General features: G+C 45.8%; 149 protein-coding genes, 8 long non-coding RNA genes, 27 other non-coding genes and 1 pseudogene across 369 annotated transcripts, besides 9 other annotated features; 92 read left to right on the forward strand and 93 right to left on the reverse strand.

Annotated features, from left to right (window-relative positions):
* Positions 1-39,081: 39,081 nt before the first annotated feature.
* On the reverse strand, positions 39,082-75,929 carry bab2 (bric a brac 2). 2 transcript variants are annotated; one of them, NM_001274313.1, is made up of 5 exons: positions 75,634-75,929; positions 71,411-73,260; positions 42,504-42,582; positions 42,003-42,430; positions 39,082-41,574 (listed from the first exon to the last, which is right to left on the reverse strand). In NM_001274313.1, the coding sequence occupies exons 2-5, from the start codon at positions 73,148-73,150 to the stop codon at positions 40,621-40,623; spliced, it is 3,201 nt and encodes a 1,066-aa protein (NP_001261242.1). In that variant the 5' UTR covers positions 73,151-73,260; positions 75,634-75,929; the 3' UTR covers positions 39,082-40,620. The 2 variants fall into 2 exon arrangements, with proteins under 2 accessions (NP_001261242.1, NP_523879.2); NM_079155.3 differs by having other exon boundaries at positions 42,003-42,433.
* Positions 52,838-61,930: a mobile genetic element.
* A 2,029-nt stretch (positions 75,930-77,958) lies between the features above and the next one.
* Positions 77,959-78,026: a mobile genetic element.
* Positions 78,027-88,240: 10,214 nt separating this feature from the next.
* On the forward strand, positions 88,241-89,125 carry CG13912 (uncharacterized protein). The gene is made up of 2 exons (NM_138235.3): positions 88,241-88,477; positions 88,545-89,125. Exons 1-2 carry the CDS (start codon positions 88,458-88,460, stop codon positions 89,011-89,013), a joined length of 489 nt encoding a protein of 162 aa, NP_612079.1. The 5' UTR covers positions 88,241-88,457; the 3' UTR covers positions 89,014-89,125.
* On the reverse strand, positions 89,037-91,826 carry Trhn (Tryptophan hydroxylase neuronal). The gene is made up of 7 exons (NM_138236.2): positions 91,233-91,826; positions 90,961-91,126; positions 90,837-90,887; positions 90,478-90,759; positions 90,118-90,244; positions 89,826-90,058; positions 89,037-89,766 (listed from the first exon to the last, which is right to left on the reverse strand). Exons 1-7 carry the CDS (start codon positions 91,741-91,743, stop codon positions 89,469-89,471), a joined length of 1,668 nt encoding a protein of 555 aa, NP_612080.1. The 5' UTR covers positions 91,744-91,826; the 3' UTR covers positions 89,037-89,468.
* A 1,565-nt stretch (positions 91,827-93,391) lies between these two features.
* On the reverse strand, positions 93,392-93,955 carry LysX (Lysozyme X). Its single transcript, NM_079157.2, has one exon. It carries the CDS (start codon positions 93,946-93,948, stop codon positions 93,520-93,522), a length of 429 nt encoding a protein of 142 aa, NP_523881.1. The 5' UTR covers positions 93,949-93,955; the 3' UTR covers positions 93,392-93,519.
* Positions 93,956-94,969: 1,014 nt separating this feature from the next.
* On the forward strand, positions 94,970-97,992 carry Aplip1 (APPL-interacting protein 1). 2 transcript variants are annotated; one of them, NM_167856.3, is made up of 5 exons: positions 94,970-95,308; positions 95,590-95,966; positions 96,162-96,883; positions 96,952-97,139; positions 97,208-97,992. In NM_167856.3, the coding sequence occupies exons 1-5, from the start codon at positions 95,196-95,198 to the stop codon at positions 97,278-97,280; spliced, it is 1,473 nt and encodes a 490-aa protein (NP_728573.1). In that variant the 5' UTR covers positions 94,970-95,195; the 3' UTR covers positions 97,281-97,992. The 2 variants fall into 2 exon arrangements, with proteins under 2 accessions (NP_728573.1, NP_728574.1); NM_167857.4 differs by having other exon boundaries at positions 96,183-96,883.
* A 1,446-nt stretch (positions 97,993-99,438) lies between these two features.
* mwh (multiple wing hairs) lies at positions 99,439-131,353 on the forward strand. 3 transcript variants are annotated; one of them, NM_001274315.1, is made up of 9 exons: positions 99,439-99,968; positions 104,681-105,085; positions 105,181-105,438; positions 128,183-128,444; positions 128,513-128,688; positions 128,746-128,859; positions 128,913-129,101; positions 129,162-129,494; positions 129,555-131,353. In NM_001274315.1, exons 2-9 carry the CDS (start codon positions 104,718-104,720, stop codon positions 131,062-131,064), a joined length of 3,210 nt encoding a protein of 1,069 aa, NP_001261244.1. In that variant the 5' UTR covers positions 99,439-99,968; positions 104,681-104,717; the 3' UTR covers positions 131,065-131,353. The 3 variants fall into 3 exon arrangements, with proteins under 3 accessions (NP_001261244.1, NP_001261243.1, NP_612082.1); NM_001274314.1 differs by having other exon boundaries at positions 105,184-105,438; NM_138238.3 differs by lacking the exons at positions 99,439-99,968; positions 104,681-105,085; positions 105,181-105,438 and adding an exon at positions 107,073-107,753.
* Positions 100,524-101,689, reverse strand: meep. Its single transcript, NM_167858.4, has 2 exons — positions 101,535-101,689; positions 100,524-101,450 (listed from the first exon to the last, which is right to left on the reverse strand). Exons 1-2 carry the CDS (start codon positions 101,617-101,619, stop codon positions 100,567-100,569), a joined length of 969 nt encoding a protein of 322 aa, NP_728575.2. The 5' UTR covers positions 101,620-101,689; the 3' UTR covers positions 100,524-100,566.
* CG9119 (uncharacterized protein) lies at positions 101,969-103,448 on the reverse strand. Its single transcript, NM_138237.4, has 2 exons — positions 103,208-103,448; positions 101,969-102,939 (listed from the first exon to the last, which is right to left on the reverse strand). Exons 1-2 carry the CDS (start codon positions 103,290-103,292, stop codon positions 102,056-102,058), a joined length of 969 nt encoding a protein of 322 aa, NP_612081.1. The 5' UTR covers positions 103,293-103,448; the 3' UTR covers positions 101,969-102,055.
* LysB (Lysozyme B) lies at positions 106,024-106,634 on the forward strand. Of its 2 annotated transcripts, none has more exons than NM_001274316.1 (1): positions 106,024-106,634. In NM_001274316.1, exon 1 carries the CDS (start codon positions 106,047-106,049, stop codon positions 106,467-106,469), a length of 423 nt encoding a protein of 140 aa, NP_001261245.1. In that variant the 5' UTR covers positions 106,024-106,046; the 3' UTR covers positions 106,470-106,634. The 2 variants fall into 2 exon arrangements, with proteins under 2 accessions (NP_001261245.1, NP_523882.1); NM_079158.3 differs by having other exon boundaries at positions 106,024-106,509.
* On the forward strand, positions 109,138-109,379 carry LysC (Lysozyme C; annotated as a pseudogene).
* On the reverse strand, positions 109,370-109,849 carry LysD (Lysozyme D). Its single transcript, NM_057475.3, has one exon. The coding sequence runs from the start codon at positions 109,828-109,830 to the stop codon at positions 109,408-109,410; it is 423 nt and encodes a 140-aa protein (NP_476823.1). The 5' UTR covers positions 109,831-109,849; the 3' UTR covers positions 109,370-109,407.
* Positions 111,480-112,059, forward strand: LysE (Lysozyme E). The gene has a single exon (NM_057479.3). It carries the CDS (start codon positions 111,605-111,607, stop codon positions 112,025-112,027), a length of 423 nt encoding a protein of 140 aa, NP_476827.2. The 5' UTR covers positions 111,480-111,604; the 3' UTR covers positions 112,028-112,059.
* On the reverse strand, positions 116,735-117,349 carry LysP (Lysozyme P). Its single transcript, NM_057480.5, has one exon. It carries the CDS (start codon positions 117,333-117,335, stop codon positions 116,910-116,912), a length of 426 nt encoding a protein of 141 aa, NP_476828.1. The 5' UTR covers positions 117,336-117,349; the 3' UTR covers positions 116,735-116,909.
* Positions 118,300-125,890: a mobile genetic element.
* Positions 126,400-126,891, forward strand: LysS (Lysozyme S). Its single transcript, NM_057481.4, has one exon. The coding sequence runs from the start codon at positions 126,425-126,427 to the stop codon at positions 126,845-126,847; it is 423 nt and encodes a 140-aa protein (NP_476829.1). The 5' UTR covers positions 126,400-126,424; the 3' UTR covers positions 126,848-126,891.
* A 181-nt stretch (positions 131,354-131,534) lies between the features above and the next one.
* Positions 131,535-132,668, forward strand: CG33965 (uncharacterized protein). The gene is made up of 3 exons (NM_001038894.2): positions 131,535-131,876; positions 131,930-132,302; positions 132,358-132,668. Exons 1-3 carry the CDS (start codon positions 131,557-131,559, stop codon positions 132,616-132,618), a joined length of 954 nt encoding a protein of 317 aa, NP_001033983.1. The 5' UTR covers positions 131,535-131,556; the 3' UTR covers positions 132,619-132,668.
* Positions 132,669-132,782: 114 nt separating this feature from the next.
* Positions 132,783-134,073, forward strand: CG33966 (uncharacterized protein). The gene is made up of 3 exons (NM_001038895.3): positions 132,783-133,127; positions 133,193-133,565; positions 133,629-134,073. The coding sequence occupies exons 1-3, from the start codon at positions 132,826-132,828 to the stop codon at positions 133,884-133,886; spliced, it is 933 nt and encodes a 310-aa protein (NP_001033984.1). The 5' UTR covers positions 132,783-132,825; the 3' UTR covers positions 133,887-134,073.
* Positions 134,074-134,124: 51 nt separating this feature from the next.
* lncRNA:CR45747 (long non-coding RNA:CR45747) lies at positions 134,125-134,355 on the forward strand. The gene has a single exon (NR_124751.1). It is a non-coding gene; the product is annotated as a long non-coding RNA:CR45747 (long non-coding RNA).
* Positions 134,356-134,378: 23 nt separating this feature from the next.
* galene lies at positions 134,379-140,678 on the forward strand. Its single transcript, NM_138240.2, has 6 exons — positions 134,379-134,566; positions 135,171-135,430; positions 135,490-135,736; positions 138,281-138,407; positions 138,472-139,874; positions 139,930-140,678. Exons 2-6 carry the CDS (start codon positions 135,224-135,226, stop codon positions 140,133-140,135), a joined length of 2,190 nt encoding a protein of 729 aa, NP_612084.1. The 5' UTR covers positions 134,379-134,566; positions 135,171-135,223; the 3' UTR covers positions 140,136-140,678.
* CG9192 (uncharacterized protein) lies at positions 135,786-136,972 on the reverse strand. The gene has a single exon (NM_138241.4). The coding sequence runs from the start codon at positions 136,886-136,888 to the stop codon at positions 135,953-135,955; it is 936 nt and encodes a 311-aa protein (NP_612085.1). The 5' UTR covers positions 136,889-136,972; the 3' UTR covers positions 135,786-135,952.
* Positions 140,221-144,563, reverse strand: Klp61F (Kinesin-like protein at 61F). Its single transcript, NM_057470.5, has 6 exons — positions 144,214-144,563; positions 143,847-144,147; positions 142,321-143,653; positions 141,045-142,255; positions 140,729-140,980; positions 140,221-140,644 (listed from the first exon to the last, which is right to left on the reverse strand). Exons 1-6 carry the CDS (start codon positions 144,291-144,293, stop codon positions 140,621-140,623), a joined length of 3,201 nt encoding a protein of 1,066 aa, NP_476818.1. The 5' UTR covers positions 144,294-144,563; the 3' UTR covers positions 140,221-140,620.
* Positions 144,564-144,725: 162 nt separating this feature from the next.
* CG32318 (uncharacterized protein) lies at positions 144,726-145,576 on the reverse strand (the record flags this gene model as incomplete). The annotated part of the gene is made up of 2 exons (NM_206230.3): positions 145,207-145,576; positions 144,726-145,140 (listed from the first exon to the last, which is right to left on the reverse strand). The coding sequence occupies exons 1-2, from the start codon at positions 145,284-145,286 to the stop codon at positions 144,726-144,728; spliced, it is 495 nt and encodes a 164-aa protein (NP_995952.1). The 5' UTR covers positions 145,287-145,576.
* A 62-nt stretch (positions 145,577-145,638) lies between these two features.
* Psf1 (Partner of Sld Five 1) lies at positions 145,639-146,330 on the reverse strand. Its single transcript, NM_138242.3, has one exon. The coding sequence runs from the start codon at positions 146,325-146,327 to the stop codon at positions 145,719-145,721; it is 609 nt and encodes a 202-aa protein (NP_612086.1). The 5' UTR covers positions 146,328-146,330; the 3' UTR covers positions 145,639-145,718.
* Positions 146,331-146,469: 139 nt separating this feature from the next.
* Positions 146,470-149,104, forward strand: Sac1 (Sac1 phosphatase). Of its 2 annotated transcripts, none has more exons than NM_001202087.1 (2): positions 146,470-146,600; positions 146,909-149,104. In NM_001202087.1, the coding sequence occupies exon 2, from the start codon at positions 146,944-146,946 to the stop codon at positions 148,720-148,722; it is 1,779 nt and encodes a 592-aa protein (NP_001189016.1). In that variant the 5' UTR covers positions 146,470-146,600; positions 146,909-146,943; the 3' UTR covers positions 148,723-149,104. The 2 variants fall into 2 exon arrangements, with proteins under 2 accessions (NP_001189016.1, NP_612087.1); NM_138243.4 differs by lacking the exon at positions 146,470-146,600 and adding an exon at positions 146,673-146,841.
* Positions 149,105-149,348: 244 nt separating this feature from the next.
* On the forward strand, positions 149,349-150,431 carry Bfc (Booster for Crq). The gene has a single exon (NM_138244.3). It carries the CDS (start codon positions 149,530-149,532, stop codon positions 150,283-150,285), a length of 756 nt encoding a protein of 251 aa, NP_612088.2. The 5' UTR covers positions 149,349-149,529; the 3' UTR covers positions 150,286-150,431.
* Positions 150,432-150,664: 233 nt separating this feature from the next.
* On the forward strand, positions 150,665-154,639 carry CG9130 (uncharacterized protein). 2 transcript variants are annotated; one of them, NM_001031925.2, is made up of 5 exons: positions 150,665-151,885; positions 151,957-152,376; positions 152,729-152,977; positions 153,051-153,697; positions 154,141-154,639. In NM_001031925.2, exons 1-3 carry the CDS (start codon positions 150,820-150,822, stop codon positions 152,794-152,796), a joined length of 1,554 nt encoding a protein of 517 aa, NP_001027096.1. In that variant the 5' UTR covers positions 150,665-150,819; the 3' UTR covers positions 152,797-152,977; positions 153,051-153,697; positions 154,141-154,639. The 2 variants fall into 2 exon arrangements, with proteins under 2 accessions (NP_001027096.1, NP_001027095.1); NM_001031924.2 differs by having other exon boundaries at positions 152,729-153,697.
* CG9133 (uncharacterized protein) lies at positions 150,665-154,639 on the forward strand. Of its 3 annotated transcripts, NM_001031923.2 has the most exons (5): positions 150,665-151,885; positions 151,957-152,376; positions 152,729-152,977; positions 153,051-153,697; positions 154,141-154,639. In NM_001031923.2, exons 3-5 carry the CDS (start codon positions 152,878-152,880, stop codon positions 154,390-154,392), a joined length of 999 nt encoding a protein of 332 aa, NP_001027094.1. In that variant the 5' UTR covers positions 150,665-151,885; positions 151,957-152,376; positions 152,729-152,877; the 3' UTR covers positions 154,393-154,639. The 3 variants fall into 3 exon arrangements, with proteins under 3 accessions (NP_001027094.1, NP_001027092.1, NP_001027093.1); NM_001031921.2 differs by having other exon boundaries at positions 152,729-153,697; NM_001031922.2 differs by lacking the exons at positions 150,665-151,885; positions 151,957-152,376 and adding an exon at positions 152,506-152,646.
* A 462-nt stretch (positions 154,640-155,101) lies between these two features.
* On the forward strand, positions 155,102-173,151 carry tfc (triforce). 3 transcript variants are annotated; one of them, NM_138247.2, is made up of 5 exons: positions 155,102-156,013; positions 160,219-160,686; positions 167,724-167,827; positions 171,618-171,726; positions 172,607-173,151. In NM_138247.2, exons 1-5 carry the CDS (start codon positions 155,815-155,817, stop codon positions 172,855-172,857), a joined length of 1,131 nt encoding a protein of 376 aa, NP_612091.1. In that variant the 5' UTR covers positions 155,102-155,814; the 3' UTR covers positions 172,858-173,151. The 3 variants fall into 3 exon arrangements, with proteins under 3 accessions (NP_612091.1, NP_728587.1, NP_728586.1); NM_167864.2 differs by lacking the exons at positions 155,102-156,013; positions 160,219-160,686 and adding exons at positions 164,369-164,427; positions 164,725-164,864; NM_167863.2 differs by lacking the exons at positions 155,102-156,013; positions 160,219-160,686 and adding an exon at positions 164,369-164,864.
* A 1,457-nt stretch (positions 173,152-174,608) lies between these two features.
* On the forward strand, positions 174,609-194,352 carry CG32333 (uncharacterized protein). 3 transcript variants are annotated; one of them, NM_001274317.1, is made up of 10 exons: positions 174,609-174,947; positions 182,303-182,465; positions 183,441-183,763; positions 186,585-186,891; positions 188,652-188,681; positions 188,939-189,126; positions 189,183-192,111; positions 192,171-192,382; positions 192,451-192,691; positions 192,746-194,352. In NM_001274317.1, the coding sequence occupies exons 2-10, from the start codon at positions 182,389-182,391 to the stop codon at positions 192,936-192,938; spliced, it is 4,500 nt and encodes a 1,499-aa protein (NP_001261246.1). In that variant the 5' UTR covers positions 174,609-174,947; positions 182,303-182,388; the 3' UTR covers positions 192,939-194,352. The 3 variants fall into 3 exon arrangements, with proteins under 3 accessions (NP_001261246.1, NP_728588.1, NP_001014555.1); NM_167865.3 differs by lacking the exon at positions 188,652-188,681 and having other exon boundaries at positions 174,609-174,831; positions 192,746-193,035; NM_001014555.2 differs by lacking the exons at positions 188,652-188,681; positions 188,939-189,126; positions 189,183-192,111; ... (1 more) ...; positions 192,451-192,691; positions 192,746-194,352 and having other exon boundaries at positions 174,609-174,831; positions 186,585-186,984.
* Positions 194,353-194,565: 213 nt separating this feature from the next.
* Rabex-5 (Rabaptin-5-associated exchange factor for Rab5) lies at positions 194,566-197,150 on the forward strand. Its single transcript, NM_138249.3, has 4 exons — positions 194,566-194,832; positions 194,918-195,121; positions 195,176-195,488; positions 195,562-197,150. The coding sequence occupies exons 1-4, from the start codon at positions 194,679-194,681 to the stop codon at positions 196,979-196,981; spliced, it is 2,091 nt and encodes a 696-aa protein (NP_612093.1). The 5' UTR covers positions 194,566-194,678; the 3' UTR covers positions 196,982-197,150.
* Positions 197,151-197,324: 174 nt separating this feature from the next.
* scf (supercoiling factor) lies at positions 197,325-199,042 on the forward strand. 2 transcript variants are annotated; one of them, NM_058044.5, is made up of 2 exons: positions 197,325-197,853; positions 197,972-199,042. In NM_058044.5, exons 1-2 carry the CDS (start codon positions 197,379-197,381, stop codon positions 198,484-198,486), a joined length of 990 nt encoding a protein of 329 aa, NP_477392.1. In that variant the 5' UTR covers positions 197,325-197,378; the 3' UTR covers positions 198,487-199,042. The 2 variants fall into 2 exon arrangements, with proteins under 2 accessions (NP_477392.1, NP_477393.1); NM_058045.4 differs by having other exon boundaries at positions 197,539-197,853.
* Positions 199,043-199,531: 489 nt separating this feature from the next.
* On the reverse strand, positions 199,532-201,336 carry Rac1. 2 transcript variants are annotated; one of them, NM_001274318.1, is made up of 1 exon: positions 199,532-201,336. In NM_001274318.1, the coding sequence occupies exon 1, from the start codon at positions 200,997-200,999 to the stop codon at positions 200,421-200,423; it is 579 nt and encodes a 192-aa protein (NP_001261247.1). In that variant the 5' UTR covers positions 201,000-201,336; the 3' UTR covers positions 199,532-200,420. The 2 variants fall into 2 exon arrangements, with proteins under 2 accessions (NP_001261247.1, NP_476950.1); NM_057602.4 differs by having other exon boundaries at positions 199,619-201,336.
* Positions 201,337-201,596: 260 nt separating this feature from the next.
* Positions 201,597-203,370, forward strand: Acat2 (Acetyl-CoA acetyltransferase 2). Its single transcript, NM_138250.3, has 6 exons — positions 201,597-201,746; positions 201,841-201,962; positions 202,034-202,146; positions 202,201-202,630; positions 202,691-202,876; positions 202,933-203,370. Exons 1-6 carry the CDS (start codon positions 201,704-201,706, stop codon positions 203,215-203,217), a joined length of 1,179 nt encoding a protein of 392 aa, NP_612094.2. The 5' UTR covers positions 201,597-201,703; the 3' UTR covers positions 203,218-203,370.
* A 132-nt stretch (positions 203,371-203,502) lies between these two features.
* Positions 203,503-206,071, reverse strand: Nt5a (5' nucleotidase A). Of its 3 annotated transcripts, none has more exons than NM_001274319.1 (1): positions 203,503-206,071. In NM_001274319.1, exon 1 carries the CDS (start codon positions 205,939-205,941, stop codon positions 204,337-204,339), a length of 1,605 nt encoding a protein of 534 aa, NP_001261248.1. In that variant the 5' UTR covers positions 205,942-206,071; the 3' UTR covers positions 203,503-204,336. The 3 variants fall into 3 exon arrangements, with proteins under 3 accessions (NP_001261248.1, NP_612095.3, NP_001286897.1); NM_138251.3 differs by having other exon boundaries at positions 203,941-206,071; NM_001299968.1 differs by having other exon boundaries at positions 203,941-205,765.
* Positions 205,877-210,458, forward strand: Ctr9. 2 transcript variants are annotated; one of them, NM_176271.2, is made up of 7 exons: positions 205,877-206,022; positions 206,279-206,394; positions 206,457-206,555; positions 206,617-207,552; positions 207,610-208,446; positions 208,510-208,967; positions 209,281-210,458. In NM_176271.2, exons 2-7 carry the CDS (start codon positions 206,353-206,355, stop codon positions 210,359-210,361), a joined length of 3,453 nt encoding a protein of 1,150 aa, NP_788449.1. In that variant the 5' UTR covers positions 205,877-206,022; positions 206,279-206,352; the 3' UTR covers positions 210,362-210,458. The 2 variants fall into 2 exon arrangements, with proteins under 2 accessions (NP_788449.1, NP_788448.1); NM_176270.2 differs by lacking the exon at positions 205,877-206,022 and having other exon boundaries at positions 206,201-206,394.
* On the reverse strand, positions 210,372-212,030 carry sturkopf. 2 transcript variants are annotated; one of them, NM_138253.2, is made up of 3 exons: positions 211,909-212,030; positions 211,373-211,774; positions 210,372-211,313 (listed from the first exon to the last, which is right to left on the reverse strand). In NM_138253.2, the coding sequence occupies exons 2-3, from the start codon at positions 211,563-211,565 to the stop codon at positions 210,583-210,585; spliced, it is 924 nt and encodes a 307-aa protein (NP_612097.1). In that variant the 5' UTR covers positions 211,566-211,774; positions 211,909-212,030; the 3' UTR covers positions 210,372-210,582. The 2 variants fall into 2 exon arrangements, with proteins under 2 accessions (NP_612097.1, NP_728590.1); NM_167867.2 differs by lacking the exon at positions 211,909-212,030 and having other exon boundaries at positions 211,373-211,858.
* Positions 212,031-212,348: 318 nt separating this feature from the next.
* On the forward strand, positions 212,349-216,983 carry Herc4 (HECT and RLD domain containing E3 ubiquitin ligase 4). 3 transcript variants are annotated; one of them, NM_001274320.1, is made up of 12 exons: positions 212,349-212,561; positions 212,628-212,743; positions 212,811-212,988; positions 213,126-213,362; positions 213,539-214,265; positions 214,332-214,593; positions 214,654-214,977; positions 215,038-215,328; positions 215,391-215,986; positions 216,044-216,269; positions 216,325-216,438; positions 216,502-216,983. In NM_001274320.1, exons 2-12 carry the CDS (start codon positions 212,663-212,665, stop codon positions 216,652-216,654), a joined length of 3,189 nt encoding a protein of 1,062 aa, NP_001261249.1. In that variant the 5' UTR covers positions 212,349-212,561; positions 212,628-212,662; the 3' UTR covers positions 216,655-216,983. The 3 variants fall into 3 exon arrangements, with proteins under 3 accessions (NP_001261249.1, NP_612098.2, NP_728591.1); NM_138254.3 differs by having other exon boundaries at positions 212,811-212,973; positions 215,388-215,986; NM_167868.2 differs by having other exon boundaries at positions 212,349-212,743; positions 212,811-212,973; positions 215,388-215,986.
* A 149-nt stretch (positions 216,984-217,132) lies between these two features.
* Positions 217,133-228,270, forward strand: Myo61F (Myosin 61F). 4 transcript variants are annotated; one of them, NM_167872.2, is made up of 7 exons: positions 217,133-217,422; positions 224,648-224,792; positions 224,854-224,969; positions 225,026-225,488; positions 225,551-227,814; positions 227,877-227,973; positions 228,054-228,270. In NM_167872.2, exons 2-7 carry the CDS (start codon positions 224,667-224,669, stop codon positions 228,066-228,068), a joined length of 3,081 nt encoding a protein of 1,026 aa, NP_728596.1. In that variant the 5' UTR covers positions 217,133-217,422; positions 224,648-224,666; the 3' UTR covers positions 228,069-228,270. The 4 variants fall into 4 exon arrangements, with proteins under 4 accessions (NP_728596.1, NP_728595.1, NP_476934.2 ...); NM_167871.2 differs by lacking the exon at positions 217,133-217,422 and adding an exon at positions 219,682-219,833; NM_057586.4 differs by lacking the exon at positions 217,133-217,422 and adding an exon at positions 223,216-223,282.
* Positions 220,445-221,459, reverse strand: CG9184 (uncharacterized protein). Of its 2 annotated transcripts, NM_138255.2 has the most exons (3): positions 221,405-221,459; positions 221,194-221,355; positions 220,445-221,103 (listed from the first exon to the last, which is right to left on the reverse strand). In NM_138255.2, the coding sequence occupies exons 1-3, from the start codon at positions 221,433-221,435 to the stop codon at positions 220,658-220,660; spliced, it is 639 nt and encodes a 212-aa protein (NP_612099.1). In that variant the 5' UTR covers positions 221,436-221,459; the 3' UTR covers positions 220,445-220,657. The 2 variants fall into 2 exon arrangements, with proteins under 2 accessions (NP_612099.1, NP_728593.1); NM_167869.2 differs by having other exon boundaries at positions 220,445-221,355.
* Positions 221,530-222,874, reverse strand: lncRNA:CR45166 (long non-coding RNA:CR45166). Its single transcript, NR_124752.1, has 2 exons — positions 222,568-222,874; positions 221,530-222,254 (listed from the first exon to the last, which is right to left on the reverse strand). It is a non-coding gene; the product is annotated as a long non-coding RNA:CR45166 (long non-coding RNA).
* A 331-nt stretch (positions 228,271-228,601) lies between the features above and the next one.
* ND-ACP (NADH dehydrogenase (ubiquinone) acyl carrier protein) lies at positions 228,602-230,284 on the forward strand. 3 transcript variants are annotated; one of them, NM_001274321.1, is made up of 5 exons: positions 228,602-228,700; positions 228,784-228,943; positions 229,516-229,602; positions 229,695-229,823; positions 229,933-230,196. In NM_001274321.1, the coding sequence occupies exons 2-5, from the start codon at positions 228,794-228,796 to the stop codon at positions 230,110-230,112; spliced, it is 546 nt and encodes a 181-aa protein (NP_001261250.1). In that variant the 5' UTR covers positions 228,602-228,700; positions 228,784-228,793; the 3' UTR covers positions 230,113-230,196. The 3 variants fall into 3 exon arrangements, with proteins under 3 accessions (NP_001261250.1, NP_477003.1, NP_477002.1); NM_057655.4 differs by lacking the exon at positions 229,516-229,602 and having other exon boundaries at positions 229,933-230,284; NM_057654.4 differs by lacking the exon at positions 229,695-229,823 and having other exon boundaries at positions 229,516-229,617.
* Positions 230,285-230,396: 112 nt separating this feature from the next.
* On the forward strand, positions 230,397-230,979 carry msd1 (mitotic spindle density 1). Its single transcript, NM_138256.4, has 2 exons — positions 230,397-230,471; positions 230,527-230,979. The coding sequence occupies exons 1-2, from the start codon at positions 230,435-230,437 to the stop codon at positions 230,904-230,906; spliced, it is 417 nt and encodes a 138-aa protein (NP_612100.2). The 5' UTR covers positions 230,397-230,434; the 3' UTR covers positions 230,907-230,979.
* msd5 (mitotic spindle density 5) lies at positions 230,960-231,799 on the reverse strand. The gene has a single exon (NM_138257.3). The coding sequence runs from the start codon at positions 231,764-231,766 to the stop codon at positions 231,005-231,007; it is 762 nt and encodes a 253-aa protein (NP_612101.1). The 5' UTR covers positions 231,767-231,799; the 3' UTR covers positions 230,960-231,004.
* A 92-nt stretch (positions 231,800-231,891) lies between these two features.
* Positions 231,892-234,012, reverse strand: CG2211 (uncharacterized protein). 2 transcript variants are annotated; one of them, NM_138258.3, is made up of 4 exons: positions 233,694-234,012; positions 233,166-233,625; positions 232,342-233,109; positions 231,892-232,285 (listed from the first exon to the last, which is right to left on the reverse strand). In NM_138258.3, the coding sequence occupies exons 2-4, from the start codon at positions 233,172-233,174 to the stop codon at positions 232,070-232,072; spliced, it is 993 nt and encodes a 330-aa protein (NP_612102.2). In that variant the 5' UTR covers positions 233,175-233,625; positions 233,694-234,012; the 3' UTR covers positions 231,892-232,069. The 2 variants fall into 2 exon arrangements, with proteins under 2 accessions (NP_612102.2, NP_001261251.1); NM_001274322.1 differs by lacking the exon at positions 233,694-234,012 and having other exon boundaries at positions 233,166-233,229.
* Positions 233,542-238,068, forward strand: Hmbs (Hydroxymethylbilane synthase). Its single transcript, NM_138259.3, has 4 exons — positions 233,542-233,941; positions 234,597-234,669; positions 235,924-236,193; positions 236,256-238,068. Exons 1-4 carry the CDS (start codon positions 233,894-233,896, stop codon positions 237,821-237,823), a joined length of 1,959 nt encoding a protein of 652 aa, NP_612103.1. The 5' UTR covers positions 233,542-233,893; the 3' UTR covers positions 237,824-238,068.
* A 44-nt stretch (positions 238,069-238,112) lies between these two features.
* Positions 238,113-241,056, reverse strand: indra. 3 transcript variants are annotated; one of them, NM_167873.2, is made up of 3 exons: positions 241,025-241,056; positions 240,581-240,722; positions 238,113-240,514 (listed from the first exon to the last, which is right to left on the reverse strand). In NM_167873.2, exons 1-3 carry the CDS (start codon positions 241,042-241,044, stop codon positions 238,475-238,477), a joined length of 2,202 nt encoding a protein of 733 aa, NP_728599.1. In that variant the 5' UTR covers positions 241,045-241,056; the 3' UTR covers positions 238,113-238,474. The 3 variants fall into 3 exon arrangements, with proteins under 3 accessions (NP_728599.1, NP_612104.1, NP_001261252.1); NM_138260.5 differs by lacking the exon at positions 241,025-241,056 and having other exon boundaries at positions 240,581-241,024; NM_001274323.1 differs by lacking the exon at positions 241,025-241,056 and having other exon boundaries at positions 240,581-240,818.
* An 89-nt stretch (positions 241,057-241,145) lies between these two features.
* Ptp61F (Protein tyrosine phosphatase 61F) lies at positions 241,146-373,910 on the reverse strand. Of its 5 annotated transcripts, NM_001274324.2 has the most exons (8): positions 373,264-373,910; positions 372,889-372,992; positions 371,571-372,835; positions 244,930-245,103; positions 244,596-244,858; positions 244,151-244,517; positions 243,279-243,814; positions 241,372-243,182 (listed from the first exon to the last, which is right to left on the reverse strand). In NM_001274324.2, exons 5-8 carry the CDS (start codon positions 244,784-244,786, stop codon positions 242,981-242,983), a joined length of 1,296 nt encoding a protein of 431 aa, NP_001261253.1. In that variant the 5' UTR covers positions 244,787-244,858; positions 244,930-245,103; positions 371,571-372,835; positions 372,889-372,992; positions 373,264-373,910; the 3' UTR covers positions 241,372-242,980. The 5 variants fall into 5 exon arrangements, with proteins under 5 accessions (NP_728600.1, NP_476688.1, NP_001261253.1 ...); NM_167874.2 differs by lacking the exons at positions 371,571-372,835; positions 372,889-372,992; positions 373,264-373,910 and adding exons at positions 241,146-241,286; positions 323,444-323,632 and having other exon boundaries at positions 243,057-243,182; NM_057340.4 differs by lacking the exons at positions 371,571-372,835; positions 372,889-372,992; positions 373,264-373,910 and adding exons at positions 241,146-241,286; positions 249,025-249,252 and having other exon boundaries at positions 243,057-243,182.
* On the forward strand, positions 249,769-251,506 carry CG9166 (uncharacterized protein). Of its 2 annotated transcripts, none has more exons than NM_138261.3 (3): positions 249,769-250,124; positions 250,182-250,442; positions 250,506-251,506. In NM_138261.3, the coding sequence occupies exons 1-3, from the start codon at positions 249,839-249,841 to the stop codon at positions 250,682-250,684; spliced, it is 726 nt and encodes a 241-aa protein (NP_612105.1). In that variant the 5' UTR covers positions 249,769-249,838; the 3' UTR covers positions 250,685-251,506. The 2 variants fall into 2 exon arrangements, with proteins under 2 accessions (NP_612105.1, NP_001261254.1); NM_001274325.1 differs by having other exon boundaries at positions 250,506-250,761.
* ru (roughoid) lies at positions 269,281-286,090 on the forward strand. Its single transcript, NM_080051.3, has 4 exons — positions 269,281-269,533; positions 283,103-283,493; positions 284,865-285,249; positions 285,322-286,090. The coding sequence occupies exons 2-4, from the start codon at positions 283,170-283,172 to the stop codon at positions 285,636-285,638; spliced, it is 1,026 nt and encodes a 341-aa protein (NP_524790.1). The 5' UTR covers positions 269,281-269,533; positions 283,103-283,169; the 3' UTR covers positions 285,639-286,090.
* On the forward strand, positions 278,587-278,658 carry tRNA:Glu-CTC-3-1 (transfer RNA:Glutamic acid-CTC 3-1). Its single transcript has one exon. It is a non-coding gene; the product is annotated as a tRNA-Glu (tRNA).
* Positions 278,891-278,962, forward strand: tRNA:Glu-CTC-3-2 (transfer RNA:Glutamic acid-CTC 3-2). The gene has a single exon. It is a non-coding gene; the product is annotated as a tRNA-Glu (tRNA).
* Positions 279,182-279,253, forward strand: tRNA:Glu-CTC-3-3 (transfer RNA:Glutamic acid-CTC 3-3). The gene has a single exon. It is a non-coding gene; the product is annotated as a tRNA-Glu (tRNA).
* tRNA:Glu-CTC-3-4 (transfer RNA:Glutamic acid-CTC 3-4) lies at positions 296,348-296,419 on the forward strand. The gene has a single exon. It is a non-coding gene; the product is annotated as a tRNA-Glu (tRNA).
* Positions 296,585-296,656, forward strand: tRNA:Glu-CTC-3-5 (transfer RNA:Glutamic acid-CTC 3-5). The gene has a single exon. It is a non-coding gene; the product is annotated as a tRNA-Glu (tRNA).
* On the forward strand, positions 296,822-296,893 carry tRNA:Glu-CTC-3-6 (transfer RNA:Glutamic acid-CTC 3-6). The gene has a single exon. It is a non-coding gene; the product is annotated as a tRNA-Glu (tRNA).
* tRNA:Glu-CTC-3-7 (transfer RNA:Glutamic acid-CTC 3-7) lies at positions 297,059-297,130 on the forward strand. The gene has a single exon. It is a non-coding gene; the product is annotated as a tRNA-Glu (tRNA).
* CG32320 (uncharacterized protein) lies at positions 297,239-300,265 on the forward strand. The gene is made up of 9 exons (NM_001104002.3): positions 297,239-297,708; positions 297,759-298,069; positions 298,122-298,382; positions 298,439-298,815; positions 298,868-299,036; positions 299,086-299,388; positions 299,452-299,677; positions 299,732-299,857; positions 299,918-300,265. The coding sequence occupies exons 1-9, from the start codon at positions 297,257-297,259 to the stop codon at positions 299,994-299,996; spliced, it is 2,304 nt and encodes a 767-aa protein (NP_001097472.3). The 5' UTR covers positions 297,239-297,256; the 3' UTR covers positions 299,997-300,265.
* tRNA:Glu-CTC-3-8 (transfer RNA:Glutamic acid-CTC 3-8) lies at positions 300,093-300,164 on the forward strand. Its single transcript has one exon. It is a non-coding gene; the product is annotated as a tRNA-Glu (tRNA).
* tRNA:Glu-CTC-3-9 (transfer RNA:Glutamic acid-CTC 3-9) lies at positions 300,434-300,505 on the forward strand. Its single transcript has one exon. It is a non-coding gene; the product is annotated as a tRNA-Glu (tRNA).
* On the forward strand, positions 309,710-311,742 carry CG9168 (uncharacterized protein). Its single transcript, NM_138262.3, has 2 exons — positions 309,710-310,126; positions 310,177-311,742. Exons 1-2 carry the CDS (start codon positions 309,735-309,737, stop codon positions 311,729-311,731), a joined length of 1,947 nt encoding a protein of 648 aa, NP_612106.2. The 5' UTR covers positions 309,710-309,734; the 3' UTR covers positions 311,732-311,742.
* On the forward strand, positions 314,884-316,586 carry FucTD (alpha1,3-fucosyltransferase D). The gene is made up of 2 exons (NM_138263.2): positions 314,884-316,043; positions 316,100-316,586. Exons 1-2 carry the CDS (start codon positions 315,115-315,117, stop codon positions 316,512-316,514), a joined length of 1,344 nt encoding a protein of 447 aa, NP_612107.1. The 5' UTR covers positions 314,884-315,114; the 3' UTR covers positions 316,515-316,586.
* CG9173 (uncharacterized protein) lies at positions 319,852-322,124 on the reverse strand. Its single transcript, NM_138264.2, has one exon. The coding sequence runs from the start codon at positions 322,013-322,015 to the stop codon at positions 320,714-320,716; it is 1,302 nt and encodes a 433-aa protein (NP_612108.1). The 5' UTR covers positions 322,016-322,124; the 3' UTR covers positions 319,852-320,713.
* Positions 323,475-328,667: a mobile genetic element.
* SA2 (Stromalin 2) lies at positions 332,989-336,525 on the reverse strand. The gene is made up of 6 exons (NM_138265.3): positions 336,211-336,525; positions 335,857-336,160; positions 335,594-335,792; positions 334,003-335,528; positions 333,640-333,927; positions 332,989-333,575 (listed from the first exon to the last, which is right to left on the reverse strand). The coding sequence occupies exons 1-6, from the start codon at positions 336,294-336,296 to the stop codon at positions 333,057-333,059; spliced, it is 2,922 nt and encodes a 973-aa protein (NP_612109.3). The 5' UTR covers positions 336,297-336,525; the 3' UTR covers positions 332,989-333,056.
* lncRNA:CR44842 (long non-coding RNA:CR44842) lies at positions 359,356-361,454 on the reverse strand. The gene is made up of 2 exons (NR_124753.1): positions 361,041-361,454; positions 359,356-360,924 (listed from the first exon to the last, which is right to left on the reverse strand). It is a non-coding gene; the product is annotated as a long non-coding RNA:CR44842 (long non-coding RNA).
* rho (rhomboid) lies at positions 362,464-367,597 on the forward strand. Of its 2 annotated transcripts, none has more exons than NM_001274326.1 (4): positions 362,464-362,783; positions 364,119-364,475; positions 365,143-365,560; positions 365,693-367,597. In NM_001274326.1, exons 2-4 carry the CDS (start codon positions 364,140-364,142, stop codon positions 366,004-366,006), a joined length of 1,068 nt encoding a protein of 355 aa, NP_001261255.1. In that variant the 5' UTR covers positions 362,464-362,783; positions 364,119-364,139; the 3' UTR covers positions 366,007-367,597. The 2 variants fall into 2 exon arrangements, with proteins under 2 accessions (NP_001261255.1, NP_523883.2); NM_079159.3 differs by having other exon boundaries at positions 365,693-367,128.
* Naa30B (N(alpha)-acetyltransferase 30 B) lies at positions 369,503-370,713 on the reverse strand. The gene has a single exon (NM_167877.2). The coding sequence runs from the start codon at positions 370,656-370,658 to the stop codon at positions 370,023-370,025; it is 636 nt and encodes a 211-aa protein (NP_728606.1). The 5' UTR covers positions 370,659-370,713; the 3' UTR covers positions 369,503-370,022.
* A 180-nt stretch (positions 373,911-374,090) lies between the features above and the next one.
* stet (stem cell tumor) lies at positions 374,091-388,200 on the reverse strand. Of its 2 annotated transcripts, NM_176272.2 has the most exons (8): positions 388,105-388,200; positions 386,899-387,160; positions 386,751-386,843; positions 386,659-386,682; positions 386,412-386,588; positions 375,710-375,940; positions 375,235-375,646; positions 374,091-375,175 (listed from the first exon to the last, which is right to left on the reverse strand). In NM_176272.2, the coding sequence occupies exons 2-8, from the start codon at positions 387,067-387,069 to the stop codon at positions 374,826-374,828; spliced, it is 1,458 nt and encodes a 485-aa protein (NP_788450.1). In that variant the 5' UTR covers positions 387,070-387,160; positions 388,105-388,200; the 3' UTR covers positions 374,091-374,825. The 2 variants fall into 2 exon arrangements, with proteins under 2 accessions (NP_788450.1, NP_788451.1); NM_176273.2 differs by lacking the exons at positions 386,412-386,588; positions 386,659-386,682; positions 386,751-386,843; positions 386,899-387,160; positions 388,105-388,200 and adding an exon at positions 377,425-377,594.
* robl62A lies at positions 376,272-377,022 on the forward strand. Of its 2 annotated transcripts, none has more exons than NM_138266.2 (1): positions 376,272-377,022. In NM_138266.2, exon 1 carries the CDS (start codon positions 376,374-376,376, stop codon positions 376,686-376,688), a length of 315 nt encoding a protein of 104 aa, NP_612110.1. In that variant the 5' UTR covers positions 376,272-376,373; the 3' UTR covers positions 376,689-377,022. The 2 variants fall into 2 exon arrangements, with proteins under 2 accessions (NP_612110.1, NP_001261256.1); NM_001274327.1 differs by having other exon boundaries at positions 376,272-376,862.
* Positions 384,418-385,524: a mobile genetic element.
* Positions 387,392-387,484, forward strand: sncRNA:CR43701 (small non-coding RNA:CR43701). The gene has a single exon (NR_073909.1). It is a non-coding gene; the product is annotated as a small non-coding RNA:CR43701 (non-coding RNA).
* Positions 387,559-387,698, forward strand: snoRNA:Psi28S-2622. Its single transcript, NR_002472.2, has one exon. It is a non-coding gene; the product is annotated as a snoRNA:Psi28S-2622 (small nucleolar RNA).
* Positions 388,201-388,991: 791 nt separating the features above from the next.
* Positions 388,992-389,665: a mobile genetic element.
* Positions 389,604-395,296, reverse strand: CG12084 (uncharacterized protein). 2 transcript variants are annotated; one of them, NM_001274328.1, is made up of 9 exons: positions 394,971-395,296; positions 393,243-393,599; positions 391,982-392,921; positions 391,747-391,918; positions 391,529-391,690; positions 391,299-391,460; positions 390,967-391,116; positions 390,637-390,882; positions 389,604-390,571 (listed from the first exon to the last, which is right to left on the reverse strand). In NM_001274328.1, exons 2-9 carry the CDS (start codon positions 393,541-393,543, stop codon positions 390,407-390,409), a joined length of 2,298 nt encoding a protein of 765 aa, NP_001261257.1. In that variant the 5' UTR covers positions 393,544-393,599; positions 394,971-395,296; the 3' UTR covers positions 389,604-390,406. The 2 variants fall into 2 exon arrangements, with proteins under 2 accessions (NP_001261257.1, NP_612112.1); NM_138268.2 differs by having other exon boundaries at positions 390,023-390,571; positions 390,637-391,116.
* On the forward strand, positions 393,152-393,772 carry asRNA:CR45812 (antisense RNA:CR45812). Its single transcript, NR_133150.1, has one exon.
* Positions 395,297-395,505: 209 nt separating the features above from the next.
* Positions 395,506-401,243, reverse strand: hfp (half pint). Of its 10 annotated transcripts, NM_167882.3 has the most exons (8): positions 401,120-401,243; positions 400,452-400,545; positions 400,004-400,059; positions 398,898-399,041; positions 398,425-398,532; positions 397,696-397,990; positions 396,946-397,449; positions 395,506-396,883 (listed from the first exon to the last, which is right to left on the reverse strand). In NM_167882.3, exons 6-8 carry the CDS (start codon positions 397,809-397,811, stop codon positions 395,866-395,868), a joined length of 1,638 nt encoding a protein of 545 aa, NP_728612.1. In that variant the 5' UTR covers positions 397,812-397,990; positions 398,425-398,532; positions 398,898-399,041; positions 400,004-400,059; positions 400,452-400,545; positions 401,120-401,243; the 3' UTR covers positions 395,506-395,865. The 10 variants fall into 10 exon arrangements, with proteins under 10 accessions (NP_728612.1, NP_001163317.1, NP_728610.1 ...); NM_001169846.2 differs by lacking the exon at positions 398,425-398,532 and having other exon boundaries at positions 399,823-400,059; NM_167880.3 differs by lacking the exons at positions 398,898-399,041; positions 400,004-400,059.
* Positions 397,525-397,649, reverse strand: scaRNA:MeU2-48 (small Cajal body-specific RNA : MeU2-48). Its single transcript, NR_048216.2, has one exon. It is a non-coding gene; the product is annotated as a small cajal body-specific RNA : MeU2-48 (small nucleolar RNA).
* Positions 401,244-401,495: 252 nt separating the features above from the next.
* Positions 401,496-422,033, forward strand: Psa (Puromycin sensitive aminopeptidase). 8 transcript variants are annotated; one of them, NM_167883.2, is made up of 7 exons: positions 416,253-416,408; positions 416,640-416,705; positions 416,830-417,449; positions 418,600-419,416; positions 419,787-421,111; positions 421,175-421,297; positions 421,360-422,033. In NM_167883.2, the coding sequence occupies exons 1-7, from the start codon at positions 416,345-416,347 to the stop codon at positions 421,570-421,572; spliced, it is 3,228 nt and encodes a 1,075-aa protein (NP_728614.1). In that variant the 5' UTR covers positions 416,253-416,344; the 3' UTR covers positions 421,573-422,033. The 8 variants fall into 8 exon arrangements, with proteins under 8 accessions (NP_728617.1, NP_647617.2, NP_728614.1 ...); NM_167886.1 differs by lacking the exons at positions 416,253-416,408; positions 416,640-416,705 and adding an exon at positions 401,496-401,634; NM_139360.3 differs by lacking the exons at positions 416,253-416,408; positions 416,640-416,705 and adding an exon at positions 416,153-416,252.
* cue (cueball) lies at positions 401,879-415,924 on the reverse strand. The gene is made up of 4 exons (NM_138269.3): positions 415,566-415,924; positions 403,041-404,445; positions 402,640-402,973; positions 401,879-402,581 (listed from the first exon to the last, which is right to left on the reverse strand). The coding sequence occupies exons 1-4, from the start codon at positions 415,657-415,659 to the stop codon at positions 402,480-402,482; spliced, it is 1,935 nt and encodes a 644-aa protein (NP_612113.2). The 5' UTR covers positions 415,660-415,924; the 3' UTR covers positions 401,879-402,479.
* Positions 404,707-412,246: a mobile genetic element.
* Positions 422,034-422,066: 33 nt separating the features above from the next.
* Positions 422,067-432,687, reverse strand: Iml1 (Increased minichromosome loss 1). 5 transcript variants are annotated; one of them, NM_167889.2, is made up of 22 exons: positions 432,510-432,687; positions 432,147-432,454; positions 431,598-432,086; positions 430,936-431,540; positions 430,704-430,875; positions 430,233-430,641; positions 430,044-430,175; positions 427,759-427,881; positions 426,327-426,729; positions 426,092-426,266; positions 425,843-426,034; positions 425,313-425,405; positions 424,987-425,051; positions 423,938-424,045; positions 423,675-423,881; positions 423,521-423,618; positions 423,294-423,461; positions 423,078-423,238; positions 422,848-423,010; positions 422,680-422,792; positions 422,567-422,622; positions 422,067-422,509 (listed from the first exon to the last, which is right to left on the reverse strand). In NM_167889.2, exons 1-22 carry the CDS (start codon positions 432,559-432,561, stop codon positions 422,167-422,169), a joined length of 4,635 nt encoding a protein of 1,544 aa, NP_728621.1. In that variant the 5' UTR covers positions 432,562-432,687; the 3' UTR covers positions 422,067-422,166. The 5 variants fall into 5 exon arrangements, with proteins under 5 accessions (NP_728621.1, NP_001261260.1, NP_001261259.1 ...); NM_001274331.1 differs by lacking the exon at positions 427,759-427,881; NM_001274330.1 differs by lacking the exons at positions 424,987-425,051; positions 425,313-425,405 and adding an exon at positions 424,295-424,353.
* Ir62a (Ionotropic receptor 62a) lies at positions 428,092-429,912 on the reverse strand (the record flags this gene model as incomplete). Its single annotated transcript, NM_001038897.1, has 1 exon — positions 428,092-429,912. The coding sequence occupies one exon, from the start codon at positions 429,910-429,912 to the stop codon at positions 428,092-428,094; it is 1,821 nt and encodes a 606-aa protein (NP_001033986.1).
* Positions 432,688-433,581: 894 nt separating the features above from the next.
* On the reverse strand, positions 433,582-435,488 carry CG12091 (uncharacterized protein). Of its 2 annotated transcripts, none has more exons than NM_001274332.1 (1): positions 433,582-435,488. In NM_001274332.1, exon 1 carries the CDS (start codon positions 435,212-435,214, stop codon positions 434,249-434,251), a length of 966 nt encoding a protein of 321 aa, NP_001261261.1. In that variant the 5' UTR covers positions 435,215-435,488; the 3' UTR covers positions 433,582-434,248. The 2 variants fall into 2 exon arrangements, with proteins under 2 accessions (NP_001261261.1, NP_647619.1); NM_139362.3 differs by having other exon boundaries at positions 433,665-435,488.
* A 301-nt stretch (positions 435,489-435,789) lies between these two features.
* On the forward strand, positions 435,790-443,476 carry pns (pinstripe). 3 transcript variants are annotated; one of them, NM_206232.2, is made up of 15 exons: positions 435,790-435,895; positions 436,177-436,642; positions 436,698-436,807; positions 437,373-437,785; positions 437,849-438,138; positions 438,201-439,281; positions 439,404-439,610; positions 440,089-440,486; positions 440,549-440,888; positions 440,952-441,081; positions 441,139-441,389; positions 441,466-441,611; positions 441,678-441,796; positions 441,863-442,245; positions 442,307-443,476. In NM_206232.2, the coding sequence occupies exons 2-8, from the start codon at positions 436,363-436,365 to the stop codon at positions 440,159-440,161; spliced, it is 2,454 nt and encodes an 817-aa protein (NP_995954.1). In that variant the 5' UTR covers positions 435,790-435,895; positions 436,177-436,362; the 3' UTR covers positions 440,162-440,486; positions 440,549-440,888; positions 440,952-441,081; positions 441,139-441,389; positions 441,466-441,611; positions 441,678-441,796; positions 441,863-442,245; positions 442,307-443,476. The 3 variants fall into 3 exon arrangements, with proteins under 3 accessions (NP_995954.1, NP_647620.1, NP_728624.1); NM_139363.2 differs by having other exon boundaries at positions 440,309-440,486; NM_167890.2 differs by lacking the exon at positions 435,790-435,895 and having other exon boundaries at positions 436,079-436,642; positions 440,309-440,486.
* A 4-nt stretch (positions 443,477-443,480) lies between these two features.
* On the reverse strand, positions 443,481-444,396 carry CG32313 (uncharacterized protein). Of its 3 annotated transcripts, none has more exons than NM_167891.3 (4): positions 444,309-444,396; positions 444,127-444,258; positions 443,823-444,058; positions 443,481-443,756 (listed from the first exon to the last, which is right to left on the reverse strand). In NM_167891.3, exons 1-4 carry the CDS (start codon positions 444,345-444,347, stop codon positions 443,618-443,620), a joined length of 546 nt encoding a protein of 181 aa, NP_728625.2. In that variant the 5' UTR covers positions 444,348-444,396; the 3' UTR covers positions 443,481-443,617. The 3 variants fall into 3 exon arrangements, with proteins under 3 accessions (NP_728625.2, NP_001261262.1, NP_001261263.1); NM_001274333.1 differs by having other exon boundaries at positions 444,306-444,396; NM_001274334.1 differs by having other exon boundaries at positions 443,823-444,075; positions 444,306-444,396.
* Positions 444,397-444,744: 348 nt separating this feature from the next.
* Positions 444,745-452,157, forward strand: Pcyt1 (Phosphocholine cytidylyltransferase 1). 6 transcript variants are annotated; one of them, NM_001274335.1, is made up of 5 exons: positions 444,745-444,959; positions 445,252-445,329; positions 449,367-449,941; positions 450,131-450,454; positions 450,518-451,889. In NM_001274335.1, exons 3-5 carry the CDS (start codon positions 449,447-449,449, stop codon positions 451,277-451,279), a joined length of 1,581 nt encoding a protein of 526 aa, NP_001261264.1. In that variant the 5' UTR covers positions 444,745-444,959; positions 445,252-445,329; positions 449,367-449,446; the 3' UTR covers positions 451,280-451,889. The 6 variants fall into 6 exon arrangements, with proteins under 6 accessions (NP_001261264.1, NP_001286898.1, NP_647621.1 ...); NM_001299969.1 differs by lacking the exon at positions 445,252-445,329 and having other exon boundaries at positions 450,518-452,157; NM_139364.3 differs by lacking the exon at positions 445,252-445,329.
* asRNA:CR45813 (antisense RNA:CR45813) lies at positions 448,101-448,553 on the reverse strand. The gene has a single exon (NR_133151.1).
* Positions 452,146-453,968, forward strand: Pcyt2 (Phosphocholine cytidylyltransferase 2). The gene is made up of 3 exons (NM_139365.3): positions 452,146-452,663; positions 452,731-453,054; positions 453,114-453,968. The coding sequence occupies exons 1-3, from the start codon at positions 452,550-452,552 to the stop codon at positions 453,819-453,821; spliced, it is 1,146 nt and encodes a 381-aa protein (NP_647622.1). The 5' UTR covers positions 452,146-452,549; the 3' UTR covers positions 453,822-453,968.
* Positions 453,969-454,015: 47 nt separating this feature from the next.
* CG12099 (uncharacterized protein) lies at positions 454,016-457,137 on the reverse strand. Of its 2 annotated transcripts, NM_167895.2 has the most exons (5): positions 456,976-457,137; positions 456,442-456,867; positions 454,925-456,367; positions 454,716-454,870; positions 454,016-454,656 (listed from the first exon to the last, which is right to left on the reverse strand). In NM_167895.2, exons 2-5 carry the CDS (start codon positions 456,533-456,535, stop codon positions 454,222-454,224), a joined length of 2,127 nt encoding a protein of 708 aa, NP_728629.1. In that variant the 5' UTR covers positions 456,536-456,867; positions 456,976-457,137; the 3' UTR covers positions 454,016-454,221. The 2 variants fall into 2 exon arrangements, with proteins under 2 accessions (NP_728629.1, NP_647623.1); NM_139366.3 differs by having other exon boundaries at positions 456,442-457,137.
* On the forward strand, positions 456,881-458,516 carry Pex10 (Peroxin 10). 2 transcript variants are annotated; one of them, NM_139367.4, is made up of 3 exons: positions 456,881-457,214; positions 457,310-457,757; positions 457,812-458,516. In NM_139367.4, exons 2-3 carry the CDS (start codon positions 457,485-457,487, stop codon positions 458,436-458,438), a joined length of 900 nt encoding a protein of 299 aa, NP_647624.1. In that variant the 5' UTR covers positions 456,881-457,214; positions 457,310-457,484; the 3' UTR covers positions 458,439-458,516. The 2 variants fall into 2 exon arrangements, with proteins under 2 accessions (NP_647624.1, NP_001261265.1); NM_001274336.1 differs by lacking the exon at positions 456,881-457,214 and having other exon boundaries at positions 457,435-457,757.
* Positions 458,466-467,261, reverse strand: CG7879 (uncharacterized protein). 2 transcript variants are annotated; one of them, NM_139369.2, is made up of 4 exons: positions 467,071-467,261; positions 466,850-466,962; positions 462,619-462,933; positions 458,466-461,650 (listed from the first exon to the last, which is right to left on the reverse strand). In NM_139369.2, the coding sequence occupies exons 3-4, from the start codon at positions 462,759-462,761 to the stop codon at positions 458,836-458,838; spliced, it is 2,958 nt and encodes a 985-aa protein (NP_647626.1). In that variant the 5' UTR covers positions 462,762-462,933; positions 466,850-466,962; positions 467,071-467,261; the 3' UTR covers positions 458,466-458,835. The 2 variants fall into 2 exon arrangements, with proteins under 2 accessions (NP_647626.1, NP_728631.1); NM_167896.2 differs by lacking the exon at positions 466,850-466,962.
* On the forward strand, positions 464,045-466,455 carry CG12003 (uncharacterized protein). The gene is made up of 2 exons (NM_139368.1): positions 464,045-464,220; positions 464,825-466,455. The coding sequence occupies exons 1-2, from the start codon at positions 464,206-464,208 to the stop codon at positions 466,178-466,180; spliced, it is 1,371 nt and encodes a 456-aa protein (NP_647625.2). The 5' UTR covers positions 464,045-464,205; the 3' UTR covers positions 466,181-466,455.
* Positions 467,262-467,833: 572 nt separating the features above from the next.
* Positions 467,834-474,983, forward strand: Tmep (Transmembrane endosomal protein). Of its 4 annotated transcripts, none has more exons than NM_001299970.1 (8): positions 467,834-468,194; positions 470,639-470,891; positions 470,945-471,110; positions 471,177-471,435; positions 471,622-471,961; positions 472,199-472,273; positions 472,333-472,417; positions 473,641-474,983. In NM_001299970.1, the coding sequence occupies exons 2-8, from the start codon at positions 470,640-470,642 to the stop codon at positions 473,922-473,924; spliced, it is 1,461 nt and encodes a 486-aa protein (NP_001286899.1). In that variant the 5' UTR covers positions 467,834-468,194; position 470,639; the 3' UTR covers positions 473,925-474,983. The 4 variants fall into 4 exon arrangements, with proteins under 4 accessions (NP_001286899.1, NP_001097474.1, NP_647627.1 ...); NM_001104004.2 differs by having other exon boundaries at positions 473,641-474,273; NM_139370.4 differs by lacking the exon at positions 473,641-474,983 and adding an exon at positions 472,647-473,385.
* A 368-nt stretch (positions 474,984-475,351) lies between these two features.
* On the forward strand, positions 475,352-499,498 carry CG13917 (uncharacterized protein). Of its 4 annotated transcripts, NM_001274337.2 has the most exons (6): positions 475,352-475,784; positions 487,406-487,605; positions 491,397-496,198; positions 496,271-497,057; positions 497,118-498,567; positions 498,632-499,498. In NM_001274337.2, the coding sequence occupies exons 3-5, from the start codon at positions 492,323-492,325 to the stop codon at positions 498,512-498,514; spliced, it is 6,060 nt and encodes a 2,019-aa protein (NP_001261266.1). In that variant the 5' UTR covers positions 475,352-475,784; positions 487,406-487,605; positions 491,397-492,322; the 3' UTR covers positions 498,515-498,567; positions 498,632-499,498. The 4 variants fall into 4 exon arrangements, with proteins under 4 accessions (NP_001261266.1, NP_647628.1, NP_001189017.1 ...); NM_139371.4 differs by lacking the exon at positions 487,406-487,605; NM_001202088.1 differs by having other exon boundaries at positions 487,408-487,605; positions 497,118-498,973.
* CG12104 (uncharacterized protein) lies at positions 499,379-501,327 on the reverse strand. Of its 3 annotated transcripts, none has more exons than NM_001274338.1 (2): positions 501,138-501,327; positions 499,379-500,586 (listed from the first exon to the last, which is right to left on the reverse strand). In NM_001274338.1, exons 1-2 carry the CDS (start codon positions 501,222-501,224, stop codon positions 499,921-499,923), a joined length of 753 nt encoding a protein of 250 aa, NP_001261267.1. In that variant the 5' UTR covers positions 501,225-501,327; the 3' UTR covers positions 499,379-499,920. The 3 variants fall into 3 exon arrangements, with proteins under 3 accessions (NP_001261267.1, NP_647629.1, NP_001286900.1); NM_139372.3 differs by having other exon boundaries at positions 499,595-500,586; NM_001299971.1 differs by lacking the exon at positions 501,138-501,327 and adding an exon at positions 500,651-500,687 and having other exon boundaries at positions 499,595-500,586.
* A 279-nt stretch (positions 501,328-501,606) lies between these two features.
* On the forward strand, positions 501,607-516,008 carry CG18170 (uncharacterized protein). 2 transcript variants are annotated; one of them, NM_001031926.2, is made up of 12 exons: positions 501,607-501,902; positions 501,960-502,052; positions 502,111-503,709; positions 503,812-504,175; positions 504,242-504,314; positions 504,374-504,684; positions 504,739-505,553; positions 505,613-505,767; positions 505,823-506,720; positions 506,787-506,941; positions 515,171-515,415; positions 515,482-516,008. In NM_001031926.2, exons 1-3 carry the CDS (start codon positions 501,684-501,686, stop codon positions 503,284-503,286), a joined length of 1,488 nt encoding a protein of 495 aa, NP_001027097.1. In that variant the 5' UTR covers positions 501,607-501,683; the 3' UTR covers positions 503,287-503,709; positions 503,812-504,175; positions 504,242-504,314; positions 504,374-504,684; positions 504,739-505,553; positions 505,613-505,767; positions 505,823-506,720; positions 506,787-506,941; positions 515,171-515,415; positions 515,482-516,008. The 2 variants fall into 2 exon arrangements, with proteins under 2 accessions (NP_001027097.1, NP_001027098.1); NM_001031927.2 differs by having other exon boundaries at positions 505,823-506,941; positions 515,171-516,008.
* CG33791 (uncharacterized protein) lies at positions 501,607-516,008 on the forward strand. Of its 6 annotated transcripts, none has more exons than NM_001169851.1 (12): positions 501,607-501,902; positions 501,960-502,052; positions 502,111-503,709; positions 503,812-504,175; positions 504,242-504,314; positions 504,374-504,684; positions 504,739-505,553; positions 505,613-505,767; positions 505,823-506,720; positions 506,787-506,941; positions 515,171-515,415; positions 515,473-516,008. In NM_001169851.1, exons 3-12 carry the CDS (start codon positions 503,482-503,484, stop codon positions 515,952-515,954), a joined length of 3,726 nt encoding a protein of 1,241 aa, NP_001163322.1. In that variant the 5' UTR covers positions 501,607-501,902; positions 501,960-502,052; positions 502,111-503,481; the 3' UTR covers positions 515,955-516,008. The 6 variants fall into 6 exon arrangements, with proteins under 6 accessions (NP_001163322.1, NP_001027099.1, NP_001027100.1 ...); NM_001031928.2 differs by having other exon boundaries at positions 515,482-516,008; NM_001031929.2 differs by having other exon boundaries at positions 505,823-506,941; positions 515,171-516,008.
* CG12105 (uncharacterized protein) lies at positions 509,349-514,454 on the reverse strand (the record flags this gene model as incomplete). 2 transcript variants are annotated; one of them, NM_139375.2, is made up of 1 exon in its annotated part: positions 509,349-514,454. In NM_139375.2, one exon carries the CDS (start codon positions 514,226-514,228, stop codon positions 509,699-509,701), a length of 4,530 nt encoding a protein of 1,509 aa, NP_647632.2. In that variant the 3' UTR covers positions 509,349-509,698. The 2 variants fall into 2 exon arrangements, with proteins under 2 accessions (NP_647632.2, NP_001261268.1); NM_001274339.1 differs by having other exon boundaries at positions 509,349-513,163.
* On the reverse strand, positions 516,001-516,811 carry CG13926 (uncharacterized protein). The gene is made up of 2 exons (NM_139376.4): positions 516,360-516,811; positions 516,001-516,274 (listed from the first exon to the last, which is right to left on the reverse strand). Exons 1-2 carry the CDS (start codon positions 516,753-516,755, stop codon positions 516,077-516,079), a joined length of 594 nt encoding a protein of 197 aa, NP_647633.1. The 5' UTR covers positions 516,756-516,811; the 3' UTR covers positions 516,001-516,076.
* Positions 516,138-516,843, forward strand: asRNA:CR45814 (antisense RNA:CR45814). Its single transcript, NR_133152.1, has one exon.
* A 223-nt stretch (positions 516,844-517,066) lies between these two features.
* On the forward strand, positions 517,067-519,050 carry CG33230 (uncharacterized protein). The gene is made up of 2 exons (NM_206233.2): positions 517,067-517,270; positions 517,501-519,050. Exon 2 carries the CDS (start codon positions 517,571-517,573, stop codon positions 518,909-518,911), a length of 1,341 nt encoding a protein of 446 aa, NP_995955.1. The 5' UTR covers positions 517,067-517,270; positions 517,501-517,570; the 3' UTR covers positions 518,912-519,050.
* On the forward strand, positions 517,067-522,066 carry ABCB7 (ATP binding cassette subfamily B member 7). Of its 2 annotated transcripts, none has more exons than NM_167902.2 (6): positions 517,067-517,270; positions 519,081-519,207; positions 519,470-519,695; positions 519,756-519,910; positions 519,970-521,318; positions 521,385-522,066. In NM_167902.2, the coding sequence occupies exons 1-6, from the start codon at positions 517,154-517,156 to the stop codon at positions 521,640-521,642; spliced, it is 2,232 nt and encodes a 743-aa protein (NP_728642.2). In that variant the 5' UTR covers positions 517,067-517,153; the 3' UTR covers positions 521,643-522,066. The 2 variants fall into 2 exon arrangements, with proteins under 2 accessions (NP_728642.2, NP_728643.2); NM_167903.2 differs by having other exon boundaries at positions 519,572-519,695; positions 521,385-521,812.
* On the reverse strand, positions 521,832-527,954 carry GC (gamma-glutamyl carboxylase). 2 transcript variants are annotated; one of them, NM_079161.4, is made up of 4 exons: positions 527,652-527,954; positions 523,728-524,331; positions 523,323-523,669; positions 521,832-523,250 (listed from the first exon to the last, which is right to left on the reverse strand). In NM_079161.4, the coding sequence occupies exons 2-4, from the start codon at positions 524,312-524,314 to the stop codon at positions 522,166-522,168; spliced, it is 2,019 nt and encodes a 672-aa protein (NP_523885.2). In that variant the 5' UTR covers positions 524,315-524,331; positions 527,652-527,954; the 3' UTR covers positions 521,832-522,165. The 2 variants fall into 2 exon arrangements, with proteins under 2 accessions (NP_523885.2, NP_001163323.1); NM_001169852.1 differs by lacking the exon at positions 527,652-527,954 and having other exon boundaries at positions 523,728-524,343.
* Positions 524,444-527,030, reverse strand: CG13928 (uncharacterized protein). The gene has a single exon (NM_139378.2). The coding sequence runs from the start codon at positions 526,600-526,602 to the stop codon at positions 525,865-525,867; it is 738 nt and encodes a 245-aa protein (NP_647635.1). The 5' UTR covers positions 526,603-527,030; the 3' UTR covers positions 524,444-525,864.
* A 1,046-nt stretch (positions 527,955-529,000) lies between the features above and the next one.
* On the reverse strand, positions 529,001-536,405 carry nSyb (neuronal Synaptobrevin). 8 transcript variants are annotated; one of them, NM_001259618.2, is made up of 9 exons: positions 536,376-536,405; positions 535,471-535,922; positions 534,590-534,662; positions 534,187-534,337; positions 533,954-534,112; positions 533,839-533,890; positions 532,362-532,459; positions 531,711-532,158; positions 529,001-531,107 (listed from the first exon to the last, which is right to left on the reverse strand). In NM_001259618.2, exons 3-7 carry the CDS (start codon positions 534,616-534,618, stop codon positions 532,443-532,445), a joined length of 408 nt encoding a protein of 135 aa, NP_001246547.1. In that variant the 5' UTR covers positions 534,619-534,662; positions 535,471-535,922; positions 536,376-536,405; the 3' UTR covers positions 529,001-531,107; positions 531,711-532,158; positions 532,362-532,442. The 8 variants fall into 8 exon arrangements, with proteins under 8 accessions (NP_001246547.1, NP_728645.1, NP_001261269.1 ...); NM_167906.3 differs by lacking the exon at positions 531,711-532,158 and having other exon boundaries at positions 530,846-531,107; NM_167905.4 differs by lacking the exons at positions 531,711-532,158; positions 532,362-532,459 and having other exon boundaries at positions 535,471-535,925.
* Positions 536,406-536,594: 189 nt separating this feature from the next.
* Positions 536,595-537,888, reverse strand: Mettl2 (Methyltransferase like 2). Of its 2 annotated transcripts, none has more exons than NM_167907.3 (2): positions 537,695-537,888; positions 536,595-537,507 (listed from the first exon to the last, which is right to left on the reverse strand). In NM_167907.3, the coding sequence occupies exons 1-2, from the start codon at positions 537,787-537,789 to the stop codon at positions 536,694-536,696; spliced, it is 909 nt and encodes a 302-aa protein (NP_728647.2). In that variant the 5' UTR covers positions 537,790-537,888; the 3' UTR covers positions 536,595-536,693. The 2 variants fall into 2 exon arrangements, with proteins under 2 accessions (NP_728647.2, NP_647636.3); NM_139379.4 differs by having other exon boundaries at positions 537,562-537,888.
* A 475-nt stretch (positions 537,889-538,363) lies between these two features.
* Bgb (Big brother) lies at positions 538,364-539,605 on the forward strand. 2 transcript variants are annotated; one of them, NM_057717.5, is made up of 1 exon: positions 538,364-539,605. In NM_057717.5, the coding sequence occupies exon 1, from the start codon at positions 538,648-538,650 to the stop codon at positions 539,287-539,289; it is 642 nt and encodes a 213-aa protein (NP_477065.3). In that variant the 5' UTR covers positions 538,364-538,647; the 3' UTR covers positions 539,290-539,605. Both variants share the same exon structure in this region, with proteins under 2 accessions (NP_477065.3, NP_001261271.1).
* A 113-nt stretch (positions 539,606-539,718) lies between these two features.
* alphaCOP (Coat Protein (coatomer) alpha) lies at positions 539,719-543,852 on the reverse strand. Of its 2 annotated transcripts, NM_167908.3 has the most exons (3): positions 543,823-543,852; positions 542,665-543,714; positions 539,719-542,608 (listed from the first exon to the last, which is right to left on the reverse strand). In NM_167908.3, exons 2-3 carry the CDS (start codon positions 543,608-543,610, stop codon positions 539,850-539,852), a joined length of 3,705 nt encoding a protein of 1,234 aa, NP_728648.1. In that variant the 5' UTR covers positions 543,611-543,714; positions 543,823-543,852; the 3' UTR covers positions 539,719-539,849. The 2 variants fall into 2 exon arrangements, with proteins under 2 accessions (NP_728648.1, NP_477395.1); NM_058047.5 differs by having other exon boundaries at positions 542,665-543,852.
* Positions 543,853-544,119: 267 nt separating this feature from the next.
* Positions 544,120-544,636, forward strand: CG13919 (uncharacterized protein). The gene has a single exon (NM_139380.2). It carries the CDS (start codon positions 544,195-544,197, stop codon positions 544,588-544,590), a length of 396 nt encoding a protein of 131 aa, NP_647637.1. The 5' UTR covers positions 544,120-544,194; the 3' UTR covers positions 544,591-544,636.
* On the reverse strand, positions 544,584-546,117 carry CG17249 (uncharacterized protein). The gene has a single exon (NM_139381.2). The coding sequence runs from the start codon at positions 546,051-546,053 to the stop codon at positions 544,635-544,637; it is 1,419 nt and encodes a 472-aa protein (NP_647638.1). The 5' UTR covers positions 546,054-546,117; the 3' UTR covers positions 544,584-544,634.
* Positions 546,118-546,521: 404 nt separating this feature from the next.
* On the forward strand, positions 546,522-547,265 carry Bro (Brother). The gene has a single exon (NM_057718.3). The coding sequence runs from the start codon at positions 546,558-546,560 to the stop codon at positions 547,197-547,199; it is 642 nt and encodes a 213-aa protein (NP_477066.2). The 5' UTR covers positions 546,522-546,557; the 3' UTR covers positions 547,200-547,265.
* Positions 547,266-547,280: 15 nt separating this feature from the next.
* On the reverse strand, positions 547,281-548,352 carry asRNA:CR45815 (antisense RNA:CR45815). 2 transcript variants are annotated; one of them, NR_133153.1, is made up of 2 exons: positions 547,831-548,352; positions 547,281-547,746 (listed from the first exon to the last, which is right to left on the reverse strand). The 2 variants fall into 2 exon arrangements; NR_133154.1 differs by lacking the exon at positions 547,831-548,352.
* Positions 547,597-550,154, forward strand: CG13920 (uncharacterized protein). Of its 2 annotated transcripts, none has more exons than NM_001299973.1 (3): positions 547,597-548,160; positions 549,367-549,505; positions 549,566-550,154. In NM_001299973.1, the coding sequence occupies exons 1-3, from the start codon at positions 548,038-548,040 to the stop codon at positions 549,784-549,786; spliced, it is 483 nt and encodes a 160-aa protein (NP_001286902.1). In that variant the 5' UTR covers positions 547,597-548,037; the 3' UTR covers positions 549,787-550,154. The 2 variants fall into 2 exon arrangements, with proteins under 2 accessions (NP_001286902.1, NP_647639.1); NM_139382.4 differs by having other exon boundaries at positions 547,733-548,160.
* On the reverse strand, positions 550,085-551,553 carry Vta1 (Vesicle trafficking 1). The gene is made up of 4 exons (NM_139383.2): positions 551,343-551,553; positions 551,220-551,281; positions 550,985-551,135; positions 550,085-550,917 (listed from the first exon to the last, which is right to left on the reverse strand). The coding sequence occupies exons 1-4, from the start codon at positions 551,450-551,452 to the stop codon at positions 550,290-550,292; spliced, it is 951 nt and encodes a 316-aa protein (NP_647640.1). The 5' UTR covers positions 551,453-551,553; the 3' UTR covers positions 550,085-550,289.
* Positions 551,403-552,891, forward strand: CG7970 (uncharacterized protein). Of its 3 annotated transcripts, none has more exons than NM_001316449.1 (4): positions 551,403-551,696; positions 551,795-551,907; positions 551,970-552,228; positions 552,288-552,891. In NM_001316449.1, the coding sequence occupies exons 1-4, from the start codon at positions 551,529-551,531 to the stop codon at positions 552,513-552,515; spliced, it is 768 nt and encodes a 255-aa protein (NP_001303378.1). In that variant the 5' UTR covers positions 551,403-551,528; the 3' UTR covers positions 552,516-552,891. The 3 variants fall into 3 exon arrangements, with proteins under 3 accessions (NP_001303378.1, NP_001261272.1, NP_647641.1); NM_001274343.1 differs by having other exon boundaries at positions 551,658-551,696; positions 551,784-551,907; positions 552,288-552,765; NM_139384.3 differs by having other exon boundaries at positions 551,658-551,696; positions 552,288-552,765.
* An 8-nt stretch (positions 552,892-552,899) lies between these two features.
* Positions 552,900-563,717, reverse strand: Srrm234 (Serine-arginine repetitive matrix 2/3/4). Of its 10 annotated transcripts, NM_001414145.1 has the most exons (14): positions 563,571-563,717; positions 563,185-563,497; positions 562,573-562,674; positions 559,880-560,245; positions 559,762-559,818; positions 558,850-558,879; positions 558,499-558,643; positions 557,907-558,015; positions 557,569-557,598; positions 557,173-557,243; positions 555,332-557,117; positions 554,178-554,362; positions 553,907-554,113; positions 553,532-553,804 (listed from the first exon to the last, which is right to left on the reverse strand). In NM_001414145.1, exons 2-6 carry the CDS (start codon positions 563,421-563,423, stop codon positions 558,852-558,854), a joined length of 792 nt encoding a protein of 263 aa, NP_001401025.1. In that variant the 5' UTR covers positions 563,424-563,497; positions 563,571-563,717; the 3' UTR covers positions 553,532-553,804; positions 553,907-554,113; positions 554,178-554,362; positions 555,332-557,117; positions 557,173-557,243; positions 557,569-557,598; positions 557,907-558,015; positions 558,499-558,643; positions 558,850-558,851. The 10 variants fall into 10 exon arrangements, with proteins under 10 accessions (NP_001401026.1, NP_001246548.1, NP_001401027.1 ...); NM_001414146.1 differs by lacking the exons at positions 553,532-553,804; positions 557,569-557,598; positions 557,907-558,015; positions 558,850-558,879 and adding exons at positions 552,900-553,379; positions 553,460-553,494; NM_001259619.2 differs by lacking the exons at positions 557,569-557,598; positions 557,907-558,015; positions 558,850-558,879 and adding an exon at positions 552,900-553,379 and having other exon boundaries at positions 553,460-553,804.
* Positions 563,718-563,790: 73 nt separating this feature from the next.
* Positions 563,791-565,247, forward strand: CG7974 (uncharacterized protein). 2 transcript variants are annotated; one of them, NM_001274344.1, is made up of 3 exons: positions 563,791-564,019; positions 564,074-564,687; positions 564,743-565,247. In NM_001274344.1, exons 1-3 carry the CDS (start codon positions 563,904-563,906, stop codon positions 564,895-564,897), a joined length of 885 nt encoding a protein of 294 aa, NP_001261273.1. In that variant the 5' UTR covers positions 563,791-563,903; the 3' UTR covers positions 564,898-565,247. The 2 variants fall into 2 exon arrangements, with proteins under 2 accessions (NP_001261273.1, NP_647643.1); NM_139386.4 differs by having other exon boundaries at positions 564,743-565,036.
* Uhg7 (U snoRNA host gene 7) lies at positions 564,941-565,960 on the reverse strand. The gene is made up of 5 exons (NR_033162.1): positions 565,751-565,960; positions 565,655-565,694; positions 565,435-565,482; positions 565,207-565,249; positions 564,941-565,020 (listed from the first exon to the last, which is right to left on the reverse strand). It is a non-coding gene; the product is annotated as a U snoRNA host gene 7 (long non-coding RNA).
* Positions 564,941-567,307, reverse strand: RpL23A (Ribosomal protein L23A). Of its 2 annotated transcripts, NM_001370049.1 has the most exons (7): positions 567,249-567,307; positions 566,462-566,874; positions 565,751-566,388; positions 565,655-565,694; positions 565,435-565,482; positions 565,207-565,249; positions 564,941-565,020 (listed from the first exon to the last, which is right to left on the reverse strand). In NM_001370049.1, exons 1-3 carry the CDS (start codon positions 567,277-567,279, stop codon positions 565,999-566,001), a joined length of 834 nt encoding a protein of 277 aa, NP_001356972.1. In that variant the 5' UTR covers positions 567,280-567,307; the 3' UTR covers positions 564,941-565,020; positions 565,207-565,249; positions 565,435-565,482; positions 565,655-565,694; positions 565,751-565,998. The 2 variants fall into 2 exon arrangements, with proteins under 2 accessions (NP_001356972.1, NP_523886.1); NM_079162.4 differs by lacking the exons at positions 564,941-565,020; positions 565,207-565,249; positions 565,435-565,482; positions 565,655-565,694 and having other exon boundaries at positions 565,845-566,388.
* Positions 565,090-565,175, reverse strand: snoRNA:Me28S-A2634c. The gene has a single exon (NR_003849.1). It is a non-coding gene; the product is annotated as a snoRNA:Me28S-A2634c (small nucleolar RNA).
* Positions 565,318-565,398, reverse strand: snoRNA:Me28S-A2634b. The gene has a single exon (NR_003850.1). It is a non-coding gene; the product is annotated as a snoRNA:Me28S-A2634b (small nucleolar RNA).
* Positions 565,545-565,617, reverse strand: snoRNA:Me28S-A2634a. The gene has a single exon (NR_003851.1). It is a non-coding gene; the product is annotated as a snoRNA:Me28S-A2634a (small nucleolar RNA).
* Positions 565,804-565,900, reverse strand: snoRNA:Or-CD15 (snoRNA:Orphan C/D box 15). The gene has a single exon (NR_163222.1). It is a non-coding gene; the product is annotated as a snoRNA:Orphan C/D box 15 (small nucleolar RNA).
* Positions 567,308-567,553: 246 nt separating the features above from the next.
* Positions 567,554-568,761, reverse strand: RabX5. The gene is made up of 6 exons (NM_139387.3): positions 568,490-568,761; positions 568,328-568,429; positions 568,204-568,268; positions 568,008-568,141; positions 567,732-567,957; positions 567,554-567,676 (listed from the first exon to the last, which is right to left on the reverse strand). Exons 1-6 carry the CDS (start codon positions 568,735-568,737, stop codon positions 567,618-567,620), a joined length of 834 nt encoding a protein of 277 aa, NP_647644.2. The 5' UTR covers positions 568,738-568,761; the 3' UTR covers positions 567,554-567,617.
* A 298-nt stretch (positions 568,762-569,059) lies between these two features.
* On the reverse strand, positions 569,060-571,380 carry CG13930 (uncharacterized protein). The gene is made up of 4 exons (NM_139388.2): positions 571,176-571,380; positions 569,672-571,113; positions 569,396-569,611; positions 569,060-569,341 (listed from the first exon to the last, which is right to left on the reverse strand). The coding sequence occupies exons 1-4, from the start codon at positions 571,356-571,358 to the stop codon at positions 569,125-569,127; spliced, it is 2,058 nt and encodes a 685-aa protein (NP_647645.1). The 5' UTR covers positions 571,359-571,380; the 3' UTR covers positions 569,060-569,124.
* A 1,981-nt stretch (positions 571,381-573,361) lies between these two features.
* Positions 573,362-614,194, forward strand: CG7991 (uncharacterized protein). Of its 2 annotated transcripts, none has more exons than NM_139392.2 (4): positions 573,362-573,820; positions 597,300-597,356; positions 610,927-611,436; positions 611,494-614,194. In NM_139392.2, the coding sequence occupies exons 1-4, from the start codon at positions 573,775-573,777 to the stop codon at positions 613,545-613,547; spliced, it is 2,667 nt and encodes an 888-aa protein (NP_647649.2). In that variant the 5' UTR covers positions 573,362-573,774; the 3' UTR covers positions 613,548-614,194. The 2 variants fall into 2 exon arrangements, with proteins under 2 accessions (NP_647649.2, NP_001189018.1); NM_001202089.1 differs by lacking the exon at positions 573,362-573,820 and adding an exon at positions 587,462-588,266.
* CG12011 (uncharacterized protein) lies at positions 593,270-595,065 on the forward strand. Its single transcript, NM_139389.3, has 2 exons — positions 593,270-593,297; positions 593,370-595,065. The coding sequence occupies exons 1-2, from the start codon at positions 593,295-593,297 to the stop codon at positions 594,951-594,953; spliced, it is 1,587 nt and encodes a 528-aa protein (NP_647646.1). The 5' UTR covers positions 593,270-593,294; the 3' UTR covers positions 594,954-595,065.
* Positions 599,609-601,060, reverse strand: CG13931 (uncharacterized protein). Of its 2 annotated transcripts, none has more exons than NM_001274345.1 (2): positions 600,947-601,060; positions 599,609-600,557 (listed from the first exon to the last, which is right to left on the reverse strand). In NM_001274345.1, exons 1-2 carry the CDS (start codon positions 600,953-600,955, stop codon positions 600,048-600,050), a joined length of 519 nt encoding a protein of 172 aa, NP_001261274.1. In that variant the 5' UTR covers positions 600,956-601,060; the 3' UTR covers positions 599,609-600,047. The 2 variants fall into 2 exon arrangements, with proteins under 2 accessions (NP_001261274.1, NP_647647.2); NM_139390.3 differs by having other exon boundaries at positions 600,009-600,557.
* Positions 614,195-614,247: 53 nt separating the features above from the next.
* Positions 614,248-629,760, reverse strand: drpr (draper). 6 transcript variants are annotated; one of them, NM_001274347.1, is made up of 12 exons: positions 629,178-629,760; positions 622,645-622,878; positions 622,423-622,586; positions 622,233-622,358; positions 618,576-618,822; positions 617,359-618,398; positions 616,600-616,806; positions 616,032-616,532; positions 615,656-615,961; positions 615,450-615,596; positions 615,328-615,360; positions 614,363-615,209 (listed from the first exon to the last, which is right to left on the reverse strand). In NM_001274347.1, exons 2-12 carry the CDS (start codon positions 622,743-622,745, stop codon positions 614,953-614,955), a joined length of 3,129 nt encoding a protein of 1,042 aa, NP_001261276.1. In that variant the 5' UTR covers positions 622,746-622,878; positions 629,178-629,760; the 3' UTR covers positions 614,363-614,952. The 6 variants fall into 6 exon arrangements, with proteins under 6 accessions (NP_728660.2, NP_477450.1, NP_001261277.1 ...); NM_167911.3 differs by lacking the exon at positions 615,328-615,360 and having other exon boundaries at positions 614,248-615,209; NM_058102.3 differs by lacking the exons at positions 617,359-618,398; positions 618,576-618,822 and having other exon boundaries at positions 614,248-615,209; positions 616,600-616,749.
* CG18171 (uncharacterized protein) lies at positions 619,269-621,806 on the reverse strand. The gene has a single exon (NM_139394.2). The coding sequence runs from the start codon at positions 621,676-621,678 to the stop codon at positions 619,396-619,398; it is 2,283 nt and encodes a 760-aa protein (NP_647651.1). The 5' UTR covers positions 621,679-621,806; the 3' UTR covers positions 619,269-619,395.
* CG12035 (uncharacterized protein) lies at positions 623,043-624,300 on the forward strand. Its single transcript, NM_139395.2, has one exon. It carries the CDS (start codon positions 623,214-623,216, stop codon positions 624,114-624,116), a length of 903 nt encoding a protein of 300 aa, NP_647652.1. The 5' UTR covers positions 623,043-623,213; the 3' UTR covers positions 624,117-624,300.
* Oseg4 (Outer segment 4) lies at positions 629,646-634,420 on the reverse strand. Of its 2 annotated transcripts, none has more exons than NM_139396.4 (9): positions 634,219-634,420; positions 634,056-634,167; positions 633,374-633,810; positions 633,140-633,314; positions 632,514-633,086; positions 632,359-632,462; positions 631,998-632,296; positions 630,242-631,942; positions 629,646-630,173 (listed from the first exon to the last, which is right to left on the reverse strand). In NM_139396.4, exons 1-9 carry the CDS (start codon positions 634,240-634,242, stop codon positions 629,981-629,983), a joined length of 3,618 nt encoding a protein of 1,205 aa, NP_647653.1. In that variant the 5' UTR covers positions 634,243-634,420; the 3' UTR covers positions 629,646-629,980. The 2 variants fall into 2 exon arrangements, with proteins under 2 accessions (NP_647653.1, NP_001261278.1); NM_001274349.1 differs by having other exon boundaries at positions 629,899-630,173.
* Positions 634,421-634,505: 85 nt separating this feature from the next.
* PIG-Wb (Phosphatidylinositol glycan anchor biosynthesis class W b) lies at positions 634,506-636,759 on the reverse strand. Of its 2 annotated transcripts, none has more exons than NM_001274350.1 (2): positions 635,618-636,759; positions 634,506-635,563 (listed from the first exon to the last, which is right to left on the reverse strand). In NM_001274350.1, exons 1-2 carry the CDS (start codon positions 636,450-636,452, stop codon positions 634,884-634,886), a joined length of 1,515 nt encoding a protein of 504 aa, NP_001261279.1. In that variant the 5' UTR covers positions 636,453-636,759; the 3' UTR covers positions 634,506-634,883. The 2 variants fall into 2 exon arrangements, with proteins under 2 accessions (NP_001261279.1, NP_647654.1); NM_139397.3 differs by having other exon boundaries at positions 635,618-636,475.
* Positions 636,760-637,059: 300 nt separating this feature from the next.
* Gk2 (Glycerol kinase 2) lies at positions 637,060-644,074 on the forward strand. 6 transcript variants are annotated; one of them, NM_001299975.1, is made up of 3 exons: positions 637,060-637,397; positions 641,861-642,487; positions 642,557-644,074. In NM_001299975.1, exons 2-3 carry the CDS (start codon positions 641,866-641,868, stop codon positions 643,663-643,665), a joined length of 1,731 nt encoding a protein of 576 aa, NP_001286904.1. In that variant the 5' UTR covers positions 637,060-637,397; positions 641,861-641,865; the 3' UTR covers positions 643,666-644,074. The 6 variants fall into 6 exon arrangements, with proteins under 6 accessions (NP_001286904.1, NP_728665.1, NP_728667.1 ...); NM_167913.3 differs by having other exon boundaries at positions 637,207-637,397; NM_167915.3 differs by having other exon boundaries at positions 637,207-637,397; positions 641,865-642,487.
* Positions 639,562-639,747: a mobile genetic element.
* A 1,485-nt stretch (positions 644,075-645,559) lies between the features above and the next one.
* On the forward strand, positions 645,560-651,043 carry CG13921 (uncharacterized protein). Of its 6 annotated transcripts, NM_001274352.1 has the most exons (5): positions 645,560-646,742; positions 646,947-647,766; positions 647,831-648,063; positions 648,124-648,307; positions 648,374-651,043. In NM_001274352.1, the coding sequence occupies exons 2-5, from the start codon at positions 647,652-647,654 to the stop codon at positions 650,458-650,460; spliced, it is 2,619 nt and encodes an 872-aa protein (NP_001261281.1). In that variant the 5' UTR covers positions 645,560-646,742; positions 646,947-647,651; the 3' UTR covers positions 650,461-651,043. The 6 variants fall into 5 exon arrangements, with proteins under 6 accessions (NP_001261281.1, NP_995957.1, NP_001356973.1 ...); NM_001369971.1 differs by lacking the exon at positions 646,947-647,766; NM_206235.3 differs by lacking the exon at positions 646,947-647,766 and having other exon boundaries at positions 648,371-651,043.
* Cht2 (Chitinase 2) lies at positions 650,981-654,587 on the reverse strand. 3 transcript variants are annotated; one of them, NM_001274353.1, is made up of 5 exons: positions 654,240-654,587; positions 652,890-653,013; positions 652,654-652,818; positions 652,091-652,596; positions 651,196-651,963 (listed from the first exon to the last, which is right to left on the reverse strand). In NM_001274353.1, exons 2-5 carry the CDS (start codon positions 652,993-652,995, stop codon positions 651,286-651,288), a joined length of 1,455 nt encoding a protein of 484 aa, NP_001261282.1. In that variant the 5' UTR covers positions 652,996-653,013; positions 654,240-654,587; the 3' UTR covers positions 651,196-651,285. The 3 variants fall into 3 exon arrangements, with proteins under 3 accessions (NP_001246550.1, NP_001261282.1, NP_477298.2); NM_057950.4 differs by having other exon boundaries at positions 654,240-654,321; NM_001259621.2 differs by lacking the exon at positions 654,240-654,587 and having other exon boundaries at positions 650,981-651,963; positions 652,890-653,925.
* Positions 654,588-654,811: 224 nt separating this feature from the next.
* Positions 654,812-657,861, forward strand: CG8001 (uncharacterized protein). 4 transcript variants are annotated; one of them, NM_139400.2, is made up of 6 exons: positions 654,812-655,189; positions 655,265-655,856; positions 655,960-656,799; positions 656,860-657,002; positions 657,067-657,307; positions 657,369-657,861. In NM_139400.2, the coding sequence occupies exons 1-6, from the start codon at positions 655,080-655,082 to the stop codon at positions 657,687-657,689; spliced, it is 2,247 nt and encodes a 748-aa protein (NP_647657.1). In that variant the 5' UTR covers positions 654,812-655,079; the 3' UTR covers positions 657,690-657,861. The 4 variants fall into 4 exon arrangements, with proteins under 4 accessions (NP_647657.1, NP_001163324.1, NP_001261283.1 ...); NM_001169853.1 differs by having other exon boundaries at positions 655,975-656,799; NM_001274354.1 differs by having other exon boundaries at positions 654,959-655,189.
* On the reverse strand, positions 657,825-670,411 carry Dhc62B (Dynein heavy chain at 62B). Its single transcript, NM_206236.3, has 9 exons — positions 668,235-670,411; positions 667,985-668,165; positions 665,254-667,923; positions 664,881-665,195; positions 664,579-664,821; positions 663,434-664,522; positions 659,594-663,371; positions 659,211-659,530; positions 657,825-659,141 (listed from the first exon to the last, which is right to left on the reverse strand). The coding sequence occupies exons 1-9, from the start codon at positions 670,301-670,303 to the stop codon at positions 657,912-657,914; spliced, it is 11,895 nt and encodes a 3,964-aa protein (NP_995958.2). The 5' UTR covers positions 670,304-670,411; the 3' UTR covers positions 657,825-657,911.
* A 50-nt stretch (positions 670,412-670,461) lies between these two features.
* CG13933 (uncharacterized protein) lies at positions 670,462-673,800 on the reverse strand. 2 transcript variants are annotated; one of them, NM_001274356.1, is made up of 4 exons: positions 672,634-673,800; positions 672,231-672,563; positions 672,076-672,176; positions 670,462-672,022 (listed from the first exon to the last, which is right to left on the reverse strand). In NM_001274356.1, the coding sequence occupies exons 1-4, from the start codon at positions 673,442-673,444 to the stop codon at positions 671,255-671,257; spliced, it is 2,013 nt and encodes a 670-aa protein (NP_001261285.1). In that variant the 5' UTR covers positions 673,445-673,800; the 3' UTR covers positions 670,462-671,254. The 2 variants fall into 2 exon arrangements, with proteins under 2 accessions (NP_001261285.1, NP_647658.1); NM_139401.2 differs by having other exon boundaries at positions 672,076-672,179.
* Positions 672,258-673,761, forward strand: asRNA:CR44351 (antisense RNA:CR44351). The gene has a single exon (NR_124754.1).
* A 485-nt stretch (positions 673,801-674,285) lies between the features above and the next one.
* On the forward strand, positions 674,286-675,672 carry PolD2 (DNA polymerase delta subunit 2). Its single transcript, NM_139402.3, has one exon. It carries the CDS (start codon positions 674,334-674,336, stop codon positions 675,627-675,629), a length of 1,296 nt encoding a protein of 431 aa, NP_647659.1. The 5' UTR covers positions 674,286-674,333; the 3' UTR covers positions 675,630-675,672.
* CG2021 (uncharacterized protein) lies at positions 675,663-676,064 on the reverse strand. Its single transcript, NM_139403.2, has one exon. It carries the CDS (start codon positions 675,981-675,983, stop codon positions 675,696-675,698), a length of 288 nt encoding a protein of 95 aa, NP_647660.1. The 5' UTR covers positions 675,984-676,064; the 3' UTR covers positions 675,663-675,695.
* Positions 676,065-676,091: 27 nt separating this feature from the next.
* On the forward strand, positions 676,092-677,000 carry mRpL46 (mitochondrial ribosomal protein L46). The gene has a single exon (NM_139404.3). It carries the CDS (start codon positions 676,169-676,171, stop codon positions 676,943-676,945), a length of 777 nt encoding a protein of 258 aa, NP_647661.1. The 5' UTR covers positions 676,092-676,168; the 3' UTR covers positions 676,946-677,000.
* A 137-nt stretch (positions 677,001-677,137) lies between these two features.
* On the reverse strand, positions 677,138-693,981 carry alpha-Spec (alpha Spectrin). Of its 4 annotated transcripts, NM_001274357.1 has the most exons (9): positions 693,852-693,981; positions 687,670-687,754; positions 683,560-687,610; positions 683,156-683,251; positions 680,412-682,335; positions 679,748-680,351; positions 679,540-679,569; positions 678,038-678,638; positions 677,764-677,963 (listed from the first exon to the last, which is right to left on the reverse strand). In NM_001274357.1, exons 3-9 carry the CDS (start codon positions 687,547-687,549, stop codon positions 677,835-677,837), a joined length of 7,374 nt encoding a protein of 2,457 aa, NP_001261286.1. In that variant the 5' UTR covers positions 687,550-687,610; positions 687,670-687,754; positions 693,852-693,981; the 3' UTR covers positions 677,764-677,834. The 4 variants fall into 4 exon arrangements, with proteins under 4 accessions (NP_001261288.1, NP_001261287.1, NP_476739.1 ...); NM_001274359.1 differs by lacking the exon at positions 683,156-683,251 and having other exon boundaries at positions 677,138-677,963; NM_001274358.1 differs by lacking the exon at positions 679,540-679,569 and having other exon boundaries at positions 677,138-677,963.
* On the forward strand, positions 683,048-683,453 carry asRNA:CR45834 (antisense RNA:CR45834). Its single transcript, NR_133155.1, has one exon.
* Positions 688,284-693,981, reverse strand: dlt (discs lost). The gene is made up of 2 exons (NM_167916.3): positions 693,852-693,981; positions 688,284-692,153 (listed from the first exon to the last, which is right to left on the reverse strand). The coding sequence occupies exon 2, from the start codon at positions 692,066-692,068 to the stop codon at positions 688,346-688,348; it is 3,723 nt and encodes a 1,240-aa protein (NP_728672.1). The 5' UTR covers positions 692,069-692,153; positions 693,852-693,981; the 3' UTR covers positions 688,284-688,345.
* Positions 693,982-694,044: 63 nt separating this feature from the next.
* On the forward strand, positions 694,045-695,960 carry Cdc37 (Cell division cycle 37). Its single transcript, NM_057658.5, has 4 exons — positions 694,045-694,385; positions 694,446-694,649; positions 694,831-695,490; positions 695,555-695,960. Exons 1-4 carry the CDS (start codon positions 694,353-694,355, stop codon positions 695,825-695,827), a joined length of 1,170 nt encoding a protein of 389 aa, NP_477006.1. The 5' UTR covers positions 694,045-694,352; the 3' UTR covers positions 695,828-695,960.
* Positions 695,507-695,925, reverse strand: asRNA:CR45818 (antisense RNA:CR45818). Its single transcript, NR_133156.1, has one exon.
* CG12020 (uncharacterized protein) lies at positions 695,958-697,263 on the forward strand. The gene is made up of 2 exons (NM_139405.1): positions 695,958-697,002; positions 697,067-697,263. The coding sequence occupies exons 1-2, from the start codon at positions 696,018-696,020 to the stop codon at positions 697,180-697,182; spliced, it is 1,101 nt and encodes a 366-aa protein (NP_647662.1). The 5' UTR covers positions 695,958-696,017; the 3' UTR covers positions 697,183-697,263.
* Positions 697,264-697,455: 192 nt separating this feature from the next.
* On the forward strand, positions 697,456-700,837 carry Patj. 3 transcript variants are annotated; one of them, NM_057994.5, is made up of 3 exons: positions 697,456-697,606; positions 697,663-699,352; positions 699,413-700,837. In NM_057994.5, the coding sequence occupies exons 2-3, from the start codon at positions 697,802-697,804 to the stop codon at positions 700,475-700,477; spliced, it is 2,616 nt and encodes an 871-aa protein (NP_477342.1). In that variant the 5' UTR covers positions 697,456-697,606; positions 697,663-697,801; the 3' UTR covers positions 700,478-700,837. The 3 variants fall into 3 exon arrangements, with proteins under 3 accessions (NP_477342.1, NP_599144.1, NP_728674.1); NM_134317.4 differs by having other exon boundaries at positions 697,456-697,576; positions 697,635-699,352; NM_167917.4 differs by having other exon boundaries at positions 697,456-697,576.
* JTBR lies at positions 700,661-701,509 on the reverse strand. Of its 3 annotated transcripts, none has more exons than NM_001274360.1 (2): positions 701,457-701,509; positions 700,661-701,396 (listed from the first exon to the last, which is right to left on the reverse strand). In NM_001274360.1, the coding sequence occupies exon 2, from the start codon at positions 701,344-701,346 to the stop codon at positions 700,888-700,890; it is 459 nt and encodes a 152-aa protein (NP_001261289.1). In that variant the 5' UTR covers positions 701,347-701,396; positions 701,457-701,509; the 3' UTR covers positions 700,661-700,887. The 3 variants fall into 3 exon arrangements, with proteins under 3 accessions (NP_001261289.1, NP_001261290.1, NP_477403.1); NM_001274361.1 differs by having other exon boundaries at positions 700,661-701,406; NM_058055.5 differs by having other exon boundaries at positions 700,661-701,509.
* Positions 701,510-701,759: 250 nt separating this feature from the next.
* On the forward strand, positions 701,760-705,573 carry CG42676 (uncharacterized protein). 4 transcript variants are annotated; one of them, NM_001299976.1, is made up of 5 exons: positions 701,760-701,980; positions 702,086-702,220; positions 703,663-704,111; positions 704,184-704,361; positions 704,889-705,573. In NM_001299976.1, exons 1-5 carry the CDS (start codon positions 701,863-701,865, stop codon positions 705,290-705,292), a joined length of 1,284 nt encoding a protein of 427 aa, NP_001286905.1. In that variant the 5' UTR covers positions 701,760-701,862; the 3' UTR covers positions 705,293-705,573. The 4 variants fall into 4 exon arrangements, with proteins under 4 accessions (NP_001286905.1, NP_995960.2, NP_001261291.1 ...); NM_206238.4 differs by having other exon boundaries at positions 704,889-705,472; NM_001274362.1 differs by lacking the exons at positions 703,663-704,111; positions 704,184-704,361; positions 704,889-705,573 and adding exons at positions 702,448-703,008; positions 703,070-703,563 and having other exon boundaries at positions 702,086-702,386.
* On the reverse strand, positions 704,696-705,585 carry asRNA:CR45686 (antisense RNA:CR45686). Its single transcript, NR_124755.1, has one exon.
* Positions 705,586-706,198: 613 nt separating this feature from the next.
* Positions 706,199-706,508, forward strand: lncRNA:CR45687 (long non-coding RNA:CR45687). Its single transcript, NR_124756.1, has one exon. It is a non-coding gene; the product is annotated as a long non-coding RNA:CR45687 (long non-coding RNA).
* A 2,732-nt stretch (positions 706,509-709,240) lies between these two features.
* GV1 lies at positions 709,241-721,556 on the forward strand. Of its 2 annotated transcripts, NM_139408.3 has the most exons (5): positions 709,241-709,372; positions 711,282-711,337; positions 719,867-720,072; positions 720,460-720,751; positions 721,047-721,556. In NM_139408.3, the coding sequence occupies exons 2-5, from the start codon at positions 711,335-711,337 to the stop codon at positions 721,425-721,427; spliced, it is 882 nt and encodes a 293-aa protein (NP_647665.2). In that variant the 5' UTR covers positions 709,241-709,372; positions 711,282-711,334; the 3' UTR covers positions 721,428-721,556. The 2 variants fall into 2 exon arrangements, with proteins under 2 accessions (NP_647665.2, NP_728678.1); NM_167920.2 differs by lacking the exon at positions 721,047-721,556 and having other exon boundaries at positions 720,460-720,866.
* A 1,225-nt stretch (positions 721,557-722,781) lies between these two features.
* Positions 722,782-730,436, reverse strand: Cpr62Ba (Cuticular protein 62Ba). 2 transcript variants are annotated; one of them, NM_139409.3, is made up of 3 exons: positions 730,321-730,436; positions 723,708-723,860; positions 722,782-723,357 (listed from the first exon to the last, which is right to left on the reverse strand). In NM_139409.3, the coding sequence occupies exons 2-3, from the start codon at positions 723,831-723,833 to the stop codon at positions 723,073-723,075; spliced, it is 411 nt and encodes a 136-aa protein (NP_647666.2). In that variant the 5' UTR covers positions 723,834-723,860; positions 730,321-730,436; the 3' UTR covers positions 722,782-723,072. The 2 variants fall into 2 exon arrangements, with proteins under 2 accessions (NP_647666.2, NP_001137868.1); NM_001144396.2 differs by lacking the exon at positions 730,321-730,436 and adding an exon at positions 727,469-727,595.
* An 852-nt stretch (positions 730,437-731,288) lies between these two features.
* Cpr62Bb (Cuticular protein 62Bb) lies at positions 731,289-733,817 on the reverse strand. Of its 3 annotated transcripts, none has more exons than NM_139410.2 (5): positions 733,759-733,817; positions 733,522-733,670; positions 733,240-733,336; positions 732,942-733,181; positions 731,289-731,647 (listed from the first exon to the last, which is right to left on the reverse strand). In NM_139410.2, the coding sequence occupies exons 2-5, from the start codon at positions 733,609-733,611 to the stop codon at positions 731,490-731,492; spliced, it is 585 nt and encodes a 194-aa protein (NP_647667.1). In that variant the 5' UTR covers positions 733,612-733,670; positions 733,759-733,817; the 3' UTR covers positions 731,289-731,489. The 3 variants fall into 3 exon arrangements, with proteins under 3 accessions (NP_647667.1, NP_001261292.1, NP_001137869.1); NM_001274363.1 differs by having other exon boundaries at positions 733,737-733,817; NM_001144397.2 differs by having other exon boundaries at positions 733,522-733,817.
* Positions 733,818-738,933: 5,116 nt separating this feature from the next.
* Positions 738,934-740,737, reverse strand: Cpr62Bc (Cuticular protein 62Bc). 2 transcript variants are annotated; one of them, NM_139411.2, is made up of 3 exons: positions 740,643-740,737; positions 740,414-740,545; positions 738,934-739,840 (listed from the first exon to the last, which is right to left on the reverse strand). In NM_139411.2, the coding sequence occupies exons 1-3, from the start codon at positions 740,655-740,657 to the stop codon at positions 739,445-739,447; spliced, it is 543 nt and encodes a 180-aa protein (NP_647668.1). In that variant the 5' UTR covers positions 740,658-740,737; the 3' UTR covers positions 738,934-739,444. The 2 variants fall into 2 exon arrangements, with proteins under 2 accessions (NP_647668.1, NP_001261293.1); NM_001274364.1 differs by having other exon boundaries at positions 739,051-739,840.
* Positions 740,738-749,567: 8,830 nt separating this feature from the next.
* On the reverse strand, positions 749,568-754,244 carry CNMa (CNMamide). Of its 3 annotated transcripts, none has more exons than NM_001202092.1 (5): positions 753,366-754,244; positions 750,705-750,899; positions 750,315-750,624; positions 750,138-750,149; positions 749,568-750,071 (listed from the first exon to the last, which is right to left on the reverse strand). In NM_001202092.1, exons 2-5 carry the CDS (start codon positions 750,891-750,893, stop codon positions 750,001-750,003), a joined length of 582 nt encoding a protein of 193 aa, NP_001189021.1. In that variant the 5' UTR covers positions 750,894-750,899; positions 753,366-754,244; the 3' UTR covers positions 749,568-750,000. The 3 variants fall into 3 exon arrangements, with proteins under 3 accessions (NP_001189021.1, NP_001261294.1, NP_647669.2); NM_139412.2 differs by having other exon boundaries at positions 749,925-750,071; positions 753,366-753,962; NM_001274365.1 differs by lacking the exon at positions 750,138-750,149 and having other exon boundaries at positions 753,366-753,962.
* Positions 754,245-755,817: 1,573 nt separating this feature from the next.
* CG12024 (uncharacterized protein) lies at positions 755,818-757,700 on the forward strand. Of its 3 annotated transcripts, none has more exons than NM_139413.4 (2): positions 755,818-756,056; positions 756,118-757,700. In NM_139413.4, the coding sequence occupies exons 1-2, from the start codon at positions 755,898-755,900 to the stop codon at positions 756,835-756,837; spliced, it is 879 nt and encodes a 292-aa protein (NP_647670.3). In that variant the 5' UTR covers positions 755,818-755,897; the 3' UTR covers positions 756,838-757,700. The 3 variants fall into 3 exon arrangements, with proteins under 3 accessions (NP_647670.3, NP_001189022.1, NP_728683.1); NM_001202093.2 differs by having other exon boundaries at positions 756,163-757,700; NM_167921.3 differs by having other exon boundaries at positions 756,166-757,700.
* Positions 757,701-757,767: 67 nt separating this feature from the next.
* Rap1 (Rap1 GTPase) lies at positions 757,768-760,892 on the reverse strand. 3 transcript variants are annotated; one of them, NM_057509.5, is made up of 2 exons: positions 760,714-760,892; positions 757,768-760,329 (listed from the first exon to the last, which is right to left on the reverse strand). In NM_057509.5, exon 2 carries the CDS (start codon positions 759,862-759,864, stop codon positions 759,310-759,312), a length of 555 nt encoding a protein of 184 aa, NP_476857.1. In that variant the 5' UTR covers positions 759,865-760,329; positions 760,714-760,892; the 3' UTR covers positions 757,768-759,309. The 3 variants fall into 3 exon arrangements, with proteins under 3 accessions (NP_476857.1, NP_001189023.1, NP_001261295.1); NM_001202094.2 differs by having other exon boundaries at positions 760,583-760,892; NM_001274366.1 differs by lacking the exon at positions 760,714-760,892 and having other exon boundaries at positions 757,768-760,469.
* Positions 760,893-761,533: 641 nt separating this feature from the next.
* HBS1 lies at positions 761,534-763,893 on the reverse strand. Of its 2 annotated transcripts, none has more exons than NM_001299977.1 (1): positions 761,534-763,893. In NM_001299977.1, exon 1 carries the CDS (start codon positions 763,696-763,698, stop codon positions 761,686-761,688), a length of 2,013 nt encoding a protein of 670 aa, NP_001286906.1. In that variant the 5' UTR covers positions 763,699-763,893; the 3' UTR covers positions 761,534-761,685. The 2 variants fall into 2 exon arrangements, with proteins under 2 accessions (NP_001286906.1, NP_652729.2); NM_144472.4 differs by having other exon boundaries at positions 761,534-763,792.
* Positions 763,894-764,082: 189 nt separating this feature from the next.
* On the forward strand, positions 764,083-768,144 carry CG12025 (uncharacterized protein). 3 transcript variants are annotated; one of them, NM_001299978.1, is made up of 2 exons: positions 764,083-764,570; positions 765,794-768,144. In NM_001299978.1, the coding sequence occupies exons 1-2, from the start codon at positions 764,410-764,412 to the stop codon at positions 766,143-766,145; spliced, it is 513 nt and encodes a 170-aa protein (NP_001286907.1). In that variant the 5' UTR covers positions 764,083-764,409; the 3' UTR covers positions 766,146-768,144. The 3 variants fall into 3 exon arrangements, with proteins under 3 accessions (NP_001286907.1, NP_001261296.1, NP_647671.1); NM_001274367.2 differs by having other exon boundaries at positions 765,794-767,297; NM_139414.3 differs by having other exon boundaries at positions 765,794-766,516.
* Positions 768,145-768,671: 527 nt separating this feature from the next.
* On the forward strand, positions 768,672-770,217 carry CG13924 (uncharacterized protein; the record flags this gene model as incomplete). Of its 2 annotated transcripts, NM_001202095.1 has the most annotated exons (2): positions 768,672-768,738; positions 768,800-770,217. In NM_001202095.1, the coding sequence occupies 2 exons, from the start codon at positions 768,672-768,674 to the stop codon at positions 770,215-770,217; spliced, it is 1,485 nt and encodes a 494-aa protein (NP_001189024.1). The 2 variants fall into 2 exon arrangements, with proteins under 2 accessions (NP_001189024.1, NP_647672.2); NM_139415.2 differs by lacking the exon at positions 768,672-768,738 and having other exon boundaries at positions 768,772-770,217.
* A 9-nt stretch (positions 770,218-770,226) lies between these two features.
* dre4 lies at positions 770,227-774,965 on the reverse strand. Of its 2 annotated transcripts, NM_057262.4 has the most exons (9): positions 774,763-774,965; positions 774,305-774,568; positions 773,940-774,239; positions 772,694-773,871; positions 771,770-772,636; positions 771,453-771,715; positions 771,235-771,388; positions 771,007-771,123; positions 770,227-770,570 (listed from the first exon to the last, which is right to left on the reverse strand). In NM_057262.4, exons 1-9 carry the CDS (start codon positions 774,829-774,831, stop codon positions 770,414-770,416), a joined length of 3,369 nt encoding a protein of 1,122 aa, NP_476610.2. In that variant the 5' UTR covers positions 774,832-774,965; the 3' UTR covers positions 770,227-770,413. The 2 variants fall into 2 exon arrangements, with proteins under 2 accessions (NP_476610.2, NP_728686.2); NM_167922.3 differs by lacking the exon at positions 771,007-771,123.
* Positions 774,966-775,203: 238 nt separating this feature from the next.
* On the reverse strand, positions 775,204-781,694 carry CG13937 (uncharacterized protein). 6 transcript variants are annotated; one of them, NM_167924.3, is made up of 9 exons: positions 781,653-781,694; positions 779,782-780,201; positions 777,009-777,212; positions 776,545-776,692; positions 776,414-776,480; positions 776,171-776,315; positions 775,944-776,099; positions 775,501-775,838; positions 775,204-775,434 (listed from the first exon to the last, which is right to left on the reverse strand). In NM_167924.3, the coding sequence occupies exons 2-9, from the start codon at positions 779,923-779,925 to the stop codon at positions 775,341-775,343; spliced, it is 1,296 nt and encodes a 431-aa protein (NP_728689.2). In that variant the 5' UTR covers positions 779,926-780,201; positions 781,653-781,694; the 3' UTR covers positions 775,204-775,340. The 6 variants fall into 6 exon arrangements, with proteins under 6 accessions (NP_728689.2, NP_001261297.1, NP_728688.2 ...); NM_001274368.1 differs by having other exon boundaries at positions 777,009-777,197; positions 779,782-780,210; NM_167923.2 differs by lacking the exon at positions 781,653-781,694 and adding an exon at positions 780,973-781,212.
* A 753-nt stretch (positions 781,695-782,447) lies between these two features.
* Aprt (Adenine phosphoribosyltransferase) lies at positions 782,448-783,672 on the reverse strand. 3 transcript variants are annotated; one of them, NM_001299979.1, is made up of 3 exons: positions 783,344-783,545; positions 782,976-783,213; positions 782,448-782,901 (listed from the first exon to the last, which is right to left on the reverse strand). In NM_001299979.1, the coding sequence occupies exons 1-3, from the start codon at positions 783,436-783,438 to the stop codon at positions 782,686-782,688; spliced, it is 549 nt and encodes a 182-aa protein (NP_001286908.1). In that variant the 5' UTR covers positions 783,439-783,545; the 3' UTR covers positions 782,448-782,685. The 3 variants fall into 3 exon arrangements, with proteins under 3 accessions (NP_001286908.1, NP_001286909.1, NP_476637.1); NM_001299980.1 differs by having other exon boundaries at positions 782,545-782,901; positions 783,344-783,672; NM_057289.3 differs by having other exon boundaries at positions 782,545-782,901.
* A 637-nt stretch (positions 783,673-784,309) lies between these two features.
* Tmhs (Tetraspan membrane protein in hair cell stereocilia) lies at positions 784,310-790,115 on the forward strand. Of its 2 annotated transcripts, none has more exons than NM_167926.3 (6): positions 784,310-784,499; positions 788,427-788,601; positions 788,672-788,805; positions 788,975-789,101; positions 789,268-789,510; positions 789,572-790,115. In NM_167926.3, the coding sequence occupies exons 2-6, from the start codon at positions 788,460-788,462 to the stop codon at positions 789,721-789,723; spliced, it is 798 nt and encodes a 265-aa protein (NP_728691.1). In that variant the 5' UTR covers positions 784,310-784,499; positions 788,427-788,459; the 3' UTR covers positions 789,724-790,115. The 2 variants fall into 2 exon arrangements, with proteins under 2 accessions (NP_728691.1, NP_647674.1); NM_139417.3 differs by lacking the exon at positions 784,310-784,499 and adding an exon at positions 788,143-788,376 and having other exon boundaries at positions 788,431-788,601.
* Positions 785,042-785,080: a mobile genetic element.
* Positions 790,116-792,060: 1,945 nt separating the features above from the next.
* On the reverse strand, positions 792,061-808,850 carry dsb (debris buster). Of its 3 annotated transcripts, NM_001104007.4 has the most exons (8): positions 808,553-808,850; positions 801,119-801,359; positions 795,591-795,682; positions 795,375-795,532; positions 794,072-794,213; positions 793,258-793,971; positions 792,975-793,100; positions 792,061-792,916 (listed from the first exon to the last, which is right to left on the reverse strand). In NM_001104007.4, the coding sequence occupies exons 2-8, from the start codon at positions 801,348-801,350 to the stop codon at positions 792,533-792,535; spliced, it is 1,848 nt and encodes a 615-aa protein (NP_001097477.1). In that variant the 5' UTR covers positions 801,351-801,359; positions 808,553-808,850; the 3' UTR covers positions 792,061-792,532. The 3 variants fall into 3 exon arrangements, with proteins under 3 accessions (NP_001097477.1, NP_647675.3, NP_001261299.1); NM_139418.3 differs by lacking the exons at positions 801,119-801,359; positions 808,553-808,850 and adding an exon at positions 796,234-796,308; NM_001274370.1 differs by lacking the exons at positions 792,061-792,916; positions 792,975-793,100; positions 793,258-793,971; ... (1 more) ...; positions 795,375-795,532; positions 795,591-795,682 and having other exon boundaries at positions 799,147-801,359.
* Positions 808,851-819,959: 11,109 nt separating this feature from the next.
* On the forward strand, positions 819,960-832,255 carry Dbx. Its single transcript, NM_139420.4, has 5 exons — positions 819,960-820,584; positions 822,926-823,630; positions 823,908-824,012; positions 824,072-824,175; positions 831,307-832,255. The coding sequence occupies exons 1-5, from the start codon at positions 820,068-820,070 to the stop codon at positions 832,099-832,101; spliced, it is 2,226 nt and encodes a 741-aa protein (NP_647677.2). The 5' UTR covers positions 819,960-820,067; the 3' UTR covers positions 832,102-832,255.
* tRNA:Cys-GCA-2-1 (transfer RNA:Cysteine-GCA 2-1) lies at positions 824,294-824,365 on the forward strand. Its single transcript has one exon. It is a non-coding gene; the product is annotated as a tRNA-Cys (tRNA).
* lncRNA:CR45826 (long non-coding RNA:CR45826) lies at positions 826,276-826,805 on the reverse strand. The gene has a single exon (NR_133157.1). It is a non-coding gene; the product is annotated as a long non-coding RNA:CR45826 (long non-coding RNA).
* Positions 832,256-832,285: 30 nt separating the features above from the next.
* On the reverse strand, positions 832,286-837,756 carry CG5687 (uncharacterized protein). Of its 2 annotated transcripts, none has more exons than NM_001299981.1 (7): positions 837,094-837,756; positions 834,265-835,034; positions 834,041-834,202; positions 833,867-833,982; positions 833,453-833,812; positions 832,925-833,386; positions 832,286-832,867 (listed from the first exon to the last, which is right to left on the reverse strand). In NM_001299981.1, exons 2-7 carry the CDS (start codon positions 834,931-834,933, stop codon positions 832,585-832,587), a joined length of 2,052 nt encoding a protein of 683 aa, NP_001286910.1. In that variant the 5' UTR covers positions 834,934-835,034; positions 837,094-837,756; the 3' UTR covers positions 832,286-832,584. The 2 variants fall into 2 exon arrangements, with proteins under 2 accessions (NP_001286910.1, NP_647678.3); NM_139421.4 differs by having other exon boundaries at positions 837,094-837,393.
* On the reverse strand, positions 832,286-837,756 carry CG46523 (uncharacterized protein). Of its 2 annotated transcripts, none has more exons than NM_001414135.1 (7): positions 837,094-837,756; positions 834,265-835,034; positions 834,041-834,202; positions 833,867-833,982; positions 833,453-833,812; positions 832,925-833,386; positions 832,286-832,867 (listed from the first exon to the last, which is right to left on the reverse strand). In NM_001414135.1, exon 1 carries the CDS (start codon positions 837,244-837,246, stop codon positions 837,151-837,153), a length of 96 nt encoding a protein of 31 aa, NP_001401029.1. In that variant the 5' UTR covers positions 837,247-837,756; the 3' UTR covers positions 832,286-832,867; positions 832,925-833,386; positions 833,453-833,812; positions 833,867-833,982; positions 834,041-834,202; positions 834,265-835,034; positions 837,094-837,150. The 2 variants fall into 2 exon arrangements, with proteins under 2 accessions (NP_001401029.1, NP_001401028.1); NM_001414134.1 differs by having other exon boundaries at positions 837,094-837,393.
* A 138-nt stretch (positions 837,757-837,894) lies between these two features.
* lncRNA:CR44536 (long non-coding RNA:CR44536) lies at positions 837,895-839,111 on the reverse strand. The gene has a single exon (NR_124757.1). It is a non-coding gene; the product is annotated as a long non-coding RNA:CR44536 (long non-coding RNA).
* A 609-nt stretch (positions 839,112-839,720) lies between these two features.
* On the forward strand, positions 839,721-841,525 carry Mfap1 (Microfibril-associated protein 1). The gene is made up of 3 exons (NM_139422.3): positions 839,721-839,907; positions 839,969-840,890; positions 840,953-841,525. Exons 1-3 carry the CDS (start codon positions 839,829-839,831, stop codon positions 841,386-841,388), a joined length of 1,437 nt encoding a protein of 478 aa, NP_647679.1. The 5' UTR covers positions 839,721-839,828; the 3' UTR covers positions 841,389-841,525.
* On the reverse strand, positions 841,387-846,128 carry mu2 (mutator 2). 3 transcript variants are annotated; one of them, NM_167927.3, is made up of 12 exons: positions 845,992-846,128; positions 845,733-845,933; positions 845,192-845,672; positions 844,301-845,137; positions 844,090-844,181; positions 843,917-844,034; positions 843,763-843,858; positions 842,530-843,705; positions 842,433-842,474; positions 842,268-842,375; positions 841,906-842,208; positions 841,387-841,849 (listed from the first exon to the last, which is right to left on the reverse strand). In NM_167927.3, exons 1-12 carry the CDS (start codon positions 846,100-846,102, stop codon positions 841,635-841,637), a joined length of 3,780 nt encoding a protein of 1,259 aa, NP_728695.1. In that variant the 5' UTR covers positions 846,103-846,128; the 3' UTR covers positions 841,387-841,634. The 3 variants fall into 3 exon arrangements, with proteins under 3 accessions (NP_728695.1, NP_001163326.1, NP_523887.2); NM_001169855.2 differs by having other exon boundaries at positions 844,090-844,226; NM_079163.4 differs by having other exon boundaries at positions 844,090-844,244.
* Positions 846,129-846,217: 89 nt separating this feature from the next.
* Cnb (Centrobin) lies at positions 846,218-848,915 on the forward strand. 2 transcript variants are annotated; one of them, NM_139423.3, is made up of 5 exons: positions 846,218-846,438; positions 846,500-847,676; positions 847,735-847,896; positions 847,959-848,296; positions 848,361-848,915. In NM_139423.3, the coding sequence occupies exons 2-5, from the start codon at positions 846,513-846,515 to the stop codon at positions 848,764-848,766; spliced, it is 2,070 nt and encodes a 689-aa protein (NP_647680.1). In that variant the 5' UTR covers positions 846,218-846,438; positions 846,500-846,512; the 3' UTR covers positions 848,767-848,915. The 2 variants fall into 2 exon arrangements, with proteins under 2 accessions (NP_647680.1, NP_001261300.1); NM_001274371.1 differs by having other exon boundaries at positions 846,408-846,438.
* Positions 848,916-848,958: 43 nt separating this feature from the next.
* mv (mauve) lies at positions 848,959-862,831 on the reverse strand. The gene is made up of 18 exons (NM_139424.2): positions 862,528-862,831; positions 861,456-861,715; positions 861,297-861,373; positions 861,066-861,228; positions 860,889-860,999; positions 858,225-860,808; positions 856,654-857,436; positions 856,155-856,597; positions 855,112-856,098; positions 853,482-855,056; positions 853,252-853,422; positions 852,465-853,190; positions 852,272-852,405; positions 851,461-852,214; positions 850,901-851,401; positions 849,937-850,835; positions 849,414-849,881; positions 848,959-849,352 (listed from the first exon to the last, which is right to left on the reverse strand). Exons 2-18 carry the CDS (start codon positions 861,564-861,566, stop codon positions 849,232-849,234), a joined length of 10,608 nt encoding a protein of 3,535 aa, NP_647681.2. The 5' UTR covers positions 861,567-861,715; positions 862,528-862,831; the 3' UTR covers positions 848,959-849,231.
* asRNA:CR45827 (antisense RNA:CR45827) lies at positions 861,796-862,938 on the forward strand. The gene has a single exon (NR_133158.1).
* On the forward strand, positions 861,796-865,458 carry SCOT (Succinyl-CoA:3-ketoacid CoA transferase). 3 transcript variants are annotated; one of them, NM_167928.2, is made up of 4 exons: positions 861,796-862,144; positions 863,728-863,926; positions 863,983-864,959; positions 865,018-865,458. In NM_167928.2, the coding sequence occupies exons 1-4, from the start codon at positions 862,127-862,129 to the stop codon at positions 865,330-865,332; spliced, it is 1,509 nt and encodes a 502-aa protein (NP_728699.1). In that variant the 5' UTR covers positions 861,796-862,126; the 3' UTR covers positions 865,333-865,458. The 3 variants fall into 3 exon arrangements, with proteins under 3 accessions (NP_728699.1, NP_001261301.1, NP_647683.1); NM_001274372.1 differs by lacking the exon at positions 861,796-862,144 and adding an exon at positions 863,112-863,262 and having other exon boundaries at positions 863,490-863,926; NM_139426.3 differs by lacking the exon at positions 861,796-862,144 and adding an exon at positions 863,112-863,262.
* asRNA:CR45828 (antisense RNA:CR45828) lies at positions 861,866-862,353 on the reverse strand. The gene has a single exon (NR_133159.1).
* CG1927 (uncharacterized protein) lies at positions 865,378-868,732 on the reverse strand. 2 transcript variants are annotated; one of them, NM_139427.4, is made up of 3 exons: positions 868,253-868,732; positions 865,853-866,155; positions 865,378-865,792 (listed from the first exon to the last, which is right to left on the reverse strand). In NM_139427.4, the coding sequence occupies exons 1-3, from the start codon at positions 868,268-868,270 to the stop codon at positions 865,472-865,474; spliced, it is 642 nt and encodes a 213-aa protein (NP_647684.1). In that variant the 5' UTR covers positions 868,271-868,732; the 3' UTR covers positions 865,378-865,471. The 2 variants fall into 2 exon arrangements, with proteins under 2 accessions (NP_647684.1, NP_001261302.1); NM_001274373.1 differs by lacking the exon at positions 868,253-868,732 and adding an exon at positions 866,731-866,756.
* A 111-nt stretch (positions 868,733-868,843) lies between these two features.
* CG11815 (uncharacterized protein) lies at positions 868,844-869,853 on the reverse strand. Its single transcript, NM_139428.3, has one exon. It carries the CDS (start codon positions 869,781-869,783, stop codon positions 868,932-868,934), a length of 852 nt encoding a protein of 283 aa, NP_647685.1. The 5' UTR covers positions 869,784-869,853; the 3' UTR covers positions 868,844-868,931.
* A 437-nt stretch (positions 869,854-870,290) lies between these two features.
* Positions 870,291-872,938, forward strand: acs (arcus). Its single transcript, NM_139429.2, has 9 exons — positions 870,291-870,474; positions 870,727-870,852; positions 870,916-871,066; positions 871,130-871,251; positions 871,691-871,917; positions 871,992-872,122; positions 872,189-872,367; positions 872,425-872,597; positions 872,654-872,938. Exons 1-9 carry the CDS (start codon positions 870,470-870,472, stop codon positions 872,893-872,895), a joined length of 1,356 nt encoding a protein of 451 aa, NP_647686.1. The 5' UTR covers positions 870,291-870,469; the 3' UTR covers positions 872,896-872,938.
* Positions 872,939-901,761: 28,823 nt separating this feature from the next.
* On the reverse strand, positions 901,762-904,304 carry CG42841 (uncharacterized protein). Of its 2 annotated transcripts, NM_001274374.2 has the most exons (2): positions 903,772-904,304; positions 901,762-902,315 (listed from the first exon to the last, which is right to left on the reverse strand). In NM_001274374.2, exon 1 carries the CDS (start codon positions 904,197-904,199, stop codon positions 903,960-903,962), a length of 240 nt encoding a protein of 79 aa, NP_001261303.1. In that variant the 5' UTR covers positions 904,200-904,304; the 3' UTR covers positions 901,762-902,315; positions 903,772-903,959. The 2 variants fall into 2 exon arrangements, with proteins under 2 accessions (NP_001261303.1, NP_001189025.1); NM_001202096.2 differs by lacking the exon at positions 901,762-902,315 and having other exon boundaries at positions 903,728-904,304.
* A 3,070-nt stretch (positions 904,305-907,374) lies between these two features.
* Positions 907,375-909,404, reverse strand: lncRNA:CR44535 (long non-coding RNA:CR44535). Of its 2 annotated transcripts, none has more exons than NR_124758.1 (1): positions 907,375-909,404. It is a non-coding gene; the product is annotated as a long non-coding RNA:CR44535 (long non-coding RNA). The 2 variants fall into 2 exon arrangements; NR_124759.1 differs by having other exon boundaries at positions 908,802-909,404.
* A 9,802-nt stretch (positions 909,405-919,206) lies between these two features.
* Positions 919,207-920,611, reverse strand: Grl62a (Gustatory receptor-like 62a; the record flags this gene model as incomplete). The annotated part of the gene is made up of 2 exons (NM_001144398.1): positions 919,207-919,419; positions 919,475-920,611. 2 exons carry the CDS (start codon positions 920,609-920,611, stop codon positions 919,207-919,209), a joined length of 1,350 nt encoding a protein of 449 aa, NP_001137870.1.
* Positions 920,612-920,722: 111 nt separating this feature from the next.
* Grl62b (Gustatory receptor-like 62b) lies at positions 920,723-922,044 on the reverse strand (the record flags this gene model as incomplete). The annotated part of the gene is made up of 2 exons (NM_001144399.1): positions 920,723-921,005; positions 921,058-922,044. The coding sequence occupies 2 exons, from the start codon at positions 922,042-922,044 to the stop codon at positions 920,724-920,726; spliced, it is 1,269 nt and encodes a 422-aa protein (NP_001137871.1). The 3' UTR covers position 920,723.
* Positions 922,045-925,643: 3,599 nt separating this feature from the next.
* On the forward strand, positions 925,644-926,979 carry Grl62c (Gustatory receptor-like 62c; the record flags this gene model as incomplete). The annotated part of the gene is made up of 2 exons (NM_001104009.2): positions 925,644-926,618; positions 926,674-926,979. 2 exons carry the CDS (start codon positions 925,644-925,646, stop codon positions 926,977-926,979), a joined length of 1,281 nt encoding a protein of 426 aa, NP_001097479.2.
* Positions 926,980-934,056: the final 7,077 nt, after the last annotated feature.

Consider the following 934,056-nt stretch of genomic DNA (forward strand, 5'->3'; position numbering starts at 1 on the left):
GTAGTTGTTGCTCTCAGGCTGCGACTGAGTTCGCGACGAAGTTGCGAATAGTTCGCGAACTGCTCTGCCGGCGCTGCGAAAGGAAAATGCGACGTAGGCAGCGCCGCTTGGCTGAGAACCGACGGCAGAGACAACGACCGAAGCAGCGGCGAGCCCGTTGAAAATGGCTGAAAACGGCGAGCTGTAGGCGCCAAAAAACGCCGGCTAACGGCACCGCATTCCTTTGCTCCTGCGCTGCGTTTTGGCTCTCCTCGAGCTCAACATCGGAATCGGCTTCGCTCGTCCTTCGTCCTTCGTCCTTCGTCGGCCTGCTCGACGCACTCGAACTCGTCCTCGTCCTCGTTCTCGGCCTCTCGCCGTTGCAACCCCCAAAATTTTGGCGCTTTGCCGCCGCACAACTACCGTTGCGTAAAAAGGATGCGTCGCTGCAAGTGGCAAGTGGCAAGTGTGCGTGCGTGAGGAAACGGAAGTTGCCCCGAAAATGCAGCGGAGAGCGACGGCGATTGCGATTGCGATTGCGATTGTGAGTGCGAGTGCGAGTGCGGATTCGAGCTTAGGCCTAATATTTTTCGGAGGTGCTTGGCAGGAGAGGGTGTGGACGAGCCCCATCGACCAGTACCCCTGGCACAAAATAGAGGAACACATCTAGGTGGTCTTCAGGAATTGGGAATGCGGCGAAAATAGTGCTGAGTTTGCCGATTATTTAGGTGATGGATATTATATATCTTATTAGGGTTCTTTTAAAAGCTTAAATTTAAGTGAAAAAATTGAAAAAATTGAAAATTATTAAATAAAATATTTTAATTATTTTTAGAATATTGGAAATCGATATTCATATGTATGAATTGCTTGTAACATTTGTAGTATGAGCATTTTGCGAGAAGTGCAGATTAGTGATCATTAGGTCTTTCGAAGCACATTCCTCTCTCTTTCTATTCTTCCCAAGCCATTACTCTTTCTCCCTCACGCATTCCACCTCATCCGACTGAGAAACAAAACTCGGCTGAAAGATGCTTCATTAATTAGTTCCGTTCGAGGTGTACCCCACACAGCCCCCCCTTCGAAAAACCATCACGAAAAACTCTCTTCGCAGTCGACGTCGCTGCCAGTCGTGCATTGTAAACAAATGCTTAGGCGAAATCAAGATGTGCGGCGAATTGGCTCTCTCTCTTTCGCGAGAGAGTTGGCTGGCGCTTTTCGCCTAAGAGACGTTTCTCTTTCTTTCAGCTGCACCTGCAGTTTTCCACTAGTTTTTCTCGCTCTCTTCATGAGTAGTGGTGATGGGCATTTGGGGGGGTGCCGAGTGGCCGAAGGGGCGGAGGGCGGGGCACTATCGTTTCAGACTGGTCAGCCTCGGTTTTTTGCCTCTGTGTGGGTGATTCCGTGTATGTGTTTATGATTATTTTTGTTATTGCCTTGCGCATTTATAATATGCGAAACATAAAATAAAAAAAAAACACAAATCTAGCAAAAATAATAAATTCTTGCAAGTGCGAGCGGGACGAAGCTACATATCAAGGTGAGTGAGCGAGAGGTGGCGAGAGGGGTCCACTACAGCCAGTCATAAATTATGCATAATTTTTTCGTGACTGGCAAATGGCGGCTGCTTTTCATTTTGGTTACATTATAATAAACATCGGCCATGAATCGAATCGCGAATCGCGATAAAGGGGCACAAATACGCGATCGGCAGGTATCCATCGATCGGATTATATTCAGTATTCATCTGGCATCTCTGAATGAGTCTTTTAATGCCTTCATTCACTCGTATCCGGTGATTTAATGACGCTAAGTGATACTTTTGCCTACTCTAATGGCCAGCCCTTGAAATAGTTTTGGACTTTGTATCTCTACTATTTAATGAGTGTGTGTGCTATTAATTCATAAGTTATTCGGGCTTTTTAGGCTTTTGAGTATTTTGAATGAATTCAGGTAACTGAATATGGTTTTTATGTATTGGATAAATTAATAATAAAACTGATTGTTTTTCTATTATACTATATATATTATATATACTATATGTGGTAATGCTTGCACCACTTAGGACCCTTTGCAGATAGTTCTGCTTATTTTCCCCCTAAAAACCATATGCAATTAGATAACACTGTGTTTATAGCAACCAATGAATTGCAGCCAACAGAATTTGGATCAAACGCAGCAACACGAAAATGCATCACGCATTCTCTAAGTTGTTTGCTGTTGTGTTGCCCGCTATAAAGTGGAAAAGAGGGAAGGGGGCGGGCGCTGGGAAATGGAAAATTGGGAAATGGCTGCTAGGCTCGCGACTGCAGAACGCGTTTATACGAAAATTTATGTATTTAACTGGTGACGACGACGCTGACGAGCAAAACGATGACGCGGACGTGAAAGGACATCGGAGCTGTGGAGATGTGGACGCCGGTTCGTGGGATGGAATCCACTGGATGCTGATGTCCAAAAAAGCGACGAAAGCCTCTGCGAAAGGCCAAAAATGGGTGGGCCGGTGGCTCTGTGGGGTGGAGTGTGTGTGCGGGGAAAGATGACAACATTTGAGCCAAACAGACAAAGTTGCGGAGGGGGTGAGAGGTCGCCGTCTGACCCACACACATGAGTGAACGAACAAGCAAACAAACAAATAAAACGGTTGCCATGAGTGTGAATGCACTGGCAGAAAACCTAGGCTTCTGGTTGTCAAAATGTATAAGCTTACAATGCAGTAACTGACTTAGTTGATCTCAGCTGCGCGGTAATGCAATTTAAAGTCTTAGTATTAATTGTTAAGAAAAGAGTGAGCATTTATGAAATTATTTCAAAAAAGGAAGGCCCTTTTAATAGTACAATAAATTCGACATTTTTAATGTAGCCAAAGAAGTGATGTGGTACGAGATCTCGCTGCTTTTTGTTCTCAGTGAGAAATGCTGCGACCATGGAGGTGACCAAACGTACACATAAGGGGTAAAATGGGTACTGGGGAGGGGAAAGAGTATGGGGATGGGGCATCGCCGGCGGGGAGATCAGCGGGAAAAAATGTTGCATATTAAAACGCCAAATAGAAGAGTGCAACAGCAACAGGAACAGCGACAACGGCGACGTTGCAGCTTAGAGAATGCAGAAAATGGGTGGCACAAGGGTTAGCCCTTTGCTGATTCTTCGTCCTCAGCTGCTGCTTCGCTGCTTTCCTGCTCCTGCCGCTGGTTTTACCTTCGACCATGTCTGAAAGTTGGCTTACACACAAAAGCGATGAGCGATGATGCCTCAAATATGCAAAAATGCCTAGCGCAATAAAACCCCCTTGAGGGCGTATGGGCAATGAAAAAGGGCTTAAAAAGGGAGTCACCATGCAAGGTTTGGGGTGTGAGGGTTTTAGAGTCGGTGGATTGGCGGCAGGAGTGGACGTGGAAGTCCGAGCTGCTGACCATCGGGGTTGCAACGAAACTTGGAACTTGGAAATGCAGGCGAGCTCCGAGAGTCGCGTTTCGTTGCGTTGCGTTGCGTTGCTAACGATGCCGCTGGCTGTCTGATTGGGAAACGAATCGAGGAGGGGGCTCTGGATGCCATGCCCCAGAATGGGGCAGATGGGGCACATGGGGCTGACGGCCACGATTGAGCAGTCGGGGATCAGGTAGAGGGGTGCATGCCACAGACACAAACAGATAGACAGCCGGCCGAGAACGAGAACGAGAACGAGAACGAGACGGAGGACGCGCACGAGGATTTGCCAAAGGATGAGCACGAGGACGAGGACTAGTCCTACGCCTGATCTAGGAATAGATGCAGAGCAAAAAATGCTAACATAGAAAATAATCACAACTAATTCAAAATCACAAGCTCCATAACTCCACACATACTTTAAATAAGCATACCATCTAGCCATCTATTTTATTGTAATAGTAAGGGGGTGCTGCAGTTATTTCGCGCAGTGCACTCCCCTATTGGGCCCGCATTGATGGACAGTTAACGCGGCAAAACGAACGCGAAAACATGGTCAGAAGGGGGTTGGTGGGTGGCTGGCCGAAGGGGGCTGTCCCTTTCAGCGGATGCTGTTGCTGCTGAAGCCAGCAGGCTTAGACGGCGCAACTGTACCGAGGATTGTTTGCAGGAGAATAGGAAGAAGAGGTCCTGGGGACCTGGGATCCCGGCTGCCGGTTCCTGGTGCCCGGTGCCCCACTGGCAAGATTTTCGCGTGCGTTGCAAGTTGCCAATGTCCAGTGTCCTGTGTCCTCTGTTGCCTGACCCCCGACACCCGACCACCGACCTCCGACCCCGCCTGCTCCGCCCATGTTGCATGTGTGTCCATCTGCTGCCTGTATTTGCCCGTGTTTGTGTGTAAGTGTGTGCGTTTGTGTTTTTGTAGATTTTGCGCGCTGCGCCATTTGATTGCATTGCGTCGCTTCCGCTTCCACTTGGCCATTGTCGCTCCTTTGGAAAATCCAGCCCACATCCCCGCGCCCCCTTCATTTATATACAAATGAACGCCTCCGCTGCCACGCCCATTCCGCCCGTTCAAGTGCAGACGCAGGCAAATAATTTCTTTTTTTTTATTGTATTTGTCGGACGGCATCGACGACGTCTGTTGTTGCAAGTTGTTAGGCCATGTGGTCGAGGGGTGACCATAGCTGCATCCTTCTGTCTTTCTGTCTTCTGGCGGGGATTAGCACATGTGCCCGCCCGGCAGTTGCACCTTAAATCGCCAGCCATTCGCTTTAAGTTCTCGCTGACATAATTTCCCCGAATCGGAATGATTACTGCTCCAAAGACAGGCCCGCTGATTGAAGTCTCGCTCGAAGAATTGTCACAGGAAACGCTCAAAAGAAGACTGGCAGACTAATTAAAAGCCACGGCAGAAATATTAAAAACAAAAATGAAACCATTCGAGGTGGAAATCTTTGAGGCTGTGCTCATCTTCTGCGCAAAGGGGAGATTTCTTATAATTGCCAGCGGTGTTTGACAATGCACGATTATTATAAGAGGCAGAAAATTATAGAAGGGAATCTCCAGGTAATTGCCAGGGGATTTGTTTGAAGTCGGGGGTGGCATGATTGCCAACTGAGTGATTTTTGTTTGTGGCACGGATTTGCACGAAATGTACGGAAACATGCAACATTGATAAGAATGAAAAGAAAGAATTCGTAAAAAGCTTAGAACTGAGCAATCATAGTTATCATCTTATTTATATACGACATTAAAACAATCGTAGGCCATCCAAAATGTCTATCATTCCAAAACGATGCAATTATTAATTGCAGTGTGGCTTCTACAAGTTTTTGATAGATGCTTAAGGGGTTTTTCAGGTAATCGCCGTGCCCCGAGCCGCTTTCTTTGATTTCACACCTGTGTGGGCCGTCAACACCTGGGCAAAGCCACAGCCACAGAGCGGCAAAAAAAAAGGAAGCCCCTGCCCCCGAAAAAAGCGCCTGCACTTCTGCATTCCCATGAATGAGGCATTGAAACTGAATGAGTTTGCTCGCGACGCACACAGAAAATGCATGAATGAAAATTTTGCCGGTGCAACGGGGGGAGTGGGAAAAAAAGGCGCTGGGGGGTGTGGCAAGCTGGGGAGTGGCACTGCGAATCTGACTACATGCAACGCGACTGTTCAATGGGCCACGCACGAAAACGCGACCCAAAAACGGGGGCCGTGCCCCCGAAAAATGTTGCTGTGTGTTGCAGGTTGCCAGTGACAGCGAAAAAAGCGATGCATCACGGCCAGAAAGTGCAGCCGGAAAAAATGGAGCGGGATGATGTTGCTGATGATGATGACGCCGCCAATTTGGCTGTCCATTCGATTGTTCAGCATGCGGCACACGCGCCAAGGTCACAGCCAGCTGCCCATTCCGGCCCCTTTTTTGCAGCCGCTGTTGCAGTGGGCTCAACAGTTGGCAGCCCATCGCGAAGTGGGTGCAAAAAATTGGCCAAAAAGGCAGCACCAGACAGCCGCCCCTTTTGCCCCTTTCACCCTTTTTCGCCCCCTTTTCTGCTGCATTGCACTTTGATTGCACTGGCCGCGATTATCCTGCGCTGCATATCAATGTCCTGGCCATGTTGGTAAAAAAAAGCGTAAAAATCTGTGAAGGTCATTTCCATTCAGGCCTCGCCTTTTGCCCCCTTTTTCCCCATACCAACACCCTCCCCCCCCCCGTGCACGCGGAATTTTTGCATTTTTTCCAAACCATTTTCCCCGGTTTCCGTGATGTTCTGCTCGTTTTTTACGACAGAAGTGCATTCAACGCGATTATTAGGGATTTCAATCGACGCTGCACTCGCCCGTGCTTTCAACCCTGCCACGCCCCCCTGGGCTGACCCCCCTTCGCTCGTCCCTTGCCACTTGTTTGCGGTGGCTGTTGCATTGGTTTTTTCTCCACTTTCCACTTTTGCACGCGCCGATCCGATTTTTGCATGAATTTTTGCAGTAGGCTTCTCATCTCGTCCCCCCACCGTTTTTGGGGCCATTTGAATTGTTGCACTTTTTATGCAGCGGCCTGTCGCCTTTTTTCGTTCTGTTGAAGTGTGAAAATGCAGCGGGGAAAAAATGATTTTTCAAGCAGGGTCAATAACGGAGGCTCCTGGCTTTTTGGCCCGTGCGTCGATGTCGATGGCGATGGCGATGTTGATGCATTCTTGTTGCACATGCATCCAGTGCGGCTGTCTGTCCATTGTTGCGGCATCAGGCCGAAAACCCAATTGACCGCAAATTTGTGGCTCACCTCATGGCTTTTTCAAACTGATTTTTATCGCAATGTTGTCAGTGGGGGCGGGGCAGCAGTGGGCGGGGAAAAGCAAATGGTTGCAGGACACATGGCCGATTGACACCGATTTTAGGTTTTCGCTCTGATTGCCAATGCTTATTTAAGCCCTATTATCTTAGAGATTTGTTCAAACGAGGAAGATGACCAGAAGGGTCTTGGAGTTCAAGAAAAGCCAGTTTAAGTTCCATGAACTTCTATAAACTAGTTTTATGATCAACAGAATATACAATTGCATATCAATTTCAATACATTATGTTTTTTTGGGACTCTGTATTGGTTAAAGATGAGCTCTGAGTTATTAACATGGGAATTTAAAACTAACTTTAAGAATAAGTCATATTAAGTTGCATTGAGAGTACTCGTATCCAAACGACTAATATCTTTTGTTTGTCAGTTAGATAATTCACATAGACCTTATTGATTCATACTGATTTTATATATGTATATGTTACGCATAGCTTCTAATGCTTTAGTTTGCCTGCCTAAAACATCCATGCTCCTAAAAAAAAGGACGATCTGCAACACGTTAGTCCTGGCCATTTAAGTGGTCGTTTTATGAATGAAAATCGGTGGCACGTGGAAACTATTAGCCATTGTATAGCTATTAAATGTCACAACAAAAGCCACCAACAGCAGCTGTAGCAGCAACAACAACAGGGGCATCACACCACTCACACACACGCACACACACAAACACTCGTGTGTGAACACAAATTGTGTGTGAAAAAGAGCACACTCATGGCAATCGACACGAATACGAGTGCAAAAAACACGCGTAAAAAGTGTTGCTGTCATGTTGCTGCTGCTGTTGCATGCAACAGTGCGTTTCGCTGCAGCAGCAACACATGCACACACACCGCACATGCACATGCACATGCACATGCAACTCACCCACAAACGCAGCTCTTTATTTTATTTTTTGCAATTCACGCGAAATGCGTTTGAAAGCGAAAGTGTTGCTGGCACTCACACATGCGGATTGTTGGTGTTAACAGCATGTTGCACGTGTCAACATAAAGCTGCTGCAGGTGGACACGACCCCTGCCACATTCCCCCCGCCCCCCCTTCCACCCTTTCACCCCATTCGCCCATCAATGGACAAAAATCCGCGTGTAATTGATAGCGCATTTTGGCCAACTTTATCACTCACTCACTGTTTGTTGCCACTGCTGCACATTTTATTTGCATTGCAGTTAGTCAGTTTGCATTTCTTTTTTTCGTGTACGAGTAGCTGTTGTTGCAACAACACAACCTCAAATTTCAGGGGCGTCGCTCGTGGGGGGCAGCCATTAATTAGTCCGCAGTTCAACTGTGCGCTGTTGGTGATTAAAGCAAACGTACTACATAAGACTGGCGTTGATCGGAGGTCGATTTGTGTGCATTTCGCAATCGAATCGAAATGGCTAAGTACTGGGTATAGGCAGTCAACTGAGGGTGATCACAGAAAACACTCAATTAGCCAGGGTATTTATCATATAAATAATGCATATGAACTTCGAAATATCTTCATATAACTGCGGGATCGTATTCCGAACATATTTTAAACATCAAGTGGCAAGCACATGAGTATGCAGTGTGGAGGGAACTCATGAGAGATGCACCTGCAACTTGCTTCTGGTATCTTAATACAAGTGAAACATTCTGCTTAACTTTTTTCATTACTCCTTTTGTCGGTAACCTAATCATAGCTCTCACTGAGGCGCTTTCCGCATCAAGATCTTTTCCCTTGGATTAGCAGAAATCGATGCCCTTGGGGCGCCTTAAAGTATCCTACGCAGTTAACCATGGATTCAGATTGAGAAACAGAAGCAGAAGGCTGGAGCTGCTGCTGCTGCTGCCTTTGCCGTAACAATTTGTAGTTCCTTTCGGAAAATGTGACCAATTTCGATGCGCTGGCAATGGCTTTGTGGACACACCCCAGATATCCCCGATGTTCCCCGATATATACATATAGAGTATGTTGGGTCCCCTCGAAGCCCGCTCCTTTGGAGGACAAGTGGCTGCAAGAGGAGATATCTGCAGGGAGACAAACACAGAACACAAACAGACGCCCACACACATGCACACACGCAGGGATGTCCTTATGTCCTTTCCACTCTGTCACATGTCAGGCCCTTATACTAAATGCGTTTTTTGCTTAGTTTTATTGCCGCTTTCCACCTTTTTTTTTTTTATTCGGCCTCCCCCTGCAGATGCGTCGGCGTAGGAAAATCGACAGGGAGCCGCTTTTTCGCTTTTCCCGGATCGCAAAAGGACAAACGGAAAATGCAGACAGCAACAGAGTCGCAGGCGGCGTTTCGAAGCCTGAGTGCAGTAAAAATCAAGCGAAAATCTATCTGCAAAAAAATGCGAATCAAAGGATGGGAAATCAAGAGGGCTGTGGACTTTCTTTTTCTATTGCTTGTCCCCGGCTTGTTTTTTGTCTATCGAGTTTCAAATTTCCCGACGTACAATGCGTCGTGGCTCCTGCTGAAGCTGAAGGCTTTGATAAAAAATTTTTTGGCAAATGTTTTCTGAAATCCTTCACTCCCACATCGCCATTGCAGCAGCAGCGGCAGCCTCGTCGCATATAAATGGTATGTTTGACACATGGAAGGGGTCGAGGGGGGTGCAGAAAAAAAGGGGGGGGGGGAAGCTGCCCACTGCGATTCAAACAAAATAATATGCAAAATGTTAAAAAATTAAAGCGGCAGGGTGGGGCGCCGCGTTTTAGAAGGGAGATTGGCACACAAGTTGTCCGGCGTAGGAAATTCGCGAATTTTTAGTTGATTTTCTAAATGTGCATGGGCAAAAAAGTTCCCCCTTTACATGGGTGTCTGTTATCTGGTTTAAGTAGGGGAGGGGGGGGGGGGGGTATGGTGTTTCTGAGGGGCTAAGGCTTGGGGGGTGTGCATGCGTTTTTGTGTTTTGATTTTGTGTCGCCTTGCAAAAGGACAACGAGTCCACGTCCATTTGCTTGAGTCGCTCGTCAAAGGGCTGGGGCTCAAAAAAAAAAAGGGGGAAGGGGTCGTCATGTACTCGGCTCGACATTAAAAATAAATCAAATAAAATTAACACAGCGGCGTTCGAATATACTATATACATACGACAGCCACATAAATTATTATTTTTTCGCTGGCCAAAATAAAATGTGGGAGTATTAACGGTCCACATAAGGGTGAATATTTCAATTGAAGCGTGAGCTAAACATTTTTTCTTTACACGTAGACTGCAGTTAATACGTATTTTAGATGGATGTGAAAATGTCCAGAGCAGAAAGTTAATACAACTCTTTGGATGATACAAGTTCTTTTGATCGCTTTCACTGATTAAAAACTAAGGAAACCATAAAAGTGAAATGTTAGCATCAATATTCATTTACAAGGTCTCTTCGCTCGATTCGAAAATCGAAGATCATGCTTCTACCCGTTAAGTGCCATAAAATAATTGAATATACATCTGGCGACGGACACGACAAGAACAAAAGGCTATGCAGATGTCGGAGCCGTATATGAAAAAATAATAAAGTATAATAAACATTGGCGATGAAGTGAACGGCTGCAGAAAAGTCCAAATGTCCAAATCGAGACTTGCAACATATGAGGACAAAAAAGCGCGGCCATAATATGCGAAATATTAACAATACTATAAATGCGGGCCGTTGGGGGTGGCGCAAGGGGGATGGAGCGGTGGGGTGTGGGGCAGCCACAACAAATCATGCCCAAAACAATGGGCCACATTTTTAGTCGTTTCTGCTGCTGCTGCTGTAGCTGCTGCAACAACTTATATCAAACAATTACACATATTTTGCATGCGGTAGCAGCTCGAAATTTGAACAATTGCCGTAGACGAAGACGAAGTCGAAGACTTGCCCCCCTTTCTGCTCTTCCTGCGACGAGCAACAAGTTGCTGCTGCTATATGCTAAATCCGAGGCAACAATGAAAGCTGGTTAGCCACACACAATGCCACATCCTCGTCTTCGGATGCTGAAGAAGTTGTAGCCATCATTTGCGGCAACATCAGCAACAGCAGCAACAACAGCGACTGTTTTGCATGCATCGTTGGGCACGCTGATGTTGCTGCTGCGGCTGCTGCTGCAGTTGCAACCTGGCACAGTAGCAGCCAAAATAGTTGTCTTTCGACTCTGCCGCATCGCCCACGAAGAAACACGACGCGTCTGCGGTAGCGTCGGAATCAGAATCGCCGACTGCGGTGCCTCTCCTCCGAGAAACGTGCACCGCCGCCGACCTGCAACCAGCAGGCATCCAGGCAGCAACCACAACGGCGGTGGCAGCATCTCGCATCTCGTCCAGCGGCAACATGGAATCTTTTCGATTGCCATATGTAATTGATCATACCCTTGAGAAGATCGGATAGCTTAGGCAGTACTAATTGGGCCATTAAGATGTATTCGTAACTAGAGATACATACTAGATAGATAAACTTATGGCACTAAACTCACAAACGTAAAAATGATTTAAAAATCATTTTAAAATCTTGATAAAAACCTTAAAAAACTAGATGATCTACTTTTGTTGACAACTGTAATTGAGATAGTTAACTTCCCACAGTAGCAGCGACTTCGTTGCAAGTTTCTAGCCAAAAAATTTATTACTGATATTTTTTGTTGTATCTCTGCCTTCGCCCATAATGTCTTTTTTACGCGAACCGCCAGGGGCGTGGCGGGGGGGCGGGGCAGTAAACGAAGTGAAACTAAACCTAAACTTCATATGTTTGGCTGTGCGCTGCTGCCTAGCATTTCTGCAGTAGCAATTGACTTTATTTGCAATTGTTAGAGTGCCGCCTGCGCCCCCGAGTTTCTCCCCTTGGACAGGTTTAATAAATATGTTCGAGGAAATGATGTTTGGTAATTGTTCGCTTCGTTTCGTTTCGTTTTGGCCGAGAGTTGTTGGGCAAAGCAGGAAACGCCGCACTGGACCCTTACTATCAATCGTGAGATCTCCGAGTTTGGTCCATGTTTGGTAAGTGTGTTTTAATATGCCGAAAAAGTCTTTCGGCCAGTTATGCAAACATTTGCATAACTCTGCAACTTCCTTCGATATTAACTAACCAGGGAAACAGGGCTCGGAATTAGGCAGTTGCGAAAAGGTGTACTACGAATCGGATCGAATCGAATCGAAACGAAATGAATTCACGCATTTTTGACAGCACAACGGGGCCTACGTGTCGTATGCGCAATGTGTGTGAGCCTTTTCCTTTGCCGTTGCTTTTGCCGTTGGCGCAGGTCAGTAAACCGCCAATAAAAACAACCGTTGCCAGTTGTCCAGGGTCCAGCGTCGAGCGTCCAGTATCCAGTCTCCTGGCCATCCTGCAGTCGCCTCTCTGCCAAAATGAAAATTGAACTCATATTTATTTAACTGGGACCTGCAACTCGCAGTCGGCATGGCAACTGGTCTACTCCTGCCTGTCCGTTGCCACCTCCGAAAACTGGGGTCCTACGTCCAATTCATCAACCGAAGTCCCAGCTAACCGGCTAGTAGTCCTGCATCCTACACTGAGGGAAATGAAGAGGACATCATTTCAAAAGTAACCTTCAAAATAGATATAATATAATTCCCTTGTACAGAAGACACACATCGAATAATACAAGAAACTAGTAAAGCCATCGAAGACAATAAAAGAAATTAAAATTAGTTTGGCATTGCTCTATTATATTTTCTCTCTGTGTGATTCCAGGATCCTGCCTAGTATCCTGATTCAGCCACTGGTCCTCCTGTGTGTACTCTTTTGTCTAGGAATTTTTGAGTTTTGAGTTTGCATACAAGATGAGTTTCTGTCCGAGAAGTGCGATGGGTGGGTGCTCCGGGGGGTGGGTGGCGCATAAGCCTAGGCTCCACGTCCACGCCCACTCTTCGACATGTGCGTGCCCCTCTGGGTGCCGTAATAAAATGTCATTCGTCATTTGGTTTTTGCGTTGTGCGTTGCCGGCTTCCCAATTTTCCTGCCACCCCACAGTTTTCCAGTTCCACTCCCACTCCCCAAACCCCCGCCCACACCCCCGCCCATCTGCAATGGGCTCTTTTGCTCCAGCAGCAACGACAACGACAACTAATCGCATTGTCTGCGCTTTTTGTATGCACCACGCAGGCAGAAACGAAAATCCATATATACTACTAACTACCCATGCCACCCTAAAGGACCACCCATGCCACCCACACCACCCACTTCACCCACTTCACCCACTCCACCCATCCTGGAATTTCTGCTCTCGTAGTCGCCACATTTGCCTGTCACATTTAACAATTCTATTAATTTGTTTTGTTCTACATAAAGCTCTCGGCTCCTGATTGCATTGCCCCCACTCCCCAACACTCGTCGTCTCTTTCTGTTCGACAACTGCCCTCTCTTTCACCTGCTGAATAAGGCATGGATTGCCATGGCTATGCAGTTTTATTATGACAATTTTGATTTGATTTTGATTTCTTATGCAATTCTCTCCGACTGCGGCTTAGACCTCTTTATTTTGTGCGTAGCTCATATTTTTGTTTAGTTTCGGATTCGCAATTCGGTATGCATAGACAAGGAGCCTTAACCCCCTATTCCCGCTTGGCTTGTTTTGCTATTAGGAGGGGTTAACACAGTCGTCGACTGTTTCGGCCACATTCAAATTGAAGGATTGCCCATCCTTTGAAGCGCGCAAATGGCCGAATGCGGCCAAAGGACCTTAGACCACGCCCATTCCGCTGGCCAACCCCTCCTTGATGCCCCTGGCCAGATATTGTCTTCGTTTGGCTAACAAATGTCGAACGGCGGTTGGCATTTGCGAAATTCTACAAAACTAAAATATATCACTGGTGGACTGACCTCGCTCTCTACTGCCCTTTCCTTTATTCTCGCATCGCTCTGTATGCGTAATTTTACTACACTGAGAGATAAAAACAGTAGTTTGACATAATTATTAAAAACCCAAATTAAATTCTTGTGATAAGCTTTGGTTTTTCTTTAATTCCAATTGAATGTGTCTTTGTAGCTAGTGCATTTTATCTATTTTAAAAAAGAGGAACACCAGATGGAACACATATTTTCTCTCCGTGTATTTGTGGCATTGGCAAAAGGACTCTGGTTTCTAAAACGTAGACCGCTTCTAACTGAAAATAATGATAGGCGCAGGCAACATTTCTCCACGAGAGTGGGTGGCATGGGGGTGGTGGCGGGGTCCCGTAGCCTGCATGTAATTGTCAATGCATATTTGGGGAGAGCTTCGTGGAGGAGCGGGGAGCCGCGGTGGTGGGGATTGTTTGCCTGCGTTTGGTTGCATTGCGTTTGGCCACCCGACGACCATTGTCGCTCGATTTATGATTTATTTTTTGCATGGTCGCCATGGATGCGCAGTGGTTGGCCGGTGGTTCAAGTGGATCCGCAGTGACACTGCTAAATTAAAAGATTGATCGCCGCCCTGATGGATCACTGATTGATGGCAGCGTTAATCAAATTAAACTGTTTAGACTGGCACACGCATTCGCTGGAAGTTTCGGCCGCGCTAAATCGATGACTTTCGCAGGTGAGGCATTACACGGTTTAAAATGGCTCTTAAAACTCTACTCTCTACTCTTAGAAATTTCTCAACAATTTATTAATACGTAAACGCTTAGAAGGCATATCAAACAAAAATAGTTTAAAACCAGAAGTTTTATAACGCATGATTTTCCAGTGCTTTCTGTTCGTAACGACAATTGTCATCAGCTGCATTATCGGAGCAAAGGTAACTAAGAGCCTACCACAGGTCACAGGCTTCTCGGCAGCAAGGATTTCCCTCTTTGGAGGCTTCTTCTCCACCTGGTTTCCCCCAGTTCGCCCTCACACTAAGCCCCGTTTTGTTGCCAGAATCCTTTGTTTTATTGTTATCGCCTGTTCCAGGCTTTCTGTGGCCAGGACTCCCTTGCTCGTTGGCCAAAAATCTGGCCAGCCAGCTAGCCAGCCAGTCTGATAATTCGAATGGTCATTATTTATATTCTTTGAAAGTGTTTTTGCGTATTCAAAAATTCTATTAAGGAAGTTCAAGTACAAAACTTTTGTTGCCCGCCTGCCGCCTGCCAGCCTGCCGTTGTTGTTCATGCATGTCGAATGCATCGCAGGGGGAAAAAAGGATCCACTGAGTGGGTGGATGTCCTGCAGGCAGAGCCATCGTCGCAACGTCATCGGCATCGTCATCGTCATCCTGAACGTCATCATCTGCCTCCCAACGTCGCTCCTGCCCGTAATTTTCCATCCAGCGTCGTCGTCGTCGTTTGCTGTTGTGTAGTTTTTGCGTTTATTGTTGCATTTCTGATGTGATTTTTAGTATTGTCCAGCGACGAGTGCAATGTGCTCAGCATTTTTGCATGTATCCTGTTGGGTGGGTGTGTGGATGTGTGGGTGGCTGTGCTGCGTGCTCCTGTGTTAAATTGTTTGCTTGATGCTCGATCAAAAATGACAAATGTAGCTACAGTGGCCAGCGGAAGTCCGTGAATTCAGGCCAAAAATGAGACAATGCGTTCGACTAGTTAATTAAGAGATTTTTTGTATTTTCCGCGAATTAAAAAGGTTTTATTAGTTAAATGAATACACCATCTAGGCTGAAATAAATAGAATTGAAGCATGTAGCTGGAAGTTCTGAATAAAATCACAAATTCACTTTGAATTTTCCAAAAAGTTAAGTTGAAAAATATTTAAATAAGTTTGAGCATTTAATAAATGCCAATCGAGAATTATTGAACACACATACTTTTCCACTTTTTGTGCACGCACTGTACCCATCATTTTTGGCAACACTCACAACTGCAGTTTTGCAGCTCCGATGTCGCTGGGATTGCTGGAAAATGTTAATTTGAATTTGTGAGCATGTCATTAACACACAGGCACAGATGCACACGCACACGCATGCATCGCACACAGATAGATGGACACACATGCCACGCCCACATGGAGGCGGCATGCATATGCGTTTGACAAATGCATCGTTAATGATGCAAAATGCAATTTTCGAAAATTCAAAAAGTTTTGTTTTCGATTTCGTGCACTGTCCGCAAAGCCTAAGAACTTCTCGTTGCATTCGGGTACTCGGGTGTATAAACTTCTAAATGTGATTTAAGGCACAAATTATAAATACAAACTGAGGAGATGCAGCAAATGTGGAAGGGGTATATTTCTATATAAACAAAACATAACTAAACAATCTGCCGCTTTAATCAGCGCCGCCGAATAAAAACAACCGCAGATACAGATACAAATACAGATACAAATACAGATTGAGATACAGCAGGGGCAACAACTCAATTACCAACAACAAAAGAACCGTCGGCCAACATTCATCACCACGAAATTAAATGGTCTTTGTTTATATGTACATACATATACATATACATTCTGCCCGAAACCCCGGAAAAAATACAAGAAAGATCGTTGGGAAATTTAGAGAAATGTTGTGGTAAAAGCCATGGTATAATATTTTTTCAACGCTCGGCATTTGTTTAATTATAAATTTCTGTCAAGAATCTCTGGCCGTGGATCTTTCTTCCATCTCAAAGAAGCGCCGCCGTCGTCAACACGTTGCCTTCGTCACCCTGGAAAACAAGGAAAATTCACGGGGTGGGGTGGAAAATGCACACAGAGAGAGAGAGAGACAAAGTACAAAATGCAAACAAACAAACTATTACAGAGGAGGGCTTCTTCGTCCCCAACTCTGGAGTTTCCATTCCCATTTTCCAGTTCGAGAGATGCATTTGCCAATGTTTAGTTGCTGTTGGGTTTTTGATGTTCGTTGGCGGGGTGGTGAAGTAGCGGAGTAGTGGGGTACACCGATGTCGATCAGTTCGGTTTTGTTTAGTTAAATTCAATTTTGATTTGTTTGTTCAAAATTTATTAAAGATCAAAGGGGCGAGGCTGAGTCAACTTGTCAATGCCTGGCAATGCGCACAAAATATCACAAAATATCCGCAGGCAGGCGATTTGTCAATAATAACCCAAAACAAATAAACCACCGATCCATGAGAACGATATGGGCATAAAACATGAGATCCATGAGTTCGTACAGCATATGTATTTGGGTATACACTTTTAAGGATATTCATAATTCATAATTAATGCCTCCTTTCGTGTAGCAGGGTCATACTGTAGGCTTAGCTTGAGCAGAGAACTGCCCTGGTCACACTAACTTGATTAAAATATTTGCGAGTTATTATTTTCATTTTAATCCAGTGCTTTTAGTAAGGGCATTAACTTTGCAACATGGATATCGTCATTTCTTTAATAATAATTCGCCGCCAATTCTAAACACAATTAAAATCGCCGGCCCAGCAATACAATGAAGTCGAAAGGAGAACCGACGCCTCGTTAAATTTCCCGGTCCCATGAAGACGACATCCTCGTCTTCCTGCTCCCCATAGACCCCCCCTCTTAAACCATTCTCGCCGGTCGTATACAAAACAAAGTCGCCAACTATAAAAATTATAGTTAATGTATAAATTTAATGGCAACTCGTTTATTAAAAATTTTATTTGAATTCTTTTATTTATACGTTTTATACGCTCTCTGGCACTCGCACTGGCGAACTTGGCGGACTGGCTGCAACAATGTTGCACAGCATAGGACGGCCAAGAATCAGACGATGGGCATGGCCCCTTTGCCCCAGGCCCCCACTTCCCACCAGCTCCTGCCCTCCCTGCGTCCCTGCCATAAATCGAAAGAACAAATCGCCGCAGCAAAGGCAGTAAAAGCAAATAAACCCAAGTGCAGACATAATAAACTCGCTGGTGTTATGCGCGGTACTTTGACGATGAGGGGATGTGGTGGGGAGTCGTGGAATTCGAGCGGGAGTGTGGTGAGGGGGTGGGGCGTGGGCATCGCGGAATCCAAGGAAAATGCACTTGCCCAATTGGGCAGCAGTGAGGTCATTATTGCAACTATTGAAATTATCCAGCTCGTGGGTGGCTCAACTCGAGCTGCATTTCTAAGCTGCACAATTTTATATGTACATGCAATTTCCGGCTGCGCTTTTTACGGCCCTGATTATGGCCAACTTTTTCTTCTCCTCTGGCTTCCTCCGTCTTTCTTGTACTACACGCAATTTAAAACTAAATGGACGAGTGGAAATGGCCACGATGTTTTTGCAAATATTAAATGTTCCAACCACAATGTTGCCGCTAGGAGCGCGGGGCTCAGAAACGATTTTAATTACATGGAACTTTGGGAATATGTATATGTACATAGATACATACATACATACATACGTAGATGCCTGAATGTCAAACGTAGCATTGCTCAATGTTCGCGGCACTATCTGATTAATTTCGTATAATTTCCGATACTTTGCGACGTTGCTCGCTCTCGTATCAGCAAGCAATTAAAAACAAGTTTATTTTACAACAATAAAATGACTAATTATTATTATTATCATCAGCGGCGGCGGCGGTGCGACGACGTCGACTGCCCTGCCTATCAATATCAATATCAGGGCGGCAAATAAAACTTAACATAAAATAGGTAAAAATCAAACGGCGGGTGGTGCCAGCTAGCTGCCTATCGAACTCAACAAGTTTCAATTATGTGCTTGAGACACAGCGCAAAAAACACAAATGGGGAAAAAACGACTTGAACACTTTCGTAAGAAGTGCTCACATCGCGTTGTTCTTGTAATAATTAATTGACTATTTGTTGCTGTTGTTCTGCACTCGAGTGTCGGCTCCTCAGGTGCAAACTGTGTATAGTGTAGGGTGGTGGAGGGGGAGTGCTGCCCCCACGGAGCACACGTTATATTATTAAATTGTAATTTTATTTATTTTAAGTGAAAGATATGATAACAGCACACACAGCGACAGCCGACAACTTTGTCCGTTGTTGATTGTTGATTGTAGCTTTGCTTTCAAAGAGTGCCGCCTGCACCGAGAAAAAAACTCTTAATTGAGTCAATCCCTCTCATTCCTTAGCAAGGTCACACTGCTTAGTCAATCCTTCTCATTCCTTAGCAAGGTCACACTACTGAGCCAATCCTTCTCATTCCTTAGCAAGGTCACACTGCTTATTTTAAAAGCTTCGTTTTACTATAACTTAAATATACATTAATCTTGATCACTCAGTTCTCCCAGTGCACCTATCTTTTAACGGGTGACGAGCCAAGGGGACATCCACTTAAACTACAGTTGCCAACTAAATTGCAACATTTCTATAAAGCACTCATGTTTATGACACTAAACTAATGCAAAGGCGCATGCTAACTGTGTCCCCGCGATTCGCTTCGATCCGTTTTGTGCGCCAAACAAGTTGCTGTTTCTGCAACAATGTTGCACGAATCTAGAACACCGTCTGCAGTCGTATCTTGAACTTGTTCCAAGATGTTTTCAGCATTTCGGTGGATTATCTACGGCAAGAAAGATTAGCTAGGCATGGCCTAAGTGATTGTAGACGCGGCCGAAGGGGCGACTGTGCATGTGGGAATCATATATGAGTAGTATCTCTAATGATTCAAGATTTTTTTTTTGCTTTTAAACATACATAGGTAGCTCCTACAGATTCTTAGCTTTTTCACTCAGTGCAGTTGGCTTGGCGAGGTATTCCTATACCAGCTGATATGTTTTAATGCACCTAGGTAGGTAAAGTTGTAATCGGTGCTAGTTTTAAGATGAATATTTATATAGTTTTATATATACATAGTAATCATAGTCTTAGTGATTATTATTAATAAATTATGTAGCGCTTATTTCATGTTCGATTTGAAAACATCTCGCATTCCTGTCAATAGCTGACATTTCCCGTGTTTTCCTGATTCCTGTCACCGGCTTGCGGCTAAAAGTGTTACATTAACCCAAATGCGACTCCAGTTTCCAGCCGACAGTGCCCCCGCGTGCCTCCAGGGAACCAGGAGCTCGAGTGCGGAGCTGCCCGGCCCACACCGTTCCTCAATTAGTGGCATAATTCATGTTTCGCAGCTGCCAAGGCACGGGGCGAGTTGTTTACAGTCGCCACATATTTTGTCATTTAATTAAAGGCCAATCAAAAATGCAGACGACTGCCAGTTGCAATATTCATGTAGCGCGTATAGTATGTATCTGGGTAAATGACGGGGCATAAACAAAACTTTGGACGCGTCTAAATTATTTCCGCTGCTCAGAGTCAACGATCTGCAATCGACCATCGACCATCGACCATCGACGATCAGCGATCAGCGATCGACGATCCACAGACGATGTCTAGCGGTAAACTTCCTTATATAAATTTCAATAAAAAGCATATTGACAGACAAACTCACGCGACAAATAATGCGTAAAAATTATTGAATTGCAAATTGAAATAAAAAACAAGAATGCACACGAGTGAGTTGGCGGACAAAAGAAATACCCTGTACATATATCTTTAGCTAACTGTATCTGATGTATCTTTAGGAACTGGACCACTAAAATGAAGGTCTAGTTCACTTCGAATCCATCTAAAACTATGTTCTTGACCTTTTAGATTCGCAGTGATTGTAAATTTTAATGAGATATATATTAAAAAGCATGATTTCATTTTGATTACTGGCTTATCTGGCAAATATTATATCTTTTACAACTTAAAGGGTACTGCCTAACGCAATCTGTTTGTCCGTAGATAACTGAAGAAGAAGTGTGGGGACAGAAGAGACCACTCCGGAGTTGTTTATGCATTTTGCCGGCAATTGGATTTGCTGTCTTCGACGGCCACGTCTCCGTCTTTCTTTCAGTGTCAGTCTCCGACTTCAAATCGTCTCTTTACCAGTCGTAGTCTTAGTCTGAGTCCCCCAGTCCGCATCCATATCCACATCCATATGCACATACTTGCGTCTCAGACATGCAACATTGTGTGGCAATGTGTGTGACAACGACTCTGGCGAACTGGTTCGCTGCAGCGTAATAAAATATTTTATTTAATGTTTAGTTTATTTTGTGCAGTCTTCAAATTTATGGGCTACAGTTTCGCCAGATCGGGGCAATGTCTTATGTGTATATAGTCAGTCTCGGTTGCGCCCTTCTCCTGCGATTTTTGTTTGCTTTAAATCCGAATCTGAACTCTTGTGTTTGCTTTGGCTAAACACTGTAAAAATATCGGCGGGCACATCTGGGACTCGGATCACTTGATCTGCCAGCCAGCTATCGTCCATCGATCGAATCGACTCAGCTCGACTGCACTCAACTCAACTCAACCCAACTCTCCTCTCCGGTCATTAAAATTGCAACGTGCTGTTTACTGTTGCTGCTGCGGAGTTGCAGTTGCTGCTGCCACATTTATTGCACTCCTTTGGATTTGTTGCTCGCTTTTATTAAATCAGCGCAGCAATTGCAATTTAATATTAAAAATAATAACAAACAGCAGCAGCCGCGGCTGCCGCCTGCATTTTGCACTGCTCGTGTTGCATTCTTGCAGTTAATTATTTGAATGGGGAACAGAGACCAGAAAACCAGAGGCTGGCCAGAAAAATCGAAAGGGGTGCAGGGGTGCCGGGGGCAAGTTGCTCTCTGCAGTTCCATTGAAAATGTTTTAATGCACGCTTCGTCGGTCAATGCATGTCAGTTGTTGCCGCATTGCCGTTGTTGCATCTGCGTCTGATCTTGCAGCAACTTCCTATTTCTTCGTGGCAGCTTTTGCAAATGTAAACAAATTAATTAATTGCCTTAGTTGCGGTCTTCGAGCTCTCGATGTGATGTGTTCTGCTCAAGTAAATGCAATCGGAACAATGCCGGCTATTTAATATATATAATCAGAGCATGTGCTTCTTTTATCAGCTGGGGCATGATTTCTGCAACGATCTCAGCATTTTTCTTTACTGGCTCAACAACATATTCATGATTTTAAACAACTATGCCATTCCATTATTTAAGTACGGAAGAGTGGGGAAATAGCTTAACTCTGTGGCACAAATATCGGATTAAGCGAATGAATTAAATAATCAGCACTGCGCCAGGCATCACACATACGCCCCGTGCGCCGGTCGAAGAGGACGAAAGCAATCAAGATTCGGGCTTGGAGCAGCACCCCTTTGCTTAGAATGGATACACATGCATATTCCAATCCCTGCCATCCTTTTGCCACATACTGCCACACTGCCACACCCCTTTCTGCTGGCCGCCCACGCGGTGCCTGCTCGTCGGAGATTGGCTGCGTCAGCCAACCAAAAATCTTTACTGTTTCCGAAAAAGTTTCGCATTTTCGCACAAAAAGGCGCGGCATGGACTCTCGGACTCGCAAGTAGCAAGGAGAAGGTCCTGTTTGGCAGGCGGCAGGCTGCAGGATGCAGGATGCGGAGCGAGAGAGCTGCAGCTGAATTTGAAATTCAAAAAGCCCACACTACAGACTCCGCACTCCACACTCTACACACTCTACACACTCCAATTCGGAGGCCGTCCGTCAATGTCCATGTCCTGCTGCTGGACATTGGCGAAAAATGCGTTAGCCAACGTTGCCGGTTGCCGGCTTCCTCGCCGAGGAAAAGTAGAAGGCAAAACTTTTCGGGCCTGGCAAATGAAATGAAAGCACCGCGCCTCCCCCAACCCCCAACGCTCCCCGCAGTCCAAAAAAAAAAAAGAAAGAGAGGGATGCCGAAAGCAGGGCTCGAAGAGTGAGAAGCAGCATCTAATGCGCAAGGATATTCGTAAAATGCAAATGTGCAGAAAACAAACACACGCACACTGCGCTCCTCTGTGCTGTGCTCTGCTGTTCTGTTCTGTTTTGGACGCCGAAAACAGGACGAAGGACGAAGGACTTGCGCTGGACACTCCATCTTGCTGCAGATGAAGGTGGCCGAAAGTTGACGGTGGCGGTAATGGCATTTTGGGCCACGTTCGACGATTTCGGACACCCACGTCTCCTGGGCCCCTTAGCATGTGTGTGCGTGTGCGTGTGTGTGGCTGTGCGTTCGCATGTGTGTTGGTGCATCCTGTTGGACCTGCCAGTCCTGCGTGCCTATGTGTGTGCACTTCCGCCAAAGTCGCAAAATGGCGGCTTGAAAAATCGCCATCGCCATTGCCATTGCCACCCATCGCTGTCGTCATCAGGAAAAGTGGGAAAAGCAACTTTGGCAGGAGCAGCAGCAACAGCAGAAGCGGCCAAACAAAAGGCGGCGAATGAAATTTCGGGGCAAGCCTTTTCAAATAACGCTCAAGCCACGCGTAGATGTAGATGGATTTTAGACGTGGCCATCTCTCATCCGTGTGTGTCCGCCATTCGAGAGAGTGTGCGTGAGTGGACAAGATGGTGGACAATGGGCAGACAAGGCGTACAGTGGGCCTGATTTATTGAAGGCTCATGTGCATTTGTGCAAATGCTAATAGATGCAACCAATTATATCATTCTGTTAATCCCTTCTAGTAAATCAATTGGATGAAATTGTTGATGTGGCTGCTTTAATTTTAAAAATTTTAAACTAATATGAATTAACAATGTGTTTTATTGACATTTCAAGAAATTTATAATAATTATAGGCTGTTGAAATTTTATGGTATTAAAGGGACATTTAAGATTGTAATAGTTTTGTCATCAAATGTTAGTACCTATTCAATCTATGTAAGCTTGGGTATTTAACCAGTATCTTCATTTTCACTTAAAACCAGCTTTATAATTGCAAGTTGTTCACCATTTCCACTGCTCTCGTCCCACTGTGCCTGTTTCTGGATCTTCCTGCTGGGTGGGCTCCTCTCCTGGGCTTCTCCGTTCGATGCCTGTGTCGCTGTTTGGTCATCAGCGATGTTTGCTGCGCCGTTATTTTTGCTCCTGCTCCTGCGGCCACCCCTTGGCCATCCCGACCCCCGGCCGATAGCGCCTCCTGTTTTCCTGCTCCTCATCCAAATTCTCATCCTGCATCTCCTCTGGCTCTTGGTTGTTGTTTTTCGCAGAATTTTCGTTTCCGTTTCCTGGGCCCAAACGAGCGTGCGTATGTGTGCTGTACGTGTGCGTGCGTGTTTGTGCAGCAGTCTAACCCCCGCACCCTAAACAGCCGCCATCCCTCGGAAAAACCCTCGCATGCAGCAACGACCGAGCATAGAGAAAACAAAAACAAAAATCTTTCAAAATGAGAAAACGGATGCCAGCTTGCACATTTGCACAACGGACCAACAGGCTTCTCAAACTGCCAGCTACTAGCCCCCCTCCCCACCCACTCGCAACCCCCCACCCCCCTTAACGATCCGAAACCTTTACGGATATGCGAGTGTTTTTGAGGCCTAAGCTCGATGCAGGGGCTCCGCTTGAGGGCGCCTCATCTGGCCAAAGTCGCCGGACTTTTCCAGGGGCCCCAACCGTTATCGATGACGATGGCGATGACGACGTTGCGCCAAAGCTCCTCCCCACCAGACACCACACCTGCACCACCGACAAAACTAGTTGCCATGCATAAAATTTCGTTACCTCAATGCCGGAAATGACGGAGCCGAGGCCGGCAAACAAAACGAAATTTCCAGGATTGGGCACCGGGCCTTTGGATTCTCGATGCAGGACTCTGGTTTTTGGATTCTGGATCCAAAAGTCGGAGTCGGAGTCCTCTGGTAAAGAATGATAATCAGTTGCGGAGCAGCTCAAAAAGGTTCATTCAACTCGGATCGTATGGCAATTGGTATTCGATGAGGCGAAAATTGGATGTACATGGACCAATTTAAAGTTACAAGGCTAAGAATTTTTCCAAAATCACCAAACTTTTCAATACTTACTGGAAGTAAGATAAAAGCAGTTGATCGGACAACCAACCATCGGAATGTATAGTGCTCGCATCGCACATTCTGCTGGTGCGCTTCGTCACTAAGTCAATTTCATTTATATGCCATAATTTTTGCAAGTGTACTAGAGAGCGGCTTGAACTTGCCGAAAATACTGCGAGCCGCATGTGATATTAAAAGTCTGACCCGTTGGCCAATTATCAATACCGCAATGCATTGGCTGCGTTTTCCCACCACAGCTCGGCTTTCCGCCTCACCCCGAATTTCCCACCACGAAAACTAAGCCCGCAGTTGCATCTGTGGAGCGGACGAGAACTAGTGCTGGTTTCTGTTTTCTGTGCCTGGACCGCCTTTATACGCCTTCCTGCACTTAATTATTATCAGCAAATATGCAGCAGGCAGATCGACCCAATGCACCACCCAATGCACCACCCAAACTCCATCCACCACCAGCCATCATCCACCCGCCCAACGGCCGCCCACTGGAAACCGATGCGAATGCCACGTTTGTCGCGCCTACAAGCGAAATTTTCTCTAAAACAAAATTAATTCCAATTTTTGTTTTTGTAGAAAATTTTGGCGTTGGCAAACATTACAACAAGGCAGGATCCGTTGACGACGACGACCGCAACGCACAGCAACGTCAGTGACGTTGACTTTGCCGGCACTTCCATGGGGAGAGCCCCTATGAGCCCCTAGAACCCTCTCGGAAAGCCACCCCAATCCCCCAGTTCGCCCCCCTGGAAGCTCTCCTAGTTCGTCTACGCTTACGCATATGCAATTTTCGCCTGCAGGCCTCCAAAGTGGGTGGTTGGCGGGATTGGATGGTTGGGTGGTTGGGTTGGGCTGGGCGGAAGGACCGGACCCTCCAATGCCAATACATATGCAACGGACCGAACCGAACTGAACCAAAAACCGGACCGGACCGGACCGGACCAAGCCGAAAAGTTTTCTAGGTGCAGCAGACACTTTGCATGCGTATTTTGCACGCATTCTAGAATTTCAATTAAAAATAAATCACAAAAACGTTGCCAGGGCCCCGGCCAGCATCCTGTCTACGCTGGGCTCTCCATGTGCGAGTGTGTGGAGCTGCACTTAAAAACAATAATAACAAAAATCAAATAACTATTATGCAAGTTTTGAGAAAATGGAACACATGTACATATATGGTTGTTGATCTTAAGGACTCGAAACTTAAATATGCAATAGAAAACGATTACATACTAATGTTTTATAAATAAGTTAGTGTAGTGTTCCATTATCGCATTTAAAGTGCAGTCCCATATTTGTTTCTTCGAGTGTAAGTGTGTATCTGGATTGTGTGCCGGTGCATTTGCATCTCGCGCTGCATCGTCGTCGCCATCGCCATCGTAGCTGTGTTAGAAAATGCATTTTGCACACGCATCCAATTTCTCTTCTGCAGGCCCTACGCAGCGGAGTCCTGCTGCACCGCCCAACTGCACCACCCAACTGCGCCACCCAGTCCTGCCCCACTCCACCATCAAAGTGCAGTTGCAGTCGCCGCTTTGCAGCCATATCGATGACGCGCTGACTTTGGCCTCGACTGTTGATGCTCCACGTTTTGTCGAGTAGGTTGCCATGTGCACCACCCAACTTTTCTTTGCCACCAGCCATGTGCGCAAAAACAACAATGACCCGGCCAAAGTTGGCAGAAAACTTAATGTCCTCTCTCTCCATTATGGCCTGCCATATCCTATTCCTCTATCTCTCTCTCTCTCGGTCCCGATGGGTATAAAGAATGGGTATTGTGCCACCCCCAATGGTCAATTATATGGGAGATTCTGCCCGAGAGCCGATTTCTGCGGATTTATAAACTCTGACTTAAAAACGTACATCTTAAGTCGGACTTAAGTGCACAGAATGTTTATAAGAAGTATATATCATAATATGGTTTAAAAGATATCTCCTTTTAACTAGGCGGCACGTTCTAAACCATTAAATAGTTAGGCATCCTAAGGATGAAATGGTTATTTCAATTACCACCATTGGCTTGACTTTACAGCCCCATTTTCTATTGCCAGTTCTGAATCGATACTCCAAACCCCTGTAAATAATGAATTCGAAATCGTTTTTGTTGAATTGAAAATCCTTTTCGTTGGCGCGCAGTGATCTCCTGCTCCTGCTCCTGCTCCTTCTCGTTTCTCCGGCTTCTAGGACATCGGGTGCTCCGGGAAGAGGAATTGCAGCCCATAACTGCGGCAAACATCTACAGATACAAATGGCCAGGAGAGGCCTACAAAGCGAGGAAATCATGTATAATGGCCAAAACATACAAATACGCACACGCATACCTATGTGGATTTGAGGCGCACACAGGCGCACGTATATACATACATACATGTATAATACTCCGAGTTGCGTGCCCCACCCGGTGCCACCACCCCCTTTCCCTGCACCACCGCTCCACTATTTTATGTGTCCATTGCGCCTCGGCACCGAAAATGCAGCAAATGCCACATAAGTGCCCCTCGCCAATGTGCACCATTGACAGCAGCGGGGGTTGGGGTGGTGCAAGTGGGAAGTGGGCGCTGGGTGGTGGGTGGCTGCATTAGAGTCGCGCTTGTGGGTGGTGCGGGTGCTGGTGCCTGGGCGGCTTGGTCGGTTTGAGTGGTTGTGTGTGCGTGGCGAAAATTCGTTGCCACGATTTGCCTATAATTATGTGTGTTATATAACAAACTGCATTCTGCCGAAATACTCGGCATTGCATTTTGGGTGGCACTGCAACAGGGGGTGGTGCTGGGCTTGGCTGTCGGTGTGGCTGGCTGGCCGTTCGGCCCGTTTGCCTGCATGAATATTCAATAGCTCGAATAACGCATACACCCGCCGCCGTTCGCTGCCAGCGAAATAGTTGATAATAATTATTTAATTTCATAATGCATTGCCGGACTAAATTGTACCCCTCGATGCTCGCAAACCGAACTCGATTCGATTCCCTGTAATTGCAAACGTCAGCTCGGCATCAACTGTCTTAATGGGCGGGCGATGATTTCTGCTCGATTCTCGATTCTCGATTCTTGTTTCTGGACTCGCGCGATTCTCAGTGAGAACTCGGGCAACTGGACTGCGAACGAATCGATCGATGGCCGGCTACTGTTTAATTTGTTTCGTTTTTTTTGCCCAAGCTGAGCTCGCATTACTGTAATTACGCACAGAGGCAACAAAAAATACAAAATAATTCCGAGGAAACTCATAAAAAGAACCAAAACGAAGTCATTACAGTCACACATTCACACACAAAGTAAGGAAATGAGTGATCTGCGCATGCAAAGTGAGGGGCAAATTATGGAGAGAAATGCGAAAAATGTGCGATTTGAATAATGGCATTGGCAATAAATGATTGAGAATGGTCTTAAGTTTTTCATCCCCCTTCCAAGTGCTCCAAATTGTATTTAATTGGATCTCTCTTGCATTGTATAATTGCTCCATAATCTGCCAAAGTGCTTGAACTTCAATCAAAATGCTCACATCACAAAGGACAAGAAAGGATATTCGCTGATCTTACAGTTACTTTAATTGCAAACATAAAATCTTCTACCCACTTAAATATTTTAACATTTTTTTTCTTGCCTTTTCCAGCTGCCGCCAGAAAACATTTTTTTTTTGCTTACTTACAGATAATAATTATTTTAATCTCTGCCAACATAATTATTTAATAATCCCCTCACACGCCGATTACACGAGGCCTTCAAAATCATAGCTTTTGAGTGCTCCTTTTTCGGAGTTTCTGCAATTTAAATCTACTGCTAGTCGAATAAGAAACTCCATGGCAATTGCGGCTAATGCGGCATGCAAAACAGTAGCAGTTTTCAAGATAACTCACGAGTCTTTCGGATGAGTTTGACTTTTGCAGGAAGCGGGAGAGAAGAGGTAACTCAGCAACTCACAGACTCGCATGCACAAATATATATTTTCATAAAAGTTATTTTTTCTGATACCCTGACACGGGGTATGCTGGGTTGGGCCACAACGAAGTGTCAATTATATAGAATTAGGCTATGCGAGCTCTGTGATCTTTAGATATCAATGTTATTAGACATCATTTGATGATGATTTGCTTGCACGAATCGCATTTAAATATTTTAACTTTGATTATTTACTAGGGTATTTGCGTGGAGCCTTCTTCGCCAGGCCGGCCTTTTGTTTTATTTTCCTTTGACTCCGCTTTCGTCTTCGTTTTTTGTTAAGCTGCAAATCGCGGCAATCGTTAAGATCACGAAAAACAATTCAAAATTAATGGTAATAAGCAGTTTGCCAGGCGAAGGCCTCGGCAACGGACTCTTCCAGCGAAATTACTGCGTACAACAGAAGCCGTCTGGCAAGGGGGCTACTCCTCGGGTTCCTCGCTTGTCCAGGTTCCTCGTGTTCCTTGGGTTCCCCGGTCCCTGTGCCTCGCAAAGAGCAAACCAAACAGTAGTCCCAGTCTGGGATGTGTTGGGGCGTTCCACTCGCCGGCCTGGGACTCAAAACCCTCGGATGCCCCATGTCCGATGCCAGATTCTCGGATCGTTGATCGATGGATGCTGCTGGCGTCTTTTCGTTTTTGTTAGAGCAGCAGAAAGCAGAAAGCTGGGGGAGCAGCCACAGGAGCAGCAATCATACGATATTTTCAGCATCGAAATTATTATAATATATTATTATTAACGGCTGCCGTGTTTTTGCCAGCCCGGTTGTTCTAATTGTTGGCTAGTTAGGCGCACATAAGGAGGCAGGTCTCTGAACCCACCGCATGGGATCTCAACAGTATAAGCTCGGCTTTTTAAATTACTTCTGGCTGGGATAAAAGTGGGTCTCTAAAGAGCCTGTTTCCATACTTTGTAAGGTTCGCTGCTGCAACTTACCAACCAGGTCTTGAAATTAAGTTAATAAAACTATTTTGAGGCAAGCTGAGTGAGGCAGCCCCAAGGGAGTGGGAGAGATGCCATTTGAAACTGGCATATTTGTTTTCCCTGATGGGCGTTTTGAATAAATGAATTTGCAGCGACAAAGCTCTTGCGCTAAAAGCCTGACGTGAAGGAGTCGCCAAGTAAAGAGCAGCTGCCACAAAAATATATGTGGAAAAGTGGGAAAAAAAAACAGTGGCACCAGAAAAGGACGCTGCTGGCAGTTATTTTTTCCAGCTCTCCTTTTCCCACTTGCCCAGTGTCCAGTGTCCAGTGTCCAATGTCCAGGGCACTCGAAGGGTGGACAGACACGCACTAGAATCGCCCCAAGGCCCGGTCACTACTCTACACCAATCGAAGCTCGCCGCCATGATGGCCCAAACCCAAACCCACTCCCATTCCGCTTCTTGGCCAGCAGCTCCTATGTTTGCCTTGTCCTTGCATTTTCTTTTTGTATACATTTTTTAGTTGGCACACGTTTTTGTTTTATTCGCTACCGTGGAGGAGGTCCGACGCATGCCTGGTCCTCTATTGGCGGCCCAACCCCGGCTTTATATCAATGTCTGAGCTGCCATGTTGTAAGTTATGCTGGAAAAGAAAAGAAAAAAAAAATATAGCGATGGCAAGGCAAAGAAATACATGGAGCAAGGCCTAGAAAATTGTTTTCGGCCCTCTGTGTGCGAACGCATCAAGGCAAATTCCCATTGAAAGCTGCAGCGTTCCGTGAAATGCTTTACGGCTTTCCCACATCCACTTCCGCATCCGCATCCGCATCCCCTGCCCGGGATTCGGATTGCTCCTCGAGCGCATTTGTGACACCTCTGCAAAGAGAGCAGCTACGGCAGCCGGGCAAATGGATTTTTATGGATTGACATGGGACCAGGCCAAGGTAATTGGGTGCACTCCGCCGGCTGACCCGCACCCAAGCTCCAAGTCTCAAGCTTTCTAGACAGAAAGTGGTCCACACTGAGGTGAACTTTCTAATTTGCAATTTGAAAATAATAAAAAAATGGGTTTCTATTCATGTCGCTATTGTAGTTTGATATCTGTTGATATCACTGAGTAGTGTAGCACCCATTCTCTTTTTTTGCTGAAGCTAAGATTTCTTTCAGTGCATGCTCTAAGCATGGATGAGTAAAAGCCTATTTAATTGCACCCCTGCCAAGGGGAGAAGGTTCAGCAGGGGATGGATGCCATGTAAAGTGCTGGCCAAAGGCGCTGCTAATATGATATTACCCGAGAAGATGGGGAACGCATTTAATTGCAGCTCACACGATGCATTTTTTTTTTTTGTTGCGTTTTTCTCCTAGCCCCTAGCCCCGAAAAATGCCACTCAAAAAGCCCAAAAGGTGCACTGTAATGGACAGGCTTAAAACTAAAAACTAGTTTGCGAGGTTATTAAGTTATTGCACAAAGCCAAGAGAAACGAGTAATAACGCTGAAAGTGCTGCCGAAAAATTAAAATTTATTGGAAGAATAATGAGTCTGTTTTTTTTTTGAGGAGATATACCTCTTTGAAGTACTTATCAAGTACCTTGTCAAGCTATTAAATATTTATGTTTTAACAAGGTTCACAAAATTGGCATTAATGTTTAACAACTTATATAGGTAATAAAATATGTATCTCATTAAACATCATAATCGCACGTTAAGAGAAGTTAATTAAGTTGATGTATTTATATTTTCAAGGTGGTTAGGGAAATGACCAAGTTAAGAGGTATCTAAAATAATGATTTGGTAAACTATCCAAATATTTAGAAACTATTCATTTTATGCGCTTTGTAGAAGTGGATAAATCAGAAGCCTCTTATTGCACATTCGATCATCCGGCGAGCATCTTTGCCACATATTTCAGCTTATCGGAATCATGAAATATGGAAAAAACCAAGACATATGGAAAACATGGATGCCAAATGAAAGCAAATCCCCACCAGTTGGTGGGTTGGTCGGGGATGGGGGGTTGGGTTTTGGAAAAAGACGGTCCAATGAACGTGACGAACAGGCAACTAAAACAATTGGGAAAGGAAGAGAAATGCTAACTAAAGCTGCAAATTTATATATGCGCTCGTATATAGCGAGACGTGTCCGCCTCAGTGCTTAAATTTACTTAGAGTTATTTATGCAAAAAAAAAAAGAAAAGAAAAGAGGAGAAACGGGAAAAAAACCGAGGGCATCCATTGGAGTCTGGTCAGGTGCAAGATATATTGTAATTACTTGCAGTGCTCAATGAAATTTATGCAAAGCCAAATCAATTTCAATAACAAAAAACCTCGTTCTGGCTATCCCTGGTCCAATCCCAGTTCTAATTAGACAACGCCCCATCAAGGATGTGCCTGATGTATTCCCCATCGGTCCAAGTGGGTGGGGCGCGTAATGCATCAATGCTTTTTGTGGGTGGCCAAGGAAAAGGAGGTGGCAGATCCTTTGCCTGGCTGCCTGCGCAGAAAAGTGCGCCGTCTTTTTCGCACGTCCTCGCAGTTGACTGGCCAGCTGCATGTTCCAACTCAACTCCCTTCTCCCGCTTTCCGGCACCGGGTTTTCCGGACTCTGGTCGGCAATTTAGTTTCGTGGTTTCCGTCAACTTCTTCTTTGCTGTACATAGGCCTCGGACTCCCACTTTCGCCATCCTCTCCGGGTGGCTCCATCTTGTCAAATGCGGGCCGCCTTTGCCGGCGCCGAAAGTTTCGAGAGCCACGCCTAACGCGTACATATATTACCACCCCCTAGGATGCCCCCCGAAAGCCCCTCGAATTTTCGCCCGGACAACAAGCAGATGCAACCACACTCCTCCTTGCATTTTCCTGCAATTTTCGTTTGGCCAAAAATGCATTTTCCTCCAGCCTGCAGACGCATAGACTAAGGGCGAATATTTCAAAGCCAGGACTCGTTTATCCTGGATGCCCGTCCAATGCCGGGTCCCTGTGTCTATGTGGCATCGACTGGACCCTGTTCCTGGTTACGTTTCTAATTAAATTTTATTTTATGCCACCATTTCGGCGCCTTCCACCCGTCTGAAAATTTATAGCACTGCACTTGGCTGCGCTTCCCTTCGACATTCGAGCTCCTACTTCCTGGCACCGAAATCCTAGTGCCGAGTGCCTGGTGCCGAGTTGTCCTCCTCGATTTTCGGGGCACAGGACATTCCCTTTTAGTTAAGAACGCGTTCGGTGTGCGAAATTTCGCCTGATTGCTCTTTGATGAAAACTCAATTATTGCCCGTAGTGCGTAGGACATGCGATTCTGGCTCCATTTCTCCTCCGGTCCGTTCCTCCAGTCCTCTCCAGTTTTGGCAATGTCCTGGCTTAAGTAACGCTAGTCTGCCGCATCCTGCTTTGAATCTGGTCCTCGTTTCGGCCCACGTCCTGCCTGCTCACGCTCCTGCTCCTCCTGCTAATTGAAACGCAGCCGAATCTGATGCATCTGACGCCACCCGTCATCGATCAGGGAACTAATTACAGCAGGAGCCAGAAGAGTAGGGACTTGGAATTAGCTCTTGCCTCTGCTATTAATAATTTTGAAATTATATTATTATTATAATGAATTATAATTTTTTTATTATTATAATATATTATTAATTTATTATTATATTGAGAAATTAAAATATTTAAGATGTATTATATTAGTCGTTTTGAATATCTTTTTGACATGACCTCGAGTGTAGGTGGTGAGGGGTCCTGGGTGTTTGTCTCCTAGTTAGCATTGTAATCTTATGCGTGCTGCAGAGCCAGCGGCTTTTGGCATTTCCTTAATGAGTCTAAGGTGATATGACGAATGAATGATTGATTTTTTCCTCTGCGAATCCGTTGCTTGTTTTCTAGGCTCAGTTTTCGCTTTCCCCAACCCCCCGCCGAATGCCACCACCCACTGGATTTTCCTTTCCCCGATTTCTTTTGCCATACATTTCGATTTGCCCCACACACACACAAAATCGCATGGGGAGATGATTGCAGTGGATACATGTGGAGAACTGGCCAGCATCATCAGCGCCGCCATGTTCGTTTTTAGTTTGCTTTCCCCCTTGGACTTTTCCCGATTTTTCCCCGCAGTTCCTCGCTAGTCCGCCCCCAAAGTTCGAGGCTCCAGGATCCCGGCTCCTTTGCTCCTCTCTTTCGCCCATACATAGTTTTCTCTATTGAACATTTTACATATTAGAAATTTCGCAAATGGGCGAGTATGCCTATGCCCCCTTGTTTTTCACCACTCTCCACCACCCGTCTGCCTTTTGCATGCAAAAAGTTATGTGCCCACCAGGACAAGGGCAGGGGTGGTGGTCCAGAGGGGGTTTGTAACGCACACGCATCCGAGTTTAAATTTCGGCGTCGTCATAGCCGACGAGCCGCAGCCGGAGTACGGAGTACGGAGTCCAGAGCACCGTAGTTTTGAGTCCGGAGTTTGGGCCCATAGAAATAGGAACACAGGGCCCAACGTCATTTCTATTTCTCTGTCGTGGCCAGCGTCGTCAGCAGTGGCCTGAACCACCCAGACACCCAGCCACTTGCCCACTGGACCACCCGCCACCCACTGGCCACCACCCACTTTTCCCTTTTGCCTGGCACTGCGTTATTGTTGTTTTTGTCGTGGGCATCGGTGCGGCTTTTGATGCTCCAGTGTGTGTGTGTGTGGTATGTGTTTGACTGCTGCATTTCGCAGCGACTGAGGAGCACAGGACCGGCTACCCCTCCTTGCCCAAGCCTGATCCCCCCCTGCCACTCACGCTTGAGGAACCGCAGCAGGAACAGCAGCACCCACGCCCAGTCATTCCATTTATGCGTGGTATATTGATAAAAGGCACTGAGAATAAAAGCGAAGCTTTAAATGTATATATATGATATAATTATAAGGTTTATATTACAAGATCTATTAAGTCTACATACTGAATATTCATATGACTGCTGTCTTAAGTAATTATAAAAATGTAGTACATTGTAATACATTTTATTTATAATTATCATGGTGTATAATAGCGAACAAATCTTATAAGTTGCGAGACACAACGTCTAATGTGTTGAACCTAACCGATTGTAATTATTTTAATAACCATTTATAAATTGTAGCAATTTCATTCGGCATTAGATAAACAATTGCATTCATTTTTTATATAAAGCAATAAACGGCATCGACTAATTTCATACCATTGCCGGTTCTCGTGGGCTTAATTATTATTTATGACTGTTTATTTAATGGCCATCAATTTCTGCCAGTGCAACGCAGCAAAAGGCAACAAAAAAGCAGTCGCCAGTGTCGCCAATCGTCGTCGTCGTCGTCGCTCCTCCTCCTTCGCCTTTCCTTTCTTCCGACGACGGTCCTCCGGATTCTGGGCCCTCGATTCTGGATTCTGCTGCTGCTCGCACTTTTGGCTAAGCCATCGCTGTCGTTTGATGCGGCACCCACACATGTGCGAATACATAGAATCACGGCCTAAACAACGACGAGGACGAAGCGAGGACCTCCTCGTCCAGTGAAGCCACCACATCCTGGCCACCCAGCCACCCAGCCACCCAGAGCCCCCTCCGCCGAATCTCGCCCGTGCTGGAGCTCCGGCCATTGTATGCATGCATATTAAATTCAATCGAATGTATTCTCTCCACTCGATGCGATGCGGTGCTCCTTCCTCGAGCTTTCTCCTTTTTTCCAGGACAGCGCTCCACTCGGCGTATACGTAACGTAGCGATACCGAGCCGAACGAAAGCAAACGTTACGTATCCGTCGCACATTCGTTAGGAATAGGAATAGGAATATAGGAATAGGCGGAGTTATCAACGTTTTCAAGTTATAATAAAAATGCAACACATTTTACAGACATGCCACTATGTATACGATGTGTGAGAGTGTGTGTGGAGGATGGAATATGGTGTGTGGTGTGTGGTGTATGATGTGCATACATACATATCTGGGTATCCTTCTATTCCCCGAGACCCCTCTCCCCCTCCGCTGGTCTATGCCTTTGCTCTGGCTACTTTCCATAGATTTTTTCCTTCGTTATTGGTTTCGAGTGGCGCAACATATTCCTTTTTTTTTTTGTCATTCTGCATGTTGTATATACAACAGACTTGGTTTTATTTTTTTTCCATTTTTATTCAGCGTTCTTGTTGTTGTTTTTGGAGCAATTTTTATTATTTTTCAATGCTCAAAACTCGACGTCGCATAAAACTTGTGTTTTTGCTGCTGCAGGATACCCTGGCCCCGTCCTCGAAAAACCCTTTGCCAAGGACCAACGTCCGCTGCTCGTTACAGAGTTTCCATTTCGCGCTGAGAGCGAGACATTTTGCTAATGCATTGATTAAAATTGAATTTTTAATTAAAATATTGCAGCTGGCTGGAGGGACTCCTCCTGAGTGCCGAGTCCTGTGTGCACATAAGTTTTTGTTTGATTTGTGTTTTTGTTTTTTTTGCCATGCTTTTTTTTTAAGCAGCTCAGAGGATTAGTTTAAAGCTTGGCAACACAAGAGCAAGACATCTGGAAATTTAAAGCGTGCCAGAAAGATTTATGCTGGGCATTTCACTTTCGATCTACCATCTCAGTCCAAATAAATCACAAGCAATTATGCAAGCCAAGCATCCTTGAGGAATTTTCACACTTTCACACGTCGCCACAAAGCCAAGTCGAGCAATCGAATCCCAGGCGTGCCATCTCCAGACTTTGGCTGTCCGTGTGTCCTCCGTCCAGAGTCGGGTGTCCAGTGTCCAGTGGCCAGTGTCCAGTGGCCAGTGTCCTATGTCCGATGACCAGAAAGCCAAAGCCACAAGTGCATTATACCAGCATAAATCTCTCAATTGCTTTCTTATGCAGTTCGAGGAAAATGCATGTTTACACAAAATATTTTCTTTGCATTTATTCGGCCTGAAAAATGTTGGTGTTTTCGTAGGCCGAGGGACGCACACGCAAGAAGGGCAAAAAGGTGGACAATGGCCAGCATAAGTGAGCTAATATATGTACAGAAAATTTCGACAGCAAACATTTACTTAAGCAAACGGCAATCGAGAATGGAAAAGGGGCGCGCAGAGGAATATCGAGACGCTCAACAGAAGTGAATGAGTAAGTGCCTAAGTACACTGGAAAATATAATCGAAGGAATGCCGAAAGATCGCACTACCTGCGCCTCAACTCCAAGGTAGTTAGAAATAAGTCATAGGCAAAAGCTGAGGGAAATGTAATGATTTCGAAGAGTATATATCTTAATTCTTATCACCACCAATTACAAGTTATCGGAAGTATTAATCCTTTATTTTTCCCTGTGCACTTGTACAAGTAGTATGTGTGTTTCTCGTGTGTGTGTGTGTGAGTGGTGTCAAGCCACAAACACCTTTTGCGTAAAATAAAGCAATCAAGCAAATAATGTTGCCACATTACACTATCAACAGCTTCCTGCTTCCTTGACACAAACCCCTCGCACACACACACACACACACACGCATACGCACTCAAGGAGTGTGGGAAGTCGGGGGGAAAGGAGAAAGTAGCCACTCACAAGCTGGGGAAATTCTTTAATAGCTCACACAGACACACGCACTCAGGCATTCAGGACAAAATGGCTCTGCAGACTAAAGTAAAATTGAAACAACCTTGAGGAATGCCGGAGCAAATACACACACACACACAGGCTCCGGCAAACACTCACAAGCACCAACACACACACACACAGATTGAGACACAGACACAGTTGCAGACTGAGAGGCAAAAGTGTCTGGCAAAATGTCTCGACTCCTGAATTCCCCCAAAGCCCCACTCCTTGCCTTTTCCTGCCACTGTGACCGACTCAGTGGAAGTCAAGGCTTTGAGCCAACGACGACAAGGTTGTCCTTGTTGAGTAGCAGGATAAGGAGGAGTCCTGCCCCTCAGCCATGTCCTCCACCTCCATCTTCCCATACTGCGCATCCCCTTGCACTTGCACTTTCGCTTTTGGCCTGGCCAAAACTGCACATGCTACTACTACTGCTGCTGTGCCATATTTAACAAATTATCTGTAATTTCTCGAGAGCAGGCAACACCAACTTGGGGCTGCAAGCCGACTCAACTCCACTCCACTCCCCACTTCAGTTAAGTTTGACTGCGCTTCACTACATCTTCCCGCAGAGCGTGAGCCAATTGCCAGGTCACAGGCATTTTTCAGCAATTAACCCATTGGGATTAGGTAAAACACTAGTAAGATTCATCGCAATCTAGTATCTAGTATCATCTTAGCTGATATAGTAGAATAGGTTCAAAAATGGTTTCCTATTCATTCATTTTCCATACTGACCAAGGAACAATATTATTTCCTCCAAAAAAAGTATGGCTTTTAGGCCACAAGCTCCTGCAAAATCCAGAACCTCAACGGGTTAAGGCGGCGCCAAACCACTTGTCAAGATGGCTAACGGCAGAGTGGCTGCTAACTGTTGCAGGGAGTCAAGTGGGCGAGGGGCTCCGAAAGGAAAGGCAAGGCAAGGAATGGAAAGGCAGCCAGCAACTGGCAAACCAACCAGCCAGGATTTTGGGCTACAAGCAGCCGCAAATGCTTAACTTCAGACACAACCAGTGTAGAGTGGTAGAGAGGGGGGGAGAGGCGGTGAGGAGCTGGGGATCAAGGACGAGGACGAGGAATAGAAGCAAGACAGACAGCAGGCGGCAACCACAGGCGAATTGCTGGCAAGGACGAAGCGAAGGCAGCTGCCGTGGCTGGAAGGAAGTTGTTTGTGGCTCGCATTCAAGGCTGTCCGAGAACGAGGACGAGAATGAGATGGAGACCCAGAACGAGGCGAGGCGAGTCGAGACGAGACTCGACCCTTTGGCTCTCCTGTTGCTCCTCTGTGGCCCCGCCCACTGGCCGACCACCAAGTGGGATTGTGTGGGTGTCTCACAAGATGAAAGCCACTTGCCATTCAGGACCAGTCGAGCGGCTGCCTTTCTCGTTGGCTCCGCCACACTGGCAGAAAAAGTGGTTCCTGAAGTGAATTGCACGGTATTACTTTTGATGGTATAGCTCCTACTCTAGCATTATGTATTCTAGAGTAGCTATTTGCTAGGACTGCTTGGATTAAATCAATTAAATCGCCTATTCAAACCTTCCTCGATTTTTTCGCAGTGTCGGCTTTGCTTGCTGCCCAAAAGGGTGGCCAGGAACAGAAACAGCAACGGCAACTGCTCCGGAATGACCTTGAGCATTACCACTGTAAAGTGTGGTAGCTTGTCCCCGCTGCGGACAGAGTTTGGGAGCCCTTCTCCGGCTTTGTCCTCTCCTGTTTATCTGCAGTCCGCTTTTAAGGATGCCCGGGATGCTCGGCATGTTTCCGTCGGAGTGAAGGAGCGGGAAGCGAGGACCAAGGACCAAAGTCATGAGTCCTGCGAGCAGACCGAGTTTTGCATCAAGTGCAAAGTGATGTGTTAAGCTGTTAAGTGCCAAAGTAATTGTTTTCTTTCACCGACAAAAGCAGCAACAACAATAGGCGGCCATGACGTCGCTTTCACTTGCCACTTGACCTTGAAAGCCGCCTGGGTGTGAGAGTGGTCACAGTGTGTGTGCATGTGTGTGTGTGTGTGTGTGTGAAGGGGATGAAGACAGCATTGTTGCGGAGTCGTTCGTTCGGCCCCAAGTTGCACTTGCTTCGAGGGGCATTAAGTGAATTATGTCTTCGGAATTGGGGCCATCAGTTGGCCGACGAGGAAGTGAGTTTCCCAGATGGATATGGGGTAAGGTCGATTTAAATGCCTCAATGTGCTGGCGAAGTCTTTCGAGCCATTGTTCCTTAACCGACCATATATGAAATAAATATGATGTGTAGGCATATTTCCCTATAACTCCAATCCATTCATTTCTCCCATAAATAAAACATCAAAAGTGATTGGTTGACATTTAGCTTTTCGATTCGTTTTTATTTTCTCTTTCTTTGTTTATTGTTGTATAATTTACGGTTTAACTAAACTCAAGAATGCCTCGCGCATCTCTAGGGTTAGGTAATAATAATAATCGTAATAATAGTTATAATAATAATAGTTTTCACCCACGCAGTTCGGACAATACATATGCACATATACACACATATGCGTATCTGACAGTCGAGTGTGTGTGCCATGTGGTGGTATGGTATTGTGTAATCTGTGTGACTTTGTGTCTGTGTGGTTGTTTACATAAAATTAGCACAAATTTAATGTGATGCTGCCTGCGTTGTTTGCCCATTCGTTCATTTACAATACGATTACCATAGAAGAAGTGCGGCGAAGGGCTTTTTGGGGGTAAGTCTAAGATTAAGTCGAAGCCTAAAGCTATGGAAATTTGTACATTATTTACAGTTACATTTGGAAATACCATTAATATAAGTTTATGTACGTGCGTGGTACGGTATGCACGTCTATCTGTATGGGTTTATGTATCTAAAGTATTGCGTATATATGTACATACATATGTATGTACTCGTATATATATATATGTATGTATAAAGTGGTGATTACCGGATTTGACAACATTCAGTGTTTTGTATTTGAGGGCTATTCTAGGGTTAAGCTACATTTAAGAAATGCACAAGTCTCTAATCGTAACTTTAATGTTTACGGTTACGTTGTTTATTGTTAATCGTAAGCCTATTTATTATTATTTTCGCGTGGCAAAAAAGGCAATCAACGCAACGAATTTTCTCGAAATAAATAAGACAAAGTACGAGATCCTATCCTTACAGGAAAGTTCCGAAGTATGTGTGTGGGTGTGTGTTTGTTGTGTTTTGGGGTGTGCTTTAATAATAGGTTAATACTTTATACCTTCCTCGATGATACACTCTAAAACTAGCCTAGGCATAAAAACCAGTTAGCAACTTCAACTAAGCACTAAACACTAAAAACGTTGGGGTTCAAGTAGCAGTCCAAATATGTTTGTTTGTTGGTAGGTCTTCTATTGTTTTCTTCCTTTGGGCTCAGGGTGGTTATCCAATTGGGGCCAAGAATCTTTGGGGCAAGTAATCATTGGACTTTTCGGGCTATTTCTTGGGGAAAATAAATCGCATATGCTTGGTATTGACGTGGTATATTGATGTCATTGGTGTGAATTTGTGTTTCATTTAATTCCACGTTTTTGCTATTTCTTGATAAGATATAACGTGTGTTTTACGTTATCAGTCACATTTTATATGAGCTGTGCGGCTTCCTACACACTTTTCCTATTTTAAAAGATTTATCATAAAAAAAAAAACCGTATGTGTAATGCTATGTATCTTGCTGCTCTAAGAAATATATGTCTTGCACATTATAAAATTGAAATTGCTAGACCTTCCAGTCCTAAAATCAAAACTACTTACTCTTATCCAAGATTACTTAGCACCCCTCGCATTTATTTGGTTACCTAATGATTGCCCCACCCCAGCGTGTGTCCCAATGCCACGCCCCTGCCCAGGATTCAATCCTCGTGCGGCAGTTCGGTGGCATGCTGCTGCTCCAGCTTGATCTTCATCAGAGGCGATTCGCGGATGGCGCCAGGAGGCGCGTAGGCGGCCGCCGCGGCAGCTGCACTCGCGTCCGGATTGGCAAACAGTTCACTCATGTCCTGGCCGGGTCCCGGGAAGAAGTCCTCGAAGCGCGGACTCTTGTTCACCGACTTCTGGAGCAGTCCGTTGGCGAAGGCCTCCAAGTCAATGCCGGCGGGCAGGCTCTCGAGAAACCTCTTGTTGTAGGCACTCGCCTGATGTTTGGCATAGTGGGCGGCGGAGTACGGCGAGGCGGCTCCTGGTCTTTGGCTGGCGGTCAGGGACTTGGCGCTTCCGGAACCGGAGCTCGATCCCCGCGACTGGCTGCCATACTGGCGGGACAGCTCCCGCTCCCTTTCGCGCTCCCGATCGCGTTCCCTTTCGCGGGATAACTCGCGGGCATAGGAGGCGGCACTATTCGGCGCTGCGCCACCACTTCCTCCACCCGATCCCCGTGAGGGCATCACATTCAGGCCGGGCAGACCCATCAGGCCCAGGGCACTGAGGTCGGGCAGGTTCTCCGAACCCCTTCGCTCACCCTGCTGCTGCTGGTGCTTGGCCGCCGCCGCTGCCACGGCCGCCGCTGCGGATACTTGATCTTCGATCTCGGATCGCTGCAGATAGGCCGGGGACTTGTACATGTTCATGGACTGGGCGTGGGGCGACTGTTGCTGGTGGTGCGAGGGCTGTTGCTGATGGTGTGCCTGCTGCTGGTGGTGCTGCTGATGTTGCTGCTGCTGCGAGAGGATCTGGCGGCGAAGGGTTTCCGTCATGGAGCTCAGCGGACTTCCTGCGTCCGGCGGAGCCAGTGCAGCGTTCTGAGCCGCCAGCTTGGCTGCGGCAGCACTGTGGTAGCCATTCGTGGTGGTTCCTCCTCCGATATAGGTCTGCAAGTATCAGAGAAAAGGGGAGAGGGCGAAATAGTGGGTTAGAATTGGATATAAGCTATTTGAATAGGAATTGGAAAACAATATACATAAATAAACAAAATAGTGGGTTACTATAGGATCAGCTATAAATTGTTGATAATAAGAAATCGATTGGCAGTTTATACACTGAAATCAGACCTTGGCGCCTCTAAAATAATATAATAACACATTTGTTTACACAAAGCAAATTCCACCTGGCTGAAATACAGCTATTAATTCTCGCCATTGAGAAATGTTTATTATTATGAAGTTAATTCCAATAGCATTTCATAGTCTTATAAAAAGTCTTCCAAGGAAATTTGCAACTATAATAAGTAGACTGCTGATCTCTTCAATGCGATCAGTCATATTTAAAAACCTAAAGTAGTGCAATAAAATGTACTTACACCATGACCCTGTCCATTGGCGTACTGATGGGCGCTCATGTCCTCCTTAATCTCGCGATAGTCCCGGAACACCACGGCCTTAATGACGCTACGGATGAGCTCCTCCGGCCACATGCCCAGCAGGATCCTCTGGGGACGACCGCGTGCCTTTGGCCGCGGATCAGCTCCGCCATCCAGCGAGGGTCCCAGCATGTTGTGCACCCGATTGGCGTACAGGACGAAGGTGGGATAGGGTATGTCGAACTTGCGGGCAGCCTGTGACAGGGAGAGCCCCTCCTTCAGGACACTGAAAATGGCCTCGGCCATGGCCTCGGGTCGCCAGGACTTCAATGGGCCGCGCTCGCGGAATCTGAGCTGCTGCACCAGGTTCTGCTGATTGGTGTTCCAGCACTTCTGCCACATGGACTGTAGCTGGTACTGGTAGCTATCTGCTGGAAGAAGCACGTCACGCGGACATAATGAAACGGCTGGAAATGGCATCGGCTTAGACCTGAAACTTACCCGCCACAGAAGCTGCTCCAGTTGCCGCAGCTGCCGCTCCCATCCATCCACCGTGGCCTCCACTCTCGATCATCTTGGCCTGGAAGAAATGAGAATTAGATAGTACAGAGTTAGTCAGGTGTTTTTCTTCTGGCCTATTTATACCTAACGTAAGGTTAATTATCTAAAGTTTTGAAACATTTTCAGTTCACTGTGCAGGAACTTGCATAATAAGCAAGCAATAGATATACATATATTCCACAGCCATAACCTTTTACATTTCCTTCTTTCTACTTTTAAATAATTAGCCAACTTTGCATAGCCAGTGCCGTGTATCTTTGGAGTCGACCGAATCGCTAGTTTTTTCCACTTCGGCTCACTTTGGGCCCTGTGACATTTGCACACGAATTGTGGCTGGCCGTAAAAGTTTATGATTGCCATAAATGTGGCGGAGGCATTTTCGTATGCAAAGGAGTTGGGGAGTTGGGCCATCGAAGGCAAATTAGTATACAAAGTGGGGCCATCCCGACCCCATTGTCTTGGCGGCTTTTTACGGCCAAAAGGCTTTGGCTCGGCTTCACCTAGCGGAATGCACAAAAAGCCATTTATTTATTGCTGTTATTAGGAATTCAGGCGAAGCCTCTGTGCCGCCTAATTGAGCCCGCCTTTAACCCTTTCGGCCGCACTAATCAGCGCTGGCCATTCAGGGGTTAACCGGGAGCTGGGACTCAGTTGAACTCCAAAAGCCAAAAACTAAAGCGCAAATGAAGAGAATCCCCATTTTATTTCGCTTTTTTTTCTGCTCTCACTCCGCGGAGGCATAGGAAAAGTTAAATTGATGCACGTTTCGTGCCTCCGAAACTGAGGCTCTGGCCATAAAGCCTTCCTTTTGGCCAGCTTGCCAGCTTGCCAGCTTGCTAGCTCGCCAGTTGGCCAGTGGCTGGCCACGCCCCCTCTGCGCACGTAGCCATGCATTTTATATGCAGGGGCGTAATACAAATTATGTGCAGCGAGCATGGGCAGCGCAGAAAAAAAATATATGTATGTACATATATACACATGCATAAGTACATAGGTGAAAAAAAGATGAAATACAAAACAAAGCGGTGGAAAAAAATGCAGCGCATAAAGAGAACATATAATGCAAGTCTTAAATATTTGAGGAGTAGGCGCCGAAGAAGCGAACCGAACGCCGAACTGGAAAAACACACTCCACAATCCGCCAGCCAAGGAAAAGGTCATAAAACGTATGAATAATTGAAATTGAAAAGTCGGAAGCGTTTTTACATTTTTACAGGCAGTTCGCCGTGGCCGTAAGTGTAACAAATGCGGCCGAGTTGCAAGCAAAATGGCGTTAAAAATGCTATTTTATGTAAAACACTTTGTTAATGACGCCACCATATAGTTTTTTCGCGGTGTGCGCTGACTTTTTGCGAGCAGTGTGAGCGGTTTATGGGTGTTACTACTCCGCAGCTTTACTCATGTATTTTTTGTTTTTTACTAACTAATAAGAATTTATTAGTCTATCAGACTTTATACATGACTCTCACATCACTTTGCAAAACCATCCCCCTAGCAAAGAAAACTTAATTATATTGTTGCGCAGTAATCTAATATTTTCTTTCAATGTATAGATCGTAAAGTTTCCCTTCTATGGAGATTAATCAACCCCCTGTCAGCCATTCATGCAACTCATATAATAAAATATTACGAGCTCTGCTCGAAAATGTTTAATTAATTAAATTTCCAATTCCCCTTGGCTGGCAACAACAAATGGCACTCCCCCCCTTTCCCCACCACCCTTTCAACGCCACTGGCTCAACAAAAACAAATTTGAAGTGTGCGCGCATTCAACTTTCTTTCAACTCATTTAATTTAATTTGCGGCGCTGCTGCTGCTGCTGCTGCTTCTTCTTATTCCACTGCTTGTTCTTCTTCTTCCTCTTCTTCTTCTTGCCAATTACTCATCGTGTGCACGCCCCATTCACATAATAATTTATTTAATTAACTTTTCCGCTGCTACAAATTTCTATAAAAATTTATTGATTTTTGTTTTGCCCCAAGAAAATATATTTTTCGTGCCCCAACGCTTTCAATACTTTTTTATTTGCACCCACTCTTGGATATCATTCTACAATATATATATGTATGTATAATACATATAGTACAAGTATGTATGTGTATATGGCTTGCGATAACTTTGTGTGTGTGTCTGTTGGCAATAAAATATAAATTTATAACACGCCCTCACACTCGCATTGCCATCAATCCGAATGCATAGACTATCCCCTTCCACGCCCCCCCGCCTTTCAGCAGCCTTCAAGTTTTCACTACATCGCGGGTTAACCCTCAGACCCCCAAACAAACCCCCCAACTAACCCCCCTCCCGCGGCTGTAATACCCCTTGGATTCTAATGCAATTTTAATTTTATTTTTCAAGCGCGCACATAAACTCAGCAACCGCCCCCGCCACCGCTCGCTGGAAAAGCACTAAAACTACACCACTTTCCCCATTTCCCGGTCATGTCCTTTATCCTTAACCCCCCCTCCCCCCCCACACACCATTGCCATCCTTACAACTCTTGCCGTAGTGCTCCTCCTGCCGTTTTCGCCGTGTATATTTCTTATATTATATAACACTTTATTTATTATTCATTTTCGATTCGTGTTCCACCGTGGTGGCGTCTCAAGTTTGTTATTTCTCTTGTCTGCAACTTGCTTACCACAAGACCCCCACTACCTTCCCCCAGTTCTTAGCCCTCGGAAGCCCCAACCCTGAGACAAACCCACCGCCCCCCGCCACCGAAACCACCACCCTTGTGCGTCACAACTAGCAGGAACTGTGCGATTTCCTCGCCCGTTTTGTGGGGCAGCTTTTACTTTTCCTGGGCGCCTGGTCGCTTTTAGCCTTCACTATTACTACTGCCAACTAGTTTTCTCTCTCTAGCTCTCGCTTTTTCGCACTTCCGCATTGCCGCTCTCTTTTTGGCCGCCAGCTCTGGGCATAGTGGCTCTCGTTCATTCACTTATTTGTGTTTCCCAGCCAGTCGCACGCATGCCACCCACATTTCTTTCCCCATTTCCCATTTCCCAGCAACCTTGGCCACGTTGTCTTTTGAAACATCAACTGTTACTTCCGCCTGATGGAATTTATCACCGAAATGGTGCGTTCTCTTAAGGATTCCCCACATGTAGTGCATTCTAATATCTCATTACCATTCTAGTGGCATTTCTTTTTCTCAGTGTAGCCGCACCTTGTTCCTGTTCCGCAGTTTGTCCGATGCCATTCATTAATTTTCTAAGACGCCTGGAATAATTCATTTGAGAGCGGTGCCCGCGGAGACTACAATTATCGGTCCTCCGGACTGACACTTTTCATCGGGGGGGGGGGGGGGGTGTATCCGCGAATCGATTTGCATTTTTATAAATCCCTTTACCCCATCCCCCCCGAATTTCTAATGACCGCGAAAAACAGGACACCCAGGCACAGGTTTCTTGGCTCCTTTTCGCCTGCCGCAAGACAAAGGCAAAAACGTCGACGGCGGCGGCAACTAAATATTTAATAGTATTTTATTGCACGAATTTCACATAAAATATGCATATTGGCCCAATGCATTATTCATGCGAATAATGTGAAAAACACATTTCGGTGTGTTTCAGGCGGGGAAAGCTACTGTGTGTGTGTGTGTGTGTGCCGGCACATAGATACTTCTTGGGTACGGTATCTGGTTTCTTTGCATGCATACATATATGTATGTTGTATATGCATATCGGAATAGGAATAGGAATATAATGAAATGCAAGAGGGCCAAACAACAATAAACAATTGCAAGTCCAAGGAATTGCAGGGCCACAATAATTGTAGCAATCATAAAAGGCAAGTGCGAGTGCATGAAGCTCGCAACTCCCGCTGCCCGCTGCCCGTGGAATTGGAAGTTTTGTTCGCCACTCGAGCACCCAGCAGCTACAGAGCGGTAACAACTACAACTCGCCGCACAACAATGGCAACAATAATTTAAATGTAATAAATAATTATACGCCAAGTGTTGAGTGCAACGTGCATTGAGGTGTGTCAAGTTGCCGACCAGCCAACTGGCAGCAAAACAGCAAAAGCAAAAGCAACAGCAACAGCAACAGCAAAACAGCAACATCAGCCACAGCCGACAGCAGAAATGGCTATAAAACATTCAAATGGGCCGCCGACTTCATTCGGACCCTCGAACTCGAAAATGCCGCGATCCGAGGCACCCTGCGACCTCCGCCGTTCCTGCTGACCCCGCCCAAAAAGTTGTCTTGCCCGGCTTGTTGGCTGTCCTGCGAACTCGGACTTTGCAAAGGGTCAGTTCTGGCAGAGATGACGGCGTGACACGATTGCTAACCATATTTTCGGAATATATTCCTAACTCTAGGTTATACATCTAAATTAGATAGTAAAAACATTTGTTAGCAAGTGCATTTGGTTTTGCCAATACTGTTACAAGACATCCTGTCATTTCTAAGGACCTGCTGGCTGTGTGTGTGTGTGTGTGTGTGTTTGGCTGGCATTTCTGGTCAGTTCGACCCTGGTTTTTGTAGTATTTACTTGAGCTTTGGCCAACATTGTTATGGTTGTTCAGTTGTCGAGCAATTGTGAGTTCTGCAGTCGTTGCTCATGTAATTTCTGCTACCTGGTAACTGCCAGCCAAGTAAAAATTAACCTCTTGCAAATAGTAATTTATTGTTTTTAGCATAGCGGCGGATAATGAGGCTACACCGCCGGAACATCTCTCCTCCTCCACCACGAAACCTGCGCATTGTTGGCTGGCTGGATGTAATGGAAGTAATGTATTGTAATGACCTGGGACTGGACGTGGAGCCTTGCGTGTCCTTTGAGCTGATTGAAAGCGCGCTTTCACTGGAGCAGAGTGGTGATAGTGTGAGGGGGTTTTCGAGGAGAAAGTCTACAAAGTGTTAAAACGGCTGCACACAGTCATTAAATATTAAACTTGTATAAGCTGCCAGACTAGAGCGGAAAAGCGGAAAACACGCCTCTGCCATCATCAGAAGCCGGAGAAGAAAGGCTACTGCTGGTTAATTATTAATGGGCGCGCAAATCTCGCAAGTTTAAATAAAAAGAAAAGCCAGGAAGTGAAAATCCGACTCCGGTCAAGCGCTCGAATGTATGCTACGCTTTCGTTTCTCAATCGAATGGCTCAGAGGCAAAAACTGCGGCGACTGCAACTGCAAATGCAGCTGAAATGCTGCCAAAGGGGTAAGGTGGTAAAGTGGGGGCAAAGTGGAGGAAGGGCACCTGAAACGCACTGCAAAGCCTTGAAATAATATTTAATATTTAGAGAGACATAAATATTAAATGAGTGCAAAGCTATGCAAAAAGGTAGCACAACTTTTGCAACCTCGCAACTCGCTGTTCGGCCATATAAAGCTAGAATTACAGCTAACATTCCGCCATTATTTTGCGAGGTATGCGGGGTATGATGGGCTGGTTTTATATGTAGTTTATATATATTTAGTTACTGAGGGAAAGGGTAGATAGATGTGTTGAGTTTATAACAAAGGCATTGAGTATCCTGCACCATTATTTTCCTACTTCTATAGGTGGTATTTCCTCGTCGATCATTTCCGTCTGCTTCTTTTGCTTTGAGGCGGAAAACTGCAACTATTTTGCAGCCGTGGCACGCTTTTCTTTGCTTTTGGGCCACAGTTTTTCCATTTGATACTTTGGGGAGTCGGGCAGAGGGCCTCCATCTCCATCTCTAACCCGCACCTCCCCCCTTGGCATTTCCTGCTTTCCGAACTCTGAGCCGCGTCGAACATCGCCGGCGCATACGAAGTCTTATGAAATATGCACGGCCTGTGTAATTTCTTATTTAAAATGCCATTAAATTTTTTGAATAGCATAGAGAGGAGCTGCTGCGCCGCCCACTGTCTAAAAACAGAGCGCAGCATGCACTCGGCCACCGGGGTCCTGGGCAAATAGAGGCCCGTTGACCCCCGAAACCCCTTCCATGCCAAACCTGCATGTGTGTGTTGTGTGTGTGTGTGTGTGTGTGTGTGTGTGTGGGTGTGTGGGGCCCAGGTTAGACAAATATGGTTTGGTCTGGGCTTTGGCTGCTGTTTGAGTTGCAGGCCATGGGGGAGTAGAGTCGAGTCGGATCGCTTCAAAACGAAACTGAACTCAGCTGAAAACGGGGCGAGTCCAAAGTCGGGCAACTTTTAAAATGCATATTTGATTGTTTTTTTCTACGATCCCCCAAAAGGGGCTCCCAAAGAGTCGGGCCTACGGACGGGCGGGCGGTGCTGCGGGGAGGTACGTGTAATTAATACAAATCAGAGATATAAAACCAATCGGAGTGGGGCCTCATTAAGGTCCAGTGGACAGAAGTCAGTCCAGGCAGGGTCTAAATCTTTCATGAGACTGAATGGACTGCAGGTTGGTGCACTTAAAACACAAGCTAATCCATAAAATAATTACTTGAATATATGAAAATAAAGTCTCAATCATTTAAGAGATGCATCATTTACGAATTTGATTGAGATTGAATGCTCAGATATTTATATCAAGCCCAGTTTATACCACTTATTTTTTTGGACAGTGCAGCTAACTCCTCTACATTTATATTATTCCAACTTATTTCTAATGCTCTTTCCCGTTGACCTGTCAAACGCTCGTCCACTGCAAATGCATTTGTAACCGCATCTGTGTTCGTATCTGTATCTGTATCTGCACCTGTATCTGTATCTGGAGCTGGAAACGTACCTGCAAATGTATCTGCAATTGGCGCAGCGGCGATTGTTTCCATATTCAATGCAGTATCTAAATCCGTGCTGCTGCGAGTGTGTGGGCAACACCTTTATTAGTCAGCCTTAATATTGATTTAATCGAGCGCTGTCTGCTCAAGATAATTATTATAGTCGAGGACTAAGTGTGTGTGTGTGTGTGTGTGCACACGAGACCATTACATATGTAAATACACACAGCCACACACACATACACACAGCCAAGCAAACAAGGAGCAGCTGAGATTGCAGTTGCAATTGATTTGCAATTGCAGTCTGCGAACGGTGAAAATAATTCGCAACACACACGGATTAAATTTGCATTAGGACCTCTGGCAATTAGCGGATCTGCTCTCCACTCCGGAGAATCCAATCGCTCGCCAGAAGCGGGGGCTTTGACTCCGGCTTAGCACACAGGCTTAAGTTGGTGCATCCTTTGTTGGATCAGCCGACAAATGCCAGAAGCATCTAGCCAGATATCCAGGATATATGGAGGTATATGCAGCGATACTTTTCCATCGCATGAAGCGAAGAAAACATATGCGGCGGCTGATGTATAATCATTTCTGAACTCTAATAATGCCCACTCGCATTTCTCGGATTTGCTTTTCAATTGCTTTTCGGTGGAAATTGTGGAAATGGGGGAGTGGAAAAGGGGGGGCCATGGAAAGCCATAGTAGTGCTCGGATCGCAAAAAGCTGCGTCACTTTTATTTGTTTCGCTTGAAGTGCAGGAAATTGTCTGTAGCCCATTTAAAAATAAACAACAATAAAATAAATAATTAAGAAATACGCTTTCTGCGTTTAATTATAAACAAAAAGGCAGCGGCCACATTGTTGTGAAATGAGAATTGAATTTGCTCGCTGCGGCAGCGCTGCGAAAATGAAATAATAAAACGGGCATTACATAAACGCTCGAAATAAATATTAAACGCCAGTGTATTTTAATAAGTGAATCATTTCCATTGGCAGCAGCAGCCGCAGTAGCAGCCAAAAGAAGCAGCATTTCATTTTCGGAGGCAACACGCGCAGCGCAAATTAATAAAATAAATAACTGCCAAACTAGATTTTTATTTATTTGCGGTATTTATTTTTGGCCTCGCTGGCAGAAATAAATCAAACTGGACGCCAATCCGAATCCGTAAAGACTTTCGATTGCACCGAGAGAAATTAGTGCATAGCGATTAGATAGAAAAACAGATTTTCATTCGTGCTAAGACAAATCAGCTATCACAGATATCAAATCCATTTAAATTCCTCTTGCCACGTAGTTAAAGCATTATAATAAATTTGAAAAAATATTTAAATAATTTTTTTTTGAGTGCACCAAGCGATTTGCCAAGTACGCCTGCCGTTTGGGGGCGTGGCAGGCCGCATAGTTGGCTTTAGAAATTTACACGACCCCCATTGTCGAAATGCGTGGTCGAGCATTTTAGCAGTCGCGCCTTCGATGTTTGCTCTTTGAATATCCGTTTTATTTGTGTTTTGATGTGTATTTATATATTTTTATTTATTTAACATCGTTTTTTCAACAAGCGCCCAAAAACGCTTCTCGATTGTTTTTAGTATCTGATTTTTTATTTACTTTTAATGAGTCGCCCCGCCGAGCGGAAATTTCGGCTGCTGCCGCGAACCACTAAAATTTTCTTTATTTACGTGCGGTTAGTTGCTGCTGAATAGAAATGGATTCAAATGGATCCGTGGTCCAGGAAGTTACCCGAATCCGATTTCCCTACATTTTCGGTTTTCCCTCTATTCCCCCAATGGCCACGATGTCTTGCGTTTATTTTCCTTATAAAGTTGTGTGTTTTTATGGCACGCAAATGACAGACAATGAAAGCGTGAAAGGCTGTAAAAGCGATAAAAAGAATAATGCATAAAAAGTTGCTTATAAACTCGGGCTTCAGATCCAGCAGCTTAACCCTTAGCTGGTGCTCGGGGGCGGAGGCAATTACCTTTCTACAGGGAATTCTGCGCGTTCAGCTCATCCGCATAAAACGAATGGGAACTCTGACTTATCTGCAGTTCACAGCTTCGCAGTAATATATTTAAATTTATCGTTGTATCTGTGTATCTCTGTGTATCTTTGTCTTCGTCTTCTTTTGACTGCCACATTCACATTCGAAGTTGACTTATTAATTAATTTATGCAGACACGTTTTAGTTTTATTATTTTTAAATTTGTGTAATTTGCTTCTACGACTACCCCTTGACCTCAGGTTGGGCATATTGGGCCACCTGTTGGCAGGTGGATTAGGCCACGATTCCGCCAGATTACTGGGTAAATTCTAGTCCAAGACTCCGATCCACTGCGTTTATCACTTTGTTTCACAAGAAACTTTTGTGCTGCCATTTTATTATGTCTTTTTTTGGCCATTGGGCATAAATTATTCGAATTTGTGTGTTTTTCTTTTTTAGCTATAGATATATTGATATTGAGATATTCGCTTCGTTTCGTTTCCCTACTTTTCGTAGGCTCAGCAGCTGACAATGTTTATGATTTGATTTTATGTGGGTCTATTTGAGCGTTCGGAATTTAAATAAATTAAATTTTATTAGTTAAAATTGACGAGAAATATGCCGCGCTCAATGGCAATAGCAAACAAGATAGTTTTGATTAATAAATGCGCCATCCACGAGTTCGGTGTATATGTACATCCATGAGTTTATGATGTAGCCAGCCAGCTGGCCAAGATGGATTTTATGGATGGATGGATGGATGGTTGGATGGTTGGCTGCGGGGAGGTTCTTTGATATTTTGTACAAAACACATTTTTTGTATACACTTTTATTATTTTATTATTACGATGAATGCATGGGCTGTGTGTGTGTGCGTTTATTATTCTTATTATTGTCGCGTCACGCGGCCCCCAAAAGCGAAAAGAGAGAAAGAGGCACACAAGGGTTAAGCCATTCGGGGGTTCAGGTCTGCAACTATTGTTCAACTACATTTTTATCCACCGAGCGACTTTCGTGCAGACAATTGAAATGCTTTCATTTAGCCTTTTAAATGATGATGTTTTCTTGGACGAGGAGCTCGTTTTGCTTTGGTTTGGTTTTCGGTTTTTGGGGCTCATTAGGTCGCTGGCCCCCGGAGAGTTGTATAATTAGCTGCCCAAAAGAGCCAAGTTTTTAGGGTCTTTAATCGCAAGTAAGCAGTTCCTAGAGCGAATCCATCAGTTGCGAGAGCTATTTTTGTATTTGATTTTTCACTCGACAGCCGCCACACGCCGCCCGATAGTCACTAATAAAAGTGATAAAAAATAAAATAAAATACAACAAAACGAAACAAAACAAAACTCCAAGATCGCTGGCCACGGGCGAAATGTATTAAAATGAAATTCAAACATTTCGACGCCGTTTCTGAGATTCTTTTTGTTATTTTTCCCCTCCGTTTTTATAACATTTGCGCATGCGCAAACTGCCAAACGAGCAAATTAATAATTAATGCAAATAAACACACAAAACGACAAAAAACGAGCTGCTAAAAAGCGCAAAACAACAGCAACGCCAACAACGGGGATTCGCACAAAAGAAGATACAAAATCAGATCGCACGTGTAACAGATCATTGATTAATAATGTTCACACATGAACACGAATATATTTAAAGACTTACAATTTTGGGCTCCGTTCATATCTTATGTAAATGAATCGAGAGCGATAAATTATATTTAGGATTTTGTTATCTAAGGCGACATGGGTGCATTGCTCAAAAACATGTAATTTAAGTGCACACTACATGAGTCAGTCACTTGAGATCGTTCCCCGCCTCCTAAAATAGTCCCTTAGTGGGAGACCACAGATAAGGTCCTCGCCGCTCAAGATAGGCAGATGTGCCCGAGCGTGGGACCTCGATAAGGCGGGGACTATTTACGTAGGCCTCTGCGTAGGCCATTTACTTTAAGATGCGATTCTCATGTCACCTATTTAAACCGAAGATATTTCCAAATAAAATCAGTTTTCTTACAAAAACTCAACGAGTAAAGTCTTCTTATTTGGGATTTTACATTTGGTCAATCGAGCCTTTAATCGACTCTGCAGTTTCCCCCTACCAAAGGTAAGGGACTCAGAGAAAGGCCAGCTCCTTTAAGCATTGCTAAGTTAATCTTGCAGCTAAAGGTAGCAAAAATAAGTGACTCTTGTTTCCCCCTACCAAAGGTAAGGAACAGAGTATAAATATAAAAAGCAAAAAGATACAAAAGAATCTTTTATGTTTTAAAACAAGCACCTTATAGTCTATAGCTAAAGGTTGCTTTGTGTACCATTATAAATTGTGGTAAGGCGTGCTTGAGGCCATACATCAGCAATTGTGAAATTAAAAAGTGCATAACAAAAGTGCCTTATAAATGCTCTAATAGCATTAAATCAGCTCATAAATAGAGTGCAGTGTATATGCCATAAGAGCATAAATTAAATAAAAAGTGCCTGAAAACAGTGCCTTATAAATGCTCTAATAGCATTAAATCAGCTCATAAATAGAGTGCAGTGTATATGCCAAAAGAGCATAAATGCCGAAATAAATGGCTAAAAAACAAAAAATCTGACTGGACTACAAAAATAATAAAACGTGCCAAAAAAAAAAAAAAAAAAAAAAATCATCTTTAAACATCGACGGAGCCTTAAAGAAGAGAAGGAAGTCAAATTCAAAGGAGCCTCTAACAGCAGCAGCAGAAGCAGCAACAGCAGTAGCAACAGCAGCAACAACAGCAGCAACAGCAGCAGCAACAACAACGACATCAGCTAAGTCAAAACAAGAATTTTCTGTTTATCCAAACACACATATATATATAAATACATATAAAATACATATACACGTACTATATATATTAAGAAATTACAAAAAATTTTCAAAATGATGTCAGAAAAGACTATTCAATTCCTTAAGAAGCAGTCCGAAATTATTTTGGAAATTAGAAAGTTGGAAGTAAAACCAACATTAACAGATGTAGAAATTCTAAAATTAAATGAGCTTCAAAAATGTTTCATTGCTAATCATAGCAATTTGTTAAAGATCGGCGTTGTCGATCATGAATATTTTAACGCGAAGCAGTATGATTTAATAATGATGGTGTTAGAAAAAATTAAAAATAAAAATGAAAAAATTAAGGGCGAGTCGGTAGAAAACACTTTCCCTAAATCAAACACTGTCCCTAAATCAAACCCTCCCCCTACATTAAACCTTGAAATGCATGGTCACCCTGAAAAAGAGGGTATAGCACAAAACAACGCTTTAAAAGTAGAGCAGGCATTTCGTAATAATGTTGGCCAATTTCGAGTATATCTAGAAGATACGTCTAAACTAATAGACAGTAGTCCAGATTTCCTTAAAATAAGGAAAAATAAAATTGAATTTTTATGGCATAAAATAGATAACCTGATTGAACAGGTGAATAGTCATTTTGAGAGTTCGCTATTCGAAGAAGAAATTAGCGAACTTGAATTTGACAAACAAAATATTCTTACAGCCATTAATAGTCGACTCAGTGGCACAATAAATAAAGCTGAAATGTCGACGGTTGTTAAGGCGGAGGAGTTACCAACCCTGCCTAAAATACAGATTCCCACCTTCTTTGGTGATTCCAAAGAATGGGATCTTTTTAATGAACTCTTTACAGAGCTCATACATGTGAGAGAGGATCTCAGTCCTTCTCTCAAATTTAATTATCTAAAGTCAGCATTAAAAGGAGAAGCCAGAAATGTGGTTACTCATTTACTGCTCGGCTCTGGAGAAAATTATGAAGCCACTTGGGAGTTTTTGACCAAGCGATATGAGAATAAAAGAAACATATTCTCAGATCATATGAATAGGCTTATGGATATGCCAAATTTAAATTTAGAATCCAATAAGCAAATAAAGACATTTATTGACACGATTAACGAGTCAATTTATATTATAAAATTAAAGGCACAATTACCAGAAGATGTGGATGCAATTTTCGCTCACATAATTCTTCGGAAATTCAATAAAGAATCACTCAATTTATATGAAAGCCATGTTAAAAAGACAAAAGAAATACAGGCACTTTCTGATGTCATGGACTTTTTAGAGCAAAGGCTCAATTCTATATCATCATTCTCACAGGAAGTAAAACCTGTAAAGAAAATGATTAATAATAACAAGAATAAAAATTATAGTGACAATTGTGCATATTGCAAACTACCAGGGCATTATTTAATTCAATGCCATAAATTTAAAATAATGAATCCAGCAGAACGGTCTGACTGGGTAAGAAAAAATGGGATTTGCCTAAGATGTCTGAGGCATCCGTTTGGTAAAAAATGTATAAGCGAGCAGCTTTGTTCGACTTGTCGTAAACCTCACCACACGTTACTTCACTTTGCAGGTCATAATCCAGAAAAAGTGAATACGTGTAGAACAACAGGTCAAGCCTTGTTGGCCACGGCCTTGATTCAAGTAAAGTCGAGGTATGGAGGCTTTGAACAATTAAGAGCATTGATTGATAGTGGCTCTCAAAGCACAATTATTTCAGAAGAGTCTGCACAGATTCTAAAATTGAAAAAATTTCGGTCTCATACTGAAATAAGTGGAGTATCTTCCACAGGAACGTGCATCTCCAAGCACAAAGCGGTTATTTCGATAAGAAATTCTCCGAAAAATTTAGAAATTGAAGCAATTATTCTCCCAAAACTTATGAAGGCACTTCCAGTCAACACGATTAATGTTGATCAGAAAAAATGGAAGAACTTTAAATTAGCCGACCCCGATTTTAATAAACCGGGTCGCATTGATTTAATCATTGGAGCAGACGTATATACTCACATTCTGCAAAATGGAGTTATAAAAATAGACGGTCTCCTTGGGCAAAAAACTGATTTCGGGTGGATAGTTTCTGGATGTAAAAAATCCAAAGGAAAAGAAACCATTGTAGCCACAACAATAGAAATAAAAGAGTTAGATCGCTACTGGGAAGTGGAAGAAGAAGAAAAAGATGATATCGAGTCTGAAATCTGTGAAAATAAATTTATCAAAACGACAAAAAAAAGATTCAGATGGGCGATACATTGTGTCAATTCCATTCAAGGAGGATGTCACCTTAGGAGATTCAAAGAAACAAGCGATAGCTCGTTACATGAATCTGGAGAAAAAACTAAAAAGAAATGAAAAACTTAAGGTTGACTACACTAAATTCATGAATGAATACATGGATTTAGGACACATGATTGAAGTGAGTGATGAAGGCAAATATTTTTTACCGCACCAGGCAGTGATTAGAGATTCAAGCCTTACGACCAAATTGAGAGTAGTTTTTGATGCTTCAGCAAAAACTACGAATAACAAAAGTTTGAACGACATAATGTGGGTTGGGCCACGAGTTCAAAAAGATATTTTTGACATTATTATTAAATGGAGAAAATGGGAATTTGTTGTTTCGGCAGACATTGAAAAGATGTACCGACAAATTAAAATAGATAATAATGATCAAAAATATCAATATATTTTATGGAGAAATTCTCCAAAAGAAAAAATTAAAACATATAAATTAACCACAGTCACTTACGGAACTGCATCTGCACCATATTTGGCTACCAGGGTTCTGGTAGATATTGCAGATAAATGTAAAAACCAAGTTATTAGTGCAATAATTAGGAATGATTTCTATATGGATGACCTAATGACTGGAGCTGATTCGGTAGAAGAAGCTAATAAATTAATAACATTAATTCCCCATGAATTGCAGAAAGTTGGATTCAACTTAAGGAAATGGATTTCCAACAATTCCAAAATATTAACCACTGTGGAGGACACAGGGGACAATAAGGTTCTCAATATTATCGAAAATGAATGTGTTAAAACTTTAGGACTAAAATGGGAACCTCAAAAGGATTTATTTAAGTTCAGCGTAAATTGTAATGATGAATCAAAAAATATAAATAAGCGCGTTGTGTTATCAACGCTAGCAAAAATATTTGATCCGTTAGGATGGTTGGCACCAGTCACGGTTTCAGGAAAACTTTTTATTCAAAAACTTTGGATAAATAAAAGTGAATGGGATCAGGAATTATCCATAGAAGATAAAAATTATTGGGAAAAATATAAAGAAAATTTATTATTGTTAGAGAATATTCGAATCCCAAGGTGGATTAATTCAAACAGTTCTTCAGTCATTCAGATTCACGGATTTGCGGACGCCTCCGAAAAAGCATATGCTGCAGTAGTCTATGCTAAAGTAGGACCTCATGTTAATATAATAGCTAGCAAAAGTAGAGTCAACCCTATAAAAAATAGGAAGACAATTCCCAAACTCGAGCTGTGTGCAGCTCACCTGCTTAGTGAATTAATCCAAAGACTAAAAGGATCAATTGACAATATAATGGAGATCTATGCTTGGAGTGATTCCACGATTACCTTAGCATGGATTAACAGTGGTCAAAGTAAGATCAAATTTATAAAAAGAAGAACGGATGACATTCGGAAATTAAAAAATACTGAATGGAATCATGTTAAGTCAGAGGATAATCCAGCAGATTTAGCATCCAGGGGAGTGGATTCTAACCAGTTGATCAACTGTGATTTTTGGTGGAAAGGTCCGAAATGGCTAGCAGACCCAAAAGAACTTTGGCCTCGGCAGCAGTCTGTAGAAGAACCTGTCTTAATAAATACGGTATTAAATGACAAAATAGATGATCCTATTTACGAATTAATAGAAAGGTATTCCAGTATAGAAAAACTTATACGTATAATAGCATACATAAATAGATTCGTGCAGATGAAAACAAGAAATAAAGCCTATTCATCAATTATTTCAGTAAAGGAGATAAGAATAGCGGAAACAGTTGTTATTAAGAAACAACAAGAATACCAGTTTAGGCAAGAGATAAAGTGCCTTAAAATCAAAAAGGAAATCAAGACAAATAATAAAATATTGTCATTGAATCCATTTTTGGACAAGGATGGGGTTCTAAGAGTTGGAGGAAGATTGCAAAATTCCAATGCAGAATTTAATGTTAAACATCCAATCATTTTAGAAAAATGCCACCTAACAAGCTTATTAATAAAAAATGCTCATAAGGAAACATTGCATGGAGGGATAAACCTAATGCGAAACTATATCCAAAGAAAGTATTGGATTTTCGGGTTGAAAAATTCGTTGAAAAAGTATTTAAGAGAATGTGTAACGTGTGCAAGGTATAAACAAAATACAGCTCAGCAAATAATGGGTAACTTGCCAAAATATAGAGTGACGATGACATTCCCGTTTCTTAATACTGGAATAGATTACGCAGGTCCTTATTATGTTAAATGTTCAAAAAATCGTGGCCAAAAAACATTTAAAGGATACGTTGCTGTATTCGTTTGCATGGCCACCAAAGCCATACACTTAGAAATGGTAAGCGATCTAACTTCAGACGCATTTTTAGCAGCACTCAGAAGATTTATTGCTAGACGGGGAAAATGTTCCAATATCTATTCAGACAACGGAACAAATTTTGTAGGAGCTGCAAGAAAATTAGATCAAGAGTTATTTAATGCAATACAAGAAAATATAACGATTGCAGCGCAGCTTGAAAAGGACAGGATTGATTGGCATTTTATTCCCCCGGCAGGACCTCACTTCGGAGGTATTTGGGAAGCTGGAGTTAAGTCAATGAAATACCATTTAAAGCGTATAATCGGCGACACTATTTTGACTTACGAAGAAATGTCAACTCTTTTATGTCAAATAGAAGCATGCTTAAATTCAAGGCCATTATACACTATAGTTAGTGAGAAGGACCAACAAGAAGTTTTAACACCAGGTCATTTTTTAATTGGAAGACCACCTTTAGAAATAGTCGAACCAATGGAAGATGAAAAAATCGGAAATTTGGATAGGTGGAGACTTATCCAAAAAATGAAGAAAGATTTCTGGGTTAAGTGGAAAAGTGAATATTTGCATACGCTCCAGCAAAGGAATAAATGGAAAAAGGAAATTCCTAATATAGAAGAAGGGCAAATAGTTTTATTAAAGGATGAGAATTGTCATCCTGCAAGATGGCCTTTAGGAAAGGTGGAAAAGGTGCATAAGGGGAATGATGATAAGGTCCGAGTGGCTAAAGTAAAGATGCAGGAAGGATATATCACTAGACCCATTACTAAAATTTGTCCCTTGGAAGGAATAAAGTCTGTTGACAAAAATGAGGCTGACCAAGAGCCAAAAAGACGAACTAGAGCGACATCGGGAATGTCCAAGATCGGAATCATTATGGCAATGTTGTTGTTTGTGTTAAGTTGTCAAGTTTCTAGCGCATTACCTAAAGATATAGCACCAAGATATTCTATAGACAAAATAAATAAAACCTCAGCAATATATCTAGACCCGCTAGGAGATGTTGAGATTGTGAGTACTTCTTGGAATTTGGTTATCTATTATAAAATGGATCCATATTTTAAAATGTTAACAAAGGGTAATGCGCTTATACAAAGTATGAGGAAAGTTTGCGAAAGACTTCATAGCTTTGAAGAGCAATGTAGTCTAGTCTTAGATAATATGCAAAGTCAGTTATCGGAACTTGAAGAAAACAATAAATTGTTTATGATACAGTCTAGATCTAGAAGCAAGCGTGCTCCTTTCGAATTTATGGGTTCCTTGTATCATATTTTATTTGGTATAATGGATGAAGATGATAGAGAGCAATTAGAAGAAAATATGAAGAATTTGTTAGATAACCAGAACAACCTTGATAAACTAATTCAAAAACAAACATCTGTGGTTGATTCAACTTCTAATCTATTAAAGAGAACAACAGAAGATGTTAACTCCAATTTTAGAAGTATGCAAATAAGAATTGAGAACATGACAGAAGTTCTTAAAGAAAATTATTATGTTTATAAGGAATCAATAAAATTCTTTATGATTACGAAACAGCTACACTCATTGATTGAAGAAGGCGAAAAAATTCAAGCAGGCATTATAAGCCTGTTGATTGATATTAATCACGGTAGGCTAAATACAAATATTCTCAGGCCAAATCAGCTTAAAAAAGAAATTGCCAAAATTCAGCAGAGTCTTTCGGAGAACCTAGTAATTCCAGGAAAACGGTCAGGTACGGAACTTAAGGAGGTGTATACACTGTTAACAGCCAGGGGTTTATTCATCGACGATAAATTGATCATTAGTGCAAAAGTGCCTCTGTTTAGCAGGCATCCATCCAAATTGTTCAGGCTTATTCCGGTGCCAATTCGAAATGAAGATCGGATAATAATGGTGCATACAACGTCCGAATATTTAATTTATAATTTTGAGATAGATTCCTATCACATAATGACGGAAGCCACATTAAATCAATGTCAGAAATGGCAACTAAATAAGAGAATATGCAAAGGAAGTTGGCCCTGGAATTCAGCGAATGATAATGCATGTGAGATTCAGCCTCTAAAGCCAGATAAAGCGGCGAACTGCATCTATAAAACAGTAGTCGACTCTAAAAGTTACTGGGTAGAGTTAGAAAAGAAAAGTAGTTGGTTGTTTAAGGTTCCTGCGAATTCAAAAGTCCGTCTGCAATGTACTGGCTCTCAAATTGAATTGTTTGATTTGCCTCAGCAAGGAGTTTTAAGCATTGCGCCATATTGTACGGCAAGAACCGACGATAAAATTCTAGTTGCCCACCATAACATTCAGTCCGAAAGTGAAGAATTATTATCAACACCTTATATAGGAGAAGTTAGTGAAGCGCCGAAGATTATTTGGGATCCGCTGAAACTATCAATATTAAATCATACTGAGGAATTTGAACGATTGAATAATGAAATTAAATTTATGAAAGAGAACCATCAAAAATTGAAAGATTTACATTTCCATCATATTTCCGGACATGCTGGATTAATTATTGCTTTAATACTAATGATAGTATTAATAATATATTTCATACGGAAATGTGCTGTGCAACAAAGAATGCAAGCAATAACCTTTGCAGGTCCGTTGCCAGTACTATAAATATCAATAGTAAATAAACAATAAAATAATATAACAAATAAAAATATACAGTCCACTAATAGAAAATGTACTTCTACATAGAAAAAGCAAAATGTTTAAAATAAGTTAATTAAGTACAAATTGTTGAATTAAAAATAATATAAACCATAATTGTAATCCAATAAAATTAAAAGCCAGAAAAACTAGGCCCATTGAAATCTTAGTTGCAAAATAAATGAACATATATCAAATAAATACAGTCCACTACTGTTATAAATGCAACTAATATACTAATGTACATCTCAGCTTTGCTGGCCCTTTGGCAGAATGTTCACACATGAACACGAATATATTTAAAGACTTACAATTTTGGGCTCCGTTCATATCTTATGTAAATGAATCGAGAGCGATAAATTATATTTAGGATTTTGTTATCTAAGGCGACATGGGTGCATTGCTCAAAAACATGTAATTTAAGTGCACACTACATGAGTCAGTCACTTGAGATCGTTCCCCGCCTCCTAAAATAGTCCCTTAGTGGGAGACCACAGATAAGGTCCTCGCCGCTCAAGATAGGCAGATGTGCCCGAGCGTGGGACCTCGATAAGGCGGGGACTATTTACGTAGGCCTCTGCGTAGGCCATTTACTTTAAGATGCGATTCTCATGTCACCTATTTAAACCGAAGATATTTCCAAATAAAATCAGTTTTCTTACAAAAACTCAACGAGTAAAGTCTTCTTATTTGGGATTTTACAATAAAGTAACCATTTAAATAAATATTATTAATAACGCCACTTTCGGTGGCTATAAATAAAGATCGAGCCAATGCTCGATAAATCTCAATGCAAACTGGAATATTGGGGATCGGTGGGGCTTCATGGTCTAAAAGGAGATTGTAAAGCATATAGAAACGACTTTTCATCCATTTCCGCTGCACCCAGCAAATGGTGGAAATGGAAATTGGTGGAAATGGAAGCGGGCTTGGGAAAGCGGGAAATGGCTGAGGGAAAATGCCAGCGAGCTGAAAACCCCATCGTCACGATGACAAAGGTGAAAAATACCTTGTGGCTTACAATAAAACTATATAATTACGAATGTGGCCCAACTGACCGACCGAAAATACAGAAACACATTCGAGGCGAAATGGAAATGGAAAATACATGCGATATGCGAAGGTGCGGGAGTGGAGGGGTGAGTCGGCAGAGCTCTCTAAGAAAAGCCATTAATTAAAACTATAAAAAATTACACGATCATATTTTATTGTATCCCCTCCACTCGCTTCGGATTTTTTTTACTTAACATTTTATATTTTAATTGCCGGCTTGCCAGCGCGGGAGTCATCAACGTAAAAGTTTTCCCACTTTTTATTATTATTTAAATTTCTGTGTAATTACAGCGAGGATTGTCGTTCCTTTGTCTTCGCTTTATGCATATGCGATTAAGTATATTGTATTCTTTTTTGTTATTTTTTTTTTTTGTTTTAATTTTTAAGAGGCGGAATTCCAAAGGGGGAGTGGCAGCTTTAATGACCATGGCAGGCGTTGGCTTTCGATTGACATGAGCGCCTGTTCCGCGGGACAGTCGTGTAATTTATATATGTATTTATTAGTTAGCCGTTGCCACACTTAATTGTTGGATTCAATTGAACTTTTTTTTACAATTCACCAGCGTATTAATTACAATTTATGGCTAATTACATGCAAGACGGCTGCCCAGGTGCCTAATTAGAAGCCTTTCGAGGAACAATAATCACAAGTTTGGTAGCTCAGCCATTCGAACTGATTATCTACCTAGAAACGGTTTCTTTTCTACAAACTACATATGTACATACAGACGTTTGATAAATATGTTTGGCATATGCACAACCCCGGATCGAAGTCGATTCGCACTTTATCTGACAAATTTATTATATCATAATTCACGGCCTGAGTCATCGGACAACTCCTGGGCCAAGAACGCCACTCCCCAAGGCGACAGCCCGAATTATCACTAATAAACCAATTTCATTATAATCTGATGACATGATTCAGCCGCAGCCGCAGCATCATTTGCAAACGAGAAAATGTTGAGTGTAGGGCGAAAAACACAAAAGTCGCACCCACACCCACGGCTCCGAGCCGTGTCTCTTAGTCATTCCCTTAATGCCTTAATGCAAACTATAAATTTAGAATTTAATTTCGAGTAATTATGCTCGCTGGCACAAGTTCCCCGAGCGCAAACAAAGCCAAGAAACACAACAAAAGGCGCGTATCTTGTATCTGGCGCACATGCGAAAACAGTTCAGTTCAAAGACCTGTTCGGCAGTCGCCCGTAAGCAAAGTATTTGAAATAAAATACGAACTGGCAAATGCCTCAAGTAAATGTCAGAAAAATAGTTGAGATTTTAGAGCCAGCCAGCCACATAGAAATGAATAATAATAAGCACGGCAATTAATCACCGGCAGAAATGCATTGAGATCTGTGGGAACTGCTAAATTACAATCCGCTGACTCGGCGTTTTCCCCGCTGCCATTGTGCAGCAATTCAATAAATTGATATACATACATACATAATAAATGGATTAAATGGAATATATGGAATATATGGAATATATGGATTAGAGATCCGACTTCGACTTGGGCACAGAGATAGATAGATAGACGCATAGAAGCATAGATACATAGACCATTGACCAAGTTGGTGTCCATTCATCGCACACGAAGGTGACTCAGCCACATAAATTTAATTATAGCTCGGCGCGAAATTTATTTAGTTTTGCTCGGCCCATTATAAAGTAGGCAAAGTAGACACACACCGGGCTATGAAAATATTTAATTAATTATGGCGAGCGTGGAAAATAAGTAAGTATTCCTGGAATAAGGCGAATAAATAAATATACTACACATGTAGAGGAGGATGGGTCGCCAAATCGAGTCAGCGTTTTCGGTTCCCCAAGCGCGGCAATTTAAAAAATTAGGCAGCATTTAGTTTCCAATTTTTGTCGTGTGTTTTCCGAAATGAGCGGCACACATTTGCGACTCATTTAAATTTATTGCTGCCGGTTGCCGCTGCTGCGGTTGTAATTAATAAAGTAAATTTGACCTCACACAGATGAAAAAGACAACTCGAGGCGACAATATAATGAATGAACGCCGAAACGGCGATGAGAACGGCTGCGAAACTAGTGGCAATTAGCAGATACAGATGCAGATACAGATACAGATACAAATGCACATGCAAATGCAACTGCAGCAGTCGCAACTGCGAGCTGCATTTGCAGACTCTTGATAAATGTCTTTGACAGCGCACAAAACAAACTGTGCAAATATTTGACAAAATACAACTATAAATATTGCTTAAGAATTAATGCGACGGCTGCCGTTGTCTCTAAAGTGGCAGTACACACAGTCAGAAAATGCTGTCTCAGATCAGTAGAATATGCTTAAGAAGAACTACAAATGAATAAGGGATACAAGTTCTAAGGAAACAAAAACAGCTTTTCTTCAACCATTATGAATGAATGCTCAGTTCGTTCGCTCAGTGTAGCTGCATCTGTTGCTTCTGGCAGACAAATAGACTCGTACAGTGACACCAAAAAGTGCGTGGCCCGCTGACAACTGGCTGAGACGCTGGGCGCAACTGCGGCTTGCGGCCTGTCAACGCCACGGCGGCAACATCTCAACAGCAGCAGCGGCAGCAGCAGCAACATCCCCGCAGCAACATGCAACATGGCAGAAGCAGCAGGCGACAGAAGCCACCGCAGAATCCGCGCTGAGGAGTAAATGGTGTCAATTGGACAACCGCAGCTACTCGCATCTCACTTCGCATCCATCAGATTCAAGATACAAGATACGAGCTGCAGCCACAAGGCACAGGGCGTGGTCGCCGACGAACTTAGCGTTTATCTTTTGTTTAAGCACATCTTCTGTTGACGTTTCTGTTTGCCGTTAAATAAATATTGAGTAGAAAATGTATTCGTTGAGCAAATATTGTAAATGCGATAGTTTCTGAGTCGCTATTTACCTGGAAAAGACGACGTTTGCATTTGCATTTTTGAGCTCAGGTGCCGCTGACTGGGCTGCGTGTATCTGGCGGATGCATCCGCTGTCGGAATATATATCTATCGGACCTACTTGGCCATTTTCCCAGATGCTAGGGCCGCACAGATAGATCGAAAGCCATCTGCCATCCGCCGAGATCCGCTCGGCTATTAGAAAATCAGCTTTCAATTGCATTCCAAACAGTTCCCTCTGACTTATGACTCTGAATAAATGAATAACACTCCGCTTCCATTTCAGAAAACCAAACTGTATACAACTAATAAAGTGCATAAATAACAGCAGCCAGCCAGAGCAGCTCAAAAGTAGCATAAAAAACTAAAATGGAAACATATGTTTCTCTTTACAAATTATATATCCAATCGTAATAATTACACGCCACAGAAAAGAGGGAACACAAGAGCAAATGTAAAGAAAAGTATGCACTGAGCAAAATTACTGCGGAAGATATACATAGATGTATTGAACACTAAAAACATGAAACACTCATGTACTTTTTTTTTTTTTTAACTTTAGGTAAGATCATTTTAGTTGTGATGATATGATATTTGAGATATACGAAATATAGTTATGAAAGTATCTTTTCATGTGCATATCATACGATTCGATTTGGGAAGATCCTCACCCCCTTTGCTGACCTTTTTTGTTTCTTTCTCTGCCGACGAAGCGGGGGTGCAACAAAAAAAAAAAAAAAATAACAATTGCAGTCGTTGGAAAGGGGGAGGAGGAAGGAGGAAGGGCCGAAAAGGAAGGGAGCAAGACACAAACGAAGCAGATGAAGAGGAATGGCTAAATTAAGAAATGCAGTGCAGAGGGAAAATAAATAAATGAAAAAGAATTTGTTCTACGGCAAATGTACACAAAGTAATAAATATTGATGTGCGCGCGAGAGGCGAAGATGGAGAAGCAGAGAACATTCCGTTTACATGTGTTCGTCGCTGGCAGCCGAAGAAGATACCAGATACAAGATACAAGATACATTTAATAATTCACAGATGCATTTCCAGCAGATGTGTTAAAATTCGTAGAGTAATAAAATAACAAATCAAATGCAGGAAAGGCAACTTCAAAGGCCCATTCCTCAAACGCTGTTTCTGTTTACAGATGCGACTCAACCCGTGGAGATAAACAAACACCACAGAAAGTCTCCGCTCGGAATGGATGGACTTACCCCACCCCCCCTCTTGGAGTCGGAGTCGGAAAATCCCCAGCTGAAAAGCCACTCGATTTCGCTCACTTTGCTGGCTAATTTCACGCCGAATCATCCGCCTGCCAAAGGATGCACAAAAGGGCTCAAGCGGCTGGAAAAAGGAAAACCACATGGAGTGCAGTTGCGGCAATCGAACCTTTCCAGCAAATTGCATTCGCATAAAGAAGAAACTGCCGTTGCACTCGCTACTCAAGTGGGTGGTGCGGTGTGGGTGGAAAATGGCTGGGTGGGTGGTGCCATTAGGCCCGAGTGCCAGAAAACGATGGGAAAGAGCATTTATTTTTTTTAGTTGGTTGCCAAATTAGAGGCGTTTACAGAGCGCTTTCCTTTTCCACGCACTTACTGCTGCAATTCGTGTTTGTCATTATCCTGGATAAAAACATGAGTACGGTTATCTTAAGAAAAGTGCAGAAAAGACGCTCCTCACATTTTCGCAGGAAAGCGGTTTGAATTCAGCAAGTATTGCACTTGTACTATGATATTATTCGAGTACCTTCGGCTTCACAATATCAATCATTGCACCATGACAATGACACATTTTCGTTTTTCTGTGTAAGCACTGTCGAATTATAACACATTATAATGCCATTTGTGGCGAGGCGTTAGTTTCTCCGCCAGATGCGATATAATTTTCTTTAATTTCGGTTTTCATTTACACCGTTATCTGCGCTCCCTTTGCGAGTCCACCTAATTGTTGCAGTATCTGCGAGATGCACACGTATCTGTATCTATGTATCTGCGACTCTATCTGTATCTGCGGCGCTGGTATCTGTCGGTTATAAATATTGTATCTCTGGGACGGTCGCGCTATGTTTGTCTGCTTGTAATTGCGTAAACAGACTCGTACATATTTTATTTTATATTTTATTGTTTCGCTCCGCTGCGCAGCGCCATAAGGGCAGATACCTATAATTTTCTTGTGTCTTTCCTACAATGAAAACACACCGAGGCAGCAGAAACTGAAACTGAAATGGCAACAGAAACAGGCTACGGCTAACAATCATCATCGCATTCATCATCATCATCATCATCGACATCGTCATCGTCGTCATCACAGTCGTCATAAAGACAACAGTCGCGACTGCACTAACGACAGAAAAGTGTGTGTCTGTAGCCCACAATAAATGCGGAATAAATAAATAAAGTGTAACAAAAGGCAGCCAAATAAATGGAAATATAACAAAACTTAACGCGAGGAAAACAAACGAAGGAGCGCAGCTGGAACATTAAGCAAATGGAAATGTAGTGGGTTGGGCAGGAGAACGAACTCATCCAGCTTTTTAGAGGGTACAAAATTCTAGCTCTAGGACGAAAATACTATCCATTTCAGAATCACAATGTTACAGATGGCAGACCACAAAGAATCAATCCATTTTTGAACACAAAGGTCGCTATTTTGAGTAGTAAACTACAATAATATGGAGCACTATTAAAGAAACCTAAAGCGATAAAAAATCAGATTCCAAAGGTGTTTCGCCATAAACTCCCCAATCTGATACCAAACATATATGCCACAGTCAATTAGCCAAATATTTCTCTATAATTACCCACCAGCAAGTGCACGGTCTGGGGCCATGATTCGACGGCCATTGGATAGAAAAACCCCATATATAAAGTGTTATAAACATTCTATTGTCCCCGTATACTATAATCGTTTTTTCTTTATTTAAACAATCACCGTCGGCCTGTAAATACAAAGATGATTTGGCCAAATTCAGCGAGTCACTGCGTCACCAGTCCCTCTCCACGAGTCATCCAATCCAGGCGGCTTTATCAGTCTTTAATATAAGAACTACAAGAGCACTGATCACGTAGCGCCAATACACCGAGAATTAAAAATAGTGTAGAAAACAAAAAAAAAAAAAGAAGAAAAAAATCGGGCTAAAAAAGCAGGCTGAAGGGGAGGAATCTTATCAAGGAAATTACCAAAGCCAAGAGCTCGCATCGACGCGACTTAAGATTACAAATTGTTATTATGATTATATTGTATTATTTGCGCGGCGATAAGATCTATGTGGGTTTATGGCCTGCTCGGGCCTGCCATAAAATAAATTACTTATTTATTTCGAGTGTGTTCCACGCCGAACACCGAAAATTCCCTTTATATAACCATTTGAGCAGGAACAATTGCTGCAACGTTTATGGCCCGCTCACAAACTAAAGAAATTATCGAAATTGCCTCGTAAATTATAGAATTCACATATAATTCTGGCGTCTGAATTCCAAAGTGCCGCCCGCCTTACGAAATCCTTTAATCTTCGCCAGAAAACCTCCGACTTTCAGCAGATAAGACCCCTGGAAACCCATTCCCATTCCCATTCGATTTTCCCATTGTTTCTTCGGGGTGGCCGGCCATCGGCGATCACCAGGCTTATGTAAAACCTGCGCACATAAATTTGATTTATTTCCCTACACCGGCGGTTCGGTTCGAATCAATCAAAGGTCTCTAATGAGCTGCGGACCGCACAGGAAACAGCCGATGACACTGGGCTTAGGCTGGAGATTTGGATTCGTTGTCCGAAGGGGAGATTCACACGGTCAAAAGTGGAAGAAACCGTCATTCCAGTTGCTCGGCTTCCGAAGCGCAGAGTTCAAGCAACCTGCTTTGCATAAAACTAAACCAGCTGGCTGAACCCAAAAGCCAGAGATACACATGGAGCAATTATGACTAACGCCGGAGACAAAGAGGTGCTGGGAAAGCTGGGAAAGCTGGAAAAGTCGGAAAAGCGGGAGTGGGCCGCCCTTGGCTGTCAAAGAACTTTCAGCACTTGGCAATTTCGTGTAATTTTCTTGCAAAAACAAATCGCAAACGCACAAAAGAAAAGCCAAAGTCAAGGAACTCGTACAAAATGATTGTGGAGGGGGGGGGGGTGTGAGAGCCCTCTAGACTTGGAGCTTCTTGCGACTTTTCCTGACTGCTGGGTTTTCCCAATGCTGCGTGTGTGTCTCCGCATCTCTCTCTCGTTCCCTGTGTGTGTTTGTGAGTTTTCCGAGTCCGAGGTCTATGAATGAAAGTGAGGAAACTCGGCGAGAGAAAACTCTGGCAATTGACTGAGGCAAAAGTTGGACTCTATTAAGTAACAGGCTCCCAGCCGCAGCATCCTTCTGGATTTTCTCAGTGACGTCGTCAAATTTTTGGTGGACTTTCCCGTGGTGGCGGGGGTTTCGACAATGGTGTGCCTGCCAACTTGTACGTCTCCCTTCTTTTACTGCCATCTATTTCTTCTTGATTTTATTTCACATTTCATTTTAATAAATTAACAAAGGAACAACAAATTGAACAAATTGTGCGAGCAAAAAGCAGGGAATAATATGGGAAATCGGGAGGGAACATCCAACGATTTTTACCCTCCATCTTAATTTATTTTGCTCGCATAAATATGCAGGCAGCTGACTCGATATCGGAATCGGAACTATATTTATTTATGCGCTACACTGAACATCAAAGTTTTCCAAAGCATTTTCGGATGATTTCTGCCATTTTAGTTTGGATTTTGTTCACATACGAGTATGTATATAGTACATGTGTTATGCGTTCTTGAATTTCCTTGTACACTCATGTCGCAAACTCATTATTGATTTATTTACATACGTTTAGCATAGCTTATGTAAGTGGTAACGTGGAAAAATATGGCAGCTCAAGACTAATGCTCAATGTCAAATATTAAGTGAGTAGCGCTGGAAAAACAACAAATCGGAAAACCGGAGACAAGAATGCAGAATCCAAAGTGCAAAAGTGAGCGAAAATCGGAGGCGCATTAGTTGCAATTATGGAGAATCAGATGCACGAGACGAACAAATCAAATATTTGTGCGACTTTTGTTTGCCTTGCCATCAATTTCTGCCAATTGTTTATAATTTTGTTGATTTTCTTTGCCTTTCCTCAGCTCATCTGTATGCGTGCATTGTGCAATTTTCGTCATTAGCATTAAATGTTGTTGAATTATTTTTCAAGTCGCTGACGCACTTAATGTCGCGACCTCGCCCCCCCTTAACCCCTGCGCCGTTTCTTATACAAATAGTAAATCAGCTTTAATTTGCAATCTAATAGAAATAACAACGCAGCCCGCAGCCAAATGCGACTGGGGGAATGCAAAAGATTTCGTTAATATGCATTTCCCAGCGAACTAAAAACCAACTAAGTGAGCGATTGTCTGAGTTCCAGTTGCACGGCGGCAAACGCGGCATACGCGGCGTATGCGCATTATGTAAAATCGCTGCATTTGCCCAGCCTTCGATGGCGAAAAGGGGTCGCCGTGGGTCAATCGGAGTCGATCGAGGAAACGGAACCCTGCCTTGTGGTTCCATGGACTGCGAGGTGACGAGGTGGCGAGGGGAAATGCCATATACAATATAATACCCATACTTGTAATGCGAGTGCACAATTATTCCCATTATTTATCAATATTTATGATCATAAGCCCGCCGTGCTTCTCTTACTTTGTATCTGCTCGGGCTACCAGTTATTTCTCAGATCAATGACAATGTATTTATTTGCATGCAAGTAGAACACCACTATTAGTCACAGCGATCACTGATCACCTGCCTCACCTCATGACTTCATGATTTTGTGAGTTCTGCTATCCAATATCCAGTGTTTACAATAGCTGTTCTTCTCGATCATAATTACTTATTTACTCTATTAGAAGGGCCTTGCTGCGGAATTCATAGAGAAATGTGCAAAATATCTAAATCTTTTGAAGCTCTCAGAGAATCTAATAAATACGTGTTTTTTGCTGGAAAAATCGCTATGCCTCAGGCAATTTCAAGGGAAATAACTTTTTAATTTACCTTACTCATTTCTTTAGCAAGCAATTATATTTGTTAAGTCATGACTAATATCACTTGATATATCTTGTGTTACGAAAGTGTTGATATGATCTCATAATTATTAAAAGTTTGTATATACAATTACTCGGTGTTCTAGATTAAAACTAATATTTTCTTGGGATAAAAACATATGGTTTGAAATTTAGTTATTGACTCACCCTCTCTTCTTCGCGTATCATCTCGGCGATTTCTGGCTTGATCTCCATGTCATCGTGATGGGATCCCACCGCCGCGCCGGCTCCACTTCCCGCCACTCCTGTTCCTCCAGTCGGAGCACTGGCGCCCGATCCACTGCCAGATCCTGCTCCGCCCGCTCCCGCTGCGCCAGCTCCGGCGGCTGCGGCTGCCAAGGCGCTGGCCATGGCGTGCGAGTGGGCCAGCTGGTGCTGGGCGGCCAGTTGCTGGGCATGATGGTGCATGGCGGAGGGGGGTGGCGGCACGATGGCGGCCATGTGGGGCGGAAGGGCGGACTGGACGGCCACGCCCCCGGGTGGGGAGTGCATGGCGGCGCCGCTGTTCCCATTGCTGTGACCTGTCGCTGTTGGTGCTGGTGATTTCCTCTGGTTTGCTACTGCATTCATGGCGCTGTTCCTGCCCTCCAAGGTCTGAGGATTGGGGGAGGCGAAGGGATTGCGCACAATGGTGGAGGTGGTCATGGCCAGGGGTTGGCTCTGGCTCTGTCCCGGAGTGCCGGATGAGCCCCTCTCCGAGATCTCGGACTCTCCGCCCTGAAGGGATGGACTTGGAGTGGCGTAGCTGCCATCCCTGGACCGCTTCCTTTGTCGCTGATTCAAGTCCAAGACTCCCTCGGGCAGCAGTCTGGGCCTCTTGGCCTTCATCTCCTCATCGGGATCGGCATCACCGTCCTGCTGCAGAATTGCAGTGGCCGAGGCCAGTTCCTCCTCCTCGTCCTCATCGTCGAAGGCGGACATGGGAAGTGCGGAGGCGCCTCCCTCGCCCCTGCCCGCACTGACCTCCGCCAGACCCCTGATCTTCAGGGTTTCGGCCACTTTGAGCAGGGGGTTTATCTGATCCTGGCAGACGTTGATCTCCCCCTTGTACATGAACTCCACCAGGGCCTTCAGGTCGGACCAGCTGACGTCCCGCATGATGATGATGGGGTGCTGGCAGGGATTGTCGTAGAACAGGGCCTGGAAGTAGGGTGAGCAGGCGGATAGCACCATCTTGTGTGCCTTGATCGAGTGGCCTTCGCAGGACAAGGTCACGTCCACGAAGGACTCGCTCTGAAGGAGTTCGTCAAAGACATTGGTCAGGTTAGACTGATAGTTGTTCCACCTCAGGCAGAACTGCTGCCCCTCGCCGCTGGGAGGAACTATTTTGCGCCTCGGCGGTTTTGTCTCTGGATTGGTTTTGATCTTGGTCTCCACGGGAGAGGATCTCTGACCGAATTCAAAGAGCGCCGATCCGGCTAGCTTAAGATTTGGTTGAGGCTGTGGGGAAACTGGTAGGGAGCGCGACTTCTTGGCCTCCAGGCACATGCGCAGCTCGGTATGTTCGGGATCCCGGAGACCCACCACTTCACTGGAGGTCAGAGGTCGTGGTGGGGGAGTCAAAGCTTGGTCGTTCATCGGACTCGCCTTGGACTTCACCAGCTCCGTTTCCACATCCTTCTCGGGTGACTTGACTTCTCCAACGCTCTCCGTATCTTTTTGCATTTGATCAACCACCTCACTTGGATCCTGCAGAGTGGGTTCAACCTCCCTTTCGGGTGAGTACTTTCTGTTCTGGTCCTCTAGATGACCCAACTGGGGGGACTCTTCCACCATCTTAGGCTCTTCCGGTGGAGCCATTGTGTAGTCACTCGCCTCGAACTGATCGATTTCGCCGATCAGTTCCGACTTTATTTCAAAGTCCACAATCTGTTTGGTCATGTCCATGGTGCTGTTATAGAGTTTTCCTTCTTATCGGTTGTCTTGCAGGTTTTCTGCGGGATTTCTAACACATTTTCGGGGGCGAAACGAGAACTTTTCCTGGGAGCAGTTCAAAGCTGAAAGAGAGGAAAACTCACATGATTGTGCGAACGGGATTGACATATGTAACATACAATATATGGACAGCTAGTATGAAAGTCTTGTATACATTTAATTTGTTTCAATTAACTCGGAATAAGATATTTAACTGCCAATCAAAGAGAATGCTGGCTATAATATGGCTTTATCTTGTCTGCCACATTATTCCCCCTGCCAATCGAATATATTTTGGGATCTATAACGATAACGAACGTGGCAAGTGTTTTATTCACATCAAGCTGAATCAGCGGGCACATTTGTGCTCTTAGTCATAACTCTATTAAATAAGCCTATTAATCTTGCCCCATCTCCCTGCCAGTCGAAATTTCCATGAATTTCTATTAATTTATGTTTAGTATTTGCCAGCCACCAGCCGAACAATCGCCACCCACCACCCACCACCCAACCCCACCCACTGTAACGCCCAGGCCAGAAATGTGCTTTATTAGCTAAAAGCTAAGCACACATTTATTTATGTTTAATTTGGCTTAATTTATATTACTGAGCTGCAATTATTCGTAGTCTCCGCCGCTCATTGTTGTATTTATACGCACATATCTATATACATACATATATATATTGTATATATGCATATACATATATATTTATATATGGATGCGTATATAGCGGCTTTGTAAGTGTGTGCGCGCGATTATTGCTTATTTTGTATTGTTGTCTCTGGATACACTTGCATGCGCACAGCGCCCGTCTATAGATTTATATTTAATTAAATATTATTATTTATGGCAGAGCTCGGAGAGAGTGGGCCCAAAGTAATTATATTTATTTAAATATTTTGTATAATTTTAATTTATGTGTGTTTGTGCAGCACACTTGGGCTCGGTTCGCTTGGGTCGTTTTTGTCGGGGTGGAAAGTTGCTGCCGCCATGAAATTTAATTATATTTATTATTATTGTTATTATAATACTTCTTCTTGCTACTTTTTATGTTTATTATTATTTCATTCCAATTAAATCTTGCGGCCGCAGCTCCTCGGCGCCGTCCACAGTTATTATTTTTGTTTATTTTATTGTTGTTCTGGATCCGGATACGAATCCATGGACTCATCGTCGAGGGAGCTGAAGAGCTGAACAGCTGGAGAATTGAGGAGCTGATGAGCTACCCCGAATCCTCAGAGTTTCCCGAACTGTGGGCTGCGGAGGAAAATCGGTCCTACTCCTCTTCCTACTCCTGCTGCTCTTGGCAACTTTTGGTTTATTGTTATGGCCGCGCTCCGCCTTTTGTTATTCCCCTTATTTATTCATGTTTGTTGCTTTTATCGTGGCTGCTCGCATTAAATTTGATGATTCTTGGGAAAAACTCGGCCTCAAATAAATAAATAAGTAAATTGCCAAATGCAGAAGATTCGCACATCTCCAAAGTCGACACATCAAAGCTGATTTTATGATTATTCAAGATTTTCATTTATTTATTACCAAAGCCTGGCCTTAAATAAATTCAAAATTATGTTTTAGAATGAGTTTCAGTTTTTCGTGAATGTGGAAGCAAAAAACTAATTTTTTCCTTCATATACAATTATAACTGCTGACAAGTATCTGACTCGAAATCCTAAATACTTCAAACTCCCTGATTTCTTGCCTTTCCACACTCTTCTTTCCTGCTTCCTCGTAATATATTATTTTCGTTTAATTATTTATAGCAAGCGCAGCTGTTGGCAGCCAAAAAAATAAAACAGCAGGCAAGCTGGGCACTTTATTTATTTATTATTTCTGTATTTATTTATTTAATTCAGTCTCGAGGTTTTGTATCCTTAAAGTGGGCCCGCCCGCACACAAAAACGAACACAAATACACGTTGAGAAACGGGGGGGCGGTGTGCGGGCGCTCGGACACATTTATATATTGCATATTGTATTTATTTATTAACGCTTATTTATTATTTATGCAGCAAGTAATAAATTACAGTCTGGATTTTCTCGTGTTTCGCTCGGCTTTCGCTGTGTGCAAAATGTTTACAAACTGTTTTTGGCGCGTGCCACCCACTCGGAAAAGCGGGAGCTGTGGAAAGGCAGGAGCTGTAGGAAAAGTTGCTCCTTCGAGTGGGTTTTCTTCTTAATTTTCCTGGGCGCCCAAAAACGACCAAGCAACATTGCTTTTTACGACCTTTTCGCTGGGTGGCTTGTGTTATAAATTAATAAATTACAATTTCTTTGGTAGCGCCAAGGAAAATGCGCGGAAAATGTGCGAGGGGGTCTGGCGGGGATGGCATTTCCACTGGATAACTTATGTAGAATAGTACATGGTCGAGGTATAAAATCGATTTTCATTGCAGCCCAGTCATTTGTCATAAATAAAGCACCATAATTAATATAATAATCAACGCACACATACATTTTTCGTCTGGTATTCACTCGATGGGTTCACTTTTAGTTCACTTTCTTGTTTTATTAAATATTAACAGAATACTTGTGTTTATGTTCTGTTTGTTTTGTTCACTGCATGCAACACATGCTGTTCTGCTTGTCGTTGTTGCACGTCACTTGTTGTTGCTTTTGCTTTGCTGTCTTTGCTGCCGCTTCTGTCGTTGTTGTTGTTGTTGTGGGTATTATTGTTGTTGTTGCTGGCTTTCAGTGGCCGTAAAAACAAACGCTGCACTCCACTCACGCCGAAAGTCAGATACGAACTGAATCTCACAGATAAACGAACTGAATTTCAAAAAATTGAATGAAACTCGACGCCGCGCTGCCGACGTCAGCTGCGCTGCCCGCTCTCTCGCGGCGAATGAGAGCGCCGGCGTGGTGTTTTCCGGTTTTTGCGGCGAATTGGGAAATCGACAGAGCGGCGGTTTAAGAGCGAAAGTAAGTGTGCTCTTTGCTTTCTTTGTTTTGAATTTTCAGAGATCTTGCTTGAAAAAAAATTGAAAATTTCGAAATTTTTAGAAATGTTAGAAATTATAATTAAAATGAAATCGTGATTGTATAAGAGGAGAACATATTTTATTAATCTGGAATGCAATTGTTTTGTTATTTTTTTATACATTTTAGTACAGATTAATAGTTTTTTATTCGAATCATATTTCTCATCATAAAAAACATACATTTCACTACGATTTTTATATAATTGTCTAAGACCCAACGTTTCTTTTTTTTTTCGTTGTCACATAAATTTGCGAAAGTAGTTTTTACTATATCAACATACTTCATTTACAATTAAAAACGAATCATATTTATTATAATTAGTTTGAATACTTATTGAAATAAGTTCTCTTATTTATATAAATGCCATGCTTACCAATAAATCGCAAAAATCTTAACAAATCGCCAAAGCAGCATGCTAAGGTCGCGAAAAAATTGCAGCCTACACCTGCAACTTGAAGAGAATAGCAACAGCAACTTGCAACCTAGCTGCAGCAGCAACAACAACAGCAACAGCAGGGGCAAGAAAGAGAAACTGGCCAATGTCCAGTAAGAAAGTGTTTCAAAATAGTTGCCAACCCTCTTTCTTCTTCTTCTGCATCATCCTTAACCTCCTTGTTGTTGCTTTTGCTGCTTAGGCACAGAAACTATGGCAAAAAAGAGCAGAGAAAAAGTGGCGACAGCAACACACTCACAACTTGGCCACGCCCCTAAAAGTGCCGTAAGAGGGCGCGAGTGCGAGTGGGACAGCAAGCTGCTTGCTCCTACACACGCACACACAAGCCAGCATGAAGAAGGGGAGCAGAGCAACAACAAAAAAACGGCTGAAAGACGAGCGAAAACAAACGAAAAGCTTCGGCTGCACTCTCTTCTCTGCTTCCTCTTCCCCATGCTGCCCCGCGAAAACGAAAACTTGGAGGTGGCAACCGAAAAGAGCAAAAAAGAAAAGAGTACGAGGAAAAGCTGAAAGAAAAGGAGGCAAAGACGCAGCAAGTGCAGCTAGTGACGTCACGCGGTAGGCGGCGCCTATGGAAACGCATTTTTAATAGGAGTTGTTGTTGCTGCTATTGCAGCATCTATAGGCCGTTGTTATTGTTTTTTGCGCAGCCAATAACAACAACTAAAATAAATCCCCCTTTGTTTTGCGTTTGCCTGTGTGTGCGTGTGCCCGTGTGCGCTGTATTTGTGTGTGCTATTTTGTATATTTTGCATATTTTATTCCATTTGCCCTCTCTCTTTTTGACCTTTTTGGCATTCGGGCGCCTCCACGAGCCTCTGCGAACTTCGTGCTCGACGCCGATTGGCCCGACCACTCGAAATATATCTATATATATATATATAAATATATACGTGTGTGCGTCTGTGGGGGCCAAATACTTTTATATATAGATATCTGCATATATAAATCGGGGGTGCACACATGGGCTAAAAAACGCGTGGCAATTCGCAAATTATTTTTTGCGGCCTTCGTTTGGCGAATCGGCGGCAAGGTGCTTGGATTCTCCCCACTCTTTGAGGGTTCCCCTTTTTTTCTCGGGGCCTTGACATCTTAGGGGGGAATCCTTTTCTCGAAAATCCTACGCCTTTTTCTCTGATTAATACTGTCACCTGTCACCAGAATGTTTCAATGCTTATGTAGAAAGGAGAAAAGGAAGAATGTATTACTAAGGAGTCTTATTTATAGGATTGCATATTATGTGTAGTAGTTTTCTACATGTGTAACATGAAAAGATTTTTCAAATATGTTTAAACTATTAATATCGATCTAATTTTTTGAGTCTCAAGGCCGCAATAAAAACTTAAATAATTTATGCAGATCAAATTTAGTACCTGCGTAGGTAGCAGTGTGTTGATCAATAAAAACTTCATTTTATTGTTGATAAAAATTAGATAGAATTTGTTTTAGAATACGATTCGATGATGGATAAAAATAAAAATTTAAAATTTTCGAAGTTTCTCAATAAAAAATCTCGACAAATTTCTGTGTTTGAGAAGTCGAACTAAAAGAAGCAAGCATAATTCGCGATCGTGTCTTAAATAATAAACAATTTCAGAGGAGTATTTTTAAAAACTTAGCTTAGCATACACCTTTGCCTACCTATTTCTCCTTTCTCGATTTTTTTACTATTTTTTTGGTCAGCTAGCGAATTGGAAAAAGGGAAACGCGGCGGCTCTTTCGAGGCGGAAATGAAGGCCCTTTCCGCTTTGACAAGTCCGAAGACTTAGCCAACAGTTGTTGGAAAAAGAACGCGGAAAACTAACCGGTCCGCTGGGAAAGGAAACTAGCGCGCTTCCGTTCTCCAGAAAGGCTGCGATGAGGAAATTCAAAGTGAAATTATCGGAGTAGCGTGAAGAAAGTGTGTGGGCAGTGGCCGGGGCAACGGTGTGGAAACCACGCTAAAGGACCTTTAAAGGACATCCGCTGGCAAAGCGAAAGAGTTCAAATCTGCAGCCAACCAGCAGCCAGTGCTTAAAAAAAATACCGTCACACACTTGCAGTCAAAAGAGAAAGCGATTGCCAAAGAAATGGCGACAGGAAATGGCCAAAGCCACTGAAGGCCGGAGTTCGAAATTAGATTGTCGATGCTGCACAAATACCCTTAACAAAATGGCTAATCGATATCCCTTACATGGCATACAACATTGAAGACGAGTCTATCAACTCCTTCAAATCTTCTGGGATAAAAGTGTTTCATAAATCATTTTAACAAAAGCATCCATGATTGATCGATAGACCCTCTGAAAGAGGGCATTGATTTCAAATGAAAATATAAGTAAAGAGGCTCCTACCGTAGTCCACTGTCAACAGGAGCGGCAGGATCCAGAACGTGTGAGAAGGAGCTGAAAAAGGATGTGGGAGACGCCGGAAAATGGCTGGAAAGCCTTGCGCCTTTCTGCGGCCATCCATTAAAGTGGACAAAACCCCCTTATTCTTTGCCAGTTTTTCCAAGCTGCTCTTGAACGCTCCTCCAAGGCTCTTCAAGCTTCAAGCTGTCACTTAAAACAAGACGAAAACAGGATGAAATTCATACTGGGGAATAGAAGCCTTGAAGAATCGGGACTGAAAGCAAAAATAAGAAAGAACATCAAGAATGTTTGAAATTGAATGAATATACTGTGTGCAAAAAATCACTCGAAGGAAAATTTATAAAACCACTTTACACTAGGAAAACTACACAAGTTATATACCGAAAATGAGGCTTAACAGCAAATTAAAGTAGAATATGGTAACAAATTGCTTAGTTAGTGCTGCAATTCTGCAAGCAGCCCGCACCGTGCATCCTTTGGCCGCGCCTCAAAAGGATTTCTGCTGGCGTCCACTGCGGCTAAGGCTGCTTAAAGTGTGGATCACGCAAAACCAACGAGCCACGCAAAAAAGCTGTGGAGCTGGGCACCACAAAATTGACAGAGGGTGGGTGGAGTGGAGTGATGGAGGGGTGTGGTCCTGGGCAGGAGCAACCGCCAGCGGAGGGGCAACAAAAGAAGTAGCCACATCAGCAGCACCCACCCTGCGAAAGCCACCCGGCAGAAGCCCTGGAGGTCCTTTCCTCGGCCTCGGTCAATTGGGTAGCCACCCCAAAGCGCCCTGGCTTCTTTTTCAGAAAATTGCGCATACGCGACGTTGCCGCCTTCTCATCCCCAGCGAAAAGGAAAATGCCTGCGTCGCAGGACTTTTCTCTGCCGTTTTATTTCCCGACTTTGGAGTGGAGCCTGCCTGCAAACGTGCACCGGCTAAACAAAAGAGTTTCTAATGATTTTTGCGCCATGTTTGTTGTTGCCCAGCAGTTGTTGTTACATTTGTTGGTGTTGTTGGTGGTGCCTGGAGAGGACACGGAAATGAAAATCGAAAGAATTGTTGACCAGGCCTCTTCTGGACCGCCTCGTTCTTCCCTTTTTGGCGCTTGCCATGCGAAATGCAAATAAATTCAATCGATAGCCGGTCCAAGTTGCCATTGCCATTGCCACAGCCGGAGTTGCCACCATCGCAACTCCACCTTTGAGCCATCATGCATGCGTCTGCTGCATTGTTTGGCCTACTACTACCCCTTTTTTTGGTGGTGGGTGGGGGAATGGAGAAGCAAGTTGCCGCTCGCGAATCCCATTATTTAGAAAAGCAGAAGAGCACCCAGCGAACCAGGTCCAGTTCTAAGCTGCGAAATGAAAATCCTCTTGGAGGTTCGGTTCGAAAAGAGTGGGCTCAAATGGGCGGCGGAAATGGAAAAAGGGGACAACAACCAGGGGGACACATGCTCAAGCCCAGAACCAACAGAACGGAGCAGAGCATAACAGCCGGTGCCGCTGCCGCTGCCCATGTCTATTCCTCCTTCTCGTCTCGAATTTTCCGTGCGATTTGCAAGCGCAAAATGTCCACCAAAAAGCAGAAAACAAACAGGGCAGATCACTGAGGAAAATGTGGGATGAACGCCTAAGAATGTTAAATGAATTATTTTTCAAATCAAATGATCACTGTTTGTGATCACCTACTTTGCTTATAAGATATCTATAATAATACTTCCCTATTTAATTACAATCCGCCTTTTTTTTTGATTGTGTGGAGCCCGAAAGGAAACACTCGCTCCTTGGCCAGGACTTTCAGCCAGCTTTTTCGCAGCATACTTCGGGAATCGAAAAGAGCGGCGAGCGGGGCGCTTCTCAAGCGGAAACGCAATTTCCAGGCCTCCAAAGACAACAAACAGAAATTTGTTTGAGCCAAAGTACATTCGAGGCAGAAAACAGGTAAATGAGAAACAGGGGGTTCAGTGGAGTGGTGAAGGCGGAGAAGGGGCATGACCCCTCCACCTGGATGCACCTGCCTTTTTGGTTTTTCGGTGTTTGATTTTGCGTTGGCTTTCCTCATTTGGCCAATGGCCAGTTTATCAACAGCATTCTGTTTACCCAAAGTCCTTGTTTCCAACTGTTTTGCATTTTTCCTTTAATACGCCAGCGCTGCTCTTGTTCTCTTGTTCCCAAATTTAAGTGACCCCAACACGGAGCTCGAAAGGTGTGAGGTCACCGCAAATCATCTTAAACGAGCTCTCATTAAAAGCGCATTTGGCACACCCCCGGCAAAAAGTGGGTGGCTGGCTGGAATGGGGTGTTTGAGGACCAGCGGATGCTTTTGGCAAGCCGCAAAATGCCAACAAGTGGCTGGCTTATTGTGGCCCGGTTTTACCCGCAACACTTCCATGGAAGTCATAATCCGTTTGTTCTAACACAAATAAATCTGCTCTCAGCTCATCTTCTACAAAAAAGGCGAGGGTAAAGTGCGAGAAAAGGTTAAAAAGGGCAACAACTCGACTCTCAAATTCCCATCAATAAAAGTAATTGTTTACCCAAATTAAATGGTTTGGAGTATTCTTACTTTCGCATGTCTCATGCATACAAACCTAACTTGCTTAGTTTTTCCAATGAGTAATTAACTGAATTAACATGCTAGTATACAGATTTGAGGAATTTATTCCAACTAGTCTTGTATGCAAGAACAACATAATTAAGTTTTTATTTTAATCGTTTGAAAAAATATGTAATCCTTTAGAGAATCCCGTAATCGAGGGTATTGCGTGTCACACCCACAAAGTCAGTTCATCTTTCCGCTCCGTTAGCTGTTTTTCCGCAAAAAAAAAAAAATCGCACTCATGCCAAAAACCCACAGGCACGAGACCCAAAAGGCATCCCAAGCTCGTCAGGCTGTCAACCAGACATTCCGGCTACAAAGCGGAAGAGTGGAGACCCGCAGACTCCGCTATTGTTAAATATATATATATATATATATATAGAAAAAGATTTCATGTTTTTACTCCACTTACTGCCTCCAGTCCCGCTCCTGCGAAATGTCCTTAGAATGAACTCCTTGCGAAATATATTCACACACACGCTGCCAGACAAAAATGTAGAAATTTGTGTGCGTGAAAATATAAAAACTCGTCGCTGTCGTTTGTCGAGGTTGCAGCTGAGTGGCTCCGCGTTTCCCGCTCTCAGGACACCCAGCACCACCAGGACCGCCAGGACCAAATTTGCGGCACGCGGCACGCCTCTTGGCTGTCAACGTGGCCTGGAGAACAGAGAGCGAAAATGGGGGGCGCTCTTCATGAAATGAGGAATGAGATAATGTATTGTCTCCAGAAATTGAAATTCCAACATTAATAATATTTACCAACGGAATTGGTACATGAATTTCACATGTTTACGATACGACCAAAACCACTTGGTATTTTTCCCAGTGGACAGGACCTCCTTTGGTGTTGGCTTTGGCACTGGCTTTTGGGTCTGGAGAGCCGCAGGAATCCAGTGCTGGCATCTCGCGCTTAAGTGTTATTTGTCTACGCTTACGTGGGGACCCAAAAGGACTCGAAGGGGACTGGGCGGGATGTCCTGGGCGTGCTTGGGTAATTGTGCCGCTCATATGTGTGAATTAAATGTGCCGTAAAGGATCCCAATTTTCCGGTCACTTAACCGAAAACCAGCAGTGTGCCGCAAACACAAAAGGACACTTTTTTGATGTTTGCGCTGGTTTGTTGTTTTAAGGTCCTTCCTTGGGCAAGGTCCTCGCTTCCCGGATCAGCATCTTTTGGTCATATAATTTACTTATCCGCCGAGCTCACATGACAATTTAATTGCTGACATAATGTCAAACACGGCCAACAGGACATCCGCTGGCCGGTCAGCCCTTGGGCAAATGTTATCCTTTGCGGTTAACACATTTGCACTTTGGTCCGCCGAAGGCAAACAATGTTTTTAATATAAACAAAGTAAAACAAATTAGCGAAAAAAGGTCCAAGCACCGGGCAACGGACCGGCTGCCATCGAGAATGTGTGAAGTGGCTTTTATTTTATTAAGTTATCCTTGCTTTACCGGACACATTATTATGCGGCCAGCGTAAAGTGCTTACATATATTTATGTGGGGTACGTAGAAAAGGACATCCCGCCCAGTGTCAATGTGTTGGTCTCCGTTTTCCCGTTTCCCCAGTGGAGTGTGTGTGTGTGTGCTCACAATTGTTTTGACTTAATTTGCATGCCCGTCCAAGGATCATCAGCGCTGGTGTTAAAGGACCTTCGCCCACGTGTGCGGCTAATTACCGGCACACGGAGAGCGAGCCAAAGAGCACGGAGTCCGGGTGCTGGCTTTCGGGCAAACGCACATTAATGCCAGGGCAGGAGGGCCCGCAAAGGAGGAGCACTGATGTTGCCAGTTAATTAGGAAATTAAATTGACTAAAGTGCTTGAGCGTTTTGCCTGTTTGCCCGATTATCCTGCGACCACCACTCCTTGGAAAATAATTTAGCGCAAATAAGTTTAGCGAGTGCCCATTGCTACGGCCGGCATTGCTCCTGATTGATTTACGCATCTCTAACTCCGGGTCTCTGTGTGCGTTTGCAGCGCACATTGCACATACGACGCGTGGGCATCCTGCTGCGTTGCACATACGCCGCGTGGACAGGCGGCACAGAGTTTTCTTGGAGCTGCCCCCTCTTTTTTCGATGCCTCTATGTATTTGGCAGGGGGCCGACTGTTGGCTGCCTACTTTTAGGCGGCCTGCCATTCATTTTCATTTACTCTTCTGCACTCTGTCTCCTGGCTTTTCCTCCTGCTTCGCCTTATCGTTGGGTTTCGGTATATAGAGCTCCAAGCGAACGCACAGAAACGCACCAACTGCCGGCTTTTGGAGGCGGAGCCAACTCGACTGGAGATGAAAACGGAGAAGGAAAGAGGTCCTGGCCGGGTGTCCTCGAGGGGAGACCGATGGCTGCCAGGCTGCTGCGAGTCCGACTTATAGCGTAAGGATTGCAGCCATTAATTATGATGGACATGCGTTTGCAGGGGGAACTGGGAAAGGGATAAAGCATCTTCTATGGCAAGGATCAATCAAACTGCAGCAGAGTGCAAATAATATTCAGACACTCTTTTTTTTTCAAGGAAATTGTCCGTCAAGCTTCGCTTGCAGGACCCTCTTTAACTGTCCACTATCCCCCCTTTCCTTTTTTTTTTTATCCATTTTCGCCAGTTGACAGACAAAGAGCCCGGCTGTATTTTCATTTGTGAGCCACAAATGCCAACGAAATGTCAAATAGAAAATGTTTTAGCGGAAATTTGATTTTAAAAAGCGTTTTGCCAGCAACTAAATGAGATTATGCGCTGCCCAAAAGTGCAGAGGGCAAAACCAGAGCACACAGGTCCTACAGGACATACAGGACATACACTCACGGTGCCCGGGGCAAGTGAGGCATTAAAAAATGCAAAATTATATATCAAAGCAGCAAAGGGACAAGACAGGAGGAAGGAGCACACGAAGACCGCTGCATGTCACATGAAATTATTATATCCCGCCATACATCCACATCCCGTTCGGGACATTGAAAATATTCCAACGTGATCCGGCTGCCAAGTGGCCTCCTTCCAGGACATCCAAGAAGGACATCACAGGACAGGCAGCCAGTCGGGCATCCAGGCAGCCTTGGCTGTCCAACGAGCCATGCAAAATAAAATAGCAACACGAAAAAATGCGAAATTTTGTTAGAAAATTGCAAAAAATTACATACATATTTGGTTTATATGCACCAGCAAAAGCGAAGGATAGTGGGGAATTTCCGCTGTCACAAAGGACACGTGAGCTGATGCTAATGCACTGGCCTGCCAATGCCGCACAACCTGGCTGATACTTGATTTTTCACCATAAAATATGGAGGAGCTTCGCTGGAGATGCCGGCTGCGCTTAAAGTGCTTCGTATTTGCCCCATTAGATGCGCTTCAATGGGTTAACCAACAATTAGTGTCCGTCCCAATAAAAACATCTTAATAAATCAGCTAGCAGCTAATGTTGCCAAAGCAATGAGTTTGGCCGTGTATGTGTGCCACCCGTCCATAATCTGGGCAGACAATACGCGTCCCTCAAGTTCATATTTCAAACGCAGCACCCATCCCACCCTCCCCACTGTCTGCAGTTTTCAAGTGTTTTTTTTTTTTTACCCTCCACTTGGAAAATAAAATGATGGGAATGACCAACCCTTGGAACACTTATCGCATTCAACATCATTTGCATGCGGAGTGTTCGCCGCTGTCGGTTGTGAAACAAATAAAATCAAGAAATAAATTAGAGAAATACAAAAAGAACGAAGAAAATCCGGAAATGTTTGCCCAAAAAACCAGAATCTATACATGGCCAACAAATATGCCCGTAGTTGATTTTTTGCAATCTGCACTTTTCTGGTCCTTTGTGCAGAATGTTGCCACAGACTCGAGGCTGTCCTTTAGCTCCATCACCAGCTTCAGTTGTGCCCCACCTCTAGCTCCAGCTCCAACTCAAGCTCCAGCTCCAACTCCAACTCCATCTCCTGCCACATCCGTCTGACTGGGATCTACAAACTGCAGCCTGTCTGCCCGTCTGGACACGTAGACACGGACGTAGACCCCCGAAAAGCCCCAGACCACTCCGAAAATCCATGTCCATGTCGTCGTCGTCGTCACCTCGCGACGCATTCGTGGCACTCGCGTTTAATCAGCGATGTTTGGAGCAGGACTCCTGAGCACTCCTCGGCGCCCAACTCCAGATTCGCCATCGTCATTTATTGTTAGTGGCTGGCCAAAAATGCTTCGCTGTTGTTGTTTAGATTTCTTTGTCCCGGGCATCGCTCCGTTTCAATATTTGCATGTCCCACTCCTTCGGAGAATCGGGAATTATTTCCTGCTGGACTGCTGGGCGGCTGCTGCTGCGGTTCCATCATATATCATGTCCAGGGTAAAACACTCCTCCTTCTGTTCGTCGTGGAGCTTCAGCGCCCTTTTTTATGCATTTTCATTATTTTCAATTTCCATTTCGCGCTGAGCAGTCTCCAATCTATTAAGCGATTTGCCTGCCCTCTGCCAATTTGCATTTAAGCTGCTGCTGCTGCGGTCGTCTTTAAGGCAGGCCTTCAATTATCCTTCTCGGGACCCCGAGAAGTCTCGTATTTCAATTCTCCGATCCGGCAACAAGTGGCCTCAAAGTGCCTGCCAAGCTGTGAAATCTCGGACTCAGAAGTGCAGTTGCAGTTGCCAAGTTGCCAGGAGACGCTGTTGGTTCGCTTATTGCCCAGAACAACAAGAAGGACGAAGTGTGTGTGTGTGGCATACGGAATGGCAGAGGGCCCACAATTAACCGGCAGACCAGAGAGATCCTGCTGCTGCTTCCTTGAATGCCCCTGGCATCCATTCCCACTGAGCAGCAGTACTAGCAGGAGTAGCAGGAGGTGGCCATTTTTCAGGACCGGACACTTGAATGAGCTTTCAGAAGCACAGTCGTTGTGTGTGTCAAGGTCGTCTGGCTGTGGTGCTGGCCATGTGGTGCTGGGGCTTCCTGCTCCAAGACGGTGCCAAGTGATGAGGATGATAACGTCTCCATTTGTGTGCACGAGACTGGCTGGCTGGCTGGCTGGCTGACTGGCTCCTTTGTGTCTGTGTGAACGGGGGGACAAATCCGGACAAACCCGGTCCCTCAGACATTCTTGGGGAATACCTTTTGGCAGCTCAGACTTGTCTGCCTCTCTGACAAACTTGGTGTGTATGTGTGTGTGTGTTCGTCTGTTTGTTTGCCTTCCGTTTGTGTGCTCTAGAAATTTGTGTTTTGTGAAAATTGTTTTTCTTCCGCCCCCCCAGAAGGACCTTTGCTGTGTTTAAGATTCTGTGGCTTGGGCATTTTGTAAATAATCTTGTTTCACAGGATTCCCGCTCCTCCTCCTGCTCCTGCATTGCGACTTTCCTGTCGACAGGCGCCAGTGGTCAGGTCCTGCATAATTTATGTGGGAAAGTCTCTCGGCCGGAGTGTTGCTCAAGAATTTCGGCAGGACACCTCTGCGAGGAATGTGTCTGTGCCTTGATGTTTTGGGGCGTAACAAAGTCAATTATTGTTATAGGTTTTCGACCAACAAATTAAATGGTTTTGAGGTCGGGCACAAGACCGAGTGCTGTTCTAGGCGTTTATTGTCGACGCAAGGTGAAGAAAGTGAATCGAATGCCTGAGCAAATTAATTCTGGGCAGTCAATTGTGGAGGCCCACTTAATTTGGCAAGTCAAGTGGGCGGCACTTGGACATTCCAGCAACATAAACTTGTCACTTCTGACATCATAGATAACACTTAGTAGGGAGCATGTTTTTGGGAGGATTTAATGTAGCAAATATGTTATTTCGAAGTAAAAGAAGGCAAGACCTTCTAATATTTTAAGCATCAAATGGTAATTTATAAAATAATCTTAACTGGCTCTGGCTCTTTTCTTAATCATCTAAATCTATTGTTGTATAATTTAAATCTATTAAGACAAGATTTAAGTGTTGAAGATTGTAAAGATGTTCGCGACACTCAAATCAAGATGGAATATATATTTATATATACCTTCTTGTCCATAATCAAGGAGTCAGAGGTAACAGAAGCGCTATAACGAATGAGCTTTCGTTACTAAGTTTTGCTTATATCGCGAAAGCTTTCCACACATGGTGGTGGAACAGGGAAACACAAGCGGAGTAAGCAGTGTTCCAGACTAGTGTCGAATGTATGGATGTGCGACCTGGCTACCTCAGTTTGTAGAGAAGCAATGGCATAGCCGAAATCTAAAATTAAATAGTTGAAACTGACGATAATGGAATGAACACAAAACCGCTGCGCAGAGTAAAGGTGAACTAGATGTATGAGCGCGATAAGGCTGCATTATCAGACCACGGACCATGTTCATGTGATAGACCCAGACCAGACCCCATTATAATGGGTAATCACCACGGACGGCGATCCGCCGCCTACTCATCCAATCCGGGGTCCAAGGTACACGGCGACGTACAGCAAACATTACGTAGTTTCCAAGCGATTCAGAGTTATTTTGACGCCGGCCGTAGAAAAATGATCCATAAAATTGATCGATAAGCCGAATGTCAGCGCCTTATCACCAATGTCCAACAGAGAGAAGCCAACTGGATTCGACTGGGAGAGGAGAGTACCTGATGCAGACACATTACGAGTAAACGATGATATCTCTGTTCTCGAGCATTAGCATCGGACATGGCTTATCCATACGGCTTATCAGTGCCAGGTCGCCCTGGGCTGAAAACAGAAATCGATTTCAGTTGGATTTCAGCAGCGGAGCAGACCAGTCGGTTCGCGATCAGTGCAAATAAACAGATCCACGTGCCGAGCATAGAAACTAGCCATTGAATACATCACCAGATCGGCAATAAAACACGCAGTGACTGATAAGAGTGCAGGCAAAAAAAATAAAATAACAAATCAGATAGACAAAAATACGGCACTACGGATACAGGCATTTCTGAACAGCCAAGATGATGTCACATACTGTGAGGTGCGTTTCGTGTTCCTTTGGATGACCCGAACTACAATACTAATTCCACGGGTATTCCTTTCAACAGGGTCTTCAAGATGATGTACATTGTGGCGGGCATCCTCATCAGCAATGCGGAGATCTGCGACACAGTGGACCGCATCCAGATAGCGCCACGCGTCGACCTCAAGCCGGAATACGATCACAGGTACTTGACCTCCGGAGGCAATAGTCCCGGCTCCCGATCCCGCACCCACTCTCGACAGAATTCCGGAAGTGGATCCGGATCGGAGGAAGGATCCCCCACCAAGAGGCGGAGAGTCAGCGTTTCCGGTATCGCGGGGGGCGTGGTCAGGGGCGTCACTAGCCAGGTCACCAAGAGAGTGGGCCACCGCTTCGTCTGGCTATCCGACATCCGGCTCATTCTCCGGCAATGGCGACTCCTGGCCCTCAGCTTCAACCTCTGGACCATTCCCAACTTCTTGGTGCAGTGCCTCACCAGCTACATGAGCAAGAAGCTGCTCATCAATAGCGACTGTGATATGATCTACAAGTAGGATTAGGTTATGGGATATTGAGTAGTAGGACAGCGCACCGAGAGGTTGCAATTTATTGTTACTTTAGTTTTTACATAGCTTTAAGATTTGAATAAACAACTGCTAGACATAGATAAAGATACGTGTGCATATTTAAAAGGTGTATGCGTAGTACAATTCACTTGGCTTCCTTTCGGAAATACGATAAGTTCTTAAGATATCGGAGACTTCGCGGGTAATATAATTTGTCTAGTTCCCTACAATTTGATTTTTAACTTGAATATTCTCTGTTGAGTATATTTGGTTGAGATTTCATAAAAAGATTTGCCTAATATCTTGAGCTTGTTAATATATTTTGTATATATCTGTATAACATCTGTTTACACGAAAATATTTTCATTTGCCAAGTGAATTATACTGCTCTGTGGTCCCGAGAATCTGTTCCCTTAAGGTTTCATTGCTGTCCATTTCCATTCCTAATCTCCCTCCGCCGTAGAGTTATCCGAGTTGTCCGGACTGCACGGACTTCCGCCTCCGCCAGAAGCTCCACCTCTCACATTCAGGCTGTTGTGGAGCATGTTAGCGATGCTATCCACATCCAGATTCTCGTCCGTGGCGGAGATCTTTCGCAGTGCCGAGCAGACAATGCTGAGATCGCCTCTGAGTTCGCTGACCACCGCTGTGATCTTCTTGGCATTCGACAGGACTTCAACACTCATCGTGTACGGGTTGTAGCGCACTCCAAATGGCCGTTGGATGCTCTCGGCAAAAGCTCTTTAAGCAAAGAATAATTTAATTTATTTGAAATGTGGTTTCCAGTGTAGCCAACGCACCTCATTTGCTCCTTGGCCTCCTCGAAGGAATCGGTGTAGTAGTAGGCATTCTGGTAGGAGGTGATGATGCACTCCTGCTGGCACGTCACCTCCGGGTCGAACTTCTTTATCTTATTCTCCGCCGTAATGGCATGCTGCAACTCGGCCACTGAGCTCAGAAGTCCGGCTCCATACACCTTAAATGTGCTGTCCGCCTGTTTGCACAGCCCAAATTCCACAGTAAAGAAGTAGAGCTGTTAGGAAAAACAACGTATAAAAAGGGGGAAGGATTGAATATTCTTGGAATATCCACCGTAGCCAACTTCTCGATATCCGCGTCGCTTGCACCCAAAGATGCAAGGCCAATCTCCTGTGAAAACTGGGCAAAACTGGAGTTGGCCAGCAGGGGCATGTGGCCCAGTAGCTCGTGGCAACAGTCCCTGGAAATGCGAATAAAACGCAGATGAGTCAGTCAAAAATATTCAATTGGTTCTTGAAAATCAATCTGCAAAATCGTATAAAACTGGAGTAACATTTCAAATCCAGCTAAAAGTATGCCTTCTATGCAGATCCATTGCGAAACAGAAGCAAATAAAAGTGTGCCACACAATTTTTTCATGATTCACAATCTTAAACTTACATTTTCGTATACTACATATTCCATTCAACTTACGGTTCTGGTGTGTAGAATGGATCCGAGGAGTGTCGAATGTACTGGGTGCAGTGGAACACGCGGAAGGCGAGTCCCGAAAGGAAGTCCCTTGGGGAGAGGTAACCCGCCACAGGCCTGAGCTGGAATCCCGTCTTGCGCTTGAGATAGACACTCACATCCTGCAACTGGGGAACGTTGTCCTCGCGGTAGCCACAGTACTTCTCCAGCTCCGGCCAGTTGTCCATGTACTCAGGCACAGCATGCAACACGTAGAGGCGGTGGAGCTCCAAGAAAACGGTGCCCCTTTGAACGAAAAGTTTCAAGTCGCCCACATGAATCGATGCTGCGGCAATCGAACGCAAATGCAATCAAAAACTTACCAGGTTTTCACCTCCTCAGGTGTGTATTGCACACGTGGAATGGGGTTGCCACTAAACGGGGTGGTATTCAAGGAGCGGAGTTAAGAGGATTCGGCTGTTGGGAAATCCATTATCACACACTTACTGCTTGAAGTTGTTGGCAATGGCCGAGAACTGCTCTCGCCGTTTACGGTACACGGGGTCCTTGAATCCTGGATGGTCGGCATCCAACTCCGAGCCGTACATGAGCACATTCTGCGCCTTGTCCAAATCGGAAATCTTTCGCGGAAACCACACCATATCGCCGAAGTCTAAATTATTAATATTATGACAACAAGTTATATAACCAACTTCCTCCTAGTGAGTGGGGGGTTATTAAAACCCAAATCGTTTGGCAATATGTTTCCAAAAACTCACCAAAACTGGAGCACGCCGATAGCGACGGAGCCCTGGCCAATCCCTGCGTGTTCACGGAAGTGTAGTTCACAGAGGCCACCTCTCGGTTGAGCATCTTGACCACCTGGTCGAGTCGACGCTGATCGCACTCCACATCCACGAGGACATCCGCCTGGTTGGTGGCCATCTCAAGCGGCGATAGCTCCAAATGCAGCACATTGATGCCCAGCTCCTGGAAAACCTGGAGGGCTCTGGCCAGGTTTCCCACCTGGTTACGCAGGGTGAAAATGATGGAGATGCGTTCGCCAGGGGAATGCTGTCTTCCATTATCCTGACCACCACCACCGATGGCCAGCCTTGGCGGCTCCGGCGGAGCGGAGGCGTTTCTGCCGAGACTTGGATGCGAGCTGGAGCCGGATGTGGTGGAATCCTTTTTAAGCTGGTGCAAGGGACTTCCCTGCTTGACGGCCCACTCCTGTTCGCCACTCCTGTAGAGCCACAGGCCCAGAAGACTCTTCCCGGAAGCACTCATCACTGCACTGCACTTGGTAGCTACTCGTTTTCGATTTCCGCGGGCACACGCGTCGTATGCGCAACTCAGCGCCAACTGCAAGATCCTTCGGATGCGAAAGTCCTTTTATAGGCAGCCCGCAGGACTCGCACACACGCGGGCACACAGGAGATACATATTCAATTGTATTTATTAAGTGTGCGTGGCGAGATAAATTCGTTCAAGGATATAAAAGCTACAAGTGAGTTTTTCTGTTCTATTCAGAGGACCCACCTCCTTTTAGGGTGGCACGTCCTGATTGGCCAAATCATGTTGGAGTCAGGACAAATCGCTAACGCATGACGTCACCGTGCCCTTACAAAGAAAGTCCTTCTTATATTTAAAGTAGTTTGTTTTAGTCAGCAAATGTAAATATATTTTTACATTCTGTATTAGTTATAATATATTATGTATTCTATATTAGTTATGTAATTACAAGAATGAATGAATTGTAATATATTGAAATGAGGAACATATATGAGAGTATACAGATCTCGGCTCATAATCGTAATTTCACTTTCTAATCAGCAGCAACAGCTTCCAACCGAATGAGGAAAAGTCACGGGACTAGGGTTGGTGGACAGACAGCCAGACATTGCGCTTGACTTTCAAATTCAGGCGTTTAATTTATGCTGGTACAGCAGTAACTAGTGTACCGTAAGGAAAACCTAGTGAAACCCTTGTTGGAATCGGGAAACTCCCGTTGGATAAAATCAATATGAAGTTAAAAGAAGTGCAGAGCGTGCGACATTGAGAGTGGTCAAATAAATGAGTTCCTAGGTAGTTGGCCAAGTCAAGTCGAGCTATAAAGGAAAAGCGCTTTCCAGCCAACCACTTGATGCTTCCACAGAGTCAATAGTAGATAAATGGCAATTTCTTTCCGCCCGCTTCTTTGGGCCTTTGTTTGAGCTTCGAGAAAAGCAAATAGCGCCAGGGGAGACGGAAAAGATGGGAAAAGCGTTGGGTGGGCCGGGTGGTCAGGCTGGGAGCCAGAGTCACTGCCACTTGACTATTAAAATATGCGAAAGGCCCACTAAACACATGCGTGGGCAGCGCTTCACCCCAACTCATCAGCTGAGGCGATTAACTTAATGGTGCTGGCTAACTGATTGACCGACAAACGACTGGCTCCCAGGAGCCATCCACTTTCTATTTGCCCACGAGCTAAAGGATTTATGGTTGCCCCAAGGGATGCAGGATGTCCCCCACTCCGCCGATGTGAAGGCAGCCAGACGGAGATGAAGCCCGGAACGGAGTCGAGGTCACGATGAATGGCAGCTCTTGATTTCGGAATAATTAACTTAGACATCTAATTTGAATGGGGGTCTAAACTGTGACTCGGTTTTAATTCGGGAATTGGAAAGGGTAATTTGATCAACACTTAAGAAACAACATTTACATGTGTCTGCTTTAAGAACGTACTTTTTAAGATTTTAGAGTGTTTCTGAACTATTTGTTTTTTTTTATATATTTATAGTATATAGTATAGTATATATAGTATACAGTACATAGTAATTACCTTTCTATATATTATGAATTCGTTGAAAAATTGCAATGACTAATTTTGTTCGCTGTCGCTTATCTTTGATTTATTTGTCCGCACATTTCTTTGTTTAATTACAAATGTCGTACCAGATATTTACTTTTATTTATGTATATATCGTGAATCAACGTATCAAAAAGTATAAACGTATAAAAAGTGTTTATTAGATTGCAAAACAATTACATTTTGAAATGTCCATGGTTAAGAGACTTGAATTAAACAAAGCAATCATCGATCGGGGGCAGGTATCCACTGCAGTAGTGCCAGGTGGACCAGGCTGACCAGCCCTGTTGACCCAGGACCTTTAGGGCACATCTTACGGAACTTTTGATGTCATCGGTCAAGAGAGCGTTGCAACTCACATCGCAGCCATTGTGGGAGAACTTTCCACTGGACGGCTGGCACCAGTACATGTCGTTGATCTGGAAAATGCCATAGTCGTTGGATCCATCGGTGTTGGGAGGCCCCACCACTCCGGTGCGGTAGGAGCTCTCGTGCTCTGCAATGCACGCCCACTTGGACAACTGGTCACGAGAAACACCCATATTGGCCATCTCGCGCGCCAGTGAGCAGCGATCCATGGTGCGACCCAGGACAGCTGGAGTGACTAGTGCCAGGACACAGATTCCTAGGAGGGCTCTCATGGCGAATTGGTTGGATGTCGATGAAGTACTGCGTGGCTAAAGACTGTTCATTCTTTTATACCCGGGGAAATAAAAAAAATCTGATTAAAGATAAGAACTATATTCTATACAAAGAAGAAACCAGCGGTTCTTATTATTGAGGGTATTCAACTAAATCTGGGCTTTCTGGGCACACCTCACAGACTGGATGATGTCGTCTTTGAGCATGTCGTTGCAGCTCGTGTGGCAACCGTTGTGTGAGAACTTTGAACATTGGACCGGATCACCTGAGTTAGTGGTAAGAAAATTTCTTAGGAAAATTATAGGTACCTTTAGATTGTCTGATTTGACTAGGCAACAGAAAAATGCATATCTTGTAGGTAAGTTATGGCAGACTGACGATTTCCATTTCCCCATTTACATTTATCAGTTGGGGTGGCGATTACATCTCCTATCGTATCTTATAATATAAAATAATATAATATAATATAATATATTATAATATAATATATTATAATATAATATATTATAATATAATATAATATAATTGCTGTTTTAGATAGATAATGACCAACCTTATTCATAATTTTATAATTTTCTAAATTAATTGATAGATAGTTTTTGTACTTTTAAAATTAATTAAATAATTTTCGAAATTGCATTTTGTGAAATGAAGACTGATTCGTTCGTACACATTTACTATAAAAATATATGCCCGATAAGAAATCCCCAGCCGGGGGAAATCCCCATTTTCTAGATCCGCCCCTGGCTGTTCGTGCCAAAGCGCAACAGCATTGCAATTCGCAAGTCACCACCATTGGAAACGGGGAGCGGAAGTGACTCACTGCGCAGGCGCGCTTCCTGTCAACCCCCAGGACAGAGTGAATGCCGCTGACCCCCCAACCTTTGCCCTGCCAGCGGTAAACAAAAACAAGTTTGGCTTACCAGCGAGAGAGAGAGAGAGAAATAAAGAGAGAGCTTGCGGATGACAGCTGAAAGTCCCGAATTTCCCTGGCTTGGGCCTCCACTATTTCTGATTTGGCACCACTCACATCTGGAATTCAGACGGGGGCACGCCAGCAACGTCAAGGAAATTATCGATTTTCGCATGTGAAGTGAAAAAAGTGACTCCGTTGGCAAAAAACTGTAGCGCGAGCAGGACTCCAGTGAAAATCTAACCAAAAGCAGTTCACACGGACTAACTAAAAGCCCCAGCTAGCCTGTAGTGGAGGGCGTGGCAGCTGGTCGGACCCTGGTCCCCAAACGACATGGCCGACAGCGAATTCGAGGAGTTCCACAGGCCCATATTTGAGCCACATACGATTGCTGGATTCGGATCAGGAGCAGGCAGCAAGAAGAATAATCCACATGCATTTTACTCGTAAGTTGAAAGGTGAAAGGCTGTGGTAAGAAGCAATCTGGCGAAGCTTGCTGTAGCCAAGACGTGTGCACGTGTCCTGAAGAGCACCCCTTGAAACTGGTTGGGTATCCTTGAAGGGAACTGTTCGCAACAGAAATCACAAAAGTCACTGATGGAACTGTTTAAAAGTATGCAACGAATTGTGTGCATGCCTTTGGACATTCTTATGAATTATTCCAAACTCGCTGTGATTTCTGTGCGATGGCATGAGTTCAGTTTCATCAGTAAAGCCCTTTTCACAGCTTAATTCCCAACGATGACCTGGAGGACTCGCACTCCTCGAAGAGCGATGGCGACGGTTCGGATCAGGAGGATGGCATTGGTCTTGTGGATCACGAGCCCAAGATGCGTCAAGTGGAGGACGATGAGCTGGGCGACGGGCTGAAAGTCACTCTGTCCTCGGACGGCTCGCTGGACACCAACGACTCGTTTAATTCGCACCGACATCATCCGTTGAACCACCAGGATGCGATTGGTGGCTTCCTGGGCATGGACACCAGTGGATTGGGTGGCAATAGTGCACCTGTGACCATTGGAGCCAGCACAGATCTGCTGGCACCCAATACAGCTGCCACGCGACGTCGTCGCAAGTTGCCGGAAATACCGAAAAACAAGAAATGTAAGTTTATTGAAAACTTAGTTCCTGGCTAGAGTATCCTGCATGCAAGTAGTTTCAGGGGCTATGCCGGTTTTCAAAACTAGTATTTGGTTTTCCACAACACATCTATTCGTCATATCCTATTTTGGGAGCCGGATAGTCCTTCTTAACATCCCTTCGTAGTTTCGGGCTAACCCACTCATGGCCTCGTTGCAGCTTCCATTCTGCATCTTCTAGGTGGCTCCAACTTTGGCTCCCTGGCGGATGAGTTCCGCAACGGTGGTGGTGGAGGAATCCCTCCAGCAGTTCGCAGTGGACAACAGCGCTCATTTCTGTCCCTCAAATGCGGCTACTTGATGGACGAGGACTCCAGTCCGGATTCGGAAAGGATGCAGAGTCTGGGCGACGTGGACAGTGGTCACAGCACGGCGCATTCGCCCAACGACTTTAAGAGCATGTCGCCGCAGATCACGTCTCCCGTTTCGCAGTCCCCCTTTCCGCCTCCCTTTGGGGGCGTGCCCTTTGGCCAGCTGGAGATGCTGGAGGCCACTCACCGTGGTCTGCACAAGTTTGTGCCGCGGCACCACGACGAGATCGAGCTGGAGATCGGCGACGCCATCTACGTGCAAAAGGAGGCCGAGGACCTGTGGTGCGAGGGTGTGAATCTCCGCACCGGAAGGCAGGGCATCTTCCCCTCGGCCTACGCCGTGGACCTGGACTACAACGAGTTCGATCCCACAGTGCAGCTGGTGAAGAAGGAGCGCTATCTGCTGGGCTACCTCGGATCCGTGGAGACGCTGGCGCACAAGGGCACCGGAGTCGTTTGCCAGGCGGTGCGCAAGATTGTCGGGGAGTACGGCAACTCACCGACCGGACAGACGTGCATCCTGGAGGTTTCCGACCAGGGACTTCGCATGGTGGATCGATCGGGCCCGAATGTGAGTAGGATACATACATATATACATCTTCATTAATAACCGATATAAAAACCGATTTCGTGAAACAGCAAAACAAAAAGGACAAGAAACCTTGCATCGACTACTTCTACTCCCTGAAGAACGTCTCCTTCTGCGCATTTCACCCTCGCGATCACCGCTTCATTGGCTTCATCACCAAACATCCCACGGTTCAGCGGTTCGCCTGCCACGTCTTCAAGGGCTCGGAGTCGACCAGACCGGTGGCCGAGGCAGTGGGGTGAGTCCTCAAGCAGTCATCCCCCCAAAACAAACGCTCGAATAACATGTTAACACTCCTTCTTTCAGCCGTGCTTTCCAGCGATTCTATCAGAAATTCATTGAAACCGCTTATCCCATCGAGGACATCTACATTGAGTAGGCTTGCAAGGCGGTTTGTGCATTAATCAATACGATATATTTTTTGTGCGGTTATTACGAATAAAAGCAAAGATAAGTCTCAAGAATATTTGCTCTTCTTCAAAGAGAATCTCAAAGCAAAATCAATAAGCTCGCAATAGAAACCCTAGCTATAGATTATTATCATTTATCCGTTTTGAACAAATGTGCAAGATCTTAGACATGTAAATAGTTAGTTAACTTTCGTTCAAAATCCCCACTTCACACTCACACTCACACTGAGCTTCAAGCAATCAGCAATAGTTGCCCCCTCTATAGGAACCGCCTTTAAACTCGAGTTCACTGGATATATGGACAGAAGCAAAAGAACACCTTGAACACCTTGAATTTTGTATCGGGAGTCAGTTGGGTCAGTTGGGTCTATTGTAAATCGGAGATAAGCAATTTGGATTGGTTATAGATATCCAGACCCTCCTGTAACCACATCCTTAACCTGGCAATGCACAAAATAGAGTGAGGCCAAAGTAATTTAGCGATCTTCGTGTAACCTTAGTTTAGTTATGCCAATCTTTCAGTTACCAGAGACTCAACAATATCGAACACCAGCTGCTACGTTTTGAAGTATTCTCAATTAAAGCCCAGTATAAGATGTGTAAACCTTTAAAGTTGTGTACACGCAGGCGAATATATACTGTATATGTATACAAAAGAAATATATAAAGAACCTATAAATCAAACTATATTGGATTATTGGGTGCTCAAGGAAGAAAGGTGAGTTTTATTAGTAAGAGAATGTAAGCCCTTTCATCTTATATTGTAGAACTTACCCAAAAGTATGCACTTAAGCTCAATTTATAGCAAGTTGATAGAATCCCGAAATGATGGTAGATAATATTTAGCAGCCTAAAAGATAACTTATAATTTGTAAAGTAAATTATTTTACACATAAAACATGTGAGTTTATCTCTCGCGGGAAATGAATTGGTGATTTGCATAAAATTACACGACAAGACAAGATAATACTAATCGGCTATATGAAGGCAATGGCCAATTGCAGTTTAGTTTTAAGATTAACTTGTGATGACTTGTTTTGAGCGGGCCATGGAATGGAATGATGGCCCAGAAGTTCCCATTCGGATTCCACATTAGTTTTATTTCACCGCACATTTACCAATGCGGATCTACGCCGGAAAAAGAAACAATCGCACATTAATGAAAACGCCCAGGGAGTGGAGAATAAATGGCCGAGCCATTAAAATGGCGATACATCAGTTAGCCTGGGGGCATCAATCATTATGCAATTTTCGCGAAGCCGGCCAGCAGCTTTGGGCCACTTTCTTCGGAGGTGGTTCAGTGAACGGGTTGTGGCGGTGGGCCTGGTCGGATCTGCCTTTGGGCAAAGTGCTCTAACAGGAGCAGCGACTAAGACTAACTAGTTCGTGTCGCTTTTAATGGAAATGGATACCCGAAGTAGCCTTGGCAGCGACTTTGGCTGGGTTTCGGTGTGGGAACTGGTTTCGGGGTTGGGAAAATCGCGCGGCACTCGCTTGATGCACTTGTCGACGTGCCCGGCCTCTTAACTCTATCGCAAATGTGGCCAATTAGAGATTAAACGACAATTTCAATTTAAAAACGCTTGTAAAACAGACCAGCCGAAAAGCCAACCTGATTTTCCTGAGCTGCCAGTGGCGGCAATGGACTTGTCAAACCGATTCGATATCTAGAGGGGATTGCCGATGCGTTTTAGCAGTCTCTAAATCAGTCAGTAATAAAAAAAATTGAGCTTCTGATTATTCTAGTACATTTTTAAATTCTCTATATCGTAAATTATAAAAGTACTATGCTATGTTCCTACTATCTATCGAATACGCATGCTATTATTCATATATATATTTTTTTTAATACTTATTTAATTAGGACACTCCCTTTATTAATTTACCTTGTGCAAACTGACAGAACTTCATTGCATAGATAGCTTCTGAAGCCGAAGCTCTCGGATAGTGACATCTTATCCAAGGGCTACCGATTCTCGAAGTGCATGAATGGATAGAACCGAAGCTCGTGGAAATCCCCCAAACAAGTTCGCTATCTACGCGCCTGAAGAGCAGCAGCTCCATGTGGAAAGCCACTCCGACCAGCAGCGGCAGTCGAGCCATCTGATCGCGGACTTCATTCAGTCTGCAACTCGCGTTTCAGCCAAGCAGACGCGGCTTAGAGCACAGTTAAAGCCAGGCCAAAACCGAAACTATAGCCAAAAGCCAAACGCGAAGCTAAAGTCGACGAGCTGGCGAAGTGAAGATCGGTAGAGTGGAGTAAATCAAACCGAGGCAGCTAATAAAAAGTGCTAATGGTGTGTTTAAAATATGAATAAACCGAGTATGCCTGAGCCACAAAAACGGTTACAACAACAACCAATGCCACAACCACAACGGTAACAATAACAAAAAGAGATTTTCTTTTTCGTGGGACGAAGAAATCGCATTTGCATTTCACCGCGCTGTTTGGTAGATTAAATTGGATCAAATCGAATCGATGGAAGTTCGGTGTTTGTTTGTGTGCTCGTCGCGGCCAAAAGTGTTGCTACTTTCATAAAAAGGTTATAAGAATCTGGAATAGTGAATAAATAAATGCAAATATTGGAGACCCGTTAAGCAGAGCCGCGGAAGAACGAACAATAGGATTTTGAGGGAGAGTCACCCGGCGTGAGTGGGTAAGTCAGTCAGTCTGTCTGTCTGTCCAAGTTCTGTGCGTCCATCTATCATGCCTTCACTACGATTTGTAACTGTCACAACAAACGGGTTGTTTTGGTTCAGCACTCCCGCCCGGCCAGTTGGGGAAATCCATAGGATCGTTTTACTGGCTGAATTCACCAATGCATTCGCTGTGTGCTCTGCATGGATCAAAGTTATTAAATAATTAATGACCAGCGGTGCAAAAAGAAAAACACAGATTGCTGCATGTTTGGGGCATTATTTACGGCCTGCTTAGCTAGACGTCCGTATCGCAGCTCTCATTAGGCCAAGCATGAAGCTCCAGAACACCCATCCCAGCCTCCCATCGCAGGTGCTATCCGGCCAGCTGGCTATACAGATCATTTAGCCATCGATTTGCATCTCGAAGAAAGCGGCTCGGTGGCTCTAATTTTTGGCAATTACATAAACCCCATGCCCTCGAGGGCCTGTTCCACAAATGATGCGGCTCCAACGAGCCATGAGCCACACTTTGGTAATCTGAGAAAACCAGACAGAAACCGAAACCATTTTCTCGAAGACGTTTATTTTTGGCAGGAACAAATGAGCAGATGAAGATCAATCTCTGCCCAACTGATCGGTCGCCACGGGTCTGTCCACACGGATCACTCTTTCGGCCACGTTCAGATAGGCCTCGTACTCCACAATGTCCGGCGTGGTGTCGTAGTGATAGTGGCCTCCCCAGTTTGCAAAGGAAAACGAGTGGAAGTGCTGCAGGCGGAGGTCCAGTCCCATGTCCTTGGTCACCAAGGTGCCCACTGCGTTTAGCTGGGCGGGCATTTCGTAGAACTTCAACCAGTTTTGGATCTGTTCCTGTGTGTGGATGGGCGTCTTGCTAAAATCTCGCATTACGTGCTGGTGGACACATCCCCTCCTGACCACGAACATTCCTCCCAAGCCCACCACCTGGTCTCCGTAGTGCCGTTCCAGACCCTTGCGAATGCATTCTACAAAGTTTTCCCCTCCAGTGCGCTGTTTTGCGGAAATTCGGAGCACTTGACCTGGTTTTCCCTCGCTGAGGAAGAGGTTCAGGATCAGAGCAGCACGAGATTCGGTTTCGGGAATCCTTTCGAGAACACAATCCTCATTCGCTCCCCTCACAGTGGCCGTGTAGCTTCCTTGAGTGAGTTCATCCTCTTCGTTTAGCGAGAAATTAAAGATCCCCTCGCAATTGGAGTGACGAATGGGCCACGGACCTGCTCCCGGTCCAACTGCAAAGATCTTTCCTGCTCCTTGGGTCCGCCGAGTGATCTCCTTCAGATTGTAGAGCTTATCTCGCTGCACCAAGGGCCGCAAATAGGGTGGCCCTCCTGCTTCTAGGAGAGTGGCCTTTCCGCCCAGTCCACGCTCCACAAGGCCAAACTGGGAGTCCCTTAAATCCGGGCAAGCTTCCACACTGACATCTACGGTCCGAAAGTTCTCATCCAGAGCACCCTGTATGACTGGAGAGCAGGTGGAAAGCTTTATTTGACGTATCCGCTAGATGAGAACTATTTTTATCAGCTATTCCACGCGGGAGTGCTCACCTCTTTTCAGTTCCGAGAGGGGCGGCACATGGAGTGGCCTCTCCTCAAAGAGCAACTGCTCCGTTTGAAGGTGACTCCCGTTCATGGTATCTCTGCAAATATTTCGGTACGGGTTCAGGGCCTTTCCTTGCTGGAGGTAAACTAGCGACTGACCGAAGCACCATCGTTTGGTAAAAATGTCTGTCATTCGAACGCCTGTCATGATAATGTTCTACTGATACAGGGCTTCCAATTTATAAAAGTATGTGGTTTTCTGGTTTGAGTTTCTATTAAATATACTATTTATAATGACCTGTTTTCAAAATAACAAAGTACTAACCTAGAGAAGTAATTTTAGATTTTGTAAATTTGGTTGGCCAGCTAGCTGATAAGCTATTTTAGTATTTGTTAAGCCTGACAGGGATTTGAGCAGATAAAAAGACTGTTTCTGTTTTCGAGCTTATGTTTTGTTTATTTACTATTATTTATTGGGGGTTGGGGCAATGGAAAAGTCGGCTACAACTAGATACGGCAGATAAGATCTAGTCGCGTCCCACTTTGTGAGTGGCCACGGGCTTATCCACCCGCACCACCCGTTCGGCTACGTTCAGGTAGGCCTCGTACTCAACGATATCCGGCGTGGTGTCGTAATGGTAGTGACCGCCCCAGTTGCTGAAGGAGAAGGAGTGGAAGTGCTGCAGGCGAAGGTCCAGGTCGTGCTCCTTGGTCACCAGCGTGCCCACGGCGTTCAGCTGGGCGGGCATCTCGTAGAACTTGAGCCACTCGTTCACCTCCTCGTCGCTGTTGATGGGCGTCTTGCTGAAGTCCCGCATCACGTGCTGGTGGGCAGCGCCCTTCTTGATCAGAAAAATGCCACCCAGACCCACCACCTTGTCCCCGTAGTGGTTCTCCAGGCCCTTGCGGATGCACTCGATGAAGTTCTGTTCGCCAGTGCGCTGCTTGGCGGTGATTTTCAACACCTGACCAGGCTTGCCCTGGCTGAGGAAGAGGTTGAGAAGCAGGGCGCACCTGGGCTCTGTGTGGGGTATCTTCTCCAGGACGCACTCCTCCTGCTCTCCCCTCACAGTGGCCGTGTAGCTGCCGTTCGTGAGCTCATCCTTCTCGTTCACGGACAAGTTGAAGATGCCCTCGCAGTTGGATCCCCGGATGGGCCAAGGTCCCGCTCCGGCGCCCACGGCGAACACCGTGCCGGGGCCCTGGATCTTTCGCGTGATCTCGGCGATGTTGTACAGCTTATCTCGCTGCACGAGGGGCAGCAGAAAGGGTGGGCCTCCCGCCTCCAGCAGCGTGGGCTTGCCGCCCAGTCCACTCTCCACCAGGCCGAACTGCTTGGCCTTCAGATCCGGACAAGGGCCCACACTGACATTCACATTGGCGAAGTTGGCCGCCAGGGCACCCTGTATAACTGTGAGAGAGGTAGGGTAACCATTAGAGCTTTATCTCGACCTCCATCTAGACGAGATATGGCAAAAGCTGAGCAAAAGCTCCACCGCCAATCATATGTTTCTGTTTCTGTTTGAGATTTGCTCAATGAAAACAGCAAACAAAAAACACAGAACGTAGAACCCACCGAAAACCGGCTGTGGAAAGTTCGGCACCGTTCTGCTGAAGGTCATTTGCACATGGCACGTATTGTTATCTGCGGGATCGCTGGGAAATCCAACTCGACTCACCGTTCTGCAACTCTGACAATGGGGGCACGTACAGCGGCTTCTCCTCGAAGAGCAGTTGCTCCGTACTCAGTTGGTTCTGGCTCATTTTGGTTGGAGATGTGTCCTAGTTACTTTGCTCCTTATTGCGATTCTGGCCTCGTTCCGATTCAGGTTTGGATTCCTTTCTCTAGCCCACCAAGTATTCTAGTCGCGCTGAGGCTACCTACCGCTCGCTAGATCGTTGCAAACACGACTGTCTGCTGAAACCAGATGGGGTCTCGTTTTTTAAAGTTGAGTGCTCGGCTCCCGGTTTGCCCTATAGTTAACATTGCTGGTACGGCCGGTCGGCACAGGGTGCATCCGCCGATAAGATAAACTCTTGTGCCGTATTTAGTTTAATTAGAGTCGAGATCGAGTTCTTAAGGTTCCTGCGGGGAGGTGGAGCGATCCATCAGCTCTCACGCTTAATGCGCATGTCAGGAAGGCGTATTTACGGTGCGGCTATTTCGTTACAGTAGCACCTCCGTTTAACGACCTATGTCAATGTGAGGCACACACTTTTCCATGAATGCCACAAAAACTTTCCACTTCGTTGTCACTTTCGCTGCCCGTAAAGGTTCTATAGGGCTCGGACCCTAAAATAACTGGTTGCTGCTCCATTTGATGGCTCACATTTACATATTCTCTGTCTACAAAAGCCGCCAAGAAAGTTGTTGTCCCCAACTGACCCATAAATTAAGCCAAACCAAATGTTTTCAAACGACTTGGTTGATGGCCAATTAAGAATATCTGTTTGTGGTAGGAATAGGTAGTGCGGTCCACGCAGAGCACCTTTCACTGTACCCCACTGATAAGTCCAGCCCTCTTTCGGTTGGTGTCCACTGATAGTGCCCGTGGTTGGATCCGCGATCGAGTTTTGTCATTTAGCGGTCACGTTTGCTACGTCAGTGGGCCGTATCAGATAAGAGTGTGTATATGTGGTTTCCATATAGCCAGAATATAGTTCAATTCGGGTGTTACTCGGGTCAAGCCGCAAGTGATGGGCGAACAAATCGAGCAAGGGCGCGAATTTGATGTATGGCCAGCTAATGAGGTGCAGATTGGCTGGCCTGGATTCTTTCGAAGAATAGATAGCGTGCCATTAGATGTGCCACGACGAAATGACAGCATCCACGCCTCGCAGACGAGCACTCTGGTTGTCCAGGATCATGTCCAAACTGGTCCATGCAATCCATCATTTCGCCAATGACTGGATGGGATGTATAGTTTATCATAATTGCAAAGCCAGCCGAAGAGCCATCTACAGGCATTTGTTCTGGGACGACCCCAAAAGAACTCGTTGCTGACCCAATTCCGATGGCCACTTCACTTTTTTCCTCGCCGGCCAGTGGCAAACTGGTTGCGAGAACTGTGTCAGCTTCGATACTCGAACTCGTATTCGCATCCATGCAGACTTCCAACTAACATATGTTATCCATGTCCATGTCACATTAGGCAATGTTTGACAGCCGCCAATCCGCAACATTGTAAGATGGGCAACCGCATTGCATCCAGTAGAGGCGCCGATGGAGCTGGCGAGGGAGCCGCCGGCGAGGGTAACTCCAGGTTCAATACCCGCCGCCGATATCAGCAGCACAAGAGGGAATACTGTCTGCAGAACGAGTACCGATCGAAGACCCTGCCCGCCCGCCATCCGCACCACAGTGATCCCCACCAGAGCCACCAGAAGTGCAGCGCCCAGGAGCGACTGGGCTCGAGCAGTTGCTTGGGAGCTGGCCAGAATGCATCCAACAACGCAACGCCGCACAATGGAGAGACGTCGAGGGTGCTCTTTCTGCTCTACTTGATTCACCGCACCTGGAACGTGGTCATGGACACGATGGACTCACGCACCAAGAGGTAAGACTTCATTTGTTCCAATTAGAAGATTTCAGAGTGCTATGACACTGGCTTGCAAGTATTGCTAACTGAATTTATTTTGTTAATTCTTCAAGCAGTCGTTCGGCTAGAGGGAATTCCCCTCAAAAAGAGGGGCCCGTGGATATTGAACTCCAGCCGCGGGTTCTGGATGAGGAATGCTCCATTGGCATCACCGACTTGGACGCCTCATCGTTCTGCTCCCAGTACTCGTGCTGCAGCTGCAGCTACTGTGATGTGGAAACCACTGGGACCCAGACCAATGTCTACAGCTCAATAGGCGACGACTTTTCCCTGGACTCCATGTTCGAGGCGGGAAAGTCGATGGTTGACAGGTGAGCAAAGCTACAGACTATTCAAACCCCTTAGCCACGTAGCAGGCAGCTTTTGTCAGAGGTTGATGGGAGACGCATTGCATACTTTCAGGCCGAACGAAGTTCTTAGCAACCATATTCAAAAAAAAACGTTGCTTGAATTTAGGCTGAAAGTTTATTTATCTTATATGTATGAGCCAACTAGTTGTCACTAAATTTTGAAATATGTCTATGAGAATTTAATTTCACGGTCATTCTTTCATACTTATGTGTACCTAAAAATAGCTCTGAAATTTGGATCTTTCTCACAGTGAAAGTGATGGCGTAAGTGGTGTGCCCACCACAAAAACTAGACTGATAGTGAATCCACTTGAGTATCGGTAAAAGTTTGTACGCCTCTGTCAACTTGTTTAGCAATTGTGTTTGCTTGCAAATACCCTGCATTCGAACCCTCTCGCAACTACTGCCAAATTTTTAATACCTCAGCTAAATTTAAATTATCAATCGGTGCGCCAAAATGAAGTTCGTATTAGTACGCGTGTGTGCGATAACTCCCTATCAGCGGAGGACTCGGCTATAAAATCGCGAAGCCTTCCCTCCATGGACATCAGTTTCTGAACACTGCAAACATGAAGGCTTTCATCGTTCTGGTTGCCCTGGCTCTGGCCGCTCCTGCTCTTGGTCGCACCATGGACCGTTGCTCCCTGGCCCGGGAGATGTCCAACCTGGGCGTTCCTCGTGACCAATTGGCTCGTTGGGCCTGCATTGCCGAGCACGAGTCCTCCTACCGCACCGGAGTGGTTGGTCCCGAGAACTACAACGGCTCCAACGACTACGGAATCTTCCAGATCAACGACTACTACTGGTGCGCTCCTCCCAGCGGTCGCTTCTCCTACAATGAGTGCGGGTTGAGCTGCAATGCCCTCTTGACCGACGACATCACCCACTCCGTCCGTTGTGCCCAGAAGGTCCTCAGCCAGCAGGGATGGTCCGCCTGGTCCACCTGGCACTACTGCAGCGGATGGTTGCCGTCCATCGATGACTGCTTCTAAACCGATTTCGACCCTGAATAAAATGATTGCATAACACCAGCATCTCCTCTTCGAATTATAGATCTGTTAATAGCTTACGTTAAACTGGCATACTAGTTTGTCCAAATTCGATTCCCTTAGTACTAGTACCAGTGCTATTAGTTTTTCCACACTTAACTAGAAAATATAAGCCGAAGACTTGAAATATCGATGACTTTACGTTATAGAAATATTTAACTTCTGTGCCCCGAGAACATTATCCTATAATGATGGACGCTTTCAAGCACTCTTCTTAACTGCGATTCCGATTCCTTGGTAGAGCCACTCTGAATTGGCGAAATGAGGCTCATTTCTAATGGGGCATGGGGCATTTCCACATTCTTGTAACTAATCACAGTTTGTGGTTGTGCTCTGAGAATCGAAGATTCCCTCGGGCGCCTGACAGTCTTCATTAATTCGGAGGTGTGCAGTTGCTACCGTTGCTCGCGAGCTCAAAAGTCTTATACAGGGGGTCTTATACAACAGACGCTCTTGTTCGCGCTCTCGCTCTCTGCACGATCTCTCCTTCGGCTAGCACTTCGGGTTCAAGCTCGTCTTGGGTTCAGGCCAAGTTTCAACTTCGGATTAGTTGGTGCGTGACATTTGTTCGAGGCGGACGTGTAGATCGCAAGTGCGTACTTGAATCTCGGCTTTGGTTGGCAATTAGGCGAGCGATGGCTTAGCTAGATGTTCCAGAGGTCTAGCCAAGTTCAATCGACAGATCGACGAGCAGCCACAGTGGGTCCTGCGATCCCAAGCGGTAGTGAACTTCCATTCCCATCTGCAATAGCTCCTGAGCGTTGAGTGTCACTGACGATTACGCGATATGAATTTTCCTATTGTGTATTCTCGGAAGAAACGAGTTTGATTTGATAGAAAAGTGCGCTTTTGGCCCCGGTCCCCAACCCAACCAACTGTCTTCCCCCACCCCACGCGGCTCTTCTTGGCTAACAGCATCGCGAGTGGAGTGCATTCTGCTGCTAACGGTAAAACGAGTACTGGACCCGGCTAGAACTGGCCCCAACTGGCCTATTGCAGCATCTACCATAATAATAAGAGTGGTTCTTGCTCCGCGCTAATCTCCTCAATTTATGCCTCTGCCCGATGACGACGCAAAGTGCAATGCGGCTGGAGTGGTAGTGGATGCTAGCCATCGAATTTGAGAACGTTCTGTTGTGGCCCAATTCGGAATCGTGTCAATTCGCTGTACTCGTACCTGGATTTCGGAGCAGGAGCGGAGGAGCCCAGAGGGGATAGGCGAAATAGGTAAGCCAGTTTTCACCCAACTAAGCCAGAGGGTCAGGCTTTCGTTAGCCACTCGCTCGGAAGACCCACTTGGTCAAGATCCAGATGGGATCTGCTCTTTCTGCTCTTTCTGCCTTATGCGCATGCTAATGGGCTCCGACTTTCTTTTAACTGCTGCCCAAATCTAGATGTGTAGGTAAATCCCCGTGTGGGCAGTTCTGACATTGAACTGTGACGCCCACACCATCAACAACTGGGATAGAAACTCTCGAGCGTTCCGAGCAAAGAACCCAACGAAGAGGTGGCATAAAAGTCGTTAAGACTGGTGCGTGTGCGTTATAAAAGTATGAAAACAAATTACGTTTAACTGTACTCATGGAAATTGAAGTGAAAATTGAATTGGCAGCGGCACGAGACTTCAAAGTCTCCGGAGCAGCCCCAATCCGAGTAACAATGCCACTTTGTCCAGACGCGAGAAGACAAAGAAGAGCCCACAAAAGAAACTAGATTGTAAATAAATAAATAAATAACAGTCATACTCGGGGCCCAAACTGAAAAATGAAAAGGCGACTGTGTGCCGAACTACAGAAAAATCTGTTCCGGTCTGATTTAACAATTGTTAAACAGCTTATGCATTGGCCACGGTCTGGAGTCCAAAGGGAGGAGTACGAGTAGGTGGCTAATGGCTGCACGCAACCCAGCGAGTGGCCAACTTACTTTCAGCCATACCCGAAAAAGAAATTTCTTTCTTCACGCGATTTTGCGGTGGCAAAGCCATTCTTTTTGCCACCTCCTTATGGACTTAGACTTCCTTCTTTCAAAACTGCATCACAGCCACATTAGTCAGTCCATCACCAGATGTTGGACACCTTGACGGGCACTGACAAATGAAGCAATTGCTTGCTGGCACTGGGATTGGTATTGGGTAACCGCACTGGGGCAATAATGGCATGGAGGGGCCCTGAGCCTCGGGCCTTTGTTAGACCCAGACTAATTGAAGCCAATGGGCCACCGAGCCGAGAGGCTGAAGGGCCATAATTGAGATCTGAGATCAAAAGGGCAATTGGCCAAACAAACAGTCCTCCGTATCACCAAAGCTGCTTCCACCAATTGGCATCCATTCATAGCAGGTGGACTTGAAACTTGTAATACGTCAAAACAACTGCGAGGGGGTTCACCGACGAATTTCCGTAAGACTTTATTCATATTATCGAATACTTCACTCGAATTATCAATGGAATTATCAATATGGTCTGATTACCAAGAGATTCTTTGCGACACGTCCAGATTACCCACACCCATCAATACTGTGAAAATACTCCACAGATAACACTACGGCTAGATAATTTTCCGGCTATAAAAGCGCCCTGTCCACAGGAATCCCACATCAGTTTCAATTCGAATCATGAAGGCTTTCATCGTTCTGGTTGCCCTGGCCTGTGCCGCCCCAGCTTTCGGTCGCACCATGGACCGTTGCTCCCTGGCCCGCGAGATGTCCAACCTGGGCGTTCCCCGCGACCAGCTGAACAAGTGAGCCTGCATTGCCGAGCACGAGTCCTCCTACCGCACCGGAGTGGTTGGTCCTGAGAACTACAACGGCTCCAACGACTACGGAATCTTCCAGATCAACGACTACTACTGGTGCGCAATCGTTTTAATCGGGGTCAAAATCAGTTTAGAAGCAGTCATCGATGGACGGCAACCATCCGCTGCAGTAGTGCCAGGTGGACCAGGCGGACCATCCCTGCTGGCTGAGGACCTTCTGGGCACAACGGACGGAGTGGGTGATGTCGTCGGTCAGGAGAGCGTTGCAGCTCAATCCGCATTCGTTGTAGGAGAAGCGACCGCTGGGAGGAGCGCACCAGTAGTAGTCGTTGATCTGGAAGATTCCGTAGTCGTTGGAGCCGTTGTAGTTCTCGGGACCAACCACTCCGGTGCGGTAGGAGGACTCGTGCTCGGCAATACAGGCCCAACGAGCCAATTGGTCACGAGGAACGCCCAGGTTGGACATCTCGCGGGCCAGGGAGCAACGGTCCATGGTGCGACCGAAAGCTGGGGCGGCACAGGCCAGGGCAACCAGAACGATGAAAGCCTTCATGATTCGAATTGAAACTAATGACGGGAGGGAGCGTAGGCCGTGCTTTTATAGGGCGGTATTATCTTAACTGGTAGATCTTCACAATGTTATTATCTCAAGTGCGCCGCGAAGTCTTTAGCTACTTATGTATATTATCGCAAGTGCACACGAGACAGTAAATAACTGGCTATTGCAAATGGCCAGACGCAAGCTCATCAATCTACATCGCTTATCAGCACCTAGCAAATGGTCTCAAGCCGCTCCCTGAAGATTCGCAAGCATAGACGTAGGTAAAAAGTAGATTAGCCCCATCCCAGCCAGCAAGACCCTTGGGTTTTTAGAGCAAGTGGTATTAATTTTCTGACTTAAACGTTGGCTATCCGAGCCATTAACCTTGTTAGCATCTCCGCTAGCTTTTGGAGTGGGCAATTACGAGTCGTTGGTGGGCAGAAGCTCCACTTTGGTGCACCTGAGTGAGCTGTAACTGGACAGAGAGTGCGAGCTAAAAAGAACTCTATTTGGTGCGGGCTGGTTCATCTCTTGTAACGGGCGTGCGTTCAATCGCCAAGCCACTGGCTCTTCAAAGACCCCAAGGCTACCACACATCATCAACAGTCACAACAACCTGGCTGCACATTGCTTTCTCGGTGGATGAAGCGGATGGAGTGGATGGAGTTGGAGTTGAGACTCAAGTACCGACTCTGACTAACGACCCGACCACAAGTATGCAAACTGCGGGCTGTTACATTAACCCCATTCGTCTCCGCGGGGAGGGGCTCTTAGCGGTACTCCTGGGGGTTACCAGTGGGCCTAAAACCAGGCGCGTCTGGTGGGGGCAGGTTGGGAGCCCAGATTTCCACTGATTTGTGCAATGCCAAGAAAGTTGTTAACCTTTCGCGTGTGGCTAACAGCAAAGACAAATGACAAAAGGCTTCTGTGGAGGCATTCGAAAGACGCCAGTTGCGAGATTTTTGTGGAGGAAAGGGAGGCCCCAAGACAAAGTCGTTTCAGGTGGTTGGAGCTCTCCAGCTTGCCAGCGTGACCTTCTTAGAGTCCCATGAATTATAGATGAATTCATAAATGAATGCTGGTTGGTGAGCGAGTGGGGCGCTCATCGGCGAGATGAGTTGTAGATTCTTTTGTCGGCGGAGAATGCTGCTTATCACTTTTACTTTTTGCTGATTTATTGAATCGCCGCTGTATAACTAATAGCTTTTCTATCCCCGAAGTGTGTCAGCTAACAGTTCTGACCAAGAAGAATTTTCTGACGACCAGACCAGACCTCATTGCATATGCATGAGTTCTCTTTGGAACTTTGTGCCTGTGGAACTGACAATCGACCCAGGCCAATTAAATCTCATTTCCATAAATTTTGTCGCTAATTGTCAGCCGAACTTTGAGAACTTTTGGGAACTGTTAGGATAATGGCCACGAATCTTTAAAGATGGTACAAGAAGCCGCCATAGCTGTTCTTGCCCTCTTAAAACGGCTTTCCATCCCATTTAGTAAGTAATCACAGTCAGTCGAACTAAAAATGGCCAACGTTAAAGAAATCTGTAAACAAACTTCGCTGATAAGGTCGCGTAACGTATCTGATTTGGAACCATTCGCTACACCTAAGTCCTTATCGCTGAATTTTCATGGCTAATGAAGGGGCGATTGACAGCCGCAATATGGTGATCACCTTATCACGGTTGAGTACTTATACGTTCTTCTTAATAAGGTGATGGTTCAGGGTATATAAGGGCCCATTGCGAGGACCTCTCCATCAGTTTACTGTGGTATTCAAATCAAAATGAAGGCCTTCATCGTTCTGGTTGCCCTGGCTATGGCCGCTCCTGCTCTTGGTCGCACCTTGGACCGTTGCTCCCTGGCCCGCGAGATGTCCAACCTGGGCGTTCCTCGTGACCAATTGGCTCGTTGGGCCTGTATTGCCGAGCACGAGTCCTCCTACCGCACCGGAGTGGTGGGTCCTGAGAACTACAACGGCTCCAACGACTACGGAATCTTCCAGATCAACAACTACTACTGGTGCGCTCCTCCCAGCGGTCGCTTCTCCTACAACGAGTGCGGATTGAGCTGCAACGCCCTCTTGACCGACGACATCACCCACTCCGTTCGTTGCGCCCAGAAGGTCCTTAGCCAGCAGGGATGGTCCGCCTGGTCCACCTGGCACTACTGCAGCGGATGGTTGCCGTCCATCGATGGCTGCTTCTAAACCGATTTCGACCCTGAATAAAAATTTAGCTCAAAAAAATATTCATCCTTAGACTTTCTATATCTTTGCTTTTTCAAAATTCAAAAATTATTTCAATTTCACCGTGTGTTCCTTTACATCAAAAGATACACAGAAATGAACTTAACTATTGATGAATGTGTGACATATTTTGCATGAGCCGATCACTTTCTAAGTTTGTGAATAGAATTTTATTGGAATTCGCTAATCAACTTGAAAGCGTCTCTTCGGCAAAAAAAAGTCATTAATATATGCGACAAAAATAAACATTTTTAAAACAAACAAAGATAAAAGCATCGGTTGTCCATAAAATTAGCTAGTTGCTGTTCGCAACTCTTTCCCAAAAGAAAGTAAACTCGAAGCGCCGACTGTCAGCGGGTCAAAGTCAAAAATAACCTCACCTAAGCATATTCATTATAATTCCATTGAGCTTGGACTTGTCTTCTCAACTATGTACGTCCAAAACCAGTAAAACTGGTGTTTCTTGAGTGCAGAACGCGGCTATGACACTTTGAAATTTAAATGTAAGGAGTCCCAAAGCCAAACTTCCGTCTTGTGTACTTCAAAAGTCAACTAAAAAGCTTCAAAACCAATAATGTTGTATCGCTTATACAAATTACTAATAGCCCGAGGTGTCCATGGAACAAACATTGTGGACACGTTTTGCAATTATTTATCGATTGGAATCTCACTGCCTTGGGGTGTAATTCGGATTTTCAGCTGAGAGAAAGTGAAAAGAGTAAGATTCATTCATCCTTAATTCATCTTCATTTCAAATCAGATACAACCAAACAGAAACTGAGACCTTTGGATTGAAATAGCATTAAAAACGAATGTCCAACTCAAAACTTAAAGTCTCTCGTTACAAGAAGAACCTTTTTAAACCTTCGATAGCACACCAATTATAACCATTAAATATATCAAAGAAAAAGATCTGTAAAAAAATACCCGAACATCTTATCAAATTATGAAGTGGATGCCAATTGTTTAGAAGTTTGAATATGGTATATATTAAAAGATATATCGCGTTGTGCAAACTGATTTTAGATTTTTTCTGGCTCTCTAGATTTGTTGAATCTCCATTCCCAAAGACAATGATATATTAAGACATGGGAATTTGGTTTCTCCTAACATCGATCTAATCTGGAGACTCGACATGTTCCTTAAGATTACCACAGACATTACTCTCTGGGTGCTGATCATTACATTTCACTCAATGTGTTCAGATATTTCTTCGTCTTTATAAGCTAACAGTTCTAAACTTTTCCTGCTGTTGTCTTTCTCCACACGCTTTCTAAATGAGAGAAAATCGAAGAAAGAGCAGCAGCTTCCCTTCGCTTCCATTCGCCTTTCCACAGGCCGATGACTTTGGGTTGAACCGGTCAATGAATTCTTAATGTTGCCCAGCACAGTGGGCAATAAATTATACAAGTAGCCATGTCTCTCACTCTGGTGATAAACGTACTTCAGCTGGGCACCACATCCCAGCTTCTTAGAACGGGAACGGGAACGGGCACCCAGAGATTGGCCAAAGGAAGTGGTAGAGTGGAAACGCACTGACAAAGACCCTCTGGCGGGCGGGGTTGTGGGATTGATCACCTGGGGAACAGGCTGAAACAAAGCAGGAAACCAAAGACCGGAAAATTATACTCATGCCATTCCTAGTTTCCTCTGGTGGATAGTAAAGGAATGGGAATGGGAATGGATAAGGGGAAGGGGAGCAGTACCCACCAGAAGGCACCTGGTAAAGAGTGTTTCCTATAATCTAAGCACATTAGCACAAGTCGGCCTGGAAGTGCATAAGTAATAGGTAATTGCCCCGAGGTTGAGGTTCGCCGCCCTCTGGAGCGACATTGCGTGGGTCAGGCTAAAACAATTGCTGAAAGTCACTCTAGCGTTAAGTTATGATGGTCCACAGATAACCACACGACGTTGGAAACGACTCACCGCAATGGCAGGAGGATGGGGTTTACACTTGGTTTGTGGCCCATCTAATTGGTCTGGGGAGCGTAGATGACAGACAGAAGGAATCTGGAGGAGGGCTGCTTGGGAAACGGGTTACTGGAGAACTAAAGCTGTCAGAATTTAACGAATATCTTAAGGTAGTGTGAGTTGCTGTTGTGGGACGTAATTAGTATGCATTCGAGATACAGGACCTACCGAATGCGATTACAAACATCTATATAACAAAGGATCGTAAAAATCCCCTTACATATCTGAGATGTATTCAACGATAGTAAAGAGCCAAAATCTTGAAATAGACTCTCGAAAGCCAGTCGAATTTACCAATTCATGTGATTTTCATTCCGATAAGGTGAGCGTAATTAAATTATCAATGCTGCCCCTCCAGCCGACATATCTCCAAACAATTCCACTTGGCATATGGTCATGGAACCGATGCCACAAATGGTGCAAATCGCGTGGTCCGATAGCGGATATCTCTGAAAACCGTCGGGGGTTCACCTTTATCAGCGCACGAGTTCCTCGATTCCTCTGAATCGAATATGGCCAAAAGCCTGAAACGCTGAAGTCAAAGTCCCATCGACGTAGTCGCAGTTGAATTTTCCACTTGGCGGAGTCAACAGTGTGTGGACGGGACTGCCGGAGATCGCTTGAGTGATCTTAGTATCTTGGTTCTGAGTATCGAGAAAGCCGGGATCTGATTACCAGGCATGTGACGAGAAAGATCGTCGTGGACGAGGTGAGCCTGCTGCAGATGCGCAGGCCCTGGCTGAACTTGCTCAATCCCGGAATGATCAAATTACGGTTTTCCGCCCGGTTAAGTTAACATGATCTTCGGGCTCCATTGTCAATGGCAGGCCAACTGCGACGCTAGACGCTAGTGACACTATCTGGCCCGGTACCAGGTTTGAGCCACTTTCGGCATCAATTACCAGCCACAAGCTCGGCTCACAAATTATAAACATTTCCCCCCAAAAGCCCCAAAACGCAACTGTGTCAAAAGGCGAGCTCGACGAACTGCGATATAGTTTCAACGAAACATAAACCCTAATTATATTATTTGACAGCTGGGGCCTGCTGATACATAACCCCGGGCGGCCAACGAATCGCAGTGAAAACTGTAATGAGCGTCGGAAAATCTTTTCCCAAAAACAAACCCACCGAAGAAAACCATTTTAATTTAGAGTCAAGCGCGAAGCCGTCAGGCGTGACAGTCCTCAGTACACTTGAAACAAAATCGGACTAGGATGAAATTGAAGCTAAGAGTAGAGTTGAGTAGCTTCAACTGAAAGCTACAGCGAAGATGGAACACTAGAACTTTAGCTCAGTCAGGATATAATGTAAGTTTATCAGAAAGCAATTTCAATTATTCCAATATTCTTCAATTTTTTTCTCGGAGTGTACCATCAAAAAGATGACAAAAGTTGGCGATGGGCGATGGGATCTCGAATCGTAGCTCAGCGGGCTGACGGGTCTGGGAAATCTGGTAGGAATCTCCATGGAGAGATCTCTGACAGCTGAAAAGTGGCCACATTTCTCTCGGGACTATCTGTCGGTTGCTAAATTCTCCTAATGGTTTTATCTCTCGGTGAGTGTGGGTAAATTTCAGCCAGCGCCAAATGGCACAGCCACCGAAATGCAAATGGCGAGAAGAAATGGAACTGCCATGAGAACTTCGCTTCTCGAGCTGTCAGCGGTGACTTAATCTCTGGCATCATCGTCAGCGACCGAGTGCCACACAACAAGACAACGCAAAAGCCCACATCCGATCCCAAAGACTGGGTTCCAGATCTTGGCCATATACATAGTATGTCTGCCGTGTATTTTGCCAAGGCTTGTGTAACAATTTGGCGAGGTGTCGGCTCAGCGCGAGAAGAGAAACTTTCCCATTTCCACGGAATCTTCTTAGCCTCATGAGCTGTCCGAAATGGTGTTTGGCAGAGAACCCGCCTTGATTGGGAAAGTCCGAGGCTGAGGCTGAGGCTGAGTGGCGGAGAAGGCCGAACGGCCGAAAGCTGGGTATCCAATGTGTTGTGTCCAATCCGAGGAATGTCGTTCAACCGACACCCTTGAGAATAGCGCTACAAATTAATACATTAGGCTCTGGGCTCTGGCTCCAACTTGTCATTGCCTTTTGCCATCTTTTGCCATTTTTTTTTGCCATCTGGCCAGGCCTAAACGAGCCCCAAATGGCAAAGTTGATCTCCGGCGATTAGACGCAAATGGCAATCCCATAGACCTACATCGTGTCCACGTCCCCGCTCTGCCATAGATGCAATTGAATCGAAATTGTTTCGATCCGAGCCAAAGTCCGTTGGCACTCGCCACCAGAGACACTATGCGTTTTCATCGCAACGGGCATGATAAATAAACGCCGCGATAACGGCGACTTTTCATACGTAATTTGTTTTATGCCTGGAAATTAAATTAACTTGTTTACCAGCCAGCCATTTGCCATCAACTGGCCAAGACTGACGCTCCGCTTTGCGGCCGTAATGTCTAATAGATCTCAGTCGCTTTGGCCAGGCCAACTGTCATAATGACTCTGTTATGTGTGGGCCATTATATAAAATTTCACTTTTCGCCGCTTGTTGAGCCAAAAAGGCTCTCCTATTTCCATTTCCATCGGAGACAGTTTTGCAATTGCTGAAAGATCACGAACCAATTACACTCGAGAAATATGAGTCTTAAAGTGCATGAATATCGAAAAAGTCAACGAGGAGTTATATGATTTATAACACTAACTGGCTATTGTTCGACTTTATCCGATTAAGATGTCTTCAGCTCACAGATACTTATCTCGAAGATACATTTTTGTACTTCAAACAACTCTTCTTCTCATCTTCCTTTGGCAACAACTTTCATTTAGTATGAGTGTGTGAAGGGGGGGGAGGGGGCGAGACTAGAAGCAACTGTTGATCGAGGGCAGGGATCCGCTGCAGTACTTCCATGTGGACCAAGCAGTCCATCCCTGCTGGCGCTGGATCTTCCGGGCGCACTTCACGGAATTGGTGATGTCGTCGGTTAGGAGGGCATTGCAGCTCAAGCCGCACTCGTTGTAGGAGAAGCGTCCGTCGGCCGGCTTGCACCAGTACTTGTTGTTGATCTGAAAGATGCCGTAGTCATTGGATCCGTTGGAGTTGGCCGGTCCAACGACGCCGGTGCGGAAGGAACTCTCGTGCTGGGCGATGCAGGTCCACTTGGCCAGCTGGTCCCGGGGAACGCCCAGTTTGGACATCTCCCTGGCTAGGGAACACCTATCCATCGTTCGGGCCTGGGTAGCGACTGCTGTGAGAGTCAGAGCACAAATCACAAGAAAAGCTTTCATCTTACTGAATTCATTTATAATTCGATGAGCGGTCGCGAAATATTTATAGCCGAAGAGCATGCAAGTGGTCGCAGTTGAGTCAACATGGTAGAATCAGCAATCAGTACTGTTTACCCATCATTAGGGTGCAAACAAGGTGGCTTTCCCATACAATGTAGGTAGTTCAATTCACTCCTTCGTTGAATTAAATGTTCCACCAAGTTAAGTTCTTATCTGTAGGTTATGTTTGTTGTTAGCCTATCATTTGTTTACCATCTTAGCCGCTAGAAAATCACTCCTACTATGCTTCAAAACAGGCACGTCACTTCGAGTACCTCCAAAAATACGGAAGTCTTTAGCCACCAGATATGGTGGTGGTTCCTTCACTCTCGAGCGGACGATCTACGCATTAAATACGTCGAAGTGAAGCGTATCTCAGCTTTGTGCGTAAGAGATCCATTCGGTTGAAGTCGGCTGAAGTCTGTCTTCCATCAACTATTCGGAATATTTATCTCTAATAAAGTAGGCATTGCATTGTCTTGGCCATTCCGCGGTGGGTCCCTGCTCACGCAACTCGGGTGGGGTTGCATGTGGGGGCTAATTATTCAACGTTATTCATTGTGCGGCATTCGAGCTATTCGAACAGTGCAAACTGCACTGCATGACTACGGTTGTGGCTGTGGCAGTAGCTCTTTCTCTGGCCCAGACGAATTCCCATCCCGTCTGTTGCACGGCCCAAGTTTAATGTCCGACTTCGCAGTGGTTTCATGGCGAAACAGCTCCACTTGACTGCAGCTATTAGCCCCCGGTCGTGCTCTGGTTTTATGGCCGGCCGAAAGTGTGATTAATCATCTGGATTACCACTTGGGCGGCCCCGGAGCTCTATCTTTTTCGGCTACTCGAACTCGATGGGCTCTTGGCAGCTCAATGGGCCAGCCCCTTCTAAGCCAATTCAGTCAGCCAATTCACCGTCATTGTTGATATAGTAGTATGTGCCTATGCAATATTAAGAACAATTAAATAAAATAGCATATTAACTTATGGCAGCACTTTGTTGCTATGTTTATGTTTATGTTTATGCACGCAGTTAGGCCAGGGCGGATGTAACATGATCACCCACTCGAAGGCCACAAAGTATAAGTGCATGGTCAGCATTCACACGCCGACCAAATACATATTACATACGTACATACATATCTCGCTCTCCCGATAAGCCTAGATATATAAGATATACATAAGAACGCCGCTCCGCTGCTGGCGTACCCGGCAGCGCAGCTACGCGGATTAGCCTAAGTCCAAATATATAAAAAACTGTAAAATCGGAGAGACTCTGTAGACGTTGAGCTGACAGAACCATTTCTGCCTACTCTAAAATCAAAAGAAGAAATTGAATAAATATATGTCAGCCCGACGGCTGCCTTAAACTTAAAACGGACTTGTGTTCTTAATTGGAGTTCATCATTACACAAGTGTAAATGTTAACGAATCGAGAGCATAGCATAGCTTAGCATAAACTATGACGACTAGTTATCGTGACAAGCAGTTCATCATTACATGGCGACCGTGACAGTCGTCCAACGCTGGACGAATTGACCAAAGCTGGTGAAAACAAAGGAACAAAGGAACACTGGACTGGAAGAAGACTGGACTAATTAAATGGAACTGCAAAAACCAAGGAAAAATCTGAGTGAGTAGAGTTCTATTGAGTATGGGCAAACACCGTGGCGGTTTGAAAACTAAGCTGAATAAACGTATAGCCCACGTAAGGTGGCTAATATACGGTCAGCAAACGCCACCGGTTTGGTCGAAAGCTCTAAAGCTACATGCAGAGCTAGACCACTTGTTGCAATATCAGCAAGAATTAAAGACCCATAAGCTCGAGAAAACTCACTCAGATAATATTAAAAATATACCCACAATTAATGAAGTTCCAAAATACCAGGCATGTCCAGCACCAGCACCAGCATTAACAAAACCAAAGAAGTCCTGCCCCCCTGGCTGCGAAGGAATCTGGAGTCCCCACTGCCTGGGGACTTGTGAGCGACCATCGACGTCTTCAGCGGCGAAGAAATAGACAGCAGCGAGGGAGTGTCAGCGTGCCACCCCCGGCGACGCCCAGCTGACACCCAACAAATAGACAGCAGCGAGGGAGTGTCAGCGTGCCACCCCCGGCGACGCCCAGCTGACACCTGATGAGCATCATCAACAGCAGAATATAATAATAAATATATATAAATATAAAGTAAATATAAAATATATATAGATAAGAAAAATTGTAAGAAATATTGTAAAACGGAGCATATACTATTATGCCCTGTTAACCCAATATGGCCCGTGAAGCCATAGCTAGAATCAGGCAGGCAACAATGTAAAATACAATTTTTTTTTACTCTTGCGAACATTGAAAGATTTTATAAATAGATAATTCCAAACATAAATGTCTATAGAGACAAATGAAATAAGTAAAACTGAAAATAAAAGTATATACAAAGGAAATTTTCTATTCTATTCTCCAAAATATAAAATTAGTATACCCAAAATGGGTCTAATAGACACTAAAACTGTGGACTCTACAGCCAATGTAATAAATAAAGTAGAAGTCCAAAATGCAGACTTGTTCTGGATAACCATAATACTAATTGTAATTGCATTAATTATGGTATCCAATGCATTAATAAAAATATACAAACTGCATAACAAGTGTCTTAAGAAACGATACCGTAGCACTGCTAACGGTATAGATAATATTTAAGGAAGATCTTTAATAAAGTCAATTATGAATGAAAATATGAGAAAAATTATATGAAAAAAAAATAATAAATAAAAAAAAAATATAAAACGTAATATTGAATTTATCTACATTAAAAAAAAAAATATATACAAATGAATAAATTTGAAGTTATGAGTATACCACAGCATGGACTGGGAAAAGCTTGTTGATCAGATAAAAGATCAAAATGAAAATTTCAGAAAATCCTATAAGTGCTTAACGCAAAACAGATCAACACAAGCTGTAACAATCAATAGGAATGCCCAAGTCTTGGTAAATAGTTATAATGAAATCAGAGAGTTGATCCAACAAAATAGAAAGAATTTGGAACGCAAACAGTGTGCTAAGGCTTTGAACCTACTGGTGACATTAAGAGAAAAATTAATATTTATAAAAAATAAATTCAGTCTCCAGATAGAAATTCCAACCATAGTAAACACCCCACTAAGAATAAATTTGGATGAAGACAGCACTAACTCTGACGAGGAAGATAGGACTATAGTCAAGGAAGACATTAAAGAGGAAGATCTTCACGATCTAACTATACCAGCAAAATTAATGCTGAAGAACGACGATAAAACAAATAACGCAGCCGACTCCGAAAATAACTTAACCATGGCAGAAGAAGCAGCTGCCATTAGGTCTTACATTAGGGAAGTCGCCTGCACAGTGCCAGAATTTGATGGGCAAAAGATCCATTTACAAAGATTCATTAAGGCAATCAAATTGGTAGACCTAGCTAAGGGACCATTTGAAGACATTGCAGTTGAGGTCATTAAGTCAAAAATAGTTGGCACAATTTTGAACTCAGTTGACAATGAAACGACAATTCCAGCAATTATAAACAAATTGCAGAAAGTAGTTGTCGGTGAGACATCCAGTAATGTCAAAGCAAAGCTAGCAACAGTTCAGCAGAGAGGTAAAACTGCAACGCAATTTACCGCTGAAGTTGATAGCCTGAGAAAACTTTTAGAAGCTTCCTATATCGATGAGGGTATACCTCTAGAACATGCCACTGGTCTAAGCACCAAAGAGGCAATTGAAACCATGATACATCGTGCTGAGCACGAAAGTATCAAAACAGTACTGGAAGCAGGGACTTGCACCACTATGGATGCAGCGATAAGCGCATACATAAGAACGAGTACAAGAGTTACCGGTGACATCAATAAAGTGATGTACTTTAGAGGTAACAGACCCAATAGAGGATACGGAAATGCCAATAGAGGTAGTAACCGCGGTAGAGGCTTTAATAACAATAGTATTAGAGGCAACTACCATAACGGTTACCAAAATAACGGTTACCAAAATAACGGTTACCAGAATAACGGTTATCAAAACCGCTATAATGGAAATAATAACCGTTATAATGGCTATAACAGAGGCCGTTATAATGGAAACAGAGGCCGTAACAACAGTCAGAACAACTACAACAGAAACAATGCCAATGTACGAGTAATCCAAGAACAGGGAAACTCGCAACAGCCTTTAGGTACTCAGTAGAAGAAGATCGTAGAGTATACACCATCAATTATAATCTCAACATATTTTCTACATTCATTCATGCCAAAACAGGCGTAAAACTAGTTTTTCTACTTGATACAGGTGCAGATATCTCTATTCTCAAAGAGAACTCTGACAAATTTTCTAATATTCAAATAACCAATAAAATAAACATTCAAGGCATAGGCCAACAGAAAATTCAGTCTCGAGGACAGACTTTTATTGAGATACAGACAGGTAAATACGTTATCCCACACGATTTTCATTTAGTAGATAAAAACTTTCCAATACCGTGTGATGGAATAATCGGAATAGATTTCATAAAAAAATATAATTGCCAAATCGATTTAAACCAAGAAGAAGATTGGTTTATAATTAGACCAAACAATTTGAAATTTCCAATATATATTCCCATAGCATACAGCTCTGGTATTAACACAACGTTATTACCAGCAAGATCCCAAGTTGTCCGAAGATTAATAGTATCATCAAAAGATGATAACATTTTAATTCCAAACCAGGAAATTCAAACTGGTATTTATGTTGCAAATACAATCGCAACATCAAGTAATACATTTGTCCGAATTTTAAATACAACCGATTCCGACCAATTAGTCAATATGGACACTCTAAAATATGAGCCACTTTCGAACTACAATGTAGTTCAGGCAAATAGTGAACACAGAAATAAAACTGTCTTATCTCAATTAAAGAAAAATTTCCCCGAATTGTTTAAATCACAATTAGAAAATATATGCAGCGAATATATAGATATATTTGCATTAGAATCAGAACCTATAACAGTTAATAATTTTTATAAACAACAGTTGAGATTAAAAGATGATGAGCCAGTATACACGAAAAATTATAGAAGTCCTCATAGTCAAGTGGAAGAAATACAAGCCCAAGTTCAGAAATTAATAAAAGATAAAATAGTTGAACCATCAGTTTCACAGTACAATAGCCCTTTGCTATTAGTACCCAAAAAGTCAAGCCCGAATTCTGATAAAAAGAAATGGAGATTAGTAATAGACTATCGCCAAATTAATAAGAAACTTTTAGCTGACAAATTTCCACTACCGAGAATAGATGATATTTTGGACCAACTTGGTCGAGCAAAATATTTCTCCTGCCTTGATTTAATGTCAGGTTTTCATCAAATCGAACTGGATGAAGGCTCGAGAGATATAACATCTTTCTCAACCAGCAATGGCTCATATCGTTTCACGCGATTGCCATTTGGCTTAAAAATAGCGCCTAATTCATTCCAAAGAATGATGACTATAGCATTCTCCGGAATAGAACCGTCTCAAGCATTCCTTTATATGGATGACTTAATAGTCATAGGTTGTTCCGAAAAACATATGCTTAAAAACCTCACTGAAGTTTTTGGTAAATGCAGGGAATACAACCTAAAGTTACATCCTGAAAAATGTTCATTTTTCATGCATGAAGTCACATTTTTGGGACACAAATGCACAGACAAAGGAATTTTGCCGGATGACAAAAAATATGATGTCATTCAGAACTACCCAGTTCCACATGATGCGGACAGCGCTAGACGTTTTGTAGCATTTTGCAATTACTACAGACGTTTTATCAAAAATTTCGCCGACTATTCGCGGCACATAACAAGATTATGTAAAAAGAATGTTCCATTCGAGTGGACAGATGAATGTCAAAAAGCATTCATACATTTAAAATCTCAGCTAATTAACCCAACACTCTTGCAGTACCCAGACTTCAGCAAAGAATTTTGCATAACAACAGATGCAAGCAAGCAAGCGTGTGGCGCAGTTTTAACTCAAAACCATAATGGCCACCAACTCCCAGTTGCTTATGCATCCAGAGCTTTTACGAAAGGTGAAAGCAATAAGAGTACAACAGAACAAGAGTTAGCAGCAATTCATTGGGCAATAATACATTTCAGACCATACATTTACGGAAAACATTTCACTGTGAAAACAGACCATAGACCATTGACATATTTATTCTCGATGGTGAACCCCAGCTCTAAATTAACTAGAATAAGGCTTGAACTAGAGGAATATAATTTTACAGTAGAGTATCTAAAGGGCAAGGACAATCATGTAGCAGATGCGTTATCAAGAATAACCATCAAAGAGCTAAAAGATATAACTGGAAATATATTAAAAGTCACTACAAGATTTCAAAGTAGACAAAAATCCTGCGCAGGAAAAGAACAATTGGATTTGCAAAAGCAAACCAAAGAAATAGCTTCAGAGCCCAACGTATACGAAGTCATAACAAATGACGAGGTACGAAAAGTAGTGACATTGCAATTGAATGACTCGATATGTTTATTTAAACATGGAAAGAAAATTATTGCAAGATATGATGTTGGTGATCTTTATACTAATGGAATTCTTGATTTAGATCAATTTCTCCAAAGGCTTGAATTGCAGGCCGGTATATATGATATCAGCCAAATCAAAATGGCACCGTGGAAAAAAATCTTTGAACACGTTTCAATAGATAAATTTAAAAATATGGGCAATAAAATATTAAAGAATTTAAAAGTAGCGCTACTTAACCCGGTGACCCAAATAAATAATGAAAAAGAAAAAGAAGCTATATTGTCTACATTACATGATGATCCAATACAAGGAGGGCATACAGGCATTACAAAAACCTTGGCCAAGGTCAAAAGACATTATTACTGGAAAAATATGAGTAAATACATAAAAGAGTACGTAAGAAAATGTCAAAAATGCCAAAAAGCAAAAACAACAAAGCACACAAAGACTCCAATGACGATAACTGAAACACCAGAACATGCTTTCGATAGAGTTGTTGTGGACACAATTGGTCCACTACCCAAGTCAGAAAATGGTAACGAGTACGCAGTCACTCTCATATGTGATTTAACCAAGTACTTAGTTGCCATACCAATAGCAAATAAAAGCGCAAAAACAGTCGCAAAAGCTATATTTGAATCTTTTATTCTAAAGTACGGTCCAATGAAGACGTTCATAACGGACATGGGAACAGAGTATAAGAATTCAATAATTACTGACCTGTGTAAATATTTGAAAATAAAAAATATAACATCAACAGCTCATCACCACCAGACAGTTGGAGTAGTAGAAAGAAGTCATAGAACTTTAAACGAGTATATACGATCCTACATATCGACGGACAAAACCGATTGGGACGTATGGCTTCAATATTTCGTATACTGCTTCAACACGACCCAATCTATGGTACATAATTATTGTCCATATGAATTAGTTTTCGGTAGAACAAGTAATTTACCAAAACATTTTAATAAACTACATAGCATAGAACCAATATATAACATAGATGATTACGCTAAGGAGAGTAAATATAGGTTAGAGGTAGCATATGCTCGAGCAAGAAAACTTCTTGAAGCACACAAAGAAAAAAATAAAGAAAATTATGACTTAAAAGTAAAAGACATAGAATTAGAAGTAGGAGATAAAGTTTTACTAAGAAATGAGGTAGGTCATAAATTAGACTTTAAATATACGGGGCCCTATAAGATAGAAAGCATAGGAGATAATAACAATATTACGCTACTTACTAATAAAAACAAAAAACAAATAGTTCATAAAGATAGATTAAAGAAATTTCATTCATGATTGAATTTAAACTTATATTTTCCTTAATCATTTATACAAATTTTCCATACACTACGTATATTTTTATCTTTGCATTATAAAATCAACTATTGTTGTTCAAACAAAAACACAAACAAAATAAAAATAAAAATAAAATAATTTGCATTTAATAATCAAAATAACTTCACTAGGTTACGTTATTTTTCAAAAGGAGGGAGATGTAGTATGTGCCTATGCAATATTAAGAACAATTAAATAAAATAGCATATTAACTTATGGCAGCACTTTGTTGCTATGTTTATGTTTATGTTTATGCACGCAGTTAGGCCAGGGCGGATGTAACATGATCACCCACTCGAAGGCCACAAAGTATAAGTGCATGGTCAGCATTCACACGCCGACCAAATACATATTACATACGTACATACATATCTCGCTCTCCCGATAAGCCTAGATATATAAGATATACATAAGAACGCCGCTCCGCTGCTGGCGTACCCGGCAGCGCAGCTACGCGGATTAGCCTAAGTCCAAATATATAAAAAACTGTAAAATCGGAGAGACTCTGTAGACGTTGAGCTGACAGAACCATTTCTGCCTACTCTAAAATCAAAAGAAGAAATTGAATAAATATATGTCAGCCCGACGGCTGCCTTAAACTTAAAACGGACTTGTGTTCTTAATTGGAGTTCATCATTACACAAGTGTAAATGTTAACGAATCGAGAGCATAGCATAGCTTAGCATAAACTATGACGACTAGTTATCGTGACAAGCAGTTCATCATTACAACAGCAATTATGCTAATCAGTTTGAAGGCGCGTCGAGGCCTCTACCTTTCTCCTGCATTCAATGAACTTCAGACACAATCCAAACGATGACGAAACGAGGTGAGCACCTGGCATTCAGTCTGCACTTGATAGTGCCTAATCAGTCCAAAGCTTTGTGAACCCCATTTGGCTTTGGGAGCCTAAAACTATGCAACAGCAGCACCTGCCAGCAGCAGGGTTCTTTTTTATTCTTTGAGATGGAGCCCAACGATGTGCCCGTTCTGCTGATAAAGTTGTTTTGCTCCTCTATGAAATATTTAAATCAGCCTACCTTAATTATATTGCTATCTTTAAGTGTTTCAAGCTAAACGGCTGATAAGCAGGCAAAAAGTGGGTGTTCGGCTTTCCATAAATAGCCAAGTCAGAGGGCCTAGCAAGCCAAACAGTTTTGTTTAAACAAATCAACATGAAGGCTTTCTTTGCTCTGGTGCTCCTGGCCATTGCCGCTCCTGCCCTGGCAGGTCGCACCCTCGACCGCTGCTCGCTGGCCCGCGAGATGGCCGACTTGGGAGTTCCCCGCGACCAGCTGGACAAGTGGACCTGCATTGCCCAGCACGAGAGTGACTACCGCACCTGGGTGGTGGGACCTGCCAACTCCGATGGCTCCAACGACTACGGAATCTTCCAGATCAACGATCTGTACTGGTGCCAGGCCGACGGACGCTTCTCCTACAACGAGTGCGGCTTGAGCTGCAATGCCCTCTTGACCGACGACATCACCAACTCTGTCCGTTGCGCCCAGAAGGTCCTCAGCCAGCAGGGATGGTCCGCCTGGGCCGTCTGGCATTACTGCAGCGGATGGTTGCCGTCCATCGATGAGTGCTTCTAAACTGACTTCGACCACAAATAAAATCACAAAGAGTACGGAAACCCACTTTCAAGTCGTCTAAACTGTTTTTAAACAATCTGATGATGCATTCGCAAAGCAAAGCTATCATATATTTAGAGTCTAATGGCATGAGATCCTTTCAATCCATGACCCTGTCCGAGTTCTTTAAACAAGGTTACTCGGTACAATCGCGGGACCAAACACAATCGGTTGGACATCTATTGCCGCTAATGGAGAGCACTCTCCGAAGCCATTAGCCCGGGCCGCCATTTCACGGCTTATCAATTCCAGTTTTGTGGAGCAGTTTTCAATTTCTGTCTCACAAATTGATTTATGCAGATTTCAGAGCTCGAACCCCGCCTCCTGGTTTCTGTTTTGAGTGATCTTTCAACACGGTTCGCAGCTGCCGTTCAGTTTTGAGTTTCTCCTGTCTGCGGCCAATGGCTGCTGACATTGATCGAAGTGTTTTTGTCTGAGCTGCTGTGGGAACCTCATCCACATGGCTAGATCCCCCAGTCAATCAGTCGTTTCTGTAGCCTCCGATTGGGAGCTGCATTGAGGGGCTGCGTGAGGGGCACATGCGTACCTGACGAAAGAATCATATTGGACCCACTCCCCGGCATAACTGGGCATCGGAGGTACGTGACTGATGGGCTGATTGATACCGGCTGAGGTAACCCACCTGAGTGGCACGTTATAACCACCCGAACACAATGGCATATGCGATTTGCATAGCCACATGTGAACCGTTAACCCCTTATTGTGGTTTAACGGTACCCATGCCTCGAGAGAGGGAACTGCAAGCCAAGATGGTCGCATCTGTTTTAGCTGGCTAGTGAAAGTGTCTTTATTTCTAGCATATTAAAATGCTAATTTTCATTTTATTTTGTCCACGCATCGAAGGCAGAAATCGAAAACAAATCAGCGATTGTCACAGATCAAAATTCGAGTCGATCGGATCGCTTAGTGGCTAGGAAACAGGCCTGCAGCCCACTTGCGAGACTGGGTGTCGATCTGGGTGTCGTTGACAGCGGATATCTGCAAAGGCACCTGTCCAGACAGCACGAAACCACAGTACCACCTCAGCCCCAAGTCCAACTGCATGCAGATAAGCCACGGCTCAAAATGTTCAATAAACTTAACGGCTTGTTTTTCCGGTGCGTTACGTGGTGGCGACCCAAGCTCCATTGCCGACTCCAACTGCGTCTGCGGCTACCAACTCCCAACTCCCAACCTCACAACCACTTTTTAAATATGCAAATTCAAGTTCTCCCATGTCAAGCACGTACATTAATTGACTCCACCCGATTGGTTTTCCCCTTCCAATTAACGCAGCGACAGCTCGACACTGCAGCGACACCATCCGCAACCCCGTCACCCGGGACAGCTGGGACAGCTCCACCTCGAGATGGCTCCCAGTGTGTGCGAGATGGCCGGCCAGGGTCAAAGTGGTCCGGTGCCCCCGCAGAAAGCAAGCGGATCCAACAGCTCAAAAGGCACAAACAAGTGCGGAGCCAGCAGCCTGAATGGATCCCTGGCCTCCTACAAGATCGGCGGCTCCGAACAGAGTTGGCCTCAGGCCCCAGTTTACAGCAAGGTGAGTGGGGGTAGCTTACCTACCCACAGCATATCCAATTTGTCACCACACATATTCTCTACACACAGGAAAACCAGCGTCCGCCTGTCTACAATCCCGAGGACTACGTTCACTCGCTGAGGAAGTTCATCAAGGCCAGTGGATCGGCCAAAAAGCTATCCATATATGATGTGTTCACGGGTCCGAGTCCAAAAGAAGAGGCCTCCAGATCGGCCACTTTGCCAGCCAAGCACTCGGAGTACAAGTAAGGATTGGAGCGTATGTTCCTGATATATTTCATTCATTTTGTTCCCTCCAACAGATCTCCCATTCCTGCTCCACCAGAGAACGATAGAGAGATGTCCCTGCGTCAGTTTGGCTCCATTACGGATTTGTTGACCAAGTTGCGAGCTGATCTGCGGGTGTCCTTTCCCAGGTAAGATCAATTTCACCCTTTCAGCGATCTCTTGCTTACGATTTTCCTTTCAGCTTCGTTCAGGAGTTTGTGGGCACTCCTGCGGATGGAATAAGCCACCTGCTGGAAGTCCTGCGCGCCATTCAAATGGCTCAGGCCAGCAATGCGCCTGCTCCAATGCCAGGAGCCTCCAGTTCCTTGGCCATGAACAGGAATCCCCAAAGCTATCAGCGCCGTGCTTTGCTGGACGAACTGTCTTGCCTGTGAGTTTTCAATTCTCAAAGTGCTCTTGCGAAAGTACCTCATCCTTTAATCCCATCCAGGCAATGTCTGAGCATCTGTTGTTCGCGATCTCTGGATGCCATAGCCCGTTTGGGAAACACACCCGTGGGTCTCATGCCACTGGCTTCCTCGGCCACGGGTCAGGGCATCCGAGCTCGAATCCTGGCGCTCCAGTTACTTGCCTCCGCCTGCGATCGCCAGCCCTTCGGAAGCGGCAGTGGTGGTCAGAAGATAGCCTCGGCAGGACACACAGCCGTATCGGATGCCATGTCCACTTTGCGATTAAGATGCAGTGAGCCAGTTCGCTTCCGTTTGCTGGTTGGCATCCTGAACAGCGGCGGTGGTTCGGGCGAACTGCAGTGCGCGGGTGTTAAGTAAGGGAATCATTTTGATATCAGTTTAGGAACTTACTGAACTTTCTTAATCTTCCCTAGATTTCTCAACACGTTCATTGAGAGCGCCGTAAGCATTCAGCAGCGTCTGTACATCCAGGCTGAGCTCTTCCAGGCGGGATTAGATGCCAGCACCTTGGCTCGTACCATCTCCTCCTCTTCGCCCTGGTTGGATGCTCTGAAGATCGAGGTGAAGCGCTTCAACGAACTCCATATTGACGTGGACCAGATGATAACCCGGGCAAGGGATGCGGAGCGGGTGCGCAGCCAAATGGTGATTCTCGAGCGAAGGGTTCAGATTCTGCACGAGGAGAAGGCCGTGCTGACGTCCATGGAGCGGCGACTCCAAGAGCGATGTGCCGAATTGCAACGTGAGATCTTCCGGCTGCAGGGCACGCAGCAGCAGTCTAAGTTCAAGCCCGTTGAGTCCTCCCATCAGCCAGTGGCCCTTCCTCGTCAGGTACCACCACCCAAGAAAAACAAGCAGAACAGTTCGGAGCACGAGGACGAGGGCATCAGCAGTTCGGAGACGGGTGCATCCCTGAGTCCAGTGCCCATTCTGATACTTCCCTCCAAGGCGAAGCCATCGCGAAAGGTTGTCGAGGAGGATGAGGACGATGCCGCTACCATTGAGGATGTCATCGAGGAGCTGGACAACATTGTAAGTGAGGCCGAAAAGCAGATCAGCAGCCAGACGAGCAGTGTAACACGGCCAAAGATGCGCCACCATCGTCCGGTCGAGAAGGAAATTGTGCCGGTTAACATCGTACCACAGCCTCCCAGAAAATCTCGGTCCTTGGCACATCTGGTGCCCCGCACCGATTGCTCCGATCAGGAGGGATCGGACTATGGAATGGTTCTACACCAACCAGCAGATCCCGACGCCGCTGAGCGACTAGCGGCCATGCAAAGCTTCTTCGACGAAGTGGACTACGATGCTCCAGAGACAGATCAGCCTGCTGCCTACCAAATGGAATCACCAACGCCGGACATGCCAGAGGCGAATGCCACGGCCACGGCGTACAATGCGAGCACAAATCGAGAGTTGCTGGACGTGATTATGAATGCGCGGCATGACGATCACGATCCCACAATGCAGGCCCTGCGGAAAAGTGTCCAGGATGCGGCGCCCGTGACAATTCCCCATCACCCGGTGAAGGTCAAAGCACCGGCACCACCGCCTCCGACTCCGCCAGCCCAGCAGTTTAACGGGGTCTTCTTCATGACCGGCATGAACACACCTCAGAAGTATCCCAAGCCAGACATCTCGGCTGCCCTGCAGGCCAGGAGAGTCACCAAGAACGTGGAGCGCCTGGAGGCGGCCTTCGCCTCAGCGCATCCGGAAGCCCTCAACGAAGCAGCCATCGGAAGGGAGAAGTCACGCAGCAATCAGCAGATATACTTCACCAGTAACCTGGCGATGAGGATGCACGATCACTCTGGCTTCGCCAATTCCAGCGGTGGGCAGATTCAGGGTCCAACCCTCCGCACTCGATCCCACACCCAGGGGTCCATGTCAAAGGTCACGGATCTGCCATCCGGCCTCTACTAAGCGATACTCCACAAGATACTCTTAGAGATTCCAGAGACTCTCCAGCTCCTGTGCAATAGCAACCCACTCCTAGGTTACAACAGCCCATCAGATCACCGTATTTATAGAACACTTAATGGTATTTCCATGCATTATAAACACGTTTCTTATGCAACATCTCGAGATAACTGCAGCCCAGACTAGGTTAGTTACGGTGGCAGCTTCAACCGGGTATCTAGCCAGTAAGATTTAGTATCGTAGTTCATGTCTAGCCTAATTGATTATTTTCCATTGAATAAAGTTCTTAAACTAAAATCAAACCCTTCTTTTGGCTAATGGCAGCCGAGTACATAAATCGGCAAATCAAATACTTAATAGTCAAGGTAATACGTTTTCTTGCCTGCTAATCACTTATGAGATTAGTCGGATCTTATCGCTTTACGCTTTAAGTATTTAAAGTGTTGACCAGTTGGAAGTGCATTTGGTTAGTCTGCAACTGATAGCGCTGCCAAAATGAGTGGAAGTTCTCCCAATTCCATAAGGCCTCTGCCGCCGGGTCTGCAAAAAGTGGCCATCGAAGAGCTGAACGAAGTGCCAAGTCGTGTGGAATCGGACATTGCTGCTCTGAAAGAATGGCTACAGAAGCAGCCCCATCTCTGCGCCTGTCTCGAGGATCAGTTCCTGCTTAGTTTTCTTAGGGGATCGAAGTTTAGTCTGGAGAAGGCCAAGCAGAAGATTGATCGATTCTATAGCCTGCAAGCGGTCATTCCGGAGGTTTTCAACGATCAGCGATTGGTTGACAATGCCCAGGTGTTGGAAATTATTCGACTGGGGTATGTAAATCCACTTTGCGTTCTCTAAACTCCAAATATTTCTATCCCTGCAGAGTGATCTTGCGCATTCCCCTCGATGAGGAGGATACTGGACCAGCCGTGACTATTATTCGAGCTGGCTCCTACGACATCAATAAATTCAAGTTCCAGGACATCATACGTGTGGGCTCCATGTTCGGTGAGATCATGATGCTGGAGGATGACAATGCCTCCGTCAGTGGCTACCTGGAGATCATGGACATGAGTGGAGTGACGGGTGCAAATCTGTTTGCCCTCCAACCCCAACTTCTCAGCAAATTCTCGGCCTATGCGGACGAGGCTATGCCAACGCGTCAGAAGGGAATCCATTTCATCAATGTGCCCAAGGCATTCGAGACGGGTTTTAAATCACTGCTTGGATGGTTTCCGGGAAAAATCAAGGAGAGGGTAGGACAGTGCAGTTCTAGGAATATGAATATCTTTACAACTCCCTTTCTTTTAGGTTTCCGTTAGCTCCGATCCGGAAGCTATTTTCGAGCGAGTTCCTAAGCACTATCTTCCTGAGGAGTACGGTGGCTCAAAGGGCACCATGAAGGATATCACCGACCAGATGGAGGCAAAGCTCTGTAGCTATCGCAGCTACTTTGAGGACTGTCAGCATTTCGGAGCCCATGACAAGTTGCGCGAGGAAGCCTCAGTGCTGAACCCAGACGAGAGTCACTTTGGCGTGGATGGCTCTTTTCGCCAGTTGGTCATCGACTGAATCGGCTAAAATACCTGTATACTTACTTACCTGGGCCATAAACCTAAAATAAATGTTTTCGATAAGCTCACTCTTCTTGGCGACTACTTCAATGTGTGGCTATCAGCTCTCAGTCGATTCAGCCTTATCGATTTCGGGTCGAATCGCAAAACTAACTGGGTGAAAAATCAACACTCGTTCATCGACCGCCAAGAAGAGAGGAACAAGATGCCGGCCATCCGACCACTGAGTCCCGAGCTCCAAAAGACTGCGATTGAGAACCTGAATGAGGTGCCTAATAAGTTGGATGACGACATCGCCGCCCTGAGGGATTGGATTAAGCAGCAACCCCATTTGAAAGCCCGCACAGATGACCAGTTCTTGGTGAACTTCCTGCGCGGCTGCAAGTTCAGTTTGGAAAGGACCAAGTCGAAGATCGACAGGTTCTACACACTACGCACCAAGTACCCAGAGTTTTATTTGGGTCATAATGTCGATGTGGACAAAGCACTGGAGATATTCCGATTGGGGTGAGCTGGAGAGATGCAAATCCCAGAAATGTTTTGTCTAACCCACTTCATTAATCTTTCTCCAGCACCATAGTTATTCTGCCACGTCCTCTAAACGATAATGGCCCGCGATTGGCTCTGCTGCGCATGGCCTGCTATGATCCCAGCAAATACACCCTCCAGGAGGTGAATCGAGCTGCTGGTCTCATGCAGCAGATTATGCTCGACGAGGACGATGTGGCCATTGTGAATGGTTTAATATCCATTCTGGATCTGTCCAATGTCACCACCGGGCACTTCCTGCAGATGTCACCGTCCTTCGCCAAGAAGATGACCGTTTTTCAGGAGGAGGCCCTGCCCCTGCGACCGCAGGGAATCCATTTCATTAATACGCCCAACGGATTTGACACCATCTTCAATATGATCAAGCCCATGATGTCTAAGAAGCAGCAAGGACGCGTAAGTAACCCCAACTGCACCAAGCAAAGTTGGAAGGTAATTGAAGTTCTCTTACACCGCCAGCTCTACGTTCATGGAAGCAAATGGGAGGCACTCTACAATCAGATTCCCAAACAGTATTTGCCAGTGGAATACGGAGGGGAGAACGGATCGATTCCGGAGCTGCTGCAGCAGTGGGAGCAGCGTATTCTAGCCTACCGGAATTACTGGGAGGAGGAGAAGAACTACGGAACCGATGAAAGCCTCCGAGTGGGTCAGCCTGTTGACTTCGAGAGTCTTTTTGGTCTGCAGGGCTCCTTCCGGCAATTGAATGTGGACTGAAGTGTCAAGCCCTCCTAACCCTGCTAAATTGCTTAAAATAGTCTTAGCTGCAGCTCTTATCTAAGGTAACAAAGGTAATGGTTGTACACCAGTCGATTTGTGATAAGCATAGCGCTAAGAGCATAAAAAACAAGCCGAAAACTTAGCACAGCATGTAATAAAGATAGTTAATTTTATATTCAATTACACGTTAACGAGTTTATGATTTTCATTTAAAAATTGTAGATTAAGTCCATGCATTGCTTATCAGTTAGACCACCTGTAGCAGCAGATTAATTGATTCCTTCAATCAGATAGACACCATAATCAAAACACAAAGTGCGACGACTGAGAGAGCCAAACAATACAAAACAAACGACGACCAGAGAAAAGCCGAAAATAAAAGTTTTTCCAAAACTATATATCTACGGAAGACAAGAGAACTTCGCGTTAGACCAAAAATAAACCCAATTTCCCGAGCGATCCGTGGAGAGTCCATCTGTAGCTGCGATCCGCAGTAAGAATTTGTGGCTCGTACGGATCGGTGCTTCTTTTCTCTGTACGGATCCCATCGGATATAGAATCGGAAACGGATTGTTAGACGGAAGACGGGAGAGTGCGGGCAAAATATACAGCATGGAACTTAATGTGGAAAACTGAAAAGTTTTCCTCAGTGCGAATCAGAAGGCGATCAGCGATCGGTAATCATCATTAACAGCAGTCCAATGCCCAATCCCGATGGGCCCATAATTCACCAGCGCTAATTGCCCACATGAAATCGAAGTTCATAATTGCTCGGACATGTTATGTAGTCCGCATCTATAAGCAAGAGGAACCAGCAGAGTTCTCGACAGGCGTGGCACGAGATTTGACGATGAGATGAATGCCCCGCCGGGCGGCGGCACCCAAAATAGTCTCATGGAGTCGAGTCTTCCGCACCTGATCCCCTTGGCTCTTCGGCCTTGCCCCAGCAACCCAAATAAATAAATATTTGGACAAATAAACATATGTGCCGTGGAGCTTTGTCTGGTTTACCTTTTGGCTTCTCGGTAATTGCTCCTTTGGAGATTACCAACGATTTCTGAAACGAACGCCATAGAAGGCGTGTTTATTCGCAGGCATAATTTTAAACATTATGTAGCATTCCCATTAAGGTTACTACAATATATTACTTCGGAGAGGCACTCTCAAACAACTCTTCATCTCAACAACAATTTACAATTTCTAAGGGTATTTGCCAGGCCGACCTCCAAACATTTTCGTCCCATCCTTTATTTAGTTTATTTTGCCTTTCATAATTCACAGCCAACCGAGCGGCAAATTAGCCAAAGGAAGGAGGAGGCCAGAGGAGGGTGACCATGTCGGGTAGGCGGGCCCAATCTCTGCCGGCGCACATGTTGGAGCCAGCGAAGCCGCAACGCGGACGCTGTGTAGCTGCCATCTGCTTCTCGTGGAAGGTGCTCACCTGCATTGTGTCCCATGTGCTGCTCGTGCTTCTCGTGGTTTCCTATTGCGTGGGCGGTGCCTACCTCTTCCAGCATCTCGAACGACCCCACGAACTAGAGGTGAGTGGGTGATTTTGCTGGAAGGTCTCAAATGCTAAAAATCCAAAATCCCCATGCAGGTGAAGCGAGACATACAGAATCTTCGCGTTAATCTCACGGAGAATATCTGGCTACTGTCCGACGACGCAGTGGTCCTAAGGGAAAGCGATTGGATGGCCAATGTCAGCAAGCACCTGGCCAATTTTGAAAAGCAAATCCTTACGGCCATCAAGGCCGACGGCTGGGATGGCGACGAGGATCTGCGCAAGTCCCAGTGGACCTTTGCCGGATCCCTGTTCTACTCGATTATTGTGATAACGACCATAGGTGAGTATGTTTTTTTTAAGCTTATGGATTGAGTTCTTCAAAGTCATGTGTGAGTAAACATGGGAATTTATTTGCTTAGTCTATACGTAAACTATGCCTACACTAAGGTGACTACTTCCAACTCAGCCTAAGGGAAAAAGGAGGGTTGAGTGGGAAAGTAATAGCTTCAGTTCCATATCTTTAACATAACACCTTCCACTTCTAAAACACGAAGCTCTAGACCTTCTTACTGAGCTTATCATTCACTTTTCTGGGTGACGCTGCCACACTCTTAGCACTCTTACCATCGGCCACAGCTGGCGATTTCTCGTCATAGCCGAAGCCTCCTCCTAGAGGTGGAAAACTTCCACCGTATCCGAGTCCACCGTTGCCTACTCCAAGTTGACCTAAGCCCAGTCCTCCTGCCAGACCATAGCCCTCGGTGTACTGAGGTCCACCGAACTGTTGGTTTGCTGGGTACTGTCCCAATCCTGGGAACTGGGCACCTGCGCCCGCGAATTGGCTTCCACCGAAGTCGCCACCTGGATAGGAGCCGTAAGGGTATTGCCCATTGCCAGGAAATTGGTTGAGGCCAAGTCCATTACTGGGGAAGTTGTTAAACCCACCACCCACGCTGGCTCCGGGGAATCCAGCTCCGGGAAGTCCCTGTCCTACTCCTCCGTATCCGCCTGGATATCCACTAATGCCATTTTGAGCTCCAGAGAATCCACCATAGCCTGGCTGATAGGGAGTGGGGTATAGCTGCGGTCTCCCTATGATTCCGGTGGGTCCGCCAGGTCCGACTAGCACTCCGGGGTTTCCGTTATAGCCTCCAAGTCCTCCGAACTGTCCGGCATTGGTCTGACCACCGTATGGATTAAACTGACGGGTGCCTACGTTGGGAGTGTCCGATGACCTGGTGGGCTCCACATCGGCATAGTCCTCTATCTCATCATTCTCCGGTTCGCCCGGAAAAGGTCTTCGAGTCGTGGGCTCCCGCCTCAGCTTTTCGTCGTACGAGTTCCTTATGGGGGAACTGCGATTGATGTCCCGAAAAGAGCGCTCCCTGCGATTGTAGGACCTCCAGACCCACTGATCTCGATCTCCATCCGAAGACTTAGCCGCCACTGATCCAAGAAGGCATAGGACGATGATGAGGCAATAGCTTGGCATGATTGGCACGCTTTGTTCGATTACACACTGACCCGATTTTTGCGCTTGATCGCGGCAAGCTCCCGCAACAGAATAGTTCGAAAATGCGACCGGCACACACTACTTATATAACCGCACCCGAGAACCAAAAAACAAATACAACCGCCAGAGACATCAGCGGCGATGACGACGCACAAACTCAGTCAAGCGACGAGGGCAGCCGCAGGTATTCGCATTCGGCGGCTGCCCGACCAATGAATCAACGATCGTGCCAGACAGAAATCTTCAGAGATCTGTGGCCCAAGTCTTGGCCCACGTTGATTCACCTGAAGCGCGACCAGACCGCAATCCGCCCAGGAACCAATGAGGCAAGCGGATGAGTCGGACAATTGGTTTTGTCCACACAGCGATCACGTTGAAATCGCATAAATCACGGTAATTGACCACCACCGATCGACCTAAAAGCTTATTCCTGGGAATTTCCATGAGTTGGAAAACATATGCTTGCTTCCTTTGCAGGGCGGGAGTCACAAGTCAAAGATTCAGCTCGGACACAGTCAGGTGAGCAGCCAGCACGTGGTTGACCTCTAAAAATGGGTTCATTCGGGTGGTGATGGCTTTCAAAGGGAGCGAGGGTGTGTGGAGCGTGTCAAATGAAACCAAAAGTGGATTGCTGCCATCCAATTGTTTGTGGTCAAAACAACAGCAAGGTCAAACGCCACTGACCGATCGTGATTATCTTTTCTGGCATTTCAGATTTTTAGATTTTAACGATGGGAATTTCTCATTATTAGTATACCCTAACACACAGGGGGTGTTGGTGATTAGTGATTACTCATAAAAGGGGAAGTGGTGCATGGAAGGTTTTCAATCGAAGGCCTTAAGCAAACCCCAAGAACTCTATAAACTCTCCTACTTTAAAAGTATACAGAAACCTTTTTCACTTTAACCCACTTAGAGCATTCAACTTTTCGGCTTTCGAGTGGAAGTATTTGGTATAAATCAGTTTATTAGCTCTGGCTGTTGATGATGGGAGCTTAGTTTTACGCTTTTCGTCTGCACTTTTCCCCGATATGGATTTACGGCTAGCACACAAATGGGTTTAGTGACCGACGCCCATCAGATAGAACCCCGCGAAGAGGGGCACAGAATGCTATCTACGAATTTGCACACTTCCGTAAAGGCCAAAAGCGGCAGACTTGAAATGCCATGTTTGCTATTTCGAAGCGATAATGGGCTTGGCATGAACAAAAAGAAGTACATATGGATTGGGGATTGGGCCTTAGCGGGTCTTAGATTCATTAGTATTTCAAGAACTTTGCGGTCACGAGGTTGAAGGTGAAAGGTGACTCAAAATCAATCTTACCTATCTGCGAAAGAGTAATTATGTGTTCCTTGTCATTCTCTGGACAGGCTATGGTCACATATCGCCGCGTACGGATTGGGGCAAGGTGACAACGATTTTCTACGCCATTGTGGGCATTCCGCTGATGCTCATCTGCTTGTCCAACATTGGCGATGTCATGGCCACATCATTTCGGTGAGTTGACATCGATGAGCTGAGAACTAAATGAGTATGTTTTCATACATATATTCCAATATAGGTTTCTGTACTGGAGAATATGCTGCTATGTGTGCACCCGCACGGCCAAACGTCCGAGGAATGCCCGATCCCGGCAGAGATCGATGCGCTCTCAGCGCCATGCCCGATCCCAGCCGCCGCCCTCGTTCCGGCGCTCCATGAAGATGACCCAACGGTCTGGGAATGACTCGGGTCTGGGTCCTTCCATGGGTCATGCCTATTCAGATCCCGACCTGCGCACCATGGGCCGGGGCTACGATGACCGCGAGTTCGGACATCGGAGCAGTGGAGGCGGACGCAATCGTCGTCAGCAGCAGCAGCAGCATTTGCATCACGATCCTCGCCAGCGTCACACCATTTACGGAGATGGGTACGAAACTCAGACCCTGAACAGATCCAACCGCTACAGTAGCCGGCAAAGACAACGGGATCGGATGAGGGACAGACACACGGTAGAAAGGGAGCGCTACTCTCGATCCCACTTGGATGCTGGATCCATTGAGGACTTCGGTGACATGCAACCTCCTGCGAAAAGAGCTGCCAGTGTGCGATCGGTTCGATCGCCACACAATCAGGAATCTTCCAAAGCGTCCAGAGAACTGCATCGTCTTCACTCGGCACCTGGGAGAAGTAGGGCCAAGTCCGTGGATCCCAGGCACGTTTCTTCACATTACGAAGACGTCGACGAGGACGTGGTGAGGAAAACACCAATTATACCAAATAGGTATGCTTTAGATGACTTCGGGGGCAACAGAAGACAAGCAGCTCCAAGGAGTCAATCCATGCCCAGATCTGCTCACCAAAGGCAACGCCAGAAGGACAGAGAACGGGAACGATCTCCACAGCCGCCACCGCAGAGCTCCTATCGCCAACAGCATGATAGACGAGCTGGAAGTCTGGGCAGGCAATCATCTCGCTATGGCAACCATCTCGAACTTCCCGACTATGATGCTCCACCGCCGGGACGGGACCATCGACGGGATAGGCGTGGTCACTCCCAGGGTCGCTACGAGGACTACGTGGAAGAGAGCTTCGATGAGGGATCCCTTTACGGAGACAATAACTACGAGGATTATCCGCCTGAGCGCCACCACTCAAGGAGTCGAGAACCAAAAAGAAATCGCCGAAGAGAGCGGGCTGAACGTTTGCCCCCTTCCCCGAGAATCATGTCACCAATGGGATTTCCGGTCCAGCGGCAAATCCGTCGGCGACCCAGCTACGATTACGACGACGATGACTCTATGTACGGGGATGAGTATGGGGACTATGGAGATCTGCTGCCCAAGGATCGACCTGTCCCCATTTGGTTATGCGTCTTTCTGGTAGTGAGCTACATCCTTGGCGGAGCTGTTCTTTTTGCGTACTGGGAGAACTGGTCCTTCTTGGATTCCGCCTACTTTTGCTTCATTACACTGACAACAATCGGTTTGTGTTTATCCCAATTCCTTGCGCACTCTTTTCATCTGCTTTTGCATTACAGGATTTGGTGACTTTGTCCCCGCGAAAGGAGTCAAGGACGAGTCGGAGCAGTCCATCGCCTATTGCTCGCTGTACCTTCTTTTCGGCATTGCCTTGTTGGCCATGAGTTTTAACCTGGTCCAGGAGGAGTTCATTGCCAATGTGAAGGAGGTAGCCCGCCGTCTGGGCATTCTTAAGGATGATGACGACGAGCAGGATGAGGATTAGTAATAGATAGATAGATAGTTATGACATCTGTTTTTTCCTAAATATGTTGGATGCTCTAATTATAAGGAACACACTTTGAAAGATGGATATTTAATATGTTTAAATGTTTTATGAAAAAAAACTTCAACAAATTTAAATTCACAAACGAGAATATGATAAGTAAAATAGTTAAGATTATATTAATTATAAAGCGCTTCCTTGGAAGGCATGACATCATTAAAAAACCAAATTCACTTCTTCCCTAAAAAATAGTATCGAAGTTTAAGAATACCTTCTGATATATCTTAAACCTGCACTTGAACTAAAGATTTCCTTAACTTTACATAGCATACTGAGTTTATTTAAATAATAAATGTACGAAATTCCAAAGATTGATATACAGATAAAATGAATATCCAGAAGAGCCAAACAAACACAGCGATCCGAAATCCACTAACATAAACGGGTTACTGGGAAGGGGAGACTACTACTGTCATCGAATGCAATCAGGCTACGTTTTCTTTGTTGTGCTAAAAATATTGAAAATAAAAGCAATGATAATATATCCCCACCCTTTATTTGTTAAGTCATTAGCGGACTTGCACTTGACTTACCCTGACGAAGGCGGGAGAACCTCGAGGTGACGTTTTACTGGGTGTCAGGGAACGTGACAACGAGCTGCTGCGTTTTCCACCAGTAGCTACGGGTGGCTTTAGGGCGTTCGAATTGGAATTGCGGGTGGTGCCGCACCCACGCTTCACGGTGACACCATCCACGGGCTCAATGGGCGTGGAGTTCATTATGGTTTCAGTTTCGGACAGCTCCTGGACGGAATGCATGGAGACGTCATGCTCACCCTCGCTGCACTACGGATTGGAAACATAAAAGTTGGTGCTTTTCAACATACAAGGTTGAAGGATTTTAGGTTACCTCATCTATAGTGGCCGTGGTGTCCAGATCTGACCAGTCCAGCTCTTGGCGATAGCGCCTCACAATTTCCTGATGTGGCGACGTGGCCACGAGGGTGCGCGGATAAACGAAATCCCTTTTGGAGGGCGTGGTCCCAGTTGGGGCGTACGTTTTCAACTCCGACTGTTGGAAGCGTACAAGCTCTTGCTCGCAAATTTGCAGCTGCTGCCGTTGGTGTTCAGCATGCTCCGAGAACTGCCGGTTCGACTCTTGGACAAGATCAGTGGCTACAGTGGCATGGCCTATGAATCGCTGTCTGTCCTCGGTGATAAGCTGCTGCCTTGCATCCACCATCTGTTCCAAGTTAACTTCGGTTTTCTCCTGCACCGCCTCAAGCTGCTGCTTGCTCTCTTGGCAAATAATTTCCACCTGATTGTGGTGCACTCGAACGGAACCAACATTCTCATTTGTTTCCTTTTCGTATTTCTGGTTGAGATTCTTCATGTGCACCTGAAGCATCGAACAGTTGGCAACGCCTTGGTCCAGACAAAGCATTCCCGCCTCCATTTGGCTGGTGAGCTCCGCTTGTGCGGATTGGGAAGCTTCTATGCCCAACTTTTGGTAGTCTTGGATACCAGACTTAATATCATCGATGCGATGATTTCTCGTCAGTCGACTCTCCTCCATCTTATTAAGATGTACGGACATGCTGATGCTATTTTTGGACCGCAAGTTCTTGATCTGTTCCATCTGCATCATCATGGACTCAAGGAGAGCATCCTCCTGCTGCGCCAGAGCTCGTTCATTCGCCAACTCCTCTTGAAGATTCTGCAGTTCCTCCGCATCTGGCAAACTCATTGCCCCGAGCTGCTCCAACTTCTTGTGCATTTGCTTCGCATGTTCTTCCACAGACTGTAAGCTGCTGTCAATTATGGTGGCGAACTTTTCCTGCATAGAGTCCAGCATGGCTTTGTGCCGCTGGTTGTTTTCCTCGATCACCTGCAGGTTAGTCTGAATTTCTTTGCTCATCAAAAGCTGTTGCTGCTGCATCTGCTCCATCAGCTTGGCGACAAATGCCTGAGAGTGCTGATCGCTGATCTTCATGACTTCTCCTATTAACTTATTATGGAGGTTGGTCTGATCCTGTAGCGATTGGGCACACATCTCCTTAAGCATTTCGATGCTTTTGCTGGAATTTAGTGCAAGGCGTTGGCTCACATAGCTCGAGTTTACTGGAGATTTATAAAATTTTACTTATGTACAATAATATACAAATTGATTTCTGTAGATAGCTTACCCATTTCCTGGCTTAGCTGCTCCTTGAGGGCTGCCTGCTGATCCTGATACAAGTTCAGGCTGCCACCGATCATTTCCAAATTATCCTGCATACGATCTTTGAACTGATCGCAAGATCGGCGAATCTTCTCATCCAACTCACGCCTTCTTTCGATGGTTCCGTGCAGCTGATGAGTATCATCAGTGGCCAGATCAGCAGCGGCTAGGATCTCCTGAGCCTGTGTGGTCAAAACCTGCTCCGTTTTCATATGCGAGGCCACCAACTCCTTTTTTTCCTTGTATCGTCGCTTGGTCTTGGTCAGCACTTTCTTGGTCAGGAGCAAAGTACCCTTCGTGTTCAGTAGGTTCTCCTCGGTCTTTTTCAGCTCCTGCGTTTTCTCCACAAGACTCATGCTCACCTCACTGAAGATCTTCTCCTTGTTCTGGAGTTCGTCCTTCAAAGCCTTGAGCAGCAGCATTTTCTCGTTAAGCTCGCGGTTCTGGGATTCTAACTTCAAAGTTATCTCCCCGTAGGTTTCCTCGGCCAAATAGATGCCATTCTTGTCCCTGGCCGCCATAAGATCTCTTTTAAGCTTGTCGATTTCTTCGGTGTATTCCTTGAGCACAGTCTTTTTGGTCAGCTTCTGATTGACTTCGGGCTTGTTTTGAATGTTCTTGGCGCGATGAGCGTACTCTAAAGTGCTCAGGGTCTCCTCGATGTCCTTGTGGCCCGGCGATATGGTGGCTATGATGGAGGTCTTGGTCCTGCCACCCAGAGATTCTTGCAGCAGTCTAGTCAGCTTTGATTCACGATATGGAACGTGAGGAGCGCGATCGACCAAAGCGGTAATTACTCTACCGAGAGTCAAGAGGCTCTGATTGATGTTTACTGTTTCCCGCACACGTATTCCCTTTTCATTCCCAGCCTTGGAAACATTTTCACTGCCCGCCAGATCCACCAGATTCAGTTTACCGATTTTCAGCATGTCCTCTCCTTCGATGCCATTCTCCCTGATGTGCACAACTATAGAAAATACAGTGTGGGAGCGTGAGGACTGTGCATTCATCAGCGTAGTGGCTGTTTTGCGACGCTCCTTTCCCTTCTCCAGCAGCTTGTACACATCATCCTTGCTGTGCACTGGTATCTCCTCCAGGCCCTGGATAATCACCGATCCCTTCTTGGTGCTGTCATCGAAAATGCGTATCTTGGTGGTGTCATCGGTGGACAGTAGATCGCACAGCTCCTCATTGTACAGTTCCAAGTAGGAAATGCGCATAGTGTACTCCACCTCCATCATGCGCAGCTCATCGAAAAGGTGACTCAGAGCGCGCGGTATGATGCCAATGTCAGAGTCCTAAGCGGGAAGACAAATTGGAAAAGGTTAGATTAGCGATTCTTAGAAAAGAAAAACTGGTTTCGATGGCCTTGAGCCAGATGGCTAAGAATGGCAAAGACCTTTTTTGTTTGGTTAAACTGCGAAAGTGAGAATGTAGGGCCCTACGCTGATATGGTTGATATGGTTTTGATTTGAATTTTTGTTCACTCACATCTTCCCAGGAGGATTTCAGTTCGGCAGTCTCGTTGCCCACCATGGTGTGGGTCTTCCCTGTGCCCGTCTGGCCATAAGCAAACACCGTGCAGTTATAGCCATTGAGGACCTCCTCGATCAGCGGAGACACCACGACGGAGTAGACATCGCACTGCTTGGACTCGGGGCCAAAACTGCGGTCAAAGGTGAACTTCTTGGTGAGCTTGGAGTCCAGCGTGTGGCGGGTGACCACTTCCCGTGGTCCGACCACATCCACGACTTCGGCCGAGCGGATGCAACGTTCCCGAGAATTAAGGGGTCTACAAAAGATATAGAAGATATATGTAGATCTTTTTAAGGGGTTTTGGTTACATATACAAACTCACCTGACGCGCACATACACCTGGATGTTTTGGTTGGACTTCTTTTGGGGCTGGCGCGACGTATTCCCACCAGATATGTCCATATTGATCAATTGAAACAATTAATTGTGGTTTTAGCGCGTACAGTCCAAAAAATGACGCCTGTCGCGTGTATCGGTATGCGTGTGTGTGTGTGTTTGATTCCTGGAAATCCTTGTGCTTCACCTTCCACCGAGCCGAATGCTGATAACTGTAACTACTATTTACAGAAGGCTGGCGTGGAAAACCAATTTTCGCACTATTTCCAATGAGAACAGAGAGAAGCAGCGTCTTCAGTTGTCCGTTCAATTTTAAAATAATGCGCAAATAGTGTGACCGCAACACGGCACCCTGAAAATACCAACATCGAAAAATACAAGTATTGGAAAACTACAGAATGTTCAAATTATTTGAATTAAATAATTTTTTATCTTTTATTTGTTCTACATTAAACCATTAAATATGTATAGTAAACTCTTATTATCAAATAATCCCGACTAGGCTATGTGGTGAAGAATGCCCTGCCTCACGAGAGACTCCACCTGAGCTCGGGGCAGATAGTGCTGGCTGTTCTTCTTCAGGTGGATCACCTCGCCGTCGTCCAGCTCGAACTTCCCATAGTCCTCCATGCAGCGCACCTCGATGTAAAGTGACTTGGGCGGACGCAGATTGTTGCCCGTCTGGCCATAAGCAAACACCGTGCAGTTATAGCCATTGAGGACCTCCTCGATCAGCGGAGACACCACGACGGAGTAGACATCGCACTGCTTGGACTCGGGGCCAAAACTGCGGTCAAAGGTGAACTTCTTGGTGAGCTTGGAGTCCAGCGTGTGGCGGGTGACCACTTCCCGTGGTCCGACCACATCCACGACTTCGGCCGAGCGGATGCAACGTTCCCGAGAATTAAGGGGTCTACAAAAGATATAGAAGATATATGTAGATCTTTTTAAGGGGTTTTGGTTACATATACAAACTCACCTGACGCGCACATACACCTGGATGTTTTGGTTGGACTTCTTTTGGGGCTGGCGCGACGTATTCCCACCAGATATGTCCATATTGATCAATTGAAACAATTAATTGTGGTTTTAGCGCGTACAGTCCAAAAAATGACGCCTGTCGCGTGTATCGGTATGCGTGTGTGTGTGTGTTTGATTCCTGGAAATCCTTGTGCTTCACCTTCCACCGAGCCGAATGCTGATAACTGTAACTACTATTTACAGAAGGCTGGCGTGGAAAACCAATTTTCGCACTATTTCCAATGAGAACAGAGAGAAGCAGCGTCTTCAGTTGTCCGTTCAATTTTAAAATAATGCGCAAATAGTGTGACCGCAACACGGCACCCTGAAAATACCAACATCGAAAAATACAAGTATTGGAAAACTACAGAATGTTCAAATTATTTGAATTAAATAATTTTTTATCTTTTATTTGTTCTACATTAAACCATTAAATATGTATAGTAAACTCTTATTATCAAATAATCCCGACTAGGCTATGTGGTGAAGAATGCCCTGCCTCACGAGAGACTCCACCTGAGCTCGGGGCAGATAGTGCTGGCTGTTCTTCTTCAGGTGGATCACCTCGCCGTCGTCCAGCTCGAACTTCCCATAGTCCTCCATGCAGCGCACCTCGATGTAAAGTGACTTGGGCGGACGCAGATTGTTGGTTAGATCAATGGGCAAGCCCTGGTTGTAGCCCGCACTGCACATGTAGGCAGCCAGGGACTTGGAGTAGTTGTTGAAGAAGGTGACCTCCGGTTCGCAGAGTGCCTGCTTGATGTCCCCGGGGATAATGGGTCCAAACTCCCACCTGAGGGCCTTGATCCTCCTGCACCGCTCGTATAGGTAGGCCAGCAGGCACCTCTTGTTCCTCTGGAGAGCTGCGTGCCTGAAGTTGAGCAGGGGCCACAGACTGCGATCCCCGGAAGCATTGTAGCTGGAGGCCTGGGCCACGTTCTCCTCGAATATCGCCTTGATCTCCTCCAGCACCTGGCGCACCCCATCGTCGTCGAAGGCGGGAATTGTCTGCGACGATCTCTCCAGTTCTTTTAGCAGGTCGAAGGCTTTCTCGCCGAACATTTTTGTTTGTCGGCTCATTGTTGATCCTCTCTGTTTTTCTTTGGTTTGGGGATCTAGTGATGGATTCGCGCCAAAATGTTCGTCGACTTGTGGTATCGATACTTGGTATTTCTTTTGGTATATTTCAAAAAATAACAAAAATTTCATCCTCAGTAGCCATGTTCCTTTAAAATAGATTTGAAACGGTGATTTATCAAAATTTAGCTTACGAGGCCCAAATTATGCCGTCCTAAGAGGAAATGCCATCCTGGTTAGATTGGTGCAACTGCGGGAGTGGAGTACCACATGCAAGTAAGTGGGTGTGAACATCTTAAAGTATCGAATATATTAGCTATTCGCTATTCGGCTATTTAGCCAACTGGTCCATCCCTATCACACACGTAGTGGCAAAGAGTTGGCCCAAAAATCAGATGAACTGCAATTTGTGTGTTAAATCAATAAAGAACGAGTAACCTCCTGATTGTGTGGCTGATTTTGGTGCTGTGCGTGTGTGACAGCGGTGATAGCGACAGTGAATCCCCGATTACAGGAAGTGAGCAGAGAAAGAGGAAGCAGCACTGGCTATAGCTATTAACCCTTATCCCATTTTTAACCCTTAGTCTTCGAAGTGGGCCAGCCACCGCCCCCGGAAATCATGGACAGCAGGGAGGAGAACGCCGTGTACGATGACATGAACCTGTACATCGCACCGCAGAGCTTCATCATCGAGCCGAATGGAGGAGATGAGTTGCTGGTCATCGGGCGCCACGACAAAGTCACCAGGGTTCAGCCAGCGAGCGGAGGTCTTGTGGCCAACCTTCGCCCCACCAGGAGGATTTGTGGTGTGCTGGGAACCATTCACCTACTGAGCTGCGACTACCTTCTGGTGGCGACCCACCGCCTCTTCGTGGGCGTGCTCAATGGCGCAGTTGTGTGGAGATTAGCGGGCTATGACATCATACCTTACATTCCGAATTCCTTCCAGCGCAAGGAGAACGAAAACTACTTGCGACTGCTACGCCAGACACTTGACACCAAGTTCTTTTACTTCTCCTACCGCTACGACCTTACCAATTCGCTGCAGCGACAGCGGGAGGTGGCACAATCGCGGCCTGAAGTATCCGGGTTGCTCCAGCGCGCTGAGCAGCGATTCGTTTGGAATGGCTATGTGCTGCGGCAGTTCAACTGCGATAAGATGGAGAAGTTCCAGCTGCCACTCGTCCTGGGCTTCGTGTCTATCAACCAGGTGCAGATCAACGGGCAGACATTCTTCTGGAGCATCATCACCAGGCGTTCCGTGCAGCGGGCGGGCACACGGCTCTTCTGCCGAGGCAGCGACGAGCAGGGCCATGTTGCGAACTTCGTAGAGACCGAGCAAATAGTGGAGTTCAACGGGCAGCTGACTGGATTCGTGCAGACACGAGGCAGCATGCCCTTCCACTGGCACCAGCTGCCCAATTTGCGCTATAAGCCACGACCCGTTCTGGTGCCGGGCAAGGATCATTTGGCCGCCTGCGGGCTCCACTTTAAGGAACAGATCCGGCTGTATGGCAACAATGTGGCTGTGAATCTAGTGGATCACAAAGGTGCCGAAGGCGAGCTCGAGGCGACCTATGCCCGCCTGGTTCGAGAAATGGGAAATCCACAAGTGCGATACGAGTCTTTCGACTTCCACAGCGAGTGCCGTAAGATGCGCTGGGACCGGCTGAACATACTCATCGATCGCCTCGCCCATGAGCAGGATCAGTTCGGTGTCTATCATGTCTTCGACGACGGCAAATTGGTGTCCACGCAGACTGGTGTCTTCCGAACGAATTGTATCGACTGTCTCGATAGGACGAACGTCGTGCAGAGCATGCTGGCCCGCAGGTCCCTCACTGCGGTGCTCCAGAAGCTGGGAGTGCTTCATGTGGGCCAGAAAGTGGAACATGCCTCCGACATTTTCGAGAGCATTTTCAAGGGCGTGTGGGCGGACAACGCGGATCTGGTGTCGCTACAATATTCCGGAACGTGTGCGCTCAAGACCGACTTCACCAGGACGGGCAAGAGGACCAAGTCTGGTGCCATGCAGGACGGCAAGAACTCGCTGATGCGCTACTATCTGAACAACTTCGCCGATGGCCAGCGGCAAGACAGCATCGATCTTTTCCTTGGAAAGTATCTGGTCAACGACAACGAGGGCGGTGCCGTGCCATCGCCGCTGGAGTCGAAGCATGGCTGGCGGTTCTTCACCTTCCCCTCGGTGCTGCTTGTGGCTGTGGCCATGTTCATGATCACGATGACCTATCCGGCCGAGTTTAACACGGAGAACCTGCTGTTCATGCTCTTCTGGGGCGCAATGATCGCTGTCAGTGCCACGGGCATCCTGCACTACGGCGTCGAGTTCGTGCAGTGGCCGCGGCTTTTTCCGCCCATCTCCTTTCGAGACCCATGACGTTAGTGTCGTCTAGCAGAGTCACTGGGAACTACCTCTGCAGCTAAACTGTCCCATTGCTCCGAGAAAGAACAATTGTAAACCAATTCTGTAATCGATTCGACTTCCTCTCAATTTCTGTTTTGTTTTATTCTGTTTTTGTTTAGTCTTAAAGCCCCCCCCAGTCCATTCCCTTCTGCAACTTGTTAGTCATTATATACACAGATCACTTACACTTAGGCGAGCTTCAGGCGGCTGGAAAAGGGGAATGATTGGGGTTTCGATCGGGAAGAAGTGGAGTTGTGAAGGCGCCGCTTATTAACTGCGATTAACTGCAATGTAGATCAATCACTTTTGTAGAACCATTTAATGACATTAAATAAAGTATTTTACGCATTGCTAGAAAACCTCAGACCGGCGTCTTTCTATCTACTTGTGGAGGTGAAATGTAATTAATGATATGGGTATATGGCGTTTATGACAACCATAAAAGATGGCCAGTAAAGGTTAAGAGTACAGGTTACCCAGAGGGTGTTAATCATATAAAGAATGTCATTGTTGATATTTTAGTAGGAATGCAGAGCTCTTAGCTTTTTATTTATATATTTTGAATCGTAGGCAGGCCTTTTACATTCAGTCGCATAGATCCATTTCGAAAATCAGTCTTTCCTTTTCGGCACGTCGTCAAAATCTGAATTCAAAATTCAACATATTTATTTTTCGTCAAAATTAGGTTTCAGTGACTGAAAATTTCTAAAAACGTTTTCAACACATAACAAATTCTTTGGTATAGTAATTTTGTCAAATTTCTAGTTTTTAAGCTTTTATATGAGAATGGACAAGTCGGAGAAACGCTCTAATCTTGCTGATAACTTCCTGTATATGTTGGAGTTCATGGTGGACGATCTGCTGATCACTCGTCCCAACCTCTGCGCTCCGGAGGAGTATCCCACTTGCACGGAGATCACGTTCCGTTCGGTTTTCCTGAACATCCGCGATCGGGAGAACGGAAGCTGTGTCAACCCCTGTTCGCCCAAGTGCGGCAAGTGCACCCTCTTCACGCTGGAATCGCCGATCACGGACGAGGACGTGATGCACATTCACGTTTACAAGAAGCGCACGGAGAGCTGCAAGTTCCTGCTCGGGCTGACCGAGCTGCCGATGAAGCCGATCTTCGATAGGGTGAAGAAGGAGTTCTATTCACAGAACATAAACTGGGAGAGTAACGTCGAGTCCCATTTGTCGCGAATGCCCAAGCTGAGGGGCCCCTGCAAGAAGGCCAATGACTGTGTGTGCTACGAGAGGAATAGGGAGCGGCGCGAACAGTGGTGTCCCACCTCAGAGCTGACCAAGCGGATGCTGCCGCTCTTCAACCTCTGCAAAATGCAGACGGGCAATATAGTGCTGATCCTGAGACTGGTGTGCAATGGGCCCTCTGTGGTATCCTCCTTCCCCGTCCAGAGACCAGTGTGCAAGGATCCCTGCAACTGTTGCTGTCCTTGCCCGCCCACTTGGCCTGCTCCCTGTTCGTCGCCATTCGATCCCTGCGATCCTTGCAAGACCGTGCCAGCCAAGAAGACATGAGTAGGAAATGCAGCTGCGAGCCTTTATATTCCGTACTCATTTAGTTGCCATAAGCATTTTTATTGTTTGACAAGGGATGCGCCTAGCAACTGATAATCATTCGCATATCTTAACTATAAATAAAGTATTTGAATAATTTTTATACCAATTCTGGTGTTTCAGTGACTTGAGGAGGCTATTGTCCATTATAATATAATTTAATATTAAAATTTATATATATGTTAGAAATAAGACCTTACTAGGCATTTTAGGCGTAATAAAATCTACATACAGACAGACTCATCTGCCTAAAAGACAATCTTAATATCGAAAATCAAGGAATCAAGTTTTCAAAATTCATCCGATTCCAGTAGCCCTCGCAAATCCAGTCGGTTTAGCAGTTCGAACACCACAGTCTCCCCGTCTGGACGGCCATTCAAAATCAGAATCTAAATTCAAATTTACTCACAAAATTTTTGGAAGTGCGAGTGTTCGGGCATATAAATTTCTAGTTTCGACAAAACAAAAGCCTAGCCAAAATTATTTCCTTTGAAAATGGACAAGTCTGATAAAACTGAGAAAACTGAGAAATCCGATAAGTCTGAGAAGCCAGAGAAACCTCCCAAGATTGCAGGAAACTTCCTCTACATGTTCGAGTTCGTAGTGGACGATCTGCTGATCACACGCCAGAATCTTTGCGCTCCGGAGGAGTATCCAACCTGCACAGAGATCACGTTCCGCTCGTCGGTTTACGTGAATCTCTGCGATCGGGAGGTGGGCACGTGTGTTAACCCCTGTTCGCCCAAGTGCGGCAAGTGCGCCCTCTTCACTCTGGACTCCCCCATTACGGACAAGGATGTGCTGCAGGTGCATGTCTATAAGAAGCGCACGGAGAGCTGCAAGTTCCTGATAGGACTGTCGGAGCTAAAGGTGAAGCCCATCTTCGACAGGGTGAAGGAGTCCTTTGACATCGAGAATCCTGACTGGGAAGACGCCATGCTGGGGCACATCGCCCAGCTGCCCAAGATGAAGGGTCCCACCAGCAAGGGCCTCCTGGACAACTGTGCCTGCTACGAGAAGCTGAACGAACGTCACGAGCAGTGGTGTCCCACATCGGAGTTGTCCAAGCGACTGCTGCCCCTCTTCAATCTCTGCAAGATGCAGACTGGCAACATAGTGCTGATCCTTAGATTGGTGTGCAATGGTCCGACCATTGTGTCCACGTTCCCCTTCAGCAAGGTCTGCTCCCGCAATCCCAAGTGCCCGGAGCCCTGCTGCGGTCCTTGTGGCCCCTGTGGTCCCTGCGGCCCCTGCCCACCACCTCCCAGCTGCGGCTCGTGCCCACCGCCTCCTAGCTGTGGCCCACCATGTCCTCCACCCTGCGACCCCTGCGATCCGTGCGATCCCTGCAGTCCCTGCTGTGGCGGCGGAACTGCCACCGGCGGGCCCATGGATAAGAAGGGCTGCAAGGGCTCGTGTGCCCAGCCTCCTTGTCGTCGCTGTACAATGGTGGATCCTTGTGCCAAGCGAGTTGAGCCTCCGGCAAAGTGCCTCAGGTACTACTCGTGCAATCTGGACAAGCTCTGTCCCTGTGACTACTGCGAGGACGAGTTCGATAGAGGTGACTATAATCTATCATCAGCATATATAAATGCTTCCTTTTAATGATGTAATGTATATACTTCTTCCCAGAATGCCCCACTGTTCCCACAAAGCGTTGCAATCTCTCGCCGATCGAACAAAAGCTGCAGAAATGCGGTCCCTGCGGCGGAATTCCACCGTACCCACGCTTCATCCAGGAGAAGATGCAGGCCGAGCTCTTGAACAAACCGGAAAAGGATCCCAAGAAGGACAAGGATGGCAAAAAGGGTGGCAAGGATGGAAAGGACGCAAAGGATGGAAAGGGTGGCAAGGACGACAAGGGCAAGAAGAAGCGTCAGGCTGGAGGTGCTGTTTGCCGCGTAGGAGACGAGAATAGTCCGTCCGCCGTCTACGAAGACTGCGATCCTGTCTGCGCAGGAGTCCTCCAGGCGACCAAGAAAATTCGGTACAAGGAGCCCACTGTCAGGTGCAACGGACGGGAGGAGGAGTACGAAATGGCCTGTGATGAAGGTGAGCTCATATATGTATGTATTTAGAAAACGATTTCAACTGGGATTTCGAGAATGCCAAGTAGGCTTCGAAATGAACAACAACACAAACGTCTCGTAACTCCAGCGAAACATTTAGTAACATCTAGTAGTCGGGGTGTAGAAGATCACTCGTTTAGCATTTGTTTTATACATTCGAACGGGAAATGTTGTCTGCCGCACAAAATACAGAAAAATAAAATCTTTCGTTGTTGTTACCCGAGTTTTGGATGGAAATTAAAACAGAGAATCAGTACGTCCGAACTATTTTTTTTCCTATCAAGTTAAAAAATTTTCGAAGCGATCCACTAACCCAAATTCAATTTTCATTTCAGCGCGAAAACGAGCTGTGCGGAAATTGCGCCACTTACTGGTGAAGTACAATATCCAAATTGAGAATTGAAGGCTTTCGGAATTGAGATTTCAGCTTGAGCCTAGTGAATAATTGTATTGACTTACACACTCAATCACTCAACCGCACAACATGGCCAAGAAGAGGGGAAGAAAGGGCAAGAAGGGCAAGAAGCCAAAGGTCGACTGCAAGTTCAAGATCACCAATGAGATGCTCAAGCCCATGAACGAGAGTAAGTACACGCGGATCCCTGCACCGAAGCTCGGGCTTAAGGATGATTCATCCCTTCCAATTGGTATCCTCAGATGTGGACGACTGTGATGGCTGCTGTCAGTGCGCCTGCGATTGCGACTGCAGTCCGGAGTTGGCTCCCTGCTTCATCCAGCCGACCAAGCCGGATCCGGGTCCGGAGGCGTACGACGAGTTCGAGGCCTGCCTCAATGGCAGCGGTCTGACCATACGCGTACTCAAGAACACCCACAAGGTGGAGAGCGTGATGGATGGCAGCGAGACTGCGCCCAATCTGGGCGCAGGCGATGATCCCTGCTATCGCGATGACCCCAATGACTGCGAGCCCGCAAAGGAGTCCTGCCTGCACGATATGCTCCAGCGCAGCTCCTTCGCTCGCAACCACATCAAGCGCCGGACCGGCGGCCGCATCATCAACCACCCGAACATCCCCAAGGTGCGAGCCAATATCAAGTACTCTGGGAACGATGCCTGCGAGACCGACAACTACTACGTGCCCTTCTCGAAGATCAAGGAGGCCTGCGACTTCCAGGAGGCCAAGGTCGACTGCTACCGCCAGCGACTCTGCGGCGGATCCGATCCCATCGTGCCCGCGCACTGTCCCGTCCAGAACCAGCGATCATGTTGCATGCAGGTCGAGCGGAAGGACATCATGGACACCATGAAGGGTGTCAATTTGGACACAAGGCGCAAGGGTATCGAGGTGAGTCCATCCTATATTCATTTGCGCAGCACTGAGTGGCCTAAGGAAATCCATATTTCAAGAATGTTCGATCTTAAATCATTAACCACAATCGCCGATCGCCTCCGCATTCCATTTTTTAAGTTCGCCAGTTACGTGTGCGGATGCGGAATGTGGATCGATTGGTAGTCCGTGACTTTGCCCCCCTAAACGTTGTTGCAGGTGGTGCAACTATGCCACTTCTGCCACTTCGGGAAGGCTTTCGATTGCCTCAATTGTGGGGCAGTTGCGTAACATCTGCCAGCTCCAAGTGTGGAGCACTCTTTTCAGTTTGCGGTGGCAATCCGCTACAGCTTTTTTATTTATGGTAATTTCTGCGAAAGATGCAACGCGTTGCATTGAGACTATTTTGGTTAGCTGTTGCATAGTATCTAAAAAGATTTGTCGCTTTTCTTATTTTTCAGGTTTGCTACAAGACCTGCGAGGAGACCGACAGCGACGTGTTCCTAGTAAAACTGGGAAGTAAGGCCAAGTCGCAGCACAAGAAGAATACCATCGAGATCGAGCTGCGGACGCCCAAGCAGCCCGTAACCCTTCCGATCAGCAAGGTGACCACGGAGACCTATGTTTCCGAGGAGATGCTAACCGGTGGCAAGAAGGGGAAGAAGGGCAAGAAGGGCAAGGGCAAGAAGGGCAAGGGCAAGAAGAAGAAGTAGACCAAGAGATCCGTAGGCGGATCCCATTCCCATCGACCGGACTTGACGCTTACCCTTTCGGAACACATCCTTTGGCATTTTGGAAGCGACTCTTTGAAAATTCACAGCAGCAATTATTGAAATTTGGCTCTGGTACTAACCCATTCATATTAACCCGTCCAGTAAGATGCACGAACACTCACTTTTTCGACTAGTTACGTAAATGTATGCTTTTGATTGAATTAAAATTAAGAAAAAAAAAAACAATAATTCTAGTCCCATTTATGATTAGTTGATCTGATCCCTCACTGATTGATCTGATGTAGATACCCTAACCCGCAGTAATCTGCTTGCAAGTGTATATGCCCATCTTCATTAAGGGCACTTAACTGCCCAGTCAAGGCCGCGGAGGTGTTTCATCTGCAATTGAGGCGGGTCTAAAAATAGCCGACAAAACCAATTCGCGATGCAGAACTCTGATGCCGATCCGATCCGATCCGACCATCTTCATCTATTGCACACCTGTAATTAAAAGCCAGAAATCTTCGCGGGAGGGAGCATCGAGGAGGAGGAAAAGCCGCCGTTGGATGCAGCGGCAGCTTAGCGGTTTGGTCACTTTGCAGTGACTATACTATACGGAGAGGGAGAGATCCGAGAGACCAGAGATCGCAGATCGGGCCAGCTGACCGATCCGATCGGTGGCTCGGAGAGGAGTCGAGCGAGGAACTCGTTTTAGTCGCGTTCAAACGCTTTAGTCTGTAAGTTAACACGGCGAGTGCGAACGCAGGAAAGAGTCGAGAAATCGTGAAGCAGTGCCCCAGCCTAGATGTTAACCATTCAGCGGATCGGCCCCGAATGTGAGCAACTTCTGAGATCGGTCCACGACAGACCACAAAACCAGTGAGGAGAGACCATCCGCTCCAGTTCGCTCGATCCAATTCAATTTCTGCCTCTCGCCGCGAAAGCGGAAAGAAAGTGAATTGAGTGGAGTAGATTTGGGCGATTACTTAATCCGCGTTCGCCTCCACGACCAGGCATCGGACGAACACCGGGCTCCCAGTCCGAATTCGAGGGCGCAAATTAATGGCCCTCGTTTAGAGACTCAACCCGCCCCATCCAGCGTTGACAGTTGGGCGGAGAAAAGCATAGTATTTGAATATTAAAAACTAAATCCGAGAGATACCACAACATTTCCCCAAAACTTTGATAATTTAGAAAGCGAAGCTGCATACCAAATAGGCCCCCGATCTAGAGACACCCGAAAGTCCAACCTCCGACGGTCAGTTGGCTTTCAGTTCCAGCTCGAGATCGCAGGTTATAGCATACCACAGCCGACTGGCTTTCCCCGGTTTTCGGTTACGTGCATCCGAGAGGTCTCCGCCAAGTGCAGTTGCAACTTTTACTGGTGTCTAAGATTCGCGTGAAGAGTGCAAATCGGTGATCATGATCCGCCCCACACTTATCGTAGTGCTCATCTCACTGGCCAGTGTCGATTCCGGCCACAACTCACCCGTGACCACCATCCCGGTGGCCGAGCCCATCAGCCAGGTGCCCCACGGCTTCCAACTCGGCCAAAACAATCACATCAGCAGCAGCAGCAACATTAGCCGGAGTGGAGGCGGAAATGGCCGTGATAAGAGAGGTAAGTACTTGGCCCCTTTGAGCCACTTTTCCAAGTGCCCCCATTGTGGCCATCCGTGTCAGGGTCGGAGCCTCTCGGTCTCTGTGATGGACATCTTCGAGGGGCCCTCTCGATTGGTTCGCAAATACTAACGATTGCTCTTGGCCGCACTGCTTTGAATCGAGCCTTTTCCTAATGTGGTCGATGTTGGTGGGCATTTCAAGGGTTCTGCGCTTAAGGAATGCCCCGTCAATCACGCGATTAAAAACATAAGTAACATATGAAGTTCTATGCAAAAATGCATTCGCCAAGGTTTATTTTGAAAATCTTTCAAATCGAGTTATTTGTTATTAATAGTACAGATCATAATAGAATTCATAATGAAAGAGAATCGGATTTGCATAAAATATCTCCACACATTTATCGCTACTTTTTCTGCATAATACTTAAAATTCGCTAGCTCATCGTGCGATTTTCACATATGTAGTACAACAAAAAAAAAGCAGATTTCGGCCAAAAACGTACTGGCTGTTATTAAAATGCTAATTGTGTTTCCCCTGCACCATTTGGCATTTAAATATTTTAGAATTCATAAGCATATGACTGCTGAGCAGCGAATCCCAATCAAATAGATTCACTCCGGAGTCCAACTTTTGCACCGGCTTAATCTATCTACTAATTTTAAATATATATGTATATATATAGTTTTTGTGGAGGTGCGTTCAATGCCCATCTTCTAGATGCATAAATGTTCACAAGAAATCCAGTTTAAATAATATTTTTCTCCACTTTTTTGCTGCGCTGCTTGACTTTGTTTTTTAATCGGAATGCCGGCGACCTCAGAATATTTAATAAAATGCTAAAAAGAAGAAAATACAGACGTAATCAAAAAAGACGTCAAACACTATAGTGTTATTATGCAAAAACATTATTATATTGATTTGTGACCAAAGTTCGGTGACATTTTGGCCAGAAAAGAAGCGTCAAGAAAACGAACACGTGCCCACAACCTTTCCCCCAAAAAAAGTGGCCAAAAGATTAATGGGTCCAAAGAAGTATGAAAACACGAGTTCAAAAACCTTTCGAATAATTACTGGGCATATTAAGCCAGTAAAGAATTTTAATTTGCATTGGAAATTCAATTCGCTCGTCGTGATGTTCAGAAATTAGCCGAAGTTGTCCAAAAATAAACAAATGATTACTAAATATGCAAATGCTTTTATAAAAATGTAAGAATGATCTCGTGATGGTATAGGCCTACCTACCACTTAAGAGGGCAATTTGTCACGATAAAAAATCTGATTGCTGTGTGAATTAAGTTTTTGAATACTCTTATTCATGCAGTAGTTTATGCAAATATTAAATACAATTTATATATTTTATCTATATATTTAAACTAAATTTTTGTTTCATTTTAATAACAACAACTTGTTGGCCAGCAATAAATGGTTACTTGGGCTCTGTTAGAGTATTCCCAAATGGCTGTGGATAAAATTACACATGTCAGCATTGAATAAATTAATCTTTCGGGCTTTGCAGCTTGACATTGAACCACGGCTGCCAACTTAACTAAATTATGATCTAATATATCAAAGTGTGTGTGCGTATGAAAGACCGATTCTTAGGCACCTTGAGTGCGTCAATCAAAGGGGTTTGACCACAACTTGAAACCTGAGCGCTGCGTAACGTATACGCCGCATTGGCTGCTCATGTAATTGCCCGAAATTAGAGATACAAGCCGATGGCGCAAGCCTTTGAAAAAGTATCTTTATGGAATGTGGAAGCTGGTCCGCAAACAGAGAAGCAGAAAAAACAATCGTTTAGCGAGCGGAATTGCGAAATCCTTTGTCTCAGGGCAACTCCTCGCAGTTAATTGACCTCTTTTCAGCCAAGCGGCAATTGCACGGCCCTCAAATAGTTGCAGTTGCAACTGCAGCCGCTCGTTGCAGCAGCGCGAGTCAGATACATTTTACGGTTCTTGGCCGCAGATTCAGATGCTGGTGGAAATGATTTACCGCTTTGATAGGTTTCGCCTCGTTTTTCACCCAAGGCAAGCCAACATCCTCAGCGAGTTGTCATGATTTATGTGGCCTGTGCGAACGACAATTAGCCGGTCCAAGTATCTGCTATATAGTTGTTGCCCGATATAGATACACATCGGCACGGAGACACAACTGGGTCACCAAGTCGTGAAGTTATTGAATGTCCGTCGATCGACAATTGCACAGGGAGAAAAGATTTGGGATCAAGCAGATACAATCCTACAGATACGTCCATTTTATAGAATTGTAAATGGTAGCTATTAGTTATCTAAGTGAATTTCTGATCGGCGATTGTGTATCAGAACTCCCCACTTCCCTTCACAACTTCAGAAGCATTCGGGCCATCACGTTTCAGCTCAGCTGCTGTCAAATTTTCAATCCAATGACCAATGACGCCAAGAAAATGGCGCCCAACAATGGAACGTAATTTATCTCGCATAATGCTCGTCTAACTAGCCAAGGATTGCGGGGCTCTGGGGGAACAATAATTGAACAATGAACTCGAGTCTTGTCTGGTTCATTCGAGTGCGTCGAGAGCCTTTTGTTCTCGTTTCGAAGGTGACCTCAAAGTCGAAGTCTAAGCCCAGATCGATTGGTAATTAATGCGCAAATTAAAGTCTTGTTCGATGACTTGCCAATCCGCTGGGACTTGGAGGCACCTGAAATTCTGGCAAGTCGTTGAAAAGTACCCACATCCGCTGAATATTACTCCAAATTTTTGTGTTGAGTGGACTGAAGTGGAAGTTATTTGAAAAATCGCGCCGCAGGTGTATTACAATCGAAATCAATACACTCTCAATTATAAATTTTTAGCAAGATGATAATGAATGTGAATGCAATGAGAGTTAAAAAGTACTGAAAGCCCATTAAATTATATTAAAGCTTTGCAATCGCTTTCCTTTCCCAAATCAACATTCCAATGAGTTTCCTCACAATTTTCACTTAATTACTAAAGACACGAACTTTCGATTAACAACCTCTGATCTGAATGAAGATCTTTGCAGCCAAGTGCTTCGCCCATTCAGGGAGTCCAATTTCATTAGCCGAAGGCAATCAGATAAAGGCCGAATTATCGGCGATACAAAGTCAAGTGAGCAGCGGCCTTGTTATTGGTAATCCGGCATTAATGTTTCACCTGACATCTCACACACTCACAGCCCCCCCCAGGCACCGGCAAATCCACCAGAAAAACCACAGAAAGCCGCTCATGTCCCCACTCAATCACGGGCAAATGTCAGGGCGGAATTTTCAACTCTTTTTGCGGCGTAATGTTGTACGCTTTGCGGCGATAAGCAGTAAACAAAAAGATATATTTAAAAAATATTAAAAACATTACGTTAACTGCGCCATAAATTTTGTTTTATTTTTCTGTACTGCTCTTTGCCCTCTGAAGATAAATTTAACCCGAAATGCCACTCAAACTAGGAGCCGACTGCTGGGCGGGGCTAATGCATCACAGGGCAGTTAGCATCGGGTATTTTGGTATTTCGCAATCCGGGCCCAGTTAATAAAACTGAAATTTATATCAATTATTTGGCCATTCCGAGCTCATCACAGGGAGCTCCGGAAACTGGAAATGGTCATAAAGCGGCTGCAATCCGCTTAAATGCTGGGCAGTAAAAGTCTTTGCCGACCTTGACACACTTTTTGCCCAGCCGAAATGGCAAGTGATTATGAATGGAGACCGTATTACCATATCTTCTCACTTTCATTCGGAAAACTCCACCTCAAGCGCTCCACGATCGAGCACCATAAAGGGCAACTTTGGGTCTTCAAGGGGTCTTCCCCCGATTCCCAGATTTTTGAATGATGTATGCGTGTCACTGCGAAACCAAAACGACGTAATCAAAAATCCATCAAGTGGCGTGCTCATCACGATGCCCTAAGATTGATATAAAAAGTCGCCACTTCATTGCCTAACTGATGGCATTAACTCGCTATTAGGGTATATAAGTGTGTGATACTTCGCACAAGGGTAACCAGACTTCGTGGGTTTTTTTTTTTTGTTTTGTTTTTAATGTTTTTGGTTTAATTACTTTATTTTCAACACCTCTACGTGGGTTGTCAGTCCCGCACTTTATGTAATTACCCTTAAAAATCAAGATACGCCTCGTATTGCATAATCTTTTGGTGACCCACATGTGGCACTACTTGTCCGATGATTAATTGTGCTCCCATTTTTAGGCGCCCAACTGGATCCCAGCGAGATTGCCCGCCAGAATCAGATAACCCAGCAGATATTCGCCAACTATTTGGAGCGTCGGTTGTTTCCCAATCGCACGGCCAACCAAAAGATTCCCACCATCGCGGACATCCTGCCCAAGCCGAAGCCATCGCCACGACCCCGTCCTCGAGGATTCGCGGCCAGCGATGGTGGAAACTTCAAGAGGAGTGGAGGTGGAGCTCAAAGGAACCGCCTGGCAGCTGCCGCCTCCAAGAGGCAGTCGGGCTACAATCGCAAGCGATTGCGGGAGGAACAGGAGGAGGAGGAGGAGGCCGACGACCAGGAGCGGGATCAGCAGCCGCTGGCCAACCAGGAGGACTTCGATTACGACGTGCAGGAGTCGCTGCAGAGCGTGGAGTCGGAGCAGCACGACCAGTACTATGGGAACATATTCCATCGCGATCCCAGCGAGAACGAAGTCGATAATGGTGAGTTAAGAGCGTTTTTTCTTCCCTTAAGATAACACAAAATCAATCACCTGTATTTAATGTATTACCACTAAATTTACAACCTGCATTTCTGCTCTAAACACCATCAATCAACTGCCCATTGACCACACCCATTGATGAAGAGATCAAGCGTGGAATTTATGTATAAACCCTACTCTTCACCTGGAGGCTGGGCCATTAGCCACGCTGACCATCCATCAATCCCACTTAAATTGCTTAGTTCCACTCCACAATGTGGTCCAGCTTCCAGCTGCATCGCCGCAATTACTAGCTCATACCTTGAAATTATTTCGGCTTTTAAGCTATGTGTTGGCGCAATTCATTCCTCTTGATAAGTTGCTTTATTTTCATTCCATTTTGAGTTCATGAAAATTCCATATCGGGTCGAAATTGCAATTAACGTTCCGATTCGTTTTCTGGCGTGTCTCGTTTAGGGATTGCCAACAATTACTTACAATTTCCTTAAATGCTTATTGAATTTTTCCCCATGCGTTTTTCAACTATTTTCTTTATTAATTTTGTAGCCCTTGGTTTTTTATTGATTTAGCTTCTCCCCTCTTGATTTCAATAGTACACATGTCCAACGATTATCAGTACTATTCCAACTCATTACCCGCACTTCTCAAGCGTTGGCCTGCTTCATTATTTATTTGCATTTCGCAGCTTTTTGTTAGCACTGATCGCTTTGTCGCCTCCGGGACCACAGTGCGTATGATGAATGGCCTCGGGCTGCATATGTGTTTACATAACTTATCAGACGAGCCTCGTTTTGCCAGGCTATTTACACAATTTAAAGGCGAAAAAATTGGCAAACTTATTAAGTTTTTATTTCACTTAGCCCAGGGTCGAAACTGGTTGCCATCCGTCCCTCCTTTTTCGCACCGATTTTAACCCTGAGCAAAATCTTTCAAAAAAAAATTTACGACCACGAATCGAATCGCATGGCATCGCATCGAATCGAATCGAATCGAATCAAGACGATTTTAGAAGTAGTTCGATGACGGGATTTTATTTCACCTAAACGTCAAACCACTAAAATTTATTACCCACACACGAGTCGAGAAAAATGTGAAACAAAAGAGCTGCTATAAAACTGAATTCGTGGAGACATTGCACCCACTTTTTGAAGTTGAGAACTAGTTGCAGATACTTTGTTAGCGAATCTTTTAAATTTAGTGCGACAGTCGCTTGGGATAAGAATTTGCATGAGTTTTGAGATAAGGGGAAATGAATAATCGCATCTTTTTTTATTGCTTCCTTTTTTTAACAAACACATAACACACATTCTTCCAATAAAAACACACATTTAGAAGTCGCAAACCCAAATTGATACGAGTTATCTAGTTCAACAAGCTACTTGTATCACATTAATGGCCCTAAAGTGTGTTCAAAATTAGCATACTAAAGCTGAATTCGAATTTCCATTCCATTAGCGTCATACGAATTGTAAGAGCATAGGTTTGAAGATCCATCAGAGGCCATTCATTGCGTAGACTGTGATCAAGGTTCCCCAAGCAGCAGATTTCTTTGAGGGGGTTTCACCCGACTTGAATCACATGAGAGGGTCAATTCGGTGAAGTTGCTCGATTCCAAGAATGGTTTAACCAACTCTATTTTTGGCATCCTATGCAAATGACCAACGGTTTTCAGCCACTATCTTATTATATCATTATGATTGTTAAAATTAATGGCAATTAATGGTTTTCTAATCATTTGTAATTTGCGTGACGAGTTCAATTCGGTGAATCCCCCGACGAAAACCTCAAAGAATTTCGAAGTCTCGCACATGTGGCCTTGACTTTAGGTGGATAGCAATGAACTCGTCGCCTATATACGTCCGTATTCATTCTGAAGTCGGCTCTAATCTGGTTTTGTATTGTAAAACTACAGAAATCTGTAAATCAGCTGCTCTGCGCTCTGAATCGTATCATGTTTTACCGAAGCCCTGTTTCCAATTAATTAATTAGTCCACTCATGAAGAATTGCGAGGCTGTTGCGATGTTGCTTACAAGATATCCGATGAAGTAAAAAATTAATTTAAAACACGTAAGCTGCCTTAAACAAAAACAACAAAAAAATACCCACCGGGCGACAACATAAAGTTGTTTTTGCTGCAAAATGCAACAAGTGTCTGCCACTTGGTTTTTGGACTCGGTTTTTGGATTTCTTCACAAATTGCGGCAATTGCAGATGAGTTTCCTCTGGCTCTTTGCGTTTCACATATGCAATCGGAATTTTCGAACCTTTTTTGCTACTGACATTTTCTGCAAAAAGTTGTCAATGGTTTTTGTCCCCTTTGGCGGCACAATCAATTTTATGGCCGACTCTTAATCGCCGGCTCTGTGTTTTATGAACTAAATGGATTTACAATTTGGTAAAGAACTTCTGGCCTTAAACGCCAAGTTATTGCTATTGTTTTTGCTATATATTCAAGCGAAGCAGTGAGAGAAACGCTTATATTTAAGTTTTGGAAGAAGTTTTCATATAAAATTAAATGACACCATCACGGATCCACATCTTAGTAATCCACCTGCTGCTGTTTAAAATCACATATCTGTAGTATCCCACCATTTATCTTCCCATCACTTCTACGTGATCTCCGACAAACATCGCGTATACGCCATGTGTGACCGTAAGGTAACAAACGAACCAGCATTCGCTGAATGAAAAGCAGTTGAAGAATCTAAGCCAAAAACTAGTTCATCATCTGCATCCCAAGGTCGCCGCAAAGAAATTTGGCCAGCAACAGCGAGAAGTGATGTTTGCCGGCTCGGCACAGTTTATTCACAGACCAAATTTGGAGCCCACATTTGAAATGCATCCGATTCCGGGCGAAAATTGCGTAATCCGAGAACCCAGATCAAATTCTCAGCTCATATGAGAACAGAATAGAACACATCGGTGCGGAGTATCGAAAACCGCAGTGATGAAACCAGAATTCTGAAATGATTCCACTTTGCAGTTTGTACCCGGTAGTTGCAGAGTGTATTAAATGAGCCCAGATTTATGCGAGTTCTTTCGCTTAATGTGTAGTCAATTTATATTTTATTTAATTAGCTGGTGAGTCAATGGTATTTCTTGGCGCAGATCTTCCGGGTACACGGAAAGAATGAACCAAGAAGAACTTCACTTGATAAATTTATCTACTATGAAGTAGAAAAGATACTGTGTTTTGTTTTATTTTTTTTTTTTATGAATAATCTGTGGCTATCGGGTATCTCATATTCGAGCCACTTAACTGGAGCGTTCTTATAAAGGCTTGGTGTTCACTTCACGTCATGGTTCACCTTGGGAGGCTTCGTATTCGGATTCCGATGCGACTGGAGCTCTCGATCTCCAGCTGGTATTGTGTCAAGTGTTTGACAAACAACCGCAAGTGTCCGCCGACCGCTGGCCATGTCCATATACACGTATGTATAACGCATTTGGCCGATCTCGGGTGATGTTAATCTTTCGGGCTCGATTCGCTTTTTTTCCAGCAAACAAGTTGGTCTGCAAGTCGGAGATCTTGGGCTCTCTCAAACCAGTTAGCCAGCTCAAAAGCTGAAAAGCCGAAGCGCAATGAGTGTGTTTCCCCAGCAGCATCTCCTAGCCATCTTCTGCTCCAAGAGAGACAGAGAGAGAGAGAGAGAGAGATATCCCCGAAACCTGCGGCGGACGGAATTCTGCCTTGGTTTGAGCCAAGTTGGGCCGAAAGAGTTAGTTCTTCGACAGCCGACGGTCAGTTTGGGCGCACGCCAGCGCAATCCGTTTAACACGATCCAAAATCAGTAGTTTCCGTCTCCGCATTTTGCCAACTTTCGATTTCATGCGATAAGCATCTATTTGTATTTAAAATAATTCATAATTCAAATCGAACCGAAGCGAACAATCAACGACCGAGCAAGATATGCGTTGAAATCCAAAAGCGAAATTTGTTCGATACGCATTTACAGATATTTTCGGAATTTTCAGGGTAAAAGTGTGCGGAAGTGTGTGAAGCAGAAAACAAACGCATAAAACCAAATTTACATATAGCTCATACATAAAACATATTCAAATCCAACCATTCAATATGCAAAAGTATTTGATTCTGTCTGTGATAATCTCCCTCCAACTGCTGTGCCTTTTGGACAGGACAATGGCAACGCCGCCGAAAGGACCTGGTCCTGTAGCTGGTATGTGTTAATCTGGAAAATCTGAAAAACAAACTATTGCATAACGCTAAACACTAAAGGAATCCTGCACGAAAAACGGTATCAAAAGCAAACTCACTTTCACTTTCTCAAATCGGTTGGTTGGTTAGTCGGTTGGCTGGGATATGTGTGTGAAGTTGGGCATCTAAATGGAGGAGTTTTGTGCCGAAACGGATGATGTTTGGACAGCTACCGAATTCCATTTGAATTTATCGCGCCAATCGATTTGTTTTGCCTTTTCTGAATTGGATCGAAATTAGTAAAATGCTTGTTTGCACCTGCCTGCATTTTATTGCCTTTACTGTTGGCTGTTGAAATGTTTGCAATAAAACAAACCATTCCGTGTTGACACAAACAATTCGTCAGGGGAGTTAGTATATGTATGCAAAATCCAATATAAATCAATAGAAAAGGAAATCAGGCCCCATTAATGAAATGAAGTATTTTAATGAAGGTCAGGGTAAAATGTGTGAAGCACTATCAATAAGGATTAAAACGGAAAAAAACGTTGGCTAGTAGCGTGGTCCGTCATAAATCTGATAGATACAACGTTTTATCTACTGCTTAAATAATTTGCCACTTATTAGAGAGAACATAATTAATAATAACTAATCACAAGTATTAGAACAATGCAAAAACCCATATAATTATACTCGAAATTCTATTGTCTGCTGGCATGTTTAAACTAATTAGCATAAAACACGAAAATGTTCTGTTGCAAAGGTGTTTATATAAATTTAGCAGGAAGCGGCATTCGCTTGAATATCAGTTTAATAACGCCGATAAAATTAAGAAAATAAAGGATACATAACTTCGAAACAGGTTTATAATCGTCATGATAAATCGCCTCTACATATAAAAAGCTATAATCGAATTTTGTTTGCTTTGAAAATTAATAAACAATCAAAATATGTGTATATCTCCTTTAACGGTTATCTTTCAAGTTGATTGGCGAACAAAAGCTGCATTTGAGTTTCATGTTTGCTCGGATCTTAATCAATTTGGCACCTTTAATTTGTTTCAAGTCAGAGAAAATGAAAAGTTCAGCTGGCAAACAATTTAACCGGTCTTTAAGGTGGGGAATTAATTAACAGAGATGGCTTAATTTCATTATGCAACATTTGCGAAAAATTTATGAAAACTGCAAAATGCAGGGAAAGTATAGGATTTTAATTAAAAGTAAGAGGTGCTAAAAATGGATTACAAAACTAAGTGAATCCCCTTCTAGTCAGACTGTAAATTACCAAAACAGGCATCACCATAAATCTATTAAACTAACACCTATCATTAACGCTCATCATAAATAGCAAGTTGTACGACGGCCTTAAATGTAGACACAATTTTCCACTTATAAGAACAGCTTTTTCCTGAGATTTTTTTTGGTAATTTGCCACACTCCCCACACCTAAAACTCTTGCCAAATCTCTGCATTGTTTCAGCCATTCTCTAAACGCCTCATTGCATTGTTTACGACGGAGTCAAAATGTTAACTGCTTTTTGTTCACGTTTTCACACGGACTTGGCCAAAGTAAATTTATTTCTTTTTCGAGTGAATCCCATGTCACTACGCCCCCTTTATAAATCAGCCGCATTCGACAATCGCCATCAACATAAAACGAAATTCAGCACGGCCTTCGCAGAGTGGCAGACATGGCGTATGATTAATTAATAAACATTGGCGCGAATACAGTTACGAAACAAAAGGGAAACCGTTTCGGTTTCTCGTGGGTAGAACGTAGCGTAAGTGACCTTCACATACTTCGGAGCAAACAAAAGTTTGACCAGACCCTGATTCACTAATCCGAAATGAGTTCTAGTTCCATCTGGACCGTCTTTATGCGTCACTGCGGATTATGCTTAAGCATCTTGGACAAGTCGAACTGGTTCTCGGATATTTCCTAAGAGGAACAAGTTCCCAGCGAATATGCTTCCCCTTGACATCTGGACAAACTTTCTTAACTCAATTCGGGGGTACAACAAACACATCAAACGCATCGTTCGCAATTAGTATTAACGTCTTTGTCCACCTGGTCTCTAATATGTCCGCTTAAGGTACATAAAATCACAAATCACAAAATCAGCGATCATTTAGAGATGAGTCAAGCGAAAAGTGAAAGAATACGGGAAAGAACTCTAGTCCCAATTAGACTCCAATTTATAGACTGCCATATAATTTATAGTGATTTTCTTTTTTTGGCATTTCGACATCCATAGACGACTTACGACCAAGTGAGAATCAAGCACAAGGCAACCTACATAATAAATGTTTATGGCCCAAAAGAATCGCGAAGCGTCGGCATGTCAACAGTTTTGGGCGTTTAAACGGCGTAGCTAACCAGTTTAAGTCCTTTAAATTTTACGAACTAACCGAGCTCATTTTTAGTGTCACAGAAACCAGATATTCGTATACCTAGTGCGATTATAGATATTTTATTACTGAGATTGAATAAAATTTCAATGGGATGACAATGACCTCGAGTGGGTAGCAGTAGGAACAAGGAAAAAACTATCTCTAGGAAAGCTCAAAAACCGAAAAAGTGTAGAGCAAAGATTTTAACCAAAAACTCGTAGGAAGTATAAAAGCACCATCAGTCTTGACTGATATACGTACTAAAAATCATATAAAGTTAAGATTTTCTGTATGAAAACAAAAAACATAAATTTGATAGTTTATATTATAATATTTTTTAAGATTTTATTTTCTGCCTGCGACATAAGGAAGCGGTTCTCCGTTATCCTTAAGTCGAAACCAATTGTGCCTCGTTTTTTCTCGTTAATTCCGTTAAGATCGCTTTTTCTCGCAAGACACTAATCCCCATCCTTCCCGATCCCTATTTTTAGATTGCCCCAACTGCGTGGACGAGTCGCAGTACACGCCGAACAAGTGGACGATGCCGCTGCTGAAGCTCGGGGAGAAGCGCTACTACCTCGGCATCTTCTTCAAGGTGAGCCGCATTCCACGCCCCACAAAACGGTCCATAGCCGCAATCCGAATGCAACTGACCCAACGGCCAACGGACTGCAAGTCCGGTTTGATGGGTCTCCGATTTCTCAGCTGCCGTTGATTGCAAGACGCTTGCATATGGAATATTGCAGCAGGGACGGCAGAAGAGGCTTAACTTTGAGTCTTACACTGCTCAGCAGGTTTCAGGTTGAGTTGCTTTGTTGGTCGAGCGGGCGAGACGAGGGAACATCGTCCTACGCACTTTTTAAACTTTTACTAGAACTTTCTCGGTCCTTAAAGGTGAAAGATATAGGATCTGGCCGAAATCATTGGTCTGTAGAAACTCGTGTTCAATGCAGCGTGTGAGTTGATATCATACCCTGGCCTCAGAACAGATATCAACGACATATTTCAATTCAAAGCTGATCAAAGAAATATAAAACCAATTTGGCCATGAATAGAAATATCTAGGGTATCAAAAAGAGGCTCGTGCTTGGCCACGGATGGTTGGATTGGAGTAATGTGGCTAACAAAGCGGCTATTCATATTAAAAACGAATTAGTCAAAGCATCAAAAAGGCGTTCACATCGAGGGACCGCTATCGTGTCGGTCCACACGTCGTATGAGTAATAGAAAGAGCCGGCAACGCAGTGGAGAAGCGAGACGGTAGGCGTGGGTATACTAAAGTTGAACGTAATACTGGTTCCACGTCAAACTGAATTATATTTTCATATTCATAAACTGCACAGCAGAGTCTCCTTGAACTTTAGAGGCAGGGCCATAAAATATAAACTGCTTCACCATTGTAAAAATAATCAGATGCATATCGTTTGTATTAATCAATCGACGACGCCTTTCAGGAAGAGGTTAAATTTTTGGATTTATAGAGGTTGCACTGGTGGATTGATGGATTTGCAAGATTGTCTTCGCATATTGCCAATTTTGGATTTCGAGCAGTATGGTTTTGTTTGCGATGAGTCAAATAAAAGGCAAATTTTGAGATAATTTGAATATTCCAATTGAATTCCAAAGATACCCATCAGGCAATAAATGAATCAGTCAGAAACCAGATAGGAATACCGTTGAATCCCAAACACAATCTTTAATCCCAATTGCTTGGCATAATAAAAATGTATCCATTAATTTGTACAGCAAAGCGATGACAAATAAATCACCGCATTTTAAATTCGACATTTGAACGCTTTAATTGCAGCGAAAAGCAGAAAGCAAATAAATAAATATAAATAAATATTTAATCAACTTTCGCCACATACTTTGGTTTATGAACGCTTCTGAGCGGGCGTGTAAATAAAACAATTCTATTTGGAATATGCCGGCGTATGAACAAAGAAATGAATTAATTATTGGCTCGTTAATTAACAAATAAACATCCATCTCCCTCTAACCAGTCTGTTGCCAAAATGCATAAATATTCCCAAATTTGTTTTGTCTAACGGTACCACGCCTTCTGGCCACATCTTCCGTCCCACTCACTCTTCAATTGTCAAAGAGATTAAATTGTATGCATCACGAAAACTCATACGGTTGGCATTTTAATTTGAAATTAATTTGTAATTCGATTTATTCGATCTTACCCTAACTGGGCAATAGGTATATACATACAACCTTTCAAAGCTCACATAAAAATTAATATCTATCAATTTTAAAATTTAAATATCTATTGTTACTATCTAAATTACCTGGCTTTTAATACAATGGTATTTAATTATTGAATATTTTAAATGCATCTTAATTGCCATTGATTATTATATACCAAGCTAGAAGGTAAAAACAAATGGTTCAACGTTCTTATTTATCTATGAATATTTGAATATTCATTATCTTTACGACTTCGAAATTATCATAATTGGGTAACAGTTTTCATTAACTAATAACAACTTTCAAGAGCATTTCCAAGTTCGTTGATCAGATCAGAAAGTTCAAATATTTAATTATTAGATATCTTTCTTTCATTTTCGAACGGCCGAGTTAATTAACCAGGCTTATCAATTCCAAAGTGTTTTCCGATTATTTATGGGAATATCTAATTAGGAATTCTACCGCAGCCGTTTATAAATATCCCAAAATTCGTTCATTTTGCGTTTTTTTTTCCCATTTTTCAGCAGTGCCACAATGTTATGCAATACATATGAGCAGTTAAATGCAAATTCATTTCGCGTGTAAATATGCAAATGAAGCAATTAACTTCTTTTTGGCCAAAAATAAGGCTTGACAACCAAACGGCGGCCGTCGAAGGCAATAATGTCATTTGCACTTCACGCAGGCGCAAATCAAATCAAACTAATTGAGAGACACCTGGGCACCTGGGAAAATGGAGGGGGGAAATGGGTGGCTAAGGTAGCCGTGCTAATGACATTAACAACCTGGCCAACACTTTGTTGCCACTCAATTGAGTTTTGTGTAAACTTCAGTCGCCAAATTGCACATGATTTAACAGAATTTTGTGGGCTGCAATTTGATTAGGCCAAAAGCGGTTGCCAAAATATTCGAGAACAGAGTGTGGCAGAGAAGTCGAATTTGACATTATTATACAAAATATAATTAACTTGTGAGGAATGTGTAGGAATGTGCATGCATGAAAGTACTTACTAAATCCTGCACAATAAACTTTCAAACTCTTAATGAGATTTTGTGTGTAATATCAAATGCTTTGACCCCCAAGGTAATCACAATATTTGTACCTAAGCACAGGATCTCTTTGTGCGTTAACCTTGTGAAAACCCTGACAACCTTTGAAATTGCTCTTAGCTTTCTTTATTCGCCTCGCCGAAATCAAAGTGCGAGTCAGACAAAACATTGACCCTCGGCAGTTTCCCTGGCAGCCATTCTGGGCCATTAAAAGGAGCCGGCGAACTGGCTTTGTTGCGAAGCAGAGCCCCAGTTTCACCTCGGCACACCAAGCTAATTGACTCCTCGGCGGTGAGAGATGAATCTTTTACAACCCAATAAACACTTCCAGGCGAAAGACAAGTGAAGGCATTCAACGCCCTCCGTCTCGCGCGATTCTGCCACATGTGGCATGTCAGGATGCCGTACCTCCGCATCTGCCGTTTTATTCGCGCACAATTACGGCTAATACAATTAAAGCCAAGTTAATGGCGCAAGCTGGGTGGTGCGAGCAGGGCAGGATGCAGGACGGATAGTTGCGTAATCGATTTATGTGCGGGAGATCCAAGGTGGGCCCCTAACCCAAACCAAGCCAAACCAAATGATTTTTTGCAAGCATCCATTTCTGCTAATGACCAATGGCCAAAGTCCATTAGAGTTCATTGAATATGTTGTTTTGCGACGGACAGGATATGGACATTCGCCACGTTGTCCGCAAAACAATTCCGATTCGGATGTCAGTCTCGATTCAGATAGCGTTCAGATAGGCCAACCGCATCACATACAGATACAGATACGCATCAGATACAGAACCAACACTAATTGGCTACATTCCCAACCAGATCCAGAGATAAACTCAATTTCCATGCGAATGCGTGACCAATGCCGCCCCCTTCACACATGTACTGCCGCAAAGAAAAAAAGATAATGGAGAAACAGGAGCAACAAATCCGAGCCGAGTTTTATTGACAAGTGTCGCTTGGAGGACCGAGATTGAATGGCACCTTTCAGTTGCGCGGAATTGAGATCTCTCGACTCGGAAACTGGGTCAACCGATTGCGCAATCACAATTATATAATCTCTAACTTGCCATACATCTTAAATTCAATGCACTGCAATTCAATTCGATCCCATTCAACTCTATGTGTGTTTTTCCATTGCAGGCAAACTGGTTCAAAGCCACACAATATTGCCGATACCACGGCATGCATCTGGCCAGCATTTCATCACAGGAAGAGAACGATAGACTGGAGAAGCACATACGTGACTTTGGTAAGTTGGCGAAACAATGATTTATGCAGGGGTCAAGTGATTCGACCATCGAGGATAGTTCCTCAAATATGAGTGCTGTTTGCAAAACTGTATTCAAACTTTATTGCCAAGCTATGGGGTTGGTAAACTAGAAGCATTTGGAAGCACTGTTCAACAGTATGCTACACGAAATATACAAATGTATCTTAAGATACTAAGTCACTTAAGGATGAGATAAATCAAATGCGCGTGCATAATTATTTCTAGTCTATTGGGTATCAACTAGTCTGGAGGTGGCAGGTAGAGCCCTTTAAAGCTTATTGCTAGTGTTTACCCACCACTTCGTGAGTGGGCGTGGCTGCCGCCCATGGCCCTGCGGCGGTCAGCTTTCAACAAAAATGTGCAACATTCACTTTTTCCGTTTGTCTGTTTCTATTGCCATGTGTGTTTTATGGAGATTTATTCAATGGAAAGTGCACCGGAGTTCGTTACTCCAGCTCCAGTTGCAACTCCAACTGCAGCTCCAGGTCGCAATCTCCAATTCGCCAACTCGACCCCCTTCTCAATGGGTTTTCGGTTACCAACTTCCGTGTATTATGGCACTAGAAAGTCCACTGAAAGTGCAGTCCAGTTCACAAGTCGCCCCGTTTCATTCCTGCGGCTTTTCCAAATGCTTTTGTTAGCTAGCCGACTCTGTTGTCATATTGATCGGATTTTCAACCGATTTCAGTTGTTGCATGTCGAGTAGTCTGTGGCAATATGAATGCAGCTGTTCAGCTGTCAAATACCAGAGTTTTGTCACGGCAAAGATGTTTTGATTGGCTGTGTCGAGCAGTCTCGGTAGACTTAACTTAATACCTTCCAAAGCACGGTAATTCAATCAATTCCATTCCATTTCCAGGCCTGGGCCACGAACATTTCTGGATTTCCGGCACGGACCTGGCCGACGAGGGCAACTTCTTCTGGATGGCCACCGGCAGACCCATCACATTCACCAACTGGAACGCCGGCGAACCCAACAATTTCCGGTACGAGAACGGCGAGGAGGAGAACTGCCTAGAGCTGTGGAACCGCGATGGCAAGGGCCTCAAGTGGAACGACTCGCCGTGCAGCTTCGAGACCTACTTCGTCTGCGAGGTGCAGCCCAACTAGAGGGCACCTCCGTCCTCCGGCCAGCCGGAATCCGTACCCATACCCGTACTACATTCACATCCACATGCGACTAAGTGATTAACTGGTTGGCTCCAACTGGTCTTAGCTGGCGATTACTCCGGTGAATTTGAATGTTCATTTCGGACACTCATTGCTGACAGATCTAAATTCGCGTATTCTTAGCTTAGATGCGTAAGTGTATAAAATTCTTGTTGATAATTAGCTAGTAAACTAATTAAATTATACTAGGATCGCTTGTATTTTCTCATGTAAAATATAAATAAAATGTATCTTAAAAACTAGACAGCTACTCGTTTTTTCTCAATATAAATACAAATTTATAACTTATTTAGTATTTGCTATTTTAATAAGCTTTTAGCTTTGAGTATATAAACCACAAGAATAGTTCTTTGTATAAGTACGGCATTTATTTTTTTAATTAGCCTAATAGTGGGCATCTATATGTGATTTAATCTGAAAAACGATATCCATCATAGCTCGCTCATTTTTGGGGGAAATAAGCTCATCATCTAATCGGCGTTTCCCATGGGGTGCAACGGTGCGTATGAGCAATTCATTTTGAACAGCACCGCATACCACACACCACTGCCCTTCTCCCTTCTCCATCTCAGTAATCTTGTTTCGCCATAATGCGCGCAAATAAAACCGAAAGTGCTGTCAGCAGTTTTCCCCGAAGTTCTGCTCTCTCATTTTGCCACCATTTTTCTCCAGGGGAATGCAGCCACCTGTCTGTGTGGCAACTGAACAAAACTACTGCCGATAGAATAATCAGCTGGAGAGGAAAGCCGAAAGGACTCATCCTCTTCGAGATTTTCATCCTTGATTGACTGCTCCAGTGACGAGAGAAGAGCTTTTCGCGAACATTGTTGCCAGCGATTCGCGATTCGCGGCGTTCGTCTTATTGTCCTTATCCCAGTAACAGTCTTCTATCGTCCTGTCCCACCTAAGTGTCCTTGTGTCCAGCTGTTTTGCCAGGACTCACCTCCGGATCCCTCTTGTATCCTGCGAAACGGTCGCCGCCGGCAAGGGCTAGTCGCAAAAAACAGGACTCAGGGGAACTCACAGGATGCTTTCGATTCGCCAAGAGAGAGGATAAGAGAGGACATGCGCAGTATGATCCGAAAGAGAGGATACGAAAGGAGAAATCAGCTGGTGCTGCCAGGACTTTTAAGTGTCAATCAAAAAAATGCACAAATAGGGTATTTTATAGCAATGCAATCATTTAGGGAGAAATAGATAAGTATTTGTGATCTGAAAGGATACATTTCAGGATAAAATAAATAAAAAATAAATAAGAATTAAAAGGTGATATGCATATGGTGATTATGATCCAATGTTTTTGGACAAGAACAAATTAGGCAATCGAACATAACTCGGTTTTAAAAACCGGCCCTTTCGCGGAATTAGCACTTTCAATTTCACTCGAAAACTTGATGCCACATCATTATGGCCAATTAATCAATCACTTATCACCCGTCATAGCCAGAACATTTAAAATGCCATCAATCGTCGTGCGATTTTTCCAAGAGAGGACCATGTGCTCTTCACCTTTTCTCTTGCGGATAAATGAAGAATGTTCGAATTCATCTGAACCAAATGCTGAAAACTCGGCCAAGAGCACGAGGAACAATTCATCCGACGACGCATTCCGTGTGCGTTCTCGGCAGTCGCCTCTGGGTTCTCGATTCCCAGTTCTCGGGCTCTCATTTTCCGGCGCAGTTTCTCCGCTTCAGTTCGCTGTAGACATTTTCCCGGTGCGGACGTGCGTTTGGCGGTGGAAATTGTCGAGCACGCCGGAAAAGAAAATCCCACAATAGTTGCGCTCGTTGTAACGTTCGGTTTTGTGCGGTTTTTCGGTTTATTTTTCGGCTTCTTCTGCACTCTAATTTCATTAGCCGGAAAAAGGAAAGCGGGGCAATGGCTGTGTGCAAGTAATCCGGATCCGCTGAAGAAGTGCGTAAATTATGACATCGTGATGGCTCGAAGATAAAAGAGAGAGAGCGATTGTCTCTTCGGCTGGCTTCCTGACTCCCTGGCTGCCTGGCTCCCCGTAACCCAGAAGCCCAAGTGTGCGTCCTGATGGCAGAAAGTAAAATTAGGGCAAAATGCCAGGCTTAAGGGGGTGCGGTGGGGTGGCTGCCACTCCCACCACTTGACCGCCCCCGCTTAAAGTGCTCCTCGTTGTCGCAGCCTAATTAATTCAATGGCCCCACTCTGCTGCACCTAAATTTTTGGGGCCATCGAAAGGGACGCCACTTTTTGAGTTCCCATTCCGCTTGGTGGATATTTTTACTCCGGGCGAAAGCTGAAACGAGAGCCCCAAAAAAGGACTTTGGAGCCCAGCAAAGTTTTGATCGAAACCCGAATAAGTTTAGTTCTCGAACTGCTAATTGCCCAAAAATTACTTGATATTTTTAAACCGGCCCACAACACATTATACGAGTATTCCTGCATTCACATACCGTTCTTTGGGCAAACAACTTTTCGCTGGGTTAATTATTTTTAAATTGCAAAAACATTTCATACGCAAAGCGCCGCAGAGCAAACGCAAAAATATATAAATAAATTTCCGCTTTTCATGGCCACACAAAAATGAGCGACAAAAAATCGGCAACGCCGATTGTAGGGCAAAACCCCCGCCAGCAAATCATAAAAAAAAAAGAAAACCAACGAGCGCCCAGAGAGAAAAGTGAATTCTCGGAATGGAATGGAAAAGTGTTCAAAACTGAGTGACAAGTGCGATTCGAGGGAATCTCGTTTCAGTGACAGCCTGAAATGTGCGAGAATTTATGATGCATTTAATTAAAACGAATTCGGATGGTTCGAAACAGGACATTTGCACCCAAATTTGATGGTCAACAAAGAGGACAAAATGGGGTCCCACAATGCGGGCGACACTGTGCTACAAAGTTTAAGTTATTGCTACGATTTGATGGTTAATATGGATCTGATATGATACCTAACCTAACCAGATGCTAAAAAAGTATAATAACTCATTAAGGTGTCTAAGAGTCTGCTATACTATTTATTCTATAGCCGCACACTTTTAGGTATCCTTATAGATAACTTTAACTTTCTAAAGCGAGCTCCAAGTTGTGTCACATAACTCCTATATATCAAGCTTCTTGCAATCGTTCTATTTAACCATTCTGAACCAAATAAAAATCGATTTATTTATTGTAACTTGGCATGACTAACTCAACTCGATTCGCGTTGCGACTTTATTAAAAACTCCTTACCGCCGACGATGTTTCCCGTGGCTCTCCGGTTTCCTTGCCGCGTGCCCAATGTTATTTGGCCATGTGTTGACACGACCACCTAGCTGAGCACCAACAGCTCCCCATCCAATAGAAGGAGCTCTGGCCAAATGCGTGAGTCACATGTCAGCGTAGTGCCAGTGCTTTCGAGTATTCCGCTCCATCTCGACCACTTCACGTCATGTTTTGGCCGCCAACAAACATGACATTTTACGGTTCTTTTATGCTTGCCACATGTCACGACACAGTTAACTGCCGCATAACACAAAAACACCCCGCACAACATAACGCAACTCAACCCAACTGAACTGAACTGAACTTAACTGAGCTGAACCGAAGCGAACCGAGAACCCAAACCGCAGTAGACAGATGAGGCTGTGGGAGACACAGGGGTTAAGGCCCTACTCCTAGCCAGATCTATGACATGGCTGCTCTGGAACACATACATATACATATATATATGCCAAATATATTTATGTGCACACTGAAATACTCCGATATTGCCCGGCCGACTATGCAATTATGCAAAAAGGGGGCGGACTTCGGGCTGTCAATCATGGGGAAATTGAAATTGCTGTCGACAATCGTGAGCTTTTGGGGTTAAAATTGGGAAAACACTAAAGGGACATCAATTGATGAAATGCCAGGTGATGTGATGGCTGATGGCTTGGGAATTGAACCAATATATAGATAAGACTAGATAACATCTCTTGCTTTAACAGTATTTTTTTACCATTTCTATATGCATTATGATTAATCATTCCTATATGCCCAATGTCCTGCGATTACCAGGTAGCATATAAAAAGGATAACCCTCAGGTACTCGAGGGCTGTTGGAAAGGACAAGCGACTTGCCGGGGTTGACTCTTTTATTGCCGTCACTTGAGCCAATATTTGCACATTTCAACAATGTTGCCATTTTTCCACGTGGGCGTTACCCTTTCCGAGTACCCTTGCCACCACCGAAAACTCACTCCGAATCCTTCTATTCAGCCATGCATGCTTAAATGTAATGAAATATCCTGTTCCGTCTCCAGGATCCCCATCCATCGCCAGCCGGGTCGCATAAAAAGGCTCAATTCAATTTTTCCACGCCCCAACCCGTGGAGGATCCGCATCCGGATGTCATGCTTCTTCTCCTGCTCCTGCTCCGATTCGGTCTGCTGCCAATTCAAGTTTGCATTTTCATTAGGGAGTCCAGAGCCCGCAGGTCCTTTAGGTGCTCCGCTCGCTCTACACAATGCTCAACTCGTTGAGCTTTGTTGGAGCTAACCAAGTGGGAAGGGTCCTTCATAAATGGGAGCCAGCGGATGTGGACGTGGATGTGGCTGCTCGGTGCATATAATTAAGTCATCCGGTGGGCGGGGCTGACGCCATGCATCATGTATGCTCGGAAATGCTGCAGAAAGTTGAGCAAATTATGTTGTAGCCCGCCGGTTGCAGAGGTGCCTTCGTGGCTTGATAAATAAATTAATTCATTTAATTATTCCAGGCTAGAGAAATTCTATGCTATTGCTTATAAATATTATGCGCTAAATTGGAAATTTCTAGCTTCCCTTTATTTCCCAGATCTATTAATTTTAATGAGTAATAAGTATTATTATTATTCCATATCTAACTGACTCTTTTCTTTAAGAATTAGATCTATTAAACCTAATATCGTGTTTTAAAACTTGAAGTGCATCGAACTTACCTTTAGTAGGTAGTAGTAGCCATCTTTAAGTTAGGCATCTTTCTTGGATCCTCTGCATTTTCTGGATCTTTTTCATTTGCTTTTCCATTTTCCACTTCCATTCCATTTCGCAAAGCTCTTCTGAGCCTCTGTGCAATCTTTCATTGGTTCGTGCTTTTTTCACTTCAATTCCATTTGATGCGCCACAAGATTTTCCCCGCCAGACGTTTCAATCGCTTTCCACCCATTTTCCGCTGCAACGTGGCCACGTGTAATGTGAGACTGTGCGACTGTGAGATGTTGACCACTCCTTGCCACCAGCACTTGCCTTGCTTTTTACTCGCCCCAGGCAATGTTTCCCAGGCTTTTCCTAACTTTCATCGGCTTGAGGTCTTGTTCCTTTGTTATTGTTGGCTGCGCACTTGAGTTGTTCGGCTCGCCCTTTATTGTGCCCCCGCCAACTTGGCCCAAACCCATTTGGGCCTCGACACGTGAACGTGTGCAAGTGGCCCGCCCGATCGCCCCTGGCTTTTTCCTCGGCACGCGATGCACTTGGCCAAGATACCACGCCACCCCTGCCCTTTTGTAGCCGCCGTCAGCTGCAACTGTTGGCAATTTCTTATGCCTTCCCTGTGCATACAAAGGTATATCAGTTCTAATGTTTTAAGTATACGCGAATTCCTCAGCAGTTGAGTATGATTATCAGCAGTGGTTAAGTATGTTTATATTCAGCATCATTAGATGCCAACATCATTCCATGATAGATGCGAAAAACCTTACAAATTGTTAGTTATACAGGGTAACTACTAGTCCGTACGCCATTTACCCTCACTCATTGTGCACAATAGACGGGAAAAGAGTTTGGAGGCCAGGGTAAATAATTTTCATGCTCATGGACGGCGACGAAGTCGGCACTCGGGGGCATTTTTTACGAGATTCCTGGGCAGATGGGGCGGACCGAGCTGGCGACCAGGCTGCTTAACTTTCCGAGTTGATGAATAATTTAATGGAAAAACACATGTTTCGGCGATGTGGAGGCAAACGAATCGGTCGTCGAAATTGTCTGATATGGAATTGCCTATTTCCGGCTCAGTCTGGCGGCAAAAGAAGTTGTCATGGGATCGGGATGAAGGTGGCCAAAAAGTTGCCGGACGACCAAATTAAGGGGCTGCTGTGTTTCGGGGCAAGCAGGATAACAATCACAAAAAATGTTCGTTTCGGAGTTTCAAATTACATGCGATAAACATGGTGCTGCTGCCCAGAAGTTAAATAAACACAATTTGCTTGGTTTCGAAGTTTTGAAGGTTGGCGCTGGCAAGTAGGCAACATAAATCGTTAATGAACGAAACTGAGCCGCTCGAAAGAAGCTATTCATTTTTTAAGGACCTCTGGTCGTGCTGGGCAACCCAATCGTTTTGATCCGAGCAGCTTAAAGCTGCACAAAATATTTTAATTAATTTTTCAAAATCATAATGTTGGGCCTGAAGAAGAGGAAATTAATTGAATTTTCGGCCTTGAACGCTGCCGAAAATAAAAAGGGAAAGAACCAAAACGAAACAAAACGGAAGAGGAAATGTTACCATCCTGTGGCATTAAATTGAAATATGAACATGAAAGCTTCTGTTTTCCATTCATCAACAGGCCACGACGACCTTAGACATTAACACATTCACACGCCACGATTTTTATGTGTGTGCGTTGCCTATATATGTACACTTTGGCATAGTATTTAACAAAACAAGTGGAGCGCCGCAGGGAACGGGGGACGTAAGACGTAAAAAAGCAGGACGTGTCGGGGTCACCAACTTATCTTCATCTGGAAGGGGAGGGAAGGAGACCACCAACCCTCGTTTGTCTGCCATTGACGGCCCTTAGTTCTCGGTTCTCCCCATTTTTCCTGCCATTTGGACTCTGGCCAGACGAAGATGATTCAGGACACACGTAACGCCAGCCGAAGTTGGCCCAAAGTGGGCTTGCTCTGTGAGATGCGACCATCGGCCATCGGCCATCTCCTTTCTCATTTCCGAAGTCGCGCGGAAGTCCTTTCTTCGTCCTGGTCGGGACATTAGGGATAATCATTACGATGATAAGCACGAACGATTTGATTTCTCCCGTTTATGTGGCCGTTGTCATCGACGGCTTAGCCTCGGCTGCACTGACAGAAATTAGGAAGTGATAATGAAGCGATTGTGATACAATTCCTACCCTCACCGCGTACTCATCCGGAGCATAATTTACTATGATTACCCTTAATCACTACCCATTTTTTTTATCAGTGTGCGACTTGAGGTTGGACTATCGGAAATGCTGCGCTTATGTTTGGGTATTTGAGCCTTTGTTTGCTCGCCCGCCTTTTGTTTCGATAAGTGACTCAAGTGGCTTTTGTAGCTTTATTTTTATGGCGTACTCTTGGTGGTTTTTATACCGAAATTAAATAGTTCACAGCTCATTTTGTTTATGTCTATAGTTGTGCAAATTTCCGCACCGTCTTTGATTCGGAAACTTTTCCATTCGGTTCTTCATGCAGTTCTATGACAGTTTTCAGTTTTCAATTATAAACTTGATAAATGCATTTCGTCCTTGTGGCCTTCGAAGTTGGCCTAAAAATGCACATTATAGTTTGGCTTTGCCATTGTTAATCCACTGAAATCCCATTTTCCGTTTGCCACTCCTTCTACTGCGCAAATGTGTTTTCGTTGAGCTTTTAAAAGTTTCCGCTTCGCGTTTTGTACCAAACCAAAAATTTCGCAGTCTTTGTGGACGCATTGTGGCACTTTATTCACAATTCGTTTTTTGCGTGAACTTTAGCGTTGACCCAGTTTCCTTTTGCATTTTTTGTTAAACTCGCTCAGACAGCGCGGCGTATACGTAATGTTCGAAACGCTTGCATGTTTGCGTGGGCAAAAAACTAGCAAACAAATTTGCTTTTAATTTCCAAGAGCCGAAGCCTCGTAGAGCATTTCAAATTCATGAACACAAATATTTGTCAAGCGAAAAGGGAATTGGGCGGGGCGCTCACTTAATGACAAAGTAAGTCAAAATGTAGCGACAACATTTGCCCATTCATCATGGGATAAAACGGGGATGATGGGGCTGGGCCCCAAGGATTCCAGCGACGGAGTTTTAAGGACTTTGCCAACAAATGGCATCATCACTTTCACTCGCCGATCTGCAGCAGGCGGACAGTGCGGTCGGAAACTATAAGTCTGCGTCTTATCTGATAACTTAAGCTCGGGAAACTGAAAGACGAACTGGAAGGATAATAACAAGGACTGCCTTTTAAAATATAAAACTGACTAGCTACGGCATTATATTTTTCCCATTTAGACCTGTAAGATGAAATACTTTCCAATGGATATGTAAATTACTACCAATTTATCAAGTTGGCAAGACTTACCAAAATGCCGTGTTTCGTAGTGTAATTCGCCACCCACACCGCCCACCTCTTGGCTCACTTAGGTTAACCCACATTGACAATGAGGCGAACAACAGACAGCCGGCGCAGGGATATGATTCCAAGGGGGGTGGGAGCAGACATGTTCTCCTTACCAGGCCAGCCTTAAAAGTCCACACGGAGCACAGAACTCTTTCATCAGCAAAAGCAGAGCAAAAGCAGAAGCAGCTCTCCTTGCTGTGCTTCCATTGTGTCAACAAGCGAGGTCACCCGAAAGTGGGCGGAAAAGCGGCGGGGTGGCATTAACTGCAGCACGTTAATGTTATTGTAGGCGCGGTTGTCGCTGGCGACTGACTGACTGACTGACTGACTGACTTTCCCACTTTCCCTCTCGTTTCCCGCCGCGAGGGAGTGGAAGGAAAGGAGCTTTTGTTGTTTGGGCGATTAAAAGTTGTCGTCGTTGTTGCTGTCTTCCTTTCGCTTTTGGCCCCATTCGACTGACATCGTGGCGGGGCTTCCCTCCTTCTGGCCCACTGCGTTGTTGTTGTTGTTTTTGTGGCTGACCCGCTAACCTCAGAGCACACAAGCACACGTAGGCACACACACACACACACCCAGCTACACAAAGGGAAAAACCATAAGAATGGCTGTCCTCCCACGTTCATCTCTTGGCTAACAAAACGCCTTTGTACCATCGAACTAATGCCGTTTAATACTGCAGACGACTTTAAATTGAAAGTTAATTCGAGCTTTTATGAAAAATGCCCTGAAAGTCTTTTATCTGGCTAAAAATTTAATTTACTTTAAAGAATGCCATGTAAAATGTAATACCATCCTATTTTTGTTCTCTGTACCCAACACCCGCGCTACAAAAGCAATAAAGCGCTGGGCAAGCGTCGCCCACTTGGCACAGTTTCCGCGCACAATTACGGGGCAATCAATTGGCCAAGCTGTCAATAGTTGCCAATAAATGTATCGAGAGCACGGCAATCGAACTTGGCAACTTGGATGCATTTTCCGCTTTTCCGTGGGCGCTGGCAGTTGGAGCCAAAAATCATATACCATAAATAAAAGTAAAAACTTATCTCTCTTTCCTTCCAGCGACGAGGAGCCAATGAACTTGCTGACAACTTGAGACGACCACAAGGAGGGGAATCCCCTTTGGGCGGTCAAGGAATCGGGGCACCATGGGTGACCTACAGGCCACCATTGAATTCGTCGTGGAGCTGCACAAGTTCTTCAATGTGGATTTGTTTCAGCGCGGGTGAGTCTGTCCTCAGTTCGAGTTTAAAAGCACTCAAACTCGGTGATGTATTAATCCAAAATGCCAGAAAAGTTTCCAAAGAACGCCGTGAAAATTGATGGATTAGCTGGAAAACGCGTTAGTCAAACTTAGAGAAGCTCCAACTTTTCCATTTAAAGTTTATCCCAATCTACATTTGTCACCGTCGAATAAAAGTTACATTTGCCATAAGATCATTAAACCCTTCCGAATTGGCTTCCTGCAATTAGTGCCTTGGTGTGTGTGTGCAGATTGCCAACGATGATTTGCACTTCGTGATTACTAGTTCGCAAACAGTTAAGAAATGCGGGCCAATAGTGGCATTTCACAAACGCCACCCACTGTTGGCACAAAATATTTCAAATAAAATTGTTAATTTTTCTCCAATTTGCCGAGCACGTAACACGGACCTTTGAAGTGTCGGACAAACAAAATGAAATGCAGTGCAATAAGCAAACAAAGAGTGCCCCACCAACCAACCAATCAAGAGGCAGTAAAAAAAAGGGGCATAGTGGGCTGCGCAGACATGTGTACATACACATAGTGACCGTAGCACTCACTAATTGTCAGCCAAGTGTTTATGGGATTTCAATTTGTTGCTGCTGCTCTTGAAGAAACAAACGAATGAAAAAAAAAGTATAGAACACGAAATGAAAAGAAAAACAAAGCATTTTGTTTGGGCCGATTTCTGTGTCTGTTTTCCTCGGATTTCCCTTTGTTCGCTTGTCACTGCAAATGAAGCTGCTGACGACCAGAGTGTCAGTGGCCCCCAAATCTGCTGGGAATCGAGGACTCCTGATCTTGAAATTTTTCGACAGCAAGTGCATTGAGGGAGAAATTCGATATCTTGGGGGGGAATATATACCTTTAAACAAGAGTAATATAAATTACAACTGTTCCCTATTGATAAAGCGAATTTAATTAATCCGCCCACCTTACCCCTTCCGTCATCCACAGACTCTACCAGGTGCGCTGTGGCCTGCGTGTTTCACCCCGCCTACTTGTGCAGGTGGAGACGAGCATTCCGGAAGCCAGTGGACCCGGAAAACAGAACGGACATGCCAACGGGGCCAACGCCACCGACCACGGCAGCAGCGATAGCGAGAGGGGGGAGCTGTCGCCGGGGGAAGTGCCACGCCTCCACGAATCACCGCCGGGGGGCAGCTGCTCATCCGCCTCCGTTATCAACGGCAGCGGCGCCTCGCGCATCTTCCAGATACTCTACCGCAACGAGGAGGTTCCGCTGCGCGACATCATCCACTTCAGGAGCCATCTGCTAGGTGAGTGCACTCGGAAAAATCATGTGTGATAAATCAATGTTTTGGTAAAAGGTTCTTAACCCCTGTTTTTTAAGAGTGTGGCCATGGGCCAAGTAGGCTGCCGCATAAATTGCACTTTCGAGTGCCTCTTGCCAAGAATGCGAAAAGGCATCGCGTTCTTCCGCAATGTTGGCATTGCTAAGTTTGTTGCAAGAGTGACTAATTCTACTCTATTAATTATATGCTCTCAAAAAAAGAGAAGAATATAATTTACAGAATCTATTGAATTGCTTTAAACATTCCAAATTAAATTAAGTTAGTGTCACGAACATTTGCCAAACGGACTGGGCTAGAAATGTGCACTTTGGCGAGTGGCAAGAATGCCGGGAATTCCCGGTTGCCGCATTGGTGGCCTTTTGATGGGAATCCGGGGAAAAGCCCCAGCGCGGGTAACCAGACACCAAATCACTCGACCAGCCAGCGGACAGCGAAACTTTCGGAGTCGAAATGAGTTTATTGTTCGATTGGAAATATAAATCAAATTGTCAGAGAGCGGTCCAAAGTTGCGAAAGTTTGGAGCCCTGGGGATCGGCAATGGAGCTGCTGACCACACGGGACAGATGCCAAAGACGTATTGGCAGGACACGGAAAAACTTCGGTTCGGAAACTTCCTTTCCACCTAATTGCATTTATTGCTGACTGCAGCTAAAAGGATTTTTGCTGCCCTGGCTGCAATGCAATTACGGCAAGTTGGGAAACTCCTTTTTGGCAAATTCTCGGCCAGCAAAGGAAAAACTTGGCCCACACCATGACCCAGTTTACATTATTAAAAGAAAAACAAGACGCCGAACGAAAGACAGACGGCCAAGTTTAAGAAATCTAAAGTAAACAATTTAGTTATGCATTACAAGAAGTGGATGATGGACTAGAGAGTGACCTATAAAAACGAATTAGGTTTCAGGCACAAAAGGCATGGTATACATATGTGTATATTATATACATTATGTTCACATTGTGTGTGCACTTAAGTGTGCGTTTATAAAATAATCCAATTTTAATAATATTTTGTGTACATGGTAACCGCACCATAAAACCCAATAAAAGCGGCATAAAAACTTAACGGCGCAAAAACATAAGAGAAAAATGGGCAAATTGAAAGTAAATTTCCACATGATGCGGAGAGTGCGATGCTGGGAAGGCGGAAAATGCGGAAAAGACCATGGAAATATGTACACACGCGTCGGCGGCAAATGGAAATGTTGGATAAATATATAAAGAGATATTTTTATTCGCATATTTATGGGTATTGTGTGAGGAAATAAAAGAGCGCCAAAGATTTCAAGGTGTTGAAGTGCCAGAATGGCGATGAGCACTTGACGGACGCCTAAGCCCAGGAACCTTATCCGCATCCTTGTAGCTGTTGCCTTTTATTTTTCCCGCCATCGCATCCTTCGACAACAATAGAAACATCATCCACTTGGCTGCCGAGCAAAGTGATTAATTCATTTGGACAAGTTTCCCAAAGCAAAGTGCGGGGAATCTAGAAAGAGCCACCAACAAAAGTAACTTTTCAGTTGACAGCTCGCAGTCTGTTGTGGATGCCTCCTCGCATGTGTGTGAGTGATTGTTGTTGGGCTTTCCCCCTTCCGGTTTTCCGCTTTCCCGCTTTCCCGCTTTTCCGTTCTTCCGCTCTTCCTAACTGTGCAATTTATCTTTCGTATAGTTCGTACAGTGGGTTACTGCACCGCAGACAATAAAATAAACTGTGTCGAGCGGCGGAGAGGAGACCCTTGTGAAGCCCTCAGCATTTAAATTATTCCAGCCAAAAGCAATTGTCACCACGGACCACATGGCGGATGAGTGATGCAGCGGAGAAGCCAGCAAAAATCTCAACACGCCAAAGAGATCTGGCTACTCTCCGCTCGTTTTATTGCCTTTCGCCATAAGTAAATCCTTATTTTATGAAAACAAATGAATTTTATGGTCCCACGGAGGAGCAGGCTGCTGGCATCCTAAGTGGGAGCCCCATAAACCACCATCGACATGTGGAGCAAATTGAATTTGATTAACATTTTCGGCTCGGAAACGACGTGGGTGGGGCTTACGGACCTAAAGGTAGCCATGGGTTAGATGGACCCTTCAAAGGGAGGAGCGCAACTCTGATGGTTATTATTATGGTGTGGCAGGTAGAATAATAGCCTGTATGGATGAATATACAAAGAAAGGTGAGAGTCTGTGATTCGATTCGACTCACTTGTTGAACATCCAAAAAGGGAAACCCCATCCAGATGATGTCCCAATGGGTCTAGAATTTAAAATCCACACCTTAAGTTAAGTTGCCCTAACTTTCTCACAATCAAACATTTAAATCCATCCATATTTAACACTGGAACATCTGCTTGAATCGGCAATGGAAACTAATTGATTGAGTTCCCAAACACAACTAGGACAACATTTTCCTGAGTCATCGATTCACTCGGTTTCCGGCCAACGATTTGCGGTCTTCGCAGAATTTTGATTTGTCTTTGTCGCAGCACAACTACATGTACTTTAACCCATTTTGCCTGTGGGTGATGGGTGGTGGCAGACCGACCTATCCCGAACCACCACCCACTTGCCACCCGCTTGCCACTATTTCGAACTAAACGAAAATCAATAGAAAAACAAATAAGTCAAGACGGAATTGAAATAGAAGGGATTTCGGAGGGGCATGGGGTATGCAGGATGTTTGCATGCTGGATTTTCTGCCGCATTTATCCCGGGGATTTGCAGTTCACTCAACCTCAAGACGGATACTCACTTTTTTCCCGCTCTTCTCATCATTCCTCTCCATTTTTTGCAGTTGACAGTCGTCACCTGAAGGAGTCCATCGAACGAGCCGAGTTTTCGCTGCAGTTGGAGCTCTGGTTCGGGGAGCAGAACGGGTCGAGCAGCCTGAACGGCAATGGAGGCGGCAGTGGGATGGGCAGCTTCTCCGGACCCGCCAGCTCTGCCCTGACACTGGCCTCCACCAGGAACCTGCAGCTGAACTTTCATCCGGGACGTGGCCTTCACTACCATCTGCCTGTGCTGTTCGACTACTTCCATCTGGCGGCCATCAGTGTGGGCATCCACGCCAGCCTCGTGGCCCTTCATCAGCCGTATATCAAGTGAGTAGTGGTGTGCTCGAGGTGCACCGGAAAAAAAGATGGGATATTAACATAAAACATGGAACTACTAAAAGTAATAAAAGTGATGGGTAGATTTACTGATGTTTTCTTTAAACAGTTCTTAATCACTTTCGGTTGCTCACAGATGCACATACTTAAGTTAAAACTTCAAAGGATTGAAAGGCAATGATTTTTCGCAGTGTAGTCATGGGTTCAAGTGTCATTCGTTGCAGGAGATGCAAAGTGAAGATGACAACATGATCTCTAATGTCACCGTTGATACAGTCATATTTTTCACAGTAAATTGAACCCGCCGCATGGGCGGCACGGGTCAGTGGGCGTGGCAGTTCCCCCTTTTTTTATCGTGTCCTGTTGCGTGGGGACTGCAGCATCAGCTTGAGCAGAAGGATAGAGGGGCGTGGGAGCTTCGTAGGCAACTGGCGGCCAGTTACCCGCACAAATCATTTCCAACTCATTAAAATTGCACACAGACTCCGCAGGACGCAGTGCCTCATTTTCCGCCCACTGTTCACACAAAAGGGAGAGGATACAAAAAATGTCGAGGCATAAATTTTAATGACTCTCGCAATGCAATTGTCCTTTGGCTCCTGTCCCAGTCCGGGAAAAGTTGCTGGGAAAAAGTACACAACACGAAACTTGCGCGGCTAACAAGATGCGGAGGCGTGGCACAATCCGAGGGGGCGTGGCCGCATCCCTGGCGGAGTGCAACGGCGGAGTCAATTTTTACGCCGTTTGATTCGGCAAAAGTTGTATCCGTGCGCCATGTGCCATCCGCCAGTATTTCCCTCTTATTATCCTTGACAAAGTTTGCCTTCTTTTCAGTGAGTAATTCCTTAATCTGTTTTATATTGCTAAAAGTTGTCGGCAATTTTCGAGTGCAAATCCTCTGCTATTTTTCCAACCAGGAGCACCATTTTGAGGTCCTCGCTCGAAACGAATCCTTTGGCAAACACAATATGAAACGGAATTTGAAATTTGCTCAGGCGGCGTAGTGCCTCCATCTATCTCTCGTATGAATAAAATATCATCTCATTCGACTCTGGAATTCCTTGTTGACCTTGGCCTTTGCCCCGATGCGGCATACTCATCCTGATTACCACCAGTCGCCGCCACTCCCCCAGCCTTCGTCCTCGTGAGCAGCGCCGTAAATTGCCTGATTATCTCGACAAGCTGAGGTCCAATCATGCCCACAGTCGGATTGGCTTACCAGCGGATTTTCGGCGGCGAAACTTTAAAGAGCTTGGGATTAAATTCTTCGAAGTAGTGGTGTTATTACAATTTTAAGCTCTTGAACTAAGGATTAAATCTTAGAATTATTTCCCATTCGTCCAATTCTATTTTTTTATTTCCTTGGCTTCCATTGATTACATACAATGGAATTTAGATAGATGTTTATTATTATTTCACAATTTGATTTCATTAAATGTATGTATGCCCTCTTTTTGCACTCTATAGCTAGTTGATTTATTCTTTCGTTACTATATTTGTATATATTGTACAAACTAATAAGATATCAACGCAGGTTGTGTGGCGAACATCCTTGTTTTCCTGACAATAAGTTGCAGTTGTAATTGAACCGTTTATCATTTTCTATAACCTGCGATCCATTTATCTCATTTATGTGCGTCAACGATATCGAAATAAACCCAAACACATAATCCATACCAATATCACCTAAAAAAAAAAAACGGATCAAAACCCGACCAATACGACAATGAAAACTGCGGTTGCGGTTGCAGGAAAAGCGTGTTCTCGTACATGAAATTCTGGTAAGAGCCCATCATAACTCCATCACAACTAGATCTCCGTAATTGTGTAAATTCCGTACTTCAATCCGCTCGGATCACGTAGTTGGTGTAGTTTCTGTGGCCAGAAGAGCCTGCTTTATGTATCCGTATCCGTCCGTCCGTCCCTGTCCACATCTCTTCTTTTATGTGTACTCTTATATGGTAGATATGAAGTTGATGTTGCGAAGGAAGTGAAGGATTTGATCGAGGTCTTTTATGGCCTTTTCATTATTTTTTAGTGCCCCTCGCAGTTCGAAGCCGTGGAGTGCGGGCAAACTGAGCTGCAGGGGAAACACTTCGCCAGGACCCTTGGAGGCGGTGTTCTTCGGACCCCAGATCGGTGGGACGACCAAGTGCAGCGGAGGTCCTGCGGGCAGGCTGCTCCAGTCCAGAGCCATTCATCGCGAGATCTGCAGCTTGCTGTTAGGTATGGATTCTACTTAAGTCCGCAAATTAAGTCAAGTCACATCTCTCATCTTCCAGGTGCCATTGAGCAACTGAAGGCCACCCTTAACGAGTTCAGCACAGTGCTACCTCCGAGCATAAACTCCCAGATTGGATCACCGCCTCTGAGGGAGAATGACACGGGAGAACGACTGCAACTGCTACTGGATCAGGCCAAGCAGCTCGAGGCGGAGGAGGACTTCGCCATTCGGGCCAACTCCGACATAGCCCAACTGTGCGCGGAGAGCATTTTCTGGTGGAGAAGGGTCCTCCTGGCCTCCAGATCCTCGACGGCAGTGCACACCCTGCTGGCGAGGAAACACCACATACTCCGGGTGCGTAGGTTCGCCGAGGGCTTCTTTGTGCTGGAGCAACCGCGGCATGCGGCAGCAGCTGGTTGTCCGGACCAAACCAATGGGTCACCCTCACCCGGCCATTGCCAGGGATACGTGGCCATAGCGGAGCTGGCCAGGAGGAGTCGCTATCTGCAATCCCTGCCGCCGCTTCCAGTTCATTGCACCCCCATCGATGGTGACGCCTCGTCCCTGCCGCTGATCTTCGAAGATCGCTACGTGACCACAAACAGCACCTATGCCAGGAGGAGATCAGGCAGTGATCCTCAGCTGGAGGACGCAGTCTCGGTGGTTGGCGTTCAGAAGAAAAAGGTGGACAAGACCCACTCAAGCAGCAGCTTAAATGGCATCAAAGACTGTTTGGCCTGCCACTTTGATTACGATTACCCGCAGACCAATGGCTCGGGCCCGGCTCATCCGCACGCCAAGTGTGTGATCACTCCGAGATTCGCTTTGGGCGGGGAAGTGCTCCAGGCGAGTCTCACCATTGCTCCCAGCAAGGAAGCAGCTCCGGAAGCCGTCGCCCCACCCACACTGCGGCACAATCTGTCCCGACACTCGGTGACCGGTTTGCTGGAGGATCTCGATCTGGATTCCAGTTTGCCAGCACGTCACAGCAAGTCCCTGGACCAACTCGATGGCTGCGAGGGACTAGCCACAAATCCAGTCAGCACGACCAACAACCACACTCTACCCCGACTCCAGGCGGACGATCTGATGAGGAACATATGTGAGTTTCGACAGCGGTATGGAAAATTCGACTACCTTCATGAGATCAAGCTGCTGAATCCTCCCAAGCAACAGCAGCAGGCGGTGCCTCAGCAGCAGCAACAGTGCAACAATGGTTACAACTCCCTGCCCAAGTCGATGGTTCCGCCGAGGAACTCCTATCCACCTCCTCCTCCGAGTCAGCATACCACCATGCCGAGGAGCAGTTCCTCGCAGATACCTCGAGCCGTGGAGATCGCCCGGGTGAGGGTTTCCGATATCAAGGAGATGTTGAGGCAGGGTCAACTGCGGAAGGAGTCCAGCAGCTCAGAGAGCGACATGATGCAGAAGCTCCAGATGCTGAGCTCGAACAGTGTTCCCTTCCGCTTGGAAGGAACCAGCAACAACAACACCACCAGCAGTGATCCCAACACCAGTGGTTTCAGTGAATCCCTGCCGAACTTGGCTCCGCCACCGGAATTCGATTCGGACTCGCAGTTGAGGCGGCAAAGGAGCAACTCCACTTCGTCGCTGAGCGAGGAGAGTGGCTGGGTAAGCAGCCGGAGGAGCTCTCTGGCGATTTCCAGTCCGGATACCATCACCAGTACGGGTATGACCAATCGGCAAAGGCACACCCAGCTCAACTTGGGGATGGGCATGGCTATGGAGACCCGCCTTAATGGCGAGCAGCTGAGGTTACGCCTACAAAAGGTCCTGGAACAGCAGCAGCTTCAGCAGCAGCACCCCCACAAGAACCGAAAAAGGCAGGCAGGGACCTCCAGTCAAAGCAGGACTCCTGCCCGCCAACAGACTGAGGTACACAAGAAGATCTCCTCGGTGACGGTGAATATCAAACGGGAGCGCTCCCGTTACCAGCTCGATAGACTACGACATCTGCCCAACGGGGAGTCCACGGAGGTGGAGGAAATGGAACCACCTCCGAGGAGGAATCGCCACAAGACTGCCTGCGAGAAGTCCAAGTCGGATTTCGATATAACAAGTCTGAAGGACATGCAACCGTTGGATGCAGTGTGCTTGCCACCTCCCCAGCAGTTCCAGGATCAAGAGCAGGAGTTGGCGCTAGTCCTGGCCCCGCCGCCACCCGATGAGTTCCGTGATCCGCCACCGGAGCCAGCTCCAGCAGCACCCATAGCTCCAGTTCCTCCTCCTGCTGCTGCACTTCCCCCAACGGGAAAGACCAAGATTGTCGCTTGCCATCTGCCACCACCCCTAAAGGAACGCCAGCCCATTGGAGCCATTGATAATCCAGTGTATCACATCTACGAGTCACTGCGTCCCATCTCCACGCCGGCCATTTTCAGCAACAAGCCTGTGCTCAAGTCCCACAGCTTGGCGGAGTTGAAGAGGCCCCAAAACCTTCCTAATCACTCGATTAACCACCATTGCAAGACCCACGCCATAAATGCTAATGGTAATGTTCTGGAGAATGGTCTGGATCACGAACAGGACGAGATCAAGGAGAACTCCAATGGCCAGGTGAGGACGAACAAGCAGGGCCACGGTTCCAATACCAACTCCAAGCACAAGCGCAAGGGCCAATTGGCCTCCGCCGTGCAGGAGGCTCCTCCCAGCATCTCCCTGCTGGAGTTCGAGAAGTACCGCGAGGAGTTCCGCAAGCAGATCAAGTACCAGGGCAGCATATATTCCGACTACGTGCAGCTGGCCTCCGAACTGCCATACTTCTACATCAGCGACGAGTACCGCGCATTCTCGCCTAACGGCATGCATCTGGTCATCTGCGTCCACGGGCTGGATGGCAACTCAGCGGATCTGCGACTGGTGCGCACCTATCTGGAGCTGGGGTTGCCCGGTGTCAATCTGGAGTTCCTCATGTCGGAGAGAAACCAGGGAGACACCTTTTCGGACTTTGACACCATGACTGATCGGTAAGCAAAATACACTTCGAAGTCAATATAAATTTGATGTCATTGTTTAAATCATTTAGGCTGGTTACCGAGATACTCTACCATATCGATAGCTGCGCCCTTAATCCCGCTCGCATTTCCTTCGTCGCCCATTCGCTGGGAACGATAATTGTGCGGAGTGCTCTGGCTAGGCCACAAATGAGGCCTTTGCTCCCGCGACTGCACACCTTCCTCTCGCTCTCCGGACCCCACCTGGGAACACTCTATAATACGAGTGGGCTGGTGAACATGGGTGAGTCTATACCCATTCTTATACATTTAAGCGTGGTGATTAACCCAGGGTTGGGCCTCCTTTCGCAGGAATGTGGTTTATGCAGAAGTGGAAGAAGTCCGGATCACTGCTGCAGCTCTGCATGCGAGATACCACCGATATGCGGAACAGTTTCCTGTACCGGCTGAGCCAGAGGAGCACCCTGCACCATTTCAAGAACATCCTGCTCTGTGGTTCTAGCCAGGATCGCTATGTTCCGGCGCACTCGGCACGCTTGGAGCTTTGCAAGGCTGCCATGAGGGATAGCTCCTCGTTGGGTACCATTTACAGGTTCGATTGGAATGGCTCCTTGTTAAAATCGTGACTATAAAGATTCCTTTTCAGGGAAATGGTGCACAACATAATAGCTCCGATTTTGGCCAGGCCCGAACTGACTTTGGCCCGATTCGATGTCCACCATGCCCTGCCCCACACGGCCAACACTTTGATCGGTCGAGCGGCGCACATTGCTGTCCTGGACTCGGAGTTGTTTATTGAGAAGTTTATGCTGATCGCAGGACTGAAGTACTTCAGTTAACCAGGGCACTGAAGAAATGTCTGAAATGTCTTTAGAAGAGTCCTAGCGAATTAATCAAGTACTAAACACAGTCGGAAGATTCAACTACCAATTTGATAAAATTAAAAAAAAAAAAGATTATTTTCTTATAAGTATTTAATTACAGCATGTTTGTATAGTTTAAAAGTCATATGTTTCATTTTGTTTCTTCGTTTTGTCAAGAGTTTTGTTTGTATAACTGTATATATGGAAAGTTAAGACATATTCTTTTTGAAACTTACAATTTCTAACTTGCTGTACTTTCTGTTTTATACGCCGAACTTTTGAATACACAGGGTACTCATACATAATTCGAAGACAAAATAAGAACCACAGTCATCAGATCAGCCAAATAATTCCAATTGATCAGCGATTGGAACAAGGAATTTATTGAAGCAAATCGTTAGACTTGAATTTTTTACAAATGCAACTCTTTTGTAGCGAATTGAATACACTCAGATACGAACAAATCAAAAACCAAAGAATGTTTAATCAAAAACCTATAACCAAAACCAAAGTCAGCATAATGTTGAAACACACGCGTTAAAGATAATTACATTGTTAGCTGTAAGAGTTGAACGCATACAAAGCAAAAACAAAAGCCAAAGACATCATAAGTAGTGTTAAATTCCAGTTCAAAACTATACACGAGACTTTTTCGAAACGGTTGAATTGCAAATGGGAAGTGAACGAAAACAAGAACGATCATGTTAAGTATACGTAAACTATCGATAGTAGTTGAGCACGGCAAGGCAAGGTTGCATTTTGATGACAGTAGCGAAATAGTATTAGCAATTTTTAAGACTAATCAAAACACAAACAGAGACAAAATGGTTTTTTCCAAATCTTTTTACTGCTAGACGAGAGAACAAATTTAGAAGAACTAGAGATAAAGTAGAGGTAGTGTTGAACTAGTCGAGTTGTTAGTAGTTGAGTGCATTATTGGATCGTCAATTACGAGGAGAGCTGGACGATGCAAAGGTTTGTTTGCAGATTTAAACTTTTCATTGGGGAACAAGATCGGTAACGTAGCGTAGAGCAGTTAGGACAAAAAACTTTGCAAATTTATAGTCTAGTCTAAGCCATAACTCTGTGTTTTCTGAGCTTTTTCCAATTGCTGTTGTGAACTACTACCATTAGCGACCCTTCCAGAAATGCATTCTTTTTACGTGTATAACCGTCCTAAATGTTACTACTTTATCAACTTGCTATGTCGATATACGTGTGTAACTGGTTTTAAAAATGTTTGTGTGCATCTAAGAATTGAATGTGTGTTGAAATGTTCCCTAGGACACCACGATTTTACTACATGTATTCGATCTAATTGTGCAAATTTCCCTAAGTTGCAGTTTAAATATTTTCTTTACGAATAAAATATGCTAAAATCCAATTTTAGTGGAACATAACTGAATAGTGTTTTAATTGTATGTGGGTTTACAGGTCATATGCGAACTACGTTCTTTTTTATCAAAATTATATTCAAAAGAGGGAAATCCCCCTTGTACGAAGCGAACTAGTTCCATTCGATGGGCGGCTACTTAAAGCCGGCGAACCAGCTCATCTCTAACTTTCTGAGCGATGTCCCACCACTGGATAAAAGACCATCTGGCAACGCTGGCAGCAGTAGAATTATTTATCTCCACAATTCAGTCACGAAAACAATAAGCAACAAAGGGACTCCCACAGATAAGGGAGCTGTATTTTTATAGCCACACCTCCGAGATGTCAACGGCGGCGCGACCTCCGTCTTTGCGGCTGGGCCAGCAGGACCTCAAGTGCCGTTCAGGATGCGGGTTTTACGGAACCCCCCAAAACGAAGGATTGTGCTCGATGTGCTTCCGAGAAAAGTTTAATGATAAGCAGCGGAAGTTGAAGCGTAAGTTGAAGCGTAGGTCCCCAGACAATGCTTGCATATAACTCCAAAGCCGATGAGCGTTGAGTCATGAAGTGGTTCTTTACAGAGACGGGTGGCGAGACGGGTCCTGGATCCTCTTCCTCGGTCGCCACCTTGGATCGCCGATCGCCACAGCATGCGCACCTCCAGGGAAAAGTGGAGCAGCAGGTCAGGAAGCCGTCGGACAAGGAGCAGGACAACTTGGGAACCCTGCAAAAGAAAAAGTTTACCGCTGTGCTGCAAAAAACTCTGCAGGCGGGAGCCCAAAAAAGTAATATTGCATAGCCACACTGCCTTTAAATGCTTATACTTGGATATTCCTTAGTTACCCAACAGCGTGGTCATGTGCCGGATCCCACGGAGGGCCAGTTCCTACTGCAATTGCGGCAACTTCGCATTCCCGACGATGGCAAGCGGAAACTCAAGCTTGAAATCCAGCGTTTGGACAGCGACATCCGCAAGTATATGAACGGAAATGGCGGCAAAAACATCAACGAACTATCAGATTTGGTTCAAAACGCCTACACCAAAGTCTCAGACATTGTGCACAACGATCCCAGCTTCGAGATAGCCACCAACGAGGATCGCGATAGTGCCATTGACTTCTTTGAGAAAGTGGTGATGACGCAGAACCACAAGTGAGTCAAGCGGAACGTTGATATCAGAGGAGTACATATTTTTATCTGGGAAACTCTTTTTTTTTTTTTGCAGATTTCTCTTCAGTCCCTATTTCACTACCGATGAGGACAGTGACGTGAAGGTGCAGAAGCGGATACGCCAGCTGAGCTGGATTACGGCCAAGCATCTGGACTGCAGCATCGACGAGGTCAACTCGGAGGCCAGGGATCTGGTTTACAATGCTATATCCGAGCTGGTGGGCATAGATTCGTACTATTCGCCGCAGGAGAAGCTGCAGTGCACTTGGCGCTGCTGTAGGCACATCTTTGAGCTTCTGAAGCGGGCAACTGGAGGACCCGCCAGTGCGGATGACTTCCTACCCGCCCTAATATTCGTCGTGCTTAAGGCAAATCCAGTGCGACTGCACAGCAACATCAACTTCGTTACGCGCTTCACAAACGCTTCGCGGCTGATGAGCGGCGAGAGTGGCTACTACTTTACCAATCTGTGCTCCGCCATCGCCTTCATAGAGAATCTGAATGGCGAGAGTCTGGGCGTCAGCAGCGAGGAGTTCGAGGCTCTGATGTCCGGACAGCAGCCCTACAGCACGCCCTGGGAAAGTGCCCTGTTGGCCTGCGAGAGCCTTCACCTGATATCCGAGAACATGAAGCGAATGGAGATGCTGCAGAAAAGGAACGCCCTGATAAGCTCTGGAATAACTTCATTTGAAAAAGAGCTTATCGATTTCCAAAGAGAGGTGACGGAACGAGTAGACACCGTGATTGCCAAGGCCCCACTCAACCTGCTGCCCATCAAAACACCCGCTTTTCTGATTGGTCAAGCCAGGGCGCACCTTCTCAACGAAAGCGAGGCTGGTCATTATCAAGCGAATATGCTGCACGGCGGCTCATTGACCTCCCAGTCGCTGACAGCAGCCGGTGGGTTGGTAAAGCCCGCAGCGGCGTCTAAAGAATCTGGATTGTCCCTTAAGGATACCAGCATGAGTTCGATGGGCCGTCTGTCGCCACTTCAGCAGAACGTTCAGCCAGCCGATCACCTCTTCGCCTCTCCAATCTTTAACTACACCGCGTTTGATGCCGTCTCGCTCTTGGAGGAGCCTGTGCCCGATGCGAACACAGACGTACTCATGCTGGGCTCCGAGTTTCAAGGAGGCCTGACCAATATCAACTACGACTTCGACTTGTCGGATCAAAGTGGGGAAAACAGCACTGCGGACGAGTCAAAGCTGAATCTCGACGAATTCGACCCCTTGGCGCAGAAGGGCCTAGTTGCCAAGCCACCGCCGCCTCTGCCGGAGACCAGTCTGCTGGATAGCACAACGGATAGCCTTATAGATAGCGAAGTGCCCGGCACAGCTGTCCTGCTTCCATCCCCTCTGAAGCCCGAGGTGTCCAACTACCGGGGCTTCTCAAACTTCGATATTCCCAGCATCTCGTGCAACACGGGAGACTTTAGTTCTCTGGGACAGGACGGCGCGGATGCTCCCAAATAAACGTTTGTTCACTGGGTCACTGAATCCTGCAGCTGTGTGAATGTAAATAAGTTTAAGTGAAATATTGTAGTTAGCCCAACGCTTCAATTCAAATTTCTGCACATATTTATTTGTACCATATTTAACTAGCTTTACAGAAAGGACGTTTAATAAATGCAATCTAACACATACACAAGTTGTATTGTTTTTTACAATAAACGGTTAACTAAGTTTAATTTCTTTCCCAGGGGTAATTGCATGATTTTCAAAAGTCCCGCCAACTGGGCATCACTTATCCAATAATCTGGCAGCACTAGAAAAGTAACAAGAGAGATTGTTGTTTTCGAAATATCTCAATCACACACGATTTATTCTCAGTTTGCCTGCCGAACCGAACGGACGTGAGCGCTCACGAGAAATGGCTAGAACCCGAATTCAGATGCTGCTACTTGTTGTTGCGCTGACGGCGGTGATAAGTGGAGCAAGTGCCTCCAGCATACCGGAAGAGCTGCCCCACAATCCGCTCGAGCACGACCCCCTGCACCCCAGGCACTTCGACGGGGGCGAGCACAATGCCCAGTTTGACCACGAAGCCTTCTTGGGCCCGGACGAGTCCAAGAAGTTCGACAGCCTGACACCCGAGGAGAGCAGGCGGAGATTGGGCGTCATTGTGGACCGAATCGACGAGAACAAGGACGGGTCAGTCACATTGGCGGAGCTAAAGAACTGGATCGCCTACACCCAGAGGCGCTACATCGAAGAAGACGTGGGTCGCGTGTGGAAGCAGCACAATCCGGACAACAATGAGACCATAAGCTGGGATTCCTACATGCAGACTGTCTACGGCTTCATGGATGATCTGAGCCCCGACGAGAAGGAACAGGAGGAAAATGGTATGTAGCCCAAATCGTCATTGTAAGCAGAGGCATCAATTTGATAGGGAAATCACTGTTTTGATGGGCGGGAAACATCACATTAATCTAATCAAATTGTATTTGTTTTTTCGAACAGGAGTCAGCTACAAGAGCCTGCTGAAACGCGATCGGTACCGCTGGTCGGTGGCCGACCAGGACTTGGATGACAATCTCACCAAGGATGAGTTTACCGCCTTCCTGCACCCCGAGGACCATCCCAGCATGAAGGGTGTGGTTCTGCGCGAGACCATTACCGATCTGGACAAGGACCACGATGGCAAGATCTCGGTGGACGAGTACATTGGCGACATGTACCGATCGACGGGCGCGGAAGACGAGGAGCCCGAGTGGGTGGCTAACGAAAGGGAGGCGTTCTCCACACATCGCGACCTGGACAAAGATGGTTATTTGAACGAGGAGGAAGTGAAGCAGTGGATTGCGCCCCATGACTTCGATCATTCGGAGGCGGAGGCCAAGCACCTGCTGTTCGAGGCCGATGCGGACCACGATGATAAGTTGACAAAGGAGGAAATACTAGACAAGTACGACGTTTTCGTCGGCTCCCAGGCCACCGATTTCGGCGAGGCCTTGGCCCGCCACGATGAGTTCTAGAGTGTCTAGATACCCAGAATCCCTGAGATTAAGATTGATCCTATGAATCTCCCACTTCGCATGCCAAATAACTTGTAATCTTGTCTAGCCCTTAAGACCTTAAGAAAGTGCATTATAAACCGACTCGAATGATGGGCCTTCCTTTTGTATGTGGCACCACGACCAATTGATTTGAGGTGATTTGTTTAATTGAAAGGCGTCCACGTCAGCTCTTGGAGCATCAATGGCCACGTCACTGGAACGAAACCCCATCCGCACACACATGCGGTCACTTGACCCCCTCCCCCTTGCCCCGAGCCACAGATACGCCGCCTTTGCCTGTGTAACATATGTATAAACATAAATGATTTTCGCTGTAGCCCGATTTATTTCCAGCTGCGAGAACATTCCAAAGAGAGTGTGAGTGCACCGGAAAAAACAATAGGAATCTTGAATGCCTACGATTGCCACTTATCTGGACTTGATACTACATTTTACATCTAACTATTATTAACAAGATCATTTTAGAGTTTAGTTGCAACATGTTCAATAAAATGCTTTTATTCTATTTACTTCTATATATTTATATTTTATTTTCATGCTAACCATAAATACTTCTTTCTCGGTGTAGAACCAGAAGTGAGGAGCTCCGGGAATCGGTTATTTTGTTTCAAGCTGATTTAGATTATTTTCGGTTCTCGACTTTCGCCGAGATAAGCAAAATAATTCGTTCTTCGGCGTTGATAAGTCTGTCTCCGTTGTGGGTACAGTGAGCACTCGAGCGAGGGCCAATGTCGGCCATTGACGAATGGAGTTTGATAAACAATCAAGAATATTTGAATGCGTGAGCTATGTAAGTAAGTATATGTGCTGGTGCTGCGAAGATCTTGGAGAAGAAAAGAGCACTCAGATATCTTTTCGATGAGTGATTCGACTTAGCTAAAACTAGTTTTACGCTCTTTCCCACTCATAGTTCCCTAATATGCGCAGATCGTTTTCTAGTATTCACTACATATGATATGTCAGAAGAATATAAGAAACATATCACAATAAATAAACCAAAACTCCTTTTATTATGCTTTATTGATTTCCATTGAAATAGACACATTTATATAATTATCTTGGCTTCGTTCATGTTTTTTGTTTTTCTTTTGTTTCTTGAATATCTGTCGTTTAAAATACAAAGTATTCAAAGTTGCTCAGTTTGATGCCTTTAATTCAGTACATAGTATACGAAGGACTTTTCATCTTATACATACATGTATATATATTGATAGTTCCTGGATCTAGCAAAAGTTTAAAAAGTTGTTACTCGCCCGCGCCGTCGCTTCGATATCCAACAACATCTAAATACAAGTATGTAATAATGTAAGTGTAATTGCAATGGAACGTTTACTTTACTGACTCAATATCCTGATCCCTTCCGCAGGACCTTCGATCAACATCTATGCGACATCTATGCTTTATGCTCATTATGCGGCTATTCTCGTACTTGTCTCACATTTTTTTTAGGTTTTTCGTTTGTTTTTTTTTTTTTGTTTTGTTTTGTTTTTGGTTTTACCTCAGTTTTACAACATTAATTTTAATTACAAAAGTTATTAAATAATACAAAATACAGTTAGAGTTTACAGTTCTCCATTTCGTCTAGAAACATCTCGCTTTTAACTTTTAGTTGAAATTAATGCACGAATAAACAGAATAATTGGATTATGAATTACAGAACACTCGAAACAAACTCAGAACTCGGAAACGAAACAAAAGCAAGAGTTGGGTTGGGTTGGGTTGGGGGAATCCCCCCCTAGCAGCGGAAATTAGTGGCAAAATTGTAACAAAGAAACTACGGATGAGCCATTTAGCCTGGCCACGCTTAGGTTACATAATGGTTTTATAGTTAATAATATTACGTTTAAGCAGAGTCCGTCGGTGGAACACCACCGACCAACTGTCTAACTCTTTTAGAGCAGGGCGCACTTGCGCTTGGACTTGGGCTGCAGCACGGGGCACAAAACCGACCGGATGGCCTCGTCGAAAACGGTTTTCAGACCCTTCTGCGTCAGGGCCGAGCACTCCAGATACTTGACCGCTCCGATTTCCTTGGCCATGGCCAGGCCCTGCGGATAGGTGATGGGCGCCAGTTTCTTGTCCCTCAGCTTTTCGATTGTGTTCTTGTCGTCGCGCAAATCCAGCTTGGTGCCCACCAGGATGATGGGCGTGCTGGGGCAGTGGTGGCGCACCTCCGGATACCACTTGGCCCGCACGTTCTCGAACGATGCCGGATTCACCAGCGAGAAGCAGATGAGGAAGACATCGGTCTGGGGATAAGACAGTGGCCTCAGTCGGTCGTAGTCCTCCTGCCCGGCCGTATCCCACAGGCCCAGGTTGATGGGCTTGGCGTCCACCATCACGTTGGCCGAGTAGTTGTCGAACACGGTGGGTATGTACTCGCCGGGAAAGGCATTGGTCGTGTAGCTGATCAGCAGGCAGGTCTTTCCCACGGCTCCGTCGCCCACGACGACGCACTTGATCGCCTGCATGGTTCGATTTCCTCGACTTTCTGGACTGGAGTGCTATGTGCCTAGAGATTGGAGATTGAAGATTGCAGATTTCTGATTGCGGGGGTGCTTCTTCTTCAGGCGTTTTTGGTTCTTTTTGGGGCGGCGGCGGAGGACTGTTGCTTGCGTGGGTCCTTTTGCGGGGTTATCTCTGGAAGCGCGACTCCTTTTCCAGTGCCTTGTGGTCCTCGGGGCGACTGATGATCGCGCCTTACGTTCTGGGCCTCTTTAACTCGCGTTTTGTGCGTTAATTTCCCTAATTTTCTCAACAAAAAAAGTAAATTTTCTGTGTACTGCAGTGTGACCGCGGCTGGACTGTTCAAATTTACCATGGGAAAGCTGTAAAATACTAAAACAAATTAAAACTGCATTGAAATGGTCACCCTAAGATTTGTAAATTATTTCAAGGCTTCGTCCTTAAAGCAAACATAAAACCCTTAAGTTTCGCATTTACTTATAATTAAATCCGAATTACAAAATATATAATTTCATTGTCTTCCTGTTTATGTCAGTGATTTGAAGTGAGAACAAGCTGTTTTTAGTAGGGCTGGGCCCCAGAAGTGCAGCTTCTGGGCTTTGGCTGCACCTGGTCACACTTCTGGCAGCAAATAATACAATTTCGAAAATTAGAATTTATTTGCTGCTCAATAGCCAAGTCAATAACACCTGTTCCTTGCCCATCCAGAATGTCTGACGTGTTCATCGTGTCCGCCGCCCGCACGCCCATTGGTAAAACCAAGATAAATCGGCTGCACCATACACGATAACCACATTCTAATTGGAAACTTTCTCTTCGTGTTTGTCCAATCTGAAAAATCAACAGGTAGCTTCAATGGAACGCTTTCTAAACTGAAGGCCTCCGACCTGGGCAGCGTGGTCATCCAGGAGGTACTCCGGCGGGCGAATGTGGAGGGCCAGGAGGTCAACGAAGTCATCTTGGGCCAGGTGGGACCCATATCATAACTGTTTCTCCTCCTATCTTACCGATCTATTTGTTATGTAAATATCTTTGTTAGGCTCTAAGCGCCGGTCAGGGTCAGAATCCAGCACGTCAGGCTTCACTCAAGGCGGGTCTGCCCATTCAGGTGCCAGCCTACGGCATAAACATGCTATGTGGTTCCGGCTTAAAGTGAGTTTGTCCCGTACAATTCCGTACATTTACAATGGTTTTTACCATTTCCAGAACTGTAGCGCTGGGTTACCAGGCCATCCGCTCGGGAGACGCACAGATTGTTGTGGCAGGAGGTCAGGAGAGCATGTCCCTGGCTCCACACGTCATGCATCTGCGGCAGGGCGTCAAAATGGGTCCGGGCACTATGGTGGACTCGATGATCCACGACGGCCTAACCGATGCCATGGAGAACATACACATGGGCATCACTGCCGAGAATCTGGCCGATAAGTATAACATCAGTCGTGAGGCCCAGGATGCCTATGCCGTGCTGTCGCAAAATCGAGCCGAGGAGGCCCAAAAAAAGGGTTACTTCGACAAGGAGATTGTGCCCGTGGAGATCAAGGATCGCAAGGGTACGACCACATTCAGCAAGGATGAGTACATCAAGGCGGGCAGCACCGTCGAGGGTATACAGAAGCTCAGGGCAGCCTTCAAAGAGGTGGGTCTAAGATAAATACAAGAAGAGCGAGAGTTAACCCACTTTCTCTTGCTTATGTAGGGCGGCTCTATAACCGCTGGCAATGCCTCAGGCGTCAACGACTCCGCTGCTGCCGTACTACTGATGTCCGGCGAGGAGGTGGCCAGGAAGGGTCTTAAGCCGCTGGCTAGGATTGTGGGCTGGACTCAGAGTGGCATTGAGCCAAAGGTGATGGGACTGGGACCAGTCACAGCTGTGGAAGCATTGGTAGTTACACGGAAATTCCACTTCTATACATGCTCCTAAGTTTTCACATTTTTCAGCTTCAAAAGATTAACTGGAAGCGTGAGGAAGTGGATCTTTACGAGCTGAACGAAGCATTCGCCGCCCAATCACTGGCTGTCCTGCAGGACCTGCAGCTGGATGCTCAGAAAGTAAATGTCAATGGCGGTGCCATTGCCCTGGGCCACCCGATTGGAGCTTCAGGTGCCCGTGTCTTGGTCACTTTGCTCTATGCGCTGGAGCGCACCGGTGGAAGAAAGGGAATCGCATCGCTCTGCATCGGTGGCGGCATGGGAATCGCCCTGGCCGTGGAGCGCCTCAGCTAGTCTTAATTCATTGTCATTCAAGCTATTTATTGCCTTTTCCTGTTTCCCACTTAAGTGTAAAGTTTATTTCTCTATTCGCGTAGTATTCGCACGTACTTAAAGGCACAACCTCCCAAGTCGCAAAATCTACTCAATTAAAATTCAATTGAAAATACTTGCATTGCAGCATATTTTTAGCTGTTGAAAAGAGGAATTGTATACATTTTTCCAGTTGCGTCAGCTGAAAACTATTTATAAAACAGCATTTGTTATGATGATGCACAACCGATTTATTTGCTTTTGTTTCTGTTTCTACACTAGAAATTATTTGTACATTGTAAATTCAATTAGCTATTAACTGCAAGTCGGAGAGAACAGTATTGGGTCGATTCCTTGCTATTTTAAAATAAGTAAGGGCATTGCATCATTATAAAATAGGTAGGCTGACAAAACTAGTAACTATCCAAATGTAAACTTATACATTTAATTGAGCTAACGCTTGAGTTAAATAGCATTGCTTGAGAACAAGACACCCTCTTTTCCGCTCATTGTCACATGTATCATTTCATATGTAGACTCCGAGCTCTCCGAGTACTTTTCCAGTACCAGTAACAGGTAACTTGTTTAGATCTTCAGCATAAGCATCGCGGTCATCGAAGGTCCCACTGCCCAAAGATCGAAAAAATAAATATAGTATTTACAGAGACACTACTGGCGATTTATAAACACTCTTCGTAATTTCTTATCGTGGAAGTTAGTTATTTATTGTGCCAATAACAATAATATCGGGCATAGTTGTGGCCTTTGGAATAAGACCACGAATCTCGCATTTCGCAAAGGGGAGAGCCCAAAATATAATACAGTAAACATATTACAAAAGTACTAGCTATTGCTGACATGAATTTGTTAAGGGGAACTAAACTAGTTGTAAGTCTAGTGTGGAAAATCTTATTGCTATGGCGTACACTGTAGAGGCTAAATTGAATAATTCAGAATCTCGCGTTTTTATTGCTATTATCAAATACAATTGTTTGTACGTAAGAATTTAAAGAGGCTTCCACTGATAGAAGCCTTATCGGATTTACCGCGCCTCGGAATCGCAGGTCGGTTATTGTCTCTAGGAAGATGATAGCAAGGCGCCTATCCACGCCAGCAGCTCTTCAGCTGCACAGTCTCCAGCTCCTTGGGCAGCCGCGGACTGAAGCCATACGGATTGTGGCAAACGATTCGCTTATCTGGCGCAGTCTGCGCCACTTGCTCCACCGTGGGCACGCACAACTGGGCATAGCTGCTGATGAAGCTGGACCACAGAGTTGGTGTGCAGTCCAGGGCAAAGTATGGTCCCCACAGCTGGGAGTCCAATTCGGCAGCATACGGATATTTACCATCCTCAAGGAGCAGCTCCTCGGCTATGGCCACGGCATCGAAGTCGCGGTGTTTCACCGGTGTGTAAACATCCTGGATTATGTTATCACCGAAGTATAGTGCCTTGGCTTCAGAGGGCTTCTTCTGGAGCATTCCAGCCATGGCAGTGTGCAGCTGGTGCCAGTTGCCTTGCGAGTAGACCTCGCCCGCCTTTATGTTGTCTGCCTCTTGCGGCAGTTCTGCCAGTTTTTCCACATCCACCTGCATGAACGGACGCTGCATGGTAAAGAACCCTGGTTTCTTGGCGTATGTTACCACGAAATCGAAGTATTTGCGCCAATCCTTGCCCAGCGCCTGCGTGGCCGTCAAATTGGCGAAGTCCACGTTGGAGCCGGTGAGCAAAAATAGCTTCTTGCCGGATTTTCGCAGTTCCCCGAGCCAGTTCATCACACTGGGATCTGTTCGGAGCACAAATCGTTCCGGTTCCGCTCGCATGCTCTTGAAATAGAGACTCTGGTCGTTGGCGAAGTTCTCCCGACTGTAGATGTTCATCAGGCCAGCCTGAACATCTTGCCAGACCTGATACTCCTCTCCTGCCGATGGCTTCTTTCCCCTATCGACCAGATCCACCGCCTGGGCAAAGACCAAGGCACTGGGCATATCAAAGTAATCCAATAGCGAGCGCATTTGCGTCGAGGCGTCGCCATTCCAGGTGGACAGGGGGTCCCTGTAGAAGGCAGTGGTGATTTCCCACCTTCGATCTCTTCCATAGATGGCTTGAATTTCTGTGTCGCTTAGTAGACGGGTGCCATGGGTGGCTCGCAGGATCTGGGCCTCACTGCTCAGCTTCAGCACATTGCCACGCGGTCCGTCCAGGAACAGGCCCTTCTGCAGAAAGTCCAAGTTGAGCGATTGAAGGAGTAGATCCCTGTCATAGCCCTTCTGCTCTACGAGGAACTGCTTGAGCACCTGATAGATCAGAGCGGACATCTCGTGGAGATTGTAGCGCAGAAGGGTGCCGTCCAGGTCGAAGCCCACTATTCCATAATCCTTTAGGAGCAGCTCCTTGTGATAGGATGTCATGATGGTGCTGGCCGAATACCTTGAGTTTCCCCCTGCAGATTTGTGGAAGCGCCTAACTGTCTGCTGCTGACCCGTCACTTCTCGTGTTGCTCTTCCCACTGCTGCCGGCGGTGTTCTGACTAACGTCATTGAATTTTGCGCCAATTTATCGAGATTGCGTAACAGGAGACGAACATCTGTTTGGGCCTGTTTGTGTACGTTTGTTTTTGTTTTCGTTTTCGTTTTCGTGGCCAGTCGAAGTGAAAGGGCAGGGGCGGAAAAGGCGCCCACGGTGGCTGCTCTGCCCAGCGCCAGCATCTTATCTTATCAACTAGCACATCTCATTTGTCCGAAGCGTGATCTAAATTTAAAATTAAGCCGAAATTCACTATCACTTAGGTAGTCCTCACAAAATCATTTTTCATCTATAAATGTATGTCTACAACTGCCAGAGCTGCCAACCTTTTGAAGTTGAGCAGTACTGACTTACTTCCTTGGCTTATTCCTAGCTAGATTTAGCTAGGTATAAGCAAGTGTAAGCTATCGGAACTCGATAGCAGCTTAGGTATCGTTGGCGCAATCGACTCTTGTGCCATCCCTAGCAAGCGTACCGGAATGGAAAAAATATAGTTTTTTGCACATTCTCCGATTTCAGCACATTTTTATAAGTTTTCGGGCCAGTAACCCGTTTTTCACCGCTTAGTTTGTGGGCTCAAGGCCTCCGAAACCATGTCCAACTGCATAGAGATCCCTTTGCAGGACACCGATGAGGTGAGAATCGATCCGAAAGATTCTAGTTTTAAGTGATTAATACTTCTATTTCCCCAACTTAGGTGATCGAGGTGGACCCGGATCAACTGCCCGACTGTCCAGAGGTGTTGAGCATTCTCAAGCAGGAGCGGGCGCCCCTGCACGTTTGGGTCAATGTGGCGGTAAGTTGAAAGACTGGGTACAATGAATTTAGCATGTTCCACATGGCTACTTTTTTTCCAGCTTGCCTACTACAAACAAAAGAAGACGGAGGACTTTGTCACGCTGCTGGAGGAGTCGCGCAGCGATGACGCCACCAAGGAGTACCGCGACTCGGACAAGGACCTCATGCGTGCCCTGGACATGCTCGCTGCCCACTATGTCCAGGAGGCGTATCGGGAGAAGTCCAAGGACAAGAAACGAGAGCTCTTCATGAAGGCCACCAACTTGTACACCAGTGCCGACAAGATTATCATGTACGACCAGAGCCATCTGTTGGGCAGGGCCTACTTCTGTCTGCTGGAGGGCGACAAGATGGACCAGGCGGATGCCCAGTTCAACTTTGTGCTTAACCAGTCCCCCTCGAATATTCCCTCCCTACTGGGAAAGGCCTGCATCGCGTTCAATCGCAAAGATTACCGTGGAGCGATGGCCTTCTACAAGAAGGCCTTGCGTACAAATCCAAACTGTCCTGCGAATGTGAGAATCGGCATGGCCCATTGCTTCCTGAAGATGGGCAATCCCGAGAAGGCCAAGCTAGCCTTTGAACGAGCGCTCCAGCTGGATCAGCAGTGTGTGGGCGCTTTGATTGGCCTGGCCGTTCTCAAGCTGAATCAACTTGAGCCCGAATCCAACAAACTGGGTGTCCAGATGCTCTCCAAGGCGTACACCATCGACAATGCCAATCCCATGGTGCTCAATCACCTGGCCAATCACTTCTTCTTTAAGAAGGACTATCAGAAAGTCCACCACCTGGCGCTGCACGCCTTCCACAACACCGAGAACGAGGCGATGCGAGCCGAGAGCTGTTACCAGCTGGCCAGGAGTTTCCATGCCCAGAGCGACTACGATCAGGCCTTTCAGTACTATTACCAATCCACTCAGATTGCGCCAGCTAACTTCGTGCTGCCCCATTACGGACTAGGCCAGATGTATATTTATCGAGGAGATACAGAAAATGTGAGTTGGGACACCTGTAATTGAACCTCCTTATTACCACTTTGTGAATACTTTCAGGCCGCTCAGTGTTTCGAGAAAGTGCTGAAAATCCAGCCAGGCAACTACGAGACCATGAAGATTCTGGGATCCCTGTACGCACACTCCAATTCGCAAACCAAACGTGACATGGCCAAGACTCACCTCAAGAAGGTCACCGAACAATTTCCTGAAGACATTGAAGCCTGGATAGAACTGGCTCAAATCCTGGAGCAGAACGACCTGCAGGCCTCGCTCAGTGCTTACGGCACAGCCTCTAGTATTCTTCGGGACAAGGCCAAGTACGAGATACCCGCTGAGATTCAAAACAACGTGGCTTCACTGCACTACCGCCTGGGCAACTTGAAGATGGCAAAGCTCACTTTGGAGTCGGCCCTGAAGCATGCAACCTCTGAGATGGACAAGGATGTAAAATACTACGAGTCCATTCAGGTCACCATGAAGTACAATCTGGCCCGTCTGAACGAGGCAATGAGTAGCTACGATGTGGCCGACAAGCTGTACAAGGAGATCCTCAAGGAGCATCCCAACTATATTGACTGCTACTTACGGCTGGGTTGCATGGCAAGGGACAAGGGTCTCATTTTCGTGGCTTCCGATTTCTTCAAGGACGCGCTGAACATCAACAACGACAATCCAGATGCGAGATCACTGCTGGGAAATCTCCATTTGGCCAAGATGCAATTCGCTTTGGGACAGAAGAATTTCGAAACGATCCTCAAGAATCCGTCTACTTCCACCGACGCCTACTCACTGATTGCTCTGGGAAACTTTTCGTTGCAAACACTGCATCAGCCGAGTAGAGATAAGGAGAAGGAGAGGAAGCACCAGGAGAAGGCTTTGGCCATATTCAAACAAGTGGGACAGATTAAAATAGACCAATTATAGCTCAATTTGTAACGAAATGCATCCGCTTTCCAGGTTCTTCGCAATGATCCCCGAAATATTTGGGCCACCAATGGAATCGGTGCCGTGCTGGCACATAAGGGATGCGTGATCGAGGCGCGCGATATCTTCGCCCAGGTGCGCGAAGCCACCGCCGACTTTTGCGACGTGTGGCTGAACATTGCGCACGTTTATGTCGAACAGAAGCAGTACATCAGCGCTATTCAGATGTATGAGAACTGCATGAAGAAGTTCTACAAGCACAACAACGTCGAGGTAATGCAATATCTGGCAAGAGCGTATCTACGAGCCAACAAGCTGGTCGATGCCAAGGCAGTGCTACTTAAGGCCCGTCGAGTTGCTCCCCAGGACACAGTTCTACTCTTCAACATAGCAGTGGTCCTCTCACGTTTGGCCATGGCCATACTCAAGGATGAGAAATCTACTCTGGAAATTGTGCTGCAAGCTGTCCATGAACTGGAGCTGGCTCAAAAGTAAGTGGTATCCTTGCTCTCTTAAACTGCGCCTATCAAATATTTTCAAGTGGTTATTAGAGTACCAACCAAGTGATAACGTGAATTTGATTATATTTAGAAGTACAGCAGAAATGAGTAACCATTAATGGCATTTTAGCTTATCAGATCAGATTAGATATTAATGCAAAGCAATCATCATGAACTGCTAAACCGAAGATTGGATTAGATTAGCTGATGATTTCCTTGATCATGGTCAATAACTATTTCTATGAATATGTTTTGTTTCGTGCTTAAAATCTCACTCACAATATCCCACCCCAATCTCTTATAGATACTTCCAATATCTGTCCGTGCACGGGGATAAGAATCGCTTCAACATTGAGGTGGCTGGCATTGAGGCAAGCACCTGCCAAGATCTTCTCTCTCAGGCCCAGTACCATGTGGGCCGTGCACGTCGCATTGACGAGGAGGAGCGCTCGTTGCGCCGGAAGCAGGAAGAGGAGCGCGAGGCCTTCAAAATTAAGGTGGCGGAGCAGCGCAAGCGGCGCGAGGAGGAGGCAAAGACCTCCAGGGACCAGTTGTTAGCCAAGCGGCAGGAGTACGTGGAGAAGACCAAGAACATGCTCATCATTGCGGACGCTCCACCTGAAAAGGAACGCAAGAAGGGTGGTGGGCGAGGTCGTAAAGATGACTACATCTCCGGTACCGAAAGCGATAACGATGGAGCTCGTCGTGAGGGAGAACGTCCCTCGAAGAAGAAGGGCAAGGGGGAACGCAAAAAGGGTGGCGGTCGCAAGCGCAAAACGGAGAAGTACGAGAGCGACAGCGAGGAAGAGCCAGGTGCCAGTGGCAAGTCGGGAAAGAAGAAGGGCAAGAAGCCGAAGCCGGTTAAAGAGTCCAAGGAGAAGCTTTCTGCCAAGCAGCGCCTCAAGGTGCTTTCCAAGGAGACGATCTCCACCAGCGAATCCGAGTCTGACGGCAAGCGCAGCAAGAGCAGAAGTAGAAGCAGGAGTCGAAATCGCAGTGGTAGCCGAAGTGGCAGTGCCTCTAGAAGCGGCAGTGATCGCGAGGCTAGCCGCAAGCGCAGCAGGAGCAGAAGTGGATCTGGATCTGGGAGTGACAGTGATGAAGCAACTAAGCGGAAGCGCGCCAGGAATCGCATCGAATCTGGCGGGGAATCGGATAGATCTGGGTCCCGTGCTCGCTCCAAGTCGAGTTCCCGTTCAAGATCTCGATCCAAGTCCGGATCTCGATCGAGGTCTCGCTCCAAGTCGGGATCCCGTTCGAGATCGCGCTCAAAGTCCGGTTCCCGCTCGAGATCCCGCTCGCCGTCGGGTTCAAGATCCCGCTCTCGCTCTGGCAGCCGATCCAAGTCCGAATCCCGTAGCAGATCAGGGTCCCCGGAAAAATAACGCACCTCTCAACCGTGTTAAATCACTTTTGACTATATTTAGAGTTGTCTTCGAGAGCTGCAAAAAGATACTAATAAAAACGAACTAATTGCCACACAAAGGCAGTGGAGTAATTGCTATTGGTTTGCTGTTCAACCGTAATCCGGATTCCCAAGTCTATTGGCATGGATGGATTAGGTAATGGACAGGGCTGATTGTCTGGGCCAGGTCAACAATCGACTTCAAACACGTCTGTGCTGCTGGATCATGTCTCTTACGATTACAGCCATAGGCTGCGAGTGGCGCAGGACGAAAGCGTGGTCGATCTTCTTGGTGTCCAGCTGGGCGTCCACCTTGGGGTAGTCTTTTTTGAGCTGGTCATAGTAGGAGATTGGTACCCATCCGTCGGTAGTGCCGTAGTAAAACTTGAGGAGGTCCAGGTTCTGCTCTACAATCTCCCTTTGAATCCCGCGAACCCTGGCCATCTCATCGTCGGCCAGGAAGACCACCTTCTCCGCTACCGATGGTTTGGAGTACTTTAGGGCGGTGCCCAGAAACTGTCGTGGAATGGAGAAAATCAAGAAGTAGATCTGTATCAGCATCAGGCGCAACCACACGGGCAGAAAGTTGAAGAAGCTGAAGAAAATGTAGCCAAACACGGAGTACAGGGGCATGGCCACCTTGGTGAACACCCATCCATTGGGCGACTCCATCATCCGCTCGACGGTGGGGAACAGCATATAGCACTTTTGGATGCGACTCCGTATCCGCTCGTTTTCCAGCAGCTGCAGGATCATCCACGCTCCGATGGAGTGCCCAATCAAGTGGATCTTGACATCACTTGGCACGTATTTCTCGATGAAGGCGATTTTATGCCGGATTTGTCCGTCCAAATTGAAGAGCTCCTCGTTGCCGCTGAGTTGAGGAACCTCCCGAATACTGGCCTCTGGCGGATCATCATGGCCAGCGTGCCCTGGAGGGAACATCAAGTGTGCTATTACCGACTCAATGTGGAAACGCCAGCACACTCACCTATCACCCAAACTGGAAGATCGCCCAACTCCTTTTGCAAAGTGCCTGCGAACTCTGTGTAGAAACCTGGCAAACCGGGATTGCCAGTTATGCAGATGACGATCTCCTTCTCGGTTATGGTCTCCTCAATCCACCTGCCCCATGTGAATATGTGGGTGGGAATGGAGTTGATGTTGACGTAGGCCTCCTGCATATTTTCCGCTGCTGTTGGCGTGGCAAACTGCGCTGAAAATCAATCGGCACCTGTGTTGATCCCACTCTTTTCACACGCGATGAGTTGTCTAATCCCCGTGGCAACCGGTTTTCCTTTGTCCAACCACCTCGGCTGCAGCCTTTCACGAGTTTCAAATCTTGAGGATTGGCGCGGTTTATCCCCAGGGTTGATAGCTCTGATAAACACTGCTATGTGTTTCGGCCAATTGTTTCCAGCAAGAATGGACAAAGGTCACAAGTTCAGCGGCTTAAAAACGGCTGATACAGAAACCAGGGCGGCAAGCTATGCCAAAATCAGATGTTCTATATTAGCGGATACTTACCATGATAACGATTGCTCAGACAGAGAAAAAGTGTAGATAATTTTGTTTAAAAAAGAAAAAAACCAAAATGCATTAACTTTAAAAAAAATACTATGGCGTAAATTATTATTTGTCAACCTATTGATATCTCTTTACAGTACTAGAAGCTTTTATAAATTTCATATTAACTTTTACCTATCATCATTAAATATTCGAAAGTACTCCCTAACATTAGTTACCTACGTATACATTTTTTATTAACCAAAACTTATATGTAAAATCGCAAATTGTTTCTTTTTTCGGAAAAAATTGAGAAAACATTTTGATATTCGTGTTCAGCATAAGTTCTAGAGAATTATCCGATCTTAAGGTTTTTCAAAGCGGATCTTAAAAGTCCGCAAGCGATGCAGCCCTAGCTTAAGCCCATTGTCAGGGCTGCCAACGTGGGCAATGTGGCCCTATCCCAACCAGTTGGCATCGCCACCATTATTTATTGGTTTTTTGTTGCTGGTTTTTGAGTTTTTATATTTTTTTTCTAGAAGGCCTAAAATTTATAGAGCGTTGTAGGTAACAGGATTCAGGATTAGACTTAGATTCTGAAGGCACACCCATCGAAAGCTTGACGAGGCATGAACCGAGCAATTGGAATCGGGAGCAAGTGGACACAAAAGAATGTAGCTAACAATTGGGGACATTCTCGAAAATTCTTGTAGCACCAACAAGTAAATTATTATACCCAGAACAACCGAAGGAGCTATTGGGCGGATCCAGAGCAATGGCATCTGGCAAAGAGCTCTATTGCTGGGGAAGCACGTCACATGGTCAATTGGGACTTGGCGGAATCGAGGACGAGCAGGTAGATAGATGACTTTCGGATATAAGCCCACTGATATTACTTTTGTATGCCATTGATTTCCTCACAGATCCTCACACCTAGTCAGATACCCTGGACACCGGACACTGCTGTACAGCAGGTCGCCTGTGGACACCGACACACTCTCTTTCTGACCGCCACTGGAAAAGTCTACGCTTGCGGGAGCAACGACTACTCCCAGCTGGGCCACGATCTGCCCACCAAAAGGCCACGTATGTCGCCATTTCGTATGTAATCTTCATTTATCGTCTTGTCTGTCCACTCTCCACTAACTCCACCTCATCTCCATACTCACCAACTACGCGAGCCACTGCTGTGAACCGAGTCTAAACCCCGCAATCATCTTCCGGCCGACTTTTTGCAGTGCTTATCCCCGAACTGCAGGATTACGTGATCATCCAGATCTGCTGCGGCAGCCGCCACTCATTGGCGCTCTCCGATTGGGGCCAGGTCTTAAGCTGGGGCGACAACGACTGCGGCCAGCTGGGCCATGCCACCGATAAGGAGATCGTGCAGCTGCCCAAGGTTGTGCGGCAACTGGTCACAAAGACGGTGGTGCAGATCGCCTGCGGCAACAATCACAGCTTGGCACTGACCAGTTGTAAGTATGGAGTGAAATTTAATGGATTCCATTCACTAGATACACAGATACACATCAGAACTACTTGAAACAAGATAAGATAATTGTATTTCCCAAGTTTAGGGCATTACTAAACAATTCTTATCTAAAGCTAAACAACGATACCTTCCGACTAACATCATCCTTGACGTTTCTAGGTGGCGAGCTGTATTCATGGGGTTCCAACATCTACGGTCAGCTGGGCGTGAACTCCCCCAATGATTTGACACATTGCAACTATCCCCTCCGACTAACCACTCTGCTGGGAATTCCGCTGGCCGCAATTGCCTGTGGAGGCAATCACTCGTTCCTCATCTCCAAGTCCGGTGCGGTGTTCGGATGGGGCAGAAACAACTGCGGGCAACTGGGACTGAATGACGAAACGAACCGCTCGTATCCCACCCAGCTGAAAACGCTGCGCACCCTGGGCGTGCGATTTGTGGCCTGCGGCGATGAGTTCTCCGTTTTTCTGACCAACGAGGGAGGGGTGTTCACCTGTGGAGCTGGCGCCTATGGGCAGTTGGGTCATGGCTTTAGCTCGAATGAGATGCTACCGCGAATGGTAATGGAGCTAATGGGCAGCACCATCACTCAGGTGGCCTGTGGCAATCGGCACACTCTGGCGCTTGTTCCATCGCGCGGCAGAGTTTATGCCTTTGGCTTGGGTAGCTCTGGGCAGCTGGGCACGAGGAGTACCAAGAGCCTGATGCTGCCGCAGGTGGTCATCGGTCCTTGGGTGTCGCCCAGCGGATCAGCCCTGTTGCAATCCAATGATTCACAGGTCTCGTTGGTCATCCGACAGATTTTCTCAGGTGGCGATCAGTCGATTGTGACCACAACTTTGTTTGTAGACAAGGTGCCGCCCGAGGATTTCAGAAACTACAAGTAACTATAGAAGCGTGTTACTTTAGTATAAACATATAAAACTATAAACATATATCTACTTTGCAGCCCCAAATCCCAGATCCTAACCCTAACAGCAGAAGTCACCAAGCAGTGTGCTCAATGCAAGCAGGGCCTTCAAAGCGACATGGATCTACTGAGCTCTATTGAACTAATATTTAGAAGCCAGGCGTGTTGGAATGGTTCCTTTCTGCTGGATCACGACCGACACTTTGGATGCTCGGTTCGCAACCATGGACTGGATCTGAAAGCAGCCCAACTAGCATTCGACAATCTGCGCGCTGTGGAAAATGAAAGCATTAGGCAGGTGGTAAGTTTTCGCCATTACAAGCATCATTGGTATCTGTTTTAATCATTTCATTGTTTTCAGATCTGGGACAATATAACCAAGGAGCTAGTTGGTTCGCTGGTTTGCTCACCGGCAGATGTGGAGAGCATGCGATTATATCTTCTGCTCCCACTTTACCACGAGTTCGTCAACTCCAAGCACTACAAGTCACTGCAGGTTCCGTTTGCCAATGCCATATTTAAGCTAGCAGAGAACCCACGGAAAGTGCTGAACAAGTGGTTGGCCCAAACACCGGCTGAATACTTCGAGCATCTTGTCCAGAACTTCTTGCATGTTGTCATCCATATTATAAGTTTCAAAATGGGCTTGGCTGCCGCTAGTCCCAGCGCCGAAAGACGTCAACAGGTATTTAGATTTCAATATAGGGCCATACCAGTGTCAATTAATTCTCTATTCATAATCTAGCTGCTGCCATATAACACTGAACTCGAGATCATTCTAAAGCTGATGAAAACGCTCTGCCAAATTAACAACGAGCGCCATGATCGCCTAAACTATCAAATCTTTTACTGGCCTGATCTTTCGGATTATGCAGACGTGCAGCAGGAGTACGTTAAATGGATCATGGCCGACACTGCCAGAGATTTCAATATTTGCAACTATTCATTCATTTTCGACCAGTCTGCTAAAACAGCGTTACTCCAAGCGGATCAGGCGCTCCAGATGCACTCCGCCATGGCCAATGCGGCTACCATGGTGGGTTAATGACGCCGAACAGAAATGATTTATGAGTTAATAACTACTTTTTTATCCAGCAGGCATTCTCCTTTTTCAACTACGGGATGCCCATCTCGCAGTTCATTGTGCTCAACGTGACGCGTGAGAATCTGGTGCAGGATTCCCTTCGAGAGTTGCAGCATTATTCGCAGAGTGATCTTAAGAAGCCGCTGAAAATCAAGTTCCATGGCGAGGAGGCGGAGGACGCGGGTGGCGTGCGCAAGGAGTTCTTCATGTTGCTGCTCAAGGATCTGCTCGATCCCAAGTACGGTATGTTTAAGGAGTACGAGCAGTCGCGTCTGCTCTGGTTTGCAGATCTCACCTTCGAGACGGAAAACATGTACTTCCTAATTGGCGTTCTCTGCGGTCTGGCCATCTATAACTTCACCATCATCAACTTGCCATTCCCACTGGCTCTGTTCAAAAAGCTGCTGGGCAAGCCAGTGGATCTCAGTGATCTCCGTCAGCTTTCCCCTCCGGAGGCCAACTCCATGCAATCGCTGCTCGACTACCAGGGCGACGATTTTAAGGAAGTCTTCGATCTGACCTTTGAGATATCGCGGGATGTATTCGGGGAGGCGGAGACGAAGTGCCTTAAGCCCAACGGCAATGAGATAGCCGTAACACTGGAAAACAGGTGAGTGTAGTGACCATTTCTGTTGCGGCACCTGTGCTAACTATTATCCAACTTCAGGCAGGAGTTTGTGGATCTCTATGTTGACTTCGTATTCAACAAGTCCGTCGAGCTGCACTACAATGCGTTTCACAAGGGCTTTATGAAGGTGTGCTCTGGCCGCGTGATTCACATATTCCAGCCGGAGGAGCTGATGGCCGTGGTGGTGGGAAATGAGGATTACGACTGGCAGGCGCTTCAAGACAACTGCGAGTACCGGGAGGGCTACACTTCGGTCGATGATACAGTGAGTTGTAAACTAAAGATGGTCTTCCTAGACATTAACCTTGTATCTGCCGCAGATCAAATGGTTCTGGGAGGTTATTCATGACATGTCCGAGGCGGAAAAGAAGAGTTTTCTCCTCTTTTTAACTGGCAGCGATCGCATTCCCATCCAGGGCATGAAAGCCCTTAAAGTGAGTTCTTAGATTATACCTATATTGCAAAGTGTGTCCTTTACCGTATCCGTACCGATTTAGCTCACCATTCAACCCACCCCGGACGAACGATTCCTGCCCGTGGCGCACACGTGCTTCAATCTGCTGGATCTGCCGCGCTACAAGACCAAGGAGCGCCTCAAGTACAAGCTGCTACAGGCCATCCAGCAGACGCAGGGCTTCAGCCTGGTCTGATCGATCTGATCTGGACCCATTTTTTTACATCGACCTCAAACTACAGGTATTTTCCGAAATCTTCGGATTTCGCGCATTTTGGATTGAAGAATGAAAATTGGCTACTTTCAAAGACAACCCCAACGTGGAACACTCATTTATCAGCGATCAAATCAGCAAGTACAATGTCGTGTTATAGCTTTAAACTCTAGACTAGTTATTAATATCGCATTGTTATGGAGAGAAAGGAATTCAAGGAGGTAAATAAGGTTGGTGCATCAGTCTGAGGACAACAACAAATGTCTAAATTTCCGTGTAACTTTTACCAATAAAGTTATATAATATGGCTTATATATTGTTATTTTCATTGATCGCAGTAACGGTTAAGCTTTAAACCCGATAACGATAGCTTCGCTTCTGTCCGGAAACGAGCCGCGTTGGCAGCACCGTTGGCGCACAGCTGAGCCCGAAATGTGGCGGCAAATCGAAGTCGTCGAAGTCAGTTCAACTTCAACTTTGGCAAGGTGCGCGGCCGCGTGCGGATTTCGTTCGTTAATTTCTTCATTCGCCGCCGAGAACTTTTTCGGACGCTCATTTGCATGCGCTGGGCGTGCGGTGCTTGACATTAACCAACCGACCGATTTCGAAAACTGCGCGCATATATGCCGTCCTAGCCCCGCTTCTTCAAATTATCCACCAACACCAATTCGCTTACAACAAACGTTGTCCAAACGTCACCTTTACCGGGTCAAGCTAACGGTACCCGCATCGGAAAAGAAATTCAAACAGGTAGAGCACTGCGACCACAAAAAAGTAACGACTTCGGGCGACAGTTTGTGAAATTATGGGTACTTAGGCCCCCAGTTTGCAATTACATGTGTGCCATCCTGGTCGCTTGTCCATCTCAAACTTCTTAATTCGCTTTATATGCCGCGAACGAGGCGAGCTGGCCTACAAAATCAATTACCATCGCAACTTTTGCATATCCTGACAGCTAACAAATGTCCGGGCCACAAAATCCAGCGATACCATGCCGCGCACATGAGTGTATAACTCAAAAAAAAAAGTTAGCAAAGAAAAAATACGAAAAAAGCGGTTCTGCCGGTTTGCCCGTGGTCGTGATCTGTGCAGCGTCTTCCGCTGCTTTCTTTCCTTTGCACGATTTGAACTTGGACACCAAACGCAACAAAAGCCACAGCGGCGGCACAAAAGAGCAACAAAAGCAGGAATGCACTGCGAGAAACGTTTCCTCAAGGATTAGTTTAACTCATAAATGCAAATGGTTTACGCAGTTTCTAACTTTCCTAACAACTTTCAATGATAATCAAGGGTGCTTTTTCATGATCGGTTCTTTGAAATAATAAATAATATGGGAAGATGATTCTCCCAGTGCAGCAGCCACCGCAATCGAAGAGATCTGGTTTATTGTGATGCTCCTCTAATAAAGCGAGCGTTTAGGCACCGGCACCTCAATTTCGCCGCTTCGCTCGCTCCTCCGTTCGCTTCCTGGGTCTTCACTCCACACATCGTCTGCGAGGATATTTGTAAACTGGCTGGGGGGGTTCACCTGTCCCTCGCTCCCCGGGGATGAGCTTGTTTGCCCAGGTTTTATAGCAGGAACAAACAGGCGGGGCACACAAAGAGGGTCAACAGGGCGTATGTGTTTGGCTATGGGGGAGACATGAGTAATCGGTGGATATAGCTGGCGGGGATGTATCCCCTTGCTCCGCTTGCCTACTCGCTGACCAATTGAAATTGTATCAAATTTCAATTTCGTTTCCACACTGCGACGGCCCTCCATTAATTTGACCCAGTTTTGAAAACAGCGGCAATAAGCCGCTTAAAAATAACCAACTGCAATGGATCGAAAACGAAACCGAATGATTCGCCAAATCTGGCAGCTGTTCAAATACAAGCTCGCAACAATATAATAATATTGTCAAATACCTACCTGTAGTCTTAAAATATCTGGGATCTGCTCACTTTTAAAGTACTTAATGGTATTGAAGCTAGACTAGAGGCGATTGTAGAACACCTTTTTTCGAGTGCACAAAGCATTGCCCCCAATGTCATTGCCTCACACTTGGCACCCAAAAGAAACGAATTGGAAAACCAAGCGTATCACGAAAACCCGAATTTTGGTAATGATGTAATGCCAACTTTCTGCGAACTAACCGTTTGGCAAACAAACCCAGAGGCCAAGAGAACAAACGAAGAACCGGAGAAGGAAATAAAATTGCACGCCTTTTGGTTCGGGTAATTGCGATATTTATTATCGCCCAGCCTTGTCATGTGCCCATTTGACTCTATGGAGTCCACGGAATATTCGAAATATAGCATAACCTGGTGTCTAGGGGAAACGGCGACCCGCACCCACCTGAAAAAATTTCGAAATCGCGGCCTGATGACAAACTTGAACTTTCTCTTATCGGAATCGGTGGCGTTATCTTCTCGCTGGGTTCAACCAGTTTTACTGATATGATATTGATCGTGTACGCTCTACATATGTACATACAGGGTGCTTTTACCTCTTCTTAGCCAGCTGCATTATGACATTAATTAATGTCTAATAAGATAAGATACGAAAATTAAGTTGAATCGACAAAAGACCACAAGCGATTGTCGTAAACGTCCATCGAAGCACATCGCTTTTCCACGAAAGATGTGGAGGTCTGGTCGACAATTGGTATGCCCTCTTTTATGAATGGGCAGATGTGTCACTTGGAAGAGTAGAGAATGACCTGGTCTTACCTAGTGAATGGATTCATTCAGACATTGTTCTTTAAAGATGTATAAGATACGATCTCTTAAAGAAGTTACGATTCATTTTCACCTTTTAAATTACAAATATTGACGGCATTCTACTATTATCTGTAGTATCCTGGCTGAGAAACTGCTGATCCACCTTAATAAAGCGGTAATTGGCCATGTGGCAATATGCCCCATTCAATCAATTGTATGGCACAAGTACAATTATAGCAAAAATCCCCACTAGTCATAAAGTTCGACTGGCGAGGAACCAAGAACACGGAGCCAGCACTTCCACTCCATTCCATTTCTTTCGACGGAGGAGTGAGCTTGAGTGAGCTCGTGTTGGGATCACCATTACATCGCACCTCGGATTTGCTCAGGTTCGGTAAAGTGCCAAGTAAGGGCTTTTCGTGGAAGCCCCAATCCCAAACTCCAAACTCTTATTCGACGTGAGTACGAGCAAAAAGTCTGTTTTGAAGCGGCCAAAACAGTAGGAAAGGCAAAAACGAAACAAAACGAAACGCTTTTGGGCAGCTCTTTCAGCAGATTTTTTCTTTTTTTTTTGCAATTGGCAGTAAATCGCGTTCAAGATCGGCCTCAGCTGTTGACGCTTTTTATGGCTCGCAGTGAGCTAAGAAAACAGCGGGCCCCAGTGATTGTTTAATACTTAATGGTTATCCGAGACCGAGACCCAGGCACTTGGCATGCGTCACAATGGCGGCGTGATCTCCTCGAGATCTCCTCGTGCCCAGAAGACTCGTCCCTAAAAGCGGGTGACTCAGCAACCGAGCGTCCAGATTCTCTTATATACATATGTATTTGCAACCGGCTCGATAAGTTTGCCCAGTTTGAATTTGAATTTCCAGTCTTTGCGGGTGCGAGAAATGACGATGATGACGATCGTTTGAACGAATTCGATCATCTTTACTCTCGGTCAGCGGCCTCAACTGGGTTCTTTATAATCTAACGATCCATTCAGTTGGATGATCTGGCAAAGCTATTATCAGGGTTTAAGTAATCGTCAATCTCGAGTGGATTAATAGAAACACCTTCTGCCTTTCTCCTTTCTGCAATTCTGTTTCTACTATTATGGGCTTTCAGTTGGACGATTTCTTTAAACATTTATCCAGTCAGAATCGATTAGATATTGAATAGGGCTATAAACTAGAACGCATGCGATGATAAGTAAGAACTACAATGCATCACGCGGTTACTCGGAATATACATGGTACACAATTTATTAAGTTTTAATCAATGATTGGATTAGAGTACTTCAAGCCCTGGCCATTTGGAGTAGGTGATAAAGTGGCACAACGTTAGCGTTGTTCCTGCCGTCGAGGAAGTTCTGGTGGGACAGCACGGCCCTGCCCTGGAAAACGCCAGGAATGGCGGCGGAAGTGAGTCCATCGGCACCGGGAAGTTGGTTATCGACCTCGCCAGCCGTCGAGGAGCGATAGAAGGGATAGTAGGGATAGCCAGAATAGCCGCCAAAGCCGGGATATCCAAAGCCCCCATATCCATAGCCGCCATATCCGCCGTAGTAGTTGTAGCCATTGTAGTAGGGATTGTAGTAGGGTCCCGGCGGAGGAGGAGGTCCTGGCGGCGGTGGTCCGGGCGGAGGGGGTGGCCCCCAAGGACGCTGCGGTGGCGGCGGATAAGCGGGCGGTCCTGGCGACCACTGCGGTGGATAGCCATACTGCCGTGGGTGCTGCTGATCCTCTGGTGGATAATAGTAATGGTGTTGTACTGACGGTTTCGGGGTGGTCGACGGGGCTCCCGAGGCCATCACCAGCTTGATGCCGCCCTTACCAATGGTCTTCAGCAGGTGCTCGTCAATCCCGCGTCCACTTCCCAGCGGATCGTCCAGCACCTGTTGCTGCTTTTCGGTCCTGGCCTGTCCGCTGACCAGGCTCGTCTGCAGTGGCGCCTTCTCCTGGAAACAGAGGCCGCTGACCAGCAGCTGCAGGATAACTGAAAAGGATGTGTCACTCTTTCTAGGCAGCCGATCGTCCGTACTCACCCAAACCAATCGCAGTCACTCTCCGATCCATGATCTCTCTCGGAATAACCTGACCACTCCAGTTGCATTGCCCTTTTATACGCGGTGCATCTGTGATGAGATGTGTGGGATCTCGTTCCCGGTTTCCTCATTAGAATAACCCATGCAGTGGCCCAAATTTGGGATGCCTTTCTTTCTTCTGTGTCCATCTCCATCTCCATCCCCAGCTCCAGCTCCAGCTCGAACTCGATCTCGATCTCGGATCGATCAAGCACCGTTCTAATAACTGCGCTCATTAATTTGCATATGATATAAATGCTTGTAGGGGCTTTGTGGGATCTTTCCACTTCTCATTCCACTTCCATGATCGTTCTGCCAGCCCTGCATTTTTCCAAATGAATTCGAAGAGTTCAATATCCCGCGATATTGCTGCTTGATATATGACGACATTTGAATGCAGATGAAGGTTGGTCATGCCACTGAACAAAAAAATATTCAGCAAAGCTCTTGAGTTGGCAACAAATTTTTTGGAAATATGTGCCCTTGAACTTATTGTATTATCGTTGAGTTTCCGTCTTTAGAACTTATCTTTACTTTTTACGAATGTATTTCTCCATCTCGCTACAAAGCAAATCAGCCTCTGCCTCTTGGTTTCCTATTCTTAATGCTCGACTATTTCTTTCGGTGTGCGATTAATGGGTTAGGAACTTTTTCGTTTGGGTGGGACTCATGGTTTTTGGGTTCCGTTATAGGTCGTGTGTCGTAGACATGTTTACGAGTCGTCTGATACAACAAAATGTGGAGTTCTCTGTTACATCACCCGTTGGAGTATTTCTGGATCGGGAAACCAGTTCCCCACTCTATTAGACCGCTGAATGGGGATTAAAGAAAGAGTGGATCAAGCCGACAAAAGCAACGCCCCCAGGGAACAGAAAGTCAATGACTTCATAGTAGGGAGAAACCGTGTTATTGCAGGGATATTGAGCAAAGTATAATTATAATGACTACACACTCATTAATATTTACAGTTTAATTCATTTTATATCCCCCAGCTAGTTTATCTAATCATGAAAGTATCTGTAGAGGCTTGCCCCGCCACCCAGTCAACTTTGGCAACTCTCTTATCATACAACATATACTCGTGTCAATTGGATCCCAAACAGTTCCATGAGATCTGCACTCACCTGCCCTCCAACTTGTGGATTCCTTAAATAGACGTAGCATAATCTTAGGCGATGGTTGGTTTGTCAAAAGTGCTAAAGTGATTGCAGAATGACTGCAAATGGCTGTGCCCATTGGGTGATGTATTCGTATATGGTTTTCGACATGATCGATATCCACTTCCATCTGCCCTACGTGCAATTAAACAATTATGTGACAAACATCGAATCACGGCGAGCTCGGCTCCAACGACTGGGACGTGTCTGCCGGTCTCTTCGAGAATTCCTGGGAAGTCTTCCCGGCAAACATTTCGCAATTAGTCAGGCATTCGTTCCAGTTCCACACAGCAAATCCCCTTCCAAGTGGCGCAGAGTGGATGGAAACACACAATAGTGGCGGTGGAGGCAATTGCAATCTAGTGTGTGTACTTACAATGTTTTCATTCGGCAATGACTTATTATTTAGCACACTGATAGCTGATAACACAGTGCTAATGTGAGCTGGAGCACTTTTCTGAGTCGGGGTTGTGAGTTTCGAGCTCTGACTCACTCAGAAATGTCCCGAAAGCGCGGCAGTCATCTAGAAATCTTGAAAGCATTAAGTTATAATTTACATTTTGGAGAAGCAAGTTTATGAAATTAGCTAATTGTGGAGCAAGAACTAAGTAAAGGAATTCCTTATGTACATTGAAATCAAATCCTTGATCTTCGCAATAATGGATACTAAGGACTACATAGAGTAAGCAGTGCTAAGATAAAGAAAGTGAATAGATTATAAATCATATAGAATAATTCTTGATTAGTTATCTAAAAACCAAGAAACTGGTTCGCGTAGCTAGGAGGAACCACATTATGAATCAACTGAAAACATTGGGTTGCTCGGAATGATGGGAGATGGGAACGCATATATCTTTAGGATTGACGCATGCGAAAAAGACGTATCGTGATCTCAGGTACTTGGAACTCCGGAATACAGCCGATCCGGAATTCTTTGGTGCGCTGCGTTTCTGTCATGGTCTCCTAAATCGGGTCCCGAGTTTATTCGCGAAAGGCACTATCTAATCGGGGACTGATTGGCGGCATTGCCCTCCTCATCGCAGTCATAGGTATATTATCGTTGATAAATGTGCCGACTAAAAAAAAAGAACAACACAAATTCCGACGAGGCCAATTGATATGTGGAGAGGAGAAGTATTGATGGTTAAAACGCCTCAACTGCCAGCGGATCGGTTTAGTTTGCCAACGGAGCCGTCAAAGGGCGGAATATGCGCGGAATCTGACACATCCTCCAGAGAATCATCAATTGGAGCTATCAGTGGTGTTTGTGCAGTAGTGTTGTGGAACAAGAAGAATCGAACAAACATGGCCAGGTAGAAGAAGCGTGATTTGAAGAGAATCCATCTAGAGATGTGCAATTGTTTACTCAGTGACCTAGTGAAGTGTCCTTGGATAATCCCACAGTTATATGACCAGCATTTCTTAGGAATCTTAGAAATCCTACCAGTCACAAATCCATTGCATAATCGTTTCTTTTATGGTTTTACCCGCCGCGTATCAGCAGAACTGGAGCAGTCGTCCAATAAAGCAAACTCTTACCACTTGCCCACTTCCCTTGGCCCCATGAAATATGGCATTGATAAGGTGAATTGCACCTGCCCACCATTACTTCTATGGATCTATAAATACCCCAGATTGGGTATTTGCATTGGGACTCATATAGAATATTATATTGGATATGTCTGATGAGATCATTTGGAATTGATCAACAATATCCACATTCACGAGTCACTATCATTTGCCTGATTCATTTCCGCAGGACTGTTATAAAATATTGTCGAATAGCGAAAATCTTATCTTTGGGGTTTCGGCTTTCTATGGGGCTTTTCTGAATTGGTTTTCAAGAGGTTTTTCCTAATCAAGGTGGTTAAACATGGCAACCCTTTCAGCTGGGCAGTCCGATTAGGTTCGTCAAAGATAAGACCTATGAAGAGGATTTTCTTAGGAAGTTGAAAAATTAACAATGAAGCAAGCACCAATCGTTTCTGTGGGATCTGTATTTAAGGAATCATTTTGATGCTTATGTGAACCCCTTTCTTTGCTTTAGTTTTAATTCCCAACTGAAAATGGAGACGGGCCTGCACGAGCGTGATCGTGCTGGAGTCCAGGACTTTGTGCTCCTCGAGAACTACCAGAGCGAAGAAGCCTTCATCGGGAATCTGAAGAAGCGGTTCCAGGAGGACCTGATCTATGTGAGTAAAAATAGTTAAAGAAGATAGGTCAAAATAATGATAACGATATCCCCTTTCGCAGACCTACATTGGCCAGGTGTTGATCTCCGTGAATCCCTACAAGCAGCTGCCCATCTACACCGATGACCATGTCAAGGCGTACAGAAACAAGCACTTCTACGAGATGCCCCCACACATGTGAGTCTCAAGACCAAGTTGCATTGAACCACCAAATAATGAGCATTCCTGTCCAGCTTTGCGGTGACTGACAACGCCTTCCGTTCGCTGATCGAGGAGAACCGCGGCCAGTGCGTGCTCATCTCCGGAGAGAGTGGTTCCGGCAAGACAGAGGCCTCCAAGAAGGTGCTGCAGTTCATAGCCGCCTGCTCCGGCAACCAGACGACCGTCGAGGGCGTCAAGGACAAGCTGCTAAAGAGCAATCCCGTGCTGGAGGCCTTCGGCAATGCCAAGACAAACCGCAATGACAACTCCTCGCGGTTCGGCAAGTACATGGACATCCAGTTCGATTTCAAAGGAGCTCCGATCGGAGGCAACATCCTAAACTATCTGCTGGAAAAGTCGCGAGTGGTGGCTCAAATGGGAGGCGAGCGCAACTTCCACATCTTCTACCAACTCTTGGCCGGCGCCGACGAGGCCCTTCTGCAGGAACTGCGCCTGGAGCGGGCTCTGGACACTTATAGCTACCTGACAGATGGGGTAAGTGGGCAGCCTGGAGGGTATTGACAATTGGTCTCTGATCTTCGAGTTCTAATCCACAGCTCAATGGCACCGTGACGAGAATTAACGATGCGGACAGCTTCAAGCAGGTCCAGCAGGCTCTCACTGTGATCGATTTCACCAAGGAGGAGCAGCGCGAGATCTTCGGAATCGTGGCCAGCATTCTGCATCTAGGAAACGTTGGCTTCACTGAGGTGGAGGGCAATGCCAAGGTGAACAGCAGGGATCTGGTAGTCACCGCTGCTCGTTTGCTGGGTGTAAACGCAAGCGAACTGGAAGCCGCCCTAACGCACCGCACAATTGACGCTCGGGGAGATGTGGTGACCTCACCACTGAACCAGGAGCTCGCCATCTATGCCAGGGACGCCTTGGCCAAGGCTGTCTATGATCGTCTGTTCTCCTGGCTGGTTCAGCGCCTCAACATCTCGCTGCAGGCGAAGGAAACGCGGGCATCCAGAAATAATGTGATGGGCATTCTGGACATCTATGGCTTCGAGATCTTCCAGAAGAACAGCTTTGAGCAGTTCTGCATCAATTTCTGCAACGAGAAGCTGCAGCAGCTGTTCATCGAGCTTACCCTTAAGTCGGAGCAGGATGAATACCGCCGGGAGGGCATCGAGTGGATACCTGTGGAGTACTTCGACAACAAGGTGATTTGCAATCTGATCGAGGAGAAGCACAAGGGCATCATCTCCATACTGGACGAGGAGTGCTTGCGACCAGGAGAGCCCACGGATAAGACCTTCCTTGAGAAGCTCACCCAGAAATTGGCCCAGCACCACCACTACGTTTGCCACGAAAAGGCGCCCGCCCACATCAAGAAAATCATGCTGCGCGATGAGTTCCGCTTGGTGCACTATGCCGGCGAGGTCACCTACAGTGTCAATGGATTCCTGGACAAGAACAACGACCTGTTGTTCAGGGATCTAAAGGAGACCCTCAGCAAGGCTGGCAACGGCATTGTGAGGAACTGCTTCCCGGAGAAGGAGCTGCGCAGCCTGAAGCGTCCGGAGACGGCTATCACCCAGTTCCGGGCATCTCTTAACAACCTCATGGACATTCTGATGTGCAAGGAGCCGAGCTACATTCGCTGCATCAAGCCAAACGACCTGCAGACTGCCAACGTCTTCAACGATGAGTTGGTACTGCACCAGGTCAAGTACCTTGGCCTGATGGAGAATCTGCGTGTGAGGCGAGCTGGTTTCGCCTACCGACGAACGTATGAGCTCTTCCTGGAGCGCTACAAGTCCCTGAGCAAGTCCACCTGGCCCAATTACAAGGGTCCCGGTGGCCCGAAAGCGGGTGTCCAGCAGCTGGTGAAAGATTTGGGCTGGGACGAGGAAAAGTACAGGGTGGGCGAGACGAAACTATTCATCCGCTGGCCGAGAACCTTGTTCGATACGGAGGATGCCTACCAGGAGAAGAAACATGAGATAGCGGCCATCATCCAGGCCCACTGGAAGGGATTGATGCAAAGGAGGAAGTATCTGAAACTGCGTGCTCAGGTGATCATAATGCAGAGCTATTGTCGCCGAAAGTTGGCACAGCAGGCGGCCAAGAAGCGCAGGGAGGCCGCCGATAAGATTCGTGCCTTTATCAAGGGCTTCATCACCCGGAACGATGCCCCGAATGGCTTCAATGAAGAGTTTATTGCCAACGCCAAGCGTATGTGGCTGCTTCGACTGGCGAAGGAGCTGCCCACCAAGGTACTGGATAAGAGCTGGCCCCATGCCCCTGGGCACTGCGAGGAGGCCTCCGGCATCCTTCACCGCCTGCACCGTCTCCACTTGGCCAGGATCTACCGCCTTAAACTGACGCCGCAGCAGAAGAGGCAATTCGAGCTGAAGGTCCTGGCGGAGAAGGTCTTTAAGGGCAAGAAGAACAACTACGCGAGCAGTGTGTCCACTTGGTTCCAGGAGGACCGCATCCCCAAGGAGCACATCCAGCGAGTCAACGACTTCGTGGCCAGCACCTTCGGCAGCGAGCAGCTTAAGTACCAGTCCTTCTGCACCAAGTTCGATCGGCACGGCTACAAGTCCCGCGACCGCTTTATCCTGCTGAGCAACAAGGCTATATATGTCCTCGACGGCAAGACCTACAAGCAGAAGCACCGCCTGCCGCTAGACAAGATCGACTTCACGCTGACGAACCACAACGACGACCTGATGGTCATCCGCATACCGCTCGACCTGAAAAAGGACAAGGGCGACTTGATTCTGATCATTCCGCGCATAATCGAGTTCAGCACGTATATCATTGACACCGTGGGAACTGCCTCCATCGTCTCCATTGTGGACAGAAATTCGTAAGTTGCACATCGGTTATCCCAGTGGTTTTCTCTTGACTAAGTGTTGCATTCGTTTCCAGGTTGGAGCACAACGTAGTCAAGGGCAAGGGCGGCGTCATCGACATCCAAACCGGCGCCGAGCCCGGAGTGGTTCGTGATAAGGGCCATCTAGTTATCGTAAGTAGTGCGAGCTCCAGCTCCTCATGAGGAAACGCCCATTATCGTGCTGACCTCACACACCAAATATTTCTTTTCAGATTGGAACGCAATAAGGAATTTACTATGACTTTCTTCAGAAAAGTGGCTTTAAATCAAACGACCTTGTTTTGTTATATTCGTGTAATTTATAGTGTAACTATGTATTTTTGTTACTGCAGCACCTGAGAGTTGTGTATTCGGATTTTATATGACTAATGTTCCAACTAAATGTATATTGTTTAAAAATACATATAAATATATTACAATTTGTATATGAATTGGGTTCTTATCACTAACTTGTGGTTTTTCAAAGAGGAAACGTGGCAATTTTTCTAGTCTCTTATATCGTTTCTTTCAAAAAGAACCGCCCACTCGATTGGCAAAAGCAGCAGTCGATAACTTTGCTTTGAAACGTCAGTTCGGTGCTCCAGACTTTAAAAATCTCGTTAAAGTCGTGCCCAACTCACAAAAGAAGATTTCAGCTAACGTTACTACTGAAATTCATGTGAATTAATATACCACTAACAATTATTTAACTGTAAATTATAGTTGGGAAAGTTACTTACTCATTATTCAAGTATTAAGTATTTTTAGTATTTATTTGCGTAAGTTGAGAAACAGCTTAGTACATTGCGCATACGGTCACACTGCTACCTTGCTGTCTTTTTCTTGCTCCAGCACTTTTACATAATCTTGAAAACTCAGCGTAAATATCGCCCAAAATACGAGACCTGCACTCGTGCACCGTCTGCAGAGATGCGATACTAACCCGCTGCGTTTCCGTTGCAGGAGAACCGAGATGTCGTTCACACAGATCGCGCGCAGCTGCAGTCGACTGGCGGCCACTTTGGCCCCAAGGAGGGTCGCCTCCGGCATTCTCATCCAATCACAGGCCTCCAGGATGATGCACAGGATCGCCGTGCCATCGATGACCAGCCAGTTGAGCCAAGTAAGCGAACGTCCAAAGCGGTCCCTTCCGTTGCAGGAGCCCCAATCGCAGTTGAGGACCTAACCTCATCGCAAACGGCGGGGTTTCGTGATCTACGAGTTTCAAAACATTCAATTAAGTGCTTGCAATCATGAACGCAACAGAAGATCCTCGCCATGTGGCCGTCGAACCACCCAATTCGATTGCATCACATTATTTTGCATAAAACATGATTGTTTCCCTATCGCACACACACACACATACACCTGCAACACCGGTGCTCGCACTTGTGTGCGGTTGATTGTACTACAGTGAAAATCCTCTAGAAGTGACCTTAAAATGTAGCGGTTTTAAAACATGTGATTTCAGTTTGTTAAATATCTAAATATGTTTCCACGCCAATCCAAGCAATAGTTTTCGCGGTATTTAATCAGTTGATCATACACCATCGAACCACCCTCGTTTAAATTGCGTATATATTTACACTGCTCATTGAAGAATTAGCTAAGTTGTATGCACCATAAGTCGTAGATGAACTACCAATGCAATTATTCATATAGAGACGAAAATTCACTAGACATTAACATTCGCAGAAGTTCGGTGTGCGCAGCTACTCGGCCAAGAGCACCATCGAGGACATCAAGTTCCGCGTGCTAAAGGTTGTCTCCGCCTACGACAAAGTGACCGCCGAAAAGGTAAAGTACCCATTGCATGGCGCCACTAATCCGGTCTTTGTTTCCTTCCTTTTTTTCTCGGGCCGGCCAAAAACCAGGAGTGCCGTGGTCGCTGGCAAACGCAATTGGTGCGCAGATACTCGGCGAAACCGCCGCTCTCGCTGAAGCTGATCAATGAGCGCGTCTTGCTTGTGCTCAAGCTCTACGACAAGATCGATCCCAGCAAGGTAAACGCCACATATTGCCTTTGCCAGTGCAATGGTCGCCTCAGAAATCAGAACTGAACAAAGCTGATGAAACCTTTGAATACCCAATGCTAATGGCTCGCATTTACAGCTCAACGTTGAGTCGCACTTCATCAACGACTTGGGACTGGATTCCTTGGACCACGTGGAGGTCATCATGGCCATGGAGGACGAGTTCGGTTTCGAGATCCCCGACTCTGATGCCGAGAAGCTGCTTAAACCTGCCGACATTATTAAGTACGTCGCCGACAAGGAGGATGTGTACGAGTAAATTGTAATTGTAATGCAAGCCATTGAACGGATTACACTTAAATTTAAATAGAAAACAAGTCAAATACAATTTGATCAACTGAATAAACCAAACGTTAAATTAACTTGTAGTCAGCAATTGTACACGAGGGCTATAATTAACTGCGGAATAGCAGCTAATAAATTAACTATCCAAATAAATAAACGAGTCATTTAGTACTGGCGGTTAAATTTAAATTTCGATAGAAACGTTGGTCTTTCGATTGTTTTAGAAAGCCTTGTGTATTTTAGATACGCAGCGACGGTCACGTTAATCTGCTAGCATTACAAACAGAATATTCGAAATGTCAGACGCTGTGGACAAAATGTTGGCGGGAATGGGTAAATATATCTTTAAACCACCGACACGCGTTCTATTCCGTGCTTCCAATTTCAGCGGCCAATCGGCAGACCATGAACCGCCAGCTGGCTAAGATAGACGAGATAATGGAGCGGTCGAACAACACATTGCTCCACATCGAGTCCAACAGCAAGGCATTCAGTCAGAATGTGGCTTTGTCGGAGACCCAGAAGATGTACAACCTCAGGCCGGAGGCTGAGATGACCCTGTCCAAGATCCTGGAGAACTTCAAGCTGCTCATGTCTAGCAGTGACCAGCGGGAGGAGACATACAGCGCTCTGGAGGGCTGCCTGGCCTACAGGCATCGCGTGGAGCACCTTGGCAGCTCCGTGCGTAAGCTGGTGGCGCTCTACGACACCGTGGGCCAGATGAAGAACTCACAGGAAGAGCAGTATGCCAGCGAGGATTCCCCCTAGCTCATCCATTTTTAGAATTTATTATTATGTTATAGTTGAAAAATAATTTAAATAAATTAAACATTTGATTTGTATTTAAAGCTCTTTAAGCGAGGTTTTCAAATCATGGCCATATTGTAGCTGCTGACTTGGAGAAGCGTATAGGTAAGCACCTCTACGAACATCTCCAGGCGAGCGGCAAGACTCCCGGTGGCGAGTATCTCATTGGGATTGGGCAGCTGGAGGCTGTTGGAGCGCAGGTAGTTGAGCTGTTCCATATTGGCGGCTATGGTCAGAAGCTTCTCCTGCTGCTCGGATGTAAAAGCATCTGGCGGAGACTCACCGCCGGTTGGCATGAGCTTTTCCAGCTGCTGCGCAAATCCATGGAGCTGCGTCAGCTTCTGCTTGTATATGGATTCTGTGGTGTCCAGAGCGGCTGCCTCGTCGTAGATCTTGGCCAGCTTTCGCTGGAAACCCTTAAAATCATTGTACACGTCCACGGCACTGCGCTGCTCCTCCAGACGCGTCAGACTCAGCGAAACGTTGGATGTGTTGATGCCCATGGCCACCGACTCGTCTGCTCCTCGCAGGAGCGTTGAGTTGGTACGTTGTAGCTCCCGCTTCTTGGGCATTTTCTGCAGGTTGGCCGGGTACTCTTCCAAGGTCTTGAAGAGCTCCGCATAGTCGGCTACCGAGCTAAGATCCCTCGGGGGCGTAGTGGCTGCTGCCTCCTCCTCCATCATCTGCTGCAGGCTGTCAAAGAAGGCCCCCGGTTTCATCACCGTCTTGGATACGCACACGTCCTTTAGGTTTCTCACATGTTGCGCGTACTTTCTGTACAACTTGGATGAAATGCTGCTGAAATCTACATTAGTTTCCATTTTTATTGTTTACGCTTCACTTCTCCTTTGATAACTTCGTTTGAATGGCCTGCGCCGCATCTATCGGAAATCGATAACGCAAGCTGTGGCGGTTTAAATTTGAAAACAAAAGTTCTATACAAATTATGATCGCTTACGGATTACTTGGGTTTTTATTTTTAAAAGCACAATTTTTAGAGTGCACTACACGTATTTCAAGTCTTCAGTGGTTTTAACGAGATCTTAATAGGGAGTTTATACCATATGAAAGTTTGGACTAACATGGCTGTTTGAATTCTGAGTCTCAGAACTACAAGGTGCATCTCATCCATACTCGGACTGAACGGTGAGCGAAAACTGACCCTTGGGAATTGAATTGGCATGGTACCAGATGCGTGTGTCCACCAACACAGCATCTCCGGGCTCCACATAGAAGGAGAAGGGCTGACACTGGTGGTCACATTCAGGAGCAGGTGCCAGAAACCAGGTCTTGTTGCCACTTAACTGAGCTTGCCACAACAGGCGGGGAATGTAATCAAGCTATAATAATTGAAAGATTAGTCATAATATTCGTTGATTTCTTGGTTTTTACTTACATGCATCACAGCCCCTTGCTCGTAGCCCATTAATATGAAGTCCGTGTGAGGCATTTCAGCATCGAAGGGCAGGAAATGCGGGCGGGGATACAGCTTTCTGAGCTCCGCCAGGACGGCCGGCTGGCAGACACTCCAGCCCACGAACCAGGGCACTCCTTGAGTAAGATTTGAACGCTCCGCGGACATGGAAAACACATGCTTCAGCGACTTGAGATCAGAGTTGAAGTGCAGAAACTGGCAATCTGAGTCCATTGCTCCCGGGACACTTTCGTACAATTCTTTTATGAAGGCAAAGCTGAGGTTCTTTTGTGCTGGCCAGTGAGCCACCGCCCTCTTCACAATGATGGGCATTGAGGAGTACGCGTGCGGTGCAAACTCCTCCATGGTGAGATTGGCCAAGATCAGGGGAGCCCTCACCCCTTTACAAAACTCGCAGTCACTAATGGGCCTGGTGGCCTCCCATACCAAGTAGTTGTTGGGCAGAAAGCAACGCACTCCGAGCAGGAACGAGATGGTCTCATAAAAGACCGGGGTGGCCACCATGATGAAGAACACGATGCCCAGCAGCCAGAGCAGATTCAACCGGTTCGGGTTGTGGTCCATGTCGCGCGTTTTGCGGAATGCCTCCTCCAGCTCCTGTGTGGACACCAGACCAGTCCGCATCACATTACGATGCAGAGCGTCCAGTTGATCAGCTAAGTCCGGACCCAAGCGCTCCCGAACCGCCTGCATTCGGTTGCCCAGCGTCCGCGTGGGACGGCTGATGAACTGGACCGTTCAGCCCTTTATTATTTTGCATTTCTTCAGTACTTATTATTCCTCACCAGAAACATTTCCAATTGATAGTCCTTCCCCTTTGTTTTGCTTCCAAACAGCTGAGAACGATAGGCTCATGGCGCGAGCTCTTTTGCCTATCGACTACAGAGTTGTCAGGGCTTCATAATTTACCAAATATTTCGTTTTGGTAGTTTAGATATTTACAACTTAAAATGTTAATAGGGCTGTAAATGATGTGCGGGTATAAGTATTGCTTTCACTTATATTGTCAAAAATATTTAAGTAATTTTTAACATTTATACACTGAACTAATTTTAGTCACGCTTAGTATTTTTTCTGGCTTCAGTCACAAACTGTGCCCATGCACTCGCCAGCCCTGTCAGCCGTTCTTCGTATATTTTAACGGTTCGCCCGCGGTCACACTTGTCATTCACTTTTCGCTCTTTGCTCGGTCGTAGTATCGGCCAGCAGCTAAAAATTTGGAAAGATCGTTCGGGCTGGGATTTTCTGCTGATTAGTACAAAGCCAACGTGACAATAACTCAAAAATGTGTCTTGAATAGTGCGTGCATTTACGTTTTCATTCATCTTTTATCGTTCATCCGGGCTCGGTTTTCTAATCAGCACTCCTCCTTCTTTGGCTGTCAACGTGACCCCGAAAGCTGTCCTTCTCGCACACACTTTCACTTTGCAACAACAACAGGAACAACGAACAAATAACCCAGCATAAACAATTGTTGTGCAACACTTATTAGCAAAACATTAGAGCGCCTATAATGTCGGCGCAGGAAAAGGTTATACGCGTTGGATCGCGAAAGAGCGAGGTAAGTGTGTTAAAGGCGACGAGAACTAAAATATGTGCATACTACATCCGCTTGGAATTCGAATTGGAAGTGCTGCATTTGAATTTCAATCACATTTTCGTGGCTCTCTCTTTCTCTCCCGTCTCCCCCTCCCTTATGCAAGACTTGTTGCTCTCCGCGTGGTGTTATTGCAGTTGTTGTACTTGCTCTGCTTTTTGGTTACTGTTACACAATTCGCTATAGCAACAGTACGCACTTTTGCAGAATGAGAGGAAGAGAGAGGCAGACAGAGAGGGTGAGAGAGAGAGGCCAAACTAATACAGTGCACTTTCGCAAAGTAAACCAACATAATTAACCGAAAGTAGAAAAAACGAATAATACACAAAACAAATGTGTTCCTCTGTCGAGCCCGCACTGTACTTGTTTTTGTATGGACCCCATTTGAAAACTTGATTTTAAGCTGGGCCTTTTAATAATTTTTGTGTTAATTGCACTGAGCCGCCACCTTTGATCGTGCTCGAAGTGAAGGCCACCTGTGTGCTGCTGGCATTCCAATTTGAAATTACTTGACTTATTTGCGAGCTAAGTGCCCTACTCTCTCCTTCTCTCTGTTAATTTGCATTTAGCATATAATAGGCACTCTATTAAACAATTTAACCCCCTTCCCCCTTTTCAGCTCGCTCTGATTCAGACCAAACATGTCATCGGCCGCCTGCAGAAGCTATATCCCAAGCAGAAATTCGAGATCCGTAAGTGAAAGTCGGGGTTGATAAATATTGGGGCACCGGCTGGAAGGGGAATTGGAAACTCATGATCAGCAAACTGAAAGGGAGTTGGAAGTGCTTACATACATACATGTAAACAGCGCAGTCATGCTGCACAGGGGCCTTTAGAAACTCTACACGAAGCATGACTTGTGGAAATTCCAGCAGGAGCCATGCTTATCTAGCGTTCTGATAGTGGTCATAGCAAATGTTGCGACTGTTTAAATGGGATTGCATACGATCGGCTTTATGCATATCGGCTTCTCTAAATTCATTGCTCTCGCTCTTTCGTCATCTCTTTTCCGCTCACGTGCCATTTGCCGAAGTTTGCTCAATGTCAATGGCTGTGCTGTTGTTGTTTCTCCCGAGATTAGGGAATGCCAACTCACACATACGCACAAACATACAGTAGCGGGCAAATAATCAGCACTAGAGATAATTATTATTCTTTGGAACTACCAAACTGTTTTGGCCATATAAATTCTGTTGGCTGAACCACATTACGTGAGAATTTTTGTTTGGATGAAGTGATACGACATTCGATCGGTCTATCTCTGATCGCAGTGAAATATTCGATAAGAGTCGCACTTTCTGGCGACATTATGGGAAATCTGTTGAAATTGTATTTGCACAGGCATGTTGAGTACCTTTGAACCCGATAAGATTGGCCAGTTTATGGAAATACATTTGGAAGCACCCACGATGAGTCAGTCGGTGTGGCTTTATCATGGCTAGCACCACCGTAATCTATTTGAAATTGTTGGATTTCACTTGCCCTATCCATATTTCATTGACATAAAATTTGCCAAGTGCTTTACTCAACGCCTCGCACGCAATTTCCCTCTTTGATATACGCTTTTATTCAAATTCTATTCCCGGTCCGATAAGCAAAACATTTGGAAAAGACATTATCGCTGCGGGTCCAAACTAGGAAAGGGGAAATTGGGGAGATATACCTATTCCGTTTGCATGTCTCGCTTGATTGCTGTCGTAAAGTGGAGAACCTGGCGTGCTACTGGGTTCCTTATCAGGTGATGATGACATAACAAACTGCAATTATGGAAACGCCATCCTTAGATTATTGATCTAAGATGTCGTTTCAAGTGGGTACAATTTCTGAGGTCAGAAGAAGTAAATTGTGTACGATAATGAATATGAAATCGCTTATCAAAGTTAAATATTTAGTAAGATAAATACAAAACGCTATGTTGTTTCAACCGGTCTAATTGTATTTTACAGACACCATGTCGACATTTGGCGATCGTGTGCTGAACGTTTCCCTTCCTAAGATTGGCGAGAAGAGCCTGTTCACCCGCGACCTCGAGGATGCGCTGCGCAACGGTGGCGTTGACTTTGTGGTGCACTCCCTCAAGGATCTGCCTACAGCCCTGCCAACAGGAATGGCCATCGGAGCCGTGCTGGAGCGAGAAGATGCGCGGGACGCCCTCGTTCTGCGGGAGAACTTCAAGGGCCACACGATAGCCTCGCTTCCAAAGGGCAGCGTGATTGGTGGGTGTGACAAATATGGCTAATTGTGATTAAAATGATTCAAATGTACCCTATATCCACAGGAACCTCATCTCTTCGTCGCACAGCCCAGATTCGCAGGATGTATCCCCATTTGACGGTGTGCGACATCCGTGGAAATCTAAATACTCGACTGGCCAAGCTGGATGCAGCCGATTCCAAGTTCTCCGGCATCATACTCGCTCAGGCCGGCTTGGTGAGAATGGGCTGGATGAGTCGTATTAGCCAGGTGCTGGAGCCGACCGACTTGCTCTATGCTGTTGGCCAAGGAGCCCTGGCCGTGGAGTGTCGGGCTAATGACGACCAAGTGCTGGCAATGCTGCAGAAACTTATGTGCCTGAATACAACGTGCCGCATCCTAGCAGAACGAAGCTTCCTGAAGACTTTGGGAGGGGGTTGCTCCGCCCCCGTGGCTGTTTGGAGCAACTTAAAGGGCGAGCCCTTGAATGGAAACAGCCAGGAGGTGGGACTATCCCTCACCGGTGCAGTTTGGAGCCTGGATGGTGCAATAGAGATACGGAACCATCTGGCATGTGCCTTAAATGAACAAAAATTGGAGGGGGACCAACGGAAACGAGGGGCCCAGGAGGCCACCAGCCAGTTGCAGGAGGAGACCAGCAGCAGCTGCGATTCTCCCCCGGCCACGAAGCGTGCCAGAAATGGCAACGACAGTTCGGGTTCGGACTCGAATTCCAGCAGTCCGCGCCAGCAAGGCAGCCCTCCAGTGATCTGTGAGGATGCGGCTGCTTGCGCAGCTCTCTCCGGTTACACTGTGGATCAGCTCTCGGATCTGGCCAGTCACTGCCCAGTGCTGAGTAACAACAATGCTGTGGGACCTACCGGAGTTAGTGGTGGTGGCGATGCGGATACCAACAATGTGAACACCACTCCCCGTCAGTGCCCTCTTCGCTTGGTGGGCGGTCAGGAAGTGATGGGCCAGTGCCCAGTGCCGCACAATCAGGCAATGGTTCCTGCCAAATGTCCAGTAGCGCATGCAGACTCTGGGGATTCCTTCAGCGCCAAGAGTGGAAGTGGAGGGGAATCGGCCACCACTGCTCACTGTCCACTACAGATGCCCGTGGGACAGGACTTCATGGGCGAATGTCCGTACGTTAACAACGATGTGAAGGTATCCTTTGCCCAAGCTGGAAAGTGTCCAGTGACTGGCGGTGTGGCAGGAGCATCAGCTTCTATTTTGCCCACGCCACCGAGCAGCAGAGCCAGTAATGCCAGCAGCGCTGGCGATGAAGTGGATAATGTTGCAACTTCCTCCAAGTGTCCCTTTGCGGCCATGCATCAGGGCAGCGGTCTTGAGGCGCCGGCTAAGGACAACGGAAACGCAGCCACAGCCAAGTGCCCGTTCCTGCAGAAAACGGTCCAAATGTTCGACTACGCCGACGAGGAGCAGCCGACGCCGCAGCACTCGGTGCTCATTGAGGATGTGGAAAACCTGTTCTGCGGTCTCTACCAGCACGCCTGTCACAGTCGGGGCATCTACGAGAAGGCCAACCAGCTGGGCAAGACGCTGGCGGAGGACCTGATCAAGCGCGGCGCCCTCGACGTGATGAAGGTGGCCCAGGCAGAGATTCACGGCAAAGTGGCGTCGTCTTGAGCCCGTCATCAATATCATCGTTTACATTAAGTAGAAAAGTGTAACTAGACAAAATGTTTTTCATTTCCGCCTCGTTGTTGAACTCCCGTGGAGAACTCATGCTTCCCCTGATTTAACATCGGTATTGTATTCAATCCTTCTGCTCTCCCCGGCGAATGCATCGTTAATGGTTGGTTTCCGCGTAAACGTTATTTTAGTTTTGTTTTTGTTTCGGGAATATGACAAATAAATGTATAAGTGAACTCATATTGTGTCATTTTTTCTCTCCACTGATTGAAACAAGCAATTTCGTAGCTTTTTGCCATTTTTTATTAACAGTTCATCGCTCAGTACAAATATGTTTATTACATTCAAGCTAATTTATATACTCTTGGTGAGTACAAGTGGTGTAACCAATGCGGTTATAATAAAGTCTTAATATACAAATTAAACTTATCTTTTGAATTGAACTTAATAATAGTTAAAAATGTATGAAGTAACCTTGTTATAAATTGCAGTTTTCATCGACTTTTATCAACTTTATATAGACCCTTTCAAAGTTAGCCATTGAAAATTCAAAGAATTATACTTAACATAGCAATAAGCTAACGTAAAACTACATTGGTCAAGAGAATGAAATGAAAAACAAAAATAAAAGGGAGTCTAGTGCAACTAGTGGCGCTTGCGCAGGTGCGAGGATAGGAAGTTGGCCTCCGTGAAGACCTTCTTGCAATTGGCTACGCCGCATGGAAGTCCACCTTCGGAACCACAGTTCGAGAAGTGAGCCACGTAATCCATTTGGTTCTGGTAGACTTCCTTGCATAGGGTGCACTGTAGTTTGGCGGCGTGCTTTTTCTCCATGTGCGAGTCCAAGCGTTGACGCGATTTGACGAACTTCCCGCACCGGTCGCAGCTGAGGGTCGACTCGTCGGCTGTTGAGTCACCAATGGACTCCAGGCGAGCCTTTTTGTGCGGCCGCACGTTGTAGTTGATTTCTTCCACTATGTCTACATCAGATGAGGGGAGCGTGTCCTCAGATTTGTCTTGTTTTTTTCGTTTTTCTGACTTTGCAGGCGAATTGCCATTGGTTGTGGACACAGACAGATCTACGTGACTGGTCTTCTTTGTCTTTTTAGCTGGCGACCGAGGTGCAATCATGCCTCCATCGACCTGGTGCTGAATGTTGTTCCTGGATCGTATAATCTTTTCTTCTGCGGGTCCTTCATCATCCTCCGCGGTGTTGTCAGTCTTAAAAGCGTCCACAATTTCCACAACCTCATCCTCTTCTTGCAGAATCTTTCGGTTGGTGAACTTTGCGGCTTTAGTAGGGCTTTGTTGTGATTTCTTAGGTCCTTCAACCTTCTCGGCCGTGTTTTCAATCTGAGTCGTACCCAGAATGTCTACGTCCTCATCCTCGTCCTGCAGAATCTTTCGCTTGCTGGAGTTCGGCGCTTCAGCACCGTCGGCATGTAGAGTCATGTGCGTTTTCAGCGACTGTTTGGTAGCCAAACTCTTCTCGCAGACGTGGCACTTGAAAACCTTTGGCTTGTCGATGCTGTGGACGGTCTTCATGTGCTCCTGCATCTGCTTGGCGGTCATCAGCTCACAGTCGCAGATCTCGCACTGAAAATTATTCGAATCCGCCCTGGGAGTGGAGGCGCTGGATCCATTGATGGCAAATGTATATTCCGAGTCGATCACGTTCTCTAACATCCTTTTCTTCATTAATGACTCATTTAGCGCTTTAAAGGAGGCGATTTTGGTAGCCTGGGTCTGGTCTGCGTCCTCACTATCTGTGCCCTTTTTGTTGTTCACTTGGTCGTCGATTTCGTCAACCACTTTGGTTTCAACATTACATTTGATCTCTGTCTTTTTCTCTTTGGACTTTTTTTCTTTTGGCTTCTTCCTTTGACTCACAGCATTGGTCTCCTTTGCCTTTGCGTCAATTTTATTCTTGGCCCCTGACTTAGCCTCTTTTTCCTTGCTTTCCTTCGCCTTAGTCTTAGCCTCGCTTTCAAAAGTGCGTGAGTGAGTGTCCCTTAAATGATTTTTCAAAGTCTTAAGCACTCCAAAAGTCTTAATACACAAGGTACAGGGGTATATGCGTGGTCTTTGAAGACCGTGCTCCTTCTGCAGATGCTCCTTGTACGGTTTGGGAAACTTTGCGTGAAATTCGCACTCTGGACACTGAAAGTTATTTGTGTTAATGGTGATAGGACCTTTATCCGAGTCCTCCTCTTCCTCGCTCTCGGTCAGTACTTCGATGGCATCGTTGCCGCCGTTGCCAAAGAGATTAAGGAAAGCCTTTTTAGTAGACGACACCTCTTTGGCGGGCGTCAGCTTAACCGAATCGTTAAGATTATCCTCGAAGAGTCGAGATATCTGCTTTTTAGGGGTCTTATCGAGTTTCTTGGGCGAAGCACTAATGATCTCGATTTCTGTATTAGTATTAGCTCCATTCACAAAGCTTGGCGGGAAAGCTGCTATGGACTTGCTGCGCTGACGGAGGGTGGTGTTCTTTTTTGGCACCTTAACCGCCTTCTTATCGCTTTCCTGTGTCGATGGCTCCTCTATTTCCGCTACCTTAGTCTTCTTGGCGGGCTGCTCCTGTACCCTGTCCACCGTCTCGCGGACCTTCTCGATTAGTGCCGCGCTGGACATGAATGTGGAGGTGCAGACGAAGCATATCTTGATGGGCAAGGATGATGGGATCTGAAATGGGATGGGATGATTTAGATGACGAGAAGGGAAATCAGAATGCCGCCATTTCCAACTCACGCTTCTGTGGGTGATGGTCTCCAGTACGTCTGTTATTTTCCTGCCCAGGAACACCTTCTGACCTGAAAAAACACTCTTGGACCCTTGGCTTGTGCCGCAATGGTCGCATCGCACCTCTTTTTGCACCTTGGTCATATTTTCACTAAGTTTTCCAGCAAAAACAAAAACAGAAATCAAACAACGTGCGCACGTTTTTTTTTTTGCGGGGCTACAGTTACCAAACACTGCTATCTATGTTAATCAACTGCAGTGCTGCCAGACCGAGTCACCAAAATATACCACATAGTGTGCTTATATATTATGGTTGCACGTTAAAAGAAGCAACTGCAGAACGTTCGCAGAACGAATCTTAATCTTAATAATTTTTGCATCAAATTTAGAAAGAGTGTAGAAAACAGTTTTTAAACTACCTATAATGGCAGTAGCAACTTTAAAAAATATTACCAAAGCAGTATATTGCGCATTCCGGTCACACTAAGTTACATTAACATTCTGTTAATGCTCACGTCGCGTTATGCAACAGCTTTGCGTGTCGATATATAATCGATAACTCTGAACTTGGTTTCCAATTTAAAAATAGTTTATTTAGGCATTAGAAGCTACAGTAATGCAAAATGATATGTTTAGTTTGTTTCTTTGTGTTGGTGCTGACCTGGATGGGCTGTGCCGTTACTTTGTCTTGGATTTTTTGAGTCGGTTCCCGCGCCTGCAAACAAAGAGATGAAAAATGTTATGAATGACAAGGACATGGCAAGGGAATGCGCCAGGATCAAGCGGTTCGCAGTTTTCATGTCTTAAACGTATAGCTTTATTTGAATACTTTCTCTGCTCCTCCTTTCTCTTTCTCTCATAGGCATAATATTGTATAGTACTGTGTTGTGTTGGATTTGTTTCAGTGTACGGTTGGTGTACTTAGCCGACGTTTAGTTAACTAGGCATTACTAGGTATTGTTCATGTTGTTTCTGTTAAATATACTTAATATAAATATGTATTTCCTTTATTTGTTATCCTCCTGGGCCCATCCGATTTCATATGGATTCATAGTGCCTCGCTTTCGGGGGTGGTTACTTGAATTTTGTTAAAGTGTGGGTTACACATATAAAAAATATTTGCGTCCTCTCACGCTACACGTTTATATAAATATGTTTCTTGGGATTGGGACTGCACACTTACTCTACTGGAAAAACCATTGAATAGTCTTTCGCCTTCTTCGTTCTCTCGTTCTAATACAAAATGGTTTCGCTATGGCAAAACCTGGATTATAATTAAATCATACACCTATACTTCGCTTAGCGACTTAGTAAACCGATTTTAGTTTAATTTGATTTGCAACTAGCCACGTGCAACTAGTCCACGGTCACAATTTGAAAAAAGAATCACTTTATTTTGATTTCAGATCGATCGGGGGCGAGTGTGCGAAATGAACAATTTTGATTATAACACTCCTTAAAAGCGTTAAACGAGATATAGGTGTACATCGAGCTGTTTTGTTTAACCGTAAGTTATTGCTTTAATGGCGCTGAATTTCGATTCATTAATAAAGTGCTCGTTTAAGGGGGGACAGGGTCTTTAATTTTAAACACAACAATTCAAAGTTAGTGGTAGTGGTAGGCGGGAGGCAAAGTAAAATTAAGAGTCGTTTAGGACACTTCGTACAATTCTCCGATTCGGTTCTTTTTGGCACATTGCTGCACTTTATATTTTGCCATGTACTACAACAAGTGGTGGTTTCTCATAATCTTCATAAATAAATATACATAGGTCGTATGCTATAAGAAATTGCTGTACAACAACAAGTGAAGCGTGTAGTGGGTGGTTGTCGGGTGCTTGAAACATTGGTAGTTATGATATTCTTAATATTTTAAGCATAGCGAGCAAGTAGGGTGAGCTTTGCATTTGGTATGGCTCGTTTGGGGCATCTGGTCGGTTATCAATCCATTTTTAGAGTGTAGAAAATAAATTTGATCTAAAATGTCAGTCTATTGCGCAAAATCTACATTTGACGTGATTTCTACCCGATTTTCGTTAGTTTAGTTTAGTTGCTTCTTTTCTTTCATTTGTTTCTTTTGTTTTCCTTCTTGTATTTCGTATATAAAAAATTCCCTAATATTTATGCATCTTGTATCGTTCGTTCAGCTCAATCAATCCGCCATCCGCAATTCGTGTGCGATTGCATGGCGTTGCGATGCGATTCCGTCCGATCTCTGATCCTTTCCGATCCGTTGCACGTCGTCCTTGATTCGTTGCCCGCATTAGATGCCGGGTCAGGCGGACGAGCAGGTGGGGATCGGAAGTCGGAAATCGGGTATCAGGGGAGGAATCGGTCTCCTACGGCAACTAAATACGTCATACAGCTATTGCTACTACTGATCTACGACTACTTAGTGGCTACGGGGCACTTAACCTAGCTTCGTGTATGCGTAGGCGCAGATCACGCCCACCACAACACCAGCGGCAATATATGTGAGTAATGACCTTCGTTTCTTTGCCGCCAGCTGTTTGTCCTCGTTCTCCCGCTGCTTCCGCTTCATGTCGTTGACCTTCTGCTCCAGGCTGGCCTGGTATTCGTTGCGTTTTCGCCGCTTCAGCTCGTTCTCGGGACTGAAAAGTACGAATTTGGAAGGGGATTAGAGGGATTTTTGTTTGACTAGGCGGTTGAAAAATAGATACTGAGCAGATCTAAGACTAGATTCTTACCTGGCTGGGAGCTGGCCTGGAATTGGATCGATGCCGTTCGCCTTGTGCTGCTCGTCGACTGGCACCGCTGGCTTCTCGTTGTTGGCATTAACATCGTCGGCATGTGGCTGTGTTGTCGCGGGCACGTGTCCATTAACTGGATCGGCATCGTGCTCGTTAATGGTCTCGTACTCCTCATCCTCATCGGTGTCGTCCTCGTCATCGTCATCCAGCAAGTAATCCTCATCGCTGTCCGAATCGTTGAAAGCCCTTACGGGTAATGGCGGCAAGGGACGACTGTCGGCCACCTCGGCATCGTGGATCATGTCGTGCTGATTAATGAAGTTGTTCAGGGCGTCCTTGCTCAGCTCTTTGCCGATACTTTCAGCTCCATTAGCCTGGGCCGCGCGCATATTGAGCGAAAGTATACCGCCGGAATTGGGGGCCAGTGGCAGATTAAGCGATTGGACGCGTGGGGGCAATGGCGGCGGCAGCTCATCCAGTGTGTGAGTCTCTGTGTCGTTGCTAATGAGGGGTTCTTCAGCGTCAAGAAAGGTCTGAAGAGAAATCAAATGTTCTAATTAGTCGCGGAAAATAATCAGGGCCTTCACAGAAATCTCTGCAAACCAAAAACAATGGTTTCTTTTTCGCATCAATTAAACAATAATCATTAAGCTGATACTAGATCACATAATAAAAAACAAAACTAAACATAATACAGTTTTCAAAAGTAATCATAATTCCATTAAACAATATGAATTCTAGTAACCATAACCAAGCCCAGAGATTTCTGTGACCCCCCAGAATAAATAGCGATGTGCAATATATACGGCGGTGCTTGGCAGCCCCCAAGTTTGACTCCCAAACGCCGACCGCTGGTCGCGCATACATACGGGATCGTGCAGCTTTTTAATGCCCTCGATGATCGCCTGGTAGGAGAAGTCCAGCTGGTCGGCGGTCTGTATGAGGCCCATGCGGTAGCTGCGCAGCTCGCAGAGCACCTTGGACACATTGCACTCTCCGTACTTGTCGATAAGTACCAGGCAACAGTCCACCAGGCAGAAGGTGCCCGACCGCCCGATTCCGGCACTGCAGTGCACTACGGCTGGACCCACGTCGCGGCTGAGGCAGCCGGAGTCGCGAACCTGCTGCAAGAACTTAAGGAATGCGTTCGGCGAGCTGGGAATGCCAAAGTCCGGCCATGTGGTGTAGTGGAACTGCATCACTTCACGACTCTGCTGCGTTTCGAGATCGGTTAATCTAGAGAAATAGTCAAAGGCAATTAGTCCACATGTACAAATGGTTTGAAGCAGAAGAAGAATAAAGAGTTCTACTCACTTGAACCATCGCCGCACAAAGTTCTGGTAGGTCTCGAGACGGACGAGCTCCACGGTGAGTTTGACGTGGGGCAGTTTCAGGGCCTTGTCGGCTCCCATCTCGTTGGGCCAGTAGAGGTGGCACTTGATCTGTTTCTTCTCCATCAGCTTGTTGAGCATGAGAACTGCTCTGGACTTCTGCTCCCATACCATCAGCCAGAAGTGGCCCACTGTGTCCACCAGCGGTCCTTGGGTCAGGATGTACTGGCGCTCGGCGCGCTCCAGCTAGAAAGGATTGATTGATCGCATTAGGCGTTTAATTAGGGGTGTGTGTATGCATTAAAAACGTGACCCACCTGAACCAGGTTCGCATTGATGTAGTCTACGCTGCCGCGCTTCAAAACAATGCGGGAATGATCGTACGGATTCACATCCCGATAGCGATTCAGGCCGCGGTTCGTGTGGCGTTCCGATTCCGAGGTGCTGAACTGCTTCTCCTTCGCCTCCCGGTCGCAGGTCTCACAAATTTCCTGGAATTCCGAAAAGAGCGATTAGTACAATCGAAACTACCCATAACAACAAAGGTTGAGGTGGTATTAAAATTCGGTCGCTTTACTGACAACTTATCAGTCAATTTGCAGGCGGTAATTCAGGGGATTTTGTGAGATTTGCGCTATTTACCTAAGCGTTCCAGACCCCAGAAGACAACTACTATAGTGTCTTACTGGAAGATCTCTTCTTTCTGGTACAAAATTCGTAAAAAATATAGTTTTCGTGTTACTCAATTATCTAAGACAGTAATAAGACCAAAAGTTCAAACTAATTAAACATTTATGCATGAAATGACCCAACGAATTCTTCGATACAAGAGCAAACAGCAAATAGCAGTGCACAATAGTATTGAATGGCATTGTTAAAACGAATATCAGAGCTTCCTTTTAGAACCATACAAACTGAGAAACTGTAAGGCGCAATTAAGCTTTTTACGATTTGTGTTCCGAGAAAATGAAAACGTTCAGACTCATAATGGTCTGATAATAACTAGTTTTAAAGTGATACATTTGTTTGACTGACTCGCAAACAAATTGTCAAGAAACGAATTGATAAGATCCTGTTAGAAGAATGCTAGAATGTTACAGAAATCGAATTTGTTTTTTTCCATGGGGGTTGCCCCCTTTGCAGTGATTCATCACTTGGCCCAGCGACAAGGGGCTCCTCCGGATTGGCAAACCCTGCGATTGAAGCGATAGTAGATACATGTAAGGGGCATCGGACTGGGAGGGAACCATGCGGCATATGAAAAGCCCACCCAGTCTACATAGCGGGCGTGACTAATTAGCCATGCGATGTTGGTGATGGCGATGGCAAAGCAAGCTGTCGGTAATGGCATTATCTTGGGCATGACCGGTGCGGCATTATCAGCAGTGTGAACGGGGAATTGCTGGCGCAGCTGAAAGTGGCCCCGCCAATTGAACCATCGAATCCGACTACCGAACCGTTAACAAGGTCAATGGCAACCACCTGGCGACGACAAGTGCTCCTTAAACTCGGCTCAAAGCTAATCACATGCATGCGGTGATGAGTAACCATTTAATATGGTTACCCATCAGCTCGCGTTGATTGCAGCTCGAAAATCAGTTGTTAATTGTCAGTTCGTCATGTTTCAACAATGAATCAGCTGCAAATTCTGCAGCTGACCTGTTATGAAATAACTTTAAAGAGTCATATTTTTACGTAATCTCCAAATCTGAGACGGGCTAATGACCGATAAGGAAGCTTTTCAAAGAGCAAAATCTCAATGGCTATCGCTACATTTGATAATTCGTAATTAGAAACGGAAAGAAATCCATGGTTGCACTTAATATTTCTCGAAACTCCTCAACTCAATAGCATTTCTACAATCACCTATTTAAGGTCTGATAATCGACGAGTCACGTGAGAATACGCGCAGATAATTGAGCTGCTTTATTTAAATGTTTGCCAATGATAAAGACTTTCAGTGTACTTATGATGTATAAAGTTGTATTCCTTGTACTATATCAAACTAGATATGATATATAAAATCAACAATCCATCCGGAACTTATGTAAATCCATAGCTTGGATTGGATTCATTCTGATGGAGAAAACAGTTCTTCGGCTCCGTTGAACATTAAGTCTTGGGCCGTTTACCAGCTACATACTGTTTTTTATGCTCGGTGGCTATCCAGGTGACCCTTCTAAACGGAGTGGCGAAATCCAAGCGAAGGCGCGGAAATCTCGGGGGCTTTGGTTTCCAAAGCGTGTCGTGCAAACCGTTTTATGGTTATTATGTTTCTGCTTTACCTTGCAACGCTCGAAGGAAATCGAGAAACAGTAACAAAAACATTGCATGCACGCAGAGCACAATTGCAACGATGGATAAAGACTTCTTGGCCAATACGAATTTGACATACCCTTTCACACACACTATGCGAGTTAACAAGTTTCATATTTCATAAAATCTGGCTTGACTGTTTCCAGAGAAACGAAAAAGAAGACGGTCACCTGTTGATACCAACGACTGGTAAGGACTATAACACCCTCTGGCAGGGTATAGCTGTGGAGGAGCTTCGTCACAGTCCACGGAGGTTGTCATAATGGGACGGAGTGGGTTGGGTGGGATGTTGATGGAACGGATGGATCGAGAAGGCGCTAGGTATGAGCTGATAGGCGGGGAGGGGCGGCGAGTTGAGAAGACCCAGTGTAACGCACTTCGTTCAATGGAAATGATTAAACATAAAGCAAAGCATAGCAAAACAATACGGTCCGAATGCGTCACTGCGTTTTTGGCTACAGTCCAAATCCCCTATGATGGGCTATCATATGGCAAATGTCAAATAAATTGGAAGTTTTAATGATAACCACAAAATTAGTTGTACCGTTTATGTTCACACATATTTGCGATTTATTAATTCTTAGAAGAATGTGTTTTGGAATTTCTATAATAAAGACAGATAAGTGCCTATAATGGATTATAATTTTCTTCAGAAATGTAGTAGCATGCACAGCTAAATGTTATTAAAGTAAAAATTGGGGTAGGTCGGTCTTATTCATAAAGTAATCATCGAAAAATGTGATGTTTTCACATTGATCATAGTTGTTTTTCATTGCAACAAAAATGAGTCAACGTTTACATGCTATGGAACATATAAAATTCAGCGAATTTAGATGAATTTCACGAAAGTAATATTATCAAGCTGAAAACTATTTATGATTTAATGAGAAAATATGATTAAAGAAAGTTTATTGAAATCTCACTTTGGCCTAACAAGATCGTCTTAGTCAAGTTGCACTGTATTTCAGTGGAAATGGCTGGTAGCTATTTTCCAGTCAGTTTCGACGCACAATTGCGGGCTGCCTTCCAGTTAGCTGGAAAATTAGATTATCCTCGACGCGAGCACAAAGGATGACGAACGAGGATGCCGAGGAGCGGGTCCAGAAACGAGATATTTCTACACACGACCATATACTGTGTCATCCTAACTGCGGAGTGGAATTCCGTGAAATCCCAATTCAAGTGAGTGGAAGCGCTGAAAGAGGCACAGAGGAACAGAGGAGGAGGAGTAGCAGCTGAAGACAGTTCGCCGGAACTGGCTATAAAGAACGAGTGGAGGTGGAGGAGGAGAGAAGAAGGGGCAAGGAGAGGATTCCGACTCCAATTCCGACAGGCAACCAGAAGCAGCCCAAAGCGAGACTCAAAAAACCAGACGCATGCCCTTTGTGCCCCTGTGTGCGTGAGCCTCTCTCTCCTGCTCAACGCGAGCGGGTGTGTGTGTGTGTGCGCGCGTTAGAGGAGTTCTTCAGTGGAGAGCACTGTCACCCCTCCACGAATTGTATTTTGTTTTTGGGGGACGGCAATCACAAACACAACGAGCTTCCCAGAAATCGCCTCCAATTTGATTTGGCCAAACGAGAATTCGCGGAATAGCTCAAGCGCTCTATTGATAGTCAAAGGAAAGCGTTTTTGGGGAAAGGTATGGCAGAATAACAAGCATAAATATGCCAAATACAGGCCAATACACACGCACGAACTCACACACACACGCGTTCGATGGAGAATGCAAAGTAAAGTGCAGCAGGTGTGCGTGTATGTGTGTTGGTGCTATTCTGTTTGTACATTCTTTTCCATGGGTTTTTGTTTTTGGCCAAAGCCTGGCTGTTAAAGCAACAACTGCAACAACAACAGCACTGACACACAATACACACGCACACACGTAAAGCTCGCCGCTGCACTGGTGTTGGTGGTGGAGGCATCTGCAGAAGCCTTTTGCGCACTCATCACATTTTCGTGGAAATCGGAGCGCCAAGGAGCTGTGGAAAGGTGTATACTCCGCATCCGTTGCGAATCCTTGGCGAATCGAACTGTGCCACAATCATTCGTCCAGTTTGTAACCAGTTTTCAGTGCAGTCGCAGTTGTTGTTGCCAATTACCTTGTAGAAGCGATGCCATTGCGGCCCCTTGTCCTTGTACTCCGCCTCGATTTGCAGACGGGCAGCGGCCGCCGACCCACTCCCACTCGTTTTCTGCTCGCTCATTGTGCACACTTTGCTGCGATTTGTTCCGATTTAATAACTTTTAATTTGGTTATCAGGCGGCTGGTTAATTTCAGAGGAGAACTAGAGCTGGACAACTCACGACAGTGTCGATGTATCGAATATTTGAGCTTGCGAAATACTATCGGTATTTGCAGTGCGATACCGAGTGATAGTTCGATTGTACATCACTATATTGATCGCATTACATATTATATTCTCTTATGGTGATTCCTATTTACAAATGCAAGCCAAACACAATATATTGTATCTGCGACATTATTATTCTGAAATATTAGTTACGTCTATCGATATTTTCACCATCAAATAATGTGACCAGGCGCTGTAGAGCAATAGAACACATACTGAAACTAAAGTGCTTGCGCAGAAATTAGAACTTTACTGAAACATAATATAACATTCGGGATAAGTTTTCTATAATTTATATAAAATTAAATACTTAACTAAAGACATAACAATATAAAAACAATTGAAATAAAATATTTTAAATAAAAATAAAATAAAAAAAATAAAATAAAATATTTTAAAAGTAAAATAGAAAAATTCTGATAAGAAAATTGGGTTCAAATACTTTAAAATACCGATATTACAATCGCTCATCGTTGACCAGTGTTATCGAGTAATACCAAAAGTATCGAATCAACAACTGTTACCCAATTTATTAATAACAACAGAAAGAAGCCAAAGCAAAATGCTGACCCGCGTGTTCCGCCTAGTGCACGACAGGCGCCTGAGTGTGCCTGTCCTGCGTTGCTTCCACCACGAGTTCTCCAAGCCGCCACAACAGGCAGCGAAGGGCCAGGAAATCGAAGGCAATCCCGAAAAGACTTTGGTTGCCGGCGTGCAAGACAAGTACAAAATATTCCGCGATGAGGAAGCCACGGAGATTTTTGATGTGGAAGAGGCACGCCACCAGGAGCAGCAACTTCCAGAGCCGGACCTGGAGCTGGATCACTATTACGGCCTCAATTTAAAGCGTAGGTTGGCAATCGTCCAGGGAGAGCAGAAATTTAAGCCTTTGTTTCCCTTTGCAGGAGGTGTTCGCGGAGTGTTCGACGTTGAGGACTTGGTGGAGCTGCTCCGCAAGGAGAATGTGGACGACATATTCGTCTGCTACGTGCCGGAGAACCTGAAGTACGTTGACCACCTGGTGGTTTGCAGTGGTCGCAGTTACCGACACATGCTGTCCACCGCGGAGTTCGTGCGCCGAATGTTCAAGATCAAGCGGGGCAAGGGTGACATATTGCCGCGCATCGAGGGCGATAAGAGCCGGGATTGGATGGCCATGGACTTGGGTGGGTATTGAAATAAATGCATATTCCGGTTTCTCCGCTCTAACACGTTCCGTTTCCTTTTAGGCAACATTGCCCTGCACATATTTTCACCGAGTGCTCGCGAGGAATACGATCTGGAGTCGCTGTGGGCCATTGGCTCCGAATTCGACCGCGAAAGCCAAAAACCCACCAATCCCTATGGCGATATTTTCATGGCTCAAACACCCCTTTCTTTCGTAGACAAATCGAAACTAAAGACGTAAAATAATACATTTCACTATTAATAAAAAAAAACTCTTTAGAGCTGCGTACGTGCGAGATCACTTGCAGTGTGATTTGGAAAAACAATAAGGTATGAATAAATATTTCGTGTCAGACTTGTTATTCTCGTGTCACGGCCAAAATAACTATGCGATCGCCCATCTCTAGTTTCTTACTGGGTGCATTCGCTCAGGCAGCCATCTTTAAAATAACTGTAATTTTTATTAACATCGAGCTCTAATAGGGCAATAATAGCCATAATCCGTCAGAATATGACAGCAGTATTTCCAAACAGGAGCTAAATTCTTTTGTAGATGGCCAAGCGACGCTAGCGCCACCTATTTCTGAAAATCTGATAATAACAAGTGCGCACTAAAGTATACTGCAAAAAATGAAAATAACTCTTCTTTTCAGAGAATAAAGGCAGATTCCCTTATATCTATGAAATGTCACAATCAAATTGTTATATATTTGATATGTGATGTATTTTAATTTGTCTTTATCGAATATTGTCGGTATATCTGGTTGTAGCAACGCGTCGGAACATTTTCTCCATTCAACTGGAAGATGCAACAATAGACAGTTAATCCTGTAATTTAGGGTTTTAATAACTTTAAGAAGCCGTACAGTTTGATAGATAACAAATTGTAATAAAAACGCAAAATAATATATTATGAACCAGAAAGCATTCCAATGATTTTATACTTCACAATCGAATTTCCCATTCATTCAGAGAAAGCCATTAAACTCAAATCTCAATGGCTCGAATATATCCTGCGGCGTTTTTTAACGACTGTTTGCTCAAAATATAAATACGCCCACTCAACGATGTTCATTGTGTTTTTATAGTCATCGGGCGAGGTGTGAACAAGGCTGTTTTCAGCACATTGATTTGTGGATTTGCACCGGCCAGCGGAATGCTGAATGAAATTGGAAAATCAGGGAACTAGGGTCCAAGAAGGAGATCCTCCTGGCATTTGGAAATCATTTCTTCGCAGGCCATCAGCGCCAGTTGCGTCACGAGGAGAATTCGAACTTAATATTTTTAAAATACGTTTTCGAAAATAAGTTATCGATGGTGTTTATGAAAACAAACAATGGCCAGTCCGGCGAACGGTGCGATAATCCAATGAGCCAAAGAGCCAGACGGACGCCAATTGGCCGACACATGATAGGCGTTAAATTTTATGAAATTGCTGAAAATCTTGAAATGCCAATTAACGGCTTTAATACAATTTGTCGACGTCAATCAGCAATGATGGAGCAGCGAGTGGAGTGAGGAGGATTGGGCTACGGCCGCTCGTTTCACTTTTCCACTTGGCCATGTGATGTGATATGGGAGGAACTTTCCGCTGGGGGATTTGGCGCGTCCATAATCAGCCCATAATCGCCGTATCGATGGGTTGAAAAACAAATTCCCTGGCCCGATGGGTCAGAGGTGAGCGAGAAGAAGTGCTGATGTTACATCTCATCACCTGGCAGATGCGGGGCATGGAAGGGGGCATATATGGAATCGATTAAATATGCTTTAATGGCCTGACAAGGGGTCAGCAGTTGTTGAGATCTGCCGTCATCAGTTTGGCTGCATAAAATGTAAATCTGATCACCAATCAAAGCTAGTAAGTGTGGATTAAATGCTTGATTGGCACGTATTAATGATACAATGTTAGTTACTAACTAATGCTGGCCATCTAGTAACTATAAGATAATGGAAATAATGAGCTAAGATAAGATTTGAGGCCTATTTCTCATCCTCAAGAACGACGCACAACATTAAACCTTTTTGATTATGTTCTCAGTTGTTTGATCTGAAAAACTCTTTCTTTGAAAAATCATAGTGTTTATCCGTCAGAATATTAGATTATTCTAACAATCAGACCAAGACGGGAACCACCGGAATATAACTCTGCGCCAAGTGGACTCATTATTTGCCGTATGTGGGGGCGTTGGGCGAAAAGAAGGCGCAATTTTCCCGATAAATACAAATAAATAAAGCCGCGTGGAGCAGACAAAAAAAAAACACAAACGCACAGAGCAGCTCCTGGTCCATCAACCAGGTCATCGCGAGATTCTGCACTCGCAGCTGAATTCTTCGTAGAAATGTGATTACCACCCACTGATCTGTAGACAGACGGGTTAGAAAGGGATGCAGGTCGGGCAAACGACCAGTTGAGCGATCCAAGTGACGTCACTGTGCTGGCGATGATGATGCAGCCACTTAGATCCCACGGCCACAAAACCAGATAAATAATTCCCACCCCAGAATAATAAATAAATATATTTAAGCGCGTGAGAGGATCGGTGACGTTAGCGCCACGTCATCGACAGCGTCGTGTGCCCCCGAGTTTATACATATTTGCATTCGGTTGGTTTCTCTGTGGGCCCTCCGATATCCGGGCTCCCCGATGCCGCTACCAGGTCGTGGGGAAAACTGATTCTATTTTCGGCGGATTGCACGAGAGTTTATTTCAATCGGCGGGCAGGTAAACAAACAACATCGCCAAAATCACCGCCATCCTCATTAGGCTAGGGGATCACTTAATAATGTTCTATACTTGATGCCGTGACGAAGTGGATCTTCCATGGACCCAAAATCGAGTGGGTGGGTGGATGGGTGTACTGGGCTGGTGGTTTCCTCCAAATGGCCACTGAGTGATTGGCAATTTATTACAAAACAACTCAGCTTTCTGTTGAAATAATATTTCAAATCAACTTTCTGCAGAACTGGGTCCATAATCACGGGGTTGTTTCCACTAATGTTAAGTTCCTTGAACTCGTTTTCCTCGAGTTAATTAATGAATCCATAAGGTGAATTATGATTAAGAAGATATTTGATCGAGTTCTGGAAACTTCTGTCGATTTGGATTCATTTGTATATCAAGATTTCGACAAAGATTTGCTATTCTCCTAATGATTCTATCATTAACTTGATTGCTTATTCTTATGTATATATTCAAGAATCTTTCCATCTGAACTAAGTTTCACTGTATGTTGTGTTGAACTTCTTTATGTTGATTTGGAGGCTCCCTTTTCATCATCCTTTCACTTTACTTTCCATTTTGAGTGTGACACTTTCTTGTTTTAGTTTCCCCCAATAACGCGTTCAACTCAATTTCTTCTTTCTGCAGAAACTAATCCCGATTCTTGTGCCGCAGCACGTGTCCTGGCATTCCGTTCCAGGATATATCCGCACGCATGGGTTCCCTGCACTCGGATTCAGATCTAGATTCAGAGAACAGCTCCCCACGGTTTTCCGCTTTTCCGCTTTTTCGGGCTGTGCGTGCAGCTGAGCCTAATCCGCGGGTTAGTTCCCAACCTGAAGGGCAACCCCGGCTGCTGTCCAGGGATTCCCCCGGCAAACTTCGTGGCCAGTCACCATGATGTGGCGAATTCTGAGCTTCCCCAGTTCGACAAACAAATTAACAGCGAAAGAACATGATGGCTGGGCCATCGAGACGCGCCCCTTTTCGGCATTGGATTTCCCGCCCTGCTCCTGATTCCCAAGTCCCTGTCCTGGACATCGCTGCTTGTGGTCATAATACGCGTAATTTTCCCTTTTGTGGCGATGCGGCGTGTCCTTGGCTGCTGCTTTCACATAATGACTTTTGATTACTGCGCCATTAAGCATTCTCTTGAATTCGCAGTGACTGTTTATCCTGCTGCTCTGTACATCTGTTTGATTTTTCCATTCGAAAGCGATGGGCTTGGCCATGACCCTTGGCAGGATGTCCACGTTGCCAGAGGAACTAGTTAAATGGATCTGTCGAGAGGGTAGGTAAATCATTTTGCTAATTCGTTTTGCATTCAATGCCAATTCAGAGAGCGGGCGCACATTTCCCCCAATTAAATTGTTTCGCCTCACTTTTAACTCAATTGCGTTTACGGAGTTCGTTTCCCTGAATTGTTTACGGCTTTTCACAGCGCATTCTTAGCATAATTTGCTGGCCTGTCAGTGGCTGCTTAGTAAAAGTCAAAGAACTAGTGAAGAAGACCTTCGTCCATTTGGTGCGCCTCACATCCTGCAACGCCATCCATAAATTAGGCAAGTTTTTCAATAAACTGCACAAGTTGCGCATACGACGCGTGTTCCTCCCTCGAGAGGAAACGAGGTGGCTAAAGACGAAGCCAACTAGGTGCAGCAAATATTGCCACATCAATTGCGGCTGCCACGCCCTTCTAACCGCACACACACATGCCGCCCCCCCTCCCCCCACTTGCACATCAATTTCGGAGTGCATACACAGAAGAAAAAAAGAAGATCTCTAGTTATGAGTATATACAACTTACTAGAGCTTCATTAGCTATTTGAACCAACCTATTGATTCCAAATTAACCACACAAGTTTTTTGTCGCAGTGTAAGACTATTTCCACAGCTTAAACAAGACTGTGAGCGAAGTTCCAGCCCTGGGCTCCCATAATTCCCCATCAGACTCGACTGCAATTTCCAACTGTCTCGCAGGTCGCAGTTCAGGCAGGCATTACAAGACTGCTTGTGTAATCTTCGGGACAAAAAGTTATTTGCCCAAATGGAAGTCGTCGGTGCGATTTCCTCTGTTAGCCAAAGTACATTTCCTTCTCGAATCACCTGCTCTTTATGTTTAATTCTGTTTTTGTTAGGCGCCTCATCCATTTCGCTGCACACAAAAAACTTTCCTCGCCCGAAAGTTCTTCGCCCGGAAGTTTGTTCAGTTTTCAGGTGTCAAAATCAATTTTGGAGCTGCGATAAAAGGCTGGGAAGCTGAGAAAGCTGGGAAGCTGAGAAAGCTGGGAAACTGGCAAGGAAACTTGCGCGTACCTCTGCGAAAAGGAATGCTAATTATTCAGATTAATGGAAAACAATCGCGAAAAGTCGTAAAAGGGAGTAGCTGTGCGGAAATGCTGCTCAGTTTTTGCGTAACTCTCGGGGATTTTCCGGGGTGGACAGGACTAATTAAAAGCGACACTCGCGCTGCATTTAATTTAATTCCCGCCAATGTCCGTCCATCAATCATGCAATCACAGCCCCTCCATCCATTCCTCAATCCATTCCTCCATCCTTCCCTCAATCCATTCCTCAATTCTTCATGCGGGCGGGCTACCGAACTCGATGTTTGAATAAATTCACTTTGCCCCTAATTGAATTGTAATTTTTCATAATCACTCCTAATCCGCATGTCATAATCTACATCGGCTGCATTGTCTGGTTAGCTAGTTAGCTGGTTTGCCTAGTTTGGCTGGTTAATTGAAATACATGGAGAGTGGATGCCAAACCGAAATCAAATCAAGATGACAGCGCCCAAAGTGCGGGACAAAATTGGAAAATGCTGGGAAAATTTCGAATTTCGTAATGGCCTGTGGCAAATGTGCGAGTTTCACAGCTTAGGAATATTTTATTTGCATTGTTATTTAAGGCCTCAAGTAGTTGCAGTTCATTACTTGAGCTTCTTGGGCTAATTTAAGCTTGGTATTGTCTAACATTTATGGCCAACAGACACAAAGGCTCAAATGTAATTGACATATTTGCAAGGGAATTTACATTTTACTAAGGAATCAAGACATAATGCATAAACATATTCAGCATGTAAATGCTTAGTAACAAATTCCACTACCCTAAGTTTTTGTTTCATAAAACAAATTATTGGTATTTACCTGGCACGACATTGTGGCATATGTCCGTGCCACATCCTTTTATTTAAACATTTCCCATTCGAGTTATCAATCCAATTATTAAACTGCCACTGAAGTGTCCTTTAAGGTCCTTTGATTCTCGACGACACAGCAGCCGAGCACTTAGATTGCAATTAGGCCCAAGTAGACTGGGGACTCCAATCGATTGCAACTCGCATCCTCGTGCCCCCCTGGCATATTGGCACCCTTCCCCTTGTCGCCGTTCGAAGCCGCTGAAAACCACCTGCCCGCATTGAAAACTGAGCGGCAAACACAGGCAGCAAATCCTGCAGACAATGGCGGCCGCCAAATCACACCTTGCTCCTGCTGCCCCTCCTCCGCCCTCTGTCATCTTGGCAAACAAAGTCTTCGGCAGGGTCGAGGTATAAGATGTAGGGATGCCAGGATGCAAGGATGCTAGGATAAGGAGCACACAAACACACACAAGCACACATGGGCTATCAACTCAATCGCAAACGGAATCGCAGTTGCATCGGCTCTGTTTGTGAACAACTCGAATTACCATTTCGATTCAGTTTTAATGAGATTTGTCGCCGACTGCTCTGCCCTGCCATCTCATCTCATCTTCATCTGCCAGGACGAGGAGCGTGCCAGAGGTCCTGCGTTCGAGGTTCTTCTGGGCCACAAGTTATCTGCATGGGCTGCTTGTAATATCGTGTTTTCCGCTCGTTAGCCTGCTTCTTTCTACGCTTTCTACCGCAGCTGAGACTGGTTCGGGCCAAGGGTAGCTGCACTGCCAGAAAAAAAAGAGGTTCCTTCTATAAATATACATTTCTAGCAGTATTAGAAACTTTCACTCAAGTGTTTACTCTTCAAATGGCAAAAGAGTGCAGATAGAATGAAAGTCCAACTTTTGTACCCACTTTTGTTCACAGTGCATCCATATTTTGTGGCGCATCCTTGGCGTTCCTCTTTATCAGCACGGCTGCATCTTTGTTACAAACATGTGACAGGCTGCAGTCCTGTCCTTTCTCCGCTGCTACCCTTTCCACGGCCATCGCCACACTTCGATTATCCTGTGCCTGCGGTCGACAGGTCCTGCCTTCGAGGTTCTATGTTCGAGTAATTCCTGTTCCCGTTTTCTTATTCCAACCTCTGAAACGCTGCCAGTTGGCCATAAAAAAATCACTGAACCAATTAATGCAGTGCGCCGATTTGCCGATGCCCTCCGTCGTCCATGCACAGGAAGTCGAGCTCATTGTCCATGTGGTTGCCCGATCCGTGTTCCTTGTTCCTTCTTCCTTTGCTCCTTGTTGTGCCAACTTGTGAAACAGGAGCAGGAGATTCTGTGGTTGCTTGCCCCTGCAAGGAAGCATTTGCGCGTGTCTCCTGGCTCCCCTCCTTTGGCTACTTTCTCTGGGCTCCTTTCTTCTGACCCCATCAAATTGACTGCTGCCAAATGTTTTCCTCGCTGCGCATTAAGCACACAGTGCTTCATTTGGCCAAGTACAGTGGAGCAGGGATATGGGGAACCAGAGTAGAACTTTCATTCAGGAAGATACTTATGAGGTTCGACTGTGTCTTCCGGCTTCTTCTCTGCCCCCGCTCATCCCCATCCTTGGCATAGCTGCCACTTGTTCCGGTGTCGAGTTGCACACGCGCTCCTCGTATCCTCGGCACTCTGATTTCCTCCAGGTGCACACATCTGCTCCTGATCCACATGCTCCTCCTCCTCCTCCTCCTCCTCCTGGCGAGCGCTAAATGAATTGTGTTGAAAATGTTGCTGGTTTATTGATTCGCAAGTCGAAATTTAATTGAACCTCCGGCTGCCAGGCCGGGATTTACGAGACCGGGCGGCTGGATAGCAGCAGCAGTATCTGATGGTGGTCAGGCTCATATTTTGCGGTGCACTAATTAGAAAGTGCACCCACCTGCCCACCTGACCACCCATCGAAAAACCTGTTTACCTGGCCACGAAACCAAAGCACACAGAGAAAGTGCATGGGTTGGCTCCAAAATCTAATTACTCGATATGGTTGCAGGTCGGCGAAGGTGCAGGAGCAGGAGCACGATCCTGGCCAGGAACTTATCAGCACCCTAACAGGTCAGTGAGCACGAAGGGTGGAAGGTGGAATCAGGTGAAGGAATCTGCTGGCTAGTCAAAATGAGAAACGTTTTTATGGGCACTCGCAAACTAATTTGGTGTAAACTCTCCTTAAATGCTAAAAAGGGCTTGAAATATACAAATATTTAAATACTACCTCGTTTTTCAAAACTTCCAAGAGGGGGAAATGTCTCTGTGCCCCCCACCCCGCATTCCGCACCAGCCATCCTGCGAGTCCACTTGTCGGGGGTCAAATCGTGTGTGCCCATAATTGGGATGCAAAACAATTGGATTCCAGGGAAGAAGAACAGCATGTAGAACAATAATAATAAATCTTGCGGTACCGAAAACCAAAACTATTTCATAGGTTAAATGCCTCCAGAGATCAAAGAGGAGCAGGATCGGGAATAAAGGCGAGCTGAGAGAGGCGGGGGATGCACTTCCGATTTGCTGGCGGCACACGCGATCCCTGTCCTCGTCGTCGACGAAAACATCTGTTCCCCGGGCCCAAGGATTTCGGAGGGTGAGCAGCCGAGATTTGCCCCTCAATCAGTGCGCTTCCTGTCGGGACAACATGTGTGTGTGTGCCGAGAGTCCTGAGTCCTTTTGTCCTGGTGTTTACAAAAAGGATGCGCGTGCTGCTGGGGACGGCAGATGCCAGGGGACATGGAAAGCAGATTGAAATGATCGAATTTGCACATGGATCTCGACCGGAGATCGAATCGCAGTGCCTGCAAAGGAGCCTCTGGCCCGCGTCGAAGGATTCCCCCTCCTCCTCCCCCTCCCGCAAACGAGCGAGGGATGATTGTCAAATCTATGGCTCATTAATGGAGAAATCGACGACAAGGAGCGGGGGCAGCTGCCTGGGTGTTCCAGCAATTAAACCGTTGCACGTCAAAGTTGCACTTAATCAGGAACGTCGCAGGATCAGCCAGGACATGCCTTGTCACATCCATTAGCGGGCCCATACAAAGGCAGGAGGTTAAAAGAGTTTTAGGATTTTCACTTGCAGAAAATTGCTAGCCATTTTGGTAGATTTTTAGAGAAAATATAGAAGGAGGACTCTTTAAATCAATGTTATCATTCAAAAAATGGGCCTTAGTAGATATATTTAAAATGTATAAGTAATATACGTTTGATTTTCCCTCAAGTGCCTCACGATATTTTCCGCAGTGTGTCCTGGCATCAGCTTAATCCCCATCGAGTAGCTTGTACCAGAAGTGGAGTTGCACGCGGGCGTCGTGGAGGAGAGCACTTTGTGTACTCCACAACTCGTTATCGTGTCGCTTAAATCGCTTATTAACCCCGCAGCTGGAAGCGTCAACACTCGCTTTCACTTATTTCCTACCCCGACATCATCATAGTCGTAATCTCCATCCCCATCCCCATACCTATACCCATTCCCTTCTCCATTCAGCAGCTCCACGCACTTGCACTTGCCGGATATGCTTGAGATGATGTTCCTATCAGATTCCAGCTGCATCTTCTCCTGCCTCCCCCTTCTCCTCCTTCGCTTTTCTTCCGGTGATTGTGCCCCTGCTCCCGTCGTTGTTTGGCTTTGTCTCCGCTTTCGGCTGTGGTTTCGGTTTCATCTGGTGCCCCTCCTCCGCTCTGGCCGGCGAAACTCTTGAGCAGTTGGCACGAGCGCTGCCAGGTCGTCCTCCATTGTTCTCCGGCTGAGCCGTGGATGCTGGAAGCTTACCCACTTGGTCGGCGTCTCGGGTTCCCGGCTTAAGTGCAGTTGAGGTTGTTAATGGCTCACTTTCGGTGCTTATTCGTTGCGATGGTGCAACTTTGAGTGGGCTGAGTGGTGTCCAGATGAATTTATGAATATATGTATGTAGTTTGACAGCGAATGAAGCTATTTCCAAGCAAATTACAAATGAAATGTATTTGTATAGCGCAATGGTATTTATTTTACTTTCCAAAGTTTAGTTACTTCAGATTGTTTGCACAGTGCAAGCTGCGTTTGCTTCACCTAAGTCAACTACTTAAATGTTTCAATAAAATGCTGTATTATATTTACATGAGTCACTCGCTTACAACTTATTCGAGTACGCTTATTCCATTCACAGTTCCATTCATTCATTCATTCACTTTGCTTCGTCGTTATTTATTTGTATTGAAATACTTGTGCCATTTGAGTGATTGGAAAAAGGCAGTGAAAATGGGGGCTGCATAAGTGGGTGGTGGGTGGTTTTGATTTTCCTACCATCGAGAGTGCATTAATCGCGAATTTGCAAAAACGATACAGAAGCCCCACGCGATGCGATGGCGATGGCAGCCACTCAGCGGTGGAAAGTGTCCCCCAAAAAAAGGGAAAGCCTTTTTCCCTTCGGCTTGCGAGCGAAAGGTAATCCAATTGAATTAAAATGGAACTGAAGGCGATTTGGCAGGTGTTTAGTCTTCTCGCATTGGTTACGATTCTGCATTTAAATTTCTGTTTTTCCACTTCTGCGCGGCGATGCCTTTGTTTTGCCTTGGATTTGGATTCGGATTCGATTCAATTTGGTTTGATTTGATTTCGATTTCGTTTCTCACTTTTTATTCCGCTCTGTTCCGCTTTTCTACTGCTGCTGCTGCTGCTGCTGCTGCTGCTTCTGGCAGAACATCCGCATTAAAAAGTTTCGTCTATTCGAGCGGAAATCAAAAAGTTTTATTGAGTAAGGGACAGCGGCCTTGATGGCTGGGAGGTATTTTGGGGGGTTGGAGTTGGCGGCTGTACTTATGCAGCTGAAACTTGGAAATCGAATAGAAATATATAGCGTAAAAGGGAACGAGGGAGCTGTCGATGCATTTTATTGCCACGTCCTGCGGACAAACATGCAGCCCGAAATTGGAAGGAAAATCAGGACGGACACGTCGAGGAGACACGATTTTCCGATTTCACACTGCGTCGCTTTCTGTTTCTTAAAGTCATACCCGATTTCCACGAGAATGTTTATTTACTCCGGCAATTTGCATTTTCAATTCATTCAAAATTTCATTGCTGCGGGGGGTAGAGGGGAATGGGTTGCGTATACGCCTCGTTGAACGCAAGTAAAACTGATTAATTGCCTTGCAATTAATAATGAGAAACGGTAAATGGCAGGTAATAAATTGCCCAGCTCCCTACGGAGCTCATCTGCAAAGTGGAGGGTCGAGAAAGTGGACAGGTTGATTTAGAAGAATTCGCCTGCACCATCATTCGCAGCTGGCCAAATTCGGATTTTGTTTATGCACCGGCACTTGCATATTTGCATATTTAAAGGAAATCACTAGAAGTGGGCGTGATAACATTCTCCTTGGCCACCCGAATTGGGTTGAGAGGTCATCTATCTGGCCAACGATCTAGATCTGGCCAGCGAAGACGGATGTCTTAATTATGGCAGCTCAAGTAGCTTGTTTACTACGCTACTTTTCCATTCAGAGCGTATTTCTCGTACAAAAAAGAAGTACTTAAATACCCCTAAAATACTCCCTACTCACTCCAAAACCACTCAGTACTTAATATGTCCACCTATGTCATCCCATCCCTTCCCTGGATTAGATCATATTTAGTGGAGTCTTTAAGTTCATTTCCCGGGAATACCACTAAGATATCCACTCAATTAGAAGATGATTTATGAAGTCCGCCCCTTGAAACCGCAGGACAAAAAAGATCTATTGCCACCTTTTTGGGTGCTGCACACCCAGTGACTGATGATGGTGCCTAAAAGGTTCCCCCACTCCCGCAGCCTCCTCCTCCTCCGCTTCCAGCCTTGATAAGCATATTTCCGAGACTCCTGTTCCGGCTGCGCCTGCGCACTCTAATTTTTATTGCACCCCGAGGTCGCGGCCTCTTTGCTTTCCTTCCCGCCTGCCTTTCACCCCGCATTTTCCCGCATTTCCCCACATTTTCCCGCTTTTCCCCAAGTACATACACATTTTTATGAATTGTCTGCCGCCTGTTGTTGTCGGTTGTTTGTTTTCTTTTGGCTCTTTGGAACGCGCTATTAGCATAAGTTCCTTGTTATTACTTTTCTATTTTCGGTGCCAGCTCCCTCGAGTGCAATTGAATTCCCTGTGATTTCTCTGTGTATTTCTCCGACTTCTCGAATCTCGAATCTTGAATCTCGAATCTCAGCCGACAAGTGTTTCTGTTCCTGAAGGAAAAAGAGGGAAATTATCTGCGCTGCCATTACGCTGAGTGGGCTCGAAAATTGAACTCTTCTTTGAAGTTTTCTTCTGCAGCTGGAGTTTTGAAATTTTTCCTGGGCAGGTGCAATTAAAAATATTTGTGATTATTTTGAAAAAAGTTGCCACAATCCGCTTGTTTCTTAAGTTCTGAATAACTGGTCTGGAGATTACTAGAAAACAGTAAAGTTCCTTGGAACGAAAAACTTGGAATCACAATTATAAAACTATTTTCATGACAAAACAAACAATTCCCTGAGAATCCACGAATTCCCACAAATTAATCACACTGACTTTTGGCCTTTTCCCCTACTACTTCCACTTCCACTATACCATCTAAATTCCATCGGTTGCGCCTCATTAGCCACGACGTGTTAACCATTAGGATGTCAGTTTACTTGGCTTAGATCTACCCCTTCTGTTGGTGGTAAAGGACCTACCCCTAACCCTGCAAACTCGGAGGCTTATTAATGATGCGGTTGCGACTTGATGACTCTGTGGGTCACATATCTATGTTTAACGGACAGCGGACAACGGACAACGGACAAGGCGAATGGCAGGTAGCGCGGCAACTCACTTTTCGACTCTTCCAATCACAGACGAGCGTGAGCGAGTGAGGGAGACCAGAATCGAGAATCCAGAATCCAGAATCCAGAGCAGAGAACAGAGAACCCAAAGAAACGGGTTTTGTAACCTGACCCAAAAAGCCCTGGTCATCCGCGCAGATATGCTGCCTCTTTCTGACCCAAGTGCTGGGTTCTCTGGATGGCAATCAGAGTCTGGCAAGTGGACCCAACTGGCAATCGCCATTGCTGTAGCTCCGATCGGAGTGACCACGCCCACTGCTATTGCTTATTTCGGTCATTTGGACATGCAGTTTGCTGTTGCAACATATTTTGATTTAATTAAAAACCATGCAAAATGAAAGGAAACTGGAAAATTAAAGGAAAAATGGGAGAGCTTCAGACGAAGGCACTTGCAACTTTGTGTTTTCAGAACTAGAAGCAAGTAAGAAATGGAAGGTATAGGCTATTAAACTAAAGGATATCCTGTAAATTAGAAAAAAAATATAAGACCACATATATGGAATAGCATAAAATCTTATTATATGGAATTTGCAGTGCAATAATCAATATTATCGCATGATGAACAACTCTCCATTGTCTGAAGTAATCCCAACCGAAGTGGAACCTCTACAGGGTAGCGGAAGCCCATGAAAAGGGATAAAGTTAATCTGCCCAAATTGCAGAGTGGGTGGAACACCAGACAGCCGGGTATCCAGAGATGTCCGACTCTTGCGGTTGCGGCTTGGAGTGGGCTATGGATATGGATACATGTATATATGTACGTACGTAGTAAGGGGTGCCAAATATTTAATTCGAATGTAAATTTTGCATATGCCAGGACTGTCAAATGCTTGGCTGCACTCGGAGCTGCTGCAGAAGCAAATCTCCTGACCGACCAACCACCCATTCTCCACTTCAGCCCAGCCAGCCAATTTCCCGACTCGCTTCTATCCAGTCAATACTCGGTTGACGTCACAATTCTACGATTTTAGCCACTGTGACATTCTCCTAATCCCTGGAATACACTGCACAGTCTCCATTTCTCATTTTCTTCGCGCCAAGATAAGATACTTTTAATACTTTTATTCAAGTAAAGATGCAGCAAGTTGAATTCTACTTATAATGAATTAATATTAAGAAGATTCAGAAAGGAATTTAATTTAATTTGGGATTATTTTCAAAGGTTACGCTTTCCACATATCCTCCATTTTCTCTCTGCGAGTGAAAAGTCAAGGAATCCAACGGCACCTTGACTTCCTTTCCTCCGTTTTCGTTTTCATTTAGTTTTGGGCCGCGTTGTGAGTCCTGTGCTCCTGCCGGGCTTAAATTCCCATTTGGCCAGGACGAGAAAGCAAAGGATCCAAGTATTTTCATACAATTAGGCAGCGGGGGGAATGGAATGAGGCTGGGGTAATTCCAACGCAAATATGAACTCCACATTTGACTGCCGAAAACTTGGACAAAACTTTTGGCCAAGCCACTCACGACGCGGGGGGAGGGGGTTGCGGATTGAATGGGTTGAATGGTGGGTGGGGTAGGGGGAGTCTAGTTATTTTGTTTCATTTCGGCTAAATTGCATTTTATTTTGGCCTGCAAGCGGCGAAGCGGAGGAGGGGTTGTTCTAAAACGTTTCTTGCCTGCAGTTTGAATCTTATGCAAATATTTTTGGGCTAAGCTTTTCAAAATGGCATTGGCCGGGCAAGGAGGCCATTGTGTGTGCGAGGCAAAAGGACGAGAGAGCGAGAGCGAGAGAGATGGCTTCAAAGTGGGCCATGTGTGCGAGAGCGAGAAGGAGCGCAGGACGCAGGAGCCAGGATGGCCCATGGGAGCTGGAGCTACCGACTGTCGAGTGGAGCCCAACGTTTTATGGCTGAAATATAAACTCTAATGGATTTCATTTGAATGGTTTACATTGAATTAATGGACAGGGCGCAGTTGCTATGCCAAAGTTATCCCAGCAGCACGAAGATGGGTCCTGCGATGCGAAAAAGAGTTCGGAATGCAAAGCCTGAATTTGAGCAGCTGATGGATGGGATGGACTTCCATCGGGAAAAGCCAAAACTTGTGGCGGCAAAAATTGGGCAGAATGCGTAATTGTTTGTTTCGAATGCGTCTTTTCTTTGGGGGGGGGGGAAATCGAAATGTTTACTTAGGCACACAAATTAATCGGGCCAATAAACCATTAGGAGCAGCCACCGGTAGTACTTTTCCACATTGACTCGCCAAATTTGTTTTCGCATTTTACTGAATGGAAATTTAGCTCATTGATGAACTTTTAAGAGTTGCGTGAGTGTTTACAATGATTAAACGGAGTTTGGGTTAAGTAAAGAGCTTCTTATCAAATTCCCTGTTTTTGTTGGAATTTCATGTAATTACAGAGGAATTAACAATTAACAATGAAATAAACAGTCGAGTGGCACAAAGATCTGACTCTATTTCACCACCGATCATGAATGATCGTGTTTCGCTGCCTCAGTCATTCATCTTTTGGTGCACCTCCCCCACCACTTCCACTTCCACTACTACTTCCACTACAACCAGTTTCCTCCTCTTATAACAGCGAATCCATCACTTGTCTCCGAACATGTTGTGGCTCTCTTATACTCACACTACTACGCAACGTGTTCGAACAGCTGTTGCAACAACTGAGAGACGGAGCAGCGCAACATGTTTGGCCGTATAAGAGCATGCAACTTGCTTGTTTTTCTATTCTTCTGCCGTTTGTTTTTTTTTTTGTTGTGGAAGCAACTTTGTTGTACCCACTGTGCAGATGCATCTGAAAGATACTTGGATACCCCATTCCCTAGATACTCGAATCGGATACTTGCATTGGCATTGTTGTTGTTATTATGCGGCAGGCGTTGCATTCCTTAAACATTCGTACTTCTTGGCTTGTGCCCTCTTCCATTCGGATTTCTCAATAAAATTACCGCCGGCTACTTTCCGTTTTCCGTTTGCCCCAGTCCATTCCCCCCCCCCCCTTCTCCTTCTTCACACTTTCGAATTTGTATGCGCAGAGTGTGTTTTAAAAAAGGGGTTTTTGGGGGGAAGGGGATGCCACTAGAGTCTAGAGTTGTTTTACAATGCCACTCGTCATATTCGCAGCTGCAGCAGATTGTGTCCTCTGTCTCCTTCGTGCACATTGTGTCTGTCTCACTTTCTCATTAAAATACATTGGTGATATGAATTTTTTAAGATATTAATATATAGAACACTTTTTGGTATCATCTACTGAAAGTTTTTCATATACTTGGTGCCTTTTGTTTGAGTTTATTTATATAAATATTGATCATGGTATTTATAGGAAGTGGTTGAATGCTATTTTCGTTTCGCTGATGACGATTATCAAAAACAATTGCTTAGTTTAAGATACTGAATCTAAATAGTATCTATGCTACTGTACTTCGATTCTCGTTCTTTTTTTTCTGCAGTTTTTAATGCCTATATCGCCCTCCCTGTCGCTCCGCCACCTGCCCTCTCTTTTCAGCCGTCTGCAACGGAAGCAGACGCTGGGTAAAGGGAGTTAGGGGGTTCGGAGGGACGGTGCATGTCATAATAATTATTTTATGTTAAAAGAAGCGGAGGCAGTGCGAAAAAAAAGACGAAATTTGAGCAGCGGCATGTGGCAGAGGCAGGTGAGGCCGAAAAACTAGTTGGCCGAAATCCTTGATTTCCTCGCTCTCTTCCTGTCAAAGGATATCTTGGCAGCTAGCCATCTCTTTCCTTGGCACGAGCAGCAAACAAAATAAACAACAACGCGCACGAGAAGAAGTTGAAGGCGAAGCGACAGTGGCATTCGCAGGATATTTTGAGGGGGGTTGCAATCAATATCCTTTAAACACATTAGGCATATTTTTAATAAATTAAGTATTCCCCTCTTCAACCCCCCTCCATTTCAATGATTTCAGGTGTTTGCTTTTGCCCCAAAACCCCCGAAATTTCATCGCCTACGTCACTGCATGTCACTGTTATTTTTGATGTTTTTGTTGTTCGAACATCTGTTCGATTCGCCCCGTCCCTTTCGCTCCCCCTCCATCCCTCCACCCAACCGTAATCACATTTTATTGGATTTTATTTTGCGTGCGTTAAATCGCCTAATCGTCTTTGTTTTTTTTTCCTGTACTTTTCGGCTTATCTGTGTTTTGCATAAATCGCTTTTTGCCTTTGCTTTTCGCTGGCTGTTTGAATTTGTTTGATTTTTGTTGTAGCCTCTTTTGTTATTTTTGTGATTTTTTATTTTTGCTTTGCGCAATATTTTCACCTTGTTTTTTGTGTGTATTATTTTTGGCTTTTATGATTTTTTCTTTGTTTTCGTTTCATTTTCTTCATTTTTTTTTGTGCAATTAAACACGTTGAAGAAAATATAAAAAAATAAATGGGCAAGAGTGAAAATGAGCGAGGAAAAAAATATACAAAACACGAAAAAAATGACAGCTTAAAAAATTGTCTTTTTAGCCCATGCAATTTTTATGGGCAAATGTTTATCCTGTGTTTTCTATTTTACGACTGCGCGTAATGGAATTGAATTGAAAGTGTTTTCTTTGGTCGCGCTGGAAAAACATTTGCGGCACAAGATATTAATTATAAGCTTTTTAGTCGTTGCTAGTATTTAGTGCTAACTTTTAAACCAAAGCATTTGGTGCCTTTTTAATTTATTATCGAGCTACCTTCTTCATATTAACTATCTAGTAATGTGGAAGAAACTTTAATCTTAGTTTTAGTTATTTTATAGTAACTAGCTTGCATTTAATTCAAATTGCAAACAGCACCCCTATATTATATTAACAGTTATCCTCTTGGCACCCTTAATTTCATAAAAAAAGGGGGTCCATAGACCCTATTCAACTGCCACCTTATTCATCTTGAAGTCAATTCAAATCCAATCTGCGCGATTCGAGGTGGTATTCGCAGGGCGAGCGAGCGAGATAGCTGCTGTGTGGGAGTGAGAGGGGGCTAGGGCGGTACAAAGGGTCGGGCAGCGCCCTCATCAGCTGTCAGCGGCAGCAGAATGAGGCCCATTTGATGAAGATGTTTCTGCAATTGTTAAGTGTATCTGGGCCCTTTCGATGTTTGCTGTTTGCTATTTGCTATTTGAGCTGGGAAATGGAAGGAGGCCACAACACATCAAAATTATACTCGATATGTTAACAAGTTCAGATACAAAAGAGATGACTGGTCCCAAGAGATGCCAGAGATAGCCCACATAAATAAGTATCTCGTGGCTGGTGGTAGCTCGTATCTCGTGTCTTGTATCTTGTATCTCGTGTCTTGTATCTGATGGATGCACCTATTGACACCCAATAAACAAGGCGAAAACAGCAGCTGCGACCGAAGTGCTTTGATTTATTTATCAGGGGCAAGAAATCAACGTTGGGTGTTTTTTTTATCAAATCTATCTAATTATACATAAACTTTTACTTTTTTACAGTACCAAGATCAGTTTGCAAACGAAAAAACATTGGCCAGATATAATTTGAGGCATAAGCCTCGCTTTTTTTGTTTCCCCCAATTGTTTCACATTTGGTAATGCAATAATTGAGTTAATTAGCCAAAAAGGGAAAACACTGTTTCACAAATGGATTAAGGGGACAAAGATGCTAACTTAATAAGTGACTTGTTAATTATCCGTCGGCGGCTGCATCTGCAACTGTCTCCCTCTCGCTCTCCGTCTCTCCACTTTCTCTGTCGCACCTGCAGCTGCCGGTAAAAGCCAGCTGGCTCCTGGCTATCCCTCTCCCTTTCACTCGTTCGCCCCATCTCACTTCCTCACGTGACTCCTTTGCGTGTACCGTTCACCGGATGGTGGCCAAAAAAAGCAAAAAGCCACGACAAAGGAAAACTTGGCAACGCGTTCGAACCTCGAACATGTTTGCTGCACCTGGCTTTATTGTTCAAAAGGGTGGCTTAAAAGGGGGAGGCGGTTTGCAGGGGGGGGGGGGGGTTTCTTACCTTGGCCAGCAAGAGCCGGCTTTTCGAAAGGGGTGCAAAATGGAAAAAAAGCACACACACACAAACACACGCACAACTAACACAGCGGACTGTGCACATGTAAACCCTCCGGTAAGGAGGCTCTACCCCTTTCGGTTTTTGGCCAGGCCGGCACTTTGCGAATCTATAAAAGTATCGGGCCGCATAAAAAACGAGCTCAGTTGTGAACGGTACTTTGTAACGGCAACCGGCGGCAGCACGCGCAACTAACGGTTCACTGGAAAAGTAGAGAAAAACCACCGAGGAAAAACTTAGTGGAAAAGCACCGAACATTCGTACCGTTCGTAGCATTTACTGCTCGGATCGACTGCCGCAGTAACTTGTCGCTCATCCTCGAAAGAAATAAAAAATAGAAGCTGCAACCAGTTCACATAATCCTGCCCCCCCCGGATGGCCTGCACAAGAGTCAACCATTTCATCACCCCCCTCGGTAAGTCATAACACCCCCCGCCTAGGATTCCCACTCTCAATCCCCCATCTATTCCATATCTCACCCACGGAGATCCCGGCAAAACCCCCCAAAAAAATAAATCCATCGGCTTAAAACTTGGCAAAACTCAGCTCCAAACTCAACCATGCTGAGCTGAACGTATTTGACTAGAGCGAGCACTGCAAAAAATAAAGGTGTACTTCATGGTGCGAAAAATTATCGCACTGAATATATAATATTCTCTTTTACTGCCGTTAATATCCATCCTCTATTTATAACAGAAACCAATCTTATTAGTTAGCCATCGCAGTTTTTGTTTTCAGTGCATGTAAATCTGCATCTGTCAGTGCGGCAGCAGCTTCAGCATCAGTATCTCTGTCTGCTTTGTATCTTTTGGGTTGTAAAAACATCTGTGCTTGTCGTTCGGCATCCGTATTTGCTGCCGTTTGCAACGGGCCAACTGCAATGCTACCAACCACTCCCACCCACCCAGCCAGCCACCAGTCGCACATTGCGTATACGCAACGTGGAGCGCGGATTTAACTAAAAACCGTTTGCGCCCGAGCTGTCAGCAAATGGCAAGCACTTTCCGTTGAAATCTCCCCCGGGTCACCCGGTTTTTATATATATATGTATGTGTGGGCTGCCCTGCTCCATTTTCGATATCTTTTGTGGGATCTCGGACAAGTGCTACTTCTGGCCAACTTCTGGCCAGAACTTCTTGGCCAGCTAGCTACTGGTTGGTTGGCTATTCGATTTCCATTGTCTCTTTTCGAATGGAAACCCATGTGCGTGTAGGCAGGAGTGGCCAACGATCGATGGAGAGGGTCTGTCTGTGCGTGTGGGCGGTCCTCGGAGCTCCCAGTTTGGCCATCCATCTTGCCACCAAACCCACCAAGTTCGTGTGTCTCCAGGGCGAGAAGACGCCACATTTGGCTCACTTTTGTTTACACTTTGATTTATTTACGCAGCCTCGAAAAGTATTTCATTCAATCGCAACGATGCGAATTTTATTCACTTTCCGAAATTTTTCTATTCTCGTGAAACTTTTGCTAAACATAAAAGTGCCAAAGTCTCGAAATCGAAATGGAAATCAAAACCAAGATCCGTTTCAGATGCACAAATCATGGACAAAATGACAGGGGAGTTGGGGCTGCCTTGGGCTTTTGTCACTGGTGAAGTTTTTGTCGAGTGCATGAAAATACGAAAAAATTAATGCGTTGGCTATTCTTGAAAAAATCATACGCAATGCATTTTAATTTTTCGTGTCTCTTGTTCGTTTTTTGTTTGTAAATATATAGTTTTTAAATGTGTCAAGTTTGCTTTTATACGCGTCAGAGTGAGAGAGGCAACGCCGAAAATAAAAACAATATAGCGAAACAAACAAAAAAAAAAAATGAAAAAAAGTCGAAAAAAGACCCAAAGACCTGATTTCAGGGTGGCTTAGTTTTGTTTACCCATTTTCGGGCCACTTTTCTTTTACTAACGTGTGCAGAAGTGAAAAAGTTTTAAAGATATATGGTAAAAAAAAGTTTCCCAAGTCATATTTGTATCAAAGGAAAGCTGTGAATTAAAATTACTATCCAAGTTGTAAGACTTTAATTACCATTTGCTTCCGTTTGCTGAACTAAATTTGGCCAAAACTTCTGACTGCTATTAAATTCAGCAACTGATTTGTGTCGTTCTCCCCCATTTTCCAGCGCAGAAGTCAACAGTTTATAGTGTTTAATCATTCTTAAGCTGTCTCCACCTCCGCACCACCCCTTCACCCCTTCACCCCTTCACCGCTCTTCCCTTTTGGATCACCTTTGACCTTCATTAGTGTCAGACCCTCTCGCATTCGCATTAATCTAGGCAGACATTTCAAGTTGAGCTGTTGCAAGACAATGGCTCAAGCAGTTTTGTAGTTTGTCTTGTCGGCCAAGGTGCACACGCACACACTCCAGATACAGATACAGATACATTGATGGTATCTTTGAGATACTCACTCGCACAAACGCATACAAAATAGAGCTCATAAATCAGTGCAGAAGCGAAATAGTGTGTAAAAAATTGTTGTGCAACTAGGCTTTTCTGAACCAAAAATGTTAACAAATATTTTCAACTTTTAAGCTAATCAATTTAACTTTCAAATAACAAGTATATATGCTGCTAGTTAGTGCTTCAGAAATTGAATAAATTCCGTAAGAAATTGCCGGATTATGCAACCATTCGAAGTTGCACCCCCGCCAGCCCCCACTGCCCACCGACCAGCCACGCCCCCGCCACGCTGAGGCGCCCCAAAGTCTCAAAGCGACACAAACAAAGAACTCGAGTGGCGTGTGTGTGTGTGTGTGTTGCACAAAACCGACGCGAAACGAAAAGTCCGAAAAAACAACACACAGTCGGCTGAAGGAAAAACCTTCGCGGCGGAAAAACAAAAAATAAGCAGAGCAGCGATGTGAAAAGTTGAATGCCTAACAACTTGAAACACGCTAAAAATGCGAAAAAAGAGATCCACACACAAAAAAAAAACAATAAATAAAGAAAAACAAAAGTCCAAAGATGGAGCACACAATAACTATAACAACAAGAACAATGAGTCGGAAAATGTGGAAATGTCTTGGGAATCTTGCAAAATGGATGAAGCTGCTGACGTTGTTGCTGCAGTTTGCTGAATTAGATAAAAGTTTAGGAAATGTTTATGCTCGAACTAAGGCGCAGATGAATAGCGCAGGAACTCCTTTTACCAAATACCCTCGATGGAGCAGCCAAGGGTGCAAAAGTCTATTGGGATTCACATGCATCTGGTGTGGGTTTCTACACAAACTTGACCAGTCGGATTGCTCGGAAAATGGTGCAAGTGAAGCTACGTAATTATTCAATGGGAAAACTCAAACTTTTGGTCATTAAAATGATATTTGGTTTGTTTATACTGCGACTAGATGTTGTTATTCATATCTTAGTACATATATTGCTTGCAGTATCAATTCCAGGGTACTTCACTTGCAGTGCCAACCATTTTCCCTCAGATTTATTTTTATATTTTTAAACTCAGGTAGGATAAGGCAACCTGGCAAATGGCAGGCGGAAATGCACCGAAAATAAATGTGGGTAAAAATGCCAAGGAGAAGTGGAAAACGGTGTTTGCTTCGCCCGGACGGGAACTTTAGTTGCCATTGCAACTGCAGTTAGTGGAATGTTGTCTACACGTAAATATTTCACACCAAACTCAGAAGGGGGGTTCTTCTTGGAGTTGGAAGAACAGGGACGTATCTGTGAAGGGTGGTGGGGGGAGGGTGGTATTTCGGCCGGAAAAGTGCCTAACCAGCGCAATGTGCAAATACAAATGCAATTGCAACAGCGGAATATGAATCACAAGCTAAAAAGTGCAGCCACCAAGGGAACTCCGCATACTCATCGCTTATCGGCGATTTGCGTTTTTCCCCCCTTTCACCTGTCTTCACCACCACTCTCACCAACGCTTTTCATTCATCAATGTGCTTCGAAAGAGGTGAAAATGAAACAAAAGAAAGAGAGAGCTGAAAAAAACAACGAAAGAAGAGCAACCGAAGAAGATAAGACAGCAAAGATTCGCGGATTGGCGATAAACAAAAACAAAGGCAAACGATTGCGAAAACTGCAGTGCAAACCACAAACAAACATGCTAAGAATGCATCCCATAGATACAGATACAAATACACATACAGTGCTACAAATTATTATAAATACAAATTAATCAAACAAAAATTCAGATTATTCAGTATATAAAGTATATGAACTCTAAATTACACACTATTCATTTGTAACAATCGATAGCACAGGTGTATGTATAATAGTGATCCCACTTAGCGAGTGAGCACTGTAGGCATGCATCTGACGTGTGAATCGACACTAAGCGGTCTCAACAAATGCTTTTAATAAGAGCAGCCAAATAAAAGAGATTGAAAATTTACAAAATCTGGCGAAAAGTGAAACGGAACCCAGCCAGGGTCACATTCTCTAGAGAACGGAACCCAAACCAATTCGAATTGCGTTGAGGTGAGGGGTTCTGTTGAGTGAGTCAGGCCCACGCAATGCGAACACCTGAAGTCCCCATCGATTGGTGGCCCATAGAGGGAAGGGGTGAGGTGTCCCAAACGAGTTTCACACGAAACGTGGGCCAAAGTCTTTGACGTCAGCAATTGAAGTTGGTCGACAACTATCAAAGCCGAGCCATTGACACAATTTGTATACGCGATTTGCACTTGCAAAAAGTGTGACTCTCATGTGATAAATATTTAAAAGCGGAAGATTGTGTTTAGCAATGTAATTAATCAGATCTCAGCTAATTGAAACTTTGCGACATATTTCAATTTCAATTTAGTTTCAAAGGAAGCGCACTAAATATACGTAGCTAAAAAATCACACCGATGTTTGATTTTTCGATTATATTCTTTATCAATATTTTTTTTTGTTAAATAGAGTATGTTTCAGCCGAAACCATTTGATCCAATGCATCGCACCGTTGTCATGTAGTATTTATGATAGAATTAAGCAAAAATCACGGACAAACCGAATGCAAATCGTTTACAAAGAGTTATCACAGCTATTTGGGTTATTATTTTGCATTGACGCAATGTGAAAAAAAAAAGGAAAATAAAATCACCAAAGCTGAAAAACCAAAATCGAGAAAAACACAAAAATGCCCGACAAATAGCACAATAAGAAAAAAAACATAGAAAACGCTTATATATGTATGTGAAATCAAATATTCTGGCAATTAAACAGCAGAAATTGTTGGTCGCCGCTTGTTTTGCATTTTTTTTCCTTCGGGTTTTATTTAATTTTAATGGCTGCAACCACAACACGAATTATGCAGATTTACAAACGCCGACAAAAAGGCGAGAAAGTATTTATAATTAAAACGGTTCTCGCCAAGGGCCTGTGGACTGACCACCCATAGATGATAGTTGCTCCCGATGATCAGCGCTGCATCCGATAGATAGATAGCTATATAGATAGATAGATGCAATCGTAGCGTATATCTGGCGGATACCCGACCAATCTGCATCTGCAAATGACCACAAAGTGAGAGCGTTGCACAGTTAACTCAATTAACTTATAAAATGTAAACTATGCGAGCCAACAGCTACACCATATAGCATATGTGGCTCCAGCTCCCAGACGAGATCCCCAACAACAAGCTCACTGAGCTAAACGGCAACGGTGATTAACTTTTGTCCATCTACCGCAGCGATGGTCGCGTGACTCACGAGCTTAGATAAGTTTTTCAAGTTTATATCAACAGGAAATGCCAAGCATTATTCAGCAAAGTATAGAAATATTTCATAGAATATTAGATTGATACTTTGTTAGTACTGTTCGGTGCACCGTTTACTTAAAGTTGAGTTTCTCAAGTTGGAATGCTTGTGCAATTGCCCATCTCTAGCGCATTTCACAGTTTCCAACCTCGGCCCATGCCCACAGTTTTCCATATGTAGATGCGTGCGAAGAGATACGTGAATGTATCTACAAGCTACAAGTTACGCTTTGCAGACTCGCGTACTCACCTGAGCGCGAATAATTACCACGCCAAGAAAAGGGGAGCAAAAGGGGAAGGGGCAGATGAGCAGGGGGCAGAGAGGGAGCGGTAAAGGTAGGCGCCGCGCTTTTGTCCACAGAAGAAGAGGCGGCAAAGGGGGCGGAACGGGCCCACCGACTGCGGCAACAATGTTGGTGAACGTTGAGGAAGCGAATGTAGATCGGCGATATATATATGTACATATATCTACCCAAAGGGGCGGAGAGCGAGGGGCGTGGCGGCAGGTGGGTCATCGACGGGTCGAGGGCAGCGCCAGCGGTGCTAATGTGGTTATGAACGCCAGTTGGCAGGTCAGCTCGTCTCCGTCTTGGAGCCGAAGTCGTTGCTAATCGAAATGTGATAATCGGGGCGGGGCAGGGTCCAGTTCATTGAGCTCCAAAGTGGCGGCCAGGGGGAAATTCGCACCAACTTTGCGCTGCTATTGAACCCATTAATGACGCCGCTTTTTCCTTTATGAGCGCGATTTTCTCGGCTCGTGGAAAGTCGCACGAAAAATGGATCGCACATTAGCTTGGGAAAACCGCTCGACCAGCGGTGAAATCATAATAATGAGAAAACGAATGCAAATATTTATTGGAAAAGCCCTGGGCACGTTCCTTGGGAAATGGATCTTAAGGCAGAGTTTGCATTTTTGTTTCCCCAGAGAAAAGTGGTAAAATAAACCCATTTACCCATGATATTCATTCTGTGATGAGATCTTTAGCTTGTTTGCTTAAGTAAGAACTATTTAAGCACCAATTTGAGCTGTCTCGTTTTAGAACATTCCTCTTGGTTCTTGGTGCGTTCCCCCCAACTGGTTACTTCCTTTCTTCCTTCCTTCCTGTCTTCCTTCCTTGGCAATCTGCTGTTTATTTGTCTTTGCGTCCCCCAGAGAAAAACGCGAGAACAAAAGGCTTGTCAAGCCATTTCCATTTTCATTTCCATTACCGTGCGAATTCTGCTCGCTTTTCATTCGCTTTTTTGCCATTAACATTTTTCACTGCTCACCCACTCAGCGGATTCAGGGCGCATAATTGCCTTTTGATGTTGCTGCTTGCCCTTGGCCATGGTCATGTTGCACCCCTGCTCCTTGCTGCTTTTGCTGACCACTTAAGGCCACATTAATTGTTATGATTTACAATGGGAAAAATCATAAATTAATTATTCATGGGACGGCAAACAAGCGGAGACGGATGAAATTCCTGCCCTGGGTCAATGTTCCATTGGCTGGGCAATTTCCGCGCAGTTTCCTTCCTGGCCAGTGGCCACCAAATCGAAGTGGCAATCGGAATCGGAGGCAGATCAGCTACCAATTAGCTAACGGAACTACGTGCAAATCGTTGCATCTCGCGGCGAGGCAACCGTTCGAGAGCGGCGAAAGATACTTTTGTATCTCGACGGTAAAAGCGGGTTAATTGATGGCTTTTGCATTAAATTGCTTCACTCGACACAATCAGTAAAAGAAGCTGGGAAAAGAGAAAGAGGGGCGGTGGCAATTGACCCGCTCGGCGCTACTTGTATCTTTGAGTCTTTAGCTTCGAAGTTAATTATCACAATGTCTCGCTGAGTTCGTGCTGCAATTTCCATAGATATTTATTAGATCGGACTCGGGCGAAATTCTCATGCCATAAATCAAGCAAAAGCAGTGATCTCAGAGTGCCATCTGCTGGCCATACGTAAAAGTATCTTTGAAATTAGAGGTTTTCAGTTGGTTATCTGCACTGCTCGCAATTTATAAGCATTATATCTAAGTGAAGAGTTCGAAAATATATGTTTTGGATTACAAACGAAAATTGTATCTGCTAAATTTGTTTCGCCTGTATGTGGGTGTTTAATTGGATTCTCCTCCGTCTAGACTTTGTCTCGTGGGGCCACGCACTTAAATCGCCTGCGTGCCTAATTTATTGATATGTCATCGTCTGCCCAGCAACCACATCCAACTGCCACATTAATCCCCCCCAACATTTGGATTCTCCTTGACAATCTTTGCAGTGGCCTCAAGCCAAAGTGTTTGTCATTTCCTGGCATTCCGCAAATACTTGGGTCTAAGTCTTTCGATTTTGGCTGTGTGTAGTTTTCATTTCATTTTCATTTTCGTTTTCGTTTAGTTGCCATATTACGAAACTGGCCGCCTCCCCTTTTCGACTGGTTACTACTTGTACATATATCTCTCTGAATGTTCAATTTCCAAACTGAATGAAACTTTAGCCACGCCGATTCGATCTGCTCTGCCGTTTGCGTGATTCATTTTTCACATTTTTGGTTGCTCCGTTTTGATATGTATGTATGGTATGTACGAGCATTATGCTCGTCTGGTGTCTTTTATACATTTCGTCTTTTTTTTTGTTTTATTTTATATTCTTGTATTTTTTCTATATTTCCGTGTGAACTTCCGTTTTGACCCCCTCCCCCCTGGCCGCCTTTCCCTATGTCCCCTTACTGGACTCTGCTCCCTTCTGAAAAAGGCAAAAGTTTGGAACGTGTTTGAAATATTGATAGCGAAATGAGCAGGGACCACAAGAACAACCTACACAGCTAAGAGCCAATGCAGAGAGAGAAATAATGGTTGATATTTAATATTAATTGACATTTGAATCGGAATTCATAGGTAATATCTTACATATGCGACATTAGGTATTGCATCATCAACTATATGATTTCTTTATTAGATATTAAACACCACTTTTTTCAGTGCACTCGCACCCACTTGGACCTTGCACCATCGGTGGTTGCAGGCAACACCTACTGCAGTCCCAAAGTTGTCCAGAGAACCGACCATCCCCCCGATTCTGTCTGTCGTCGGTCTGCCTGTGGTTGCTGTTCGCCGTCTGCCTCGGTGGTGCTGTGGTGGGATTGTTGTTGCTTTCCTCTCTGGTGGTGGTGTTGTTGTTGGCGGTGGTAGTGGGGCGTGTGACCTCTCCCGCCTGCCCCCTTCGTTGGCCCCTTTTACGGCTGCATTAGACAATAACTGGTAATAATCGTTGAACCGTAAAATAAACATGGATACCCGGTGCACTTGTTTGGGCAGCAACAACAGCAGCGCTCAGGTGGTTCAGGTGGTTCGGTCGGTGGTGTCTTTGTCGCTGCAGGTGATTAGGTCCCGTCCCCCGTCCGCTTGCCACCGTCCATCGTCCGTTGTCGTCTGCCGGACGTTAACTGATTTGTGCATTGACGCGAAGTCGTAGAAATATACGAAAAGACATAAATACTTAAGCAGTGGAGGAAAGCAAAGGGTAAAGTGGTAGAGGTAAGCTTGCGGTTTTCCGCAGATCACGAACCGGCAAAATTACTATAATCATATGCCAACGCTCTGCATTCCATTTCAAACCGATCCGATCTGATAGGTAATTTACATTCGTCATCGAGTTTCGATTTTCTGACCAACACTACATGATTCAGCGGCTATTTATAAACGACGATCAGAATAATCTCCAAAATCAAACGAACGAGCAAAAAGCGATCTTGCACGGCGCGCGACTGAAGTTGGCTTTTGGCGCGCCACGTATTCATATCCCATATTGTCTAGTGGTTAGGATATCCGGCTCTCACCCGGAAGGCCCGGGTTCAATTCCCGGTATGGGAAATATGGTTCAATTCATTTTTTGAATAAACAAATAATTTGATGGTGTTGTTTTTTTACATAAACCTTTTGCAGCATTTCGACTTATTTTGAGATATCGAATGAAGGAACTCAGATTATTCAAAATAAAGGTGAAAGTATTACAAAGATCGGTAAAAACTGTTATTGTAGATCTCTCATCTAAATATAGGGATTACCGTAACTCGTAACAAGCTTTACGATAAGCATACACAAGTCCCATATTGTCTAGTGGTTAGGATATCCGGCTCTCACCCGGAAGGCCCGGGTTCAATTCCCGGTATGGGAAATATGGTTTCAGATCTTTTTTCAACATTATTTTAAAATGAATACACATATTCTAATAAAACTCAATGATACAGGTTTTTGATGTTCAGGATACTACTTCTGTATTCGTTATAATAATGGATTCTGCAAATATCTGCATGTTAAATTATATTTTCAGATAATTCATCTATAAATAATATTACCGGAAATCTTAAAAATGTTTTTGATACTGCATCCCAAGTCCCATATTGTCTAGTGGTTAGGATATCCGGCTCTCACCCGGAAGGCCCGGGTTCAATTCCCGGTATGGGAAATATGGCTACAAGTATTTTTCCATACACAATTACATATTTTGAAAAAACTCACGACATAGGAAAATATCTAACTAGACCACCAAGAATTTGGCAGCTTCAAAAATTTGGACGTTGACTGTGTTCTAAATCTAAATCTCTGAAATCTCTTGACTCGACATCGAGAGCAGTTTGTGCTCCATTCTTTTGTTGAATTTGAGAAACAGCAACAGAAACAGAGGCAAGCTTTTGTGGCCTAAGTTTTATGTTGAGTGTTTTATGGGCCAGTGGCGGACCATGGGAAGGGGTAGGAAAGGGGGGGGGGGGTCCGAGTAAGGGCAAGTGTTTCACACAGTAAACACAAGTTAATGAAATTAAAACGTAAGCAGCAGACACACAAAAACGCAATAAACACAAAAGAAATTACAATTAAATTGAAAGCAAAGAGAAAGACCATTTATTGGAGTGCGAGGAAGCGAGATGGCTATAGGACGGACGGAGACAGAGCTAGCCTGCTTCCCACACGCGCCTCTCTTCACTCCTTTGCCAGTGCAACTTGACATGCAACCCGAATGGAAATGAACTTTGAAGCCTGCGTGGGTCGTTGTTTCTCGGTTTCTCGGCTTGAGAATTCCAAGACGCCGGCTATCGCGATGCTCCACTTGCCCCTCTCACTTTTCCCCAGCCCTCCGCATTTTTCTTCTGTGATGGCGTGCGCGACTTTTAATCGCATTCGCTTCAATTGTCGGAATTTTATTGTAAAAAAACCAACTAAGACTTTGGGCGTCAAAGCCTCCCTGGCACCCCCCCCCCCACACCACTTCACTAGCTAAACTATCCCCCACCCCTTTTGGCTTTCCATGCACATCTTTCATAACGCTTCATTATCGTCTCATAGAAATAATGCGAAAAGAAACCTTTGAAAAAATTAAAAAAGTGAAAACAATTCCCAGAGTTGGTGTACACTGTACAGTGAAAGCTCTCATGGGTGACCTTTAAATTATATTGTTTCACTCACTCTTATAATAAAATTATATGTCTTTGATCATGGGCTAATAATCCATAAGGTGACCCCGATCTTCTTTTCTAAACGCAATGCTCCGCCTTTCAAGAGCATACAACAAATGGTTTAATATTGTGGGATCTATAAATATTGGTAGTTGTTAGTTTTGGGCCGAATTTTTGTCTGATAAGCCTACGATCGGAAAACCGTAGATCGATTTCTTCTGTGTAAGCTACCATAACTTTAGATTGGATCCCACCATCAGCCGACATAAGAGCCACCCACCTGGTAAACATTTTTCAATTATAGTTTTATAATAATTTTCTCGTCATTGTTGGTAGTTCATGTTGAGCGTGTTGTTGTTGCTTGCAGTCCATTTGTTGTTGCGTTTTGTTAACGTAACTTTCTTCGTTATTCTTTCACTTTTCGACCCGCCCACTGGCTCTCCATAACTTTTGCTCTCGACCCAAAGGCATTTAAGCCGCGTTGTAATTATGTTTTTTTTTTCCGTACATTTCTCTCTCGCTATTTCATTTGGGTGGTGCACCCTGCGGCTTCAGTAATTAAATTTGTTTTTGTCTCCTCTCTGCCCTTTCGCTTGCCAATTGCAACTAACTAACCATATTTACTCAGAAGGAATATCTTTGTAACATCCCAACATCCCAACATCCAGGAATTGCGAAATAATTTCGAATATGTTTCGAGCCAATTTAGCCAGCTCGTTGAACTGCATAAATCAATAAAGGAAAATACGTAAAAAAAAAAATAGGTGGGGATGGATACCCCCACATATTTGATAACCTTAGAAAAGTACTCCGCTGGCAAATAATGCAAATACAAATAGTCAGCATTATGTAAATGAAATGTTTGCCCAATGCAAACACAAAATGCGGTCGACTCACAAATGTAGAACAGCAGCTCAAGGAGCGGGTCACTGGAAAAATTGATTGAAAATGCCATTTACCGCCCACTTTTGATCAAATAAAGGCGATATGTTCCAAATGGAATGTCATTTGATTGAAAACTAATGTCAAATTTAAGTTGTAACTGGCACACAATATTTAAATGAGTTTTATTTAATTTTCAAGGAACGAAATAAATAAGAAGGCAATCATAGTCACTGAATTTTGCCATAATATAATTACATATATACATTTCCCAAGTAATAAACATTTTAAATGTCCTAGTCATTAATATTTTATTTCTGTGTTCCGAGGAGCAAAACGAAAAAACATTAGTGGAGCAGCAAGAAGGAGGTTGGCTTGCATAATCAACTTCAACGGCGAGTTGAACTTCGATTTTTGCCTTTGCCAAATGAGCCGAGCAGGAAGGCAAACAACGGGGGCCACAAGGATAAAAAGAATGGAGGGAGAGGGGAGGGGAGTATGGAACCGAAGCACCGGCACAGAGGAAGTTGGATGTTTGTTTCAAGGATATTGTGCGTTTCAGTGTCCTGCACACGAACAAGTTGCGTGCCAAGGACAGCAGCAGAAAAAGCGGCAGACCAAGTTGAACAAAACAGGCAAAGCTACCAGGAATCGATGTCTGAGGACATTAAGGATACACCTGTCGATATTTTTACAGTTTTGGCATGCGCCTGCCTGCCCCTCGGTACCCATTTTCGGATCCATTAACCGGTTTGCCCAGTTGTGCGCCAGGATCATTAGGGGGACACGACCAAGAGCAACACTTCCGTCTGTGAAACAAGTTTTTGGGCACGAGAAGAGGGCAGGACAACACGACAGGACCTTCTACTATCCCAGTTGTTTTGGGCCAGAGGTAATCACCATTAAAACTCATTACCAAGAGCAACTGCACCGCACCACAACACAACAGGAAAACCAAACCGAACCCGAACACGCCGAAAAGGAACAGGACACGCCATGGGAAGTGTTCAGAACTGGAAGCCGTCGAAAATAACCAAAAACATAAACTAACCAAAACCAAAACATGCACATAAACTAGTTAAACCTCGGGCGAAAGCTCACTGTTTCTTTCGAATTAGGCGGAGTACAAGTTAGTTGCTATCTACTCGGAACAAGGTTGGAATTAATCCTTAAGCTTAAGATATATCTTAAGAGCTCGGAGTTGGAATTGAATATGATTATCGATTAAGTGTCTAACCCAGAGGAAAGTATGTTCTCTCAGTTATGTAACATTTTTTCTAAAAAGTGAAGCAGAATGTATGTATGATGGATAGCCAACTCCATTAGTTCCAACCATACATTACTTTTTTATGCAACATTTAATTTCAAGATTTACGATCATAGATTTCACTAGCATTATATCCCTACAGAGCTCCCCTGCCTTATTGCGAAATGCCCTTCTGGCCAGCTCTTTGACTACTTCCTCTCGGCTAGGAATTCCTCCCGAATTCCGTCTTAATCTCAAGTTTGAGCACTTTCGGGGTTGCATTTTGGCCTTCTTTTCTTTGGTGCTGCCGCAGCGGAAATAAATTTCTTGCGAGTGCAAAAAAGAAATAAATTCTTGACTCTTTTATGGCCGTCTAGTGCCATTAAAAGGGGGAACAGAAAGGGGGCCATTAAAAGGGGGGGGGGGCAGGAGCCCGGGGGATTTAGACCTGAATGATGGCGCCTCTGGCAATGTCGAACATCGTCGTCTGCCAAATCGAGACGCGTCGCGGAGAAATTGCGCTGCAGTTGTCGTCAAAGCCGGAGACAGTCGCAGAAATAGAGAGACAACCTTGAGCTAATTTGGCCCACCGCGTAATCCCCATCGGCACTGAGAGAAAAGAAAGAAAATTGTGGATTATCAGAACGCTAGCATATACTAATGGGTCTCCAATCTCCAAGATATAATATGAATACAACACAGTTTTTTCAAGTGATTGATTTTCTTTTTCGTCCAGACAGCCGCCGCCGGGAGTAGACAGCATTCCGCTCATCTCACCATGACAGAAGCCGCCTCAGCCTCAGATGCTCCTGCTAAGTGGGGCACCGTCACAAGGCAGACGCCCCAAAAATAGACCCCTCATCGGAACGGTGGAGGAGGGGGAGATGCCGCCCAGTACCGTTCTGCAAATGCCGCCGGCTCCGTTGTCATCGAAATCCGGACTGGTGCTGGGCGTCTGCTGTGACCAGCTGATGGCGGTGCAGCCAGTGCAACGGGCATCCGGAGCAGCAGCAACCAAGAGCAATTCCCCGGATTGGGGGAATCACAGGGCGAAACATCATGAAGGGTCTGCCGCGCCTTTCAAGTGGATTCCGCCCTTTTTCATTATCCTCGCCACGCTCCTTGAGGTGAGTAGCCCCACGTTGGGCGCCAAATGTGACCGCTTTTTAATGCGATTACCGTCGAGGGTTGATTGAGGGTCATAACAGTCACATTTAGGGTGGCCTCGAGTTGGGGATGGCGACGGCGATGGGTTGGAGTTGCCATGACATCGCATATAAAAGCACAACATTCCGGCCACATTCTGGTGGGGTTTAATTGTTGGCTTATAGATGTTGCAGCAGTGCAACCAACCCTTGGGATAGCAAACATATTGAATTGGGCGCACATTTAACCCCTGATCTTTTGTGTCTGATGGCTGTCTCGGCAATTACATATTATACCATAATCCTCAATCTTTGAGTTTTACATTTTCATTACTTTTCAAAGCTTAAGAGGTTAGCTATCTTGCAGCGAAAGAGCAAAGCAAAAAGACTTTAAAATAATAACTAAATTCTCCCACAGAAAGTTTTCAAAGTGATCAGTTAGTATCTGGCACAGAACATTTCAAAAGTATTTTATTTAGTCCACTTTTCATTACACTTAACCCCACACCAAAGAATGCCCCAGCGACTTGCAGTCACGTCTCAAACGCGTTTTGTATCTCAAATTAAACGAGATGGCCGTTGAAGAGGGTTGTTTGCTTGGCCATAACAAAGATGCTGTATCGTATTTCAGACCCCAACCTCCAGCTGAAGGGCCCCCAAGTATTCGTTCTATATCACTCACTTACAACAGAGATCTCGTCCAGCAATTGACTTTTGAGGCAAACAAATTGCCGACAGGGCCACACACACCGAACACGACAACTTAGCTACTCGCTCCCCACCCAATGCATTTGTAAATGGAAGTTGGCTTCCGGTTAAAGGATATTCGAGTACCATTGGGGTCGGGGAAAGGGGCAGAAAGGAAGAAGGGATACAGAGTGCGTGCGAAAAATCCAAACACGTCTACGATTTGTTTTCCGCGTCTGGCTTTTTGCACACCACACAGACTGGACGCCGCCAGGCCACAGAAAAACGGGAAATTGGGCAGGAATGAGGGGGGAATAATGGGGTTTCTGGAGTAAAAACGGGTGGAAAGGGCAAACCAGGAGCTGGGGGGGAATTGATGGCGACGTCTCGTCGCTGTCTGCTGGCAGTCTACGCCTTTGGGGGTTGTTCTGGCCACCCCTTCTCCTCCGGGCAAAGCTGTCTCGGCTGTGCGGGCTTGATGATTTTATTGCTTCCCTCTGTGCCTCGGGGGGAATTGGGGGTTCCCCCAAAAGCAGTGCTCATAAAGTGGTTCCGAACTAGTTCAGGTTACAAGAAATGGTTGTTTGGTATGCGTTCCTTTTGCTTTGCTTTTTCAACTTCTATATAACATATAATGAAGCATACATTTTATTCTTAACTATGCAGGTTCTCGTGTTTCTATGGGTGGGTGCTGATCCACCAGAGGATTCTCTTCTGGTATATCGACCCGACCAGCGCCTGCAGCTCTGGAGATTCCTTAGCTATGCCCTGCTCCACGCCAGTTGGCTCCATCTGGGTTACAATGTGCTCACTCAGCTCCTGTTCGGTGTGCCATTGGAGCTGGTACATGGATCGCTGAGAACGGGAGTCATTTATATGGCCGGAGTTTTGGCTGGCTCTTTGGGAACTTCGGTGGTGGACTCGGAAGTTTTTCTGGTGGGAGCCAGTGGAGGAGTTTACGCCTTGCTGGCCGCCCAACTGGCGAGTCTTTTGCTCAACTTTGGTCAAATGAGACACGGGGTAATTCAGCTAATGGCTGTGATTTTGTTCGGTAAGTGAACTGGTATAATTCTAATATGAATTTGCTGTTAGGAATCATAAAAACATTTTCTATCCTTTACAGTTTTCTGCGATTTGGGGTATGCCCTCTATTCAAGAGAACTGGCAATGCATCAGCTGCAGACACGACCCTCTGTCTCCTATATCGCTCACATGACCGGTGCTCTGGCCGGGATTAGTGTGGGTCTGCTGCTTCTCCGGCAACTGGATGGTGGGCTGCGACCACGCCCACTCCGCTGGTTGGCCCTGGGCGTATGGTGCATATTCAGCGCCTTTGGAATCGCCTTCAACTTGGTGAATACGGTCACAGCTCAACTTCTGGCCGAGGAGGAGGGCCAGGTGATCAGGCAGCATCTGATGAATGACCTCGGAATGGGATGATTCCCCAGACGGAAGCCATAGACTGCATCCCGTTCACATACACTCACTCCTCTTAAATGTCTCCTCTTATGCCCTAGTCTAGTCACTAGATTATAAGACTTTTCCCAGGACAGTGTGCTCAAATAACATATCTATCGTCTATCGGATATCCTGGCTCCCACTTCAAACGGGGATTCGCTCAAAATACTCTTAGCTCGTAAGTCCCAACATTTATCTTATGCCAATGCCAAAGGAGTGGAGAGGTTCCTGCCGGGAACTGAGCCTGGCTCACATCAAAGACTAAGGATCGGGTTTGGATTGCTATCGATGCTGATCGATTGTCCATTGAGTTGCCTACTTAGGCTTAATGCCAAACCAGAGCTTAAAGACATAATAACATACATATTATAACTCCAGATACAATTATTTGAAACAAGAAATCTAACTCAATAAATTACCAAACTATAGAGAGTAAACACCAATGTGCCTTGTTTTATTTGAAGCCACCAAAATATGTAATGAAATATCGGACTGGGAATGAAGCCACTCTATTTGAATTTCAATCTGAGGTAAACTGCGTCAAAATGCATGCTAATTCCGCAATCAGCTGAAACAGCTGCAATCTAAAAAGCCAACATTTTGAGAGGCCACACCAGAAATTAATAACAAACAAAAACCGAAATTAGCCATCAACTCTGGACGTTGTTCTATTTTGGCATTGCCTCATCATGGTGCTGGCCCCTCTAGCCAAGTTTCAAATGGGGGGGAGAGTTGATTATTTTTGGTTTTGGATTTCGCATTGGCCGATGATGAAATTGTAAACTTGCACTGAATGTGTTGGTAATTCAATAGCTGCAAGCTACGTCGCTGGCTCCTCTGCTAAAAAAAAAAAAAAAAAACACAGCACCACCCAAAAACCGAGTGCATTTTGATGAGACATTGATGGTTCAATCGAACATTCGACCCACCCAGCCAGTTGAGCCAATTTAGCAAAGCCATTTGCGATTCCTCTCAATCGAATCAGATCGATTCTTCGGAGGATCCCTGATCGCTGAGTAGCAGCAGCGGGGATTATGTGGAGTTCTCGTTAAGTCGTCACCAGTTGCATCGCTCCAAGTTGCCTGGTATCACGAAACGAGTATCTTCCTGCGCCCAACTCAATTGACAGTTGACAACAAATATTTGTGACATTAAATGCGGCTGCTCGCAGATGTGGAACCTCAATGAAACAAGCTCTTCTTAAGAGACATCATCGTGATCGTGCACTGAAAGAAATGCGCAGGAACTATACTCAAAAGTTTAAAAGTTGCAGGGGTCTCCCATTGTTGCTTCTATATGAACTTTTAAAGAGCTTTTCCATATAAATATCTTTCTTGCCATAAAGTACATTTCCTTCTTTATTAGGGCCATTATTTGTCCCAGTGTGCCACCTCCAGTTGAGGTGCAGGTGAGTCCTGGACGACTTGCTCATTTCACTAATTTAATGAAGACCTTTTGCGAGAAAAGCGGCGAGGGGTGAGCCCATTGTCTCCGTGGCTCTCACTCGAGGAGGGACATCCGAGACCAAGACTTCCCCAGATTGATGATGCGGTTTGGTCGGGTAGCTTTTAAACTCCAGGTTCGGCTTACCATCCTCTCAGTTGGCAGAGACGGGACGGGGTGGGCCTGCATCAATAATTTGTGTCCGCCGTTGAAAATAATTGACCAAGTTTGTCTGTTTGCGGTTGTGGCATTTAATCTACTTGCAGCTGAAGTTCCAAAAGCGACAACTGAACTGCAGCAGCTGCCATTCCACTGCCTGCCACTTGCAGCAGCAGAGAGGACAAGTCGACAAAAAAGCGTCCAAGTCTCGAGGATTGGACTCCTTCGTGGCACGGCTTCTTGGCCTGCACTTGGCGTAATTGAAATAATTTTAAGTGAAAAATCTGCATTCAAAAAATATTTCAACGCACACACAAATGTCAGCATGAGGAGTCCGAAGAGGAGACAAAATACCAGAAGCAGGACGGGATGGAATGGGATGGGAGTCCAAGTATGGCTGAACAGGAAATTCCCTACCAACTGGTATTGCAAATTCTATTCTCGTCCAAAGTCATAAGGTAAAATGAAGAGGTATTTTTGGCAGAAATCCTTAAATACCATACTAATGATGGAGTAAAATGCCATATCAATGGACTGACCAACTCCACTTGCCAATCCATATGCCTGACCCGATGGGTCAGCGACTTTTGCGAACGCAGAAATTTACATGCGCCAATTTGAGTGGACATGGACACAAAAAAAAAAAAAAAGTCAACAGTTTGCAGCTTTCGCAGTCGCTCGAACATAATCCTGGGCATTAAGGCAAATTGCAGCATCTGTCGAGGAGACAGGGGCGTCGGCTAAGGAAAGGGTGCTCAATTCGGATCGATCACCGGGGCCCACCATAATTTGCTTAATTCGACGCTCAGCCCAAATGCCGACGAGTCCACGGACTCGAAACTGCACTTTTTGTTGGCTTCATGGAGTTCAGCACGCGGCGGCCACTCGTCGTCGATCGACTGATGAGGATGATCCTCCCCACCGCCCAGGAGCGGCGGGTACCTCCTCCTCCTCGGCCAGGTGAGGCGGCTTCTTCAGCGGCAGCCTCAATTTGCCATTGCCTGCCCTCGGGGGCAATTTGGAGTTTGGTTTTTTTCTTCTTCTCTCATCTGTTTTTCGGTTATTTTATCTTTTTTTTTTTGGAACTGCTTTACTTTCGGTGGCTGTAATTTTTGGCCGGGCTTTCAGTGTCCGTCCATTCACCCGGGATACCATCTTCCTGGAACATAGACAAACATAGCACCGAATGCCACTGTTTCCCCCCCCCTGGGGAGCACTTAAATTCGATAAACAAATGGTTGGGAGAATAAAAACAAACATACAATATGCATGTCCTGCCCAATCGATAACAGCTCAAATTTGCAGCATAAATATTTCTAACATTTCTGAGCTACAACATTGTGTGTGCTGCAAACTTTCGGTGTTCATTCATGTATTTCCCATCCCAAGGTCCCATGAATATATCAAAAGTATCTGCATAAAGTCTTGTTTGGCATTTGCCATCAATTCTAATTCATATTCTCATCCGGTTCGGTATGCAAAGCCTTCAGTTACCATGGCAATGGCCAAAAACGGAGTGGAAGTGACAGCAACTCTAGCAGCGATTTCAAATTTGCAGCTCGAGAAATGAAATGAAAGCCATGGGTGGAATGGATGGCAAACTATATAATACAAATACAACATTTTGTAAACTTTTAAGGAAATGGTAAATGTGTTAAATTCAATCTACTGTCTCTAATAAACTTGTAATGCTTAGTTAAGGTTTTTCAGATTCACTATAGTTAGTTAGGAGTTTTGAATGCTTAAAGAGCTGGAAAGATTCTTCCCCCATTGAGGCCACTCTGCATTCCCAGGGGGACCATAAGCTCGAGTTCATTTTATTGGGATCAACCCGATCTCATTGGCATCTCGGGGTAGGAGGGACTCATTAAATCTCAACTCGCCGCTGGCTCATAATTCAGCTCAATATAAATCTGTTAACAAAACGCTTAATCCGCTTTGTGCGCTTTATTTATAGCCATTTGATGGCGCATTATCGCATCAGGCACATGGCACCCGTCAGGGGTCGCGTCTGCCCCTCCTCGGATCCTCCAGCTGGCGCGCCTCATAATTGGATTCGTCACAGCAGCACCCTCCTCCCCCATCGAACCCTGCAGCCGTCGGATCCCATGGACGGGGCCATAAATCGCGGGCTGCTTGAAATGCAAATTTTCGGGACTGCAGCTTGTTGAAGTCGCCGTTTGGTCGAGTATCATCGGCAGGGCATCAAAGTGGCAGCAAATGTTGCGCCGGCTGCTGTGCTCCGTCTGCTGCCCAATTAACGCCATCGGAAAGCTGGAAAGGAGTCGGGACTCGGTGAAGCGGAGGAGCGGAGGAGCAGCGGCAATCAGAGATCACTTGAACACCTCGCAATTAAGGACGGCTCGGCAAAAGTGCGTGGCTCAGCTGCGGGTGGAGTAAGAACAAGAAGTACAACACGATGCCATGTTCCGTGCTCCGCACTGGCCGACTTGTCGATGGCCAACAAAGGATAATCCAGACTGCACCCACTTTGGCCACCGAAAGTCACTGGCGGTGTCAGTGGACAAACATGATTAGCAGCCAGGAAAGAACATCCCACGCGGAAAAGTAGGCGATGGTAACCGAACTTTCAATTCCCTGACTCATCCACATAAAGTTGGTAATAGAAGAGGAAACAAAAGTGAAGTGAAACAGATCATTTTCTCTATTAAGTAATGATTGTTTTGATATTGAAAGTGCAACAACTGCAGCTCATCCTGTTAGTGAATTAACCCAACTATTTAGACCAAAACAATCGCGATGTGAATTAAGTGGTTTGTTGGCACGGTAATTATTCTGGGATTCTGGCCAGGAACAGGCGACGCGCTTGTTGTGCCCCCGATGCGCATCTAATGCGACCCGAAATCCTGCTGCCAATTGGGATTCGCTTTGCATTAATTAAGCGCACTTAAGTGGCCCAGTACCTGTGTTAGCGTTCCATGTTCCATGATTGTCTCCCGGACCGGGCCAATTAACTTTCGCCCAGCGGAATGAGCAGAGCAGGTCCTGGATTCCCGCCTCCTAAGGCAATCCGCAATCAATTAGTGCCGCCCTGCGCTGCTGTCTCCTCCTGGAAAAGTAGGGGGCAACACTTAGGGAAAAAAACATCAATGCGGGAAATGAATATCGTTGCGAAGAGTGGCAATAAATTATGTCTGCGGTGGCGTCCGCCAGTTGATTGAAATCCTCCCAACTTCGTCTGATCGGAATCGGTCGGAATTAAGTTCTGTTAACTCGGCTAAAGCAACAATCGCTGAAATGGACGCAGACGGCTTCAGGTATGCAAAAGAGCAATATTTCAGAAAATGATGAGTTGCAGATGACGCTGCCGGAGGACCGCAGCATCAACAGATGCGCAATATTCACAGTCCTCACTGGTCTGGATGAAACCACAGTCCAGAGCAAGGGAAACCAGTCTGCAAATAGACACAGCAAACTTCACAAAACTTCCGACGGGCAAAACAATCTTGGCAGGTGCACAGTGGTGGAGCTAGAACTGGATACTAAGTACCTACAAGATCCATAAAAATGATTCAAAATAATATATTTTGAATATAAGACAATATTGCGAGTGTTATTTTGTGAATATAAATATGAATAGTTTGTCTTAAGCAAGTAAACCAAAACATGCCTCGAAACCTAAACCAATGCCTTTCCGTTTTCGGTCCCACAGTTCGCTGTGACTCATCTGTCTTGGTCTGTGGGTTGGGGTTCCAACTCCTGGCCTCCAGTCTCGCCTCCTCCTTCATGTGCACCTCCATCTCGACTGCTGTTGGTGCATTGTTTACTCCGCACAGACCAAAACAAAAATGCAGCCATGGACTGGCCCAGACATCCGAGTTCGAGTCCGAGAAACTCGAGGCGAGGAGGAGCTGCGGTCTGTTGCGGTTTATCTGGTTGCGGGGAGCGAAGCTAAATTTTATGGATTTATTGAAAATTGAACGCACTTGAACTGCTGCAAAAGGGGGAAAGATGCTGGGCTGGGCTGCATCTGCCCGCCTGCCTGTCTGCGAAAGAGGCTTGTTTGGAAAACAAATAGACGAACTCCGCCAGGAGGAGCTGCCTCGCCCACAAGACAGGAGCGGAATTGGCCAAAACGGGTGCATAGATGAGTCTTGAATACAAAATGATATACTTTTGTTTATTGTTCAAGCCAAACCGCACCTGTGTTTGGAAAACTTGCGACTGCCACGCGATCGTTGCATATTGCATTTTGTTTGTTTGGTTTTTGGTTTGGCTTGCCTCAAGTTTTTGGTGTTTTGTTTATGGAAACGCGTGCGGTCAACAACAGCAGCAATATTGAGACGGAAAAATTAAAACATGAAAATATGATCAAGATTGGCTATTGCTGAATTGAGTGCAACACTATATAGATTTCGGAATGTTTTCAGTATGTTTCAAAAATTACCATACCATTGCTCCAACAAAAGGAGCTAAAGTCGTAGATCAGCAGGCGACAGGCTAGGAATAATGTGATGCATTCCCAGCTAAATTGGCGCCTGGATGAGAACAAGTTTGGCGTTCAAGTTGGGCCGGTTCCCAATGTGATTTAGTTGATCTTGGCTGCCCTCAGATCCTCCTCATGCGGAGATCCTACACACTCCTCCGTGGTCGCCCGCCCACACAGTTTCCCAGGATGTCGTGGCGTCGTGGAATGCGAGTGCAGCCACGTGGGCAGTCTTCACTGTACTGGCAAACACCACCTCTATTTCTGGGTTTTCCCACTCCGTTCCTATCTATCTATCATGCACTCGATGTGTGACAACAAACCAAACACTTTGCGAATCGTTTTCATCTGCTCGAAAATAAACCAAATTCCAAGAAACATTCGCTCTTTGTCTTGTGAATTGTGAAAAACGTACGACAGCTCTTTGGGTTTCTTTTGGCTCGGAAAACGAATTGAAAAGCGCCCACGCAAAAATGGGGTGACCAATTGGCGCCTGGCGACGGCACTCGAAACGATTTAAATCCAGAAACCTGGGGTAGCATTGTCGCCAACTACCAGGCAAGACCAAACCAAACCAAACCAGACAGGTGGCCATCATGCGGAGAGCGACTACCTAAAGTGTCCCATAAATTCATTAATTTGTCGCGCTTTTTTCACACTAACCAGCACTCGCCGTAAAATATTTGTCAGCTTTACGATGGCTTTAATTCTAGCGTCGACGCATTAAAAACTAATGCGGGGAAATTAATACGAATAAATTCGGAGAATTGTGAAAAACGACGGGGGCTGAGCGGATTGGGTGGGTAGGTGCAACCAGCACCTCATCCTCATGAATGTTGTTATGGATGTTTGGGCATTTAAATTTAGCAGGCAAAACGACGAGGCGACGATCAGCCCACTGAACGAGAATCGGAATCGGAATCAAAATCAGAATCAGACGAGAATGAATCAGCCCGAAATAGAAACTAAGTAGTAGAGTGAGGGGGGCACAAAGAATAGCATGATATTTATGGGAATACCCTGGTCATTGGGGGTATGATCTATATGAGCAATGAATGAATGAATATGTTCATAAAATCAATCCCACAATCTCACAACACTCATTGACTACAAACTACTGCCAATAATTTGCTAGCAAATGCATTTCATAAAATCAATTACCTCTTAATATACATTTTAACATTTCCATGCAGATAATACACTTTTCATACTATTACGTTTTAATGTGAATAATTAGTTCGTTTGAATATGAAACATCTCTTAAATGATAATCTGCTTAAATTGTGCAAAATCATACAATTGTATTGTATTTGATGTTTTTGCAGAGCACTCAAACTGCTCAGCTCATTAAGCCAAAAATAAATCTTGTTTTATATATACAAAATCGTACGATATCTCGGACAGATGCTATCTGCTATCTGTCCACCACCCCCACTTTTGGCCAATCTATTTTGGTGGCCCGTGCGACAAAAGCCAAAACCGAAACGATTTGCAAATGTTTGGACCAGTCTCTTTTTTTTTTTTGTCTGTTACGATTAGATGGGCACCCTATTTAGTCCATCGCGCAGTCCGTCAATCAGTCAGTCAGTCAGTCAATCAGCAGCCCACGCTCTCGAACATTTCTTGGCCAGTTTGTCACTTGGCTGTCCCATTAGCCGCCACACTTTGGGTCAGCGGCCCATAACGGAGTCTTAAGATTTGTGGGTGGGCGTGGGGCGTAATCCCACCTTTTAGGGCCTAAGCCTAAGCAGCTTCTTTTTGCGCGCCTGCAAATTTATGCAAATTGCTGATTGAATTCCAAAATTTCGAACTCGAAATTCTGGCGTCGACAAATATGGCAACACGCCTCTTGCCTACGAAATTAATTCGGTCCGCGAGTCGCCAAAGATAGCGAGCAAACGCGACAGCGGAGACGCCATGAATCAAATATTGTATAAATCGTATCAAGATCTTGGCGAGAGTCAAGGTCTTTGCGTCGTGGCCACGGCCCACATCTTGACTCCGATCCGCGGTGGAGCACGCCTAGGTAGTCCGCCGGCATAATTAACATGCGCCAGAGATGCCAACGACTTGTCAGTTGGGGAATACAAAAAAAAAAACAAAACAGCGAACAAAGGCAAATTCCTCGCTGGTGGGTGTCTTCTTCACATAATCTCCAGCCATGGATGCCCACTTTTCGATCGCTTCCAATGGGTATTTCGTATTTCAGTTTCTAGTTTCGCTGCACTTGCCCCATGCAGTGGTTACAAATCTAGAAAAGATTTTATAATTTCTGCAGTATTTATGGATGTTTCATTGATCTGCGGCAAACGTAAACATTGAAGCAAAGGAACACTGCTGGCATCATTGTATCGTACTTTCACTACTCTTCTAGGAACAAGCCTACGTGACATCATTTTTTTTGCATACTAATCCCCAACTTCTTAATGAGATTCTTTCACATGCTGCGAACTAAAAAAAACGATCCATTTATCGCCGGCTTTCCCCATCTGCGGTAGCTGAAAACCTCGTTTAGGAGCAAATAAAAAAATAACAAAAAAAACTCTCTAATTGCCGACCTTTTCGCAGACGAACTTTCCTCATAATCGCGTCTGGCTGTCGTGTCCAGTCTTTTGGCCATTTCATTTGGCCCGTTGCAGAAACCGCTCACTTTCGGTTAACAAATCTCCGGCTGACCTCGATGCAGGCCACACACGTAAAAGGGCTGGGAAAAATAGAATGAACTTCTGCGCTTTTCATTAATAAAGTGCCGCTGTCTGCCCATTCCGTCCGTTCGTTCGTCCGTCCGTCTGTGCCAGTAACACATATATTACATAGTAAAAGACCAGGCCAACGGGCAAGTAATCAAGCGAGTTGTGTACCAAGAGTTACGCGGAGTAACCAGTTACGTTTTATGACCTGGTCGCTCCGTAGATGGCCAGCAGTGCGGGCGGCTAATGAAAAGAAATGAACTTACAAGATGGACTGTGACTGTGAGGAAGTTCTTGAAACGTGAAAAGATTGGGCAACATTGCAGCTCTGGCTATGATTTTCCCGCACTTTATGGGCCGCATTTCCCCGAAAACGCAGCAAGTCCAAGAGCAATAACTATGGCATGGCTGTCACTTGTGTCGCTTCATTGCGGAAACCATTCAAACGAAATTTCCCTCATCGCGCGACAAATTTCGGGGACACCCAAGTGGAGAGGAAGTGGAATCCGACTCTAAACGGCGATTACCGGCGGGTTCAGGTGATGAGAGAACCGAAATAACGCTATTTTACGACTGCTACATGTGGAAGCCCTGAATTTATGTGGAAATAAAGCACGACATATCACACACACATCACGAACAGATAGCAACAAATACATATGACCAACGACAGTTTATTAATTATGATGAAATGCCCCGTGCTCCACTAATCCCTTCCAGCGAGCAGTGGCGCCACGGGGCTTAAGCTCCCAAAATCCCCGGGTGGAAATTCAGGAAATGTTTGCCCAGCACCATCGACAAGCTAAAGGCGGAAATTGATTTATAGTGCTAAGCCTAAAGGCTATCCCATTGGATCAGCACTCGGGAAAATCAACAGCAGAAGTTGCACTAAATGTTCTATACTCTAGGAAATTCGTGTCACTTCGTAGAGCTTTTCAACTAAGGCTCATAAGTTTTTTTTCACAGTGCATGCGGATGAGCCGCGACAGATCTTTCAAGAAGTGCACCCAATACATTTCCGCCCTGGGACAACTTCAATATTCTATTATTCTATTCTATTCTATTCTATTCTATTCTATCCTCATCCTATATCCTATATATCTATCCTACAGCTGATAAGCAGCGCCAATTGCTGCGATGCGGCTGATGCCTCAGAACATCCCACATCCCACGAGGCCAGACGAAAATAGCAAGGAAAGCCACGGCACGGCCAATAAACCTCAAATTATATGTGCTATATGTGCTTTATATTTATATATAGAACAAAACGAACAGAATAGAATAGAGGCGACACATTAAAACAAATTGAAATTACCAAATGCATCTATGAAATTTATCGCACGACAGCCAGACTGACTAAAAAGACACAATGGAGCTGAAGGGACGCAACGGCGAGGAATTAATTTATGGACATCAATCTCAATACCGCAGTTTCTAACAAAAGAGCCCATTGCCCCCGATAATCCCCCTTCACCAACGCTCAGTTCCACCCAAAATTTGTATGTTTGTTGTTTCGGGTTGGGAATTTATTTTTAATATTTTTTCGTAGCAATTTTTCGTCTGCATTCGCCGCCTGTTGCCATTGTGGGCGGCCAAACCCGATTCGAAAACATAATAAATTAAGAATATTTATTTGTTTGCGGTAATTGCGCGAATAATTGATGATTATGTGCCTCATTCGCAGCCACTGGAGTCCGTCGGGTCGTGGGCATCGGCGAATGCAACTGCCAGTGTGCCGAGTGTTGAATGGTTTTTAATTAATTCGGAAAAAGGGTTACATGAAGTTGACCTCTCATCACAGTAAATCTGAAAAGCTGCGTGGGTGCTTTAGTAATTTAGTATTCATTGCTGACATCGGTCAAGAATGATGAAGAAGAACAGCAACCAGGATGAACGAATTCCTTGGGTTCTCGAGAAACATTCGAAGGGAATTCTGTCGATCTGCTATCACATCCCATATTGTCTAGTGGTTAGGATATCCGGCTCTCACCCGGAAGGCCCGGGTTCAATTCCCGGTATGGGAATATGGTGAAGAAATATTCTTTTTAGAAATTTTCACTTTAATTATATTTATTTATTGGTCTATTTGTAGATCAAGAACAAAAAGGTAAAGCTTTATTCTTGATGAAAATTTGTAATTTTTTAATTATCAATTATCGTTAACCAACACTGAATGCAAGAATGTCATATCCCATATTGTCTAGTGGTTAGGATATCCGGCTCTCACCCGGAAGGCCCGGGTTCAATTCCCGGTATGGGAATATGGTAAAGAAATCTTCTTTTTAGAAATTTTCACTTTAATTATATTTATTTATTGGTCTATTTGTAGATCAAGAACAAAAAGGTAAAGCTTTATTCTTGATGAAAATTTGTAATTTTTTAATTATCAATTATCGTTAACCAACACTGAATGCAAGAATGTCATATCCCATATTGTCTAGTGGTTAGGATATCCGGCTCTCACCCGGAAGGCCCGGGTTCAATTCCCGGTATGGGAATATGGTAAAGAAATCTTCTTTTTAGAAATTTTCACTTTAATTATATTTATTTATTGGTCTATTTGTAGATCAAGAACAAAAAGGTAAAGCTTTATTCTTGATGAAAATTTGTAATTTTTTAATTATCAATTATCGTTAACCAACACTGAATGCAAGAATGTCATATCCCATATTGTCTAGTGGTTAGGATATCCGGCTCTCACCCGGAAGGCCCGGGTTCAATTCCCGGTATGGGAAATGTGGTTGAATTGTTTTTTCTTTTTCGAAATTATTTTAAAAATTCAATGTTGTACAAAATATAATCTCTATGACTTATCTGTCTCATACTTTTTCGTAAAATAAATAAAATTTGTTAAATTGATTATGGATGACAAAAATAAGGTATGGGATCATACGTACAGGCGAAAGAATGCAATAGTAAGCTCGGAGGAAGAGACGGATAATTTCACTGGAAAACGTATTAGCTACTTGTACAAAAATCATCGCAACTTTGATCTGGACCGGACCGAGCATGGGAAATACCGGGATTCCATCAGTGAAGGAGATGCGCCCATCTATCCGCTAAACTCGTCGAGAGATCCCGAGGATCCTGAGCCAGAAGACGACCCTGAAGATCGATGCCAAAAATCACCTACAGAATGTCGATGCAACGCATTGCTTTACGTTATCGGAGGATACATTGTCGGACTACTAATGGTACTAATATGGTACTATAGGAATCCCCAAGAGGCTTGCAAAGATCTGAATGGAAAATGGATTTTCATCGTTTTGCTTTCCTTTCTACTTATTATATTGGTTCGACGACGTCCAGCAAGGTGTGTTGGATTTGGAAAGAACTTTAAACTTTTTATTACTCCTTTAACAGGTGCATTGCAGTGTTATGCCTATCAAGCTTATCAAGCAATCAGTTTCGGATAGCGGTTATTGCATTATGTTTCTTGTTGGCATTTTCGGGGCCTGTAAAAAATATAATCCACAACACGTGTATTTTGGCCAACACTCTCACCTGTGAACAAAACGTACTCATCCAGGCTCTAATGCTTATGCAACGAATTATAAATGATCCTTCACATTCAGTGGAGGAGGCATTCAAGACAACTTTGGCCGAAGTTTCCCGGCTCATGAATAAATTGGACAAACTTTTGCTAAATCTGGAGAGACCCATTGCTCAAATACGTTTGTAATGAATAGTTTTGTTAGCTCGTTTAAGGTAACTTGTCATCCGCAGATGCAACTTTTAAGACCTGCACCGATTGGTTATTCTTACAGAAGGATCACTATGACTACAAGATGGGTTCTCCCTATAATCGCTGTTTGAAGGCTGGTAACTTGAGTATTGCGCATTGCAAGCGTGAATTCGGCGAAGGGCAAAAAGAGTGCTGTAAACTTGAACTATTTCTTTGGTTCTGTAATAGTCTCAAGACGTATACAACTTTTTTCGATGATAATATTCAATGGTCCCAGATGGTCATAAAGGATATATTTCAACGTGCGTTAAAGATACTTTAATGTTTTAGCTTAATTACAGCTTTAAATTTATCATAGGTTTGCAGTTATGCTTTGTAAAAATACGTTTTATTTTCATAACCACCATTAGTTTTGATCACAGCTTGAAGTTTAATTCAACAGGTGCATTTTCCTCTAACATAGACCAAATAGACGAACAGGATGTAAAAGAGGAATTTGAGGCACAGAGACACAAGTTACATTTCGTGTACCTATGGCTCAATTTGATTATCTTTATACTGCTGCTCACCATTATTTATAAATCTCTTTGCTTTTGGTTTCGCTACCTAACCGATAACGACTTTGAAAACTTCTATATAACAGAGGCCTTCGAGGACTACGATGACCAGTACTATCAGATCATGGGTTTAAGAGTCCTGCCCTTAAGCAATTGCGAAGATAACAAATTTGTGAAGGTAAGTTTTGAATTTAGCTTAACAAACATACATCTACTATTTAGATCTTTAGATAAGCTCAATGAGACTTCTGGCCAAAGAATTCGATACTATATATCGTTCAGCGATGTTTTTGGTGATCACAGGTATACAGCTTTTATGCATCTGCTTTGTGGATTACAGTCTTTATAGTTTGCTAACTTTAATGTCCTATCACGGACATATGATTGAAGATGTTAAACGTAAGATTTAATCTCAGATAAATATTTACTTTAAATTTGTACATTCCAGCTCCTTCTTATACGAAAATTGTTATTAACGGCGGAGGTAAAATTGGCGATATGCTACGAGATCTGGTTCAGGCATTTGAGCCAAGAACTTTCAAGATGAATACTCAAAGGTGTCTACCGATCCCAGGGTATCCAAAATACCTCCGATATGTGTGGATCTTATTGCTATATTTGCTGGCCTGGTTCCTGGTTTTTTGGGAGCCATACGGCCTCCGACAAAGACACCGTGTTATGATGTACTTTTATCCAGAGGAATCAAGGCGCAGATCTCACGATTTGCACGATACCATATTAATAAATAGAAGTGAGACATTTTCAGAAAAACATTCATGTCAAACATGTACATGTATTGAAAATTGTTTTCTAGAACATTTTTTTAAAGCCAGATGTATGGAAGCACGTCTATTAAACGCCTTTGAAAGCACCCAGGAATTTAAGTCATGCGCCACGTGGTTTAATTCTCGACTAAACTGGTATGCTCTAACCTTATATTTGAATAGATTTAAACATAACCCACATTGCAGGTGCCTCAGTTGTTTTACAGTATCTTTTATTGGTCGATGTTGTACCCTGTGCAATAAACCATTGAACAAGTGAGTAGATGAATCTTTTTAATAATGTACTCTAATTATTATCGGCCTGTTCAGATGTGACAATGTTCCCTGTGGCTGGCCAAACTGCAGAGGTATCTACTGTAAAATGTGCTTTCAGGAGAGCAACAATAAATGTGTTTTATGCTGCCTGGAAATTGACGATGAACTCTTAGAACCTGGGTAAATTAGCTAAATGTTTGTAACCTTAAAACAAGTTTTTAATATTGATTTCATATTTAGGAACTCTTCGGGAAATTCGGAAGCTGATTTCTGCATCACTGATAACAATTATCCCCAACCGCGAGATAAGATAACATAGGGATTCCAGTCTGCAGTCATTTGAAGAATAAATAAATATTTATTTGGGATTTCTTGTAAAACTATAACAATTATAGTTGGCTGACACGACACCAAGTCCCATATTGTCTAGTGGTTAGGATATCCGGCTCTCACCCGGAAGGCCCGGGTTCAATTCCCGGTATGGGAAACTACTGTGGAGACATTTTTTTCTCAACTCATCCATACTTGTATTTTTGGCAAACAGCATGCAAAATTTTTTCATAACAAATACAAGTTTTCACTAAACTTACGTAAAGCATTTTTCTATTGACTCACAAATATGTAGCCAAACTTGTTATGGAGGTAAAAAAAAATTAGTAACAAAAGCTATAAATAGAACGCCCATCTTACGTTCTCTTTTTAGCCGCAACGAGTTGCTTCGCTTGTATACACTTTTTCGCCGCGACGAATCGCAAGTCCCATATTGTCTAGTGGTTAGGATATCCGGCTCTCACCCGGAAGGCCCGGGTTCAATTCCCGGTATGGGAAACTTATGTGGATTTATTTTTTTTTTAAGAGCTATTGTGGGTTAGAAAAAAGTTTACTTCAAATAATCGCCTGTATCCTTTAAATTATTCGCCTCTCCTATTCGTCGAATTCCAATAGGTTCACAAACCTATTTTTTTATTGACTGCCCCAAAGTTTTCTTTTAATTTGCTAAGGAATAAATTGTTCTTTCTTATTATTATAATCTCTACTAAATTCACTCGAATTCCCCAGCTCAGCGTTTTTCCCCATTCTCTCTGAGTAATTTTCTATCCCATTACCTAATTTCCTCTTCCTCAATGGTCAAGGACCCTTCTCCTTTAATCCAAATAACTTTCAGCATAATTTTCTAATTCAATCGGTGGTCCTTCCTGGCAAAACAAACCCGAAGTTCCGTGTTTTTCTGGGCGAAGGCAGATGGGCTAACCTGCGGGTCTGAGTTACGAGACACTTTCGAAACGGACAGATTTTACGAGCAGCCTGCCAACTGGAAGTAAACTACAAATGTTTACACAACCGGAGGGAAGGACGCAGGACTAGGAGGCGGTGGAGGAGGCGGGAGCGGGCCTGGTAAAGTTGGAGCAAAAATTGAAAAACTTTTACCATAGCCTTGTTTTTTTTATGATGATGACGACGACGACTGCCGCTCGATGAAAACGCCTATTTTCGGCAGGGCGGTGCACACTTGCCACGCCTCCTCGACGCCCCTTGCGGAAGTAGGACAGATAAATATAAAATTCGGCGAAAAGTTTTCCACACGTCTGGCTGATTTTCCTGGTTCCCACTTTCTAGCAATTTAAAGAGCTTTCTGTACCAACTACTTAAGCTTAAGATACAAATGTATCTCTGTCTTTCAAACTCAACTGCATGCGTAAGACTGAAGGAAACGGAACTGAATGCTGCGGAACTCGCATTTCCATCCTTATAATTCTAATTGTGCGGAAAATTGTCGTAAAATAGGTCGCTAAATGCAAGTGTCAGACACTCTCGTCTTGCACAAATATTTAAGCGATTGAGAATTTCTGCTTTAATAGCGGGGAATAGAAGTTCGGATTTCTCTCAATCGTACCCCTTTGCGGTTAGATTCTCAGCTTAATCAGGACTCTCTCATCGGATGGGTTCTCGCATTACACGCGGTTGGCTTTTCCCCTCGACTATTTTCCAGCTTTTCCTGTGGTTTGGCAATTTTGTTAAAGATACAAAGCGCCGATACGAAACAATGAGATGTGTGCGAGCCGTGAGGTGAGAACAAAGCGTTCGCAACCACAAAAGCAGCGGAAAAGCGAGAAATGGGTACCAGGAATTTGCATAGAGGAGCAAAATGCACGTTGGTTCAGGCAGCATGGAAAAATGTAGCAGGTCGATCCAATTTGCTTTAAAGTATTGTGCATTAAATCTAAACGAATCAATTCAAGAGAGATGTTAAGTAAATTCTGCAATCCTATATTAAAGTATTGGTGCGGTGCTAACGAAGAACGAATTGTTCCACTGTACCATTTAGAAATGATATCTGGCTCGTAGCTTTTGCCAACAAAAGGGGTCCCGCAAAGAAAAGCCACAGCACAACAAGCCCCAAAAAGCCGGTGAATCTTTCCATTCTGTGTGGTAACGAGAAAGGAGGTCCTTCGCGTAATTGCAGCTAACCGAACGGACTGACTGGACTGACCACGCCCACTCAATGAGCAAACACTTTTCAAATGCAAGGTGTGTATGTGTGTGTGTGTGTTTGTGTGTGTCCATCGTCCAGTGATAGTATTCCTAATTACAAGTTTAAAGGCGGGCGGAACAGGCGAAACCAAATTAATGTGGAGTCCTGGCCGTGTTTTAAGGCGTGTCACAGCCATTTCCGCCCACCACCAGCGGCATTTCCACACCCCAACAGGTTCAAGTGCAATTTAATTGAGCGAAATGCATAAAGGAACACAAACACCAATTAAATGCGACATTTTTATTTGCGGTTTTCAGTCCGCACAAATTAATATGGCGTCGTCGTGTCACAGGAAAATGGCTTTAATTACCATTAGAAAGCGGATGTGGATGTGGGTGTGTTGGGGCTCAAAGGTCGGCGGAATTTTCAATAATGAAGTAATAGTAGTTTAGACCATAATAGCTGCATTTAAACTTGGATTGGATTTTAAGATTTTAATAGTCTAGTCTTAAAATCTTCCAATTAATTGTTGTAACAAAAAAAAAGGTGGCATTAGTGACCACAAACACCACAATGAAGGGCACCAAATCAGGTAGTAAGGCGAAGGATAGGTGAAAGTGGCAATACCATTTACTCATTCCATCGGCAGCTCGTAAACAAGGTGTGCTCCTATCCAAGATGCTGTGCAGGAGATAAGCAAGTGCAGTGGCGCTAACAGGATCATAAATCCAGCGATATAAATCTGAGAAGGAGGTGGAGTGAGATGTACGAGATATGTGTGTAGGTGGTGTCTCCCAGTCCTGCTTCTCTCCCAGGTGATAAACACCCTCGCACACGTCGAAGATTTTGAATTACTTTCGTTTTTATCGCCGGTTTTCATAATTCACACGCGACTTGCCTAGGAAACGAGGAAGATTCGATTCGGATTAATCGAAAAGGGCGAGGTGAGAGGAATAATGCTGACGACTCACTTCATCATAAATTCACCTGTCGTTGCCAGCTCATCGAGGGGCAACGAAAATATAACCGGACCTGCAGCGGAAGTTGTCCAACATTGTCCTGGGAAAATCGAAAGGAGGCAGGAGTCTCTTGGTCCGAGGAATTTATGAATTTCGTTGGCGTGGCGAGTGCGCGAAAATTTCGTGGAATTTTCCGGCTTCAGGCTGCCCGTCAGGTCGCTAGCTCCGGAGACGTTGTCGCGTCATCCGAATTGAAATTTCATTAGTTTTACGAGGGGCCCAGCCTTCGATGGGTTTACGACGCTTCCAGGGAAATCTACGACAGAGTCAGCCCGGCCCAATCCCCGTGTACATAGTATATAGTCGTATAGTCGAGTCAACGCGATGCGATGAATTATGGAAAGCGATTTACATTCGCTGGCTCATATTTTATTGCTGCTTGTTAATGTTTTCATTGCTCCGCCTTTTCCCGACGACGCTTTTCTTATTTGGCGAATGCATGAATTATGGATTTTCCCCTTATGGCGATGCCAAAGAATGCAAGCAGCGAAAGAGCGAAAATTTGTTTTCATTGTTGAAAAATTCTGTGCAAATTTATTGAATTATTTAAGGGGTTGGGGTTGCCAATCCCCTGTCTGTTTCACAAAATGGATGGGTTTCTGGAACTAAAAGGGACATCTTTAAACTTCCATATGAGTTAGAAAAGAAAGTTGGCCAAGGACTCGAGGACTGCGAAGACTGGTCCAATCGAAATAACAATTTAAAGTAGCTGAAGCAGGATGAGTTATCTTAAGGGAAATATATATTTTTTTCCGCTGGCAGTTCATCCAAATTTCCGACAGAGGGCGTGACCCCTTCGGACAGCCATAAAAAGGACAACTCAAACGCAATAAAAAAAATGTATCAAGAGGGAAATGTATCTAAAGGAAAAAAAGGCGAGCAGATAGAGAGAAATGGCAGATGACATTAGTGCTGCAAGCGGAGAATTGTTATATTCTTAACAATATTCCGGATATTTATGACCCGTACTGAACACTGGATCTGGGATCCCATCGCAGCGCCTGGTCAAATGGAGCGTGTCCCGTGCTCCAGTTGCCATTCCATTTGTGCTGAAAATACTGAGCACTGAATGTCCGATGCTGAATATGCGTGAAATATGTTGCGAAAAATTTTAATGCGCTCGCTGCGGGCGCCAAATGGAAATGGATGGGGATGGATGGGGGTGGCCTGGGAAAATGGGAAAGCGGGAAAATGGGAAAGTGGGAAAATGGTAAGATGACAAATGATTATGGAGCGTAATAAATTTCAGCGCTGATTGAGCGACTGCAGCTGCGAGGAATCGCATGCAAAAATAGTAGAATCTAGTCGTTCGTTCACCCCCACCGGCAGGGAATAAGTCATCCATTAATGAAGCTAATTTGCTGCACAAATCCTAGCAAAGCTCGCCGGCTCTCTCCATCAAATCCCATTTTCCAAGAGCCCGGAAAAGTTGATCCCGGCTGCTTATGGCTGACACGAGTGTCATCCACTCCTATCATATCTCGATGCCTTTTCTCTTCGCCCCAGCAAATAACTGAGAAATTGCAGTGGCAGCAAGTTTATTGTCTCCGGAGCTCTCCGAGTCCTTGGACAGCGTCATACACATGAGTCCTCCTTCCTGCCAGTGCTCAAGGAGTTTGAATTTATTTTCCTCGAGTGCTGCGCTGCAATTGCAAGCGAAATGCACGAGTGCAGGTCGCTTTTCCAGCATTTTCCCCTGATTGGGCGCACACAGTCGCCGACAAAAGTTTGCCCTCAGCATTCGATTCGCCCCATTTCCTGCCAGTGTGTGAACTATGGATGTGCATGGTGTATCCTTTGTCCATCTGCTGGTCAGGAGAGCAGCAATAAGCCCAGCTGGACATGTGGATTATCGAGGGCGACTCCTGGACGCGAGAGGTGAAAAACGACTTTTCTTTTCGTTTTGCGCATTTCGTGCATAAGTGGATCTTGAAAACTTTTTCGCTTGGCCTCTGGAGGCTACGTACCTAATCTAGATATTAGTTAGTTTATCTCTTGAAGAAAGTTGCAAACTTGGTGTATTGCTTTGACACTTACGATTTGATTGGATAAACCAGTAACCTTTAAGTCTCTCCTATACCTTTAACTTCATTTAGCAAATTACCGAACTTGAAGGAGGAGTCACCCGACAGCTCATCCACAATGGTTAGTGACTGTAAAATCGTAGCGGTGAATATTACCCAATAGCACGTAAAAATCGAGACAATGACGCACTACAAGTGAAACACCTACATTATCTAAAAAAAAAGAAACAGCCGCAGAGATGAGACACGAATTTCTGTGTTTCTTCGCTTTTTCGGAGGTGAGAAGTCGGGCGGTGGAAAGTCAACAATAATAAAATATTTAAAGAAGGAGGGAGGGAGGAGGGGGGGTGGAGTGAGTTTGGAAAAAGCGCCCGAGAAAATGAAGTCATCTTGTGCAAATATGAAAACAAAGTCAAGTGTTAATTTGCGTGGGAAAACAATTTTTCAGTTCGGTTCGAAGGCCCCGAAATGAGGCGGCTAAAAGTTCTTTTGATAACGAATGCTCTTGTTAATTTTGTTGTAATTCCTTGAAAGCAAAAGTGTGTTTGGTGCGGGTACGGGGCTATCACAAAATTCAGGCAATCTGGGAGCGTGTGAAAGGTCAAACTTCATCACTTGCGATTAGCCAAAGAGCCAAAAAATAAAGGCTAATTTTGTCGAGCCAAATTAGAGTAAATCCCCGGCCATTAAAAGCCGCTCTGCATTGCAAAACAGCAAAACAGCAAACCAAAAGACCAAGATTCAACCCAACCCAACCCAATCCACAAAAAAAAACCCCAACTATGGTGGAGCCCGGCAAAAGTTGACACCACAAAACATTAACTTTCAAGTACATCAAACATTTTGTTGGCTGTTATCTCAGCAGGTTCCACAAAGGTGCCACCAACTTTGCCGCAAACTGGGGCACATCAAGGGGTTAAGAGTGTAGGATCGAAACTTTGTGCGTTGTTTCGTTGCGTTGTTGCTTGTGGGCTGTTGTTGTTTTTGTTGCCATCATCATCATCATCATCATCACCATCATCACGGTTCGTTGTCTTTTGTTGTTATGCGAATGACATTTCCATGTTGTACAAAAGTTTCCCGACTGCTTCTCGTTTTTATTATTATTATTATTTGTTGTTGTTGATATTGTTGTTATTGCTGGGCCCACAACAGCAGTGTGGGAAATGTATTTATTTTTATGATTGTTTAATGTTCTATTTTCCACGTATTTCCCGCACACGAAAAAAGTTGCCCCAACTGCCCCAGTCAGAGTTTCGTTTCGTTTGTGCTTTACTTTAAAATGTTTTAATTAGTTCCGAATCGAACCGAACCCATATCATCAGTGCATCCATCGACTGCAGCCCAGTAGAGCCATCTTCCCATACGAATTAATCAAATCATCATCATCATCATCATCAGACGCCCGAACGCCACTCTCGATCCCTTTGATCTCCGGCCAAAACATCTTTCAATTAACGGGCCATGACCGTGGCAAAGGCCAAAACCGATACCACGGCCCAGTCCACCACTACCCAAACACAACCCATACTTCAAATCCCAATTCCAATCGCAATCCAAGTCCAAGGCGAAGGTGATCGAGAAGGCCGGCGTCTTGGCCGCTGGGTGTGGCCATGTGTGGGTCTCTCTCTCTTTTCTTCTCCAAGTGCCTTCCTTGTGTGGGGGCATCAATCAAAGCAGCAGTTAATACACTGGGCAAAAAATGGGTCATACATAGAAAGGCAGCTTAATAAATATTATTTAAGATTTTGTCTAGCCACAACTTTCAGATCTGTAAGTCTCTTCACTCCATTTCTAGTTAAGAAAGAAGTTTTGTACTTACAATTCAAGTTCGCTGTGTAACAACCTTTTGTAAGCAATTGAGTGATGCCCTGGCCGAAAGGGGTAGACAGATCGGCTCGACTGCAAGCTACCCAGTGAGTGATAAATCAAAGCACTGCCCCCAACCTTCTGGAGACCGAAGCAGGGTCTGCCTCTCCATATGGGGGCGCCATTCGTGTGGTCTCCACTTGGATTCGATTCGATTCTGGTGGTTTCTCCGCCGCTGTGTTGCTTGATTTTCAATTTCATACGCACCGTTGGATGCATTTCGATGAGGGGGGTGGGGGGAAAATCGCTGCACTGAGCGGCAATTTATTGATTAACGCGTTTTGTTTTTCCCCACCCTGCGCCGCGCTGCGTGCACTTTTCATCACTTTTCGAGCGCCGTAATTAAAATGTATTTTCTTGAATCATATTTTCCGAGGATTCTTCTGGCTGCTGGGTGGCCATTCAGCTCTGGCCACACCCCATGCTTTTTTCCACGGCAGCAAAAGCAGCAGCAACTCAGGGGTCCATCATCAATTTTACACAACCCAAACCCTCCGCAGCGCCCCATTCAAAAAAGTGTTAAAGCGCGAAAAGCGGCAGTAGAAACGACAACTAAAGTTGGGCAATTTGTTTCGCTTTGTCTGCAAAGGGAAAGGGAAAACAATGCCAGGTGAACTGGAGGGGGTTGCGCACTTTTCGACACTCATTTGCAATTTTTTGTTAATTTTTTGCCTTTGTCAGCCGACTGCCGATGGCCGCCGCTGATAAGAATTTGCCGCAACTCCGACGCAACAATGCAATAATTACAATTTATATTTGCAGATAGAAATCGCACATTAAGCAACGGCAGCGCGAAGGCAAAATTGCAACTGCAACAGCAATAGCAACTGCAGCCGCTGCCTCAGTTAACCCATGAGGCCCATAAAAAAGTCGACAAAAAAAAAAAATACCTGTCAACGTGTGCGTTTTAACGCTTCGTCAATTTTGGCCAGTGGGCGAAGTTAAGGTCGCTGTTAACGTTAATGTCCAAGCCGAAAGTTAAGGCAGCTGCTTCCAGTCTGCTGCTTCCAGCTGCTTTTGCTTTCTGCTCTTGCTTTCTGCTTGTGCTTTCTGCTTGTGCTCATGCTTTTGCAGCACAATTGTCGGCTGCTGCAGGGGTCATTGCCAAAAATTTCAGTCGACTCGGGTGGCCGACGTAAAGAAAAGAATCAGGCAAAAGACAAATTTCCAATGCTCCACAAAAGAGTGCAGGGTATAAGGGAGGCAAACGATGACAAGGATCAAGGAGCAAAGGAGCAGTGACTTTTGTATACATTCGCTGATCCGAAATATGCCATGTTACTTATCCCACAATAAAATTCATATAGTATCCTAATTAATTTGGGTGAATATATCCCTTCATAAAATCGCTATACCCCATCAACATAAGAAGGATATTGCCCAAAACTGACCCAAAAACAGCAGACGGTCGATGCAGTCAATTTGGTGGTCCACTTTGCATATGTCAAAATTAAAGTTGACCTGATCCTGATCCGCAGACGGTGGCCACTGTATCCAGTTACACGTTTGACACCTGGCCTCAGCTGGCTGCGTCTGCCTGGGGGCCATCCCTTTCATCTGGCGCAACTCAAACTGCTGGCGACTGCCGAAAAAGATCAGAGAGTGATCCACTTGGCCTCGTTTGATCCTGCTCCTGAGGTCTTGCGACTTCGGTTGGCCACGCGTGCGCCAGATCGGGTTACCAAACAAAGTAAGAAGGCCTGCGAAGGAGATGGCTTTCTGGGGGCCAAGGACCTCCTGCCAGGATGCGAAAAAAAAACAGCAGTTTGTTTGACTCTCTGGGTGGTCCACTCGGATGCTGTTGGCCATCGCTTTCGCTGGCAATGAAAGGCTAAAGGCGAAGAGAATGCCACTCGTCAAAGGAAACTCTTGCGTAAGAGATTACTCCTAAAATCCTATGTATAGAAGATATTCCACAACAGCAAAATGTTCGTTTCAAGTATAGTTGCACCTTTGACAATCGGCAGCTACCTCCTTCCCAATCGCTCGGCAGTAAATCATCGCAGCAAGGACACTTCAATTAGGCCATAGCGCCGCCTGAGCAGCTCCTTTGTGCCGTTTTCTCGTTTCCACCGCGTTCCAATCGCAATTAGCAATTAGCACAACATTAGTGCGGCTGACCTTTGACCTCGCTGCCACTCCCGCTGCGCCCGTCATTGTCCCTGTCCTTGTGCGCGAATGTCTCCTGTATCTCCTGTGAATACCCCCCCGGTTTCCATTCGAGGAGTGTTCCCTGTGCTCTGTGTTTTGTCACGCATTCATTCGCCAAATGGCCGGCAATAATTTGCGGTCGTCCCATTGTGTCCTTCGTCCTTAGTCCTTCGTCGCGAGCAGGCGCCGCCGCATATTTACATAATTGCCCATGTCTCAGTGTCTCACGCCATAACGCCGTAAACACGGCAACGAAGATATAGCCCGCAGTTCCAGATACTCGCAGTCAGCTAGATTTGTGTGCTTGGGCATAAATATGAATTTGAAAGGTGCGGAAAACACACTCGCAAATAGGAACCACTATGAATACACTGAACAGAACACAATTTAAACCAGAAGTTTAGTTTCTTAACTTACCTAAAGCATAGCAAACTCAAAACAAGCGCATCGAATCTAGCAACTTTTAAAATATCTTCTCATAAAACCTTGTCTAATTCATCTAATCTAATTCAGTTGCTACAATGAGTCTGGGAAGAAATGTCTTCTTACTGTGTAGCATTCAGTTTTTATTATGCAAAGCCAAATTGAGTCTACACTCTCACTATCCAAATGTTGCAAAAACTTTGGAAAACAAAAAGTTTTACGTTGACAGCCCATCGTGCAAAATGCCCGAAATGGATCCTTTTTCCGCTGACATTATGAGATTCTTTAAACGAAGGCAGTTCAGAGAGTGTAGCAGCGATAAAGATTTGCTAATAAGTGAGTTCGATTCGCATCTACGACAATACAGGATCAAAATTGATGAGAACTCTGCTCAGCAGCATTTAAAGAAGTTCGGCAATGCAACACTCAAGTGCGAATATCAGGTGATAGGTCGCAATAAAAAAGACTCGTTTCCGGATAATCATTTTAGGTAAGTTCAACTAGAATTCATAAGCAAATAAATTAACCTTTGTTTTGCAGTTTTTCCAAACTACAACCCTTGAGTCAATCCTTTCTGGTACCAAAGACAATAGACTTTATATCCACCCAATGCCATGCCGTTCATGGAAACATCGATTTGAAGCTTCTGCAGAAGGACGCCTTTCTATTTGTACAGGATCGCCTGAATCACGAGCATAAGAACACGGAGCATCATCGTCCAGATTTGCAATCCAAGCCGAATGTGATCATCCTGGGCATTGATTCCACATCCCGCATGAACCTGAGACGCTCCATGCCCAAGGTTCACAAATTCTTGCAAAGACCAGGATGGTTTGAGATGCAGGGTTACAATAAGGTCGGTGAAAATACGCTGCCCAATCTTTTGGCCATACTCACTGGAAATGCCGAGGAAAACGCTCTATTCAATGGTCGATTTGGGCACAGCGGATTCATTGACAAACTAAAGTTCATTTGGCAGCTGTTCAAGAAGAATGGCTACATGACAGCTTTTGGAGAAGACTGCGCTAAGATTAACACATTTAACTACCAGAAGCCAGGATTTAAGCAACAGCCAGTGGATTTTTATCTTAGAAACTTTATTGTGGCTTTGGAAACTATTTTAAAGACGAGGCGCGAGTTTGGAAATGTTTTCTGCCTGGGACGAAAGTTGGGTTTCCAATACGTATTCGACTTTGCCAGGCAGTTTATGCAACGCTTTGAGAATTCAGCACCCGTATTTGGAATCTTCTGGAGCAATAGTTTCACCCATGAGGATTTCCTAGGAGCCACTGCCTTGGATCACGTATTCTTGGAATACCTTACGTTGTACGATGAACTTGGCTTTTTCAATCGTTCAATAGTAATGGTGTTGAGTGACCATGGCTATAGATATGGTGTGACTCGACAGGCTTCCAAATCGGGTTATCTGGAAGAACGTCTTCCACTAATGTTCATACATGTTCCTCCATGGTTCAGAAAGATATATCCCCAGTATGTGGAAAACCTGAAGATCAACCAGAATCGCCTGTCCTCAGGCTTTGATCTCCACATGACCCTACACCATCTGCTCCACCTGAATGCCACTTCTATGGCGGATTTCAGTCCAAAGCTTCAGGCATCGCAGTGTAAAATGTGCCAATCCCTGTTCTTCCAACTTCCGGCTAACAGAAACTGTTCTCATGCGGGAATCCGTGAAAAGTGGTGTTCCTGCGAACCCACTGAAACGGTAACCAACCAAAGGCTCCTCAGAAAAGTGGCTCAAGAGGTGGTGCATCATATGAATCGGCATTTGCGGGATCGAAACCTCACTACGCTTTGCCAGAATTACGCTTTAAAGAAGGTCCTTTACTTGGATAGCAAAATCTCATTGAGCGAAGACTCAGTCGAGGACGAACAGCTGCACACCTACATAATCACATTCGAAACCAATCCGAGTTCAGCGCATTTCGAGGCCACTGTACAGTGGAACTCGGAAAAGGAAACCTTGAACATGAATGTGGACGAGCTGAGTCGATTGGAATCCTACGAGAAGCATAGCAAGTGCACAAGAGATCCAATAATCAAGAAATATTGTATATGCAAAGAATTTAAATAAATATTCTATCCAAAAAGGAACTATAACTATTCGAACAGGAAGTACGGCAATTGTCATTAAGCATTTAAGAATAGAGAAAATACGAATGAAACCATTACACAATCGCTTTCAGTGATTCGTGTTCCAGTTTTACCCAATTTATGATCAGCTTTTGCAGTTGCATTCATAGATGGACGGCGAGAGTGGGTCACAATTAGTGACCCCGCTTAAATCAGCGGAATCCGCTTTCCTCCGGTTCGCTGATTGCCAGCTTCCGGATGTGTCATCCCGCGATGAGACGGAATGGAGGAGTCTTCGCCAGCGCTGATCAGCGCGACAATTGCCCTTCCCTTGATTGCCATCAATTGCGCAAAACAGTCGCCGTGAATTGGGACTCGGATAGTACCGGGCAGTGATAAGCACAGCGAGTGGACAAGTGTGTCAGTGATGGATTACACTCATCCGCCGAGCAAGTGGCGCCAAAAATGCGTGGGAGAATGAGTCAGCCCATTGGATGGCGTCATGCGCGTGTGCAAGTCAGCAAGTTATATAGGCAGGTGCGGTTTGGGAAACTTTAAAGAACTTGAAAAAATTCTTACTTCTTAAAAGAAATTCGGCATTTCAATTTCCCGCTTTCGGCTGGCGCCTAGCTGCTTGTGAGCAGTGAAAGTCCTCGGAGGTCTTCGAGTTGTACCTCATTTAATCAATCCACGAAACCTTCTCACTTTGTCGGCGGCCACATTAAAGGAGCGGGGAAAACCCAAGTCGTAGATAACACCTAATTAGGGTGTAGAGAGGATCGTCGCCTGCGGACAAGGCGACTGACAACTTTAGCGCCACTTCCCCTGGCCATCGTCTTATTAGTGCGGGTGGTCGGCTGGAAGGGTCCGAGATCAATTTGGGAATCCGCCTAAGAAGGGCCACGCCCCCCAGGAGCGGGTATTAGGAATCGAAAGGGGGCGGAGGAAGAAGCGGCACGCACGCAACCTGCGGCAGCTGCTACCTCAGCCTCCTCAAGCGGAATCCCTATCCCTTCGCTCGATTTGGTTTGTATCTGTATATTTTCATCGTCGCGGTCTAGGCCATCAGTGATGCCCCTGATTAACGGCTAATTCCAATGCTCGAATTATATAAGATAACTTGTTGAATGTCGTAAGAACGCCAATCTTTTATTTGACTAATTTTACTTCGAAGTTAGTATGGCTCTGGCTTGTTAAGACCATAGCCAATTTGGCATCACTGTTAGCCAGGCTTGTTTGTGCTCCGGGTGTCGCCGGCGATTCGATGCGTTTCCTTTGGCCAGCGGCCCAAGCTGAGATAATTACATGTTAATTCGTTAGCTCCTTTCGGTTTAAGACCTAAGACGACCAAAGGTCCGATGGACAAGACGCAATCGACACGAAGGCGGCGGCTCTCTTTCGAATCGAATCGAATCGAATGGGATCGAATGGATAATTAAGCAGTTGCCAACAATGTGTGCGGCATTTAATTGCCGATCGAGTTCGAGGCTTAAGGACACCATTCAGTTCCAGTTCCGATAAGTAGTCAGAAGCAATGAGTCAGAAGTCAAAAGTCAGCGGTTTGGAGTACGAAATATTCGATCTGAAAATGGACAGACGGAGGTAAATCACCTAAATCGGTGGAGTCGTATTAATAACTTTAATTAAAAACGGCTGGTCTGGCGGCTGCCAGTTGAGAGAGATCTTCGAAAGTGTGGGAACCAAATTATTCAAATCGCCATAACCCACACGGCTCCACATCGGGACTCCTTTTTGAAGCACCTCCTCGGTGGCGAGGTGAGCTCTCTCATATGCATATTTATTGCATTTTTTCTCGACGCGCCGGCAACGCCCCCAAAAAATACTCACAATGGAATTTCAATTCCATTCCCCATTCGCCAGTCGCCAGTCGCCGACTTGCCACAGGATCGGATCGGATCGGATCCGAGGATCGGTGGTATTTCGTATTTGGTATTGGGCTCTCAGAATGCATTCGTTTTCGCGGGAATAATTAAAATTTATATATGTTTGGGTTCGCTCCACTTGGGTTTTCTTTGTTTTGGCCAGGCATCTTCTAATGCGTTCACCTTTGCGTCTGGCCGGCAATCACACAAATCCATTTCACTTTCATAACTCACTGGATGCAGGCAATTTACATGGGACTCCCCATCCCGGATTACCTTTAAAAATGTTTCGCCTCGGCGAGTCACGTTGTGGAAACGTTAACATGGATGCGTAACATTTAAATGGTTGTCAATTCGCAAATTGCTAACTCTTCCAGCAATTTTCTACACCGAGAGAACACAACTTGAGTTGTAAAAATGTACGAACTTTTCAGATTTCAGGCCATATTGGAGAAAAGAAATCAAACCAAAGTCTAAAGCTATATCTTAGTAAGTTTCTGCTTAAATTCTTTTTTAAAGTTCTATAGTAAAGTGAAAACTTTTTCAAGTGTCATATTCACTTTTCCCTTTCACACTGGCACTCTGTCATAATTGAGACAACGTGCGTAAAGTGGGCGGTGAATGGGTGAGGAAACAATGACACCGGCATCATCTGTACGACGATCCATTGGAGCGCCTGGCACGTCCGCAAAAGTGGCGTTTCCACTGTCCACTATTCGGCAGCCACTGCGACCCACTCCCAACTTGCAACTACTACCAACGCGCCCCATCAAGCAACCCACTCCACTCCACATCCTCGTCGCGGATGCGGTACGCATTTGAAATGAGCCCAGCACTGAGTTCGTTCGCCAGGATGATGAGGAGCGGGCGGTCGAGAAACAACGTGGGGTAAGTGAGGAAATGAATATTCGAAATTGCAGTGATATATCATCGATGGCTTCATCGCGCTGGCCGGTTGACTGCCTCCCCCACCAACGGTGAATCGAGAAACGTTACGCAAATTTTCTGGCAGATTGTCATGTTTCTGATGGTTTGGCAAAATGATTGATTACTTTGTTCCTGTTCCTCTGCCGAACAAACAAACGAACGGGCTGCAAATGGCAAAAAGGCGAAGGGGATGATGAAAGTGCCAAATCGGAAATGCAAAAGTGGGCAGGTGGATGGGGAAAAATGTTGGATTGATTGAAAAGGGTTTTTCCATAGTTGCCATAGTTCGAGGCCATCAATTCCCAGCGACGTTTTGATGCTGCTAGCAATTTGTATTGTATTCCACAAATACAATATTAATCTCAGCATATGAATGTGATAATTTAACAAGCAATCTGAAACATTATTCCTTGGAATGAAACTCAAAATGTGTAGACAGAAACATAAGCTTAACGATTATATTAGCATCCATAGAAATTGTTGAATCCAAGAAATTATTGTTTTGGAACCCAGTTTTCCTAGTCTCAAAGAACACATTTTGCCCAAATTACATGTTGATATTAGATAAAAGGCAATGCCGATAGACAGACTCCGTCCATTGCCGGTGGAGAAGCTACTGAGCTTCCGAAGGAATCCCGATCTGCTGCAGCAACATCGACAGCAGACCGATGAAATGGAGGCCATACCGAAGTTTTTGCCATCCCGACTCCTTCCGGACGACGAAGATGCCAAGGTTGGAAGTCGCAGGATGGCGGATAACGATGAGGATACCCTTCGGCTGCCTCCTCCACGAAGATCTCCGGTCTCGATGAGAAATCTCCAACGGGAGTTGTATTCGCCCATTCAGTGTATGAATGCTCTCAAAGTCATGGCCGTCGTGCTAACCATTTGCTTGGTGTTCACCACGATACCACTATTACGCCGTCAAACTATGCAGGAGAGTGATAATCTTCGGATGATCCTTCTGTGGAATGAGCCAAGCCTAGTAAATGCACCAGCGCACGTGGAGTGTGGCTGCCTGGTCACCACCAGCCGGAGTCACAATGACAAAGCTTTCGATGCAGTGGTCATCAGTGCCGATCATCCCTACTCCTTTGAGGGTCTTGGTGGAGTCAAGCTACATCCCGATTTCTATGCGGTTTATGCCGCCAAGAAGCCGCTGAGTTCGACGCAGAATCCATTGACTAATTTCACGCTGCCCCCCTTCAATTTGACAATGACCTATCGCCTGGACTCTCAGCTAATCTGGACGGACTACTACTTCTCCCATACGAATCTGGCCAGGCGGCTCAAGTGGTTCCGGGCGCCCAGCAAGAGTTTCGCAGATGACATGCCAGCTACAACGGTTCTTCGTCTGGAGAGTGAAATATTGAAAAAGTCGCGACTGGCTGTGTACTTGGTCTACGAGGTGAATGAGAAGACTCTGCCGGAGAGCCTCTATATGGAGGAGCTGCGCAAGTACGCCGACCTGGACGCCCATGATAACTGTCTGGGCACCGATGAGTGAGTTGGCCAAACTGTTAACGCAAACTGAGATTCTTATCATTCGAGCCTTTTAGCTGCAGTCACTACCACTTTATGCTGATCTTTGAAACGTCGGCGTGTCCGGACTATGTGCCGCCGCAAATGTCCATGGCTATGGACAAACTCCTGGTGCCCGTCCTGATCGGAGGAGGAAACCTAACCAATCTGGTGCCCAGCCACTCGTACATTAGCAGCCAGGACTTTGCTACGCCGCAGGACTTGATCATTCACCTCAAGGATCTAGCAAACAACCAGCTGGAGTACAGGCGCTATTTCTGGTGGCACTCCATCTACAGGCTGCGCAAGACCTCGCAGCCCTACTGCGCCCTCTGCTCCCTCATCCAACAGTCTCCTGGGGGGCACGAGGTGCGCCAGAGATCCTACAGCTTGGGTTTCATCAACTGGTGGACCAAATACCAGTGCCCCAATCGATCCACCACCTTCCTCTGATTCCTTGAGCCCCAATCCCCAATTATAATTACCAACGATCGCAAATTGCCCTCGTTCGGTGTGGTTCCGTTTAGTTCGTTCTTCCATCATCTTGGTGCTTTTTCGGCGGCTTCTTGCTGGTTTAATTCCGCGGAATTTCGGCGGCACTTCATTGACCTCGCCGACAGCTCGGGAATGAAGGGAGCTTAATAGGTTATACACTAACAGGGAGTTGAGGTTGCTTCAAATTGTTAATTGGTATACAACGTTTTGGAAATGTTACTTTTTGTTTCAAAGTTCAGAGCACCCAGCATTCGGATTCTTGCCCCCAAAATGCGGGCATAATTCCCTTCAAAATGTTTTGTTATTTTAGCAAGTCGCTCGAAGGATGTCAGGATGCCTCTGGATGCCTGGAGTGCCAACCCGTGCCGGGCGGCCTGTTGAAATATCCATCAGCTAATGCCGCCATATGGGCGACTTGGAGGGTACATTGGGGCTGCGATGGAGGAGGCGGTGATGGGAATTGCCTGGCAGCTATTGCCGTTCAAAAGGGAGGGAGCCTTCTGCCTGGGAAAAAGCAGAGACAGCCGTCACCGGCGATGGGCATAGATAAAGCAAATAGAGCAAACTTGTCCCACATTGTGGGCCATTCCAGATGAGAAGCTGCTGCAGATGGAGTGGGAACCTGCGACGGGCAGGTTGGGATGACGACGAAGGCAAGCGAGTGGGCGACGAGACAAGGCAGGGCGGTCCAGAAGTGTGGGATAAGTTGGGTGGAGTGGAGTGGGTTGGGTTGGGTCCAGGTGAGGTGCCAACCGAGCACACAATGCACGAAAAACAAACAGAATTGTCATGGGAAATATTTCACAGCGCTGCGAGTGAAGTGCCCGAGATGCTCCCCATTCGCCCCCCTCCAACTGACAACTCCCCTCTCCCCTCACCGCTGCACTGCACTGCACTCCACTCCATGCCGCAACTCAGCTTGGAATGTCTTTCAAAACGGTATCACACACACAAAACACTTTTCCTCTTGCCACACAACACAAGCATATTTAAGAGTTAAATGCTTCACTAAACAATAAGCCAGTGCAGCCAACTGGCCGAGTGAAGCCAATGGGGCAGTGCACTGCGAAAAACAAAGGTGTCATAACCAATTTAAAATCCTATCATCACTATCATAGCTATGCTACTTGTCGTTTCTCGCAGTGCATGATGATTCGAACTGGGCCTGGGACATGGTAAAATTCAAGTTGAAGGCGAGGCGATAATGAAACCAAAGTCAAGCACATCGAGCCAGTCCAGCCTTTGGGCCCTCCTTTTGGGTTGACAGGTTGTCCCTTGTTGCATACCCTGCCCCAATCCCAATCCCAATTCCACTCCCTCCCTGCCTCCCCGTTTGCCCCAACAATATACCATTCTGGGTTCTGGGAAGTTCTCATCCTCTCACACCCGCTCACTGCACTTCGTGTTTGCCCATTCTGTTATCAACTATTACAATATTTTTTGTTTAATTGACAAACAGGTTTATCATTAACATTTTTCTCACTGCTCTTGGCCACGGACTCCAACTGCTCGGATGCGTTGGCGGCGGCCTTCTCCACATTTATTTCGGCGTTTCAGGTGGAAGCGGCGCTTCAGTTGACGTCGCTCCAACTGTTTTCCCACACTGATTTCGGATCACGCTGGACACCGTGAAGCGGCGGAGCAAACTCAACCACAATGGGATGATGTGAGAAGTGTACTAACTGATCAATAAATAGGAAGTTCGGGCTAAGAGGCTTCTCCTATCCATGGGAACCCCAGATGTAATCAATTGTCAACCAGATTTTGGATTACATTTTAAAGACCATGAGTGGGTTTACCTCTTTACCCACTAAAAGTTGAATTAGCGTCATAGCTTCACTTTTAATCACACATCCAGTTTTAACAACTCAATCTCGACAAAGTGTCGCCAAAAGTGCAGCGGATGGAATGGATGGCTTTTTATCACCTTTACCACTTTGATATCTAAATACTTTGAGGGCCTGCTCGGCAGCCTCGTAAACCGCTAAGTGCTACCAAAGTTTTCGGGATTAAAGAGCTTCTGGCCGCTTCGGCTGCCGTCTGGATTGTTTGCTTTTGGCGCTGCCGTGAAAATGCATTTTCCACCCCCCTTCGACCATCGCTTTCCCAACTCCCGGCTCCGTGTGCCCGTTTTCTCACCTGAGGCCAAGTCTGCAGCTGCCGTGTCGATGCTCGTTTTAATTTGTTTGTTTACATTTTCGGCTGCCCCCCCCACCTGCAGCCGCGGCGAAGTTTGTTCCCATCCCGCGGCTGGGCGAAATGTTTGGAAATAGAGGTCGGTCCATGGGGATTGGGTATCGGTGGGAGTAGGCTGCACCACTGGGAGCTGGGCGTGTGTTTTGGTGTTAACAACTCGACACTTCATTAATTGAAGTTGAAAAAGAGCAGCTATAAAAAGACCATTAAGCTTCAGGCCCACAACAATGCAGCAGATAGATGCCGCATGTACACACAAAGAAATTTTGTAAAGTTCTAATGCTTGCCTTGGGCATCTGATAAACTTATGTTTTATCTTTTCATATATATAAACTTCAAATGCATTTTCCGAGTGCAAATGATTTTCGAACTATCAAAGTGAACTTCGAGTGGCTGCAGTGCGCATTGAATGCAGGGATATAACAAATTGAAAGACGATGGCGGGAAACTTTCCGAGTCTCAGTTCGCATTAGACGCAAATTTGATGGCTATTGAAAAGTTCAATGGTTTCGTGCGTCTCTTGAACTGCCTCCACCAAGTTGCCTCCAAGTTTCATCCGAAGCCGAAAAGTGGCACTCAATTGAGTGTGAGAGCTTTGTTTACCACACACATGCCGAAGCAAAAAAAAAAATTTTTTGGAATGGGAAGACAGACATAGACGCATCAAAACTGGGCTAATAGAGAAACTCAATGTGAGCATATCATAATTAGAAATTTGGCAAGACGTGGCATTATCTAGAGATATTCCAATATTTCCAAACATTTAATGGGCATCGCTTAATGGCACAACTCTTGGGCAAGAACCGATCGCGGATCCATCCAAAGATCGCTCCCCCAAGCGATTGGATCGTCGTCACACATAAATAGTTCACGAGCCATCCGAAGGCAGTGGACATAAAAATAAATCTATATGCAAATGTGACTCCAGTTTAACATGCCACAGCGACAGGCAGATGGAGATGCAGGCGGCAATTCGAGGGTGAAGTCTAGGCCTAGCCAAAAATATGTAGGGTAAACACGGGTGATTCGACTACAGGAATGATAATGATAAAAAGTCAAAGTTTTAAATCTAAACCAATAATAAACCATCTATAAAATTAAGATCAATATGTTGCCATTAATAATTATTATATTTATGTAGCTGTTAACATTCGAGTATGCCCCTTTATCTACGAATACCCTATAAAAATAGTTAAATCCCGACAGTCAAGGACTCCTTTCATTGCAGGCCCATCCCAGAATCCCTGGCGCAGAGGCGTCTGCAGTTTAGTGCCTGTCTCTGCGACTTTGAATCTTACAAAATGTGACAAGTTGCGGAATTATTTTTCGCAGAAGATGTTCTTCGACTTGGGTTCTTTTTGCCCATTTAGTTGCAGTTTGGTTTAGTTCGGTTCTGTTCTGTTCTGCGTGCAGATGAGCTGAGATTGATAAGCGGCGAGGAGCGTGAACAGGCCCGAATCCGCGGATCCGCACCATCCTGGTGGTGCAGCTTGGAGGAGCCTCTGTTCCAGCGCGAGATGCAAGTGCTTAGATAAAGGCAGCGATTTATGTGGAAGCTCCTGGGAGCTGCTGGGCGGAGCAGCCGGCGATGACAACAGTAGCTCCATCCCATCGAATGCCACGTCCCATTCCGTCCTCCAGCCGCGAATAAGCCGAGGTGCCAGCAATTTAGTGGCGATTACAACCGGCAATGGCATTTTAAGTGGCCATTGTCAAGACGCGATCTGTGGGCGTGTGATAAGCGCCGGCTCCCGTGTGGGCGATCGATTCCCCAGGTGTGGGAGTGGGTGGCCCGGATGGTGGCATGGTGGCATGGTGGCAGCTCGTTGAACCAAACTTGGTAGCAGAGGTGAGAAAACACGTTCTGTACTTAGACTACTTGTTTCTGGCTATTAAGGGTCAACAATAGCTCTCTTTTCATCACTCAATAATTTATATAGCCAAAATTTAAACGTACAAAATTAGTCGTTGCACTTCATACACTTCGGACCAGGAGGATGAATCGTTCGCGGCACATACGATGGATTCCTCTTCTGAGCCACCTCCTCGGCCCACAGTTTGTTGAGATAATCCTCCAGCTTGGCCACAACATCCTCCTCTTTGTCCACGCCGTCGGAACAGGTGGCAAAATCACTGCCCGAAGATGCAGATGAAGAAGTGCTGTGGCAAACATTCGAGGACTCGCTGCAGGAGTCGTGCTTGCAGTCGATGGGACAATGGTGATTGTCCCAGTCCTCTGGGGGTTCCACAGCTTCATCATAGCTGGTATCTTGCTCCTCTTCGCCAAGCGGTTGGGAAACAGGTTGGGAAATGGCCACTGGTTCCTCCAGACGATACCACTTCACCTTGTAGGAGTCTTGGCCGCATTCGCCAAACTGCTCGCCCGTCAACTGATCGATGTTGCATTCGCAGATGAGGAAGGGCGAATTGCACTGCTGGCATCTGGGTAGATTAACCTCATGGTTGATGATCGGACGCGGTGGCTTCTTCATCCTGACCTCCTTATCCATTTGCGGAACTTGCAAGCCACAGATGATGCAGGGTTCTGGTAGATCTGCACCCTCCGACAGCTTGATCTTCATCATTTGCCTTTGGCCGGCCTTGGGATGTCCGGGAACTTCCTGCTTGGAACAGCCCTTGCAAGGACAGCCCGGCACCAGGAGGGGATCCGATCTGGTAGTCATCCGTTGATACAGCGCTGCATAAACCAGATTGATCTGCCTCTCGTAGTGCTTGTGGGCCCAAAAGAAGGCCGCCTTGTAGTTGTCGAAGATCCTGGATGTCTTGTGCGCCGCATGCATCCAAGCAGCATATTGGGTGTGCACCGCCATCGCATCCACTATGGGATTGCTGATCGTCACCGGTGGCTTGCCGTGATAGAAGGCCTTAAAGGCCCGCTTGATGATGGCATAGGTGAGCATCGCCTCCACCGGTTCCATTTCGCACTTCAGTCGCAGAGCCTGGAGCAGGTCCTCCCGATTCAAGCGACTGTCAGTAGCCGGATTTGGTGGACAATTGGTGCGCAGTCGTTCATGGTAAACGAAAGCCCTCTTAATTATCGACCTGGCAGCGCTGGATTTGCTTGTGCTGATGCCACAGATCAGCATTATCTGCGCCAGGCTCTTGGCTATATCCTCCACATTATCGTCAAACAGTTGGTAGGGATCCAGCTTTCTCCTGCAGTTGCAGCAGCACCGCTTGATTCCCCCAGGAGGAACTCCCGCCTCCTCCTGCAGTTTTCTGGCCCTCTCATAATTGTCCATTGCAATTTGGTTGTTGATGAAGTAAGGAGACAGCAAACGTATCACTTTAAATTTCACTTTTGACAAAACACAAAAATTGTAGATGCTATACACAGATTTCTGATGGACCATATAGTCGCAGACTACTGTATCGAATTCTTTGGCTATTCCATGAAAAGAAAGCTCATAAACTAACCAATACAAAAGTATTGTCAACCTATCTGGCATCCATAAACCTACCAATTTGTGAGCAAACTTGACACACAATTTGATTTGAATGCACAATCTTCGATGAAGAATGCACTTCCCATTTCGATTGGAACTAATGCCATGGCTAAGTTTACCATAATAGAACAATAATCGGTTTGTCCCAATATTTTCCCTAGCCTGTTTTAATTTGGTTATCTGACCCACTGGTGGCCCTATCTAGGATTACACACAGACCCCACACAAGAATGCATTATTTTATCTCGGGACTCGGGTCTCGGTTCTGATCGTAGCTGCAATTATGCTAAATAGATTCGAGCCGACTGACCATCGAAATAAATAAGCGCAAAGAACACGACAGAGCCAAACGATGGCTGTTGTGTCAGACCTAAATTGTTCAAATAAATTAAGTTGTAGCTTTCGAATGGATTGGGGGGATTTGGGAATTGGAGATCGGTGTCTTTGGTGTGGGGATTGGGGCAAGCAAATACGGGAACGTAAACGTTCAGAGGCCGCCGCCTGTTGCATTGTCATTTGATAAATTATGATATTTGATCAATTGTTCCGCTGCGGTGGCTGGAAGTGCTGCTGCCTCGGATATGTGGAGAAGAAGTACGTGGATGAGATGAAGACGTCTCCGCATCCATGCCCGCATCAAGTCCACCGAATGAACTTTTGTTGGGTTTACATTGTAATGGCATCTGGCGGGGCAAACACACAAACACCCAGTCAGTTAGGCAGTCGGATGGTTAGTCCCATATCCATCCATTCATCTGCATAATAGAATTTCCAGGGGTATGAGCATTGGGGATTTCGAAAGGGGGTGAGGCTGCCTCTTTATTGTGGCTAATAGGCCTCTTGGCCGCTTTGTTGTTGTGCCGCCTCAGCCGCCTTCGTTTGCATTCGCTTTGGTCACCATCACCTCACCATCTCCATCTCCATCTGTACCAGCTCACCATCAACATCTCACTCTGCCATTGGCATTTCTATGTGGATTAATGAATGGCAGCAGCTCCAAGATGGGTAGGAATAAGCTGAAGATGAAGTCACACTGGGAAAAATCGTATTCTATTCTCTTACAATATCACATCCTTGAGATATAAACTTGATTTTAGTTGTAAGAAGCAATCTAGCTATAGATTTCGTATTTTGCTCGTACTACTTATAAATGTACTTAAATCATCGACACTTGCATATATATTTTTTTTTTTTTGCTGTGCCTCAAAGTAGACATGTGTTTACCTTCCACATAGACACACACACACACACACACACATCCATTGTCCCGCGTATTTCGCACGTCTTTTTGCTGCGCTGCGCGAATTTCGTCATATACGAGTCCGGTCAGCCGTAAACTGCAACATAAACCTGCAAATCCACTCTGGGGTTTGCGCCGCGTTTCTGAGCGTCACGGTGTCGTTCCGGAATTCACGAGTGATCCAGTAAACTGGTAATAAATCAGATCAGCTGCATCAGACAATACAGCTGATAGCATTGCCAACCTTTCGCAGTCGACGAGCTGGTTAGACTGGCGTTGCCAGATCAGCGGTGCGATCGTCATTCGGCCGCGCGCTCGTTGGGCGCGAAATTCGAATTCAAATTCAAATTTGAACTAATTAAGTTGAACAAAAATTTGAAATATAACCTAAGAACTGAAGCTAGTTCTATTTCCCACGGAGCGCTGGGGACCAACAAGCCAAAGTCCCCCTTTTATATCTGATGGACAGAACAGGGGGGGGCAGTGCCCCCGACCCCAACGACCCGTTTAGGAGGAGTGGTAGGCTATCGAGATCCCCTATAAGAGGAGTCGGAACCCAAATCCAGGGAGGGGGAGGTGAGCAAGCAGGCCCCCCGCCGCCGAAAGCTAGCGACTGCAGTGCAGCTGTGGAGGTGGAGACTCTGGCCACTACAGTCTCCACGACAGCCACAAGCCTGAAGACAATGGATTTCATCAGCGTGCCGGCCCAAAGGGCGGGAGCGAAGTCCCCATCAGGATCGCCGCATCGCTCGCCAGAACTGACCACGACGCTCCAGAATGAGGACCTGCAGGGCATCCTGGACATGATGAAAGCCAAGATCACCGCCATTCTATCCTCGTTCGAGACTAGGCGTCACGTAACCAGCGAGGATAGGGGCGTGCTAGTGGACCTATCGGCGCTCAATAAGAGAGCGATTGAGTTACAGGAGGGTATCAACAAGAAGCCCCCACCAAGGAGTACTGCCACACAGACTGAGGCAGAAAAGACAAAGCGTAGCCAGGTGGCGCCACCCAGACAGGCATTACCGAATGTGCAGGTCCGCAAAACGGACAACCATCGATCTGCCGCGAAATCCACCGGGAAGGCGTTACCCACGACGGCTGACTCCAAACCGGAAAGTTATGCGTCTGTCGCCAAGGACGCTAACAAGGACGAGGAATGGGCTAAGGTGAAGCCCAAGCGCCTGCGCAAAAAACCTGAGGCGCTAATCCTGAAAAAAACGGGTGAGGTTACGTACTCGGATATGCTCCGGAAGATGAAAGCAGAACCGAGTCTGACCGAATTCGGCAAGCACGTGCGTAAAATAAGGAGGACGCAACAGGGAGAACTACTTCTTGAATTAGAAGGTAAAGCCTCGGAGGTCATCCCCAGCTTTAAAAATGAGCTAGAAGCGACGCTCAAAGAGATTGCTTCGGTTCGCACGGGCGCGCATAGGACTGCGCTAATCTGCAGCGGACTAGACGAGACAACGACGGCTCAGGACCTTCACAATTCCCTGGTCTCCCAATTTCAGGGCATCCGCCTGGAACCAGAGGATGTAAGAGGCCTTCGCAGGAGGCGTGACGGGACCCAGATAGCCTCTGTGCTAATGTGCGCGAACGATGCCATTGCGGTCATCAACCGGGGCGTTGTAACTGTGGGATGGTCGCGTTGCCGCATAGCCCAAGACGTCCGCCCAATAAGATGCTTCAGATGCCTCGAATTCGGCCACCGAGCTCCCTACTGCAAGTCAGTCGATCGCTCTGACTGCTGCCTACGGTGCGGCGAGCATGGGCATAAGGCAAAGGGCTGCGTAGCCCCACCAAGATGCCTGATCTGCAGCAGTGACGTGGACAAGAACCACGCGACGGGTGGTTTTGCATGCCCCACCTACAAAGCCAACACCAAAGGAGCTAATAGCCGTCAAAATGATGCCAGAAGAAATTAACATCATCCAGCTCAACGTTAACCATTGCGCAGCAGCACAGAACCTCCTGACTCAAACAGCGAAGGAGCGCCATGCGGACGTAGTGCTTTTGAGTGAACCATACCTACCTGGTGTGGGTAACTCAGGAGTGCTACTCGATGAGACAGGCAAGGCGGCCATTAAATGTACATCCAGGTTATTGGTAGAGGAGTGGGATACCGTACCAATGCGCGGCATAGCATACGCCAAAATTAGAGGAATCCACTTCTACAGCTGCTATGCTCCACCTAGCGACAGTCCCGAGCAATTCGAGGACATGCTCGAAAAGCTGGTTAACCATGCAAGTGGGCGCAGACCAACAGTCATCGGAGGTGACCTCAATGCCTGGGCTACAGAATGGGGCAGTCGAATCTCTAACACAAGAGGACGAGCAGTGATCGATGCCATGAACCTGCTAGATCTCGTATTGCTAAACGACGGGTTCAAACCGACGTTCAATAATGACAGAGGTACATCTTTCATTGATGTCACTTTTGTTAGCAGAGTTCTAGTGGCTGGCTCGAACTGGATGGTCCATGAGGACATAACGCTGAGCGACCACAACCTAATCACGTTCGGTGCCCGAACAATGAGGCCGTCACCCAAACAGCGAAGATGTGCGCTAGGTCCGGTATGGGACATTAGGAAACTGGATGAAGACATGCTAGCATACCAGATCGAGGGCATGGAGTCCATAATTGGACACGCGGAGACCATGGTGACAGCGCTCATGGATAGGCTTAGAGCAATGTGTGATGCGGTGATGCCGAGAAAAAGGAACACGAAACGAAAGCCCCCTGTCTACTGGTGGAGTGACTCATTGCACCAGCTTCGGACGGAATGCATCAAGGCGAGGAGGCAAGCGCAGCGATCTAGAGGGCAACCGCACCACTCCCAGTGCATTGAGGTATATAAAGCGAAGCGAACTGAGCTTAAGAACGGCATATCAGCAGCAAAGGCGAATGCTTTTAAGGACCTGATTGATAGCGTAGACGACGACCCCTGGGGTCTCGCCTACAAAGTCGTAAGGAAAAAACTCAATTCCGCTGGTGCAGGATCTCCTCAGGACCCAGCCGCCCTGGCCAACATCGTGTCGGAACTATTTCCAAGCCAACACACGTTATGGCAACCCGCTGTTGACCCCCCCGCCTCTGACTTCCCGTGCATCACGTCATGCGAAGTCGTCGAAGCAGCAAAGAGGATCAGACCGAACAAAGCTCCCGGCATTGATGGTATCCCGGGCGTGATCGTCAAAGCAGCCGCCACCGCAAGACCGGAGGTCTTCAGGGATACATTCCAACAGTGTCTGCTGGACGGAGTCTTCCCCAAGCGCTGGAAAAAGATGAAGCTGGTCCTTCTGCTGAAAGGCAAGGGGCCCGCAAATGTTCCACGCAGTTACCGACCGTTGTGTCTGTTGGACATTGTTGGCAAGCTCTTTGAGCGCATACTGTACGCGCGCATTGAGCTAATCACTGAAAGTCCTACAGGCCTTCAGGGCCAACAGTATGGCTTCCGAAAGGGTAAAAGTACGCTCGACGCTCTCAAATCCGTAACAGACGCTGCCAGGAAAGCACTCGACGGTAACCGATGGTTAGGCGGCAGTAAGAAGTACTGTGCCATCATCACGCTAGACGTCAAGAACGCATTCAATACAGCGAGATGGCCCATTATCCTCGGGGCTATGCGCAACTTGGGCGTTCCCGACTACATACGAGGCGTAATTGGCAACTACTTCAGGGACCGTGTGTTATGGTACGTAACAGAAGATGGTCCAAGAAGCCACCAAGTCTCTGCAGGCGTTCCCCAAGGGTCGGTACTAGGACCGATCTTGTGGAACATTATGTATGATGGAATACTGAGCATTAGCAAGCCCAGAGGTGTGGAGCTGCACTGCTTCGCCGACGACGTTGCGATAACAGCGGTCGCCAAGACAATACCGGAGCTCCAGGACATAAGTAACGTGGCAATCACGGCGGCCATAGAATGGCTCGAGAAAGTCGGACTTAAAATAGCTGCGCATAAGACCGAAGTAGTCCTGCTGAGCAGCAGAAAGTCCGTTGAGTGCATGCGTGTAGAAGTCAAAGGAGTTGAAATCGCCTCAGCAGAAACGTTGAAATACCTTGGTGTTCTAATAGACCGAAGGCTCTCGTTCAAGGCTCACGCAAGGTATGCCAGCAAAAAAGCGGCAATGACAGCAGCAGCCTTGGCGAGAATCATGCCCAACGTGGGAGGACCCAGACTGCCGGCTAGGAGACTGTTAGTGGCGGTTTCAAAGGCAACGCTGCTTTATGCTGCGCCTATCTGGAGCTGCGTTTCCACAAAGAAAACCTATCTAGATAGTGCCCGCGCAGTATCACGGACAATGGCTCTCAGGCTAATCAGAGGCTTTAGAACCATATCGGACGACGCAGCGCACGCTCTGTCAGGCATTACACCCATTGACCTGGACATAAAGGGCAAATACCTTGCGAGTGAGGGATACACTCAATTAGAGATCAAAGAGTGGATTCGAGGAGTATGGCAGACCAGGTGGCAAGAGTCACAACGGGGACGCTGGACTTACAAACTCATTCCGCAACTAACGGAGTGGGCTGATTGCGAGCACAAAACGGTGGACTACCACATGACCCAGTTCCTCACGGACCATGGCTGTTTTCGAGGGTACCTATGTAGGTTCCGCCACGTGGATACAGCCCAGTGCCTTTATTGCACAGACGCAGTGGAAACCGCAGAGCACATCCTACTGCACTGCTCCAGGTTCGCCGAGGAGAGGGCGCAACTCGTGGCGCTCGCTGGGTCACCTCTCAGCCCGAGAGGCTTGGTTGCTGCTATGATGGCGGACAAAATCGTTTGGGATGGGGCTCACGTGATCATCGTCACCATGATGAAGCGTGTCCGTAAGGACGAGATGGCCAATCGGAACTATAGATAAGGAGTACCCCCGTATGTTGGCGGGGCAAGAACTCTACGACTGGTACGCTCAGTTGGTCGTAAAAAGGCGCTGCTGTGCACCGCAAAAGAAGATGGTGTGCAACTTGGCACCACATCCTGCTCACCGATGAAATACCTTGACTGGCAGTCCCGGTGAGCTTGACAAGGACAGGAGAGAGAGCGGAGGTTTTTGTTTAGTACGTAGGCATAAGCCCTCAGCTGAGGGTTATGAATCGTGCATGCCATCCAAGGACATTAGATGGTATCTTTAGAAGATTTCATTTTCCTGCCGTATATAATAATAAAAAAAAAAAAAAAAAAAAAAAAAAACATCCATTGTCGGGCGCAGTCAACAGGCCCCTAATTATGTGTAAAGGTGTTGCATGTGCTCCTCGCCCCAAGATCACGCCCCATCCCACTCCTGTCCATCCATCTTGCGATGCTACAAGGGTTAATTAGTGAGGAATACAGGAGTGTCGGCGCTACAAACGGACATTTGAAGTCGTCGATGTTTGGCCACTGGAAAAGCTTCTGGTTCTGTTCTGTTCTGATTGTAACTTATTGATTTCTATGTGGAGCAAGACAGCTGCTTACTGGTTACACTCCACTGCTGAGACTACCCAATGTTTGACCATTTGCACTTTTATGACCCTCGACGAATCGAAATTAAATGCCCCGGGAAATGTATAGACAATATTGTAGCGTTGGCAAGGAAGGGGAATGCGCTGTGCGCCAACTCATCATAAAATGACAAAGTACAATAAAAATAAATTTAACACAACATTCGCTTTGGGCATCCGCAAGCGCCGCATCCTGGTTTCATCCTTGCTTGTGCAAGGACCCAAAACAATCAAGGGACAGCCAAAATATTTTCAATAATAAATCTACTTGATGGCCGGAGTTTTTACGATCGACGCGATGACAGCAGGCGCAGTCATTAAAAATGGATGTGTAAGATCGCTCCAGCGGAAAAATGTATCTACGACTATATGGATTATTTGTATATATCGATGGCATGGCAATTAATTTCCATTCACTTTCCCTTTTGCCAAGTGCATCGGGGCATCGAGGCAGCTGAGCATCTGGGTTCCCCAGGAGCCACACTTGACCCCTGACCATCTGTGGTCACCGCCGAGCTGCTGTCAACTAATTTGTCCAGTTTGTGGTCCGTGTCAGGTGTTGTAAATATCGCATTTAATTGAACTGTCTCCCAGAGTGTCAAGTCAAGTGTCTAGGAAAGGCCAGCAAAACCTTCATATTTTGTAAGCCTAATGGAGTGGAGAACTCGATTTCCCGCTCAAATGAAGCAGCAGACGAAGTTTTGGTTATCATATTTGATAAGCCACAATCATTTCTAAAAGAGAACAACTACAATGAATCCATATTCCAATAAGCAAGTTTTGTAATACAAGGTAAGGTATAAATTAACAACATCTGTCTCGAATCTTCCGCTTTTCCAGTGTATAAATCAAGACGACAAGAGCAGAACAGCAACACGCTTGTAATTGCTTAATTAGATTGACACTAAAATTATAATTTGAGAAAAGAAGGCGGTCCCGAAAAGCTGGGCGCAGATTGCAGGGGAGAAAGGAGCGGAGCAGCTGGCGCGTAAATCAGATTTGCTGACAGGGCACGACTAATTTTAACCCTGCCACTTGAGGCAGGAGTCTCTGGGTCCTGGCCCTTGGCCTCCACTACTCCGAAGTGGAGTCGAAATTCGTTATCCTTTTTTTTGAGTGGCTGCGCGTGCGCGGCGAACGCGTGCTAATGGGGCCAAAGAGGTGCAGGCATCGGGATCTGGGATCAGGATTCGGGGATTAGAGCTACAATCAGCGCAACTCCGTGCCCGTTAATTTATGCGTGTCCTGCGCGAGTTCAGCTGCACCTTGGACCCATGTCCTTTCGGGAATTTGTGTGTGTGTGTGTGTGTGTCAAAGGACATATGTTAGGGACGGCGACGTGCAGACACATGACTTTGTTGACACACCAGCAGCACGGAAAATATTTCTTAAGACCCAGATTTATATATATAGTTATACTACTAAGCATAAACTTATGTTGAAAAGTTCTTTATTCAAAACGTGAACTATTTCGATTTCAATAAAATCATTTTCACACGCGACTTTAATCGCTCACGCTTCTACGAATTTCCATCGATAAGATGACAATGTTTCTCTCCGTGTAAGTGTCCTAAGGGCAACATCTAAATGGTATTTATTGGTTTGCCAAGCCGGCGACGGCTGTCGAGCGCATCCTGTGTTAGCGAGCGCGGCAAGGATTGAGTTACGCGATGGCGACACATTTGTAAACAGGCGGCCTGATTTACACACACCGTGCCCGCCAGAAGCAGGACATCCCGAGGATGTGGGACATGGGACTACCGTGGCAGAAGTCGTCGCCAGGAGCGGCGCTCCTTATTTGCCAAGACATTAGGCAGCGCAGCAACAATAACAAAAACAGAAACCGTCAGCCGGCAGGCAGGCAGGGGCAAAAAAAAAAAAAAAATGAGCAAGGACAACACCGCGTGTTTGCTGTCAGTCGAGGAGTCGAGGGATCACCTCGAGCTCAGGATCCTCTGATTGACAATCGACAAATTTCGTTTGGCATTTATCAATGGAACCGCGAGGATCGCAAGGACCTCGAGTGTCGACCTCCTGGCGCGATGATCAATCGGGGAATTTGTGTTTTTACACGCAACTTGACGGGGCCAACACGGATTTGGTTAAGTTAATATTGTTAATGTTGTTGTACTTCAGACTATTATAAGGACATTTTTCAAGCGAAATGGAGTTACGCCCTCCAGGTTTCCAGGAGAAATGGTAAATGTAAAGAGACTTATAGGTAGAACTATCTAACTTACAGGCAATGGTGAGTTTCCTACTAACTGGCCACATTTCCTGAGCACTCTATGCATGCATGCTTTAAGCCCTTTTAGGCCCTAATAGCTCTAAAAGTGCGGTGTTCGCTAAAATTCAAATTCGCAGCCGAAAAAAAAAAAACGCCGAAACAAGCAATAAATTCATGTTAATAACAGTTGCAACAGCAAACAGCCCCAACCCCGAAGAATTTTCGATGCCCAACGGCAACTGGCCATAAATATCGGCCAAATGGGTTGACAGTTGGCAAGAGGAGTTAACGAAATAAAAAAGCGAGCAGAAACCCCTTCGCTGCCGAAATGTAAACTCCCGAAATAGTAACGAAATGTGATACGAATCAAGTGCCACGTGTCGCCCCTTCCTCGAGCAGTTCAAACTCCTTTATTTGCGAACAGTTCTGAATTTTTTCGACGGCCACAACTGTTCAACTGTTCAAGATCCGAACCGAAACTCAAACCGAGCGACAGATGCGCGTGTCTGAAATGGTGTTACACTTTCGCCCGAGGAGCGGGGTTAACGTTTATCAGGTCCAACAAATCGTGCTAGGGGAGATTTCGGCTCGGTGGTTCCTGTGGAGGCGTGCGTCGAGGGGGCGGGCGCAGATCTCGTTAAACCGCAACCGAGGGCGATCGGATCTGGCCGTCAGGACATCTGTGATCAGATATTCCGTTGGCGGATCACAGATCTGGGGCCAGAGATCGGTGAGGCGGGCAGGACCGTGAAATGCAATTGCCATGGCGTAGCGGTTCTCGCAGTCCGTTACGCGAAATTGATGGGCCAGGTTGCTGTGCTCCGTTCGTTGTTGCTCTACCTGTCAGATGCAGTGAGAGAAATGCTGATTCTTACGAAGTATCCTCATGACTACTCTAAACTACATCACCTTATTCCGCGCTGATGATTCATGTATATAGAATTTCTTTCAGTGCAGGACAAGTAACATCCAAAGTGTGCCTCCTTCGAGAAGATGTTCCAATTAAGATCAGTATGACCAGATGTTGCGCCCCAACGATCCGATCCATCAGCCAGCCGTGTGCTTGATGGCCAGGAATGTCTGTGGGAGAGCATCATCTCCCACACACAGCTGCGCCCAGTGGAACCTGCAAGGTGCTGCACTTCCAAATGGGAGTTCGAAGGTTTCCCGACCCGAAATCGGATACTCGGCGACCACTTGGCATGTGCCAAGGAAATGGACAAACGGCCAGCACTTGAAAACCAAAACCAGAAGTGACCCAATATCCACTTGAATTTCACTGCGTTTAGTTTCGTTTCCCGAAATTTTAGCGCCCACCTTGAGTGCCCGGAATTCGGAATCGGATTCGATTCCCTGCCCTCCATCACCATCTCCATCTCCATTTCGGGGTGTCAAAGGCCGTGTTAGCTCGTGCAGCCTTTGACAGGAGAGTCCAGAGAACCCACAAAGTTGCGAGTCAATTTGTCAGCGAGCGGGGCATTGAAATTGAAAATTGCCGAGCAGCCTGCACTTCGAATTGAATGGGACTTGGGACTTTGGAAATTCGATACCACAGCTGCCGAATGAATGCAGCCTGCAGATACAAGATACTGGGCGTTATTACGCAACCTTTTGTGGCCATTTGAAGTAAAGGTGGCTCTGTGGCTCAGCAGGAAAAGCTTTGCCAAATGCTGCCGGCGAAATAGAGATGAAAACTGAGTTTTCCTTTTGCACACAAACGCATACGGAAAATGGCAAACAGGATGAAAACGCAATTGCAAACGTATGAGAAGTGAACTCCATCGAAACCAATAATAAATAATGCAGACTGAAAATCTTTAATAACGAGTTTAGCATTATATAGATACATATAACATCCTGTAAGTTGTATCCTTCAAGTTGCCTGAGGATACGATTTTGTTTTTCGAGGCCTCAAGGCGTTTCGATATTCCTTCAAATGCGCTATATCATTTCTGTTGCATGTAGGTATTATCAGTTGCTCATAGGGCTCGAAAAAATTGAGAATTCTAGTTTTGTCCTGGACCAAAAGGAGCGGAACAAACACCTTGAGGACACGCAAGAAAGGTAACTTTTTTGTGGCCTCCGTAGGTTGTTTCTGTGCCAATTCAAAGACGAACAAAATGCCAGATCTATGAAGTGCGATCACGCACTCGCGATGCTCCATGGGATTGGATATCAGTATTTTGGCCAAACGATTGGCCAGCTCCATTAGCTCGGAGAACTCGGCTGGCCTCAAAGCTCTTTGTCCAGCTGCATGACGAGTATCATCTGGGAAAACCTTAGCATAAAGCAGCAGGCATGTGTGCAACATGGTCATTGCGAAGTGAATGGGATTTCGTTGAAGTGCCAGTTCCATGGAGCATCTCATGACGTCGCCGAAGGGAGCGTGGTACTGAAAATGGAAGTTAGCTTCAATGAAATGCCCTTTGCAGAGTCTTTCTACTTTCTCTACCAACCTTTACGTAATACTCATAGAACTTTGAGGCTCTCATGGTGGGCACAACACCTAGGCACACCACTTTCAAGTAGCTGGTGAGGATTGAACGAATCCTCTGCAGCTGATCCGAGTTAGTCTCTAGCATAAGATCCGAAGGACTTAGCTCAAGGAAGTGTTCCATGAGGAAACCCTCCAGAATGTCCAACTCATTACCAGACGGTACGTGCGCCACTGAACGTATCGAGGGATTCGAACTGCCACAGAGGTTTCCATGCAACACAAACAGATCGCAAGTATATGAAAAGCACTGGAAATAAACAAACGATTAACAAATCGTTTAACAAATCAATGGCCATGGTACTCGCAATCAACATTCACTCACAGGATATGCCAGGGGTTCGGTGTTGCTCTTGCCAACCAAAGAAAAGGTCACATATAGGTAGTCTTCTAGGTTATGATGCAGAACATCGCAATACTCATCCATGTCCACGTTATTAAGGGCCGTTCCCTCCAAGTTTTCCATGTCCCAGCATAGGCAGCAAAAACATGCCTTCAGATAGAGCGAGAATGCCTCCGGCGGAAGGTCATCTCCGTTCGGCAACCTGCGCTGCCTAAGCAACATCTTGAGGCTGAAGAGAAGCGGCTCCGTCAAGTCCCATTTACTGAGATTGAAATGCCCGCTTAGGACTGTAAGTAATCTTAGAGTGGCCAGCAGTCTGTTGGACTCGTTGTGCGTACTTCTCGATGGGCTCGTGTCCTGCGTTCTGTGCCAGGCCATCTTGTAGTTGGTTACCGCGCTGTTGAGCAATTGCTTAGTTAGCGGAATGGGAATCATGCGGTTTAGAAACTCCAGAGTTTTCACTGTGATTTGCAGCACAGTGGTGCTGCTTGTCTGATCGAATATTATGAGCTCAAAATGCTCAACCAGTTCATTAAGCTGCCCCATTCTATTCTGCTCATGGTAGTAATCGAAGCAGAAGTATTTCGGTAGTTCCAGAAGTCTCTCTATATCTTGCAAACGATTGGCGTACGTTCGAAGAAGTTCGGGCAGAACGGGTGCCAAGCACTTGGTGGCCCTCTCTTGGGCGCCCTGCCTCGGCTCCCTTTTTAGATCCTTGGTATATCTTCCGGGCGGTATCTCGCCAGCGGTGGCTTGCTTCACTCCTGCCAAAAGGATTGCAATCAATGAGGAGCAATGAATGTCGCTAAGTTCGCGGGATTTAGGATTCTCCAGCAGCACCGCTATCATGGACTTCCAGTCCAGAACCAATTCGCAGTTGTCGATTAAGGAGTCCACCAAATAGTCAGCCTGTTCGTGTCCACACTCAATGAATAACTGCAGAAGATGCTTTACTCTTTGGCAAAATGTTTCGCCATCCAACCCGTTTCTTCGCAATATAAACAGATCTGCGGCTGCTTGAGCCAAACCCCGATTCGCGGCCATTATTAGCTGCTCCAGCACCCGGCAAACGTCGTCAGTTAGAATTTCTGCGGACAGTACATGGAAATGGGTAAGGAACTGCACGGATTTCTCAGCTATTGCATCCTCCTTGCCCAAGCAAAGTTCAACTAAGATCTCCCGGAATTCACTGGTTAATGCCACAATCTCCGAGAAAAGGACATCCTTGCGGCACAGAACGGATATATTATCCAAGCTGCACTGAATCACATCACCAGAGCCATCATTTAAAGCTTCGTAGAAAATACGAAGGCTAGTTGGCTGAAGATGGCAATGTGGATATCTGGCGAACCACTGGCCAAGTTCGGAGATACAAAGGAGACGTATGTCGGTCACTATGTCCCGGCTGCGAGCTACGAACATGCTGTTGAACATTTGCATCCAAACGGTCATCGCTATTTCATCGTCTAAGGATTTCAAATCGCTTAATATGGTCATTATTTTCAAACCTAGAAATGTTCATAAACTTATATTATTTGCACGTTAAGTTTTGGTATCAGTTTTGGTTTCTCACCTATCATGGTGGCGGTATGGCGAAAAGTACGAATATTAGACTCCGAGCAGGCCATCACAAAATTCGTCAACTGGACCAGAAACAATTGGTAAGAGTCCGAGCGAAATTTATTGGCGACCAGCAGCAGAGCATTCAAAAAGCTGCCCACCTGGTTCACAAAGACATCGGCGGGCTTCCTAATCAGAGGATATATGTGGGTCTGAAAGTGGGGCGGGCAGGTAAAAATGATATCCCTATAACGCTGATTTATGTATCCCACTTACATTGGAAAAATGCGATGAGCTGTTGGAGAGGATGTCACTGTAGCTGAATGGCATTGAAGTATCATCTGGAATCTGATAATGACTTCCACTAACCTCCACCACAAACTGCAAGAGAGCAACCAAGGCTGCTGTGGGGCTGTCCAAGTAAAATTCACCCCAATATTTGGCCACGCTCTCAATGTGGCTATTACGTTTATTTGTAGGGCTTAAACGTTTTCTGGAGAGGATCATTTGCAGCAACGACTTATTCGTCGCATCACCGACTGTCCCATCGACACAGACTGGCTCATCATTTGGGGCAATGCTAAATTTTTCACTTCAATGACTTGCAACAGTTATCGACTTTTGACTTACCTGCACTCTTCACGTATCTCAAAATCCATCTGATTAGAAGCTTGAGAGTCATTCAGAACAGCGTCATCAAAAGATATATCACTCATTTTCACGCACAAATTAAAAGAGTAAAAATATGCTAGCACATTCGCGTGGCACACAATTCGGAAAAAAGGAAACTCGGTGCTGCCAACTTCGCCAATTAAGTGACAGAAAACGAACCATTAACCAATGAACCACAACTGACATAAAGCGAACTTTTGAAATTTGAGGTTATATTCAGGGCTGCAAACAATTCTAAAAATTAAACTTAAAAATTATAAAACCTAACTGAAAAGTCACAAGATACATACACCAATGCGCCAATTCAGTTTTTCAGATATAAATTCAGATATAGTTTCTTAAAAATCAATACAACACGTGTTTTTTGTCTTGTCGACTAAATTACATTTTTTAACCATTTTTTTTTTGTTGGGACACGAATAAATTAAAAACAGGATGTCAACATCTTACTCAGCTGTGAGGGTAATTTTCCAGTAAACTCAAAATAATTTGTACAACCCAAGAAAAAACTTGTTAAATTTCTAGCCTGCTTGCAGTTTTCCCACATCCACCGCAAAATAATGAAATCCGAGGCAAATAAAGCCGCCGAGATTCCCATACTTGGATCGAGATCAGGTCAGGTAGCCGATCTTTGAGGGCACAAAACAATTAGCCTGGCCCACAGAACGATACACAAAAACACTGAGCAAATTGGGCAGCCACTTGCTCGACCTCAAAGCGAAAGCGCCGCCAATTGAAACGGACTAACAAGGACCTCATAATCATGCCCATGCCCATCTGATCCGTTCCGTTCCGATCCGATCCGATCCGAGCCAGAAATAAACACAAATATTGACGTTGCCTATCGCACGCGATCTCCGCTCCTCCTTCCCACAAATATACTCATATATTTGTATACATATATGCCCAAAGATCAGAGATCAGAGGACCCGACCGCTGACCAATTCGGGATGACTTGGCAAGTTGGCAGCAACTCGGAATTATTTCAATCTACGCTGATGACGCGGCTCCTTTTGGGCGGTGGCACGATAAAAAGCTGGCGATAACGTGCCTTGATCCTCAGCGGTTTAGGTGGGAATATACCCTGTAAATCTTACTTTGACTAGCTGCATGATTTGAAAGCTTACCATATACACCCTAAAGACAATTGACTATATGAAACTAATGGGAACACTTTAGTCTACACCCTAGAAATCCAACTTGTTTTACCCATAAAGCTGGGCATTCCTGGAATTTCAAATCCGCCCAAAGTCCAAACAAATATTGACGTTCGAGATTGAAAATTGGCGCACTCCAAGTAGACGGCCACGGCAGCTGGCATTGATTGAATGATCAATCGAGATCGAGGAGATTGCCACTTCGATTTTGAACCCGAATCCGGGCAGCGGCGATTCCAGCTGCCGCTGCGTAATTGGAGTCCACCTACGGTCAGTCAGAGGCAACTACCATTTTTCGGCCCGCCGGTTGTATGCCAATCTCATCTCATTTCATATTCAAAACGATTCCTTTTGTCCATTGTTTGATTGCCCGAAATCTGACCTTCACCCTGTGCATCCATTGTTGCCGTTTTGCCAGTTTGCCAGTTTGCCATTTTTGCCATTTGCCAGGCTGACGGGGAATTAGCCGCTGTCCATTCAGCGGCAGCTGCTGTGGCGCTCGGGCTCGTGCTCCGAATCCTTGGATACCCCCGCTCCTTTGACTCCTGAATCGCTCATAGGAATCTCACCTGCCATGGGACGCCAGGTCCATCAAATTAAATTTGGAATTTTCAGGCATACGAATACCTTTGCAGTCTTTGTGAATAAGAAATTCTAGCTTGAAAAGTAATATCCTCCTCCATTCACAAATTTCCTGATAAGATTTAAGAGTCTCCTTGGCATCCTATTTTAAAGGTGGCTCCACAATAGACCCCACTTTTCCCCGCCTAATTGACAGTAAAATTGCACTATGCCTGCCTCCTGCTTTCGCCACTTTGTGGAAACTTTCGAGCGAAATTTGCAACAAAATAGGAGCAAGTAGGCAGATGAAAATCTAGCCAAGGATGAAGTTCTGCCTGGCGGGATAAAAGGGAAAAGAGTGCAAAAATTGCCTCAGGTTTTAGCCAATAATCGATGTTGAAGGTATAATGAAAAGTCTCTTTTAGCAAACATCTTTAGTTGTATTTTAAATAATATTTATAGTTCACTTGCATTCAAGAAAACCTTTATTGATGAACCTTCATCCGAATACGACATAAAACGTTAAATGAATAATTGAACTGTTTGAGGCATTATAATTCTTAGCAATACGGATAAATTAAAATGCCATAAAAGGTAAAGACAGCCTTCAATTCACTGATTACAGCACAGCAAACGAGTTGTTATTCGATGGACATGAAAAACCAATGCGCCATGTCCAGATAATCCCGATATCCTCATAATTGGGTCAATTGCTGTGTGTGTTGCAGCCAGTTACAGCCGAATAAGCCCAACAAATATGCCAGAACAATGACAGTTAACCATTCAAATGAATGATGGAAGGGAGAAGGAGTAGGAGGAGTAGGAGGAGGAGGAGGAGTAGGTGGCCACATTGCACCGCATAATTAATCAAAGCGGCACGCGGCTGTGGGCGCCACAAAGCGAGCCGACAATGCCAAACCCAGAGCTGGGATTCAAAAGCGTAGAATCCCGCCCAGCACGTGAGCTGGATGTGGATGTGGATGTGGTCGGGGGGGACAGGAACTTGGGGGAGTTCGAGTGCCGCCCTCTTCCGCATTTAATAGAGAAGCCAGCGGATGTGCATACACAGCATTAAAGTAGTTGTGGACGGATGATGTGGGTGCACACTGCCAGTCGCCGTCTGGCTCCAAGTCTCGCCTTCGGTCTCGAATCCAGAGATGCAGTCTAGGGCGCAGGAAGTGGCGCTGGAAAACCAGTTGGCAATTGCTTCATTCATGAATTGGCAAAGGCGTTAGACCACAGAGCTGATCACTCAAGTTCCGCACTGAACTAGTTATTTTAAAAGTTATATGCTTAGCTTTTGTAAAGTACTTTCCGCTAATAATATAATCTAATATCTTCAACGTGTAGTAATCTCTGGCGAACAGCTCCCATGACGAGATGAGTCACGCCCTGGACTGAAGCCACCAGCGATTACCTACTCCCCAGCCTGCTCATCCAGCGCCGCAAGCCCCATCCTTCTGCTCCTCCTGTGACCGCCGTCTCTGCAACTGCAACAACTAACTGCTAATTGACACACCTCGATGATGGCACGTGCCCCATTGCCAGCCAGCCAGCCAGCCAGCCAATTGGCAGCCAACCCAGCCAGGGAAGATGAGTCATCCGGCGAGGAGCACGTTGCCAAAACCCGCTTGCCGGGCCATTTATGAATGGAGTTGGGAGTCGGGTCTAAAAACTCTAAACTCCTCCGGGCCTCTGACTCCAGACCCATGGAGCCCATGGAACTCCGCCATTCAGCTCTGCTCCGCTCCATTCAATTTCTTCTATGCGACGTCAAAAGTTGTTTGTTGTCTGGCTTCTGACTTCCCCTGCGATCCCCTTAGCCAGTTTAATTTTTTTTTTTTTTTACTTTTTTACTTTTTTTCCCGTCTGCACATTTTGCCTTAATAGTAAATCGTGTTTTGCATGCGCGAGTAGGTTGGGACAGCAGAGTTGCCCCCGCCAAATGCCCCAAACGATCGCTATTGTGGTGTAGGAGTTGTGGAAATCGAAAATTCATTCACTGCGACGTTCGTTCGTTCGTTCATTCATGAAAATGTGCTTGATTCGCTCGTTTGGCGAGTTTCTGGTTGCTGGTGTCTGGATTACCAAGATTACGATATGATAGAGGTTAAGAAACCCGGACCAAAAGAGCAATAGAGAAGCCACTGAAGGCATTGAGGCATTTCAACACGTCGCTTGGGTTTCGGGTTAAATGTTCGAACGTTAATTGGGATATTTAGTAGCCAAGTTGGAGTTGGAGCTGTATCTAGAAGTATATTTAAAAGTTTAATTCTGCATTTTAAAATGCAATCCCCTTTTCGTTCCCAGCAGCTGGAGATAATGGAAAAACCCACCAGTTGACTAACTAATCGGTTTAAATCTAACTGCGAGGAAAAGCAAAGAAAGAAAAAATAGAGCAGAAAGCTTAGTTGCCAGCATTCCGTGACGAATTCCCCCGAATCTTCTGCTCGATCTCTTGCCCAGTAAACCAAACCTGCAATAAACCAACCAAACATAATTCTCAAAAATCGAGGTGGGGTCCACCTGCTCCCCAACTCCGAATCTTTTCGAACCAGACCCCACAAGAAGTCGAGATGTCAACACTTTTCCTGCCCGGCAGCTGATTCAATGGAACTTGTTGCGGTCGCCCACAAAAACTGCATCCCAATGTCCAGGTCCATGTCCGAATTACCCGGTTATGAGCAGCCCGAAGCGCCGGAGAGCAGCTGCCTCGTTAATGATGGTTTATGACCCGGCCGGTGACCATTTCTCAGGCTCATAACTTCGCGATCCGGGGCCAAGATTGATTGCACCGTGTGGCAAGTGAAATTAAAAAAGTGTTAAGCCACAGCCACAGCAAAGGTGGTCCCTAATAAATCCCAGCAGCTAAACCCGGCCCAAAATCCGTAAGCGAAACAAGGGTAAAACGAAAACAGAACCCGACGGCCCTTTTAATGTCTTTATTTAGTGGAAAACAAAATCGAGGCGAGTGACAAGCCCCGCAGATAACAGGCATCGCACGAGAAAAGGGGCCATCACGAGTTTATGGTCAGCCTTAATTGAAACAGCAAGTTCCCAGTTGTCACACGGAGGCGGTCCACGGATCGGGCAACTGTGTCCATTAGGGCGATAAAAGCGTCTGGCTGACTGACTGACTGACTGACTGACTGACTGCACTTTAATCCCACTAATCCCGCCAGTACACTTGGCCAATCTGATTTTCAAAAGGGATTTCATGTGATTTCTACATAATAATACAAGATATCTAAAGAAATTTAAGCAGTGGAAAGATAATAATTTGGCTAACAATAATATTGAATTGCACAATACAAGCTTCTAGCTCCTCCTTTTTTTTTCTAAGTGCATGGCTACGGGGACATGGACTCGGATTTCGGACATCGGACTTTGGACATCGGACATGGACACGGTCGGTCGCCACCTTCGCGCCCTGTTAACTGGGCCTTAATCGGCGCGTTGCGTGCGACACTTGCGCGGCTCATTAATAAGAGTTTAAAGAGCGGCTCGGATCTGTCCAGCAACATGGCAGACACGGCCCCAAAAGATCCAGCGGATCCAACGGTCCCCACATCTTGCCGTGAATAAATTAGACGGCGGTGGTCTTCGGTCTCCAAGCTCCGCTGCCTTCTTTGCCCATCATTATGACCCTTTGTGCATTATGGCTTCGCTTCGCTCTTTGTTCTCTTCACTTTTCTACAGGGTATCAAAGAGAAGTATCTGCATTTTGGCACAAAATAAAAGTTACTAATATTTTAAAGAAATACCTATCATAATAGGAAACCTTTTCACCTTTCAACTCTTTCAGTACACTCAATTCGCAGATGTTAAAATAAATTGAAATAATGGGTATCCTATAGTCGCCCCACTGACGGCCCGCTCTCGTTCATTTCTTTTTATCGGTTCTTTCTTTTTTCGTAGCTTGTTAGGCTCTGCGGCCGCAGAGTTCTCTTAATTTGGCCTGCAGTCTGTGGCTGGGCTTCTTTGATGTCTTCTTATTTTCGGGTTATCATTTTTTATTCGGTTATTAAGCGGAGACAGACCTGGACCACCTTCGATGCAGACTCCGGAGATCGGGGAACAGATGTGTGAAGCTCGTTGGAGGTAGGCCCGAAACATAAGCATATGGTGTCACACGCAGCCGATAAGACTTGTCCAACGAACGGGTGAACGGGTTCCACTGGCCAGCGGATCACTTGTCCAATTGTTGTTTCGATAATTCTTTCGGGAAATTTTGCCCTTCGAGCGAGGAGGCGGCATCCTCGAAACTTTGCCGCCGTTTGAATTTAACTCGCATTTGACCCTGCCTTCTTAGCACAAAAGTATAAAAGTATAAAAGTATTAAATATCCATATCCGCCCACAGGACAATCGCCGGGATAATACTTTTCCACTACATTTCCAATGCTTCCTTTATGCTACCTTGCCAAAGAGTTATTAAAATAGTGTAGGAAACGACGTTCACAAAACGGAACCGAACTGAATGCCATAGGATCCGCCGAACAGTGGCACACAAAAGGATTATGTCCACTTAAGGATTATTAGAAATTTTGGCATCCTTTTGTGAAACAAAAGGCACTGCAATGGACTGCAATGCCCGAAGGAAATTAGTGGAAATATGGGCAACAATAGGAGGCCAATCCTGTGGACCTGGGCGATTAAGGGATTACCCAGCATAATATTTCCAAAACAGAAGGAACCGAAGATCGGAGTTGTCAACATTGTTGCACCTGAACTTTGATGGAGCCGAAAGCTCCGACCGCAACAGTTGGCCAGAGGGACTACTTTTGCGGTTATCCGACTCCCCAGACACAGAATTTAATGCACGAATGCAGGTACGGATTGGAATTTATGCAAATGAGCCACAGCTGTCAACCGACAGATCTCCGGTGCCCAGTTCGATCCACTTCAATGTCACTGCAGTGGATGCAGTGCCCGTTCCCACGGAATCAAATCCAAAAGTCATTACGATCACTTGCCCGTAGTGCTACTAATCCCCCAGATGCAACACCCGGCACACATTCCACTTCAGAAAGCTATGGGAATTTTTGGGCAAGAGCCCGCTCGGAGATCACCAGATCACCACCGATCTCGCCGGTCCAAGTGGATGTCTCAATTTCGTGTGGGCGCTTTCAGGTGGTGTCACTGGTTCACCGTTTTTGAAAAGGGGAAATGGAAACGAAAATAAAAGCCAGAATGAAAATCCGTTTCATTTTCGATTCTTCTGCGGCGATCAAAGAACTCTCAACGCAGACCGATAGAAGGAAAGCTCTGTGGGAAAATGCTTCTGCTCCGCTGCACTTTCCATAACAACAGAAGCTGCTTCTCAATAGAACTGCCATTCTGTTTTTTATCGATCCAGAAAGCAAATGCTTAATTTGTATAAATATTTGGACATTTATGAGAGTTTCATACGAATTTATGGAGGATCAGCAGCTTTGGAGTTCAATCTGTACAAATTGCCTTGTATGGAAACTCTTTTCGTTTGCTTTGCGATCTGCTAGAGATTACCTAAGTTGCTTAAACTAGAGATGATGAGAGAAAAGTAGATTTCAGATTTTCAGTGCGAACAATAGACCAGGAGATGGGCATTTGCCCAAGACGATCTACTAATTATGCTAAGCACTTTATATGCTTTGCAAGATCTGCGGCGCCTTAAGCGGTCTTTCATCTATTGCTCCGGATTCAAGCTGGGAATCGGATCACTCTACCCGGCGCATTGGAGTTGAGTTTAACTTTGGTTGGGCCAAATATACGAGACAAATTCTATCGGTGCAGATCAAACAAAGACAATGCGGCTTAAGAGAGACACGCAGAGAAAGGCCAGATCAGGGACAATTTTGCGGTTAAAGCGGGCTCAGCTCCTCAGCTCCTAAGATCCGTATAATTGCCATCAATTTGTGCCCTCGGCTCAAGCACCTGAATTAGAGCACGAAACAGTTAATTGTCCTTTGTTCGTTCCTGTTTGCCGCCTTGGATTATCCCCATGCCGGTTCCGAGGATCACGCCTAGACGCTTTCCACCATTGCCACAAAAGTTTATCGTCCTGTGACTGGGATTCCCAGCTGCAGGATCCGCAAAGGACATTTGCAGCTCCATTAATGCAATTGTTTGCATTGAATTGGTCCTTCCTTCGGCTTAGTCCTAAACAGATTTGCATAATTTGAGCGTTCCGATCTGGATGGATGGATCTGCCTGCCGCCGTTCGGTATGGTTGAGTTGTGCTTCCTCTGCTCAACTCAACTCCTCTAATTGCCCTTTCAGTGTCCGAAACAATTTTGGATGATCGGATCGGCTTGTTTTTGGAGTTCGGTAATCGGGAATCGCTTTGATCCAGCCTAACAACATAATTGAAGCTCCTGACTGCGACTGACAGACGGCGGCGCCTTCAGTGATCGTTGATCAAGTGGCGATCCGATCCGATCCGATCCCCTAACCCTAAACCTGACCCAAAGCTAATTGTTTTGTGCCCCCTCTAACGATGAGCACATCTCGTTGGGCACTGAGAAAAATAGTGCGACCCTTTCAATCCTTTGTGCGAAAAAAATCAAATATATAGTATATCCATTAGACTGGCTTCAATATTAAGGAAGCAGCCGTTTCCGTTTCTCTGAGTGCATATGCCACCCCATCTATCTGGCCAAATTACATGATTCGGTTTTCAACTACTCAGCACTCCAAGGATCGTGATGGCTTCTTCCGTCCAACTTCGCCCTCTCGGGCTCTGATACGATGATGATGATGATGATGATGTATTGCCCTGGATGTGGCCAAGGAGGATCGTTTGTCGGCACGCCCTGGCCAGAAATCGGCGACGCCCGCACCTCCAGTGGGCGTTTTGACGACTCTCTCTCTGCGAACTGCAATCCACTCCAATCCAATCCAAATGCCCGAGTGATTTCCTTCCTTTGGTTCCTTGGCGCTTGGCCCGCGGCAAAAAAGGAATCGCTGGCAAACTGTGATAATTACACATTAATTGTTTAATTCAAGGCGATTGTTTCGCTCCATTCATCCATCTGTGCGCCGTCGCTGTGTGAGGTTCGATTCCCACTCCCCGTGTACGTGGGAGTGTTTTGGGTTGGGTAAATCACTAATTAAGCAGCCATGAAATTCCCCCAATGCGCATAAATCAGACGCAGTCAAGTCAGCACAACCCGGTGGTCTTCGTCTCTCGAAGATCGAGAGAGAGAGGTTCATGGTTCAATCAACGCCCACACCGGCTCATCCACGAGGGCGAGTCCTTTGTTCCAGGATGGGCTCTTATCCGCTGCTCCTCGATTGGCCTTATCAAACGGCAAGGCAAACGGGGCAACACAAAGTAGTTTGTGACGCATGCTCGGGGAATGTTTTCTTATCGCTTGAGAGGAATGCCAGCTAGGTAGCTCTGCTTTCCAAAGTGTGAGGATAGTCAAGGTCAGGTAGGATCCCAACGAATGCCAGGGAACTGCACTCAATATGTTGTAAAATCAATATTCGTTTGTTAAGCTAAGCTAGCTTCTAGTTGAACACTGTAACAATTTTATCTAGTTGTCAGTGTGAGTTACCAACTGTTTTTGAATACAAGTGTTGCAAGCATGTTTAATTCTCTTTGACGCATGAATGTTTAAACGTGTTTGCATTGAATCGAAAAGTGCTCTCCCCTACATTTCTCCGTAACCCCTGCGATACCGAATTTCTATTTCAATTATACGTACGCCAGTTTGAGGGCAAACAAGTTCCCTGTCAGCTGCTGTCAAAGCCACCGCAGAAGGCAACCGCAGAAATCTATTTGGCAACTCTGGTCCGGGATTGCCAACACAATCCGGAGTTTGAGGCAGGGGACATTGGACTCTTTAAAGCTGCAACTTTAAGTTGCTGGATCTTATCGGCCAGAAAGAAAATATCTGGCATTTTCCGCGCGCGATATTTTCCACTTTGTTTGCCGGCGTCTTTACATTCGGGCTTAATTAAGTTTTCACACCTTCTGCAACTGAGACAGAATGCTGGCTGGGATGTGGAAGGCAGGTTGGTTGGTTGGTTCGTTAGTTCGTTAGTTCGTTGGTGGTGGTGGGTATAACCCCTGTCCAAAAAAAAACCCGGGCAACTGTTTAATTGTGCGATTCATTTTTGACCTGTCGGAAGTGCACTCCACTCTCCATCCTCTGACAGTGAGGAAAAGTTTTAATTTCTCACTTGTCTCCTGGCACCTGCCGAGCTGAGAAACTGAGAGACTGCGAAACTGAGCAACTGAGCATTTGAGAAACTGAGAAAAACTTCGCTCAGGTGCAGGCAGCGTGGCAAAATAATTAATTGCAATGTCGCTTCTCAGTTCTGTCGACAATTTGTCTTTGATTCTAATTCTCTTTGTCTCTTTAGTCACCTTGGATGGCCCATGAGCACCCCAAGCACCCCGAGCACCCAGTCCCACCCATCGCATTATACATAATTGCACTTAGGGCGAGTGGAAACTATTTGGGCATTCCGGGCGGGTTTCGTCCATCCATCCATCCATCAATCAAGGCAAATCAAATTGGAATGTTTATTGCAATTTCGTTGCACTTCCGAACTCCGGATCGTAAAAAACAATTTTCGATGGCGAACAAAAGAAATAGAGTCATAAACCGAATACACACACACACTTGGTGAGCAGGTAGGTAACAAAACCCCGACCTCGGGGTCCCATTGTCCACTGGACGTCGAGATTCCTCGGTTTTTTTTTTTTTTATGTTTCTCCCTGGTTCCCCGGCTCATAATTGCGGCCGGGGCATAAATATTTTGATCATATTTCACGGCTCACTGATGACCGAAATCCGAATGGAGAACGGTCGGTGGGCGGGGGTCGTCGAGATCGAGATAATGATCTAGTCATTGCCCATCTATCCGGACATTCTAACTGTTCTCGCTCCGTGTCATTTGTCGCGTCTCGAGTTCTCACACTTTCCATCGTAAATCTCGGAGGTTGGCCACGTTTTGCATCACCTACAGTTGGTTGTATCGCTGGTTGTATCTGGTGGTATTGGGCATATTAAAGACCCTTATCGGTGTTTGAGCATCGCATCCGATTCGATTCTCTGCGTGCAATCATCATCATCATCATCGCACCGAGTTGACATCTCAATTTACTTCCACGAATAACATCGAGATTGGAGTGTTGAGTTTACCTAACAGTAGCACGTAGGATAGCCCTCGAGGAACCGGTAACAAGAAGGAAGTGCCTTAACAGTTATGATGGTGATGGGATTTATAAGGAAATTGACTTGGACGAAGACGAAGGAGGACAAGACGAGATGGTGTGAGGATTAGGAAGGGAGCAATGCATAATTAGCACAAGGATAGAAGCACTAAGAGATGTTTTTCGATTCGTTTCTTGGAAGTAGACTCTATGAAGAGAGACTATACTAGAAGTGTTGTTGAACTTTTGCCAATGGGAGTGTAATATTAATTAAAGTTTTAAGCTCCTTGGACGGTGTTAATAGACTTTAGGCCCCTATAAACGCTAAGAACATAATGAAGGGGCGGTAAACGGCTTTCCTCGGCCCAGACATGCGAAAATGGGCACTTTCCTAGGAAAAACAAACCCCTTTTTCTTCGATGGAGTTCCCCCCAGGTCGGGAACATGCAATTCCTAGGCATTGAAGCGTGCCTCTAATAGGTGTCTTATATGTACATATGCACCTGGACTATCTAAAAAAGTACACACATGCAGTACGTTAAGCGCGAGCATTGATAGAAATGTTCAGAGAAAAACCCAATTAACTCCGGCCACGATCATGATGATCATGGAATCGGGAAGAAGCGAGGTGTGACCACCACGGGCCAAGATGTCGTATGGCGGAGCTATGCTCAGCTCCAGATGATTGTATAGTATATAGTATATAGTATGGAATACTATAGCTTAGTACTGATGCTTCGTATGGTGGATTGCGGACGTAAAACGCTGTACTAACACCACTAATGATGATGGTGCTGCCCAGTGTGTTTGCTCGCTACTCTTTTCGCTCATTTAGTTGGGCTTACTTGCGGCGCGTTGTAAGCGTGTTCGTTACGCTTGGCAGTTGCATCAACATTGCGGCTTGGAGCCAACTTAATGGTAATGTCGCGTTCCAGAAATGATAATGATGCTCTCTGGGCTCTCGCGCCAGTTCTTCCTCTTCTTCAGCACATACATACATACAATACAATACAATACATACATATATGAGGCAGATGAGGAAAGTGCAGCGTCATCGCTCCGCCGACGAAACAGTTGAGTTGACAACAGTTGTGCTCCAGAAAACAAACAACCATCGGAGCAGCAGCGATATAAAGTTATTACAATTTCGTATTCCGTATTTATTTTCCCTTAATTCCCCCCCTGGTTCGACCAACCAAACTCCACCCGCTCTTAATTGGAAACAGTTTCCCGAAACACCCTCGCGGATCTTGAAAACTTGGGGCCCAAGTCAAGAAGTCTAATTACCAAAAGTCACTCCGTTTGCCAGCCAGCACCTCCTCCCCCTTGCTCGTCTCACTGATTTACATTTTTGACATAAACTTTTGTTCAACTAAAAAGCAACAACAGCAGCAAGAAGAAAACGGGGGAAAAAAAACACGGCAAAGGGGGCAAAATAAAAATAGCAAAGTCATTTAATTGCGAAAACGCGTTTTAATTGCTTCTGGGTTTGCCTGGGAGCGAGCTGGGAACTTGGAACTGGGAGTTCTTCCTCTTCGCCGGACTGGGAATCCAACTGTTATAGTCATAGTTCGCTCGGAATTTTAACCTCTTTCCAAGTGCTTTCCCAGCGCGTCGCGTTAATTTGCCCGGCCGCAGAACAGACATCTTGCCAAAAAAAAAAAAAAATATATAATTTAAAAAAAAAATATATGAAAAAGGCCAAAAAGCTGAGAAACGCCTCATAATTTCATTAGGCAAAGTTACACTCCAGTAACGCGGCTGTGACTTTCTGTGGGGGCTTCTGCCCATCTGGAGCTGGCCACTTGGCTTGTTTATCTTTTGGCCGGGTCGAAAAGTCAGGGGCGGAAGGGCCATCAAAATTGGTGACCCCGACAATTATACGCTACGGTGAACCCTGCCAGCAAGTCACTCTGCCACTAAAATTATTACGATAACTTTTGGCCAACTAACAGGATTAGCCAGCAACTATTTGTTGAATAACTTTTATTTCGAAACGTTTACTTTGAACTTTTACTATGAATTTCATGAGAATGTAGAGTTGAGCTAATTTACAACTTATTTAGTTCCTACACAGAGATCATTCTCTAAATCAATTTACAACTGAAAATAACGAGTAGTTGGTCAAAATATTAGGTTGTCATGTGAGCATTTTAGTACCACAGTTAGATATCACCAAGCAAAACGTTAAGGAATTCCCTCCCCTTCATCGGCAATGGACACCACCACTGCTTCAGTGCTTCAGTTCTCAACTACATAAATTAAAATCAATTATTGCCACAAATCTAAGCCATGAGAAACTGCAGCTTTGGCCAGTTTCCTTAGACCGCTGAAATGGGTTCAGTTCGCCTGAGCTGGGTTTTGGCCCGATTTGAGGGGGGGGGGGGGGCGAAAGGGGGGACTCCGGGGCGTAGGCCCATAAATCGAGCCAAGTTGTCATGGCCGTGGGGCAAAGTTTTGGACATTGATTGCCAGCTTCTACATATTTTCCCACAGTGCAACTGATCGAAAAGTGAAAGAGCCCAAGAGCTGCAGCAGTTGCACAGGATCAGACTGAAAGTGTACCCTTTTTAAGCACATGAAAAACTAAATCAACTTAAGCTGGTAAGCAGTTAATTTACTACATAAGTTTTTCCAAGTAAAAGTATATATTGTAATAATAACTACTTGGAATAGCCACACATTTTACGTTCCTTGGCCTAGTTCATCACATCCCTGCGGCTGTCATTTTCATGCTGGGTAATGCGAATAAAAAGTTATTAAAAGCGGTCGGCGGAGGCAAGGAGTGGGAGCCTCTGCGGCAGCCACCTGTGACACGAAGTGGAGCACGGCACGCGGAGAATGGAGCACAGATCTGGGGATCTTGGTGGCCGATGGACAGTGCGGCTTAGACGCACGGCAATTACGCGCCTCTAAACAGCTGAGCCGGCCAGGCCACAAGGACCAATCGGAATGGATTGGCAGTGGCGGTTGGGAGGCCACAGGAATGGGAATGCAGAAATTAAAATTACACCCGCGGGCCAGATGGACCAATACGAAATGGTACAGGGTTCGCTTCTAAAATTATAAATACAACAATTTAAAGCGAGTGTGGAGTGCAGCGGGGCGGAGTGGGGCACAAGCCAGCCCAAACGAAACGAAACGAAAACTCACACAAGCAAACCGATCCGATCCGATCCGATCCAATCCAATCCAAACCAAACCAGCGGTGGTGCCATACCATGGGAATTACACTAATTTAAAGTAATTGGCTATAGTTTTTCACTTGGCATTTAAATACGAGTGTGTGTCCAGGTCCAGGAACCCAAAACCCAAGCTGAAGACCAAGGCTCAATCCCAATTCGCAACTGCGAACCCAGTGTGTCCATTCGATTCCAGTCCGCTGGACGCTGCTGCGGTCCGCAATTTTAATCGATTTGCGTATATGGCGAATGGAGGACTATTAAAAAAAAAAAAAAAAAAAAAAAGACCAGGAGAGAGCCGAAAATGAGACTGGCGAACTTGGAACTTGGAGCGTACCCAAAAGTGGGCGTTACCCCAAACTGAATGGGAAAATGAGTGAGTTCTGAGGCTGGGAGTCGGAATCTGCCGGTGGTGCTGATGACGACGTCGCATTCCAAGTAGCGCATATGCTGCACCATTTTGCCTTTCCATTGCCTTATGACTTGGACTCCGGAGCTGCAGGCAGCCCTCCAGCTGGATATCTGCAGCTCTGGTGCCTTGAAAGCAAAACTAATTAAAAGTGCCCCGAAAACAAAACATCTCCAAAGGGCAGGATTAGCCTAAGCGGAACCAAAATTCGCAATACCCTGGGTTAAACCATAAAGGAATATGACACTTTGGGTAAACATAAGTAATTGAGTTTAGCAAAAAGCAAAGAAATATCCTTTACTTATATTATAACCTATAAAGGACAGTCTTTCATAATTAAACTATATGAAAGAGCAAAGGAAGTATCTAAATAGTATATAGTACGTATCTCTCAGATAAGAAAGATGTAAAACCTTCCTGCAAAATGAAATGTACCCCGAGTAAGGGCATGACAAGAATCAGGGCAATCCAAACAAAACCACACCGAGTTGACTCGACTCGAGCCAAGACGGGACATTGGACATTGGACAGTGGATGGTGGACATTGCCAGGAACCTTTTGCCCATCTGCATGCCTTTTTTGGGGCCCGGGGCGCTGCCGATCGGAGTGTTCAGGGAGTCCGGGGACCCGAGAAGCTCCCATTTTCTTAACCACTAAAATTAATAATAAGTGATCTGGATCTGGTTTCGAGCAAAAACAAAACGGCCGGCCTGCGGTTGAGTTGAAGTAGAACGACGTCTCGGGCATAAATAAATGTTATGTGCTTTTTGCCAGCCACCGCAGAAGGAGCAGCATGAGCAGCATGAGCAGCAGGAGCAGAAGGAGCTGGATCTGGGCAGGCAAATCCATAATGCGCCCGAAATCCCATACCACGTTCCTTTGGCACCTTTGTGGCCTGCGGCGAGACAACAAAATCATTTTGCCGCCGCCGAAGGTTTACTCCATTTGGCAGGACGCAAGGGGGCATTTGGGGGACTTGGAGCGCCCATTATTGATTGGCTAATCAAATCATTTGCCAGACTTACGGCAACTTGTAGAGCCCGGGAATCAGACCAACGACAGCCGCAATTATCATTCCAAAGTCGCGACGCGACACGGCCAACTAATTAATAATCCCAGCGATTAGCCCAGTCCCGAAAAACCCAGTCTGTCCCGCCATCCTCGCCCATTTCTTTAGCCCCTATTTCTCGGGCCGTTTATTAATTAAAAGACTCTCGGTTTCTTGGAGGCTGTAACTGGGCAAGGCTGCCCAACTCAACACCCAGCTGAACTGAAGTTCATCTTGTGTACGATTACGCGAAAATGCCCTTTCAATTGGTAATATGGCTTTGGATAAAGGGGTTAAAGAAATTAATATTTGAGTCAGTTACCATTTTGTATCTGTGCATAGAACAAAGATAGATAGATAACCTTTTAAAGCAAATGAAACATGGCATAAATATCGAGTTTAAATGTGTGACCAAGCCAAGGTAACTTGCCTTTCATCACCCTGTACATCTTGGCATACAACACACTTATTATTACCTAATTTGATAGATGTAACTAAAGGACTCATTATCCTTGCTGCTCATCTAAGAGTATCCCATATTCATTTAACTCTAAGCACGGATTTCCCCCTTGTTTTCATTTGTTTATTTTCGCGCTTTTCGGTGTTTCGGCATTAATTAGTTCTTTTGGCGTATCCATTGGGTTTTCTGGCGCGGTTTTAAGGTAGGTGTTTCCTAATGAGTCGCCGCAGACGCCCTCCTGGCGAAGAAGTCGCATCCAGAGCAAGGACCCAGATGGCAGGAGCCATGGAAAGGAAGGTGTACTTGATGGGCTGCTCCCCAAATGTTTGCTCAAGTTAGTTGTGCAAATAAGTTTATTAGTGCGATTGGGGCGGGAATCGAAAGGGGCGTACATTGTGATGAAGAACGAGGAGACCGGAGGTCCAGCGAAGCGGAGGATGAGCTCATAAATGTGTAGTCCATTAGCGCTAGTGGAGATCGGTTGAGTCAAGAGCCGGAGCGAGCATTCGCGAGTTGTTTTTTTTTTTTTTTTTTAAAGTGCGAAATTTCATTTTTAATAAGCGAGGATTTCCTCATTAAGCGCCTTCACAATTTTGTGGCCAGGATATGGAATGAATTTCTGTATGCGGCCAGAAGGCATTAAAAGCATTATGCAAGCGGCGAGGTGAGCAGTGGAATACGAGATGTAATTGCGGATTTATGTGCTGGCAGTTCGAAAGAGTGTTGACCAAAAGGATAATGGAGTCCTCGAGCGAGAGGAAATAAAGTTTCGTAATGATTTTCACAATTTTTCGCTCATTCTCTCTCACTTGAAATGTTGCAAGGCGAGTAGCAATCTGCATTCTGTTTAAACACTTTAAATCAATTGACTGAATTTTACTGCACTCCCATAATCCTTTGTCCCGTGGCCACAAAATAAACAACGGGGGCATCGAATGAATCGAATGAATCCCTTTTGGCGACTCCACATGCTAATTAAATTAGGTTCGAATGAATCCACACCGAAATAGCCGAAAATTCAATTCGAGCTCTGGCCAAATTCCAACAAAATTTGCGAAATCCGTTTGCAGGGATTGCATTACCGCAATCATCGCAGTTTGCAGTTTGCAGTTTGCAGTTTGGAGTTTGCATCAGAGGACAGAAGGCCGTTGAACATGTGGCATTAAATGCCAATTAAATGGCCAAATTGAAGCGGCGCAAATAGCTAATTGATATATATGCATCCGTGTATCCGTGTTTCAATTCGCAGTTGGGGATTACGGAGACACTAATCGCGCCATTATGACGGACGGACTGATGGTTGTTATGACAGCAGCAGGATATAATTGGTGGCCAATTGAAGGGTATTCGTGTGTGGGCAGCAGTACTGGTTGGGAATTATAAGCTGCTAATGAGACACTGATGTGGCAGGCTAATTATAATTATTGATGGGTTATTCATTTGATAGTTGGTGCAACATGAAGCTCAGAAAGCTCCATTTGGCTTGTAATCAGATATTACATTTAAATTAAGAACCCATCTCCTATGATGGTTGTATAAATGGACAATCCATTTCCTAATGGCATCTAATTAGTCTGGGCTCCAGCAGGAGCTCTTCCTGGCAAGCGTGTGTCGGGCACGCGTTATAGGATCGCCATATGGCCGCAGCGCGGGTCAGTTGCTGACCAGCAGCGGTACCAACAAAAGACGGCACACAAAACAGGACCTCAATCAAGGTCAGGATCAGGGAGCAACAGCAACAGCCAAAGGAGCTGCAGCCGTCATAACAGCGTCAAAACTAATTTTCATTCCCGAAAACAAAACAAGGAGCTAAGGATCGAGGAATCGAGCGACAGCATCTGTTGCCGCAACCAAATTAAATTTACAAATTATTGAAGAAACACTTTTCATTTTCGGAAAAGTGAAAACTGCCGCTCTGGCCGGGCAACTCAGCCAACTGTTGTCGCCGGTTCAAATCTGACAGCATCATCATTAGGAAGGGAGCTAGCTCCCTGCAATATCCTTGAAGGACTGACTGACAACCGACACGAGTCCCTCGCTCAGGTGGCAACGCAGCCGTGCATCGTGATAAGCAGGACTCCTTGGGGCGTCCTTACAGTACTTTCCCTATCCGCATCCATACACTTTCCTCTGCTCCTTCGAGTGCCACGTGTCAGCTGTGGACCGCAAAGACTAGACCAAACCAAACCAAACCAGGGTCTCTCTACCATATGGCTTGGGTTCGAGATCCTTTCCGAACGGAACATGTGACAAGACTCATTTGATTCCATAATTTGCAATAAACACGAATGTTTATGGTACGAAAACGGCGACTCATTCGAAATGCAGCCAAGTGGCCGGGGATGAACGTCAGCTGGAGGAGTGATCATCGCGCCTTTCAGATCGCAAACAAGAACAAGAGTTCCATATTCAGAACTGGAAACAAAAGATCTTTCGTTTTGATTCTTTTATAGAGCATAAGTTTTAGCATCCTTGAATGCTTCATAATTAGGGGATATTAAAGTCTCTGAATCGCTGACTTCGACGCAGCTGTTGAATGCAGAACTGCAAGCTTGAGAGAATCAACCACCATATACATATCTCTAAAAAGATTTTGATTTAAGATTCTTTAACTGTTTCTAGCATTTCATTTTTATCATCTGCGTGTGAGTTCCTCGCTCAGATTTTCCACTTACAGCCGATCATCGCCACAGGACATTAGCCGTGTACGTGTAGAGGGCTACAAAGGTGCAAAGGCAATGCCGCAATCCCCGGAATCCTCGGAATCCCCGAATGCATAAACGTGCCCATTGCCAGGCATCGCTAATTCCCTGGCCATTGAAGGGAGCAGGAACTGGAATAGGAGGAAGCAACCGAATTGAATGCGAATAAATGCTCACTTCCATTTCCATTACGTTGCCATTTCCATAAACGTGACCGCCAGAAATGTGTGTCATGGTCAGGCCATGACAAATTGCAGGGCGCGTGAGCAGGAGAATGGCAGCCGGCCTGTGGAGATTTACCGACTGGTACTGTCCTCTGCTCCGTGTTCGTCGCCTGATCCCCGATTGCGAAAAAGGGAAAACACAATGACACAGCGTGAGGCCTCAGATTTTCCGCTTTTTGTTTTGTTTTTTTTTTATTTTCCAGGGGGTTACCGGCTTTCGGGATTGGAGGCATAAACCGATCGTGTAATTATTACGCAAAATAGAGTTTCCACAATCGGAAAAATGGATTAGAGCAGCGCTGGGATTTTCCAATATCAAACAGTAGACAGTGGATGGACAAACCCTTTGTGGATCTGCCTTTCGCTACCGCTCAACATTGAGGCAAAGCGTTGGATTGGAAAGCGTTATTTACGAGCACGCGATTGCGCCAGCGATCTGTCACTAATTACTCGACTGCAATTGCAGGGCAGGTGCAACAACTGCAACTGCCGCCGCATCTGGAGTTGATTGAGTCGCAGCAGATCGGAACGGAACGGAATGGAGGAGGAGCGGCAGGAGGAGCGCAGCGGTACCGCCGAGTACATGCGGTCCCAGCGGTCAACGGCTTCCATTGCGGCGTCCGCGAGCGGCGCGTGCTTTACTTTTTACTTTCAGCCTGGCCAGCCAGTTTGGTTATGGATTTTTTCGGGTTTTCGGGATTCGTGAGCGTCGCTTCCGTGCGCCAGCTGCAATTTGTGGCTCATTGCAGTTGGCCAACAAAAAACAACGAAGAAGGGCCAGGCGGAACGGCGAGCGTGGCGAATGAAGTGGCCCAACACGAATGTAATATGCCCTATCTCTCAAGGGATAAGCATATCCCTTAAAATGTGATTTGCGCTTTAAGGATAAAGTATATGGCATGGTATTTAGAGAGCAGAAGCTCAAATGAGTAGGAATAGGGTACCATTTAAAAACTCCACATTTAAAGAGAGGCTTAGAGGTTCCTAGAGTATCGTAACTCCCGATGGAACATACCCTGCGCGATCCGAACTTTAAGCGATTTCCATGAAAAAAAAAAAAAAACGAGAGCGCTTAAATTCGTTGCAACAAGAACGCGAGTCAGCATTTAAAAGGCCAAGCGAGGCGTTTTACCGGCAATTATCGCGCTGGTCGGTCGGTCCGTTGAGGTGCGGGGAGGAAATGGAGGACAGAGGACGGAGGTTGGAGGATGCCATACCAGGAGGGCAGAGTTATCGGATGTTTCAACTGTCCGTGCCACACGGCGAACGGCAAGCGGCGATTCGGGCTCATCATTAACCACAAACAGAAAAAATACGAAGAAATTTAACCAAGCAGAAAACAAAAGCGCAAAAACCACGTTGAAAAACGATGGCCAGGCTCCAATGGATATTTTCGGATGTTGTTGCTTTTTCTTCAAACTTTTTTCGGTTTCAGTTTCGGTTTCGGAGGATGGAAGTGGGCCTGGAACTAAAAGCGGAGATGGAAGCTGGAGTCGCAGGACCAACCTGTTGTCTGGCCTGCGTTCGTTCGCGTGTTGTAATTGCCGACGCCGTCGTCTGGCAGCATCTGTTTTGGGGCCGTTTATCGATGGTCGATGCTCCCCGGTCCCGTGCACTGAGAAAAAAAAAAGAAAAAAAGTAACGCAATTGAAGCAGCGCAAAGAAGTTGCCAAGAACAGTGCATCCATTTCAACTTTAGATGGAATATTCTCAATTAAGAAACAAATCACAATTTGATTCAAATGCAAATGCAAATCGCACTCTTGTAATTCCCAACCTTTTATTCCGTTTACAAATTCACAGTGTTGAACTTCGCAATTACTTTTCTCGGTGCCCAACCCAATTGATCGCCCCCCTTCCCCCTTCCCCACCTTGGGCACTGTATCTCATAACCGCAGTGTCAATAATCGACAGCTGCCTCGCTTCAGTATCCACCACCCCCCCCCCTCCTTTCATTTGGGGGAGGCCGCAGCGATAGCTCTACCCCCTTCCCACCCTTTTATATAACTTCGCAGCTGCCCAAAAGTCGGTTCAGTTTCGGTTTCGGTTTCCTCCCCCCGAGCGTTTTTCGAAGCTGGGTCGAGTGCAGCTTTCAATTAGCCGCCTGCTTCTTGTAATGAATGCCGACGGAGCGAGCCGAAAAGGCCTCCAATCGCCCTTCTCCTGTCCATCCCGCTCGGTGGCGACTCCGAGCCCCTCTCCAAGTGACGACTTGTCGAGTCGCCGGAAACGGGGGAAAAGGGAGGGGCTGGCGCGAGGGGGAGCACGTGCCACAGGCGGCAAAGGGGGAGGCGGCTTAAGCTGCAGGAGCAATTTACCAGAGATTGACAGCATAATCCATCAATGGCAGTGCCCCAAACGGAGGGGCACTTCAGTCGTGAAGCGGAGCTCGGTCTGGAAACCGTGGCAACTTGGGGTTTTAACCCCCCAAAGCTGGACAGACCAACAGGTGTAGCTTTTAATGGGGAATATGCCAAACGCAATTGATGAAGTAATTGAATGGAGTTAAAAGGTAAGAAAGAAGTTACTTTCAACTTAGGTTAATTAATAAACCAGCACCAGCACATATATTGTCAACTCATGAAAAGAGTGCCTTGAATCGTTAAAATGTCATTCCAAATGAAACCAAGAAAACTACACACTCTATTTCATGTGGTGCTAAAGTCAGCACAATTAAAATAATCATAATTAGAAGTTGAAACCCATTAAACCCCTAACCCCAGGACCCAGCAACCCTTTCGCAAGATTCCCCTCGCCTGTGCGTTTTGACCAAATATTTTCGGTTGCAATATTTGCTCGAATCCGTAATTAAAACGTTGAGTGGTGGAGAAAACTGAGCTCTGCACTTGGTCGCTGGGCAGCGGGGCAAACAAGGTCAGAATGGGTGAGCCCCCTCCCCCTAATCTTTGGTATGGAACTGTCCCTGGTCTGGGGTGTCCATTTCCGCCGGCCAGGAGCGAGGGCACTTCACGCCGTTCGGGCAAATTAAAACGGAATTACAGAGCTGACTGGTCTCGGTTTAGCTGAGCAAATATCCGAGCTGCCGGGGATTGGGTTACGGCGGTGTCACGAGTGCAGACGGGTCGCAGACACCCGCCAGACACCTCCGCCTCTGCTCCTGCGGAAGGGGTTGAGTCGCATTCCCAGCTGGATTTGAAGTCTCACAAGTGCAGGCCACTCCACAAGGGCAACGGGTAGCTCAGCTCCGGGGTTGCCTCAGCTGGCCACTTGGCATAATAATATCTCAAATTGGGCCAAGTTCTGCGCGGCCAGGCTACTTGGAATACCAGAAACCAGAATCCACAATCCACAATCCAGAATCCCAATGAAATGCTATAAAAAAAAAAGATGTGCAACTTGCACAAGTTTTCGCTCCTCATCCAGCGAACAAACTTTTGTAATAAAATGTTCATTAGTGCTGCAAGCCCCTGCTGAGCAGCAGTCCTCGAAAGGGCCATCCAAAACTCCACACCCTGCTTGCCCCATCCTGATTGCCCCATCCAGCCTTTCATGTGTGGCCTCTGCGGCTGCGGATGAATTGCAGTTTTAATGTGTTGCCAGCACTTTAACTAACTGGGAATCCCGGCGAGATGCTGCTGCGAAAAATTCGCCAGATTGCAAAGTTGCTGATGAAGTGCGGGGGGGGGGACGGCGGGAATGGGGCTTCTCATGCGGATGAGGTCCAACTTTTGCCGCGTAATTAAAACCAAAGCATTGCCAAAGTGGACAAGCGCCCTTTAAACTGATTAGCGCCACGAGTTTCGCGAGCGTGGTCCAGTGGTCAAGTGCTCCTCGATTGTGAGTGGGGTTTTTTTTTTTTAACATGGCTGGTGAGAAGAAAATTAAGAGTCCAACCGAATGTGGTTTTTATTCCCCCTTATTCCCTTTTTTTTTTAACTGCGGCGCTTGCCAATTTAGGAGTTCTGCTGAATACTCAAATTAAATGCGAATGCGACGCAACTTAAGTGTGGACGATGTGATTTATATGTGAAGGTTTTGAGTTGGTTAGTTTGTTAATCAACCAACTCGGTTGATCATGCCAATTTGAAATCTCAATTTGCGTGTCAGCAAAAGTATTAACAAAGTATCCTATCACTTTACAGATCGCTATTTAAATTGTTTTTTCCCATGTACCCATGCCATTATCTGATTTTCTTATCCGCAACGCACCAAGCTCTATTTATTTATTCATTCTGATGACTTACTCCAGAGTCAGAGCCAATTTGGATTTGGCCATTGGAAACACTGTTTGCCCAGCTCCCTGACCAGCCTTCCGCTTTGTCTCAGCGTCTGGGCGAAATGCGGGCATCAACATTTGTGTTTGCACTGGTGTCTCCTTTTGGCTGCCAGAAATGCCAGTGTCGACATGTCCTGGGAACCATTCCAAATTCCGAGCGGTCTTCGGCATACATACAAATGTCCTTTTTTGGACAAAACTGCTTATTTTCAGTCCTGCTGCTGCACTGACCGCAAACCCAATGCCGTTGTCCTGCGTTCGTTTTGGTTTCTGGGCTTCTCGATTCGGTTTTGGGATTTGGGATGCACAATAATTTGAACAATTGCTACTTGAATGCAATGTTTATGTTCAATTATCGTGGCAGCACCACTGACCCAAGCGGTGGACTCCGTTCGGTTCGTTGCAGTTCATTGATTGACATTTTTATTATGCATATTCGCTGGTCTGTTATCCTTGCTACGCTCCCTCCCTTCCTTCCTTCCTTCCTTCCGTCCACCAACGCTGTTCATAACAATAAATTTCCAATTTGTCTTTAGCATTGGCCATAATGACGTCCACAAAAGAGACCTTAATCCAATAGATAAATTTCGAGCATTCCCTGGCTTCTTGGCCAGGACTCTTTGCTCCTTTTATGCGAAGGGAGACACAACTCCCACGATTCCTTCGACTGTTGTGGACAGTCTCATTACTTACTCCATTATTATTGGCCTTCATTCTCAATCAATTTTTCAATTCCACTCCCATTGCCATTTGCAATTGGCCCGTCAAGTTTGTATTTCGCCCCTTTGGTATCTTCAACGCCCGTCACTTCTGGCATTTCCATTGTTATTTGTTTGTTTGCAAATTTGTTCAAGAAGTTGTCGTTATATTCTATTTCGCAAGCTTTTCCTCTGCTCAAAATCAAAATGATTAAAACAACAGTTTGATACGAATTTTAATTCCCCTTTTTGCTGCGGAGTCAGTTAAGTGAGTCGCTTTCAGGACTCAGGGCATCATCCAGATCGCACGATCCCATTTGCATCTGCCTTCTCAGAAGCTGCTTGAAAGACGCGCCCCTGTCGGATGATTAGTGCTAAGATCCTTGGGCAGGATGGAAAAATGGGAAAACATGCGGTGGGAAAAACACACATCGCGAAACATTTGGCGCAACTTGCGGAAGACAAGTGCGGCTGCAACAAAAAGTCGCGAAACGAAACTCTGGGAAGCGGAAAAAGGACACCTTGCTGTGCGGCGGGAAGCGCAAGTGGCGGGCGGAATTTCCTGATTCGCGATGCCATGAGGCACTCGCATATGTTGAGCACATGTTTTGGGGGAAATTCCCGGGCGACGGGCCAGGAATCAACGTCCTGTCCTGCGTGGGAAAAGCCCACGTCCTACCCACGCCCACTCGGTTACCTGAATTCGAGCTCGAGTGTTTTGGGTGGCTGAGATTGCTTTGGTACGGTGGCTGACCTTGCCAGTGCCAGTGGGTCCATGTCCGTGGAGTGCTGGCAATGCGTGTCTGGCACAATGAAAACGCAGCAATGGAGGATGGAGGAACTCGACCTGAGGGAACGTGGGAAAAAAGGATTTACGATGAAGATGAGCTGAGAAACTCCGAGCTGATGACGTGCCTGGTCATGGGCATGTAGTGCAGCAACTGTGTTTTCGTATCTGCTTACCTGTTGCACGCACATGTTAAAAAGTCATCATAAATCTCAGTGGACGAGGACGAGGACTCTGAATCTGTTTCGCCTCTCTTTTGCGCCCAGTGAAAATATTTTCACTTTTCATGCGGGAGTTTTCATGCCGCCGATGAGGATGACTGGCCAGGATGGGTATATCTATCTATTAGATCTGTGTAAATTCCCAGCTTATCATGCAAAACACGTAACCACGTCGTCTCGATCCTTTCGGCCAGGAAGCCGAAAGCTACTCCTTTTGTGCAACATGCCGTGGTGACCTTTCCCGCGAACTCGTGACTGCAACGGCTCAGGCTGCCTAATAATTTGTATAAATATTTATTTTTGCTACCGATTTCTATCTGCTCGCTCAACGCCTCCGAGGGAGCTCTCGCTGGAAAAGGTGTGAAATTCGAAACCCCTGACAATGATGATCTTCTACGGGGAATCGGGGAATCAAGGGGAATCAGGACGGGGCTCGGTTTCGAATTCGATTCCATGACATGTTCTGCATTGCTGAGCCGATATACTTTATTTGCATTTTTGGCCACTTGCAGTGGCACGTTCCCTTAAAAACAACAGAATTATAGAAGCAATGTTTTAGCTATTGAACGGTTACGTATCAATAGAGGAATTTTAAAACTATTTCTAAGCAAGCAAATAGTTTTGCTAGTTTTTTTAGTTTAGAAACTAATTTACATTACCATTGTGAGCAATTGTGACATTGAAGTTATTTCTGGAAACTATTCGAAAGTGCGGAGCTAAAGAAAAAGCGACTGCTACTACCGATTTCATCATCTTTAATTGTGTTAACAATTTGTTTGACTTTCTTGTCTTTGTTTAAAGGCATCGACGGGAAACTCAGCAAAACAATGGACTTGGTACCTTTACAAATACAACTAAAATGAGCTTAAACCTCTTCTAGTACGTTAATATATATTACTAGTAATAATATAAAATGAGATAAAAGTCGGTTTTGCTGAAAGGCAATTAAACGCAAAGGCCTTGCTAGAATTTCGCAACATTGCAGAGATTAGAGCTCAGATCTGCGTAGTAGGCCATGACAAAGCGCAGATCGCTGGAGATCGGCGAGAAGACAGAAGACAGAAGACGACGCATTTGTTAGTCAGTGGCATTGGCAAGAAGTGCTGGCCCGTCTGGATGAGTCATTCACCGTTATGTGGCAAGGCGGCAGATGGGGGAAACCAGTGAATAACCAGCGACGAAAAACCTTCGAACCGCTCGCCTCGAGCTGCAGCAGTCGAGTGACTGCAGTGCGCACACCCCACCCACCCACACAAGACAAGATCCGGATGTGCCATGCAACACTTATACGGCCGAACCAAAACACAACATGTTCGAAGTGGCTCTCTTATACTGCACCGCACAGCGAGCACTTATAAAGGCCGGCTGCCTTGCCTTTCGAAAGTCAGTTGCGTGCGAGCCGCGAGCGCGAGATCATCAAACTGAGAAAGTCGGACTGCGACTCGAAACTGAAATTGAAACTGAAAGAAAGAAATATTCAAATTGTCGTGTGTGTGGGTGCAAGCAGAGAATATATATCTCAAGAATATCTGAATACAAGCTCCTGGATTTACGAGCAGCAAAACTAAGTTACCAATGTGCGAGCCGAAAAAAGCGAGTGAAAAACGTGCGAATATGCCAGCTAACTAAAGACATTTGGATTACAAGAAACCCACGCATTTTGGATTATAAACATTGCGACAGGCAGAAAAACCTAAGGTAAGCCCCCGACCCTAATGAGAAAATGCGCGAGAGCTAAAAGATACAAGATACAAAATATGAGTTGCGAGATACAAGCTACAAGCCACAAGGGATATGCAAGAAATGTGCAAATTGCAATAGAAATTGTCACAGCGGCAAAACAAAAGCATTTCAACTTAGAGGCGTAATGAGTTTGTTCAACCTGTGTGCCCGCTCGCTCTATCTCTCTCGCTCGCACCCTTTGCCCGTTTTTTTTTTTAGGGGTGCGAGTGCAGCAGAAAGCATAAAAAATGCAAATTACACCGCGGGCCATGTGAAACTATGTTTCTGACCAAACAGACAAAAAAAAAAAATGAGAAGAAAGAAATGATGAAAAGAAGGCCGAATGAATTAATTCATTATGTCTTAAAGCCCGCTTTCGACATCTCTTCTTCATGCTCGCATGGACATTCGGTGCAGTCTGCAATTAAAGTTAATAAATAAATTAATTAATAAGCGGCCGACTGCGATTTCGTGCCTTATTGAAATTGCTAGGCAACCGAAATGAAGAACATGAAAAGAGCGCCAGCCAAGGCACGGCACCCACTCACTTTTTCGAGCAGTGTAGGTAGCAGACACAAAAGCAACAACGGTGCGTGTGTGCAATGCGACTTGAGGCGAAAGAGAGAGAGGGGGCATATGCGAACACAATGAGTGTGAGTGGGAGAAACGCGTTTTTTTAAGTTTATTTTTTTTTTTTTTGTTGAGCAAGGCAATGAATTTGTTATTTTTTTTCCTTGTTGCGACGAACAGTTGTTTGGGGAATTTAAGAAGATTTGTGCTGTGACTGTAATTGAATCGAATGCGATTAACATAATTTGTGAGGAAATGTCTCTGGGCAATGAATTACAATAATGCCTGGCCATTAGCTGATTAGTTGGCCATTAGCGAAGATGATTTCAGGGCTGAAAGTGCAGTTTATGTAACGGCGTAGATGCTACACAAGCTACATCTTCAATTTTGTCCAGCTAATTTCGGGCCACAAAAGCAAACTTGGCCCATCAAATTTTATGGTTAGCTCACACAAGCTGACCCAGTTTTCCCTTCGGGGAAAAGCAGCCAGGAAGTTGCAGGCATCGGAATCCGTGTCCCAGGCCATAAACAAAATTCTTACCCACAAAGAAGCAGGCTTTTCCTTCGCTTTTCTTTTATTTCTGCTGCATTTCCCCACACACTCTGGTTTTTCTGAAGTGTTGTAATTGCTCTTGTTTTGTGCTGCGTTTTATGAATAACTTATGCACTTAATTGATTTTTGTTTATTGTTCGGTTCAAGTTAATTAATTACACACTTTATGCGCTCCTCTCTTTCTCCAGAATTTCTTCAACGGCGCCAGCATGGAGAACTTAACGCAGAATGTAAACGAAACCAAGGTGGATTTGGGCCAGGAGAAGGAGAAGGAGGCGTCGCAGGAGGAGGAGCATGCCACCGCCGCCAAGGAGACCATCATTGACATTCCCGCCGCGTGCTCCAGTTCCTCCAACTCCTCGTCGTACGACACCGATTGCAGCACGGCGAGCAGCACCTGCTGCACCCGCCAAGGCGAGCACATCTACATGCAACGCGAGGCCATCCCGGCCACGCCACTTCCGGAGTCGGAGGATATCGGCCTGCTGAAGTACGTCCACCGCCAGCACTGGCCCTGGTTCATCCTAGTGATCTCCATCATTGAGGTAAGCACACACACAGCGAACTCAGTAACTCAACCCATTAAATCAAAGAAGCCGCAAACTTTCATCCCAAGAGCGATAAAAATGATATAGGGGGCGGAAAGCGGCGACGAAGGGCGGAAGTTTTCCGAGAGTTTTCCTCGCTTTTCGTGTTTCGTTTTCTGCGTCTGACTCGCTGGCGCCCCCGAAAATCGATTGTAAACAAGTTGAACAACAAAACAGCCGAAGGAAAAAAAGCGAACAGAAAAGTTTATGAAACCAGACCGTTCGTAGTTTTTTCTTTTTTTTATTTTTTAAGGGCAGACCAAAAATTGTCATGTGAAAAACAGTGGAAGATGAGAAGATGGAAATGATAGTTAGTTTGATAGCGAAATTGGTAACTTGGAACATTGAGTTTAAAATAAACAATACACTTTTACATGACCCCTTACATTCGTATTGGAAATAATTTGCTTCGTATAGAAACTAGCACGAATATCAAATAAACAGGGCGGCCCACGGGGCGTATGAGTTTAGTGAGTTTGAAGCCCTGCCAAGTTGGCAGGACTCGCCCCTAAGCATTCTCATAAGACTTTATTTGGAACGTGGTCGCGTGCCAGACAGCAACAACATAAATCAGAGCGAGAGCCCAGAACTAACCCCCAATTCTTTGCGTCTCTGTCCATTTTAGATTGCCATCTTCGCCTACGACCGCTACACAATGCCCGCCCAGAATTTCGGGCTACCCGTTCCGATTCCGTCGGATTCGGTGCTGGTCTATCGGCCGGACCGGCGTCTGCAGGTGTGGCGCTTCTTTAGCTACATGTTCCTGCACGCCAACTGGTTCCACCTGGGCTTCAATATCGTCATCCAGCTGTTTTTTGGCATTCCCCTGGAGGTGATGCACGGCACGGCCAGGATCGGCGTGATCTACATGGCGGGCGTTTTTGCCGGATCCCTGGGCACCAGTGTCGTCGACTCGGAGGTCTTCCTGGTGGGCGCCAGCGGTGGCGTCTATGCCCTGTTGGCCGCACATCTGGCCAACATTACACTGAACTATGCGCACATGAAGAGCGCATCCACGCAACTCGGATCCGTTGTCATCTTTGGTGAGTTTCCCCACACCTTATGACTAGAATCTATAGAACCTAATCTATCCTACCTAAACACGAATTTGTCACATCTTTTTCTTCTATGTTTAACTTAACTAACTTGAATCCCTTCTGTTCTTCCATTTGCAGTCTCCTGCGATCTGGGCTATGCTCTCTACACCCAATACTTCGATGGAAGCGCCTTCGCCAAGGGTCCCCAGGTGTCGTACATTGCCCACCTGACGGGAGCCCTGGCAGGACTAACGATCGGCTTTCTGGTGCTAAAGAACTTCGGTCACCGAGAGTACGAGCAGCTCATCTGGTGGCTAGCGTTGGGCGTCTACTGTGCCTTCACCGTCTTCGCCATCGTTTTCAACCTGATCAACACGGTGACCGCTCAGCTGATGGAGGAGCAGGGTGAGGTGATTACCCAGCATCTGTTGCACGACCTGGGAGTGTCCTAAGTTTGAGGTTCGGAGTCGTCAGCATGCTCGCAGGGATTCGGAATCTGCTTGAGCTTCAGGAGAGATCGAGAGACAGAGAGTTGGTGGAAAAGAAAAGTTCACTCAACGATTTAGTTCAAAACTAATTCGATATTCGTTTGGCTTTTGCTTTTCGTTAGCATTATCTCGTTATCGTTACCGTTTGCAGTTAAACGTTTCAGTTCCGAAACATAGTACACAAACTCAAAAAAAAAAAAAACAAATCAAGAGAAATACACTGGACAAAAAGAAAGTGCGAGGAGTGAGGAGAACATAAACCGAAGCCGAAACGTGTAAACAAATGTTGTGATAGAACCAAAGACTGAATTTATTTCGCGTGTAAAAACCAAGTAAAAATCAAGAGGAAAATCAAAGAGGAGAAACAGAACTAATCGCCTCTCGCTATGATTTAAATGATTTATCCATGTTTTCAATTAATGGTTTGTCTGTTTTCTTAAATTATGTATTTATTGGCCGCAATTACTACGAATGAATCGAATCGAAGCATCAGCAAACTGTATCAAATTGTTTATACATCCATAAGCATAATGTGCTCCGAATTGTAGGATTTAGTGTTATAATTTATATATATTTAGGTATAACTAGCCCTCCTAACAAATTGTTTCAAATTGTAAATACTATTAAGTCGCACACTAGTCAAACAACAACAACAGCAACAGCAAAAACAACAAAAAAAATATGGAAAACCACAGCAAAGAACCATTCAATTCAGATCAATTAAGCAAATCGAGTTAAATTAAATTAAATTATACTAAAGTCACTTAATGCGTTACAAAATCGAGCATCGTAATCCCCTACACACACACACACACACACACACTCGAAAGTATTACTAATTATATTTATTTATGGTAGGGCAGCGAGGGTTTATTAATTCGTCAATTGAGCGAACTATTTATTTATTTATTTATTTAATAATTTAGTGAAATTCACACAAACAAGCACGAAAAAACAACAACAACACAAGAGAGAGAAGAAACAAACCAATTCAACTGTAAAAATATCCAATTGAAAAATACACACGAAAAGCCAAAGAAAATAAAAAATCAAAACATTTCAAGAATACAACAGTAATAACAAAATACAAGCAAAAGCGTTTTCATTTCCCATTTTGTATTTTTATTTTACTTTCAGTTTTTGGCTGTCGGCTCGCTTGGTTTTAATTCCCACAATTTAAGGGCAATAAATAATCGAGCCAGCAGATTATCAAGATACTTGACATATTGACCGATACACATATATATATACATATATATATATATATATCGTACGCAAATAGAGAAATATTCAAAGTAATCGCCGAATGAAAACAGCTAATCTGGCATAAAGGCCAGCAAAGCGTAAGCCAAAATAGAATCCTTTTGGGCCACAAAACCCCAAGATAGCATACTCGATTTTCCAAAATAATGGATCCACACTCCACCCGATGAAAAAAAAAAAACAAAACAAAAAAATAAAATAAAACAAACTAGGAAACGGAAATGTTCAGCACGAGACAAGGGACAGAAGAAATGCAAATAGCAAAAAATTATAGATAAATAAATAAGGAGAGAAAAATTGAACAAAAATAAATGTCTAAATTATATATGAATTTCTCGTTTTCTTCACAAATAACTCAGGGCGAGTTGAGCTTGTGTATGTATGTATCCTCTGCTGGATGAGTTTTTTGGGGGGCAGCCCAATCAATATTTGCTCCACATAAATATGGCAATTCAAAGCGAAAGGTTGCAACTACAACTAAGACTCGAAGAAAATCCTTAATTAATACCCACTCCGCAGAAGACTTGTGTCAACGAATTTTCCCACTCGAATGTTGCCACTGCCACCAATCGATAGTTGCCCCAATATGAAATATGAAGGCGCAGCATACGCATTTTGTAATAATTCATATTGTCTGTGATTCCACATCTCATGCGAGTATTATATTCAATCCAACTGGATTAGCAGGACTAAGTCCATGAATTTCCAAATCGGCATTCAACTCGAAGGACTTGAAGCGAACCAAAAACATTTGCCAGCTGTTTGCGTTTAGTCGACTAATGCATACCTATTAGCAATAAGCACTTAATAGAAAACTAAAGCAGAAACATGCTGATCGAGTACAACTAATCGAAATTGTTGAGGATATTCTCAATTAGTCCTGTACTTCCCACCTAATTTAAGAAATACAAACCTACTCTTTTACTAAAAAAGTACAGGGTATAATCCCCCAATATTTCACTTATTAATGATGCATAATCAAGGAAGCGTTGGCAAATCAAAGATGCTTGATTACATCGGAAAATGAATAAAACACTTGGATGAAACAGTAAAATGTACGTAAGTAATACAATTCACATAGACTAAGAACATCTTTTTTGTGTTCCGCTAACTGCAATTAGTAATTGTGCATAATCAGAGCTGAATGATTGCACCTGTCAATTAATTTCCGCTTAAATTATACAATTACGGGCGATGGGCGATACAAGAGATACAGCAACACAATAAAGCAGATGTGCCTCCAAAATGGGGCACAAGCTTAGTGCCTTCGGATTTTGGGGGACGAAGTAGACACTCACCGCCACTTGCAACTCCCAAATCCCAACGCCCGTGCAAGAAGACAGACAAGCCAACCTCATCCAATCCAATCCATTCCAATCCAATCCAATCCAATCCCATCCGAAACGCACCCGGAGAGTCTAGGCAGTTTGAGGAGCAAGATTTATGGTAGACAGGAGCTGCCGCCTCGTGGACATCAAATTGAAATTCAGGCACAATGTCAACAGCAATCGAGGACGAGGTCAGACAGGCTCAGACGACGGCGGCAACTGCGAGTGCGAGTGCCAGTGCCAGTGCCAGTGCGAGTTGGAGTCGGAATCAAGAGCTGGCTCTGCGGAGCCGAAAAATCCACATAAATAACGCGGGCATCCAACTGACCCCCTCTCAGCCCGTTGGCATCTCGTCCAGCTCGTTTCTGCGAATGGCAGGTGCAACTCAATCAACGCTCCTCGCCTCGCCGCCCTTCGCGGTATTTTGCCACAACGTTGCATGTCATCTGTTTGGGGCTCGGTCGCTGTAGCTGTGGACAGAAGCTGCGGCTTCGACTGGGAGCCACCTGCCCAAAAGTTGACTTTGAACGTTTTTGTTTACATTTGGCGGAAAGGTGAAGTGGCGCAGCGCAAAGCTGCCACGGCAACGAATGGAATGGAGTCAGCATCAGAGCCAGAGTCACAGTCACATCCAGAATCAGAATCAGAATCCGAAACGGATCCAGAACTCAACTGAGGAAGCTGGTAGCAAGTTTCGAGTGGGTATCACAGATCAACGATCTGCAGATCGAACAGAAAGACCTCCGACGGGAACCTCCAAAGGGTTCAATGTTCCGCAGAGAACTCCGAAGGGAAGCGATGACCTGAAAGAGGTGCTCCAATCGTTATGTTCAACTTGAACTCAAGTGGGGAAAACCAGAGCAATATTTAAACTTAATCCAATGTTTATTTTTGCATCATTCGGAAAACTGAAGCTGGCATTCGTAATACAGACAAACCATAATTTAGTTCAACTTATACTTAAGGAGCACCAGAAATGCACTTGCTATCGAAGGAGCCACATCAAAACAGCTGAAAGACATCTCCTCGATCGGTTTGAATGAATCTGAATCGGGAATGCCGATGCAGGATGGACCACCTAACAAACGAAGCATAGTCTTATCGAGGCGACGAGTGCTGCTCCTTAATGTGTCGAGACTTTGACCCTGAGTAGCAATTATCCCTTCTGTTTCGATCGGTTTGATCACCCTGCCCGGCATGACTCTTCCCAGTTTCCATCGACAACGGCAGTTTTGCGGCTCAATTAGGCGGCGGAGTTGCATCTACCTGATTTGACGAGTCCTTTCGGGCTACCCAAGTAGCAGCATGCTGGGGCGCTAATTGATGGCGACGGAGCAAAGGTCAGATGGGAAGACCAATGCGAAACCGATCAGAAGCACTGGAAACTTTCTAAACCTCGTTCAAGGACGAGTCGATGAAATCGTGAAGCATTAGCTTCAAATGAAAGGCATCCATGCCATTTAAGTAGTAGCGCAAAAAACGACGTTCCCGTATAAATCCCAAACTTTGGTAGAGCGCCAATGCAGGTTTGTTGCTCAGCTCCGTTTCCAGGACAATCATGGCTGCGTCCCTTATCGCCATGGCATCTATGGCCATTTCCGAGAGAGCCCTTCCAATTCCCCGCTTCCTGTACTCCGCATCCACTGCCAGCATGGCGATATAGCCCTGCAAATATCCATCTCTTTTCGCCTCCAACTTGCACACTATCACGCCCACATAGCGATCTCCATCTAGGGCGAAGAAGCATAGATCTGGCCAATTGTAGACAAAGTAGCGATAGGTGTAAATGGAGTACGGTTCGGAAAGCTCCTTGTCGATCAGGCCCATGAGCACCTTGAGCTGTGATTCGTCGTGGAAGACACAAAAATGTATTCCTTCTGACTTGGCTGCTGTATCGTTCTCTGGAAGAACAATCTTCTCCGCGAAGAGTGGAAGATTCTTCGTTACAAGATCCATTTTCTCTTGCGAGTCTTTGTCAGAGAGTTCCTTTTGAATAAGAACGGCTTCCGGTAGAGCATCCCCCATTGTATACGTTTTCGTTTAGTTTTATATAAAAAACTAACCGAATTTGTAGGAAAAGCTAACTGTAAACTCATAAATCATATCACATAGCCTACTCGGTAGCATATTTTCTGAACCGAAAGCAAAAGATTGAGATTGCAAACAAAAGCGGCCGCAAAAGAGTGAAAATGTCGTGAAAATTCCTGACGCGACCTTGGTGGCAAGGCGCTCGCACAAATCCCAGCAGGTGACAGTCAGCGTGGCAGGCTCTAAATAGCATTACCCAGTCTCCTGTCTCCTCGGTTCCCACTTTGCCCAGCTCCATTCAGGGCAATTAAGAGGCACGCCTGGGACAGAAAAGGGGGAAACTCGCTGAGCATGTGAAAATTATGAAAATGTCTGCCACGACTTTGACAGTTGGCCTCGAAGAAGTGGGCTCCTTTGTTGTCTGTGCCAGGCTGACGAGGAGGACGATGTCGACGAAGAATACGGAATTGCCAGCAAGCACGCACAGGTGTCCACCGGGTGGATGGTGGTGGATCCCGATCCCTGGGAGCTTCCACGCGGGTGGTGGTGACAGCTCTGAGCCCAACCTTGCCACGGCTTTGCATATATGAAAACTAATTTCGTGTATTAGGTTCGTGTTGATTGTGTTTCCTCCCGGTCGCCTTGCCTGGCATTCCCGCTTCCTATTTTACATCCGAATGAGGAAGTGCTTCCCAGCAATGACCTCATGTGACCAATGGTTAATTGGAGGAGGGAATGCAACAGAAGCAATTAACCTAAAAGGCCCATAAAGCACACACACACACACACATACACACACACTTGGTGGGAGGACACATTTTGGTGGTAACTCAATACGGGCTTTAAGTCACTTTCTTGCCGTAAATCAGATTAGCCCGGCTATAACTATAACATTGCTTGCTCACTTACCCCGCATTTTGATTTGAGGCCAGTTTTGTTTGATTTGTGTCCGGGTTTTTCGTTGTTTGCAAGGTGTCCAAGATGGCCTTTGTAAATCCTTCAGTCGTTAGCTTAATTAATATTGGCTCTGCGTCACGAACATATTGATCGAGAAAAGCCGATAACTTTGATTAACACTTGTTTGTGCCACATTCACTGGAGTTAACTACACATTTTTTCTACGTACAGTAGAATCAGGTTGCGAATTTATATTTATATGCATTCGTGAGGCTTATCTCTACAGCAGCTCCTTTCATAATATTTTTTTCTCGTATTATCATTGCTATTTATGGAGTTTCTTACTTTGCATTCTTAGCCGCAAACCTTTATAAAGCTGCAATTCTTTTCTTTCTCTGGCCCCTTGTGTTACTATTATTCCCGCCACTCGACTCCGTTTTATAATTGCTCCTGTGGCACGGAAAACGCTCCCATCCCCAGTCCATTCGGCCGCATTTCTAAGCTTTTTCAAATACCCAACTGTGGCAGAAATTAATTACACCGCCCGGACATAAGGACACTTGGCCCACGAAAGGGAGTTCATGGAGTGTTTAATGAAGCGGTTTAAGTGGCCAGTTCTGTGGGGGACAGGCGGCGGCGGCGTCGTCTGACAAAAAAAAAAGGCGGCCAGCCCAACAAATTTCCATATTTGCCCGTTGCAGTTGCCGTCGCCGGCGTCTAGTGAGATAAATGGATGGAGGACAAGTCCTGGGGCAGTTCAGGTGCCTCTTCCCCTTTCTTTCCACCTCAAGTGGACTTTTTGTCCAGTGCACATTCAGTTAGTTCATTGAAAGGAGTTCAGTGGGGCCCAGGCAAGAGGTTGCTCCTCTGGTGCCGTTTCGGTCTCTGTTTGGGCTGCCAATATTTCAGTTGGCCTTATGACAGCTACAAGTGCGCCCCTTGATAAGCATTCCGACGATTCCGGTCCCCATGTCCATGTTGCGGATAAAGCGACGACAACTGGACGATGTGAGATGCGAGATGTGTGAGGTTTCTTCGCCAGACGAATGGCATATCGCAGGTTGCGCCAACTGCAAGTTGCCAGTTGCAGGCTGCAGGTTGATTCACGGCAGTCGCGTGGGACGCTCTGCTCCTCATCCTCATCCGCTCCGCACATGGTCGCGTGCTCCATTGTTTGTGCCTTCCCTGGAATTCCCCGATTCCGATTCCGCATGAATATGTCAATGTAATGATCTCCGCCCTTCTTCTGCTTCTTGTGCGCCCAGCCCCGTTCGTATCTGTGGAATTACATAAATATTAACTTGTACTTTTTATAAACATGTTTGCGCACCACAAACTGAGGATTGCCGTCCTGGTCATGTTGAATTCCGAGCGGAGGAAGGCTTCGATTGATATGATTTATACACTAAAGACTACTCCAAACGGGCTTCATTCCTGCGGAATAAGTTAGTTGCAGTGCAGCAAGTTTAGTCTATTGACATTAAACCTGATCTAAAAGTATCTTAGAGCAGCATTCTCGCATTAGAAGCTGGCTACAAATTACGTTCTGGTTTTTAATCAGACTGCGTACAGAGTTAATTAAAACATTACTGGGATCAATGATATAATTGTTTAATAATTAGAGCAACAATAGGAATAGCAATGCACTAACACTAATGTAATTGGTTATTTTAGTAAACTTTTATGAATTCATTGATTTTCTTACCAGTTTTATCCAGTTTTTCTTTCTTTGAGCAGGTTTGTACATTTTTTTCCCAAACCGCCTCGAAATAACACCAATGCCGCATTAATCAGCGTCAATAGAAGCAGCTCCTGTCCAAAAGGATCGCTAAGAGGACTCAGTTGCGTTCCTGTCACATTTCGCTTTGCATTTGCCATGCCGCATTTTTCCATCATTTTCTGCTTCTTCCCGGCGACACCCCCGCGCCCGCGCGAAATATGCGACAGCCCTGACGAATGACTTGACGGCGAAATGTGCTCAAACAAACATAAATTCCGTGTCCGCCGGGATTGGGATTTGTTGACTGCTCCTCCGAGTGGCTGTCCCGAGTTTCTCCCAATGTCCTGGCCAAAAACACGCAACGAGAAACGCCAGAAAAAGCCAAAGTTAACAAACGAAACGAAGGATTGCCAGGTGCGCGTGCTGCGCCAAACGAAATTGTAGTTTTTTGCGCGCGGATTGTGTCATAACTCAAGGAAATGATAAGGACGGATGGCCAATCCTTATCACCCAGCACGCGAATCGGTTTAAACTCACTCCAGCTCACTTTTTAAGCCAATTTAATGGGATTTTCGCGGAAAGAAAAACGAAACCGACGCGTCCACTTGAAACCGTAAGTTCTGCGATCAGCAAAAAAAAAACGTGTGGCAACATTGCCACTGGAAAACTTTAACCCTTGAGCTTCATCTCGACTTTTACATTTATAACTGTAAATAAACAAGTGCTTAACGATCGGTGTAAGTGTGTCCACACCACAATCGCTAAAAATTCCCGTTTAACCCCAATTACAAGCATGAAACACATTTTTTTTTAAAATTTAAATGTACTTTTATTTACAAGTTAAACAAAATGTGTAAATAGAAAATATGTAAATTTATGCTTTACTCTGTTGGTGCTTGGTCGTAATTGATTTCTTAAAGCTGGCAGTGCTCAGTTACGCTCGGCTATATCAAATTGAAACCGATTTACTTCAACATTTTGGAATATATTTAATATTATTTATCAGTTGTTGTTGAGGTAGTAATCTCAATTGCTATAAGGCCTGTAAAATTTAGAATAAATCGCTTGCATTGCCAATATATCGGTTTCCATATAGTCCTTAAAGCACACGCATATACATATATTTGTAATTCTAATTTACAGCTTGTGGAGTTTTATTCATTATTAGCTCCCATATAAAGTCTTCTGGTTCTTCTGGTTAATCTTAATAATATGTAGAAAATGTGTAATTCCTTGAGCATTATGTTACACCTAATCAGTTCGATTTGTTGTAAATATTCTCTTACGATTCTTACAATATGTTTGTACTTAACTAGCAAACAAAACAAAATAATTTACGTCGCATGACACGTAAGCAAACAATGAGATATTCATATCTGATCCTACAGATATAGGGTTAACAAAACAATAAACGCGAAACTTAATCGACGTCCAAAAACAATAAAAACTTCAATGTAACGCAATGAACAAAATGTAAGCAAAATATCAATTAAATACGAAACAAGGATCGAATTCTGATCATCCCTATCGCTTATCCTCCTGGGATTTCACACCTGGAAATCATTGAAAATGGTTTCCGTGACACGGATCTTCTCCACGCGTATATTGAACATCGCAAATCCATTCATGATGTTGAAGGCGATGGCGAAGACCACCAGCGCCAAGTACGTTCCCAAGGCGATCCACCAGAGCAGCTGCTCGTGGAGCTTCTGCTCAAAGCTCTTGAGCACCAGCAGCCCGATAGTTAGGCCAGCAATGGCACCAGCCAAATGGGCCACATACGAAACAGCACCCGCCGTTTCCGCCTGATCTATGGCCAGGAATTCACTCGATGATCCCAGCTGCAGTTCGTCGCCAGCATAGCGAGCATAGATGGCAAAGCCAAAGTCGAAGGAAACTAGAAGAAATTGAACTGTATTAACAACAACACTAAGGTGCGGTAGGCTAAACACTCACCGAAGACCAGAATGTGAAGCAGCTTGATGACTCCATAACGCATCTGGTGATAGTTGAGAAGCACATTGGCCAGGTGGGCGGCTAGCAAAGCGTATACTCCACCACTGGCGCCCACAAGGAACACATCCGGGTCAAAGATGCTAGTGCCCAGGCTTCCCGCCAGCACCCCGGAGAAGTAGATGCAGGCTATCCTCGTGGAACCATGAACCATCTCCAGTGGCAGCCCAAAAACCAGCTGAACTGCCACGTTAAAACCGAGATGCAGCCACCCGGCATGGAGTACCATGTAGAAGAGGAAGCGCCAGATCTCGTGACGCTTATCGGGACGGTAGATGAACATGGAGTCCGAGGGTATGGGTCCCCTTGGCGCCGCCTCACCCGTGACCACTGAGTGGTAAACAAAGAAACCCAGCTGGGGGAAAAGTAGTTAAGTAGTCAAGGGTCTGTTCAAGGAGAACTTAAACTTTCAACGCACCTCCACCAGAGTAACCAGGATGATGAAAAAAGGCGGCGGACAGCAGGTGTAGCGATCGGCGTAGTACTTGCGATCCCGCTCCTCGGGCAGGATCTCCATGGCCACGGCGTGCACCATTTTGCGAAAGAGTGGCGGTTCGTTTAGCACCAGCTGGAAATCGTTTTCGGAGCAGACTTCACGATCTCGATGGTGTACGGCGCACTTAAAGCTACGTGTCCGCTTGCCGCTCATCTGGAATTAAGTATGGAGGTTTAATCAGCAATAGTTGATGCATATTTAAGTGTAAAGATAACCTGCAATTACATATCTAGCTATGGTACTGCGATACCTTTTTCGATGTAATTGATATAGCAATATATGTATATTCCCTAAGATCGTTATATAAACACCACTTCGGGAGTAAGCAATATAACAAAACATTTACTAAGAACTTCGCTAAGAAGAAAGTGATTAGAAAATTTTCAAAATTGTTTCTACTATTTCGCCTATCAAAAAACTCTCCCATTTTAGTAGCCTTTTGATACAATTTCAGCAATTTATCAGCAAAGACTACAGAAAACTTCAGTACCTTTCTAACATCACTCGAATACGGATCAAACATAACTAGAAAATAAATCTTTTAGACAATTTCTAATTTCCAGTTTTACTACAAATCTTTTTCAAAATGTCGAAAATTTATCTGAAGGCCATGGAGGATGTGGTGCAGCGAAACACGGACAACACAAACCGGATTACGGAGCAGGCGCAGGGATTCGTGGTGTCGGAAAATGCCGGGGACAGTCTGCTGCACACTTCATTCGATTTGACCACGGCCCAGTCGATTGTGAAGCACCTGCACGCCAGTTTCCTGAAATTGGCCCAGAGCTGCGTCCGTGATCTGGATACCGATGATAAGCTGTGCTTTCTGCGCGTGAAAACCCGCAAGCACGAATTCCTGGTTAGTCCAGAGGAAGCCTTCACTGTGACCGTGGTATTGTAATCCCCCAGCCCATCTAGGGGTTAACAGTTTGGACATTGTTGCTTGCTGGTGGACAAGGGAGAGAAACACCAATACACACCCACTATCGCTACAGCTGTCTCACTCGCTCATTGTTGATGCTTTCGTTGAAGATCGTCGTACATGTTTAACCAACCCCCCACCCCCCACCCATCCAAAAAAGAAAAAAGAAATCTAGTCATAAAATTATAAAACGAACATTTATGCGTGTGACCGGACAAACTAAATTATGTTTATTATGTAATTAAGATGTTGGCACAGATGCCGATGTCAGCCATTAAAACAAACGCAGAGCGGGCAAAAATCCGCAAAAAGCGGAAAATAAGCATTGTGTTTAATTAAAAGTGAAGCCTACACGCAATTAAAATGCTCGTCTACGACGATTGCGAAAATAAAAAGGCCACAAATTAAGCTAGCCACGGCCTTAGGGCACAAAATAGTTACTTCCGCCAGTCTGGGAAGGGGGAATTTATGTATCTTCTAGTTAATCAGCGCTAGGCGGACTCTTAATGGCAGTAATTATCAAATTTTGTTTAATTGATAAGCCTCCTCTGGAGGACTGGAGGCTATGTCACTGGAATATCATATGGGTGGCTACTCTGTTCTTGCGCGGGTGTGCACTAAATACTCCCTTCCAGGGAAAGCGCCGTTTTTCTTGTATTTTGTTATGTACATATTAACTGTAATATTATTCACATTCTCCGAGCATTTCACTTACGCAACGAAACAGCAGCGTTCCTGCTTTATTAACTTAATAATCCTTATAAATTTTTCATTACGATTAAAGTTTAAACACAATGAACACTTAACATTGAAAAAACGACCGAATTTACAACTTTCCCGCCAGCGTGCCGAAGTTTCTATTCGCGCTCTGCGCTTTGTACTCTTATCCTCCTAGTTCTATTTCCATTCATTCCGCTTAGTAGTGTTGCACAACGCCAGCTGATCGATCATCGAATCTAGAGCGCTAAGATCAAAAATAAACAGAAATCAGATTTTACTTCCGAGTTTCCGATTTGGGCCAATTTCTGGGTATTAAATTGTTTCGATTCGCAGACAAAGGGCGCAGAGAATCTGTGTTGTCAACAATGGGAACACCCACACGCATTGTGGCCGTGTGACAAGTCGCATTTTCGGCAAGATCAAGCGATCACAACAAAGTGCCAACAGGGCCAATAGGGCGAAATTGTATTCCCAACAAATGATTGCTTATCGTTTGTTTGGCGGACGCTGGCTGCTGCGGCTGATAATGTCATTATCCTGGGCGCAGAGCAGCGCAAGGAGTCCGAGTCCTGCACGCCGCATGACGTCACCAGGTAGGCGACTTCACCGCCATTTAACGGTGCTAAAAGCAGACGGCACAGTTGTGAGCAAAAAAATAGGAGCGCCACCTATAAATGTACTTGCAACTCTTAAAATTACAGTTTACTTATTAAATTGAAGAGAGTTTACTTGAAATTGTGTGTGATCAAATTTCTATACAGGTATGTACTTTAACCAACCCTACCACTATTATCTTGGCCTCTGCTGTAACCTCGCTTCATTCACCTTTTGCAGGACAAGCCGACAAATTGACGCAAAACATTTAACGCTGGAAATTGGGATTGGGATTGGGATCGGGTCGGCAGACATGGTCAAGCGGGACAGGACAGGAGCGAGGAGTGAGGGGATCGAAAGGCGAAGGACCACAGGACGACGTGGCCGGCTCGGCTCTCTCGCTCGCTCGCTCTGCGAGCCACAAAAAATTCCTTTGAATTGCGTCCGTTGCAGCAGGAGCACACAAACACGGCGACATGTATTTTCCGCATTTTTTGTTGCCTTCTGCCTGTGGCTATGCGCAAAAAAGGACATCTCCGCCGGCGGTGGCAGGATGACGGTGGTCCACAGGATCGGTGGTTCGTTGGTTCGGAGGTATTGTGTGTCCTCTATTATGCATTGCGTACGGCCTCGCCCGGCGTGTTGACATTTTTATTCCAAACAGTTGAGCAATATTTATAAACTGGCCGAAAAAAAAGGAGCGGGAGGTGCTGGAGAGGAGCAGGAGAGGAGCAGGAGGAGGATGATGCGGGGGTCATGGTGCATGATGCATGCCCAATGGCTTTATTTCCGGGTGACCGTGTAAAACGTGCTCGTGGTTTGCAGCCTATTAAATGAGCTATTTGATTAACATTGTTCGTTGTTACGCTAATGAAAGGACAAAAGCGAATATTTGGACTACGAGGCACAAAGGACACAGGCCCGAAGCCATTTTACAGGACAATTCATAAAAACATTTATAATGCAGAGCATGATATTTATATTCCATGCATGCAAGGAAGCTATGCATATTTATATTTGTAAAACGTTTTTTAAAAGCAAGGCAAAGTCAAGACTGAGTATTGATTTGAATATTATTTTAATCTAATTAAAAAGATTACTCAACTTATATAAGAATAATCTAATCCTCGAGATTGACCCTAGCCTTTTGCAATAAGCACTTAACTTTCCACAAACAACAATGTTCATAAACATCAGGCAATTCAAATATTTCTACATTAATCGAAATTGTACAATTTACTCTGCCACTCAATTACTTTGTTTTTCTTTGGCAGCTTATTAAATGCCACATTCTACATGCCCAGGAGCGAGGACCCAGCATCTGTTGATGTTTGCACGGGCGAAACACCTTGGAGTCCGGGGTAAAACCGCACGAGCCCAACCAGATGATGATCTAATTGAATGACAATATTATGCCAGGCCTAATTCAATTTGCATTCCTTGGGAAGAGGTGCAGATGGAGGAGCGAAGGATATGGGGCTGAATCTTAAACAAACACGACAATTACTGCCGACGGATGCACTTGTCCGGCCAAATGACTTGGTCCCGTAATTAGCCCGGGGATGAAAGGATGCGGGATGGCTTCCCGTTTTTCGGTCCTTGGTCCTTTGTCGGCCTCCTCGGGGGTCCGTCTAATTATCACATTTTTACTCATTAAATTCACATTTGCCCGTTTTTTTTTTTTTTCGTTGCTTTTCCCCCTTTTTGGCAGGTCCTGCGCGGATCCTGCTGTCTAATTACAGGGTAATCAGGCTTTCAGCCGCCCAGACCAGCGAATGATGATTGATTGAGGGTGTGGTAGTAGTAGCATCGTAAAATCATACCACATAACTTCCTCGCTTAACTCATTTCCATTCCAGGTGACATCTGCCCAAGCGCGTGCCATGCCAAGGTGCTTCGAGGAAAGTGCAAACAGCAGATGTAATGGATATGGAAAGGCAAATCGAAAACTGATTTGGAGCGGAAGTTCGTTTGCACCTTTCTGCAGTTTCCTGCCAGAACAATAAACATATCCACAATCCGCAGCTACAGCCACTTCCATTCCATACCCACAATCGCAATCAGAATCGCCGAGTGTTCCATATAGTGCCACGACTTGTCTTGGCCTTTGACGCCGTCTTTTGTACTTAGTTGAGTTGAGTTCAGAAGGCATGGTGATGCAGATGGAGCTGGAGGTGAAGTCACCGCCCGCTGGCTTTTCAATGAGCTGAAAATCAAAAGCTATACGCGATTTCACACACAGTACGACGGATTAAGGATATGCGTGTGCACGCAGAAAAATATTGGATGAAAGTTTCAGTTTCGATGGGTTATAAGTTTAAATACGAAATATAACTGGCTGGATTGATATATGACCATATTGATATATTACCCATGCTAACTGTATGTATATGATCCAATACATTTATACTTGAAATCTTCATTATTTTCTCCATGTATGCAAAGCCAAGGACCAAGGATCCCTGGAGCAGCTGCTCCTTCGGAACGCTGTATTTGATTTGCGATTCGAGGCTGGCGGAAATGGAATGACACGCGAGGCACTCGTACTTTGTTTGACGATTGGCAAAAATGCTGCCTCCATTGCCCGACAAAAAAAAAAAAAAAAAAAAACAGAAGGAACAGAGCGAGCGACCAAGGACCCGCCAGCCGTAAGAGACTTCCACTTGAGCCGCACGCATTGTTTGCCCGGCGAAGCGAAGGGGCGTGCTTGGAAATCGGATATAGGATCGTTCGTTCGGGACAATCAAATAGCGCAGCGGAGTTTTCCAACCCACTGAGCAGCCGCAATCGGTGGCGAATCAGCTGCCTATATAGCCTACCTTTAAGAAGCGTCTACGGCGATGAGGTGCCAACCCGAGCCACGCGTGTCCCGTGTCCCGTGTCCCGTGTCCTATGGCCATTGACCAATGGTCAAAATTGGACACTGACCGTCTCATTAGCGCACCAAAGGTTGGAGGGTTAATGATGCGCACCCCGTGTTTGGGCTTCCGTCCACCACTCCACACCACTGCTCCGCCTCCAGGCAATTATGCGACGCACTTGAGCTTGAAGGGCCTCGAAGATGAGGAGTACACTTGGATAAATCGAACAACAACTGGGATGCACTGCACAAAAGTGTCATATAACTAATGTTGCTTACTTAATCGTATGACATACGAAATACTTCGATTAAGTAAATAAGCGGAACTTATGTATCAGCAGTTGGGAATTATAGGCACATGCTTGTACAAGAACTCCTGTTAACATAACCGTTTTTCTTCCAGTGTACGCGTAGGAGGACTGCAGTGGCCATTCATTGACCCCGTCTGTGTAGTAGCTCCGGTTTTATGGTGTCGTCGTAAATGTCAGGTGCGCACCCCATTTAAATTTATTCAACGTAATTAGTTGTCTCCCCATAAAGTGCCTGTAATGCCAGTGCACGAATCTAATTTGATTGCCAACTGTAAACTACAAGTGTTAGGGGATTACGATGCAGTGCTTCCGCCCGTTCACGAAAAATTCGATTTCCCCTTTGGAAGATAAATTTTTTGTGGCGCGGATTAAACGGCACATAAAACATATAAATGGGACGCAACACACACCTGCAGGTGGAAAACATGCAAAAACGATCATTGCGAGATATGCGAACGGGACATGACGCCGCAGGATGCCAAACGGGCTGCTCCATCCCGCTGCCGCTCCACTTGGGTCACCATTCTCGACTCGGTTATCGGTAAATTCCGTGACGATGGCAAAAATATTGCAACGCAACCAAAAGGGGCAGAAAATGGCTGGCGGGGAAACAGGGGGTCTGGGTCCTGGGTCCTGGATCCTGGTCCATTTCGTGTGCACGTCGTTATCCTTGCCCCGGATGCACAACAATCAAAATAAACGGCTGCCAAATTGACCATTGACCAAACATCGTCAGCAGGGAACGGCGAGGAGGTGCCGGCGACCACTGCAGCAGGATGTGGGAACGGCCAAGGACCTCCAGGGGCAAGGGTGCAAAGTGAAGCACCGGATAGCGACATCATCTTTGGCCCCGTCACGTCCACTTTCTGCTCCACTCAGGAGTCAAGCAGCCATCTCGAAATAAACATGAAATGCTCTTGTTTTTGTGCAGCGGGAAAAACGATTAAAGGTAAAAGTGTAGAGAACTTCTAGGACATTTCGATTGGGAAACGAATTCAAGGTGTTCCATTGCAGGCTGTTAAAGCAAGGACATAAAAAACTAGACACAGATCAAACTATAATCAAAGAAATTCAGGAATTAAAATTAAAACTATCTGTGATATCGTTTAAGCCAGAAACATGTGTAATGGGCCATAATTGATACCCTATAAGCCAGATGCCATCCCCAGAGTTAGAGAACTGCCACTACATAATTAACCAGAAATGTTCGCTCATCCCGCGTCCCCACTCGTTTTACGATATTATTGCAGAATAATGAAATCGCCAAGAGATTCCAATTCAATCTACGCGCCTCATAATGGCGTAGGCCATTTATGGATTGGCATTGATTTAATACCGCGTCGCGAGAGATCGCCTCCAGGTTCGGTTCCCCCGAGTCCGAGGCGCAAGGCATTTTGCACCTACTTCAGGCCCAAGACGTCCCCAAGTCGCGCTCGCGGCTCCAAAGTCCGCATCTGATCTGATTCCGCCGCCTATCGCTCCCCAAGATCAGCGGCGCAGACGCCACCTCGTCGGTTGCTGCATCGGCGGGCAGGAGGGCATCGCAGCACTCAGGGAAAATGCACCTCCGAATGGTAAGTACAAATTCAAATATATTGTTGAATGCTCCGCCATAAAACCTCTCTAAGTACTAGTTAATTCTAATTCCAAATCAATAATGTAAATTATTTAGTAGACGCATTTTCATATCACTTACATTGCCCACAGATGCCACTACTACTACTACTACTTGTTCATCAACTGCAAGGCGACGACTGAAAGGATTTTTTCTGAATGCACTGCTCCAATGTTTATTCAATAAACCCGATCTGAGATCCAGCGCACCAGGAGGAGGAGGGGCAGAACAGCAGCTGGCTGGCTGGCTGACTGGCATTCCTGCGAGAAGCAACCGTTGAGCAGTGCTGCAGTTGTCCCATTCAAGACAAGCCGCTGGAATTTCTTGGTGCGTGCTCGGCACAGGCACAATCCCAGTCCCAGTCGCAGTCACAGGTTGGGGCTCGGAATCGGATTCAGCTGGTCTGCCAGCGTCTGCCAGCTGCGTCTCCTGATTATGATAATGGCAGTTAGACTGGACCGGATCGGGCTGGACCGGGACAAGCATCAGGCTGGGCCACGACGACGGACCGCTCAGCTCATCCCACTGGCCGGCCAGTTGTGCGCAATTGCTTTCGTTTATGATCGAATGATCGAATGCCTGGCAGCTCCGTTGACTTTCTGATTAATGCAAGAATGCTCCTTGGCGGCGTTCCTGCTTTTTGCCCGATCCCACCACCACCACCACCACTGACTGCAATTAAAAGTGGATACCTCGCACTAAAAATTGGACGATTGCAGGTCTGGACACATCAATATCCGATGGCATATCTACTCTATATATGTATGTAGATCTTTTCAACTGAATACCTCCAAGAATTGTCCAACTACTTGGTATATAGTTTCGGCTTAAACCCAAACCAAGTTAATCCCAGATAAGAGCATTCCCAGTTCGACTTCGTTCGCGGTGCCACAGATTGATTTGATTCCTGACCGGCTGCCGTCGCCTGCTGTGCCTGATGTCCGATGTCCGATGGCTGGTCGAGAGTCGGGGAATAGGAATGGGAGTGGGATTGGGAATGGGAACCCAAGTGGCGGCCAGATGCAGACTGGGCCGAGGAAGACAAACGACAGTCGCCAGCGCGCCTCGTGCCTCCAGTTGTCATAACGTTCAACACGTCGTGCCCCTCGGTGGCGTCTTGCGGACCACGTCCTCGCCGCATCCACATGCCCGACTTCTGTGCGCTGCCATAAAAGGATTTGTCACGTGCGAGCTTTTGTTGGAAATGCAACAATCATCAGCCTGCATTATGCATGGCGCATTGCCAGGTTGGACATCGCATCGCGGCATTCCTGGATTCCTGGCGATTCCACCGCCAGGTCCTGGTTAATATGCCCTCCCGTGTCCGGCAGATCATTGCAATTTATAATTAAGTGGAAATATGTTGTCTACGATGGCAACAAGGATCTCAGATTGCTGGCAAAGATATGAATGGCTCGCCAAGGCGAGAGAGAGAGAGAGAGAGAGAGACATAGAGGGAAACGGAGCCCTCAATTGGAATAACAAATGCATTAGCAGGCCAAACAAGGACCTAATAATGTCCTCGCCGGGGGAATGTGGAATGGAAATCCATTGTGCAAAGAATGGCCCGGGTCTCATCCGCAATTACCGTTAGGCACACACCCAAACCAAAGACACTAGAATAACAAGATGCGTAACGCCATACGATTTTTTGGCACACAATTTTTTGGCCGTGGCTCTAGAGGTGGCTCCAGGCTCTCTCGAATTTTTGTTAGAGAGCGAGAGAGCGAAGAGCGCTACAGCGAACCGCTCTTTTCTACGCATACAGTGATAGCAGACAACTTTATGTGTGCACACGTATGCTCATGCATTGTAAATTTGACAAAATATGCCCTTCACCGTAGAAGTTCTTAGACTTTAAATCTATATTATTTTTTATCAATTGGCACCATGCGAAAAATTCTTGTTTTGCATTGCCTTAACGTTATTATTATTTGAAAATAGATTAGAAAAAGCCAAATCTATGTACATATTATCACAAAAATCAATTTCAAACATGACTTTATATAAGAATATTTGTCATTAGAGTATTCATCTTGCGGCGTGTGAAAAATTAATAAGGCAATGATTGTTGAGTGCTTGTGTCCGCATTTCGTGCCTCAAGATATGAACAAAGCAAAGACACTAGAATAATTCTAGTGTCTTTGATATTACTTTTGCAATAAACAGTTATCATATTTAATTATTTAGTATATTTATTAAATCATTTGACCTAATATGATGTAACATTAACATTAAAAGTGTTTCAAAAAAATTATTTCGCTTTTAAAAAATTGTCAGATGAGAGACAAATTAGAATTAAACATAAATATAAATGTGTAAACGGTAGATAATTCGAGCGGCGATTTTAACAAACAAATTTAAACAGCTTTAAAATTATAATAAGAAGAGCGCGAATTTTTAAAAATTATTTTATTTCATCATATTGCTACGAAATTGGCAAAAAACTACCCTAATATGTACAATGTAAATTCATTTCTTTGATCAGAATTGATTTCGGCCCGAAAATCGTCTTCTAGCACAACACGCACACATATACGCGTTCTCGTCTCTTGTTTTTAACTCACACAAGCAAGCAAATTCTATTTTTAGATTTCTTATGTTCTCAGCGTGAGCGAGCGGAAAGAGAGCAATTTTGGCCGTCACCAAAAAAGTGGCTGCATAGTGCCAAACCAATGTATGGCCGTTACGCATCTTGTTATTCTAGTGTCTTTGCCCAAACTCACTCACACACTTACACACACACACACAGGGGCAAATGAGGACACGTCGGCCTGGCTAATTCATGACTTTAAGGACACTTTGGCAAACAATCGAACGGCCAAGGCGAAGGAATATTCACTGTGCAATTGATTATGCATGAGTGTTTTGTCGTGTGCGGTTTGTGTGCGTGCCAATCAACTGGGTAGAATCAATCAAAATGCAATAGGATTGCCCTGCCAATCAAAGGAAAAGCCGAGAAAAGCGCTTCATTCGCTCGCAGAAGTCACCTCTGCCGCCCACTCCCCTCCAGTTGCACAGCTCAAGTCCAAGGTAGTATTTTCGGACCACATCAGGACAAATAGCCAGTGCCCAGGTAACCAGGACAAACACTCAAATGCCTGGCCAAGCGTGGCGAAGGAAGCAAACGAGACGTGGGCTTACATACAGAAAAACTATGGTCTAACTTTTTCTACAATCGATGTCCTTGGTATATCCTTCAAATAACTTAATGCGCAGTGTATTTCATTCAAATACATTGCTGCTTCCGGAACAAGGTGTCCATAGGTACTAGCATAAAAGTAAGTAACCCCCTTTTATTCGCAGTGTAAGCGTAAGCGGCGCATTTATTTGCCAAGCGCACTTTTTGCATTTGCCAAACAAGAGTGCGGCTCCTGCCAGGACGAGGCCTTGTCCTCCGTCTGTTTGAACACGAGCCTACACTTTGGACCTCGTCCTGGGTGAGTACTTTGCACCTGTGTTTGCACTTAAATCGAGTTTGCCGTTGATGAGCAGCCCGGGACAAATATACGCATGGCATGGGTGCTTTGGGTACTTTGGTTACTTTGGTTACTTGGCCAGTGACCACCGGCGATTGTAATTGCGGCACACGGCACACTCACCACATTCACAAAGTCCTGGAACGTCACGTAGCCGGGTCCTGTGGGCAGCTTCGCCTTCTTTGCCCGCTCCAGCAGCAGCTCCCGCTTGTTCATAGGCACTTGGGACAGGAACTCCGGCGACTTGAGGGCCTCCAGGAATTCCTCGACTGATATTTCGCCAAAACCCTCGGGATCGAACTGCAAAGCGTGAAAAGTAATTATAAATAAGTATAATTATAAGTATTCCTTTTTGGGTTGGCTTACTCACCATGTCAAAGAGCAGTTTCCATTTCTGTAAGTAAAGTGAAGAAAGAAGGAATTATAATAAGTAATGTTCAGGATTTTCGTATTGGAACTCACATCTCTTAGTAGCTCCCGTCGCAGCTCGGCCTCATCGAAGTCCGAGTTCAGGGACGTGTGTTCCGTATCATAGCCGGCATCATTGGTGCATTGCTGCGGGTAATTAGAGTTAGAGATACGATCTTTACAAGCAACTCCGGCTCCTTACATAGCGCATTTGGGTGTGCGAGAGGGATCCAATGGAGGCAAGGGAGCCGGCAATGGTGGATATGTGCTCGATGTCGGCCAGAGTCTCCTGCTGACTACTACCGCCGGCATTTTGCTGGCTGGTTGGGATTTCCAGGGCCCGCGAGCTTCCTCGCTCGGAGCCGGGCCACATCCTGCTGTTCCTGGCTATCCAGATTTGGTTTTGGGATCAGGGCGGATCGTTGTGTTGTGGTTTGGCAGTGTTTGTAGCGATTAGAGTTCAGCTGCGGAAAAGTAATTATCAAGTATTATGCTCCGAACTTGTCTGTCCTTTTATTCCCCAATATTGTAGAAATTTAAATAATAATTTGAAACAAAAAAAGTAAATAGCTGTTATATATTTTTAAAATGTTTGTTTTCGAAATTCGCCAAGTGGATCCACTGTGCAGAGCTTTTCAATCTCTTTAACTCAAAAGCTCTTTTGGAGGCAGTTCAGTTTGAACGACATAAATTCCACCACCGATTTGGTCGAGTGCGCTGAGATGTCGATTCACGCGTGCTCACGTTTTTCGAGTGGCGGTTCGAGTGCCGCCGAGGTTGTGTCGAGATGAATAAAAAAAATAATTCATTCATTTCGTTTTCTTAAGAAAAGAAATTAAGATTTTCTGTTTGTTGGGGTTGGGGGGGCCTGTGAAATCAGTTTGTTGCAATTTGACGTTACTAGAATTGTTGCACTTTCCGCGGGCCCAGAGAGATACTTCCGGATAATCATAGGCTGCTGGTTTTCAATACCATAGTCTATTTCATGGCCGGCAAACAAATTTCCTTTTTGCTTTTGCCCTTTGTTTTGATTGCCAAGTCAACGGTTTGTTGTCGTTTTCCCTTATTTTCCGCTGATAAGAAGGTTATTGATCCTGCTGGAAATATAAGGCACACTGCGCAGAATCCGGCTGGCAAACAATTGTTTTGCATTTTGTTTACGCCTCGTCAATTGCCGGAACAATTTTGTTTTCATTTTGTTGAATTAAACTAGGCAATTGGCATTGATTGAATGGTTTTGTTAGCGAATGAATGGAATGCGCATTCTTCTCCTTCCATTGAAGGAGAATTGGCTTGATTGCTACCCCCCGTGTGTTTTGCTTTCTATTTGGTTCACAGGACTTTCTTGCTTGCGCTTCTCTGCTTGGCCTTTGGCTTTCTTTATTTCATTTATTTCACTTTTATTTACCGTTTTGCTTGCACCCGCGAACGCAAAACTATTGCACATTTACATCCAGGCAAAAACAAACACGCGAACTTTCCGCCGGCAAAATGACAACTGACCAAGGAGAGCTGCCAAAATTGAGAAGAGAGAGTGTCTCTCTGGGGGATGCAGGGGATTCGGATTCCCACGGCACATGCGCTCAGCTTGGAAAGCATTTCCAACCCGTTGGCATTTCCTTCCTCCCCTGCGCCCACCCACCCGCTCTGCGAGGGGGCGCATGACGCAATTCCAGAGCTGGCCACTCACACCCCCTAATGTTTACATACCCTGCACTTCGATAATAACAGCGGCTACGCACCCCACACCCCGCGACTTGCACCGTGGAATGCCAATGTTAAAATCATCACTAGTTTTCATACTAGTTAGTGATTCACTGCTGAAAACTTGATGAATGAAACTGCACGGGAGATGCAGCTTTATTGAAACTTACTCATATCACATACATATGATGAAGACAAAGCTCTGGTTGGCACACTCCACTCCACACTGTGCTACAAAGTTGCGATTGTGAAATGATGTTTTATGAATGAAGTCGAATTAATGAATGTATTTTGTAGAGCAAACTTTTAATTTGGAAAACTTTCTAGCCCTAAACTCAAAAAATCCGTTTTAAATATGATAAAAACAGATTTCTTAAATGTGTGATGCATTCATTCTTTAATGATGTCTAAAAAAAAATAATGATTTCAAATAGATAAGTTAAATGGAAGTTCCTGAGCTTTATTTGAGTAAGAGCTGTACCAAAATATTTTTAAAAATTACTTTAATCGATCAAAAGCAGAAATAATAAACTTAAGAAAAGTTCCACTGTAAGAATCGTGTGATTTTGGATGGTAAGGAAAGTGTAAGACCAAAGACCCTAGAATAACAAGATGCGTAACGCCATACGATTTTTTGGCACACGATTTTTTGGCCGTGGAACAAAGCAAAGACACTAGAATAATTCTATTGTCTTTGATATTACTTTTGCAATTTAATTTAATTGCATATTTAATTATTTAGTATATTTATTAAATCATTTGACTTAATATGATGTAACATTAACATTAAAAGTGTTTCAAAAAAATATTTCGCTTTTAAAAAATTGTCAGATGAGAGACAAATTAGAATTAAACATAAATATAAATGTGTAAACGGTAGCTAATTCAAGCGGCGATTTTAACAAACAAATTTAAAAAAGCTTTAAAATTATAATAGTCAGGGCGCGAATTTTTAAAAATTTTTTTATTTTATCATATTGCTAGGAAATTGGCAAAAACTACCCTAATATGTACCATGTAAATTCGTTTCTTCGATCAGAATTGATTTTGGCCCGAAAATCGTCTTCTAGCACAACACGCACACTTATACGCGTTCTCGTCTCTTGTTTTTACTCACACAAGCAAGCAAATTATATTTTTAGATTTCTTACGCTCTCAGCGGGAGTGAGCGGAAAGAGAGTAATTTTGGCCGTCACCAAAAAAGTGGCTGCATAGTGCCAAACCAATGTATGGCCGTTACGCATCTTGTTATTCTAGGGTCTTTGGTAAGACACAGGCGTGATGTCGCTTACGAATCAAATTATATATATGTATATACGTAATGTAAGGTAACTAATGGTAACGTACACTGTTATAAATATTAATGCCAAGCGCAGAACTTTCAAAACTGTTACTTGCAATATATTTACAGTTGCTTAAGCCTAGCCTAGTGGTCTAGATTATATAGCTAGATTATTTTGAACGATCCGATCCTGAACTTGCAGCTACTTGGGTTCGTGATGCGAAAGCACAGCAAATGTGGGGGGGTTAAGTGAGCATCGTATGATGACCACAATTCAAAGAACAGATTCCATACACTCGTCTATGTGGCTAGAGAAAGAACTATCGATCCACGGGGAATTCAATTCTTAAGGATTTATTTAATCTCCAGCAGCCTTGCTTGCTACTCCAATGTCTTCCTCTTTCCGGTTTTAACAATATTTACACTTCTGAAGGCCTAAAAAGATCGCTGGCTTACAACATGTGATACATCATATACATATATAATCTAGTAATTATGTAATTATCGAATATTTCTGCATCATTAGATTTAGTTGCTTAACTCTCGCATAGTTTAAACTTGCATCTATGTATCTGCTGCTCTCGCTGTAAACATAAAAGTCAAGGAAGAATCTCTTGAACCACATAACACATGCACTTGCTTTAAAACGGGAAACAGAGGAAGCAGAAAAAAAACATTACAACAAACTCGACTCCTAAAGCTACGTGTTATCCTAAATATCCGCTTAGCCGTCGACGACCATGCGTTCCGATCCGGAGTCGCACTGCTCTATGACCAGGCGAGCGATGCGCTTGATCTCGCAGTAGGGACTCTCGTGCTCGATTAGCTCGTTGAGGATCTGGATGCCGTTCTCCTGCTCCACCAGCTTGCAATATTTTTCGGGATAAACCTGTGACGGAATGCAGAAGTTAGTACACAATGCACCAACAATGGGAAAAGGAATTGCTCCCCCACCTGTGTCAGATTGGCCAGGGCCCAAACAGCCCAATGTTGGCACTGGGGCGTCTCGTAGCAGCGCACCAGGCTGAGGATCGGCTCAAAGCTGCGGTAGTTGATGTTCCGCTCGCTCTTGATGTTCCACCGCTGAATGGCGGCCACCATGCGCTCCAGCACGTGCTCCCGGCTGGGCGTCTTGATCGTCCAGGCATCCGCTCCGTCCGAGGCAATGTGCGCCAGCACTCCAGCCGCATTGTAGCTGACCTGGAAGCGCAGGTAGGCATGGTTAGCACTGGCCATCTCTCTCTCCCGCACTCTCGCCACCACACTCGCACTAGCACCACCCACCTCGATGCCATCGCTCAGGGAGTCCAGCAGACGGGCAAACACCTCAATGAACTCCTGGGTCATCAGCTTGGGCCGCAGCCACTTCACCTCGGCCACATTGCCCAGCAGGCCCATCATGTTGCGCAACAGCTCGTCACGATCCGGGAAGGTCTGTTTTGGAAAAGGACAGTTCAGCTTAAGAAGTCTGGATACAGGAAGTTAACCTATTTCTTCATGAAACCAAGGAGTATACATTTGTTCGCTTTCTCTATGCAGCTCTTAAATTAAATATTTTAGTTCCCAATCTTATCTTTGTTGCGCTGCGGATAATGGCAAGTTTTTGGAGAACTTACATGTAAACACTTAAGGAAATACTCCATGCCACGTCCATCGAGGAATCTCTTACAATTAATAGCAGTCTCATCGGTTACGTTCCACATGGTGGACCAAGCCACCTCCATCACATCGTCGAAAACGGAGCGAGTCAGCCGATCCTTTATCAACGTGAACATGGTCTAAAGTCAAGAATATCACCAATAAGTACAATAAGTTCCGGCAAACAGTTGATAGGCAAGACACTTACACTAACTACGCCCAACTCGCCCAGGAAGAGCTTCTGTCGCCCATCCACCTGGCAAGCGAGTGTGTTCAGCAGGTAGATTGCTATGCGCTGGACAAATCCCTCTTGCTCCGTCTTAGAAACGCCGTGCAGCAGGATCTTGATGAGACGCTCGTACTCGAAGAGCTGAAAACCAGACATTTAGCTGTACTTAATATAATATTAGATTAGGCGGTGCTTACCACATCGACTGGCATGTGAAACTGGGTGAGCGTGAGGTAACCATTCCGCAGCATGGTGTCGTCGGTGATGTGCATCTCCATGCCATTGAGCAGCGTGCGAATGATGTGATTGCGCAGTAGTGCTCCAAACTTGGATCGATCCCTGCCCTTGACAATGTAGAACAGCGTGGCACTAATGAAGATGAAATTTAGAATTAAATACTATTTTCACTTAACTTCAAAGCTATAAACCCACCTGCCGGAGATTTGCATGTGCTTGAACTTGAGATGCCGATCCATGGCGGAGAGCACAACATCCAGTGCTGTGTGTATGTCCTTGCAGTTCTCGAAGCGGAAGAGATGGTACAAGTCGTTGAGAACTCTTGTCAGAAGCACTGGTCTGTCGTGGTAATAACGCGCCGCAGTAAGGATTTGCTGCTCGTTGGCATCGCCAGCTACCTCCAAAGCTGGAATATCGTGTCTTTTGCAGGCCCAGTGGGCCGTGTGATAGAGGCCTAGGAACTGCAGCGGTCGCTGGGTGCGGGACGCTAGCCCCGGGATGTCTGTGAGGGCAAAGTGTTGCTCCATTTTGGGGCTCTGCTGCATGCCACTGGTAGTTGTCGACTCCTTGGTGGCCACACCGTTGCCGGCCAAATTCGTGCCAGAGATATCCAAATGTGTGAGATGTCGCAAGTTGTCCATCAGCATCTCCAGCGTCTGATCGGGCAGGTCGTAGGTGCCGTGGCCATTTCCGGAACTGGAGATGGATATGTCCAGTGTGCACAGACGCCTCAGGCAGCAGATCGCATGCAGCTGGTTGGCGATGGGCCACACATTGAACAGGATGAGCGTGTGCAGATTGGGCAGCGAGCCCAATGCCTCAAGGCTGAAGTTGGCCAGCACGCAGGAGGTCAGGTCCAGGTGGCCCAAGTCGTGGAGGTGAGCGAACTGCAGGCGGTGGTGCATCACAACACCGTTGAGCACCAGCCGCCGCAGATGCGGACAAGTCAACTGGAAGTCCACTGGCTCCTTCTCGTTGGGCTCCGCGTACTGCAGCAGATGGGAACTGATGCCCAATTCCAGGGATCGCAGACTGTCGCCGTAGTGGGCCAGAAGGTGGTGGGAACCAACGGATATCATGTCACAGTACCACAAGGACAAAGCGAACAGTTTGTGCCGCATCAGAGTCTCCAAGCCTGCAAAATGTATCAAATAGTATTTCAATATGTTTTAAACTTATTCAAGTCAATGTGGTTCAGCAATAAATATGCAATAGAAGGTTGATTGGATATCTATCAATTCGAAGGTAACACATTTACATAAGTGTAATTTTTCAAATGAACTTGCATCTGATTTTGTATAAACTTTTAGAGGTGCGGTTGCAAATATTTAAATTTAAGTTTGTCTGTTTGAAAGTCTGACAGATTCCAGTATAAATTCCGTTCAATTACTATTCAATGGAGCTCAACAACACCGGATGTGGGCGGAGAACACTACGGATGGCGGGCAGAGCTCACCTATACTGCTTAGGGTGCTGTTGCGAAGATTGACGATCTTGAGCGAAGTGCGGTGTGTGTCCTCGAAGAGGCGGATGACGCTGTCGTCCAGCGGGCGATTGAATCGCTGATAGTTCTCGAGGAAGCCGTCGCAGATCTCGTTGGGCAGCACAATGCCCGGATTGAGGCCGCGCTGGCCATCTGGCCGGTGGCTGCTAATGATGTCCAGATTGTTGCACAGCTTCTGGTAGGCGATCTCCTTGAGGGTCAGCGGCTCCTCGTCCAGCGAGCCGTCCTCCATCAGCCGCACCTTGCAGCTCATCTTGGGGCCGCAGTTCTTGTGCTCCGCCAGTGGGGCCTCAATAATGGCCCTGTTGTCTAAAACGAAACGAGGCGATGGGAGGTATGATTAAACAAAATTTCAATAAGCGTGAAACTAGTTTTTGGGTATGTGGTCATCATTTCATCATTTTGTGAAATATTGAAATTACTGTTCTTTGAAATAAAAAAAGTGTTGAAACAGAATTCAGAAACGATATCGGAGAATATACATGATAATTTATTTCAAGTCATGAAATGACTACTTCACATTATGATTATTATAGAAATGAACTTATATTGCTGATAATAAAATTAAATTAAACACGGGTTTTCTATCACAAAATACAAAACTATTGTAGACCGGCTTTTACTTTTAATCACGAGACATGCACATGTAATGCGTTCGATTTTTCAATTAATTTAAATGAATTTGATTTTGGCCCATTAATCCATCCAGGTGCTCAAACTCAATACTCTGTCGATTATACATGATTTTATAGCCCCTTATTTGAGATTACAAGTCATGATGGAACGGATGAGTGATTCAACCTTTGAATCACATCAATGAATGAATGAAAGTGCCCTTTTCTTTTCAAGATTACAGACATGGATTGCCATTGAAGTGTTTTCCATTGAGTGAATTAAATATTTTGTCACTTTCAAATGAGCCCTTAACATCAATGTTTATAAAATGAGCTTACAATGTATTATTATACTAAGATAAATGGGCAATGACTTGACATTCTAGATTATATACTTTTTGATGTACGATTTCTTTAGTTCTTTTGTAAGCTAGCCAGGAATTAATCAATTTAATTAACGAGTATAGTTTGTGTTTACATGTTGCACTTTTTCGACTAATTATTGTTTGGGTATAGGAAGCGGGCTTGCCCTTGCAGTCGAACCCTTGCAGCTCCTAACTTTTGGAACTTGAGTTGCCATGGATGACTGGCCAATCTTGCCCAGACTTTTCAACGCAGGCACGTGCCATTGTTTTAATCTGTTTTCGGCTCTTGGCTTCCGATAGTCATGTACCCCTGCTGTTACATAACCAAGGGTCATCTAATTGGGAAGAATGCGGTATTAATACGGGGACTATGATCCTGGTTACATCCAGGCAGATGGTTATGTCCATGTCGTGGCGTGTGTGTATGTATATGCACAAGTTCCGCGGATCTCAAAGGTACATACATGCATGTAAAAAACAAATGGCTTGCGTGTGTCTGTGTGGGTGCGTAGTTATTGAAGAAAAAAGCACAAAAACACTAATAAAGCGTCGGCCTGTCTGGCTTATCTGGCCAACAAAACTAAGCGGAGTGACCAAAATAACACGGAACTGCGAGCAGCGACAGTCAGCTGTCCGGATATTTTTACCCGGAGTCTCGGAGTTGCTGGCCGACTGGCCGTGGAGCCCCACGCTTTCTGTACCTTTTATTTTGCTTTAGTGTCGCCCCAAAAAAGCAGCCTCCAAAATCCCTCGCTGCTTTTGCTTCTGTCGTTGCGTTTGTCTTTGCTTTTGCGTTTGCTTTGCCACTGCTGCTCTGTCTTTGCGTTCGTTTTGCCAACGGATTTTCCGAACTTCGAGCGATTTTTCCGCGATTGCGCAGCGTTTTACCGTTACACGCGGCACTCGAGCGCCAGAAAATTCCAATTGTTATTCTCTAATTTTACGATTTGCGTATGGAAATCACTTCATTATTTTGGTTTCTATTTTCTTTCTTCTCGCCAGTGTGACCAGATGCCGAATGCGCTCCAACACCCAATGCTGTCTACCTAACACTACTTCGCACTAAAAAATACCGAAAGTATCCTTTCATATTCGAAAGCTAATCCGAAAATTCTGGAACTCCGAAATCCTGACTTTTGAAAATCTAAAGTTAGTGAATAAATGTTATGCAAAGGCTTGCAGTTAAGATATGCAATTACTTAATGTCATTAGCCCGCGCAAGAAAAACAGACACTTGAATTGGAAACTATAGTTTATTTTGTAAGTTAAGCGCTGAAATAAATCAATTGTAAATGTACACATTGTTAGTCGGCGGCGGCGTGCTTGCCTGGGTTCTAATTTGTAGTTCTCTTGCTCCGATAATGCGAAGAAAACCGACAATTGCTTCCCTCGCTGTAGGGATACTTTTTAAAGACTAAATCACTGCGTTGCAGAATCATCATAATCATCATAATCGTATTGTATAATCCGGATGCCGTGCCGTTGGCTTTCGGACTGGCGTAATAAATAAACTTGCATCGTTTGCGTTTTAGGTGCTACGTAAAAAATGATAGAACAAATGCGGGGAGCCGCATGCAATTCGGATAGCTCCCCCTTCTAACCGGACAGATCTCCCTGATCGAAGATGCCCTGGTCGTAGAGCTCGGCCACCACTCTCCGACCGCCGAAGAACCGGCCGTCGAGTGCCTCCTTGCCCCGCATGGCCTCCGCTCCTGCCGAGAACTCCACGAAGATCTTCACGATGATCTCCGCCTCGTCGTCGTCCTCGTTCTCCGTCTGCTTCTCGTTGAAGATGATCACGCGACTGACGGTGCCGAATTTACTGCACTCCTCCTGGATCTCCTCCTGCAGGGTCTCGTCCACATCCTCGGGTCCGACCATATTTCGCAGGATGATTACACGTGAGTCCACCGGCCGCATCAGTCGCTGCATTACCAACTGCCGCGCGCTCTGGCCCTTGATGGACATGTTCTCCTGCTGCTGCAGCGTCTGCACGTCGCCCTCATCCATCAGCTTCTTCTGCAGCTCCTCCTGCTGCTTCTCGTGCGCCTTCTTGATGTTCTCCGAGAGATTTGCTGCCGTGACAGCGGCATTGTTTGCAGCGGCAGAGAGGGCGGCAGCAGCTGCAGCTCCTTTGCTGGCCTCCGCTCCCGCCAGAGTGGCCACAGTGGGCACTAAGCCCACGCCAACGCCGCCGACCGTCATGGGCAGGGTGGGTGTGGCCAGAAGGGCGGGCGGCGGAAGAGTGGGCACTACCGCCTGTAGAGGTTGCAGGCCAGCAGGAACCCCAAGCAAACTGGGAGCCACCGGAGTTGGTGCCTGGAATATTCCGGGCGGCAGAAGAGCGGGAGCGGCTTGAGCCAAAGCAGGATGCAGAGCAGCCGCGGATGTGGCTGCCGAAACCACTGGCATTGCACCCACCTTAGTGACCACTGCTCCAGCTGCCATGACAGGAGTGTTCTGCGACAAACCAAGAACCGCATTGCTGGCCACCGCGTCCAGGGCTTGGATCTTTGCCGTTGCTGCCGCTGCAGCCACTGCCGCAGCCGTGGGCATCGTGGAGTTCGTTGTGGGACAGGCCAGGGCATTCGGCGGCGTAATAGATCGACCCACTCTGTTAAAAAAGCATATGCATTAGATATTCCGCACATACTTTTCTAAGCGCTACACACTCACCTCAGAAGCTGGCCTCCCAAATCAAAGAGATTCATGCTGGCGATTGCCTCGTCCATGGCCTGTTTGTTGGCGTACTCGATGAAGCCGTAGCCCTTGTGCGTGTGAAGGGAAGTGCCCTGGGCCAGCTTGCAGTAGAGGATCGGGCCAAAGGCCTCGAAGACGCTCTTGATGTCCTCCTCGGAAAGGTCGGGATGGATGGAGGCCACGTAGATGCGGTTGAAGCTCTTGGCCTCCTCCTGCACCTCGTCGATCACCTGCTGCGCCTGTGGCATGTTACTGGGTCGGCCTACCTTGATGTTCCTGCCCCCCATCAGGGCTCCGTTCATCTGTTCCAGCGCCAGCTGTGCGCCCTCCGGTATCTCATACTCCACGAACGCGAATCCCTTGTGCTTTTGCGTGATGGGATCCCAGGACATGTTGATTGATTTGATGGGGCCGAAGGGAGTGAAGGCCACACGAATTGTGTCCTCCTTGAGCTCAAACGAAATGCTGCCCACGTAGACTCTAAAGAGGAAGGGAAAGGCGCTGAGTTAGTGGTACTCAATGTTTAGGAGAGATTAAAGTGAAAGGAGTTTGTGTGGTCAGATCTTATCAGCTAAGAGCGCACAGTGAGTGGAGCACCATCGACTGCATCCAGTAACGCGGAGCTGCAGCAGTGGGATCCAATCTTCGCAAGACAGATTTACAGAGTTTACATCATGGCGTTCATCCAGTGGAACTATGTTCAATACTACTAACTCCTCAACTCACCTGCACATGAGAGCCAGTGCCTGTTGTCGCTGAACCTGCGTGCGCTGAGTGGCCAATTGCTGCTGTTGGTGGGCCAGTGTCTGCTTCATCAACACCATCTTGATGCTCTGCTCCATGGCGTACTTCTTGGCCTTGCTGACCAGGTCGTGCTGCTCCGAGGAGAGCTTGGGCAGGGCGCCGCCCAGGAGGCCGAGGAGCGCCGAACGGGTACCCGGACCGAACTTGACATCGCCCGTCTGCTTGAGGTCGTACAGGGGCTGCGAAAGGTAGGGAATTTTCGAATCCGTGGACTTGCCTAGAATTGGGAAGAGGGATTAGTGCATCTTATAGTGGGAGGGGATTCGTTTCAGTTGATCATCAGCTATGCAATTTGATTGGGATTCGATTCGATTCGACTTTTTTCATTTGACTTGTTCGATTTTTGATTGATTTTCATTCTTTGGTTTTTTTTTTTTTGTCTTATCCGAAGGCAAAGTGGGTCAGACAATTGACAATTGGTCAAGAGATTGCGTTTGAAACCGCTTAAATAAAGACAAAAACTGCCTGCTGCCTGCAAGAAAGATGAAGACAAAAAAGAAAAAATAAGAAAACAAATTGTTAATCATATAGTGGCTCCACGAGCGGATCATTTGGGTTTTTGGAGCGCGTGTCTATCGATGGGCAGTTGCTATTATGGTCACAATCATTTTTTTTAGTTGTTTTTTTTTTTCAATATTAGATACTGCATACTTAAGGTTAATGCTTTCGCTTTCTTGTTCGATTTGCGTTGGATGAGAGAGTCTATGAGTCTATCGTTTATGCAGAGGGGCTTGAGTTTTTGTCATTTATTTGTCAAGGCTGGAAAATGCAAGAATAAAAGGAGAGAGCTCCCGTCAAATAAAACATATTCGCTTATCGGTAGGCAATTGATTGAGATACGTAGTGTATGTGATGTGATTCAAGTGTGTGGATAATATTAAATATACATAAATAGGAGTTAATGTGTGTCGAGTAGTGGTGGTGTGTAGTGTGTATGCGTATCAAATCAAAATTCATCCGCCGACACACAAACCGAACTGGGCACACGGCGGGACATCCGGGTAATCCCGTCCAGAAAGAAGCGCGCGAATTGGCCGAACTAACGATCTTGCGATCTCCCAATCTCGCGTGTGCCCAGCTCCGTTCTGGCGAGTAGTTTATAAAAATTAGAAATTATAAGCAACCTTAGGTGCGGTTTCGTATTCGTATTCGTTTCGTAATCGATTTCCATGAGTTGGGGCGTGGTAACTGACTTGAAGAAGGGTCACACACATTTTACATTGCTCAGAGTGATAAAAAGAGAAAAATAAAAAAAAGAAAACAAGACGCTGAAACGATAATAAGAGCAACAATATGTTTAAGTTGGTTAGCTTCTCCACCGCCCTACCTACATACAAAAAGCTGTCATCTTCTACCCACGGTTAATGATTCGCATACGAGAACAAGGCTCGTGAGTTAGTGATTGCTAGATGCGGATGGCGATCGGGAAGATCGGGCGATTGGCAGCGGATTGAGCGGGATTGAGTGTTTAGTACCCCACCAATTGCTAAAATATACGGACGCATGACTGGACGGACGTTTGATTTGATCTGCTAGCTAGCTAGGACGACAAAACACAAAATCATTGGTACTTAATGTAAAATGCAACCAGGACAGGACCGGAGCCAGACTCAGAATCTCAAACAGGATCAGGATCGGGATCGGGATCGGGATCGGTCCCCGATCGGCTGGCGGCACACGACGACGTGGTGGCGAGGTGGTTAGAAGCGGATTAATGTCGATGTTCTGGTTGGGCTGTTTTGTGGCTGATATTGATAGTAGTAGTAGATTGGTAGTGGAGTAGTAGTAGTAGAGTAGTTATCTAATTGGTCATCTCTCTTTTTCGATCTCGAATACCCGAACCTCGATTTCGATCTTGATAAAACTTAGTCATAGGCGGAACAAACTTAAAAGGAGTTAAAACGCTTACGAGAACTAAAAAAGAGAAATATAGAAGAAAGAGAAAGAGAGAGATAATAGTTATACATATATGCATTTTGGATTAGTTCTGGCGATCCGTCGACTCGTATATTAACGTATTGGTTTTGTTTTCAGGACCGGGACTTGGACTCACTGATGCCCTAGATTTATGAACAATACGCATTTCATTGCGCTTTCTCGCTTGCATTCGCTTTCGTTATTTAGCACATGTATGTATATATGCTTTTGCTCTATCGACTGGGGATCGCGCCCTTTTCGACTTTTGGCGATAGACTGACTCTCAAATCGATTTGTTTGACTCTCACCTCACCTCACACCTCACAGTCTGAGTTAGAGTTCATCGTGCGTTTATGAAGTCTGCAATTACTTAAGCAGAACAAAAAGAAAAACCGATTATTTAGTGGCGTCAGTGCTGCCCCTGGATGCAACGGAGTAGTAGAGTAGAGTAGTAGAGTAGAGTAGAGTAGTACAAGTACAAGTGGGAGAGAAAATATAAGATGTGCTTATGTTTTATGCTTGGACAACCAAAAAGATACAATACAATTTGGAAGGCCGGCTCCTCGAGGATTCCGTATTCCGTGGACTGTTGCACTGTCGATTGAAACCTACGTGCCACATATGTATGTATGTATTGTAAGTGTCAAGCTCATTCATTGCCAGACACACACAACATGTTTTTGGGGGCGATGTGCTGATCGCCGCGGCAATATCATTCCATCATACATAGTTATTTATAGACAAACAGCTGGGAAACTCACCCGAATCGGAACGCGTTCTTTTGGTGGCCGGCATGTCGCTGATCTCGCGCTGATCATCCGAACGCGGCGATCTCGATGCTCTGTCGTTGCTTCCCTGTAACAGAAGTCGAGTAACACCGGGTTAGAAGGTGGTTCGAATATTGAATTTTTCTAGATTTAGAGAGACCCTAGCAGAGCATTTCACTACCTAAGTAAACAAACAGTTTGCAAATAGATAAAAGATAACAGATAACCTATCCTAAATACCGAATGATCATATGCTATATGGTCAGACCCTTTCCCTTTCCACCCCCAGGTAAAATCCGCATGTGGGACCAAAGGGCTGTACTTCCATTTCCACTTCCATGGAGAGCGGCGAATCGGAGGTGCGGGAGCGCGTGGTGTTAATTCGGATGTGTATCTACCCGCCGGAGCTGGCAGCTGTGACGTCGTAGTCCCAAATGGAGGCAAGGTCACGACGGGGTGCTCCGCGGAAACCTCCACCCGTCGCCACCCACATGCCCCTTAACCCCTAATGCCGCCCAAGAGCGGTCGCTGCAACGCCACTGTGAAAGTTCCGAAAAAAATGCGCAAATTTCACGGGAAAACGAAAGACGCAATCTTCGGTTTGGTGCGAGTTAAAAAGTGTCTGCTGCGGAGCAAGTGAGTCGCGTTTGTCTAGTACTAACCATTTTCGCTTTTTTCCAGTTATTCTAGTGGCGATTTCTTGTCCACAACTCAACGATTTGTTTAATTTTATACGCTTGCAAAAATTTTTGTCAAGATGGATACGAACTAGTGGTGGCACTTCGCGTCGATTGCCTCACTCTTCGATTATTCGATAGTAAAGTTGAGTTATCTGGCTACTCTAATAGCCGATAGGTTTTGAGTAACTGTGGGGAAATTGTCATTTTAAAATGTAATCTCGATAAATTACGATCGGTTATAAACTTTTTAGCTGGCTGTGCAAGCAATTCCACACTGTCAATCGAAAAATCCCCGAGTTAAGCGCAAGCGAAACTCAGCCCGAAATAGATTAGTTTGGCTAACCTAGTGAAGTTCATAGTTCAGAAGATGCAAAGCAGTGTATGTATAGTGTATGTAGTGAAAAATGGACCAAATTGCATTGCAGAAAAAAAAGTGCCACTTCTTAACATACATTTTGGAAAGATTACGTTCTCGAGTGACTAATGTCAAACTGCACGTAAGCACACCAGTTTTTCAATTACAACTGCATTTAGTTTTTCTTTATTCAACCCTTCTCTTAAGGACTACGACTAAAATTAAACTATGCATTAATATTTACAACTCTCGGTCTTTCTGTGAGAGTTTTCCCCTCTGTTTTTTGGTTCTTTTTTTTTCTGAATTTTCTGCAGTGCATAGACTGTGAAAAGGTAAGCCAGATAAGGCAAGATATTGCCCATTTGAAGGGGGATTTTTTTTCTTTTGTTTTAGTAGCGAATATTTTTTCACAACTTGGCGAAACAGGAACTTGCACAATGACGCACTTGATAGAGTTAATTACAACAGATCCGGATGCAATCATCACAATCGCAATGGTCTTGCGGCCGCGTAATCCGTTTTTAAAGCTAATGTCAGTCGCGCGACTTGCATTCATTTCAACATGACGTATTCAAAGTGAAACCGAATCAAAAATTAAGAAGTTAAGAATCCAAAAATGTTGCTGCTTTTAGCTAAAATCCTAATTGTGGCGTAAAATGATCCTACGAATAAATTAACGAGACCGAAGATCGCTAAGTAAAAATGTTGCTTCGGCTTAAGTAAATGGTTTGGTTTGGCGAGTGTTAAGTGTCCCAGGCGAGTGTTAAGTATTAGGCTGCTGTTGCTGGTTGCACATTGCTGTGGCTGGTTGGTAATTGGTTTCTAGTTGCTGGTTGCCTGGGCGAGCACCTTGGCGGCTAACGGGGTCGAGGGCCGGGCGGGCAGCAGCTTTTCAAGCTCGAATACACCAAATCCGCACTCGACGACGACGACTATCACAAGGTTCAGTTTTGAGGCGCAGGTGGATGTCCGTCCGTCCGTCGCGCCCTAGTACAGGTCATCCTCCATGTTGTGGATGAGTATCTTCTTGTCCTCCTTGCAGCTGGACTTGGACAGCGTCTGCTCCACCAGCTTGGGATCGAAACAGGGCTGCAAAATGGGAAGCTAGTTAATGCAATTTCCTCACAAACATGCCCAGTATGCTTACAGTTTCGCAGATGTTCATGTTGCAGCAGTTCTCTATCGTGATCTCGCACTGCTCGGTGGCCAGTGGGCGATTGGTGAGCGGAGTGTCTCCTGCCGAGTTGGTTCTGGCCTGCTTCCGAACCACAAAGGTCTTCCTGATGCGTGGGCGCTTCGGTTTGTACAGGCGACGGATTCCTTGAACGATCACAGCCACTAGCAGCAAGCTAGAAACGATGCCCACGACGAGAATGATGATCACGCTGCTAGTCCACACTCTGGGCGTAAGGCACACCTCCAAATGCTGGTACTGCGGAATAGCAATGTTGGTGCTATTGTCTTGCGCCAGTTCCTCACAGCTGACAGGATGGAAAGATGAAAAATTAGCTAGAGCCGCCTGGGAATTCATTAGTATAGCATACTTACATGCTGTGACAACCGAAGGGCACATACATCTCCGGCTCGTGCTTCAACAGACGACAGAAAAGGGAGCATATCTCCGTGGAGTTCTGCTCGCAGCGAGCTCCTCCAAACTTGGCTGGACACTCACAGCTGGGCGCTTCGTTCTCGTCCTTGGACACCCGACAGTGACCACCATTGAGGCACAGTCCGGAGCACACGCTCAACTCACAACGCTCGCCCTTGAATCCCGGCTGGCAGTAGCACTTGGGGTAGGCCAACTCCGACATCTGGCATGTGCCGTGGACGCAGTAGTTGTGGCACTCGCGGATCTCGCAACGCGATCCCTTAAAGCCAGTCGGGCAGATGCACAGATCCGTGGCAGCCCTGTACTCGCCGTCGTTCATGCAACGCTCGTCTTCGAGCACCTTTATCTTCTGGTCCAGCAGTGAGCGTATTTCAAACTTCCTGCTCTGCTCGTCCACGCGCTCCTTCACCTTCCGCACAATGCTGGCGCAATGGTGGTCCTTCTGCAGTCTCTGGTAGAAGCCGGTGCGGGCCACAATTCCTCGCGCTTCCTCGCTAAGATTGGCAACGCGCACCAGCGGACAGTCCTCGGCCACCGGCTCGGGGTCCTTGAAGTCCGTGGAATCAGTGGAATCCTCCTCGTCTGGCTTGCTAGTGGTGGTAACCTTGATCACCGGCACTTTCGGGTGACTCCAAACGGCCCTGGTAGTACGATCCGTCCAGTAGATGGCATCGTTGGTCACGGCCAGGTTGAGGGGCTCATGGTGCTTGTCCTTCAGCACCACCTGACGATCGGAACCGTCCAGTTTGGAGCTCTCTACCGAGAAGAACACGCCCTTCAGGTCGTCAATCCAGAAGAGGCGATCCGACAGCTGATCCACCACGATTCCCCTGGGCATATCGATGTTGGAGCTGATGATCACGGTCCTATTGCTGCCATCCAGATTGATCCTCTCCACAGTGGGATGCGTGACGTTCGAGTTCGTCCAGTACAGCTTGCGGCGGCACACATCGACTGCCACGCCATCTGGTCGTCCACCCTCCGCGCTCAGATCCACCAGAACCTGGGGCGTCGCAGAGCCGTGAATGGGTGCAAAGAAGATCTTTCTCTGCTCGGTGTCCGACCAGAAGAGGTTCATGTTCAGTGGGTCGTAGGCTAGTCCTCCCACCGACTCATTACCCGTGCGTGCGATCGTTTGCTCCGCCACGTGGTTGGCGGCAATGAGATCCCGTTTCAGGGAGAATATGCTGCCATTGCGGTGCTTCAGGTCATTGAAGTAGATCAGCTCCTCCGACTCATCAAAGGTCAGGGCGGACAGCTCGTCGAACTCATGGGCGGCGGTGGCTATCGTCTGCCAGGAACTGTCCATGAACTGGATCTTCGTCCTCAGCGTGACGGCAAAGTCTGCAAGAAGATAACAACATTATTTAGCATGTTAAACGATAGCCCACTGTTTGTTTGGTGTTTGAATTGAATCGATCGCTGGTGGTGTGCTCAATAAGGGAAACCAACTAGTTTTTTTCAGCCGGACTTATTTACCGACCGATCACTTTGATGACAGCTACGTGATAAATATGGTGGATTCAATGCCTCGTTTGCCATGAGGCGTGGTCTTCGTAGCGTAGATCATTAATAATGTAAGGATAATCGACTATATACATATATAGTGACATATTCACATACAAAACCACATAACGTAGAGTAAACATATTGAAAAGCCGCATACGTAAACAATAAGTGACCACCATGCTAATGTGGATCAAATAACAAAAATATCCACTCTGCATTTTGACACCCCCATACTGTATGCCATCTGCGCAGTATGCATTCTAATAAACAAATTCTTTGACAGCGGCACTTAGCCATTCTTGTAAACAAATCTTAAAGTCTGCCTGCTCTCTCTGAGGCTTCTCCTCCACTTAAGAATCCAAGAGCAATGCTCTCCCAAAAACACTAACATATTCTTTAAGCAAGCACAGAGGCTTCTCCTCATTTTCACTTTCATTTGATTTTCAGTCTTAAGCTGAACGTTAATCAATAAACAACAAAATCGATCCCGAAATTTTGATTCGTTTTATTTTGGCAAAACTCAATTTTCAGCGTTGGTCTTAGTTCATATTCGGAACGGTCCATTTAATAGACTCAAAACTATTTATTGCAACCATTTATTTGCAATTGGCGCAGTCGATGTGATCAGTGTTAAAGTTCCTTGATGCGGTAACCAGATTTGCCAATTCCTGTGTTCTTTTTGTTCTCTGACAAAAGTACCACGCTAACGGGCACCCACGTGACGGTTAATATCGCTTTAAGTTTTTAATTAAACCTCGACAATAAAGTGAAACCGAAAAATCACAATTTGCCTAAACAAACCTGAATTTATTATCAGGAAGACGCTATTGAATTTGTGAGAGGCTGTAAATCCAATTGGTTACCTCAAAGACCCACGAAAAAGCTAAGCTATAGTGCAACCCTTGTGAAAATCAAAACCTATCTTAAAAAAAAAAAAAATATAAATAATAAATTAATAAGCGAAAATTAAAACGTATTAAAAGTAAGAATAATAAATAAATAAGTGAAAATTCTATATGATAAAAATTAAAAATAAGAATAATAAATAAAAAGACAACATTTTAAATTAAACAATATTAAAAAAATATAAAAATATTAAAAACTATATTAAAAAAAAAAAAAAAAAAAAAAAAAACAAAAAAAAAATACACGATAATAATAATATAATAACTAAATAATAATAATAATAAAAAAAAAAATAAATAAAAAAAAATAAATAAATAATCCAAAAATCAAAAATGGCTCAAGAACCAGCAATTGTGCCACCACTATCAGACAGCAACATGACCCAGGTTGCCTACCAGATTGGCAATGTGGAGAAATTCAACGGTGATCCAGGCTCACTATACACCTTTGTGAGTCGAATTGATTACATACTGGCTCTTTATGCTACCGGAGATGAACGCCAACAGCAGATCATATTTGGGCATATTGAACGCAGCATCAGCGGAGAAGTTATGCGCTGCATTGGAGCCTATGACATGTACACCTGGCAGCAGCTTAGAAGACAATTGGTACTCAACTATAAACCCCAGACCCCTAACCACGTTCTTTTAGAAGAGTTTCGAAAGACCCCATTTCGAGGCAATGTACGAGCATTCCTGGAAGAAGCAGAAAGCCGCAGACAAACACTTACTAGTAAGCTTGAATTAGAGCAAGATCTTGAAGAAAAGACTTTTTATTTGAAATTAATAAAATCCAGTATAGAATCACTAATTGAAAAATTACCTACACACATTTATTTAAGAATAAATAACCACAACATACCAGATTTGCGATCACTTATAAACCTTTTACAAGAGAAGGGCATGTACGAACAAATAAATCATACAAGTACACATGTCCAAAAACAAAATTTCTCTGATAAGCCACAAAAGTCCTTTAATCAAAATACTAATCAGTCTAACAATATCAGAAAATATCCAACACCTTTCCTACATTATAATTCACCAATACCATATCAAGCTCCACAAATTTATCAAACACCACCAACTAATAACCCACTTTATCGTCATCCAATACCCTACCACCCTAATCCAAACAATGTTTTTCAACCAAGCCAACAAAACAATGTTTTCCAACCAAGCCAACAAAACAATGCTTTTCAACCAAATCAACGTACAAACTTTACATCTCGACCAATTTTTAACACCAATCGAAACAATGCATTCGATCAGAATAGGTTCGGACAACAACCCCAATATCAAAATCAACAATCAACACAAAATTCAAGTTCCTATGTACCCAATCGACCAATAAAACGATTAAGACCAGCTAATAGTGGACAGACTGGGATGAGTGTTGACGAAACATTATATCAAGAGGACGCTTTTTATCAGCAGTGTGTTCCATATGACTATTTTTATTATCCAACTTACGACCATTCAGACTATTATCCAGAAAATCAATATCAAATTGACGAAAACAACCAAAATTTACAAAGAACACAACAGTTACAGCAGATTAATACAGACGAGACAAACAATGACAACCAAGAACCCAATGTTGAACAGGCCGAAAATTTTCAGCCACAAGCCTTGGAAAACCCCAATATATAACAATTAAATACAAAGAAAATAATTTGAAATGCCTTATTGATACCGGATCAACAGTTAACATGACATCTAAAAATATATTTGATTTACCAATCCAGAATACTAGTACTTTTATTCATACCAGCAATGGACCGCTCATTGTCAACAAAAGTATAATCATACCTTCAAAGATTTTGTTCCCAACAACAAATGAATTTTTATTGCACCCTTTCTCTGAGAATTACGATCTTTTATTAGGAAGAAAACTTTTAGCAGAAGCAAAAGCAACAATAAGTTACCGCGATCAAGAGGTAACTCTTTACAACAACAAATACAAATTAATAGAAGGAATAGCAACACATGAACAGAGTCATTTTCAAAATGTAAATATGATACCTGACACCATGCTCAGACAGCCAAATAAAATTTCACCCATTTTAGAATCAGACCTATACAGATTGGAACATTTAAATAACGAAGAAAAACAAAGATTGTGCGCACTCCTGCAGAAATACCATGACATACAGTACCATGAAGGTGATAAGTTGACATTTACTAATCAAACCAAACATACTATCAATACAAAGCACAATCTACCACTTTACTCTAAATACAGTTACCCACAGGCTTATGAACAGGAGGTCGAAAGCCAAATACAAGATATGCTAAATCAAGGTATTATACGTACCAGTAATTCACCTTACAATAGCCCCATCTGGGTGGTTCCAAAGAAACAAGATGCATCAGGCAAACAGAAATTTAGAATTGTAATAGACTACCGAAAATTAAATGAAATAACAGTAGGAGACAGACACCCAATCCCAAACATGGACGAAATCTTGGGAAAATTGGGCAGATGTAATTACTTCACAACTATAGACTTGGCAAAGGGTTTCCACCAGATCGAAATGGATCCAGAATCAGTTTCAAAGACAGCCTTTTCTACCAAGCACGGTCATTATGAATATTTGCGCATGCCATTCGGATTAAAAAACGCGCCAGCCACCTTTCAACGGTGCATGAATGATATTTTAAGACCACTCTTAAACAAACACTGTCTTGTGTATTTGGACGACATAATTGTATTCTCGACATCCCTTGATGAACACCTGCAATCGCTCGGACTAGTTTTCGAAAAATTAGCAAAAGCCAACCTTAAATTACAGCTTGACAAATGTGAGTTTCTCAAGCAAGAAACCACATTTTTAGGACATGTTCTAACACCAGATGGAATAAAACCAAACCCTGAAAAAATTGAAGCCATTCAAAAATATCCAATTCCCACTAAACCAAAAGAAATAAAAGCTTTTCTTGGACTGACAGGATATTATCGTAAATTTATTCCAAACTTTGCAGACATAGCCAAACCCATGACTAAGTGTTTAAAAAAGAACATGAAAATTGACACTACCAACCCAGAATATGACTCTGCATTTAAAAAATTAAAATATCTAATATCAGAAGACCCAATTCTTAAAGTACCCGACTTTACAAAGAAATTCACTTTAACCACAGACGCAAGTGATGTCGCTTTGGGGGCAGTACTGTCACAAGATGGACACCCACTTAGCTACATTAGCCGAACACTTAACGAACACGAAATAAATTACAGCACAATTGAAAAAGAACTCTTAGCAATTGTATGGGCGACAAAGACTTTTCGACACTACCTACTTGGAAGACACTTTGAAATATCCAGTGACCATCAACCATTGAGCTGGTTGTACCGTATGAAAGACCCAAATTCAAAACTGACCCGATGGAGAGTAAAATTATCCGAATTCGATTTTGATATAAAATATATAAAAGGAAAAGAAAATTGCGTGGCGGATGCTCTGTCCAGAATAAAACTTGAGGAGACATATTTGAGCGAACAAACCCAACATAGTGCAGAAGAGGACAATAGTGATTTAATTTTTATTACAGAAAGACCTCTAAATACATTTAACAGACAAGTTATATTTTCAAAAGGACCACCAGACATTAAAGTTACGAAATATTTCAAAAAACACATCACCCAAATATTTTACGACATTATGACCAGGGAAAAAGCCGAACAATATTTGATAGACCATTTTTGTGGTAAGAAAAGTGCGTTGTATATTGAGAGTGACGCTGATTTCGAAGTCATTCAAGCCGCACATAAATTAGCCATAAACACCAAATATACAAAAATCCTGCGTAGCACGATTTTGTTAAAAAACATAACCACTTATGCGGAATTTAAGGAATTGATCTTGACTGCTCATGAAAAACTTCTACACCCAGGCATACAGAAAACTACTAAACTTTTCGGAGAAACTTACTATTTCCCTAATAGCCAGCTACTTATTCAGAATATAATAAATGAGTGCAGTATTTGCAATCTGGCAAAAACAGAGCACCGAAATACAGACATGCCAATGAAAACCACACCCAAACCAGAACATTGCCGCGAAAAATTCATGATAGACATTTACTCATCCGAAGGCAAACATTACGTTAGTTGCATAGACATTTATTCGAAATTTGCCACATTAGAAGAAATAAAAACAAAAGACTGGATAGAATGCAAAAACGCGCTTATGCGCATATTCAACCAGCTTGGCAAGCCAAAGTTACTAAAGGCGGACAGAGACGGCGCATTTTCCAGTTTAGCCCTCAAGAGATGGCTGGAGAGTGAGGAAGTCGAATTGCAGCTTAACACAACAAAAACTGGTGTGGCGGACATAGAAAGACTACATAAAACAATTAATGAAAAGATTCGCATAATCAAAACATCCGATGACGAAGAAACCAAATTGAGCAAAATGGAAACAGTACTTAACATATACAATCATAAAACCAAACACGACACCACTGGACAGACCCCTGCACACATATTTCTCTACGCTGGACAACCAATATTAGATACCCAACAAAACAAAGAAAACAAAATAAACAAAATAAATAATGACAGAGTGGAGTACGAAGTCGACACAAGATACAGAAAAGGTCCACTACAGAAAGGCAAATTAGAAAATCCTTTTAAGCCAACAAAAAATGTGGAGCAGACTGACTCTGATCATTATAAAATTACTAATAGAAATAGAATTACTCACTACTACAAAACACAATTCAAAAAACGAAAGAAAAACAATCAGCTCTCAATTTCACAGGCACCTGGCACTTGATAACATTGCTGCTGATGCTGATCACAACAGTTCATGGACAACAAATTGAAATTAATAATATTGACACAAACCACGGATATCTCCTTTTTTCTGATAAACCAGTCCAGATACCATCATCCTTTGAACATCATTGCTTGAGAATCAATTTAACTGAAATAGACACCATAGCTGATTATTTTGAGCAAAGACTACGTACCGACTACCATGCACCCCAGGTCAAATTTTTATACAACAAAATGAGAAGAGAACTAGCTGGAATAGCCTTGCGACATAGAAATAAACGGGGACTTATTAACATTGTAGGTTCAGTTTTTAAATACCTATTTGGCACACTTGACGAAAATGATCGAGTGGATATACAGAGGAAACTTGAAACAAACGCCCATAACTCGGTAAATTTACATGAACTCAATGACGCTATTCAATTAATAAATGACGGAATGCAAAAGATACAGAATTATGAAAACAACAGCAACCATTTATTTGCAATTGGCGCAGTCGGTAGGACATCATTAACAGTCTTTTATATGAACTCATGCAGTTTACAGAATACATAGAAGATGTGGAAATGGGAATGCAGCTTTCCAGACTCGGTCTATTTAATCCCAAACTACTAAACTACGATAAACTTGAGAATGTAAACAGCCAAAATATTTTAAACATTAAAACATCCACTTGGATTAATTACAATGATAACCAATTATTAATCATATCTCACATACCTATTAACTTTTCATTAATAAATACAGTAAAAATAATCCCTTACCCAGACTCGAACGGCTATCAGCTAGAATACACAGACACACAATCATATTTTGAAAGAGAAAATAAAGTTTACAATAACGAAAATAAAGAAATAAACAATGAGTGTGTCACCAACATTATTAAACATTTAAAACCAATTTGTAATTTTGAGTCAATCCACACAGATGAAATAATAAAATACATAGAACCAAACACAATTGTAACCTGGAATTTAACCCAAACAAGTCTCAAACAAAATTGTCAAAATTCATTTAATAATATAAAAATAAAAGGAAACAAAATGATAAAAGTAACCCAATGTAAAATAGAAATCAATAGCATAATTCTAAGTGAAAATCTCTTTAAACCAGAAATAGATTTGACACCATTATACACACCACTTAACATAACAAAAATAAAAACTGTTAAACACAACGACATTAATGAAATGATTTCACAAAACAATATTACACTTTACATATTTATGACTACTGTCATCATTATACTTATTTTATTGTACTTATATTTAAGATACGTATCATTTAACCCATTCATGATGCTGTATGCAAAACTAAAATTAAGAAAAAATCAAAATCAAAACACAGCACAACAAATAGAAATGGAAGACGTTCCATTACCCCTACTATATCCATCAATCCCAGCCCAAGTATAGGCTTCTCTTTAAGGGAAGGGAAGTGACATATTCACATACAAAACCACATAACGTAGAGTAAACATATTGAAAAGCCGCATACGTAAACAATAAGTGACCACCATGCTAATGTGGATCAAATAACAAAAATATCCACTCTGCATTTTGACACCCCCATACTGTATGCCATCTGCGCAGTATGCATTCTAATAAACAAATTCTTTGACAGCGGCACTTAGCCATTCTTGTAAACAAATCTTAAAGTCTGCCTGCTCTCTCTGAGGCTTCTCCTCCACTTAAGAATCCAAGAGCAATGCTCTCCCAAAAACACTAACATATTCTTTAAGCAAGCACAGAGGCTTCTCCTCATTTTCACTTTCATTTGATTTTCAGTCTTAAGCTGAACGTTAATCAATAAACAACAAAATCGATCCCGAAATTTTGATTCGTTTTATTTTGGCAAAACTCAATTTTCAGCGTTGGTCTTAGTTCATATTCGGAACGGTCCATTTAATAGACTCAAAACTATTTATTGCAACCATTTATTTGCAATTATATATGTATCACCAATCTAATCTACAAATCGATATGATTTTGCGAAAATCGAAAATAGTTTCTGAAAGGCTTGCGGAATGTGCAAACGTGCCAGATATCATCACTCCGCCGCATCGATAGGAGTAAGACCCCGTGCTTTATTGCGGAAATTAAGCTCAATCAAAGGCTCCAAATTGTCGAGCCCCCGTCGACTGGCATCAAAGTTGCCAAAAGTGTCGCGATTTTCAATCAAGCCTCGCCATTTGTGGAAACTGCGACTGGAATTGAATTTTTGCAAACAATATTCAGGCAATGAATTCCCAATGAACTGCGTTTCATTTATATTAATTGATTACTTAATGCGGCCAGCTCCAATCCATCAGAACCTAAAATGTGTCTAAGGTCTAGAGTCTAGACTGATAAGACGTTGTAAATTAGTGAATAGCAGGCGACGAGGATCTGAAGACGTCAACATGCAAAAGCCCAGGGAAATCCCTCGATACGTAACGTCAATCTTTTGACCTGCCAGCCATAATTACTTGGGAGTCTTCTATAGTGTCATTCAAGGCTATTGCTGCTATCTGATTTAAGAGCTAATAAATTAAAATCTGGATACGATGAATCAGTGGATGTAACAACCTGTTTAATAGCCACTTAAAACTGATTCCGATGCATTTTAATGTATAAGAAGCAAGCTCTTAGTACAGAAACACCTGAAGCCTGAAGCATTAATCAATAGCAACCTTGAAATTTGTACACAAAAACATGGCCAACCCAGGTTCGGTGTGCAAAATAATGGTGGCCAGATTTGATAAGCGCTGATCCGCTTCAAAGAAATCTGACTTCGCCCGCACTTCCCACCTCCCCGAGTTCCAAATCCCAAACGAGATCGCAGAACCTGTTGCCAACGTTCTGGAGGGGCGTGTCGTTTGTTTAATTAGCCAGGCAGGTGGGCAAAAATGCGACACCTGCTGCTGCCAAGCAAACAATCCTGACTCGCTGCCTCCAACTTCAACGCTCGCGGAAATGGAAAAACTGCAGCTGGCGGAACAGAAGTCGAAATGGCAACAGTTCCGTATCGGATTGGATGTGGCAGGTTGTGTCGCAGGTGCTGTCACAGTAGCAGTTCCTTAAACAATGACCCCATAACCAATCGATCAGATCGATTATATCCATCAACGGCGACCTGGTCATTGGCCCTAACTGAATGGCCAAAAAAACATTTCTAGGTCACTGTCGCGTGACAGAATGCCGAAAGACCAAGACAAACCCCACCAAACAGACATCGAGATATTAGGCAAACAAGTTATAGTATCTTGGGTTATAATGAAAATCCTAGTTGCAGAGCCACGAACATAGTTATTGGTTATTCATGATTCATGCATATATATCTCGAAAGCTGGCCAATTATCGATGGTTGTAAAAAGAGCTGCGAAAAACAAAGCCCGGCCAGCATTTACCACTCGAATCGGAGTTGCGAACGAACCTTTACGTCGACCTTCTCGTTTGAGGTCAACGTTTTTATCGATGCAGAAAATGCTAGATTGGGTAATACCAACGTATTGGCGAGTTCATTGGCGTAGCTACTCTATCTGATCTACTGCCACTAAACTGCAAATAATAAATCTAATAAATCCTTAACAAGCCAATTTATTTTTAACTATCAGAACGTACTACTTAAAGGCTTAAAAACACACAAAATCCAATTTAATAATCGAATTACGTACGCTAAATCTTCGCGGTAAGTTTAAATGCGAAGAGCACAATAGTAAAGCTTTATATTATATTATATCGTATATTTTTAATAATATTTAATATGCTTTAAAGTGAAATTAAAGTGAATTTGATAAGAGTTCTGCGTACAATGCATCATCATATTGTTTCTTGGAGTGGAATGCTATAAGTCACGAATATTGTATTAAGCATATCTGAAGTGATTGTGAATTGGGAAGTGTAAATAAATCTAGGATATACTGCTCCTGTGAAGTGAATTGATTGTGATTTACAATGGGCTACTTGAAGTGCTCGATAGAAGTACGGTCAGTAATTCTTATGACCAAACCATATAACTCATGAAATGCCAGTACGATATGGCTTTTCGCATGGCTTTCATCGCGTTCCGGTGCGATTTCCACCCATTAGCTATATCTTTGTGCGATCAAGTGCTAATGAAAGGCTTTGGAAAACTTCGCACGTGGGCTATTTGCTGTGTGTTGCGAATAGATCGGGTTTCCAGTTCTCTGGGTTTATTTACACATGCAACCCGGTGCTCGCCCGATTAGATGTGAATTAAATGAATCTCTCGCCTCGGATTACGATTCAGAAATTCCGAGAGAGTCACCATGGAGGTTTTAAGTTATACACCCAGCGGGTTATAATGGGTTACGAATTCTTCGTTTGAGACCGAAACCGAAACCCACGGTGTCAACGAAATTTTAGAAATCGCAGCACCAGCAGTCTCCGAAATCTAAACAAACCGGCAAACCCGGTGCTGTGGCATACGTGACAAAGTTATACGGCCACATGGCGGCTCGAGTGGTGGCAAATGCCGATTACAGTGCAACTTCTCCCTGATGAACCATCCACCATGTGGCGGCTAGGGATTGTCATTCATTGCCAGAAAATAACTGTCTTCGTGGAGTTCGAATCAATTTCAAATATTCACCTTCACCTGGTGGAAAGAGGATTTCCAGATTAATATAATCGAAACTTGAAGAACTCCGAATGTATTATAAAATGCAGATTTCATTTTATGGAGTTGGAGTTCAAAGCAACAATGATTGCAATTCAAATTTTACCCAACACATTTTCCAGTTTGGAAAGCGGCATTTCGGGAAGGTTCAACTGTATTTTACGGTTGCTTTTCGCCGGCCACGTTGAACCAAGTAAGTAAATAGAGAGAAAGAGAGCGCGAGAGAAATGTTTCCAGGGGAAAGCGCAACAACAACATAACGCCTAATAACAATGAGTATCTGGCATTAGAATTTGGCCATTAGTTATCAGTTGTTAACAGCGACGTGTGCATTTATACCATAAGCGCGCCTCTGCCACTGATAAAGGAGATAAAAACGATTTCGTTCCGGACGGGGCAGTTCCGATAGTCAGCTGATAGGGCGCACGAACACTTGCGTGCGGGAATATGCTGCTGTTAATGTCAACCGATTACATAAGACCACCTTCACTCCACTGAGTGCATTGTTTATGTCGAATTGATTTCTAATTCTGAAAGTCGACTGTGAAATGAAGGTTAAGCGCCAGGGTTGCCAGCGGGCCGGCAGGTGCTCCTGCTCCTCGCAACTGTTCTTTTCCACCTCTATTCCCACTGGAAGCTGCTCTTACCCCACTCCAGTGGCGTTCCATGTGCAGGGGTCAGCAGGCATGTGGCAAGTAGCAAAACTAGCAGCACATCCATTCCAAATCGGATGCGGATCATTTTACAGGTGGATTATATAGCCAACGGACACCTGCGATTGCACAATCGCCTGGCTTTATGGTTAGGTTGCGGAAATTAGAAGCGCCTGGCCGTAGTTGCCGTTGCCTGGCCAGTCGGAAAGGGGATTTGCGCGAACGTGGGATAGGAAACAACAGCGCGCTGTTTTTACGGACTTTCGGAGGGGGCTTCAAAGAACGCGCCACGGAAAACGCTAACGACCTTTCGATCCGACAAGATTTCTTAAACTAACTTTAAAAGTCACTTGATTTGATCGGAGGGTGCACATAGTGGTGGGGAATCATAGATATGATTGCGAAATGTATCGATGTATTCCCATGCTTTGCAGTATCTATCGGAACCTCCCCTCTGGACCGTTACAATACAGTTCCTTTACTAAATGAATAGTTTATGTGCGAAGCGGGTAAAAACTACGAAAAACTACGTCAAACACATTGCCTGTGCCTCAAAAATCACAAAGCATATCGTGTGTTTTAAATCCATTAGAGCAAGCCAAAAATCAGACTTTCGAGATAAGGAATAACAGAAATATTTTCAAACTAAAATTAACGGCTGGCAGCTAGTCGCCAGTGCTGGTAAGTCTGCCACATTTTACACACTGCCTGTTGTAGAGTTACGCTGCTGCTAGTGTTTTTATTTTCATTTGCAACTTTTTCGGTCCAAAGTCATGTACAAAAATGCACTGAAAGGCGGTATTCGCACGGCCAAGCAGGCTTGGAAGTTAAAAAACGGTGATTACACAATATTTTATGTCAGTGCAGTTAGGCATTTAGCGGGTAGTGTGGGCGGCGGAACAGCTGATCGGCGTTCGAGCGGCCAACTTCCAGTCGTTCCACTTTCCAAGTGGGCCACTCGAAGCGTGTTGTTCGCTGCCGCCGCATATTGTTCGTTTTTTTCTCCGCTAAATTAAGTCCGGAGTACGCCTGGAATCGGTAATTAATAGCTAGTAATTGTACTTGCAGAACTGGGCAAACTCAACTTGGACTTGGCCAAGGCAAACTCAGATTTTGAGCAGCATTTGTGCGAAGGTTTGCCAACGCTTGCCCCATAGCCTATACCCCGCCCCCAAACTCAATAGCTAATCAAATAACAACGCTTATCAGTGCAATTCACGCTTGTGTCCCGGTGCTAACCAGCTTTTCCCACTTCCAGCTGCCAGATATACTCAGAGTTTCCACTTCCTCGCCAGAAACACCCCGAGAACACCTTTGTTGCTACTAAAAACGACAGGCGATAACAACAGCTCCCCCCGAATCGTTGCTAACTATTATCGGACAGCTCCAGTTAACCCCCCGAAGCAGCAGAATCCGAAACCCAGCGGAGCGGCAGATAAGACCACCTCAGTAAAGCATCTTTTTCGAGCAGAAAGCGGCCACCTCAACGCGCTAATCTCGTCGAAGCAATTTGTGAAGGTGCAAAAGCAGTTCTACAGGGACTTCTCTTCCGTTTCGCTTGGAGCCCCTCTGAAGAGCAGTGACGCTCCGTTGCTGGGAGATTTGTGCAGTCAGTATCGCGCCATCCTCGCCCACACATCAGCGGACGTGATTCCAGGCCAGGATCGCCATCATCCGGGTTGCAACTATCAGCAGATCAGGCGGGCACACACACAGTTACTGAGCAAGGAGCAGCAGCTGGAGCAGGAGCGCAAGATGGCCCAGAAGGCAAAGTTCGAGAGGCTGCCCACCAATGTGGTGCCAAGGCACTACGAGCTCCTCCTGCAGCCCAATCTCAAGGAGTTCACCTTCACGGGCAAGACCGTGGTGCAAGTCAATGTGAGTACAGATCGCTATTGGGATTAATCGAGTAAGCGGTTTCAGTTAGGGAGTTGCGACTGTATCCTCCGTCTCTTTCCATTTCTCTCCGCTCCAGCCACTTTCACTTTTCCCGCATTGTTATTTTCTGCGCCTCATTGTGCGAACTTTTTCCCCTGACGTGGGCAAAAAAAATATTTCGGATTGGATCGGACATTCTCCTTGTTAACATTTCGCTTTACGCTGCAATTTGCATGCAAGCAAACGCTCAGACTGATGGGCAGATAGATATAGAGATATAGATATGGATATGAGTACACCCACTAGGAAGTGCGATTTCTTTGTCGGCAGAAGGAATGACTGGCGAATTGGACATGGCACTCGTGGGTACCGCGCAAAATTTATTCGAGACAATCTCTTTTTGCGAACGCCGCTCATAACGGTGGATTTTGTTTACGTTTTGCTTGCGTCAGCAGCGGAAATGATTATCCGCTCATAAGTCGCACTTTTAATACCTTAAAACTAAGATTAACTTAACCGAGATCAGCCTAGAATGCTACTTCTCACTAAATACCAAAATGGGAGGGTCTTTTGAATGCTATCAACTAAAAGCATAAACAAACTAACAGAACATAAAAAATTACAAAATATATTTAAGAGGGTATCTAAAACATGCTATTAACTGAGCTACTATCAAATAATAAGCATAGTTCAAATACTTAAAATTTTATTTATGTTTTTAAGATACATATCAATGAAGTGCAAAATTATTCATCTCTTATAAAAGACTACTCGTTATTCATATAAATCAACAAAAATGTGCTGCCAGCTAATGCAAATTGGTAATATTTTTCGAGCTTCATTATTCCGATAAGACGAGTGAAAGAATTACGATACCATTAGTTAGTTCATAAACTAGAGATCCAATCGGTTGGATCCTCCCTTGGTCAGTGTATAATTTTCGCCAAAAACTCGTTTTGACCGCTTTGATCGCTTGGCTTAAGCCGGAAACCTACAACAAAGTCCAGAAAGCCGCATTTCTACGACCTTGAAGTAACTGTTTGTGGATTCTGGCCATTCTTGTCGGCCAACTCGGCTAACTGTTTCTGCTGACTGGTTTTGGGCTTAAAGTTTCGGGTTGCTCACCTAACGGTTACCGATTGTCTTGCAGGTCAAGGAGCCCACTACCCAGATAACCCTGAATGCCCTGGACATTGTTCTCGATTCGGTAGAGCTCCATTTTGAGTGCAGCAAACTGAAGCCGGAGAAGATAGTGTACTCTGCGGAAAATGAGACGGCCACGCTGGAGTTTGCCCAAGAGATTCCGGCGGAGACTCAAGGCGTACTGCATATGTCCTTTACGGGCGAGTTGAACGACAAGATGAAGGGCTTCTACAGGAGCAAGTACTTCGGACCGAACGGCGAAGAGCGCTTTGCGGGCGTCACCCAGTTTGAGGCCACCGATGCCCGACGTTGCTTCCCCTGCTGGGACGAGCCCGCCATTAAAGCCACCTTCGACATCACACTGGTGGTGCCCAAGGACCGGGTGGCTCTGTCCAACATGCCGGTCATCAAGGAGGATTCCCTTCCAGACGGTCTGCGACGAGTGCGTTTCGACCGCACGCCCATCATGTCCACCTACCTGGTGGCCGTCGTAGTGGGCGAGTACGACTATGTCGAGGGCAAGTCCGACGATGGCGTCCTCGTCAGGGTTTTCACACCCGTTGGCAAACGCGAGCAGGGCACTTTCGCCCTGGAGGTGGCCACCAAGGTGCTGCCGTACTACAAGGACTACTTCAACATCGCGTATCCGTTACCCAAGATGGACCTCATCGCCATCTCCGACTTCTCGGCCGGCGCCATGGAGAACTGGGGCCTGGTCACCTACCGTGAGACCTTTGTGCTAGTGGACCCGAAGAACACCTCGCTGATGCGCAAGCAGTCGATTGCGCTGACAGTGGGTCACGAGATTGCCCATCAGTGGTTCGGTGAGTACTACTTTCCATATCCGGTAACAACGAAATGGAGGTTCGCCTTCATCGACCAGCGGGATTGTCTTAAAGTGCACCAGCAGTCAATATGATTTCTGTGATTCACCGATGTATTCAGTTCAGCTCGTCTGACGCAGAAGCACCTGAAACTCAATTTGGTATGCAGATGGTTTAGGTATCGATTCTCCAATAGGGTTTTAGTGTCAATGTCTTGACTCTGATGTTTAAAATGGATGAGTTCTGGGTGACATTTATATAATGCTTAAGGCTAATCCCCTGGCGGATTCTGTTTACAATCATGACCTTTATCATTGCAGAACTAAAGTTATCTTACTGATGTGTTCCTAATCAATCCATTTAACTGTAGGCAATCTGGTAACTATGGAGTGGTGGACCCATCTTTGGTTGAACGAAGGCTATGCCTCTTTCGTGGAGTTCCTGTGCGTACACCACCTGTTCCCGGAGTATGACATCTGGACGCAGTTCGTCACAGACATGTACACGCGAGCCCTGGAGCTGGACTCTCTGAAAAACTCGCATCCCATCGAGGTGCCCGTGGGCCATCCGTCCGAAATCGACGAGATCTTCGATGAAATCAGCTACAATAAGGGTGCCTCGGTGATTCGCATGCTGCACGACTACATCGGCGAGGATACCTTCAGAAAGGGCATGAATCTGTATCTAACTCGTCATCAGTACGGAAACACCTGCACCGAGGACCTGTGGGCTGCTCTGCAAGAAGCCAGCTCCAAGAACGTGAGCGACGTGATGACCTCGTGGACACAGCACAAGGGCTTCCCAGTGGTTAGCGTCGAGTCAGAACAAACAAGCAAGAATCAACGCCTGCTGCGCCTTAAGCAGTGCAAGTTTACGGCTGATGGTTCGCAGGCGGACGAGAACTGCCTATGGGTGGTGCCCATTTCGGTGTCTACCTCAAAGAATCCCACAGGGATCGCCAAGACCTTCCTGCTGGACAAGTCCTCAATGGAGGTGACACTCGACAACGTCGATGAGGACGATTGGATCAAAATCAATCCGGGAACAGTGGGTTACTATCGCACCCGCTATTCGCAAGAAATGCTAGAACAGCTGATGCCCGCAGTAGAGAAGATGGAGCTGCCGCCTCTAGATCGTCTGGGATTGATCGATGACATGTTTGCTATGGTGCAGGCGGGTCACGCAAGTACTGCCGATGTTCTGGCCCTGGTTGATTCGTACAGAAACGAGACGAACTACACGGTGTGGACTGCCATCACCAACTCGCTCACCAATCTGCACATTCTTATCTCGCACACCGATCTTATGGAGGACTTCCATCGCTTCGGACGGAATCTGTACGAGCCGGTGGCCTATCGCCTGGGCTGGGAGCCACGCGATGGGGAGAATCACCTGGACACTTTGCTCAGGAGCCTGGTGCTCACACGACTGGTCTCCTTCCGCAGCAGCGATACCATCGAAGAGGCAAAAATCCGCTTCCGCAGACACGTGAACGGCACAGAACTGCTACCGGCGGATCTGCGCACCACTTGCTACAAGGCCGTACTGCAAGATGGCGACGAAAAGATCTTCAATGAGATGCTTGATCTGTACAGGGCCACCGATTTGCACGAGGAGCAGGACCGCATCTCGCGAGCTCTCGGTTGTTGCGGAGATTTAAAGCTGTTGCGTCGTGTCATCGACTTTGCCATGTCGGTGGGTATTGTCCTTACTCCTCAGATGAAAAGGAACATTGATTTAAACGATTTATCTTTTTAGAGTGAAGTGAGAGCTCAGGACTCTGTGTTTGTAATTGTCGCCGTGGCCATCAACCCCAAGGGACGTGACATGGCTTGGGAGTTCTTTAAGGAGAACAACAAACAGCTGCTGGAACGCTACCAGGTGAGTGAAACAACTTATTTTTATATTGGTTGAAATATACATATGTATATTTGTGGTTTCAGGGTGGCTTTCTACTTTCCCGTCTAATTAAGTATCTGATCGAGAACTTCGCGTCTGAGGAGCGCGCCAAAGAAGTGGAAGAGTTCTTGCAGGTCAATCAAATCCCCGGCTGCGAGCGTACTGTATCCCAGGCGGTGGAGACCATCCGACTCAACGCGGCCTGGCTGCAGCGTGACCGCGAGCAGTTGGCGATCTTCCTCAGGGATGACCAATAAACGTTATTGCGCTCGCCAGCATACCAAAGCATTTAACAACAATCACCAGCAGTGTAACCACAGCAACAGCAACGCCAACGCAGCACCATCATCAGCACCAGTAACCCGTAACCAGGTCATCGTAAGCTACAGCTAATATATCCATAACACCACACGACCAAAGCCGTCACAAATGAAGAAAACAAATGGCAAACGTACTCCTAAAGATGAGAGCCAAATAGGTTAGCTTTAGTCAAGGATCCACCTACAGCCACTGCTCCAACCGGGCGTGCTTACATATATCGATTGACTACTCGCCCCAGCACATGGGACTTGGACTTGGACGCAGACCCCTAGAAGCATTTAAGACCCCTAAGCTTATCGAATGTGTAACTCCATTCAACATTTCTATTCCCTGAAAATTATGTACGTGTTGAGTTTATTACAATAAATAAATGCAATTCCTAGTAAGAGTCAAAACCAATTGAAAGCGAAGTTTATAAAGCAAGTTAGTTATTAGTTATTTTTACAGTTTTTATTCGATTCAATTTATATAAAGTTTATAGACTATGTACAATTCAGAAGGCGAATAACTTGTGCTTTCCTCGATAGGTTCTATTTCATCTTATTCTCCTCAGTGTTGTTATTGTTAAACTCGAATTTCTGGGCCCTTCGCTTCAACTCCTGCGATTGGGTCCAGAAAGTGGACAGGCGCTGATCGCTGTTCGAGCAAAACTCGCGGAAATCCTTGAGCATCTTCAGCTGGAAGAGCTCCCCGTCCGCGGAGTTGTTTATCGTCTGGGCCTTCCATTTCTTGTTCGGAATCATGTGGTTCCACGCCCACAAGAAACCCACTTTCTTGGGCACGTTCGTGTTGTTGGTGTGCCCATAGACGCAGCGCGTGACATTTGCCTCCTTCAGGATGGGCGATTCCACCTGGTAGTTGTTTGTAGCGCAACTGTAAGAGAGGAGCGATTAGAAGGTATCAAGGAGCAGGAGACTTCACACATCTTACCGGATCAAGGCAAACATGTTGCCCGTGCAGTGCACATACTGGTACTCCTTGGGCAGCTGCAAAAGTAAAATTGTAATGAGAAATGCCCAACGAGATCTGGTTAGCTCACTCACATCCTTGCCAACGCTGTACTTCTTCTCCAAAACGCAGGGCAAGAAGCCAAACTTGCCCAAAATGGCTTCCTGGAAGAACAGCATTCTGTCTGATCTGCTCTCCTCGGGAAACTCTGCAATCATAGTTCAAGTTTAAACACTGTTTAAAATACAAATATCTTAAAGTACCATCGAAGAGGGCAGCGCCATTGGGCAGGAATGTAGTGCAAAGCGGAATGAAAATGGGTCCCCGCAGAGGATCCGACTTCTTGGTGAACGGCTCTGCCATTGGATCCGCTGGCACTGATACCAGGAAATTGAACTGATTCGCCTTGCGCATCCAGCCGCCAATCTGAGCAAATCCAGGATAATATACGATAAGGAATCGGTAATGTTAACTATTAACAATTTAAACCAACCAAGTCAGCCACTATGGGACCCGATGAGGTGACCCACTCAACCACGATCTCAAAGGCGAATCTCGGCTGCAGCACTGTGTGATGCTTCACATGGCCCCACTCCATGCGATCGCTCTTCTGGTTCACATCGATCTCCAAATGCGACTGTCGATATACGCGCTCTAGAAATCGAGAATTATTAGGTTACTTCTTCTTCAAAATATATCCAGTACGAACTGTTGCTACTCGTTTCTGTCCAGGATTGCGGAGCAGGTGAGTCCCTAAGGAAATTGGGCACTGGAGTGGTCACTGGCTCATCGTGCCAGAGAAAACTGCAACCCTGAAACTCAATCTCCAACCACTCGTTCACAAAGGCACTGTAGTCATCCAAAGGCGGGGCGTAATCTAAATGATGGGGTATTGTGTTTTAATTGTTGATCAAAAATCGAGATAGATCAAACAACCTTTGGCGTTTTTATCCTGCTGCACCACATAGTAGAAAACAAAGCCAGGCACCACGGGCTTCTTCCAATCCCCCGAAGCATGGCAGATCATGCGCTCTCTGCAGGAAACAGAATTGAACACAATTACACTTTGCTAAATTCAAAAAAAACCCACTTGCGCATGGCCTCCAGTAGATCCAGGGGATGTCGTCCATTGTTCAGGCGGGTTTTCAACCACATTAGTGCGTCGTAGGACACAAAGGTGCAGGAGGGGAGCGACTGCGTCTGCGAGAAGAAGCCCACTCCGTTTACCGGGTGCTTCATGGCCTCGAAGATTTCGGGCAGCGTGGCATTCGGGCTGAACTTAATGTCGACTGGGAAACTGCAAGGCATATGATGAAGAGCTTGAGGGGAACCACTCTTGACTGCGATACTCACCCATCGTCCTGATCATCTCTGGCGGCGACTCCTGCAGCTGCCGCTGCATCGGTGGCGGGAAATATTCGTGGAATTCGACCGTTCTCCAGTTTGGGGCGCACATTGATGCTGTCATGTGGAGTAGCAGAAATATAGGAATTAGACGAATCATTCACGTAATTCAACACAACAGCTCCTTATCCATGTTGGGTCTTGTGTGTTGTATCTGGGTTGGGGTTACAGGAATCAGCAGGCCAATTGTGTGTGTTGGTTAGGGATTTCGGGTATGAGATTGTGAGGGGATTAGTCGAGTCGTGATAAATAAACGGAGCCAGGACGGATGATATCCGATAGCCTGGCCCACTGGGTGGCACAAACCTTTGCAGCGGTGAGTTTAATTGGTTATGATGCTTTTCAGTGATTCTAGGTGTGTCATGCTGCTGAAAGCCAAATACCAAATTAAATTATATAAAAAGTACGTAACAAAACCAAAGGAAATGAAACAGCCAGCCAACAAAATCTGAAACACGGGATGCACAAATCAACAGGACTACGAGTACAATACAAAAAAAGGGTGACTAAACAACAAGCCAGCAACGATATATACACTTAGCCTAGGCCCAGTATCCTGGGTATCCTCAGAGCAAGCCAGCTATGACCAGCAGCCAACCAAATCCCCAGCGAATCGTGCAGTTTAACCCAGGGACCGCAATTAACAATATCTACATAGATCATTCAGTTACCAATTGAGTGATACTTTCAAGTAGAACTGCCGATCAAATGATGCTCTATGAACTCAAGCAACCATCTAATGAGGCTGAAGAATTCGCAGATAGAATCGTTTGCTGTGCAGTTCCACTTCGAAAGTGTAAAATACTTGAAATTGAAGTTTATAGCTCGCTTAAATTAAATCAACAAGTATACAAAACTAAGCCAAACAATTCTTACGGTCCCCGATTTATGCAATGCATGTACAGTGTTTGGATGTAAGGTTTGTGGGGACGTGTATGTTTGTGTACAAAAGAGAGATAAGGGGCCTTAGATATATTTGTTGGAGTCGATATAAAAACCTGGGTCGCTTCTCCGGCAGTCGATTGCTGCCGACTCGCTCCCGGAACGGAGAGTTCGTGAGTCCCTGAGGAGATGGGTTCGTTTTCGGATTCGGAGCGGATTGGGGCAGGTCGAAAGTGGGTGGCGGGCAGACAGAGACGTTTGAAAGAGAGACAAAAGCATTAGATAAAACCATCCATCGGCAGTTCTCTCGCAATAATCAAAACTAATCAACTCGAACGTGCGCATTTGATAAAGAAATAAAGTTTTGAAATTAGGCAAATGTGCGCAGTTTGGATGAAACAAAAAGTTAATTTTTTTTCTTGAGATAAGTTAAGTAGATAACCTGGTTAGGCTGAGGCCTGGATATAATGCTGGTGCTGTGTCTCCGCTTGGTTATGTGGGCGATGGGGCTGTCCTGCAAGAGTGAGGCGAGATACTCGATACATCAGGGAAAAGGCAACGGGCACTAAAAGCGGGCTTCATGATGCAAGGTTAGTTCAAAGTTCAACAATAGTGGTTATGCGTCTTCTTCCTAATTGCTTGCCTAATCTATAAGCAAGACTAAAGGTCATCCAATTCCTTTTACTGCACGTGTACAAATATTCTATTGTATGTACAGAAACTTTCACAAACTGTCCAATTTAACTAACATATCTTGATCATGAAACATTTCTTATTACTTAATAGTCATTCAAGAGTCATCCCCCTCAATAATATCTGAAATTGTTAGTTGCCTAATCCATCCACTTGTAATCCGATTTCAAGACAGCTGTCGGGACAATTAGTCAATTAGGAGTCAGAACGCAATTACAGAATTAACGCAACGGATCACGAATGCACAATAGCCAAGCCAAGGAATCGATTCTATCTTACTCTCGCCTTGCGCGCATATTGCCGCTTCAGCTTGCTGACCGCCTCGATCAGTCGGACGAAGTCCTCGACCTGCTCCCGCGTGTTATCCGCAGTCACGTCGGGGAATATGTCGCATCGCTGGCAACTGGCGATCTTGCTCACAATGTTCTCCCTGGGCAGCAGGTACATGCGATAGCGCCAGTACTTCAGGCTCTGCGATAGAAACATTGCGTTAAGATTGGCAAGTATACGTTGTGCGCCGGGATATACCTCCATGAGTGGGTAATCCACATCGCCACGCGTGCAGATGTACAGGTCCATGTGGTTCCAGTTGAAGTTCTCCAACTTCTCGGTGGTGAAGTTCACGCCGGATATTTCGTAGGTCTCGTGTTGTGGGGCATGGAAACGGTAGCGGTAGTCCACATTTATCGGAGGATACGGGTGTCTAAAAGAGAAAGGGAACTTTTGGTATGAAATTCTAAATAGCAAGCCGGCTCCAACTCACCTGGGCCTATAGCCAGTGACCGTGATCACCGAGCCGCTCAACGAGATCTTGTGAAAGATGCGGCCAATGGAGAGCAGATACTCCTTGTTGGTCTCGCGCGAAAGCTTCACCGGCTGCACTGCAGATCCCGAGGAACAACCGCTCGCAGTCGGAGGCTTCTCGTCGACCACGATTAGCTGGAAGCCCTGCGCCAAGCGCTGCGACACGATCTCCTTGCACACCTCCTCCGTGGAGAGGGGTTTCCGGTAAACCGCTCTGCTCTGGGCGTAATCGTGATTCACATCGTCGGGCAGCAGAGTGTAATCCGATATCACATAGTCGTTATTCAGCGAACGCTTGTCCGGGAAGTAGTCCGTGGTGATGGGCAGACAGGCGGGGATCGTAAGCGACTTCCAATCGACGCCTGCAAACGGATCCACCAGCGATTAGCAGGACTCTCACGAGAAATGGATGGGATCAGAGCAGAGAGGAAGCCAACGCCGGTACAGGTGTGTAAATCAAAATCGCTCAAGCTAGAAGGTCTACGAAAATCATAACCAAAGAGGAGGAAGGACTCCAGTCCGGGACGAGAGCTGTCACCAACGGATGGGTTAGCGTATGGTAGGTGTGCGTACGAAATACAGTGGGCAGTGGGGGCAATTGGGCGTGGCAAGCATGCTAACGCTACAAAACTACATAACGGCAACATGCTGTATATGCTCTAGTGGTCAACATGCTCCCATCTCCGTGCGGATTACCAAATAGCGGGTTCCAACCTCCACCTCCCGATGGGTGTGTCCGTGCGTTTGGGTTTTTTTTTTGGGTTTCTGGGTTGTGCAGTTTTGGGTGAACTACTACCAACTACGGATTATGCTATAGTTATAGTGGATGGGTAACTACATGCAAGGGTTTCGGGTGCGGTGGCCAGGCTAACGGTTTTAAGCTGGTGAGTGCAAAGCGAGGTAATCTACAGACTGGGATGGAGGATCACCCACGGACAAGTATGATGCTATCGAACACCTGTCATTAGGTTTTTATCCCTAAAGTGATATCAAGATATCATTATTGACTAACGCTATACAAAGATATGCGATTCAAGGTAATGTTTTTTTCGAATTTTACAATTCCTAGCGCTTTTCGTTGTAATACTTCCTGAGATTTAAGTTTTTAATATTATGTTTCTTTTAAGAAAATTAATCAATCTTTTATGATATTAGGTGAACTGAGGAGCAAGTACTTTCTTTTCTAGTCAAAGCAGCAACTGAACTATGTTTCTACATAAGCTTTTTAGACTATAACTACTATACAGCCAAATCTCGAGCAACGAAGTGTATCTTCTAGTGGTGTCTTGTGTGTGGTTGGTTGTTGTGTTGTGGTTATGTGTGCTTGTGTTCGGATGCATCGCTAATGCTTTGTACAGAGTTCAAAGGTGGTGAATTTGATTTGTCCAAACCTATGATGATCTTTCCTCTTCCGCCGCCCGCCTCCGCATCGGGGGGCGGGTCTAGAGCCCTTAGTGCCTCCAGGCTGCCCAGATGATGATGCTCGCCCTCGACGATCGGCCTCAGATGCTTGACTAAACGATCGGTGGATGGGGTTCGATGGAATACGTATGTGATGGGTTGCAAATTTCGATTCGTTGGTTAGATCCGATTGGATTTCATTCGTGGCGTTGTGGAATAAGGTGAAGGGGAATAAGGTGAATCATACGTTAGATTAGATTAGACTTAGTATTCGTTTCTATTTCGAGAGGGGTTTCTGGTTAGGATGAGCTACTTCGAATGCATTAATCCCCGGGGTTGCGGTTAATGGACGGTGGCTTTTGTCTGCACCCGAAGCTGTGACGGATCTCCACCAGGAAGGCGATTCCGCTGCCCAACATTCCGCACAGAAACAGACTGAACGCGGGCACCAGCAGATTGAGCGCCAGTGGGCGGAGCCTCAGTTTCTCCTCCAGCTCCGCCAGTGTGGAGAAATCCTTGAGATAGCCCATGCGATGGGCCTTGCGATAGCACGTATCCAGCCAAAGATCATGCAGCCCGGCTTGCTGCACATGCAGCAGGAATCGATGGAGGGCATCCTTGAGATGTGAGTCTACCCTGAGCTGGTACTGATAGGGAAAGGAGCCGTGGCAAATCTTGGAGAAATAGAAGCGTTTCTTTCTCAGAAAGCGCTGCTGCATATCGAAGAAACGCCAACGAATTGTACTGATGGGGTAAATATACTCCGGATGCATGGAGATTCTCTTCTGGCTGAAGTTCTCGGCATCCGTGCAGCTAAACTTTGTGCTAAACTGCTCGGCATGACCCAGGGAATCAACGATGGCGTACACATCCGTGGGCAGCACTAGAATGCGATACGGCAGCAGGAATAGCTCCTCCAAGCTGTTGTCTGGTCTTCGGATCAGAGTCACGGTCAGAGATGAAGTTAGTTTGGTGCTGTACGTTTGCCCAAGAATGAATATTCCGAAGAGGATCAGAAAGGTACTAAAGCGCCTGACCGGCTTGCGGTTGCCATATCTGACTTGACCAGCACCAGGCACTCCTAGTATGGCCCAAAAATGTCCGTCTGGAATCAGGCGGCGCACATACACGAAGTGCACTACGAGCAGAACAAACAGCAAGCACAGCCACATGGTTAAACTAAATGGCAGGAACACATAGAGGCTCCTCGAAATTTCATTGTCCAATGGGATCATGAAGCAGCGCGGTGCCACCTGCGTGGGATATGAGTAGTCCACACTGGTGTTTGATTGCAGTGTGTCGTACAAGTGCGGACTCAGCTCCACCTTGCCCTTTACAATCAGATCCGTGAGCGCAGCCATATTCAGCAATGAAGAGCCATTTACTTCAAATCTAAACAAATCCATGGTCACGTTCAGGTGCATCATCAGTTGATTGATCAAGATCCCGCCCAATCCGGCCAGTTCCCAGGCCTTCGTCCTGCGATTCTTGTACCAAAAAGTATTGGGCACATCCTGCTGTACGGGCAATCGCATCCTGTAGCCTCTGAAATTTTTTCGATTTGCAGGCGGAAAAACATGATGCGGATCATAGGAGGATAATCTTCGCATGCGTATCACCCTAACAGTGGGATATGGATCCATTTGGTAGAAGTTTCTGGCGGCCACCACTACCAAAGCGCTCCGGAACTGCAGTTTCCACAGGAGTTCAAAGAAGTATTTAATGTCCTTTTGCGACTCCTGCTTTCTTAGCAGGAACATAGTCCTCGTGTAACGCCTTCCTCTGGCTCTTTCGGCCTGCAAGTAAATCACCGCATCCTTGGAATCCCTGGCGAAGACCAAATATATGGTCTCCTCATCCTGCAGGCTGCTGAAGTGGACGTGCGAGGAATCCTTGTCCGTGGCCGTCATCTGCGGCAGCATGTAGAAGTGATTGCTGCTGTTGCACATCAGGCCGCGATGCAGATCGTCCAGATAGCTGGGATCAACAGATCCCAGGCTGTTCACTATAGTGATGGCATGCAAGCGATGCACGCGGCCGATCCTGTCCAGAAACAGAGCCAGCTCGAAAGCGCGGTCAAAGTTTTCGGTGGCCACGATTTGGTAGCGCGACAAAAACAGCGCGAACAAAAACTGAAGATACATTTTCGCTCGTGAACCATGCCAAACTGACTGGGATTTCCATGTACGCCGAGTACTTCAAGTGCATCTCGAATTATTTGCCCCACGATACGATCTCTAAAACAAAACCTGAAAACTGTTTGCCTAACACTTACCCGTGGTAATTGCTGGTGTCCACTCTTGCTCCCCAGTGGCTCCCCAGAGGTAAGACTTCGCCTGGGTGGCCGTCAGGTTGGGCACATTGGCGGGCTGGGGGTTCATCGGCGAGTTTTGACGCCGCTTAAAGACTGCGTATACAAAGCAATGCTAGTCGAGGAGGTTTAACTTTAGTTACTGCTACTCACAATCAATGGGCTCATCACCCATCACAAAGCTCTGCGAGGAGTCTGACTTGTTGAGCAGCGAATGGCTGGACACTCGGTCGTACTGCTCTCCATTTTCGCACCCGTAATCCTCCTGGTCGTTGTTGTTGTTGCTCTGCGTCTGCTGCAATGGTCTCTGCTGACCAGCCTGCGTGGGTTTGGCGGGCACCGCTTGATAATGATGCTGCTGTATGAGTACACCGGTTGGGCCCTTCGGGAATATGTGCGTCCAGCGGCGGCGATTGGAGGTCAGCTTTATTGTCACTTGCGAGGGATCAAAGGGATTGATCAGAGCGCGACCCGGACGCACTATGGGCGCAATGCTAACGATCGTCCTGCGGGAGTTCTTCTCCGAGGCCAGTGACTCGGAGAGGTTGGTTGTATCCGGTTGCTAAAGTCACATAAAAACAGTTCAAAAGTCAGGTAAAAAGTCAGTATTAAGATTTCCCTTACCAAGGCAGCCAGCATTGCAGAGGTGCCGTGATGAATATCGGGATCGGACATCTTGCGCCGCATAGCCGGGATTTGAGTCGGCGTGAGGTTCTCCCAATCGTTGTTCCTATAGGCATAGGTCTCTAAACTGGGCACCGATGTCTTCTTAGCCCGCACTACACGCTGCAGGGAGCTAAGAAAATAAAACCTTGATCAACAAAGCTAAAAAGGTAATTTTGTAGCACAATACTACCAAGTACTCTGAGCGGGGAGCGGCTGGAAGATCTGTTCATCATACGCATCGTAATCAAAGAGCGAGTTGTGCTTATACTCCGACTGATTGCAGCTCAGGAAGTGACGCTCGTTCTCCTCGCCCTCCCCGTCGCCAACGCCATCGTGGAGCGTCAACTGGGATCCAAACAGAGGCAGCTTGATCCGTGGTATGAAACTGGAGTACACAATCTTCTTGTTAGTGGAGTAAAAGCTCAAGTTTATCCAGTGGGGCAGAGAGTAGTCATCGGCGGAGGTCAACGTGGTGTCTTTGTTGTGGAATTTGAGAAGCGGAACCGCATGCAGTGGCTGCTCGCCCACACAGACCAGGTCGCTACCCACGCCATTGTCGATAATGCGCTGCTTCGTGATATTGGTTAGCTCTCGATCCACGGAAAAGACACCCACTCCTGGGGTTATAACCACGGATAGTTGTCCGGTGCGGTCGAACGTTCTATCCAAGTAATGCTTTTCGAAAGTGTTCAGCGATATGTTTAGCACCTCCAAAAAGTTACCCTGAGTGGCTGAAGAATTGGTGGCCGGTGGAATCTTCATGTTCTCCCGTTCGTGGTAGCGCAGCACAGTGGCCTGTAAACGGCGTAGTAAGTTTTTATAATAGAATAAATTAAAACATGGTTAAGTGACCTGGTAGGACGTGAATAGCTTTCGGAGCTGGCCCAAAACGGTACACCAATCATCACAGCGCTCATTCTGGATGGCCACGCGGTAAAAGTCCTCGTAGAAGCGACCCTTGTAGTCCTGCTGCAGGCAGTCGCGCATATGCTCGGGAAACTCGTCCAGGCTCTTGGCTGCGTAGAAGGTGCGGGAGAACAGCACGATGGTCACCTCGTGGTTACAGCTCAATTTTCGCCACTTTTGAAAGAGCTCAGTGAGAAACCCATTGACTGCCTTTTCGAAGTACAGGTCTCCGTGGATGTCAAAGTCCCACATCTCGGAGGACATCTGCAGGAAGAGGTACACCATCGAAGTGCTGCTGCGGAAGACAATCTTGGTGTCCTCCGTGATGACACCGCTGGCCACGCGCTCGCCTTGCGACCACATCTCGTACACCTGGCACCGAATCTGCATGTCGTTGTAGTCGATCTTCTTGTTCACATACACACAGGTGTCCGTCTGAGGGAGAAGTGGTACGTTAAAAGTATATCCTGGTCTGAAAACTGCGTGATTCCTTACCAGGTAGGTCTTCAGGCGCCACATTTCCGAGCGACCCATGTACTGGTCCTTGAAGGTAATCTCTATCGAGTCCAGGGCCACATCCGCCGGCTTAACTATGCGCATCACCACATTGGAGTACGGACGCATTTTGAAGGCATTGGCGATGCCCGATTCTATGCTTATCACATCCCGGCCACAGCTGCCATTGAACTCGGTGATTTGGAGCAGCAGGTGGGTGCCGTTCTCCTCGTCGGGGGCGTAAATTTCTACCACATCGCCCACATTGGCGTTGGGATGATCCTTTAGATTCATCACCAAGTCCGCATCTGTGCCGAAATTTCCGTGTAACGTAATGTTTGCGCAATATCCACTTTCGCTTACCGTAGGATTTGTTGCAGCCACGCGTATGCGTGTTCAGCTTGTACAGCTTCATGTTGACTTAGTGGTTGCAAAACCAACGGACAATTATTTACTCAATTCCAACATTTGCCCATTTGCATGCTAGTAAAATAAAAATTCTATTTTTTCGTCTTTTGTTTTGATTCCTTATCTGCAGAGTGACCGCAGGCATGGATTATTTGGTATTTTCCTGTACAAATATACCGAATTTAATGTTTACCTTTAATTGTTATTGTAATTAATTAAATCACGCAGTTTATTTATATTTTTCAAGGTAGCTCAACACTTTTATCTTTTATTGAAAAACTAACTTAATCTGCATTCCCTGTCAGCTTAATTATTTTCATATATATTAAATTAAATAATGATTTCAGTTACGTAAGCTTTTCTGTTATGTATGTTATTGTGTGATTTGTATTATTCGTCACAAAATTTGAATTACCGAACGTTAGGGGCAACCGATGCTTTCGTCACTAGACTCCTACCAATTCAGCGGGGATTTGGTGCGTTGCTATTGACTGAAATTTTTTTGGCATCTATGAAGCCTTTTAATTTACCCACAAGTGTAGCCAAAAGTTAACATATTTTACAAACTGGCGAAAAACTTTACTAATTAAAATAAATGTTTTTTTATATTATCGATTTAACACATATACAGTTGCGTAAAAAATAGCACCACCATAGCGCGTTTTATTCTAGATACAAATAATTAAGGTTGCACCGAAATAACGCAATATTTTCGAATAAAATTTTTAAAAATAGTTCTGGGTATTTTTCCTATTCGAATATAATAATAATCTGTAGAATGCATATATTTTTTGCAGCTTTATGCTTATATATGTAGTCAGTCTGCGTCACAGAAGCGCAATCGATTTCTTTCAGATAAGACCTTTTTAATTAAAAATGTAATTTCACCTATACTTCTGGAGGAAAATGATTGTTACATCGCATTAAAAATAAACACCCCCACGCTAATCAGTTTGTCCGCTCCTGAATCTATCAATTTCCATCTTTCTGACCATGAGTTAATCTAAGCAATTAGAACGTTCTATTTAAGTTTTCCGTACAGCTTTATTGTTTACACATATTTATTTGCTTAATGAATTTATCACGAAGTGACTACAAGCTGCATTCGTTGTTTTTCATTGAATAAATTTTATTGGGTCGCAAATATCAGTGAGTACATTTCGACAAAAATTGTTTAAAGACAGTTCGTTCGCCCGCGTAAATGGGTAATCCTCCGTCCTCAGTCAGATAGCTGCACTCGACTCGCTCCATTCCGGGTCCACCATCCATCCAGCTTCCATCATCCGGACCCCGGACTCGTATTTATGATCCTCGGCGTCGGGGATTGTTTCGCAATCGGTTGTTTGTTTATTGTTTGTGGTGATTAGAACGCCACTGACGACAGAGATCGCCAGATCGGGCAGATAATTCGCATTCTCTACTTATAGCGAGGGTTATGTATACAATCGAGGCGCGGGTCGCTCACCAGGATGCGTCGAAGTCGATTCGTCGGTTCGAAAATGAGTTTGCTCGTATATATGTAACTAACAATGCAAAGGGTCAAAGGGTCGTCGTCCTCGTCAATCACAATCTCAATCTCAACATGCAGCTTAAACGGTAGACAGAACCACGAAACTGGCTCCTAAAGCTAACTAAACACGTACGGACTACAAGTAAACGTTAATCACTAGGGAGGATGGGCTGGAGCACCACTCTCACATCGCCACGGTGGCCAGGACAACGGTGATGTCGTCCGGCTTGCCGCCACGCGCCTGAATGTTATTCCTCCTGGCGCTGAGGGCGAAGGGCGAGAGGAACTCGCTGTTGAGGGACAGGGTGCGCGCCATCAGCGCCAGGCTGTTGGCCGTCATCTGGAGCTTGACGGGATCGCGTTCGCCCTCCACCTCGCTAAGCACCTGCAGCATTAGATCCTCGGGCACGTTGTCGAACACTCCGTCGGTTGCAATGAGAATCACGTCGCCATCCCGCACCGGAAAGCTCATCGTGTCCGCCGACTCAGGGCTGTCGCTGAGGACATTGGGCCCATGTCCCGGCGGCGGCAATGACAGTTGGAAGGGTGTGTTAAAATAGTGCTGCTGCTCCTCGGACTTGTGAACCACCTGGCCTTCGCGCACCACAACGAAGCCGCTGTCGCCGATGTTGGCCGTGTGCACGGTGCTCGTCTCACGGTTGAGGATCAGGACGCAGGCGGTGCTGCTGCCCAGTATGGGCTTCTTCTGCTCCATCAGCTCGCAGTAGCTGTAGGCCAGCAGGTTGACTGGTCGTTGGGGATTAAAGTGGCTGCACTGCACCAACCGCTCACAGGTGCGCATCAGGAACGATGAAAACTCTCCGGGATCGATGCCATAGCTTCGCCAGCCGCCCACGCCGTCGGCCACGCCCATGACATCGGCACTGGCGGTGGAGGCCTTGAACCATGAGTCCTCGCCGTACTTTCCCGGCTTGTACTTGTGTCGCAGGTTGTCCTTGGCGAAGCCGCACACCACCGACACGAAACGGGGTCGTGGGGCGCCCGAGGATCCTGGTGTCGCTCCCGACTTGGTGGCCCCCTTGGCTGCTGCCCCACTTCCGCCACCCGTGGCCGTTTCCAGGAGCGTGGAGAAGCTGCTGCGCAGGGCGCGAGAGATCGCACGCGAGGTCCAGCTGAGTGACGAGTGCATCGCCCAGAACTCGTGGTCTCGTGCTCTCAATCAATCAAATCAATCGCATGTGGGGGGGTGTCGGATTTGGATTCGTTTTATTCGTTTGTTACGACGTCGGAGTGCTCCTCCTTGGCGTTCACTCCTACACGCCACTCCTCCGCACTCGTTTTTTCCGGTGCAAAACTCCTGTCTCGACGGGGCACACAATTTACGTTCCAATTAAATGCGAAATGTTATGTGATGAAGTGATACACTTTTTCTCGTCAGGTCGCGATCCGGTTCAGAACTGGTTCGGTGCTGGTTCCCCACCCCAACTCTCCGCTCCTGAACGGGTTCCGAAACCATATACACCCTATTGTAGTAGTGTTATTTTCGGAACCAGTACAACTCGTTTATATACACCAACGGTATATATAACAAAAAGGGTGGTAAAATATGCAGCTTTACTTATTGCTCAAGTTTTAAAAAACAAACATATTTTTCGATGCAATTGTTTTTCGCAAGTATTTTTCTGCTGGTATTTTAAAGAAACCCCCTTATGCTTTTAGTTGAATTATTATAACGGTCATTTTCTTTTGGTTTACTCCTACTTACACAGCCTGGTCATACTGGCGACCAAAGTAGTTTGTTTTTGCCAAAAAAAAACTCAGGTCTGCTCTACTCCGCGATATTTGTTTGCCCAGCTGGTCTTTGTTGTTGGTAGGTCCAAACAAACACGCAGCCAGTGTTAACCCAGTTTTGGGGCTAGTGATTGCTGTGGCTCCCACGGCCCAGCAGCGGGTTAAATACGACAGTGTAATTGTGAAAGAGGAGAGTGTTGTGTTGTTGGTGGTGGACGTGGGCAACGACATTGGCATAGAAAATTTTGCATACACTCTCCTTCGCACACGCACACCTTCGTCGAAATTGTAAAAATAAAACAAACAAGTAAAAATAGCACTTGGCTTGTTGTTGTGCCTAAAGTTGTACGTATTTTGCAGACGGAAATTGATTGGTTGTGTAAATTCGAAAGTGCACGAAATCGCGAGCGCATAACGGTACATGTATACACACACAAGCAGCACACGCACACACATGGAGGCAGTGCTTTTTGTTTGATGTCCCATTTGGCGGATTAAAGACAAAGAGAGAGAGACAGAGAAACGGAGGAGGAGGACGAGGACGCGATGACCACAAGGGAGAATGTGGTTTCTAGTCGCCTGTCCAAGCTGATGCTCAGCAGCGGGAGTGGAAATGGCAGTGGCAATGGAAGTGGTCCCAACATCCAGGTGGCTCCATCCTCCACCCTGGTGCAATCTCCCACCTCGCCCGGGGAGCAGTCCCAATCTCAGTCCGAGCTGAACCAACTGAAGCGGGATGCGGATCCGCAGTTCTCGCGCTTCGCCGACTACTTTGTGATATGTGGACTGGATCTGGACACGGGTCTCGAACCGGATCGCTTTGCGGGTAAGTGATGAATGCTCGCCGAGATTGGGATTAACTTCACATCTACGCCTCTTAGGGGACAACCTACATTGCTCGCCGCTGGATCGCGCCTACAAGAGCAAGCCTTTGGCCCATTATCCCGAGAACGTGCCCTGGAATCCCTTCGATGCCCACGGCATATGCATGGTAATCATAAAGACTGTTTGAAGTCACTCCCTAGCCATCTTAGGGTGGATCGGTTAATGTCGATTAGATAATGTATGATAGTCTAAACTATTTAAATGGCTTCCTTCATGCTTATTCCCAAACACACATCATTTTGATGAATCATTAGGTCAGAGAGTGATTTATTGCCATCTGTCAATGGAATCAGTTCAGACTGCTAAATGTGAATTTTTAATTATTTTTATATTTACATTTTTACATCATTACATTGTAAGTGTAGAACTGAAGCATAGAAAAACTTATATCTTGCGAATGACCGAGCCACCCTAATCCATATTCATGTCTAATTGAGCTCAATTGGCTGCCCTTTCGGTGGAAATTCATGCTTGGCTAGCTAGTTCATTGATACACTCGTCCCGAGTTGTTGTGAGAGAAGCACTTATAATTGATGCCACGAATACGACAGCGTCACCCCTCCACCGATAAACCTTATCTCGGGCATCTGGGCATGTGTTCGAATGAATGGATTTTATTTATGCCCGCCACTTGAGATCGAGAACTCACCCCCGCCATTTGTCTTCCACAGCTCTCACTACCGCAGGGCCTGCGCTTCCGCACCCAGAAACATTGCATCGAACCCCGTTTCCACTCGTTTGCCACGACACGAGAAGATGGAAAGCGGTGCTATGGGTTCAGTCTGGTGTTCTACGAGGAAATTCGGAATCGAAACATTTGCGGGGCCATTCACACGCTACAGAGCATGTTCATCACAGAGCTCTCGAATGGCCAGCAGACGCATTCCCTCAGTCGGGTGAAACAGGATGGTCCGGTCAGCCGGTCACTGCCAAGGCACTTTAAGGTGGCCGGACAGGCGCCGCAGTCTGCACAAAGTTACTACGACATCAACAAGGACAAGTTGTACGTGGCAAAGAGCATCACGCTGATATGTCAGGCTCCGTACGCCTTTGCCGCTCAGATGTTTCTTAAGAATCTGTATAGGTAATTGAGATACATATAAACGCAGAATCCTTGTACTAAATTTCATTACCTCTTATTACCTAGATGTCTTCCTCGACAGCCTGGTGCTGGTATCAGCTTGGAGTCCTACGTATACAACATACTCTACGAGGTTATGCTACCGCAACCGGGCAAGTCCATTCGGGTTTACCTGCCTCCCACAGAGCCACATCTGCCACCCATTGCTTTGATTCTTCAGCGTCCGCTTCTTGCTACCGAGTTGCCTCTGCTCGACTTTCCGCTCAGGCTGCTTTTCAAGTACCTGGGTGTGGAGTGTGTCATACAGCTGCTGACGTGCGTGCTCTTAGAGAATCAGGTCCTGCTCCGGTCCACAGGTCAGAACTTGCAATATTGCGAATTCGTAACATATCTTATAACCTTTTCATTTCCCCTGCAGACTATCAAAGACTTATGATCGTTGGTGAGTGCATTACCTCGCTGCTGTTTCCGTTCGTATGGCCGCACGTGTACGCTCCCATTTTGCCGGCCGCCCTGCACCACTTTCTGGACGCACCAGTGCCCTTTGTGATGGGATTACATGCTGAGTGCGAAGCGGCTCACAAGATCGGCAGCGAAGCAACCCTTTGCTTCGTGGACATTGACAAGAAGCACATCCAGCTGCCCGAGGAGCTTCCAGTCTTTCCTCACAAGGTGGATTTTATGGCCGAGATTGGTTCGGTGCTGGACAAGTTTGAGATCGAGCGAGACCGCGACCAGGAGCCTAGTTTCCGAAACGGCTATGTGGGCAGAGGAGCCGGAGGAGGAGTTTCTGGATCTGGAAGTAGCGGGTCAGGTGGCGTCGATGCCATGATCTCCAGCTGCACCCTGCCCACCGGGTTACAGGCAGCACGGCGAAGCAAGGAGCGCTTTCAGCAGATGCAGGAGACCGTCTATACTCTGTCGGGATCGCCGGGTGGTGGCGTCGTGGATTACCAACCGCTCATAGCGCATCCATCGCGAATCGATCATGTGCCACGGATCGCGGACTTTCTGCGTAGGAAGGGAGGTATCAGGGGAGCTGGCTCTCCGGTGGGAAGTCCCACCGTTTCGCTCTCTTCCTCGCCGGTTGGCATCTACCACGACGTAGACGCAGTGGACGCCACCATGCCAGTCAGCACTCGTCGCGCAGAGAAACAAAAACTGAGCCCTGTGGATCAGTACTACCAGGATCTGCGCATCAACAACTCGGTGCGGGAGATCTTTCTCAACCGATTCGTGCACATGTTCCATGCCTACGAGTACTTTGTGATCTACCCAAATCAGGCTCGGGACGAATGGATCTCAAACCGTGAGACTCTGCAGAACTTCGACAAATCCTCGTTTCTGTCCGACCAGCCGGAGCACCATCGCGCGTTTCTTTCGCGCTTCCTTGAATCTCAGATGTTTGCCACCCTAATCGACAACAAGATCCTGGCTATGTGGGAGTCGCAGCCCGATGAACAGCTCCAGCTGTTTGATCAGCGCGTGAAATTGCTGAGGTAAGTCGCTAAAGTGCAATGATAATCGCTCTATTACTTGTGGTTGATGGCCAGCAAAATTACTTACCACCGTTACAATGCAGAACACTAAGGTTTTTTCTTGTTGCATTCGAATATTTCAGGCGACGACACGGGGAAAACATGATTGCCGCCACCAGCTACGAGCCGTGCGTGCTCAGCCAGGACTCGCAGCAGGGCTTCGAGAAGCGGCTCAACTGCATCGACATCGAGGTGACGCCTCCCAGCGAAATTCTGGCCAACCGAGCGGCCTACTTCCGCAGCTTTCCGCTGCTCGAGAAGGGCGTGCTCAACCAGGAGTGCGCCTCGAGGTAGTTGCCCTAGTCGCCTAGTTCCGACACAGTTCCCCTGTTCTTGTATAGTTAGTCGTAGAGCACGTCCTGCTTTAAGACCAACCACCAGTTCCCATTCCTAACCCTCGCACTCATCCTATAACCAAAATCCCCGCCGGGGATAAGTGTACCTTGGCCCCAGAAGGGGTGACAAACGTTTGATATTATCTAAATGTTAGTTATAGATACCATAGATTCCTAGCTGTAGATGTATATCATGTACCTTAGTTAGCTCAAATTGGATCAAATCGAATCAAGTAGCGCGTTTTACACTGGATACTCCCTTCCGTTGGTATCATACTTTTATTTCTATTTCTATTCGTATTCGTATTGTTTCTCTTAGTGCATACCACTTAACAATAAATTCTGCATTCTCCAATCGTTAACCGAGACTCTTCTTTTCGTTTGTTTTGTTTCGTTCTCCCGCCGTTAATTGCACCGCATGCACCGCCCACAGCTCACCGCCTGCTCCACCTCCACCCGGTCACCCATCCACCCCATCCTCCAACCCCCTTCGGAGTTCCCACTAATCCGCTGTCTCTTTATTCTCGGTCGAAATTCAAACTAAACTCAAACCGATCTTCAAACTCATTCGCGCTAACATCCATCAAACAACCAACCTCAACCAAATACCGTATCCGAATCCGCCTCCGATTCCGCATCCGAATCCCAAACAGAGGCAACAGCCTGCGACGGGTGAAGAACGGCAACAAGTGGCGGGCCCGGGAGATCTCGCTGGACCAGAAGCCTGGCTCGAATGCCATCAACCGACTGTCGGCGAATCTGACCACGGCGGACGTGAGTCCGGCTCTAATCGCCCAGGCCAACTGGACGTTTGTGGAGCGACTGCTGAAGGTGTGTGTTTTGGATAACAAGGTATTGAATAGAACTAAGCCCTATTGTTTGCCCTATTGTAGGATATAAAATCGAAGACCAAGCGGATGCTGCTGGAAAAAATGGGTAACGAGGCGGTGGCGTTGGGCCTCAAAGGCGACGGCATTGAGGAGAACACCTTGATAGCCAGCATGTGCGATTTGCTGGAGAAGATCTGGTCGCACGGCCTGCAGAACAAGCAGGGAAAATCCGCTCTGTGGGCCCATTTGCAGGCCTATCTCGAGATGCAGGAGGCCCGAGGTGCTGGCGACAGCTCAGGAACAGAGCAGACGCCGCCGGTGTCCAGCAGTCCGGGCGGCAAGATGACCATAGCCACAGCATCGCCCGCTCTGGCCTGGAACGCAATGCGCAAGCGCATGGACTGTAAGTGGAGTTTGTGTTGCAATCAATCAATTGTATATTTCAATGTTTAATCTCTATTGTCAGATCTCTCCACATTCCAAACGGACTTCGACAGCCCGCCCAGTCCGAATCGCAGTCGCTCGCGAGATCGAAACAAATTCGTGGGCCTGGAGCAGCTGTGCCCACTTCCCGAGTCGCTGGAGTTCGATGTGAAGTAAGTAGCGAATCAGGAAATCTGCTTCCCTAAGTCACCAAACACTTGCCCCTGCAGAAATGTGCTGGCCATGGCGGATATCAAGACGCATATTGGCTATACCCGCGCCTGGGTTCGCCTGTCGCTGGAGAAGAAGCTGCTGTCCAGGCACTTTCGTACCCTGCTCTCCGATGAGGCTCTGCTGCGATCTCTGTACAAGCGATCGGCCTTCTTGCGCTGCGAGGAGGAGAAGGAACAGTTTCTCTACCATCTGCTCACTTTGAACACGGTGGACTACTTCAGCTTTACCAACATATACCCCACGACGAGTAGGTCACGCTAGCAGTCCAATATATTGCCTGTGCTCACACTCCTCTTGGTTTCGCATTCCCTTCCCGCCCACAGAGCTGCCCTACCGCGTCGTGATCTTCCCCTCCCGCAAGTACGGCTCCTACCACACCTCCAGCAATGTCTGGATCATGGTCTCGGGCACCATGAACGAAACGCAACGGGTGCCCGTGCCGAAGGGATCCTTGGAGTTCATATTCCATGTAAGCTTTTCGCTCGTGCATCATCACTTTCAGATAGCCACCTATTGAATTCCCTTTCATTTGCAGTACAAGAACCTTGGCCTACTGACAACCATGCGCATTGGACACGACAACTCGGGACCCAGCCACAAGTGGCTGGTTGAGCAGGTGGTGATGCGCAATGAGGTCACCGGCCACACCTACAAGTGAGCTAACAGCAAGTTGTTCAACCATGGGCTTTGAGTAACACAATATTTTCTTAACCCAAAAAGATTCCCTTGTGGGCGCTGGCTGGGCCGTGGCGTGGATGACGATTCCACGGAGCGACTGCTGGTGGGCCAACGTGTTTTGACGAACGCGAAGAATGCAGAGTTAGTTCCTGGATCTGATACGCGCACCCCTCCACGGACGCGGAGCCCCAGTGTGCAGCGCCAGGAGACACTGGCACCATCAGAGATTCAACACCAGCTGGGCAACTGCGTCAACGTGCTGGTCAAATGGCATTATAAGCCCAGCCGGGATCGGGATGTGGGCACCCTGACCAACCTGCTGTGCGGGGACGATGGTTTGGTCAAGTGTCTGGAGCAGGTCTTCCTCTGCGGCTTCCGGTCGGCGCGATTCTTTGGACGAAATCTGTACATCTGGGACTATTTCAGTAAGACACATAGACATTAGGGCTTTAATTTGCTTTATGAATAAACCTTTTACCATTACAGCCAAAATCAAGGAGCTGTTTGAACACAATCTGCAGATGGAGCTGGAGGACTCATCCTCAAGCCTAGACTCCTCGTTTAGCAATGGAAGCGGCAGCGGAGGAAACAGCCTGCAACGTCGGGAAATCTCCAGCATTTGGCGTCTGTACGTACAGCTTATGGACGAGATCAACGGCACGGCACTCGGCAAGGACGGCAAGTTCCAGCTGCTTATCTGCTTGAGCTTGCGGGAGCACCTGCTGACGCGTCTGATAAAGCCAATGGCCTTGACCAAGGTGACGCACGAGATGTACGAGGAGGAGAGCTTCCTTAGGCGTCGCAACCTCCTCACCTTTCTCATCCAAATCCTGGAGCCGCTGGACGACTGCCACATCGTGCTGGAAAACTCAATCACACAGGGCATTCGCATCGCGTCCCAATGCTGAGGATCGGATGCAATACCTAACGCTCCCACTGCAATACTCATGCCACATCTCACCCACGGACATTTGCAACCAGTGACCTAGAGAATACTCACATACATATGCTCTTGAGGAATCTCGGAACTCTCGAATTCGTTGTTAGCTTTTAATGCGAAGCGGAGGAACTCCTGCCCCTATTACACCTATTTCTAGTTCTAACTATAATCCCAAGCCTAGCCACTAACCACTTGCCATTCGACCCTTCGACAGCTTGCCAAGAAACAGAGTCAAACGCTGAACGTTTTAGGGTAATGGATGCCAGTCCCGGGAACACTGAAGCCAAAGTTGAACAAAATTCCTTGTCATCGACGCAATCGAATTTTAAAGACATTTACTGTGCAATTAAGACGTTTACTATAACAAATTCTAAAATGTTGTTCAAAAATCTCCATATATTTGAAACGTATGCGTGTGTGTAGCTTAGTAGATAAGGTGTCCCAATCCGAAACCAAATCCAGTCAATTATCCTGAGTTCCATTATCAACAGTAGCTTTTAGTTTAGTTGATTTTACCAAAGAATCTTTGTTTTTTATAACGACCAACTTATGGCGTACATATTTTTTGTATATTATTATATTTTGGTACTTGAGTGAGTGAAATGAGATTAACCCAAAGGTGTTTATGTTATAATCAAGCTTTATTTTTACACTTTAGCCAAACACGTTTGCAGACACTACCTTAAGACCCTGAAAGTCAATAAATACAAATACGCAAATGATATATACGATTTAGTTCGAATACCGCTGGAAAATCTACAAAATTCTGGAAGTTCCGCACAGATATAAATTTAATAAGGTCGTTACGAAAGACAGCCAGTTACCAAATATATTGTTGACGCCATTGCGAGCAAATGTTATGCGAACTCAAACCCATGGTCAACAATGTGTTCTGCATCCCAAAACGTTGTCGGTCGCTTGGGAACATTGGACGCCATCTCTCGCAAAATGTTTCCAGGAGGAGCATATCTCACCACTAGGTATCGCGTTTCCTGTCTGCGGAAGACGCAATTATCTTGCACTTCGTCTTGCCATGGAGAAGTAATTTTATCAGATACTCACATTCTGCCTAGTCCAACGCCAAGTCTGGTGGAGGCGTTCCATATCATGGCCGTAAACCTGTAATACTTTGTGTTCTCGGCGAAGCCTCGGTAATGAAACCAAATTCGAACACATTCCCTAGGCAAGGCCTCCCGGAAAACGCAGACGACTTGAAGGTGCTTTGCTGATATTGGGTCCGTTGCATACAGGTATTCCAAGTAGTTCTCTGTATATACACCTTCATTCCTGACTATTTCCTAGAGGACGATGAAGACTGTTCAATTTTAAATAATTTAGGATTTTATACTGAGGCTGAAATACTTGCATCTGCGTATTCTGAGCACTCTGTACAGAGTTCTTCGTCCAGAACCATGGGCTGATTACCGTACTTGGCCCTCCTTCGATTGTGAGCCTCCAGGATTAAGGAGCGAAGACCTATGCCGATTGTCTGGTTGCACTAGAAGGAAATGGGTTCTCAGACTGAAGAAAAATGTTAGATCGTACTACCTCGATGGCGATTAAAAACAAAATAATTTTTATGCTCATTGCTTGTTACTTATTTCGCAGAAAGATTTTCCAGAATATGACAATTTTCACATAGTATTATTAAATACGCAAGGTTTATGGAAACTTTATTAATATGATTTACAATTTCGAGAATTCGAGATTTCATGCTGTGAATGAACATGTTACGTTTTTGCCGCAAATGGTAGGTTTAGGATTCATAGCCAGTGTTATTTTTGAATTATTATTAAATTAAATTTAAATTTGACACTTTATTGTCATTCTACAAATTTAAAAATTGAATTTTTAAACTATTTCGATAACTGTTTAAAGTTCATTCATTCCACGACCCAAAACAGTGAAAGTATTCGATAAGATATCGGTCTCCCCATGCGTCATCGATGGTATCGAAATGGAACTGATGCGCTTCCACCTCTAACAACTTTTGTTCACTAGGGTTATTCGAAGTTGTGTTTGTGTCCGACGAACAACAAACGAATTGTTAACAGACCGAGTGGGGTGACTTGTGGTCCGCGTTTCGTGTGTGTGTCATTCCAGACGAAAACGAAGATTTGCTTCGACAAGCAGAGAAAAGAAGGGACCAGCTCCAATCGATAATCGAAAGAACCGTTCCGAGTTGGAAGAAAGTGGAAAGTAAGTGGAGAGTGGAAACTATTTTGGTTCGGTGCGTTTTTTCAATGCGGGTCACTGGGAAATGCAGACACATTCACGGTGCCGAGCGGATGACGTGAGCAGAAGGGAGAGAGAGCGAAAGCTTGTTCTCTGTCTTTTCTACAGAGGCCGAATGTGCGTTTTGGATTCTTGCTCCTCAAGGCTTGTTTACATAATCACCGTCTCCTGCTCTGCTCTGCTCTGTTTATTCCCCGCGACGAACAGCTGCTGCGCTGCCACCGCTTATCGATTTTTTCCTTCTCGCTTTTTGCAGCCGGCAAGACGACGCCATTAATTGGCCGTCGCCACGTCATGCTTGTCGTATGATTTTTCGTGTCCGAACTTGCAGTAGGTGAGCACCCGCCCCACGCCTCCGCTCTCTCAACATCTCGCTCGATGACGCGTCATTTTGGTGGCGTACTTTACCCTGCGATCGTACGATTTCCCCAGCGGCAGCGTCATTCCAATGGGGCAAGTGTTAGTCACGCTACGTGCTCCACTTTCCCAAGCGCCTTTTTACCGTTGCGTTGCGTGGTCGCTCTTTTCCAGCCAAACATAACAGAGTGGCGGAGAGCGAGAGAGTGCACGCGCGTGTTTGGAGAGATCACACGCACTATCAGAGTCAGCTGTTTCGGCTTCTCAATGAACTTCGTGTTCGGTGCGTAGGCGACTGAGAAAAAGAGACGGACATATACATATTTATATATGAACAACAATAGTTATAGGGCATTGTGCAATTTTTCTAGACAATCTTATCACTCGCCTTGGAGCCCTAAAGCGCTGTAAATGCTAAGTAGGGTGCCCCAGAAAAACGTGCCAGTGTGTTAACTACAGTTCCTACTCCCAGACCGATAGTTCCCAGAGCGTTCTCACACGTAGCATCCGAAAATCACAGTTGACGTCAACTGGGTTTTTCGGCTTATTCCGTTAAGTCCATTATTGATAAGCCCACGCCCCAAGGTTATCAATGCAAATTGCTTGTGTGCACCATGGAGTACACCCCACGATCAGTCTATAATTGTACTCCGATCGTAGCTTATCAATGGCGAAAGCACTCGTACGCACGCAGATTTGAATAAAGCCCGAGGTAGTCTTTGATACTCAGTGGGCTTGGGCTCACACACAGAACTGTACTTTCGACCTTTTGCTGTTGGCCAAAAGCGAACGAACATCCAATAGGCAAACTCCAAAATCATCTCTTACTTTGCCGTGAGATTCGGCAGAGTTCTTCGGCCTGTTAGGAAATGTTAGCCCCAAACTATGAGGTTTGAAACAATAGTTAATTGTATTAAAAAATGTGTTTATCTCCTCACGCTTCCCGCATGATCTAATTTAATTTGTTGTACCGAGTTATCTGAACACATCCGGTTTTCGTAGTGACACGAAAAACGTAACTAAATAATTATATCAACCATTAAGGGTCAATTACGGTTACATTTTTAGAACGACTTGCTTTTGTTCTTAGTGTAAATTTTCCATTTGTGTAAATATTTGCAAAGATTCTCTATGTTTGTTGAGTGCTTTTGAGATAATGGAAGTGGTTCCAAGGATTTTATTTACTAGAAAATACTATTAAGCAGCACTTTATGGCCAGCTTCTTCAAAACTATATTATAGATTTAAGAACATGGCTTCAACTATGTATTCATTTATTGTATATGATTGAAGTAGTAGCAGCTAATCACGTGATTTAATTACGATCTTGCTAGTAGTTTCCCACATTCCCCGATCGCAGGGTTAGCCTGACCTCTGTCTGAAGAAAATACGTACGATGTGTAGTCCGTAGAAGTGTATTATAATGAAATAAGTCCGTGCTGATAGCGAACTTGGCCCGCCATACGTTTTGCCAGGCTGGCAAAGATCAGGCGGTGTGATTGTCAGACATGCAGGGTGTTTGTCGAGTGCTAACCATAATTAAAGGCGAATTTGTCTTATCGCTGGAAACAGTGAAACATGGCTCGTTTCCGCCAAACGCATTTATCGTGTTTCCAGATACCCGCGATTCGCGATTCGAGTGCAGCGGAAGCGGCCGTCAGGCGCAGAAATATTGTTCTTCTCCGAGATAAGTTAGCAGCAGGTAGTTCAGGGGATCTTATCTCTCACCTGCTTTTAGTGCCCGGCAATTTGGGAATCGATTTTACGGGTTCCACACTTGTCCACTTCAAATGGAAATCTCCCCTGGCTTTGTTTACGTTTGGATTCGCTTCAATGGAGGTGGCACTTCGTCACCACAGTTTAAAAGCCAAAGTAATTACAGTAGGCACTCGCCAGTGAGATTAGATATGTTTGACTTGCTTTGCTATTACTTAAGATATTTGTTTCCAAAAATCATCGTGATACGAATTCATTTATTATCGCAAATTGTTAAATCACTTATATTTTTAATCTAAACTAGTGGCACAGTGATTTGAAAAAAAAAGAAACTATAGAAATCGTGAGTCATTACTGCTATGTTTTCAGAAAACAAAGGAAATCCTAGTAATTATTAGATTAAGCAATCAAGGAAACAACATAACTTTTGTCATTATTCATATTTTCATACATTTGAAGAACTGAAAGGTTTCTTATAGCGAGCAGTGACTGTAGATCGTACGACTCTGACTTATGACGTACGACAGCTGAAGATTGCCGAAGGTGCCCGAAATTCGACTTGGCAACAGAATTAGCATGTCCACGGGGAAGGTACAATAAATTCGTTAAATTTCAAACAGCGCTTACATCAGATCCGAAATTATTCAGAAAATCTCTCGGATTTTATTTTTATGGCTTGAACTTGAACTGTAAGCGGCTTCCAAGTGACTCACGTCCAAGGCAAATCTTGAACACAAAATCAAGCACTCTGCTCCCCTTTGGAGTCGCCAGGAGGGACTCCTCCAGATAAGGTGTAGAAATCTCTGACGTATTCCCAATGCCAAGAAATATGCAGACGCTATCCACACACGTAGATACATATGTAAATAGGCATGTGTGCCACGATGAATAAACATGGGAAATCGTCTACCTAAAATTATTGTTAGCCACGCACGAGACAGCTGACCGCACAGTGGGCCTATTTACAATATTATCGAAAGAAGCATTTAAAAAATGAGGAATTTCTACTTTTTCTATGACGTATTGTATATTTATTATGAACAATTATGTAGTTCCAAGCAAATGCCCCAAAATACGCAATGCTAATTATGTACATATGTGCACATATGACGATCTTGTTTAATTATTTCGCACGCAGCATCGTTTTTTTTTTTTGGCACAAAAACTGATTTAGAACGACCTTCGGGAAATTCGTCATTGAAAATTCCCGGTAGCTGAAATAATATGTACATATGACTTAACTAATCCCAACTGTAACTTCCTGCGTGCTGCTTTTGCTGGGTGTGCCATGGAGCACGAGAGGATTGGCGCCCAGCTCTCGGGGGGAATGGGTCATCGTGTCCGGCTCACGTGTTCCGTCTGCACTTGTTTACGTAAAGTGGCGCTGCATACTCGGAACTAGTTCTGCGCTGGGTTGGCCGCCCACCCTGCTGCCTTCCCCGCCAGCGCTTCACTTGCTCATCATCCCGCTCCTATCGAGAGTACTACGTGTCTCTGTATGTCTATTATTACCGACACCGAGCCGTGTTGTTGTTTACCCGCTGTTTCAGTTGCGTTTTTTTTTTCTGCGGAATTTCTCTGGTGCGATGCGCGTGGCGAATTGAATCGGCCATTTGGCAATTAAAACTGAAATCGATTTGGCCGTGGCTCAACTTCGAAGAAAAGGGGCGTGGCTGGGGGCGCGGGGTCAGGTGTCACGTGTCGTCAGCGCAAAACAGTCAGAACTACTGCCACCCGAGTCATAAATATTTGGGTTAATGAAAAGGGAATATCTGATTACATAAAAATGGTTTCACAAGAAAGTATCTTTCCATTAGCTGCGCGAATGTGTAATATATTTTTGCTTATGCACCAATGCATTAAATTGTAGTTCAAAAATAACTTTGTTTATTTCGAATTGTTTACTGCTTTATTGGATTTTATTTATAAATTGCTTGGTAAACAAGTGCATATGTGTCGATTAAACAAAACAAGAATACAACTTGTGTTGGTTCATTGAAGTAAAATTGTTATTCCTTTTTGAGAAAACTTATTAACCCTTTGGCTAAAAGTTACAAGTTGGAGTGGTGGAAAAATTGGCAAAGGGAAATTTGAATAAAATCCAGCGAATGAAGAAATTTGATAAATGATGCTTGCAACTACATATAAACAGAATGCAAAGCTAACCAAATGCGGTTTCAAAGAAAAACTTTATAATTTCATAAGACTAAATGTGATGTAAACGAAACGTAACACACAAAATATGGGAAAGTAATGTAGAGCATTGATGGTAACCAATCTGTTTCTCGATCTCTTCCAGCTGAAAGTCAATTGAATCTCTGTTCCTCCGTCACCGCGTCGCGAAGCCGTTAAAACTGCCGCTCCCAAACATTCGCTGCGATGGCCACCTCATCGATACTCGCCAAAAGCACAATTAATAGCACATCGCCACCGGCCACGCCCAGCAGCAGCGCGTCCCCCGGCTCCACACTGACCACCCGGAAGCGGACCTACGAGATAGCCATTGCCATGCCCTCGTCCACCGCCTCCAGCAGCGCCACAAAGGTATCGGAAGTTCAGGATCAGCGCACAAACAGCCCCGGCAAGTCCAAGAGCAGGCCCGGCCAGCTGGAGAGTGTCTTGGTGGTCGGCGAGGGAGCCAGCGAGCCCACCACCTCGGCCACCACACTGCGGGACAGCACACGCACCATCTCACAAAGCGACGCCGACGATGGCGGCGAAGCGGCAGCCGCCGAGGACCTGCTGCCCCCACAGTCGGATTACCTCAACGGCGTCAAGCGGAAGTACGTCCCGCAGCAGCAGGCGTCGCCGAATCACCGGGTGGTGCCCGCATCCACCTCGCAGCAATTCTTCAGCGGGGCCTCCGATTTTGCGGTAAGTAGTCAAGAGTTAGGATGCAAAGTTAGTCTAAATCGTAGTAGCTGAAATCGTTTGAAATTGATGTTCGAGTCGTGAGTCGTATATTTCCGACGATGTGTGATAAGATCGAGAAAGAATGTGTAGACCAAGGACACAATCGTCCAGTTGAATAGCCCAACTAATCGGGAACTTTTCTTCCTGCAGACAATTTGCAAGCCGGCGCCCTACTCTCACGACGAGGAGGCCATGCTGGAGCGGGATAGATGTGACTACACTCAAAGGATCACCTACCAGATGGCCCGCTCCGGACAGACGACCCGCAGGGTGAGGGTCTACGCCGATGGCATCTACGATCTTTTCCACCAGGGCCACGCCCGCCAACTAATGCAGGCCAAGAACATCTTTCCCAACGTGTACTTAATTGTGGGCGTGTGCAACGACGAGCTCACCCACCGCATGAAGGGACGCACCGTGATGAACGGCTTCGAGCGATACGAGGGAGTGCGTCACTGCCGCTATGTGGACGAGGTATGTTCTGCCCGGCACTGATTAGAGATCTTTCAGTCTATAGCATCTTACTCTGTCTTGCAGATCGTCCAGAATGCGCCATGGACTCTGTCCGATGAATTCATCGCCGACAACAAAATCGACTTTGTGGCCCACGACGACATTCCGTATGTAACCGATGGCATGGACGACATCTATGCTCCTCTCAAGGCGCGCGGCATGTTTGTGGCCACGGAGCGCACTGAGGGTGTGTCCACCTCGGACATCGTAGCCCGGATCGTCAAGGATTACGATCTGTATGTGCGTCGTAATCTGGCCAGAGGCTATTCGGCCAAGGAACTCAATGTGTCGTTCCTGTCCGAGAAGAAGTTCCGGCTGCAGAACAAGATGGACGAGCTGAAGTCGCGCGGCAAGCGCGAGCTGAGCAAGGTGAAGGTGGACATCATCACCAAGTGGGAGGAGAAGTCGCGCGAATTCATCGACACCTTCCTGCTGCTGTTCGGACGTGAGAACCTGAATCATTTGTGGAACGAGTCGAAGGGCAAGCTGCTGCAGGCACTCAGTCCGCCGGGCAGCCCGTCGGGATCAGTGAACGGTGATGACACGGAGGGCGGCGAGGACTACAGCGAAACTATTGACGAGTACTTGGAGATGGCCGAGAAGTTGAGCGGGGGCAGCGGCAGCGGCAGCAGTGGATCGCTGAACGGCAAACAGAGGCCGAAGCAGAAGCGCTCCTCGCTGGCCCGCCGCAGTTACCAGAGTCTGCAGAGCCAATCACCCGACTTGGAAGCGGATGGGGACGAGGATGCGGATGCGGATGCGGAGTACGAGCGTCGAAGCAATTGATTCTATTGCGGGGCAGCCCGATCTTTTCTTCTTCTCTTAATGTCTTTAATGCTATTGTAAATGGACTTGCTTGCAACTAGTTCGACGGCACACTATAGATGCCCCAGGATCGCCACGCAGGCTCCACGAACACACACTTATATTTACTCTAGCCCTAAGTGGTATTGTAATCCCAATGTTTTAGTTGGCACTCGTTCTCCTCCTGCCTCAACTCCACCTGCCCATCTCCATCTGTGAGAATCGAGGGAATCCTGTAGCTAATTTAGCTGTGTGTGTGTGTGTGTGGGACAAGCAACCACCAACGCGGAAAAGACTCATTTTTGTATTAGGCACTCGACGGACTGTGCACGAAATCAATCGGCAGTGGCGGCAGATTCAGGTGCCGAAAATATCTAGAAATATTTATATTAAATTATTTCGCATAACATTAAACTAAGTTAACAACACCGCAACCAGAACACCAACCAATATAGAGAAATCCAAACAAACAAATTACGAAATACATTCGGAAAATGCAAAAAACAAAAACAAGTAATTAGTAACAGTTGGCAATAGCGGAACTATTGCAAATGCTTTGTTAAATATTTTTTGAAAAATAAACATTGAATCGAAAGGAAATAGAAGTAAAGCGAGTGGCTTGTGAATCAGTTTGCTATCTCATACGTTTATCCAGCAATTGCGCATCCGATTCAGCAGCCATCCATGGCACTGCTGGAATTCTTGAGCGCGCGCCACCGATGATGATGAAACCGTTTGCCTTGATTGGACACCCATTCCCTCGCAATTAGCTGCCCATTCACCGGCTTGAAGCGGTTCACTGATTTGTTTAATGGCGCTGCGGTTTATATATAGATGCGCACCCATCGCCTGATCGAATCGGCGGACCCGTGCCAAGTCAGGCGACCGACCCGTTGCTTCCTATTTGCTTGCGCCGCAATTTGCGGCAATTGAAGATGAGCGATGAATCCGAGCCAGAGACTTGGGCCTGAGACTGCTAGAGCCGCCTCCAAGTCGTGTGCCTCGCCAGCCGCTGGACTCAATTGTATTGATTCGCCACCAGTTGCCGCCAATTTATTCTGATCGCAGCTAGTGCGCAGTTGGGGACATCTCTCGCTCAAAGTCTCGGACTCAATCCTCGACAGAGTAGACCTAGAGGGTTATGCCGGTTCCGTCTCAATTTATGTAATCAGTCGTCCGGATGAAATCCCCTTGAGCGGACCACTAGTGCTGTACTTAGTTGTGTATACTCGTACATATATTTTTATAAGCAATGGACAGAATGCCGAAAGAGGACGACGAATCTCCAGTGTCGACGGCTCCTGCCACACCGACATCGCCGATGGAGTTTAAGATGCTACCGCTCTTTATGGACTTTGAGGATTTTGTAAGGCTACTCCTTAGAGGAACAGGAGTTGCCACATACTAATCTCTCTACCCCAAAACGCCTCCAGAGCATTTGCCAGCCTGCTCCTTTCTCGTACGATGACAAGGCCATGCTGGAGCTCGAGAGATGCGACTACACACAGAGGATCACCTATCATATGGCCAGAGCTGGGAAGACGACGCGCAGGGTGCGGGTCTATGCAGATGGCATATATGATCTGTTCCACCAAGGCCATGCCCGCCAACTCATGCAGGCCAAGAATGTGTTTCCCAACGTCTATCTCATCGTCGGCGTGTGCAATGATGAGCTGACCCTCAGGATGAAGGGACGCACGGTTATGAATGGATTCGAGCGCTACGAGGCGGTGCGCCACTGCCGCTACGTGGATGAGGTAAGTGTGTTAAACTGAACCAATGAAATGTTTCTATACACTTTTCGATCCATCACAAGATCGTTCCGAATGCTCCGTGGACGCTAAATGAGGAGTTTATCGAGGAGCACAAAATCGACTTTGTGGCCCACGATGACATACCCTATGGAGCTGGCGGAGTCAACGACATATATGCTCCACTCAAAGCGAAGGGAATGTTTGTGGCCACGGAACGCACTGAGGGCGTGTCCACGTCGGACATTGTGGCCCGAATCGTGAAGGACTACGATGTATATGTGCGCAGGAACCTGGCCAGAGGCTACTCAGCCAAGGAGCTCAACGTCTCCTTTCTCTCCGAGAAGAAATTCCGTCTGCAGAACAAGATGGACGAGCTGAAGACACGAGGCAAGCGGGAGCTGACCAAAGTCAAGGTTGACATCATCACCAAGTGGGAGGAGAAGTCGCGCGAGTTCATCGATGCCTTCCTGCTCCTGTTCGGCCGGGAGCGGCTTAACACCTTCTGGAACGAGTCCAAGGGCCGAATCATTCAGGCACTCAGCCCACCAGGCAGTCCGAATGGCTCCGTAAACGGTGACGATCCAGACGCAACAGACGACTTAGACTCTGAGGATGAGTACATGGAGCTGCCACCAGACTACGGGTCTGGTAGTTGCGTATCCCTTAGTCGAAAACAAAAGCGCCCTGATAAGGTGAATGCCTCAGCAAACCTCAATTACTCGGAGCAACCAGAGCATAAGGATGTCGTAGACGAGCGACGCAGCGACTAAAGACGAATTTGGCCTCTTCCTATCAATTAAAACATAAATAAATATGTTTGAAGTTTAATGGAACAGCGCAGTAGGCACTTTTATACATATTTAAAAGAGCTACCAGAAAAAGTATGCGCTTAAAATACATTCCGATAAATTTCAGTTAAATTATGAATATTTCTTTTGGCAAGAAAGTAAAAAGGCGTTTATTTGATATTTTACTTGCTGCCTTTATTGGTTATCTTATGTGTATTGTGAATATAAGTTGGGTTAAATTATAGATTAGCTGAATGATTTTCCAAATCCTCTTCAATGATAGAACAATCGCATTTGTTATTTAAAATAACGTTGAAATATTCGCATAAAAACAAAAATACAATAAATCTTGTAACTTCATAAGCGATCATCATCTAGCTCTTCATGGAGCTCTGTTCATGCCCGTGGCGAACAGGGGAACCATCTTCTTGCCCTTGGCCTTCTTTTGCTTCTTCGATTCCGCTGGAGCTGCTCCATTGGATTTTGCTGCTCCTACCTTTTGCTTTTTCTGGTCCAAGGCTCCAACTAAAAGTTCTCCCAGACCCCAGTGGCCCACAGATCGCTGCTCAAAGTCCTCATCGCTGGTTCTTGGGACCATTACAGCCCGTGGCGGCGGTGGAGCTGAACGGCCCCAGGCGCCCACTTGAACATCCAATGGCGCGCCACCACCTCCAGGAGAATTACTTCCAATAGTGGGCCACATCTCCTGCTTGGGACTTCCCAGAGTGACACTGGAGTATCGGGAACCGGGGTCCTGGTTGCTGATGTTCATGGGCACAGAGCCACTGGGAGCGGGCAAAGCCTCCTCGAAGCCGCACTTTAGATAAAATATCACATATTAATAATTGACACTAATGGCAGGCATTGCTAGCTCACAGTGGGAAACTCATGGGAGGAGCTTAGGTCAAGGTTAGCTGCACTGGCAATAAGTTTGCCCATCTGGCGGTCATTTATCTCGTTGATGTGCTGCTCTCGCTTGCGCTCCTCGCGATCCCGACGCTGTCGTTCCTTCTTACGATGAAGAATGTCCTCTGCGGAAGGAATACATATAAGCATAATGCTGTACATGGACCTAGTGGACTTACCCTTAAAGAGCTTGAGTATTCCTCCAGTGACCACTGGCGGCTGCAATTCGACTTCCACAACCGAAAACTGACAAGTCAAAGGCAAGTGGCCAAGACAAGTGAACTTGCGTCGATGCTCCTCATCCATAGAGTGCTGTTCCATCTGCACGATTTGGGCTTCGATGAGTAGCGGACCCAAGTCCAAGGTGCCGTAGCAAGCCTGAAGCATCTTCACGTTCAAGGGATGCAAGTAAATATTCTGTCCGTCGTTTGACTGGTAGAAATAATAGTATTTATTATGGTTGCTCGAGTAGCTAAGGCTGCTGGATGCTTCTCCCGACGAGATGGAGGCATCGTCTGACTTCTCAATATCAATCTTGGTCTCGGTTTCTAGGCAAAGTACAGGTGCTGTCTCCTCTTCATCCTCTTTCGGATCAGGTTTCTCGACACCCAACTTCTCAACACGCTCCTGAAGCATCACCAGCGCTTGCTGGATGAACACATCCTCGGGACAGGAGACATCCGATTCGGCTAGCAGTTCGTTACGCTCCCTCTCGATGATGGCGGCCACATCCATCCGCTTGGCTATTAGAAACTTTGAGTAGCGTTTAGCCTCTTCACCAGCGGACACAAAGGGGAAACGTTCAATTGTTTCGCCCAATCCTGCAACATGATTTTCAATGTACATGGAGCCCTTGCGACGCCGCATCAACTGGAAGGTAATCTTCTCGCCCACTTGCAAATCCCTCAGCTGTTCGATGGTGCAGCTCTTCAGATCTCCCGCGTGGATGGCGTCATAGCAGATAGGACACTTGCGCCAGGTCTTGTCGCTCAGCGAGAGGTAGTGCAGCAAGCAGGGCCAACAGTAGGCGTGTCCGCATCTGGTGAGCTTGGCAGCCACAGGCGGGTACAGGCAGATGGGGCACTGCAACTCCTCAGTGGTCTGTATGTTGATCTGCTCGATGTAGCTCCAATCGATGAGTGCATCCGGCGAGCCATTAACCTGAGCCTTTGCACCCGATCTAATGACGAACTGAAAGTTGGCCTGCAGGAACTGCTCCTTGTTGTAGCGCTGCTTTCGGCCACTCAGGCCGTGGTGCTGTTGGGCCTGATGGTGATGTCCTCGCTCCAGTTCCCTGGGCACGCAGTGGAAGTTAAGCAGATGGTTCAGATTCTGCTTCTTGCTGCCCTGTGTATACACAGAGTTCAGTTCATGGTCAAAGTCACCGCTACGTGAGTAGCCGGTGGCGGAGTAGGCTAGTCGGGAGCTGCCTGAAGCCCCGTCCTGGCCACGGGGTGAAGGGAAATCGTAACCGCCTCCAAACCCGCGAGCCTTCGGACGCTTGTCCACATTGGGACGTAGCTTTGCTGGCTGCTGTGGCTGTTGTTGCTGATCGTTGCGCGGTGTGGGAACCTGATTCCTTCGACGGCTGTGTCGCTGCTTGTTGCTGTTGGTATGTAACTCTGCGGAGGAGAAGGTTGCACCAATATTAAAACCTTTTCGGGATATAAAAATATCAGGAGAATGGAGCACCCACCACTGGACTTCCTTTGCGATTCAGCAGACGAGGACTTGCCATGATGAGAGGATTGAGGCTGCTTCTTGCTGTTGCTGCTGTTGTTGCTGTCCATCGTTGTGGATACTGGAGGTGCACTTGTCTTGGGGAATAGTAATAGTATGGGTGCTGGACAGCTGCCAGTGGGCGGCTAATTGCGTCTTGCCTAGGTCTCCACACGGAGTGCGCTGAGCAAAGTATTCTCGTTGCGGATTCATGTTTACTGAGCCATGATTATCCAACGGGTACGACTAGAAATAGTACTTGCGTAATATTTCCAAAAAATCAAATGCGGCTTTTGCGAGTAAGTGCAGTTAAATTCGAGGCGAAAGTACTTTTTTAAGTACTTGGACTTGCGGCTCGATTCTTCTTCTCTTTTTCTAGCACTTGTTTTGTTGTTCTATTAGTCTGTGGGTCGTAGTATTAGTAGCTGTAATCGTATTGGTGCCTAAAAAGGTGTGACGTCTGCGCTAGCTGCTCTTTGCGGGTCCAAAACCGAATCTTTCCGACAATTACCACTTGCCAATTGCACACACACTGCCGACACACGGTCTCTGCTATCGCGGGGTTTCGATTTGACGTCTCGAAATCAACAAATTTTGATGGAAAAACCAAATATCCTTTGGTCAGGGAAAAAAAGCATCCGTGATGCCCGATAGAAAATGGCTGACTGTAAGTGCTGGAAAGTGCCTCGCAGAGAGCTGATGGTGTGCTTTGGTATGGTCGTGATTCGTCAGAGAAAACTATCGCACAAGGTAATTATATATAATTATAATGTCACATTGGATATTTAAATAATATTAAAGGAAATACTTTTTTTAATTTAATACTTCGTATAATACGTTTGAAGTGAGCGGAGCTGTGTTGTGTAAAATGTGCTGTTGCAAGTTGCGTTACCGATGTTCCTAGAAAGTGTCATCTCAATTAGGCAAAAGTATAACAGCTGATTTTGTTATCTGAGCCGCACTTTGATCGGCCTTTGAATAAGATATGTTAGAATCAACATTGCAGTAACCCCCAACGACATGGACTTTCGGAACGCCCGCGCCCGGCAGCCGGAGATCGTGAGATCCGTGCAGAAGGATGCACGGTACACCAACGAGCTGGCCGAAGACTTGTCCGATGTCTTGCGCCTCACCGGTCCACGGAACTGGATAAAGTACAACCAGATGTGCCGACTTCTGGCGGAGCTCAGTTACCACGGATTCGCCTCGGCCAATAACCTTCAGACCCTCGGCGAAGAGTACACGGGGATAATACAGGTGGACGGGAACTATAAGCAGATTCCCAGCAGATTGGTAAGTAAAGAATACTCGAAAAGAAAACATTTGTAAACGTCGCGCATCTTTTAGTTACAACTGATTGCCATTGTCCTGGAGTTTGGTGGCGACTCCCTGTTCCAACGATTGATGCAAAAACTTGACACCTACGTGGCCAACAATGACGAGATTCGAACCGAGATCAAGCCGCAGCTAAAGAAGATTATTCAGAGGCTCAGGCAATCTCCCAGCTACGTAAAGGCCCTGCACAAGTCTCTATTCTACTTGGACGCCAGCAAGTACCAGCTGTCCAAGCGCACCACGGGCATCAACTACGTACTAATCCGTCACTGGCTGCAGCCGGAATTCTCGCTGTACGGCTACAAGATACTGGGCGTAATCACTTTCCTGCAGGTCAGCGTTTCCTTGGCCATTAGTGGATGGGATGCCTGGAGAGAGCACAAGCGCCAGCAGCTAGAATCAATAAAGCAGGCTGGAAAGAATTTCCTGCAAAGATCTTCGAGTACAAAGGACGTAGATCCAAACACCCCACAGTGCATCCTTTGCCTGGAGCCACGTTCTGACAGCAGTTTGACTCCATGCGGCCACATCTTTTGCTGGAGCTGCCTGCTCGAGTGGCTGGAGGAGCGGGATGAGTGCCCCTTGTGCCGGGAGTCGCTGAAAAAGTCCCAAGTGATATTACTGCAAAACTATGCCTAAGATTGGATTAAGACTTTTTATATTCATGTTATAGGAAGTATTTTTGTGTCTATGTAATATATTTTATTCATATAAATGAAACAAGTTTTATTTATTTATTCACAATTTGTAATGTCAAAAAAATGGTATAAATCTTCAACTTAAATTACGTGAAGTCTTAAAAAGACTAAAGAAAGGATGCACAGAAACAAAATATAATGATACTTCATCGTTGATGTTAATGATAGTTTCCCAGTCGCTCGCTGGGTTTTGTATGCTTAAACGCATTTCTTACACGGTTTATTCGATTTATTTAAACAAGTTTATGTACATGCTGCTTATATATATAATATTTTTGGTGTCTGGCTTAACATTATCTATTTACATTATACAATTATTTGGGCTCTAAGCTCATTGCCTAGATGATATCCAGGTAGACAGTGCGGTTAAATATCTGCTTCTTGCGGCGCGATTCGAAGGCAGACCTTGCCTCCGAAGGGGACTCGAAAGCGACGCGAGTGTCGCCGGTGGGTTTGCCTTCATCATTGAAACGCCTTATAATGTCATCCGGGCTAAGCTTGTAGTCGCTAAAGAAGCGCATGATGTCCTTTAGCTCCGCCTTGAAAGGGACATTGCGCATAGCCACTACGCATCCCGGCCGATTGAACTTGTCCGGGATTATGGATGTGGGAACGGGCACCGGAGAGGTTGGCTTGACTTGACCCTGATTGCTGGGCGAGAGGGAGCTGCTGCTCAGAGGAGGATCTGGTCGAGCGAAGGGATTGAAGTGCTGTTTAACGGGTGCGTTCGAGCTAGTGCTGCTGTTGTCCTCCCTTTCCAGGGATAGCGGTCGATCCTGCTGTTGCGATGGCTGTTCCTGCGGCTTATCAAAGCGGCTGGGTCCTCGACGACGAGACGGCTGCGCACTGGCTTTATTTCCACCTGCACCGTCATTCGCATTGTTAGTTTCCGCTTTCCTGGGACCATTTCCACCCGGCAGATAATCCATGAAGGGCTTTTTCATCCTATCAGCGATTTCCTGGGGCGTGATGGCCACCACTCGCAGTCCCCTTCCTCGAAAGCGTCTATTGTGGAACTCCCTGATGGCCAGTTTGCAACTGGCAGGATCACTGAACTCCACAATAAACTCGCCGGAGCTCTGGTTGCGTTCATTGAAAAGCTGTTCGATATGCTCGATTCGTAGGTGCTCGAGGGAAAACAGTTCACCCAAATCATTGGCTCTCGTGGCGTACTCGCAGTTGTGGACACGAACGAAGACATCCTCTTGGCGGGGTCGCTGGATGACACCAGCGCCTCCATTATCATTTGGATAGTTGGGTCCGTTCCCATTGGAATTCCCGTTATAGTTATAGTTGTTATTCATATTGAAGGGAAAGTTATTGACACCGTTCTGCTGAAGCGGCGGCATGTGGAAGGGCATGTTGCCACCATTGACAAAGGGAGCCATCATGTTGGGACTCATGTTGGAATTAAAATTGGGTCCCATATTCATCTGTTGCTGCTGCTGCTGATCTTCCGCCTGGCGTCTCCTTGGATCAGCGGCGAATCTGTTGGCCTGAATATTCTCATTCTCCTGCTGCTGCTGCTTCTGTCGCCTTTGCTGATCTTTTAGGAGCTCTTCCCGCTGATCGGCTTCCTCCTTTAGCAGCTGCTCATTGGCTCTTCGTTGCTTCTCCTTGGCATTCTGCATGTCCTCCTCGCTGCTGGATCTCACTCTCAGCTGGCGGAACCCTATATAGTGCTTGCTGGTATCCTGCAGAGCAGAGTCGGCTTCAGCTTCCCTGGCAAAAAGGACAAAGGCAACGGATTCTCGTCGATTTTTTGGACTGGGGCTCAGTAGGATGTCCACAACGGTATAGCTGGCGGAGAACATCTTCATGATATCTTGCTCAGTGGTGGTCTGTGGCAAATCCTCTATATAGAGGACATTGGTAACGGGTCTGGGAACGGGAACAGGTGCGCCACCGCCTCGTTCACCTCTGTCACCACCATTATGATTGCCATGACTCCTGCTGCCGTCCTGCCCCTGGCGACTAGCACGTTCCTCCGCCATCTCAAACTCATCGTCGCCCACGGGAACAATCTGAATCAGGCGATCTCGAAACATTGTGTTATTCCGCTGCACTGCCTTTTGGGCACTGGACACACGAGAGAACTCCACGTAGGCCACTCCGGTGCGACTGCCATTCACCATCATGATCTTGATGCCATTGTGCGGAATGTACATGCCCTGGAAGTACTTGCGAATATCGCTGTACGACGTGTTTTGGCACATGCCACTCATCCGAATGTAACAGGTGTCCGCAACAACCTGGGGCGTGCTGCCTCCGCCCGGAGAGCCACCCATGGTGGGCGACACTTTGGCCTGTGTCTGTTGCTGCTGGAGTAGCATCTGCTGCTGCTGGAAGAGCTGCGGGTACATCTGGGCATAGGGATTTACGCTGGCAAAGGCAATGGGCTCGCTCTCGGATTTCGAAGGCTGCGCTGGAGCCGCACTGCCGCTGGACACCTGCTGCAAAGCGGTCAGTAGCTGGACACTGGTAGCACTTGGTTCGAGATTGTAGTTGTTGGTCACATTTGTGGTGGTCGTACTAGTGGTGTAGCTCTGTAGAGAGGGTATCTGCGGCAGATTCAGGTTCAAGCCCATGTTGAGACCCAGTCCCACAGCTGGCAACTGATTCTGAGGTGGTTGCGCCCATGGAGATGGCAGTGCACCACCGCCGGCAACCATTTTCAGCTCCCTTTCCTGGCTTTTATCCAACCGGTCGGAGCGACGTTTGCGACCTCGTTCCCGTTCCCGTTGACGATCCCGCTCCCGCTCCCTATCGCTATCATCGGAACTGGACGATCTGCTGCGACTGCGGCGACCTGTGACATCAGAGAGCGTGATCCCCGCCTGCTGTTGGTAGGTCAGAAAAGAGGGCACTGTCCCTGTGGCCACACCCTTGACTTGACCTTGACCCAAGAAGGTGTTTAGGCCCCCAATAATCGGAGGCAGTGGCGCAGCCGGACCAGCCACCTTTGCCGCCGTAACGGGGACGACAACGGGCATAGGAACTGGAACCGATACTGGCGCTTGAGCGGACGCCGCTTTCCGAGCAGTCTCAATAACCTTTTGCATCTCGGCCCGCGAGGATAGCAGCAGGCGCACCTGGATCTCCATTAGTTTCTCGCGATCCTTCAGCATTGCGCAGCGGGCATCCTCGTCGGTGCTATTGGTTTGTAGAAATTGGGGAAAAAAAAATCAAAGGCGAAAAATCAGGGGTGTTACATAATAAGGGTGAGGGCAATATCCCGAGCAGTTTTCGAGAATTCGGCGTGTTTAATGGCCCCATATTTGTCATCAGCCAGCATTTTAGGCAGTCAAAATAATAGCACTTTATGTATATTTATTCCATATGTTATCTGCATCATCATCCACGTTCCTGGTGGAACCATTCTTGATTTGCCATAACATGAACCTAGGATCACAGAACTTGAACTCAATTTACCCGATTTAATCTATTTAAAACCAAACAACTAATTTCAAATCATCAGCGAATTCCCGATAAAAGCACAAAGGTAAAAGGAAATGAATCCTTATCTTTACACAGCCCACTAAATGTAATATAAAGATCAAAACTAAGGTCTGCTAAAACTGCACGCTAAAATCGTTGGCGATTTGAAACCTTTTTACATTCTGAAGTTACGGTGGTCCCATTATAATTCGAAAATATTTCGGTTTCATATACATTGACGTACTTACTTCGGTTACTTCCAATGCCAAACATATATTTAAAAAAAATGATCCACCAAAAATAATAACATTTTCCGATTTTGCCGCTTTCTGAATTTAAATCTATCGATATTTGAAATATATATGAAATCATAGGGTTTTTGAGATATGCATTCTGGAATGCTTATTATGGAATCCGAGTGATAAAATGTGCCATAACTAGCCCGATGAGATAACTCTAAATGGAATGAAATAGCCGAGGGGCTCGTTATTACCTGTTATTTCAGTCCATAAAACCATGAGCTATGCAAGTATTTTCATGTGAACTTTCTTAGTGCTATTACTTTGACCACCGCCTTGGGTACATGCAAGTTAGGAGCGTCTCTGGCCCCGACCCAAGTCCAGGCCGGCTGGAGCTCCGAGATTGCTAGGGGTTTACTTATAGATCAGTTTGTGGCTAACTACCTGAAAGCGATGAAAGCGTCGCCCATCTCGCCGCCGATTATGTGGACACCGCCCTCGGGAATTGAGAGGCCCGAGAAGAAGTTTCGAATGTCGCGCGCATTTGCCGTCCACGGCAAATTTTGTAACCGAATAATCACACTCATCTTGATCAATCAATTGCTTAGCTTTGATTACTTATTTATTTCGTTTCTAGTACAGACTGTCTTCACTTGCGCTCCACTTCCATTGACTGGTCGCTGGCTCCTCCGTTGGACATCAGACGCGTATTGACCTGATATTGATGATACTGATGCCGCTGCCCGTGGATTCTTAAATCTGTAACGATAATCGCATACTTATGGAGGATTTACCAACAAAATGAAATGTCTTAAAATAAAGATTTCAGCTCAGTTTAAGGAATAAAAGAGAACAGACCGCTGCAATCCATTATTGATGAATCACTTAACATTCATTGTATACCCTTCAGCTAATCTTCCAATATAAGATGCTTATGCACTATCAGCGGATCACACAAGTTTTAACCAAAATCTTTCGGAAGAATTTAGATTAAACAATGACTTTAATAAAAACTACAGAAGACCAATAAGATGATACCCTGTAGGCGCCTGGCAATTCTGTATTTCCTACATTACTACTTTCCAACTTCCTTGGGGGAAAAGCTGTGCTCTGCTCCTGATTAAATCTCGAGTTGATCGCTCGGTTGCACACACATTAGACCCACTATTTCATGGATTCGCATGGCAGTTTCTCATGACAATCTTTGAGGCTGGCCAAGACAAGCGTGCGTTTTGGTATTGCGTAAGACGACCAGTTTGCAGCCAGCCAGCTAGGAGGAGCTACTCTCTCCCTAGCTTTTCGCCAGAATAAAGGTCTAATTGAGATGTCTCACTTACAGTAGCAGCTGGTGACTTTCGCACATGATCTTACCAAGGACATGAGGCATTGTGTAGAAAAAAGAAAACTATCTCTACTTAAGCTGTGTGGTTAACAGGCAGCCACCCACTGGAGCTACCACAGATCCACATGCTCCACGATCATTAGCCAGATTCAATTTCCTCATTAGTCGCACTCAATTATGTGCCGACGAGACGGCTCCGCAGCGTCCACTGGAGGATGAGGGATCAATAGTTCGGGGCTGGCGGGAGGATCGGCGGCAACTGCTTTCCCAAAACAGTAGTGGCTGGAGAAAACTCGTTGATCGTTTTGGACGTAATGGGAAAGCTATTATGCAGCTTTAATTCAATCGGCCTGCTAGTTGTGTGCTCTGAGCTAATGCGATTGGCTCGTTGTCGGATTGTTTGTATCTCGGTGTCAAAGACTTTAGATATCCAGAGCCGGGGAGCTACAGGAAACCCAAACCGAAGCTCCACTCCTTCCGCCTGGCTATATAAAAAGCATTGTTGCCATCTCGGCCGGCAGTAGGAAATTCGAATTGACCGCGTTACCGTCACCGTCACCGTCTCCTTGCCCGCCGCAGTCGGCCGTCATTGATCCTCGTCACAATTATCATCGCATCGCATTGCTCATTTCATCGTTAAACGATCGGATCATTTGATTGATCGATCGCATGTGCGAAGGATTAAAGCGATGAGAAGATCGAAAGTGAGTGATCGATGTGCATGGGATTATTACCCTTAAAAGTGTGCCATGAATAGGAGTAGTGATTTGGTGGCAGTGATTTTGAGCATATCCTTGGACTACATGCTAATCGATCGATTTTACATAACAACATGTTTGATTCACAAAAGCAACTTACTGTTCGACTTCTGATCGGGTCTTCACTTGAACCAAACAATCTTCACCTCTTACTTATCCATGACCGATAGACTTAACTTGCAGTGCCATCCAGTTGAAATAAGAGATTCAATCTTTATTACTGCTGATTTATTCCAAACTCTGTTCATAACACATTTAAAAGAATAACATGCAGACCACCACTGCAATACACAATTTAAAACTTGATTATTTCCTTGGATTGACTTGCATAACATTTACGAATCGCTTGATGAACTTACCAACATCATTCGATTAAAGGTCTAAATAGGCGGGACTTAAATTAGTATTAGATTAAAGCCCCAATCACAACAATCCCTTATTAAATTGAATAAGATGATCACAAAAACTAGGGCCTTACTAACCCAAATTGGATTCGAAAACGAAAGAGTGCAAATGAAGAGAGTTATAACTAGAAAACCAAATTTCCCAGATTGCCCGCTTTCACACAATGGCCGCGTTGGGCCTACTGCTGCTGGTGGGCGTGCATGGAGCCACGATAATCAGCATCAAGTACCCGGATAAGCCCGCCGTGGAGCCGCAGCCGGCCAAGAGGGATCTCAGCCTGAGCTACGCAGCCACCAACATCGACTCCAAGGAGGGTACCCGCGTGAAGACCATCACGGTGATCAAGAATGTGGGAGGCATTTCGGCGCCCGAAGAAGCTGCGGCCTTGGGATCCTCCATCGCCAGCAGCCACAACCACAAGCAGCAGCCGAAACTGATCATTGATCCCAGTCTGCACAAGAGCGAGGAGTGGGCAAGTGCTTTCCGAGACAACTTTGACTCCTACGGAGCACTGCCCGATGTGCCCGACATAGATGACCTATTCGAGTTTGTCAATCGCAAGAAGCCCGAGGGTGAAAAGAAACCGGAGGAGGTGCCCAGCCAGAAGGAGGAAAGGGTGCCGAAGGAGTTGCAAAAGCCGGCGGAGGAGACCACCACCAAGAAAGCCGGAGCCAGTGAGCAAAGCGAGGGCGGGATCGTACCCAGTGGCAACATCGATAGCGACGAGGCTGTGGTCGAGAAGATAAAGGGTGATGCCGAACTGTTGCCGCACATTAAGCAGGCCAACATCCTGCGCCTCCAGGCGGCCCACGCCCAAGCCCGCTCGGGAGTACGAACCAAGGAGTCGCTGATCGCCGTCAACTACTCCACGCCCATGCATCAGGTGAGCCAGTACTTCGACAACTATGTCCAAGCGGTGCCAAATGGCTACGACTACCCAAAGCCCTGTGGCATGCAGCCTGGCAACAGTATCCAAGTGACCACGCCTTCAGGCCGCACCTACGACATTCCGCAGAGCAACAGCAGTGGCACTGGTGGTGGCAACCACCCGTACTTGGCTCCAGCGCTCACAAAGAAGACGCAGATTCCGCCGATCACGGTGCAGCCTCCGGTGCAACAGCAGCAGCCTCAGCCTCCCAATTACTCCTCCGTGAACTCGATTGTGCCGCCTATAGTGCAACCGCAGCCTCAGGGCAATGCAAATCTTCCACAGCAGCCGCAACAGCCTCCGGTGGTGAATCCTCCAAACGGAGGTATCCTGCCGCCTCTGGGAACGGGCGGTATCTCCACCAGCCAGCGTCCCTATGTGGCGCCCAGGCTGCGAAACAACGGCCTAGGCATCAGCAGGGCGCCCAGCACTCCGGGCCCGATTCAGATTCCCGGGCAACCTGGCCTCGTGGGTAACAACAATCCACAGCAGACCCCGAACTTCCGCACGAGCATTTTTGGCGGTGGCTCAAATCGTCCCAACACGCTGCGATCGCGTGGTCTAAAGTATTGAAAACTTAAACTAAGTGTACACTCTTAAAAACAGTCGAAATTATAGTTCTTAGAGGGAGATTACCATCAAAATTGCCAATCGAAGCCAGCATTGTGGCTGCATTTATCCATATATCATTTATAATTATAGAAATATATTTTAAAAATTGTTTGATAGCCTTAAAGTTATGTACCAATATGAAATAGTGGTATGTTTTCCGATCAAACAGCTATTAAGACTATTTAATGGTAAGCGCTATAAAACCCAATTGATATGTTGCCTTGGCAATGCTAAACAAATCCGTTGTTTTATTTTCTGCATTTTATTAGCATGCTTGTTAATAAGAGATCTTTCAGTTCCTGAGTGATCCTAGCTAAGCAAGACTTTGTATCGGACTACCTATGTTTCGGTTTAAAGCCAATTCAGGTATGTTCGCTAATACAGGTATTTACTACGACCAAGAGCAATATATATATTTCTACCCCCGAATGTGTGACAGGCGGTACACAATTTATTCGCGGAAATGTATTTACATAATGCCTTTCATCTTGAAATCGAATCTGGAACGGGGCTGCTAGTAGAACCGAGACTGTACCCTAAGCATAAAATATGAATTGCACACCGAAACGAAACAGAGCGCAAAGAGGAATCTGCGAGTCGTTAAGCACCAATCAATACTGATCAACATACTTTTGGGTAATGGTTTTAACCGATTTTCACTGTTTCCAGCAGTTTCTTGGTTTTTCTTCTCGCTCCCGTGCAGTGTTGTTGTTGCTGCTTCGAAGTCGTTGATGTTGAAGCATCTCCACGGGAAGAAGCAGAAGCGAAACGAACGAAGAGGAGAAGCGGAGGGGGCGAGGTGTCGCTGTTTTAAGTACGAGTACTGAATTTATTCAATGAACTTTACTCACCATGAAAACCATTCAAAACTCCACTTATTCTGGACCACCAATGCACAAAAACAGTTGGGTTTGTTTTGGCTCAATTGCTATATATTTATTTTGATTATTCCTGCTGATGATCGGCCTGAAAAATTTATATTTTCCTGGCAACACAAAAAGTGAAATGCTGTTTTGTAATTCCTACGCTTGCGAGGGTTTGGTGACAGAAAACAACATGGCTGACACGAAAAGTGTGACCTGTAGTCGTGCAGCAGAAAAAAATCACTCCGAAGACCACGGGCACCCTGTGAGCAAAATATGAAGGGGTTTCTGAAATGCGATTTGGTTAATTGTTAAAAACAATTCTAATTCGTTAGTCACTATATGACGTTTATTTAAAACAATAAAGTAACCAAACAATTACATTTATTAACCTTTTAAATTTTAATATAATCTATGGTATATGTTGATCTTGCAAGATTGTGCTGGAGTATTGAACAATTGAACATTAACGAGTCTTAAATGTGCAAGTGCTACAAAATATTTTTCCCTGTTAATTTAATTGTTACTGCTAACTTAAGTTTGTTACCATATTAGTTGGAATTGCTTATGTTATTTTATCCGAAGTCAAGCGGAGCGCAAGTGATAAGATGCGCCTGTGCGCGTGATGCACAGTGTGAACACTTGTGGTATTTAATTAGCAAACGAAAAGAAAATAACTACGCAGCACTCCCACGCAAATACTGTAAAACATATGTTTCGGTATTTTTTATGTATTGGCACGCAGATTTTAGCGCTTAGTGTAGTTAGGTCACACACCAACACGATTCGTGCGTAGTTTTCATTTATTTTGCTCCGCTTTCCTTCGCTGTTTTCACACCCACGATCCGCGAAAAAAACATCCAGGAATCGTGTTCAAACATTGGCAAACATATTGCGTACCGCCGCGGCCATAAGTCAACCGCTGTAGGCCATTCTTTTAGCCCCAAACAAGAGCGACGACGTCAGTGGGCGACGCGACTGGCGTCAGGTGAAAAAAAGAAAGAAAAACGTATTGAGATTTGAAAATCTATATAAAACGGGTGCAGCGAAATTAAACGGAATTTGCAACTGTGAAAACGCTCTAAAGCGTGGAGAGTTGCATTTGAAAAAAGGTAATTAGCGTACCAATTAAAAAAGGAATTGTTCAGTTTGTGCGTGCAGGTTTTCTGCATGTGTGTGTGTTTGTGTAAAAGTTGTTTTCCCTGAAATGGCAGGTTGTGGATTACCCGATTCGATGACGAAATTATTGAGCTCGTTTTCTGTGTTTTCGTTGTTGTCAATGTACTTTTGCATTGATAAGCAAGGTGTTAGTGTACTTGTGTGTGTTTGTGTGTGCGTGAGTGGAAGAGCAATGAAGATAAGCTCGAGTCTTCTTCTTTCCCCACTCTCCAAAAGGTCGTTTCGCATATGGTTTATTGACGCTGCATATGTTTTTGTTTTTGCCTGAAATTCAATTTACCCACTGAAGCCCCACAGCAAGGCTTCCGACCTCCAACACACCCTGCTCCATAATTACCAACTTACCGCGCCTCCTTTTCCCTCACAATCATCGCAATATGGCTTTTACTCGTCTCTTGCCACCTTTGGAGACTCTTCTTCGCTTGGAGACTTTTGCTTGGCCAATTTCTGTGTATCTCCGCCAGCAGCAACTTGTTGTTGCTTCTTCTTTGTGCAGCTGATTGTGTTTCGCTTAGCCTTCTCTCACTCTTCTTCTGCCTCTTCTTTTGGCCATTTACTTCTGGCTTTCGGTGTCGCCGAGATTCGTAAGCAAATTTCAAGCGTTTAACATTTAACGCTTTGCGTTTTGCTCACAAATTCGAGTTCAACAATGCGAGTATTATTAACTTTTGCACGAGTTCGTGACTCATTCGTTATCATTAACGTGATTTTTATTCCCCTAATGGGAAACTCTTGTCAGCACAACTGGAATACTCACAATATACCATAAGTATTCAAAACATCCAAAGAGTTTTTATATTTGAATACCATTTCTGGAGATAAAATGACTCTATAATCACAAAATATCCCATTTGTTAAAACTAAATCATAAAAAAAGGTGTTTATTACACCTTTTTTTTGTTAAGTTTATTAAGTTTTTAGTGTTTCCCAACCCTTTAGTGGTGAGTCAGTGTTTCGAGCTATCTTGTACTTGATGTTATTAAAAATGATTGGTAAAGGCACTCCTCAAAAAAAGAGTTTTTTTTTTAAATGGTGTTGAATAAATAATATCGGAATTTACCATGGGCGATACCCTTTTTTCCCACTGTTCAGCAAGGAACTTTGACATTTCATTTTACTTCCTGTTCGTCATTTCCGATATTTTCAATTCTATTTCACTTCGATTTGTAGGTTTTGCCTTTTTGGAATATTAGAGTAAGTGGATTCCACGCAAGATTTTAACATTATTCTGTATTTCCCCCCTGTTTCCTCGAATGCTTATCGCATTTCTTGGCCCCCATAATCCTCTTGAACTGCCATATGTTTCCGTTCCACCAGAACTTTCAGTTTATTTGTATCCATTGCACTTTCGGTTATTTTTGTACGCACAATAGCATCGCTGCTCAAAAAGCTCCCCATTCGAGATTATTTAAAAAAAAAAACTTCACTCAAATGGACTCAAGATCTATCAAATATGTAATTCATTCTGCTTGCTTTGCACTCGCCTATTGATTGGTTGGCATTCCCAGGCGGGTGAAATCGATATGGAGCAGTTTGAAGTGACCCTGAGACAAGGTGGAAGGTGGGTGTGGAGGTGGCCATAACTTTCCTTGGCTGCGCCAGAGTCCATTATTAATATTGGATTGCGTGATGATCTAATGCGCGCGCCTCTGTCCCTCTGCTCCCAAAATCCCAACCCAATCCCGTTCACCACCCGCCGCCCGCCGCCAACTCTTTTGTTTGTTTTTGTTTTTGTTCCTGCTGCCGCTCCACATTCCCCACTTTGCTTCTTGCTGACCCAAATCCGTCCAAACATTGTTGCAGTGCTGTCACAAATTTTGGGGCAACATGGAAAAGATTCATAGAACACATATGAACTTATCAAGATAAGAACATTTTCATAATAAACCTTAAAAATCCATATTCCAGGGCAATAAAAACACACAGATATTAATGCACATACATAATGGATGTTTATTTAAAATCATAATTATTCAATGACTATTATTCAACATCTTGCACATGACTGGATTCACAATTTCTGACCAAGCGTGTTGTTTAAACCTTTATATAAGTGCGAATAATTCGAAAGCATATGAAAATACAAAGAAATAATTCACTAATGAATTTAGATTATGAGTTAGGAGCTTGAATAAATCAGGTGTAACTATAATATAGCTAAGAGCGCAGCACAGCAGTGCTGAAATGGGGTTTCGTGTCTCTGAGTAAGAATGTCATTTTCGGAGCAATGTTCGTGTGAAAGTCGAGACGAGAACGTAAACATTTTGCCTGCCTAGCTGTCTGTGCTGAGCACTTCAACTGGCCGCACAATAGCTCCTGAACCTAGCCCAGTTACACCCACGCTAATCGGTCTTCCTCGTTCTGGATTCCATTGCAGCATGAGCACAACCGCCGCCAGTCTCATCGAGGCGGCTCTAAATGCCAGTAGTGGAAACGCCACGGCTACAACTGCGGGATCGCTTGAGGCTACAGGGAAGCCCAACTACGTGGTGCAGGTAAAGAACACTCCGATGAGCACGCCGCTGGACCCGCTGCTCCACGTGGGCGATGGCATCTTCCTGCAGACAAAGACCGCCCAGGTTCTAGCTGGGGTGTGCGTCTGGGCCGCCCTCTTCATCACATGTCAACAGGTGAGTTAAGGCGTCATTGGTCTGAGTTGTGTACTAATGGATATCTTTGGCAGATCTACCAGCACCTGCGCTGGTACACGAATCCACAGGAGCAGCGCTGGATCGTGCGCATTTTGTTCATTGTGCCCATCTATGCCACATACTCCTGGATCAGTCTGCTTTTCTTCAACTCGGATAACGTTTACATCTACTTCTTTACGGTGCGCGACTGCTACGAAGGTTCGGCTGATTTGATTTTGAATGATTTTTGCCCATCGACTAATTGCTAACCCCATTTCCATCCAGCCTTTGTCATCTACAACTTCTTGTCGCTGTGCTATGAGTACCTGGGTGGCGAGGGCAATATTATGTCGGAGATTCGCGGCAAGCCCATCAAGACATCGTGCCTGTATGGCACCTGCTGTCTGAAGGGCAAGACCTACACGATTGGCTTCCTGCGCTTCTGCAAGCAGGCCACTCTGCAGTTCTGCCTGGTCAAGCCGCTGGTGGCCTTCATTATCATCTTTCTGCAGGCATTTGGCCACTACCACGATGGCGATTGGAGGTAATGTGGTTTATCTTTAATGACCCGCGTTATTGCATCTGAAATGGTGGCATAAAAACAACGAGCGTGCGCAATAAATTACCAACTGTAAACCAGTAAATCTGCCATTAAGTAACACTTTGCAAAAGAGAGAACTTATAGGTACATATCATTCCCACTAATAATATCTCCTTATCTAAATTGCAGTGCTGATGGCGGTTACATTTACATCACGATTATCTACAACATCTCCGTGTCGCTGGCGTTGTATGGCCTCTATCTGTTCTACTTCGCCACGCGTGATCTGCTGACTCCGTTCGAGCCCGTGCTAAAGTTCTGTACCATTAAGTCCGTCATCTTCTTGTCCTTCTGGCAGGGCGTGGGTCTGGCCATCCTGGAGAAGGCCAATGTTATCTCGCCCATTGTAGACAGTGCAGGCACTGTTACCGTGGAACCCGGTACCGTCTCCGCCGGATACCAGAACTTCTTCATCTGCATCGAAATGCTGTTCGCCGCCATCGCGCTGCGCTATGCATTCCCCTATCAGGTGAGTTTTGGAATGTCGGAGTGGGCTAGATTTTACGCAGCTATTTACGATTTTTGGTGATTAGATAGTGCTGACTTGAGTGCTTTTTTTCGGTTATTTCGGTGTTTATTAAGCGGCTTTCCTTACACTTGTTAGATATGTGAAAGGTATTCGTGTAATGCTGACTTGGCTAGAAGAAATCAGCTAAAACGAAGTGCTTGCAGTAAAAATAACTTAAATGTTGTATGCTCTTTGTAGGTCTACGCACGCAGCTGCATCAGCGATGGCCACGGACGGTCTGTCACCATGCAGTCCATTTCCAGCAGTCTTAAGGTAAGCTGGAATATTTCCCTGGGAATTCCCGTATCTAAAACTCCCGCAATCCTTCGCAGGAAACAATGAATCCCAAGGATATTATGACAGATGCTATACACAACTTCCATCCGCAGTACCAGCAGTACACGCAGTACAGCTCAGGTTGGTTTTTACTCGCTTTCTCGTCTTTTTAGCCCAACTTCTTCTCTTTGTGCTCTGTGTCTGTGGCATGTTCGTTCTTTTCATCGAGCCTGCTTAACTTATCTTATCTCTTGTGTTCGTCGCTCTCATTTAATGCATTTCGATGCGAATTTCCATTACCATTTCCATTCCATTATCGTTATGTTTTTCACACTTTTGTTTTTCTTTCTTGTTTTCTTATCTTTTGCAGAAGTAACCTCGGCTCAGCGTTACGAAAAGCTCTAAATCAATATCAAAAGCAAAACTCTAGCGATGCTCGCTACTAAACACTAATTGCAATCACAATTCCACATTTCCGAGCGGGACGCGATCCGAAAGCGAAGCAAACAAGTGTACTTATAGCCCTAGCGCCTTAGCCCTAGCTTAATGCCCCACAGTATCCCCCGAAACCAAGCTCAGAGAGGAAGATACGTACTAGGCCTAGTTACTTACTTACTCACTCCACAAAACGCTGAAAGCTGAACAGAAATTAACTTAGCCAGTCCATTGAGTTCAGGGCTTTTAGAGTTGCCTCTGCGTCTGTGTTTCTGTATTTCCTACGTTTACACTCTACACCTAAACTTAAGCGTTTTTTAAAACAACTTATTTAGACGTTAGCTATGTACGAAACGAACTATAATATTGTACAATATTATGTATTTGTAAACAAAGATTTTATTATACTGTATGCAACAATGGCAGTCGCTGAACAGGATTCCCCATTCAAGCGATCTTCAAGCTAGTTTCCCCTCAGCATTTATTTACGTGTTTCCGTTTCGCTCAAAGATACCAAAAACGAAGTTTTTCCTTCTTTTATTTTGATTTCCCCTTTTGACCACCCTTTTGTGATAAGCTCTCGTCGTCCTTCTATTTACTTCTGTTTGTAAATGTTTAAACCAATTGTATAAAATATCTAAAATACTTAGCAATAAATGTACGATAAGCTTGACAACTGTTTGCCTCGCCTCGTTTTCTTCGTTGCATGTTTATTGGCCTCTTTCCAACTATATATATCATATATCCGTGCCTCGATTAAGATTTTTATCGTAGAATTAACTAATAACTAAAATCTTCAGTAACATACTTAATCGAGGAATGGTTGTGACAAGCATGGCATGATCTAATGTTTCTTGTTAATAAGTTAGACCCTCGATCTGTGTGACCCGTAACGATTAAGTCCATTCCCTCCAATGAAACCCGCACAGGTGGCAAGAATTCCCGCGGCATTCGCGTCTCCAGCTACGATCCCGACGATCCCAGCTCGGGAGCAGCAGCTGGAGGCATGCAGGCGTCGCAGCCCACCAGCGGTGGATACGATGCGGTGGCCACTGGACCAGGATCTGGCGGCAACGGCGGCAGCAACTGCATGGCCTCAAAGACGCTGGGCAACCAGAGGAAGTTCCAGCCCGGCGGCCAGCGGGTGGCGACCATCAGCCAGAACTACAACGAGAAGACCATGCTGCTGAGCAGCGACGATGAGTACCAGTAGAGGAATGGAGAGATCGGGATCGATGGTCCCACTTATTGTTAACAAAATCGAGTCTTTCGTTCGGATCCGATTCGATTCGTTTCGTTTGGTCTATCCAGTGTGCTGATTCTGTCGCTTGTACAATAATCTTAGGTAGCCTAGCCGAGCAGCATCACACGACCCATTGGGCGGAAGATTAAAGATAACGTAATGATATACCCTGTAAAGTGGGGTGTGTGTGGCTAGAGAAGTGTAGTCTATGGATAAGTTCAGTACAATTTTTTTATTTTAATGGATGCACTTCTGCTTTAACCAATTTGATGATTTATATAGAGAATTTTGAAGCATTATCTATAGACTACAGTGGTCCACCACCCCAATACGACTTAATCTGCGCAAAGGTATTTTGTAATTTTACACCGCATATGTAATTTGATTCGCTTTGATTCCATTTATCTTGTGTACATTTGTCTGACAATTCAATTGTAAAGCGAACCAAAAAAAAAAAAACTGAACAGAAATCAAAACTAGCGAAAACCGAACTGCAAATGCACTTCTTGCGTCTCACGAACCGTCTACAGGCTGCTTCTACAATAAACTGGCGGAAAAGCTGAGGAAAATCTACACACAAATATATTTATAAGCCAAGGCTAATTTTTAAAGCATACTTAACACAATACATAGCTAACCTATAGCGAATTCGTTAGTTGAATGAATGAGACCAGGTCCAGAAACCAGTTTCCAAGTAATAGGACTATTTCCGGGCCCGAAGTGTATAAAAGAATTTTACCCTGTACAGAGAAAACGAGGTGCTCCAGACCATTGGCTGAAATCGGTCTGAAATCGGTCGAGAACAGTATTTTGATATCTAGCCAGGCTTCCCATCAAATTACGTGTGTTTCTGGACCAGCGTGGTGACCGGAACCGGAAGCAGAGCGTAAGAAACGTAGGAAACGTCAAATTATGTATAATTATCGGGGGCAAAGTGAAGGAAAACCAAGGCAGCAACGTTTTTATGTACATTTTTTTCGTTATTAATATGAAATGAGAATAAAGTAAATGTCATAAAGTACTCTAAATCCATTTATGTATATAATATATCCAATGTTTTATTTATGATTGGTAATAATTATTGGTAAGTTAAGGTTTATAGTTTTTATAAGATGCGTTGGTTGTTCAAAAAGGCTTCTTTTGTTAATTATTGTATTCATTAAAGTAAAATTTTTGATTCATTTTAAAATTTAATTATTAAAACCGTTATGTTTAGCATTCAAATTGATCCATCTCTTGTTGCCACCTTTTTTATTGTACATTTAAGAAAGGGTTTAAGTCTGCGGTGGTGTAAGCACTTGGTATTGACGTGTCTAGGCTGAACGGTCCCTTTATCGCGCTCGCTAGTAACTTTGTACATTCCGGCTGCGGCCACACTGCAAAACCCCTTTAAACCGCAGGAATCGCTCGCGTTTTTTGTCGCGGCGTTAAATTTTTTAAAAGAAACCGAAAGAATATTTAACAGTGGACCTGCGAAAAGAATCGATTCGGCCGCGTTCTAAATCTAATGCCAATTGCCGCGATTATCGGCTTATTATTCAGAAAACAAGAGAAACACGCAAGCGAAAAAACGAAGTTGTGCGGAAAAACCAGTTTTCTTTTTGCCCAGCGAGCAGCAGCAGCAACAACAACAACAAGCGCGTAGTTAAAAAACAAGCTAAAATCCTGTTCAGTCCTGAATTAAATGCAACGCGCAAGAAATCAAAAGAAATATGCCAATGAAAGTGTCGTGCAATAAAGCAATAAATTAATCAAAAGAGGAGTACGAAAACGAGATTTTCCCCAGCGATTCCTGCGAACTAAGCTTGTTTTAACCGAACTAACTAAAACGTAAGTACAAGCCAAGTATATGTATACACACACAATCTTGTAAATCGCGGAGTTTTGCTGTTTTCGTGTGGGTTTTGCTATCTTCTCTCCTTTTTCGCCTCCTTTTTGGCCGCCTCTGCGAGTGTGTGTGCGTGTGTGTGTTGTGCAAATGGCAGGTAGAAAAGAAACGGTTGATAAAAAAATCTTTTCAAGGGCGGACGAGAAAAGTCTATTTTTAACCTCCTTTGTGGCTAATTTTATTCGCCATTTCGTTTGATTGCCCTCCGAAAATTAATAGTAACATTTTATGTAATTGGTGGAAGCGGGTGATGGCATGGCATCCCGAGGAAAAATCAATAAATCAGCGCCGCTGCAGCTGTGTTCTCGTCCTGCATGTGTATGCGTGGGCTGTTTTGGAGCCAGCAGGCGTGAATTGGGGTAGGAATCGGACCTCTCTCTCTCCCGCACACTCCGCCCTCTCTTTTATCCTTACCTCTCTCTCGCCTACCCACACATGCATACAGGCTTTTACTATCCGTGTGAGCCGCAAACAACAAATAAGCCGCTATAAGAAAAAAACGCGTATTTTGGCGGTCCCTCCGCCCACTTTTTCCCCCGCCTCCTCCCCAGTGCATTTTCCCCATGCAAACGAGAAAAATCAATAAGAAACCCACTTGGCCGTAAGAGCTGTGAAAATAAAAGTCATCTAAGACCGAATGCAAACATGGAAATCAGTTATTAACCCAATTTGCATATGCGAGAGCATCATCGCACGGACAAAAAGAGAAAATGCCAGCAACTATAGTTAATCAATCAAACCAACACGAAATTCTGCGAACCGCAAATTAAGTGACTCAGTCGAAATTCAAATGCCAACAGCTGTACGCGTTTAAATTTATACGCTTAGCGCACGCTGTTTCTGGACCCCGAGTCAAAAGAACCAAAAGCGTGGGCATTTCGATTTGGCCAAAAGTCAAGTGGCCAATGGACTTGCGGGGCTTCCTCTGCGTCACTGTTCCACTGCACTTCTTATCCTTATCTCGACCAAATACTACACTTCTCACATACAATGTACGTTTGCTCATATGGTAAATCACCTATCGATTGAAACTGGGAAATTGGGAAACCAGTATAACTGAGTGAAGCGGAAACTCCTAATTGTTTCTGGGAAAGTAGGTTGCCAAAGTTGCTATTTTTAGGATTCAGTAAATTTAGCGCCTTCCGCCAATCAATCAATGAGGCTCAATCAGTCTAGTGCCCCAAAAATGCCTACGGTATTACGACGGATATCACTTCATATCGGGGCGCCAGTAACGCGAGATTGTTTATGTTTACTTATCATAAGTATGAAAGTGCCAGTGTTATCTTTTCACTGAAACTTAGGTAAATAGGTAAATAGAAGTAAATTAAAGTTAGCAGCATTATCATTCATATGATTCATTGACATCATAAAATACAAATATTAATGGAAACTTTAGGATCCATTCTTTTACTAACAGAAAGATTCTTTTTCTTAACCATAAGTTTTAAATTAGATTCCTCTTGACCAGTGACCACTGTACATGAGGCACATGAGCTCATTTCCACCGCTGACCCAGAATTCGTTCTCCCTCTAATTCTCCTCAGCCACACTGTAATTTACAATAGTTCGCCAAGCCTCACTTACTTTAATTGTCGCATTTGTTGCGACCACACATGGTTTTCTTCTCAGTGTGTGTGCGAGCGGGATGCCGCAGCCATGACGCCATGTTGCGGGCTCCAGAATGGGAGTGCGAAAGAGACGAACGTAGAAGGGGGAGGTGAGCAAACAGCTGACACTTGACTCTCCGCACAAATGGCAATTACAAATGTTTTTACCGTTAGGGGGCGCAGCCACATGTAAATGAGTAAGTGAACGCTACCGACTTTTTACTTGTCTCCCGTTTTTCATTTCCATTTCCATTAGCGTACGAGCGACCAGAAGCGGAAAACAATGCAAAACATATTTTCAATTAGTTAATCAGTCGCAGTCCCAACAGCTGTCCGTATATGTGTGTGTGTGTGACAGTGGGAAAGATATGGGAAAGTGCGACCACCCTTTATAATCACTTGAGCTTGCAAGGCACAGCCATGTCCAACTAGTTAGTTCCCCACTCACAGATGTTTGGATTTATTGCCATGTAATTCCAGACATTTCATTTTGTTTTCAATAGTATAATGATGATTTGTAGTTCATGCCTAGTTTTTCGGATTTTATCATAGGTCTGAGATAAAACTCCTCGAATATATCAATAAACAGCCAGACTACTCTGTTTACTTATTACTTATACGCTAGCACTGTGAAAAGAAAACCCACGCACAAAACCCAAAATAAGCGGAGATAAGCTGTTGGGCAACCAAAATATCGTTTGCAGGCAGTGTTTACTGTGTTTGCTGTGCCCTCACCTACATTTGTACTGTTGTTTGCCGGTTGTTTGCTTGTTTGCCTTTGTTTGTTGCCTTTCGTTTGTTTGTGTGAAAGTGAGTCAAATGAGATACATATGCCTTCCTAGGCATGGGCCTACATACATACATACATACATACATACATACATGCCATACATATGTATGTACCAATTCCATTCCCCGATCCCCGAAAGCCATTCCCTAGTTCACCCACATTCCCCATTAGTTTCTGCCTTATCAGCAGTGTCTTCAGTCTGTTATTGTGTGTGGCGTACTTTTCCATTGAACTTTTAATGGCCGACCTGCAGCCGATTTAATTATTGAATTTATGGCTGTTTCGAATTCGGCGGTACACTACAAAAAATAAAAGCTGAGTAGTAAAATGCATTCGAGACACTTTCCGCTTCACATTTTTTGTTCGAAATTAAACGATATTATGCCTTTGCAACCAAATACTTTATAAATACATAGATAGATAGATACAACAAGTTAATTCTTTGCTCATTACTTTGCAATTCATTGGATGGGCAAACTTAATTAGCTGAATGGCACACATGTTGCAAATTAATTTGAGTTATGCACTGCCAAACGACGCCTTAATTGTCAACAGATTAGTTTCAGCCGGGTGTGGCTCCACTGCCCATTCGCCATGCCAAGTGCGCCTGGCGGGTGTGAGCAATTAGCCGGCTTCTCGGCGAGAATGCGTTGATCCCAGTTCCCAGTCGCTTGGCAAAAGTGTCACGCCAGCTCCGAACCCAAAGGGGAGATTGGGGGGTAATTAGTTTCCATCGAAATGCGGGGGATGGCTGCGATGGAGGAGGCTCATCACGTTCGACTGCCCAGATGCTAATCGCTCCTTGTGGCGAGCTATTTTTGGGGCACGCTTTGTTTACGTTTGGCCCCAGGCATTCGAGGTGGGCGTAGTTCTGTTTTTGGATGCCATATTTTTTTTTGGCACCATTCGCCGATTTTCGGGGCGTTAATAAGGGCGTGGGTGGCAGGTCAAGTTGGAGGGGCATGGGAATATTCTCTGCGTCCTCCACAAATTGAACGCAATTGGAGGCTGCAATTGGTGTGTAAATTATGCAACAACAGCAGCAGCAGCTCCATACATCAATCAGTTCATAAATCAATCATTCTCCCGAGACTCGAAACTTACGGCCAATTGAAGCCAATCAAAATGGGAGTCTCGATGTGACCAAATTCAATAAACGCATGTTTATGGCCATAACGTATGATTATGATTTATGTGCCAATTCGACATTCGAACGGGAAAAATGCAATTCCACGCAAATAACCTTCGGTGGCACATACGATTTTGCGCAACGCGAAAATCAATTTTCAATTTGCATGCCGAAAAAAAAATGATTAAACAAATACAAATTGAGAGTGATTTTCGCGTGCAAAATTATGCAAATTAGATATGTAAGGTGGGGTCATTCAAAGCCAAAGAGAAACCGAAATTCCACTTGAGGCCAAAAACAATGGGGTTTCTAGCACCCTTCGGATGCGCTTCGCAGCGCAACTGAAGTACTCAAATACCCGAATGAGCTGACGTAGCAGTTATCGATTGTTTTCGAGCATTACGAAATAATCCGCATTTTTGGGGGGAGGGGGTGTGGTAGGAGTTGTCATTCCATGCAACATTCACTGCAATTGCAGTTTAAATTTAAGATATTGTAGTTACCTAAATTTATATATCAAGACAAATGATTAAATGCTACATAAATCACAGCTAATACTAACTAACTAGCTAACTAGCCTAGTTAATAGCTTGTAAGGGCACTTCCCACGAAACACGCACAGATGTTGCATAAATCAAGCAACCAATCAATTCCACATGGCAATGTGTCCTCCAAACGATGTGTTTTGATCATCAACAAAAACCTCCCTCGATTAATCCATTTTGGCGGCACGACACAAATGACTCCCAACTCGCGTCGATTCGATGGCTTTTGGTCATTTACCTTTTGGCGCTGCGTGAGTTTATCCCCCCCTCATTCCCTTTATGCCCCTCCCAAAAGTGTGGCACAAATCAAGATAGATTGTTTATGGCCAAGTTCTAGGTGTACAGATCGCAGGAGGGGCTATTTGGCATTGGCCCGAAATTGGGATTAGAGCAAACGTGTCGAGCGTCGCGTTTTCTGTGTCACTTTGCATGTGAATCATGCGGCTTTTCTTTTGCTTTGCCCTTTTTCCCGGGTGGCTTTTCCGGCAGCGATGAGAAGGGCGAATACATCACAAATAATAAATATGAAAATAAATAGGTCATTATAAGTTTATACTGCATATACATATGCTATGTCCAAGCAATTGGTAAATATTAATTAAAAACCAGTTGCCATAAATATAGTTCGCATTACCACTCCTTTCACTCGCCATTTTCCAGGCTTTTCTTTTCTTGTTTTCCCCCATTTCTATCAGTCGAATGCCGCCATTTGGCACTCGACTGACTTTCTTTCCACTTCGGTTTGGTCATGGAAATGGAAATTTGTCAACTTCGCCGCCTTATTTGACCCGCTTGTCGCCCTGGGCGATCGCTTTATTGTACAATTGTGCGGCTTACAACATAATTTGCCAAATGTGATTAGCAAATTATGGACATGGACGGCACTCGTAGCTTGGAGCACGCAGCTTGGAGCTCGCTTTCAATTCAACGCTTCGTTTAACTGAGGCAAATTGAAAGCTGCTCGGCAGCAACAAAAAAAAAAAAAAAACAGAAAATAAGCTGAAAAAAAAAAACTGAAAAAAACGGCAGACATGAACTAGCAACAATTACAGAAAATTGAAAAGTATACATACGGTTTTGTGGCAATAAAAAAATTGGCCAGCATAGAGTTCATTGACTTTTTCCGCTTTTTGTCTTTAACTGTGGCATATTTCTTTGCCTCCCCCCTCCTCCCCCCTGAAGGGGTTTATCTTCACTGTTTTTTGTACTATTAACTGGCATTAGAACCCAATACCCCTGCCATATATTCTATTCGATCTCGATGTCGTCATAATGGCGTGGGCTCCATCACTTGGCTTTGTGTGGCCTTTTCAGTCATTATGTACATGCCGCGCATTTAGTTTAGTTTAATTAGACTGTGTAATTATGCATTTCAATGGTGTGTAGTTTATTTGAAAAGCCCGCCTGTGTGGGTGACGCGGTCTAAAAAAAAATTGTAAACAAATTGAAAGCGCAATAAACTTTCAGTTTATGGCCCATTTCGAATTTCTAGGAGTGTTTGCGGAACTGCACATAAAGTTCGAAATTTACGTTTCCCCCTTTTGACATCGACTTTTTTTTTGGGCACTAAGTTGGTTCTTTATTAGCAGTTAGCTAGCTTAGTTTTCTAATTTCTCTATTCGTTGTTGTTTTTTTTTTAGCAGTAAATTGGCATTATAGGTCCATTCAAACAAATAAATCATTAGTCGGTCCATGTTAATGATTGTTCTGTTCTGGCTGTCCAAATATTTGATTTCGTTTTGTTTCCCACGAGATTTGCTTGGAAATTCAGAAGATCTTGTCATTCTGGCTAATATTCTGTATTAACTAGTTTTTAAGATTGGAGAAAGAAGCGAAAAAGATTGATGGATGGTATATCAGGAGAACTTGTTTTCATACCTAATATGTGATGTGACATACAAAAGTTATGTTATGAAAACATAAACATATTTTGATTTCAGTGTCAGTTGTTTGAATATATATTAGTTATGCTATTGGTGGGGCATGCCCCCGACATTCATTCGCAAATTTGAAATTGCTGAATACTTGTTTGTGGACGTCGAATGATGACTCACTTTCAATGAACTCACCCTCGGTTGAGTCTTTTTTTTGAGTCTTTTTTTTTGTGGGCTGGAAGATGCGCTGCTTCCGATGGCTGATGATTCAACAGCAAACATTTGCCTTATAATAATGAAATATAATAATTTAACTTACTATTGCCGCGACTTTCGTTTGCAGATTGATGAGAAAAGTCGGTATGGAAATCAAGCAGCGGCATTTTGCGCAATTAAAATAAGTGTAGTGCCATATTCCTGCGCACTATGCTTTGGCTCTCTTTGCGCAATAAAAGTTTATTAACATTTTGCACATTTGCCTGGCAACAACAGACATAAGTGTTTGTTTATTTGTTTTTTTTTTCAGCGGCGGACGACCGCAAAAGTTGGTTAAGTTAGCTGTTGGATTTACGTACGTAACGGTACTTGAGCATGCTCACTGTTGAATAATGATGGCGCATAAAAAAAATGCATTACAACAAAAAAACAAAAAAAAAAACGGCAAAGCCGTAGATTAGCAAATGAGCTTGTTTTTTTTTTATCTCCGCCTTTCCATATGCAAATCTCAACTTTTCCGGTCACGCCCACTGTCAGTTGCAATTTCCACCGCCCAACCGCCTCTCTGGATTTCCACTGTTTTCCTGCACCCAGAAGATCGCCAGAATGAAAGCCGAAGAAAGTAAAACTGCGCTTATCTATGAGCGTTTTGGGATCTAAGCGAGTATCTAATCACCACAATGGAGTGCACAATGTGGAAAGTTAGTTCTCTCTTAGTGCTTCTATCTCCAAGTTGATTTTCTATTTTTCAATGTGCACTGCGCGAAATAGTGTGTTCGTATATGGAAATTGATATATATGTATATGATGATGAATGCATTTTAGAGGGGAGTGAGCCAAAGAGAAATGCTTTAGCAACTTCATTTAGTTGAATTTGTCAAGTAACTTTAATATCAACTCTCTTTTCCTTCAGTGTGCTCCCGAAACGGCAAACGGCAGCAGCAGATACAGATAGATTTACACAGATACAGATACAAATGCAGATAGAGCAGAATGGCCTGTGTGTAACAATAGCTATTCAGCGCTTGGATCCACTGACGCTGTCTGTCTGTCTAACTGCCACTGCGCGCTCTAATAATTATTTATAATAATTACTTTTTTGCGGCCCGCTGTTTCGGACATTAGCAGTTCTTTCTTTATCGGTTTCCATCTCTATCGGGCTTAATTAATCTCGCTGCCAAAAGCGTGTGTTTCTCCGCCGATCGAAATCGAGCGCTTGCTGACCTTGGCAAGATTCGGTTGGACTTTTATAATGGCCAAATTTCGACTTCCACTGACCGCGACTGCATTTTTCGTTCGATCGTAAATTATTGCCCCACTGCACGCACTTTCCCACTATCGCACTAGCCCAAATATTTTTTTGGCACGCCACTGCAGCCGGCAGCCGGGAAAAAGTCGGGGGAAAAGCGAACGCCTCAATGCCGACGTCAAATGCACCAGCACACAGTGCATTTGTCGTCGATCCTGACATTAAACATTTTCGCAGCCGACAATGTCAGAAATGATGGCCAGCTGCAGCAGCGGAGGAAAATTTCGAGTTTTGCTAAGATCGAAGCTGGAAATACACTAACTTTACACTAACTAAATTCATGTCAGTTGAATTTGCATGCACATGCATTGAGGGTAATTGGATTTAAGTTGCATCTACATATGTACCCATGGGAAGTGCCAATTTGCATTGAAATCGAATTGCATTATGTATTCATTATGCTCGGCTGATGGAAGGGCATGTCTCATATACGAAAAAGCGGCACCAGCTTGCACTTTTGTGCATCTTATGCTCTTTTTGTATTTCTTTTTTTTTTTTTGTATTTACTTTTGGGCTGTGCATGGTGCATATGGCTGTGAGTGTGGGGCTTCTTTTGCTTTGTCGCCTCGAGGTCATAAATATTTCGTTTTCGTTTTGAAAATAAAAATTCACATCTGCAAAATAAACTTTTTGCCAGACTCTCTTTGTTCGTGGAATTTGGCTGTGCTTATTTCTTTTTGGCCGGGCCAACATATTTGCATATCAACGGAATGAATGGGTTCGGAGACAGTGCGCGACATGAGCTTAAGCACTCGAAAGGTTCAAGATGTACATATTTGAACTGCTCACTTGCGCAGCTCACCTGCTTATTTTTGTTGGCCATTTAAAATGAGTTAATGAGTAGTTGCGGCCAGAATGGAGAGCACGTTCCAAAAGCGCTGCTGTTTGTTGGCCAAGTTGTGCGGAAAAGCCATTAAATTGTGATTTATGGCTACAACCAGAGCGTTGGAATATGCTTTGTGCCGATTTCTGTGGCTATTCCTTCTGCTTTCCTGATATTTCGTGTAATCAACGTGCATTGAACTTTTGCACCTCGCCGCCTTTTGTTTTCTTTTGTTTATATCTCTCGTCGGGCCTACGAAATTGAGGCAGGTCGCTTTTTTTATGCCCAAATCAGCCTTTCATATCAGGCGGAAATTTAAGCGACATTTGCCCACTGCCAGAAATTTATTTTACCTCACTGAGTTTTTGAGTAATTTATGTCTATAAACATCCGGTTTGATTTGGATTCCAAACAATCGTGCCGATTTACACAACTTGATGATTTATGAAACTATGAAATCATATTAAGAAACCATTATAATTTATTTATAATTTATTTATAATTGTATTTCACATTCACGTTGTATTTCACCGTGTAAAGTTTCCATTGAGCGGAATTAGCATATGTTTATAACATTTTTGGCATATGGAAATTTTTTCTTTAATAAAATATTTGTTTAACTGGCATTTGCTAAGGAGACATTTGATACCCATTTATTGTGGCGAGAATAGCGTCTAGTAAAACATTTTCCAACATTTTAAACATGTTGGTTTTGTAGCTTTCACACCTTTTTAATGTTTTTTTGTACCTATTTTAATGATACCCAAATGCTTATTTAAAACAAACACTTGTAGAATCAGCAAATTTTATAGAAAACTTTCTTGATGTGTAATGTATTAAATTTTCCTCAGTGCATTATCGACTTTTTGTTTACTTTTTGCCGAAGACAGCCAGTGCTTTATTTTCCGCACATTTCACAAAAAAAACACTGAATTTGCATAATGTTTCACACGCCGGCCCCAAAGCACTCACTCAAATACACTCTCACTCAGTTGCAGCAGCTCTCTCTCTCTCTTTTTTATGCTCACTTCCTTGCTCCCAAGTTGTGCAAGTGCATCGGCATAACTTTCTGCCTCCTCAGGTTCTCTCTCTCCCAGTTCCACTCGATAGCTAGAGTTCGCTCGCGAGAGCTTCAACGCCGCTCTCTCTTTTGTGGCTGCTGCCCGCTCGCTCAGAATGGATCTTTGGCTCAGTGTGCTTTGAGCTGTGCTCGCGAGCGTTTCGCAGAAAGATTGCTGAATGCTTTAATGATTTTGTATTTATTCAACGCGTCACTGTCGCGCGCGTTGTCATAAAACCGAATAGATCGTAAATTAGGGTTTTCGAAGCTCGAACGCCTCTTTTGCCGCTCTCTCCCATTGCGTTGTATCTCTGTTCAACGAATTTCGAGACACGGCGGCAAGCAAATTTGATTAACAGCTATCAAAATTGTATTTTTGCGCTTCGACGACGTGTCGGTATTTAATCAGAAATTCATTTCGGAGTTTTCAATAATTGGGCAAAATCGGAATCCCAAGGCCCGCATAAAAACTTCCGTTTGTCACCTTATAAGGTGGTCATCATAAAAAAGCGATGAAAACCAAACCAAAACAGTGCTAACAACGAATGTGTAACAAACGTATATGCAAATCAATTCTGTAAGTTTCCTCAGCGTGGGCAGAAAGTCAATAAAATACTATACGCAAATCGTGTGAACAGATTCCAATCGAAGGAATAAGTAATACTAGAAGTTCATAAAGTTGTAGATCTCAAGTTTAAGATCGTTGAAAGTTCTATAGAACCAGTGCAGCAAATCATTCGCAAACATATTCACATTCCACATACATATACTCACACCAAACAGCTGTGCTTAATGTTTTCACAGTTGGCTTGGCTTTGGCTTTGGTTTTAGCCTCAGTTTTAGCTTCGGGCCAACTTGGGTTCGTTTTCGCTTGAGATCTGTTGACTGGTCTCGATTTTTTGGTCTCGTCTCATTTGATTTCAAGGGCCTCACATTTTGACGCCTGATTGAGTTACAACTGGCGTCCCACCGCTCGTAAATCAGTTTTTAGAGCTGTACTGTAAGCTAGTGCCAGGTACAGGGAAGCATGGATAACTTGAACTTGCCATGGACGCTAATAAATACCTATGAGCTATGTACAAAATGATCACTGACAAGTTTTTTCTATGCATACCGAGTGTCACCAAAGAGTGCACCAAATCCTTATGGCGCACGTTTTACATAGCGAGGCTGTACTGTGCCATTGAATACTGTATTCGATTCACCCATGATATTACACCGTCGGCCTCTTTGCACTCTGCGTGATCTTTAATTATGAATTAAGCGCAGCTGCGTGGAAGGAAGGCTCCCACAATTTGCATGTCGTCGTCTCATTCCATTTCACTTCCTCGTCGTTGGGGGAAAAGGTCAGACTCAAGTCAATGCCACGCCGAGTCCGCTAATTAACGTTGCACTGGCTTTGCGCCTCTCCAGAAGTACACTGTAATTGCACTTTACGCGTTTATAATGACTGTTCATTTCGGCTTAAGATATCAAGAAACATCAAAAAATCAAGAAACCGGCGGCAACTTCAAGTCAGCGCTGATGCTAATTTAAATTTTGATTTATTATCACGTTCGCCTGCAGTCCGTGTTCGGATTCAGGGTCAGGGTTCCCTTTGTAGTTGCCTCCTCCAAATGCGGAGCTCCACTCCCGTTGGTAAGTTTGGCTAGTAATGAGTTTGCTTTGTTGGGCATAGATTGAGATCGCTGGTAATCGGGTGCAGTGTCCTTGAAAACGAGCCAAACAGTGGGAGGTGCACTGGGAAAAAAGTGTGTAACAATCACATATTGATTGGCATGGGCAATAAGGTTTATAGCTACTTTCTAAATCCCCATTTTGTAAAGTTGTTACTTATATTTTCGAGTGCATAAAATCACTGCCATTAGTGACCTCGCAACCGCTTTTCAGAGCCCTCGCCTTTTGGCCTGGCCAAGTGTAGTAAGTAAGTAAGTAGTTGGCTGAATGAAGAGCCACGTGCAGTGGTTCTCAGTGGCTGCCAGTGGTGGCCAACGAGCCAGCTAGCCACCCCAAACACCCAATCCATCCAAGCACCCATAAAACATTCGTGGCCAGTGGCCAGTGGTCCGCCGAGTCAGACAACGCCCCAATTCGGTTTGTTGGTTTCTGGGCCGCAGCCGAAAGTGAATTCTATGATTTTCCCTTCTGGTTTCCACTCGCACGCCAGGTTTAATGTGTGTTTTCATTTTATTTTCCAACCCATCGAGAGCTACTCCTCAACCGCCGGCTTGGAAAAGCAGCAAACGATTGTCCATGCATGGCGCACATAATTGGCCCAAAACAAACGCCAAATCGACAACGCATTGTTTTTGCGGCTAGAGATGTTGGCGTGACGAGCGGTAATCCTTTCGAGGTAAACACCTTGGACTTAATGGCGCTTTCTATCAAGGTCTCTTTAGAAGTTACGGTGAGTTGCGGCTAATGCCTCTTTAGCTGCTTTCGATTAAAGGTTCTTTGAGTTCTTTAATAAAGAAATAAATCTGTTGGTAAAATCTCTAATACTGCACTTCGCATGTGAGTGCTTGAATAGCTGTATTGTTTTTCGATTAATTTACTTACTTATCGCATCTCAGTCAAGTTCGTGACATTAAAGTTATCACATTTTTTTTATATATATTTTTTTTTTATGAGCTCCAATATGGTGTCACTAGGAAATTTTGATTGATGATAAACCTTTTGCAGCGTTTTGTTACAAATTAATGTCTTTACCCCGTATTTACTTACTTACTTTTAATTGCCATATTATGCAAAACCGATTGAAATTCGAGTTGCTGGCTTCCATCTCTTGACTCTTCCATAGACATAGTCGTCGTAGATAGAAACTGCCTGGAGGCTCATCATTCGAGTGAACAATTTGCCCAGCAATTTGTGAGTGCCCGGCAACTCGTTGCCATTATATTGGCTTGTATGGCGGATGGCTCCATCGATTTGCAAATCATCGCGCGATCGTCGATTCCCTCCACTCGAGACCCGCCCAACAAAACGTCTTGCCTCCCATGAGCACAGGCCATTATGATTGTTATTCCTTTCTTTCTTTTCGCCTTATTATTATTATTATTTTTTATATATATTTCGCAACAATGTGTTCCCCTTATAAACTTATCGTTTGTCACTTGGCTCTATCTATCTGTGGTATCTCTCGGATCCATCGATCCACTCCAGTGGTGCGGCGACTGGTTTCGGGTGGTTGGATGTCGCTGGTGGGGAATGGAGCCACAGCCATTGACATTCACAGCACACTCCACTGTCCGCTGCTTTGTTTCTAATAAATAGGATGCAAAACAAATAGAAAAGAATATTTTATTGGGGAAATAATAGAAGAGAAATAAGTTGTGATTCAATAATACAATAGACGCCTTTCTTTCTTTGTCTCCTGGTCTCTGGTCTCTCGTCTATGGAAACTATGGAAATGACCCATAAAACATGCTTGCGAAACAGATAACTTAGATATAGGATATTTTTTATGAACTATGTCATTCTGCTACGGAATGTATCATTATAATACATCTTATGTATGCACCTTCCCAAACTTTCGCTTATAAGAGTGTTACTTTAAGCTCCCCCACAAGTTCTTAGCCAATTACATGGTTTATCTTTGGCAGTCTTCTTGATGTTTGACTTTAAACTCCAAACTGCTGCCCACATTCCTTGTGTTTGTCTCTGTTGATTTGTTTCCAATTTCCTACAACGATACAAGCCAACATAAGCAAGTAGCCCCTCCACCGACCGATAGCCTCCATGGCTTACATGCTCACATTGGCGTTGGCTTGGGATCGTCAATCGTCATCAAGCGTCGTCATCGTCAAGTTGTTACGCCCAAATTTGGCAGCAGATTCAAATCAGGCGGCGAGCGCCCCTCGATCGTTTTATTTATTCACTTCATCGGCAGTTTATATCTTGTTTGGACCTGGTCCGTCTGTCTAGTGGCTGGTGGCGTTGTTCTAAGCCTTCGGCACTTCGGCTATTACTCATGCCCGACCTTTGTTTGCTATCCGAATGCGATAAATGGGTTTTATATGAAAGTCGCATATAGAAATGTGAGTATTCAACGGTGTTAAGTGTATGCCAGGTTCACTGATCACGACGTGGGCGTTTCGCGATTGATTCCAATGGGATGGCATAGTCGTCACTTGGAGTGGAGATGCCTTGGGTGGAGCTCCTTCATAAGCGCATTCCAAAAGGCAATCCATGAAATTGTTGTTTATTGTTTGATCATAAACATTGGATGGGGTTACCTAATAATCTGGTTATTACCCATCGCATCTCCATATACAATTTTCCCCACGAAGTACCATCTACATACATGGCTGATCATAAGGAAAATAGCTGATAGATTTCCGCAATAAAAGCGTTTATTCAAAAGTCATACATCAATAACTATCGTTTAATGTTTAAAGTCTGCCATTAGCTATTTAATTACACGAATTTCGTGTAGAATATTAAGTAAACCAACATTGGCCATATATGGACTTTAAATCAGCCACTTGTGAATGCTGGGAAAGAATGAAGTCATATCCGAGCGCAGAACGTGCAATTATCGAGTTACAAGTGGATTCGCTTAAGTTTTCCGTTTTCCCTCAGCTGCTGATTGTGCAGCTCATGCATGTCGTCAAGTGAGCCATAAATTACATAATTGCCGTACGCTTATCTACTGGATACTCCACCAGTACAGATATCTGTGATCTGTGGCCTTTGTTTTCGGTTCGGAGGGTTTAGTGAACCCCCTGAGCTAACGTAGCTCTCTGAGCTCAACTTGCTGCGGCCAGAAAAATCCTCAAGATACGATCTGGCGAATTGCAGCGATCGATTTTTGCCAGCTGATTGAGTTACTCTTTGTTTGCCCGCCAGACAGAGAGGAACTTTTGCACACGATTTGCATGATTAACCACTTGATCGAGTGCGGAGCTTATTAGTGCTCATGTTCAGCGTGTAAGCTGTGTCTTTGTATGCAAATTTTATATATATAGAATTTTATAATATATGCGATTTGATCGTGCCTAAGAGATTTTCCTTGTCTACAATAACATTGCATTCCATCCACTTTTAGAAAGCATCATTACAAGGGGCTTATATAAAATAACTGGTAAAGCTATCACTTCGATTGGCGATAGCTTTCAGTTTCAATGCAGAGCCAAAAGAAATGCTTCAGAAATCGCGTACGTTCGTAAATATCTGGATTTGTATCTGGTGAAGATTAATTAAGAATTCATTTCCCATGCCCCGAGTATGTAAACCTTTGCCAAGGTGTCAAATGAAGCATGTTTTATTTTATTATATATTCAACAAACAAACTTTACCTTTCTGTCAACTCTCGCTGAACTGTGCAAATATTGGCTGAGCAAACAACTCTTAATGTTTCCATTGTTTACGCGTAAGTTCGCTGAAATGCTCAAGGCGTTTTTCCAAACTGTGTAAACAAAAAAAAAAGGCGAAAGCCTTCTGAGGTTTGCTTTTCCAGGCGGCTAATTCTCCACAATTCTGCCCGTATCAGATTTCAAATGCAGCGCCATTCGTTTGGCATGCACTTGCTTCCGAGATAACAAATTGCCATGGAAATTGAAATTCTATATGTTTGCCAGCCTGCAAACCCGTAGAAGGAAGCAATCGGGCGAGGGTCAATCCATTGCGATTGTAGCCTGCGGTTTGTGGGAGGTGCTATGTGTCCAATGGGGTAATGCTATAGGAGCTGCCAACTGGCTTTTTCATGGAGATTCCGGTGGGTGCGACCCATTGACATCACTCACGCAGATATTGTGTGAATTTCGAATTTATTATCATCGCAGAGCCACAGACAAGTGCTTGTAGATTGGCACTTTTACTTTGCTTTGTAATTACTGTAAATATACTATAATATAATAGATTCAAATATATAGTATTTAATCAAATAACGATTTTATCACATTGATATGACGGCAATCTGTTCTTGTCAATGCTGAAATCGACATTAATCAGAATTTAACTTTGAGTTAGTCACTTCCTGTTGGGATGCGTCAACGCATTGCTTAATTACTTGAGTTTTGAATAATTGGCAACGTGAAAATGATAAAAATTTTAATGCATTTAGGCAGCTTGCTGCAATAAAGCTAAGCAAATGTAATGACTTTTGTGAGCTGTGTACTTGTTTGTACATATGTATACATATCTATGTGCAGTTCCGTGTGAAGTAACTCATGTTTTTCTCTCTTTTATTTTTTGCAGTTTAATTGTGCAACTACAACAATAATAACAACAATAGCAGTAGCAGCGGAGTCTCAGCAATTGGCACAATTGGCGATAAATCAGCAGCAAAAGAAGAAGGAGAAGGAGGAGCAGGCGAAGCAGTGTGAACTTTAGCAGACGCAGCGGAAAAGGAACACAAACAAACGAATAATAGCGGTGCACGTAAAAAGGGAAAACGAATAAATCTACGAACAACGAACTGCAAGCGAGAGCGAGATAGCAACAGCTGTCTTATTAGCATTTTCGTCGCGGGGGAGTAGAAGTAAAAGTGCACTCAAAGAACGGAGAGAGTGCAGTGTGAAAGAGAGAGCAAGCAGTTGGTCTTGCATCTTGTGAGAGAAAGAAGTTAAAGCAGTGCATCTGCAACTGGAGTTGCCAAAGATGTCATTGAAAACGAAGAGAAAGGACTTGTTTGGAAAAAGAAGTGAATGAACTACATATAATAGGCGGTTACAAAGAGTAACTGGGAATTAAGAGAGGTAACTGGAAGAGATAAGGATTACACCGACTTCCTAAGAGAACGCAAGCAGTGCACATAGTCGTATTCTGAATCTCGCCGACCCACTCTCGAGTATCGATTTAGCCTTCGCTATTTTCCCACTTGCTATTTAAGTTGGCAACCGTTGACAGTTGTTAGCTGCAGCGGGAGACGCGGGGGCGGGCCTTCAGCATGTGGCCCTAGACAATAGCAACAACCATAAAACGCAACAAAAAAAGTTCAAAAACCGAGGGTATATCTGAAGAGAGGAGACGGAGGAGGAGCCACTTGGTATTCAGGCAGCGAAGCATAACCAGGCGGTTGGGCTTGGACCGGAAAAGCGTCGATGAGTTGAGAGCCCCTGACATACACTCCACTCCACTTCACCCTCTTACCCTCCAAAAACCCCTCCGAACTCCGTCCCGCAATGGATGCGTCTCCCCTGTCGCCGGAACAGGCTCCCATCTTGGTCACGGGGAGGTCATTGGACCAGCAGGTGGACGCCAGTTCGCCCAACCACTCGAACTACTCGAATCTCACGAACAGCAGCAGCAGCGGCAGCAGTGCCAGCAGTCCTTCGGCCTGCTCGTCCTCGTCTTCCTCTTCGTCGGCTCCCCAATACAGTGCGGATATCCGGGCGGCTGCACTGCATCCGCAGCAGCCACAACAGCAGCAGAGAGGATCTGCCTCCGGATCGCGATCGAGATCAGGATCGACGAAAACTTGTGAGCTGGACGTGGGCGAGGAGCGTGATACCTTCTCGCCGGTCTCCAGTCCGGATTGCAACGGAGCCGCTGCCGTGAATGTTCTGCCCTCTTCGAGTGGCTCTGTGGACAACAAGATCTACGAGGGAGGCAGCAAGGGAAAGCCACCCTCCAAGGAAGAGAAGCAGCGCCAGAACGAGGAGATCGTGTGCATGGAGACCTCGACGGTGTCCACCGAAACTGGTTCCTGGGAGTCCATGTACCCTGCAGCGAGCGTTGCTCCGCAAGCTGAACCCGAGGAAATGGAAGCCACTACGGTATTCAAAGGCATCAGTGCCAGCACTTTGCTGCGCGACCTAGAGAAGCGGGATCAGCCGTTGTCCACCTCAGGGACCAGCGCCTGCTTCATAGACGCCTCATCGCTGAGGGACGAGGATGAGGTGTTGTCCTTCCCCAGCCTAGATGGCCACGGCCAGGAGGAAGAAGTCGGGCAAGAGGCGACTGGCGACGAGGAGCCAGTAGATGAGCCCTCGCCCACAGACCAGCTGGAGCAGTTTCACAAGTCCTTTGCCAGGTGCAAAGGAGTGAGACTAACTCAACAACAACAACAGCAGCAGCAGAGAGAGCCGGAGCAGGAGGATCCCCCTGACGAGCCGGCGGAGGAGCGACATGCTCCCATGTCGGTGCCGTACAGCTTCCAGCACAATGCCCAACACTTCAGTGTGCTGCCTCTGGGCAGCAGTCCCAAGTTCACCCACCACCAGCATCAGCACAATCAGAGTCAGCAGCATCATCCCGATCTCAGCTACACCACGGACTACTCCTCCAGCAGTCCGGCTCCGAGTTTAGTGTGGTCAGAGCAGGGCAGGAACCACCATGGCGCCTCCTCCTCCACGCCGCACAACTCGATGGTGCACATAGAGCCAGCGTCGGCTGGGAGCAATAACTCCTCCATTCACAGGGACTACACTCTATCTTCCTCATTGTCGCATCACAGGGATTCGGGTGCTTATTGCAGTGATGCCACGGACTCGCCGCTGCCCCTGCCCCGCACTCCCAAAAGAAGTTCCAAGTTCGATGAGGCAAATCCCATTGTTTCTGGCGGAGCATCCATTGAGGATTTCCGGGAGAAGCAGTGTGAAAGTCCCAGCATCAAGAGACGCACAGACACCTGCCCGATCGTCTCGGGCGGATTCGTGTCCCTGGACTTTGCACCCACTCGACCGCTGGCGGATGACGATGACGACGAGGAACTGGGTGAGGATCCAGAGATAGCTGGAGTGGAAATGCGCGTGAAGACGGGTGTTCAGAGGAAGCCCGTTCCCGGAATTGCCTCCTGGGTGGTGGACATGAGTGACTGTCGGCCGGAGAGGCGAAGGAGTACCAGCAGCACCACCTCCAGCTTCCGGGAGCGCTCCGATTCCAACAGTTCGCACAAGAGCGGCTGTGGCTTCTACGTTTCCTTGGATGACATGGACAGAAAGCCTCAAGAGCAACAAAAGGCAGCAGCGGTAGCTCCGCCTTCGCAGCTGAGCAAATCCTACACGGCACCCAAGTCATCGGGATTCTTTGTGGATCTTTCCCAGAGCGCCAAAGATGAAGAAGTGGCACCGAAGAGTCAAGAGGTGGCCGAGGGCAAGGAGGAAACCAAGCCAGAACCCAAGAACATATTCAGTATGTTCATTGATTTTGGGGAGCAAAAGACACCGCGTTCAAATGGCCGAAAGGAACCGTTGAGTCTGGCTCAGAGACTGTCCAGCTCGTTGAGTTCTTCCGCTTCGAGAAGAGGAGACACCGAAGTGATGAAGTCCAGCGCCAGTTCCACGGAGACCCTGATGGCCAAGAGCGCCAACCTGAAGGACGTGTCTGCAGGAGCTGGTGAGAGCAAATCCTTGGACTACAGATGCAACCTGGAGCCCCCGCTCACGGTGGCTGCACTGCGTCGACTGTCACAGCAGCATCGCCAGCAGAGCGATCCCTCCAAGCGCCACAGCTGGGGCAGCAATGGTCAGCCGGAGCAGGCATCCGGATCTGGAACGGGCAATGATTGCAAGCGATCCATCAGCCTGACTGCCAACGGAGCAACTGATTCGGGAGCGGGTCTAATGAGCATAATTGACAAGTTGCCTATTATATCTAAGGCCTCCTCCCTCTCTATCGATAGCTCCGTGTCTCCCTACGACGATTTTAGTGGATCCAATCCTGGAATAAGCAGCTGTTCGGAGGAAGAGCAGGGTCAAGTCCAGGGAAGGATCAAGAAGAGGCGAAGGGATGTTCAGATAAACGAGACCTACGATAAATCCAGCTTGGCTTCGGTAACTGAGGGCATTCTATCCAAGGACTTGTCGCCCGCTTCCAATACAGACACAGATGATCTCACCTTCCAGCAGGATGAACAGCTTGCAAAGGAGCAGGCGGAACTGGTTTCAGTGCCCCTCCAGCTGACGAGCAGCTCCAATCGTACCAGCAGCGTAATGGAGACCATTATCGAGGCCAAGGAAACGGCCTCGCCCAAGAAGCAGGTTACACTCAGCAATGGCCATACCATGGAATCCTTACACGCCACCATCGAAAAACAGAAGCAACTACTGGAGACGGTTAACGAGCACGGAGAACAGACGACACAGCAGCCCTCCCAGATCCCCTCGAGCTTCGTGAAGCTGTCCGACATGGATAAGCCCGTGAAGCACGATTTGCAGTCACCGGATTCGATGAGCAAGAGCGTGGGCAACAACCACAGGAGTTCCCAGCTGGGCCAGAGACTCTACAGGGATGAGAACCGTGCGCGTCCCCACTCCTGGGCCATGACCCGGTCCACGGGCAACACATTGCAGAACTTTACCAACTCGGTGGACAATATAAGGAGTCTCTCTCGGCTGTTTCCAAACTTCTCCAAGGAGTTTTCCAACTCGCTGCCCAACGGTATGACACTGGAGCAGGTTCAGGGTCAGCAGGTGGACTACATCCAAACGGATCTCAGTGCGGACTCGAGTCTGGCCTCCAGTTTCAGTAGATCGGGAATGGATGAATCCTCGCTAAGCTGCAGGCAGCCCAGGCGTTTGGGGGAGGATTTGCTCAAGATGTTCCTGCAGGAAATTGCCACGGATATGCTGGTGGAGGTGCACGGTCGGCGTATCCGTGCCCACAAGTGCATCCTACGCTCCCGTTGTCAGTACTTTGCTGCCATGCTGGCGGGGCACGGATCGCAGAGCGTGGTCTCCCTGCAAGGTTACTCCTATGCAGCCGTGCACTTCGCACTGTGCCACATCTATTCGGGTGCCTCGCATCCACCGGATGGGATAAGTTTGATGGAGCTGGCTGCTCTGGCGGACTTGCTGGGACTGGAGGGTCTCAAGGAGGTAACCGCACATGCTCTGAAAACCAACTACTGCCACAACTTCCACAAGCCGTGCTCCGGCTGCAGCGATGGCATCCTACAGGTGCTACCCGTCGCGTTGAACCATGCTCTGGATGATCTGTACAGGAAGTGCCTGCGCTGGACGTGTCGCCACTACCTGAAGGTGTGGCCAACTAGGCAGTTCGCCCAGCTGCCCCCCGACATACTAGGCCGATGTCGCCAGCAGATCGTCGCTTACATGGTGGGTATTATTGTGATAGACTCTTCTCTAAATTAAGTGGATATCTAACCTTTCTCTAATTCTCACCCTCAGACATCGGATACGGTGCTGGACACGGTGCTCGACTGCGACCACCTACTGGCCCAACTGTCGGCCTATCGCTGGGGTCACGTCTGCGAGCAACTGGTTCGGGAGATTTTAGAGGCAGCGTACGCCTATGTGGGCGACCACTTCGCCAGTCTGATTGCCAGCGATTCGTTCCTTTCGCTGGGCCACGACCGCAGCAGGCACATCCCGCGCTTGGAGACTCTGCTGCTGCATACAGCAGCTGAGCTGACTCCGGAGCAGGCGTGCCGCAGCTATCAGCGTGTAACGCGCCTTAACACCGTGCTGCAAGCCAAGGTCATCCATATGCCAGCCAGTTTGGGTCAATCGGAGTTGGCGCGGGAACTGCAGGGTCTGCAAGAAGAGCAATTGGACTGGCAGCCGGAATACATACGACTGGTAGGAGCACTCGTCTACGCGGTGGAGCAGTGCCTCATCCGACAGTGCTCAAGGGCCATGCGCGTAACGGCATGGCAACGCATGGATCTGGAGCTACGCAAGAAGATTCAGACGCTGGCCCGTCTCACAGAACCGCTGGACATGAAGCGTCAAAACGGCAAGCCAGTGGGTAAGGCCTTTTCCTTTGGCGGAAGCACACGCAGCCAGGACCTTGTGCAGATCAAGTTGGCCATTCAGGCGCAGACGAAGCGAGCCAATGCTCAAGAGACACTAATGTACAAAGCCACGCAGACACAGGACGCGGCTGGTGGTGCGGGCCACGTGCAAACTGCCGACAGGGGAGTGCAGGCGAATCATGAGTCTCGAGAAGGAGGCAGTAAGTTTAATATTTGGTATAGCATTTATGAGTAAGTTCACCATATTTTTTATTACCCAGGCAAACTGCTCAAGTCCAACTCCCGTGCGTATGTTCCGCATCGCGCCAGCTCCCAGGTGGCTACGGAGCGCAACAGCTTAAATCTTCATCGACGCACACAGTCAGAGGCTCCCCCAGTGACCCACAAGAAACCGATTACGGTTGCAGCTTCTACAGTAGAATCAAAGTCTGCCCAGGGAAAGCCGAACGCTGCAGCGGCCAAACTTGGCGAAGTGCGACCCCGGTACCTGGAACCGCGTAAGCCAAGGGCTATGGCACCATCTGCTACAAACGGCCATGGAGCCGGTCCCGTGCGCAGTGCCACCAGCTCGAGCATCCCAGCCAATGGTGGCAGGAAGGCACCAGCCAAAAACCTGCACATCTCTTCCAGCGACAGCTCTCGAAACTCGAGTCCGGCTGCACGTAGAGTCCAGAATGGCACACGCTTGGGCAACAAGTCCAGCAATCTGTCTATGGACAGCTTGGCATCGCCGGCACGGCGAGCTAAGAGCAGCTCTAGGGGACCACAGGAGCGATACTCCTCCGACCAGAATTCGCTGGCGGAGAGCATGAAGAGCTCTGTGATCACCAACAAAACGATCTCACACGAGTCGCTCTCGGGTAGCTCGAAACTGGCTAGAATTCAGCAGATTAATGGCCATTCAAAAGGAGCTGCAACGGGAAAAATCAAGGCAACGCAGCGGGGCTCCACTGTAGGCAACAAGTCAACGCGCCAGCTGAAGCAACAGCACAATGCGATGGCCTCCAACGGATCCAGTCCCAGTTCGGTGCACACGACCAAGTCAGCGGCCAGTCGCCTCTCCTCCGTCAGCAGCACACTGTCCACGCGGGAATTGTTTAAGCAGCGATCTATTTCAGTGCCAGCTGGTGGTACAGATGGAGCGCCAAACAAGGGACGTCACAGCTTCCTATCGGCCAAGTCCCGAGAGATCCTGGCCAAGCGGGCGGAGAAGAACAAGCTGCAGCAGCAGCAACAGCAACAGAAGCAAACCGAAGCTCCTGTCGAGGAGCGCGGCTCGGTCCAACTGCGCTCGTCCGCTGGTCCTCTGCGCTCCTCCTCACATTCCGCGGTGTCGAGCATGCTGCAGCAGCACAATTTGCGCAACAGTTTGCCCTCCAACATTCCCACCAGACGCCCCAATACGCTGCATCTGAAGAAAACCACAGCGGCGACAAACGGAGTGGGCGGAGGCCCCACTAAAACCACCACCAACGGAATGTCGAATGGGACCTACAAGTCGGCCCAGGCGGTTAAGCAGAAACTGGACCTGCTCATCGATGCCCAGATGGAGAGTGTGGTGCCCAGGGAGCGTGTGGAGTCCAAGCTGGAGCGCTCCAGCACCTTTTGCAAAGACAGCGCCGATCTGGACATCAGCGAATTGCAGATAGTGGAGTAATCAAAAAACAAAACAAAAAAAGAAAGGGAAGAAAAGCAAGCGCATCAAATGGGGTGAGCATAACGACTGAAGCTCCAAATAAGCATGGTAACCATATCGAGGCACTTATCTTTCCAGGTCGTATCAAATATGGCCCCGAGCAGATGCCCAACCGGATCCAGAACCGTACACGTCCCATAAGGCAACACTAGTCAATAATCTAGCATGCAGCTGCCGTTGCAGTTGGCGCATGAAACCATTATACAATAACGATAATAACGAGATGATGTTACTACCAGCAGACAAACGCGATAATTAATACGTTATGACAGACATCCGGAACCCAAAAAACAAAAACAAAAACAAAACAAGTTATTGCCGTTTAACCTAACCCACTCCTATATTAGCTTATTGCGTTAGGGAAGTTAGCGATGAATTGTATGCAAAGCGGATAAGACAGATAAATTGCAAAAACGAAACAAAAAAAAAAAAAACAAAAAGAAACTGAAAATGAAAACAAGTATTTGGTGATATTATTTAGAGTGCGCTTTATGTTTACGTTAAATGCCAAGCGACAAGTGCTTATAACCCGAACTCTCTACTCAAAGTACGATCCAGTGGATCGAAGGATGCTCTACTATATGCTTTATGCGCTTTGCAGCCTGCATTTAAGGTCCTTTTCTCTCTATTTCCGCTTTATTGTCAAAGCCCGCCCAATACAAGTCTCGGTCTACATATGAGATGTGGATGTGGATGGATGATAGCCATCTCTATAATTTAAGCTTGAACTTTTTATACTGTTGTTTATTTAACTCGTACTCGTAACAATGGCGCATTACTTCAGCAAGGCAACCAAGGAAACGTCTCTAACATTTTATTTTTAAAATTATTTATAAATTTTACTTATTTGGTAAATATTGAACGAAGCGAGCGAAAGTGAATTTTTGTAAGCAACGGCATTGATACATTGATAATGAAGTGCAAGAGTAATAAATGTGTGTATTTATTAAAAGTTACCATATATTAAACATGGCTTTCATTTTCATTCGGCTGGGAGGAGGAGGAATCAACTACCAACTTATAGTGAAATGCTTACTAAATGAAAACAAATTACTTATTAATTAGTATTAATTGGGCCTCATACCAAATGCTTTGTAAATTCTTATTCTTCCGTTCTACATGTTATCTATTAGCTATTTTCTACAATTAAAGTATCATACAAAGCGCGTTCCGCATTCATTTAAATTCCCCACAGATGGTAATTAGTATTGAATCTGGGATTACAATAAATTTCGTATAGTTAAGTGGCTTCCAGTCATATAATCCCTAATAATATTCGTTCAGCATGCCGAATGTGGGCTTGCCAGGCTAGAGCTGTGCAGCGTATGCAACGAGTTTAAATCTACATTCGACGTAGCGGGTGGCAGCTATGAGTTCATGGATATTACCCAGTGGTTGAATACATTCCGGCAGTGGATGACGACGCACTCGTTGCTGCAGTACTCGTCCTCCCAGTCCGGATTTATGATAGCTGGCTTATTGCACTGTTCCCGTGTGCACTTCTGCACCCTAGCCGCTTCGGTGAGGAGCTGTATCTGATCGGGCGGCGGCTCCTGCTGGGCATCCACCGACTGTTGCAGATCCTCGACAGACTCCAATTTGGTTGTGACTAGAGGAGGTGGCTGATTGGTAGCTACTGCTGGTGGGGCCTCTGCCTCCGACGTACCCTCCGACTCGGACAGCTGGTGGCGATAGCCCCTCATCAGACGGACATACTCGCGCTTCTCCTGCTCGTGCCGTAGGGCATAGACGTTCTTCTGCGTCTCGTCCAGGGACTCCCACATGGTTTGCACTATCACTTGCATTTGCTCCAACGAACAGGTCGGATTCTGCTGCTTGATGGCCGTCACGGTGTCTCGAAAGAACAGAGCGAAGGGCGCCAGAGGTTTAGGAGGTGCTTGCGCCATGGCCTGGTTCTGCTGCTGCTCCGGCTGAACCAGCAAGTTCTGCCCGCCGCCGCTGGCATATGTGTCGCAATTTTCCTCGTCATCGTCGTTCAACATGGATTGATCCAGGCTAAGCATTCTCCGCGACTGCAAAGATACAAAGGGCATAACATTAGTGGCTGATGAATGACTCCAGTCCCAGTGCGCTCACTAGAAACTTCTTCATCCCAATCAGAGAGTGAGCAACTAAACTAATGTACAAATCGCTTGCCCAAGCCCAGATCAGTTGGTCGGGCGTAGCGGGGGCGGGACTGTAGTGTTGTGTGCGTGTAGCCTGCGCTACTGATTGTGCGACTCTGTGTGCGTGCCGCTTGCTGATAAGAAGCTGACGCGGCGTTTGTCCCGCGCGCCCAAGCGATAACCCAGCGGCTGGGGGTGGGGGAGCAGTGGAGAGATAGCTCCTCCAGCTGGTCGCTGGCCCGCAGAAGCTACAACAAACTAGTGTGTCGCGGTATTCCGATTGCGATCTCTCCCGCTCATTAAAAAACCATTACGATGCGCCATCGATGCGCGTCAATTAAGGCGGACGGTGGTCGGTCAGCTGTGAAAACTCCCATTGCAGCCGGTGTACATTTGTCCAGTTGGCCGCCCTGCTCCTACGGATTGGACCCTAAATGGAATGACCCTCCTCCACTTACGGCTTGGCTGGGGCTCTGGCTCTCCGCCGGCGTGTCGGTCAGCTCAAACACCTCGTCGCCGAATGAGGGAGTGTGGAACTGATTCATGACGCTCCTGCAATTCTCCCAGGCTTATTTACAAATAAAATTAAACAATGCCAGGCGTTTTATTATCGTGGGCCTTAATTAGTGTGACCGCCGGCGGGTATGTGCTAAATGCGTTGGGACAGTATTTTCAAGCACTGGCTTGCTCCTCAAATGGAACCAGTTCAAATTCATAACTGACAAATATTTGTTGTTTAACTATGCTAAACTTTTTTGAAAATATATATGTATTTTCTTAACAATAATTCAATAATTTAAGTTTTTGAAACCAATATAATAGCTGTATAGAAACGAAAATAAAAGAGAACCACTTCTGTTCCAGCACAGTTCCGGTTCCGCTTCTGAAGTACCGTTGTTAAAAATATTCAGTCGACGCTGCTGTAATCAAAATTGACAGTTTTATTAAAAATAGATTAGATGCAATAGAATTATTTTTTGGACCGTAAAGTGCAAAATTTTCATATGATCTGTGTCAAAAGAATGCCGTGGAGCAATGTTCGCATATTTCTGAAGCTCGCTTCCCAGCGATGCCAGCTCCTAAGTGTGGGCTCCATCCAAGAGGCGTCTGCAGGACACCGATCGGGCTCCTTCGAATCGGATGCCCTGTCGAGCACTTCGAATGCCAGGCACATGGAGTGCCTGTTCGCCAAGTGGCTGGGGGACACTAGCTCGGTCAATGGAGTGGGTTATATGACCTGCGGTCAAAATACCTATTTACATTGCCTTTTGATTTCGCAGACCTGGCAGAATTTCTTCAAGGGAATGGTAGAGAAACAAATAGACTCGCAACCGCCTCGGAATAAAGAAGCAGAAGGAGATGTTCTTCCCTCGGTAATTTCGATCTTCTTTAATATGCTTTTTATTCTTCAATTTCTTTCTTTAATCACAGATAGGAACCACAACGCCAACAGATGCAGCGATTGGGGCTCCAGTTTTGGGAAGGAGAAAAGCAGTCTCTTCTTCGGCACAGCAGAGTCCTTTGGACACTTCGGAAGCGGACTTCAACAGTTGCGTGGCTCAGTCTCAAAAGCATGATATTGGAGTGCTTTCACACTCAACGGATATCAGAACTTCTGGCATATACGACAAACAGAAACTGCCCACATTGCCCAAAGATGGCATTCTGAAAGGCTGTTCAATAAACGGATCAAATATAGCCAGTGAAGCTCATTCATCGATTTTATTGGGGAATGAAGTGGCACACAACATTTCCAAAAACTTGACCAGAAAAATGTCGCAAAAAAATACTCCAGACAAGCCAGAAAAACCACATAAGCATGAAGAAATCTTGACGGGTTCCAGAAGAACCGGAAACTCGCGCAACAACTTTCAAAAGAAATTCGGCTCATTCGAAATTTTTATGAAATTCTGGAAACACGCACATGCATTGGATAAGTATAAGCGGCATATTGGTCCAGTAATGGTTGTGAAGAAGCGTTCAAAAACCAATTCAAAGCCAATTAACGTCATGTACTTCAAAAATTATTACGAAAAGGGTTTACGTCTAAGGAAGGAAAGGTTGAATAAAATCAAAAGCAATAAGAAAATTAAAATGCCTTCAAAAAGCCCTAAGGAGTCCGTAGCTAAAGAAATCATTGAAAATGCCAATATACCACAATCTCACCCAGAAACAAAGAAATCCACATATGTTTCAAAACACAAGAGCGATACATATGCGACCCTTGAGGAACTGATCAACGATATTGATGACATCGCCATAAATGAGAAGTTGTCTGAATCGATTGAGCCAGTGAAAACCAAGAAAGACAGTAAAACACCGAAGCTGTTGGAGAACACTCCCAAAAAGAAGCCAAAGAATTTCAAAACGGCACTTAGGGTTTTCAAGCCCGAAGAGAAGGTTATCCCAAAATCGGATAATATGCCGAGCTCAAATATCAAGCCCAATCCCGTTTCCAAGTTGGACAAATCCAAATTAAGTAAGCCGAAGACTGAAAAATACATTCCTTTGAGGGTTTTCAATACACCAAAAGAAGACGAAGACAAGTCATGGATATATTGGGATGAGTTGGCAGTGAAAAGCCTGCGAAAACCAACTCAAGACTAGCACTTCATCCTCAGAAACCCAAGAAGGAAGTTGGGCAGCCTCTTCATCCTTTGAACTGAAACTAACCTAACGAATCTCAGCACGTCTTGCCACAAGTGATTCCTACTATGAGCTGATCTCACAACTTTCTCAGCCTTCGAACCCTAAGCACCAAATTCAAAATTTAACAGGTATTTCGGTAGTCCCTTCTAGAACATGAACCAATGTCGTCTGAGGAGCCTGGCGCGGATCAGGAGGAGCCTGACACTGGGTTTGCGGGGAACTGACCAACACGTCCTCGCCCGTCAAGCCCTCCGCACCATTCAAACGACCTCACAGCGGCGAGGTGTCCATGATCTGGACTCCTTCGCCAATGGATGCAGTGCCGCCTACATCGAGGGACTCTACAACAAGTGGAAGCGCAATCCCAGTTCCGTAGATGAGGTGAGTCCTATAATTACTTTATATTTATAACGTTTGAATAATTATATTATATATTTATAATAATAATAAAATGTGTATTTATCCAATTGAATCTGCGTCCAGTCCTGGAACGAGCTCTTCAGCAGCAACGATTGGTCCAGCCCCAAGAGAAGTCCTCTTCAGGTTTCGCACTCCCGGAAGTACAGACGTCCTCCGGTTGAAAGGATAGCTGTGAAGGCTCGGTCGGGCGAAAGGACGGCTTCCGGTGGCGCATCTGCAGCTCCAGCCGCACCTCCCAGCGACTGGAAGAACATTGATGACCACCACGTGATCCAGGCCATCATCCGTGCCTATCAATCGCGCGGTCACTTGGCCGCCGATCTGGATCCCTTGGGTATTGTTGGTCCGAAGAAGCGTACGTCGGTGGATGGCACCCAGCGACATGCCGCCAGGGAGGTGCTCCGCCAGCACTTCTCCTATATATTTAGTAAGCCAATTATTGTGGTTAGAAGTTATCTAACTGAATAACTGAATCTATATACCTTTATTGCAGATGACCTCAATACCGTGTTCAAGTTGCCCTCATCCACAATGATAGGCGGTGATCAGGAATTTCTGTCACTAAAGTGGGTTTCCAATAGATCCAATCCACCGAGAAAATAATAAGTACCTTTCTTCCCACCAGAGAGATCCTGGATCGCTTGGAGCGCATCTATTGCGGCCACATTGGAGTGGAGTACATGCAGATCACGTCGTTGACAAAGACCAACTGGCTTCGCGACCGTTTCGAGAAGCCTGGAGGCCTGGACTTGACCAAGGAGGAAAAGAAGCTCATCCTAGAGCGTCTCACTCGCTCGACGGGATTCGAAAACTTCCTGGCGAAAAAGTTCTCGTCGGAGAAGCGTTTCGGACTGGAGGGATGCGACATTATGATACCCGCTATAAAGGAGGTGGTTGACCGGGCCACGGACCATGGCGTGGAGTCAATTTTAATAGGTACATCTCATGGGACCAAAACCTTTTCTATCACTAATCCAAAACGTCTTCTAGGAATGGCGCATCGAGGGCGCCTCAATGTCCTCGCCAACATCTGTCGCAAGCCCATTTCGGACATCCTGTCTCAGTTCCACGGCTTGCAGGCCACCGATTCCGGATCTGGCGACGTTAAGTACCATCTGGGCGTGTTTCAAGAGCGGCTCAACCGACAGACAAACCGCATGGTGCGCATCACCGTGGTGGCGAATCCCTCTCACTTGGAGCACGTCAACCCGGTGCTCCTGGGTAAGGCCCGAGCGGAGATGTTCCAACGGGGCGACACATGTGGCAGCACGGTGATGCCCATCATTATCCACGGAGATGCCTCCTTTTCCGGTCAGGGCGTGGTCTACGAATCAATGCATCTGTCCGACTTGCCCAACTACACCACCTACGGCACCATTCACATTGTGTCCAACAACCAGGTGGGCTTCACGACAGATCCGCGTTTCTCCCGCTCCTCGCGCTACTGCACGGACGTTGCCAAGGTGGTGAATGCTCCGATACTGCACGTGAATGCGGACGATCCGGAGGCGTGCATCCAGTGCGCTCGCATTGCCATCGACTATCGGACACGATTCAAGAAGGATGTGGTCATCGACATAGTTGGCTACCGACGCAACGGGCACAATGAGGCGGATGAACCCATGTTCACCCAGCCGCTGATGTACCAGCGCATAAAAAAACTGAAGCCATGCCTCCAGCTCTACGCCGATAAGTTGATCAAGGAGGGAGTCGTCACGGATAGCGAGTTCAAGGCAATGGTGTCAAGCTACGAAAAGATCTGCGAGGACGCTTGGGCCAAGTCCAAGACCATCAAGACCATAAAGGTGAGTCGATTTGCTGACAAGCCAGTCGCCCCATTCAATTGATAATCTGCATTTCGCAGTATTCCTCTTGGATCGACTCTCCCTGGCCAGGATTCTTCGAGGGTCGCGATCGCCTGAAACTGTGCCCCACTGGCATCAGCACGGACACCCTGAAGACGATTGGCAACATGTTCTCGACTCCTCCGCCGCCGGAGCACAAGTTCGAGACACACAAGTGAGTACAGAATGGATGGGTTATATTCCTTCCTAACCATGGCAATCCTTTCCAGGGGCATCCTTCGCATACTGGCCCAGCGCACGCAGATGGTGCAGGACAAAGTGGCTGACTGGTCGCTGGGCGAGGCCTTCGCCTTCGGCTCGCTCCTTAAGGAGGGCATCCACGTTCGACTATCCGGCCAAGATGTGGAGCGCGGCACCTTTTCGCACCGGCACCACGTCCTGCACCACCAGTCGGAGGACAAGGTGGTGTACAACTCACTGGACCACCTCTATCCCGACCAGGCGCCCTACTCCGTCTCCAACAGCTCCCTGTCGGAGTGTGCGGTCCTTGGCTTCGAGCACGGCTACTCCATGGCCAGTCCCAATGCTCTGGTCATGTGGGAAGGCCAGTTTGGGGACTTCTGCAACACGGCGCAGTGCATCATCGACACGTTCATAGCCAGCGGCGAAACCAAGTGGGTGCGCCAGTCCGGAGTCGTCATGTTGCTGCCACACAGCATGGAGGGCATGGGCCCGGAGCACTCTTCCGGCCGCATTGAGCGCTTCCTGCAGATGAGCGACGACGATCCGGACGTCTATCCGGATACCTGCGACGCTGACTTTGTGGCTCGCCAGCTAATGAATGTCAACTGGATTGTGACGAATCTCTCCACGCCCGCAAATCTGTTCCACTGCCTGCGCCGCCAGGTGAAGATGGGCTTCCGGAAGCCGCTGATTAACTTCTCGCCCAAGTCACTGCTCCGCCATCCGCTGGCGCGAAGTCCCTTCAAGGACTTCAACGAGTGCAGTTGCTTCCAGCGCATCATTCCCGACAAAGGACCCGCCGGCAAGCAGCCCGACTGCGTCCAGAAGCTGGTCTTCTGCTCGGGAAAGGTCTACTACGATCTCGTCAAGGAGCGCGACGATCACGAGCAGGTGGAGACGGTGGCCCTGGTGAGGGTGGAACAGGTGAGACGCCTCCCAACGCGACACCTCTTCTTGTTCATGATAACCATGATTGGGCGCATCCTCCAGCTCTGTCCCTTCCCCTACGACCTGATCAGCCAGCAGCTGGAGCTGTATCCCAAGGCGGAGCTGCTGTGGGCCCAGGAGGAGCACAAGAACATGGGCGCCTGGTCTTACGTGCAGCCGCGTTTCGACACGGCGCTCCTCAAGAACGAAAACGAATCGTAAGTCCTAGATAGTAGTACACCCCGTCTTCCAAATGTCAAGGTGCAATGCCAGGCCTTGGGCTACTCCCCTTCGGGTGATTCAATTAAGGTGCGATTAGCGTCGACGCACCTTCAGATCGGTGTCAATCGGTGTTGGTGGCGCCTCCTCCGCGGACGCCTTCCCCACGGGCATCGCTCGCCAGCCGAGATTCCGAGGTGGCAAGATGGCGGCGGGCTGCGTCATGGTGATGGCGATTAGCGATGGTGATACCCGAGCCAAAAGCATGCCAACCGCACAGGTTTTAGTTAGGATACCCAGTGTTTGGCGAGCACGAAGGGGTATGTCCATTTGCATGGTCTATATAAAAGAAATCTTTGCAGATTTGAAATGGCCAAATTCGATTCCAAACTGAAAAACGACTGTTTTCAATTCCTCCCTCCAAAACTTTCAGAAACTAGCTCTATTGTTTCAAGTAACTTAATTTAGTGCTTATGGCACTTAATCAAAGTACTAGGCACTAATCAGTGTCACTAGTTGAGTGTTGATACCGCTTTGTGTGCCAAGGTTGTTCTGCCCCAAAGATATTTTACAAACTTGTAAAACGCTTCTTCTGTAAACTCTGCCAAATATATAGTTGTTTGGTTTTCGGTGGTGTAACGCACTTGGCCTCGCCAGAGTTCATCTGGCGCCCCCGAAAGTTCGTTTGCCTGCTCCCCCACCTCTACCTAACCATATAGTGAGGTGATTCTCTGACCTGGTTGGCGTAATAATTTAGGGTCTAGTTGTTAGTAAGCTCCGAAACGATCAATTGCCGTCGGCTCCAAATAATTTGTTGAATTTGGCAACTGCGTTGTTAGTAATTGGCCCGATCCGAACGACCTCGTTGCAGATCGCGGACAGCCATGTCGATGTTGGACATCGCATTGTGCTCGCAGAGAACTGGCGCAAGGAACTTGGCACAGATTCGCGGCGTTTGATAGCGAAACACATCCCCGCATCAACGGTTGCCCGTGTTCGTTCGCCTTATAGACCCTATAGATATTGTATCTCGCCGCTCCACCAAAGTCTCATTCGCATGCGAATCCAACAATGGTCGTCCCTAATAACGCCAGTGCGCTGCGCTAGATTTCTGCGCTGATTTATGGAAACAATATTGCCGGCCCGACCACGAAACAGCACGTCTGGGGGAAATTCAAAATAATATTATGTACGAAAGAGATATATGATTTCATGAGCAAAAAAAAAAAAACAAAAAAAAAACAGCCTGCGAGGACTCTTCTCTGCACTTGAAATCTTTGATGTTTCGGTCTTCATAAGTGTTTCCAACTATCGCTCAACTCGAAATTCCGAACATATAGAATGAAATGTGCTTTGTTTTTCAATTGCTTGGTGCAAATATGTAGGTGCACTGGAAAAAATATAGGTTCTATAAATATCTAAGCTATTTCCTTCACTTTTGACGCTATGAACCGATTTATCTTTCATCATTTATTTTCCATTAAATGTAATTGATTTATTAAAATTACCTGATTTCTGATTGAGAAATGTCAAATTGTATCTCCTTTGTTTGCCTGTTCGGAATAATTTATTCGACAGCCCCGCGACAACAACAGACATGATATGTGATTTCTTCCGGTGTACTCACATAATGTCTTGATCGCACATTTAGTACTTGGTTGCCAGCCCCGAGAACTGAATGAAAATCCCGCCCGAGGCCTTAGGAATGTAGCATATTCGCAGGTCCGCGCGTCTACTATATGATGGCATGCCTCATTCCCATTCCCATCCCCGAACCCATCCCAATCCCAATCCCAAACTGATTCCCCGAGCGATATGATGTTCGTAGATGTTTATGGGTGGCATGTGCGATGTGTGTTTTTCCGAGCTTCTTTGTTGTTTTTGTCACCACGAATTAAAATCTCAGATAATTGCGAGAGATTCTCGCTAAGAATTCCTGTAGCGCCGAGCCAAACGCCTTGACAATCAATTATGAGAAATGTCCGATGATCTTGGGCGGAATGTTTTTGTTTCGTTTTCTATATATCCGAGATATATGTATGTATATATACAGATCAAATGCAGGCCACTGCACGGCAAAATCCCGCCAAAGTTTTATTAATGGCACGCATTTCTCTGGGGAGAATTTGAGGGTATTTTTGGTGGCTATTTGGACACTGATGGAGGAGTGGGTGGCATCTAATGGCGACTGCTGATTGAGCTGTTTGCCTGACCCTGGTAGGTCGTGCACTATTCATTCATCGGATTGCTCAGATAGGCTTTTATAAATAAACCGGACAACGGGGAGGAGGATCGAGATTCGCGGGAAGCATCAATCGTCGAATGGCAAGCATCGGAATAAACAGATCCATAAAAGTTTTATGAGTAATTGGCTTTGGAGCGGCCCAAAATAGAACCACCTCGCATAACTGAAATATTCTCCGCTTTATTTATCAATAAATAGCTTGTTTATAATTACACATACAGATTATACTTAGATGTAAACGAAGGCCTGGAATAAGTTACACTAAACACTAGGATACACATAAGACTAGGCTACTACTACGTTAGATATATGTACATATATAGACCGACTAGGACGAATCACTCACTATAACGTAACTGAATGTCGAGTTGAGATCCTTAAAAAATTACCTCGCATGGCGGACAATTTTTTAATTGCACTCAAAGTTGGCTGGACACACGGGACAATGGACACGGGACACGGGACACCACTGGGTGGGATTCGGTGGGTTGGTTTGCTGTTCTGCTGGTGTCTACACCATGTTCCATATGCTGTAGCTGGCCGCCCGGCGCTCCTCCTCGGCCACCTGCTCGTAGTCGATCTCCAGGTACTCCTTGGTGCCAAAGCGCACCTTCCGCCCGGTGTACTTCTTGATATAGCTGACGTGGGCGGGCACCTCCTTTCCCTCGATCTCCAGCTTGTACGAGATGCTGGTGATCCGTTCCAGTACACGGCCGCGCTTCCAGCGCACCTGCGTCTTACGATAGCGCTCCGCGTAGAGCACCAGGTCGCCAATCTTGTACTCCCTTACGTGCAGGCAGGATTTGAGTTCATTGACAGGCTCGGGCTCCTCCGCTGGCGCCTTGGGGTCCTCCTCGTCGTCCGTCACGTAGGCTATGGCCCGCTCGATGGTCTCCACCTCCGGGATGGCAGGCTCCTCCGGCTCGGGCTGCAGGAAGAATGTGTCGCCGACGGAGAGGCGTCGCTTCTGTCTCTTGATGATCACCTTCTTTTTGATCTTGCGCGGCTTCTTGGGCTCCGGCGCAGGCTCGACTTCAGGTTCCGGTTCGACCTCCTCTAGAGCTGGGGTTTCGGCAGTTGTTTCCTCCGCGGGAGTTGCTTCTTCGGGCTTCGCGCTATCCTCATTTGCAGTCGTTGCCTTTTTCGCCTCCTCCTTTGGTTTCGCTTGCTTCTTGGGCGGAGTAAGCTTGTTGATCCTGGAGGACAGCTCGTTGATCTTGTTCCTGTCGCGCAGTATGTTGCTCAGCTTGCTGGAGTCATTCTTCTCCTGCTTCTCGGGCTCCTTGTCAATGGAATTCTTGCGCACCAGTTTCTTCAGATGCGTAGGCTTCTTCTTTACGAGCGACTCCTGATTCTTGGCCGCATCGTGCGGCTGCTCGACCGTCTCGATCTTGACGGGCTGCACCGGTCCGGCGAGTACTTTCAGCTCCGGCATGGTGGCTAGACTGTCGCCGGGAGGCGGCTGCTCTCCGGCTTTTGTAGCTTCGGCGGACGACTGTGACTGCTGCTCTGGCGATGACTCTTCGTGCACCAATGTCGCTGCTATTTGCGGCGCAATGTCAGCGCCGATGGCCACCTGTTGCGGCGTCGCTGGCACCAGAGCCTCCTGATCGATGATGGGTTCCTTGGACTCGGGCAATGGATCTTGCGGGGCTGCGGTAGCTGCCGGCACCACCAGCACCGTTTCACCAACCAACTCCGCTAGTTTCAGGCTGGCGCGTCTGGTTCCTTCGCCTGCTGGCGCTAGATTGTCAATCGCCGGATCGGCATCGATCTTTGATTTGGCCGCTGGTGTTGCAGTTGTCGCCGGTGTTGCTGCTGCAACTACAACTTGGCCGCTCTTGGCACTGGGCAACTTGGCTGGCACCGCGGTGACCTCTGGCGTAGCCAATTGTTCACTGGTGGCCGTCTCCTTCTCCTCGGCTATCGATGCCGTTTCCCTCGAGTTGCCAATGCAATCTTTTGTTGTCGATGATGCTGCTCTTGGGGATGTGCATGTAGATGTGGATGGGGCAGCCGTGTCGCCCATTAATTTCAGCTTCTTCTTGCGCTTGACAATCGCCTCCGAGTCGGAGGGTCGCCTCTGAGTGATGAGAACATCGCTCTGCTCGACGGCCGGCTCCACCTTGATCTTGGATGGTTCCACGGCGGCGATCGAGGCGCGTCTGGGGTTCTTCACCTTCACGATGACTTTCTTCTTGGTCTTGGACGCTGGTGGCGATGTGGGTGACTCATCTGGCTCAGATGGTTTGATTACGGACACATCATTACTTTTGTCAACTTCTGTAGTTCCTTTGGGTTCCGATTCCTTGGGAGTCGCTTCTCTTTTGGGAGAGAACCCCTTATGGGTTTCTTCCTTGGTAGTTTGCTCCTTGGGAGTAACATCTTTGACGGATTTTGACTTGAGTTCACTCTGCACCTTGGCCAGGAACTCTATTTTGGCCTGGGTTTTGCTTTTCTCGGGTTGCTTGACTTGTTCGCCTGTCTTCGGAAGTTCTCCATTCATTTTTGGTTCTTCACCTTTTACCTCTGAGATTTTAGTATCACTAGATTCATTAGAAGGCGATTTTGAAACATCCTCTCCAAGCTTCACCGCCAGTGGCTCAGAATATTCCTTACTTTCCATTGGCGGCTTGACATCCAAATAATCTTGGTCCTTTGGCAGCTTTCCATCTTGGTTTTCCAACTCTTTCGATTCTTGATTATCATTCTTTTCTTCTTTTTTACTGACTTCGATTACCTCTTTAAAATCCTTTTCACTAGTTTTTGTTTCTTTGCTTGCATTAAGTTTCTGCTTTCCATTTGTTTGAGCATCCCGTTCTGCTGAATCTTCCAAGAGCTCCCTAGCAAATGGTGTCTGTTCTCTTTGCACCTTAGTATCCTTGGAGGCATTTACCAGTTCCTCTCCAGCTTGCTCCTTTTCCTCCTCGGCCTCATCGAAGTAGCTGCGTCGCCGGACTTTCTTCACAAATCGAAAGGACACTGGAGCAGCTTGATCTCCAACTGGTGTCGACTGGGTCTGCTCCGCCGCAGATTCCGCCTCGCTCTCCGTGCTGTACTGCTTGAGCACTCCCTTCACCTCGCTGAGTGCACCGGAGATTCTTGCCTTGAGCTTGTTCAGCCGCTCGATCACATCCTCGGGCTTCTCCTCCACGGAGTCCTGCGAGCGGACGCGTCGCTGGCGCCGCAGACGTGTCCTTTCGGGTAGCACAGAATCCACATCGATGGAGGAGGTGCTGTCGCGGCTGATGGATGTGCGCTTTATATCGCCCAGCAACGGAGCATGCGTAGCGGGAGCACTAGGCTCCACATTGCGTATACTACGACTCGTGGCACCCAATCTAGTGACTGGCGACTCCGGACGCGGACTCCTGCTGGGCAGTGATGGACTGGGTGTCTTCAGCTCGTATTTCATCTCGCTGGGCTGCTGCTCTGTGGCGCTAGTATTGTTGTTGTCATCCGCCTGTTCCGTCGGCTGATCCAGTAGTTGCTCGGCGGGGTAAACCTCGACCACCGTATCTGTCTCCCGCTCCTCGCTGACTTTGCTCACGGTCATGTCCGCTCCGGCGGCCACCTCGCTCCAAAGGTTACCCGTCTCCGGATGGGCACAGATCACTTCGATGGCGTCGGTCAAAAGGTCGAGCAGCTCCCAGTCCCAATCCCAGTTCCTCTCGGTGAGGAAGGCGCGCACGGAGCTTTTCAGTAATTCTATATTTGGCCGACTTCGATTCGCGTTCGGATTTGGATTCGGATTCGGATTTGGGTTTCGCTCGCGGGTCAGTAGCCGACCGAGATCCACGTCCACTTGCTCTGGCGACGATTCGCGGGCGTCTGAGAGATCGCCGTACTGCTGGTGGTTGGTATTCCGATTCAGATTCTGATTTTGGTGCTGCTGCTGCTGCTGATGCTGTTGCCCATTCGCATCTATTGTCTGCTCCCTGGCCAAACATATTGACTGCTGCTCGCGATCTCTCATATTTGGCTCATTATGATCTTCGGCCTTCTCTAATTTGCTTTGCTCGCATATTTCGCGTTTATTTTTGGCCCCATCCATGGCGTCGTCGTTTTTGTGGTCGTGTCGCCGCTGGCCGAAGGCGTCATTAAGATTTTCCGCCTGTTGATGCTCGATTTCCCTTGCCACGTTCAAGTTTAATGCGAATGAGAGTGCTTCTGCCGCCGCCGTCTGCTCCTCGGCCTCGGGTTCATTATCAAACATCGGCGGCACCTTATGTACACCAGCTCCTCCTCCGCCTACATCTATTTCGTCTATTTTGTCTATTTCGGTGACTTTGTCGAGGCCCGGCTGCGTCATTGTTGTTGTGGCGGCGGTGGGTGGATGTGGATGTGGGTATTCGGGCTCATCTTCAGACATTGCTCGATAATTGGGAAAGCTAACAAATCGTTTTTTAATTATGGGAAATTCCTGGGACGCCTGCTCAGCGTGTGAGCTGGCCACCTGTCCGCGTCGGGTCATGGTGGTGCTCATTTCTGGGAAATGGCCGTCGGAATTCTTGCGGGGCAATTGCAGCAGTCTGGGAAAGTTCATCTGCCACGGGGCGTATACTTGATGTATGGGGAATCTTGCTGTGCACGGTGCGTATACATGATGTGGGCTGAATAGTTGAGTTTCATCTAAAATTGTGTGGTTCTCTGCTTCTTTCTGGTGCTTGAAGAAAAACAAGGGAAATCCTTGGTTGCTCCTTGATTTCAGATGCAAGGGAAACTTTCCTGTTTGCATTGTTTGGTAATATGTCTGGCAGACCTGCATGTTCCTGCTTCCACCCGCGTGATTCATGGGAAAGCTGCTCTGCCAAGCGATTCCTTGGCCAACCGGAAATTGCCCTGCCATTCCGAGCACTTCCGGCGCCGCCGCCTTTGACCAACAAAACACGGCTGACTCAGCTCCCTGATTTGCGATGCCATCAACAAGCCACTGCGAATTATGAATATTATTATTAGCTGCTGCCTGCGACATCAATGTCTGCTCCTCTGCTTCCCCCGATTCTGCCGGCCAATCCGCCTGCTGTGTCTTTGTCATCATCCTGCTGACCTATTGTCGTGGCCAACACGCGACCAAAGCGGGCTTATTCCTCCGATCACAATCGACTATGTATCACTCAACACGTTGCAAGCTAAACTGGCGCAATCCGTCGGCGGATGCACCGTGATCCGTCTATCTCAATTCGTTCCCAGTGGCTGCGCCTCGCTGGCAACCATCCGATCATTGATCAGTCTGCAATCTATGTAATTGCACATGAGTTGTGCGGCGTCAGGTGAGCATAAGGATCGAATTAACAATGCCCTGCAGATGGGTACTTATAGTGGTTGTTTTCAATTCACCAAAATAAAACTGTTCAAATCACTTGGTGCTATAAGATAAAAACAAGCCAGCTATTTGTTGTTCAAGAAAGTGTTTAGTATTTATAATTTATAATAATGTTCTCTCAGCTAACGTAAACATAATTTTATTATCTTCTCAGTGTTAAAATATGTGCTATTCGTTTATTAAAAAATTCCCTCCACTCAGCAAAATGTAGATAATACTAATCTGCTCGACTTATCTAAGCCAACTGAAATAACTGGACATGATTCCTATGTAGACTCATGGACCACATGGATGAATTAACTACAGGGCATATCAATGTTGATAGATCTTGTAAAACAATAGAAATCAAAGTTTGGTCAGGGGAGGTCGCGCGTGTTTCGGATGCTGGGCAGACCGAGGAGCGCTCTTGTATATGCACATCGGATAGGGTCTGCTATATAGCCGAAATATATATGTCAGCTTGCCAAATTGGTTTTTTGCGGGCCACAAAAAAAAAAAGAACGACAGGCAAAGAGACCGAATAAAAATCAGCTCGCGTCGCCCACCGACAATGCTATTGTTTAAATAGACCACAGAGCACGGCGCTATTTGGGTGACGTGGGGTAATACTGGGTGTCCATTCAGCAATTCTAATCCCATTCTGTTTCTTCCTCGCAGGCGCTGCGTGTCCTATCACGGACGACCGCCCAGCGCCTCGCCAGCGACGGGCAACAAGGTGCAGCACTACAACGAGTACAAGGCCCTGATCACAAGCATCTTCGGAGAGCTGACGCCGGAGAACAAGAAGCGAATCGAGGATCGGATCAAGAAGCAGCAGGCAAAGGCCAAGGCGGATGCGCAATCGAAACCCAGTACTAAGCCACCAGCCGCTCCACCAAAGGGCGGTTCGTCGCCGCCACCAGGTAAGGGCGAATCTGGAGGAAAAAAGAGATCCGATTCGTCTCCATCTGCGTCTATAGCTCCTACAGGTCCAGCACCCCGTAAGCCACTGATCAGTCTGCCAAGTAGACCTCCAAGGGGTGGAAAGCAGCGGTCCGGCTCGGCTCCAGCTCCTAATCTGGTTGATGAAGATTCAGCTGCTCGAAATAGGGAACCAGATGCTTCTGCATATGATGGCGCATCACCGTCAGCTTGGAAGAGATCGGGCTCTGCTCCAGCACCGAGTGTAGTTCCCAGGGCATCGGCCTCCCGCAGTCCGTCTAGAAAGTCACCTTCACCCTCTCACGACGGCATATCTCCTTCTACAAGACAAGAATCCTTAAGCAAAAAGAAATCAGGGTCGGCTCCAGCTCCGACGCCAACTTCTCGTGGACCATTCCGGACTGCGCCCTCCAATACAGAATTCATAAAGCGCAGACCTGCTAAAGATTACGGCAGTAGAAATGAAACCCAAAGCACTCCCGGGGAGTCGGAACTGGACCCAACAAAACCACAGCCCTAGTTTGAATCCTCCTTTGTAAGTCCACCAATAAAGATAGGTAATAGTTACAGAAAGAATATAAATATAAAACTTTACTTGTAATATCAACAACTTGTGGAGGCGACGCCTCCATTGTCTTTTGCTCAGTACTTCCAAAAGTTTGGATTCTGTTCCATGCGACGCTGGAAATTCGTATACCAATTTTGAACGACGGAGAAGGGCACAAAGGTCTCGCTCGAGATGGGCGGGATGTCTCTGGCTGCCACTCCGAAGCTGGAGGCGTAGTTGAAGAAGTTCTCCAGCATTCGCTGACCAAATTGCTTGTTGTCGTTGGCAGTGGACTGAAAATTGGAAATGGGGTTAGATTTGAATCGCAATTATTGCGCCAATCAAATCGGTTGGCAACTACTGATCTTCAGAACTTACCACGGCTGGCGTCTGTTGGGCCACCGTTAGCTCCGGTTCGAGGGAAACTCCAATCTGTGCGATGTGTGAGATCTCCTGGCTGCCGAAGACCATCCCGTGAGCCTGGGCCTCCAGCTCGTGACTCTTCTTCAGCTGGGCGATTTTGAAGATGGCGGAGGGCTTGGTGTTGTTTATGTGACCCAGATACTGCCATGTGGGTGCTGCGTTCGCGTCCGGCCAGCTGAAATATATCGCAGCGGAGGTGCCGACGGGCAGGGGTGATACGCCGGTGAGGAATACTACCAGGTAGTTGACGGATTCTATGTCGGGCACATTCACGAGCAACTTGGTGGCGTCCACGGCCACAAAATCCGATTGGGGCAGGCGTCCGGAGACTATCAGACCGAATAGCGACATTTTCGAGCGGTGGACTATTCCAGAATTCGATATGCCCGCTTTGTTGGGGGAGGAGATGTTATGGAGATGAGCAAAAAGGAACTACCTTATCGATGCTTTCTTTCCTAATGGTGTACAGCCCACTACGTTTCTAACAAAAAAATATATTGAAGTATATTGGAATTTGTTGCTTGCATATGTTCTGACAGTTGATGCATATTCCAAAATCCTAAAAAAAGATTTTTTTTTAAATTTTAAATGGAACTAGTTCAGGCGACTGCTACTTGGCTTGCCATTCACAGCGATACGGCAACTCCAAACAGCTGACGCTGCCATGCGAATGCTGATATCGTAGCAAAAACACAGGGACGGTGCGAAAGAAGAGGGATTTTATTTTGTTTTCGCCTGGCAATTGAGTAATGGCCGGACTCCTTCACCTGACCAAGCAGTGCAGCATCCACCTACCCGCCCACTTGGGACGCGCGAAATGCTACACACTCGCTAAGGGACCGGGAACACACGTGCAGGCAAGAGTGGTGAGTGCTCGGCCTCTAGACCCATTTCAAGGCCACCTGCCAGACTATCTAGACTAGATTACGGTTTCGTAATTACGCGTAAATACGCAATAAATTGGCGGTTTGATTGAGTGGGGACAGCCGGCGATCGGCGGGGAAAACAGTCTGCGTGTGCGTTGTTTTGGTCCTTCTCCACTTCCATCCGATCAATCTTGAATTAATGCTCCACGCTATGGCTTATTTCGTTGCAGCAAGCATAGAGTTAGACCAAAACAGCGCGCACGCACACAGACTTGGAGGATCGATCGGGTATTGGGGACAATGGGTCGCACGCAGCGTCGCCGGCATCAGAGGGCCAAGAAGTCTGACGAGAATTCGGGCTCCCTGCACGACCTCTACGTTCATCTACACTCCGTTGGCTGGCAGAACCACACTCACTTGTCGGCCCAATACTACGAACAGACAGGTCGAGGACTATGCTCTAAACAGAAGACCTTTTCTCCGGAGGATGAGCTCATTCGCCTGCCCATTGGCTGTCTCATAAGCATAGCGACTCTGGAATCTGATGGGCCATTCAAAAGTCTTTTCGACGAAGAGTTATTTGACAAGGACTCCAGAATTTCCTTTCAGGCACTGATAGCCTGTTATATTTTGTACCACAAGCACTTGCAGGAGTGTACGCTAGGGACTCACTCCTCTACTTACGCTGCATATTTGGACACCCTGCCCAGGTGCTACTCCACTCCGTATTTCTGCTCCATACCCGAGCTACAGTGTCTGCCAGAATCCCTGCTAGAGCGGACCGTGGCCCAGAACCGTCAGATAAGAGGTTACTTTGAAATTATTAAGAACATTGTACACAAATGCGATTGCTGTGGGAAGAGCTACGGCCAGGAGATTTGGACACTCGCAGACTTTAAGTGGGCCTACTTCAGCGTGAACACTAGGAGCGTCCACCTCAGTTCCCGCTTTCTGAAAAAGCAGAGCAACTACTTTCAGCCGCTTATCAGTGGCGACACCAACCTGGCATTGGCTCCGTTTCTGGATCTTTTTAACCACTCAGATCAAGTGGAAATCACAGCAGGGATTGAGGGTCCCGATTACGTTCTTACATTGAAATCTCTGCCATTTTCCGAGACCAAACCATATGATCAATTGTTCATCAGCTACGGTGCTTTGCCCAACTTTAAGCTATTGACGGAATATGGCTTTTGGCTAAGAGAAAATAAGCACGATTACTTTGAAGTCTCCCTACTGGACATTGAGCACATGATTAAGCAAAACAAGGAGCTATCAACGCAAACCTTTCACCGGAACATCTTTAAATTCATCAGGGAGCACAATCTGAACGATCAAATGTTCGTGCACATCGACGATGGATGCTCTCACAATCTAAGGGTTGTGCTGCACCTGATCTTCAAGCAGCAGGCCTACTTTCCCAACATCCTCAACCAGATTGCCTTTGGAGACGCCGAGCAGTTTCAGGACGTGCAGCCAGAGCTGTCGTACCTCGTAGAATATAAAATAAAGGAATACGAGATCTTTGGAGGAGAGCTGGATAAGCTTCCTAAATTGACAGAAAGTGGTGCAGTGGCACGGTCTTACCTCCAAGAGTGTATCCGTTACCTCGTTGACTTTCAATCGGTGCATCTAGCTGCATAGAAGCTGTCTAGGCTGAGCTTAGAATTTAAAACAAGGCGTTTAATATTGAAATGAATAGTAATAGATGTTAAAGAAAAACTACTTAAGTTTATATTATTTGAGGCATTTAAATTTTTTTTAATAAATCACAGAAAACTGTAAACTTTATTTTGTAAATGACCCCTTTCAGCTGTACTCTTCGCTGACTAAGGTTGATGATAAGAACAGCAGCGATGCCAAGCGGAAGAAGATTACCCCGTTTACGCCCACGCCGGGTAGCAAGCTCCTGGGTGGAGTATTCGGCAAGAAGGCCAAAGGTAGGTGCCGTGGGGCAGCATCAGTTACCCAGTAAATAACCAATGCTCGAGTATCCTGATTAATACAGCACCCCTGCAGATATCCGCAGGCTTTTTATTTAGTACTAGCCTCTCACGCTTTTTTTTTATTGACTAACCAACCCAAAATTGATTTTGTTTTGTGGACCGAGTACGTGCGTCCGTTTGTTTCTTTGTTTGTTTGTGCGCTTGTTGTGTTGAGCGCCTGTCTGAATTTGGCTGCATCCAAGTGAATTCAATGCAGGTGGAGCCCCAGCAGCAGCAGCAGCAAAAACAACAACGCTACAGCGGCAGCGACCTTACCGCCCACAACAACAGCAATCACGACTATGTCATGTTCATATAGGGGGCGGCAGCGATGGTGGCTCGGGATTGGGCAAGCTAGACGCGCCGGAGGTCACCTCCAAGGATATGCTGCGTGCCATGATGGCCTACATCTGGCCAAAGGAGGATCCACTGGTGCGAAAGCGGTAAGTTCATCTGACTATGACTGAGAATACTTTAATATCTATTGTTTTCCAAATTGACAGGGTGGGTATTTCCCTGGGTCTGTTGGCTGGCTCCAAGCTGCTGACCGTCTGTGTCCCCTTCTTGTTCAAAGGAGCTGTGGACACGATGACAACGCTGAACATGGACACTGCCCCGGATGCGGTCCTCTCCGCAGCCACCGCACTGATGTTGGGATGTAGGTTTCTTAGCCTGAGTTCCCTATCATAAAAGATCTTAACTGTCTAATTCACGCAGATGGCATTGCTAGAGCCAGTGCGGCGGGCTTTAATGAGTTGCGGAATGCAGTGTTTGCCAAGGTGGCCCACCACTCGATCCGAAAGATCGCCAGCAATGTGTTCCTGCATCTGCACAACCTGGATCTGGCCTTCCACCTGAACAAACAAACTGGAGCACTGTCAAAGACCATCGATCGAGGATCGAGGGGCATTAACTTTGTGCTCTCCGCCATGGTCTTCAACATTGTGCCCACTATCTTTGAGCTGGCCCTCGTGTCCAGTATCCTGGGAGTGAAGTGTGGCCTGGCCTTCGCTGGTGTCAGCATGGGCTGCGTTGGCATATACGCTGCCTACACTCTGAGTGTGACCCAGTGGCGCACCCAGTTCCGTGTATTTATGAACCAGGCGGAGAACGAGGCCGGCAACAAGGCCGTAGACTCGCTGATCAACTACGAGACGGTGAAGTACTTCAACAACGAAAAGTACGAGGCGGGTTGCTACAACGAGGTGCTGAAGAAGTATGAGGCGGCCAGCTTGAAGACTAGCTCCAGTCTCGCTCTGCTCAACTTTGGCCAGAACGCCATTTTCAGCAGCGCACTGAGTCTGATTATGGTATTGGCCGCCAAGGAGATTGCCCAAGGCAACATGACGGTTGGAGATTTGGTGATGGTCAACGCCCTGCTCTTCCAGCTCTCGATCCCCCTCGGTTTTCTGGGCAGTGTTTATCGTGAGGTGCGACAGGCTTTGCTGGACATGCGGGCCATGTTCACGTTGATGAACGTGGACAGTAGCATTCAGACAGCCGCCAATGCCCAGCCCCTGTTCGTGGACACCACTAACTCATCCATTGAGTTCCGCAACGTGAGCTTCGAGTACGAACCTGGCAAGCCCATTTTCCGGGACCTCAGTTTCACCATACCCGCCGGTAAAAACGTCGCCATTGTGGGCGGCTCTGGCTCAGGAAAATCGTCGATGGTGCGCCTTCTCTTCCGCTTCTTTGAGCCAAACTCTGGTAAAGTGTTGATCGGTGGCCAGGATATCAGCGCCGTGGATTTGGAGAGCCTGCGCAAGGTTATTGCAGTGGTGCCGCAGGATTCGGTGCTATTCCACAACACCATCGAGCACAATATCCACTATGGCAACCTGTCCAAGTCCCACGCAGAAGTGCAGAATGCTGCCCGCATGGCTGATTTGCATGACTCCATCATGAGCTGGCCAGGACAGTACTCCACTCAGGTAGGCGAACGTGGATTAAAGTTATCCGGTGGCGAGAAGCAGCGCGTTGCCATCGCTAGGGCCATACTGAAGAACACCCCCATTCTGATCTTTGACGAGGCTACAAGCAGTCTGGACTCGATCACCGAGCATGTGAGTGTTGAAAGCGACTAAGTGAACTTCTATAAACTGACGGAATCGGACTTCTTCCCTTTGTAGAACATTCTGCAGGCTCTGACCCGCGCTACCTCAGGACGCACTAGCATTTGCATTGCCCACCGTCTCTCGACAGTCAAGGATGCGGACGAGATTCTGGTGCTCGAGAACGGACGTGTAGGTGAACGTGGCACCCATTCGGAGCTGCTGAGGCAGAATGGACTGTATGCCCGCCTCTGGGAGACGCAGACGCAGCAGTTCGACCCGAGCCGGGAGATCAATGAGGAGGTGGCAGCGAAGAAGACGCGGGGCGTGGCGTAGACGAGGCTCCTAGCCTATTTATGTGTTTGTTATAATGTTATAACCATCCCCTTCGTTTGGCAATCCCTAGCCACTAAATTCACCGTAGAATCCTCCTGGACCGGAGATTCGCTATTCATAGGCTTAAAGTATCATTGTGACGTTTGTAAATACAGCTGTAGATATGCGATAAGAGAAATTGAACGGGATGTGGTACAATATGGAACATTTATTATCAGTTTTATCACCCATACATTCGGTTATATCGCTCTGGTTTCCAAGGTTTTGTTTCGAGATTTAATTGATTTGAGCGTATCGTTATGTAAATGCAAAATAATGTGATATTATTAAATGCATTTCATTGATATATAGACAAAACCAAGAGGATTTGTGTATATCCTTCAAATCGGACCTTCATTTCTTCAATATAAATTGTTATCCTCTGATTTATAGGCAATATAGGTTTTGAATTTGCTTAACCAGATTTAATATCGAATCTAGATACGGCTAAAACCGAAATAGTGCCGATGGTTAGCCTTCTCCTTCAATCTCCCCCCTTTACGGCCTGCGGAATGGGCACATCGTAGAGCAAGTACATTAGGCAGTTGCCAATGTGGCCCAAAAACTGCTGGTAGTTGGTAACCCGATGCTGGAACTCCTGCCACAGCGGCAGGACAGACCGCTCCTCGGTATCAGGCTGTTCTATCGTGATGCCCTGCTCCAGCATCGTTTTGTTGGTGTATGTGAACAGATACGAAGCTGGCTTCTGGCCAATGGTGGTGACCAAGTGGGTGATGTTGCTCTCCAGACCGATGCTCTTGCCGGCTGTCAGGAAATAGGCCTCCGGATCCCGCTCGTTCCGGTACCGAACATTTCCCTCAAGAATGGTCAGCGTGCAGTTGATAAGGTCCGGCGAGATGAAGTTGGTCAGAGTTAGTCCCGGGAAATCCGCCACGAAAATGACATCGGAGTAGTTGTTCCAGGCCAGCACCTCAGTCTCAATGGTGCGCAATTTGGGCCGCATGTGGTTCAGCTCGTTCAGCAGAGGCAGCGACCAGGAGGTGCTCTCAAAGGGCGACCACTTGGCCCGGAGGAGATCCTCGCGTGGATCGAATGATCGTTGCTGAAAGCGTCCGTTCATGGAGCACCAGATGTCGAAGTAGATGGAAATGTTCCTCCCAATATGTGGCTGTTTCTCTTGTAAATTCTCCTCGATGCACCTGGCATACTGCACTGCCATGTCGGCGTACTTCGTCCAGCGGTCGTACTCCGTAAAGGCGTATGGATTCAGGTTGTGCACTTGGCGGCTCTCGTTGTCCACCACCTGAATGGAGGTCTGCAGCGTGTCGTAGGAGTGCACCATCATGTCCCATGAGTAGCCGTACAGCCCATTCGTCCAGTTGTTATAGCCCTTGGTGATGAAGTGTGAGTATGGCAGGAAGAGTTGCAGTCCACAGTAGGCAAGGATGAGGCCCGTGCGCAGTCTGGCCAGGATTCCCGGCTTGGAAAGCTCTTCCTCTGGATCTTTTGGATGGACGTCCTGTATTTTGGACCAGTTGCCTAGCCTCCTCGGCCAGTCGAAGCTGAAGAAGAGCGGCACTTCGGCCAGACACACCCAGGGAAACATGCCTGATGGGTAAGTTACACAAAATTACATAATTATTGATTTGTAGGATTATAAATAGTTAACAGGACACTTACCTATTACAAACAGTCGGGAGTTCATTAGATGAAAACTGAGCATGAAAGGAGTGACCAGTAGGCGCGTCTTTTCCAGAGTCATGAAAAAAGCAATGGACACGTCGAAGAAGGCGGTGAACCAATGCACGATGAGCAGGTCTATCAGCTCCGGATCAATCACTTGCCGGAACGGGGCAAAGACCCAGTGGTAACTCAGATTGGACATCGCGTATCCCGATAGCCATTCCAGCGAGAATTTCTTCAGACCTGCGTACATGTACAGGATGAAGAACTGGAATTTGATTAGGAAGTAGTTCCAGTAGGGAATACAGTGACTCTTTCGGGGATTTAGCCATCTGTCCAGGGAGCTGAAAGTTGGGAACAGGTCGTTTATTTCGAAATAGGGGATTTTAAAGGTATTCAGACCAGTAGGACTCCGCTTGGGTGAAGAGCAGCAATGTTCCCACCAGGCCGAATAGATAGCTGTGGTTATTCCACGTCGGTTTGTCCAGCAGGAAGATGTACCAGTAGGGTATCAGGAAGGCCAGGCAGCTAGTCCTGAATCGATAGCCCAGCATGATGCCCCACGCGCCCAGCCACATGCACAGATAGACGCAGCCCATCAGTGGATAGTCCAATGCTCGCATCCCGTTGAACAGTGGAAAGTGGCAGTGTAGCGGCTCCTGAAACCGCACGTCCAGCTGGCCGCCACCTCGCTCCTCTGCGATGTCAATCAGCATGGCTGCTCCGTAGAGCAGACGGAAGATGCCCAGGGCAGCTCCATCTACGGGTCTGTTTAGCCAGCTGGTAAAGTTGGTCAGGCTAGTGAAGTTGCTCAGATCGTGACCGAGGCAATCTCGAAAGAATGCGTTTTGAGGAAGGAAGGACTTCTTGGCACTCTTGTGATTTACATCTGTGGGGAATTCTTCCGACGACCTAGGTGTATCTTTGTGCGGAGTAGCGTCCTCTGTGGCACTGGGTTTCGTGGGCAGCTTTCGCTTGGAGTTGGCCATTCTGCTGAATCTTGAATCTGTAAAGAATGCGAAAGAACACGTCCTTTGCAAGTATAGTAAACGTTATCCTTACAGATCTGCCCATAGATGACCCAAAGATCAATCCCCTCGAATGGTTGTTTGGTATTTAAGTTTTGTAGAATTTATTGAAAAAGTTGACATAAATACATGCATGCATATTGTTGTATACTAAATATATAATATATGTGTTTTACATTTCGTTTGCTGACTCTTGCGTAAATATCTACGGTTCTGTTCGGATCGCTGGCGTGGAGTCCACGGAAAATATTGCTGTCGGATCGGTGTAAAAAAATAGATCAATTACGAAATGTACATCCATTATACTCGGTCAGTGAGTTATTATTGCAACGGATTTGCCCAGCTTCGTTTCCTCTAGTTTCGTCTCTAGTCCTGTCCGTGTGGAACGTGTGTGGTAACTGTGATAACTGCCATCCGGGCCGGCGGACATCCCAACTGGGAGTGCCGGCCGTCGAAAACGCAAATGCATATATATATATACTTTCGATCTGAATCTGAATGGGTCTAGCTGCTGGCCAGTGTCCTGTGCAGTGGTTCGCAAAATGTCCAAACGTCTTTGGGAACAGGAACAAGCTTTGAAAATGCCTCAAACTACATACATATACGAATACAATATAAGCCGTCGTCTGCTTGAATATAGGTTTTGATATTGGTTACGGTTAAGTACTTAATGTGATAGGTAGTCGCACACGCGTCGTAGTAGAATCTCCGTAGGTCTGGTCGATCCGTAGGATCCCCACACCCCGGAAGTGAGTTGGAAAATGAAGATGAAGGGAGAACCTCGGTGCCTGGATTGACTGGGTTGAATGTTTGATTGGTAAATGGTTTAAATACGCGCCTGAATAACCGCTTTCGGTGTGTGTGTGTGTGTGTGTGTGTGTGTGAGTGTCTCTTTAAGTACGTTTAGTTGGTTTCCTTAGTTTTCTCGTTTTGTTTTCGGTTTACTTTAATTTAAGTACGACAGTAATGCATAAATGACTAATATTTTTTGCTTCACATCTATTTTACTTGTGAGTTTGCCATTAAAATACTTTTGGTTTTCTTTATCGATTTCATTTCGTTATTTACGCAACGCTAAAACATTTTAAAATGCATTTTCAAAGTTAATTCAATAAATATGCTCTTGGTTTTCCATTAGATAGGTTCTGTAAGCTTTTAAAGATCTAGACAATGTTTTCGAGTGTCGAAAATTAGCATACAATGGGGGCACATAGTTGCTCCTCCGTCTGCTGCTCCATCAATCAGCCCAAGTCGGCGCACTCGGGGGAATCCGCGGTGTGCTGCAGTCCGTATAGCAACCCTTGTTTGCCAGGCCGCGATGCAGTTCCTCCTCTTCCTCCTCCTCCTGCTGCTGCTGCTCGTAATCATTCATCCGCTCCCTGCGCAGGCGCACTCTCTCCCTTGGCTACCTGCTCTCCAGCTGCTCATCCTCCTCATCCTGCTCAGCCTGTCCTATGCTCCTGCTTCACCCTCGCCCGGTCACCGCTCTCCCGGCTGCCGGGCCCGTTCCTCTAGAGGCGATTCTGGTTGAGCTGGGAGCGCGGAGTGAAGGGACTGACCATCACGCCGCTGGGCCAGATGGCCTCGTTGAAGAGCTCGTTGAAGCGGTAGTCCGGAATGGAGATCTTGAACTTGCAGTACGACAACTGCGACAGGTTGGCATCGTTCTTCACCAGCTTGGTGCACTTGACCAGGTTCTTGTTGATCTTCAGCTCCTCGGCCAGGTGATCGATCACGTCCTCCTCGCTGGTGTTCGTGGCGAACTTGCCCACCTGCACCCAGCGCCCGTAGTCGCAGACCACTTGCAGTCGGTCGGAGTTACAATTGTTTCCTACCACAATGAGGTTGTTCTGCTGCGGATGCTTCTTCCCGTCCAGTCCGCCACCCAGGCCGCCGCCACCCACGCCGGCGGCCGAGGCGCCCAATGCCTGAAGCGGCTGGTTGCCAAACTGGAAGTACTGCTGGTACATACGGCCCTGGATCTGGTTGACCCCGTTGCACACCTTATTGACCTTTTCCTCGATGGTGTGCAGCTTGGCCGCGAAGGCTCGTGGCGACTGGTTTTTGCACTCGTCGCAGTGAAAGGATATCATCGAGTTCTTCTGGATCGCCTCGAAGACCGCGTCGTCGATGTTGACGCACGTGCGGTGGTACCTTCTCCGGCAGTCCTCGCCGCTGCACCCGATGCTCGTGGCCTCCTTGGCGGCGATCGATTTTTTGCACTTTGGGCAGTTATTGTTGTCGGCCATGGTGACTTTGGTTGGTTGATTGGTTAGTTGGCTGGCTGGTTAGTTGGTTGGTGACTATCGATTTCGATTCTGAATCCGAACCCGAGTCTGATTCAAGCAGGCGGAAAAAGAGAATTCGAACTTTCAGGAAAAAACACACGCACACTGTGGAGTCACACAGTGGGTATATACACTACGGCCACAGCAACAACGGCAACAGCAGCAGGCAGCAGCAATAACAACAAGCGAGAAATTCGAGCGAAAGTCGCCTCCTCTCCGCTCCACCCTCTCTCACTCTTCTTCCTGTGTCTGCGTCCGTGTGTGTGTGTGTGTGTGGCGAGTGCTGTGTGTGTGTGTGCGGGAAGAGTGCTGAAATCGGGAAAGAGAAAACACGCAGACGACCGAAACTTGACAACCGCACGCTCCGAAGTTTGCAGACTGACTGTGCGCGAGCCACCGATTGCGTTTCCGAATTCGAGACCAGGTCCGCCGATTCGGATTCGGAATAGAAGTCGGAATCGGATACACTCGGCACACCGTGCAATCCCAACACCACATGCAACCCCCGATAAAGCTGCCACGCCAGGGGTGGCTTTAACCACTATTCTCGCCATATGATTGACCAGCCGCCGACCCGACTGGCAACCAGTTTTGTTCTCGCCAGCACTCACCCCCAGTGCCACTCGATTGGGGCTCCTCTGCACGACAGTGTTGGAAATAGGGGTAAGTGCAGTGTGTGCAGTAGAAGGATTGAAACACCGTTACACCAGTGATTTTAAGGTTATATGTTTTTTTCACATTTTATACATTTGTATATTTAACTGGCCAGATTGATGAAACATAATATAATCTTGGATATGATATGTTAGCATAACATTTTTACTGTAGTTTGGCATCGCTTTTATGCTGTATAATTATAAATCGCATATTCTAAAGATTTGTATTGTATATGATAGATTGTCCTTGAATGTGGAACTAGAATTCCAAAATAATACTTTAAATACTACCATGCTTTCGGAAGTAGCAATAACTTTACTTATAGTACAAATCGTACGAAGAGCACTACTTACTTTGTGTTGTTATGGCCAATTAAAGCGGAAATGGGGTCAACTTTACATACAAGTCGTTATATCAAATCCCCGGCTTACAGTCACTTCTGCTCTGCTCACAATCGCTTTTCAAGGCAATTAATCAAATTCACACCCGTAATTTGCTGCAGTTGGGGCAGTAATTGGGGCCGTTATACTGCTCCCTGCAGCGCGCCACCCGCCGAGTGCAACTGGCAACAGTTGGCCGTTTCCCGGATGAACTCTCACCTGCGGACGCAGCGACTGGGAAAAGGGAATCGCGAGCAACACGGTCCGCCAACTGAGGCTGTGCGCACGAGCTGCGTGGTATTTATACGCCACTCTGCTCCACTCGGAGATGTGTCCCTTCTGCTTTTCCTTTCCCTAATCCTTGGTGTCGCAGAGGGGATGATGGCCAAGTGATGTGGGCGGAAGTGGGGGTGTTTGCGCATGTCCTTGCCGGGAAATGGCATCGAAGTTGATAACAATAAACAAGTGATTTTTCGTTGACTGCGAGTTGAGACCTCAGAGTTACCAGGAATGCAGGGACTTACAATTATGCATTTTTCAAATCGATTTTTAAATATGTTAGCACATATCAAGTATACATACGAGTGGAACTCGCAATTTAAATCTATAAAATTTGTAGAACACCAACTATTTGAATAGCAAGTTTCTAATAGAAACCAATATACCCCTGGGAAAAAGTTGGGAGGTGTTAGAATGGCAGGAAAATGCAAATAAAATTTGCAGGTGCTGCGGCAGCAGCTGTTATTGTTTGCCATCCGCCGCCAGGATTTGCCTGGCGGACACCTGCGGTAATTGGGTTTCATTAAGTGCTGGTTGCCGGGCGGCTTTGGTCCTGTTCCGTCGCAGGGGCCATCGATTCCTTTGTGGAGCCTTGTTAGCGCCGCTCCAATTTCGCGTCGCCTGCATTGTCAATAGATTTTAATCAGGTGTGGCAAGTGTGTGTGTGTGTGTGGTAAATAGGCGCCTGGTGCTCCCCCACTTGTCTGACATAAGCGTAGGCTCCCCACCGCAGACGGGTTTCTATTTCCATTACCCTGTTTGCACGCTGTCTGCGCCCCAATTGGTATTTATGTATGCAGACCAAGTGCGCAGTTTAGTGCGCTGGATAGTATGCTACACTTTTTGTGTGCTCCTATTTTTAGGCAGCGCATCCTTTGTCGCCCAATTTGGGAGTTAATCTGGTTCACGAGCTTGGAGAACATGTCAGCATTGGGAAATTTCCACATAATTAATATTTAAAACAATGAAGTTATTGTTTTCATTTAAATACCCACCTACTTCAATCAATATGCTTACCCAGCTTTAGAAAACACGTTGGTTTTGTTTTTATTTATTTATTTAAATAATTATGTATTTTCGGGGTGCAATTAATCATTAAATTAATTAGTAATATTATTGTTTATATACGGTTCATATATATATATACTCTCATTAGCCGTCTGTTGCTTTCGGGGATTCTTATAGAGTTTTTCTTTGTTTTGTGTGTCCGTCTTGGTAGACGGGAATTACTTCGGAATTACTCCGCCGCCCAAAAGGACTCCGGGAAATCGCAATGCGATGCCAGGAGCTCCAGTGGGCTCTCCGTACTCAGGGGCTTCATGGGTGTTGTTTCTGTGTATACAATTGTTTTCTTTTCGGGTCTGCTTAAAATCCAAACAAAAATCGAAACTCTTCTAAACATTTGTCATTGGTTATTACATACATATATTGATTTATATCTGTTAATGGTTATATGCATGTGAAGTGCCTGGGTGAGTTGAGATGGACATTGAACGAGATTGATTCTAATAAGCTTTAAGGGCGACATATTGTACACGCTACGAATATTGCTAAAAATACCTGCATTCGGATTTGGAATTGGATTTCGATTTCGTTTTCGCCATTAATCTTTGGTTTTTTCTCTAATTAATTTCGATTTTGTTCGTGCCCCAATGTGTTGGTAGGCAAAGCACTTTGGGCAGGCGCTTGTAGAATCAATTAGTTAATACATTAAACGTACTGTATGCTGTATCTTCAGAACAAGTTGGGTACAATATGTGCTGAGAGCTGTGGCTCTCTGAATCTGAATCTGAATCTGAATCTGATCCTGAATCAGATTCTGATTCTGATCCTGATTGGCTATCGGTTGTGATGGGGGCAATGTGTTCGGGTGGAGTGTGTGAGATCTAGATATCATATCGTTACATACACGTACATATATATGCTCTAATTACCGCCTCGTCTATTACTCGTAACATTGAAATATACAAACATATATGTATGCCTCGTCGAGCTAACTAAGTCCTGTGGATAACCAACGTATTTTGTGTCTAGCGCTTAATTTAATCGTTGAACTGTCTGGATTCCGCTTTCAATCGAACCTTTCGAGCTATTCTCAAACACAACAGTAATGATAGCGCGCACGTAAACAAAACGCAGCAAATGAATCGCTTGTATATTTTCACTAGACTTTGGGATTATTAGCTTTTGCTGCTGGCTTCATTTCTTTTTTGTTTGTTGTTTTTTTTTCCAGCCGACTACGCTTGCTGTTTTTGTATAAGTAAACTTGCTTGAAAACATTTAACTGCCTTTTCTCTGGCGGCCCGTCGATTCAAATTCATCTTTTTGGATTATACATTTCGAATATCATATTTGCGTAACTTTACTTAGGAACAAAGCTTAGATTTCATTTCTTTGGTTTCGCGTCTGTTCCGAAATAGTTATGATTCTGTTAGTTTTGTCTAGTCGATTTGCTAAGGAAACTGAGTTCAAAGAGCTGCGAACATCGGGAAGCGACCGCCTGTCCTCCTGCTTCCACTGGCGCTCCTTGTTGCCAGTGCAGCGTAGAGATGCTAGTTCCGTATAGGGTGGTAGTACAGGGTAGTGGTTGGAGTCACTCGTAATATTCAAGTTCCATATATTTGTATTTGTATTTAGATTTGTATTTATATTTATAATTATATATACCGTTTTATGCATGAAATAATGTAACCATAAACAAATTAGCAACAACTTCAAATTGTCCGGAGCGTCTGCATTAGATTTAGTATTAATATTATGACGTAAGTTACTTAAAACCTCTCACACCAACTCGTGCACATCGTCTAAGTGAAAATTATTATTGAGTTTTCATTGCAATTCTCGAGATTTTCTAGTTTAACTGAGTTTTCCTTTCTTGGTTTTCTTTTGTCTTCTCTGCTTTGTTTTCGCCCGCTGAAGGAGCACACTAATCGAGAAACTTTCGTCCTGGCAGCGGGATTGCTTACACGCCGCCGTGATCGCCAGCTCCTGCCGATCCTCCTGCTCCTGCTCCGTCTCCTGCTCCTGCCGCATCCACCAGCGATGACTGTCCTCCGGCTGGCTGCTGCGGTGGCGGCGGCGGTGGCTGCATGTACTGTGGGGGATACTGGTACTGTGGCGGCTGCTCCCCGCCTATGAGTCCAAGTTTATCTGTTTTAAAATGATGCAAGAATTAGTAGGGCACGACATGTGATGGCTCTTTGCGCTCTTTAGCCAATCTCAGACAACGATACACGAGTATACGCCAAAAATATTACACTTCAAGGCTTAAAAGCTCACTCATGACGGAATATAGCAAGTGGACATGGGATGTGGACGGTGGGTGGGGGCGGACAGCAGGGACAACTGCATCGAACAGGTATGGATATATATATATATATATACATATATATTTATGTACATTTAGGCAGTCACTGGAAGCTGTCTTCCTTTGAGCCTCCCGAAGAGAAGTCCTCTCGCTTTTGGTGCAATAAACTTAGGCCAATTTTAAAATACATACAACATTGAATTGTAAAAATCAAATAATAAGGCACTAATCACACATAGACATCGATTAACTCACATACATGCGGCTAAGGCTGGCGGTAAACGATGAGACACCGTTTACAGCCAGCCGAAATAATATAAAACCAGAGGAACGGCGGAAACGGAAGTGGGAGCACAAACGGAAACGGAAGTAAGAAGAAGCGCAGGTGTCAAATTACTGGGTATGATTATTTGCATTGATATGTTGCCGTTTTTTCGTTTGCTTACAGTGTATCGGATTAGATCGATTTTGTCAATGGTACAAAGAAAGTGTGAAATGTTTTCTTTTCGATTTTGATTAATTTTGACTATGGTTCTACGGATGCGTCTTGGTGGTTAATCGATGGCTGATTAGTTTGGTTGGTTGGTTGGTTGGTTGGTTGGTTGAATGTTGGTTTTCAAGAGAGATCGTGAGCGTTCTATTGTCCAGTCGCCACTTCATTCGACGGACTCTGTGGGTGGTCGGTCAATTTCTCGGCCAATGGTTTCTCGAGTGTCGGTGGTTCAGATTTTAGATTTTGTGTATGGTGGTGTGGTTGTAGTTGTTGTTCTTGTTGTTGTAGTAGTTGTGGTGGTGGTGGTGGTGCTGAATCAGGTGCAGTTGCCGATGCCGGAGCCACCTGCTGCTGCAAGGCAGGAGGCTGCGGAGCAGCATTATCATCCGACATGTACGGTTCTACGAGAAATTTTTCGGTGAGTTCATGTTGTTGTTTAATTCAAATCGATTTGTTTTCAAAGCGAGCAGATAAAGATGATAACAATAAAGTATAAATATAGAAACGGTTTTGAGCGATGTAAAACAAAGGATTTATCAACTGGTGCACCTAGCAATAAATGTGGCGTATGAGTAATAAATAAAAGATTGCTCTCGCTGTTTACCTCACACACAAAGTGTTATATTGGGTAAATTGATTTGCTTATGGTTAATAAAATTGTACAAAGCTGAAGCTTTCTGTGTGATTATTCTTCGTCTTTCTCTGTAATTGTTCAAAAATATGGTTCGGTGTTGAGAGTGTGTCAAATCAAGGTGAAAACATTAAAAAAAAACTTAGGTAAATGAAGAAGAATGGCAGTACTTTATGCTTTTGCTGTGGTTCAGTGGCACAAGAAAGGCTGGCTTTTCCAATCCGAAGGCCGTTGCGCTTGCGTGGAGGCTTAGTAACGAGTAACGAGTAACGAGTTGCGTGAAGGCTTAGTATTGAGTAACGAGTTACGAGAAGGGACTACTTTTACTGGGGAAGTGGATTCAAGTTTTGTATTTTACACAGGACATGGCACAGTCGTGTGTCTGTGGCTGGGGTGCTGCTGCCAATATCAGAACGAAACAAACGAAAAACGGATACGGATACGGATACGGTTAACGAAACACTGAACAAACCACAAACTTTACGATTACGGCTTACGGGAGTTAGAACTAGCTAGCTAGAACTTAAGGTCCTACGGATAAGGCTAACGGGCACCATTGAGTATCGGTCCATCTCCGCCAGATCGGCTTCTGGCCGGGGTCCTTCCATTGTCGTCCAGACCCTCAGCCGCAACCCACATGGACGGAGCTGGCGGATCCGATACTCGGCGTGATCTCAACTTGATTACTGGTGGTGGTTAGGCAACGTAACGAAACGAAACAACACAGGACACGACTTTCAGTGGGCATCAAATGAAATCTTTACCGAACCTGTGCGTATGCTCGTATGGAACCAGATGATGTTGGGCTTGGGCATACATGGTACACAATACAAATACTCGCATATGTATGCCACTTAGCATTTAGTTATTGTTCTAGTGGTGGCTGAAGCGCATGACATGATATGATCGATCGATCTATAGTTATGGGAATTTCGCAAGGCATCTAGGTCGAATCGGTTGAGCGAACGGTCAGTTGGACTGTGAGTTCGCAGCTCTACTCATAGCAGTTGTGAATGAGTTGAATTTGGTTTCGGTTTTGGTTTCGATTTGGATTTCGATTGGTTCTTATTGGGTTGATTGATTGGCTTTTGATTTGGTTTCGATTTGCATTGCATTGCGGCTAAGAACTAAATTCTTACGGATTAGATAGTTAGCAATCTACATAAAGTTACCTAGAGAAAAAAAGTGGCGGAATTAAGAACGCAATTTAGATTCGGTGTGTAGATAAACGAAAGCGATTTGGGCCAACGAAATCAGCGCTAAATCAAGGCGAACTCAAAAGACAAACACAACTGGGTAACTGGGTGATCTTGAAAGTATCTTCGGTTCTGTGTGTGCGTGGTGAGTCGAGTGGTGTGGTGTGGTGTGGCGTGGGTCAAGGTCAGTTTCTCTGGGGTATGTGTGTCCCAGAAATGAGTGCACCAAGTTCGCCCAGGATCTGTCAACTTACTTGCAATAATGCCCACGACAACCAGGCCAATCACGCCCATGATGATCATCATCTGTGCGGAGAAAACAAAGATTGAAGTTCGGTCCGACAAGGTAACTGCCATCGTCGCACTTACCTTTAAGTTCTGAAGCCAGAATTTCCTCTTGAGCTTGCCCGCCTGCTGCTCAAACTGCGAGGCACCCTGCTGCAAGGCATCGGCACGGTCGTCCAGCTCCGACAGCTTGCTGTCGCGCTCCAGCACCTTCTCCACGTTCGTGCGCATGATGTCCACGACCTGGTCGGGGATTCAGGGTTGCAGTGGTTAATGGAATGGCTGATCTGTGATCGACTTTCAGTCCCGGAACTCACCTCATCGACCTGCGCCTGCGTCTGCTGCAGACGCTTCTGTGCCGCGATCTGCTGCGGATTGTGTGGTCCGCCCACAATCTCGCCATCGCCGCCCTCTCCGGCCGGGGCTCCGGCATTGGGTGGTGCATCGCCAGCTGGTGCAGCGTCCGCCCTGCGGAGGAGGTCGTCATTAGTCATCGGATGCGAGAACAAGAATAGCTCGGGCCAAGATTAATCAACTTCCAACGGGGGCTCTCGCATTAAATACAGTACTTAGATTACACAAAGAGTGGGTGTGGGTGGGTGGTTACGAACGACTATGGTTTCTAGCTTTAATCGAAATATCTCCAAGATACGTGTGGGCTACGGACAGTGCTGGAGTATAGTTCTAGCCAGCTACCCTTTAACTTGGAGAGACACTTACTGTTCCTTGTTCTTGTCTTTCTTTCCCATCTCAGACCCCCAAAAACTTTGACCTTTAACTCGGCTTCTGGGCTCTGCGGGGCCAAAGGAAGGGAAATTGTTAATTTTAAATAAAAGAATTACAATAGGCGAAGCTACTTATGCTGGACTAGTTTGTATGGTTTCTACGTGATGCATATTTTTTAGTGAAACAAACAATAGAGTGAAGTATCTCAGTATTATCCATAGTCATTTGGTCATTTGGTATTGGTTATTGTTGTTGGCAAAATGTTTTCATCGAACCGTATTTCCCTTTCCCACGACAAAGAAAAAGAAATCAATATCTTACCCTAATCCCTACGACCGGCGACAATTGGTTTTTTTTTTTTACCTACGTGGAGGGAATATTTTTGGATTTCTCAACTTTCCCCGGCTTTTATTGGCAAAATCAATTTTATATGGAATCAAAGAGCATTATCAACAACTTGTATGTGTGTATAAGACGAGCTTTTCTTTTGATCATGACACATATCTTATGTTTGGTTTCAAGCGACCAAAAGAAATAGGTGCAACTTAGTTTGCATGTCCTGACTCACGGGTGCGAATCGTGTTTTTATTGATTTTGCGGTGTGAGAGACTTGGCCATGTGATGCCACAACGTCATCGCCAAGTGATTCATGCCTAGCGAACCGAAACGGCAGCTGCAGCTGGCCCGTGTTCCTTTTACGGATTTTACGGGCGCGAGCACTTGGACAAATGACAAATGAAATGAGCGACCCATGCTGCGTATACTTAATGCGGCTATCAAACGAGCATTCCCTCTGTGACGGCGAAAAGCAAGGCGGGGAATCGAAACCCCCATTTCCCCGCCGGAAAACGAATCAATAACGTCCATCCACTTACATGGCTCTGGTGGCTGTGTGGTTGCTTCTGTGGTTTGGCTGGTGGTGCTCTGGTGGCCTCAGCGAATTCGGCTGTCGATGATTAGGATGAAGGTACTCTATGCACGATGCACTTGGCCTCTTTCACTGTCTTCCACTGGCGCAGGTCGGGATGTGGGATGGTCAGTGGGCGGTGGTGGCGTTGGTGGTGTAGGTAGTGGGTGGTGGTGCAGCTGAACTCTGTTTCGTTGTTTTTGTTCTAGAGGGTTGCGCTCTCAGTGCCGCTTCTCTCTCTCTCTCTCTGTTTCTCTCTCTCTCTGTCGCTCTTCCGCCAGAGCTTTTTCGCCCCGTCGTCAATGAAAATTCACTCCACTCCACGGGGGGATTGGCTGGATCTGGATGATGTGTATGTGTGCGGGTAACACTTGCCACGACAGCCTTTCGCAGGAATTTTCTGGCTCAGCGCTGGAACTGCTGCTGAATAGAGTGCGAAAATAGTTGCAACTATTTTTAGTACATCGGTTAATGCTTGAAATGGGCAGCTATGGGATTCTAATTGGGACGTAAGAGGACTATTTGGGTGGCAGCAACACGCCCAGCCATGAGGCATGTCCTTCCTCATTTCCGTTGCATACCCCCAGGGGCACCTAAGATGTCTTCAAAATGCAAAACGTTTTAAAAATAATTTCAAGTGCCCAACTGGCCAACGTGGGCTCAGAAGAAAAAATCAATGAAATTCTGCACGACAAGGGTTTTCGCTGACTTTGGTTGACATTTCGTTTGATCTTCGTTTTCCTAATCAATCAGTTTTAGCACTTTTGATCAGAATCACTTTACTTTTGCTCGGGCAACTTGAGTTTACAAAAACCAGGCTTAACTAATATTTTACGAATTTTTTTACGCAGCACCAGGAAAATTTTCACTTACGACGTTTTTGGCCAACTGCGAAAACTTGCAGCTTTCCTAACTGTTATGTGTATTTGGGGAAAAAGCTGCCTGGATGGCCAGCAGCGAATGGTGTTCCAGCGAGAAGCTTTTCCTTAGCGATTTCCAAGTGCCGATGGCCAAGGGGTGGGAAATTTAAAAACAAGCCGGGCTTTCCATCAAGAAAAAGAAATGCTCAAAGTTCTAGTAATATTACAGTTTGAAGTTTTAACTTTGTATTTTTAAATATATCGTGTAAATAATTATATCAATTGATTTGAACAAGGTTTAAAATGCACAGAACTATTCGTCTAAATTGATTTAAAGCGGTTTCCTGAACTTTGTCTGAATCCACACGCGGTACATTTTCAAGCCGCGACAGCGATTAACTTGCAGTCTTCGGTCCACAATGAGCTGCTCCTCCTGCAGCCCCGCTTGAGTCATCATACCCCGCAGTTCTTCCTCCGTGAAGAAGTACACCATGGTGCCGTCGCCTCGCACGTAGAAGTTGTCCTCCATACACTTGCCGCTCTTGAAGCGCAGCTGTGCCAGGTCGTATCGTCCGTAGTCGCGGAAGAGGAGCAAGCCACCGGGACGCAGGTAGCGATAGCAATTGTCCAATACCCGCTGCATTTTCTTTGGCTCAATTGCGGACAGCACAAAAATCATCACAATAATGTCCTGTGAGTTTTCCTCGAAGGGCACCTGCCAATGATCCAGCGTGGCATCCATGACAAACACCTCGCAGCGCTTCTCGTCGAACTGCCGTTGGCTTCGCAGGATTTCAATGGCCCGGGCGGAGAAGTCACATCCGAAAACCTTGAGCTGCGGTTCAGAGCTGTACTGTAGAAGGGGTAAAATTGTGTTTCCTACTCCACAGCCCAGTTCGAAAATGCTACGTGGTTGCAGTACCGCCGAATCCGCCGCCAGAGGAGCTAGTTCGGGGAACTCCGTAAACAGCCAGTGGCGATCCTTGAAGAAGCGGTTGTCGTGAATGCCGTAGAAGGAATCCCAAAACTTGGGGGCGTCTGTCTGAAATCGCTCCTTCTGCTCCGCTTCCATCTTTGAGGTCGAATTCTTGGCTACAGCCGCCTTCGCGGCCAGTTCCTGCTCTTCATCCCATTGCACGTGGTCCCTGTGAATCCATGTTTAGAGGGATTTTCATGAGTACTGAACGGCAGATAAGTACCAGGCGTTAAACTCGAACACCTCTCGCGCGTCGGTGAGCACCCGGCTGCCCGCTCCCGACGGTTTTTTACGCTGGCGAGTGTGTTCCCAACTTTTGCTGGCCAATCTCCGGAGGATTTGCCACCCATATTTACCAAGCATTGTGCTTGAAGACGTCGTCAGCATCCGTGAGCAGGCGGGTTCCGAACTGCGGTCGCTTTTCGTTCTCCGCGGCGGGGTTGTCACTCATATCGGACAGGAATGACGGTATATATCACCTGTTTGTGCGATCCAAATTATATATTTTGGTAAACACGCCGCCAGTGTGGCCGTGCACCGATCCAATAAAGTTAAACCGTTAGTATTTTCGAAGCGGCTCTCTTCCGAGCGGGAAATCGGATGTACCCGTTATCGCCCTTTTTTCCAAAAGCAATTGTGAAATATGTGTTCTATGTGTGTTTAGTTTGTGGCGTGTTGAGTACGCATCGAGTTTTTACCGAAACCCCTTAGAGAAAAGGGAAAAATAAAGTTGAAAATTGCGGGCAAATGTAATCGTGCTGCCAGACCATCAATAGTTTATTTTAGGGATGTACTCGTGACTGAATACCTTGGCGGATATCGTTTCATGGTTAAAATGCATGATATAAAAACTGGTAAATTAAATATGAAACCCGTAGGTAAGTAAAATGAATATGTATTGTTATGTTTGCGACTTATATCCATAATTCGAATGAATAATAAGAATAAGTTTTTGGTGCTCGTGCCGTGCTTTTGCTTCCATCGCTACGTTTTGACTTCTCCACTATTTCCCAGTGGCAACGCCGCGTCAGTTGGTATATCAAAACCGCAAACCAACCTTTTTGTTGTATTGTGCGTTGTTTTTTTCGACGGAGGCGAGAAATTTAAACAATTAGCATTCAGAGTGCTAAGATACAAGAGCTTATTGTGTATACGCAGAAGGCTCGTCGAAGGAGCGACCAAAAGAAACCCATCCAGGGTACCGAGTTCCAGGGATTATTGTGTGCACGCAGCGGTCTGCAGAAGCACCCATAGAAACATACCCTATTCAGCGTTCCATCGAGCGGACGAATCGCGAAAACCCGTTAAAATGATGAACGAGGCGGCACTTGCCAATATGATACCCTACGACACCATCGGATTGTATGAACAGCCAAAGCCGCGCTTCATCTTCAAGATGCCTCGTGTGGTCCCGGACCAGAAGTCCAAGTTCGAGAGCGACGAACTTTTCCGGAGGCTCAGTCGGGAGAGCGAGGTTCGGTACACGGGCTATCGGGAACGAAGCATCGAGGAGCGGCAGGTGCGCTTCATGAACGGATGTCGCGAAGGACACACGGAGGCCAGCTTCGTGGCATCGGGCACCAATCTGCAGCTGGTGTTCAACGCCAACCAGAACCCGTACCTGCACGACAAGGAGTGCGACTTTGACAAGGAGCACGGCAAGGTGCACATCAAGTCCTACTTTATCATGAACGGGGTTTGTGTCCGGTTCCGTGGATGGATAGACCTGGAACGACTGGACGGAGTTGGCTGTCTGGAGTATGACGAGCGGCGCGCCATGCACGAGGACGCCATTCTGCGGGATCAGATCGATCGCTACAACCAGCGACTGCGTGAGTTCGAGGACACTAAGCGCGCCTACCGTGACAATCGACAGGACGAGATGGAGGCAGTGCGACGGGGCGTGGCCTCCGGAGGCATTGGCGTTGGCGCCAGCATGTGGCGTCGTTAGTTGGACCTGTGGACGGCTCCTGGGCCGTCCCATCCGCAGCTGCCTCCCCAGCAGCAGCAGACGCATCACCAGCAGTTAGAGACTCAATTCGCGAATACTCAATATTTCATGGACAACTGAGAATGCTCCGAACCCCTTAAGAGGGCTTTCACTTGAGAGATTTCAATACGATTACGTTAGACACGCTCGAATAATTATGCTCCTAGATTAGTGTTAGATGTAATGCTTACTTTACGTATGCTTTTATGGTATTATACTTACAACTTAGTGTGAAATTAGTGTCGTATCTTTAACTAAAATACATAATTACTAATCTATATGGCATTGTTCATTTTGGAATTTCCACCTTTAAGCAGAGTGACTAAGACTCTTCACTGGGAATTGCCTACCGAGGCTAGGTATCGATCAAGAAAACAAGTCGTTTGGTTTGATTTTATAGCATTATAATATACAGATACTGAACTTTATACATAATAAGCAAGGATCGTGTAAAACTAAACTATGGGGTCTCGCTCGGCGTGTTGGAAACATTTATATTAAAAGCGACAAGCTAGTCCGTCCTAGCGGAATTGCAGGTTTGAAATGCGCAGGCCAATGCTATCCTTGCCGATCTGGCTCACTTCGCAAACTGTGCAGAGATTGCCCTTGAACTGAGGGTCGAAAGAGGAGGAGCAGAAGGGACAGGTCACTTCGGGTTTACCCCTATACAGTGGCTTCCAGCTGATGCCGCAGATTGTGAACGGATTAAACTCCTCGTACTGCAGCTGATGCTCGTCCACGGGATTTACCTCGCAGGCCTGCAGGATCTTGCGCACCTGCTGGGCAACGTCCGGTCGTGGCGCCAGTTCCAGGAGACGACGGGCAAATGAGGCGGCCGTCTTGTAGTTCTTCAGCTTGAAGAACATATTGAGGGCGGTACGCAGGGTGAGGATTTGGTGCACGGGCTGAAGCTTGCAGTGCGTGAAGTAGGCGGCCATCTCGCACAGACGCTTTTGCTCCTCAAGCGTCGACTTGGGCATGCCCTTGCGCACAGTCTCCATCTTCAGGCCAACGATATACTCAGCGCAGATCCTTAAGAGTTGCTGGGCCTCCGCCGCATCTAGCTTCGTGTCCACTACCAGCAGTGGGATGCTAATCAAGATGGAATGGAACTTCTCTACTGCCTCGGAGAACTTTCCAGAAGTTGTCAGTTGGTACCCAGCTTGCAGGCGTGCCACCAAATCATTCAGTTTAATGCCAACCGCAGGACGCTGCAGCTTGATGTTTGTCTCGGAGTAGTTGCGAAGTGGGTAACCACTTAGGGATTGCAGATTCGGATTGGCCGTGTAGCTCGTTCGAGAGCAGGCGTAGTTCTGCAGGAAGAGTGTCTTGAATGGCTGGAAATTGACCACTCCCAGCTGATCGTGCAGTAAACGGAAGGCGGTTTCGAATGATCCGGCCTTGACATGGTCCAGGACCAGAGGCGAGTTGTTGGCCCATTGTTGGGCAGGAGACAAGCCTTTGTTGGGAGCCGCATAGTAGTTGCTGTCGAGGGCTGAGGCCTTGATCTTGGAGGCCAGTTCCTCGGGCACAACCAGGTCATCATCGCCCACATCCCAGCCGGCACCCTCCTCTCCACCCGCACCACCATCGCCATCGTTGCTCAGCGCGTCGTGCATCTCGTCATCTCCGTCTTCATCTAGTCCCAAGTCGGCATCCGCTCCCCAACCATCTCCACCACCATTATGCTCGTCCAACAGTGCAGCATCGGCGTTGATGTTCAGCGCCTGTCGGGCAGTGGCACTGGAGCCAGCCCTGGTGACCATGGCGCCTTCAAAGAAGCCCTTGGACACGGACAGCAACGGCCAATTGGTTTCAAGCTGCTGGATGGGCACTGGTGGCTGCAACAACTGGGCATTGGGATTCACCTCGGGAAGGCTGTTACCCTGCGAGGTTATCGATTCGCCCAGGGACTCAGTGAGCTCATCGAATCCATGAGTAGCGGCTGTGAGATAAGCTAACGAAAGTTGTCCGCAGTTTTTGAGGATGTTTACCCGCTCCTTGACGTCACCGAGAAGGAGGGCACCCTGGTACTGGGCGGAAACATCCTTGCGAATCTCGGCAATCTTGTTCATCTTCTTGAGCTTCTCCAAGTTGCCGGTGATCAGGTAGAGGAAGCTAAGCTTGTCAAAGTTCTTGGTCCGCTGGTAGCACATCTCTACCACCTGGTGGTTTCCTTGGAGCAGCGCACTCTGTCCCAGGCGATCCCAGCAATCCTTGTCATCGAGAGCCTTGGCTGCTTCGAGAGCAATTTCGATGTTACCGCACTCCAGAGCGAGTCCAAATCGGGTTTTCTCATCCTTGACAAAATGCAGTGCCACCTCTGGATAACCCTTTTGCTGCAGGTAAGCAATGATGCTCTGACCCACTAGGCGGGCATTTCTCACCATATGCAGTACTTCATCGTACTTGCGTTGAATCAGGGCAAGCTTAAACTTGTACTCCGTAGGATCGATGTGGAGCACACGGGTGCGGCACTCCCGGTCCAAGCAGAACACTTGGTTGCCCTTGACGCGTGTCAGATAAATGGGTAGGTCCAGCGTACGGATGATGCCGTGGTCCCCGTTTGTAATGGCGTACTTAATGTGGTTGCTAGTGGTGTAGATAAACACTCCAGACTCGTCCCAGGCGCCAGACTTCACGCGGCAGTTCTCCTGCACGGTGCACAAGTACTGAAGTCTTCGGTCGCAGATTGTAACCGAGTGCTTGCAGAGTAGAGCGACCAAGGACATGTCCGGAGACCACACCACGTAGCGGCACTTGGCCAGTTTAATGCTTCCAACGGAGACTAGGCGCTGAACTTCGTACAGTGTGACAAACTCAGGGTCCCGAATGAGCAGCATTCCCGTACCGGCATAGAAGATCTCCTCGCAGAAAGTTGGCAACTTCTTGGTCACCTCATTCTTGAAGTTCTTGATCACCAACTGCTGGTTGCGATCAAGCACTGCAAACCGATTGCGTGCCACCCAGATGGCCGTGATTCCAGAGCTTCGCTTGCTGTCCGACTCACTTTGGCTCTCGGTGTCCTTGGGGATTTGGCAAAGATCGTAGGTGCTGTTCTCCAGGTTGTTGGTGCGCGTGCAGATTAGCACGGCGTTCAGTGCTGGGTTGTACGACATGCTGTACACCGGCGACTTGCCTGGTCGAAGCTGCATAACCACAGTGTCCTTAGTGGTGGTAAAGTCCAGTTTGCGAAGGAAACGTTCCTTGACGTAGTAGAGAATATTCCCGTGGACAGCATATGCAGGACGCTCTCGCTCCAGTTTAAAGACCACCATACCTGAAAGAATATGTATCATTACAAAAAATTCCTATTCCTAAAAGAAATCAACTAACCTCCATCGTGGCCAGCTGCAAACAGATTCAGGGTCGGATGCGCTGTAAGTATCCAGAAGCGCTCGTTGTCCCGCCGGAATGTAAAGAGGCACTGGCGCTTGGTCATGTCCCAGACGCGAATACTGCGATCTTCGCCGTTGGAGAGAATCAGGTCTTGCCTGGGATGGAACAACACGCTGGACACGTTGTTGTAGTGACCGCGACAGGTGTCGACCTCCCAAGCCTTGTACTCGTTCATGCGCCACAACTTCACAAGGCGATCATCGGCACCGGAGACAATCAGCGGCAGGGTGGGATGGAAACTGGCCCAGTTGACGCCACGGTCGTGGCCCTCGAGCACGTGCTTGACCACGGCATCTGCTTGGCCAAACAGATCAGTGGCACCCGGATGACCCTTTAGGTGGTCATCAAGCCCACCGGGCCCGGGAGCCACGTTCTTCTTACGCAGCCCCGAAATGTCCCACACGCGCACCGTCTGATCGAGTGAAGCAGAAACGATCTGATCCTCCGTGGGATGGAACTGGGCGCACATCACATAGTGGTTGTGGCCCGTCAGCACGCAGATGCAGTTGCGCGACTGCCAGTTCCAGATGCGTATGGTCTGATCGTCGGAGGCGCTCAGAATCCATGGGTATTCGTGGTGGAAAGCCACCGTGCGCACATAGTCCAAATGGGCCAGGAGGGTAAAAATGCATCGGCGTTGCTTGTAGTTCCACACCTTGATCTTGTAGTCGTCGCCGCCAGAGACGAAGAGCGGCATCTGCTGGTGGAAGGCCACGCCTCGCACCGGTCCGTCGTGCTCGTCGAACTTCTCGAGGAGCGTGTGCATCCGGTAGTCCCACAGCTGGATGACGCCGCTGTGCAAGCTGACCAGGATCCAGGGGCGCTTAGGGTGGAAGGAGAGGCCCTTCACCCTCGCCGACTTCGACTCGAAGTTGGTCAGCATGGTGGCACTTTTTCTGTTCTGCCTGTAGGTGTCTCAAATTGGATGCACTTCTAGGTGTCGGCTTATCCGTCAAGCGCCCTTTTTTTGCTGGTTCGAGCACTTGCCTGTATCAAAACATCAAGAGGTGGGTGTTAGAACAAACCCATTTTATTGATACGCTACAAGTAACACGTAATATACTGCCAACAATTAATTTTATGAAAAACACCAACCAATCGTCGAAATTGTGACACGTCAATTATCTTCTTCTTCGCGACCCAGTCAGTGTTGCCAGCGTTGGCAGATGTGCATACACTGGGAACCATAAGTTTTCAAAAGTACACACATGAATATGAATGAATTATCATGCTCTCCAGTCTTCTTTATATAGTTAAATATACAGATTTTACGTGATATTTTTGAATATATTTAATCTTCGTCAATAATATTCGAAAATTGAGTTGGTAAATGTATTTCTACGAACACTTTTAGTGACCACTGTAATCGTAGTTTTACAGCACTGGACAAAGTGCATTCTATTCACGGTAACTTCGCTTTGTTTATTTTCTGTAATACCATGGAAAATATATAAATAAGTGACAAAGATGACACTGGCACACCGGGCGCTCTTCACTTGGTTTATCGTCCTGGTCTTCCTGATTCTTCTGTGTCTCCGCCTGGACCCACGCACCACCTGGAATTGGTTCGTCACCTTTACGCCACTCTGGTTCTTCGATGTGATCATTATCATCTACGTGATCATTAAATTTATCCGCAAGTGGCGGAACCTAACCTGCCTGACGGATCTCCTGTTCCTCTACAAATGGAACATTGCCGGCGTCCTGCTGACCATCGCCTCCCAAGTGATGATCTGCCTAACGCTGGAGTACCCGCAACAGATTCCCATATACGTGACCGTTGCCCCGGTCATCCTGCTGCTGAGCACCGCCATCTTCTATGTTGGCAGCAGGCTGGGAAAACGAGAGGGCTGGATACAGTAATATTAAGCATATATTGTAGGATTAGGTGTACATAAAGTGAAAACTCAAAAGCCGTATTTGCTTTGGGTGGCCCGACGGGTCTGCCGGTTGGCCGACCACATGGCCTGCAGCTCGGCTTCGTTGGCCTTCGCCTTGTGCGCCAGGTAGGTGATCTGGTGCTTGCGCCGAGTCCCTGCCACCGGCTCCTCGTCCGTCAGCACGCCGGTCGGTTGGAAGGTGGTGGACGAAGCCAGAGCCGATCGCATCCATTCCTCGCGATCAGGTAGCACCTGAGACCCAGATATGTCGATCACCTGCATCTCCTTGGCCTCCTTCCGCCGGCGCTTGGCATTTTTGCCCACCAATGCGTCCATGGCCTCTGCGTTTAACTGTTGCTCATGGTAGCGCTTTTGTGCAATCTGAGACTGCTCTTCCTGAAGTCGGGCGGCTTCTGCTTCGGCTGCTTCCTTCTCGGCTACCTCCTCTAGGTACTTGCTACTGGCTTCCACCATCTTGGCCGCTCGCTTGGCCACTAGAGCGCTAATCTCGTTGCTGCTCACCTCAGGCAGCTTTTGCTCGGAATTCAGGGAGAAAAAGTCTCCAGTGCCATCTTCGTCATCATCTTCACTATCGCTGGCATTTACCAGCGAAGTGGGTTTACTTATAGGTTTGGATTTTGTTGACTTCAAAGCGTCTTTTGTCTCAGGATTCTTCTTGTGCCCGGCCTTAGGGCCATCTACGCCTTCGGTGTTGTGTGCAGCTCGTCGCTGCTTAACTGTATCGGGAACAAAAGCTGGTGCTGCTCGAGGCTGCGCAGGATTATTGCTTAGACTGGAAGCAAGAGTAGTGCTGGCTGATGGGTAGGCTACCGCGGATGAAGAGTTCTTGGAGAAGTTGCGCTCCGACTTTGCTTGGGGCAGCAGACTCAACAATCCCGATCCCTTGGGTACATTGGGCTTATCAACTTTGTTCTTAGCCCTGTCAGCTTTCTCCTGGTCTACATCTGAGAAATCTCTTAGTGAAGGAATGCTGATTTTTACTTTTCCCTTGACTGGCGGCGGTGGAGGTTTCTCTATTTCTACGGGCAGCGCCTTTTTGTGCAGAAACTCATCGTCTTTCTCCTCTACAATGGCTTTTCCTTTCGCTGCTGTTCGTGGCATGGGCAGGTTGGCAAAGGCGGAAGTAACCTGGTTGTCCACATCCTCATTTTCCAGATCCTTAGCGGGAGCAGTGACTTTTGGTTTGGGTAAGGCTAATAGCAGTCTTCCGTTGGGCGGCTTTAACTCCTGAAGGGACACTTCCTGGGGAACGTAGTCGTCATCTTCATCACTAATGTGACCACTGGTTGATTCCCGAGCTAGATACGCTTCACTTGGTGTGCTCGGCTTGGCTTGGGGTTTTATTACTTCCACTTGTGGTACAGAATTTTCCTCTTCGTTCTCCGAATCTTCATCAGAACTGGCAGCATAAGCAACAAGCGACATGTTTATAAAATTGCTAAAGTTAAACAATACAATACACAACAGCTGTTTAATGTGCCCGGACTCTAGAGTTGTCACCTGCTTGGGCTGCCATGGTTGGCAACTCCCTTTGCTTAAGCGCTGTGCTAACCAACACTGTTAAAATTACCGCTAAAACGTAATTTCGAATTTAAACTTAAAATTATATAGTGCGTTCAATTCGTTCGTTTTATTTATGATAGCATTATACCTGCAATCCTCAAAGTATAATATTCGGAGCTGTAAAAACCCTACGGATTATAAAACAAACCTCAAATAGGATACTTATAAGTGCTATACCTGATCCTTATTGTGTCCAGATGGTTTCCATCCTTGATTACCAGGCGACAATTAGGGGATTCGTTAGGTAGCCCAATCGCTCCCGATTACCTGTTCTACAACTTTTTTTTTTTGTTTAAATAAGGCGGTCAATTTTAACATTGATCAGTACAACTATATCTTTCGGAGAATACAGTTATAACATTAGACATGCATCATCACCAGAATCTCGGAGACGCGGCCGCCATGAATGGAATGATCCCGCCATACGAAGCCATGGCTATGTACGAGCAGCCCAAGCCCAGATTCATCTTCAAGATGCCCCGCGTGGTGCCTGACCAGAGGTCCAAGTTCGATAGCGACGAGCTCTTCCGCCGATTGAGTAGGGAGAGCGAGGTTCGCTACACAGGATACCGGGAACGTGCAATGGAGGAGCGCAGGATGCGGTTTGTCAACGACTGCCGCAAGGGCTATGCGGAGATATCGATGGTAGCTTCAGGAACTAATCTGCAGCTCTACTTCAACGCCAACCACAATCCGTACGCCCAGGAGCAGGATTGCGATTTCGAGCGGGAGCGGGGCAAAGTTCATTTGCGTTCTAGTTTCATCATGAACGGGGTGTGCGTCCGCTTCCGGGGCTGGGTGGATCTGGACCGACTGGATGGCGCTGCCTGCCTGGAGTTCGATGAACAACGAGCCCAGCAGGAGGATGCTCAGCTGCAGGAGCAGATTCAAAGCTACAACCAGCGCATGGCTGAGTCCAGGAGAATCTACCACACGCCCCAGACTCCACCCGAGGATCACCATCACAGAGGTGGGCCTGGTCTGCCTAGAGGACCAATGGGATGGTAGTGCTATATATTACCCTCATAGCTTTAAGTAACATCTAAGTAAATCAACAATAAATATCTGAAACCCATTGATCGTGCTCTTATAATACTGAGATTATGTTTAATACACTAATGGTAATATCTGCTCTCAATTACTAAAACTCTCATTTCACAAGGAGTTTCCGAGTTTTGTGTGTCATTCATTTGGCGAAAGCCACTCATGTTCACCTAATGATTGTTTATCTGGGCCTCCTTAAGGGTTGCTAGCCGGGGTCTTTGGCCTCATTTGCGCCACTTTCGGAACAACCACCACCCGAGCCGACTGCCCGAGGATGGTGAAGTGGGTCCAGCTGCCGTTCCGCCATTCCGCCGTGCTCTCCACTCTCCGGGGTGGGCCTGTCGCGGCTGTGGCTGCGGCTGTCCTCTCTTGACTCTCGATGCGGCCAGAGCACCGGTCCCGTGAGCACGTATTGATTTTCCGCCATTCCGTTTGGGATGCTGCCGAAATAAACTTTGCAACTGCTCTGAATGTGAATCTGAATCCGAATCCGAGTCAGTCTCTTTCCGAACTGAAAGCGGAAAGGCGTCGAGTGAAAATGGAATAGGTGAAGGGAACGCCGCCGCGGACTAAAAATTCATAAACTTATACATACCGCAGCGATTTGAAAACTTGAAAACATTCGGATTGTGTGCCTCAATTTGCTGGTGGTCGCGTATTTTTCCGCATCGTCCGAATCGGCACGAAAAGCTAAGAGATTCGTCTAAAATTAGCGACCGGTGTGTTTTGGTAGGGTGTTGTATTGGCTAGGGGCTCCCAGTGAACTCCGCCCCTCCGAGTATTTACCCATAACCGGGCCAAGATGCCTCCTGCATCCAATACGATCGTGCTGAAGAGCCTCTCCGTGCTGCTGGGCCTCTTCTTCATCTTCGTGGGCACCCTCAAGCTGACGCCGCACATTAGCAAGGATCTCTACAAGGACCTGGTGAGTGGAAAATCGATAGCGCCAGAGTTTTAGGCCTTTTGTCCTGGGGTACAGCCCATCGATTTTTCCCACGCCCCTTCGAATCTGGCCTTTTGAAAACTATGTGCTCGCCCATGGGAACGTTCTTATGTAAATGGGCGGAGACAGATTTCAAGAGGCGTCCCATTATAGAACGCCATTCGGAAATATGACTGACTAATGGGCATTGAACTCGACCCCATCAATGCCAATCGCTGACATTCGGACATCGCGACGCGCTATGATCTTCAAAAATATATTTCAGGAAAAATATATGCTTCAATATCGAAATAGTCTCCCAACGAAATTCCGAAAATTTGGATTTCAAATGATTGAGGAAGCACTTTTGAGCTTTAGCTTTGCAATTATCCAAATAGATTGTGATTCATACAAATTGGACAAACATTAATTTTTCAATTTTTTTTGATGAAACTTGTGAACAAGTAATCTTAAGACTAAGATCTGAAAGAGAGAGAAACCTCGAAAATTTGGCAAACTAATTATTAATCACCTTGTTTGTAAATTGTTTTGAAAACCTCCAAACAAATTCGAAACTAATGATATATAGAACAGCTGTTGCTCTGAATTTTTTGTTTACCTCTTGTAAAAATAACGCCCAGAGATTTTCGTTTTCATTACCATAAAAATAATTCGCATACCAAAGTAAACATTTGCGAACACAAGAACCACAATGACGTGTTCTTTTCACTCAATTCAGAGTATACAAATTGGTTTTATATACATAAACAATAGGGTGGCCTGAGGGATTATTCAAAAAACTTTATAGTTTTAGAGATAAAAGTAAATAAATAACCAACTAGATCATCCAAAAGACACTTCAGTTCAATACTTTCGAAAAAAATCAGTATTCAGATGGCGTTTTCGAATTGGCATTGCATTCGTTACGCGCCATTTCACTTTCAATTTTGAAGATTTCTCAATCTCGTTTTTCCCGAAGGCATGGCATTTGTATTTCGGTGTAATTACCCCCGTATTACCACAAACACTCGGGGCCAACGATGCCAACAGAAACAGATGAGTGTGACAACAGGGGAAGCTTGCTTCCATTTAAAAATAAACCCGCTGCACTGCCTCTTCCGCTGGGCCGCCAGGCGGAGCACATTCCTCTGCGGGTGTTTCTGGGCATGATTAATTATATCCTCGTATTCGATTTCCTCTCGATTTCAGCGCACAGAGTACGTGAAGTATGCCAAAGTGTTCCCACTAACGGCGCTCTTCGGAGTGAAGATACCCTCGAAATGGTACCGCCGCACCGTTGGCATCCTGGAGATCGTCTGCGGCCTGGCCATGGCGCTGATTCCCTATCGTAAGTGTATGGACTTATTAATACGGCGCATCAGTCGGAGTAATCACTACTTACCCACAGATAAGGTCAAAAACACGGCCAACGTTACGCTGCTGGTGTTGATGCTCCTGGGCATCTACCAGCACTGGATGGTCAGTGATCCGTTCGAGCGCTCCGGTCCGGCGCTGGTCTTCACCTTCATGCTGGGCGGACGCCTGGTGGTCTGGTACCAGACCGCCCGCCTCCAGGACGAGGCCACGACGGCAGCGCAGCCTGCTGCGAACGGCGTAAAGCAGGACTAGGTGCCTGCTACCGGTGCATCACGTACTCATAGTCATTCACTGATCCAGCTTTGTTTTAGCACCTTAAGTTGGGCTCGAGATGGCGCGCCCTGTCTGCGGGTCTCAAATTCATTCACATCATTCTAGCAAATCGAAATTCATGTTTTCACTTTGGTGCCAAATTATTATCGTATACAGAACTACTATATTGTATGCAATGGCGAGAGATATTAACTAAACTGTAGACGCGACCAGATCAAACCAGAATGTAATCAAATCCTCTTCGTAACGGGCACTTAGTCGGAACCATTTAAATTACGACTTTAGAAACAATTTTAATAAATTTGAACAACTCATACATATTTAAAATTAATAATCCAACGTCAGTCAATCTGAATTTCGTTTTACTTTCGTCCTCAAACGAGCGATTAGCAGGAGATTATGCGGCATTATACTGGTGCTCTAAGCTATAACTGTGCCAAGGAAGCGATTCCTAAATACGTGTGAATGTGGATGTGTACGCCCTACTCGGACCCGGTGCTCAGCAGCTTCAGGGCCTTCTGCAGGTTCTCGATGGCTGTCTTGACGTCGTCGTAGTTGAGGGCACTGCCGGCGTACTTGCAATACTTCTGGGCGGTAATCATTTGGTCGGGAGTGATTTGCACCCCGGCCACGGGCACAATGGGCTGGTAAATGGTGGCCGCCGTGGCCGGATTAGGCTGAGCTGTGGGCACGTAGGGCACAAAGCCGCCCGGCTTCTCCTCGTCCACCGGTGGACTGGGCAATTTGTTCGGGTTGTTCAGCACCTCCTCGGCGGTGGGAGGGACCACTCCGGAAGTTGTCGGTGATGATGGAGCTGGTGGCTGTGAGTCAGGCTCCGGCTGGTAGGGCGCTGGAGCAGCTGCTCCCGCGGCGTCCTCCGGCGATGTGTCTGCCGAGGCGTTGGCATTCTCCCCCTCGAGCTCCGCCTCATCGTCGTCGTCTGGCAAGGGGCCGGGAATCGGTGTCTCACCGTTCTTCAGGCAATTGTGGATGTAGGCGGCCTTCCACTTGGCGTACTTCCTGTTGTGCAGCGCCTCTTCGCTCAGTTCACCGAAGGTCTGGAGAATGTCGTAGAGCACACCACTGGAGTAGAAGGCCTTAACGACGTTTCTGCGAAGAAGCACAATCTTATGAATCAGGAAAATCGATTCAGGGTATTTCTACGAAGGGAACGCACTTTCCGAAGTTCTCCTCGCGATCCTGTTTGTCGGCGTACAGGAATAGTTTCAAGGCGTAGTTCTCGATGTGTGCCTGGGCAGCCACCTCGTTGGTGATGGCCTCGTTCTCAGCATACTGTTTCTTCATCTGCTCCAGCCAGTCCATGATGCCTGGCGGTCGTAGGGAAAACCAAAACAAAACAAACCACGGATGAGTCATAGGCTGGTAATATGCGTATCGGATTTTTCACTCACCCAGCAGCAGTTTGGTTTCTTCACCCGTTTGGGTGGAGGCTTTGAGGCCCACCTGGAGAGCACTGGATTCGGAAGATGAGTAAATACGGGCAAAACAAGAAAAACTAATCTGTAGATACTCACTAGAGTCTCGCCCAGTAGGCGATGACCACATCCCGGGTATCATGTTCCTGGGCCAGCTTCAGAAAGTGTTGGATGGACTTCAGCGAGGGAGGACAAGGCGGAAACTCCATCGTGGTGGAAAGAGGGCTTAATCTTTAGTTCTATGCTTAATTACGGATCTGGAAAATTATGCCGACAACAATGGAAATGACGAGCACGCAGAGTGACCAGATATCGCAGTTTCTCGAATGCCATGGAACCACCCCAGTTCCAAACTCTGGAACTAGCGAAATACTAAAGTTTGTACCTTCGGCTAAAGTTGTTGGTTCGGCGCTCAGTTGCGAATCTGCGACCAAAACGTTTGGAGTTTCTCAGGTAAGCACTGGACTCTGGGAACTGGTTTTCGCTGTTATCAGTGCGACCAGTTGCACTTTGCACTTTGACCTGCATCCTTCACACCAGTCACATTCCAGGCACATCTCTGCACCACCGGCAACATGGTTCTCTCCAAGCCCCTGTACTCGCTCTTCGGCACTTATCTGGAGCAGCTCTTCAACCACCCGGTCCGCACCAAATCCATTACGGCGTAAGTACACTATTCGCCTTATCATCCGGTTCGCCTCACCCACCGGCTGCTCCTTACTGCAGATGCGTTCTGGCCACCTCGGCTAATGTCACCTCCCAGCGTTTGGCGGGCGCCAAGACCCTCAACCAGCAGAGCGTATTCGCCTACGGACTCTTTGGACTGATCTTCGGCGGTAGTGTGCCGCACTACTTCTACACGACGGTGGAGCGACTCTTCAGCCAGGATGTGCGCTTCCGAAGATTCTTCCTGTTCCTGTCCGAGCGACTGGTCTATGCTCCGATTTACCAGGCACTGTCCCTGTTCTTCTTGGCCCTGTTCGAGGTGAGAATCCATAATCCGCAATCTCAGTTCCTAGAACTATAATTTGTAATCCCTTACAGGGCAAGTCTCCCAGCACTGCATTGAAGAATGTTGAGAAGCTCTACTGGCCTCTGCTGAAGGCCAACTGGCAGTACCTGTCCGTGTTCGTGTACCTCAACTTCGCCTACGTGCCCCCGATGTTCCGGTCCATCAGCATGGCCATCATCTCCTTCATCTGGGTGGTGTACATCGCCCAGAAGCGTCGCCGCTTCCAGGACAAGCTGGCCGCCAAAGAGGCAGCCAAATAGGCTATACGACCCTTAAACCCTGTGGTAGTCGTCTTGGCCTAATATTCCAATTACTGCTTAGATTACGGCTGAACTGCTTCAAGTTCTTTATCTTCCCGCGTTCCGGCGGATTGCAAAAAGTCCGTGTGTATTTGAACACTTTAGATAAGCTAAAACTAACTGGAGGGGCGCCTTATCAACCGACTGTTGTTATACCTTAAACCCTAAATTTTGTAAACTTTTCTTACCAAAATAAACTAATATACAATGTATAAGATATCTAGATATCCATGGCCAAATTTGGCCAACAGAAATGCTTAACAAGTAGCGACAATCGTCGATCTAACATCCCATTTCCATTGCGCACAATGGATCCCAATTTGAGAAATTCCAAGGCAACCTTTTGAGATGCAACAAATAATGTCTGTTTTTTTTTTATTAAAACGCAGCTTAGAACTAGCAAATAATCGAGCAAAGGCTTACAAACGAGAATTATTGGCTTTTTATCGGCGCTACAATATAATTTCGCTAGTAAATTCATGGGCAGATGACTAACTTAGGGCTACGGAATGCAGTGTAAAACAAGTTAAATGCGCATAACAACTATCTTAAAACTAGGATTCTGACTAGAGGAGGTGACTACGATGATGGTGATGATTGTGGGGGGCACCTGTGCCTCAAGACTCGCCGCACATCCTGCGCAGCGACGCGGTTAACACTCAGAAGGCGGCCATCGACGGACTCCGGCTGTTGCGCAGGGGCGTGAGAAGGGGCGTGGCAGGACTGCTGGCGCGGCTAAAGCAACTGGAGCAGCAACTAGAGGCATCCTCCACCTCGCCCTCGGCGTTCGCCTTGTGGTGATAGGGAATCGGTCGCTTGCGAGCGCTGAAAGCATAATGAATAGATTAGTATGGGATTCGTGTAGCAAGCTTAAAAACCAAAGGGCAAATATGAAAGTAACTCACCAAACTGAAAATCGTAAGGAATAGAAAAGCAGTGGCTAAAAATCAAACAAAAGAAATCCTATAAAACCATATAATCGGTAAAGTGACAAAGTTTATTTGCGGCTTGGCTAAATTACGAAAAATCAGGATGACACACAATTTGATAGCTACAAATATATAAAAGAAGATTGGCGAGTAGTTAAGATAATCAAATTATAAGTAGTTCCTGAGTCAGCTGAAAAAATAAAACCATTTAGAAGAAATCAAGAGTTCGTGCTGTATAAATAAGGTGTAAAATTATTGTAACTCAATCGTGTAATGGATATAAGCAGTCACTAGCGTCTTGTGCTGCGCGGCGATCGACGGCTACGAAATAAAATGTAAAGAACAAATAAAATGTAAAAGAAAACGATTATTCAAAGAAATAATGAGGTCAACCAAGGCGGGGCAGGAATCCTGCCAAGTTACCTCGTTATGCGACGTCTGTCCAGAAAGCTTGGCGAGCCGCGACGCCTTGGGATGGAGGGCGATCGAGAGCCGGACTGTGATGATCCGGAGCCGCTGCCGGAGGAGGAGCTGCCCGAGCTGCTGTTCGTGGAGCAGCTGGTGCGGGAGGAGTGCGACCCAGACCTTGAGCTGTGCGATCCGCTGCGACTGCTGGACGAGCTGTACCGCCTACGAAGAGGGATAAGATTTAGCATTAGTCTACATTTAGAAACTTGCTCAGCCAAGTACTTACGATCTCGACTCGCTGCTGGAGTCATGTCGATGATGGCTGGTGCTGGTGCGCCTCTTGCTGCGACTACGACGCTCGCGACTGCGGCTCCTACGGGCCGCACTCTCCGCCGCCGCCACGGTGGCCGTGGATACCTTGGAGACGATAGCATCCACCAGTGAGCTGTCCGCGAGCGCCGCGACTAGAGGCTGTGGATCGTGAATTTTGAAGGGTTTTATAACGATTTTCGGTTTTTGTTGGTGTTGATGGTGATGATGAAGGTAGCTAATACTATTGGCGGCCACAGCCGCAGCCGCTGCCGCCGCATTGAAGCTAATGGGCCCGCCACCACCCCGGACATGCGACGGATGGCCCAACAGCGGAGCACCTGGCCCACTCATGCCCACACCAGCTCCCGTCAGGGACAGCAGTCCCGGATGGCGCTGTCCATGGCCGAAGAGAGCCGAGTTGTAGACCAAGCCACGAGCCAGGTGGTGCGCCTGCTGCTGCTGCAGGCTGTGCTGGTGGTTTTTGCAGATGTTGTAGTGTGTGGCGGTTAGAAGGGGACCGTGGTTGAGGCGGTTTGTGGTGCGATTGTATGTGCCCGGAGTACCCGCCAGAAACGGGAGCATGGCCGCGTTGTTGTTGTTCCCGCCGCTATTGCTACTGTTGGAATTCGAATGAGGTACCCCGCCACCACCACATGCATGAGGGTTGTTAGTACTATGTCTACTGTTAGGGTTATTGTTCAGCGTGCGGTTGTGGAAGATACGCTTCCCCGGCGGATGCTGGTGATGTTGCTGCTGCTGCGAGTGGTGATGCATATGCTGTGGAGGCGGCCTGTTGTGGTGCACGTGGTTCTTGTGAACCAATGTCGGACTCTTTGCGTCGCCATTCGCCGTCACTTGGGGCGTCTTGCAAATGGGCGGTGTGCTAGTGTCCCTTTTTTTGACCGTATCCTCCACAGGCACAGACAGCTCTCGATCCGGATCCCGCTGCTGAGGCTGCTCCTGGCGCTGCTCCAGCGGCACAACCACCGCCAAAGGCGGCGGGGGCGTCGTCGTTAGTGTTACCGTGGTTGTAGTCAGTGTGTTAATTAAAGCGGTCACGTTGTTAGCAACAAGGAATTCGCTTAGCGAGTTACGTTTGGTAGCCGTCACCTGGTCACTGCCACTTACTTCGCTACCCTCTTTGGCCGGGTCTTTCTCCATGATCTTGATCTTCTGCTTGGCCTTGGCCGCTATACCAGACTTCAGTTGCTCCAGCATGCGCAGCTCCTGCTGTTCCTCGCGTTCGCGCCTGCTCTGCTGGAATTCCTCCAAGGCGGCACCATCTACTCCTGTTTCCGCATCGCTGCCGTCGTCGCTTTGTGCCCTCAGGCGGACCACTGGAGCAGGTTTTGTCGAGTGGGCTTCCCTTACTTTGGACGGTCGCTTTTTGTCCTGCACAATGTCGTGGTAGCGTTCCGGATGACGTTCAGCTGGCGAGTAGCGCAGCTCAGAGGAAATAGAGCGAGAACGACGGCTCGTACGCTTGGGACTTGATTCGTCCACCTTGCTCTTTGACTTTGACTTTTGCGGGGAGTTTGATTGCTCCCGTTTCACGCTAACGCGGCTCTCCTTTCTGGGGCTAATCTCCTTCTTCACCTCTTTTAGCTCTGGGGTCTTGCTCCTCTTCTTTTGTTTCCTAGGTGTGGGCTTAGGCGATGGCGTACGCGAGGAAGTCGAGCTACTACCGGAGCTGTCGGAATCCGAGCTAGAGCTGGAAGCCGCCCGCTGTCGCTTAGTCTGTTCCAGGGCCACCATCACCGACTTTGTGCCAAGGATGTCGTTAACAGTATCCTCGGCCGCCTTAAAGGGATTGAAGGCTGGCGTTGGCACCGACTTCTTCGGTGGCGCCTCTGGGGAATGGGCTGGAGATTTGAATCGGGCATTGCGGCTTAATTTAGTGTCATCTTTTTGCTTCCTGCTAGCATTGGTAGGAGACCGATGTCGGCGGTCGTCTCTTGATTTGGAACTGCGCTCTCTTGGCGATCGTGTGGGCCGGGCTTCCTTGGCTGGACGTTCTCTAGAACGCTGCCGCTCCTTGGAACGTTGCCTGTCCTTTGATTGCAGTGGCTCCCTAGAGCGCTGCCTCTCCCTTGAGCGCTGTTTTTCCTTGGAGGGCTGTCTCTCCTTTGATCGCTTCCTCTCGTTAGAACGCTGCCTTTCCTTTAACCCTTGCCTATCCTTGGAAAGTTGCCCCTCCTTAGAGCGTCGCCTCTCCCTTGAACGCTGTCTATCCTTCGAGCGCTCTCTCTCCTTCGAGCGCTGCCTCTCCTTCGACCGTTGGCGCTCGTTGGAACGCTGATTTTCCTTTGACCGATCCGTGGATCTATCTCGCCTTTTGTCTACTGATTGTTGTTCATCCTTGGGCCTGTGTTTTTCCTTGGATCTTTGCCTATCCTTGGACTTTGATCGACGTCTTTCCCTAGATCTTTCTTTTTCGTTGCACTGCGGTTTCTCCTTGCATCTCAGTGCGTCCTTCGACCTAGACCGCTGTCTTTCCTTAGATCTTTGTCTTTCTTTGGATCGCTGTCTTTCAATAGAGCGCTGTCTTTCTTTTGACCGCTGTCTTTCCTTAGACCGCTGCCTCTCCCTAGATCGTTGTCTTTCCCTAGACCGCTGCCTCTCTCTAGACCGCAGTCTGTCCCTCGATCTGTGCTTCTCCTTGGAGCGCTGTCTATCCTTAGAGCGCTCCCGATGCCTTTCCGGCTCCTTGCGCGGTGGAGTAGCCGCTGACCGTTCCCGCGGCTTTCGTTGACGACTGTCTATGGAGGCTTCGAGTGGCCGGGATGATCTCGTATCCTTGCGCTCGCGAGAACGGCTTCGCATGACATTTTCCTGTTGCGGAGCCTTCTCATCGGACTTGGAAGCCTTTGCCCCACGGGACCTGTCCGATTTGTTCTCCTTCCGCGAGGGAGAGCTAGGTTATATAAACATAAGTTATACGTTCTAGCGTTATAAGACTTTAAACTTACTTCGTGCGCTCCGAGTCCGAGGAACTGGCCCGTGCGCGTGACTTCTTTTTCAGCTTCTTGTCGCGTTTTTTCTGCATAATAGAAGAGTATGGAGTGTTAGTATAGAGCGACTTAAGTGCTAGGCGCTCTTGCTAAGAGTCTAACTGTTAGCAGTAATGTCAAACATAGTTCATTCTTTATGGCATGATAGACATATGAAGTTAGAGTTTGGTGCTTTCAATTTGGCAGCATTTGACTTTCGCAAGCATTCTCTCTAGGACTGAAAACAGTTTTGCATTTTGCATTCTGTATTTGTACAACAGTTTCGATCGGCTATCACTGCGCACTAGGTATCAGTATCATATGGTTGTAATACAATAAGTAGCTTAAAGAGAACAGTCAAATGAAAGTACTTACAAAACTACAAGAGAGCCATTGAAAGCTATCCTATATTAATGAAGCGCCAAGGGTTTTCATAAACAAAATATAAATTTTTCGTTTCTTGAATTTACTTAAATATCTTGGAATGATTTTGTTGTTCGAAAGACAATCTACGTGTAACGAAAATTTGGAATAATCAAATAAAATGTTGGAACCATCCACAGCACATGGTATTTCACTCGGAAGGAGTGGGTGTGGATAGTTCCATGGCAATAATGATATTCTTCTAAGCATCTATACGAACGAAAGAAAAGTTGGTAGAAAATTAAGGGAAATCATAAGGTTATACTAGAATGCGTTTGCAGCCTTTTTACCTTTTACAATATTTGTGGGTGAGTTTTGGTAATTTTTGATTACTAATTAAGTAGTATGCTTTAGTATTTATAAGGTAGAGAACGGTTTATGCAGGATTATAGTTCAGTACTTGGTTATTTGGTCAATCGATATTTTGAATGTTCATTTGGTGGAAAAAGAAGTAAATAAGCAAGAGAAGAAATGGCGTATGTTTAATATTTGGTGAACAATTATAACAACGAAACGAAAAGTCAGACGAGTTATCATCATATACAGGTAATAATAATATCATATGTAAATATATAGAGAGAGAGGCAGTACTTCCATTCGGATTAGATTGTTGGGTCAGACGTAATAATTAGTTGGTTGTTAGTCAAGGGATGAGTCGTACAATAAAGGAATAGAAATATGCATATGTTACAATATTTGCAGTCAGGTGTCTCGGAGAAGGAGCCCCAGAGATCAGAGCCCTTTGTTGGAGCGTTCGATTCACCCAATCTCGCTCTACTTTCGTCCAACAATGACCTCCGCTCATGGGCTCTTCCTCTTCGCACCTTTCTCCAGCTCCTGATAGCTAATGTGCACAGGTTGGGAGCTCTAGCTCCTGCCTACCTTGTCCTTCTTGGCCTTCTTTCGGACATTCTTCGACTCGCGTCGCTCCTCCTCGCTGCTGTCATCCTCCTCATCGCTATCCCGGTCGCTGTCCCGGCCACTCTCGCTGTGCTTGCGCTTGCGCGACCTTTTCTTCTTTGACTTACTGCAAGTAGAAGGGTGGAGTTCGATAAGAATGAGTGGATCCGTAAGGGCACGTTCATTCGACAGCTAATCGAAAGTGTTCTTTGGTGCTGGCTACGAGACACAGATTGGAAAGGGCGCTTTCGGTAGCCGAAAGCCTAGAGCTCCAAAGTACTGGTTAGCAGCAATGTATAAATAGGTTGGTTTACTTGTGGTTCAGTGCTTTACCTTCATCGAAAACTGCGCAAATGGCTTTGTCTTAACATTATAGAAGGTAATCATAATAATAGAAAGAAAGATGAGAAAGTAATTCGCTTTTAATTGTTGCAACACACAGAGAGACCTCTTAACGTTATCGTTTATTGTATGGTTGTAAGTTCTAGTAGTTCTTTACTTGTGGTTTTTGGTATTGTAGTTTTAGTTGGCAATGCAATTTCTATGGTTTTATTGTAGATTGTAGAATCGAATTATTACTTACCGCCGGGCAGAGTTTTGGGGAATGTGAATGGGCGAATTTTGGGCGGGGGGAGTATCTGTGAGCAGTTGTATCAGGTTAGATGGTTAGTTTGGATCTGATGGGATGGGTTGGGTTGGGATTTCGAGTGGTTGGTAGGTAGGTGCGTGTAAAGTGTTGGCTAGTGGAGAACCCATACGTACTTAGATCCCTGATCACTCTACTCACTCTCGCTGCACACGGATTCAAATAAAAGATTGTCTTGGCAAGTGTTAGGATATCGAAAGTATATATTGCAGAAAGGCATTTGAAACATTTCACTTGATTGGATTGGTTCTTATAGCTTGTTGAATAGTGTTAGCTTTGTTAAAACTAAGTGTGAGTCATTTGTACGTGGCTTTTCGCTTCTTTTTACTTTCTTTCTCATATGAGTCCCTTTTGTGGTTTCAAATGCAATGTAAAAGAAGGAGTAGAGACGAAAAACAAAATGTATTAAGCAGTTGATTGATAGTTACATAGTATCATTGGTTTTCACGCTCTAAGCGCACGTGTTTACAGTTTACTATGTACGATAAGGAACAAATCAAAAGTCATGACTGTAGAGTCCAAAGAAAGAGCAAAGGAAACAAACACAAAGCTACGATTGTCGAGGGTTTCAAGTTTCGGATTCCGGCCAGGACTCTTACCTCTCTTTCTTGTGCTTCTTCGACTTCTTCTTCTTCTTGCGCTCAGGACTGGCCGAACTGAAATCCAAATCCGAAAGTAAATCCACCAGTACAGTACAAGTCGCTACCATCTACCCACCTCTCTCTGGCGCGCTTCTTGCGCTTCTTCTTGTCCGTCTTGGAGACATGATCGCGTTCGTCGCCATTGGCTGCCGCATCGCCAGCATCGCGATCCCGTTCGCGGGAAGGAGTACGCACTAGGGCATACCGCTTCCCGGTCTCCTTGTCCTTGCCGGCTGCTGCGGCAGCTGCCGCCGCTGCCAGGCTCTCGCGCTGGGCGTCCAGTTCCTTTTGGAGAGCCACGCTTTTGGCCAGGTCCTCCTTCGCCTTGCGATCACCGTCGAAGCTGCTGCCCTCGACAAAGTACTCGGATATGTTGAAGGCCTCGCGCAGCCTGGCGTTCTTCTGCTGTTGAGCCTCGGCTATTTGATGGGTGTCGCGAGCACTGGAAGAGAAAGTTGTGCGTTTAGTTAATGAAGTACTAAGAAAAAGTATGTGCCTCAATCATAAAATCTAAAATGTATGTATTTTCTGGTTCCCCCCTTCATTAAGTGGCTACCTTGTGGCCACAGCACTGCCGGCTCCCAGCAGTGTCCCCAGCAGACTGCTCGAGGAGTACTTGAGCAGCTCGAGCAGGACGCTGCCATCGATATTGATTTTCATCTGTGACGAAGGCAGCTCCTTCTGGATGGAGTGCTCAGCTGTTCGGTGGGCCGGCTCAAGTGCCGGCTCCGGGTCCTTCTGTTGGCAGGCGCAAGCGCAGTCCGGGTGAGTCCTCTTGGAGACTGCTGGTCGCCTGGTCTTGTTGGCGCCGCTTGCCAACGCCGGCCGCAAGGGCTTAAACTTTCTGGCCACCGCCGCGTAGTTCCACGTGTGGGCGGTCAAACGGAAGCTCTCGTACTTGGCCAGGTACTCGCGGTTGTCGTGCTGGAAGTAGGGAGCCTTGGTCTTCCTGGCCCCATTTGAGGTGGCAGACGGAGCAGAGGAGGCGGGCTCCCCGGTTTGGGTGCGGGGACTGCTGGTTTTGCTACCGGGAGTGCTAATGGCGGCGCTCTTTTCGGTGGTGGTGGTGGTGATTGCGTGACCTGCGCGTTTGCGTCGCTTGCGTCGTTTCTTCGGTTTCGCCACCTTCACCGTGGTGGCTTCCGTCGTTGTTGTCATCGTTGATGCAGTGGCCGCCGAGGCAGTCGCTGTGGTTCTTACTGCAGCCGTTGCCGTGGATGTGGTGGTGTTGCTATAGATCTCCGAGGAGAGCATTTTTGCCTTTAAGGATAAGTATTTCACTTATGATATCTTTGGATCTGCTTTTATACAAGATTATTCGTATTTAACGTAAAGTTTTAATCCATGTGTGTGGAAGACAGTGGATATTAGGCTTTAGTTTTTTTTATTCCGCGGGTATTTTAACTTTAATTTGTATTTATTCTGAAAAGACGTTACTTCAACTTCATATATCCATGTTATTGGAAGACGATGGATTTTAATTATACTTGTTTTCGGATTTTTGATTCGCGTTTGTTTTATATATATATATTTTTTTATGTTGTATATAATATATGTTTAAATCCATGTAATTGGAAGACAATGGATTCGCAGAATGTTTATGCTTTATATAAATACAAAAATAGTTTTCCTTTACAATATACTTTGCTATAATTTCATCGGTTACGATTGGAAGACGATGGATTAGCATATATTTGGTTTTACTTTCGGCTACATTTCGTAGAGCCCGTGATGTTTTAATAAATCCTTATTCATCTGGAAGACGTTGGATAGTTTTATAGAAATATTGGATTATATTTGCTATGGTTATTTAATTTACTCCGCTGAAGCAACTACGCGCACTTGTCTTCTTCACTTCGCGACTTATACTAATTAATTACTGACTATGTTTGGAAGACTTATTTAGTGATTTGTTGCATTCATTCGGCTTATGTATTGAGCATTACTCCTACTGGCCCTGCTACCTCATTTAAGGGGCTCCACTCTTAGCACTTGCAACAACCACTACAATAATCCGCAGCTCGAAAGCGGCTGGCAATGCTGAGTTAGGGGTGAACCAAGAGCTATGCGACACCACCACCACCGGCGCTGGGTTTTCATTTATCGGGTGCGTATGCAGAGCTACTCCTCCTCGGGCACACTTGAAGGGCTTTTGCTGGCTGGGTGCCAAGCCCTCCCTCCAGGTCATTGGGATCTCGTGTTTTATTTTAATTTTTTTTCTTTTGATTGCTAGGCTTATGGATGCATTTGCTGCTGAGCTCCTGACGGGGCGGATATCGATTTTTCCAGCGATTTTCCAGCGCTTATCGTGCCTTTTTTACCAGGTCCCCTGAGACGGCTCCTCTGCGCCACCTCCATCGCCAGCTCCTCGCCAAGGGCACTTAGTGGGTCGTTTTAGCAGGCGGTTATTGCTTTTAATTTGTGTGTAAATATATCTGGCTGCTACGCGGCGTTTCCTGAGCGCTTTGGCCAACTTGCTGTGGCTTTGGAAGACTTGAAGTGACTGAAAGCCGTGCGCATCCCGGAAAATCTTTGCAGCAGCTTTTTCTCTACCATGCGACGCCTGTGATTGGCCCCCGAATGAATGAAAGAAGGGGTGGCGAGTTGGGCGCTGCGGCGGCGCATGTCTTTTCTTGGATGTGGTTTACAGCTGTCGTGCGCTGGCCGAGATTTGAGCAGGCCTTCGGTTTGTTTAAGAGCTTATTGATTTGTCCACTGGGCGCACGTTTTGCTTTAAATTACATAAGCTATTAAAAGCGTGGTACTTACGCTACGCGTCCGAATTCATCTTTGGCCAGATCTGTTTTGCCCTGTCCCATCAACTTCTGGCGGAAGGAGTCCACCTGCGACTTAATTTCCTCCGGGGTGCGTCTGTAATAATTCAATTTTAATGGATAAGATAATTAGCGTGGCTCTATATCTAAAGTTCGTAATTCTACCTTTAAGACTAGCTTGATTAGCTCAAAAAAGGCTTAAATATGGATGATGTTTCACCTATCTAGATTGTTAAATTAGCTAAGGAGTGCTTAGATTTCAGTCCGCTTGCCCGGACATGCGGATGTCTTTCACTCAAAATAATCTCTACAACTGAAATGCACTTTTTTCACCACCAGCCGAGTTCGTGCCACCGGAAGAGTGCTCACATGTGACGCACCGAGCGGGTGGAGGAAGCCCTGCCCGCGTAGGGGTGGCTCGCCAACGGGCTGGGGGTAGTTCAGTGCTCAGTTCGGCGCGTGTGCGTCCGCTCTCTGGCGTGCAGGAGCAGCTACCAGGCGCCAATGTAAACATAAACAGCGAAGGAAGCAACAGCCCCAGGCCGGCGTTATATAACCCGGATTGACATTACATACTGGCATGTAATTGCCCATGTCCCCTGCTCACCCCTGCTTCTCGAGAATGTCCTCCAATTCCAGGCACTTGACTTCGATCTTGCGCTTGCGGTCGTGGTCCAGGATCTCCTTGTTCGGCGGCCGGTTCAGCTGGGCGTCCAGCTTCTTCGTGTCGTCCTCGGCGCGGTAGTCCTTGTCCTTCTTCCCGGGCCGCACACATGCCCAATTCCGCTGCACGTGCCCATTGGTGCCGGAGCCACGGGGCGTGGTCAGGCCAATGCCGTTGTACATGCTGGTCTGCGATGTCCTGCAAATTCCTCTTAACTATCAACGACTCCCGGCGGCCACTGGGTGCTCCACCAACGCTGCAATTGCACCACACGAAAAATCGATTTCAGTTGCAGTGCAAGTGGTGTTCGACTTGTCTGGCTTTCTCACCTCTGTTATATGTCCTGCGGCGCTGCTATCCAAGCGCTGGCTTTACTAGGCTGCCTAACTTTTCAGTAGTTTATTCCTTTTTGTCAAAATATTCGACTAGATATGCGACAATATGCCGCCCTCAGTGTGACCAGATGACAAATGTCGCCTAAATGCTCCCTAGCTGTCAATTCCACAATGAAGCTAACATGAGTGGATCCTGTTCAAAGCAACGAAGTGGATGTTATCAGTGAAGTGAAAATCGGCGAAACGGGCACACTAATAGCTAAACGTAAACAACAATATTACACTTATTTTATCTTAAGAAATATATAGATTTATTAGTCTAAAATCATGAGCGATGCAGAGGAAACAAAAGCAGAAGCCACCACCAAAGTGTTGTTCAAAAAAGCCGGTCGAAAAAACCTAAGGCAACGCAAGAATTCAGACGAAGAAGAAAAGGAGGAACAGTAAGCCGTCAACAATTAGAAATGAATTAAACTAAAGTGTTCATTTCTATACAGATTAACGCTAGATGAGATTAAAGAACGCCAGCGCCTCAGGCAGCGACCCAATGGCGTCAGCCTTGTGGGACTGGCGCTGGGCAAGAAGATCGCGCCAGAAGAGGAGCTGGCCATCAAGGATCCCTTTAATGTGAAGACCGGTGGTCTGGTCAACATGAAGCAGCTGAAATCGGGCAAGATGAAGGAGGCGGACGACGCCTACGACGTGGGCATTGGCACGCAGTTCTCGGCGGAGACGAATAAGCGGGATGAGGACGAGGAGATGATGAAGTACATCGAGCAGGAGCTGCAGAAGCGCAAGGGAGGCGGCACGGAGGACGCAGCAGAGGACGACGGTGATGTAAACAAGTACCTGACCCCCGAGGATGCCGCCCTGTACGCCCTGCCCGACCACCTGAGGCAGTCTTCCTCGCACAGATCGGAGGAGATGTTGTCCAACCAGATGCTCAATGGCATTCCTGAAGTGGACCTGGGCATTGTGGCCAAGATCCGCAACATAGAGGCCACCGAGGAAGCCAAGCAGAAGCTGCTGCAGGACGCCAAGAACAAGAAGGACGGACCCTCGCAATTCGTGCCCACCAACATGGCGGTGAACTTCATGCAACACAATCGATGTGAGTTCCCAAGTGTGAAACGTTTCCGCGGATACTAAACCTTTGTTACTTCCAGTCAACATCGAGGACAACAGCGATCAAAGGAGGCGCAAGCGTGAGGAAAGGGAGGGCAACAAATCCGCACAGCATCAGACGAATCCCAATGGAGTCAAGCGAGCCACAGATGACTACCATTATGATAAGTTTAGGAAGCAGTTCCGCAGATACTAAAGATACGAGTGCCAGCAATAAAATGTACAATTGTTTAGGTTCAGGATTCTGTTTTATTTCTATATATATTTCAATTAAATGTACTTTAAGAATTAACTCATTAATCCATTAATCGGGCCACTTCTGTAAAAATAAAAGCAAACACTTGGTTAGTTATGCTTCACAACGATGAACATATTTGCTTTTATGCTTGCAATCAGTGAGAGACAAAATTAATTTCAAAGCAACGAATGACTGAGGCTCAATGAGATTCCTACTCAAAATATCATCACAATAAAGAAGTTGTCAGTAACTAAAACAGATACACACCTTATAAGAAGTTAGTCCAGAGAATCGGGAAACAATGGCGCAACTGAAATGAATTAAAAAAGAATTGTTAAATAAAGCGCTTTAAGAGAAGCCATTGTTGTTTGAAATGATTTGATCAGTGGGAGATTAAAATTGATTTCATAGCTACAGGTAGCTCAATGAGATTCCTACTCGAAATATCATCAGAGCAGATTACAATTCAAACTACTCCATCCGAAATATACACACCTTGAAGAATTTCATATCCAAGGATCCAGATACGAGCCAGATTGAAAACTGAAACGAAATAAAGTCTTGATTAGCTTGGTTTGGTTGAGTTCAGCTTCCTTGAGCATAATGCTATCAGTGGAGATAAAATTGATTTCATGGTTATTTCAATGAGATTCCTACTCGTAATATCATCAGCTAAGTGTTATACATTAAAATTACAAAATAAAACTTTAATTACCTCTTCGTTTAGCAAGTTAAGCTTCCCATTTAAAGACAGCCTGCGATAGAAGGTAGTATTAGCAAATTGAAAGATTGCTTGTTATTAAAAACTCACCAATTTAGAGCGCTAAAACCTGAAGTATCCAATCTGAAAGAGAAAACTGAAAGAAACTCAGAACCCATTGAGCCCACATTGAAAACCCACACTTAGTTTTTGAGTGGTTTTATTAAACCCAGACAACTTTGAAACGTTCATCCTCGCTCTACCGTGTCAGCTTAGCATTACTTTGTTTATAGAAAAGAATCTACATATAAAATGTAGAACGCGATGCCCATTCCACACGTTACCGCAGATTGCAGCGCTTATATGATGCCGATCTTGTTGGCAATGTCCAGGGCGTCGTAGTCGCGCGCCAGGCGCACATAGGCCTTCTTCTGGCCATCGGGCCGGATGAGCACGTTCACCTTGGCCACCTTGATGTCGTAGAGCTTGCGCACTGCGGCACGCACGTGGTTCTTGTTGGCGCGCAGGTGTGTGAGGAAGACCAGGGTGTTGTTGTCCTCGATCTTCTTCATGGCCGCCTCGGTGGTCAGTGGGTACTTGATGATGTTGTACGCGTCCATGCGGTTCCTGGTGGGCACCGATTTCCTGGGGTACTTGGGACTCCTGGGCAGCTTCAGGGTGGTTGGCCGACGGAAGTGCACGTTGGTGCGGATCTTGCGGGCACGGGTGCCGAAGGCGCCCTTGATGATCTGTTCGAAAAGAGCAACAAAGAACGAGGTTAGTCCGAGTCGATCTCCTCAATATTAAGCAGCTGATGCACACCTTCTTCTGGACCTTCTTGGCGTTCAGCAGAGCCACAGCCTTGGCCTTGGCGGTTCCCTTGGCGGGCTTGGTCACGGGCTTCACGCCCTTCTTGGCCTTGGCGGCCGCGCGAGCCTTGGCAGAGAGCTTGGCCAGCACGGACTGGGGCTTCTTGCCGGCGAGGACCTTCTTCTTGGCATCCTTGCTCTTGGCCTTGGCGGCCGCGGTCGTCTTTACGGCCGCGGGCTTCTTGGCAGCAGCACCGGCGGTCGCTGGCTTCTTGGCGGCCGGAGCAGCCTTCTTAGCCGCTGGGGCAGCAGCCTTCTTGGGCGCAGCGGCAGCTGGCTTGGCAGCCGAGGGAGCAGCCTCCTTCTTGCCGGCAGCGGGAGCCGCAGCAGTCTTCTTCTGCTCTGGCTTCTTGTCGCCAGGCTTGGCTGTAAACAGAAGAGCGCGGAGTCCACGGATTAGTAAACATGTTCGGCTCTCGACGCACAAAGTTAGGTTAGGCCTGATCGATCAGCAAGGCAATGGGACGCTTTCCGACTCATCCAGCTCCATTCGAATAAATTCAACTTTGGATTGCTCACTCGGTTGCTATACTATCCCATTCTGAACACACACTTGGACATTCCCACGCAGACACACCGCACGTGGCCGAAACTACGGATTATCTGTTCGAACACATTTATGCCTTAAAATCACAATATTTCGCACAAATTCGATTGCCTTCTGGTGGGCTGAGCTGTCGTCTCCCTTTTGCTGATCGATTCACGCATTTTTCGCATATTTTTGAATGAAAAATCCTTACCGGATTTCTCGGTTGGCTTTTTGGGTGGCATTTCTACGAGAAAAAGAAATGAAAAGGAAAACTGAGGGGCAGTTGTCAAAAGGCGGAAGCCCGTTTTGACAGGAGGGTGGCCAGATAGCTGGAATTTGGCACGCATTCAGTGCGTTTGGCAACACTGCTGCGGCACTTATTAGCCGTGTCTGGCTTGCTATCTTGACACTGTGCGCGTGCAACACAGCCGCAAAAATGAGTGGCAACGCTAACGGTGTTTAAAATGTAACGGTACTTGTTGAATTCGAATTTAAAGCGAAAGAAGTAACCAAATTGTTTAAAACTGTTTTATTCAATGTCTTACGTTAAGCTAAAAATACAAGTTGTGCAATCTGCAGGCTAGCAAGTACAGCCACTTTTCTGTTGCGAGAGGCGGCTTCCAAAGAAGTTGCGTAAATCTAAATAAGAATAAATATAAGCTGATAGGATAAGAATTTTCGAATAGCGGCTTACCAAAAGTTTGCGATTTAACAGATGCCTGAGTGGCCTGTTCCTGAGGCTTATTCTTAATAGACCTAATTTCCTGCATTACAGCCTCTTCAAAGGCCAGGGCAGCGATCCTTTGGAATAATTCCGTAACTTTGAAGCCAGATCGCGCCGAAACGGACCAATATTCCGCCTGAAGCTCGGCGGCTGCCAACCCTGCCAGTCGTTCCATGCGTACAAACTCCTCCTTCGACTGAAAAGTAAGTGCTATTACTTGAATCTTTTGTTGGAAAGGTGGTTTACCAAGAGGTCTGCTTTTGTGCCCACCAGGAAAACCAAGGGTCTCTTGCTTGCATTGTAGTTGAGTGCGCTATTTAGCCATTTTTTTGCCGACTCCAGCGAATCCTTCTTCGACATGTCGTAGGTGACCACAATCACTTTGGTTATGGATTTGTATTGTTAAAACTCTCTCCTAATGATTTAATTAGTTGGTACTTACCACTCGCATTGCGATAATAGGCTCCGGCGATGCACCTGAAGCGCTCCTGACCAGCAGTGTCCCACCTGCAAGTAGAGCACATTTCAAAACCAAACTGATAGCGCCTTCTAGGCAGTTGACCCACATTTCCAGACTGTAGTTGTGACCCAGAATGCTGAAGTTCTCCAGCTCAAAGTCCACGCCAATGGTGGCCTTGTAGTTCGACTGAAATTTGTCGTAGCAAAATCTGCGGATGATTGTGTAAGTTAATTAATTTAGTAATGCCTATATGCCATGCCATGCTCACCGATTGACGATGGCCGTCTTGCCCACGGAGCAGTCGCCCACGAAGATGACCTTGCAGGGTCGAAACTTGGGCTTGCGAGGCGCCTCTAGGTAGTAGCGCACCTGCGCCCCAAAGTCCCGCTCCTTGCTCAGCGGAGTCTGTGCGGCACTGTAGGCGGGTGGCAGGTGCCGCAGGTGGGTGCGAGGATCGTGCAGGACCACCGTGGGCGGTTGGGGTAACAGCAGGTTCTGCCGCAGTCGATGGGGCATGGCGGACGTCTCTATTCCAACTAACTAAGCAGCTCAAATTGGGGAAGCCAGCCACGTCGTCGGCGTCATCGCCTCCGCCGCAAACCACAAACTTGGTCGGCTTGAACTTGGTGGCTATCACATGCCCAAGGTGCCGAAAGCTACCTTACACCCCCTGCTTTGCATTGCAAATGCAGGTGCTCGATAAGAGCAGCTCGGGTGTGGGTTAGTTCCGATAGGGAGAAGGCCTTAAGAGCTGAGCTTTAATATTGGGCTGCCATTGTATCCATATCATTAAACCTTCAAGCCCGAAAGGAAAACGCTTTGGATTGGTATTTGGTGGCTTTATTTGTGTCAATCATAACACTCATACAATGGCTTATGGTTATAATATCTTGATTAATCTAATCAAGCCCTTGTTTGCTTCGTCCCACCTGGATAGCCAAAGTAGCCGACGCTCTTCACCTGCTTGCGGAGATCGGGTTGCATGGAGAGGGCCTTGAAGATGGCTCTCTTCAGCTGCTTGTACTGAAAGTGCGGCGGGAATGGCATGTCCTCGAAGGACAACATCAACAGGTTGCCCGCCTCGTTTCCCACGGCCAGCGAACGGCCGCAGTGGGTGAATCTGGAAGGCGAGGAGATGCGATAGGATCATTCAAGGAGAAGACTCTGAACTCACTTGAAGGTGGTGTAGAAGATGTCGGCGTCTATCACCGTGGAGGACACCGGCTTCATGGTGCTATTGCGCAGGTCCCAGATGTCCACGGTGCTGCGACTGAGCGAGACCAGGATGGTGGAGTGAGTGCGGCTCCAGCGGGCGCAGTGCACCGGGGACAGGTGATGCTGAAGGGTCACGATGGGCAACAGGATTCCAGCCAGCCAGATACGAATGCACCTGATGGGGACGCATGAGTGAGGATAGAGAAACCCGGAACAAAATCGCAGTTGATCTCACCAGTCGCTGCCGCAAGTGAGGTACATCCTTGGTGACCAGGGCGAGAACTCCATGCAGGCGGCGGGTCCATCGTGCACCTGCCTTAGTTCCAAGTGCTGCAGCGGGTAGTTCGTGGAGCACTTGTACAGGGTACCCTCGTCGGTCAGCACGTAGTATATGTCCGACTGGACAGGATCGAGCACAATCTCCAGACACTGCGGATGCCTGTTGGCCAGGAGGGAAGCCGCCGGAGGCTGTCGCTCGATGGGAATCCCCTCTAGCTCGCCCTCCGCCCGCTGCAAACGCTGCTGCTCGAGTCCCAGCATATTGGGACTATTGATCAGCCGGTACTTGGTCACCGCCCCAGCCTGCGAAGTGGCCAAGAAGGGCGTGATGTGCGGGTTCCTGCACCCAACATCGCCCTCGAAGTAGATCCATTTAATGGCCGTTACTGGCTCGAAGTATGGCGAGGACAAACGCTGCGATACAGCTAGTGGTGGCAGATCCTGTCCAGAAATATCCCTAACCTCCACACCTCCGTTGTGCAGTCCAATGGCCAGCAGTTGCGGTTGGGTGGGTGAAAACTCCACGGTGACCACAGGCACTTGGTAGTGGTAGCGTCGTTCCGGATTCACAGGGTTCTTGATGTTCCACACGTAGACCCAGCCGGATCTGGGTAACTTGCTGACCTTGCCGTGGCTGTACACCCCGTAGGCCACCGCCATGATGTCCCCATTGCTGGGACAGAAGCTCATGTCGCTCACCGCTTGATGAACCTTGGGATCCGACGAGGGGGGGCTCAGTCGCCACAGCAGGCCCAGTCGGTACTTGAACTTGACGTCCTCGGCCAAGGGATCTGGAGGAGCCATGTTCCTGTACCTCCGTTGCTGCGGCTCGAAGACATTGCTGGCCAAGATGCGCATGGTCAGCATGAGGGCCAGTCGAAAGCCGGGCAGGCAGTTGATCCCCACGAACTGATCCACCCCGCCCACGTGGTAGGTGGTTATCTCCATCTTCTTCGCGCCCTGCACCTGGACACTCGTGGTGGACTTCTCCAGGTCGGTGTACGTGTCGTACATCTCGAAGTTGGACACATAGGAACCCATCTGGGCGGTGGTCAGCCGCTCGGTGTTCACCAGCCTGGACTTCATCAGCGCCGTCATGGTTTGGGTGTCCGCATCGACGGTTCTCCGCGTTTTGTCCGTTCCCGAGAGCAGTTCGTCGTACTTCCGGTTGTCCTCCATCACCTGGCGACCCTCCTCCGTGTCCGCCAAGGCGGTCATGCTGCGCCGTTCGAATAGCACCACGATGGGAGTCTTTCGGAGCAGCACCTTGATGAAGGGCGTGGCTGGAGGACGGGCGGAGTGGGCGGAGCGGGCGGAGGAAGCAGGCTCCTTCAGATAATTCGGTTCCTCCAGAGTGGGCGACATGGGCGTGTCCAGCTGCAGCTTGTAAAGATTGATCTGGCGAATAAACATACTGTATGGCTTGATTTCTTTGGACATTAAGGATGATAGGCACTCACCCCCAAGGCAATGTCATCCAAGGAAGCTCTCATCACGCACTTCGTTCGGTACTCCGGCGTACGGAGCTTATGGAGTTGCTGCTGCTCCGCTCCGGGCTCCTTCATCAGCGGATGGTCCCTAATCATCCTGCTCAGTTGCTCGAAGTCCGCGGTGCGGTAATCCTTCCTCAAAGGTCGCGACATCCTTCTCAATTAATTTGAATGAGCGCGTGCCGCCGATTTCCCAACTTGTTTACTGCGTGTGCAGACATGGCAACGCAACAATGGTGGATACAATATATGGGTGCCATAACTACCAAGTGCTGTAGTTGCACTCCGATTGCAACACGGAATTCCATTAGCAGGCTCACACATGACTGCACTCATTGCGTCCATAAATATTTATAACTCACATTTAAATCGCGCAACAAAAGTGCATAATAAGTGGGTTGGTAAGCAAAAACGTATATTTAAATATGAATGTAGTTCCAGTTGTGCAATGAAGATGAAGCCACCATAGTCTAACATCAATTTGGATCATTACCTTTAGTGATTCCAATAATTTGCGCGGCTTTCTGACCTGTCACAAGAAAAATCCCCCAACCGGAGAAAAGCAAAACAAACTATAAACTACAAAATACAAACTACAAACTACCAACAAATGAAATTCGTATTCATATTCCAATTAGACAGTAGAAGAATAGCAGACGGAAAATAGTTAGATGGTATATGGTAAAAAGGTCTTTAATTCCGCCACATAGCCGCATAGGAAATGGGCAAAAGATGGGATGAGGAGGAGCACTTGGCCATGTGGGCGATTGAGAGCAGCAAGCCGTGCAGCACACTGAACGAAAATAAGATCGGGTTAAGAATGAAATATGATTAGGTTAAGTGCTCACAGCAAAGAAATGTATCTACAGAGAAATTATTTCAACATGAATCCCAAACTATAAATATGACAATCTTAATTTGAAGATAGCTTGTAATAATCAAAGCGATTTTCCGTGTATAGAAGATATGGAAGTCGAAAAGAAGTTGTTTATGTTAATTTGGCTTTATGCTTCGCTACGCTGATTCGCTTGATGAACATATAGCAAAAAAGAGGGCTGATTATGAGGACGACGACGACGACGACGACGATGACGATGATGATGAGGGGGCCCAAACCGAGCGAATATGGCCAAGTGCACTATGTCAAACGGAGGGGCACACGGCAAGCGGGCAACTGATGGCCAAGAAGAACAAACCATCAAACCGTCAACGCATCAAAGCGTTAAGTAATAAATGTGCAGGCAGCCAGCGAAAAGAAAGAGTTAAGAGCAAAAAAAAAAAAACAAATCCAAGCGGGCTATAAACAATAGTCGCCTGTCTTGCAGGTTGCGTGCATTTTGAACTCTGCACGAGCCAACGATCGTTGTTGTTGGCCGATTTGGCCAGACTCTTGTTGTTGCTGTTACACATTTTGGGGGCAGCAACAACCACCTACAGTCAGCGAAATTCAGTGAACCGCCACCAACGCGACGCCAACTGCGACGCCGGCGGCGACTGCGCAGTCAGCGCCACACTGAATTACATCTTTGAGGTGTTGAAAAATATTAATAATATTTTAAAATTACACTTTAAGTTTAAGACTCAGTTCTGTGATAGCTTTTTAATGGACTAACCCAGCTTGTAAGCAAGCTGATACCACTGATGTAACTACCTTTTAACTCCAGCCAGTTGTTAGCCATGTTTGTCCAGTGTTTGTGAGATAATTAATAATTTTGTCGCCAGCCCGCAAGAAACGAGTCTGCGGAGTGGACCCTGTTTTGAAAAGTGAAATAAAACGCCACTTTTTACGAACATCTAATTGTGTCCGCACCCTGGAAACCCATAAAACGCGCCATCTCCATCTCGATCCAGCCCATGGGCTGGCTATTAGCCATATGTCGCTCGCATTCAGATCGTCTGGGCTTCTTACACCTGTTTTATGTCCCCACTGGCCCCAATGTGCGACGACTGCCCCTTTCGGAGCGTCGACTGCGCCGCCCGGCGTTTCGGTGTAACACATTTTCAGTTCGTTTCCATTGTGGCAGGGAGCGCGGAAGACCAGCGAGCCAGCGAGCCAGCGCGCCAGACGAGAAGAGCTGGCGGCAGAGCGAGCTCAAGTCGAGCTCGGAGGTTTTTTTTCGAGGCAGCGGAGCGACTTTTTATTCGTTAATTAACCGTCGAGCGGGCCAGAAGTCCGAGTTGCTCGGCTTAACGGAAGTGCTGAAATCGGGCGGCTAATTGAGCACACCTCGCCTCCAGTTGACACCTGAGACACCTGAGGGAAAAAACGAATTGAAACCACTCCACATAGCTCGGGTCATAACTTTCCTCGCTGGCCGGCTGCTAATGTCTCAATTTGTTGTGCGCGTTGGGCAAGTGCAGTTGCCATTCAGCCGTGGCTGTATCTGAAAGATACAATTCGGGAGAGCTCGGTTCCTGAGTGATTCGAAGTTTATGCTAATCAGCTGTGTTGCTCCGCGAGAGGGATCATTTCGCCATAGACCCACACCCGCATAGCCAGTGATCACATAACGAAATAACGAAACCAATCAGCAGACGATCTTATCAGCGCCAAAAGAGGAGGAACACAATGTTGTTTTGGAAGAGGCGTCTTCAGCGATCGAGCAGCTCTTCGAGTAAGTCCCCGTTTCTATATGGCCAAGTTTGTGGGAATGGTGGTAATGGGGGACGGGGGACGGGACCACGCCTCCAACGATTGGGCAACAAGAAATATGATTTCGCCGGGCAGGTGAATTTCGATTTTCGGTCCAGTGACAAGCTCGAATATTTTGGCCTCGACTCATCTGCATAATTTGCATCTTAAGCATTATTTCTGGCTGTGCCCAGCGACTGGTTTATTGATTTTATTTCAGTGCTTCCCTGGCCAAGATCGTAAATTCACCCCGCTGGGCTTCATCACCCACAAAAGACTTGGACAAATACAAATGGGAGCGCGAGCCACGCGGGACATGAATAATAGCTCATATCTGGCCATCGAAATTCTCGCCGAGGTGTTCCCTTTGTGGATGACGATTGCCCAGAGATTTATGAATGGATTTAATGTGTTTAGCATAATTATGCAGATCGCCGTGTAGAAGATAATATCTCACTAGGTTTGGTTTCAAGCGTAAACACTTGGGATGGAAGTGGAAAGATTTGACACATTCACGATCAGTCGGATAAAGATTTGATGGTCTTAAGGGGCTTGGGAAGAATGGGTTTACTAACCAATATGATTATAGTGTGGTCAACACATTGTACCCTAATCCCCCACTTGAATCCCTCTCCTTCCTTTGAAAACCCATGGCCCGCAGTCAGGTGTCATAACAGATTTGTCCCGATGGCCAACAAGGTGGCCAACTGCTATCGAGCATCGCATTGAAAACTGTCCCTTTTCCCCACATTCCTGTGGTTACTCTTCGTCTTCTCCCATCCCATCCCATCTGCTCCATAACTTTCCAACCAAGTGCCGACTATGTGTCTCATTCGCTGTATCTCAGTTCTGAGCTCTCGGGGTTTATTTGGGATCAAAAACATGACTTTGACTTGTGGTAATGTGATGTTAATGACAATCATCAGCAGCGACACAAGCAATAACAACGCAGGCAGAACGAGGAGGAGCAGGAGTAGGAGTAGGTGACATCCACACCACCGCCACATGAAAGCAGTAGTCCCAGTAGTGGGTAGCCCCGCCTCCTGAGCCGCGGAGCACGCCTAACACGATTCCGGAGATCGGACATCTCTGCCAGCGACATTTATTTTATGTGCGTTCCGTTCCCGAAAGTCGTGGCCCATAATCGGCTTACCCAGAGTTCTTGGCTCTACCATACCGCAGTTGACACTTCTGGCTATTTGGTTCGCTTAGTTCGTGCCCGGAGTCTTCTGTTTTTATAGAAGCTGCCCATCAAGTTGCAGGTTTAATGGTCGCTTGTGGCCCAGTGCCGCATCGAAAAATGAGTTCGGCGTTTTGTTGTGACATTTTAATGGCCTGACCGAGCTCCATTCCCCACCGCCGAGATGGTTATCAATATTACAAAATAGTTTTCGGCTTTCGGTGGAAGCGTGCTGGATGGGATTGGAATGGTAAACAGTGTCTGGAGAATTATCTGAAACCTAAGACGATGAGCAAGGTGGAACAATTTAAATTACCATAAATCAAAACCCACAGATATACTGTGTAAGAAGTGTAGAAACATAAGTTCCAATTGAGAGTTTCTCACCGAGTTTAGTCGAGCTCTATTTGGGGCACTCCATTTGCAAGTGGCTTAATTCCCATAAATTCCGTTTGTAGATCTTTCACTTGACCGGACTGCGTCCCCCTTTGAGACCCACTTAGCCCACATCTTTGGGTCAGTCCTACACTTTCCGCGCATTCCACGAGCTCGGACCTCGAAAATTGTCTGCAAATTGCTCATAAATTACATGAAAACCGTCGCAATGCCAAAAGCTGCACCTACACCATCATTATCAGCTTGTAAATAAAAAGACTTTATCAATCGTTAAGCCGCGGGCGCAGACTCGCCATCCGGAGCCCGCGTCCGGGATCCAAGATCTCACCTCATAACATAACATAAAAGTCGTCCGGGTGGAAGGAGATGAGATGAAGATGGAGCGAAGGTGGATGCCCATTCCCATTCCCAATCCCATTCCCATCCTCATTCCAGGGCAAAACCCTGGCTCCGCTGCGGTCAAGTACAAATATTTTTATTTATGATTTTACAGATCAGCATATTGCTCAATAATTTCACCGCACCGGCAACAAAATAACTTTCAAATTACGCCTGCCGAGGATCCTCGCTTAAGTGCGCCAATTTTGAGATTATTATTGCCGGCTGCGTATGCAGATAATCGTGACCCAAAGTGCAGGAGGATGGGGTGCCCATAACTCAGCCGGTTCAGCTGGGAATCGGGAATGAGCTGGAATGATCCTCGACCAGCAAGGACTAGTGGATTGAAGCTGGTCAGCCACCGATTTAATTACTCTATTTGGCTAGTTTTTTGGGGTCGAATTTAGGTTGTCTGCGCTAGTTGGGATCTGGATTTGGATCTGGATGTGGAGTATTTGGGGCAGCTTAATATTTTCCCATAAATTACTCGGGGCCAGGAGAAAATTACTTTAAAATTTATGGCCCCGGCATCTTACACGCTGATTTGGCCCTTTTATTTTCGGCTGGCCGTTTGGTTTCTTTCTCTGGCCATCGAGCATCGAGCACTGGCTGCGAGGATCTGGGAACAGGTCGTGGCGGCGATGCCCCCACCGCAGTGATATCCGCGTTCCGAGGGGGCGGTCCCCTGGAAAGTTCGCACGATTGATGATCGACTGCGAGTCGCAGTTGCCGAGCTCCAGATTCACTGGGCTCCCTGGGCTGCGATGATGACGCCGTCCTGTCACCGCACTGACATCGCTGTTTATGTAATTACCGCCGGCCGCGCAGCGATCACAAAGCTATCCCGATATCCCAGTACCAATCCCAATCCCAGTGTATCCGATATGATCGCGATCGCACACACAGCTTTTGGGCTCAGCCCAGCTCAGCTCAGCTCAACTTTGGCTTTAGCTTCGCTTCGGACGCAGCTTGTAATTATTTTCTACTTAATCTTCATCACATGTGAAACATGTCGAAAAGTTAAGCGCTCGGCATGAGGCGTTGCCTCCACTCCTCGCTCCACTGCCCAGCGTCGCGTCCGGGGATGCACTTCATCGGATTTCACTTGCACTCGAGGCGGGAGTGGAACTTCCTCAGCCATTTCCAATCGCTAATGACTGCAGGAAATGGTCGGCACTGGGAACATCTATTGTGGGGAATTTACCAAATTTCACGGCTACCAGCGGGGTGTTAAAAGATAGCTTAAATGTGGGGAAGTATCTGAGTATCTGCTAGATATGTTTCATTAAATTTGAGCTACTCCGCCTCACGTGCAACATTCACATTTTACAAGATGTACGTTGAGATATGTTCAATCCGCAGATGAGTAAGATTCTCAGATACGCTCGATTCAGCGGATAACATCTTTTTTGCTTGTGCCCACAATCCTTGCAATAATTTATTCGGATTTTATGATGCGACATTTGGGATGCAAGTGCATGATAGCTTTTTCTTTACATATGTTTACAAGCATCCATTGTGCCCCACAAAAAATAAGGGGGCATGAGTGGCATGTATGGGCATGGGCATTCGGGGATCACGTAATCGTCTGGCAGTCACCTGGAACTGGAATCCAATCCCATTCGTCGTTCGCCATTCGCCATTCCGTCTGGTGGCCAATCTGTTATCTTCCTGCTGGGCAGAGTGAAAATGAAATGGGCAGTGTGCGTGCAGCGGATCACGCCCCATCTTCTCCTTGACCCGCCAGTGCATCTATATATATGTATGTATGTACTATATAGCCTTGTACATCATGTGGATTCGCATGCAGATGAAGAGTCGGCAACTTTGGAGGGGGTGGGCCAACCTCTGACCGAATTTCCAGCGATGATTATCGACTGGCGTGCAAATATGCGGAAAGAACGCTCGCTGAGCACTCGCATTCGGCGCGGTCTTGTCTTTTAAATGGAACTAATTAAATTCGGCTCCGAAAGCGTTGAATTTCGTGTGTGAGCCCATAATTGGGGGCTTGTAAAGCCCAAGGGAAACGCCCACATGCGAACCGATACCACTGCCCTTCGCCGCACTCCATCACCATCACCATTTCCCGATTTCAGACCCACTTTGCACTGATTTAGTGTCATATAAAGTTGTAAGTGAAGATTATGTTACCAGAACTAATTGCAGCCAAGGTGAAGGTAGTCCAGGATGGGAAGCCCAGCAGAAAGAGAGACTGCGTCCCCTTGGCAGACCCATTCCCATTCCCACTCCAGCTCCCTATACCCGTCTGCTTCTGGCTGGTCCCTCCGCCTGTCTTTCTGCTGACAGCACGTGCTGAAGTTGCTCTGCCCCTCGAGTCACCGGAATGGGAATCCCCGCCTCCGTCTGGGCCAGCAAGTTTTCTGTCAGTGTTGTCGCGCAGTAATGACTAAAAAAGAGCCACTAGTTAAGCTGGACTGCATTTTGAACAAGAACAAAGGTAAACTTGTACGTTAGGAAGACTATTAAATGGGTTTAAGGTATCTTTAAATCTACATGTTCACAACTTTGGCTATGACGACGTACTATATCTTATTCATTAGGTGTTTTATATTCATAAGCATAAGTAAGCATCACTGTCAGTTGGTAATTTTTATAATTTAATTGACAAAGTGACAGGTTTACTCGGAGGAGTGGCTTGCTCTTGGAAGCCTTAAAAAATCAGGCAATTGAGTCGATATTGATTTTGGGCCACACACATGCGAGTATTCCAGAGATACGGATACGGATACCAGCCATGATATAGACTTCTCGGCTCGTGTACTTCGCTTAAGTGCCGTTTGGCACCAGGTCGGCTACTCGGTGTCTCTCGGGGATGGGACATAAATTGACTACCAGGAGCAGGAGTCGATTGTTTCCTGTTCGGTGCAGGTGTGCGCCCAACTGCGGAGATTTAATGTCATTTTCTGGGGCTGCCTACCGAAACTGCCTGCAAATTGCCAACAAGTTATGAAATTCCACAAATTGTGATTTGCATGAAGCCGAAGCAGAAATGGAAAAGGAACGAGGAAAGGAAAGGAAGTCCTGCAGGAAGCCCTGCATTGGGCTTAAAGCTACGAGGGGCTCACTCGGCCATGTCTTACAGAATCATAATATCCTTGGCATGCTCTTTTGCCCAGCAATTCAACTCCATTGGCCATGAGCTGCCATTCTGGTTTTCAAGCTTCATTCGTTGGCTGCTTGGAATTCCGATTGATGCACATTAGATAAATATTCCATAATTCAATGCTGACTAGCAAGCCGAACAGAAGTTGCTGCTAGCAAGGATTTGCACTGCGAGAAAAGAGTGGTAACGAATGCATCGAAATATAATGCTCGAGAAGTCAATTTTCCATAAATAAGATAAGAATAAGTTTAATTGATTTTTACAGCTGCCTACCATGCTATCGGTTCATATCACTTTTTGGGACAGTTAATTTTTTTTTTCGAATTTTTCATTTTTTATATTTTTTTTTTTGTGAATAACGGCTAAATATTAGACTTTTTATGTGTAAATGCCAGTCGGTCGGAAATTTAATTACGAGTTGAACGAGATATGACATACCAGGAATAGTAGTTTCATTGGTATGGACAAAATAAAGAAAGAATGCAGAAAAGACTTTTTTTTTCAACATTTTGTCATAACATGGCCAAAAAGTGTCACACTAACAAAATAATCACTGTTCTTTACAACTAATGAGCTATACTAACTATGGTCATCATTTTTTTTTCGATAACTAAAAAAAAATTTTTTGCCAATTTTCGCATTTTCGGTAAGGGGTTACATCATCATTTTTTGCAAAAATTGGTCAAATTTAAAATTTTCCAATTTTGATTGCCAATCAATTGCAAATGTTTTTACGAGCATTTTAAGGTATGACACTCCAATTTTGAGCCAAAATTTGTGATGTTGTGATGTGAAAACACTGAATTTTCAACCGTTTTTAGGGCTTATAATTACACCATTTTTCCCCCAGTGTACATATGAGTGTGTGGGTACACAGTGCACATTTCATATGTATTTGCCAACTGCAACTAAACCCAATCAAACAAATATTTGAGACCCGTTTCAGTGTGCAGCTCTGGGCCAATGCCCTTTCTCTTTCGCCCCGCTCGCCCCGTCCCTTTCTATTCGCCATTCAGCAGCCAAAGTTGATTTTATGCATATTTTATGGAATGCAGTAGCCGCAGCAGCAACAAATAGAGTTAAACAAAAAAAGAACAGGAGCCAGGGGAATTAAATTCAATTTTATAACCCACTCCGAGGTGGAAAATTCCGCCATTTAATGGGTCGCCGAGTGGAAAAAAGTGAAAAATAAACGACGCAGTTTTCCCGCCCCTCGTTTTCTCACTTGCACTCGCCCTGCGCTTTCTAGCTTTCTCCACCTTTCACCGCCGCGAAGTGAGTTTAGTCGAATGTAGCATAACTCTTGGGGAGACCTTGACAAGGGTCCCCACCCCCAACTCCTACCATTAAAAAAAAAAAAAACTTCGGAGTCATCATAATTACGTACGCAACGCAATTACGAGGGCTGGTCGGGATTTTCCTATCCAGGATTGCAGGTGCACATGTGTAGTCGATGCAAAAAAAAAAAAAACAATTACCATATGGGGTCACCCGTTCCCGATTTTGCTGCGATTTTAGCTCAGTTATGCAATCCTTTTTCCGGACGTCAGCGAAGTTGTTGCAGAAATTGTTTAGATTTTCCTCCACATGCATTGCGCATACGCCTTTCCTGCATTTTCCTCTGCCAGTCTCTGTTTCGGTTTCTGTTTCCCAAGCCCACTTCCTCCTCCAAGAACTTTTCTTTTTTTTTTAGCACCGTCTTGATAATTTTGATAATTCCGTTTTGTTTCGTTGTCTTGCATTCCTGAGTGAATCGGCAAAAGCGACCGACGGTGGGGCAAAACGCAAAGCGGATTGTGTGGAATATTTGATGGGCGGAAAATTGTACTTCAACTGTAGATGATTTTCCTCTTAGAGGTTTCATCACGAATTGGACAAAATCAAAGGGTGCCAAGTTGATCAGCATTCTAGGGTATAGCTTAAAATATATATTGAAGAATTGTGTGGAATTTTTAAATATAATTGCCATATTCAAGGCATATGTACATATATGCAAAAAATACCTTTTACATATATGCTTTTGCTCATATCACAGTAAAAAATTGTCTCACCGATAAAATTATTACTTATTTTTGCAGCTAATTACCTAAACTAACAGCCCAAATCAATTTTTCTCCAATATCGAAAAATAAATTTTTGACCAATTTTCGCATTTTCGGTAAGGGGTTACATCATCATTTTTTGCAAAAAATGGTCAAATTTGAAAATTTTCAAGTTTGATTGCCAATCAATTAGGAATGTTTTTACGAGCATTTTAAGGTATGCCACTCGATATTTGGACCCATATATCCCTAGATATTGACAAAACATACGTCATATCTAGTGCTTTTTTTGGATTTTTAACCGTCAAGCAGAATAATCAAAAATCCTATGGTTAATATATACGTTTTCTTTTAACAAATAGATAGTTTAGTCCTTTTACTTTAGAGAATAAAGTTTGAATATCTTTAGGTTTGGTGAGAGAGAAAGCGAGGGTGCTGAAGTGTGAGGGATTCATTCAAGTGGCTTTTAATCACCATTGTATCTGGAAGACCTCCTGCTCCACTTAATCCCCATAACTCCGGAGTAACCTCAGCGGCAAAGGGAAGAGAAGAGAAGGGGCTCAAAACAAAGGTAAAAGCGGAACAGAAGAAAAAATGCCAAAAAAAAAGAACTGGGAACCAAGCGCGTGCCTCACTGGGGATCTCCTTTTCGTACTCCCTTCGAGAGTCTGGAAATTCCCCTCCATCATCTGGCCAGGAGGATGAGGACTGAAGGATGCGGGGGACTTAGTCATAACAGCAACAACAACGAGCTGGCAAGATGATGAGAAACTCGAGCGTCAAGCAGGCAGAAGCTTTAAGCCGCTAAATTGTATCGGATTACAGAAAATTCCGAGCCACGAAGCTGAAATTCCTTGCCCGCAGGCGGGCAATCCTCCCCAGCAATGTGCTCCACCTCTTAAGTCCCAAAACCCCTGCACCTAAACCCTTCAGGGGCGTAGATGATTCTGGATTTCAGATCCATCTGAATCCAACCTCGCTCGATCGAAACTACAAGAAACCATCAGACGATACAGCAATCTTATACTCTGATCCCCCTTTGAAATTGCCCTGGCTACGCCCCTGTGCCGGACCCCTTCGCTCACAGTGCATTTGGCAATACTAAGTTGGTATGTTAATGAAGGTGCTTCAGCCTAGGAAGCAGGTGCGGGGAAACGGGGAATTGGAGAAGGGGTGCGAGTGTTGTGGGTGTCGTCCTCAACAACTAAAAAATGGCTGGAGGGCGAACTGCATAGAAACGGATCAGGGAGAGAAGGAAAGATGACACACAAGTGCAGGCCCGCTGAACCCGTGAACTCCGAGTGACGCGGATAAATCCGAGGGACGCAGACCAAGGGGTAAGTTGTAGTCGGAGTTATGGAAACCAGTGCAACCAGCGAGTCTTAGCACAGTTTCCACGACACGAACATTTGAACATTTAAGCAGAGACAATCGATGGCCACGGATGATCGAAAGACTGGCCAAAAAAAGAGATAGAGAGACCGAACGCGAAATGGCAGACAATTTGCCTAATTCGCGTTCTGAACCCTCCAGAGCCACACCCCCTCCCCCCCTCAAGCTCCATCCCCCCGCTGGGAACAGGATGAGCCGCATTCCCTTTCCCGTTTTCAGGGGCAGCACACAAAAATTGCTGCGGTTTTTGGGGCCTCGGCTTAGGCAACTGCAATTATTGTTTGCGGCTTTTCAATTGCCTCGTCCGCCTCCTGCACCCCAACAATATCCGAAATCCCCTCGAGACCCCATCGAATTCCTCCCCCCCCCTCCCCTTCGTACCATTCGCGTTTGGGTTCGCGTTGTGGAGGCTCGCAGTCAGTCATCATAAGGTGAGAATATAATAGCGCACTCGTGAGATGCGTGACTGCAATTGCCTCTACGCCCGAAACTGGCTGGCCACCATGGGTTAAGACGGAGCTTTTTGGCATAAATTAGCCAACAAAGTTTAGAAATATAAAATTGTGATGTGTTAAGAAAAAATTAATTGCTTTTAAGTATTCAGCAAAGCAGGTACAATCTCTTTCTCTTTATCACAAGAGTTGCATACTTTTGGACACTTTCATTAATAATAATGAATAAATTTGATTTATTGTTTAGTTTTTTAAGTACCCATTGTGTCCACTGTTCCCCACTGATCCTGGCTGATAAGCAGCCCAAACAAACAAACAGTAATGCACGATTTGGGCTCGGATCTGCTGAGGACTGGATGCATTTGGCTCTTTGATTGAGCAGCGCGCGCTTGCCTTTAGCTAATTGAGCTTTATAGTGGAAGGTGGGTCGGGAAATGGGATTCTCGCGGATTCTTTGGGATTCTCTGGGACTCTCCGATTCTCCAGCTGTGAGAATCTGCGACCGCAGACGAGCTGGTGGACACCGAATTCCTGTTCTATGGCTCTCTGGTTGTGGGTGTCGGTCTGCACATTTAATTAAAAATGAAAAGTTGTTGTCAAGAAAAGCATTTTGCGGAAAATTAAAAGTTTTCCCTTTTATTTTCGCTGGTTTTTGTTGTCCTGCGTGGGGAAAAAGTCACATGTGAGCAGCAGACTTTGCACTTTCGGCTTTTCAAGCTGTCTCTGTGGGATTTTTTGTTAAGTTTTTCGAAAGGCTGGGGGGAATGCTTTTAACTTTCATTACGCTTTTGGTTCTTTGTATGACTTAATTGAAATATATTTAATTCGAGACAGCTGCAGAACAATAGTTGGAAAACTTTATTATTCACTGCATCAATTAGCAATAAGCTGCAATAAAGTCGGCCTTTATGACTTGGAAACTGTGTATTATGTCATTGCATTTTATGTGCAGAGCCACTCAATTCCATCATAATATTCCCTCTGCCGCTGTTCAAAGTTCAACTTCATGAAACTTTATCCTTTTTCTGGGTTTTGCCATGTCAACTTTGGCTTACAATCCCCGAAAACTGCACACAAAAAAGAGCGACGACATCGGAGTCATAAAATCAAAATCAAAATAAGAACTTTTTGTTCACGCGACGCGGCGAGAAAAGGGGGAAAATCTGGAATATTAAAGTCGAGTCTATTAAACTTTTTCCTTATTGCCGCACATGAGCGAACTTTGTCCATGTATAAAACATATGATTTTTGCTTGATGCTCCCGCGGGCCAATTTATGTGTAGAACAAATGGCTGGCAAACAAAGCGGCGGCCAGAGGGGTGGAAAGTGGGGACATCCTGCGACTGCTGCCACTCCTGGCAGAGCTGTTGTCTCGGTGTCCTGGCAGGATGCGGCTGCTCGCGTTGCCGCTCTAATAAAATAAACCTTCAGCCAGCAACTTGCCTGCGGGCTGTAAATTTGAGCGCCCCGTGCAGACATAAATTGTGTGTTAAATACATTTTATGCGCTCGCCGAGGACCTGCCTTTTCTTCGCATCCTCCTTTTGCTGTGAAGTCAGTGAGCCTGCAGACGCAATCAAGGTCGGCTCCACCCACTGACCCACCGCCCACTCCATCCTGCCTCCACCCAATCTCCGCCCCCTGTCGACGTTTCTCCGGGCAACGTTATGATGTATGGCCGGAGTCACTTGCAGAGCTGCCTTTGCCGCGTACAACGCGTCGTATGCGTATTATTAACGCACGTAAGTCGCCTGGCAGCCCCTTGCCTCCTGGAAACGCGCTCCACCTGCCACCTCCGAATGCTTGGTGGTAATCCTTTGGCTGCTCCTTTTGTTGTTGCCAGGGCACCAGCTGAGCATACACATGTTTGTGTCACATTTGGACTACGCTTTCTTGGCGTAGACCCCCCATTTCACCCAGCAGACTTCTCCAGTTTGTCTGCTCGTTTGGGCCCCTCAGCTTGGCATTTCCTTTGTATATTATAAAGAAATTTGTTCTGACTTGCTGTTGCTGCTACTCCTTTTGTCGGCCTCATGTTGTTCTTGTTGGCCTGGCTTACACAGAAAATTGAGAAACAACGCAAGCCATTTTCCTTCGATTCCCCCAATATCAAAAGCGAAAGTTTATATTAAAGTTCGATTTTATTGGGTATTCATTTGTTTATAATCTAAAACTAAGAATATTCTATAGCTAAGCCTTTAGTTCTAAAGTAACAGCATGCTCTTAAGACGATTTAAGCCTGCTTATAATTATGATGGTAATCTTTCTGGAGAGTAAATCCTCCCGAATTTCTGGCAGTGCACTGGGCGTGGCATCTTTGGTGGCTCCCCAGCGGGACTGCTTCCTTAGCATACTTTCGGGGCATTCCTTGGGTCTGGTTCCCTTGGCCTGGACGGGCCGGAAATGCTTTTAGTCACTGCTCGGTCTGGAAGTTGTTTGCATTTGTCCCGGTTTTGGGGGTCCTGTTTTTGGTCCTGGCTGGCTGCTGCTGGCTGCTCAACGCCTCGTTCCCGCAGCGCCGCTTAAATTCCATTTTAATTTGTTGTGTTTCGTTTTAATTCTCATGTTTTGCTTCATCGTTTTTATTTTTGAACATTTTTTCACTGGTGAGCCGCTGAAGAGCGCTTAATTACCAGCATTTCTATGGATGCTGGCGGGGCATATTCCTGTATTCCTGGATGCCTGGATGCCTGGATGCCCGGATTCCTGGGCTCCTTGATTTCCTGGCAGGGGGTGAACGAGTGCCCTTTTGAATGGGCCACGAGCTGTTGAAATGATTTTCGTTAATTTCGTCAGGAGCAGCGGCTACAGTTGCCTGATTTTGATTCACTTAACTCCATTTGATTTCGTTTCAATTCGTTTCATTTCGTTTCCCGAGGAAATGGAAACCGATTTCAGAGCTGCCGCTTTGTGGCCAGCTTTTCAATTTATAAACTGTCCATTTCCTCGTTCTTTTGGCCCGGCTCTTTTACAATATTCTTTAATGGCTGCACTTTAACTTTAAGGAATATTATTTTGCGCTCAAAAAGGGCTTTAAATCATTTGTTATACTCACTTAAATTTAGTTTGTTATTGTTATCTTACAATCCATTTATTATTCTGGCTCCCTGGCTGGTTTGAGCAAATATGAAAACCTAATGTTTATCCAATTAAAATATTGCATTCAATTTCGTTAATTATTTCTGGCCCCGCATTTCATTCTGCCTGTTACAATCAACAACATGGGAAAATGGGTGAAAAGCCTGCTGGAAACCAGATGCAATTGAACACAATAAAATAGTTTTTAGTTGGTTAAACACAAGCCACCGAATGTTTCATGTTCTGTGGTCAAAAACATTCAATGCATTCCATTGTCTGGATGGGCAAATCTCTTTAAAGTATTTTCGAAAATAATTTTAATTGATTTAAAATCAAATATGCGTGTGCTATATTAAAAATTCATGGTGTAGGCCGCCGTTTGCACTTCTGGATTTTGTTTGCAGCTGTAGCTGAAATAATTTCATTTCCACTGCTCTACTGCTTAGTATTTATATGCGGCTGTCTTTTTGGGGAGTGACCATCATTTGCATAATCCGCTTATCCTCTAATCAGCTAAGTAAATTATACATATTCATGTATCTATGTACATATGCGTGTATACATATGTATGTAGCTATCCATTACAGGCGAGTGAATCATTCGAGTGGAGCACTTTGATGTCGTCGCGAATACTCTTTGCCATTCACGGGAATCGGAATCAATTGAATGCCCTCAAAGCGCTCTTCACAATCCGCAACTACTTAAGCCCGCTTTGTAAGCCGTGCCCCCAAAGCCCCCTCCCCCCCCCTTGATCAGAGCCATTCTCTTTAGCTCCCCAATAACAAAGACAACATCGAAATAATCGCTCGAAGTAGTCGGTCGGGGGGTATTCGGAATCGGAATCGGGCTTGGCATTAGAGACAGATGCCTTTGTGTCACTGCAATTGACAAAATAATCACTGCTACATGGCTGCTTGCAGCTACAACAAAATGAGACAACAAGCTGCTGCTGGCCACAATAACAACAGCAGAAATACACATATTTCCCGCCTAAAATGAAAAAAACACAGCAGAAAAAAAACCAGATGCGATTATGCGATTCAAAAGGACGAAGCTTGGATACTCTTCAATAAATACCATCGATGGGTAATAAATAATAGTTAACCTTACTGCACAAACTAGATACTAATTATTTATATTCTTTAATACGATATATATTTAAAGATCTTTTCATATTTATTCAAGTCTAGTTCTAGAGATTCTAAACAAGCATCTTGAGCATCTGTAGCTTAATTACCTAATTTAATTACATAAGACTACTTCCTTTGAAAGCATCAGGATTACAGAAGCAGACTAAAATATCTCCATTATATACACCAATTTAAGAGTTAAACTCTGTTTTTAAAGCGTATTTAAACAACTAGAAATATGAAGTCAGCGCTTAGCAACATTTTCTCATGTGCTGTGCACATTTGTTGCTGATGTTGCCGATGCTGCTGATGTTGCTGATGTTGCTAGCAACATGTGGAGCCGAACCCGAAGCTGGGCTTTGTTGTTGCTCCATGGGGATCGACTTCGGCAAGTGTGCTTCGGCTCGCAGATTTTCCGTGCGATTTTCAACAGTTTGCAAAAACCTTTTTCGCGCGGCTCAGTCTGCAGCCGCCGTCCGTTGGTTTCGGTTGCTGTGCGCCTTGTCGAGCGGAAGTGTCCGAGAGTCGCCGGCGAAAGCGGGCCAGAAAGCCCAGCTTCTATTGCCATACAGCTATATAGCCATATAGAAGTCCGATCTCGAAGCCCGAAGCAGACCGTTGAACCTCCGAACGAAGGAGTAGCGTAGCGCACCACGCGACAAAAAGGCGCCAGCCAGAGTAAACTAAAGGTGGCAGCCAAGCCACATAGCAGAAACGTGCAACAAATAAACACAGAACCTAACGCATTTGTATTTTTTACCGCAAGAGCTCATGTGTGTGCGCGTGTGTGTGTTAGGGCGGAAGTTGTTCCAGCGCCATTGTTGAAAACCCCCCCAAAAGGAAAGGCAAGGAAAACAAACCGTGGCCGGAAACCGGAAGTGTGTTATTAGTGGCGCCTCACATTTATTTACTCGAATTGAAATGCACTCCAAACTTTGTGAAGTTGCTGCAAAGTGAAGTGAAGTAACAAAGGCCCGAGAAAATCATATTAATTAAAATTTATGCCAAAGTTTCGGTAATTTGCGTGTGTGTGCGTGCCAGTGTCCGTGTTTGTGTGTTTGTGCTCTGTGTCTGTGTGCCAAAGTTTTAATTGAAGAAAACTTATCGCCGCATAAATGTTCGTTGCGCTATGCTAATTGAAATATAACGCAACTGTTGCAAGAGAAGAGCGAAAGAGGACGCGGATTACAAAGGGATAAAGGAATAAAAGAATTAAAGGACGAGAAAGGACTTGACAAGCCACAGACTGTTGAGGAAGGTTAGTTAATTGAATTGTGCTAACAGGATAACTTGCAAATTATGAGGCTACAGTTGAAGTGGGAAAAACATGCTTCAATAAATATTATCACATTTTCTACCAGAAGCCTATCTATTTGTTAAAGTATCCCTATTAATAAAGATCGGCCCATGAAAAGTCAAAGGAATATTTTCTTAGCTAAGATGGGTAAAAGATGGCCGCAAGCTAACTTTATCGCCATTAATCAAGTCTGCCCATCAAATTCGTATTTATCAACCCCTTTATTTGCGTGCCATTTGAACTTCTCACAAGCGTTATGAAAAACTTTTTTAATATCCTCTATCTTTTGCGCGATGAAACTTTTGGTTTGCGAGCGACCGCCTATCAAATTCAATAATCACTTAAAACCCATAAATATTTGGCTGGCCCTCTGACAGTAAAAACTCGATGCCAGCACTTTTCCACTGGCTGTCAATGTCATTTCAATGATTAAAACTTCAGCGCAAATAAAACGGGCGAAAGGATAACGGACGAGGGCGATGCTGCCTTTGGGTCGAGGCAGCCCAATCATCCACCGACGTACCGGGAGCCCAACCATACCATCTGAAACCATACCAACCTGGTTCGGTTTCCCTTTTTTTTTTTTTTTTGTTTAATGAAAACATAAACATCTCTTTACCCCAAGTTACTCTGCAATTTGCTTTTCGCCCTGCCCTGCGATGCTGTTCCTGTTTCAGATCCTTTGTTTTCTTTCGGTCGTTTCTCGTAATAAATTTTTAATTTTGCTTAATTGAAAATGGCCCCGCCTTGCGAAGAGCACACAGAGAAATATTGATTTAATGCTGCATTTTGCTACGTAAATTGGTTGGACTTACTCTTTATGAACATAAAGTTCAGGGTTCAACCAATACATATCCATATCGTACCAAGTTATGACCAGTACTTCAAAGCGATCCAAAGTTTCTCCCTGTGCAACCATGAAACCTAGAATAAAAAACCAAATAAAGAATGTATCGCTGCTCGAACCCAAAGGGAATTATTATTGGATAGAAGCAGTGCAGCGAGTGGAGTTCCCACACTCCGCATTCCGGTATTCCCGCATTAGCTGACGGGTCGAGCGGAGATGCCTCTTAAGCTGCCATTGTCTGGCGGACGCACGTGCTCCGACTGATTTTGATTCTCCGGGGGATCTCCGGCTGCCACTGGGAATGGGACACGCTCAACTGTCGCCCCGACCACTTGAGCACTCCACTCGAGTGCGGGGGCAAGGTGCTAAAAGCTGTTCACATATTTATATAGCTGGCTGTACCATATATGGGCAAACATTTAGACAAACAACAGCATACTCAGTGGGGTTTTCTGGCGGGGATGGCGCGGGCGGATGGGGAGGTGAGAATGGCTACTGGTGCTTTAAATGGGTCACATTCTTCTCGTTGCACGTTGCCCCATGAATGGCGTTCATTTTGTGGCGCCAAGGCGTTGCAAGCTGCTGGAAAAACAGACGGCACAAAAGTAGCTCTCTCCGGAGTCCAAAGGCCCTCTGAAGAGGCTTCCCCCGTGCACTGTGAGAAAAACTAAGCATGGGCCAAAAAGAAAAGAGCTTACATTGTTAGCTTTAGCACTAGTATTGATCTGATTAACAATCTTCACGTGAATGAAATGTAGTAATATAAATTTCTTTTTCATCTGCACAATAAGTACTCAATTTCGCGCTGTGCACCACTTATGAGCACCTCCTGCCCCGACAGGCTCGTTAACACATTTCCCAGCAGCTTATTTATTGCATATCAAGTGACACCTCAATCCCAGGCCAGATTTGGAGAGAACAGGGCTAAACGCTGTGGGCCATGTGAGCTGCTCGGTACTCCGGGATCCGGACTCCACAGCAAGCCAAATGACGTCGTCAACGTCGCTTCAGAAATGTTTTGGCATAAATTAAACAAGGGCGGCGCACTCTCCACTGCACTTCTGCATTGTCCAGCTGTAGGAGGGGTCGGATACATGGGGATACATGGGGCTCCATGGGGGGATCCTGGTCCAGTCCGGTCTGTTTGCCTTCCATTTTGTCACACATTGGGGCTCAAAGAGCAACGCCAATTTGTCTGAAATGTTTTGAATTCTAAGCGCGCACGAGGACGGGCGATGATGTCCAGATCTTGATGGCACTGGGATGCGGATGTGATGAATGTGGGATGTTGGGCTGCTTGGTTGCTGGAGCTCTTTGTGTCGCCTGCCATATTTGCCTAGTGGAGCGTGGTCCTGGCTGAGTGTTGTATTGCAGGTGGAGGATCCTGCTCCGTGGACCCCTTTGCTCCGGGCTATTTGATTTTTCCATTTTCCCACTCCCACTTCTACTCCAACTCCCACTTCCACTACCCAGCGGGAGTCAATCAATTCGGATGTGGCCTCCCCGGCTGAGGGCTCCGTGTGAATTATGTTGCGATAAACTTGGCCAGGATGGTGCAACTTGTTACCCATATTGTGTGGCAGCACCTGAAAGCGAAACACCTGCTGCAGATGCCACAGCATGGCAAAGGCTCACACGTTGATCTTATCGCCGCTGCACTGCACACACCCAAAATGCCAGAGTTCGACCCAAAAAAGCTGAAAAAACGGCGAAGCAGCTCAGCCAGAAGAATCTGCGGCGGTACAGCAGAGGATCTGACAAAAGGAGCGGCTCTCCGAGCACTTGGTATCATACATTGCAGAACATGGATAACTAGATAAGCTTTAAAATGGATCCTCCATATATTAATCTAAGTGATTACATTTTGTTCAATATTCACTTTTTATTTTGTGATTGCTATTTTTCTGCCCTCCACTGTGGTGGCTGCCGTGCTACGTACCCTCGCCTGCAACTGAAACTGCAACTGGCGAGCCGATCCAGGCCCGGGCTTATCTCACTGACCATGATGATGATGCTGCCTTGGCCTTGGGCGTCGTCCCCTGCCCCTCTGCTCCTTTGGCCATCTGCCCCTCTTGGGGTTTCTGTTTTTGTCGTCCATTCGTTGCCATTACCCCTAGCACCATTTATTTACATTCATTCCTTATTATTTTCGTGTGCCTTCGGATCCGGGTTCTTGGGAGTTTGGAGTTTGCAGCTTCGAGTTGGGATTTGGCCAAGTCAAGGGCCGCTGCTCGCCTCATTGTCTGGCTACGATGGCCAACTCTGGAGTCTGGTTGCTGCATGCTCATAGAGTCGAGGGAACTGCCCGCTAATTTTGCCTTTTCACAGATCCCCCTTTCTGGCACCTTCCCCGTTCGGACTCCTCCTTCTCCGTCCACCTCCGCTCCTTTTGCATCCCGAGCTGCGAGTTTGAGGCCAGCCTGTGTGGGTTGTGGCTCAGGCGAATTCCTTCGCCATCGACTAAAGATCTTCAGTTGCTGGCGGAGTTCATTGGCGAGTGCGAATCATAGTTATATTAACTGGATTAACAATCCACATACCTAATAGATCTATATCAAAAACATTTGATACTATATACAGACTGTATTGCACACAACTTCTGGTTTATTAGTTGGCCATACTTTAGGGTATTCCCCAGTCGACTTGATCTTGCTTAGCCGCAAAAGGGGAGATGCTGAAATCGAGAAGTGGAAGTGGGAGGCTCATGAAAAATTGAGCAAGTGCCGCACTTGCAATTTCAACAGCTCATCTGCCGCTGCGCAAAACAATTTCGTGGCCCAGCAGCAACTGCAGTCTCATTTTGAGCCTTAACCTTAGCTCCTTCGGATTGGAATAGTTCTGGACTTGTGTTCCCTGCCCATTTAAGGTGGCAAGTAACATACGTACTTGAATATTAGCTTTCTTTCAATGGAAAAAATCCAAATGAGAAAACTGTAAAACTATTCAATCTTCAAAAGGGGATTGTACTTTCAGGTGTGGGAATCTGCAAGAGATTAGTTTGCCTTTCATTATACTATATCAAATCATCTATTTTTATTACGCTCAATTAGTTACCCATCTTACCTAAATACTTAATATAACATAAATGTTAAGTTGATGTGTTCATCCGTAATCTTTTAATTGATTCTTAATTTCGCATTCAGCTCGCTTGTAAGCTAGTAATTTGCGTGCAAGAACTCCATTTCCCTTGTTTTTCCATATACTTTCCTTTTGACCAGCTCGAAAATCGATTCAAATCAGTGGGGTATTTTTGTCTGTCAACGACAAAAACCTTCAATCAAATTGGAGTATGCCAAAAATCCGAGCCATGCGTCGGGCAATTCAATTACAAAGCCCAGCAGGAGATGTACATACGAAGGGATATGTCCCTTTCCACCTCCTGCCGCCCAAAACTTTGCACTCCTCCATTCAACTGGCATGTCAATGACCAGGTAGGACTCATCGCTCACCTGGCGACATGTCAATGGGGCTGGGAAATGGGGCGGCAACAAAGTTCCGAAGATAAAGCTCTTGCCATGAATATGCAGCTGATGTGCACTTGCGCCCGGGGAAGGCAGTTCCCTTTTCCATCCAGTTTACCACCCTTTCCGCCCGCTTTTCACTGCTTTCCACCGCTTTCCACCGATTTAGCCTTAAGCTGCTACTGCTGCTACTCACTTTCCTCACAGACGACAGTCTTTTGCACTCGCCCATGCATTTTTTCCATCGAACAAAAACATTGAAAAGCGAGTCATAGATTTCCGTTTGTGCGCCTCGGAAACAATGGCATTTCATGTTGCACGTAAAACGAGCCAAATAAACCCGCGGATAAGCGGGAAGGGGAGGAGTCGGGGTAGGGACCGGGGTCGGAGAGATAGCACTGGCACAATATAACTTAAGTGCAATTCCATTTTTACCGATATTCCTGCCACTGGCGCCTTTTAAGTGAAGTGAACCAAACACAAATCACACAAATCGCAGCGATAATAGCAAAGGAACGCAAAGTGCCCCAGGATATTATGCTAGATAGTAGAAATAGAACCAGCTGATCGATGATTGGGCATTTCCGGCAGAGATTGGGCAGGTGACCTTTGTCCAGGGCTAGCTAGTATAAATAGCCCGAGAAAATTCTAAATTGGCACAGTTCAACTGAAACCCTCATCATGGTAAGTCAAACGAGAGAGCGAGTCCTTGGGTAGTACAATTGTTAAGTATTGGCCTTCCAATTTCTCCACCAGCATTCTCTACGACTCCTGGTTCTTCTTGGTGTTCTGATGGCCACTCAGGGCAGAGTTCTAGAACAGGACAAGGCTCCGGAGGTTGTCGCTTCACCTCAAGAAATCAAACCCAACGTGGAGGTCAAGCAGGAAGTTGCCAATAAAGTGCGGGAAACCCAGCCGCAGCTGGGTGGCGCTGTCATCTCCCAAGGCCAATCTTCTGCAGCTATCGATCAGGTTGGTGTGAAGGAGGGTCAAGATCAGGTGGCGAACTCCACAACTCCTGATGTCCAGGAAAGCCAACGCGAAGGGGTTTCTTTCGTCGAAGTGACTAAAGAAAACCAGGAAGCACATGCCCCACTGAGTAAGGTCGTCAGTAGCCCATTAGCCCCAGCGATAGCCGAGGAAAAGCAGCCCACTTCCAATGAGATACCCAAGGACCAGGAGCCAGGCAAAGAAGTTATAACCCAGAACCATCCCGACGTCCAAGGACGCGACAATAAGATTCAGTTTGTGTACGAGCAGCCTGGTCAAAACCAAAACCAGATTCCACAGATAAGCATTCAGGATCTGGAGAAGATCTTCAAGTATCAGGGAGTGCAAGTGGTCAACGGATCTCAATCATTTAACCAGTATCCGAGCATCTACAACAAGTTCCCATCTTACCCGAAGGTGGAATACGTTTCTGTGGTAAACACATCGGATGCCAATGTGACCCAGCATCTCCACAACCACACGCACTATTATCCCAACCAGAAGAAGCCCGGATTTCCCTTTCCCTTCCTGCCCAATCCCTTCGAGAAACTGGAACCCGTTTATGTTAATCTTAATCAAACTACGAACTCCACGGGCAACGTGACTTACCACACCCACATCCACGAGGAAATCAAGCCGTTCCCCTTCCTGCCCAATCCCTTCACGGACTTCCCCAAGGTAGTGGGCCTCAGCTTGGTGCTCCTCCCGAATCCATTCTATGTGAACAAGAACCAGGACATTAACCAGTCTCAGGTCGTGAGCCTGCCTGCTGGATACCAGGACAACGGGGAGTACCAGTACTTTGGAAAGTTCCGTGCTCTTTCCGAGGAAACCCAGAAGCAGCAGCAGAAGCAGCAATCGCAGCAGCAGCCGGCTCAGAAGCCCAATTTCTACCTGATTCCCAATCCTCTGGCCAGTCAGGCATCCGGTGATGGTAAAAAGGTAGATGCCAATGTCCTGCTTCCAATAAATCTGGCTGCTCTCCCACTTCTGGTTCCGGCTCCAGAGCTGACCCAGGGTAAAGCTTCGCCCTCGGGCAGCATCAGTTTCCAGGATCTGATTAAGGCCACCAATGTCCATGTGAGCCAGCCCATCAAGCTGCAGGCCAACAATGGCCTCACTCAAGTGCAGAAGGAGCAGGCTGCCATCCAACAGTTGATCCTCAGTCATCTTAGCGAGCAGCAGAAGCTGTTCCAAAAGCAATCCGTTGCGGACGGAAAGCGCTCCCAATCCGCACAGCCCATTGTCCAACTGCAGGAGGAGGAGGAGAGCTCCGTTCTGTTTGCCGTGGAGATTCCGAAGCCCATCTATCGCTTCTTCAAGGGCATCTTTGGCGGTTTCTCCAACTGAGAGGCTAACTAAAGTGATCAATACCGAAAGAACAACAAAGAAACGAGGTGGAAACTAAGGCATATCCTTGTAGTTATTCATTAGAAATACAAATAAAGTTAAGTGCAAACCCAACTAGAAGTTTTTTGATATTGCATGGCATACTATATACTATACTTTTGAAAGTGCCCATTTTCAAACGAAGCTAAAGCACAAAATTCTAACCAAAATGAATTTTACCAACTCCCAACTAGCTGGATCCCCAGAGTCTTGTTACTCCCACACATTAACAGACTTTCCCAGCTCAATTCAAAGAAACTCGTGCAAACATGATAAATGTGTGTATTTAGGAATCATTACCCGACTTTCCACCCATGGAGACGGATGACGCAGGAGGGAGGAAGGTCGCTCACATTCGTCATTCCACATTGGGTTATCAAGCCGAGATGGATATAATCAAACTGTGAGAACAGACTCCCCAGCACACACAGAAGCGGAGGCCATTATGCTGAATATATTCCAGTGAAATGCATTCATGACTGCTCACCTTTTGCCAACCCTTCGGCTGCAGGAGTCGAAGGATGCCCAGGATGCAGATGCTCAGCACAGACATTCGTACCCGGGCACATGCTGCCTTCTGCCGTTTGCCATTTTAATGAATACATAATTAGTCTTTTTGCCAAGCTCTCCCAATCCACCGCCCACTCATACACCACCCACTCATCCACCTCCGCCTTCTACTCTTGGCTTCTTTTGCTGATGCCACTGCAGCACCTGTTCAAATCATTTCTCATTTGAGTTTAATGTCCATGCAGCAACACGTTCCTTTTCGACCCTCGACTTAGAGGTACACTTAAACCAAAAGTTAGAGAAGTGCTGAAACAATATAATTGGAATGTATCAGCCGTAATGAGAGTGACTTTCCCCTTCAGGAGATTTCTCTCAGTGCAGCCTGCACGTGCAGCTGATTGGTTCATTTCATACTTTCATGCAATATGGAGATAATGTTTGCTCCTGTCCAGGTCCTCGCTCAAAGCGAGCGAGAGAGCAGATAATGGGGAACAGAGACGGCAGCACATAATTGCCAGGATTACGCTGGCTCATAAAGTTTTCCCGGGCATCTGCAATTGTGTTTGCACTTCTCTTCAATACCCGAGGATTCAGAAATGTTTGCCGGAAAGGGTGGCGAGCGGGAAATGGCTGTTTGCTGATATCGTTTATTTAATATTTAATTGAATCCATGCCGAGTCGATTTTTTCCATTATACAAGACCTGACCATCTCGATATTGGGGGTCCTGTCCGGCGAGTCCTTTGCGGGAAATTAGTCCCGGCTTATCGGCTCATTTGGTTGCGTAAATTGGAGATGAAAATTCCGAAATACCTGTACTAATCCGATCTCATAAATGCCGACGATTGCTATCCTCCTACACTTTAACATTTATTATCTCATATCGGGACAGCAGCCAGTTTAAACCGTATATATATAGTACTGAAAATAAAGCAAATTAATAAGTTTCGGTTAAAGTTGTAAGCCGCATCCTTTTGGGGCCCGAGTTTATTACTCAAAGGAATTGGTTGGGGCCCACAGAAGCAGCGGATGCCCATAAATATATCATGAAATCAAAAAGTTTGCCACAACTTCTACTTCTGGTTGGTTGCCGCTTCTTTTTGATTGGTGCCAGGACCCCACACCCGATGATTACACTGGCAGAAAAGTCTACTATCTGGTTCGAACACAGATAGGCATGCTTGCGTATATATTCCTCTGTGTATCACCCATTTGGACTCCCTAAGCTTGCGTGTAATCGTGTGGGCCAAAGTGCTGGCCACACGGAAAACAAGAGGAGCCGGAGAAACGGTGGCAGGAGCAGGAGCAGGAGCATCGCTCAAAGGAGCAGAGTAATGCGTTTCCGGTTCCGGCGAGGCCTTCGTGACAGCAGCTCCTTGCTACTTGCTCCCGTTCTCCCCTCGTCCTGCTGCCAGTCAATTCAATAAAACTTGTGTCCATTTCATTTAAAATTCTCTGTTCTATCTCTGTGGTGTGAGCTCCTGGCTGCTGGTCCTTGCTCGCAAATTAATGGTGTTAAAATTAGTGCCTCAGACGGAGTGGCTGCCCGCATCCTTGCCACGGAGCTGAAACTTTGCCATCTTGGCCCCAGCTTCTCCTCCGCTGGCAGCCTCTTCTATTTATTTAGTTGTCACTCTGTGGAAATTATGCCGCCTGTTCTGCCGGGCTGCTTGTGCTCCTGCGACACGTGTAACTGGATCCTGGTCCTTTTTCCCACCTGGCCGAAACTTTTCCACCTTAAAGTTTATACCTTGGACCAACTTTTTTCTAACTTCCCCCCTTCACTCCGTCGTTTCAGGTGCGATTCAGGAGCGTCGTTTTTTTGGCATCCTCCGTTCGGCGAAAAGGAAGGACGGTAAGTGGCTGCAGCGGATGCTGTTGAAATTAAGGTCCGATGGAGAACCGAATATTTCCCTAATGAAACCAATTAAGCAAACAGCAAAATGGCCCAAAATTGTGGTTGGAAAAATGAAAAATCAAAGGCTAGACGATGGGTAAACAAGGCGCAGAAAGGGTGAAAGTGGAAAAAGGACGCCGCAAGGATTGCCTCAATTACGAAATGAACACACAGGGAAAAGTTCGACGATTGACGGACTCTGGCAATTTAAATGTTGCTGATTGAAAAGAGCTTAAATCGGTTTAAAAGTTAATATAAAGGGATAGATAGTAGATTATGATAGGCAGATAGGAAAAGAGTTTATAGTAAAAATTAAACTAATCAGATTTTGCAGCTATTTTTAAGCCATTTATGTGAAATTGTATAAAAATGTTTCATCCTGGCTTCCATGTGGGATGTTCATTTATATAGATTGAAGTTTTTTCCCGGCCATGCAAAAGCCATTTGCCAAAATCAATACATTTATTTAGACCGCAGGCTGGAGAGTGAAAAGCAAATCAAATGCCAGCAAGCGACACAAAATGTATTTAGCATTGGGAGGCATTTGACGGAGCAGCCAAATATTGTTAAGGTAACTCAAATACCCAGACCGATTCCAATCCCATCCCATGCCAATCCAAGTCCCGGACTGCTCCTACTACCACTGCCTGTTTGGTTTTGGCCAAATCGTTTTACGCTTTGTTGCCGCCAGCCATTCTCTCAGCCAGGATGCAAATATGTGCAGAGGCTTAACGTATCCAATAAAGCCAGGAGAAGACGGACAAGGGGGGGGGGGCTTGGACTGGGATTGGCCAGAGCCGAGCCACTGATGGACAAATCCCTGCGGACTCAGCTCGTCATCAGTGGACATAAGCAGCTCAGCGACTCATACAGAGCAAAAAGGGATTTCGGCATTGAATAGCTCGAGTCTCTTAAATTGTCAGCCTTTCTGGAAAAACTTTGAAGATGGATATGAGACAAATTTACAATTATCTATACTTCGTTAGATAATCTTGCATTTTCCTACAACGTATCTAATCACTCAACTGATACATAGGTGTTCTATAAATCATGCTCAGTGAGTACCCAGATTTTCGCCGCGTGTAGTGGCTCTTTATCTAATCTGACCAGTTGAGTCCCAGCCTTTACCACGTGTCCGATGGATTGGATGTGGTCCGGGCCCAACAACTTCATCTGTGAGAGGTGGTGCGTGTGCGGGTTTAATTCGTTTCACTGCAACAATGTTGTGACGCGATTTATGCCGCTGCTCTTAAATGTCATTACCAGCTAAATACCTTTAAATGGCCCCCATCCATTTGGGCTGACCACTTGGCGCCAGCCGAAAGTGCGACCACTGGCCACCGAGCACCAACCACCGACCACCGACCACCCGTCGCGTGTCTTTATGGACTGGGATCCTCAGCGGATCGGGTTTTCCTCCTGCCGCGGCCAGACGCATTTATCATCCCGACCCGTGACGCGCTGTCGCCTTCAATTACACGCAAATTATTCTGCGCTCAGCGAAAGGCGGCACCTGTGCTTGCTTACCTGCTCTCGCATCTGGCGGGGAAATGCGGCATCTGCACTTGGTCATCTTCATTGGAGCCATCTGCTCTGCTGGCAGGGCGGCCTGCGATCAATCTGCCTTATGTCAAGTCCCGGCCATCCGATGCCAATCTGGTGCTCCAGTTTGGATGGCATCGCTGGCAGCGATTAGCCTGATTGATCAATGGGTGTTCGGCAATGGCGGATTAGAAAACCCACTCCAAGGTGGATGCTATCTATAGTGATCGAGATGCGTTTAAGTATCTTCTCTTGCAGACTCATGTATTGAACCATCTGAACAGGCATTTTTGCCATAACTTGGCCAAAAAATGTCCGATGGCTGAAATAATCACAGTTTCTTGCAGCTAATGATCGATACTAACTATCCTCATTCCGTTTTTGCAGACATTTAAAAATTAAATTTTTTCCAATTTTTGACTTTTTGATAAGGGGTTACATCACTATTTTTTTGAAAAAATTGACCAAAAATTAAAAGTTCAGTTTTGAATGCAGATCGATTTTTTATGTCAATACGAGCTCAAAAAGGTATTACATTCAATAATTGAACAAAAATTGCGCCAAATATGGCCAATTTGGGGAATTTCCTATGAGGCAACTAGGAAAATAAGGGGAAATCCTATAGGAAAATCTTAGTCCAACAATATAATTATAATATTATATAATATATTAAGTTTGGATTTTTTTGCTTAGCCTAATTAAGTTTTTGACTTTGCTGGGAACTATTCAAGCTGCAAGTCTTCTCTTCCCATATTAAGTTTTCCATTCACTTGCTTCAGCCATCGACACTCGTTTCCTTTAATTGTCCACTAAAATATGCCGCATGCCCCAGTCGAGAGGCAAGCAAATACTTCAAGTTTTTCCCAAGTGCGCGACTGGAGAAGGCAAGAAGTTAAGTACCACCCATTCCCAGCCGGCTTCCGAATCCTAATTAAACAATACAAATGCGAATCGGCAGCGAAAGACAAAGACACGGATTCCGGGGGATTGGAATTTGGACGATGCTGAGTCTTGAGCTGCGTCAGCGCATCCGTAGTGCAAATGCAAATCGCCGCTGGCAGGAATTTTATAATTAATCGGCGGGGATTTGCGCACACGTCTCTTTATTCACAACCAGCCATCCCTTAGGTCTACAAAGTCGTCCAGCTCCTCGGCGTAATCCTCGGCAGTTCCATCGCTTTGGCCGTGACGCGAGTAGTGATTGAAAATCATGTCTCTGGCCGCCGGAATCACTTTGCCGCTCTCGCATCCGTGCATGTCCTCGTATGTGATTTCGCCGTGTCCCATTCCTCCTATGCTGCCCATGTCGTAGCTACCGTGGGCTCCATGGCCAATGCCTCCTCCTCCTCCTACGCCGCCCTTGGCAATGCCACCACCGTGTGTGGAGAAGCCAAGCACTTTGTATACCGTTTGCTTTACACCTCCGCCGCCACCGCCACCATGTGATCCGTGTAGCACCTTGTACACGGTGTGAGTGTGGTGGTGCGTCTTCACCTTGACCGGCACGTGGATGATTAGGCGTCGGTGGCCCAGACGCCGCGCCTGCACTCCCGTCGCCACCAGCAGAAGCATTATGGCCAGCAGCTTGGCCGCCATGGAGGGACCACCAGATGACAGCTTTATTTTGGGTAAATCAATAGCGAGAGCGTTGAACAGGAATTACTATTTGAAACTAAATTATAGGAACTAAGGTGCAATTTCCGAAAACTGAAATCCATTTCGTGTTTTTTTTTTTAGGCGTTCAAATTAATAAGAACTTTCTGTTTGTTGGCAATTTTCAATCATTTGATTGAACACTTGGTGTGAATGCAAATTAAACTTTAATTAAATTTTAATTTAGTTTAATATGACCCGAATAAGCAATTAAAATTTGTTTTTCACTCTGCTTGAATTTATATTTTTTTTTATTAAATCGCACAAAACTGTTTTTAAGTAGATTTTAAATTGGTTTGATTTACTTTTTCGGTTTTTGTGCCGATCCAAATGGCCAGCTTAACTTGACTCACTTTGGACATTTAGCAGATGTAGATTTGGCTGATGTGGCTGCTGATTAAGCTGGTTAAGCAGGTCCTTAATTAATCCTTCAGTTCGTCCACTGCCACCGCCGAGTGGCGCGCGTTCGCTTTCAGCACTGTGTGGGCCGGCTGGAATCGATGGGGCTTTTATATGGATGCGGTAATCAGGTTCAGTGCACCATGCCGCATGTGGCGTACTTATGGGCTCCCCCTCACCCATCCCGTCCATCATTATCTTCCTCGGCGGTGGTGTCGATTGCATTGCAGCCTCCACGGAGCCGCAACATTTGCATGTGCAGCGCCGCAGCACAGTGGCGTCCGAGTTACGTGTGCCTAATTATTGCTTACAGCTTGTTGCTTGCCGGCACACTGAGAGAAACAAGGTTGTTTTTCAAGATATACAATATTTAAAGTAATGAAGGTGTCAGTATCTTAATTTGCTTCTCAGCAATCAATATCTTAAGAAAAGTTTTCATGCATAACAAAGTTATAACATTAGATAAGTGAGAACCAATCGTGCAGTATTTTCTCGCAGTGCAGGCCCAAAAGCATGGGGCGCGGTCGCTGCTCGGCGAAGCGTTTCGGGTATTTTGCGCCAAGAAAACAATTTTCGCCACAGCATCTCTGCTCCATGGGAGCCCCTTAAATCGGGGAATAGGAGAATCGGCGGATCGGAAGCGGCGTTTTGGTGACTGGCTCTGGGAGCCGGCGAAACGGAATTACCATTGCCATTCATGGAATCTCACATACGCCGGCGCTCGTCTTTAATCCAACCCAATCCAATTCATTCCGATGCAATGCCATCATGCCATCCCACCTCATCCCTATAATCAATATAATCGGGCGAGCATTTCGCGCTTTGTTCAACATTTTATGCAACGCCGCGAAATGCGGAAAAGACATAGATTCGCGCGTGTTTTCCACTTAACATTATTACTTTAATTACCCGACGAGCATGCGATAGGTGGCCAGGGGCCAGTATCGGATTCGCTGCGTATTAAATATGCATTTCATTAGCATTTGCCGGCGATCGGTTTCATTTACATACGTAACTTGGACAATGGCTCACCCAGTTTACGTGGCGTATGCGTAACGTGTCGTTAGGAAAACGAAAGACTTTCCTTTTCACTGCCTATTTCGTGAGTAAAAAGGAAAAATAACAACACATTACCTTTAAAATAAAGGAATAATGTGCCTGCCAATTTTTTATGAGATTTAGTTTAGTGCCTTGCACTTTTCATTCAACAAACTTATATGCCAATAAATCGCAAGCTTAGATCAATTAAACATTATTTTCGCTGCCCAGCGAGGACCATAAAAAGATTAGCATTTTACGACTTTTGCCAATTAATTGGAATTTCACCCATTGCTTTGCCTCGGTAACTACAACTATAGTATAGTAGATATAGTGCAGTAGATATGTGGAATTCACATGCCTTCGCCTCATTAAATGGATTTAATATCGCGCGCAGAATGTGCACTCGTAAAAAGCCGGAGCACACTTACGCAGCGGAATGAAAGTCCGGAGGAGGCAGAAGCACTGCCGCCCACCCGGCATATGGCTAATGAAACGTGGCCCAAAGTTCGTCCGTCGGGCAGATAAACTGCAGTAATAAGTAAGCTCCGAAATGCGTTGTGCAAAACGGGCGCCATGAATTCCATAACTTTATGGCAATGGCCCACTCTAATTGTCCCGAAAGAGGGTCGCTCCACGAGATTGTGGATGGTGGATGGGGGCACAAAGATGCCCCCGAAATGCCTGTGCCACCTTCACCTCTTTACCTTTTTGTGAGCTGGTTAGGGTATGCGCGGCACTTCGACATTTGCCAAAGATCTAGGAGAATTCGTACTATTTTTAAGCAAGTCATTTGATTAGGAACTCATTTAATTGTGACTTCTTCGAATGTCTCTGATTGCACTATCAGTGATTGGATTAAAATTGCAATTACGCCTGGGAAAGCAATATATATATATAGGAAAGGGTAATCTCAGTGCTACCTACTCAATGCCACTTGTTTGCCCGGCGTAGTAATAATTTTGATCAAACTTTTATAAGCGGCGTCATCATCAACCTGCGTGTGTCAGGGGCGAAGAGGGTGTTGTTTGCGGATGGGTGGGTGTAAGGGTTGGTGATGCATGGGGCCTCTAACAACTGCAGGAGCCAGGTCCCGACTTCGGTTGTTGTTGCCTTGGAAATTACCAGAAGGCCGCACACCCACAAACACGCGCAGTTTGTTGGATTTGGGGGCAAAAAGTTGCTAATTTAGAGCAATCTGGTTGGGAAGGATAACAGGACTGGTTGGGGCTTCAGTTCGTCCTGCCGGATGCTGCTAATAAAATGAGAGTCGAGGCGCTAACAAGCCGCAGCGGAGCGAAACGACAAACGGAGGCCAGAGCCCCGGAAAACCCGAAAGGCACTGAAACTAACCCAGCCAAGCTGAGTCGTAAATCCTGACGCTCCTGCTCTGCGCGTCCCAAAAATTAAAGCCCAATACGACGCAAGCACTCCCGACACACGAATCCCCTGCACTATCGCAACCCGTATCCGGGCTAAGCAAACTCGTAAATTTGAGGAAATTACAACATGAAAGTCCTGGACGGCTATGCGCGACTCTAAATTAAATAAAAATACACGGGCAGGGCCATCAGAGTGGATGCACTGCGGGAAAATACGGGTTCATCTACTGGAATGGTTTCTATCTTCACATTTTATACCTATGTGAATCACCTCATCCCAGGGTATACCTTTCTGAGGAAATCCTATTCTCTCTAGTTTATAATTCAAAATGAAAGAGGTTGTGGTTTTTTGCTCAGTGCAGAAGGTTGTTGTGAGGGGGGGGGGGGTTATGCCACCCATAACAAGGGTGGTGATCCAAACTATCCGCACCTGTTGGCCGAATAGGAACGACGGAGGGAGCAGTCCGAAAAACTGGCGTTAATTAAAGCTGCAACATAAGCCCTCACCGGACATATGCCCACTGATCCTAGTGGATTGCCGGATTTGTGGGCTGAGTGGGTGGGTGCTGTGGGCTGGTTGATGGCCACTCGGGAATGGAAGTTGGTGGGTGGTGCGCTCAGATTTGTGGCTGGGCAAAAGCGGCAAAAGTTTCGCCATCCGCTGGAGATTTATGTCAAACTAAAGCACTTGATGGCAGAATAGTTGGCATTTAATGGCTGCATTATTGGAGTTTGTTTGGAAAGTGCCGTAACTAATGGGTCACGGATCTGTGAGCCGGACAAACGAGGAGGAGGAGGAGGCAATCTAGGGGGCGTAACTCCGGGTTAATCCGAACAAATTGCCATTTATCTACGACCAAATTTCTAAGCCACTGCCACACAGGTGGAAAGGCTTCGAGTGGCGAATTAGCAAAGCTCATTGGTGGGATAAACATTTTGAATGATTTTAGTTGAAAAGTTGCACTGTTTGGAGGCACTATCCATGCCTATGAATCTATACATAAAATAATTAAATATACGATAGTTTTTATCGAGAAAAGAATCCTTCTCCATTTCCAAGCCATTGGGCTTGTGCTATCAGAAGCTTAGATATGTATGAACAATGTGTTATTACAATACGTTCCATGGCGAATTGAGCCGCCGCTAATCTGGAACCGAGCTCGTTGAGGCCTCGTTGGCCGCCTTTCGTTCCGTTCCTTCTGGCCGGGAGTCAAACGTGGCGCACATCAAACGGCTGGCCATCAGGGCCACCTGTGCGTGTCCAAAAGGCCAGGCGCAGTGGGCCCACCCAGTGGAGGGAGGATCGAGAATGGAGGAGCTGCCAGAAATGGCCTCGAGGAGATGGGCGAGCGGATGGGTTGATACAGAGGAGCGGCATGAGCAGCTATGCTGGGCAATAAATTTCGATTACATAATTTGTAAATTGTTATAACCCGGCGGAATTACCATGAAATCTTTCGCAAGGCATTCAAAAATCTGCCACTTCTGGCCAGGAGCTGGAAAATTCATAAAGTTTTATGGTGTTTGACTGCCGAGCATCTAACAAACAATGAGGCCTTGACTTTGGGGAATTCAAGCCTGTGATTTGCCAGTGATTCGCCTATGGAACTGTATGTCGATGTGTATGTGTTCCTTCTCACAGTCTGCACTTCCTGCTTGGGTGGGCGAGAAGGACCAGGTTACGCATCAGCGGGCGCAATTTCATAGATGATTTCTGTAATGCCGCGATTAGTTTTTATGCCCCGGCCATTGGGATTCGGGAGGAGCATCTTCTCCAGGAGCTGCTCCCGCTGACCCGCCTAATTAATGGCAAATTGAAAGGGAATCGTTTATCTGGCACTTGTTATCGGGCTGAGGAGGAGCACGGCTCCCCGGAGTCTACGCTGGCCATGGACCATAAATCAACAGCCAATTACAATAAAAATTTATCATGCACAATAAAAGCAAAGGAGGAGCGCGAAAAAATGACGCAGAAATAATTTACATGGAGCATTTTTCACATTTTTCAGCAAAGGAATTTATAAAAATGTCCCCAAAGGGACCCACTGCGCCTGCTGCCCTCCAACTCCTGGCCATAGATGGAAATTTTAATAAAGCACGCGGCATTTCAAAGGAAGACAAAGGACCAGGCTCGTGGAAGGGCTCCTCGGTCCTCGGCTCCAGCGATTGCAATTGAGGGATTTACTCTAGTGGCTGATGGTACTCGAAGACATATTTCCCGGAGAGGCCAAAGTGCACTTGCTCCAGCTGCCACAGCTGCTCCAGGAGCTCTCCATTTTCCCCGCCCACCAAGAGTTCATCAGCAGCAAGCCGCATCTCGGCCAGCAAATCAAAGTGCGTGCCGCGTGCTTCCCTTTCCGGCCTGGTTGGGTTAGGTCCGGAACCCCGGAATCCGGATTTCGGATTTCGACTCCGGATTTGGTTCTACTTGGGTTTCACTTTCGGGTTCAAAGTTCTGGATGACTGGAAAAAAAGAGGAGGAGTGCCGCCCTTCTTCCTGTATTTCAATTTTCATTCCGCCCGCAGGACTTATTGCTTTTTTCGCTTTGATCTTCCCCCTTTTTTTTGGCCGAGAGAACCCCACAGCCACCCCCCCCCCCCCAATTTCCAGCAGCTCGACGAACTCATGGCTTTTTATGGCCAAGTCCTTTGACGCTTATCGTGACGCTTGGCACTGGAACTGGCACCAGGACCTCCATCTACGGGAGTCCCATTTGTCTTCTCCTAACTAGATTTCGTCTTCGACGGGCCAGCAAAAGTTGAAAAAACTTGAAGCACTATGAATATTACTCGAATTGGGTGATATGATTTATAGCTAAAGTTTTCGTAATATTTTCAATTGATTTGAATTCTATTGCTTAAGTTTTTAACTCAAGATAAATATTTTAGGTTTAATTCATGGAGGAATATCAATTTTTCTCTCTCTGTATGCAAACAACCTCTTGTCCATATGGAAAGTACTCCAAGTTGGTAATAAATACGCACTTGCCAGGAATGTTCGACTGTCCTTGGACATGCGGGCTTGGCAGGGCAGCAAGGACATCTTGGTTGGCCTTCTTCTATTTGTATTTGTGGTCTGGCCAAGAAGAAAGTGGGTTGAGATAAGAGTTGGTCAAACCAAGAAATGGCCAGCCAGCCAAGGAATTGCAATAAATGTGATATTTCCGTTGCTTGCTTTTATAATATATATTTTTGCGTTGCGATGCTATGTAGGTTAAAGCCAAAAGTGATAAACAAACTAAAAACACTTTAGGAGACCGCATTAAACTCGAATTTATGCAAAATACTTAACATGGGAACATTATACGTTCTGCATAATTGTACCAATAACTTTGCAATCAAATAAATCAGTTGAAATCATCGTGCCAAAAACGCCTTCGCCTAGCCAACTCTAGATTCCTTTCACCTGCCACATCACACTTTCATTTGCTCAGACATTTCGTGTTCAACAGCCCGGCCACAACATTTAAATTTATTAAGGCCATAAAATGATATTTTTGCGGCCTCAGCCAGCGTGGCTACAAATGGGCTCATAAATATTTAAAACCGCTTAAAACACGCACGAGAAACGAAAAACCAAAAACCCAAAGCCAACAAACGTTTAATTTTATTGCCCTGGCCAACAGCCGCATCCCCCAACCAACTCCACTTCCCCAATACCAATACCAATCCCTTCCAGCTCGAATAAAGGGCTGCACCGCGTCGCAACCTCTTCGATAAAAGATTTTAATTCACTTTTGATCGCGTTTGGGAATCGCACCTATTCAAATCTTGGCCAGGACGGACCACCCAAAAGCCGAGAGCCCATCAAAATGCCATAAAACCGGGCTTAAGTAGCATCGCCAGTATCGTGGCAGCCACATGAACCTGATCTCGGCTAATTGAAAAGCTAAAAACTGAAATTTGTGTAAATTATTTTTCCCATAAATTAGCCATTTGATGGCTGTGTGCAAAGCCTGGCATCTTGGCACCTGGTCGCTTACCTCCACCCCGTCCACGTATCCATGGCCTGTCATCGAGGATCAGTCGCAGTTTGTCTATGGAAATACGTTGTTGTCTATGGAAAAAGGGTTTAGGCTCACAATGAAACATCTTAAATAAACTCTAAAAGAGGAGGCCGAGTATCTTTAAGTATTTATTAGCAGATCCCTACTTAAAACCCAATCAAATTCGTCGAGAATCCCACTGACAATCTGACAATCAGGCGGGTTTCCACTGGATTTAATGGTCGCCGTGAAGCAGTTGGACATTTGGTCCCTCCTGGTGGTCACTAGGGATCTGGGGATGGGATGTGGATGGGGCTGGGCCTGCGCCTGGGGCCCTGGGTGGGTCGTTAAAGATTTGATGATCCCTCCGGAAGCGTTTAATTTGTTTTGGCACCTCGGCCAAGATCCGAGAGCTGAAAGATAAAGCTGGAAGCGGATCGAAGCGAAGCCCGGCCTTAATTAAAACCCAACGAAATCGGAGTTTATTTATATGTCTGGCTGGCGTTTTGTTAACCCATTAGGCGACAACGTTTCTGCCGGACAGTAAGTATATTGCACTGCCCGTTTTACAGTTGTCTGGCCCGCAGCGAATAGCCACTGGATCTGGCGGGGATTGGGGGTCAGATCGGAGATCGGGCATCGGGGAGAGAGTGGTCCGTCTGAGGCGCTGCCATGTTTAGTGGCAATTAAAATGTTTTTATCTTATTAGTGCCTCTTATCTGCGGCTGCCATTTTAAGATATATGCGAGGGACGTGCGCGAAACGCCGACCACAACAGTTATCGATTGTGCAGCATGTGTATCTATGGGGCATCCATCCCATTACAGGCGTAATGGGGCAGGAGGAGCTGGCCTGGAGATTGGGCCTGATTGAAAAATTTCCAGAGTTCTTCTATTCCATTAAAGCGATTAACCTGACCGCTGACTCGCGTACTTAAGCTCAATTCCCACAGCCTAAATATTTTCCGAGGAAGCGAATCGTAGCAGTAATCCAATTTGAGGCTCAGCGGATTCCAGGGATTAGATACAATTAAATATAAAAGTTAATAGGTAAAGCTCTAGACTTCGTCAAACGGATTTCTGTGACATCCAATCTTCTTCCCGTGGTTATGATGTTATGCCAAGCCTGACTTCTGACCTTTCTTAGTTGGTCCTCCGAGCCTGGCAGTTAATCACATGGAACACCATCCAGTCCAAGCGCCTTTTAAGCCCGCGGTCCAGGCACAAATCAATCGGCCAATTTGCACGCTTCGACATTTCTCGATTGAATTATTATCACGAGAGCCAGAGTCTGGCTGCCAGTATCCAGGGATGGCACACTGGACACTGGCCACTGGAGTCTGTAGTCTGGAGACCCGGGTTCTTGCTCCATCCAGAGACTGACAGCTGTGCGGTGGCTTTGACTGGTGACTGTGAGGCGGTGAAGGCGAGGAAGCAGGGCAGGTGGAAGGTGGAACCCGGTCCGTTGACCACGATCACAATGCCCCAGTGGCCATGTTCATGTCGGACTCTCGCTCGGATGGAGCGGGGCACCATATTTGCAGCAGGCGGGCCAACAAGTTGCAAAACAAATTTGTCAGAGTGTTTCCCATTTTTGGACAGGCGTTGCAGCTTTGGCCATGTGATTTGTGCAATGCGTCGATGTTGCCGGTGTTACTGGTGTTGCTGTTGCAAGTGTTGCTGCTGCTGCAGTTGCAATTGCAATTGGAATTGGAATTGGAATTGCCTTTGTTGCTGGGGACGCTGGTTCCGGCGCAATGTGGTCATTCACTAATTTGGCAGCCGTTTGCGTTTAATTAGAGGGCCGCCGCAGAGCTCGACCCGGAGCAACACTTTCGATTTTAGTTCCCCGGAGCTGTCCCGTGATCGGTCACGCCCCCAATTCGGCCCTGCCACGCCCTCGCCGCTCCATATGCACTGCAGATAAATATAGGATTCAAATTCCAGCTTAAATGCTGTCTGAGAACGTGGACTTTTATAAAATGAAGTGGCAAGCAATCCCTCTTAGTTTTCCGTAACTCAAAATCTTTGGGTGTCTACATATGTATGTCCAATATCATCTAGTGCAAACCTTTGTCCAATCTGTTAAGAGTGCATGCATTTCTCTGAGTGTACCTGGTGAAGATCACGTCTCACGTAGAGGCCATTAAAGGCCACAGCATCACGATCGAGTTGGAGCTGGGCTTTCCAGCTGGAGCTGGAGCCGAGCTGAGTGAATGACTTTGAGCCGGCCTGTCGTCACACCCCCATGTAATCCTCGCACGATCTCTGCGCTTGAACCTTTTTGATTAGGGCCGGGGCAACGGAACCGCCGACTGACTGACGGAGGAGTCCACTCCCCTCGGAGATCTGCCTCGCAAAGGTCGTTAAAGTCGCATTGCTGCCGCTGGGCCCGCAGATTTTGGCGGGTCTTGGATCTTGCCTCTTGGCTTTTAGTCGAGGGCTCAGGGCCTTGTCCTTTCTGCGCTTCATCAGGGCTGATAGTTATGATCTGGAGTACCCTGCCATAGAGTCTGGGATTACTCCATTTTTAAAGCGGCTTGTTCAAGAGTAATATATAAGACCAAGTTGGTGTCGAGTGTGCGGACTTAAAGTACTTATGGTTCCAATCTATAAACATATCTTTAATCTCAATTCTTTGCCATAATTGCGAGGTAATTTTAAGTGTTGCATCTATTCCAAATGGATTTAACATGCATTCCCCACTTTCATTCGATCGCATTCCAAATGGCCATGTTTCAATTTGTCATAATTTGTGCCATATCTTTGGCCATAACTGCAGATTGGCAAGAGTGTACCGGAGTACACAGCGAACTTTTTTTGCTCCTTTCATTGAACGTTGTGCAAATGTGCTAATCGAAAAAGAGGGGGATATTTGGTATTTTTGAAATACCGTCACGTTTCAACATTTTACTACTCACTTGTGGCACGTTGTTGCCATTGAGCATATCAGTTTGGAATTTTATTGGCCACGCTTCCCGCCTGCGTAGCTCCACTCCTCCATCCCATCCTCATCCTCATCTTCACCTTCGCCGCGGCCACTTGGAGCTCAGCTCGCTGATCTTGGCCTTGATAGCCGCATATGGAGGCGGGAATAACCCATTCCCCATTCCCAAATCCTCCGATCTTCTACCTCCTCGATTCCCCACACCAACCGATTCCTGACATTTATATTGTCAGATATTTTAAATATTCCCTGCTCCCCGTGTGGGAGTTATCCTCCTCCTGGCCGGGGCTTCAGGTGTCGTTATCGCGTCTCAATGGTCTTTACGACCAGCCGATGGAGTGGGGAGATCTCGGACTGACTGCAGAACCACAGAAGGACCCGCGGACCAGGTCACGTCATTGTTTCCGAATCGGCAGACTCTTAACTATAATTGGAATTTTTATTGTCATGCGAAGTCAGAGTGGGATTAGTCGATAGTAAGTGGTGATTTCACTTCAATGGTCTTCATGGGCAAGGAATGATGTTAAATTTTAATTAAGAATTTGAATTCCCATAACTTATCAAATACTTATCAACCCACAGCTGCCACATCGTTACCAACCTATCGTCACAATGGCGACAACGTGTCTATCACCACTGCCCCACCTGCGGATAGACTGCCTCTGGGTTACGAGGGAGCTGGAACTATAGAGCTGCAGGCTCAGGAGAACGACTACGTGCTTGAGGAGTCCGCCCTACGAGTCCCACTCTCCCCGCCGCCGAACTACTCTCCGCATCCTTTGACCCCACCGCCCAGTTACACGGAGAGACCAAGATCAGTCCAGGAACACAGATCGCACTTGGCCGAGGCACTGCATCCAGCTGCCCCCGCACGTGTAGTGATATTTCCCCCAGTAGGCGCAAATACAGCAGCTAGCGAACAGGCAGCACGTCAACAAGCCAGAAGGAGACGGCGACTCCGGGAGCTTCAGCAGCAGCAGCTGCGATTCGCCTCCAGCACCGATAGCTCCAGTAGCTCCGGATCCAGTTGCTCCGAATTAGGGAGCGACAGTGCTAGCAGAAGGCAGCGTCGACGCAGGCGGGGATTAAGGGGTACGTATACCATGTCCCCTTAAACCATATCATTACGAATACCGTTTCCTCTTGCAGATGCCTATTGTCCAGATCTTCTGAACGCGTGCTCCCTGATCCTCCAGAACCCCGGCAGCAGTGACAGTTCCGTGGGTAACTTCACGGCCACGCCCCCGCCTCCGGTGCGAGCACCTGGTCACCGGGATCAGGAGGAGAGCTTCGAGTACAGCTCCGACTATGTGGAGATCGACGAGCTGCTGCCACTAGTCGCCGGCGGGAGAGCGAAGAGCACTCCGCAGCTGGCGATGGGTCAAAACCTGAGCCTGCGACGGCCGCGCATCTCATTGACCTGGGTGCTCCGAGAGCAGCAGCAGACGCAGCAGGCTCCTCCGTCGCAAACACCCCCATCCCCGCAGAAGGAGGCAGCGAAGGAATCGGACAGCCAGGTGCTGGATCGCAAGGAGAACGAAGTCTTCCCGCCCAGAACAGAGCCCGTGCCCACCCAGCTGGATGTCACCAAGAAGCGGTACCGTGTTAAGCAGCTACCAAGTGGTGGTGAGCCGCTCAATGGCTATGCCACCACGCCCACCGCCCACCAGGCTCCTCCCAACGGTCACCTGGCCAACCAGAAGTTCTTCAGCAACCAAAACCTGCTGGACGTGTCACGGAGCGGTCCCAGCAGTGCTCCAGTGGCCGCCGCCTCCACCAAAGAGCTGCTCTTCGTGTGCACACCCCAGCGGGCGCCCAGGACCGATAGTCATAGCGAAGCCCTGCTTCTGGCCAGAAAGCGAAACGAGATCCGTAAGAAGCTGGCCTCCCGCCTGCAGCAGGCAAGATCCAGTGCCTCGCAGGCGGGTGAGGCCAGGGGATCGGTCACGGGAGCGGAGTCTGTAAAGTGCACCTCCTACTCGGAGCCCAGTTTGGTGGCTGCCTCGGAGGGCGGCGGAGTGGGGGGCTCGGGCGGAGGAGCAGCTGCCCCCCAGCAGCAGCGGAGACATAGGCATCGCAAGCGTCGGGATCGCAATCGTGTGCAGAGATTTGGCTATGAGATCCACAACGTGGACGAGTTTCTCTCCCGCTGCTCTCTGGCCACTCCCGGCAATATTCCCGTGGTTCTTTCCACGGCCAGCACCCTATACCAAACGAGACCAGGTGGCTACCAACTGGAGATCCCTCTGCCCCTGGGCATGGTGGTGAATGCGGTTTTCAAGAACCAGAACTGGCTGTATGTGCAAACGCCCCACGCGGAGGAGGGCTATGTGGGCTATGCCTGCTGCCTGCCCCTTGGGATTCTGCCCCAGCAGGCAAGAGCGGGCTCCAGGAACACCCCCTGCTGGGAGTCCAATGCGGATGTCTTCCCCCGCCCATGTGGCAACATGACGGACTCGGAGAAGGAGATCCGCCTGCGTGGTGGCACCCGATCCGATGGCGCCCGCACTCCACGCAGCTCAAAGCCCACTGAAGATGTCCTCAAGATCGGATCCACCACCATCAACAACAACAACAACCATAGCAATAATAATAACCAAGCGAAGTGCGGGAGCACAACCAGCTCCTTGTACGGAGAACAACAGGTGGACAAGCTGTATCTGAGGGCCGCATCCAAGCCGCGCCTAGTGGAGAAGGCGTACGCCCAGTTGCGCTCCACTCGCCAGGTGACTGCATCTGGTTCAGCTTCGGCCAAGAGCGGCGCTTCTCAGGATGAGTATGTGACCCTGCAGCCAAAGCCCGCCAAGAAGCAGCCGAGTGCCCAAGCCCATTTGCACCAGTCACAGCCAGCGGCCAGGCGCCTCTCCAACGTGTCCTACATCACCAACGGCCACAATGGCCAGCATCTGCATCCGAAGCTCGTGCCCCTGCCACCCTACGAGCACAAGCCGGCCAAGAACCAGGCGGAGGCAGACGCCACCCTAAAGGCGCTGCGGCGCCAGCAGGAGGTGGGCCAGCGACAAACTCTAGTCGCCATCAACACGGACTACATCACGGAGAGCATCGCGGTGCACAAGGGTGAGATTGTCACGCTGTGCGAGTGCCGCGAGTCCAAGGATCAGCGCCAGTGGTTCTACGTGCGGACGAGGGACGGACGCGAAGGCTTCATTCCGGCCGAGGTGGCCGGCCATGGCTACCTGTAGACCTCCACCTTCTGGTATTGGTATGGGTCTCTAAGGGTCATATGAAAGGGATTAGAAAGCTTAATGTTAACTATGGACATCCTTTGTCATATTAACCAACCATCATATAATTGCTATATCTAGAATATCTTAATCTTTAAGATTTTCTCATGATTTTGTGGTAAATTACTTAGCTTTATATTTCGACTCTTTCCATTACTGAGTAAAGTATCATTCATGAAAAAATGGAGCCCAACCACCGTAAGTTGTCCAAAGAGCACCTTCTCCCTTTTAAGATTTCCAAAAGGACCCACCCCAAAAACAAGTCAAGTTCTACATTTAAATGAATTAACTTAATACCCATCTTAAGCACTCATAGGCCACTAATTCCATTCGCGATCCTTAGTACGCTTCTAGTTGTAAACTGTATTCATATCGGTGTCCGTAATTGAATTGAATTGTATCTGTATCTGTGTATGTTTATGTGCGTGAGTGTGGATCCTTCGCAGGATCTTGTATTTATCTAGCCTAGCATTACGAGTACTCTATGTAATAGAAAACTTGCTTAAATGAAATCAAAGACGAAAGCGAAGACGGAACCTATTTATATAATAACTGTACTTGATGCTTCTAATAAATAACAGACATTTAAATAAATATAAAAAACCATTGCGTTACTATTGACCTGGGTAAGTGGGTAGAAAAGCAATTGCATATTTATACATATTTGTATTATTCATTTTATTATACACGTTTCACTCAGAATTGATATGTGTATATGAAGATAACATAACGATTTTCAGGGTAGTTATAAATGGGTTAACGTTCCAATATTTGAACTAATTTTTTATTTTTTTTTAATGATCTCTATAAATGTATTGTTTATGCACTCTAAAAATAAGTTTCTTATTAAAAATATAAATACCATATACTTAAGCTATTGATTTCAATCTGTATATGCATGGGTTCGATTTAAAATTATTGCAACCTCCGATCCGAGTTTGTCTCACAGGCACTCTGCAATTTTACCAGGAAGAGGTGTTGTAGGTACTTAATTTAATATGATTTCACTTAGGGAGTTAGTCGCCTATATGAGCATAAATGTTAGCACAATTTGGGTCGAATGAAGGAGACATTTACAAAAGTGAGGACCGTTGCTGGGTTGTAAAGGGCCCCTAAATAATAATTTACAATTGGTTGAGCTGACATGGCTTTGTTGAGCAAGAACTACAAGAAAACTACAATTACATATCGAATGCAAGACAAATGCTACGCTACACAGAAATACATAACAGCATGAACTGAAGTTCTAGGAAACAACTTAAACTTACGTACCAGTTGGGCAATTCTTACCCTACATACATAGACAAATTAAAATATCATGGCTTAAGATCTAACCACCGGGTGAAGTGACTGTTCCGGCTGCCTACTTTAGAAATTTCGGACTGGAACTAGGCGACGCCGTCGACACGTTGTCCAGGTTGGTGTTCGTGTTGTCGAAGCACTCGTGTTGTGGCTCCGGTTCCGTGGGCGGCAGCGGTTTGTTCAGCAGCACAGTCATGTTCTTCACGTTGCTGGGCTTCTCCTCGTCCTGGTTGATGTTGAGCATGGCGTCGTTCATGCGGTGGTAGTGCGGCTTCTGCGAGGTGCTGGGTCGTGAGTAGTCCAGGTGATCGTATTCATCTAGCGTATAGAATTCAGACAATTAGATCGTTGTTATCTTAAATTGGTCATAAAAACATTGGACATGTGTGAGGACGAACAGAGCACTACACGGAATGGTTCTTTAACACTGGCTTACCCTCGGGAAACAAAATCTTGCTATATATTTTCACTGATTCATGCCGTAATGTGTGCAAATGTAGAGTACATAGTTAATTGTGAAGTTACTAAGCCTGCCTGTGTAAAAGTCTAATGACATACCGGGATCCTTGTAGCCCTCCTTGTGCTTGATCTCGTCGTAGACATGCTCCTCTTTGAGGGATTCGTTGTACACAATCGGATTGGTCCGGTCCGCGTTCAAGTTCTTCGTTAGCAGGTCGTGGTTGTAGTTGATCGAATAGCTACCCACTGTGGAGGCAATGTACTATGAGACACTGACCCAAAATATTGTGCTCTAAACATCTTACCCCTGCCACTGGCATTGCAGTCATCGCCGTAGTCCGTGCTCATCGTGCTCCTCTGGTCAAAGTTGTTCATCTTGGAACGCATATTGTTGGGCAGGAGACGCGTTTCCGCCTGCATGCCGTACACGGGATTGTCGAAGTTGTGGTTGGGCGGCCAGCTCGGGGGATTCGTATCATGGGTGTAGTGTACATGGGCGATTTCGGTTTTTAGATTGGACACACGTCGGCGGTAGTAAATGAACACTGCGAAGATTATGCACGCAAACAGGGTCATCAGGACTAAGGTCAGAGCTACACTCGCCCGGCTCGCTGCAATTCAAAATGGATGAAATGAATTAGTAATGTTGAGGAATATATTCTGATCAATGAATTATCTTACAATTTTCGCTTTGGTCTGCAATACGTTGAGAGGCGATTAGCTCGTCGCAGTTATCGCCGGTGTAGCCACTCCTGCACACACAACCGTGGGCCGCATGGCACTGGAAATTGGCCGACGGACAGGCACAGGTATTCATGCAGTGCTCGCCGTAGAATCCCTCCGGACAGACCTCATCGCACCGGGTGCCCGACCAGCCGGTTTCGCAGATGCACATACCGTCGGCCTTGCGGCAAACCTTGTGGTGCACGCAGCGGCACCGCTGGGCGCATCCTTGTCCGTAGGTGTCTGTGGGACAGGACTCGTTGCAGTTGGAACCTGTCCACCCTGGCAGGCACTGGCACTGGCCTGTAACGTGGTTGCACTCGCCGCCGTGCTCGCAATTGCACTTGAGCTTGCAGCCGGGTCCGTAGAGTCCAGCAGGACATGGGTGCTCGCAGGTGAGACCTATGTAACCCGTGCGGCAGAGAATTTCACCTGTGATGTGATCGCAGCTCTTGTTGCCTGAAAAATATGTGAGTATTAGGGGGTGTTTTGCTTTCGCCTTGTAATCTTATCCAATATAGCTTACCATGGAGGATCTCCGGGCACCGTTCCTTGCATTCCATGCCGTAGAATCCAGGTGGGCAGGGTTCCGCACAGTCGGCGCCAGTCCAACCGGCTGAGCAGATGCAGTTACCGGAATCGGGGTCGCAGGAGGAGTTATTCAGGCATCTGCAAACTTTATCACAATTTTCACCATAGTAACCGCTCCGACAGTTGGTCTCGCAATGAACGCCTTGGGTTGTTCGATCGTTGGGTATCAGACAAGGCCAACAAAAACCAGAAACACAAAGGTGCAGAAACAGAAAAGCAAATTAAATTAAGGAAATGAAACGTGGCCATGCAAAATAGGTGCGATAGATGCAAAAATGAAAGTAAGTGAAATGAGTTCAGTGCGCACTAATAAGGATATAAGATGGAACTGATTAACATGTTATAGGTAGAAAATCATTCATCAGATTTACACTTTGTCTTACAAAATTGTAAATATTTAATAGAAAACTGCCTTCTTAATATCAACAGTTTGGTTTAAAAAAATAAACAAATTTTAAGGGGTTCCTTAATTACTGTTAAAAGAAAATCATGCAAGCTCTACAATTTGGATATTTTATCTAAATTATTCAAGAATACACGTAACCCCTTTCTTATTGAACTATCAATTGATGGAAATCACGCCTTTTTTCTATGATTTTAGATCGGGGCAACCTATAAATCTCGCTAATGTCAACAGTGATCTATGAACTTGATGAGCTGAATTCAATGAGGTATATAGAAATCCCGCTAGTACCTCCCCAATCCTGCTTGCACACGCATCTTCCATTGGTGGCATCGCAGGCCAGGCTGTTGTTGAAGTCGCACTGGCACTTCTGGGCGCAGTCGTGTCCGAATTTGCCGGTATCGCACTTCCTTTCGCACCGCTCGCCCGTCCAGCCGGCGGCACAGGTGCAGCTTCCGTTCTGCGGATTGCAGGCGGCGTTATTGTGGCAGTCGCACACCTTGGCGCAGTCCTGTCCGAAGTGGTTCAGATCACACGGCCGGTCGCACTTGATGTTTTTCCATCCGGCCGTGCACAAGCACTGGCCCGTCTCCGGCTCGCACTTGGCTCCGTTCTGGCAGTCGCAGCGCAGGGCGCAGTCCTGACCAAAGGTGCCCGGCTCGCAACTCTCCTCGCAGGTGGGTCCGCGCCAGCCCGGCGCACATAGGCACGTACCATTGACCGGCGAGCACTTGGCTCCGTTCTTGCAGTTGCAGGTCAGCTCGCAATTCGGGCCGTAGCGCAGGAAGGTGCAGGGTCTGGTGCACTGAGCACTGCTCCATCCGATGCTGCACTGGCAATTCCCCGTCTCCGGGTGACACAGATCCGTGTGCTCCATGTCGCACTCGCAGGTGCGGTTACAGTCCAGCCCGTACTTGTTCGCCTCGCAGATCCGCTCGGCGCACTTGGCACCCGTCCAGCCGGGATTGCAGATGCACGTTCCGTTCGCCCGATCGCACATGGCATCGTTCGCGCAGTCGCAGGTCATGCTGCAGTTGAATCCGTACGTGTTCAGCTGACACTCGTCGAAGCAGCGTTCTCCGCGATATCCGGGCGGACACTCGCACTGGCCGGTGATGTGGTGGCAGGGCGCTCCCTTGTAGCACTCGCAGCTCTCTTGGCATCCAGGGCCGTAGCTGCCCACCGGACACTTGTTTGCACACACGTCGCCCGTCCAGCCTGGATTGCACATGCAGGCCCCGGTCTCTGGCTGACACTTTCCGTCGTTCTGGCAGGGACAGTCCTGCTGGCACTGGGCGCCATGCTTTCCATCCGGACAGCGCATATCACATCTAGTTGGAGCGGAGTATTAGTATGGGTTTTGCGTTGGAGCAGGAGCAAAATGAAACGTAGAATGCAACGGCCTAAAATCCCAGCCACGAAAAATAATTGATTGCATTCTGCCTTTCATTTTGCCTGATCCTCGGCCAGAAGTTTGTGCCGCCAAAGAGGCCCCTTCGTCCACTTACAGGGGACCCGTGAAACCGGGAGCACACTGGCATTCGCCGGACACGTGGTGACACTTGCCGCCGTTCTCGCATCGGCACTTCTCCGAGCAGTTGGCCCCGAAAAAGCCCTCCGGACAGATGTCCGCGCAGCGTGCTCCGGTGTAGCCCTTGGCGCACTCGCAGTCGCCTGAAAAGGGCTCACATACCGCGTTGTTCAGGCAGTCGCACTGCATCGAGCAGTTCCGGCCATACCAGCCGGGTGGGCAATCTACCGAAGAGTGACACAAACATGGTTAGCTGCGGTTACGGATCACAAGGTACGGGTTCGACAGTTAGTTGCTTTTTTCTTGCTTTTGCCTTTCGCTTGCTAGCCACGGGAAACCCAGGAGCCGGAAGAAGTTCCGCTCCCGGAAGCTCCCGTTTTGGTGGTGGGGATTAGTGACCGATAGCCTGCTTGCACCTGTATAACTGAGCCGGAGTGAACTGCATGGGTGCATGAGAGAGAGAGAGTGGAGTGTAGGTTGTGGGTGGTCGGAGTTAGATTTCGGGTTAAGATGGCATAAACAAAAAAAAAAACAAACAAAAGCTACAAAGCAACATATAACATATAGCAGAAATATAGCTACAAAGACACTACGTGCAGATCTTTGGTAGTCCAAAGACGGAATGCCCTTGCAGAGGCTATAAACTATATACATTTAAACCTTAATAATAATCTTGTTTTTTGATATTATTATTTTGACTAGAATAGCATATGGTTTTCAGACAAATTTGATCATTTCCTTCTTGCTGATTGTAAAAACATTCAATTTTGATGAAAATTAAAAAGTCAGCGAGCAGATTAGTAATCCATTCGCCTTTCTTTCATGAAGTAGGAGTGCCTGTTTCTCGTCCCCGGCAGAAAAACGTGAGCTCGGAACTCGTCTATGTTGAATTCGTTGGGTTTGTAGACAAAAGGTTCCTTGATCACCGACACTGAACTGACTTTTTTCACTAGCTCTTCGACCGGAGGTGCGTCCTTGGTCACTTTTTTTGTGATGCCAAGCATCTGCCAAATATCGTACTCCGACTCCTCCGCTACTAGTGACTGTGCCGCGAGGCTTTGGACACTTGGCGATGGGGTCGGGCAGAACGGCAAGCACTCCTTCTTCCTCGCCATGTCGTTCTCTACCTTTTGCACCATCGGATGCTTCAGCGTCTTGGCAAACTCCAAAACATCGCCAATGCTGGGGAAGCGCTGTGTATCGGTGACAAAGCCGTTTTCGCCCAAGAAAATGTTTCGCCTGACTGCCACGTTCGCCTCGAACTCTTCTTGCTCGTCCAAGTCGCAGTCGCGACAGTCAAAATGGGTGACCTTCATGTTGGCGGTGAGGGCGCATATAAGTCTTGTACCTAGCTTAGCACCTAAAGGAATGGCCACCATTATCAGCCGACGAAGTGGATCGTGATGACGCAGAAGATCGCCTAGTTGGTCCACAATTGTCCGAGGATTCGCCTCGATGCCGGACACATTAAGCTCCTCCACGTGCTCGGTGCCCTTGATACCGTTGCACAAAATGGACAGGGAGTCGCCGCTCAACTTATTGTGGGCCAATCCCAGATACTCCAGTCTGGAGAGGTTCGGTCGCTGCAGTGCCTCTCCGATAGCCGACATTGCCCGCGTGTCCAGTCGGTTGTACTCCAGCTCAAGGATCTTTAGCATTTGCGGCCGCTCCAGCAGAATTCCCAACTCGGGGCCACAGTCGTCAGTCATCTGGTTGTACCCAAAGTCCACTACCTCCAGCAAAGGCAATAGGCGCAGAGCCCGGCACACGGTGTATAGCTTAAAGCTATTAAGTCTGCTGTTTCGAAGCCGGAAGATCTGCAGCTGCTGCAGTGCCACTAAACCTCTAGCCAGGCGAACCATGTCCTTGATCGAAAAGAGCACGTTCCGCTTGTGGTACTTTCTACCCAAAGCCGGACCCAGAAACTCCAGGTTCAGCGATACCAGATTGACAAAGTGGCGCACAAAGCTAAGATCGATGTGAACGCAGTCGTCCTCCGGATATTTTAATTGTTGTAGATGCGTCAGATATCTTTGCTTGTTGCGTTTGTCCAAAACCTTGTCATCGCCATCGTCTGGTTCAGGCTCCACGCGGATATCAAAGGTGCCCTTTATACGCTGCCTTCGCTTCTTTTTCTTTCGTGGCTCTGGTTCCTTGGGCTTCCGCATCTCGGACCGTCGTCGCCTGCGCTCCTCATGCTCCGCCTCCCTGGCAGCCTTCAGATCACGCAATCGTTGGCGGGCGACGTTGCGTTCATGTCGACGTTTGCGACGCTCGTTGCCGGAGTCATCTTCATCGTCGGAAGCATTCAGCGTAAATTTTGTATTGAATCCAATTGCCCTTTTCTGGTCAGAGGCGATTGAACCCGCCCCCTCCTCTTCTTCCTCCCCCTCCTCATCGACGTCTTCTGGTGTCATTGGCTCATCACTGGAGATTTCCATGCCACCAGACTCCTCGGATGTTATTTCCGGTTCCGAGTCGTCTTCCTCACGTTTTGTTTTCCGAAAGGCATACTCCGACAGCGGCTGCAGGTGCCGAATGTCCATGCAGCGAACATGATCCTTTATTAGCTCGGCTAGTTCGGTCATCTCTTTCTCTGGCCAAAGGGCGGCCGGACAGGCCTCCACCAGCTCCATGTACTTCAGGCTCAGTCCCTTGCCGCGCCAGTCGTAATCCTGCAACCCCTTCAGTGCAAGGCATGTCTCGGAACTCTTAGCTAGGACCACCCGCCTCCAGTAGCTCGCATCCTCTACGCAGTAGCACTCACGCAGTGGCAGATCCACATCGAGTGAATCGTAGTGGATGCGCATCTTTCGCGGATCTTGAAGCACCTCGTCGGGCACGTTGGCATTTCCACGTTTAGCCATCTGTCGGACGCAGAGATCCGCCAAAGTGGGCACTTGGTCGGCATCGTTAAACGCCTCTGCGAAGAATTCCCGATTACGCTCCGAGAGTAAATTCCGATTGGCGGTCAGGGGCGGCTTGTAAAGCTCGTACACGGCCAGCATGACCGGATCATTCGGAATACTCAAGCTATTGGTGTTCGGCAGCGGCAAGTAATCTGAGTCCTCATCCTCCATCCTATACGTTCCAAGATGTGTGTGGTGTAGAGCTATTTATGGTATTTTTTATTTTTTCCTATTTTTTTTTTTTGTTTGTATGCTTTTTGTTTGAGGAGTATTTGTTTGACTTTAATGTGTTGTCATATTGGAAGATTATTTTCCTCTGGCTTTAGTGGGATCATTGATAACTGAATACATTTCAGGTGTCTTTTTTGGGTCTGAGAATCGACTAATTCGGTTCTGTAGTATGTACAAAATATTTTAGCTTTGCGTTGTCTGATACTTTATATACTTAAAAGAACATAATCTACAGTCGAGCAGCAGAACAATTAAACGTACAGTTAATTTCTAATCTTTGCAAGGGCATTTAGAACTACAGAGCTTCAAAGCTGCTTAAGTGATTATACAAGCTCTTATCTACGGGGCTCGGCTCATCGCAGGCAATCCGGGGATATCGTGAACTTGAAGTTTCAAAATTGAAAAACCGCCGTTTCTGGGATAAGCCGCACCCTTGGAACACCCAAGGCGATTCATTAGGGGCAAATTACGATTAGCTTAAAGGATCAACGAACTTATATCGCAGGCGGGTCCTCCGTAACCATGATCACACTTGCACTTCTCCGGGGAGATGCATCTACCGTGCTGGCAGGGTTCCGAACAATGCGGCACGCATTCTCCTGCGCTCGCGATGTAGCCATCTAAAAGCGGTTAAAAATGGTAATATGTAAAGTAAAGTCAAACATCCAGACTCATCCAACTCACCACAACAGTCCCTCACAATACGGTTCTTTGCAATCGTCTTGGTTTTGTTGACCACTCGGTGTTTAATGCGATAGGTGGAGCACCTCGGCGGGAATGTGACGCACCAGGTGGAGCCCCGTTCCTGGAACGATTGCAGTTCTGTGTAGACAACGTCTACGTTATATCTAAAGGTAAAAGTATTCATTAATTTAGTTCATTTGTCGTGATAGGGGATAAGCTTACAGTTCTCTTCTTTTGCAGATATTGGGTCCATCCAGATCTTTAAGATCCGCCTGAGCCAGTACCAGCTGGGCCAGGCAGGCTATGAGGATTACCGGCAACATGGTGGCAGTGGATTCCAGGTCCTGGAATGAGTTACTCGTTCTGATGCAGCTTCACTGGCGGATCACATTGAACTGATAAACACAGTCAGTATAAACTAAAGGATGACTCAAGCCGAGATTAAACCGGATTCAACTGCAAGAACAAAGAGAGAATGAGTTTCAATAAAAAAAAACTTTCTCCGTATGATTTTACATACTACATATTATATGTATAATATATATGGGGTATAGATTAATAAATACATATTTTTGAAAAGAGCTAGATTTAATTGTTAGAAAACATCCATAGTATTTCCCGTCGGATGAGTTTATGACGTAAAGCTTTTTCCGGGTCGTAGCCACCGGTCCAGGGTAGTCCAGTCTAAAAGTAGAAAATTTCCAACACAGTCAGAAATTGAAAGCTGCTTAATATCCCCAGAGGTGCCAGGAATTCGATTCTTCTATAAATCAAGAGCGCAGCAGTAGAGGATGCACAACCAACGTTCACCCTTCAATGGAGGCCCGGGAGGATTCGGAGCCAGTGCCTTCAACTTCAATGCACCACAGTTCGGCGACGGCGCTGCGTTCTCCGAGGGTCTCAACGGGATGCCCTTTCTGGGCAAGATGCCCACCGAACCGATGATGCGCTCCATTAGCCGCCAACGCTCGCTGGTTGATGGGGCTGGGCTACCCAAGATGCCGGCACCTCTTCCCGCGATGGCCCAGCAAATCTTGAGCGGCGCCGGAGTGGGACGTAGTCAACGCTTCCCAGTGCCACCTATCTCCACTTACTATGGGCACTACGAGGGCGACTTTTCGATGTCTTCAATGTCAAAGCTAAAGGACACTGCCTCACCCCCACAGACCCAATGGCAGGAGCATAAAACACCGCGTCTAGCCGCACTTTCAGAAACCGACTCCGAGAGCGACATATGCAGTCAGCAGAACAGAGCGAAATTGCCTGAATCCCGTTGGCGTCGTGCCATTAACTACGTAACGGCCGCTCTGCCGGAGCAACAGCGCCAACGCATGGAGGTGATGGTCAAGCGCTGTGGCCAGTCGGCTATCGCCAAGCATCTTCTGTTGGTGCTGCATCTGATCGCCCTGGTGGTGGTTGTGTGTTTCCGCCAGGTCGCGCGACTTGGATGGCTCTGCGGCGACATTCGCTCTCGCCTAGGACGCGTCAAGTACCAGTCGCGCAGCTACCTGCGCCACATGCTGTGGCGGCTGGCCATTGCCAAGAGTAACGACACCTTTCTCTTTCTCATCGTGGTGCTGGTGACGCCCTGGCTATTCCTTCTCAGCCTTGTCGGCTTCGCCATATCCTTCGTCTTCTCCATGAGGACCACGTTGGCAGAGGGAGTCCGTCAGCTGCGCCGTCGCGTATTTTAGACCATAAGTGGAGGGAAATGGCTTTAGGAGCAGCACCCACAAGCTCCATCGCCCCCAAGTTATCACACAAGGACACTAAAGCAGCGCATTCCACAAAATAACACATGACATACAGCAAGATGAAACCACTCGAATTTTAACTATATTTTGTGTTGCAGCAACGAAATAGAACTCAAGTAACGTTTGTGTTTCCATGGATTCAGGCTTGGGTTTATATTCCGTAGAGCAATATTGCATCATTCCCCATTTCGAATGTTGTTTTGATTTTGGAAAATTGCGATCTGCTCAAAGGTGTTAAATATCTGGCCATCAGCTTATGTGTGATCTGATCAATAAATCGCAATCGTATTTATTTGTTTACAGCTTAATCCGCTCGCTGGCCACTTGTTCGCCACTCATCAAACCCATTTATTGTGTGTATTATTTTTGCCATTTATTCTGCTCGATAAATATGAATGCGAACAAATCAAAACGAAAACATTTCCGCCGCTCATGGGGCAGAACCACAGATTGTGGGCCTTTGTTGTTCATGCTCTCCGTAATTTCACTTTCAATTGCATCCCACCAGCAAAAAGCCCCATTTGTAGTATATTATATGATTCACTGGCTACCGACAGTCACATCTGCGTTCCACGGCATATGAAAAGCGTTCAGTGACTCGGGAAAACCCAGGAGAACCTCCTCCAGTTTCCATTCAGTGCCCCAGGGCCCACTTCACAAATATTCAGAGGTCACATCTGGGATTTCTCAAATTTCAACTCAACATGGGGCTAAGAGATATTGAGAACTTGCCATTAATTATGTCAAGTCTACGTGTGAACTGGGCCAAGTAATATCCGAATGTGGTTTACAATTACCAGTGACCCATCAAGAATGGATTGCATAAACGTGGATCGCTATCTGTAAAATTATCCAGGCCGAACCATTTGCAATTGATGCCAGCACGGTTTTTCAGGAAATAAAGATCCACTTTTAATACCAAACATTAGGTATAATATATATGACAATCGCGAACAAAAGAGAGCTGTTTCTTTCAGTACTTGGTTATTTGGAACTGACATGAAGCACGGGCCAGCCATGTCTGGTCAGTTGGAAAGTACGTACAATTAACTGGGGGATTGTCGTGATCCACAATCTATATTTATATTGCAAAGATAATTGTTGGTTTCATTTCTTGCCAGCGAGAAATCTGATTCACTTAATCGCACGGCAGGTGCTCCCTTAACTCATCAGAAAGTGGTGTTTGTCAAGGCCGTCATTAGCAAGAAATCGCGTGATGAACTGCCAACGGCGCCAAATAAATTTTAAACGAGAAATTGTTCGAAACCCAGTGTTAATAGAACGTTCACGTTTTAGAGCAGATCGTGAATGTGTTCGCCCTCTTAGATACATATTACAATCCTTAAGATAGCCGAAACGATAATATACAACTGGGGCAATATAACCTAAAGTAGAAAGAGATAACCATTTGGCATACCCCTCGACTTTGCTCAAGATTTTACAAGTGATAAGGGTGGATGATAAGACCGCCGCAGTCATTCTCATCCATTACAACAGCGATGAGGTTCACTGATATTTGTTCTGTTGTAGGTGACTAATTCAGTCTCTCTATATATAAGCAGATCCACGGAACGGAAGGTGCGTAATCCGGTCATGGACAAAGACTAATAGAATAATACCAAATCATCCCGTAACATCATACAAATTTACGATGGACAACGAAATCGTGTGAACCAAACAATCCGGTCTAATTTAATTTGCAATTTGAATGCTAAATCTTTCATTTTAACGATTAGCAGAGTCCACGTTTTTCAAACAAAGTATAAACCTTTGGAATCAAAAATATTAACCATAAACTAGGGTGTTACTCTAACCCATTGCCATTAAGTTTCATTTTGCCACTCAATCTTCCCTTCCGCATATGTAGATCATATTAAAATGCGAACTTGCACGAGACAACGAGCTTACATTTGCAATTTACTTATTTGTTTACATGCCTGATTGGTGTTTTAATGAGCTAAATGAATATGTCGTGGATGAGTCACCTTAGGTTAAACAATGCTAGACTATAGTCTATAAACTATACGGATCTGTTAGTTGTATGTATAATAGGCGAGTGTGCGAGATTTTTCAATGGAAAACGTGTTCGGCACAGTTTGTTTTATCGAGTATCGAATCCATGCACCATTCATCGATACCGCATACCCAGCATCTGTTCCAATGCTGAGTCACTCGGATTTCATTCACAAAAGTCTGGCTAAGGCTCGAACTTCGGGTCAATCTACCGCTCAATTCGCAGGTTTGTATTTCAGACCTTTCCCAATATGTGTGTACTTTTGGCACACCTCATATTTATCATACCTCGCCCTTATCTGCGCCCAGTATTGGACAAGCAGAAACAACACGATGAGGCACACTGATAGTGGTTCTTAATCGGAAGGGGTCAACGAAAAGTTGAGGGAGAACCATAAAATGTTAGCAAAGGTAATAGAAGATTGATTAGAAGTAAGTTGCGAGTCCGTTTCCGCTGGCAATCTGTCTATAATGTATACATATGTAGGTACTTATATATGACTAATTTCCTGATTTTCGATGAAAGCTTTCGAAAGAAAAAAACAAAACAAAAACAAACCAAAGAAAATCTGCGAAATACTTTCGGACTAAGGAGAAAGCTTTGTTGTTAAAAAAACTCAATGGCATTCGTCTATTTCATTCAATTAGAATGATATGTATTTTATAAAGTATAAGCATTGCCTATTTTCGTTCCAATTAAACCTCCATCAGAGCTAAGAGTAGGTCTTATATTCTTCAAGTTGTGTGTATATATTTTGTGATGTATTTTCAATTGATTCAGCACAGTGCATATGTAAACATCTGGATTTGACTTGGATTACTATAATCTTAAGCATAGGGGGAAAATGAGCCAGCTATTCCCCCAACTTCAAGTACTGCGCACTTGATAAAGGCTAAACAAAGATTGTCGCTTCCCGCTTTATATAAACAGAATTATTCTACAAAGGAGGAGCCCTCACTTGAGCTGTACTTTGGATAGCGAAATCAAAGTCGAGTTTACTGAATCCACAATACACATCTCCAATAACCGCAACGCATATGTTTGGCGTTCAGTGGGCAATTTAACGCCTTGGCGAGGCGACAAAGCACATTTGGCAAAAACGATTATTAAGAATAATAAACGATTTCAATGGCAAGAAATAGATTTGGTATAAAAACAAGTTGTTCTGGCCCAGGAAATGAAATTATTGAAAGAATATCAGTTTGCACGAGGTCTAGGGTCTTACATTTGTGAACTACGTAAATGCTAGGCCAATCAAAACTTTCAGTGAACAGTTTAATTAAAGCAAAGAGGCAAAGGGTTCTCAAACGTTATTATTTTGGGATGGATGTTAGCTGCCATTATGAAGTATCAGTGAGAAACAGTGATTTCAGCTGTTTCGTATTCATTTCACAAGTGAGCCAAACACTCAACACCTCAGTTTGTATTGGCCAATTAGCGGGCGAAGCTCGGATTTCTAGCCCGAATTTGGATAGAGCTAGAAGCTTTCTCGATTGATTCAGCGAAGAGAACCGATTTCAGCTGAAAACCAAGAAAACATGTGTATATTATTCTAGTGGAAAGGCACCCACACATTGCAATGCAGACAGACGAACAAGAATTAAGCATAATCATCAGCAAAAGCGAAATGCACTTGCAACAATACGGAGAAAGCAAAGAAAAATGTTGGATAATGCAAACCCAAAGCGAAAAGATAGAGAACAGAGAATGTCGTAATCATAAGGGGAAAACTAACATCCCGACTCATGGGTTGCTCTCTAACCACCGCCACATTGGACAAGAAATCCCAGGAGGTTTCATCCCAGCCACTCCCTGCCACTCCTCCACCCAGCATTATCAATAAAGCTGAGTAATCATGGCGACGACAAAGCCCGGCTCCATAAAGGAACCTAAACAGACATTGTGACATGTACGGCATGGTATGATATGATATGATACCGAGGGTGGGGAGAGTGCACCTCTGAGTGCCATTTCAGTTTTTAATTTTGCAATGGCTTGTGGGACTTTTCGCTGTGCATTGCATTTCGAAGCTCGTGTCCTAAGCAGGCGTCATTGTTCATTAAATCACGTATGATAATAAAAATCAAGTTCCATTGCCAGTGTCAGAAATATAAGGTTAAGCTTAAAATCGCTTGGTTAAGGAAACTGTGTGAAAAATAAAAATGCTTTGTATGGGAAATATGATCGCAGTTTATTCCATACTTATTTAATGAATTCTATAAAAAATAAGAACGGTTTCTACATATATCTTAATTTGTGTGCACCCCCATATTCAGAAGTAATATGAAATATCGCTGAACTGATACCTTAATCAGTACTCATAAAGAATTAAACGCAAAAAAATTTTTTGCGACTTGATCTAAATTATAAACGGCTATTATTGTTATTTATTTTCGTGACGATGCATCGACTGTATTTTAATGTGTGCGTTAGTTAGGCAATTTCGATGTGTGTGAGTTTATGCTGGCTGGGTTTTCATTTGATCCGTTGGCGTTGTTGTTGTTGCGGCTGTGACAGCTGGAAGCTTCAGCAGCAATCTGGAAACTGGAAAGAATCCACAAGATGCGGGTTTCCAGGGAGCGAGGTGCTGGTCGCAGGGGGTCGATGAAAGAGAAGTTTGCCGATTTGCTGCCAATTCCCCGAATGACAGATATAAAGATACATGCATGAGATACAAAGAAGAAGAAGTCGACGAAAGCGCAAAACTAAAGCCAAAGAAAGGCCATTAAATTGTGCGAAAGAGAAACCAGAACAGGTTTAACTGTTCTTGGTGTGCGCCCGATAAAAGCGCTAATTGACACGCACACAAGTGCACTACTGCGGTCATAAACAAACCGCTCGTTGGGAAAGAAGAAAGGTGGAAGGGAAAGAGAGCTGACAAAGCTAACCAGGCGAAATTGCACATTTAACAGAAGAAAACTTATTTTTAACAACATAACAATGACTAAAATTAACGTTAAACTGCCACGATTGGGGTTAAAACTCACCTTGGCAAGAAGCACGGTGTAAACTGGTTTTCGGTTCTCACTCAAAACAAACCAAGAATGCACTCGCAATCGAATTCCACTCAATTTACACGTTTACGAAACTTTGGCCATTAAAACCTCGAGAGGATTTGTATTTTTAAATGCTTACAGCACCTTACCACATATATATATAGCTATATATATAAATTTGCTATTGTTTTTACTTTCTCACCATCCACAAAAACTTGTTTTCGTTGTCGCTACTCTCTATTTTGGCACTCTACTCGCAACTGAGCTGATTTAGCAATTAAAATGCAACCTCTTTAAATAAAAACAATTACTTTTCGTGCACTCCACTAACGACAACAATAAGGACAAACGGGCGCGACGCACAACAACGCAATTCTTTAATGCACTTAAGTATTTTCGTCGGTCAATTGGAGCTCGTTTGGTTTTCGCAAGCACCGCAATTACTATTTACTTTATTTTATATTTGCGTACGCACACCACCGCACGAAGCAGAAATTTATTTAACTTATTTAAAATTCAGCAAGAAACGGACAACCGACTTACTTAGCTGCACTCGCCAGTGTGACCGCTTTGCGAGTGTTGGATGAGCTAGTAGTGTGGCCCTAGCGCACTCCCCAGGAAATACTCACTGTGAACAGTCACTCTTTCCACTTATAACACTTTTCACTTGAAAATAAATTTGAATTCTATCTTAAAACTACATTGTTTATTTGCGGAGTAGATACGCCTGTACCACCTGGGATAAGCAGAATGAAAAACAGCTGGAGTAATTAAAACACTAGTCCCCGCTCATTTCAGATCTCCACCGTCATGGACACGATCAAACTGTGGCACAGTGGGCAAGTTCGGTGCCTGGAGATCTCGGTGGGAGCTGCGCAGTGGTGGCAGGTGGTACAGATCCATATGTTGTTCGTCGGCTGGGTGATGGGTTTCCCGGAGGAGATGCACGCCGGGAAGCGAGCATTGCACTCGGGGCAGGAGGGGGAGCTGAAAGGATCGGCATTCCATGAGTATCATCATTATAATCCAGCTTCTGACGTCGACCCTTCACTTACCTATCTGGCACGGGCACTCCGCAGGAATAGCAATCCACCCTATCGCCAGTGGTGTCCTCCGGATCGTACTTGGCGAAGATCCCAGCCGCCAACTCCTCGTACCGTTGAAGGGTAGCCTCGGGAAGATGAGCCTGTTGCTCCAACTTCATGAAAGCCTTGGAGCAGGTTCCGAAGGCCCGATCCGCACAGCTGGCCAGTGCCAACAGGCTGTAGATGTGCTCTGGAGGCAGGACGTCCTCGTAGTCGCGCAGCCTCACCGCAGTGACCACCGCACTGTGGACGATCCCGAAGCGAAGCTGCCTCTGGGCTAGGAGCATGAAGTGGTAGGCCTCGGCGCAGTGCCAAAGCCTCTCGATGGCGGCCGCATCCTCCAGGGCAATGGAGTCCAGTAGGGTGTTCCTGCCGCTGGCGTAGTCGATCTCCGTCGTGGCCACAGCCTTGAGGTGCTCCTCGGCCAGCAGAGCAGCCAGCACGTACAGCTTCTTGATTCTCAGCAGCGGAGCACGCTTCTCTTGCTCCCGTTCCGCCATTTGAGAAAGCAGGCGAGCTGCATCTAGATGACGCCCAGCATTCCGCTGCATCTCGATGGCTTCCTTGAGGCGTCCCTCCTGGAGCAACTGTGCCGCGTGCTTGGCTATGAGCGTTTGCACCTGGGGCAGCTGGAACCTCTGGGCCAGCTCAACAGCCTCGCCCCACTGCCGGAGATTAACGCAGGTGGCGACGGCGGCCTTCTGGTCGCCGAATCGAAGATGGGCTTGAACAGCCTCGGAGCACATGCCCACGGAGGCCAGCATCTCGGCCAGCTTCGGAAGCAGCGGGCTCTTCTCCGGTAGCCGTTCCACGCACTTTTCCAAGTCGTCGAACTGCTCCAAGTGGTACAGAGCCTCCATGTAACCCTCCAGGTAGTGGGACTTCTCGTAGTATTCCCTGGCACTCTCCCAGGAGCGCAGGTTGGCGAAGTGGTGGCCAATCTCCCGCCAAGCGATCTCCATCTGCTGGTCCGACACTCCCGATCCTCCCATTCTGTACAGCTGCACCACGCGAAACCAATCGCAAAGGGTCATGCGCAGCTCTATGGCCAGATCGCGACGATCCGCGTCCAGGTAGAGCTTCTCCGCCTCCTCGAACTCTCCGTAGAAGGCTGATATCTCCGCCCTCTGCAGCTCCTTGGAGTGTATGGTGCGCAGTCTCTTGACCAACTTAATGCCCGGGTAGTGGGCACAACGGACAAAGGCGTTCTCCGCCGTCTCCAGTTCCAGTTTCTTCAACGCAGACTCCGCCAGCAGTCGCCAGAGCCTCGGATGCGGGTTGTCCTCAATGAACTGCTTGGCATCCTCCAGTCCCACGTGCTCCAGTAGATCGTCGGTATCGCGCAGGGACTTTACCCTCAGCTGAATGATATGCGAAAAATTCTGCAGCTCACCCACGCTGATTATGTCGTCCAGCAGGACACTGGTGATCTCCAAGTCCTCGAAGGTGCATATGTAGCCGGAGCAGGACACGGGCTCCTCGGGATCATTGCCCCGGAAGATATACATGCGCGTTTTCTCCATCAGAGCCAGCAGCAGTGGGTTATCCGTGGCCCAGCTCACGGCCCAAACGTCCTTGCGCTCCACCCGACTGAAGTTCAGTTGGGTCTCCCTGTTGTCGTCCAGGTCGAGCAGGGTCATCACGCCCATATGGTCGATAATGGCGGCTCGTCTAAGTAAGGAGTATAAATATTACTAGTATCAAGGGAGTGTGGTGGACTACCCACGTGGAATTGCAGTTGATAGCCATCTTGTAGACCTTGGCGTTCATCAGGTGGCGGTTCCTCAGAGCCACGTTTGCTATGCTGTACTCGTTGATAGCGCCGGATTCCCTGGCGACAAGGAGCAGCTTCTCGGAGAGTGCCAGCGCACAGATGGGATCACTGATTCCCCGCTGCGTGGAGTGACCATCGCCACTGCTACTGCTCAGCATCAGGTCCTTGGCCATTTCCACTCCCGTGGGCGTGTCGTCGATATGGAACCGCTTCTCCTTGCGCGCCTTCACATTGTGCAGGGTGGAGGCACTCTGAAGGGAGATCAATGGGGGTTAGTCAATTGGTAACCAGGTTGATGACTGAAAGTGCCCACCTTGGGTGTGTGGTAGTGCCAAATTAGAATCTCCTCCTGGGACGCTATGGCCACATAGCTCGAGTTGATGCCCACAAAGCAGGGTCTAATATCCGTGTACTTGGCTAAAAATAACTGGGATTAGTCCGAAACATCAACAACGGTGATCTACTCACAATCCACGGTGGTGCCAATTGAATTGCAGAGGAGCAACTGGTAGACCCTATCGTCCGCAGGATTACTTCGGTTCTCCAGGGTGCTCAGCGCAATCTCCTTGATGTTGCTGCTGACACACTCGACGCCCAGGACGCAATGCTCGCTGCTGGACGCCAGGCACAAGGTGGGCTCCACCTCCTTGAGGAAACTCTGATTTGAGACGGTGTTCCAGAAGGTGATCACGCTCATGGGCGACTCCCTGGTTGCACTGCCGCTGTTCAGGAACACCACAGTCTTCTCGAAGTAACACCAGATGTAGTCCGGTCGGATGTTGGCGAAGTAGATGAACGAATCCACGGCCATGGCGATGCGCAGCGATTTGCCCTCCCAGCTAAGCGAGGTGATGTCGGTGCCAGGCACCTTCAGAGTGCGGTAGATCTTGCCCAGCGGCGAGTAGAAGCACACCTGGTTGGTGTCGCGCTGCGAAGTCGGACTTACCGCGTCCAAGGTGGTGCCACAAATGGCCAACACAGTGCCATCATGGTTCCACTTGGCGTCCACATTGCGCATCCCAGTGTCGAAGATTGCGGGTGCTAAAAGTCATGTGGGTTAGTTAGGAGACTCTAGAGCTTGCATCACCTCCTACCGTCGTCATTTTCGTTCCTCATGATCTGCACCCTTCCGTTCTCATAGCAAATGGCCAGAACTGGACGCTTTCGACTCTGGACGACCCTGCCACTGAACCAGCAGATGCTGGCTATGCGGTGACCTCTGGAGGAGGAGCCGCCACTTATGTTCACGCACTGGATGTGCAGCTTCATCTGGAGTACATAACCAACCAAAGTGGGTAAGTATGAAGGATAATCAAGTACTAACTTACAGCAAAGTTGCCTTGGTTATCGTACAGATGACACTCCCCGTTGGCCAGCGCAAAGAGGATTAGCCGATTGTCCGGACTCCACTGCACGCCAGTCAGATGGGTGCCCTTCAGCTCCTTGCCAAAGATGCGGTTGCCATCCACTGAGCCCACTATAATCGCCCCATCCTCATAGACGATGCAGATCCGCGATCCGTCCGACGTCCAGCTCATGCTGGCCACCGTGGACTTCTTTCTGTCGTTGGTCATCTCCTCGTACCAGGATCCCTTGTACAGCATCCACACCATGATCACACCGTCCGTGTCCGAGGAGGTCAGCTTCTGCTGCGCATCGTTCCAGGTGACCACCCGCACCGACTCCTTGTGCCCATCCAGGGTCTGGTTCATCGACAAATTGGAAACGGCGGCCAGCCCGCCCTTGCTCTGTCCGTTGGGAGTGGCTGGAGATGGGCATAAAGTAATGATCAAATCGGAGCAGTATATGGTATTAAAAACGGGTTATGTTATGAGATATATCTTGATACTTGGAAGTAGTTAACTTTCTTTATCTTGATTATTGGAAACAGTAAGCTTTAATGAGTATTGAGCAATTGAGATTCAACACGTTCGATTAGGCACAAGGAAGATTAGAAAGTACCTAGATGTCCGACCCAGGTTACTTCCTATCCCTGATCGTGGCACTCACCCTGGTCCAGTTTCAGGACCTTAAGCAGTCCATCCGTTCCGGCCACTGCGATGTAGCCCTCCTCCTTATTCCAAGCGATGCAATTGAGCTTCACATTATTGGGTATGGCAATCTGGAGGAGAGACCTTGTAGACCATTTGTTGGTACCCTAAGTGAAGCCTACCTTTTTGCTGAGGTAAACGAACATCTTGGAGTTGCAAGTGCACTTGGATTCTTTCAGTTCTCTTCAATGTTTTTCCGCATTTGCTGTGGCAGCAAAACTAATTGGTTTCCATGGTGATCCCAACTTCGGTTTGTCAGCTGGCCAAAGACCCAAGCCTGTTTTGGGCCCAAAAAGTGGTTCAATTGGTATTGGTGGCAAGTGGCAGTGAAGCACCTGCTGCCACCTGTTGCTATCGAAGCACCTGTGTGTGTTATCGAGGGCGGCACATTTAAAAAGTTGATGTTCTACCAAGTAGATTAAAATGTTTAATTATGTCAAAGGAACAGACTATGTTTACTTAAAATAAGATATAGGCAATACAAAAAGTTAAGCTTCTTAAATGCAATAGCTTATAATTTAAACATTGTAGTTTATGACAACTGATAAAGTTTTCCACATGAAATAAAACCTACCCATTATGACCTAATCGATTTGAAAACCTTTCCAATTGCGAGTCTAGTTACACAGCATTATCAAGTAAATAAGTAGGAATTAAATCATAAAGATAATATATAACTGAAGTGGACTGTAATAGATTCCTAATTTCACAATTCCCTACATAAATTGCATTTCTAATAGTTACTTCTACATTAAATTCAGTTAAATCACAGGGCACGCGGGGGATATCAGGCCAGTCGAATACCCCTCTTTAGCAATTCGTGAACCAGCTTGGTGGCCAGAAACATGTAGACCAGCAGAATGATGACGGACTCGGAATGAGAGCGATCCTCTGGCCTGAGAAAGATGTTCACCATGCCGGTCAGAATGTTGGCCACCAGGAAGAATGTCAATCCATTTTTGTTCAGAGCCTGGCTAATCGTGAACGGAACAACGGATCCGCCCCTTTTCTTGACCACAGCCTCCCCCGATAGAAGACCCTTCTCATGATCCTCCCACGGATTCGGATCCCACGGCATGACGCTGTTGATCGCAAAGTCTATGGCTCCGAAACTGGCACACAAAGTGGTGCTCCCGATGGCCAGCATCCATATGACATAGCCCAGATTGCAGGTCACCCGGGAGATACCAATTTCGTAGGCACTGATGACGAACGAGGTCCACAGGATAAGCACCAGATAGAACAGACGCCTCAGCTTCCTGACAAACTCGGAGTAGGTGAGCAGACTTTTCGCCACCATCCAACGGTTGACGTAAATGGACAGCAGGAACAGTCCAACGAATCCTGGCAAGGAAACCAGACCTTCGCGATTTGCATTAAGGAAACTCGAGCGCTCCACATCCTCGTTCATCACATAGTCGGAGATGCCCAGGACACTCAGGCCAAACTGGTGGATCACCAACAAACCTGCAAGCGAAACTGTTTAGAACGAAGTTTGGACGAAGATCCATGGTCTAGTACCGAATCCCAATGGCAGCAAATGGAGATCCTTGCGGGCCAGAATGCTGACCAGAGAGCCCAGGAACTTGGTGAAGCCCAGGGTAAAGAAGGCATTCAGATGCTGGCCGTACTCATGGGCATCCTGCCCGTAACTCAGAGTCAAAATTGACACCGTGCGCGCCAGTCCCAGCAGGATGAGCGGCAGGGCAGAGTAGATCACACTCCGGCGGAGATCTGACCAGTGACGCGTTCTCCGCGACACCATGGCCATGGTGAAAACAAACAGACCGATGCCGGTGTCCATGAGCTTGGCTCCGAACTGCCTGCTCTTGCGGTATGGCCTATAGAAACTGCCAAAGTCGATGGCCAGAATGCAGACGGCGGTGATCAAGTGGGTCAGCGCACGGAGGATGGACAAGCACATGGGCCTATTGCCGCCCAAGTCGAACTGAACGCGGGTGCGAGCCCGTTCCAGAGCCCTGCTCGTGCGCAGAAACCACAAGGTGGCCACGAGCATTAGCAGTCCTATGTAGCCACTGTAGTCCACGGCCACGGAGACGAGCAGAATGCAGGGCAGGATGACCAGGAGGAACTCCGTGGCATAGCAGAGGTCGGCAGAGCCATGAAGCCTCAGCTTTTGGCAAACCACTCGAGCGAGCAAAATGCACCACAAGGTGGACAGGATTAGCAGGAGGGATTCGCCGCTCTGGACCAGGGTTCCCCACCAGTCCCAGTCGTAGACTTGTACTAGATCCAATCCCAGGCGCTCCTCGAGGGTTTGGTTGACCGCACTCGGATTCGGAAATGGACTCGGGCTCACATGGGGAATGGGTTCTGCTGCCGCTCGACTGTCCATGGCGACTGGCGGCGGGATACCACTTGGACTCGCTCGTCGGTGGCCTGATAAAGGTAGAACTTAATCTGCCCGTTGATAGTCGCCACTTATCGGAAACCGTGAGATAGGCATAGTCATAGCCGATCGATTCGGGGCTCCAGTAAAAAGCACGAAATTCTAAACAAAATTCGTTAAACTTCAAACATCTGAATGTCGCTGATAGCGACTGAAGTATTTCGCCAATGAATCGAGGCATTCCGTTGGAAGCCACTATATCCGCATAGCCAGCGCAGTGATAAGGAAGTCCACTCAATCATCTCCTATTTGGATCACTTGTGTCACTACTACAGCCCTTCAAGATTAGGGATAACAATTTCGGAACTCGTGCCTTGTTTCTCACGGTGTACTTACACACAATTCCTATCTATGCTCTATTTACTTTATTCAGCATTTCGAAGACCTTGGCTACTGATAAATTCAAACCACAATTTGCTTTTATGGGCTGATATGGTGTAGGAAATCGTTTGGAAATGCACAAGAATTTACACAAAATTATTTATTTACTTGCATTTGTATTAGTATTTGACACCTACGACATTTACTTCAAACATAATTATAACTTATTTACCTTGACTAACACTCATTTTAAATCTAACTTTACAAGCCGATCCATTAGTGTTTGAACTAGGCGCCACAATAATCGATTGCTGACGTTCGATAGCTGGACAAGTGACCACGAACAAAATCGTCCAGTCTGGCATCGCCTGAGCAGTTGGTATTTTTTAGTGCTTCGTTAAATTGGCAAAAAAGAGGCTCGTCTGCGGTCGCAAAGTGATAAAACCGCAAAAAAGTCCATAAAATGTTGTTTATCCAGCAAATAAAGTGCTCTGACTCAATGTCGGATGCCTAGTCTAAGCGTTCGCGACCAAGTCAGCTGGAACTAAAGTTGGGGCAGTGCTAATGTGGGTGAGTATTTTCACTTTGCCGGCACGTGTTTACTTATTTTCTATTTATTACCCAATAAAGTTGGTAATTAATGCTTGTAGAGTGAAGTGTTAATTACTAAACAAGCTATTTTATTAATTAAAGCCTAAAGCACAGTGTCCAGTGGTTTAGTTTAGTGCGCTTTAGCAACGATTACGTAGCTTTGTTGTGCTTTTCCACTCCGTGACGTCATGGGGCGTTGGACCAATCGGAATGCAGCTTGCGAGGGGCTTGTCCACCGATGACGTAGGCGTAGGCAACAGCCGACGTCTAGTCGGAAAATTGATTCCGTTGCTTGTGCAGCGAACCACGTGAGTTGGCCACGTTTGCTCTCCGCCCCCTCCGATCGTCGAGCGATGTGTATACGCCGTGTGTGCCCTTCAGTTCGATGGATATTCTCATTCAATAGCCAACTATCGTCGCAGCTAGATCGCAAATACGGAAGCAGATAGTGCAGCTTATTTTCTAAATATTGCTGCTGGCTGTGCAGTGCACATTTACGTAACTAATTGCGGGCAAGTGCTAAGAATATTACATGTTTGCATAGTAGGTGTGGCCGAGAAAACTATTTGCATCCCTCATTGCAAGGTGAATCTAACTGAAAGCAATCCATTCTAAGCTGTTCTTCTCGCATTTTGCATATTAAAATATATCTGGAAGTCAAAAGAAACTTCTAAATATATTATTTTATCTATAAAATAATTAGAGCTTCCGTTCTGTAGTCAAGTATAAGAACCATTTTCCTGTACCGCTGGCATTTGATTCGCCTGAAAAGCTCTTAAGTTCCTTTATCAACAACGCGAGTGTTTGCACATTATAATGAATGCAACTAGAAGATTAAACAACGGCCGGCGCCTGAGGAGCTTGCTAATCGAGTGACCTTTGACCTGGCCTGACTGCGAAATTCATTACATGTTCAATAACCCGCATCTGCCCCCTTTTGCGCTGCAATTGTCAGTCGGCTTATCAAAAACATCGCACACCCAGCAATTAAATGCAATCGCAACAGAAACACGCTTTATCAGCGACCGCAAATATTTTAGCAATCGCTACGGGTGGGAAATCAAGTCGTACGATACGATATCGCTGTGATAAGCGAGCTATTCATAGTCCACAGGTCGTATGCGTAATTTAATTTATGCATGTAGTTGCAAAAGTTGAGTGAACCTTTGCACCCCTGATGTAATCATTAATCGCACTGCCCGCACTCGAATTACACCACTAGCAACAGAGAACAAGGCAGCATAAAGAGAAATCAAAGTGACGATGTCGCACTCGTTCACTTATTTACTTCAAGTGCAATTCAAAACCGGTGACTGAAATTACAGGTCAATAATAATACGATAATTTGTACGATGACTTTAATGGGTTCTACCAATGCACACACTCCCACATTGTGCATATAGTATGTAGCTGTATGAGCGTAAACAAAATTCGCACATCAAGGAAATACAACGCTGCGCAGTGATCAAGTCGAATTGTGAATACCCTGCTACCATGGGTTTGAATTTGTTTGAAAACTCTGTTTTCAACTTGTATTGTTATTACTCGAACCCAATAGATTGATTATTGTTTTTATTTCGGGTACTTAAACAAGTCCCTAGTACTTATATACCCCAATCCAGGCATCATTTCCCTATTAAAGGCCATCATTCGGGCCAAATGACTCTCATTTGTGGGCCAACCACTCATCACATGCATATAAATATGTTTTCACAGCGACATTTGGCTTTAACGAACTCGCCTTCGTTGACCAAAACGATTTCATTAACTTCGTTTATATAACGAACACACTCCCCCTTTTCGCTTAATGGATGCAAATATTTAAATGCCATCATTTGCATTTGGCTCTATTTCGTTTTGTTGGCCTGCTCTTGAAAATGTCACAGAAGCAGCGTTTGGTTTATTTGGTTGTCCCTCAATGGAATATTTTCAATATTTGTTGTATCTTTAAATAGACCAGCCTATAAGTATCAGCTGAATGGACGCCCACACATGAGAAGATTGCGTATACGAATTGTCTTTGAAAAGCTGAAGAATTTATGTGTGGGATAATTTTGGTGGAATAATTTCCGCCCGTGAAATGGGACATTGTTGCGTACGTGCACATAATTGTGGGGAAATGGGAGTAAAACTGATATATATACAGTATAATTCGCTTAGCTGCATCGATAGTTAGCTGCATCGGCAAGATATCTGCATTATTTTTCCATTTTTTTGTGTGAATAGAAAATAGAAAATAGAAAAAAAAAAATTAAGTTAGCTGCATTTTTAAGTTACCTGCATCGAGGCATTGTGCAAAGTACTCGAGGCAGCTAAGCGAATTATACTGTATATATATAATACCCATTTATATACAAGAGGCGTGAGAATCTCGGTTTTTTTTTACAGTGGTTAGAGGTTTTATTTCCATGATCATTACCATTGCACATGATAGTCCGTAAGGTGTTTTACGTCTAGGTTAGCACTATCTTTTTCAAAATTTCTTGAGATTACAACCAGACAAATTTGTAGTTTTCCGCTCTTGATAGTGAGAATTCGAGTAAAGCATTTTCGTGTTCTCAAAATTTTTAAGATATTTTGCGCTATTTTCAGATTTATGTGTTGGACCTTCTTTATGCCAACAATCTTCTTGATTTATATGACTTTTTGGGTGACTGAAAGTGAACTACTTTTCTGACACTACAATTGCAGGATTCCTATACGATTGACCCACTGTGCTGGACCGATATCCGTCTGGGGCGAATGCAAATGAGTATTTTTAAATGCCAAGGCTGTCGCAACCAGTTGGCAGTTTATTGCACCGCAAAGTGTCTAAGGCAGCGCAATCCTCCAGCCCACCTCCGCCCAATGGACCCCTAGTCCACCCGCCGAGCCAGACATCGCAGCGCTTTGCCGGCTTGTCTTATCAGCTATCGGCAATTGGTGCTACTGCCGGTGCCATTTGGTCGGTTGATTTACCTAGTCCCATGCCCGTCCACTCACCAAACTCGACCATTTACCAGCTCTATGAAAGCTCTATGTGCGGGTATTTCACTGCGCTGCCGCGCCTTCGAATCGTTTGATTTTCAACGTTCAGATACATTTTGGCGCTCGACGTGGTCGGTTGTGTTTTGCTCGTCGCGCTCTGTCCTGCTCATTCGATCGATTTGCTGCCTCTCTTTCGTCGCGAACTGTCGCCTCTTTGGGATTTGAAAATATTTAAACAAGTGTTATCAGCGGCCATAAACAACAATCGAATACAAAAAGTGAGGGGACGAGTGTACAATGTCAAAATACTCATCAAATATCGTTCATCGCAGTTATCGTAGTTGGTTATTGGTAATCGCAGTTATCGCAAAATATCACTTGTAATAGAAGCCATCGTAAATTATCCCCTTTAATTCTTTGAGGGCTTTCGCTTTGCGGCTTTGCTCGAGAGTTCGAGCAAGTGGGGGAAGGCAAATATTGGTCGGATCAGCCCACAAAGTGCTTTCCATATCTTATCTGCGATTTCTGGTAACATACAGTTTATGGGCCGTGTATCGATGGGGCCTTATCAGTGAACAGTGCCTAACAAAGGTACTCAGCCATAAACAGGCGCATATAAAATAATGAGCGGAATGCCGACTTTCAACAGGGTCGCCGGCTAATTTGAACTGATTACCAGATGAATCCGAAAAGCGCGGAAACTGTGGAAAGTTTCCGAACGTAAATGCCGATGAAGCCAAATCGAATTAAATCGAATGGATGTAGTCACCCAGTGCACTCGGTCATTAGGCTCTTATCTCCGTTCCGAGCACTTGACCTTGTCGCAGGGATCGCAATCGGTAGTTGGAACCAGTGGCTTAACATAATTTATGTATTCTAGTCCGCTTCTGGGCAACAAGTGTTTCTGTGTATATGAGAGTGGGAAGAGGGCTCGACCACCAACAACTCGGAGTGGGAATCAAGCCCCCCAACGGGCCAAGCGAGTACAAAGTCAACAATGGCCAAACAAGTGCTCGAGCAGGGCGTACTCTTGTATGTACACAAGTCCATTCCAGATGATATCGCTGGACAGGTCCACATGGAAGTGCGAAAGGCAAATATATTCTTCCCAGTTTTTCGACTTTATCTTAGATTGCTATCGTAGATTGATTTTATGGTTATGGTTATTGTATTGAAATATTGGTTGGCGGCCCTCCCCACTGGAATACCTTGAGTGTTACGTTCGCTTTTTGACAACTAATAAATAAACTGAACTGATTTCAAACATTAATTAATAATGTAATGAGTCCCTACCAAAATGAGTTTATGGTACATTGTAAAGCCTGCTTCTATAGATCATCATATTATCATTATCATATCATTAGTATGTTATAAAGAAGCCAACCCATTTAATTGATACATATATGTACATCCCATTATTATGCAATTACTACCCAAGACTGACTGGCTTATCTAATCTGCGTCCTATCTTGCAGGCAGCATGACCGAGGGCAAGAACTTACCCCACTCTAGTGCGGATGTGCCGTTCCGCAGCAAGGAGCTGCGCAAGCAATCGCTCATCCAGCACACCGGCCTGGTCGGAGTCATCGATGAGGGCACCAAGACCATCGGTTTCTCCATCTACACCACGCCGGACTTCAAGGAGATCGCCGCACACCGGGTGGAGCTGAGCGTGATCACGCCCCAGGATGGCTGGTATGAGCAGGATCCGCTGGAGATGATGGCCTCGATCAACAAGTGCGCCGAGGAGGCCATCAAGCAGCTACCCGAACAGGGTTTCTCTGCCAGCGACATTGTCACCGTGGGCATAACCAACCAGCGCGAGACGACAATCGTCTGGGATGCGGTCACCGGCAAACCGCTGTACAATGCGCTCCTGTGGAAGGACATCCGCACTAGCACTACAGTGGAGCAGATCGTGGCCAAGGTGCAGGATCCGAACCACTTCCGCAGCAGCACTGGCCTGCCCATCTCCACGTACTTCTCGGCCCTCAAGATCCGCTGGCTGCGGGACAATGTGCCCGAGGTGCGACAGGCCATCCGGGAAAGGCGATGCAAGGCGGGCACAGTCGACAGCTGGATCGTCTGGAACTTGACAAACGGTATGAGAAGTTTAGGATTACAAAATTTGTAGTCTAATTACTTAACTGAATTGATTTGTTTCTCTCCAGGAGCTCTCCACATCACGGATGTAACGAATGCCTCCCGCACTCTGCTCATGAATCTGGAGACGCAAGCCTGGGATCCTGTTCTGCTCAAGACGTTCGGTATCAGAGAGGAGATGCTGCCCACCATCCACAGCTGTTCGGAGATATTTGGCAAGATCACTTCGGAGCGAAGTCCACTGCGTGGGATGACCCTAAGTGGAATAATGGGCAACCAGCAGGCCTCGCTTCTGGGCCAGATGTGCGTGAAGCCGGGTCAAACGAAGAACACCTACCGATCCGGCTGTTTTCTGCTCTGCAATACGGGGGACAAGCCGGTCTTTTCCAGGCACGGTCTGCTCACCACCGTGGCTTACAAACTCGGTCCCCAGGCACCGACGATTTACGCAATTGAGGGAGCTGTGTCGGTGGCCGGACATGCGCTGTCCTGGCTGCAAAACAAGGTGCGTATCCTGCCGGACTCCAGAGATGCCGAGAAATATGCGGAGATGGTGCCCACATCGGGGGATGTGTACTTCGTGCCCGCCTTTACAGGACTATATGCTCCCTACTGGCGGCAGAATGCTCGCGGCATCATCATTGGGCTCACGCAGTTCACCCGTAAGAATCACATAGTGAGAGCTGCACTGGAGAGCATCTGCTTCCAGACGCGCGACATCCTAGAGTGCATGCATCAGGAGTGCGGTTACGAAATCAATAAGCTTCATGCTGATGGCAAGCTCACCACGAACAACCTGTTGATGCAACTCCAGGCGGACACCATTGGCATGCCCGTCTTCCGCTCCCAGCTAATGGACTCCACCGCTTTCGGGGCAGCCATGTGCGCCGCCCAGGCAGATGGTGTCAATCTCTGCCAGTTCGAGCCTGAGAAGCGATACTACGAGAACGTGCACTACGACACCTTCCTGGCCACCACCACGGATGTAGAGCGAAAGGAGCGATACGGCAAGTGGAAGCGGGCGGTGGAGCGCAGTTTGGGATGGGTCATCAAGCAGAAGAAGACGCGTGAGTACACGGAGGAGAACTACCGCATGCTGTCCTCTCTGCCAGCGAGCATCTTCCTCATCAGCAGCTTCGCCATGCTGGTGCATTCCCTCGCTGCGAGTGGCCAGTAAATACGACAGTCGCCTGACACTTAGATCGATTCTAGGTTGTGATAATAATTATTTGTCCGGATTTCGTTTGGATCTTATACACACACTCTGTACATAGTCCTCGAAGGACAGTGGGTGGTTGAACGTGCTTTAAACCCTGTAAATAGCTGGACTAAGCTCCGTACTACTTTAAGTATCCCGTATCCTGACTATCTTAACGTGTTTTCGTTGCATATTCTGTACGTCTTAGCCGTAGTTCCATTGACGTTGGCTGGACTTCCGCGCGCCACGCAGGCCCATATCAGCGGAATTGTATATAGCCAAAGTGCAAACGACATTTCTAATTTAAGTAGGTCCCGTACTCGTATGTGTATGTATATGTATGTAGTGATTACGCCCCTTAAACAATAAACAGATATAATACGAATCGAAACTTGGAGTCTGAATGCGAAATACCAGGAACTTTTGTGCAATATCTGTGAGATCGCTGATTAAGCGGTCATTTATTGGGGCAATTGTGCGTAGAAAAATAAAGAGTTGGTTGCTTAGGTAGGACCATTAGTAAATCATTAGCATGTTATCTAGAAACTCATTGAATTCTGCAGTAAAATAAGCAAAAGTTATTAGTTTATTACTTGAAAGAATCATAGCACTTGTACCCCTAGCTAGAGTATCCCTTGGTGCAATCTCACACTATGTGGGGTATGTTCCAGTATCAGTTTCGTTATCATGGAGCGGAAATGTCAGGTATCAGTTAAATATGACTAAGGTAATCGATTGATTAATAGCTGGTGGGTGTGTTTGTTATTGGTGTTTAACGTTCTTAAGACTTTTGGGTGTGTCCGCGGTAAGAAAACAGATATCAAGTTACTAAAATAGATGGAACCACCCATGGACTAATTAAATCGTTTTTACTGCTGATTTTGAAATAAAAGCTATCGTTTATATTTTTAAATAATCTTTTGAAAACTTTAATTGAAAATCACTGAATGAATTTAGTTCAAATGTATGTTATATTTCTTGTGTATTTAGTAATATCGGGGTCACCAAACATATCAATGGAGTTTGGAAGAGCCTGTGGTGGATCCCTGCTGAGCGACACTAATTTGAATAGGGGAAATCTCTGGGAAAACCTCGAAAAGGGTTAAAGGGGAGTGGTCAAGCAACCATAAAATCAAAGCGAGAAAATCGAGTGTTCCTGAAATATGCATAATCCACGCCCCCTTTGAAGCCCAGCTAGGTTAGCGAGTATCCACTGTACTTCCCTTAGTCGGGATCTCATTTAAATTGGCTCCACCGATTACCTCAACTCAAGCACTCACTCATAAAAATGGATTCTCACCTGGCCAGGTTGCGAGCAACAACAACAAGTGGTCGTAATCATTATTGTCTTTGGTAGTGCTATCCAGGTAGTCGCTCAGCAGGAAAAAGGTAAGGTAAGGTAAGGTAGGGTAACGAAAACAAACGCTCACCTTTGGCAACAACAACAACGAAATTGATTTTCCCTGTTCCGACTGTGAAGAATTTTCTGAATCAGTGCAGCCAGCAACAACAACGACAACAACTAGAACCGGAATCCGTTTGAAGTTGAAGCGCGCGCAACACACACGCACACACAGGTAGCAACTCCGGAGTCCGGACTGGAGTTCGTTCGAATGTGTGGGTGTCGGTTGCAAGCCACTTCGAACAGTTCACTGAAAGAAATCGGTACGCACTCGTCAGAAAACTACATTTATTATAGCTTGCACTGAATATTAGACTCGTAGATGAAGCCTTTGATAGGTATAAAAAATATTATGATCAGTTTTGGGTTTTCTCCCATTTGGTTTTGCTCACAAACCCTTACGTAAATTTCTGCCAGTGTAAGTTCGATCTCCAATGTTCGAAAAGATGTGAGTGCGATCGAAGAACCGCCTCTCAGTTGCGTTTGAGCTGCGAGCGTGGTTTGTCGCTTGTCGTGATCTCCGCTCTCTGCCCATTCGAGAATCCGCTGCAGGTTCGATTCCGCGACGACGTCTTTGTGTTCGGAGTGTGTGACCGCGGTGCCTTGTTTATGTTAATCCGATATTTATATGTATATACTGGCAAAATAGTGCAGAAGTGGCAATAAATTCGGCCAATTAATCGGAGCTCGGTTTTAGAAGCGTGAGACCCGCGAGCTGAAGGCAGTGGAAAAATGAGTGTGCAGCATAAGTGATCGCTGGAAGTGGAAGCTAAAGGGTCAAACCGGTTTTCGGACAACATGGAGTTGCCACCAGCAGCAGCAGCAGCAACAACAACAAATGCGTCGGCATCCTTGCAACGTGTCGCCTCGGAATCCAGTCTTGGTCGGGAGCGGGATCGGGAGCAAGCAGCTGCTCCACCTGGCCAACTGATGGGTCATCACTATCATTACATCCAATATCCGGCGCATTTCCAGCCGCAACAACTTCAGGAGCAGCCACCCCAGCCCCAACTGCCCTGCCAGTGTCCCTGCTCCTGCGGCCGTGCACCTCCACCGCCCATGCAGCCCACTAATCCCGGCCAGAATGCTTCAATGGCCGTGGCTGTGCTGGTCCACCAACAGACGCCCAGTCAGCAGGAGCCGGCAAGGAGTTCGCCGCTCAAAGCACAGTCCGCTCAGTCCCTGCTCAATCACTCTTATCAGGCGCTGCACGAGGACCAGCATCAGCAGCAGGAGCAACTCCAGCTGGACTCCTCAGCCGGAGCCGGCAGTTGCGACTGCGATCTGGAGTGCACCTGCCCCGCCACTGGAGGAAACTCCTCCCTGGCCCAGCACAAGAGGAGCCTGCTGGCGGACGCCATGCTGGGAGCAGACGAGATTACGGTCAGCGAGTCCGACAACAACAGCACTATGATTAAAAAGAAGAAGCCCCGATCCGGCGGAGGAGCAGGACAACTACCGCCGAAGACACAGCCCACGAGCGACAGCTGCAATGACATCTACCATGATACGGAGCTGGACGGAGCAGCAGGAGCTGGGACAGTTGGATCTCCTGGCTCCGGGATCAAGTCACAGATTCTGGACGATAATCATCGCCCTCCTCTGCCGCCACGCCCACCGCCCAGACCCAGGAGTAATGCCAATGGCTCCATAGGTGAGTTATTACATTGAGGTCCCGCAGGGGCAATTTCTTTTTTTTTAAGATCTTGCAGAGTAATGTCTTGCACAATAATTGCACTTACATTCTACTGAAGTCTTGGCAAATATCAACGACATGATGATTATTTCAGGAGAATTCTTCACCATTCTTTATGTCAAAAGATTTTTATATATGTACATGTATATGTCTACTATGCAGTAACTGAATATAAGGATATGAAAGAGTATGCCAAATTCGCTCCTGGTATTTCCACTGATTTGCCATCAGTGCTGTTGGTTTGCTTCCTTCTCATCGCAACGCAATGAATCACCCTTCCGCATGGTCACAGATTTCGTGTCACTGATTTGCCACCCGTTGCGAGCGCAGCTTCCGCCTGGTGGCGGCTTCCTCATCCGCTAGTTCTGCGCCTGCGCCGGAGGACGCTGCGCTCTCAGTGCTCTCCAGTTCTGCTGGAGCTGGTGCAAAATATTTGCTCGGGGGGTTGGAGCTGTGCTAGTGTCAGTCAGGATTTCAGTTGACACCGTTCCTGTAATTGCAACGCACACTGTGGCGCCACCTCCCAGCTTCTGCTCTCCAGTATCCAGTATCCACTAACCAGCACCAGCACCAGCACCCGTCCACGTCCAAGTGCCCCACTCCAGTCGTCTAAGTCCGCGCAGCTGCCTGCGGAGTCACCTCATCCCACAGTCGCATCTCAGCCAGCTTCCACGGCTGTGTAGATATTTTTCTGTTTCACTGCGGAGAAAAAAGAAGAAAGAGTGAAAAGCGAGGAAAACGTGTTCCGGAATTTCCCAGCTATTCGGCGGCTCCTGGCCAGAATGTGCTCTTAGATTGCTGTTCAGCCAATTGGTGGCCACCTTCAAGTGCCCGAGCGAACCAAAACTATCCGCATATCCAGTCACCATGCACGGCTATCCGGTGATGCAGTTCGTGCAGTACAGCATGCCCCCGCCCTGCTCCTGGGTGCCAGGTCCTCCGCCCTCCTCGGGGAACGTGGATGCCCATCATCGCGGCTCTGGTTGGGATTGTACTGCCCCCTGTGGCCACTGCAATTTGATTGATTTTCTACTCCTTACTTGCAGCCCATCGCCATGGCGCGGGGATCAAGAAGTACGTGGTCTGGTGCCTCATCTGCGGTGGATTCAGCTGCTTGCTGGGCGTGCTCTTCTTGGGCGTCTACTTCCTGCTCCATTCGTACACCATCACGGTGGGCAACTTCGAAACGGTGCCCACCTTTGTGCCCGCCACCCTGCTCATCCTCACAGGAATCTGCATCATGAGCCTGGCCAGGCGTCGGAATCGCTATAGCTACCTGGTAGGGAGATATTTCCATACCTCTGTCAGAAGTTTCATTAATTCTATGAATCCCCTACAGATAAAGCTGTCCGGAGCCTGTGGCCTGGTGTCCGCCTTAACCTGTGCTCTGGTCACAGTGACCACCACTGTGCTCCACATGAGTCGCCTGCAGGCCTTGAGGGAATGCGAGTATGCTCAAAAGACGCGCACGTGCACCTGCTACTCGGACCTCATCGAATCCCAGGTGGACCGAGTGGATAAGGGTGAGTTGTCCCACAGTTCCTTTCGGTCCTTACGACTAATCGCTAACCGTCATTCTCTTTCAGAAGGAGTGCGCCTTGTGTTCGACTCCCTCTCGGACTGCGGCGTTGTCCATGGATCCCTCTATTCCTGCCTGAGAGCTATCTTCGGCCTGTCCGTGGCCGGAGTGCTCATCGCCGTCTTCAGCTGCATGTTGGTGTACCAGCTACTCAGTCACGAACGCAAGAAGATGTACTGGGAGCAGCTGGAGCTGCGATGCAGATCCCTGTACGCCAGCCAGGCTCCTCCTCCGGCCTTGGGTCCAGGCAGGATGTTAAACTGCAGGTGCTGCGAGCAGTGCCACGCCCACAGGCAGTTGACACTGCCTTTGCAGGCCACCGCTTATCCGTGGGACGAGGCCACGGTGGCCGCTGCAGCAGCAGCCGCAGGAGGAGGAGGCGGAGAGCAGCGGTTCTGGGCCGCCCAGCCGCCGGGTAACTTCTACTCGCCGAATCCAGGCGGCGATGATCCGGTGGGCACTTGCAGGAGTGGAGAACGGGCAGGAGGAGCAGGACGCAGTAGCAGCGGATGGAGCTGGCCTCGGATGCCCTGGCAACGTACCACTCCTGACGCCGGTCGTCGATTTCGCCAAGCTGCTGCCAGTCCGGATTCACAGTACGGATTTAGTTCGTCCACGGCGGTCCAGGGAGATGGTAACCAGATGCTGATCGAGGAACCCGTGGTGGCGGCCTACAGTGGAATGCCCCCGCCAAATGCCCTGCCCTACGGAGTTTGGGGACCGCCGCCACCCTACAGCGATCCCAACAGTCCGGCCAGACGTGGCTACTACCAGTATCTGCAGCCCACTGCGTGTCTGGTTGGGAATCAGGGCACTGTCGCCGTCACTCTGACCCAGGAGCAAATGCATCCGACCCTGCAACATACGCATCCCCAACAGCAGCAGCAATTGCAGCAGATGCAGCTGCAGCGGCTCCAGGTCCAGTCCGCCACCTTGGAGCGGATGGATGGGCTCAGCAGTGCCGGTAACGTGAGTACCCTAGTGGCTGCCACTCGCTCCTCCGCCTACAAATCAAAGGCCGAGTACGAGAACACGCCGTCTGACAGTGATGGTGGCAATCCCCGGGAGAGGGAACGCTGCTCCAACACGCTGCCCACGCGAAAGCTGAAGAAGCGCTTGGAGGCGGGCACCGGGGCCAAGAGCATCGGTCCGCAGAGTAATCCTGGCCAGCAGCGACCCAATGTCCAGCAGTTGTTCGCCAAGCAGGACCAACAGCAGCCCACCGGCCAGGCTAATCCCCAGCAGGCTCAGCCCCAGACGGCCGGGGTGGAGAACAGTGGCTACCAGGACTCGAACGGAGCCATAGCCAAGGACCAGGCGGTGGGAACGGATCCGGCCGAGTCCGAGGTGTACTTCGCCGACGTGAGTAGTTGCTGCAACATGTCTGTGAAGAATGACAGCTACTATGACAACGCCCAGCGCCACCAGGGGCACCACCATCATCACCAGCATCAGCACAGTAATTGCAGCCACAGCAGCGGGCAGAGCAACGCCAACGAGGACTACCTGGCCCAGCGCTTCGGTCGCGGCAGGGAGCACTCCGTTCGGAGTCGTCTGCCCATTCCGCAAACGAGGCGAGAGGACGACTACGAGAGCTCCAACCTGAACATGCCCACGCTGAAGGAGCAGCAGCAGCAGGCGCAACAGCTGCAGAAGGAGATCTCCCGCCAGAGCATGTGCTCCGTGGAGTCGGAGGCCAAGACCGAGTTCACCGACCTCTCGCCCTCCACGCCCTGCGGTGGCAATCTGCCGTTGCCGCCGCCAGCGAATTTCGCCAGTGATCCGCCGACGGGTCAACAGTCGCCCAGCTTCGTGGCCTCGTTCCCCTACTCCTCGGAGTCGCAGTGCCTGGAGGCGCATCGTCGCTCCACAAAGAACATCCACGAGCTGATGATCTCCGGGGTGGGGGGATCCTCGACCGGCGGCGGCGACTCCCACTACGAGGTTATCAACGACCGGGGCAATCCCTACCAGCTGCAGCGATCGCAGCAGGCCAAGCACAAGGCCAAGTCCAAGACGCGGTCGCGGGAGCAGTTGGACATCTACGGCAGCGGAGCTGAGCGATCCGACTGGTCCTCGGATGGGGGTCGCTTGTGAGACCCCGATGACCAGGAGGTATTCGTCTAGCAGCGGTTTCACCCCCCTCGTATTCTCTAAGGATATTCTCTGTGGATCTGCTCGGGGAGCAGCGGTGGGACTCTCCACATCCGACTTCTTCTATATCATACGAACAAGCATCATTCGTACATCCAGGACAGCGCTGGACACCTCCCATCACTGCCTGTAGAACCACCTTTGGTTTAGAATCGTCGCACTTGTAATGTTTGCCATCCAAGAACGGAACTCTATTCTATTATATGTATGTCCTATCTCCCCAACTATCGAAAGTCCTCGGGGCTGCAAACCTTGCTTTAACTACTTTACGCGTATCCTTTGCATAGTTTACCTAGTACATATATTACTTATCACATATGGTAGCATTGAATTGAATGTTGACAACTTGTAGCAATGATAATCTATGGATATTATATACAAATTATGTTATATTTACCTGCGTATTTACATAGTTGCGTATACACACACCCATATACACATACAAATATATGACTAGTTAGTTAAATGTTAGAGCGCCAGTTAAATTTATTAAAGAGTACACCAAGTATAACCAAAATATTTTAACAAAAACTTCGGGTTCCTTTCTTTTTGGCTAAACCAAAGGGTAACTAAAAATTAGGATGGAAGCTACACATACATATGTATATATGTACCTTTAATGATATATTCTTACTCAAAGCGTTATGATCCCCAAGAATCGAAGGAAAACCAGGTTTTATCTTAAAAATACAATTTGGATTTTAATGACTACGTGAACAAGGTGATGTGTTTCTAAGACTATGGCTACCGGAGCACTCCCTCAATTTCTCACTGGGCCAACCGGTGCAGGAGCATGAAGACAGCGGTGACTCCGAGGCCCAGACTGACCATAGAAGCGCCGGCATTCTTGCGATCCGCTATGCTGCCGTGCGGAATCTCGTTCTCGGAGTCATCCGGCTGCGGCTCCGGCACAGCCAGCTCGTCCACGGCCAGCATGGTGGCCTCGTTGATGGTCCGCAGAAGGGGATAGTTCTGGCTCGATCTCTTGGGCGCGGCAGTCACCTTCTGGAAGTCCTCGTACGTGTCCTCGTCCAGCTTGCAGTTACCCAGGAAGTCGTCCGTGTCCACGGACCACACCATCACACCCGCAAGCCGCTTGGACATGGCGAACAACACCTTGTTGGCGATGGAGCGGGAGCTGTCGTAGGTCACCACGTTGATCTCCTGGGTGAAGACGTTTCGCTCGGACTTGGCCAGCACCTGGCTGGTTTGCGGATCCCACTCCCTTGTCCATCCGGAGGTCTGGTTGCTCAGTGTCTGGCAGATCTCGTTGTAGCCCAGGAAGCCGTCCTCCCGCGTGTAGGGTCCCTTGAAGCCTACGCCTTCGCTGACGTCGTTCAGGAATCCACTGGCCAACGTCTTGAAGGTGCGTCCGTAGAAGGGCAGGCCCATCACCAGCTTCTCCGGCGGGGCGCCCAGTTTCAGCAGGTAGTCAATGGAGAATTTCTGTAAAAGTAAAGGAAAAGAGTTAATGATATTCCTCTCTCTCTGCTTCCTGATTATCAATTTTACGTAATCTAGGGTATAGGGTATCGGGCATTTATTCCAGGAATTGGTACCCAGGTGCACTTACCACACTCAGCGGATCATCCGCGGGCGCCGTGAGCGGAGCATTGTAACCAACTCGGCGGTCCCAGCTGCCGTGGTAGTCGTAGCACATGATGTGCAGGTAGTCCAAGTAACGCGAGATCTGCCGCACGTCATAGGCCTCGTCGATCACCTTCTTGGAGGCTCCGATGGCGGAGGTCAGCAGCAGGCCGTGCTCGTCGAACTCCTCGCGCAGCTCCTTGGTCAGCAGAACGAAGTTCTCGCGATCCGCGGGCTTGCCCTTCCGCTGCGTGGGATACTCCCAGTCGAGATCCAGCCCGTCGAAGTTGTACTTGCGTATGAAACTGGACACCTGCTTGACGAACCTGCCGCGCAGCAGATTGTTGGCCACCAGGGTGGAGTAGTTGGCCGATCCCTCGTTCCAGCCGCCGATGGCCAGGCTGACCTTCAGATGCGGATGGCTGCGCTTCAGACCCGTCATTTTCTCGTAGCCACCCTTGCCGTACTCCTCCTTTAGGTCCTGCCAGGGATCTGCAATCAGCAATGTTTTAAATTTGCATATGGCCATAAATCGAACCGGAAACTCACCCAACGACTTGATGGCTGCCTGGGTGATGTCCAGGCCGGCAAAGGCGTACACCACATGGGTGCACAAATTGGGGTCGAAGTTCTCGATGGCATAGGCACCCTGCTCCGGCCGGTAAACAGCCCATGTGGAAACGTAGCAAACCACCACCTTGTCGTGCAGGGGTCCTGCGAATAGAAAACGTAGGACAATCAGCGGTGAGCCACCCCTTTGTGGTTAAGCCGAGCGTAAGACTCACCTGTCCTGGCGGCCACCGAAGCCCACAAGCTGCTCGCAGTGGAGGCCAGGAGGAGGAGCAGCCACAGCTGCGGTGCTTCCCCACTAAGTCTGCTCCTCAGCGTCATCTGTTGCGGATTGGTTTTCTGGTGAAGACGAACCGGAATCGAGAATGGAGAATGGAGAATGAAGAATCGAGTTAAGTGCTTTGCGTGCAACTTTGTTGTGACAATTTATAATTTCAATTCAGCTCAATTGGCGTCTTAATTGAACGGGAAAAGTGAAAGGCACAAGAAGCGACCCATGTAGTCAGAAAAGTGCCAGGCATTCCAAAGTCAATGTCTGGGTCTAAAAGGTAGCTGCAGTTTATTATTTATAGGTATTTGTTCACCTTTTGTGCATCAAACTAATCGTTAGTTGTTTGGGTTTATAATAATAATCGATTTGTATTCTAGAGGCTAAACAAACTACACTGCACCATTTGTTTTGCTAAACGAAACGTTAAAGTTTTTCAACATTTGTGGAAGAACTATGCATAGTGAGTCACACAGATCGTTTACTTCAGAAATCGAAATCAAGACGAATGTAATCAAAGAATCTGCTTTGTTCCCTCCAGTTCAAGTCATATTCGAGTGGGTAGTCCAACCTGATTCTCAACTTTCGCCAGTGCGACCTTAAGAAGCTGACCAGCGAATCTTGTTGCATCGTCCAGAACCGTGAATCATGCTGCCCGCAGCTCCAGAGCGTAACTTATTATCTTTTCGGAGGCGAAACAAGTTAGCCTTGATATCTCGGGTCTGATAACAATCGGCATGAATAGGCACTTAAGATTTGGTAATGTGGCGAGACCTGGAAAATAGGAAGTGCGCACCGAGGAATGGGCGGAAAACCAAGCTCAGAGCGGTTTCACTTTCCGCCTTTTTCCCCCAAACTTATGCATATTTATTTTTTTTATTGGATTTTGCTGCTCAGCTTGCCCCTGGCAAACCGGAATTCGCCGTTCATCACGAGATTAGAGGCGAGTCGAAAAAACGCGGGTACGAAATCGAAATCGAAAAGTAGAGGAAAAAATCCAGGCCGCGAACCCGAGAACAAACATCACTTGGGGCGGAGATGGGCTCTCAGATGGATTGCTGGCCATTTTCGCACTTGGCGGCTGCGCATGCGCAGCAGAGGAAGTGGGAAGCCACTTAACCAGCACACAGGCACACTCACAGACGAGCTAAGAAACCATCGGGTGACATAAAAACAAGTACATTCACTGTGCTCCCTGGTAAGTAGCTGCACATAGGGCACATATGTGGAACCGTCAACGTGCCCAGCGTATCGAGTTCATATCGCTGGCTCTCCGCACCATGTTTCATTTCATTACCCGATCTGGAGTTGTTTTTCCGCTTTAGCGACCACGAAACTCTTAGCACCGCCCTCGAAGCCAGCTCGCTTATAACTGAACTCGTCTCTCCGTCTTCGGTCTCATGCGTATATAATCGGCTCCGTCGCAGCTCTGTGGAGCCACTCAAGCCGAACCCGATCCACCGGCCCAACCACATGCCACTCTCAGCGAAGTCATCCAAGAGGCGAAATGCCAAGGTGTTGGAGCGGGGAAGTAGTCGTGCTCAGCATAAAGCCAACAGAGAAGAACAACGAACTAAAAAGGTTCGAAGAGATGGCTTGCTAAGTGTGAATACCATTGAAGAGACCTGCCATGCTTGTTGAAAATAAATATATTTATAACTATAATTTAAGAGTATACATTAAATATAGTATAATCAAATATGGGGGTGCAATTTCTTGCTTATTTGGATACTCTATATACGAGTTTCTCTAAGAAAAAGAGTTTCCAACTTCCCTACTAGAATCTAGAAAATGCACATCTACTATGCCTTGAGTTTGTTTTCTTCTTTCGTTTATATTGAAAGCAAGGCATTTCTACAGTTCACCAAGCCTCGTGTGGGAGGGAAGTCACTGATCGTATTTAAAGGCTGAAGCCACACATCTTAGGCGTAAGCAGGATTATACTCCATCCACAGACTTTCAAACTGGCCGATAAGTCGCGCCAAAGCTATCGGTCAATCGGGCTTTTGCGCGTGAGGCAAGTGCCATCTCTGCTAGTTGGACGTAAACAACGTAAAATCGGGAAATTAGGGAAAGTCCAGCGGGGCGGGAAAGAAGGCAGATTCTGATCTGAGATTGTAGACGTGCTCCACCGGCGATGGACGTGGAGGATTCCGTGGCGAGCGGAGCGGCATCCGCCTGCAAGCGCCAAAAGCGAAACACAGATTCCCAGAACGATGGCGAGCCTGAAGACGCGGCGCAGATTGGGTAAGTGTTGTGTCTTGGGTTGAGCATGCTCTGCGGCTTGGATAATCCATTGATTTTTCGCCCGTGGGGAACCAGTGAGGAGAACACTGTCGCCGAAAGCCAGCCTTTAATTAACTTCGACACAATTGTCACTCACAACAATAACGGAGAGAGCGATATGGAGGGCAAGGAAAACCAGCTCCAGGATGAGAGCGAGCAGTCCGAGGAGCATCTTGCTAATAAAGTTGGACCTGAGGAGCTGCCGGAAATAGAACAGGCAGGCTCCTCCAATTTAGCGCATCAATTATCCCCGGAAGCAGCCTCCACCGTGCTGGCTTCTGATGAGCCAGATGCTTCCACCGGTGTCATCGAGCCTAGCGACAGCGAAGACTATCCACCTACTTCACCGACGCCAATTGAAGCTTCCGAAGCGGTCAGTTCACCCCGCTTCAATCCACGCAACATACCACCCACGCGCTCCTATCGCCGTATCAGCATAGAGCTAGTGGGCTCCTACTCGGACACAAGCGATTCAGAAGAACATGAGCTGGAGGAGGGGACCGAGCACGCAGAAGAGTACAGCGATGATGCGCCTGAACCGCATATAGCCGAGTCCGCTGACGACAGTTCCTCCAACGACGACATGGGACCCTATTCTCTTTCCAGTGAAGATGAAACAACCACAGAGGTAAGTTGTTAAGCCTTAAGTGATGGTAAGAAGGGTAGATCATGAGGTTACAAAATTAAGCTTTTAGGGATAAGTTGAGCTTCTTATAAATCCTTGCTAACAGGTTGAGAACTTGCAGGACGAGGTGGAGTTTAACGAGGACATCAACCCCGCTGACCGCGAGAAAGTAGACTACGCCGTTAATCAGGTGATGTGCAAGTGCAAGCCCAAATACACTTGGAACTACGATCAGGAGCTGTTGCAAAGGGAGCACAACATAATCAACCGGATTGACTGGCGTGGCGGCCACACTTCGGCCTCTAGCTTCGGCCAGGGCTACTACGGTTCCCGCCAAGTTGTGGAACAAATGACGCTGCTCAGTTCGCTAAACGTCCACCACGGCTGCGTCAACTCCCTGAACTTCAATCGGGCAGGCGACTTGATTTGCTCCGGCTCCGATGATCTCACCATCGTCGTCTGGGATTGGGCGAAAGAAAAGCAGCTGCACCGCTTTCGTTCCGGCCACAACATGAACATATTCCAGACAAAGTTTATTGACAGCGCCGGCTGCTTGGACATCGTGTCCTCCAGCCGTGATGGCCAGGTGCGCCGGTCCGTCATTCCGCCCTCCGGAGGCGTCATAAAGCCCATCCGTCTGTACACACACAGCGAGTCCGTTCACAAGATCATCGTGGTGCCCCACAGCCGCCACGAGCTGATGAGCGCCGGCGAGGATGCAGCTGTTAAGCACTTTGATTTGCGAGCCAGCAACGCTGCCACCACGATGATGCGTTGCGTGTACAACGACGAAAATGAGCGTGGCCGGGTGCGCCTATTCAGCATCGCTCATCATCCTTACGCGCCCGAGTTCTGCGTCAGTGGATCCGACGACATTTTGCGCGTCTACGACAAGCGCAACCTAGCGAAGGCAATCCACCAGATGGCCCCTAGGAATTTGCTCGAAGTAAGCATGTGCCGCGACCCAGGCCAGGCAGTCTAATCTCTGTTTTCTTCTCGTGTCCAGGCCCAGATCACGCAAATTACTTGCGCTGTGTATAACCACAGCGGCAGCGAAATCCTAGCCTCATACAGCGATGCGGGTATTTACCTGTTCGACAGTCGGAACTACAACAGAGGCGACTATTTGCACTGCTATAAGGGTCACATGTAAGTAAGCCCTGTTTCCCCCAATGTTCTGACACTGACAAATATCATCTCCTCTTTCCCACAGCAACAGCCGCACCATAAAGGGTGTGAACTTCTTTGGACCCAGATCGGAGTATATAGTAAGCGGCAGCGACTGCGGAAATATATTCTTCTGGGATAAAAACACGGAGGCGATTATCAACTACATGAAGGGCGACCACGTCGGCGTAGTCAACTGTCTGGAACCGCATCCCTGGATGCCGGTGCTGGCCACCTCTGGACTAGAGCACGACGTCAAGATCTGGACACCACAGGGACCTGAAAGGGTAGGGTCAACACAAAAATGGGTACAAGCTTAATGTATGTAATGAAATCCACTCTCCGCAGAAACTCCCCGAGGATTTACTGAAGCAGACGCTGCAGCGCAATTTCAGGTGCAACATTGTGGAGAGTATTGACCTCGACATCAACAATTTCCAGTACTTTATACGCGGCTTCCTGCAGGGCTCCGGAGCATCGCATCTGCGTCAGAGACATACGTCTTCGCTAGGTCATCAAATGCGGGACAACAGCTCCAGCCGCAGCAACGGCTCGAATGCTTCCAACCCGACTTCCCACCGGCGCAACAGCAACAGCTCCGACGACACAAACGACGAGGGAGCAGACGCCGACGCTGCGCTGGACACGCTGCACTGCCGCACGCAGTAAGCACTCCCCGAGGTGCCGTAGACGGGCTTCGAAAGCAGTCCTCGGCGATTATATAATTTTCGATATTTTAACTATGTTAGAAAGCGTTTCTGAAGCTGTGAATTTGTAACCGTAACACATAAGTGCGCATATTTTATTTTTAAACAAGGTTTAATAAATGCTCATTGAGAATAATTTCGCGTCAAATACTTTTATAATACTTTTTTGGGCTCCCAATAGAGCTCAGTCGCTGGTCTGGCAGATGAGAGCCACGCTCCGCTTGACCCAGTGGGATGCCTTAACATGCGTGTTCAACAGCAGAGGGACCACGTAGTTTGTGGAGTGACCTGTCGTGGACAGCGTTCCCTTGCGCTCCGCGGTCTTGTAGAGCGGGCAGCGGTAGCGGGAGCCCTCGACGACATCGACGAGCCCGACAGGTCGGAAAAAGATCACGGGCATGGCATAGATGAGCACCTTGGGGAACTGCTCTACTAGCGTGTTCTCTCGCCACTCCCAGCGGGCGCCCTCCAGGTACAGTCCGTTGCAGTACACCCCGTCGTCCGGAGGCGAAGTCTTTGTCTCCACCTTGAGCACATCGTAGTCAAAGGTCAGCGTGTCGATGGGGATCTTGTACTTTCGGGCAAAGTTCTGCATGGCGCCCGTGAGGAAGGCCTGCGTGAAGAAGAATCCAGACAGCCAGAAGGTTGGTGGCTTGCCGTGGTGATGCCAGTCGTGGAGCCAGTTGAGGCGCTTGTACAGATCCTGGACGTAGGAGCCAAGTGGCTTCAGGCAGGGGTACGACTTGGACATCCACTTGGTCGGGATGCGGTTGAATTTCATAGCCGTCATTACGTTCTCCAGGTCTGGAGTCATCACGATGATGCCCTTGATTCCCATAGCCAAATCTCGACAGGTGGTACGGATCTCCTTCTGCAACTTGAGAAAGCGTTCCATCTCCTGCACCACCACTGTGTTCATGGACTCATTGTAGTCTACTGGGTACTTCTCTGCCGCTGCCTCGATGTCCATATCAGCCGGCATTTCGCGCTCGATTTGCTTGATTGTATCCAGGATTACCTGCTCCACACTAACTCCTGCGCCGGCGGATCCCGCTGCCTCGCTGCCCAGTAAAAGGATCATCGAGTCGAGCAGCGTCTTGGTCGTCTGCAGATCCCTTGTTATGCCGGAGTTGGCATGCAGGCCGTAGACCTCGGGTGGCGCCAGCGAAGGAAGGTTCTCGTCCAGATACCGCAGGATCTCGCGGTGCTCCGTCTTTCGGGGCAGGATGTAGCGATCGTCGCTGGCAAACCTATAGCGATTGTCGGTGACCGCCTGGGCATTGCAAAAGTCCGCCAAGATCGTCACGATTAGCCGGCGATCCCAGTTGTCCGTGACCCTTCCGCCGTAGTTGCACTCGCTGGTCAAATACGAGATGGCGTCGTAGGGCACGTGGTCATACTGGTTGAGCAGCATCTAAAGGGAGCACGATGACATACATACATATGTAAATACACTAGACACTGATATCCATATCAAACTTACGCTCAGCTGCAGCACCGAGATCTGCAGATCGGACTCGTTGAATCCGTAGGCTATGTTCCAACCCAGTGGACCGTACTTGCGCCGCTCCTGGACAACAGCATGGAAGAAGCAAATGCCGTAGAGCAGCCGTGTGAATGCGCGATCCTGTTTGGCACAGCCCGTGTAGAACTCGTAGTCGTTAATGGGCTCCGAGTTGTAGGAGCGCATCAGATTCTCCTTGAGTCCGGTTGGCGGTTCGTTGGTCATTTTGACGCCGTTCTGCAGGATGGTCACCGGGAACTGTGGCGTTGGATAGGCGGTTAGCCAGATGCGGAAGTTGGCTGCAATGAAGGGATTCGGTACTTAGGACTTTATAGCTTAGATATGCATTGGATGACACTCACGCGTGGTGTTGAATGTGTCCATGTTCTCCCAGAGATATTCCAGGTAGGGCATCCAGGAAGCGGCTAAGTGGCAGTTCTGCAGGCACACCCAGTAGCCCATCTCCTGAGCATTCTTGATCAGAGCCGTGGCAATCGGACCCTGGCCCTGGCCCAGCGAAATGCTCTGGAAGGTCTCCTCCTGGCCCATCTTCTCAGCGAAAGCCAGCAGGGAGCCCAGTGGGTCGGCTCCGGGTGAGAGGATGAACACCAGCGGCGTCAGAGCGGTGGAGTCAGCATACGACTTGGATATGTCAAACTCCGGCGGAGTCACATACTGATCGCCGATGCTCTCGGCGATGAAGAGCCGCACCGCCAGGAAAACAGAGTCGGGACGCAGGGCCTTCAACACAATGATCTTCTCGAAGGCGGTGGTCTTATCCTGCCAAGGTGGCGGCAATGGTTGCTTCTCCGGGGAGGAGTGGTCGTAGATCGCCTGCCAGGCATGCAGATGGCTCTTGAAGTGATCCACGATGCCACGGAGCTCCTTGAGCTCCTCCAGACGGAGCACATTGAGCCACACGGTCTCCGTTATCCAGGTAGGATCGGGGTTCGGAGGTATGTTCGTGGACTCCTTCGCATTGGTGACCAGGTGGGCAAAGTGCCGCATTTCCACCTGACCCGTGCCCAGCAGGATGCGGGCAGTGAGGATAAAGGAGTAGAGCAGCTTGTCCTTCTCGAAAATGGATCGGCATACGTTGTTGTAGAGATTCCGAGTGAAGCCATCCACCAGGAACTTGATGCGCCGCGGCAGATCCTTGGACTTGTTGGCCGTCTCAATGGAGTACATGTAGAGATTAATGTACCAGTTGAGTGAGAACTGGTACATGGGATCAATGTTGGGAAGATCCGTGATCGAGTAATAGAGAATGGATGAGTGGACTGCCACGGGCTTGTAGTTCAGCCGGAAGGCCTCTATCTTAGCCACCGTCTCCTTGGCTGCTTCCTGCTTTTCGACAATGTCCTTGGACAGGCCCTTGGAGTCGGCAAGGATCTGGATTGCTGCCTCGTTCTCCAGGATATCACCACCAGCACTCAGCGTTTTCAAAATCATGTTCTCCGCATCCCGAAGAGCCCCTTTATTGGCCGCCGCCTCAGTGGTGAGCGTGATGCGCAGCTCCTGCAGGTCCGGCCGCTCCTTAGCCACCACAATGCTGAGGAGCTGATCCATCAGCGCATTCTGGGTGAGAGCAAAGTTGATGACGGTCACCTTGTTAAAGGTCTCCGGCAGGAAGTGCGGATTGCGCAGATTGCAGGTCATGTACAGGCGGAAGTTCGGATTAACCGGCACCACAGACTCACCCAAGCTGATGTGCTTGATCCCGCCCTGAACGAAGGTCTGGCGCATCAGGATGGGATCGAGCGGCACCTCCAGCTCCTCCTGCACGTTCTCTATTATCACGGGTGTTCCGTACTCCAGCGCCTCTGCGATCACCTTCATGTAGTTGCTCTGGTTGAACTTGACGCAGTTCAGCCGGTTCTTGCGCTCCATGTTCTTCAGCCAGTTGTTAGCCTGTGCCTGCGGATCGATAAACAAGCTGTATCGACTGGAGTTGGCCGAGATGATGGCGTTTTCGCTGGAGAACTCGTCGTTGGGCAGTCCGTCCAGCTGCCAGTTCTGTATGGTCACCTCCAATCCGAGCACATCCGTGATGGAGTAATGGGAGGAGCAGGGAATCTTTAGGTCCGTGACCTTCTTGAACCAATCCTTAACACACTCGGATCGGTACTGCAGATTCACGGCGGAGAGGTAGGCAATAATCCCGCAGGAGATGAGCACATCGCCAGGCAGATGGTCGTACAACTCCTGCAGATCCTCCGCAGCCTTGTTCCATCGTGACTTTTCCCCACCCAATCCACCGATGAGAGCCTCCGCCCGGAGCAACTTGTTGCGACAGCTCTCTGCGTGCTCCTCTGTCTTTTGCATCTCTGCGTTGGCCTTGTCCAGTTCGATGTTCAGCAGGGCCACCTTTTCCTCCAGAGCCAAGGCCAACGCCCGCTTTTGGGCCAGGAACTCCATAGTGTCCGCGTACTCCTTCTCGGCCCCGGCCAGCTTGGCCTTTTTGGGAGCCACCACCTTGGCCACCTCGTCGTACATCATCATGGCAATGATCCACTGGCACAGACCCTTGGCGGCACTTGAGGCCTTGGCCACCACCTTTGGATCGAAGTCCTTGTTGGGGATGAACTCCTTGTGGATACGCTTAACGATTTCTGTCGGAATATTGTCCTTGTCGAACTCCTTGAGGCCCGGAAGGAAGTTCATTTCGCCCAGAAGGCGCTTACTCGGTCCCCAGTAGTCTTGGACCATTTTCCCAGAGGCTGGATCCGGAATGCGCTCGGGTGGAATTCCCTTGATCACACAGACCGCGGCCATCACTAGCTTGATCACGGGCGGCGGATTCTTCATCGACTTGACCAGTGTGATGTCCGCCGGCTTAAGAGTGTTCAATGCAGCCAGGGCATCTTCCAGGACGGGAATGGCTTTGGCCAGATCTCGTTCGCAGTCCTGCTTCAGAACCTGAGCAGCCTCGGCCTGCACGGAAGCCACTTCTTCGTCTCGCTTCACCTGCTCGGCGGCAGCGCTGGCGGCTAGCGTCTCCTTGTTGATCTCCAGCATCATCTTCCGGGATGATTCGGCCAGGGCCACCAGCTTGGGTTGCAGCGCATTAAGATCCCTTTGCATGATGGAGATGGCGGCGGCTGCCTGGGCCAGTGTATCCAAACCTCCAATGTAGCGCATCTTGGCCAACATGGTTTCACTCTGCTTGCGCTCGATGAGTGTCTGGAAGGAGCGTATCAGCTCAATGAAAGAGGCGTTAGTCTGGTAGATGTGGCGACCCGTCATCTGACAGAAGGCCCGCGTAGACCGTGCAGCCGTCGTATGGAAGTACTGGCAGGTGTCCATGATGGCCAGCTTGATGTCCTCACTGGGCACGTTGACATCAACCAGCGACATCTTGGCAATCATCTGCAGGGCCTCTTCGGGCCAGCTGTCGTACCAGTCGATGGTGCAGCAGTTAACCAGCGAGGGATAAAGGCGCACCCGTGTTCTGAGAGCATCTCCGATGGGCGAGAAACTGAGGATCATGTGCAGTTTCTGCTTGCAGCGGTCCACGAAGAAGGAGAAGACCTGCAGGGCGGAGACGTCGATGTTGCGATTGCCTCCCTGGGCAGCCAGGCGCACCATTTCCAGGACCTCCTGCTTCTCGTCGATAGGGAAGATGTTGGGCACCTCGCCCTGGTTCAGCAGGCAGTCAATGTCCTGGAGGAATAGCTCCATCTTGATCTGGTTCTCGGTAATCAGGAACGTGGTGTGCTTGTTCATTCCGCCCGCCTCCTTTAAGATCGCCTTGATGTCGTCGTGCCAGTCGTTGGCCCCGTAGTTTTTGGTGATTTCCGGCTGGAAGAACGAAGTCTGCACCATATTGGTCGCCAGCTTGGTCAGCGACTGGCGCCCGGATCCGCCCAATCCTATGATGAGGGCACTGGCTCCCTGGATGGAAATGATGCGGCATATGCGGTTCAGATGCTGCAGAGCAAAGGTGAACAGGGTAATGTCCATTTTGTTGCGTCGCGTCGAGTTGTAATCATCCAAGCTGGTGAGAGCCAGGTTCAGAAACACCTCCACGCTGGGCACTTCCTCGTAGCGCCGCTCATCCGGCACGCTGTCCTCGTCGAAGTAGACGCCGAACAAGATGTTGCTGGCCGCTTCCATGGTGAACACCGCTTCATCCGGGCCCTGAATGGTCATGGATTCTTGGCGGTCTATATCAAATCAAAGACTGATCCAATCGGACTTACCTGAACGCAATACCTCTCGAAGACCGTCTCCACCTTGTCCTTGAAATTTGCCTTGAGGCACTCGTTGAGCTTGTCGAACATCCACTTGCGATCCACGTCGTCCACCAGACGGTCGTAGAAAACGCGCATCGCCTCGTGGTACCAGACGCGCACGAAAATCTTCTTGTCCGACACCGACTCCTTCCGCACCAGGGTGCACCCGGTCACCACGCGTGAAATGTCTCGCAGATTGAATATGTAGTGGGACTTGGATGGCGTGGCCCTGATCTCCGACTGCACGCTCTTGTAGATGCTCTGCGTGGCGCTCACAATCTGGTTGGTCACGACGAACACATCCTGCCCGTGGCCAGCGCGTCGGAAGCCATTCAGCGCCACGTTAAGGAATATACGGAACATACTGTCGTCACTAAAAGTGTTAATGGAATACACGTTGAAGTGGTTGAGGAAGCGGGCATAGACGTCCTGGCGACTGCCGCCGGGCAGGCCACATGCGGCCATGATCAGGACATTGTGGATGTAAACCTTGGAGCTGTCTTTCAGGTCATACACATGGCCATAGTCGAAGAACTGGCGCAACAGCTCCAGTGGCGGCTGGGCACCATAAACCTCCTTAACCGGCATGTTCATGTCGTCCACGAAGAGCACACTTTGCATTCCCTTTGGCGGACCGTAGATGCCCCGCTTCCACTTCTGCAGCTTGGATATAAGCAGATCCTGGCACTGGTTAGCCGAGATCATTACCGTGAAGGTGATGAATCCCGTCTCGAACACCTCCTTGTCCAGCTTGTTCATCAGGTAGTTCTGCACGTAGACCGTCTTACCTGTGCCCGTTGGTCCTACGAGCAGCATTCTCTTCTTGTGCTCCACGTGCATCTTCAGCAGGTGAATGTAGCGAGCTGTGTCTACTGTGGGCACTATCACACCTGTCTTGGTCTCCTCGACGTCCATACGCTTGGCCAGATCTGGCCAGTACCGCCAGGCTCCACGCTGCTTGTACAGGAACACGTAGTCCACCAGCAGACCCTCTGTGGGGGGAGTGATCTCCATCTTGCCCAGCGGTTCCGGGGGCGGAGGATCAGTGTCCCATAGCTAGGCAGTAATATTCTATGTATCGAGGTAACTAAGTTGATTTGCAGTACCCATACCTTTTTTAAGAACACGTCGAACTTCTCCCGGGAAGCGGTGTCCAGCACTCCACCCACTCCCCAAATCAGAGCGAACAGTATGGCCGCCTGGAAGTATGTCTGGAGGTACTTCTGGTAGTCCTCTGGATTCTCCTCGATCGCCTCCGCGATTTGCATGTCGAACAGGTCGAAGGTGGTCAGCATACAATTGAACTCTCCTGGCTTGATAAACTGGCTGCAGAACCGCCGTACAAAGGTCTGGCACTGCAATTGATTAACCTTGGTCAGGTGGTGAGCTTCGTAGGCTGAGAAGAATTTCTTACGGGCGGTAGAAGCCACTGCATCAGGGCCATTACGTAGGGCACGCCCTCCTCATCCGCCCATCGAGGATCGGCCTTCTTGAGCCAGCTTTTGGCAAAGGCGCGCCAGCCGAGCGTCGAGGGCTCCATGTAGATCATGCCACAGCGGGAAACGGTGGCTGGTGAGGCCTGAGCCAGGTCCATTACCTCGAACACCATCGACATCTCGTTGCTCATGGTGATCACCTCGCCGCTGGTCAGGCACAGTTTTTTGTTGTCGTCCAGCACCGTGTTCATATTCTCAATCCAAACGGCATCTACCGGTCCGTCAAAGATGACCTGCAATGGTATCGTATTTCTTCCAATTGCAGATGGAACGGTTATTTCAAGGACTCACCCACTTCCTGTCCGGCGTGGGCGTCATGGCAAAGTCGCGGAAGATCTTGGCCACCAGGCCGTCGGTCCACTCGTACGAGATCGGATCGAAGGAGCCGTACAGCTGGTTCATGGTAATGGACTTCGGGTTCATTATGCCCATTTGAACGTGCTGAAAGTAGTTGCTCTTCTGTGGCGCCTTGATCTTCAGCGCGGACAGGACCTTGGCGAGGACCTGTAGGGTCTTCGACTTGCCCGCCAGCGGTTCGCCCACCAGCATGAATCCGTGCCGCACGATAATCATTTCGTACGTCTGAATGACCTTGAGAAGGAAGCTGGGTGCAGGCTCCAGCACCTCCTCCAAGCAGACGCGCTTGAACTCGGACTCCACCAGGGAGTAATCGATGTGTGGCAACTTGATGCCCGGGAATATGTCCGAGATGATGCCCTCGAACAGGGGAACATCGAAGGAGAGGAACTTGGGCAGGTTCACGTCGATCAAGCTGCGCAGCAACAGAATGTCCTCCACCTCGTCCGGATACTGTTTCTTAATGTTGCCACAGGCGGAGAGCACCGTCTTCACGGCTCGCATGCCGTAATCGTAATGATTTTGGCTGGACAACTGCTCCGAACACAGACGGTAGGTGGTCACAATTTTGACGGCCAGCTTTCGGGCATCCACGAAGCCGTACGAGTAGAGGGAGATCTCCCCAATCATGGCGTAATCCGGCACCATCATGGCCACGGAACGGAAGAGCACTTTCAAATTATCCGGCAACTCGGATCGGCCGGCATAGCCGGGATTCATGGTGATGCAGACGTAGCAGGCGGGGTTGAGGGTCAGCTCCGTACCTTCGAACATGAACTTGGTGGCGTTGCTGCGAACAGCTTGAATGATGAGCAGAATCTGTTGCGCCACCACGGAGAGCACCTCCAGCTCAATTCGGTTGAACTCATCGAAGCAGGCCCAGGCACCGCACGAAGCCAATCCCTTGAAGAACTTGCCCATCGCCTTATAGTCCAGACCGTCAGAGCAATTGAACACCTTGCACTGCACGGCCAGAGCCTTGGCCAGATCCTTGGTGGTCTCCGTTTTTCCCGTTCCAGCAGGTCCCTCCGGAGCTCCGTTCAGATGAAGTTGATAGGCTCCAACCAGAGTGCGGTAGCATCGATCCGTCAGTGGGGTAATCACCAGGCGATCCGAGTTGCCCAGATACTCGTTGGCAAATGGCACAGTGGCGTTGATGATTCTCACCCAGGTCTTGTCGTCCTCCCAGTAGTATCGCATCTGGGCCAGCCACTGGAAGTCGAACTCACTGCTGACCTTGTTCTTGATAAGATCCTCGGAAACGTCCTTGGCGTGGACATCGATCACGATCAGGGACTTAATGGTGATCCGGTTAAGGTTGCTTATCTTTGGCGAGCGGACCAGGGTCACAATGTCGTTCAGCTCCTTGGACAGCTCTTGAAAGAAGTTCATCATAATGGTCATATTCCCGCCAAACGTGCGACGCAGGCATCCGTGGACACGGGATGCCCAGTACACCTGTGAGATGGCCAGCACCGTCATCTGGGGCCACTCCAGAACCCACTCGTGCCGCTTCACCTTCGGATAGTGCGCAAAGGATAGCTCGTTCTGGTAGCGCACTGCCTTGAGCATCTCGTCCTCCACCCCGATGAGCCACTTCTCCACACTTCCTCCGGCCGCCGCTGTGGACACCTGCTCAATGAACTCAATCGTTTCCTTGTCACTGCTGATCATGGCCAGCACGTTCTTGGCCGCATCGAACTCCAGGCTGTTGATGCCCTCGAAGCACTTGCTCAAATGGGGAAGAACGCGCAGCGGATCCTTGGTCTCTGAGAGAATCTCCAGCATTTCGTCGTTGGCCAGAAAGAAGAAGCGGGGGAAGTACAGACGCTTCTTCTCCAGGTAGTTACTCACGCCGGTGGCGATGTCCTCCAGCAACTCATTGGCCTTCTGCAGGGACTCCAGCAGACCCGAAACAGGCGCTGTTTCCATCACCAGCGGCTGCCGGAGGACCAAGCCCATGTTCCTGGTATATGTCTGCTCCACGATGACGAAGAGACGACCCTCCTCCGGCATCTGGGCCACGATGTCCTTCGATGAGAAGATGGGCAATAGGTACAGATAGTTGGCCTGCACCTTGCCCCATTGGTCCAGTGTTTCATTGACGCGCATGATTTTCTCATACCACGCCCGCACCTCCTCCTCGCAGGGCTTCATGAATGCCGATCCGCGCATGACAAGCGTCTTGAGAATGTGGTCATCCAGCAGGGCCTGAATGTCATCCAGGCTGCTGAGGATCTGCACGCCCGTCTCCTTGTAGGGACCATAGGGAAACACCCTGGTCTCCCATTCCTTGATCATGGCCTGCAGTGCGTTCCACAGCTGCAACTCTTTGTTGGCCCCAATGCTGATGATTTCAAACTGATCGAGAATCGGGTCCAGGCCAGAGTTAAGAATCTTGCGTAGAGTGGTCCCTGCATCGGGTGTAACATCGAATCCCGCAATTTCTGACATCTCCTTCCAGTGGCGTTTGCGCAGAGCAGGATTACACATGGTGTTCACTATAAACACGCCAGTGGTGAAGTCTTTGATTGACTGTATCATCGAGGTGCACAGTCGCAAGGGCACTGGGTGCTTAGCCGGATCTGGATCTTCAGTTTGACCCTGCAGGAAAGTCGAAAGTTGTGGTATCACAAAATGATCAGTGGTCAGCCAGTGGTCTCACCTTGAATTTGCACACGGGATTGTCGATCAGATCCTGCTTGATCTTGACCCTGTAGTACTTCTGGTTCTTCTGGAACTCCTTCAGGTAGTCATCTGTAGTTCGCTCCACGAACTGGGGCTCAAGGTACTCGAAGGGTCCGTCGTTCCACACGCTCAAGTAACGCTGCCATTCAATGCAGCATCTACAGATGGCAAAGGTTCCAAGTGTATACATGAAATCTTTGATTATTCCTTAAAGATATATCACTTACTTCATAAGCTCGGCAAAGGGGTAAACAAACGTTTTGATAATATCCAGCTTGGGATACTCGGTCAGGGCGACTTTGAAGAGCTTCTCCTCCTTGTTGATCCACGCCACGTAGTCGTCAAAGGTCTTCAGCTGATCTATAAAGTTCTGCAAAATGATGTAGCTGTCCCGGAACTTGTCCGGTCGACTCATGTCATCAATGACGGTCAGCTTGGGCAGCAGCTCATCTATATCGGAGTTTAGCTTCTTTATGACCTCCTGCAGGTGCTCCTCGAACGTGAACTTGAACTGCTCCTGCTGTGAGGCATTATAGTCGCAGATGTCATTGATGTCCTTAATCCAATTGATGGTCTTGATGGTCAGGTCAAAGTGGTATTTGGACATTTCAGTCAGCTCTACGATATTGGTTCCGACTTGCAGGCAGTATTGGATGCGGTCAGTCAGTTCGGCGATCTTGTCCTTCTTCACGTGGATCATGTACTCAGCACTCTCGAGCAGCTCCTCCGTTGATTTCGGGATCTCCAGGGCCCGGTACTTGATCTTCTCGAACTCGTCACATATGTCCACCTCTGCCTTAATGTGCTCCCGAATGATGATCGTGGTGATCTCGTGGATCAGATTCTCGGCCAGAGTGCGGAGTCCAAATATGGCCGGCTCGTTGTGTATAACGGCCATCACGAAGTACTCGGTTGCGGGCTCGCTTCGCAGCATTTGGATGAATCCGTAGTACATGTCGATCCGGGCAAAGTACTCCTCGAACTCATGCGGCTCGGACAGAAACTGGTTGAGGGCGTCTCGCTCCTGCCAGGAGTACAACGCATAGTACTTGTCCCGGAAGCCCTCGACATACTGAATTACCTCCTGGTAAGTGCGAAGGATTATGTTCTGAACCTTGTCTATCACGTCCTTTAGGAAGTTATCATTCATCTCGATCTTGAGGTAATCGTTCACTTTCGCGTACGCAGCCATCGATGTGAGTGTCTGCACCTGCGGCTGCAGTGGCTCCATGCGGTAGCCCACCATCGAGATCTCAGTAGCGATCTCTGCGAAGGTGCGCAAGATGGACCAGGCATTGGGCCGCGTGTCCAGATCACTGGAAAACTCGGACCACTCTAGTGACATGCGCATCATGGGCATTGTGCGCGGGTGACTGCACATCCGATACATTTCCTCGAAGGTGCGGATCTTCATGTTGGTCATCTCGCGGTTCATCAGAGCCTCCATGGCATTCCAGGAACGCTTCCACGTGCTCATCGGCATCACCCGCTTGCGCATAAGCTTGCGCAATACCTGCACAATCTTTGGGTACCAGGTCCACCTCAGAAAGGTGTTCACCTTGTCCAGTTGGTTCTGGATGTACTTGTGGTAAAACTTGTAGGACAGCGCCTCCCGACCTCCCAGTCCCAACTGTTGCTGCATGGCGCCGGTGGCCAAGACGTAGTTGAAGATGCAGGCCAATTTTGGCAGTTCGCCGACGGATATATTAAGGATTGCTCTAAGCGGGAGCTGCAGGATCAGTAGCTTCTGAGCTATGCGTCGCCGGTTCTCCAGGAAGTTGCTGTAGTTCTGGGTGCGACCTGGTCGCCGAAAGCCGATGTCAGGACGGGGCAGTTCGAACTGGGCCGGATCCTCGTCCGAGAACTCCGGATGGCGCAGGATGTTCTTCATGCTGTAGACCTTCATAAGTCGGTTGAACTCCTCGTGGACGTCGTGCATGTAGGCCTGCACCAGCTCCGGGTACTTGTTCTTCAGTCGCTCCGAGGCGAAGCTCAGAATCTTGGCCTCCGTGCGGCGCAGCATAGGAGGCACCACAATCTTCCTCACCTCCCGACGTAGGTTGTCTTCGTAGTGGGATTGGGGCAGAAGGCGCATGTCTGGCTCTGGCTGCCACTGCTGCCGGGCGACCCGCACCTTGACATCCGCCGCCTTTTGCTTAAGGAACTGATAGTGCCGGCGCTCGTGCACCTCGCTGATCCGGAACTTAAGCAGCGGGTTCTTCATGTACGGCTCATTATCGTACTTGGTGATGTCCGAGGCCGGTCGGTGCATCCGCTCCAGCTTCTTGGTGTACATGGTCGAGCCTTCTTTGGTTGGAATATCAAAGTACAGGGAATCAATCGGATTTAATTCTCCGATAGTTATTGTTGCTAAGGCGACTTGTGTTTGTTTGTTCGTTTCCGGGGAATGACTTCCGGCTCGACGACCTTGGAGGACAACTACTCACAGGTGTTAAAGTTTATGTTTATTTATTGATCGATAGCGTTATCAATTCGATTGAAAATGACATTATAGATACAGAGATTAACAACAGTTTAGCAACAATAATAATAGTTACAATAATAATTACATAACGCCTCGCTCCTCCGTTCGAATATACAAAATTCTAAAACACCCGAAATGTTTGTCAAAAAACAGCCTTAAGTTTATGTCCTACTATAACTTACGCAGCATGAGGGACTGGAAACGGGGTGAGGGGCCGTTGGGTGCGGGGGCGGGATGTGCTTGTATAGTGTAAAGCGCATTACAGTTCACAAAGTTGTACGTATAGAATTACAAAACATAGATGAGCGTGTCTCTCCCACAATAGTTTCAATATATTCGTATCAAAGAAATTGCACGTGTTTGATTTGACATTATTTAAATTGGCTTCTTGTGTGTGTTTCATGTTGTGTCTAGGTACTTTAAAAACGTTTTCATATCTCATACGCAACAGCTTCAGATCAAGCGTATCTCCTTTGGCCCTAAATTAAGAGAATTTAGCGATCTAATTAGGTGTTATAACAAAAAGTATACATAACTATTCGCTTTCGATATCAAAGTAAATTCAGTCATTTCAGAACTGATCGTTAAGCTACGATGGGCCGGCCCAGAACAGGCCTGATAGTTCGTAATTATTGCGTACCTACATACCTACTGGGGTAGGCGAATATGCGTATTAAACATTACATAGCCTAGGGGCAACAGTAGTGATTGACTCTAGTTCGCTGCGGTTGGGATTCATTGGTCCTTCGGCCGCTCCACTCGCTACCTCTCGAACTGCAGCACGTAGTCTTTGAGCGGGCCCGGCAGGTTCAGGCAGTTGATGTTTTGGGCCAGCTTGCGGTTCATCGCCTCATAGATGGCCCAGCGGGATAGCTGCTTTAGACTGCGCGGCCGACGGTAGAGGGACGAGATCAGGGCTATTAGCTGCTCCGTCTTCTTACTGGGCACCTGTGCCACGTAAAAGTTGTGTAGGGACTTGAGGCAATTAAAGAGCGGCTCGTGGTGCATAGTCAGGTAGAAGAGGTGAATGACGCGTGTATACGTCGCGTTCGGATCGTTCAAGATGAACTCCTTCTTCGTGATCAGGATGATGTAGTAGAAAAGCAGGTAGCACGAGTTGGTGCGAAACGAACTGCGAAAAGTTGCCAGCTCGTTGGAGAAGATGGCGGTGCCGGGCGTTGTCTTTCCGCTGAGCACTATGTTGGGGTCAGCCCCGTACTGGATTAGCGTCAGAGTCAACTCGTAGACGCACTCCATGTCGTGGCAGGTGCGCACATTATGCACCATGTCCATCACCGCCTGCAGAATGTGCTGATATGTCTTATTGCAGTCCAGGCCGTGCTGAAGTAGCATCAGTAGGATGTTCTTGATGAAGTCGAAGTTGGTGCGCTTTTGAGCATCACAATTAAGCGTAAAGTTTTCGCTAACCGTAAACACGAGCACGTGCAGTGGTTTAAGGTTGGCGCGGTAGGAGCAATTGGGATTCGCTCCGTGCTGCAGCAGCATGCGGATGCAGTTCAGATAGCAGACCTGAAACAAGGGATTAGCTTTTGCGCAAATAAAATGGAATGTACGAGACAGACCTTCATGGAGTGCGTGAAATGATGCAGGTGATCCTTATTAATTAATGGCACTAGCAGAACCATAATGGGCACAGATCCATCTCTCCCCACGATGTTGGGGTCTCCTGAAAAATGAGGCATTGTGTAAACTGACAAAACATAACTGATTTACCAACCATTCTCCTTGATAAGCATGCTTAGCAGTTCGTAGCAGACTTCCCAGTCTCGCAGGTGTCGAAACACACAGGCCATGGCACTGTTCCCCGCTTGGTTAATCGATTGCTTGGCCCCGTTCTGCAGGAGAAATCGCACTAGGTGCAACACATCCCACTTGCTCCACTTGTCGTAGCCGTACCGGGCTTCCTCAAGGGCATAGCGCACTATCAGGGCGTGCAGTGGAGTGTTTCCCAACGAGTCTGGTGCGTTGATTAGCTCTTTGCATCCTCGTTCCAGCAGGATGCGAAGAGTGGCCAACGTGTCTTCAGCAGACTTACGAGCAGCAAAAATAACTGAAAATAATAGCCATGGTTATTACAACATCTGCATCAGAATCTCTCTCTTCAGGGAATACGAACTCACCCACATGCAGTAGGGTCATTTGTTGGGTGCAGGTGCGTACAGTTGTAATTGCACCCTGATGAATGAGTAGCTCAAGAAAGCGACCATCATGAAGCACGGCATGGTGAATCGGGTAATACTCGTCCATAATAAGATTGATTTCCTCCGAACGGGTGACCACTAGTTGCTGGACGCAATTCCAGGCGCCGCGTTCGCAGGCCAAGTGGAGCAGGGGCTTTTTCACGCGGAAGGGGATCCACGGCTCCTCCATTTTTTGGGTGAGCAAGCTTAGAACATTGTACTGATCTCCGTCGATTGCATAGAAGAGCGCGTTCTGTAGCTTTGTGTTTAGCCGCTCGCTGACATCGTCCACGTTGTTGTGCCATTTGCCGCTCTCCTCGCAATTTCTCGTGTGGGCGCCAGGAAAACACATCCGAGTGTCCACGTCGATACGTGCGCCATGCCGAAGCAATAACTCCACGCACTCCTCGTAGCCACGCAGGGTGGCGATGTGCAGGGGCAGGGAGCAGGGCGAGCGGTTAACGTCCGGGCGGTGGCGATGCAGCAGCCACTTAGTGAGATCGATGTGGTTGAGGCCGACGCTGCGCTGCAGGATGTTGTATCCATAGTCGTCATGCATGGCCAGGATATTCTCGTTCTTTGGGATCTGGATGAGCAGGCTCTCGAGGGTCTGCAGGGAAACCTTCGGATTGGCGCGCAGGATGTCAAACAGTGTCTGTATGGTCTCCTCGGTGGCCTTGGACAGCTTTCCGTCGCGATGCGAGAGGAGTGCGGATCCGGATCGGAACACCTGGCTCACGGAGCCGCCCATTGCTCTGGCTTCTCCCTTTACGGCCGTCTAACACTGCACAGTCATGCTAGTATCTCCTGCGACGCAGTTTCCGGGGAAGATCGCTAGACGGCGAAGTGCGTATCACTTCCGAAACCGTAAAAATCAATACGAGCCCTGAAGAACCGCCCAGATCAGCACTGAACGACGGCTGGAAGGAGAAAGGCTGCTCCGATGGCTTCAGTCACAGAATCCCACATCCCTGTGGCGCGTTTTCAGGCTAGATTCAGCGCATCCGGGCATTTCAAATTTACCACAATCAAAAAAAAACTTTGGGATTAAATAAAGTATATTATAGTATAGGGTTTCAGAGGCCCTATCGGCAATCGATATCAGTTGGTTGAACTTGGTATCGTTAGTCGATAGGAGGATATCAATTTTGTATAAAAGCGCGTTTATTTAAACTTAAAGTAAAATGCGTAAATGGGCATACATTTGCACCACCTTATTCAGGAGCAAAAAAGCAATGAACGCGATTTTTTTCCATAAAATAAGTTATAGGCTTTGCACATACTTTTCGATTTGTGCAATCCAGCTGTACCCAATGTTAAGGCTTATCGGCTATCGATTCGAATTGAATGTACAGTGAATACTGGAACTTAGTTACTATAAATGTCAATATTAAATATAAAAAATTATTAATAATAAAATATTAACAAAAAAAAATACTTCTTATTCAAAAGCGAATACTTCTTATGTTACCAAGCCAAAAAAACTTTGGTTTTCCTAAGAAATTTTCCCTAACATTACCAACGTGATTGAAGAAAAACTGTTTGCCTTAGCCTCTCCTCTCTGTAACAAATTGGCGCTCAAAAGTAAACGAGCGTCTTGGAATATAACTTAGTTTGCTCCTAAAAATATCGACGGAATCATGACCAACCGCCTGGAGACCAAATACGAGAACCTGAGCAGCATTTTCCGGCTAAAGGGACATGACTACCAAAAGCAGTTCTTCCATCTGTATGCCCACCGCCTGGCCGAGATGACGCGTCTCCTAACGCCGCTGGCCCAGAAGAAGTGGGGCAACAAGGAGCCCATCAAAAAACTGTGTGAGCTGCGGGGTGAACAGGACGTGCACTGCATCCTGATCGGCACCATTTTTAAGCACCAGGCTCACAAGCCCAGTATCCTCCGGGACATTTCTGAGGAGAATCAGTTAGCGCCACAGCCGCCAAGACAGAACTACTCGGATCCGGAGGACAAGATTGTTCTGGAGGATGAACTGCAGCGGGTTCGACTTCAGGGCAAGCTAAATGGACAGCTCTTAGCCACTGGAGTTGTGTGCGCTGCCCTCGGTGGAACAGACAGTGACGGATTTTTTAACGTGGAGGATATACTCTTCTACGAAAGTGGACCTCAGAAGCCACTGGCCCCCATTAAAAGAAGCCGCCTCCTGGTGCTGGCGTCTGGGTTGGACCAACTGCAGGCCCACAAATTTGTGGAGGCATTGAATCTCTTTCAGTACTGGCTGGCCGGCAGTCTTGGAAACAACAAGGAAGCGGGCTCCATGGTGCGTCTTATCGTGGCTGGAAACTCGGTGAGAGCCAGTGCCATGGCACATGTGCCCACCCTACAGGTGGCACGCACCCAGGCGAACGCAAATGACACAGTCCAGGCCGTTTCCCAGCTAGACCAGTGGTTTGCCTCATGGGCACGCAGTCTGCCCGTCGACATAATGCCGGGACCCTACGACCCGGCCAACTTTATGCTGCCCCAGCAGCCGTTCCACAAGTGCATGTTTCCCCAGGCTGCTCAACTGGCAACTTTCCAGGCGGTGACTAATCCGTACAGCTGCCGGCTGGATGAGGCCCTGGTGGTAGGCACATCTGGCCAGAATGTATCGGATCTGTTGCGCAGCACTTCGCTGGACTCGGCGCTGGAGGCCCTTCGCTGCACCCTCACCTGGGGACATGTTGCTCCCACTGCACCGGACACTCTAGCGTGCTACCCGTACATCGAAAGTGATCCCTTCATCCTGCGCGAGTGTCCGCACGTTTACTACGCCGGCAACTGCGAGTCGTTTGCGACCGAGCTGCACGAGGGTTCCGAAGGCAAGCGCACCCGCCTAGTCTGCGTGCCCAGTTTTAGCAAAACACAGAGTGTGGCCGTCGTTGACCTGGATACGCTGGATTGCCGCATGGTCAACTTTAGCGTAGATGCAGAATAAGAAACTTCATTAATACAAATAATACACCCTGTTAAGTCTTGAGAATCACTGGTTTTATTCGCTATCCTAGTGCACCACGGGACCCAGCGGCTCGCCCCTAATGTTGGCCAAATCCAGGCGGGAGTCGATGGTCTCGTCTATCAGTCCGATCACCGCGATGTTGTCCCCCCGGATGATGTGCAGTCCCAGCACGATTTGCTCGATGCCGGAGGTGGTAGAGAAGACGCGCTCATGGCACTCGTCTATGATGATATTGATGGTCTGGTCGAATCCCTTGAGTGTCCCGATGAAGTTCCGTCCGTCTGCCGTAATGATGGAGACTGTGTGATTGATATACGACTCCAGACCGGACATTTTAGCAGTCTTTCCTTGATAACTTCTCCAAACAGAACAAAATAAATACTAATTGTGGCAAGAGGCTAGCGACGCGCTCTCCGATAACGATAACTGTGCCGCAAATCAGCTGTTCCGGCTCTGGTGCTCATGTAATCGGTGGTCAACATTCTATTTTCCGAAAAAATTAAATTAAACTGATTAAAATGCTGCGTCGCATTGTCCAAGTGGGTGCCCGGGAGTTGAGCCGAGCCCAATCGTCAACCGCCAGCGCGGAAAAGTGGGACCTGTACGCCGGAGTGCTCGTAGAGCGTCTCCCTGTGGTGTCCAAGTCCCTTAATCCGCTGGAAAAACAGTTCCAAGACTTGCTATGGCGCGTGGAGTACGAAAACAGCCTGAAGTCTGACCATGAACTCAAGCATGAACGTGAGATCGTCCAGGCGGAGCTCATAAAGCAGGGCAAGATCCAGGTGGACTTGGAGGACGCAGGATCCAAGCAGACAGCTCAGGACCTCAAGGACGCCTACGTCGAGGAGCTAAAAAAGTTCCAGTTGGGCTCCCGCACCACGCCCGATGACCAGGCCAACAGAACCACCTCCACGGACCGCTGTCTGGATGACACGCTCTACCTTTTGGTACAGCAGAAGCTGGGCCAGCAGGAGCACCTCATTCTACCGCAGGGAAAGCGTGAGGAGGGAGAGTCCATGCGTCAGACTGCAGAAAGAGTGCTCCGCGAGAGTTGCGGCCAGGAGCTGCAGGTTCTTTTCTACGGCAACGCCCCAGTGGGCTTCCACAAATACAAGTATCCCAGAAACCAGCGGACGGAGACTGTCGGAGCCAAGGTCTTCTTCTACAGAGCATCCCTGCGGTCCGGCCAGGTGCCCGAAAATCTGACCAAGTTCGAGTGGCTTCCCAAGGAGGCGCTCAATGAAAAGCTGACCAATACAGCCTATGCCCAAAGCGTTAAAAAGTTCTTGTTGTAATCGTAATTGTTAAAATTGTTTTGATATCTAACAAATAAATAAAAATACTTCAGAGGAATATCTATCTACTAGCTGCCTTTCATTTGAGAAGAATCTGGTGAGATGCTGATACTTTTGCCAACTTCCTTCTGCAAAATCAGATTACAGACTCCCCTGAATTTTTAATAAAAACTCCACTCATTTAACATATTTAGACATGCAGCAATATATTTATTTTTGCAATTCACGAGTTGTAAATATACGTCCAATACAGAGGCAAATATTTATTGTTTTGTTTTTCTTTTTTTTTTCTGCTTTGAAAAAGCTTACTACTTTCGTTTCGAATACACGTAGAAACTGGAGGAAACATAAAAGGCTGGTTATTATGCATTTCTGGTAGCAAGAGTATCTTAAATCTTTTTGGTATATCAGTTGTATCTATGTTCGTTACAAGTTACAGACATTCAATATTGAAAATGTGTGCTCGATTACTGGAAGCTAAGCTTTTTATCTGCTTTTCAGGCGCAAGTTGATCAAATTACTGTGACAATGTTCTCGATTAGATATCTTCTTCGGCGACCGGACGCGTAGCCAATTCTCAAACTGAAACGTCAAAATTTAAGATACTTTCTCATTGGGCTGTTGATAAATAAATGCAAAAACTAGAAATGGTTCATAGTCATGTTGATAAATATGTATTGCAAGGTGCTATTGTTGATTTAAGGTTCATTGTGGCATAGGTTCTTAAATAAGCATTAAACTGTTTGACTTAGAGACTAAATTATCGAAAATAATGGTGTAAATATATATTTTTGTTTGATTTTTTTTTGTGTTTTGTTGGTTTTTAGAAATATACTTTAAATTGTAAGACATATGCTCAGGCGCCACTAAATAAGACAATGCAGGCTCTTTAGTTCTGGAACAGCGTTCGCGTGAAGTCTATGTAGTCCAGGGCATCCTTGATGGGCTGGCCGGAGCGCGGTTCCGAGAAGGGTTTCATGCGCTGCACGCAGTAGTCAGCCATGTCCTTGGTGAGGTTCTGTGGCAAGAAAGCAAAGATGTTAGTAGTGGCATGGGTTGAAACTTTCAGTAATCGAGGAATATTGAACTTACGCAGTAGAGCTCCTCCTTAGTTACATAGGGGCGGTCGGCAGCGGTGATGGCGCGGAAGGCATTCTCGATCTCCTCGTAGGATTGAACGTTCTCCGTCTCCTTGGAGATCATGAACGCGATGTATTCCTGCAGAGAGACGTAGCCATCGCGGTTGGGGTCGACAACATCGAGAATTGCTTCGAACTCCGGGTCGGGCTGTCCCTCCTCCACCATGGGCAGGTCGTAGCCGAGGGCGCGCAGGCAGGACTTGAATTCCTGGTGGTTGAGCTTGCCGCTCTTGTCCTTATCGAAGTGCTTGAACATCATCGAGAACTCCTTGAGTGAGTCCTCGGAGACGCCCGAGTGGTTGCGTGCCTGGATCTGTTGCTCTAAGTTGTGCTGCATGCGCATAGACAGCTGGTCAAGCTGATCCCACTGCTGGGCCAGGCCCACCGTCGAGTGTTCCGTGTAGCGGTTGTCCAGAATAAGGTGCTCCTCCAGCAAGGCTCCCAGCTCCTCGATCTTCTTGAGGTCAACGCGACGTGCGCGCACCTCGGTGGCCTTGACACGAAGCGCCTCCAGTTGCTGTTCCAGGGAACCGGAGCCTTCCATCATGGACGTTCTGCGAAATTCGCGATGTGGGGATTGGTTGAGAGTTGGCGGATAAAAAGCGTCTATTAGTAGGGCACAATATCGAGTTAGGTCTCAAACAAATCGGAACGTTACAATGATATAATGCAATAAGAGAAGCAAATCTTGTTAGAGGGTCTGTTAAGGGCAGCGAATATTTTTCTGGATTTTCTGAATTCGGGCTTGCAACTAGTTTGTCTTCACTTTGTTTTTAGTTTGTACATATTTACACGTGTCGGTGGGAATTTGGCGGGCCCGAGTGTTTTATCTGTTTGGGTCAGGTTTAGTGTAGTTAAGATTGGTTTTTTGTTGAGTTCAGCAACTAATAATGACGAAAGTTGTCTAATTGCTAAAAGCGAGTTAAAATAAGAAAAGCGCCAAAGGAACGTTTAAATTGTAATTTAATAATGCTACTAGATTTGGTTAAACTCTTCGATTGAACGGAATAAATATGAACATAATTTATGTTTTCGATTGCTACATATTTCTGTATGCTACAACAGTATTTTGATCTCGATTCGCATGCTAAAGAGTTCAGTTTCGTTAATTTTGAATAAGATTAGGTGAGACCAAAGGAGTAATGGAGAATCGAAACAGTACGTTGACGATATACACTCAGATCGGGATCGGGTGGGTCAGTGCTCTCGCTAATGCAACTAACTAAAACTAGGTCTTAGTCGTCGCTCAATCTTATCAGTGTGGATATATACGAGTATTTACAAGCCCTCAGCTCAAAGGGCAAAGCAAGAGTTACGGAGAACATGGCCATTCCAAAAGGTTAGTGGAGGCGCAGCGAGATTGGGAGCTCAGCCCCAACGCGAGTTAAGAAACCAAAAAGATCACAACAGAAAATAAGAGTTCAAACGCAGAATCAAGCCTGCTCGCTTAATTACCCTTGACGGTTATAACCCAGCATATAATATCTAGAAAATAGAATGGATCTTTCAGTTACGTAGTATTTCATGGGGTTAGAGTCGCGACCACGAGACTTGTTTTCGGATTTGTGTGGATTGGGATGGGAACATGGATTCGATCCGAAAAAAACCAACACACGTCTGGATGGAGTAGCCCACATTTGGGAAAGCCTTAGCCCCCACTCACCTTGTCTCTGTTAGCCACTGGTGGAAAAGATTGGCGTGCTTGGCAAACTCCTTGCGCAGCTTGTCGTTCTCCTCCTGCCGCTTGGCCTCCTTGGCAAGTTCCCCATCGCGTTCCTCTATGATCTTTTGCAGATTACGCCAGGTCTCCTCAAGAGCTTCCATGGTGAACCACGTGTACGGGTTGGGTCCAACATTAAAGCTCTTGATCTTCTGGTCGAGTGCTGCCAATGCCTTGAAGTCAGCTTCGGCCGACGAAAGGGACGCCTGGAATTGGGCATGGGCGTCGCGCAGGGCGCGGATTTCTTCGATCGAATTGCAGCGAACAGGATCTGTGAGATCCTCCTCGGCATTTTCGAACCAAGAATTGAAGGCCGAAGCTTTCTTGGCAAATGTCAAGTAGAGTTCCTCGATCTGGCGGAACTGCTCCTGCATGGCCAGCAGTCGGTCCTTGCGCGTGTTGGAGGCGTCGCGCAACTTCTGCCACCTGGCAATCACGTCTCCGTGACGCTTTAGGATTGCCGGCGACTGGGCGTGACTGGCATTTATCAGTTGGTCCTTAAGTGCCGTGATGTTGTGTATGCCCTCCTGCTCGAAGGCATTGAGACCTTAACAGATGACAATCGTTAATATAATGTGACTTAAGACAAAATCTCAGCTGATCATACCTGCATCGAATGTCTCTTGCTTGGTCAACAGCGTTTGCACGGTGGACAGGTCGCGTCCGAACTCATCGGAGCGCACATAGTTCTCCTTGTCGTCGATCCAGCTCTCGACCACATCGGCCTTCCACATGAACTGCAGATAGGCCGAGTTGTCCAGCAGGGCACCCTTGCGGCGGGCAGCCAGGGCGGACAGGTTGTCCAGTTTCAGGCGCAGCTGCTGGCAGCGTTGGGCAATGGACTCTCCGTGGTGGTTCTTGGCCTCCACCAACTCACTGCCCTGGTCGCAGATCAAAGAACAGCGGTCCTTGTGGGCAGTGAAGTCCGTTTCGAATGCGTCGTGCTTTTTCAGCAGTCCTTGTACGGCGGCCATCGAGTCGCCGTAGTCCTCCACAGAGAGCAGCTGTTGCTTCTCGGTGATCCAGGCCTCCTCCTCCTCCACCTGAGCGAGGAATTGCTGATAGGTCAGCGACTCATCCAACTTCTGACCTCGCGTGGCAGCCAGGTTCTTTAGCTCGGCCCAGGCCTGGTTCAGAGCCTTCAGGCGCTGCTCAATTTCGGGGACACCGAGGTTGGACACGTCCATGAGCTTCTCGCCAGCCTCCTGCACAGCTTGAATGGCCGGCTCGTGAGAGCCCAATTCGGCTTCTAGGCGCTTGTGCTTCTTCTTGAGGTTCTGGACGCCGGTCAGATCGCGACCATAGTCGTCGGAGCCGACAAGTAGCTTCTTCTCCTTGATCCAGCTCTCCTCGTCGGCGATGTCGCGGAAGAATTGGTGCAGGGTCAGAGCCTCGTTGAGACGGGCTTGGCGATGGGCCGCCAGGTTGCAGATGCGCTCGTAGCGCTCATTGATGCTTTGACGCTTCTCCTGGATGCCGGCAGTATCGAACTGGCCGCTCTCCACCAAGGAATCGGCCTGGTTGTTCATGTCCTTGATGCGGTCTTCGTGCGCCACGATATCCGCCTCGACCAACTGATGCTTCTTCATGAGGTTTTGGACAGAGGCCAAATCCTTACCAGAATCCTCAGTGGTCAAAAGACTCTCGACCTCGCCCAACCAGAAGTCCAAATCCTTGACAGCAGCGATATAGGTGCGCTGCTTATTCGCCTCCTTTAGCTTCAGCGACTTCTCGGTAGTCTTATGGGTCAGGTACTCCCACTGATCGGCGATCTGCGTCAGCCGCTTCTGCACCGCGTCCTCCGACCCGCTGCACTGCTTCTTATCGATGAGGTTTCCGCCCATGGCTAGCACGCTCTGGATGCGATCGGCGTTAGCCGCCAGCTCCGCCTCGAAGGCCTGGTGCTTCTGGTGCTTCGACTGAATGTTAGCCGGGTCCTTGTAGCTCTCTTCGGTGGCCAGCTGCAACTTCTCTGCAATCCAGTTCTCAATCTCATCGGCATCGCGCGAGAACTGCTGCAGCGTCTGCTCGTCACCCAAACGGGATCGCTTCTCGATCAGACCCTCCTTGAGATGGCGCCAGCGCTCCAGCACTTGCTTGCGCTTCTCGTCCACCAAATTGGAGGCATAGTGGTTCTGGGCGATCAACTGATCCGCCACCGTCTGCAGAGCAGCAATCTTCTGTTCGTGGCCGTTAATGGCCTTGTCGAAGTCCTCGTGCTTCTTGATCAGTGCCTCCACATTTCCGCCGGCATTGGCATCATCATCGGCATTTAGGAAGGCCTCGCGGGCTGACATCCAGGACTCGGCCAACTCGCAGTCACGCATGTAGAGCTGCAGATCCAAGTTCTGCTCCAGCTGCAGGCGGCGCTCTGTCCACGCCTTCTCCAAGTCCTCGCGGGCCTTGGCCAGATCCTCGATTTTCTCCTTGATTTCAGGCGACGCATAGTGGTTGGCCTGCAGCAGCTCGTTTCCGAACTGCTCGAAAGCCCCGAAAGTTCCGGCGCGCGCATCGATCTCCGTTCGGTGTTCCTGGGGAAATTCATGGGGAAATCATATTAGTTTGGGTCATGGTTTTTGCTTTGGTAACGCCGTGTTAGAACAACATTGCAACGCTGGTAGGGTGGCCACTGAGGATCGATTGCTGCAGCGTCGAATTAGTCAAGAGTAATAAACGTAGAACGAAGTTAAACTGAACAAATCGGTAGATAAACTGAATGAAACGTGAACGGAGCTTGGATGTGTGACGATGATGAAAGGATGGCACAGAAAACTATATAAGTTCATTAAGTTATACATGTGTAAAGCTTTAAAGATTAGTCAAATCACATTTTTAATTACTTGTAATAAATAGATCTCAAATGTTCAACATAAGGCAACTGATCAAATCAAAGTTCACATCTTTATCGAGCTCTATGGTGTAGCTCTAAATTGATGTGAACAAGAATGTATGTTTTAAGTTTAATTATTTATATTTATATTTTAGGAAGACCCATTCTCACAAATGCAGTAAACTTTATCAGGACACTAGGAATTGAGTGATATGTGCTGATGAAGGTTCGATGTGTGTAAGCAATGTTAGATAAGATAACAAGAAACCGCTCGAGTTACTATAGATAGAACATAACGTGTATGTGTAAGGGAAAGCTGAAGCCGTAGATATGGTCTGATATTTGTACATGAAGGGTATTCCCACTGATCGGCATAAAGATAAAGAAGGAATTTCGAGTACCCTCTGATATATATGTATGAATTGGAATGAATGATACGAGTATGTGATAATCACAGGCGAGCAACACATAAACACAACGAAACACGGATCTGGGGAGATGGTGGTAAGCGAAGGAACTACCTCGTCGCCGGATGGAGATGCGATGCTGGAGGTCGAGGCGGCGGCTCCGGGAGCCGAGCTGATGCCCAATGTGAACCCAATCTCGGCACGGCGTGCCTGCGATGGGTGTCGTATTTGTTTGATTGATTGTTTATTGGGGAGTTGGAATGTAGAAACACAACCATGATGGGGATTTGGATGTTGTCATGAACCGTGAACCGTTGCAGTTGTTGTTGTTGTCGATTGTTTGTTGTTCGTTTATGACATGACACGAACCAAAAAATCAAAACCAAAAAGACAGGATATAGTCAAGAGATGTAAAAATATAAAGGACCAAACAGTCTGCAGTTTAAAGCCATGTTTTAAGACTTATGTAGAAGATCCTAGTTAACTTGTGTATTTATATTCCTCAACGAAATCCATACCTGATGACGCTCGATCAGAGCCTCGGCTCCTGTTACATCGTTGGCCAGCTCGTCGGACGTGACCAGGCTCATCATCGAGTTGATCCAGGCCAGCAGATCGCGGTAGTCGCTGAGGAAACGCTGCAGGTCGTACGAGTCCAGCAGCTTCTCCTTGCGGGCGGTGGACTTGGTGATGATCTGGTCCCACATCTCGTTGATCTCCTTCTGCTTGGCGTAGGTCTGCTCGGCGGTGTCCGGGTGCGACTGCATCAGCCTGTTGGCGGTTTCGTCCAGCTGGCGGATCTTGTCCCGCAATGCGGCCAAGTCGCGTTCCACGCCCTCGTGCTTGCGCTGCAGAGTCTGGACACTGCGCAGATCCTTGCCCAGGTCGTCGTTGTTCAGGGCATTGGCCTTCTCAGCGATCCAATCCTTGGTCTCGTCAATGTCACGATGGAAGCGTTGCACCTCATGGGCGGATCCCAGTTGGCTGGCCTTCTCAGCGGTCAGCGTCTGCAGGTTGTTCCACTTCTCGTTCAGGTCTTGCATCTGGGTTTGGATCTTTAGGGCGGCCTCGGTCTGACCCAAGGAAGTCAGCTGCACGGCAATCTCGTTCATGTTTGCCAGACGCACTTCGTTGGCCTTCAGGTCGTCGTTGAAGTCGTCGAACTTCTTTTGGAGCACCTCCACCTCTTCCAGATCCTCTCCCACAACATCAGCGATCTGAGCGTGGTTCTCCTTGTCCCGGATCCACTGGGCCAAGTCGGCAGCCTCACGAACAAGAACGTACGCCTTCACAGTCTCGTTTAGCTTGTTCTGGCGCTCGCGGGCGAGGGCCAGCAAGTTGTCGTACTGCGAGTTGATCTGGTTCTGGCGCTTGGCAATCGAATGATTGTCCACTAGGTTCTGCTGGGAGGCGCTCAAGCCGGCGTCAATCTTCTTGATGTATGCGGCCGGTACGAAGCCCTGGCGGTCGTTGACCTCCACCTTCCACCAGTCTTTGTTGTTCGAGTTCAGCAGGGTCAGAACATCGCCCTTCTTCATCGAGACCTCACGAGGGGATTTCTCCGTGTAGTCGTAGAGGGCAACCACGCACTCCTTGCCAGTGATATCCACAACAGGGGTCTCCTGCTGGCGACAGTTCTTGGCCTGCTCCTGCAGCGCCTGAATGGTGTTGCCAAAAGCCTCTAGATCGGAGACCAGAGCCTCGTGCTTCTTGAGCAAAGCCTCCGAGGAATCCTCGTCCTTACCATAATCACTGCCAGTTGCAATCGGTTCCTTTTCGCGCATCCACGACTCAGCTTCGTTGGCGTCGGCAAAGTACTGGTGTGCCTGGAGAGAGTCATCCAGATCCTGCTTTCGCTGGCTGGACTTCTCCTTCAGCGTGTTCCACTGCTCTTGGAGCGCCTCCAAACGCTGACGGATATCGTCGCTGGCGAAGGGCTGGTCCTTCAGCATGTTCTCGCCCGAACTGATCACATTCAGCAGCCTGGCCTCATGGTTGTTGATCTCGGCCAGCACAGCCTGGTGTTTCTTGATCAGGTTTTGCACACCAATCAAGTCACGACCGCGGTTCGTGGATGCGGCAATGGGTTCCTTCTCACGGATCCAGGCAGCCTCGTCCTCCAAGTCGCGGAAGAGCTGCTGCACCTGAAGGGAGTCAAGAAGGTGTTGTTTCCTCTCGCCCATGGGTGCAGCTAGGGCGGCATAGCGAGCCGACAGATTGCCCTCCTTGTTGCGAATGTTGTCCGCGTCAAAGTGACCGGATTCGATGAACTTGTTGGCGGCCACTTTGATGCTTTCAATGCGATCCTGGTGAGCCATCACATCGGCCTCCAGCAGGGCGTGCTTCTTCTGCAAATTCTGAACGGAGGTCAGGTCTTTGCCGTGATCCTCCGACAACAATTGACCCTCGATCTCGCTAAGCCACAGCTCAATGTCCTCGATGGTGCGGTTGAACTGCTGCTGTTGGCATGCCTCGTTGAGTTTGGTTCCCTTTTTATCGGAAGCCTGGACGAGGGTCTCCCACAGGACGACGATCTCCTGCATGCGGGTGTTGATCTGGTCGGCAGCATAGTGCTGCTTCTCGATCAGCTCGGTGCCCACGTTGGTGATGTCCTCGATGCGCGACTTGTTGGCATTCAGCTCGTGCTCAAAGTTCTGGTGCTTCTGCATCTTTCCGTTAAGGTTGGTAGGATCCAAATAGCTGTCATCGGTGGCAAACTTCAGCTTCTCGCTAATCCAGCCCTTGGTCTCGTCGCAATCGCGCTCGAACTGCTGGTAGCGGTTCGAATCCTCCAGCAATTGGCGACGCTTGGACGATTTTTCTTGGAGAGCAGCCCGCCGGGCTAGGAGCATCTGACGGCGCTGGGCCACATCATCGGCGGCATAATGCTGACCATCGATTAATTTGGTGGCAAAGATGTCTAAAGCCTTGATCTTCTCCTCCTGGGCAGCCAGACTCTTCTCGAAGTCCTCGTGCTTCTTAATTAGCGCCTCCACAGAGTCCAGGGAGTCGCCAAGGTCCTCGTTGGCCAGGAAGGCCTCCTGTTTGGCCATCCAAGTGTCAGCCTGCTCCGTATCGCGGTAAAACAGTTGCAGATCCATGCACTGCTCGTACAGGATGCGACGATCTTCCCACAGCGAGAGCAGTGAACTCTTGTCGTTTTCCAGAGCGGCAAGCTTTTCCTGGATTTCGGCGGCGGCGTAATGCTCACGCTCCAGCAGCTTCTGTCCGGATTCAGTGGTCAGCTTGAAGCTATCCTCACGAGCGTCGATCTCGCCCTTGTGCTCCTGGTGACGTTCCAGAAGAGCCTCTGCTCCAGCCACATCCTTAGCCAGCTCATCGGCCGAGATGATGGCCTTCATGCCATTGATCCAGGACACGAGGTCGCGGAAATCGGCGAGGAAACGGTGCAGGTAGTAGGACTCATCTAGCTTCTGCTTGCGCTCGCGAGCCTTGGTGGTGAGACTCTGCCAGTAGTTGGCAATCTCGGCCTGTTTGTCACGGATCTGGTCACTGTGATCGGCGTGAATGGAGCACAGCCGCTGGGCCTCGGCTCCCAGTGTGGAAACCTTATCCTCCAAGGCGGCCAAATCCCGCTCCACTCCTTCGTGTTTGCGTTGCAGCGCCTGAACACTGGCCAAATCGCGGCCATAATCATCGGACGACAGGACCACATCCTTCTCGGCAATCCAGGCGACGGTTTCGTCGGCATCGCGATTGAAACGCTGGATCTCGTGGGCACCGAATAGCTTCTCTTGGCGCACAATGGCTAACTGCTTAAGTCGCTGCCAAGCCTCGTTTAGCTCCTCCTTGCGCTTGGTAATAGTGTCGCGCTCGGGATGACCATCTTGCACCAACTTATCGGCCAACTGGTTGACCTCAGTCACGCGATACTCCTGGGAGGCCATGTCCTTCTGGAACTCATCGAACTTGCGCTGCAGAACCTCTACATGTTCCAGGTCTTGGCCGAACTCGTCGGCGGTGACAAAGGTCTCCTTGTCCTTAATCCAGAACATCACCTCCTCGCACTGGCGCAGGAACTGCACCAGGACGAGAGCCTGCTGCAGCTTTAGACCCTTCTCGGCCAGACGGCTAAGAAGCAGCTCCCACAGCTTGTGCAGCTCGTCGAGGCGGACCTGAATCGACTCGGAGGCAAAATGTTGCTGGTTGATCATCTCCTGGCCAGTGTTGTCCAGCGAGACAATGGCGTTGCTGTGCGCCGACACCTCCGCCTCGAACGCCTGATGTTTCTGGATTTTGGCCTGCAGGTTGGTCGGATCGCGGTAGCTCTCCTCGCTGGCTGCCTGCAGCTTCTCGTGGATCCACGACTCCAACTCGTCGGCATCGCGCTTGAAGTACTGGAAGCGGCGCGAGTCCTCGAGCTTTTCACGCTTCTGGCGCGTCTCGATCTTGAAGTCATTGTAGCGGGACAGAACCTGCTCACGTCGCTCCTGGATGTCCTCGACTGTCTCGAGGATCTTCACCTCTTTGGGTGTAAAGTTCTCCATTTCGCTGGTTCGTTTACTTGTCTAATTGCTTAAGTGTTTCGTTCGTTTTGATATTGAAAAGCTGTAAAGGTGTTACGCAATTAATTGAAATTGTTGTTTTGGTTTCTTTACGGACTTTACCTTAAGTTGCTCTGGGCGCTGGATTGTTTTTAATTTAATACTGCTGCTGCTGCTAACCCTTCATCAAATGTTTGACCGTGCCCAACTGTAAAGAAAATGAAGGGGGAACAATTAGTTTAATTCTGTTTAATCAGCTTCATGCGAACGCAATCAGTCAATTACTTAATTGTTGGGTCATTCGTAAAGTGGAAAAAACAAAATCATGAAACTGAATGGCTGACTATCGTACTACAAGCTTTACTCTCCTCAACGTTGATTTTATATTTCATTCTTATTTCGTAATATTTTAGTAGTTTAATGAATCTAATTTTATTTTTAAAGAGTAATATGCAAATACCTCCTTCTGTAAACTATTTTAACTTTTTGACTGGCTTGGCAACAATCGTAGAATTCTCATATGGAATTTCCACTTGCTTGTCGACTGTTGCTCAGGTCGATGATCACATCGATCGACAACCTCGTCCCCTTATGGTGGCCTCAGTGTTCGCACACACTAACCAAACTAAAAGCGCGAATGTGACGCATTCTCGCGCTGATTAGGTTCCATCAGCTAACGCTATCTTATCGGGTACATAGCGTGGACCCCGTTTCCATTCCATTTCCAGCAGACACATACAAAAAGGGAACACTTTATTCGAAACATAAACGTTAAATGACATAACCAACAGTTTTAAACTTAAAAGTTATCCAGATCCCGCGATAAGTCGGCCAGCATCTCCATGAAGAGATGCGACTTGGCCTCGTCTTCGGGACTATCGCCAGAGGCGTAATGGGCTTCGGAATCCTTTCCGGACAGAGAGAGTTGCTGCAGAAGTTCGGAAAGCATGCACCACACTTTCGGCGACCAGTTCTCGGCAAAGAGCGGCATGAAGAGTTCGTTGAGATGATCGGCCCGTATAGCTCCAGACTGTAGCATGGATCTAAGGATCGTCTCCAGCATCCGAAAGCTGTCCGCACTGTTTGCCATCTCCTGCACAAAACTAATGCTGATCAAGCCGTCAAAGATTCCGGGTGAAGCTTTACTGTCCATAAGCTGCTGTGATCGCCACACCGAACAGCTGGCTGAAATTATATCCTTGTCGAGGAAATTCGGTTTTCTGGTAATGAGCAACTGAAGCAAATGAACTAATCCAGACCCAATGAGGTGATAGAAAACAGTGGGCATTTTAGGCAACAGGACCGCCTTTTGGGCTTTTCGAAGCAGCTCGGCCAGATCTTCTTGACTGCCCACATATTCTGGCCGCAAGCTGAGGCAGTGCAACCACTGCTGGAGCTGATAGAGAAACTCCGACAGGCTGAATCCAATATCCGGACTGAGCTGGAGCTCACTGGAGCCGCCGCCACCTGCAGCTGCTGCATCTGCCTTGTTCCTATTGCAGTTGCACACTTTGGTGGCTAACTCCTGAAGGTCGCCATGATAAAATGTGGACTGAAGCACGCTCGACTGGAGCCACTGTTGCAGCTGAGTCTGGGCTTGCACCCGGATTAAATGAGCATATGTAGACCGCAATACCGCATTGGTGCTGGAGGGCAGAAGGCCATCCAAGGAGTGCTCTATGCGCCTGTCCAGCATTTGGTGCACATGCTCCTTCCAACGCTGACACGCATTCTCCCTGGCATCTTGAAAGATCTCATGCAGCTCCTGAAACACCTCCTCGAGCATCGTGGATTTAATTTCGTTGACTTTGGCATCCGCGGAGGCCTTCGACGGGAGCAGAATCTCCTGCTGGGCGTCCTTAACGACACACTTAAAAGTGCGCTCCGTGACGAACTCGATCAACCTCCTGGTGGACGCGTTTTGGGATTGGAGATAGGCATCGACCAATTTGCGCTGCTGCTGCTCCGCGGGACTCAGTTCGCTTGCCACTATCGCGTCCTTGGAAATGGAACTGCTGTTCTGCTGCAACTGCTCCAACCGAGTGGTTATGTACCGGAACCGCCCACTTTTCGCTTGCCTAGAGGGCGTGATGCTCACCCGGAATTCCTGCAGGAAAGGGCAAGCCACGGGCAGAAGTTCGTCCAACAAGGGGGCGTGCGATTTATCGTGACACGAGAGGTCCTTTAGGCAGATATCCACAATTGCCGAAATGCTTCCGACTCCGGCTTCCTGTGCCCTGTAATTGTAGTAGCCATTAACCAACTGCGGCTGTGCATCCAAAAGCCATCCAATGCAGCTCCTGGCTATGAACACAGCTGCTGGTTGCAATTTTGCCATACGTATGTCGGCATACAATCCGTACAGCAGCTCCAAAGTGGCCACTGCGTCCGGAAGGTGCAGGCTGACCAAGTCGAGCATCGCCAGGTATTGAACTAACCACGGAAGCGTAATCAGCAGCTTGCCCTGGCGCATGGAACGTTCGAGTATCTCGCGGAGATTGAAGTCCGGACGAAAATGGTTACGAAGCTGCAACTGCTGTGGACAAAGATATGGCGGCGTTGGGTTTCCATGTTGCGTGGTGCCGCTAAAGGGCATCACAGTTACGTAGCCCAAGAACTTGGCCAGGATAAGCATGTTAGCCATGGTCTGGACGCGAACAATGTATGGTCCCTGCTGAGCGGACTGCTCCTCGACAGCCACATCGTCAGTTAGCTGGAGCAGATCAAAGGTGGAGTCGTTGTTACGCATTAGTTGCACAAAGAGCTCCAGCTTCAGGTGCACCAGAAATGCTACCGATGAGCATACGGCGATAAAGTCGCGGAAGAAGGCCTGAGAGCGAGGAAACTGACCTTCCACACTGGAACTGGATGTCACCAAGCGCTGTGCCAGCTTATTGTGCCTGAGGGGATCCAGCTTTAAGCCCAGTTCTTCGGGAGATTCGGTGGTCTCGGTAGCGGAGATCAATAATTGGTTGACAAATAATTTTGCCAGGTGCGTCATGTTAACTGGGTGCTCCGATTTCTTATAGATATCCATAATACGCGGCCCCAGTTCGCTGGGAAAGTTGAAACCCCGATTCAGATGGCTCACCTCCCAACGCTTAAGGGCTTTGTAAAAGAGGTCCCTTTGGGACTTGAAGGCCCCGAACTCATTCTGCGAAGGAAAGTTATCCCGCGAGTCGTTCTCCACGTGATAGTATACATTCTGCTGGGAGGACGAAGAGGTGTCCATAGCGAAGGGTGTGGTCGAATCCTGCCTCCGCTGACAGTGAGTTTCCAATTCTTGGACAACTCCTTGCGGCAGCAGGCTCAATCTCTCGTTTTGTAGCAAGACACTCAAAGTCCGTTTGTCAAGCTGCAGAAGTAACTTTTTCTGATTCTCCAGCAGTTTTGCGGCAAAGTATACACAACTTTTGTGCTGGGTGAGTCCCTCCAAAGCACTGGGTACATACGATTTGACGGGTGATTGGCCAAAATCTCGCACATTTAGCAGATGGACCACAAAACTAAGTTCACGTAGTACGTTGGGCACCAAATTGAGGTCCATTAACAGGCTGTAAATGGTTGATAGGAGCTGCAAGTGATTGGCATTAGCCACACCCTCCAAGCTAATGGCTTCCTCAGGGAAAACCTCATCTTCGGGTGTCCTCTCCTGTTGACTAACATTCACAGGCGCTTCGCTTTTGATTTCCTGCTTTTTGAGCAACAGGAACTTGCGGGCCTCCATTTCCAGGGCTGCTTCTTGGCTTCTATCGAAGATTTCGCTGCTCTGCGAGATTCGCCAAAAGTTATTTTCATTGCTAAAGGAACTGGTGTCTCCGAAAGAGGAGCTGGCCGAAACATTCTTGCTAATGGTCATGGGTAAGACACGTCGCCGCGGCTTGGATTGTGGCGTGGCTCCAGCTCCAGTTCCTGAACCCAATGATGCATGTTGATTTTGCTGCTGTTTTTGGGGCGTGATCTTCTTCTTAGATCGCTGATGGCTCTGGATAGGTGTATTGACCAGAAAGTTGCCCAAGCAGATGCTGTGCCCTCCTCCTGCTCCCCCACCGCCGCTTCTGTTAGGCGTGCTGCAAAACTGGGCGCCACTTCCTGGCGTTGATCTTCTGCCCTGCGGCTGCTGGGGAGCCGGAGTAGTATTCGAAGTGGAGGACATACTGCAGCTGCTCCGGCTAAGGATCGAGGACTCATTGAGCTGCTGCTGTTCCTCCTCCTTGACCACATCGGCGACCGGCGGCTTGAGCTGATGGATGGGGGTCAAGGGAAACACGGGTGTCTCCGAGTTTTGCGAATAGTAGTACCTCTTTGTGCTTTGACGCAGTGCACCTAAAAAGTAGGTGGCGAAGTCCTCTAGTGTGCAGTTACTCTGGTTATCACCCTTGCCAACCTTTTTAAAATAGGCGACGAACTTTTGCTCCAGCTGGTGGTGCGGCACCTTCTCCAGTTGCGCAAGCAGCTGCAGCAGATGCCTCTCTTCCGGCTTCGTCATTTCTGTATCTGACGCTTTGAGCTCTGCAGTCATGTTCCGGTGATCTATTTTCTGTGCCTTAGCTCGAGCTATTTTCAACCTTTGGCCCTCCTCCAATCCCTCTCTCCCTTTTGTTTCCCTGCAACGGAAGAGGAGAGAAGGGAAATGTTGGCTCGGCTTTTGTGGGTTTCGTTTTCTAAGTTATTTTTAGAGTTGTTTGGATGGGTTGAAGTTGCAGGATTTTCTTTTTTTTCTGTATAAACAATATGTTTTCACACAATAAACTAAATCAACGTAAACGACACGTAAAATGCTACGAGTTGTGATGACTTCATCACCTGTACTAAAAGTTGTAATAAGGTTATAGTTAGGCGGGAAATTATGAGGAATATATTTGTAGGTCAGGTTTGGAAAAACGCACATGTATGCTAAACAAATTTGTAAAGGTATTAACCTTAACAATAAAAGAATAGTAGGTTTCTAAAAGTATCTAAATATTGCATCAACAATTTTTTGTTGTTAAAGTATAAATATTTTCTATGAATTCTTATAAGATATCATTTATTTTAATTTCCAAACTTAGTTGATAGCCCATAAAATCACATTTCTAATAGTTTCCAATTTTTAGTGCTAAAAAAAAAAAAAAAACAACTCAGATAAGAAAAGCAGAGAAATATCTGAAATTCTCAGCTACACTACACAGAAGGTAAAATAGTTAAGATTGGCCAAGAATGATTAATAGAGAAAAGCCAAGGAGTGAATTTTTGTCAATAGAGTAACATGAAATACAATTAGCACTAACGATAAGGAAATCCGTGGAATGTCCGGATTTTAATACTTAATACTTCAAAATCGCCCCTTTAGAAGGGGTCAGCAGAGCAAGCAATGACATCATTTAGGGGAGAGGGTGGGTCAGCATGCAGAGAAACAAACAAACAACACTCTTTGCCACAGGAAATTGAAATAAATCAGAGGGAGATGGCAACAGCCCAGGGCTTGGCAGCCATACAATGTTGGAGCTCACATACAAACACACAGGCAGGCCAATTTAACTGTTTATCGCGGTGGCAAACAAAAACAACATCAGAAACGGCAATTGCGAGAGATCGCACCTCAAAAAGAGAGCGAATAGAAAGAGACGGAGAGAGCGAAACATTAATTGAAGTGTCTATCAGAAAATAGCAGAGGATGACGTAATGCGTACGCTTTGGAATTATGAGCAATCAATGAAGAGGCACAAAAAATCAACTGGTACGCAAGACTACTACGAACACGGAATCGCCTGGCAAGCAAACAAAAATATCCTATGCAAACACAGGCCTTCAAGAAAGTCAAGGACACTTGCCCACCCAAAACTTTGGCATATGTAAGGCAAGCACTTTGCTTTTTTTTTATTCGTACTTAAATATCTTGGAAACACAAACAAGCAAAGAGAGGGAGAGTGTGCTCTCCCGCTTTCTCTCATCTGAAGTTGCCGCACCACCACCACCACCCGATGACGTACACACACACAGCGTTCTCTACTCCTGCGTAACCGCACACACACATGCACAACAGGAGCACCAGATACTTTTTCTTAAGTTGCAATTGGAGTCAAGAATTTTGAAAGAAATTCAAAATTTCTATTACTAATCAAGCAGTGACATTGCACAGCATAGCTTTTCAGTTATGGCCAAGACTTTTCTCTCACTTTAGCCCCGTTAATTGGATTTTTGTGTTGCCTTCGAGGGTGTGGCGTTGACCCGAAAAATTTTCACTTTGCACGCACACCGAATTTCAATTGCATTTTGAACCCAACTAACAGTGAGCTACGGACGAAAACTATGTAGAAACTTACACTTTGATGGCAATCTATTTGTTCACAGTTACTTTGTTAATTTAACTATTGATTTGCAGTAGTTATTCGTAATTTTCACGGAGCGCCTCTATTTCACGGGACCGCAGTTTTTTTCAATATGTCGGCCGATTGGCGCAGAACATTGACATCAATATCGCGATTTCTATCGATGTCAATCGATTATAAACATAGTTCTCTTTCTGGTCGCTTTGGCGCCTTAGTCATCTCATTATTTTTCTAGTAGATGTAGATGAGTAGTAGTAGATGATGTAAATAAATTAAAAACGACAGGGTATTTCAATTCAATCTGGTGCACTCATGCATGACTACTATTTCCTAGCGCGGCCCCAGAGTAAGCGGGGCTTATTATGGTATTATTCCGCAATAGCCCTGCGGTCACACTAATTTCCAGAGCAATCCAAAAAAAGGAAGCAGCCGAAAAAGAACAAAAACCTGCAGCATTTACATTCAAATATAAATCCGAAGCAAAGAAACAGCAAAATGGTGGACTACAGCAAGTGGAAGAACATCGAGGTGAGCCCACTGCTGGGTGCCAACCCAAAAAGTCCTCCTAATCGGCACACTACCTTTTAGATTTCGGATGATGAGGACGACACTCACCCAAACATAGACACGCCTTCTCTGTTCCGCTGGCGGCACCAGGCGCGCGTGGAGCGCATGGCGGAGATGGACCACGAGAAGGACGAGCTTAAGAAAAAGCGCCAGAGCTACCAGGCGCGCCTCATGGACGTCAAGGAGCGGATCTCAAAGAAGGATGGCGACGAGGAGGCCCTGAAGGTGGGTCATTGCACCGAATGCACTGCGCACTTGTTGCTTAGGCTAATGCCTGGTCTGGGAGTTCCCTATGTTCTCAATCCATCTAATTTATTCTTATTGTCAAGCTTATGATTGACTATCATCCTAAGTGGCCATCCATCTTTCATCGCAATGCTTAATCCCTAATTTGTATCGCCTACAGAAAGAGCTCGAAAAGATCGAGGCCGAGGGCAAAGAGCTGGACCGCATCGAGAGCGAGATGATTAAGAAGGAAAAGAAAACACCCTGGAACGTGGACACCATCAGCAAGCCCGGCTTTGAGAAGACCGTAATCAACAAGAAGGCCGGCCGCAAGCCGGATGAGAATCTGTCCGAGGAAGAGCGAGAGCAGCGCATGAAGCAATTCGTCAAGGAGAACGAGAAGCTCTGCCAGCAGTATGGCATGCTGCGCAAGTACGACGATTCGAAGCGGTTTCTGCAGGAGCATCTTCACTTGGTGGGCGAGGAGACGGCCAACTACCTAGTCATTTGGTCCATCAACCTGGAAATGGAGGAGAAGCACGAGCTGATGGCCCACGTGGCGCATCAGTGCATTTGCATGCAGTACATTCTAGAGTTGGCCAAACAGCTGGACGTGGATCCTCGCGCCTGTGTCAGCTCCTTCTTCTCAAAGATCCAGCACTGTCATCCCGAGTACCGCGCGCAGTTCGACAGCGAGATCGAAGGTTTCAAAGGACGTATCCAGAAGCGTGCGCAGGAGAAGATCCAGGAGGCGATAGCCCAGGCCGAAGAGGAGGAGCGCAAGGAGCGCCTCGGACCTGGTGGTCTGGACCCAGCCGATGTCTTTGAATCCCTGCCCGATGTACGTTCTAGTGATTCACTGTATGGGAATTACTTGACTAACTTTTCATGTATTTGCTCCGCAGGAACTAAAGGCCTGTTTCGAGTCCCGCGACGTAGAGCTGCTGCAGAAGACCATTGCGGCCATGCCCGTGGACGTCGCCAAGCTGCACATGAAGCGTTGTGTGGACTCTGGTCTCTGGGTGCCCAATGCCGCTGACTTGGAGGGTGACAAGAAGGAGGAAGATGACTCGGATGACGTCGCCGGTGGCGAGGAGAAGACCGACGATGCCAAATCAGAGAGTGCAGCCAAGGAGGAGCCCATCTACACTGGCGTCAGCACCGAGGACGTTGACTGATCGCCGCCACGTTTCCATCTACACCATAGCTCTAATCTTAATGTATTTGTCCACAAGCATATTTCATCCATAGCCAGATCCTGCGTCAGTTGAGTTATTGTATATAATTTGAATAAATTCTCAGTCACACGTCAAACATTCTGTGAACACTTCTGCCAGTTGTTATACGCTTCGACTCCGAATAGAAACAATGAACCGGCCGGAGCTGGACTACTACGCGGTGCTGGATCAGCCCAGAGGCGCCACCAAGGAGCAGATTACTCTGGCCTACCGCCGCCTGGCCATTCGGCTTTGCCCACATCGCGACAAGAAGGACGAGCAGGACTTTGTGCCGCTGGCCCAGGAGGGTCGTCTCACGCACCTCTCACCCATGGGCGAGCCCAGGCAGTGGGCCTACGTCAACATGGCCTTCGATGTGCTGGGCAACGATCTGTACCGGGCCATATACGATCGCTTTGGCGAGGCGGGTTTGTTCGAGGGCGTCATGCTGCCGAACGGATACTTTCCGCCCTATCAGTACGACGGCGACCACATGAAGGTCTACGAGCGGGTCTTCGGTAGCTACTCGCCGTATGCCAACGTGATCGATGCGATCTCCAATCCACCGAGCTTGTACGCTACGCGCCAGCATGGCATTGGCGTGCGTTCCAAGGACGCCAGTACGGAGAGGATCATCGAGCTGTCGCTGGAGGAAGTACGCACTGGCTGCGTCAAGCTGATGAACGTGTGGCGCCAGGAGATCGTGGACGCCAAGGAGTCGCGGCTGGAGAAGCGCAAGCACACCTTAAAGCTGAACATTGCCCCGGGAACTACGGCCGGAACTCGCTTCTGCTTCAAGGAGGAGGGCGATCGCTATCCGGCCACCATTCCGGGTGATATTATTTTCATTGCCGCCGACAAGCCGCATCCGGACTTTGAGAGGAGAAACCAACACGACCTGGTCTACAGGCAGTCTATTGGCCTGTGCCAGGCCTTCACCGGCTTCACGTTCTTCATTTGCACGCTGGACCGGCGCCAGTTGAAGGTGGTCATTACGGACGTAGTGCAGCCGGGATACACCAAAGTGGTTCCCCTCGAGGGACTCCCCAAGTGCCGCAATTTGGATGCAGTTACGGCCATCAAGGAGGCCAACAAGAAGGTGGAGCAGTTCGGGGATCTCATTATAGAATTTGATTGTGGGTTTTCCTTTTCTGTTGGAGGTTTCAATAGTTTCTGATAGTTTCTCTGTTTCTTCTGCAGATATCTTTCCCAAGTACTTGACTCCACATATGAAGCATATCACTCGCGAATTCTTCCGCGAATTCCGCAAGCTCGAAATAGAATTGGAGGAGGAGGAGGAACGTAACATGGTTTGATGGCAGACACCTTATTGTTTTTCCGTATTTGGAACACAGATATTTGTGCGTACAGAGAAATTAAATTCAAAATTTGCGTTTAAAAGGATAGATGTTGTTGGGTTATTTCGTATAGCCATATTACATACGAGCACATGCAGACTATATTCAAAAATCTTAGATTTAATTAAATTAGCAGATGTAACGGTCGAATTTGAATTGATTTTGAAAAGGTGGCAACTGTTCCGATTATGTCGATTGCTTATCGATGCACAACGCAGCCGCTCGGCAACCCTGTCCATCAGCTGTTTGTGAAAAGAAAATGCATTTGGCATTCCATTTCAGAGATAATTAAAAATCAATTACAGCAGCAGCAGCAGAGCAAGTGGCCACCGAAAAGAGTGCATAGGAGAGGGTAAACAACTCGCTGCATCCAAACGGCACAGTAACTGATCCGAAGCTGTCCCACTTAGAGCCCAAATCGAATTACCCGTTTTGCAGTTTAGGACAAAGTGTGCCAACGCCACAACGCCCCCACCCAGAAGTCCATAGAAACGCCAGCGGAAGTGGGATAGAGACGGGGACCACGCTCCACTGACCGCACCGCGCACCGCTCGCTGACCACGCCCACTGACGCAAGATGCACCTCAGCGCGGATATTTCCAGCGCCCTTCAGCAGATCGAGGCAGTGAAGAAGGGCATCGATGAGTCCGACGACCCCAAGCTGCAAATGCAGACGGCCGAGAGCCTTAGCACCATTCTGGGCATTCTGCAGGATCCCGTTTTCCGCACCATCGTCCACGTGCAGGACTCGTTGTCCGAGCTGAACGCCCAGCTGGCTCAGCATCCGTCCATGTTGCCCAACGACTTCGACATCGATGTGGCCGGCAACCTTGTACTCAGTCTGAATGGTGGCGAGGTGATGTACGACTTTGACGAACAGCGCTCTTCCTCGCACTCCCATTCGGCTCCGGGCAGTCCAGATAAGTCCGGAGGCGTCGGCGAGGAGCCGCGCCCGCAGAGCCAGAACTCCAAAGGAGCCGGAGTGGCGGATCTCTACGCCACGGACTACGCTCAGATCCAGGCCATAGAGCTGGTCAACGACGGCACGGGTCTCGGATTCGGTATTATTGGAGCTCGCAACTCGGGAGTGATTGTAAAAACCATCCTGCCGGGTGGCGTGGCCGATAAGGACGGACGCTTGCGCTCGGGCGACCACATCCTCCAGATTGGAGACGTCAACCTGCACGAAATGGTATCCGAACAGGTGGCTGCCGTGCTGAGACAGTCTGGAACCCACGTCCGCCTAGTGGTTGCCCGTCCCGTTGAGCAGAGCGTGCCTACGCCCCAGTACGCCCTGGAACCGGGCACTGCTGTGGTGCCCACGCGCGTCCTCGTCGATCCTGCCGAGCTGGAGCGGTACCTCATATCTACCGGCTATCCGGAAATCTTTGGCGAGAGCTCCACGGCCTCCACTCCGCAGACCACCACGGAAGACGATCGTTTCGTTTATCGCGGCGAGACATCAATGCTTATTGATCCAAACATCGACCTAGAGGAATTGCTTGCCCTTCCTGAAACGGAGAAGCTTCAGGTGGAGCTGAAGAAGGATGCCAACGGCCTGGGCATCACAATTGCCGGCTATGTGTGTGAGAAAGAAGAGCTGTCTGGCATTTTCGTAAAGAGCGTGTCGCCCGGTTCAGCAGCGGACCTGAGTGGTCGCATCCGGGTCAACGATCGCATCATTGAAGTTGACGGCCAGTCGCTACAAGGCTACTCCAACCACCAGGCCGTAGAGCTGCTTAAGAAGTCTGGTCAGGTGGTGAACCTGCGCTTGGAACGCTACCTGAGGGGCCCCAAATTCGAGCAGCTGCAGCAGGCTATCGCTGCGAATGACAAGCTTCCATCCAGTGCACCTGGAACGCCTTCAAGGGCTCCCATGCCCACGCCCGTGGCCACAACGTCCTCCGCCACAACTACACCATCACGCAGCATCACTCGCGAGTTGGAAGAGGAAGCCTTACCAGCGCCAGAAGCATTCATGACCACTCCGCCGTCGGTCACCACAATGACCACCACCACATTAAGCTCCTTTGGAGCGGGTAAGCAACTAGTAGCAGTAAGGGACTCCCTAGACGGCTCCACGAAGATCATACCCACGGAAGTTGTACCCTTGGCGGATAAAACGGAGGTGAGTATTAGCTAACGGGTAACACAGCAGCAAAACGTATAGCGCATTAACATGTTTTAGGCCAAGAACAGCGGGGTGATCACCCGTCACAAGTACTACACCGATCCGGAACTGTCCGACGACGCCGAAACCGAAATTATTCGCAAATGGCAGAAGATTGTGGGCTCCGATGTGGAGGTGATTGTGGCCCAGATCAAGAAGTTCGCGGTCGGAGGCTTGGGGATTTCCTTGGAGGGAACCGTGGACGTAGAAGGAGGGCGCGAGGTACGACCCCATCACTATATTCGTTCAATCTTACCTGATGGACCCGTTGGCGTGAATGGAGTACTCCGCTCTGGCGATGAATTGCTGGAGGTAAACGGCGAGCGGTTGCTGGGTATGAACCACCTGGAGGTGGTGGCTATACTTAAGGAACTGCCGTTGGATGTGCGCATGGTTTGCGGTCGCAACAGGAACAGCTCGCTTCTCCCATTCTCTGATGACACCCTGAAAAAGCTAAGCAACAACTTTGAGAACCTGCTGCCTGCTACCGATCGTCTGGTGAAGGCCAAATCAGATGGTAGTCTGGCCACCGCGGGCTCCGTGGCCGATGGAGATTCAGTGGCTGCCGCCGCTGCTTCGTTTAGTAAGCTGAAGTCGCGCTCCCTGGAGCCACTAACCGGATTGGCTATGTGGTCGTCCCAACCGCAAATTATCGAGCTGGTCAAGGGCGATCGCGGTCTGGGCTTCTCTATTCTGGATTATCAAGATCCGTTGGATCCCAACGATACGCTGATTGTAATCCGTTCTCTGGTCCCTGGAGGGGTGGCTCAATTGGACGGACGCCTTATACCCGGAGATCGACTTTTGTTTGTGAACTCCATTAACCTGGAGAACGCCTCGCTGGATCAGGCAGTGCAGGCTTTGAAGGGTGCTTCGAAAGGAGTGGTGCGCATTGGTGTGGCCAAACCACTGCCCATGACGGACAACTCACTGAAGGCTTGCAGCAATGCGAGCACCACCAGCGAAGAGACCTTGGACGCCCAGCCATCGCCTCCAGCCTTGCCCACAGTTGCTCCGCCCGCCATGCCGCCTAGTGCCTCCATGGGAGCTGAGCCCGACCTGATTCCCGACTGGCGGAACTAGGGTGTTACGATAACGAAGAATTTCACACATTCCAGGCATTTGAATCTTTAAGCCTGTTTTAAATCAAATCAAACGCGGTTGCTAACTAATGGATTAGTTAATCGATATTTTCTACGAATATGAACAACAGGCAGTAGAATCTGAAACGATGTCAGAAACGATGCCAGAAGTACAGGAGCGATTGTTATTACCGAAGCAAAATGTTATGCATATTATTAACGCCGAATTGTGTTTGTCCCCTGAAAACAAGCATTCCACAAGTATGCAATATATTAAACCCCCTAGTATTAGCAAATGAATTTTAACATGGTATTTCCAGAGTGTATGTACTTAAACTAAATTAAATAATGTACCTTCCGTACGGTCAATGAGTATCACTTGGGGAAGGGAATCGATGATTTGGCGGAGGGCTATTGGACCCGGTTTAGCTGTCGCTCGATTCTCATGTAGTTGCGCCTGGACAGGACTCGATCGCGGGCATAACTGACCAGGTAGCTAAGTAATCCGATTACAAAGCACGAGACCTCAAATTTCAAGAAGTTCATTTGCTCGATGAGCGCCACCCGGTCGCAGCTCCTGGTTACGATCTCGCCGCTCTGGCAGCGCAGCACCTCCTTGTAGTGCGTGTGAATGCAGACGCCCAAGCTCCGGCTGACTATATCGAATTCGGAGCACGGGTGGCACTCCTGCACCATCGTGTACTTCTCATTCCGCCAGCAGGTCGAGTTGTCCTCGATCACGAATTGCGGCTCTCGGCGACGAGGACCATCTGCCGCGTAACGAGATTCCACGAACAGGACGAGTATGGTGACCATCGTTAGGGCTCCTAGTCCAAGGAGCATGTGGTGACGCTGACAGTTCTCGAGCATTGTGAAGGCGGGCAGCTAACTCTTGTATCGGATCAAGTGCTGGAAACAACCTGGAAGAACCTATGCATGCTCAGTAGGTGGATAACTCCAATACATATGGACGGGATTACTCGAAATCCTATTGCTTTGCTTTTCCCCCTATGAAATCAGCTTTACTGTGTGACCAGGCGAGAGTTTTTATTTTTGTTCAGCCGTCTTTGGAACTAGTTCTTGCTTGGCATTTAAGATTATATATTAAAAAAAAATTGAATTTGCACATGCATAGATTTCGTAATTTAGATAAAGCGTTAAATTAAGGGAGAAAATAATATTTTTCGAGGAAATCTTATAAGCCGCGTATTCCGCTCCGATTCGCGGAACTGCAGATGTGTGGCCAGACTTCGGGGAGCTCGAAACTAGTTCGCTGTTTACGAACGACAATAAACGGAGACCAAAACAATTACGGAGGACAAGCACAAAGCGGACTTGAGAAATTTGTGAAAATTTTTATAAATCGCGTGTGTGGGCGCTTTGAAAATGGTGCTGCGATCGGGAATCATAATTCCGTTTCAGTTTCGCGACACGAAGAAGCTGCTGATGATCGGGGTGCCGCAGGAGAACCGCGACCTAAACATATGGGACCTAAAGAACGTGGGTAAGCACTGGTCTGGTCGGAGAGGGGGAGGTGGCTCAAATCACGGAGCCCCCAAGCGATTTGGTCGCCAAAAATGAAATATGTCTAACAAATCCCGCTCCACAGTGCGCGCCGCCTTCGGGATCTACAACTTCGAGTTCCGGAACAAGAAGATCGGCTTCAACATCCCGGACGAACTGCTGCTGCACTATCTGGCCCAGAGGCACGACCTCACCAACTTCGTTATAGAGATCAGTCAAGGTAAATAGCGTTTAAGTTACGGCTAAGTCGCGTTTCAATTAGCGTTTAAGCGTTCGAGTGACTGCGGGCCACCAAAAGTCGCGATTTCGCGGAGTTCCGGAGTTTCACAGTCAAGTCTTGTTTGTAGATCAGTTGTGTTTATGTAGACGATGCGTGCGCTTCGCTTGTAAGTCTCTGCGATTGCCATCTGTAATAAAACCCAAATTGTAAAATGCTCCCTCTTGCAGCTCTGGACGATGGCCACGCCAAGGAGATGCTCTCCTACGAGCCCTCATGCTCGATGGCGGTCCTGAAGCACCACCCTCATCAGCACCAGCACCACGTGCCTCTGCCGCAGCGGTCAAACGAAAGCGCCTCGCACCACGCCCATGAATATGTGCCTGACTCCCAGCCCACCTCTCCGGCCCTACGTATGAGTTCTGAGGCGGTGGACTCGCCACTGGACCAGCAGGGCAACAACTCGGTGCCGGAACGCACGGATAGTTCCCACAAACTGCGCCTGGGGCAGGCTTACTCGGAACGGACGCCGGAATCGATGACCCAGGCCATTGACCCCATGGATATTATACCCAAGTCGGAGTCCGAATCGGAGGTGGAACGTCTGCAGCGGGCCTCCAGATTCCTAGCGCGCCAGGAACAGCACCAAGCCCAGCAGCAACAGCACCAGCAGCAGTTGCTGCCCGGTCAGCAGATCTTCCCCAGCTACACGCATCCTTTGCCGTCGATGAATGCACCAAATACCTCCCAACAGTCGCCTTACACACCGGGTCTGATGAGTCGCTTTAGAAGTGAGAGAAGTGCTTGCAAAAGTCTGAAATCCGAACTAAATCCTTAATAATTCTCTTAAAGAACGCGGCGAACGCATGTCCAAGGACCAAAAGGAGCTGTACGTTAAGTTTTTCGAGGACAATCCATGCATGCTATCAAACCACCGCCGGCACGATGGCCTCACTGAACCATTGTGGGCAAAATTGGCCCACATGCTGAATAGTGTTCCCCAAGGCGCCGTAAAGAACGTAGAGGACTGGAAGCAGACCTTTGACGCCTGGCGGTACCGCATCTTCATGTACACACGCTACAACTCCAAGCTCAGCATGTCGGAAACGACCGATCCGAAGAACTTCAAGCCCCTGACAGCTACCGACCAGAAGGCGTATGCCATGTGGACCAGCCACAAGCACATAACGCCGCAGGACTACGAAAAAATGGACATGTTCGTGCCGCTGGACGAGACCACCACGGCAACGAACACCTACGACTACTAAATCGAGATCAAAGTGCAAAATATAAAACTGTTAATGTGTACTTTAACTATTGCTAAGAAATAGAATACTTTTTAAGAGAAAGAAACCGCGTTTTTTATGTTAGATAAGATAAGACATGAAATATGCAATTTCAAATTATACTATCTACTAACTACAATCCATAATTATTTATTGCAGTCTACGATGTCGGCCTGGACAACTATGTGCTGAATCGCCAGTGCCGCTGTACAGACCAGAAAATGCTCAACGATTCGCCAACGCCCGAGGAACCAACCAATTTGTGCCAGCCCAGCAATGTGCTAGAGGCCGCGCCGACTCCGCTCATGTCGCTGCCACCCTGCGAGGACGAGGATCACGAGCCTGAGCATGAGCACGAGCACGAGGAGAGCATGAAGTATCGGATCGATAAGGAGAGCAGTGGAGCTGCCTCCGCAGAGCTGGGCTTGCCCGCCTACGAGGCCTGCTCGCCCAAGATGGACTACGACACGCAGGACGAGCTGCCGGACTCGCCGCACTCGCAGCCGCTGCCACCACCGCCTTTCCCATTGTCCACGGCCTTGCCGCTGCCGCCTCCGCCCACCTCGCATCACCAACATCTGCAACAGCAGCAGCAGCAGCAGCATGAGGTGTGTTTGACCATGTCCGGCATGTGTAACGCTTTTGTGTTATATACTTTTGGACCTGCCTTATTATTTCAGGAGCGCATCCAGCAAGAGTACATCATCCAGCAGCAGCAGCAACATCAGCAGATTCAGCAGCAACAACACCACCTGGCTCTCCTGCAGCAGCAGCAGCAGCAGGAGCAACAGCAGCAGATTCAGCAGCACCAGGGAGTCAACATAGCCATAGGCACCACTGCGACAAACAACATTCGACGTAAGTTACTCTCTTGAATTATTACCCCGATCCAATTAGTCAATTGTGTTATTGTTTATAAGAAACTACCAAGCACCATTGAATCTAATTTTAAAGATTAATAAAATGTTCGAGATGTGGCGATATAAATATTTTACTACGGCGATTAAGTTTTGGAAATGTTTCTAATTTGTCCGCAATGTCAGCAAACCACATTCCAAATCTTATCTTTAGATGACTTTATTCTCCTATTTACTTCTTCAATTTACTGCCCAGTTGCTGCATTGTTTCAATGTACAGACAGAAATATTAAAAATTATATTACATCAACTTAATTTTATGAAGAAATATATTTAAATAATATAATTGCCGTTTTCCATTAGGGCTGCATTCGCGATGTTCATAAACAAAGCGCACACCAATTGAGCGCATTCCAATGTTATCAGGTGTATTAATTTGCATTAATTAATAAATTTTAAAATTATTTAGCCGATTACGGAACAATGGTGTTAATGAGTTAATGGTGTTCATCTGTTTCTCGTCCGCAGAGCGCAAGGAGCGCATGTCCAAGCGGCAGAAGGAACTGTACGTACACTTCCTGCAGCAGCACCAGTTCATCAACGATCACCGTCGCAATGATCCTGCGCTGGACCCATACTGGCTGAAGCTGGCCAACCTGCTGAACGCCGTGCCGCAGGGTGCCGTGAAGCACGTGACCGAGTGGAAGCAGACCTTCGACAACTGGCGATACCGGATCTTCCTTTACGCGCGCTACAACTCTAAGCTGCAGGACGAGGAGGCGCAGAATCCGCGAAACTTCAAGCCGCTGACCCGGACCGACAAACAGGCCTACATCATGTGGATCCGGAACCCGGACACCGCGCCGCCCGACCTGGACAAGATGCGCAATGTCTTCTGCAATCTGGAGGAGTCGGCGGTGCAGCAGGAGTAGATAGCCGTACATCCGTCGTAGCTCTAACATTTCAAATCTTCTTTGTCCTCTTTTCAATGGTTTCTATCGTGTTAGTCGTGCGTATGTGTGTCGCTGTTTTTTTTCCCTTTGGGGAATGCATTTTTCTTTTAGTTTGTTGTCATTGTTATGCCTTTTTGAATATTAAACATGTGTTTTCTGAATGAATCGCTAATTTTAGTCGGAAATATGCGCGCGGATATATTTAGCCACTGGCCGAGCAGGTCGTTTGCCCCTGCTGGTGTTTGGCATATACTAAACTCAAGTTCTGAACTGGATATGGAAAGACATGGAATGACAATGAGTGCGTAGATTGCTTAGCTCAGTTCGCAGTTCTGGCAAGGATGTCGAATTCGACCACTTGGCCTTGAAGGCGTTGATTTGAGTGGCTTCAAACAAGCCAGCGAACAAACAAACAAACTCCTTTCAGAACCAGCTCCACTCGTGTGGCTCCGTATCTCCATCTGGGCACCCACGCCCGTTTCGTCTACCGGTGCTGATTAATTCGCTGCCCGCGGCGGTACAGCATCCATCCAGCGGGGCCTGTTGTACTTGTCGCTAATCCCCGGCCATTAATTATCCGTTCAATCATGTTCGATTCGCTCGATGCCGCCATTCAATCGCCACTTGGCAGCTTGGCGGGGATTATTTTTATTGCCAAGTCCCGATAATAATTCCTTCTTTCGCCGATCTGCGAATTAGTTCCAGTGTTTCTTGAACCTGAAACTGAAAAAGGGAGCCCCACCGATTAGCATATTGTTAATTAAAATAAAAATTGTTTGGCGGCGGCATTGGTATTGGGATTATTCTTTTGATTAAATGGCAATTTATCATAAATTACTGCACTCAATTGCAAAGTGCAAGTGCTGCGGGACCATTAGAAATCTTGTTTTATGGCGGGCCAGCACAAATGTGTTACATAAACAACTAACTTAAATGAGCGTATCAGCTCGGGCGATATTACAAATGACTTGTAATCGCGGCGCTTCCCCGCCCAGAGACCCTCCATCGCCATCCATTGTCCTCTGTCGCTTATCTGCGTGGCTGCCAATTGCCATTCCTAATAAAGACAAATGAACCCGCACTCATTCCAACCAATCCACTCCGATCCGAAGTCATTGAGTTGGGTTATTGGCTGTGACTTTTGCGGCCGATTGCCCGCGAATCGGAGCTGCGTTCTGCCATATGGGTACATGTGAAATAAAGTTTCTGTACTGATTTAAGGTATAACAACTCCGTGGATAATTTGATTTACGTAAGTAACAACGAGTCAGGTTCTTTCATTATCACTCGTATGTCTATCTATGTACAATAAATATGGTTTTATCCAATAGTATTTATTTCCAGTGCTGTTTTTTTTTTATCTGCCGCGCCAGTCAGGCGTTCAATACCAATATTTCAGCATTCAGCGTTTGCATTCGAGAATTCGTGGGTTGACATCTAGGTGGCATTCGTTAGATGTGCCCGGGTATGAATTATGACAGGTGGGGGAAAAACAATGCGAAGCCTGGTGGCTGGTGGCTCATGTTTAATTCATCCGTAAGTGCTTGTGGGGCACAGGGTAACCGGGTAACCGGGTAGCTGTTCCCAGATCGGCGGTCGATAGTCGTTGACAGATTAATTCGAAGTTGCGAGTCCAGAAACCAGAAATGTGAGCCGTGTCGGTGGAACTGGGTGGAGTTGGGCAGGGCCAGCACATGGCGATAAGGCTGCGGTTCCTAACCCAGTTTCCGCCGACTAATCCGCACACCAATCCAATCCCGCAAAGCGATTGGAAAATTACCATGTATCAGGCGAGCGGCCTGCAATGGTAATTTATCAAAATTAAAATTATCGCATCAGATTATTTGGCCGGGCAAAATTCTCCCACACTCTCACCCGAAAAAATAAATAATACTTGCAAAAGACCAGCAGCAGTTTAGTCCCGAAAATACAGCGAACAAAAACTAAAACTTCATCAGATCAATCATAAAGACATAAAAAACGCTGTAAAAACGATAAAAACACCATAAAAGCGATAATAATCTTTTGAAAGACCTGTTTTGCCCAGCAATGATCAGCGCCAGATCAGACCAAAGACAGTTCCACAGCCCAACAACCACCATCGCCTCTACTAAAGCAGACATACAGAGTGGGAAATATATGGAAAAAGTCGAAATGGTTCGGGAAAATATTTAAGCATTGGAAAATAGCATAGCTATATATTATGATGACATGATTGGATGGGTTTTCGTAACCCGCTGAGATATTGCATTCTATTAGGTGCTCCTCATTTCTCTCGGTGCACTTTACCATATCACACCGAAGGCAACTTGTCAGACCAAAGTGATTTTAACAGACATTTCTGTTGATTTACTATTCGAACTTAAACACACAGACACACACATAATTGGAAAAACTTGTGTATGCTAATCGATAGGCGAACTGATTGATATGGATTTTTAATTGCATTTACAATTTACAATTTAATTGACCTAAACTATTCTGCCTCTGAAAAGCAGGGCCTAAATTTCGCAGTCGTCCAGAATCACTTGGCATAATTTTATGTCTTAATGAGGAAACCGATCCGCCATTAAGCGCAACACTGTGAACCCATAAAACGAAGTTAAATGAAATTAAATAAATGCGAACACAGCAGTATTTTGCATTGACATTAGGCGTTCGATAATTATACGAAGTGTTGTCTGGGGCTCATTAACTCGGCCAGCTAATAAAATCAAAATCGGCTGACATCCAATCAAATTGATGGGGACAACCACTTCGTCGTGGGGGCTTTGAAGTGTTTAATGAAAGAAATTAAAATACGCCAGCCTTCAGTTCATGCGTAAAGAGCTCAGCCGCCCCAGACTATATATCATGCTATATCCGATTTCAATGTCGCTCACGTAATCGCTTTCTGTAGTGCCACACTCAATTGTGGTTCAGTGTGTGTGTTATCACCAGGTGACTCGTCGAAGGAGGTCACGGATGCCCCACACACATAGGCCTACAACTCTAGGTACAGTCACATTCAAAATCGAGAGGAATGTAATGCACTTTAAAATCATGCCTGTCATCGTCTTTAATGTAACCAATAAAAATGCTAATTGACGCTTATGCAAATAATTTTGTTTTCATAAAATTGACAAAAATAAATATATATATATTGTGTTTTTAATTATAATTTAAAATTCACAATTCGTAAAAACATCAAGTCCCTCTGATGAACGAAATTAGCATTCCTCAATTCATTAAACATTTCTAAGTTAAACAAATCATTAATAATTTATTGATGCGTTATTACGAACAGAAAAATATTTGTTCAGATGAATTACAGTCATTAAAATGGAAAACGGAAGCAAAATAAATTAGATGGTTTGTTTATATGCCCATATGTCGGAATATTTAATTATGCTGAAGTTCAGATCAGAAATATAATGACGTTTTAAATGTTATTTTAAGTCCACACTAATTCAGATAATTCTCAAATGTAATCTTAGCTTGTAAAAAAATATTTCCCAATAAGCTAGCCAATGATTGCTAATTCAATGCTCTAGTGACTTAAGCAAATGTAGACCCACTAATGATTAAGGTTTAAAAGTAGAAGTTCCATTTAGTCGATTTGGTTTATATACTCGTATTTGTGTTTCCCCAGCTTGGCAACATGTTTCAAGAATTTGATGCCGGAAACGGCCCTAGCAACATGTTGCCTGGGCCACATATGAAAATGAAAACTGGCTGGCAAAAAGCAAAAAGGCAAAAAGCGCACAAAAACACGCCTGAAAATAGAAAACAAAGCGAAAAGCAGCCGAGTTGGAGTTCGGGCTCGGCTTTCCGAGTTCGGGCCTGGCTCGAAGCCGCCTGGCTGATTCGCAAACCAGCTGATGACCAGCGGAGGCCGACAAATCGGGAGACGGAGACTTTGTGCTGATGCTACCACATTCGCTGCTTTCAGTGTGGCCCGTGTCTTCAATGAGTTTTGTCATGCTTTAGCGCAGAAACAGCGGTTCGATATCGTGATACCCACAGCATATAAACAGTATAATATACTATATCCTTCAGATACCAGATAGCAGCGGCAAAGTATGTGCAGTGTTAACTGATGACGATGAATGCTAAATATAAACGTGTGTTGTGAAGTTCTGACCAAGTGCAAGAAAGCAAGAAACGTAAAAATAAAAATAAAAAATAAACACCAACATAAAAGGATCGTTAAGATCAGCGACAGAAACAAAAGACTCAGGCAACGAACTTGCGTGCTGCAATGCAGACAATTTATAGCTTGCAGGCAGCGCAGCTGCTGTCGCAGGCGTGTTAAATTTATGCAAATAAATAAATCAATTCCACAAAGATAAATAAAATTGAAGGCGTTCCGCCGTTTTGCACGCACCAAACACTTTAAGGCATTTGTCAAAATAGCCGAAAAGGCGAAAAAAAAATATGCACAAGCAATCTAGAGAAAAATCCGTTTCCCGAGCTGCCATAAATTAAACCTCGCCCATGACTTTTCTCTCCAGCAAAACTAAATAAACTAAATAAAATAGAGTAGCATAAAAGGGAGGGAAAAAGTTAAAAAACGCTTATGGCCCCTTTAGATGCAGCAACTTGGAAATGAGTTTTGAACAGGCCGCAAATTATTATTGTTATTATCACGGGCAGCCAACTGACATTTAGTTTTGCTTTATCTCCGTATAGTTTTTGCGTTTAATGTGCCGGAAATGTTTTCTCAGACTCCGCGGCGGATAATTGTGGGTACTTGAGCTTGGGTGTTGCCAATGATTATAAAACCTTGTTAATTTGCGCAAATTGGTTTTGCATTTTTCAAGACCAGGCGAAGTATCTTCTCCGACTAGTTAGTCGGCTCTATAAAAGTTAAACGCTTTAATTTATGCACATATCACGGTTCCTTAAATTGGCCGCAGAGCAAATACCTAAGGTCGCCTGATCGGTGGGCTCATTACAGCTCGGAACGGGTTTGGGCCTGCCAGAGATTCTACTGCTGAGCTGCTGACCTCCAGTGCCTCCAGTTTTGACGCCTAAAATCTTGGAGTCCGTCTAAACATAGTCACGTTCCGACTGTTAGCCGTGACATGGGCCGGCGTTTTTTGGCCGGACAGTGCATACTGGCACGCCCTCCTCCTCGGATATTTACGATCGCAAATAGCTGGGACTTGGACGGCACTTAAAATGCGTGGCATGCGGCTCACATTCGGCCAAACTTTGCGACACTGTGTGGCCAAAAAGACCGAGAGCTGCCACCACGCCAAAGGCAATTGAAAATTAACCGTACCTAAGATTTTCAAGAAAATGGTAAATGGTCATTTGAATTGGTTCCAACGCTTACGCATGCGCCACAAATCGTGCGCTACTCCCCCTCGTACTGAAACACATACCCTCTTATCAGGGCGGCCATGTGTGGAACGAATCTCGATCGCGATCGCGATCTCGTCTCGATCTCCGCCAGAAAGCCAAATGCTGCCACGGACACACTGGCAATTGAGACGCCAAAAGTCAGCGTCATCGCAGACACAATCACCGCCAAAAGTAACCGTTCACTAGGGTCCAACTAAGTAAGGCGATTGCGTAATGAGCGCGGCCCATTCCATTTGATATTTACCTTAAATCTGATTTGATATTGTCCCACACGGCGGCATTCGATATGCCAGACTCGTCTACAATTACTATATACCCGGGTGGACATAGGCAACCAGTCGGCTGTCGTTAATGGAGGTGACTTCTGATTTCTGATTTCTCACTGAGGCTGACCAGTTGATCGCTTCAAATTAATAACAAATCTGCCTGTGGAGGACGGCCGAGCAACTTTCCGCGCTCAAAAGGTTATGCAAAAACTTCAAGTGCAACTCCTCCAGTGACTGTAGTTAAAATCGAACAAATTGTTTTGCATATTATACATCGAATGCATCCAACTTATTTTGGTGTAGTGAAAAACCCCAAGATCTACCCTTCAGTAATTGAACTAATATTTTTGCAGCTAAGCGACTTAGAAGTTTCGAGTTTCATTTGACCAAACACAATCGACACAAAATGGTAAGTACACTCATGCATTGTTAACTTTAAGCCAATTTCCGCTCCGTAATCGAGTTTAAACACGTGTAGCTCGTCGTGTTGTTTTGGGGGTAATCAGTGCAGGTATTTATGTATTTCTCGACTTCTGTGTTTGCTCTCACATAATTTTTGAAATAATTAAGCCGCATGCACGATCGTCCAACGAAATTGACACACACTCCCAGCAACTGCATAAATTTCGCAGCAACGCATGAGCAATCCACTCCCAGGCATTCGTGTCATTGGACCTTGTCGTATGAGCTGGGAAATATAAATATATTTAATTCAAATATATAAATGCTCGGCTTATTTTTAAGAAGGTATAAGTATTCAACACGAACATTCCTGAAAGATGAATTATTTCTGGGTGTTGTGAACATGGAATCCTTCTTCAAGCCAGCTAATCATATATTTCTGAGAACATAGAACTTATTACTTATTATGAAATCATAATTCCCATGAGCTCGGCTGCAGTGCCAAGGGCAAAGCACATAAAACCACTCTTTCTGCACACAGAAATTGCAGTTGACAAAGGCATTGACCCACAATGGGCCATGTGAGTGCGGTTGGATGTCGATTCGAGTGATTCTCATTCATTTCGTACGCATTGTTCTGTGGCAAGTTTGAATTTGCGATTCATTTTTGTGCATTTGTTAAGCTGCGCGCTGATGTCTGACCGGAAATGAAAAGAGTGAAATCAGCGTCGTTAATTGTCAAAATACGTCGGGCAAAAACAATATTTGTGCAACATCATTTAAGTAATTAACGTGTTCGATTATTTTTATAATTCTATTTTTGGCCATTTGCCACAGACAAAGAGCCCGCAGCCGAGCATAATTATATTAATATGCAATTTGTTAATTTAAATGACTTCCTTAAGCGATCTTGCTGACTGCTGTTGCGCGATCTTGGATAAATGAATGAAATATTATAGTTAAATATTTACGTTTTTCTTTCGACACTCGATCGGGCTATCGGCTATCAGTCAGTTAGCATTTTGCATTGTGATTCAGATTATGGGTTGTGCGATTGACAAATCATACAGTATGCATGCCCTAATGCTGATTTTATGCAGCAAGCAAACAAAGCACAAATTATACAAATTATCGGCCGATTTCGGTTTGTTTACAAAACAATCAAATGCTACTTTGGCCACGCTCCGAAATCATTTTCAACGCTAACGGTAGCACATTGACCTCCTGGACACACAGCCAACGAAACCATTGTCTTGGCCACTGGACCATTGTTTGGGCTGGAATTGATTTAACTCAGTTCGATTCCATTCGATTCGATTCGTTTCGATTTATTTATTTTTCCATTTTCACAACATTCCTGGCCAAAAGTTCAAGACACTTAACCGCCTGACAGGCATTAACTTTTGGGTCCGTAACCGTTGATTAGGCGTCTTGACTTGCTGTTGCGTTGAGATTTATGATTAGCGCCCAGCTAAGTCGGACTGAAACGAGCCAGAAAACTGAAAAGCTGACAAAAAAAAAACTGAAGAAACGAGACGCATTAAGTGCCCTACTCAAAATGCAAGTTATTACGTCTCGAAGGTTTTTGTTCGGTCTCAACGGATTTTTCCATTTTTCTCTTTGCGAAACCCAGCCGCCCAAAATGCCAGAAATTCAATGAGCTCCTGCTATCGCGATGAAGTCAATCAGCTGGCCAGCGAAAAAACAGAAAAGCTGAATTGCCAAAAATGTGGAGCCCTCAAGCATTCCCTGGGACATGTTTACGGTGATGCAGATCTCTGGCCCACAAAATCTGGCAGCCACTTCGGAATGTCCAGAATGAATGACTTGGCTGAAACGTTTGGGGAGATCTCCCAGTGATACCATTGTCCAAATTGGCCATACCTTCGGGTTGAGCGAACTTTAACATTATCGGGAACGATATGAAGTTACAAATGAAACTACAAGTGTGCCAAACAAGATTGATGTGACAGAAAATCGTATCATATTCCCTTAACTAATGTTATTCCTCAACAAAACTTTTGACAACCTAAAGGGAAAACAAAGGAAAAGCATTGAAATTGAAATATTACAAACCAAAGCCTGTAGATTGAATTTTCAAATTAAAAATTCAATTAAAATTGCTATGACACATATGTGGAATCATTGAGATTTCTCCTTGAAAATCTTCGAATCTAGTTCAGAAGCGACTTTTATCCTAGCCTCAAATGTATTGCGCAACTTTCGATATTCAGCATCTGTAAATGCTTCTCGAGTCATCTATCGAGTTTATTCGCGATCAAAGTACGAGTATTTAATTTGCCCATTTTTCGTGTTAATTAAAAGCCGACCACGCCCCTTGCATGTCGGGTGAAATCAGCATCAGCAAATTCAGCATCTCAGTACTACTGGGTGAGGAAAAAGGTCAAGTTTGCTGTGCTCCGTCAGTTTGTCTGGGAACAAATCCGATGGAGAACAATGCCTGTTGTGCAAATAGAATCCACCTACGCATCATGGCCAGGCTTGAATTGGAAGAGAAAAACAAGAAATTTACCTTTGAAAAGAACTGAAATTTCATTAACCCCATTGATCAGATTCGAAATGCGCAATTTGGCAGCGTAATTGAAATCAACATGATGTCTACTTATTTATTAATACATTTTTTCTTGTCTTTTTTTTGTTTTTGGTTTTGTTCTTTTTGTGCGGCTGATTGACTCCCACGTCTGGTTTGCTTATAAATTTTGGTTATGCGATTTGCAAATCATTTTTTTGGCCATCGATTATTGTTTATTATTCTTTTGTTATGGATATGGACTTGACTTGGGCTGAACTTCTCCGAAATCTGATGTCTGAAAGAAATAGCATGGGAACAGCGTGGCAATTAATCAAAGTGCATAATCACATTGCTTTTCTTGCCATCTATTTGTTTGCCTGGGAAAGTATGCAAATCTCGGGATTTCACTAATGCGAAATATTTGGTTTTGGCATGTGAAACTTGATTTTAGAAGGGAGAGAAAGCTTCGCTGATATTCTCTAGTCTATGTTAAATCAATCCATTCCTAAGCACACTTCATACCACTTTAAATATCACTTAACCTCCTCATTTTGTAAGCCGATACTAGACATTCTATATTTCGAAACCAGAAACACTTGGAGGAGCCCCAAAAGCCGATCGATAATGCGTTTGGCAGGCACCTTCACCGAAACCAAGACAAATCGCTGCCAATCAGCCATCATAACTCAAGACACATCTGCCACCGAGTAGACAGATCAGAAAGCTGGTGTGCCGATCTCCCAGCACAAGGTTATGGCGAACTGAACACAGAAAATAAATAATTTACTACTAAATATTTTTATATTTTATGCTAAAGTGCTTAAAATAAATAAGAAGTTCTTCAGCTGCCTAGAATGGATTTCTATCATGTGTATTGTTAATCAAGAATAAACTAAATAACTTTGTGTGTAATTTAAAGCAATGAACTGAATGTTCTCAAATCAAAATAATTGATTGTAAAATCGTAAATATTTTCTCGCTGTGCACTCTTCAGACTGATGAGGAAGCTTGAATAGAAGATTGTTTTCGGTACTTCACCTCTATTTGCCTTTTGCACACCCGGCACATTGTGAATGCTGTGTAGCAATGCACTGAAAACCGAATCTAATGGCAGCCAGGCAAAATAACAAAATAAGTCGAACAAATGCTTATAAGCTGGCAGAAACATAAAATGGAAACGAGTTTGCCAGCTTGTGACAAACGAGCGCAGCCAAAAAGTAAAACGAAACTCCAGCCACGAAATAATGATTTGGCGTCAAAGAGCCATGTTCAAATTTAACGCTACCTAGCCTCCTAAGTGCGCTTTTGGGGGTTTTCATTGGGCTGCTGTTCGTTCTGCGATTTATCAAGGTTACTTTGCCTAATTGATGGATGGCTAGGCACAGCCATTGCACTGAACAAGCGACAATTTGCCGGGCCTTGAACCTCTGGCCGCCTCTCCTCTGCACTCCACTTCCATCTTCCGATCCGATCTGATGAAGATGGATTTTGTATCTGGAAGAACGACAAGTCGACAACTTCAACTAGAATTGAAAACTGAAACTGAAACTGATTCCGAACCTGAATCGGAGGCTAGGCCCGTGCTTAATATGCAAATGAGAGCGCGTTGTAAAAAATGCTGGGGCTAATTACGTGACACGCTTCGCCTGTTCGACATCGGGCAGATGAAGTCATTCTAAAGCCCCCTATTTATGATTCTCGACTTGGTCCGAAGGTCACATGGACACTTGGCCATCGTAGTTGGTGCCCAGTTCAGTGATCTGCCGGATGTCTTCTCTCGTTCTGCACCAGAAGCCATTAAGATGTAAATTTAATGATCACCTACGTTGCGATATATGGCAGCCAGATTTATGGAAGATATTTTCACGCCAACGGTGGGAGGATAACACCCACTTTGCCCCGATTGATAAAGTACTCAAACTGATCTCATCTGGCATTTCTAGCTTGTTGGAAATGGATGTACTAAGTGCGCCAAGCGGATGTTACTTACTCGCTATGACTAAGCCAAGTTTATGCTTGGAAAACCCTACACGAGAAATAGCTATTGTTGGGATCAACTAGTTAAGCAAATGTTGTTTTCCAAGTCACTTAATTATGGGGCTAAGTACACCTAAAAGAACAAAAGAAAAAGAAGATCTCATAGATCTCCTAAGAGAAAATGTGGATGTGACTAGGTAAAGTTTATGCTTGGAAAATCTCTCCAATCTATTAATATGAATATACTATTAATAGCAGTATAGACATAAATATAAATTAGTGACGAGGAAGTAAAACAACATGTATTTTCATTGCCTTTTTTGTGCATTGCTAAACGTTTTGTTTGCTTCATTATGTAAAGCGCTTATTTCGATCCACTCCAGTGGGCCATCATTTTGTAATAAATTATCATCTTATTTCGTTAATCGACTTCCAATCGTGATCGCTTGATTATCTTCTCATGACCTTTTCAAAATCTGAATAACAGGCCGAAGAGCATAATTGATTGTGGGCCTTAAAAGCAGTGCCATAACTGGAGTAATCCGCTCAAGATCTATTTCTTTCTTTCGAAGACAGTTCATTGTATGGCACCTCTATCGTCTTGAATTCCCATTGATTGATGAATGATCTGTGTTTTCGCATCTCTGCTTCGCTTTCATTAAGCGAACTTCGGTAATTGAGCATGTACAGTCTTTATATCATTGACTTACTTTCATCACCCACTCTTGACACGATTTCCAGGCTTAGGGAATAACCATTTATCATTTTCGTTTTCGGGGCTTTCGCCTCACGCCCGCATTGCAAAAAGTGCAATTCACAAATGGTAACTGAAAAACCATAATATGGCCCGTATTCATAATTAAACTGCAGTGTATCGGCCCGCACGAACCACTAAGACAGAAAACCAGTCATATCTAACTACTCATGAGGGGTACCCCCATAAGCCCATAAGCCAATATGAATTATTTCAATTAGGGCGTTTAAAAAATGATTATGGCATACTTATTATCGAATTACAATTCGAACGCGCCGAATGCAAGCGTTAAACTATGTTTCGCCTTTTCGATAATGTTGTGTAATAAAAGAGATTTACAATAACTATAAGGAACCCCAGATCTCGGGCGATTTATCCACCGCAGCCGAATAAGCCACTATAATCCACACTAAGCCAGAGTCAGCTGGCTAAGGAGGCTTTTCTTTTATTTTGGCCACATTAAATTAAATCTAAGCTTGACCCAAAAAAAACACAAGCACGAGCTGGCCATTTTTTTGTTTTTGTTTTTGTTTTTTGGCTGCACAAATTTCGCAAAATATTTCGACTAAGCACTTAATTTGAGACTGAAACAAAGCGCGCTGCACCAAACATAACTGCAGTCCAGGTCAGCATGATAATAAATGATTATTTTCGGTCTAAACTGCGTTAATCAAAGGTAATGATAATGCGGTACAATGCCGGCCGTGTGGTGCGGCGTTTACTTAGGCTTTATTGATTGTTTTTAATTAGTGAACAGTACCTCGGTACGCCCGCTGGCGGCTGCTGCTCATTACCATTACGATCGCCAGATCAAGATCGCTCCGGACCGCAGAGGAGTGCCCGGTGTTCGTAAACGGAGTTACGACCCAAAAGGAGGGTCCCCATTACGCGGTTCATTCAACCGAAGTTGCGCAGTTGCGAAGACATTCGTTGGCCAAGAATAAGGCCGAGAAAAGCCAGAAACAATCTCGATTACTACAGTGTTTGCCACCATCCACCATCCAACATCCACCATCTGCGATCCGCTCAAGTTCAGGGTCAACGCTATTTTGTCTGTCGGAAGTGACACTGCCGGCAGGGCGTCCATTGTTACACAAATCCGAGTTTATGGCTTCTCATGCCGCCTAATAACAGGTCTTGTCAAACTGGAGCCATTAAAAGGTTTTCAAAACGGAGCAAAACGTGTTGAGACCTGGCTCAATCGGAATAGTTGTTCGCGCCGCTTTTTATTTTCTGTCTCGGAATTGTGCCTTTGAACACCATGATGGGACAGACAGCGAATAAAACCGATCGAATGAGACGTAAATGTCGCGATATACATGTTTTATAAGCATAAATAGTACCCAATTAGTATGAGCTTTTTAGTTTAGTTTCTATATAAGCTGAAAAGGGAATCCGGAGTGCATCTAATACCATTTGGCATACAAATCCGAGGATACACACTTTAAAATCAATCTGAAATGGAAAGTGTATCTTCTTATATAAACAGATAGCTGTCATTTGCTTTCTGCACTCGTCTCGGTTTCACCTTATTTTTATGACAACCTCCACCATGGATTTAGGATAGCAGACAAAACTTGGCATGTACGGAGCAGCTATCGTTAATGCCGGCCTTGATTTCTGCGTGTTTTTATGATTGCACACAAGCGATGACAGCGTCGATCGGCGGACAGGTATTGCTGCAACCGGCGGCTCATGCCAATATGCATTGTGCATAGCAAATAAGTGCTTGTCAATGCAAAATTGTCAATCAATTAGCCAAAACGGGGGATAGTCGAGCCCGCCGACAGCTTAACCGCTGCCTCTTCGGGGCAAGTGTGGTACATAATTGCTGGAATTAGCCACCTCACGATCCCACATTGGGGTTATGTTGTTGTCAAACGTGCAATTTGTGGACCAGCGATTGCACCCCAAAGAATTGCACAATAGGTCGATCTGTCACTCTGCTATTATGACATCTCCCAGCTTGTTGATTTAAAAATTAAAATAACAAATTAAAAAGGTTCATAATGTTTCTAGCCTTGCAATGGTAAATATTAAAACCCCACAAGTTTCATGAGTCACATTACCACTGAATTTTTATCTCTGTACTTTTACAATTAGCTCACAATTAATCAATTGTTTTGTCAATCATGGGAAACCAACGAAATCGATATAGATCGATTGGTAGTCGCCACAAGAATCCCAGCCCCTCAAATTGGTCAATAAAAGCGTGGTCCGCATTGTCCTGAGCCAAGCCATATGGTATCCATACATCAGCGTTATCGAATCCATTTTTGGCGTTTACTGTGCTGACAAATTTGTAGCCAGATGCCTATCCTCCCAGCCGGGCCATAACTCCATGCCGTGAGGTAACTAATGACCATACTTGGCCCCAAAGGTTTAGCCCCGTATTATATTGCCGGCATGGTTTTGGATTGGGATTGGGGTTGGCGCTGCGTTTGGCGGCTGTCTTGAGCTGGAGCACACACTTCCTCGAGGCTCATTAGTTAAGCAAACACTCGGCGGCAATCAATGCGAGAGGCGGCGGGGCGGAAAAAAACAGATCTAACCATAAATAATGTCGCATTCTGCAGCTTTGTCCATTGTAATCGATTTGAGAATCGCATAAAAAGTGTCAAACGGCACTGGGAACGGTATAAAAACTTAAACTGAATGTAATTAATCAACAATAAATCTATTTTTTTGAGCGGTTAATTCAATTAACCCAACAAACAGTCGTCATACATATTTATGGGTAATTGCGATTCATGGGCCAAACATCTAAGCAAAGTGCAAGGCAATCAGCAAACAATAAATTAAGTAATTTCTTTGAATATTCGATAGCCTTTTTTGTCAAACAAAAACTCAAGCACCTGCAGCAATTTAACACTTGACATTGTTTTATGAACAACAGAAGTGGCGACGAGGGGCATTTTCTTTATGTAATTATTGTTATTACATTCGAGTTATACACACTCGATTTCGATTCGAGTTCAAGTGCGAACTGTTTGTTTGCCTCAATTTGAAATTGATTTGGCTGAGTCTGTGTCCAATTTGCCATGCGACTAAATAAAGCGATTTTAATTGATCATCGATTCGAGGTTGTGTCAATGATAAGGCGAAGCAGGTTTTATGGCATTTGTTTTGAATCTCGAGTCGGTTAATCTCGATCGGATCGGTTCTAACTGATATCGGGCACGGAGTCGTGTAACAATTTGCCAAACACAACAATGCAAAGCACTTTCTGGCGAGGATTCCCACACTCATCCGTATTGAAACTCGTTTTCCAGCTCACTCCTTGCCTGCTGCTAGTCGCCACAGTCGCCAGTTTCAGCCTCCACGCGCAGGCCATCCGGGTGGACTGGGGCACCAACACAGGACCCATAGCACCACCTCCGCCGCGCACCACTCCGCAGCCGCCGAGGAAACCATACCGGGATCCAGCGCCCGTCTGGGAGGACCAGAGCGATGACGTACCCAACCCCAATCCCTATGTGTAAGTGCAAACGGGTTTCACAGAGATCCATAACCAGAAAAACTAGCTGCAAGGGTCAATCTGCCATTTGTATAAATTGTTTATATAAATAAATTGAATTCCTGGTTTTTTCGGATTTTCGCCTTCGGCCAGATGTAGAGAAAATGAATTGGCAACGGTGATATTATATTACATTTGAATATTTATATGACTATTATACAATGTAGTCTCGCATTATTAATAGATTTTTAGCAACTTCAATACTGCAATACAATTTATAATAACCCTTTTATGGAAATCATCCAAGGTCATTACTTTACTTTACTTAAATCAAATGACAATAAAATCGTCAATAAAGTCGGTAATGATATTAATTATATCAATTAAACCTTCGTTCTTCCACCACAGCTACGTGTTGCCACCGCCTTCGAGACCAAGGACCTGGGCGATTCCCGCCGGACCATATGCTCCGCCCAACTACAACAACCTGCCGCCCAAGGGCAACAACTACGGCCAGCTGGCCAGCAATTCCTACAGCGGAGGAGTGACCTCCGTGCCGGGACTGGCCGCCCAGTATGTGCCCGGAGTGGGCATCAAGTATACGGCAATTGTGTCTGATAAGCTGCAGGGCAAATACAATGCGAAGACCAAGAAGTACAAGGCCTATGAGAAGGCCAAGTACGCTTACCCCTGGAACTATGTAAGGCAATACGAGAATCGAAAGCGATATCTGCGCTATTGAACCGCCGATACCCGATATGCATTTAGAACTACCTATATATAATTGTACAAGAGATTAAAGCCAGACACCTCAGACACGAACCCCGCTTTTAACACTGTAAATTGCAATGCCTTTCAGCTCGATCAAGTCAGACACCCCCGCATCGCAAACATGCCGCTCACTATCCCTTTCACAATCATCTTGCTCCATCCACATTCACATCCACATACACATTCATGTCCATGTCATAATCGCATGCATCATCTCGTTGCAGTTGCAGCAGTTGCCGGTGGAGGAGAAGGCCTTGGAATGGCAGGCGGAGCTCGAGAAGCGACTCGACGAGGAGCAGTCGCGGTCTCAGGCTCTCAGTTCCTCCACGACAAGCACCACTTCCAGCACCTCAACAACCACCAGTACCACCACCACACCAGCACCACTTCCATCCGCAGACAGCAACACAACTGCCGCATCGACGACAACATCTACGAGCACGCAGCAGCCCACAACAATTGCCAATTACAAGCTGGCACACGAGAAGAGCGCCCATCTGAAGAAGCACAACAAGCAGAAGAAGCTCCTCCAGCTGCACATGGAGCAGGAGAAGAAGGCGATGAAGAAGCTGCAGCAGGAGCAAAACTCGTTGCAGACCAGTTGAGCGGGCGCGATCGACGGCTAGCAGCTGAAAAACAAGCAAACATTTAAGCGAACATTACCTTTAAGACTTGCCCACAATGTTGTAAATAACTATTAATAAAATTAAACATCCCATAATAAAACGTAATCGAAATTAAGGAACTTGGAACTTTAGATGGGCAGCTATGTTGGACATTATAATTGAAATTAACCATTTTGCAAAAAAATCAAAAGACTTAGGCAACGAACTTTATCTGGGAAATTGTGTTAGGCTGAGAAGACTAATAAAACTAATTACTGGCGGGGAAAAAAGGAAACATAAAAGTAAATTAAACAACGTGATCCAAATTAAATATTGAGTAACTAGCTCGAGATGGTCAATCCAAAGACTAATTGGAGTTAATGAACAGCAAATAGCATTCTTATAAGCAGCTAAGAAAATTAGTTTTTTTTCAAAAATCAAAAGACTTAGGCGACGAACTTGACACTAATAAAACTATTTGGTAACCCAACCATCGGTAAATAAAACTGTAAGTGAGAGTTAGTTAAACAAACGTATTTATGCAATGTCACAAACAAAAGACTTAAGCGACGAACTTGATAGATGCATGTGAGATAACTTGGAGAAATTTAGCTGCGCAGATGAGAGGTGAAAAGTTAAAGGGAAACAGTTGAGAGAGCAATTCCGCTTACCCAACGAGGATGGCGCCTAAATTGCCTTTTAATTGCTCGCGGGGGTCAGCAAAAGGGCAAGCCGGACAAGGTGAGCTGTCAAACGGATTAACGGACCCACCACTGATTGGCGCTTTCTTGAACGACTTTTTGTAGCCGCAGGCACTCAAAACTGGGCACAAAAAGCAGTGCCAACAAAACATACGGCAATTAGCCGTTGCAATTAGCGGTGTCGTTGAACGGCGGCGGCTTCTGGGCCATCATTTAAGCTGATCAGTGATCACAGAGCGGCGTCTTAAGACCCTGACCACGGAACGTCAGCGACAGCAATGGAAACAATATAATTAGCTCGAATTGCTAACAAAAACACAATCATTCTTCTGCTGCAGCCAAAAATATTTGATTTATGCCCGGCTCCCGATTTTGTATAGGTGTCGTTAACCCAGTTTCGGTTTGTCGACGGGTTTAGTCAACCATATATAGAGACGGTTAATTTATTATAATTAAGCATGAAATACATATTTGGCTGCTTGAAGAGTGAGCTAGCATCGGTAGTAGCTGATTCGCTAAGTGTTTAATTTAATACCGTTTTTCCTTTGGTTCAAACAATTACTCAAGCTAAAAGACCTCAAGATTGGTATGCAGATAATGGGGATGATAAGGGCAGCCATAAATTTCTTTGAACAAAAGCTTCTACAATAGTTGTTTGTTTGTCTCCGAAAACAAAAGGGATATAATTTTATTCATTCATTCCGCTTGGCTTAAATTATAGCCCCAAAATATTTACATTTTAAGTCTAATAAAATTGTTCGTTTACATTTTATGGTGCCCTCCCGAAATCAATTTAAATTTCAAATAAGAAATTCATTTAACAAGTCAGCGAAGTCATTGAAAGACAATTAAACATTTTGCAATTTACGGCTGCGTAAAACAAGGCAAATAATTCGCTTGTCGCTTTTTTGCTTTAACTGGCCGGTTTTACGCCGCTGGACGCCTTAAATCACAAATGCCACAGGCTCGGCTATTGCCAGAGCCCGGATTGGTTGCCTGCTCCGGAATTCCAGCGTCTGGTGCACCCGACTGTTCCCGGTTCGCTGCTCAACAACGGCCTTGAATCCCCGGTTGGCTCCTCGCACCTCGTAGTGCACACTGCGAATGTGTCCACTGGGCTCCAGGTGGGAGTACGATCCGGAAACGTAGTCACCATGGCGCTGCTCTCGGTGCAGGATGTGCACCCGACTGGCCACGTCGGAGATGTGGTACTGATGCGAGTAGTGGAGCTGGGAATAAGACAGATGCTATGTTATTCTCCGATCCGTGTCACTTAAAAGTTGTGTCATTACAGTAAACGATATTTGTTATACAGAAAAACAATGTTTGCAGTGCTAATTATTATATTTATCAGGTCTGATGAGTTGGTAGATAAACACACAAGGCAATAAATAAATCGGCTGAAAGTGCAAATTAAACAAGTAGACTGAAAAGGTGCATATCAGTTGTGGATTTCTTAGATATTCATTTTAAGTTTATTAAATACATCAAAAAAGGAGCATTTTGTATTACTGTGTTAGTTGACTACCATAAAGCTTTTATTAAACACAATTCATTGTGAAACAGGCGCCAGACTCACCCTTTCCTCGTCATGATTTCTGCCGTAATCGCTGTAAAACTCGATGTGCCCAGCCGGACCACGCTGCGTATGCGCAATATGCAGCAGACAGAGGACCACGAAGCTGAATCCCCATCCATATGCCATGCTGACCGGACACGTGGGCATGAGTTGCTGCCGAAATTAATTTGATTAGAAACATAACGAAGTGGCCGAGATGAGGGGGCGCCCAGTGCTGACCGGAGATTGGCCCCGGAGGAGTGGTCGGGGTGAAAATCATTTGCACTTTGCTGTTACGGCAGCAGTTGAAAGCTCGGAGCAGCCACTTCCTAGCGGCTGGAGCGATGCTGATTACATAGTCACGTTGTTAACTACATCTTCACGGTGCACAGCAGCCAAAAACGCTGGTGTGGATTAGACGGTGGACCGGTGGACCGGTGGTGCATGCCACAAGTTGGGCAATCAAAGCGAATCAAAGACCAGCATCTTTCACACTTCGTTAGGGGCAAGAGACTTAGTCAAGGCAATTTAGTGTCAAAAAGCGAGCAGTCGATAAAGACAAAGGCCCCTAACCCATGGCAATATGCACATTATGGATCTTGGCGATCTCCGACGGTTGGCTAACATGCCCTAACGTGACTGGCCGCCCGATTGGATTGCTCTGACCCAGAGCAGGCACCTGAACCCTTTTGGTGCCCCAACACCCCGATCCATGGGCTTGGCTTTGTCTTCGAGGCGATTGCCGTTTATGAGCCGCGAGTGGCAACTTTCTTTCTCTTGCATCATGATGGCTAACTATTTCTCATTTTTGGCTGTTTGAGGCACGTTTCGCTGGCAATGCAAAGATTTGAACAGCAGGTGACGGCATCGCCATCGCCTCTGCCCAGTTTTGTTCCTGGTCTTCCCACTCGGATGCTCGGTTCATAAAAACCAATGCCCTTTTGATTGGTTACAGCTGTAATTGCCCTTAGGTCTTTGTGAAAGGCTGCCAAGCCGTAGCCGCCAATCACCGGTAAAAAAATTAAGCACAAAAGTTCCAAGAAGAATGTTTTTAGTTTTCTTACAATATTAGTAACAAAGGGTGCTTAAAAAAAAGTAGTAGTATTGAAAACATAATTTATGCGTATTGTTAATGTAATCCGTTATATGACTTACGCTTCATCACTTGACTAAATATTCTTCATTATTATTTCTTTACCTTTCCTAACTATTTCTTGAAATATCTTTTCTGTGCAGTCTCGGATTCTCCGCTGGTAATAAAGAAATTGTCTAATTAGACCGCTGCACCAACTTTTGATTGGCCATGGGCTGCAGTACGCATACGCCCCGTTGGATTGCGCAATCGAAGCTAACTAGATTGATCTGGCTGGATGGTGGGATGCTGAATACCTCTGGGCCACGAATTTTGGCGCCCAAACTGGGCCCGTCCAAACTGTCGTTAATTGCGGGGTCGGCTGGGTGGCTGACTTCCATAATTCAGAGAATCGAACCGATAATCTACGGTGAGTTAGGGCACGTTTTGCCGGCCCATCTCCGCCTTGGAAATGCCAAATGCACTGGGGAAAATTCCAGAGCTCTGGCCCAAAGATATAAACAGGCTGGACCAGGACAACTTGTTTCTTTTGACTGGCTAATTGCAATGTAATAAAATGGAAACGAAATGGCGAAAGAGAAATATCGGACGACAAAGCATTTTCGTTTCCATTTCTTTAATCGAACAGCCTCCTGGACACACGCGCTCCATTAGGCCCGACAAGCATGCGGCGAATGTTTATTCATATCTGGACCGACTTGGGGTACGGGACGTGCCCGGTCCAATTCCAGATCGAGCGACACATCCACGGCTCCAGATCCAGATGGGGATCCAGATCCAGAGGCACCGGCCAAGACGCAGACAGCCGCACTCGGTCAGTCAGTCGGTTTGTCAGTCGGTCGGAAGCCAAAGCCGTGCCAGGCTGATGCGAAAAAAATAAAAACACTTGCGTTTTCTATTGATTTGTTGCCAGATTTCTTGTTTTCCTTGCTTTGTTTACATAATGAACTGCCACCGAGTAGACCCCCTGGACCCCATTGGGATCCCCTCTCCTGACCATTTCCAGCTACGACATCAGTTATGCGGGTGCCAGTCGCACATAACATTGCTCAACGCTATCCGCCGACACTCGAGATCGGAGGCTATATCTGTGTCCCCACTCGTCGTGCCCAGATATATAACCTTAGCCAATGCTATTTGTTGCTATCTTTATAGCAATCGTAGCCAATGTCGTCGCCAATGCTGCGCCGAGCTGCCGTTGGGTTTTCAAATGGTGGAGCTTAATGCGAACTTCGTTTAATTGCCATGGGGGAAAGATGAAATGGCAGCCTCGTTGGCTGGGGAAATGTACAAAGGGGCGTGAATGATGGGAGAAAGCAGTTGAAAACGCCAATAAAAAACCGTCAAATGTTGCCTAATTTAGAAAGGGGTTAGGTTGGAAGGCCTATAGAAAAAATCATCCATTTAATTTAGGTGACACTATAAACTTAATATGAATCATTTGCGAGAAAAAGTAACACGATCTAAAAACTTTAACTAGCAAGTAATTTGGCCTTTACTATCATAATTTCCGCAATAAATTATTATAAATGTATCGTAAATATACGAATATGATTTTAGTATTTATGTAAGCAACATCTTGGAACATCTTGTATTGTAAGGTTTTCAGCAAAGAAATAATTCAGATTAAATCATGCGTTTAACATCTTGAACAAACTTGTATAATCTTTACGGCTTTTCATGTTTCCGTTTAGGGGACCCATTACGCCCAGTCGACATTTTACGAACATTCTACTCCAACTACGGTCATAATCTGGCTTTTCATCTTCCGCAATTTGAGCCGCCATCCCGGGTTGTTGGCCACATTCGGCGACCTGGTTCACTCACTTCCCCTTCTACAAAGTTGAGATCCAAATCAAGATCGAGAGCGGAGGGATTGCATAATGTCATGGGTACAGAAGAAGACCGCTTTCAAGGCCGCAGTGGTGAGCACACTTGGCTGAGCTTTTCTCTCCCTTTCCCCTCACGAATTCGGATTGGGATACCCATACCAAAGGCATTCCCATTCCCAAACCGCAAAAACACAGGCCTTTTATGGCCTTTCCTGGCCGGGAATCGTGTTGCTGCACTTCCCAATTAAAATGCATGGCCAGGATGGCTAAAAAGCGGGCCGAAAAGCACTCAGATGCGATACGAATCGCAGAAATGTTGCGAGCAACTGAGCAACAAAACTGAAACCCGTTTTAAATGCACCGAATTTACATAATGTGCTCCAAATGGGCAGCGGGCGAATATAAATCCCGAATCAAAAAAAAAAGTAATCGAAAAACCGAGCCGCAAGCAATGGCAATGACAATTGCATGTGACAATTGCGGAAAACGGCCAAGTTGCCCAAAAAATCAGGACGCAAAGTTAAGTTCATGGAGATCCGAAATTGTGCATATGAAAGTCTCAGTTGCCTTGGCCATTCGAAGGGGAAATGCTCCTGCCAAGTCGAAAACTGAAAACTGAAAACTGAGTCGAACGTGAAAAGCGAATCTGAATAGCGATATTGATGGCTGGCAATTTATGTTATTGAACCTTGCCTTATGCAAATTGAAAAACTATGAGTAATTGTTAGCGATTTCTGGGCTTGTTTTAATAAGATTTTTCATCATTTGGCCGAATGTTTGAGAAATGAAAGTCCCAAAATTAAGGAGGTCTAACCAAAAAATAATCAAACGACTTCCTTCCACAGAGGGCCACTTACTTTTGCTGTTTAGTTTTTTTTACTTGCAAGCCGCAAGTTGCTGGTGGCAAGTTGCCAGTTGCCAACTGCCAGTTTGTAGTTGCTATGTGTGGGCCGTAATATCAATGGCAAACACTTGAAAACTGAACCACTTTGCTGGGCTGCCACACTTGCTCTGAAGTGTTTGGAGCGGAGAGCTCTTGGGTTTATTTACGACAGCCGGCAGATGAGGTGAGATGTGTCTGGGATTTTAGATTGTCAACGCGGTGACTCGGATTCTCCTGCGCACGAACATCGTGGTGCCCCATAATTATATGCCCCTCCGTGTGTGCACAACTAAATCTGTGTCTATAACCATAAGTCTGGTGGCCGGGGGCCCGACTATTAGATCATTCTCTTTTGCAATTCTTCCCCTGCCGTGTACTGTGTGATTTAATTAACTATTGCTAGCAGTTCCCTGAATCCAATTCAATAACGATTCACCTAGCAGACAAAAGGGCATGATGCCGCACTTTGAGCACACACAAAACGGGCTTGCAACCGCAAATTAGTTTCAAACATCGCACAAAACACAAAAACAGCCTGCAAAACTGCATCAGCGATCGGCAGGCAGCCTTGCAAAATCCGTAAATCCACAGCCATAATAACCATAGCCCCGCCATATCCCCGTCTATACGTACATATATCCCAGACTCAGACTGAAAAATCGACAAACGATGTGCGCCTTTATTCTGTATTATTACTCGGCGGCTGCTTACTTTTCGGTTTTGCGAGCGGAGCGAAGATTTTGCAGTGCTGATAGTAAAAGTGACGCATCAAATGGAGCTGCCTCAGCTGGGTTGTAAGTAATGGGTATTGAGGGTATACTGGGTCCAAGAACTAACATGTCAAAATTCGAATTTTATATATGATGTTTTGTTTTATTGTTTATGCGAGCTATAACAAGCAATATGTATATATATGCAGATGGCTTGTCACCATGGAGCACAACCAGCTATACCCTGTAATCCAAATGTTCTGATTTGCTGCTCCATCAGTCAATGACACACACACTGGCACACCACACGTGCTTGTAACTTATTTTGCAATATTTTTCGAAAAGCACACTAAAAACGTGTCCCAGCTACAACAATCACTTTGAAAGGGTCGTGTGGCTTTGCATCTTTATGGCCAACATGGTCGCATCTGGGCATTAATAGAATCAGCAGCGAGTAACAAGTAGTTTGGCTATTACATCTTACTTGGGTGTTTTGTAATGCCTGAATGCTGAATTTGGCAACTATTCAGGCAACAGACACTAAACAGCCTCCAACGTCAATAATAGATGCCAAAGAGCTCTCGGTTTAGCCGGTTTCGGATGCTCACCTCTCGGCACACTTTTATGGCTTAATTTTGAGCTGGCTTGTAGCAAAAATACATTGTTTATTGAAAACATTATTTGCGGTTTGCAAAACGGGGTTCAAGAGGGTTTGCAAAATAGATTTATTTGTGGTTTCACAAATCGCTTCGAGTGAACTAAGTCCGATCGATGGCGATCAACTGGGAACAGTTGGGCACGTGGTCGGGCTCAATTAATAAGTTAGTTTGTTTGGCCACCAGACGGAAGTAATCATGGTCGATTATTTTAAATTGGCTGTTAATGAAATGCAATTGGACTTTGCTCGCAAGATTTATTATGTTCAACAGAATATTAAAATTGGGAACTAGGTTTATGGCTTTTTGTACTTCTTCCTTATTTTTAATGGGTCTGGTTTTAAGTGAACAGCTATATAGATTTAAATTGACTTGAAAGTAAATTATTCAGTAGACTAATGTTCTTCCTCATTATTTCATACTACGAACAAAGTGTTAAGTGTGTGGTTGCTATACTAAACCGAATCCCATTTCATTGTTTTATGACCCATTTTATTTGATTCTTATTCGGAATTTTCTCGCTACAATTTGTAAGTGCAGCATTTCCTTTGAACTGTTTGCCACCCAGCTGAAGCATTTCTTAGCCACGAAAAATGAGGCTTAAATTATTGGCTTGGCATTTAACATGACAGCCACATTAAATTGTCCACTTTGGCAACCTGTGTGCCGGCACATATATATACAAATATATATATATATACCAGTAGTACCATATATAAATGGCCATATGTTTTATATATAGGAGTCGGCCAGCCTGCTGCTGGCGTTGGCTTTTTGGCTATAATTGAGGTTTGACGTCTCGGGCCGGGTTGGGTTCAGACTTTTGCTCTGGGGCCTCAGACCTCTCGAGGAAATTCAGGCGACGACGGCCTGTCGGGGCAAAAAAACAATTTTTATTTTTTTATTTAACAGCTTCAGTTTTGGTTTGTTAATTGTCACTTTCATTGGAGCCCGCACAATCCCAGCAATTTTAATTCAATCCTAATGCGCCCAAATGATTTCGGATTGAGCAAGCTCCGCTGAGCACTGCACTCTGATGCAATCACACTGCTACAAATTATATTAATACTTTGTGAGGTGCAAATGCAGCCCATAACTTAGCCGGCTTGAATCTCGCATTCGCATTTATTGAGCGTGCTAATCTGCGCTTTATGCAAAGCAACACGGACCGAGAAATGTTTGCCGATACCAGTTCTTGCCCCGCAACCTTGGGCCACAAACAAGACGCTAAGAAGACGCTTCCAGCTGACTCGCCGAGGTATCCACATCCGTTGTGTAATTGCCGGTGGCCAGAGATGGAAAAAAATATTAGAAAAATCCACTGCGTGGTGCTGGTCAGCTGAACGGTGGGGCGGCGGTGCGGGGCAATTGCTAGTCGTCAGAACCATTAGCAGTTATTAAGATCGAATCCAAATTCAATTTATTTGTTAATTAAACGATTGGCTAATTCTATGTTGTACCATGTACGCAGATTACCAGCTATCAAGATTGGAGCTGGGATATGCAGTTAGTCGACTATGATGTTTCGATGATATATTAAGTATACGTTGCGGTGTTACAAAACGTGTGTTCATAGCTGACTAATAGAAAATCAAATAAAAAATGACATAAAACCACATTTTAACGGCATTTATGACTGAAGTGGATAACATTTCATTCAGCGTGCAAAAGTTGATTCAACTTTTTGATCTTGCAAAACGCAGCCCCATAAGTATGCAGAGAAAATCGAGACTTTGGTAGAACAAGCTTAGTGAATTTTCAACTCATGAGTTAGACGATTTTTGCAAGCCAAACTTTTGGTAAAATAAAAGCTCTTTCTTATCATATTCAGCTTTTTCAGCCCGTTCGCCGGGTCAGCCAAAGTCACCGGAAGACAAGTTTTTGAGGCACCCAATTAAATCAGCGAAATGGGCCATGTAAACAAACAAAGAAAATGGGACCAAAAAACAACTTATGTAAGTTGGAGTTACAAATTTGCAGACCGTGAAAATGTCTGGTTTTTGTTGGAAGAAAACCTTAACGGAAACGGGCCACTTCGAATATTGAATGGCAATATATTTGCGATAATGAAATGCAAAGCTTTTGGAGCGTTCAATTTGCCATGAGACACATCGATTGTAGCTTTTCCAAATGGGTACAGCAAACTTAATTAATGGTTTGCTAAGTGCAAATTATAAAGCCCACACGGAAGGCGGAATCTTGTAGATGCATATTAATTATTGTAAGTCATCTGCTCATTACAAAAGAGAAGAGAACCACAATGAGTTCTAATACAATCATTATGGATTTGTCAATGCAAAAAAAATATATCTCTTCATTTTAATATCCACAACACTAAACAAATAAATTTTTTTCAGGCATAGTATATAAATTATTTTTTAATTTGTCAAAGATATCTCATAGGCCAAAGAAAACGTTATAAACTTTTGTTCTTCCACTTGAATTTTTTTTCGAATCTTTATTTTACAAATTTGTTGCATAACTTAAATAAGATTAACCTTGATGTTTCCCTTTTGTAGATCTCAAAATTCCTTCGCAAGCTACACTGAGAGAATCCAATGAAGTTCCAGGTGGAGGCGTACAGCTAAGCGGGCTTAAGTAACTAAGAAGTGGGAGCTCGGAGTCCGTCCTAGTAGTGGCCCGCATAGGGACTCGCATAGTGGCCGTAGTGGCCGCTGTACTGATCATACTGTGGGATGTACTCGTACTGCTGGCCCTGGTTGTAGTAGCCATCATCGTAGTCGTAGTGAATGGGTGCAGCTGCCGCCGGAGCATAGTGCTTGGCCACTTGAAGATCGAATAAATATAGAGAGTTTAGCTTTTGCAAGGGGGAGACTGACTTAAATTTATTTCGCTCTGTTGTAATAATGACCGACAAAAAACTAAACTGTGGTAACAGCTGTTAACCGTTTGCCATTGTTGGCAAGTAGCTCAACTGGCCAAAATAAATACGCTAACAATTCAATGCTGACCAAGGCATTTTCTATGGCCATTTCTTTGCCCCCTTGCAAATAAATTATTTGTGCACGAATTTGTCAGTCAATTGGTCACAGGTGTTGTTTTCGTTTTGTTTTGGTTTGTTTTCTGTGCTTGATTTTTTTTTTTTTCATTTTATGTTTGTCGCCGTTTTGTATGCAAGCAAGTTCGTTGCCTAAGTCTTTTGTTTTGGCTGCTGATTTCTTTTGCTGTGCGTTTTGCTGATAATTCTCAATTAAAACTGCACCGCAGCACCCACAACAATTATGAATTTTCACATGAGTATGCAACCATGTATTCATTTCCCAGGCCCAAAGCGTTGCGACATTGAGAAAATTATGCTAAAGTCTTGTGAAGCAAGGGGAGAAGGGAAATGGCCGAATAAGAAACGGCAATTTTCGTGAAAAATATGCTGCGGTGGCTGTTGTTATTTTGTTGTTGTTGTTTTTGAAGATGATGCACCTGACATAATCTGTGTGGGAAATTCGAGACGGAAAGTGCATAAACAAAGCTAGATCTTAGACTCCGATCGGAGCAGAGTGAGGTAACCCACTAAGGAGGCGTGTCGGCGGATTAGTCAACCATATGATGTTACACATTTCCAGCCCAGTTTTACAGCCCATGATTCAGTTTAGCTGCTTGACTGGCCATGTATGTGAGACTAATTGCAATTTATTGAATAAAATTGCCAATGCAACTGCCACCCATGCTAAAAATGAGATGAGATTACAATGGAATTATGGTAAGTTATTCAGACAGTTCAGAACGTTCAGTAGGCTGCATAGTAATCAGCGTCAAAGCCAAGATCATCATCACCATCATGGCCGTAGTCGTCTTCGTCTGGGCGCAATTTGCGATACTGATTGTTCAGATAGTTGGCATGCCGCCTGAACAGCTTTAGCATGCGATATGTGTTCATGCCTGAAAAAGCGAGCAGAGAACACGTGGAGATGGGTGGGCGGAACCCCAAGAAAAATGACTATGAAGGAGTGGGGGGAAAAAGAAGAGGTGCCACCAGAGGTGAAGGCCAACTATAAAGGTGCTGCTAATCCGTTCTCTAAAGTCTTTAGTCTATATCCTGTCCCAAAAGTTATTCTTCACTCACCATAAGGCGCCGGGGAGGCCACCACCAGAGGAGCGTGGGCCACTGGAGCCACGTGCTTCACTACCTGCGGCTCGTAGTGGGTCAGGACGGGCTTGTGGGCCACAATGGGACTGGCCACCACAGCCTGGGCGTGCACAGTGGGTCCCGACTTGGTCACCACGGCATTGAAGCCGTGAATGGAGTCCGCCGTGTAGTCCACAGTGCGAATGGAGCCATCGGGCTCAACCAGAGAGTACTGACCTGTGGATAAAAATATAGAAATGCCCAGTCTTTGGATAATCTACTTAGATCCACTTACCCTTGACCACATCTCCATCTCGCGTCTCGTGCTGTGACTTCACATCTCCTGTACTGTGGTCAGCCACACCGTAGTTAAAGGCATATTTTGGATGATCCTGTTTAAGGAATATAAAGCAAAAGGATTTAGATTAAACATTCGGATTATGAATCTCTGTATTTCAATTATACGAGAGCAGTGGTATCTTTGAAATCTATTACTTTTTTTAATATTTCATAAAACGTTTTTAGCACTCTTTTATGGTTTTCAACACGAATATATATATCACACTTCAAAACTCACATAGTAATCCAGGGCATATCCCGGTCGCGCCACAGCAACACTGGCGAAGAGAGCCAACGAAAGGATAACGAAGCACACGAAGTTTGCCATTTTGTATTTGGGTTTTATATTTATAGCTTCAAATGAATTTGAAACGAGGAAAATATTTGCTAGAAATAAACACAAAACAGATCGTATCCGTTAAAGAAACACCGCACTGCGTTGGGGATATTAACTTAGGTTTTTCAGGAGATTTACTTGGAGTATTTCAACGGCACTAGATACAAACACCACCAAGTTGCCCGGAATACTGTGGCGATTCTAAAAGCAAGTTTCCATTAAATAAGCGCGAAATGTGCGAAAGTCGCGAGCAGCGCAGCAGACGCCGGCAGAATCGCCGGCAGTGACGTCGGCAGAGAGCAGGCACAATGCCAAGACTCTTGGTTTCTCAGTCATTCGGCTGTGGCGAATGGTGATCGGTGATCCAGTCTGGTGAGCCACTCTTCGCCGGGCGTCTCAAAGTGCCAAGTAGATGCCCGGCCATGTGAATGAAGTTGCAGCACGGATCCATGGTATGTTGCCAAACGCAGCCGGGTTCCATTGAATCTAACGAATCCAACGAATCCAACGAATCCGCTGAATGGGATGGCGTTGTCTTGGGTTTTGTTGGTCGATCTGCGACACATTTCTCAAATCCGTTGCCAATCCGCCAGCGATTGTCAATGAAGTCATCTGGAACAATCACTTCTTTTCAGCCCAGAATTATGCGAGATTAATCATTGGACTTAATCATTAATTTCCTTGATTTCTGCAAGAAATGATTGTGGCCAATTTAACTAACAACTTAATGCCAAAACCTAGAGCGAAATCGAAATAAATCGCTGACAAGAACCGACAAAATGTAAATCAAACACAAATCGGGTCAAGTTGCAATTGCAGCACAATAAGGCCCTAGTTATTCGGCACATGCGAAATTCTCAGTGATCTACTTCAATGACAGTGGTTAGGACAAGGTACTAGTACTACCAATAGTAACAGACACTATGGCCACTGCACCCGCTTTGGTCTTTTGTCTTTTGTCGGCTAACTGCAACTTGAAGGTCAAGCGCATTAAACAAGACTTCAAAGCTGGCTTCCAATCTGGGCTGAAATGACAGCAAAAGTCTTTGGAGCAGGACAAATTTATGATGCCAAATAAACTCTTTTCCTTAGCTGTTGTGAATCTGACCTTTGCTTGAGCAAATACATATTGAACTAGCGATGAAAAAAAAGTTGGCAAGGGGTATAAAAAAGTTTCCAACAAACAATTAGATGAAAATAGGACACAAATATTAATGAACATCTAAGTTTGTGAACAGAATACCTGCCAATTTGGCGGTTTTACTGATGTAACATTCAAAATTGTCTCATCTTTTCAGCTAATTTGTACCCCAACAAAAGCAGATTGAGACATATTTTCAATCTTCAATTTGTGGCAGTTGCATACCCTTGAGAAAATACGAGAACGTGCCAATTGCGGTCTGTCTGTCAGCCTACAAACTAATCCAAATTATGTACAGACCGCAGAAGCCTTAGGTTTTTGTGCGACTAATAATGTGGGCTAGTTTAATGTCCAGGTCGGCATTTCTTGGGCGTTTTCATTTTCACACAATTAACCATGGCGAGGGGCGTGCTAAAGACTCTAATTAAACGAGGGGTGCTTCAGAAGTAATCTCCAGCTGACCCGAGCAGAAAAAAACCAACAGACCTTCGACTTTGGCTTGGAAACAATTGTCTCTCTTGGACTGCGGTTTTTGTAAAACTAAATACTAGATTAAGTCAATTTGCATGCCGCCAAAAAGCATTTTGCTACCTAGACTTGGGAAAATTCAGTCAGCGATTGTCGGCGTTTTCCGAAGGTTTTCCATATATGCACTCGCAGGTTTTTCCAACCCGTTCTTTTTGCCTAGTAAGCAGACATCTTGACAGACACATGTGCGTGGCTGGGCATTGTTTTCTAATTTCTGGCAATTAACTTAAATATATTTGGCCCATGAAAAGAACCAAGCCAAAGAATATTCATAATCAGAAGAATTCCTCTAAAATGTTCTTAAACGCGGCATTTCACAAGGGGCAAGTTTATGTGGGATGGGAACTGAGAATTTGGAATTAGGAAGTAAAATATTCTAGTCGTTTAAATTTAAATAGAACTAAATGGTTTAATATGAGTTTGAAAATTTAAGTGTATATTATAAATTCCTTGGTAGATTTTGAAGTCCTATTTGAGAGAAAAGTTCAATACTATTAAGGTTAAGGTTATCCATTATCCATTCCTTATTTTGCCATCCATTTTTTCTTTACACTTAAAGGAAATACAATCGACTTAAATTAGATTTCTTGGCACGTACTTCCTTTTCATTGCCTTCATTTTCATCTCGTGAATGGAAAGATCATTCTGCACAAAGTGCCTCACCCAATGCAATTACCATGAGATCGCAGTTTTGGCCAAATCCAGAGACGAGTCATAAGCTGTGTAAGGTGACTTTGACTCGGTTTACTTTGGTCACCTAATTTGGGCTTGTTTGCACACCGACTAATTTGACAATGGAACACTCGACAACTGACTTGCAACATGGGGAATGGAATATGTTGCAAGTCGATGGTCTTGGGATTGTGGGCGTCTTTAGACTTGTTACTCGAGTGATACGGCCAACTTGGGCTAAGGCTGTCATTGTTGTCGCCCTTAGTTGGCCATGGTCCAGTGACTCCGCCTGAGCTGCCGCATCTCCAATTGAGTGACCATTGTTAACGTGGCCAGTCTGTTACAGAATGACCCGTGGCAAATGCAAACGCGTACGCGGCAATAAAATGCAAATGAATGGCTGCCTCTGGCTCTTTTGGCCCATCGTCTCTTCCTCCAACATAAATTTCGCACCTCGGCGGCCAATTTGCTGCAGACTGATGCATGGCACATCAAATTAACGGCCCAACTAATCCAGTTAACATTGTTATATAATTGACTCTGACAGTCGAAGATCTGATTATGCACTGCTGTCTTCGGCAGATGGGCTGTCCGTCTCCTATTATTTATGCCTGCTTCTACTTTACTTCTGTTCAATTATCTCCGCTCAGTTGGCCAACATTAATCGACAATTAATGGAGTTTTTCAATTACGCAGACATTCAGACGACATTTAGCACGATACAGTGGTCTACTAGTCAAGCTACACTGCGTATACGTAATATAAAGAATAATATGCTTTCATTACAGAATTAAATCAATATATTTATTTAATTAATCATAGATTTTAGAGGTGCTTACATTACTAATTGCATTTCATTCATTCTCTCATCATCATTTTTTGGCATACGCTTGACAGGGGATACAAATTTGTTTCAAATGTCAGTGTGCAACTAATAAAACGCTCGACAAGATACTTTTTAAGCCCTCTGCACATCTTTCGCAACCAGTAGCCTATAGTCGGGGTATTTTATTATCTATAAATTGTATCAGCTCCGACAGATTTGTATCTCGGAGGTTGTATCTTAATGTTGCCGCCACATACAGCAGATACCAAGATACAATAACTGCAATGGATGCCATATAGAGAGCACGTGTTGGCGACAGTTTACTGAGGCAGTCGTCTTGAATGTCAACTAGTCGAAGTGAGCAAAAACAGAAAGAGAAGCATAATGCCGAGACTTAGTAACTGTCATTTGTGTATGAAGAAGTCGCTGGCTAAGTAAAGGTTACTGGAGCAGCAGATGCGAGTTTACATTCCACTCGACATTGAGATTTCACATTTTGGCACAAGGGAGAGGTACTGCATGTCTTGAGCTCAGATAGTCAGATATAGTTAGCAATCGGATACTTCCTTCCGGCATTTCCTACATCTTGACCTTATGTAGACGGGTAATCCGCCCCCAAAGGCGGCACCTGTCCGGCATTTTTTTTTTTGTTTTTCGACTCAAGTGAATTAATGGAGACCACGTATGGCATATTCACCCTTTTGTTTTGCTTCGAGCTCGAAAAATGCGCACATTTAAACGCTCCGCTGCCCACTGATCTCTGATAAATTCTTTTTCCCTCACCCAGCACTTTTGCACCATTTTCCCGACGTCTCTGTTTTGATCGTTGGCCATTTGTCTAGAGTGTAGACCAAAAACCACGTTGTGCCCATTAAGAGATCAATATTTGGCTTTGTTTCGTTTTGTTCGCACGTTAAATGTGACGGAAATGCGAAGATTTGTTGCATGCGGAAGCCTCCACACACTCATCTCTTGTGACTTAAATGTTTTAAGTTATGCTTTATTTGTTTATTGTCTTCGCTGGAGAGATGCCCCCGAACTTGTGACCGCACTGGGGGGCAACTCCACCGTGGGCACCCTTCTGCGGTGGCTTCCAACGGCCACAAAAGTAAAAGTGCGTAAGTGGATAGGCAAAATGCGGTGGCATCAATCGACCTTGTTATGTGTTATTAAAAAAGTGTCTATTGGAAAGGATACATTTCTAGGGAAATTGTTGTATATTTGTAAGCCAATAAAAAGGTATGCTTAGTATGAAACCCTTATTAAAAAATTCTACATATCTATAAGGTACTAACTAAATAATTAATTTAATAACTAATAATATAAGTAGTAAAATAATAGTAATAATAAAGTTTAATAAATGTTTAAAATGGCTTTTCAATAAAAAATACAGTGGCATAGTTGCTTGTAGCATTCATATTGTTTTTATTAAGCTTGAAAGTAGTCTATGACTGTAAGTCTTGTTTATAGCAGCCAAAAAGCACACATCATCTATCTATTTTTTTCTAAGCCTTCAAAAATCAATTTGAAATCGTAGTTTAAAGTTGTTTAAGAAATCAATGCCCAAAAGTTTTCTACAAAATAATATTAAAGAAAGCCCATTTAATGAGTTCGAGTAGTGCATCTGGTGAAATATCCTTAAATCGGAAATTAAGAAAACTCTATGAATGCAAATTCCAGATACATAAGGCTATATATAGTTTTATATTTAAGCTTCAAGTTTCATATGAATGCTGATGCGAATCTTATTATGAAAGCGCACGTCTTGCCAGAGTACAGATGGCATAGTTCTTCTGCAGATAAATAATCAGTTAATAAACACCAACTGGTTATTGGCGGATCAAATGATAATCAACCGCCGATGATTACCTTCACCTTTTTCACTCCACGCCCACAAATTAGCCAGATCGATTATTGTCAATCAAGTGGCGTGATCTCGACGAAGTGCTCTCTACCCATCAATTTCCATAACATTCATAACTAATGGAAACCATAATTACCCATACTTGGAATCAATTTGAAAGTGAATGTGTTCTGATCAGAAATGCCAATCAACTAATTAATTGTAAGATAAAACAGAATAATCAAATTAAAGATCAATCTATGTTTTCAGTTCCTTTCTGTGCAGTAAAAAAACGAAATATTTGAATTTTTATAATTCTCTACATTTTGTATTTATAGCATTGTCAGCCGTTTCAGCTTCAAACTTATAGTATACACAAAATTATTATAATACATGTGTTTTTTTTTATTATTTTTTTTTACATTTTGTTCGTTTTTCTTCATCTTTTCAGGTTGGTTCTTCTTCGTGGGCGTGTGGCAGGATGGGCGTTTGTTCCTCACTCGATGTTTTCATTATTTACAATTAAAGAGAAGGTTGATTAACAAACAAAAGAGAGAATTGCGCGAAAGCTGAGACAGAGACGGCAATGTGTGTGTGTGTGTGTGAGGGAGACAGAGGCTGCCGGGAAAGTCCGGGGAATCCACGGCAGGACATGATGGACATGACTGTGGTACTGAGTATTTTAGCAGGCTTCGTCAGTGGATCGATCAGCCGTTTTGTGAGGTCGTCAACGTGCTTAATAAATTACAGAAGAGTGGTGTTAGCGGTGCAGGTGGTGCTTCAGGTGGTGCATCCAGCGGACTGCTCCACTTCCTTAGTAGTGGGCCACATGCGCGTGAGCGTTGTGGGTGGCGTATCCGTAGGCGGGCACCTGATGCGCCAGGGATCCGGCGTAGGGCACGGCGGGAGCGGCGGCCACATGGTGGGCAATGGCTGGGGCATAGGCCGGAGCGGCATGGACCACGGCGGGAGCGGCGTGGGCAACCACAGCGGGAGCGGCGTGGTGCACAGTGGGGCCGGTCTTGTGGACGACGGCGTTGAAGCCATTGTGGTCATCGGCGGTGTACTCCACGGTGCGCACCGAACCATCGGGCTCCACCAGAGAGTAGGATCCCTTGACGACATCACCATCACGCACTTCGTGCTGCGACTTCACGTCTCCGGTGTGAGAGTCAGCCACTCCGTAGTTGTAGTGGTACTTGGGGTAGGCCTGCGGATTGGCGTAAAGATTCCATGAGAAGAGTACGGGCCTGCTAGGATTGGGTGCTAATTTTATGTGCATGCCACACGCCACTCGAAGCAGCTGGCCATGCTAATGAAGCTAGCGTGGGAAAATGGCTAAATGGCAAATGCCACAGTGACCCTGGGCCACCAGCATCCACAGAGGAGTGGGTGAGAGGTTGTGCGGACTGATGGTGTCAGTTTTAGGGCATATTAAGTATAATTTTATGATTGCATGAACAGCCGGTAGGCTGTATAACTTTTTCGGGCTTACAGGTCGTATGAGTAATGTTTGCGGGAGGGATTACGTGTCGTATAAGTAATTTTTATGAGTCAAGATGCATGCATTTCTTAGCTCTGGATGGTATTGTAGTCGTTTGATTTTAAAAGAGCAATAAACTCATGATGCACATTTTCAATTAAGAGGAAGCTTTTCAAAATGTATGTTTTAAACAAGTCAAATGGATTCCAATAGTAGGACATTGATTTTCTTTAAGAGTTAGTAATCCTCATATGCGCTACTTTGAAAGTTAATCCTTTTTGGGTTATCTTGCCCACTTACATGGTAATCGATTCCCTCGTCGTGGTGACCATGGCCGGCATAGATGGCCGGGGCGGCGGCGTAGAGACCAGCACCATGTCCGTGGAGGACTCCGGCGGAGGCGGCGCTCAGGACGGCCAGGCAGATGAGGGACTAGATCACAGGGGATAGGGGTTTGTTTTATTAGTTTGCTATTTCGATTGGATCACAGGGCACTTTTGGCTGTCACAGGGCTGTCCTGTTCACTCACTTTGAAGAATGCCATTGTTTGGATTTTTGGGATTTTGTTTCTTGCAGACGCGAGTGTGTGCTGTACGTTGAGCTGGATTCAACTGATAACTAGAACCAAGAAGGAAGCCGCTTTTATATACAAGACAACGCCCGAGCGGCCCAAACCGAGCCGAGTCACAAAAAGCCGAATGCCAGTCGGTCAGCAGGGGCAAAAACAAAACTACAATGAAATACCAGCCAAAGCCGAGCTTTGCGGAGCGAAGCCCAAGAAGTTGAGGCCCCCACAACGCCCCTGCAACGCCCCCCCTTCCCCACCAACAATTCACAATTATTTAATGCTTTTCAGCGAAAAAAAACGAGAGTGAAGTTCAGTTCAGATGTGGAGCGACTGTTGGCTGGCTGTGGTTTGTCTTTGGAAATTGTCTGATTTCTGAGATAACCGGCGATGTATGCAAATCGAAGTCGAAATAATTGTGAAATGGAAGGGAAAACCTCACTTAATGCGAGTTCTATCTGCTGAAATCAATACTCGTATTAACATATCAAATTGGCCATTATTAAGGCGTATTAATTATGAAATCATGATCGGAAAAAAGTTGGCTATCTATATATTACCATCTCCCATCACGATTTAATTGAAATGGCCTTTGCAAGCTCTAAACTACCTAGCAAAAACAATCTTCGCGCACGAATAAAATTAGCCGTAAACACAAATATTTATGAAATAAAAAGACAATGGCTGAAATAAGTTAAAATTGCATTTCGGTGGGCGGCGGTGTTGCAGCCCCCTCCTGAAAATCCCCATGGTTTTTTTCTGTTGCATGTTGCAATTTGTTCGCTCGTCTGTTTCGTGGGCTTCAAGTCGAAGTTTTCTATGTTCTACGTTTTCTGTGCCTTATTTTGCTTGCAGCGGGCGTCGTCTGTCAAATCTTTTGGTTAATGTGATAGTACACTGCCAAAAATGGTTTGAGGTATTGTAGATTAATTTCGAAGTCTTAGTAAAACATCAGTGGTATCATTCCACTAAAACGAGCTACTGACTCATGAAATCCCATAAATCTTGAGATATTTTTGCAATACTTTTAACTAAAGTCAGCAAGTGGCTTTGTTCTTCAATTGTTTTCCAGTGCACTGACTGTTGTTCCTACTGACACTTTTTTAATTGCCATGTAGGCCGTTTTGCTTATTAAACCCATCTGGGAAAGACAAGAGGGGTGTGCTATGGGGAGGCCACCACCCGAAGACGCTGTAGAAACGCCTTTGAAGTGGGGCGCAGCGTGGCGCCACATCATTATGGCCAAAATAGACGCCAGTTCAGCCCCAACTCATTACCAGGCCAAAACTACGAACAGTAAAAAAGCAAAAGCGTTTGGTTTTGTCATATTTTTGAGGGCTGCCTTGCTTTGTTTTACGGCATATTTGCGCCAGGCTTATGCTACGTACTTGCCCTGCTTCGACTCATTTAATAAATTGTCTCGAATTAGTAGCTCGGCTCTGACATTCCCCCTTTGGTGCCCCCCCCCCCCCCCCCCCCTCTGAGCCACCATTTATGCCAGGCTGGCCATCGCGTACTACAAATTGAAGTAATCATCTCAAGGTTAGCACGACACAGCAGCAAACGACGTGTAACGGATCACTAACAGTTTTAATCTCAGCAGGGGCGTAGTTAAAAAAGAGGGTTTACTTATCCGAAAGTTAGTCCAGATTACTTTACACATGTTGATTTTCGTAGAATGGGCAGTTGGGAATGGTTAGTTGGTAAGTAAGTAGACAATGAGCTTCCTTAGAATTTAATTATATTTCTTTAAAGTTTCCCATCCCCCCTTTATGATATACCCCTCTAAATATTCAAACTGCATCTTTGAGTTTGCCTGAATTAGAGCACGATCTGATTGCGTCCTTTGTTTGCGGAAAATGACGCACCGTCGTGGCCAATTAATTGAATTTTTGCAGTCGAGACTTTGAAAAACTAGGTTTCGATTGGGTTCGAGCAAAAATGCTGTAATTGATTGCCTTTTGATGGAAGATTGAGCCATATTTGGGAAGAGGTAGGGCTGATCAGTGGTTCGCATTGTGTCGATAGAATATCCCTGATAAACAATCGTTTCAAGCCACTCAAAATTTTATTACAACTTCTAATATAACAATGCAATGCAAAACCAGTTCCACCAACTTCCTTGATACGCGGTTTCGTTTCCTAGGTATTCACCAACCCGTTAGTTAAATGTGTGGAAATTCCTTGAACAATCATATGCCACTCACCGCGGCAGAACCAAGTCCAGTTTAAACAGACTATACTATAGTAGACTAGACTAGACTAAGCCCAACAATGACAATTACGAATTCGTGAATGCGAAACTCTTTGGCCACATTGCGCGTTTCCTTTTCGATTTAATTATTCACCCCTTCCGCTGAAACTCAGATTTGAGTACGTGCAACAGATCCGCTCCACATGGGCGCAAATATATATCTTAACAGTTATGAGTCAGGCGCGGAGTTCCAGAGACCACCCATTTTGCAGTCGGCAGCCGGATTCGCAGAATCATAGAATCGCAACGCCCAAGTGGCCAGCAGCAGTTGCAATAATCTTGGCCCGATCTTGGCTCGTCATGTCAGCGCACCAAGATCCGAGATCCGAGTCTCTGGCCACTTGAGTGGTGTCCAAACGAGTGGAGAGCCGCCGAGCTGGCCATATTTTTTTTAGCTGCGGGTGCACGACGTGAATAGTCACTGTGACTCGCGGTGTTAGAGAGTATTTACCTAGACTATACTGCGAGAAAATATAAGAGGTTTTAAGTACAACAAGCCCGGAATTTCTAATGGCAAGTAATGTAGCCCTCTTAGGAATTTGTACTAGTCGTGATTTTAGCCTTAAAGGAAGACCTTTTTCTCGCAGTGCACGCGCTTGGACTCAGCTCAAGTTGATATATATTCAAACAAATTTGTTGTAATTAAAGCAATTTGTGTGCGTTGCCTTAGCTGCACTAGCTGTTCGGCTGCTGATTGAGTGGCAAATGTTTGCAGCTTTTCCTCGCATTGTTGTTGCGGTCGTGTGTGCGCAATATGCGAAACAAGTTCGTTGCCCAAGTCATTCGTTTGATTTTGAGTTTCGTTCTGTCAGATGCCTTGCGCAATACGATCTGATGGTAGCGAGTTCACAAGTCAACAGTGAGTGCAGAACGTAGGTTATAATTTAAATTAATTATGCAAAAACGTATTGCAATTAACATATTGAACTAAGCCCAAACGACTCACAGCAATTAACATTTACTCATGATTTGCTTTGATCATTTTCGACCAGCGGCCACTACGCTTTGTGGTTAAAAAAAAACCGCAGAAAAGAGGGAGTCGATGGAAAAAAAAAAACAATACCAACTGCAGTAATTGAACAAACCGGTGACCTTGACCAACGCCGAATGGAATTCACTGGAAATCAAACTGCAATCAATAGACAAAAGAGTTCAGCAGCGTGGTAAAAAATGTTAGAAAAAGCGTAATTGATTAATAAAATCACCGGGGCACAATTTGCTTGTCATACAAATTTCAGTTAAAATCTGATAATACAGTGAAGAAAATCTGTTTTTTCCTTTTCTCGTAAAGTGCAACCACCAAAAAAGTAACTATACCAAGGTCAAACCAACTTCAATTGGTTCCCTACCAAATTGTTATTTTTGTAAACGCTCCGAGATTTGGGTTTCAATTTTCTGACAGCTTAATGCCAAAACTTTCGGTGGGCGTTCGGCTTATCAGCCGTCCAATTACAAATGTGAATGGGGGGGAGACACCAGTAAACAGACAACAGCTTAATCCGTGCAATTATGTCGCTCGAAATTTACATAGATCACCACCATTGTTCCGCGGATCGACCAGATCGACCAGATCGACCTTCAGGCGGTGGCCCAGACCAGCTCGGACCAGGCTTAGAATGGAGACCCAGCAATGGCAATTTGCCATGACCAGGCCAAGACAAGACCCGGGACCCAATCCTCGGTCGCATTTGGTGTGCATGCTGATCGCTTTTCGCAATGCATTCACTGCAGTCCGCAGGGGGCGTGGCGCTTTACAAAATTTCCGCTTTGGGTCTCTCGTATCGAATTGGTTTCTATATGGTTTTGTAATTGTCTGGGCATTGTCATTTTTGTTGCTGAAATTTGTGGCTCAGCTCGCTGATTTATTGGCTCTCGATAAAGTGCATTGTTCACTGGCCCATGGCATGTCCAATGCTTATCGCATTGTTCGCCATATCCGGCTTAGAATTGTTCCTAGAGCGCGATAACTCATAGTTATATATATATATATATTTCATACCTGGCGCTCTTGCAACACAATCGCGAGGCAAGCCGCAACAGAGATGTCTCGCCGTCTCCATCCGCCGCATCTTATGATCTTATGATCCGTGCACCCCCATCCCAATCCCACGACTGCGTTAACCGCAGCTCAATTGTTGGCAATCGCTTCTTGCACAACGTCGACGTGTGGCTGCCCTGTAATCAAAGATTGAACTCGGTCTACATGCAACTCCCTTTGAACCCCCGGCTTGTGTTTTAGTCTGCGTTGCGTGGGTGTCGCCGCCTTGTGTCTATCGCCACCAACATGACAGTCCAGTTTCTGCAAGCCCCAAAATCTACACGAGCTGGTCTGGAGTTGGTCTATGGTCTCTGGTAAGCAGGCTGGCTGCTTAAAGAATGTGGGGCCCAGAAGATTCTTAAAAAAGAAGGCTGTGCTACAATGGCTTCAAGCACCAATCCAATGTGTTGAAATAGCTATATACAAAAAGAATGCCATTAACTTTTATTGCCACGTTTTGTGCCTGCAAATTTCCTATAATTTCCTGCACAAATTTCCCGCTCCTAGACTGCAGCCGGGGCAAGTTTGTTGCCCAAGTCTTTTGTTTAGTTTTGCATTACAAATATTTTGCCACTTGAACAGCCGAGTCATAACCACGCCGCGCTGCAGCTTAAGGTAACGGATTAACCATTGTAATGTAGTTCAAACAGCACATTCACCCATTAACCCACAATTGCCGGCGGACACGGCTTTTCCCCCCCAGTTTTCCACTCAGTTTTCCATTTCAACTGGACACACCCAGCGCCGAACGACATGATTGCGGAAGATCTATCATATTTGGGCCAAGGAACGGTTGCTGACCGTTTTGGTGGCGCCCGCCCGAACAGGGACAGTAGTGGGTGAATGCAGGCCGAAATTCGTGAGGTTTGCTTTTTGGCCTAACTTTAGATTGCTGGCCGAGGATTATTTATTTTTAAATATTTTAATGATTTTTTTATGCTGAGCGTAGGCCAACACCCTCGCCCCGTGGATTATGCAAGGCGGTTTCTGTTCTCCCTCCCAGTGCGGCAAAAACGCTTTCGAAAGTTGCAGCTGCTCCATGCAGGCCGCAACTGAGACAGTTGAGTCGCTTACTCGGTTACTCGGCTAGCTCCACATGACACAATTTGTTAACTAGATTATTATGTAAGGCCCACTCTCCCCTCCCCCTTTCTCCCCACCAACCTTCCATCGTCGGTGTCTAATCAAACGGCATGCAAGCAGCCGCCTAGCTGCATATGCAAAAATAACAATTAGCCATCATTTTGATGCCGGCAACGAGCGAAAAGAAATCCCAAGACTCCACTCCACTCCACTCCACTTTACGCCACTCCAATTCGGTTTGCTTGCAGACAGGCGGAGATGGTAATTAAATCGCTTGCGATGATAGGTTGCCGGGCCAAATTGGGTTGACATCTTGTGTGAGCCCGGCTAATTGATGGCCAATAAGTCTGACCCAATCATCATTAGAAGCGAATGCGGAAGCTGCGAAGATATGCCGAAAAAACCCTAGTTCAAATTGCCTTTTTCCCCACCTAATAGATCATTAATTACACGAAAGCAAAAGGCAAAAGCCAAAAGCTACGCTACACACCTCGAATGCTATTTCAATTTCGTGCAGACAGAAATCAAAAATAAATATGTAGACAAATCTTGACCAAATTGATCGACGGTTCTTGACTCTCAATCTCAATCTCAGCTCACTTTCGGTTTCGATATTAAAAGGCAATTCATTTTTTCCGCCACTCCGTCCGTTGATTGTGTGCGATTGGCTGCAACTCCCATTCGCGGATGATGATTAATGGAGCCCCACCGATCTGGGATGGTCCCCCATCTAATGGCCCACAATTGTGGCAATCGCTGTAATTAGCCATCGGCTTGGAGCCATGTGCACATATTTCTGCCTTAATTGTGTCACTTTTGCAATGCTCGCAAATAGTTCATTTGCACAATGCTGCCGATGAATTTGTGTCAAGTTCAGAGTCGCCGAAGCGGAGATTTCAGTTTCCACGTATCATGAGGAAACTCGCTTTCGGCCAGCATTCAATTGCCGCAAATATATGGGCTTTTTGTTGGATTTTCCTCGTTTCCCCCACCACCAACGCTCTTGTCAAGCCAGCTAGGTTGACATTAAGGCCAAACGAGTTGTGCGTTTACGCACGATTCTGTTGCAAATGAATGAATGGTCACTCGATTCATTCAGTTGGCCAGGTTGTGTGGCGCGTGCTGTTCAGACACGCAGTCTACAAAATCACTGCAATATGAGGTAACTACATCCTAGCATCTTAATACTAAATAAATCAAAAATCAAAAAACGAGGATTACCAGCATTACACTCTTCTTATTTCGTATATATATATGAATAATTTGAATAGATTTTCTTTTTGGTTTAATTTCCTGCTGATTGCAGCTTTCCACAGCGGAATTCGGTAGCCCGTTTTCCGAAAACCTCAAATACTTGGGCATCTGGCAACACAAATTGCAATGGCTGTTTGGGGCATTCACATGCACATGGCGAGCGACTTGGACCTGAGGCACTTCATCATCGTGGAGCAGGCTGGCCTTGTCAATGCCGCTTCGGAGGAATAATAATATGAGTGGCGCATATCTGGTGCAGAGTGCAGCAAACAATTGCGATTGTCTTGCAGTTGCAACTGCAGTTGCGGCCACAGTTTTCTCACACGATTGAGTCAGTTTTGGATTCAGTTTTCGAGTATATGGAGCTGTATGGTGTATGGTGATTGGCGTGTGAGAAATGCCACGATCCGCACCCATCCACTTGGGCCAGGCAATTAATGTTACGACTTCAATTTGGTTCTGGGTATCCAACTTTTTGCTCAGGTGATTTTTGCGTTTTTGAAAGTTCAATTAACACGCGACTTAAACAACTGAATTAACTTAATTAAGTACCCATTCGTTTACTTTTACTCTCGTCCGCTGCTCTGGTCCGCCGATCAATTATCTTGACCCTGAAATTGTTTGGAGCTCGTAAAACGTCGATCAGCTTAACGCTTAATTATCTCAGATTTCCCGACGGGGAGCTGCAAGTTTAGAGCAAATGGTCAATCTATTATGGCCAAAGAAAATGCCGATATGCTAAGTAGATTAAGATTGATAGCTGCATCAAATAATTCTCTAGTAAGCATATAATCTTAATTATAAAATTGCATATAGCTCAATTAATAGGCTTGCGAATAATAAAAGAAAAAATTAAATTTTGCAATTATGCATCATAGTTGTATCTAAAGTGCAATGGGATTCCACACTGATTACTTGCCACTCAATTTTCGCTGATCTGCGTGGGAATCTCCACGCCAACTACCGATTAACTGAGATCTTTATATTGAAATGTTACATTCATAATTCCCGAGATCAGCTCGACAATTTGTCGAGCGATTGGAGCACGTTTAATTACAATAGAATTTGCATGCGAACAGAACAAGATATAGATATATATATAGCTTAGCTGGGCATGAATCACTTGAAAGCGAGTGCCGCATGCTCGGTAATTGCGAATAAATCGAAATGCATTTCATGTAAACGTGTTAAAGAGCACAGACATATAGACTAAATGCGAGGCTTAGCCGAAGGTCGCGAATGGCCAGCTACGTCAGCCCATTGAAACTGAAATTGAAATTGTAATAGTAAAATAGTAACAACTACGGACTCAGATTTTTCCCACAGCCAGCGAACGCGTTTGGGCGTTTACTACTGCCAACTGCCAGTTGGCTTTATTCCGCGAAGTTGGCTTTGAGTTTAATGGCCAACGGCGCTGGCATGGCATTAAGTGGCCAACTATAAATGCGATCGACTTCTATATTTCATATCCTGACACCCACCGAAAAACCAGCAGATTTCTGTGTTTCTGCTTGGCTTCTGACTTTTCAACAAATTGCAGTGGCACTTGGCCTTTGCAATCGCGACCTGGAGGTCGTCCAATTCCACAAACACATGGTGCACTCGAATCAGAGCTGGCTGCGTGATCTACCTAAGCGGTTTTTATCCGTATCTTGTCCCAGCAGTTCCTTGAGATATATCTTTATTCTCCAGTCCATATGCAAATCTATATACAATTAGCGTCGAAAGGGGGCGTACTTCGAAAACAATCAAGTGGTCTAAATACAGGTATTGGCACACTTTAATAAGCTTTTTATAGTTCTTTGTGGGTCGTGCGGACTGTCATTAAAAATCTTATAGATCAATTAAATAAGATCTAAGTCCGTTAGCTTTAGAAAGGAAAAGTACGCTGCTCAGTTGTCTGTAATGTTGTTTTACTAAAATTAAATTTAATGTACCATAATTGAGCAATATTTAAAACATAATTTTTAATAGAACTGTCAACCAAAGGTAATTTTTACTTCCTAACCCGTTTTACTTGGTCAAATAAATGTGGCATAAAAAACCCTAAAAGCTAGCTAAATAAATTACCATAATAGCTTCCCCGTCCAAGAAATCGTTGAATACTTTAGGGGCTCATGCGATTTGCTAATCAGGAACTAACCAAAGTACTGGCAAAAGCATTTAGTGGACCTCCTTTGGGTCCTTGAATACCATAAACATATAACATTTATTCAGGAAACTTAGCCACATATCATCAATTTTGTATGTTGTTTGTTTTGTTTTCAATAAATATTTTTCAGTAGTATGTATTTTGGGCTTAATATCTAGCAACATTTTGTTGGTTATCATAATTTAATGTATTTCGAATACAACAAGAATCATAGATAATATTTATATATTAGAACTAATATGGAAATACTTCGGTGTGTGCGTGTGTGTGAATGTCGGTGTGCAGAGAGCGGGTATCAGATGTGTGTCAGTGTGTGTAAGTCGAGACATTATGTATAAGTACAATGTAATCGTAGTTTCTAACTAAATTCCTCGCGGGTTTGGTAACTAAATTAGAACGGTAGACAATACTTGGCATTTGAACTTTCGTCCAACGTTTTTCTTTTTGTGACAATGCAAATTCTTTGATTTTTGGAAAGGGTTTATTTGACTTTGGTTTGTTTGGCTTATTTGGCATTGCGGATCTACAGCATTTGGTTTCTTCAGTAGGAATTGAAGCCAGCGTTGCGTTTGCGTCCCATGTTGCAGATCTTGAAGTGGCAAGGCGACATATCTGGAGAAATACGAATGGTTAGTACACATTCTCTGGGCTGAAGCTATGAGTTCATGCCACACTTACATTGTTTACGAACTAATGGGGTCGGAAATTAAACACATGGAAATAAAACGAGCCAAAAACATAAATTAGTCAATCAATCATGCCACACTTAAGGATCACATCAATTTTGTTATGCGGATAATAGTGGGAGAAATATCTTCTTAAAGTTACAATTTAAGTATCTTAATCACTACTCACACTGAACGTTCTTCTTGGTGTTGTGATCCTTGAGGGGATGTCCTGGCATCACCTTCTTGCTGGGCATATTGGTCAGTTCGTTAACGACGTTGTACCGCAGCTCCTCGCCGCCTCCATTATCGCCGAGCCTGTGCAGTCGAGCCAGCAGGCGGGAACTGGGCGCCACCTGCTCCTCGCTCTCCTGGGTAACCCCGAAGTCATCGTAGTCCACGGTGAGCAACAGATCCCTCAGCGAGGGCCACTTCCTGGCGAAAGCCGGCACCCGCTGCTGCTTCTGTTCCTGCTGTTGCTGTTGCTGTTGCTGGTACTTCTGCGGATTGGAAGTGTGGACACATGGCTAAGTTTTCCTCGCACATTGACACACTACCATGTAGGGTGGCCTGCTCTTACCAACTGGTCGCCGTAGTAGTTGTTATCATCGTTTCCGCCCCCCAAGAGCTCGCTGAACAACAACTGCGTGTTGCGCGCTGGACGGGCCATGGCGTCTCCCGGTCCAATCGCCACTGACAGGAGCACAATGACAATGGCCCAGTGGACAGGCGAGCAGCCACATGTGGTGGGCGCGGACAGGGCGGACATCCTCAACTGCGGAGAATCAAAAGTCAATCAAAACATTAAGGGGGTCACTTCGGTGGCTCGAGGTGTAGATATTGCTATAGCCCTTAGCTTTAATGCCAGTCCTCAAGTTTAAACGAAATTCTAAAATATGTAGATACTAACAATTCTAGGCTCGAATAATTAGGCAACACATGCCACAGGCACCCCTACTCCACTTTCAGGACCTTCCAGGACCCTCGAGTGCTTACGCAAAGGGTTTCCTATTACAAACAACACAAGGTGGCAAAAACAAAGCGAATTGTGGCTGAGGCTGGGCAAAAATGCGTGAATGCTCCGTTTCGAGGGGTTTCGGCCCACTCGTACTTTAAATAAGTCACGTTGCAGTTGGCCAACAAGTTGGCCTGCTCAATGGAATCGGGGCCGTGTTCCAGTTAAAAGTTTTGGCTTTCTTTTGATGCCAGTTCACGGATTCAGGTCACATTGCAGTATCATCACTTGATGTGCGGCGGACACGGGTCATCAGTGGGATTGGGAAGGCGATGGCTATGCCCTCGTAATTGACATTTATGAAATATTAATGCCTAATTAAGCTTCAGCCCGGAAAGCGGGAGTGACCGGAATGCTAAAGGTAAGCGGCGGGCTCATTATCAAATAAGGATTGAGTTCATTTCGGGGAGGATGGTCGCTGACTTTTAAAAATGGCCAGTCATTTGGGGTGGTTAGCAAATGAATGAATGGTGCGTCAGATGGGTGGCTCGATTATGAGCAGAAGAGGCAGCTAAGTTAAACTAATAGAAGTTAAAACAAGTTGGAAAGCAAATTAAGAATGACCTTTAAAAGCGGTCTATTGTAAGCTATTGTAAGTATGCTGCTGCAAATATTCAGCTATGCTTTTTTTCAATTGGACAAATTGCGTTAAATTGGCGTTTATTTGGAGTTATAAAAGTATATCAAAAGCACCTTATCTGGCTTCTTAGTAGCATTATTGCCCTAACCGCACCATCTTTCACTTAATTCGCTGTTTGATTTTCTATGGCGCCAGGTGACTTGCAACATATTTTCCATTTATTGCAGTTTATTACCGAAAACAATCGAAAAAGCACACCACCTCGCTATTTGGTGTTGCTGACTGAACCAGATTTTCTTCTATTTTTATTCACTTTTTTCACAGCGAGTGCAAGCGATAAACTCTGGCGATCGTGTCAGCGGTTTTCGCATCTCGATCGGTAATTTATGTCGCAGAGTAATCGCACGCCAAACGCATTTTAATGGCCCAATGAATATGAAAAAATGCCTCTAGAGCTGATAATGCACTGGTGTCGTGGCTAATTTGCGATCCCCAGCCAGGAGTCATCTCTATTTTGGTGTTGGAGCCAAGGCCTCGCTCGTAGAGGTTCCATTGAACCCACGGGGCGTGGCTCTTCCCCCATAAACATATAGTGCTAACTGGTATAACTACATATGGGAATTTATTTGACAGTTTTCCATGACGGCTTCGCGGTTATTACAAACTGAAACCGAACGGTGTCCGATAAGCGATAACAAGATGTCAAGGTATAGTTGACTAAATGTAGTTACTAAATTGCTAATTATGCTGCCAAGAAGTACGCACATCTATAGCTACGATATTAATCATAGAGTGCCAAATACTTGAATGAACACATGTAAATATTTGTTATATCGCCAGTTTTGACTGGTACATTCTAGAAGATCATCCAATAATACAATCATTTCGTTCGCACGTCAAATAAAACCTAATCTATGCTCAGAATCCCGAAGCAATTCACTGACATATTAAAAAATCAAACTAGGCTGGGGGTCTCGCCTTCTATGACCCAAATCGTATCATCAACTGGGAATGGGCATATATAATAATAAAATCGTTCTTATTCTTTTACTTGCCCGCCATAAAGTGCGTCATCGGAGGCGTCATAAAATATCGGACCACAAGCAACATGGAGAGCTAGGAGCTCGATCTTATCAAGAACAATAGGTTCAAATCTACTGACACGCCCTCTTTTTTTCCGCGCTTCTCGGGCTGTGTAAACAAAAGCTATCTGCATCCGAATCTAAGTTGGAATCCCCCCCTCCCAAGTAAAACTACGCAATACCTTCCAGCGATTCACGCGACTCTTTCCATTGAAACTTTAGGATTTCGCCTTTCGCTTGCAGCCCTGATAAGACGACTACACTTATTTTCTATATGTGGAACGTAATTAAAATCGAAAATCCCGCAGTGACAGTTCTGAAAACCTCTGCTGATAATGTATAAATAACTCAATTTATATATAAAGCTTCATTATCAATGAGTCGACGTAAATTTGGGCGCTAAAATGGGCGCCATTCAGCTGAAACTCAATGATTACATTTAAATGTACAAATATTTAGAGTATAGGAAAATCCAAGGATAATCTGTGCCACAAGATAATTATAACTTTGAGTAAGTTTTTTACAGTTCTAGTTTCGATTTAATAGTTAGTAATACAAACTCACCTTTGTCCAAATTCACAGGAAACAATTGAAAACTTTGACAGATATGTCTAGTTCTTGACACTTGATCCCGAATTCTGTCAGTTCCGGTTAACACTTTTCACTGTAACTGTACTTTTTACTGTAGCTGTACTTTTTTACTGAGTTGTTCCAAAAATAAATGTCAAATTAGAGCTTCAGCCAGCTAATGAACGCCACTAAATAGATTGCTGATTTGGCTTTAAATTATTTTTTTGTATTTTATTCTCCGCTGGCGAATCTCAACCGTTAGGTGTGACAATGCAGAATAAACGCAGGTCCGTTGGGAGCATTTGTTTATATAGGCGCTCGAAGACCGACGCCGCAAAAAGGGTAAATCAACAGGTGAAAATCAACAACCGACGACTTTTCCACTTCGGAGGTGACAGAAGTCAAATGCTCGTGTGGGCGGCTCGGATGGACTGGATTTTCGCCCACCAATGGGTGGGGTATTGAGTGTTTGTGGGGTTTGGGTCTCTGGTTGCACGAGTACTTGAAAAGTTTTTGTAATTTTATTTCTGCGCTTCTAATTTTGGGCACAATCTCGGATTTAGGCACTCGGATTCCTACTAAACGCGTTCTGCTCTGGCGGCGAACTAACTCATCGAATCCCACCAGCACCGACTCAAGTCGGTTGGAGCCTTCGGCCGCGATCTTCGTGCGCTTGTCGTGCCACGCTTTTGACAAATCGACCGATAAAGCCAAGATTTATGATCGGTGGGCCATATAGTTGGCGCTGCTGACTGCGCTACAGCACTGGGGATGGGTCATTTGGGTGCGCTGTGTCAGCAAATTAAGTCACTTGAATTATGTACCACTTCGATCTCTGAACCGTAAGTATTTTACTATCATCTAGGGCGTACTCCCTCGCCCGGTTCGTTAACTCAGGGCTTTGGGACTTCAAGGTGATTTGAGCAAGGTTTTTATAGTCTGTGCACTGGGATGATAGTGCCAGGGTGAGATTCGGAAAATGTTCCCACATGAACCAGTACTTCAACTGTAGGTCATTAAACTCGTCATGACTTAGCTGGAATATTTTAAATGTTAATTGGGTCAATGTCGACTTGCAGTTTTTCAACAGCGGAAGCTGAGATCGCAAAAGGCATTTCCAAACTCATGGAATTCAAATGAAATCATCACATGATTTGAGTTCCTTACACATTTTGGGTACATGTAAATATGACCCATTGTGCAGGGTGAACCTGTCACAAATGTAAATAAAATATTTTTAATGAGACATTAAGATTAATTGGGCACTTGTAAATAGAACCAACCCATTGTGGGATGTGCCTTTCACAAATCTAAATAAAAATGTTTAATCTATCATACAAGGGGGTTAAAAATAAAGTTTATACGAAAATAGCATGGAAATTTACACATGTCCATCGCATAGATAACTACACCGATCTCTTATCTCTTATGCGTACCTAATCATTCGCGTATCTCGGCAAATCTTCATTATAAAAATCCAAAAAAATATGACGCAACACCTTGCCCGGATTAAGTCACACAGAAACCCAAATTAATTGGGGGTGCCGTCGCATAAAAATCTTTAATTAAAATTTTCGACGTATTTTAAAGATTGTGTTTTGCTTATATAGAATCTCCCCCGAGTCATTTCCCAAATATAATGCGTCTTAAAAGCAAAGTCCCAGTAGACAGCAATTAATTCCGTCTAGTCTATAATTGGATGATCCGAACTCTCGAAACCTCTTGTCTGATCCGAAAATATCGGAAGGTAGCCCACGCTTCTTCCGCAGACTTTGTGATTAAATTGAAATTTATGGTTTCATCACCTCTATTCCGAACCCAAATCCGGCGGGGGTGTCTCGCTCATCACTTGTCCGACTGATTCTGATAAGCGGGCTCTTTGGACACCGCCCAGAGCTGATAGCAAATTAAGTGGCAGCCATATCAGTGCTAATTGACACTTATTAAAACGCGACCGACTGAACCGACACTGCTTGCCGGAACAAAGGCACCAGCACGTGCCGCCAATTATCAGCCACTCGAGTTGAGGATATCACGTGACAGCCGATGTGGCTGCTTCACTGAGTCATCTGTCGGATAACTTTCTCAAACTTCCATAAACAATGCACTAAATTGAACTTTATTGATACGGTCGCATAAAACCAGTTTGAATTGCCGCCAAAGCCGGACTTAACCGCTTTGCAACACTGCCAGTGTTAGATGTTGTGGTTGTAGAGTACCTCAGAAATAAGCTTTCCTCACTTCTTTGAACATGTGTAATCGCTGAATTGTAATATCCTCGCATGTATCCAAATTCATGATAGAGTATTGCTTGATGTTGCTAAAACACTTCAATATTTAAGTTATTTGTTAGTAATAATATTCTTGTTCAGCAATCTGGATTATTGTAAGGGCCAAGTAATTCTTATCAACTTATCTGTCACCAGTAGGAACCCCCTGTTTGTTGGCAGAATTAAAGAACATTCGCTCTGGTCACACTGCTCCGTCAATTGGACTGTGGGGGCGAAAATAAAAATAAGAATAATCATGTCAACGCTGCAGCTGGAATTTTCGCAGGCAATGACCGACTTTAAGAAGATGTTCCCGGACATCGACCGCGAGGTGATCGAGGCCATCCTGCGGGCGAACCTGGGGGCCGTGGACCAGACCATCGACGCCCTGCTGGCCATGTCGATTGACAACCAGGTGAGTGGAGGCGCCTGTGTATACTAACGTCTATGCTGTACTAACCCACTAACGAACGCAGAACGAGAAACTGCGCAATGAACTGGATGCTAATGTCTCGCCCCAGCAGAGCCTCATCAACCTGAACGACTCGGACAGGGACCTGCAGCTGGTGGACACCACGGACGGCGGAGGAGCGGGTGCAGTCGGTGCACCTGGAGCACCCAGTGCGCTGTTACCGACGGCCGGTGCATCGCCGAACCATCAGAACACGGGCGCTTCGCCCAAGCAGCGCCCGCTGGGAGCGGCCAACAGCAAGGGAAGCAGCCAGAACAACACGCCCACCAAACGCAGCAGGCGTTGGAATCCGCCCATCCTGGGTCCACTGCCTGCGGGCTTTCTGCGCATAACGCCCGCTCCCGGGCAGCAGGACTTCGAACTGCCGGACGAACAGTTCGCCCTGATGCTGCAGAACGAGGAGTTCATGAATCAGCTGCGCTGGAATCAGGACTTCATGAACGCCCTCGAGAAGGAGCAGAGCGGCAAGGCTAAGGGCGAGGACGACGCACCCTTCCAGGAGCGGCTCAAGAACATGGGCAAGATGTCGCGCAAGAAGTTCCTGCAGATGGCCCGAGTCTTCACCTGGCAGCGCAACAAGAAGGTGACCACGGCCAAGCAGATAGACTCCTTGCCGCTGCGCGAAGAGCCCAGCGACGACGAGGATCACCACCACCAGCAGCGTGATCAGCAGCAAGCGAGCCAGTCCAGCCAGCAGCAGGGTCAACTGCAGCTGCGCAAGTGAAGCGGATCGTTTTGTTATCTAATCTCAACGGCCATAACGTGACGATCACGTGCGCTAGTAATCTCCCCAGTTCCCCAGTCCAAAGTAATCTCCGGGCAAGAACGAAATCTGAAATCTCCTATCCCAATCTCGACACAAAGATGCGATGGTATTACCCTAGTTTTAACCTTAAGTGCAATTTTTACCCTACCGTGCAATACCCCCATATACCCATACATATATTCCTTGTTTGTATACGTTTTGTTTACCCTTTCGTTGTTGCCAAATTAGCGTAGTTAAGTTTTATGCATAATTTGTAATCGATACTAAGGCGGCCTCTTTTAAGCCGCGATTGCTAGAGATTGCTAGAAAGCCACACTCACTCACACGTTCGACTGATTATAAAAAGCGTTAATTAACAAGCATCACACCAGGAATCGGAGGCGAGTCCCCCAGTATAGCACTTTGCTTAGCCCAAAACCTAGTCATGAAGCGGAACTCGAGCCACTTATTGTACAGTAATAGAAACTACCACGTAACTCTGTCTTAAAATTCACTTTCTACATTTTAACTGCTGGCGAGCGATTCGCCGGCTTCTACGAAAAGCATGCATTATGATTGTATATCTCAACCCGCGAATCTCTCGGAACTTGCATACCATATCAGCTGTGGATACAATGCGGTTTTACTACTCCTACGCCCCAACTTAACTCCGAATCGATCCTATCGCAGATCTTACGCTGGATTAACATGCGTGCTATAAACTAGCAGAATATTATAATTATAAAGACGAGCTATTTGATTGTAATTGTATATGTATAAATATTTGAATAACAACCTTATATAACTATTCCAAGTATCAAATACAGATATTTCAAAACTTCAATGCAATCGTCTTGTCTTTAACTTCTGAATGAACTATGCTAAGAATAAGGCATACGCTCCACAAATGAATTTATTTAATTTTTATTTTGTTTTTGCATTTCCTTTTTAATTTTTTATAAACATAATACATTTATTAATAATTAAAAGATGCTCGATCATGTCGACCTACTGCGTCGCGAATTCGGGACTGCCAGGATTCTGAGATCAGAGGCTCTGTGTGGGGTCCCAAAAACGCGACCAGTAGGGAAACAAGTTCGAAAAAATGGTTTTTCAATTACATTTTTCACACGCTCATTATTACATTATGTTATTGTAACGGTTGGTTTGTTTGTTGTTTATTATGTTCAAAAATGATTTGTATCTTTATCATATATTTAATATATACGCTTGGGCTTAGGTTTTATTTAGTTTACTTTTAATGTTGGTTGTTGGCTGTGTTTAGACTTTGATTTAAGGGCATATTGGTTACTACTCGTACGCGAAGTTTATGCAATGTTTATTATGAAATATTTGTAAATTACTTCGTTTTTAGGTTTCTTTTCATTTTGGGATTGACACGACAGTTTAGTTTGTGTTAAACCATTTCTTATGTATTAAATATTCTAGAATTTGTGGCTCTCTCTGCACTTCCTGCTCCTCTTCTTTTTACCAGGAAGCGGAAATGAGCCTTGGCCGCAGGAGCCTCTTGTCTCGATTCCGCTTCCGTTTTCGTGTAGCTTTTTCGCTCTCTGAGAGCGCGCCGGAAATGTGTAGGTGTGTTTGTGTGTGTGAGTTCTGGTTGCGAATGTGTGTGTGTGTGTGTGGGATGTGGCTGGTATGTGTGTGTTTGGGGGGGGGGGTTCAGATTTGATGCAACTGATCGTGGTAAACAATTAATTGTAAATTTGTTTTAAACTAATTTCTAAGGGGGAGGGGGCTCATTACTTCTGGTTGTTTGCAACATTTTGACATCATTTGCATACAATATTTTTATAAAATATGTTCCTTATTCATGATTCATTTCCTTTCTCGATTTATTTGCTCATTTCTCTCGTGGAATTTGTTATCTTTATCTTTTAGGCGTACAATTTAGTTTAGCTTAATTTGATTTGTGTTTCGAATGTTGTTTTCGGTTCTATTTAAAGATATACTTGTTGTTGGTTGGGCTTTCGCGTGTATAAGTAGTTGTAGTTGTAGATGTGTAGAGTACAATCGAAAAGAATCAATAAATACGAATGTTTTAGTTTACGAATGTTTCACTTGTTGCATAATTTAAAAAACGGCTCAAAAACGAACGACAAATATATTTAAATATGTAGATATATATATATAATAATTCCCCATATGAATTAATGGTTAATCAGCGAAAAATAGTACAATCATAATAGTAGTAAATGGTAATAATTACAAAAACTTGAAACAGTTAAAAACATTTGTCAGTTTAAGTTTTGCTTGTATATAGTAGATTGGTTATTTCAATTCGACAATTGCCATCGGATCCAAAACGAAACGAGAACGAAAAAAATTTGAAAATTCTTTACTTTACGCTTATACTTTTGCTCCTCTCTCCTCCTCCTCTGTTATATATTTTTTTTTTTGTTTTTTTAGTTTTGGTGGTTTTTGGAAGTCTTATAGCAGAACACATAGGGACTTTTTCGGCTTCTTCTGTTTCTTCTCGGGCGACTTCTTGTTGATCTGCCGGACCAGGTCGTAGAAAATATCGTTCACATTCACTTTGGCTTTGGCTGAGGTCTCCATGAAGGCGCAGTTGAACTGGGTGGCCAGGTTCTTGCCCAGCTCCTTGCCGACGACGCGCTCCTCTTCGAGGTCGCACTTGTTGCCCACGAGCACCATGGGCACATCGTCCGTGTCCTTCACCCGGAGTATCTGCTCGCGCAGGTCCTGCAGATCGTTAAACGTCGATTGCGCCGTGATCGAGTAGACCAGCACGAATCCCTGGCCGTTCTTCATGTACAAATCCCGCATGGCCGTGAACTGCTCCGTACCCGCCGTGTCCAGGATCTCCAGCATGCACTGCTGTCCGTCCACCTCCACCTGCTTCCTGTAACTGTCCTCGATGGTGGGATCGTACTTCTCCACGAAGATGCACTGGACAAACTGGACTGTCAGCGCGGATTTGCCCACGCCGCCGCTTCCAAGGACCACGATTTTGTACTCACGCATGCTGGCTGCTGTGCTGTTTGTATATCCTTCGTATATCTCTTGTTTTGTGCTAAATTCTAGGGAAGAGACCCAAAATGCAGGTAGGCCAGGTAGGTGGGTTCACTTTCCAGGTGGCTCTCCCTCGAAAATCACTTGTTTTTAGGCGTTGTTCGGCGATTGCTTGTCGGTTGCAGTTGTTTTTTGTTTTTGTTTTTTTTTGTTGCTCTTGCTTATTAGTTAATATATGTTTTATATTTAAAGTAAATTGTTTGTTGTTGTTGCTTTTGCTGTTGATAACCTTTGTGCCGTGTAAGTGACTGCGTGAGTGTGTGTGTGTTAGTGTGTGTGAATGTGTGATGGTGTTTGTGCTCCCTCTCTCGCTCGCTCCTTCCGCCGAGTTGCGTGCGTTCAATTGTTGCTTTTTTGAGCGGAAATATCCTGGCTTGACTGTTCCTCGAGACGGCCGTCACTGCTACCGAGAGCACACTGTGGGGGGAGTAAGAAGAAAGGCGCTTTTTAGACACAATAAACGCTAAATTCTTTGCGAGTCTTTTTGGTTTGCGTTTTTTGGTATGCTGAGAACTGACTGCACTCCCTCTTTTCTTCTTCACAACTCTCTCGTTCTCGTTCTCGCTCTAATGATTCATTTTCAGGGTTGCCAGGCGGCCGCACCGAACGCAGCGCCCCACTGCAACGCCTCAAGCCGGAGATTCCCTTAAATTTCACTCAGCTCTCTCACTTAAAATGCACTTAAATTGCACACTGGGCACCCATGTGCGTACATCGGCCTACCGAACGGCCACTAAACAACTGAACCACGCAAATGCACCCGCATGTCGGGCGGCAGGGCAACTCTGGGCGGAGTTTTACCTATGCTTTTCACTCGCTGCCGCCAACTGCTTGCTCCTTGGGGACCGCTTCACCTGTCGCCGCTCGCGAATCGCTTCACTTTTAATTTAACACTAGTTTGCCTTGTAATTTCTTTACTTTTTCGCCCTCAGCGAACAGCGAACACTCAAAGACTAGGGCTGCCAAAGCATCGATGGCACTATCGGCACTCGCAGGCCGAGGGCTACGCACGACTATCGCAATGGCTTAGCGATGACACTTTTAAAGCATTGCTGTAAATTTTAAAAATAAACTATAAAATTTATATTCGAAATATATTTGATTCTTTTAAATTTATATTAGCACATCAAATTTTGGAAATATTTAAATTGTTATTTTCCCTATATATTTTTTTTTAATTTTAATTTTGTTAATACGATTTCATATTGAAATTGTTTTCTACAGTAAGTGATATTTTATGGTATTCCTATTTTATTTTTTAAGCATAATTTGCAAATAATATATAAGCTGTGTTGCCGATAGTTTAAGAAAAAATTCTAATGCTTGATTGTTTCATGAATCAGCAATATGATTCGCATTCAGAATTTTAGTCAGCCGCATATTCACATTTTCGAGATACAGTTTTGAATCATAGAATTTATCATAAGGAAAATAATTACAATTTATACAAAAATTGCAATATCACGTTTTTGGAATATTATTGTAGGGGTCATAATATTCCAAAAACGTGATATTGCAATTTATGTATAAATTGTAATTATATTCCTTATGATTAATTCAATGATAATAAATATAATAATTTCTTAAAGTGATTAATTCCATGAAAAACACACTCCACTTTAAGATACCGCTAAAATGGTCAGACCGAAATCTCTTCCAATGCTTCAGCGTCTTTTCGATTTAATCAATTCATATAAACTATGTATATTTAGGAAATCAACAAAAGTTAATATCTAACTAAAATTTCGTACAAAATCCAGCGCGGTCATCGACCTAGCGGATCTTGGTGACCATTCCGGCGGCAATGGTGACTCCCGCCACGCGAAGCATCACGCGTCCCAGCTCCTTGAAGTCCGCATACCGCTCGATGCAGATGGGTCTGCTGGTTTCCAGTTCCACTAGGGCACACGAGTTGTTGCCCAGGCAACGCGGCTTCTTCTTGACCACCTCGCCGGTGCTCTTGTGAATCGATGCGGTCAGCTTGCAGACCACGGCGGGCTCTATTAGGGATTGGTGGTGCAGCAGCACGGGGAAGCCCATGGTAATGGGCACCTTGACGTTGAACACGATTATGCGGGCCTGGAATCGCGTTGTCACCGGAATAGGGGTTTGTGGATCGCTGATGATGCAGCCCACGGTGACGTTGTTGATGTCCAAGGCGGGCAGGGTGACGGAGACCTGATCGCCGGCGAACACGCAAGTCTGTGGGAATTCGTTCATGGTAAGGGATTTCACTTGGGCCTGCTCCCGGCTGGCACCCACCAGCACCTTGTCGTTCAGGCACAGCACTCCGGTTTCCACTCGTCCCGAGATGCAGAATCCGGAGCCAGTGCCCTTGTAAATGTCCGACACGGACATTCGCAGCGGTCTGTCGATGGCTCTTTCGGGGATCTTGAAGTTCTCAATGACATCGAGGAGGTGGCGTCCACTGTACCAGTTGGTCAGGGCGGGTTCCTGGGCTTTCTTGGTGAGGTTCTCGCCGGTTAGTCCGGAACAGGGCGTAAAACTCACATCGGAATCCTTGAAGCCCGCCAGTTTGAGGAAGGACTTTAGCTTGGTCACAATCTCTGTGAATCGGTCCTGGGACCAGCCAACGGTGTCCAGCTTGTTGATGACCACGCCTAGCTGGTTAACCCCCAGGGATCGCACTAGAATGGCGTGCTCTCTAGTCTGTCCGCCGAGCTCAAAGCCGGATTCAAACTCTCCCCTTGTAGCATCCACCACCAGAAGGGCAACATCCGCCTGTGTGGCACCGGAGATCATGTTCGGAATGAAGTCCTTGTGCCCCGGAGCATCCAGCAGTGTGACGATCTTGGTCTTGGTTTCGATACGCGACTGGCCCACGTCCATGGTGATGCCGCGGGCCCGCTCCTCGCCCGTCTCGTCCAGCACCCAGGCATACATGAAGCTCTGCTTGCCCAGCTTCTTGGACTCCTGCTCGTGCTTGTGCATCACTCGCTGCGAAACGTTGCCGGTGTCGTACAGTAGATGGCCCATCAGCGTACTCTTCCCGGCGTCGACGTGACCAATGACAATCATGTGAATGTGGCTCTTCTGGTCGGCTCGCTCCTTCTCGTACAGCTGGCGGGCATTGCGCACGGCCTGTTCCTTGGAGACCTTGAAAACGGTTGCTGAGCTACGGGAGATGTCGTCGCCGGCGCTAATGTCAACGGGTGTGTTTCTGCCCGAGACCACAGGCGATGAGGGCACCTTGGGCGAGGGTATTTCGAAGCCACGTCGCGGCTCTTTAAGGCTGATCTTGGGTGGTGGCGTAGGCACCGTTTTGCTGACCGTCTTTGGCAGCACTGGAGCAGCGGGCGCTTTCATCTTATTCACAGCCGGCTTGGCAGACTTGTTGGTCTCTTCGTTGAGGATCTCGTCCAGGATCTTCTGCATGTCATAGTCGAATTTCATGGATGTCTCCACGATGCGGCGCTCGGAGACGGCATCGCCCACCACGCTGCGCACCTCGTCCACGCAGGAGCTCAGCTTGGCCTGCTCGATCTCGTCCAGTTGCGGCATTTGGAAGCTCTCGGAGTCGCGGCGAGCCTTGGCGAAGGCGGCGTCCTCGTCCTCATCCTCGTCGGCCTCCTCCTCTTGGATGTCCTTGTTCTTGCTGATGAACGCCGAGATGCTCTGCTGGCCACGAGCCCGATCGTAGAGCCATTGCTGGGCATCCGTGGGCGAGATGCAGTGCTCGTCCTCCACGGAGTGCCCGTAGATGTCGTCGTAGCCGTCGTACTCATCATTGTAGTCCATGGTGCGCACTATCCTGTGCCGCGACATTTTGGAGGACTCTGTATTTCACAATTTACGGAGCAGGGTCAGAATTTCATCAAAAATAATAAAGGTGCGTGCAGGTGTGGCTGCCTTTTTAGAGGTTTGGTATTTTGCGGCACTTTGACCAGGAGTTTTTAGTACAATAGTACGGTTAGAAGGTATTGCCACTAGCGGAGAGGCGACTGTTCTGATTTGCTTCATGTATCAATCAATTGACATAAGAATCTAATAATTTGTTATTTTTAAAATCTGCACATTTTTCAAATATGTTATAAGGTCGAAAGAAGGAACAACATTGGTGCAAGTGTGAAACCGTTTAAGCATAATTGATGCGGCCTTGTGTGAACAATGATGTGTGCTTAAATATACCAAGCAGGCTGGCAGCCACCCCCACACAGTATTTAACCACCCCCGAGGAACGGTCACATTGCTGCGAGTCTGAATATTTTTTTGCTTTGTGTCGCGTTTTAATGTGAAAAGAAAAACACTTTTTCCACGGTTACGGGCGCAGAAATCAGTGCAAAACATTGCGAATACGGAGTGCCCGAAAATGCAGGCGGGGCAGCACTAAGTCGGAGCCGCATCTCCCCCGATTTCCGCCGTGCTGGCAGCCAACGTTGGCAGCCCGAATCCGAATCTCCAGCGCACTCGTTTATTATTAAACAACGGGCAACGGAAACAGGGAAAGAAAAACGCAGAGAATCCAAGCCAGAAAATATGTACAACAACGGGGCCAGGGGCTTCTCCATTCACGACGCCTTCGAGGAGGAGACCGACGAGGCGATACGCGTCTATGGCTCCACCGTGATATCCACGCCCATGAGAGGCAAGCAAGGTCGCTCCACCGAAGACGTCTCCATCCGGATTCAGGACCCCAAGTGAGTGGGCTAGGCTCGTTCTCTGGTGAAAACAGGTCTTCTTTGATCTATCTGCCTGCGTGGGCAGCGATTACTGGCACCATTTTCGTCGCCACCGCGGCCGCCGCTGTGTGCCAAACAAGGAGCTCCATTCCCATTCCCATTGTGACTGTGATTCCGGTTATTGTTGTGTTTATACTATGTGTACATCGTACAATTGTACGTTCGACCAGCTGGGCATCTGGTGTTCTGCGGGCTGGCCACTTCCTTATTCCCGCCGGAAGCACCTGAATAAGTTAGCCGAGCGGCGCGTGCGTGATGGATACCATGCCTTCTTCCATCCCATTAGCCATGCATGGCGTGTCGCAACTGCAGAAACGACGTGTAATTATGGGGATTATAAATGCAGACGTCCAGCCTAATTTGGCATTCAATTGTAAAAATCATTGCGCATAAATTTCGTCATAAGGGTCTCTGCTGTTTCTCGCGCGGATCAAGAGCAGGAGAAGGAGGAGGAGGAGGAGGAGGAGGGGGGGGGGTGGCCTTCGCCTGCGGTCAGCTGGAACCAGTTGGCCAGCCCAGCAAGCCGAAACCAGCCAGCAGCTCATCGCAGTTCGCACTTGTCGGGCTTCTCTTGCCAATATAAACGAGTGGTAAACGCGAATTTGATTGCGCCTCGCCTTTGGCGGCAATCCAACCCCGCGATAACCCCGCAAATGGTTGATAAGGGTCTTAAAGTCCACATTCAACAAAGTGGAAATGCCGAGTGGGCGCTTAAGCCTCAAATACCGCTCAAATCAAATTTGTAGACTGCTATCTTAGCTATCTTATGACCAAATCTAACGAAATCATCACCAAACCGCGATAAACCACAAAACCTGTTTTAGAAGAAGCCAAGTAATCTTCTGTAGGCAATCGAAAAATAATCTTAAAAGCCTCTTGAAAAATGCTATTTAGTGTATTCAAATATTATGTGTTTATTTTATCTAATTGAGCTTTATCAGAAAATGATTATCTGTTGTACAATAGTTGTTTTAATTCATAGTTGAATTTAGATATATGTGTTTTAGGATATGTCTTACACCAAAAACTGAATACACCTTCGGCTGAAACCCTTTTCCCATTTTAAGCGAGTCTTGAAGTGGGTCAACAAATCGGCGTTAAAAAACCGGCTTTAATTATACAGCACCCAAGGCTATGAAAGGCACCATCTTTTAACCGCTTCCCCACTTCTGTCTCCCCAGGGGCTACAACAAGTATGCCGAGGACACAACGTCCCGGGACAGCGACTCGCTCATCCAGGAGTACGGCAACCTGCCCACGGAGGAGACCAACACATACTGCTGGCGGCATCCCAAGGTGCGTGAGAACTGGCGCACAGTGCTGGCCGCCTTTACGCTCCTGGTCGTGGGCACGGGCCTCTTTGTGATGGGCACCTTTGCCATCGCGGATCCGCAGAACACGTCGCAGGGAGTCGTGTTCTTCGTAGCGGGACTCATCTGCTTCATACCCGGGGCCTATCACGTCGTGTACATCTGGCTGGCAGCCAAAGGATATCGAGGGTTCGACTTCTATCACCTGCCGCTGTTCACATAAGCGTAAGCGGACATCTGGACAGTCGAGCTGGTTGATCCATGGACGAAGAGAGTGGGAGAAGCCCCATCTATAAATATAAATCTGTGTTTGTTTATACCCGACCCGTATAAACAACTTATTTTCTACATTGTAATCGTAATTAACTCGAAACTTGGTTTGTGTAACGTACTTTTTGTGTTTAGCGGCAAAAAATTTCGTTTAGACAAATATCCCTTACCCCTGAAATCCGAATTGAAATCTAGCAATATATAGATTATATATTTTACAATATTTTCTATTATGTACTCGGTAAAGTGTTTTTTGTATGCCCCTTCTCCAAAACCGAACCCAAGAAAGCGAAAAACATTCATACGTACACTCGAAATTGATTTAAAAACAAAAAAAGAGAAGAAACAAACGAAAGACTTTGTATATGATGCTAACATGTTGAGGAAGCAGCGCTAGAGTTATAACGTATACTATATATAAATTGTAATTTATTGAAATTTAATTGCACCAAAAACGCCGCGAGGCGTGCGAAAATGTTTTACGATTTTCAAAACCAACACTCAAGAAACTAAAAAGATTAACAACCGTACACCCACGAATCTATGTATGTATATGATTAGTGAGCGTCTGTCCAGGGATGCGCCTTAAAGAACTAGATCTAGACCTTAGTCAACGTCGAATTATGATTATGATTATGTTAAAGCCTAATGGCAATGCAGCGAGGACTCCTCGAGCAACCATTATAATACCAAGCTACTAGTGATGTAAGACGATGCGCCGATATTGCAATACGTTCTTTTATAGCTATAGTGATGACGCGTCTCTTTTCCGCTGACCTTTAACCCCGTCCCCTAATGAAATTACATCTCACACTCACACTGATTTCATTTCTGATAACTAATCACTCACACACCTCATCAGCCGCTTAGTTGTTAATGTCGTATAATTTCATTTTAAGAATGAATGCTGAATATGGTTGTATTAAAACGAAAACGATTATCACATGCGAAAAATCCAACAAGAAGGAGAACAATCGAAGATATACAATAAATTTACTTAAATCACAACACATTTTGTGGCTAATAGAGGACTCCTTTTTCGAAATTTACACGAAACCTCTTTTGTAGATGTAATTTTGTGACTTTTGTATGTATTTTCCCATTGAATGTTGGTTTTTATTCAAATTAAAAATATTATTTTTGAACGTTTCAGTTTGTTCTTATTTTCTTTTTTTTTTTTGGGTATATACTGATATCGATATGATTGTATTTTATCAACTTTTTTCTTGGTCGTGTTTAATTGTTTCTTTATTTTTCTTTACTTTTTTGGCACTCTTTTCTGGGAATTGATTTCATTTCTCTACGCAGCTAAAAACGAACGATAAATTTTATCTTTTCTTTTGGGGCATGCCCATTCAACTGTATCAGACTCCATCACTATCAAGTTCGCCCTCACTCGACAGTGCGTTTCATGACTGTAAGATAAGAAGTAAAGGGGTGTGTCTATTAAATCGATTTCATTAACTATGTCCTAATTAAATTCAACTCATAATTATTATACATATATTGGCTCTCTTGCTGACTTTACTCTACATCTTTTTGATAATTATAAGTGCTAACGCCCATTCATACAACCAAGAAACGCACTGTCTGCCAACTCCAGCTCCAAACCAGGACCAAAGTGCTCTTGGTTAAATGGCGATGCAAATGAGTTTGAAGTGAAACGTTAGGAACAATCAAATCGGCAATGGAGCAGGGGATAGATACTTGCTCAATATACGAAGTTAACGACGGCTCTAATAGGTTTAATTATATTGGTGTTGTGCGCCTCTTCGAATCGATTATTTTTGTAGCTTCGAACTTATTTGAATTGTATCTAAATAATTGTTGCCTCGATTCCACTCGGTTCGATTCGATTTGATCCGAACCGACTTGTTTCGCCTCGGTTCGACCGTTGATGATTAAGCTTTAAATGTGCTTAGCGAAGTAAGTGTGGAAATGGAATAAAGTGCATGGAAATTAAGCGCCAAACAATGTTTGTTGATTCACCACCTCCAACGAATCCGCCCTCGATACTCGTAGAGGTGGGTTTGTTTGGGGGCTTGTACCTGTACGCTTTCATTATCTTCCCCAGATACAAAAAGAAGCTCACCTTTTTCAATTTCGCGTAGGTGGGTTGCCGTGTAGATACGGATAGTTACAGAAGCCAAAAACTGAATCCACTTCCATGCCAGACCCCTTCTCTGCTGCTGCTTAGAGAGACAATTTGTCACCGGGCATCGATCAAACATCCGGACATCCCAGTGGCCTGGCAACGGGCGCCATTGAGACCTGGATGGCGGGCCATAACCGCAAGGGAGCGGAGTGGTGCCGCTAATGTCTGGAGTGCACATCCAAGTTCATTAGTCTTGGATGGGTGCGGAAAAGCTACGCGACACGAAATGGAAAGTTTTGGCGAAGTTTCCAGCTGGTGAATGGTCGTAAATCGCAGTGCGAAAAGCTAAAGTTCTAAAAATATCCCGGCACTTGAAGGCAATCGATGTGCCCGCAGCTGGCAGAGATGGGCGAACGCGAGCCGGAGTCGGACGAGGACTGCGAGGTCTATTGTAAGTCGTTCCCCGTAGGCTGGTAGCAGCAGCATGTCCTTACTCATGGATTATTCCGCAGTCCTGAAGCCGGTCAACGAGTACAACATTGTGGACAGGATCAAGGAGGCCAACAAGGAGCTCTTTGCGCTGGACGACGAGGCCTCCAATGGCAACGGCAAGGTGACGAAGGTGAAGTTTGCCCTGAATCTGGAGGATTACGAGCCCACGGAGCAGCAGAAGGATCTCAGTCCCAGTCCGCCCGATGAGCTGCTGCAGCAGTTGACGCAGCTGAAGCTGAAGCCCATTGCAGAGGAAGAACCAGCGGCTGCAGACGAGACCAAGGTGGTAGAAACGCCTCCTCCGATGGAAGAACCCCAAGTAGATGATGAAGTGGAGGAGGAGATATGCGAGGAAATCGTGGACTTGAGTGAGGTGCCCCAACAGCCAGTGGTCCAGGAAGCCACTCCCATTGAGGATGAAGACGACTTCTCCGGCGTGGATGAGGCGGACCTGGATGACGATCCTCCGGCGAAGGACTCTTCTGTTCCGGGCTCCCTTCAACTGAGACAGGGCACTTTCGACCAGGATGACTCCGACCAGAAGAGTCTAACCAATCTGCTAACCGAATCTGATTGCGAAGAGGAGGAACGCACCTTAAATGAGGCTCGCCAGAAGCTAAGGGATGCCTACAAGAATCTTTACAAGACCTTGGATCCGAAACAGCAAGAAACCATTGACAGGTTGACGGGAGCCGAAACTGAAGTGCCTTTGCCGGCGCCAGCGCCTGTGGTGGCTGCAGTTGAAGCCGAAGAGGAGGATGATCTGTCCATCATTGTGGCCAGCTATATTCCAGATGATTTTGAGCTCAACGAGCAGAGCATTTACTACAAGAAGGAGGAGCCCGATGAAGTCAGGGATTCGTGCACCACATGTCCCAAGGCGACTTCCAAGACCTTCTTCACTTCGCGCAGTTTTAGCTTTCGCCGTCGGCCCAAGCCCACGCCCACTCTATCCTCTGCCTCCGCTTCCACGACGTCTCCTTCGGTGCGGATGAACTACAAGATCTGCTGCGAGCACCGGCATTCGATTCAGGGCAAGCTACCCAGGTACACGGGCTACATGTCCGAGTACGGACTGACTGCCCAGCAACTGCAGCGGCGCGACCAGCAACTGCGGCGGAAGCAGCGCTTCTCCATGGAGCAGACCATCAATCGCAACGAGCAGGAGCTGAAGAAGATGCAGGACAACGAGCGCGCCTTCACCACCTGGCTGAAGAACAAGATGCGCTATCCGATCAACAAGACCCGCAACATGTTCGATGCGCACAAAAGGCGGGGTAGTGTGGCCGCCGCCGGAAGTCCGCGCCAGCATCCCCAAGCTCATCCGCATCTGCACCAGGAGCAGGAGCAGCGCGGCGGACGGCGAAGGCGGCGGCGCGACAGCGGGGAAGTGGAGGTGCACGCCTATCGGCATCTGCTCGGCAGCTGGAACAAGTAGGAGTAATGTAGTTCTTACATTAGTTTATTATATTAATGTATCGTATTATATTTAATTTGTAATACAACTTTTGAAGCGTGACAAAAATGAGTGACGGGGGATTGGGGTGGCGGGTCCTTTAACAGATAGACAATGGTAACAGGAGAGCTAGATTACGAACGGAGTGCCACACAGGCTTGGCGACAGGAACAGCTCCCTAATGTCGCGACTTCTTCGACTTGTGCCCATTGTCGCGACTGTCATCCCGCGAGCGCTTGCGATCCTTGTCCTTGCTGCTGCTCTTGTTTCCGGACGATGAGGAGGAATGATGCTTGTCCCGGCTGTTGTACTTGTCCTTCGACGACTTCGACGGGCTTTAAAATAATCAAGGGAATTTGGAAATGTGTTAAAAGAAATTTCACAAATAATTACTCCTCTGTGGTTATCAATTTTGAGCAAGCGAGTTATGATGCTGTTCTTTTTTTTTCTTTCTTTTTATCAATTTTGCCAGACTGAACAATCATAAATAATTCAACATAAACCCAAACAGAAAGTGGTTGTAAACGGATGGAATTTGGGGTATCCCTATCCAAAACTTGCCAAGCCAACACCAGAAATAAATAATATCAACAAAAAATAACTCTTAAAAACGTCCAATTGCTTGGTTTTTTGTTCCACCAAAGAAGAAAATCAAATTTATAACGAAACTTCCAGTGTGTAATGGTTTGTGAGTGAAAAATGATATGTGAAATGCACTTGCGTTAGGCCGTATGGTTGGGTATTAAGTGTTCGGGGCTTTCGATAACAAACCTAGATGAGCTGCCATGTTTGGAGCTGGAGGACTTTAAATGCGAAGAGGACGAGGAGGAGTTCGACTTGTGCTTTTTACTGTGCGACGACGATCGAGCCTCCTCGCGGTCGCGGCGACTGTGGTGGACGTAAAATGTTGTAGAACGATTGATATAGATAAGAGAAAGGAGATCTCGGATAAGGTAACCCTTAATGGAAACCCGTCCATGATGGGATCGTGGCTCATACCTGTGCTTTGAACTCTTGCCGTGCTTCTTCGAATCGAATTTGCCGTTGCGTGGTTTGTCATCTGCGGCATAATCGTGGTTGCGGTCTTCCTCAGCAGCCTCGCGCTCCAGATCGGACCAATCCTTGCCAGATTCCTCATCAGAGCCAAGGTCCTCTGTAAATTATGATGAAAATATTAACCAACTAGAAGATATGGAATGTTTTGGGTTTGTGCATACCATCGCTTTCCTCGCTGTCTTCTGATGCCTCTGAGTACTCGGAATCTTCGTCCGACTCCTCATCCGATTCGGCGTCGGTGGGATTGTAGGCCTCGTCCTCTTCGGATTCGGCGGTTTCGTTTTCGCCTTCGCTGCCCGATTCCGGGTCCAAGAATGTCCAGCCGCCTTGTTCAAAGAATCCCTCAGGATCGTCGGTGATGGTCTTCATGATCTTTTGCCAGTTCAGGGATTGAACACCCTCCGAATAGCGGATGTCGCAGGAGCTACAGGATACTCATTAGTAAAAGTGCATTTTGCAAATGGGCAGATGAACTTACTTGAGCCACTCCTTCACGTGATCCAGCATGTTCATAGGAATGGCGTTCACCATGGCAACCTTCTTATTGTACTCCTTGAACACAAATATCATATCGAAGTTGCGCAAGTGGAACTGAACGCGCTCGAAGTGCACCAACTCCACATCGTCCAGCGTGATGACAAATGGTGGCCATTCCGTCAGATTGACCAGGGAGCCCGAGGTGGGTTGCAGCGTCACCGTGCTGCGGAAGGGTGCTCCAGGGAATCCCAACTCACGGAACGGCGTGTCGAACTCCACTACCGACTTGGTCATGGTTTCCACCTTCTCGCAGAAGCTCTTGAAGGCAGTCTTGAGCTTGTGCCGCAGCTCACGTTCTGCCTGCTCAGCAGCCAAGTCGTCGCGGTCGTGCATGTGCTGGTGCTTGCCCAGATCCGTGGTGATCTCTCCCACTTCCGTGTAGAACTGTACATCCACGTGCTTCTTTTTGCCAAACATAATGGCGTACTTCAGGTGGAAATGCAGAAGAATGATCATCTCGCCATCGCAGGGCTGGAAAAACGCGCTTTTGATGTTGTTGTACAAGATGTCCACCTTGTCGCCGCGCACGGAGATGTAGCGGAATCCATTGCTGTGCGCTTCCAGGCTGCCCGTCATGCGCTTGGTCACGATGTTGGGCCGAATGTATAGGTCCTTCAGCTTGGGATTACCCTTGTTCTGGGACAGAATGAGTGTGTCTTGCTTCACAAGATCCTCCTTTTCGCGCTCCTCAGCCTCGCGGGTCTTGAAGCGCTTCTGCACCTCCTTGATCAGCCGGAAAGCATTGTTTAGATTTGCGGATGGAGCTCCCACCTCCCCGTGTTCCTTAACATTAGAGCTGCGGTATGTACTGCAGGAAAAGTGTCTAGTTAGTGCATTCCTTAAGCAGATTTCGCACTATACTTACACTTCCTTGACAAATGTGGCCTCTGGCTGAGGATAGAGTCCGCCTTCGTTGCGACCCATTGTGGCGCCGGGATGAAAGAAGTTGATACGCAAGTACGTGTACTCGCCCTCCACCGACTGCGAGATGTTCTTGATGGTGGATATATGGAACGGCACCTGGATGCCGAACACTGGCATGATGACGGTCTCGTACTTCTTATCCACGTAAAGCTTGAGCTCCTTGACTTCCGGCTCGCGCGGCATTTGGCTGATGGACTTGTAGGAGACGGTGTTCTTGCGCACTTTCTCGACCTCCTTCGAGTTTCCCTGCCTGGCCAGCCGATCCTTGGCGCGCTCGTTCAGCTGCTGAGCCAGCTCGCGCTGGTGCTCCTTGCGCTTCTCCTCCGTGTTGATCTCGTTTCGCAGCTTTGACTCCAGCACCGCGTTGCGCTTGCTGCGGCCCAGGATCTCGGTGCCCTGATCTTCTTTAGCGGTCTTCTTGTCGTCCACATCTTCCTCGTCGCTGTCGTCCTTGATAAAGATGCCGACGTTCTTGATCTTCTTCTTGGACGGAGTCATCACACTGGCTGGGGATTGTTCGCCTACTAGCACAGTGTCTCCGATGAAGAGGGCGTAGTTCTTGCCCTCTTTGTCGGTGGCTTCGGGATTGGTCAGATTCGAGATGCCCACGTGCAAATTAAAGACCATATTCTTCTTGAGTAGCGCCTGGCATTTGGGTCCGATGACAATGGAGTTCTCCCGGAACTCTAGGCCCATGGCGAAACCAAAGCTTTTGGGCAGATTGTCCACCATACTCGGCTTCTCCTTCTTCACGAAGTCCAGGGTCTTTTCGTAGACGTCGCACAGCTTTGTGCCCGGAACCAGCAGCTTGAGAATCTCCTCCTGCACACTTACCAGAAATGTGTAGTTCTCCTGCATGGCCTCGGTGGGATTCACCAGAAAGGTGCGCGATATATTTGAGCAATACGACTTGTAGCGGGCGCCCAAGGAGCACACAATCACACCGAAGTGCAAGGGATTTTTGTCCGCCACCGCGGAGAACTTCAGGCTGTAGGCTCCTCCCGATTGGATGATGGGTGGGTAGGCCATATCGAGGAGTCTGGGATCCAGACCACTGGTGTACTTCTTCTCGCCAATGGCAGCCTCGCAGCCATCTGAGAGCTTGTTGTGTTTGACTTTCTAAAAAGGAGGTTAAAAAGGTTAATATATTAGGAAAACACATAATATTATAGCCGCCAGGTGCTCACCCTATCCGAATCAATAATGTCCATGATCTCATCTTTCAAATACTTGTTGAAAATGTCCATTGACACTAGCGATGCCTTGCGTATGTTGTTGATCTCCGACTCATCCTTGGGACACATGAGGTAGGCGATAATAGTGCTAATGTCCACATGCTCGAACTTGGACGCCGTCAGGGATTTCTTCCATGCTTCGCTGAACTCCCCGGGATAGGCGTCCTTGGCGAAGACGCCCAAACGCTTGCCCTTCTTCGAGTTTTGCAGGGCTTTGATGAGCTTCTCGAAGTTGCCCTGGTCCTTGTCCGTCTTCTCGAAGTCAAGATCAGAAAGGATTAGAGAACTTTTGGCCTGGAGCAGAAATCGAAACTCACCCGATCCCTAACAAGCAGATTGATTTCCGGAAAACCTTCTTCGGTGATGTTCTGCGTCTGCTTCAGGAATTCTATTTTCTTTTTGCTAGTGAGAAAATACACGGCATCCGAGCAAAACACTGAGATGGTGTCCGTCAGCTCGTAGCCCAGCAGCCAGAGCTGCAGGGCCATGGACTTGGAGTACATGACATCCTCTTCGACGCCCACGATGCTCATGATGCAGTCCAGATTCCTGAGCGCGTCATCGTGTCCGATGCTGGGAGCCTGCGAAAGACAAAGAGTCCGATATTATTATGCAGTAATCCTCTTTTCCCCAAACAACCTGGTCTATGGGTAATTAATTTCACCACATCTCCCAATCTTTCATTATCGTGACCCGTCTGCAGAGTCTCCACGTGCTCCCCGGTGCTCCTGCGGCCCCAAAAACACGCAGATCGCCGACCGGCGGACAGACTCACCCTCCATTCCGTGTAGAGGCGTTTCACGCGGCGCACGAACGCCTCCTTGTCCAGCACAAAGCTCGACATATTGCCGCCGGATTTGTTACTGTGTATGCGTTAACTCCGCTTAAAATGCGCTAAACGCCAGAAATTGCATTTGCAAATTCCGCCGGATAAAAAAATTGCGCGGCGACCAGATGAAGAAGAAGCAGAATAAGCGTCAGCTCGACGTGAGTGAGACCGCTCTCAAAAATACCGTAATATACCAGTTGTCAATGTAAAAATAGTGTAACCAAGCAACAGTACAGACACGTCTAGCAGGGACTCGAACCATATATGAACATTTTACGCGCTAAAAATTGGTGCACTGAAAAAAATGTTTAAAACTGGATTTAATTAAAAATGTGTCTCGCCAAAAATACATTTTTACATTAAATAAAAGACTTTGGCACAGGCTTCGTTTAAATATAGCTAATTTTATTATTGTTTTCTTCAGTATTATCAACATTTGCAATTACGTACTGTGACGGCTAATATGTGAGTTCGTTGAACTTGATTCATTGGTTTTTAGCAAAGTCTAAGAATTCAGAGCTAGTTTAATTCTTTGTGCCCGCCGGACTTTCGGCCTCATCCGGCCGGGCAACCTGCAGATACTCCTGGATATCGTAGTCGAACAGCTCGAAGTCGTATCTGTGGGGAGGAATTTTAACTTGTAAGTATGCTACCATAATCTAAAAATTTAAATGGATGACCCACTTGTAATACTCGTAGAGCTCCAGCATTTCCTGGCGTGTCAGCTGCGCATAGAACTGCTGCTGGAGCTCGTGCGTCTTGCGGCCCTTGCCCATGTTGCGCCACACGGGCGCTATCACCCGCTTGAGGCCAGTCTTTTCGATTAGATATAATTGATCCTCCGCCAGCGATTCGAACTTCAGTATCATGTCGAACCGGATGAGGCAGGGTGTGCAGAACGAGGTGGCCGCCACGAAGTGCATGTCGATGAAGCTGCCGCGCTTCACCTGGTCGAGCAGCCAGTGCACGAATTCCGGAAACGATGGGAACTTTGTGTTGGCCGCACGGGCAGCCAGTGACGGCTATTGGATAAAATACAATGTATTAGATGCATTCGATGCGTATACTTGATATTGCTATTGCAACAATATCGTGTATACGCAGTGGGTTACAGTCGAAATGCTTACCTTCTTGCGGTAGTTGCGCACAATGCTGCGTCCCAACTTATCGTGGAAGGAGTAGGGCAGGGCGAACACCATCTTGTCCCGATAGGCACTCAACAGCCGCTCGAAGGGATCGCGTGCGATGATAAAGGTCACCGAGTAGTTCTGTGCCTCACGCAGCTGTCGCCCGAAATAGAAAGAGTTTAATTTAGGTTTGAGGAAGGGGATTAAGAACTCCTTTCGAGACGCACCTCGTCGAGGGTCACCCTGGGATAGCGCTCCCTGGCCAGGTTGAGAAGGATCTTCTTGGTTTTGCGCAGATAGCTGGGCGAGTAACCGGCCAGGACGTTGAAGTTGAACATCCAGGACGATGAGGCAGCCTTAAAGACATTGCACCTGCACGGAAAATAAATAGTAAGTTAAGATCCTATTTGTCAAATCCGAATGACACACTAAAATGGAATCGTTGAAGAGTGAATAAAGGGCACACCCACCAGATAATGTGATACTTTTTGTTGACCAAAAATTCCCACGTGTTCGGCGTGTGCCACGCGTCGTGACCTGTAAATAAAACACAAGCGATCAGACCCCAATCCATTTGGCGAATCCAAAGCGAAGGACCCACCCAGGACATCCAGGCCGTAGGCGGAGCACTTGTCCTTTAGCCGCTCCCTGCGCTGGTCCATCCGCTGCTCCACCTGGAGCATTTCCTGCGGCGTGAGTGTCTGCACGGCATGCTCGGGGATGAGGGGCAGGAGTGTCTGGTTGCTGTCCTGTTTGGAGGGCAAATATGCGAAAGGTGAGCCACAGTGAGTCCAGTACATGGGTTTCTCGACCGGAATGGGGCTAGAGAATGGGGGGTGGGGTGCCCAAATGCCTGCCAATGCGACTCGCTAATGCGCAATCAATTTGGCTATCTGAATTTTATTTAGCCGCTCTGTTTACATCATTAATTATACGAGCCTGTGACTTGAAGTGTTTGTTGTGTGTGGTGTTGGGTGTGTGTGGCAGTTTTGTTGCGTATGTGCTTGTGTATGTTTTTGTTACATGGTGTATGGTGTATGGTGTTTGTGCGGGTTACATATTTACTTTATCAACATAGCGCCACTTGTTCTTGGTCTTGCCCGTTGCCACGACGGTCAGGTCCTTGTTCTTGTTCTTGTTCAGCAGCAGCACCGGATACCGGACCACCGGATACGGAAACTGGCCATGTTGCTGCGGCTGCTGCTGCTGCTCCTGCTGTTGCTGCTGCGGCTGCGGCTGCTGCGGCGATTGCTGCTGCACATTAAAGGCCTAGAAAATCAGTTGCAGTTGCGTTTGTGGATGAGGATTTTGGCTGGTCTGGGTTGTTCGCTATTTGGGTTAAAAGGCAGGCGGGGTTGGCATGGCGTGGCGTATGCGCAATGTACAAGCATTTCGGTCAAGGTCCAAGGTCGCCGCCCCCACGAGCATTACACATTCCTCATTTTACATTTCACATGCCGAGTGAATCTCAATCTCAATCCCAATTAAAAGCCCCAGACGCCAGTGTCAACTGTCATCTGGAAAATGGCCACATGAATCAAGTGGCTGCGGCTACTCTGCGGATAAGTTGGCGTCATCGTGGCAGGCACTTTGCATTTGACTCGCGTATCCACTTGGCCACACCGCCCCATGTGACACACTACATATATGTACATGTGGCGAGTATACCCTTGGCGGGGGGCGGGGACTTCCACTTAGGGATTGGGCGGAAAAACTCACTGGTACATGAATGCCGGGCTCAGATAAGATTGATTAATGGTCGTGTGGCTGGGCACTGGGGCTGAATAATGAATGCGATACTTCTGCAAATGTTTGGGCTCTTTTGATGACTTGTCTAAATATTTGTCGAAATGCTTTCACCCTAATTGTTTGGCGCAATTTCCATATCGATTAATATACTTGCTAATTTTTAGAATTTTTAAATTGAAAAAGGAATGATTGAGAAGGAACTACTCTGGTAACTTGTATTATTAATTTAGATAGCAATATCTAATAGCAAGAGTATTTAATAATCCATTAGTACAATGAATTCCTACTTAAGTGGCGCTAGTAGCAGCAAAATGGTATGCAACTGAGAAATTGGGAATGTTTGAATTGTAGACTCAATTAGGGTGAACCTATGGTAGTCAGGGGCTTCTAGAGTGGACATACGTGTGCCGTCAGAGAAAAATGGTACAATAGTTTAGCTGGAAAACAGCACGTCGTATGCGTGTCTTAATGTGCTTTGGTTTTTCTGGTTCTGAATGAGCATGTGTCATTTGGCTAATGCTATGCAAATTAGCAGTGGGCAAGCGCATATTGATTGAGGTGCCAGCCAGTCAGCCAGCCGTGAATCGATATCCTGCCCCCCCCCCTCGATGATGACTTTTTCACGATGCCACACGCAATTAAGTGTAATTTGTGCGAAACTTTTCCTTTTTCGCAAGCCATTTGCCCAAGGCCAATGGACGATGGACGATGGGCGCCGAAGAGTCTCTGATGACCACGCCACGAAACTTGCAAAGTTTTCCACACTCGCAAAACTTAAAGCTGTTGCCAAAGATTAAATGCAAATATTGATATTATTTGGTCTTAAAGTCTCCGGACTTAAGTAAAACTTCTGATGTTAATCTCTGTGACTCTGTCTTCTAACTTTTTTGAAAAGTGCTGAAAAGTATGCTACTCCTTTGGAGTATCCCTAGCAACTTGCCTCCTTATAGTTTATATAACATATTAAGCTATGAATCAACAATTAATGGCTTATAAGATCCATTAAAATTTGTATAGTTTGTATAGTTTCTCTCTGTGTAAGCGGCTTAGGCCACGCCAAAGGGTTGTGCGGGCCAAAAGAGGCGTGTCCAAAAGGGCGGTCGGCCAGCTTATGTGATTATAAGCCAAGAACGCTTTCCGTCCGTCCACGTCCGCATTCGATTGTGTGTGTGTGTGTGTGTGAGTGTGGAATATTCCGCCTTTGTATGGCATTTGCTCAATTTCAAGCACAAATGGGCGATAAAGCCAGCCAAAGCCCGCCGCTAATTTCAAATTAATTCGCACCCAATCAAGCGCACACATAATACCCAAGCAAGCCAGTTCAAATAGTGCAGTCCAGTTCTGGAGATCCCAGCTAGAATTCCCAAGTGCGAGAGGGAGCGAAACAAAGGAAAAATCACTAAGCAACTTGGATAAATAAATAGCGGCTAGATGGCATGCGATCGTTGCTATTTATCGTGTATTTATGGCGATCGCTGCTAATTTGCGTGTAACATTTTGTTCTCGGCTCTTGCCAAACGCCCTTCACACCAGATTGTTTATTGTATTAGATGATTGCCCCGATTGCCGGCTGATTAGTTTGTTGTTTCGGTGCGCATTAAATGGCAATTCATATTAATTGCTTTTTTCTGCTCGTTTCTGGTTTTTTTTAACCACCTCCTCCGATGGCTCGAAAAACTGAGAAACCGAGTCGAGCAATCGATGGCCTGCACTGTGTTTGTTGTCAGGCGATGAAAGGGGGCGGACGGGGCGGCAACTACAAGCGAGTGTGTCTACAGGCAGGTGCACTGAGAGAAAGCTATAGTGGTTTATTTTTTAAAAAGCTGCCTGAAAAGTTAACAGCACACGTAGTTCTCAATTCAAAAGAGTCTCTATTTCAATTATAAATCAATTGCAGATCTTGACTGGTCTTTCTCTCAGTGCACTGGCATAAGCGCTTGGTTCAGCAGATGTTTGCCGGGCGGGCACTCAAAGGGCTACGAATGGCAAATGGGTTTTGGGGCGTCTGTGACTACTGCACCCTGCACCCACTGCCACTCCCAGGTGGCACTTCGGCATTGTGGCACCGTGGCACTTCGCCTGCACTCACCTCGAATCCTCGGATCTTCTGCAGCTGCTCGTTCCACACCAGGTAGGCCAGGGAGAGGGGCAGGAGCAGCAGGGACACGGCCGTGAAGATGAGCAAATAGCGCCGGATGGCGCGACAGTTTGCCAGGCTCTTGCTCAATTTCATTTAAACTCGAATATAGCTGCATAGGAACTGGTGCGGACTCTCCCCTGCGGCTCCCCTTGGCTCTTGGCTTTCGGCTTCCTGGTTGACTCCAAGTGCTTCTGGTCTCTGGTCTCTGGGTTCTGGGTTCGATTCGGTTCGGTTCTGGATTGGCGGCTATTGATAGTCGTGGGACATTTCCTGCTGCTACGCGGCCGCAAAGTTTGCCTGCAGTTGGCGACAGATTTTGTAAGTTCTCATCGCTGTCGACGGCGTGCTGGCTAATTTTAGTTTGATGTGCTAAATGTTCTTAGTCGAAAAAAAAGCGGCGGGGCACAGCGAGCAAACATGAAAAGAAAAACAAAAGCGAAAACCAAACCAAAAATATATTCAGTTAGCTGGGCGGATGACACTATTTGCTTTATGGCCGAGTGGCTTTCGACCGGAATTGTGTCACTGCAGGCGGTCCAATATTTCGGGCCAACAATTGATTCGCTAACGCTTTTGTTCACTTATGCTTTATGCTTTTCGATTGTGGGTGTGTGCTTTTGGAGCTTCTACATTTCAACATTTTTGGCTGCAAGTCATGGGGGGGGGGGGGAGGAAGGTAAGTCGCTTATTGATTTTCTGCTCACTTCAAAACTCCACTGCAGCCGGAGTTTGGAGTTTGTGGGAAAAACACCCCTACATAAATTACTCAACTCTTCCTGTTGTCTTGTTAGCTCTGCTCAACTTCTGCTTGTCTTGTCTCCATTGTTAGCATCCACTTCTATTTTTGCCTTTTATGCAATGCTTAGTAGTGTGATTTTTAATGTTTACAGAGTCTTTATTTTTAATGTTCCACTTTTAGTTGAAGCAAGCTGTTGACTTTCCTTTTGTTATTTGTGTTTGTTATTGATTTTCTGCTCACTTCAAACTCCATTCCGCAGGCCTCGCAAAGCAAATAAAAAGAGCACCCCCATTTTTGTCTGTTTATGTTTATAAAGTCATGCCTGCTTATTTTCATTTTTGCCAGCTTTTACTTTGCTCTGGCTTTTTCGTTTATTTGATTTTCACGTCATTTCTGCTGACCTTAAACTTCTTATAAATAGTCACATTCCACGCATTCAAATATTTGTTTGCAGGGTTCTTATCACGCTATAACACTCATATTTTCAAACATGGGCTATGCTCTACATACATATGTTGCCATGCTATCTTTAAGCGAAACTTTAATTTTCACTAAATTAAAAAAAAACACTTCCAGCTTGCTTGTACATTCATGCTTTTTGCCTCTTTTCACCATTCATGTTCAGAGTTTAACTTTTGTATTCAGTTTCATGATTCAGTGGGGGTTTTATTGCACTTTGGGTCATCGAGTTAATTGTTTGGCACCGTGCACGTAATTGTTTCTTAATAATTATACACACACTCAAGCACACAGCAAACTTGGCAAACAAATGCTAAATGCGGGGCGTAAGAGGCGTATACGTAACGTGCTGTCAATTGCCGTGCTTTCTATGCCTGTGCCCTCTCTCTGCCCTTCCGCTCTCTCCACTCTTCCTTCCGCTCTCTTTTCACAACAATAAACAACAACAAACACGCGGAATGCGGGATGAGAGCCACTTTTTAGTTGTTGTTAGTCAATTGTTTGCCAATTGAGGAAAAGCGCGCAATCAATATCAATTCTCCAGGCGTGCTTGAATAATTTTCTTCTTATTTATTTTTTCTTTGTGAATAGGGGGGTGTGTGGTTAAACAACAAACACCAACCGTTAGCGTCATCACCGCACAACGCACATTTCACGAGTGAAATCAAAATCAAATGCGAAATGAGCACAGGCTGAAAGCAGCGACGTCGGCAGCGCAGTGGCTGCGCAGTTTCGCTTTTTGCCAGTCTCCATTCTCTCTTCCTTCTGGCTCTCCGCTCCTTGATTCCTTGATTTTTCCTTGCGCGCTCGGTTTGTTGCTATTTTTCCGTGTCTTTTCGGGGGGTTGTTGGGTTGGTGTGATTTGTTTATCGGCGGGCTGGGCGGGGGCGGAAGTTCCTCGAATTCTGGGTTAACGCAGCACAACAATTTTTGTTTATCGCTGAGCAAAGGCGCCGGTAACGGTAAACTTGAGAGCGACGAAATCAGTGAATGTGCCAAGAGAGAGAGAGAGGGAGGTGAGAGTGCAGTGAGTGCGCAGAGAGAGAAAATCGTTTTTTAGAAAATATATTTTTGATATAATTTTTAAGCAGTTAAAAATGTTTACCCATTTAAAGACATCCGTTAATCTTGGTTTGAATTTCATCCGTTTGCATTGTTGCTTCTTACTCACGTAACATATTTCAAAGCATACTTTTTGGATTGCTAATAATTAAAGAAAATTTAATGTACGTAAATAGCTGGAAAAGTTAAATTAATAATTATTTTCATGTGCACTTTTTTTAAGTAATATATTCTTTAATATATACATACCTAAAAACCCTATAACAACACCAAAATTTAAAATAGATTATTTAATTTATGTTCGGAAAACTATCCAAAAATAGTTTTCGATATCCAAGTTTCGTTATTTATTTTTGCTTTTGTCGCTGTTTTACATACTTTTTGCTTATACAAATGTTTCACCGTAATAGTCAACCCATGTATTATTATTCAAAATAAAATAAGCTATGTTTCATTGAGAGATTATACGATTCTGTTATCAGAGCCAAATATATTTCGTTATAAAAATATGCGTCTGTCTAGTTTTTATAAAAATTTGCTAGTTGAATAGGTAAATGCAAGTGTGGAAGGCTTCGTCACAATTCGATTAACTCTCAGTACTTAATGAGGGAATGCACTTTTCCATCCAGCCTTTTGCGACCCTCCAGTCCAACTAGTTCCATGACCACCAGGCTCTCCACGACAACGCCACCCACCTTGCCGATGAGTTCAGTGGCGGCCACCAGGGAACCACCTGTGGCTAGTAGATCGTCAACGACAACGACTTTTTGGCCGGGCTTGATGGCGGATTTTTGCAGCTCAAAGGTGTCCTGGGATAATTAAGTTGAAAGCATAAACATCTTTGTGCTTGGGAATAGTAAGTAATATATTTGGGAGTACTCACAATACCGTACTCCAGTTTGTATTCCACGGAAACCACTTCTCCCGCCAGCTTGCCCTTCTTGCGAATCGGAGCACATCCCAGGCCCAGCTCGGTGGCTATGAGGAGATTAAAGAGGAAGCCCCGCGAGTCCAGTCCCACGATGACCTCCGCCTCGGGAGCACTTTCCCGGATGTGATCAACAAGCAAATCGCGCAAGTACACACATGCCTTCGGATCGGTGAGGGCTCCGAATATGTCACTGATGTTTAATATGAAAACAAATGATTTTACACATTAACAACCTGATAAGGGTCCATTTGCTCGCCCATAATCATCATCGCAGCACTATTAGTGCTCCAATCTAATAACCTCGAGTGACGATAACTCACCGGAACAGAATGCCCTCCTTTGGGAAGTTCGGATACTCGCCAATCTTGCTCTTTACATAGTCTAGCTTGTCTTCCGCGCTGATTGAGGGGCTCATTTTTCTACTTTTATGTTTATTTATTTATTAACTTAGTTATAAGGGACTTTTTACATGGGTTTTCTGACTGTAGCGCTACGTGAGTGCGTGCCCAACTGCGGATTGCCGTACGGAACAGCTGATAAGTCAGCTGATATCGGGGAAGGTGGTTGCTATAGATGGGAGATATGCCACACGATGAACGGTCGTGTTGAGTTCGCTGCGCGGTCGATTTGAAATTGAGGTGGATAAGGTGCTGTGGGGACTTTTAAACGCTTTGAAAATATAAATTCGGAAAAAATTAATATAATGCCAAATCGTCGGTATTTCACTATTGAAAGCAATCAATATAATTTATGGGTTTTGATTTAGTTAACTACAACCACTCTTCTCTTTATGATATATATTGATGATATGATATTTCGTATATTTTCTGTGTATTTCCACATTTATCTTAGAGTTCTAATGTCGGCTAGCTATTTCAAAACCAAACATTTGGTTTGACATTTGCTTGCACAAAGAAAGCAGTTCAATGAATGCGGCAAACATCCTGCAGGTAGACAAGAGGCATTAAGAAACCTCCCCCGACTTTTCTCTGGGTCTTTCTCCAGATCTCGAGGCTATCAGATAGATAAGTGGAGAAATCTCAGTAATTCTTTGAGGGAAAGACATTGAATGCAGCACTGTTTATCGAGCTAAATGATTGAAAAGAAATGCCAACAATTTTCGCTGCACTTATCAAAGGCGGGCCAAGATCGGGAACTCTCACCTGGACTCCATCTCTCTCTCTCTCTCTTGTTCCCTCTTTCTCTCGGTGGCCCACTCACACAGGCACGCAAGTGAATGTGAGTATCTGTGTGTCTGTATCTTAGACTCCCAATGCCAAGAAAGATTCAGTTCGTTTCTCAGCGCCGAACGCGACGGTTCAGTTTTATTGGTTTCTTCGGAAGAAGCGGATCGAATTCGAATTCCTTGCCCGCGATTTTTAATAATTAATGCAAACTCGCGAACAATAGTAGTAAATTAAAATAACAACAATAGTCCGGAGGAACAGCTAAAACCGAAACCTGTTCTCGACCAACGTAAGCAGCGAAATAACGCATGAAAAAGCAAGAGTTTGCAAATCCTCAGTTTGAATTCGATCTTAACGGCAGAAGTAAATGTCAGACGACAAAACTGCGCCCCGTTTTTGCCATTTTAAATGTCGGAAAACGACTCTAAAGGCAGCCATAAACAACAACCATACTGCAGTTACTCCAATAACAACTGAAACAACAAAGTTCAAACAACATAAAAACGTGAAAACCTACAAAAAATATATACATATGTATCTATGCAACATTAGACACAATATAGCGAAGTGCAGAAACACATTCACAATCGCATACTTGTACGGTTGCACTTGGAGAAATAATTGGGAAAATAGCTTGAGAAACTTGTCACAAAAGCATTGTAGTCTTAGGTTTAAAATTGGTTTAAAATAGTTGATACTTTTGGATAACCTTCAACTCGAAATGGTTTCTGAAATATTTTAGAAACTTAACGCAATTTCTTCTCAGTGTGCTAGTCACACACACATGCATAACTTGGCAATGTGAAGACGTGCGTACGAAAACTGCAACTGCAACAACAACTGCTGCAACTGCAACTGCAACAACAACTGCGCGCCCGAGTAACGTGAAAAACCAGAAAGAGGCACAGTTTTTTGTTTTTCTGCTGGGTTTTGTTTTTATATTTCTTTTTTGAGGCAAACGAGCATCTCTACTGAAACGAAACTTCTGCGGCTGCGCAGAGGCGGCCTTCGTGATGAAGGGCATGGAAATAGGGCGCTCGGAAAGCAGCAGGAAAAAGGGAAATTTATGGCCGAACTTTGGAAGATGGATTGTAATATTTCCAAAAGTTATGTTATGAACAGATGGTTCACATATTTCACACTGCAGAGTGTGAGTCAGTAGAGCTGATTCAGATTAGCTTACGATTTGAAATATCCCTGATATTAGATAGAACCTCTAGCCGCTCCTGACTTTTTCGTAGGCAAAAGCCGAGTGAAGAATCTCGTTGTGAGCTGCGATTATGCATAGACCCCCATTGTAGTTGTTTGGGCCCGTTGATCATGGTTGGCAGCTTGGTATGCGCGAATGTTTGCTAACATCCAAATCGTGATCTAATAAAAAACGTAGGGAAACAGAGACACATACCAGCGGCCCACGAGCGAGTGGATGAGTGAGCGGACCAGCTCTGGATGGGATCGGGTCGGATTGAAGACTCTTCAAAGGGGCTGTGTGGCATCCACCACCAGCAACTTTCGCAAAAAGTAAGCGCTGAAAAAAGCGGACTTCTCCCAAAATGGATGGCAGCTGGAACGGCTGTCAATACATTGAGTAACTGACCGCAAAAAAAGTAAAATTTTGCCGGTTCTCCGTGTCTTCAATCCCGTTCCGTTTTGCGGTTCTCCCTGCTGGGAGGAGAAAAGAAATCGTCTGTTTGGAACACAATATATGCAGAAACGATCATCACACCTGGACAAAAAAAAAAACAAACACATTGTATAAAGGGGGGAACCCGAACCCAAAGAAATGGGCAAAGGCGAAAAGTTGGAATAAAAACATGGAACAAGAGCCACTTTAAACGCCATTTCCGCATAATTCTGAAATGTAGGAACCAGTTTCGAATGGTGGTGGCTGAAATTTAGCAACTTTTTTTGAGAAACGACGAACGTGTTAATCAAGCCAGTGGCACCAAAGTCTTTAGGTTCCACTTTGTTGGCCAAAACAAACCATAACAAGCTGGTTACATGTACATGTAGCTCCGCTGATCGCCAAGCGGAACAATGAGAGATTTTCCCCCGCTTAGCCGGTGAAAAGCTGAAAATGTGAAAATTAATTACCAGTGTGTGGCCAATTGGTAGCTGTTTTGGCTGTTTGATGGCTCCTCGGCGTCTCTCGGGGCGAGGGAATCCCCATTTCAAAGTCAGAAGCCGCTCCAGACACGGTTTACTCACCACGCGGTCGTCTGGCTGTGCCTAATGTGAAATTTATGTTTATAAAGTAGAAAGTCATCCGCGGCTCAGGGAGTTCGAGTTGTAGATGGATATGAAATGACCAGTGCGGATCGAAGAAAGCCCCACTCTCAGCTTGGAGTGCAGTTTTGCCAACTTCAACTGCCACTGCAACTGCATTCTTCTTGGCTCCTCAATTTGGCCGGCGGCCACGTTTAAGGTATAACCATTACCCAACTGACCTTATTTCATCGCTCATACGAGTGAGTATGTGCAGTCCCAGCTGAAAAGTCGCCGTAATTGCTGATATTGCAACTCACCCATAGCCGTTGATTTTCAGCTTGTTTTCGAGTATTTATTGCAGTGCACAGGAAACTAAAGTGCAATGTGATACAGGTCTTGTTTCTTTACTGACAAGCAGATTTTTAAAGCAGCTGAAATGTCAGTTTAAAAACTGATTGATGGTTTCTACATACGATCAAAGATACAAGAAACATATGCAATATATGACAATTAGTAGTACCAGCAGATCTTTGATCTCGTTTTCTTAGTGTATTTGACTTTTGGAATATTTCTCACATATTTTTTGCCGTGCAAGTGAAACTTGTCCGAAATCGAAATGTTGGAACCGCCGGCCGGTGAGCGGATGTAACCCAAGTCGAGCCAGAGTACGCTGATTTTGCTGCGTCATACGAACTGGAGAGCCTTCCATCCGTTCAGTGGTCACTTTCTTTTTGGTCACGTTCGAATTCGAAAAACCATCGATGCAGTTGAGTTTAGCACGCCCAACAAACATTGAAAACCAACTGCAAACAACGAATTACCCCATAGAAAGAGACAAGCTGGAGATAAAGGAAGTTATTAGACGTCTGCGGTTTGTCTGTCTGGTCGAGTGCAATTTTCCCGAGACTCGCTTTTCAGGCTCTGCATGCATGACTCACGGCCAAGATTTTCCATCGATTCGATTGGTATGGGCCAAGTTATCACGTGCCGACAGGAAAGTTTTCATCGTCTTATTTACTGGGTTGGGCTCGTAGTATGTTTGTTCTGCTCGGGCCGACTCTCTCTTTTGTTGTTAGCATTGTTGTGTTAATCGATTCCACTTTTGCCTTGGACTCGAACTTCAACTTCCAACTCCCATAATTGAGTCTTATTCTCTTTGTTTGCCATGGCTTTAATTCACCATAATGAGCCAATCTTGACCAAGTTCCTTTTGTTGTACTTCTCACGGGCAGATACTTTTGTGTTTGTGTTACAGTTTCCTCAGTTTCGAAATCAAAATAAATGTGATAAATTAAGCGAGCGCACAAGGCTGGGAAAACTTGTTGGAATGAAAAGCTAATGAAATTACATTTTAGGGGCATATTTTTCGAGTCTTTCAATAAAGATCTGATCGAATCGCAAACGAGTTTATTGATCGCCAGCCAGTTTGGGCCATGAATCATGGCTAAAATTAGGCAGTCAAGACACACAGATTTCGCATAATGACTCTCTCCCTTTGACATAGAATTAGTGGCAGATATGAGGCAATAGTGGAAAGAGTCGTTAGCTTTTGGCCAAATAATTGCTGATTTACATAAGCAAAAGCAAAAATGTGGCCCCCGGCCACTTCTCTCTCCCCGGTTTCGCGATTATCATTCGCATTCGAATGTGTTTTGATTGAAGTGAAGGGGAAAACCTCATAAAAAACATGTTTAATGATTTGAAAATGTTTTCGAGTGGACCCGACACATGCAGATGGATGGAAAGTTATCATTTGCCAAATACTCGGTCACCTCTTGCATCAGAGTTCCCTGACTCAAAAGCATTACTCTATCGCCACGAGGTCATCAAACCGAAAGCTGGCCAATTTAATAGGATTAAGTAAAGAGCGCCCCAAAACCGATTTATGACCAGCAGAAACGCAATTGTTCGGGTTGCCCTGATTGCGTTGGTTCCATCTTTCAATTATTAACCAGCAAGTTGGTCGCCAAACACTTATCCACGCTCGACTCACTCCATTCATTCACAGGCAGACAAAGCAGCATTCCCCACTCTCTAAAAAATGGGAACGAAGATCGAGTACGTGGACACCACGCACCTGTACGCCTCCAAGTACATCCGCAACTCCAAGGCGATCGGTGTGCTGTGGGCCATCTTCACCATTTGCTATGCCATCATCGGCATCGTGGCATTCGTGACACCAGGTGGGCTAATTCGGTCTCATTTATTGGCAATAGTTCCGTGACTGATCTGCTTTACGCCCCTTTATTCCAGAGTGGATCGGTGATCCGGACAACGATGGAGCTGGTCGCCTGGGCCTCTGGCAGCAGTGCCAGCGGGACGAGATCTTCGACAACTGCCGTCGACGATGGGAGAGCATCTTCGAAGTGCCCACATTCTCGTTTCAGGTAAGTGAGCCGAGGAATAGTGGACTAGAAATGATATATATGTAGGTGTTTCTTTCTGATTCATACATATGTATATATTTCACTAACTTCTAAGCGCCCTTCCCAAAATACGATTACTCGCCAGATACCTGTACTTGACCAATTTCAATTTTTACTTACCTGTCTTCAGTTGGCCACATTCTTTATGCTGGGCGCCATAGCACTGGCCTTGCTGACCATATTCTTCTTGGTTTGTTTGCTGTTTATGAAGTCGACGCGTGTTTTCCACCTTTGCGGTTGGATGCAAATCATATCAGGTATGTGTGCTGACCTATCTCCCACTCTATCACCTTGTGTTAACTAGTTAACCATATCGAAAACATCACGTTCATGTGTATACACAGTGTTTTTGATGTTTTCCCCTATTGATAGTTGTTGTATGTGTTGTTATCTCTGTTACATATGGCTATTTATTGATTCCAGCTATTTGCATGATTGTGGCCTGCGCGGCGTTTCCCTTTGGCTGGAATTCGGACGATTTCCGTAAGATCTGTGGACCGGAAGCGAATCGCTTCGAGCTGGGCTTGTGCGGCATCCGCTGGGCTTATCCACTGGCCATAATCGGTTGCATAGATGGCGTGGTCTTGGCCACTCTGGCGTTTATCTTGGCCACGCGGCACGTGCGCCTGCAGCCAGATCCGATATACCAGAACTCGCTATACAAAGGTGGGTTATGCGATGCTTCTTTTCCGTTGAAGAAATCTACTTGTGGTTTAATTTTTCGCAGGTGAAATCAACAATGCTTACCTCACAGATGCCATCAGCTTGGCGGGCTCGAGGAAATCCAACCCACGCATAACTGGCTTGAATTTGCAGCCCATTTTGCTGGTGGCTCCGCCAAACGAGGATAGCATATCGCAGTTTTCTCGTTATCACTGAGCACACCATTCAAACAGCCAGGACGCCAACCAATTAAGCTTAGCACGTGCAAGAACCAGGGGTGAAACTCAGCTTAAAGTTTTCCATAAATCGTTCAAACGATTTTTAACCGATTTTCGCCGCAACCATAAGATGAAACTATGAAAATGTGTGTGGTATGTGTATTTGAGTGTGAAAGTCAGCGAGTGAATGATTTGTATATGCCGCTTAGCCCGACTGAATGCCAACTTGTAGTTGTAAGATTGGATTTTAAACTATAATTTAACATTTCGTGTGAATAGCTTGTGCCTAAGTGTATGCTTCGAATAAGTTAAAAGTTAAAAGAGAGTTCCCGAAGCTCTGCCTGTAAATTATATACCCATAAACAATAAACATGTACAAATATTAAACATAAAACCAATGTTTATTTCGACCACAAATAGCCGCCTCAATTATGCCATCATCATCATCATCAAGGTCAGCAACTTCTGGACTAGGCAAAATCAAATTATGACCAACCCACGCATAAAAGCCCATAACGAACAACTTAGCGCCCAATTTGTTTGTCCTTAGTCTGGATTCGAATTCGGATTCAGATCCCTCCCCACTCCCCCTTTCAATAACCATTTGGCACATACTTTTCCAATAAAGTATTTCCAAAAGATCCGGGAGCATACTCCCCCTTCCACAGTGGGAGGCAATTGAAATATCCCGGGCAGGAGATCCGTGCCGAGTGCAAGTGGCTCCGGCTCTTCCCCGGCACGTTTTAATATTCTTGTATAATTCATAAGCAATTCCATCACGGGCCTAAGTGGCCAACCAGCTGACGCCGAGCAAATCGCTCCAAATTCGACAGGGAATCCACCCCGAGATGGGATTTCACTTGACTTCTTTGAGATACTCTCAATCGGTGTTGTATACATTTTATAGGGACTTAGTTACACATAAAACTATAATTGTTTCTTCTTTTATTCGTTAGTGAAATGTTAAAAATATTTTCTTAAAAATCTACCCATTGAAAAGTCGCTGATTTTTTGTTTTTGTAGCCTGCCTTTGGGCTTTCATCCAGAGCATCTAAAACTTCGGCTTGCCAGTCGGCACACAACTTTGATTGTTTTTATTTACTTGAGCCATTTCTTTTGCCGCCTGCAACATATGGCCAGCGTTTTTCCAATTGTACTCACGCATTTTCCCGGGCCAACCCCCAAGGAAATGCCACCCAACTAGCCAATATGGCAATGAAGATCTCGGGTATTTCTGGGTGGATTTTGATGTGCCAATTGTTTTTATTCGATTTTATGGTGCGCAATAAACGAATTTTTAACTTTTGTTGTCCTTGAGGTTTGGCGGCCATTTCATTGCGAACATCGAAGGACCTTGGAGGGGGCTGTTTATAAGGGTGGATATGTGTGGCTTGCGTTTATGGCGCCGTTGGCAGCACATGTTGTTGGCGAATATTAGTTTATCACTCGCCGTTTTATGGATTTCCAAGTGGCTGAGGCAAATTAGACTGGCATAACAACTTTTTCATGGTCTATTCGTGGATATTGGGCGTTATGATAGCTGGCCACGCCCATTCGCACAGCAGTTCGTTACAATCCTCTGAGGGCAAAAGCAGGGAATTCAGGACCCCCTTTTCATGTACAAAAAGGAGGCGAAATGAATTGCGCCTTTAAGGTTTTCGTTTAAGTGAAATGTCAGCAACAGAAATTGAATCGAAAATTGTAAAATTGGTTTTGTATAAACATTTTTGCCAAATGAAATGAAAACGCTTTTCTTAAGACCTGTGCCGCTTGCCTCCTGCCTGCCATGAAATTTCATTCTTCTGTCTCGTTTTGCGCTTTTCCTCCTCTTTCCCGAGTTTTCCGGCCAAACATTGCAAAACATCATATTTCTTGTGCCTGTTTTTTATTTCCGAAACAAAAGCCCAGCCAAGTGGTCTAAACTAGCCACCCCGTCCGCCCTTTTCCACAGAACTTGTGTATAATTTATTGCTCATACGACCCGTGTGCGTGTGGGTATTTTCACTTCCTTCTTCTCTTCCAAGGGGGAAATGCAGAAAATGTGTGGAATTGTGGGAACGTCAAAAGTGCGTCAATCAACAAAAACTTCTAGGGAATGAAATGCCAGTGCTCCTATTTATTTTCTAGTTCATTTTTTCCGTTTTTTACTTGCTTTGATTTATAAAAGCCAGAAATTGTTCTGCGAACTGCCGAAGCTCGGAGATGGAGAATCTGCTGTTAACAAGCAGATTTATGCTTTCAGCTGGGATTTATGGTCTCTAAAGATATTTTTAAGAAGTATGAGAGCTCAAGCGAAAAAGGATTAATCTGGCTTAAGCTTTCAAAAAAAGTGTTTAAAATTGTAAAGTTCTCATTTATATTTCATAATTTCGTACATCCTCAGCCTAAACAATATTTAACAAATACATACAATATAAGTAAGGTCTACGACTATCTTAACTTACAGCTATCAAAACTAGAAATGAGTGCTTGCATTTTTCACATTGTAATCATTGACTAGTGAATTATTTGTAGCATTCCAGTGACAAAAATGTGTACAAATTCATACGTCTATCTACAAGATACACGATACAAGTTACTAGCAAACCCGTTTGGCGTTGGTAGCAGCAAGATGAATATGATTGATTGGTTCGATGTGGAAACTGAGTAATGGTAATGCATATGCAGTGGCAAGAACGTCAAGTATATGCCACGAATTTGGCCAGAACGAAACTAAGATTAACTCTTCGCAGACACACACACACACACTCTCGCAGACCCGAGCATTCACACCTTAAGGATCTAGTTGTACGTATATATATCTGCAACTACGACTCCTGACTGATTCCGCCACTCAGGCTGACATCGATGATGGGTTGCGCGTCCTCCTCCCTGTTACCCTCCCCCAAACAGGTGGCCATGGGTCCATGTCGCAGCAGGGAGTAGCTGTCCCGATGATGAACGAGAAGCCTGTGCTGCTGATGGGCTATGAAACTACTGCCCCGCCTCAAGGACCTCCTGCCCATCTCGAGGATCTCCAGCGTGGGATCCTGGGCGAACATAAAGTTCTGGTAGGCCCGCACGAAGCTGAAGATAATGGCAAAGGCTCCGCCCAGGATCATCAGGTAGGATCCGATGGGCACGGCACTCGGGGCTATCACTGTGCCCAAATAAATCCAGCGCTTGATGGCAGGTGTCAGCTCAGAGATGCCCTATAAAGTACTCAGTTTAATGGGTTTTCTGGGTGTGTTCTGGCATTTGATATCTCACCTCTTCCAGCCACATGACCGGAAAGACAAAGTCTCGAAAATCACGCACTGGATAGACGTCCTTGGCACGTGTCACTTTAAGATTCAGCTGTATCCGCACTTTACCCTCCAGTGGAACTCCAAGTTTCTAAGAGAGAACAGACATTAAATTAGAACAGCGATGCGGAAAAACACGACCTTCGTATAAGATACAAATTAAACAACGTAAGCACATGCTAGGGCTCCCATTTTTAAGGTGACTTTTATTCTTAAAGTATATATTATATATTATTATATTCACTCACCGGTTGTATTTTGAAGTACGTTTCGTGCTTCTCACGCTCTGGCTTTAGGCCTTCCACGGAATTGAGAAGATCTGGATGGGATTCAAAGAAGTGCGGATTGGAAATGTAAACGGGGGCGCCATATTGACACGGACTGATGTTCTGGAGACCCTGAATGGGTTCATATTCGCTGGTATCGTAGCACTTGTTCTCCGGATTGTGGGCGGAATCTCCGTAGGAATTATTGGGCAGCCGGAACAGATCGGCCGCTATGCCATCCTTTTCCAGGCTCTCCACATACTTAAGTGGGATAATCCTGCACAAATCCTTATCGTATATATGAACCACTTCCGATTTTGTGAGTTCCCGCGGCGGAAAGAAGGATCCCTCCGATCCAGCTATACTGGTGCACGGCGGCTCACTCCAGTGCGGCAGGTGATCCAGTCCATTCAGCTGGTCTATGTAGCCGAACTGGTCCATGCTGTCCATGCCCGTCTTAACGGAGGACACCTCCGTGAGGGTGCCATTGCGGCCCAAGAGCAGACCCATCCTCTCCATCGGTCTCATGTGCTTCGGATAAAACCTGTGGGCCAAGCTAACCAGCGCGTCATCATAGCCAAAGGCCAGCTGCTCGGCGGTGACGTTGATGAAGGGCTTGAATTGAGCAGCCGTTACCACCACGGATATGGTCTTGGACAGGAGATATCCCAGCTTAGGGCTGAGACTGGTGAGGGTCTTTAGAAATGTATTTCAAATTAGTTATGCTAATGTTTTTCATTAGAAAATATATATGTGGTTCTCACGAATGAAGCCATCAAGTACTACATATACTTACCAGCAGGGGTATGTTGGGCGTGGTTATGGGCGTGTCCTTATCAATACTCAGTTCAGGAACAAATTGCAGTATCTTCTTATGCTGATATGACACGGTGTAGTTATTCTCATGAAACTTGACATTCACCTTCTGCATGTCTTCCCTGTAAAAAGCGGGGAAAGAGAAATGAATGTCTTATCATTAATCGGCACGTGCTGCGAACTCGGATTCGTGGTCCAAAGTCAGGGGCGGCCAACAAAAAGCGCCAAGCAATTGAATGTCAAGTTCAGTTTCGGCCGGGGAAAAGCAAAAAGCAAAACGAGTCGAAACCAACACATAAAAAGTGGCAGCGAATGACGGGCACTTTGGGCCTCGATTGTCATTACGGCCACAATTTGAACCTATCATCACCAGTCGAGATTCCCAAGCCAATGAAACTCTAAGCTTGTGATGCAGTGATTGTATGATTGATCACTTTGAACCGAACCCTCTCAGGTTATCCTTCATTTAAACGGGTTCAGTGCGGGCTGTCCATACGGAGGCCTATTATTAAACATTGCATTACATTTGCACGAGCTCTAGATGTTGTAATCTCGATCAGCGGAAACTCGCCTTCAAGAGCTGTGAGCTCATGGTTTAATTGGCCAACTAATTGCACGGCGGCTCACGGCTGTGTTGGCCAGTTTGATTGGGTGTTAAAATTCGAAGAGATAATTCAATTGTTTGCACATAGCCGTGGCTAATGCCCACGCTTAGTTCAATCTGATATCTGATCTTGATAAGACCCAGTTGCTTAAGTGATTAATAGGATGGCTGATATGCAAAGATATAACAAAGTAGAGTTTTTTTTTTTCACACCCATAATAAAGAAGCTCAAACTGTGACATTTGAAAGGCCAAACAAACAAAGTAGAACTTTGTAACTCTTGCATTAGTTTTGAAAACTTCCCAGCTATAATTATTCTCCAGCTAACAGCGAAATGCTGAATTCGCAATTCAGTAGTCTAGGAGCCAAGGAAATAAATCAGATATCACTTCCTAAGCCCCTAATTATCCCTTCTAGAAGTTCAATAAGTTAACCACTGGCCGTTAGCGTAGCTAATATTTTTAGCCACTTGAATTGCTTTTAGCCACTTGCGATTCTAATTACAGGTATTAAGACATTGACTTCCCAGCAAGCCATGACCAATCGGAGTGCTGTGCCAAAGCCGGCGTGGAAATTTATCTATGCTTAAAGGTTTTCCAGCCTGAGGTGTCAGAGAAGGCGTAACGAATGTTTCAATTGCCGAGATTTATGGCCAAAATACGGCAGCTGGTTGGCTTACCTGTACACAAAAGGACCAACTTCTTGCAGGTGCGGCTTTTCCCCTCGAAGGAATCCATCCGGATTGGTGACATTGTAGATATATAGCTTGGTCAGTCGGATGACGCCAGGCCTTTGCCAATAATGATAGCTCAGTGTATCATTCCACAGCCTTAAGTTCTAAAGTTTTTACTTAGTTAATTTCTTCATTTGCAGCTTGGATTTCTGTAGAACTTACCTTTAGTATAAAATAATCCAGCCACGGCATGGAGGACAAAATAATGCCTAAGATTAAAGTAATTATCCCAATAATTATCACAGCTAGTCTATCTGGAAAGATAGAAGAAATGAAAAGTTATTATTTTGCTGAGTAAGTAGAAATTAAAGCATTTGCAGCTTGACTTAGCTAAGTGCTATTATTAAATACAATTTGGATAGTCCTAGAAAGTAGAGCAAAATGCTCGAAGTTATATAACCCAGTTTTGTTGACTGAATAATGACATAAATTACCCCCTGAAATGCAGCTTTTCATATTCCTTTTTAATGCCGCTTTTTCGTGCAATTTCGTAAGGTAAATAAAATAAAATTATTTGCGAATTTCACGGTGCAATTTCACGGATGTCACATGCAATTACAATGGTCAACACTCAAACTCGCCATCTCGTGGGCAGTCAATAGCGATCTTGGCCGACTTATCGCCAACAGATTCACGTAGCATATTCACGTATGACAGCTGCCAAAATTTACGACCCTCTGTTATCACTAATTGAAACTTAATCTCGGCCGATGCAATGTAAATTGGCCCATGCACTTAGTCTCCGGACATTGGACGTCCGCAGCATCAATATCAACATTAACATCCACATCCACATCCACATCACCTTGTTGGCATTTTGAGGCGGTGGGCGTGGCCAGCAGCATCTCAGTTGACGAATCCAAATTCGCTAATGAATCCGCTGATGATGATAAAGATGATGGGCATGCAATGCCAACGGGTTCTGAGTATTTTCACGGGTTTTTCTGTACTTGCGGCGATCAGTCAACGAACTGATCGCCACGCCGATCCGATCGAGAAAAAGCGTTTTCGCTATCAGGTTTCGCCAAAAAGTGCCGCCGCCCCGAAAAAGTGCAAGGTGAAGCGTTTTGAAACAACATAAATTTAAATTTTATTTATTATTTATAATCTTATAAAAAAGCTGCTTCGATTTTGCAGGTCACTGAGTCAAAAGCTGCGACGTCAGCGATAAGGTCGAAAAAAAAAGTGAAAAGGGAAGGAACTTCCATGGGGAAGATGAGCCCAGAAATACTCTACACGAAAAAATAAGCGGGGATAATAAATTATAATTATCACTAAGATTAAACAAGTATGAAAAGAAAATGTTATTAAATTTCTCTAACTATTTTAAATTGTCATGCATATCAGATTGATTGCATGGTCTTAATATAAATAAAGATTTTTAAAAGTAAGAGTGCAATAAAAATTCACTCGGATGCAGAAATTTAGTCCGTGAATGTCATAAATCAGCTTGGAACTCATTAAATCCATATTTTCCATATGGGTGCATTACTTGCTGTCAAAACATAGCCGGATTATGGAAGTATGTGCATTGAATCACATTTTGGACGGCAAAGTTCAGGCGGTTTCTTCTCAGCTCTGCTTCGTGTTCCACTGACCCTGAAGAGCTCGACGATCACAAACTCTGTCCCAGAGAAAGTTACGCAAAAAAGGAGAGTGAAGTAAAAAGACAAAAAAAAAAAAAGCGACAACAAGTGTCATAAAACGAGGCACATAACATTTCGGAGCCCAAGGTCAAGGGAAGACAGTGTCTCAACGGAAGGCTTTATTCGGCTCTTCAGTTCTCCAAAGCCATAATGTTACTGCAATCGAACGGCTATTGCAAATCGGGTTTCTCAGCCCGATGGGAAGATACATACATATAGCAATATATTCAGGTATGTAGGCATATAGGCATATAGTCACAGCGATATGGTCACTAAACATTTGGCACACAATTGATACGTCAGCGAACGACGACTGTTGACAATTATGCTGATCTCAAAGTATGCACTGTTACTACTACTCGAATATATCTGTTTTGAGTTATGTTTTCTTGGGAGGGGTTTTGCATTTTTATACCAGCTTATATTTGTACTTGTTAAAAAGTAATTCTTATACCCCCTTTCTGTGCGACTCTGCTTTAATTGGATTTGGCCGCTGGTGTCATATGCTCGTTTCTTTGGAAAATTACAGCTGAGCACGCGATTCTCCTATTTTCAAGCTTCTAAACTCGACAGCCAGCCAAAAACCACGCACAAACTTTAAAAAAACAAAAAACAAAAACACCGAGAAAAGCGAGAAAATCTAAGAGTCTGCAATTGCCGTTGACTTTCAAACTGTTCAAATGAGACAATTTAAATGGTCAGTAATATCAGTAATATTAGCTGGGAGGCTTAAGTGAAACATTTGCCTGCTGGGAGGTCTGTTCAACCTGCTTTTATTTGTTGTTTCGGTCGAATCGTGGCCCCAAAAAAGCAAAGGAAAAAAGGCGAAAAAGAATAAACGCAAGTTTCCCAATTGCCTGTTAAAATTAACGCTCACAATTACCGGCCGTAAAGCTGCAGCTGCTTCGCAGCTCTTGGCCAACAAAAGTGGCGGCGAAAAGGCAACAAAGCGTGCTGGTCATATACCATTTCAATAGACAGTTTCTAGACCCGCATAGACAATACCATACCGTAGTCCATTAACAATGAAGCTAAACAGTTGCATTGCCCGAGACAATCGAGCCGAGATTTCGCCTAAGAACGTGCCGTGCAAATCACAATAATCCAAGACCTGATCCGGCTGCCCCTCCCCCAAAATCTTTATGGCCATGTAAACACTTTTGTTTAAGCAAATAATAGCAATTCCTGGCGGTTCGAGATCACTTCCTTGTACGCCTTACAATTTGCATCACGTGACCGCATCTCCTCCGACGATCTTCTATCCGCATGCCATATACATATATTGGAGATCCCTTTAGTGCTCCGGCACTGGCCAATTAGCCGAAACAAAGGGCAATGGCTATGGGCATGTCCCACGAAAAAAAAAAAACATATCAACCGGTTTTCTGCCACCGAGACGTGCCTTCGCGCAGTTTTGCATTTAAGTTATCGCGTTTCGGCCCTTAATTAAAGCATTTACAACTGATTCTCGGCCGGGATAAGGACCCATGAAGAGATGGGCCGGCCGAAGGTTAGGAACTGGATCTGGAAAGTTCGCACCGAGATGAAAGGGAAACACTGCGAAGGCTCGTAGCGGAAATCCTGGGGAGAAACCCAGAATGGAAAGTGAACTGGCATTTCCACTCTGCTGAGTCAGAAAAAGGAATGTAATTGATGACCCCATTTAGATTAATATAGCAAGATTGGAATTTAACTGGCAAATTTATTTTTCTACATATGTGGTTCTCTCAATTTCATATACGCTTCCTTATAAAAACACTCTCCTTACAGTTTTTCCGTTTACATTTACAATTTTAAAATATTTAGTATTCCCTTTCAATATTTATGCGTTTTTCAAACATTATATTTATTTTGGCTTCTGGTTGACTGCATTCTGTGTCAACATCTTAAAAATTCCAACGCAGAGCAGTCGAAGCTGAGGCACGATCTTGGCCAGGCCTTAATGCCAGCATCTGGTTATATAATCGCAAAGCACACTCCGCTCGCAGACGCGATTCGGTGTTGCTAAAGAGTCCGCTGCATTCGGGAACTCTTCTTCTTCGGCACTTGAGCCACTGCATCGACTCCGCAACCATCGCACCTGTTTCTGTTTGAGCCGGCCAAACAAAACGGGCAAAGCCACGCCGCCCGCGTCCAGAGCCCCCACTCAAGACATAGAATTGGCCAGCAAGCAACGTGCATGTGTTTATTCATGCTCACTCTCCCAATCCACACGGCATCCACGGCGGCTACTTGATTTCGCACCCGCCAGCACTCAACTCACTGTCGCTATCACTGGCCCCTTGAATCCACTCGGAACCCACTCGTTCACTCATTTTCAATGCTCATTCACTGTTTTGCAGCCTCAGCTGCACAGGGAGAAATACTATGAATGTAATTACAAGGAAATGGAGAAAAACGAATTATTAAAACAATCACTTGAATCAATATTATTAGTAGGGTATCTTTTGGTATTATTCCATTAATAATGTCTTTGTAATTCACATATCTGGAAGTTATATTAACATCAAGTTCAATTGCTTTCTGTGTAGTCTTACCCATTGATTTGGCAACATTTTCATATTTGCTTTGAATGAGCTCGTGGCTAGTTGCTGGTATTGGTCTTCGCAAGTCCGAACATTTGGCAGTTAAAAGTGGCTAGTATTGCTGGCCACATAGTTTTCAATTGCCAATTTTCTGTTTTTAATACTGCTTGTGCTTGTTGGTTGTTTGTTATGCTCAGACTTTGCAATAGAATTGCCCAAGGGAAATCAACTAGCTTCCTCAGTATGAAAATAAGATATCTGCTAGGCAGCATCTCTCACATAAGCCAGTATACAGACCAATTAAAAGCTTGACTATTTTGGCCTTTAATCGTAAAGATACATCTCAGATAAATCCTTCGTCGACCGTCACGTCCCACAGAAGTACTCATAATTGCCCCTGGCCAAGCAGCATCCCCTAGAAGTCCAATAGCAATAGCAAGGCACTTGGCCAACATGGCAATAAAGCCAGGCCAATAGTCAAGTGCAAAACGCTATAATTCTATATAAGCGACAATCGAAAATGCCTCGACAACGAAGTGAAACCGAAACCAGAAAATACAAAAATTCAACCAAAAAATTGTGAAAAGCGAAACGTAAACAAACGGAGCCTGGGCTCCAGTCTAAGCCAAGTTCAGATAGCTGCCGTCCCTCTCTGGCGAATGTTCTTGGCCATGGTTACTAGTTACTATTTGCTAGCTGGCTGGCTGTTTGCACACTTGGCTGCCTTCGACTAACTAAGCCTAGCTGGCTTGGCTTGTCTTGGCTCGGCTCACTCGGCGTATACGCAATGTCGGCCATTGCATAGAACGCTACAGTCTCTGTTTGAATTGGAAAACTCGAGTTCGTGTCTGTGTGGGTTTCCTTGATTTACATCTGCGCTTAGTTGGCTGCTTAGTTTAGCTGTTTTCGACTTTTCGTTTTCAAGTCTGCCTCTAAATTGTTTTGATTTTTTTGTTTTTGTTTTGTATTTTTCGGGTTTATTTCTTATTGCCTCTTGGTTTTTCCTATCGGCCAAAGACTCGTTTTTCAATTTTTGGCTGCAGTTCTTGGATGACCAGTTTCGTATACAGCATTTTGCGGTATTTTTTCAATCTGTCAATTTGCTAGTGTGAGTATGGTCTTGCTTTCAGCCAACTCAACAGGCTTCTGGCCAATTTGGCAGTTGATATTGACTTTTAGTTAGCTAATTGAGTGTTTAATAACATTTTTCTTTAATTCGATTTTCTTGTTATTTGACGAAGGTGATAAGAATCTGTCAGTCAAGGCATTTCCTTTTCGGGAAAGCTTGTCCAAATAGTATGGGAAAATTCCTAAAATGGTGATTAACTAAAAGAGTTCTTATATGTTTTTCCTATTTCTTAAATAAATTTTCCGTAACTCTTATGGATTATTTACCCCATGCTAAAATTAATGTATTAATTGTTTTTGCTTTCAGATACGCCTTGTTTATGCATCCATCATTTGTATTCACTCGGATGACTGGCATATTTTGCGATGTAATTAAGTGTATTGTACTTACTATTGCTAATCCTAACTCCATTTGATATCAGCATGGAGAGCGGCGTTCCCCTGTGTGTCACATGGGGGCGGGACCTCCGTCCCGTGGCAGTTGACCCCTGTGATGGCTGTGCATGTGTTTGCTGCTGTTGCTGTTGCTGCTGCTGTCGTCGACCACGCCCACAGGTGGCCCAGTCAAGGAGGTGATCTCTAGCGGTGCGTCCATATCGCAGGTAATGTTTTTCCAAGCCCATAATTCAAGTCTATCGGAGATAGTAACAATAAAAGCGGTTGAGGTGGATTAGTTCAACGGCGACTGGGGGACAACCACATATTTATGGATGGCAATTATAATTAAATGGCCTGCCGTGTCGGTCAAGTGTTTCCTGGGGTCGTTTGTCTAACCTGGAGACGCGAAGAATTTCTAGAATCTGGCACCGCCAGCCTTGGCATACTCCTCCTTCAAAGATTTGGCTGCGATTAGCTGCATTTTCAAGCGGACCTACTGAAACCGCAATGAATCGTGCCATAAATTCAGTTACAACAGTATAATAATATATGTTTTTATTAGCCCGGTGGCTGATAAATGCTCCATGGCGTAAATACATTTGTCACTCGCTACGTGAGTGCCGGGGGAACCCTCTCCGCTGGCAGGTCGTCGTTACCTTAAGCCACAGACAATATGCTAATTGGCCAACAGCCATTAGCTGCCGGCACAGTTTCATTTGCTTACTAATTGAAAATGCAGAAAATCGAATGGAATCTATCAGTGGGTCCAGGAAAACGTGAAGATCACAGTTTGATCTTAGTGTATTAATCAGGCAATGCGGAATCAAACTCAGGTCAATGCACGTGTCTAAAATCATATTACAAGCAACATAAAAAGTACAAAGAACAATTATTTGTAATAATAAATAATAATAATAGTAATTAATTATTATTGATAATATTGATTGTTCTATAATTTGAATTATTGCCCAAATTGAATAGCAGCCCTTTGGATTCCCATAAACTTCCCATAAATCTATTTCGCTAATTGCTCCATGCTGACCAATTATTTTTATGTGTTTTGTTAATCCCTTGCCATTATTTTTCATTCGAAAAATGCTAAGGCATGGTAATAAATAAAATAATAAAATGGAAACTATCTCCGCAGCCTGGAAAGTGTTATGATCTTGGCCAAAGGGGAATCGTACTCACTGCACATGATCAATAATCGCGGTGACACTTGGATTTTTATTGTGAGAAGCGGAATATTTGTATGCAGAGTGCGGGAAAAAAAAAACAAATGACTGAGGCAACGAACTTTGCATACCTGGACTTATGCTTGAACTGGACTCTCTACTCTCAACTCTATTTCTGTCGCTGCGAGTGTGAGCTCATTACTCATTTGGTCATTTACCAAGATTTTCATTTAAGCCGCATCTTAAGTGAGGGCAAATTATTTTTAATTGACTTCTGACATAACTGAAATGTTAGTTAAACGGCTGTCACAATTGAGCGATTTTGGTTTATGAACAAAGTTGTGTAAAGTTGGATACAGGCAAAAAATTAAAAAACAACAATATTTAAACCCAATTAATGACATTTATACCATTCGTACTTTGTCTTGCGTTGTTTTTTGCGTATCTCTTTTAATTGCAGCCAGTTTGTAAACTGCTTTGGGCCAAGAGAAGACGCCTTAACTTTTTGCCATTTCGGCAGGGCAAATATTTAGCTGTGCGCTTAATGAGCATAAAATAATTAAGGCCGCATTTAATTTGCCAACTTCCCAAGGGTATTCAAAGCGAAAGGATGCGGAAACGAGCAAGGTTCCCTGGATAACGACTTCATTCGAAGCCCAGCATTCAGAATTCGGCATTCAACATTCGGCAGTCGGAAGTGGCTATATTATTTATCATCTTGCGGTGCGACACTCCCCCACCATTAACCCCTTGTTGCACACTCCTTTGCCGAAAGTCACGCCTCAATGGCCAGCGCCAATCCATTAAGAAGTCCCCCAGCTCGCCGGAGCAGAAGAAAATAAATAAAGTGGTTAAATCAGGGGGGAGAAAAAGCAAGAGTTAAACACGTTTTTTTTTTACAATTTTGTGCTTATTGTACTTATTGGCCACGCCGTGGTCAGCTGGCTTCTTTGGCATAAGCACATTATGCAATCCGAAAATAAGACACCGGCACTGTGAGACACTGGACTGGATTGGCCTGGCTAGAAAATCATTAAAAAATAGCACAAGCATTTGCGTAAAGAAATTTCAAAATGCCAAATGCGAAATTTGATTGACCTAAATACGCTTTTATAATAGCCATATATCCCCGGCCAGACCAGAGGTGTATATGGCAACTGGCTGGATGTGTTGCAACTGCCACATGCCTCTCGCCGCCACTCTAGCACCATGTCCAGCTCGGCCAGCGAAGCTTTCTAACAGCTGACGCCGACGATACCCAACCCGATTCCATGTCTTGCATCTATATATCCATGCCCGGTCCCAGTCCCAGTCGCAGTCCCAGTTCCAGTCGCTCAGCCTCACTTTCGATTGCAGTTGCAGCAAAAGTAGTGCCAGAAGTAGGTTGCTTGGCCAGCAGGCCACTTGGCCACCGAGCCACCGAGCCACTGAGCCACTCCGTCCAAAGCGTTCGTTGGCATTTGCCGAAAATCTGCCTTCCCGCTTGCACCTGCTGCACTTTGCTGCCCGTTCATGTTGTGCTGCTGTGGATGTGGCTGCTGTTCGCGTGCATTTCGAAGTGTGAGTCAAGAGCTGCGCCTTCTGTGGCGCCTGCTTGGGGGTATTGTATTGTTGTATTCGCTGGGAGGGAGGATATCAGTTTCGGAAAAACCCACATTTAGCTATGGCTTCGTGAACTTTAAATGGGCAAGGAAAATTGGGCAAGCACTGGCATTCTGCGGGAATTCTGGAATAACTTCTTCGTGAATCCAACTCATGTTTTTCTTTTACTTTTAATTAATAGTGTTGTAACTTACAGAAAGAGTATTTATTGAGTTTGCTGACTATTCAATCGCTAAATATGGAAACACCACTTGCCAAATATTTTCCGTAACTTCTGTGGAGTGTATCTCAAGTTCGCTGCTTTCCTTGACTCATTCGGCGATGTTGCCTCTTGGCAAACAGTAGCAACCAGCCGAAGTGGCTGCTTCTCCTCCTCCTCATCGGAATGGCTGTGTCCGATGTCTGTGATGTCGTTCCTCTTGTTGCACTTGTTTGTTTTGGTTTCTTGGCAGTGCAGTTTTGACTGTGAAGCGGCTGCTGATTTAATAATTTCACACAGCCTCAGTTTCAGGTTACTGTGCACTTTTTGCTCAGTAGTGCGAAGGTCACGCGCCACCTTTTCTCTTTCCCGCAAATACCATTTACCATCCCCAGCTGCAGAGGGATCCAGTTTTTGTTGGCTGGAGTGCGAGATTTCGGCCTGTTTTATGCATTTTTAATAAATTTCTGCTTAATTTTTGGCAGCCAACGCTTTATAATTTTATGGTCGTTATTATTTTTTCTTTCTTTCCTGCGCTGTTATTACATATATAAAATATCAATTTTTTTGGAATCATCTGCTTCCTTTTCCTCCTTGGCCGAAGGCACTTGAATGGCTTCATAAGCCATGGCCAAGAGGTGCGCCCACAAAAGGGACGAGCACATGGACACAAGGGCCTGGCATTTCATAATTGGCATCTTTGGGAACGCGTTGATTGGCAAATTGTATGCAATTATTGAAACTGGGGGTTGCCTCTTTTTGTTTCGATTTCACATGCGAAAGGTTCGTTCATCTCTCCCTCTGTTGACATTGAGATAAACATAAAAATCTTTCCGGAAGTCTCCGTTCGAACCAGAAGTGCTCTCTCATTTAGCTCTAATTGCAGCCTATATATGGGGCTGGGCATTAATTTGGCTATGCCCCCAATAGCATAACAGCTAAATGCACGGAAAAAAAAAACATGAAATCGCCTTTGAATCCCTAGTTATTATTATTACATTTCAGATCGCTTTTGTAGGAATTTTGGAATGGAAATTTATTCCTTTCTTAAAGTCCAATTAAAGGTAATACTTAATTTCTCCCTGTGTGAGAGCTTTCCGCTTGGTAGCGCCACACTTTCCTTGGCGGTGAGTAGACTTCATCCAACTCTTATTTTATTATGCCATCGTTTTGTTCAGCTCAATTAAGATACAACGCATCGGGAGCGAAAGCGATGGGTATATTTACATGGGCATATTCATAGCTCAGCTAGCCAGGCCAAGCGCAACAAATCATTCTATAAATGGTACAACAACAGCAGCAAACACTGCACGAGCAATGTAAACAATTTAAATGGCATTAAGTAATTCAACATTAACATTAAACTTCATGCTAAAATAATTGTTGTTATTGGAATTGAGAAAATGCTGAAAGTTGTGTGTGAAAAGTAGAGTTCGTACAAGTAAAACGAAAGACTTAGGAAACGAACTTGACATTGTGGGATCAACGTAATGTAAGTGCTGTTATTTTTTTTTAACTATTTTTATCCTTTCAGATTTGCAATCCAACAAGTAAATCCCCAATAAAAGTTACCTTTTTTGCAGTAGTTCGATAACTGCCTTTTCAATTGAATTGCCCTAATTGAGGTCTCATCTTCAAAATCACTTGATTAGTTGCCCCGGCATTTGACACGCGTTCACACAAACCCGAGAGCGGCAAAAAACGTTAACAAGATTGTTGTCGAACGTCATGGAGTCTGGACGGAGTTGCAGTACTCGTCCCAGTCCCAGACTTGGCTTAAACCGTGGCCAATCACTGAAGCGTTGCTGGCCGCTCCATCAACAGCTGAATTATTGGCAAATATTTTCCAATACTCGGCAGCAGCTGCGTCGAGTGTTGTAACTTATACGCGCACACTCTCCCGCTGTCTATTTTTGGGAACATTTTATTGGCTTTTTTTTGGCGAAACGATACGTGAAATGCTCCAATTACGCTTGAGAATTTCCACTGAATCAAAAGGCCCTTTTCGAGCAGGCTTTTTCGGCGAGTCATGAATCAATTTCGCTCGATTTGAGAAGGGTCGAATCTGGTTGTCAGAGAAATATCGCCGGCAAGGTCGTGCGCGTGTGCGTGTGGGCCGGCAACTTCAATCCTGACCTAAGTCACTATAGTATATAAGCTTATAGTCAGCCGATTCGCTTGTCTCGCCCGCGGCCAGAAATTAGCGATTGATGGCTTTCTCGCACTTTAAGCCGCCAAATGGCAATTTGCCAATTTCTCGGTCTTATCAGGGGGCCAATCAGTTGGTTATTAAAGAGCATGGCCCGCTCATTATGTAAACCTATCTGCCAGATATTGTATGTTCGCGTTATTAGCAAGTGTGCCTGCCCCGGGCCGTGGTCAAATGAATCAGAAATTCACAACAATAAAAAAAAAAGAGCTACACTCATCACAAAACTTGTGTCAATATTTCAATTTAACGGTTAGGAAAGCACCAAAGCAACGCAACAAAAGCGGCCTTTTGTGTGACGTCTATTGCACTTAAAGGTATTTTTTCGCTTGCGGTTAATTTAAGACTACTTCTGTGTCCACGTTTAAGTCTGGCAAATCGGTGGGTGGACAACTGGATGGATGGCTGGGTGGGTTTTGGATGGGATGAGTGACTAGCTGGCTGTCCCAACTAAGTGCTTTACTCCTAGAGGTGTAGACAGCGTTGGAAATTTCGCCTAAATTGCTGTCTGCGGTTCACTTGAAAGTGAAACTGATTGGGCTAAACCGAAATGTGGCGTGATAAAATAGGGCTCTTGGAGTGGGTGAGGATGTCGAAAGACCTAAATTTGCTCTAAACATTATCTAGTGCAAGCTTTACATTTCTTAACTAGGGAAAAGGCTTTTTTCGGCTTTCCCACATTACTTAGACTTAAGTTAAATCGAAATGTCGTCATATATTGTTTATTTTTGGGACATCTCTCCCCACACAGCCGACCTTCAAAATTCTGCCTTAAGTGTTTGCACTGACCCCTAAATTTCACACCATTTCACACACAAATGTCTCAATTTTTATTACTTTTATTTGCCTCAAGTGTTTCTATTTAGCTGTCACTGGGGTCATAAAACGCATTTTGCAAGATCAGCGTAAATGGCATAGGAACTCGTGAAAGAGGCGGATTTGTCAATAATCAATAGCGAGATTTGACGCATAAACTAGAAAGATCTATGTTATACGTCACAGGCCTCTAGTTCCGTTGAAAGGAAAATACGCAGAGCTAGGTGACCTTACTATGTGGCTGTTTTTAATTTAAATTTCACCTTAACATTGACCTGAACTCGCCCTGCATGTGGGTCAAACTTAATCAGGGGTGGGGAAAACGCATCGTTGTGGGGTTTTTGGTACGTGTCTGCGGTGGTATACTTGCGAAATCCCCCCACCAGCCGAAAAACAGATCGGCAGACTCCAAGAAATGCATGCATTTGGCCAAGAGACAAACATACGAGAAATGACCGCTCATAACCACATTGCCGTTATTTTGCATAACTTGCAAAATCTTCACACTTAATTGGAGACTGCAAAAATGAGCCAAAAAGCGAAGGCAGAAACAGCACACAAAACTGTTTATAAATTGAAGCAAACAACCAAAGAGTCATTGGGCAAGGGCTTTTCTGAATAGTCTAGATTTTTGACATCCCATTGATAAGGCTGCCGTCTGTCCAGTGAATTTTTCGCAATCAACTTAATTGATTTGCTCCCGTCTGGCGAATAAAATGATATTTTTGACAGCTCCGTTAATGTTTATAATCCAATTAAATGCGCACATTGAACTGCATTTCGATTAAAAGGTGCAGGGGTTTGCCGACTTGAGCTTATATAATCATGGCGCTGATAAAGTTGTAGTAGTTAATAATAAAACAATATAAATATAGCAATATTGATATTTTACTCGTTGACAGGAGCTATCATTGAAATGCATTCAATTATATTTTCGATTTCAGCTTAAATCAGATAAGTACTCTTAATTTGAATTGAAAGATTTTCTGGACATTTATTTTGACATAAATAATTAATTCAGTTCATGAACAATTGCGATTTCTATCACGATATTTGAATAAATTGAATTCAAGAGAAATAATCCAATTGCAACCAATAAATTAATTAATCCTATAGCTGCTTAATCTCGACGACTCAATTTGAATACAATTATGCAGTGAACATGTTTAGCTTTTTCTTTTAATTAAATTAAGTTTGTACATTGAAGTCAAGGGTTAATAATTAGGTAAGTTAAATAAATGGCAGACAATTTATTCTTCGTCAGTTAATGAAAACATTACAGCCAATTGGCGAAACCTTTAACAGAAGCATATTAATCAAAATTCCGTACTTGACACGCGAAATATAATTAATGAAAGCACACTTGATATTTACAATTTTTGCACCACACAGAATGTTGCACATACGCCCTCAGGCCATAACTCATACGCCCCGTTTGTCACTTACGTTTCGAAAATTCTCAGGGGCTGCACAGCTAATCCAAGGTTTGTCTTTCGCTAGTGGAACAACGATTGGAATCTATTTGGGTCAGATGTAAACTTTTCGCATATTCACTGCCGCAAGTCAATTGATTTTGAGCCAATTACGAGATTTGTTTCTTGCTTGCAATTTGGTTTTTAAGAACTCATACTAGCATTATCCTTCGCACAGACACTCGTCGAACTCTGTGGATTTATTTAGCCGCATTTACTACCGATCGCGCCGCTGGCGAGAGCATGTGTCGTTTTAAGTTGACGCGTCGAAATGAAAAACTGGCATGAATGGACCGTCGTCTGGGCAAGACGTTTTTGTTTAAAACCCCCAGACTTGCGACGACTTCGGCAGCGATCGCCGACTAAGTACGAGTGCTTTTAAGCCGAGCCGATCGTTCAGATAGGCTTGAATGTATCTGTGAGATACTCGTATCGCTCTGCTCGCTCGGTGTGCTGCAATCCTAGCCGCTGTTTAGATTTAAAGGCAACAGAAGCAGAAACAGAAACATAAATTTGGCAATTGGCTTAAACGCATGCGCAGCCGAGGTGAGTTTCGCTCAGGTTGAGTTTTTCCTTTCCTCAACAGGTAATTGGCCTGATTGAAACGGGGGGTTTTTTTCGCATTTATGCTGAGTCACCTGTACTTTGGATGGGTTACTTCTCTTGTTTACTTGTTTGCTTCTTCTCGCTTTTTTATCGCCGTCGTTGGTTCTAGTTAAGTGAACTTGACGCCGTTTTTATAGCTTCCTTAGTATTTCCGACTTTTGGGGTTTTTCTGAGGGATATGCGGTGCGACAGCACAGAAAGATATGCCTCTTACCAAGGATTGTGAGTGCATGGAGAAAAAAATACTTATTTTAAATATTATTTTAGCCTATATTTGCAGTGCAGGCTAATTTTATTTGGATGATTCCATTGAAGACTCAATTAATTAGAAATAGTAAACCCGATTTATACACCTTGAAGGCGATAGTTGTGAAAACTCCCCATTTGCCATAAAACGAAGTGGAAAATTTTCCAGACGCGCACTTGTTTTTATGTGTCTAAGTAAACAACTCAAATCGGGGGCTTGACTGCCCTCGCCAGACGGCTAATTCCCGCCGATTCAGAGCGATTCAACAAATACAAATCAGCTATCACGCACTGACGTCATAAGTATAGTAGTAGTATTACCTTTTGTTTATCTCACCGGACGAGATTTGAACTCTTCAATTAGAGACCTGTATGTAGATAGGGGTTGTTTTACGGCCAAGAACTTGGTCATAAATTTAATGGAATTGATAAATACACTCATTGAATGAAGGACACCAAGTAGTCGAGTCAATCATAACTTTCTTAGGCTATAAATACACCCAACTAATTAGCATGGCACTCTAGTAAATTCGCTGTAATCTGTGAGGTTTACATATTGCATTGGGATAGCTTCGGTTCCCGTGATGATTGATGACGATAGATGACAGCTCAGTTTGCTTACTTTAGATTTCAGCACATTAAGTAGCATGACCGCACCGGAAACTGGTCTTTTGTACAACAATTTGCCGCCACAAAGGAAGTTCTCCCGCAGTTCAATGCGATTCCAGTGTGTCACAATGCACGAATCCCTCGAAAATCCTCAAGTGCTCGGTAAACTTGGTTAGCCGGGTAGTCGGAAATAACTGAGATTCGTGTGGCTTATAAATGACACAGTTACCCAGTTAGTGGCCAAGGATGCGATTGCACTTATTTGGCCCAAAAGACCTTAATCTAATATACAGTATAATATACAGCCCCGAAGGCTGCAGTTGTCAAGAACGACTTAATTTGCAATTGTGAAACTCGAAACTAAAGCACATTCAAGTATATTTACATTTGACAACGAAAAGTTAAGACCGCGACACATGTTATGGGACAAGTTGTGGTCGTTTTTGGACAACCAAAATTTTAACTTATATTGTTTATAATTATAATTGCCAGCATTTTGCGGAAAAGGCCACGGGGGACATTAAAAATATTCAAACTGCCTCGGCAGACGCTCCACTTGAATGACAAGAGGAATTTGCCTCTGGAATGACTTAAGTCATTTTTACAGAGGCCACTAATGTCCACTCATCGCAAGTTCAAGTTTGCCGGGCAAAATCACACGGAGTCGGGTTTAAATGGGTGATTAGTTAACGGCACGTTCGATTTAATTGTCCAGCGACAAAGATCTTAACTGCATGATCATGCTCGGTACTTGGTAGTGAGATCAAAAACGAAGAAGTCACTGAAAACATGGTGATTTGGGCAAATTATGATGCCAAACCTAAATACTAAGGAAAATAGTATGCGAAATGTTATATATATCTATAAATAAGTATCTCTTGCCTGAAACGTGCAAATTTTCATCACGCAAAAATGTGTGAAATGCTTTCTTATATTGATTTTAAGTAGTTACAGAACTCAGGTCATATACATTAAAAAGGGTTTTATTTTATACAGAGCAAATATTGAAGGTCCGCCTGGTACCCTTAAGTAATACTACTACTTTGAGAGCGATTAGTAATAATTTGTTTGGCGGAACTCTCTAAGCTTAGATTTGCTTCCTTAAAACTACAAAAATCAATTCCCAACAAATAGTTAACAATAGTTACGCTTTCGCCAGCGTTCAAACAGAAATTCCCAGCACTTCGAACTGGCCAAGCCTCGATATTGTACGGGCCCTTTCGTATAGTTATCGCAAACTTTTTAATTTGTTTGTCCGACACTCGGCAGTAAACCTTGGTCAAACAGGCGTAAGGGCCCAGATTTATGTAGATATCACACTCGAGGATCAACAAAGTACGCCTGGGATACAACGAACTCTGAACCCGAGACACTTTTGATTTATATTTAGAGATTCGATATTGAGGAGGGTGTGACCAGAACGTCACATCATCCTTCACATTGAAAGTTGATTCACCTGAACGATCACGAAAACAGGTCTCAAGTGTCGCAATCCAACCTAGAGAGGTTACTACAAGTTCCAGCCCGAAAACCCAGCCAGAAAGATTGAGAAGATCAAACGGCATCTCATTGCCAAGCAAATCGGAAATCAGACAGCACGAGCCAGGCCCATGAAACATATGACCTAGGTGAAACAATATCTGCTGGCTGGTTATGGCCATAAACATATTGCCAAAAATATGACGTGAAGTGCAGAAATTTTTACATATCCATTTATTCAATTATTCAACGACCACACGGTAAACGGGCTTGCAAAACACTGCCCTCCAAGGGCCATCATAATTCACAGACGACTGGCCTAGAAGCAGTTGCTGCCCGAGGAGTTGGCCCATCTAGCGAATTGGCCAACTTAATACATCTTTTACTTTCAATTACCGCTTGAAGGACAAAATAGACAAACTTCACCAGGGCTGCAGGGTTCTGCGCAATCGTGGTCAAAAGCAAGCCAAGTCAGCCCCTGCAGACAAATCTCTTTATTATGGCCAAGAAATGAAAAGTTTTCGCCTTGCTGTTGGAGGCGTTGAAGTAGAAATAATTACCCGCAGACTTAATGTTTTAATTTGTGGAAAATGCTTTGCATCTTTGATTTTTCATTTGAGTTCAAATGGCGGTGGGATTATTCGCTGCTTAATTGGAACTTGTAGGGCTATATATATGCTATATAAATGTTGAAGAATATGGTGATGTTGTCTTATAAGCTTAAACTTATGTTAAGCCAAATAACATTTACTTAACAGTATCTACAGGTAGCCAACAGAAACTAGTTTCTCTGCTTAACATAGCAAGGCCCGACACATAATCAGATACTGTTAAGGTTGAGATACAGCTCTGCATACTTTTAGGAAGATACAAAATGTATGTTATGTTATAATCTTCATTATCTTTGCGAAATGAATAAATTTAATTGAATTTATGTGAATTTTTTTTAAATACGCCTGAGAACACTTATTGCTATTGATTTCATTGACGAAAGTTAAGCAACCTAATGGCAGTTAAGCCCATTAGATTTGCCAACGTCATGATCCCGCCCCTTTATAGAATGGGGCGGTACCCAACAAATGATCTACAAGGCGAAATCCCCCGATTGCCCCAGCTTTGGCTTGCCTCCTCATTAACTTTCGAGCAGTTTTCCACTGCAATTACCAATTACTGTCAAGGCTACTAATCTTGCACCGGCTATTGGAATAATAATAATAGTTTATGAAGGGGTTTTACGGCGATCGCATTGCGGAAAGCTCCTCTTCATTTACGGCTTAATTGATCCAACTGTAAACCCGCTACAAATGGTCTTAAAATAAAACGTTTACAATTATTGAAACTGGTTTAAGGCCCAGTGCGCTTTTTATGACGTCGGCCACTAAAATGATTGCAATGTGCGGACAGACACCCAACGGTAAAGCTATATAACTTCAGGTCGGAGGTCAAACGACGTTCAAGGGTCAGCAAATTGCGGCAAAGCTCGTTGTATTTATTGCACTTTTTATTCTGGCCGCACTCAATCAATTGTCATTCAGTTTGATCGATATATGCACTTCAAAACTCACTGATGGCAGGTCCTCGCCTGCGAGGTCGATGATTAACTGGCTCATTGCCCGCTTTTTAATTTTTTTGCTTAATTATTATGCAATAGTTTTTTATTATTCCGGTTTTTCTTTCCTTGTTTCCGAAGAGTCGAAGCGAAGAGTTCAGTCACTGCACGTAATTAATTATATGGTAGTAAACACTCACCATGGGAGTTAATATTTGTATTCTTTACATATTTTCAGAAATAACATTATCTGTATGACTACGCACGGAGCCTCGAAATTGACTAAATGGCTTCAGAGGCTGTGGCCCTTAGTTTGCTCAATTTCAGATTTCTTCTTGAAAAGTCAGTAGCGGTCTTAGGGTTCCAAATATAATGAAAAAGTTAAGGGGATAGAGTTCAAAAGCAATTTTCTATTGTTCGTGCTTAAAAGTAAATACTTAAATTTTAAATTATTTTTAAAAAATGTAGGATGCCGAAAATGCAATATCATGCGCCCCTTTAAGGCGCTAGACTGCCCTCCTGACTTTGGAAGCGTATTTAACAAGTCTTAATTGAACTGTGCGGTTGACCTGTTGGCATGCGTACGACAGTACGTGTAGAACACCACACACCAGACATTCAGATACAAATTTTGAATTGTGCGTGGGGAATTTAGCAATTACACAGATATAGCACCATTAAAAAATTAAATATGAAAAATGTATAAAAAAGAGCTAGTTACTAAAACGACTTTTTGATTAACATTTAAAATATAACCATAACAACATTTCCTATTAAAATAGGCAAATGATGCAACTCTTGGTAATTTCCAACCTACCGCAAAACTAAACAAACAAAAAATATGTTTCCTTAATTATGGCAACTTCAACCCTTCGATGCTCCCGACAGGCTGCAAATGTCAATCAACTGAAGGCAAATAAAAACAAATACGCAGACCGCATTTATTTTGCATAAATGTAAATAATAATTTCGAGCCAAGGCAAACAGGGAGCTGGAAAAAAAAGTCATACGAAGAATTAAATTAAATTGTGCAATCAAAAACTGTGACGAGTGAGCAAAAACCGAAATGCCAAAGCCTGGCAAATGCAGAAATTGTTTCGAGGCACCTCGTTTGCCGTTTGCTGTTAGCTGTTGGCCTGGTCAGAAACAGAAGCCAAATGTCCATCAGAAATGCATCCAATGGATTTGCTAAAAAGTAGCAGGCGCCGTATCCGAATGAGGAGAAGGGGGGAGCAGGCACAGCAGCTTTCCGTTCGGATAATTAAAAATGCTGCGCATCCGGCAGCAGGCCTTCACTCATCGGCTTCAACTGCACTGGCAGCCAAGTTAATTGAATTGGCTTACGGTTTTTAGTGATTATTTCTCTGGGCTTCTCCAGTTAGAAACGGCCCCATCAAGCCATTGATTCACTGAAGCATATACGCATAAGCGTTCTGCCTATGTTTCATAAATAATCATTTCATATTTTCCTAAGCACGTGACCAAAACTAATTTTATTTTCATTATCCAATTGCATTTCCCCGCACCTAATCCCCGTGCCCTATAAATATAGCAGTATAAAACGGGGTCACCCTTTCGCTAATTTAGCAGCGTGTCTAAATTACCGGGCATCCCTTTGTCCTTTCCTCCGTTGGTGGTGGTGGTGGTTTGATTTTCCAACCTTTGCATACATTTCAGCGCAATCTGTTGCCTAACTAGGCGTTACATTGATGCCATTTCCGGAGGAACAGGACTTATATAGAGGGTGCCACTCGCCGGCGTCAGCTGGCCAAACTCTCTAATTAGTCCTGACAACTTGTTGTGAGATCACGCGAATCGAGCACTCGGTACTTGCCAATTGGGTGACACTGCCTCCGCCGGGTGATCCATCAGATTAGAAACGAAATGAAAGTTATGGCACAACTCCAATTACAGGATTTATTTCTAAGGATTAGGGCTCAGGGTACAAGGAATGTTAATAAAACAGAACTTAGTCTAAAGAGCTTAGATAATTACCATCAGCTAGTCCAACTGTGCTGGCTTTATAAAGAGTTGTTAAAGATAACAGCAATGATCAACACATACCTTAAAAAAAAATCTTCCTTTCTTGAGTTCAATAAATTTCGTGTAAATTTATTTGACTAATTACTGCCTTTGCTGCGATCTAATGTGACAACTACAAGGCCGCATAAATTCCCAAATTACTTCCGAGTGGCTGAAGTCGCAGATTTCGTTGCCCACAGCGAGTCACATAACTCAGCGAGACATAAAAATTAATTAAAGTGCTCCTTGGACTCCTCGAGGGACTCGAGTCAAGTAGCCGCCGAATGTCCTTTGGCTGCTTTCACACGTTGCAGCGCGTCCTTTTCCCATTTTCCTCCTTGGCCGCAGCGTCAAGTGATGAGCCTTTTTTGCTAGGCATCTGGATTTCAACCCTCCTCGAGTCCTGTGGGTTTGCTTCTGTTGTTATTGTTTCGAGCTGTCAAATTTCGTTGTATCCTTGCGTATCCTTTGTGTGCCAGTCTGCGTCTCCTTTCGTGTAATTTTATTAATCACAACAACACATTTGTTGTCTGCTACCCTTTTGCTCCTTTGCTCCTTGTGATTGTCCTTCTTATTTTCTGGGCCTGTGTTCCTTCATTGTGTCCTGTCATTTAGTTTTGACTAATTACGCAATTTGTATGCAATAAAAAATATTAATTGCCTTCACGCCGCCTCTCTTCGCCTGGAAAATTATGCAACTCTTTGATTTTTTGCAAAAGCACTGTTTATTTACCTTTTGCCGCTGCAATTGGGGGAAAATTCTGGGCGTGGGCAAAGCGGGGGGCATGGTCGAGGCTAGCAGAGGCTATGCGAATTTTCCAGTTGGTTTAATCGGCGCCCTCATGCGTACATCAAAAATCAACGATGTTCAGCTGTAAAAAAGTGCAAAAAATAATATTGTAAAAATATTCGTTCTGTTCCCCCATTTAAAAAGCGGAAAGAGATCTTCATCGAGGTCATGAACTGGGATAAATTAAATATTGGTATGGTATAAAACGTAACCATTTGAATCACGAGTTCAAAAGAATTGAATATCATATAAGCGATTTGTAACCCTATAAAAATATTATACTAATAATTAACCGCTTTATTTGCAATCTATTGGCAGTATAAGGAGCTGGTTCAAATTAGCTTTTCTCACATATTTACACACCTAACTAGGCCCACTTAACAACCACTCGACTGAACGGCACTTTCCGACCACATGGTCCAAACACAAATAAATATGCGAGCCACCACAAAACCACAACTACGAACAAACCACATACACACATGGCCAACTCACAAACCATTAAATGTGTAAATTTCATAAATTAACCAATAAAGTTGGCAATTATTTCCATACACTCGAGAGCAGGCAAAAAAAAAAAAAAAAACGCCGCGTGTGCAATCAAATTAAGTGAAATAAAGTAATAAAATGAGAAGTGGAAAATATTTTCATAAACTGTTTGGCGGCTCGTCGAGTCCCATGAAAACTTTTCGCCCTGCGCTGAATAAAAAATAAAGAAAATAAAAATCCAAGCCAAAAACTTGGCAACTAAAAATCGCTTCATTCTAATTACTTCCGTTCGCGACTCCGCTGAAGGACTTCCGCCAGCAGGACACGTCGTCCAGTCCAAGTTCAAGTTGAAGTTCGGTCTTTTCTCGGCATTTCGAGGCAATGGTAACGCGAGTGGGAGTAGCAGTTGCGAAGGGGGGGGGGCGTGGCGCATAAAACAATCGTTTTGTAATAAAGATGAAAATTTTATTAAAAGATGTCGGAAACAGATGTCGCCGGCAGGACGAGAACGAGAACGAACTCCGAACCCAGAAGCCAGGAGCCAGGAGCCAGAATCTAGAAGCCAGGAGGCAGGAGCAACCCACTGGGCAGCAAAAGCCAACGACAACACACACTTTATAATCTTTTATCGCATTTTTTCTACTTGGCTGACACAAAGAGCGTATTTATGCGACTGTTAACGTTATGAAAAGCCCATAATTTCGCAGCCACCCCGAGAGTTGTGCTCCGGTTTCTCTAGTTGCCGGCGCGTATAATAAAAATAATAAACGTTGTCCTCTGAAAATCGATGGCAAACAGAATTCGCATTCATTTCATGGATGGTGGGCGGGGTGAATGTGATTCGAGTGGACTGGGTTTCGTGGGCGTGGCGGGGACATGGTCGTGGCAGCAGCTGATATCGACAGTTAACTTGGCTGGAATGCTTTTTCTATATCGTCTCTCGCATCGAGTGTCGTGTATAAATGTTTGCGCTTTATTATATTGCCCGGCCACGCCCCCTCCCCCCAACCAGACAGCCAACCCAACCACTCAACCACCCATTTGTGCCCCAACCATCTTGCAGCATCTTGTGACATTTTACCTTTTTTTCGCAGCTGCAGACGATACACGATAATGATATCCATATAATGATGCGACTGTCAGCGGCATTCGATTCGATACCAAATACTCGCCCCAAATATCCATGAAGTTGTTTATTCGAACTGGAGTGGCATGTGGCAGCGCTGACAGAAGGAAGTCTTTGAATTTGGCCAACTGGATTTATCTGCAAGGCTATTTCGCCAGATTGGATGAAGTGAGTTCGAAAAGAAAGCGAGTTCAGTTGTCAGATGCTTCAGGATTAGATGAAGCAGTTGAAAAGATGAGTAATAAGTATGTACAATACAATCATTTTGTGTCCTCGTCTGTTTGTGAAGTGTGTTATCATTTCCCAAAGTAAGTTGGATCTATCTATTCGCTGCCTTTGATCTTTACAGCTGGAATAATATATTTTTTATATATTTTTCTATATTTAACTTATTCTTTGATTTCTTTGATTTCAATCCCAAATGTACCTCCATAATAAATCCAATCAATCCACATTCATCATATATTGCGTTATGAGTGCGAACAATAAGCCCACAATGCCCGGCCAAAAAGCCAAACGTTAGCAGCCCAATAATCCCCACTTCAGACCGACCAACATCATTTACATATTTCCAATTCGGCAAACAAATTAAAAAAATAAAAACGGAAATAAACTCACACCATGGCAACACTCCGAAAAACAATTAAAAGTTTGTCTTCAACACCTTCCACCGCGCGGAAAATGAAAAATGGGGGCAAGGATATATACATATATATTATTGGGGGGGGCTTCCGACAAAAGCCTGTTTCGGTGACCCCTTTCATTTGTCAAAAAGCAGCAGTGACAATGCCAGATGGATCCAAATCCAGAATCTCGAAAGCCGGAGGAAGCTGCACATTCAGCCCACTTATCAAATAATTGTCCTCATATTATGGCGACTACAAAGAGAGATGGAGATAGCGGCTAGGAGAGAGAGAGAGAGAGAGAGAGCGGAGCCGGGGAAATAGTAGAAAATGGAAAATACTCAGCTTCAGCTTCAGCTTCAGTGTCGGTGGCAAATAAAAATGTAAGGACTCTTGAGCGCACACAGACACACACACCACGGGCGGAATCCTTTGCATAAATGATGATGGTATGATGAGAACTTTTAATCATTATTATCACATATTTATACGCTTATATGAGCATGTTTTATGTACTCGCTGCCAGCAGAAGCGGTGGGTGAAGTGGAAATCCTGACGTCCTGGCTGCACGGATACGGGGTAATCCTTTGAGGCGTGCTCCATATGAAAGCAAAAAGCCACAAATGGCAGCGCAAAACAATCTGAGCTGGGGCCTTTGTTATCCTTGTACTTCTTCCTATTGTCGAGGGCACTTCTCCTCCTTTCAGCTCCTTTCAGCATTCTGATGGGAATCGCATTCGAGTGAGGCCACGCCCCTTCGGCGGGCAGGACTCCTTGGGACCCCAGCGCCTGGCACACAGGGGTTGCTCCGTGCTCTCGCCCTCTCTCTCTTTCTGCTCGCACACAATAGAGGCCAAAAGGACACACACATCCTTGCCGCATTCTGCTGTTTATCTAGCTCCTAAGCTTACATAACCGCTGCTCAGCCATTTTCGCATTTACCACGCTTTCGACGCTGAGTAAATAAGTCATCATTGTCGATAAACTCGATTGTCGTCATCAACGGCGACGAGGACAACTAATTTGCGGTCATAATAAAAGTTAATCTACTGACTCCTTGGCCGCTTGTCGGAATTTTTTTTGCTTCCCATGTCTGCAACAAATTGCTCGCACAAATTCAAAAGTCTATGGATGTAGAAGTCCAGTTCAAATAATGTAACTAAATGCCATTACTCTATATCATCAAACTTTGTACATTATTGGGAAAAGTTATTTGTTGAAAGGATCCTTTACGTTAATCAAACATGTGAAACATATTTTCTTTGCCTATGTAATGCTTAGCTTAAACCAGTTGAGAATTATAATAGAAATTGTAGTATAAAAACAAAATAAAATATTTTGTTTCCAGTATAAAATTACATATTTTATATTATAATTAAATGTAAATTAAATGTATTCTAACAATGCGCCCCACTGTGCGGCACCGTGGAATGGCAGCTCAAATTTAATAAGATCGAGCCAAATTCAGTTCAAGGCAGCAAGTGGCAAAGGCAACAAAACAAGAAAATTAAATTTTTATTGTTTTCACGCAAATAAAATCAAATAAAAAGCGAACAACAATAACGAGCAGGCAAAGGCTAAACAGGACACTCACGCACGCACACACACACACTTACGCACGCATACGCTCTCGCAAGGAGAGCGAAACAGAGAGAGGAAGAGAGAGAGAGAGCAGGATGTACATAAGGACTAAGCATCACGTGCCGCACAGACGGCACTTCTACTGGGCAGGAGAAGCGGACCAACCAACGACGAGCAACCCCGTAATCGCACTCCTGGGCACCCGGATGCTGCGTCCTGCGCCTGCCAGGACATTCTGCCAACCGAGTTCAGTTCGAATTGAGCACTCGACGCGAACGCGACAACTGGCGGATACAGACGAGAACTGAATCGGTACGTGTACGGATACTAGAGACTACGGAAATATAGAGCAGCCAGCTCCGTCGCGTTATGTCTACGGCCTTCCTCGTGGACAGTCTCCTGCACGCCCAGCAGACCTACACGGAAAGCCAGCTGAAGTCCAGCCTGAGCGAGATGCTCCTATCGCGTCGGTCGGCCACGGGAACGGATGCCGCGGATCCGGCTGACCAGCCCACCGAGTCCTGTGGCTGCTCCAAGTTGCGCGGCTACAAGTGTGATAAGTGCCGCGAAATCCGTGCCGAGAGTGTAGAAAGCATCGAGGAGATGGACGAGGACGATGGTTCCTCCTCGGCGGACGAAATAGTCGCCGATATTGGCAGTGTCGAGGGCGAGGAGCCGCACATGGACCTGGACGAGGAGCTGGAAGAGGAGCTGGCCGACGTGGACGAGCCCGTGTCAATCAAATTGCCCAAGGTGGAGCCCAAGGAGACCAGCATGCCGACCGTCGGCAACACCATCCTCAAGGATACCAACAGCAAGCCCATTCTCAAGTTCAGTGTCAGCGCGATCCTTGGCGACACCCGGGAAGGAGTCCGTGTCAGAAATGGTAAGACATGGTTGGCAACTAGCAATTTTAGCTTAGTAGTATGCCTTGAGGTGCTGATGATCTTTGCTTCTCTTTCAATGTTGTTTTCACTGGAACCCCTAAGATTAAATTTTGTAATTACCTTGGGCCCCTCCAATTCTGAAGTCGATGAGATAGTTTCCTCCAATTAGGTTTACGCCGCGGGCTGCTTCAAAGAATGTTATAAAAAGGCTTGGCAATTAATTTGTCGTGGCTAATGCCGAATAAAAACAAAATACCGAACACAATTGCAATATGAAAAGCCAAAAGAATAACAAATCTGGCCCAAAAGTTTACGCAGACTCCTCGCGAGGGTAGAACGCAAAGTACTGGTACTTCGCAGTTGCTTTAGTTTTTACGCCGCGACTTTATTGTGTGTTGGCCTAAGTCCTCGGGGCGTTTCACCGCTGATCCTGCAGGCTGTAAAAACACAGCCAGGCCTAATCATGTTTAAATTATTGAGCCAAGCCCCTGAGCACAAAGCCGCATAACCAGTTCGTCCCATCCACATCCGCACTTCCGCACTTCCGCCAGGATCTGCATGGGATATGGTGCGAAGGATCTGCATGGGATATGGTGCGAAGGATCCTCTGCCGCGTGCTGCTTACAACGGGGGATGAGAATGAGAATGGGAATCCCTATGCCAGATAGGACATGGAAAAGGTCCTGGGGGCGGGGGACAGAAGGTAGGCGTAACCAATTGGCCATCAGTCAATGTAACAGCTCTGCCTTGGCCGTTTTTTAGTTGTATTGTTCTCTTGTATTTCTGGGGATTGTGGGATTTAATTGTCATGTGATTATGGCATCGCGGCTTACTTTCCATATTAATGAGTGGGCAGGACCTTTCGATTTCCCGTATTTTATCACTATTTTTTATGAGATTTTATTGGCGATATTTTGGGGTTAAATCGTACTGTTTTTTATGATCAAAGCGTGGCAAAAAATTTAGAAATGGTACGAAATATGACTATTATTAGGTATTATATTAGAACCAGAATAGCATAAGTAACTTTTAATGTCTTAATAACGCAGCCATTAGGTATCCCCTCCACACACACACACACTTTCTAACTTATTCTGTCCATTAATCTCCTCCGCATATTCCAACTAATTGCCATCACATTTCAATCAATAATCCACTTAGCACATTTTCCCCTCGAAATGTGAACGGCTTTTTGCCCAAGAGTATGCCACAAATGAACTTTTTTGCAGGGCCATAAACCAATAAGTCGAAAAACTTGCCACATTTTGGGAGCACAGATGCAGATACAGAAAAGTCGGTAAACCGCCGACGAACAAAACAAACAAAAGCGAACAATTATAACTTAATTTGTGCGCTCATTAGGCACACATGTGCCACACACACACACACACACACATTCCTACACTCCTACACACACAAGGACAATCAAGGATGCCATATGGAAATGGAAATTTTCGGTGCTCCGCAGAGCAAAATGCCGTTGGCCACAGGAGTCAAAAGCATCGGATTGAACGCGCACACAATGTCGAAACTAAAGAGGCGTTAATTCGTTAATTGTTTCAGTTCTCTAATCGAATTAAAATCATATCCTGGATATCCTGCAGCCACTGCCAGCCTGTCAGGCTGAGCGGGGGCGGGGCAAATCAAAATGGGGAGAAGCCGCCATGGCGGCTGCCTTTTTGGGGTGTTTAATTAGAAAATGAAATGCAGCCACGCAGGGGTCCAAGGGCGAGATTCCATCCCCCGATATCCTTCCCATACAAATGGGGATGCAGCATATCCTTCAAAGGCGCCAAACTTTGCTCTCAAGGTGCGAGCTCCTGTGTCTGTCTGTCTGCCTGTCTGTCTCTATGTCTGTGTGTGCGTAAAGTCCTTTATCCCGGGGATCTTGTGTTTGCTTTAATTATGCCAACTTCACACTGACACTTCAAAGCAGATTTCATTTCCCATTGTCTGCGCCGGCGTGTGTGTGAGTGTGTGTGTGTGGTGATGGGGGGTGGCATTCGGGGGCCATGGCGCCTGTCTGGAAATTCGCAAGACAGCACATAACGCGCTTCAACGACTCCTTGAGAATGAGCCAAGTCTCGGGGCACGATAACGACTTTGGCAGATTGTTTTCAAGGCTGACAATCTGACACTTCAAAGTGGTTTTAAGCACAGAAGACTGAGAATTAATTAGCATACAACCAATGTTAAGTTGAAGGGATACATCAAGTTACTATAATTTCCTTTATTAAGTTTGATTAAATGCTAATCTCTAGTTTTTCCAAGTGCCTCCATTTTGGACAGCGCTTTAGTGACTCACTCGCCACTAATGGTGCCGCCACTTCTTCTCCACAGAGTTCATGCAACCGCAGCATATATGGCCTTATCTGCAGCAAAACTTCATGCAGCAGCACTCGCATCAATATCAGCAACACCATCAGCAGCAGCAGCCGCATTCCCACCCGCAACACCAGCCGCTGGCAGTGCCAGGACATCAGCACTCGCATCCGCATTCGCATCACCATCATCATCACCATCCGGGGGCGGGGCACGCCCACTTTCCGCATCCCGCATTTCTAACGCATCAACTGCCGCCGCATCAGCATCACCAGCAGCAGCAGCATGTACAGCAGCAACATCCCGGCAATAGTTGTCAACCGCAAACCGCATCCTCGTCGTCGTCACCTGGCAGCACAATTAGTGATAGCGACAACAATCACGGCGCATCGACTGCCAATGGCAATGGCAGTGGCACTGGCAATTCTGGCCAGGATGCTCGACCGCACGAGCTGGCGAATTCAAATCCCGACGAGGATAGCAGCGCCAGTCGAAGATTAACGCAAGACAAGCAACAGCAGCAGCAGTTGCTGGGCGCCGGAGGAACAGGAGGAGGAGGTGGTGGTGGCCATGGCCATGGACACCCGACGCCGCCGCCACCGCCTCCTCCGCCGGTGATTGCCAAGCCCATGCCCAGCCGCCCCACGCCCTTCCTGCCGCACACCCTCAACCACCCGCACCTTCACTCGTTGCTGGCGCACTGTCGCAATCCCTACATGAGTGGTAAGATATTCCAAAAGGATTGCTATTAAAATTATTTTATACATATAAAATGGATTTCTTCAAAAATATAGTAAATATATCCTTAGAATAATCTAATAGATTCAATTTCTCAAATTCAAGAGTTAATTTCCAAGTGTAATGCCCCTAATGGTCGAATATATCAAATGTCACATCCCCAACCAGAGTCCACAGCCACCCGCTGTGCCCATTAACAAGTGTTTTGGTCTAATGCATTTCCTCTTTCCTCTTCCCCTCCCTCCATCGGCAACAATTGCAGTTGGCGCCCAAGTGTTCCCCCTGCCTCCTGGCCAGGGATTCCCCTGGGCCCATTCGACGCGTGGCAAGCCTCGCCGTGGAATGATGCGGCGTGCCGTCTTCTCAGGTGCGTAGTTGGGGCATCCATTCCCGAAGGGGTTCATCTAATGGTCGCCCTCATTGCAGATTCCCAGAGGAAGGGGCTGGAGAAGCGGTTCCAGCAGCAGAAGTACATCAGCAAGCCGGACCGCAAGAAACTGGCCGAGAGACTGGGATTGAAGGATTCTCAGGTGAGACGAGTTATATGTTCATAATGGCTGATATTACACAGCTATGGAGCAATGAATCATGTGGTTAATCACGCCGAATTTCGTTTATATAACCCAAGTGATTGGGGATTATACAACTGGGGGCATAGCTCAGGGGTAGAGCGTTCGACTGCAGATCGACAGGTCCCTGGTTCAAATCCGGGTGCCCCCTACTCACATTTTTGGTTTTCATTTATTTTGTTGATATAAGCTACAATAATAAGGCTATAAAGTAATTATTTTAAATTATCTTTTGTTTATACAAGTCTCAGTATTTGCTTAAATTCATTTCCAGCATTTGTTATTCCTCCATTCGTATGATTATTGCATCATTCTTTTAAGATATTTGCAAAACGATGTTTCCCCATTTCACTCAAAGGTATAGTTTAACATTATTGCACCGATGAAAGTGCCTAAAAGAGTGCAAGGTTTTAAATTACTTATTCATTTTGTATAGATTCTCAAAATCGCACAATATATGTACCCAATTTCCATGAAAGAACATAGAAGTAAATCCTTTCGCTGCATTTTATAAGCTCTTTGTTCTGAAGTTATATAATTACTAGCTTGTTGACCAAATTAATTTATTGCGTCTAGTTTGCCGACGTTTTTGCTCCACACATGTGCTCTAATTTCCCTAAACTTTCCCGCCCAACAACACTGAATTAGCATTTCAAAACCCATTTGGCCAGGCAAAAACTTTACCCACTAAACTCAGTAAATTTCTTGTAAGCCATTCATTCATAAGCAAAACAAAAATCAATGAGCGTAATGAGCGCAGAATTATGCCATTATAAATTATATTTAACCGCTTACGAAAATTTCGTGTTGCCAACTTTTCGAATCAGCTTTAATAAGCAGACAACAAAGGCAGTTCGCATAGTATAAAGTGGCCAAAACCACTTCGCTTCACTTCGAACAAAAAGCGAACAGAGTGGGGAAAACTCCGCCCTGGAAGTTCGGCGGCAATGGCTGCGCACGGGAAAATGGCAGAAAAGCGGAAGAGCGGAAAATGAGAGGGGGTCAGTGCTCCTTGAAATGCGCAGTCGCCTTCTTATGTATATATATATATATATATATATATATATATACTATAATATACAGCCGATATATAGCCGAGGTCGAGGTGGCAGTATAATGAAATTATAACGAGCTGTAAGAAATTCATGTCGCCTGAGACGTCGGCCAGTTTTCATTGATTGCGCTGCGCACTTTTTTTCCCAGCCCGGCGGCATGCAATAATTAAATTAATTTTTGTAAGCCCAAAGGTGCCCTTTTCGCTTTCACAGCGCTGCCAACAATTTGCGTGGCCAATTCGGTCGTGTCACAATGTAATCGATCACAACTCAATCACGGCCAGAAGTCATCCCCTGAAATGCTGCTGCTGCTGCTGATGATGATGATGATGATGAGGAGGAGGCTGCTGATGACTGACAATGTCACGCCAAATTAGTGCAGCTCTTTTTGCAGCATTTCGCTGGCAAATGATTCATAAAAATTTCATAATTGCACAATAAGCGTGTCCAGTTGCTGGCAGCTCAGGAATTCATCAACTCATCATCGGCCAGGTCACGCCCCTTTCGGAGAAACATTTGCCTCATCGATCACTTACGCCCTAATGATCGTATAATGTCCGCGTCTGGAAAAAGATCATCCAGTATTTCATTTGTGAAAATGTAACTGTGAGATGGAAATTGCGAAATCTTCTCCACCAGCTACGGCGTTGAATAATGGTGATTGTTAAATGATTGATTTTAGCTAAATGGGTTGCTTTAAATTTATGAAGTTTACTTAGTTTACTTCATGTGGATCAGGCAACCCGCCTGCATTGTAAATTTCCTTGTAATGAACCACTTTTATGTGCAGTCTATTATAAGTTTTCAGTCTCAGCTGTTTTTGCTAATATACTTGGCTATGTTAAACTTAGACTTATATTTTCGGTTCAAACTTATTCTCGTGAAAGTTTCAACTATTATTTGATGATCATTGCCTAGACTTCAGCTATAAATCTTCGGCTTGAACACTTGAAACTGCAGTTTGTCAAAAGTGTGAAAATGGAGAGCAAGCAAAATGGTAAAACAAAAGGCAGGAAAAATCCCAGCGATGAAAAAAGCTGAAAGAAAACTCGGTGGCTACGGCAAAAATGTGCAAAAATGTCAGAAAAATTCGCAATCAAATCGCAGCGGGTGTCCAGCTTGCGGTGGCCGAGGCCCGGGCAGCTGGACACAGGACTCTGGATTCTGGATCCTGGAATCTGTATCCTGTGTGTGGAATTGTGACGGGGACACAGGACAAAGGACACACACAAAGTGTTGGCCAGCCGGCGGCGATGGGAGCTCCATTAACGATGGCTTTCTAACGAGTGGTTTGGGTCCGGATCTGGGGTTCCATTTTCCCATGTGGAATGGGTGATGAACGAGTGCGGATATTCACACTCGAGTGACACAGGTTGAGAGCGTGTGGGTGGGTGTGTGGATGTGTGGGTGAGTCCTTGTGGCCGGCTGCTTGAGTGTGGGTGCATTGCACTGCGCCTAGTTGTATGCAACATGATTTAAGGGCCTCCATCCTTGCTTTTGCTGCACTTTTTGCGGCCGCTTGTTGTTCACTTTGCTGCACAGTGCGCGCCATAAATATCAGCACACATTGCACTGCCCTGCAATTGGTGGTCCGGTTGGACTGGGCTCAGGACTTCGACTCGACGCCATTGTCCAGTGTCGCGTGCCCTGCGGTTTGGCAAACGCTGCATTGATGAGGATGCCCAGGTGATTCATCATTTCGAGTGTTGTTCATTGCAACGTTTATTGCGATTTTTACAAACGCACTCGAAAAATCGCTGGCGCCCGAAAACCGAAGCGTTTATTGCGACCAACGCGATTTATGGGCGGTTTTTGGTTTCACTTTTTTGAATGCAGGTCACGTTCCGAGTGTTATCAACTAATGGATTGATCTGTGTGTAGAATGCATTATTAGCTGGCAGGTCTGGTGCCAAATATCTGGGAACTATCTACTTTTCGTGAGCAGTGCCGTCGAAAATAGATAGTTATTTGCATTTGAATAGTTATTACTCAGTCATGCTGGCTATATTTAATGTCTAAAAAGAGAAATATGAAAGCTTTGAAAACCGCATATGCATATTATCTCAACCCTTCGCATTCAGCAGATACATACATACATGTATCTGCATTGAACAATATAACTGAGGATTCATGAACTCAATATAATCCCATGGCGCACACTTCTTCAATCAGTCACGCCCCCTTCGAAGGCGAACTGCAAGTGACAGTTACCAGCCTCATAATCCGCTGGCTATAAATTTAATTGCCATTAATGGCACTCGAAGACAGAAAGGCGCTGGGAAATGGGAAAAGGGAAAATGGGAAAGGGGAAAGCTGAAAGTTGGCCGCAGGCGGCTGCCAAAATCACGCGGCGGAAATGAAAACATCTTGAGGCCAAATGCGATTTGCATTTTTAAATCAATAAGGACTCAAAGACTCGGGACTTGGAGTATATATATTCATATGTGTGTGTGTGTGTGTGTGTGTGGAGACTTCAACCCCCGCACACACGTGTCTGGCCTGCTGCCCTCTCTTTCGCACAGAGCAACTTTTTAAGTGTCGTGTCCAAAACAAATTCGTCTGTTTTTGATTTGTCGAAAAATGGGGGAGCGAAAAAAAAGGAAGCGCGCAGCTCGAATAAAGGAAATTCCCGCCAACGCCCGGCAATCAACTGTGGAATTTCCACCCATTTCCCCCCTCCAATATCTCTCTTTCACTCCCCTGGCATTTTCACGTTATAAATATTTTTATTTTCCATTTCGTCTGGATTGTCTTTTGTGTACTTTGCCCGGATTCACGGGGGGAATTCCCACAGCATTCGCTTGTCTGCCTCTATTTGGCTTGCAATTTCGATTTCTTTCGCGGTGGCGACAGAAGCCAGCGGCTTTAAATCAAATTGCACAATAAATAATCCCCGAATTCGAATCGAGGGTATTTAACAACCGATATGCGTTGGTCTTTTACGCTGTTTGCCTCGGTTTTATGGTCCTTGTAATCCTTGAATTTAGTTTAGTGGTTTATGATCAAAAGAATTAGATGAGATTTGAGATAAAAAGTTGAACAAACTTTAATTTGATTAGCATTGGAAAAAATAATAGCATATCCATTTTTGCTGCTTCGACTTTTCGAATTAAAGAACACTTAAGCGCTCATAACTCGCATTTCATTTCAATTCGCCAATTTGCAACCCTCGTCGAACATTAAAAACCATCATTCGCAGCTTTGGTTACAAAATAAATTGTTGACAAATTGCTAAATAAACGGTCGTGGTCCACAGGCCAAAGTATTTGGCAAGCACTTGGCCAGCTCCTCCTGAAACAATAACCACAAAAAGGGGAGGAAATGGGCAATGGAAATGGACCGTGGTCAGTAACCCAAAACGCACTGCCAACTGCCGCCGGAATGACTTTCGCAAATAGTAGCAGACTATTTAATACGCTATTACGCAGCATATCGAATGACATCCTCGGTGGCCAAATGGGTTGACAGCCTGCTCCTGGCTGGAATATATATTCTATATATATATATATGTATATGGACCATCCCCGTCATCCAGCCTCATTAGTTAACATATGTTGCCGAAGTCAGGATTCGGGATTCGGGATACGGGACTCGAGACTCCCCCACAAAAACAACAGCTTGTGCTCATTGCCCAAAGTCAATTTTCGGCACAAAAAAAAAAAAAGAAGTGTAGCGAGGGGAGGTAGGAAAGTTCGGCGGAAGGGAGCAATTTGTAGCCCTCTTACCGCCCGACTCCTTTGGGTGGTTTATAAAAACTTCAAACGAATTCCATGCGCGTTATGCTGGCAGCGTGTCAGAAAAATATGTTACTTATCGTTTTGGCTTACTGTCAATGGAATGGGCCCAACTTCCTTGGGGAGAGAATTGTATTGAGAGGTCGGGTCTTAACAAAGTGGCAAAACGTTTAGCAGGACTTCGAAATGAGATGGGTGCTTAAGAACTTTATTTGGGATGAAGTCCAGAAGTTACTCCAGGGAGTATGAATCCGGAGTCTCCAGGATTTTGAGAACACAAATAATACAACATATATAATTTTAACTGCATTCTAATTTGCAACATTCCATTCAACTTCTGATTCACAAAATTGTTTTAAATTTATACTGCTAACACGCTAAATCAACCAGCTATTAAAATGATGACATGACAATAATATCCTATCTTATTCCAAAACAATTTAATACAATATACTACATACAACAAACCAGCGAATCTATGCGAATCCGCTAATTGCTATTCACAACAATTGAATTTTAGTATTTGTCGCCTGGCACAGATATTTGCATAAATTTAATTATTATATGAGCGGCGAAAAATGAAGCGAATATTTTTGTGTTAGACAGTAATTGCGGGCTTAAAGTTAGTGGATGTGGTAAGGGGGGGGGGAGGGGAACTCGTTACATGGCCAATATTTGTTAACAAGCCGGACTAACATCGCAAAACTAAACGCGGCTCATTTGGGGGTCTATCGAGTGCAGTTGATAATTCTATAATATCCGAAACGGATTCTTTATCAGGGATTTTCTGCAATGCAAACCTGGAGCGCTACCAGCTCATCGAGGAACAACAACTGAACAAGGAGCGGAAATGTCCAGACGCCTCTCCTTGGCACACTAAACTGCACGCTTTATAATTAATTTCCATCAGAAACAGACGATGACAAGATGATGACGGTGGTCCAGGGTGGTCCCAAAGTTCTATTCCTCCCTCATTAAACTACTGACTTTCGGCCGGAGCCATAATCATTAATCTTATCGCCGCCTGAGCTTATTATTTCAATTGCTGCCGGGGTGGTGGAAAATGGGAAAATCTGGCTTTCCACCGCACAGACGTTGAAAAACTCGATGACCGGAAGTAAGCGAAACAGCAAACCGAGAAGCCAACAGAGCGCCCAAAATCAGGCACGTGCCACTGGGAGTTGGGTGTTTCCAAGGAATCTCTGCGGTTAATCGGTTGTTCAACATGTCAGCGGCTTTTCATGGCCGTTGTTTACTTATTTATTTATAAATGCCAGAGCTTTAGTCTAATTGAGGGGGCTCCCACCCATTTTACGCATCAATTTGCTTTAAAATTCACATCAAGTCACAATCTAATTACCGCCGTGGAGTGGGTCTCCCATAAATTGTTGCAAATTGTTGTGCCTGGCTACAAAGTGCGAATGTCCTGCTGTGTCGCAGACTCACAAGGAGGCGGGTGACGGAGTGGGGGGGGGGGGGGCCGGACTGCACAATAACTCAAATACAGCTCATGGAGGAGCGGTGGGCCAAGGACTCTGCCCGGCGAGTCCTGCAATCTGCTTCAAGTGTCCCAGCTAGCCTGTCAAATGCAGGAAGCTAAGCCCTCCACCGAAGGATAGCAGGAAGTGAGTTACCAGGACTTACAGCATTTTTGCTGGACCAACTTTGCAGCCTGCACTGTGGATGGAGTATACATAAATAAATAAATATCAAATGTAGATTATGTTAGGGCACTTCAAGTATTGGGATTTCAAAAGGGTGATGTATATGATGTGATATAAAAGTATGCATAAAATTATTTATTTCTCATCAAGATAGTTTAAATATATTTAAGAGAAGAACGGATTGTTGACTGAAACCAACTGATTTTGCACCACTGTGCGGCCTCTAATCAATTTGTAGCCGCTTTGGGTAAATGTCTCTTATTTGCATTTATTATGGATATGCCCGTCGTCTGGCGATGGCAGTGCAGTTCAAACTTCTGGCCGGTCCATGGCCACGCCCCCACACACGACCCGCCCCAATGGGGTGGTGACGGACAGATATCTATGGGTTCTCTGCGAGATTCAATTTGCCACAGAAAAGTTTTCGTCGGATAGCCGACAGAAGTTTGTTTTCCCAAAAGCGGAATTCGATACCCACACCACTCATACGACTCGACGGCCATGAAAAGTTCCAGATCTATAGTCATCCCAGCTCTGCTGCTCCAGACAGCTTTCCATCCACCGGACAGTCGCAATTTACCCATTTCAATGCAACTCCAGCGTGTTTTTCTCAAACCCATTTATGCCCTTCATTTGCAGGTGAAAATTTGGTTTCAAAACCGGCGCATGAAGTGGCGGAACTCCAAGGAGCGGGAGCTCCTCGCCAGCGGCGGTTCCCGCGACCAAACGCTGCCCAACAAGAATAACCCAAATCCTGATTTGAGCGATGCCAAATGCGATCGTCCGCTGACGCCACTCTCGCCATCCCTGCTCTCGCCCAATGGGAGTGCCACGCCCCCACCGCCGGGAGCGGTGGCCAAGGATGAACCGCCAACGGCAGCTGTCACGCCCAAGTCACCGCAATCCGTCAGCAGCCGGAGCTCCCCCTCCGTGGGCTATGGCCTCCAGATTAGCTCGCCGCCTCCGCTCCTCACTAGCCTCAAAATGGGCGATCAATCGGCGTCGGCCACGCCCACTCCGCTGCCGGGCACAACGGTGTCATCCGCCGCCGCCTCGCCGCCCGGTGTAACTGCCTCCGAGTTTCAGGCCAAGATCAATGCCGAGATGCAGAAGCAGCTGGTGGCCGCCGATCTGAAATTCAAGCTGGAGAACAGTATCCAAGAGGCCAAGCAGCGCCGGTTCGAGCAACTGCAGCAGCAGCTGCATCACTCCCCACACTTCAGTGCCATGCGGGAGGTAGAGCTGGCCGCCGCAGCCGCGGCTGCGCAACTGCATCATCATCACCAGCAGCAGCAGCAACAGCAACAGCAGCAGCACGCACAGCAGCAGCATGCGCAGCAGCAGCACCAAGGTGGCTCCGAGTTCATGAAACTCTACTACGATGACTACGACGACTCCAACTCGGACAGTGACGAGGAGATCAGCGTGACGTGATTTGCGACTGGAGGCGAAGATGGAGCTGCAACGGTCCGTGTACATATATGTTTTAATTGTAAATTTATTGATGCATTCAACTTATTGTATTTAATATGTGTATGATATTTTTTCGAATTTAAATTCCAAAACGAAATAAACTCCTTTGAAAATCATAATGCCAATACTAATGCAAAGATCACTTGACATTTCAGCAATCAACGCTGATTAGGAATATATATGTATATATAGGTTTTATTAGGTGTCTTAAAACGAACTAAACATAAAATCATTTCGTAGTAACATTAGTAAGTGTGTGTACAGAATACTGAGCCAACAACCTCGGCTGGGACTTAAGAACTAGAAATCACTCTTTCGACTAAACTAGGACAGTTAACAGATTGCGACTGGTCTTTGTACATGGAGGTTACATGGAGGTTACACAAGGAATTGGCCGGTGGGGAGCGTCGATCCCCGCCAGAGTTCGAGTTTTGGCTTCGAGTTCTATTCGTCGTCAATGCGAATGGCATGGTTCACATGGCCCTCGTCACTTGTGAGCTCTCGCGGATCGCCAATCACCGTCGTGGTGGTGTACTGCACCTGGGAGTCGCTCTTGAAGATCTCCTCCGACACGGCGGGATTGTCGATGTCCTTGCCGGTGATCTTCAGCACATTGCGTCGCTGGATAAAGTCAATGATCAGCGAAATGAACCAGCCCAGGAAAACGGTGAGTAGGCAGCCGATCATGCTGTACCACATGTAGCTCAGCCGGAAAATGGGCCAAGATCTGTAATTTCTGGGTTAAGTAAAATATATATATCTAGTACCTAAGATGTTATCTTACGTGAATCCCCCCTCCTCAATGACTTCCAAAGGTTCTGTTAGCAAGCTGCCAATGATGTTCGTCATGTTCACATGGCAGTCGCATTTGTCGATGGATGTGGGCAATGCGGGCTGCTCCACGCTCACAATTTGGGCAACCACGCCCACAAATATGACCAGGGCCAGGGACAAGAGTCCTCCGTAGAAGGCGCCCTTGGTATTGGCCTGTTTGCAGGCGATTCCCAGCACGAAGAGACCGAGGGTGACACCACCAATCAGTCCATTGAGGGTAAGCGTGGCCTGCAGAACTCCTCCCAGGTGCTCCACGATGAAGACCAAGCCGAAGGAGGCAATGCCAAAGCCCAGGGACATCCACTTGGCATAGGTGGCTCCCTTCTCCGGAGAGATTTTGATGTTCATGCCATTGACCAGCAGATCTTCGCAGGTCACAGCGGACAGGGAGTTCAAGGCAGAGGCCACGGTGCTGTTTTTGAGAAGGAAAAACTTTGAATAAGACTTCCATAAGCTGTTCTGGAGTTTAAGAGCTCACCCCAAACTGGCAGCAAAGATGCCAGCCACAAAGATTCCCGCCACGGAGCTAATATGCTCGTAGGTATTAATCACGTAGTAGGGCAACAACTGATCCGTGGCTGAAATGCGTCCAGCAGTCAAGGGATCGCAGTCCGCATAGTGGGTGAAGACCATCAGACCCGTGTAGAAGTTCAGCAGGAAGACCACAATTAAGCCGATAATGGCAAAGCCCAGAGCAATCTTGGCTAGCCTCAAGGACTTCAAGGACATGCATTTCTGAACGGACGCCTGGTTGGTGCAGAACAGCGAGGTCCAGTAGAAAAAGCCACCAATGACCACCGACCAGACGGTGTGACGTGTTGTGGGATCGGGATCCATGCTGCAGAATTAACCAGAATTGTTAAGGTCCTTGGATTCATTTGGCTTAACTCACTTGAAGAACTCCAAGCGATTGTGATCGGAAGCAGTCTGAAAGACCTGGATGGGATTGCCACTGTAGAAGCAGCCCAAGCCCACGATCAGTACCAAGGATACAGCCAGGACAGCAGCCTAAAAGGATTTAGATATATCTTCTCGTATTGATGAGTTCCACCATCTCGTTACTCACCTGGAAGGAGTCGGCAATGACTACAGCCTTCATGCCTCCCTGTGAGGAGTAGAAAACGCAGACCACATAGATCAGGACCACGGCGATTTTGGTGTCCAGTCCCGTGGCCTTAGACAGAGCAATTGCCGGTGCCAGGACTGCCACAGCCGTGTAGAAGCACATCTGAAGGAGAAGGAGTCTATATATAAATCTCATTCATTTTCGAGTTAAATCCCAGAACCCACCTGAATGACATAGAGCACTGCACCCAGAATCCTGATCTCCTTGCCAAACCGAATGCCCAGATACTCATAGCAGCTGGTGAGCTCCATTTTAAAGTAAATGGGATAGAAGATCTTCACAGCAACCGGAATGACAATCACCATGGGTATTACGATGAGCACAAACTGGGTGCCCTGGAAGTACATCTCGGATGGATTTCCCAGCAGTTCGATGGCCGTGATGAAGCTGGTCGTGAGACTGAGTGTCACCGGGAAGATGCTCATCTCGGAGCCCAGCAGGAACTCGTTGGACGAGCTGCCGCCCTTCTGGAAGAAGCCATAGAAGATGCCGATGCCCAGCGAGATGACCAGCATGCCCAGCAGAATCACGTAGTCGTAGCCCGAGAAGGTGGCCTTGTGACTGGGCGCACTGCATTCCTCCAGCTCCGCGGATGCGGGAATCTGTTGATTCTTGAAGGCTCTCAGGAGCAGGGTGGCGGCATTATCGAACTCCACATGCTCCTGGGATTCACTGGGCGACTCACCGCGCACTATCAAGTACTTGTGGCTGGAATCCAAGGGAGCAGATCCTCCTGGAGTCGGAGACCGTTCCTGCAGGGCCAATGCGGTTATAGAATGTGCCAGGGCGCACAGGGTCAGCAACTTCAGAATGGTGTCCTGGGTGGCGAACATCCTGGATCACGAGCAAGGACTAAGGATGGGGATCGAAGGATGGCGATTTCCGGGAGATCACTTTCTCCAGCCGACTTTCCACCCGGCGACGTGTGCGCAAACTGAAACGAGATCGGATCGGAAGCGATTTAGACTTGGATCACTGGCAAGATCAAGGTTCGCAAAGAGGAATTGCAACGAGGCGGCATTACAAAGCACCATCGCACCGTGGGTGTCACACTTGGTGTCATCTTGGGGCCCATTAATTAATTAACCAAACGATCTGGATCTGCGGCTCTGGATCCGGAGGAGGGGAGGCCATCGACCATTGGCCAGCGTCTCATGTTCAAGTACAAATACATTATTTCCTTATACAAACAATTCCATTTGAGCGTAATTGCTTTATGATTAATATGTTTTCTTCATGGGGCGGCAGTCAAGGCAACGCTCTTCTTTTTTTTTTTTTTTGGGTGATATTTCTTTTTCGGATTGTGGATTTCGGATTCCCAGATCCAGAGTTATGGCTCTTTTGGGGTTACAAGTGGACGGGCGATGAGCAAGAAGGCCCAGCAGAAAGCTGCCTCAAACTGGTCGTTGATTTATTCAAACTGGTTATTTCTGGCCAAAAGAAATCGCACGGCTTGCAAGTGGTAAGGAATTTGTTAAGATATTTGATTTTATTTCACGCCAATTCTAGGATGTATTTCATTGCATAATGCTACTCGATGTGTAACAAACTTTTTTAATATATTTCAATTTCCTTGCTGATTTATGCAATTACTTGTCGTTTTAATTGTCAAGTATTTGAATTCATTACACAAGCCTTATCTTTTGAGTAACTTAAATTTATTACACATGCCTCCTCCGTCTCCTCTTAATTGTTAAATCATAAAACACACATTCTGCAACTGATCAACGATGGCAATCACTTCCCCCATTCAATTGATCCCCAACACTCGACAATTATTCTTGATGAGACCAGAAGCCATGGCGCCTCCTCACTCCTCCTGGCGCCTCTACTGCCCCCGCCCACTTTTCCGGCCAATCAAACCATTTGAGAAAAGCTGCTCCTGTGCGACATGGACATGTATGCACCATATGGCCTGAATGGCGAATAGATTGGGCTACAATGTTTGAGCGAAAATGGGGAGTGCGAGCGCGCCAATCGAGATTTAAGCGAATTCAACTGGTTTAGATCGGTGGCCATTGGACTGAGCCGGATTGCGCCGGTTTGGGCCAGAAATTCGCCATCGCTCGGCGAATCTTCGAAGAGCAGCTTCCAAGTCTCCGAAGGCAAGGCCGGAAACTAAGAGCAAAAGGCCCGACCACAAGAGAGATGTCCAGATGCACAGAGAGAAAATACCAGTAAGGAATGGTCTAGGCTCCTTCTAGTTTCTAGCTCATCGTAGAATATTTTATTCAAGTTTACAAACTTCTGATTTGAGTAATCTAAACTACGAAATCATATTTATTGCTCATTTGTTTGTTGGCTATTTGTGTTTGGGGTGAAACCCGTTTTCCTTGGTGGAGGAACACACGGGTCAAATGAATTGTGGGCTCTGGTTGAGGACAGGCGTCTGGCTTAATTGGTGGACTTTCGCCCAGCCCATTCCAAAGGCCCTTCGCTTCCATTAAATGGCATCATCATCGTCTTCGAGCCCAATTAATATGCGTGTTTTGTTTTGCTTTCCTCGGCTTTTTTTTTATCTCGTCTGGGCGAACTCGCTTCTATTCTATTATAATTAATTTAAACAAAATAGTCCGCTTGACAAGTTGGCAGAAGATACCAATCGCAAGCAAGGAGATTTTCCACGGCCACGACAGCTGCAAACATTACCTAGTTCAAAACTGGCGAGATTAGCCAGCTAAAAAACAGAGTGAAGTAACACAAGCGACAAAATATTAAAATGCCTTCGGAATGGGTATAAATACTTTCAGCTTTATTAGCTTGTTCGACAAATGCATTTTACAAATTGTTTTTGCCCTCGCAACTTTTTACTCTAGTTTTAGTTAGTCATGAGTAATTGGAATAAATTTCCTTTGGGCTAATGCTTTTTACTATTCTGATGTTCTGAGATATTTTGCAACTACCAATTATCAGTGACAATCGGTATGATAAATTTCGAAATAACTCACTGGCATGCATTGCCGCTTTCACTGAAAAACTGAACAACTTCTCACCTTGGTTAGTAATTTTTCAATTCGTCAAATTCGATATCCTTCGGTTGTCGTCTTCGTTTAGCTCTCAAATGGAATTAGGTTTGCTGCACTGTATCTTAGAAATGTTCTGAACTGGATTTGCAATATTGTGCCACGATTGTTTCTGTATTTCATTAACGTGTTTTCTTAGTTAGTCACAAAATGAAACTGATCACTGTTTGGATTTGGTTCCTCGAGCCGAGTCCTTGCCGTAGTTTTTTTTTCACTTCGAGCACTAGTTGTTTCCCTTTTTTCCCAGCTCGTCGTCGATCGCTGTTCGAACGTATTGACAATTTTTAAATGAATGAGTTTTGCAAGCGGCCGTTACGCTATTTTATACAACACCCAAGGCGGCGCAGGCAAATCACAGATCTCGGATCTCAGGCCTCGGATCTCAGATCTCGGGCTCCCAGCTTCAGCTTCGGGAACCCCACCACATCGAGATCTCTTTGGGGTCTGAAAAGCGAAGAAGAGAGAAAATCGATCTAAGAGCAGGCGAAGCGTCGCCGGATATGATATCGCCGATCTCCACGGAGAGGGAAACTCGATCGCCAGCCAATGGTCGTGTGGAGTGCTAAGATATAGGCAACTTATTTTCAACAGACTCTGGGCACTAAGCCTATTTTAAAAAATAAAACCAAAGACATTATGGTTCATACTATAAATGAAACAGATATTAAATATTAAATGTTTATTAATGTAATATTATATAACTTTAAATTAAAAGGTTAGTAGATTGAGAAAATGATAGGAAACTTATAATCAGGTAGGTATGTAGGTATTAAGTAAATGTATATAAAAATATGATGGGTATAAGTAAAATAAGCTTGAGGAAACGTTTAATTGAAAATCGTGTATAAATGTTTGCCAAACCGTTTCCTAAATTGCTATCAATTAATTTCAGGGAATTGAAACGCTCTGATTCATATGCGAAGATTCATTTTCAATTCTGCAGAAGACGCTCCACGAATGGCCGGAAAATATCCGGTATTTTCCAACTCCTTTGCATATCCCTCGATGGCGATTGTTAATTGTGGCAAGTTGAGCCAAGTGAAATGCGCTGTAAACAAACATAAAAGTTTAATTGCTGGTTCTTGGCCAGTTTGGGATTGCGTGATGTGTAAATATTTCCATTTGTCTCACCCTTTATTACTTTTTAAGTAACTCGAGTCACAAAGGCAAAAAGTGCGCCAATTAATAATGGAAACGATTATATCTTTCGTTTTTTGTACACTTGTCGCCTCGCCTCAATTGCTGGCTATGTGGTGTTTTACTTGGATAACGATAACGAGTTCGATCTGGTACGATTTTGATCAGGAATGACACTCTTTCTCCCGCTAATAGAAAATTATTTGTTTACAATTCCTGTGCGCCAGTGTGGGTGTTTAATTCTAATTGAAATGTATTCCCAGTTTGAATTTAAATTTGAACTGAAACGGCGCCGGTCAGTTCAAAAAGAGTTCAAATCGCAATAAATTGATAAATGTAAAATGTATGTACATATCTAGTATGTAGTGGCAAAAAGAAAGGGGGTCTCCAAATATTCAGCAGGTACTTCCCCCCAAGCGGAAAGTCACCAAATCGACGCCCATTTTTCTAAAGGTCAGTGAGTTAGCTAGGCAGATATGCACTTAAGCATGAAGCGTGTTGCATTAATTAAATATGCCCGCCATGTCGTTAACTAACAGTCTCATGTAAATCTTGGCCATTCAACTACCTCAGCCGACGAAAAGCAGTTAAAAGCAGTTCGGCAAATGCGTCTCGGTGTTTAGGCCCGAAACGATCCCATCCCATGCCATTCCAATTCCATTCCATTCCAAATCCCCATCCCCATCCATATCCAAAGCAAATCCAGCTAACTCTGTTCCTCGGATGCAAGTGGCCGAAGACGTCACAAAACTGGTCGAGCCCCTCGTCCGCCAAGTGGTTCTTTCGGACTTTGGTCCGGTTGGGTGGGTATCAAATCACATCACATCAGATCCGAACGGTTTTTCAAACATTACAAGACAATCTTCACACGTGCTGGCTGCGTGCTGTCGAAACTGAAAATACGCAATACCAATAAAAAGAATTTTGGATTCGATTCCGGCATTACACAAGATCAAGCACCCCTCCTCCGTCCTCCCTCTATCCATCGTATGGGAATTGGAGAAAGCGTAGTAGTCAATTAATTTACTAATGAGAGTGGGCGTTGACATTGCTAAAACACTTGTTTATAAAAACAGCACAGAAAAGAACATTTTCCTTTTCACCAAGGAACCCAATATATATGTTTAAATTTTTTGCAATCCAAAAAAGCTTAAATGAAAATGAATTTCTTACTTTCAATAGTTTTTTCCAATATATAGTTGTCTAACAATAAATTGCTCCATTTCTTTCTGTGTATTAATATTTTCAATTATCGAATGTCTCAATTAGTTGCTGGCCTTAATTCTGGCTTTGCGAAGTCATCGCACTTCCGTCATTGCAATTCAATATTCACCATATATATGTAGTAAAACTTTCTTAATATTTCAAATTGCGGGCCTTGTTCGATAGCGTTGCCACTCTGGTTTTGCTGAGCTGCATAGGCATCGATAATATTTGTAAGCAAAGTATCGATTATTTTCAGATACTTTTGTCCATCTCTAATTTACCATACTTTTATTTAGGAAATATTTACAAGGAATAAATACAAAGATTTGCTTATTACCCGTGGATTATAAGTTAAAACCACGATGAGTGCAGCCACCGCCGCCGCCGCCGCTTCTGGGATCCAGAGCACAGCGGGCGCCATTCCCATGCGCAATGAGAAAGGTAAACAGCGAAGCTCGATCCTCACCAGAAATTGTTTATAAGCTGCATATCTCTTCAATAGGTGAATTGTCCATGCAAAAGGTGAAGGTGCAGCGATACATATCCGGTAAGCGACCCGACTACGCCCGTGCGGACTCCAGTTCGGAGGAGAGCGACGACGATGACTTCATTGACACCAGGAAGCGCCTTGAGCGCCACAAGGCGGAACGGCATAAGCTGGAGCTCTCCCGTCAAGGCGGCAGCGCGGAGGGCGAAGAGCGGGCGGCGGGTGAGGGCCAGGAGGAGGACGATGCCGAGGTGGACGATCCACGCCTCCGAAGATTGCGGCAGCGACCCGTAGACATGGAGGACATGGAACGTGAGCGGAGGGAACGCCACCGACACATCCACGAACCGGAAATCATGGAGAGTGACAGCGAAGACGAGGAGGAAGACGAGGGAGCACAGGGAGCGATTCAGCGGGGCACCAATAAGATCACACTGGCATCCGAATCCGACACGGATGCGGAGCTCAGCGACACAGAGCTGGAGAACCGGCGCACCAAGCTGAGATCCCGCATGCTGCAGCAGCAGCGCGAGGAGGAGGTTCTACAGAAAGAGGATGAGAAACAGTCGGAATCGTCCGAATCAGAAAGCTCCGAGTACGAGGAGGAGACCGAAAGCGAGGAGGACAACGAACCCCGCCTGAAGCCGCTCTTCGTCCGAAAGAGAGATCGTGCCACCATCCAGGAGAAGGAGCGAGAGGCTCAGAAGCAGAAGCAGCTGGAGGCGGAGGCCAAGCGGGCAGCCAAGGAGCGCAGAAGAGCCACCCTGCGAATGGTCGAGGAGAGCGTCAAGAAAGATCTGGAGAAGACCAAGCCGGAGACCAATGAGGCCTGCATCGAGGACGTGTGCACGGACGACGAAAACGACGAGGTGGAATACGAGGCCTGGAAGCTGCGTGAACTCAAGCGAATGAAGCGGGATCGCGAGGAACGTGATAAGTAAGTGAACATCAAACTGCTCTTAGAATTCCTTTTTAACAATTCTTTCCCTTTTCTTTCAGCGTCGAACGCGAGAAGCTGGACATTGATCGCATGCGCAACATGACCGAAGAGGAGCGACGCCAGGAGCTGCGCCAGAACCCCAAGGTGGTCACCAACAAGGCCACCAAGGGCAAGTACAAGTTCCTGCAGAAGTACTATCATCGTGGTGCCTTCTACCTGGATGAGGAGAACGACGTCCTCAAGCGCGACTTCGCCCAGGCCACGCTGGAGGATCACTTCGATAAGACCATTCTGCCCAAGGTGATGCAGGTGAAGAACTTCGGCCGCTGCGGCCGCACCAAGTACACTCATTTAGTGGACCAGGACACCACCAAGTTCGACTCGCCCTGGTACGCCGAGTCATCCAGCAACATCAAGTTCCACAACGAACACGCCGGCGGCATGAGGCAGCAGTTTGACAAGCCCACCGGCTCGAAGCGAAAAAAGATGGAGTAGTGTTAGACGTATGTAATTGATGTATTTGACAGGCATTAGGAAAGTAACAAGTAAATATTGTGCGGCCACAGTTATGATGGAACCAAAACTTCATATACAAACAATTATATATAATACAAATATCATAAGTTTAAGGTATGAACGAGATTTCGTCTGGGACTTCGATGTGTGATGTACAATTTTGGAATAATGGCTAACGAATGATAACAAAAAGCGGAGAACACACAAAAAAAAAAACTATAACGTTTAAAGTTTGAGCGTGTGCTCCTGTAGCATTTCAATGTTGTGTTGAACGAGCGCCTGCATAACAGCCTCGGTTTTGATGAAGTGCACCTTTTCATAGTTGTTCAGACGTCGCTTAGATTTCGTATCCTTGCTGGTGGTGACCACGTACAGATCCACGCTGATGGCCAGCGAAGGCGGTTGGGCATGAACCTTGCCGCCGGCGCTGTGAATGATGACTGTGGGAGATTACCGATTAGCCACTAGTTGGAATAAGATTTCTAGTTAGGCTTGCCTTTCATTTCGTTGGCCTTTGGCACTATGTCTTTGCCGAGCATAAAGTGCAAGCCATACAGCAAGCGAGGGTGTTCCAGTACGGAGGAGGGTTTGAACTTGTAGGTCTCCTCGAACGTTGGGTCGCTGAACAGATGGTCTGCCTTTATGTCGATGCTCCTGGTCTTCTTCACAGAGTGCAGCCAATTGGTGGAGAGAACTGGTTTGTTGGAAGCAATGACTGTTAGGAACTTATAGGTGCGCTCGCCCTTGTCCATCACAAGCAGGTCGCACTGCAAGGGATCTTCGGTGATCTCCACCACGTCTAGAAAGCATATAAATCTATTTAGAATTCAACTCGCTTTGCGGCATGTGTTTACTTACGCTTCAGTGACTTGAGGACAGTTTCCAAAGCTGGACGATTGCACATGGTGAACGCTACCTTAATTTTGCCCGTAGTAGTCTTGGCCTTTCTCACGTACAAGTTAATTGCTAGAAAAGAAGATTATGGTGTAAGATAAGGTAAGTGTAAGGTAAGGACGCATTTACCTCTAAGGGGATCGGCATCCGGCTGACTGAATCGCGTTGTAGCTGCAAGGAAAGGTAAATGTGAAAATAGTCCATCAACAATAAGAATTTAACTTACTAGCGCCTGATCTGTTCTTCAGAACTTCCTCGTCAACAGACATTTTAGGCTTCTTGGTAGGGACGTCCGAGCTGGACGTGGGCTCTTCGCCAGATGTTAAGCGCTTAGCTCGCCTGCGTGTAGTTGCTGTAGATACATTTGGCTCCTTGGCAGCAGCTGAGCTAGATGATGGCTCTTCAATTGAGGGCGTTGTAGAACGCGACTGAGCAGCCCCAGTTACTCTGGCATTATTTCCAGCGCTTGTGGAAGACTCGAGTTGTTCTATGCTTACCCTGGATATGCGGACAACCGCACGTTTAATTAATGCGCCCCCTGTTTTTACTTCCGTCAGGGTGCTGGAATCTTCGGCGATTGTCATGCGCCTGGTTCTAACCATAGGCTTTTCCACAGTTGCCTCAGCTTTGGTAGTCTCGTTTTTCTTGCCTTTTCCACCTCTTTTCGGTTTGACGGCTTGTGCTGCACTCTCAGTCTCTTCAGCGCTAGCTTTTCGCCTGGTTCTGGCCGCTGGCTTGGACATATCCTTGGTTTCTTCCCCCTGAATCTGTCTTTCTTTTTCTGCCTTTGGGGTCATAGCATCTTCGTCGGCAGTTTGGCGCCTAGTTCTGGGTTTTGCCTTGGGAATGTCCTTTGACGTTTCCCCTTTACTTGACTTAACCTTCTTAACCCTTTTTCCGCTTTCTGTCTGGACAGAACTGTCCTCCTCAAGCAACTCGGCATCATCAGCGCTATTTTGTCGAGTGACTCTCTTCGAGCCTTTGGCAATATTCTTAGATGTGTCTGCCTTACTCGAAGCAGTGTTCTTGGCCTTTCTTCCTTTTCCTAGATCAGGCGTTCGAACATCTTCATCGCTGGTTTGGCGCCTGGTTCTTGTCGTAGGCTTGGGAATATCCTTGGATGAGTCTGCCTTTTCCGCCTTCTTGGCCTTTCTAGCACGTATATTTTTGGTAGGTGGCTCTTCGTTGGGTTTATCCACCACATCTGCGTTGACTTCATTCCTTTCTGAAGAGCTTCCTGGAGTACCAGGGCGGCTTTGAATTCGTCTTTTACGGGAGCGCCATTGATTAACAACATTGTTGAAACAATCGCCTTTCTCTTCTGAGTCTGATTTGTCTTCCTTTGTTATCTCTTCTGGAATGGAATCGATGCCATGTTCCCGGATAACCGACTTGTTAAGGGCTACAAATTGATATATAAATAGGGATTTCTTTAATAAAAAATTATAAAATCGCTTACCTTCCGATTTTTTATCCACTAAATTGTTTAGCCGTTCTCTCGAGTTACTTCCCGGTCTCTCAGAACCCTCCGATCTTCGTCTGTCCTTACGGATTGCTGTAAATTAAATGGATTTTAGATTCTTCAAGTATAGCTTCATTTGCGAGTGACCTACGGGTTTCTGGAGGAGATTCCGATTTGGCCACCCGTTTGAGACGGCCAAAGCCAGTTCCATCAGTACGCCCACGACTCCTGTTACTCACGTTACTAAAAACGCCTTCAATCTGACAGATCTGGATGGAAATAACCAATAACGCAAACTATGCTTAGAGTTTAGGTTTAAGTTACCTTCTGATAGTGATTCTTATCCTTGATCACACACGGCTCAAAAAATGGTATCGACTCCTCATTGGGACTTACAGGCGACGTTGCCACAGTCCCTGAAATCATTTCATTGAGCACAGCATCTATCTCACCGCAAGTCGCTTCAAAGAATTTCGAATCTGGACAGATATTTATTTTCCAGATCCATAATAAGGAACATCTTTGGTATTCTTACCTGATGCAACTTTGACACTGTCGTCAAGTGGAATGTTCTCCTTGTCCTGTAAACTCACGGAATGCTGATTGACCACATGAAAAGGTTGCGTGGCTACGAAGTCCTGGCAACGAGAGCTATTGATCTTGGCGGGAAATGCTTGAGTGGCTATCAAATCTTGGTTGGAAATCTCATTATTTTCTGGTGAAGCCATGTTTGCTTGTGGGATTCCTAAGTTAAATGCCTGAGTTTCTATAAAATCTTGGTTGGAAGCATCATTAGCTGTAGAGGGTTTAGGTGAATCAACTTTTTGTGGCGGTGCCAAGTTAAATGCCTGTGTCGCTATGAGATCTTGATTGGCTTCATTTTCTTGTGGTGCCTGCGGACGTCCTAAGTTAAACGCCTGAGTAGCCACGAAGTCTTGGTTGTTTTGCCCATTGTCTTCCTCGTCACTTTCCAACAATTTATGTCGTGGAAATCGTTGAGTGGCTATCATATCTTGATTCTTTTCCTGACTATTCGTGTCAGGAGTGGCAGTGGGGGTCTCAATCGTCGCCACAACCAGCTGTTTAACTCCGCCAAACTGCGGTGTGGCGGTATTTGTATTGTCCGCAGGACGAACGAACGGATCTGGACTGCTGGAGCCATCGCGCCTCCTATCCCCCCCCATGATCAGGTCAAATAGATCGGGTGTGCAGATATTTCTATCTACGGACGGAGCGGTCAAATCGGGAGTAATGCAGGCATCGCCACGCGGCAATATATCATCCGCTTTGGTGCTACTCAGAGCACAGCATTTGGAATTGCTAGCCGACCAGTTCAAGGCACTCATTTCCATGTCGGTGGTGTCCAGTTGATCTAAGAAGAAAGCGCACATTATTGAAAGTTATCAGTTTCAATGGATGCACATACCCCGCTTAGTATCCTGATTTTCCAGACCTTCAATTGGTGCTGTTGGCGGCGGAAGAGGCAGCAGAACATCGCAGAGTACCTGTGAGGTATCGAAGTCATCGATGGCATCCTCATTATAATCCTGGGTGCACATGCGTATAATGCTGCCCTGAGATGATTCCTCATCGCTGTCTATCGTCGGACCTGGCTTATCAACTACGGGAATAACCGGGGGTTTAAACACTGGTGGTTCAGGTGGAAGATCCGCAAGCATATCCTGCGTTTCGGGTATCATGAAGTCATCGCCCAGCGACACTCTTTGTCCGGTCGAAGGCCTTTCGCATAACACCGCTTGGGTCTCGGGTATAAATAAGCTATCTGCCGTTGTGTTGACTGATGTGTTGGCGGATGGAGGCTGTGTTTCCGGAACATCCATGCTGTCCAAGGTTGTGTTGTTTAATCCGTTCTTCAGGCATTCCCCGAATCCGCTACTGTCGTGGACCTGAACGAAGGGTAAGCATTAAGTTATGCATCCTGTAAGAATGGTATTTGGTGCCCATACCTCATCGTGATCTTCTCCAAACTCTAGCCTGGCCTCCACATTGCCAAAGCGGAGTTTCACCTTGCCGGCCACGGCGTTCTCCATGCCGATGTCCACCACGGTCTCCTCCTGGTCGTTCACAAAGATCTTGCCCACCAGGGCAGCCAGGCGCACCACACCTCGGCGCAGTATGCAGGCTGTGGCGTGGGCCAGCTCCATTGACTGCCCATTGAGGATAGGAGTTATTAAAGGGGAAATGTTTAAGTAAGGGCCAATTTACCTCATCGGCGATGCTTATTTCCAGGCCCTTCTGCCTCCCAATGCGGTAAATGGTATCCGCTTTCAGAAGAATGGCCGGCAAACCGCCAAAAAACAGGCTTACATCTGCCATCCTGGCGGCAGTTCCTTCAAAACTGAAGGACGAAAAAAAAAAACAAGACAATAAATGGAAACAACAAACGCACTGAACGGTCACACTTGAAATGGGCGCCAAAAACAGGCGATATATACGGTAGTGTTAATTACAACAGATATGCCAAAAGGCAAAATAAGACTAACAACGTATATTATTTTTAAAATTATATAGTGCCTTGTGAAGACTAGAATATCGAGCTTTAGTTTTTGTTTTGACACACTGAATAGTGATATACCGATAGTCCATTGTTTTCGATAATCCTGCATTGCCACGTGCACCTGGCAACCCTGTGCATCACCATGGCAATCGGTGGTTAGTTTCACTTTTGTTTTGAAACAACAATTATTGTACTATAAGCATACTATTAATACAGTTAACCATGAGGCATGAGTGATACCGATACGGACGACACCGATCTGCTGCTCCTGATACCACCGAACTTCTGCGCGGAGGACAAAATGAGCGCATGCGCGGCGGCAGATGCGTTGGCCATGCCCCCGCCCCCTCCCCCGGCGACCACAAGTGCAGCGTACCAGTTCCTACATCCCAGCAAGAAATCGGAGCTGAATAGCATCAATTCCCGGCTGCAGAACATCGCACTGGATGCGGAGGAGCCTCCCTCGGACATTTCCACCATATCCACGAATACTGTAAGGAACGCTGGAAGGCCAAGTAGGGAGCTCCACGGCATGGTGCACTCCACGCCGAAGAGTGGGTCCGTTGAGCCCCTCCGCCATCGACCACTGGACGACAACATTCTGCTCGAAATCGACCACTACCTAGACGACAATAATGCGCACCGTTGGCAGAGGCACGATCACCACCTGCATCACCGCAGCGACGATCATCTGAGGAACGAGCGGGCGGGGAAAGAGGGTCATCCGGGAACCTCGTCTCTGCCCAGCATGAGGCTGGCCTCATCATCCTCCGGCGCCGTTTCTGTCGAAGCAGCCAGGGTCGATCGAAGCAGCCTGAATGAGAACAAGATCATAAGTCTGAGCGAGCTCTGGGGCAAGAGCAGCTTGACCAAAACTGTACTCGACAACAACTCGCCCAACCGACCACTGTGCAGCTCTTCCCTAAAAGAGGAACAACTCAGAAGGCAGCATCTGGAGAAAATGGTGCACACACTGCAGTCGCATCTTTTGGAGTACCAGCAGCGAATCTCAGTGGCCATCGAGGTGGATCGTTCGAAGGATGCTGCTCTCACCGAGGCAGAGCAAACAGTTCAAAGTCTCAACTACGAGGTTCAGCACCTGCGGGACGCTGTCCACCGGCTGGAAGCGGACAGGGGCGAATCCCAGAGCCGGTTTGATGCACTGCAGAACGAGTTGTCGCAGGCGGTCAACTTGGCCACCAGGTTTCAGGAAAAGAATGATAAACTCGAAAGGGAGTTGGACCATTGCAGGCAAGACGCCAAGCAATGGGAAGAAAGACTGGAGCAACTGGAAATGCAACTCAACAGCAGCAAAAGAGCGGAGGAGCTGTCACATGCCGAGCTGAATAAGCTAAGGGATAAGTTTGCCAAGGTAGACTACCAACAAGAAAAGGTAATTTAAAAATAAGATTTCAACCACGGCCACTTTAACCACATTTCTTATATATAAGCTAAAAGCGCGGATAGAGGAACTGGAGAAGGAAAATAACACGCTGACCAATCAAAAGGAAATGCTGCAAGAATATCATCAGAAGCAGAAAGCAAGAGCGGATTCCTTGGAGAGCCATCGTAAATCCCTACAAGAAACTCTGGCGAACCTAACTGAAACTGAGGTTATTTAAAAATAAATACAAAAAAAAAAAGAACTCAATAATAAATGATTGTTGTTTTGCAGACCAATCTCAAGAAGAAGCTAGATATACAGCAGAAATCCCTAAAGCAATACTACCAACAGCAAATGGAAAATGTTGTGGCCAAGAAGATGCAGGAGTTCCAGGACCAACTGGACAAGAATGAGGAGCATTTAAAGAACGAAGCTCGGGAGCGTGAACGACTCATAGCCGAGCGGGCAGTAAAGCAGCTTGAAATGATCAATGAGAAAAACAACCAGGAATTGAATCTCATCCAGGAAAAGCACAACGAGGAGGTGGAGCTGTACCGCCTTCAACTAGCGAATGCCTCGAAGAAGATCGATGAAATGGATCTCAAGCTCAGCTGTTACAAAACAAAGCGGTAAGATATGAGAGCCTTATTTGTTTTCTGGTTTAAATAGAAATGGTTTTTTTTTCCATTCCAGTGCTGATATTGCGGAGAAACTGCATGGGGTAATGGAGGCCCAGTGGCAGCAGGCCCTTGCTATCCTCACCACTCCTAGTCAAAACTCCATTATCCAATCCAGTGACACTGAAGCCAGTGAATCTCCGGAGCTAAATAATGCACGCATGTATCCAGAAACGCCCAAATCGAGCAAATCGCAGCGCAGCAACAACACTGAGAAGAATAACCTGGATGTGGTGGGCAAACGGGATCCCCCCTCGCCGATGGACAAGCTGCAGGCCTACATTGAACTGCTGCTCAGCAAGTCGCCCAGTGATTTCGACAGGCTCGACGAGATCTTGGCCATGACATCCAAACAGGGTAGCAAACAAAGCAAACCAAAGAGCGGAAGTGGCAACAGTAAGCCTCCACCTTGGAAGTGCTGACAACGAGAGATGCTTTCGACAAGTAATATTCTATCTAGTAATACCTGTAGTTTTTTAAGAATGACTGCCTCTTTGAATGGCCGCTACAATGGACATTGTAGTTGTATATTTTTCTATGGAATTCTGAAAGTAAATAGTTTAGTTTTTGCAAAATATGATTGTTTATTTGATAATATCAACAATTGAAGGCAGCGTGGCATTTGTATGCAGCACGGGAAAAACAAAGGTGAAAATTTTAAATGTAATAATAATATAAAGTTTTGGTACAAAAGGTGTATTTTACAGCTCTATGAGACCTAAGCCTAGGAATCTTGTGATATATTAATTTTGTGGCTGTCGCCAGCGAATGTTGTATTTTATATCTTTTAAAAGGATTTATTCTTTGATTCAGCTGTTTCTTAGATCGTTTATGTGTCTGTCATTGATATGCTTTGAGTTGAATTATTGAGTATTTTCCCATTAACATTATTTGTAGACGATTTGAGGGAATTTCGGGGCATTTCCATAGAGCCCCTCTGATTCCCAGACTTGGATATGGGACTCTCGCGTTAGCACCACCAAATGCTGATGGGTTGAGTAGCAAATGCTGCAAGTTAAGCAGGGATTAGATTGTATTTTATTCGAATATGGAGCCACTTCTCTCTTACCTACGAATGGGCGATGTACCCGTGGTCAGCTCACTGACGAAGCTCAGGTTCCAGCTGGACCAGAAGCGCACGAATCCTCCCTCCACAGCAGTGGCTATCACGTTGACACCCACTCCTTCCTTGATGTAGGAGTAGCACACGGCCAGGATACGATCCTCGTGCACCAGGTGCTGCACATACCGCGCGTTCACTGAGTGCAGCCTCAAAATGGACTTGCCATTGGGATTCACATTCACATTGACGAAGTCGTCTAGGTTCTCCTCCGTTACCTCAAAGCATTCGTCGGCCACGTTCAGCGAATTAGGTCTGGTCGCAACTGCCGTGGGCTTTGGATCCGTACTGGTGTTGCAGGATTGGGGCAAAGTGTGTACCGTGACAATGTCCCCCAGCGTAGGACTAATGGCCACATGTGTTATTGGAGACTGATGAATCTCTGCCGGGCGGGCAATCGTGCGTACATAGCTCCAGCTGTGGGAAAATCATGGATGATTTTTCTTAAGGCAAGATTCATGTGTGTACTTACTCATTGAGATCCCATATGACGGCAATGCCATCGCGACCCGCGGTCACCGCGATCTTAAACTCCACGGAAAGGGTAATACAGGTAATCTCGTCGGTGTGGCGTACCAGCAACGTGGGTCCCAGCCAATTAAGATCGGCACCGTCCCGCTGGAAAGCATCCCCGCCGGAGGAAATGCTGGACGAGTTAACTGAGGAGGCAGAACTGGTTGGATGCAGGTTGCCTGCTTCATCTACCCGCTCCGATCCACCTCCGCCGATTCCCTTGTTAGTCATCTTCCGGAAGGCTGAGTTGTAGGACAAGCTGAATCCGCGGGCATAGCTCTGCCTGCTCTTCGCCGAGGCTCGCTGCTGGGAATCCAGTCCTCCGGTGCACTTGTAAACACTAATCCTTCCAGATTTATGGCCAAACCAAAGTTGATTCGAGTTCACATCGCATCCACAGGCGGTAATGTCGTCAAAGGTCCCATTGTGTAGAAGATTCTTTGGCTTGGCCTGTGGCTTGTTGAGTGGCTGGATTCTCACAATGCGATCATCATAGCCCCAGGAGATCACGTTGTATGTATCCGGCTCAGCTCCCTGCATTACACTTGCTCTTCCAGGAAGAGCATAGACCACATTGGTGTTGCAGAAGCTAACCAGGTGCTCGGTGCCTGGTATCTTGTGAATGTTTGCCCATGAAGGAGCTTTCAGCTGTGGCGATCCCACATAGACGCCCCAGCGCAGACCGCGTACGGTAGACACTATGGGTTTGCCCACCAGTGAGTAGTCTAGCGGCTTGGACGCCGGATGTGGCGACTTAAAAAGCTGCCTGGGCATTTGACCATATGTCTTCACCATTGTCTTGACTGCTTCCCTTTCGATGGGATCGCTGATCTCGGAGTCCAGAAAAACGGCGTAAGTCTGTGGATAAATTCAAAAGAAGATAAGCATCTATTGCATACATTTCACAGGACATCATCACTCACTGCTGGGTGAAACACATTGATGGCCTCCACGGCACTCTCCCCGCTCTGTTTGTAGCCGAAGATCAGGTCTATCCAGTTATGAATCTGATTCCGTACCAATTCCGACTCCAAAGCCTGGCGGTGGATAAGGACAAATAGCCGGGAGTCTCGCTGACTCCATGGTGGTAGTGAGACATCCTCCACACGCTCCCCATTTTGTCGGCAACCGAATTTAAAGCGTTCGAAGTTTTCAAACATCTCCGGCAGGCAGAAGAATTCCGGAATGAGTTCCTTCACATCCGTGGGACTATCCCGGCTAGCCAACAACCAAGTGGTGTTCAGGGCATGGAACGTGCGATCCGGTAAATCAAAGTCGTTGTCCTGGTAACGCAGAAAGTAGCTGGTAAACGGAGGAACCCGTACCAGGAAGTGCAGCACAGTGCCGGAATTCGAGTAATGGGAGCTGTAATGATAGGGCTTAAGGATCAGCGAGCCCATGGTGGTGTTGGTACTGTCAATGTACTGGAAGGGGAGAAGAGAGATTATTTTCCAATGGATTGCTGAATAAGATCGTTACATACTGTATAGTTGCTGATGTAGTGCTTCTCGTTCTCCTCCACCTGCACGGCAATGGGTCGTCCAAGTCGCCTGAAGTTGTGTCCCTCCCGCAGATCCAAAACCTCCGAGTTGTAGTTGGCCAGCACCCAGGGAAACACTGGGTACTGCATGAGATCGTTGTAAGTACGTCCGGAGATCTGGTTGAGGGTCATTAGATACTCCCAGTTGGTCAAAAGACCCTCGCGCCACTGCTGGGTGATGGCAATTACCTTGGACTGGTCGGGCGTGGCTACGATTTTATCACAGAATACCTCGCGCATAATCTTCCAGTCGTCGGCGTTCTGCAGCGAGAAGAACAGCGACTTGTTCGTATCGAGTAGAATCTCGAACGCCGTCTCCTGGTGCTGGTATCGCTTCAGCCAGATCTCGGTTATGTTGGCGATATCACAGTTTACGTTGAAGTACCGACACCGGTAGGTGGCCAGGAAGTAGAGCTTCAGATCGGTAATGATGATCTCGCCCTCGATCTCCCCGTCCACTGGCAAAAATTTGGCTGCAAAGTTGTACAGAATTTGGGAGTTCAGCGATATGTTCAGTTGTTGATCATAGCTGGCTATTAGGTAATCCAGTGGGCGCACATATGGCTCTAGATCCTCACGATGTCCTTGTCCCGGCCTGTACTCGTTCATGAAGAAGCGCCGATCGATGTCCAGGTGGCAGCGACGCAGACGAGTGTGCACTCGAGAGGGTCCCTCGGTATCGTCCAGCTCCCAAGAGCTAGGAAATGGGGTTTTAGTTAGTTACATTCCGTAAAGATTCTTGCAGCTTACTCACCATTCAGCTCGTTCAGCAGAGTGCCAAGGAGCACCTTCGTGGGTCATGCGGCGTATAATTTCCAGCCATTTGGTGTAGGTATAGGTATCATCGTAGACTTTCATGTGGCACATTAGAGCCTTGCGCTCAGCATTCTAGAGGAGATCAAGAATTATTATAAAATGGCAGTGTCTAGAATCTCTAAATCACTCACCTGAAGTTCTGCTACCTTTCTAGTGGTCACCATTGAGGACTCCACGCATTGCTGGACCAGTGGCTCAAATCTGTACACGGTCTTTTCCAGCAGAGTCTTTTGCTTGGCCGCCATATTATTACGATTCTGATCTAGGCGATCTAGCTCATGGACGAGATTCCATGAGGAGTCATTCTCCTTGATTCCCAATGCATCACAAAGAGGCTTCAGGTTTTCAATGGGCTCCGGCATGTCCTCCAGCAGGGAGAGCCAGAGTAAGGCCTTGATCATCTTAGCATCACAGATAATAGCCCGCTGGAACTCATCCTGTTGGGATCGCCACAGGGCATCCACAATGTAGGAGCGCAGATCGCGTGGACGCGAAGGTTGAAGTCCCCAGGCAATGAAGTTGTTGCATCGCTGATTGCTCGAGATCCCGTACGAAACGAGCAGCTGGAAGAGGGCCAGCTCCTGGGAACTGGCCACGTAGTTGGGTCCGGTCGTCTGTCCCACGCCAACGGTGAAGAACTGAGTGCAGCGATCTATGAGCAGCTCCACTCGGGTTCGCAGCTCGGAGTGACTCAGGGAGGAATCGTTGGTCACTGCAACGCGGAAACTATTTGGCTCAAAGAACTTGGTAAGCCACTCCAGTTGAAGTTGTGCCTGGGCTGTTCGAAAACTGCGCATAATCAACTGTGGTTGCTTGTCCTGGTAAAAGGATAGCAAGTTGAGGATGTCCCAAACGAGCTAGGAAGGATAAAAAAGGATGTTAACGGGATTCCAATTTGCTCATTCTGTATATACTCACATTTATCTGACCAACAGAACGCATTGCCCGCTCTCCAATAGTGGCCAGTAGTTCCACAACGGACTCATCGGCATTGGATTGACCCACGCGTAAGGAGTAGATCTTGTAGAGGGCCTTCACCGAGCACTGCAGTAGTCCTGCTTCAATCAGACACGTCTGATCATCCGGATTCTAAAAGGAGAATATGACCATTGAAACTCAAAAGAATTGTGTCGGATTGGATTGTTTACCTGCAGATACAGACGTAAGAGCGCTTTGAATACCCACTGGGGTTCCGTTCCTTCCGCGATGGCCAGCAGGGATGGGAGTCCAAAGCGCTGGCGAATCCTTACAGGTGCATCGCAACTTTGAATATCCGTCAGGCTGCAATGCATCCCGTTGATCCAAGCTAGACAGGCCTCAAACATGCCGACATCACATCCGTGGATGGTTAACTGATTGGCCAGATGCAGTGGATGCATCAACTTGGTAGCGGCATTGAGTTCCCCACTAGGTAGACGCTTTGTCAGGACGTCCACCAACTGAATGATGGCCTGGCGCACGGCGCAGCTGCGCTGGTTGGCCAGAACCAAAAGCAGTTCCAGTTTCACGTAGTGGCGAGTGACCACATCCACCGATGAATCCGGCAGAAGGCAAAGGAAGTCCTTTAGCAGGATGAGGAGGCGCTGCTGCAGTCGGATGATCCCCAGTTGATCATAAAAGTCCGTCTTCCTATTCGGCAATGATGACTGACCCGAGCTGGGAGTGCTGTGACCCGATGGCTGCCAGATCTTGCCGAGATGCAGATGCGGGTGGATGCGCCTTCGAGCGATCTTTAGCGGGCTCCTCTTCGGACTGTTAGCACTGGTGGGATGACGTCGCTTGAACTTCAGGCGCCACCGAGTGGCTTCCACCGGACTTAGCAGTCTCAAAGCGGACTTGTTGAGGTTCGAGCAGTCGGCCATCTGGTCCAGATGTTCCTCAAACTCGTTGACAGCTTTCCTGTAACCAGATGTGCTAGCATGAAGTCGTCGCAGTTTCTTAATCCTTTCCGCTCGCTCGGGATCCAGTTCCTGCGGCTGAGGATGCAACTGCCGCCGCAGCGATGTGGTCACCCTGCTCAAATTGGCTGCCACCAGGGAGCGTTCCTTTGTCGGCTGTTGAGCCGTTAGGAGGAAGTAGAAATGCGTGCGATCGTGGGTCACATAACAATCGCTGGGCTTGTGAAGCAGCAACAGAAGTTTCATGATCTCATCCAGCATGGAGGAGTCAGGAGGCGATCCTGAAAACACGGCCAGTATCTGGACAAAGCACTCGGCGGCATAGGGTGAAATCTGAACCGGACTGGGTGACTCTATCACATAGACCTTGCAGAGATTGAGGAGTGCTCCAAGCAAACCACACTTTTGAAGTTGCTCCATGTTGAAGTCCCTTTGCGGATGCTTATCCCTGGTGAGAGCCAGAATGCAGCGGAAAAGCATGTCCAGGACATCGGAGTGGGTTGCTCCGGAACGGTGCCAGTCGGAGTAGCGCTGTAGCACGGTCAGCATCAGGCGGGGATATACCAGAGTGGCCATCGTGTTGTCATTTACATTAATGGAATCCCCCTTCCTGGTGATCAGCACCTGGGAACAGGCATTGTTCACAATGCTTCGGAGCAACTGGACATCCTTCGAGCACTTCTCCGACTTGATGACGTAGCCGATTAGAGACAGGTAATCCTGTCGTTGGAACTCCGTGTACAGCTGAGCATCCGAGTGCGCCACCTGCAACAGCAGATCCAGAGCCAAGGCCTGGGTACTTGCATTGCCTGTGAGCTCAACAATCTGTAAAAAGTGACTGTTATAAAAGGATTCTCGAGGAGATTAGTTTCAGACTCACCCTGGCGAACAGATACAGCAGGGTGGAGAGTCCACCGCTGAGGGACGTGGCCGCCTGAAGGGTCTGGGCTTGGTGCTGCTGCAGTTCCCCGTACAGCATGTGTCCGTGGGGCTGTCCATAGCAGGCCATGTCCAGTTCCTGGCTAGCATCGTAGCTCATCACCAGATCCGGCTGCTGGGCGGTGTACACGAGGACTCTAGCCTGTCTCAACTGACGCATGCAGTCCAGGTGGTTGCCGAAATTCGAGGACGACAGCTTGCCCAGGCTTACGAAGCCATAGTTTGGCTTCCAATTGGCCACTTGGCACTGTGTGAATTCGGTGAAGTCCGGCCCCATGGCCGTGAGATTCATCATCAGCAAGGGATCCACCAGGCGGCGCTTGAAAAGGATCACGTTCGAGAGGGCATACCGAGGGGTCGAACCATCCAGCGTGGATCGCGAGGAGGAGCTGCTTCCGGGACTCCTGCCGGTCGGCTGTCCTTCACCCAGAGCCAGCAACTGGAAACTGTGCACCCGGGTGAGCTGGCGGAGATTGCGGAAAGGCAACCGCATGGTGTGTTGCTCCAGGCCATCAAGGAATATGCTGATTTCCACAGAATCTGCTTGCTGCTGCAGACCGAATACCAAATGCATCCACTTGTGGCGTGGTAATCTCAAATGCTGGAGCTGTACGGCTGAGCTCTCAAAATAGCCACCTGTTGAATCCGCGGAGGCTTGGTGGCCATTGAGCAGGTGCATCTGGCCGAAGCTGTTGAGCAGCGCTAGCTTGGTCTGTTTGAGAGCCTGTCGAATGGTTCCTCCATTGGCCGCCTGAGTGTTGGCCGAGATCACGGATGCCGTATCTGCATTGGCTTCTATTTGCTCCTCCACACGAACCGGAGCTAGTTGCTCGTTCGGTTTGACCAGCTCGAAGATAAGCTGCATGTTGTTGCTGATGTATATGCTGACCATGGCTTGGTTAGTTCCCAAAGAAAGCAGATGGAGTTTCTATAGAAGATTGGCGTAAGTTATGCCGGATTAAAGTGGGTTATTCTCTAGCTTACTGTTAGATCCTCTCCGGAGTAGCGTGTTTCATCGTCGTTAAACTGCATGGAACTGCGATGCATCTGCTGCCCTCTCAATTCCAGCCACAGTGATAGGGTCAAGCCATCCGGTTGCCAAAGACGCGTCTGTGTCACCGGAAAAATGCAGGCAGCCCGAGTGAAGAGCGTGTTCGTTTGACATTGCTGGTGGTGCAGGCGCACTCTCTCTATCTGCTCGCTGACCAGTGGCTCCGAGGTGACTACTATCTTGCCATCAGTGATGATGGGAAAGTCCAGCTCCATACATGGCTGAGCCTTTCGAAGCGATCCGGAGGAAATGTGGTGCATGTGCCGCATTAACAGATCCACGGGGGGTTGTTTGGAGGCCAGGATGGAGTAGTAACACTGCAGCACCTCTGGTGTGTTCAGATGGGTAACCAACTCTAGGATCGATTGCTGTAACTCTAAATGTTAACCAGATCAGATATAGAAGATCATTATAGGGTACAACACAACTCACCCCTCAATCTCGGATCGCTGCAGCTCAAAATCGGCGCGAATCCCTTAAGCAAGCATAGAGGACCACCGAGGTAGTCCCTGATGACGAACAGCCGGTTCGCCAGTTGGGTAAGACTCTCTGTCCATCCGTTTGGCTGCTTGATGCAGAGCAGAGATAGTTCCGCCAGCATTTGCACCACCAGCTGGCTGAGGCCCTGGTGCATGATGTGGCTTCGATAGCGGGAGGATGGCTGAAACGGGGTCCACGTCGATTCGTTGGCTGCCAAGACGCCCCCATTGAGCTCGCACTCGGATTCACTGAGGTCAGCGATTTCGCCATCTGCCTCGTAACCCTCGTCGGCGGTGAGGTAAAACTCGTGCTCGTTCTCGCTCAGTTCCAGTTCACTGTCGGCGGCGCAGCTCAATGAGGCCCGGGTGGAGAAGTAATCCGCATCCACGCCAGCATTTGCCTCGCTGGAATTGGGTCTCCGACGCGGCGTGGGCGGTGTGGCCAGGGAGTTCTTGGCCGGCAGTTTAACAGTTTGCAATCTGGGCAGCTCCACGCTGCCGCTGTTGAAGGATCTGGCACGTGGTCGTGGCTGCTGGGAATCGCCGGAGGGGCTGTTGACCACGCCCGTCGGCTCCTGGTGGGTGCTCGATAGCTCGGCAATTTTGAGCAGGGTCTGCAGAGTCTGGATGACCGCATTGTCCCGGGCATGCTGTTCCCCGTGCTCCGACCAGTTGTCCGTGGCATGGCTCAAAATGATGGCTCGCAGCTTGCGCAGGTGCTTCTGCATCTTCTCCACTGTGAAGAAAGTGAGATAAGCCGCAGATTAGTGGTAGATATGATCTGATGACAAGACTGATAACCGGCGTCTATCTTCTATCATCCGCAAACTGGAGCAAGTCGTCAGCGCTGGACGAGCGCCAAAGCAAAAGTGTCGGCTCTTGTCTGGAATGTATCTCGTTTCGGTGCCTATCTCTGTATCTGTTTGTAAATGTATCTCTGTGCTTTTAAGTGTATCTGTCTCAGCGATGTTGTAACTTGTGTACCCAGAAATTCAATCCCAGCGGGCAGAGCCTTGTAAATGCCGCGTATTATACTCCAGCCGACCAAACGACTGACTAACTGTCTGCCTAGCTGGCTTATAATTAACTCTCCTAGTCCGCAGCCACAATCACAACCACAACGCCCCGTTATTAGCCAGGGTCTAGAATCTACAATCCGGAGCTGGATTGGAGGTGAATGTGGGTGCCTTGTTCTTGTCCCACTTCTAGGGCTTCCCAGAGAGTGCTCGGCTGTTGTGCCTTGTCTATTTTCTATCGCCTATTGCTTATTGGCAACGCATTAGCCGCGGAATGCCGTGGAACCCACCAGATGGGCGGCTAACCAGGAGGAACATGGCAGGCAAGTAATGCTCTTTCTTTTTAAATACCCTACTAAATGGGTTCTCAATGATTATCTTATTAAATTAAAACCGAATTAAGGAACTAGCTAAGTAAGCTATCAAAGTTACAGAATGCTCCACATGTTCAATATACCCACTTCCCTCATCTCAAGAGGTACTCAACCGAACAATCTTTGACACTTACCTTCTTCGTTTTGGAAACCCTTGATGCAGATGGCCATGGTCGCCTCGAAGAGTTTGAGCAAGAGTTTCTTGCATTCGCCGTTGGGTTCGTATAAGCAGAAGAAATCCGCATCAATATTAGCACGTGTCGGTGAGTTGGCACTTCCGCCGCTTCCTGGACTGCCGCCGAACAGGGATCCCACAATGCTAAAGAGCTTGTTGATGATGCCATCGGCTGTTGCCCCTTCCTCCTCGCTTGGCAGGATCAGGGAGTTGCTGGGATTGTCCTTACTCGACTGACTGCCACGGATGTCGAAGAGCACTGTACTCTCATCCGGTTCGCAGGCGAGGAGTTGCTGCAGGAACGAGGGAGTGGCCATGTCCCGCGAGTAGCTATCGTAGTTACCGATCACAGATGCGTAATCCAATGTCGAGTCCGCGTAGTCCGAACTGGCAGCCGTTGTGACCGAGACTGAAGTGGAGCCAGCGAGTGGCAGCTGCGAGACCAGGGTTTCCAATGAACTTGAGCCGCAAATGCCGGCTGTGGGCGTGGTTGCGGTGGAGGATGTGGTTGGCCCCATTGTGGCTTTCGGCAGCATGAGGAAACAGCCCAGCGCGTTGTAGTTCAGCTTCAAGATGTCAAAGATGTTTTTGTCCCCATGTCGCAGCTTCTTCTCCCCTGGAAGCAGCTCGCTCGTTGGAGTCTCCACCTCATCCTCATCCTCGTCGTCTAGCATTTCCACGGGTATGGAGTAGATTTTGGCAAACTCGTTGTAAAACAACTGACTGGTCTTTAGGAGCTCGAAGTTCAGGGTCCATTGCAGGGCGGTTATGTAGAGTATGTCCGCGGGTTTGTGACCCTCGAGCTTGGCAGGAGTGGAGCTCTCATCCAGCCAGAATTTGGCGCGGGAGTGCTTGGAGCACTTGTACAGCAGAGCCTGGAAGAGCTGCGATGCCCTGTCACTACTGTTCAGCTGCAGCTGGATGAGTCTCCTGCTCAGAGTGATCTGCTCCTGGCTGTTCTCGCCCAGAAAAGCTATGTTATCAATGCCCACCTTGATGAGATCACATACTCCCCGCTGCAGTTCGGGTATGATTAGAAGATCCTGCATATAGCGGATGTTCTCCTCGTTGTAGAAAGCTTTGACCAGGCGGATATCACTCAGGTACATGACGAAGATACTCAGGCATTCGTGTAGAGCTCTGTAGTTCTCCAACTTGCTGGGCAACTGTAGGGGAGTGACCTTGCTTATCTTTCTCTTGCTTTCGCCACTTTCAATCAGTTCTTTGTAACGCCTAAAAATGGGCAAAGCCACCTCCGCCAAGATTCCAGAGGCTAAATCATAGGGCAGCAGATAGGCGATATGTTTTAGATGCTTGAGGAAGAGCAACATTGCAGGTGTGTTCAGCAGGGCCTTGTAGTTATCCTTGTAGATGTTCAGTAGGTCCATGTGAAATACAGGCGACTTTAGTTTATCCTCGCATCCCGGGCATCCCTGGGGATTCCGCTTCACAAAGATGGTGTGCAGCACATTGTAGTGGAGGAATTTGTATGCACACTTCTGATAGCTGCTGGAAAGTTGGGTGGCTAGTTGCAGGCAAGTGGCGTAGTTCCTGACGTTGTAGTGGCAGCAACAGCTTCCGGTTCGGAGCAGACTCCTCACGCTATGCTCCTGCAGCTCTGCCTCCAGACTGGGCAGCAAGTGATACAGTTTTCCCTGGAAGTAGCAGCTCAGGGAAGTGGCTCCCAGACAATGCAACTGACTGCTCCTTTGTCTTTTGTGGCGCGGATGTTGCTGTTGCTTGGGCATCGCGGTGGATGCACTGCTCTCCATAAGACTCTGCAGGTGCTGTTCCTGGCTGGAAAGGTTGTCCGTCAGGCGTAGCAGCATTTTGTAGATATGCAGGAATATGGCGGTCGAGAAGTTAGTCGATTTGGCCGCCTCTTGCAAGACCTCGAAGCAGGCATCAAAGTTCCTCACATCGATCTGGTTCAACTCCCGCACGCCATTATCCACCAGGTTGTGAAGGGTGCCAAACATTATGTATAATACTCCATGAGCCAGAAGGGGACTCCTCCGATTGGCGGTCAGTGCGTAGAGGAGCTGCCCAAAGTTGCTGTTGAAGTCATGGACATTCGGCTGCTGTTGCTCCAGCACGTAAAAGTTGTTTACACAGTGTGCTATCAATTGGAGCAGTTCAAATTTAATGAGTTCATCGTTATTCCCCGATGCATCCTGCTCCGAACTTGAACACAAGTGTCCCAGAGCAAAGTTATGGACCGTAACGCTCAGCTGGGATTCCTGCTCCGCATCCACGCACCTGGTGAGCAATTGGATGAGCAGCAAGGCCAGTTCATCACTGCTCCTTGTCGTCCCTCTAAAGTCTTCGAAACTCGATTTGATTGGATTGGATATGTGATTGGGTAATTGACTTTTTGGTTGCTGTTGGCGTCTCAGCTTTTTGCTTTGCGAATTGAGGTAGAAACTTCCGATGAACTGAGCAATGCTGGTCATGGGAATCAGCTGCTCGTTGGATGCACTCCACTTGCAGTTGGGGAACAGGTTAATGCACAGGTGGCACAGACTCTTCTGGGATGCAATGAGCTGCAGGCAGAGGTTTAAGAATTGATTTAATTTAAATATTTAATATGTAACAATTTCTGGGATTCAAGAAAAGCACGTGCCTTGATATCCACGCGCAGCAGAAACGTCAATAGATGATGGCCCAGTTTATCGGTGAGGAATGTCCGCAGAGCGAGAATCTTGTTGCAATCACTGGGAGTGCTGAGTATTAGCTGCAAGAAGAGACATGAGAAATGGTGAACTGGATCAGAAATAGGGGAATATGCTTCGATAGAAACCTGGGCCAGATTATGCTGCTTGCGCAGCTGCTTGATGCACTTGTCCTGCTGCTCCGGTTCATGCGTCGGACTGCTTTCCTGAGATCTCTTCGCCTCGCTGATGATTTGATAGACCTGCTCCAGCAAATAGGAACAGAGCTCCTCGGGCATCAGATTGAAGTGGCTGAAATATGAACAAATATAATATAATGTATAACTAACTATACATGTTAAGTAGAGCGATAATATTACCTATTTAGCCAGGCATCTTGCAAGTTCTTATCGTCCAGAAACTGCAAGTTATACAGCAGCAACCAGAGCCAGTGGTCCTGCGAGCATGAGAGGGAGAAAGGCCAGCAGCGATAAGAGCTGGGAATATCAACGGAATGGACGAAGGAGAGTCACACAAACCTTGACACTCGCGTCTTCGAGCTCCGAGGCCTGGAGATACTGACTCCACAGTCCGATCAGGGTATCCAGCAGCAGCTGCTCCTCCTTCTCCTTCACCTCCATTCCGGCCATGGAGAATCACAGATAGTGTTGTTGCCTTCCAACAGGCACGTCAAAGAGTCTGCTCCAGCTGGTCAGCAGCTCCTCGGGCATCGGTCGACGTTGTGTGCGCTTGGAGCGATGAGACCAAACTGAATGCGGCGATCGCAGGAGAACGCCAGCTGTAATTAAGGAGAGTCAGTAAATACAGTCGGACCTCTAAAGCATGAGAAGTAGTCACCAACGAGTTTTACGTTACTATGTAGATTCAAATTTTTAAATAACAAATCAGAAAATGTGGACAATCAGAAAATTTACTGGGGTAAATGATTAAAGATGCCTGAAAAGTTCGCTCTGTGGAGGTGCCACTGTAACTCTTTTGTGCGTGCGATTACGTGAAGAGATCAGCACGAAGAGGACGTGGAGTGGGCAGAAGAGGCCACGATGATTGCTTATTTGCCCAGAGGCAGCAGTCGGCCGGTGATGTTGATAATTCGCTGCAGAGTGGAGTGGAAACTTTGGTTGTTGTTGCGGAAAACTATTGAGATTGCTATTTATAGCGCATCGGATCGGATCGGTGGCATTGCATCTGGATGGATGGCTGGCTTGCGGTGGGTTGCCAAGCCGGTAAGACAGTGATAGTTATCGGGGCTGGGATCGGTGGCTCAGGGGCTTCAGTGGTGCGGTGGTTGCAGTGATGCTCCATTCGGGTAAACAGCTGGCAATGGAGCGTGTCTGTAACGGCCAGTGGCAGCGAGATAAGCTCGAAACTATGGAAATCAGGAGGAGGAGACCATCTTCATTTCCACCTTATCACGTCGAGAATTTCACATATACATATATATGCAGCACATTCAGCATTTGAACCACAACCACTTACACATATTTATCAACTGCGCAGCACCGAAATTATTCATCACTCGAGTTTATATAGTATTTGATTTGCTGCTAGACTAGAGTGTGTAAAATACATCATTTATTGGTCATGGCTCACCGCAGACAGCTGCAAATGTTTTGCTACCTTAGCACCACATTCTGAAGGCTGGTTTGCTGAACTCATCTGCTGCTGGGAATCCTGGACAAGGACTACTTCGTGCAGATCCACGCCAGCCAACCAAACTAAGGTGTATGTAAGGTAGTCAACTGGCTGTGACGTCAGCAGGTGGTTTTTGTCCGGAATTGTTTAAGAAATGGCGTTTGTTTTTACGGCTGCAAATCCAACGACTTTGTTTTTGTTGACTGCGCTTCGTTCTGTGTTTGGCCTTCTGAGCGTCTGGCTTTGCCTTTGTTGTTGTTATGTTGTTGTTAGTCAGCACAGCTGATGGCAAAACGCGTTCGCTGCTCGGTCCTACTATAAATCGATTTCAAATTACTTAAAAATAAATGTTATATACAAATAAACTTTAAAATGTATAAAACTAGATTTTAATTGAAAATTAAATTTACATAAAAGTATTATTCCGTTATTTTATTTAATTAAATGCAATTGTTGCATCTTTTACAAACAGCTGTTTCATGGAAGTTATCGAACTGGTTCGATGGAACCAGCTGACTTGGTACCTGTTGCGCTCCTCAGCTGTTTTCGTTTCATTCTGGCTTGTGTTGATCCGCCGAGCAGTTTGCTTTAGTTTAAATACGTTTTTATTACTTTAAATACACTTAAGTTAAAATGCTCTGCCGACTGGTGGGAAACAGGAGTTTGGGTGCACGATATACCGCCTCCATCAAGGTAAAATCCGCCTCTCATAAAAATATAACCACGATATTTCTGGAGAATATCTTCCAGATATATGTAGATAGTTTGCATTTCTCTCGGTTATCTCTTCAAAGATTAAGTCCTTTATTAATCATGTGATTATACAGCGATAAACCAGTTCTCCAGCAAAAACATATCAACAGGTGTTAATTCAAAAAGTTCCAGAAATATATTTATAAATATTTGTTGTTTTGATTTAGTGTTTTGCTGCCAATTGAGATAAGAGGCACTAATTTGACGAATCCGCACGAGCCATTCACTCTAAAATCACCCCACTGATACCATTACCCCCCCTGGAGCAATCCAAGCGAATTAAAAATAGGCAAACTTACGTAACGACTTTGCACAAACAATCCACACGAACGCTCACTTATACCAGGGAACACCTGCGTATCATGGACAAACCGCTTTTTATGCTAATAGTCCGATTATTTGCAGGCTATTGCGTGCTACTCCACGTCGGGAAAACAGCGGAACGGCAAGATCTACGAGTCGGCCATAGATGCTGTGGCCGATGTGCAGGATGGTGCCCAGATCCTGTTCGGCGGATTCGGAATCTGCGGCATTCCGGAGAAGATGATCAACGCGCTCAAGCAGAAAGGAGTCAAGAACATCACTGGCGTTTCCAACAATGGAGGTATGCATGAAAAGAATATATAATGAATGCTCTTATTAAACCGAATTCCTTTCCAGGTGTGGACGACACTGGTCTGGGTGTCCTGATCAAGCAGAAGCAGGTGTCCAAGGTAATTGGCTCCTATGTCGGCGAAAACACGGAGTTGGTGCGTCAATATCTGGAAGGAGAACTGGCCGTGGAACTGACTCCCCAAGGCACCCTAGCGGAAAAGATCCGCGCTGGAGGAGCCGGCATTCCGGCCTTCTACACGCCCACTGGCTACGCCACTCTTGTCCAGGAAGGCGGAGCACCCATTAAGTACTCCAAGGATGGCAAAGTGGAAATATCCAGCGAAAAGAAGCCCGTGAAGGAGTTCAACGGAAAGAACTACGTGATGGAGGAGTCCATCTTCGCAGACTTTGCCTTTGTCAAGGCCCAGAAGGCCGATCCCTTGGGCAATCTGGTGTTCAACAAAGCTGCCAGAAACTTCAATGCACCCATGTGCAGGGCTGCCAAAATCACCGTGGCCGAAGTGGAGGAAATCGTGCCCATCGGAGCCCTTTCTCCCGATGAGATCCATGTGCCCGGCATCTACATTAACCGCATCTTCAAGGGCACCAACTACAACAAGCGTGTGGAACGCTTGCGCATCACGGAACCCAAGGATCCCAGCAAACCCGCTCCTCCACCAAATCCCGCCCAGGTTTTACGTGAGCGCATTGCCCGTCGAGTGGCTCTTGAGTTCCACGACGGCATGTATGCCAATCTGGGCATTGGCATTCCCGTGCTCTCCTCCAACTACATCCCCAAGGGCATGAACGTGATGCTGCAGTCGGAGAACGGAATCCTGGGCCTGGGACCCTTCCCCACCAAGGATAAAGTGGATCCGGACTTGATCAACGCCGGAAAGGAGAGTGTTACCGTGGTGCCCGGAGCCTCATACTTTGGCTCCGATGACAGCTTTGCCATGATCCGTGGTGGTCATGTGGATATCACCATTTTGGGCGCCATGGAGGTGTCGGCCACAGGCGATCTGGCCAACTGGATGATTCCTGTAAGTTAATCCATTATCATCCATTAAGCTTAATCACTTGCAAACTCATTCTTTTTAGGGCAAACTGGTTAAGGGAATGGGTGGAGCCATGGATTTGGTGGCTGCGCCTGGCACCAAGGTGATCATCACCATGGAGCACAATGCCCGCGATGGTTCCCCCAAGATCCTGGACACCTGCTCCCTTCCGCTCACTGGCAAGGGTGTGATCGACATGATCATCTCGGAGAAGGCTGTCTTCACGGTGGAAAAGGGCGTGGGCCTAACGCTGATCGAGGTGGCCGAGGGTTACACCGTGGACGACATCATTGCCAGCACTGGAGCCAAGTTCACAGTGTCGCCCAATCTGAAGAAAATGGGTCAAATTCCGGTCTGATGAGCCACGTGCTTAGTGCCCAGAGAAGCTGCAATACCTCCGGTTGAGTGATAAACGAGTGCATTTATTTTTTGTTGACCGTGTGACAAAAACATTTGTGTTAAATATATGGACCATATCAAATCGAATCTCTCCCAGCTTATCCAATTGCCTTGGCCATGTCCTTCAGCGCCTCGGAGCGATGTGCGTTGCGCATCTGCTTGTTAAGGATATCGAAGATGCGGTTGTACTTGCTGTCGGTTTCCGTGCGGCAGATGGCGCAGAACTGCGAGGACAGCACGTTGAGTGGACTACGGAAGTACAGGCTCTTCTGCATGGTGAGACCGTTCCTGTGGTGGGACATCATGTGCAGGACGATCTCGATGAGGGCCAGCGTGGCTCCAATGACGAAGTTGTAGCAGAAGAGCGTGGGCACCAGGAACAGCAAGTAGGGGTTGCGGTTGTAGCCCAGGATTATGTTCTGCAAGGAAAACTCAATTATTTAGCATACTCATAATCCCAGTTTGGAATGGTAACCTACGTTGCTCACGCCATCCATTTGACAATAGTCCTCGCGTTCGTAGCCCGGAGTGACCTTTTTGGGTGCCCTGTTGGGAATCGCGGTGGCTGCCCCATATCTCACCGTATTGGCCAGCTCGTCGTCTACCTCATCGCATATGGTTCCGCGGAGATAGTGCTTGGGTACATGGAAATTCGTGTGTTTGCGGAAGTGAACCTTGGTCACCTGGTCGTGGATCGGTTCACCGGTCTCCTCATCGAAGGCCGGTCTATTAACGCGGACGGTGTCTGTGTAGAAGTACTCCAACTCACCCGTTTCGCAGTTCTGTCGGAGATTGGATCGAATCAGATAATATAGTGTTAAGAGAGTGGTCTAAGAGAGCGGTCTAAGAGAGAGCGAAAGAGAGCGCTGGGCGGCACTCAAGAATCGCGTGATCGAGATTTTGTTGGTAATTTATGGGCCGAACCTGGTGGAATTTGCAAGTCAGATTTATAAAGCAAACATGCCTGAAGTTGATTAAAGGTTTTGAATCTACATTTCTATCTTCGAATGCCATTTAAAGCAGATGACTCTGTTCATCTATTGTCTGGCTTTCTAATGTGTTTTACGAACAGCGGGTATACAAGATTTAAGAGAGCTTCCCTTACACATTTCTCTTGAGCTCTCTTTGCCACATTTATATTGTTTATGAAATGTTATCGGAGGTCGGCGGGCGACGAACAAGAAGCAGACGCCAGTCACAGAAATGTGTTTATATATCCCGAAAATAGAATCACGTACGCCTATTCTGATAACATCGCCAGATCGTACACCAGGGCGTATGAATAATGAACCGCTTGCGACACCTGAGATTACCACTACTATTACTAGGCACTAATGCATCCCACCCGACTTCTTACCACGAACATGGCTACTTCGGTACTGAAAACTAGACCCCCAAAAACCCACGAAGGCGAACAGAGCCAGAAACTCAAGTATCACTTATCAGTTGCGGCTGGAAGTCGGGCCGATCGACAGACGCCGCCTTCTTATCGGTTCTATAAAATAGGGCGTGGAAATCGAGGGGGGGGGGGCAACTCCGCCCCCTTAGTCTATTAAGGTGCAATTAATGCTTATGGACGGCAGAAAATTGTAAATTGCACATGCAATTACAGACTTTTTCACTCAATTTCACAGTCCTTTGTTTTTGCCATAGTGACACTAATAACTTGAGTTGCATAAGCACCGACCGGTTTGCGTGTCCAATGTGATTTGATCAGAACACATATAATACAAACTGATGGGGCTAAATTGATAATCTCCCTGATCTCTGATTGGCAATCGAATAAATTGAGTTATTGAGTTATATCGAAACTACTTTGTATCAAACAGAGACTGACATTTAATCGAACCTTAGCTTGACAACCTGTGGGCATTATGTTCCCAAGATCACGAAGGCAATTAAACACAATCGCTGTCGATTTGTACTAAAACGTATATTCATATTAGATTATTATTATATTGGCACAGTGCAATACATTTAATTATCTTGCTGAACTTGATGGTGATCTTCAAATTTCTGGGAAAGTTACCACCAAAACTACGTGCAAGGCAAACTAAACTCTTTATAACTACTCCTAAAATATATAGAAGTACAGATAGCAAACCTATGATGAGTTGGTAGCATGATAAGTTGGCTACTCCCACTCGAGTTCAGATTATTTTTAAAGTCAAAACGCTTATCGAACAGCAAGACAAAATAAATAAAATACCTTACAATTGCTAGCTTGATAAGTAAATTGTTATTTGAGCCTGACAAATGCCTTCACTTGTTTCGTTCCCAAGTCGCTTGTTAAGTTCATAAACTGTATAATCCACATTTAACCGTGGGTTGTATAACACATTACATAGAAAAGGGTGGATTTTTATTTTCTCAGTGCTTTTCATGTTTTGGTCAAAAGCATGTATTTGAGCACCCCTCTTGATGACGTCCATCATAAACAAAGTTGACTTATGTCAACTGAATGTACTATGTACGGTGGTGAGCCCTTTTGAAAAAAAGACTGTAATGGCAGATAAGCGGTCGAACATAAAAACAAGGCCAGCTAATCAATGTGACTAGATAATCTACACTATATTTAGTTTATGAATTTGGCTATTGCGTTCTCTTTTCGGCTTACTGGAGTCACAGTTGGCTTAGTGCTGTAGTCTGTAATTAACTGAGTATGGGATTTGGCCCGGCATTTTATGGCACCTTAATTACAAGCCCGACATGAGCCGCAAAAAATCCTACAGATCCCACTCTTCTTTGTATATATATATGTATATTTGTTTTCCAACTAACCAAGATGGTTAACTGGTTTACAGATCGCAGCTTTCATAGTACATCTGGCTCTCTTTTCTCTTTTCCGTTTGGCACTTCTCTCCGCTTTTGGCACTTACCTTAATGGAATAACCCATGGCTGCTGTCTGGCTTATGGTTTATTTTCACAGTTATGTCGGCGTCTGGCTTTGTATTTATTTGTCAAAACTATTTTTCACGCGAACCACAAACAGAAACTCACACAAACAACGTATATCTGCGAATTTATATGCGAGTGTGTGTGTGTATATTTTGATCCACTGCAATCGGAATATTATATGGACGAGGAAACTGTGCTACGATGGATATTTCGAAACCGGTTAAGCGGTTCGCCAGTTGCCTTTGCTGTTTTTGCCCGTTTCATTTGCGGCTCGATTGTTGTGTTTATTTTGGTTGAGGGGCGACCTGTTGGCTTTTCGATGATTTGGGAGATCCGCAATTAAATTTGCATAGCCAATCGGTATAATGACTAAAAAAAAAACGTAGTTTCGATATCGGATTTTCACGCTTCTCTCGGCGAACTCGAACTTTTTCCACACACGCACACCGAACAACTGATTTCAATTCGTTGGGAGAGAAAATCGGATGGTGTGACCGCTAATATGCCACCAGTATATACCAGTTTTCGAAAGAGCTTTTTCAAAGCTCAACACACTAAAAATACTGGAATTAAACTACAATTCATTTATTAAGCTACCAAATAACGTACATTTTTGAACAATATTGTTCATTTTTCAAGAGTAACGCAGTCTGCTTTATTTAATCCTTTTTGTTGTCATCGCCTTCACACTTTCCTTCCTCCTTCTTTTGTTGCTCCTTCTTTTTGATGTCTTCTTCCTTCTTTTGGCACCAAGCTTTCAGTTCATCCTCGCTCATGTCCTGGACTTTCTTCTCCTTGGGCGAGGACTTGGCCTCCTTCTTTTCCTGCTCCTTCTTTTTGATGTCCTCTTCCTTTTTCTGGCACCAAGCCTTCAGTTCCTCCTCGCTCATGTCCTGGATTTTCTTCTCCTTGGGCGAGGACTTGGCCTCCTTCTTTTCCTGCTCCTTCTTTTTGATGTCCTCCTCCTTTTTCTTGCACCACTCCTTTAGCTCCTCCTCACTCATCTCCTGGAGACACTTCTCCTCGGCCGAAGATTTGGCCTTCTGGATTTTCTTGGCTTGGTTGGAGAGTATCGCATCGCACTCGCTTTCCAGCTTCTTCATGGTCTCCAGTTGGGCCTCGCCACACTCGGATTCTTCGTCGGCTTCGATGGATGCCTGTAGTCCTCCGTCCAATCGACGTTCGTCTCGTAACTCCACAGCCGTGACCGTGAGTTCCATAAATGAGAATCGATGATAGCCAAAGTAAGTTGGGTTCTTGTAGGGCAGCGCTTTGCCTGCTCCTGGTCCCAGCTTCTCATCCGGTCCACTGAACTGGCGGAAGGAAGAGGGTCTCACAAACGGCGGCACATCGATCCCATTGTGATCGACACTGGTCGGTTGGTAGCCCTCATCCGGTGGATCCTTTGGTGGGCGAGGGGTGTTCGATGGCTTGTTGCTCAACTTGGGCTTATCAGACAGGCGGCGAAGAATTACAGGTTTTATGAACAATCGAAGTGGATTCTTAGACATTTTCGGGAGCACTTTTGTTTTAAAGTAAATGTTTTTAAATTTTACTGTTGCTCAAAACAGGAGATGTCATTTTCAGAGGTTACTGTGTAAAATTGAAAATATACATCTCTACATCACGTATACGCCCTGATATCCTAAAGCTTTATTCTGTAAAGTAAAATGTAAGCTTTGTGTGGAAGTATCGACTAACTAGAAATGTTGAATTCAATGATGTCCAAGCTTTTGCCATAATATATTAGGTATAAAGAGTTTGATGATTGTCGATGAACTTTTCGGGAGGTTCAAACCGATCAGCAAACTGGTTAAGGCCTTCATTCTGGTTTTATTATTTCCACTTAAGAGTGCACATAATATTTTGGCATACATTTCGGATTGCTGCACTCCGGTTTCCCACGTTCCCCGCGAAGTCTTCTGATACGGCTGATTATCGTGCAATTATCTTTCCAAGATTATCAGCACGGTTTACGAACGAGAGGTGTTGAGCGGCTTCGACCGGGATCCGAAATTTAGTATCCGTCCGGTGGGCCAGGCACTCGGTTGAGTCCCCAAGAAATCTGGTTGGGCCGGGAATTCGCAATCACGAAACGATCTTTGTCTCTTTGGCGACTTAATTGCGTGTGATAAAAGATTTATACGCCCGCGAGCTCAAGTAGCTTTATCAAATACTCGGTCGCTACTTTATCGCTATGAAGTGAGTAGTCTTCGTATTCTTCTGGTTTCGAGATCGTAAAAAATAAGCTAACTGATGCGCAAACACAATAAATGACAAAACATTAGCCTCAACCAAATCCCGGTTAAGAAATTGTATATTTTTACGACCTTTAATTTTGAACCAACATCTTTTCTCGAGGAACCTCCTTGGCGCTTATTGTTTAACGACCCGAACCCATTTATCAATCAATCAATTCACCTCAAAAACAACTTTTAATTGCTCCCCCAACAGCGACGATATAAAAACCGTGACGGTTTACCCAACCACACTGGAATTAACGACCCCAACAAAATCAGCGAATGGCAGTAACGATGATTACGATCCTCATCAGCACCGCGAGCTGAAGAATCCCACTACGTAAGCATAGATTTTCAACAGTGCTGAGCTCAGAGAATCATTTTCAGGCCCCACTTTCCCCAGAAACTTTCAGACATTCGCCCACTTCCTGAAGGCTTCCGTGGGCACTGGCGTCCTGGCCATGCCCAGTGCCTTCGCACACGCAGGATATGTGAATGGCACCCTTCTCACGCTGATCATTGGATCGCTGGCCCTCTACTGCCTGCACATTTTGGTGGGTTTTTGGTGGGAGTCACATAGAAATTTCCTTACTTACTTATATATACTTGATTTACAGATCAAATGCATGTACATACTGTGCAAGCGGCAGCGGGTTCCCTACGTCAGCTTTTCGCAGGCCATGAATCTGGGACTCAAACAAGGTCCACCCTGGCTGCGTTGTTTGGCACCCATTGCCGTGTAAGTGAAGTAACTCGGCAAAACAACTGCTATCTATAACTTCCCTCTATATATTGATTAACTTTCTAAGTGCTTTTTAATGATTACTCAATTGGGTAATGAAAATCTTATCTTGTTGTTGATCAATAGATTTTCACTACGATTTATTGTATCTTTATCTTTACAATAGCACCCTAAAATATGGGGGCACATCCCAATAGTTTGTTTAGTAATTGGTTTACATCGCTTATCAATAATATCTTGAGGGTTTTTTTTATTCAATTACTTGCTTAAGTTGCGGAAGGTTTACCAATTTACATTTTAGCCAAGTGTTGAGTACCTATTGTGAAATTTGTTTCCTAGTGGCTTTAGCATTTAACTTAGGCATGAGGCATACTTACTTGTTTTATGTTTTATATATTGTATGTAAATCATATTTTATAGTGTTATTTTTCATCAGTCCCTTTGTAGATGGCTTCCTGGCCTTTTACCACTTCGGCATCTGTTGCGTCTACGTGGTTTTCATAGCGGAAAGCATAAAGCAGCTGGTGGATGAGTATCTGGTGGTCTGGGATGTGCGAATACACATGTGCATCATCATTGTGCCACTCCTGCTGATATATAGCATAAAGAATTTAAAGCTACTCGCGCCTTTTTCCAGTGCAGCAAATCTTTTGCTTCTAGTGGGTAAGTTTTTTGTTTAATTTGCATACTTTTTCTAAAAAGAAGTCATTAAGTTCCACTTTTTAATTTTTAACTAGGTTTCGGCATCATTTTGTACTACATCTTTGAGGAGCTACCACCCCTAAGTGAACGAGATCCTTTTGTGGCCGCCGGAAAGTTGCCCACCTTCTTTGGCACAGTGCTCTTTGCTCTGGAAGCAGTGGGAGTGGTAAGTCTTAAAAATAATAAACATATCATATATAATGCAATTTAATCATTTATCTTCTTTGAAAAGATCCTGGCAATTGAGGAGAATATGGCCACGCCCAAATCCTTTGTGGGCCCCTGTGGCATTTTGAATAGTGGCATGTCCATAGTGCTGGGCTTGTATGTTCTGCTCGGATTCTTTGGCTACTGGAAATATGGCAATGAGTCGGAGGGCAGTATTACACTGAATATTCCGCAGTCTGAAATGTGAGTTCTCAATGCTATTTAAGTGTTAGCCACTTAATGTTGAATTCCGCCTTTTAGACCCGCTCAGGTGGTAAAGGTATTCTTTGCCATCACCACTTGGATCTCATATGCCTTGCAGGGCTATGTGACTGCCCACATCCTGTGGGATAAATACTTGGCCAAGCGCTTCAAGGAAACCAGGCAGACATTCTATGAACTGATTTTCAGAGCCATAATCGTGCTGCTCACTTGTAAGGAAAGAAACATTTGATGAAATACTAGTTTTAATATGTTTATATATTTTTAGTTGGCTGCGCGGTTGCCATTCCGGATCTATCGGTCTTCCTCTCCCTGGTTGGCTCCTTTTGCCTTTCGATCCTGGGCCTCATCTTCCCCGTGCTACTCCAGATCTGCGTCCAGTACACCGAGGGCTATGGACCATTCCGGATAAAGTTGATCATCAATCTGCTGCTTTTGTGCTTTGGCATCTTTGGCGGAGTGGTGGGCACCTATGTTAGCATTTTGGACATCATTGCGGTGTACAAGTAAACTTCGAATTCGTTGTGGTTCAATAAACTCGACCTTAATTTACATTTGATGATGTGGCTAGAAGATTTATTGCAATTGGCCAATACACACACGCAGTAAACAATGTTGGCTTATGGCCTGCATAGTCGAACACATGCCAAAGTCATGCTGCCAAAGTAGACCAAATATTTTTAATTTTAATTAAAAGCTTAGCTCAGGTCTTGGCTCGGTTTGGTGGAAAATGTGCGGGGGGTGGAGGTGGTTAAAACGCAGTGCAGTCGGGAAAGCTGGCCAGTTGCAACGAACTGTAATTAAATGCAACCGCAATTAACACAAAAGCGCCGCAGGTCAGCAAGCCAGACACAGAACTCCACAACCTCCTTCCTTCGCAATCCAGCTGCATTTTATTTACAATGTTTTGCTCACAGGTTACTGACAACGCTTTCCTGCATCCTGCATCCTGCGTCCTGTCCTCTCCCCTCCCCCCGTCGACAACAATCCCCCCCTTCTACGGCAGGACCTCTTTGGCTGTCTTCTGCTGGCATGAAGGCCACAGAGTGCCGGACTGAGCCGCAATGACCGCCGGCCCTAAGAAGCCAGAGAGAAGCCAAATGGACAAACGACTGGCTGCCACAGCGAGGGCGGATCGAAAAGATCGGATTGAAATCATATAAAGTCGATTTCAAGTCTAGCTATTACATTAGTTTCTGCAAGCAAACTATCTTAAATTGAGCAGAAGTCATAAGTTATATCCTTTTGGCTCCTCTACTCCATAGTTTTACTTCTTATTCATTTATTAATGACCTTATATTTTATTAAGACTTCACAATCTTTTCTAGAGACCCCCGCTTTTGTCTACAGCCCCCCGCTTGCCATCCCCCCGAATGTGTTGAAATGTCGTTTGCTTTGTACGTTTAATTACTCTTTTGACGGAAATAACACAACATTCGTGTATTTGAAATTGGCAACAAGGAACTGCAACAGTCGGCAAGCAAGTAGCCCAGGGGGATGGGGTTTGGGAAAATGCATTTGAAAATACCGGAAAAATGCGAGGAAAGCCGGATCATGAAGGGCGAGAAATTGAACAACTTTCAAGTGAGCCAAAAAATTCGTAGCTCTTAAATTACGAGTACTTGGGTCTCGCCCCCCCCCCCCACCACTTATTTCTTCAATTTATTTATCCCCCAGAGGTTCCCTCATCAATTTGCCTTAGATCCTTTTTCCTTTGACGGAGCACATTAAATGACAAGTTCTAGTCCTGTGCTGCGCTTATTTATTTCTCCGTTTTTACACATTTCCCCTCCAGTTGCAGGGCATTTTAATTATATTTGTGCAGGCAGGCAGGCAGGCAGGCAGTCAGTCAGCTCTAGCTTTTAGTGCTTCTGGTCAGTTGAATCCGGGGTTCTGAGCAATTGAATTACGCACAATTTCAGGTGGGTAGCAGTTGCAGAAACACATGCCCCAACCTTGGAGCCCTGGAGCCTATATAGCTTTTCAGTCTGATCCGAATGCGTAAAAGTTAATTAGAGAAAGTCATGAATAAATTGGCAGTGAAAAACTTCATTTCGCACACGAAGAGGGTCGTTTCTAATTAAACTATGTGCTCTCATCTTTTTGATGTTTTACGTAGCTATTTATTTTACGATTTCATTATTACTTTATTTGTTAATTCACCATGGTTTTTTTTACATTTTAAATTGACATTGATTCACTTAATATGCTGCAGTTCATTTGTGAAACGCTTAAAGACTTACAATCGGATTATAGACCCTGTCACTTTATTTCCATTGTTTTAACTATATGATTTAAATGCATTTAAATTGCTCGTATTTTGCCAGTTGAACTCCGTTTCCGTTTTCCGCTTGACGGACAACATCTGGTTTTGGTATTCATTTCGGCTTAAAATAATATTGTGAAGGAAATAAAGCGAAAATTTGTTCTATAGTTTGAAATATCGTTTTATTGCTAACTAAATAGTTGATCAGATAATGTATTCATATACCATATATATATTGCTTCTTTATAGTTAAATCTTGAACTTCTTTGATAGTTTTACGTGTAGTTAGAGTATTGTATTCTACTTGAAATGTCTGTTGGCTTATTAAAAAGTTTGTTTTCCAACTTTTTCGTTTAATACTTAGTATCTTTCTTATTTTTATACATTTTTGGCTGCCTTGTTTGAGCGGAACTTACTCTTTCCTGCATAGCGTGTTGTTCTTATCCCTAGTTAATTTCCCCCACAATCTTGTGCCTTGTCAGCCACGTTTATTGGCCAGATTTGAGAGCAGCTAAGCCAGCTTATCACACATATATGTACGTAGGTACGCCTCGGCACTCACGATCCACGGAAGTTTTCCAGCGATTTTAGCTGCTTAATTTGCGACGCATTCCGCCCCAAACAAATGACTCATTTTTATTCATTCAACTAATTTTGAGGGGCTCACGGCGTAGTCATCATTTGGCCGCCGGCAATTTGTACCAGCTATCGCAACATCTCTATCTCCATGTGTATCTGTATCTCCATGCAACCCAGAATCTTCAGCTTTGCGCTCTTACCGCTTCTGTGTGTGTTTACCGCAGCAAAATGATTTATTTTACGCCACGCTAAACACACACGTACCTAGAACAACAGGCTGAGATGGGAAAGGCAGGATGCTGGATGCACTGAAAAAAAAACTATTACTTCAATGTATGTACTTTATATCCTATAGATAAAGTAAAAGTGAACTCAAAACAACTTTTGTTTGGATTTGAATACTTGTCTCATCTTTCCGCTGGCAAATCTAAGTTCCTTACAAACTCAGCTTACAAGTGCTATTCATTTTCTTCAGTGCATCATTTCGGGGGAAGACCCCTTCGCTGTGGATTCGGGAAAAGCTGCAGAACATTGGCAACAATAGGGACAAGCGACGCATTGTTACTGCGGCTGGGCTTTTCGGTTCGGTTTTCGCACTGAGGTTTTCCGTATTTATTTAAGCCCAAACATTTTGTACATTTCATGCAGCCCGACAGCAAGGTCGCCAAGGGAGGGGGGGGGGGTTGGTTGTGGTGGTAACAACATTTGCCATGAATAAATAACGAACGAATGAATGAACGAATGGATGAATGAATGGCTGGTTTGTGGGACGCCTGGATGGATGGATGGAACGATGGATGGGTGACGACAGAGCTAGCGACGCGTCTCAACTGTGGGCATGTGATTTATGTTCCGAATGCTTGGAACTATAATAATCATGTGGGGGAAAAAAGGGGTTTCTCCAGAGACCGTGTTCATTGATTGTTGGCTAATACTACCTTGTACCTGCAAGAGCCCAATCTCCTCCACAATCTTGGGCCACTTTCACACATGAGCAGCAAAAAACAGGCTGGCAAAAAGGGATCATTGTTATGTATGCCACATGTTCCCACAAACATACCACTTACTGGTGCTAAACACGGTGAAAAATTATGTTGGCTAACAAGAAAGTAAATGGAAAATCAAGAACTCAACTTCAAACAGAAGATACCAAATTTTCTTTGCTAGAAAGAAAAGTGTAACTAACCTGATAAGTTAGTTACTTATACTTTTATGTTTTAAAATAAACAATTAATATTACTTAAAGTGTACTTTCAATACGAACGCCCAGCACGCCCAGCGGAGTTTTTGCATTTGGGTCCTCAGCCGCTGCAGGTGCGTTAAACATTTATGAGCAGGCGAAGCGCAGATTTTAATGGGTATAGAGGGTGCCGGGATGAATAACGTGAATGATAAGGGTTCTGCGCACCGCAGAAATGATTATGAATGCGCCGTGTTATGCATAATTCATAATGTTAAAGTGACCCCACTGCGTATACGCAATAATCATACGCCATGTGGCACACGGCTTTATTGGGCACTTGTGCCGTTGTTCTCTGTTCCGCGAATGCCCAAGGGCGGGGCACTTAAAGGATGCAAATCAATCATTGATTAGGTGAAGCCTGCAATGACCTTGGGCTGGGGCTTGAGTTCGGCCTCTTGGGTGGCATAATTTCTATATTCGACCCTAATTGGTTATGCGCTTTCATTTCCTGCAACTAATTCGTGTTCGTTTGGGTGAATTAGTTTTTGGTCCTTGCACCGCCAAGTGCTCAACTGACAGCCACTGACAGTTATCGTCTTCATCAGCCGACAAACAAACATCATCAGGGGGAGCAGCCGCAACCACGCACCCCGCCATCTGAATTCATCCATACGTACTTACATACATACATATAGATATCCCGCTGACGATGAGCAACTGTCATGTCATGAGCTCGCTGAGCTCGCACTTGGCATGTCAATGCTCTGCTTCCTGGCCCGAACGCACCACTCCCACCAATGTCGTGCCCAGCAGCCAACCTTCAACCTGATCCCCGCCTGCCACCTCATGGCTCCCCCTCTTGGAGCCATAATTTATGCCGCATGTTTGCCATAACTCAATGGCTGCGCGACTGCGGCGAACTGAGAATTTCATGGGAGGGAAGAAAAGCAGCAACAGAAATGCACCAGAAACAATGATTTCTAGGAACCAACTAAAATGGCAAGCCAATAAGGATGGACTTTATCAAAGGGTGGTGTTTAAAATCCATGTTTTGAGCGTTTGGTTGTCCAACTTAAAGATTGGAATTGCATTTGCATTGATACTTTTTTCAAGTACTTTTCTCGCAGTGCTTAGGGACCTTCAACGGTTGATGAAGCCCAATCGATAAATGCGATTCTCTGGCTTGAGCTTTCCATCGCCCTCCGCATTCTGGGCTGCGTTTTTGTCGCCGATTGAGCGAACAATTGCTAGATGGCGGCCAAGATGAATTGCCTGCAATTGTGCGCATTGCTAACCATTTGTTAGCCAACAAGAACGGCGAGGAGATGGCAACTTTAGAGCCGGGCTTAGACGGCATTTCGCAGTTGCAGACCCACTTCTTTTTTTCGCAAGGGGAACCGCCTAGCAGTTGGCATCGATGGCATCGGACAAATGGCAATGATAAAGCCAAACGCCCCTGCCCCGATACAAGGCCATTAATAATTATGGTTATGGGCTTTTTTTTGGGCAGTGCAAATGTTAATGGCCCTTCGGTGCCTGGTTCAAATAGATTTTCAGGCAGTGCATTTCGGCCATTTGCCATTTTGCAATCTTTGCTTTTGTAAAGTACGGAACACACTCGCATTCGGAATCAACCGCCATTGGCCGCTAATTAGCCAAAAAACATTGTCATATGCCGAAATGGCTAAAGGCACATAAAGCTCTCCATATGCGCATATATATATTTTATTGCCTTTAACCCAAAAACCGTCCTAATTCCGCCCTCTACATGTGTAATTCATTAGCGCCATTTGTGTTAGTGGGTTAAGCGGACTAATGGAAACTGTCTGTGAATAAAAAAAATCATATCAAAAAGTAGTTTGCAAAAAAGTTGGTCGAAGAGATGCTTCTATAACTAATTTTACGGTTAACTGATCACTTGAAATATGAATATTAAAGTTATTTATTTCTAGATCTACTTAAAATATATTTGTTTAACGAAATTTTTCGCGTACGTGCCCGAGCACCAAAATCGTTTAAACAAATCGTAATAGAATGAGGAATAATCATTGGTTTACTTTTGCATACAAATGTGCGCACTAATTAAATAATGTGTAATTGTTTTTACATTTGCGGTTAGCAATAGTCGAAAATTTAAATGTGGTTTTTTGCGGCAAGGGGGGAGCCTGGTTTGTCGGCGGGGAAAATGAAAAATACACGACCACACTCAATAAAGCGTAGTGAGTTATTTTGTGGGCCGAATTGTCCAAATGGGCCATGATAAACTTTCGCATTTTATTGCAGGTCAAATCCTCGCCTATATCTGTGAGGAATCTGCCATATTTGCCATATATTCGCCCCCCATTTGTCTGCGCTCGCCTTAACAAATAAGCATTTCCTTCTGACCAGCCTCGCGTTGCCATGCTGTTGTTATTTCTTTGTAGCTTTATTTTGGCATAAAGCCAGAGATAAATGGCAAATTCCAAATGCCAACAGAAGTATAACCAGCGGGAAGGTCAGCCGGCCAAGGGAATGGGCTAACACACACACACACACCCATACACTCACACTAGAGCCATAACAAATCTAGCTGGGAATCCCCTTTTGGACCACTTGCACCCTTCTATCCACTTGGAGGGTCGGATTTATGTGCGCTCATGTCACTGCACACAAAAAGTTAAACAGCGCGCAACGGAAGTGCGACGACGACAACAGACACAGCCGGAGATATGGTAACCAGGATCGGGATCGGGATGAAGTGGGAAAACGGCAGGGAGCAAGCGGAGCAGCAGGATCTGGACAATCAGGATGCGAGATGGGGCACTGCAGGAATCCCCGCATCCTCGACGTGCTCTCATTATCGTGAATCTCCAAACTAAATACGGCGAATACAAGTATATCAAAGGGCAAAACTGTACGGGAAAAAATGGAATAAATAAGAAATAAATTTATGAGGATGAAGTTTCTAAACGGATATCTGACTTAGCTGAATACCCTAACAAATGTAAAAGAGTACTAAATTAATTAGGAATAATTTAATAGGTATCTAAAAGCATGGTTATGGATGAGATATACTAGTACATTAGTTTACCAATTAAAATGTGCCATTAAATGCTACTATTAATAAAAATGCAAATGCCACTTTAAATGGCAAATGAATAAGGCGCAGCTGAATAAATAATTATGGCCCCAAGCTGTTCCATCCACCATCCACTTCCTCTTGGCCCATGGCCCATCCAAATGCGATGCCAGACGGATCCGTTGCCGTAATCCGAACTACCCCGGATACCCTGGATCAGCCGTAAAGTGTGTCAACTAGTTTTATCTCGCCTTGAGCGGCGGCAAAGTCGAGGCATCAGTTGCATCCTCCATCCTCCTGCATTCCCCATTCCCAATCTTCCAACCCAGGATTTCACCTGACATGTGAGCTGCTCGATGGTAGAAAAAAAAAAGATGGGGGAAAAAAGGAGGAAAGGAAAATTTGCGAACATTTTCGCCGTTGTTTTCGCCTCTTTGGCCCGTTTTTATAGCCAGAGCCAACTTCCGCTGCCTGTTGACATATTTCCACTTCATTGGAACTAACAGAGTCAAATGGGTAGACAGCCGCGAGGCGAGCTGGGCCCACTTCTAGCCGGCTTCCTGATCCACCATTCACCTGGGGACCCATCTGCAAAACAGGTGAACGCAATGGCAGGCCGGCAATGAAGACGGACGGAAGCGTTGGATACGTTGGATACACGGCTTGGTGCTCGTACTGACGACAAATATTTGACACGTGTGCGAAGGTGCGATGGAGTGGGTGGACCTGGAAAAATCTCCATAAATAACAACATATTATATATAAAGAATACAATTAGAAGAAAATCTAACACAGGCAGAGCATTTAAATGGCTTACAAATTGCTAGCATAGAGTCTTCTACTCAAGAAGTAGTGCCACAGATTTCTCGCAGTGTCGCAGCGCGAAGCCATGGTCTAAAATATGCGTGGCATGTGCCAGGACACGCGTACCAGAATGTGCGTGCTGCGGCTGCCAGCTGGCCGACAATTCGAGCCCACACCACGACCTTCAAACCCTTTTGCGCCTCTTCTTTTTTTGCACATTTTAATTTGTGTCAAATTGTTGCTAAAATGCAAAACGCATTGTGCGCCAGGAGACATCTCAACCCATTCAGGGCATTCCATTACCGGCTCCTTCCCAATGTCCTTATTCTCCGGGCTGCCTTTCTGCTCCTTCTGCTCCTTCAGCCAGCACCTTGTTTTTATTTTCCTTTTGTTGCCTTGTTAACACAGTTTTGTGCTTTTGTGTTCATGTGTGTGTGTGTCTGCGAGGGTTTGTTGTTTCTACTTTCTTCTTATTGTGGCATAACAAAAACACGGCCAAACAAAGGGGGGAAATGGCGAAAATGCGGGGAGAAAGCGGGGTAGTCGGTTGCAGCTGCTGCAGTGTCTCCATGTTGCAAAAGCACAACAATAAAATGTTGTTACAAATTCATTACCGAAGGCGTTAAATTTGACACAGTTTTGCATGGAGCACAGCGGACGAGAGGAGCGAAAAATGTGTGGGGTGGAGAATTCAGGACGAGGGGCATTAAGGACGAACAGGACATGCAACAAAAGGAAATCAGTCCGATAGGGCAAGGAAGTGCAATTAAATTCCATTCTACTCCCTCGTTGTTCAACAAAGCTCTTTATGCATTGATGCCATTAAGTTATTTGAAATTATTTCCTATTATTTGGCATTACAAAATAATTGCTTTAACTCTGCTCGAAAAATATGGAATAAAATAATATGTCTCTGGATTATCATAAGGACATATTTCTGGCCACAATATCTCATCCCACGCCCTGTACTCTACGACTTTATTATCCTTTCCATTATTTAAATATACTTTATCGAGGATGTAGCCGAATAATTCTGTGACACATTTTATAACTCGTGGAGGCGTTAACAGAAAAGGATTATTATCCGGCGACATCTCAGCCAATGCGAATCGTTTGGCACTTTGCATCTAAATCGAAATTACAGCCGCACGCATGCATGAGCGACAGAGAGGGCTGCATGCGGAGCGAGAGAGAGGGGAGATAACCCATAAAGTATGCAGAGGGCGTCACTTCCGCTTACTGTTCATTGCTCTCCTGCAGGAACGTGTGCCCCCGTCTCTTTCACGCACCAAACACCCATCTCTTTCGCTCGCCATTTATAAGCACAATTTATACTCCACATTTTGTTGCTGGGGCGCCTGGCTTTTGTGGAGCGGGATTAACCTTGGGGTTTAATTTGTTGCGACTTCCGGCGAATATGGGAATTCCTCAAATTGCGATTTCCGTTGATTTGCCACAGCCTGCGGCTTTCTTCCAGGGTATTTCCTCCTGTAAGTGCAAAGTTTATAGGCTTTGCCATTTGCTGAGTAATACAATAAAGGAGTATGTGAAGCCTAACATTTGATAAAATACAATTCATATTAATAATGTTCCTAATCCATTCCGCACATAGTTGAGATGGCATGGGAGTGGCATCCATTATGGTTTCCTACCAGGAGACACTTGGTAACCGCACAATGGGACAATTGTTAATGGAGAAGCGCATATTCAAGCAGGAGTGGAGCAGCTGCGACTCCAGTGTTTGCTCAGCTGTGAAAATGACTCGAAAAATGCTGGAACAATGAGGGAAAACAAACAAATGGGCGAATGCGAATGTGTATGGGCGAATTCTATTCGCATTTAACCTTTGGCAGCCATTACCAACTGGCGGCCACCAAATGGACAATATCGATTGACCCCGTTTCCGTTTTCGATTGCAATTCGTTTCAGTTTCATGCACTTTGCACTCTCCACAGCGGCAACCCCCACCACAACCCGCCTGACCCATGTTGCCCCCCTAATGTCCAGAATCCGATGGCAAGTGAGCAAAGAAAACATAATTTACTTCCGCTCGAACGGATTGACTTTGAATTTCATTTAGCGTCGCACCCCAGGACCCGAACCCGGACCAAACCGATCCCACTCTATATCCTGATGTTTTCCAGCCAGCTGCTGACCATGCTTAAATGCGGCTCATTTATCAATAGAGCTGCTTAGCATGGAAAGGACACAAGGAGAAAGCATCCTGCATCCCTTTAAGCACTTTATATTTATGTTTTGAAAATATTTGTAGGTACATAAATCAATTTCATTCTAATGATGAAATGTAGAGACTCGTTATTAACTCATGGTTTTTTATGGATACAAATTATACTTATTATTGCTTACCATTGCTTACTTCAAAAATATTTGTTTCCGTTCTTCCCTTGTTGTATGTACCACCTTTTTTCGAGCAGTGCACAGCTATACTGTGTTCACTTACCAACCAGTTGCTGTCCAACTGGGCGTGGTCGTGCAACCCACTGCGATGTGGGCAAGGAGGTGAATCGAGGTCAACAGCAAGACTCTGTTTCTCGGCTGCCGTTTCCGATTTCCGCTGGCGCACTTCAAAAATTGACTTTTACAAGAAAACAATTGCAGCAGCGCTGATAAGTGGCCGAGAGCAATGGACAGGCCATGTCCGCGTCTGTGTCCACAGCGTTCAATAGTCAACATGCCGTGGGATGGCCCACTGGCCGCCAGAACACCACACCACACACCAGACCACCGACTTCGCTCGGTGGTATCCTTGTCGTTTTCGATTTCGTCCTGGAAGTCGCAGCTGTCGAATTGCGGGGAGCCAAAGACGGAGGCGAAACACTGGCGAATAAAATCAATTCTTTATGGCAACGAACGTTCAATGCACTTGCCAGATATAAACAGGGGATATTCCATGGAATTTCATTAGTTTGAATTTTGGTGTTCTTGTATTTGAATGCCAGCTTAGGAAATAGAAAGACCCAATAAAATGAAATGGTCTCGAAACATCAAATTCAATATAAGTACTTTTTTCTAATTCGGAAATTGGAAAATGTAATACTACGCTGAATGATAAAATTCTTACAAGGAGTTTTCACATTTTATGTTACGGATTAACTTAAATACTGCAAACTAAATCGATTTCATATCCTTTTGAAAACTGTAGCCCAGCTTCTCCTTGCACATTTTCGCTCATTAAATATCGCATTAAATGCACTTGCTGGCAATAATGAATAAAACGTGCCCAAGGATCCTTATTACCCGTTTGTCGGAAACTTAAATTCCAGCTTCCAATTTCCATACAGAAGCCAAGAAGTCATACTTTTATCCTTCTATGTCTTAAAATGAAATGTTTGTTTTCTTGCAGAAGTGTGGTAAACTTAAATTATCCTATTTAAATTTGAAGTGATCGTTTTCACCACGGCTGAAACTGCCACCAGCGAGGGGGTGGTCCATTGTGGTGAGATCATCGATGGACGATACTCACCCAGGCAATCGATAAATAATTAGTGCGCAGTTTGCGTGAAAGTTTGTAAGGAAATGCGTAAGTTGTGTGCAAATCGTTATTAAATTAAAGAAATTCGTCGCGTAAAGTGAAATAAAGTGAAGCGCGTTAAAGAAAAGTGTGTTGCAAGCTGAATGATCCCTGGTTTTTGCGGGTAAGTGACTTTTCTTGTCGCAACTTTTGCAACGGGTGCTTATTTTGCTTTGGCTTTTCTTGGGTTTCATTTGTTTCATGCTGAAAAGAAAACACGATTGCAGAAGTCAATTTGCTCAGGTGCAGTTTGTGCAATGCAATATTATTCCAATATTGTCATTGGGCAATGGTTTTTACACAGCAAATACGACTTAATTATGAGTGCACACACACTTGCACACTCATACAAAGCATGCAAATGCAGACAGTTTCAACAGCGAGGTTCAAGATAGTAGCGCCTATTCATATAAATTCAACATTTAAGCCATTTTATATACTTTGCATCAAATTTAAGTTAAGACTACTTGTTAAAGAGTCATCTTGCAACTATTTTATTTGCTGGTCTAATATCTGTATACTGATCACCATAACCTTGACCTTCACTGTAAGTTACCGTTTTTCGAGATTGCTTGACTGTTTGTGTGGGAGCGAGACAACCGCAGTGATCCACACTGGCTGCCCATCTCGCTCTTGCCCCTTGTGCACCTGCCCATGCACATTTCATTTGACAATTTGTTATTGAAACATTTTGTACAACTAATGAATTGCAGAACAAACTGTGAACAAACAATTCAAACATGGGTTAACAAAGGGCGGCGGGGGGAAATCCCTTTCATGTGCCAGTTTACACGGCCAGTTTGTCTGGCTTTTCAGTTAGGTAATAGCCTTCAATATTTAATGCCAATTTATGTTGTGTGTTCTCTGCTATTATATATGTATGTATGTGCATTCATGTACATATGTATATGTGGATACCATTCAGCTGGCCAAAGGAGACTCCTTGTATCTTGTATCTGTTCTGGATATGCAGCATCAATTAAAGGTAATTCGTTCATGTGAATATTGCATGACAGAGCCTTCCAAGGATCCACGGCTCCTTGCCTCTCCACCGTTCGATATCTCTATTTTCCTGGCTGCGAGTGTGGGTCGTGCCATCGATGGCCTAAAGTTTTGTAGTTAGAACACTGAGCCAAATTTCAAACTATAGTAATTCTACAAAAAAGGTGATGAGATGTTCTGATAGCTAGAACTTAACTTACAGCGCGCTATATTAATATTTAATTATGTATATTAGTTAGTTTCTATATACTTTGAGCTGAACATTTGGTATCCCCGTTTCGTCTCAGTGTATGCAAATCGAGCAAATGTCGCCCCTGGGAACTGCACCTTAAGTGGTGGGCGGTGTAACGAAACCCATTAGCCTTCGGCTGCGTTTGCTCCTGATGCTCCTGCCAAACTCCTGGGCCGGAAAATGTAAATGTGCATCTTAATGCAGATGTAAGCATTTCGCACCTGACGTCGGTTTATCTTGTCCACTTGATAATTTGCCAAGATTGTCCCAGGGAAAGGCATAATTTTGCCCCAAAGATTATTGCCTGGCCCATTGTGTGCGGCTTGATATGGCGATATGGTTTCTGGACGAGATGGGGCTTAGTTAGCCGCAATTATTGTCTGCGGCGTATTGGCATCAATGGCACCCAGATCCCAGTATTGAACAAGAGTAATCTAATTAGCAGAAACAAGTCAAAACAGCATGTGATTGGATTACACGGAAACAATGAACGGAGGGAAATCATTCGGACTTAAAATCTCTTTGCACAATTAGGCCATTTTTGGTGAATTGAAATTGCATTTGTGTCGTTTTGAAGCTTACTGCTGGTTGCAACCAATGGTATGGAATTTCATAAGTTGGTGATTAAACTAGGCTCGAAAATGTGGGCTCCCTGTTTACTACTTGTCTTCAGTACTTGGCCTTCAGTTTAACCACCTTTTCCTCCTCTTAACTGGTTCATTGCCTTTCAAGTTGCCGTCAACTTTGCCAGCACACTATTTGAAACTTTCTTTTGTTCTTTTACGAAATATGTGCTTAGCACAGGGGTGCAGGCGGAGGTGCAGGTCTCCCACCTCCAGGTCTTCAACCATTTGAGGTCACGTCGCTCTGGCTCCTCTGACAATTTCTAATAAAATCAAAAGCTTCAAAGGCGTCGCCCACGCTCAATATCCGTAACAGGCATCCAAACAACAAACAGCGGTATTTGAAATCTGCGAGTGACCCAGCTGTGACTTGGACAGAGCGACAGAGTAACTTGCAGAATAAATAAAACTCGGCACCTGCAATACACTCGGCAGTGATGAGAAAGGTTTATAACAAATAGAATATGAATTATATATGATAAAACGAAGGAGAAGAGATGGAAATTCGTAGCATGCTTTCAGACATCTTTTTGATTTCAAATATCAAATCCACATGAAGTGTTTTCACATCGCGTTCTGTTTCAAAGGCAGGAGGCACTTGCTCCTTCGCATCACCGATCCATCCACACACAGTGGAGCAGTTGAAACTTTGCTCACCACCTGGCGCTTTGCCTACCTGGGTCGCCTGTCTCCTGCCATCTAACTGGAAGCTCGCAAAATATTTGCATGCAAAACTTTAGTCATAATTTCAATTCGTGGCGGGGAGTTCGAGGAAGTGGGCTTTTCGGTCTAGTAGTCACTCTGCCCTTCTATCTTCCTCGTGTTTGCTGTGCATGGGAAAGTTTGCCATTCCTTTTGGTTTTGCTGCGCCTGCGGCACCGGCTTCACTTTCATCGTGGCTCGCACCGCCTACTTTCGACTTTCTAACGTGGTCTATTGATTTTTTTGTGTAACATAGCTCTACATACCATATTCAGCAATTTTTTTGGCACTTTTTTGCGGGATGCTAGAGAGCAGAAAGATTGAGAGTTGGCTTTCGGAAAACGGCACGAAAAACTATGTGGGACCAAATAACAATTTTACTATGCAAAAGCGATTGAGAAGCAAATATTTAAGGGATCGAATAACAAACTATGGATGCTCTTAGAACACTTTTGTAGAAATTTGCGATTATAGTTTAAAAACGTGCTTATTAAAGTTCAAATATGTGTGAAAAAGCTGCCTTAAAATCTATAAAATAGGTACACAGCTTATCCCCTTGAACTCAACGAAAAAACTGGTTTCAACTTTTTGGCAAACTTTTTGCCAATTTGAATGGACCCACACGAGAGCAGAGGATACTCTTGGGTCTCCATTGGCGTGTAAAGCTTGATTTTTTTTGGGACTTGTGGCGCACTTTTCGGTTAACATGAAAGCTGGCATTTGTTGGCCATAAATGTTTGTGGCCTGGCCACGTTTGAATGTGATAGCCACAACAGCCGAATGGCATAGAATTATAAATAAACTGGAAGCACACTTTTGGGCATTTACACACCAGTAAACAGGTGCGCATACACACAGTCACACCCAACCAGCTTTCTGCCTTCTGAAACAGTTTTTGGCCAGAAGAGCCATAATTTTTTGGTTACTTTCCATGCAGTGCGTTCCCTCGTCCTCGATTGCCCTCGTCCGCTTTCCACCGCTAAAAGCACTCAGCACTTGGCCATTACTGGATGCACTCCTGGAACACAATTTTAAACTGCATCGTTTCCCAGTGTCCTGCCAGCCCTTCCAACCTCCTTCTTTTTTTTTTTTTTTTTTTGTGGTAATCAGACACACAGAATTTGTTGTGACCTTGTGCCCGAGTGGGAGGTTAGTGGTCCTCCAAGGAAGTTGGTCCGAGTTTCTGGGGTAAAACTCATACTGTGCAAAATACCTTTGGTAAATGGCTAAATGTTATGAAACAGTCGAGTAAAATATAATTCCGTAGATTACAGACAAATTTAGGGGTCCTTTGATTGTTTGGAATTTTTCTACAGTGCATCCTGACCCAGGATGTGCCCCAAAAGTGGAGTACTTGAAGCCGTTCGGGCTGCTAAAGACACGCCTTCGAGGAAACTAAACGAGGGGCCACAAAAGTCGGAAAAGGAAGGCACTCTCGTGCACATTTTTTGGCACGCACTTCGGGATGCGGGCTTTAAAGGACGCACGGTGGATGGGGGGTCGAGGGCTAGTTTCTAACGTTTGTGGTCAGGTTGAGTGTTTGGGCTTTGTTACGGTTTTGTTTGGGTTTTGTTTTGCACTTGCGTTTGACATGCATTGACTATGCATAGACCCCTTTTTCCCCATTTCCCCCCCCCCCCATATATTCGTATTCGGCGCCTTGGCGACGCAGCAAAGGTTCTCGAGATGGCAATCTTTATGATCTTTGGCAGGGTGCCAGAGGGAGGGGGGGTTGGAAGCCGCAGAAGTGGAAAAACCCTCAAGTATACTTGTAATTCGAAAATGCAAATGCAAATCGTGGCTAGGCAGAGCACTTCCTTTGAGTCGTTTCACTTTGTGTAATTGCATGTAACAGGCAATAGAATTATGCAACTCGCAAGGCATTTGCATTACGGAAATTTCCCTCAGATTGAAGCTGCTTTTTACGAGTATAGTCGTAATGGCGATTCTATGGTTTTACGGCTGAAAATGCTTATTGGGTATGTCTTTAAAACGGTGAGACAAACAGAAGTCGTTTGAATCTGCTTTAATTTCCATATTCTACTTCGAATAGTAAATCGATTGAGCTGATAAATAATTGCTCTTAAATGTTTGTTGTTAAATATTTAAGCTGCTCTGAACTTGATTTATTTCCCAGCTAATTCACTATTATTGAAAAACGCTTCTATCATCGATGACTAAATTGGCTAATAACTTTAGACATTATTTGAGCATTTCATCTTCAATTTCTTGCTCAACTGTCATTTATTGTGCTGCTCGGAAAATCTCGTATTGGACCAATTGTGCCAACACTTGAAACCCCTTTTGTTTGCCCCATTTAGTGGCACTGTGTGCGTGTGTGCTCAAACCAGCCAACACACACAGTGAGTTGGCCCAAAAAACTCTTGAGAATGTCGCTGTGTCTGTGCGTTAAACACACTTTCGGATTCATGCGAAAAGTTACCCTGTTTCACTGGCGCTTGTTTTTCTTTTCCCCACATTTTCCTCGGCAAATAAAAGTTTTTATCAGCCGCGTGCATGACCGGGAATGAATATCACGGCTTGTTATCGCTGGAAATGCGCATAATCATAATCATAAAATTGATTTAACTAATCAAACAAACATAAACAAGTGGGCGTAGGCGTATAGGAAAATTAACACAACATTCAATGCGAATTGTCAAAGCTTTCGGCAAATCAGAACCTAATTCACGAAACTCACAACTGCCAAGTTCAAAGGCCATCGAAGCTACGAAACTTTCCCATCCGAGCTGACAAATTGGCAAATTGAATGTCAACATGCGTAAAAATATCACACCAGTTGAGAGAACGTCGTTCCTGACATTCCCCCCCTCACATATTCCGTATATATCCTGCGTTTGTGCACATACGCATGTCCTTTTCGGATTTGCTTATGACGCACAGGCAGACGATGGCGAAGACATCCAGGAAATGCTACAATCAAATATAAATTACTCATACGCACGTGTCGCCCTCTGAACGCCGCTCCTACTCCCCTACTTCTCTGTCTAGATCTAGATATCTATATCCATATCCCATATCTAGTATCTTTATTTGGCGGGACGAAGCCAACTAGCATTTAAAGTCGCATCCATCCAGCCATCGATTTGTCATGCCAGGCACGGCCCGAGGCTTAGTTTAGCTTAGTTTCGTCTTGGCTCACATAACATTTTGTTTAGCATACTTATCACACTCGCAAGGTCCCTCCTTTTGGCCCATTTTCCGGAGCCTATTTTCCGGGAACTCTCGCCAAGTTGGTCCAGTGATTGATTGGTGCTCCTGGCAGCTGACTGGGACTTCGATTACGTGCGACCATCTGAGCGCTGAGACCGCAAAAGGCCGCAAATTAGCCGATGGGTAAAAGGAAACCTTTTAAAGTCCTCAACTTTCGTTTTTGAAAAAAAAATGTGAAATATTGAAACCACAAGCAAACAAAATTATTTCAATATACCTTCTGGCTTACTGGCCTTTTAAAATAATAAGCTGGTTCCCTTCTCGAATTAAGTCAATCGCTTAAGTTTAAGTTGGCTATTTTCAGTCCAGATTTTAATTGCATGACTTTGCTTCATTTACATAATTTAACTCTAAACTATTGGCGTCAATCAATTATTAAGGGAATCTTTGTGTAACCATGGCTTTTCTGGCCTAAGTAAATCGTTTCTTCAACATGTGCTGTTTCATCATACCTCCTGGCCATGAAAATGATTTCATCACACATCCGAAACACTCTGCTGCTTACAATTCCCCCAACGATTGCAATGTCACAATTTGCTGTTGACAACACTTTGCAACACATGTACATAAGTACTCCACAGGCAAGTTTTCCAGCTGGGCTTTATAGTTTTTTTCACGATTCCTCATGGGCGAGATGAGTTGCTGCTGTTGCAACTGCAGCTGCTCTGTCAGGTGAAGGACATTGTACAAGTAAATAAATGGGTTTTATTGCAGTTTTTAAACGCTTTGCTGATTTTCCTGCCATCGCAGCGTCAAATGTGTGTCCCTGCAGCCGAGTGCTCACTGTAGTCGAGTTGAAAATGTGGCAAAGTTTGTCAAGTCTCACAGGTGAATTAACTTTTCCGCTCCACTCGCTTCTGCTTCTGCTGCTACTGTTCCTGTTACCTGCTTCAGGCAGCCTGCAGCAGGCCAAAAAACTTTCGGGCCAAGTCAAGATGCATTTGGCGAAACTTTAGCAGCTCCGTGAATTGTCAACCGCAGGAGCAAAAGGTGGCAAATGGCAGCAGGTGGCATCGAAGCCTTAACACTCGACTGCCCGCTAAGCCAATGCCCAAGTTATGCCACCCAGAAATTGTATTTAAATTGGATGCTTTAATGTCTACCATTTACCGGGGTCATATCTGCTTGGGACGTTTGCGGTTGAGAATGGTGGGAAACTGGAAACTGGTCGGGCTGCACTGAAAGAAAAAACAAATGAAATTTCATCATTTCGGTTTGATTACAGCTTATGTTCGAAATGGAATAGCACAAATATAAATTGAAATAACTTTTTGAGCATTAATAGCACTATGTATGTCTCAAATTCAAGAAAAATATATTCTTTCACCAGTGTACTTTCCCCAAAATCCATCCAATAACGAAACGGAAGTGACCATCGCTCCACCGATTGAAGCTCGACAATTTGGCTTTGTTTACTTAACTTAAGTGACGACTGCCTTTGCCGCCTGAAGGATGAAAGTTGTTGTCCAAATAAGCCATAAAAGAGCATAAAAAATGTTTCAATTGTCGCCAGCTGAACAACACTGCAACAAATTGACATATATATTTGTATATATTCGAGCAGGCAATACAAATATTTGCAGAGACAGACAGACGGACACGGACTGAAGTTCAGCTCGACTGCAGATGCGGTAGTAAAAATAACAAAAATAAAAGCAGAAAAACACGACTTCAGTAGCGCTGTAATGTTGCTGGGAAAAAAGTGTGTATATAAAATTCACAAGGCGGAGGCCCCATAAAAAATTAAATCAGTTTGCGGAAAATACTCGTGCACACTTTTCTTTGCTTTCTGCTCCGCCAGCTAGCATTCTCTATATTTTCTTCCTTTCTTAATCCTGCGATGCCAACGCCCTTGGCCTTCCGTTCGCCATCAGGATTTCAATGAAACGCACGCGCACCATTTTGTTTGAGTGATTTTGTCTTGCAGAACGCGTAATTGCAACGAAAGTTGAAACTCAAGCTCAGGACTTCAAAAAAAAAAAAAAAAGCGGAGGAAAAGTCGGCAAATGGTAAGAAAAACTGTTGGTTGCCGGATAGTTATCATGATGCTTTTGGATGCTTTTCAGTGAATAAAATGGGCCTAAGAATTTAGGTATACAGAGTTATAAAAGATGAAGGGCTTGAATAGAAATTGGCCATGAGCAGTAGCTCATATTCACAGCTGAAAATATGCTATCTAAAAAATGGAGATAGAGATATATAATCCCTATTCGTAAAGTGTGCATAGTATATACTTATTTTAACTATATTTTAATAGACATACTCCTTTTCTGACCAACTCCGCTCCGCAGTTTGGCTAGTTACTTTTTTGCTGTTTGTGCTCGCCATCGTTTCAAAAGTTGCACAAACTGTTTTGCCTTTGCGCCGCGCTGTAGAAACTTTTTCAAGCAGCATCATTTGTCAGTGGATAAATAGTTTTCCAGTAAGTAGCCAAAGTTATGCTTTTCAGATTATGTGGCCGTGTCTGATAATTTTTCATTGCGATAACTTCAAATGGCGCTGCGTGTCTCTCAGTGAGGCGGGGACACAGCCAAAAAAAAAACAAAAAAACATTATCAGCGATGGGAATTCGGTAGGCCATAAATTCAAATTTCGTTGTGTATTTGGGGAAACCAATTTAGTTAGTCGCCAAGACTTGGGACTTAATGTGTAATGTGTAAGCCGCAAACATAATAAATAAGCTTAAGTTTGGTCAATTTGACAAAATTGTTTGAGCTTAGCACAGTATGGTGGTGGTCTTCAAGGTGAGGGTGGTGGAGGGGTGGTCAAGCGGAAGGGCAGTTAGGGTGGCTCAAATAAATCAGCTGCCATTTAAGCTGCCAGCGTTAGCCCCATAAGCGAATTTATTACACACTCTGAAGAGGATGAGTGAGGTTCAAGCAGGAAGCTATATAAAGTGTATATATGCCTAGGAAATATTGATGAGCCGAGATTTTGTTGCGACGGGAACCATGAAACCATCTCTTTCTAATCAAATTTAACATAAATGATTGAATAGAATTTTAACCACAAAATCTGGAATCCTGTCATTGATTGAGCAGCACTCAGTTTTAATGCAGTTAACAAAAAAAAAAAAAAAAGAAAGGAAACAAATAAATACATAAAAAGGAACCCAAAAGCAGACTTTTCCTTGATTGATGAACTTAAAGTTCGTTGTCCGCTTCAGTTGGTATGAAAAAAGTGAGGAAAAAGCAGGAAAATCGGGACAAAACTTTCTCTGTAATGTATTTTGAAACCACTTGACAATAAATGCGAAATTGCAAACGAAGTGCACTCCATTGTGAGCCAATCCCGAGTTCCCTGTGTAAATGTAGCCATGCAGTTGCTCTCTTGTGACCCCCCCTTACCACCGCCCTCTATGTACATCTATATAGAGTGTATATATATATACTCCGATCCGATCCGAATCCCTTTGCTTCTGGCATTGTCAGTGAACATGGCGTGGGATTTAAACGTTGTGTCAACGGTGCAAAGGTAATAAAAGTAGCGCACTCTTTCTCCTGCTGCAACTGAAATTAAATATTAAATGCATCCCCCTTGAATGCTGATAGCTCTGGGGGGCTTTTGGGGAGTGAGGGGTGAGGGAAAACATGGATTTGCCACTTGTGCAAAGATAGCAATCTTCCTGATTGGGATAGAGATATGGACTCCAGAGAAGTGTCCAGGTGGTGACAATGAACGCATAAATCTCTTAGATCGAATGCGTATACTGCACACTCTTTCTGCGAGCAAAGAGGAAAATCGTATTTAGATTGATTACTCTTGTAATGCCGAGTAGTGTTTAATATAAAAGGGATCTCAAACATAGTTACATTACATTCCCACACTTGTCATTTGAAACGTCTACAAATGACATCCTAGCTCCTAAGCTTTCATTTCGAAAGATGGTGGTCGAGCATTAGCAGAAATTTATATTAAAGCGCCATAAAATATGCTAATTTTTTTTAATAAAATCTCACATAAAAATACCTTAAATGCTGCTCGTCGCTTGTCCTGCGACAAATTCGAAATCCTCGGCACGTCCTGAGCATTGCGTTATTAACACGTATACGACGCGTTGTGCCGCGAGCCTGATGCCTGTGGCCAAAAAGCGATTGCGCCGTGAAATGGCTTTAATTTTGATGTGAGGAATTGCCGTTCAGGCTTTTGAATGCGCCCGTTTGTTAGGTTTGGGAACTTGTTAAAGTTTAGTAGGCCTCAAAATGTCATAAAATTTAATGCCAGCTCCCTTTTTTTGTTGTTGGCTCTGTGAATCTGACCATGGTCATTTGTTTGTGGGCACTGTTGTGTGTGTGGGGATGTGGTTTGTGTCATGTGTGTGTGTAGATGCTGCTTGTTAGCGGCCAATGCTGATGATGGCTTTTTGTCTTTGGACGCGCCCGTTTTTATGCCACGTCATAAAAGCGGCTTGAAGGCGTCACACATTACCCCACCTTTTGGCCACAAACAATGCTGCGCTGTAAAAAATATTGATTTAATTCGGTGTAAGCTATGGAATAGTAAAACTCCTCTTCCTATTCTTTCCACTTAGAACTTAGAAAGTAAAGTTTTAGTTCACAAAAGACCTTGGCTAATTTCTGCAGCTCTGTATACATTTAATTTCCTGCCTGATTTCGGCCAGTGTACACGTGAAGTGCCGGCTTTTTTTTTGTATATTTAGCTCGTTAGTCGCGCTCTCGCCTATTTTGAGAAATTGTAGCTGTCTGCTGGAGTGGCACTGCATGTCCCCGAATCTGGATCGAACTTCGCCATCAGTCTGTCTGATTGATTAATACATCAATTTGTTATTGAGCCATCTATCTCCTGGTAGCGCCGTTTTTCGCCACTTTCATCCGACCGTTTCCTGCCGCTCGGCGCCCACCCATAATCATCATACACTTGACACAGTTTGCAGCTCATTTAATCACCACAATACCGCATAAAAGCTAATTGTGCAAATTCCTTTTCTTCCCATTATTCCCTTCATTCCCCACTCGTATCCTTAACCGCAAGAACTTGCCCATAGGAATCGACGACAAAAACGATGAAGGCGACAACATATGATGAAAGTTCTCCTTAATGACACGCACAAAAAGGCTGAAGGGAACAAAGGGCGGTTTGGTTTTTCTTTTTTTTTTTTGGTCCTTCCGAAGACCGTAAATGCCACAGTGGAAGGGGATGTCAATTTAAGGGTCGACTACGTGTTTCCTTGGCTCTTGGCGGAGCAATTGACACCCTGAATCGGGAACTTTAGCAATTTAAAGTGCTTGCGGGAACACACATTCGGAATTCTTTTGATTCTCAATATGCCTTAAGGTTGAACTATTCAAGAATATATTCAGTAATTCCTTACTATTTTTGAGTATATATAAACTAATATTAAATACACATTAGGCTTCTGCTAATCTCTTATGGCATCCCATTTTTATAGCTAGCTAGCAGTAAAGTGCATTATTCTCCCAAAAAAAGGGAAATTAAAGGATATTGACTATTAATTTTTATTAAAGGTACTTCATGCGGCATCAGCACTCTATGCAGCTGCATAAAAACGTCTTTGTCTTTGGCCCATACGCTATCGACCCGATTTGCGGTTAGCTTCATCGATTCTTGTGTTAAATTTTAATTGGTTTTCCCCTCTTAACCGCAAGACTTCGTTTAGCAAAGAGTCAAAGACTTAAATTGATTGCCCCAAACGCAACGAACTTTGTCTGCCCCATTCTGTTGTTTCTTCTCCAACAGCAGTTTCCCTTTTATTTCTTCACTTGCTTGACACAAAAAAAAATGCACACTAGCCGTGCTGCAGAAAGAAATAGTATCAATAGATGGTTTAGGCAATTGCCCCACAGACAACGTCATAAATTATGCAATTTATAACGGTTGGGAGCCACAGAGACGTCTGTGACAGCATTCAATATGCATAGTTAAGCAAGTTGTGCAATTTGTTTGATTGATTGACTGACTGATTGAGCCGAGGTGCGCCGAGTTGCATTCAGTGCAGTTCAGAGTTCACTTGAGTCCTTCGAGTCGAGTGCAGTTTAGCATTGGCTTTACTTTTGCAGCTATTCGGCTGCTAAGGGATGATGATTGCCAACGGCTTTGGTTGCACGTTAAACTTTGGCCGTATGACCTTTGCACTGGCAGAAAAGTATTTTGTAGACTTGCAAATAAATTATATATATAAAAATATTTTTAGATCTAATCAGTATAATCAGTCTAATAAAGTTAGTTAAATCAGAGGTATCTCAAGAAATGCTATTGCACTTGCGATATTTTTCTTTGTAGATTTTTTCCATGTGTCCTTGTTGCATGAGGCAGCTGCTTTCGTGTCCCGGCGCAATTAAAAGCCAATGAAAAATCACGCTTTTTAATTGTTTGCACTCGCTGCCTTTGATTGGCGCTTTAAATGCGGAGCGCACATCAAAGTTTAATCGCTCGTCGCGGCACGAAATCGAGCATAGGCAAGCTAATTTGCAGAAGGCCGGGGTTAAAGTGCGACTCCCCAGCAAATTGAATCATTTTCTACTGGCATGGGATGCCACTGCTCGCTCGGGCAGAAGTATATATATATATCAAATTAATTCATACCGATTGATTGCATTAATTGGATCAATTTAAGTAGCTACTCGAATGCCTAAGTGGAGATTTTTGGGTCTCTGGAATGACCATTAGCGCAATTGAGTTACTCGACTTGGCTTACCCCGCCACGACTTAGTGCAGTTTCAGTCTGCGTGGCTAATAATTTTATGCTTTCCTTTTATTTCAATTTCAGCAGTTATTATAATTTTATTTTTCCTTCCGTTGCGCATCGTAAAATCAAGACCACAAGCACACAAAAATTCACGAAACAAATTTTGAGCATTGCTTCCTTTATGAGCAGCCACAGCCCCGCCGCACCCCACCTTGCCGCCCCATGCAAAGGCCTCTGCCGCTCTTAATGTTGTTTTTTCGTGTAAATTTATAATAACTTGCATAAATTAAGACTGGCGCGCGTGCAATTGAACGGAACTCAACTCCACCACAGCGGCGAAGGGGAAACTGGACGAAGGTGTGGTGAATTTCGACTCCCCTGATTTCCCCTGTACAATTTTTCGAAACTTTGCTTGGGCGCGGTGTGTGTGTTGTTTCACTTTCTGCCTTTTGGTAAATCTCACATAATGCCTATGGAAATGGTCAAAAGGGTCCTTCGTCCTTCGTCCTTGGGTCGAATTGGCAAATTTTATATATGATTAGCCAAACTGGCACATGTTGGCCAGATATTGTAACATAACATTTATCTGTGCCTCCCACACGTCGAACAAACTAATGAGGGTCAGCATTTCTGACATCGAGACACGCCCACATGCCCCGTTTGTCAGCCCAAAACAAAAAAAAAGGACCTTGAGGCCCTAACTTTAAGTTCCACAAAATCTCACTCCTGCCAACTTTAAATTTGCATTTAAATTTCTTGTGTTCTCGCCGTCGCCTTGCTCTTTTCCGGGCCGCTTTAAATTATGCATCAAAATAGTCCACAAATGTTTGTGCTCCCAGTGAAAGTAGAAAGTAAAATGAGTGAAGGTCGGCTGAGCGGCTGAGCGGGCGGGCACATAAAAAAATAAGTAGTCTGTGGGCGTGGCACATTTCTGGGCGGCTTGCAATATTTGCGATAAAATTGTGAGCCCCACTTTTTGGTCCTGTTTTCATGCACATAAATTTGCTTTAATGCGCTTAGCAAGCGTTGGCACTGCCTCGATTTTCTTCGTCTCTCGAACTTTCAGTCCATCTATCTATCTCTATTTGCGGGGAACATAAATCGAGCCAAGAATTTTGATAATGACACGCAGGCCTGATTTCCTTTTTTTATATTGTTTCGCTGTCATTTGCCTTTTGCCCCAAAAATTTGTTTAATTAATTAGGGGGCAGCATTTTAATTAGACTTAAGTGCTGCTGCCGCTGTGGCGGCAAGTCCAATCATTAAATGAGCAAATGCTTTAAATGCCAGTAGGTCGAGCTATAAGATGCGTGGGTTGCTTCTAGAGGTTTTAAGGGCTCATTAGGAAAATTTGGAAATATTTCGGTTTGATTACAAATAATGGGGTAGATGTGCATAATTGAGTATGAAATACATTATGTTTCGTAAGAGTTTATAGAGCTTGTTGTAATTTGGTCTTATAAAAACCAATTCTGTAGCATACTTTTCAGGGCATCTTGAACTAAATAACTCGCAAGAGTCAAGAGTCCAGCAAAAAAGCTGCTTCTTAATCAGCTTGAAAACGCTGCCGTCACTGGGCACTCAATCGCAGAAATGGCGAGTGGGTCCTGAGTTCCGGGCCAAGGAACATATCGAGTAACCCATTTGGGGCCGCAACCAGAAACTGACCCACTGAGCATGCAAACAAAGGCGTGGACTTGCGACTTGGCAAGACAATGCTCGTGGCATCCGTATGTGAAAGCATTGACGGCGGCCTGACTCCGTGTGCCCACGAATGTTTGTGCGACTGTGTGCATCTTGGCCAAACAAGCCAAACAATGTAGACAATTGCTTTTAGAGCGTTGACTGATGACAATCGCAATCACTTTGCCGCCCACTCAACCTAGATTTCCACCAGCTAAAGCAAACACGCCAAGAGGCAAGAGTTTTCGGCAGTAGAATGTTGGATGTTGTATGTTGGATGCGCGATTTGGGACGATGATGTTACTACACGTACCCGATCTTCCAGTTTCCAGTAGTCAGGTAGCGGTGGCATTCGCTGTCGCTCAATTTGTAGTTTTCGGCATGGATTACACATACGCCGTGTGGTGCATTCAGCTCGCTTGCCAGCTTATAATTCAATTCGCCAGCAGCAGCAGCTGCAGCATCTGCAGTAGCTATATCTATATCAGCTGCCCCAAATTGACAGACAAACTGCACACTGCCGTGTGCATGGCAAATTGCATTAGCTGTCAGAGGGAACTTTTAGCTTTGATTGTGTAATTTATACAAAGATTTGACCTGCACTCGCTTTGAGTTCGTTCCTCCATGCGATGTGAAAGTTCTTTGACGTGCAGTACTTTTTGTGAAAGAATGAGCTTTAAAGACATCAAAGGTAGCGATTGTGTCTGAACTTTAGATGGAAACTTAATCAATTTATCGCATTAAACGAGCATTATCGAAATACTTGGGGACAGTGCAACTTCCGAAATATAGCAATCCCAAAGTTGTCCCACATTTCGACACTCACGCATGACAGGAATGAGTTCAAGTTGCTGTCAGTGGCAAAGATTTAATGCTTTTTGCGCTCACCCACTCCGTTTTTATTCTTCTACCCGTTGCTCCCTTTATTGAGAAACAGCTGCCATCATAATTCAATATTTTACACTCGAATGTACACGGAACAGAACTTGACAGCGACAACAACAAGGATCTGAGCATCGAATGAAAATGTTTACACGCTGCCGAGTTGCTGAGCTGCTGAGCTGCTGAGCTGCTGAGCACTTCGCACAACCCCGGCCAACTAACTGAACTGAATGAGTGACTTTGCCGAGGACAAGGAAAGGGTAGGGTCCTCCAAGAGGCGCCAGCACGTCTCATGAACGTCCTGGGTGACCATAAGGAGCAGCAGCTGTAGCCTGAGCCCTGTGCCTGGCACTGCAATTTAAGTGAAATTTTGGTATACAAGTATATGTGCCTTATACATTTTAAAATGGGTAATATATTGTCCTGATCAGAGCCAAAAACCCTCACTCAGCTGCCCTTTTGCATCATTTTGGGCAGGAGACTGCACTTTTAGAAATTGTACTACAAAAACACATTATAAATTTAAAGAAAATCAAATAAATATTTACTGAACTAGAACATTAATACTCCATTCTTTCATGCACGTTTCTCTCAGTGTGTAAGAATGTAAGCAACAGGCAGCTCAAATCAAAGACGAATTGTAGCCAAGGTAACCAGATTGGCCAGCAGCCAAAGGCCTTTGTTTAGGCCCACCTTCTACACAGCGTGTGCTTGGGGCAATTAGCATGGTGTAGTTAATAATTACATTTAAGTCCCCCAATTCGACCCGCCCCAAATCATTGGGTTTCATGGCTGTCACGCCAGCCACGTCTCATTTAACATAATGATCCTGACTGCATTCGGTGTGGGTGGGTGTGCGGGTGTGCGTGGGTGTGCGGGTGTGCCAGCAATTCAATCAAAGATTCTCACACAACTCAACTGCAGTAAAATGGCTTACCGCAAATGCCAAAAATAAGACCAGAATTGCAGGTAAGCAGGCGCCTGAAAATCCAATTGGAGGCAGGCAACCGAAACCACAGTCCTGGTACCCAGCAGACAGCTGGCTATAATCCATTTTGTGTGGGGCTTTGGCAACTGCACTTTGAGTGGAGAGTACCGATACCTTTCATTTAATGGGGATATCATACAAACAGTTTGTAAATTCAATCGGTTAAAGGTCAAAGGGTATTCCGCCCATGTCGGGTGTTTAATCTCTCGAGCCTTTGACTTTTGAACAAAACAAATGTATACAACGTTTATGGTATGGTTCTCATTATTATTACTTTGCATATTTGCAAAACTGTTTCTGAAATTCGAATATATGGGCAAGCTATCTACCGAATTTTAATTTCCTAAAGCCAGTGCACTTTACGACTCGTCTGCTCAAGTCAGACGACTTCAATTTGCTGTCTTATATTTAAACGTCGGGACACCTGTGCGTATGAACAATAAATTCGCAGAGAATATCACGCATTCGCCGTGTTTAACCTTTGAAAGAAATTGTGCGCTCAAAAAGCATTTTAAAGTCATATTACACACAACAAGAAGCGGCAGAGCCACAACAATTTATATGGAACACAGCTTTCCCTATCTGAGGAAACCGCAGTGAAAAACGAAAAACTTTTTCCAGGCTCGATAAGAGTTTTTTAATTTGTCTAAAAACGCACGGCAAAGGTGAGGGAGCGCGGTGTGTTCACCGCCTCTATTCCTGTTCCTGTACATATATATTCGTTTTGGGCGGGAGTCGTCGAGTGGGCGTGGCCGCGTTGAGAGGCGAACTTTTTAGGCGGCGTAATTTATGCACAATGAAAGCGTTTGGGATGAAGGACACACAAAAAAACCGCCAAACGGGGCGTGGCAAAGGCGTCGTCTGTGACGCGGCGTAAAAAAGCAAGTGCCCTCCGCTCCTATTTATTTTTTTTTTCTTTTTTTGCAAGGCAGACAGGTGTAGCAGGCAAGCCGGAAAATTAGCGGAAAGCGTCAAAAGCGCTCCCCAAACGGCAATGTCGCGGCATGTCTAACCTTAGCTGGAACCCATGTCCCCTGTACCGCCCACCATTTCAACTTTCCCCGTTTTTACCTAAGGCACCAACTTTTTGCATAACCGCAATTAAACACTTGGAAAAACATTAATATGTAGATCAAAGGAACTAAAATTGAATTCTTTTAAAGTGGAATATTAGTGAACTTCATGCTAGGAACTCCAAACGCAATTTATCGACATCAAAATGTGCTTATGTAAACAAATTTTAAAAATGTATTGAAAATTGTTCTGAGTGCAACTGACGCCACTAACTAACTAACTGGTGCAAATGAGAGCACAGTTTATGGCTTATTGTCGTTGGTGTTGGCGTTTCTGTTTCTGCTGCTGCTGTTGCTGCCATTTTCGTGTTGACAAATTCGCCGGCGGACAAGTTGGCTTTTTGTCTCCGCTTGTGGCACTTGCCACTACCGTATAGTTTAGTTTGCCTATGCGTTTGGCTTCGGATCCTCTGGTCTCCTCGTCCACGGCGTAATTACCTGGACTCTGGGTCATAATGGGAGCACGTTGTTTGGCAGCTGCCTGGCGGCCGCATCGGCTAACAACAACAGAAACAGGGAAACGAGCGTTTTGGGCATGATAACTTTGTCCCAAAAGTTGTGAATGGGGCGAGGCGACCGACGAGATAGGATAACTTTTTGCCCGAATTCGTGTTTGAATTGGTTCGGGGGGCTAGTGAGACGAACTAGCCGGGCTAAAACACTTTGATTAACTAGAAAGTTGGGGCGTCGTTCCAAAGCACGGATGCAAAGCGTATCTGCAGTTCATATTGTTCGCCAAAGTGCTTTTGAAAGGGTTTTTTAATAGATTTAACTTTATACAAAGAGGACTGGAATGCATTGGGAAATGTTTATAGTAATATACTGGAAATGCATTTAATTGGATTGCTGATTAAAGATATTACATTTTACTGGCTGTACCAATCTATATTTATTTGAACTCTCATTTTTTGCGGATTATAATGTAAACATTTTTTATTTTTTTGAAGCCACAATTCAAAGTTCTTGTTGTTGTTTCTCTTTGCTTTCGTTATGGTTGTTTGTCATGCATATCAAACGCTTCATGGCCAGTGGATACTCCCCAAAAAAATGTCCTCCTTATCCATGGGGCTTAAGTAGCCATTGTTTTTTGTGTTGTTATTGCGTTGAGTTTTTTCCGTTTGTTTGTTATTTTTTGGTTTATTTCTGGTTTTGCCTGCGGCTTTGGTGCGGCTTAAAATTGGATTTGCGTTTCGCTTTGACATCGCCTGTTTTTGTTGCTTAGCCGGAGCTCTGTCCACTTTTTAGAGATTTCTGCTCACCTCCACACACTTGTAAAAATGTCACTTTAATAACTTTGTGTTGCTATCTTGTTTTTTGTTTTTTTTTTTTTGGTTTTTTGGCTTTTATTTGGTCGTGTTTTGTAGCACGTTTTAATTGCCCTTGCAGCAGCTGGCAACAATTCTGCTTTTGGTTTTGGCTCTTCTTCATCCGTTATTGTCGTATTTTTAGACGTGCCACAAATCCCCAACAGGCCGAAACATGGAAAAAGAAAAGGAAACAGAAACATTTTGTTTTTATGACTGCCAAACATGAAAGAGGCACGAGCAACACAATGCGAACAATGTGTGAGATTTCGCACGTCGTTATAAATAGCAATAAAATGCTAACAAAAAATTTGTCTTAGAGAGGAAAACAATTTCCAAATTGGGGAAACTCAAATTGTAAATTATAATTTGATTTCATAAATGCGGGCTTCATTGTGTGGCGACGGGAGCACGCAAATAATTTTCCAGCTCTTCCCGTCCAGGGGTCAAAGTTGGGGCTTTCCACTTCACCCTACCCCACTCCACTTCATTCATTCGTTGGAGGCATTAAATTAGCAGTCTGTTTGCCAGTGCTTCCCCCCCCCCTCGATTCAACCAACTTTTCTTGGTAAGCTGCTTAGGAACTGCAACAGAAATGTAACAAAGTTTCGCCAAAGTCCACCGCAAAGTTATGGCCACACAAAAGTTAATTCTGAATGGCTGCGCCTGTCGCTATGCAGCACATTTTCCACAGATGAAGGGTAGCACAAGGACTATCTGCAGACGTATATTAATTCTTTCTGAAATTGCCAATATTATACTTGTGAAATTTAACTATACTAGGTGTATAATCCCGACTAAATGCTATCTTCAAAAAAAAAATTAACAAATCGCACAAACTATAAAACTTTCTGGTTCTTCATCGGATTTCTTTAATGAATTACCAGCTCAAGTTGGTTATTAAAATCACTCGAAGTGTCAAACATCTAAATTACGGGGTATCATGACTGCTCTTAATCATTTACAAAATCTTTTTCAATTACAAGCGGAATGTAAGAAACAGGGCTATAAAATTCCCTCGTAATTATTTGCACAAAATGCTTAATTGTTTGCGTTTTACAGCGAATTTCGTTGAGCGCCCCTAGCAAATATTGACGCTCATCAATGGGTGTGTTTGTGTGGAAGTGAGTTTTCCGCTGGTGGAAAAATTATCGCATAGCATAGCGTGTGAAAAAAGTGGAAGCTGCGCTCTCTTTGTGGTTCTTGTTGTTGTTTGGCATTTCAATTAAATAAATAGGCTTATTTTTTTTATGGAGCACAGCGGCCGCGCCAAGTAAAATTTAAATAAAGAACGTGAAAAAAATGGCGCTTGAAAATGGTATGCTCGTATGTACATTGTACACTGTAAATAACTGAGTGTGTGTTGTGTGTGGTGTGTCTGTCGAAGCATTGAACCAGTTTCAAAACGACACGCACACATGTGGCGAAGGAAGGGGGGTGGAGCAGGAGAGGGAAGAGCTGCAGCTTTTAGTCAAGTCTCTGGTTGTACATAAAAAAGTCAACAGACAAACAAACAAACAAACAACATGTAAATTATGAAAAATGTACTAACAAAGCAGCATAAGCACACATACACCAACACTCAGGCTGAGCACACGTTCCAAACAGCAGAGTGCACGAAATTAGAATCTTTGGGTGCCTAATTCACAAAAAGAGTTTCGTCTTGAGGGTAGTAGGTGCTGCTGCTCTATTGAAATAATATTTCCAGTTCAATCCCGACGTTCACTGGCCAATGCGGGCCAATCTGCACCAGCGTCATACATTACTCGATCATGGAATCGTTATAAGCACGTTTCTCGTCGTCCGACAGCGGAGATCCCTCGAGGCTCCAACGAAATTCTCTACGGGAGTAGAGAGGCGGCAGTGGAAACTGATATGACCTCATCAGGAAGAACAGGTCTAGTTTTGGGTCTACGAGATTTCCATTGCTAATGCTTGAGGTGCGTGCGTCACTCCACTCCGGATAAATATTTGGTGGCATGCTGGGAAATGAGTGGTCCATTATGGGTGCGAGATGGAACTGCAAGCCTATTTGTTGGTTTCCTTGGAAGTGGCACTTTTTTTTTTTCTATTTTTAAAAACTTTGAATTTTGGAGACGAGTGAAGCAGACAGCTGGTAAACGTCTGTTTTCGCCTGAATCTACTCAAACTGATTAAAGTTGGCAGGGTTTCTGAGTTGGTACAATAGATAGATGAAACCTAATCAGGAAATGCTTAACAATTCGTACTATTATGCTATGGCAGACTTGAACTTTTCATGTGCCGTCGACTGTTTGGGAATATGTACATTCAGAATTACTGCGTCTCGTTAGCCACCGACTGAGCCTGGTCTACCTGGTCTGCCTTTGCGCTGCTGCCAGTCTTTTATTTATTTATTTTTTTTTTTGTTCTGTATAGACTCTGTCCAACGATGTAGGCCGGCAACAGCAATAACCCAACTCATGCGCCTTCCGCTCCTGACTTCCCGCCTCATCCTTCCTGTGGCGAAGCCATCACCTCGCGGGCCCACCTGAAAAATGCGCACCTGTTTTGTTTATTTTGACTGCGCTGTTGTTGCAGTATCCGCTTCAATCGCGTTGCCGCTGCTCCTGCGGTCCGGAATTTCGCCTCTGTTTGATGTTTTTGTAGCTTTAGCCCAGCTGTGCCGCCATGTTGTGCATTTAAAGTGCAGCTCATCCAGCTCGAAATCCAAGGTAGCACTTTTAAGCACGTTTCAGGATCATTTGCTCACAGTGCCGCGTATTAAGTTGTAAGTTGTAAAACATGGTGCACATAAAATAAAAACGAGGCATTGCACCTCACATCGATCAAAATAATCCAGAAAATGCATGTTTAAAAGCTTTGAGTGCGTTTTTCATGTTCGTTTTATTTTATGTACTACCATTGATTTTATGTGCAACTGCTAAGCTCACATAATTGTGCAAAAATACAAGATAAACTGGAAAAATAAAGTGGATAAAGTGGTGAGGGTCGCAATTCCCTGCCCCATTCCAGCATAGACAATTGCTGGTCATCTGCGGTAAGGAACTCATTGCAAAGTATGTCCGCTGGCGATCGAATGGGTTTGAGCATTCCGCAGTGAGCTGCGAAAGGCAACTTTAACTGCAACTTTGACTGCGGGTTACGCTTAATTAAATGGCCAAGCATCAGAGCGAAGTAAATACCGTTGTGTGATGGGTGAGTCGAGTTAGTTGCCTTTTGTTTGTTTGGAAAAAGCGCCCCTCCCCATCAGGCCCCGCTCATTGACAATGCAAGCCGGGGCTAATCAGTTGAGAAAATTTCTGTGAGATGGCTCAAAACCAAACAAAAGAGCTAAAGCTCGGACCCTTTGGGGGCTGCCTTAATTAGCGCTGCAAACAAAGGAAACTTTCCGAGTTCGAGTCCGAGAAACGTTGGGTCAAAAGTGCCAATACAATGTGTAAATATAAATGAGCAGTGGTGCAAAAGCGTTCTTAATTATTGCGCATCATTGGAGACGGGCGGAAAATGCTGGGAAAATGCCGAGGAAATTCCGGAAGAGATACCCCGAAGTCAGAGACGGTGTCGGTGATTTCCGCAAGGTAAATGACAGACGGCTTAAGTTATTAATATATTTCCGTCGACTGCGTAATTCGACATCAATCAAGCCAGTCGACGTTGGCCTTAATGCTTGCCAAATTAATCGCAATTGTATTGAGATTGATAGGAAGAGAAAATCGTTGATTTTCGAAACGGCGAAAACACGAATTTTGCCCATTTTTTATGGGCCAATTAAAATGTTTGTTGTGCATGTGCTGACAATGCTTAAAAGAGAAATTAACAGAGAAATGTGTATTCCACGCGGAAGGCAAGAGGAAGGCAAATGGATGCTGTGTAAAAAGAGGTTAACAAATAGTAACTGGAAACAATGAAAATGTTATAAATGAGGAATTGTTAAAAAACGGACAGCAAGTTTATACGCGAGACACATTGGTTTTTTAATACATCAGCGATTTTATCCGCATCTTCTGCGCAGTTAACCCTAAATAAGAGAGACTACTCGTACTATTAAATTCCTCCAACCCTAATAATCATAAGTGGTCTGGTAACTTGGAACTTCTTGAGAAACCTTTTAGGAAGCCACAACCGATGATAAAACGCCGGCTCAACCACAATAATTCAATTATGAGCGACCACATTTGCGAGCTCCTTTCTCCCAACTACAAATTGAATAAGTTGAAGGTCTTCCGGCTTGCTTGTCCTTTTGGCCAGGATTGCTAAAGCTTTCAAAAGTTCCAACTCCAGTGCTGGCCAAAGTGTTGCGGAGCATATAAAGTTATAGTAGTGAGGCAAAGTTTTTAGTGTTTTAGGCCTACGAAAGCGGCGGACAATTTAACTAAAAGCGGTCATGACCATTTAAAAGGTGTTCGCTTCTCGAATGGCCATCAGCTAGACCATTAACATTTATGCGGCTACTTGTTCGATGGCATAAAACTCACTTATTCGGAGCGCACAAATCCAATTGAAATCGTTCTGGCGCTGAATCCATTTAATAACCAACATAAATACTGTTCAAGACGCTTTACGACTTGAGTGCGCCGCAGGAAACTATTGCCAGCCATCAAGAATGAAACTTTCCCACTGGCGCACAGATAAATATGCTCAAGTACACATGAGTCCAAATCAATAGTAGCATAGACAAGGTTTAAAATATTCCTCTTTTGTGAACCTTTAAGGGATTTAGACAACTATAATCGAGAGGACTGTAAGTATGCAACAAGCCTTTTATTTAATCGTGTATCCAGATTCCAGATTCAAGCAAAGTTCTATTATGTTGAGCACATTTGTGAGTCTCTTAGGAAAGACGTGTTCGTGTGAACATAACTCTATGCAAATGTGTTTGGGGCGTCGATTCCCGCAGCGACACTTTATGATATTTACACGAAGCAATTGAGTAGGATGAAAGCCGAGAAAACGAGAATATTTTCAATATTTTTACTGATTAATCTAGGCCCGTAGTTCGCTTTGGCCTTGGCCCAATAATTTGCAATCTAACCGCTGAAGCGATCTGTTAAGTACATTTGGCTGGCCCCCTGTTGTATGGCTCATAAAACGCAATAAAATAGCCATAAATACATAGTGGCAACAGTTCTGCTCGTTTTCTTTCCATTCAATGGCTGCCAAATTGAGTTGAAACGATGGCATATTATTGTGTAATTGCACTTTATTGCCATAAATAAATGTTCTCAAACGGGTTGGCCGCCATTTAAGATGTTTGCATCCCCATCTTCCAGCTTCCATCTTCCATCACCATCTCGTCTCAATTAGGCCACAAACAGTTGCAAGTGCAGTTGAAATATTTAAGCAATTTCCGCAAGATTTCTTAATTAAAAAGTTGCTCCGCCTTGGTGCCGCTCCATCTTGCATCCTTCGCGTTCGCCGAGGTGTCAGCAACAATGAAAATATTTTCTACTTGCCAGCCAAAGTGTTTCGCAATTTTCTCCATACACTTCACGCTCGCCAATTCATTCGTCTGTGCACATTTTTCTTCATTTACTTTCGAGCGAAATCTACGAAATTTCATTTGCAGTTATGTGCTGCTATTTTCCCAGCCAGCACAGCCAACGCAAAAAGCTGCAACTTTAACACGGCACACGTTCTGTCCAGTCACTACTGTCCAGCCTAAAATATTTACCCAGCACTTCACATCGGACTCATAGTCAAACAATTTGGGTCCGGGCTCGGGAGTTCCACGAAAAAGAGATGTGTACACAGTCCGAAGTTATTATTGTTGTTCCCCTGGAGAAAGTGGGGACTGCTTCTCCGATTTCTCCCCTCTTTAATGCCAGTTTACTGACTTCAATTTGGCTCTGTGTGCCTAATGCGAAAGATGTCCATTGTCCACGGGAATTTGTTGCACGCTTCACTTCTTCAGCTGAATGTTGTTGAAGACAAAATTCGAATGGCATACTTTCAGGCCATCTATTCTCGGTGATTCGAAGATATGATTTCAGCACTTACCCTATGAACTTAAAAAGTTTGGAAATAATATATTCACATTTTACAACTGATATGTTACCATGTGATTTAAAAAGCCCTAGAACTGATACCCTTCTAGATTAAGAAGTAAGAATGCTTTTCTTTAATTTATGATTACTTGTTTGGTTACTCAAAACATTTCCTGGATCTGAGATAACCTCCTTGGTTAGGGTATGGAAAACTTGCTGCTCTGCTCTGCGAACTTTTACCTTATTTTCAGACTCTTTCCGCCCCACTTCCTCATCTTTTGGGACAGGTCAATGCGTTTCGAAACTCACTTGTTATTACCCATAAAATTTTGCTTGCCCTTGGCATAAGAAAGCCGTCGAGTGGAACGAAAGGCAAAGTGAGGAGAGATATGTGTGTTAGGCAAAAGGGAAATCTGCTGCCCAGTTTCCCAGTCCATCATAGTCCATTCTCACATATTGTAATTGCATTTTAAATGGCTGCAATTGGCAGAGTGTTTGTGCGGCTGGCGTTGGTTTGGGGATAACCTCCTCAGCACGCACATGTCGCCGCATGGCCGCAAAATATGGTAAATTAATTCAATATTAAGCAATCAAATATTGTCGCCACATCATCAAATGCTGCGGCCTCGAAAGTCAATAGGCATGTGTGTTACTTGTGGTCTGGTGTTTGTATTTGCAGACGCCCTCAATTAGAATACGGCAAATTGAACAGCAGCTGAGGATTCAGCTGAGGATTCAGTGAGAGGAGAGAGCTTGTCTGGGCCTGAATGGATTGCAATCAATGCCGTAGTAGGGGTCACAGGATTCATCTAACAATGCGCAGTTGCGCATTTATTACATTCTGCTGGCGCCACGCCCACATATGATTGGCTGCCCATTTCGGCGTTCGCTGGAGCGAGCTTCCTCCTCTGCATTTTTATTAATTTTCCGCTTTCCCAGCCAGCTGCCACTGACTCTGGCGCTTTCCTTTCGCTTTTCTCGTTTTCCGTTCCCTTTGCCCCCGTTCGAGTGTTGGATTTTTGCATGCCCGCCGCCTGTATGCGACAAAAGAATTTAATTAAAACGCGTGGCCGGGCATTGTCCTCGGGACTCGGCTGGCATGTCCTGGCAAAAGGATTAAGACGCTGCTGGTGTCATTTCAAGGGAATAAGATCGCACCTAGATAGAATTGACGTGGGGCTCGGATAATTCCACGCTGACTTTAGTCTGCAAGTGAATTTAAGGTGGCGTTCTACTTTGTCAGGAAATTGTTAGAAAATTGAAATTGATATTTAGCTATTTCCCTTTTTCAGACTTCCATACCTAAGCCATCTTTTATGGTATTTTTTTTTTTTTTTGAATCAGCTGTCATCTCTAGCAGTGGGTTAAGTTGGTTGGGCTGATGTCATTTCAGTTGATTATTACCACGACGTTGGGCAAACATAATTTAAAACGTGGTCGTAACTTTGCAACAATTATAATTTGCATAAAACGCTCAGCTCAGGTGTAAAGTGTGTGTCTGTCTCTCTGTTGTTTAATCCGTGTGTCACAGTGCGAAATTATAAAACTTTTTTAATTACACCCACATACACACACTCACGGCCGGGAATCTGGCATTCCGTTTATACATGTAGTAAGTAGACTTTCTGTTTTTTTTTATTATTTTTGGGCCAAGATGAAGTTAAAGCCACATTTGTGTGTGATCCTTGTAGCTGTATCTGTCATACGCCACGTTGTATACGCACTCATTTTGACACTTTTCACATACTTTTGATGTGCATTTAATTGCAGCAAAAATATGAAATACGTTCTCTTTGTTTTCTTGTCAACGGAATTGCTGAAATGTCGAGCATAATGGAAACAACAGCAGCGGAAACAAAATGAAAAAGTCTAAAAAAGGCAAGGGTGTGCGATTTTGTGTCAAGGGGTTTAGAAAACAATGCTGCGAAGATGTGTCAACAGGACTTTTGCAACAAAGGAAGGAGAAATTAAGAAAAAGCAACCGTCATTCTGTGTAATGCTATAAGCAATACAAATATTTATGATCATGAGATCTTGGCATGCGTTCTAATCTCTCCAAAGTCCCATTGTTCGCAATCGTTTCGAATCGTTTGTCGCCTTTATTTATTGATTGCATAACTATCCACACCATAAACAGACAAATTTAACAAGACATTTGTTTGGATTGTCTTCGGTTCTAACGCAATTTTCTCCTTTCGACCATCTGCATTTGACATTTGTCTTTCTAAATTGTGCAGCTCGGAAAACAAAAGGAGGCATTATATATTTAAATGAATCAAATGAAACGTCATCTGCAGCAAGAGTGTCTGTGTCTCTTTGTATTTGCCGATTTAAATGTAATTTATTTGCTGACTGTTTCACATGACTCCGACCGAATGGCACTTTGAATGGCTTTAATTAAAAAAGTATTTATGCCATACACGTTTGTGCAGCAAGTTTGTTAAATATGCAGCCGGTTATTGAAGCCAAATGACACGGCACAAATCCGGATCGATTTGCCAGCTGCAAAGGAAGTAGGAAGTTCACTGTTTGTCCGTGTTTTCAGCACTCTCGCTTATTGTCCGTGTTCGAGTTGGCCTCGGCTTTTATTGCAACGCTCTATGGTCTATGATTATAGCCCTGACCGGACTGGACTTTTGCACGGCCTTTGGTCGGTCGAGCGCGTTTTCCATGCTTCGCAGCGGAACTAGTGTCATTTCCGCAAAAAGTTTAGCATGCTTTTAGGCCGGGCCACTTAACACAGTGTTGTAGGCGAAGGACATGCTGTGAAATTGGCAAACAGATGTCAGTGTGTTCTGGGAATATATTTCAACCAGGCTAAGCCAGATAAAGGCCGGTGAAATTTGCGTTTCCTTCAGCTGCTTCCTGGCATTTATCACTCGGCCATGGACAATGAAGAAAAATGTGGCTTGGCAACTGTACAACTGTTGTTCATTTAGATAGCTTATTGTTAAAAAATTGAATATTTTGTAGTATTTCATAGCTATTATAACATGACATCACTAATAAAAGCTATGTAAATTATGTTTCTTCGAGAAATCGACAAGAACTATTTCTTTCTCTGCACGTATTCTCGGTAATTTAGTATGTGTTTTATAAGGTTTTCCCACCACTCGCCGGATTTGTGACCCTGAACTTGATAAATAGCACAAAATGTGTACATCCGCTGGCCGTTTCCTGGATTTTATCATTCCGCCCCCAAAAACAATGCGGAATTAGCATACGGAACATCCCTCGCCCATTTCCGTGCTGATTTCTGAGCACTCCAGCTGTCGTTGACCCTGAAAGTTGTTTAATAAATGTACTCACACATGCTGATGGCCCATCGCGTGGTTTTTTCCTCTTCCTTGGTGGCCGTTTTTCTATTTCCTTTATCACATTGCTTGCCAGATCAGCAAAGTGAAACGGACGACCTTGTGCGCCCTGAACTTTTTTAATAACGAATAGCGAATAATGATTTTCCGCATATCTATTTAAGCTGCCAAATTTCCGAAATGCGTTGTCTCCAAGTCTCGAGTGTGTGATTTTTGTCCACGTTGCATTTAATTTATGTGCCGAGTTTATTTATGAGCGACGTCTGCTAATTACGAGTGCTTTTAATGAGCAGCAGTTAAGAGTCGTAACGAGCTTAATTGCGAGCAGCCTTTCATTAATAATTTTGTGTCTCTTGGCCGCTTTTCCCTCCTTGATTTTCCTTGTCTTCTTGCCTTCCCTCGGTGCAAGTTTTAATGAAGTTTACCTTTAGCTTTCGTCGCTCGCTTACCTCGCCGAAAAGTCGAGTTAACTCAAGAGTAAATCTGTTGGCCAAGTGGCCAGTGCTTCTTCACCTCCTGGCCAAAATCCACATTTTTCAGAGCTCGAATTCGGTCTGGTGAATGTCAATTTCATGATTGAATGTGACACATTCTTTATGGGCCGGGAATATTATAGAAGGCAAAATTATTTGCAACTAAAATTGCTTTTATTTATTCGATATGCCAGAATATTTATTAGTTTTTGTTCGGATTTATTGGCCATAAGAAGAATCTCTGTCGAGTCATATTTTACTTTTACTGTTGACTTGGAATTCGATAAAATCTAGCTCGAGTTTCGTTTGAAATGTGTAACCCAATTGGGAATGCAAATTGTGCGATAATTGCTGGAAAAATAAATATATAGAAATAATCCCCCAGCGACTGATAGTTTGGACAGCTGCCGGTTGAACTAAATAAATATGTGCCTTTTTTTTGTATGTGTGTGTGTAACCTGCGGATTGCGTAACCTGATATGGTTTCGCGGTAAATTGAATTAAAGCTGGTCAACGTATTGCGTTAACAACGCTAATTGGCGGTCATTATACCGCAGATGATGAAATACCATCCTACGGGCACCTTTCTGGCCACTAAATATGTGCTCTTTTGTCTAGACATGATTTAGCCCCGGGCAGCCGCCCATTACGGACTGGCCCAAATAAATCTGCGTTGGGTTTCTGTCTCAAAAGAGTGTTGGTTTTTGTGCGCCTGGCCAGGCTGGGTTAACCAAATAAATGTTCTTCGGGGTCATTGTTCCTATGGCTGGGGCAGCCTCCCTTCTATCTCTGGACAAACACATGTAAACACAAACGAAAGACAAAACTTAAACACGTAGGAATCAGCTTAACAAGTCGCTTTTTGTTTGACTTGTGCGTGGGTGTGTCCTCGTCCTGGTTTGCGCAAAATGAATGAATAGACTTAAACAGATTGAAAACGACCACGGGAGTCAATTGGGACTTAGGTACAGACAAATGGGCTTTTCCCAATAAATAAATGGATGGTCAAATTTATGGTATGCCTTAAAAAAGTCAGAGTTGAGGTTAATGATATCATACTGCCTATAGCATCTTAAAGGTGAAAAATGTGAGTCCAATATGTAGTGTCCAATCCACTAAGATGTGAAATTTACCACTGATACGGTTTGGTGACCCCGACTTGCAGGCACACAGACATGCCAATGCATCCACTCCACAGGTGAAGACATTGATCCCCCAGATGTCCTAATGACATTGATACAGCTGTCGCTATTGGCCTCTAAGGTGTTAATGCCATGCAGCAATTTGCCAGATGCCGAGCTCATTAGGGCAGCTCTCAATGGGTGTCCGAAGTGGGTCATCTATGTGCTTGCACCACGGGTCCCTAATCACACATAGACACTCGCAGACACACATAGATATAGATATAGATATCCACCCACACTCGAGCATTTCCATGCAGTGCAAAAGTTTCTTTTGGCCAAAGTTTTATAGCCCAGCTGTTAACACTTTGATTGCCTGGGAAGTTTTAAAACTGTCGACAGCCCGACCTCCCCCGAAAACTTTAACCCTCTCAAAACGGTGAACCCGCCACCAATACGTATGCAAATACTCTCGAGTGCACATGGCAAATACTGGCCAAAAGTTTACTCAACTGTAACGCCAATTTATTTTGGCTATCAGGAAATCTATACGATAGTGGGAATGGAAGGGAAATGGCCACACCAACTGCGATAGATAAAATGAATGCGAGTGGCTCAGTGCAGAGAACTATTATGATAAATAGAACACTAAAATCGGCTATAACTTGTGAAAATGTTTTTCATAACACTGAACACAAATCATTAAAAATAAATAGAACACAAAATGTATTTATTTAGAGAAATCATAAATATTTTCTTTGTGCATCTCTTTGAGTTTCTTTCGCCGGACATTAAAGCTGGTTTTTATTAAATACTGCAGCCTGAATGAAAGTGAAGTCCTTGAACTTTTCACTCCAATGACGAGGGTCTAACACCTTGATCCGCTTCGCTGCTTAGATAAACAAAGGGTAAGTGCATTTAACAATCGACTGCCCGCAATTACACTCAATTACACTGGCCGGGGGATCGAGGGGCAATAAAGCCTTAAAGTAGCCTTCGATGAGCGTTGCATTTCATGTGTAAACAGAGCGTGGCTGCTCTGAAAAGCGCTGTAAGTACTTGTGTAAGCATGAGCACAACAGGGTTGCCAGGTAGCCGTGTGAAGGAGTGAGGGCAGTCATAAATAAATAAGATTAAGCGGGACACTCGAGTCCAGTGTCTGTGCAAAATGACTGAGATGCGGCATCGCGGGCGGTGCAGTCGCCGAACTTTCCGCACTCCCGCACAACAAACAACGTGCTCGGACTTGAGAAACATGAAATAAACATTTGCCACAATGCGAAGGAGACCAGCAACATTTCCGCATGCCGCACAAGTGCAGTGGCATTACAGTGAGAGAAACGAATTAGCAAGAAAATTTATAGATAATAGCTGAAAATGCACAATTGTGAGTAAGAGGTGTATGTAAGATGTAAGATGGATGTTTCCAAGTACATAACATAATGTAATAATATATTCAAAATAGCGTTCATCTTTTCTTTTTTATCCTTATGTTGTTAGTTATTGAAACTTCTGATGAAGCAATATTGAAAATCCTGCTGAAACTGTTTTCATTCACGTGTAGAAGCTTCAAAGGCAAAGCGGAAAACTGGAGCTGACTGCATTCGGAATCAGCGCTGCATGTTCAAAGTCTGACTTTTTGCAGCGTCTTGTGCAGCTCCTGTCCTTTCTCCTCGGTATCCTCCACGTTCTGCAAGTCCTTGCGTCAGTTCTACTCATAATTCAGGAAGTGTGCAGCGCTTTTTGTACTGCGTACTTGCATTTCATAACAAACTGGGCTGCCTGTCGCCAGGACAGCTTAATAAATGTCATAAAAAGAGCCCGAGCGCAGAAAGTTTTTTTTTTTTTGCTAAATCAAGAAGCAACTCTCAAAGTTAACAATTTAATTTCGCCGCCGCTCTGCTTTTTAATGAAAATGACATTTAATAAGTAACAAAAACAGAGAGAGTGGCGAAAAGTGCAGCCAGGCATTGTTCACTTTTAATGAGCCCGCAAATAGCCGACGCGCAAAAGAGCGATACAAATTTGCACATAACATTAATGGCAAACATTTTGATAATTAATATAAAAATCAGTGGACCCGGCGCAGACTGTCTGCATTTATTGTTGTTTAATTAATCAGCCATTGAGCACACAGTGCGGTCGCACAATTCGCGTTCACAATTTGTCAATGATTAATTAAAAATCTGCGGCACCTAAGAGTTGCAACTAAATGGGGAAATGTGTACAATGTGCGTAACACTCAATGGGAATATTGAATGCAATATCTGTTTAACAAAATGATTATGCATGGATTAAACCTATTGTTGCGGTCGAAGATATGAATGCATAAAGTATCACAGAAAAGCTTCAAATTGTATGAAAGGCTTGTAAAAGAGCATTGTTTGTTATTCGCATGTGTCAGATATTTACCGAAAACATCGATAAATGATTGGAATGTTTCATAAAAAATAATTATATGCCTGCGGTTGCCCATATGGTTTTAAGTATCAAAATGCCCGTCAGAATGCACAATATTTGTTTGCAGTTTTAAAGCTCAATGTGATCGGTGTAAAATTTGAAACTATTAAGCTTAATCACAGGAATAATCTATCGTGAGCTTAACTTTTAATTGACTTGCATGAGTTTTCCACTTAAATGAGCCTTAAATCATGTCTGCGAATTACCGATTTTATAGCACACTTTTATGGGCACGTTCCACGAATTTCCATCGTTTTTTACTTGGCATTAAATAATTAGCCGCGAATGCAGCCCGAAAAACAGTCGCAATTAGCGGCACACAAATTGCACTTAATTATATAATAAATTCAATTGACAGCTGCACTTTTTTGCACTGCACATTGTCGGCGGGATTTCATGCATGATTTCAGCAATATTTATGAGTTTAGTCATATCGTTGTTTATGCACTTGTTTGCCATTATGATACAATTATCGCGATATTAAATACTTTTCATTTTCCCGCTTTTGCGATACATCACCAAGTTTGTTGCCGACTAATTGGCTTTTGTGGTTTTATCCGATTGCTCGAATGACGTTAATTGTGATTAAATCTCGACATCGCAGCCCTCCCGAAATTTCGCCCCAAGCAATTTACCGGCTGTAATTGAAGATTGTTGCTCGGAAAATGCTTACAAAACCTATTTCGCTCCCTCTCAATCTCTAATTTGCCTCCGGCTGATGGCACAAAATGGAAAAGGCAAAATGGCAAACTGAAAATTCAATCAAAAGTGTATACAGCACAGAATTTCATCAGGCATTCCTCTCTCTATATCTCTATATCAAAACAAAACAAGGCAGAAAAGAAGTATTACAAATAGATTTCAATATCTGGATAAATTTATCAGAAAACAAAATGCACAGCCAGAACAAAGTTTTCCCTTAGCCCAAAAGTCGCTTTTTTTTCGCCAAATGAAAACTTTTGCAGGGCACAACTTTGTTGTTTTGCGCAGATTTCATTTGGATTTGTTTAAAAACGAAACACATTTTCTTGCCAGCCCGGAGATTCAAATATATAGCGTACGTATGGAGAATAAGTGGGGGGCAGATGCAAATTGGGGAACTGGAAGGACTCCGCACAATGCCAAATGGCAGGTAAAACCCGCGCCAGACTCTAGACCAACAAACATTTACATAGATACTTCACTTCGTTTGCATATTTTTTAGTCACCTGATTGCGGGGTAATCGCGGGAATATCGGGGCAATCGAAGAAATAGGTGTTGTGCCTAAAAAGAAAAAGTACAAAATACAATGCATTTAATTTGGATCTTTTACACTTTTACACTTTTCTGTGTACTAGCTAAATTAATTTGAGTATCATGCCCAATTTTAGCATAGGTAATCTGTAACTCCATTCACATGCCACATTTTAATCTCGCCGAGTCGACAATGTGCCCATTGGAATTTACATGCAAATTTGTTTTGTGCAATTTCCAATGATTTCCCATTCGCTGATAGCTGATGGCTGATATCCAAACAGCCCGGCTTGCCGTCGAATGGGGGGGATGAGGTGTGCTGCAGGCTTAAAATCAGTGGTCAACTGACTGTCAGCGGATATTACGCATACGCCCCATGTGCCACTGGCTGGGCTCGTTGATAAATGACGTGAACGGGTCTGGGTCAGGGAATATTTTGCGCTGTATTTAGCAGCTAACCAAGCCGTATTAATTAACTTTTATGATGGGCGGACAAAGTGGGCCAAAGAAAGTGGGTTAGATGAGTGCTCTACTGTGCGTATGCGTAATATTTCATTATACGACTATGGCAACCTCAGTGGCCTCCTACTTGGGATTTTATCTAGGGCTCTCCTTTGGGGGCCTACAAGATTTATTGCCTGCTTGAGAGATAAAGTCATTATGATGGCATTATGAAAAGGGAAAGACGGCGGCGCCGTGCGGCATTTAGGAGATATGAATCTTTGATGCATGTAATTGCCCCGGAACTCTGCCCATACATATGTGTGTGGCCTGTTTATCATTGATTTTCCTCGGGCTCTGCCATTTATGGTAATTTCGTTCTTACGTCTTTTTATCGCTTGTCTTGCACTAATTAAAATTTCATTAGCCACACTTCGTCAGCCCAGCCAGCCATCCATCCATCCATCCATCCATCCACCCATTTATTAATCCATCCATCCAAACCATCCGTCTATCCATCCCAGGGCGACTCTTTGACTTTTGTGTCCCCACCCGATGTGCATTAATTATGCATGTCAGAAGTCAAGGCGGCTGAAACGCTCAGCTGACAGCTGTCACCGCAGACAATCAAGCGAGTCCCGCCCCAAAAGCGCACATAATCAATATTTTCCGCGGTTGCCAAACACACACGTGTCACTAAATATTACTAGATCGGAATATATACGAATTCCCAAACTGCAGCTCAGCGAATATTGTACACATTTCGCTTCGGCCCTGTGAAGTTTTCCGCCTTTCTGGCATTGTCCGTTTTGGCAGAGTTTCAAAAGTGCCAAAAGAAATTTCAGACACATAGACGTGGCGCCTACACACATCGCGCGACGAAAATGGCCGACGAAATGGCGGCGCCGATTCGAAATGGCAGCGGGTCAGCGATGCCAAGCGCCATTTCAAGGTGCACACTTTAAGTGCTCAAACATCCGGCGTACTAAGTGGTTTGTTGATCAAATTTTCATTAAATCTGGTCGAGTTTTGCAATTCATGGCGATACGATTCTTTGCACATAATGTCGGCGGAAATTGGTTATCTGAAAGTTATAGAAATTTTCTTTAAAAGTTTATAATATTTTCTCATAACCCATTAGAAATTCATGACAGATATTGAAACCTTTTTTTCTATAGTATATACTATTAAGTTATGTTACCTTTTCTCCGAAACAGCAAAAATGATTTCCTGAGAAGTGAATTCAAACCGTGCCTTAATCCGGTCGACTCATTTCCTTTTTGGCTCTTCGAATTCTTGCCTTGATTGAATTTCAGTGCCTGGCAGCCGGCGGCTGCATCGGTGGCGCATATGTTGCCAGTAGCTCGCATCATGTGGCAAGAAGTTTATTGGAATCGATCGAAGTGACTCCACGACTGGGAGCCACGAAATTCGGAAAAAAGGAAGAAACAGGGAGCTCATGCCTGTGCATTCGCCATTTGCATACCAAGTAAAGTGGGCAACGAAGAAGTACCCATGGAATTTATCCAGATTTATGTTAATTTATTGAATTTAATTTGATTCTCTTTTTACTGTATCGATATGTTGTGGCCGGTAGTAAATCTGGACTGCGAACAAATTCAATCCAGTTTGGCGCATAAATTACACCTTTTTGGCGCCAACATAAAGGTGCGTATCCCAAAGATACGATGGGCCAAGGCCAATGGAATAACAACAATACGGCTGCCATTTGTTGCTTTTCATTTTATGTTCATAATGGCAAAAGTTTTGAGGGTTGCCTTTTTATGTCTGTGATATTTAAAGAGGCCCGAGGTCAGGTCATTAAAATGGCAGAAAGGTTGGCCATCCGACTTTCTGCTTTGTATTCATTAAGTAATTGAGGGAAAGGTGGAAAGTGGACACAAAGCATCTGGGGTTCTTTTGTGGCATAAATAATTTATATACTAATTTGATTATTATTTAATTGTCATGATGATGAGTTGCGTAAGTTAACTTTATTATTACACCTGTTCGAGGTAGTGCTGTAGATGTCTGAGTTCCACTTGCTGCACAAAGTAGACGATGCCGGCCGTAACTACAAGATTTAAAAGTAGCTTAAAGTGTCCGGCTATAGTATTCAAACTTAAATAAGCGAATTTGTTCCTTCTTAACTTGTAAGTTATAAAACAAATGGATACAGGTTGACGATCACATATAGAGATTCCGGAAAGAAACTGTGGATATAAATATTTATAGGCATATGCAATCTTGTTCATTTTCTGTACAAACCAGTAAATCCAGAATATCCAATTGCTTGAAAGCATGCCCCGTCCAGCAGATTTCGTCCAGAAATTCTTTCATTTCGCAACCGTTTTCATCCGATTTGAAATTCCAGCTTTTTGCCATTAAGGTGGAATATTCCTTCTGTTGAGTGTAAGCTGCAGCAAGTAGCAACATCCACAACGCAAAATGCCAGGATAATATCAGCAAAGGTTTCATCAGCAACTCCTGGAGATTCTGCTGCCTTGAATTTTCCTCGCCCTCCCAAATGGCTTCATCCTCCAGATCTTCCTGGCTCTTCTGTTTCTGCACAAGCTCATCGTAATCATATTTAAGGAACTGCATAAGTTCAGCTATTCGAAAAGGCATCATCCAAAGGAAGTACATGTAGGATACTTTGAAATAGTGACCAGCCAAGATATTTTCACATTTTTGATTGTAGAAAATACTGCGAAGCTGAAACTGATACAGCTTAAGATTCCTTTGCAATCTTAGCATTCCTAGACATTGAAGCCACCCAGCGCTAATCAGATGATATAGAATACGCATCGCCATAATTAGTACAAACAATAATCTAGGTATACCCATCAAGTAATCGAAAATCTGATGCAGTTCGGTCAACGTTACAGTATTGCGTTCGCCAGACGCTTTTGGCCAGTTGAAAAATATAATATCAACTACCATCACAGCTAGTAGAAGTATCAAGAGTAGGCCATGTATGAGGACGTCGTAGGAACATTTCAGGACTAAATGCTTCCCCAGCAGGGATTTTAACTGCTTATACGTCAACTGCGCCTCATTTATCAATTTCCATAGCTCATTCTTGTTGACCAACGAACAGACTAGGGTCAGAAAGATATAAATGCTGGTTAGATTTTCGTTCCATAATTCTATTTCGCTTTTCAGGGTTCTCTTTTCGATTTGTAGTAAATTTACCAGCTTGCTCTCTTTTTGCAATTCATAACTAAATAGCTTGTGTAAGAACAATATCATCGTTATAAAAACGGCAGGTAAAAACCTGCAACAGTTAGCTCTTTGTTGATATACTTGTTGAGAATCACTAAACCTCAGCTGTAGAAGACCAAAAAAATGCAGAGGAAACCGCAGAACTTTGGCTATGTTAACGATGAAGCGAAGTCGAGCCATTTTGAAGAACAACTAAAAGTTTCCACAAAGTGTCATTCATACCATAATTACTCCTCTCTACCATTAGGTAATTGATAATTAAGTTAATGTGGCTCATTTTGCTGTTTACTATTCACTCGAACTCATCATAGAAATAAAAGCGATAGACTTGACTAATTGTTTGGGTAACATTTCCATTGAAATCGTCCTGGGACTCATACTCGTAGTCCTGCGAAGTTGCGTTCTTGTTGAAAAGTAAGCGAACTACAAGCATTAGCAAAAGTTCACGGATATGGGTTTTCAGGCAACTCCTCAGCATAGAAAGAGAAATGCCAAACCTGATAGCTTTAAAGCCAAAAAATGTTAAACATAGTGACTGTTTGGTCAAATGCAGAACGGCACAGTTATTTGAGAACTGAAAATATATGAGTTTTCAAAAATATATACAAACTCTATAAGATACTCACCAGCATTGTTATCACATCCTGTTTGTATTGTACTTTCTCTCGCTTTCGCAAAAATGTCACTCCAAAAGCCTGTGGCAATGTTCTATTCTGCAATAGCCGCCAGGATTTCAATACGAAGTAATTGGGGTCATCTTTAAGACCGATATAACTTTTCTGAAATGTGCGATGTTGCTTTTGCAGGTTCGAAGCAATTATCATAAACAAGCCCAACAAAAGTAGATGTAATATTAGTGAAATTATTTGTGCATTCATTTGAATACCTGAACACTTTAATATTATGCAAATTTTAATGCCTGGCTGGATCATGAAACTGATGATGTGCAGAGCAAAGTATCGGGATACAGTTCGATGAACTCGCCAAATAATGGTTTGCTGCCTCAGCACTCCCTTCAATATTTGCAATCTATCACTTCTCATGTCTTTCGCGAGAAATACATTTAGTGATCTAAAGATACAGCTTAACCAGATGAGATAGTTTCCAAAAAACAGCAGCTCAAAGTGATAAATAAATGCCACGCCGAATATAAATATACTCTGATAAACCGAATAGATTCTGATCTGCCATAGGAGTCGCAGAATGCTCATTATGATTAGTAATAGAGTATAGATACATTCTCTATGGATTTTTGCACACAACCGATCTCCCATTATCATTTGCATTGACTTATGCAGGCCAGCACATTCGTTCAATAGCTTTGTGAGATGTCTTCTCAGGATTAAAAAGTAAATATATAGTGGAACATATAATAGAATCACAAACTGGTCGTAGATCCAACGATGACTGAAGCACAGATACAGCCAACTGGCCAACAAATTAACAACGGCCATTATTTGCACATACAGTTGCTCGTCGCATACAAATTGCCTCAGTTGCTCCGAGTAACCCACGTTATAGAAACCTAAATATAATCCGATCCTTCCAGTCTGATACCACACACAAATCAAGTGGCACAGACAAAATCCCCTGGCAGTTGCGTGTTTCTCCATTTGTGTGGTAACAAACTTCGTTACTGAACTATCACAAAACTATATCGGTAACGGCGGAAAAGTTCATTACATTTCAATTGAATTGGATTGTATTGAGGATGATAATAGATAATCGTTTATATAATTGTTGCTGAGCCAATATCATTTCTTATAGTTCATGGTTACTTATTCAATTAACTTAATACATTAATCAGGGTGAATGTTGCTGTACCAAATGAATGAGTGCGCAGTTGGTTTTCATTATTCCTTTTTAAATATATTTTTTTTACAAGGTTTTGTTCATAAACACGAAGAGCATCCGCCACTATCAATTATATTCCATTGTTAAAATACCTCTCAGAGCTTTTTGCCCCCCGAGAATTACTTGGAAAAAAATAAAGAGAATCATATTTTATGCTCTGTTTATTTGCGGAGTTGCACTCTGGACCGCTTTAACAGTTGACACTCGGATGTGGATGTGGATATGGATGTGGATGTGGATGAGGATGTGGCTATGGATATGGCTATAAAATGGGTGGAGCACTTAAAATGGCATAAAGCCATAAGAGGTCACCTCGTCCCGGTTTCCGAACTTCGCCCCAATCCCTGTTTACCTCTATCTCTGTCTGGCCATTGCCAGCGCACCGGAGCTCATTCTCCCTCCCGTTTGGTTGGTGGCATCTTGGCCGAAGTTTTTTCCTGACTTTTTCATCGCCCGGCAAATGGTTTTACACGCATGTAACTTCCCAGCCCACATGCATATATGAATGCGATGGGGATCTCCATGCCGCAGTACAGGACAGCTTGTGTGGCCGCATATAACAATGGCAAAAAGTGCATGTTTTTATTACAAATTGCAATTGTGAAAAATTTTATACATGGCCGCATCGTTGTCCTCTCGTCGCCGCATCGTGTCACATTCCGGACCTTTCGTTCTGTCCACGAAAAAAGGAACCTAGGGGTACACTCCAAAAATAACAGGGAAAATAAACATATAGCCTTATGATCTTTCCTAATTTATGGGATTTTTAAACCATATGTCGCTTTTGTAAAACTTGTAATATCTTGTAATATTTCTAGTTATTAATATTTGAAACTTGTTGAAATCTTAAGTTAAGAGTGGTAATACTGGTCGGTCTAAGCTGCAAAAGATAGTTAGCTTCACCATTATTTAGTGAAGCTAGATTCAGTTTTTTCATTTTACTCGAAAACTTTTTATACTGCACAAAAGGGTTCGAGACTGGGTGTTGGAAGCGGTTCCTGTGATAGTGTCGCCAAAAATAAACTGCCACATAAAACTCCTACCGCATATCCTGTCTGTGTCCTTGCCACTTGCCAGGCTCCTTTTTTTTTGTTTGCTGCGTGCGGCATGCATAAAGCAAATGAATTTATTTTTCGACTTCCATTTTTTCAATTTAAATGCTTTTTGCCGTCGGCTAGTTGGAGAGTCTTCCGTACTTTTATTTTTTACTCCAACTTTTTATTGGGATTTTTCTTTTTGATTCCACGCTTTAGCCAAACATTTTTTTTGCCGATTTCGTTCAGCTATAAATTTTTGCATATTTTCATTAGTTGTCAGAAATGCTTTTGATGATTTATGCATGTTTTTGACGCTCTTTCGGTTCGCCTTCGTTCCACATGCCCTTTCTGCATTTTTGGAGAACACCCCGGCCAGCGATAAAAAAACAAAACAAACAAACTTATTAAAAATGTAGTTGGTAAGGCAAAGTTTTTAAGCTAATGAAAATTGCTGCATTTGTCGGAATGTTGAGTGTGGACAGCTGCGCACTCGAAAATCCTGTGGATTGAGGATAGAAGATTGAAGCGAACACATTGTAGCAACTTTTGTAGTAAAAACTGTGGCAGGCATTACTCCAATTATGCCAGGGAGGGGCTTAGAAAATTAGAAAAGTCAAAAGCTTTATTAGCAACCATGCTCCTTAAAAATTATAAATTTTTGATGCTAGAACTTTCTAAAAAAAATCCTCCTAAAAGCCAAAAATGGCTCTCCACTTTCCTCCTAAGTTTCGCAGTGAAAGCTCGAATTATATTCCGCTCATTTTCCGCAAAGATGTCTTATTTAACTGCCGTCGTAAATTCGCACATAATGAAGTGGCCGACGGATATCTGCCATCTACTCCGGTTAGGTGTGATGTGGCTCAGACGGCAGCTGCTAACGCTGATTGTGATGTTTTCCAACGCCTACATTCCTGCAGCTTTTCCTCTGCCGACTGACGTCTCTAATGATTGTTTGGCAAACATGCCCGGCTAACTGTCTGCCGTTCTTCCTGCCTTTCTGCCTTTCGTCCTTTCTGCTTCCCTTCGTCAGTTCTGCTAACCCAACAGCCTAGTATCCCGCCATCGGCCAGTCGAAGCTCTTTATTGAATTCCAACGTGGCGCCCATACTGGTCCTTGGCGGCTCTTGGTCCCTGAGTCCTGGGTCCAGGGTCCTTGGGCATCCGTGCCTGGGCCGACATGTACAGGATTTTAAAAATGCCACATAAAAGCGCTGAACGCTGCGACACGAATTCAAAATTGAAATGACAAAGTAAACGGCGAGCGTTGAAAGCTGAGTAGGAAGTAAGTCCACCTGAAGAAATTTGCCTCTAAGATGTCCTGGAAGTTTAGTATGTTTTTTAAAAGATAAAAGATAAAAATGTGCAGTAAGTAAAGGCGATCGAAATGGATTGCCTTGTACTTGGAAAATCCAGTTGCATACTTTCAGTACTTGAAATTTCGCCCAGTGTGGTGTGGTTAGCAGCGTAGAAAAGTCGCCTAAGGAAGGAGCTGCTCGACTTTGACAGTTTTGGGTTATGCTGCGATGAACATGGCCGATATGCTGCCATGCAAATCTCCTTCGCAAGTGGCAAGTGGCTGGGGCAGGTGGAAAGTCGGCGGAGGGTAGTGAGTAAGCAGCGATTGAGACCTGAACAAATTAATCGCCATTCGGGGCTGAACTGAAAGTCAGGTTTGACCGAGTTTACACAATCTGCGCTTTATTTTTTTGTCGCTCTTTGCGAAGGTGGGCTTCTGCGGCGAATTCCCAGTTCGCAAATAAATTAGTTTGCTACGTGAGCGACGCAAATCTGAAGTGGGTCTGACAGCGGTTCGGTAGAATTTTTAAATATTTAAGCGTGTGCAACTTATCGATTTGGGGACTGACTACAGAGTCCGCTAATTGAAGTGGTTTTAGTGTGTGTGGCTATGCCATCAATTATCCGCAGCTCCAGAACGCTTTTTCCTGCTAAAAGCATTTGCCCAGGGAGGATCCAAGTACAAAGCAGAGATACACTCGAACAAATTACAGATAAGTCAGTGGTGGTAGTAATCAATGAAGGCAATCTGAATGAATTAAAGCAGGATGAGGAATCAAGCATTTCATACAATGAGAGTATTGTATAGAAAGTAATAAAGTGGTATTCACGGAAAAATGCTTTCGAGTTTCGAAACACTCACTCAGGCTAAACTGATGTTTTGTTTTATATCGGTGTAACATTCACACATTAGAGCTAAGTACTCACCAAATTGTTATGGCCAACACTCGCATTTTTGCTCCTTTGACTGCACAGGACGACTCGTCCTGTTGCCGTCGATGTCGTTAGTCCAATTAGTTGGAAACATGCCGCTGTCAGCGCCGCTGCACAAAGTGCTCTGCGTGTGCCACATTGTCAGCTACTTCGATTACCAGAAGAAAGTGTGCCAATTGCTGGGCTTGTACAACCTGCTATACAATGAGGACACCCAGAAGTTCGGCTTTGGGCATCAGGTGTTCGTATACTTTTATTGTTTCTGGAGCCTAATATGTCTTCCGACTTACCTAATATTTCTCAAAGGGTTTATTATCGATCAAGGTAGCCTCCTTATCTACCTTCTGCCCTGCCTCTATTACAAATACTTAAAGAGATCCATGCTCGGAACCCTGAATGAGATGGCAAAGGTACACAGGAGGCTGCAATTCACAATGGGTACTACGTTTTGTGTGTCCGTCAAGCGGGCATTTTGCTCTTCCTGGCTGATAGCCATTGAACTGGTCTTCGTCATCTACTGGCAAATTGAGTCCTTACAGATTGGCCTGCAACGTTTTCTTGTGTTTTCCTGCCTTTTGGGCTGGCATCTGCAGCTTCTCCTCCTCGTTAACAGCTACATTTGGCTGCAGTCCATTTACGTAGTTATGAATCAGATATTCACTCAAAATCATTTTACGACTAAAGAGCGCTGGAAAATGTTCAAGACTCTAATGAAGCTACACGGCATACTGCAGAGCATCCAACGAGATATATCGCATTACTTCAGTGTGTACATATGTTCCGTAGTCGTTCTTCAATCAGGCGTTTTCTATCGAGCTGTTTTTGAAGCTGGTTTCGATTGGGACCAGAATCGATTGGTGTTGTTGAGATTGGAGTTTTGGCATATAAGATACTTTGGATATCTAATCTTACTCATTGGCACTATTCTCTTGGTTGTTTGCGACTATAAATCGGAGCGAGACAAATTCCTGAAAGGTGTGTGGAATAACCAAGATCTGGTCCAAAAATCATGGAGTAGCATAAGTTTAAATCGCTGTAAGCAAATCACAGATGTTCTGGACTTGATGGTAATGTAGCTGCTTTAAACTACTTTAATATCTATTAAACGCTATGAACCCATAGATCCTAACTGGAAATACATTTCGTGGTATGATATGCACGACCGTCACTCTGTGGGAACTGAGGATCAAACAGGACACTGTGCTCATACTTGAGGCAGCTTGCTTCATGAACTACTTCTTTCTGCTGATGTTCAACGTTTGCCTAGTACCTATTATAGCTATCGCGAACGGATTCGAGATAGGCTTGGAGCATAGGTTTTTAAATTACACATTCGTTGAATCGTATACAAATGACTCGGATCCCCAAAGCATAACTATCGACAATTTAACGATGTATTCCTATGTGCTTAGCCATGCGCTGGGATAATAAAATCAACAGAGGCCTGGACTCTTGCCAAATTCTCGAAAGATAATTATGCAAAGCACGTCTGCTGTGTGGGTTACACAGCCGAAATCAAAAAAAAAAAAAAAAAAAAAAAATTGCTGAAAGCGAAACCAATAAATCAAAGGCAAAAGGATCCCTACCAGCCATTCATTACTCAGCAAACACTCTGCGGACATCAGCCATTCAAACCCCTTTTCCGTGAATACATACAAAATGTCAAACAGAAAATCTATTAAATCACTCGAGGGGCTCGAGTTGTTCGAACCTTAATTAGCTCTTGGCTGTGCAACGTGGCGTATGATTAACACGCGAGTAATGAACGTCATATCTACACGGTTGGAAAATACATTTCACTAGCGAATCTGTATTGCTAGCTTTATTGTTACATTTCACTTTATCGATGATTTTAATATAATCAACAACAATTAATTTGTTCGATAATCTTTCTGCATTATCATTTCCATTTTATAATTGTTGAAAAAGCAAACTACATACATATATCAATCAATTGTTTCCTGTGTAGCAATAGATGTTCCTCTACTGAGTCTGACATCGTTCGTCTGTGAATGATTGAATTAAAATCCATTCGGCGGACCTGGCATAATCAATGGAATTATGGCCCCGGCCACGCCCACTTCAGTTCAGCGCACAGGCGGAAACTATTTCCGTGATTTCTAATTTTCGAACAGTCAAGTCCCGCGAGGCCAGTTGACTGGAAAATCTTTCGATTAACTGCATTCGGATCGGGGGCCCTGCAACATTAATGAGCCACGCCCCTCGTCCATTAGCAGCCCAATTGTCACCCGCCCACACACACACACACACACACACACACACTTACAAAGCTTAGCAAACACAAGCCCACCCTCCCAATTTTGGGGCCTAATTGATATGCATGTGAGTGGGCGGGTGGGTAAATGCAATTTCCTTGTCGCCCCTGCTGCTGCTGCTACTCTCTAATGAGTTCGAAATAATTCCATGTTATGGTACAGCTATCTTGCCATCCATATACGCCCCATTAAAGACCCCCGAAATCATTTGATATGCGGCCCAATAAATTGTGTAGCAGTGCAAAAATATATGGCAAAACAAAAAAAAAAAACAAAAAAAAACAAACCGAAAAGTAGTGTGGACAACAAAAATGGAGGATAGGAGCTGCAAAGCAGAGCTTACGTATTGCAATTTGTGCAAAATGCAAATTTCCTCACTGATGACAGCCGCAATTTTGTGCTCCATTGTTGTTAGTGGCACTCGGGTTGTTGCTATTGTTGTCTGTGTTTGCGAACGTCCATTGTTAAGGACACGAGTGTGGACTTGTGTATATGTGTTTGCCTGAATGTTGCGATGGACACATGTCCACAGGCGAGGATAGCTAAATAGATGCAAATTAGGAGTAGTTAACTTATACATTATATTATAATAGAGCTGTAAGCTTGTGAAAAGTAAGATTCGTCAATAGTAGTCTCTTAATGTTTTTGAAACTAACTAGAGATTAAAATGATATTAACTGATTAGGCACTACAATTTTCCATTGTCTTAACCCAGATTGTGCCTGCATTTCAGACGGCACTGGGCACATACTACCCAACACAGGCAGGCCGGGCGAAAAGCCAGAGTTGGTCTGAATTCCTGACTAGCAAATGTCTGGCTATCGGCCATTGGCCAACGGACAGCACAACAATGGCTGACCAGCGTCAGCATTAGGGTAACTCCCCAGATCCTGCCTTGTCCGCCTTTGATTAACAATGATGGGCATTATTTTTGCAAATAAATTCTGATGAGCAGATGAGGGGCAGATGAGCGGAGGTCAAGGCAAGGAATGCTCTGTTTGTCCAATCGTTGACATTTTTCCATGCTCAAGTTGCACTCTATTGATTTATGTGTGGCAGTCGGCGTCAATCATTGGGCCATGTACTCGTATGTACATATGTGCTGGCCAGGCAGTTGGCTCATGCTTGGTCATAATTGCACATTTGCTGGGAGCAACGAGGACACGCTCCTTACAGCCTGGCGGAAGCTTTTAAGCAAACAGGATGTGCTGGGGATGTGCATGTATGTATGTATGCTTGTGCAACAGCTTCTCGGAACAATACTTACAAGTCCGAGAAGTTGAAGGCAAAACAATGCATTTGTTATGCAAAGCCTCTGATGTTGTCCTTGGCCAAAGTGCCGAATGCAGGAGGGGGGGGGGGGGGGCATGGGACTGCAGATGTAAATGACAAAGTGATTTTGCTGTAAGCGGGCCAAACACTTTGCCTTTTTATCGGGAAATGCTCTTAAACTTTCGAGTCCAGTTTTTGGGCTTGAGGCCCGGCCAAATGGGTCAACAGCGAAAACAACTTGGGCAGCCGCAGAAAGTTTTCAAAGATTAAAAAAATAAAAAGAAAGCTTAAAACAAAATAATTAAGGTTCTTCAAGCTTATTGACGTATTTTTTTTCTTTTTTTTTTTTGTGATCGGGTGGCGGACCAAGTTTATTTCACTGAAAATTCCAGAGATTATAATTAGGGAAGCCGCAGAAATGAGCAAACAAGAACAAAAGCCAGGAAGTGGCAGGCAGAAAAAGGTCCTGCTAAATAAATATGAAAAAAACATCCCAGCTAGGATAGCCCAAGGAATAGGAGCGTGGGATTTAATACCCTGCTAAATTCCCACATAAACGAATGTCGGGCGCACTTAGCAGGCAATTGCGAGATAATTTAATTATGCGCCACTCCTGGCAGCAGCAGAAGCTCCATGATAACAGGATAATGATAACGAAATAAGCAAACCAAAAGGGCTTACACCACATTCAGCCTGTAAAACAGGAGCACGAGCAAAGCACCAGATAAACCGAAATGAAAAATGGCCAGTAAACCGCGCGCACCGAAGTGTGTGCCACAGACCGATAACAATAGTATCGGCGGTGTGGCTTATACAAATTGCGCCCGACTTAATTGCCGACCGGAAGCGGACAAAACTTGTCGCCGGATGCGATGTATCCTATATGTGTTTGCGCCACCGGAGGACAGGTAACAGCTGGATGTGCCAGCGAATAACCACTGCCAGGACATTAAGCATAATTAGCGTGGAAATAATTTATTCAAGAATCGAAAAGCTCAGTTGCGGCCAACACCACTAATTACCGTTCTCTCGTTTTACACATTTTCAATTGGAAATTCGGTTTCAAACATTTCCGCCGTGGATTATGCAAAGTTTCAAACGGGTGTCACGTGGCCATCAGATGTGAATGATATTTTGAGGTCGAGCTAATTTAGCGAAGGTTAAATCATTTGACTTGCATTAAAACTAGTTTCGTTTTGGCTATTAAATAGTGGGCTAAAAATAAGAGATTTCAACTCTTTCCAAACCATTTTTTTTTACTATTTGACTTTAACATTACGGTTAAGCATGCATGTCAAGTACATTGCCACACTGAAAAGTTTGTTGCTCCAGCTGCAGTCGCAGTAGTTGTTGTGGTGTTGCTGCACTTGCGAATTGCACTTGCAGTTGCAACTTGCAACTTGCAGCTCGCACTGCCTGTGGCATGCAGCCCTTGGTCTGTGTTGGTAGTGGTGTCAGCCCCAGGCGGAACGCCTTGCTGCCCCCGTTTCAGTTCCTTGTGCAATAATTAAGTGAGTGCCAAGTAGAGTGAAGCGTGAAGCGTCGCCGCCGCTCTCATTTTCGCATTTACCGCCGCCGCCCTCCTGCAAATTCATGCGTGAACAAAGCAAGCAAAAGGATGCGATTCGGTGTTACGAATTTCGTGTACCCTGGGTTCAGATACGCACGATAAATGACGATAAAACGGGAAAAGGATTAGGGCTTTAAGCACGTTCCTCTTTTTCAATATGGTTATCGCAAAAGAAGTAATTATAAATACAATAATTAGTTATTATCAGACAGATATTAAAATGTATTGTGCTCTTCAAGTACACAGTTACTCCATCTACCGGTGTACCCATTACTTGGTAAAATGAGCCGGGAATTCTGGTAGGCAGGGGCGAAGTTCGACGGAATGCGAATGTGTGTTATTTTGGCTACCCTCGCGGGCACCGAACGCGGCTGAGTAAACGTTGCACGCATGAGGAATCAAAAGCAAGCAGCACCACCGGCGACGGACTGTGCCACCCACTCAGCTACTTGGTCACCCTCTTTGGCGCCCCCAAGTGGTGGCTCCTTATGCTGCATGTTATTCTTATTCTCCTTACCCAACGACGATTCCTGCGTAGGAACTTCTGGGTGGCAAGTGCTCCAAACTGTAGCCACATGCTCATGAAGGGTGAGCTGCTGGTCCAGGGGAGCATTGTGGCACAATTCAAGGAAATGGTAAATTACAATAACTGGGGAACGTAAAGGCGGCAGTGGGAATGGACAGGGAAAGATGTAAACTCAAACGCTTAATCGAAGCTGGGAGCAATTAAAATGAAATTGGGGTTGGCAAAAAAGTGGGCAAACATTTAATTCCAACGTCAGATAGTTTAAGAAAAGCGATTGGATTACCAGTGGCACATGAAATTAATTTTTGTGGCGTATTGTGCTACTGTTCCGAACAGAGCAACTAAACTTTCTTACCAAAATCATATAAATTCAAGTAGTTATTGAATGGACCCAGCTTGACCAAACCAAATCGCATTGTATCGCTCTGAAAATTGGGACTTATCTCAAACTACCTTTTAGTTTGGAAAATCACGAAAGAAACTTGCTAGATTCCCCAGCGGATGATTGAAGTTTCTTATCTGGCGCTTTAAGCGCACTTGTCTTAACCTGTTCCGGAACACAAGTTGAAGTTTCCCTTAAATGCTCTCGACTCGCCTCAAACTTTTAGCTTGAACTGGAACTTTTGGCCATAACACGTAAGCTGCCGCAACACGCATTCACTTATTTCGCCATCAAAATGCTGGCACTTGAAATCAAATTTAAACATCTCCCACGACTCCGAACACACACATATTTATTTATCCCCTGTGGTGGTGTTGCCAAATGTGCGTAGTTTTTTCACAATTTTTTTCTATGTATAAATATATATATATAATAATTTTTTTTATACCATCCTGGCTTCTTTTGGGGCGAGCGACACGTACTTCCGTTCATAAGCCAAAGGCAAACTAGGCGAGAAGCAAAATGGTGGCGAACTAAAATGGTAAAAAGAAAAGAAAACAGTTGCGAGGGCAAAAAGTCCTCCGAACACTCTTATACTTTTAACAGTGTAACGAGATAATATTTTTCCAACATATTCGTGTGCGCCCAGGACAAGGCTAAATGATATTACCTGAAGTAACATCAGCCCAACTGACAGACAGGTGCTGCAGTCGGTGGGCGTGGCACTGGGCGGAACGGGGCGTGGCGGACTTGCACAACTAACGGAAACCGGATGTGCTCGGCTTGGCAGTTGTGAAGTGATGTTTAGGCCAGGATGGCAATGTTCGTAGGCAACCAACCGCCACTACACACATAAGTATGTACTCACACTTATATATATATATATATGTATTGGTTTAACGCGATGTGCGAAGTCGCCCATAGGCATCATCGAGTGCCACGTTTTATGTCTTGCGAATGGAAGCCCGGAGCAGACGTAGCGACTCCAGTCGAGTCACACGCTCCGATGTGACTGGCAATGATTGTGTGGCTCCGACAGGCAGTGGTGTCGCCCCTGACAACTGACATTAGTAGACACACAGAGGAGGTATTGAATAATGCAAATCATATGCATTAAGCTTTAAGATATAGAAACGCGAATTCGTAAGCATTCTAATAATATATTTTATATAATTATTTGTCAAACTAATGATATAGTCTCTACGCAATAAGCACACTAATGAACATGAGAATAGAATGAAACATTTCTAAATTTTCCAAATAAAGTGCTGATATGTCAGCACTATCCCGCCTCACTGTGTTTGACTGCGAGTAGAGTTGTTATGGCCCCACAGGCGCCGCTCAACTTGCTGCTGTCACTCCTGCCCCCGTAGAACTCACCCACTAAATGCGACAGCATAAATCGCTGCCACTGGCACGGGAACGGGCACGGAGGCTGCAAAGTCTGGATGGGGGATCTGAGGACAATAAAGCCATATTGGCAATTTAATGTGCTGCAAAACATTAGAACATTCGATTGGCACTAGGAGAACGACAACACGCATACGCAGCGTATGCCGAGCCCGAGGTGGAGTGCATTCTAAGCAGCTGAGCTGGGCACGTAAACAGAAACATTACCAGTGAGCGAGCAGTGCACTTGTGCAGCTGGAAGCTAAGTTCACCGTATACTTATCTTTGGCAATGCCCAACACGTATCCACATTAAGTCACAGCCGCCCACCGAATACCACCTCATCCACCCAATTCCCTTCGGAAAGCAACTTCATTTTCAGCTGCTGCCTGCCAGATGGTAGCTTGCCAAGTTCAAAGAATTTAAGCAATTTTTTTCTGCCTCGCCCGTGATCCTCGGGGCCAGCAGAAACATTTTCACACAGGACACCCATTGTCGTTTGCATATTTTGTGTTGCAATTTTCGTAGCGAACTTGCAAATTTGACTTTATATATGCAAGGTGCAAATCTGTTTAGCGTCCCTCGTGTGCCGGCTGCTGCATCAAAATGCATTTATGCAAAGGCCAATGGAACTTACAGCGAAATTAAGTCATCGTGGCCTGAACATCTGACTGATGATGGAGTTGAAAGCGCGGAAAAATTACTGCGGTGTGAAAAATATATATTTCAATGGCAGCTGATGCAGAAACTTTGCGGCATTTGCATGGGAAAGTCTGCGTCTGTAATATGTAATATTTTACCCCAATATTTCGGCGGAGTTTTCGTGACTTATGGAAATATCAACCACTAAAAGGAACGACTACCGCCAATTATAAAACTTCGGGACTTCGAATTTAAGAGAAATAATCTTTCATGTGAACATGTTTTCAATAAGTCATTGGCTAAAAGATTGTTTACCCATTATGCTAATACGTTTATATAAATGAATTCGATTTTTTATAGGCATATCAACGTGTCTGCTTTAACGATATCACTGCTTAAGGTACTTAAAAATACTAACTAGTTTACGAGCAATGCCAAATGTACAAAT

This window comes from Drosophila melanogaster, chromosome 3L (assembly GCF_000001215.4).
Source record: "Drosophila melanogaster chromosome 3L".
NCBI lineage: Eukaryota > Metazoa > Arthropoda > Insecta > Diptera > Drosophilidae > Drosophila > Drosophila melanogaster.

Bases quoted from the DNA above. Each gene is read 5' to 3' on its own strand.
- CG13933 (NM_139401.2), bottom strand. From the start codon at position 673,444: ATGGGCGGCTCCGTGAGCCAGGTGTTCCGATCCGGATCCGCACTCCTC. The intron at 672,564-672,633 runs GTGAGTTCGTAT...TATTATTTTCAG, and splicing joins AATGACCCTACTGCATGTGG to TTATTTTTGCTGCTCGTAAG. The intron at 672,180-672,230 runs GTTGGTAAATCA...CTCATTTTTCAG, and splicing joins CATGCTTATCAAGGAGAATG to GAGACCCCAACATCGTGGGG.
- Patj (NM_057994.5), top strand. From the start codon at position 697,802: ATGCACCTCAGCGCGGATATTTCCAGCGCCCTTCAGCAGATCGAGGCA. The intron at 699,353-699,412 runs GTGAGTATTAGC...AACATGTTTTAG, and splicing joins CCTTGGCGGATAAAACGGAG to GCCAAGAACAGCGGGGTGAT.
- Rac1 (NM_001274318.1), bottom strand. From the start codon at position 200,999: ATGCAGGCGATCAAGTGCGTCGTCGTGGGCGACGGAGCCGTGGGAAAG.
- CG12104 (NM_001274338.1), bottom strand. From the start codon at position 501,224: ATGAATCAGTTCCACACTCCCTCATTCGGCGACGAGGTGTTTGAGCTG. The intron at 500,587-501,137 runs GTAAGTGGAGGA...GTATCTTTGCAG, and splicing joins GCCAGAGCCCCAGCCAAGCC to TCGCGGAGAATGCTTAGCCT.
- CG12035 (NM_139395.2), top strand. From the start codon at position 623,214: ATGCACAACCAACGTTCACCCTTCAATGGAGGCCCGGGAGGATTCGGA.
- CG42676 (NM_001299976.1), top strand. From the start codon at position 701,863: ATGGTGCTGCGATCGGGAATCATAATTCCGTTTCAGTTTCGCGACACG. The intron at 702,221-703,662 runs GTAAATAGCGTT...TATTTATTGCAG, and splicing joins CGTTATAGAGATCAGTCAAG to TCTACGATGTCGGCCTGGAC. The intron at 704,362-704,888 runs GTAAGTTACTCT...TCTCGTCCGCAG, and splicing joins TGCGACAAACAACATTCGAC to AGCGCAAGGAGCGCATGTCC.
- Psa (NM_167883.2), top strand. From the start codon at position 416,345: ATGTACAAAAATGCACTGAAAGGCGGTATTCGCACGGCCAAGCAGGCT. The intron at 421,112-421,174 runs GTGGGTATTGTC...TTATCTTTTTAG, and splicing joins TCATCGACTTTGCCATGTCG to AGTGAAGTGAGAGCTCAGGA. The intron at 421,298-421,359 runs GTGAGTGAAACA...TTGTGGTTTCAG, and splicing joins AGCTGCTGGAACGCTACCAG to GGTGGCTTTCTACTTTCCCG.
- galene (NM_138240.2), top strand. From the start codon at position 135,224: ATGTCGGGTAGGCGGGCCCAATCTCTGCCGGCGCACATGTTGGAGCCA. The intron at 135,737-138,280 runs GTGAGTATGTTT...TTCTCTGGACAG, and splicing joins TATTGTGATAACGACCATAG to GCTATGGTCACATATCGCCG. The intron at 139,875-139,929 runs GTTTGTGTTTAT...TTTGCATTACAG, and splicing joins CATTACACTGACAACAATCG to GATTTGGTGACTTTGTCCCC.
- JTBR (NM_001274360.1), bottom strand. From the start codon at position 701,346: ATGCTCGAGAACTGTCAGCGTCACCACATGCTCCTTGGACTAGGAGCC.
- Gk2 (NM_001299975.1), top strand. From the start codon at position 641,866: ATGACCGAGGGCAAGAACTTACCCCACTCTAGTGCGGATGTGCCGTTC. The intron at 642,488-642,556 runs GTATGAGAAGTT...GTTTCTCTCCAG, and splicing joins CGTCTGGAACTTGACAAACG to GAGCTCTCCACATCACGGAT.
- Aplip1 (NM_167856.3), top strand. From the start codon at position 95,196: ATGGCCGACAGCGAATTCGAGGAGTTCCACAGGCCCATATTTGAGCCA. The intron at 95,967-96,161 runs GTAAGTTTATTG...GCCTCGTTGCAG, and splicing joins AATACCGAAAAACAAGAAAT to CTTCCATTCTGCATCTTCTA. The intron at 96,884-96,951 runs GTGAGTAGGATA...TTCGTGAAACAG, and splicing joins TGGATCGATCGGGCCCGAAT to CAAAACAAAAAGGACAAGAA.
- CG17249 (NM_139381.2), bottom strand. From the start codon at position 546,053: ATGTCGCTTGTTGCTTATGCTGCCAGTTCTGATGAAGATTCGGAGAAC.
- SA2 (NM_138265.3), bottom strand. From the start codon at position 336,296: ATGAGTGATATATCTTTTGATGACGCTGTTCTGAATGACTCTCAAGCT. The intron at 335,793-335,856 runs GTAAGTGGGATA...CCCCACTTTCAG, and splicing joins GCTCATCGCATTTTTCCAAT to ACCCACATATATCCTCTGAT. The intron at 333,928-334,002 runs GTGAGTGAATGT...GTTTATTTCCAG, and splicing joins CCGAACCCCTGGCATATCCT to TGCTTTTCATATACTTGCGA.
- CG12084 (NM_138268.2), bottom strand. From the start codon at position 393,543: ATGAGCTGCAAGGTGCGGCTGATGGAGGACGGCTCGCTGGACGAGGAG. The intron at 391,919-391,981 runs GTGGGTTTATAG...CATCTTCATTAG, and splicing joins CACATGCAAATCTCCGGCAG to TGCCACGCTGTTCTACATTG. The intron at 391,461-391,528 runs GTAAGTGTCTTG...TCTTGACTTTAG, and splicing joins GCGAGTTGGGCGTAGTTAGT to ACCATGTTCACGTTGATAAA.
- CG13919 (NM_139380.2), top strand. From the start codon at position 544,195: ATGACACTGGCACACCGGGCGCTCTTCACTTGGTTTATCGTCCTGGTC.
- CG13928 (NM_139378.2), bottom strand. From the start codon at position 526,602: ATGGCCGACAACAATAACTGCCCAAAGTGCAAAAAATCGATCGCCGCC.
- CG7991 (NM_139392.2), top strand. From the start codon at position 573,775: ATGTTGTTTTGGAAGAGGCGTCTTCAGCGATCGAGCAGCTCTTCGA. The intron at 573,821-597,299 runs GTAAGTCCCCGT...CCGTCGTTTCAG, and splicing joins GCGATCGAGCAGCTCTTCGA to GTGCGATTCAGGAGCGTCGT. The intron at 597,357-610,926 runs GTAAGTGGCTGC...ATCAACCCACAG, and splicing joins TTCGGCGAAAAGGAAGGACG to CTGCCACATCGTTACCAACC.
- LysB (NM_001274316.1), top strand. From the start codon at position 106,047: ATGAAGGCTTTCATCGTTCTGGTTGCCCTGGCTCTGGCCGCTCCTGCT.
- CG42841 (NM_001274374.2), bottom strand. From the start codon at position 904,199: ATGGACCACTCATTTCCCAGCATGCCACCAAATATTTATCCGGAGTGG.
- bab2 (NM_079155.3), bottom strand. From the start codon at position 73,150: ATGGACATGACCAAACAGATTGTGGACTTTGAAATAAAGTCGGAACTG. The intron at 42,434-42,503 runs GTAAGTTTCAGG...TGCTTCTTCCAG, and splicing joins TGGAGCAGCTTCTGTGGCGG to CAGATAGCTACCAGTACCAG. The intron at 41,575-42,002 runs GTAAGTACATTT...TGATACTTGCAG, and splicing joins CCAATGGACAGGGTCATGGT to ACCTATATCGGAGGAGGAAC.
- rho (NM_001274326.1), top strand. From the start codon at position 364,140: ATGGAGAACTTAACGCAGAATGTAAACGAAACCAAGGTGGATTTGGGC. The intron at 364,476-365,142 runs GTAAGCACACAC...TGTCCATTTTAG, and splicing joins TAGTGATCTCCATCATTGAG to ATTGCCATCTTCGCCTACGA. The intron at 365,561-365,692 runs GTGAGTTTCCCC...TTCCATTTGCAG, and splicing joins CGGATCCGTTGTCATCTTTG to TCTCCTGCGATCTGGGCTAT.
- GC (NM_079161.4), bottom strand. From the start codon at position 524,314: ATGGCCAACTCCAAGCGAAAGCTGCCCACGAAACCCAGTGCCACAGAG. The intron at 523,670-523,727 runs GTCTGAATACCT...CCCAACTTTCAG, and splicing joins ACCCAAGCGGAGTCCTACTG to CTCCCTGGACAGATGGCTAA. The intron at 523,251-523,322 runs GTAAGTGTCCTG...CTTACCCATCAG, and splicing joins CTCCCGACTGTTTGTAATAG to GCATGTTTCCCTGGGTGTGT.
- Pcyt1 (NM_001299969.1), top strand. From the start codon at position 449,447: ATGGCCACCTCATCGATACTCGCCAAAAGCACAATTAATAGCACATCG. The intron at 449,942-450,130 runs GTAAGTAGTCAA...TTCTTCCTGCAG, and splicing joins GCGGGGCCTCCGATTTTGCG to ACAATTTGCAAGCCGGCGCC. The intron at 450,455-450,517 runs GTATGTTCTGCC...TCTGTCTTGCAG, and splicing joins ACTGCCGCTATGTGGACGAG to ATCGTCCAGAATGCGCCATG.
- CG12091 (NM_001274332.1), bottom strand. From the start codon at position 435,214: ATGCACTCGTCACTCAGCTGGACCTCGCGTGCGATCTCTCGCGCCCTG.
- mv (NM_139424.2), bottom strand. From the start codon at position 861,566: ATGGCCGGAATGGAGGTGAAGGAGAAGGAGGAGCAGCTGCTGCTGGAT. The intron at 852,406-852,464 runs GTGAGTGATTTA...GATCTCCTCTAG, and splicing joins GAAAGGTAGCAGAACTTCAG to AATGCTGAGCGCAAGGCTCT. The intron at 852,215-852,271 runs GTGAGTAAGCTG...CCCATTTCCTAG, and splicing joins TCTGCTGAACGAGCTGAATG to CTCTTGGGAGCTGGACGATA.
- Dbx (NM_139420.4), top strand. From the start codon at position 820,068: ATGTCTACGGCCTTCCTCGTGGACAGTCTCCTGCACGCCCAGCAGACC. The intron at 823,631-823,907 runs GTAAGATATTCC...CAACAATTGCAG, and splicing joins TCGCAATCCCTACATGAGTG to TTGGCGCCCAAGTGTTCCCC. The intron at 824,013-824,071 runs GTGCGTAGTTGG...CCCTCATTGCAG, and splicing joins GCGGCGTGCCGTCTTCTCAG to ATTCCCAGAGGAAGGGGCTG.
- CG33966 (NM_001038895.3), top strand. From the start codon at position 132,826: ATGCCGGCCATCCGACCACTGAGTCCCGAGCTCCAAAAGACTGCGATT. The intron at 133,128-133,192 runs GTGAGCTGGAGA...ATCTTTCTCCAG, and splicing joins CTGGAGATATTCCGATTGGG to CACCATAGTTATTCTGCCAC. The intron at 133,566-133,628 runs GTAAGTAACCCC...TTACACCGCCAG, and splicing joins CTAAGAAGCAGCAAGGACGC to CTCTACGTTCATGGAAGCAA.
- CG12020 (NM_139405.1), top strand. From the start codon at position 696,018: ATGAACCGGCCGGAGCTGGACTACTACGCGGTGCTGGATCAGCCCAGA. The intron at 697,003-697,066 runs GTGGGTTTTCCT...TTTCTTCTGCAG, and splicing joins TCTCATTATAGAATTTGATT to ATATCTTTCCCAAGTACTTG.
- ND-ACP (NM_001274321.1), top strand. From the start codon at position 228,794: ATGTCGTTCACACAGATCGCGCGCAGCTGCAGTCGACTGGCGGCCACT. The intron at 228,944-229,515 runs GTAAGCGAACGT...TAACATTCGCAG, and splicing joins TGACCAGCCAGTTGAGCCAA to AAGTTCGGTGTGCGCAGCTA. The intron at 229,603-229,694 runs GTGACCGCCGAA...GCCAAAAACCAG, and splicing joins TTGTCTCCGCCTACGACAAA to GAGTGCCGTGGTCGCTGGCA.
- CG13926 (NM_139376.4), bottom strand. From the start codon at position 516,755: ATGTCGCTATTCGGTCTGATAGTCTCCGGACGCCTGCCCCAATCGGAT. The intron at 516,275-516,359 runs GTAAGTTCTGAA...TCCAATTTTCAG, and splicing joins CCCAACAGACGCCAGCCGTG to TCCACTGCCAACGACAACAA.
- Rap1 (NM_057509.5), bottom strand. From the start codon at position 759,864: ATGCGTGAGTACAAAATCGTGGTCCTTGGAAGCGGCGGCGTGGGCAAA.
- LysS (NM_057481.4), top strand. From the start codon at position 126,425: ATGAAGGCTTTCTTTGCTCTGGTGCTCCTGGCCATTGCCGCTCCTGCC.
- mwh (NM_001274315.1), top strand. From the start codon at position 104,718: ATGGGCAACCGCATTGCATCCAGTAGAGGCGCCGATGGAGCTGGCGAG. The intron at 105,439-128,182 runs GTGAGCAAAGCT...CAATTAACGCAG, and splicing joins GGAAAGTCGATGGTTGACAG to CGACAGCTCGACACTGCAGC. The intron at 129,495-129,554 runs GTAAGGGAATCA...AATCTTCCCTAG, and splicing joins CTGCAGTGCGCGGGTGTTAA to ATTTCTCAACACGTTCATTG.
- msd5 (NM_138257.3), bottom strand. From the start codon at position 231,766: ATGGAAACTAATGTAGATTTCAGCAGCATTTCATCCAAGTTGTACAGA.
- CG13921 (NM_206235.3), top strand. From the start codon at position 645,887: ATGGAGTTGCCACCAGCAGCAGCAGCAGCAACAACAACAAATGCGTCG. The intron at 648,064-648,123 runs GTAGGGAGATAT...AATCCCCTACAG, and splicing joins GGAATCGCTATAGCTACCTG to ATAAAGCTGTCCGGAGCCTG. The intron at 648,308-648,370 runs GTGAGTTGTCCC...ATTCTCTTTCAG, and splicing joins GGTGGACCGAGTGGATAAGG to AAGGAGTGCGCCTTGTGTTC.
- CG13917 (NM_001274337.2), top strand. From the start codon at position 492,323: ATGGATGCGTCTCCCCTGTCGCCGGAACAGGCTCCCATCTTGGTCACG. The intron at 496,199-496,270 runs GTGGGTATTATT...TCTCACCCTCAG, and splicing joins AGCAGATCGTCGCTTACATG to ACATCGGATACGGTGCTGGA. The intron at 497,058-497,117 runs GTAAGTTTAATA...TTTATTACCCAG, and splicing joins TGAGTCTCGAGAAGGAGGCA to GCAAACTGCTCAAGTCCAAC.
- Cpr62Bc (NM_139411.2), bottom strand. The intron at 739,841-740,413 runs GTAAGTGGGCAA...GCCAATCCGCAG, and splicing joins ACGAGGGAATCGATTACCAT to GCCTACCCCAAGTACCACTA.
- alpha-Spec (NM_001274357.1), bottom strand. From the start codon at position 687,549: ATGGAGAACTTTACACCCAAAGAGGTGAAGATCCTCGAGACAGTCGAG. The intron at 682,336-683,155 runs GTAGTTCCTTCG...GAATTTCCCCAG, and splicing joins CATCTCCATCCGGCGACGAG to GAACACCGAACGGAGATCGA. The intron at 678,639-679,539 runs GTAATTAAGCGA...CGAATTTCGCAG, and splicing joins CTGGGTTATAACCGTCAAGG to AACGTCCATGATGGAAGGCT.
- Cdc37 (NM_057658.5), top strand. From the start codon at position 694,353: ATGGTGGACTACAGCAAGTGGAAGAACATCGAG. The intron at 694,386-694,445 runs GTGAGCCCACTG...ACTACCTTTTAG, and splicing joins GCAAGTGGAAGAACATCGAG to ATTTCGGATGATGAGGACGA. The intron at 694,650-694,830 runs GTGGGTCATTGC...TATCGCCTACAG, and splicing joins GCGACGAGGAGGCCCTGAAG to AAAGAGCTCGAAAAGATCGA.
- Herc4 (NM_001274320.1), top strand. From the start codon at position 212,663: ATGGCATCTGGCAAAGAGCTCTATTGCTGGGGAAGCACGTCACATGGT. The intron at 212,744-212,810 runs GTAGATAGATGA...ATTTCCTCACAG, and splicing joins GCGGAATCGAGGACGAGCAG to ATCCTCACACCTAGTCAGAT. The intron at 215,987-216,043 runs GTGAGTGTAGTG...ATCCAACTTCAG, and splicing joins GCCGTAACACTGGAAAACAG to GCAGGAGTTTGTGGATCTCT.
- Psf1 (NM_138242.3), bottom strand. From the start codon at position 146,327: ATGAGCCGACAAACAAAAATGTTCGGCGAGAAAGCCTTCGACCTGCTA.
- Naa30B (NM_167877.2), bottom strand. From the start codon at position 370,658: ATGGGGGATGCTCTACCGGAAGCCGTTCTTATTCAAAAGGAACTCTCT.
- LysD (NM_057475.3), bottom strand. From the start codon at position 109,830: ATGAAGGCTTTCATCGTTCTGGTTGCCCTGGCCTGTGCCGCCCCAGCT.
- CG32313 (NM_001274333.1), bottom strand. From the start codon at position 444,347: ATGAGCATAAAAATTATTTTGTTTTTAATCGCCATCGAGGTA. The intron at 444,059-444,126 runs GCAAGTATTTCA...ATCGTCCTCTAG, and splicing joins AGTGCTCAGAATACGCAGAT to GAAATAGTCAGGAATGAAGG. The intron at 443,757-443,822 runs GTGAGTATCTGA...CGTCTTCCGCAG, and splicing joins GGCGTTGGACTAGGCAGAAT to ACAGGAAACGCGATACCTAG.
- CG9192 (NM_138241.4), bottom strand. From the start codon at position 136,888: ATGCCAAGCTATTGCCTCATCATCGTCCTATGCCTTCTTGGATCAGTG.
- CG12025 (NM_001299978.1), top strand. From the start codon at position 764,410: ATGTACAACAACGGGGCCAGGGGCTTCTCCATTCACGACGCCTTCGAG. The intron at 764,571-765,793 runs GTGAGTGGGCTA...CTGTCTCCCCAG, and splicing joins ATCCGGATTCAGGACCCCAA to GGGCTACAACAAGTATGCCG.
- CG2021 (NM_139403.2), bottom strand. From the start codon at position 675,983: ATGTCCGGTCTGGAGTCGTATATCAATCACACAGTCTCCATCATTACG.
- indra (NM_167873.2), bottom strand. From the start codon at position 241,044: ATGCGCAATATACTGCTTTG. The intron at 240,723-241,024 runs GTAATATTTTTT...TGGAAAACTTAG, and splicing joins ATGCGCAATATACTGCTTTG to TGAAAATATGACCAAGGTGC. The intron at 240,515-240,580 runs GTGAGTTGGAAA...ATCCCATTTCAG, and splicing joins AGACCATCACCCACAGAAGC to ATCCCATCATCCTTGCCCAT.
- meep (NM_167858.4), bottom strand. From the start codon at position 101,619: ATGAACGGGAGTCACCTTCAAACGGAGCAGTTGCTCTTTGAGGAGAGG. The intron at 101,451-101,534 runs GTGAGCACTCCC...CCTGCTCTCCAG, and splicing joins CCTCTCGGAACTGAAAAGAG to TCATACAGGGTGCTCTGGAT.
- CG33230 (NM_206233.2), top strand. From the start codon at position 517,571: ATGGGTCGCACGCAGCGTCGCCGGCATCAGAGGGCCAAGAAGTCTGAC.
- CG9168 (NM_138262.3), top strand. From the start codon at position 309,735: ATGAGTCTGGGAAGAAATGTCTTCTTACTGTGTAGCATTCAGTTTTTA. The intron at 310,127-310,176 runs GTAAGTTCAACT...TTTGTTTTGCAG, and splicing joins TTTCCGGATAATCATTTTAG to TTTTTCCAAACTACAACCCT.
- Oseg4 (NM_139396.4), bottom strand. From the start codon at position 634,242: ATGTTCGTTTACCTCAGCAAAAAG. The intron at 633,315-633,373 runs GTAAGTTAGTAC...TATGTACTCCAG, and splicing joins ATAACCAAGGCAACTTTGCT to ATGAAGCTGCACATCCAGTG. The intron at 633,087-633,139 runs GTAGGAGGTGAT...CATGACTTTTAG, and splicing joins GAGGAACGAAAATGACGACG to CACCCGCAATCTTCGACACT.
- Mettl2 (NM_139379.4), bottom strand. From the start codon at position 537,725: ATGCTGACGACGTCTTCAAGCACAATGCTTGGTAAATATGGGTGGCAA. The intron at 537,508-537,561 runs GTACTTATCTGC...ATGGATTCACAG, and splicing joins GTGTTCGAGTTTAACGCCTG to GGACCACGTGCAATGGGATG.
- CG13930 (NM_139388.2), bottom strand. From the start codon at position 571,358: ATGTCGCGACCTTTGAGGAAGGATTACCGCACCGCGGACTTCGAGCAA. The intron at 569,612-569,671 runs GTGAGATCAACT...CGTCCCCATCAG, and splicing joins CTCACTTGCGGCAGCGACTG to GTGCATTCGTATCTGGCTGG. The intron at 569,342-569,395 runs GTGAGTTCAGAG...CTCGCCTTCCAG, and splicing joins ATCTTCTACACCACCTTCAA to ATTCACCCACTGCGGCCGTT.
- CNMa (NM_001202092.1), bottom strand. From the start codon at position 750,893: ATGTCCGCCCTGTCCGCGCCCACCACATGTGGCTGCTCGCCTGTCCAC. The intron at 750,625-750,704 runs GTAAGAGCAGGC...TCCAATCCGCAG, and splicing joins ACTACTACGGCGACCAGTTG to AAGTACCAGCAACAGCAACA.
- CG8001 (NM_139400.2), top strand. From the start codon at position 655,080: ATGGACGTGGAGGATTCCGTGGCGAGCGGAGCGGCATCCGCCTGCAAG. The intron at 655,857-655,959 runs GTAAGTTGTTAA...CCTTGCTAACAG, and splicing joins AAGATGAAACAACCACAGAG to GTTGAGAACTTGCAGGACGA. The intron at 657,003-657,066 runs GTAAGTAAGCCC...TCTTTCCCACAG, and splicing joins CACTGCTATAAGGGTCACAT to CAACAGCCGCACCATAAAGG.
- sturkopf (NM_138253.2), bottom strand. From the start codon at position 211,565: ATGCAGGAGGCCTACGTCAACATCAACTCCATTCCCACCCACATATTC. The intron at 211,314-211,372 runs GTGAGTGTGCTG...TGTTCCCTCCAG, and splicing joins TCTTCCAGTTTGGGTGATAG to GGCACGCTGGCCATGATGAT.
- LysE (NM_057479.3), top strand. From the start codon at position 111,605: ATGAAGGCCTTCATCGTTCTGGTTGCCCTGGCTATGGCCGCTCCTGCT.
- alphaCOP (NM_167908.3), bottom strand. From the start codon at position 543,610: ATGCTGACCAACTTCGAGTCGAAGTCGGCGAGGGTGAAGGGCCTCTCC. The intron at 542,609-542,664 runs GTTAGTTGATTT...ATATTCTTTCAG, and splicing joins TGCAGCTGGCCACGATGGAG to GTATGGTGGTCTTTAAACTG.
- ru (NM_080051.3), top strand. From the start codon at position 283,170: ATGCTCCTGCTAAGTGGGGCACCGTCACAAGGCAGACGCCCCAAAAAT. The intron at 283,494-284,864 runs GTGAGTAGCCCC...TTAACTATGCAG, and splicing joins TCCTCGCCACGCTCCTTGAG to GTTCTCGTGTTTCTATGGGT. The intron at 285,250-285,321 runs GTAAGTGAACTG...TATCCTTTACAG, and splicing joins AATGGCTGTGATTTTGTTCG to TTTTCTGCGATTTGGGGTAT.
- msd1 (NM_138256.4), top strand. From the start codon at position 230,435: ATGTCAGACGCTGTGGACAAAATGTTGGCGGGAATGG. The intron at 230,472-230,526 runs GTAAATATATCT...TTCCAATTTCAG, and splicing joins CAAAATGTTGGCGGGAATGG to CGGCCAATCGGCAGACCATG.
- dsb (NM_001104007.4), bottom strand. From the start codon at position 801,350: ATGGGCTTGGAAAAACATTACCTGCGATATGGACGCACCGCTAGAGAT. The intron at 795,533-795,590 runs GTAAGTTCTACA...TAAAAACTTTAG, and splicing joins TGGATTATTTTATACTAAAG to AACTTAAGGCTGTGGAATGA. The intron at 793,972-794,071 runs GTAAGTATATGT...ACATTTCTAAAG, and splicing joins CGCCCAACATACCCCTGCTG to ACCCTCACCAGTCTCAGCCC.
- Trhn (NM_138236.2), bottom strand. From the start codon at position 91,743: ATGAGTGCTTCCGGGAAGAGTCTTCTGGGCCTGTGGCTCTACAGGAGT. The intron at 91,127-91,232 runs GTGAGTTTTTGG...TTAATAATTTAG, and splicing joins ATCGGCGTGCTCCAGTTTTG to ACTTCGGCGATATGGTGTGG. The intron at 90,245-90,477 runs GTAAGTTGAATG...TCGCATTTCCAG, and splicing joins CCATTCTACACACCAGAACC to GGACTGTTGCCACGAGCTAC.
- CG9184 (NM_167869.2), bottom strand. From the start codon at position 221,435: ATGGATCGGAGAGTGACTGCGATTGGTTTGG. The intron at 221,356-221,404 runs GTGAGTACGGAC...CATCCTTTTCAG, and splicing joins AGTGACTGCGATTGGTTTGG to TTATCCTGCAGCTGCTGGTC.
- CG32333 (NM_001274317.1), top strand. From the start codon at position 182,389: ATGGGTGACCTACAGGCCACCATTGAATTCGTCGTGGAGCTGCACAAG. The intron at 183,764-186,584 runs GTGAGTGCACTC...CATTTTTTGCAG, and splicing joins CTTCAGGAGCCATCTGCTAG to TTGACAGTCGTCACCTGAAG. The intron at 192,692-192,745 runs GTTCGATTGGAA...ATTCCTTTTCAG, and splicing joins TCGTTGGGTACCATTTACAG to GGAAATGGTGCACAACATAA.
- CG7974 (NM_001274344.1), top strand. From the start codon at position 563,904: ATGAGCGATGCAGAGGAAACAAAAGCAGAAGCCACCACCAAAGTGTTG. The intron at 564,020-564,073 runs GTAAGCCGTCAA...ATTTCTATACAG, and splicing joins GAAGAAGAAAAGGAGGAACA to ATTAACGCTAGATGAGATTA. The intron at 564,688-564,742 runs GTGAGTTCCCAA...TGTTACTTCCAG, and splicing joins CTTCATGCAACACAATCGAT to TCAACATCGAGGACAACAGC.
- Nt5a (NM_001274319.1), bottom strand. From the start codon at position 205,941: ATGCTGGCGCTGGGCAGAGCAGCCACCGTGGGCGCCTTTTCCGCCCCT.
- robl62A (NM_138266.2), top strand. From the start codon at position 376,374: ATGTCGAAAATTTATCTGAAGGCCATGGAGGATGTGGTGCAGCGAAAC.
- RpL23A (NM_001370049.1), bottom strand. From the start codon at position 567,279: ATGCCACCCAAAAAGCCAACCGAGAAATCCG. The intron at 566,875-567,248 runs GTAAGGATTTTT...TTCTGTTTACAG, and splicing joins AAAGCCAACCGAGAAATCCG to CCAAGCCTGGCGACAAGAAG. The intron at 566,389-566,461 runs GTGTGCATCAGC...CTTTTCGAACAG, and splicing joins CCAAGAAGGTCCAGAAGAAG to ATCATCAAGGGCGCCTTCGG.
- CG13920 (NM_001299973.1), top strand. From the start codon at position 548,038: ATGCCTCCTGCATCCAATACGATCGTGCTGAAGAGCCTCTCCGTGCTG. The intron at 548,161-549,366 runs GTGAGTGGAAAA...TCTCGATTTCAG, and splicing joins AGGATCTCTACAAGGACCTG to CGCACAGAGTACGTGAAGTA. The intron at 549,506-549,565 runs GTAAGTGTATGG...ACTTACCCACAG, and splicing joins CATGGCGCTGATTCCCTATC to ATAAGGTCAAAAACACGGCC.
- Mfap1 (NM_139422.3), top strand. From the start codon at position 839,829: ATGAGTGCAGCCACCGCCGCCGCCGCCGCTTCTGGGATCCAGAGCACA. The intron at 839,908-839,968 runs GTAAACAGCGAA...TCTCTTCAATAG, and splicing joins TCCCATGCGCAATGAGAAAG to GTGAATTGTCCATGCAAAAG. The intron at 840,891-840,952 runs GTAAGTGAACAT...CTTTTCTTTCAG, and splicing joins GATCGCGAGGAACGTGATAA to CGTCGAACGCGAGAAGCTGG.
- CG32320 (NM_001104002.3), top strand. From the start codon at position 297,257: ATGGATGACAAAAATAAGGTATGGGATCATACGTACAGGCGAAAGAAT. The intron at 298,383-298,438 runs GTGCGTTAAAGA...AATTTATCATAG, and splicing joins CATAAAGGATATATTTCAAC to GTTTGCAGTTATGCTTTGTA. The intron at 298,816-298,867 runs GTAAGTTTTGAA...TTAGATCTTTAG, and splicing joins AAGATAACAAATTTGTGAAG to ATAAGCTCAATGAGACTTCT.
- Pex10 (NM_139367.4), top strand. From the start codon at position 457,485: ATGGACTTTCGGAACGCCCGCGCCCGGCAGCCGGAGATCGTGAGATCC. The intron at 457,758-457,811 runs GTAAGTAAAGAA...CGCATCTTTTAG, and splicing joins AGCAGATTCCCAGCAGATTG to TTACAACTGATTGCCATTGT.
- Hmbs (NM_138259.3), top strand. From the start codon at position 233,894: ATGTCGGCGCAGGAAAAGGTTATACGCGTTGGATCGCGAAAGAGCGAG. The intron at 233,942-234,596 runs GTAAGTGTGTTA...CCCCCTTTTCAG, and splicing joins TTGGATCGCGAAAGAGCGAG to CTCGCTCTGATTCAGACCAA. The intron at 234,670-235,923 runs GTAAGTGAAAGT...TGTATTTTACAG, and splicing joins CAAGCAGAAATTCGAGATCC to ACACCATGTCGACATTTGGC.
- Dhc62B (NM_206236.3), bottom strand. From the start codon at position 670,303: ATGTACACCAAGAAGCTGGAGCGGATGCACCGACCGGCCTCGGACATC. The intron at 665,196-665,253 runs GTGAGTCCTTGA...ATACCATTGCAG, and splicing joins CCACGCCGGACAGGAAGTGG to GTCATCTTTGACGGACCGGT. The intron at 659,531-659,593 runs GTGAGTGTCATC...CCTTCATTGCAG, and splicing joins GGACACATTCAACACCACGC to CCAACTTCCGCATCTGGCTA.
- SCOT (NM_139426.3), top strand. From the start codon at position 863,203: ATGCTCTGCCGACTGGTGGGAAACAGGAGTTTGGGTGCACGATATACC. The intron at 863,263-863,727 runs GTAAAATCCGCC...GATTATTTGCAG, and splicing joins GATATACCGCCTCCATCAAG to GCTATTGCGTGCTACTCCAC. The intron at 864,960-865,017 runs GTAAGTTAATCC...CATTCTTTTTAG, and splicing joins TGGCCAACTGGATGATTCCT to GGCAAACTGGTTAAGGGAAT.
- Sac1 (NM_001202087.1), top strand. From the start codon at position 146,944: ATGGACAGCAGGGAGGAGAACGCCGTGTACGATGACATGAACCTGTAC.
- Cpr62Bb (NM_139410.2), bottom strand. From the start codon at position 733,611: ATGGCAAACTTCGTGTGCTTCGTTATCCTTTCGTTGGCTCTCTTCGCC. The intron at 733,337-733,521 runs GTGAGTTTTGAA...TTCCTTAAACAG, and splicing joins GATATGCCCTGGATTACTAT to GATCATCCAAAATATGCCTT. The intron at 733,182-733,239 runs GTAAGTGGATCT...TTTTATCCACAG, and splicing joins AGATGGAGATGTGGTCAAGG to GTCAGTACTCTCTGGTTGAG.
- Pcyt2 (NM_139365.3), top strand. From the start codon at position 452,550: ATGGACAGAATGCCGAAAGAGGACGACGAATCTCCAGTGTCGACGGCT. The intron at 452,664-452,730 runs GTAAGGCTACTC...AAACGCCTCCAG, and splicing joins TTATGGACTTTGAGGATTTT to AGCATTTGCCAGCCTGCTCC. The intron at 453,055-453,113 runs GTAAGTGTGTTA...ATCCATCACAAG, and splicing joins ACTGCCGCTACGTGGATGAG to ATCGTTCCGAATGCTCCGTG.
- dlt (NM_167916.3), bottom strand. From the start codon at position 692,068: ATGACTGCAGAGCTCAAAGCGTCAGATACAGAAATGACGAAGCCGGAA.
- CG2211 (NM_138258.3), bottom strand. The intron at 232,286-232,341 runs GTAAGTAAAAAC...CAATTATTATAG, and splicing joins AGCAAGGGGCTGTGATGCAT to CTTGATTACATTCCCCGCCT.
- scf (NM_058044.5), top strand. From the start codon at position 197,379: ATGGCTAGAACCCGAATTCAGATGCTGCTACTTGTTGTTGCGCTGACG. The intron at 197,854-197,971 runs GTATGTAGCCCA...TTTTTCGAACAG, and splicing joins GAAGGAACAGGAGGAAAATG to GAGTCAGCTACAAGAGCCTG.
- CG12099 (NM_167895.2), bottom strand. From the start codon at position 456,535: ATGGACAGCAACAACAGCAGCAACAGCAAGAAGCAGCCTCAATCCTCT. The intron at 456,368-456,441 runs GTGGGTGCTCCA...TCTCCTCCGCAG, and splicing joins ATCGCAAAGGAAGTCCAGTG to AGTTACATACCAACAGCAAC. The intron at 454,871-454,924 runs GTAAGTCCACTA...TTCCTTCCGCAG, and splicing joins AATACTCAAGCTCTTTAAGG to AGGACATTCTTCATCGTAAG.
- acs (NM_139429.2), top strand. The intron at 871,918-871,991 runs GTAAGTTTTTTG...ATTTTTAACTAG, and splicing joins AAATCTTTTGCTTCTAGTGG to GTTTCGGCATCATTTTGTAC. The intron at 872,598-872,653 runs GTAAGGAAAGAA...ATATATTTTTAG, and splicing joins CATAATCGTGCTGCTCACTT to TTGGCTGCGCGGTTGCCATT.
- CG9119 (NM_138237.4), bottom strand. From the start codon at position 103,292: ATGAGCCAGAACCAACTGAGTACGGAGCAACTGCTCTTCGAGGAGAAG. The intron at 102,940-103,207 runs GTGAGTCGAGTT...CCTCTCTCACAG, and splicing joins ATTGTCAGAGTTGCAGAACG to TTATACAGGGTGCCCTGGCG.
- CG18171 (NM_139394.2), bottom strand. From the start codon at position 621,678: ATGGAGGATGAGGACTCAGATTACTTGCCGCTGCCGAACACCAATAGC.
- Acat2 (NM_138250.3), top strand. From the start codon at position 201,704: ATGTCTGACGTGTTCATCGTGTCCGCCGCCCGCACGCCCATTG. The intron at 201,747-201,840 runs GTAAAACCAAGA...AAAAATCAACAG, and splicing joins CGCCGCCCGCACGCCCATTG to GTAGCTTCAATGGAACGCTT. The intron at 201,963-202,033 runs GTGGGACCCATA...TATCTTTGTTAG, and splicing joins ACGAAGTCATCTTGGGCCAG to GCTCTAAGCGCCGGTCAGGG.
- Cnb (NM_139423.3), top strand. From the start codon at position 846,513: ATGAGTGATACCGATACGGACGACACCGATCTGCTGCTCCTGATACCA. The intron at 847,677-847,734 runs GTAATTTAAAAA...CTTATATATAAG, and splicing joins TAGACTACCAACAAGAAAAG to CTAAAAGCGCGGATAGAGGA. The intron at 848,297-848,360 runs GTAAGATATGAG...TTTCCATTCCAG, and splicing joins AGCTGTTACAAAACAAAGCG to TGCTGATATTGCGGAGAAAC.
- CG13912 (NM_138235.3), top strand. From the start codon at position 88,458: ATGATGTCACATACTGTGAG. The intron at 88,478-88,544 runs GTGCGTTTCGTG...TCCTTTCAACAG, and splicing joins ATGATGTCACATACTGTGAG to GGTCTTCAAGATGATGTACA.
- Tmhs (NM_167926.3), top strand. From the start codon at position 788,460: ATGGGAACGAAGATCGAGTACGTGGACACCACGCACCTGTACGCCTCC. The intron at 788,602-788,671 runs GTGGGCTAATTC...CCTTTATTCCAG, and splicing joins CGTGGCATTCGTGACACCAG to AGTGGATCGGTGATCCGGAC. The intron at 789,511-789,571 runs GTGGGTTATGCG...AATTTTTCGCAG, and splicing joins CCAGAACTCGCTATACAAAG to GTGAAATCAACAATGCTTAC.
- pns (NM_139363.2), top strand. From the start codon at position 436,363: ATGACCACAAGGGAGAATGTGGTTTCTAGTCGCCTGTCCAAGCTGATG. The intron at 436,808-437,372 runs GTAATCATAAAG...TGTCTTCCACAG, and splicing joins ATGCCCACGGCATATGCATG to CTCTCACTACCGCAGGGCCT. The intron at 441,082-441,138 runs GTAAGTAGCGAA...TTGCCCCTGCAG, and splicing joins TCGCTGGAGTTCGATGTGAA to AAATGTGCTGGCCATGGCGG.
- Bro (NM_057718.3), top strand. From the start codon at position 546,558: ATGCATCATCACCAGAATCTCGGAGACGCGGCCGCCATGAATGGAATG.
- drpr (NM_001274347.1), bottom strand. From the start codon at position 622,745: ATGTTGCCGGTAATCCTCATAGCCTGCCTGGCCCAGCTGGTACTGGCT. The intron at 622,587-622,644 runs GTAAGCTTATCC...TTTTACCTTTAG, and splicing joins ATCTGCAAAAGAAGAGAACT to ATATAACGTAGACGTTGTCT. The intron at 615,361-615,449 runs GTATGTCATTAG...GGCATGAATCAG, and splicing joins GGAGGGCTACAAGGATCCCG to TGAAAATATATAGCAAGATT.
- mRpL46 (NM_139404.3), top strand. From the start codon at position 676,169: ATGCTGCGTCGCATTGTCCAAGTGGGTGCCCGGGAGTTGAGCCGAGCC.
- FucTD (NM_138263.2), top strand. From the start codon at position 315,115: ATGCCGATAGACAGACTCCGTCCATTGCCGGTGGAGAAGCTACTGAGC. The intron at 316,044-316,099 runs GTGAGTTGGCCA...CGAGCCTTTTAG, and splicing joins AACTGTCTGGGCACCGATGA to CTGCAGTCACTACCACTTTA.
- Cpr62Ba (NM_139409.3), bottom strand. From the start codon at position 723,833: ATGGCATATGGATGGGGATTCAGCTTCGTGGTCCTCTGTCTGCTGCAT. The intron at 723,358-723,707 runs GTGAGTCTGGCG...TCTTATTCCCAG, and splicing joins GAAATCATGACGAGGAAAGG to CTCCACTACTCGCATCAGTA.
- PIG-Wb (NM_001274350.1), bottom strand. From the start codon at position 636,452: ATGGACAGTCGAGCGGCAGCAGAACCCATTCCCCATGTGAGCCCGAGT. The intron at 635,564-635,617 runs GTACTAGACCAT...TTTCGCTTGCAG, and splicing joins TTTGCTGCCATTGGGATTCG to GTTTGTTGGTGATCCACCAG.
- Rabex-5 (NM_138249.3), top strand. From the start codon at position 194,679: ATGTCAACGGCGGCGCGACCTCCGTCTTTGCGGCTGGGCCAGCAGGAC. The intron at 195,122-195,175 runs GTAATATTGCAT...GATATTCCTTAG, and splicing joins GCAGGCGGGAGCCCAAAAAA to TTACCCAACAGCGTGGTCAT. The intron at 195,489-195,561 runs GTGAGTCAAGCG...TTTTTTTTGCAG, and splicing joins GTGATGACGCAGAACCACAA to ATTTCTCTTCAGTCCCTATT.
- stet (NM_176272.2), bottom strand. From the start codon at position 387,069: ATGTGGCCCGGCTCCGAGCGAGGAAGCTCGCGGGCCCTGGAAATCCCA. The intron at 375,941-386,411 runs GTGAGTGTGCCG...ACTTAATTCCAG, and splicing joins TCCAGGACTTTGTGAATGTG to ATGAGCGGCAAGCGGACACG. The intron at 375,647-375,709 runs GTGCGTTGAAAG...CTTTTCCCCCAG, and splicing joins TCCTGGTTACTCTGGTGGAG to CTGGGTTTCTTTGTTTACCA.
- LysP (NM_057480.5), bottom strand. From the start codon at position 117,335: ATGAAAGCTTTTCTTGTGATTTGTGCTCTGACTCTCACAGCAGTCGCT.
- Vta1 (NM_139383.2), bottom strand. From the start codon at position 551,452: ATGGAGTTTCCGCCTTGTCCTCCCTCGCTGAAGTCCATCCAACACTTT. The intron at 551,282-551,342 runs GTGAGTATCTAC...TTCCGAATCCAG, and splicing joins GCCTACTGGGCGAGACTCTA to TGCTCTCCAGGTGGGCCTCA. The intron at 550,918-550,984 runs GTGCGTTCCCTT...GCTTCTTCGCAG, and splicing joins CGCGAGGAGAACTTCGGAAA to AAACGTCGTTAAGGCCTTCT.
- CG9173 (NM_138264.2), bottom strand. From the start codon at position 322,015: ATGGACAATTATGAGAGGGCCAGAAAACTGCAGGAGGAGGCGGGAGTT.
- Bgb (NM_057717.5), top strand. From the start codon at position 538,648: ATGATGAACGAGGCGGCACTTGCCAATATGATACCCTACGACACCATC.
- Ptp61F (NM_057339.5), bottom strand. From the start codon at position 249,129: ATGAGCGAGCAGAAAACGAGTGGGAGTGGGTCGGCGGCCGCTGCCCGT. The intron at 244,518-244,595 runs GTGAGTAGAACT...CTATTTCTCTAG, and splicing joins TTTGTGCGGCGATGGTTCAA to ATTAACCGATCTCGAAACGC. The intron at 243,183-243,278 runs GTAAGAATCTAG...CGTACTTTTCAG, and splicing joins CCAGGCCAGCTCCCAGCCAG to TCCCGAGAACGAGCTGAAGC.
- Tmep (NM_001299970.1), top strand. From the start codon at position 470,640: ATGAGCACAACCGCCGCCAGTCTCATCGAGGCGGCTCTAAATGCCAGT. The intron at 470,892-470,944 runs GTGAGTTAAGGC...TATCTTTGGCAG, and splicing joins TCTTCATCACATGTCAACAG to ATCTACCAGCACCTGCGCTG. The intron at 472,418-473,640 runs GTTGGTTTTTAC...AAACCCGCACAG, and splicing joins GTACACGCAGTACAGCTCAG to GTGGCAAGAATTCCCGCGGC.
- CG9166 (NM_138261.3), top strand. From the start codon at position 249,839: ATGCTGACCCGCGTGTTCCGCCTAGTGCACGACAGGCGCCTGAGTGTG. The intron at 250,125-250,181 runs GTAGGTTGGCAA...TTCCCTTTGCAG, and splicing joins TTACGGCCTCAATTTAAAGC to GAGGTGTTCGCGGAGTGTTC. The intron at 250,443-250,505 runs GTGGGTATTGAA...GTTTCCTTTTAG, and splicing joins TTGGATGGCCATGGACTTGG to GCAACATTGCCCTGCACATA.
- LysX (NM_079157.2), bottom strand. From the start codon at position 93,948: ATGAGAGCCCTCCTAGGAATCTGTGTCCTGGCACTAGTCACTCCAGCT.
- Ctr9 (NM_176271.2), top strand. From the start codon at position 206,353: ATGTCCAACTGCATAGAGATCCCTTTGCAGGACACCGATGAG. The intron at 208,447-208,509 runs GTGGGACAGATT...TCCGCTTTCCAG, and splicing joins CTTTGGCCATATTCAAACAA to GTTCTTCGCAATGATCCCCG. The intron at 208,968-209,280 runs GTAAGTGGTATC...AATCTCTTATAG, and splicing joins GAACTGGAGCTGGCTCAAAA to ATACTTCCAATATCTGTCCG.
- CG7879 (NM_167896.2), bottom strand. From the start codon at position 462,761: ATGAGTGTGATTATTCGGTTACAAAATTTGCCGTGGACGGCAAATGCG. The intron at 461,651-462,618 runs GTAGTTAGCCAC...ACAAACCAATAG, and splicing joins GACGCTTTCATCGCTTTCAG to CACCGACGAGGATGCCCGCT.
- Cht2 (NM_001259621.2), bottom strand. From the start codon at position 652,995: ATGACGCTGAGGAGCAGACTTAGTGGGGAAGCACCGCAGCTGTGGCTG. The intron at 652,819-652,889 runs GTGAGTCTTACG...TTCTATTCGCAG, and splicing joins TTCGGTGGCCGCCAGGACAG to GACCCCTGCACGACAAGGTG. The intron at 651,964-652,090 runs GTAAGTGCACCT...TTACTTTTACAG, and splicing joins CGGATGATCCGCTGAGTGTG to AAATTCTCCATTGACTACCT.
- Myo61F (NM_057586.4), top strand. From the start codon at position 223,224: ATGTACATTGAAATCAAATCCTTGATCTTCGCAATAATGGATACTAAG. The intron at 225,489-225,550 runs GTAAGTGGGCAG...TCTAATCCACAG, and splicing joins ATAGCTACCTGACAGATGGG to CTCAATGGCACCGTGACGAG. The intron at 227,815-227,876 runs GTAAGTTGCACA...ATTCGTTTCCAG, and splicing joins TCCATTGTGGACAGAAATTC to GTTGGAGCACAACGTAGTCA.
- mu2 (NM_079163.4), bottom strand. From the start codon at position 846,102: ATGGCAGATGTAAGCCTGTTTTTTGGCGGTTTGCCGGCCATTCTTCTG. The intron at 845,138-845,191 runs GTATGTGCATCC...CTTTCTTCTTAG, and splicing joins AAATCAGGATACTAAGCGGG to ATCAACTGGACACCACCGAC. The intron at 844,245-844,300 runs GTAAGAATACCA...ATATCTGTCCAG, and splicing joins CAGTGTCAAAGTTGCATCAG to ATTCGAAATTCTTTGAAGCG.
- ABCB7 (NM_167902.2), top strand. From the start codon at position 517,154: ATGGCCGGACTCCTTCACCTGACCAAGCAGTGCAGCATCCACCTACCC. The intron at 517,271-519,080 runs GTGAGTGCTCGG...GACCCCTTTCAG, and splicing joins CACACGTGCAGGCAAGAGTG to CTGTACTCTTCGCTGACTAA. The intron at 519,696-519,755 runs GTAAGTTCATCT...CCAAATTGACAG, and splicing joins GATCCACTGGTGCGAAAGCG to GGTGGGTATTTCCCTGGGTC.
- PolD2 (NM_139402.3), top strand. From the start codon at position 674,334: ATGACCAACCGCCTGGAGACCAAATACGAGAACCTGAGCAGCATTTTC.
- hfp (NM_080384.4), bottom strand. The intron at 397,991-400,451 runs GTGAGTTTCCCA...TCCCAATTCTAG, and splicing joins AAGAACGCGTTCCGATTCGG to GCAAGTCCACGGATTCGAAA. The intron at 396,884-396,945 runs GTGAGTGTGTAG...CTTTTTTAACAG, and splicing joins TTGGGAGGCCAGCTTCTGAG to AGTGGGTCGATCTATTACGC.
- Aprt (NM_001299979.1), bottom strand. From the start codon at position 783,438: ATGAGCCCCTCAATCAGCGCGGAAGACAAGCTAGACTATGTAAAGAGC. The intron at 783,214-783,343 runs GTGAGTTATCGT...ATTAAACATCAG, and splicing joins AAGGAGGGCATTCTGTTCCG to TGACATATTCGGAGCCCTCA. The intron at 782,902-782,975 runs GTGAGTACTCCC...TAATTATCCCAG, and splicing joins ACAAACTGGAGTACGGTATT to GACACCTTTGAGCTGCAAAA.
- CG11815 (NM_139428.3), bottom strand. From the start codon at position 869,783: ATGTCTAAGAATCCACTTCGATTGTTCATAAAACCTGTAATTCTTCGC.
- dre4 (NM_057262.4), bottom strand. From the start codon at position 774,831: ATGTCGAGCTTTGTGCTGGACAAGGAGGCGTTCGTGCGCCGCGTGAAA. The intron at 773,872-773,939 runs GTGAGCACCTGG...CCTCCTTTTTAG, and splicing joins ACATTATTGATTCGGATAGG to AAAGTCAAACACAACAAGCT. The intron at 771,716-771,769 runs GTAAGTTCATCT...AGTATCCTGTAG, and splicing joins CACGTGAAGGAGTGGCTCAA to CTCCTGCGACATCCGCTATT.
- cue (NM_138269.3), bottom strand. From the start codon at position 415,659: ATGATCCGCATCCGATTTGGAATGGATGTGCTGCTAGTTTTGCTACTT. The intron at 404,446-415,565 runs GTAAGAGCAGCT...ATCTTCTTGCAG, and splicing joins TGGAACGCCACTGGAGTGGG to ACTTTGCCGTCACGCTGAGG. The intron at 402,974-403,040 runs GTAAGTATGCTA...CCATCCTGTCAG, and splicing joins CCCTTCGGTTGTCACAGCAT to CTGTGAGGAACTGGCGCAAG.
- RabX5 (NM_139387.3), bottom strand. From the start codon at position 568,737: ATGCCCCATCGACTGCGGCAGAACCTGCTGTTACCCCAACCGCCCACG. The intron at 568,269-568,327 runs GTGGGTCAACTG...CTCTACTTGCAG, and splicing joins CACAACTACAGTCTGGAAAT to GTGGGACACTGCTGGTCAGG. The intron at 568,142-568,203 runs GTAAGTACCAAC...CCATAACCAAAG, and splicing joins CTATTATCGCAATGCGAGTG to TGATTGTGGTCACCTACGAC.
- nSyb (NM_001274340.1), bottom strand. The intron at 533,891-533,953 runs GTAAGTGCGACG...TTCTCCGCACAG, and splicing joins TCTGGCTTCAGAACTTAAAG to ATGATGATCATCATGGGCGT. The intron at 532,159-533,838 runs GTAAGTTGACAG...AATTTCTCGTAG, and splicing joins TGTCGTGGGCATTATTGCAA to AACCGTACATGTCGGATGAT.
- CG13937 (NM_167924.3), bottom strand. From the start codon at position 779,925: ATGAAATTGAGCAAGAGCCTGGCAAACTGTCGCGCCATCCGGCGCTAT. The intron at 776,481-776,544 runs GTGGGTCCTTCG...TTTTATTTACAG, and splicing joins CTACGGCCTGGATGTCCTGG to GTCACGACGCGTGGCACACG. The intron at 776,316-776,413 runs GTGGGTGTGCCC...TTTTCCGTGCAG, and splicing joins AAAAAGTATCACATTATCTG to GTGCAATGTCTTTAAGGCTG.
- Bfc (NM_138244.3), top strand. From the start codon at position 149,530: ATGAGAATGGACAAGTCGGAGAAACGCTCTAATCTTGCTGATAACTTC.
- GV1 (NM_139408.3), top strand. The intron at 720,073-720,459 runs GTAAGTGCAAAC...CTTCCACCACAG, and splicing joins CCCAACCCCAATCCCTATGT to CTACGTGTTGCCACCGCCTT. The intron at 720,752-721,046 runs GTAAGGCAATAC...ATCTCGTTGCAG, and splicing joins ACGCTTACCCCTGGAACTAT to TTGCAGCAGTTGCCGGTGGA.
- Klp61F (NM_057470.5), bottom strand. From the start codon at position 144,293: ATGGACATATCTGGTGGGAATACGTCGCGCCAGCCCCAAAAGAAGTCC. The intron at 143,654-143,846 runs GTGAGTGAACAA...CTTCCCGCTTAG, and splicing joins TGAAATCCTCCTGGGAAGAT to GACTCTGACATTGGCATCAT. The intron at 140,981-141,044 runs GTAACCTAAAAT...TCCAATCCGTAG, and splicing joins CCACGGCCACTATAGATGAG to TGCAGCGAGGGTGAGCATGA.
- Iml1 (NM_167889.2), bottom strand. From the start codon at position 432,561: ATGAAGCTGTACAAGCTGAACACGCATACGCGTGGCTGCAACAAATCC. The intron at 432,455-432,509 runs GTAAGCGAAAGT...ATTTCGGCACAG, and splicing joins TGGCTGCAACAAATCCTACG to ATGCGGACTTGGTGATGAAT. The intron at 423,011-423,077 runs GTTGGTTTAAAT...GGATTTGCTCAG, and splicing joins GTCCCATAGTGGCTGACTTG to ATTGGCGGCTGGATGCGCAA.
- CG33965 (NM_001038894.2), top strand. From the start codon at position 131,557: ATGAGTGGAAGTTCTCCCAATTCCATAAGGCCTCTGCCGCCGGGTCTG. The intron at 131,877-131,929 runs GTATGTAAATCC...CTATCCCTGCAG, and splicing joins TTGGAAATTATTCGACTGGG to AGTGATCTTGCGCATTCCCC. The intron at 132,303-132,357 runs GTAGGACAGTGC...CCTTTCTTTTAG, and splicing joins CGGGAAAAATCAAGGAGAGG to GTTTCCGTTAGCTCCGATCC.
- CG1927 (NM_139427.4), bottom strand. The intron at 865,793-865,852 runs GTAGGTTACCAT...TTTTCCTTGCAG, and splicing joins AAATGGATGGCGTGAGCAAC to AACATAATCCTGGGCTACAA.
- Srrm234 (NM_001104005.3), bottom strand. From the start codon at position 563,423: ATGTACAACGGCATTGGCCTGACCACGCCCCGTGGCTCCGGCACCAAT. The intron at 557,244-558,498 runs GTAGGCAGGAGC...TCTATTATGCAG, and splicing joins AGAAGGCCAAGAAGGACAAG to AAAAAACGCGACAAGAAGCT. The intron at 554,114-554,177 runs GTAAGTACTTGG...CCCTCTTCGTAG, and splicing joins TCCAGCAGCGAGTCGAGATC to GCGGTACAGCTCGTCCAGCA.
- CG7970 (NM_001316449.1), top strand. From the start codon at position 551,529: ATGACGAGCACGCAGAGTGACCAGATATCGCAGTTTCTCGAATGCCAT. The intron at 551,697-551,794 runs GTAAGCACTGGA...GTCACATTCCAG, and splicing joins AAACGTTTGGAGTTTCTCAG to GCACATCTCTGCACCACCGG. The intron at 552,229-552,287 runs GTGAGAATCCAT...AATCCCTTACAG, and splicing joins TCTTCTTGGCCCTGTTCGAG to GGCAAGTCTCCCAGCACTGC.
- HBS1 (NM_001299977.1), bottom strand. From the start codon at position 763,698: ATGTCGCGGCACAGGATAGTGCGCACCATGGACTACAATGATGAGTAC.
- tfc (NM_138247.2), top strand. From the start codon at position 155,815: ATGATCCGCCCCACACTTATCGTAGTGCTCATCTCACTGGCCAGTGTC. The intron at 167,828-171,617 runs GTGAGCCGCATT...TTTCCATTGCAG, and splicing joins ACCTCGGCATCTTCTTCAAG to GCAAACTGGTTCAAAGCCAC. The intron at 171,727-172,606 runs GTAAGTTGGCGA...TTCCATTTCCAG, and splicing joins GAAGCACATACGTGACTTTG to GCCTGGGCCACGAACATTTC.
- CG12024 (NM_139413.4), top strand. From the start codon at position 755,898: ATGTCAACGCTGCAGCTGGAATTTTCGCAGGCAATGACCGACTTTAAG. The intron at 756,057-756,117 runs GTGAGTGGAGGC...TAACGAACGCAG, and splicing joins CCATGTCGATTGACAACCAG to AACGAGAAACTGCGCAATGA.